Genomic DNA, 1099108 nt, shown 5'->3' on the forward strand with positions numbered 1-1099108 from the left:
TAGCGCCCGGAGCGGCGCCACAGGACCAACCGGCAGCGCCCCAGCTGCTGTACCACAGGCGTCTGGAGCAAAGCCGCGGAGCACGGGGGCAGCGGGACAGCCCAGACGCGCCGTGGCTGCCTGCTGCCCTCGGGCTCCTAGGCTTTGCTCTGCTTTGCTTCCCGTCCCCCTGGTCTGCAGACCAGGGGGACGGGAAGCAAAGCGGCGGAACACGCGGGCAGCGGACAGCCCAGATGCGTCTGGGCTGTCCACTGCCCGCGTGTTCCGCCGCTTTGCTCCCGGTCCTTCTGGTCTGCAGACCAGGGGGACGGGGAACAAAGCAGAGCAAAGCCGCGGAGCACGCGGGCAGTGGACAGCCCAGACGCATCTGGGCTGACTGCTGCCCACGTGTTCTGCCGCTTTGCTTCCTCTCCCTGGTCTGCTGGAGACCAGGGAGAGGGCCCCGTTCATAACTGCGGATCCGACGTAACTCGGGGACTGCCTGTACTTACTTTTGTAGGTCTTTGTGAAATTAGGGTCTTTTGTTTTGTAATGCTTTATTACATTAGTCAGATCACTTGTTGCTTGCTACATGATTTGCTGAGAGATTTTTAATGCGTTTTAGCTACCATTTCTAGTTCACAATAAATATATAGAGAAGATCTATTTAAAAAGTTGTTTGAGGAATTGGAGGATGGAAGTAAACCCTGATGAATTTGCATTAGAGTAAACACAAATCTAACATAAACTTGATATTGTTAATGTTTTAATAAACCAAAATACACATAGGTGACTCTCACAGAGCCTTAGCTATAACCTTAACCATAATGGTACATAGAACTACTTTCAGAGTTAGGTTCTAGTCCAGATGTATGGGAGCTATAGAATCTATCCCATTGTAACTTAAAAAATTTATAATATTCTTGGGATAGGTAATAATCTTAAATGGGTTTTAGTCATGATGCTGAAACACTGAGAAAAGAAAAGTACTCTTCGGAGTGTCAGCAAGAAGTGAGGAATTTTTACCATCTTAGATATAACTCAAATATGCCCTTTAACTCTAAGTTAATGAAAATCATGAAGTAACTCAGATTCTGTTACTTGTAGTTTGTAGAGCCAGCAAATTAGCTAATGTAATAAAACCTCTACATAGTTGTACAACAGGCAGTACTTACATGACTGGAGTATTTTGACTACACAAACTAAATCAGCTCTGTAATCTCCTGAGAAGGATGAGACTATTTCTTTGACTAATTACATACTGCTGGAATGGTAAAGACTACAAAATATATTATGGATGTTGTAAATGCCATTATACTGGTAATTTAAGGCTATCAAACTATTTAAAAAATAACCATGATTAATTGTGAGATTTTAAAAAATTACAATTATGTCCGTTGTAATCTATTAATATAATACTGTTTAAATGTGTATGTGTTTTTTCTACATTTTCAAATATATTAATTTAATTTACAACACAATACAAATTGAGTGCTTACTTTATATTAGAAATATTTGCACTGGATGGGAGAAAAATAAAAGATAATTTTAAATTCCCCTCATACAAATAATTTGGTGTAGTCTATCATGAAAATGCAATTGACAAATGTGTAATGTTGGGGATTTTTGTGGTGCCCAGTGACAACCATAAGAGTCAGGTGTTTGGCAGCATCAAGAGTCTTAGACGCGCTGTTCAATTTGAAGCTTTATTCAGTATGCACAAAGGGGAGCACCCCAGTACAAAACCAGCCAGGCAAGTCCCCTCCTTAATATTTATACCTTAGAGTGGTTGCTCCACACGAACCTTTGTCCAGTCTCATCACATTCTTTACACTCAGCATAACCGATCTGTGTAACATTCCCATAGATAAACCTGTTTGCCACATACCTGTGACCTTATAGATAAACCTGTTTACCTTGACCCTCCATCAGCTGAGCTCACCATCCCCCTGGACACTCCGAGAATAAAGAGAAGATGTTTGAGAACAGTGGTCACCAATCAGTAGATCCGGATCTACTGGTAGATCTTGGAGCCTCTGACAGCTGATCCTGATTGGTTTGGCTGGGAGGCTGTCAAGTGCCAGCTCTTCAAGGGTCTCCCCACTGCCCTGCTGTTCCTGCCCAGAGCTCCAGAGTCGAGCCACCTCCTAGGAGCCTCCTGCCTGTTGTGCAAGATGGAGGAGACAGGAGGGAGCTAACATCACTCTGTCCCTCTCTCCTGTACCCCGTTTTCACAGAGTGAGTGTGTGGGGGCAGGAGTATTTGGGTTTGAGGTAGATCCTGGACTGACTGAAATTCAAAAAGTGATCTTGTGCTGAAAAAGGTTGGAGACCACTGATCTAGAAACTGAATAACTATCTGGGGGAGGGAGGCAGTGAGCTCTGTGGGTTTCTCTGCACTTATGTACCTGCTAAATAATCCTTTGCATAAAACACATACTTTCCTAAGCATAGGCATAATATATGATACCCTTCAGTAACTTTTGTTCCATAACGGAATTAAAAAATAAAATTTTGTAAAACTTTAGTACCTGCTTGTCCATTCAGTCCTACTACGTCTTCAGTCAATGGCTAAGACAAACAAGTGTGCTTATGTTTGCAGGATGTAATGCTGCCCGCTTCTTACTCAGTGTCATTTGAAAGTGAGAACAGGCATTAGCATGGCACTTTTGTAGCCAGCACTGCAAGGTATTTACATACCAGATGTGCTAAACATTTGTATGTCCCTTCATGCTTCATAAGCATGGATGCATGTCCTCTGGAATGGTGGCCGAAGCGTGAAGGGACATACAGATGTTTAGCATAATTGAAATCAATATACTAGAAAACGTAAAAAGCCATCCAGAATATTTATAATAAATTTGAATGGGTATTCTTTTGTTTAATAGCACAATTGAGTTAATTGCTTGAGTTAACTACAATTGACAGCCATATATAAAGTGTTCCAAACTCTAATTTCTTATTGAATCAAGTAATCTGCAGAGGTCCATTGTAACATCACAAAGTAGAAGTAGCTTCTAAAATATCAGTACCTGGGATGCTGTGTCTTTTTGGCATGTGGACTATCTTCCTGATGTTTTTTGGCAGATATTCATTAGATTGACAGAAGCTGAGGATACCTGCTGTTAATTACAGAAACAACTTCCTCTTGAAGGTGTCTTAGTAGTTGAGTGTATCATAGAGAATGTTATCTTCTTTAAGAAACATCAGAGCCATAGACTGGCCATGTGTTAAAGAAACAATGATATTTACAAGTACATATAATAGAATCATAGGATTGAAGGGACCTTGAGAGGCCATCAAGTCCAGTCACCGGTCCTCATGGTAGGACCAAGCACCATCTAGACTACCCCTGACAGATGTTTGATGATATTTTAAAAGGTTAGACAATGATGGAGATTGCAGTACCTCCCTAGGCAGTTTATTCCAGTGCTTGACCACCATGACAATTAGAAAGTTTTTCCTAGAGTCCAACCTAAACCTCCCTTGCTGCAACATAAGCCCATTTCTGTTGGTCCTATCAGAGATTAAGGAGAATAATTTTTCCCTTCTCTTTGTGACCACTCTTTAGCTCCAGGTGGGCAACTTCTGGCCCATTAGGGTGATCTTACTATGGACTGTGAAACAACATTTTGCTGAAGTTGACTATCCACAGGCACTGCCCTCTGCATCTCTCAGTGGCTGTAGTTCATGTACTTGGTAGACAAAATTTAGGGAAAACTGTTAGTATTGGAAAAAGAAATTGCTTGGCAAAGTGACAAATTTGAAAACCCACAAAATCATCATGAACATAAATCGTCTGTGTACTTTAGTCAGTGAACAATAGAGGTGCATATCTTGGTGCTACAGAATGTATGGTGAAGTGCTTTCTTGACTTTGTCTATTACATTCTAGAACTGTTGACTCTGTCAGCCTATTTCTTCTCACATGTGCCAATCTTTCATGAATGTGTGGTGGTGGTTTAGAGACCATGTTCCAGAGAGAGAGATGAATTTCATTCTTACCTTGTAAATGGGTCTGGTACAAGGTCCCAGTAATCCAGAAGCTTTTTCTGGTGGGTGTCAAGGTACTGACTAGGGATGTTAAAACTAATCAACTAATCAAATAGTTGATGGATTAGTTGATAAGCATGCTTCCTCTTTGAAATGCAGCAAGAACCCACCCAGTGTTTCAATCTTTGAAATGCATAGGGGCTCTTGTACATTTCAAAGCGGAAGCACCACATGGAGCCCGGAGTCAGCAGGGGACACCCTGCTGGCCCTGGGCTCCACACGGCAATTCAGTCTTTGAAATGCGCAAGAGCCCCTCCTGGGGCTCTTATAGTTTTCAACAGTGCTCCCCCTAGTACCCACTCCTCTCCTCACCCCCGTTACTGCCTCTTTCTGATAGAGGCAGCAAGGTGGGAGAAAGCAACTAGTCGATTAGTTGCCTACATCCCTAGAAATGACAAAATTTGCTTGCTTATACGAGTTATATTGAAAGTCTTCAGTGCTGTTCTAAATGTATTCCATACAAAATTTGCCAGTAATAGCCTTGCTGTATGTGTTTCTCAAATGTGTACGTAATTAGCAAATGTCTAGTACAGACTTCCTGATGTCTAACAATTAAAACATTGTATTTCTTGGTTATCTTGAAACAAATGAGTATTAACTGGTATTTTATGGTTCGCTCTTTGAAGTAAGGGTTTTTATAAAAAAAAGTGGGTTTGATTTTTTTTCCTTATCCTCTGCTTTGTTTACAGTTATCCTCATGGTCATATGTTTAGTGAAACATCTTTAAAAACAGATTTTTTTTTTTTAGTTGTTTGCAGCTGAAAAATATTGGAACCATGTGACCAAACTGGTCTTTATTTAGAATGATTATGTATGACTGATGAAATTCTCTTGTTCTTCTTCGAGTGGCCCCGTGGGTGCTCCACTCTGGGTGCTCCACTCTAGGTGTCGGGTCCGTCCCGGCGCCGCTGGTCGGAAGCTTTCAGAGCCGTCTTCGGCCGGTCTGCGCATGCCCCCTGCAGCGCGCGGCTTTCGCGCCTTTGATCACGAGCGCAGACCGGCCCCCCCGCCAGTTCCTCTCACCGCTCAGTCCCTGAAAGATAAATCAAAGGGAGAGACCCGGAGTGGGGAGGAGGGCGGGTCGTGGAGCACCCACGGGGCACGTCTCGAAGAACCAGCGTTACTACACAGGGTGAGTAACTTGTTCTTCTTCTTCGAGTGGCCCCGTGGTGCTCCACTCTAGGTGACTGTATAGCGGTAACCAGGACACCAGCGCTCTGGGTCAATCAATTATTGCCTGTAGAAGAGAGTACTGCAGAAGCCACCGCGTGGTCTGACGCCCATCGTTGCACTATGGCATAATGTCTCATAAAGGAAGTACTTGAAGCCCAAGTAGTGGCTCTACAGATATCTGCCAGGGGAACTCCCCTGGAAAAAGCCGTAGAGGTTGCTACTGCCCTAGTTGAATGTGCCCGTGGATTGGAGGGCAACGGTCTGTTACGAAACAACAGTGCAGGGTGGCAGCAGCCCTTGTCTGCGGGGGGGCAGGATCTGAGCTCCCGGACCCGGCACGAACCGGAACTGAGCTGGACTGCCTGCCCGCCCAGCTCCTAATACACTTTAAATGCAAAGCCACCGCAGGGGTAGGTTCTGCACTTGGAGTGAGCCAGGCTGCTGACCTAAAGAAAACTCAGTTGGGGACCACACAAGTGAGAAGCAAAAGAACTCCTCCAAAGCCCCCCAACTGTCACTGATGTGGCCACCAACTGAGAACCTCACTCTTCCGGGATTCCAGCTTCCCACAGGGCGAGAGGAAGGAACAAGGAGGACTGAGGTTCAGGGCATCCCATAAGCCAGATGTTCTTTTCTGGGGTTCCAGGATTATAGAATCATATTACACTAGAACTGGAAGGGAGCTCAAGAGGTCATTGAGTCCAGTTCCCTGTCCTCATGGCAGGACCCATCCCTGATAGATGTCTATCTAACCTGATTTTTAATATCTACAGAGATGGAGGTTCCATAACCTCCTTAGGCAACTTATTCCTTGATCATTGGATCATTCCTTATTCCTTAATCGCTTGATCATTGTCTTCGGTTCACCCTCTCTGGGGCACCTGGTGTTGGCCACTGTCGGTAGACAGGATACTGGGCTAGATGGACCTTTGGTCTGACCCAGTACGGCCGTTCTTATGTTCTTATGTTCTTATTCCAGTGTTTAACCACCCTGACAGTTAGGAACTTTTTCCTAATGTCCAACCTAAACCTCCTTTGCTGCAGTTTAAGCCCATTGCTTCTTGTCCTATCCTCAGAGACCAAGGAGAACCATTTTTCTCCCTCTTCTTTGTGACACCCTTTTAGATACCCGAAGACTGTTCTCATGTCCCTTCTGTTTTCTCCTTTCCAAACTGAACAAGCCCAATTGGTTCAGTCTTTCCTCATAGGTCATGTTTTCTAGACCTTTAATCATTTTGTTGCTCTTCTCTGGACCTTCTCCAGTTTCTCCACATTTTTCCTGAAATGTGGTGCCCAGAACTAGACACAATACTCCAGTTGAGGCCTAATCAGCGCAGAGTCGAGTGGAAGAATGACTGTTAGCATGTTTTGCTGACAACACTCTTGTTAATGCATCCCAGAATCGTGTTTGCTTTTTTTGCAGCAGTGTCACACTATATCATATTTAGCTTGTGGTCCACTATGACCCCTAGATCCTTTTTCTGCAGGACTCCTTCCTAGACAGTCCCTTCCAATTCTGAATGTGTGAAACTAATTGTTCCTTCCTAAGTGAAGCACTTTGCATTTGATCTTATTAAACTTCACCCTATTTACCTTAGACCATTTCTCCATTTTGTCCAGATCATTTTGAATTATGATCTTATCCTCCAAAGCAGTTGCGACCCCTTTCTGCTTGGTATCATCGGCAAACTTAATAAGCATACTCTCTATGCCAATATCTAAATAGTTGATTAAGATATTGAACAGAACCAGTCCCAAAACAGACCCCTGCAGAACCCCACTTGTTATGCCCTTCCAGCATGATTGTGAACCGTTAATAACTACTCTGAGGCTGTTTATCTAGCCAGTTATGCACCCACCTTACAGTAGTCCCATCTAAGTTTTATTTGCCTAGTTTATTGATAAGAAGATCATGCAAGAACGTATCAAGTGTCTTACTAAAGTCTAGGTATACCATGTCCACCGCTTCTCCCTTATCTACAAGACTTTTTATCCTATCAAAGAAAGCTATCAGATTGGTTTGACATGATTAGTCTTTACAAATCCTTGCTGGAGGTTACATATCACCTTATTTTCTTCCAGATGTTTGCAGATAAATTCCTGAATTACTTTCTTCATTCTCTTTCCTGGCACAGAAGTGAAACGGGTCTGTAGTTTCCTGGGTTGTTCTTATTTCCCTTTTATTGAATTTTGGGGACCTCTTTAGGCTCTGGGGAACAAAAGTGAGGGATTCAGCATGCAGGACAGAGCTGCTAGTGAGAGGAATGGGGTGTGAGGTGGCGTGCAGGAGGCAGTGAGGTCTGGGTGCACGGTGGGATGCTGAAGCAGGTTGGGAGCAGGGTGTTTGGACAAGAGGGAGAGGTGCAGGAGCAAAGGAGGGTGCAGTGTGTGACCAGGAGGGAAGGTGCAGGAGCAAGGGAGGTTGTAAGAGCGAGCTACGGGTGCAGGGTCTTGGCAGGGGGATAGGGGTGAATCGGGGGGTTCGGGTATGGGCGTCTGGGCATGAGGAGGGGCGCTTATCTAGCTTGGTGCCCCTGTTGCTCCCAAGCACTGCCGCTGCCACTCCTGTTGGTGGGCCAAGGAGAGCAGTGAGGAAAGCCTCTGGACGGCATGTCACTTCTGTTCTCCCAGTGTAGTGGGGAGGAGGGAAGCTCAGCACCCCCGTGTCCCCCATGCAGTGGAGATCCCATGGTGCTGCTTGGGCCTCATGATTGCTGCGCAGTCCAGCTTTTCTTCAGCCACTTCTCCAGCAGGTTGCCCAGCACCACATTGATCTGGGGGCGGGTGGGGCTGGGCGTGTCTGCGTTGGAGCCAGTAGCAATGGTTACAGTTGCTGGACTCGGCGCAGTGGTGGCAGCAAATGGGGCCACAGTGCAGAGTTACTGGTTTGCACAGCGGGCAGCTGAGCAGGGGTCACCCAGTGCCCTGCCCAGTCCCTCAGAACCACAGTGAGCCAGGGTGGCAGGCACAGTGCCTTGTTAAGCAGGCTGAGTGCCAGATTCTCGGCCAGCTCCCGCAGCTCCTCGGGCCATATGTGGGCCAGCTGGGCGGTGGTGCTGTAATGGTCCAGGGCTTCAGCCAAGTGGCCGACATGGGCCAGTGTTCTCCCCTGGCACAAAGAGAGATTTTGCTCAGGCTGCGGCAGCTTAGCTAGCTGCGAGCTGTTTGGCTTCATGCCACCTGCTCTGCTTGCCAGCAGCTCCAAGGAATGGAGGTCCCCCTGGTGGTGGCAGCAGGAGGAGGAGGGGGTGTATGGCGCAGCCAGACTGAGGGCTCTGCGCAACAGAGGCAGTCCTGCAGGGGGAGTGAGGGGGCCGCGTGGTGGTGGGTAGTGGATGGCGGAGTGGACGGAAGCTGCTGGGGGCAAGGGAAAGACTGCTGTGCCACGCAAGGAACAATGGCAGTGCATGGAGCCATTTCTTGGTCGCTTCTTCCCATGCAGTATCGGGGGTAGCCGTGTTAGTCTGGATCTGCAAAAGCAACAAGGAATCCTGTAGCACCTTATAGACTAACAGATTTATTGGAGCATAAGCTTTCATGGGCAAAGACCCACTTCGTCAGATGCATGTCTTTGCCTGCTAAAGCTTATGCTCCAATACATCTGTTAGTCTATAAGGTGCTACAGGACTCCTTGTCGCTCTTCCCATGAAGTAGTGAAAATCAGGTGGGGCTTTCTGGATCCGGTGGAGATGCTCGTGTGCCAGTGAAAATCAGCTCATGTACCACTTTTGGCACACATGCCATAGGTTGCTGATTCCTGCCTTAGAATGTCTTATGACTTTAGTGACCTACGTTTAAAATTACACTGAGAAAATACATTTCGAATGAGAGAAGCTTGTTTTCTTGACTCTAGGGACTGGGGATGTGAAGGACTAGTTGCTTCCCTTCCCTCCCCCCCCCCCCCCCCCCCCCCCCCGTTGTCCCCTCTATCAGAAAGAGGCAGCAAGCAGGGAAAGAGCAGGGGGTACTTCAAAGTGCCAGAGCCACTTGAAGCCTGGGGCCAGACCCTGGGCTCCACACGGTGTTGCCACTTTAAAATGCCATGGACACCGGGACCAGCTGGAGTGTCCCCAGGCTGCATGTGGCCTGTGGAGCCTGGGATCAGCTGGGGACTCCCCCACTGATCCGAGGCTCCATGCGGTGCTTCTGCTTTGAAATACCATGGGGAGCCCAGTGTCATTTTCTCAGTGTTTCAAAGCGGCAGCGCCGCATGGAGTCTGTGATCAGCTGAACTCCATGTGGTGCTTTTGCCGTTGAAGTATAGCTACAGTCTTAGAGCTTTTGCTACACTTCAAAGGTAGAAGGTGCCCTATCGACTAATTGAATAGTCGATGCAAAATGCATTGACTGTTCAATTTGTCGATATTTAACATCCTTATTAGGGAGAAGATCTCTTGTCAAAAGTCTCATTCAGTCTTTGATTATACAAATGTATATGTATGCATGCATTCATTTAAGGTGCCTATTTTTTTGAGAGTCTGAATCTATCCCTTAATTATATTTTGCAGTTCTCAATGGCACCTTATAATTAATGAAAGGGTGTATGGAAATGTTTCCTTTCCAACAGCTGTTCTGAAATGAAATTGATACTCAGATTTGTAAGAGTATTCATTTCGTATTTCTTTTGCATCCAGAATTCCTATTATGAAAGTAAAGTTTTTACCATATATTGTGATGCTATTGTATACTTTTGTTTCAATAAAGAACTCCCTGCAAATGTATATAGTTTACAAAGTAGTAAATCCACTTTTGGAATACATTGATAAAACTGACAAATGTTCTTGGTGCAAAAGCATGAAGTTCCCTGAAAATCTTAAAATATCAATTTTAAAAAAGGAAGTTTCATTGCCATTTTGTGAGTGCATGAAGAACTTGTTTTGCTAAGATTCAGATAAAATTGTTGTATACTAAAGGGAAAACTGACTCTTTAAACTTTTTTTTTGGTAGCAGTCAGAGTAAAGCTTGCTGCATAGGTAGGTATTACTGAGTCATCGTATTAGAAAATTGCAAAAAAGAATTACTTAGATGACAATGTTTTGCAGTATTTGGCCCTTATTCGATTTGCTTTTGAATTCTTTCACAACTATAAAAAATTAATTTGCAGAGATGTATTATTATATGCTCCCCTTGTATTTAAAATGAACGAATCTGCAGATTAGAGTTGGAAAGCGCAAATTGCTGTCCTTGTTCTAGTATTTAGGATTATAAATAATTCATTGTGATGACATCTAATCAGTGGCAAGTTAATAGTGTGTAGTATCTTCAAAAAGGAGACTTGGGTTAAAATCACTTTAAAAACTTTAACCAAAGGTAATTTTCACATGTTTGAAATTTAAAGCTGAATCAAATAGCTGTTTTCATGCAAATTAAGCAGTATTTGGCACTTGATATTTATCAGTTCTGTGTGCCTCAGTGATGATGTTGATGTGCTTATGGATGCCTCTGGAAATATATGTATGCTTTCTGCCATTTTCTTTATAAAGGAATAGTATCTGTAGATACGTGGCTACTGCGTCTTCAGACGTAAATGTTTATTCTTGAAAGGATTGTCAGCATTAACGAAAACATTTCAAGTCTGCCAGTTTCCTGGGTTAAGTTACCATTATAGCTTATATTAAATAAATTACAGTAAAACTCCAATGGTCCGGCATCTGACGGTCCGGCACTCCTGATGGTCCGGCACCATCAGGAACCTGGAAGTGCTCCGGGCAGCCGGACCATTGGAGCTGCTCTTCCCCCAGCTTCCCCTATTCAGTCGCTGCTGAAACTGACCAGTGGATGACTTGCGGATGCCTGGGGCAGAGCAGCTGGGATGCTGCCCAGTTGGTCCAGTAGCGCTGCACCTCAGCACTGTGGGACCAACCTGGCAGCCCCCCAGCTGTTCTACCCCAGGTGTCCTGATTCAGCCGCTGCTGAAACTGACCAGCAGCTGACTCCAGGAAGCCCAGAGCAGCTCTGCCTCGGGCTTCCTGGAGTCAGCCGCTGATCAGTATCAGCAGCGTCTGACTTGAGGACACCTGGGGCAGAGCAGCTGGGGTGCTGCTGGGTTGGTCCAGTAGTACCAAGGAGCGGCGCTGCAGGACCAACCCAGCAGCACCCCAGCTGCTGTGCCCCAGGCGTCCCCAAGAGCAGCTGGGGTGCTGCCGGGTTGGTCTCGCAGCGCCAAGGGTCAGCACTACCGGACCAACCTGGCAGCACTCCAGCTGCTCTGCCCCAGGCATCTCCGATTCAGCCGCTGCTGGTCAGTTTCAGTAGCAGCTGAATCAGGGACGCCTGGGGCAGAGCCGGACTATCGGTGGGGGGGGGCTATGAGGGGTCTGGGGTGGCATCCCCCCAGGCCCCTTATAGCCCCCCCTTCCGATAGTCCGGCATATCTGATAATCCGGCACCCCCTGGGTCCCAAAGGTGCCGGATTATCGGAAGTGTACCTGTTTCCCCCTTGATGATAACACTTGGTCCTTACAAAACTGTGTCTAGACTCCTCTTGACTTCCAGTCCAGCATTATTTGTAACCAGTTTCCTGGTGGCTCACATTACACATCAGACTCCAGTCCTTCTTCCCTGAGTCGGGCTCCTGAAGTCCAGTAGTTCCTTTCCCTTTGATAACCTTTTCTGCTGTCTGCCCCTTGACTAGCACTGCAAGATTGGACGCTGTCTGGTAGCCAGTCAGTCAGAACTTTAATTCTTGCAGTAGTTTTCTTTATGCTTTCTCCTTTGTGGAATACTTCGTTGTTTTTGCAGGGCAGACCCTAACTGTATTAGTTAAGATTGCTAGGTGTCAGCATGAGGAAAAAGAAATTCCCTATCTGTAGTCCAAAGCATCCACAGCTAAATCCCCAGGACAAGTGTCAGGCTTTGCTTAACAAAATCTATTACCATCTGGTTGTGGTTTTTTGGGGTTGTTTTACAAATGGGTGCCATTCAGCATCTTATAAGTTGATAGACACAAACACTGTCTCCAGAAGTCAATTCTGTGTCTCTACTTAAAAGACAAAGTTCAGGGAAAACCATTCGTATAGGGAAGAGAAGTTACTTGACAAAGTGGCAAAACTTTGAAAACCCAATAAGTCATCATGAACATAAACGTCAACAGAACAGGCAGTTGTGATTTGAGGGTGTAGGTCTGGTTTGACATGAATCATTAGATAAGAAGCTTCAGGGGTAGCGGAGTTAGTCTGTACAGGATAAACTTAAAAAACAACAAATGGTCTGGTAGCACTTTATAGACTAACAAAACATGTAGATGGTATCATGAGCTTAGTCTATAAAGTGCTACCAGACCATTTGTTGTTTAAGTTTAAGATCGATAAATAGCCCAGTAAGCTAAGAGACAAAGTGGGAACACTCAGAGAACCATTTATAATGGACAGAATAAGCCGGGGAACATAAGATGAAGTAAAGAGTAAGTCACGTATAGATATGGTGACCATATTTTCTGAACCAAAATTAGGGGCACATTAGCCATGCCCCCTGCCACAAGAAGTCCCACCTCTGGAGGTAGTACTCCCGGGGTCAAGATGGACACATGACCAGAAGTAAAGGGTGTTGTGTGACCCCTTTAAGAACTCCTCCCACCGTCCTCTACCAATAGGGATGAGTTTGGCCCCCACAAAACCCTCCTCCCCAAGCAACTATCTTGCAATTGCCTTAACCCAACTTGCATTGCATTAACTTGGGGGGAGAGCCTGGGGGAAGTGTTCCCTCTTAAGATTGTCCTCCCATTAGCGGAGTGAATTTTGTCTTGTGCACCAGTGTTGAGTCCATGTGCGCTTGTTCAGATGTGCGCCACTGTGGCAACCAAGTTATTAATAAATACCTTATAAACCTCTCCCCTTTCCCTCTGCTGCCGTCTCTCCCACCCTCTCCTCATCCCATCTGCTCCCCTAGTGCCTGCTGCCCCCCACCCCTCACTCTCCTCTGCTGTCCTGGCTTTTGCCCTTTTCACTCCCCTCAGCCCTTTGGGGAGCTGTCCCCCTCCCCTACTCCAGCCCTTTTCTTCCCCCTATGTCCGCTCCTCCTCTAGCCCCACTCTGATCATCAGTAGCTACCCATCCCCTCTCCTGACACTTCCCTCTATCCACCTGCCCTGCCCCTCTCCTCTGGTCTCTGTCCTTCACCGCCATGTGTCTCCCCTTCGGCTTCACCCCCACAATCCCCTGGCATCTGAACCTTCCCTTACCCCAGCACCTTCCTGTTGCCTCCCTCTTCTCTCTCTGTCCCTGCCCTCTTTGCCCTCTTCCTCCCTGATGCCCACCCCCTCACCACCCTCTGCCCCAATTCTCTTCATACCCCACTGCTCCCTCACACATGACTTGCTCCATCCCCTGCCTTCCTCACGCCCACCCCTACTTTCAACCACTCTTCTCCCAGCACCCACTGCTCCTCTCTCCTTTTCTTCCCTCTTGCCTCCATTGTCCCTCACCTCTGCCCCTTCCCTTCTCCCAGCATCACCCTGTCCCTTCCCTTCTTCCACCCCCACTGACATCTCCCCTCCCCCTCCTATCCTTTTCCTCTTTGTCTCCTCTTGGCCCTCTGGCATTTGTAGGCCTAGGCTTATTGGTTAATCGTTTACTCGACTATAATCTTTTCAGACCCCCGTACTCTTTTCAGGGTATGCCAAGACAATTCAGAGGCCTAAGTTTCACCTCCCCATAAAACTTCTTTGCTTATAAAATCAGACATAAAAATATGTAAGTGATACAGCATACTCTTATTGGAAAATTGCTTGCTTTCTCATTTTTATCATTCAATTATTAAATCAATTAAATGAAATATAAATATTGTACTTATATTTCAGAATATAGTATGTACAGCAGCATAAACAAGTAGACAGTATGAAATTTTAGTTTATACAGAATTCATTAATCATTTCTATGTAGCATATTGTAAAACTAGGGAAATATCTAGATGTGTTGATGTGCCCCCTGCAAGGTTTCTGTGAAACCCCAAGGGTATGCATATTTCTGATTTGAAAACCACTGTTTTAGAGGGTGGTTTCTATGGAAGTCAGTTTTACCTGTTTGTAAATTTTAAACTATTTTGAAGTTAAATAGTTGGTGCTTCAAATCTTCATTTAATTCTCAAGATGATGGATTGTACAAAATCTTTCAGTTTAAAATAAAAGCTGATTAATCAATTATTTCTTGTTAAATGCTAAGTGGATCAAATAGCAGTTGGGTCAGGTAGCTGTTGTTAGGAGTAATCATCAGTTATCAGGGTGAATCAGTTGTCATTTTAAATTGTACATGATATCACATCAGTATTCATGGCAGACTGTTTATTTTGCTGTAAAGTGCCTTCCTTCTTAAAATTTTACCATATCAATATAATTTATACTTTTTGTTAGGAATCTGACTAAGCAACTGAGAAGTGTTACATATCTGAAGTAGTATGAGTAAATATATTTGGATGATTTGTTCATTTTTTTCTCACAATGATAGCACATCTATTGAAATGAATCAGAAACTTTATCATGCGTATGCTACTTAACTGGGTTTTTACCACATTGCAAAGACTAGAACACTGTAAATAACATTGCCGCTAAAGGACTGTATACCACATACTGGCATTGTGATGGGGTATTGATTCTTTCTGTATCATTTAAAATTGCTTGCATGCCTCCCAGCAGTGAATACATACATGATAGATTCAGTATGAGATGAGCATTCCAGTAGAAATGAAATGCTGGTTTATATTCCCATCCCAACAGCTATGCACACGCCCCGCCCCACCCCGCAAAAAAACCCCTTATTTTTCAGAAATGCAGTCTTAAAATGCCAACCAATTTGTTTACAATGTATGAAATGGCAAGTTACTGTATTAAAATCTAATTTGATTCTCATAGCTTACACTGATCAGTGATGAAAAACTAGCAGGGTCTCCCTTCATGCTCTTATAAGATAGATTTTGGCATTTGTTTTTTATGCACAAATAGTTCAGGATTATATTTTAATGAGACAATCAAATGTGAATTGAAACAGAGGGTTTTATAGGATTCATAGAAACATGGAAAACAGGTGGTTAAATGTTGGTCATCACGAAGGAGTTAATTTGAAATATATCGTTATTACCCCAAGTGCGTTAGGGATTACTTCAGCACTAGATTGAGACAGTTAATACCTTCGGGGTCACCAATGTACGTAGGTGGATTTACTGCCGCCGTGTCCTCCCAAGCCTCTGGCTCTGTCGATGATGATAACCAGAAAGCTGCTTGTGTGTGTGCTCAATGATGTGGGCCCACTGAACACAGCAGATCCTGAGGGCCCTCAAAGACCACAAACCAGATAAGGATTGAAGGTGCCAGGTCAGGTTTATTGTGAAATGAAGTACAGTAATAGTTTTCAGTAGACTCTACTGATCCACTACGCATATGTACTTGCCACAATGAGCAATCAATGGGAAATTTCCACTATCCCCAGGTCATAGATAGACTGTTCTCCCAAGACAACACTTTATATACAGTCACACCTCACTGCTGATGTATCAGGATGCCACCATCTAACGTTGTCAGGTTACCACCCTCTGACGCTTTTTAGATACCACCCATCAACCTGTACCTTGTGGTTTGATTAGATCATCTCTATCCATCATGCTGTCATTTTTAGACCCTTTCCTGAACCTGCATCTGTATCTGTGAGGAGTGGGTACCAAGATTTTTTTTTTTTTAAACAAGCTGGTGGTACCGCATGATTTCAACTTATGACCAGTACCAATTAGTGTTTTGCACACTCAGCCCTGTTTGTGCCAAGTTCTGTGAGTTGGGGCCTGCCTTTTGCTCACAGCTTAGCTTTGCTTTATGTTAGCCATGTTTTGTCCATTGTTAGCTAGGCCTCAAACCAGGCCTGTGCTATATTGGCTTATGTTTTACTCCTTCATCTTACTACAGACATTATAATAGTAAAATAGAATGTGACTGCTTTCTCTGGCTGATTTTTTTTTTTTTTTTACTAATGCAAGAGAACTTATTTTTAATCCTAATACATTTTTGTGGCACAATTGAAGAGGGAATTAAATAATTGCTGTAGAACATAACTTTAAACTGAATTTTGTATCATTGGTGGTCAGGTACCCTTGTTTTAGCTAAAGTTATATGTAGATTTTGGTTGAATTTCTTGATTTAGATTTATTCCAAATTCAGAAATATTTCTATTTAAGAATTGAAAAATCTCTTAACTTCTTATTGTGGTAAAGGAAAAATATGTATTCAGAGTGGAAGAAAAACAGGAATAGAATCCTATACAGTTGCTCATTTTTGCTTTTTAAAGCATGATTTAAGATTAATGTAAAATTACTATTTCTGCATAATTTCAGAAAGGGAATGAGCTAAATTACTGCTTGCTATTTAAGAGTTCATACCAAAAGATTCTTTATAGCTTTCATGTAATTGAAATTCTAGCTGGAGAGATTTTTGTCTTGCATATCACATTTAAAGGAGTGTTTTATTGTAATTAACTTATGTATTATTATTTTAGTATTTTTTGTGTGTGTGTGTGTGTGTGTGTGTGTTAATAACTACAATATTTCTGTAATCATGCTAAATAACAAACTCTTAAAATTAAGGGAATAATTTTAACATTGAAAATTGGTTTTAAAAATACTTGTATCAATACCTGATTGACCGTTATCATTTTAAAATAACGGGTTCCCTGATCAACATTAAATGATCAGTATGATTATAATTGCTGTTTCGTCTATGACACAAAGTCAAGGAAAACATATGGATCTTAGGTTGGCCTACCTGTGTTGCTTTATTTTTCCTTACTTTTTTAATAAGAACAAAAACCTCCTTAAACATTTCTTTGCATGGAAAAGTTTATATATAAGCCACTTGAGGAGGGGAAATGAAGTGGGGCAAAGCATAAGAATGGAGCTTAAAAGCAAAGTGAAGGTTGCTATGTACAGTATTTAAATATTACACGGTTTACTGTATTCAGTTTGGAAAGAGGCTCTCTTCAATGACTTTGAATTGATTCCATGAAAGGTGTTAGTTTTACTTACTATAGCTCCTTTGTTTTGCAGAGATCTTGATGCAGACGTCCTTTTGGATTTCTTTTTAATAATGTGTGACCCTTCACCTTTGATCCCTTGACCTGCATTACCTTGGTAACCATTTCATTTTAATTTAATTTCATTTTTTAATTTTTGTGTGCAAGCTGTAACTTTTCATCATCTTAAATTGTAACATTTGTTGACTTCCCTAAACATATAAATGTCCCTTTTACCTATGAAGTTATATAATGTTGGTTTCATTTTTGTATTAAAAATTCATTTCAGTTGTAAAAATAAAGTGTTAAAATCTCATTGTTTTCATTTTCTTTTAAGTTTAACTGTGTGCATGTTTTTGTACTGTGCATTACTTTTTCTATCCATGTTTTTAGAAGACTTAACATCAAAATAATTTTAATTTTGTACTTCTAATGTTAGCTTGCAATTCCTCAGTAGTTTTCAGTCTGAGTAGGAATTTCTCTGGATTTCTTTTGTTGTCTTACTTTGTCCTACTCACATTTTAATAGTATAAAATGTTTGAGAGAACATGTAAAATTATATTCTTCTAAGGAACATAATAAAAAGTTGATAACATTTTTCACATTTCATTTATTCTGGAATTGTTTTTCCATTTATTTTTGTGATAATTTAAAAACAAGCAGTAAATTGGGGTTAGGTATGTAAGTGTTTGCTTATCAGATAGTCAACTAGTGACTCAACTAGGCACTGCTCCAGCCCTCCTCCTCCCCCCCTACCCCCCCCCCCCCCCCCCCGCCTTTATCAGAGGCAGCTGGAGGTGAGGGGGAGAGAAGGAGCCAGTGTTGGGAGGAGCCGGCCTAAAAGCAGGTTGCCTCCCAGGACCATCTCCGCGGGAAGGGGGAGCGGCAGCAGAAGAGGTAGAGGCATAGACGGGGACCAGGCGTAAGCCAGAACAACTGATTCCTGGATTGTGCCTGGTTCCCCCTGCTTTGCTTGTGCTTTTTAAATGTATTAAGAGTCTGTTATTTGTTTAATCTTGTGATGCATTGGTGCAGTTTTGATATTGTGACCTGACAGAATTTAGAGGTATCAGTATTATATGAACATCCCAAAGTCATAGTACTTTTTTGTTGTTTTTTAAAAATCTTTTAAAAAATGCTGATAGGTAAAGCAGTTTGCCTTAACACTGGATACTAGCAATGGCTTTTAGTGAGAATCTTCTTCTGTATTATAAATAATCATATGAAATCTCTACTAAGAATGGTCCACTGAACCGCAGATTATTTTTTAAGTGTCTCATTATTTTATTCCCCAACATTTAATGCTGAAGTTTTAATTGCACACAGCCGAAGCTGCTAAATGAATCTAAAATCTATTTAGGTCCTCTCTGAGGGTTGTTGATACCTATAAAGTTTATAATTAAAATTAAAATTAAGGTTAAAGTTAGCTGTTGATTGGAGTTTTGAGCTCTTGAAAATTAGATCCTCCAAGCTCAGTGCTTTTGTCCATTGGTCCTGGGAAGAAAAGTAAGTCTAAACTGTTGCTGAAATCTGTTACTGAAAATGCAGACTGCTGTGAGAATCTCCAAAGATGCTAAAAACGTTACAGCATTTTCAACTCGAAAAAGTGAACCTGCAAAGATAATGCTTACAGATCTGCTCCATATCTGTATTCCATTATACCTGTTTACTTCAGAGAAGAAATAGTTTTACTGCTCTTTATTCTTGAAGGCATTGCAGAACCAATATAGACCAGAGTGATTGAGGTGGAGTCAATTCTTTGTACATTACCTATAGAATTGTTAATTTAAATCCAACTATTTGTGTATGTTCAACATATTACCTTAAATATGTTTTGCATCATCTTCAAAAACCTGTTGCATATTTAAGATGCTCTCCTTTTTAACATATATTTCAAACACATTTTCTATGTAGCTGGGAATCAGTGTTCCCTCTAATCTTTTCCAGCCATGTGCAGAATATTTTTTGCTGTGTGCACAGAGGCATGTGTAAATGTGCACCACCAGGAGAAACAAAAACTTAGCTATGGGTGCCCTGCTAATCAGCAGGGTGGCATTGAAATCTCTCCTGAGTTCCATATAAGTACACAGCTTACAGGGATCACTGCTGGGAATGCTTTTACTAAATTCAAAGCAAGGCTGAACACTGGAAGAAGAATTGATATTCTTTAAGGTAAACATGAAGATTTCTCATCCAGAAAATGCTGCTGCCGCCACAGAAGCTACTATAGTTTCTTACAGAGATGATGATGAGTGGTGTACAATAGCAGCTGAAGATGAGAGGCTACCGCACCATGAAAAGCAATCCTTTGAACATGAATTCTTTGACATGATAGCAGCAAATGTGTTGTTTTCTGTTGCCTCATTGGCATTCCTGCATGTTGTTTCTTGCCTCCTCTGGATTCTCCTGAATATATTTCACATTTTAGAGTTAAATCTTCTTTTACTTCCCTGCCTCTTATCCCCACACACTCATTTTCCATAATCTTTAATCCCCAGTTCTGGAATGGCTTTTGTGGATTTCAGTAATGTCCCCCCCACACTTTCAACTCAACAGGCAAACTAGTAGTGCCTCTTGATTAGTATCTCTTCCTTTCCTTTGCCATGACTATTTGCTGAAGGTATCTTCCATGAGGGAGGGGCACTTGACTGTTCATTTAGGATTCTCCTGTATTAAGAGATTGTCTGATCTGACTGCTAAAATAGGCTGGGGTTGAGTGAGAGCCAGGATTTTAATTGTCTGTGTGAGTTCACTATCTCATGTCTCACTTTAGCTCAATTATTCTGTTTTAAGTTTCATGTTTCTTTTTGAGCTATTGTAGTTCTATGAAAATACCATTAAAACATAGCTTTTAAAAAAGCTTACTCACAGGTCAGGTTTCCTTTCAGTTATGTGGGGATGTATACATATGACAAACTGAAAATTTGACCAGAAATTAAAATGATGCTGATGGTAATACATTTTTGAACTTGAAGAAAGAAGGCTTGATGATATCTCTCTGACAAAATGAAAAAGCTTAACCAACACCACAGAGAATCAACTTTTAATTCTGTTTTCTGACTTGAATTCAACTTGTCATATATATTATCAGAGATCCTCATGTGACAGTTTATTTTGATTAATGTTAGCAGATATCAATCTTATGCATCATATTTTTGATTGATTGTATCGGATAAAAATCAATCTTGTGCATCCTTGGAATTTCTATAGTTGAGAGTATAAAATGTGCAGAACTTTTTGTTGGGCTGTCCTTCCATTTGGGGATTAAGAGGGGAGAACAATGGCTTAAATGTTGCAGTTGCATTTCAAGGGACCTGGGTATAAATCTGGTTTTAATCACAAATGAACGGCCACAAAGTAGTCTCGTGTAGTTTTTACTAGACAACTTTAAACTTAAATTGGCAAAAGTTATAGTGATGAGGGTTATAAAAGTGTCTGAAGAGGCAATATTTTCTATTAATCAGAGAAACTGGAAGAATGAGTGTAGCAGGTCAGTATTAAGATGCACTTACATTCAGGGAGTGCAGCAAATCAGTCACCTGCCCATACTGACTTTATCAGGGTTCTCTCTGTTTTTGAAGTTCCTATCATAGCTTCTAAAGTCACAGACAATTTCCCATGTTAGAAGAATATAGGATGGCATGTTGTCTACTAGTGAACAGTTTCAAATGTTTCCGTCCTCTTATGAAAATAGAATCCCAAATCTCCTTATGTCTTGTACTATAAGGCTTCGCAAGTGAGTTTTGTCTGATGTCCTGGGGTTGAATTTCAGAAGAGATAGTCCTACAGTGAAGCCCATGCTTCAGGTGTACATATCTAGGAACTATTTGTTAAATGTGTAATCTATATCAGTTGCTTTGATGGACTGCAAGGAAAAGCCTTCCTTAAGATAGCAAGAACCCACACTATAATGGACTTTAAGATGAAAACCAACATTTTAAATGCACCTGAAAACCCACAGAAACCAGTCTGCCATCTGGTCCCAGTTACGGGTTGTCCTCGCTGTAAGTCCAAGATACGTTTCAAAAAACTTAGACTGAGATCGAAACACCTTAAAGCGGGGAATTTTTTTCCTTGCGGCTGACTTCCATTTGAGAGAAAAAATTTTTTGGCATGACTTAGGAGTGGGAAATGGGAGGGCTTACAATGCATCAGTTCCTGCAAGCAATGACTTTAGTGTGGAGGGCGATGTTTAGCAGGGTACCCTGTACTGTGAAGTTTATCAGTTTGTTCCAAAACCTCCTCTAATGACACCTCAATCTGGGACAATTCTTCAGATTTGTCACCAAAAAAGAATGGCTCAGGTTTGGGAATCTCCCTAACCTCCTCAGCTGTGAAGACCAAAGCAAAGAATTCATTTAGTTTCTCCTCAATGACCATATCTTTGAGTGCTCCTTTGGCATCTCAATCATTCAGAGGCCCTGCTGGTTGTTTAGTCAGCTTGCTGCTTCTGATGTACTTTAAAAAAACAACATTTTGCTATTACTTTTTGAGCTGTTCTTCAAAATCCTTTTCTTATATTTTTCTTATATTGGCTTTTCTTATATTTTTATACTTACTTCGACAGTTTATGCTCCTTTCTGTTTCCCTCACTAGGACTTAACTTCTACTTTTTAAACAATGCTTTTTTTTCGCTCACTGCTCTTTTACTTGGTTGTTAAGCCATAGTGTCACTTTCTTGGTTCTTTTACTGTGTTTTTTAATTTGGGGTTTACATTTAAGTTGGGCCTCTATTATGGTGTCTTTGAAAAGCTTCCATGCAGCTTGCCGGGATTTTACTTTTGTCACTGTCCCTTTTATTTAATTTCTCTTTAACCTCCTAATTTTTGTGTAGTTCCCCTTTCTGAAATTAAACGCTACAGTGTTGGGCTGCTGAGGTATCTTTCCCACCACAAGGATGTTAAATTTTATTGCATTATGGTCACTATTTCCAAGCTGTCCAGTTATATTTACCTTTTGGACCAGATCCTGCACTCTACTTAGAACTAAATCAAGAATTGTCTCTCTCCCTTTGGGTTGCATAACCAGCAGCTCCAAGAAGCAGTCAGTTAAGGTATCAAGAAATTTTATCTCTGCATCCTGTCCCGAGGTAACATGTACCCAGTCAATATGGGGATAGTTGAAATCCCCTACAATTGATTGTTTTATTTTGATAGCCTCTCTAATCTCCCTTAGCACTTCATAGTCACTATCACTATCCTGGTCAGGTGGTCGATAATATATCCCTACCGCTATATTCTTATTACAGCATGGAATTACTACCCATAGAGATGCTATTGAACATTTTGGTTCATTTAAAATTTTTACTTCATTTGACTCTACATGTTCTTTCATGTATAATGCCACTCCCCCGCGAGCATGACCTGTTCTTTGCTTCCGATATATTTTTTACCTTTGTATGACTGTCCCATTGACTGTCCTCATTCCACCACATTTCTGTGATGCCTATTATTATCAATTACTTCCTTTAAGATGAGGCACTCTGGTTCAACCAGGTTACTATTTAGACTTCTAGCGTTTGTGAATAAGCATTTTAAAAATTTGTCATGATTTATCTGTCTTCGATTTCCTGATGTGTTAGACTCTTTCGTTTGATGGTTTCTCATCTGATCTTACCCACATTTTATCATCTTTCCATCCTCTCCTCCTTACTAGAACATAGATAATATCTATTAATAGACGCTCCCCTAAGAGATGTCTTTGTCCGACCTATGTGCTCCTCTGCCTCCGTCGGCTTTCCTCCAGCCCTTAGTTTAAAAACTACTCTATGACCTTTTTAATGTTAAGTGCCAGCAGTCTGGTTCCATTTTGGTTTAGGTGGAGCCCATTCTTTCTGTATAGGCTCCCCCATCCCAAAAGTTTCCCCTCCTCACTACACCATCGACACTACACCATCGTCTCATCCATTCCTTAGGCTCTGCCTGCCTATCTGGCCCTGCATTTGGAACTGGAAGCATTTCAGAGAATTCTACCACAGAGGTCCTGAATTTCAGTCTCTTTCCCAGCAGCCTAAATTTGTCCTCCAGAACCTCTGTCAGATAGGATCCAAAGTGACCTCCAGAAATTGGAGGATTGGGTCAAAAGAAATCAGACGGGATTCAACAAGGACAAGTGCAGAGTCCTACACTTGGGATGGAAGAATCCCAAGCATTGCTACAGGTTGGGGACTGACTGGCTTAAACAGACTTTCAGGAGAAAAGGACCTGGCGATTCAGTGGCTGAGAAGCTGGATGTGAGTTAACAGTTTGCCCTTGTAGCCAAGACGGCTGATGGATATTAGGGTGCATTAGTAGGAGCATTGCCAGCAGATCTAGGGAAGTGATTATTCCCCTTTATTTGGCACTGGTGAGGCCACATCTGGAGTATTGTCTTGTTTTGAGCCCCCTCTACTGAAAGGATGTGCATGAATTGGAGACAGTCCAACAGAGGGCAAAGGAAATGATTAGGGGGCTTGGGCAAATGATTTATAATGCAAGGGTGAAGGAATTGGGCTGATTGAGTCTTCAGAAGAGAGAGAGCGGGGGAGAAGGGAGATTTGATAGCAGCCTTCAGCTTCCTGAAGGGAAGTTCCAGAGAGGATGGAGGCAGGCTGTTCAGTGGTGCCTGATGGCAGAATGAGGAGCAATGGTCTCAAGTTGCAGTGGGGAAGGTCTAGGTTGGATACTAGGAAAAAATATTTGCCTAGGAGGGTGGGGAAGCGCCTAGGAGGGTGGGATGGGTTCCTTTAGGAGAGGGTGGACAAAGCTTGACAAAGCGTTGGCTGGGATGATTTAGTTGGGATTGGTCCTGCTTTTAGCAGGGGTTTGGACTTGATCTCTTAAAGTCTCTTGCAACCCTATGATTCTCTGCTATCTCAATCTCAAGAAGACATTTGTACTTCAAGCATCTCGATATGATAAATCTTTGAACACTTTCTCATCTTCCTGATTATTTTTCCTCAATTTCTCCTTCCCCTCAGGCTTCTTCCCCTCGTGATACAAATATTCTGTAATCTGTCCCGTCTCAAAAAACCAAACTCCAACCACTACCACAACCTATCTTTTGTCTTCCAACTGCTTGGGTCTGTGACATCTTCTGATAAATGTCTAGCTGGCACATTAAAAGCCACATGGCCAAAGGAGAGCCATAAATCCCTGTTCCCTTTGCTTTCTCAGTCACAATGGGCATCACTACCATTCCCCTGCTACTTAGTCCTAAATCTGGAGTTTATGGTTGACTTGGCTCTAGCTCTAGATCTTTTCTGGCCGTGTCTAATTCTGCTCTTCTTTCACACGTACCATCTCTAGGATCTAGCCTTTTCTCTTCGTTCCTCATGGTGAATCTCTCATATCGCTAGGGTTGGTATCATCATGTCTCAGTAGTGCAGTCTTATTTTTTTCTCCAGTCTTGACAGGTACTATCTTGACCTACTTAGATCCATTCAAAACACTGCTGAAAAACTAATTTTCCTGGTTCATCATTTTGACTGTCATCACTTCCACTGGTACTTCCCCTTCTGACTGTTAAGGACTAGTTGACTATCCGATAAGCAAATGCCTATCAGATACTCAGTTGACTAGTCGATTTCTCCCCCACCCTTTGCTGCCTCGATCAGAGGAAGCAAAAGGGGGGAGGAAGAAGGGTACTTCAAAGCGGCAGCGCCGCACAGCTGAACCCTGGATCCGCTGACATGCCACGCAGAGCATGACTCTGCGTGGCATTTCAAAGCAGCAGTGCAGCATGGACCCCGGGGTCAGTCCCCCCCCACTGGGGACTCTTGTGCATTTCAAAGCTGGCATGCTGCACGCAGCCCCGAGACAGTGGGACTTCCTGCTGACCCAGGCTGCATGTGGAGTTGTGCATTCCTCCTTTGAAATGTACAAGGGGCCCAGCGGGGGGGGGGGGGAGGGGCTCTTGTACATTTCAAAGGAGGAATGCGGAAGTGCCATGGACTACTCGACTAGTCAATTAACCACAGTTTAACATCCTTACTTCTGACCCCCATCAAATGCAAACTACTTGTCTTGCCCTGGTATGCTGTTGACACATTGATTGGTGCCTCCATCCTTTAAATGATGCTTACCTTTACCATGCAGTTGTGAAATTTCCAAATAATACCTTAATAATTTCTCCCATGCCATCCCTCACATATGATGGGAGAAGTTCCTTCTAAATATCTGCAGAGCCACCTCATTGTCCCCTTCACATCCTTCATTAAAAAATTCTCCATTGTGATGCTTACCAAAAAACTAGACAATAGTTTTGTGTGCTCTGATGACTGCTTTTCACGGTGACTGAGTTTTTTCATGGTTTCTCTAGTATCCACCTGTTGTCATTTTAGAGTGTAATTACTTCAGGCTTAGAATCACCTTTTCATTTCACTTGCATAGCACCTAACACAATGAAACTCTGATCCATGGTTAGGACAAATAAATTTGCAAAAGAGATGAAACACATGAACAAGTGTTATGTATAATACTGCATTAATTCAAAATATTTCGGAACTTGGTCAAATAAGGACAGGCTACGGGGAAAGTTATGGTCTTTAACACATGAATGGATTAGTGGTAAACTTGCCAACAGTAGGAGATTTAGGTTAGTTTTATTGAATCCATGATGTAATAAATTGGGATGACATGAGTAATGTATAGTTATTTCCCACTGATGGATACAACTTCTGCCTGCTAGGATTAAAAAAAAAAAAGCAGTGTGCCTTTATTTCCATGTATAGTCAGTTTGTGACCAATGCAGACTTCTGTGTGATCTCTGCTGTTGTAACCTCATTGTGGGTTTGTCTGTTTCACAAATTACTTTTTTACTACTGTAAATAGTCCAAATGTTTTAGTGGGCATCAGTATACAATTTTTAAACAAATAAAAGCCATCATTGTAAGGTAAGGATCAGTTCAAGATAGGGATGTGAAATTTAGTTTAATTGACTAATTGACTAGTTGATGGAATTTCCATCAATTAGTCGATAAGTGGGGGAGCTGCAGTGGGGCTAGCTCCCAGCCCCAGGGGTTAACCCTGCTGCCGCTCTGGCTTTAAATGTATTGGGAGCCAGCAGACTCTTACTACATTTAAAAGGCTGAAGCTCAGCTGGGGGATTCAGCATGAGCCAGGACAGCTGATTCCCACCCCACTCCTGCTGCACCACCAGCCTTTTAAATGTATTGAGAGCCTGCATGCTTTAAATACATTTTAAAAAGCAGAGGCACAGTGTCTGAGACTTGGCACGAGCCAGGAATCAGCTGATTCCCACCTTGCGCCCAGTTCCCAAGGGAGCGTAGGAGACAGAGGGCTAGCAGAGACAGTGGTGGTGGGAACTGGCTTTTAAGTTGGCTTCCTTCAGCACTGGGTCCTGTTCCCCCTCCTCTCCCTTGGTGCTGATAGAGGCAGCAAGATGGGGAGAGAATCAACTAGCTGAGGGACTAGTTGACTCTCCGTTAAGCTTATGCTTATCGGATAGCGACTAGTCACTTACATCTCTAGTTCAAGGGAGCTGCGAGGCTCATCTCCTCACATGAAGTCAATAGAAATTGAGAGCCTAAGTGGCAACTTCTAGACTTAAAAACATACTAGTTAAACTATGAGATCAAGGTTTCAGGTTGAAAATTTAACAGTTGCCTATTTCTGTATGGTTTCCCAGTGCATGCTGTTGTTAGTGAGAATTACCTGTGTACATAATCACACATGGATAAAGAATAACCTTCTGTTAACTATGGGAAGAATAAACTACAGGCAGTCCCCGACTTACGTGGATCCGACTTATGTCGGTCAGGCAGCGGTCAGCCACCTTGACCTCCGGGGCGAGAAAAGCTGCTCGCGGTGCCCCTGGTCTGCTGGGGACTGTCTCCAGCAGACCAGGGGCACCAGGAGCAAAGCGGGTCCCCCGCCAGAACAAAGCCTCAGAGGCCAGGCACCCCGCCGCTGCGGCTTTGCTCCCAGTGTTCCTGGTCTGCTGGGGGGGGGGGGCGCAGCTAGTGTGCCCCTCCTCCCCCAGCAGACAAGGCTTTTGTTGTGGACCCTGGGGTAGAGCAGCTGGGGCGCTGCCGGTTGGTCCCGCAGTGCCGCTCTGGGCACTACTGGACCAACCCGGCAGCACCCCAGCCCTCTGCCCCAGGCGTCCTGATTCAGCCGCTGCTGGTCAGTTTCAGCAGCGGCTGAATCAGGACGCCTGGGGCGGAGCAGCTGGGGTGCTGCTGGGTTGATCCAGTAGCGCCAAGGAGCCGCGCTACTGGATCAACCCAGCAGCACCCCAGCTGCTCTGCCCCAGGCGTCCCCAAGTCAGCCGTTGCTGAAACTGACCAGCGCTGACTACAGGAAGCCCGAGGCACAGTTGCTCTGCCCCGGGCTTCCTGGAATCAGCGGCTGATCAGTTTCAGCAGCAGCTGACTTGGGGTTCTTAAGTTGAATCTGTATGCAAGTCGGAACTGGCGGTCAGTTTCAGCAGCGGCTGAATCTGGACGCCAGTTCCGACTTACATACAGATTCAACTTAAGAACAAACCTACAGTCCCTATCTTGTACGTAACCCGGGAACTGCCTGTATATCACAATCGTTCCAACCTTTTGAGAAACATCAAGTAGGCTCATTAACTGATGAGTGCAAAGCATGATGATGAAAAATACCATATCAATGCTATGTACTATTATTTATTTCACAAATCAATTGATTTGTGTGCATTTCTGAATCTCCTATATGTTGAGGCACACATAAATTAATGCCTAAAGTATAAGCAAAAGTTTATACCTAAGGATTACTGAACTAAAAGTAAAAATGATCTCAAACCAGTAGAGATGTCTCCTGACACTGGATTTTTGTACAAGCGCACTAGGGTATAAATGTTTATGGATGTAATTAAAAAATGTGTACATTCAATAATTATAAATGCCTTAAAACATTAAATTCTTGATGCGTTGCTAAAAATGTAGAATGATCTGAATCCTAAGTAAAATGAACAAGGAAAACAATGCACAAAATATGAGTAATCGTGTGGCACCTTACAGATTAACACAGGGTGGACAATAATTTTTGAAGGGGGGGGGGGGTCACTTCACAAATTTCGGAAGTGGCCATGGGCTGACTTGGAAGGGGTGGGCCTTGGGCAGTTGGGGAGCTTTTCTTGGCCTGGGGTCCCTGCCCCCGACTTTTGGCCAATGGAAGGGACCTGGACCAGAGGGGAGGGTGAGAGGAGGCTTGCCCCCAGTAGAGTTGTCTGGAGTGGAGGCTTAGAAATCACCAAGCACGGCTGGCAGCTCCTGGCCCCGCTGCTGACCTGTTGCCTGGCAGTCACAAGCCCCTGGAATAGAAGCAGTTGAAAAGGCTTGCACCTCCCAGGCAGCTCCCAGGCAACGGGCCAGTGGGACTCAGAGCATAAGCCCTTTCAGTTGATTCCAATTGAAGGGCTTGTGCCTGCCGGGTGGCTGCCCAGCAAGCGTGAGTCCTTTAAATAGAAGCTGTTAAAAGGGCTCGTACATCTTCGGCTTCCAGGCAACACACTAGGGGTTGGGGCCTGGAACTGCCCTGTGGGCCAGATCAAAGCCCTAGGCAGGCTGCATCCAGCCCACTGACAGGCTTTTGCCCACCCTGGACTAACAAATACATAGGGTCACAGGTTTTCATGGATAAAAGCTCGTGCTCCTACATATTAGACTCCAAGGGTACATCTAGACTACAGGCTTTTGTCGACAGATACTGTTGACAAAGCTTCTGTCGACAAAGAGCGTCTAGACAACAGCTAGTTCTGTCGACAAAGCAAGCCGCTTTGTCGACATGACCGTGTAGACGCAAAGGACGGTGTAGATGCAATAACGCCTCCTGGCCACAGAACTCTGTCCACAAAAAGCGTTATTCCTCGGAGAATAAGGTTTACAGCCGTCGACAAAACTGCTGAGTTCTGTCGACATTATGTCAACTGAACTCAGTGGCAGTGTAGACGCAGGTATAGTTTTGTTGACAAAACCCTGTAGTCTAGACACACCCTAAGGTGCCACAGAACTACCGGTTTGTTTTTAATGAATACAATGAAATGCTTGTATCCCAGGAAGTATAGTTCTAGAAAACTGAGTTTAACCTGGAATGTTGGAACCATTATCACTAACTTTAGTCGCAGTTTAAATCACAAAGCAGAAAACCTTCATGTAAATAACTGATTTTATTCTTATTTTGTATTTGTAATTATTATCTTAAGGTTGAATCTCATTGGTTGTAAACATTAAAACACATTGATTTGCAACCAGATATAGCCTTTATACTAAATTCAGTATTTTCTGCCGGCCAGGAAGATGTATGCTATTTATACACTTATTTAAGCAATTTATATAGCTTAACATATTCAGGCAATTTTTAAATTTTTGTTGCATTAGAAAATGGTGAATTATGCATTTCTTATTTGCTAAATTAAATTTTTCTACTTGTGATTTGTGTCCAGCTTTATTTGGAAAGAAATTAGAATTAAGATGAAATGTAAGAAAGCATTTTAATTTTTATTATTTAAATAAAGCTACCTATAAATGTACTAGATATGTAAAAAAAAAAAAGTTTATCAAAACATATTTTAGTTCCTTGGTTTAATAAATAAATGTATTCTCTCGAATTAGTGAACTGAAGGGATTGTTTCTGGTCCCATGGCCTTGGACATTTTTCAGCTAGTTACTGGTCATCCTCACACCTAGCTTTAATTCATAGGTGAAGTGGAATAAAAGCTTGTAACTCCGTCAGTTTAACTCACACGATAACTGCAGAAGTGGGGGCCCACAAAAGCACTCCAAAACCTCATCTTCCCAGGCTTTGGTATAAAACTTCCCCCAAAATCTTAAAAACCTAGATTTTGGGGATAAAATCCTCTGCCACCTGTGGCGAGTAGATAGCAACCCGGAAGAGCTGGGTTCGGGCGATCTGTGCATGTGCAGAATGATCTGCACATGCACAGATCGCTGGACAGCATATAGATATATATGCAAAATAACCACCAATAAAAATAGTTTAACCAAAATTAGTTCTCAAGTTAAGTTTTAATATTTTTAAAAAATTTCTCTAATTAAACACTACCAGGGAAATAATTTTCGTTATTAAAGCCTCTTCTCTCTCCCATCTTCACGAGGGATATTAACCGCTTATTGGTTTGCAGTTGACAGAGTAGCCATTGGTTATTGTTTAACGGTCCCAGTTAACCACAACAGTCCCCCTCCCTCCCATGCTCCGCATTTAAAATGTGGACTGTCAGGTTGGCTCAGATACAGAGGCAGGAGCACGGGGTGCAGGTGGGAGCTGATCTGCACGGGGAACTGGCAGGGGGTTCCCCAGGAGTGGAACTGTGGGAGCACACTGGTTGCTGGCCCAGCCCCAGGGTGAGCACCAAGTAACCGTGGAACTACTAAGGCATGTCGCAGTTACACGATTATTAAAATAACCATTTTCTAACATCCCTAATCTGCACACACATCCATCTAATATTTATGCTTAAAGATTTAAAATAACTTTCCAGTTTTTCTTGAAAACCATTCATTAAGAATAACCATAAGCAATGTTACCCTTAATGTTTACATTTACTCTATTTTACACTTATTTCAACCAAATATCAGAAGCTTCCAAATTCCTCAGCAATGCCCTTTCAATTACTCAGTCTGTCTGGACTTGAGATGCTGACAGGCTTGTGTGCGATCGGACATCATACTGGTTAAACAGACAGGTTGCAGTTGTGATGGAAAGTGCAGAGGGGTCAAACACTACATCTGGGCATTGGACCAACTAAGCTGAGGATGCGCTCTCATTCTTGGTTGATCTCTGTTTGCTAAAAAGAGCAGGAGGAGGTGGAAGATGTTGCCTCTGCCTGCTCACCTCGATTTCCTCCCTTCCTCTGTGGGTGGGTGCCAGGAGCTGGGGAGGCAAGTAATTAGCAAATGTTACCAGGGCGATCTGGGCCTTTGTGACAAAAACAATTACTATTGGCAGGAAAGAGAGTGCGGTTGAGTTCCAGTATGTTCACTGTCTTTTGGGAATAGCCTGGATTGGAATTCTAGGTCCCGGGAAAATAGATTAATGACCTCGCACAATTCTATAAGATACATGGCAAATTTACTGTACAGAAGGCAAAAGCTGAAATTGTAAAAGATTGCCAGCTTCCACCCAGGTGTTCCTAAATAAAATACCCTACAAGTTCCATTATTCTTTCTGTTTATGATCAATTGTCCCACCCATGACAAATTCAGGTAAGAGAGTTTCGGTTTCATAGTTTGTCACTAGCAATCCTCTGTACCCTTCCTTATGTTTGCTTACAACTCCTCTCCTTTGTTTTTTATGTATTTACAATAGACCCAGTAAATATAGGTCATAAATCCATTCAGCTGGGAATAAAAACCATACAGAAATATTTTAAGAAGCAAAATAAAATGAAGTATTTTACCTGAGCTGAAGGGGGCGGGGAGGGGGGGGGAGGGAGAAGTAAACCTTTAATTCTTATACCTGATTGGTAGAAACAAAGTTATTAAATTACTGACACTAAAGTAGATGCCTCTTGTGTATAGCGTAAGCCAGATATGCCAATTCTAAATATTCATTTCTGGGACAAAATCTATTACATTCTGTAACTGGTTTCATTTAGTCTGGTTTTTGGCCAAGGCACTGCTTCCAACAGAGATTCTATCTGATTCTTTCTCTAAACAAAGAGTAATATATTGTCTTAGCTGAGCCTATTTTTTACGGAGCTCTTTACAATTCTAATGATTTTCCTCCCAGTTTTTTCTTCTTTAAAAAAAATCAGAAGATTGAAACAAAAATTAGCTTTAATCTGGAAGAATGCTCAAACATGAATGTAAAGATTGAAATGACTTTTTTTAAAAAACAAAAAACAAAAGATACATGCCCTGGCTAATTCATTGAACTGCCATTAGATAAACTGATAGAGCTTCATGATTATTGTCATTTTTTTTTAACCGAGTAGTCATTAAATAAGGACACATTACTCTTAGAATTGGCAACTGAAATCTTTGTACATGACATGTAATTCCCAGGGAGAATTCACTAATGGCCTGGTTAGTATAGGTGCACATGCTCTTTCTTTACATGATTTTCTGATACCACATTTTTGGATAAAAGTCTACATCCAGCAGTTAGGAAGGTTTCAATTATATTGTGGTGGGGGAGGTTTTCATTCGCTTTTAAAACATATAGCTTGAGCCTTTTGTTGGGACAAATAACCATGAGGGTTAGTTAATCAAGAATGTGAAAGGACGGAAACTCATGCCGATGCGGGAGCTTTGTCTTAAAGGAGTTATATAATGAAAATCAAACACTTCACTTATTTATGAATTTTAAGTTAACTACAGCCTGTTAGGTTATGTCTACACAGCCGGGCTAGAGCTGAAAGAAGCTATGCAACTTCAGTGACGTCAGTTGCGTAGCTTAAGTGGAAATAGCTTGTTTTGGCTTTTGGTGCTGTTGACACAGCAGAAAGTCTGAGGTAGGGAAGTCAGAGGAAGAGTGCTCTTATTCCTCCTAAAATGAGGGTTACAGGCATCGGAGTAAGCAGTCCTCCAACTTGCCATTATTTTGACATTGTTGAAATAACTGCATGTAGTGCAGACGCGGACTATGTTGTTTCGGAATAACATCAGCTATTCCGAAATAATACTACTTTGTAGACATATCCCTAGAGATAAATAGGTTTGGATTATATAATTAGGTAAAATTAGAAACTACATCTGTTCCCCTGTGAATTACAGCAATAACAAGTTACCTTTTGGTAGAACAACAGTGTGTATGGACATTTGATCATTTAAATTCATGCTCTATACAAATAAACTTTCATATTGGCTGGGTGACATTTAACACTATATTTCAACTGCCATTGTAACCTTTACTTCCTTTATATAGAACCTTATCTGTGATATATCACTCCCGCTATCCTCTTAAATAAAAGAGAAAAAAATCTAAAACTCTACTGAGCAAAGTAGAAATACACAAATATTTTACCAGTAAATCTGGGCAAGAGCTGTCTCCTAAAGAAAGCCTATTAGACTTGGCAGGAAAAAGGCTTTAGAAGAAATTCTTTGGAAAATATTATAATTAACAGATTTGTTCAAATGTGGTTTTCCCCTTTTGAGGAGTTTAAAGAAATCCCTCCCTCCATAAATTGATTACCTCTCAACATCAGAACTCCTTGGCATTAAATACCAGTTAAGCTGCCACTGTGCTGATTTGAGTGTTCTTTTGTGTTAAATGTAAAACAGGGTTTTAATCTTATGATTTAGATGTTTTACTAGCAAGTAAATGTTTAACTTACTTTGGCTGCAGCTGAACCTATATTTAATCCACAAGAACATTTACTATAAAGTGAAAACCTGTCTTTATTTAAATAAAGCTTTATTGATGGGGCTAGCTATTTTCAGTATTTCAGCATATGCATTCAAATTAGCAATACTTTTAAAATAGAAATAGCCATTCACATTTGCACGGGTAAAACCACAGTGCTTTTAGGTGCTATGTGGCTAGGCAAAACTGTTCTCTTTCCCCTTCCAGCCCCCAAAGTGCCATGGGATTATAGATGATTGTAGTCAGTGGTTCTGTTTGCTCCTGAATACCCTACTAAGCCACTTCTAACTTTAGGGGAAGAGTGTCTGCTCCTGGAGCATTCAGGTTTTCCTGGCAAGGGCTCTCATCAAGTGTTGAACAGGGTTGACATTCTTTACTTTGTGAGATCTTGATGTGAGATCACAGCTCAGAATAACACAATGACAGAGGCACACAGGGCAAAATTTCTCTGTTGCTCCTAAATTATTCCCCCCACCTCCCCCCCCAAAAAAACCAAATAGCAGGTGGGGAGAAATATCTAGGCCCTCTGTAATAATACTGTAGCGGAATTCTGCCAATTCCCTTCACTGTCTTTGCAACTGCGCTGGGAATTGAGGAAGCCAAATTTTCTTTTCCTGCTAACATGGCAAAATATACATTACCTAAGGTACAACATTCTCTCTTTCTCTGTACAAGTAGATCCATCAGGTTGCTCAGGCTCCAGCAAATCTTTGCTCCCCCTAGAAGGCAGTTTTGCCCTAGAGACCCAATGGATAAGAAGATTGATGGAGCACTCAAAAATGTTTTTGATTACTCTGCTGCTTAGCTGGCCATGCATTCATTATATGCAGCTTATGCCCTGACAGCGTGGAGTTCGGAATTACAGGAGAAGCCCTCCATCTTTGTTTTAAACCCAGAACATTCAGAAAGATTTTTATCTCAGGGCAATATCATTTGCAGTTTTTTGTGCATTTCTACCATCAGAAGACAGACTACCAGGCCTATTAGTGTTCTAAGAAGTCAATAGAGCATAGACCATGGGGATTCTCTTCTTAAGAAGGCTGAACCGAGCGTGTGCTGGACTGCTTTCAGATTAGCATGTAAAACTCACATCAGCAGCTTGCTTTTTCCACAGCCACAACAAAAATTACAATGAAAGAGGAGAGAGACAATGGGATTGTCATATGGAAAAAAATAAATTCACTTGATTGTCTTAGAGCAGGAGGGGGGAAATTGAACTGTGTGGTTTTATGAGATTGGCAGTGAGATGGGGGCTATAGCTGCTATTGGGAAGGGGAGGAGTATAGACAGGGGGAGACAAACCTGGGACAATACACCCAAACAAGTCAGGGGCTGGAGAAAGACCCCTATGTAGTTCTGACATGGCTTGCCCACCCCCACTGAAAAAAGGGAAAGTAACAGATTGTTCGTTTGCAGGCAGTGAGTCAAGTTATTTTATGCCAGAAGTCAAAATGACAGATAACTGTATAACAGGAGGCAGCATACTGTGTGTTGGGGGGGGGGGGGCAGGAGAGGGACACGGATGTGTTTGTGACGGGGGGCAGTCACAGATGACCCCTCGGGGGTGACTCCCAGGCTGTTGACATGACTACTGCCACTCACCTTCCCACTCTCTGGGGCTCCTCACTGCCCAGTCCTGCTGGGCCCGAGCTGAGGTCCCTGCCCCCACGGAGAAGCAGCACAGACACTGAACCTCTTCAGGTCCAAGGAGCGCGCAGTTTAGGACCCAGCTTCCTGGGATACCACTCCCCAACTGAGATCAAACCTCAAAGAATTAGGTAAGCTACCTTTAACAATAAAAGTGGGAATGTGCACACTGATTGCTCTCCTAGGTAAGCAGCATTGACACTGGGTTTGATAGATAATAAGTGATTGTATTAAGTAGAAGCAGTAGGATTTAAGTGGTAATAAGTGAGAACAGGCAGAGCAAAGTCAGTTACAAATCAAAAGAAACACAAACCCATGGCTAATTCTACACTGAAACCTCAGTGCAAACTTTTTCAAACTCACCCTAAAACCTCTTTTCGAGCTGTCCCTCCAAACCAGGGCTGTCTTCTATCCCAGGCTGTTCGCCCCCTTCCTTCCGGTGCAGCTCAGACAAAAGACTCCTCCCTTATTCTGCTTCTTAAAGAATTCCATTATTGCACCTGGTGGCTCCCTGCCAACCACTGCTAAGCCTTAAGGACAGAAGGTGATTTGCTTATGACTGCCCAGACAGCGAGGCCTCCCTTCCTTGATGACTTCCATTCACACATTTAAAACTCATCAAATATTCCTGCTCCATGTGACTAACTTTACACACAAGAATGACACACACCAAAATAAGCTAACAGGACCAGCAGATCATGACATGAAGATTCATGGGTTACATGAAATAATTAACTCAAAGAACCTTTAAGTTACGTACAGTCATGTCAATTTGTCCATTTCATAAAGCGGGGGGTCCATAGCGTTCTAATGAGAACGTCTCTGGCTTGGGGTGCTGCAGTGATGCTAAAGCACAGGTTAAAATGTGCATTTCTGTTGTTGAGTATAACAGCATTACTCTGCACTTATACTACTCTCTATCTACACCACACCTGAGAGATCAGTCAGTTGCTAGGGAGTGCTGGGTGTAACCCATTTTTATAGCAACTTGTGTGGTGAATTTTGGGACAGCTGAGAAGAGGGCTAGGCTCCGGAAATGTGAAGATCCCATATTATGGATGTCAATGTGTAGATGCCTACATGATTAACTGATAAGCCCAGGCTTATACTTTCAACAACATGCATGTTCTCCCCCCCCCCCCCGCACTTGCTGTCTTACTACCAGAGGCAGCAAGGCATGGTGGGGGGGAGGACGAGCAGGAGCTGGTGCCCATGAGGAGGCAGCAACGTGGCGGGGGAGGAGGGGAAATGGCGGGAGCCAATACATGCAGGAATCTGACTTTTAAGATGGCTCTGTGAAGCTGCCTCTCCCCTCCCCCCTGCTTGCTGCCTCCCACAGAGGTGGGGAGGGAGGGAGCAGGCAGGAGCCAGTGCTGGGAGAGAGGGAGCCAGCTTAAGGGGCAGAAGGGTGCCCCTCACAGGGCAGCCTCTGTCCGTGAGAGGCCCAGGCTCCCCGCAGACAGAGGCTGCCCCATGGATGCTGGAGCAGCCTCTGTCCACGGGTAGCTCAAGCCCCCCACGGACAGGGACTGGTGCTGCCCCGCACTGCTGTTGCTGTATCTGAGGCAGCAGCGTGAGGTGGCAAGTGGCAGCTGTTCTGCACAAGGAGTTGTTTTTTCTGATAGAGGGGCAGCAGCGTGGGGTGGCAGGGAGCTCCCCAGGAGTGGGGCCGAAAAGTTGTGTAACTGCTAAAATGTGGTGTAGTTACATAACTGTTCAATTAGATGCTATCTAACATCCCCACCCCATATGTCTCTGACTGAAAAGAGGCATATTCGGGATTCCACTGAGCCCCAGAGCAACCTGTTCTCACTGTTGTGTAGTTAACTGGAAACATAAACCCCTACTTAAAGAGATTACGTGGCATAAATTACACAATTACAAACTTTATGGATTGTTAATGGATTTCTAAATTATTGACGTGTAGGTATGGGCGAGGCTGAACGTTCCATTCTTTGTCTTTCCTTACATACAGAGGAATAATGACAGTCTAGCCCCCAAAGTATTTGGCTCAGTCATGTCTGAATCACTTCTGTTCTTTATTTGGCTGCCTTGAATCTTCAGTTGTCACACTGTTGAATCTTAGAGACTGGAATACAAGATAAACTCTAATAGTCTTGCTTCAGACTGCCAAATGTTACCCTCCTCCCATTTCTGAAGTTATCCGGCTATCAGAGGACGCAATCTGATTTTGGGTGGGCAGGAGGGGAAGGGTAGTTGCATGGTAACTATGCAGAAGATACAGGTGAGTCTTTATGCAAGCACACGGGAAGTGGATATACCTTACTTGCAAAAAATTGCAAATTGTATATTCTGCAATGTCTGCATCCTGCCCCCCCCCCACCCCCCCCCCCCCGGTTGTTATGAGCAAGGCTTTTCTCCTTTCTCTACATGCCAGTGACTTTGAGTAACTTGGGGAAAGCTGGAATAACTTTGTTTAAATAAAGCATTTGCTGAAATTTTATGACTAGTCCCTACAGTTTTAATCATAGTTCCTTGCAAAGGTTTGTATTTAGAGAGATGACATATAATTAAAACCTCCTGTAGATTGGAAGATAAGGTTTGAAGCACTAAACCTTTTCCAATAAAGAGCTGCTTTTATTTGGAAATTAACATTGCTGCCCTTTTCCTTCTCTAATGAACCCTTACATTGTTGTATTTCAGCCCCGTGAGTAGCTGGAGGGTTCCCTTTCGAATTTATCAACTGGGTTTGTTTCTTGAGACACGTGGATACTTCACTTGCTTTTTATAATGAAAATAACTGCCTAATTCTGGTTATAGATCTGTGCAAACTGAGCAGCTTTTATAGATCTGCATTGATTTTAGTTGGAGGTGCTAAAAAGTGGATTGTTCAACATAACCCTCTTCTCTTACTTTACTGGCAAGTCCCAAGTCCACAAAATCATCTTGCTCTCTAGAGCGGGCAGATGAAGTGGGTTGTAGGAGTGGCAGGTGCTGCTGCTGCTGTGCCAGTGAGTTGGGCAGGGATATTTTTTCATTTCTTAGGGCAACCTAAGGGGGGGGGCACCTTGCTATCACCTGCCCTAGGGTGAGGAAGTTGTCTCTGTGCCTGCCAGTGGTCAGCTCACTGACACAATCAGCCACCTGCAACACAAGCACTGTTCCCCTCCCCCAGGAACTCCACCCTCCTACTGCGACAGGCTAGAGATAGGCAACTCCAACCACCACATGTAATCTGAGTTCTCAGCTCCCTTTTTTCATTTGCGTGTAAGCCTTGTGTCCAGTCACCACCGAATAAATCTCACATACATACGCGCACTTTCACATTTCTGTAGAGTTTATCAGACTATCTCAAAATGCTTTACAAAGGAGGGGTATAATCCTGAGTCAGAGAAGTAGCTCTGCTAGTCTGGATGTATAAAAACAAGGGAGAGGACTGTGGCACCTTAAAGGCTTAACATGTTTATTTGGGCATCAGCTTTCATGGGTCAAAACCACTTTGTCAGATGCATGCAGATGGCAAAGTAGTTTTGACCCACTAAAGTTTATGCCCCAATAAATCTGTTAGTCTTTGAGATGCCACAGGACTCCTTGTTATTTTTATAATCCCTGTGTTACAGATGGGGGACACAGAGACACGTCCTAGCCCACCCAGTGAGTCAGTTTTGGAAGTTTGACTAAACCCCGCAGATTCATTCCCGGTTTTGCTATAGCCAGTAAAGCTGATGCTACTCTTTTATAAACAAATGGAGGAGATATTTTGCTTCCTGTTGGAGGCAGTGAAGGTGTTCAGGGGTAAGGAATTCAAACCTGTTGGTGGAACTTCATAACTATTGGATCAGATATTCAGTTTGTATAGGCCGGGGTGGGCAGTAAAATGGCAGCAATTCACCACGGTTAGCACGTAGTGGGCTGCTGCCACTGCATTTACCTGCGCCTCTGCAGGTACAGAGATCACAGCTCCCTTTGGCCAGGAACAGCGATCCACAACCAACAGGAGCTGCTAGGCCCCATCCCAGCAGAGGTGCAGGTAGATATGACAATGTGGGGGCCTGCCAGGGTTCAGATCCGGCCCATGGTCGGATCTGTTGTCTTCACTTCAGCTCACCTCCAAGAAGTAAATATTGCTAAGAAAACTAGCACGCTGGGGTATAAATTACCGAGGAGGAGTTCCAAGGCAAGTAGAAATAGAAACTTTTTCAAGCCTGGAAAAGATTCCTCACGTCATCATGAGTGTTGATACTGTAGCTTTTTATTGCTTATATGAACAGTCTGGATGATCAGATAGAAATCAAGACTTTCCATTTGGAGGCTCAAGGAGAACTGCAATTAGCTTCTGAAGCATTAAGGTTAAGTTCTCAATTAGGATGTGCTCCAGGGAGAGGGAGGCACTTTCAGGGCAGCAGAGTGAACAGTATGTAGTGTGATCAATGAGCAAAAGCCAAGGGGGAGTGTGAGGAGGAGTCCAAGGCCCTGGGCTTGCTGAGGAAGAGCACCTGTGGCTTTGCTGTTAAAGAGACTGGGAGCAAGAGCAGCTGTGTGCAGGTGCAGACAGTTACACTGCTGATTCTATGTGGCTCTCAGGACAGGTGGGCCTCGCTAACTCTTATTCAGTGCAGGTAGAGAGAGGCAGGAGAGCAAGTCCTAAGAACAAGCTAAGGCCCAGAAATGGCTTGCTCAGAAGTTTGAGGGGCCGTGGAGCAAGTTCCTGCTGAGGAGTGTTGAAGTGCAGGCCTTCTTTCAAGGCCATGAGGAAGCCAAATAAAGACAAGGCTCAGAAAGCAGGTATGTACCATAGTAACTGACTGGCTGTGTTAGGGGGCGGGGAACTTGTCTGCTTGCAGGGAATGAGTGCTAGCTACAAAGCGTGGCAGGGTGCTAACTGGGAGTGACACTAGTGAAAATGAAAATCTCTTCAGTCTTGCTTGTAAACTGCAATGAAAATCAGCCACTCCATCCCATACTAGGGGGTTACAAGAGACCATGACTCCAAGGAAGGGGTGGCCACATGGGTATCTGATTGGTAGCCACTCCTGCTCACTGTGCAGCTGGAATTGCACCTTGAGGGCTGGGGTAGGAGGCTAAAGAAAAATGGAATTAAGTGTATTCCTGATTTCAGCATTGCACGTCAAAGATAAATATGTGCTCACACTGAGAACACACCATTTTGTGCTCTTCAAAGTGAGAAGAGAGTTGTTAAAACTGACCCAGGTTATTTTTGAAAAAGCAGAGAGCCTCTGCACTAGATATTGAAATTACATGTCTGCACTTTGCCATTGAAATACCCATAAACAGGAGTACTCTTCCCCCCCCCCCCCCCCGAGAAATATTGTCAAAGAAATTACTTGGGAGCAAGTTCAAAAGTACTTCTAGCTGGAAGTGCTAATGCATTGGGGAGTTATCTGGCTCTCTCTCTAAGGTTCTCTTTGTAACTTTATCTTCAGAACAGGCAAGTCAAATATGGACTTGAATTGGAAAAAATAAACTTGAGTTGAGATGCACATTTGCCAGTGCACAATCTACACTTTCTAGGCTGGGTTGGAATGACAGCAAACCAAGAAGCGGTGTTGTGATGTACAATGGTAGTGCCCTGTACAATTGTGTGGATGTAGACTGTTAACTATTTACAGCAACTTAGAAAGTAATTTAAGTACATTCCTTGTGGTAAGACTCTCTTTAATTGTGCAGCCCATGGTTAATTTTAAATGGCACTTTATGGTTCTAAAATGATGTCACATACATTGTGGAAACATTCAACTATGCTTACTCCCAAAGGACACTTTGTAAAGGAGTGGCCTTCAAAACCACAAAAGCTACATGCTTTAATTATTATGAGCTGAGAGAAAATGCTTAAATGTAGAGTGTGTGTGTGTGTGTGTGTGTGTGTATATTTAAGTATACATTAGTATGGAACCATACTATTCATGTGCCTAAGGCTCATACTCAGTAAATGTAATCCTTGATTTAATGTACTTATTAGCTTTCAAACATTTAAAACTATTATAAATGCAGGTGATCGTATCTGGATAAATTGTGCTTTGCCATACACAGGCTTGTACTGGGAGTTTTTGATATCTAATTATGTAAGTGCTTGTGAGCTATAAATAGATCATTACCGTTTGGCAAGTTGCATTCATCACACAGGCGTTCTGCCTGTTTTGGTACGTTCTGTAGTAGAACCCTGGAGGATAGGTTTGTGAGAGCATTTTAGGTTCTTCCTGGGAGACAAATTAGCACTTGCTACCTTTTGTCCCAGTCTATAGCTTTGTCCACTCTTCTAAAATTGAAGCACAGCTGTGATAGCACTCTCTAGTGTAAGTGTGGCCATAGCTGGCATGCTGGGAGAGAGGTCTCCCAAGGGTCTTGGTAAAACACCTTCACAAGGGGAGTCACTAACTCTCAGGGCTGGGAGCCCGTTTATGCCAGCACTTACACCCTGATAACTTACTGCTGGGGGAGAGAGGGAAGAGTTGTTTTCTCACACTCCTAAGCCAGAAAGTTCCAGTGCAGTACAGTGGTAGTGTAGACTTAGTCTAAGCAACACTTGAAACTAAAGCCGTGATCCTGCACACACTTCACATGTTTGTATTAGGTGTTTACTGCACAAATGTTCGCAGGATTGCAGGCAAGATAACTTTTCACTGTGTCTCCGTGCTTGTACCATGTCATCCTGTGTGCATCGTGTGACATCCCAATCCAGGTCTGTACCTTTCTCACTGGGGTCACTTCTGAAAATACTTGTGCACTTCGGAGAGTCCTACCCACTTCTCATCCGTCACATTCTGCCTCATCCATGTTTGCAAAGGGTGTGTGAGAGAATGATAAAGAGAAATGGGGGAGGGCAGGGGTCCTCTGTTTTACATGGAGTGCTAGCACTGACTACAAGGAGGCTACTCACATGCAGAAAGATAATATAATCAGGCCCTAAATTACACTTTCTTCTAGTGCATCCCATCTTATCCGCGCCCATTTTAGGCTCCATCTTCACTAGAAGGTTTTGTCTGTTGAGTAGGTGTGTAGCATCGGTGCAGTCCCTTTTAATTCTTTATTACCTAGCCTGCTTCTGTTGGCAATGTAGAGAAGTGCAGATTTGTCTCTGAGTCCCCCAATGCACAAGAAGCTGAAATACCATTACATTACAGGGCATCCATGGATTGAAAATACATAGCTTTGTTTTGTGAGGTAGAGGAGAAACAAATACCAGACTACATTTTATTAAATGTGCATCAAAATTAATGCATAATGCTAAGGAAAGCTGGGCAACTCGGAGAACAAAGAAGGTAACACTTATTGTTGCTTTTCTCTGACTGTGTGCCTCTTAATTAAAAACATGTCTCGGAGCTAAAACTTTCCTTAGCAGAATCAAACATCTGAAACCAGAGACCAACAACACTGGAGCCCACGGCTTCTTCAGTGTAGTTAACTGTGGAGTGTTAATGTTTTATTATTACATTTTGGTTCTTACAAATGGACTCCAGATAGGAACTATTCTCTCTTGTGGTTTGTTTTTAGCAATCCAGTTAAAAAACCTGCATGGATTGAAACTGTGACATTGCTTCCTTTCTGTGTATAAACAAATGAGCTCATATTTGGTTGTGTTCTGCTAAGGTCAAGAAGAGAGGAAAAATTGTTCTTAAGGGTTCCATGAAGCCTGTGCCCTCTTGCCTAATTTAACACTTCCATACTCCCTGAGGTAATGCACATGCTAATATCCTCACACCTCAGCCCTCCCTTCAACTTGCCCTCCTTTTTAGGAGGCAGAAACTTCATTTTTTCCCTCCAGGACCATGCCAAAAACTGCCTAGGCCAGTGGTCTCCAGCCTTTGTAACCATAAGGTTACTTTTTCAATGTAAGTGCCATGTAAGATCTACCTCAAACCCAAATACCCTTGCCCTGCTTCCTTCCTGCCCCTTCTCTGAGGCCCTGCCCCTGCTCCATCCCTTCTCTGAGGCCTCCCCCTCCTCACTCCATTGCCCTTCCTCCCCCGCCCTCACTCACTTGCATTAGGCTGGGGTAGGGGCTTGGGGTGCAGGCTCTGGTCTTGGGCCAAGGAGTTTGGCATGTGGGAGGGGCTTCAGGCTTAGCCAAGGTGTCAGGATGTAAGCTCGGGGAAGGAGTTTGGGTGCAGGGGGACTCATGTTGGACAGGAGGTTGGGTGCAGGAAGAGGTTCCCGGCCGGAATGGGTTCAGGCTGTGGCTGGGCACCATGTAACTGAGGTGGCTTCCGGGTGGTGGAGCAATGAGGTTAAAGCAGCTCATTCCTGCCCTGGCCCTGCACCACTCCTGAAAGCAGCTGGCATGTACAGCAATGGCACCATGTGCTGCCCCTCATCCACAGGCACTGAGCCCACAGCTTCTACTGGCCACTGTTCCCTGTTACTGATCAATGGAGCTGCAGGAGTGGTGTCTGCAGGCATGGACAGTACATGGAGACCCCCTGCTCCGCCTCTCTCAGGGGCCGCAGGGATATGCCAGCCTCATCCAGGAGCAGCAATTGCCATAAGGATAATCACTCCAGCCACAACAGGTTAGACACGTTAGAACTCACTACTCAAAGAATTACACTTAAGCCGAAGAGAAGAGAGAGATGAAATGCACAGACCAGTCCAAAAGCCAAACATAAAACACTTTGCAAGCAGTCAAAGAAGTAGCAACCTTCCCATGTTCCCCCAACGTGTGTGTTGGGAGATGAGGAAGGACAGTGTGTGTTTGTGAGTGACGCACACTCTGTATATGAGTGACAGATTTGCATTGCCAAGCTCCCTCCATCCCCTTCTCTGTGTGTGGAGAGGGGACACCCTGACATCAGCCCCCCAGCCACCCTGTTCTCTCTCCTACACCCGGCACAGGAAGCTCCTGGGGGCATCTCAAAGGCAGAGGGCAGGAGCAGCATGACCGTGGGTGGAGGGGCAACTGAAGTGCCAGCACCTGATAGCTGCCCAGCCCAGCCAAGCCAGTCAGGATCCCCTGTCAGAGGCTCCAAGAACTAGTGGGTAGACCCTGATCTACTAGTTAGTGACCACTGCCCTAGAACAATTAGATGTTTTTCTTGCTCTAACACACTTGCATTGAAATTGTAAAGGCTAAGGTGCAAAATAAGTTACAGCCAGCAAGGGACATAAAGGCAATAGTAAGAGGTTCTTTAAATACACTAGGAGCAAAAGAAAGATGGAGAGTGTAGGCCCTCTACTAAGTGGGGGAAGGAGAGCTAATAACTGATGATATCAAGAAAGTTAAGGGTTTGAAAGCCTGTTTTGCATCATTCTTCACTAAAAAGCTTACGGTTTAACAATCTCAAATCTTAACTGTTACTTTTGAGGTCACAATAGACTGGAGTAGGGATGTAAGTGACTAGTCGACCATCCGATAAGCAAATACTTATCAGTCAACTAGTGACTTGACTAATCGGTTCCCTCCTCCTTGCTGCCCCTATCAGAGAGAGGGGTGGGGGGGAGCAGGATCCGGTGCCAGGGGGAGCTGGCTTAAGTTTCCCAGAGCTCTCGTACATTTCAAAAGCAGGGAAAAGGGGGCCAGCGGGAGACTGAGTACCCCGCTGGCCCCGTGCTCCCAGAGGCGCTTTCCTTTTGAAATGTAGCAAGAGCCAGCAAAGGCTATTAGATTATTGACTAATCTAATAGTTGTTGCAAATTACATCAACTATTTGATTGATTTAATCTAAACTTAACATCCTTAAACTGGAGAAAAGCAAACATAGCACCTATCTCCAAAAACAGGGACTGAGAAGACCCAGGGAACTATAGACCAGTTAGCCTTACTTTGACACCCGGAAAGATGCTGGTACTTATTATTATTATTTATTATTATTGTACAATCAGTTTGTAAGCAACTTGAGGACAATAAGGTTAAAAGGAAGAGCCAGCATGGATTTCTCAAGAAAAAAATCACATCAAACCAACCTAATTTCCTTTGTTGCCAGGGATACTGACCTATTGGATGGGGAGGGGAGGGGAGCAGCCGATGTGCTTGTCTTGATTTTAGAAATGTTTTTGACACAGTTCCACCTGATATTCTCATAAATAAACTAGGGAAATGAAGTCTAGATGCATTTACTCTAATGTGAGTGCCCAACTGAGAAAAGGTTTTAAAAAAACAAACCCTGGACAGATTTAGTCTTAAGAGAAGAGGCTCTGCTAAGTCTCTATATATTAAGGATTGCTGTGAAGAGGACAGTGATCAGTTCTCCAAGTCCACTGACGAGAAGTCAAGGAGTAATGGGCTCAATCCTCAACAACAGAGATTTAGACTATTAGAAGAAACTTTCTAATTAAAAGAATACCTAAAGTCTGGAACAGGCTTCCTGGAGAGGTGGTGAAATCGCCACTGACAGTTTTTAAAAAACAGGTTAGACAAATGCCTGTCAAGGATAGTCACATTTTACTTGGTCCTACAACAGTGCAGAGGGCTGGTCTTGATGACTTCTCAAGTTCCCCTCCAGCCTGAAATGAATCCATTCCCCTCTTTGTCAATGGGTCTTGACATTTCACAGTGTGTACGTGGACACCCTAGCTATTCCTGGGCCATATCTGCTTGTTCAGAGTGCAAAGGGGAATCAAAGACTTGTTCCAAGTATGGTCTTATTACTTTAAGCCTCAAGCCTCAATTAAGTGACTTGATTACCACGTGTCTAATGTGAGGCACCTAAAAGAGGCCTGGTTCTCAGTGGTGGATTGTCAGCTTGGGCACCCGAAATCACTAGTCACTTTGATAGGTTAGGTACAAGAGCCCCGAGTTCCTTGGCATTGCAGTCCCTCCACATCCACCTCCAGACACTGCACAGGCACGGTGACCACCGACGCTGCTTTAATAGCTGAAATGATCCCATGAGCTTAGTTCTTCCTGTTTCCCCAAAACATCCTGATGCGTTGGCAGATTTGATTTCGGGGCAGACAGCCTCAGAATCAACACTGCCCAGCCAGACGGTCATATCCTGTCTGACTGGAAATGGGCAGAAAAAATGCTTCTGAGTGGGTAGTAGCAACAGTTCTGACACTCAGTGCGGTTTAGTCGTGTCTTTTTCAGCAAGCCCTTGGGGAACCGTATCCACCTTCCCCGGGAGACTGCTGCAACCGGGGCCTCCGGTGCTGATTAATTTTGTGTTTTGTTAATCTAGAATGGTGGGGAAGGCCTCAGGCATGCATTGAACTGTGAGGAGCAGGGGACACTAAGGAGCTAGATTTGGACTTGAGGGTGGATGTTTCAACTACAGCAAGACAGAGTAGCCCTAGTAGCCTTGAAGAGCTCCCTCTGAGTCAGGCCCCTCCGCTGCTGGAAGGTTGGACGCTTACTGCTGTCCTGCGGCAGAAGCTAATGACACGTTCCCCCACAAACGGTGCTGGCAGTGGGAGAGCAAAGGCTCCACCTTTCCCCCACTCCCAGACCACCTGCTCCAGCAAAGGAGTCAGCAGCTGGGTTAGCCCTTCTGCAGGCAAGGGCAGTTCTGCCTTACTCCTGGGCAACAGTACAGGGTTAGTTAAGCACCTGACCCAGGCTAGCCTTTTGGAGTGCCGTCGGTAGCAGCTGCCATTGCTTTCCACTCTCTGTTGTCAACCCGGCGCCATGACTGTGCCTGTTGGTGTGTGGTGCATTTTGGGGGTGGAGTTGGTGAGATCTCTCAGGAATTTTTCATAGTCTTGGGAGAAAGTCATGAAGGGGGAGAGATTTTAGCCCTGCAGCTACGAAACAGAATGGGGACTATGATTAACCAAGACAGTGGGCAAAGGAGTAACAATCCCTTCTGTAGCAGGGATTCTGGCTGGTGACGTAACGAGCCATATACCCACTGGAGTGTGCTTAACAGCCTCTTATTTTCCAGAGGTGATTTCCTCTCTTGAGGCCATAAAATAAATACATTGGTTTTGTCTAATCTGAATGGAACAGAACCGTCAGATCGTTGCTCTTCATGTTCGGAGCTGCTCTGGCAGCCAGCAATGCTGGGTCAGAGAGGAGCAGCCTTAGATAAAGTGCCCTTTTGGCTGGAGGGACACAGGCTGAAAAGGAAAGGCCCGTTAGCCATTTCGTGTGTACATGAGAGCGAAACCCCTGGCCCCTCTAACTGCAGCTGTTAGGAAGAAAAGAATGAGACTCGCTGCTGGAGCCGTGACAGGAGGGAGGTGCCAGCGCACAGAGGGAGGGTGGCCTACGGGGAAGAGCCTAGCTTGTACTCAGGAGACATTGCTGGTGCCTGTGTGGAACCCGGCCGGGATGGATGGTGTTGCTCTCCAGTAGTTCTGTTCATTTTGACTGGCAGGGGGTCCCAGACCACGGTTTGGAGTGATGGCTCTCCTGGCCGTGAGGGAGGTCTTGTGACGTACTCATGTTCTGGGTCTCTGTGTGGGCCCCTCAGTGAGACTTGAGCACATCCACACTGCAGAAGCGCATTGGAAAAGCAAGAGAGCGTCCAGGCTGCATGGACGCGCTCTCGCGAGAAAGCTCTGATTGCCATTCACAGAATGGCCACCAGGGCACCTGTGCAAAAGAGTTTTTCCTTGTAGAAAGAGGAATACCTCCGCTGCAAAAACTCCTCGATTATGTCCATTCACTGTACATTTTCTTGTGCAAAAACGCGCTTGAGATGTGGACACTCCCCAGGTTTTTGCGCAAAAACAGCTGTTGGGCAAAAACCAAGAAGTGCAGACAGCCTGAGTGCCCCGGAATCTTGCTCGTTTTCATCAGACCTAAATGAGCTAGGCCCTTGCGTTCCTGGGGTTGCTGAGACCGTCACTTGAGGGCGAGCAAACGGACTGAAGCTTAGTGTGGTTGAGATGAGATGCTGCTGCTGCAGTGCATGGGGAATCCCGAGGCTATGAGAGAAGGGATCTTGCTCATCTTCTCCTCAAGAGGCTCACAGTTCAGAGGTTCTGCTTGGATTCCAGCTCCCTTCTCAAACGGAGCATAAAGCAGGTGGGATTTCCAAAAGTACCCAAGAGCACAAGGTACATTGACTGTTGGAGTCATTAAAAGTCATAATAAATGTATCTACCTGCTGAGAATCTCAGCAGTGATGGCATTCTATCAATCATACGCTCTGCTCCCTGCCCTCCGGAATGAATGTGGTGGCTGGTATTCAAAGCTAAGCAATTATGCAAAATTTTGTAATGTTGTTCTGATAGGCAAGAGATACTTAGCAGTTCACTGCCTTGTGTACAAACAATTTTGGAGAAATTGCTGCTTTCATTAATGTTCTGAATCACTTTCTCAGGCAAATATGTTATTGCTGTAATCTGAAAAATAAGGTAGGCACATGCAGTAACACCGCTCCCTGTGGGCCCAAAAGGAAATTGTAACAATTGGTGTGACTGAAGGTACCACTCTCATATCCTTTGATGTAGTAGTAATGTAGTGCTTGGGGAGTGAATTCTCTTAAAACAGTTGCTGCTGCTCCTCAGAAGAAAAATTAGGTCTAAAAACATGGGCCTTAGTAGATCAAGACTTATAAATTACGTATCTGTCTGCATGTATGAGCAAGAAGGTAGACCATCTACTCAGATAGTAGATGCTATGTCAGGCAACAGGAAAATTACATAAGGCAATGAGATAAAAAGAAATGCAGAAATACCTTTTTAGAGGAAAGTGTCACACACATTTAATAGCTGTGCTTTTTCTGTTGTTCCTGGGCACTTCCATACTTGAATCAGGACCGCGGAGAGGGTCACATTGTAGAGGTTCCTCATAAATAACTAGTGGTCTGGCTAGAGATACTTAAAAATAGCTCTCTCCTCCTGGAGGAGTTCACATGGAGATGTATGTGTTCCTGTTTTATCAATAATACAGTGACTTTTACAGGACAAAAAGAAATACTCAGTTTCTCCTTAGGTGGTGTTTGAAAGGAATAATTTAGTCTTCAAAGCTGTTGTAGCAATCCAAGTTTCCTAATGACGAAATCACAAAGCTTTGTGGGTGAAAATAACCTTAAAAAGCAACCTACACGTGGAAACCTCAAACTGAGATTTGTGTTGCCATAACCTAGAACGCCACCCTGAGCAACTAAATGCAACGTGCATGTGAAACTGAATAACATCTAAATGCTGTGGATCAAACGGCCCATGGTGTGATTCAGTGGAGTTATAGGAGGGAGATACTTGGGTCAATCGGTCCAATTTTGTCGCAATTACTTGGTTGTGGAGAGTGTCAGAGCATTCCTGTTCAGCGCACACAATCTAAACTTGTTCTAACTCTTAGTCATCGCTTTAATCAGTGATCTGGTTGGGACGGACTCTGGAACTTTATTTTCTCATCACAGATTTACATTTCTTGCTCCACAGGACATGAATAATCTCCTATCTTGAGATTTTTCAAGGCCAGATAGTAGGTTTAATAACAAAACTTCTGTGGAAATGAATGGAACTGATGTGACTAATTCCCTTTCAAAGCTGAAAATCTCTACTCTGATGCTTACTCCAAGTGAAATTTTCTCTCCCACAGTAGTAATTTTTTCCATCCAACTCCAGGGGTGTTGAGGAGCAGCAGTGATGGTCTTCGAAGGGAGGGAGAACAGTCCAATTCTCCTTGGTTCAAGAGGGAGATTTGAGGGATGAGGGGTGAAGTGTAAGAAATGTGGAAGGCCCTTTTGGTGGTGGGGGGAGACTGGAAGAGCTAACCCTTGCTGCCAGTTAGATTCCCTAGTGACGACATCTATCTGCAACTGAGATAATCCAGCCCCTAGTTAAAAAAGGCTGCAGAACCCACGTGTGTCTCAGGGTAGGATATAAAAGTATAATGCCCAGCCCTCTGCTTGATGGGCCATGTTTCTGGGCGCTTGGGGAGTGACAGAATATTTCAGGACTTTACTGTCTCCTGATAAACCACACGTGGTGTCTGTTTTGTAACTAATCCTGTCCTGCCCTTGTCCTAGGAAACCAGCTTTTCTGCTCAATAATCTCAGTACAGCACTGTGTTCAAAGAATTGTGCTAACATGTGGACTCCAGTAACGTGTAATGCATGGAGTCACAACCATTTTTTTTCTCCCAGTAATTTGCTTTCTAGTTTTAAACACTGAGCATCTTTCTATTTCTGTTACTGTTGCTAATTTGTTGAGTTGACCATTGAAGAAAGGAAAAAATTCAGAAACTCTGATTTTTCTGTGGTGTTCATTATTCCCACCATAACAGGCAAAAATCCTTTTTTTGACCTTAAGTAAAATGACAAGTAGCTGTAGGGTGCAGTGCACAGAACAAAATAAAATTGTTCCATTTTAGACTTGTTCTACCCCACTGATACAGAAAATGAGGTTAGGCTGAAGTTACTGCAGGCAGTATAATAACCTTGCCAGTCCTTTTTGTCGTATAACTTAAAGTTATGGGTTTTAATTGATGTATTTAAATGAAGATAGGTAAAACAAGATGATTATTTAAAACAAAACCACTCTATCCTGAACTAGGGACAAAAGGGCCTTTTCTTTGTATTTCCTGCATTTCCTTAGAGCGTGAGACATATGTGGAATCATAGAATCACAGAACACTAGAATTGGAAGTAGCCTTGAGAGTCATTTCCAGTCCCCTGCCCTCATGGCAGGGCCAAGCACTATCTAGACCATCCCTGACAGATGCCATCGCTGCTCTTGAATATCTCCAGTGATGAAGGTTCCACAACCTCCCTGAATTTATTCCAGTGCTTAACCACCCTAACAATTAGGAAGCTTTTCCTCATATCCAGCTTAAACCTCTCTTGCTGCAATTTAAGCCCATTGCTTCTTGTCCTGTCATCAGAGGCCAAGCAGAACAATTTTTCACCTTCCTCCTTATAACACCCTTTTAGATACTCGAAAACTATCATGTCCCCTCTGTCTTCTCTTTTCTGAACGAAACAAGCCCAATTCTTTCAGCCTTCCCTCATAGGTCATATTTTCTAGGCCTTGAATAATTTTTGTTGCTCTTCTCTGGATCTTCTCCAATTTCTCCACATCTTGCCTGAAATGTGATGCCAAGAACTGGACACACTACTCCAATTGAGGCCTAATCAGCGCAGAGTAGAGTAGAGCAGAAGAATGAGTTCTCGTGTCTTGCCCACAACACTCCTGTTAATGCATCCCAGAATCACACTTGCTTTTTTGGGGGGAGAGCCGGAGGGGGGCAACAGTTTCACACTGTTGACTGGTATTTAGCTTGTGGTCCACTATGACCCCTAGATCCCTTTCTGCAGGACTCCTTCCTAGACAGTCGCTTCCCATCTCTGTGTGTGAAACGGATTGTCCCTTCCTAAGTGGAGCACTTTGCATTCGTCCTTATTAAACTTTACCTCAAACCCTTTCTCCAGTTTGTCCAGATCATTTTGAATTTTGACCCTGTCCACCAAAGCAGTTGCAACCCCTCCCAGCTTGGTATCCTCTGCAAACCTAATAAGCATACTTTCTATGCCATCTTCTAAATCGTTGATGAAGGTATTCAACAGTCCCAGCCAGTTATGCACCCACCATACGGTAGCCCCAGCCATGTTGTATATCCCTATTTTATTGATGATAATATCATGTGAGACCGTATCTCATGTTTTACTGAAGTTTAGGTATACCACATCCACCGCTTCTTCCTTACCCACAAGACTTATCTTGTATTAAAAAAAAAAAAAAAAACTATCAGCTTGGTTTGACATGATTTGTTCTTTACAAATCCATGCTGGCTGATACCCATCACCCTATTATCTTCCAGCTGTTGGCAGAGGAATTCTTTAATTACTCACTCCATTATCTTCCCTGGCTCACAAGTTAAACTGACTGGTCTGTACTTTCCTGGGTTGTTCTTATTTCCCCTTTTATAGATGGGCACTATATTTGCCCTTTTTCAATCTTCTGGTATCTGTCTTGATTTCCATGACTTTTCAAAGATGATAGCGAATGGTTTGGAGATGTCCTCAATCAGCTCCTTGCGTATTCAAGAATACATTTCATCAGGCCCTGGTGACTTGAAGACATCTAACTTTTATAAGTCATTTTTTACTTCTAAACCTACTCCATTTCCACTACCACTCACTATGTTAGGCATCCTGTTACCATCAATCTTCTTGACAAAAACCAAAACAAAGTCATTAAGCACCTCTGCCATTTCCAAGTTTCCTGTTGTTTCTCCCTCCTCACTGAGCAGTGGTCCTACCCTGTCCTTGGTCTTCCTCTGTCTTCTAATATATTTCTAGAATGTCATCTTGTTACCCTTTATGTCTCTAGGTAGATTTAGCTTATTTTGTGTCTTTGCCTTTCTAATCTTGCCCCTGCATACCTGTATTGTTTGTTTATATTCATTCTTTGTAATTTTGTCCTAGTTTCCACTTTTTATACGACTCCTTTTTTATTTTGAGATCATCAAGATCTCCTGGTTAAGCCAAGGCAGTCTTTTGTCATACTTTCTTTCCTACGCTGTGGAATAGTTTTTCTTTTGGGGCCTTAATAATGTCCCTTTGAAAAGCTGTCAGCTGTCTTCAGTTGTTTTTCCTCTTCATCTTGCTTCTCATTGGACCTTATCTACTAGTTTTCTGAATTTACTAAAATCTGCCTTCCTGAAACCCATTTTTTTCTGTTTTGCCGTTCTCCTTTCTACCAATCCTTAGATCATGAACTCTGTTTTCATGGTCATTTTCACCCAAGCTTCCTTCCACTTGCAAATTTTCAACCAGTTCCTCCCTATTTGTTAAAATTAAAGCTAGAACAGCTTTCCCTCTAGTAACTTTCTCCACCTTCTGAAATAAAAAATTGTTTCCAATACTGTCCAAGAATGTATTTGAATAATCTATGCCCTGCTGTGTTGAAGTCCACCACCACCACCAAATCCTGCGCTTTGGAGATCGTGAGTTGTTTTTTTAAAAAGCCTCATCCACCTCTTCTACCTGGGTAGGTGGTCTGTAGTAGATCTCTAGCATTACATCACCCTTGTTTTTATCCCTTTTAACCTAACCCAGAGAGGCAACACATCTGTCTCCTATATCCATTTCTACCTCAGTCCAAGTGTATTCATCTTTAATATACAAGGCAACACTTCCTCCCTGCCTAATCTTTCTGAATAAGTTGTACCTTTCTATACCAATATTCCAACTGCGTGTATTATCCCACCAGGTCTCTGTGATAAACACGACTATGAAACAGTGGGTATTGATTAGCATTTTAAATTCTTTTGGCTTATTTCCCATACTTCTTGCATTTGAATATAGGCATCTAAGATACTGATTTGATTTTGCCCCCCTTTTCTGCCTTGTCCCTCCTTTTTCTCTGTTATAACTCCTGCTCCCTCCCATTTCTGACCCATCTCCCAAGTCCCCATATTTGAAAGTTTTTTTGCACGCAATTAAAAAAATTCAAACTCAGCCCCCTCCCAACAAAAAATAAAGTCTTAGGCAACATAATCAAACATCTTGCATTTGCCCAGAGCTGTTCAGATCTCAGGTAAACTAATATATTCATGTTGAACAGGTTTTTTCCCCACTTTTTCCACATTTTGATTGGACAGCAGAAGCTGTTCAGATGTCCCAAGTAAATATTTAAAATATCTGAATTATTGTTTTGCTAGTTGTATCGGCATAAAGGACTTTTCAATAATTTAAACCCATTTATTCAGTTTGATCCATACTATAGATCAACATAACATCGATACTAAAGAAAATACAACAGACACACAGATATTCACATGTCCATGCTAATTGATTTTCTTCTAATTGTTCGTATTGTGTTGTAGAACCAAAAAGGGTTAAAGTTATAAGGACACAGCAATTGCACAAAAGTGTTGAACTTTGTGTTTTTTTTTATTTCTTTAAAATTGATTTTTTAAAAATTTGGTTGGGAATTATGCTTAAAAGAAAAGCAAGACTTATGCAGACATTCAGACCAGAGTGAAATGAAACCCCACGAAGCAGGGGTTAATGGCTGAAGTTATGTGGCATACTTAAATGATAGGGCTGCCTATGTGTTTTCTCATAGCTTGTCTCGAAGCTCATTGATATTACTGTGTTCTGACTCGGCTCCCAGTTATTTGTCACAGGAAGGTTTTATTGACAGAGGAGTGCACAATATTTAATTTAGCAGCATCCAACCTCCTCAAAAACAGCACAGATATTGAGAAGTGATTGCTAAACCTGCTCAGTCAATTTCAATTTAATTAAAAGATATCAGATCAAAGCATAATTTAGTAAAGCACAATAATAGCCCCAGGTATGTAGATCAGCGTATAACGGTAAGAATTTTAGCTCTGGACCTCGCAGAAGGGCAGTGGGATTAAGTAGAATCATATATCATAAGAAAGTGCCTGATTTGTCATCTCTTCAGATCATTCACTTCCCTGTTTTTCATCTGGCTCATGATGAGGTTCCATGTGGCTGTTCTACTAGCCCTGAATACAGACCAGGGAGCAAAAGGCCTAGCAAGTAAAGTAACCCAGTCTATTGGCTTTCAGAGATTGGTCCTGACCTCGAGAGCCCAGCTGCCCTCTTGTCGGCCATCTTTTTCTTTTGGCTGCATGTCTGTTCTAGGAGGAAAGTGCATCTTACCCTGTCACATGTATCGTCTGCATTTTGAAATCTTAAATTAGTCCTTAAAATAATCCATCCCCAGACTACCACACGCAGGACAACAGGTGGATCTCGGATGCTTTAGGGCTGTGGTGTCCAGCATGATTTCCTGGGATGGGCAATAATTTTTGATGGCCACTCAAAGAATCTGGTAAATGGTTGGGGGCTTCACTCTTCCGTGATATTAATGGAGGAGGTGCAGGGGTCTGGGGTGGAGGTTGGGTGCAGAGGGGAACTTGGGATAGGGATTGTGGGGTGGGATTGGGGGGGGGGAAGTTTGGGCAAAGGAGGGGACAACCTGGGGCAACAGACTGGGGTGAGGAGGGGGTGCAGGATCTGGGAGGGGAGTGTGACCTCAGGCAAGAGTGGGAGTGCACGGATTTGGGTTGTGACCAGGATCAGCAAATTGGGGTGCAAGGTTGGGGGGGGGGTTGTGACCTGAGGAGAGGTGTAGGAGGGGTTACAGTGTCTGGGAAGGTGTATGGGGGCTGAAGCAGGGGTCAGAAGGCTTGGGTTACAAGGGGGAGGAGTGGGGGGGGCAGAGGGGCTGGGGAGACAGTCAAGCTCTAGCTGGGAGACCTTACCTGGGTGGCTCCCAGCCATCAGCCCCCCAAGTTCCTTAGCCAGAGTCCCTTCCTTCCATGCACTTCACATGCTACCTGTCCTGCGCACAGGCAGCTGCTATTGGCCGGGAACTGGCCAATGGTAGCTCCTGGGGGTGGGAGCAGTGTGAGAAGCCTCTATCCCCTTTCCCAGGCTCCCAACATTCACAGAAGCACATGGCTCTGCAGCTGGCTTTCCTAAGTGCCAAGAGGGGGCAGGGCAGGCAGGGAGCTAGTTGAAGCTCTCACAGGCCGGATCTGATGGCTTGGCTGGCCAGATCCAGCCGGCAGATCATCTTTTGCCTAGCCCTGTGCTAGCCACCTGTGGCCTTTTGGCTGCTGAAGTATGGCTAGTTTGCTATAGCAGTAGCCACTATAATGCTTACTGCTTCAGAACTGGTTGGACACCACAGGTTTAGGAGGATGAATATCTTCTGTTCAATGGGTTTTTTAGAAAACTCTGGGGCACAGGCTGAGGTTAGGAGAAGAGGGAATTTGAAATAGAGGGTTATAGGACACAGTAGTTGAGAGTCGTAACTATCATGTGCCACAACTTTATGGATTGACTCTTTTGTTCGCAAGTGACCACAAGTGTGTTGTATAAACGAAGGCAGTGTGTAATCGCTTTTTTAATGTTTTCCCAAGTGAATAACTAAAAATGGTTAAGGGTTGTTGGTAGGATTGCACCCTTTTTAGCCTTCCTTTTTATTTGGGTTTTTTTTACAGAGCGGAACAGAAATGTGGTGGTTAAAAATACTGCAGAATCATCTACTTTGTAGTAATCCAAGTGGTCTTTTCATTGCTGTTCACAGACATACTTCAGTGAATAATCCTCAGCTGGTATGGAGCAGCATAACCTCTTTGTTTTGTGCTGATTGGCCTCATCAGAGGGTCAGAATATGGGTCTTTTCAATTGCAAAATAAAAAGGGTTCAGCTCAAAGACAGAAACTGCAAATCACACACAGACTGTTCCTCTTGGCTCCTGCAGTGTTTATTCCTGGTGGTGCTAGCCTGCTAATCTGCTTTGACACGTTTTAACACTCCTCTTTGGAGAAGCAAGCCGTGCTTAAAACAAAAAGCAGGGTCTGGCATGTGTTCTCATAGAACTTTTTTCTTGCACATTTTTATGAATGAAATAGGAACTTTTTTAAAGCTCAAGTATAAATCATACAAAAGTGTTCTACAGGAATCCTCTGCATTATTCTACAACATGTCACTGTCAAGAAGGTCGTTCAGTTCCCTCAGTGTTTGTGTTTACATAGCTCTGCAAACAGGGTCATAAACTAGAGTGGAATATTTAATGAGGACATCTATTTTTTTCTTTTTTTTTTTTAGTAAGACTTTTCATATCCTGTTTTTACTGAGTCCTGATTTTACCAGCTCCAATTTCTCTGGGATTTAGGAGCTATATGTGCAGCACAAGTGGGGGGGGGGGGGGGGGGGAAGGCTTTTTATTTTTCTGCAATCAGCATTTTCATCATAAAGCATAGCCTGCCTGTAATAAGGTAGAAGGCAACATGGCTAATATTAGATGTTTAATAAGTAAAAGGATTGAGCCTTGTTCTACTGTTACTGTAAATGGTAATCATCCTGTTATGAAAGTGACACCCACTGGTGTCCTCTTTCAGAGACTGGAGAGGCTGCATTAATTTATACTCGCTCAGTCAGCACCTGTGCAAAGCTGCTTTCTTTTTAATTAAAATAAAAAATTAAGTTGAAATCCTTCTGGGGCTGTTCATCTCTCCCTATAGCCAATATACAGAGGGACAAAGCAACCCTACTTAATATCTCACGCCAAGGGCATCCAGCCTGACCTTGCAGGTACCTCTGAAGTGAGAGGAGATTTCAGTCTGTGCGTTTGGCCCCCTTGTGGACGCTCTCAGGGAAACGTTTGTTTTTTGGTTTGTTTGTTTGTTGTAGACCGGGGTGGGCAACAATTTTTGAAGGGGGCAGAGGCACTCCAGGTTTTTGGAAAGTGGTCGAGGGCCGCACTCCACCATCGAGTGGTCAATGATATTCATGGGGAAAGTGCAATGTCTGGGATGGAGGATGGGCGCAGAAGGGAGCATGGGGAAAGGGATCGGGTTGCAGGAGGGAGAGCAGGGTCTGGGAGGGAGTTGGGGTGAAGCAGGCAGTTGTGACCTGGGGCAGGGGATTGGGGTGCCAGATCTGGGAGGGATATGGGTGCAGGAGGGGGGCCGAGGGCTGGGGAAGAGGGGGCCGGGGGTGCTAGAGGCAGACTCTGGCCAGGAGACTTGGCTGCACGGCCATGCACGTGTGTGAGTAGCGGAGCCGAGGGGAGGAGGCATGGTGCTTTGTGTGCTGCCTGTTACTTAGACAGGCAGCTCCCATTGGCCAGTTTCTGGCCAGAAGCCATCTAATAGGATTGTGCTGAGGCCAGGAATTCCAGCTGAAGCCTTTGCCACTCCCCTCTAGGATCACATTTTTAAAGAGAAACTGCCTGGCAGCCACTTTCCTGTGGTGTGTGGGGCTCTGGGACAAGCAGGGAGCCTGCTGTGTCCGTGGGCCAGATCCAGTGGCTTGGTGGGCTGAATCTGGGGCGTGGGCCATATTTTTCCCAGGCCTGCTGTAGACAATTGCTCCTTTGGACCCAGACTAGGTTCCATCCAAAACATTTCATAAGCAGACACCCAACTACTAGCAACTGAGGTGGGATTTTAAACAGTGATCGGGAAGCAAAGGGATATTCCTTTCCGGCCCCTTATGGTCGCATTGTTCTCGTTTGCTGGGATGGCTGAATTCATGGCTATCAAAGGGTGGGTTGTGTGGCTGGTGAATAGAGTGACCAGCTGTCCTGGTTTTATAGGGACAGTCCCAATATTCAGGGCTGCCCTAATTTTTCACACTTGCTATCTGATCCCCTACTGGTGGAAAAATGTTAGTTCACAAAGCACCTCAAACTGCAGCTCTAAAGATGCACCTCCAGTTGTCCCATGAGACTCTGTGAAACCAGGCACTCGTATACGCTTCTATTACCACCATTATTCTGCTTTATGTAACTATCCGGGGGGGGGGGGGGTTCCAAAGGTCAGAGGGCACTTAAGCATTCAGCTGTCACTGAAAGTCACCTCTATAAACAGCCTGTAAATGACCATGTGGCAGTATCACCAGCTGAACAGAGCCAGACTGACAGTCTGTGGACCTCCCAGCGTCATGTTCTCCTCGGATGGCTCTTCTAGAGCAATTGGGAGTGAAGCTCTAGTAAAAGGTTACGTTACTCCACAGAAGGTAGGGGATACACACAGCCCTGCTAATGGCACCCTAATGCAGTCTTACATTGTATATGAAAGCTGCAAGGAATTGGGCTGGGAAGTAGCGCTGGTGTTTCCGCTGTCATCTTAGATACATTCAGAATTCACACTTGGTGCTTCGTGGGGGAAGACGTGCTTGGAGGGTGTTGGCATCATACAGCAAGTGTCACTTAGTCCTAAGACTTCTCAGATTTCCTGGAAACGAGCAGGGCAGGTAAGCTGTCCAGGGATTGCTTTTCACTGGATCCAAGTGTCATCTCCATTGTAATGAGAGATCTGACTTCTGTTTGCTCTTCCTAGCCGGTGTCCTCCATCTCTTCTAATGCCATTTTCAGACCTCAAATGTTGAGGCTGCTCAATGATGGGAGAAACAAATTCCAAGTCTTAATACTGACTGTGTTAAATTACATTTTTCATATTAATTTTAATTCACTGGCACATGAGGGTGTCTGCCATATACTGCCTGTGACAACTTGTCTGAGTGTTTAGGCATCAGCTTTTTCTTGGCTTTGGTTTGTTGCATATTCTCGGTGAAACCTCCCCATATGCGCAACACCGGACACGGACTGTGACATAAGCTCAGTGGTATTGATCGAGATCCTCGTGGTCTAGGAAGTGGCGGCGTTTTTCTGCCTTTTGCAGCTGTAGCATCGCAGTAAGTTTGGGTTTGTCCTTTTCACCCATGTGAGCAAATACAAGATTGAAAATAGGCATTTAAATTTAAAAAGAGAAGGGGAAAAAAGCTAAGTCTGCCATATTCAAAACCAAATGGATTTTAAATGCAACTCTCCTCCAATAACAGAGTATCGGCAACTCAATGCAATGGATATGGTAGACACACACAATTAGGGTTGCCTAACAGCTGTTGGCTTAACAGAGAGAGAGAGAGAGAGAGCTTTGTTTGGAATGGAAGGTGTTCTGGGAAGATATCTTTTCCTACTGCCTTTCAGATGAAGTAGGCTGCTGCCATTGAGTTTCAATGTATGATCATGGACCAGTGGTTCCCAGCCTGTGGTCTATGGACTCCTGGGGAGTCTGTGAAGACTCTGCAGGGGATCTATGGAAAATTTTTAAAAGTAAAGTCTGCCCTTACTTCTGTCTCCTCTCCCCCCCCCCCCCCCCCCCCCCCCCCCCCGCGAGCACAGAGACATGGCTTGCTTTTATCCCGCTCTCCGGAAGCTAAGGGAGCAGGGGTAAGTGCTCGCAGGCTGTGCCTGCTTCTCACGCCCTTGCCCCTACTCTCCTGAAGCTCTGCCCTTGAGGATCTGGCAGCTCCAGCACTCCCTTTGGCCACGAAAGCCCCCTTGCTCCATGGCTGGGCAGGGGATGGGGGCTGAGGACGCCGTGCGGGTGAACAGCAGCCAGTGGGGCGAAAGAAGCTCTGTGCTCTACAGTCTGCATGTCCCTCAGCCTGCACTGAAGCTGCCAAGCTGTGACTATCCCCTGGCGTCGGGTCAGTTGCTTTTACCCGTTTTTTCTCTTTTGAGTACGTCACCCCACTCTAACTGTTCCCAGGCCAGTAGAGTGACGGGAAGGGCTTGGTTGGGCCGCTCACAAAAATGGATCATCGGAGCGGGGGGCGGGGGGGTCTGTGCATTTGGGATACGCACAGAATACAGGGTTGATTGTTCGGAAGTATTGGTGCTGGGCTTTTGTGTATTCTCTTGGTTCAGCTCATTGGTTCTTGGGAATAATTGCTTCCAGAGCCCTCCCTGTGTTGTCTGTACCATACACGGCTTGGATTAAAAGCAAATAACATTACCCAAATACAGGAGTCCTGAGCGGGGGGCAGGGCGTTGGCCCAGTTGAGCTGTGATGTTTCTCTACAGGGTTTTCTCCGGCGATCTCGGCCCTGTACTCTCTAGATCAGTGGTGGGTAATCTGAAGGCCGCATGCCACCAATGGGGGTTCTGTGTGTGGCCGATGAGAAATGTTGTTTACTGTTGCACACGCGCAGGGCTGCCAGATTCCAGTGGTTTCTGCCCCATCGTTTTTCCCTACCAGTATTGCTGCAGTGACGCACACGTAGAGGCGTGGCACGGGAAGCAGGGGGCGCGCTGATAGCACACAACACTGGCTGAGAGAGCTGTGTGCTCCCTCTGCATCCAAAGCCCTTGCAATTGCGTGCCTAGAATTTGCCTTGAGCAAAACTACCCCGTCCCTGGAGACCATCTTGGTTACAACAAGCTGGCGGCCCACTGAGATGGAGGGCCACTTATGCGGCCCACTCACTAGTCTAGGTTGCCTGTCGCTGCTTTAGATCCATGTTGTGCCCTTATTGGTCTCCAGCTGCTGCCTGCGTCCCAGGCTTGTCTGAGCTCTGTGACATGATGGTCTGCGTGTCTAGCCAAGGTAATGCGTCAGCTAGTAGTTGCTGTACTTGGTTCTGTGCTACACAAAGGTCTTTCGTGCTGCACTCTTTCTTCTTCACACACAAGCTTCATAGTCTCATGTCAGTAGCCCACTAGCAAAATATTAGCAAGATGCGTTTTATCTGTTGCCTTATTATTCACTTGCGTGTTTCAGATACAGCTCTAGGCACTTCAGTGCTCTGGGGATAAGCCCCATAACCGGCCCCCAGGCAGGTTCACCTCAGCAGCTTGGAGTCCTATGGAAGGGCAGGCTTTGCAGTCTTCCTGGTTCTCCAGCCTTGGATCCTCTCTGTGGTGAGCTACATGCTTGCTCTTGCTCAGGTGCTGGGATATGGAGCACTCGTCTGTGGGATGAATGTGGCCTTTTGGGACGTTTGGCGAGATCCGCATGCTACCTGGCTGGTTGTTCTTACTGGGATACACAGCACTCCTGAGTCCTGTCCATTTGAAACTGCTCAGTGCACACCTGTCCCCAGCCAATGGCAGTTACGGGAAGCGGTGGCCCAGCCCACACACCTGCCATTGGCCAGGAATGGCAAACAGTGTCCAGTGGGACCCATGAGCGGCTGTGCCTGCAAACGCTCAGGGAAGTGAAGTGACTTGCAGCCTGCCAGGGACTGACCCTGGCAAATTGTCGGGCCAGCGGATCGGACATTCCCCACCCCTCTCTATCTCCAACTGAATTTATGGGCCCGTCTCAAAGCTCCTCTGTGCTACAGCTAGAACACAGCATCAACGAGGGACAGGCGCTGAAATGCGAGAGGTGGTATCTCACACACTAGGCCTGGAAGGCACCTGAAGTCATCAAGTTCAGTCCCCCAGCCTTGTGAAATTCAGAGCTAAGGCCAGTGTGACTCACACACAAGCTGACACGTTGGAGTTTCTCTCATAGCAGCATTAAAGTCACTTTAACACAATATCCTCAGAAGGTTCAACACTTTTAAATAGAGGCTTATAAAATACCTATCTGGAGCATTTTGGCAGCTTAGGCCTCTGGGTACATGTCTGTTTGTGGCGTTTGACTTCCAACGTGGATGTATCTTCAATGGTTTGCAGCAAGCCCCAAAGCAAAACAGTGTGTGTGGGGGGGCTGTGCACCATGGCCTGAAATGATTTCCACGCTGGGAGTGCTGTGGACTGTACGCTGCTAGGTAAAGGGAGGCGTGGTGGGCCTGCCACAGGCCAGGAGGCTCTGGTGTGACTTGCCACGCTATTCTGGCACCTCAGAACTGGAAGGGTTTAGAGCAGGGGTGGCCAATCCAAACCTGAGAAGGAGCCAGAATGTACCAATGCCTGCTGTCCAAGAGCCGCAGTTCCGTGTCACCAGCCCTGCTCATCTCCCTACCTCTCTCAGCACACCCCGCCCACGGGCAGCTCCACCGGTCAGCGCCGCCGCCTCCCCTTCCTCCTGCCTGCTGGGATCAGCTCGCAGTGGAGACACTGGCGGGGGAGCAGGGGTGTGCCAGGCTCAGTGGAGAGGGTGGGAAGTGGCAGGATCCTAGGGGGACAGCGCCGAGGGCTGAACAGTGAGCACCCTCCGGCTCAGTGGACAGTTGGCACTTGCAGCTCCAGCCCTGGATTTGGTACCTGTGCAAGGAGCCGCCTATTCACTTCTGAAGAGCAGGTGGCTCTGGAGCCACAGGTTGGCCACCCCTGCTTTAGACCAACCGGCGGCAGTTCAGAGAGGAGTAACACGGACGCTGAAGAGAGCGCAGCAGTGCCTGGCACGCCTTGGCCAAGCTTTGACTGGGGTGAGGGCTAGGGAGTATTTGAAGGGTGTGAACAAAGGGTGACACACATTTGTCAGTCTTGGTATGAACTAATTAATACGTGACTGCTTAAAATTGTCACACTCAATTGCCAGCTGTGTGCAACGCCAAGTTCACAGGGTTCCTGCCTGTGGACGCAGTTCCATGGCGGAGGATGTTGACAAACACGTGGCCGCTTGATTGGAGCCATCCCACTTCTTCCGCTCGTGTAGGTTCTGACAGTGGGCTGTGCTCTGTACAGAAGCGTAATGCCTGTTCACTGCCGACATTGTGGCACACGAGCCCTCTGGTTCCATGGACCGCAGCCCTGTCTGCTCATCTCTTAGACTGGAGCGGTAGAATTGCTGGGCAGGGTCTGTCAGATTTGTCAGTTCTGCAGATACTATCCATTTGGATAAACTCAGATTTTAGAGATAATCGTAATTCGTATTCTCATAAATCACGAGTGGAAAAATAAGTACTGCGTTATCTTTTGGGGGGAGCTACACTGGCCCAAAGCATCCTTTACATTCAATTTATATATTTTTCCAAGAAGGGATGCTAATAAAGATCAAATTAAGATATGAGATGCCAGGAACCTAGACTCTGTTCTCAGTTGGGAGTTACTGTAAGACTTTGCCATTTACCAGTTTCCATAATATGAATGATGAACAATTTATGGATATCTGAAGGGAAATGCTGCTGCTGATGCACTATGGGTTTGATCAGCAATGATGTGATTTATGGATGTATTAAAAACTTATTACACGTTTAATTTTCTGAGTTGTAGTTATTGTAATTAATTTAGTGTGTGTATGATGAAGTGGGGACTATGGGGATTATGACGCATGTGTTCTCCTGTCCTGCAGCAACCCAATGTGTGCGCCTCAGTTTCCCTGGCACTGCACCATACTTGGATGGGGATGGGAATTTCAGTGTAATACCCTCCCCCACATCCCCAGTGGCTGGTACCATTTGTAACCTGAGCCTGGGACAGGGCGGGACCAGGTGATACCTTTTGCCCGGGAAGCAAGACAGAGGCTGGCAGAGGAGCCAGGCTAGAGGGCTAGGACCGAGAGCTGGGAATGGGTCAGTCTCGGCTGGCTTGTGGTGTGGGGGAAGGGCTTGAACCGGATGCTTCTGGTTCCTGTGTGACGCTGTGTGTCTGACAACCCTCCTGCTCTCCTTGCCGGCTGAGAGTTGCTTCTGACGGTGGAGGGGGTGCAGGGCCCGGGCCTCCCGCTCCTCGGGGACAATACCCTCTAGTACAGCTCCACTTTGGGCCGGTGCGTTCGCCAGAAGGGTCTCCGCGGCGCCTGTCACACCTGCCCTCCAGCACCAAGCTTCTGCCTGTCACTTCCAGATGAAATGGGTGCAGGCCAGCCCCACCGCTAGGCGAATTCTCCCTCCAACTGGCCAGTGACAAGCCCCCAAACCAATCCGGGATTATCTTACTCGTCAAAGTTCTGTGCTTTGTGTCTAAACGATGCGTGGCTGAAGCGCAGAATGCATCCCTTCTCCAAGCCAATAAACATTCGGTGTGTTAACAACACAACTGCAACGCTGCTGTTCCAGCCTTCATCGCCAGCAGTGGCAGCGCGCACGGCATGGATCATTTGCTGCAATAGAAAACAGTCATTGGAACAGAACAGTGTTACAGGATGAATGTCTCCCCATTGCAAATAAATGCCTTGGTTTTCCTGCAAGGTTGATATCTGAAAAACACCCTGGCTTCAAAATGGCGTTTGCCTGGCATCAGGAGGCCGTTTCCAGAAACAGTCTCCTTCTTAATTGCTGGCTGGACAGTTGGCAGCGCAGCGCCCTCCAGCCAGCGCGGGGAGGCAAGTGCGACCTCCTGCAGCAGCAGAGGTCAAGGGGGGGAAGTTGGGTTTGGAGAGAGAGAATTGCAGTGCTCCCTTGGGCAGGCTGTTTGACCCAGTACAACACGGTGCTTAACAATGGTGCAATATACACTCCAGCAGGTTGGGACGATTCTTTGATTGCTCTCCACACTGCCGGGCTCAGCACTGGGCTGCACGCAGCAGGCGGCCCAGCCTGTGCACCATGGAACTTGCACTGGAAATACCTGGAGGACAATGCAACTGGGGCCGCAGCTGGCCCGGGCAGTCTGGGTGCAGGTCACAGCAGGCAGGGAGTGTCAGTTTGAAGGCTACATGCACCCTCTTGCAGAGGGGGTTTAGTTGTAGTCAGAAGTGAGGTTTCATGGGGGCTGATGCAAAGAGAAACTTCTCCCTCTCTCTCTAGTCCAGTGTTTCTCAACCTTTTTTTATAAAGTACCCCTTTAAAAATATATATTTAAAAAACGTACCCCCGGTACCTACAGTTCTCAGACACACCATTTTTTTTTTCTACCATTGAAACATGTTTGTTTAAACAACTTCATCGTAGCTGGGCGGGCCATGGAATTTTTGCGTGTCAAAAATACAGAAACAATAAAGTGCTGTAAAGTGTACAACAAAAATTCTATTTTCTCCAAATTTCAGTTGTTGACGTACCCCCCCCAGACTCTCTCAATACCCCTAAGGGTACTCGTCCCGCTGGTTGAGAAACACTGGTCTAGTCAACAGGGCTGAGGGAAGTTTTGGGCATAAGAGGCAGCATGGGAGAAGGCCTGGAGAGAGGCGCTGACTCTGTGATTGCTCTGGGGCTAGAGCACCCGTTGGCAGCCCACCTAGCCCCCCACTGCCTGCCTGCCGGCGCACCCTGCAGATCAGTGCTCCCCCCCCCCCGTGCCTCCTGCCTGCCATGGCCTTTGGGAGGCTCTGGGGGGAGAGCGGAGGGCTCAGTGCCCTCAGGGGAGGGAGTGGAACGGGGCAGGCTGGGGCAGATCTCGGGGGTTGAGTCCCCTCCATTCATAGGCGCGTCAGTACCTCTGAATGAAGTGAGAGGAGCAAGAGCTGAGACTAGCGCTGCAGGCCGAAGGGAGGCTCTGCCCAGCTTTGGGAGCAGTGGCCCTTAGGTTTGGCCAGTAGGAGGCTGTCGGTGACCTTGGCGAGAGCTGTATCTTCTCTGCATTTGCTTCTTCCCCAGCCCCCTCCCTGTTCTCTGCCCCAGAGAAACACACTAATGCTCAGGCCAGAAACAGAAATGCTACCAAAACAAGGGGGAACAACACTGGCAAAGGGAGGCTGGACGTGACGCAGAGGCCTCCGCGCCAGTTGGTCACGGTGCCCAGGGATCCGGGGAGCTGGCGTCGCTGTGGGGCTGGAATATTCGGGAATGTGCCCTTCCTAGCTCTTGATTTTGAAATCTCTTCTCAAGCAACCTGCCACTCTTAGGAGGGACGCACGCGTCTCGGATGAGGTGCGCTGGTTGGGAATGCAGCCAGTGCAGTCACTCTTTAAGCCTGGAGGTATAACCTTGGCCTCAGACTTGGCAAATGTTCTCCTAAGGCCATGGCTGGGCTCTCCAATAGAAAGAGGAGGTGCCTTGATGCAGCTGTGGAAGCATTACTTCAATGGAGTTTCAGTCCCTAGTAGCACAAGTGTAATGATTTCTTGGTGTTTGTTGTGGAGTGGGTGGCATAATTATTGATCTGCAATGGGAGTATCTATCACCGTGTTGGGGTAGAGGTTGAGCTGATCTTGCATAGTATTCATGGGAATAACATCTCTGTTTAGATGGCATGAGTCTTCACATGGCTGATTTTAGCCTTGTCTACCTTATGTGGTGGATTGATGCAGCTATCGATCCGCTGGCTGTCGATTTATTACCTCTGCTTAGACACGATCAATCAATCTCCGAGAACATTCCTGTAGACACGGGTACTCCACCAGGATGAGACTAGTAGCTGGCATGGACGGGAGAGCAGCCCCTGTCGACCTTACTGCATGCAAGACATTGCGTGGAGCGCACCAACTTCTGCATAGCTGCAGTAGATTGATGGCACCCTTTAGTGCAGATGAGGCCTGTGTGTTTTTCCCAGGCATAATGAAATGGGAAGGCACCATTAATATATACTCTTTGTGTTCGGGTAAATTCCTCCTTGGGCCTGGAAGACACACAGCCGCAGACAGACACATGTTGTACTTGGTTAACTACTCTCCAGACAGAGTTTGGACCCATTGGTGCAGACCCTCCAATTAGTTTTCGTGTGTCTGATTTAACCTTGGGCATGGTGCATTCCTGGGTGTGTTACCTAAATCCATCTAAACATCCTCAGGGGACTTTCAGGGTCCACCAAGGGATCGTGCTGAGTTCACATCAGTTTCCAAACTAAGTTAAAGGGGTGCAGGTCCCAAGTGTCAACAGTGTCCAGGGTACCCAGGACGGGAGCAGTAGTGAGGTAATACTCTTGGACCTCATTCCAAAAGCCAGGGAAACAGCAGCTGCAGGTTTTTTTGGCCCACAACCAGCCCTGCAGGACAGATGGTAATATTGCCAGTGGGCCATGAGAAATCTGCGTTAGTAGCTTTAAACACCTGTGGATTTGTCCCCTTTGGAAACTTTCTTCAGAACAGAAAGATCCAGTCATGTGCTTTGAAAAGAGAATAGCTGGACTTGAACATGGCCCCGGGCCCTGGAGCGCTGAAATGGGAACACAAATCCCAGCTGATCTCTAGGTTGCTGCTATAACAATAAGAATAGGAAGGCTCAGAGTGGGCACAACTTGTAGCGTCTGTCTTTAAAGGTCTCTCGCAGTGGGGACAATTTCCAGATCTCCGTGCTGCTCAAGAAAAATTCTGAAAAACAAATGGCGTGTAAATGTCAAACTTGCTCCGACTTGACCATGATGTTGCATTTGTCACATCAGAGACTATGGACTCTGTTCTGCAGGTTTATGCAAAACTAGATTAGAGACAACCCCACCCCAGTCACAAGTACCTCACCTAACAGCAGAGGGGGAATGCAAGCTGCAGGCCAAATGAACTGATCTGTGGCACAGCAATAGATAATGAAAAGACAATATAATGGAATCTGACCATCTCTTCCTGAATTGCCTGGGATATGTTACCTTGCAATAATTTAAGTTTTTACTGCGATACTTCTCACAGTTTGCAGCGGGAACATGTGGTTAATCAGCTAAACTGTGCTTTTTAGGTAAACATTGAGTAATTGCTAGACTTTGCCACACACACAAATCCAGGCCCACTTTTAAAATAGCAATGTTGTTAAAATCAGGTCTTTATCTTTGGCTGTGTGTGAAGAAATCCTAATTCATTAAATTGCAGAATGAAAAAATTAGATCAATGTGAGATTACAGCATTTATTCAGGAACACATTAGAAAAGAGAAACTAAAAGATCTTCAGTTTGTGTGTACCATGGAACTAATCTTGCTTTGAAATTGTATATTAGTGTTTGTTTCACTCCAGAAGATAAAGCATTTTATAGATGAGGTTACTTGTTCTGAGCTGGTGGAACCCACACACCTGCTAGTGCGATGTACTGTCTATGTATTTTTGTTGCTCTCTAAGGTGCCGTAGGACCACTTGTTTCTAAATTTACAGACTAACATGCATACGCCCTTAGGGATTTGTTTGGTCCTGTGGAATGCCATTTAGCCCACCTTCAGAGAGAGGCGTACTTTGTTCTACAGCCTTAGCTAAGCGCCTTCAGCTCAGGCTGTAGTTCCGAAGGTCCTAGGTCCGGTTCCGCACGCCTGCATTACGCTGACACAGCCATTGTTTTCCAGATGTTATGGTTTGATAAGGTCTTTGTTTTGTTTGGCTTGCTGGTAGAGTATCTCCTTGAGGTGTTTTGGCCCCACCTGATAACCCAACTTGCATGGAAAATGATTTCAACTTGGATATAATCTAATGTCTGAGTCTTCTCATACTGTCTGTTACCAAAAGGTGGAATTTACATAAGCACTCAAGTGATTTAGGAGCACAAGTCCAATGAGAAGTGAGGGACTTGTGCTCCTAAATCCCTTAGGTGCTTTTGAAAATCCCACCCCAGCATTTTGAGAGAGGGAATGTGTCTGCTGTTTGACATCCAGCGCAATCAGACTTTGCTCCTGACTGCGACCTTCAGGCACCACCTGTGTTCCCTGTAAGCTGTGCACTGGTGTGGCCACTCAGGAGAAATTTCACTGCTGTCCAGCTGGTTAGCAGAGCACCTATTCGTGGTGCACATTCACACATGACTCAGTGCATATACAATTTATTTCACACATGGATGGAAAAAAAATCCAAACATAGATGGAAAAGATTAGCGGGAACATTAGACACCACCCATTATAATTAACAACAACAATCATAATAAAGTTTACTGTGAGCTCTCCAGGCAGAAAAGAGGCTTCCAGAGCTGATATTAATGAACAGGCCATTAACAACAATGAGCCAGACCAGCATTGCTTCTGGGACATAAACCCCAGGCTGTGCCTAATTCATGGCACTTCGACTTCTAAATACAGTCTGCTGCTGGGCAGTCTTTAGAGTTGCGTCTGGGTCATGCTACTAACCTGAAGCATAACCGATCGCTTTGCTACCAGTCTATACGCTACAGAATGCCTTCATTCCGGTGCAGAAGCACTAGTAAAACATTGACTGATATTCTTGAGCTTGTGGGCTCCAAAGCGTTTGGATTTGGCCTTTGACGAGCCGAGATCCGAGTGTGCTTTGCTTTGTGTATAATACCTCCCGTCCTTTGAAATGGGATCGGCACAAAACTGGAGTTGGCCAAGCTTCCTCTGCCATTGGCCTCTCTTTGAAATTGAAATTTTTCACAGATGCTTTCTACTGCCTCTGCTGTGGTCTGATAGATCCACAAGTGAGGAATAGGGGAAGGAATCTTATGTCGTTACTTGAGATAACGGAAGGAGGAACGTAGGAGGCTGAAACATACCGAAGCAAACTAGTTTGCTTTAAGCCTGCCCTGTCTGACTAGAACAGGGGCTGTTGGGGTTTGGGCTATTGTATTCCATTTTTAAACATGTAAATCTGGCGCACACATCATGGTGTGAACCCTGCACCAAAATGAAAGGCAGCGAAGGTGACAGCTGGCCTTGCAGACCCTTTCCAGCAGTCGAATTGTTAGAAGGAAAAGGCTGTGGTGGATCTTCTGTTCGAAGCTGCTTTCATTACTGCTGCCAGATGGACATTAGTAACATGGAATGTGGTGCTGGACCCATGAGTTGGTAACATCGAAAATAAATTACCCTGGGATTGCTGTCTTGGTGGTTGAATTAGAATCAGAACCTAAAGCAGTGATGCCTCTGTCTCCTGAAAGAGGCAAGGGTTTGAAAAGCAATCTCCCTCTGCCGCTTCTCCTGGAGTGCCAGCTTTTTGGAACAGGACGCTGTGTGTATGGATACAGCGCCTAGCACAATGGGACTGCAGGTGTAACCCTACAGGCCGAATCCAACTTGAGGCCTCTGGAGCTTAGTGCATGAGCCTCTGTGGCCTGAGGTACAAGCCAGCTGACTCCTCACTAAGGCTGTAGAGCAAATTCATTCTTCTCTCTGTAAGTGGCCTAAGTGCCACTCCATGGGGCAGTGCCCCATGCCCAGCAGGTGAGGGGGTTACACAGGCACCATCACGAGTCAAATAATCAGCTTTAATTCGTCAAGCCGACAAAGCTAAAGCCACGGAACAATAGTGGGTCTAATTTCCCAATCTCGGAAATTTCCCTGTGAACTTGGACAGACCCGTTCCACCCTTTCTCTCAAAATACTCCGCCAAGTTTGTAACACACAGCTCTCATTGTAGCTGCACCATGGAGAGGTGTGCTCTGTCAATGGGGCAGTGAGGGAGAGAAGCACAAAGATTAAATCTAACTTTACTATAAAGTGCATGGCTACTTGCTTAAAACAGAAAGTTGTAAAATTTCTGAAAGGTTTAAAAAAAAGTGCGAGTGATGATGGAAAGGTGGGAGTTCCAGTTCGTGTGCACTGTAGCACTGAACTGAAATATAGCATCACATATATGTATCATCAAAATAATAAAATATTATGAAACCAATAAGCTATGAGTTACCTACTTGGCAGGTTCGAAGCAAAACCCTCCCTCCCTTACGAGGCCAAGTGACTCTTAATTCATCCCTGGAGATTTCACGTTAAAATGTGTTCACTGCCAGCTGACAAAAGAGTCAGGCCTAGATTTATTATGCTGGCACCTGCAGTAAAAAATGACGGATGAAGAAAATGTATTTAATTATCATTCAGTGCCACATCTCTGTCTGCTTCAGTCTCACTGCTGCAGCTGCTGGCCCACATTTTATTTTCAAGTCAACGTGCTTATCTGGAGAAGAGCCTGATCTCCCTGAGTAAATTGCCTTGTGGGAGAGAGAAAACGGTGAACTCTCTTTTTAAGAAGCAGCTGAACAAATGCAGATTTGTATTATGTTCACTCTCCTTAATTGTCTAATCCATTTGACTCCATAGCAACTTCCTGCTTTGTGAGCAAAACATTGACAAGAAATAAAATTTAATGTGCCCCCTCTAAGCTCAAATAAATAAACTTCTCATTCCAGCACGAGCAGCTCTGGCTGGTTGATTTTGCCAACTTCAGTTTGGGACCCGGTTCCTGGTGAGGAGTTGGGGTTCTCTCAGCAGTGGGGCGATCCTGTTGCTATTGAATATGGCAATAGTGATCAAAGGATCAGTAAAATGCCTGTGGGAGGCCAGCTTCCTTTCCTATGGGTCACCTTCCAAACGGTAGCATTTTCCTCTGAGTTTTTTGCTTGCAAATGTCTTTTTAAATAAGTTCCCAAATCCTAGGAATGAAAAACATTTCTCCTTGGGGCAGCCTATTGTACAATTGCATAATCCCTGATTTTGCTGTGCTGAGACAATCCCTGTAAAACCCAGTTTGAGTTGAATTGTTTTACAGTAGTTTAAAATTATGCGATTTATAACCAAAATACTTCCCGTCAGAAACAGACAAAGCCTAATGACGATTCCCTTGAAGTTCCCTTATCAGGGTAGCCAGTTCCTATTGTACGCATTCGTCTTACAAACACAATAGGATCATTCGGCTTTATAGGGGATAACGCTGGGGTTGAGGTAACTAGCGAGAGAATGTTCCAAAGTTTTATAGGGAAAGAAATATGGCGCACAGCAGAATTTTCAGACACGAGGAATCTAAACTTCAGAAACCTAAATGCATCATTAAGCCTTTTCGGAGGTGACTGGTCCTTTAGGCCTAGACCCACCTGGGTCTATTCAGCTGCCTTCCAGCTGACTAGGAGTGAATTAGAGATCACCTGGTCGCCGTAAGAGCCAGTGTGTAGCCCAGTAAGTTGTAAGAGTGGCAGGTGGGCTCTTGAAGGAGGCACTGGGGGCAGGACAAGGACCCAGCTGGCTGTGGCTTGCGGGCAGGTGGCTGCTGAGCACAGCCAAGAAGGGAGCAGTGAAGCTCCCCTGAGCAGCCTGCGGAGCGTAACCCTGGAGACAGCAGAATGGCCCCTGCAAAAGAGCCGGAGTTGGGGGAAGAGGCAGATCTGAGAGCTTGAATCTGTGTTGTATGATTAACTAGAAGGGTTACCCAGTGTTGCTCAGAATTTAACTCAAATACGTTTTGTGTTTCTTCATTTCAGTCATAGCCCTGGGGTGGGGAGGAGGGTTCAGTCTGCAGGCAGCCCCGGGAGCGAGTTCGACCTCAGCCCCCTTCTCACAGCAGCTTGGAGCCAGATGAAAAGTACCTGCCATGGCCGCTACAGCTCTAGTGGGCATAACTGGGGAAGGGTGCATGCCCCCCCAGCCGGCGGACAGACAACCGGACAGACAAACTGTCTGAAATAGATAGTAGAGCTGTCTTTCTCCACCCTGCCCCCTGCTGGCCCTGAGGGGTTAGAACTGTCCCGGTCCCCATCTCTGGCCCTTTGCTGCCCCGTGGTCATTTGCAGTAGAACTTTCCCTCCTACCAGACCCTCCCGTTCCATTTTATGAGAAACCATCACATTCCAAACACATCCCATTGTCCTACCACAACCAGACCCTGCCCTTGTTTTATAAGTTACGGTAACAAGAAGCTGCATCCCGAGTCTGGTGGTCCTGGCTCTTTCTGTTTCGGAGGAGTTCCTGAAGAAACAGACTCACAGACAAATGCATGCTTCTAAAATATCTAGTAAGAAGAAGATAAATCACAAGCCCTGAAGAAAAGGGGGTGGGTTCCTGTGGCCGGAGAGCGTTCTGTGGTGCGTGGGCCAGCGGGTTAGCCTTGGCATTAACACCTGCGTTTCAAGTTAATGCTGAAAATCTGGCTCTGGGGTTAGACCCTGCACTTAATCTCTCCCCCCCCCCTCCCGGCTTTGGCCCATTTCACAGCGTTTGCACTTAGCCTGCTTCTCCAGGTGATGGCCGAATACGCCGCTGTTTGGCAGGCAGAGCTCAGGCAACATCGTCAGCAGCCTCATCAGGGAGCCTTAGGCTAGTGGTGCTGCCCTGCAAAGCTTTGAGGGACCGTCTGGAGTGAGTGGCTGCTATTGGCCGTGACTGTCCAGTCCAGGAGACCAAGCTGCTCCAGACCTCTCAAGAAGGCCCCGCCACTCCAAAGATGAATCTGTTCAGTGACCAGCGCTAACCAGCATGGAGCCAGAAGCATACCCTGACCCCAGTGGGAACCAGAGCGAGCCTGCTACAGGGAATGGTGGAGAGCGGGAGTAAAACCCTGCCTGGCTCTGGCTGTGTCCCGGCGCCTCTGGGCCAGGCACTTCAGAGCCCAGCCCCTCTCTTCTCGCAAATGAATCCCTGCTTGATGGGCGCTGTGTTTCTCCCGCCCGTTCTCTGTGCCAGTGAATCCCGTTCGGGCTCTTCCCCGGGGAGCGCTGCTGCGTGCCTCCAAAAGCCAACACTGACCTCGGCCTCTGGACGCCTTGGAGCCCCTTCTCCAGCAGAGCCAGGCTGAGTTTGCGTTGCCACAGCTTCCCGTTGTTGGAGGCTGGTGCCGGCCAGTCCCCCAGGCTCCTTTTATTCCAGCAGAAGCTGTTGCCACCTCCTGCCCCAGGAACATTTCAGCCCTTTTGAGGCCACAGGGTAGAAATCCCTCGTCTTGCCAGCCACTGCCACGCGGCCCATTCGTAAAAGCAGTGCAGAAGATCCCCACTCATCCCGCGTGTTGTCCTTGCCATCAGCCCCTTTCCCTCCCCGTCACTCACTGCGCAGACCGACTGCAAGCCTGACGGTCCTCGTCTCCAGTGTCCTGCGCCACGCCCCTGCCTGCGGAACCCTGCACCCTGGCTTCACCTCGAACTCTGCACTTCCCGCACCCAGCTCCTGAGCCACCTCCCGTGGGCAAATGCACAAGCCTGTGGCCATTGCCTGGCACAGCTCCATGACCATTCAAGGGTCCAGGTCCAGGTCGTCTTCCCTGGACTTGACTAGCCAGTTTCACAAACGGTCTCCCGGTAGCCCGGTGGGGTGCGCCCAGGGGATGAGGGGTGTCCCCCTCGGGGTCAGTGGGTGGCCACTCCAACCACCTACATGCAGGTCCAGTCTGAGCCCTGGTTCAGAGCGGAGCTACTGCACTAGCCCTTTATGGGCCAGCCCCAGTGCAGGGCAGGCTGCCGCAACCAAGCAGTCTGGCTCGGGCCTAGTGCAGGGCAGGGCTGCAGCAATCAAGTAGTCTATAGCCCGGGCCCGGTGGGGCTGCCGTAATCCAACAGGCTCTGGCCCGGCCCCAGGGCAGGGCTGCAGCAATCAAGCAATTTATGGTCCAGTCCTGCTGCAGGGCAGGCCTGCGGTTCTCAAGTGGTTTGTAGTCCCCAGCAGTTTGTTGCCCAGGCCTTACGCAGGGGAAGGCCACAGCAATCCCACAGTTCATAGGCCCATCCTGAGGCAGGACAGGGCAGCAGTTTACAAGCCCAGTGCTGGTGCGGGGCGGGGCTGCAGAAAATGAGCAAACTGCTTCGCAGCAGGACCGCCCGGGTAAACAGTCTAGCTCCTTGATCAGAAGGGCTCAGGCACCTTGCCTGTGGTCTCCAAGAGCAGGAAGGGAGACTGGCACCCAATTAACGGGTGGCGGGGGGACGCAGGCCCTCCCTACACCACCGTGGCCCAGCCCAGGGCCCTAACAGCAGCTGAGCAGTCAGCTGCTGGGTCAGCACGAGCCCCGGTCCAAAACACACCGACCTATCGGAGTTTGGCCAGCGGGGTCCATGCCACAGCCTGCTGACCTTCGGCCAGACCAAGGTCGGCTATCCCTGGGCCGGCTCCGTTTCTCCCCTCCGCGTAGGGTACCTTTATTGGGGGCAGGTCCTCGGGGCAGCAAGGGTTGCGGTCCTCCGGCCAGATACACAGGCCTTCCAGGTGATCCTCCAGGAGCAGGCCCGGTGGCCTTGGCCAGCTGTCTGCTTCCCCCAGGTCTGGTTCCTCGCTGGGTTGGGTGGAGCAGGCTTCTGGTTGGCTGGGGAGAAGGCTCCCTTGCAGGCAGGCCTTTTATATCCCTGGCCCCACCCCCTGGTTTCCTCCCAGGTGAGTTATCCAGGTGGGCCCACCAAGGCTCAGGGAGGGGGATTCTCCCCCCCCCCCCCGGGGTCAGTGGGTGGCCACTCAACCCACTACACTCCCTCAGTGCTCCTAGCCCAGCTCTTTCGTGACGGTGACTTTCACCTAAGTGGATGCAAAGGCCCTTGGGCCATGCTGCCTCCGGGCACAGCCTGTGGGCATCCCTGAGACAGAAGGGCAAAGCAAACCAAGGAGTCTCCCCAGCTTCTCCAGTGCCTGGATTCTCTAGCCCTTCTAATTTGGGATTCAGCTGCGTGCAGATATCTGGGATGCCTTGCCATGAGCATTGAATTCCCCTTCCCCTTCATCCCCCTCTCACTGCACACTTGTCTCCGTGCCTCCTTCCTGGCTGGCTCCCATACCCCATCCCAACATGCCAGGCACCCGTCTTCTTTGTCAAATTCCTCATCTGAGCAGCCCCCCTGCTTTGCTTCCATAAACCGAGCGCCCCAGGTCAACCAGACCCGCACCCATCCATCTCCAAAGACACTAAGCAGACAGAGCCTCCTTCTGGGCACTTCTCTGACATCAGTCTGCTCATTGTACAGGCCACAGTTTGGGCCAAGCACGCTGGTGGTAATTAATTGTAAATAACGTTAATGTGATCTCGCCGGCTGCTCCTTGCCGGCAATCAGGCAGCTGACAAAGCAAGAAGCGAAGGAAGCGATCTCATGCCTTGTGTTCAGCGAAGGGAAATGCAATATGGAGACTTTCACTTTCAGCCTGTGACACACTCGGCACCCTGCGCTGTGTCCATGGGTGTTCCTGTCTGCTCGGTATTCCCTGGGGCAGCTGTTCATAGCAATTAAAGCAAACTCCTCCTACCCCATCTTCTATTGCCTCATAGGCCTTGGTCTGTCAAAGACAACAAACTAAATATCCAGTTAGAATTCCCTTTCGTTAAATCCCCTTTTATCTCGGCTTGCTATGATGTTAGGGTAACACCAGCACCAGTGTTAGAATGTGCAGGCAAATATAATTAAACAATCATATGGCAATAATTGGTTACAGTTGTTAAAAGAGGAGCAGACATTTCAGAAACAGAATTATAGATTGTATCAAGGGCAGGAAAGATGAAACACATTGTTACGAGTTCAGCAGAAGGCATTCACAAGTCTCATTTCCAAATGAAGATGGCTGCACATTCCTCCCACATGAATTTTTATTAAGCATTTTATGTTTTAATACAAAACTACACACCATGCCGTGCAAGTTTAGTATGTTTTATATGGCCTGTATTGGGTTTGCGTTAATGGAAATCAAACATCTCAATTTAGCATTACAAAGAATTTAAAACAATGAAGGATTATCCCTAATGTCCCTGCAGCTATCAGAATCTTTCCAGAGCAGTTGAGTGTCCTTTGAACTTAGTGACTGAGGAAGATGTTAGCCTAGCAAATACGTTCCCCTTGTGCTGATGCGGCTGGTGTGTCTGTCTTGTGGTCCTGAAAGACATCCAGAGTTTGTGAAGGCTGTGTAAGCTGCTGATTCTTGGTACCCAATTCAGAGCAGGGAGGCTCTCAGGTAGCCTTGTGAAGGTTTCTTGCACAGCACATTAGAAGGAATCCAGCGTCTCTCTCACTTTAAAAATCACTTGGAACAGATTTTAAAATATATGGGGGATGCATTTTATCTCTCAGCGGGCCCAATATTCTGGTTAATAGCTGGCTAGACCCATTTCTGACAGCGATTGTACTAATGTTGCTGTTACTGAATGCAGTAGCAGTTATGACTCTCCCGAACAATTTCTGGGAATGAGCAAGCTGCTCAAGAAACTAGTAAACATCCAGATTTAAAAAAAAAGGGAAAAATTATAGGAGCAGGAAAAGCCGGAGGGTTTAAAATGCAGGCGCAGCAATGACCGGGGGAGGGGTGTGTTTGCAAAGGGGTAGCTTGGATTGCAGCCTGTCCACTCACACGAGACACAACAGTGGCGAGAGCTGGGAAGGACTCCTCTTCGACTGATGCTTGCCAGTGAAAAATGCCTGTCTGTGGAAATGAAAACTGTTCACGGGGCAGGGAGGGACTCGGTGAATTCCTTGACTCAAAAAACGTTGAGAGAAGTTTTTATTTTGACGTTTTCAAAAGGAAAAATTCTTCTTTCCTGGTATGAAATGACTTTGTTTCTAAATTTAAGCTAATTAGTCTGGCCCGGGGGTTGTAACAGGTTACAGTGAAAATGGAATGTTTGAGTTGACTTAGAAGGGGAAAAAATGGGGGGTTGATTCACAAATATTTGTGATCTTTTGTCTTTTTGGTTTTGAGACATGGAAAAAACTGTAACTCTCAGCTAGCATTTTCCATTTCCGACCCAGCTCTCCTGCTGGCACAGGGCAGATAGAGATGGGGCTCGTCGGGTCGGGGGGAGCGAGCTTGCAGACTATCCATGGTGGGGTTGCCACATGTCCAGTTTTCAACCAGAAAGCCCAGTCAAAAAACACCCCTGGCAGCTCCAGTCAGCACTGTTGACCAGGCTGTTAAAAGTGTAGTTGGTGCCACAATGGAGTTTAGGCAGGCTCCTTGTCTGTGCACTGCCCTGCCCTGAACACCGACTCCACAGCTCCATTGGCCGAGAAGTGCAGCCAATGGGAGCTGTGGGGATGGGGCCTGCAGGCAGAGGTGGTGCTTTGAGCTGTCAGGTCGCACCTCCGCCTCGGAGCCAAGGGACGTGTTGCTGCTTCTGGAGAGCTCCCTGAGGTAAGCGCTACCCAGAGTCCATACCGCTTCCCGCGTCGAGAGCACCTTCCCACAGCACCTCCTACACGCCATTCCTCCCACACCCGAACCCCCTGCCAGAGCCGGCACCCTGCACCTGCTCCTGCCCCTCGCCTGCAGCTCTCTCCTGGCTCCTAAATGCATTCTGGCTGTATCGCGGAGCCTGCACCCCCAGCCAGAGCCTGGGCGTGAGGGGAGAGAGAGAGAGAGAGAGAGAGAGACCTTGACTGTCCCAATTCAGCGCGTATGGTGCTCTCCTCCCCACGCTATGCCATCCACCCAGCGCAGCCGCCACACGCCGATCATCGATGTCTCCCACAGCCCTGGGCCTCGTGCATGCGGCTTCCGCTGTGAGGCCCCCGCCCTCCCATCCCGCCACAGGACACCCCGTCTGCCACGTCCATGGCTTGTTGTTTTGAAAGCCTTTGCTCCCCTGTGCGCTGGCCTCACCTCTGTAGAACAGCACGTCCTTGCTGCTGACACCGCCCCATTCCTTCAAGCGCCCTCCTAGCTGCTACCTGCTGTCCAGTCACAGTAGCCCAGTGCCGGGAATGTGCATGAAGGCTTCTCACGCTCGCCCGTGGCAGCCAGCTCGGCACAAGAGCTGATGCCTGGTGTTGTGGCTGCCAGGGCCCCACTGACTCGCCTGCCTGCTCGCTCTTCCACCTTCCCCGGGTCTTTGGGATGGGTATGTAAAGGAGCTAATGGATGTAGACACCTGGTTCCCACGACATTTCAGTGGGACTTGGGCATGTGCCTCGCTTGGACCATGTCTTGGGCCTGAGCAGGGATGTCATAGTGTAGTCGATTAGCCGATAAGCAAACACTTATAGGTTAATGCTGTAGACTACACTAGTGTGTTAAACTTTTAAGACCAAGGAACACAAATAATTTTTTTGATGGGGAACACCAGGGATTTTTTTGTTGAAGGGGGGGGGGAGGGAATGGAGGCTTGCCCCTTTAAGGCCAGCCATTCCTCAGGGAACAGTTGTTGACCAAAAAAACAAGCCCCCATGGAAAAGTGATTGAGCAAAAAAAAAAAGGCTTGCCCCTTTAAGGGTGGTCATTTTGAATTGTTCTCTCTGTGGCACTACACACATTCCCCTTCCTCCCCCAGTACATTTTTTAGCAGCCTGGCCAGCAGCCCAGCTCAGTCCGGGCTTGCACTGGGTCCAGGACCTACCCCTGCTGTGGCTCTGCATTTAAAGTGTATTGGGAGCCGGGGGGCAGGCAGCCTGGCTCAGTTCCAGCTCATGCTGGGTCTGGAAGCTCAGACTCCTCCCACCCCTGGGCAGGGGCTGCTGCCACCCTGTGTGGCTGCCTCTGTATCCAAACCTGCAGTGCAGGGCAGCAGGTAGCAGGTCCATGAGGGGAGCTGGTTTTTAAACTGGCTCCCCTCATTGACCTGCTCCTGCCTGGCACCCTGTGCTGCTGCCTCTGATAGAGAGGCAGGAGGGGGTTGCAGGGGGCTCCCCAGGAGTGGGGCTGGAGCTCACAGGCTGCCAGCCCCCCCCGGGACTATAGAATAGTCGATGAACCAATAAGAATTGATGAGGTTAATCGACTATTCAGTTCACTGATGGTTAACGTCCCTAGGCCTGAGCAGCCTGCGAGAACTGCCCCAGGAGGAGGGAAGCCCCAGGACTGACTGGGCAGCACATGCAGAACGTGAGCAAATGGGAAGGGGCTGCCAGTGGAAACTAACAGCAGGGCTGGGACTTGACCTTTCAAAATCCTGAATCCCACTCCCATGCCCAGGCCAGCGGATCCTGCTGCCTTGGCAACCGTGGCCCCTCCTCAAGACACGGCTTCCCAAGGTGCGTGGGGCTTATTTTTATATCCCGTAGCAATTACTGTTGGCAGCTTGAAAACCCACAAAAAGCCTCTCCCTGTCAGAGCAGGGCATGCCCTTCGTCTGTCGAGGGTATCTACCGTCTACCGGGGCGGTGCACAGTTGTGTGTTTCTATCAGCCCAGCGTGTGTGTGTGTATGTGTGGGGGAGGGGGGGGCGACTGGTAAGTCAGAAAATCCACTGCAGGAGATTATGGCAAACTCCAGAGAGGAGAAAAGAGGGATTCCTGTAGCCCTAAATCCATCCTGTGTGTTCTGTTGTTCCTCTGATGATGTACGTGTTTATCTCCCTGGCCCTCTGGGGTTATCGGCAGTTTTGTTTAGATTATGCAGTCAAAGACAGGACGCTCTTCAACGGAGCACAAGAAGAGGCCTTCTGCTAAGCAAATATACAATGTTCACATCTAAACTTCTGTCTCTTCGGAGATCGCTCTGACTAATCCAGTCGCTATGACTAATCCGGTTACCCATTTTATCTTTAGAATTTGATGAATTTAAATATGCTAAACTGATCTATCCCATCGCAGTCTAGATGATAGGAAATTCTCCTCAGGGAAATCTGCAAGACTGGCAGAAAGCTCTGTTTGTTATAATGCAGAACATGAACAATTAAAACGAACGATTTCACTGGCAATAGTCAATAAAATCCCTTGATTTCAGCGGAGACATTTTAAGGTTTTGGGGTTTTTTCTTTTGTTTTGTTTTTTAAAAAAAAGCTTCAGAAATGTTGTCTGGTCCAGTTCTTGCCTGGCTGGTAGTGAGTGACGTTCTCCAGCAGAAAGCTGGTTGGTCCTGTGCGCCGCCAGGAGTAGTCAGGCTCTAGTAGAAAATTGCTGATTTTAGGCAGGAAGTTGCATTTGTAGATGTGACACTTATTGCTTTCTGGAGGAAGCTGAAGTCATAATTTCTACTGTCACAGGTAAGGATCCCCGTGTCATGTGGCCAGCTGACGTTCGCAGCTCTATTTTGGTCCTACGTCACAGGGCCTCCCGGCCATTTTGCCTTTCTTCATTTCCTAACCCCGCTCGTCTCGTGGGCTCTCCCATCCCACCCGCTGCGTCGGTGCCGGGGTAGCTCTGCCTGGGGAATGTGCAGGGGACGGCACTGGTCTCAGGGTAAAAGGGGATGGTGCTTGCATGGAAAAAGTGGGTTGACTTTGCTTGGCGGAGAGCATCTAGCTATGGCTTAGGAGTAGGACGCACGCGCGGTTGGCGAGACAAGCCCGGGGCTGCCAAAGCCCTAGTGACTGTTCTAGGGTCGCTGGCACTATTCATTGATAGCGATGCTCTTTAGCATGATGAGGTGGAGGGCGGCGGGATTTCCCTTGGTGCCAGAGGGCTGCCATCTGACTGAGTATTAAAATACTCCTTGCTCTCTTGGCTTGCCTCTTGCATGACTCTTTGCAGCACGTTCTCCTTTCTCTACTGCAATCATTTTTTGCTGGAGGCCACTTCAAAAAATTTTGAAGTGGCCCCAGGCCGTACAGGAAGAGGCGGGGCATTCAGTGGAAGGGGCGGGGCCGATATATTTCCAGGTTCCCTACCCCCAGACAATGATTGGTCTGGAGGTGAGGGAGTGCTTTTTCCCCCACCCCAAGTTCCTCCAACATGCTCATGTCCCTGGTGCGGGAGGAGACTTCCCTTGCTCCCCTGCCCCAGGCCAATCAGGGCCTGGGGGTGGGGGAACGTGCAAAGCCACCTCTGCTCTCCCCCCCACAGCAGCGCATGGCGCTTCAAAGTGCCATGTGCTCCTGGCAATGTGGGAAGAGGCTTCGCATGCTCCCCCATCCCCAGACCCTAATTGGCCTGGGGGCAGGGGAGCAGCAGGGCACTCAGCTGCTGGTTGTACAGTCCAGTGGTGGAGGGGTAGCTCAGTGGTTTGAGCATTGGCCTGATAAACCCAGGGTTGTGAGTTCAATCCTTGTGAAAGCCATTTGGGGCAAAACTTGTCAGGGGTGGTACTTCGTCTTGCTGTGAAGGCAGGGGACTGGACTCGATGACCTCAAGGGCCCTTCCAGCTCAAGGAGATAGGCGATCTCCATTAATGTATTTAATTTAGAAAACACTCCCTGGATGGGAAGTCTAACGGTAGGACACTTGTCACACTGTTCATTGTGACGCTTTGTGTAGGGATGTAAAATCCCATTTCGTTAGTTGACTGGATGAGTCTTTAACCAGTTAGCCGATTAAATGGGGGATCTGCTCCAGAAATGGGGATTGGCTGGGGGCTGCGCTAGTTGGGGTGGGTTAACCATAATTGGTTAGCATCCCCCTTGAACAGTGACACTTCCCAGTTAACCATTCACATCCCTGCTTTTGTGAAGAGCCCTGGGCTCCAGCATCCAGGCCAGAAGAGGGGAGCCATGGAAGTGACTTGGTTTACATTTTAGCTGCTAAAAAGCAAAGCTCAGTCTCCGGTGTCCACACCAAGAGTAGCTGCTAATCAGTGGTAACGACGAATTCCCACGTGTCTGTGCGTGGTCGCTCGGGGGCGGGAGGGATTTCCTGTGTGGGGTGCTGAATAGCTGAAATGCTACGTAGAACCTGCAAATACGTTGGCAAATTTAAATGTATCCAATGAAAATATCTGCAGCCCAGAGTTCCTGTTCCCCGTGTGGAACATAGGGTGTATCTTGCCTGAGAAGCGCTGCCGAGGTGGACCAACTTTGGGTGCTGCAGGCCATGCTCTGCAGTTGCTGGTTCAGGGAAGTGTCCAGCGACGGCCGAATGTGCCTCAGGGCCCTGGGGGTGAGTCCGTCTCACCGCACTGAGCCCGAGCAACTTGGAAAGCGGAAAAGCGCCAAGACCCAGCCTGGCTCCAGAGGAGAGAGGACAGTGGCCCTCTTGATGGGCCTTAAGGGGAGCGAGAAAGGGGCCGTGAGCTGCTCCCCATAGAAGGGCGCGCTGCTTTCTGCAGGCTGCTCCTCTCGTTAGTGCTGCTGCAGTAGAGATTTTAATGTGCAACGCTGAATTTTAAGTCTCCTCAATTGACTATTAAAATACAGGATTGTGCCATAAAATCTCTGTTGCGCTGCTGCAGGAAGTCTTGCCAAAGAGGGCAACGCACATTCCTTTCAGCTCAGGGGCATCGTCTTATCCTGATCCATCAGCTCTGCTCCTCTTCTTGCTCTCCGGCATTAGGGTAAATACAGCCTGGGGAGCTTCCCCTGCCACACAGAGAGGCTGATGTCGCAATCTGGGTCTTGTTTTGACCCGCTGCTCGATTTCTGCGGAGTCCTGGGGGTGAGGGATCCGGGCAGATCCAGGGGAGCATGTGGAGGAGCGTTAATGCATTCTAAGTGATCGATGGCTCTGCACAGACGTAAGCCACTAAGGCTCCTGTGTCCATCCCTGCTCCCGCTCTGCGCTCTTGCAACCAGTGACCCCGTTCCCCTGCTGCGCCTGCCAGCGCATGCTGCAAACGACAAGGACTGAAACGGGAATTTTCAGTTGAGAGAGAGAGAGAGAGGGGCAAAGAGGTGAAGGGTGGAACATCTGGGAGCCGTGGCACTGTCCTGGAACGTGGCCGGAGTGTCACCACGTCTGCGTGGTCAGGGCAGGACAGGGCATTTGGTGCATGTGCTTCCTCCGAGTGCAGAACCTCTTCTGATTTGTGATGTGCCAGTGCAGAAGCCAAATACATTTTAAACGGTTTTGCAAGGCCATTGATTTGTCTGGAAGCAACGCTGGCTCGTGCAGCCAGTTCCTCCGGGGGTAATGGAACTGGTTTTGTCAACTAGCTCCGTAAATGAAACTGCTTCGCATTCCACATCCAGAAGGTATTTGAACTGGGGATGTGGATGGTTAACCGGTTAATGGGTAAGTCTCACCCCTAACAGGTGGGGCTTGCCAGTCCCGCTTAGCTGGTGGCAGACAGGGGTCGCTCCAGCTGGGATCCCTCACCCACCGGAGGAAGGGGGCTGCTCCAGCCCAGTGGTGAGTGGAGCCCAACTGGAGCAGCCCCCCCCCTTGAATCAGTTAAATTATTAACTAACAGTTAATCAGTTAGCTTTAATCAGCTAAATAAGGTGCATCAGGGCTGAGTACCTGATGAACTAGAGTGTTAAACGAGCACAACTTTTCCAGCGTAGAGAAGCCCTCGAAGGGAGTGTTCTCAAAAATGAGGTGTTCTACACGCGTCTCTCTTAGCTAGCCCTGCATAAGAGTGCAGATTTCTTGCTTCTGCTGCTACTGTTGGGTGGTGGCAGTCCTAGGCCAAACGGTTATCCAGACCTGCGGGCATCCTGCTATTTTTAACCCTTTGGAGTCAGGAGTTACTTTCCTGCCGGAAGCTCTTGGTTATTAATGACTGTGTGGGTCTGCTAGTGTGAGGGGATTAATAAGGCTCTAACTCCCAGGGAACGGAAGTCTCATGTTTATGGAACTGCTGATAGACAAGTGCTGTTTCCTTGACAGTAATGCTGTTACACACATTGTAAGCAGGTTGTTACATAATTCACTGTTGCTGTCTGGAATTTACAGCAATTCGCACATGGCCCTTCTTAGAAAATCTGATTGGAATAAGAATGCACGTACTTAAACAGTCAGATTATCTTCTGACTCTCCTCTTCCTAGTTGTGTCCTTACGGCTCAGCAAGGCCAGCCGGTCACAGGAGGGCCCAGAGAAATGATTGGCAGTGTCAAGGCAACCCCAAAACCGGATCTTTCCAGGCTTTGGTATAAAACTTCCTCCCCAAATCCTAAAAACCTTGAATTTGGGGATAAAATCCTCTGCCCCCGTCAAGTGCTTTTGAACCCACAAACGGGTGGAAACTCGAAACCAACCCCAGGGTCCCCCAAGCTCTTTTCTCCAAAGAGCTTGAAAAAAGAAAGAGAAAATACAAACGGCAGCCTGTGGATGCTCTCCCCTAGGCAGAGGCAGGCAGATCCCACAGACGGATTTTCCAGGACACAGAACTGAACCGATACCAGGTTAAGAAAAAAGAAAGAACTTTTATTATCAAAACAACACTCCTGTTGCAAGCATAATGACTAGATGGAAAAAGTCACCAATTAATAAACTCATGGGGAATTTTCCCATGGGCCAAAACTTAGTTACAACAGAGAGGAAACCCCATTTCTAACAGCACAGACATCAGATCCAAAGTCCCACAACGGAAAACAATCTAAACTTTACCCTACTTACACATTATGAAGAGTCTTTTCTTGGAAAGAGGCAGGTCTTCTGTGTCCCTCAGTATCTAGAGCAAACTGACCCAGAGACAAAGGAGGGAAAACCAAAAATTCCTTTGTCGCTATCTGCATTTCTATTGGCTGACTGCTACCTGGCTAGGTACAGTTAACCCCTTAGTCCCCAAGCTGCTGGCTAACCTATGGTCATGACAGGAGGAAACGTAGTAACCAGATGGTCTAAAACTCCATTACATACGTTTTTGTTTTGCTCTGTTTTCAGTGTTTCCCTCTAATCTTTTCCATCCACGTACAGAATAAATGTGCGTGCACCAAGGGATGTGCGGCGTGCACCACCAAGAGAAAGGAAAGCCCAAGCTGCGGGTGCTTTGCTAATCAGTGGGGCAGCACAGGAGTCTGTCCTGAGTAACCACACAAGCATCCAGTTTACAGGGAACCCACCATTATTCAGCGTTGCAAATGACTTGGAGCAGCAGTGATCGTACTGGGTTTAAATGCTGGTATGTGCATGTTCCAAAAGGATATTGCTCTGCTCTTTCTTAGGCAAGAACTCTTCAAAGTGATCGCTACGGTGGCATCCAAGCCTAGGAGAGGCAAACTACAGTGTTTCGATGTTTCTAAAATTATCTGATTTGTTTAATGTGTTCACCTTTTCAACCATTGGACTCTACAGAAGTTAAACTGAAAGGTGCTCCTTTCCTGGCAGCGTCCATCTCCCCTTGCCGTTGTGACGTTGTGCGCTAGATGACGGTAACTTCCGAACAAACACTGAGTTTGTTTCTCTTCCATTAACTAGAAAATACTTCGGTATTTTTTTCAGATGGAAATTCAGATCCCACCAGGATCTGGGTAGAAAAACCCTTCCCCTCCATAAGGGAGGTAAGGGTAATCCATTGGTATGAATTGGCTGTTCTGATACTACAGTAACGAGTGCAAAAGGGATGCCTAGATATTTACAATCATAAAAACACTGGTCAGGCCCAGGGAGGAAGAGGAGATGTTCAACCTGGCGTAGAAAGGTGTTTATTTTTAGTCTATGAAACAACATGCTTGTAACCCTGTGTGATGGGGTGCGGTGACAGAAGTCCCCTTGGGATTGTTCCCTGCTGTGCTGATCATGCCATTCATAGCTCTTTGGGGCTCCCCACCAACCTGTCCTGCTGGTCCAGATCCTCTGGGCTCCTCCAGACAAGGCCCAGAGATGGTGTTACGCCCCCTCCAAAGAGCACTACAGACCTGGAACCATTTCAGCTCTGGGAGAATACAGTTCTAGGGCACAGCATCCAGGGAACTAATCCCCCCCCCCCCCAAAAGAAATCCAAATCCAAAAGAAATCGTCTATCTGTGTAAAAGTTTTATACAAGAAAAGCTCATGCAGAGGTTCCCCCTCATTATCAATGGAAGAGAGAGGTGTACACTGGTCTCTCTCTCCAGTAACGATTATTTACACTGGGCCCGAGAGTAAACAAAAGCATTTTTATTTGGTACAAACAGGAGGATGGAGGAGTGGTTTAAAATGAAAAGAAAACGCATAGCTAGTTCTAATGCACTAAAATACTTACTGCAAGCAGATTCTTACCCTAAAGCGCGGTTCTTGTTCCAAGCACAATCTTCAGATTAGAGACAACCTCTTTTCTTGACCTCGGTCCCCAGCCGTCTTTGGAGTGTGTAACGCCAGCCAAAGACAAAGGGCTGAGCGCTTCCCTTTGCTTAAACAGTCTTTTCCCCTTGCAGGAATCTTTTGTTCCACATCTCTCACCTCCCCCCCTTCCATGGAAAACTACCTGGGTCAAAATGGAATCCCGGCACCAGGTGGCATGATCACATGTCTTACTAGTCCAGTCACCTTTGGACTTACAGGACAAACAAGGTTGTTTACAAGTCGTTAAGTTGATCACCAACTTGTTAAGTCTTGAGGGGGGAGGGGGAGGGAAAAGGAGAGATGGCACCAGGGATGGCTCTGGTTAGCACATTACAAACTATGTACAGTCTATACTTCCTATTTCTAACTTTACCCACAAGGATGACACATGCACCAAAGCAGGACGCACAGATCCAGCGGAATGGTAGGTTTCATGAGGTATTTTGTTGAAAGCATCTCCGAGTTGTGCATATTCATATTCATAAGCCAAAGTCCATAGAGCGGGGGGGGGGGGACCATCACACACTGGTCCCAAACTCCCATTTTCTCCTTGTGCCCCCCATGACAATCAGGGACCCTGTAAGGTCCCTGAGGCAGGGAGTCACTTGTCCTGTCTGCACCGTGCGCAGGGGATGATTTTGGAGCTGTATGTGTGCAGCTTGTGAACTCGGGCAGGTAGAACTGCAACCCTCTGTGTGCCTGCCTACCAAGAGCTGGCAAGACGATGTCACACGTTCCCCAGACTGGAGGCAATAGGGAATGGGGAACGTTGCATACGGTGCTGTGATTGGACAAGAGAGATACTCAGGGGCTTGCTCCAGCTGGGAAGTTACTTCCTCCCCTGTGGGATGGGGTGAAAGGGGAGCCGTGGAAAGTTACCAGAGCACAGAGCAAGGAAAGCGGGCATTGGGGGGAAGGGGCGAGGCTCAGTGTCTCACAGGGGGAATGTAGGGCGCAGACAGAGGAAGTTGGGGTAGGAAGAAGGAAGGGGATGGACGAGTCAGTGACAGACAAGGCCAGTGGAGAAGCCAGCCAGCCTGTAGGAGATGCATGGTGCAGGGGATCCTGCCATTCTTGCTGGAAACAGCCAGTCCCCTAGGATGCAGAGGTCGTGTCGTTCTCAGCAGTCTGCTGGGCGGCCGGTGCAGGCAGACAGACTGAGTCTGTGGCAGGGCCCTGGAGCCCAGCGTGGTGCAGTACTAGCAACGTTTGCCTAGGCAGGCTTTCCTCTTCGCCTGGGGCTGGAGGAGGGGGAGGACGGGCTGTTGGAGACAGAGGACGGACCCACGGGTCTTTTTTTAGTAAGATATTAGCATTTACAAACGCCGCCTGCTGCTGTGAGTGCCACACTGGAGGTGCCCAGCCCCGGGACGTAGCATTGGGGCGGGGGGGGGGGGGGTTAGCACAAGTAATTCTTCTTACAACATCAGAGAATCTATTGGCAAAGGGAGGTGGCTTGTGGGTTTCGTGTCATTCCAAAATGTCCGCCCTTGGGAAGGTTCCCCCGGAAAGGGACCCAGCAGGCACGTTGCAGCGGGGACGCTGAGCCACGGCCAGTGGGCATGCAACGTCGAGACTAAAGAGTTCCTGACTCCTGAGCACGGGCAGGGCCTGTCGGCGTGCATGGCCCGCGTCCCTCATGCGTGGTCTGGGCTTACTGGACAGGGGCTGCAATTGCAGAATGGGCGTGGCTCCTAGAGAAGAGAGCTGCTTCGAGACGAGCAGCCCCGAAGGAACCAAGCCCCTTTCCACCGAGGGCAGGTTTTGGCTGGAGGCAGATACAGTTCCGACTGAATGAAGGTCTTTGGGAAGTCTGTGAAGCAGCAGGGAGGGGCTGCCGTGGGAAGAGCGAGAGACGGGAGTCGAGCTCTGGCCCCGGTTCCCAGGGGAGCTGGTAGAAGTCCCGGCACGGGAGGTGTTTAAGATCAGGGGCTAAGTGGAGCTGGTCTGGCCACAGCGCAGAGGGCTGGTCTCCACGACTTCTCAAGGTCCCTGCCATCACTCTGGTAGAAGCCACACTCCCTGCAGGGCTCACACCATTGCCCTGGCAGCAGGCGGCTGGACGCCTGGTCTAGGGTTGCTCTTTGCAGCCGCAGAAGGCACTGGGGTGTGCATGGAAGACCTGGGTCTAATACCTGTCAGTCACAGCCAAAGCAAAGCTGCCTCTGCTCTGCCTGCGAGCCCTCCTGCAGGCGTGGATTTCTCCCCCTTCCGGCCAAAGGAAGGCCACTTCCTGTGCAACCCCCCCAAAGAGCAGAGTCTGCCCAGTGGGTTTGGTTGGCTGCAAAAGGCAGCTAATGCCACAGTGACTTGGCCGGTTCCGAGAGCTCTGTTGTTTTGCTGCACTGGCTAGTATTGCCAGCAGGCACCGAACCCCACCAGCTCCCGGCGCTTGGCTCCCTCTGCGCTGGAGAGCGCGTCTGAGGGTTTAACTGCGCAAAGGAACAGTGGTGCGCAGAGGCGTGGCGAGGCTCCTTGGGCCCTTCTTTCCACCGCCCGGCGGGGCAGAGCACAGCAGGAGAAGGGCAGCTGGCTTGGGCGGCTGAGTCCATGCGGAGAGGCAGCTGTTCCAGCTCTCAGCTCTTCTCCGCTGAGCAACAGGAGCCCATGAGGATGCCACTTGGTGCCGTGTGCCCCAGGCCAGCAGGCCTGAGACGCACCCGCTGATGTCCCAGCAGCTTGCAGGCATCAGATGGGAGCACCGTGTGCACGCTGCCGCTCCAAGCGCACTAGCACTGGTGGCCCATGGGTGCAGCGCTCTGGTCCCTGGGGACACCCGCTCTCCCACAACCCACTCTTCTGAGACACAGCATGGCCCCCAGGCTGGGCTGTTCTCCCCAACGGGCCAGGGAGAGATCTACCCCCGTACAGAGGGGTGGGCAGGGCTGAGCCGGGCTTGGTGTCCATCCTTGCAGGCCTAGACTTTGGGCAGCAAATGTCATTTCCCCCGATCAGACACGGCAGGGTCACCTGTAATTAGTAGCCATGGCATCCGGCAGGGGCTGAGGTTTCCCATTGTCAAGCGACAAGTTTACCATATTAATAAGCCAAACTTGGGATCCATTCACTTGTTGTAGACAATCGTTTGATTCATTATTTGTTAGCACAGTCTTTGGCTGTGTCACATTTACTTTTTTGTTTACTGTTTGCTGTTAACAACAGTAATTACAGTAGAGTTGTGAGATGAAAACACGACTAAATTATGACGGGGCTCGTGTACCGATCTCTTAGAACTGACTGCGAAGGCAACAGCTGCACAATTAGGCTATAAATTCTCTTAAATGAACTTGTCTGTGGAAATGGTACCTGTGTGGCAGTGTTTTGTAAGAGATAACTAGACTGAATGGGCTTGGGGAAAGAGCACCAAGAATAGCCTCATAAAAAAGAAACTTTGTTCTTTGTCATAAACCACTTGTTCTCTTATAAAAACAAAGGGCTCAGTGTTGGGCCATTAACTTTCTCTCTGTCTTGTTGTGGGACAATTGGCACCAAAGCATCCATTTGACAAGCATCAGGGATCCTTTCCCACTTCACTGTCATCCCCTCTTAGAGGGAAGACAAAATCGAATCTCAGTCACGACTGATGCAAAGGGAGCAACAACAAACTCTCTTTTAAAAGTGGATTTCTGCTCATGCAAACTCTGAAGTGGGCAATGATTTACTCCAGTCTCCAGAAGCGAAGGTGAAAGGGAGAGCGATAAAGCTGGAGAAATGTGAGTTTTCAACGCTATGTATTTGTTTTTAATTAAAAAGAGCAGTTTATATTTAATTGGCTCTGCTCCACTCTAAGCTCTGATTGGATTTTAAAAGCAATATTAACTGACGGTAATTTGAAGTTTTCATAACACTCAGCACAAACCAACCCACCCTGGCCGATGCACGGAGATGCTCCACTGAAGCCACCCCTCATCCGCGGGCAGAGGGTCGGGCCCAGCATGGCTGTAGCAAGCCATTGCTGGGGTTTCATGCTGGAAAGAGGGGACGTCAGGGCTGGGCCCGAGGTGCTGTTTGCCCACAGTCCTTGCTCACAGAACTGCTGAAAAGGCGATAGATGCTTTGCAGCAGGTTTTCATTCCACGCAGCCTCTCGACAGCAGCTAGAACTGCAACGCCGGCCTCTGCTGCTCTTCGGGGGAGCAGAAAAAAGTCTGGAAAAAATGACGTGTGTGTGTGTGTGTGTGTGTGTGTGTGTGTGTGTGTGTGTGTGTTTCAGGAAGAGGCTGACTTGCTAAAATGTCTCGTGTTACAAAAATTCATTTGGAAAAAATGGCCTTGTCGGAACAAAACATTTGGATTTTTAATGTCAACATTTATTGTATAAGTGGTAGAAGATTTAGCCCGTGCAGCCTGGATCACCTCCATTGTTGTGTTTTGGAAACAAGAGTGTCCAGGCTTCCTTTCAACCGTGGCTCTGGGGCGGGGCTGGGGAGGAGGGTTGCAGGCTGCCCTGGGGAGAGGACGCCCCCAGCCCGTCTCACCGCAGCAGCTCTGGCCAGGTGAGAGGCGCCTCGCCGTGGCTACCGCAGCTCCAGCGGACATGTGCTGTGGCGGGGCAAATCCAGGTTCGTCTGCCCCCTGTGCCCCCCAGCCGGAGGGAGGACTGCTGCAAACTGCACTTTCCCTTTACTCTCTGACAAGGGGGAGCAGCCAGCAATGTTCCTGTCGGCATTGAGGGAGGAGCTTTAGCCCTTCGCCCTCCCCAAAGGGCACTGGCGGCGGGGGGGGTGGGGGGGAGTCCTGGATGGGGAGGCATATCCCCATCCAGCCCCTTTCACCTGCCTCTCTCTTTTCTGTGTGGTTGGTTGAGGAGCAATCCTGCTCCAGGCACATCCCATTTTCCTGGCACAACCAAGCCTAGGGATATTAACTAGCAGTTAATTAGCTAGTCGAGTAGTGGACGGAATTTCCATCGACTGCTCGATGAGTCGATGAGAGGGGCGCTCACTACCCCCGCTGCAGCTCTGCAGTTTAAATGTAGTAGCAGCTGGATGCGCAGGCAGCCCGGCTCTTACTGAATTTAAACTGCAGAGCTGCAGTGGGGGTAGCTCCCAGGGCTAGTGGGACCCGGGACTGAGCTGCCCAGGCTCGTGCTGGCTCTGGGACTGCTGTGGTCTGCCTCCCCTGCCCCCCCCCCCACACATACTGTAGAGATGGTGGCAGGGGAGCTGGCTTAAAAGCTGATTCAGAGGCAGCAAGGGGGGGAAGTGAGTAGTCAAGTGGTGACTGGACCACACTGTAAGCCTAAGCTTAGTGGAGAGGCGACCACTCGAGTAGTTGCTCACATCCCTGAGCAAACCCTGACCTTGCATTAAGCTAGGATAAGAGGAAACTGCCTACCAAATGTACTGGGTCCTAGCTCTTACCGTGTAGGAGGAGTTCCTGGACAGACAGACAGACAAACTCTCTCAAATACAGAGTAGATAATAGCATACGAAACAAAAAAGCCAAAACAGAAGCTAAACATTTCAGTTAATCCCAATGGTTCAGTTGATTGAGATGTCGTTAATGACCCGAGGAGGGGATGGGTTGCACCCTCAGAAGGTTTGCAGATGACACTCAGCTGGGGGAGAGGTAGATACGCTGGAGGGCAGGGATAGGGCCCAGAGTGACCTGGACAGATTAAAGGATTCTTTTGATGAGATTCAACAAGGACAAGTGCAGAGTCCTGCACTTGGGACGGAAGACTCCCAAGCATAGTTACAGGCTGGGGACAGACTGGCTAAGTAGCAGTTCAGCAGAACAGGACCTGGGGATTACAGTGGATGAGAAGCTGGATAGGAGTCAATGTGGGCCCTTGTAGCCAAGAAGGCTAATGGCATGTTAGGGTGCATTGGGAGGAGCATTGCCAGCAGATCCAGAGAAGTGACTTCCCTTTTATTCAGCTCTGGGAAGGCCACATCTGGAGTATTGTGTCCAGCCCCCCCACTATAGAAAGGATGTGGACGCATTGGAGAGGGTCCAGCGGAGGGCGACCAAAATGATTCAGGGGCTGGAGCATATGACCTATGAGGAGAGGCTGAGGGATTTGGGCTTATTTAGTCTGCGGAGGAAAAGAACGAGAGGAAGATTGGGGAGCAGCATTCAACTCCCTGAAGGGGGGTTCCAGAGAAGATGAAGGCTGTTCTCAGTGGGGGCAGATGGAAGAACAAGGAGCGATGGTCTCAAGTTACAGTGGGGGAGGTCTAGGTTGGATATTAGGAAAAACTATTTGGTGCTTCATGGTGAAGCCCTGGGATGGGCTTTCTGGGGAAGGGATGGAAACTCCATCCATAGAGGTTTTTAGGGCCTGGCTTGACAAGCCCTGGCTGGAACGATGTAGTTCGAGTTGGCCCTACCCTAATCTCCCATGAGTCTATGGAAATGATTTTTTTCAAAATTGAATGTGAGGAAATAGTGAATTTTTTTACTTTTTGTTTATTTGGAACCAAATAAATTTTAAAACCAGCGACTGGTTAATCTGGTCCCGGAACAGCTCTGCAGAGCCCCAGCGTCTGTGCTCATCCAGCCCGAGAGGCGAGACGCTGTCCTGCAGGCTGAGAAGAGCAGCATGGCTGGTTCTGCTAATAGAGCTCGTTGGGCCCAGAGGAAAGGGGCAGTTAAGCTTTCTGCCTCTGGCTGGGCTTGGGAGTAGGCCGGAGAACCATTCCGTCCCACGGAGCTTTTCCTGGGCAGAGGGAGACACCGATTCCCCTCTGCCCATGGCTGGCAGGGCCTAGCCCCACTTCTAGCCTTGCTGAAGCAAACGGTGCCGCTCTGCACGTAGGAAGGGATCAGAATCTAACAGCAGATTTGGGGGCCTGGCAGATCCGCCTGGGGAAAACCATTGGCAGGTTTCCTCAGATTGCCCGAGTCACCTCGAGAGAGGGAGAGAATCTCTGCCCTTCGTATTAAAACAGGGAGATGACACGTGTGTGGTTGGTGTAACACGAGTACCAGGTGACACGTGTGTGGTTGGTGTAACACGAGTACCAGGTGACACGTGTGTGGTTGGTGTAACACGAGTATCAGGTAACTTTTTGGTATAAGCGGTAGGACTAGAAGGAGTCAGGCTTAACACCCAGTAGGGAGATTTAGGTCCGATTTCAGGAGCAAGTCTCATGAGAAGAGTGGCAAAGGACTGGACTTGTGGAATCCCCAACCCCGGAGGTTCTTAAGCCCAGGCGGGCAGACAGATGGGGGGGGGGGGGTGATCCAGGTTTATCTGGTCTTGCCACAGCACAGATGCCTAGACTTGATGGCCTCTAGGGTCCCTTCCAGCCCTGCCTTTCTGCAGGTCTGGGCTGGACTCCTTGGACAGGAGGCAAAATAGCTTCATGATAACCCAGGTTTCGAGGTGCCCTCTCACCGATCATTGGCCGCGTTGGCCAGCCCCGAGAGTGTACAGCTGTACTGGTGCCAGCTGCTGTACGCTCTCCGGGGAAGCGGCTCTACGCGGATGGGAGTCCGCTCTCCGTCAATCCACCCAAACGAGCGGCGGTTGCTACGGTGGCAGAAGCTCTCCAGCAACATGGCGCTGTGCTCACCATCACTGACGTCCGTGTAACCTACGTTGCTCGGGGCGAGTGTTTTCCCCACCCCCGAGAGATGCAAGTTGTGCCGACATCCGTGGTAGTGCAGACGTAGCCAGAGAAGGGCAAGTCATCTCCTGCCCTTGCAGTCCCAGAGTGCTGTGTGGCCATTGGCTCTGGCTTTGAAAGGGTTTGCCGGGGAGAGAAGCAATGCTGGGAGCAGTCACACGAGGAAGACCTAGCCCCACCAGTCAGCTGTCTGCTCCTCAAAGGAAGTTCTGTGCGTGTCCAGGCCTCCCCTCAGAGCACCTGGGTGTGCACAGGAGGCCGATTTCTGGGAGTGTAACTCCAGCAATCGCACTGTCGGAGATGATCCCCCCGGTGACAGAGGGAGTGCGTAGAATTACGATGAGTCTTTCATCTCACACCTGCCCCCATTCCCGTTCCCCTCCTAAAAACTGAGCTGCCAGAGAGACCACCTGGTCCCTAGGTTGGACGTGTGCAAGGCCGGCAGCCCGTCTGACTTTCCATTTCAATCTCTTCCCAGAAAGTTTTGCTGCCTGACAGGCACCGAGTCCCAGGCCCACAGGACACACATCTGGATACACGTCAGATTGCTCCTCCTTGGCGCTCACAGCCCCGGGCAGGGGCCAGGCTGGGGATCTTAAGCTGCCATCCCATTATAATGCAGCTCTCCCCAGAAAATCTGCTAACCAGGCTATTAGCGCTGGACTTCGGCAAACGTTGGTCATTACAAGGCGTGCAATCGGCTAACAACAAAATAGATTTCTTAAAAGTTTCCTTGTAGCAATTTGGCTGTAACAAATTCAGGCTGGAAATATGGTGTGTACGTCTTTAAGAGGGTCATTTACCGAGCGTTGGGCTGGATTCTCCATCCCTGACCATTTTGAAAACAAGATGGGATGTTTTTCTCAAAGCTCTTTCTATGGGGATTGCTTTGGAGCAGGTCTCTGGCCTCTACTATCCACAAGATCAGACTCATTGGTCAGTGGTCCCTTCTGTCCATGGAATTCATGATTCTGGGTTGTGCCCTATATGCTTCTTTTTCTCTTTTTTGCTGGTCAAAATGGAGGAGCCAGATGGCCAAGTATAGTTTTATTTGTATTAATGAAACAGCAATGCATTGTTGTTAACCCTTAAAGAGTCTGAATCTAGCATATCCACGTATGAGAGTTTTAAAAAATTATAGTAAAATGAAGCAGTTATTAGTATTCACGAAAAATGCTTGTGGCAGGTTTCACACAAGTAACGAGAAGCCACCTGCAGTTCAAAGCAGTACTTGATAATGCTGTAATTAGATTTGAGATGCAAAAAAGCTCATTAAAATTAAATAACGTATTTGTCACTGTTTTAAGAGGCACAGATTGCCTAGAACCATGCTGGTCTCTTGACCTTGACTATTTTGACATCATCCTGGCTGTCAAGAATTCAAAAATAGCATCAACATTTCTTTAGAGAGTTCTGAAAGTGTGTTAATATTTTTTTTTAAACTAAAAAGTGAACAAACCAATGTTTACTTGATCTTCATATTGGCAAGTTGCTATTGGACCCAGGATTCCCTCTGATTGGCCGTTGAATGGACATTCTGTAGGAATTCTTCCCAAGCAAGGTTGGTGTTGCAGCAGGATGTGAGGCAGAGAGGCTGTTTCCTGTCTCGTTGGAGAATGGGTTACATGGTGGAACATGCAGGCTGGGGATGTTGCTGGCAGTTTACGTTTTGGCGCCGGGCAGATGGTGTGCTGGAGGCTTCTGGAAGGCTCAAGTGGGCCATCAGTGGTGGGCCCACCCACCCGGCTCAGTTTCATCCCCTGTGAACGGGGGCGTGGCCATTCTCCATAAAGTTTGCTCTTTCAGAGAAGTCGGGCAGACCCTGAGCGAAGGGCCGAAAACTCCCTTGCTCTGTAATGCGCCTGTTGATTCCATTGGGGCTGCTGATGGGGTAACGTGCAACTCTCTGTGAGTAAGAGCCAGGCAGAGCTGGTCACTCAGACTCAAACCTGCCGTTCCCCTGCTACAGCCTCCTGCCGATGGCCCTAGTCCGCGATGCCCTGCCTGTGTCATTGGCGGGGCTGCAGTCTAATCGGCTGTTCTCCGCTGCCACAGAGCCTCTGGGGAGTGTTACTGAGCGCTGCCTGCTGCCCAGGCACTGAGGCCTATTCCTGAGGCTGGCTCTGGCCCCAGGATTCTCCTGTTCCACCTGCACCACTTGCCAGGCCAGCAGAGCGGAGACTGTTTCTGTGCTGGGGCATCGCTGCGACTGTCTTCACCTCTGGAGCAGGGTCCTGGTAAACCGGGCGCTTGTACGGCCACTCGAGAGATTCAGATGCCGCCCAGCTGAGTAGCAGAGTGCCCAGAGGTAGGCATTTGGTTTCTACTGGTGGTGCACAGCACCACGCGCCTCTGCAAGAAAAAAAAAATTTCCTGTGTGAAAATTCACGTGGAGAGAAAAGATTAGAGCGAACGCTGCTCTGGAGCCAGTCGGGCATGTTAGAATTAGACTTCTATATCTAGGCTCATTATCTGCACGTTCCCATCAATGTTCCCTCTAATCTTTTCCATCTATGTGCGAATTTTTTCCATCCACATGGAGAATATGTGGTTTGTTTTTTTTTTTGGTGTGCACTAAGGAATGTGCCAGTGTGCACCACCAGTAGAAACAGAACACCCAGCTGTGGCCTCTCTGCTAGTCAGCTGGGTGGCATTGGAATCTCGCCAGAGCGGCTGCACAGATGGGAATGCTGGTTCCCTTCATGTGTCATGTTTTTCCCTGGGTCTTCCAGCCGTGCTTCTAGTGCCCGAGAGCCAAGCTGCAACTTCTGTGGCCCTGGGACTCTGCCCCTGCTGGTTAACAGTTGAGTCTAGTGGCTTAGCTCCGTGCTGCGCCATACAGGGGAGAAAGACGCGCTGCCGGTCGGCGTGACGTAAGAACTGGTGTGATGTGGGGCAGGTGAGAGACGTTCCGGCAAAGTGATGTGACTTTGGTCTGAGGCCAAGGGCTGCTGGGAGAGGTGGGGAGAAGGCAACTGTCTGAGGAGGGGTAGGAGCGAGCGGGAGGCTCCAGCAATGCCATTTCAGGCCTACAGGCCAATCTGGGGGAGAACCTGAAAAGGAGCCCGGAGGGAGAGGGTTGGCCAAGTGCCTGGCTGCGTGTGGGTGCAGCTGAGCAGTAAGTGGGGCAGTGGTGTGCAGAGCGCCCGAGGTGAGGCCGAGGAGTGAGACGTGGACATGGAAGGTGATGCAGAGCTGGAGACGGGCACTGAGGGAATGCAACTAATGATCGGACTGGAATCCATGCCAGGGCGCAGTAGCAGGGACAGGCTGGGCTGGGTTTTGACTGTTCTGGTCTCCTTGCATTTGCCATGGGTTCTGCTTAGTAAGTGCCTGTCTCCCGCGAGAACGCACTGAAGACTGAATGGAGTTTTGGGGAGAAATTGTCAGCCCGAAGTGGAGATTTCAGCCCTGTTGGGTTTTGCTGGGATGCTATTAACAGAGCCCTGCCCGGAGAGAACATTTGTATCCGCATCCTCATTTGCCTCTGCAGAAATGAGCCCCCGACACACACAAGCACTGATTGTGGGTAAGAAAAAAGATGCCGGTACTCCAGGCGAAAGTTGTTTAGAGGAAAGAAAAGACCTGTGCTGGGGGCCGAAATGCCGTCTCGGCCCCTTTAAGAGCCGTGTGTCCTGAGCGCCCCAGGAAAGGAAGGTGCCGGGACGCCTGAGGGGAATGCAATTCATTTAACTTATGCAGGGAAAAGAGATGCCATCCCGCCGTCCCAGGATGTGCCATCACAAAGCACTGCCCACAGCCGTAAAGCAGCTATCTGCAGATCTGCAAGGTTCTAGATACAAAATTTGTATCCACATCCTCATCTGCAAACATGAGCCGCAGATATCTGCATTCCCATTGGCCGCTGCGGTTACCCCCAGAAATAAAGGGATACCCAGGGCTTTGCAGGGCTCTAGCTATTAAAATCTCCCCCCCCCCGGCGTGTTTCAGGTTAGCAGCCACCCTTCTCTGCGTGCTCCATGAACGCTGAAGTCATTCCTTGTAATGCGAAACTCACTCTGATCTCTACTACGCGCAGCTGCATTTGCATTTTCAGATGTGTGATGAAAGGAACACGCTTCCATTCGCCACAGTGACTGCTCCCGCCATGGCCATGTCCCTGGAGGTGAGAGGCTTCCAAGCTGCCCACAAGGTGATCCAGTGGGAGGTGTCGGCAGGCTCGTGGTTGTGGGCCTGGGAACATGGCCTTTCTCCACTCCCAGGGTCGACTGGTAGGGTGCCAGAACTCATTGCACAGCCACTGCAAAGCTGAGGCTGGGAGAGTTTCCAGCTGGAGGCAGGAGGCACAGTGCAGAGAGGAGCCATCTTGGACTGGCGTTCTGCGCGAGTGCTCCCGATGCCGTGGGACTGGCTGACGGTCACGGGTGGAAAAGGACACGAGGGATGGCTGGCTCCCTGTGTTGGCTTCGTGCCTCGGGAGACTCCTACCGCAAGGGCGCTACCCCCGGCGTGTCCTCCTTGGTCACTGCACGCTGGCGTTCTGAGAGGAACGAGGCTCCTCGCGACTGCAGGGCTGGGCAGCCTCTCTGGGTGACACAGAGCTCCGGGCATAGGCTACCCCAGGAGCGGAGTCCCAGGCAAATGGTTTCCGTCTCTCCCAGCTCCTGGCTAGGTGCTTGGTGCTGTCGTCTCCTCCACACGAGCCCTGGGTGCCCAGCTGGTGCTCCAGCTCGCACGCTCAGAGAACTCTCCGGATGTGCGGGCCCTTGCAGAGGCGACGTGCCGAGGAGGTGGAGACAGATCTCAATCCCGCGTGGCGTTCCCTGCCCCACAAATGGGGAGGCGCTGTCTCAACCTCGGCACCGGGGCCTTTTTGCTGGGGACTCCCCGTGCTCGTCTCTGCTGGGCTGACTCACGCAGTGCTGTCCCGGACAGGTGGGTTGCCAGCCTCTCTCTGCCGGGCTGTCTCCTCCCGCTACTCTGTGTACCAGTTGAGTTTGTTTTTCCTTTTATTTTTAGTGTTGAATCATTCCACGTGGGGCAGCCCCACATGTATCTGTCTGGGTGACCCGGGTTCGTGGCTCTGCAATGTTATTTGGGGGATGGCACTTACAGTTTAGGAGAAACTTTGTTTGAAAAGCTTATTTGCAAGTCAGAAATCGATGCAAAGTGCTTGCATGGTGGGGCTGAGTCGCCCCTGGCCTTGTGGGATTCTGCAGGTGCCTCTGCAGAAAGATCAGTTCAGATTTTCCCGTAAGAAATCGAATATAATTTGGGGAGAAACGTGCTTGTATTTGCTTTTGACAGCTGCAGCAGAGTAACTAGAATGACCTGCAGTGTCGCGGACTTAAGCGATTTGAGAGAGATTGGGTGAGCTGGGTTGATTCTCCTTGGAAAAGCGCCGCTGGTGCAGTGACCTCCTTCACGTTTTTAACATTTGAAGCAGATTGATAAAATTGATCCAAGTAAATTCTTAACACTTCAAAGGACACGAAAGCAAGAGGACAGCACAACTGACCGATTAGGGGCTGGGTGCAGGACAGCACCACGCCAGAGCTTCTCACACAAACAGTCATTCGAAATCTGGAGTCCGCTAATAGACGGGGCTGAAGGGATCGCGAGCCCTTGCAGACGTATTTGGCTGCAGCATACTTGCCAGTAACATACTTGCCAACGGCAGTGAGAGGGGCAAAATAGCTCATAATGGGCCATATGGCGCATCCACTTCTGTGTGGAGTTTGTGTGGGGGGGAACGGATGAAGATCTGCCAACTCAGAGCAGACCCAGGTCTGTGTAGGCCAGTATCCGCCTCCTGGCACTGGCTAGGACCAGATGTTCCAGAGATGATTGCAGAAACCCAATGCTGGACTATTAAGAAGTAACCCTTCAAAAGGAGCTGGTTCTTCCTAACCCTCTACCACATAGAGGTTGGCTAACAGCCTGAACCAGGAGTGCCTATATCCCTTTAAATAAGAAAAGAAAACACAATCTAACATAATTGTTGATGTTCTCATTATCCTTATAGTGGCTCAGCTTTTAGAATCCATTTAAGCTCTTGTCATCTTGTGGCAATGAGTTCCACAGGAGAATTATGCATTGTAAAAATGAGAGATTTTATCAGCATAAAATGTATTGATTTTCAGATTGTTGCATGTCTCCCTGTTCTTGTGTTGCAGGAGAAGGTAAATAAGAGTGCTCTATTAACTTCTTCTGTACCGTGTGTGTGTGTGTGTGTGTGTGTGTGTGTGTGTGTGTGTGTGTGTGTGTGTGTGTGTGTAAAATCGGGTGTTAATTCTGATAGTCATCTGCAGGTTGTGCTGTTCATTGAAGTTATTTAAAATGGAGTTGGGTATTCACTTGTGGCTCGTGGATGTAGTTGTCAGAGTTAGGTATTTTATTCCTCCTTTTACCTGGAGAAGAGGAAGTCTAAAGACTAATTTACCAGTCACCTTTTAATAATCTGGATATTTGCATGGATCCTACCCATTCTGTGGGAGCCCTGAGTGTTCCCTCGGATCCTCACTCCGCTTTCCAGGGCAAATCTTCTTGGCTCTCCCCCAGATATTTCTTTAAAACGAAAGACACAGGCTGTAGCTTGCACCCTGGTGGAAGGTGCTGGGCTGAGCCTTAGCACCCAGAGATCTGGCTTTCTCCACAGCACATGCTTGCTAAGGGCAGCTGCAGGACGTGCTGTGACACGGCACCCCCGTATTTGTATGGAAATGTGGTTTTGAGTTTGAATATGCATCTCTCGAATACGCTATATGCAAAATGGGGCAAGTAGCCTGTATTTAGGAGCTTGTAATCCCCTGAACGTGTACGTTCTCCACGGGCCTTCATTGCATGTGAAATTAGAAGTATGAAGTGCAAACCTGTCTATTAATCTAGGTGGTCTAGTGAAAGCCATTACAGTAAACTCTCGCCGTTCATGGTGGATGCGTTTCTGGCACCACTGTGAAAGGCAGAATCCATAAATAGTAGGGATAATGGTTCTTGACCCCCATGGTGAGCACCCCACAGCCCGGGACTCACTATGGGGGTTGTGAGCTGTGGCTAGTTCCCGGCAGCTCCCCAGCCATCCCGGTGAGTGCAGGAGGCCCCTAACTGCTGCTGCCATCTGGCAACAGCCTGGCCTCCCCCGAGGCCACTTTCCCTCCATGCCAGGCGATGGGGTGCAATGGGGGAGACGGGAGAGATCCATAAATATGCGAAATTGCAAATAGCAATTCTGCGAAGCACGAGGGTCTCCTGTATTGGTACTTAGGGTATTTAGTGGCCCAGTGATCAAGACAATGACCTGGGAATAGTCCTGTTTTTCTGATAAACCTGGATCATGTTTGGTCCTACAAAGACAAGTGACTGACCATGCCACCAGGTGCTGGAATCCATCCTGAATTTTATAAATTTCCACGAGACGGGAAAGGCTGGAACAGAGTACCTGGCGTGGAGAAATCCTATATAAAGGATTGGAAGCAAACAGTGATTGTCTTCAGCTAGCTTCACAGACTGCTCCCACCTCACAAGGACACATGAAAGACCTGGAAAGAAGAGAACGCTAACGAGGAGAGAGGCTGCTAGACCCAGGTCAGAGAGGTCAGCTCTGGCCTGAAGAACTTTACCTGGCATAAGGACTAGACTGAGAAATTCTGATTTGTAACAATTTCTCAAAGTGTATCCGGCTTAGCTGGAGCATTTTCTTTATTTTCACTTAGCAACTTACTTAGATCTGTCTGTCATCACTTGCAGCCACTTCAATCTTCCTTGTTATCCTTAGTAACATCACTTTTGTTTATCAAGTCTAGTACAAATAACTTATCTCGGTGGAGCATCAGCTGTGTATTGATAAAGGGAGCAAACTTAGGAGCTTTTGCTGTGTAAAACTTTTAGACAGAGTAAGGCGGATTGCTTTGGGGGTTTGGTCCTATTGCGGCTGTGCTTCTGGGTGCTGACAAGTCCTGGTAACTGAGCCCTTCCAGAGCTGAGCTGTTATCCGTGTCTGTGTTGCTTTGCTGGGGCCTGTTACCCCAATTCTGTACCTTTGCTAGAGGAGACCAGAGCATCTGGCCCAACCGGCCAGGATGATGCAGTGCCCCAGTGGGCGGTAGGCAGGCTCCATGGTCTGATCAGCCTATCAGGTGATAGTCACACATGCTTCCCCATAACACACTGCCAATATGCGTCAGCCCTGAGTCTTTCATTCATTGGATGAGCCCAACTCCTATCCCAGGCTGATGTAGCTGCAAAGGGAAATAGCAGGAAGGTCCCGTGTCCAAGTTGTGGCTGTGCTTCTCAGCAGAAGGGCTATCAGCCTCTCCAAGGTTTGTCGCTGCAGACATGGAATTGGATTTACAAGAGGATTTCTGGGTGACCTATAAACCCTCCTCTTTGGGGGTTACCTGCATCTGTTTTAAATGTCTTAAATGGAGACTTCTCGCTGCGGAAAGTCGTGTAGAAAGATTTTCCTCTGGCAGGGAACGTGACCTTTAAAGCCTGAAGTACGTGCCTGGAGAAATCAGGATTGCCAGAAAAATCGGAGCGTGTGCGAACTGCCATTTCCCTGCCTTGCATTGGTGAGCTCATCAGTATTTAAATGTCTCCTGTTCTGCTACCTGCTCCGCTGCAAGAGTTGCCTGGGGACCCATCCCACAGATCCCATAATAAGGGCATTACCTTGGACTTGACACATGAAATGCTTCACCTTGCAGGAGGCTCACCAGGGAGTCTGCAGTGTCTCTCCCTGCCCGTGCTGGAATTCACAAACTAGCAGCAAATCGCATCATGCGTGGGACCCTTGCAGCAGGCGCCGCTAGCCTTGGATTTTAATTTCACATGGCAAAGAATTAACGTGTGCTCGTCCTCCTTACCCATCTTGAACGTGGTGTCCTATAGGGCAGCTCTTATGGGCAGGCGCCTCTTTTTAATGTAAGAGGCTCCCACCTAAAACCTCTCCACAGGCCCCACATGCTTCTGCTACGACAGGGGTGGACAGTAAGTGGTTGCAGGCTGCCCCGGAAGGGGCGGAGCCTTGGGCGCAAGGGGCAGGCCTTTAAATAGCAGGAGTTGAAAAGGCTTGTGCCTTCCCGGTGGCTCCCAGGCAACATTAGCAGGGGTAGGAGCTGTGAGCCCTTGCAACTCCTGCTATTGAAAGGGCTCGCTGCTCCCAACCCCGTGGGAGGCAGGCACAGGGACTGCGTCATGCGCATGGTAATTAACCTCTGCTGTAATCGGCCTGGGTGACAGGGCACTACCAAAGGGAAGAGACCTGTGCCTGGGTATTGCTATGACTGCCCTTTGGGAGCAGAGGGGGAGCCTTGTAAAGAGCAGTAGCAACCCCTTCATCACAGCTCTGTGCTTTCAAAGTGCTCTCCTTTCATTGCAGCTCTGCCGGTTCAATGTGGCGTTCGTTTCCAGCTATTCCTCGCACGGTGGATCATGTTAACGTGTAAGAAGAAAATACCAATATTCGTTTGCTCATTACTTTTTGTTTGGCATCGTGTTTTGTTCGTTCTCTGTTTCCCCACAGGTAGGTCCATGCCCTTAGACAGAAGCATGGCGGGTCAATTCCCTCCTGTAGTTTGGTGAGAGAACTGGCAAACGGTTTTGGAGGCAAGGGTCCATTGCCTCTAAAAGTGCAGAGAGCTTTCAAGATTGCATCCATCTTGGTCTGACTTCCAAGCCTTGGGTGGGGATGTGGCCCATCGTTTGCCACGTGAATTTTGCTCCCTCCTCCGCTGGCTTCTTCAAGATGGGCCCATTCAGTTTCCAGGCTGAGCAGTGAGAGGAAGACCCTAATGTCTGAGACAGCTCTACAGATGCTGACTGGATGATTTACCTGTTTTGTATTTGACTTTTCAAACCTAGTTTGGAAATGCCAGTGTGAATTGACTTTCAAAGGCAGCCCTGTTGTTTTGGGCTTCTTGTAGGGAGATGCCCCTGACGAGGGCAGTTAGAATGGGAGATTGCACAGAAAGTACTGAAGTTTAGAAGCACAAGAGTGACTTTGCCCTTTGTCTTTTGGATGATCATTTCTAGTGGTTGAGCAAACCCTAATGTGGTGATCAGTTATTGCATTTTAAGCACAGATCAACACGATGCACTCCAAGGAATCCCAGGTATAGCAGGAAAGAACCCTTCTAAGGGACAGCTTTCCTTTATGCCTCTGCATAGCTATATTCCATTTCTAGCTGAAAGATTTGTGCATGGCATATTCACACCCTCTTCCCACAAAGAACAATTACCTTTTGCGTAACACTGATTTTTTTTCCAAAAGAGAGTAAGTTACAAAGCCACAATGATGGCTTGTATAATTCTTCTGAAGGTCATACATCCGCTGGGCATTGTACAGCCCTCACCGAGTCTGTGTAGAGAGGCTGCCCAAGAGATGGAAAAAGGAGGGCAATTCCAGAATAAAGGGCGCTGTGCTTGGGTCCTGTTTAAAAAATTGGCTAATGGACAATGAGTGAGTCCATCCTGGAACCAGCTGTGAGCCCTCTGATCTGACCACAGAGAGCATTTCCTTCTTGCCATTAGTGCAAAGCCATCTCCTTCCTGGTGCCTGTGCGGCTGCAGCGTGACACAGCTGGGAAACTGGCCGTAGCTCCCTCTAAGGAGCTTTCCCAGAATTCGTAAACTCGGCTCTGGCTAGTTACAAAGCAACGGTCACGTCTGATGTAGATTTTGAATCTATCCCATGACCCTGTATGTGTGGCTGACCGTGGGACAGACTAACGGCCCCATTTAGCACTGAGAGGGCTTCTTGCACGCATGGGTGTTCCACGTTTCAGTGTGTGTTAGTCTTATTGGAAACTTAATGCTGACTATGATCGTGTGTGTGAGCTCTGTGCTCTCTCCTAGAGGAGTTTGTATAAAAGGCAGGGTTTTATTTTAATAATAGTCAAAATAGGTTGGAGAGGGAAGGCAGTGGCCCAGTGCTGCATATGAGGATCAAAGAGCATGGCAGCCGGAGGATCAATGGCCTCATGTTGCAGTGGGGGAGGTCTAGGTTGGATATTAGGAGAAGCAATTTCCCTAGGAGGGCGGGGAAGCACTGGGCTGGGTTCCCTAGGGAGGTGGTGGAATCTCCATCTCTAAAGGTTTCTAAGTGCCCGCTTGACACAGTCCTGGCTGGGATGATTGAGTCGGGGTTGGTCCTGCCTTGGGCAGGGGGCTGGACTCTGACTCCTGAGGTCTCTTCCAGCCCTAGAGTTCTAGGATTCTATGAGCACAAAGGCCAGACTTTGGAGGCAGAAAAGGCCGAACTTGAATCCAGTGGTGTTTGTATGTGGTGACTGCAGGAGTGGGCCTCCAGTGCCTATGTGCCGAGTAAAAGTGACAGGTTATTAGGTAACACAATACATTAAAAATACAGCAAACGAAGGGATTCAGAGCGAGAAGAGGAGAGGTTGTGACAAGTTGACAAGACCACCTAATGCGGAGGGCTCCTTCGTAGCCAACGTGGATTTCAGATCTGAATGCATATGTAGCTCTGCTGTTAATTTGTGCTAAGCAGAAACGTGAGCAGCCAGTTGATATTTATCTTTCTTTTTCAATTTTTGATGAAATACAGTAAAATGTGTGTTAAATGCCCTTGCGCACATCGGTCTTAGAAATAACGTGTGAGGCTCTAACACGAGTCCATTAGCAAGGCTTTGTAATTTTCAAAAATTAATTTTTAATGATGAATTGGTATTTTGTGGTTTTATATAAAACATATTTTGTTTAAAACACATTTATTTCTCCTCAATGTCATCATGAAGGAGGATCACATTATTTCAGGATCTCCTAGGAAAAATTGTTTGTAGTTCAGCTGCTCCACGCTCACAAAATATTTTAGGCAGATGAATAATTGACTGTCACAATTAAATCAAAATTGTTTGGAAAGTATTCCTGCCAAGTGCCAGACACAAATGTAGGCTTCCAAACAGTCCCTGTGAGTGACAGCCTCTTTGTAGGATAAATAAGCCAGCTACAGTGAGAACAGAAGGGAAGCTGCTTCTTCCCCATCTACTCTTTTGTTCAGGAACTGTTTTTGTAACTGAGGATACGCACACAAATAGCAATACGTAGTAACCCCCGTCGAGCTTCTGAACACCGGCACGGGTGATCTCCTGCATGCAGTCTGCACTCAGTATTATTAGTAAGGCTACGAGCTCTTTGATTCCATAACTTGCCTGGACCCCAATGTCTTCTGCAGCTTGTCTGTGTGCTGACGTCAGCTGTGACCCCAGTAGCAGTGGTCCTGGGTTGCCTACCCCCGGAGTGCCAGCAGGCCTTGGAGCCCACTCGCACAGAGGCCCGGTGAGCAACCCCTAGCCCCAGCTGTGCCCCACAACCCTCCAGCACAGGGACACGTGGTACAAGTCATGGACAGGTGTGTGGGGCCATGGATTGTTGTTTATTGCCCTTGACCTATCCTACTAAAATACCCTTGACTAAATCTTGACCTTAATTATTATTGTTGTTATTCAAGAATGGGAATAAGTGGGAGACTGACTTGTCCTCAAATGACCCAGGCAGGGAAGGAGGACCGAACACTACCTTTGACAGCAGGTGTTCATAAAAGAGGGAGACTGTCCATGTAGTGTGGGAATCGGGCACGTTTCTGCTGTTGCCTCCAACTCCGTTGATTCTAGTGGTGAATGGCGTCAAGGCAGTTTCCCATTCTGGCACTTCGAGTGCAGACAGTGGAGGCTTGCAAGAGACTTTAAAATATCCGGACCCCTCTAAAGGCTTCTGTTTTTAAAAGCTCTCCAAAGAGTCAGATTCCCTGGCCTTGGATTGGTATTGCTGTCACCACCCAAATGCAAACTCCCCTTTGAGAACTCAGGAAGGCACATTTGGGAATTCCTTGCTGTAGGGCACCCTAAAGCTCTTGAAACCTCCCTTTGCAGAGAGCTTGAAAACAATTTTTCTTAATAGTTGGCTTTGCAATCTTAGCCATGTGCTCATGGAAACGTCTGCTTTCTGGGACACAGGAAAGGTGATTTTTATTCACAAAACAAAGCAAACTCAGTTGGTGAAACTTTACTTGGTTGCTAGATGTTACAGAGCACCTAAAAAAGAAATATTAAAATAGAGCATTGCTTCCCAGGGATTCTATTTGAAAGTTACACTGTAACTTTATTTCAAAATAAAGAAAATGTCCTGATCACGTCTGACTAAACATTCCCTGTTCTACTCACATATCTGTAGTTTAAGATTTAGTCCTTCCCTAGCCATGGATGTTGCTGTATCCTGCATGCGTGTTTTCCTGGCTTAGCTCATGTGTCTCAGGCTTTTCTCTGGTCACACACAAACTGGAACAGGAAGGTCACTTCTTCCAATTAAAAAATCCACATTGTTTCTATTGGCTCTTCTGGCCTCTTGACAAATCATTTCCTGCTTCCCTAGCATTCCCGGAGATTTTCTAGGCCCCACTGTCTATGGCTTTAACCCTGACAGCAATTTAGTTAACTGTGAATGGCTGGAATGTCCAGAAAAGGGTATTGCCCCACCCCCATTCATCAATCGTCTAGTGATGGGCATAATCCACATGCAGACTGTGAAACTGATCAGAAGGTACATCAGTGAACGAAACCCAATTTTGTGCCCAGGTTCTGACACTTGTCATTTTCATGATGTGAATATGTAAACAGTTCCGAAACCCAGACTGATTTGTAACATCAAGATATTATATCACTGTTAATAACACATGTTGTATTATAAATATGCAAAATACTTTTACATTAACCTAAATAACACAATACATTCCAAAGCTTAGCATAAATCTGCAAACTGCTAATGGAAGGCTATGCTGTGTGTTTCTCTCTGGAGCAGTCTGGAGTCATGCATAATACAGTAGTGCAACCACTAATAGAAGCTCACACACAATCATTTACATTTCTTTTTATGTACCCGAGAAGCTGATCTTTGAAGTGCTCCCAGATGGTCTCTTGATTGGCCCTGGCAGCATCCAAAGGGAACGGTCCAGTTCTTTCCTTCCATCCACTGCAGAGTACAGGGAGTGGAATGAGCGCTTTATGCTATTCCCCTGAGTTATTGGTGAGATCTCTCACACTTTGCCCAGTTACGAATTCTCTGAGAGCCCGGGACCCTGCTGTGCAGTTGTGTTTGAAAGAACAGATCACACAAGACCTGCTAGAAGACAGTCATCCTCTGGTGAGAGCAGGAGATCCAGACCGGCCCCTTGCCCGTCCAGGCTGAGGCACAGCAGGAATGTTATCCCAGCACTCTCAGAAGTGGAGTCAATTAAGTAGGAGAGGCAAATAGCACATTCTTCGTATATGTTTATGCCAAGCATTGCTTAATCTTTTTTTCACTACATCATAAACCCCCTAAAAGTTCCTCCCCTGTATCTCTTGATTGGACACATCTTAGGCCAAGTCTATACTAGACCTAGATTTTCAGCTTAAGGTATGCAACTCCAGCCAAGGAGTACTGGTCCCAACCAGGGATACTCTCAGTGATTGACTTAGCTGGTCTTTACTAGACGTGCTAATCGAATGCCAGAAGACTGATCTCTGGCATGGTAAATATAGACATGGCCTTGACTTCTCCTGTATTTGCATTACCACCTGAGACACTTTTAAAAATTGTATTTCTTGTGACAGCTGGTTTCAGCTTGATTCCATTGTCCCTATGCCAAGAACAAGTGATGGGATGGTCATTCAGCCTACGCACAACCATCAGTGTCCTGTTGTAAGCATCAGCAGCCTAGGGACCTTATGTTGGCCTTTAGTGTTCAGTTGTAAGCCCCAATCTTTGTTCTCTTTTTAAGTTACAAAGTAAAGCAATTCCCATTTTTCCTGATCTATGACAGCAAGACACTTCCCTACCTACACAGGATATTCCGCTGTGAGGGTAGTGCAAGGTGGCTTATTCCTGTTGGGCTTATTCCTGTTGGGAAGGAGGTGAGTTTGAGGGGAGCTAACAGGCATTTCAAAATTAAGAAATGGGATCGAGAGAAATTGGACTCCCAGGGAAGGAGTTTGGAGACCAGGACCTAGAGTGGCAATTGGAAAGCCAGGAGCTAAGCACCAACCAGCTTGCTCTGTCGAGGTCTTCCCAGGATGAGCATTTAAGGAGGGTATTAACGTGGAAGGGGATTGAAGCAGGTATGTAGAATGGGGAGGTGTCGGGAGCTGCTTTGAATGTTGGAAGGTATCAATAATCATAAAATCCTAGAACACTAGAACTGGAAGGGACCTCGAGAGCCATTGAGTCCAGTCCCCTGCCCTCATGGCAGGACCCAGTGCTGTCCAGACCAGCCCTGACAGGTGTCTGTCCAACCTGCTCTTCAATATCTCCAGGGATGGAGATTCCACAGCCTCCCTGGGCAATTTATTCCAGTGTTTAACCACCCTGACAGGTAGGAACTTTTTCCTAATGTCCAACCTCAACCTCCCTGGCTGCAGTTTAAGCCCATTGCTTCTTGTTCTATCCTCAGAGACCAAGGAGAACAATTTTTCTCCCTCCTCCTTGTGACACCCTTTCTAGGTACCTGAAAACTGCTTTCCTGTCCCTTCTGTCTTCTCCTTTCCAAACTAATAATTGGTTTTAAAGCGTGACCTGCTAATGAGCTTGTGGTTAGATTGCCCCTGACCTGGCATTACGGGTGTTCTCACCGTTTCTCATGTGCATGCTGGGAAAGGGGGTACTTGTGGTCCTGAGGGCACGTAGAGGGCCGGGAAAGATCTTGCTGGCGTCAGCCATGAACTCGGATGGAAAGCCGCACCTCCCCGCCCCCACACTCCTTGTGCGCTGTTCCTCCGTGGTGGAACCTTCCAAGGGAGGACTGACATGAGCTTGCTTGGGCTAGGCCTCCGGATTTCCACAGCCTGCTTTCAGACAGTTACCTTTATTTCACTGGCAATTTCCCCCCCTCATCCCAGCTCCAGGGGTGCTGCTTTGTGTAGCAGTTTTGCTCCTCCCCTTTTTCCTAGTGCCTCTACCAGCTCCCTGAGACACTAGTGTGGCTGAGTAGCAATGTCATGTGACTTACTGTGGCCAGCTGCTGCCCAGGAGCACATCTCGGGGATAAAAGCCCCGCGGCTGGCACAGATCAGCCAACTCAGCCACAGAGTGAGCCCATGTTCAGGCTCAGTTTGGACCCTGAGCTCTCCTAAAACTCAGGCTCCAACTTGAGCCCAGATATCTGCACAGCAGTGTGATGGGTTGGATCGCAGACGTCCCCTTGGGATTCTCCTCTGGGGCTCTGATCAAGCCACTGACACCCCCTTCCTGCCCTCTGGGGAAGGTCGGGCTCTCCACCACCCTGTCCTGCTGGACCAGGAGCTCTGGTCTCCCCCAGCCAAGGCACAAAGTTGGGGTTACTGCCCCCCTGCAGAGCAGCACAAAAATTAAACCAGCTCAGCTCTGCTGTAAGGGCTCAGCATCCAGGAAACAAGCCCCCAAAGGGACTAAAACTCCAAATAAATCCGCCTTTCTCTGGGTATAAGTTTTACATGGAGGAAGCTCATCAGATCAGCTAGAGAGAGATGCACAGCAGTTGCTCTCCCCTGCCCCAGCTAATAATTATTTACACTGGGCTTGATAATTAGCACAAATATTTTATTAAATACAAGAAGTAGGATGTAAGTGATTACAAGTGAAAACAGCCACATCAAAGTAAGCTACTAAACAAAAACACCAGCTAGTTCTAATCCACAAAGAAAATTGTTACATGCAAATTCTTACCCTGAACAGCTTTTCTTCTCTCAGATAAAAAGCTTCAAGTCAGGGCTGGTCTTTACTCTGGCCTGGTCTATAGCTTCTTCAGAGTTTGTGTCCTCTTAGAGTGGGTGGGGCAGTTTCAAAGGCTAGCTGAAGTCAGAGGACGAATGGCTTCCCACTGCTGAAACAGCCTCACAGGAGTAGCCATGTTAGTCTGTATCTTTACAAGTGAGTAGTTCTGTGGCACCTTAGAGACTAAATCTATTCGATCTCGGGCTTTTTTGGCCCACTTCATCAGATGGGTTGGAGTGGAATATACAGAATCCAAGGTGTATATAACAGCAAACGCAGTTACCTGTCAATTGTAGAACCCATGATGATGAAGCTAATTGCTTAAAAAGACTTTTCCCTGGGGTGGGAACCCTTTATTTGACATGCTTCTCCCCCATCCCCATGGAAAAATACCAGGTTCAAGGTGGAGTCCAGTACCAGGTGGCATGGTCACATGTCTCTCTAGGACCAACCACAGTTGGGCTATAGGGCAAACACAACCATTCACAGGTTGTTGGTTTGAGTACTGAGTCATTAAGGACCTCAGGTATCAGTAATGGCCCTCGTTGCCACATTTAGAACTATATAAGCAGACTTGCACTTCCTATTTCTAACTTTGCACACAAGAATGATACGTGCACCAAAGTGTGACACCCTCTGCTGCATCTGTGTAACGTTAAAATTGCTGAGTTACATGAGGCATTTTGTCTAAAGCGTTTTCAAATTCTGCATTTCCGTTATAAGCCAATTTTCATAAAGCATAGGAGGGGGGGACCGAGACAAGCAGTTTTTCAGTCCCACAAGCCCGAGTCAACTGTCCTGGGCCAGCTTGTGGGGGTTTTACCTCTTTGTAGACATAACCCGTGTGGCTTGTGTCCCTGATGAATCGGGCCCAGGCTTCTGAGCCTAATGTTTTCAGTGACTTCCTGCACGTGCTGTTGCTCTCTTCTTTGTTGTGAACCTTGATTCCTATTTTCTTCTTCACTTGCAGGGCTGGAAATTGTTCTTGGAACAGCTTTTTACATGCAGATGAGACTAGGTTTTGATAGTGCCTGGTGATTTCTTTTCTGTTTTAAGTCCAGCTCTGAATAGATGCACTAGCTTTTCACATTTCTTGTGGGTTAGCTGGCTGCTTAGTCACCACACTCCCATAACACTTATCATTCTGGAGCATGTCAAAGGGTTAAAAAGAGAGCGAAGACCTTGAAAGTAATTAATAGAACTAGTGAGCGTCTCCTGGAGAAGAAAAGCACATAATGTGGTTTTTTTCTTCTTGCCTCCTCCTCACTCTTTGTGAGTAATTACATGTAGGTGTCTTGGGGTGGGAGTATTTATAGATACTCCACATTTTTGGAGTGTTGAAATTTACCCTTTGTAGCACTCTCCTTAGAAAAGGCGATGAAAGTGCAGTGTGTGCTGTGCCGCCGGATTGCTTGTACTTTGTAGCAACTTGGATTAGAAATGAAAATGGAATTTTAAAGGAATTTTAATATTGCTCAGATTTGTAAACAGAGCAATTACAGTAATTTTACTATTACTTCAGGGGTGTCTCAAAAGCCACTTGATCCTTAAGATACTCTTCTTAGTAGCTTCCTAGCTATGTGCTACGCATGAGGCTGGCCCTCACAATTATAAAATATTCAAACATGAACTATAAACATGCCGTAATGGGGCTTGTGGCCTTTTTTGCTGGTTTGACACAAGAAGGTATGAATATTTTTAAAAAATGGCTCCTCTACATTGTTTTACCTTAATTCTCCAGCAAAAACCGACAGTGGCTGCTTTCTTGTTTGAAGGGCCGAGGCTGTGGACAGTGTCACAGACAGCACTTGTCCTGTGTGCGTGAGGCTGTGGAGTTCAATAAGTGTCCTAACAAGGCCTTGTCTCTGCTGGGGATTGGGGTGGGTCACAAGTGTCTTTACTCTGGACTGAGCGTTATGGACGGGCTGTGTTTGTGTTGGTGATGTAAGGAAGTTCTGACACACGACTTAGCACATGGCTGTTTGCGTTCACCCCTCAGTTCCTCTCATCATCAGCACGTTAACACAAGAGGGAAGTTTTAGAAGTTTTATTTTGAACAGGAAAGTGAAAAAGAACCCAGAGCCGCGGCAACATGCCTTTTGCATTCCCCATTTCCCCCCAGGCTCTGTGTGCACAGGGAGCAGGAGAAAATCTGTCTTCTCCGCAGTCTAGCTTTGAGGAGCTAGAAACCTTTGACCAGCAGAAACAAAAGACAGGACTATGTAGCACTTTAAAGACTAACAAGATGGTTTATTAGGTGATGAGCTTTCGTGGGCCAGACCCACTTCCTCAGATCAATATGTGGAAGAAAATTGGCACAACCATATACACCAAAGTGATACAATTAAAAAAATGAACGCATGTGAAATTGACAAATCAAATTTTAGAACAGAGTGGGGGTGGGGGTGAAGGTGAGTGTCTGTGAGGTAATGATATTGGGGTGATAATTGGGAAAGCTATCTTTGTTTTTATAGGTTCTGTGTTTTTGTGAGGGGAGAGCTGGTGGGGGTGGGGAGAGGTGGTTATTGTCGGTGTCACTAAAATCAACTCTGGTCTCCTCTATTCTGAATGCACCAGTGTTCGTGCTAATCTCCCAGATCCCTCTGCGGTCCCTGTTGGCAAACACTGACTGGGTCTCCTCCAGTAAATATTTGAAACCGCTTGTCACCATGGTCTCTAACCTTGTAATGGCACTAACAGTCACTGTCTTAAGCACATGGGCTTTCTTGTGTCCCAGGCTTCCCTCTTGCTTGGCAGTCTCAGGTCAGAGTGGACGTGTCCTGTATTCGGAATGCCACACAACTCTGGCTGGTCAGTTGCCCTTAATGACTGGCCTTTGCTGCCTGTTGTATTGCGATGGTCCCGAATGGAGCTTTGCACAGTCTAGACTCTTTGAAAGTCTTATCAAAACATTAGCAAAAGGCTCCTTGCGGAGCAGCAATTGCTTATTGCGGAATGCTGTGCATTCCGCTCTCCTATTGTGTTCTTGTTTTCTGGGACCTGTAGGACAGCAAAGAAATGTAAATTCCTCCCACTTCCAGGGAAGGATGTCCTTGTGATCACATTGTCCTGAGTCTGTCCCAAGGAGAGAAGCAGTGTAATACAACTTCTGCTGCCTACAGGGAAGCTTCGTTTTACGGGGAAGCTTTCGTTTTGTAAGTTTTCACTTACAAATAATCTTTAAAGCGCAAAGATCTAACATTGCTGTCTGCCTGTGTCTGAAACACAGTTCTGAGTTGGGGAACACAAGCTTCTTCGTTGTTCTAGTAACAACTAGAAGATTTACCTGGCGTTGTTTGAGTCTTTTCATCAAATACCTTTCGTTTTTCTTCATTTAAAACAGGGCTACTCAACTTTGGAAGCCCCGGGGGCCACAATGATACTCACAGCATGTGCCGAGCACCGCAACTTAAGTGTGGTCGCATATACCACAAAGAAAGAATAGCGAATAGCTTCTTTCACGCTGATGGGCATGAGTACAAAGATTAAGGCAAGACTACACAACACACAGGCCCCATTGAAGTCAGTTCTACTGATATTAATACAACGCAATATTTCCCCCATTTCCACCCCATGAGCAATCACAGTCCAGTAATTTAACTACTAAAATGCGTATCAACAGAAGGCCATTATATTGACCACTTCTTTGTTTTGGCTTTGGCCAGGCTGTGGCTGAGGGGTTCAGGCTGCTCTGGGGAGCCAGGACAACTCCAGCCTTCTCTCACCGCAGCAGCTTGGGGCCAGGTGAGAAATACCTCTCCATGGCAGCTGCAATGAGCATGGGGGTGGGGGATGTCCCTCTAATGGGGGTGGGAGACACAGGCACACAAACAGAAACTGATATTGTAGACCACTGTTCCTTTCTCCACCCTTACCCCTGCTGGCCCAATGGGGTCACAGATGTCCCAGTCCCCATCTCTGATCCCTTGCTGCCCTCCTGTGGTCATTCTGCAGTATAACTGTTCCTCTTACCAGACCCCCCTTTCCATTATATGAGAAACAATTGAATTCGGGGCATATCTCATTGCCCTGGCACAACCAAACCCTGCCCTTGCCATAAGCTAGGATGAGGGGAAGCTGCATCTCAAATTTGGTGGTCCTGGCTCTTATCGTTTCAGAGAAGTTCTGGAACAAACAGGCTCATGGATGGAGGGACAGACACATTTCTAAACTATCTAATAAAGTTACTTGATAGCCTTTCATTTAAGATACCCAGCACAGTAACGAAACAACTTTAAACGCTGCTCTGACTGATACTAACAGATAGGCACTAATTTGTGTTCAAAAAATCTGTGCTGACACCTTTATTTCAATGATTGTTAAAACCTACAGGCATTTCAGAGAACCCCTGTGCGAGGGAATGTAAGAACTGCCATATGAGATCAGACCAGTGATCCATCTAGTCCAATATCCCACCTCTGACAGTGGCCAACACCAGATGTTTCACAGGAGAGTACAGGAAATCGTGTGCTAGATAATTTTGAAGTGATCTGCCAATGGCAGATTGTTTCTTCGTAATTTCCATCCTCTGCATTACTGGTTGGATCAAGCACTGACCCAGGAAGGATTAAGCTTTCTAACTGTCCTGTCTCGCCGTTGTAACTGGATGTTCTCATTATCCACATAAGTTCTGATCCTTTTTTTGAATCCTGCTAAGATCATAGTCTTCTGTGTTAAGGCCAGAAGGAAGAATCATGGCCATTTAGTCAGAACTCCTGCACATCACAGGCCTCCCAACATCGCCCACCCACTGGCTGGACCATGCCTATAACCTCTGGCTGAGTTACTGAGGCCTTGTGTCTTGATTTAAAGACTCCATGCTGAAGAGTTCTTGGCCTTCGATACCTAGTGGCAAGGGATTCCATTGCTTAATTATGTCCCACATCAAATATTTGTTAATCTCTTTGCTACTAAAACTTTTTCCAGAGGAAAAACCCTCCAAGTTTTGGGGAGCTTCATGTTTCGTCCTCCAGCTTGAAGCAAAAGCCTGAGAAGAGGCAGCTGTTTTATCCTAATAAAAACCTGGAACGTGAGAAAATATAGCCCTGGTGGTTTTTTCCCCAAATTCTTCTCCATTCCCATTTTACGTATTTGGGAAATGCAGCTGCAGGCAACTAAAGGCTGTCTAAAGCTACGAACTGATTGGAGAGTTTAACAACACACGTTATTGTGGATGACATGAATGCCGCTCACGCAATTCTGTGTTTCATTATGATGCTTGCAAACAGGGCTGTAAGAAATAGTCTTCACTGCTGTTAATAAATGGGCGTGTGTGTGAGAGAGAGAGAGAGAGAGACGTGTTCAATAGCTTCCAGCTGGGGAGTACGCTCTTTGCCCCAAGCCATGTCCATCCCCTCCCCAGCAGTTCTTGTAACCTGTTCTGTCCCCCTCACTTACGTAGAACAACCTCAGGATGCAGGTTTCCTGTGCAGGTGAGAGGGGTCAGTGCCACAGTTCCCCATTGCAAAACTGACTCAGTAGCTCATGGGCCAGTCGCCCATCGTGCATTGGACTGATGATGTTCCCTCATTTCATTCTGTTTCATTCCTATTCGTTCTTTGTCTTGGCTGCAGTCCTGGAATTACGGGCTAGAATAAGCCGGGCAGTTCACCCCCTGCTGGCCAGGCCTGGATTGTGGTGAACCCTAGAACAGATCTTCTGGAGTTTTAAATAATCCTTCAAGTATCAGAGGGGGAGCCGTGTTAGTCTGAATCTGCAACAGCGGCGAGGAGTCCTGTGGCACCTTATAGACGAACTGAAGTGTAGGAGCATAAGCTTTCGTGGGCAAAGACCCACTTCGTCAGATGCATGTAGTGGAAATTTCCAGAGGCAGGTATAAATATGCAGGCCAGAATCAGGCTGGAGATGACGAGGTGGATCCAATCAGGGAGGCTTATTTTTTTAAATAATCCTTGTTTCTGTCCTTGTTCGGCACAGAGCAGTGGTGCGAATTCAGAAAAGGAAGAATCGTATCATTAAACGACACGGATGTTCTTTTCTCCTTCAACAGAGAATTCCTAAACAGGCATTAGATGGAATATTAGAGGCAGAGAAATGAGGAATTGAAATTCTTTAAGATTTTCTTAATTTCTTTCTACTGTCAGGTTTCTTTGCAGCCAACACATTACCTTGTTCTGTGGCCTCTGCTCTGGCTGATCCATTCAAACAAGCTCTCCCCTTTGGACAGAGCCAGGGATAGCGATCGCTGTCAACACACCAAGGCTTGCAGCCTGAACCAGGACTCGGAGGTGCGTGGCCTGGGGCAGGATGAGTCTGAGCTGGTCCTGGGACGTTGCTGTGAGCCAGAGGAGGCCTGACTGTAAATCCTCGTAGGCCAGGCTCTGGGCCTGGCGAAGAGTGAGGCAGATGGAAGGGGCAGCAGCTGGCGAGGTGGGCTAGCTAGCACAAGCAGTGTGCCCGGGGCAGGAAAGGCTGCAGACGCCAATTCCTCTGTGCACTAGGAGCAGGCAGCTCGGGGCGAGAGATCTGGCAAAGGGGGCGGCAGCTCTTTGGCGAGGCTTGAGACGGACGCTGTGCAGAGCTGCCCTCCAGCCTTCCCGTGCCCTGGGTCTGACACAGAAGAGAAACTCTCAGGCTCGCAGGGGCCATTTCCTATCACGCCCCCCCCACTCCCCTCGTTGTGCTGCAGGGGGCCAGAGACAGGGAGAAGGGTCTTGGAATAAATTACCATGAACCTCACCTGTGGGTGAGGTCTGGCTAACCTGCTCCAATGTTTCCTCGCTCATTTCCGCAGCCTCTGTTCTAAGTGGCTGTGCATGTTCCGTACCTCGCGTTCCTTCATTGCTCACCTTGTCAGAGAGACCGAGGAAGCCCAGTGGTTATGGCTACCGTCCTGCCCGATGAAACAGCCTCTCAGAGCAGAAGGAAAGCCAGGCTCCTCCTGGCCTCACGGAAGAGCTGGCAGAGGCTTTCAGCATGGAAGAGGCTGTTGCCCATCACTCTGCCCAGCTTGCAGCTACCTCTGACAAGTTGATTCCTTTCTACCGGCAAGCTTCCTTTATTTACTGACCCTCCGCTTGCCAGGACTTGCTCTTGGCAATGTTCATTAGCTTCGATTTGCCTGGGCTCCAACCTACCGCTCCCTCGCCATCTCGGGCTTTGCTTTACTGCTCAGGCCAGTTGGCATCCAGACGGGGCTCCACAGCAGCTCCCAGGGAAGAGATTGGTCTGACGTGTCTGTGCGGTTATGCTGGGAGATCGAAAGGAAACGCAAACCCCGGGTAAACCGCCTCATGGTGCTGCTTCCTGAAATAGAGCAGCTTTTAGGGTTTCAAGCCGTCGTTTGTATTCAAATGAAGGTCATTTGAAAGGTGTAACATAGCAAACCGCCATTATTTCACTGGGATAGTGGTACTAAAATTATAGTGTTGGTTGAATTATTTTAGCACAGGACCATTACCATCTCGCTAAAACACTTACAGGATTTTTATATCCGTGCTGCAGTCCTGAAATTAGAGGAGAATTAAGAATCACAAGGCTGTGATGGGGGGGAGGGGTAATTTTTTTGAGAGCCTGCCATGGCTTTTATTGTGTTTCCCCTTCGCCTTCACTGCCGTGCCAGAGCCGAGAAGCGGGTTCTTTGTCTGAGATGGCTCTTGACATATTGCTGCTGCGGCGGCGGCTGCTCCTCGTGCCCTCGCTCTCAGACACGTTTCTGTTCCGAGAGCAAATGGCATTCGGAGAGTCCCGCTAGCGCAGGTCCTTCTCCCCGAGCGCGAGGCATGGCCGGTCCTCGGCCCCGCCCAAGGCTGCCTGGCCTGGCGGGGCTTTTCCTCTTGTGCCCAGAGAGGGGAGTGCTGCAGGGCAGGGGAGGAGGAGGGACATTGGGTCAGCCCCCAGGCTTGGGCTCAGCTGGGAAGGCGAGCTCAAGGGCACGTGGTTCCTGGCTGTGGAGGACTTGAACAGGGGCAGACAATAATGTTTTGTCAAGGCCCAGACTCCAGAGAAAACGTTTTAAAAAATAATGGCGCTGCTGCTGAGTAAACAGACTGGGGGGAGGCATTTGGAGTCTGGCTTTGGCCCAAGGTCCACCTGCGGCTGTGCCCTTATTACAGCTCGTATGGCCACCTCCTCACGTTCTCCTTTACTTGCCTGCCTTCCGGAAGGTGCCAGACGTCTTTGAGGACTGGGTTTTCTCTGCCGCTCTGTCTGCTTGGGTGGAGAGGCTGAGAGTGCGTCACGTCTGAGCAGAGTTAGCTCTCGTCAGAGCAGGGAGGGGAAAACTCACGTGTTGCAGGAAGCGGCGTTGCTGGTTCAGCAAGTGTCGCTCTTCCCTCTAAATCTGGACTGAGTCGAGCTGGAGAGGGCAGGAACCTCGTTTCTCTGCCAGTTCCACCATTTCAGCCTTTCCTTGTGGGCCCAAGTGGAGTGGTAGAACAAAGACTTTCAGTTTCCCACAAAACAGTTCAAAATTATTTTGGGTCGCGTCACTTTGATTTCGACTTTTAAAATTTGTTACAGTCTAAAATATTTTTCTGCATGAAAAATCAAAATCGCCTGTCCCCCAAATGTGAGAATGGATCTTCACAGCCTGATCCGAAACACTTTCTTCCGCATTTTTATGACATTTCATCGGAATCAGCACGTTCCCGTAAAGATTTTTTTGTTTAAAAAAAAATTCATTTTCTAGTGGAAAACGCCTTGTCAGAAAATGTTTGGCAAAGGCTGGAACTGAGCAATTGGTGCTAAGGGGTGCAGTGCTACTGGAGATAGTCATACTGTGGGGAGGGTTGATTGAGTTGCGCTTGGTCCTGCTTTGAGCAGAGGGTTGGACTCAGTGACCTCCTGAGGTCTCTGCCAAGCCTAGGAGCCTCCGGCCCTGAGCCCTGACAATCCCACGGTGCTTTTCAGAGGAGCCATGGGGGAGCCAAGAGAGCTTGCAGGCTCTGCAAGGCTGCGCATCCATCCGCAATGCTGAGCGCTTGGTCTTGGCGCTGATGGAGAGCGACTAGGGAGGCCTAGAATCTCTTTGTCCTGGAGCCCTCAGCGATTCCACAGGGTGGGAAGTGAAGCTTCAGACTGATTCTGTAGACGTAGAGGGACCGTCTGGAGGAAGAGCCAGCCCTTACTGGGACATGCGTGCGTGGTGGGGGTCTCTTGGGACCGATTATCATTTGGGGCGGAATTGATTCACTAGCATGTGGGGGGGCAGAGTTGGTTTATTGGTGGGCAAATGACCAATATGAAATGAAGGTGGCACACGACATGGATTAAATACTGGCTCAAAATGTACTTGTAAATGAGGGCTCATGAGGGAGCGGGTCTGCTTCCAGTGGGTTCGCTCAGGGACTGGTTCTTGGCCCAATGCTAGTTAACATCTTAATCAGTGAGCGGGAGCACGACATCACACCCCCTCGGCTAACAGGTTCCGAACTGGGGGAGTGATGGAAAAAACAGGCCATGGACGCTGAACAAGCTAGATCACTTGGTAACCGGGGCCCATACGAACAATACGTGTTCTAACCCGCCACGTGTAAATCTGCACCTGCCACAGAGAAGCAGTGATGGAAATTCACGAGGGGGTTGCTCCCGGGTGATTCTGTGGCCAGAAGAGCCCATGGGATCCTGGGATGCATCGCCGGGGCAGTCACGCACAGGTGTAGAGAAGTTATTTTATTTCCTTTTGTGGCCCTTGTGTCTGGGATACTGTGTCCCCCTCTAGTGGCCACAACGTAGGACACTGATAGGCTGGAGAGCGCGGAGGGAAGGAGTGCAGAACTAGAAAACGTGCCTTACGGTGATGGAGTAAAGGTATCTCTGTGCCTTAACAAGGAGAACGGTATTGGGGGGGCCTGTAAGGTCCGAAGGGGGCTCAAATAACTGATAGCGGGCTTCTCTGTTTAGCAGAGAAATGGCTAGACTGGAAATAACACTTCTTAGGCAGAGGAATGAAGAACGGGAACAATGGCCGAAGGGCAGGGGTGGATCCCGCAACAGGGACGGTTTTTAAATCAAGTTGGGGTGTTTTTCTCAGGACGGTTGGAGGGATTATTTTGGGGCAGGTCTCGGGCCTGTGTTAGGAGGCCAGACCAGAGGAGGATCACAATGGCCTCTGGTCTTAGTATTTGTGAATGGCTGTGGGACAGTCCGTATTCCGGTGGGTCTGGTTCAGCTGGGCTGATGGGCTCAGCTTGTGGGTGAGTTTGGCACAGAGGTCTCCTGCCGGGACAGGCAGGGTGCGACCCAGGCCAGCACGCTAGGGAGCTCACGGGCATGCCTGCACCAAGGTCAGAGCGCTGGTGTAGCTGCCGTGTGCTACGGGAAGCGCTCTCCCGTTGCCATGGTGATACCATCTCCATGCGTGGCAGGAGCAGCTCGGCTGTCCACTGGGCGGGGGGAAGAGGGAGCCTCGTGTTTCTTCCGGCACGCGGGGAGGGTGGCCTTTCACACCCCAGCAACATCAGTTACACTGGCAGAAGCACTGCTCTAGACAAGTCCTCGGGCTCGCGGGGCTGTGTAGCCACAGGGCTCTCCATGGGTGTTCATGCCGTGTAAACATACCAGTGGGAACGACTTTCCTAGCCTCGGTCACATGCATTTGCCCAGCAGTCTGCAGGCGGAGAGCCTCCTCCCCTGAGATGGGCCCATGCTGGTTGGGGAATTTCTCATCTCTTCCCCGTCATCCTCTGTCTCTCTCCATCAGTATCCCCCTTGCCAAGGGGGTATGGAGCCATCCTGTGACTCAGCAGAACTGAACTGCTCTCATGGGGGGAGGACTTTTTCTTCTATTTTTACAAATAATATTTAGTTGGGTGTGGGGTATATGTTGGGGGAGGGGAAAGAAATGTGTCCTGATCAATTGAAATCGAGCTGGAACCTTGCTGTTAGGGCCAGTAATTGTGCAAACCAACGTTGAGATGGCAAATGGTGATCCTGAATGTTTATGGCTAGAAAGGCTTTAGAATAATCTTCACGCAGAGCTGAAGTCTTAAGAAAATCACTGTTTGCAATTTGAGGGCTGACTCGTAGGGTTCAATTTCCCTGGCACATCCAGTGGCATCAATCATCTGGATGTCCAGCACCCGAATGTGCAGCAAAGCTTCGTGTTGCTGAATAATATGAAGGAGAATCCGATTTCTCAGGAAATGTCTGCCCCCACAAGGAACTTAAACCCAGCACCCGGATGTGGGGGGGCGTTTTCAGTTCGTTAATATTAACCCCAGAAGATGAAACTTAACTTTTAATAGAAAGTCTGCACCTCTTTTCAGAGAGAAGCAAAGGTCGATCAGTGGATGGGAGGAAAGTGAAGTGATTTGGCAGTGTCTAAACCATAGTTACTGATACATCCTCTGTGCTAGCTGTACCGCTCCTTGCCCCCCAAAACAATTAAGAGTGTTTCAGAATAGGGTGCACATTAAGCCAGTTGCTGAACAAGACGTGCCATTGTGGAGGGGGAAGGGAAGCGCTTGATGCAGCGCCTAATATAAACCTAATTTAGATTTTCAATAAAAGAATCTGCCATTGTATCACCTTCCTTCAGTGCTTTTTGTCATTACATTATATTTAAAAAACACGTTCAGAGGGAGTAGATATACGCTTACAATCTCGCTGCATTTATTTTCTTTTAGGAATACATAGAATAAAGCTCCAAGTTAATAGAATGAAAATAATTTCTACAATAACAGTTCCAGCAAATCTGCGAATTGCCAGGGCGAAGGTGGCTAGACAGAGTAAGGCAATTACGTCTATTATTAGTAGCACAGTGGAAGGATTGATGTACAATGGGCTGCGCGTAAGCAGAAGCCCTCAGACGTGAACTAAATTTTAATAGTGAAATTCTCATAGATTATAGCTCCCTTCATTAACATTTTCACACATCGCTGACTAACAAATGAGGGAAAGTGCCTTCTGTACCCGTGGATTTATAACGCTCTGAATGCTCTGCACCTCTGTGGAGGTGGGGAAGCTTAATCTTCCCCTAACCTGTGACTGCTGGTGGATTAACTCTTTCCGCACTTAATATTTTGGCTTTCAGAGCAGGGAATCTGTTCAGGAAAGAGCTCATAGAATCCTCGAGAAGTCCAGTTCCCGTCCTCACTGCAGGACCAAGCGCTGACTTGATAGAGGTTTCAGGAATCTAAAAGGGTGTCACAAGGAGGAGGGAGAGATTGTTCTCCTTGGCTCTGAGGACGGGACAAGAAGCAATGGGCTTAAACTGCAGCAAGGGAGGTTGAGGTTGGACATTAGAGAAAACTTCCTGCCTGTCAGGGTGGTGAAACACTGGAATAAGTTGCCTAGGGAGGTTGTGGAATCCCCATCTCTGGAGATACTTAAGAGCAGGTTGGACAGACACCTGGCAGGGATGATCTAGATCAGGGTGGACAATGATTTTTGACTGGGGGCCACTTCAGAAGTTTTTGAATTGGCCCTGGGCCACCCCAGAAGGGACGGAGCCAGGAAACTTCTGTGCTACCCCATCCACAGACCCTGATTGGCCTGGGAGTAGGGGAGCGCACAAAGTCTTTGCCCTCCCGTTCCCCAGAGAGAACCGTCAGCTGTACTGAACAACTGGCAGTTCCCTCTAGGCGTCTGTGCCCTGGCAGTGGGAGGAGACTTTGCCTGCTCCCCCTGCTTTCCCCAAGTCAGTCAGGGCCTGGAGAGGGGGAGCACGTGAAGTCTCTCACTCCCTGCACCTGCCCTGCAAGGGAGCGCTGCGCTTAGTCAGCTGCCAGCTGAGCAGCAGCTGGAGGTTGACTTTAACTGCTGAGTCCCTTGCAAGGGAGGAGGAGACTTCACACGCTTCCCCCACCCACAAGCCCTGATGGGCCCGAGGGCGGGGGGAGTGTGCAAAGTCTCCCCCCAGTCTGCCCCCGTCCTGCCAGGAGTGCGCGGCACTTAGAAGCACCACGCCCCTCGCAATGTGGGAGGAGACTTTGTGCGCTTCCCCCAGGCTCTGATTGGCCTGGGCAGGAGGGAGCAGCAGGGCCTACACGGGCTGGATCAACGTGCTTGGTGGGCCACATCTGGCCCCCGGAGGCCCTTTTCCCACCCCTGGTCTAGACGGTGCAGGGTCCTGCCATGGGGACTCTCGAGGTCCCCTCCAGCGCTAGTGCGCGTGGCTCTATGGAGGCTGCTCCGCCGACGGCTGTTAGCCAGGATGGGTGGGGGTGGTGTCCCTAGCGTCTGTGTCAAGGGCTGGGAGGGATCATGTGATGGTTCCCTGTTCTGTTCACTCCTGGGGCAGACAGGACGCTTGGCTCGCTGGCCCTGAGCTCTGACCCAGCCTGGCCGCTCTTACTCAAAGAACGACACTTCTGTAGAGGGTGCTGCCACTTGGGTCTGACTGACGCGACCGGAGGGCGCGGGGGGAGGGTGTTTCAGCTGGAGCCTGGTGGATAAGCAGCGGTGGCAGGTTGTCTGCTGGGATAGCACGTGGGCAGGTGCCGTGGGGAGATGGGTGATTTTGAAATCACTCACCCGCGGGGTCCTGAAATGGACGAGTGATTCCTCACCGCGGGTCCAGTCAGCGCCGCTCCCTGGAGCAGACGCCCCTGGGAGGTGTCCAAGGGACAATCCCAGCAGGAATCCAGGGGCAAGGGGGATGGGCTCAGACAGCCTGTGCTCTGGGCCTGCCACCTCCTCGGCGAGCCATGATGTTGCATCTCAGGGCCTGGACTGAACGGAACGATGAATTGTCACTGTCATTCAGCACTGGAGGGCGAGCTGGGAATCCAGCCAGGTACGACACAGGACAGCGGCAGCTCCCTCCCCAGCAAGCTCCGCTCATCCCTCCATGGGAGCCATGGACACTGCATGTCTGCTCATGCCCCTGGGCAACCCGCAGCTCCTCTCTGCCAGTCGGGCCAACTAACCCAGCCCAGTGCCTCCGTGCGCCCAACCCGCACCTGGACCAAACCACGCAAGAGACTGAGTGAAATTCTTCCTGGGCCCCCAGAGCCAAATGACTGGTCTGCTCGTCATGTGTCTCCTCCACGCAGGAGCCAGGCCCTGGGCTGGGGGGGTAACGTGCAGTACATGATTTCTGTGATTATCCATCACCTCACTTCGGCTTTCATGTTTCCCCAGCAGCCAGGGCGTCTCGCTGCATCGTGGGCTTCCTCTCTGGGATCTGTCCTCCTCAGACGAGGCACTGATGGGGCAGTTCACAGCCCCTCTTTGCTCTGTGTGTGTGTGTGTGTGTGTGTGTGTGTGTGTGTGTGTGTGTGTGTGGAGTGCATCATGTTGCACGGCCGTGGCATTGAAATAGTTTGACAAGCTGGTGCTCTCACAATGAAAGCACCATATTGTATCGAGGAGTGTTAAAAGTGCATCGGAAATGCGCCGGTTTCATTACACATCGTCGGTTCCCATTGAAACGAGACTTTCAGTGCTCCATGCTGCAGATTAACATCTGACATATATACCATAAAACCCACGCGTTGTACAAAGTCATACTTCTTCGCGGGGGGTGGGGTGGGGAGAGCAGAGGAGGCACCACCGGAAATTCATTTAATGGACGGCAGCACCCAGAGCAGACTCTAAACTTTTTATAATTACCCCAGAAAAACCGAGAAGATGCCAAATCGCACTTTGCAGCCGTCTGTGTGGGAGACTAAGACTTGCTGGAGCCTATTGTAGGGAAGGGAGCAGTTTGAAATAAATGTCTGATTCACGTCAGTCAGGCCACAAACCTTTTGCACATACACCTGCTACTAATGAGGCTACATGCTCACGTGTGTTACCTGGAAGGTGCCACTCTCAGTGGAGATGGGATCAGACGCATAGAAAATACTTGTGTGTGGTTGGAACATGTTCATAATTCCAACCCTGGCAACACAATGTAGTTTATTTAAGCAGAAGGAATCACGGATTTTTATGGAAGGAGGAAGAAAAACAGGTGTTTTCCTGAGTATTTTTAATTCAAAACTGTATTAGTGATAAGGTCATTCCCTCACTGAAGTGTAGCAATAGATTTCAAATGCAGATTGTTAGGCCTTGAAAGGTTTTGCTAAATATGTAGAATTTCTAGTTTTTAGCTGCACCTCCCTGGCTCTGCTCAGCACCTCTCTGGATTTTCCATCCCCTGGTGCTTAACCCAGACATCTCTCGCTACATGAAAAGTTCTCTAGTTACATTAATATATATCGGAAAGAATGTGAACTCTAAAAAATGGTTTCAGAACGTTTGCCGCTTTAACTATGCGGAAACCCACACAAATGAGGCATGGAATTTGAAATGAATTGGGCCTGTAACATAAATTCTCTCCCTATGTCTCTGTACTGAAAAGTCAGCTGTTGTTCTACAGGCAATTTACATTTAAGCATCAGAACTTCTTTGACAAAAAAAAGGAACTCCAAAAGGGGATGATTAATAATGTTCTCAAACCAGATGTTTTCTCTGGACTGATTCTCCCTTTTCCGTCCTCTCAAAGGATTTTGTATCTGGAATGGAGATGAAAGCAGAGGGTGCTTGGTTTAATTTGTATTGTGCAGAACTGGGAGTGCGGTTGATTGCAGGTAGATGACAGAATTGAAGCATCTAGCAGACTGTGCTCAGATCCCCGCTAAATTCTGTCTTACAATAATGCAGGTTCAAGGGTTGCAGAGATAACAGCTGCCCCCCCCCCCCATGCTAGCCCAGCCCACTCCGTGTGAATCCGCTGCAGAGACCTGGGGCATGGGGGAGGGGAGCTTGCCCTGCAGTTTCTGCTGAGTCAGTTTCTCACAATTTGTGTTTGACTGTTTTGGGTAATGGCATTAGATATCCCTGCAGGCCGTGTGTGCGTGGGAGGCTTCTGCCAGCGTAGCCGGGGCACCTAGAAAGGGCCTAGCCCTTTTATTTAAGTACCCAGGGCCTTGCTGAATGGGAGCCTGAGGCAAGGCAGAAGGCCTATGCGGTGCCATCCCTTCAGGCGGGCGTGTGTGACGTGGGCGTGAAGCCACCCAGCCGTGCTTTCGAGGCTGCTCTGGAGAGCTCTTCAGGGGCACCTGGCGAAGAGGAAGAACCTTGATCTTCTCCTGCCTCGGTTCCGCTGTATCCATTGCGGCAGCAGCCCCCAGATGTTGGGCAGATAGAGGGGGCTGGCGCATGCCCGGGGGACCGGTAAATCCAGACGTGTTCAAGTGAAAAGCTAATTGATTTGAATGGCAGAACAGCGTGAGGGAGGAGGCAGCAGTTGCTGAGACAGACGCTCCTCAAGGCTTCCAGGGCAGCCCCATCAGCGCTGCCTGATGATGGCAAATCCGGGTCAAGCTTTCGTGGCTTTCCTGGCCTTGGCGTGATAGAGGGATAGCCGTCCTTGCCAGCTGTGGTACGTGTGAGCCCTGAGCCTTAGCCACAAGCTGTTCACGTAGATCTCTCAAAAGGACAGTTTCAAACAGGGATAAGGGGAGAGAAAATATGCAGCTGGAATGGAATGCCATAGGAGATAAGTATCACAACCTGTTCCATATTTATTATGGGCAACAATTTGACTAACGGAGAATTTAGATTAATAACATTCAGCCTGGAGAAGTAATTTCCTTTGAGAAAGCGATTTACATGCACTCTGCCAAAAAGAGCCGTCACTGCTCTCTCTTGTCGTGTCAGCTCCAATAATGAAGTTGAAAATAACATGGAAGGTTAATAGGTCCTACTTATCTCCTTAGAGCCGAGAAGGAAGATTTACAGCGTGGAGTCGGGTTTGCATATTTCCGTTGGAAATTGAAAGGTTTTTTCCCAGACAAGATTTATGAGAACTCGTGGCTAAAGGTGTCTGCTCTGTTATTGCTCATCAGTGAGGCTGTAAACCACTTCATTTTGGTAGAGATTTGCATGGTCAGAAAGGAGTCAGGTTTCCCGGGTCACTGACCAGGGACTGTATTTGGATGCTGCTGCTGTCATTAGAGTGCTATTTATTTTTAATGGGCAATAACTACTTTAACTTTGGAAGTTCACGCATTTCTATGCAACTATCGCGGGGTAAGGCACTGCACTCTCGCCCGGGTCTGTGGCACATGGATGCAACGTACAGACGACTAACACGCCACCTTCTTGGACGCACACGCGTGTTTGAGAACCAGCACAGGGATCGGGAGCAGTGGTTTTCTTCTTTATCTCCCGAGCATCGCCTCTGACGACCTGCGGAAGCTGCTCCCGGCTTTAGGGAAACCAATATCTGTTATAAGCCAACTTGGGCTTCCATTGCTGCTGGAGGTAAGCGAGTACCTGCATGTGCATGGGGGAGTCGTGTGTGTGTGTGTGTGTGTGTGTGTGTGCGCGTGCGTGTGCACGCGCCCTCTGCGCAGGTCTGGAATACATCTTTGCCCACTTTTAGTCCATCGTTCTTCCTGTCACATGCTGTAGGGAGCAGAGGCTTCATTCTGACGCGCGGGGCTTCCTCTCTAGGTCTTACAGGGCTGCGAGCAATGGTTTCTCTGAACTCTCATGTGTGACGCATTGTGAAAGAACGGAGCCCCCAGCCCTGGAGCGGCCGTTTGCTCCGCTCACAAGGCACCGTGGGCAGGAGCCTGGCTCCCCTGGGGTCAGTGGGAGACTCACGGGGCAGATGTTGGCCTGGGCAGAGCCTTGAAGCAGCTTGTTGCCATGGAGAAGGGTGAGCCAGCGGGAGGGGCACAGGCAGTTTCTGCGGCGGTGTCCTTGGTCTGAAGAGGGCGGGGGTGGCTGCCGTGGGGGCGGGGAAGCATGTGGGCAGAGAGGCAGGGGAGGATGGGGCGTCTGAGGTGGCTGCACACCGAGCAGCGGGGTTATCCGTGGCAGAGCAGCCCAGGAGCTTGGCTTGAGCGGTGGTCAGCGTGGGCTGACGGTGACTGTCAGGGAGGCCTTGGAGGCTCCTCCTGTGGTGCCCACGTGGGGAGAAGTAGAGACACGAGCGGAGTCCACGCCGGGGAGAGACGGAGGAAGGGGGAGGGGAAGTCACTAACAGGAGATGTAGAAGGGGCAGCTTGGGAGAGCCACGGGAGAGGGAGATGCCTTGGGAGCTGGTGGAGGAGGAGAGATCAAAAGCGTGAAATGCTGTGATGATTTGGGGAGGGTGAGGATGGATCCTAGGCCCATAGGGGGGTGTGTGTGTGTGTGTGTGTGTGTGTGTGTGTGTGTGTGTGTGTGTGTGTGTGGTGCACCTCACAAATAACCAAATGCGTTGTCACTGCGCTGTGTATTGTGCGTCCTTGCTCTGTGCCCTGGCTCTGACGCTGGGTCACACTTGCGCTCTCTGGAGGTGCAGGAGGAGTGTTTCGTATCCAGACGAGTGATTCTCAGACGTTTGTCTGGGCAACCTCTTCCCTGCAGCAAGCCCCTGCGTGCGACATGTTTATGTTTAGGACTGTTAGAAGTGCTGGAGGTGGCACGGGGTGGAGGCTGACAGGCCGCGGCGTCCCATGTAATAACCTGGCAACCTCTGCGAGGCCATGACTCTTTCTCACCCCTACTGACTTCAGGAGTGGGGCTGTGGTTCTGCATGGCTTTGGGTTATTGGTGAACCTGAAAGAGGATGCGGGTCTTGCTGCTTGGTCTCTAGAGGCAGCGGGTTGCTGGGCTTTCTCTGGATTGCAGTCCGTTATATTTAACATGAAGTCCTCTCTCTAGAGCGTTGGATCCATCGTGTGTTTACACATTCCCGTAGGGTTACGAGAGGCTGTGTGGCGTCCTCTAGCAACTCAAGGTGGTTGGCCTGTAAAAATGCCTGGGAATAGCCCCTGCTACTTTCCTTGGAAGTAAGAGCAGCCAAACTGTTCTGTGTCACCCAGAACCGGCTCCCTTGATTACGGTCATGACCTTGTGCTGACCACTAAGGGTGAGGCTGCCTTCTCAGGGGGATGCTGAAAATAACTCGAGCTTCCTCTGCAGTCACCCCGTTTACTGAAACCCGTCTTGCTGAGGCAAGGGCTGGTAACAGCGTGCACGGGGGGGGGGGAGCAATTCTCCGACATGAAGCCCTGTCGTTGCAAATGATGATTATTCATAATCATATTATTTATATTATTATTTTGTTAATTTATTTTATTACATTCTCAAAGGAATTGGGGCATGTTATGGACTGTTGCAGACATGAATTTATTGTAAAACGCTAAGCTGCCTGTAAAGTCCAAGAACACAAAAACCTCTCGCATCTTTCCTTTCCCTGAACGTAAAGACCACATATAACATTATGTTGAACGTTAGGGATTGTTGTAACTGGGGAGCATGAGGTATGTTAATTTCTGGAAGAATCACATCAGATGAAACTCTGTTGTTTTAATTAACAGCAAAAATGGATAGAAAATGTCGGCCCGACTGATGCTTGTCCCTGGCCTTAGCCCCATCGGGGCTTTCCCAGGCCCCAAGCTGTGTGAATCCTGGGGGTGGGAGGTCTGGTTAGGCGGATGCCCGCAGGAATGGCAAAGGCCCGTGCTGCTCGTCATAACGTCCGACCTGGCTATAAAATTCAGGTGGCTGCTCTGTGCCGTGGGGGAGCGTGGCGAGGGGGAATGACCTGTTCCGCCGGGGAGGTGCTGGCTGTCGAGGTTAGGTGCTGGGTGCCCAGCGAGGGGCTAGGGAGCATGCAGAGCTGTGGAGCTGCGTTGCTCCTGCTCTGCAGTTCGCCTTTGCACGCTGGCGAGGGGATTTTCTTTCTCTCGGGTGAAGGTGTGAGGAGGGGCCTGTGTGGCTGCAGGGAATGGGGGGCTGAGGGGAGGATGAGGGTTGTCAGATGGGTGCTGGAGAGGAGAGGTGAGAGGTCTGATTTGGAGGCAGGTGGGACTGAAGGAGAGAAAGGGAAGGGAAGGGGGGTTCCAGGGGGAGGAGGTGCTTGGATGCTGGGCCGGGGAGCACGGTGTGAGAACATGGATGACTCCGTGTCTGAGTCCCACCCCGCTGGCAATGATTTTGCCTTCAAGCTGAGCCTTGGAGGAGGCGATGAGATCAGAAGCAACTTTCACAGGCTCCTGGCTTTCCAGTTGCATCCGTCAGGGAGGGCCTACTCTAGTACTCCGCACATTCCCACTGCCAGCTCATCCGTGCACGTGCATGTGGAGTTGTGCTGGGCGGAAGAGAGATTCCCACTACCCATGGGGACGTGCCCCGAATTCCTGGGCAGGAGCTAGCTGGAGGGGGCAGCCGAGCTCTCCTGCGAAGCTGGAGACTGGAAAGATTCCTCCCCCCGCTAACCCTGGCTCCCGTGCAGTGCAAGTGAACAAGCTCAGTCCCTGCGAACAAGGCGCTCTGGTGGCAATTCATTCCGGGCCACATCGATAAGCCCCCAGTGCGTGTCCATCGAGGGACAAGAGGTGGCCATGGCCAGTCCCGCAGTTTCCTGTTACTAGGACATCCCGTTTCCTTGACTGGAAGAGCCTTTATTCTCCACTGACACATGCTTGACATCCCCTTCACCTCCCAGAGATGCAGAGCCGTTCCGAGCGCCGCATGGGCGGGGGATGCGCATCTCCCGTATTTCAGGCACTCGAAGGAGGCCCCTTTGCCCCAGCTACTTTATCCCCTGTGCTGAAGAGGTGGGCGTTGTTCTGCTCCCCGGCTCTGAAGCCAAAGGCTTTTCTTCTCCCCGTGGCAGCCTGCCAGTCTGTGCACCCCTGGCAAAGTGCCAGGCATCTAAACGAGTGAAACCGCTTCGGTCCCCACCTGTGGTGTTTGGAAATCCTTGTTCATTCCCTCCGAGCCCAGAGCTGGGTGGGGCAGGGCAGTAAACCAGCGCCTGAGAACAACGGCACTGAGACGCCCGCTCTGCCTGCTGCTCTGCTCGCTGATGGACTTAGCGAGATGCTGGAGGTGCTCGTACATCTGCACCCAAGCCAGGTCTGGAGCGCCTGTCTATGCAGTGAATCCTCTCCTGATGGATTTATGCCCAGGCCTCCCGAAGAGTCCCTGGCCCTGCTGCTGGCACGGAATCACACCTAACTTTTCAAAAATAATCATTCCATCTTGATCATTTAAATTTCATAATACTTTGGAGCCCACTTAAAGGAGTAACTGTAAAAGGCCTAGAATTGCTAATAAATGTTCTGTCTAGTACAAACCGTAAAATATTCATTTAAGGCAGTTATTTCACATTACTGAGGAAGTGCAAAAAGAATTAACTTTTTGCACAGCTTAAGGTACAATTCAATAATAATTCAAGCTATTTAATGACTGAAATATTTAACATAATCTGCATACATTCAATGACAGAATACAAGGTATAACAGAGGTCGCGCTGGTATTGAACTCGGAAGAGAAGAGGCTTCCAGGCACCATAAAACCTAGCGTGGGAAGGGGGCTGGTTGCTGTGGAAGGTGGGTGCGGTTAATCCTTGCAGGCACCACGACTGTTCCCAGCAGGATTTGCTGGGAAACCGGGCAGAGTAGCTCTGAGCTCCCCCACGTGGACTGCTTTCCTGGGGTCTCCTTAAAGCCTGCTAGGGAGATGTGATGTCTCTGAGCAGTGCTTTTCCTGGCATGTAGTGGGGAGCCATGGGCTGAGCTATAGCTGGAGCCTACAGCAGGTTTCATGCCTCTCCCCAGCCTGCTGAGTTGGGGACTAACTATTCGAAGACCCTGGCCAGTGAAAAGGCAGGTTAATGCACCAAGCCACACCCGGATTGATGGGTGTTGGGATTTCACCGTTGGCTCTGCACAGAGTTTGCACTAGAGGAGGGGAGATGGCTGTAGCCTCTGGCCCCTGTGGCAGAAAAGCCCTTTAACTGGGCAGCTTGTCCTGTGCCTTAGTCCCCTGCTGCTCTAGACGTCTGGCAGAGGGGGAGAATCGCCACTGGAGAATACGTGAAAATAAATCTGGGGCAAAGATGCAGAGGAAAGACGTGTATTGAGAGGGGGACCAATAAAAGGCCCTTGACCACTGATGACTGAGTGTGAAATTCTGTGTCCGACGTCCGTAGCACCAAGCCAGGCCCAAGGAAGCAAACACTGATGCAAAGGGCAGTGCGAGGGAGTTGCCTTTGGGGGGGCTGAAATCCTTCTTGCTAACTTGGAGCTCACCTGCATCCCAGCCATGGTGCTTCCCCACAGCTTGGGGCTGGACCATCAGCAGAGGAATTAGCAGGTTGCTCCTCTCTGATGTCGGAGGGCAAGTCGCTGCCTGCAGCTGGGTTTTGTCACCGTGATAACGCGGGCGGGGGAGGAATTTGGGGGAGGGCATGAGAGGAAATGGGGTAAACGCTCTCTGTGAATCTGTTGCCCACCTCTGAGATTGACTTGACAAAGATGGGCCTGGTCTGCACTGCGATGTTGTGTGTGTGGTGATGCTGGAAGGGCTTTCCACGGGTTGTCCGAGCAACCCCTGGAACCTAAGAACATGAGAACGGCCAGGCTGGGTCAGACCAAAGGTGCATCAGACCCAGTGCCCTGTCTGCCCACAGAGCCAATGCCAGGTGGCCCAGAGGGAGAGAACCGAAACGGAATCGTCACGTGATCCCTCCCCTGTTGCCCGTTTCCAGCCCTGACAGAGGCCAGGGAAACCGTCCCCGCCCAGCCTGGCCAAGAGCCACTGATGGGCCTGTAACAGGGCCTGTCTTGCTGGCCGCTGCGTGAAGCCACAAACTGCAGCCCTTCCCTTTGCTCTCCTGTTGTGCCTAGTCTGGGGGTCACGGTAGAGAAGAGTAGCACTGGCGGATACCTCCGGCCTCATCCAATGGGCCAAGCAAATGATGCTGGGGCCAGAGCAGGCTGGTGGCAGGTTTCAGTCTGGTTGAGGGGGAGCATCGGGTCTGGCTGGGGAGAGCCAGAACACTGTAACAGCTGGACTGCTCCTGAAATTCTGACCCTGCAGTTTGGGGAACCAGACCTTGTTAATTGGGTTGCGCACTGAGAATAACTTCAAGAAGTCATGACACTGCTGCTGGGCCAGAGACCTCGAGGACGGGGTGTCCTGAAGTGTGATCGACTTTCCCTCTGCTTTGTGTTCGCTGTGGGACTTCGCACCACGAGCCCGACGAGCACAACAGACTAGTGAGCGTCCTGGCGAATCAGCGCTCAGCTGGATGAAGAAACGTGCCCCAGGGCGATGGGCAGTGCACGTGGAACGCTAGAAGAGCCCTGTGTTCTCTAGTGTGGCTAAACACCACTAACGCGGGCACGTTTGTTACTTTTAGTGCTCTCTGAGCTGCCCCATGGCATAACACGTGAACGTCTCAGGTTTAAACCTAAGTGCTAGCAAAAGCCTAAGATAAGCCACAAGCAAAGGCCTCTGTCCGCCGTGCACTCTGGCGAGCACAGTGCCTGTTGTTCAACCCTGAGATGTGAAGGGGCATTTCCAGGAGTTTACGTATTTCCAAGTAAATATGAGTTCTGAAATCCCATGGGCCTCTCTGCCCGCCACGGTGTGTAAATCGTCGCATCAACTCGTCTCGTAAAAGGAAAAGTGCAGCCCATCATAAATATTTCACAGAGAACCAAAGTTGGATGCCTTTGAGAGGAGCACTTACTGCTGCTTGACTATGGAAATCAACAGGATATCAGCTCTCCCTTTAAAACACAGTGTTTACAATAAAGCCTGCTCCCAGAGTATCGAGAGGCCCAATGACTCTGGAGTGGAGTCCTCCGAGGAGTCGTCGCTGTTTCCTGGCTGCGGCAGCCTGTCTCGAAGGAGGATTTTAATCTGCTCATCTGTAATAGAAGAGAAAATTCCTGAATGGTTCCTCCACCGCCCTCGGCTCCGCACTTGTGGCAGTGCGGGTTGGAATGGAGCTTCCCGTGAAAGCTGCAAAGAGCAGGTTGTGTTTTGGTGGGATGCTATAAATAGCCAGGGAGGCCGGCGGGTGTTCTGCGACTCACTCAGCCGTGTGCGTTGTGGAGACAGGCTCTCTGCTTGTGGAAATCCCAATGCCCTGAAGTCAGGTGAACTCATTCTGCTCGCTGTGCCCTTTAGGCTCTGTCAGTGACAAAGCACAACGTCGCCAGGCTGGCTCACAAACCTAGTGCCCTGGGAGCAACATCAGCCCGCTGGAATCCTGCCTTGCGTCTAGCCGGGCACCGCTCCCAGAGCTAGTCTGTGTTCCCGCCAGCGTGCTGTTTCGTAAGGCGAAGAGATCCGCACAGCGACTCTGTGTCGTACGTAGACCTACATGGGGAGGGGCTTGGGCCGGGCGACCCAGCAACCCTGACCCCCTGTCCAGAGTGGCGCACAGCACCTCCTTTGTGTGCTAGGAGATCCTGAGGATCTGTTCCTCAACAGAGACCATCTCTTGGGTGTGATTACTAAGCAGCCCATCGACGTCTGCAGCAGAAATCGGATTCTTCAAGGTGCGTCTTCATTGTCCCCATTGCCGAAACCCTCTTCCTTGTTCTCTCTCCCCCCCTTCCCACTGGATACTGGCCTCTGCGGCTGTCTCCTTTTGTGCTGCTCTGTCGGAGATACTGTCTCTAAACATGAACAGTTCTGTTGCGTAAATATTAAGGGGTCTGTTCCATGCTGGCCTCAGCCTTACAAGCCATATTAGCAGGACTGACGGGGGCTGAGCTTGCATGCTGTATCCCAGAGAGCGGAGACCCCATAACTAGCATTTCTGTAGAACAATTATAGAGTAAACTGGGGACAGGTTAAAACCGCCGAAGAGCCAGGAAAGGACAATAAGAGAGAGAACTCGTTAGTTTCTTCATACCAACAACAAGAACATGCAAAGGCAGTAGGTGACACTGCAATTTGTTCTCAGCAGGCAGCGGCAGGAGAGGACAGTTGCTTATTTGTCTTGACTTGTAAATTGCAGTTGATAACCAAAACAGTGGCAAGGTTGAATTCTCAATTATGCTCAATTAATAGGGGATTTTCAGTTAATTTTCCCTAAGTGAAGTGCGTTTTAGTAATTCATTCAAATGCTTTTCTCTCTTATGTAAGTGGCCAGCACTCAACATACTGTCTAGTGAAATTGAAAGAATCCCAGGGAGAAGATGAAATCTGTTTTTAAATCGATTTCTCAACGACTAACACTATGTTTTATCTCTTGCAGTTTGGGGATTTCTTTTTAACCTGAGAGTGGTAACATATTATCCTGGAACTCATCATAAAGAATGCAGATCTTGGCTTCTTTATGGTTCTCCTGATTGGACAAAAATTGTCTGGAATTGGTTACTGGCTCCTATGCACTTAGTTTTGCCTCCTTGGGATAAAACATGTTAACATCACTGACGATGCCATTTTAGCTGCAATAACTGGGTCTAAGTTTTCATCCAACTTCATAAATTGCTAAAAAAAAAAAAAAGAACAGTCCTGCAGCACCTTGGAGACTAACCAAAAATGTAGCTGGTATCAAAAGCTTCTTCATTTTTTGTTAGTCTGTAAGCTGCTGCAGGACTATTAGTTGTGTGTTAAGTTTTTTTTTAGTTACTAACTAACTGAAACATGGCCACCCCTCCCAACCCCATAGATTGTTGCCATTGCAACTCATTTCAGTACAACATTTTTACTGCCTCAACCACAGGCTTCCTAAGGAATGAGCAGGAAAGGTAAATGCATCATTGTATTAACTCCCATTAAGTCCCACCTTGACCCTGAATAATGGCTTTTATACCAGACGGTGTAAAGGCGAAAAATGCTAAAATGGTTAAATGCTGCCAAGCTTTTCTGCAAGGATTGTAATTTATAGCTTAATGTTGTTCAAGAAAGAATCTGAAACACACAGATCCTATTTTCCATTGCAGTTTTTAAACCAAATTGTGAACTGTAGTAACAGAGAACAGACTCTAAACTAGCTTTCCACTGGCAAACACAGGAACTGCCAGATGTATCACACCTGAAGTCCATCTACTTCAGTGTCCTAGTTCCAGCAGTGCTGGGTACCAGGTGCTTTGGAGGAGGAGAGAGAATTCTGCAGTGGGCAGATGTAGGATAAGCTCTGCTCCCTACTGGGTCCCATCCTGGTATGTAACAGATGCAAGCTGTAGGCTCTCATTGCCCTCCCACAGCTAGTCCTGATACCTGTAGAGGTGCCCACTCCCTTCTCTGAAGCCTACATTTTTGGCCTTGAGGCATTCCTGTGGCAGAGAGTTCCACAGTCTAGTTATATGTTGCATGAAAAAGGATTTTCTCTCATTAGTTTTTAATTTCATTGTGTCCCCTTGGCTTTGTGCTAGGAGACAAGGAGAAGAGACGTTCATGAGCTGCTCTGTTCCATTTATTCTTTGTTTTATCTACTTTAATAATGTCTGCTCATTATTTGTCTCGTCCAGACGGTAAACAATCCCAGTCTTCCCCGTGTCCCTTCCCGTGGGAGCTTTCTCCAGAGCATTGATCTCCCGTCTTTCTCTTGTGATCACCTTTTGGTTCTGCGATATCCTTTTTGGCATGGCCTGGCCAGCACAGAATATCCAGCTGAGGCCAAACCACTGACTGACACACAAAGGCATCACGTTCTTGCCGTTAGGTGACCACCTCGATCTTTGTCCAGTGTAACATCATCTTTGCTTTTTTGGCCACAGCCGCACGTTAAGCCGAGTTCTCCCCGAGCTGTCGGCAGCGATGCTCTGGGGTCGCTTTCCTGAGCGGATGCACTTCATTTAGAACTGTTAAGGTGGATGAGTCATTCACATTTCTCCCTTCAGTGTCAATGTTTTGCATTTATTAACAGTGAATTTCAATTGCCTTGCCTCAAGTTGCCCTTTCACTAAGCTTGTTTAGGTCTCTCAGAAGTTCCTCCCTGGACTAGTCTTTATAATTCTGTCCTCTGTAAATTTTGCTCCTCGCTGCCCCCCACTTCCAGTTGTTTAATAAATACATTAAACAACATGGGACGTAGTGCAGAATGCTGACATCCCACGGTTAGGGGATCATGCCTATTAGAAGGTGTATTGTGTAGTAAACTGAGGCCATCCTTATGCAAAATACAGATGGCCCCTCTCAGTTAGAGGAGTTAAACTGCCAAACTTTCATGAAAATGTTATTTATGTCGATAGCGAACGTTTTCACTCTTGGGGAACCAAAGTTTCATGCTTAGAGAAAACTGTTTTGGTTGGGCATTGCCCTCAGGGGATTGTTATGCTTCCGTACATGCCGCGCTGCCTCTTTTAGTTGTCATCTTCCGTTAATGTTACATTTTAACATGAACCAGTTCAATAAGAGCTCCTTGGATGGTTGAATTACTAGGTGAAGGCCACATAGTGTTTGGGTAGCTGCTGGTAGTGGCGACAAGCAGAAATTTGACAGTCACTGCAAAATCTTATGGTAACATCCTCAATTCTACTGAATAAATGGGAATCTGGATCCGTGAATGTGAGATTCCATGCAGACCTCTAACGACCTTGTGCTAAACTGGAGTTACTGTATGGTCATGCGCCTGCATGCAGTTCAAATGGACCTGCTAAATGTGACCATCAAGGAATCTGCAGGAATAGATCGTTTCTATCAGTAAGTAGGGTTTACCACATAACATTTACTCTATTTGTTCACTATAGTGAGTTCTCGTCTGAGCAGAGATGGCTGTTCTCATCCATTTCACAGAAGAGATTTTAAATTCCCCTCATTGTTAAACAAGTATAAACATGATTTTATATTTTTTAAATAATTGATGAAACCGGCATTAAAGAAATAATTTGTTCATTAAACAGACTGAGGAATGTTATTTTAATGGACATTCAGTGGCCCTCTTCAAGGAGTGGATCTGGAGTAGGCTGGAGCAAGGTTTCTTGGTTTGTGTTTTTTTTATAGCTGTGTCTTGACAGCACGTTAATGTCAATTTTACCGGTAAAACACTTTGCTTTTATAACAGGCAGTTTTGTTGTTGTTGAAAATACATTGTTTGAATTTGAAAGTAATTCATTCCAGGATCAAGGCTTTCGACTGGAGCCAATTAGGGCAAAGAGCTGCTTAAAAGGGTTTTTCAAACACCAAGAGCTTAAAGGTTAAAATTCAATGAACTAAACACAAAGAACCATCAGAATGAGGCCTTCTAAAGATAGCTCTGTGAATGGGCAGGGGGAAAGCAGCTTATTGTTAGGGTTATACTTTAAAATATTATTGCTTTAGTGTGACTAACAAAATGTGTAGTGCCGCTGGAGTGCCAATCAGGAGGGTTTTTCTGTGGCAGGACTGCTTCCCACAGGCATTTACGTATGTTTGCAAACAGGTTTAATCCTAACTTTTCCTCTCTCATAGAATAAGGTAGGTGTGTGTGTGTGTGTGTGTGTGTGTGTGTGTGTGTGTGTGTGTGTGTGTGTGTGTGTGACAGAGTATGCAAGTGAGTGTCCCTGTAAGTTAGGGGTGTGTGTGTCCCTGTAAGCTGTGTGTGAGAGAGAGTATCTCTCTACATGGCCTTGTCTGTGCAGAAGAACGAGGGGGCGGGTGCAAGCACCCAGTGCCAGCGTATTAAAAATCAGCCTTGAACAAATCACCTACTAGGCCACTAGTAGCAAACTGAGCCTAATCGCCCCTTGTGCCTGCCTGGGAGGGGGAGCCAGGCCACGCCGCCCACTGGAGTTGAAGCTGGAAGTGGCAGAGGTACGGGAGCACCTGGTCCCCTGGCCCCGCTGGGACAGCGCAGGAGGCAGGACGGGGAGAGGGGAGGGAGCTGGGCTGAATGTGGCTTGTAAGTCCTAGGGAGATCTGGGTCTGTCTTTGCCTCCTGGCGTTTAAGTCTCAGGGCTGCACGTCTTCAAGCCGTGCTCCGTAGCCACGGGGCCGGGAACTCTCTTTCCCCTGTGGCGGCAGTGGAAACTCGGGATCACTCGACTCCGGGAGCCAGGGCTTCAGGTGAAGCCCCAAATCTCACAGGAGGCTTGATGAAAATGGGCAGAGTTGTCAGCATTGGGTTGCCGGGGATGTGGGGCTCCTGGCTTGCTGGGGGATTTGCCACCAGACTCTCCCGCCCTTGTTTTCCACCTGCGGAATGTGAGTGGGGCCCTGTGTGTGGGCTGGGGCAGTGCTGGCTGGCCGGTCCTGGCCCCCTGCTTTGCAGAGGGCTGTCTCGCACCCCTCCCCCTGGCTTGGGGGGGCAGGGGGAGGTTGTGGCCACGCTGCAGACTCGCTACAGCTCGCGTTGAGCTCTTCCCCGAGTTTAGCAGAAAGGCACCTTCCTCCCAACGTCCATTTTGTACACAGAGCGATGCTGCATGAGACTAACGACACCACACGGCCCCCCCCTGCCAGCCGGCCCCCTGTGGAGCCTTTTCAGGGCAATAAACCCCCGGCCACACGGAATAGCTGTGACACGCGAGGGTAGTTCTGAAAACGGTGATGACGAATGGTGTTCCAGCGTGGCTCTGACAATGAAAAACACGACAGGATGGTGCCAGGTCCCTGCTGAACTGGGACTGGTCACTGCATCCAGAGAAGTGTCTCTGCTGGAACCATCGGCGCTCTGGGTCTTTTCTGTGTCGCCAGAAGCATTGGTGCACAGCTGTTCCCATGCGATCTCTGACAGTGGCCAACATATGTCATTTAAACACGTAAAGAGCCGTGAAATCGTAGGTAACGCTCAACCTTGGGGCAGCCTGAGTCCTGTCAGCCCGCACTACACGGTTCCATGCGACACGAGGGAGCTGGAATACAGGGCTCACGGTTATTCTCTAGCTGTGAAGTGTCCCGACAGTAGAGACAGAGCCAGGAAACTGCTGGGTTCATGGACCCCAATGTTTACCCAGCAACTCAGCCCCCTGTGTTAGGTGTTTGAGAGCCAGCAAGCCAGCCCTGGGGAAAGAGACACTGAAGCAAAGTTCCTCTTAGGACTCCAGACTCAAATGATTCTTGTCCCAGTCATCCTGTTCTGGAGTGAGGATGGTGTCACGGTGGGCAGGCTTGTTTCCGTTCCGGAGACATGTACTAAAACGTGTGTTTGCTCACAAATGACCTGCCTTTGACAGTTACGCCCTTGTCTGTAGGAGAAATCTGTCCACACCCCCAAACTCTCTCTCAGTAAGGAATGAATGAAGAGGCCAGGTGTTATATATTGAAAGTCCTAAATAAATCCCATGGAAAGCTGTGCATCAGCAGGTAGTGGCCACTCATCTTATCATTGGAACAAAGGTGGGAAGGAACTAAAAGAAATTCTCTTGCTTCAAGTGCGTGATTCATCCCAGGCTTGGCTTCCAAAGGGTGCTTGCTGGCTTTCAGGATTACCATGAGCCGCCTCCAGCGGCCTCTCTAAGCTCAGTTCCTTTGGGAAGTGCCTGGCGGTTAGTCCCACCATAGTGCTTGGGTTTGGAGTGGAGGTTGTGGCCAATGGGGATTTGCCTTCACCCACTGCATCTCTAGCTGGGTATCTTAACCCTCTTTCATGCTACAGTTTTTCCTCTCCAGAAATGCAGTGCTTTGTGCATGCGGGCTGACTAACCCTCCTTGGAGGGCAAGTCCAGGAAGCCTGAGGCAGTTCACTGCAAAGATTTGCTTGCCTAATGATGCTCAGAATTGGAAAAATCTTGTGTCCTTAAATGCTTGTAGCTGCTGCTTAGAAGTAAAGGTAGCAAAAATCTTTCCTGGTAAGTGAAATATGAATCATGTCTCAGCGCTCTGAAAATAACTTGCAAAGAAGTTATGGATCCCTGAAGTTCTGGGGTTTATATTGTTTATTTTCCTTTCTACAATAAAATAATTCACAGGTGGTGGGTGAGTTTGTAGTGTGGGTAATTCTGAATAAAAATGGATGGCAAGAAGAATTCCTTTTGAGGGTCAGTACCACGGTGACTATCTCAGACTAATGGTGCTGGATTAATAATACAGGGCTGCTTTAATATTCACAGCCTGCTACTTACATAGGCCAGAAATATTTTCACTTTTATGTGCTGAACAAAATTGTAACGAGAGGACAGTTTTATTGCAGCTGTGTGCATAATGGGTTGCATGGGAACCAATCCTGTACATTAATCAGCATTTGTTGGCTGTTTCCAGAGACTTGACCTATAGTTGCCATTGCTGCTAAGAATTCACCGATTTACTAGATTAAATTTGGCATGTAGATGTAGGAATTGTAAACCACAATCTAATAATGCTGGGTGGGACCCTGAAACCTCCAATTAGCTTCAAGCTTAATTTTCAGGAGGGTTTTTCTTTCTAAGCCTCAGATAAGGAACAGTGATCACAGGTAAAATATGGAGGAAAAACCTAATGAGCCATGGTGATTTAAAAGAGAGAGCGAGTGAGCCAAACAGCTGAATTTATAGTATGATTTGCTGGATTATACCCGTGACATGAAATAATATAGAATGGAGCTCAGATACGTTCTTTTGCCACAGGGTACCAGAAGAAAAGGTGTGTTCTTACTTATTAAACACTTCCTTTGCGACTTTTCTTCAAAATCTCTTCGCTGCATGTTGACTAATGGCCCCAACCAATAGGAACAGCAATGTATTGAGTGAAGGGAGGTGTGTGGTGGAACCCAGCAGACATCAGACTTGGGCTGTAATCTTACGTTAACATCGTGACTAATGAGCTGTAGGAAAGATTAAAGTGCACCTAGTAGAATTCCCGCAGAGGATCTGAAATCAGGATGAGCTGCGAACGCTCGTTGAGGCAAGGTAAATGGTGGCATCCTAGAGAATTAAGACAATTCAAGGCAGACGATTCAGTGGGAATCTGCTACAACGTTCAGCTGAGGAAGACCATCCAAAGCAGCTGTTCATGGAGAGTTGGGAAGTCGTGACCCTGAAACTGACAGAGGGGCACTAGCGGAGCCCTGCGGGGCAATGTGCTTGGAGATCATAGAACACTAGGACTGGAAGGGACCTTGAGAGGTCGAGTCCAGTCCCCTGCCCTCATGGGCAGATCACAGAGAACCATGAAGCTTTGAGCGGCAGGTGCATGGGCATCCCATGGCAGCAGGGCTAATCCCGTGTCCCCGGCTGTGGGGTGGTGTTTGCACCGTGGGGATGCAGAAAGATGCACAGGGGCTGGACTGGGATGGAAAGACTCCGAGTTCTACACGTTCCGTGTCTCGGGAGGATACAATGAGCCTGCGTATTTGTGATGCTGGGGGGGAGGAGAGGTGAAGAATAGGAGGAAAGGGGGAAACGTAGGAAAAATGTGGTGGTGTTCTTCTTTGTATCGCATGGCACAAGCCTGGCTTGTCTGGTGATGGGGCCATGCAGTTCCCCCTGCTTGTGCTATTCCTGTTCTGCATCTACAGAGAGGACTCCAGTTTCCAGACTCTTGGGAATGTCACAGCAGTATGGATGCACTCGACAACAGCTCCAAAAGCAAAGCAGGCTCCTCACTCCTTGATCGGCTAAGATCCTTGTTAATGTTGTGAACATTAGCATTAAAACGTTGCTTTGAAGATCAATAACAATACACATGCGGCATTTAAATATTTGTAATCAATGAAACAGCCTGGAAACATTCTTAGAGGGCCACTGGACCTGGAGAAAAATGACAAATTAAACGTTAGTTGTGTTTTTTCAATGACTTGGAGATCAATAGATGCCAGATTCTATTTTAGTTCCCATTTAATGTGTTTATTCTTTACTCTCATTTATTGTATCTTTTTCTAGCCTCTCCCAGTGCAATCTGGGGCTCCTGCTAGTCCAGAGACAGAGCAAGAAAATGTGTCTGATCTCAGGGGGAATGTATTTACCTGCAGGCAGGGAGGAGGGGAGGAGCCGCGAGGGGGAGAAGGAAGACAGAAGAATCAGTTCTAGTCACATGTCATATTGGAGAAGATTGTGGGGCTGTGGTCGGGGGAGATTGCTTTCACACTGATCCCCCGCGCAGCTTCACACCCAGAAGTCTCATTTAACCATGCACTGATGGCAAAGCAAGAACTCAGGACAAAGGCTGTCAGGGCTGAAAGCTCTGCTACATCTAGGGTTGCCAGATGGTTGAAACAAAAATACCAACCCCCCCCCAAAAAAAAAAACCAAAAAACAAAATGGGAAAAAATTCTGTTGAAGGGGGAAAAAAGAGAGGGAGATCAAAGCTGTTGACTCCAAGGACTTCTTAAGCCAAAAGTGAGTGCAGGGCTAGGAGCAGTTGAGCACTAAAACCCAGGGGAAAGCATTGCTTCCCCTAGGTCTTTTGGCCAGCAGCCATTTTGTGCCGGCAGCCTTGGAGAACCAGGTAAGCATGGGGGCTGTGGGGTGTGGGGGGCGGGGAGGCCGGGTGCTGTAGGGTTGCCGGGTGCCTGGCATTTTCGCCTCCTGGCCGGGGGAAAAAAATCAGAAAATACCAGACATTTTAGGTGTCCGGTATTCTCTGAATTTTTTTTAACCGGACAGGCGCTGAAAATACTGGACTGTCCAGGTGAATACCGGACACCTGGCACCCCTAGCTACATCATACACAGGTTCTGGCCATTTTCCTCTTCCCCGAGGAACGGCCAAGGGAAGGCCACAGTCTCTAGTCCAGCTAGTTCAATAACAAACAGACATTTCTTGCGTTTTGAGCTGTAAAGTACAAACGTGACCGGAGGGCATCTCGACTGTCCGCTTCACCCATATGCTACGATTCAGGGGGAGTTTCTTCTTTTGCATCCGTTCTAAAGAGCTGACGCTTTCCCAGAGTCTCCCGTTTTGTGGCTGCCTCCATGCCTTTTAAGCTGAACTGATTACAGCTTCCTTGCAGGAGGACCAGGGAACCTGAGTGCTCTTCTAGTCTTTGTTCTCTCTGGTCTCTAGCGGCCTAGTCCTCACCCTACCAGATGCAAGACTTAGTTTTTAATTGGTTCTGTAATAGGAACATTTATAACCTTTTAGGTAAGAAGACTTTTTAGTTTGTTGCTGTTATCTCACTGAGGCATCAGGTATTTGGATTAATTGGAGATATGTTTGCAAAGACAATGTACTTGTTAATATTTTGTTTTACTGTCATAGCTTAATGTTCAAGAAAAATGGCAGCAGAAGATCTTAAATTGTACGCCAGTGTCTGTAGGGACACTTGGGGGTGCGTGCGGGTGTTAATAGCAGCTTGTCACAGCAGCTGATTGACGAACGTCCAGTCCTGAGCATCATGCTCGACCGCAGAGCTCTGTGTGGCTCCAGAGTCTGTGTCTCTCCCCAGCAGAAGTTGGTCCGATAAAGGTATTAGCGCCCCCACCTGGTCTCTTAGACAAAGAATAGTTTTGTGGTCAAATGCCGGCGAATCGTGTTTCCCTCACTTGGCTGCAACGTTTGTTGCCCTACACAAAGTTCATGCAGAAGCTTTCAGGGCTTTAGAAGAGATGGGCTTTTGAGAAGCAAAGCATCCGGCAAGATCCACCTAGAGTAATTTTCAAGGGATTATTCTGTGTAAAAGAAGAATGTTTTTGAGACCAGCTTTTCTCCTCGATTGATTGTGTTTTATTGGGTGTCAGTCTGGCTGTCTCCATAGTTTATATTTTTCTTTAATTTTTTTTTCTAAAAATGTACAAACTGGAAAATAAATGTCGATTATCCTGGGATTTTTAAACTGGTTGTTATACAGAACTGATCTGTGTACCTCTGAGGAGGCGTCTGTCACCTTGTCAAGGCATTTTGTGCGGTGTCCAAGTTGTACTGTGATAGCAGCTCTCTGCAATCCGCTAAGCATACGGGCTGTACCTTCTGAACAAAACACTCCCAGGCCATGAATGCTGGGCAGTGTTGTGCCTAGGTGTGTATTGATTTTCCTACCTTTACAGAGAAATAGAAGAAGCCAATAATCCATAGTGTGGCCAAAGACCCTTTTTGTGTCCTCAGTATTTGAAAACGTGTGTTGTTTGGAATGACAGCAGCCTGCGCCAGGAGTTTGCTGTTACTTGTGCACATGTTTTAATGGGCCTTTCTTTGCGAATGGCTTGACGTTACAGACACCGAGACACGAGCAGTCCCAGTGACGCCTGGGGCCTGTCCACGCGAGGAAAGGTGTGTAGGCTCACACCCTTTTTACCCTCTCCGGGAGATGGACTGACTCGTGTGCGCACTTAGACAACTGACAATACACAAGGTATTTACGCCGTCTTACTGTAATGCACGTGTCTTAAATACAGGTTTGCGTGATAGATTGTAATTGTTCATTGGAGTCAAACCTGTAAATACATATTTTAAAGATTATTTAATATGTGTTTGACAAGGATTATAATGGCTCCCTCAGACCCATTCAGTTGATCGGGAGCATAGTGTAATAGCCTACATGCTCTTTCGATGCGGTTTTGGAGTTTTTGCCATCTCAGAGAACAGGCCCACCAATGGTGGAAAGAGGTAAAGGGGGCAATTGGCCAGGGGCCTGGACCTGGTGCCCCGGCCTCTGGAGGGCTGGTGCCTTTAAATCACCGTTGGCGCACCGCATGGCGCTCTCCGGGCAGTGCTAATGGCAGGCTGGGGTAGGCGCAGCACAGCTGCATGGGCAGGGCAGGCGGGAGAAGCTAGTACCAGCCCTTCCTCTATTGACTGAGGCCCCAGCCCTTCCAGGGCACGTGCAGACGCTGCCTCTGCCTCTGCCTCTGCCTCGGTGAGTCTATCGGCCCCGCTGCCAGAAAGAGTCTGTTTTAAAACTACTCTCCAGGCAGAACATGGGAAACGAAACCATTAGCTAATAACCTGAAGTCATTCTTACTGCTCGCCAGCTAACCAGCAGGGTTTGGAGTTTGAGACACACTGTGTTGAGTCATCACTTGGGTGGGCATGTGACCCAGGCACCAATAAATACCATCACGCATGGACTGTAGCCGGGGTTGTGTGCCTAGCTCTCAGTGAACTCGGTGTGGGATAGCTCTGACGCCTGAGTGCAGTGCGGCACAGAGAGCCTCCAACTCAGCCCTGTCTGTGAATTTCCTCTTTGTGCTTCAAATCCGACCAGCACCACCACCCTCATGTCGTTTTTGTCGTGATTTAGTGTGAACCCTTCTTTTAAGCAGCGTTTTAATTCCCTCTTTGAAATAAAAAAAAGAAAACGTAAATCACAGGCAGAGTCTTTTAACATTTACAGTTTAAAATGAATTCCTGTGGAGAATCTCTTACGCTAGATTTATATCTGATTTTGCATTGAACTGTGTCGTTATGTGGGGCTAAAAAACTCTTACAAAATTAAGCGTAATGTGAAAACATGCTGAAAAGACAGTTCTGCAGAAATATGTAACATGATGCTGTTAGGGAATATTGCAGTGAAAAATACGAGCAAGGGACAATTACTTGGGGCGTTTTCTGTTTGATGATCCTTGTAGAATTCTTTGGTGGAAAGGTTTGTTGGTATCTCCTATTGATAAATGCAAATGGAGAAAGCCCTGCTGTTTTCACATCGTATGAAATCAGTACCAAGAGCTGGTCTTTTATCTGGAGACTATTGGGAAGCAAAAGCGACCGGGGCTAGACACGTTGATGTTGGTACCTTAGAGACCTGGAAAGCCAATGAATGGAGATTTGACCCTGCTGGCAACACAGAAACAAGGGTTTAAAATTAAATACTCTGCACAAACCCATCTTTATTTCCTAATTCCTCCACCAATCTCCCAGTGTTCTGGCTCTTGGACACCAACACCCAGCCAGGCATCTCTGCTGAGCTGACCCCTTCTTTTCCAGCCAGTGCTTTATTTTGAACCAGGACTGCAATTTAACATGTGACACTACCTGATGGCTCTGATCCCATTGGGGAAACAAAATCCTTCCCAGGAGCACTAAAATGAGAGAGCTTTCTCTAAGTGATCATATGAAAGAGACAATGGCAATAGTAACTTAGCCCAGCAGCATATTCTCAAGGAAGAAGGCTCCAGTTGTTGTTGTTTTGTTTTTTAAGACCTGGTTTAGAGGGAAAGTGAAGGCAGTTATAAACATATAATCAATGGAAGAAAGGGCATACTGATAGTAACACACACAAATCAGACGTTAAGAATTTTAGAAAATTGATAAGGGAAGCAAAAGGACACAGGACAAAGTCGCTGACCAGCAAAGTTAGAGTACAATGAGTTTTTAAAGTGTAATAGGAACACAAAGAATCCTGACAATCCCATTGGTCCATTAAGAGACTGAAATGGTAGAATTATCAATAATAATGCAGAAAAGGTGGAAGCATTCAATAAATAGTTCTGCTCTGTATTTGAGAAAAAACAATGTAGCAGTTATATCATATGGTGACAATTTTTCCATTCCACTAGCATCTCAGAAGGGTTTAATTAATAGCTACTAAAATTAAATATTTTTTAAATCCCTAGTCCATATAACTTGCAACTAGGAGTTTTAGAAGACCTGGCTAAGGTGCCCATTAAACAATTAATGTTGATTTTTAAAATAAGTTTTGGAGCACAGAGGACGTTCCAGAAAAGTAGAAGAAAGTTCATCTGAGGCTGGTTTTTTCAAAAGGACAAACACAATGATCTGGATTATTATAGGCATATCTATGTGACATTGGTCCTGGGCAAGATATGGAGTAACTGATATAGGACTCAATTTAGTAAAGAATTACAGGAGGATAATATCAGATTGGGTTATGGGAAGTAGATCATGTCGAATTAGATTACAAGTTTGCTTGAGAAATGTAATACTGGTGTGTAGGTGATGACGTGGTGCTGAATAACATTGTTATTAGCATGCTAGAATGATACACAAGTAGCAGGGCACATGTGAAATGAATTAAAAGTGGTCTCTAACTGGTTTGCACATGTATTTTTAAAGGGGAGTCAGCTAGTGGGTGGGTTTCTAGACAGGTCCTGCAAGGATCTGTTCTTGGCCCTACATTATTAACATACTTATCACTGGCCTGCAGGAAAGCCTGTAACTGATCTCTGATAAGATTTTCAGGTGTGACAGAGCTTGGGGGAAGGGCAAATAGGACACAGAGTGATCTCACTTGCTTGGCAAGCTGGGCTCAAGCAAATGATGCATTTTGACATGGATCTGGGGATGCAGAATGGAGGTGTAGGGATAGGTGGGGGACCTCCCCTGGGAAGCAGTCTTTGGGGGTAGGAGTGAATTATCAGCTGAAAAAGAACTCCCCCTGTGATGCTATGGCCAGTGGCAGCATCGGCATGAGAACTAGGGTATTGGGGGGGGGGGGTCATACATTCCCCACCCTTCCCAGTTTTAGCTGGGGCTCCACTGCAGCTCTGTGCCCAGGGTCCTGGCTCCAGGCTTTCAGCACCTCCCTAGTGGGATGCACGAGCAGGGGCCTTGCAAGCAGGAGCCCGGAGCTTCCTGTCCATCTGTCTTTGGCATTGACTCGGCTGTGGCTGGAACACCATCCATGCTTCCTGAAGGATGCTGAGAGATTTGCAAAGGGTTTAGCAAAGTGTCATGAAAACAATAAAAGGATTCGCGAACCTGCCCTACAGCAGCAGACTTGCAGCACGCTGTCCATTTAGCCTCACAAAGAGAAGGCCGAGAGGTGACTTGATATCTGCCTAGAAGTAGCTACAGGGGGAACAAATATTTAACGACGGGCTCTTCCGGCCCGCAGGGAAGGCGTAACACTATTCGGTGGCTGGACGAATTCAGAGTGCAGAAGCAAGTGTAAATGTGTAACAGCAAGAGTAACCGCCACTGGAACAGCTTACTAGCTGCTGTGACGGATTCTCCATAAATAACCATTTTAAAATCAAATTAGGGATGTGAACCCATATCAGGCCAACCGGTTACTTGGGCAGCATCACCGAAACCGGCTAACGATTAACTGGTTCCCAGGGAGCATCTCCCCACCCATGGGCGCCTGCTGCAGCCCCGCTGGGCCCTTGCCGGGGCCACCAGCCCACCGTGCACAGCTCGCAGCTGGGCTGGGCACTGGTCCTGGGCAGCTGGCGGCTGGGGCCAGGCGCTGGTTTATTTGGTTAGATGGCTAAACACTGGGTTAAACGTTAGCGCCACCTGTTAGCTGGGTAATCGGGATTTTGCATCCCCAACCAAGATGAGATCTTTTCTAAAAGCTCCTCTCGGGGGCTGAGCCAGGGGCAGGTCCCTAGTCTGTGCTATGCAGGGGGCAGGACTCGATGATGACAGTGGCCTTGGAGTCCCTGAGTCTATGGTCAAAAGCATGGTGCTGTGCGGCTCTGCAGGCACTGTTGCTGGGCTGTATCCTCGCCCAGGGAGCAGGAGGGAGGGCCGGGCGGTGGACTGGTGGGGGGGTCATACCCCTCAGTCGTTCACGGGTGCGCTCTTGTGGTGTGTCCTGAGAATTCACCACTTGGCTGGTCGTTCCGTGGCGCCTGGTGAAACGGGCCCCGCTCCCCGGCGCAGTGCGGAGCGGGAAGCCTTGGGCAGCTGCCCCAAGGTCTGAGCTGCACTTCATGGCAGGACTCGAGCTTTATTCATTCAGCGTTGGGTCTCCCACCAGAGCCACTGCCCGGCCTTCCGGCTCCTCTTCCTCAAAGGGCCTCGGCGGCGGCCTGTGGCTTCCCAACAGCTGTTGGTGGGTGTCCCCCCCGGGCACAGGCAGGCGCAACTCATATGGCGTTCATTGCAGCTCCTAACCATTCCCTTGATTCTCTCTGCAGCTGTCAGTTTTCCCCACCCTCCGGCTGGCTGCAGTCCCCCCCCTTGTCGTTGACATGGAGGCGAGGAGAGCGTCTGCACGTTAATTACCTTTCTTAGCTCTCTTCCTGCCAGCCCGCTGCTGGGGGTTTTGGTAGCAGAAGCCGAGGGCTAAGCCCTCTGCACTGCAGCCGTAGCCGGATCATTCTCTCTCCCCAACAGGCCACGAGGGGTGGGGCACGACCCCCCTGGCACACAGCCCCGTTTCTTCTCTGCCTCCATCAGGGTCAGAACCCCAGGGCTCGGTGTGACGCAGTGGGGCTGCGCCCCCATCCCTCGCTGGGGGACAGGAGGCAGGGCCGCTCTCAGGCCAAGCATTCGGAATGGCGGGGGCCAGGGTCCGCAGGCGGAGAGCCAGCCCAGTGTCTCCTGTTTCCTAGGTAGGACGGCCAGCATAGACATGCCGTAGGAAGCCAGGTTGTGAGAGGGCGTCTGCCCCGCACTGGCCCTTTGAGGGTAAAACCCAACCCTAGGAAGGGCTGAGAGCGCCATAGGGCCCAGCGGGGCTGTATGCATAAGGGCTCCGAGAGGGAAGGAGACACGCAGGCTTGCTCGAGCTGGGGAGCAGGAGGCTTCCTGGGACAGAGCAGGGCTGGGGAGCCCTGGCCAGGCAAACTCCCAGGCTGCAGGGCCTGGAGCAAGGCCTCAGGGACTAGGGCTGCAAGGAGGCAGCCAGGGCAGGAGAAGGCAGCAGGCCCACCCCCTTTGCCAGTTGTGGCCATGTCAGGCGGCAGTTTGCCCCAGGGGGAAAGGGCTAGATGACAGCAGGCAGTGGGTCAACTGCCCCGGGGCCCTCTCCTCTGGCCAGGCCTGGGCTTGTGACTTCAAGCCCCGAGCCACTAGGCACTGAACACGGGGGAGACCCCGGGCAGGCAGCAGCTGGGAGAGGCTGGTCAGTACTGGCTGGGGAGCCAGTGCACCCTAGAAGGCATCCGTGTGCTTTGCCTGGAGTGGGCCAGCTGGCGCCTGCTGGAAATCCCTTCGGGGTCTCCTGCTCGGTCCTGCTCCTCTCTCCCCAAGGCAGAGGGGTTTTGCTAACGGAAGCAAAGATTTTTGGAGATTTAAAACCTAATCGATAGGACACTTAAAGCTTCAACTGTTAAAATACCACAGGACTGCCAAGCTGTAATTTAAGATTATGAAATAAGCAATTAAAAATAGATAATTACCACTACCCCATAGTATCTTGATGTGACTAATTTGGAGCCACTTGCTTGTGTTGCACATTGAAGATGGTTTGGGGACAGATGGATCTTGGAGAAAGGTGAATATATTTCCTGTGCCTCTAGAGGGCTGTTTTAGCTCTTGGCAGAACAAACAGGAGAGCAGAGATCTCTGGGAAACGTGGCTCGGTCTTACATTAGCAAGGGCTTAATGTAGACATTTTATTTTTTGAAATTCAAGAAAAGGAAAATTCTGCATTTCTTAGCCAAATATTCTCAGCAGCAGATTGTAAAATAGCATGAACGGAGCCTAACGGTTCCCAGAGCACAGCCAATCCCCCTTCCAGACACCAAGAATTTCCTACAACGTGGCATCAAACTCTGTTTAACGCTGCTGGAAGGAGCCTCAGGGCCAGGACTGGGTTTTGTGAAGGGGTGATCGGGAGATCCCGGAGGACTCGGGCTCCTAATAATTAGGGTTGCCAAGTTTCTATGCACACAAATCAAAACCCCTCGCCAGGTCCTGGGCCCGCCCTCCTCAACCACCCCTCTCCTGTCGCTCCGACATCACACTTGACTCGACATCACACTTGACTAAGACATGATGTATTTTTGTTGAAACCACCTGGCAACCCTAACGCCGGGACAAAATAACTCCCCAAATACCAAATTCGAAGTAGCATGCCCCCACTCCAGGGGAGCCCCGAAATGAGTCTGAGGCAGGCTCTGTAAATGCAGACGCGCTTTCTGGACTTGGAGCCCCAGGGAGTGGTGGGGAGTCATTACTTCAATTTACTCTGGGGAGTCGTTATTTCAAAAGAGCAGCAGCGGAGGGTCCACGCTGCCGCTCTTTCGAAATAAATATTTCAAAATAAGCGTTATTCCCCGACGAAAGCAGAAGTACATTGAGACAACCAGCCTGCTATTTCGAAATAAGGGGTTTGGTGGTATGGGCCCTTATTATTTCAAAATAACTCCCTAATGTAGATCAGGTCTCGGGGTAAATGAGAATCGGACCCTGTGACCCCTCCCTGCCCCCCCAATGGAAATTGTGGGGGTTGGAAGCAGGCCCAGTTAGGCCTCATTAGAATACTTAGATCTGGTTAAAATGTCTCGCTATTTGCTTTTAAGTCAACTTGTGTATAAAACTTTCTTGGAAATGTAACACTAGTTTTTTATACATTATAACCCCACATCTCTTTAATCTGATCCCATTTACGTCCTTATTGCTATTGTTGTTATTTTATTAATGAAAAGGGCTTTCTGAAGGTGGAGATATGAATAGCAAATTTGAATATTATGGGAGGAAAGTCTTTGAATCTAGATATGAAATTGCCTTTCATAAAAACCTGTGCCTATTCATATTGACAGAAGTTAATGTAAATAGATTTTCAGGTTTTCCTCTCTATAGATTTTCTCTAATATCTGCGATTGGATTGTGCTCTTGCTATGGGCTTGGCATTAAGCGCTTCCTCACCTGTTACCAGTTCTAGCTTTCCATTAAAAATGTAAGTCAAGTGATTCTGGATGCTTCAGATTCAGATTTTTGATGATAAAAAGTAAAATTCAGAGCATGTGCTGATGATGTGGCACTAAAACCTGAGTAAAGTAGGAAAAGAGATGTCATCAATAATGCAGAAACGTCTTGCAGTATTGCTTCAGGTCCTGGTGTTCCCCCTGACAGTACTTGTACCGTATGTTTTAAGCAAAAATCTAAATAGAATCCTAGGGATGGAAGGTGTCACAATGAGGAGGGAGAAAAATTGTTCTCCCTGGCCTCTGAGGACAGGACAAGAAGCAGTGAGGTTAGCCATTAGGGAAAACTTCCTACCTGTCAGGGTGGTTAAACACTGGAATAAATTGCCTAGGGGGGTTGTGGAATCTCCATCCCTGGAGATATTGAAGAGCAGGTTAGATAGACATCCTTCAGGGATGGTCTAGACAGTGCTGGGTCCTGCCATGGGGACAGGAGACTGGACTCGATGACCTTTTGAGATCCCTTCCAGTTCTACAGTTCTAGGATCCTATGAATCATCGAGTCCAGCCTCCTACCCAACACAGGACCAACCCAACTAAATCATCCCAGCCAGGGCTGTGTCAAGTTGAGACTTACACACCTGTAGGGATGGAGAGTCCACCCCATCCTTAGGGAACCCAGCCCAGGGCTTCTCCACCTCTCACTGTACTCTCAGTTCCGATTTCTTGACTGAAAAACACAAATATGAGGATGTGGCTAAAAGGAGCTTCATGACTCAGCCCTAGTCCCTTAGCTACTGAGCAGAGATGCAGGAGACCTGAAGGGGGTGAGGGTGTGGGGAGGGGAAGGAAAATTAAATTGAATTTCAGAATTACAGTTGCATTTTGTACTTTCAAGTTTGCAATTATTTGTATTTCTGCCGTATGTACAAGAAGTAATAAAAACCTCCTATCCTGTGCTTTTCTTGGTACCAAACTGTGAGTTAGCATTTAACATAATTGTACTCATAGAGCTTTTAATTAAGAATGGAGTAAGAAGTCTGCTTGCAGGCTCTCCCAATATATTACACAGTCACTATGTTAGGGCCTGATCCTTGGCTCTTCATGGGCTTTAGCTCCTGCCCATGGGCACCTGGTTTCAAGATTGTGGCTTTCAGTTCTTCTGCTGAGGTCCCAGCATGTATGAAAGACCTGGGTACAAAAGCTTCCTATGCTCTGGTGTGGTGGATTTGCAGAGCTAAACAATATGGCCCAGGAAACTTCATGAATGAGTAACTTTCACACGGTGCTGGTCACTGGCTCGCTTTTTCATGTTTGCTCGGGGCCCAGCGTGCAGCCCTTTCTTGGGCAAAGCTCTTCCGTTTTGATTGAGTAAAGGCTGGAGGCTAAGGGCGGACCTTTGAGTTCCATGTCTTTCCTACACTGCCGTGAGGAGTCTTATTATGCCTAGAAGCTGATGTTCATGCCCAATGACTTATGGAAAATGTAACTGAATAGAGGAAGAGCAAAATTCCGGAAAGTAAAATATCCCAAAATTTATTGTAGAGCAGTGTGTGTCTTACAGAAGTAGGATCCTTGAACGATAATAAATAACATGAATATTTCTCTAGCATTCTTCAAAGGATGCTCAAGTGCTTTCCATGCATCACAAACTGTCCCAAGGAAGGGGTCACCAGTGAGCCGGAGAACAGCAGCACATGTAGCAGTAGGCAGCAGGATAGGCCAGGAAGTGAAGAAGGAATCCCATATCCAATTGTATGTCAACAGAAATGTAGGACAGTGAGTGAAATTGCTTGAGCAGGAGAATGGACACACTGTGTAGCTGGGTTATGCATCATGGCTCTAAGTTATTAGGAACATTACATGATAATTGTTTTATAAAGGGGCCTATCAGTTATTTTGATAGGAGTGTTGGAGAAAATAAGTACAATGATTTAACCATTTAGTAAAAGAAGCCTTTCTAGTCCTAAAGTCCAGATGTGTACCTCAGTCTAGTTGGCGCACAGGTCGTGGTCACAGCTGGCTCCCCTTAAAAAATGAACAGAGACAGACTTTCATTCTGACAATTAATGATGTAGGGGTCATGGATTCCAAGGCCTGATGGGTCCATTGTGATCATCTGTGTCGGGTCAGAGATTGCCTCCAAATAGTGCTGAGAGCAGAGCTTTTAGAGAAACATCCAGTCTTGATAAAAAACAATCAGTGAGGGAGACACCAGGAGACCCTGGGTAAACTGTTCCGATGGGTAACTCCCATCACTGTCAATATTCGCCCCGATTTCCATTCCGAATGTGTCTCACTTCGACCTCCAGCCATTGGGCTGTTACAACTTTTTCTGCTACCTCAGGGGTGGTGGTTTGCCGGGGTTAGCCTCCGGCAGGCCGTGCCGCTATGGTCACAGAGCCTCCGCGGGTATGGTCAGCTGCAGCTCCTGGTGGTTGCAGACCACCCTTCCCAGCCATGGGAGCGTGGGAAGTGCTCAGGAACGGCGATCTGTGGCCAACGGGAGCTGCAGTTGCCCACACCTATGCAGGCACGGTGAATGTAGAGGTGGTGGCCAGCCAGGGGCTAACCCTGGGGAAGCAAATCCATCCCATGAGCTGGTATTTGCCCACCTCCGAGCTAGACTGAAGGGCTAAATATTTATTCTAAAAGCCTGTATTTGTCCCCCTTTGCCTTCTCTTTGTTAAGCCTTTGAGCTGTCCCTATAAGGCAGGTTTTCTAGCCCTTTAACTGTTCTTGTGGCTCTTCTCTGAACGCTCCCCAATTCATTAACCTCTGTCTTGTGGGCACTAGAATTGGACACAGTGTTGCAACAGCGGTTGCACTAATTCCAAATACCGAGGGAAAAGAAGCTCTCCCTCCCACTCAGATTCCCCTTTTCATGCATCCCATTAGCCCTTGTGGCCACTGCGTAACATGTTCAGTCGGTTATCCACTCCCTCCTGCAAAAACCCAACCTTTTTGAGAGTGTCTGCTTCGCAGGATAGAGTCCCTCCGTTCTATCTGCATGGCTGACATTTGTTCTTTTATGTGGTCATTTTATTTTAGCCATATTTACTTGTGATCACTTTACCATATGGTCCAAATTGCTTTATATCAGTGACCTGGCTTCGTTATTTACTACACCCCAACTTCTGTGTCATCACAGACTTTATCAGTGACAAGTTTGTGTTCTCCTAGGTCATTGGAAGCAAGTTGACCTAGAAAGGAATCTGGTAGACAGTGAAATAGTCTAGTTTAATTTTTTTAGCAGTCTGTACGAGATGGGAGTCTGTTTAGAGTGTTTGTCTATTGGGTCTCCCAAGCACAGAGAGACTCTCTAGTTGTTGGAGATTGGTTAATTATTCTAGTTTGAGTTATATAAAAGCATTGATTTTTTTTTTTTAGCTAACTATTGGGAATGTATCTACAGTATGTTAATTGGCATCTCCTATTGAATTAATTGTTTTCTCTTTTGCATGCTTGGAATGTTTGGTAGGGATTAAGCAGTTCTTCTAAACTAGCCGTGGAGCTCTCAATTGCAGTTCAAACACTAATAACATACAGCACATGAGGAAATGGGTCAGACTTTATTTTTTAAGACTGATCATAGGGGATGTCTGTAAGTGAATCAGACTGTTTTCATGTGGTGATTTCTGGGCAACTCCCAGAGGCTTTGAATGAAGAGCTAGCAGAACCCATCAAAGCAGGTGGACTTGATTTAAATGTAAAGATAAAAACCATGCAAATCCCATTAGATATTACCTGATGCGCTGTCTGGTGCTGCAGACATGGAAGCATGTGAGTAAATATGGTGTTGAGTTGCCCTACTGCATCCAATAGGACATTTGTAGGGTCAGGTGGGACACTTTGCTCTAGTAGCTAATTTGTGTGGTGTGTGCATGCGGGGGTGTTTTATAACATTCATAATACAGTAGAATCTCAGGGTCACGAACTGGCTGGTCAGCCCCACACCTCATCTGACACTGGATGTAAGCAATCAGGCAGCAGCCGAAACAGAAGTAGTAGTAAACCCGGTGCGGTGCGGCGTGGTGTTCCATGTAAAGCACTGTACTGAAAACAAGGAAAGCAGCATTGTTCCTCTTTGCAGCAACATTTCGAAGCTGCGCTAAGTCCATGTTCATTTGTAAACTTTTGAAAGTGCAACCCTAACGTTTTGTTCAGAAAGAGCGGGAAAGCCAACGGATGGTCCTGCAGCACCACAGAGAGGAGCAAAATGTGCAGCTGGTGTCATGAGCTTTCATGGGCATGGAGTTTTGTTCAGAGTTGTGAACAACTGCCATTCCCAAAGTGCTTGTGACTCTGGGTTGTTACTCCATGGCTCAACACCTCACTCTGGTGTCTTTCAGCCATCTCTTGTTTTGTTCTGTTGCAGTTTACTGGAAGTGTAAGAGACTCTCTGTGGGTCATTATCAGGGCTCGACAAACCGCAGCGAAATCCACTTGCCAGCCCCGTGCGCCAGACCCACACTGCGCATGCGCACACCACCGGTGAACAGGGCGACCGGCTGAAATCTACTCGCCACGGGCGAGTAGATAAACAGATGTGTCGAGCCCTAGTCATTATACAAATGTCAGAAATTGCCAGAACTTCTGACTCTAAAATGTTGGTAGCTGAATTTCCTCAGTAAGGTGATGTAGCCCTGAATTTCTGTACTATCGTAACAACACGAGGAAAAAGTAAGTGAAGCTGAGAGAACAGCTCTCCTGGGTGCATAGTGAGTCATGCAGTAACTGTCTCCGGTAATTGTCAGTTTGAGAAGTTGTCTAGTTTGCCTGCAGTTGAGGCTGAGGAGGTCACTGCATGCTGGCCCAAAAGCTCTACATACTGTGGCATGGCATTTGAGGAGACTTGCACCCGTGCCTGCTTTTTCTTTGAGGTTCTGTGCTCTTATTCCCTACTTTTAAGCACCCCTAACATTGTGCACAACAGGTTGAACCTCTGTTCCGGCAACATCCATGGTCTGGCATGATTTGAGTTAGCCAGATGTCCACTTATCATGGGTATGGCTAAGTTTCCCGCTGTCCCGTAAAGTTTATTTACAGCCACCAGTCATGGCTCTCCGTGTTCTGTGCTGTTACATAGCTCCAGTTTACCCCTGAATGTCTCCTAAGAGCCCAGCAGGCAGTGGAAGTGTTGGTGATGCTGCTACACAATGGTGACCTCCTGTGGTCTGGCAAATTCTCTGGTTCGGCACCGGTCAGGCCCCGAGGGTGCCGGACCAGAGAGGTGGGGTTATCGTATCTGACCTTCCACAAAAGAGAACGCTCCTGAGAGGGAATGTATCCGTATCCACCGCCGCGCGTTGTGGAATGAATACAGCGTGAGTTGGCAGATACTCTCATCAGCGTCCTCTTCTTTGAAGGTTCAGATACAGTAACCCTAAGAGAGGTTCAACCTCCAATAGCATCATATTACTAAGCCAGCAATAATCCGTCGTGGCTTTGCAGTTGAATTTCTCCCCACATTGTCTTGTGTTTTAGTGATTTAGGCCTTTCGTCCAGTGACTTTCCATCGTCTCAGCACTGGGACCCGAGCATTTCATTTTTCACTCCCTGCATTGTAACTGTTTGGGATGGAATGATAGGGGCTAATCATCGTTTTAAGTTGTGACCACTATGCTGGCCTAATAGAAATTCTTTTGTCAGCGTAGGTCCTATTCTGAGCAGACTTTTGGAAATGTGGCGGCTTTCACATCAGTGTTTTCCTGTAAGGAACAAGCATGCCAGGGAGTGAGCCTCCCCAGAGAGGTTTTTAATGAGAGGTTCAGCTGACAGCGATGTTAAAAACGAATAGCCAGGTCTGAGGAAGCCCCTGTGCCGAAGGCAGGAGCTGCGGCCCTGCAACATTGCTCATGCCACAGTTAATTCTGAGGTTTGTGTTGGCTGAACTGAGTTCTGAAATGCAGTTGTGCTTCCCGAGGGCCGGCGGGCGGTAGCAGCCTGCTTTTCCTGAGACCATCCTCTGCCGGCGAGGAAGAAGGCTGAGCAGTTTCCCAGGCTTCTCTGTGGACGTGGTGCCCAGGGCAGGGCATGTCTCTGCTACGCTGCAGTTCTGCTGTTACAGCTCCACACGGTAGCGGCTTCCTACGCTGATAGGAGCTTTCCCATCGCTATATTTAAACCACTTCCCTGAGCAGCAGTAGCTAGGTCACAGATCAATTCTTCTCTCACCCTGGCTGTGTCTACGCTGGAGGACAGGTTGGCTTAATTCCAACGCTCGAGTGCAAATTTGTTCCTTTGTTGATCTAAATTTTCAGTGCAAATCAGCCTTGCGCTGCAACAGCCTGGCGGGGGGAATGGAAGGAAGCAAAGTTCAAAGGGGAAATAAGATGCACGTTTTTAAGGCAGGAACATAACTCGCCGTTGGCACGGCTTTCCGAACGCTGTGCTACGTTCTCTATGCCGGGGAGCCATGCCATCCGTGCTGGCTGGACCTGCGTCTACCCGGGATCTCTGGGTCAGGTCTGTGGCCTGACATACAGTCAGACTAGAGCTGTCCCAGTGCAGGGAACTCTGCAGCATCACTGCTCCATGCCCTGAGCCCAGCTCCCGGGGTGGGACATGCTGACACCTTGGTGTGTGCTGGTCCAGTCCATCAGAGTGGTCCCGTCTCCCCTTGGAATAGCGGTTTGCCTCTGGGAAAGTGTCGCCCAGCAGCCGCCCGGACTCCACCCTCTCTCAGGCCCTCTCCTTTTGGAGAGTCGCTGTCACCTGGCAAGGTCTCGGGCGCTCGTGGTCGGGTCCCTTCCTGTCAGGAGTGAGGCCTGCTGGGGTGCGGCGCCTGGGCCGGGCTCCGGCTGGGGGTGCGGTGCCTCGGCTGGGGGTGCGGCGCCTGGGCCGGGCTCTGGCTGGGGTGTTGTCACGTTACTGAAATTTGAGGGAAGCAGCCAGATCATGGCTGCACCCATAAGTGGGGGTGCTGGCCCCAACAAGGGTATAAAAGGGGGCCGTGTGGGGTATTGAATGGGAGCTTGTTGTTTGCTGATCCTGTGTACGCTATTTATATGAGTGTAGAATGTCTGTGTGTGTAGGTAGGAATCTGTAATCTGTGTGGAAGCTGAATATTTCTCTGAATGTGGTTGAGCATTGCTATGGACAGGATGATTAGCGAGGCCCTGTGGGACAATGGCACTCGATGGGCCAAGGACACACCTAAAGCATGAGGGTGGAGACCTAAGAGCTGCCAGCAGAGAGAGGCTGAGGGCCAGGTGACCTGCTACAGCCAAGAAAGGACCAGGAAGGAGGGATAAATAGGCCATGTGGTCGATGCCATTTTGTTCTCAGCTCAGCACTTCATCCCAGAGGCAGCATTGCAGGGATTGAAGAGCCCGGAAGACCTGTGAACCCATCCTGATCCTAGGATGCGCAACAAGAACATTTAAACCAGCAGCTGTAACATCTCTGCTAGAGCCTGCATCGAGGACTGGGAGTTTTGGTGCATGTAATGTACTATCCTTTAACAACCTTACTCTCATGCTTTTCTTTCTTGTGATAATAATCCTTTAGTTGTTAGATGCTAAAGGATTGGCCCAGCGTGATTTGTGGGTAAGGTCCAAAGGGTAAATTGACCAGGGATCTGTGGCTGGTTTCTTGGAACCGGACAGAACTTGTTTGGGGTAGGTGGGATTGGGTGCTAGGACCCCCCACCTGTGTATGAGGCCCGGGGCCATCTGGGGCACGGATATTGCTGGGGTGTCAGAGGGGTTTCGCTCGGGAGGCTTCAGGCAGGCTGCTGGAGCGCTCTGTGGGACTGGTTTGTGGCCTGTTTGGAGAGGTCTCCAGTCTGGGGACTGTAAGGAGCCCCGAAGTTGAGCAATTCGCCCTGAGCGGACGCCCTCAGCTGTGCCCAGACACGGCCCGGTCCGTCACAGGTGTGTGTTGTGAAGGGCTGAGGAATGTTGCTATGGTGGCCTGGTGCAGCTGTTCTTGGTGCTCTGGTGGTAGCTGCCTGATGAGCAGAGGTCGCAGCTCGCTGTTTGAGCAGACCTCGCTGTGACTCCAAGAGCCCCTGGTTTGATTCAGTGCTGAAGATGCTTGGCGTGGTCCTGGCACCTTGGTAGGTCCCACCACCCCGAGGCCGTAGGTACCTGCGCCATTGGCACACCAGGATGCATCCCTCAGCAAGTGCAAACTTGCCCTCCCTGTAACTTTTCCTGTTATACTTGGGTTCACGCGGGTGGGCATTGCGCACCAGACACTGCTTGTCACCACCATCAGCTTGTACCTGCTAGTCCAGATGAAACCTCCACCTCTGTTCCCTTCTCACTGCACTGCATCTGTCAGGGGTTGGTGTGTGTGTGTGTGGGTGTGTGTGTGTAAAACTTCCTCAGCACTCTGGGTGTGGTACCCACCTCCCCAGCCAAGAAGGTGCTTCTTGGCCTGTTCACTCCCAGCATGGTGGTGGTGTGCCCAGGCCTGGCCTACTCTGGTTCACAGCCTTTGGTTCGCACTGAGTTACGCCTAGAGGGATGATGTCCAAGTGTCCATGGTAAGCTTCTCAGATCTGTCATTTGCCTTGTATCCCATTGACCTTAAGGCTGACACACTTCACACCTGCTGCTGTTCTGACAGAGGCGATGGTTTTTTTACATTCATGGCGTCCTTCAAGGCCTGTTCACTCAGGTTTTCTTTGTGGGATATTGTCGTGTGTCTGAGGGTTAGTTTTCTTGTGCACATTCACTAGTATTTGCTCTCTGATTTATAGTGTTCTGATTAATGCGCATGGGAGATAAGCAGCAGCTTAGTTTTTTAAATAGAACCCCCCCACCCCCAGACGTTGTAGCTTCTCAACAGCCAGAATTTAAGGAATATTAATTTTCGGAGTACTTGATGCAATGGCATTATTGTGAAACTTCTTCACAGTCCAATGACTTCATCAGAACTCAGGATTTCTAAATGTCATTTTATAATGTCTAATTAAGGTATCAGTTTGAAGACATCATGTTATTTTAATTGAAATTCTAAGAGTAATCTATTCGGTTTTTCCTGTTAAATTAAGAGCACAGACCTTTAACAGATGATTAATAAGACATTGTTATTAATGAAAACATCCTGCCATGTGAAATTGAGACTCTTCTCTTGTTGAGTACAGGAAGGAATGCAATGCAAATCTCAAAGACCAAATACATTTCCCATTTATTCTTATTTGAAAGCAGCTAATGATCTCAAGGCCACAAATACGCTTCTTTTGGGACATACAACCTTGAAGAGGTTGGGAATCTATTTTCTGTTGGGCCAGACTTAGGGAGTGAATTGGGAGCTGTTAATAGATCAGTAGGGCATTTGATTTGTTCCTTGTAAAACAACAGGGGAGGGATGCAATAATAGAGAACATTTTGGACAGAGAGATTTTATCTGCCAGGCTAATAGGCCGGCAGCCCTGGTTTGCACCTCGAATGGATGCTTTCAGGCCATTAGAAATAAATATATATTCGTCTCATGAAAAAAAGTACCAAAATCATAATATAAAACCTCCCATTTCACTCCTGTCCCCTGAATCCCCGTGCTCCCCTTGCCAGCCGGCCAACTCTCCGAGATCCGTGAGTCTCAGACATGCTCTTGGATGCCATATTTCTTGCAAGGGCCTTGGGTTTCTTTGGCCTCTCTCCGTCGCGGAGTGGCAGCAGCAGAGCCCCTGGGCAAGCAGAGTCCGTGTCATTTTCTGTTCTGAGGGCGCTTTCAGAAAGTGGGGTCTAACCAGTGAGTCCTGGGGGCGTGTTACTCCGAGGGTACCTGGCCGGCTGCTCGTGGGGGAAGAACGGGAGGTGGAGCTTTTCCTCCTCCAGGCAGCCGGTGTGGATTTGCCCAGTTCGGTGGCAGCTGAGTCGTTGCTGTGTGAGGACTGAGGCGCGCTGCCTGATGGCTGCCTGTGGCCTGTCTCCGTCTCTCTACTCGGCAATGGCCTGCCCGCTGCGGTGTCAGCTGGCCCGTTCCCACTGGGACAGGAGGGACACATGGTAGAGCTTTTCCGCTGAATAGCACTAACGGGCCCTTCTGGCTGTCCATGGAGACTGGTCAGGGAGGTGTCTAGGGAAGCCTGCAGAGCCAGGGTGGTGCTGCTCCTCCCCAAAGGGTTCCAGTTCTGCCCCTCAGGCGCCTCTCACTGGTGCTGGCTGCTTTTAGAAAAAACCCTTGTGCACTGACGCTGGCCTGCGCTACCGATGCTCACTCCGCCGGCCGGTTATCGATCACTGGTGCCCAGAGCCCCGTGACTTTTATGGAACTGAGACTTACATTCACTCCTGAAAGACGACGCTCGTGAGAGGGACATAAGCAAGGTTTCTTGTTTTACGATGATCCTTTCCCACCCACGGGGCTAAGGAAATGGGCTAGGGTAAGTTTGCGACAGCAAATAAAGACAAAGAACAGAGCTCTTGTAAAATACGATGCCCGGACCAGTCCTTGCTGTCTTCCTCTTCTAGGGAGTGGAGTGTGTCTCAGTAGTACAGCAATGACTATAAACGATTCAATTAGCGTTAGCTTCAGATATTGATAATGAAATCTAGCTTCCATCTAATTAGGCAGAAGATTAGTTGGTGTACCCTTACTCAATTAGAAAAATACATTTAAAATGAAGTTTTAATTTATTTTTGTCTTTAATTCAGTCACAATGGGGAAGGCAATTCAGCAATCTGCACACTGACTTTCGGGGACTTGGTAGAACAAATCCAAGTGAAGTCGCATTCTGCCGCGCTGTTCGGTTGCTCTCCGTTTCACAGGGAGATCAGTGAACCAGCAGCAGCTAGTGTCATGGCTAGGCAAAGAGCCTGGGTTGGAGGGTTTGGAGCGGGGAGAAAAGGACAAGCAGGGCCGTGAGTTGCTCTGCTGGCTCTCAGGAAGAAAGAGGGAAGCGTTGGGCGGCAGCGGCTTTCTGCAGGTTGTGAGCAGGATTGGGAAGGTTCTTACTGCCAGCTAGGATCCCTCACATCGTCGTCTTGTGGTGTCCTTTCCCCTCCATTTTGTGCCATTTGTCGGAAGTCACCTGCCAAGGGAGACGCCTCTCCTCTCTTTGCAGATAAAAGCTTTGCAGCGTGTTTTCAACTGCGAAGGGCCCGGCCCTAACCGTTTCCAGCAGCCCCAGCCGATTGTAAATCTGTGCTAGTTCCCGATGAGGAAGGAATGTCACAGAAAATCTGCACTGAGAGGCAGAAGCAGTCAGGAACCGAGCTCCTGGCCGTGCTGTGTGAGGTGACAGCTTTGTGGCGGAACAGTGACATGCTGAGGGACTGTCGGGTAAGCTGGCTGCGGGCCCGAGTTTCCCTGATTGGCTGGGGGCGTTAATCGGGGAAGGAGTTCCCCTCAGGGCATGAGGGGGCACAGGCCCCTCGCTAGCCTTCCCAGGGCGCAGTTTGGCCTGGTGGGCCCAGGCAGCTAATTAGGTGGCAAGTCAGGAAGATTTAAGTGGAGGCAGCCAATGAAGGCCAGGCGCACCTGTGCAGAGGCAGGCTCTGGAGGACACCAGGCCCTGGCTGCAGGGCGGGGGCTGGGGCAGGCTGCGGGAAGCCAGGGATGTAGGAGGAAGCCCAGTGAAACGGAAGCCGGAGGTAGGAATGTGCAGGGGCCGTGGGTGCTTGTTCTAGGATCCCTGGGCTACAACCCAGTGTAGACGGGGGGGGGTCCAAGTGCCAGGTGTCCAGGTGGACAAGGCTTCTGGAAAGGGGAGCTCTCTGGCAGCAGGGAACGTCAGCCACCGAGTGGAAGCTGCAGGCCTGGGAGCGAGCGGGGGAGCAGCGTGAGGCCAGCGGGAGAAAACGCCACTGGCGGCAGAGTGCGAGCTGGCTGTGCTAGTTCCCAGGATGGGCAGCAGGAGGCGCCATTCCCTGTGAGCAGGGAATTATTTGAGTGAAAATTCCTTATGCCCTGCAGTGTGGGTGGGAAAGCCGAGGCAACCGCCCCGTTGCGGACGAGAGCCGGGGGAGGGAGCCAGGCCGGCCACAGTGCGGGGGGCTGCAGCCTGCTCTGCTCTCGGCAACCACCGGGAGCCTGCCAGCCGCCCCGGCAGCGCTGCCGGCGGGAGAGCCACGGCCCAGTCAGCAGCGCTGCTCGGAGCCACCAGCGTGACCAGGCACAGCAACGCCCCAGGCAGGGGCGCCGAGGGCTGGCTCCGGCCGGAGGAGGGGAGCCTCTGCCGGGGGGCTGGGTTGGACTGCAGCCAGAGTGGGGGGTAGGGTGAATGGGGCAGAGGGAGGGGGCACAGAAGGGGTAAGAGCGCTGTGTGGGGTAGCGGGTGCAGGTGGGGCGGGCACAGGGGGCACACAAGGGGTGGGGGTGCTGTGTGGGGCGGAGGGTGTTTGGAGGGTACAGATGGGGTGGGGGCACTGGGAGGGGGAGTGTTTGGAGGGACAAGGGGGGGGACGCGTTGGATGGAGGGCACAGGGAAAGGCAGGAGGCAGCTGAGTGGGGGTGCTGGGGAAGTGGAGTCCAGCGCTGCTGGCCCGGCCTTGCAAACAGCTGGCCTGGCAGCCCTGAGTGATTTTGGAGCGGCTGACGCATCCTGGTCTCCTTCCTGCCGTGCCTGATCCCTATCCCAGCCCCCCAGCACTGCGCCCCTCCCTGCCTCACCCCCACCCCCACCCCTGTGTCACTGCGCCCCTCCCTGCCCCACCCCCACCCCTCTGTCACTGCACCCCTCCCTGCCTCACCCCCACCCCCACCCCTCTGTCACTGCGCCCCTCCCTGCCCCAGCCCCACCCCCACCCCTCTGTCACTGCGCCCCTCCCTGCCCCACCCCCACCCCTCTGTCACTGCACCCCACCTGCACCTCATCCCTGTCCTGACATCCTCTCCTGCCCTCCACCTGCCCAGCCCCGCTCTGTGCCCCTTACAGCTCTGTACCACCCATCCTCTCCCCCTCCCAGAGCCACCATGGCCTTCATGCCCACACATCTGGCACCTCATCCGCCTCCATACACGGTTGCACTCCCATTATGTCTTTATAGAGCCCGTGCCCCATGTCCTCGCACACCTGTAGCCTTCAGCCTCCCCTGCGTCCCCATCCAACCCCTTCCCACCTCTCTCCTTCTCTGCCCCCCTCTCGTCTCCATCCTGCTGGCATTGCTCCCCCTCCAAGCTTCTCTCCTCCTAGCTGGGGGATTTAGGCAGCCCCTGGAAGAGTGTCGGGAAGCTGGTGTGTGCTTGCTCTGCACTGCATTGCGTGTGTACACAAGGCGGTCTCTCTCACAGGGAGGTGGGCCTTGCTGCAGGTGTGTACATCAGGGTGAATAACATTTGTGGCCTAACTCCTTCACTTGGATTCCTTTTGCTGGCTTGTGCACATGAAAAGGATGGCCTGAAATGTGTGTTCATTTTATAACAAGCTGCTGAAAGAGAGGGGCACGCCAAGGAGCCGTTACTTTGGAAGTCATGAATGTTGTTGACTAGTAATTGCTGATGGGGCGACGTCGCCTACGTGTCTCGTCACCTTTGTGTAGCTGTCAAATCTCCTGCATACCGACTCTTTTCACGGGAACACACAGCACCTGCCGCTCTGGAGCCCTGGCCTAGCTGGGCTCTCTGGCACTGCGGTCTCAGCCAGCCCTGGCTCGTGGGTCTGAGCCCAGGTGAAGAACGGCAGCTGCAGTGGAACAAAGCTGGGTGGCAGAACTGCCTTGTGCCGTGACCTCTGGCTGGTCGAGGTGAGCCCAGGGCTGGGTCCGAGGTCTGCTTGGTGGCCCCCTTGGCCACGGGGCCGCGCCAGGCCTGGAGGTTGCGGGGGAACGGATGGAGGTGGAGACTTTCTTGGGCTCCTGTGGGGCTGTTGAGGAGCCCTCTGGAAAATGGTCTCGATACTCTCAGCAGCACTTGCAGTTTGGCTTCTAGGCCGGGGTCCGGCCTGAGTGCGGGAGGCCCCGAGCAGGCCGGTGTCCTGTGGGCGGCGCAGCGCTGCCGGCCTGGCGAGGGCGGGCTGAGTCTGACTGGGGTCAGGCTGTCCCTGGACCCATCCCTGGGCAGTGAGGCCTCTCCCAAGTCAGGGTTTCACACGGGGCGAGTGGCTTTTGCTGACTCTCCAGCCAGGGTGGCTGACACGTTGGCGCCCGTCGCCTTGTCAGCTGGCTCTGGTGCTGCACTGGGGGCACGAGCGTTCAAAGCCTGCCTCTCTGGCGCTTTAAACCAGGGTGGGGGAACCCCAGTCCCAGGGGCTGGATGTGGCCCCTGAGGCTCAGGCCTCCCCCCTGCACTGGGGGCCTGCATGCGGCCCCTGGCCCAAACCAGGCTCCCAGCGCTGCTGTAAGGAGAGGCCCGTCCTAGCGCAGAGGCGGTGGCCACAGACACTGAGCAGCGGGTTCCCACAGCTCCTCTCCTCCTCGACTGTAGAGAGGATCAGGGGATGTGCTGGGGAGGATGCGTCCCGACTTCTCTTTGTGGCCTCCTCGACCCACCGTGCAAAATGCAACAGAGAACGTTCTGCCTTAGGCTCCTTTGCAGTCCCAACACCGAAGTGCCTTATTCCCCTAGGCTGCTTTGTAAATACCAGCCTGTGTCCCTTCCTCCTCCGGGACTGCCCAGGGCCCCCCGGAAAGGCTGCTGGTCTCTCCTGAACTTGGGGTACTCCATGGGAGTGTTGGCCTCTCCCCCCACGAGAGCCAAGTGAGCAAATGAGTTTTGCATTCACAAGTTTGCAGCAGGGCCCAGCGTTATTCTCCAGAATTATGGTGTGTGTGTGGGGGGCGGGAGGTGTGGGGTGTGTGTGTGTGTGTGTGTGTGTGTGTGTGTGTGTGTGTGAAAGTCTTTGCTGTCGCTTTGCTAGCCAGCTATGAAATGGAAATCCCACAACTGGCTGTGGTGATCCTGGTTTTGTGGTGACCCTGGACACGCTGGCTAATTGAAACGTTAGGGAGTCGGCTTCTGGTTTCCCTGATGGGCATTAACCATTTTCAGAATCGCCGGGCTGCGGATGAATGCGCAGAGTTGCAGACACACGCAGTTTTCTGCCTCTGACACCTGTTCCCCGAGGCGAGGAACCAAGAGGGGTTCCAGGTCTCTAGGTTTGTTTGGGGGTGAGAGACTTTTTGCTAGCACTGACACCAGGACGGAATCCAGCCGCCTCCTGCAGACCATTAAAGCCAGCGATTCGTCTCGTGCACCTGCACCACCCTGCCTGTTGGTCCTGGCTTGCGAGGGGGTTGCTTTTGTCCGTCTGTCTGTCTGTCTCTTCCAGCGAGTCAGGAAGTCTTGCCCGTCCGCAGCTGAGCCTGGCCCAGCCTTGTGGGAGCGTCACCATGAGCCCCCTTCCGTCGCCGCCTGGCTCCCTTGCTTTCAGTGCCATGGCAGGTCTTGCCGGTCACAGCCCGCACAGAGTGCGTCTTGCCATCATCCCCCGCTTTGCCTTTGTCGTTGCATTTCACATCGGTGTGTGGAGGGGGGTAGGTCTATTGCTAAACACACTGTATCATTGTAACAACTTGTGTGTCTTCCATTCCCTGGTTGGCACTCGCATCTGAATACCTATAGATCAGGTGTTTTGTCACTCCCCGATAAATGTACTCGGCACGCGAACCCTGCCCCGGGAATTGCTGTACGTGAAAGGGCTCACAGGGTGAAAATGACACGTTCTGTGGGTCTAGGACAGTGGTTCTAAACGTTTTGGCCTGCAGCCCACCCCGCTCAACACAGACCTTTCCATGGACCACCAGCCAACCATTGAGGAAATGGGGGCAGGAGGGAGGTGAAGTGCAGGGGTGGGCTGAGGCTGGGGGATCTGGAAGGGAGAGTGCAGGGATGGGATGGGACGAGGGAGGCCTGGAAGGGTGTGGGGTATGCTGGGGATGTGGGTCTGGGAGGGAAGGTGCGAGGGTGTTCTGGGAGGGAAGGGCTGGGGGTGGGCTGAGGATGAGGGTTGGGAGGGCAGGGTGTGGGGGGGGTTGGGGCTGGGGGGGGTCTGGGAGGGAGGATGCAGGGGCAGGCTGGGGATGGTGGGTCTGGGAGGGAGGGGGCGGGCTGGGGGGTCGGGGAGGGAGGGATATGGGGGGGGGATGTTTACCTGGCTCTGTGCTCCTCACTGCTCCCAGGCACCGCCCCCTGCTGCTCCCATTGTCTGTGATTCCAGCCAATGGGAGCAGCAGGGCAAGCCTCCAGGTGAGCGGTTTCCCCGGTTAGAGGAAGCAGAGTGGCAGTGCACAGAGCTGCATTCTGCCCCTGCAAACCAGATCTGGCCGTCCTGTCCCCCTGCAGCAGGAAGCTGGCGCTCCAAGCTCATGGAGGAGGGTCAGGGCTGGAGCGCCAGCACAGGCTCCCTGCTGCAGGGCGAGATGGGGGCAGGCCACGGACCACACCGAGAACCCCTGGTCTAAGAAACGAGACGGGCGTCTGGTCCGGCTGTGTGAAGAGCAGGGCTTCCCTCGACCGAGGGCTAGAGCTCTGCATGACGGTGACATGGAATCCGGGTATGTGCGCAGATCCGCCGAGCCGCTGTACTTCATCTTGTGCCAAGACCTGTGCTTGGCCCTCGGGCTGCATGGGCGGTGCCTGGCTGGTACCCGCGGTGGGGAGGGCGGGCTGCATTCCCGGCTGGCATGCTGCCTCACCTGCTTCTTGGCGGACAGGGATGGCCCATCGTCTGGCAGCCGGTGGGGCACGTGGGTCTAGGGTGCTGGGCACAGGGCAGGCCCGCCATGAGCAGGCTCCTCACTGGTGTCTGGGGGTTGTTTGCCCGCTGGGTGCGGGAGAAAGGTGCAAGCACTTGAAGGCCTGCTCCAAGCAGACGCTGTTGAGTTCTCCGAAGGTGGGGTCTCTAACAGCTCGGCCAGGCCCTTTCGGGTCCGTGTCTCTGCATGCCGGTAGCTCTGTCTCTGTCGAAGCTGAGATGTCCATGCCTCGTGCTGGGTGACTGCTGCGGTGTAGTACGGGGCCGGTAGCTCCGGCGCCCTGGCTGTGCCACAGCCTGGAGCCCAGGGGCAGGAGGGCCATGCCCCGAGGACTTGCAGGGAAATTGTTTCCATGTTTGTATTGCTACAGCCGCTGGCTGTGCGTTCCGGGCCGCGGGTGCGGGGTGCTCCAGGGCTCCAGCGAGGAGGAGCAGTGGAAGGAGCATCCCAAGTGAGTGACGCTCCCTTGGGTGGTTCTTACAATGAGAGAATTTTAATGAATGTCTTCCCGGTGTGTGTCAGCCACGGGGCAGTGCAGAGCAGGCACCGTGCTCCCCGGAAACAGCCTGTTAAATGTGGGGGAGGGAGGAGAACAGCATTTCACCCCGTCGGCCGCACGCCTGGTCCAGGGATCCCGGACCCAGGCTGCACCACTCCCAGCTGCGGTGAACACAAAAGCATTTCTGCTACAACCCGGGGTGGGAGCAGGTACCTCCCGGAGCCCCTGCCAGCTTGCCCAGGCGTGGTACCTGAGTGACAGGGAGACTGAGGCAGAACCCACTCAGACCACTTGGGAACTAGCCTGGAGGGGGCCGTCCAACCCCTGCTTTCAGTCCCTTTGATGAGAAGAACCCGTATGGTGGCTTTCAACCTTCCGAGGCTTTCTGCACGTTGGCTAGCGCCCTAGTGCCGCCCTGCGTGGGGTTACTGAGCCTTCCCTTCTCCTCAGTGAGGAGGAGAAAATCTTCCGGGGTCAGTCATCACCTTGATCTCAGTTCAGCGGGCGCCAGCAGCCGGCCGGAGCACTGTCAACCCAAACCATCGTTTTGGGGAGTACGAGCCGCTCTGAACTAGCCTTTGAGAATAGGACCTTGAATAAAACCCAGGGGACCTGCCTGCTGCAGCACCAGATCCCACCACTTGTCCGTGTCGTCTGGAGCCTGGCTTGGGCACTGATCAGTCAGCCCGTGAATCTCCCTAGTTCAGCATTCGCCTCGGGAGGTGTCGGATCAGACCGTTGGTCTGTCTTGGCCCACATCCTGCCTCCAGCTGTGGCTGGCAAGGAAGGCGCTAACTTCCTTCATTGTGCAAAAATATCCCACGCTGGCAAACGTGTGTTCTTCCCGCAGCTGATGTCATTGCTCCCATGAGCCTGGTGATCTGAGTCTTTGGAATAGTTTGCTACCGAGTGTCGCTGGAGGTGGCACGTCTCTGCAGCACCGCGTGCAGGTCGTCCAGGGGCCGGTCTGAACCCGCCTGTGCACGTTGTGTGCCGTCGACTGCACTGCCAAAGGGAGCACCCGGTGACCCTGGGGGAGTCCTGTGCTACTGCCTGTGCTCAGAGTTCATGACTCCTGCGGATTGATTTGCTTCCCTAATGGCTCCGCCAGGGCAGCCAAGGCGAAGGGGCAAGAGAAGAGCCGCACTGCTCCCCATAGGGCCGCTATGGTGTTTTAGGCACCCAAAGGGCTGGGCATACCCTGGCCAGTGGCTCCTCCCCCGAGCTGGGATCAGCTGCCAGTGCCGGCTGGAGCAGAGGCAGGAGAGGGCAGGACCTCAGCTCCCATGGCAAGGAGCAGCTGGCTGTCAGAGCATCCCCCAGAAGCCCCCCAGCTGCAGGAGCTCAGCATCCTCCCCTGCTTCCTGACCAAGGGCTCTGCAGCTGTGGGGGGAGGGGGGTTGCTTCCCTGTGCATCCGGACCTCCCAAATCCAGACTCCCCTGCAACAGCTCACCTGGCACCTCCAGAGCCCCCGTGTCCTCCATACCCAGCCCCAGCCACTGAACCTCACTAGTTGGATCAGGATTGTTCACTTTCAGTCCTTTGGGTACGATGTCCATCTTCTTGCACTTGGATAGAAAGATGATGTCTGCACAGATACAGACAGACGACATCTTTCTATCCTAGTTGGATCAGGGACCCCTCTGAACCCAGATCCCCGGCCTCCTTGGGCTGCATCTGGGCCCTGGGCCGCGGGTTCCCCACCCCCTCTTGCTGCAGCAGAATCATCTCCTGTGTGTCTCTCCCTAGGGATCTGTTGCTAACGTGGTCTGAATGTTCCCACATTGTTCTAAGGTTTCCTTGTGATTGTTTCCCGCTCCCCCGTCTCTACGCAGGGCTTTAACACGACCCTGTTTGAGTTGGGAGTGTTTCTGTGAGGCTGGGATATGTGGAAGAGAGTGACAAATGTGCAGCTCCAATGCTCACTCTGCGTGCAATGAAATACAAAGGGGCTGTCGTGTGTGTGTGTGTGTGTGTGTGTTGTTTGGGGTGGGGCCATCAGCAGACTGAGGAAGGTGAGGCAGTCTCTCGCTTTTTCCCGCTTTCAGTTTTGTACTGAAATAGCTGGTGAGAAGGGCCTAGTTTAATACCCCAAGTGTAAAAAGAGGCTTTAGAAGAAAGTTTTACAATAAATCCCATGCCCCTCCCTCTTCCCCTGCCCCCCAGAGCCTGTTGCCAGGGTCTGGATGGTGACATTAGCAGCATGCACGTTGGGGGAATCGTGCTACCTCCTCCCAAGCGTGGCTCGCTTTTCCAGCTCCGAAAGTCTCCTGTGCAAGCCTCCAGTGAGATTAGCATTTCTATATTTTTGCAAGGTAGGTGTATTGATTGCTAAGCCCCGTCCCTTTACAGAGTACAGGCAAAGCTTCGACTAAAAACGGTGCTAGGAAACAATACAGTGACAAAAGTAAAATGAAAGAAGAGCGCTAACCACCGGGGACTATTGCATTTCTATTTTAAGAGGCTGTGTGGTGTTGACAGATGTTCATAAAGCCTGACACTAGCTTGACTCTAATTCTCTCCTGGCTAATGAGAAACCTTATTTGCTTTTCTCCTGCTTTCCATTTTCTCTGCAGCTTAACAAGCGTCGTCCTTTTCCGTGGTTTCTGATTATTTTAGGCCAAATCGCTGATGAAATTAAATTGCATTTCATTTTTTATTCTGATGATGCTGAGCAAGGTAACGAGAACTCCACCAGCATGTGACATTCAGATCAGTTTGCGTTTGTAGTATCCAGAATATTAATGGCTCTGACTCGGAGGGGAGAACACCCCTGCCTCACAGAAGACGATGGTGGGAGTTGAATTAAGATGAAACCACAGTAAAATTGACATGAATTTATATTCTAATGTCAGGTTGATAAGCTAAATACTGGAAGTCTGCTTTCTGCACCTTGGTGGCCCAGAAGGAGGTTTCCCAAAATTATAATTTCTTTTGTTTAGGCTAGTGGTACAGTAAAATCCCCAGAGAAACACCTTCTATTCCACACACGGTAATTAGCAGCTTGGCATTCAGCTTTATTTTAGATGAACCATTTATTACAGTGGAACAGGTTAGCTAATCTAGATGGGTAGTTAAGGGGGGAGGGGTAGTTCTGTGCTTTGTGCCCTGGCCTGCTAAACCCAGGGTTGTGAGTTCAATCCTTGAGGGGGCCATTTAGGGATCTGTCAGGGATGGCGCTGGATGTTGCCATGAGGGGAGGGGACTGGACTCGATGACCTCTCAAGGTCCCTTCCAGTGCTATGAGAGAGGCATATCACCGTATGTATATTACACAATTCAAAAGGAAAGTAGCCAGATGGCAACACCTGGTACGAGTTGCTCATTTATTTCTTGAGAGGCAAGATCCTGTCTGGGAGATGGGGGGAAGCAGCTGAAATCCAGAGGGGCTTTGAGCGGCCTGGAATTCGATAGCCCTTCAGCCTTCATCCCTGTGACCAGAGTTAGTGCATTTTGCTGCATATGACTCAGCTGCTCCAAGCTGGTGAAGTCTGTCTGTGCTTCTGCCTCTGAGGATGTGTAACCCAGAAATTCTCTCTGCATGGAGCCAGGGTGGCCAGTCCAGCTCCGGATAATTCGTGGCAGGAGGAGGAGGGGTTTATGTGTGAGGGAGTCTCTCCGGAGTCTCTACATCTGGATAGAAACCCTTCAAGCACCTGGGCAGAGCCGTTAACGGCTGTCGTTCTGCGTGCGGGCTGACTCCCCTCGCTGCCCCATGACGGGCTCTGAAGGCAGCTCACCTCTTTGATGTTCCTTGTACACGCAGCGCACAGCTGAGTTTGTAAATCAAGAAAACAAAGAGGCATTTGCTGCTGCAGGCACCGGGGAGCTTTAATTCTTCAAAGAACGGGGACATCTGGTCCTCTGGAACAAGGACCTTTTGGCATTCACCAGTCACTGCATCTCCAATGGGCCATACCGCTTGTTTGTGTAAAGAAACAAAGGTGTGTGGGGGGATTGATTTGTACCACCGGCTCTCTCCCAACGGGAGCCAGCTTTTCCAGTGAAGGATGTCACGGTCGCGCCACACTGGTCTTGGCCAGCAGCCCATGATGGCTTTGGGGCCTGCCGTACGTCATGGTGCCAGTTGTGGAGTCCGGACACAGGCCCAGAGGGCACTCTGGGGGGCTGGAGCAAAGGCCTTTGGCCGCTCTGGTGTCCGTGTTTCGGCAGCAACACCAAGTGTTTTGGTGTCTCACTTCACACCCCCGCGTGCGTTGTTACTCGGGTGCCTGGCCTGGTTCTCTGCGGCCAGGCAGGGCTGCCGGCGGAGATCGCCACCCTGCGCTGGCTGCACTCGGTCACAGTACCAGACACCAGCTAAAAGAGCCAGACGCTGGCTTAGACATGCTTGCTGTGCTGGCAGATCCCAGGCTGCCCCGCCGATGTCTTGTCCCTCTTCCTGGGGATCGTTATTCCCATTGCTGGGATCTTCCTCTCCAGGGAGTTTCCCCTGCTATCCAAATATCCCCCCTTGTGTGTTCTTTAGTCCTAGCTCTGCTTCCCTGTGCCCCTCTGCTGCTGCCACACACGTTTCTTCGCCTCCCTGGTGGTGGCTGTTCAGGTATTTGCAGGGAGAGTGTTTCCCCTTGCGGTTCCTCAGAGCAGAGTGTGTACGAAGGCTGTTTGTCTCTCTCACTCCCTGTGGGACTCCGCCAAGGAACGGAGTGACTCTGGATTTCTGCTGGCGTCACTGGGAGGGGAATCGGCTTTGCTGTGTGAAGAGTTTAATATTTCCTCATGCCCAGCCCCTGTGGGCCCATCTCTTAGCCCCCGCCAGAGAAGCACTGTTGCTGCTTTGATCTATCAAATGATGCCTCTGCATGAGCAGCCCGGCTGTCTCCACAGGTGACAGTCAATGCTCACATCTCTATTAGTGTGTGAACCAAAGCTGACATGTAACTAGCTTATCCCAGAGGGCGCGGAGCCGCGGGCGCTCCCGTAGCAGGTTCACAGAAGCGCTTCTCCTTCTCTTGGGCCTCCAACGCGGAGCTGAGGATGGCAGTTTCCTCCTGGACGCCCTGTGGTGTCCGGTAGATCCGTCTGGGATTGGAAACCGTCCCGCCCTGCTCTTCAGCTCTCCTGAGCGCTCTGAGCCGTGCTGGATCCTGGGGCTGGCTGTCGGGTCGAATGGCTGCAGCTGGACACTCTGTGTACAGCGACATCAGACCTGCCCAGACCAAGCAGCAGAATATTCTGTTCGGGCGCTGCCCTCCAGTCAGTGCTTCGCTTGGGCGATCGTTGCCCTGCAGCCGGGGGCACCTCGCAGGCACGGGCTTTTGAAGGCGGCTCACGCGCTGCCAGCCCAGTAGCTCCGATTGCAGGGTTCCGGGTGTCAAGGGTGGCGGTTCCGTTCATCCCTGTCAAACGTCCCGTATCCCTTCCTCAACGCAAGGGGCAGGACGGCGTATGAATATACCCCTGCAGTGGGACCTGGCTGGGACTTCAGCAGGTGCAGGGCTGAGTCCCACATAATCGGAGCATGAACGCCCCGTTTGCCATGCACAGTCTCTCTCCGGGGCGACTGTAACGCCAGTGGAAAACCCCGGGAGCTGCCCCTCCTGTTCGCTGTTTGCCCATTGTGTTTCCGCGCTCAGCGGTGCGATAAGTCCCGGAGCAAAGAGCAAACCTGCCTTGGGCTGCTCCTTGTGTGGATTTACCTCAAGCTGGGTCCAAAGGCCCGAGTTCTAGTTGCTCCATTTTATTAGCAAACCACATGTCCTAAAGGATGTTGCAAATGTAACCCCAGCGGGATTGGGCTTCACGCAACACGGAATACGTTTAAATATGTTTCTCAGTTGCTCTTCTTTCCTCGTCGGCACAATATCAGATCAGGCTGAAGCTCCCGCCTCCTGGTGCCTGGTTCCATGCTCCCCGGGAATGTGGCATTGCAGCTGCTGCTTCTGGGAAGTGTCTCTCAGGTCATCTTCAGCTCGGGGGACTCGCCGCCACTAAATGTTAAAAGAATAGCCAAGAAACTGCAGCCCCCGGGCTAGCTGGGGACCGGATCTGCGGTTCTCACTTTCCTGCCATTGGGACGGACAGGCTGGCTTCCTCGCCTGGTGCCTGGACGTGTCTGCTGGCGCCGAACGTCCGTGGGGTGGCTGGCAGCGGGCTTGATGTTGTTGTTTCAAGAAAAGCCTCCCGAGGGAGGCACAGGCCAGCAGGAGCCGTGTGAGAGCCTGGCCCAGCCTTCCGGGGCATGCGAGATGAGCGCAGACAGCGGCCATGGCGCAGGCAGAGCTGGCCCTGCTCTGCCCTTGCTGGGCCGCACAGAGAGCTCCATGCGCATGAGACCTTGCTCCCCAAGCCGGTCAGTCTGGCACCTTGGCCTTCCGGGGGGGGAGGGGCTTTCACTTGTTAAATAAGAAGCAAGAAACCCCAAGAGAACGAGCGGCGGCCGCGACATTCGAGCAGCGTGGAGCACATCGCTCCCTGGAATCGCCAGTGTCCTGGCGATGGGTTCCCACGACAAGGGTCGTGCGCACACGCCTGAGCGCCGCCCCACACAGCTCCCGGGGCACAGAGGCAGGGGTTTCGGAGCCTCGTTGGAGCAGGGCAGGGTTAGCCATTTGTCATTTTGCCTTCATTTCATGCAATCAAAATTCAGCGTGTGCACAGGGGAGCCGACAGCTTCCTGGGCCCCTGGGCAAGGGGGTTCCTGCACTCCTGGAAGGGGCGGAGCCTCAGGAAGAAGGGGCGGGACCAGGGCAGCCAGCCCTGCGTGGCACCCCCAACTCTCGGAGCCACATGGCCAAGGTAAAGGGCCCGGGGCAGCTGTGCGGGCTGCCACTATCCTATTTGCACTTGCTACTGCAGCAGTGGTGGGCTGATGCTGGAAAGAGCGATTGAATTCTCACCTTGCACTGACCTGGGCATTAACCTTCCTTCAGGGAGGGCACTGTTATGTGCTCTAAGCCCTCCCCCCTTTAAGTGACTAACAATTAAGATGGGGGGGGGTTGTTTTCTGCTGATGGCAGTTGTATCTGGTTGGTTCAAAACCCTTCTTGTTTCTTCGTGGTTCCAGAGTGTTCCAAAGAGTTGGGAAGGGAGAGGGATGCCACAGCAGAAGGCAAAGCGCGACAGAAACTTGTTTAGTCTTTGGAGGAGCTCCCCAAATCCCCCGATGGCGAAACAGGTGGAGGAGGGGACAGCTGAGTGTGGAAGGGAGCTCACAAGCGAACAATTAGATGCTTTGGGTCCTGCTTTCTGTGAATTGCAAAGCTAGGTTTTACAGGATTCGGGTCTTTCTCTTCTGACCTTGATGGTGACATAGTGCCTTTTGTTTGTAATCTTGGACCGAGAGCAACTGACAAATGGTTTGAGAGCAGACAAAAGCAAACAATAGGCTCACCAGAAAGATACAATGAATGGGATTTAATTGAATTTTTTGTGGAGACATTGATTTGACCCTGTAGGACACACACAGTAAATCATTAGGGGAATTAATACATATTAAACTGCAGTTTATTATCATGGAACTTTTATTGTGCTTGTAGTTTTTGTTTTTTAATTATTATTTTAATGACTTTCTGTGTTTCAAGCAGTGATAAATCTATTTCATTTTGGTACATAAGTGGGGCTAGTTTTGCAAGGTCAGCTGAGGAATCCTGCACATTTCTTAGCAGCAACACTCATGCTGCACGACGGCAAACAGCCAGGTTTATACATTTCTAACGAGGCCGTTAAGGGCCCGCCATTAACCCCAATGTCACCATTCAACCTCCACGTCTTGCATAGGCCTCTCCAGAGCTCCCAGCGACTCCTCGATTTCTGGACCAACATGGCCCTAGAAAAGGTTTCTTTATAGCAAACTCTGGGGTGAATTTAGTGCATCGGAGTAACGCTCCCAAACTTGAATCCACACAGTTCGGCTTCTTGAGGCTTGAGCCGCCTTTTGGCAACTTAGTAAGTGACCAGATCTCCCAAGGTGCCGAACGCCTGCCAGTCCCTGCACCCAGGAGATTTGGGCGTTCAGTGCTTCCCCCACCTTCCTGCTGGGAGGGGAGTTTGGGAGCCTGACTTTAGGCCAGTCATACTGGGAAGTTTTGGTCGGTGCCCTATAGCCCAGCACTGCCCCTGCCCAGGGTGTGTGCCTGGGGGGTGGGCACAGGCTGTGTGGGGCCGGCGATGGCCGGCTCTCCTGACGAGAGAGGCGTCCAGTCAGGGAGAGCTGGCCATCCTGGAGCAGGGCCTCACGGGAGAGAGGCCAGAGAGAGCCCCAGGGCAGCAGGCGGGTGATGCGAGTGAGGGCCGGAGGACTCGAGAGGGGCAGCGGGTGGCTGCGCTGCCGGCTAGAGAGAGGGGGCCCTTTGAAGGGAAAACCCCGCTTCTGTCCAGCCCCACCTGAGTCCTCTGGCCCATGTTAATGACCTTCGCTGCTGCCTGGCGCTGGGGCCGCTGGAGCCCCAAGCAAGCTGCAAGCAGCACGCTGCTCAGGCTGACTGGCAAGGCCTTTCCTTGGCCTACAGCCAGCCCTCCTGAGCCTGCAGCCTCCCACATACCCGCAGGGGCAGCTGGCCGCTTTGCCGGGGTGTTATGTCATGGGGAGTCTCGCGGCATAGGAAGAAATGAGGGGAAAGGCAGAGAGCTGGAGTAGGTGCAAGTGTCCATTTTATTGCACAGCACAGAGCTCACTAGAACAAGCCCAGACTAGCTGGGCTGACCCCAGTGACCTACTCAGTTACCATAGCAACACGATCTAGATCTACGACCCAATACGCAACCGGGGGCTGCACTCGAGGCTGCAGGGAGCTGGAGGCTGGTGGGCTAGCTACTAGTCACCAACTGGTGGTGGTGGGAGAAGATGAACAGCAGCGAGGCAGAAAGGATCCTGTCGGAAGAAGCTGGCCCACCACCCTCACCTCGAAGACACACACTCGGCATGGCGGCCGGAGGAACTGGAGAGACTCCACACACACGCCTCTCCTGTGCCATGCTTCTCAGAGACCCCCCCAGCACGCATTCAGCTATGACCCACCCACCCCTCTCTGGTGTCGCTGCCCTCCGTCCCCGCGCACAGTGGCGCGTGGTGCTCTACATGGCTGTGTTCCACGTATGGCTCGGGATGGCCTTGGAGATCCCCAAGCATAGGGGCGTGTTGTCACAGCTTTGACAAGTGCTCCTTGGAGAACTCCTGTTTCCCACCCCCTCTCCCAGGAACACAAGCCCTGCCCGACATCTGCCAGTGTATTTTGATCCTGCAGGAACCCAACCTGGGGTGGGCACATCCAGTGCTGCCTTCATAGTGCTGAAGCGGTGGTCTGTATGCGAAGAGCCTATAAGGGGCCATTTGTTTCCAAATGTTCCCAGTTGCGACTTGAGCGAACTCTTGAACTGGTGTTATCTCGACCCCCCCACTGAACTCCAGGCCATCTTCTGTCCAGGGGGCAGTCCCCCAGGAGTTGTGCAGGACTCAAAGGTGAAATTGCTGAACTACTGACACTCCTCTGTGTAACGTGTCTTTACAATCAGCTTCGGTACCAGCTGACAGGACGATTGCTAACGTGATGGAGATTTTTAAGAAAGCTCCAGAGGTGAACCTGGCAGTTACAGGCTGGTTAGCCTGACTTCAGTACCAGGCAAACTGGTTGAATCTATATTAAAGAAGAGACTTGTGAAATACATTGATGAACATGATTTGTTGGTGAAGAGTCTGTAACAAAAATCATGTCACCCCAATCTACTACAATTCTTTGAGGGGGTTAACAACCATGTGGACAAGAGCAATTCAGTAGAGATTTTACATTTCCAGAAAGCCTTTGACAAGGTCCCTCACCCAAAGCTTTTAAGCAAAATAAGCTGTCATGGGAGAAGAGGGAAGGCCCTCATGGACTGGTAACTGACTACAAGATAGGAAACAAAGGGTAAGAATAAATGGCCAGTTTTCAGAAGGGAGAGCGGTAACTAGTGGTGTTTCCCAGTTGTCCGTACTGGGACCAGTTCTGTTCCACATATTCATAAAGGATTTGGGAAAAGGGGTTAAACAGCGAGGTGGCAAAGTTTACAGGTGATACAAAACTGCTCAAGACAGTTAAGTCCCAAGCAGAATAGTGATAGAAATGTAGCCGTGTTAGTCTGGGGTAGTTGAAGCAAAATGCAGGACAATGTAGCACTTTAAAGACTAACAAGATGGTTTATTAGATGATGAGCTTTCGTGGGCCAGACATCTGAGGAAGTGGGTCTGGCCCACGAAAGCTCATCATCTAATAAACCATCTTGTTAGTCTTTAAAGTGCTACATTGTCCTGCATTTTGCTTCAAGTCCCAAGCAGATTGTGAAAAGTAAAAAAGAAAACTCACAAAACTGGGTGACTGGGCACCATACTGGCAGGTAAAATTCAATGTTGATAAATGCAAAGTAATGCGCATTGCAAAACATAATCCCAACTATACATATAATCAGGGCTCGACAAACTGCGGTGAGAGCTACTCGCCAGCCCCGCACCGCGCATGTGCCAGACCAGCACTGCTCATGCACGCAGCGCCAGTGAATGGGGTGCACGGAGCAACTGGCTGAAATAGACTCGCCACGGGCAAGTAGAAACAGCGGTTTGTCGAGCCCTGCATATAATATGATGGGGTCTAAATTAATTACCATCCAAGAGAGAGATCTCAGAGTCATTGTGGAGAGTTCCTTGAAAACATCCACTCGATGTGCCGTGGCAGTCAAAAAAGTGAATAGTCATGGGATAAGCAGGAAAATCCTCTCATGGACTGGTAACTGACTAAGGGTACGTCTAGACTACATGCCTCTGTCGCCAGAGGCATGTAGATTAGGCTACCAGGCATAGGAAAATGAAGCGGCGATTTAAATAATCGCCGCTTCATTTAAATTTACATGGCTGCCGTGCTGAGCCGACAAACAGCTGATCAGCTGTTTGTTGGCTCAGCGCTGTAGTCTGGACGCGCGGGTGTCAACATCAAAGGCATTTGTCGACCACCCAGGTATGCCTCCTGGGATGAGGTTTACCTGGGTGGTCGACAAATACCTTTGATGTCGCCACCCGCGCGTCCAGACTACAGCGCTGAGCCGACAAACAGCTGATCAGCTGTTTGTCGGCTCAGTGCGGCAGCCATGTAAATTTAAATGAAGCGGCGATTATTTAAATTGCCGCTTCATTTTCCTATGCCTGGTAGCCTAATCTACATGCCTCTGTCGCCAGAGGCATGTAGTCTAGACGTACCCTAAAGAACAGGAAACAAAGGGTAGGAATAAATGGTCAGCTCTCAGAATGGAGAGAGGCAAACAGCCAGGTCCTGCAAGGATCTGTTCTGGGACCAGTGCTGTTAACATACTCCTCGATGTTCTTCACAAAGGGGGGGAACAGTGAGGCGGCAGAGTCTGCAGATGTTACAAAATTACACAGGTGGGTAAGTCCAGAGCTGACTGGGAAGAGATACAGAAATCTCTCAAAGCTGGGTGACGAGGCAAGAAAATGTGCAGAATGCACGTCCAGAGACATAATCCCCAAATCCGCACACAAAATGAGCAAGTCTAAATTAGCTGTCACCACTCAAGAAAAAGAGCTTGGAGCCACTGGGGTTAGTTCTCTGAAAACAGCAGCTCAGGGCGCCGTGGGAGTAGGAAAAAAGCGAACAGTGTTAGGAGCCATTAGGAGAGCGATTCTGCCTGTTACCTGTCAGAACGCCAGCATCTCAAGTTGTGGTAAGCCCACAGTGACGCGGTTCTGGTCACTCCATCTCAGAGAGAATAAAGGACAGAGAAGGAAGCATGAGGATTAGGAGTCTGAGTGGCAGCCAGGTTAGTCTGTGCCTTGAAAAACAGAGTAGTCCTGTGGCCCCTTGCAGACTAACAGACGTGTAGATAGTCTCGTGAGCGTCCGTGGGCACAGCCCACCTCATCGGCTGCGTATGGAGCAGCTTTGGTACGAGGAGCAAGACGAGGCTGTGGCTGGTTCTCTCCGGAGATGACAAAGTGGGGACACAATAGGGGCCGTTAAATCATAAATGGTTTGGAGACAGCGAGTGAGGAAGTGTTAGTTCCCCTCTGCGTATCACAAGAACCGGGGGCCACCCACGAGCTTCACAGGCTCCAGGTTTAAAGGAGGCCCCCCCCTTCTCAATGCACAGGCGACCTGGCTGGCAGGGGATGTTGTGAAAGGCAAAATACACCTGGGTTACAAATGCATTGGCTACATTCATGGAGGATTGGTCCTTCAGTGGCTGTTAGCCCGGATGGTCAGGGTCACAACAACCCCTGTCGCTGGCTGCCCCTACATCTGAGTGTCAAGCTGGGCCTGGCTGACCGAGGATGGGTCACTGGGTGATTGCCTTGCTCCGTTCATTTCTGCTGACCTCCCTTGCCCTGGTCGCTGCCAAAGGACAGGGCACCGAGCCAGCTGGGCCACTGCTCTCCTCCAGCCTGGCTGTCCTGTCGTGCCTGATGAATGCGCTGCGGCTTCTTCATGGCCGTTGCTGCAGGACAGCTGGATAAAGCCCCACCGTGCCCGTTTGTGTGTGGTTTCCATCAGAATCAGTGTTCAAACCCATCCGCTATGGTAGAACCGTATTCGCACCCGACTAGAAGCCATGAAGAAAGCTAGGAAACGGGAGAACCCTGACGCTGTGCAGTTGGGACCGTCCATGGCACGTGGGGAGGAGCAACTGGCAAGGAATTAAGAAAATATAAAGTTAGGTGAAATAATGGGGGGGGGGGGAATCTTCTGATGTGCACGGGCTAGGAAGTGATCTCATTCCTTGGGACACCTGAACCTGGGCCAGAGATATCACGAGCGAAGCGGATTGGGTCCCTTTAGAATCCCCCTTGCAGACAGACGGTTCTGTGCTCAGCCAGCAAAGTAAAAGCATCCAGCGAAAGGCCAGGGAGCTCGGTAAGGAGTAGCCCTGCACTGGCTAGCTTGGGGCAAAGCCTCTGCTGTCCGGGGAACTTGGGTAGGTCAGTCAGGCCCTAGGCGTAGTTGATTGATTTGGTGTTTAAACATTTAAAGGGAAACCCACCAGCAGCATTCTGCTGAGGACTCCCTGGTTGTGTTGCCATTTGATCTGGTGCAGTGTCACTTACACTTCTGGTCTGCAGTCTGTTAGGCTCTTGCATGCACACGGTAATGCACCAGGGCTCCTGTTGAAATCAGCATCACTGTTCTTAAGCAAAATCCAGGTCAGATCTAGTGTGTTTAGCAGAATTAATAGCCCACCTCTCGTTCTCTCCATTTCCCCCAGTTTTGAAAAGCCGCTGCTGCAGCATGAGATGGAATCTAGGAGGTCCTGTCCTGTCTGGTTTCTCTCTTACTTCAGTGTTTTGTGTCATCTCTTCTGAACATTGACTCCACATCTTTACAGTATTTCTATTTGCTGGGATTGCTCTGTTTGAACGTCAGGACTTCTGGTAGAGCAAAGGGTTGCGGGGTGTGGAGCCTTTGACATCTGGGATTTCTTTTGACAAATAAACAAATATCCCACCTCTAGTTCTCTGAAACCTGCCAGCAAATGTCATGTATTGTCATAAAATGCTGGCCATGGTCCAATTCTTTCTGTTCAACCCCCTGCCGAAATCCTGGAGTTTTGTGTACTAAGAGTATGCTGCAGCTAGCATATGAATATGATCTATCATGGATGCCAACAAAGATGGGGACACAAATGTAAAACAAACCAAAGTGTAAACTTGGCCTCTCCAGTGATCGCTACAAAGCCAGACACTAGGTACATTCTGCAGGAAGGCTGCAAACCCCGTGACCTGTTTTTTGCCTCCAAAACACGTTTCTTTCTAAGCTGCCAGACATGATTATTCCATTTTAAAGACTGACCAAATGCGTAAACTAACCCTGAACAGAAGTGACTTTAAACTACCCAGAATTTAGGATTTAGGTTTTTTTCCCCAATGATAAAAGTAGCACTGATTTCATAAATAAAGTAAAGAAATTGTCCTAGCGTTAACGACCTGCAACAGTGCCAACGTCTGGCTGAGTGTGAATTCAAGCCCCCTGGAAAATGGGGGTTTAGAATGGAAACCACTAACCCTCCTAGCTGTCAGTGCCTATTAATCAGTGTGAGCAGTTTGTTTTTTCCTCTTGGGCGCATGTTTCTTTCCGATGTGACAAAAAGAACATAAGTTTCTTTCTTACAACACTGACTCTCTTTACAGTAACCTTTTGAAGAGCAAAATCCCTTTATGTGTGTTTGATACAATACATGTCGCGTCAACAGCGACTCGGTAAGATTTCTTTGATTGACTGTGTTTCCAGAAACAGGCATGGAACTCCCCGTGCCGTAGTAACACACTTGCACATTCATATCTTTTATTGGCTGGCTGCTCTTGGGAGGAAGGAAACAGAAATTAAATAGCTTTCTAGGTCCCTTTTCTAGGGACTGGCTGGAGGATTTGGGTTGATGGATGTGAGCTGGGGGTGGGTGGGTGAATGGGGACACTCTGCCTGGTGGGAATATGGTTCCATCTGGGGTGCAAAGAGGGCTCAGGTATCTACCTGCCATAGAAAACCAGAGGCTGCATATGGCTGCAAGAGGAGTTCAGTCAATACTTCCCTCAGTGTTAATGGTGTGCCCTCTTTCTGGGGGCCTGGGATTTCAAGAGCTTGTGCACAGGGCGAAGGCTTTCAGCTTGTAATCTGTGTCATGCACAGGCCTTGTGGGGATTCTGTGCCCACGGCTGTGTTGCATGCTCAGTGAATAAGGATCCCAAAATGGTTCCAACAATTTCCCCTTAAAAAAAAAAAAAAAAAAAAAGCTGCTGCAGCAGGAGGTGCTGCACAGGAGTCCCTGCCCTGTCCTGCTTGTGTTCTGCGTTCAGGGCTGAGCGTCATCTCTCCTAACCCCGCACTCCACATCTTGGCTGAACGTCTCATGGTCGCAGCTGCTGTTTGTGTTTCAATATTGCTGTGGGGCAAAGTGTGGCGCCCTTACATACGGGATTCCCTTTGCCGTTCCTTCGGTCAGTGTACCTGCTTTTGGAATGGAGTGTCTTTTGTCGACAATGGGATTCCATCTTGGGTGCAAAGGAGCCACGAAGCCGTCAGCGGGGAGAGGAGAGAGGAGGGTGTGACCTATGGCTTCGGTTGGTCTGTGTCTGGGATGTTCATTTGGTCTCTGGTTTTAGTGGTTGTGTTGGGTTTGGGGTTGTGGTGTGAAGCTGAGAGCGCTTTCCTAACAAATGGTTTCTTTGCCGGTGGCTGTGCTTGTGGGGCTGGGATGTCTCTCTCTGGGGAGTCTCTTTAATGCCAGCAGTTGATCCTCACTCATCTGCAGGCTGCGTGTGCAGCTAGGTTCTTCAATTCAATCACACCCGCATTTCCTTTACCTGCCACTCGCTTCTTCTAACCCCCCCACCCATGTGACTGTAACCTGGCAGCCCTGGTCCCAGGAGGCCTGTCCTTAGTCACAACACACAGATCACAGCATGGGCAGCAGTAACACGGGGTGTCCCAAGGAGCCACGGGCTGAATGCGAGCGGCCTGTGGGGGGTTGTAGTGTGGACGGGTGTTACTGGGAACTGGCTTAAGACCCACCATCTCCTTTTGGGAGGCCAGTGAAGAGCAGGCTACGGGCCACGACTCACATGGCCAGGCGCCTTTCTCCGCTGCTGGCACGTGCTGGTGCTGAGTGGCTTATGGCTGAGCTGGCGACTCGCATGGGCATTGGTGGGGGATGTCTGGTCTGATGCTGAAGACTTCTCAAGTGCTCCCCGCCCCACCTGCCATGGGAGGTGAGGTGCAGCGCGTTTGGTGCAGCCACATGAGGGTTTTCCACCGCTGTGCCAGCTGCATTGACTCTCTCCACCAAGGCAGCTTGGTGGGGCGCTCCGCTCCCCTTTGCGCTTGGCTCTGTGGTGTGAGCGTTCGCTCAAGTCCTGCCGAGCTCCACCAAGTTCCGGATTTCTCCCAGCTCCGCTACCATTTGCGAGGCTGTAGACAGGAGCGTTCCCACCCTCTTGTTTCTGATGTAGTGACAGGCATTGGCACTTTGGTGTCAAACCGTAATATGAGCTTTTGCTTGTTTCTCTTCTGCATAATGTCGAGTCGTTTGAATAGAACGACTCCTGGGCTCTGGTTGAGCAGCTCTCCTTGGATGAAATGTTCCTTTGATTTCCTCGTCCCTATGTGAGTTGCGCTTGCAGTCGGCGCTAGGGTAGTTGCTCTAAAGAACTGCAAAGGCTCTTTGGCAACACGAGGGCACTCGTTGGAGTGAGGTTTAATGGTCACCTGCCTGGGTGAGCGCTCTCCTTTGTGGCATGCCAGCAATAGTCTGGAGACACCCTGTCCACAAAACGAAGTTATGAACTGTAGTCTGGTTGAAATGAAGCACTCTCCGGCTCTGGGAAGATTTGAGGTCTCTCAAGGAGAAAGTGAATAGATTGTTACGTTGGGCGGGAGATGTTCTGGAATTGACATGGGACTAGCCCGTGGTATTTTGTGACTTAGCAACTCCTTGCTTCTGGAGAGAAACTCTCCCCTCCTGTGCACTGCCAGCCCGGGGTCGGCAGTGGCGTGGCACCCGAACAGCAGCAAGGCACAGGCACCGTGTCGGCTCCGCTGCTGTGTTGTGTTTGTGCGGGTGGTGGGGGGTTTGCTGATCCGCTGCCCCACTTCCCCGGGTGCTGCCCGGCATGGGGAGTTTCTGTGCGCGAGGGTTCACGGCTTGGGTCTGTCGGGGGTCCAGCAGCAAGGCACTTCGAAAGCCCAGGCCTGCAGGTGGGGCGGGGCAGTGAGCCAGGGGCTCAGGCCTGTCTTCCAGCCGAGCAGCAAAGGGGGGTGGGCACTCCTGGGCCAGCGGATGGTGGACAACTGGAGGTTGCCCCACCTGCCCCACTGTGCCCAGGCCTAGGGCCCTGACACTGGCAGCAGGCGCGGTCAGTAGGGATCCTGGCGGCAGCCTGCTGACCTGTACTCAGGTAGCGCTGCAGCCAGACTAGGGAGGTTGGCTGCACCTGGGCCACTTCCTACCATCCCTCGGCAGTGCCAGGTCCAGTTCAGGGTCGGCTGGGTGGAGGGGGCAACTCCCCCGTGTCTGGTCAGCAACAGCTGTGGCAGCAGGGGCCGGTCTCCCATCTCGGGAGCAAGCAGGAAACGTCTGACTCCTCTGGCAGCGGCAGCCCAACTGCACTTTCAGACTCACCTCTTCTACTTCCTGTCCCGCCCGCTGGCTTCCAATGGGAGCCACAAGTGAGGCCTGGCTCCTGCCCTCCGGGCTGTGGGCAACAGGCAGCCAGCCTGCCTCACTACAGTGCAGCAATTGGTGGTGTTTGAACGCGCCCTGGGGAATTACACACACACACACACACACACACACACACACACACACACACACGTCCATCTGTGTTTGAGAGACGGTTTGTGTCGTCCTCACGAGCCTCTTGGCTTCTGTCCTGAGGTGCTATTAATCGACGCGCCTTCGACTCAACAAAAAAGTCTGGCCAGAGCACACCTTACAATGTGGGCAGCGTTGGGGATGCAGCGACTGCTTGAGGAGTGCGGTGGCGTCCTTCAGAGAACTACATTGATGGGAATTCCTTTGGCCCTTGCTCTTGTTCCCCATAGTCCGTTCCCAGTCCAGCTCCCAGCTGGCGACCAACCTGAGCTACTGGGTCTGTGAGGTAAGTAAAGAATCCAGTTTCCAAATAACTTTATGTTGCTGCTTTTCTCCTTGCAGGGTCACGTGGCTTCATGCTGACCTTCTCCTCATGTTTACAAAGACAAACGTTCGGGGAAGGTGCCTTTTCTGCGCTTTGCACCAGTCCTGCTTTTTAGCCCATTCATGCCCTTTGCATCCTCCTGGGGTACATCTAAACTACATGGCTCTGTTGACGGAGCTATGTCGATTAGTTTACATGAAAAAAGGAAATGAAGCATTGATTTAAATAATCACTGCTTCATTTAAAACAAAATGGCCGCCGCAGTGTGCCGATCAGCTGATTGTCTGCACAGCGCGGCAGTCTCGACGGGGATCTGCCGACCCCAGAGCCCTTCGTCGGCAGATCCTGTAAGCTTCGTTTCATGAGGCATAAAGGATCTGCCAACGAAGAGTTCTGGCGCTGGCAGACCCCCATCTACACTGCCATGCTGTGCCAATGATCAGCTGATCGGCACACTGCGGTGGCCATTTTGATTTAAATGAAGCGACGATTATTTAAATCGCGGCTTCATTTCCCTTTGCTGTCCTGCCTAATCTACATGGCTCCGTCGACGGAGCCATGTAGTCTAGACACACCCCTGGTGCATAAGTCTTTGCAATTCTGGAGCCTTCAGTTAGTTCATGAAGTGTAGCTTGGAGACGTCATTGTCTTCCATTCTAGACCTTAATTTGGCTGGTTTTGTGAGAGATTTTCCTTGTTCTCCAAAGGTATTTCCTCTGGATGAGGGAAATCAGCCTCTAATATGTTGTTAAGCAGAAAGCCCCTGGGACCTGCTACCCTTGCCGATGTGAATCCTTCCTTTATCCTCTTATAAGAATTGAATTAACCGTTTAGAATTGTCTAAAGATCTCTCCCTGTGGGCCTGAAGTGAGCGTTCGCCTTTCATGGGATCGCCAGGGGGCAAAAGCTGCAGGAGGGTGTGAGTGGCTGTGCTGAAAAGGAGCTTACTTGTCTGGACATGACTCTGCAGCACACTTGTCTGCTGGCAGGATCTCTCCCCATGAGTGACTTTCGGAAACAGATTGCATATCTACGGCCATCAGCCGATGGGAAAATTACAGAATGGGGTCCAGATTAGAGAGCCGAGTTGCCTGACCTGGCCTCTCGCCGCCTCCTTTCTACAGCCAACTTGCACCTCCCGTGTCTAACACGGTGAAGAACACACCAAACCCTCACCGAGAGAGACGCACTTTGCCCACGGAAGCTCATGAGTCTCTACTTGGGTGCCACGGGCCCTCTCATTTGAAAAAGCTGTGTTGTGGGCACTGAATGTGACTGGAAATCTGCCCTCCGGTAGTGCGCTGTGTCGGTGGCGCCGTTGGCGCACACGCTTCTGCAGAGTCTGTTGTGCAGTCTGGGGAGAAGAGGTGCCTTTTGCTGGGGCATGTGGCTGGCGTGGGACTCCCTTCTTTGCAGAGAATCGCCCCCCTTGTCACGAAGGCATTGCATGCTGCAGCTGCACGCCTGCGCACACCATACCCGGCTCTTCTAGAAGGCTGCAGCACGAGAGGGTTGGCTGCTGAGGCCTGAGAATGGCAACACACCAAAACCAGTGGCAGAGGGGAGGAGGCTGCTCTGCCACGGAGGCACAAATATCACCCTGCCCCACGCTGTCTGCAGGCAGATGGCTGCGGTGGCCCCCATCATTCGGTAGCCGTGCTTGTCCCACTAGATTAGAGGGACCAGGTGTGTGTGTGTGTGTGTGGGGGGGGGGGGGGTGATGGCCGGGATAGGAGCAACTTCTCTTGGAGAGAGACAAGCTGACGTGGGCTCACGTGGGGCTCCGGTTAGGGGTTTGGAATGGCTTGGCCTGGAGCCCAAGTGCAGCTGTTCCAGGAATCAGTTTCTGGGCATTTGCACTAGGGATGTTACCGACTAATCGACCACCTGATAAGCATCAGCTACTTGCTTCCCCCTTGGGGAGGAGACAGGAGGAGGTGCTGGGAGGAGCCATCTTAATAGCCAGCTTCCCCCAGCACCGTCTCCCTGGTGCTGCCTGTCCCGCTGCCCCTGTCTACTTGGTGGCTCTTACTACATTTAAATGCAGAGCCATAGCGTGGGCGGCTCCTGGAGCCGGGACTGCTGGGTCTGCCCCCGCTGCGGCTCTGCAGAGTGGCCCTATCGACTACGTCATTAGCCAGGTAGCCGCAACTTAACAGCCCAGCCTGCGCTGCGTTATTGTGTCACTGCATCTGTGAAATTATGGGGTGGCCTAATCAGGACATCAGCCCCGTCCTCTCCCCTCACTCGTTGCAAGGGCCTTGCGCCCATCAATTGCAGTTTGGAAACCACGGGTCAGTGGTGGTTTGTGAAATGCGTCCTGCACTGGATTCTGGGAGAATGTATTTGTAGTGCAAACATGTGGGTTAGAAATCATTAATATGACATTCACACAGCTCTAATAAAGTACATAACACAGATCTGGCACCACCGAAATACTCAAAGGACATTAAGTATGAGTCTTAAAACCAAGAGTATTGGAAACAAGATATTTTTACGTCTCGTTTGGGAGTAATATAATTGTGTTTTGTGGCTCTAGCAGATGCTTGGGCCAGCTGGTTGGAGAGCATTGTTCCCCCCCTTAGCTCTGACACCACACAGATAAAACCTTTCTATAGAACTCTCATAAAACCCATTTTTTATAATCTCATGGTCGAAAGATCCATTTTTGTGCATACATAATATCCGGGGTTGCGCAGACTGTAGACGCTTTATTTCAGAAGCTCTGGAGAATAACCCACAACTGGCTGAGTCTAATTGGAGGCAGTAGAATATTGAGTCCGGCCTCGCTGTCCTTTCTGTCGAGCTGTGACCAGCCAAATCGCCCTGAGAGCCGGCTGTGACTGTCTGGATCTGGGTTTGGAGAGCTGATCAGTGGCGGCAGTGGAACTGTAGCGCTGAACACTTCTGAGAGCATGCGGGTGGCTGGGGTGCCAGAGCGCCATTTCCCCTGCTGTGCTGGATCGCCGGCTCCCTCGGGAGCACTGGAGGGACTGAATTGCTCATTGTTGGTGTGAAACTTACATAACGAGGCTCCACGTTTCTGTACAAGGTCCCAGGGCTGGTCAGCACCAGCCTCTAAGCGCTTAATAGACTAGATTGTTCACACGACTGCCTCGCGAGGTACAAGAGCAGACGGGAGTGTGTCTGTTGGCAGAAGCATGTTTAATTTGCGCTGGGACTGAGCCCCTGGCACCTCTCGCCTGGCAGCTCAGACCCCTGGCGGCTCAGGGCCCCGGCACCTCCGGCCTTGCTGTGTCAGTTCTGAAAAACACCAGCCCAACAAGTCCTGCTTGAGCCCCAGCACGTCTGTCGTAACAAATTAAGCACGAGCGCAAGATGAACTGGGGACTGTAGGCAGAGTTGGCTTGAGCCGATTTTCACGGCTGCTCTGCCCTAAAGAAAGTGGGAGAATGTGGCTGCCTTACACTGACTCCAATGCATCTGGGGTCACACTCTGCTGACATTTCATTTTCACACACATTGTCCTGTGTGGAATATTGTGCCAAGGAAAAGAAGAGCAGCTGGCGAGGCAGAGCGCACCGGTCAGTGCGCTGCCCTGCTCTGGGGCACGAAGGAAAGAACATTGCTGGGCGCATGCTCGCCAGACTTCGTGTTGCCAAGCTGGATCCGGGGGGAATATTTTGTTTGTGTGGTGTTTGTTGACAGTCTAATTATGCTAATTCTGTGCTGTGAATCCTCTCCTTTTCCAGAGAGTTTTGTGCTTCTGACCTTCCCAGCCTGTGCGACGTTAAGTCAACGCTGTAACGGGCTCGCCAGCGTTTTACTGAGTTAAGTCGGGTCACGGTCGAGCCTGGCGTCTCGCTGTTGAGTTATTTCATGCGTTTTGATGGGTAATTCAGCTGGAATGTTCACTGGTCCAGGCAGGGGGGAGTTTCGGAGCCTGGTGAGACGCGGAGGCCCAGTTCTTGCCCCCAGCTCAGGAAACACTGTAGCAGCGTGCTCTGTGTTTGCCTGCAAAACCCTCTCTGCCGTGCCGCCTTTATTTCTGTGCAAAGGCGCTTTTGGTGATGCTGCTTCTGTCAGGCTGAACTGTTGCAATTAGCGAGTGGCAGCCTTCCTCTTCTCCACCAAAAGCAGCTCCAGATGACGGGGCTCCAAAGAGGCTGTTTTTAATAAGGTACCAGCCAGGCCTTCTGGAAATGTTTTGAATCTGTTGCTCCCACGTGGGACGCTGAGCTGGGGAGCGTGCCGGTTTTGAAGGCAGTGTTGTGTCTTGTGTGTTGTGTCGTGTTGTGGGAGGTCCAGAACAGCTTCACAAGCTGGGGAATCTCCATGCGGCCGGCAGAGCAGAACGTGGCCTCCAGACCCAGCTGTTTCAAGCCACGTCCTCCCTCGCTGGATGCTGAACAGGGTTAGGCCTTGTCACAAGGCTGGAGCCCAGCTCGTGTGTGGCCCCTCCCCGTGGGAATGCAAGGCTCCGCATCCAGGTTGGGACTGATGTCTCTGGGTCAGGCCTGTTCGATTTGTTGTCTCCCCCCCCCGTAAGGGAGGGATCAGCGATCGGCCCCTGTGCGCTGCTCTGGAACGGCTGTCGCCGGGCAGTCCAGCAGGTGATGGGTTACCAGTGCCCGAGGAAGGCAGGTGGCAGGAGGAGATGGCTCACTTGGGGCTCAGGAAGAGCCTAGCAGGGACATTGAGTCAGGAGAGAGCTGGGTTACTTCACAGCTGCTGTGTTTAGGCCTCCCCTGATGTACCGACGAGCAAATGATCTCGAGTGTCTGTGTGGCCCGTGTGGCCCTAGTGGGGACCAGTGTTTCTGAGTTCAGGGCAGGAATGGCAGCCTGGCCTTGGCTCCGCTGGCGGCACCATGGTTGGTGCGTCTGCCTCTGCTCCGCCGGAGGAGTGTTTCTGACCTTGCGGGTTCTGGCCACGTCTTCGCTCTGCGCGGTCGTCACCGGGCCCTTTCCTAGCACTGCCGAGATCCTGTCAAGAAACTGGAGTCGAAACGGCCCCCTCCACCTGCGGGAGCACAGGGCGCCTGGAAGAGCAGTGAGCATTAGCCTGGCTCTGAACAGCCGGCTGCAGGTTTTCTGAGGCCAGGCCGGGCTTCGAGCCTGGACCGGCAGGAGTCGTGCAGCTCGGTGCTGACTGACGCTCTCCCGTGCAGCGCTGAGGCAGAGAGGCACGGACGCCCTCTGGACCGAAAAGCTGCAATGGAAATGTTCCTGGGGCGGGCTGGGATTGGAGTGCAATCCGAGGGGTGACGCGATGCCAAGATGAAGTGTCTTTGCCTTGGTGGTATTGTGCCTCGCTCGCTCTCGCTCACTTCCCACGTCCGTTTCCCCGACACTCTGGTGTGTCTGATGGTGCTTGGCCAGGGGGCTGGTGCTGCCCGTCGGAGAGAATCCGGCGGGTCACGCGGAGGGGAGGGTGCTCTCAGTGTCAGCAGTAGGGACAGACACTGGCTGGGGGCTGCTGCTTTCCTCCTTGCATATTGACAACACAAACGGTGCGCTGGAAGTGGCTGCTGGGCTCCCAGGCCTTGTTGTGAGGGCCCGTGGGCCCCGTCCAACAGCACCTGACACACACAAGCCTTTTGTCCACCCATCTCAAACTGCTCATTGGAGCCGGGCTTGCGGCACTGCTGCTCCCAGCGGCACAGAGAGGGTGATGGCACAAGTCCGTTTGGGAGGTGGGAGCAGAACACCGTTCTCCTGTCCCTCAGTCCAGCAGCTACTCAGACTTAGCCCTGCAGCTGCTCGTGCACTGGGATGTGCAGTATCCTGGGCTTTTAAAACAGCCAAAGGAAGTACTATTCATGCAGCGCATAGTCAGCCTGTGGAACTCCTCGCCGGAGGAGGTTGTGAAGACCAGGACTTAAACAGGGTTCAAAAAAGAGCTAGATAGTTTCATGGAGGTTAGGTCCATCAGTGGCTGTGAGCCAGGCTGGGCAGGGATGGTGTCCCTAGTCTCTGTTTGTCAGAGGCTTGAGTGGACGACAGGGGAGGGATCACGTGAGGATTCCGTGGTCTGTTCCCTCCCTCTGGGACACCCGGCATTGGCCGCTGTCGGCCGACAGGACCCTGGGCTGGAGGGACCTTTGGTCTGACCCCGGCTGGCTGTTCTCTTGTTATGTCCTCATGTAAGTTTCTGTGTGGGGGAAGAGGTTGTGCGGGTCTGAGCCCAGGGCAGGACACAAGCGTCTCTGGAGCTCTAGGCTTGGCACTGCCTTGGGTGGGTCCTGTGACCCTTGTGCACCACCCCACTCAGGCGGTTACATCCTCGCACTGAGACCTGTGCTGAGACAGCCTGTGGTCCGCAGAGCAAGCCCCAGCAGCTCCATTCCAGCATCATGCCCTCCTAATCCGAGTCTGCTGCTCTGTGCCCCGTTACTCCCCCACTACCCTGGCTCAGTCCCAGGCCCTACTGGGCTCATGTTGGTAGCCTCCAGCCCACCTGGGAGTGGTGCACACCCCCTCCCAGCCAGACATAGCTTCCCCCTTACACTGCAGCTTCCCGTGTTCTGCCCACTGCTTTCCTGGGGGTTTGAGTTGAGTCTGGTAGAGGCGAAGAGACCGGAGAGGAGAACTGCCTGTGACTATCCCTCCCGCCAAGAGGAGTGACTGACCCTGGAGAAGGGGCCTGGCCCTGTGGCATCAGCTCAGTTTGAAGGCAGAGTAACTTCTGGGGATGCATTTGGTTCCTGCCGTATTTCCAAGCCCAAGCCCAAGCCCATGGGCCAGCATGTTACCCTTGTGTTTTAAACGAGGGTGAAGATTCCCTTTCACATGATCCCAGGAGCTGGGGCTTTAAGAAACACGCCAAATGCAGCCAGAGCGGCTGTAAACTCGTGCGCGTAAGCAGCAGCGGTCCTGAGTCTCTTCTGCACGTTGGGAGCAGCGTTGCAAGCGCTCCTGTGCAAATTCTGATTCGAGTCAGGTGGGGTGGAGGCCGTAGACATGCGACACTGAGGAAGAAACATTAAAGTGAAGGTTCCCCCACTGGGGTGAGACCTGCCTGCCCTGGAGCTGTGGGCGTTTTTCTCTTTCTGGTTCTTGGACGTTTGTGCAGTGGTGATGTGGGAAGTGCTGGCTGCCAGGAGGCCTTGAATGGCCTCTGTCATGACCATGAGGGTTTGCCAGCAGCCTGGGGACTAAGGGGGTAACTATGTCCCTTACCTAGCCAGGTATCTGCTCAGCCAATAGAAATGCTGATAGGGATTTCAAACTGGGACAAAGGAATTTGGGGGGTTTTCCCTCCTTTGTCCCTGGGCAGTTTCTCTCTAGCTACTGAGGGGGACAGACATCATGTCTGTCTCCAAGAAAAGACTCTTCACTATCTGTAAGTAGGGTAAAGTTTAGGAGCAGGGCTGGAGCAAGACTGGCTGAGGCGAGGCCTTGGCTCCGCATTCCAGCAAGACAGGTTTTCTGCCCATGGGGAGTCCACACGCTCGGCAGCAGGTCTAATGGCCGCCCTAGTGCTGCGGCGGCCGGATGCTGTAGTGAAGGATGAAGTGCTGGCCTGTATATTACTGCATAGAGCATTTCACTCCTGGCTGCCGTCTGGACACTCCCCTTGTGGTCTGGGGCTGGTGAACCTGCTCCCTGTAGAACGCTGCCCCGGATCTCCTCCCCCTCCCCAAATCATCTTGTTAACGCCCCCCAGGCCAGGGGCAGAACAGCTGCGTTGCGTGAGCAACAGACTGACAAACAGTAAAAGGAGATTTCGTTTTCCACCTTGCGTAATCTACCTGTGGCACCCAGTCACAAGGGAGTCCAGGGTTCAGGAGCTAGGGTCAGACACTGGAAAGACAATGAGAATCATCCAACATTTTATCAGACAGAATAAGGCAAAACCTCTTTCCAAGACACAGGCCACTTGCGACCTGACATGGTTACAAAGGAATTTGTCTGCACGTCGGGTATTGCATAATTGTCCACTAGGAGGTTTGTTGCCCCTCCCCCACCACACCCCACCCCACCCCACCTGCCGCATGTATGGAATGATCCAATATGGCAGTTCCTATACTTTGACAAAACAGGAGGGGAGTGGATTGGAATGGTGCATTCAAAGGTGGGGAGGGACTTAGCTGGTGCTCTGTGGAAGTGCTGTGAGTTCAGTCTAGGACCTTCCTCTATAAAATATGCATGTGCCTGATACTGCGCCAGAGTTGGAGTTTGGAGTCTTCTAATGGAAAGCCGATGCGTGATTCCTGTTCAGCACCTTTCTGGGGGGCTTCAGGACATTGATTTGGTGTTGTGTTGTAACGTCAAGTTCCGGAACCAGACATCCCAGAACCATCTGAACGTAACGTGCAGGCTGCCAAATTCCCGTCAACGAGTCGGTTCTGATCTGCAAGTAATGGTGCCTGCAAGTGGGAGCAATGACTTAGTGATGTCACTCACTGGTTTTCCGTGGAAATGATTAATAAATCTGTGACTATCTGCAGTGATGTTGTGCGTATAAATATTTAATTCACCTTCAGGTGCCTACGTTCCCATCGTCGTGCCCTTAGCTTTCTGGCCGGCACGGCGCTCAGAGCAGCTGCACAGGAGTTGGTGTTATCAAGGCTTTCTCTGGTGTGGGAGAGGTTAATGTATTTCTCCCTTTTCCTTTTAATCTTTACGCAGTTCGGCTTTGGGGGCTTTGGACTTGGTGTGGAAGCCGGCAAAGCACAAAGTTCTCCTGCCGGGTTGAAAGATTTATAAGTGGCTCTGTCTCTGGCAGAGGCTTCACTAGCACGTGACATTGTGACTGGGACTAAGTGAAGAGACCTCTTGCCTGCTTCTGGTTTTAAATTACATGAGACCTTTGTGATTCCTGGAATTACTAGTCTGCCCCAGCCTGTTACCCACAGCTCCTGGCTGCTGCAGTGAGTTCCCCGTGGTGAGTTTGGGAGCTGCAGGGAGCTCACCTGCAGGACCTGGGCACCACAGCTCCCGGTATTTGCGAATGTCGCCATTTGCAGTAGATGCAGGAATACATCCACCGCGAACGGTTCCTGGAAAGGCACTTGGGGTAGGAAGCCATTTCTCATGTGCTCTGTTTTAAAGACTGGAATATTTTGGTCCTCTCTAGCCATCTGCCCTTTCCAGCCCACAGTAGTGTGCCAAGAAGGCTTTTCCAACTGGAAAAGTCAAGGATCTAGCAGCAAAGGTGGGATGAAAAGTGTCCGACTTGAGGGCAGAGCAGATTTAGAGAAGTTTTGTTTTGTGAAACTTTCAACTCTCCAAAATTACGATGCAAGTTAATTCTTTTTTGCACATTTTTCTTTTTCAGGAAATTGCAGCTTATTTAATAACATTTGAAAAGCACGAAGAATGGCTAACGACTTCCCCTAAAACAAGGTAACATTGTGAATATTGCAGCTTGTGAAAATGTACATTGGTTTGTTTTCGCTGATTACTTGACTTGCTAATCAATTCATTGGGCGCAAAATGAAAACTCCAAGGCATGCTTGATAGTTTGTGACACGGATATCTCATTAATTGACTTAATGAGTGTTTTATTGAATGAAATCAGATTGATTAAAAATAGAACTCCAGAAATCTTGACAGGTAAAAGTTTTAACCTGATGATTTAACATTTAATTGTATTCTTTCAGATGAATGCATTTAAAAGGATTTGTTGAGTGAAAGTTGTAGGCTATTTATCTTGACACTGCTCTGTCAACACAACTTTTGTCGTTCACAGGTTCTTAAACCTATCTCCTCCCTCTCCTAAAGACAAAAGTTTTGCCATGGCAAGTGTCTGCATAAACAGCTTGTTGTTGGCAAGAAATGATTTCTCGCTGACAATGCGAAGCCCACTGCTAAGAGGTGGAAGTATTTTGTCTGTAAGAATGCCAACATAAAGCGTTTATATCGCCTGACTTGTAGGGTATGCCTACACTTGTATTTAATACTTCTTGGCATGTCTCTTGTTGGGGTTAAGTGTCTGGTGGCAAGGAGATCCCCAAAAGCCAAATTAGCAGGCACGTTTGCAGTGTGTTAAGCTGTAAATGTCATGTATTCTTCCAACTACCAAACATGTTTATCTTCTGCAACCTGCCTGGAATTGGTGCAGTAAATTTAAAGACTACAGATGTTTTCCTGTCGTGGAATCTTGAAGATCATTTTATTATGTTGAGACCTGAAGTTACAGGAGGTGTGGCTGGAAACAAAAAATGGAATTTGTGTTTACAGAGAATGTAAGAAGTTTGGGGGTGTTATTGAAAATCCCATTTTTGCTTTTTCTAACTCTCAGCCTCTTTCTCACGGCCGGTGAATGGGGACAGTGTGGTAGTCAGAAGGGGTCTAGTGCAGCAGGCCGTGCCGAAGTGCTAAGTCTTTCTTGCTGCGTAACTGGGAAAAGCTCAGCCCCTGTTCACAACGAGACTGGTGTAAGAACACGTCTTCGGGGGAATAATCATCTATTCAGATTTGTAGTTCAGGCCTCGCCTGCCCCCAAATAATACAAAGAACTCGAATGATTTTCCTGAGGGGAGCCTCTGAATTCCACGGTGCTGATGACTGCATGGAGAGCAGAGAGGCGAGGCCTCGGTGTAGACGAAGCGCTGGAGAGCGGAGTGCTTCTTCCATCTCCCCATGGGAAGGATGTCCCCGAGAAATGAGGGTGCTGCAGGCCCAACACAAGCTGAGTCTCTGATGGTTTGTTGCTCGGTTTGGCATCATATTCCTTTGTAATTAGTAGGGGCAGAAATGACAGTAAGATACAGGAATGGTTATTGACCGTAACGAATAGTACAAATTAACGCACTGAATGTTTAGTAGTTCACAGCCAAGGGAGGGTGTAGGCACAGGAGGACAGTAGAAGAGCAGCTGAAGAACAGAGAAGGGTGGCTTTCTTTGGGAAGTTAGAAGACAACTTCTGCTAGCTTAGGACACTCTCTACCCCCATTTCTCTAGCATTCAAGCTGCCTTAATGTCCTCTTATGTTATTAAACAAGTTCTTAATTAATTGCTATCAAACCGGGCGTGTGTGAAGGGTCGAGAGGGGAGAAATTTCGTGTGCTTCTACAGGTGGTGCGTCACCAGACTCAAGCATGTAACTAGAATTGCTGGTAGTTCAGGTTGTTCTAGTGGAATGAGGAGTAACGGTAGTTCCAGTTAGGATCTTTAATTCGATCTACTTACTCCATGCCGCGTGTAGCTGTGGGCACGGAGTTCGGACTAAGGGGGATTTAAAAATGGCGGTGCCCGGGAACATGCAAATGAAGATATTTAAATCCCAGGCTTCATTTGCAACTCCGCTTGCTCTCATTACCCTACCTAGCTCGAACTAACGAGAGAGAGAGAGAGAGAGAGAGGCACTAGCTAAATTCTGCCCCCCTCCCCCGGTCCCCTAGCTCCCAGCCTTGTGCCTCAGGAATATACTGTCTCGAGACCCTTTCCTGAGTAGTGCAAGATTTATTAATTGGTTCCTCGCTTTATCAGCCTTTGTGAACCCACACAGATTTACCAAACACTTCGGGCCAACTCACTGGTAAGAGTAAACAGGAAAACAAGGAACAGAAGAGAGAGCTGAAGTGATTACAAGGGGCAGGCGAAAGACAGAGGGTTACCAAAAGAAAATGGAATATAAACCCATAATCAAAACTCTCAACCCTATTGGCTGGGCAACATCCCGATGAAGAAGCTTTTCTTGCCCCAAAGATATTGCCGTTCATAGTACACAGGGTTCCCCTTGGAACCTGGGCCAGCCTCCGCTGTTGGGTCTCCAGTGCGTCCGGGTTGCTTGCAGTGTAGGTGGGGGAAGGAGAAGCCTGGGCGTCGGGTTCTCTTTTGTCCCCTTAGTCCCTGAGCTGGGAGAACACAAGTCTGGGCATGTCTGGGGGTGTGGCTGAGTCCCCAGACAAAGCCAAGCCCTTCCCCTAGTGCAGCCTCATGCAGATAAGTCGTTGCATCGTAGCACCTTTGCTGGGCAACGCCTGTTGTTGGTGCTTTGACACCCGCCCGGGTGCTTGTTACTGTCTTTGCTGGGGTCTGTGGGAGAGCTGATCTCCGGACGATTCCCAGGCCCACAGCATGTTGTAGTGACACCCACCCAGCACGATTCTCAGCTTCATCTGCACTAATGATACGTGTGTCGCAATGGAACCCGAGTTTCGCCTTGCTCCTGGCACCTCGCCCAGCCTGCTCATAAGCAGTATCAGTTATACACAAAGGATAGCTCTGGGGGTCACCGGCTGCTGCCCTGGGGTGTAGCATCTCACACACCTCTTCAGCAGGGGGGGAGGGGTCTACGCTTTATTGCTAGTGACAGGCATGTCAATCTGCAGTGTCGGGGTGCTGCCACCTTTTGCTTGCCTACACAGTTTCTCACTGTGCCCATTGGCTTCTGCACGGTCGGTAAAATGATTGTATTTGAAAAGGCTGCATCTGGCGGGGGAGCTTGGGTTATAGAATTGATGCCGAAAGACGTCTCCTTGAGCCTTTGCCAACTCAGCCTGTTGAGTGGTCAGAAAGTCTGTTAAGCAGAGTCAGGGGATAACTGCAGCACCATTAAATACATCAGAAATATGCATGTGTTTGTGGAAGTGGTTTTTAAGACTTTAAGGGTTTGTTTAGTTTGCTAAAGGCAATGCATAAAAATAGCAATTTTCCTATTAATATTACAATATCCCGCTCCTGTGTATTTAGACTTGAAAGCATAATGTCCCAGGAGGAGGGAAGTTGCAACGGCTTTTCAAGGACCTTCTTAAATTAGTTGTTGAGTTCATTTTGATTTTTTTTTTAATATTGAAATTAATTGGTGCAGTTAAATGCTGAGTTCATACAAACAGGCCTCTTGGTATTAACAAATTAATGACATCGATCCAGCGCTGAACCGGAACATTCCCCATTCTTGGTTTGCTGCTGCGGGTGCTGCTAATTTCATCTTAGAAAATTAATAAAAATGAATTGCACCGCTGACACTTACAGAGCTTTGTAATAAAATGATCCATTGCAGCGGGGAGGAGTCACTGCGCAGTGGATCGCTGTAGTCATTGCTCATGGAGATGTTGGTATGGGCGTTTTAGGAAGGGCTGATCCTTGTCTGGGCTGCTTTCCAATGATCTAAAACTGCAAATAGTCCTAATTGCATCCTAATGGTCCAGAGGGGCCTGGGAGCTGGCTGTGATTCAGTCAAGGAGTGCTGGGCTGCCTGTCGTGGGGGGCAGCAGCGGGGTAACATGAACATAGCGGGAGAGGGGCTGAGTGGGGCTAGTTTTCTTTGCACTCGCGGTTGTCCGGCTTGGTGTTTTCCCTACAAGAAGTGTGGAGGGCAAGTGCCAAGCTGCACGCTGGGGCACGGGTGCTTGAAGAAGAGAGTAATTTGGTGTCCTCTGCAGGGCCGTAGCTGTGGAATGCCCCCTTCAGCGATGCATCTGATGCGTGGAGCTGAGGATCCCAGGGTGAGGCCCTGCAGTGTAGGATATTGGGGACAGCGTTTCATGGCGATACAATACTACCTCTTGACAGGAGCTCATTGCGCGCTGCTGTGCTGGGGGAAGGTTGCCAGGGGCTGTTGTGAACCCAGAGGTGTGACTGTTGGGCAGTTGGCTCCCAGGACTATTGTGTGTCACAAGGGAATGTGCAGAGTTCATTTGGAACATGCATGTGGCTGACGGAGGAAGGGGCAGCACCAGTGAGTAGCACAGCCCTGCTCCCGGACCCTAGGATGAAGGGCATGACTTGAAGTGGAGACTTGACAATGAGTGGAGACTTCAGGGCCGGGCCAGTGACCGGGACGGGATGTGCTGAATGCAGCTGGCTCTGGGAAGAAACAGTTCTGTACAGGCCGGCAGAAGAGGGGCTCTGGGCTTCAGGCAGTATCTACGCGCCTCGAGTTTCAACATGGCTTAATATTTCCCATTAATTCAGTGAGTTCATCCACACTTAAGGATTAAGTTAAAACAACCGACTTGCATTGTTTACAATGAAATGCTGCAAGATGGATATTTGTATGTATTTGAACTGTGTCTGTAATCGATGGTTAAGAAAATGCCTTATGCACTGAAGAAGCAATGAGAAACCTTGCAAGGATTTTTTGTTGTTGAATGTATGAATTTGAGTTTAACAAATCTCCTGGTGAAGTGACTTTCTTGTGCTCAGTAAAGGTTTAGAGTCTGGCAGCACTGTAGTTGTTTGATTTTGTAGAAGACTGTTAATTTTGCAAAATATGCTAATAAACATACTGGAGATGATTAAAACTAAACAATGTATCGACATAAATTAACAAAGTATATTTGGTGATGCAGTAACCTTGATGTTTTCTTGTAATCATATTTGCTTGCTTACTCGTTAATTTGCCAACTAATCCACAATGGGTCTTCTAGTCATTAGTGAGAATTAATAAAGTTCTGCTGTAATATAGCACTAATAAAATCTTTGATGTTTCTAGATTTAAATGCAAATCATGGAAACTCACTAAACATTCCCATAGGAAGTGCAATAAAATGATTATTGTCATTGCGAGAGGCATCCTGGTTTTCAGTGGCCCAATGGCTTTTCCGAACACGCGCAATCTTGGTTTCTCCCTCAATACGTTCTATAACGGCTGATGTTTCTAGGGCTTCTCATTTTCAAAGCACGTTAAAAACGTGAAACTCTGTTCTGAGGGGGGTCCTGAGCTGCTGAGCGGGGATCCCATCTGCAAAACCTTCCCAACAAAAGGTTTGTCTCAACCAGAAGCTTTTGCTGGTTTGGAGCAGGAACCTGACCCTGGGCCTGCTCTCCTGCATCCCGGGTAAGTGCCCCTGTCACCTGACTGAGAGTCAGTCTCTCTCCCCTCCCCTTCCCCAGGGCTCAGAGAATATACACAAAGCAGAGCAGTGCCAATGGGGGTGGGGGAAGGAAGGGTGGAGAAGGCTGACTGTACAGCCTCGTGGTCAGGGCTCCCACATGGAGCAGAGATTCGACTGTGATCTGCCTGACCAGTTGGCTGTTCTTTCTCTTCCTCTCTCTGATTTTTTACCAAAAACTTCATCCAGGGCAATATGTCAGAACTGCTATGATCCATCTCAGCCAGCTCTAGTTTCCAGCGCGAGGCCCAGAGAGGTGCTGTGACGTCCCCCAGCTGGCGACAGTGTGGGGATTGGAACTCAGGGTTTGCAGAGCTGGGAGCTGCCAGTTGGGGTTAGCTCTTCATGCCACTGCTCACACAGTGTCTCTGCAAGGGCTCCTCTTTGATTATTTCTGTTTGAGAATTGAGCAGCGTCTCTTCTTGAAGCTGGTAAATACACGTTTCACTAGCTACATCTGCGCTTCTGCGCGGGGATGTTTAGTGCCGTCGTGCTACACTGGGTAGCAATAGGTTAACCACCTTTTCTTGGGTGGTATTTTTTGTCTTTATAACATACAAATCAGTGAAAGTGATGAAACAGAGAAGGAATCCAACCCCTAGGCTTTCACAAAGAGGATTTTCAGAGGACGGTGTCTGCTTTTGCCTTTAACTCGGACTTTGAAGTCCCAGATGATTCCAGGATTTCAAAAATGTGTATGAACTTTTCAGGACAACAGTATAAAGTACAGATTCCTCCAGAAATCTTAGCTCTGGGTCTCCTACTTCTTGTGAATGAAGTCAAACCGTGAACAGCTTGTTAATTGGCTGATCTCTGTGCATGCTAGATTGGATTGTGGTCACAGACATTAGAAAAATTAAGTTTGATCAAATTAGTTTCTGGATCTGCCTGCCTGGTGAGGACTGTAGAGAGGGTGACTTCTGGTGGATATGTTTTAACAGCTGCTAACATTTGGATTTCCACTGCTTTGTCAGTGTCAAACTCCTGTGGACTACAGACTAATATAATTGAAATGCATGGTACTTTTTTCAAATGTGGTATGTCCGATCCTACAACAACTGTGTGTTCGGGAGTTCTGTTAGCAACCTCCAGAGCTCAGCCTGAACCATGGCCAGGAAACCCCGGGTTTTTCTGCAAATACAGGCCCAGGTGTTACAGTGGGCTACAGCGCTAAACCAGGTGATTCAGAATTAATTTACAGTCATTGTAGCACAACTAGTGCTGGGGATCCTGCAAATGTCTTCCTAGTTTAAGCAAATTAAAGCCACTTTTAAGTCTGGATGGGTGTGGCCACACAGGATTTTAATGCAATTTGACGAATCCACTTTACATTCACACCTTTAATGAATTTGGATTAATTTTTCTGGGTGTCAGTGTGTAGAGAAGCTCTTCATTACACACATTCCTCAAACATTTGGTGCAGAAGAGAGGGTGGGAGTAAGAGGAATTATAGGAAAACTTACACCAACTACTTTGAGCTTCAACACTGTCTCTGTGATCCTCCTGTTGTGCTGTGTAAGGGGCCTGCTTTGCAGGTAGTGTGGCTGTATGCTGGTTACGTTGAACAAGACAGAGTATTTTGTTACTATGTCTTGCAAATCCTTGTTATGAGAGAGAACCTGCAATCGCTGGCCAAGTCTCAAACCTGCCCAAGTGGTTTCACATTCCAGTTCCAAGTGATCACTTTGGCAGTCTGAGAACATGCCATTGTAGCAAAAGCTGTACATGAATTTCAGAGCCAGTTTGAAAGATCTGGCACAGTTGGATTTTTTATTATACTGTGCATGAGCGACCATTTCATTTCTGCCGACGTTGGGATTCTGGCTGCCCCAAAAGCAGGCTGCTGAAACTCACTGCTAACGCCCAGTCTTGTGGAGCTCAGCAGCGGTTTACAGAAGTTCACGCACAAGAGCTGTGCTTTGAATATTTGTCCCCTCACTATTCTACACAAACCTACTTTTCTTCCTCATTGGCCACACACGCTTTATCAGCACACCTTGGTGTGTTTCCTATGAGCAAACACCGTGATCAGGAATCGAGAGCCATTCCCTTCTCTGCAAATAAGCTGCCTCTTTGTGGCGCTTCTCTCTGCATCTCTCCGGGTGTTTAATTCCTAGCCTGCAGGCGCACAATGGCTGAGGCTAGAAAGGAGGGGCCATGGGGTTCCTTTTGCCAGCTCTACTGTCTACAATGGTGAAGGTGGCCCTTGCTGAGACTTGGTAATGCTGAAGGAAATGATTGTCATGGGGTTTACATTCTTGTGCAGCTCTTGTAGCATCATGCAGTCCTGTTCCCAAGCGGAGATTTCACTCCTTAGTTCCTAGCTGCAGCTTCCCCCCTTGTTAGCAAGCCCACAGGCACTACAGTCCTTTCCAAGAAGCCATGGATCCTGTCGCTGGATTGCAAAGAAGTAATAATGTGACACATGCCAGCAGTGCCTCCTGCCATGTGCATTGGACGGACCAGCCCATTTATTAATGGACACACATCAAACATCAAGAATGGTAGCATGCATAACCCACTGGGAGAGCGCTTCAGCCTCCTTGGTCTTTCAGTTACAGACTTGAAAGTTACCAGACTTGAGCAAAACACCATCTAAAACAGACCGCCATGTGAAACTGCTGAGCTGGAATTCATATGCAAATTTGACACCATCAGAATGGGTCTGTATAGGGACTGGGAATGGCTCGCGCATTACACCAAGTATTTTTCCCCATTGGGGAGTCTCACCTGCTTATCACTGGTGGAAGTGGGTCACATGCACCCTGAAATAGCCTCCTTAGCGCTGAGGTAATGCCCATCTCTGTGTGCATGTTTATATCCTGCCGTCGGATTCTTTCACTTCATGCATCTGACCCAGGGTATGTCTAGACTACATGGCTCCGTCGATGGAGCCATGTAGATGAGTTTACTAGAAATAGGAAAATGAAGCGGTGATTTAAATAGTTGCTGCTTCATTTACATAAAAATGGCCACCGCACTGTGCCGATCAGCTGTTTGGCGGCACAGCGAGGCAGTCTGGATGCGCCGCGGTCAACAAAGGAAGCCTTTATCAACTGCTCCGGTAAACATCACTTCACGAGGCATTTTCCTATGTTTAGTAAACTCGTCGACGGAGCCGTGTAGTCTAGACACACCCCAAGTGACGGTTAGTCTGTGAGGTGCAGCGGGGCTCCCTGTTCTCCTTTCTTAAATAGTAGACACTAAACTGCCTCACTGGGGCACAGTTTCTGACAGATAAGCCCTAGTTTCCAAAGCTAAGAGCCTTTAGAAGAGGTGCATGTCCCGGATATGGACACTTAAATGAACATTGTAGACACCTACAACAGTCAGTGACGTGCCTAAGTACTGACATGTGTCCATTTGGGAACTGAGCATTCTGTCAAGTGGGACAATTGCTCCTCCAGTCCTCTGCCCTCTGTGTGGCATCTCGCCATTCCAGGTCCTGTTTTCATTGCTACCTCTTGAAAGACATTCTGATACTGGGACGAGGCACGAGAGCGGTGGGAGGACAGGCTCTGCGGTAATGCAAAGCAATTGTGCTTTGGCTCTGGCCAAGATACTAGCTGAGGGGTTTCTTTCCTTATAACCGACTGGCAGTGGGATAAGCTATACTCTGCACTAATGAAAGCTTGGGGGAGAGGGGAGGAGGAGGAGGGAATCCCAGCTGAAGAGACTCAGCCCAGCACAATGGCGGTGTCTGGCCATGCAAGGCAGTGAGACTTGGCAGTGACTAATATTTCTGAAACGAAAACTGTTCAGTTACATTGTGCTCATATAAATCAATAGCAATTTACATACAGTGTCACTATCTATTTGTGGTAATTTAGTTTTACTTCTGCTACCTGCTGGTTTATTTTTAGCATTTTAATTTTCCTCTACTGGGTTAGGATAGCAAGCATAGCTTTTCATTTAACAGACAAGGACAGTTAAGTCTGTAGTGTTTCCTATTGATAAATTCTGACCTCATAAATCACAAAGTTTGCACAACTCAGTTCACAACAAATAAATACATGAAATAAGGCCTGGTCTGGTTTGGAAAGGGACGAGGTGCGTTCCTCATGTGCATCCATGTGCATGTGCCCAGTTTAGAATTTCTGACGGTTCAGAAGGGCTGAATTTTTGTGTAATGCACAGAGCTATACAGAGACCATGGAGCCATGATCCCTGCCCGTGAGAGGTTGTACTCCAGAGATGACCTTCCAGGGCGCCAGTGGTATTTAATGGCCCCATGCCGGGCCTTTGGATTTTGCTGTACCTGAAAGAGCCAGTGCTGGGAAATAGAGGATGGGGCAGGCGGAGGGAGTCTAGGAGGTCCCTGGAGGGAAAGCAAGAGGGGAGGAGCTTTGAAAGAGGTAATGGAGGAAACGTGGCTTTGCGGGTCAGTAAGGACATTGAGGCACAGGGAGCTGCCTGGGAAAAGGCCTGCAGCGAGTGTGGCTCAGAGCACGCTGGGGAGCAGGAATGAAAGGAGCTCAGGTTTGAGTGAGAGTCACTCCAACTGGCTAAGCCAGGCATGTCCAAAGTCCGGCCCGCGGGCCAATTGCGGCCCATGTTCCGGTTTAATACGGCCCCACAGGTAATTTGGCAATATCTATCTTTTATGGCCCCCAACGAATCCATATGTATTGAGATGAATACATTGTAAAATCTCAGTTAATGTCAGTTGGTCTAAATCAGTTATAAATATATTTGGACACAACATGTATACTTGGTGTTATGTTCCTGTTCATATTTTTTGAACTTAAAAGTTGACAGACAACCTTTATTACCAATAATATGTAATGTACTTTACAATGTTCCTGACATATATTTCAGCTTCCTGGATTTTTTTTTCATCTGGCCTTCAGATATGAAAGGCAGAGTGATTTAACACCTGTTTAGATTTGTCATCCATGTGATGAAATGAAAAGTATGCCGTTTGCAATAAACTTTGCATAAAATAGTTAATTTGCATTTAATTTTAATGGTTCAAAGAATGTCAGGCAAAATGGTCGGCCCTCACGCATGTTCACTTCATCAAATCTGGCCCTCTTTGAAAAAAGTTTGGACACCCCTGGGCTAAGCGGTCTCTGAGACGTGGCGCTGCTCACAACCCCCCCCGTCTCCCAAAGGAAGAAAATCTCCTTGATCCACCTCTGCTGGGGTTTCACCCTGCCTGGCTTGCAGTTACACGAGGCTGCATAGCGGGGAGGCCCACTCTGCTCCAAGTAGCTTTGCATGGGCAGAGTGACCTCTGAAGAAACTGACTAGGCCGGAGAGGCTGGGCTTAGCACTGCCGGCTGAGGTTCTGAGGGATTGTGTTGCTGTTGATCCTTGAGCTAATTTGATCAGGCTTGCAAGTGAAATCAAGCCAAAGCCCTAATCAAATCCTCTTCCACAAAGTGGGAAAATAAATAGCTCTTCTTCCTGCAGTATTCACATGGGAGTCTGTCGAGGCTGATGGTTCTCCTTGAGTTTCTCTGGTGACTTCCGTAGCCAAAGCAAGCCATGGGGATTGTGTTACAGAGACTGGTTTGGAATCACTTTCTTTAATAACTTAAAACGTGTTAGAATCAGTCACTGTTTTCTCCCACCCGCACACCCCCGCATGTCCACCCCCAGTTACTTTGAAGATTTCAGAGCTTTCAGTCCTGCAGTGAAATTCACTTCCTTATGCAGATTATGGGTTTGTGCCTATGCCAAAGTGGAAGGACCTAACCCAAAATAAGATTGAGAGTTAATGCAGAATAATGCCATGATAATGGCTAGACTGGACCAGAGCAAAGGTCCATCTAGCCCAGAGTCCTATCTTCCAACAGTGGCCGATGCCAGATGCCCCAGAGGACATGAAGAGAACAGAGAGTCTTCAAGCTTCTGGCAAACAGAGGCGAGGGACACCATTCCTACCCATCCTGGCCAATAGCCATCCGTAGACCTGTCCTCCAGGAATGTATGTAGTTCTAAACCTGCTGCCTATTAGTTTCATTTGGTGACCCCTCGCTCTTATGCTGTGGGAAGAAGTAAATAACTTTTCCTTATGCATTTTCTCTGCATCTGTCATGATTTTATAGACCTCTAACGTATCCCCCTTAGTCTCCTTTTCTCTAAACTGAACAGTCCAGTCTTTTTAATCTCTCTTCATATGGGACCCGTTCCAAACCCCTCAGCATTTTTGTTGCTCTTTTCTGAACTTTTTCCAATGCTAAGATCTCTTAGCCAGTTACCTTTTCTACAAAACTGCCTCTAGGGACTTAAACACACACAGATGTGAGTCACAAGCATCACTAGATTGGAAGGGCCCTCATGAGGTCATCGAGTCCAGTCCCTTGCACTCAGAGCAGGACTGAGCACCGTCTGGATCATCCCTGATGAGTGTTTATCTCACCTGCTCTGAAAAATCTCCAGAGATGGAGATTCCACGACCTCCCTAGGCAACTTATTCCAGTGTTTCACCACCCGGACAGGTAGGAAGTTTTTCCTAATGTCCAACGGAATCTCCCTTTCTTCTTTGAGGAGTGCCCCTAGGGCTGCTCCACCTTAGGTGCTCCAGTGCCGCTGAACCTGTGGGCAGCAGACTTCTGCTAGCAGTGCCCCTGTGGTTGGCTGTCCATGCAGAGCGCTGGCATACGACACTTGGAACGGTCATCGCACGCGCACAGCCAACCGCCTCTTCGGTTCTCTCTTACCGCTGCCGCTTCGGTTGCAGCAGAGCAGTTTACCTCAGCCCACTTAGACTTCGTGTTAGCTGTTAGTACTCAGTTGCCTGGCTTAGCTTCGCAGTTTTTTCTTGTTATATTAAAAAAAAATACTAATATTAAAAAGTAAGAGCGAAGAGGAGAGAGGGATTCACAGAGCCGGGGGCTCTACCCCACCTGCACAGAACCATGGTCTTTCACAGGAAGAGAGCGTCTCAAAACAGACTTTGACCAGCACATGCCTGGTTCTTCAGGATTCAAAAGTGTGAATCCTGTAACGTGTCCGTTTGTTTCAGATGGACAATCTATATGTCCGCTGCCTCGGCCAAGAGCACGACACACAGCCATGCAAACACTGCCTGCAATTGAGCAGCCGGGCAAGGAGAGCCAGCGCGCTCCAACTTAGTGTCTCGAGCTGCCCTTGACCAGGATAAAACCTCCCTCCCACTCATGTCCCCGGGGAGGCTCATGCCAGAGGGGCTCCACTCTCGCAAGCCCCAGGGACCCAGGCAGGACTCACATGCCCAGGAAGAGGTTCTGACTCCCTGCTGAGGAAGCACTCTGCAAACAACAAGTCTGTCTCCGCACCTGCCGCAGCGAAGGCGCCAGAGAAACAGACGGGGAAGGGGACCAGTGCTCACAAAATCCAGGACCCCAAAGAGAAGGTCCAACCTCCCCCCTTAAACCGAGCATGGAGCCAAAGTAGAGGAGCTCCGCACTGGCACTGGCAAAACTGCTGTCAGTGGCACCAACAACAGCCCTGTCAGCAGCGCCGCTCAAATAACCGTCAGCGGCACCGGCGAGAGCGCGCTCAGTGCCATCTGGGGAAACTCCAAAAGCCTCTTCCGACAAAAGAATCCGAATCCGAAATAGAATCGTAGAACGAGGAATATCGGGACTTCCGAAAGAATGCGTTTGCTCTGCCACAAAAAAAGCAGAAGAGCAAACGCGTTCCCTGGAAAAACCCCGCAGTCAAGCTGTACCCTTCGTGTCCTCTACGGAAAGATCAAAAGCATTACCTGTATCCAAACAGAGACCATCTCAGTGGATCTCTAGCCTGCAACATATTCCACAAGGAACCACTGACGAGCATTGGGGCTCGCTCTACGGGAGCAATGGCAGCGACGACAGCCTTCCGGAGAGGTGTCCCGACAGAGGACATTTTCAAAGTTGCCACATTCACGCAGCATGGACACGTGCTTTGGCTGAACCATTCTCGCAGTTACTGAGTCAACGCTGCCGAAGCGCCCACCAGCAAGCACAGACACGACTTTGTAGTCACCTAAGCTGGAGCACCCACGGGGACACTCCCCGAAGGAGGGAAGGTCACTTACCTTGTGCAGTAACGGGAGTTCTTCAAGATGGTTCTCCCTATGGGTGCTCCACCGCCCGCCCCCTCCCCTCAGCTTCGGTTCCAACTACATCTGGGTCAGAGAAGAACTGAGGCAGCAGTTGGCTGCGCACGCGATGACTGTTCCAAGCATCGCGCGCCACGTGCACAGCCAGCCGAAGGGGCACTGCTAACAGAAGTCTGTCGACCAGGGGCGCAGCAGCGCTGGTGCACGTATGGTGGAGCACCCCTGGGGATAACCATCTGAAAGAACTCCAGTGACTGCACAGGGTGAGGGACCTTCCATTCTGCAATTTAAGTCAATTGCTTCTTGTCCTATCATCAGAGATTAAAAAGAATAATTTTTCTCCCTCCTCCTTGTAATACCCTTTTAGGTACTTTGAAAACAGCTATCATGTCTTCTCTCAGTCTTCTCTTTTCCAGACTAAACAGTCCTAATTATTTCAGCCTTCCCGCATAGGTCATGTTTTCTAGATCTTTAATAATTTTTGTTGCTCTTCAATGGACCTTCTTCAGAACTGGACACAATACTTCAACTGAGGCCTAATCAGTGCACAGTAGAGCGGAAGAATAACTTCTCATGTCTTGCTCACAACACTCCTCTTAATGCATCCCAGAATCACGGCTCAATGTCTGGTTAGCAGTCGGTTTCAAATGGAGTGCCCCAAGGATCGGTTCCAAGGCTGGTTTTGTTCAACTTCTTTATTAATAAACAACAAACGGTCTGGTAGCACTTTATAGACTAACAAAACATGGAGATGGGATCATGACTGTTCATGGGCACAGCCCACTTCTTCAGATGACCGGAGTTTTTTTAATGACTTGGATGAGGGGATGGTTTGTACCTTCAGCAGGTTTGTGGATGGCAGTACGCTAGGCAGAGAGATAGATAGATACATTGGGGGGCAGGGATAGGGGCCAGAGTGACCTAGACAAATTAGAGGATTGGGCCAAAAGAAATCTGATGAGGTTCAACAAGGACAAGTGTAGAGTCCTGCACTTGGGACAGAAGAATCCAAAGCATTGTTATAGGCTGGGGACGGACTGGCTAAGTAGCGGTTCTGCAGCAAAGGACCTGGGGGTTACAGTGGATGAGAAGCTGGATAGGAGTCAATGTGGGCCCTTGCAGCCAAGAAGGCTAAGGGCATAGTGAGGTGCATTAGGAGGAGCATTTCCAGCTGATCTAGAGAAATGATTATTTCTCTTTATTCAGCACTGGTGAGGCCACATCTGGAGTATTGTGTTCACATCCCCCACTACAGAAAGGATGTGGATGCACCAAAGAGGGTCCAGCAGAGGGCAACCAAAATGATTCAGGGGCTGGAGCACATGACCTACGAGGAGAGGCTGAGGGATTTGGGTTTCTTTAGTCTGCTGAAGAGAAGAGTGAGGGAGATTGGATAGCAGGGATAGCAAGTCCCTGAAAGGAGGTTCCAGAAAGGATGATGAGAGGCTAATCTCAGTGGGGGCAGATGGCAGAACAAGGAGCAATGATCTCAAGCTGCAGTGGGGGAGGTCTAGGTTGGACATTAGGAAAAACTATTTCCCTAGGAGGGTGGTGAAGCTCTGGGATGGGTTTCCTAGGGAGGGGGCAGAATCTCCATCCCTAGAGGTGTTTGTCCTGGCTTGACAAAGCCCTGGCTGGGATGGTTGAGTTGGGATTGGTCCTGCTTTAGGTCTCTGAGGTCTCTGCCAATCCTGGGATTCTGTGATTCCTTCCACCCACATCTCTTCATAAGGGGTTTGTTAGCGGACCGAAGGCGCTCAGCAGGCCCATCTTTGTTTTCATAATGGTTTGAAGGAGCCTGCAGTCTGTAGCTGCTCCTGTCTCCAAGATGGAGAAGGCGCAGCCTGTCCTTGTCCAGCCTGCATGTTCATGGTGGAGCACTGGCTTACTCACTGGCTCTGTGCACATGTCTCTAGTGCCTTGTTGTCTCTTGGCAGACACACTAGCTTGTGGTACCTGGATAGTTGATGGACTCTCAAGGAGAAGTGGGAAAGGATAGCCCTGGGTAAGTGATTTGTAGGACTAATCGTTTATAACATTGCAGCATGTAGAGGCCCAGAACAAAATATTCAAGGAGGGCAGGAGTCAGCATAGCCGCTACTGGGGAAAGGGAGGCTCTCTTCACGGGCTGCTGAAGAGTAGAAGCTCTTTGACAGCAATTGACAGGGCTGTCTCAGGAGCTCTGGCTCTTCTCAGAGCATTGCTCAAGGACAGTGTTCAGGCAAGTCCTCTAACACGGACGTTTGGATTGCATTCAGTCTAGCCTGATCTCCCCGAGTTGTTTGGGATTAACGTTGTCCTGTTTCCCTCTTAACCTTCATTCTAGCTTAATGAGCATTTGTGTCCTCAGACTTCCTTTGTTAGGGTTTTGCTGCGACGTTCTGGATGTTTGAATTGGCTATTTGCCGCCCTGGGAGACAGGCAGCCAAATTCCCCAGAGGAGGGAGGTGGTGCATCCAGTGTACATTGTCCCAAGGCAGTTCCTATATTTGGAGGCAAGACAAGAAAGCAACTTTAGCCACAGAGAGATGACCGCTGGCTCATGCACACACGGGCACTTACAGATACCCTGTGCATGCGCATATTATGTAATCACATTATATGGCTGCTATTGGGTTTTTATCAGAAAGTGCCATGGGGTTCTAAACAAGTTAGACTTTTGCAGTATATTAATTTTATACTGAATAATTAATAGTAAAGTTAATTGATGAATTATTCAATTTTCAGGTAAAAATAGGGTAATAAATATTCATAACTTATTTTACTATGGGAATTTCCATTTCCTATGTCATTAGAGCAAGATTAACTAAGGTTGGTTTTAAATGAAGATTGAAAACAATTGTGCTTTAGAATTAATTTACAGTGTTAAGGTCATTACCTTGTGAGCATAGCTCTCCAGTGCAGTGTGTGCTGAAGAGTTTGTATTTTATTGCACTGGGTAGGTGTTGAAATTTTCTCAATTAACTGAGCTGATTATTTTTAAATACATAAAAATTTTGGTTTATACTGTAACATTGTTTTTAAAGTCTGTTTTTACTGTGAAAAGCTTGATAAGCAGCAAAGTTAATCACATAACAATTAGTGTGCACAGGCCCTTCATGCAAAACACTGCCCCGGCCCCCTCGATGCATTAATTAGAGGGCTTTAGCTTCCCGTGGCTTCCGCCGGAGCAGTACAATGAAGGTGAGAGGTGGTGTCTCAGGCAGGAAGGCCTCAGACCCTGTGGGCAGGTCTATATGCAGCCAAAATAACTCTACATCCCAGGGAGTGGTTGGCAGCCAGGCCAGGCCGTAGAACATTAATATAATGCACTTAATAACCAGGCTGTGGCATTCTTACTCATTTACTGGCCAGCATTGGTGACGCCTGAGTCAGCTGTCATGGCAACAAGGTTTGGAATTTCCTGACATGAGAGTGCTGGCATGTCCCTCCTGCGGGCTGGGAAAGGGCATCTCAATGCTGTGAAAAATTCTGAGATTCTTGGGAAAATTTCCCACCCCAAATTGGGATGCACAAACCAAAACCTCGAAATTTTTCATGGCTCTAAATGTCACCAATATTTCTGGAAACGGCAAATCATGCTGCCAGATGGGATATTTGTGGTTTTTCCAAGTTTAATGTACTTCCTGGCCTCCCCAACAGCCTGCTTAGCAGGATGCCAGCAGGGGCGGAGGCAACAATTTTTTCCAAGGAAGAATTAAAATGTTCCTTTGGAAAATTTCAGTTCTGCAGAAAGTGAATTTCCGGATGGAAAATTGCCAGTGAGTTGGAAGTCCCACCCCTGCAGCGTGTTCACATCGCTGTGTGCACTTGACACGGAGATGCAATATAATATGGCTCCAAATGTCACCCAACGAGCTGGAATCTGCACACCCATTGCTGGGTATTGGGGTTTGTCAAGAGCTCCGGGAATAGGCAGTGGCCAGGAGGGATGCGACAGAAGCCGCAAGAGAAGAGACACCCGATGCCTCGTTCAGAAGAGGGCTGCCTTGAGGAGCGGTTCTTCTCCCTGGCAGCAGAGATGCTGATTATGAGCATGGGCAGGGAGGGGGAGAGGCAAAGCTGGGGGAGGCGACCCTGCTTGAGAGAGCCAGTTCTGGTTCAGTCAGCTCACCTGCCGATTCCAGGTCCACGGGCACCGTGAGCAAACGGCTCCGTCCCAGGGGCCTGCCTTGGGTGCAACAATCTTGCAGCCACGGAGACGATGGAGGCGGCTCCTGCAGCCCCTCACTAGCCTGGGGCGCCCATCACTGCGGTAGAACCTGCTTTCTTGCTTGTACTGCTGGAATGTTGTGAAGCAGTGCAGCCCACCCCGCTCTGTGCTCAGCAGCGCTGCCCTCAGTCTCCTTGGAACCTGGGAGAGCGTTTGACCCCGTCCCTGCTACACACGGCCACGTCTCCTCTCCTCTCCTCTCCTCTCCTCTCCTCTCCTCTCCTCTCCAGGACTCGACCCTGTTTTCATATTGTTCGCTGTATTTCCAGCTTTTCTTTTCTTTGAAGAGGATAAACTGTCCTGAGATGGCTTAATAGCCATTGATTTGTAATGGTTTTCAGCCACCGTGGCCCAGGAGAGCTGAAAAGCCAATAATTAATCCTTTCAGCAGCTCGTCCCTTTGTTTTAAAATGACCTAATAGCAGAATTGCTGGAGCAGTCAGGGTGCCTGGCCCAGACGAGTTCATTGTCTTCAACTGTTCCATTCAGATATGTTGGCCATGAATTATTCAGCCAGACTGCAGGTGAGGGCTGGTGCAACTGCAGAGCTTGTGCACTTGAATTTTAACTGGTAGCTCAGACAAGTGGCATCACTGGTGCAGTGATACCTGCACGCTTAGCCGGGCAGGATTGGGCTGGGCAGCCTAACAGGGTGGGATTTAATTAGTGCAAATGCAGATCGCTTCATTATTCTTTGAAGTGCAGCACGAGGCTCTTCTCTGCCTTTCCTACGGGCTGACGGGCACCGCGGCTCTGGAGCGTGCTGTGTCTTCACCGCCTCAGTGCGTAGCACCTGTATTCCTGAGGCAGCAGACGGAGACACTGTCCCAGGGGGAGATAAGGGCTGGGCCTTTCAGAATCATGGAGCTGGAAGGGACCTCGAGAAGTCATCACGTCCCGTCCCCTGTACTCATGGCAGGACCCAGCACCATCTCGACTAATGAGGGGCAACCTAGGCTAGTGAGTGGGCTGCCTCCATCTCAGTGGCCAAGCTAGTCCCCCAGGACAGGGCAGTTTTGCTCCCTGCACTTGCACCCCTAGATTGCGCGGGATGCGCATTGAACTGTGGCAGTGCTGAGATTGCATTAGAGGGAGCGCCCGGCTCTCACTCTGTGGTGCGCGATCAGCCCGCACCTCATTTCACACGCACTTGCTTTAAGCGTGTGTCCCTTTTGTAATACCGGTCAGAAAAAACCGACGTGGATGGAAACCGGCAGAGCCTGGTAACCCTGAGCCTGGGCAGTGGTAAATACGGCAGAGCCTGGTAACCCTGAGCCTGGGCAGTGGTAAACACGGCAGAGCCTGGTAACCCTGAGCCTGGGCAGTGGTAAATACGGCAGAGCCTGGTAACCCTGAGCCTGGGCAGTGGTAAATACGGCAGAGCCTGGTAACCCTGAGCCTGGGCAGTGGTAAATACGGCAGAGCCTGGTAACCCTGAGCCTGGGCAGTGGTAAATACGGCAGAGCCTGGTAACCCTGAGCATGGGCAATGGTAAATACGGCAGAGCCTGGTAACCCTGAGCCTGGGCAGTGGTAAATACGGCAGAGCCTGGTAACCCTGAGCATGGGCAGTGGTAAATACGGCAGAGCCTGGTAACCCTGAGCCTGGGCAGTGGTAAATACGGCAGAGCCTGGTAACCCTGAGCATGGGCAGTGGTAAATACGGCAGAGCCTGGTAACCCTGAGCCTGGGCAGTGGTAAATACGGCAGAGCCTGGTAACCCTGAGCCTGGGCAGTGGTAAATACGGCAGAGCCTGGTAACCCTGAGCATGGGCAGTGGTAAATACGGCAGAGCCTGGTAACCCTGAGCATGGGCAGTGGTAAATACGGCAGAGCCTGGTAACCCTGAGCCTGGGCAGTGGTAAATACGGCAGAGCCTGGTAACCCTGAGCCTGGGCAGTGGTAAACACGGCAGAGCCTGGTAACCCTGAGCCTGGGCAGTGGTAAATACGGCAGAGCCTGGTAACCCTGAGCATGGGCAGTGGTAAATACGGCAGAGCCTGGTAACCCTGAGCATGGGCAGTGGTAAATACGGCAGAGCCTGGTAACCCTGAGCCTGGGCAGTGGTAAATACGGCAGAGCCTGGTAACCCTGAGCATGGGCAGTGGTAAATACGGCAGAGCCTGGTAACCCTGAGCATGGGCAGTGGTAAATACGGCAGAGCCTGGTAACCCTGAGCATGGGCAGTGGTAAATACGGCAGAGCCTGGTAACCCTGAGCCTGGGCAGTGGTAAATACGGCAGAGCATGGTAACCCTGAGCATGGGCAGTGGTAAATACGGCAGAGCCTGGTAACCCTGAGCCTGGGCAGTGGTAAATACGGCAGAGCCTGGTAACCCTGAGCCTGGGCAGTGGTAAATACGGCAGAGCCTGGTAACCCTGAGCCTGGGCAGTGGTAAATACAGTGCCTTGTGGGCCACACACAGAACCCTGATGGGATGCATGTGGATCTCAGGCCGCAAGTTGCCCACCAGTGATCCAGCCCATCCCTGACAGGTGTCTGTCTAACCTGCTCTGAGAGATCTCCAGCGATGGAGACTCCACAACCTCCCTAGGCCAGTGCTTCTCAAACTGTGCCAGGGCTCCGCGACATATCTCCAGGGGCTCCGCAAGGTTGAGACTGGAAACATCGATAGGTACAACACATACAGTCAGTGGACCGCTGGGGCTCTGCATAAATTTTTACACATGTAACGGGCTCCGGAGCCCAAAAAGTTTGAGAACCGCTGTGCTACAGCATTGTGTTGATGTTCCAGAATTAAGGGAATATAGAGAAACCAATCCAGAAAGGAGAGATTACTGTTCTAATATGAAGTATGTAACGCAGTAAAATGTATGGATTCCCTCAAACCAGTGGCTTTCAACTTTGTATCTATGAGGGTCTGCAGAGCCAAAGATTTTCAAAGGCAGACACATCTCCATTTGAAAAGTGTTAGGAGGATCCTTAAATGAAAAAAGGGTTAAAACCACCAGCTATGTTCTCAACAATACATAGATCCAGCAACCCTAGGCAAGTTATTCCAGTGTGGAATCATCCTGACAGTTTGGACATTTTTTCTAATGTCCAACCTTCTAATGTCCTTTGGTGCAGTTTAAGCCCATTGCTTCTTGTCCTATCCTCAGAGGCCAAGGAGAACAATTTTTTCTCCCTCCTCCTTGTCACACCTTTTTAGATACTTGAAAACTCTTACCGTGTCTGGAAAAGAGAAGACTGAGTGGGTACTACACAAATCAAGTTCTTTCACTCTTCTATAATAGGTCATGTTTTCTAGACCTTTAATCATTTTGTTGCTCTTCTCTAGAGTTTTCTTCCAGTTTGTCCACATCTTTCCTTGAATGTTGAGCCCAGAACTGGACACAATACTCCAACTGAGGCCTAATCAGTGAGGAGTAGAGCGGAAGAATGACTTCTCGTGTCTTCCTTACAACACTCTTGTTAATACTCCCAGAATGGGGTTTGCTTTTTTTGCAGCAGTGTCACACTGTTGACTCATATTTAGCTTGTGGTCCACTGTGTCCCCTAGATCCCTTTCTGCAGGACTCCTTCCTAGATAGCTGCTTCCCATTCTGTGTGTGTGAAATGGATTGTTCCTTCCCAGGTGGAGCACTTTACATTTGTCCTTATTAAACTTCATCCTATTTGCCTCAGACCATTTCTCCACTTTGTCCAGATCATTTTGAATTATGGGTATGTCTGCACTGCATTCCTCTTTCGAGAGAGGAATGCAAATGCAGTTGAGAAAAATTTCAAATGAAGCGCGGATTTGAATTTCCCGTGCTTCATTTGCATAATCACATCCGGACGCTTTTTTGACATACCCTATTTTGAAAAAAGAACAGCTGTCTAGACGTGGTTAATTCAAAAGAAAACGCTTCTTTCGAAATTACCCTTAAACCTCATTTTATAAAGAGTAAGGATAATTTTGAAAGAAGGGTTTTCTTTCAAAATAACTGCGTCTAGACAGTGTTTCTTTTCTTTCATTCGAAAGAGGAATGCAGTGTAGATATACCCTATGACCCTACCCTCCAAAGCAGTTGCAACCCCTCCCAGCTTGGTACCATCTACAAACTTAATAAGCGTACTCTCTATGACATCATCTAAATCACTGATGAAGATATTGAGCAGAACCAGTCCCAAAACAGACCCCTGCAGAGCCCCACGTGTTATGTCTTTCCAGCAGGATTGTGAACCGTTAATAACGACTCTCTGAGAACAAGTCTCAGAGGGATCACTGTGCTAGTCTGTAATTTTAAAAACGAGTAGTCTTGTGGCACCTTAGAGACTAACACAAATATATATTTTTGCTACTCTCCAAGTTGCCACAAGACAAATAATTGTTTCCCTGAGAACAGTTCTCCAACCCAGTTATTCACCCACTTCTTGGTAACTCCAACTCGGGAAATAAAACTGAGTTTAATGAGGAGGTCATATCGGACTGTATCAAAAGCTTTACTAAAATCTAGATATACAACATCTACTGCTTCACCCTTATCCACAAGACTTGTTATCCTATCAAAGAAAGCTACCAGGTTGGTTTGACATAATTTGTTCTTGACATATCCATGCTATTACTTATCTTATTATCTTCTAGATGTTTGCAAATAGATTCCTTAATTATTTACTCTATTATCTTTCCTGGTACAGAAATTAAACTGATTGGTCTGTAATTCCCTGATTTGTCCTTATTTCCCTTTGTATAGATGGGCACTGTACAAGCCCTTTTCCACTCTTCTGGAATCAATCCTGACTTCCGTGACTTTTCAAAGATGATAGCTAATGGCTCAGATACCTCCTCTGTCAGCTCCTTGAGTGTTCTAGGGTGCATTTCATCAGATTCTGGTGACTTGAAAACATCTAACTTGTCTTAAGTAATTTTTAACTTGATCTTTCCCTATTTTAAATTCTGAACCTACCACATTTTCACCAGCATTCACTATGTTAGGCAGCCCCAATTAGTTCCAACCTGCTCTGTGAAAACCAAAACAAAGTCGTTAAGCACCTCTGTCATTTCCACATTTTCTGTTGTTGTTTTCCCCTCTTCATTGAGTAATGGACCTACCCTGTCTTTTATCTTCCTTTTGCTTCTAATGTATTTGTAGAATGTTTCCTTGTTACACTTTATCTCTAGCTAGTTCGAGCTCATTTTGGGCATTGGCCTGTCGAACGTTGACCCTTATACTTGTGTTATTTGCTTATATTCATCCTTTAATTTGACCTAGTTTTCATTTTTTGTAGGACTCCTTTTTGGTTTTTCAGTAATTGAAGATTTACTGGTTCAGCTTCTTGCCGCCCTTCCTATCTTTCCTACCTTGTGGAATATTTGCTTTTGTGCCCTTAGTAATGTCTCTTGGAAAAACTCCCAGTTGTCCTCAGTGGTTTTTCCTCTTGGACTTGCTTCCCATGGGATCTTACCTACCAGCTCCCTGAATTTGCTAACATCTGCTTTCTTGAAATCCATTGTTCTCTCCCCTAGCTGATAACTTCCTTGGTGGGAGAGACGGGCATAGTTTGTATCCCAAAAAACATGGGCAGCCGCCTACGATCTCGGCCGGCTCATTACATTTAGAAGATAAGTGTCAGAAGTAAGGGAAAAGCTGTCTGGTCCAACCGGCTGTGCTCTTTGTTTTCCTTGTGCTGGAATTCTGGTCTCATGCGTGTGTGCAGATTTAATCATCCCTGAAGATATCTAATTTTTTTGCTCCGAACAAAAGCGTCTGACAAAATGTCGGTGCAGTTCTGCCTTTTGCCCACCAGAGGGTGATGTGGCAATTGAGCAAAGGTGCAGCTCACCGCTAGCAAGACACCTTAACAAGCGGGTCATTGTGCAACTGCTGAAACCTCAGCGGTTATACGGTTGCCCACACCCGCAGCGCGTGGTGGTAGCCAGCTCCCGCCTGCAGCCCCAGTCCCGGGGGCTGGCTCTGATACAGAGATACGTATTCCGCAACTCCCTCCCCTGCTCGGAGCAAGCTGGAGAAAGAACGTAGATGGTGAGAGCCCCTTGGAGAAGAGGCAGCCCGCACATGCTTAGAAAACTCCTAGCACCTAGTGCGTACGATCACAGCTCAACAGTACAGGAGAAGCAGCAGGCCTGCGAAACTACCAGTGGGGCACTGGACAATCAAAGGAGCAATCAAGGATGATAAGGCTGTTGCGGAAAAACGAAACCAATTATTTGCTTCGGTCTTCACAGCTGAGGATACAAGGGAGATTCCCAAACCGGAGTTATCCTAGGAACAAATGGATAAACTAAACAGTAGCAAGTCACCGGGAGCAGATGGCATTCACCCAAGAGTTCTGGGTGAATGGGCAATACAATGGCAGATGAAATTCGGTGTTGATAATGCAAAGTGATGCATATTGGAAAAAATACAGCGGCAGCAGCACAGGGTGGCAGCTGGCTCCCCAGGAGCAGATTGGGAGCCTGCGTGTAACTGTGAACGTTAACCGACAAGCCCAGGCTTATCGGTTAACTGTGTACACGGTGATACCTTCCCATCCCTTCTGCCCACTAGGGAAGCAAGAGCCATCTGCCTTTTTCAAACAGCCTGATGAAGTTTTGCTGTTTGTATTGTTAGACATACTCGTTCACAGGCATTTTGAGAAAAATGACCAATACTAATTGAAACTGGTGTGATTATATTGTTGTTTAATAAGTAAAAGATGCAGAATTGTGCAGAATTTTAAAATACCATCTGCAGAATTACTAAATTTTGTGCAGAATTCCACCAGGAGCCTCATGTTGTCCCACAAAGGCCCTGTCCAACAACAGCATCCTTAGTCTTCGCCTGCCTCTGCACATAAGCAGCACGTCCGAGCCTAGACTCCATGCCGGGGTGGGTGGGTGTGACAGCCTGTCCATATTATCTGTAGCAAGCAGCTCTGCCGTTTCAACCCCGTCCTTGCTTTGGAAATGGAGAACCCTGGAAAATGTGGAATCATCAGAAAAAGAGATTATCTGACAAAATGTAGCAATAAATTATTCAGTAAACTGGTGCCTGCCTTCACTGAGGCTTGGTAAGCACTTCCATCAAGAGCTGTCAATGAAAAAATTATAGCGTTACTTTTGGACAAAGCTGCCGTTCAGAAGTTGGATTGGGTCTGATTCTCCATAGCTCAAATAATAGGGGGAAAGAACTTGGCCAGATTTCAAAGGCTGCTGTGTGTGATGTGTGTGCAGGGATTCAACAGACGCCAGCCAAATAAAGATGTGGGCTGTTTCTGCCCTAGGCAGGCTGAAGAGTAAGATGTGTGTGAGCAGACTTCTCCTTATACTACGAGTGATGACGTGATTTGGAGGTAGCTGTGTTCATCTGCTTCAGCCCAGTGACACCTTAAAGACTAACGTTTTATTGCAGTGTAAGCTTTCGTGAGTTGCAGCTCACTTCCTCAGATGCTTGAAGGGAAAGAAAAAGAAACAGACAGCGGGGATACAGAGTGGGAGTGCTACAGGTCTAACTGTGTCCAGAGAGATTAAAATGTTCTCCCCCTGGTTTTTGTGTGTTGTCTGATTTGCATCCATTTATTCTGTTGCGTAGAGACAGTCAGTGCACATGGCAGAGGGGAATTGCTGGCACACGATGGCATCTGTCATAAGAACATAAGAACGGCAGTAGTGGGTTAGACCAAAGGTCCATTTAGCCCAGTGTCCTGTCTGCCAACAGTGGCCAGCACCAGGTGCCCCAGGGAGGATGGACCAAAGACGATGATCTAGCGATTTGTCTCCTGCCATCCTTCTCCAGCCTCTGACAAACAGAGGCCAGGGATACCATTTCTACACCCTGGCTAATAGCCTTTTATGGTCCTAACCTCCATGAAATTATCTAGCTTCTCTTTAAACTCTGTTATAGTCCTAGCCTTCACAACCTCCTCTGGCAAGGAGTTCCACAGGTTGACTACACGCTGTGTGAAGAACAACTTTCTTTTATTAGTTTTAAACCTGCTGCCCATTAACTTCATTTGGTGACCTCTAGTTCTTCTATTTTGGGAACTAATAAATAACTTTTCTTTATCAGCCCTCTCCACACCACTCATGATTTTATAGACCTCTATCCTATCCCCCCTCAGTCTCCTCTTTTCTAAACTGAAAAGTCCCAGTCGCTTTAGCCTCTCCTCATATGGGACCCATTCCAAACCCCTAATCATTTTAGTTGCCCTTTTCTGAACCAAAGAGGCCAAAAGATCCTTTTTGAGGTGAGGAGACCACATCTGTACACAGTATTCAAGAAGTTAGTCTTTAAGGTGCCACTGGACTCCTTGTTGGCATGAATGATGGTTGTGGTGAGACTTGACTGCTCGAAGTAGATCTTGAACTCTTTTTTTTAAACATATAATGCTCTCAAATTAAAATGTAATAAAGAAATGGGGGCATGCAAAAATTGAGGAGAGGGTTTCTCTTTGCCAATATGAAAAACTCATTGAGTTTACGGAAAAAAGCTGCTCTCTAGGGAAAGTCTGCAAATTGCAGAAGGACCAAGAAAATGTGTATTTATTCATGGTATTTAACATGCTAATAAAATTAAAGACTTTGTGGCATTTTAAATGCTTTACAGCTTAATTTATATTCTAGTATGCTAATGAAGAAGCAGCTTTTGTCCAGGAGGTGAGATATGCAAAAATAACCTTTAAGTTGCTCATAATTAACCTTTAATGATTTTCTCTCACTTTATCAATATATTGTGCGCATCAGAAACGTAACATACAGGGAGGGTGGCTGGGGCTGTTTGTTGCATCTTAATGACCTGTGAAACAGAGATGATTAAAAAAACCCATACCGTTTTATTCAAGTTCTTTATTTGCAATATTTTTGCTCAAGGTAATCTGGTTGTGAAACGGGAATTCTGGTGATTGGAGTCAAGAATCTGAGTTTTTCACCATTCTCCTGTGACTAGTCAAGAGTGGTCTGGGCACGCAGATTCCATTATTGGGCGTGGGTTGTATTGGAAATGTGGGGAAATGGGGTTTTATGGAATGAGTGCTTTAGAAAGTGCAACGTTTATACCGTAAAAACGTTATCTCTGTGAATTAAAGTGTACTCGCCTTGCTCTGTAAACCTGCACCCAGAATCCTGAGCTGGGAATAGGGTTTTGCAACACCATAACTGTTTGCACGTCAGGGACACAGGAAGGCAACTTTGATTGAAGGGCACGGTGCATAACAGAGGGCCTGCTATTCAGATGCAGTGAATGCAAATTGATTTGTATAACCAACGGCTTGTCGGAAGAGCTGATTCCAGAGGCTGATTTTTATGCAGAAGAACAGCCATTGGTGTATGAACTGAACGGGCTTTATCTTTGAGTGGAGTGAGAAATAATTTGCTAACCCAGGAGTTTGTGCATTTCATGGAAACACTCGCTGTTCAGAGGCACCCTCTGCTGTGGGTTGAACGGTCTTTCCTTGATGCCTTAAAGGGGCCCTCATGCCAGCTGAGATTCAGGGAATTACAGACTTAACTGTTTTCTCTCCTGAGACATCCTGAGCCGGGACTTGAGTAGGGTTTCGAGGGCAGCCACCTCCGAAGGGCTTCTCTAGCCCCCGACCAGCAGAGAACTCCCCAGCTCCTGATCCATGGCCAAGCCTCTGTGTATTCGCCCATCAAAGTAGAATCCCAGCCAGAGACTTACGAGACACACCCAAGCCCCCTTCTGCTTCCTGCCAGTGCGCTCCCTGGCAGACCATGCTCGTGAGAAGGAAGATGGGACCCTCGCTGTCCGACTGGGTGGCTTCCACACGCTCGAGATGGAAGGTATGAAGCTGAATCTTACGCCAATCTGCATCAGTCCCCGACTTAAAATCCCTCTGCGGCCCAGATGCCAAACTCAGCGGGTCCCCAGCCCAGTGCGAAGGCCAGCCGGCGTGGGTGGCAGTGCAGCAGTGGGTACGGCGTGAGGGTGGCAAGGGGGGGAGGCAGTAGCAGCAGGTTTCTCTCTCCTTTGGTTCCAGCAGAACTTGGGTCTAGGGCAGTGGCTCTCGGAGTGATCCGTGGGCTGTGGCTGGGGGCTCGTGCCCCTCTGCAGTGGGGAGCCTGCGCTGGTGCCTCAGCCCGGGCCCCACAAAGCTGGAGCGCCAGCGCTGGCTTCCTGCTGCAGGGCCTGGGGGGAGCCTCCCGGCTGCGTCTGGCTTGTGGGGGGAGGAAGCGGCTTCCTTGCCTGCTGCTCCCGCGCCCTTCAGCTAAGGAAAGGGCCGCACAGGAAAGCGCTTGCCTGGAGGCCTCCCCTGCTGCCCCCATTGGTCAGAAACACCCCCCCCCCCCAGCCCACTGCTGTGTCTGGCCTCCCTCCCGGCCAGACCCCCCCAGCCCGCTCCTGTGTCCGGCCTCCCTCCTGGCCAACCCCCTCGCCCCCGCCTGCTGCTGTGTCCAATCTTCCTCCCGACCAGGCCCCCTCCCCCAGCCCGCTCCTGCACCCATTTTGTCATCATGGGTGGCTGGTTCGTGGTCTGTGGAAAGATCTGCATTGAGTGGGGTAGGCTGTGGGCCAAAATGTTGAGAACCTCTGGCTTATGGAAGTGTAGCTCTAGTGAATCCATCCAGAGGTGGAGCGCTGTCTTCTGTCGGTATTAGTGTTGTGTGACTGTCATGCCTAGGGACCACAGCCATGCCCTGGGTCCATTGCACTAGGTGCTTTACAAACACACACCAAAGAGCGTCTCCGCCTGACGAACTTACAAGCCAAAGAACTTGATGTAATAAGGCTGCTGCCATGGTATGTTCTTTATCTGATCTTTCAAAAAATGTACCGTAACTTCCCTGGTTGAGTATGAGGGTCTCTTAATGCTCCCTCCACTCCCATATTAGTCATTCAAATTCTCAAGAAGCTGCAAATTCAGAATAATCTGGCCAGGAATTGTTTCATTTACTATGTGAAGAGTGGTGACTATTGTAAGTCTCTGTTGATGTCGGACACCGTTCTGTGTTCAGTTGGATCACATGCTGCATACGCGATGGGGCTTTATTGATTCTCAAGTATTTGGATGTGATCTAGGAAATATTAAAATCTCAAAGGCACATTTTTCTCATTAAGGCACCAGATAAATATTACACGTCTCCTAATGTTTGCCCAAGAAGGGTGACCGGCCCCTGGAGCGATGTCAAGGATGAAGCTATTTGGTAGAAATTAATCAACAGTTTGCAGCTTGTGTTTGAGTTATACATCACCCGTTAGAGCTTTATAGTTGAGAAAAGGCCACTGACTATGCCAGTGCCGGGAGAGCAGCGAAGCAGTTAGATGATGCTCAGAGTCTGATGCCCAATATTACTGCAGATAATAAACAGCGACACACAGAAGTTGTTTCTTTCTAGCCTGCTGAGCAAAGTAGTGAACTGTCCACATTTAACTTAGCAAGGAGGCATCCTTTTATACTTCTGTTATCCAGACTCAGGGCTGATGTGCAGCGGAGAGACTCCAGATTGGTGTCCCTAGGAGGGCCAGGAAACATGGAAATACGTTTCCATTATTTGCATTTTCTTTTGTGAAGCTACAACAGACTAGGCCGATATGTGGCTGCATGTGATTGATTACTCTGCCGGAAGTTAAGTATCCCTGTCTGCGTCTGTCACCTGTATGGCTGATCTGGGGATGGAAATGGGAGTTGGAATCAGGAAGGCCAAAAGCAGGCGAACTTCCCAGCCGCAAAGCATCCTGTGCCACACTCATGTTCCCATCAGGTCCCCACTTGCTGTATTCGTTACCCCTCTCCCAGCTTTCTGCATCTGGGAAGGGAATTTTTTAAACTCCTGGTGGCTGTATTGGCCCGCTCAGGAGGAATTGGTTGAGGTGGTGGAAGCGGACAGAGGTTCACCTGCTCTCCTGGAAGGGAAGGAAGCGGGTGGTGGCTGAATGCGAAGACCCCGAACGAACAGCGAGGTCTGTTGGGTTGGGGAAGAGTGAGCACAACCCTCTCTGCAGGCTGGTCATGGTGCAGAAGGCAGGGGGCGCTCTGGGGCGCTGTGTAGTGGGGTGCTGGGCCATTCAACCCAACGGTAAACCTTGCGTGATGCCAATCTCTCCCAGCCAGGGGGTGGGGCAGCCCACCCCCACCCCCAGTTCCAGCCCCTGTGACGGGGGGCATCGCGGAAGGCAGCCATCCTGCGTCCCACAAAGGCGGGTTTCATAACCCACTCGATTGTTTCCATTTCCATAGGTTGTCAGGTTTGTGTGTCATGGTGACACTGCTCGAATCTAGGTGCTGTATGTCTGATGTGACCCACTCGTGTAGTGTCGCTGCATGCACTACAGGTGTATACGGACCAGTCCCATAGTAGCCCACATCAATACACTTTGTGCCTTTACCAGTATGCTCATCTAGGGCCACATCACAGGGGGTCTCAACCTCCTGGAGGCTGCAAAAACTTGTTTTTCTCCCTTTCTGACCTTTCTTTTTTTTTTTTTAATAATAAAAAAAATCTCATTAGCAGGGCTCTCAAGCAATTACAAATTGCAATTGAACAATAAATACCTTTTATGTAAATATTTTTGGATGTTTTCTACATTTACCAATGTATGGATTTCAATTAACATAAGAACATAGGAACGGCCGTACTGGGTCAGACCAAAGGTCCATCTAGCCCAGTATCCTGTCTGCCGACAGCGGCCAGCACCAGGTGCCCAGAGAGGGTGGACCAAAGACAATGATCAAGCGATTTGTCTTCTGCCATCCTTTTCCAGCCTCTGACAAACAGAGGCCAGGGACACCATTTCTATACCCTGGCTAATAGCCTTTTATGGACCTAACCTCCATGAAATTATCTAGCTTCTCTTTAAACTCTGTTATAGTCCTAGCCTTCACAGCCTCCTCTGGCAAGGAGGTCCACAGGTTGACTACGCGCTGTGTGAAGAAGAACTTTCTTTTATTAGTTTTAATCCTGCTGCCCATTAATTCCATTTGGTGTCCTCTAGTTTTTCTATTTTGAGAACTAATAAATAACTTTTCTTTATTCGCCCTCTTCACACCATTCATAATTTTATACACCTCTATCCTATCCCCCCTCAGTCTCCTCTTTTCTAAACTGAAAAGTCCCAGTCCCTTTAGCCTCTCTTCATATGGGACCCGTTCCAAACCCCTAATCATTTTAGTTGACCTTTTCTGAACCCTTTTCAAGGACAAAATATCTTTTTTGAGGTGAGGAGACCACATCTGTACACAGTATTCAAGATGTGGGCATACCATAGTTTTATACAGGGGCAGTAAGATATTCTGTCTTATTTTCTATCCCTTACTCAATAATTCCTAACTTCCTATTTGCCTTTTTGACTGCCGCTGCACACTGTGTGGAAGTTTTCAGAGAACTATCCACGATAACTGCAAGATCTCTTTCCTGATTTGTCGTAGCCAAATTAGCCCCCATCATGCTGTATGTATAGTTGGGGTTATTTTTCCCAATGTGCATTACTTTACACTTATCCACATTAAATTTCATTTGCCATTTTGTTGCCCAATCACTCAGTTTGGTGAGATCTTCTTGGAGTCCCTCACACTCTGCTTCTGTCTTGACTATCCTAAACAGTGTGGTATCATCCGCAAACTTTACCACCTCACTGCTTACCCCTTTCTCCAGATCATTTATGAATAAGTTGAACAGGACTGGTCCCAGGACAGACCCTTGGGGGACACCACTAGTTACCCCTCTCCATTCTGAAAATTTACCATTTATTCCTACTCTTTGTTTCCTGTCTTTTAACTAGTTCTCAGTCCAAGAAAGGACCTTCCCTCTTATCCCATGGCCATGTAATTTACACAAGAGCCTTTGGTGAGGGACCTTGTCAAAAGCTTTCTGAAAATCTAAGTATACTATATCTACTGGATCCCCCTTGTGCGCATGTTTGTTAACCCCTTCAAAGAACTCTAAGGGTAAGTCTACACTAGCTCGGTAGTTCGAGCTAGGTAGGGTAATGAGGGCAAGCAGATTTGCAAAGGAAGCCCGGAATTTAAATATCCCGGGCTTCATTTGCATGTTCCCAGGCACCGCCATTTTTAAATCCCCCTTAGTCCAAACTCCATGCCCATGGCTACATGCGGCATGGAGTAGGTATTTCGAATTAAAGATCCTAATTCGAACTACCGTTAATCCTCATGGAACCTCTGGTATCCCGGAAGAACACCGTAGTGTAGACATAGCCTCAGATAAACAAGTCTGATTACAATTTGCAGAGATACTGCTGCCTGCTTCTTGGTCATAGTGTCACCAGAAAGCGAGAACTGGTGTTCACATGGCACTGTTACTAGCATTGCAAAGTATTTGTGTGCCGGATGCACTGAGATTTATGCCTGAGTCACTGTTGCAGAGGCCATGTGTCCATGCTAATGGTGGGTTCTGCTTGATAATGATTCGAAGTGAAGCAGCAGATTTGATTTTTCTTTTTCGGCGGTTCAGGTTCCATGGCTTCTGCATCTGAATGTTGAGCTCTTTAGATTTCTGAACCAAAGCTCTGTGACTCGGCCTGCTCAGATTTTGCATGGCTCTTCCAAGTCTTACACTGAGTGCTACAGTTATTTTTGGAAATCTCACATTGATACCTTTGCAGTTTGTCAACTTTGCTATGAAAGCATCTTAAAACACATGTGCTGGGTCATCATCTGAGATTGCTCTAACATGAAATATGGAGCAGAATGTGGGTAAAACTCAGCAGGAGATGCACAATTCTTCCCCCACAGAATTCAGTCACAAATTTAGTTAACGTGTGTGGTGTGGTGGGTTTTTTTTTTCTTCAACTAGCAGTCATGGGTGGTGGGTGAAACTTCCCAGGCCACGCCCCTGCTCGCCGTCTTAGCCCCTACGTGGCCCCAGTGCAGGGGAAGGGTGCTGAGAGTTGTCTCCTCCCCCCACAGCCCTGGGTGCCCAGAGCCCCTTCCCCACTTCACTCCATTCCCCTGCCCATGGCCCTGCCCCATTCTCTCCCTTCCTCCCACAGCCCTGTCCTGTTCTGCCCCTTCCCTGTCCCCCGCCATTCTACCTCGCTCTGTCCCTTCCCCTTGAGGCCCCGCCCCCACCCACATCTCCCCTTGGCCCTGATGTGTGCCCCCTGTGCTCCTTAGCCGTGGGGAAAGGGGGGGAGATTTTTCCAGGGGCCCCAGCATTACAAGGTGTGGGGAGATTTAGCCTCTTGCAACCTCCATTGCACGTTGCCTTGGCCTGCAGCCCAGCTTTGCTCGCTGGCGGATTCTGAGCCAAGCACACCCAGAATGCATGCCAGCTCCCGCTGTGCTCCCAAGGAGTCGTCCGAAGGGGCAGCGGGCCGTGTATCCTGAGGCTGGTGTGCAGTGGTCAGGAGGAGGGACGTGGAGCCGTTTGGAACCTGCGTGCCCGTCCCTACAGTCTAAACCCATGGGGTCCTTCGAGGAGACGCTTGTGAGGTTGCAGCATCGGGACACCGTGTTGTTCTGTGGCTGTGTTGCCCAACATCGGATCTGGCATCCCCGAGAACAGCAAAGTGGCCCAGCCTCAGCCAAGTGGGGGAGCCCTGGTTGCACGCCGTGTGTCTGATTTCACGAGGGTGCGTGGCAGTCCAAGCCATCCTCCTGCTGAGACAGACTCATGCTGTGGGAACAGCTGTGTAGCGAATGTCGGGGAGCTGGCGCGTCTTGGTCGGAGCGGAGGGAAGTCGTCGGTCCTCTGCCCAACTTGTCGCTTGTCCAGCCAAAGGGAATTAGCAGTGCAGGGAGCCTGCCTGTTCGCTGGCTGCTGACGGGAGGTGCTCTGGGGAGGCTTTCCAGCAAGCGAGCCCTGCAACTGGCGTGGCTCGGCATGGCTGTGCAGGCCCGGCGGCCTAGTGTGTTCAGCCCAGCCCCGCTCTCCAGCCGTCGGTTTGTCCAGGCCACTAGGATGTGCGGGAGGTGGAGAAGAGGCTGCCGGGATGAGTCCTGGACGACTCTGGAATATCGGTGAACCCTACCCCGCTCCTCTGGGGCGAAATGGGCGTTTGGTGCTGCAGAGCTTGCCGGCTGCCTGGCGACTGAGTTCTGCACCATCATGTCGCTGGAGAAGAGGGGAGGGTTTCCCTTGCTGAATATGGCTGTGTCCTGGCAGGATACTCCCCTGACCTCCGCTGGCTTGCCCTGCGTGCCGCTCTTCCGGGGGCTGTGCGGCCTGGCTTCTGAATGTGGGGAGTGGGGCCTTGTGGCTCCTAACAACCAGGGAGGGGACAGGGTACCCCCAGTGTGGAGAGGATGGGCACTCGGGCCATAAGGCAGTAGGACCTTCTGGCTGAAAATAGTCGTTTCTCTCTCCTAGCTGTGGCTCGTTGCCCTCCCGCATGCAGGGTTCATTAAGGCGTCTCTGTTCCTGTTTCTTCTTGCTGTGGATTGTAAACTGCTCATTGAGCCCTTGGCAGGGTTTTCAAGGTGCAAGTTCTGCTGCTTTTCTTATCGTTCCTGCTGGGGAGATGAATATTTAATGAACGACTCTGTCTTTCAGTGGAGGTTTTTCCCACTGCTGTCCCACCTGCACAGATGAAAGATTGATCCATGCTTGTTGAATGGTTTCTCTTTGTTCCCAGATGAGTGTGGGAGTCCTATAAACTTTTTACCAGAACCTGCCCTGCTGGAGCTCAGAAGCCAACTGCGGCTCTAAGCGATAGAACCACCAACATCATTTCAAGACCCGCAAGCAATGACTTGCAAACATTCGATGGGGATGTGGGAGCTAAAATGAGCGACTCTCCCCTACTGTGTTTACCTGGAGAGAAAACATTTATTTAGGCATATTCACATATCACATCTGCTTTGCATTTAAATGGGAATATTTCCCAATGTTTTTAATGCCATGAATTGGGTTAAACATTTGAAAAGGTAATAGCTTGACAAGGACACGCCGCGTGTCTGAGAGCAAGCGAGGCATGCACACAGCCTGGGCGCCTCTAATAGCTTCGCTCTCTTCCCAGCCAATGGGCCAGACAGGTTCCTGGGGAGTTGGAGGCTTCTATCCACAAGTTCAGAGTCCCCCTTCTCATGCTGGTGCCTGGCTCCTGTTGAGCTGCGTGTCTGGGGCCGGAGAAGTAGGAAACAGAAGGGAAAGGATTTGCCAAAGAGCCACCCTGCCCATTGCACGCAAGGTTCTCTGACACGGATGGCAGCTGCCGGGGCTTACCATGGAGCAAGACCGAGGACAGTAAGGCCCAGAATGCTGAGAAAGGGAATTGGGTAAAAATCTGGAGACCTGCCAACATTCCCTTTCCCCAACATGCTGCATGAGCCTCCACCAGCCAGGCCCCCGGGTCCGTCTCCTGCTCACTGCCGTCGGCCGAGTGACCAAGCAGTAAGCGGCTCCCTTGGGAACCGGGCTGGATTTGCAGAGCCCTTCTGTTGCGAAGGAGAGGAAAGAAGTCAGCTGCTTTTGCCATGGCACGCTTCCCTTTCTCTCCCCTCCACCTCCTCCAGGGGAGGGCTGCTTGCCAGCCTGCCGCCCCTGAAATGGGGGGCTGCCATCCTGAGACCCTGCTGGGATTTACCTTGCAGAGTGCCGTGTGGGCAGAGGAACGGTTCAGTGGCCTGGCCCGGCCCTTGCGTCGCGGAAGATTGTCTCACAGCCCGGCAGTGCAACCAGCCCGACTAGTAAATCAAAATAAGGCAGGTGACACTAAGGAGAACATTAGACCAAGTCAAACACGGCCCGATCTGCTCTGGCTGGCTGCTATTTGCCCTGGAAGTGCCTTGCCTGCCACAAACACCCTCCCCGTGAGTCAGTCCCGCTGCTCTACTCCGTGTGTAGCTTGAGGAGGCCGAATGATGATGTAGGATGCGGCATCCAGGATGCTTAACCGGTGCTAGATAGCAGCAGGGGCGTGATCCTGGGGCCCTTTTTCCGGTCGTCTCCTGCCTTTCCCCCGCCACAGCAGGACGCGAGGTAGCTGTGCAGAACTCTGCAACTTGAACGGTGCCGCGTCTGGCTCTGTCTCCCTTTAATCTGCATTAGATACAACAAGGGTCCCCGATGCGGTGAACGTAGCTATGGCCTGAATCTCGTCCCTGGAACACAGCGAAGCTTTGATTAGCTCGACTGTCCTGCGGTCTGGCAAGAGAGAGCCAGTTGCCTTGTGTTCCGAGCTGGGGTTGCACGTGTTTGGCCAGAGAGGGGTACCCGTGGGCGTCAGAGCTCGCGGGCAGCCTTCGAGTCATTCGGGGAGTCCGTTTTTCCTCCTCCTGGGGAGTGTTTCCTGTGGCTTTGGAGAGGAATGCAGCCGCCTACTGCCAGCCCCTCTCTGGGCCAGCTGGGGGACGAAGGCCTCATGCCTGTGGCTCTCCCCCTGGACACACCTGCACGCTGCTTGCTCTTTACAATCAGCTCCAGCCCTCCCCACTCCCTCCCCTGCCCTTTGGAGCATCCCTTGTGTAAAACTGCACATGGGGCTGCGCAGGCAGGACACGAGGTAGCTACGTGCCTCCAGACTGAGTCTCGCTGTTGGGAGGTGCCAGTTCGCTTTCCCAGCCAACACTTGTCTTTTCACATGGAAATCCTGAAATGGTTCAAATCCCACTTCCAAGGTCACTTCGCAGCGATCCTGCCCGCTCTACTCTTGCCTAGGACCAGTCTGCTTCATTGCTGCCTTTCCTCCTGGGGCGGAGGAGCTGGGCGAAGAAATCTAGAAACATACAAGAAAAGAACTAGATTGTCAGCGAGCTTGTCTACATGGGGACATCCAGGAGAGTTATTTTGAATGAACTGAAGGTGTGAATTTGAAGTGAATAAGTTAAACTGCATTAAACCCCTGTGTGAACACCCTCTTCCAGAATTAGTGGCCTTAATTTGATTTAGTTGTGAGTTACTCATGTATGAACTAAACGAATCCAGAATTAAGGCCACTGTTTTTGGAAGAGGGTGTTCACACAGTAGACAGAGAAGTAGCTCTCCTTATTCAGCTCTTCCTTGTTTCTCCAGTTTTCATGCTGCCGTTGGTCTAATTTCATAGGGCCTGGGCATCGTCATCTGCTTTGTCAACAGCCTTGATTCCTGTGCTGCAATAGCAGCAGTGACTAACAGCACAGTCCATTGTCCTCATGACTCCTTGTCCTGTAGCCCTAGACCAGCTGTTCTCAAAGGTGGGGTCAGCGCCCCAGGGCAATCACAGCACCAGTTTTAGATTTGGTGGGTCCTGGAGCTGAAGCTCAAGGGACCAAGTCTGAGGGCTTCACCCTTAGGTAGCAGGCCTTGGGTTATGGGCCCTCTGCCTGGGGCTTTGCCCCCATCCAGGGTGTCAGGGCTCAGGGCTAGGTCCCCTCTTGGGGTCTTGTAGTAACTTTTGTTGTCAGAAGGGGGTCACAGTGCAATGAAGTGTGAGGACCCCGACCTAGACATTCATCTGCAGCCCCCCAACCCTTGCCTGGACACCTCCTTAGTCGTGGGCATGGTGCGTATGTAGATGTCTCAAAACAAATGTGATGATCAGCTGCGAAACACTCCATAGCTGGGAACCGATGACGAGGGTCCTTGGTGCTGCTTCCGCTCCGCTCCGCGTGCTGACTTCCCCAGGGCGTCGTGCAAATGGCACAGAGCGTGTCTGGGAGCCGGTCTGGGTGCTCTCCACTCCATTTTCTCGCAGTTGCCTTGGAGTCTGAGGGCCGGGCTTGCAGAGTCCCGGATAGGTCTGTTTTAAAAGGCGCAGGCAGCATTCTGCATTTTTAAATACATTGCCTGCAAATGGCCAATGTTTGTCTGTTCCAGGCAATTGTGAGCACACTGGTAAAGTGAGCAGGAAGTGGGGTTTAATTGCTCGCCTAATGGACGACGACTGATGACAATCAAGCCTTCCCCCGCCCCCTCCCCCGCTACTCCTCCCGTTGCTTCCGTGAAGCAGGTTTACTCACTTCTGTGTCCTTCAAAACTATTGCACAGTGAATGTTTTCAGGTCTCTCTCTGCTTCCCATTTCCATAACCTGCTCAGTTCCATCCCTCGTGCGTCCAATCTCCCTGGGCTTGTGAGCCATAACTTTCAATCTTGTGACAAGTCGCACTCCCATTTTTATAAGTGATTAATTTCAGAGACATGCAAACCTTGCTCGGGCTCAACAACAACAGCAACATAAGAATAATGAATACCTCTGTTGTGAAGTCACTGTAAGACATTGGGGCTTTATTTCTGCATTCATTGCAGTGCTGCGTTTCTCTGTTTTACACCCAGAAATCTGAGTGTAAAACATTTACAACTCAGATTTACAACACAAATCTCCTCTGTAAACCTCTTTTCAGCTCTCCAGGATTGGACAGATCTGCAGGCTGCATCTAGCGCAAATGCGTGTTGTGGCAAACTCTGCAGCTGTTCCGACTGCACCTTTCACTGCACTCGGTGTCCTTTGTCCGGCTTGAAGACTAGGGCGACGGTAGTAACTGTTGGCCATTGCCTGAAGTGCTCACAGCTCCGATAGCCTTCGCAGTTGGTCCTCGTTGAGTTTAGATTGGTGAATTACTTAACATTTGATAATCTAATAATTGCTCAATCAGTCACTAGATGTCTTGGATCTTTTACTCCCATGCAGCACTAGAGCACGATCTCCAGAGATGCTTAAGTCAAATACAGTTTGATTATCCAGGCAATTAGTGTCCATGTTCACATTGTGAGAGTATAATTGAAGAAAAACACTTTCTTCAGATCCTTCTTGGACCATCCATGCAGTGGTAATTCTGAGAACGTGAAACTGTTCAGTTTCATTATATGATGCTGGTCTTGTTATGTTTCAATGCCCTAAACAGTTTCTCACGCAGCAACCCTGAACCGCCAGCTAAGAAGAGAGACAGCGGAAAAATCCTGCCTTTGAGTTGGTTTCTTTTATTCACATTAGATGACAAGCCCTAAGTTGTTTCATAAGGTCTATGGGGTCTTCTGTCTATCTGTCTGTCTATCTTAGCTTGTCTGTGTGTCTGTCTTTGAGTCTGTTTTTTCAAGAACTCCTCCTAAATGGTAAGAACTAGGACCACCAAATTTGATATGCAGCTTCCTCTTTCCTAACTTAAAACAAGCTCAGGGTTTGATTGTGCCAGGACACCTGGAAGCCCTGGAAAAGGACTGTTTCCATAGCATGCAAAGGGAGGGACTGCTGTTTGGAGGGATGGGATATGAGAATGGCTAGGACTAGAACAGAGTTTAAAGAGAAGCTGGATAATTTCATGGAGGTTAGGTCCATAAAAGGCTATTAGCCAGGGGATAAAATGGTGTCCTTGGCCTCTGTCTGTCAGAGGCTGGAGAGGGATGGCAGGAGACAAATCGCTTGATCATTGTCTTCGGTCCACCCTCTCTGGGCACCTGGTGCTGGCCACTGTCGGCAGACAGGATACTGGGCTAGATGGACCTTTGGTCTGACCCAGTACGGCCGTTCTTATGGCTACTGGGGGCAGCAGGTGCAGAGGGGAGCTTCCTGCAGAGGGACCACTGGGGGCAGCTGCACCACCAAGGGAGCAGCCAGCAGGACTGGGGCACTGCCATCTTGCCTGCCAGCACACTGATAAGTAATCCCCCTGCCCCAAACCTGCAGCCCTTAGGCGGGAGAGAAAACAGGCCCCTGGTGGCTCAGGGTGGGAAGGGGGAGATGGGGCCCATGTCAGATGGGGCAGCTGGGTGAAGAAAAAACGAGGGGGGTGTCGGGGAGAGAGAAGGCCCGTGCTGGATGCGGCCCTCCCTCCTTGAGCCCCTCTTACCCCCAGCACCCCCTCTTTTTATCTTTTGCACCCCCTCTGCCCCCAGCCTTCTCCTCGCCCCGCCCCCCCCCCAAAGCCCTGCCCCAAAGGACCCAGGCAATGCCTGTTCAGTGCTTGTGTCTTTCCTATTTTCACCAGCTCTAGTTTTTTACACAAAACAGTCTGTCAAAACTGTTTCAGTTCAGCCACTTACTAGCCACAGCTGTTCACAGGACGAGGCTGCCTCGTGCTGTTGTACTTAGGAGCTCCTGGCTGGGCTGAATACTGGGTTTATTGGATTCGAGATCTGAAACTGTGTGGCTGACCCTTTCACAGCCAACGAGCTGTTCCCTGCTTGGCTTGTGTCTCTTCTGCAAGTGTCGGGTCCCCAGCGTGGAATCGGAGATGCTGGAACTGGAAGATACCTCTTGGAATCGAACGCCACCGTTCTCGACACTCAGGTGTTGCTGTGCGTCTCCTAGAACTCATCTTCTGTGGTATTTAGCTTGGAAGCGGTTCAGTTCTGTGTCTGCAGCCCTTACACCCATTCTTACACCCATTGGCAAAGCAACGTAAGGGCTTGTGCACACTCCTCCACCCATTCTGGGTTTCTTCACTGGGTGACAAACCTGATGTTTGCCAGGGGGGAAAACAATTGGTGCAAAGCTCCAGTGTCAAGGTGGAATACTTTGTGGTTAGAGAGGATTCCCCATTCACCAAGAAGCCACATTCCTGCGTGTGAAAACGCTTTCCTGTGTGTTCATACAGTGCAGTGTGCGAGCCCAGATTCTCAAATCCTGTCTGTTGGTTTGCACTGAAGATCTTTTCAACAGCTCTGAGCATTACTGTAGATCTGTGTTCCAAGCTGTGTCATGTACAGCTTCCGTGGTTTTCGAGAGTGATATGGCATGAAGAGGGAGGACTTGTCCCAACAAACTGTATGTGTGGATAAACGTTTTCGGATCCAAATTGGATTTCTGAAGAGCAGGGTGTTAACATGAACTTAGAGTCCCATGAAACATTGGTGGATTTTTTTAAAATCTAGGATTTTTCTTAAAGTTCCCCTTGGTTAACATTCTTGCTATGTGCCCTGTAACAATACTTTAATATAATTAAATATTAAATTCCATGTAGAATCTAGTGGGTAGGCAGATGTACTGGTATGTTAAACTTTATGTTGCTTGAAAATGGTTTTCGAGTACATCAGAGGGAGACCATCCAGCTGTAAAATTATCTGCTTTATGATGCTGCATCACAGCTTTGGTTTTTCTTTTAATTAAAAATATACCTTAAAGTCTAGTGTCCTCAGACAATCTTCACTGTCACTTTGTGTTTTGCTTAATTTGACCGACAGAATATAAAACGACATATTTGCTCCGTCTTGTTTACAGAGAAAATGCGTTTTAATTCGAATAAATAATCTGTCCATTTTTCTCAGTTGATCCAGAGTTTTTTGCCTTTTGTGAGGTAGTAGGAAATGCCATGGCGGCTCAGGCCATTGAGGAAAACCAATCAGAGATCCTGGCATTGTGATGTCATATGATCGCTGGCTGTGATGCTTTTGGGGAGGTCAGGTCATGTTCAATATATTCAGAATAGTCATAATCGATTTGTAATGTTAGTCCAGTGGATAGGGAATTGAATGGGGACAGCAGAGACCTTGATTCTCTGCCACTGACCTATTGTGTGACCCTGGGTGTGTCACTACATCTATCTGTGCTTGTTTCCCTTCCTGATCTTTACTTGTTTTGTCTATTTGAATGGTAAACATTTGGGGGCATGAACTATCTCTTGTAGTGTGTTTTGCATGGCACCTAGCACCATAGGCCCTTGATTTCAGTTAGGACCTCTAGGAATTAGCATACTATGCTGCTCCTGCTACTCCATTTCATGAGGCATCTATACTGTTTGGTTTTGCAACTGAGTGAAAAGCCCTTAACCTGCACCACAGGTGAAAAGTCTCAGCGGGGTGGCTGCCTGAGTCTGTATCTGCAAAACCAACGAGGACGGCTTGCTGTCTTTCCCAGAGAGCAGGGATAAATACACATGCAGAGATGGGAGGGTCCTCCGCATACCAAAACTGAAGTTTCCTCTTCATGCATCTGACAAAGTGGGCTCCTGCCCAAATAAATGTGTTAATCTTCAAGGTGCCGCAGGACTTCTCCTTGTTTTTGCTGAAACAGACTAACTGGGCTACCCTGCTGAAACTTCTCATCTAAATATTTCTTCTTAATTTAATAATGTTTGGCTACTGCTGCCGTTAACAATCAGAGCTCACGACACTTGGCACTTCTTCAGCCCCTTACATCTGAGGCTCTAACGGCCTTAGGGACCTACATTGACTCTAGAAAATGTTATGAGGTTTCATGGGCACAACCCACTTCCTCAGATGACTGGAGTAATAAAGATCCTTGGATTTGGGCTTTTAATACTCCAGTCATCTGAAGAAGGGGGCTGTGCCCTCGAAAGCTCATACCACCATCTCCATGTTTTGTTGGTCTTTGAGGTGCGACGAGACTATTTGTTGTTTTTTAAGTTTTTCCAGTTACCCCTCTGACGCTCTAGAAAATGTAGTTCGTTGGCCTAAGAGAGCTGGGTTTTCCCTGCCTCTCACTGAGCCACATCAATGGGTTACATGAGTGTCACGAACAAGTCCTCCAAGGGAATGTTAAATTCTCCTGGGCACAGGCAGTGGCTGGGGAGCTAATTAGGAGAGAAGGGGGTAGGATGGGTAGAAGCCACTATTTGGCTCTGATTCTGTGCTCTCTGCACTAGGTGATGGAGTGACCCTGTTGTGTTAATTGGAGTTGCATCTGATCCTTGCTGGTCTCAGTGAGAACTGAATCAAGCCCCTTCATATTTCTAATCTCAATGTAAGAGAATAATGATTACATTAATGGGGGAAATAAGGCTATTTCCCTGTGTTAATTTGCAGAATTTTAATGAGCGGGATAAATCGTACCTGTTCTATAATTATGCTATCTTGGAAAGCTAGTGAGCTGGTCTGCTCTGTCCTCAGCCCTGTTCATGTTGCAGTAAAATTTACGAAGCTCGTGTTTGGGAAACACGGTGTTAAACCATCCAGTGGCACCCATACTTCATCAGAGACTAGCAGGGCTGTTGACGCTGAGTGATACAGATGACAGAAGGACACTGTATTTACAAGTGAAATTATGTTGTATATTTTAAGTCCTACTGTAAATATAAGTGACAGGCTAATGCATCACTTTGAGTTACAATGGCAGATAGGCAGAGGGAGGATTAAAGTCTTACATGCTGCAGTCTTATTTGCAAGCTCTTTTTGTCATCTCGACAGAGATAGTGGGTTTTCCTGCTGACCTCCTCACAAGCATCTATGTTTTCTTGCTCCAGCCCCCATCACCAGCTGAAGGACCAAGCTTGAGTCAAATCTTATCTTGCAGGAAGATCTCGAAATTCCTCTCTGGTTGTGTTCCCTTTTCTTCCACCGTGGCAATCCTTCCCCTTCAATGGTTTACACCCTCTGTCTGACTGGCCCCTAGAATTTAAAACACCTGTAGAGACTGATGTCAAATATCAGGTGTTTGGCTGGCGTCGGCAGCAGTGCTGTGCGTTGTAGTCCAATAACTGTGCTGCCTAGCAACTGTGGGGAAGCATTGTCTCGTTGGGGTCCCCTGGAGATGGAAGCTGGTGTTGTGCAATGGGGGCTGTGCTCAGCACCCCAGAAATGTGTTGCTTAGGCTTTGACTTGGTATTGTAGCCTGGTCCATGCAGGGTTATTTTGTTCTCAGCCACCCCTTGGTTCTGGAGCCATCTCTTTCTTTCCAGCCCCTTTCAGCCCCTGCACAGAGCAGCCAGCAGCCTGTTAGCACCAGCCATTGCAATTCACCTTCTCTAAAGTGTAATGCTGCTCAGTGGCTGCCTGTGCTCAGATACCCCCAAACCCACCTGTCTAAGCAAGGAAATGCTTCTGGGCACCAGCTGCTCTGCTGTGCTGGAGCATGCGAGTGAGCAATGTGGATGTGCATGGTTAGCCAGATAAGCAGTGGGGGCTGGAGCAGCCCCCCATCCACGGGCTCTGTCTGGCCGGAGCAGCCCTGTATGTGCGCCAAGCCCCCTTCACATTTCGCCGGTTAACTGAGTAAGTGGGATTTTAACCCCTCGTTCGCAATGGAGAATCCGCCTTCTCCAGAACTTTGCGTTTGTGCCCCCAGCAGTCGTGGCCATGCACAGGTCCGACAAAGCGTTGTGTCCGGAGCTCTGGGGAGTGGCGGGGAACACAGGCCGTGGCTGGAGTGGCCAGTGTGAGTGCAAGGAGATGAGGAGAAACCATTCTCCGTGATCAGAGGTGAACCGGGGTGTTCTGTGCACCCTCACAGCTCACTGGAAACGGTTGCTTCAGACTTCAGAAGTGAGCTGCCCTGGGGCAACTTTTTAGGCCTGGTTCCCATAAGACGTCAGTGAATGCGGTCCTGCCATGCCGTTTGGTTTCTCATTCCTAGTAAGCTCGTATGTATGTGCACGGCTAGGGCAGCTGTGAGTGCCTAGAGTGAACTCTACTCTATATTTGAGAGAGTTTGCACGTCTGTCTGAATGTCCGTCTGTCTGTGAGTCTGTTGGTTCAAGAACTCCTCCTAACTGGTAAGAGTTAGCACCACCAAATCTGATAGTCTGCTTCAGCATATCATAACTTAAAGCAAGCTCGGGGGTTGGTTGTGGCAGGACAATGGGATGTGCCTGGAATTCAACTGTTTCTCATAAAATGGGCAGGGAGGGATCTTGTGGGAGGGGCAGTTATTCTGTAGGAGGACCACGGGGGGCAGGACTGGGGCGCTGGAAGAAGTGCAGGCTCCAGGTGGTGCTCACCTCAGGTGGCTCCTAGGCACAGGGTGGCCAGGGAGGTTCTGCATCCTCCCCCCACTCTGCCCTGAGTGCCAGCTCTGCAGCTCCCATTGGCCAGCAATGTGGGGGTGTGGAGGTCAGCGACAGTGCCTAGGAGCCCCCTGTCTGCCTCTGTGCTGGGGAGCCAGAGGGACATGTCACCAATTCCGGAAGTGGCACAGAGCCAGACAGGAAACCTGCCTGTGTCACAACCGATGCCAACGGGAGCCGCCGAGGTCTCTTCTCGACCCCACTTCTGCTCAGTAGCCAGATGCCTGGCAGCCCTCGGTGCTGCCTGGAAAGATGCTGGTGTCAGAATGCAGGGAAAACTGGACTTCTATTGCCCAGACTTTCAATGGAGAAATAGGAGAGAGAGGAGGGTGTTCACGTGGCTCTGGGGCTGCTCTGCACAGGGGCAGCCTTTGGCTCTGCGGCCAAAGACTCTTGATACTTTTGTAACCAGACAATAGCCACGTGGGGACGTACCCGCCTGGGCTGGGGATGGTGCCGCGCGCCAGGCAGGGCAGTGAGAGCAGCATCGGCGTGGCTGTGGCAGCGGGGCCAGGCAAGGCGGCTGGGGGGCTCACTGACATCACCCGCTCAGGGCGCCACGAGGCCCGTCTAGTCCAGTCTCCTTTCTCTGGTTTCAAACGTGAGAGGTCGGGGCCCGGGGACGCTGGCATTGTCTGCACTCGGGCTGTGCCCCAGAGCAGAGGGTTTCGAGCTCTCCAGTCCCAGACTCTGGGAGGCAGCTCTAGTGGAGCATCCCTGGTGTGAACATCTGACCCTTTCCCGATGCTCCTTGAACTCTTGGGGCGAGATTCTTACCCGCTCTGGCCCCTGCATGCCAGGTCAAGGACCCCGAAGTGGCCTGAGGGAGCCACTGGAGCTCTGGCTGAGGAAGGCTCCCTCTCTCCCCCGCGGAGGCACGATGGAGGAAGGCAGCAAAGTGGCTGTGCAAGGACCTCAGTCATGATCACCATGCGGCTGCGCCCCTGTCCCTTCTTGGGGTCTCAGCCCCGAGCAGCGTGGGGTCTCGGCCTGTCTGTCCCCTGGAATGGAGCCTCTCGGGGACCAGGGACAGGGCCCCGGTACCAGTGTGAGGACATCCATAGGTGCAGCTGGGAGTAGTGACTAGTGGTTCTTACTTGAGGCGTCCTAGGCTGCTCTAGACTTGTGTGTGGAACCTGCAGGAACACAGAGTCCTGGTTAACAAAGAGAGGCTGAGACATGCAGCTCTGACCTGTGCTTCTAGCTGCTTGGGACCTGCTTGCACAGGCCAGCTGTGTGCAGCCATCCCCTCTCTCCTGTGCGGTCAGGCTCTCAGTACACTGGCCGCTCTCCACCGCTCTTTTCCACCAGGGGCACCTTGGACCCGTCGGCGTCTTTTGCTCCACAGGGTTCCAGTGTTGGCAGCACAAGCCATTCCCTTTGCTGGCACCGGGAAGCAGCGTCTCCCTGCAACAGCCTCATTTCTCTAGCTGCTTTGACGGGGCCTTGTTTCCTTTCCTGCCGCCTGAGACAACCTCAGAGATCAGGGAGGCCATGACGGGAGATGGCACCAGCATACAGAGTCTCTCGCAATACGAATGAGAACATGCAAAGGCCCCCCGGCCGACGAGCCCCCTTGCATGCCCGGTGGTAGGGGCAAGAGGCAGGGCAGGAGTCATCAAGACAGGACTGAAGCATGCAGAGATTCTGGGTGGGGCTGGAGATGTGCGGAGCAGCAGTAATTTATGCAGGGCCCAGGGCAGTCTGAACTATGCTGAGAGCCTCCGTAGCCATCAGCTGGAAGAATCCTGAGCCCCCTCCTCTTCCTGGGCAGCGAATTTCGTGCTGCTCTTCTGACAAAGTCCCACCCTTGGCCTCAGCGATTGCTTGTGGTCGAAACTCACCTTCCGTTGTGAGGGAATTCTGAACCTTCCTTGCACCCGGCATCCGGATGATACCTCCGAATTCACCAGGAAAACAATTTCTGGTTGTTTTAAAACAGCAAAATGACAATAGTCAAAAAGCAAGAGTCGAAACGAAGCCCTTGGATCTCGTTGAAACAAGAATGTTTCAGTTTTTCATCAGAAATGTTGATGAAATCAATATGTTCTGTGAGGCGGTTTGATTTAGTGGAGTCAGTGCTCTCCTGCAGAAGCACGTTCCACAGGAAACTCTCAGCCAGCTGGACTCATGACAACAAAGAACGGGAGACAGAGTGCGCGGAAGGGAAGAAAGCAAGAACTCTCCAGCCACCCCTTGGAAATAACGTCTCATTGGTTGCATGGTGGAGACTAGGAAATGAGGGTAATTATGTCCAGGCTAATCCCAGCTCTTTGTTATTGTCTACCTGTGTAATTAGCCCGTAGGTTTGGACTTTTGTCTCGTTTTATACTCCACAAAGGTGACTTTTCTTGTTTCACTACCCTGTGGTGTCACCTATGCAGCAAACGGGCGTGCGCAAAGGCTCGCTGGCTTGGAAATGGAGATCCTGCTGCTGAATAAGCAATGCACTCAACTAAAAGACTCCTGGACAATCAGGGCAGCGTGTACGCTCTGCTGGCCGGTTGTGTTCTATCCACAGCCCCGAGCTTAGACTTCTCCAACCCAAAGGGCCCTGAACCTAAGTCACTTCCTGAACGCCTCTCCCTGCTGGCTGCTCCGTCTCCACATGGGATAGTGGGATGTGGGAAGTGAATTTCCATGGGTACAAAGGAAGTGAAGAGATGAGGACATAGATGAAGGTGCTTTCATAGAATCACAGAACACTAGAACTGGAAGGAACTCTGAGAGGTCATCAAGTCCAGTCCCCTGCCCTCACGGCAGGACCAAGCACCATTGGAGCATCCCTGACAGGTGTCTGTCTCACCTGCTCTGAGAGATCTCCAGTGACAGAGATTCCACAACCTCCCTAGACAATTTATTCCAGTGTTGAACCACCCTGACAGGTAGGATGTTTTTCCTAATGTCCAACCTAAACCTCCCTTGCTGCAGTTTAAGCCCCTTGCTCCTTGTTCTATCCTCAGAGGCCAAGGAGAACAATTTTTCTCCCTCCTCCTTGTAACACCTTTTTAGGTATTTGAAAACAGCTATGACGTCCCTTGTCAGTCTTCTCTTTTCCAAACTAAAGCCCAATTCCTTCAGCCTTGTCTGATTGTCTCATAGCTCATGTTTTCTAGACCTTGAATTATTTGTGTTGCTCTTCTCTGGACCATCTCCAGTTTCTCCACAGATTTCTTGAAATATGGTGCCCAGAACTCCAGTTGAGGCATAATCAGCGCAATTGCAATTGGGAGGCCAAAATTGTTTCATTAAAGCATCTGCTCGAGGAATCTCTATTTCATTTGTGTCACAGAGAATATTGACGAACAGCTTGTTGAAGCGGTACTGCAGCTGCGTGCTTCATCCCCGAAGTGGCCTTTTAGTTTAAATGGAGTCAGACCTCTGCGCCATGGAACCGCAGTCCATTCCTGACGGTTCTTGGAAGAAGAGTTTTAATAGTCACTATGGAACGGCTCTAGCATGCTGCATGCCAATACAGTTTTCTGATTGGTTCCCCGGAATGATGTCAGGCCATTCCCAAGAGCTTGTTTGTTCTTTCATTTCATAGAATCCTAGAGCTGGAAGAGACCACAGGAGTCATCAAGTCCAGCCCCCTGCCCAAAGCAGGACCAATCCCAACTAAATCAACCCAGCCAGGGCTTTGTCAAGCCGGGACTTAAAAACTTCTAGGGATGGAGATTCCACCCCTCCCTAGAGAACCCATCCCAGTGCTTCCCCATTCTCCTCAGGAAATAGTTTTTCCTAATGTCCAACCTAGACCTCCCCCACTGTAACTTGAGCCCATTGCTCCTTGTTCCACTATCTGTCACTACTGAGAACAGCCTCTCTCCATCCTCTTTGGAACCTCCCTTCAGGAAGTTGAAGGCTGCTATCAAATCCCCCCTCACTCTTCGCTTCTGCAGACTGAACAGACCCAAATCCCTCAGTCTCTCCTCATAGGTCATGTGCTCCAGCCCCCTCATCATTTTGGTTGCCCTCCGCTGGACCCTCTCCAATGCATCCACATCCTTTCTATAGTGGGGAAGCAGAACTGGACACAATACTCCAGGTGTGGCCTCACCAGAGCTGAATAAAGGGGAAGATTTTCAAAGCTTGATTGGCCGAGTCATGGTGGTTTGCATTAGTTACCATTGGGACTGGTGATGCATGAGTCACCCTGACACAAACGTGGGGTCTACTGCTTAAGATAATGGACTCAGCCACCTGGGGTCTGCACTGGTTTTCCGTAGCGTGGGGCCCACTGGAGGGGCAAGTTGTCTGGGAAGGGAGGAGGATCATGGAAATGGAAGTGGCCAGGATGTCGCTAACCACGACTGGGCAGCTCAGGAGTGCTCGGAGTTCAGCCCCGTGAGATGTAAAGTTAACTCCAGCAGCAGAAGCCCCGGGGCAGAGAACTGTTACTTGTCATCCCTGCGGGACCCCAGGTGAATCTCTCCAGGGACAGGGTGTCACGAGGCTGGTGTCGTTTGGCCCAGCATTTTGATCCTAATGTAAAATAGTCTCCTCAGCTTTTCCGAATGCACATCCATGTTGCATTGATTGGGTCATCTGGGCCTTGCATCACTTGCAGTGCGTTTTCTCCACTTGGGACCGCCCCGAGCCCACTGAGACCAGTTCCACGAAATGCCCTTCTGCAGGGTCCCTCCTTTGAGGGGTGTTTGGAGAGAGGCTACTTCTAACAGCGTCTGCCTGCGAGTCGAGTGCCTGAGAACGAAGGGAGTCGCCCATGAGCAGTGCAGCCTGGAAATCCAGAGTCACCGCGTGGAGAGACCTGCTAGGATCTCTGACCCATCCCCGGGCATAAGGAGGGTCATTTCCTGCAGCACCTTCACCAGACAGCAGCCCCTCGGGGAGCAGGATAGAATGTTTGTGCCAAAAGAAAAAATAGGCAACCAAGCAGCATGAACAGTGATGTTCTGTCCCTGAAATACTTTTTCAACATTGGATTTAATGAGGAACCTTGTGAGAAGCAGCGAGAGCGGAGGGGACAGCCTGCTGCTGCCTTTTCCCTGGGTCCCTAGGTGTCGCCCGCCAGTTGAAAGCTTGGCGGGTCTCCGAGGCCTCCACAGCAGCCTTGGCGCACCGGTCCTGCACCCACATGGAAGTGCTTATTGCAGCCAGAGGGTGGCCAACTTTTGGCTTTTCAAGTGTCAGGCACTCAGACACCCACCAGGTGTGTTGCGTGAACTCCGTGCGAGGCAGATGAATGCCTGCTGGGAGCAACTGATCCTGGACAGCACCGTTTCGCATTTTTGTGACACTTCTGGAATACAAGATCGCTCAGGGCTTGCTCTTACGGCAGAGTCTTGTCTCTGTACCTCGAGTGCTGGTGCTTCACTGAGGCCAGCAGTGCGTTTTGTTCAGTGAAGATTTGTGGGGTGAAACAGGTACCCCTGCTTGAATCAAACCATGTTTGCTTGTAAACAAACGTAGGTAGCTAAGACCTCTTCCTACTTCCCGATGTGCCCATTTGCGTCCAGGCTGCATAAAATGCATTTTCCCCACTTCCATTCTACCCTGCCATGAGTGTAATAAAGCTAAGCTTAGGTAGGCTGGCTGGCTGTTGGAGAGGAACAACTATTTTCAACGGCTGCAGAACCACGGAGTTGTGCATATTGGTAATTAGCACTGCCGCATGCTATTGTTTCTTCTATCTGGCTAAAAGGTCAGATGAACAGATCACAAGCAGAGATCTGCTAATAGAGTTAATTGAGCTGCATCCAGGGTACAAGTTTGATTTACAAATGTTTTGGAATATTTTAAGCATGAAGAATTGCACAGCTATGCTCCTAATTGCTCTCCTTGCTGAAAACCCCAAGGTGACATTAACATTTCAAGTATTTCAAAGGTTGTGTGACGATTTTGTGGGATTGTGGCACTCGGCTTTCCCTCAGGAGTTAGCACTAGACTCCTTTAGTGTAGGTCATATTCTATAGCATGAGCACATGCTGTCTGAATAAGAAACGCACATTTTCCTGCCCACTAGCATATTGGGTGACTCATCAAATGATCTGCCCAAGTTACTGTGGTTTGTTTATAGTGAGAAAATTAATTCTACGGCACAAATGTTTACTGTATAACAGGATTTGAAAACTGCTAGGAAAAGGTTGAAATTGTTGGGCCAGTTACCAAGAAAATATTTTGTTGTTGTTGTAGTAAAGGAGGATTTGGTTCACTGAATAACAGACTGTCCTAGCCACCAAATGCTAAGAGGAAACATGGCCTGGAGTCTCATGTTATTGTCCGTCTCCCTGTTTCTAGTGTGCAATATTTAAAGTGACAGATTATTAAAATTCTCAATGTTAAGTTAACTGGGTGCAAAAGAGAGAACATTGGTATGAATCAGTCAGTGTTATTGATGCCAGTTTCTTGGATTTAATTTATCTCATGGGATTCCTGAAAGCTTTTATTTTTACTTGTACTGCCTTTGTGCCCAAAGCCAAGGCTGCATTGTGCCAGGCACTGTACAGACAGGGAGCAAATGCAGCCATTCCACCAACCAGCAAAGAGGAAGAATCAATTGTCTATGCTGGCCTTTGTGTCTAAGGTGGGGGATGTAAAGGATGCTTGATTAGGTTCCCCAGAGCCTACCAATGGGGATCCGCAGTTCTGTAACTTAAGAAAAACTCCTTTTTCAGCTGCACAGTCTGTGCTCTAGGGATCCACATATGTTCCTCTACATGGGGAATGCCATTTGCCTCTGATAATTTTAGCGACTCTCCCAATGACAACTATCCAAATATATTTCCTCAAGGATTTGAGTGGATTTTTATTCCACCCATCAGCTTTCATGATGCTGTGGAAGAAGAATGTCCGGTAATGAATGCACCAGGAGAAGGGAGAAGACGCTGAAGGTTTTCTTTGAGGGATGATGGATTTCTGCTGAACGGTGCGAGCTCTTGAGAATCACCTCTAACCCGCTGCACCCCCCTTGTCCTTGCGGCGGTCAGGTAGTAGCACATCTGCTGAATGTCACTGGGCCACAGAGGAAGAGTTTTCCACAGTTGTGGCTTTCATGTTGGTTTGTAACAGAACCTTCCAACCCTCCCCTATTTCATGCCAGTAGTCACTAGGGACTGGCGCGGGTACAAATGAGAAATACAAATACCAGGGCATAGAAGCAGCCCAACGAGACAGGTTGGTTAAATATATTTTTCTTCCAAGAATCACATGTAATCAGAACAGCTGTCAGGCCTGATTTATTCAGGAAGTGTTTTTAATGATTTCTCTCTTTAATAAAAAGCAATAGCAAACAACCCCCATGTTGTTAAGAGCCTTGTTTTGACGTCAAGAAGTTAAAAAGGCGGAAGGGTTTTCTAATCATTTCTGCATTCATTTGCCCTTCCCCTCCCACTAGAGTTTACTAAAGAGACTTTTCCAAATGCCACTCTGCACATCTGCTCTGCCATTTACCTTTTCTCTTTTCTCCGTCCTTTTTCATCTCCTTTGAAGATTTTGTAAAAGTAGCGCAGCAGGGTTGTGTCAGCGCCATCACCGCGGGGGGCGGGTGGGGGGCTTACTGCAAAGAAGCGAAGGTGCCAAATGAAAAGAGCGAAAGTTAGCCGGCGCTTCCAGCGTGAGCTTGCTCCAGGAATCAGTGTGAGTACAACAGAAGTCAGGACAGTGCCTGGCACTGAGCCAACACTCACTCCTGGAGAACTCCCTGGGAGTTGCGTGTGCTCAGCCGCCTTGGGAATCAGCATTCACACGTGCACCCGTGTGCTAGAGGAGCTGCCCTTCTGTACTGCACAGCAAACAGTATCCTGAGGCCGCGAGTCCTGCCTGCTTCCCCTCTCAAAAGGTGGCCCCGTTGATTTTAATGGGAGTGTTTCTGGAGTTAGGGGTGGAGGTCCTCAGCAGGGGCATGTTGCCAGGGTGCCACTGAAAGCCACGCGGAAGGTGTGCCATGTTGGGAGTGCGGGTGGCAGGATCTCGCCCGGTGTGGTTGGGCCACTCACGGAACTGGCTATACTGGACTCGCTCCCACTTGGCAGCTTCCCCCTCCCCTCTTTCACTGCCACCGCGCTGAGCACAGGCCGCTTTGGGCTCATTCGGATCCCCGGGAGGGGAAGTGGCGCGACATATAAAGGTGTTTGCTCCAGATACTTCTTCCTTTTGCCAACGCGCTGTACTTTTACCAAATGGCCCGGTGAGACTAAACGAGTACTGGGCCAGTTCATACGTTTTGGATACTGTGTTGGATATTTGTTACAGTGAACTCTATTTCCCACAGTTCCAGAGCCTGCAATGCACTGTGTCCTTTTGATTCCAGGTGATGTGGCAGTCAGGGCAGCTGGTCTCAGCAATTTGTTAATTGTTGTACAACATTGACTTGAGGCAGTTTAGTCTTTCCAAGATGCTCTAGGTGGGTGGCCATGTAAGTGCGCAGTGTTACCGTTGTTGCTGTGTATCTATTGGGTTAGCTCTTGCCTGTGCCTTATTGCATCAGCCCATCTCAGCTAGCTGTGGTCTGGTTTGGGATGGAATATTATTTCTCACATTGCAGTGCATTCTTTCTTTACGCCAAAGCTCTCGCCTGAGCGTAGATGACTGACCTTATAATATGCGAAGTATTTCGTAGTCACCTGGAGAGTCCTGCTTCGTTACCTTGGTGGCTGTTTGGTAATTTGCAAAGTCACTTTCACACGTTTTAATGCTCTCTAGTTGAGAGTCACAGTAGCACATGTATTCAATCTCAATAGGGTTATGAGTCTGTCTGAAGTCCACAATTAGCGCTGCCCTCCGGTGAAGCCAGTGCCACGTGAAAGATTGTGTGCAGAGAACAAAGAATGTTGTGGTAAAATTGCAGGGTCCAAATTGTATCTTGTTTCCAGAGAGCCTGGGCTGGTGAAAGTGAACTGTCCAGGTTATAGAAACACGCTGTTTCCAATTTCATATGCAGCGCCCGCTTGAGCCGACGAGCCAGGTAAATGAGGGGGAAGGGTGGTTCACTTGAGCGCTTTCCCGAACCTCCGGCCTCGTCTCCAGAGGTGTCGGCATCCTAGGGGAGCAGTCTGTTCCAGGCAGCTTTCTCTGGTGTGTCCAGCACAGCACCTCATGGGATTTGCTGACTTAGGGCCAACCACTGAGACCCTTACTCGCATGGAGGAGGGAAGAGTCCAACTTAAAATCCCACAAGAAATGAAAGTGTCGGTGTCTGACCCTTGGAAAGCCGAGTGGGGCTGGTGTTTTAACAGCCTCCATTTTTTCCAGGGAATGCATCAAGTTTTTCTTTCATGCCTGGTTTGCGTAGCTTCCCTTTCCAGCTATAATTCTGTGGCACAGCTCTTGCTCTGGACATTGAAAGTCCAGAGTTCCTGTACTCATTCCTGTTAGCTAGAGCTCTCCACAGGCCTTTGTAGCACCAAGCTTTGGTGGTAGGGTAATGGATCGTAACATGCCGAAATGAGGAGAATCAAAGCATGCACATACCCTGGGACAGGGCCTTAGGACAGGACATGAATATAGAAATCGGCAGAGCACCCGACTGGGAAAATTCTGTTCAACCATTTTCTCCCTGGCTTTTCATTGCAGCACCCTGTACGCACGCAGCACCATTATGAATTCCACTGGTTTCTCTTGCAGCCGTGTAAGAGTGGGACTTCCAGGGAAGGTTTGTGGAATCCCATGTCTCTGGGATCTGTCTGGATCTTGTCATCGTCTTAGTGCATTGGTGAGCCTGATGAATTGGCACCTGCTTGCGGAGCCCACCGATTTTTCCTGTCACATCAGTAGACGGCTCCAGCAGAGTCTGAAGAGCCTGAGAACTGCACATTCCTATTTGGCTTCACTGCCGCCCTGATCATATGCAGGTGGCGCATTAATGGCTGTGTGCTGTCTTGTAATAATGGCACTGCTAATGGATTGTAAATAGCACTGCTCTTTGCACAGTGCCATGGGGAAATGCACAGATACACACATCACCCACACCTCGGGACAGAAGGTCTGAGACTCTATAATTGGATTCCTGTCTTTCCTTTGCTTTCTGAAATGGGGATATACGAGGCAGATCCTTTCAACAGGGACCAGCTGAAACTTCAGTTTTTTAACTCTTGTCTTACTCATCTGATTCAGGTTTTGGTCTCCATGTTATTTTTGTTCTGTAAACAGAGGTACTTTTCCAGAAGCTTACAGAGATGTTCCAGGGAAAGATTAATGGCAAAATAGAGGTTGACATTTTGATAAGAACTAGTTCACATTCTGTATTATGAATTTTTGATTCTGCGCTGTTTTTGGAAAGTCACTGCGAGCTTAAATCTTGTTTGTAAAATCTGCATATTGCATCAGTAGCAAGAACTGTGTGAACTCAAAGGTCATTTCATATACACTTGAAACAAGTTGAGATGAATGCCAAGATGTTGAATCAGAGTAGTTTGTCAGACGACTGGTGGTTGTGGGTGTAATAATAGATACGTAATGAATGTCTTGAACTCCTCAGTCTGTCCTGCATTTGGAATGTAAAAACATGGACCTTTAATGGAAATGTTTTATATTCATGAAAAGACAAAGTCCGTCCTACTTAGAAAAGTTGGTTGCAATGTGAGAGCGAATAAATACATCAAGCTCAGTGTGGCCTTTAGTCATCTATTGTGATAAAATTATTTAAAAAATTATGTTGAATATTACAGGATGCCTCTTGGCACAAAGCTGACAATTATCATGAATTTTCCTTTCCTTCCCCTGATAGCCCAGTGTGATTCCCAATCCAAGCTTCTGAAGAAACTCCCAATGGACTGCTTGTCTGGACCAATATTAGTGAGATTAGCCTAGCCGGTTGGTAGCATTGTGGGTAATCAGAGAATCATAGAATAGTAGAACTAGAAGGGACCTCGAGAGGTCATCGAGTCCAGCCCCCTGCCCTCACGGCAGCACTAAGCACCATCTAGATCCTCCCTGACAGGTGTCTGTCTAACCTGCTCCTGAATATCTCCAGTGATGGGGATTCCACAACCTCCCTAGGCAATTGATTCCAGTGTTTAACCACCCTGACAGTTAGGAAGCTTTTCCTAATGTCCAACCTAAACCTCCCTTGCTACAATTTAAGCCCATTGCTTCTTGTCCTGTCCTCAGAGGCCAAGGAGAACCATTTTCCCCCTCCTCCTTGTAACACCTTTTTAGGTATTTGAAAACAGCTATGACGTCCCTTGTCAGTCTTCTCTTTTCCAAACTAAAGCCCAATTCCTTCAGCCTTGTCTGATTGTCTCATAGATACTTGAAAACCAGTAGCATGTCCTCTCTGTCTTCTCCTTTCCAAACTAAACAAGCCCAGTTCCTTCAGCCTTCCTTCATAGCTCATGTTCTCTAGACCTTTAATCATTCTCGTTGCTCTTCTCTGGACCTTGTCCAATTTCTCCACATCTTTCTTGAAAAGCGATGCCCAGAACTGGACACAATTCTCCAATTGGGGCCTAATCAGTGCAGAGAAGAGCGGAAGAATTAATTCTTGTGTCTTGCTCACAACATTTCCCAGAATCACGTTTGCTTTTTTTGCATCAGTGTCGCACTGTTGACTCCTATTTATCTTGTGTTTTAAAGGGGTAGCTGTGTTAGTCTGCAACTGAAAAAACTTAAACAGCAAATAGTCCTGCACCACCTTAAGACTAACAAAACATGTAGATGGCATCATGAGCTTTCGCGGGCACAGCCCACTTCTGATCCCTTTCTGCAGTACTCCTTTCTAGGCAGTCACTTCCCATTTTGCATCTGTGAAATTGAAACCTTCCAGAAGCGGTGATATAAATTAAACACAGGAAATCATTCAGGGAGGAAGGGCTTGGGGAAGGACGACAAGCAGGAGCAGGGGTAGATGCCATTGGTTTTAATTCAGGAAGCCAACAGGCAACAATTTTATGTAGAACAGAATTTGCTTTTGTGGAGGACATTTTAAAAAGGAGCCGGGCGCTGAGAGGGCAGTGATTGTATCACGCAAACCAAATTTGTCATTCCCGGGACCAGCAGCTATTGCTCACACACAGCCTCACATCTTGGAACTGGTTTTATGGGGGAGGAGATCAGGGTCCTTAATGATATTTCATTTAAAAGTGTGTCCTGCGTGGTGCTGAGATGGGCGCCAGCAGTTGCCCTTTAGAGGCTGTTGGGTGGCTCTGGAGGACGTCACCTAGAATAAAGTAGCATGTCTGTGCACTGCCCTATCGGGACTGTGTTCCTGCTGCGTGGCTTCTGTCTGTAGCCTCTGGTTCAGGCACAGTTGGAAGCTGTGAAGTGGAAGACAGAGCTCGGTGCACATGTGGAATGCCCTGCTACTGCACCTTCCCCCTCCTGCGTTCCTCCACTGTGCAGTGCATTTCACGGCCCCCGGAAAAGCGGGCCCGAGAGCGCGCCTCAGTAAGAAGCTCTGTGGCCAGTAAGCTAATATCAAGGCAACCTCCTCCCATGTTTCACCAAATTGTTAGAACTTTCCTGACAGGACTTACTCTTTTTTTTTAAAATTGTTTTTTGTTATAGAATAAAGGAATTTTTTTTTACCACTAATAAAGCCAAAATGGTATTTCTGCTCATGGCCCCAAGCTTATAGTATATGGGTCCCTCTTCTCCGTGTGTGAACAAATTACATAGAATGGTGCCACTACCTTCTCCAAAGGTGTGAATACACACAATCGCTAGAAACTTGTGCTGTGTAATCGGAATTCATTACAAGTTTTGACTAATTAACTTTATCAGTCCATGCTGCTAGGTCATTTTAATTTTCCCGTTCAAAAGCTGTAGCGTCTGAGATGTGCAAAGAAGAATATTAATGCCCAGAAATGATGCTGCATGTGATGCTGAAATGACCCAAAAACCCATCTAAATCAAGGAAGGTCACTAACATAACAACTAGGTAGTGGATGGGGCACTAGTTAACATAATTATTTTTACACAGAAGTGGAAACAGGAGAAGGACAGGGAGTAGGGGAAAAGAACAAACTGGCTTTCAAAAAGCAATTATAATAGAGTGAAACATTTGTAACAATTCTCATTAGATCTGTGAATGTTCCTTCTTCCAGAGTCAACATCAGCTGCTAAAATTTAAATGAGAAAGCAGAGTAAGTACATGAGCCATGAGGCTGTTTTTCACTTAAGAATAATTCCGTAAGGTTCAGGGAAGTCATTGAACTTTGCACCGAAGGAACATGGTGCTATGTACTTGTCCAGAGTTAACTGTACTGCGGGTCCAGTGTAGAAACCTTGGTTTCAATGGGTAGAGACACACGTGAAAGTTATTCATCAATTTCTTTTTAGTGCATCATTCATCAGTTATATCTAGGTATTGAATGTAGTGAGTAAACTACTCTGTGTGTTTCCCTGTTTCATTTAAAATGATGTCAGCATGTTGGCAGCATATTAATAATCAGAATAATTAATAATAATGCTACAAACAAGAGGTTAAGGAAATTATTGGTGTAACCTTGAACCAGAGCTGAATTCTTCCAAGCAAATCTTTCAGGAGCGCATCATAAGTTCTTTGCTAGTGAGCTGTTGCTTGGAAGTTGCAGGATCAGATATCATGCCATCAATTAATTTTTTACTAACGAGGGTTATCCACCCAACAGAGGGCCATGAATCATTTTGTCACTCTGGTGCTGACTCCGCTTATTACTATTACAAAAATCAGACCAGTGAATTCAAGCCGAGAGAGAATTCACAGAGAGGCTATCTGGCCTGGCTGCTCTGCTCCCATCAGTGTTGCAAATGAGGCAGCAGAGTTGCACTTTCAACACTGGGCAATAGAGGAGTGACATTGATTGAATTTGTTTAATAAAAAGGCATTTGCTCAGCCTCAGTAGAACCATTCTGAATGAAAAACTGGCCTTTGAGCTGAGGACCAAAGTCATCAGCCTCTGACTTATTAAGAGAAGAATTTAGAAAGTCTCTTCAGGGCTTTGGAATGAAAAGGGGATGCTAAATTACAGTGTGGACACAAGGGATCTTTGGAATCCTATGCACCTTACTTCCTGGCATCAGTCGGCCAGGGCAAACATGGTGCAGTCACATACTCGTTCTGAGGTCTGATTCGAGGCTCCCTAAATCTCCATGAATGCTAATGACTCCTAGCTACAGTGGAAAAGGGGGTGGAAAAGGAATAAGGCCAACTTTAACATGGCCAGTGCCCTTGTAAAGGAAAACCCCAGGGCTCATTTACTAATGGAAGGTCAGACTTTGTGCACTTGATTTTATACCCAACATTTCTTCAGCATTTGGATACATTGATCTGCATTGCTTGAAAATTAGAATATCAACTTTGTGGTACAGAATTTGGTACTGCTTCCTGTAGGGATCTAAAGAAGAGAGTTGGACAAGAGGATAGCAAACATCTCTGTGTCCTATCTAATTGAATAATATGTGTCTGTTCTACTTTGTCTGTCCGTTCTGATGAATAACTATATAAAGAGAAATAATTTCTTATTAAATGAAGTTTCATGACCAACCCACTTTAAAAAAAAGAATCATTACATTTCCACACAGTCAAAAGCTTTTTCACTCTATATTGAAATTTTAGCTAAAGTTAAAGTAAAAAAATTGAGCAACAGTGCTGAGTATTATAATTTCAACAACCATCCACAGTTATCACAGAATGGAATCTGGGATGCAATAGAAAATAACTGTTGTCTGGATGAACAACATGGTACTTGAGAGATGACATTATTAAATCTTGCTGCTTTGTCTGAATGACGTTGTGTGTTCTCAATGCCAACTCTGGAGGGCTCCCATTTGAACTATCTTCCCATCTCACTGTGAATATTTTTGTAAACATTTTGCTCTCACTGATCACTGAAGTGCGCTTGCTGAAATTGAAAGCAATGGAGTTTGGGGGTCTAATCTAATCTGCACACAGTCAACCTGTGGAACTCCTTGCCAGAGGAGGCTGTGAAGATCAGGACTTTAACAGGGTTCAGGAAAGAACTAGATAATTCATGGAGGTTAGGTCCATGAATACTTATTAGCCAGGATGGGTAGGGATGGTGTCCCTACCCTCTGTTTGTCAGGGGCTGGCAATGGGTGCGCTTGATGATTCCCTGTTTCTGTTCACTCCCTCTGGGTCACTGTTGACGGACAGGACGCTGGGCTGGATGGACCATTGATCTGACCCAGCATGGCCGTACTTACGTGCTTATGCCTGCTAGTGCAGTATGAAAACATCACTGGTTTCCGTGGGAGCAGTATCACCCCCCCCAGATAGGTGTAGATTACAGCACAGTTAGGCATCATGTTGGGGGTATCATCACAGAGCGATAGGTGGTCTGAGAGAGTTCCCATATTTACGATAATTCTGTTTAGCATATTTGGTGACCACAAATTTGTTGCCCATGGAAGCGCTGATAGCCATTTAACATTATTGCGCCTTCAGTTTTTACAGCTATTAATTGCTGTCATAAGGTCTCCTGTTTTCACTGGACTTTCCAGCAATGTCATATCAGATACCACCAGTTCAGGGTGTTCATACTGTACCCTTTTTCATTATAAGCATCATTTTGTAAATGTCAAACGACTTGCATTATCTCAGCAGTAGAAAAAAATCAATGAAATAACTAAACCTAGGCATGGTTAATAGGTTAATATGGTTAATTAGTTAAATGTAAAGCATTGTCATCTGCCCCCAGTGCTATTTCAATTACCAACATGTAAATTACAGTTCCCCTTGGACATGCTTACAGACACTTAAAAATTAAGGTTCACGCCTTGCATCAGGTAAGAATACTTTTCCTTTTGCAAAATCCATGCTCTTTATATTTGCTCCTCCCTCAAGGAGGTGAGGGCTCTACTTGGAAAGAAAACCCAATCTCAAATGAGAACACTATTTAAGTGGAGAAGCACTCTTATTCCTTCCTCTAAGCAGACTTCATTTAAGACCTGAATAATTTTTTGTTTAAACTGGAAACCATATGTCAATTTTCAGTTCTGATGACTTAAAATTTTTAATTTCATACATCACTTCATAGGTAACCACATATAAAGGGCAAAATAATTAGATATTTGTATTTTTATGTTTTCAAATCATAGGGTTCGTATGAAAGCTGACATTTAATCTTGCTTTCTTGCAACTGATTGAATTTGACATGCCAATGGTCTAGGAAAGTGAACATGGGATGTAGTGATCGTAAAACAAATACAACTTCTAACTTGTTAAAATAATTAGGAGAATTGGTGTGTAAGTGTGGTAAATTGAAAAGTAGATTTAAAATGCATCATGTTAGGGTTTAGTGGTCCTAGATAATAAACTATGTGGAAGTCGATGGAAAGCAGCAGCTGACGCAATTTGAAGTCCTTAATGTTTTTGGCCATCTCAGTAGAGTCCTACAAATCTATCGCTATCTGCTTTCTAGCCATGCATTGTATGCAGATCCACATTTCCTATCTGCACAGGCCCCACTCCCGAGGGTGGAACACACCCTTGGGGCTTTAGGAGGACTGGCGGGGCGGCTTGTGTTCACACAGCATGATGTTTCCTGTCATTCTGAGCATTCAAAGCTAGGCATTAGCAAGCTTGCTCTTGGGGTGAGCTGACTTTGATCTTATGGTGCAAATTCCCCTCCCCTGCAGCCCAACAATTGTTCTAGGATCCTCTGGAATGTGATTAGAGTGCAGCTCAGAGCTGGTGTTCCTGTCTAAGCAGGCTTTTATTGCACGAAGAGCAATGTCTCTATTAACACAGGTCTTAACAGAAAAAGCTTTCAGAAGCCTTGTCTCTTGCCATTGTCAGACAAGGCTCCAGAGTGCCCCATTTTAGGTTTCAGAGGTGTCATTCCACGTGTGTGAATCTGATTGTGTGCTCCTTGTTCAAGCAATGAGTCCTTAATCAGGGCAAGATTCTTCCTTCCCAGCTCTTCATTGCAGTGGTAGCAGCAGCAGAAAACACAAAGAAAATCCAAACTAAACCACGGAGTGCGTTCCTCGCCATGGATGCTTTACATTCTGGAATCTTTGCTAGATCCTTAGATCTCATAAGCATGGGCCAAACTGCCTAGCGCTGCACAAAGGAAAGTGAGGAGAATTTAACAGCCAATGTTCTGTGAGTTTGGGTGCATCTACACTGCACCCTTCCCTCAAAATAAGCTACACAATTTGCACTATGCCAGTTGCATAGCTTCTTTTGAAGTAATTTTGAAATAGCTTATTTCAAAATTTGGCACTGTCTACACAGCATCAGATTTCAAAATAAAGTGCTCTTCTGACAAGTCCCTTAATGCCGGAATAGCATGCCTGTTATTTCAAATTATATTTTGAAATAACGGGTGTGTTTAAAGTCATGGAATAGCTGTTTTGGGATAATTCCAGCATCCTGAAATAGCGCCACTGCCTAGACGTAGCCTTTGTGACTGAGCTAGCGTCTCCCTGAAGAACTCACCCTTGGGAGCACTCAGCCACCCAGGAAAACATGTGCATCCCTCAACGTATTCATCCCTGGTACTGGGAGGTGCTATGGAGACTTTCCTCCTGTCACTGCCTTCGACAGGGATCTGTGTCTGTTGGCAGAAAGCTCCATGGTGAGGGCCTGGTGCCATGGGATAACCCTCATTTGTCCGGGGTTCTCAGCTGTGTGATTTCTGACTAGCCAGGCTCGGCCCACTAAGAGCTTCGGAGATTAGCACCAGCTGCAACCCGAACTGAACAAAGAGCTGCTGTGGCTTGCAGAGCTCCGCCCCTCTCCCTCAGAAGCTGGCTGCCGAGAGTGGTGCCAGGAATTCTTCCATGTGTTTTCCCAGTTAACTGTGGGGAGGTCATTCCCTTTCTTCGTTCTCACCTGTGCAATGCTTGCTGCTGGGCATAGGAGGAACGTCAGTGTCCTGGCCTTCAAGCCCTCTGTGTTTCAGGAGCAATATGCTCTTTAAAATAATAATGATAAGAAGCAGCTGCCTGTGATGTGAGTATCAGTTCATTGATCCTTAAACGAAGTCTGGGAGTTTTGCCTTGACAGTTGCTCAGGGGATGAAATTCTGGCTTGGCTGCTTCTACTCTGTTCTATAATATCTTAATCACCAAGAGCTATTTTTTCCAGCTTGTCATATTTTATCTTCTCCTTGTCTCTGAGAAGTGCATCCAATGAGATCCTGTTCTTCCTATGTCCCAGGGCTCACAGGATGGGCAGCATCCTGTCAAAACAATGCGGCTCTTCACGCTCGCCCTTCTATACCCACCAGTGCCTTGGAACAACAATGAATGTGTAATGACCTTTTACACAAAGAGCACCATCTCTTGGGAGCTAAAATTAGATCGACTTCCCCTGGCCCGTGAGATGCCAGGGGACTTCCATCATGTATCACCTGAGTGCTGGCTACAAGATCCCGAGATGAGTTAGCAGAAGCAACATCTGCTTGAGCAGTCTTGTTGGGTGCCATTGTGTAGTGTGACACTGAAGTGTGACTATTTCTGGCTACGGTGCACAGACAGTGGCTCTCTCTCATTAATGGATGCGGGGTGAAGCTTCGGTGATTAGATTACAAAAGATCTTTCCTCCTGCATGTGTTTGAAACTCAGTCTTATAGGTCTGCCTTTGGTCACAGCCTGTCCTGAAGTGAGTACACTGGCAGGTAGACTGGTGAGGGTGTTGCGGCTTTGTAGTGTATACAGCACTGGAGCGTTTTCCCTTCCAGGTTGTCGAGATGGCTGAAAGCAGCACTGACGTGGGTTCTTGCCCATCAGAGCCAGGGATAGGCTGCTGCTGTCTTAGGGTGACCATTCCTATCGTTTTAGACACTCTTTGGTGGATCACATTGCCAGTGAGGCTGGATGCAGGGAGACTCGGGTTTGATGAAAGCCCCAGTTTGTGTCTAGTTGGGATGCAGTGAGACTCAGCTCACAGTGCCAGGCCAAACTGAAGTTCTCATGACAGCAATAGGAGTTTTTCCGTTGTCTTTACTGGCCAACTCCAGGCATCAGCAAAGTTACACGGTTTTGAAATGACTGTGTTAGAAGAGGTTCCACTCATTGTCCTCTTGGCGCTTTGAATTAATCCAGATTAAAAAAGATGACATTCAGTAATTTTATAGAAAACATCATAGAAATGCAGAACAGCATGGGATTAGGTCTGAGTGCATCTGGCTGCACAATGCTTTCCTTGAGGATACGGCGAAAAGGAAGCTTTCTGAGCCCTGTGTCTTCTGATGAACAATTCATCAGAATTACGGGATTCTATAGGGTAGCTATTGAGCTGAAAATGTATGAAAATTCCACGGCAATATCTACGGTCCATTGTTTTTGAGTCAGGAAAAATTATGCTTTAAAAATAAAAAGACACTAAACTAGTATACTCCAGTTGAAGGAAGGGTTCATGAGCAAAGGTTAACAGTACCAATGAAATGTAATCCGATTTCTTAATTATTTCCATACCTCTTGCAAATAAAATACACAAAGCCCTTCTTTAAATAGTCATTGTTTACAAGAGACTTGTAGGAAAAATAAAATCCCTGGGTGACTGGACGTTTTCTACAACAAAAGAAAAGTTGTGTTGAGAGCATATTACTCAAATGACAGTGGAGGACACTTGACAGGCAAATGTTATGCATGTGCAATGAGATCGAATAATACACAGCATTAGGGGATTTTTATTTTTGGCAAGACGACCCCACATATGATTGAAAATGGTAGCGGTGCTGGTGGTGGTAAGTGAGGGTTACACTTCACTGTAACATGATACCAATCATTGACCAAACAAAAGGGAAGGAGGAGTAAACACCAGGGCTGTGTCTAGACGGGCAAGTTTTTCCACAAAATCATCTGCTTTTGCGGAAAAACTTGCCAGCTGTCTACCCTGGCTGCTTGAATTTCCGCAAAAGCACTGACAATCTCATGTAAGATTGTCAGTGCTTTTGCAGAAATACTATGCTGCTCCCGTTCGGGCAAAAGTCTTTTTCCGAAAAACTTTTGCGCAAAAGGGCCAGTGTAGACAGCAGAGAGTTGTTTTCCGTAAAAAAGCCCCGATCGCAAAAATGGCGATCGGGGCTTTTTTGTGGAAAAGCGCGTCTAGGAAAAGTGCTTTTGCGGAAAACCGTCCTGCCAATCTAGACGTGCTTTTCTGAAAATGCTTTTAACGGAACTTTTCCGTTAAAAGCATTTTCGGAAAATCATGCCAGTGTAGACGTAGCCCAGGTATTTAAAATACCACTCTTTGATAATATGTTGCTTATGCAGTAAATGCTGCAGGCATATAACTTAATGTCGTTTTCACACAGCACTAAATCTAGGAATTTGTCATTCCACCTATGATATTGAGAGGGATACATAAAGTTTAAAAAGGATTCTCACCAATTTTCATAGTCTTAAATCAGGGTAGCTGTTACTTAAAAGTTAGTTAAATTCATGTGAAAATCTGTAATTTCAGCTGAACTGTTAATCCTTTATATACCCTACTATAATTTATTTAAGGTCAAAAATACCTTCTTTTGGAAAGGTCTGGGAAAAGATGTAAGTTTGATTAAAACAATTATGTTTATAGTGCAATGGATAATCATGAAACCTATATATTGTAGCAGCTTTATCAATGAAATGCAGCTACTAACTCTAACATAAATCAGGGACGCTTGATCGTTCAAAACAACTTGAATAGGTCAAGTTGCTATCTCCATTTAGATATATTTGTTTACTTATTTGACCTGAGTTTGTGTTTTGTTTTGTTCCCCATGGCCTTGAATTTTGGGGGTGAGGGAATGGACAAAGAAGAAGGGGAAAGACTGAAAATTTGTTGATTGATGTGAAAAATTATTTTAATTTGTGGCAACTTTGTACTATAGTAATCATATAAAATCAATAATTGAGATATAAGATGAACAACATTAAAACACTTGAAATAGTTTTGTGTGTGTAAAATATTTGAATGAAAATTTTAATTTTTTTCTGTGTATGTCACCTGCTTAACTCTTCAAGTAAGTAGCCTACATACAGTATCTTGTTTGAACAGTTGCTCACATCAGTACGATAATACAATTCCATTAAGATGTTCGTAAATTCAACATAAAGGCAATTTGCCAAAATGGTAGGCATGGCACTAACTCAGAATCAAAACGGAGCATACAGAATATTTGAAAATATTATTTTTTTTGAGACAAATTCTTAGCAAGTGCCACTGTATTGATGGATACTGAATTCAGAAGTTTGTGTGTCAGCTTCCTTGAGTTATGTTTCTGTATCTTTCTGCACAGGGAGTATTCTGAATATATCAATTTTAAGACTGCTGTTTATTCTGAATAAGTATCTTGACTTTGGGCTTATTTTTACTTCATACTGGACTATTCTGATTGCGGCAGAGACTTTATCTTATGACTTTAGAATGTAAAACTGGCAAAAGAGAGAGAGCGAGTGCCGTTTTTAGATTGAAAATACTTTAGAACAAGTCAAAGATCCCATGCCATCAGTCAGAATGTGCCATGCTGGGACAGCTTTAGGTGCTGCTTGTGAAGGTGTCTTGCATACTTCACACCCTGAAATAAAAACTACTTGGATGACAAACTGAACCGATAGAAACCATCTTATTTTCAGCTTGGTTTAGATGTCAAAGGATGTGTACAGGTAAGATTTTGGGAAGCTGGCATGCAGGGTAACATATAGTTTCAGTTATGGTAAATAACATAACATGTTTCATGATGTACATATGTACCTCAGTCTGGTGTCAATATATCATCCAGGATGAATATCTTCTTATGTCAACCACTGGAAGAACAATAAAATAGTAAATGAAAGGGGGATATATTTTAAGACTAGTTCACTCTTAATACTTCCTGACACGATGGGCCTTCATATTTCCCAGACCATACCTAGATTACTGTGTTCTGCTGGAATAGTTTGTGCTAATGAAGTCTGATTGGGAAGACAGAACAGATTTCCTCTAAAGATGGCATTAGGTGATTATTTTTACTATCTGGGATTCCAGTTAATTGCATTGTCATCATGAATTGATGTCACTAACTGGGTATAAATAAATCAGTACTTTCTTGAGGTTAATTTGGAAGATGTGACAGATTTAACTTGCTTGTCAAGTTCTGATACAGGCCTTGGCTCAGTCAGGTGCTTAAGCATGTGTCTAAACTCTGCCCAAGAGCAGTAGCCACACTGAGACTGGTGGAGTCACTGGGACTGCTCCTGGGTGGAGGATCAGGCTGACTTGAGGCTGTAGTCCAGAAATCAAACAAGCTCCTCAGTTTAAACTATAAATCCCTGGGAAAGCGGAGAGACGGTCTGTGAGAACCCACCCCCATGCTCCATTGTACCATTTAAGTTGTGATAGAAACTCTGGGGCACCTGGCATTGCCCACTCACTATCAGAAGACAGGATGTTGGGCTGAACCCAGCATGCCCCGTCTTTGGTTCTTATACAAATCTCATAGCTAGGGTTGCCAGGTGTCCGGTATTGAATGGGACAGTCCGGTATTTTCGCCTCCTGTCTGGTAAAAGAAATTCAGAAAATTCAGAGGATACCTAAAATGTCCAGTATTTTCTGATTTTTTTTTTTTTCCCGGCCAGGCTGCGAAAATCCTGGGTGCTTACTGGGTTCCGCAGGGGAGCTGTCTGGCCCGGCGCAGGGAGGCAAGATGGTGGGCGGCTGTTAGGGCCAAAAAGCCTCAAAAGCATTTCTTAAAGGGGCCATGCTGGGTTTTTTTTAAATCTTTTAAATTTGTTGTTGTTGATTTTGTTTTGCTTAACAACTCTCGGGGTCCTTTTTTTTTTTTTTTTTTTTTTTCTCAACAGAGCAACAGAATTTTTTTCCCTGGTTGTTTTTGTTTTGTTTTGTTTGGGGAGGGGAGTGGGGTTCGGTATTTTTGGTTAAACCATCTGGGAACCCTACCTGTATCGCTTTCTAGATAAACATGCAGAGAAACTTTGCACTGAGTTTTAGCCTTTTAAAGAGCTGATCTGTCTCGGCTGGAGACTTAAAGCACCCACGCCCTTGAGCCTGATTTGCGAGAGGTTGAACACCTCCTGTTCCAGGGTCAGCCCAGATTTATGTATTGTATGCATCAACATCAAACAAGTGTTTGTGTGTGAATCAGCATTTGTAGTTGCCTTGCTATACTGTGTAAAATACTTTTGGACTGTGGAGGAAGAGCCCTTAGAGGTTGGTTAGCAGTGCTGTGTTCTCACCAGTGTTTCCATTAGCACTGTGCTCATTTTCATCTGCTTTTTCTTTGCTAATCAAGGGACTGTGACTTTGCCGTTCTCCATTTGCATTTTGACGTGCTGAAATAGGTTCCCCCGTTGCTAGTGGCTTGCGTGGAAATAGTTTCCGTGAGGGGAGGGGGCGGGAGTAAATAAATTGAGGTCAGACAGATCCTGGCTATAAACAACGGAACTGAAAGAAGCCATTTTATTGCAGGCGAGGCAAGGAGCCAGTCTAGCCTCCCAATGAAGTCAGCAAAAGTTACCAATGGGTTGTAGCAGTGCTCGGCTGAGAAGACCCAGGGTTAAGCCGAAAGCCGCCCCATGCTCCCTCACTCAACATAACTAGCCGCTTGCATTGTCCCCTTATTGGCTTTTATTTTCCAGCAGCATCTGGTCAAATGTGTGTGGTCATTGTCTGACAGCTGCTTCTGTGGAGACCTGTTGTGCGTGGCATGTCGAATGCAGAGCTTGGCCACGGGTGGGTTTCGGCACTGAAGGCTCATTACCACCCCGTTGGCACTGCTCTGAGCTAGCCTGCTGCCCGTCCCCGTGAGTGTTGCTTTGCCACGCTGAGGCTCAGGGTTGGGAATGTGCTGTGGAAGGTGGCAGACATGTCTGTGTGAAAGGTTTCGTGGGGGATGGGGGGTAGTTCATATGGCCATGGTGAGGCTCAGCTATACTTGAAAACCCATTGTCCTGACATGCACCTGGCTGTCATCCTTGTGCCAGACCCTGGCCGCTGGTTCCTGCCCTGTGTTGCCATGGCCTGAGACACGTCTCCTGTGTGTGTTCCTTGCCTCTGCCCCACTGCCTGGAGGGCGCAAAAGGGGAGTCGGGCCTGACTTGGAAGGAGGCAAGGACTGTAGCTCTGGCTGGGCCTGTATTGTGGGCAAACAGGGTAAGGACGGCACAGTGTGGCCCATGACGTGCACTTGTGGATCCACAGACACGGCACACGCAGCTTCCCAGGCTCCTCTCGGACCTGCCACACACAGCACAGCCAGAGAGCCGCCCGCCCTGCTGCACAACCGCTGTGCTGAGAGGGGGGAGGAGCAGTGAGGGCAGAGCTTGGGGGGCTGCCAACAGAGTCGTTGCCACAGCCTCATTGCACTTGTGCAGAACTGATTGCAAGCCTGCAGCATGTCAGGTCTTTGAACAGGTGATGGAATAAATAGCTGTCAGGAACCTTGTGTGACAACGCGTCGGGGTTTTCCCATCTCCTGCACCCCGAAATGGCATGAACAGACTTCACCAGCCAGTAGAATGGAGGTTGTTTATTGCTCCTCCAGCACAGCGCAGCACAGGTGTAATCTGGTTACAGGAACTGGGGCTAAGAGGCCTCAGTGCCCCCTTGAGATAGGGGAGTCCCAGCCCCCTCCCCAGCTCCTTCTTCCCTGCCTTCCAGCCAGGAACTAACTCCCCTTCTTCCAGCCCTGCCCCCAGCCAGGGCAGCATCCACCTCCCTTTGTTTCTCCCCATGGGGGGCCGCAGGTCAGACAGGTTTTTGAGTCACCTTTGCATAATGAGGTTTTCCCTGCTGGGTCTTGCTCCAGACAGCAGAGGTCACCACAGCCCAGCAAGTACCCCCACTACGTCACACCTTGCTACTGTCCTCGACTGGCCGTGTAGATTTTTGGTTTTCGTTTTATCTGAAAGGTGGACAAATGTGGACAAATGTAACTGAAACGTTGATAATCAGAAGCTGTTTACAGAACAAATCCCAGGGAAAATTCAAAGTGCGTTTCTTCCCTTTTGTTTGCTGCATGAGAGAACGAGGCTGTAATGTGCATCGCTCCCTTCATGTGGGTTCTAGTTCTAACCGAGGGAGGGTTTATCTCAGCACTGGGTTATTCCAATAGTCTTGTGGGCTAGTGTTTGAATTTCAGCTTGCCATTCGCTCCCCTATCTCCTGTATAAATACAACCCTCAGATTGTTCCAAGACTTCCGCGTGGTGGTGGTTAATTGTGCACCAGGAAAATGGAGGGAGGGGGGTTGCTAGAGACTCAAAATGGTCTCTCTAGATTGTTTTCTCAAGGGGCTGAGACCCTTCTGTGCCATGGCAGGGAACCTCTAGTGGCCTGTTGCACGTGGCTCATCAGACGGCTCATTACCTGAGCACCTGGAGCCCCACCAATCCCAGTGACGGCTGTTTGCTATTCCCAGCCGTGGGGAGCTGCAGGACCCTGTGCCTGTGAACATAGGAACGGCCGTACTGGGTAAGACCAAAGGTCCATCTAGCCCAGTATCCTGTCTGCCCACAGTGGCCAGCACCAGGTGCCCCAGAGAGGGTGGACCGAAGACAATGATCAAGCGATTTGTCTCCTGCCATCCCTCTCCAGCCTCTGACAAACAGAGGCCAGGGACACCATTTTATCCCCTGGCTAATAGCCTTTTATGGACCTAACCTCCATGAAATTATCTAGCTTCTCTTTAAACTCTATTATAGTCCTAGCCTTCACAGCCTCCTCTGGCAAGGAGTTCCACAGGTTGACTACACGCTGTGTGAAGAAGAACTTTCTTTTATTAGTTTTAAACCTGCTCCCCGTTAATTTCATTTGGTGTCCTCTAGTTCTTCTAGTTAGGGAACTAATAAATAACTTTTCTTTATTCGCCCTCTCCACACCACTCATGATTTTATACACCTCTATCCTATCCCCCCTCAGTCTCCTCTTTTCTAAAATGAAGAGTCCCAGTCGCTTTAACCTGTCCTCATATGGGACCCGTTTCAGACCCCTCATCATTTTAGTTGCCCTTTTCTGAACCCTTTCCAAGGCCCACCGGCACCCTACCCTGATGAATCGCATTTGGCCTGGGGGCCAGAGGTTCCCCACCACTCCTTATACCTTCAGTGGAAAAACCCAAGCACAGAAATTCCAGGTACAGAAGTTTAAACTCTTGAAACTTAGATTAATGTAATAAAACTCCGACTCACCCAAAATGGACCTAAACATGGTCAGACGTCTCAGGAAACAAGTCCCTCTTTGGGGGTGCAGCCCTGGGGCTGTGTCACATGCTCCAGTCCACCCCCTTCGTGGTCTGCATGTGTCTAATACTGGAACATTCTTCACATGCCTGGGAGGGCTTTCTCGTAGGCTGGTGGGGGTGGGGTCGAGACCCTCCTCCACCAAGGGAAAGGCTCTTTAGAAGTCGGCAGGGGAGCCCAGCTTCCCCTTCCTGGGGGCCCAGTGCAGGACTGAGTGGTGGGTAGCTACGTCCGGCACCTTGGGGAGATAAGCAGCTGCCTCCCTGGGTCACTTTCTACCGGAGTAACCTTCCCCCAGGAAAGCACTGAATGCAAAATAATGTTGGATCTCCAACAACCTCCTGCAGTCCCGCCATTGCTGGCTTGGGCCAACAGGCATTGCAGGGCCTCTGGCAGCTCCTGTGATGCTCCTGAGAGACCAGCGCACAGGTCTGCTCTGAGCTGCTCCGCTTTTCCTTTTACACTCTGCCTCCAGCTTGCGCAGCTTTGAAGGTGTGGCAGGGTGGCCCAGAGCTGCTCCTTAACCCTTGTTTCTCCGGGGTGGGAGGGGAGGGCTGTAGACGCTGTCACGCGCTGGAAGGTTTCTCCGGGGTGGGTGGGGAGGGCTGTAGACGCTGTTACGCGCTGGAAGGTTTCTCTGGGGTGGGTGGGGAGGGCTGTAGACGCTGTCACGCGCTGGAAGGTTTCTCTGGGGTGGGTGGGGAGGGCTGTAGACGCTGTCACGCGCTGGAAGGTTTCTCTGGGGTGGGTGGGGAGGGCTGTAGACGCTGTCACGCGCTGGAAGGTTTCTCTGGGGTGGGTGGGGAGGGCTGTAGACGCTGTCACGCGCTGGAAGGTTTCTCTGGGGTGGGTGGGGAGGGCTGTAGACGCTGTCACGCGCTGGAAGGTTTCTCTGGGGTGGGTGGGGAGGGCTGTAGACGCTGTCACGCGCTGGAAGGTTTCTCCGGGGTGGGTGGGGAGGGCTGTAGACGCTGTCACGCGCTGGAAGGTTTCTCCGGGGTGGGTGGGGAGGGCTGTAGACGCTGTCACGCACTGGAAGGTTTCTCTGGGGTGGGTGGGGAGGGCTGTAGACGCTGTCACGCGCTGGAAGGTTTCTCCGGGGTGGGTGGGGAGGGCTGTAGACGCTGTCACGCACTGGAAGGTTTCATTCAGCATGGAATTCTTCAGTATGGTTTGTGTGTACAGTTGGATGGTCCCAACAAGCCTCTGGGGGAGGGCAGGCATCTTCCACTCTTCAGACTTTTTTTTCACCTGAATGTCATATTCAGAGTGCTGGATCCTCCCCTTGGGAATGTGTGTGGAGCAGGTTTGGGAATTCAGGGCTCCACAATCATCGTGTTCTCAGTTTGACTGTAGCTTGTTTTAAACCCCAGGATGTTACACAGATGGGGAAAGGCGGTCGCTGAATTCCAACGTAATAAAATAAACACCGAAGGAGGGGCAGGGAGATGTCACAGACCAAGATGGGAGCCCAATGTTGCGGACAAGGACTGATGTTTTGCATCAGGTTCATTTCCCTCTCTTTGTGTAGATCTGTCCGATGGGAAACTCTTGGATACGATTCTCATTTACATGAATGTCCCTTACATCATTATGGGGTTGACAAAGTTTTTCAGTTGGACTGTAAATTACAAAACTCAGTGTGACTAAAAGTTGTTTAAAACTCAGAGACAATTCACAGTGAACAGTTTCTCCAATGAATTTAGTAATTTTTTACACAGGAAATCTCCAGAAGCAGATTGCAAGTCTATCACCTCTATTCATTTCTTTAAAATATTTAACACTAGAAGATTTACCCGGCCTTGCTCGGGTCCTTCGCTCAATTACTTTTTGGTTGTAAGAAATGAAAATGAAAATGTCCAGGCTTCATTTCAATCATTGCTCTGGGGCAGGGCTGGAGGGGAGGGGTCAGTCTGCAGGCTGCCCTGGGCGAGAGGTCTACCCTAGCGTTCTCTCAACGCAGTAGCTTGGGGCAAGGTGAGAAGCACCTTCCAGCAGGCACAGCCAGGGCAGGGGTGCATGTCCCCATGCCCCTCCCCACTGCCCTCCCTAAAGGGGAGGCTTGGGGCTGGGGCAGTCCCAGATGGGGTGCCTGCCCCCCTCCAGGCCCTTTCACCTGCCGGGTGGTTCTATCTCTTTTCTGTACGGTTTTTCTGAGAAGCAGCCCCATTCCAGGCATATCCCATTTTCCTGGCACAATCAAATCCTGGTCTTTTTAAAGTTATGATAAAAGGAAGCAGCTTTCCAAATTTGGTGGTCCTAGCTGCTACCGTTTAGGAGGAGTTCTTAAACAGACAGACGGATGGACAGACAGACAAACTCACTCAAATATATAGTAACTTTTACAAGTTTTATTGAATTCTGTGGGAAACTATACAGCCTTATCCTGTGGGGCAGGGGTGCTGGAACCAGCGGTTCTATGGCTGCAGCAGCATCCTGTGGCTTGCAGCGGTTTCCATCATATACTGGGCTTACAAGTTTTTGTCTAATGGTGTCCAGTGCCCCCATGATAAGAATTGTTCTGCCACTGCCCGTGAATAGCCAATACTAATAAAACTTCATTGGGGAGCAGCAATTAGTAAAATTAGTCACAGGGTACTGTTTCTGCTCTTCGATTGGATGCGAGGGCAAGGACTTCCAGCAAGATGCACCAGGTGTACACATTTAAAGTTAAGTTATACAAGTACTTCTGTGGGTGACTTTGAGGTTTGCTTCCCGACGTACCTCTGTGTTGGTAAAACTCGATTGCCAAAATGTTTGTTCAAAGCAAAGCCATTTGTTTTAAAATTCTAGCAAATGGTGACTGAGGGTTGTTACTTTCTGCAGAAATTACCCATTCTAAAAAATAAAGTACTTTTTGTGCAGGGAAGAAATAAACCCATCCCTATACTGGCCATGGTAGAATTCGGTGGCAATTGCTGCTGTTCCATCCTGCTCCTTCACTACAGTGTGAGCGGATGATTATAATTGGTAAATGTAGACCGGTGTTGAATGTGTCACTTATCTAAATAGGTATGTGGTTTTTATAATTTCCTAACTCTTAGATTAATATCCTATCATTTTTCACCAAATTTATGGGTCATATCTTTCAATGTGTACATCATTTCAGTTTTTGAAAGCAGTCTGAACTTAAAAGTGATTTCTACATATGATCCTTTACATACATTTATTTAGTGTTGCGGGACCGTGTTCTTGATGCTTTATAGATATGCCTAGAGGAGATCTTTGTAATAGCTCCCTAAGATTTTCTTCACGAAAAAGGAATCTGAAAGGAAAGCCAGCAGGACAAGAACACCCGCTGCACTTCATGTTCCTACACTACATTAAAAGACACTAAAGATGTGGAATGTTTCACTAACTGCTCTTGATGGAATTTATGGATTTGCACTCAACACCTCAGCACTGTAAAGAACTTTGTACTATCCTCAAACTGATGAATCTATCTACTAGAAAGATTATTGGAGCCCTGTGATCTAATTGTCTAGCTTCATCTTTGCAAGGTCTCCCTTTCTGTTTGGCTTTCTTCTTGAGCCATCTCAGAGCTCCCTATAAAGGAGCTAACAGCTGTTGAAAATTCATCCCAAACAAAATTAATCCTACTTAGCAGCATTTATTTTGCAGAGTGCATTAGACATTTTTCAAGTTTGATTGTAAAAAACATGGTACTGTATGTCTTCAATACAGAAGATGACCGATGAAGGCATTAATGTTGTAGTTTGAGATCTAAAGATTTTTTAAAATCTTGTTCTGTGTTCTAGGGAAGAGTTAAACAATGGTGTAATTTTATGTAGAATGAGAAACTATTTTTGTATTCCCCACCAAATCCCATCCATCATCCCTGTTTTGTAGAAAAGCCATGTTTTCTTGGAATCCAAACAATGCACCCCTAATAAGATATAGAGTTAAGCCTTGTTAAAATAAGTTTGTAAAAGTTAATTGGAGCCCTAGGTCCTTGAGATAATGACTTGTTTCCATGGCGAGAGCAATCAATAACTCGAAACGACGGTTAGCACAAAGAGCAGGTTTGGAAACCCTGTAGCTAAATTTGAAAATATAGATCAAACAGGGCCTCTCCTAGGTGCACTCACAGATATTTGAGTGATTTATATGAAAACAGTTTAAAGCATTCACTCGCTGTAAGAACTAATTTTCAATAAATCAAACAGCATCCCCATAGGAGCAAGAAATAAATGAGGGCAAAAGAAATTGCTAAAGGTTGTTGAGCAATAAAGAGATGGGTTCTAGCTCTCTTAAAATTATATTTAAATGGACAAAGTTGATTTAACTGTCTTTTTTCATGTCTAGTACTAAGATTTAGGTCTACAGCATGTCATTATAACAAGAAATTATTCATCAGAAGACTTTTAGTATTTCATGTGCATTCCATTTAATGGCAATTTTAATATCTCAGCTTCAGTCCTAAATCGTTATGAAGAGGTTTCAATTGCTTGATATACTGAGAAGTCCATAACAATTGTTTCTAGAAAAAATTCAGATTTGATGTAAAGATACAATTATCAACATATGATATTATCCAGTTATTGGATAGAAAAAATGTCCAAGATGCTATCGTTAGCCTGTCATTTGCACTAAATGCATAGATGTGGGAGGCTACAAGTTTCCTGAAGTATATTTCCATTTAGTTACAACGTGCCACAAACAAGTACTGACATAATACTTCATGAGAAAGAAAGGAAAATGTTTTCATGAGCACGTCAGAAAAAGGATGTACTTTTGTGTTACCTTTTAAAAAGTATAAACACCTGGTGGACTTTATTTAGCAGAAAATAACATATCAACTTACTAAAGTCCAGAATTATTTGAACGAGCCAGGATGATGAAAACCCAACCACTGACTTCTGAATTCTGCTTTGGGAAGGTCCCGTGTCAGCTTATTGTACCAAACCATAAACTCTGAAAATAGAGTCTTGTCCCTTCTGATGTTGTTAGGAGTGTTGTTATTGACTTCAGGGGACCAGGACTTTATTTTGGGTGGGAGAAAAATAATAGAGGGGAAGCAAGGAGAAAATTCAAATGGCAAAACTTATTTTGTCTGAGGAACATGTCTGATTTCATGGCCTCTCCCCTAGGGACTGTGGGGCTTTTTGTTCATTCTCTGTGGTGTGAAATTCCAAAATTACGAATTTAGGGAGGAATTTTAAAAAATGCCGAAGTAAGTTAGGAGCACGGTCTGATTTGAGTGTCAGTGGGACTTGTACTCCAAAGGCTGTGCTTATGTCCTGCCCATAAACAATTTCTGGTGAATTGAATAGCTGTATCAGAAATGCCCTAGGCACAGGAACTCGCTTTGTGCGCAAGGTCCATTGAACTCAATGGAAATCTGTTTATTGACTGAAAGCACACCGACGTCAATGTCCTAATGCATAGTAACTTCAATGACAGCGCCCAGATCAATGTGTCCTTGTTTATGCAAGTTGAACCTCTTCAATCCAGCCCAGTGCCGAAACAAAGAATTTGTCAAACCGCAGGAGGTCTAGCAGTGTTACCAACACTTCCCTTGCTCACTGGGCTCTTAGAAGACATATAGGGGTAAATTAGGGCTAAATAACAGCACAGAACATTGATAGCCAGGATGGGGGCTGAAAACAAACTTTTACTGCAGGAAATTTGGTCACATCCATGATATGTGAGCAACCAGCTAACTAAAATCATGCCGGACCATGGATATTGCTGGACCCGAGAGTGCCACAATAGAGAGGTTCAACCTATATAAACAAAGCACGTGGCATTCACACACACAGCCAAAATGGTTAAACATTATCAACCTAGAAACCTCTGGAGAAAATGTTCTAAGCTCTATAACCGCATGTTTCTACACTGGTGGGTTGTGTTCTTCCTGTCATGGTTATGTCCCATCTTAAACAGGACCGCTAGCGAAACATGTCTGGGAAGAGGGGGCAGAAGCACAAGTCATGGGCAGGTATGGAATGTGCCTTGGCTTTGCCAGGATAAGTTCTGGTAATAAGCTGAGCTGTTTGGAAACTGGGATTTCTGTCCTGAAGGAAATTCTGAATATTGAACACTTTGTTTCATTCCAAACTAGAATAACGCATCAAAGCGTCATATTCCCTGCCGAAGGCATGTTCTGATTTGGGAACACACTGGAGTTGTGGCTGCCTGATCTCACGATGCTGTAGGACTTGAATGGGGCTAAAACCCTGGGCTGGGAATGGGGAAGGACGATGGAGGATGAAATGGAGCGAGGGATAGTGGCTAATACCCAGGATACACCGTAACCACTCTGTCAGCTGAAATCGGTGTTCCCACAAGCATTTTGATTTCAACAGATCAGAATTTTCCCCAAGAAAACTGTTCCATCTGACGTTTTTGTGACTGGCCTTGTGAGCAAGACTCTGTTTAGGAGTGGAGTTAGTGGGCCCAGGATATGGAGAGATACCGCACCATTTTTTTTGTGAGTTCACTGATTGGCATCAAAATGTGGCAGCAGTGGCTCTGGTCCCTTTTCTTTCCCTCAAACCTGATTTGTTATTTAAAACTTCACAGTAAAATACATATTTGATGAAAAGGAAAGGCAATAAATCCCAGCCTCCCGGCACTGGGCCCTGCTCGCTCTGCCCGTTAAATCAAGGAGCAAATGTGCAAAGCAAAAAACTAAAGTTGAAATTTACATTCTTTTCTGGAGCATCATAAAAATGGGACTTAAGATATAAATAAACCCTTTTGACATCAATCAGTTTTATTATTGAACTGAAAGCCTGCCCTGTCGCTGCCCCATCACTCTCCACCTCCTTCACGTCTTGGAGGCTTTTGTGGGGATCCACAGACAAAGCTTTACGTGCGCTCCATGTAGCTGCAGTCACCCCTGGGGGAGTTCATCAGCTGAGCAGTCCTGACGGCTATGGATTTATCCTGGGATCCATGGCATTGTCAGGCAGATGATGGAAGACTTGAGCTACTGGATCCTCCCAGAGCAGGCTGCTTCTCCCTCACTCTGTGTTCTGACTCGATAGCTCATTTCCAATGAAAAGGAAGAAAGGAAGAAAGGAAGGAAGGACCGACCGACTGACCAACCATTGCTCCTTTCAGTGTTCTCTTGGGCTGGATGGGGTGGGTCGGTGTCGGTCTAATAGAACATTGTATGTTCTAGCCCGCAAGGTCTTTGAAGGGGCAGGCAAGAAAAACTGGAAGACTTTGTACCAGTCTGGGTCAGCGGGAGGCCAGCCTGACCCACTAGTGACGAGGTAACAAAGCAGACCAGCAGTGATAAAGTTCGGTAGCCATGGCCCTGGTTCAGGGCGGGGCCACAAAGCAGCCAGCAGTTCTGAGCCCAGGCTCTTGCTCAGGGCAGGGCAGTGAGCAAATCAACAGTTCAAGGCCCAAGCCCTGGTTCAGGCAGGGTGGCAGGCAAACAACACAGTTAAAGGCTCAGGCCTAGCTACAGGCTGAGCCTCAGTGGGTAAAGCAGTTGAAAGTTTACAGCAAACAGAACAATTCCAGGCCCTGGTTCAGGGTGGGACGGCAGGTAAGCAAAACAGTCAAGGGATCAGGGCTGGCTACAGGTTGAGCTGCAGTCTGTGAGGCAGTTCAAGCACTTCAGTGCTCGGGCCCGTCTGCAGGCTGAGCGGTAGTTGGGCCTCCTGGCTCTGATGGAGAGCCAACAAGCGCAGGGGTTTTCTCCCTACAGGGAGAGCCTGCTCCACTGGGTCCCAGCCCAGGGTACTAACGGTGTCAGCATGGGCTGCTGCTGGGTCAGCGGGGATCCTGGCCACAACACGTTGACCGGGTCAGGGAGGGGTCAGCAGGGTCCAGATCGCAACAGGCTGCCCCACCTGACCTCCATTTCATCAACCTGCACTGGGTCTGTTATTCCAGGGCCATTTCCTAGTTCCCCCTGGGAGCCGACCTGCCACACCTCCTGGTTCTCAGAGTCCTTTGCGGATGATGGTGCTGGCAGAGTGTCCATAGGCTCAGGGTCTGGGTCACTCACTGGCACCGGTGGTGCAGCCCAGTCTCCAGAGCCTGGCAAGGCCTCTGTTTGTTTCCTCCCATCCTCAGAGCCTGGCAGTGGTCGAGGTAGCTGGGGCGCATCCCCGGGGTCGGGCAGTGGTCCCGGGGGCCCAATCCAGTCATCCCTCGAATGGTGGGGCTGCCATTCCTCTCTCCTGGGAAAGCCGGGGAGAGCATCTGGCCTGCTCGCCCGCTGGGCTCTAACTGAACTCTCTGCCCCTGCCCTTATAGTCCTAGTCCCACCCTTCCACTTTCTGGGCGTGGGGCTGGGCGGCTCTGGCTCCACCCACCAAGGGACCTTATGGAGGGCTTCCCCTTCTGGGTCAGTGGGAAGCCATATTGACCCACCACAGACCTAATGGAGCATTTAAACCTATGAAAAGTCTGGGGTGAGGACAGACAAGGTCATGGGGGAAAACTCTCCCTTTCCCACAGCAAATTACATTTCTATGTTACAGCATTTGCTTACTGTGAGTCCAGATCTATAGCAGACCCGGAAGGTTGGATTATGGGATGCAACTCCAAGGGATATAAATAATGTAACTGGAGTCGACATACCTTATGCTGTGCTTGGTGTTGACTTCACAGCAGGAAGTAGATGAGAACAAATGCTCTTGTCAGCTTCCCTTTCTCCTCACGAATCGAGGAGTACCAGCTCCAACTGGTGGCACTCTCAGTGTTTGATTTAGCAGGTCTTTACTAGACCTGCTAAATTGAATGCAAGAAGGTCGATCTCCAGTGCGGCAAGTGGAGACGTGGCCTGAGGGTAGAGTACTGGGCAGCTCTTAATGGTGTGAGGCTATGTCTCCGCTCCTCATTATTCTCCTCCCACAAACATGCGTCGTGCCAGCACCCTAGGATCGTGCGCCGTTGCCAAGGCTGCTGTTTCTCCTGCCTCGTTTCTGAGTCCTACCAACAGAGTGACTCTCAGCACAGGCTTTGTAACCAGTAGGGAAAACTGCACTTAGAGTCATTGATGCTAAGGCCAGAAAGGACCGTTGTGATCCTCTGTTTTGAGCTACAGAACCCAGGCCAGCAACTTCCCCCACAATCATCTCTGCAGCAGAGCTTTTAGAAAAATATCCAAACTTGATTCAAAAATTGTCAGTGATGGAGGATCCGTCACAACCCTTGGTGAGCTATTCATGGTCAATTACTTCAATGGTTAAAAATGGACATATTTCCTGTCTGAATTTATCTCACTTCAACTTCCAGCCATTCGATGGCATTATCCTTTTCTCTGCCAGATTGAAGAGACCATTATTAGAGATTTGTTCTCTGTGTAAGTACTTACAAAGTAATTGTCACCCCATATCCTTCTCTATGGGTATGTCTACACTACCCTCCTAGTTCGAACTAGGAGGGTAATGTATGCATACCGCACTTGCTAATGAAGCCCGGGATTTGAATTTCCCGGGCTTCATTAGCATAAGCGGGGAGCCGCCATTTTTAAATCCCTGCTGCTTCGAACCCCGTGCGGCGCGGCTACACGGGGCTCGAACTAGGTAGTTCGGACTAGGGTGCCTATTCCGAACTACCGGTACACCTCGTTTCACGAGGAGTAACGGTAGTTCGGAATAGGAACCTAGTCCGAACTACCTAGTTCGAGCCCCGTGTAGCCGCGCTGCACGGGGTTCGAAGCAGCGGGGATTTAAAAATGGCGGCTCCCCACTTATGCTAATGAAGCCCGGGAAATTCAAATCCCGGGCTTCATTAGCAAGTGCGGTATGCATACATTACTCCGCTAGTTCGAACTAGCGGGGTAGTGTAGACATACCCTATGTTAACATGAATAGATTGAGCTCCTTGAATCTATCACTACAAGGCCAGTTTTCTAATCCTTTTATCGTTCTCATGGCTCTTCTCTGAACCAATTTGTCAATGTCCTGAAAACAGAAGAATGGCCACACTGGGTCAGACCAATGGTCCATCTAGCCCAACAGAGTCACATGCTTCAGAGGGAGTGAACAGAACAAGGCAATTATCAAGTAATCCAACCCTGTCTTCCAGTCCCAGCTTTTGGCTCTCAGCGCTTGAGGAACACCCAGAGCATGGGGTTGGGTCCTGACCATCTTGGCTAATAGCTCTTGAGGAACCGATATCTATGAACTTAACTAATTCTCTTTTGAACCCAGTTGGAGTTTTGGCCTCCCCAACGTCTGCTGGGAATGAATCCCAGAGGTTGGTTGACTGCACTTACTTTTTCTTGTTTTGTTTTTAATCTGCTTTCTGTTAATTTCATCAAGTGACTCCCTGCTTCTTCTGTTACGTGAAGAGGTAAACAACAGTTTGTCCACACCATTAACTATTGTATAGTCTTCTCTTGTAACCCCCTCACAGTCTCTTTTCTAACCTGAGCAGACCCAGTCTTTTTAATCTCTCATGTAGAAACTCTTCTATACCCTGAATAATTTTTATTGGCTTTCTCTGTATCTTTTCTAAAATGTCTTTTTTTTTAAGTTGAGGTGAACAAAATTGCATGCAATATTCAAAGCCTGGTGTACTATGGATTTATACAGTGGATTCTGATTTTTTTTGTCTTATGTATCTCTTTCCTGCTGGTTTCTAACTTGGTTAGCTTTTGTGACTGCTGCTAGGCTCTGAGTGAATGTTTTCAGAGGATTTTCCATGATGACTCCAAGATCTTTCTTGCATGGTAACAACTAATTTAGATCCCATCATTTTGTACGCACATTTGGAATTGTATTTTCCACTGTGCATTAATTTGCACTTAGAATCACAGAACTGTAGAAGTGGCAGGGACCTCGAGAGGTCTTCTAGCCTAATACACTGCACCTGGCAGGATTAAGTATTATCTAGATCATCCCTGACAGGTATTTGTCTAATCTGCAACTATGATGGAAGTTCCAAAACCTCTTCAGGATATTTATCTAGTGCTTAACCACTGTGACAGGAAGTTTTTTCAAAACATCCAACCTAAGCTGACCTGGCTGCAATTTAAGCCCATTGCTTCTTGTCCTATCCTCCGAGGTTAATGAGAACAACTTTTCTCCCTCCTCCTTGTAGCAGCCTTTTATATATTTGAAAGCTGCTGTCATGGCCCTTTCAGTCTTCTCTTCTCCAGACAAAACAAACCCAATAGCCTTGCCTTTCCTCAGTACTCACCTTTCACATTGGTTGTCTGTTGGCTTCACTAATTCTTTGGCAGGCTTCCTGTTTCTGATGTACTTCAAAATATTTGTGCTGTTAATTTTGGAGTGTTTTGCTAGTAGCACTTCAAATTCTTTTTGACCTACCTAACTAGACTTTTACACTTGCCAGAGTTTATGCTCCTTCCTGTTTGGCCCAGTAGGATTTGGCTCCCAATTTTTAAAGGATGCCATTTTGCCTCTGACCACGTCTTTTTCTCTGCTCTTTAGCAATGGTGACATTTTTTGGGTCCTCTTTCTTGAATTGTGGCCACTAGAGCTGGACAGGGGATTCCAGCTGCGGTCTGCCCAATAGCAAATAAAGAGGTAAAATAACCTCAGTACTCCACTTGAGATTCCCCTAGTTGTGCATATGAGAATCACATCTTCTTGTTTGGCCACAGACACCTTGGGAACTCACGTTCAGCTGGTTCTCCATTACAACCTCCAAATCTTGTCCAGAATGATTGATTCCCAGGACAGAGTCCTCATTCTGGGAGTACAGCCCCCTCCTTTGTTCCTAGATCCGTGCCTATGCCCCATTGAAGTCAGCAGGGCTGATGGGATTTCCTAGAGTGAAGCGTATACATAAGTGCTTTTCTGGATTTGGGCTATAATAATGTACTGTAAAGACCAGGGGTGGGCAATAATTTTTGCAGAGGGCCACTTCCCAAATTTCGGCAGTGGTCGTGGACCATCCCCAAAGGGTGGGGCCTCGGGCAGAAGGCGGCTGTTCCCCATAGCAGTGGCCCACCCTGGCGGGGGGAGGAGACTTCACATGCTCCCCTGTCCCCAGGATTTGATTCGCCTGGAGGAGGGGGAGCGGCAGGGCATCTGAGGGCTGGATCAACCCACTTGGAGGGCTAGATCCAACCTGCAGACCCTATCTTGCCCAGCCCTGGTAAAGACAGACCATCTGCATTCCAATTACCTGTAACTTTACAGGAGTAGAGTTTGAAAGGTACTAGTTTCAGAAATTAATCCTGCCTGAAAACATTGCCAGCAGCTGGAGAATTGCTCAGCAGTTTTTTACTGTGATTTGCATTGGACATTTCAATATAAATTCTAAATCTAGATCTTCTAAAACTGCTTTATTTTGCAGCCTATATACAGTTTTGTAACATGCCATAAGTGCCACATTTGTACTGATGTTTACGTCAGTCACTTTTTGTGCAAGATGTAGGTAATTACACCCGTCCTTAATGAATAGCATTAGTTTTATTGATGAACACTGAGGTTACATGCTGGAAGGCGGAGGTAAGGCTTAAGTTTTACGGCCTACTGCTGCTATGAAAAGGAGCATCTAGACGCCAATTAATGTTTTCCTTGATGGGATTAGTCACTGCATTAATTGCAACTTTGGATAAAATTGCTAAGTCTGTTCATTTAGACTAACTTTAAAAATACGATCCATGTGGGATAAATTCCCATTCACTTACATGTAAAGGCAAAAAATAGCCAGTGTTTTTACATTGTTCGTGTGATTCATTTTGGTCCCAAAATGGGTAAGAAGAGTGCCACCACCGGAATCTTAAAGTCATGATCTGTAAAACCCAACGAGCACGTAAGCTTCTGGCAGGCATAATTCAAACTTCCTTCCGCTGCTGTGTAATAACCTATGCATTAACAACGAGAGCAACGTCTTTAGAGGTGAGGGGGAATTCGGTCGCTAGGAAAGATGAAATACTGCCAGATCCTCAGCAGAGACGTCAAGTTCTGTGAATTTGTGCTCGGTTATTGTATTAGGTTAGTTTTATTTGTGGCTCTGCTACAAGAGGCTGAACATAAACCAGGATCCCCTCCTTCCGGACAAGAGGCTAATGCGGTAGTTTTTCTGGAGGGAGAGGGGGAAGGGACTTTTGGGTTCTGTATATGCAGCTGGCCAGCGATATGCCTGTGAAAGGCAGCCCCGCCACTCCACACCGTGCCCGGTAAGGGTGCAAGGAAATGTGAGTTTGTCGAAGGAGTATTTTCGGTGGATTGTGGATTGCGCTTAGAAAGGAAGAGCTGTGCTTTTCCAAAAGCCATTTTCTACTGAGAAACTTCAGTGAAGAGTTTGCTGGCCTAGGATGGTGAAATGCATGCAGCTAGGAGAGAATCGGGAGGATGCTTCTGCTGTGAAGTGTGCCCGTTTTTGTGTGTGATGTTGTGGGGTGTATTTATTTACCAAGGACTGGAAGTTGTAATTTCTGAAATCGCTAACTTAGCTTCCTTGAGCAATGAACACATTCAAATGGCTGGAAAGCATTTTTGTCCCTCCAAAAGGATCCATTTATTTTATATTTTTTTCCTGTTTTGGGTAAAATTGTTCAATGTGCAGAATTTTGTTTCCACTCTTTTAAAAAGAGCAATACAAACAACCAGACTTTGGATTTCTAGCCTTTAAAAGGAGGAGAGGGGCCCAGACTACGGGGAATTTTTCATGAGAATGGCCAGGCTGGGTCAGACCAAAGGCCCATCCAGCCCAGTGTCCTGTCGGCCGACAGTGGACAATGCCAGGTGCCCCGGAGGGAGGGAACAGACCCGGGAATCATCCAGGGATGCCTCCCCTGTTGCTAGCGTTGCCAGGTGTCCGGTACTGAACCGGACAGTCGGGTATTTTTGCCTCCTGTCCGGGTATTTTCTGATTTTTTTCCCGGCCAGGAGGCGAAAATCCCAGGTGCTTCCCGGGTTCCGCAGGGAGCTGTCCAGCCTGGTGCAGGGAGGCAAGATGGCAGGCGGCTGCCCACAGCCTGTTGGGGCCAAAAAGCCTCAAAAGCAAAGTGTTTCTTAAAGGGGCCACGCTGTTTTTTGTGGTTTTTTTTGTTGTTATTTTTGCTTAACATCTCTTGGGGTCCTTTTTTCCTTTTTTTAAATTTTTTTGCTCAGCAACTTTGGTCTCCCCCCCTTTTTTTTCTCAAGAGAATTTTTTCCCCGGTGTGTGTGTGGTTTTTTTTTTTTTTTTTTTTTGCGGGGGGGGGGGGGGGGGGGGTTCGGTATTTTTTGTTAAACCATCTGGCAACCCTACCTGTCACCCACTCCCAGCTCCTGGCTAGCAGAGGCTAGAGCCTGAATTAGTTTTCCTCTTTTTATAGAAGGAATTCAATGACTAAATATTTGCGCAGGCCGGAGAACAGCCTGTCCTGTCCTGCATGCCTGCCAAAGAAAGTCAGGAGGGCATAAGGCACCTCCTTATGCCTCTGAGACAGCTGTCTGTGCTGTGCCAGGCGCAGGCCTGAACAAGGGCCTTGTGGGGAATGCAGCATGTCTCCCACCCCGACCTGTGAGTGGGAGGGGCAGGGAATGGGCATAGTCCAGCCTGCACCTGCACTTTCCCTAGCCCATTGTGCCAGATATAGAGTCAATGGAGGGTATTGCTCCTCCCTGTTCCCCTCCCTGCCCACTGCCACCACCAGCGGGGGGGCCAGGAAGACAGAGTGTGGCTCTGAATCACAGTTTCCCTCCCTTGTCTCCAGAGGCAGGGCAACCTTGGCCACATTGACACAACAGAACTTTCTGGGTTTTAGTTTCAGTCCAAAGCTTGGAGCTGCGGTACCTGCTTCGGGTTTGAATTTTGTGAAGCCAGGGTACAGTGGGGGAAAAGTCAAGGCAAACGAAAACTTAAAAGAAGCACATTCCTCAATGGAGAAGTAACTTCTGTCATTCGGTGCTTGGTCGCTAAATAAAAGAATTAAGAAAGAGGCAACATTTCTACAATCGTGCTGTCAGTTAAACTATCACAATCAATGATCACCAAGCAGTCTACATCACTCTGCACATCAGAGCTGCAGGGTGAGAGCTCACAAAAAGCCACCAAGTACCAGAAACAGAAATGAATAGGATGGATAATGGGAAATCGATCATGCGGAAGTTTGATAGCACTTGGATAGAGCAGAATTCTACAAGATCAAGGGTGTCTCTCTTGGAATGTGCCCCAACAAGGCTCTGGTCGGAATGGAAGGCCCTTGGGAACACTTGCTCTTGGCAGGTTTTTGCCTTCCCAAATTCAGCCATCCTTTTCTGTGTCCGCTTTCATTTCTCTTGGTAGAACCCCCGATCAGCCCTGACTCTGGGAGAATGGAGGGGCTGGCATTTTCGACAGTCTCTGACCTACTCACTGCTAACTCTGAATATTCCTTTTCCACTGGAAGAGCCATAAGGAAAGCAAATGTTGGTGTCCCAAGTGATGGGTCTTCACTGCCAGATGAATGCCATAGGACTCCGATGCTGTCAGAGGTGGCTGGGAAACGCACCGAATGTGATTTCCAGCTAAATGAAGCGGTCCAGCAACATAAACAAAAAGATGATGCTTTTAAGCAAATCCACTGAGAATCACGAGAGAAATAACGGGACTGCACCATCCCGTACAGATATGGCTGAGCACAAGCCAGTGTGTGTGGGGAGGTTTCAGCTGCCTTTTGTCCCCATCACAGACTCTGTTTCTTAACAAACTCAGAGTGCCAAGATGGAGATAAAGGTAGCCTTCTAGTCAGGCAGCGGCACAGACAGCAGCAGCGGCGCAGGAGCCAGCAAACAGAGCTGTAAACAGGGGAGTCTGAGTGGGAGTTCGGATTGTGGGACTGGTTTAGGGTTTGTTTCTGCCGTAGGGGGGTGTTTTGGGTTGGTTTTGTTTTTGTGTTTGCTGGACTAACAGGATTTAGGTGAGAAGGCTGATTAGCACAGAGATAGCAGTGGCCATAACCCAAGCAGTAGAGGACACAATGAGACTGAGTGGATGTGGCAGCTGTGGTATGTACATGATTCTGGAGGGGTACCTGAAAGGAGTTCTGTTTGTATGAAATGCCGCCTAATAGAACTGATGGAAGAAAAGATCCGAGGACTGGAGATGCAGGTGGAAACGCTGGTCGAGTTTAGAAGGGGGTTGGAGCAGATGATGGAGCAAAGGCATGAGGTGGCTGAAGGGGAAAGCTTAGACATGCAGGCTGAAGCAGGATCAAAGGCCTCTGAGGGGGGACTGCTGGGCGAAGAAAATGGACAGTGCAAACATGTGACTGAGAACCAGGCAGAGGAAAAGATGGGTCAGTGAAGGAGAAATAGAGCTCAAGAACAGGTATGCGGAGTTGGAGAATGGAGAAGGGATACAGCAGGTGGCCACTGAAGGTGGAAAGGCAAGGAGGAAGAGAAGAGTGGCTAGTCCCATACATAAAGGGGAAGAGTCAATGGAGACAACACCAATAATGAGCACCAGGAGGATACAGGATGGGTTGAAGATTACAAAGGAAGATAGGAATGGAAATGACTTGCAGCCAGAGGAAACAAGGGATAGACCAGAGAATCGCACTGTCACCAGGAAAAGGCAGGTCTATGTGATTGGGGACTCCTTATTGAGAAGAATAGACAGGCCTGTAACCAGAGCTGATCCAGAGAACAGAAGGGTGTGCTGTCTGCCAGGTGCTAAGATACGGGATGTGGAACTAAAGTTGAAGAGGATCCTAAAGGGAGCAAGAAAGGAATCCATTGATCATCCTTCATGTAGGAACAAATGATACGGCTAGATTCTCGCTGGAACGAATCAAGGGAGACTATGCCAGGTTGGGAAGGACACTTAAGGAAATCGAGGCTCAGGTGATTTTTAGTGGGATTCTGCCTGTTCCTAGAGAAGGGCAACAAAGGTGTGATAGGATTATGATGCTCAACAGGCGGCTCAGGCAGTGGTGCTATAAGGAGGGCTTTGGGATGTATGGCCACTGGGAGGCATTCACGGACAGAGGACTGTTCTCTCGGGATGGACTTCACCTAAGTAGGGAAGGAAACACACTTCTAGGATGGAGGCTGACTCAACTGATTAAGAGAGCTTTAAACTAGGAATTTGGGGGAGACGGTTGGGAGATGCCCAGGTAATCTCTACGCCGGATTTTAACACTGAGAGGGAGGAAAATGAAGTAAGAAAGGGTATAGCCGGGGGTAGGAGAATGGACATAAGGAGGAAGGGCAGAGTGGATACTAGTCTAATAGGTCATACTGGAGGTACAATGTCCATGCCAAATGGGGTAAAGAATGTGAGTGAGGTGAAACAGCAAAAATTAAGATGTTTGTACACCAATGCGAGGAGCCTAGGTAACAAAATGGAGGAACTAGAGCTACTGGTCCAGGAAGTGAAATAACAGAAATATGGTGGAATACTAGGCATGACTGGAGTACAGGTATTGAAGGGGATGTGCTGTTTAGGAAAGACAGAAATAAGGGTAAAGGTGGTGGAGTCGCATTGTATATCAAAGATGAGGTAGATTGTAAAGAAATAAAAAATGATGGAATGGAGAAGACAGAGTCTGTCTGGGCAAAAATCACATTGGGGAAGAAAACTATCAGAACCTCCCCTGGGATAGTGCTTGGGGTGTGCTATAGACCACCAGGATCTAATTTGGATAGGGATAGAGACCTCTTTAATGTTTTTCATGAAGTAAATACTAATGGAAACTGTATAATCATGGGAGACTTCAACTTTTCAGATATAGACTGGAGAACAAATACTGGTAATAATAATAGGGCTCAGATTTTCCTAGATGTGATAGCTGATGAATTCCTTTATCAAGTAGTTGTTGAACCAACAAGGGGGGAAGCCATTTTAGATTTGGTTTTGGTGAGTAGCGAGGACCTCATAGAAGAAATGGTTGTAGGGGACGACCTTGGCTCGAGCAATCATGAGATAATTCAGTTCAAACTAAATGGAAGGATAAACAAAAATAAATCTGAGACTAGGGTTTTTTATTTCAAAAGGGCTAATTTTAATAAATGAAGGAAATTAGTTAGAGAAGTGGATTGGACTAAAGAATTTATGGATCTAAAAGTGGAGGAGGCCTGGGATTATTTTAAGTTAAAGTTGCAGAAGCTATCAGAAGCCTGTATGCCAAGAAAGAGGGAAAAAATGTATAGGTAGGTGTTTTAGACCAAGTTAGATGAGCAAGAATCTCAGGGAAGTGATTAAGAAAAAGCAGAAAGCATAGAAGGAGTGGAGGATGGGAGGGATCAGCAAAGAAAGCTACCTTATTGAGGTTAGAGCATGTAGGGAAAAAGTGAGAGAGGCTAAAAGTCATGTTGAGTTGGACCTTGCAAAGGGAATTAAAATCAATAGTAAAAGGTTTTATAGCCATATAAATAGGAAGAAAACAAAAAAAGAGGAAGTGGGACTGCTAATCACTGAGGATGGAATGGAGGTTAAGGATAATCTAGGCATGGCCCAATATCTAAACAAATACTTTGCTTCAGTATTTAATGAGGCTAATGAAAAGCTTAGGGATAAAGACAACATAAAAAATGGGAATAAGGATATGGAGGTAGATATTACCAAATCCAAGGTAGAAGCCAAACTCGAACATCTTAACGGGAGTAAATCAGGGGGCCCGGATAATCTTCATCCAAGAATAGTAAAGGAACTGGCACATGAAATTGCAAGTCCATTAGCAAAAATGTTTAATGAATCTCTAAACTCGGGGGTTGTACCATTTGACTGGAGAATTGCTAATATAGTTCTTATTTTTAAGAAAGGGAAAAAAAGTGACCCAGGTAACTACAGGCATGTTAGTTTGACATCTGTAGTATGCAAGGTCTTGGAAAAAATTTTGAAGGAGAAAGTAGTTAGGGACATTGAGGTTAATGGTAATTGGGACAAATTACAACATGGTTTTACAAAAGGTAGATCGTGCCAAACCAACCTGATCTCCTTCTTTGAGAAAGTAACAGATTTTTTAGATAAAGGAAATGCGGTGGATCTAATCTACCTCGATTTCAGTAAGGCATCTGATACAGTACCACATGGGGGATTATTGGTTAAATTGGAAAAGATGGGGATCAATATGAAAATGGAGAGGTAGATAAGGAACCGGTTAAAGGGGAGACTACAGCGAGTCATACTGAAAGGTGAACTGTCAGGCTGGAGAGAGGATACTAGCGGAGTTCCTCAGGGATCAGTTCTGGGACCATTATTATTTAATCTTTTTATTACAGACCTCGGCACTAAAAGTGGGAGTGTGCTAATAAAGTTTGCAGATGACACAAAGTTGGGAGGTATTGCCAATTCAGAAAAGGATCGGGATATCGTACAGGAAGATCTGGATGATCTTGTAAATTGGAGTAATAGCAATAGGATGAAATTTAATAGTGAGAAGTGTAAGGTTATGCATTTAGGGATTAATAACAAGAATTTTAGTTATAAGCTGGGGACACATCAGTTGGAAGTGACGGAAGAGGAGAAGGACCTCGGAGTCCTGATTGATTATAGGATGACTATGAGCTGCCATTGTGACATGACCGTGAAAAAGGCAAATACGGTCTTGGGATGCATTAGGCGAGGTATTTCCAGTAGGGATAAGGAGGTGTTAGTACCGTTATACAAGGCATTGGTGAGACCCCATTTGGAAGACTGTGTGCAGTTCTAGTCTCCCATGTTTAAGAAGGATGAATTCAAACTGGAACAGGTACAAAGAAGGGCCACTAGGACGATGCGAGGAATGGAAAACCTGTCTTATGAAAGGAGACTCAAGGAACTTGGCTTGTTTACCTTAACCAAAAGAAGGCTGAGGGGAGATATGATTGCACTCTTTAAATATATGAGAGGGATAAATGCCAAGGAGGGAGAGGAATTATTTAAGCTCAGTACCAATGTGGACACAAGAACTAATGGATATAATCTGGCTATTAGGAAGTTTAGACTCGAAATTAGGCGAAGGTTTCTAACCATTAGAGGAGTGAAGTTCTGGAACAGCTTTCCAAGGGAAGTAGTGGGGGCAAAATACCTATCTGGCTTCAAGATAAAGCTAGATGGGTTTATGAAGGGGATGGTTTGATGAGGTAACATGATCTTGGCAATTAATTGACCTTTCACTATCAGTGGTAAATAGGCCAATGGTGGGAAGATGGGAGTTGCTATAGAGAACTTTTTTCTGGGTGTCTGGCTCGTGAGTCTTTCCCACATGCTCAGGGTTCAGCTGATCGCCATATTTGGGGTCAGGAAGGAATTTTCCTCCAAGGTAGATTGGCAGAGGCCCTGGAGGTTTTTTGCCTTCCTCTGTAGCATGGGGCACGGGTCACTAGCGGGAGGATTCTCTGCATCTTGGGGTCTTTGAACCATCATTTCAAGGATTTCAATATCTGAAATATAGGTGAGAGGATTATTCTAGGAGTGGGTGGGTGAGATTCTGTGGCCTGCATTGTGATCAGACTAGATGATCAAAATGGTCCCTTCTGACCTTAAAGTCTATGAGTCTATGAGATCTGAGCTCTTCATGAGCCCGACAGCCTTGCAGCTTTCTCTTCCCGATTCCCTCAGCCACAGTGGAGTATTTTGGTGTGTTTCTCAGTCTTTTCCATGTTGTACGCTATTACTTAACTCCGAAATGCTCTTACAAACCATCTCCCTCCCCTCCCCCGAAACCACAACCCCCTTGCAGCATGTTCTGCGCTATCCGGGGGGAGGGGGGAATTTCCAAAGCCACTCCTGGGCCCCCCTCTGAACACCTTCCACAGGAGCAGAAATAGAAAATCCTACGTGGGTGGGATGTGGGCTGAGTTACCTGCTGGATTTTACACTTTTTGTGTTCTCTGCCAATGCATGTCTGCTGGGCGGAGAGCAAACAGCAGGCTAATGGGAGGGGACTGCCAGGAAGTGCATTCTCACCAAAGGATTGGAACGTGGGCTAGGCCGGAGTAGTAGCTAAGTCAGCAGCGTAGTAGCTATTTACCCCAGAGGCTGATGGGTCTCTCTAGAGATTTTCGGAGCTCGGGTTTCTGTAGTAACGTACCAGGTCGTGGCAAGGGTGTTGTCTGTCAGCATCCTCATCCTTTCCCCTCTCCGGAAAGACAGTAGCAGAATGTGCTTGGATTATGAGGGGCCTGCAGGAGTGCAAAGCTCGGCAGGGAAGAGACGCACTGTTCGCACCCGTCTGGGTGTGGGGAAGCAGAGCGATGATTTGACATGAGAATAATGAAAGCTGGCACTTGACATATTGATTACACGCCGTCACACGACAAGCCTTCAGCTCCCAATCTAGCGACACCTTTCAGTGACAACAAAGGTTTACACACTGCGGTTCAACCCCAGGCTGCTTCACCGGAAGAGTTAACAAACAACAAAGCCCTGCTTTGCGAAGGCCCACAGGAGGAAATGCTGAATGAGCTACGTGGTTATTCGCCAGTGTCAAAGAGTTTAGAGACCGCCGCTCAGCCAGTGCCGCTGCTCTGTTTGCAGGGTATTGCTGTTTCGGGAGAGCAAGTGAAAGCCTTGTTGTGACTGGCAGTTTCCCGTGTACTCCAGTCTGTGGCTTGCTGCTTTGCTGAGTGCAGATTGGAGAGCTTAGCTGGAGTGACAGGTCTCCAGAGCTGGTCTCACTCCTGCTTGTATCTTGACACTGAAACACATTGGTCCTGGCTTAGGTGCCACTTCTTGAAAACACTTGCTCTGGTTTGGGGGTGCTCGGAGCAAGCTGCTTTCAACTCATTTGCTGTGACAGTGCTGGAGGGCGCAGCTGAAGTTCTCTGACGCTCAGACTCAGTGCGTGTATTCTGTGTAATGTAGGGCTGAGGCCAAAACAGTTCATGGCTTGTACATAACACGTTAATTTGTTCTACCTTTAAAAACCCTGCTCTTGTGCATCACCCAGTAGCTTTTCCTTGGGTGGAGCTTTTGCTTAAAAAAAAAAAAAAAAAAAAAAAAAAAGCTTCCAATGTTTTGTTTTAGATACAAGAGTTATTCTGCAAGCTCTTGCTCGGTAAATCTTGCCCATCGCCTTCAATAGGGCAGTGAGGATTACTCAGGTAAGTACAGGCTTCTTGGGTCCCACACACTCTTAGCCCTAGTCTGTTTTTCAAGTCTTGTGACAAGCCTGTTTCTCAGGACTAGTGAAAGGAATTCGTCGTCCTTGCTTATTTGTAGTTTCTCTCTTTCCTTCAAGTGAGATCCAAAGGTGGTGACTCGGTACAATGATTTTATTAAAAGCCCATGTCTCCTTTTTAGGATCTCCCTTGAAGTCCCCAGCTGTCAGTTTCTAGTCAGTTTCTGCATCAGTAGTTATGGCCTCTGGGAATGGAAAATAATTCTTTTATGATCCTGCAAAGATTTAGAAGAGAGCAGAGATCCTCTTTTCCTTCTCTCCCCTGAGAATATGGCAGCTCCAGCTACCGAGAACAGATAGCCAGCAGCTTTGTAGGAATAAGAAATAATGCCATCAACCCTGTTAGCAGGAGTCATTTCTCAATACTGTGCTTGGAAAACCCATTTTTCAGGCGTTCTCTGTGTGTCGTGTGCTGAATGAGTCAGCTTGCTGGAGATGAAGAAGGTATAAAAAGGTATCCTCTGCTTTACCATTTCCATAGGTAAATGAGGTGGTCAGAAAAGAGAATTTTCCTGTCTTTGTGTTGGGTTAAAAAGCCACAGTAGAAAAGCTTTTCGGCAAAGCTCAGTTCTTTTGTAAGTATCGTTCATGGATACCACTGCAAACAAAGCCTCTCAGCAGAGAAATCAAATCCGACTTACAATCCAGATGGTCACATTTCTCCTTGTATCAAACAGAACAAGCCTTATTGTTTTGCAAAGAGAGTAAACTTTGGCCCAGGGCCTTCTCCCTGATGGCATTTACAAGGAGCATTGCCAAGGTTGGGAACCCTACCTTGTTCCAATAGCTTCTGGTGGCCAGGAATGAAGCAGAGTGTTTTCCCCAGGAATTGAAATTAGGGGGGTGTTCGAATTTACAGGCGGTGTGTGAGGGCTGATGAGGGGTGAGACCGGGAGGGTGAAGGTGGGCTCAAGCCTTCTCTGAAGCACGACGTCGACATCCTGCTTGGTTTCTTGTTATAATTTTGCACAACTCTGTTAATGAACTTCTTGAATACAATGCGTTCATCTTCGGTGGCTTCTCGTGTGTCCGGTCCTTCCATTCCCTCAATGGATATGCTCACTAGTTCATTTCCCCTCCACCTCACCCCACTCACCGGCGTTGTCCTTGGTCAGTGGAGGGTCAGAGGTGCTTTCCCGTGAATACACCTCCAAGGTGTGGGACAAGAAGGCACCTTGCTCGTTCCTTCAGCTGCTCACTGTTCGCTCTGGCCACTGTTGTTCATTGTGCCACTGGTCATTCCATCACTCTGTTGCCAGTGACCCTCTGGCCATTGCAGTCTAGGCTCTGTCTTACATAAAAACAGGTACCCACAGGAACACCATCCCCACAGCAGGACTAAGCACTCAGACCTGATTATCAGTGATTTCAGCTGTAGTAGTCACTTAACAAAACAAAAGACTAGATATGGAGCCTAATCAGCTGTCTTTAAACAGTGGAGAGGGGCAGGTCAAATAGTACTTGTGACTCAGACCATCAAGCAAAACACCTGTCACCACCCTCTCTTTTGATGCCCTCAATCAGTACAGGTTAAGTACAGTTCTACTGCCCTTTACTCATACAATAAGAACAATAACATTGTTTACAAATCATAATTTGAAATTATTAGGTTGGCCAACATCACCAAAATGAATGCACTGACATTGTCATAAAAAACAACAGCTGTATAAGGAAGGTAGTCGATGTTCATCCTTTTCAAATCTATTATACTTTTTCAGATACACATCTCTTATCATACACTGTCTATGCTTATAAAGTGTGTATTAATGTTTCAATTCAATTCAAATTTCCAAACAATCACTAAATGGGCATGTAATTAGTTCTCAAAACTAGGGGGGGGAGGAATTCAGAGGGGGTATACACCCCCATGGGGGGGTGTAGGGAAATTCCTGATTCGGGGAGGTGGTCCGCGGACAGCCAGAGAGCTGTGGCTGAGCCCTACTGAGTTGGGTAGTTCAACCATGGAATGAGCTGGGATTTCATCTCTGCTTCAGCCATTGGCTTGGTCTTGCTGGCATGGGATCGCGCTCTCTCTCTCATGTTCTGGGCCAGCTGGAGCCTGCTGGAATGTTGTCTGCCTTGCTGGAGAAGGGCTGCTATTCTTGTTTGTGAATCAGGAGGGAGGAGACTATTGGGGGAGTCACTGATGCCTGTTGACCATAGCACGGCCCTTTTAAAAACCTGAGACCTATGGAATGGCACAGAATTGAGCTGCTCTAAATACTCTACACAGATGACAGGAAGGGTGATGGCCCTTAATTTATGATCTAGATGGTGCTTGGTCCTGTCAAGAGGGCAGGGGACTGGACTCGATGCCTCTTGAGGCCCCTTCCAATTCTAGGGTTCTATGCTGGGAATCATTGCACTGTGGATTAGTAAAGAATCAGGTTTAGAGACCAGCTTTTCTAGAAGGGCTTGGGGTGACCTTACTCTTTTGTGCCAGAAAACCAGAGTCACTGTGAGTGTTGCAATATTTACAGCTCGCTCTCAGCCGCTTGGGCTCCCTAGGCAGTAAAACGTAGTTTCCCATTAAATGATGTGTCTGACATTTACCAACATTTTATGTGACAATTTAGAAGAAACTGGTTGCATTAAACAGCCTTATTAATATTGCAGTAACATGATTAGGGGAACATCCTGGTCATTTAGACCAAAGGGACTTTAATTTAGGAGTTCAGTAGAGAAGCTATGAAGTGTCTATTGACCAAAATACGGTTACCACAATTCATATTATATTTACTGTCCTAGGGTGTTTGTGTCTCATAAAGAGATAAAGGCATGTTTCTTTGGCTTTTAGTATCCAAACACTTGTTAGTGTGTATAACACAGTACACCTGCACACATGATCTTAAAACTTGAGAATGGACATGTATAAATTCATTCCTGTCAGCACAATTGTTCAGCTTGGATTGGTCACATTTTGAAAATATCCCTGGTTCAATTTAGCTCCCACATCTATTGTCTCAGTTGCAGTTTCTGCTACCAGTTTGTTTCATTATTCATAGCATTTCATGCATGCACTGTGGCAGACTCAGTAACGGAAGCAACTGATAAAAAGCAAATGGAGAGGGACCTATCCCTTTGCAAAAGTGACAGAGTGCTAGGAAAGTTACACCAAAGTGGTAGTGTCAAATCTGGAATAGAAAAAAGGTTTCATTTGGAAAATTCCCTGTAGTAGAAGTTTTGGGAAATGCTGAAGAGCTCATTCACAAATTATTGTGCTGAATTCCACTTGATTTTTATGTACTTCAGTTATCTCAGAGGGGTGTTGTGAAGCTAAATTAATTAATGTTTGCTAAGCATGCTGAGCTCTTCGGATGGAAGGTGCCATGAAAGTGCAGAGTGTCAGGAATAAATGCAGACGGGACCTTTGCAATGTGTTTGTGTGTAATGCGCGAGGGTATTATAATACAAGTTTAAGTTTAAAGGGGAAGATTGAATTTCGATAGTGTACTCCCTGAATATAACACACCGTTATGGGTTGGGACTCACCGCTGCAGCGCCTCCTGCTGGTCACTCAGGGAATCGGCTCTTCAGTCTTGGAGCACCTTTTGCTGGTCGGTGTCTCACCCTTGGTTACCTCCCGACCCATGGTGCCCTTCCCTCGCAATACTGCCCCACAGCAGTTCCCCTGCACTCTGGGGTCCTCCTCTTCCAGGGAACCCCAGTCCCCTAGGCCCACCTTGCTGCAGTGACCCACGGCCATTAGTCATCTAGCCCCTTTCCTCAGGGGCAAACTGCAGCCTGACATGACCAGGGGGTGGGCCTGCTGCCGTCTCCTGCCCTGGCTGCCTCCCTGCAGCCTGAGTCTCCTCGGACCTTGAGAGCAAGGCCTCAGCCTGGGAGTTTACCTGTCCAGAGCTCCCCAGCCCTGCCTGCATTTCCCAGCACTTCTCTGCCTCAGGTACCCTCTCAAGGCTACCTACAGCCAGGTCCTTCCTGCTCCACCGCTGGAGCAAGACAGAGTCTTCTTCTCTACTCCAGGTGCCCCTATTTATACAGTTCCTGCTGGGGCCTAATTGGCTGCTACCTGCCTCAGCAGCTGGCTCCACAGTCCTGCCTTGCGCAGGGACCCTGAGGTGTAAAAGCCGATTAGTGCATATCTGCTAATATTTTCCCCAGCAGGTTATTCAATTTTTTAGTATTTTTATCCCGTAGAGCAAGTGCAGGTGACTGGCAGAAAAAATGATTCAATACAGTCCAGAGATCCTTGAACTGAGGCTGTGTTGCATGAAACACAGTAGGCAGTGTTGTCCGAGGGCATTAGAGACAAGGTGCGTGGCTAATACCTTTTAGTGGGCCAGCATCTGTTGGCGGGTGAGAAATGTGTTAACTGTTGGTGCTAAACAATCTGCTGCTCCTCCTATATTTACCTGGGACATGGAGCGCCTTTCCCAGACCTAGCGCAGAACCCGGGGTAAGCGTCTCTCTCTCCAACAGAAGTCGGTCCAGTAAAACAGATTCGCCCCCCGCCTTGTGTCTCTGAAAGGCAGTGATGTCCTCGTGGATTGTGTTCCATTTCCCTTTTTAAAGCTGATCTAAGAAAGGGAACACCAGTGACTTTCTCTCCAGTTTGGACAAAAGTAGCCCATGTGCCAAAATAGCAAGGGATCTTTCAGAGAGAGCGTGGGAGACAGACTTCTCAAATCTCATCCATGCCCATGACTGAGTGTTTTCTGCTTCATAGTTACTCTTCCTGTCCTCCTTTTCCCAGGCCACAAACAAGGAACCCAAGGAGACTTACAGGCAGCTTTTAAATGCCACAGAGTCATAAAAGATCGGAAATCCAAAGCTATAACATGAACGTCATCCTTAAAGTATGTGTTCTATTTCAATCTTCAGCAAATGGTGTCCTATGCAGTTGATATGCAAACTCCTCCAAATGGGATTGGAATTAATGTGCATGAAGAAAAGCACTTCCTTCATTCAAGGTCTTCCCTTTTTCTCTTTGTAGTCTATGAAAAAATATTTTGGGCACTTCTCCTGTCCTTGGGACTGATGTATTGCAGTGTGAAAGGGCCATTCCTCCCCCATCAGAACCGAGCTCACCCCAATCTCTTGCATCAAGGAGTTGCAGAACCGAAGGCCTTCTGCTGAGACCACCCCATACCATGGCTCACAAAACATTCAGCATAGGCTCTGATAACCACAGCATCCACTTTGAACCCGAGGCAACTGTCTCAGTGCGACAGGATGGCAAAGCTCTGCTCTGGTCAAAGATCCGTAGGGGTAGATCTGATTGCAGGACTGGGGTATTTTTTAATCTAGGGACTCCAATGTCTTTATGTAAAGCATTGTGCACATCTGCCGTGTTACTGAGTAACAATAAATAGATGGGCCATATATGAAGTTTTTGCATTGTTATTGTTCTTGCACTTTGTAATACCATTTCTATATCACAAACAAAACAAATGATTTTGCTGGTTGTGTAAATCTCCATTAGAGTGCATCGGATTGTTCTCTTTACTGGTTTTTAGCTCATCACTGCATTTCGCACCTGAACAAGCATCACGTGGGATGGTTAATCCTCTTTGCAAAAAGATGGCGGATTAATTTGTGTTTATATTTGTACTAGATTATGATGAAATTACTGGAATACGACCAGTCAGGAGTGGTTGTAAAGATGAATTGTCATTTCATGGACATAGAATGTGGAACTCGTGTTGCACAGTCATGGTTTGCTCTGACACAGTCACTGGAACATTCCCTCATTCATGTAAGGGAGGGGGAAAGGTCTGACTGGGGCCCACCAAAGAATCTGGGAGCTATGACTGCACATCCCTTTTAGTTCGTTGTGCTTGAATACAAAATGTTCCAAAAAAGTTAGCAGTCTCTTTGCTCTCTAACTGAGCAGTTGATGGAACAGAAGGACTCGCCAGCCACAGTGGGCCGTCCATCTTGGTCTCCTTTCTTTTTCTTATATATTCATCTCTCCTTTCTGCTTGGGTAAAATCCATGCTCCATTGAACTCAATTGGAAAATTCCCGTTAACCTCAATGGAGCCAGGATTTCATCCCTTGTTTTCCCTTATTTCGTCTATTATAGCATTTTGGTGACAGGCATTGGGCACACTGGAGAGGAGGCAGTGATGTCAGCAATCCAAGAGTTAGAAAAGAGTATGAAGCGGCGGCAGGCAACCTGCGGCCTATCTGGTTCTGAGGGTGGCCCGGGAGACACTTTGTTTCCTGTTGCCCATGTGCAGGGTTGCCACATTCTGCTGGTTTTCTTCTGGGCAGCTTTTTTCCTTCTGGTGTTACTGAAGTGACATGCACTTAAAGCAAGCGTGTGAGAAGTGAGGTGGGGGCTGATTGCACGCCACGGGACTGAGAGCCGTGCTCTCCCTCTGCAGCCAATCAAAGTGTTGCTCTGTTTCCATCAGCACTCTGCAAATTCTAGGGACACCAGCGCAGGGAGCAAAACTGCCCAATCCTAGGAGACCGTCTTGGTTACGCCAAACCTGCAGCCCACTGAGATAGAGGGTCTCCCGTGCAGCCCGCAGGTTGCCCATGGCTGGTTGCAGGGCTCTCGGTCCTGGACGGTCTCTGTCAAGCGTTCGCTCTCTGCCTCCAAGTGAGGGCTGTCGGCCTGTGCATCCAGAGTGTAAAGAAAATCTGAAATGAGAGAGTTCAGTGTGAACAGGGCATGTCCCAGCCTGCTATCAGACAGTCTGTGCACTGGCACTGGGGGAGGTAATGAGGCAGGTCGGTCGAGAGGTTTTCTGATCAAACAAAGCAAAAAGCATTAAAGGGTTTGAATACTTTCACCCCCAAATAGTATCAGTTGAAATGTTCCAGCTTTTGACAGACCAGTTCAAAATTAAGAGTTCCAATCTAATCAACTGAAAACATTTGTTTTTGTTTCAAATTGAATTGCATTAAATCAAAATGAAAAATATCCAGTTTTCTCCTTTCTCTCTCATTTTTCATTTGGAAGGAGAAAAAAGTACAGAAAGGGAGAATTTGTTCTCTTTGATTTGAATAAAAATTAAAATAATTTGTTTCAAAACAATTAAAACACGCCTTTAAATTACAAATAGTTTTGACGCAAGTTTTAAACACCATAGAAAAAGTTCATAGGAACTGATTTTTTTTTTCGTTTTAAATTTTCTGGAACTAAAAGTTTTTCAGCCAGTTTGAGTAATGAGTGAGGCTGTGAGAACCGGCAGACCCCACTTATACCAACATTTTTCTTAGTAACCTGCTAAGAGGAAGTGGTGCAAACACACCGCTCGCATGTTCCATCCAGAGATTATTTATAAAAAGACCGATTTTGTGGGCTGAGAACACCTGTGTGCTTGATTTAAGCCCAGTAGAAGAACAAACTACCACATTGTGAACACCTGAAAAATGTTTTATTCAGATGAAAAATTAACAGCCCTGTATTATTGGCATTGCTCTGGGCAGCACAGCTGTAGTAATTATAGATAATTTTTGTTTCACACAACACATGCTTTCGGTATTTGCATATCATCAGGGTCAGTTTCCAGTGCCTCTCCACTTGAAGGGATACAATTAAATTACTTTATTCACTGCTGTCCTTTTGTATCTTGGGTTGATAAATGTATTCAGTGTGCATGGTGGTAGTCCGGGGGAAAAAAAGCAAACGGCTTTCTGCTGGCCTGTGATTTGATTAATGACCCTCTCTGGGGGTGGGGTTCATCTCCAATCTTTCCTTTTTATTAAGTGTTCATTAGAGGGAATGACATCTGATATTAAATATTATACTATTAATAATTCAATAGCAATAAACAATAATACATAATTAATTCCCAACAAATGTAGGCAGCCAATGTCTTTAAATATGTTATAAAATAGATCTGGACTCTTGTATTTTGTTGTTACAATAATTCCTGTTTTCTGCCCTCCAGACCAGTGGCTTACGACTATCTGCCCAGGGTCTGTGAAAGGTGTTTTCCACCTGTGGTCCGTGGATCTGCAGACTGTCTAAGATTTCCAGAGGAGTCTTTGTCTGATGAAATTATGTAGGGATCCTCAAGAGAAAAAAGACGAAAATCACTGCTGTAAACAGACACATTTGCGAAAATGCAAGAGTGTGCGTGAGGGCAGGCACTTGGAGATGAACTTGTGTTCTGTATGTACCCAACAGAATTGCAGATATTTGTTTAAACGTGGAGGACGCCTCTGGCAGCTCCCAGACTAACAGATACAGGCTATCCCGGCTACCCCACTAATGGCTATTGGTTTAGAATTATTTTCCATTCCCCATTCTGAAACTGTACCAACCTTTCCCTCCCCCACAGAGTCTCAGCCCTTGGGGGGCTCTGCTTTGGAGGTCAGATTTCAGCCTGCCGCCCATTTCTCGGTGGGAGAAAGTGTGAGGGGAAGGTTGGCTTGGCTGCTGCCGACGCAATATATTCCAGGGCACCTGCAGAGGCGTGGGGGGCCTGTATGGATAAATACATGTGGAAACAGAAACAGCTGTCGCATTCACCCCACATGGCAGCGGCCCCTCTGAACAGTATCAGCCAGGACCCATGCAGAGTGCCGGGTCTCCGCTCAGCATCAGTGCTGCCCAGCCAGTGGCCGGGCATCCCAAGACCTGCACACACCCCATGCGCCCTGCCCCAGCACCGCTGTCCTCACGTCTGCTGGACTTTGAGCAACAGTGGTGGTTCCTCCTGCTGGCCTCTGGGGAGCACTGCTCTGCCCTCCCATCTCTGCTCCACTTGTGGTGCCCAGGCACCATGGGCCCCTCCGGAGAGAAGGCGGCTGCCGTGGTAAGAAAACGACGGGGACAGAGACTGTCCCCATCTCCCAGGGACCCCACCGGCCTAAGGCTTCCCCTGCCTGCCCACCTGCCCCCACTTCTCCCCCTTAGGCTCTGAGACTCTACAGGACCCTGCCCTAAGAACCCACCACAGCAGCTCATGTGGAGGAAACTCAGGCATGAGGCATGCCAGGACATGTGCAGTTGCTGTCAGATGCCTTTGTACTTCGTGTGTGTCCCTTTCAGACCCACCTGAGGTGACTAGAGGATGTGAATAAAATTCCCAGTTAAAAAAATAATTGGACTCCTAGATTTCACAATTTGACAGACCGTATGTCACAGCCGCTTATCTCGTCAGCTAATTAAATGCTCAACTATTGTTTGGGGAATACTATTGGGTAATGGAACGGTCATCTAAGTGCATCGAAACTTTGTGGTTACACGACTATTAGATAATCCCTGGGGGAGGGGCCTGCAGCCAGTCACTCTGCACTGCTGCCTCTGTATCAGAGGCAGCAGTGGGAGGTGGCATGAGGAGCTGGTCCGCGAGGGGAGCCAGTTTAAAAACCAGCTCCCCTTATGGGCTGGCCACCTGTCACCCCGTGCTGCTGCTTCTGATACAGAGGCAACAGCACGGGGTGGCAGCAGCCCCTGTCCGGGGAGGGGCCCAGCTTCGCACAGACAGAGGCATCTCTACTATGGTTTGGTCTGTGGATCAGAATCATCAAGGAGATGACAAGGAGATATTTTATCAGACACGAGTGAATACATTTCATCTCTGTATATTACAATGCAGACATAATACCAAGCTTTAATAACTATGATGCTTTCTATTGATGGAAAACATGCACAAAGATACAGGTTGAACCTCTCTAGTCCTGCACTCTCTGGTCCGGCAACACTCGTAGTCCGGCACGATGTTAGTGAGCTGGATGTCCACTTAGCATGGGTTTGACCAAGTTTCCTGCGGTCCCATTAAGTTTGTTTACAGCCACCAGTCCTGCCTCTCAGGGTTCTGTGCTGTTAGCTAGCTCTAATTTACCCCTCAGTGTCCTCTAGCAACCCAAAAGGAAAAACTATGTAGCACTTTAAAGACTAACAAGATGGTTTAATAGGAGGTGAGCTTTCGTGAGCCAGACCCACTTCCTCAGATCATATTCTGGAAGAGAATTGGCGTGACCATATATACCAAAGGATCATATACCATCACCTATTAAACCATCTTGTTAGTCTTTAAAGTGCTACATAGCTTTTCCTTTTGTTTTAGCAAGATCAGATTAACACGGCTACCTCTCTATTACCCTAACAACCCAGCAAGCAGTGGTAAAGCTGCTAGACAAAATAGACCTCCCGTGGTTTGGCAAATTCCCCGGTTAGGTTCAACCTGTAGTAATGGGTAGCTAAAAGCAAAAAGTAACCTCTGCCAATACTGGTTTTCTGTAAATATAGTAATTGAATAATTAGTATCAGAACCATGTAGTGCTGTTTTAAAATACCAAAATTCAGTTATATGTGAAACGTGACAAATATGTTCCTAATATTCTTTTAATTGGCACGAGCCTATGTCAGCAGTAAAACTGGAAGAAGAGATAGCGCTTTACAATATTTGTAGATTATTTTGGTTTGTGTTCTTTCCATTATGCAGTAATATTAAAATACTATTTTATTTCCAATTTAGATTTATTTTAATGAAATAGAGATGGCTGTGGAGTTGCAAACTAGAAGCTAATCAAATAAAGTAAATTAGTATTTCTGTTCTAGTACTACTTCTTATTGTTGTGGTTCCAGGTGAAGAATAAAAAAAAAAAGCAATTGCTTTTCATATCTGACAAAATGCAGCACTGGTTTAATTTATTTCCCTTGCAAACTTCCTATAAACATAAACTAGAATAGTCCAGCAAGATACTGTGATCCCAGGAAAATCAAAGTTCAGATATTCAGCCTTCTCCTTCATAAAACTGTGACTATCCTTTAACAGTTGAAGTGGTGTTCCCGAATGTAAGTATACAGGCAAAGCCTTTAGTTGAGATTGGGTTTTGCAATGTACCAATTGTGCATTCTGAGGATTTGTATCAGATCTTGATCTCTTCAGCCTTGCTATAACCATCAATTTATTACTCCTGGCTGTGTCTGTGTGAGAGAGAGATAAGCACAGGAGACATACCTTCTCTGTATTTGTCTTACAACAAGCTAGAAATATAGGAACAATTTATATCAGGTTAAAATTGTCCCTCATTTTTATGAAGATATCCAAGAAACAGCTGTTTTCTGTGGGCATTAAACTGCCTTGAAGCTATCAATGTCAGACTTCCTCAAGGTTTGTAAGAGGCATTTTTAAATAGAGAAAACTGGAACAAAAGGTTAGACTTGTTAGATTTTTAATCAGAGCATATTAACTATGTGTTATCTGGTGACATCTTATTCTGTCCCGTGCTGTGTAATAGAAGGAAAGTTGCGTGTGTGTGTGTGTGTGTGTGTGTGTGTGTGTGTGTGTGTGTGTTTAAAGTATTTTATTTCAGCCTTGCAAACTCACCATGAAATTGTGCTGGGGCAGGTACACAATCTGTTCATGCACTCATGCTCTAATGGTAATGAGAAAATGAATGATATTCTACTTACCCATCAAAAATTACTCAGCCCAGTCAAGTGGGTGTGTAGAACTTTTCATGATTGATTTCTATATTTAGTGTTTTGTGTAGTGCCTGGTGACAAAAGTAGCAGTAACAAAATCAGATTAAGTCAAAATGACTCAGAGTCTCACCCTTCATCAATTCAGCACATTCAAACAAAGCCAAAAAAGAAACCCACACCAGTTAGAAAAACTTCCTACCTGTCAGTGTGGTTAAGCCCTGGAATAAATTGCCTAGGGGGGTTGTGGAATCTCCATCCCTGGAGATATTGAAGAGCAGGTTAGACAGACACCTGTCAGGGCTGGTCTAGAAGGTGCTTGGTCCTTCCATGCGGGGAGGGGACTGGACTTGATGCCTCTCGAGGTCCCTTCTGGTTCTAGTGTTCTATGATTCTATGGCCATATTGATAGTGCTAATCTGAGAAAGCACGTATACTGAAACATGTGGGCTGATGGAAAAAAGTAATAAAATTGCTGTGTGTAATAGAATTGCTCACACTTTCACTCAAAGATTGCACGTGCATTGAACAGAAGGGGTGGAAGGGACTGGACCCCTGACAGCCTTGTATTAGACATGGTCAGGGAAGAAGAGAAATTACTCTGTGTCATTCTGTGAAATCTCTGAGTGAGGGAGATGCAGGTGTAAGAATCCATAGCTTTGGCCCACTCGACCAGTGGCCGATGCAGTCTTGAGAATGAAGGCAGGTTTATTCTGGATAATTATAATCGGTAGCGAGAGGAAATAAATGGTGTATTGCGGACAGCAAGATGTTCCTAGAGCCATTCAGCTGGGACACTGGAAGGGTGTAAGTTTCCTGGGCATATTCCACGCTGGCTGGGATGCGTGGCAGTGGAGATAGGGAGCAGCTATCCTGCCCCATGGTGAGATTAGCAGGAAGCAGAGTCAGACGTTTGACATTATTCTCTTCAACTGAGATCTCATTACAAGATGCCAGAGACGCTCTGCTAGAAGGCTGATGGGGAAAAAATATTGCTGGTATGAAACCGGCCCTGTGGCACATCTGAGAGAGCACTGTGAAAGGGCGTTAAAACTGCCGCCTGGCAGTGATAATCGGAGTGGGGAAGCTGCCATTTGGCTCCTTTCTATGTCTTCTGCTGTTTCACTGGTCTTGGAAAGCACACAGGCATCGTTCCTGAAGAGCAGAGTGAGTAGTTTGGAGTGTCTGAATGAAATCACGTGTGTCCATGCCTGTAAATGCGGCGCACAAAACCATTCCAAGGTTCCCCCCTTTCTTCCTACCCAGATCACCAGAATTCTCATCCAGGCCCTTGTTATCGCCAATCTCGATAACTAAACCCTTCGCTCTGGCTTCCTTAACCTCGCCCTCCAGGCAATGCAAGAGGCAGCTCCGTGGATCGCCTTGCTCCTTTCCACTCCTCGGACCATATCCCCACCATTGCATCCAGCTGCATCACGTTCTGCTTCCTTGTTTTCACCTTCATGGCCGTCCGCAAATTGGCCATTGTGTTAGTTATCCCTCCTTGTTCTTCGTGTTACCCTCCCTGCACCTCCTTCCATCCTGCCCTCTCCTTAGAGAACACGCTCCCTGCATTGATCCACCAGGCTCTGTGGCAGCCTGCCACACTCTGGTGGAAGGCAGGGATACAAGGCGCTGGATCAACGGCTTTCTCTTCTCAGCGTAAACTCCTAGAGACTGATGCCATGAAATGAAGGCAGGTGGACACCTGGGGCTAGTTACTTAGCTTGCTCCCTCAGGCAAGTCTTTCAACACCTGAAGCCAATTAATGCCAGTGGGGCTGCTTTAAAAGGTTTTCCCCAGGTAAGGAGAGAGGGAAACAAGGAGTGACGGACCGGAGGGAGGGAGCGTGGTGCAAGAAGCTGTGCGTGTATGGGCGTAAGCTGAGGGCTGGCTAGCAGGTGCCAGAGGGAGGCACTTGGAGGGGTTGTTCGGGGAAGTGGCCCGGGGAAAGTTGCCAGGCTGGAAGTGAAAACAGCTCTGCTTCTGCTGCTGCCTTAGGGCGCCTGGGCCAGGACCTGGAGTGGTGGGTGGGCCTGGGTCCCCCCCTACGCCGACACAGAGACAGCCCCAAGAGGGAGAGCAGGACTACAGAGGGGTTTTCACTCTGAAACCAAGCACTAGCCTGTGCTGAGTGCGACTCAATAAGCTGGGAATCCTGCCTCTTGGAAAGAGAAGGAGGTCGTGTGAAGGGCCACAGAGCCTCTGAGGCTGATATGATCCGTCAGCAGCGCAAAACCCACAGGGCATGGCCAGAGCTTTGTCACACCTCCTTGAAACCTCTCCATTTGACCCGTCTGTGCTGGGATGCTAAATGGTGGGGGAGGGGGGTGTAGGTGAGACTAGTCGGTACTGAGAAATCACAACTGTATATCTGAGACTACACCCCTCCCTCCTCCTGCTCTTTGTGTTCCTGGTTTCCTTACGGCTGAAACTCTTGGACAAAATCTTCACGAGTATTTGTAGTAGGGCTGATTGTAACCTTGGGTGCTACCTAAGTGAAAATATTCCCAAAGAATAATGCAAGTATTCCATAGCATTGCTATGGAAACATTTCGTGACCATGTGCTAGTCAGACTAAAAGTGGTTGGGACTGTCATTTGTGTTTTGCCATCCACCTGACTGAGGCTGTAGGTGCTACCATGGGGTGGGTTAAATGTCGTGAGAAACTCTCCAAAGCAGAGGAAACAAAGAAAATGATCAGAGACATTGGAGAGGCTCATGTCAGTGCTCCAGCCCAAGTCTGAGTAGCAGTTAGAAAAGTGTGGATTCACCTAGTATTAATTCCATTCAGCATAGACACTGAAGCTTAGGGTTGGGGTTACTACCGCTAGCCCTCAATTACTGGTACCAGCAGCTTTGCACTTAGAGAATTGTGCACATGGCTGTACACAATTCTCCACAACCCAGGTGCCAACAGTAGCTTGGACCTACAAAAGACACAAAGGAAGTCCTGTTCCCCCCTCCCTTATTTTTAAACGAGATGGTGATAGAATTTGGGTTAACATGTATCCCAGAAGAAATGCCACTATGGTGCATATTATTGCTTGTTAAAAGGGAGAGGTGACTGGCTGCTAGGCTGTTTGGTTCTTCTACCTTCTATCAACAGAATTCAGTCAGGTTGCTCAGATACGGCAGGTTTCTCTTCATGGTGAAAGAGAGTTGAAGTAGTTTCCTGTCCATGCTGGTGGTGTTCCATGTGGTGGGTATGATTTGGTATATCTTCAGGGAAAGAGAGGCGGCAGATTAGGTAGTATGTCGGAATGGACATTGGTTTACATGCATGAAGGCAGGACCAAGTGCAGAAGCAGAGAACAGGCACGCTTTGTGGCAGTCTCTTCGCATTGTTCATGGGCTGCTCTTGGATGTACAGTAACAAGGGGATTAGCTTAGTCTGCATCGTTTCAGCTGTTACATGGCTCAGAAGAAACGTGTCAGTTGTGTATGATGTACAGTGATGAACTGAACTGAGTATTTTGCACAGTGTTGGTGTGAGTTACTATTGGCACCATTTACAACAGGCGTTGTTTTGTTCCTGCATTTTTCCTGTGTAACAAAATGTTGTTACATGTAACCACTTTCAAGGAGTTGCACCTTGCATTTTTACAGAAAATGGAGTATGAAAATCTGAGTAAAATTATATCCTTCTGCTTATGATGTTGGAATGACTGATGTTTGAGGCATGCAAGTATGTGTGGGGTAGAGATGTTTTTCCAGCTGGTGTAAGTATTGCTTTTTTCTCCCACCTCTGGTGTGGCTTTTAAACCACAAGCCAATATTGTATGAAACAGATCACATAATTTGGCTTGTTTAAAGAGCTTTTTTGGCTGGGAGCTATATTGAAACTCTCTGCTGACGCTGAAAATGTTTAGTAGCATTTTCTAGTGTCAAATATTTTTTTGGTCCTTCTGAAAATAAAGATGCCCAGAAATAATTTTTTTTTTCAAAATAAAATTTTAAAAAATTAAAAAAATTGAATCCTGTAGAAATTGGTGTGAAATATATTGTGTAGTTTTTTTTCCTGATAGGTTTCTGTATGCTAATTTGTTTTGTTTATGCAAGTCCAGGAGTTTTTACTTTATCAAATGTCGCCAGCAAAAGCTTTTCTGTGAAATTTGTTTATTGCTGCTGCTGCTAATGTTGTTGTATTTCTTTCTGTTCCTGGTGTTCCAAAGCCAAATTACTGTGACTAATGTACCACTGTAAATTTTTGCAGCCATCTATATTACTGATGTCTGCATGTGATGCATGGTGTCTTTTTAGTGGATTTTTTTGTGTTACAGAAAAATGGCATTTCTGTTATACCCGTTTAGCATATGATGAAACATTTCAATGAACTATTGCAGTGCACCAAAGAGATATTAACTACTGCGTATTGGATGGATCGCTCTGCTTATCTATTGATATCTCAGGACTTCAATAGATGATTCCTAAGTGGAAAATGTGGTCAGGAAGCTTTGAAGTTAAGATGATGAACAAAAAAGAAAGAGCTATTTTAGCCGAAGCATTGATCTAAAGTGCGTGCAGTGAATACCATGTATTCTGGGAGAAATGAACGCCTTTCCTATTTATTTTTTGCTCACATATTCATTCAACTGCTGTTAAACCTACTTATTACCTAATCCTGGTTGATGGATTAAAAGAGGTGGTAGAAGTTTAAAAATAAATGAGAGTGTGTGTACCATAAAATAACCAGCATCCTTTCTCTTTCACTTTCTTTTTCTTCTATTTTTAGAGCATAGCTCAGCCTAAGGGAAATGTGTCATGGTCAGACAGTGACACTATTAATGGGATCTTTTCCCAGAACTATTATTGCCACATTTAATTCACTACGTACAAAATCCCAAGTAAATTTTTGCAGGCCATAAACATAGGTAATCCGGCAAGCAGCAATCAAAGGTGAAAAATTGTTAAGCCAAACATAGAGTATTGCTTCTCTGTAGAGGCTTTTAATGGTCTTAATATTGTTTACCATAAATTTTTCTAGTGTGTTTCTTTATGTAATTCATCCGTTTCTTGTTTTCAGACCACAGAATGGTTCTATGATCCTGTACAACAGGAAGAAGGTGAAATATAGGAAAGATGGATATTGCTGGAAAAAAAGGAAAGATGGGAAAACCACCAGAGAAGATCACATGAAATTGAAGGTCCAGGGAGTGGAGGTAGGATAACAAAGAGGTTGCTTTTCAGCAGAAGGAGCACTGGAAGACCAGTGCCTCCATTCGTTGCTCTTGTCAATGTAAAGTTACCAATACTATCTTTATATGTCCTGAATTCTTGGTTTCCCTTATACAAATCAGTATTCTGGTTTTCAGTAAAATCTAAATGCAGCTTCACTTCATCAGAATTCTGCCCATTCTATCGTTAAGGAGTCAGAAGGTTTCAGGAGAGTGTTGCTGAAGACACTGAAGGACTGGAAAATGCTTCCCCCCCCCCCCCCCAAGGATGCCCATTTTTTTGCAGCAGTTAATCACAAAGGGCCACTCCCATCTCAGGCATTGCTAAGCATTTGCAAGCCATGTCTCCTTTAGAAATGGCACCTTCACGTGTATGTGATGCATTTACCTCTTGGTGACCATCATTCAGAATTTCTGGTTTGGTACTGTAATGTGCCCTGATTTTACACAAAGCACCTGATCGCCCCCCTTGGGAAGGGGAGTGGAATTTCTGTTGGTTTCCACAGGAGCAGGATTGGACCTTAATTCAAAGTGTAGTTTGAAAGTGCCTCCTATTGCTCTGCTGTTCCAAGTCCTAATGGTGATACAGCTTGGAAATCCGTTAGAATACGCATGTTGGCACAACACAGGGACTCCTGAGAGCAGTTCCTGCTTCTTAAATCTTGCATCAGGAAAAGCTCATCAACCACATTAATATTTTTAAATGGGGAAGTGGAGAAAAGACACATTTATTTAAATTCTATTTTATTTTCTAGTTTTCCTGCATGGGAAGAGTGCCCCGACTGCCCAAATACTCGCACCTCTGCCACCAATTATTTGCTTTGAATCGTTAAGGCCACCAAAACACAGAAGACAGGTTCACTCCATACTTGAGAACAAAATGAGGAAAGGGCTTAACAGGTGTCAAGGAAAACTCCAATCTAGCAAAGAAACCGAACTAGAGAATTGTGCATGTATGCGCATGGCCCTAGACACGTGTGTGCATGTCCTTTTCCTAGAAAGATCATTCCTGATGGAGGCCTCATGGGTTTCATTACAATATTTAAATAACTTTTTAAATGAGATTGATTGTTTGTTTTCAGTGTATGCCATGTGCCTAGTCTAATAGACCCTCGGTGGCTATAACTCGGATTGGCAGTGGTGTTTACTTGGTATGACTAGCATACATAACAATGCTAAATCTGAATGAACTCCCAAATCCAGTGTATTGCAGTCATCTCATCGAAAGGTGACAGAGACCCAGAGAACTGTGGCAAGGAATGGCCACACTCTTTGTGCCAAGTGCACCTTGAAAGAACTTCTGACCACTATAACTATCTGGTTCTCTAGAAGCAAAAAAGTTGAGGAACAAATGGGCAGAACTTCACCGGGAACATTTCCTTTAATTGTTACAGCAGTGAGCTCTGACACGTCAATATTTACTCAACCTCAAGCATGTGAGTAAGTCAGTTAATGTCATTCGTGTGGGCAGAGCTAAGCACATGCTTAAATAGTTGTCTGAATTGGGACCCTAACTAGGACCACCTCTGTGTTCTCCAGACTGAGCATCAGACGACATGATGCCATCCAAACCCATTTGGACCAGAATCTGGGAAAGTTTAAAAAAATGGCACCAGCTGTGTGTGATGACACAAAGAAATACAGCTGAGTATCAGCTGCATGGTGGCAATGCCACCCACCAGCTCTTGCTTTGAGCCCTGGGAGCTACTTTAAGAATAACTTGGGACAGGAAAATAGGAGCCCAGATACTTTTTCTGTCTCTGGTTTGGTGTTGCAGAGTTTACTGTTTATTCCGTTTACAAGACCACTTGAGTTCAGTGGATTAGGCACTTTGTCATTATTACATTTTGCATATTATCGAGCTTATTATGTTTAAATTAGCATCCAATGGGTTTTGTTATGTTACACCAGAGATGCAACTTTCCGCTATAATTTTAATGTCTAACACCAATATTTTTATTATGATGAGCAGAGAAAAGTTAGCATCCTAGAACTTCTGTAAACTCTTTGCTCAGGTTTTTCACAGCTTGATTTAATTGACTGCAGCGAACATTAAAATGCAGAGGACCAGGAAGCCCTCCTACAGAACGGTGACCATTTTGATGAGGACACTTGTGACTGTAGATAGCAATGTGGCTTCAGCCATTTTTGAAAACAAACTCAACATGATGCCATGATTATTTATGTTATGTGAGAAGTGCCTACTTCAGCTGATGCGTAATTATAGAGTTTTAAGGCCAGAAGGGACTCTTAGGTCATCTACTTTGATCTGAGTCCCTGCAGCTCAGTGTGTGTGTGTGTGTGTGTGTGTGTGTGTGTGTGTGTGTGTGTCCGTACCCATCCCTCTGCCGCTGCCCCTCCCCCCATTGCACCCCACCCCTCAGGGATTGCTGGGGGGCCTGGCGTGAGGCCAAAGCAGATTTGGGACCCTGCACTCAGGCTAGGGTTGCCAGGTGTCCAGTATTGAACTGGACAGTCCGATAATTTCTGATTTTTTCCCGGCCAGGAGGTGAAAATCCCGGGTGCTTACCGGGTTCTGCAAGGGAGCTGTCCGGCCCAGAGCAGGAAGACAAGATGGCAAGCAGCCCCCGGCCGCCTTTTAGGGCCAAAAAGCCTCAAAAGCATTTCTTAAAGGGGCCACGCTGCTTTTTAAAATTTTTAAAATTTTTAATTTTTTTTGCTTAACAACTCTCTGGGTCCTTTTTTCTTCCTCAACAACTTTGGCCTCCCCCTTTTTTTTCCTCAACAGAATTTTTTCCCCAGTGGTTTTGTTGTTGGTTTGGTTTTTTTTGGAGTGTGGAGGGGAGTCTGGTTTTTTTGGTTAAACCACCTGGCAGCCCTACTCACGGCAGCGGTGGGAGCCTCGGGGAAGTGGAGCTGCAGGGAGTGAGGAGGACCTGATCCCTGCTGCTGCCTCATGCCAAGCCCCCCCAGTAAGTCCCAAGGCTGCGTCCCTTATGAGCGGAGCTTTGGGAAAAGGGGGGCAATAAGGGGGCAGAGGATTGGGTGGGAAGGGGTGGGGCTTAAGGGGCAGGTGGACATATCTCCCCCCTCCGCCCCAGGCCTCAGAGGACTTCTAGGCCGGATTGTGAAACCACACGGGCCGTGAGTTTGAGACCCCTGCTTTAACTAAAGAATAGGCTCCAGACAGGCATCCAGCCTTCATGTGAAAGGATAAGAAATGGAGAATCCGCCAGTTCCCTTGGAGCTTTGTTCCAAAGGTTAATGAGCCTCACTCTTAAAAAGTAGAGCTGAGTTTTAATTTGAGCGTGTCATGCCTCAGCTTCTGACCATGGTTCTCGCTCTGCCTTTCTCTGCTAGACTGAGGACTCCTTAGTAGCAATAGTTTCTATCTAGCTGTGGTTAAGTCAGCTCTCAATCGTCTTTCTGATATGCTAACCAGGGGGAGCCCTTTGACCATCACGTGGGAGAAGGGATGAGCCAGAGGTCACTGGGATGGGTCTGGAGGGCCTATAAGTTTGGATAGAAGAGCAGGGGAAAGATGTTTCATATACAGTAAACCAGGCACCAGGCAAACAGAGCTTTGATTCCCAAAATGGTGAAAGATTCGTAGAAATGGGCATGGTGTTAGGGCTCAGAACTGGTGGAACGCCCTTACTGTCCAATGAGATCCAGAACATGTTTTGGAATTCCACGAGTGACTAGAAACCGGATCGGCCGTCTGTGTGCGGGAAGGAAGTTTAGGTCAGCTGTTCGGCGTGCGGGCATACCGCCAGAGGAGCATGCGTCAGAAGTGAACGCCATGTATGTGGGCTAACACTGAAGATCAAGCTGGGGAAAAGCAGCCCCCCCCTTTTTTTTAATTCAGGGTAAAAGACCAATAGACAAGATGTGACCATAATAATTTCAGATTGAAGCAGAGAACAGATTTCAGGCACTGCTATCCTGTCATCCACCACAAGAACTCAGTGTTGCACGGGGGGGGGGGGGGGGGAGGGAGGCTCAGGGCAGGGGATTAGAGTGTGTGGATTCGGGGCTGGGAGTGTGGCCACCGAGCTGCCCAGCCGCCAGATCCCTAGGGCAGCAGGAGCATGGTGCCCAGCCGGTAGCTCCCCTGGGATGGTGTGGACTGTGTTGCCCAGCCAGCAGCTCACCAGCATGGGAACCTTACCCATGGACGGTGACCAGCAACATTCAGAGCCCCGCCGTCAGTTGGCCACTCTCTTACTGGTGTGCTCCCCCCAGTGGTCACTGTGCAACATCACTGTGCCTGCTAGCAGACCCCTCCCTTTGCGTTTTATGAGAAGCAGTCGGATTCCAGGTACATTCCAGTATCCGGGCACAACCAATACCTGACCTTGCTTTAAGTTAAGAAGAGAGGAAGCTGCCTACCAAATTTGGTGGTTCAAGCTCTTACCGTGTAGGAGAAGTTCTTGAATGGACGGGCAGACAGGTAGATACACAAACTCTCTCAAATGTATAGTAGATTATAACCTACTATAATAACCGTATAATCAAGCCGTAAGGAAAGAAGAAATCTATAAGAAAATATCGCTATAGTCAAGCAAGTAGCATAGCCCTGTAGACTACAGAAGACATGTGGCGCTATGTGAGTGAAAGGAAACGAGCCAAAGCAAATTCTTCAAAAACATGTCCAGAGAAAGGAAGCAGCAAAAAATCTATACAAGAGAAACAGAGCAATAGAAAGGAGCGTGTGAAGAAACAAACAGAAGCACGTGGCTAGGAATGCCAAAGAAGCTCAAGAGGCTGCTGCTAGTAAAACTCTCTATCAGTTCAACAATGTCCTGATCCACAGGTTTGTGCCAGGTCTGTGAAGGATAAATAACGAAAGAATTTAGCAACAGAAAAAGAGAGTAATAGGTTGAGCACTTTCAAGAAGTGCGGAGAACTATCAAAACGGCTTTGACAAAGAAATGGAATGCCTGCAGTTAGAGAACACAACTAAAGTTTGACAGATTGTTTGTTTTCAATTGATCTTTTTTTTTTTTTAATCCAAAAAGACACTTCTTGGTGCTTCCAAAATATTTTTCCAGTTTGGGTGTTATGTTTTGTTTTGACCAGTTCAGAACATTTCATTTTGACTTGGCTTTGAAACACTACATTTAGAAAATCTTGAAATGTTTCATTTAGACTTTTGATTTTGAAATACTTTATTTTGAGTTCAGATTTCACCAGCTTTAAAGAATAAAACACAAAAAGTATGGAAAAACATTTGAGACCAGTAGGAAATTAAACATAAAAACTGTTTCAACTTGACAACATTTAGATCAACTCAGAATGAATAAAACTGAAACCTTTCATTCTGAAAAGTTGTGTTGATTGGAAATGATTTTTTAGTTGATTAAAATTTTTGAAATAACCTGGTTTATGTCTGAATCAAACTATTTGTTGTCTGGGTTTTTGGGTAGAAGTAGTAAATGGGAGGATATTTAAGTATGGCCCCTGAATCAGAAAACTCATCATTCACTCAGTTTTAATGATAATATCACAAACATAGAAGTGACAAGTTAAATCTTGGGAAACCTGCAGGTGAAGATGAAACCACGAGCGAAGTGCTGAAAGCTTGCAATGATTACACCATCAATAAAATCATTGAACTCTTCCACAAATATGGGCGTAGGAAAAGCCTCCAGTCCAAAAGAAAATAGCATTCTGGTCAGAACACTGAAGAAAGGTGACCAAAAGCCATTGCAGCCGCCAATGAGGTGGTTATCCTCCTTTCAGTGATAGGCTAAGCAGAATGAAGGACGTAGCTGAGTCCAAGTTAAAGAAAGAACATGATACGTTTCAATTGAGAAGGCCGTATATTGACCACATATTCACCCTGCAAATAGTAAAGGACGCTAACTGGCAAAAACGACTGTCGGCTTTGCAGATGTTAAGAAAGCACTTGAATGCCTCCATCGGGAGTGACCGAGGGACATTTTGAAGTGGCCCACACCCAGACATAGTTCAGACTTTGTACTGAGGTGCAGAATTCACAGTGGAAGTAAATGCAGTCCGGAGAGTACAGTTCCCCACAGACATTGGTGTCACGCAGAGACGCTTTCTGGCACCTCTAGTGGTGGGCACGGCTAGCCACTTCATTGCGAAGAAGTGTAGATGAATAGAGCACAGGCACCCTCGGCCCCGCCCAGAGCAGTGCCCTTCCCCACTCGGCCCCGCCCAGAGCAGTGCCATTCCCTTCCCCCTGCCCCCGGCCCCGCCCAGAGCAGTGCCCTTCCTCACCGGGCCCTCGGCCCCGCCCAGAGCAGTGTGCCACAGTAGCAATGGCGGTGGCCAGGAGCCCTGGGCCCTTTTGTATCACCATGCCCTGGGACAGTTGCCCCTTTTGTCCCCCTATCGGTGGCCTGCCCAGGATAGGCGGGGATGGCGCAGGATAGGCGGGGATGGCGTAGTCTTTTTCATGCCGTGAGTGACTTCTGATACCATGAGGGAGATTCAGAATCAAATTAATCTGTCCAGTTCGTGAAGTTGCACATCCCTTCAGTAATGAAGAGCAGCTTCGCCCATAAGGGATGAAAATCCTTCATAGAATCATAGAACTGGAAGAGACTTCAGAAGGTCATCAAGTCCAGCCCCCTGCTGTAGGCAGGACCAATTCCAACTAAATCAACCCGGCCAGGGCTTTGTCAAGCCGAGACTTAAATACCTCTAGGGATGGAGACTCCACTACTTCCCTGGGTAACCCATTCCAGTGCTTCACCACCCTCCTAGTGAAATAGTTTTTCCTAATATCCAACCTGGACCTCTCCCACCACAACTTGAGACCATTGCTCCTTGTTCTGCCATCTGTCACTACTGAGAACAGCCTCTCTCCGTCCTCCGTGGAACCTCCCTTCAGGAAGTTGAAGGCTGCTATCAAATCCCCCCTCACTCTTCGCTTCTGCAGACTAAACAGACCCAAGTCCCTCAGCCTCTCCTCATAAGTCATATGCTCCAGCCCCCTAATCATTTTGGTTGCCCTCTGCTGGACCCTCTCCAATGCATCCACATCCTTTTTGTAGTGGGGGGCCCAGATCTGGACACAATACTCCAGATGTGGCCTCACCAAAGCCGAATAAAGGGGAATAATCACATCTCTGGATCTGCTGGCAATGCTCCTCCTAATGCACCCTAATCTGCCATTAGCCTTCCTGGCTACAAGGGCGCCCTGTTGACTCATATCCAGCTTCTCATCCACTGTAACCCCCAGGTCCTTTTCTGCAGAACTACTACTTCTCCCGGAAGCCAGCCCAGTCCGAGTGGGATGTTCTTTAGGTCCCTGCTTCGTACCCAAACAGAAGACTCTCTAGACCTGCAGCCATTTAATCATGACTCCCTTTGGGAATCCAGAATGCTAAAAACGTCACCTCAAATACCAGGGCTCACATGATTAAGCAGATTTCATTGGAGGCTTTCCGCTGATGCTTGATGCTTTTTCTAAGTTGAACGTACCAATAGTCTATTGTAATGCTTTATGGAGTTGTATATTGAACTCTATTAATCACGTCAAATAAGTCTGCTTCTGCATCAAACAGTCCTAGGTGTAGGAATTCATTTGCTAGCTGCTTGGGCATATTTTATCTGTAAATCAGAGCTGTAGCTTATGGGAGGTGTGTTGCTGCAGCACGTTTCCTCTTCATGCTCAAGTCAGGAATCCAGACAGCCTTGTCTATCATCAGTAGAGATTATTTTTGAGGGTGGGTTGGTTTCTTCTCAGATCTGTGGTTGACAACCCTGCAGGATTGACCTGGAGTCTCCTGGAATTGACATCCGCGTCCTGGTGGATGCAAGCAACCCTGGAGATTTTAATGGGTTAGTTTAAGAAAAGGGCGTTATCTCATGTTGGGGGAAAAAATCTGGAATAGCTTCAGTCAGAGTTGGCAACGCTGCTCAGATCATTAGCAAGACCATCTTCATTTCCTGGGTGATTTCCAGGCAACCTGGCTGGCTGTCCCCTTCCCCCTGGATAGGAAGAGCTTTTCTCCCTGGCTCCAGGTCCTGTGATTGTCGATCTGTTCTCCATGCACCTACCTTGCCTGTGTACACACCTGGGTCCTTCGCGCTCTGCCTGCAATCTGCTCCCCAGCTGTGGCTCCATGACCCCTGGGGAAACAGCGCCAGGAGCCTGCATTGCAAAGCCGCCCACACCCACGGTGGGAAAGCTGGAGAGCAGGAGGCAGCGCGGGGAGATGGAACGAGGGGGCTTGGCACTAGACTGCAATGGAGTGGTGGCTCCGCCGCAGAGATGCTGAATTCCATGGGATCTTGAAAAACTGCCCAATTCTGTGCCCTGGCGCCACGGGGCCTGGACCGAGCTGAGTGGGGAAGCTGTGTGAGCTGGTGTCTGATGCAGCTACCCAGTGGCAGGCGTAACTACCTGGGAGCGAGACCAGCCTGGAGACTTGTCTTGGGGCAGCATTCACTGGGGCGCCGCGCCTGCCAGTGTGAGCCCGAGCGCTGTGCTGGGACTGAGCGCCCGGCCAATAGCCCTCAAGGTCCATGCTCTGCCGACTTCCCGGCCTCTGGGACGTGACGGTCTGAGTGCTGGCAGCTTTCCCTGGGCAGGCCGCCCTATGGCCTTGGCAATGGGGGGAAGCCCCATTCCCAGGCATTTCCCCCGAGGCTGCGGGCCTGCCCCCTGGGAGGTGGGGGCCATTTGTATGGGATACGCTAGGGTTAGGGTTTGCCGTGCCCCTTGCTGGGCTCTTGTGGCACTGCAGGGATGCCCACTGCTTGCTGCTGCTGCTGCTGCTTCCACCAGGGCCCTCAGGTTGCCGAGGGGCTGAACTCCTGGCTGCTCTGTCTGGGGAAGCGCCTGTGTGGGACTCCATGATGGGGCGCACTATGATCTGGGTCCCTCCTGCACCCACTGGGCTGCGTGTGCTGTGCCGGACAGGCTGGACCTCCATGCTCCGGCACCCTCGGGACCTAGCCTGGTCTTGAACCAGGGAATTAGCCAGGAGGTCTCCTGCTACTGGTCTCCCAGCCTGCTGCCCCTCCTGCCACCAGCTTCGCTTCCAGCCCCCTGCCTCCAGCTGGCAGCGCTGCCTGCTCTGGCTGGGTTTGCCGGACCCTGCCCTCTCCTGCTGTGAGGTTCCCAGCTGTACCGCAGTCTGCCCCCCCTCCCATGCTGTCCCCTACTGCCAGCCTCTGCTGTGTCGCCAAACCTCCCTGCCCTTGGGCGCTCTGGTCCAGGAACATTCGCGGTCTTGCTGGACCGGAGAGTCCTGGTTGAGGGAGGTTCAGCCTGTACGACTTACCCGACTACATGTGGCAGAATCAGGTTTTACGATCTTCTCCTGTGGCCTGAATTCTGGCCAGTAAAGCACATGACGTGGATTTTCGTGCTTCAGTTCTAATAACCCTTAGCTGTTGTAAAGTGTTTGTCAGGATCCTCTTTCTCAAGATCCAAACCTTGCCAGAGTTTCTGACATATTTGCTCCTGTTTTGCTTATCATTTTTGTTGCCCTCCATTGAATCACTCCAATTTAATTACTACCATTTTTTCTACTCAGATGCCTAAATGTAGACCTTGTACTACTGCAGAGGTGAGCTAATCAGTTCTTTAATAAGATACAGAACAATGTCTTTAATCACAGGAGATACCGATCTTGATACAAGCCTATTAGCCTTCTCCACTGCTCCTGTGTGCTGGGCTGCACATTTACATGTTGGCTCTATGCAGCTTGCAGCATTATTGCATAGGGCAGTATGGTTGTATTGTCCTGGGCTACTCAAGGGAGAGGAGGGATTTTCTATTAAGCGTGTAGGATGAAGTAGCAATGTTGCTGTGATTTTGCCATCTGATGGGCTCAGTTTCGTGAGTCTTTGAGGCTCCCAACACCGATGTGATTTTAACCAAGTTCTTCATGTTTTCCTGATGTAGTAGCCTCCTCCCCACCCGCCAAAAAAACGTGTTACACTTAGTAGGGAAGATAGGACAATTGCTGCCTATTTGAATCCAGTCCTCCTGCCTCCCCTTCTTCATGGCAGAGGCCTGACCCTATGCTCATCCTGTACTTGGAAAATCACCTTCATTCCAAAGGACTGTGGAATCATCTGCAAGCCCTCTGCTCGCAAGTGATGGGTTCAGTATTCGCCCGTGGCTATGGGAAGTTCCCATCCCTGAAACCCCCCCAGTCACTCCCTAACTTACCTCTCCCAGGATATCTTGTTACTTCCCACTAGGTTGCTTGGCTCGCAAGCTTAAATCTCAGTGACAGACATCAATTTGAATTCTGAACCATGTAGACAAAATTCATCATCCTTTTCATGGTGAATTAACTACTGTCTAAAGTTCTCGATTAATTGCTAGTTTAACTCGACACCTTTTGTTGTTTTGGACATGGAGCTGTGGTCCTGTGTGTCTGTCTCATTCTATTTGGACGTGATGTTCTTTACTTGGACAGTTATATAACAGACTTAAAAAGGCTCATTCTAAAGTTGGGATGGTATTATAGTTACCACATTAGGAATTAACAGGGCATGAAATAACTGTCTGCCTTGTGGCACTGCCAGATCAGTTCAACTCTGCTTGCAGCCAGAAGATAAATAGATATCGTACTTGTAGCTGATAGAAAAATACTGACAAAGAAGGCAGCCAAGAACACTGGTATTGTCCAAGTCAAGTTTCAAAAATGGCAGTTAATAGGCAAAAAGGCAAAACAAAATTGTCAATGAAATTACTGGCCAGGCAAATTCTTAAAGAAGGTCTTATATGTAGTATCTTTTTATTATGAATTACTTTAGCATGCTTTATGCCGTGTTCAGTTTTGCTTTTGGTTAAAAAGTTATTTTGAAATCAGTTTAACTCAATTGCTCTTTTTAAGTGTGTTAGGTAACAGAGTAGAGGAGAATCTGATGCATATAGAGGGTACAGGAAAAGCAACTTCAGTAAAGCTAGAAAATGTAATGAAACTTGTTCAATTCCTTCTCTTGTATGTCAGAGTGATGCTGAATAGATCCATGAGATCCTTACACCAAAAGCTGTCTAGGTTGGCATCAATGGTTACTGTTTCTTCATGTTACTTTCTTGGTTGAACTGATGCACTGTTCTCTAGAAAATTTTGGTCAAATCAACAGTGAAAAGTTCACTTGGTCTTTCGTTAAATATCCCTTTTCAAGATCTAAATCCATATTCCTTCTTGAATTTCTAATTAGTTAGGATCCCTGGTGATATGTTGCTAATTAATTCTCATAATTAAAAACATTAACTAATAAATAATAAGTAGTGTGTTTAAATAGCAATAGCATACTTCCCGACTGACACTACTCTGAATTTACAGATGGTTGGTTCAGTTAATATATTTACCCTTTCTTGTGCATGAATTTATCTCCCTGTCTATAAATTGCACATCCACCTGAATGCAGAGTGGACTTGCTAAAACGGATGAGGTTATGTGGGCACAGTAATTCAGGAAGCTGTCGCCTAATAAGTGGGAATTCTTCTGTCCTCTAATCTGCTAATAGGATGAAAGGCAAAGGGAGGACAAATGGGGAAAGTGAGCGGAGGGGGAGACCCTGGCAATGCAGTGACTACTGCGGGGTCCCGAAGAGACCAGTTCCTGCATTTCTGAGTCTCAGTGGACATCCTGACGCTAGGGAAGTGCTTCTCTGGAGCGTGACCTTTCTGTCTAGCTCAATGAGGCCTAGAAATCTGCAGCTGTAGTTATGGGATCTGCAGACTCAGCGTTCCAAATATGGGAAGAGTGGAAAGAAAGAGCTGATGACAGTGGCTATGGGATGAAATTAACAAAAGGAAAATTGAGACGGAGTGGCCCTGATTCAGGCAAACAGTTAAGCAGGAGAATAATTCCATCCTTGTTCCGCATTTAATCGTATCCTTACAGTTCCATTGCCTTCCATGGCTCAATGGCATTCAAACTTGCAGCAAAGTGTTTTGCTGAAGATATGGGATTACTTACATGCTTACAATTAAGCATGTGTTTCGGAGCTGTGCAGAGCTGGAGCTGATACAAAGGAAATAATCTGTCGAGAGGTTTTACTCTCCGAAATTGTTTGTCAAAGGATGGAATGGGAGCCTCGTAGTTTGGAACTTTTAAAATGAGACTGGACAAAGTACCTGTAAATGGACAATAGAAGCAGATTCTGTATTGACAGGGCGATGGACTAGATGACCTAGTGTGTCTGTTCCATTTCTAACATGTATTGTTCCAGCCAGATTAGCAGGACAGGGGATCAAAGTGCTTTCCTTCAAGGAGAGCTTGATGTTTTCCGTCTGTCTCTTTTGTTTTCTTGGCCATTATACAGCAGAGTTGGTTGGGTAGCCAGACCTCGATGATGCACGTTGTCTAGATAACGGATGATGGAGCCGTGCGGCAGTCCAGCACAGAATAGTAACATTAAACAGGAACAGAAGTTGAAAATTTTGGGGCGCGGAGGTTGCATTATGCTGTAAAGCTGCTTTCCATGCTGGTACCCCTGCTGAATAGGGTTCTCTGGAAATGAGACGTGATAACGTAGATGGCTGCCTAAGGGAGCAAGCTTCCTCTTGTTCTAACATTGTGGCCCCCAAAACAAGGGAAGTAGAGTCAATGGAGAAATCCACAGGAAAAAGAAATAGAAACCCTGGAATTGCCTGAGCTCACTAAGCAGTGAGCTTTCCAATGGCCCGTGGGGGGCTTGGGAGAACCAACCAATTGCATTTTTATTTGAGACCTTAGTCAAATTGAACCCATGTCTGCAGAGATGATTGGTCAGAATATTAACCTCATATCCCCTGTCCCCCATCCAACTGTAACCAGGAATGAATCCTTTCCCCTGCCCTTACATACACGTTTAGGTATTTGAAATGCCGTTGAAGTTATGACTATGGAAAAAAAAAGCCAATTCTCTGTGTAGCAAGAGTTTGCTAATAATATTCCTTTGCATTCGACCAGCTCTGTTCATCTGAGCTCTCAAAACACTTTCCAGTAATTAATTAGCTGAACAATGTACTTGTGAAGTAGGTAAGGGATATATAGTAATCATTTTACTCACTACTGAAACACAGCCACTTCAGGGTAGATGGGAGCAACTGTTAAACAGTTTACAATAGTGCTAGTCAGCTCTTTAGAACAATAAAAGAGCAACACTAAATGCAGTTGAAGCTTCTGGGGTGGGGGGAAAGGATGGGGACAAGTATATAGGAAAGCAGAATGTAATTACTCAAGTTGAAGTTTTGCCACAATAATGCCATTAACTCCCGAGTCTTACGAAAAGTTCAGTGGGATTTATTTACTGTCAAACATTTTCAGAAATTCAGGGTAACATTTCATCTGAAAGATAGTCCAGCTTTGGTGTGCCCTCGAAATGCCAGGCTGACTAAGTTGTACACTCAGAGAGAAGGTCAAATGAACATACGCAACTCCAGCTACGTTAATTACGCAGCCGCAGTCATTGTACCTTGTTTCATGTTTCCCCACCGTCCCCACAGTGGGAGGCAAGATGGAAGCAAATGCTCCCTCCAGCTTCCCTTACTCCTCACACAAGCTGGAGTACCAGCTGTCAGTGGGGGCACCCTCTGAGTGTGATCTGGTGAGTCTGAGCTAGACTAGTGTTTTTCAAACTGTGCTGCGCGGAGCCCAAGGGCTCCAGGAGACAACTCCAGGGGCTCCGCGAGGTTGACAAACTGGAAACATCGATAGGTACAACACATACAGTCAGTGGACCGCTGGGGCTCCACATACATTTTTACTCATGTAAAGGGCTTCAGAGCCCCAGAAGTTTGAGAATCACTGCGCTAGACCAAACTCTGGAAGATTGATCACCATAGCAGCGATCTGGTCAGTGTAGACATGGCCTAAGAGAGAAGGGTGCCACTACTGAATCACCATGGCAACAGCACCTCATGCTTATTGGGGGCTTCCCATCAAAGACAGACACCCTACTTTGAGCTTGATAGTTTGAGATTTGATGGGTCCCTTCCTATCGGAAGAGAGGGCCATTATCCACCCTGGATGACAAGATGTATTACAATATGTCAAATTTCGTGATTTCCTTTTTTAAAACTTGATTTGGGTTTTATTAAGAGAGAAGCTCCCTTGTGGGGAGAGAGCTGCAGAATTCCAATTTTGTATGCAGAACTTGTATTTAATTACTATCCTAACAGTCCCTTAACATTATTACAGATTAGCCCACAAGGACATGTATGTACATTTTAGAGTATTCAATTTCTATATAAACTCTGAAACATCACTATCAACATTCACAAAAGGCTTTCATAGCATTTGGGTCCAAACATTCAGTGTACACATTACATAGGCTGCATAACCTTGGTGATAATAGCATCATTTATTATCACCGCCTGGAAGCTGGGAATACATGTTAAGAACAAGATATCTTTTTTCTCTTAGTAAGTGACCAAATGGGCTTTTTCTGCATTATGTAAAACAGTCTCTCAATTGGTCTTAAACTACAGATTGTTTTTACATCTTTCAGTTCACTGCTATTGTTGGTACAATTTATTCCTGGGGGCAAACCAACTTCTAAGATCACACGTTCAAGCAACACTAATCTCAGCAACGATTTCTAAGATAGTCTGATCCAATTCACTTTCATTTACGTGAGTTTTACTCAGCCTCAGAGAAGCACTGTGTAGTTTGCAAACTGCTTAGGTTGGTCAGGTTGCTTAATGCATTCCAGCAAAATAGAGTAGGACCAGGTGGGAGAAAAAGAAGTTGAAAGCAAAAGACTTTTGATACTAATATGCACATACAAATGTGTGCGCCCACATGCACACAGCGTTGCAAACAAAAAGTATTCAGCCTACCCTGGAGAAGCAATAGGCTTTGCATGAACTTATTCTGGGCGGTCACTATTAGGTGCTGGTTGGATTTTTAAACCCCATTTTATTTTTTTCTTCTCTTGGTTTAACGTTCATCTGATTTTCACCCTGGCACATGCTCCCAACGTGGCTCAGAGCTGCCGTGGCCGCTCTCTGCTGTGATTCACCAGGGATAAACGTTCCCCTCGCCGCGCCCTTGGAGGTTGTTCTTGCGCTTTCAGATGTGCTGACAGCATAGTATGAGGTGTCAGTGAGCTCGTCCCAGAGCCCCTCCATGGCAAAGGCTGCTGCTCCTCTCGAAGAGGGCAGTGGGCGTGACGCGCCTGTCAGTGCATGCACGCGTTGGGGTCTGACATGGGCGTCGGACGGGTCAGGACACATGGGAATGACAGGCAGGCACGGGAATGGATTTTTAGACATGGGCTCTACTTCAGTTTAGCGACTGGGAGGCAAGCCGATGCCCACCCCTTCTCGCCTTCTGCGCTCCAGTGCAGGGTTGCCAGGTTCCCACCATTGAACTAGCACCTGGGAGCCAGGTCTCTTCACTTCTGAACCCTCCCTCCCTCCTTCCGCTCTGCCTTGGGAGGGAGAGACCTTGGGCTTGCAGAACTTGAGGTCTCTGTTTCTCCTCTACCCCACAACCCAGGCCTTCCCACGCTGTGCTCCGCAGGGATAGCAGGGCAGCTGCAGTAAACCGAACACTCCAATATTTACAGTCGTGCAACGGTCAAACTTCCGTTCTTCTCCCTCTCGTGCAACTGGGCCTGCCTCAGGCTGCAAGGAAGGCAAAAAACCTTCTGTATCTCTGCCAGCTTCGCCCAGTGGGGAAAACGCCCAACGAGACAATTGGTCAGACCAACAGCACCCGGGAAGCTCACTACACTTCTAGTACAGGGAGGCAGCCAGGGTGGGGATGGAGCCAGGCAGCCATAGAAATTGCCCTGGAGAGCTAAGAGGTGGTTTGACCTGAGGCCAGCTGATGAGAGGCAAAGAACTCCTCCCAGACACCCGTCCGAGGAGGGGCAGGGCAAGGTAAGAGTGAGACAGCCAACTGGGATTCCAAGACAGCCTGCACAAGCCTGGCATTTCGGTGCATCTGCCCAGTGGCTGGGCTACTACTTGGCTGGTCTGAGATGTTCCATCGACCACTTCCCCGCTGCATGGGGGGTGGCCTGCCAGGCACCCTGTGAGCGGCACAGGGACTCGCCGATCCCTTGTGTCCTGTCTAGAGCGGAGACTCTGGTCACCCGGTAAGAAATAATCCACCCGGCAGATGAGTTAGAGCAGAGCAAAATAGAAGAGAGGATTAAAATAGCAAATGTTACACAGCCTAGGGAAACTCTGTAGCAAGGGCATTTATTAACCATGGAGTGTTTTGGAAGGAGTGAGGACACTGCATTTAATAAAATCTCCTGGGGATAGTTACAATGAAGAGGACACACATTATTTCTGCATGTTTCAGTATTTACATGACAGCAAAAGAAAAGTAGTGCCTGTTACTTTAATCTTCGTTGCCATAATTTACACCCATCTACTATGATAGATGTGATAGGCAGCCATTCATTACAAACAAATACAAATGTTGACTCTTCATGAATTGATTATTTGGAATTTATTTTATTAAATATTCTAGGTGGGATATGAGATACTGAACTTATGGTCATTCCAGCATCTGAATGATTCACGTACGTACGGCCATGCTAGGGAAATCAAAGAGCAAGTTTACAGTTTCTGAAAGAGAATATGGATTATTATTAAATCTGGAATGAGTCTCCTGAGAATCAGTTATGAAGGGAACATGCATATCAATAATTCCTCTTCTACAGTGGGATCCTAATGTATTCACTTAGAGTAACATCCATTCACAGTGACACTTTTTTCTATATGCAATATACACATGGAAGGTTGCTTTTTTATCCTCCAGCAAATATGCAACATGTCAGTAATGAAATTTTGTTTTTCAGTGTATAACTTTTAACAATACAAGCTTTCTTATTATTTGGAGTCTAAGATCTTGTAGACATGGGAATCATTTTTTATATGCATGATTTCTGAGTGGGAATTTTAACAGTATTTACTTCTGTCATCATCAGTGGGACCTGTAATGGTTATTAAATCTGCTGGGGTCCTCTGAGTAAAAGCCCCAAGAGGAATGTGTGTGAAATGTTGCTTGGTTTTTAGTTTGAGCAAATTACCATGGGAAATGTTCCTGACCAAGATGTGTAAAGCTTTAGTTAATTATTTTAAACTCTACAGAGTAGTTTTTTAATCTGTTTAAAATGCATTTTGGTCAGAAGTGTGTACATTGAACAGTGCTATGTCCTAGGGGAGTCAGCTTTTCCTCATCTAGCAAGCCATCGCTGTGGGAACACTTGGAGAAGAGTGCTGGCAAGTATGCTATTGCCTGTGATTCCAGGGATGCAGCAATGCACTGGGCCTGATTCAGGTTCCACCTACGCTGACTTTCCATTGTTCAGCTCTGAGGGCGTCAGTGAAGTTCCTCCTGCTTTGCACAAGTGCAAGGAAGATTAGAATCAGACTAAATGAAACCAGAGCTATGTGGCTAGAAAAGGAGATAGGGAAATCCACAGGCTCCTGGCTTGTGTGCTGACGGTACAGTGGGTGGGGATTGATATTTCTTGGTTGGGATTTGCGAGACATCTTAAGTCCTTGGTTTTGTTTTCCTGACGGGGCAGACTGAAATACTCCTGGTTTCTAGTGTGTTTCTGTATAATGCTCAATGCGCTGAGAAAATACAAAGCGACCAAAGATAATCTAGCAGGAGTCTACACTATTGTTTAGTTTTCTTAGAAATAGTCTGGCCTGCCCTAACCAGAAATCAAATCTCCGGGAAGGTCTTACAGATGAAGTTGGACATTTCTCATAAACTTGTCTCTTTCGGAGTATTGATCTAGAGCTTATGGCATCTCCATGGCCAGATACACTCAGTTATCCGTTATTTTTGGTCTTTGGAGTCTGAGGAGACAGTCGCTAGCAGGCCGTCCTGAACGCCGGCCCATTCAGCGCATCCACCTTCAGACATGTTTGGTGCAGAAGTGCTAGCAAAGGCCGGGCACAGCCAGTATTTACAGATTTCCCTTCCTAGCAGGAATCTGAAGGGGCTGGTGGGCCAGGGTGTGTGTGGCGTGACTCTTGCTTGGCATGCGTAAGAAAAAAGAGGATTGATCATTTCCATCCTTCTGAAGCCTCGGGTGACTTTCTTAATGAGTTCCCCTGGTTTTAGCAAAGGACTTAAGCTCATGCTTCGTTTTAAGTATGCATATGCTCTGTATCTGTTCAGCACAGCCATTGCACACGTTCTTAAATGCTGCTGACTTAAATGGGACTTGCATAACTTTCAGCACATCATTAAGTACTTTTCTACAAAAAAAAGATAGGGTCACTTCTTTGCTTAATGCCAGGTGTAAGCTTGAGTGCTTTACTGACTTGAACCCCATGAAGCTGAGGAATTCAGATCTAGCTGCTAGCTTTTTGGTGTAAATCCCAGTAGATGAAGTGCACCGTTAAATTGTTTTCCGAAACAGATTAGAGAATGTTCGTAGGGAATGTATGAGCTAGTAAGACAATGCAGTACAATGCTAACATCACATTTTTTTCAGCCTCCTATAAAAAGTTTCTAACAACTAAATACTGGCTACCTGATAAAAGTTTGTTTCGTTTATGGATAGCAACTTAAGTCTATAAAATTGTTACTTTGAGGCTTCCAGATGGAATCGCTTGGTAAATGGAAGGAGCCTTAGAAGGAGGGAAATGAAAATGAATTCACAAAGAAATAAAGAATCTGTTTCTTATGGTTCCTTTTGCAAATAGCGCTTCCAATGACATATTGTGAATGGACTGAGTTATAACAAAAACAGAAATAAAAGAGAGCTCCAGGGTAGAAAGAACAATTGTTACACTTACTTTAACTGATATAATGCAAAGCCACGGTTTTTACACTCAATTAGTTCACACATTGTGTTGGACACAAACCAGAATGTAGGACATTTCTTAGTTTTGTTTTTACATGATTAAGGGAGATGGGATGAAATAAATCCAGTAAATTGCTCTCTGTTCTTTCTTTTTATATGCTTTATTCTAGCTGTTGACTTTGCACTATATAGTGGGTTAAAAATTTTTCACTCTCGCTTAATCTATTCCTGATGGAGAACTTTTGTAACTAAAACAGAGCAAAGATTCTTTTTTATTCAGAGCAATTTTTGTATTGTAACAGCATGTTATGCTGCACAGTTGTTTATGAAAGAAGATTAAGAATGGGCATTTTTATATTGATATGTTTAAATTCAAAGTGTGTTTTGATTTTAATGAAGGGTAAATAGTATGGCAGGCTAGCAGCTGTTTAGAAACATTTAAGCAGCAAAAAGTGTTTGCGGGGCAGAATATTTCAGGAAATTCATTTAATCTATTTTGCTTAGTGATCTTTCCTTGTATTTTTAGAAATTAATATAGTAATGTTGAGCACTGTCATGTTTGATTGCTGATAGGATCATTTAATACATTCTGTATAGGAACACATATATTTTTGTAAGTGTACCTTTGATCAAATTATTCTCATTGCAGAGAATAAAAACCAAACCAAACCAAACATACACAAAACAAGGATCCTTTCACAGCCCAGATTATGTGCGGAAGTGATATGGAGAAAAATGTAGTGTAACTACTTAAGGATTTTATTATGAAATTAAAACAATGTGTTAATATAGACCTATGGATGATTTTAAACACCCGAGATCCATAAACATTTTATATATGCGATATGTCAGTTTAAGTAACTTAATCTAGCAATAGTCATTTCTTACTTGTGGATTCAGTTGTGAATGAATTCCCATACTTCAACTAAAGAAAAATTATATTTAGAGGAAGAGAAGATCAGTAAATGTGACATTTTTTCCTTCTGTTTTTGGTGTTCTATAATGAAACTATTAATAAACAAAATAGTAGGAACCTGCTGGTAAAAATTCCAATTACATGTTTTACTCCAAAAAACACATCAAATAAATATTGCACTTTGTTATTTCTAGAAGATGCATCAGCTTTAGTTAATTTGCATAAATTATACAACTCATTATCTTTGTTTATAAAGCTTTAGCAAATTTTTGGCTCAGGAGTGCTAAGAAATCTGTTAAATTCAGTGCTATCTGCTTTACTACCTATTCACCTTTTTAATAATTTATACAAAACATATCTGTGGCAGATAGCCCAGGAAGTTGTGCCCTTTATCAGTGATACATGGGATGCATTAAGTTAGACTTACGTTTCTTAATACAAAGAAAAAAGTCTGAGTTTCTGTTTTTTTTTAATTTGCTGCTGGTTTTTTTAATATGCTGACATACATGCAACTTATTTTTACAGACCTAATAAGTATGATGTAAACATTGTACGCGATTCTGATTACATTAAGGTATTTGCTCTTAGTAGTTTGTGATAATATTTTTGACTGCTTATATTTCACTGAACAAGCATTTAGTGATGTACTGTATTTGGATTCTATTTAGATTTGGAACTATGCTCAAAAGGTAGCAGAATTGGAACTGTATACGGTTGCTTAGCTAGGATGACCAGACATCCCATTTTCAAAGAGAAAGTTCTAGGCACCACATTCAGGAGAAATGTGGACAAATTGGAAAAAAGCCAGAGAAGAGCAACAAAAATGATGAAAGGTCTAGAGAACATGGCCTGTGTGGGAAGACTGAAAGAATTGGTCTTGTTTAGTTTGGAAAGGAGAAGACTGAGAGGGGACATGAGAGTGGTTTTCAAGTATCTAAAAGGATGTCACAAGGAAGAGGGAGGAAAATTGCTCTCCAGTTTCTCCACATCTTTCTTGAAATGAGGTGCCCAGAACTGGACACAATTCTCCAGCTGAGGCCTAATGAGCGCAGAGTAGAGTAGAAGAATGACTTCTCCTGTCTTGCTCACAACACTCCTGTTAATGCATCTTAGAATCATGTTGGCTTTTTTTGCAACAGTGTCACTCTGTTGACTCATCTTCAGCTTGTGGTCCACTATAACCCCTAGATCCCTTACTGCTGTACTCCTTCCCAGACAGTCGCTTCCCATTCTGTATGTGTGAAACTGATTGTTCCTTCCGAAGTGGAGCACTTTAAACTGCATCCTGTTTACCTCAGACCATTTCTTCAATTTGTCCAGATCATATTGAATTATGACCCTATCCTCCAAAGCAGTTGCAGCCCCTCCCAGCTTGGTATCATCTGCAAACTTAGTAAGCATACTCTGTATGCCGATATCTAAATCATTGATGAAGATATTGAACAGAGCCAGTCCCCAAACAGACCCCTGTGCAACCCCACTTGTTATACCTTTCCAGCAGGATTGTGAACTGTCCCTGGAGATGTTCAAGAACAGGTTAAACATGTTCCTGTCAGGGAGGGTCTAGATCAGGGGGTGGGCAAAAGGGCCTCCATGGGTCGGATCTGGCCTGCCAAGGGGATTGATCTGGCCCACGGAGGCCTTGCCGCTCCCCTGCCCTCAGGCCAGTTAGGGTTCGGGGGTGGGGGGAAGGTTGCAAAGTTTCCTCTACCCTGCCAGGAGCGTGCGGCGCTTAGAAGTCCTGCATGCTCGTGGCAGGGTGGAAGGAGACTTTGTATGCTCCCCCGCCCCCAAGCCCTGATTGGCCTGAGGGCGGAAGGGGGAGTGTGCAAAGTCTCCTCCCGCTGCCAGGGGCATGGGCACCTAGGGAGAATCTTTGGGGGGGGGAAGACTTCGCGTGCTCCCCCACCCCAGACCAATCATGGTCTGTGGGTGGAGAAGCAAGGAAGTATCCTGGCCCCGCCTCTTCTGGTGTAGCCCAGGGCCTCTTAAAAAATTTCTGAAGTGGCACCCAGCAAAAAATTATTGCCCACCCCTGGTCTAGAGGGTGTTGGGTCTGCTAAGAGGACAGGTGACTGGCTTTGATGACCTCTTGAGGTCCTGTCTGGTTTTGTGATTCTACGATTCTCTCTGCCTGCATTTTCTTATAGCACCGGGTAAATGGATTCTCTAGCCCTTATAATATTTGCAAATTTTCTCTTGTGCGCTTTGGGCTGAGCCTTCAAGGGTGCCGAAAGTAAAAAACTACCAACTACTCAACTCCACAGCCAGGCTATGTCTACTGCAGGCTTCTTCCGGAAGAAGCTTTTCCAGAAGAGATCTTGTGAAAAAACTTCTTCCAAAAGCGCGTGTCCACACTACCAAAGCGCATCGAAAAAGCGATCTGCTTTTTCAACAGATAGCATCCATTCAGTGTGCATGCTCTCTCACATGTAGGCTGAGATTACTATGGGTGGAATGGATTCGAGGGCGCCTGTGATTTTTCCTCTTTCCTCCTCTTGCGAAAGAACTCCCTCCTCCTCGGCCACACGTACCCCCCAGGGAGCAACTGCGCGGCCACACGCCCAGGCGCACGTTTCTCAGACAGGAGAACGTTGCCGCTGTGGGGAGGGGCACGAAGGCAGCCGCCGAGCGCCCAGCGTGTTCTGCTCTGCACTGCGGAGTCCTGCGGGGCGTTCCTGCCGGCCCCTTGCGTGTGCAGAGCCTGGGAACTGGCCCGGGGCTGGGAGGGCTTTGCTTCGAAGGGCAGCAGGAGGTTGGAGGCTTTCTCAGGCTGTTGAAGGAAATGGACAGGAAGGCCCTGGGAAGGGATGGAGGGAGGGAGGCAGACAGTGGTCAGGACGGTAGCTCTGCAGGCGGGAGCTGGCAGACGGCTGGAGCACGACGCTCACCCAATATCGCCACCCAGTCGTTCAGAAATCGTGTCCAGTCTGAAACCTTGTGTCAGGGGCTTAATGCCCTCTTGACCCGCCGCTCCTGTCCCTTCTCGCCCATGTCGCCAAAAGGCTGCTGCCGGCCACATCTTGGTGTGAACCCTGGCCGAGATCGGGGAGGAGGGGCCTGTGTGCTCCTAGAATACATTGCCTCAGGAATATGTCACACGAGGTACCAGGAGAGATTAGTCCCTCCCTGGGGCTCAGACCGGCATGGAGGGTGGAGAGGATTAGGTCAGTTGGAACCCCCTCCCTGTGAGAGAGAAGTGTGTGGACGGGCCTCTCCCCCTGAGTGTGGGGGGGGTGTTTGTGGGGGAGTCACCCTTCCCGTGTGGACCCTGCTGCCTTAAAGCCAAGAAGACAAAAAGAATCCCGCTTGGCAGGGTCTCTTTCTAACGGGGGCTCCATCAACTTGGTGTTACGCTGAAAACTCCTGCTGCGCAGTTCCAGGCTGCTCGCCACTGAACTCACTCGAAATGAGCAGTTTTGTCAGGTGTCCCGTGTTCAGCACAGGGAAATCGGTCTCCCTTCGCTCAGGCAATGCTGCCTCTTGCTGCGCAGGCCAGGCCAGCCATCTTCCCAGCAGCAGAGCATGGAGCATGTCGGAACGATTCATAGTCGCCCGCCATGACTGAGTGCAAATTGCGATAGGAAAGACAGTGATTGTGATGTATCTGGGGAGCTGAGCCTGCTCTCATTGGATGAACGGGGAAGGTCTTGGGTTCGAGTCTGGTGAGGAAATGCCCTCGTGTGTCTGCAGTCATGGTCAGAATGGGCTGAAGTGTTGCTCAGCTACCTTCCGTGGCTGCATAGTAATAGAGAGATACCGTGTTAGTCTGATCTTGCTAAAACAAAAGGAAAAACAATTCAGCACTTTAAAGACTAACAAGGTGGTTTATTAGGTGATGAGCTTTCGTGGGCCAGACCCACGTCCTCAGATCATATTATTAAACTGGCAAATCAGATTTAGCACAGAAGGTGGGGTGAGGGAGTGGGAGGGCCCACCTTGTGTGCTAAAACTGATTTGTCAGTTTAATAACGTGTTCACTTTTTTCATTGTATTTCCTTGGTATATATGGTCATGCCAATTCTCTTCCTGAATATGATCTGAGGAAGTGAGTCTGGCCCATGAAAGCTCATCTCCTATTAAACCATCTTGGTAGTTTTTAAAGTGCTGCATAGTTTTTCCTTTTGTTTTTCCGTGGCTGCATGAGCCTTTGTCATAAGAACGCAGAAGGTGCCTTATGGGAACAAAATACAGGACTAGACTCATTTGTAACTGGCAGGTTGCTGTAAATCTGCTTGTTCATAGTGAGTGCAGGGTCCCAGATCGAGGCTGCAAGGGATTCAGAAGCTCTAGGCTGGACCCAGGCATACAAGATATCAATACGTGTGGAGGACACTTTGGGGGGCACAGGCATGCAAAGCTGAGCTCTGTTGGTTTCCCAGGGATGCAAATCAGGAGTTAACTGTTTTACGGCTCTGGTCTCGGCCTGTGGCAGGATGGGTTTGACTTTCATGCTGATGTCCGCGTGCTGACTCACTCTTGTATTACTCCGTGGTTATTACTGGGCTGCGCTCTCGTTAGGCATTGAAGAGAGGCTTGGAGAGAACCATTAGGCTATGAATGCAAATAAACACAGGGAAAAGGATTCTTAAACAGCATTCCTCATCCATTGGCGGAGTTATTCGTTTCCTCTCTGCCTCCCCACCCCTCTAAAACGTCAGCTGTGAAAATGAACGATGATGCAGGAAAGTGTTGTCAAGATCTAGATTAGAGTTGTGATTTATGGCTGGGCCTTAGAGTCCATCTAATCAGATTTTGACCCCATGATACTGTTGAACTTCTTGTAGCTGATCCACCATCTTGGACAAGAATTGGTGAGACTGGTATCTAAAAATAAAAAAGGAGTCATATAAAAAATGGGAAAAAAATAGAAACTAGGACAAATTACAAAGGATGAATATAGGCAAACAATGCAGGAATGCAGGGGCAAGATTAGAAAGGCCAAGGCACAAAATGAACTCAAACTAGCTACGGGAATAAAGGGAAACAAGAAGCACGAGGAACACCAAGGACAGGGTAGGCCCATTGCTCAGTGGGGGGGGGGGAACAGTAACAGGAAACTTGGAAATGGCAGAAATGCTTAATGACTTCTTTGTTTCAGTCTTCACCGAGAAGTCTGATGAAGGAATGCTTGACATAGTGCATGCTAGTGGAAAGGGGGTAGGTTTAGAAGATAAAATAAAAAAAGGACAAGTTAAAAATCACTTAGAAAAGTTAGATGTCTGCAAGTCACCATGGCCTGATGAAATGCACCTTAGAATACTCAAGGAGCTGATAGAGGAGGTATCTGAGCCATTAGCTATCATCTTTGGAAAATCATGGAAGACAGGAGCGATTCCAGAACATTAGAAAAGGGCAAATATAGAGCCTATCTATAAAAAGGGAAATAAAAACAACCCAGGAAACTACAGACCAGTAAGTTTAACTTCTGTGCCAGGGAAGATAATGGAGCAAGTAATTAAGGAAATCATCTGCAAACACTTGGAAGATAATAAGGTGATAGGGAGCAGCCAGCATGGATTTGTAAAGAACAAATCACATCAAACCAATCTGATCACTTTCTTTGATAGGATAACGAGTCTTGTGGATAAGGGAGAAGCGGTCAATGTGGTAAACCTAGACTTTAGTAAGGCATTTGATACAGTCTTGCATGATCTTCTTATCAATAAACTAGGCAAATGCAACTTAGATGAGGCTACTATAAGATAGGTGCATAACTGGCTGGATAACTGTTCCCAGAGTAGTTGTTAATGGTTCCTAATTCTGCTGAAAAGGAGTAACAAGGAGTTCGGCAGGGGTGTTTTGGGACCGGTTCTGTTCAGTATCTTCATCAACGATTTAGAGATTGGCATAAAGAGTACGCTTATTAAGTTTGCAGATGATACCAAGCTGGGTGGGGTTGCGACTGCTTTGGAGGATAGGGTCATATTTCAAAATGATCTGGACAAACTGGAGAAATGGTCTGAGGTAAACAGGATGAAGTTTAATAAAGACAAATGGAAAGTGCTCCACTTAGGAAGGAACAATCAGTTTTACACATACAGAATAGGAAGTGACTGTCTAAGAAGGAGTACGGCAGAAAGGGATCTGGGGTTTTAGTAGACCACAAGCTAAATATGAGTCAACAATGTGACACTGTTGCAAAAAAAGCCAACATGATTCTAGGATGCATCAACAGGTGTGTTGTGAGCAAGACAGGAGAAGTCATTCTTCCACTCTACTCTGCACTGATTAGGCCTCGGAGTATTATGTCCAGTTCTGGGCGCCACATTTCAAGAAGGATGTGGAGAAATTGGAGAAGGTTCAAAGAGCAACAAGAATGATGAAAGGTCTAGAGAACATGACCTATGAAGGAAGGCTGAAAGAATTGAGCTTGTTTAGTTTGGAAAAGAGAAGATTGAGGGGGGACATGATAGCGGTTTTCAGGTATCTAAAAGGGTGTCACAAGGAGGAGGGAGAAAACTTGTTCTTCCTGGCCTCTGAGGACAGGACAAAAAGCAATAGGCTTAAACTGCAGCAAGGGAGGTTTAGGTTGGACATTAGGAAAAAGTTCCTACCTGTCAGGGTGGTCAAACACTGGAATAAATTGCCCAGGGAGGTTGTGGAATCCCTATCTCTGGAGATATTTCAGAGTAGGTTAGATAAATGTCTATCAGGGATGGTCTAGACAGTATTAGGTCCTGCCATGAGGGCAGGGGACTGGACTTGATGACCTCTCGAGGTCCCTTCCAGTCCTAGTAGTCTATGATTCTATGAAAAGGTCATTGAACTTGGTTCATCATAAAGACAAAAACAAAGGGGATGCAGTAAGTTAATGTGAAATATTTGGGGCTTTTTTAAGCAACTGCGTTTTTACTTTGATCTTAATTTTTAAAAAGGAAATTCCAAGCTGAAGCTGAAATGCTCTGCTTAATCGCCCCCCCTCCCATTGTGTTCAGTTCAGGAATATGAAATGGACGTACTTGGTCAGATCAGTGGTGTATCCAGCCCAATGCCCTGTGGACTAGAATGCTCCTTGATAAATCCATGGTATGCCCACACCTTGGGTCCTGCATGAAGTTCTGGTCGCCTATCTCAAAATAGATACATTAGAATTGGAAAATGTACAGAGATGGACAACCAAAAATGAAGGGTATGGTATAGTTGCCATTTGAGGGAGAGATTAAAAGGACTAAGACTAGGACTTTTCAGATTGGAAGAGAGGGGACTAAGGGGAGGGGGGTAAGATAAACCATCAATGGTGTGAAGAAAGCAAATATGAAAGCGTTATTTACCCCTTTGCATAGCAGAAGAATTAGGGGTCAGCTAAGGGCAGCAATAGAGAACCGGTTTAAAAGAAAGAAGTATTCCTCCATGCAGTGCACAGTCAGCCTGTGGAACTCCTTGCCAGAGGATGCTGTGAAGACAAGACTATAAGGGTTCAAAAATGAAGCAGGTGAATTCATGGAGGGAAGGTCCATATGTGACTCTTAACCTCGGGGCGCAAAACACTGCTCTGAAATGTCTCTAGCTTCCGTTTGTCAGAACCTGGATCACTTGATATTTGTCCTGTTCGTTCCCCTGATGCCTCTGGCACTGGCTGCTGTCAGATGACAGGACGCTGAGCTCGGTGGACCATCAGTCTGACGCAGTCTGGACTTGCTTATATTCCTATATTAATGGAATTTGATCCGCCTGGCTTCGCGGGAGAAGGTATTATTTGCTCTTCCCGCTGTCAGTTTTCCTGCACTTTTAAAAGACTTTAAAGTGCAAAGTGCTGAAGAGACATTGGATTGAATTGTCAAGTGATATGGGGATATTGTCTTTTGGTTTCTACCTCCTTATGGAGCAGGGCTGGGCAAGATACCACTTGCAGGCTGGATGCGGCCGGCCAAGCCACTGGATCGGGCCCGCGGACGCCCCTCCCGGGACTGTCAGGCATGCAGCAGCCACTGTTTTAAAGGTAGGGCTGCTCCGTGGGGCTCTCTGCTCTGGAGGGAGGGGGAAGCTTCAGGTAATCTCCCCGCCCCAGCCCAATTCTCATCTTCTATTGGCCAGAAACAGCCAGCCAATAGGAGCTGAGAGACTGCCGTGGGGGGGGGGGGGGGGGGGGAGAGCAAGCCTCTCCCTGCTCCCAGAGCTGAAAGCCACAGGGGGGGGAGCAGTCTGTATTTTCAATGCTCTGGGGCTGAAGCAGGCGGGGAGCCCGGCCTGTCTTGGGGGTGCTGCAGGCTGGGAGATGCTTAGGTAAGCGCCTCTGGCACCCCTGCCCCTCCTGCACCCCAACTTCCTCCCCCAGGTCACCCTCCAAACCCCCTGCACCACCCTGCCCCAGGCCACAACTCCCTCTCAGACCCTGCATCCCCTCCCAAGCCCTCCCCCAGGCCAGAATCCTCCCTGACCCTACACCCCAATCCCCGACCCAGCTCACAACCCCCTCGTCCACCCAAACTGCCTCTGAGACCCCACATTGACTGCTGCACCCATCCCTTAGCCTGTGCACCCTTCTGCACCCAGCCTCCATCCTAGACCCCACGCCCCCTCCACAGAAAAGTGCAGCCCTTGACAACTTTCCAAAAACTTGGAGTAGCCCCCCACCAAAAATTATTACCCTCCCCCGTCATAGAGCATTGTCCTAGGATTACAGAGATTCCAAATATTTAGAATAGAAACATAAATCTTGTTCCTAAGATTAACTGTGGATCTCGAATTAAGCTTCTGTATGTTTCTTCATTCAGACAGTTTTCCTTATTTTTTTGGGGCTTTTAGCTAGCGTGGCAAGTTATCGACAATGACATTTGGCTTTAATACGTGCTATTTGTAGTTGTACTGAGAAACAGGGATCCCTAGCATGGCAGTTTTCTAAAGTAGCTTTTCTCTTGAAACCCCCGCTCCCCCGCTTCTCCTGTCCATTGGATCTCTCAAAGGACACTTGTCTTTTACTTTTAAAGCAGGAGAGCTTTGAAAGTCAGCAAAAGCCTTGTGTTGGGTTCACTTCAGCAGAAAGGGCTGCAGGTAAGTGACGATCTCCAGATGGGCTAGGGCTTGTGTTCTGGAGATATATAAGGCCGGGATGGCAGGTCCTGAAGCAGTCACGAGACACCCTGCTGGGCTGGGCTGATCTCTGGCTGAGTAGAAGGCTGCCATGGATCAGGAGAGGAGTGAAACAGCTGTTCGGGGAGGTTTCGTGCTTTTACAAAACAACACACGTAACACGTTCAGGTTTCAGACAAGGTTTCCTTTGCTGCTACAAGCTCGCTGCAGGCCATGCTGTCTCCTCAGTAGCCTGTTTTTATTGCTATGTTCAAGTCCACGTTGTACTGGGAGCTCATGCCAGGCTTGTAGCACAGCTCTTTGGCTTCCAGGGTCTCTGGAATAAAATGAATGGAAAACGAAACCATCCTGCGTGCAGCATTTACCAAGTGGCTCTGGGCTAGTGGGGATGGCAGAACAGGCCTAGGAAGGAGATGGCTGAATGTCACTTCATTGCAGTGGCCTGAGAGAGACTCAGCAGAGGCCGGAAGTACGGGAAGAGAGCGTTTGCATGCCGCCACGGAAGTCAGAGCTGGAAGAACTCAGGTTGTCTAGCCCCAATTCCCTGGCCCCAGCGAATGTGCACTCCCTGAAGCATGTTGTGCAGTGCGTTAGTCTGTTCAGTTTTAAATGTCCCAAATGACTGTGCTTCCACCGCTTCAGTCTGAGGCAATTCCACAGTTCAATAGACGTCGCCATCAGGAAACCTGCCCTGCTGCTTAACCTAATTTGTTCCTTAATGTCAGCCCGTCGCTTGGCACCCTCTCCAGTACAGATTGGAAGTATAATTCCTGTAAGCCCGATGCAGAGGAGAAGCCCTGAAAGGCTGATCCACCAGAACATGTTCAATAAAATAACATGATACCCTGTGGCGTTGCCAGGTTTGCGCGGGGGCCTTGTTTCACCAGTGTTCTTTGTGCAAGATGTTTTAATGTGTGGGGCCACTAACTACAAAGTATTGTTAATTTCTGCAAAGGAGACTAGACAGGTGTCTTATCTGAGATACTTCCTCACTTTCCTGAGGATTCATGCCCCTCCATACACAGTCCTGAAAGATTTTTTGCAGTGTGCAGGGGGAGTCAAAATCTAAGAGCAAGGATATTGGCATCACATTTTCCTATTATTATTGCTTGAAATTCTGAGAGGCCATAATGGAGCTCAGAGGTTCCTGGAAGGATAAATGATAAATATAGGGTGCTCAGACTCATCACGGACCCTTCTGAATAGAGAGGGCTACTATGTACGCAAGCATCTGCGATTTCTTTCCTAGTTTCACTTAATCTGAAAGGAAAAAGCCGTGTTCACCTGAGATCTAGGTGAGAGGATTATTCTAGGAGGGGTGGGTGAGATTTTGTGGCCTGCACTGTGCAGGGAGTCAGACTAGATGATCATAATGGTCCCTTCTGACCTTAAAGTCTATGAGTCTATGAGTCTTAAACTGGAGAGGGTGGCACGAGACAAATCACTTGATCATTGTCTTCGGTCCACCCCCTCTGGGGCATCTGGTTTTGGCCACTGTCGGCAGACAGGCTACTGGGCTAGATGGACCTTTGGTCTGACCCAGTACGGCCGTTCTTATGTTCTAACAGTGGGAGGAATGTAAAAGCTTTCGTTTTGCATTTTCCTTTCAAAAGTGTTCTACGATAGGAAAAGGCATCCAGAGAAAAATGAAGTTGTCTGTGAGGTTCTATTATTGGGCAGATTTTTACCAATAAGTGGCTTACACGCTCTTTCAGATTCAGAGGCAAAATGAACCTTCTGTGTGAAAACTTGCATGTGTTCTTGTAACACCCTGGATCAAATTCAGCCCTAATGCAACTGCATTGAAGTCAGGGGAGAGATCCCAGAGACCTTTCAAGAGCCCTTTCTCCTTGTTGGTCTCCTGGGCTCATTCTTAAAACCCTAATTACCTTGTGATAATATTTCCGCTTCCCACTCTCCCTTCAAACTGGTGCAACATTTGCACTTTTTTGCACCTCTATGACAATTGCCAATGTCCACCATTTCTGACCGATGCATGGCGCCCACAACCATCAGCACTGCTGTCAGGAACATTGCAAACCTGGGAGGAATGATCTTCTGGAGCCTGCAGAGCTGCAGGAGGTACTGCAACTCGGGACCTGCCTGTGTCTTTGAAGACACATGGGTAGGGGACAGAGTGCAAAAAAATTGAAGCATGGGCAGCACATGCACGTGGGGAGGCTAGCCTTCCGCTGGCGCCTGGGGCAGGGTTGGCATCCCGGTTAGGGAGGGAGGGCAGGTGATGTGACTCACCCGAATAGCAGGGGGCCTGGGAGTGGAGCGTGGGCAGGGCCATTGGGGAGGCACAGCCTCCTTCCGCACCTGCTGCCCATGAATTGAAGGGCGTTAATGGCATTCAGTGAGCAGCTGCAGGTGGTGGGTTTTGGCCTGTCCAATAGCAACAGAACTTCTAGATGCAAAAGGTCCTGGGCCTGGATGAGTTCACTGAGCCTTGCAGCTCAGGGACCCCAGATAAAGCTGCTCTAGGGGTTGAGAAGCGAGCGGTAGTCACACCATGGAAGCTTGCAGTGCTGCTATTGGTCGGTGGGAAATCAGTTTGGTGTTGGAAAATCTACAGCGGGGGCCGTTGTCATGCCAGTGTGTAGGGCCGTGGATCCTATCCTGCCACACACAAGGCGCTAGGCAGTTGTGAGGCATCCTGGATGTATTTGCTGCTCATAGGATTCTTGAACTGTGACGAGGTAGCAGATGGCTTGCACATCCACCCCTGTTTTGGTGCCAGCTCACCTTACCAGAGTACATCAACAGAAAGGGCAACTTCTCTATGGCTATGTACGCACTGGTGGATCACCAGGGATGCCTCCCTGATATCAGTGTTGGCTGGTCAGGGATGGTGCAGGGCCTCACATCTTTGAGAACACAGAACTCCAGAAAGCAACAGACCAGCCTGCGGATTAGCATTGGTCAAGTTGACATGCCTCCAGTGATCCTGGAAGATTCAGTCTGTCTCCTGGCTCATGAAGCTGTCTGCTGGCCACCTACATGGAAAGACTTTACTGCCTCAGCAGGCATGGACTGACAGTTGAATGTGCTTTCAATAGGTTGGAGGGATATTGATGGCGTTTATTCACTAAATTAGCTCTCAGCGAGGAAAAATAGCTCAGTGGCAATAGCTGCTTGTTGTGTCCTGAACAATATTTGTGAGGCAAAGGGGGAAAAGTTGTGTCAGATAGTGGGCAGGTGCCAGCCATCCCCCTTTGTCTCCATCCCCTGTGGAGTCTTTTGCTAGGCAATCAGGAAAGGGCACTGGAGCTTTAAAGGTGCCGATGGTTTCCATATTCCATGACTGCTGAGCAGTGTCTGACTGGTCACTGCCTGGCATTGTGGGATGGCTTGTGAAGGCTTGGTAGGATTGATTGACCAAGGTCATGCAGCAGTTACATTTACAATGTGTTGGACGTTGATCGTGGCACAACACTGTTCGAGGAGGCAAGGCTACTGCCTCACCATAACAGGTCGCTTATGTCAGCAGGGGACAAATCTTAATGTAAACACATGCACAACGACTTAGATGCAAGATAACATCTATGAATCTAACTTAGCTGTCGGACCGGGCCTAAGGGAATTTGACCACAGAACACGTTCTATACCTTATCTTAAAAACAAACAAGAACTGCACAACAATGTCGTGGAAAGAGAAAATTAAAAGATCGGGTGTTGGACTGAGATGCAGCAGCTTAAAAACTCCCATCCAGGTGTTATTGCAACACAAAGGAGTTCTGTTCGGTTTGACTGAAGAGTGTACATGGGGTCAGGATCCATTTTTGTGTGTATAAACAGTAGAATGTAGGCAAGCTCCATATAAATCAAATGCAAGGTTCTCCTCAGTGCAAGATGTAATCATCATTGTGTGGCACAGGATTGCAATAACTGTTCAGGTAATTGCTTTATAATTGACTGTATCATTTTTTTCCTGTTTAATAAATAGCATGAATAAAGCTGAATCACATGTGGTAGGATTGCAATTCAAATTCCATTCATTAAAGGCTGAACATTTTTCATGTAGCATGTAAATCCCGTTTCTATGTAAATCATTCCAAAAGGATCTCCATGGACTAATGACATTAGTGTCTCAATGGATTGCAGTTGGTTGAGTAATGGATACTACAGCCACACTGTACACATTGGGGGCAAAAAGAAACTAGTGATGTAAGGCAGATCTGGGAGTGGGACGGCTCAGCGCATTAAGATGCGTGAGCACTTCACACGACTTGTTAGTTTCATCTTAAAGATTCAGATTTCGTCTCATTTCTGTTTTTGTTAGGTTACAGTGATGTTAATAGCAAAACATATTCTTTCACTGTCTAGTGTATTGACATCTTTCTCCTTAATAAGCTCTTCGGCCTTTCTTGCACCTGTTCCTTGTTCTTTGCAGCGTGAGATCCAAGCACTCTTCATTTGGTGAGAATAAAATTACTTCCAGGAACACAATTGAAAAAAGTAAACTCTGCAGTTATTCAGAATACTTCAGTGTTCAGGCTCAGGTCTGTAATTTACATCAAGTTCTGACAGTGAGTCCAAACCAGCTTCCACTCTTCGTAAATGCCATATGTCCTGAGTGAAGCCAGGCCCCGCAGGAAACATGAAAAACAGTTCATTCTTTATTTCAATTGAAACACAACAAAGACTCTTGTGTGCATCTCTAGGTACCTTATCAGCTCGCCGGAATCAGATTTCACACTAGCCAGCAGCTGCACTAAGTCCATTCATGAGAAAAGTAAATTCACTCAACAAGTCAGGAATATAAAGCAGTAAAATACAGGCAGTCCCCCAGAGAGATTCATACCCTTTGCTCTCCCCAAAAACCCTAGCAAGTGTAGGGGATATTTGCAGCACATCCTATAGGACAATATACATAAGTGAAACAAGCTGTAATTTTGGCAGTTCCTGGGATTACCTTGTGTAACTGAAAACTGAAGTGGCTAGTAAGTTCTAGAGGGGAAAATGGACAGAGGACCCTGCCGAAGAAGCTATGCAGCGAGAAACCAGCTTTTGGGTTGGTACCTTGGTGGAGATACCTTGGGTTTCAGTCAGGATGGAATGAAGGAACCCTCGGGACAACCTGAATGGAATGTGTGGTTGGGTCTTTTGGTTCCTGCGTGGGTGGTTGTTTTGTATAGAATCTGATCTGTTTGTTAATGAAGGCAACCCCTCACGAAAAGGGTGAGTTTTGATCTTACACGGAGCTAGTGAGGAGTTGTGTTTTTAGGACAAATGGAAGGGCAGCTGCCTGCAGGGACAGAGGAACAAACTGTGGAGTCTTTTCAGGGAAGACAAGATTATCTCAAATGAGAACAGGTAGAAAAGCAGGAAAGCTGAAGAACTTGTTACAGCTCATCAGCTCTTCCCTTAGATGAGTACAATGCCTGAGAATCATGCCTCTTAAATGTGACCTGTATAATACTTTGCACTTGCGTGGTGGCTTTCATCTGGGTATTTCCATGTGCCTCTGCTGTCGGTTACTATCCAAATAACCCGAATCGCGCATTGGCAATTGGGAAGCTCTGGGAAAGGTGTGATGGGCACTGTGGAGTATTCCTTTGCTCAGAAGTTTCCAGGACAGTCATCTGCTAATCACAGACTCGTATCTAATCAGAGAACAAACTTGTGTGGAAAATAAGACAGACCATGGAAACAGATACATTCACTTCTTTTAAAAAGCCTTGAAACTAGTCTTAATTTTTTAAACTGCACAATTACTCACACAAAATATAAAAAATGATTTTAGGTTAAATGTAGGCTTGTAACATCAATATAATCGCAGCAGCTTAATTTGGCATAAAATGTTTAATGAAATATTTTAATATGATTGTACGTTCAGTTTACTAGTTTATTTCAATTTCATGGTGCGTTAGGGGGGTTTTGTATTATTAAAACCACTTTCAGCTGACTCTCTACAGCATATGGGTGATCCATGGTCTGGAACGGATCTTCTGAGAGCCCCGCCCTACATGTTTCTTGTTGTTCACAAAAACACAGTTAAGGAAAAAAATCTCCCTGGCCACAACAGGGGCCAGTATATCCCCTAGCTCTGGGGGTTGGAAGCATTTTCTTCTCGGGACAGGTCTGCACTGGGGGCAACGTCGGCCTAAGGTACACAGCTCCAGCTATCTGAAGAGCGTAGCTGAGTCGACGTACCTTAGATCGAGTTGCCCCGAGGTCTCCACATTCCTGGACCTGCTAAATCGACCCCTGGGGATTGATCGCGGCAGTGCCGAGCTCCCGGTAAGTGTAGCCCTGCCCTCGCATGCCACCTCCCACTTCTGGCAGATAGGCGCAAGGCAGGCAGTCGGCAGGACTGGGGAAAGAGGTAGAACCTGGGCTCTGTCCCCTCCCTACAACAGGCGTGTTAGTGCAGCTGGGTTGCGAGAGACGTGATCATCGCCAGCCCTAAGCTTGGCCCAGCTTTCATCCCCCCGCTGCACATGGAGTAACCAGGGACCAGATTGTGACTCTTGGTTGAGTCCAACCAAGTGCTCTCCAATCTTGAGACAGTGTGAACTAACAGCCTCGTCTGTTGTGAAATGGTGTTGTATAATTGTACACAAAATGGCAACAACTTCCATGAAATCTGGTGCTTGGATGACATCATGTATCACCTCCGAGCACAATGAAAGACCAGGCAATTGCTGAGGCACCTTTGGGAAGAGGCAGCATAGCCTAATGCTATGGGATTCCAGTATCCAGGGTTCTATTCCTGGCCCTGCTGCTGGGCTGGTGCAAGGCATTAGCCAGTTGCTGTACTGGTTTGTGCTTCAGTTCCTCCATTTGGAACATGGGAATAAGGATGCCAATCCCCTTTGTGAACACTACAGGGGTAAGAAGCTGTACGAGAGCTTATTAGTAATTCTGGGATTCCATTGTAGCTTCCCCCCTTTGTCTGGGGGATGTTTTCAATAGGTAGGCCAATCGGGGCCCAGCCGTCCAGGGCCTGCCATCATCACCTGCCCATGTTCTCTGTGTTTCTCTTTCCCTTCCATCCATCTCTGTTGTTTGGGCTTTTTAGCGTGAGGCCTTTGGCGCAGAGGAACTGTGGGGGTGGCTAGAAGCAAACACACTGTGAGGGATGAGGTGATGGGTAATTGTGGAATCATTGTGCCCAGTCCCATAGGGACCGTGCTCCGTAGCCCCGAAGGTATCCCAGGCGCAGTGCAGACAGAGCAATTCCTTACTGGGCAAGAGGCCTGTATTTCAGCACATGGCAAATTTCTGTAGGAACCCCCGATAGCACCCCAGGATAGATTTTGTGGTTGCACCCCGCAGTACTGGACGGCGGTGGCCACTCTGCTGCTGCCAGCAGTTACTCATTCTGACTGGTTCCAGCTCCGGGCTCCTGGCAGAGCAGCCTGGAGGCTTCTGTAGTGACCCTAAAGGGACACGCCTGTCAGCTAGGATGTGCTCTGGCTCCTGCCCGAGTTGCGTGCCAGCCATCCGTGGGCGCTGCTGGCCCATTGCCCTGAGCAGGCAGAGTCCCCATGGGAGGGCAAAGCTCCGAGTCACTGACACCTTCCAAGTGGCTCTGCAGGAACAGGCCAGGATGAGCCTCTGCCGCTACATTCTAATTCGGGTGGAATTCAGAGAGCTGAAAACCTACTTCCAAAGCCCGAGTGCTGCTGGGGCAAGACAGTGGCTGGCATCGCGCGCTAGATGAAGGAGGAACTTTCCCAAGACCCAGGTACAATGGCCTGCCTGATTAAAGCAGCTGCAGCAGCAATGACTAAAATCGGTCCAAACGTTTTCAGAATTACGGAGCAATGAGCGAGGAGGAGGAAAGTGGCAGGTGGCACGTAACATCTAGGTGCCATTAAAACCAAGGCATCCCCCTGAGGGTGTCACTTGCGAACAGCGAGAGAGAGAGAGAGAGAGATTTGCATCTTGTCTCCTTGTAGTCAGAAGTTATTATTGGAGATACCAATGAAAGAAAGAAAGAAATGAGTGTGCTTGCTTAGGGATAAAGTAAGCGTTTTCTAACTCATATCTACCTGAATTTGTCTTCAAAAGGCTGCTTTTTTAAAGTAAAAGGAACATTCTTTCTTTTGTCTATTCTACAAAACCCCACATTTTAAAATTATTGACACTATAAATTATAAGAAAATTAGCATGAGAGACCTCTACATATTATTAAAAATCCTTATTAAAGAAAATATTAGAACAAGAGTACAAATTTGAAATGAGTCATTAATGCACCATCTTATATGCCTGTCTTAAACTATAGGGTTCATGCTATGGGGAGAATGTAAAGCACAAATACACAGAGACATTTATATTGACTCTTTCTGTTTGGAGAAATTTTAAATTAAATACGTTTTCCACCCGCACTATGAAAATCCATTTATGGAAACAAAATCCAATAGGAGATCGAAAGATTGGTAGCCAGAAATGAAATATTTTGAGAATAAAATATATGGAGATTGGATTGCTCCATCTCTGGTCTGTGCTTAATGTGCCAAGGACTTGAGCTGAAGGTTGAGGTTTATTGGGCCGATAGTGTTTGCAAAACAGTTTTTACTTCTTGGCAATTTAGAATAAAAAGTTTAGGAGGAGCCAGTCTAATATTTCAGTCAGAGACAATAGTCTGCATTCACTTGGAGCCCCCTTTTGATCACCCTCATGATTTGCGGACAAGGAGAGTACCCTGAAAATCGTTTTAATTTTGAAGATGTAAAATGCTATTTTCATGAATGATATTTATATGCGTCTGTTGCTTTGTTGTCAGTAGAAAGTGGTTTCCTCTAATTTAATACCAGAGCAAATCAGAATTGGGGATTGACTGGCCAGCTAAGTGGTTTTAGTTGTTAGTTTTTGAATTCAAACATGGATTAATCTTTCTTACACAGATTTTACTGCTGCAGCCCTTATCTTATGCCACAATCAGATACAAACACTGTTTGACCACGTGCAGCAGGTTTCTTTCAGAATTCTTCCGTGTTTGACAAATCCTGTAATGGCAGTGTCCAGCTGGTGCAGAGTAGCAGCATTGTGCTCAGCTGTAAGAACTCCTCCCCAACAGTGGACGTGAGACTCTGGTTTTGCATTCTTGTTACTGCTGGTAGCTTTTTAATTCTTGCCTAACATCTCAGGCTCAGCATCTGATGGCACAGCTGATCCCGACAGGTTCCATTTCTGGTCCGGTGAGGGACTGTGCCATGTTGTTTTTATTGCCACGTTGATCCTGTATAACAGCTTCAGCATCCCTCCTTTCTTTTCTTGCTGTGACCTTCCCATGTTTAACTGTAGCTCGTTTCAAAGGCAAATATTCTCCACTAGCTGCTCAGTTTCTCAGGGGGCATTCATACAGCACCCTAAACTTGAAATAAGGTACACAATTTGCGCTATACAACTTGCGTATCTCATTTCAATTAAATTTTGAAATTGTTTATTTTGAAATTTGGCACGTCTCCACGGTGCCAAATTTCAAAATAATGCACTATTGCGAGCCATCCCGTATCCCTCATGCAATGAGGTTTACCTGGATGGCGAAATAGCGCACCCGTTATTTCGAAAAATATTTTGAAATAATGTGTGGCTTGTGTAGCTGCGGGGTAGCTATTTCGGGATCCTTCCAAAATAGCCATGCAGTGTAGACATACCCTAAAAGACTGTACATGGAGGGAAGGACTTGAGTAAAATCCATTGCAGTTCCTCATAGGATTAGCAGGGCTGCTCTTTCTGCATGGTCGTGTGGATCCCTACAGAATGTCCAGATTGTCAAACTGTGTGTGTTTTGTAATCTTGTAACTGTATTGTCAGATGTGACTGTAATCATTTTGACAGAATATGCTATGGTTCTGTAGGTGGAACCACATTTCAGCTTTTTTGTGGCATCATTGGTTTGTTTGGTTTTCTGGGATACTTCAGGAATTAAAAGAAATTTGTGTGTAGCTCTAATATGCAGATTACAATAAAGATGACTTTTTGTTATCAATGCCACGCATCATCCACTTAACTGTCTGTACAGAACAGGTGTATTGGTAGAGCCCTGTGTAGATACCATATTTGTATCTGTATCTGTATCCACAAAAATGAGTAGCAGATAGCCACAGATTTAAAGTGGATAGCGACAAAGTTGCAAGGTTCTAGATGCAAAATTTGTATCCTCATCCGCACCCACATCTTCAAAAATGAGCCATAGATATCTGCATCCACAACCATAGATGTGAATACCCACGGATATAAAGTGGATACCCACAGATTTTCAGGGCTCTGTGCATTGGCATCCTGATTTCCGAGATTCCTCTTTGGGCCGCTGATCTCATTAATAACACTGCAGATCAGTAAATGCTGCAGGGAGATCAAAATCAGCTCTGGAGTCGTAAATGCCGTGGGGAATTTTTTGAAAGCAAAGTGACTCTCTTCATTTGCTGCACTTAGACTTCTGACTGCACAGAACACAGTAGGAAGGAAGGAAGAAGTCAGTTAACATAATTCACATAGTGCACGTGATCATAGGTCCTAGTCTTGCAGACTGCTCTTTGTGGGCAGGGGCGTACTGGTAGGACGCTGCTTACAGGATTGGGGCCTGAGTAGTTAAGATGAAAGCATTTGTTATTGTTTCTTCAGATAACAGGCAGCCATTTAAAAGTCAATTTTCGTCAACTCTTTACCACATAGTTTCTATTGGAATGTCCTAGTTTAAGTGGGGCAGAAAACTGGATTTCACTATGTGGTAACATGTAGCAAATGCTGACTTTTTAATGGCCACCACTGTGTAGGATAATATTCATTCAGCTGCCATACAGGCATGATATGAGAATCCGTTAGTTTTTGTACAGCACGTCTGAAATCGAAGGCATTGTGTGCATGCTAACTGTTACCATGTTGCAGAAAATGTATAAACTATGAAGGTCAAAGTGGAGCTTTTGGAAAATTTGTAGTGGCTAAGGAATGCCATCTCCATAGAAAATGAAGAGACACTGACTTTTTTTTACGATCTTGCCTGAATTTCCAAAAGGTCAAAGAGCCGTTTGAATGCAGAGATGATTTTAACAGAGCTCTTGGGAAAATGCTGCCTGGAAAATGTGCCTTTTCTCTTACTGCTTGAAGAACTTTAAAAGATCCAAGTGTCCAATTTTTAAAAAAGTGTCTATAACTGTGCTCTCTAGATTTTACATCCAGCTTTTCCTGTGTTAAATTGGATATTGGGCATGCAAACTGGCAATTGAGCCTGTCCATTTATTAATGTTTAACATCCTCTTTGCAAGTGCAGTGGTAGAAGTTGTACTTACCAATTAGCTACAAAACTGTGTGCAGATTTTTAAAGGCAATGTTTTAGTCACGCATTTAAGGCTCTCGGTGCTTTGTACATGATAAATGAGGATGGACGCTGTGCATCTGAGATCTGTTAATGTTAAAACTGTAATTGTCCATTCGCCTGCTGCTTTGTCGGTTGGTTATATACACTCACTCCAGCCGCAGAGTGTTTGCAAAATAATCAGTTCCTGGAAAATAACCTTGCTGTGAAAGTGTTAAATAAGCGGCTTAAACACAAAAGCACTAATGAGATGTTAGACCATGTTAACAAGCTGACTATGCCTAGGGACGTGGTGGAGGTTGTCAGGCCTAGAGATGCTTTACAATCAGTGAATATGCTGAACTTGAAAACAAGATACAGACAGCCATTTAACAAACAGAATATTCTATTTCTGAGAGGAAATTAGCTGGAACCTTTCTCATGGGAGCGCCTGTGAGTTGAGATTACTCAGCACTTTTCCAAGAGACACTCAGTACCTTGCAGGATCATCCTCCAACTGACACTTTGAAAAAATGCATAGGAAGGCTGGAGGAATTAGCTGAACCAGAAACTGTTCTTCGAGCTTTCCTGACACTTGCGTGGATGGGCAGGATGAAAGGGATTATAAGAGCTAATTCCATAGCAAGAAAATATAGGCATCACTACCTTTTTGTTAGTCTCTAAGGTGCTACAGGACTACTTGGCTATTTTTTTTAAAGCAATGAAAATTATATGTACCAATTTACAATTCTACAATTTGGAAAAAAGAAAAACGAGTCCTTTCCCACTGCTTACTTGTCGAGAAAATAGCCTGGATACTAGGCTACCCCAAGCAATTGCTTAATCTTTGCAAAATCTCGGAGTATTATAATTGCATGGTAATAGATTCATTCATTGCAGCGTTTTCATATTTCTACTGCCACCTTGTGGCCACCCAATGTTTACAGTGTTGTATATACAATATTCTAGATACAGGGGAACTAATAAAGTTGATCATTAGAAGCTCCTGGCTTAGGTAGCAGTGGTGTGATGGGTTTGAATTCTTTAAGTACCTTTTCTACTAGCCAGTCAACACACTCTTACTGTGCTAACATAGAAGAAGACACGTACTGCTCCAGTGTCCTGCTGCAACCTGTAGCATAGAGCCTGTGCCTCATTAGACCCCGTTTAGTCCTTTCAGCGCCTCTGACGTAAGCCTGTTATCTGTCCATTTACACCAATTCTCTGCTGAGAGCACCTCCTAGCCCCACCAAGTGACCTAATTTCTCTCTGCCTCCTGGACTCTTCATCTCATTCAGAATCTCAGCTGAAAAACACTCTCTTCTCTTGCTCCATGTTGATTGTTCCTTGATCTCTTTGTAACCTATTATTTTATGCTTCTAATTCTGTTACTGAACACCACAGCTTGATGAACTTGTATTTATTACATGTTGATTTCTATAAGGGAACACTCCTTTGAGTTTTGCCAGATCACTTGCAGCCTTTTGCGATTGCACAGTAGTTGAATTAACTTGGGCTTAGGGACCCTTCTTAATGTAAATTAAAGCAGGTTACTTCACTTAAGTTAGATTGCTCTAATTTTTCCAAAATGCCATAAAGTTTTGAAAAATTATTAGTGACATTCAATGTTCTAGCAACTGGTGGTCCGCGGAAAGGTTTGCATTGAGCCAGGTGGTCCATGGGCCAAAAAGTTTGAGAACCATTTTTCCACAGTAGCAGAACAGGGAAAAAATCCCATCCAACCTTGATGCAGTATTCAGCAGTAATTGCAAAGTCATATTTGCTTAACTGTTTGAATTCTGATAACAAGGAGGGGAGACTTGGAAGACAATGGTGCCTAAGCATCTTTCTAGAAATGGAATTTGTGAATACTGAGGGTGTGTCTAAACTACCTCCCTCTGCCAACAGAGGGATGTAGATTAGGCACGTCGCTATTGCAAACGAAGCGGGGATTTAAATATCCCTCGCTTCATTTGAATAGAAATGGCCACTGCTTTTTGCTGACGCCGCACTTTGCCAGCAAAAAGCGGCAGTCTAGACGGGGATCGGTCGACAAGGAAAGCCTTTTCTGACCGATCCTGTAAACCTTGTTGCACGACGCATAAGGGATCGGTCGGAAAAGGCATTCTTTGTCAACCGATCCCCGTCTAGACTACTGCTTTTTGCTGGCAAAGTGCCGCATCGGCAAAAAGCGGTGGCCATTTCTAGTCAAATGTAGCACGGGATATTTAAATCCCCGCTTAATTTGCAATAGCGACGTGCCTAATCTACATCCCTCTGTCAGCAGAGGGGTGTAATTTAGACACACCCTGAGTTTGAAGCTAGTTCTAGGACATGGACATGGAATTGCATCTGCTACATCATGAGAGTCTTGGACTGTCTACAGCGCTGCATGTGACAGTGATTGTCATTGGGAGAACAGCACCACGAAACTGAGCACTTAACTCTTCCTGACCTTCATCAACATACCACAGGCTCCCAGGACTCTGTTCCTACAAGCTGCATTTCCAGAGCTGCTTTCTGCTGGCTTCATGTAGCTGCTTTTTGTCCCTTACTGCGACAAATATGGTGTATTATTCCATAAAAAGGCCCCGTGCTAATAAGGATGGCAACATTTTACAATACTATAAATATGGTTTTGAGGATTATGTCTTCTGTCTAACCTAAGTACATTCTGTAATACGATAGGGGCGTTACTGTTTATGGTTGTAGTTTGGCTGCAATTTTTGTATTCCTGTTGTCATAAACAAATTGTTAATAAAATGTAAGCGAAAAAAGGTTTTATGCACAAAAACTGAAAGTTCATGAAATCTGTGCGGTGCAAGTGTGGTGCTTGCTAATGCTGCCCTTGCTTTAGCTGGCTCCCAAGCGATGCCGTGTACATAATGTAAGCAGACAGATTTTGTTTCCTTCCTGATCCTGATGGGAAAGGGTGACTGCTCTCCTAGTACCTAGGTCTTCATGCTGGATATGCAACATGTTGCCTCCTGTGACCAAAGTGATGCACTTTAATGCCTTTTCAACTAGAGGCGGCTGTGAGCTTCAGAAAGTGGAGTAGGTTCATCTTTCTTAGTTGTCACACCTCTCCCATCTTCCTGTGCCACCAGTTGTAGGTACAGGCATTTCTCACAGCTTTCTCTTACTCTTGTCTCTTCCAATACATTTGTAAATCCCCACTCATTCAGGTTTTGTTTTTGCTTATCCATGGCTGTAGAAGGCAAACAATTGCAGACTTTGATTGGTAGAAAATAAATAAATGAGAGTTCTCAATCATATGAACAACTTACTGGGATTTCCGAATTAATCACAGTCTAGGAAAAGAATATTTACCTCCATGTTGAGTTAAGAAATTAAGCTGCTATTCTTGATCAGCACCTACTATTTTTAACTGAGCAAAACTACTATTAGAGATTTCCTCTGTATTCCGAATGCCAAGCTGATCAGGAGCAAAATGCAGGACAATGTAGCACTTTAAAGACTAACAAGATGGTTTATTAGATGATGAGCGTTCTACATTTCTATCACTAAGTTGATCAGGAATATTAGTATATTTTCCCCCAACTCATTTTTGCCAGTGTCCTTTTGATAATGTCCCTCCAGAGGCCATGACTTCCGGCTTTGTTGACAGTCGTCCCATTCTGTCGGATTTCCAGAGCAGCCTGTGTGTGACCTTTGTGGAACACAGACGCCCGGCAGACTGGTTCAGCATACTGTACTGCTGGGAATGAGGGAGAAATATCTGAAGCCGAAAACAATGGCTTGGATTGTGGTCACTTGAGAGTCTTCTGTTCCTTGCCTCATTGTCTTTGTCTCATGATAGAGAACATTGTGAGGCTTAATCATTATAATCATCAGATGAAAATCCTCCATCTCCACGGCAAGTGCAAATAGTGCTGTTTGGGTTTTTTCCCCTTAAATATGCCGCTGTTGATGCTCTTTTCTGCAGGGTCACGATTTGTGCAAGCTGGAGACAATTAGCGATTCCTAAGGGTTAATATGTGACTTGGGGAGTATGTTGGATGTGAACATTGCCTTTTCCCACCTTTGGGGGCTTGTTTTGTTTGGAAAGGAGAAGACTGAGAGGAGACATGAGAGCGGTTTTCAAGTGAATTCAAAACCCACCAGCTCCCCAGGGACGGTTTCTGATCTTTCTGATGTGGTGAAGATCAGGACTTTAACAGGGTTCAAAAAAGAACTAGATAAATTCATGGAAGACAAGTCCATTAGTAGCTATTAGCCAGCATGGGTGGGGAGGGTGTCCCTGGCCTCTGTTTGCCAGAGGCAGGGAATGGGCAACAGGGGAGGAGTCTCATGATGATTTCCTGCTCTGTTCCCTCCCTCTGGGGCACCTGGCATTGGCCATTGCTGGAAGACAGGACACAGGGCTGGATGGATCTTTGTCTGCCCCAGAATGGCCGTTCTTATGCTGTGTTTTGAGAAGCACTTTTAGTACATTCTAGATTTAAGAAAAATCTTTTCCTTGCTTCTCTCAGATTTACACAATCAAGGAATTTGTTCAGATTTCTTCTACTCCTGCATAATAATAATAATGATAGATTTTGTAATTAGCAAAAAATGTGCCATTCCCAGTGAGCTATCTTAAGAACACAAGAACGGCCATGCTGGGTCAGACCAAAGGTCTCTCTAGCCTAGTGTCCTGTCTGCCGACCGTGGCCAGGAGTTAGGAGAAGTAAAGCAAAATAATCTTTTTTTTCCTCTCTCTCTCTCTCTCTTTTGGGGAGCTGGGGGAGGCAAGGCGAGTGCTTACTAAGCATTCCGAGTCCCCCTCGGATGGGTGGTTCAAAGCCAGGATCCTTCCCATATTTCCACCCACAGGGCATGCTTGGGGGGTTGGGGGAAGAAAGCTCCTGAGCTCTCAGGCTTTTCACTATCTAATTTGTCATACTTTCCAATTAACACTTTTTGAACTACAGTAATTGTATAAAATATACGGGAAAGTTTTGATTAAAACATGAAATCCAAAGGGTTATTAATGACCGGAGGGCATTGGAGCTTGGTGCTTGCTGTGAGTTCTCTTGTCAATTTACAACATTTAAAAACTACCACTGGTTAAAATGATTCTATCTATAGCAGCTTTATTTGCATAGCCTACATAGCTTTCAAAGTAAATATTAATTCCATTATGCCATAAACTTTTATTTATCATGACAGCAGCCCATAAAGTTCTCTTACTAGAACGTAGCCACTAAATTGCATATTCTAGATCAGTCAGAGCACGCACATTGAATTTGAGCAGCATTACCTACCATGCTTTAAATTAGTCAGAAACGCATACGACTTAAGTATGAATCTTAGCCTGAGCTTATGCAGAAAACCACCTGGAGCCGTTATCCAAGCAAACAGAAATATGAGCAGAAGGCTGCACCCGGGTCACAGCGAACATAGGCCAGACCCGGAGAGGAAAGGGCCCAGGGCCACCAAGCAGTAATTCTCCGAAAGCGTTCCTTGCATAGTCTGTGTTTGGCTTTTTTAATTACCTAAATTACTCATTAAAAGTGCCTCATAATTGCCTGACTCTGTGGTATTGTGAGAATTGTAGGTTTTAATTATTCTCTCTTTTTTAATGTAATGCAGTTGACTTGTGCAGGGTGATTATTTAAAAAGATGGATTTTTGTTAACTCTGGTGCTAAATCAACATGGATAGCTGGATATTTATTAGCCGTGTGGATGTTTTTAGAATTTTGTAATTTTCCATAAGCTAAACAAGGAGTCTAAATGGGAAGCACTGGCTCCCCCCAGAATGCTGTCACATGCACACAGGTGTAGGAAATGGAAAGGAGCGGGTGTTCATTGGCTGTCTATTGTGCTGGCTCCATCGTGCTATGTGCAGAGGAGATTTCACACTCTTCATCTCTGCTCAGCTGTTGTTTCCAGTCTGCAGACTCCCAAGATGGACAGACTGTCTGGAACCAATGCGACCCCTATGTGCTTATTTCAGTACTACTGCGTGTTGCAGTTCTGTCGTGTGTAAAGCCTTCCAGCAACCTCTCCTGTTCCATGTGTGCTTTCCATCTCCCAGGCATCCCACCTTCCCTGTCTCCTGGCTTGGCTGTGGACTGGTGAAAGCAAAGTTCCTGTCTTTAGCCCGAGTCTTTAAATGGACATTGACAACCTTCTCCTGCTTCTCTCGGGCAGCTTGCGGAATCTGTGTGTGTCAACGCATGAATTCTCTTCACTCCATTTCTGACTCTGACTCAGGGTACGTCTAAACTACATGCCTCTGTCGCCAGAGGCATGTAGATTAGGCTACCTGACATAGTAAAATGAAGCGGCGATTTAAATAATCGCCGCTTCATTTAAATGTACATGGCTGCCGCGCTGAGCCGACAAACAGCTGATCAGCTGTTTGTCGGCTCAGCGCGATAGTCTGGACGCGCGGGTGTCGACATCAAAGGCATTTGTCGACCACCCAGGTATGCCTCCTGGGATGAGGTTTACCTGGGTGGTCGACAAATACCTTTGATGTCGACACCCGCGCGTCCAGACTACCACGCTGAGCCGACAAACAGCTGATCAGCTGTTTGTCGGCTCAGCGCGGCAGCCATGTACATTTAAATGAAGCAGCGATTATTTAAATCGCCGCTTCATTTTCCTATGCCTGGTAGCCTAATCTACATGCCTCTGGCGACAGAGGCATGTAGTCTAGATGTACCCTCAGGGTGATTGGCCTGCAGCAGGGCTAATCAACACATGGCCCATTTGTTTGTAGCCCGCGGTGAGGTTTGGGTTTACGCGGGGCTCAACACGTGGCCCGTGGGGGATCCTTTGAACGTGGCCTCCACTGGGAACACGCTCCACAGCAGCGAGGTGTCTCCCAGGTGGGGTGAACATTGAAGGATGCAAGCGGAGGGGCTGGCTGGAACAGACGGGTACAGGTTGTCGGGGCTTCTAGCCCCCAGGGAGGAGGTGCCAGGAGCGCCAGGGCATTGTGGGAAATGCTGGCTGCTTAGCCTTGTGGCCAGAGCCTGAGAGGTGTTGAGTGGCTCACGCTGGCCCCATTTGGGTCAGACATCACAGCTTAAGGCTTAATCTTTGTATTCATGCCCGTCAGTGTGAAAGAAGCTATTTGCATATATATGCAACCACACTTAAGCCCTCGGCACGTGCTGTGAATATCATTGTGGCCCCCAGGGCTTCCAAAGTTGGGTAGCTTTGGCCTACAGTGTTGATTTAAATCTTCCATTTTATGACAGAAAACAAACAGAGCTGGTCTACATGGGGAACGTGCATTGGCAGAGCTGTCTCACAGGTGCGAAGAGCTGCATTATTATTATAGCTGTTCAGTTCTGGTGAGGCCATATCTGGAGTATTGTGTCCAATTTTGGTCCCGCCTATTACAGAAAGGATGTGGAGAAATTTGAGAGAGTCCAGTGGAGGGCAACCAAAATGATTTGGATGCTGGAGCACATGATCTACAAGGAGAGGCTGAGGGATTTTGGCTTATTTAGTCTGCAGAAGAAAAGAGGAAGGGGGATTTGGTAGCAGCCTTTAACTCCTGAGGGGGCGTTCCAAAGAGGATAGAGCCAAGCTGTTTTCAGTAGTGGCAGATGGCAGAAGACGGAGCAATGGTCTCAAGCTGCCGTGGGAAGGTCTTGGTTGAATATTAGGAAAAACTATTTCCCGAGGAGGGTGGGGAAACACTGGGATGGGTTGCCCAGACAGAGGGCGGAATCTCCATCCATAGAGGCTTTTAAGGTCTGATTTGAGAGAGCTATGGTTGGGATGATTTAGTTGAGGTTGGTCCTGCTTTGAATAGGGGGTTGGACTAGATGACTCCTGAGGTCTCTGCCAACCTTACTATGATTCCATGATAGCTGTTGGTGTCAAGCCATTGGTGTACCTGATGCTTTCCAGTCATGTAATGTAATAGTCTGGCACTGAGGAGTTTACTGTGTAAGACTCTGGTCTCTTATACTTTCCACCAGGCACAGTGCTGGCTCTTGTGCATAGTTCCTGTGACATAAGTGGGACTAGACACAGCTCTGTGCCCTGCTACAAGTGTTCTCAGTGAGTTCTGATGAGAGAGGTTGTTCTATGGGGAGGGGCAGTGTGAAGAAATGTACAGAATCAGGAAAGGGAGAATGAGAAAAACTTTGAGGAGAGGATTAGACAGAGCACAGGGAGTGAGGAGGAGAAGTGATGTGGAAATATGTGCTGAGATGCTACTGGGGAAGAGCTAGTTCTGGTCGTGAAGGTCAATGCTGAAAGGGAAATGCAGCCACATTTGTAGCGGCCTCAGTAGCATGGGAACATTGGGGGAGAAAATACAACATCTGTGATGAAAGCTTAGAAATTCCTACAAAACCAGCTCCAGAACCCGCTTCGAGACCAGCAGCTGGAAGGCTTCTGTGAAATCTGAGACCCTTGTCTACATACAATCACCTTTGAAATTGCTCAGTTCCTGATTAAAGAAAAAAACTCTGGAAATACTTAATGTTAAATGATCACAATCAAAGTGGTGTGTGTAATGGCTGGTGAAAGCCCATCCACGAGGGCACATTGATTCCTAAATTCACAGATATTAATGCAAGGAGGGACTATTCATATAATCTAGACTGTCTACTACATAACACAGGTCAGAAGGAATCCTGGAGCCCATTGCTCCGGGCAGAGCTAGGCTGTCTCTTTTAGGAAGGCGTGCAGTCTTGATACAGAAACGGGTGGATCTGCTGCATCTCGAAGTTAAAAACGTGCGCCTTATTTGCAGCTGAATTGTCTAGCTTCCAGCCAGTGGATGGGCTTTATGCATTTTCTACTATAGTAAAGAGCCACCTGCTATCAGAAATGTCCTACTCAGTGCGGATACATCTGGACAGCAGGGCTATTTTGAGATACTGGAAGTATCCCGAAATAGCTACCCAGCATCTTTGAAATGCACCCATTATTTCAAAATATTTTTCAAAATAATGTGTGTGTTATTCTGGCATCCCTGTAGCCCTCGTTCCACGAGGGTTAAGGGATGTATCAAAATAGCATTTTATTTCAAAATTTGGTGCCATGTAGACATGCAAAATTTTGAAATAAGCTATTGCTAAATACAATCGAAATAAGAGATGCAAATTGCGTCTTATTTCGAGTTTACTGTGCTGTGTAGATGCAGCAGATCCATAAGTTTCTGAATCAAGACTGTACACCTTCCTAAAAGAGACAGCTTAGCTCTGCCAGAAGGACTTATACACTGTGATCAAGTCACTTCTCAGCCTTTTCTTAGATAAACAAAATGGGTTGAGGTCCTTAAATCTCTCCATAAGGCAGGTTTTGCAGACCTTCAGTGACTTTTAGAGATCTTATCTTTAAAAGAGGTCAACATCATTTTTAAAGTGAGAAATGGGCATAGTCTTTGTGCGCTAGTCTCTCTGATATTGTATAATAATATAATAGATTTCCCTACTTCTTCTTCTCCGCTTATACATCCATTTACCTACTACAGTGACATGAGAGCTCGTGTTTAGTTGGTAATCTACCTTGGACCCCTAAGTCCTTTACCAAGTTCTTGCTTTTAAGCATATGGTGGTCTTCTATCCTGTAAATAAGATCCATGTTATTTGTTTCCAGATGTGTGATATCACACAGAGCTGCATTAAAGCAGTGTTCAAATGATCCCAGTTTGCCAAACAATCCAGAATGTTTTGTACAACTGACATGTTATTTACCACTCCACCAGTTTTTGCATTTGGGAAGTCAGAAAACCTTGTAAGCACATGAGGTAGCCCCTAAATAAAATGGCCCTTTCGCAGAACCTGTGAATGTTTGTGTTGGGATTCAAAAGGCTTTGAGAGTCTATTCTGAGAGTCTATTTGTGCTACAGATCAATTCCCTTGAACTTCAAAGTGGTTCATCCTCTCTGATTACAACTTTATCGGGCAACTGTGTCTGTGCCGATGTACACAACTAGGTGTACTGGGATACAATGTAAATAATCTAAAACTGATCAAACAAATCTTAGGAATCACATGCTTTGTGTTTACAATGAATCCATCCGATGTACCTTTTATTCCAGAAAGTTGTTTTTTCTAGGATCGTCTCTAAAGTTCAGAGGAACCTGCTGCCATAATAGAGAAGCCCAAACTCACTGTGGCCCGTGAGAGGTGCTCCCCAGGGACATATGCTCTCCTAAAGGTTTTGTTTCAAGAAGGGCCCTTTCATGTCTGGTGAGCTAAGATTCTCTCTCTCCCAAATCTTCACACTTAGGGTTGGTTTTAGGGAGGAAAGTGGCTGAGATCTGGGCTTGTCTCTTAAACTTGTTTCGTTTTCTCCGATATTCGGTTCTCGGCTGCAGTCTGGTTTGGGCACGTCGCCGGAGCCAGTCACGCAAGGCTATTTGCAGAGTGTCCCAGCCAGTGACGCTGGAGCAGCTTTCACCTTGTGCCACAGGCAGGACTGGTGCTTTGGCTGTAGAAAGTAGAGGCGGAAGGTTCCGGCGCTCAGTCTGCAGCACCAACATTCATGGGGCACAAAGGAAAATGGCAGCTGATGATGGAAAAGAAGGTCTTGGAGACCAGCCTGGGCCACCACACTGCCTGGCACACTAGCAAAAGGCCACGTGACTGAGTGAATCCCCCACCCAGTAAATGCCCAGAATTTGCATGATAGGCTGCATTTCATTTCAGTACAATACCCGAAGGGAAAGGTGAATGTCAAAAGGCCACTGACAGATTCTTTGTCTTATTAGAACGAGATATTTGATGTTTGAAGATTTAAGAGCGGAGCTCTGGTCAGTGGCATGAGGGAAGGCCATGCCCTACTTGGTCCCTCTGTCATGAAGCACTGAGAAACATGGCTACCAGCTGAAACTGTTCGGTCAACATCTGTAACAATCAGAACCTTACAGAAGCTTTAGAGTGTCTGTCTGTTAATAAAAAACAGGACTATATAGCACTTTAAAGACTAACAAGATGGTTTATTAGGTGATGAGCTTTTGTGGGCCAGACCCACTTCCTCAGATCAAATAGTGGAAGAAAATTGGCCTGACCATATATACCAAAGGATACAATCAAAAAAATGAACACATATGAAAAAGACAAATCAAATTTCAAAACAGAAGGGGGTAAATGTCCCTACCTCCCCCCCTCATACTCCTTCTGTTCTGAAATTTGATTTGTCCTTTTCATATGTGTTCATTTTTTTGATTGTATCCTTTGGTATATATGGTCAGGCCAATTTTCTTCCACTATTTGATCTGAGGAAGTGGGTCTGGCCCACAAAAGCTCATCACCTAATAAACCATCTTGTTAGTCTTTAAAGTGCTACATTGTCCCGTGTTTTGTTTCAGCTACACCAGACTAACACGGCTACATTTCTACATCTGTTAATAGATCCAGACACACTGAATCGTAGTTCATCCTTCCAGACAAAGCCACTCGATTGTTGTTATTACTTATACTCTAATCGGTCTGACTCACTAGTGGGGCCCCGCAGCGCTAGGTTCTGCACACAAACACAACAATCCTATCATTTAAGACGACAGGTGATCTACAAAAGTTAGAGAAAGGGAAGCTCCAAAACAGATACGCATTTTTAATGTACAAAGCCTGAGCCGAGCCATCACATTTTGGCAGCTTTATTATAGGTGTCGCCGCGGAGGGGAGAGCCTGAGAGCACTGAATCTGCTGAGACTGCTCTTTCAGGCTTTCATTGCTTTGAATTTAAATTTTTAAGAAGACCGCTGCAGTTGTTGTTCTGCACCCTGCGAATGTTCTGAGCCCAGGCAGTGCTGGTTCTGAGAGCTGATTGTTCACTGTTGCTGGAGACAGAAGCAGAAAGCTGCTTTCTCATCCGGTTGTATTTTCTTTTCTGGCACAAGCTGGGATTTTTTTATGGCCATCACCCTTTCTCTAATTTCACCCACGTATGGGCCTTTTCTTACAGTTCCCATTGCTAAAAACCTATGGCTCTCTACTTAGATCCCCAAAACATCTTTTGAGTCTTCCTGCGTCTCTGGTCCCTCTGGCCCAACCTGTCCCAAACCACCCTCTCTCCATCACCTGCCTCCTCTGAATCTCTTTGTAATGGGGTCCGTCTGTGAGCACCCCTCTGTGGCTGAGGGGTGTCAGGTAAGCTCTTTGCCTGGCCGTCTGGTACTTACTGCTCCCTGGGTCGCTTCCCCTGGATGCTGCCCTGTCTGGTCGTCACAAGGTTCTGAGACTTAGCTCTGACTAGCTGTGTCTGCAGTGCTATCAGTTCTTGTATTCCGCTTGTGGCCAGTCCTTGGCCACTGGACCTGAGCCTCCCCCAGGTCTAAAGTTCAGCTTACACTTGGAGCTATCCATAGTGCTGCTGGTCTCCCAGTCCATATATAGAACTACCTGGGTTGAGCTCCTGTGAGGAACTGCCAGGCTCTAACCCAGAAGCTTCTTTTATACTGGTCGTCTGGGCCCTGATTGGCTGCCACAGAGACAGCCACTCTATCCTGCCTGGAGGACCTCTCTTTTGCTCCTCTCGCTGGGATGGGGTGTGGCAAGGCTTCTGGCCTCCTGTAGTGGGTGTCGGGGCTTAGTCCACCCTACCACACTCTTCTATGTCTTCCCGGCACGTTCAGTATCAAATTCAAGCTCACATTTGCATCTTTGTCCTCTTCTTTAATCTTGTTCTCATCATTCCTCCCAACCCTTACCAATAATCTCTCCAAAACTTCCCCTGAACTCCTGTCTTGCCTTTCCCTTGTTCGTCTTCTCTGACCTGCAGTGGAGACTCTTGGAGGCCTAGAATATGCCCTACTCTTGGAGAAGCCTTGTGTGCATTTATAGGACGCTATAAATGATAAGAATGGTGATAATAAAAGGAAGGATGATTGGGCGCAGTGTTTTGGGACAGCAGTCACATCGCTATTAAGAATACATTTTGCTGCTAGCATTATGAATTTCTTCCACAGAGTAAAAAGCCTCTCTAAGACCTTTATGAAAAGCTGTTTTTATTGCAAGGAACTCACAATAACAAGCAAGACCTTGAAAGATGCCTCATCTTCACAGGCTTTTTGTTACTGTGTGTAAATAATACCTGTTCCAGAAAATATTTGTGTGTGTGTTTGAGTCTGAGTGAGAAGGGACAGTGGGTATCTCCTTCCCCACACAAGGGGAGGGGGGGAGGAGCAAGAGAGCATTTGTGATTGAGGACTGCAAACCACGACTGCTACTTAGCAGAGATCCCTGGTACTTCCCACATCCCTGTGCACAGACCTTTGGGGAGTACAGCTAACAATGGGGACCTGGCATTTGACTAGCCTCTCTCTGTAAGGTTTTAAGTGGAAACAGTGAATCTGGACACCCACATGTTGGAGAATTTCAGATTCAGACAAGGCTGTGACTGAGCTCCATTACCAAGGGTTATTTCTGCTAGATAAAATATTCATGCCTCGATTGTGTCTGGTCCTGTCTGGTATCCTTTCCAGGAAGAGAGACTCTCTCTGCCACAGGAACATGCTGTTGAGACTGCAAACATTCATCCTTCTAGATCATTTGGATTTATAATTTCAAATGATGAGTAACTGGCTGCAAGCAGAGCACTTTTTGAGGCTGCGGAATTTCACTATTGACGTGTCTCATTAAATGTAGTAACAGAGCAACAAGCTACAGTCATCTGGATCTAGATTTGTAGCGTGTTTTACAGAATCTGCACCATTACAGAGTTTGAAAATGTGGACCAAAGGGCACAGCAACTCAGCTGCAATGAGCGTTCACTTCTGCTCTTTGGAATTCCACCCCGGGCTGAGCTGGTCAGTGAAGATGAGCATGATGATCTCATTCTAGTCCCCGTGTGCGTGTTACCAAAGGAATCCATAACACAGGACTGTTGACGGTGTGTTCTCAAGAGAAGTGTGGGACCCCCTACCCTCGCGTGTTGGCTTCCAGACAGAATTGTTCTCCATTGGCAGGGCAGTGAGGGGGAAGCATCATCGGATTCTGTTCTGTCCATTCCTCTTCCTAGCCGTCACTGCTCAGTCCCTCACTCGTGAACACAAACACATTGAAACCAGAGCGACTTGGCAATGCCTGCCATCGTTGTCAGCTATGCACGTGGAATACGTGTTGCTGGAAAGGGTTGGAGATCTTGCTGTGAGCACAGTGGATCTGACCTCACTTCAGAAACCATCAGAACCCTTTAGGTGCAGAACACGGAGGGTAACTTGCACGGACACTGATGAAGGATCCTGGAAATAAGAGTGAACCCTGCCGGTGCCTTTTCTCTGTGTAATTAATCAACGGTTATAGTCTGTCAGGCTAAACAGGGAACTACACGTTTCTGACATTTCAGCTGCTCAGTTAAAATGAGTCCCCCGAGGTCATGGCGAGCAAATGCTTCTTCTCTAGGAGTCCTCTGCCCACCGTAATGTCCCCAGGACAGTGGACTGGGTCTGTGTCTTCCTGCCAGGAATAAAATGTGTGCGGATGGAAAAATGGGAGGCCTCTGTTTTTACAGGAGACAATCAGCACAAACATCAGGTGACGCGCTAGATGAGACCATGGGTATTTGCATTTTTGGACAAATTAAGCTGACTGGCAGAGTAGAAACATTTTGAAGTCCCTGCAGGCGTATTTACAAGCTGCTGCATTTGGTCCCAAATACTAAAAGGAAGAATTAGTCCTTGACTTTACTTTAGCCGATCTTGTGGAAGCGTTCTCACGCAGCATTGCATTGGATCGTTTGCAGCTTCAACCCGAGAGAATTTTTTGACAGGGCAACAATTCTGGGTATCCTTGTGCGAATGTTTATCACCTTAATTCAAGGGGGGCAGGGATCATAGAGTATTGAAGTGATTGTGTTTAAATTAAGACACACTCTTGCAACGTGACCAAAGCTATAGGCAGGTATTGCTGATTCCTTTTCAAAACTACTCAGGACTGGAAAGGAGCCTGCCATGTTAATGGCATTTTTAGCTGCGTACTTCAGCTGAGATACTGGCCAGAGTGGCTGCCTAGTGAAAGAATTATTGCATGCGATAAATCTGAAAGAATGCACATTATTTTCTGGCTGCTCCGGAGAGTGGGAAGAATCTTAACCCAGAAACCTAGATTGAATTTAAATTGATAGTTTGTTTAAAATAGAAACACTTAGGCTCTTCCTTATTAAAAAATGAAAACCATTGTGTTTCCAAATTGCCAGCCAGCTACAGGAGCTACTGCCAGCCTGTCGGCCTGGTCAGGTTAGGAGGGGAGCACATTGCAATGCTGTTGACTACAGGAAAATCCCTGCTATCATTTCACCAGCTCCACTGTTAAAAAAAGCCTGGTACCATCTGTGACTTGAATGAATAAAGATGAGCCCGGAGCCAGCTGATCACGAGACTTTAGTTGCTGAGCTATTCCTCTCCTCTCAGGCAGAATCTGTATTGGACATAAGCGTTCACTGTTAGCAAATGGGGCTGCAGACCTGTCAGACGTGTGCTTTCCTGTCCCACCCCTTTGGACTGTTGAGCTATTTCTGTGGAGGGATGAACCATGTTGGATGAAAAGAGAGAGAACCTCCTGCCCCTCCTCCAAATTCAAATGGGATCATTTTTAAGGCTCCCAAATGCTCCAGTTCCTGTTATTCTCTGATCCCTGTTTTACCTACGTTTTTACTGTGAGGTTCCAGTCAAGGTCTAGAATCAGAAATCTTGGAGAGAGGTTTTAGAAGAGGGTATTTCCAGCCAGAAATGGAAGGGCTGGATATTTCAGTCTAATTTCGCAAACCCTTGAGGTTTGGATAGTTCTGATTAGCTTCCATTAAGCATCCAGACTGAACCAGAACTCTGAATTCTTTGGGGCCCCTCTTAATATTCTATTCTGTTTGCTTGAGTTATCCAGGTTTTGTGATATCACAGTTACTTCCATCGTGATGCACTTGTGATGTCGTAATTAACTCTGGATACGACAGAGCATAATGAATCAAAGAAGAGGAGAATATTTCTTTTGTTTTCATACACAAATGTAGCGAGCAGTCCCATGGCACCTTAGAGATTAACAGATATATTCTGTCATGAGCTTTTGTGGGTAAGTGGGTTTTTTACCCATGAAAGTTCGTGATATAATATACTTGTTAGTCTCTGAGATGCCGCAGGACTGCTCTTTGTTTTTAAAGTTAAAGAAACATGGCTCCCCCTCTAAGACTTAATACACAAACATGTTAGTCCTTAGTGGTGATGGGAAGGGGGAAACAGATTTAAAATATGCTAGAATGAAATAGGGCTTTAGACAAAGAGGGTGTTTTCCAATCTAACCTGGTGAACTGCAGATTCTTTAAAATCCTCCAAGCAGACCACGAAACCCTAATTCGATCGCGTTGGGTTCAACTTTAACTTTCTCTGTTGACTTTCACTTGACTTTCGATGTGTCTGTGTATGAATAAATGAGGGGAGCTTAAAACCAATGTCCCATGTTCACAGAAAAGGGTCGAAATACTTTAATTAATAAATAGGAGCATAGGCACCAACTCTGTGGGTGAACCAGGGCTGGAGCACCCATGGAGAATAATTAGTGGGTGCAGAGCATCTACGGGCACCAGGCTCCTCCCCTCTGCCCCATCCCCTCATGCTTCTCACGTGCCAGGGGCCCTGCACTGACCAACTCTTCCCCCTCCCTCGAAGCACTTCTGAACTCCACGAACAGCTGATTCGCAGTGCTCCAGCTCCAGGAGGTTGGGGGAGGAGCAGGTACAGGTCGTGCTTGGGGGAGGGAATGGAGGAGGCACAGGAAGAGGCAGAGTGGGGGTTGGGAAAAGGATAGAGTGGGGGTGGGGCAGGGCTAGGAGCAGAGAGGGGTGAAGCACCCCCTGGCCAAACAGGAGGTCACGCCGGTGTTCTTTATTTCATATTATGAAGCTCAGTGAGGGTAGCCTTCAGGAGCTGGATGGGAGCTGCCCCTTACAGCCTCTGCTCCAACTGAGTCATAGGAGCAAAAGCAAAGCATCAGCCCTGCCTTCTCTGTCACAGTGGAGAGCTTGCTTCCCAAAGAGCCTCTGCAGCCACGGCACCCAGCGAGGTATCGTGTGCGGCCCTGGGCAAGGAATTTCACTTTTGGAGCCTTAATTGTTCTGTCTGCAAAATGGCATTAACCCAATCAGCCTGCCTCGCAGCGCTGTTCCGTGGCACAAAGCCCTCGGCTGGAATGTGCTGTACAGACTCCATCCAAAATGGGTTTTCGGCTATGCCAATAAAATAGAATACATCGTCAGAGTCCACATTCTGCATGGGAAGCAAGGTGCCCTGCCCAAATGGAGCAATTCCCGCAATTAGTCAAGTAAACACACGAAAGGATGGGTTTTCAATTGCTACTCCCTAGATGTTCTTGTGTGGTCCGTGTGCCATGCGTGGGATTTTGGCTAGCTGTTTAAATCAACCCCTTTTATTTGCAAGCTCATTCTATGTATTCAACTGGATTTCTGCATCATATTCATGCAGCCGATTTCAATTCCAAAGGAAGTCATGTTTAATCACCCCAGGACAAGTGCAGAACTGCTTGAAAAATAAAAAACAATTATTGAAACACGTTGATTTGTGCTAATTGGTTGGTAGGCTCTTGGGGCCAAAGGAGCTGTATGAAATTACAAGGGTATTTTATGTTGTCATTTTCTTCTGGCTGTTTTTCTCCATATAAATGTTTAAACAGAAGCACTTTGAGAACTCTGCTCATCTGAGGAAGTGGATTTTGCCCACGAAAGCTCAAGATACTATATATAAATATGTATAATGGTTAGTCTCTGAGGGTACGTCTAGACTACAGGCTTTTGTCGACGGAGGCTTTGTCGACAGTATCTGTCGACAAAGCTTCTGTCAACAAAGAGCGTCTAGACTACATCCAGTTCTGTCGACAAAGCAAGCCACTTTGTCGACATGGTAGTGTAGACGCAAAGGACAGTGTGGACGCAATAACACCTTCTGTCGACAGAACTCTGTCGACAAAAGGAGTTATTCCTCATAGAATGAGGTTTACCGCCGTCGACAAAACTGCCGAGTTCTGTCAACATTATGTCGACTGAACTCGGAGGTAGTGTAGATGCAGGTATAGTTTTGTCCACAAAAGGCAACTTTTGTCGACAAAACCCTGTAGTCTAGACACACCCTAAGATGCCACAGGACTACTTTTGTTTTTAAAGTTACAGACTAACATGGCTACCCCTCTGAGACTTTTAAAAGGAAGTGGATAGAGCCTGAAACTTTACCTGCAGGGTAAAGAGCATGCAGGGAATCTCTACTTTGCTGTGCTGGAATGCTGCTAACTAAGCAGAAGTGACGGACTGAGGCCACGTCTAGATAACAGAGAAGTTCAGCGCTGCAACGGTTGATCTTCTGGCGTTTGGTTTAGTCAAACAGCTGACAGAAATATAAGCCTATGATATCAACAGTATAACTGGTATCAGCTATTTGATTTAAGTATTTCTGTACATTGCCATCATGATATCTGACTGTCCTGTGCTTACCGATGTCTAGCCATGAAGATGCAACATGATATGTTCAGCCTGAAAAATTCTGATGAAGGTGATTTTTTCCTCCCAATCAGATTTCTTTCTGAAGGGTTCTGGTTGTTCATTTTAACATGAGGAGCAGAATTTGAGTCCTGCTGATTGTCTGTGTGACATGGGGGCTAGTGCACAATGGCTACAGTGCCACAACTATGCCGCTTCCTCCCCATCATGTGCATGCACCTTGCAGCAATGGATGTGGTTCTTCCATCACTGGAGTAATTCCCCCTTCCCAAGCGCCAGGCGCCAGGTGGATGGAAGAACGCTCTTGTAGATTTACCTGCGCCTACACTGGGATTTCAGTGGGCATAACTATAGCGTGCAGAGTGTGGATTTGTCACACCCCTGAGAGTCATAGTCATGTCATGCTGACTTTTGAGTGTAGACCAGGCCTTACTGATGGCTCCTCTAGTGTTCATTATGAGTTCTCTAGTTATGGTCCTGTGATAGCATGGATGTTGTCTTTTAGCATGGCGGCTTTCAATTAGAACTTGTACTCCATGGGACTGATGGGACGTTACTGATTCTCCATTAGTTGGAAATTTCTCCTGCCAATGGGCGAAATGACGACATTACCGAAAATGCAACCGTTCATTCTTTTGGACTGGAAAAAGAACCAGGAAAATGTGAAATCACTTACTTTGAGCTGGATAGCCAAGACTGATGTTCCTTTCCCGGCGAGCTCAATTTCATCTTTCACTCAGGAGTTCGTCAGAGTCGGGGTACTTCCAAAATGCAAACACTAGTATTTGCCATGATTTTGATGTATGCTACTTTTACATAGACCTGTTTTGACTGACTGGAGGGTTTATTCCTGATTTGTGCCAGGGAAACTCAGAGATCAGATTGCATTTAAGTATTCTGAAATAATGCAGAAGGAGCTGGAGCTGGGAGGATTTTAAGACCCTACTGCTTACTCATTGTAGTTCCAATCTTCACGTTCCTTTTGCCCTGGGAAAGCAGCATTTCTGCACAGACACTTGGTACAACATGTATTTTATAAATGACTTCAGGGAGAGGGGAAAAACCTGCCAGGATGCCATGAGGGGGCCTGGTTTTTATTATATTTTGCCAGTAAACAAAAAATTGGTACTTTTAATACTTACACAAATCCTGTGGGATTTCTCTGATCAATGCAAAATGACAGTTATCACAACATTCCATATAAACACAAGTCTGTGTGCAGGAGTCTGTTCTATTGTTAATGTAAACCCCATCCAACTTGTTCTGGGGCTTACGATTGTATCTAGCACTCGTCGTGTTTTGCTCTTTTTAAGCATTCATGTCTTTTTCTTTTGTAACTGTTGTTAGTGTAATGCCATCATTGTTGTTCGCCTAATTTAGCTGCCAAGTGCAGATTGATAACATGACATTATTTAACTGACTGCTAAATAGAGATGCAAAACCACACACGTGCCAGTTGACTTTACATGGCAGCAATATACTTTTTGAGCAGGTCTGTTATTTAAAATCAGATTGATTGCAATATATTCTTGTCTTTGGCATGACAAAACAAGCAGTAAAAATACACACGCAGAGGGTTGTAACCTCTGGAGCATGGGAGGTGAGTTTACATGAAATGATATATGGTGAACTGGAAAGGCCATGTTTTATTATGTATTTGCAGATTGGTTTCTTAGTTACAGAATTATACATCTGACTCGCTTCTTATGCAAACACTTCTTTCTTTTTCTGATACCTTTGTCCCCTTGGGGCAATGTGAACTTTCAAGGTGTTAATTTAAATATACATTTACATACTTATATATTTGCATACCTAGACTGCATATATAAAGTCTCATTCTGCCATTTTGAATTGCATTTTACACTGGAGTCCTGGATTGTAATTAATCAGCATCTCCTTGGGTTTAGCTTACAACTGGGTCCTAGCACAGCTGTATTGGCTACACAAACTGTTGCACAAAAATCACTAAGGCTGAATCCAAGGTCAGGTGAAACCACAGGTCCATGTTCCCGCCCATTGTTCCCAGGCATTGGGGATTCCGCGTGATTACAAAGCTGGCTTTCTGATTAAGTTGTAAGATGAGGTTCTGCCTGTTGACTGGAGCTCCCAGGGGAGTCTCTCTGTGTCAGGGTGCAAATCTGAGTCTTAATAGAAATTCATGGCTGTAAACTGGCTATTTCAGTAATCTGCAGGTGAGAAGAGATCCTGGCTTGTTAGGAACTGCGTTCTTTGGCAGAGAGCTACCTCGTATCAGTAACTTCAGTAAATAGCTACTCATAATGTTGACCCTAGTGGAAAATGTATCCTGATGTATTTAAACAGCTTTAGATAGCATTTCCCTCTGATTCTAAATAAAGCATTTTTGTAGCCTACTGAAAATTCTCTAGTCATGTTTACATTTTAATAGGCATTCCTGGGGAATAGATTGTTGTATTGCATATATATATCAATAAGGAAAAAGCAAAGCAGCCTAGCTGTGTGTTTGTATAGAAAGCCCTCTTCTCCAACTAATCAGCAAACACAACTGTTATGGGAAAAATACCATGTGAATTTTAACCTGACCAGTAGTCAAAGCAAAAAATATGTGCAGTTGGATGATTAATAAATGATATCAGGAAAAATTCCACAGTAGGGCTAAATATTTCTAAAGGAGTCAGCTAGAAAAAAAAGAAGAGTAGCAAACAAAGAGGCTCCATCTCATTGTTCCATGCCAGAAGAGAAACCTCTGCTGGATTCGTGGTGTGTTGTTATTAGGAAATTTAAACAAAACATGTAACAGTCTGAAAATATTTGTGCAGATTTTGCTGGGCTACCGGAATGGTTCTCCTCTGCAAAGAAGCTCGGTGAAACTGACTGATGTTCATAAAACTCCAGAAATGAATGAAATGGTATCCCAGCTCTCTGGAGTTGTATGGCAGTATATTTTTATTGTTTCCTGTTCTGCATGAAGGAAAATCCTGCATGCTCAGTGTGTAATAAACAGCTTTCTGTTCAGTAGTTAGTCCCGGTGTAGCAGCTCCATGTTGCTGTTAAAGGCATGAAGGATCTGCTCATCCTTGCATACAGTTAATATTAACTTTCTCTTGTGCAAAAGGTTCTTTGCATCACTGTTGATTTGTAGAATACACTAAAACAAGCCAAGTCAGCTACTGTAGGATTGTACACACCAAATTGCCAGCTCTTTCCCTAGGGAAGTGGTTCTATTTCCTCTCCTAGCATTCCCATGGGATACCTAATTAAAATCTACAGATAGAGTTTAAAAATACACTTACCAGATGTTTGTTTAAAATGACCTATAACTGGCAGCAGAAATAGAAAAGGCCGACCATGTTTGATGCTATTATGTAACCTTTTTGTAGACTGTCATTCGGTATGTTAATGAAGCACAGCTGAATTTAAAAGCCAGACCTGCCTAGCCATAAAACAAATGGCTTTGAAAGCAATGCATCAGTAATTCTTATCACCCGGCATCTGGAGCGCTGGTGAAAGCTGACTTTCTAACTAGAACATGGCATATCATGGCTTAGGAGGAATCTCAGATTTTGCAATTTTCAGGCAATTTAGGTGCTGAAGCTAATATAGATCTGTCAAGGCAAACAATTTTGTCTGTAAAATCTCTCTTTGAAACACTTCAGCATTGATTTGACTAGTACCATATATTACATTGAAATGCAATGTTGATAGATATCTAGATGCCAAACAAAGTTGACAGGATACTCAGTTAATCAGATACATTTAAAAAAATGAAACTAAAGTTTTGAGTAGGATATAAAATTGTTATTGAAACTTTAGTTTTCTTCTGGAACAGCTGAGGGATTAGGAATATAGAATGCTTTAATCAATTTATTAAAAGTAAATTGACTAGCTCTTCCTTACAATGACAATTTATAGACAGCAAACATCCATTGGAATATTTATTAAAGAAAACATACAAGTTAATCTAGTAGCTAGCTATCAATATATAAGAATTTCAGACTATTTTTGTGGCTAACGTGAGGGCAACTTTTAGCTTTCACCCATATGAAATACTGGTTTTATTATACTTTGTATGTTTTTTAAGCCTGTGGCTGAGAGATATCAATGTACTTTATCTTGAATTAAGATAAGTTGCTTGCACTTGGGAGGCATGGAAATTGTGCACTAGGAACAAATAATTGCAGATTTTCTCCGAGAAAGACCATTTTGATTCATGGAGGAGGACAACTAATATGCAAGTATGCACATTAGCAAGCATTATGGGATTATCGTATTCTAATTCTGCCCATTAGAAAAGGTTGACATACTTGTAAGTAGTGTTGTGAGCTGGATGGTGTGCCATATGTAGTTTGAGTCTCATTGCAGGGATTGCTCCTTGAACTTTGTTTAATAAAACTCATTTCCAAATTTTTGGTAAATGTCACAAACAGTTACCCAGAGATCTTGTTGTTTATAAAAGTTATCATGTAACAAACTACTCCTTTCCTAAGCTTGTTCATACAAGAGGCTATATACAAGAAGCTGTGTTTTTAGTGCCCTTTTATTATCTTCTTAGATTTGTGTTGCGTTCCAAAAAATAAATGTCACAATAGGCCAAAACAGCTACCTCTGCTTAATGTGTCTGAGTGCATAGGCAGTCTTTTTTATTAGGAATCATAAAGTTGTCTGATTTGAAAATCTGAAATGATCCAGTTCTATTCCATATTTATATGTAGCTACAGAGTTCCTCCCAAAGCAGCTCTGCTGTAGGAAGCATACATAATAGAGGCTAATTGATCTAGGGAAATGCTATCCACCCAGACCAGGAACCAGTGTAACAGCTGGAAGTATTAAGTGTTCATAATCACCAAAGGACCCTTTTCTGTCCATGTAGCTTCGTTTTACTCTAATTTAGTAACCACCTTGGAATGAGGGTCTTGATCAGCAACAGCTCAGGTTCCATCCCATTTCAATTCCTTTTACAATCAGTCATCTGGGAGAGTGCCAACCTTCGTTCTGTAGGGAATGACCCAATCCACAACCAGAAGTTTTCCTCTTTCCCCTGCTGTCTGGAGATCTGTAGAATGGGTGTGACGGGGACACGGGAACCCCTATCCCACGATGTCACTCTCTGGATGTTGTATCAGCAGATCCAAGCTCGGGCCAGAGGTGCTCTTGGGAGTTTTTCAATATTCTGCACTTTCCGTTTACCAGCTTCCTGCGTGACTCTGGAGCACAGAGTGGGAGGGGTTTTGACAAAGTCTTGGGCCGACTCTCTCCGTTGCACTGGTGACTGTTACAAATCATGGTGGCTAGACATCGCAAGGACTGTGGGTGGGTAGGAAATAAGCCGAGCCAGGCGTGCTAGCGTACTGAGAGCTTTACGGTGCCGGTGGTCTTGCTGGGGGGGTTGCCCTGCCCAGTGAACTCTATTGAATTGTGTTTAGTTCCTGAAATAAAAGCCAGAATGGTGAGACGGTACGGCCACAGGCCCCGGCCCGTCTCTACCCATATGCAAAGCATGCAGCTGCACGGGGCACCATGATGTTTCAGGCACAAAATTGCCCCAGATTTCATGGCACCTTATGCAGCTGCATGCTGCCTATGGGCTCCAGCTCCCAGGCTCCAGGCCAGAGCTCTGACAGCCCCCTACCCCATTCCCCAGCCATCTCCTCAGGGCTGAGGAAAGGTGGCGGGACGGCCGCCCTGTTCTTCTCAGACAATGAGCAGGGACCAAAGAGGCACTATACTTTTTTCTTAAGGGGATGGATCATTATAAAACTCTGGCCCTGTGTTCTCTGTGTTCCCATGCAGTGTCTCCCTGCAGGATAAGAAATGTGTTAACTAGAGAACAGGTGTATCAGATCTGGTGCACACTAATGCTGCAAATTGATCTGTTATTCTAGGTCAGGCCTGGTCTATACTTACCTGGAAGGTTAAATTAAGATATGCAACTCCAGCTACATTAATTGCATAGCTGGAGTTGACTTAATTTGACCTTCAGTGCCATTTCCAAAGCAGGAGGTTGATGGGAGAAACAAACCCGTCAACTTCCCTTGCACCTTGCGAGGAGTAGGAGTTCCAGCATTGACAGCGGCACCCTCAGTATTGGATTCAGCAGGCCTTTACTAGCCCCGCTAAATTGAATGCCTGAAAATCGACTGACACAGCATTGATAATCCAGGAAGTAAAGATGTAGTCTCAGTTACGTAAATAACATAAGTCGCAATACCTTAGATTGACTTACAGCGGTGGCCCCACTGTGCTATACTGACAGGAGACAGGCTCCTGGCGGCATAGTTTCCGATTTTGGTGAGGGGGACCTCAGACATCAACAGGAGAGCATGGCCCCATCCCGTTAGTGCATCTTCACTAGACCCACTAAATCGATGCAGCTGCATTGATTGCAGGGAAGCGTGCCGATTGAGACAAGGCCTCAAGTTGAATTAGGTTAAGGAGAGAGAGAATTGGGAAGTTAAAGGAAGCAAAGCCCATGTGGAGGGGAAGAGAACAGACACTAAGTGCGGGGGAGCAATTTTCTTGGCTGAGTTACCGATTCCCGTGCAGGAACAAGTGCGTGGCTTGGATCAGATTTCAAATGATCTGACCGCTCGAGGCCCGTCATGATGCAGCTTGTACAGGTTGTTGCTCAGCGTGCTGGTGATTCCGTGAGTCCTTCGGGCCATGCAGAGGAGCTGGGCACCCAGCCGGGAGGGGCAGGTTGTTGTGTGGCAGAAGCCATAGACGTGCTTCCTCAGCTCCCTTATGTGATGAGCTGCGCACCCAGCCAGCACCAGGCCCATCTGGATGGAGCGGGGGAAGACTCTGGAGTGGCAAGTGACTCACCTGCTTACTCATGAGAGTATCTGGGGAAGGGCTGTGGGTGCCCTCAACTTTTCTTTCCATTTACTCCACTGTGATGACAGGAGTGTCCTAAGTTGTGATAAAAAAGTTGCATTAATAATGGACGTCAGTGACCCGCTATTGTTTGTGTTTGATAGGGAGCTGTAGAAAATGCTTGGGCCAACCGCCAATAGACATGCCCATAAGTGAAAGTTGGACAGAGGGATAGTTGTTTTGATTCCAGGGGAGTGCATAGAAGGCTGTCATTGTGGAGCCAGCGCTGTGTGCTGCTAAGGGTTTGCTCGTGGGTCTACAGGCTGGGAATGTGCCGCTTTATTCAGCGGCATCAGCAGCAGTTTGAATGGAAAGGAAAACCGCCACTAACAGGAAGCATGGTGGGGTGAACCATTTCCGAATGTTCTGGGTAACACAGTTTACCACATCATGACCATTTTAGTGCACAGTGCAAAGAACAGCTTGTGGGAAACTTTACATTTTGGAAAGTCTCAGAGGGGTACCTGTGTTAGTCTCTATCTGCAAAACAACAAGGAGTGCTGTGGTAGGTTCGAGACTGACAGATTAATTAGGGCACAAGATTTTATGGATAAAACCCACTTCATCAGATGAGTTGGAGTAGACGTTGCAGGAGTATATATAAGGGAGAAGTTGCTTATATTAATGAAGTAAATCAAGTTGGGGGGGAAGGCGGGAAGAAGCGAGTCATTCATAGCATTTGGTCTGGAGATGTGAATACTGAGAGAAGGGAAATTGCCTTTGTAGTGCGCTAACCAGTTGAGATCCTTACTCAGTCCTAAGCTAACAGTGTTGAATTTGCAAATGCATTCCAGTTCAGCTGTCTTCCTTGGGGACCGAGTTCTGAAATTCTTTTGTCAAAAGATGGCTACTTTCCAATTCATTACTGAATGACCAGGCAGGTTAAAGGGTCTCCTACAGGCTTCTTTGTGTTACCATCCCTGATGTCTGACTTGTGCCCATTAATCCTTTGGCGCAGAGACTGTCCGGTTGGGCCAATATCCATGGCAGAGGGGCATTGCTGGCACTTGATGGCCTAGATCACATTAGACGATGTGCAGTTGTATGACTCCTGATGTTGTGGCTTATGTGGTTAGATCCTGTGATGGTGTCGCTTGTGTAGATGTGTGGGCAGAGTTGGCAAGTGGAGTTTGTTGCAGAGATGAGTGTTTCTGAGGTGTGGTGTGTAGCTGCTGGTGAGGATTTACTTTAGGTTGTGGAGCTTTCTAGAGGACTGGCCTGTTGCCCAAGGTCTGTGAGAGTGAGGGATTGTTTTCCAGAATTCTGGAAAACGAGGAACAATAAACCAAAAGCGTCACAGGCTCCTCAGAGAGGAATTGTTGAGAGTCCATAGAGCACGCCGAGGAAAGGTCCCGCTGCATTTGAACTGAACTCTTGCCCGGGTCAGAGGTGCCTACTAGTAAATAGCTGTGAAAGACACACAACTGGTTTAGTACTGACCAGGAGTTCCCCTCAGGGCTCGTTTGCCTGCAGAAGCCCAGCGAGAGACGTGCACCTAATGAATGAGCGATTGGCTCTCCTCTCTTCAATATCATCTGCATGCATTCTATTCCGGCAGCCTCTTCCGTCACTTGGCCCGAGTCCAGGGCTGCCGCTGCAGAATTGTAAATCGTGTCTGTCTCAGTCTGGGCTCCGTGCCCTCTCTGTGGAGTAAATAAGAACCTGGAAGGGGAAACGCTTGTCCCTCATGGAGCAAAATGAAGTTAAAAATACAATGCTATAAACGTCTGTCCTGAGTGGAACCCACAGGTGTTATTCTGATCTCTGACCCCTCCCACAGTCAAGTTTCTCCTCATTTCCTGTGGTAGAGCTGAGGCCTGAATCAGGTGGTCCGTTAACCCTTCTTGTTCGTTTGCTTAGATGGCCTTCTGCTCTCCGTGGCCCAAGCCTTGTTCACACTCCGCCCTCGGGATGCAGAGGGGTGGCCCAGTACGTGAAAGTTCCCAGCAGCTGCAGAGTTGGCTGCTTGGCCTTTGGCCCCGGCAGGACCTGCTGACAAGAAATCTCTCCCCGTTAGGTTCTTTGTGAACAGCTCTGATAAAAGTCACAATAAATTGATCTTCATTACAACTGCCAAGGCAGCACTGGCAATGGCACTGGGTGGGAAAGACAGCGCAGGGTGGTCCTCACCGAGAGACTTTCACAGGGACAGATACCAGCAGTCAGACTGTGACTCCTTAATGCGCAGAGGCTAGTGACTTTTCCCATGGAAGAGAAGTATCCTGTTCCTGGCTTTGCTGCAGCTTCGCTTGCAGTTTCAGCTGCAGGCATCCTCTTCAGCTGCCCGTTCTTTGGGATCGCATAACTGACCCTGACATTCGCTGAATCTTTTGCCCCTATGAAAAAGTTTGGGAGACAAGTCTTTTGTATATTGGAGTTTCCCAAAAGGTGATTTCAGGGGGGTAAAGTTCAGTGCTGTGTGTTTTCAGGGCGTGCTCTCCTCTTCATCCAGATAGCACTTCCAGCACCCGCTGGGCTTATTTGAGTAAAACTGTACACTTGACGAAACGGGATTAACCCCTTTGGCTGCAGGGAGGCAGCTCCCCATGATGGCGAGTAAAAGCACCAGGACTCATGCGAGACCGGGTGTTTGAAGTACTTCTGCATAGCCAGCTAATGAAGGTGTTCATGCAAAGCAAAACCCTGCTGCAGTCTGAGCCTTTTGGACTGAGATTTCCCGGTGTGCGGACAAGGGGCTAAGCTGAATTTCAGTCCATTGCATACCAGGAGAAAGGAATGTCAATGATACTGTGAGAAACGTGCTTAGGAAGATTTGTCTGGGTACTGTAGCCTTCCCTAATGCCCGTTTCTGTGTTGATTTCACAAGTTTCAGTTGCTTGGGGCCTGCTTTAAAGTCCCACATCTGCATAAGGAGCTCCTTTTAAGATGCATGTGTACCTCTATACCAGGAGGTTTCACATTTTTTCAACCATGGAGCCCCTTACTAGCTCTTTCTCCATATCAGGAGCAAGATCTGGAATGCAACACGCAATCATATTATTTGATAGCAACACTGTTTTCACGTTTTTACTCGATTGCTCATCAAGCACACACATCATAATATCTTTCACAGAAAGCTTGATGAGTTTTTCTGCAATTGTATGTCCTTCTCCAGGGAGCGTAATCATAGAATACTAGGACTGGAAGGGACCTCATGATATGGTAGCTCCCCTTGTAGGATGTTTCTGTTGCATTTTCATTGTCCAATACAGGCAGTCCCCAGGTTACATGGATCCGACTTACATCAGATCCCTACTTACAAACGGGGTGAGGCAACAGACCAGGGAGACGCGAAGCTAGCGCCCCCCCCCCCCCCCCCCCCAGCAGACCAGGGAGACTCAGAGTGGCTTTTCTCAGCAGACACCTCAGCTTGAGAATAAAGGACTGAGGGAAGTGAGGTGTGGGAGAATAAAACTGAGCTCTGGAGAAATGTTTGGCTAGAGTTTCCCCTACAATATGTACCAGTTCCGACTTACATACAAATTCAACTTAAGAACAAACCTACAGTCCCTATCTTGTACGTAACCCGGGGACTGCCTGTATAGTGATTTTCATCACTGAGAGTTTACTATTTGAAAATGCGTCAAGCTTTCTCTTGAAAAATCTTTTGCATTTTTCTTTGTGCTTAGAATGACTTGTTTCTAGATGGCTCTGTAGTTTAGCAGGTGTCAGAAAACTATTGCAAAGTACTTTGCTGCACACCATGCACTGTACGGCTGAAGCATCTGTATTTCCAATGCAAGTGAATCTGAAAGACAAATAACTCTCATCGTACTTGCGTTTCTTGTTGCCTGCTGCTAATCCAGGAAATGACAGTGGTTTCCTCTTCTACAGTTCACTTTCCAATGTGTCAGTCACAAAAGGCTGTGTTTGTCCTTCTTTTCCAGTCCCAACATTTTGCTTGTTTGTTCCAGCCCAAGTCTGATTGTTAGAAGTCAAAGTTCCTTTTTTTAGCCACCTATCCATGGAGAATATATTTGTATGAAGGGTACGTGGTGTTGAATGAAAACACAACAATAAGAGCACCAGATTGCAGAGGGCTTCAGTCTGAGGAAAAAGTGAGAAATAAATACCTTCTTACATCTTCGACTTACGAAGAGCTAGGCTAGATGGTTGAATCAGGCATTTTGAAGCATCCAGTGCAGTAGTTCTCAAACTTTTTGCCTGTGGCCCACCCCACTCAATAAAGACCTGCTTGTGGACCACTAGCTAATCACCCATGATGACAAAATGGGTGCAAGAGCAGGATGGGGGTCTGGGAGGGAGGGTGCAGGATCAGGGTAGGGAGTGTGTGACTTCTGTGGGACAGATGGGGGTCTGGGCATGAAGGGGAGAGAGGGGGCACTTACCTGGCTCCATGCTTCCTGCTGCTCCCAAGTACCACCTCCTTTCTGCCCCACTGCTTCCAGATCTATCTTCAGCAGTGTAGTCAGGTCTAGCTTCATAGCTTCATTTACTTCTGAAAAAGGTGAACAATTGATTGCTCCATGCTTTGCTAAAATGTATTTCATCACCCTGAAGAGGACAAGATGTTTGCTGTGGAAGTGTCTTTTATTAGAGTTCCTTCTAAATGTGACTTACTGCATCAAAGAGAACAGTGGGTCAAAATGCTGGTAAAAATTTTAATTGCAGAAACTTTTAAAAGGTGACATGGAATTTAATTCATTGCACTTCGTTACTTTACTGCACCTTTAAGATTTTGGTTTTCCATTCTAACTTTCACTGCCTTCGGCTTTGGAGGATTTATTGAAGAATGTTTGTGTTTTCTCCAGGGGCTGGTGCTATGAAGACTTGGGATGATGAATTTCCAGTGCAGAGGGCTAGCTGTACAACTCACATCAATGTTAACAGGATTTGCCCCGTTAAATCCTCATGTGCTAACCTGAAGCTGCAGTCCCTTAAGTAAGACTGCGCCTCCCTAGAACCCACGAGTCCCCGCTCTGATATTAACGAGCACTGATGTGCTGCAAGGGGAGAGGGGCAGCAACAGCTGCAGAAGGAATTGTTCCTTTGTGGTGAAGGAGATTCTTGTGACGCTCTGGCAGCCCTCAGTGCTGAGAGGGACAGAGAGATTCCTTTGACACCGTCCTACAATCTGGGTGTGGGGAGAGCGGTTTAGCCTTTGTACATAGGCCACTGAGCTAGAAAGATTCTTGGAGCCAAAGGGGCCAGAAACTGTGGGGTTTCTTTGGCTCCATTAGAACAATTTGCATTCTTCTTGCATATCTTTCTGATTGCTTCTCGCTTGCTGCTTCCCCTTCCGGAGCCCTTAGAATGGGATTTTCCCACCTCAGTAGATCTAATCAATCAGACTCCGGTAGGCAATGTTATTAAGGCCTATAATGACTGCCCTCTGAGCATGGTGATCTTGACTTAAGTCCCTTAAGCAATGCATTACATGACAATAGCCCTGTGGTTCTTGTCCTTCTGACCTCACATACTGCTAAAATATTGTCCTATGGATATCAAATGAAAAGGGTACAGTTTTATTTCTTCAAAGATCGGCCAGCCTAGCCCAGAGCTATAATAAAATTCCAAACTTTCCTTTTAGGAATCATCCTTTTGTAAGAAATATCTTTCGGAGTTAAGTGGTAGGTACACAATAGTGAAATAAAATATTAAGTCTTGGTGCCTGGAAGCTGTGTAAAGTTTTGTGTTGCTGTGACTGCTCAGTTTCATTAGGAGGGCTGCACGTTGTCAAACTGGTTTCTTCCTGAGGAAGGCCGTCTGCGCAGGAAGAGTTTAAACATAAACTTACTGGCTACATCTACACAGCAGGCTTTTTGTGCAAGAACGGTCATTCTTGTGCAAAAACTAGCGGAGCATCTACACTGCATGCACATTCTTGCGCAAGTAAATTTACAGTAAAGTGTTAGAACAGAGGGTTTCTTGCACAAGAGTTATTCCTCTCCCCATGAGGAATAAGCCCTTTTGCTCAAGAGCTCTTGCACAAGAAGACAGTGTGGATGGGCAATGGGTTTCTTGGGCAAGAAACTCCTATGGCTAAAATGGCCATCAGAGCTTTTTTGCACAAGAGAGCATCTGCACTGCCATAGACGCTCTTGCGCCAAAGCACATGGCAGTGTGGACGTGCTCTTGTACAAGTCCTTTTGCGTAAGAACTCTTGCACAAAACAGTTCTTGCACAAGAAGCCTGCAGTGTAGACATAGCCACTGTGTCCAGTCTTGCCACGAGTCCTGTCCTGTGAGGGCACGTGGTTGTATTCGCTGTAGTGTGCCTGAAAGAGGTTCAGACAAATCACCAACTTGACGCTGTCTTTAGGGTAATGACTCTTTGGAGATTCATCTCCATCCATCTCCTCAGGCATAGAACTTATTCTCATCTGTCAGGGCAATTCGGAGATGAACCGTGGCTTGTTGTTTGAATGGATATAGGATGCTTTGCAACAGACATGACCTTGGTATACATAGGTAATCTGTACAAATGGACTGCCTGATTTAGGCTGCTAGATAAGAGATTGAAGTCCAAGGCCTCCAAGGTAGCTTCCTCTGAAATTCTTCCAGCTCCACACAGAGGGGTTAGTTGACAACCCCCCCTCGAACACACACTCCCTCTCAGACTCTACACCCTCTCTTGCACGCCGGTACCCTACCCTGAGATCCCTTCTTCACCCAAACTCTGTCCCAGAGAGATCAGCAGTTTTGAACTACAGAAAAAGTTTGGAAATGACTCCAAAGTGAATGGCGGGTTTTTGTCTTTCAAGGAAAGCTGGATAACAAGTAAAAGTAGTTTAAGCAGACAGCAGGTTGTTAAAATTCATGGAACATAAATGGAAACACTACTTGAAGGGTTAGAGTAGATATTGCTTAAAATATTTATGGGAACAAACTTTGATAGACACAGATGCAAAATATCTTTTTAGGTAAAAACAATTAAAATGTTAATTCACCTAAGTAATAGCCAATGAGATTCTGAGGAGGTTTGATGGGGAAATGGCTTCCTGACTGAGCTCTGACATGGCAAGTCCCATCCCTACTGTGAGGACTTTAAAGAACTGAAGCAGCCGTTCTTCAAGCGAAGAAGGATGAACGTCTGTGTTGCCGCATTCTTGTGTCATGGGTGAAATTATAGTGAGGTCCGTGAAGCTGCTTGTGGAGAAATTACCCCATGGAATAGCCTACCAGGGGAAACTATTGAACTGGTGAGTGTAAATAAGTTCTGGAGTCATTTCAGTTAGTTTTTCAGTGAGGAAGAGATGGGGGGAGGTAGGGAAAAAAGAAAAATCAGTTAGTAGCTGGTATATGGACTCTGAAGAGGCTTGTCCCTAATTTTTTTTTGTTTTTTGTTATTTCCCTTTGCAAAAGCTGGGCATCGCCAAGGGAACTAACGACCCCATGGTACCTCCCGTAGCTTCAGTGATGACGATGGTGCCTTAACTGCCTATTTAATAAGACACAAGGCCGCTAATTGGAATTGCCAGTTTGTGTGAATGCGTGAGGTGTTTATAGGTTTCCGATGCATCTGTAGATACAGTGGGGTGTGTTCTTACAACTATGCGATGTATAAATACCAGTAGGGGGGCAGTCGTGCTAAGAGGAAGCATAAAACCTCTGTTTGTGCTAGCTGCATGGCCAATTAGTTGTTGAAGAAGAAAAGGTCAGTAGGTGGTGTTAGCAGAGACAGGACCTCAAGCTAATCATTCTTTGTTTCTCTCTCATTGTGATAGAACTTTCTGGTCTAATATTTAATACAGACTAATAGAAACTCAAGAAATTAAAAAAGACACTAAACAAATCATACATTTTTGCCTTTTTGTGAGGCCTTACTGTCCTGTTGTTACACGGTTAGTCCCTGAGTAGTATGTCTGCAAAAATGGCTTTGTAGATTTTATGGTTATTTTCTCTGTGACTTACAGGTTATATTTGCTGAGTCGACAGAAAAAGAAAGATGGTTTTTGTAACAACTAGTGCTACAAATTCACCTGGGATCTGAGAGTCAAGATGGGTTCTTTGACTCATACATTATAACTAGCGATAAATATTCAACAGAGGCAAATTCTTTCCAAGTAACTGGGTTTCAAAGCTGTAATCTTCAATATAGAGATGTAATTGAGAGAAGAATTATGCTTTTCATTCAGAATGTAGAGCCAGATCCAAAGTTCTGAAGTTGATGGAGGGGCCACCATGGACTCTAATGGATTGTGGATCTGACTTTTAGTTAACGAATCTGTTCAGCACAGGTAGAATCTAACTCTCCCTCGCACTCCTATCTCAGTTTTGCAAAGCTAACAGGTAAAAGATAGTGGAGCCATTTTTGTCTCTACTGAATCTGAATAGACTGAGGATGCAGGGCTGTTGCATAATAAAGTGGTTTTTTAATATTCAGGTCCAGCCCCAGTAAGGCGGCTATTTCTTCTAATCATCAGCCCAATCAGAGTGGAGTGGAGTCGCTGCCTTTCAGTGAAACTACTGCACTTCAGTCTGTGAGGGGTTGCCGAGTTAGTCTGCATCTACAAAAACAACAAGGAGTCCTGTGGCACCTTAGAGACTAACAAAAGCTTATGTCATAATATATCTGTTAGTTCCCAAGGTGCCACAGGACTCCCAGTGGTTACTTCAGTCCATGTTTTTCATAAGTTCACAGAATATGGGGCTGGAAAGGACCTTGAGAAGTCATCAGGTCCAGCCCTCTGTGCTCAGGAAGGGTTAAATGGACCATCCCTGACAGGTGTTTGTCCAGCCTGTTCTTAAAAACCTGGCGTGATGAGGATCCCACAGCCTTCTTTGGAAGCCAATTCCAGAATTCACCTTATAATTAAAGATTTTTCTAGTACAGGTTGAACTTTTCTAGGCCAGCACCCTTGGAACCTGTCCGCTGCCGAATCCGAGCATTTTCTGGACCACAGGAGATCAATATTGTCTGGCAGCATTACCAACGCTCCCACTACTTACTTGGCTCTTAGAAGACATTTAGGGGTAAATTAGATCAGTGTTTCTCAACTTTTTTTTTAATAAAGTTCCCCTTTTTCAAAAAAAAAGTCCCCCCAGTACCTACAGTTTTCAGACACACAAAAATGTTTCTACCATTGCAACACATTTGTTTAAACAACTTAATCGTAGTCAGGTGAGCGATGAAATGTTTGGGTGTAAAAAGTACAAAAATAATAAAGCGCTGTAAAACTGAAAACAAAAATTCAGTTTTCTCCAAATTTCAGGTATGTTGATGTATCCTCCAGACTTCTCTTGAGTGCCCCTAAGGGTACTCATATCAGTTGTTGAGAAACACTGAATTAGAGCTAAAGAACAGCTCAGAACATTGAAAGCCTGGACTGGTGGCTATAAACAAACTGTATGGGACCACGAGAGACTTGGCCACACCCATGGGAAGTGAACATCTGACTAACTAAACTCATGCTTGACAAAGCCCTGGCTGGGTTGATTTAGTTGGGATTGGTCCTGCCTTGGGCAGGGGGCTGGACTTGATGACCTCCTGAGGTCTCTTCCAGCTCTATGATTCTATGCTGGACCACGGATGTTGCAGGACTAGAAAGTACCAAATTAGAGAGGTTCAACTTGTTGCTAACCCAAATCTCCTTTGCTGCTTCCTTTACTACTTGTCCTACCTTCAATGGACAAGGAGAACAACTGGTCACTTTCCTCTTTATAATAGTCCTTAACATATCTGAACATTCTTATCAGCTCCCCGTCCCCCACACTCTGTCGGCTTTTCTCAAGACTCAACCCTTTTTATTAACCTTTCCTCATAGGTCAGACTTTCTAAACCTTTTTAGCATTTTTGCTGTTCTCCTCTGAAATCTCTCCAGTTTATCTAGATCTTTCCTAAAGAGTGGTGCCAAGAATTAAACTCGGTAGTCCAGTGGAGGCCAAACCAGTCCCATGAGCAGAACAATTAGATCCTTTGTCTTACGTACAACATTTCTGTTAATACAGAATATTAGCCTTTTTTGCAACTGCATCTCATTGGCTTATTCAATTTGTGTTCCACTATGATTCCTAGGTCCTTTTCAGCAGTCCTACCACTTAGCCCGTTATTTTCCCCATTTTGTAGCATTCGGCATGCTCCAAAGCCCTTCTTTTCTTTCTGGTGTGAGGGGATGAGATGTGTTGCCACAATGGAGACGTCTGCAGAAGTGACTGAGTATGTAATAAGGTTTTGTGACAGGGTGAGGCCAGATGGCTGCAAGAAAGTGACACAAAGCAAATACATTAGTCCCTAGTTAAACAAGTCCCTGTTTCCCTGGTAACCAAATAAGGTCTACCCCAGGTTAACTAAAGCAAAATGCAGGACAATGTAGCACTTTAAAGACTAACAAGATGGTTTATTAGATGATGAGCTTTCGTGGGCCAGACCCACTTCCTCAGATCATCAGGTTAACTAAGACACTGGAAATCAATCCAGAACCTGCTGGAACCAGTTGAGACCATTAGGTTTGATTGGGACCCCTGGAGCCAATCAAGGACTGGCTGGAACTAATTAAAAGCCTCCCCTTTAGTCAGTTTAGGGGTGTTCCAGGGGTTGTGGAAAGAGGACCTGCTGCAAGAGAGCAGGAAATGTAGAGACGCTATCAGGTACCAGGAGGGAACCAGGCACATATAGAGGCAAAGGGCAGGGAGAGCCTTCCCAAGAAACAGCCGCCTCAGGCCCCAGAAGTCTGAGGGAGGTATACCCCTGCTAGAGGAGGAAGATTAAATGAAGATATCCGATCAGCTGCCTCCACGCCTGAAGAGGCCATCGGACAGTAAGAGATTTCCCCCCTCTGCTATGCCAATGATGAGAGTGGCTACATCAGACTATCCCTTGCCCTTGGGTAAGGCTGAGAGCTCTGGTGAGCAATTAGATTGAGAGTTGCTGTTTTCCCCAGACCTACCGCTACCCAGAAGTGCAGAAACCACTGTGTGAAATTAGAAGCTTCATCACAGTGTGTATTAAATTGTGGAGCTTAGACATTAATATAAGCATATAGTTTGTAAGGCCTTCAAGATTGTTCAGGATGGAAGATGATAATCAGTAAGTGGGATCATAGTTACTGTAAAATATTAAAGGAAAATGATTGGTACAATTGGCCAAATTTATCTCTGAAATTAATGGAATTGCCTGAAACTTCCATCTGAAATTGTAATTACACCAAGAATAACTTTGGCCCACTGTATTTCTAAAATAAGAGAAAACAAAACATAAGTAACAGCCACTAAGAGAACAGGTGAGAAATGGGGACAGATATGCAAACAGTCTTTTTTTGTTAGTAAAAATACACAACTGATTCAATGGTAAAAATAAATAGGCGGGTTTGGTGCTATTGGTCTGAAGGAGTTGGAAGCCTCCAGACTCAAAATATTTAGGGCTATTTTATTGCTGGAAATACTATACTTCAATTTACCTCATCATTTTAGTTATGAATACTGTTCCTCAGCACAAGCAGTGACTGTGGAGTTACATCAGACTGATAGTTATAAGAAATAGCTTAGATTTTAGCTATTTTGTCATCTCACTCTATCATTAGGACATCTCAGCTGATTCTAGGAAAGCTGTGTAGATGTTCAAACCATGAGTTTGGTTTTTGCAGTGAGTATTAGTTGATAGTAGTACAGGTTGAACCTCCCTGGTCTGACACCCTCACGACCTGACCAGTGCCGAACCAGAGAATTTGCCGCACCACGGGAGGTCAATGTTGTCTAGCAGCATTACCAACACTTCCACTGCTTGCTGGGCTCTTAGAAGACATTTGGGGTAAATTAGAGCTAAATAACAGCACAGAACACTGACAGCCAGTATTGGAGGCTGTAAACAAACTTTGAGACCATGGGACACTTGGCCACACCCATGAGAAGTGGACATTTGGCTAACTGAAATCATGCCGAACCATGGATGTTGCCAGACTAGAGAGGTCCAATCTGAACTTTAATTTCAAAAACGTTCTTTATACTCGATCGCTTTGTAACAACTTCATCTTACTGGAAAATGGGTCTTTGTTCCATTGTCTGTGGCCACGCCAGAATCCTGTCCTCTGCCTGGAGGCCTTACACCATGAACAGCTGTGTTGGTTGGAATATGGGAATATTTCCTGGTGGAATGAGGAAAATCTGTGGGACACAATCATACCGGGATATAAAATATATAGAAAGGATAGAGCAGGCCGGGTGGGTGGCGGAGTGGCACTGTATGTGAAAGATAATGTAGAATAAAATGAAATAAAAATATTAAGTGAATCAACATGTTCCATAGAATCGCTATGGATAGTAAGTCCATGCTCCAATAATAAGAAATTAGCAGTAGGGATATATTACCGACCACCTGACCAGGACAGCGATACTGACATAGAAATGCTGAGGGAGATTAGAGAGGCTACCAAAATAAAAAACTCTATAATAATGGGGGATTTTAATTACCCCCATATTGACTGGATACATGTCACCTCAGGAAGAGAAGCGGAGATAAAATTTCTCAATGGCTTAAATGACTGCTTCTTGGAGCAGCTAGTGCAGGAACCCACAAGGGGAGAGGCAATTCTCAATTTAGTCCTGAGTGGAGTGCAGGATCAGGTCCAGGATATAACCGTTACCGGACCGCTTGGGAATAGTGACCATAATATAGTAACATTCAACATTCCTGTGATGGGAAGAACACCTCAGCAGTCCAGCACCCTGGCATTTAATTTCAAAAAGGGGAATTATGCAAAAATGAGGAGGTTAGTTAAACAGAAATTAAAAGGCACAGTGACTAGAGCCAAATCCCTGAAAGCTGCATGGAAACTTTTTAAAGACACCATAATAGAGGCCCAACTTAAATGTATACCCCAAATTAAAAAACATAGCAAGAGACCTAAAAAAGAGTCACCGTGGCTTAACCACCATGTAAAAGAAGCAGTGAGGGACAAAAAGGTATCTTTTAAGAAGTGGAAGTCCAATCCTAGTGAGATATATAGAAAGGAACATAAACACTGTCAAATCAAGTGTAAACATGTAATAAGAAAAGCAAAAAAAGATTTTGAGGAACAGCTAGCCAAAAACTCAAAAAGAAATAACAAAATGTTTTTTAAGTACATTAGAAGCAGGAAGCCTGCTAAAAAGCCTGTGGGTCCCCTAGATGATCGAGCTATAAAAGGAGCAATCAAGGACGATAAAGCCATTGCGGAGAAACTAAATGATTTCTTTGCTTCAGTCTTCACGGCTGAGGACGTTGGGGAGATTCCCGAATCTGCACCGTCCTTTGTGGGTGATGAATCTGAGGAACTGTCCCGGATTGAAGTGTCATTAGAGGAGGTTTTGGAAGAAATAGAAAAACTTAATGTTAACAAATCTCCGGGACCGGATGGCATTCATCCAAGGGTTCTAAAAGAACTTAAATGGGAAATTGCTGAGCTATCATCTGTGGTTCGTAACCTATCCTTTAAATCGGCTTCCGCACCTAATGACTGAAAGGTAGCCAACGTGACACCAATATTTAAAAAGGGCTCTAGAGGCGATCCTGGCAATTACAGACCGGTAAGTCTAACTTCAGTACCAGGCAAATTAGTCGAAACAATAGTAAAGAATAAAATTGTGAAGCATGTAGAAGAACATAATTTGTTGGACAAAAGTCAACATGGTTTCTGTAAAGGGAAATCCTGTCTTACTAATCTGTTAGGGTATGTCTACACTACCCTCCTAGTTCAAACTAGGAGGGTAATGTAGGCATACCGCACTTGCAAATGAAGCCCGGGATTTGAATTTCCCGGGCTTCATTTGCATAAGCGGGGCGCCGCCATTTTTAAAACCCCGCTCGTTCGAACCCCGTGCAGCGCGGCTACATGGGGCACGAACTAGGTAGTTCGAACTAGGCTTCCTAGTTCGAACTACCGTTACTCCTCGTGGAATGAGGAGTAACAGTAGTTCGAACTAGGAAACCTAGTTCGAACTACCTAGTTCGTGCCCCGTGTAGTCGTGCTGCACGGGGTTCGAACGAGCGGGGTTTTAAAAATGGCGGCGCCCCGCTTATGCAAATGAAGCCCAGGAAATTCAAATCCCGGGCTTCATTTGCAAGTGCAGTATGCCTACATTACCTCGCTAGTTCGAACTAGCGGGGTAGTGTAGACATACCCTTAGAGTTCTTTGAAGGGGTTAACAAACATGCGGACAAGGGGGATCCAGTAGATATAGTATACTTGGATTTTCAGAAAGCCTTTGACAAGGTCCCTCACCAAAGGCTCTTGTGTAAATTACATGGCCATGGGATAAGAGGGAAGGTCCTTTCTTGGATTGAGAACTGGTTAAAAGACAGGAAACAAAGGGTAGGAATAAATGGTAAATTTTCAGATTGGAGAGGGGTAACTAGTGGTGTACCCCAAGGGTCAGTCCTGGGACCAATCCTTTTCAACTTATTCATAAATGATCTGGAGAAAGGGGTAAGCAGTGAGGTAGTAAAGTTTGCAGATGATACCAAACTGTTTAGGATAGTCAAGACAGAAGCAGACTGTGAGGGACTCCAAGAAGATCTCACCAAACTGAGTGATTGGGCAACAAAATGGCAAATGAAATTTAATGTGGATAAGTGTAAAGTAATGCACATCGGGAAAAATAACCCCAACTATACGTACAGTATGATGGGGGCTAATTTGGCTACAACAAATCAGGAGAGAGATCTTGGAGTTATCGTGGACAGTTCTCTGAAAACTTCCACACAGAGTGCAGCGGCGGTCAAAAAGGCAAATAGGATGCTAGGAATTATTAGGAAAGGGATAGAAAATAAGACCCAGAACATCTTACTGCCCCTGTATAAAACTATGGCACGCCCACATCTTGAATACTGTGTGCAGATGTGGTCTCCTCACCTCCAAAAAGATATTTTGGCCTTGGAAAGGGCTCAGAAAAGGGCAACTAAAATGATTAGGGGTTTGGAACGGGTCCCATATGAGGAGAGGTTAAAGCGACTGGGACTTTTCAGTTTAGAAAAGAGGAGACTGAGGGGGGGATATGATAGAGGTCTATAAAATCATGAGTGGTGTGGAGAGGGCTGATAAAGAAAAGTTATTTATTAGTTCCCATAATAGAAGAACTAGAGGACACCAAATGAAATTAATGGGTAGCAGGTTTAAAACTAATAAAAGAAAGTTCTTCTTCACACAGCGTGTTGTCAACCTGTGGAACTCCTTGCCAGAGGAGGCTGTGAAGGCTAGGACTATAATAGAGTTTAAAGAGAAGCTGGATAAATTCATGGAGGTTAGGTCCATAAAAGGCTATTAGCCAGGGGATAAAATGGTGTCCTTGGCCTCTGTTTGTCAGAGGCTGGAGAGGGATGGCAGGAGACAAATCGCTTGATCATTGTCTTCGGTCCACCCTCTCCGGGGCACCTGGTGCTGGTCACTGTTGGCAGACAGGCTACTGGGCTAGATGGACCTTTGGTCTGACCCAGTACTGCCGTTCTTATGTTCTTATGTTAATATGTTATACTCATGCTGTGGATTTAGGCAGCAAATCCTAGCTGTGATATAAATCAGTCATTAGTATTCTGTGCTTGTGCATGTTAAAGACACCATGGAATAGTGATAATTAGACAAAGCATCATTTCACATCATCACCAATGTACTTTGCATTTATTTATTCATCACTTTTCGCCATAGTCAGCAAAACTGAAACTCTCGAAAGCATCCAATAAGTACAGTATCCCATGGCTGTTGCTGAATTCCTGGTTGATGAGTATCGTAATTCTGGTTATTGTAGCACAAGCGGTTTTCTTAGGGGTCCAGGGGAGGTGCCCGTGAACCTGTCTGGGTCTCTCTCGTTCTGGTTGTTCATTGTTTATTTGGGCATCAGGATGTTGTAATTGCTAGAGCAGTTGAGCAGCTTCCATACCCAGCGTGCGACAGTGGAGCTGGAGCATGTTCCCAAGCGCTGAGTTCGGGAGAGGCCTCTGGTTTGTTTATAGGAAACTGGGGGGAGGGAGGAAAGTGTTCGCAGGTGCCACCGTTTCCAGCTCCCTCGTCCATGCTGTTAGCGGCGCTGCACTCATCCAGCCAGGGCCCACCACTGCTTTTACGAATAACAGAGACTGTTCCTTGTGGTGATTTATCTGTCTGTAAGGATGTTTCTGATTGGTTGGGGGTTTGGGGTGGAAGGAGCTGTGTCCATGTCATTCTTATAGAATATAGAGGATGGCCAGATTTACTGAACTTCCTCTGGATGTTTGCTCCATACCTAAAACCAAGCAAGAATCCTTCCCCTCCTGTTCTCCCGCACTTCATCCTGGGCGTTGTGACTCTCTCTAGTCCTTACATAACTACTTGGCCGTGAGAGGGCATGACAGGAGCGCTGGATCACCGTGCCGATCTCAGAGCTTATACCAACAGAATGGAATTGTCGAGGGGTTCTTCATGCTGGAAATGCCTATTGGAAAGGCCAGTACCAAAATGGGGCAGGGATGTGCGAAGTGTGCAGGGATCTAAGTTAGGCAGCTGCTAATCATTGCAAAGGTCTGTGTCCTCAGAGAGCAGCAAGTGCCAACCCCGTTGTGTGCTGGAGAAAACTGGCTTGAACTTGGGGTAGCAGCCATTGATCAAGGGGGTTCACGGATGTGCCGGTGCCCCAGACAGAGCAGCCTCATAAGCTACTTCTCGTCACAACAAGGAAGTTAGTCTCTGGACAGCAAGTGATGTTGGCAGTTCTCACCAAAGATTAGTTACAGGATGGAATCATTTCCATGAGATGTGATTTATTTGCTTTACTTCCTTGGCTGTAACAAAATGGAGAAGGCGGTACCTAGTTTATACCCAGGAGTGATGCAAATCTCGGTAGGATATACAGTTTCTTTCATTTCATTCTGTTTTCTCGGTTTCTAATGAACTTTGTTTTTTGCTATAGCCATTGTTGCCTGCATGATTTCAGGTGGATGTCCCCAAAGGAGAGAGAAACTTAAGGAGAGGTGCTGATGGAGGGTGAAGACTTTCTGCAACTCAGTCTTAGTCACGGGGCATAGACGGACACATGAGCGCCGATGGGTTGTATTTGAATCAGGATGCAACAGGAGCTCTCAGGAGGATTGGCTGAAAGATCCCAAAGAGCAGCTGAGACTTGGAGAGGGGTTGGTGACAAGGAGACAGGCGCTCTTCCCGTTTGACTCCCGAGCGTTACCAAGCAAAATGTTTGTGCAACTGGACTGACTCTGAATGTCTTCACATTCTGACGTAGTTTGTCTTTCGTTGCCGTGTTTGTCTGAAGGAGCGATGGGAAACTAGCCCACTTGGATATTTATCTTTGTATTTTACTGTCCAAATGTCTAGAAGCTTCACTTAGGCCAGTGTCACATAGTGGTCAGCACCACGCAAACCACACGGGTGCAAGTCTGTTCCAGTGATCTCGCAATTGAAAAGACAAGACTTAGTAGGGAGGGTGAAGTAAAGGAGAGCCCGGGGGAAGGAGGGCAGGTAACTGTAATCAAGAAGCTGGTTTAGTACAGATGTGCTGTGTACACAATTCCTGTTTGTTCTAAGCCACAGTGTCTAGCTACTACCAGATCACAGCTATCTGGCGACAGCAGATCACAGGTGGGCTTGCAGGAGAGACTGAGAGAAGGATACTGTGGTGGTTTTGTGGATTTTGACAGGGTTTTGTTCCTGCGAGTAAAGAGTGACCTAGGAGAAAGCAGGAAGGAGTTTGGAGAAACGTGTGATTGTGCTTGGCGTCAGACACAGCAAAGGTGGGAGTTGGCAACACTGTGGGATATTTTTCACACAGCACAAGAGCTGACTTTTGTTTGGTGTCGTTTGGATGCCAAGGTAGAAGATCATTGTCTCACTGCTCTCATGTGTGACTGTTTCATCTCAGACCTCTATTTGTCTTGCCTTAGTGTTGTCATGGTGCTAATTGCTATTGCACCGAGGCTAGGTGCTTTCTTTGAATTTCCCAGTTTGATTTCCCAGAATGTTTATATGCAAAGACAGCATGTTCTTTGCTTCTGTTCGACTGTCTTCTAGTAACTTTCGCTGTGCTCAGATGCTGGGATGTTTGTCTCATTGTTTTCTTATGATTAGCACGTACTAAGCTATCCAAAGTCCAAGTCAGAACAGAATACAGATTCAAGAAAATAACACCTGCCAACAGGAGCTTTTTCTCAGGGATCCATTAAAAGTTCATTAAACTTTTCATGGGCATCAGTTCAAAGTGCTGAAAAATTGCAGCGGTTTAGAGGATGCGTGGAGAATATGAAAGTTTTCGACATCTCCTGGCTTGTGTGACCTCCTTAGAATGCTGCACAAGAGCTCAAAGGCTCAGTCCATGCGGAGAGCTGGGGTTCCCAAATGTCTTGGATTTTTTAACTTCTACCTGGGCATCCTGTGCAGATACCCTGTTCCAATGCTTGCAGTCTGTCATCGCCTGCTGCTGCTCCGTCGCTGCCTTAGGTGAACGCAGTGTGCCTGCCGCCCTGGCTCCCGCTGGGGAGCATCTCTCCATGCGGTACCCACAGTAGATAGCCTGGGCAAGTGGCCCATTCGCATTGGTTGGGCACAGAGTTCTGAACTCAGCTTGAAAATGAAGAGTTTTACATTTGAGCTATTCCAGGGTGAAGCGACAGGATCTCAGCTCTGTGAGCATTTTGCTGCTTGGCACGTGCTCATTCCAAAGCAGCAGAGTGCGATAGCGCTTTTCGGAGCCTTTTTGCTCCACACTTCGAGCGGTGACTGAATCCTTGTGTTGCAGGGCTAAATGTGATTGTGGTTTACTATATGGGCTTGACATTTATGGCAAGTATAAACAGAGTGTTATTACTGCCAAATCATCAGGCTTAGATCAAGGGAAAATGGCAAGCTGAGAGAGCAGGCCAGCGAGAGGAGCTTTTACACAAGGGAGAACAAAGTGATCTGCTCCCGCTTTTAATATCACCGGCTATAAAACAGAAAAGCGAAGAGCAGAAAATTGAAACCATCATGCAAGTGTCAGGTCCAGGGGCATCCAAGACAAAAGTCTCCATTGATAAGTAAGTGGGGCTGGCTTAGGAAATGATGGGCCAGCACAGGATTTTATTTTGGGATGGGGGTGGTGAAGCATTAAGTGCTGAAACCTTATTCAGTATTGATTTCCCCCATTCTGTAACTGGAGAGCTGGGCAGTCGTGAGCCATCTCGGGACCTAGGGGGCATTGTGGAGCACTGTTATTGTGAAGTTCTGCCTCTTCACTTGGACAATTAACAATAGATCAGAAACAGCAGTAGGTAGCAGAAAATCAAACATCTGTGACAGTTGGCTTTTGTTGTACCGTCTGCAGCGCTGTACTCCCTGGATACTTGCATAGATCCATCGGTGTTGAATGTGTTACGTGGTTAATTTTGATAAACGTTCACTTAAAACTGCGTCTCAAGTCCTCTCTCCACCCTGCGGTAGTCATCAGTTGGTACCCGTGTTCCCTTTGCTTGGCGTTGACACTGGCAGGGTCTTGGAGATATGACAGCGGTGGCTGCTATCTTGGCAGCCCTTCCCAAGTTTCTGTAGCCATTTGTGATCATAAAGAGTCTCCCTTTGCTGGTATCCTCTGTTTCCACAGTGGGGAAAACCTCCGAAAGCTTAAGCGTATTCGGCACTCGTATTGTGAGAGATTTTCCTGCTTGCTATCAGGAGACAGCAGACCACAGCCTGGGCTCTGGGTTCTCGCTAACAGCTCTTACGTGAGGGATTAGCTGCCATCTCTTTCCAGGGACTCCCTTTCTTCTTGGTCCCTCTCCGTCTGAGACTTCCCCTCAAGGCCTGTTTATGGTCAGTAGATGGAATGGCTCCCTGGCCTGCTCCACCTACAGCCTTGCCTGTTGCCTCCGGCTTCCCTCAGCTTGTTGGGTTCTCTGTAGCTGTCCGGCTCATTATTTCAGCTGGCAAGGTCTCTTGCATTGTGTCCTCCGTGCCCCGGTCAAAAAGGAGCCAACTTGTACTTAGTACCAGCACCTCGCTTAGGGAGATGAACGTGGCACTTCCGGGTTACAGTGACCCTCGTTATTTTAGTTCTTCCAGGGGAGTCTCTTACTAGCTCAGTTCCTGGGGGTCAAACCTTAAGCTGCTTTTCCTCTCAGCCCATAGGTGCCGACAATGGGTGCTCCAGGGCTCAGGCTCACCCCCTCTTTGCCTCTTCCCCCCCAAACCCCGCCCATTGCTCGCAGGGCGGTTTAGGTAGCACTGAGGGCTGAATGCTCCATCCCTGCCCCTTCTGCCTGAGGCCCAACCCCCTACCTTGCCCATGGGTCCTGCAATTCTCTTGCCGCCCCCCCCCCCCGCTACAGTCTCATTCCGACTGTCCCATGGGGAATTCTGCTATTGCCCTTCAGCCCTCTGTTTGGTACCCAGTCAAAGAAGTGCTGTTCACATTGCACATTTCAAAAGTTGACTTTATAGATTCTTTTTTTTCTGGTCACTTTCTTCTGGCACCTAAATTGTTGTGTGTTGTTTTCTATCAATATTATTAGCTAAAGTCCTTGGAATGTATTGATCTAAATAACAGGTCTCTAAATGGGCATTTTCCAAAGCTGAGATTCCAAATGTCAGATTGCTTAGTCTTTTAAAATCTACACTGCCCCAATATTCATTGGATGCTGTCTGTCACAACTCGCCCCGAAAGTGTCGCAGGTTCTCTGGAGATGAGCGATACAGAACATGCACATTGGTATTGAGCACGGTCCCCTGGAAGCTGTGTGCTTGGGTAGCCCCCCAGCAGAGATTCAGGTGCCACCCAACTGATTAGCAGAGCATCCACAGCTGGCAGCGTATGTTTCTACAGGTGGTGCACATCCACACATGCCTTGGTACACGTAACAATTTATTTTGCATTTGGATGGGGAAAAATTAGAGGAAACAGTGTTGGTGGGTAATTTGTGCGGGATTGAATTGTTTTTAGGAGTCTTTGTGATTTAAATAAAAACAATTATCCTTGGACTCTTGGACAGAGGTGGCTGAAGATTCCAAGACGTTATTAGCCACCTGACCCCATAATTAAATATTAGAGTTCATACAACTTAAGCACCAGGTTGCACCTTTTCCTGCTTCTTGTGTAAGAGTTCAAATGGGGCTTGTGTATCTACATATCCATACACTGTGTACGTGTTTGTGCAAGCCCACGTGTTAGCTGCCATGTTGTAACAAGATGACAAATGTCACTTTTAAATCTGGAAGCACTGGGTAATGTTTGCTGCTTTGAGTTTTAGAGTATTAAGGCATGTTCTGTAGGATCTGTCTGGCTTGAAAATTAACCCAGCTGGTCCTCTCAGTTTGTATCTCTTTTTGCCTGTTCTATTCTCAGTGACAACACCTTATTTGCTTTTATTGAAGATCTAGTTGCTTCTCCTTCTGTATAGAACTATCCTCAGCACCTTCTGCTAGTGAGTGATTTGCCTCTAGGCTGCTGTCTAAGGCCATTCATTGTAAGAACATTTCTCCTGTGCTTCAAATACTACATTGCCTTCCCAGAAGTGGCAGATTGAGTTTAAAGTCCTTCTATTGACTTGTCAGTAGAGCTGAGGAAGAAAAAAAAATCAATTTGGTGACTGTGCTGTAAAAACCAAATTATTTAGGGTTGTCTTGAAATAGAAATGTTTTGGTTTTTCTTGCTGAAAAAGTGAAACTATGTATTTTCTGGTCAAACAAAATACTTCATTTTACCCACAATGAAATGTTTCATTTAATTTTGGGTTTCTTTTTACCCTTTTTGTTTGTTTTTAAAATAAATTTAGTTAAATTTAAAAATGAAACATCAAGACATTTTGTTTTGAAATGTCAAATAAAAACATTTCAACTTTTTGGAACGCCTGCCCCCTTTTTTTGTCTGAAACTGTTTGCCAAGTTCATCCTAAATTCACCTGTAGTTTTGATTGATAAGAAACTGCATTTTTTGAAAATAAGACCAGCAAAATTTTACTCAATTTTACTACTCAGTGCTTTGCAAGTCCAATACTTTATAGTGTAGCTCTCTGACATTTTGATGACATAAGTTCCGGTTCATCTCTTAAAATCCATGGGTAGGATTTATGTTCTTGTTTCCAGATAGTGGGCAGACAAATGTCAGAGATTATGTTCTCCCATGGTTTTTGTTATAAGCATGAGTTCTTCATTCCAGCCACACACTGCTGTTATGGAGAAGCAAGTCTAAAATAGTTTCCTTGAGATTTTTGCACAGCTGGTAACGTTATTTAATGTGTTTTTTCTTTTTGTTTTTCACATGCATATTTAGATTTCTTCTCTCTGTTTTAACAGAGGCAAATCTGAACAGTGTTTTCTTGAATTGTACTATGAAAATAGATTAACTAATTTAAAAGTTTAAAGTAATTGTTGCTGAATGTGATTTAATCTGTTTTGTTACTCATGTGGATTTAGATTGCTTTTCTCTGTATTAATGCAGGGAAATCTTAATGACATTTTCTTGAATTGAACTATGAAAAATAAAGATTAATTAACTAATTTAAAAATGTAAAGTAATTGCTGCTGAATGAGAAGCCAACACATCTCAAACATTTTAGGGGTGTTGTTGAGTTCCATGCTTCACACACAGTCTACGTCTACACTGCAAGCCTCTTTCGAGAGAGGCTTTTTTGAAAGATACTTTCGAGCAAGCCTCTTTCGAAAGACAGCATCTAGGCCACAACTGGTACTTTCGAAAAAGCAAACTGCTTTTTCAAAAGAGAGCACCCAGGCAGTCTGGATGCTCTCTTTCGAAAAAGCACAGTTTGCATTACATAGCACCTTTTTTCGAAAGAGCACTTTCAAAAAAAGGAGTTATTCCTCATAAAACAAGGTTTTCTGTGGTCGAAAAAACTGCCACGTTCTTTCGATTTACTTTGGAAAGAAAGCAGCAGCAGTCTAGACGCAGAGGAAGCTTTTTCGAAAAAAGGCTACTTTTTTCGAAAAAACACTGTAGTCTAGACACACACATACAGAGTGGGAAGCGACTGTCTAGGAAGGAGTGATGCAGAAAGGGATCTTGGGGTCAGAGTGCACCAAAAGCTAAATGAGAGTCAATGGTGTGACGCTGTTGCACAAAAAAGTAAACATGATTCTGGGATGCAATAACCGTGTTGTGAGCAAGACACGAGAAGTCATTCTTCCGCTCTACTCTGCGAAGAGTAGGCCTCCAACTGGAGTATTGTGTCCAGTTCTGGTTACTAAATTTCAAGAAAAATTGAAGAAGGTCCGGAGAAGAGCAACAAAAATGATGAAAGGTCTAGAAAACATGAGCTATGAAGGAAGACTGAAAGAATTGCGCTTGTTTAGTTTGGAAAAGAGAAGACTGAGAGGGAACATGATAGCAGTTTTCAAGCACTTGAAGATGTGTTACAAGGAGGAGGGAGAAAAATTGTTGTCCTTAACCACTGATGACAGGACAAGGAGCAATGGGCTTAAACTGCAGCAAGGGAGGTTTAGGCTGGACATTAAGAAAAGCTTCCTAACTGTTGACCACTGGAATAAGTTGCCTAGGGAGGTTGTGGAATCTCCATCACTGGAGATATTTAAGAGCAGATTGGACAGACACCTGTCAGAGATGACCTAGACAGTACTGGGTCCTGTCATGAGGGCAGGGGACTGGATTTGATGCCCTGTCGAGGTCCCTTCCAGTTCTAATGTTCTATGATTTATGAACATGCATTTTGGTTTATTGATAATATTTTAGTAAAGTGTTAAGGTAAAGAAAACTCAATTTCTAATATATTCGCAGTAGTTTTATGGGTAGTGGAACCTTTGTTGGTTTCTGTACGTGTAGTTAAAATCCCTGACTTGACAAGTGAGATGTGACCTTGAAGTAAATTTGCCTATTATCTAGAAGTCATGCTAGCAGATATTAAAAATTGACTTCATTTATTTTATGAGGAGTCAGGGCATGTCAAACTGCTCATAATTAGTGATAAACTTATCTCTGCTTGACTACTTTTTACATTGTTTATATTTTTTATTGATGTAGTCATGCATATGTAGCTATCATTCTAAAAAGAAAACAGTCGAGTCATTTGTAATGCAGTCTATGTTCTTCCAACTTGTTGCAGGAATGTCCATTAATGTATTCATAATATCATCCAGGTTTTATTTAGGTTTGACAGTCTTTAATCATAACAGCAAGACGCAGTACTCATTCCTGAACCTACTGAAAGAGATCACACCATTCATTTTCTGCAAGTCAGATCCTGGCAGACTCCATAGTATAAACAGACCAAACAAGCACAACTGCACCTACAGGACCTCAGCTATAAGAAGCTGCTCGAGTCCCACTATGTATTTACTACTTGTTTTCATAAACAGCTAAGGAAAGGCCCTCAGAATAAAACAGAAACTAGTGAACAACCTCATTTTGAACTCTTTGCACCCAGTGTCTCAGTTTGCTTCCTTGGCCTAAGACTTTGAAATAAACACCACAGCAGTATGTTGTGTGTCACAAGCCACCAAAACACCGCCTTGTTGTGGAACAGCGATACTGGAATAACTACTGGCAGAGTTCTCCTTCTTAAAGAAGGGTAGATGCTTCTCAGCTAGAAGGGTGGGTGGGCAGCTGCTAGTTGCAAAGTGGTGGCATTAGGGCTGCAGCTGCTTGGCTTGCAGCTGTTAAAAGGTGTTCTAGAATGGGGGGAGAATTAGTGGGGGTACGGAAGCCCCTCCCATCCTAAGGGACACTGCTTGCAGTCACCTGAGTGGAGCACCCCCAGGGACATCTCTTGAAGGAGAAGAGGTTACGTCACCTGTGACCTTCTTCGGGATGAGTGTTCCTGTGGGCGCTCCACTACCCATCCGCCACCCCTTAGACACACTCACTGTAGAGAAGGAACTGAGGTGCCTGGGCCGCGCACGCACTAATGACGCAATGACAGCTCGTGAAGCAGGCAGAGCGTGTCCGTGGCCCAGAGAAGGGGGGTTACTGCTGCCACAGTCGCCGATTAAAGGCGCTGGGGTGCACCTTGACCTGAGGCGAGCACTCGTCTTGAATAACGGCAGTTACTGCCCCAGGGAGTAACCTCCTCTTAGCTCAGGCCAAATCATGAAGCAATGAAGACATAAATAATTATTGCATTAATAAGTAGCAATATCTGTACATTTTCTTGAATTACATTCCATTTGATTCCCTTTTCTGATAGTGCTCACCTTAAAATCCTCTGGAACATGCTGGCATCACTTTTTTTGTTACACACGTAGGAGACCTTGAACTATAATATATGACCGGGTCAGGCCAGAGGGCTACAGGAGAGTACTTGCAGGGGGGTATGTGAGCCCTGGATTCAGTTGATCAATTGGCAGGGGCTGGTCTAGAACCAGCAGGAACTTTCCAGGAGCAGGCTGGACAACCAGGCCAGTTGGAGCACCTGGAGCCTTCCAGAGCCAAGGGTGTCAGGCTAATTAGAGCACCTGGAGCCAATCAAGAGCCAGTTGAGGCTGATTTAAAAGGCTCCTCTTGTGTTAGCTGAGAGACGCACAAGGAGGAAGGAAGGAGCCGGAGAGCCAGAGTAGTCTGGGTGGGAGCTGGGATCGCGAGTCAGGCAGAGTGCGGTGGAGGAGCAGGGCCCAGGGGAGTAGTTGCCAGATGGGGAGTAGAACAAGCCCCATCTGTTGCTGCTGCCTTGGGGTCCCTGGGCCAGAACCCAGAGTAGTGGGTAGGCCTGGTCCCCCCCCAAGCCTCCCCCGTGCCAACACAGCGTCTGACCAAAGCTGGATTGTGTGTTGCAGTGTGATTTCTAATGGGGAACCCAGTCTCACTGTCCCAAGTGACGAGGCTGCCGTCACTTCCCCAGACGTCAACTTTATAATTGAATAGATTTCGCTGTCTGGAAGTGTGTCTTGATATTCCGCTGTAACTGGCCTTTACTTCTACACGTCAGTAGTCTTCCTGCGTCTCCCAGACAAGTCTGTGCCTCCTTAGATTTTGGCATCTTCGCATTGGTAGGATGTTATTTCCATTCTACTTCATACACTCTTTAGTACTGTTAGAATTTGTAGCCCAGTGCTGAGTAGTCCGGAGCCCTTTCCTTGGACAGAAGGGGGTGGTCAGTAGGCCAGCAAGCTATTATATTCTCTGGTTCTTTCTGCAAGTTCAAATTACACCTTCAGAGACTTCCTTTGGAGACTATCCTCCAACAGATGAGAAATTATGTATTTTAAGGCGTCACATCAAATGCTTCTGAGACTTTCAGTAATAATAATAATAATAACCACCGTGGCTTATAGAACCAGGGGAATGAGAGGTGGAAATTTCCCTTTAAAACCAATGCCCATCGTGATGGATATTTTTCAGCTCCGAACAGTAGGCTCAAAAGATGGAGATGCAAGGAAGGGGGAGACACTTGTGCCATGGGAGTGCCCCAAACTGTATACACTGGGGGATGAGCCACCCACCTCAAAGAACAACAGTTACAGAGGGAAGTAAGTCGTTTATCTTGGCGTGGTCTGACTCAGAGTCCCTAAAGCATGTGTACGATGTACATCACCCTCCTAACGTAGCCCCAAAGTCTCCCTCGCTATCTTGCATCCCTTGCCCTGGAACCTTCCAGGAAAGCATCCCAGGGGGTTAAATGCTCTAGCATCATACTGGCTCCTCTGACTTTAAGTGGCAATTGCAATGGTAAAGTCCTAGCTCCATGAACAGAGCTAACCGCAGCAACCTATAAATGGCCCTAGTCGGTGGACCAAGACCCATCGAACCCAGTGTCTTGTCTCTAGCAGTGGCTCATGCCAGATGCTTCAGAGAGAATGAAGAGAACAGGGCAATTCTGAGTGACCCGTCCCTGTGGTCCAGTGCCAGCTTCTGGCAGGTGGAGGTTTAGGGACACCCAGAGCATGAGGTTGTATTGATGGACCTGTCTCTAGAGCAGTGGTCCTCAACACGGTGCCCGTGGGTGCCATGGCGCCCGCCGGGCCATTTATGTGCGCCCAAGGAGCAATCTGGGCTGGCCCCGCCCCCGGGCGTGCAGCAGGTGCCAGCCCCGGGCACATGGGTGGCTCCTGCCCTGGGGTCACGGCACATGCCGTGCCGGCCCTGGGCATGTGGCACCTGGGCAGCCCCTGTCTGGGGTTGCGGCACATGCCAGTGCCAGCCCCGAGCGTGCGGTGCATGCTTGGCCCAGGCCCGTGGCCTGTGAGCGGCCCTGCCCCTAGACACGTGGCGCGTGAGCGGCTCTGCCCCCAGGCGTCCGGCAGCCCCAAAACGTTGGGGACCACTGCTCTAGAGCTTCTCTAATTTTTTAAAGCTAGTTACATTGTGGCCTTTACAGCAGCCCCGGCAGCAAGTTCCATGTGTCACTGTGCATAGTGAAGAAATGCGTCTGCCAGCTGGTTGCTGTCGTCGTCCAGTAGAACAGTCGTTTGGGAAATATGAACCAAGTGAAGGTGGGTCTGCAAACCTCTGTGGATGTGGCTTAGTGGGTGGCAGCTCTTCCAGAGCCCTAGGGTGGTACTATGTGCTCTGGGCCTTCTGAGTAGTAGTTATGCTCTGGTTCAGCTCGGTATGCTGGGCTCTGCTTAATGACTGCAGAGTATCCCGGCTAGAGTGCCTCGGGAGCAGCCGTAAGCCAGCACTTTACTTTGCTCTTCTTTCCGTTTCCTGCAGCCAGGCTCAGAAGATCCCATCACAGACAAGGCAGGGCTGGGCTGGGCTAGGGCTGACACTGGAATGGACCAGGGAAAGGTGCCTGAACACAGCAGTTTTGGTTCTTTGGGTGGCTCTTCCCCCTCAGGGTGGGGGCTGAACTGGTGCTGCAAGGACAGTGCTGGGGCTTGGGTGCTGGTGTTGAATGTGAATGGTATTTAAAATGGGCATTGACCCCTCACAGTTGGCAGGGGGGCTAATCCCCGTGTGCTGCCCTGATTCTACTTGTGGTAATCATGTCAGGAGCCTGAAAGTCTTCCAGTAACTCCAGTCTGAAACCAAACTTGTTTTCGCTCTTTGTCCTAAGCTCTTAGGAGTTGTGTGCGCTGCTGAAAAGCATCTGGTCTCTGCTTTGAAGATGGCTGCATTTCACATGTGGCGTTTGTGATTCTTCCCCGGCGCTAACACAACCCTAAGTACTTTCATCTTTAGCAAGTGGAATTGTGTGCAACGACAAGCTCTACCACTTTCTTAGTGGACAGCGATACTGTACAGTGGTCACCAATAACAGCTTTACAGTTTAACTTAGCAGGCAGATAATACCACCAGGGTATTTTTTAAGTTTCCTATGCCAGTTAAATGCTATTATAATGGTAGTTTGTTCTGCTGTTGCTTGTGCAGTGTTGTTTACAAGTAGATATTATAGTATTACCTATCGGGCCCTGATATTTAAATGCCTTGCACAATTTTGATGCTTTGTAACAATAAAAATACATTAGTAACAGTAAGGACAGTAATTTGTAAGGATGGCTCTAATTTTGCACCCCTGGAGTCAAGGAGAGTTCTGCCATTGATGTAAGGGGTGCAGCTCAGGCCTACGACGGCACCATTTTAGCTGGAGGTGCAGGTTTTACACGTCTCACTCAGACATGCGCTGCAGTGTCCAACTCTAAAGCACAGCGAGGGATTTCCAGGGAAGGGCGAGTGGCTTTACTGCACCGCGTATTTTTGTTATCTCAAGCAATTCAACGTACGCATTTACTGATGTAACCATAAAAGCAGTTGACGCACAAACTAAAGAGTGTGCAGAAAATGTCAGTTTTTAGTGACAGAATTAGTCGGTGATGCCCAGCCAGTTTTGCTCTTGGATCACCAACCTATGTCTGCAGATTCCCTTCCTGAAAGTGAAAGGGAGCCTGTATTCTGCAAGCAGATCTAGCCGGATTATCGTCTCCACAAGTTAATTTTGGAGCCTGCCGTATGTTGGTTGTGCTGCAATTTATGCAAGAAGTGACCTTTGTCTGTATCCCCCCATTTCTGTCCTCCCCTTGCGATCTTTTCTTCTTCCAAAAAAGAAAAATGCTGACAGGAGTTTTCTTCCTTGTCATTTTGGCGATAGTCAACAAATTCTATGGAGAGGTGACCTCCATTATGAGAGAGAAATCGGCATTTGGACAGAGCCCAAGCTGAGGCACAGGAGTCCTCCTTTGACTGGCAAGGTGACATTGTATGTCATATCAGCATTCATGACCAGTTCCCTGCTCCTCGGAGAGTAATTATTTCTTTCAGAGCGAAAGGTCCAATTTGCTGTGAAGAACAGAGCCCCAGGTAAAACGGAAAGAGCTTGCCTGTAAGCTCCCTTGACATAAGAGGCACAGTCCCGAACTTTACATCATAATAGCCACTCAATTTGATTTATTATGTTTGTTTTTACTTTCCTACTGTCAGGTCGTATTAGGGTGTTTACACTTCAGTTTGCTCCGTGCACAGTTTGGTAGGCAAAGTTTGCTAAATTGCAAATGACACCAGAGCTGGACTCCTCACTCGATGGCTCTGCCAGACCTGCCCCTTTTGGTGCAGCTTGCGGGGCAGATTGCTTTGAACTCCTGCTCAACGAAACACACTAAGGACTCTTCGACTCGCCTGCACCACAGCATTGGAGTAATGCAAATGTTTCCAGAGTGCTGGAGGGACAAAGGAAGCCAGGGCCAATTTAACTCCGTTAAAGGTAGAGCGGTTCAGTCTACACGGTGAAGGCTGCTGTTCACACTCGTTTGAATCACACACCTGGGCTAATGCTTAGAACAGAAGGTACCGTACTTTCTAGCCCTTTCTCCCCCCCGAGCGACAGGGTTCATGAACTCTGCTGAGAGGCCCACAAATCCGTCCGTGCTAATTGTCACACAGGTCAGTTTCTACCCTCGGACAGATGAGCCCCTGGCATTCGTAGTACATGGGCGTGTGGCGTGCGCGTCTCAGTGTGTGATACACAAGCACTTGGCACGTGGTCCTTTGCGGGTTGTGAGTTGTAGGTGGGATGCTGCTGCTGTTTGTGCTCCCAGAGGTCTTGACTGAGGCAAGGGGCTGGATTGCCATTGTACCAGGCTCATTCTGAAGACACAAGCCCTGCCTGTCTGGATGTGTAGGCAGACGCTCACCCCCACGGAGTCTGGGTGAGTCAGTGGGGATTCACAGGGGACAGGGAATCCCCACTGGAGGCCGATGTTACCTAAGCGTCTGACAGGCGAGAGTCCGGCCCGATGTGTTACGTGAGCTCCTCCTCCTGGGAAATCCAGCCCAGTAGCCTGCGCGGGTTCTTAGAACCACAGGGACTGGCGTCTTGGTGCCTGAGATGAGACACGCTTACTGTTGTTAAAGAATATGGTTGTATAATCCCATTTCTTTCACGTTGCTGAGCTTCCCTGAAGGCGCTAAACCTCACCACTACGATTTGTCTCCTGCAGTGTAGCACATTTGTCTGTACATGTCCGTCCGGTGACTTTTAAACCGAAAGCCAGTCTCAGCCGGCATCGATTGAAGAGTCATATTGTCAGCGATGGGCACCCACTCTTCTAATTGAACTAAATAAACATCTGCTTACAAGCCTGCATGCTGTAATGACAATTCTTTTCACAAGTTTATTTGATCCAATGTATTTGGAGAGATAAAACTTGGAAGACAATTGACTTAAACAGGGAACAAATGCCGCTTGGTTATTATGGTGTATGCTAAATTTTAATGGCATTTAGAAAGTGTTTTGTGGGGTAGATAATAGAAGTAAACCTATCAAACCTCAACTATCCTCTGTTTTATAGTGCAGAACATTTCTATGCTACAATCCAAAGGCTTTAAAATGTAATAAGGTACATTTGAACCCACTGGTTTTAAAATATATGTAAAAACGTGCATATAAAAATAGAATAAAAGAATCCATTACAGCCCAAGTAGAATTCAAGTGAAGAAATGCATTACTAGAAAAGCTTTTAACATGTCACATGTCACAGATGATTATTTATTGACACGTATTATTGTTCAAAATATTTCAAAGTTAGTGGGAAAATGCAGTCATGGAGCAAGTTTTGTTTCTATAATGTTTCACACTGGTTTTTTACTCCTAAATGCAATTGTCACAAAATCTATCAAATTGCATTATGAACTAACTTCTGTAGAAAATTCCATAGGAGAATCTCCCGCCTCTTGTAGGCTACGTCTAGAGTGCATCCATCTGTCGACAGAGGGATGCAAATAAAGCACATCAAAATTGCTAATGAAGCAGGGATTTAAATATCCCGTGCTTCATTAGCATAAACATGGCCACCACTTTTTTCAAAATGGAGGTGTTTTTTTTTAAAAAAAACCGGCAGTCTAGATGTGGATCTGTCGAAAAATAAACCCTTTTTCGACAGAGCCTGTATTCCTCAAAAAAATTGGGGAATATTTAAAAAATATTTAAATCCCTGCTTCATTAGCAATTTCAATGTGCCTAATCTACATCTCTCTGTCGATGGAGAGGTGCAGTCTAGACACAGCCTCTGTGTAAAGATGTAAATGTGAAAAGTGATACATTTCATGAGTCTGAAATATTTGTTATTTCTGACCTGAGCAAACACAGGGGCTGCTGCTGCCTAGTTTTCACATGCAATTTTAGTTTCATTGTATTTCTTTTTAAAATGTACAGTACTCCTTCCTTGTACAGGTTTATAGTCCTTTCTTCTCCATTCCCTAATAACGGTGGTGTTAGGCATTCTCTGCAACACACTGCAGAGAGTAAGCCAGTAAAACTCTTCCATGGTTGCCAGTTGTTCTGCCCCATCACTGATTTTGGTGATGTCACTTCAAGGAAAAGTTACAAAATCAAGAACCTGATTTTGATCTTGCTTCCACTGGGCATGGAGCGGCTTTCTTTGCAGCATGGGACCTGGCTTGTAATGGGCTCATGGGAATGCAACCAGCGTATGTCATTAGTAACCAATAGTCACTCGGCTGCCTAGTTTGTGGTGGGCACTGTCCACACCACAGCCCTCCCACAATAGCGAATATCACCTGGTGTCTGAGCAGTGATAGGCAATGGAAATCAGACAAACCTCTCCCCTTGGAGCACGCCAGCCTAATCTGGGCTGAAGAGTTCGGTCACAGGAAAGTGCTTGTTGGGTTTGTTCAGCGCCCGAGGAAATCTCCTGAATTCAACCCGCGAGATTCCCTTTTCATTTTTGAACAAAATTAAAAACAAAAAGAATCGTGCCCAGAATCCTGGGCTGCACGTAAATGTCATTGTCTGTGGGTGAGCAGCAGATTTGCAAAAGCACAAGAGGTTTTAATCGACTCTTTCCAACTGACTTTCAGTGGGACTTGGGCACCAAATCCTACTCATGCCATTTCCCGGTCCAGCCTAGATATGTTATCTGCTAAATAAAATTGCTGCAATGTTGCCACGCTACTACCAAATCATGAAAATACTCCTGCGGCTTTGTACCCTAAGAGACTGGGACAAGATGAACAGACATGCAATGGGGAGGGGACAAGTCACTTGCCCAAGTGAATGGGCGGCAGAGTGGATTCCTGTCAGCAGAACTCTAGTCCACCCCACACTTCAGAAATTCAGGATTATTTTAAACTCAGCTAGTTTTCTGCTGCCCCTTGGCTCTTGATGCCAGCAAGGTGCTGAAAGCGTTAGAACCCCCTTTTTACATCTCACTGAAAATGGCTGGCCTCCCATGCAGGCATTTCAGTAAAGACTAAATGTATTCGGCGAAGCTAATCTGGTGTAGGCATCGGCCAAAGAATCTCTTTAGCATTCTGCAGAGGGCAGAGAGTTTTACTTGACGGATGGATGGTGATGGAGAGAGAGGGGGAGAGAGCAACTCTTGCTTCCCAACTGTTACTCATCTGATCTCTTTGTTATATTGACACATCCACGGGCTCCCCTCAGACACACTGGACAACCAAGGGGTGCACTCTTGGAACTGGGCTCTGCCCTCCGTAGGTCCGGGTGGAATGCATGGGCCATCAGCAGCAGCAGAATGATGTCTTGATTTCCAGTGAGCTGTTGCTATCATACATTCTGTCTTTCCTGCTTTTCTTCTTCCTCATGCAAAAATTCCATGGGGCCTGCTTAGAGAATGCTGAAAACAAAGTTCCAGCTAAAGGGCATCAGATACAAGAATTTTAATGTACAAAAATTAAACATGTGATGCGAGTCAGCAGAACCAAGCCTGTTGAGCGGAGTTAGTTTGAAAGTGTGTTCACAGGAACCTTATTCTTTAACCGAGAAGTAGTAATCAAACAGGCAGATGATAAGAACGTAAGAATGGCCATACTGGGTCAGACCAAAGGTCCATCTAACCCAGTAGCCTGTCTGCTGACAGTGGCCAGCACCAGGTGCCCTGGAGGGGGTGGACCCAAGACAATGATCAAGTGATTTGTCTCGTGCCATCCATCTCCAGCCTCTGACAAATCGAGGCCATGGAAACCCTGTTCCTACCTCCTGGCTAATAGCCTTTTATGGACCTAACCTCCATGAATTTATCTAGCTTCTCTTTAAACTCTGTTATAGTTCTAGCATTCACAGCCTCCTCTGGCAAGGAGTTCCACAGGTTGACTACGCGCTGTGTGAAGAAGAGCTTTCGCTTATTAGTTTTAACCTGCATAGAATAGGCACAGACCCTCCAGCTTGAGGGTTTAAAGCCAGACTTTAACTATTAGGGAGGGCTTCATGATGGGCAGATTATTCGACCTCTGCCTACTGCAAGATTTCTGAACTTTCCTGCAAAGTTCTGGCTTCCTTCGGACACAGGTTGCCAAACAAGATGGACCACAGGTCTGTTGTGGTATGGAAATTACCTTCTACTTATACTTAAACAAATATTATTACATGTGTACAGCTACACTCCTCTGCAAACACAGTCCTGTGCAGTTTTCTCATATTTACCTTGATCCTTTTTTACACATCCCATGTGCTTTCTCCCTGAATCACACTCAATTACACTCACACAAGAGAGAGAATCCTGCAGAGCCAATAGAATGCGGTGATTATCTGCAAGAGGAGTGACAACCAAGAGCTGCTGCTTTTAAACCTCTTTGATTTTAGGCCTAATGGGGAAACTTCTGAATGATTTGGAGAGCAGAATTAATCTTTTGCTTCTGAAAAAGGATTCTGCATCTTTAATAGAGCCTGGTTTTGAAACACAACTCGTGGAGTTCTGCAAATACCCCATCAATAGTGCAGCGGCTCATTGCATTGTCCGTGGTGCATGGAATCTTCATTATTTGCACTGTTGATAAAAGGCAGCATTTTTAGCAGATCTGCACTACTCCATTTAGCTGGGAACAGTGATTTATTCCCCCCTCGCTAGTGGACATCCTCTGCTTCCTTGGGTAATATAGAACTCTCTCACTGAGGGGGGAGTGGGGAAGAATGGCTGTCTCTGGTGGAAAAAGAACAGTTCTAAAGGAAAAACTCCATAAAAAGCTTTTTATTACCAGCTCTGGCTTGAGCAATAATAAAAATAATACTGCATGTGAGAGAGTGTGTGTGTGTGTGTGTGTGTGTGTGTGTGCGCGCGCGCGCGCATGTGCCTCCGTGTATCCCTGTGTGAGGGTAGGTGTATCTGTGTGTGTGAGCGACGGGGAGAGAACATTTGTACTTCTAGACAGGAATACCGCCTACTTGCCGTACGCTCTTTATCGTACTCCCCTCTCCAACAGTCTTGTGGAATCGGGCAGCTAATGCTGGTACGCCGCTTGCTGAAGTACTGTATTAGCAGTCTAGTGTTATACTGTTAATAGTGCTGGGTGTTATTACTGGGCTTTTTTATACTCTCCAGTGTTTCTCTGTGGCTGTCCTTTCTCTCTCCCTCTCTGCATGCTCTAGATTTTCTATCATGGGTTTCCATGTTGCTAAGAGTGACAAAATGAATCGTATGGTGTTTTTTCTTTTAAAGAAATGGGGGTGGGATTCCTGATGGGTCTAAAGGAGTGAGCACTGTGGGCCATTGGGAGAAGCTGCCAGGGAGGAGGCTGAATAGCATCCTTAGAGGTGCTCTGAGGAGAGGGGGGCTAGATTCCAGCCATTGATTAAATAGCCTTGGAATACCAGTGTTTTCTCCTCGTGTGTTGTTTACATACTGCAAAGAAGTCCCTGCTCAATCCTTGGGGTAAAATAAACAGGTTGTGTTCTTAAGTCTCACTGGTAAGGCATTCTCCATCCTATCCCTCAAATATTTGTGAGGCAGTTTGCCACACCCTCTTCAATTTGCCAACCTCCCTTTAACAATGTGGGCACCAGAATTGTATGTACTGTCCCAGCACTGCTCGCACCAATGCTGCATACAGATAAAAGCACCTTTTTACTCCCACTGGCTATTCTGCTGTTTATACATGTTATGGCTCACACAACTTGGTTTTGCCTCAGTTTAGCACTGGGAGCACATGTTCTGTTGCTTGTCCTCTATGCTCCTTTTTCAGTCGCTGCATTGCAGGATCCGGCCTCCCATTCTGTAAGAGTGACCTACAGTCCTTGTTCCTAGGTCTGTGACTTTGCATTGGGCTGTATTTGGTTTGAATCAGTTCAGTTCATTTGTCCACAGTATTATTTACTGTTCCCTCTAATATTAGTGTCACTGCCACTTTTGTCAGCAGTAATTTCATATTTACCACCAACTCATTAATGAACACATTGAATAGCAGTGGGTCTGGTACTGATTGTTGCAGAACCCCCCATGAAACACCACACTTCTATGATGATTCTGCCTGTTTGGTGACTCACCATCAATGGCTAATTCATGAGATCGGTCAGAGTTCACAACCCGTTGGATGTGCACTTCATTGATAGTGTATAATACAATTTTTAATCAGAATGCCAAGCAGTCCTAAATCAAACACCTTACCAAAGTCCAGGTATATTACAGCTATGCAGTTTCCTTTATCAACTGACTTATCTCCTCAAAGAACGAAATCAGGGTTGTTTGCCAAAACCTGTTTTCCATAAACCATGCTGACTCATCTTAATTATGATCCTCTCCTTTAATTCTTTATTAATTGAATCCTGTATCTGCTTTTTCATTATTTTGCCTGGGATTGATGTCAGTACTGTACTTACCTGTATCATCCTGCATGCCCCTTTTGCGTATCGATGGGGTGGTGCAGATCACAGGGTAATTGCACACAGTGGAACTCTTACATGTAATTACAATGTGTTAACCTCCCGTTAGGTTTAGAATGCAGAAATAATCACACATTTATTTATTCAGTCTGTAATTACATAACATTGTACTCCCTGTTAAATTAAGAGGTCAATAATTGGCACTTAAGTAATGAGGATTCTCAGGAGATTTTAAAATGTTAGGGAATACCCCACCGTTCATAAACTCCGAAAGGATTAATGACACATCAGTATTATCATGGGCAGAATTCAGTCTGCGTTAACCTTTAAAAGGTGAACATGGTAAAGAGGAGGTCTTGTAAGTGGCATAATCCTTTCCAAAATTCTAGCTAATATGTGAAATCAAAATGCTCATGAATTGAAATTGAGGTGCCTTGCCAGTGATGTCTGTAGTCGAGATGACTGGAAATTTGTGGCGTAAATACTGGACGGCTCAAGGTAACACACAAATGGTTGGGGCAATAGGAGTGGGGTTTTCCCCCTTGGCTGGAGTAGCAGGGACTCTAGCAGGCCAGAACTGGGGTACAGTGATGGGGCATATATCAGGACTGCATTAGTGAGAGGTGCCAGAGGGAGGATTGACATGCATCCGCAGAGCTATAGAGAAAGCCCGCACCGTTACTCTCTAGCTTAGCCATTCAGAAATACAATCAAAGGAACAAGCTAGCATAGATGAGGCACCTTGTCAGCATCCAATCAGAGGCTAGAGGGAAAACAGCTGGGTAGCTTCTGTGTAGAGAAATACAAACTTGAATCTTTACAGGTCCTCTTTGAGTGCTGCTGCTCTATTTTGTGGCCAGATTTGACATTATTTACCGTCTTCAGATCCTAGGTGGGTGTAATTGTCAGAGCCCCCAAAGACTTGACACTCCCCGAGGAGCAACCCGCAGAGTGCTCTTGGATGTGAAACTCACTTGACTGTAACTTGTACGGCCAGTTTCAAGCCAGCAGGGAGAAATGAGGCATATTGGGAGGGATAAAAGTGTCCCCCCCACTGATTTGTCAGAATTTGTACTGCTTGTTCTGTGTCCCACAATAATGTTTAATGGATACTTGAACCATCTCAACTGGTGAAAAAGAAATCACGCTTCAGCTCATCCCAGTTGCTATGGAAACCACTGCTGTTAGACCCTCATGGCCTGCTCTCTCTCTGAGCTGGAGAGGTGTGGTTGTGTAGTAACATCAGGAGGGAGAAGAAAACAACAAACACAAACTTGTAAAGTTCTGTAGAGAGTGTTTAAAAACTGACAATGTTTCCTGTTACCTTTAGATTTGGACTAAGCATCTGGCCTGGGCCTGTACGTGCTGGTTAGATGCCGAGAGGCATGAGAAATATCTTTCCTTCCCAAATGACTTGTGTCTTTATACAGCTAAACCTTTCTTTTGAGTGTGGGTTACACGAAGGATTACTCAGAGTGTGATGGTAAATAGTAAGAGAGGAATTCCAGGCAGAAGGGCATAAATAGAGATTTACTCGGCCATCTAACATCCTGGCATTTCCTGCATAATGGCCTTTTAATTGATTAATCCAAATATAAAAGATTCATGTTGTCAGCTCCCTCCAAAGCTCTTCAGCTCCATGGCAGCTCAGAAGCACACGCAAGTGGGTGTTAAACTAACGGGTTTCCAGACGCAGAGAAGACGGGGGACGGCTGAGCTGAGCACAGACGGTTCTGGAAGGAGGGCAGAATTTCTGGACAGCTGATCTGAAATGCAGAGAGAGTATCCCATGGTTGAAAACTCCAACTGTTCAGATCAATGCACTAAAAGCGCGTTGTGCAAAGGATGGTACGTTGGCAGCTGCTCTGGCTCACAGAAATACTTGAGTACTGTCCTCTGCTGTAGCGAATTATGTTGACACTGGGCTACAGAATCCTCAAGCGGCTGAACAATTTCCCTGTCGGTATGTTTCATGTCTGAGACATTATTGCCATGCAGGGAAACCCTCTTTTATGTGACCAGAAATCTGGCTGAGCTTGGATGGGCGTACAATTCCGACTAATTGAGGCAGCCAGGGTGTGCTTGTTTCTGCAGCAGCTTTCCATGAGCTGGTTCACCTGGGTGTGAAAAACTTTTCACCGGTGGATAGCAGAGTCAGTTGTGTCTCAGACTCAGTGCCTGGCAAACTAGTTTGCCAGTTGACAGCAGAAGAGACTCCATCATGCGATCAAACCTGACAAGGAACAACGGGTCCAAGCGCTAACGTGTTTTTGTTCCCATCGCTCCTTCCCCAGCACAGGTGGTGGTTGTTGCCTGAGGTTGCAGATAGATGGGGATTTTCATGGCTGCAGGCCCTGTCCTGATACTTTCATGGCTGAGTCCTGCCTTATAAAACCCCCCAGTGCCTACTGACCTCCTGACTGATTTCTCTCCTGGGATGTCACACTAGATACTCGGCTGCTTTTCTGCATCTACAGAGGCTGTAAAAATGTTCTGAGTAATTATGTCACTGGCAGCGGCTGCATCAGAGCCTTACAGATGCCGCTTCTGGCAGAACTGATCCGCTGGAAGTGGAAAGGAGAGGAGAAAGAGATGCTCGTTTCCCTGCAGACACTGATCTAAGCCCCATTACTTCCTCATGTGGGATCCTGCGGATGGGGCCTCTGTGAACAACTCACTTGCGGGGAAGGAGGCAAAGAGTGTGGGGAGATGGGGACTTTGCGAACAGGTTAGCAGGGAGTAGAGAGCTCTCTGCCCACCTGCCAAGCAGCATGCTGGGGGCTCTCTGTCCCCAGGTTACCTGGGAGGAAGGTGGGGTAGTTGGAATTTTAACCTCCCCACAGGATTTGTTGATGGCACAAGCACGGATGTTGGGTTTGGTCCATCTCCAGCAGCGTCATTCTGTGATGAGAGAAGAGCCTTTTGAGGCCAGGTCCGTAGGAATGTGATGGCTCTCCCCCGATAGCCGAGTCAGTGAGATTGTTACTGACTAGCAGGAGGTATTTCCAGAGGCCTGTCTAATAAACACACAGGGCATAATTTAGAGTTCCTGTGCCATGGAGACCTTCCCTGAAATAGTCTTTGTTCCAGTCCCAGACCCTGAGTAAGCTGCACATCCAGCCTGCTCCTTCAGATTCAGACCGAGGTAGCAGTCCTCAGTCTGCAAGTGTCTTTTTCTGAAATAGAGGGACTCAATTTCCTCTTCTTGGGTTAGCCTATCTATACCCCTTCCAAAGCCTGATGTCAAATTCCAGCCCCTTCTCCTTTTGCCGTCTTTGTCCCTAACAACAAACAAACAAAGCTAACAAAAGATTTAAGAGAGAGGATTTACAGTGATTCTCCAAAGTCAAATAACCCAACATACGTATGTTCCTATCAAGCTCTGTGCTCCTGGCTGTAACTCTTGGTCTGTGCACCTCCCATTCCAGTAGCGCAGCCATCCACATGCCTTCCGTTCAGTCTGCCGATGTTGCTCATCTGTCACATGGCTCTCCAGCCCTGCATCTCACGCTCTTCATTGCGTAGACATTACACACCGTCCATCAGCAGAGCACGCCCTCTCAAGTGCCGGTTCAGGAAGCGTTGTAATGTCAGTGGAAGTCAGAACATTGGACCTTCTCCCACACTGGAATTGTGCATGTGTAAAGCCCTCTCCGTATCCATTTTGCCAGCTGGAGTTGACCCATCTATAAGTCACTAGGTTGCTCACACGGGAAAACTAATTATTTGTTTAGTGGTGAACATGGGATCCAATAGAATTGCCAGGCCCCTGGATAAGGTGGGGGGAAGGGTTTAGTTCTGCGCTCCCAGAAAGGGTGGGGCTTCAGTCGGAAGGGGTGGAGCTTGGAGCAGCCAGCCCTCCTCTCTGCCTAGACCTCACTGTACCCCTCTCACTAGCCCTTAGCACTGCCAGGGCCACGTTGCCTGGGGCTCTGGTGGCAATTGCAAGGGCACAGGGCTCTGGTTGCCACAGTACCAGTGACAGCAGCAGGGAGGGTAGCTGCTCCCTTTGCCAGCCCACCCCCCATTACTGGAAGAGGTTCCCAGTTCCCAAGGTGCGGTCCAGACTTGGCAGCATTCACTGATGCTCTAGGCCAGCCCTAGCAGGGCTGCAATGCGATGCTAGACCTGGAAGTTCTGTGAGTGATACAATCACTTGGCTTTTTATTATTCTAATTGTTCTTCTTGTTATTTAAGCAGCTGAGTCAACGTTTTCTCGGTGTTTAAGAAAGTTAATAGGGGATCTGAATAAATATTTTAAGGTCATGCAAGTGCTCATAGGAGGGTTGTTTGTTTTCAGGCTTTTGTAATGTGATCCCTGTGCTCTTCCATGCAGAACACTGCACATTTGTGAAACGTGAGCATTCAGACTTCACATCAGGGATTTCATAACATTTGCTGTAGCCTCCGACAGGATAAATCTGGGGATAATGTGGGGTCCGAGGTACTTCCCCCCACACAGGTGAAAAGCCTGTCAGACACACAGAGAAGGAGAGAGCTGCGGAACAGCAGGGTGGTTTCCCACGCATACCTCTGAGGAAGTTTATCTCCATCTGAATTAGCCTTCCTCAGGTGGGACCTGAGACTTGAAAGGTCCTGAGCACCAAACAAAAAAACCACATGAGTACTGGGGCTGCTATGCAGCTTGGCTCGTTCCCCAGCGTTCTCGCTGCTGCGTAGGGTTGGCTATTTGCCATTTAATAAGGACTGTCACACACCTCTCACCAGAGAAACTATTTCTCTTTAGCTGTTAATTTGTCCTACAGAAAATCAGCGTTAGGCTATGTCTAGACTACAGGGTTTTTTTAAAAAACGTCACCTGCATCTAGACTGCCACCGCGTTCTTTTGAAATTAAATTGAAAGAATGTGGCATTTTTTTTGACAGCAGTAAACCTCATTTTACGAGGAAGACACCTTTTTTCAAAAGAGCTCTTTTGAAGAAAGGCGTTCTTGAATGCAAACAGGGCTTTTTCGAAAGAGAGCATCCAGACTGCCCGCGTGCTCTCTTTTGAAAATGCGGATCACTTTTTTGAAAAAAGTGGTGGCTGTCTAGATGATCTTTCGCAAGATTATTTTGAAAAAGCTTCTTTCAAAAGAAGCGTGTAGTCTAGACGTACCCTTTAGTGACCAATCTCTCCCAGCTGGTTTAAAAGAAGAAGATGGTGGAAATAAAAATTGGTATCCTTCTCTCTTGTCATTTTTTTCTTCAACGTTGTCTCTCCTTCTTTGTGATCTGGTGCTAAATGCTCTATTAATGTTGTTTACAAGTTCGAAGCCCTTGCTGGGTGGGATTGACTCTTAGGCAGTGGTTAAAAAGCGATGCGGTCCCAATGGTTTGCAGTGCTTTTGTAGCCATGTCGGGTCCTGCATCTGAGCAAGACAGATGGGTGAGACTTCTGCTGGGCAAAATGTACCAGCTTTTGAGCTTTGCAAAGCTGAAAAAAACCTCCCTGCAGCTCAGAGTTTGTACCTTTTATAGGCAGAAGTTGGTCTACTTAGTGTTTCTCAACCTTTTTTTTATAAAATACCCCTTTTAAAAAAATGAAAATAGAAGTACCCCCAGTACCTACAGTTTTGAGACACACATTTTTTTTCTACCATTGCAACGCATTTGTTTAAACAACTTAATGGTAGTCGGGCGGGCGACGACATTTTTGGATGTAAAAAGTACAAAAATAATAAAGCGCTGTAAAACTTAAAACGAAAATTCAGTTTTCTCCAAATTTCAGTTGTGTTGAGGTTCTCCCCCAGACATCTCTCGAGTACCCCTAAGGATGCTCATACCACTAGTTGAGAAACACTGGTCTACTTCACCTACCTTGTCTCTCTAATGACCCAGACAGGCATTTTGTCTACTATCTCTGGATCCTGGAAGTGGACGCAAACCCCTCCCATGCGGGTTGTTGACTAGGCTTTCTCAGAGAAGATAAATTAGTGGAAAAAGAGAAATTTCTCTTTAATTCCCACACATGAGTCTGGAAACACCAGCAGATGGTTCACAGCATCCTGCTTCCGGTCAGCGAAATGGAAATGTGTGCAGCTCCGGTTTCCAGAGGACTGAGGGGCAGATGTTGGGTGTGGATGAAGGAAACGTGCGTGTAGAGGTGGCTGGACAGCAGGGTCACTGCTTTTTACTATTTTTAATCTATTTGTGAGTCACAAAATTGGAAAACAAATAGAAACGTGAAACACGTAAGCTGAAAATTAAACAGCTTTAATGTGTCAGGTAGCAGATTTCACCAGCTCTGGTCCCAATTCATTAACCCTTTTTTCCCACTGCAGATATGTTGTTATCTTTGTGATTTCTCTGTGTGGCCATACGGGGTTATTGGCTGCGTAGGGTTTATCAGCAAGGAAGCAGCAAATTTGCCATCTGGGGGCTAGTTGTCCAGCTACTCAAAATAAAAATTCAGGTCTAGGGAGCCCCCATTCCTCCCACATTTTGACATGGATGGGGCACTTTCTACCTCGTTCAACAGCTAAGCAATAGCCTCTCTCCTGTCACAGGCAGCTGCCAGAGGGCTTCACCGCTCAGTGATAGCAAGCCTGTGGACACAGGGTGTTCGTGTAACTGATGCTTCTTTTCCTGACACTTCAGGTGCCTTCTGGCCTTCCCGCTGTGGGCTGGTGGTCCCATGTGAGGGTCTCAGGCACTGGAGCAGAAGGGACTCCTGCATTATCATCATAGGTGGGAAGGCGAGTACTGTGGTTAATAGAAGCGCCGAGTGTCTTCACATTCTGCTCAGTAAACACACTGCATGTCTCGCATGGGCATGCCAGGCTGTATGGATTCCTTTAGTGCTGCAGCCGCCAGCCCCTCACCCCAGCCCTCACCTGCAGAAATGCCCAGAAGGTTGAAGCATTTGCCATTTGCACCTGAGGGTGGACTTGGGACATCCCTCACTCTAGAGGGTGCAGCGGAGATGTCTGCTTGGGGAACTGCCTACATCTAGGTTTCCCGTACTTCGCTCCAAAGCACTTGGCAATGGCCACCGCTGGCGACCAGGTGCTGCACTGGATGGACCAGTAGACTGATGCAGTACAGCAATTGCTGCCTTTCTGCCATCATTGCTTAAGCCTTTTCACTCGCCAGTAGGAGACGGAAGACAAACTGCCTTACCACACAAGGGCAGCCATAAAATGGCCTTTCGGTCATAGGTTTCTGTTTGCAGCCCACATCAAAATATGATTTCTCATTGCTGGCCAGTTTTTATAGTGTCCGTGTACTAAGATCTACATCCCCGCCCCCCGCTGTCTGTGTATCCCAGAGAGCATGCTCCAGAAATAGCCGGGGTTCAAAGAGGAGCTCGCAGGAGATGGTTGGTGGTGAAATACGTTTTTATTGTGGTCTGGAGCATAAGGTGCAATGGATCCTTAATTGAAATTTACCTTTAATGTGCGAGGTATTTTTATAACCATTTGAAATCCTTTGTGGTGGATCATTATCTTCCTCAACTCGCTTTCTTCTGGGTCCTTCCTTCTTCGGTGATGTCATTTCAATGGCACCTTGGGCTAAGATTAGGAGGGCAGAGGCGGACTGATGATGCAGCTTTGTTAGACACCACCTACTCCTGTGTGTTCTGCTGCATCATTGTATCTGGTACCCCTGAAAGCTTCCCTGCTCCTATTGATTTTCCTCACACGAATTTTTCCAAATCGTCTCTAAATCTCCTTCCCACAGTCCACTCAGCACAGAATTAAGTACTGTGGTTAGATTATAAAATGGTAAGCACAAAATATGCATAGCTGAAAAGAGCAATTCTCAATCAGCCACCGTAACTTGAGTAAATATAATGGTAATTTAATTAATTGTACAATGCTACAGCTAGTGATTGAATTCTGTGGAGTTTAAGGAAATTAATATAAATTGTGCGTTACTCTCTTATTAAGAATACCAAATCCTAACATCTTATGTTTTGACATGTCTATTATTTATATGCAAATATAGTCTTTTCTACAGAATTTCCTTGGAGATAAACATTTTATTAGAAAGTTAAGGAGGAGGCCACAATGTATTAATAGAAGAGAATCAACATGTAGCTTGTGAGTTGGGAATATAATTGTAAGAAGTGTTCAGACTAATTTATATCATTATTGCTCTCTGAGATGCATTCACAGGCCGTGTCTAGACTACACATCTCTGTCGACAGAGGGATGTAGATTAGGCATGTCGAAATTGCTAATGAAGAGGGGATTTAAATATCCCGCACTTCATTAGCATAAATATGGCTGCCACCTTTTTTCGAAACAGAGCTTTTTTGAAAAAAAAAAAAGGCAGTCTAGATGCAGATCTTTTGAAAAATAAACCCTTTTTTGAAAGATCCTGTAAACCTCCAAAAATGATCCTGTAAACCCCCCCCAAAAAACTTCATTTTTGGAGGTTTACGGGATCTTTCGAAAAAGGGTTTATTTTTCGAAAGATCCGCATCTAGATTGCCTTTTTTTCCGAAAAAGCTCCATTTCGAAAAAAAGTGGTGGCCATGTTTATGCTAATGAAGTGCGAGATATTTAAATCCCCGCTTCATTAGCAATTTTGACGTGCTTGATTTGCATCCCTCTGTCGACAGAGGGATGAGGTTTAGATGTAGCCAGAATGAGATATTATTTACAAATATTGTATGAACTCTATATAAAGTCTGCATAATATGTGTACACATTCTGTGTGAGTGTACACTGAATTATGCCTATTTAATAAAAAATCCCATGTATAATTTCATCACAATTATAAACCTAGTGGTTTTTCAGTGGCCATACACAAGTGCCTTTCTCTTCTGCACACTTATCATGGTAATAGTGATGGAAGTTATCTGAGGATAATGAATCCCTTTCAGAGGTTATATACATGTTACCATTAAAAAGTCAACATTTACTGTCTCGGGATACTGGAGAGAGAATGCTTGTGGCTATGCTATTCTGGGAGTAAAGGAAACCTGTATTAGCCTCAGACACTTGTGCACTAGATGTTAGTATGCTGACTTTTCAATGCAACTGCTCTTTCCAAACTAATCGATACCTCAGAGTCGAATCCAGAGTCTGATTAGTAACTGAGCTGGGTTGTGTTAATGAAAAGGGCAAAAGGCAGGGTTTTTAACCCAGAGTAACGAGGTGGCTCTCACCTTTCGCAAGCACCCTCCTCTGGCTGAGTTCATGCGCGTGCACTCGCTCTGTCAGATGCTGAAAGCATCTTCAGCAACTCAGCCCTCTGGCTGAGTCGTGCAGCCTCCTGTGAAACCACAGCCCCTTCCGGGGTACGCCTCTAACAGGGGCCCGTTCTCGTGCCCTCCGCAGAGTATCTTTGAGTCCGTGTCTCGGTCTGTTGCCTCACTCTGAAGGAGAGCGGTGCCTGCAGGGCTTCCCGTCCTGGAGCCCACTCTTTGCCCTGCCTCAGGGCTTTACCTCAGTTCATCATAACCTCACACTGACTAGCTCCTCACACAGAGCTCTTCGTGGTGCTGCTGCTCCCTTAGCCAGCCAGCCACTCAGTGTTCATCTCTCCGGGGCTCCAAAGTCACTGGGCTGACTCTGGTCCTGCAGCTCCTTTTATAGGGCCTTTCTGTTCGCTGATTGGCCAGTTCCTCCCCAGCCTCCCAGAGGTCTTGTCTACGGCCTGTTTTCTGGGGCGGGGTATGGCAGGACCACGGGGCCTCCAGCAGCGGGCTCAGGGTCTGGTCCACCCCATCACACAAGCAAGAAATCTGTTGCAGTTCCGCAGCATCCTTATTTTCTGGGGATCACAGCACAGGAACATGTCTGCCGTAAAAGCCAGCCGCGGGGTGTGGCAGCATGTGAGCATGTACGTAAAGAGGAGAGGAAACATTTTTGTATAAAAAACACACATTTGGTTAGAAGTTTGTGTGCATATTTGAAAACATGATGTGGTGGTGAATGGTGCTTGGCATGCTGCTCTGGAGAACGGCTTGCTCTGGTTCCCCGTAGAAGAGGTAAATATCGTGCGCTTTAAGACACATGGAAATATTAGCTACTGGCTAGTTGCTCGGGCTGTGCAATGATGGATTCCTTTTAACTGTCTGTAGTGTGGCGAAGTGCTGGCTGTGCCCCGTGGGGCCGGCGCTCCTTGGGGGTTATGTGCCTTGGAGGTTTGCTGTGACCCTCTGCAATGCCTTTTATGTTCTTCTAGAGGTCTGGGTTACAGCTTCCTGGCCTTTTTCATCACTGGCCAAGTCCCTGAATGGGGAGGGGGAGATCCCTGCATAATCCTGGACCTCCTTTTCCCAGAGCTAGTTCTTTCTGTGGTGAGGGTAGGTTGAGGGAACCCGGACTTGCCCACTACTCCAGGTTCCGGCCCAGGGACCCTAGGTAGCGGCAACTGCTCCAGTCTTGACTCTAGCTCCAAGACAGCAGCCTTTTCCGTGGGCCACTTCCCCAAACACTCTCCTAGAACCTTTCCTCTGGTACCTTCACAGCTTCTCCACGAACACACTTCCTCCTCTCGGTCCGTCCCTCTTCTCCTTCCCCGGCCGTACCTGGGGAAACCTTTTATAGCCGCTCCCGAGGCTTTCATTGGCTGCAGGTGTCTGATTAGTCTGCTCCCTCAGGCCAGCTATCGACTAGCCTCAGGGGTCTGCCTGACTTAATTACAGGGCAGCAGACTCTGAGAGTTTATTCAGGGAATAGAAAACTGTTCATCCAGTGTCCTATATACCTGCCCTCCATTAGAGTGCAACAGCCAGCTAGTCTGGGTCTGTCACAATAGGTAGAAAAAATAGATCTGTGCCCCTGTCCCTTAAGGCCAGGTGATGCACCTTTAGGAGCAGGTTTGAAAGTTACTTCTCACCTGTGTAAATGCTCCTCCTGCAAGGAGGCTTTGCAGAAATGGCTCTGGTCTTCTTTTCGATGTATCCTTTCTCTGGCATGTTGACTCACAAATTGAACATTGATAGCGTGGTGAGGAAATGTCACAGACGTATACGTCTTCAAGAGTGATCCTCTCTGTGACTTCAAAATGAGAATTGATCAGCTTGGCTCCCCTGCTGCCTCCTGCTGGATTTCAGACAATATATTACTGGTGCTTGTGGAGTGAGAGCTTGTTTAGCACTTTTTGTTGCAGGCAGAAAAGAAGTCCCATTGGTGGGTGGAGTGGGGGAGAGGATAGGGGTGCATATTTATTGTGGGGAAAGGAAATCAAATGGGCAGGTGGATTACAAGAGAGTAGACATTCAGTCCTCGGCTACAAATACCAACACAAGCACCTGCATTTTGAGTGGTGATCGGTTAAACCATAGTCAACACCCTGACTCGTGTTGGGTACCACTTCCTCATATCAGTCCTCCCAGTTGACTTTGTAAGGTTGTGCAAAAATTGGTAGTTTCTTGAACGAAGCTGTAGACGGTGTTGGAAATGAGTTTGAAGAAACGTATGGACAGATTGGTGGGAGGAGTCTCGTTTGTCTCTTTCTGACACTCCCAAGTAATTGTTTCTAATTGTGTTGTGTGGATAAAATACTGGTATCTTAACAACTTCCTGAAAAACACATTGTTTCCTTATATAACAATGTCTTTGTATATATCTAAATTACTGTGATTAATCTTTAAACTGCAGTCAGAGTTAGAATCATAGAACAGTAGAACTGGAAGGAACTCCGAGAGGTCATCAAGTCCAGTTCCCTGTCCTCATGATGGGACCAAGCACTGTCTAGACCATCCTTGAGAGGTGTCTGTCCAACCTGCTCTTAAATATCTCCAGAGATGGAGATTCCACAACCTCCCTAGGCAATTTATTCCAGTGCTTAATCACCCTGACAGTTCAGAAGTTTTTCCTAATGTCCAACCTTAACCTCCCTTGCTGCAGTTTAAGCCCCTTGCTTCTTGTCCCGTCCTCAGAGCCAAGGAGAACAATTTTTCTCCCTCCTCCTTGTGACACACTTTTAGGTACTTGAAACTGTTATCATGACCCCTCTCAGTCTTCTCTTTTCCAAACTAAACAAACCTTATTCTTTCTGTCTTCCCTTGTAGGTCATGTTTTCTAGATCTTTAATCAATTTTGTTGTTCTTTTCTGGACTGTCTCCAATTTCTCTACATCTTTCTTGAAATTTAGTAACCAGAATTGGACACAATACTCCAGTTGAGGCAGAGTAGAGCTGAAGAATTATTTATCATGTCTTTCTCGCAACACTCCTGCTAATGCATCCCAGAATCATGTTTGCGTTTTTTGCAACATTGTCACACTATTAACTCATGTTTAACTTGTGGACCCTAGGTCCCTTTCTGCAGGACTCCCTCCTAGACAGTCACTTCCTATTTTATATGTTCATGCATCCAATAATATAATGCATTTCTAGTATTTCCTTCACAATACCCATTACTAATATTAAATAATTATTTGGATACCTGTAAAGGGCAGTCTTCAAACTTTACATATTTAATTATGTTAAGTGTCAGTAAAGTTTAAAAACCTAACAATCTAACTGCATCTGACATGATTTATAAAAGCAGTATTTGATAGGTCTTCCTCCTTAGTGGGTATTTCCTTTGGTAAAATAGCTGAATTACATGCATGATCTTTTTCTTTATTCCTTCTAATATGAGTAGAGAAATCTTACAGATATGCTGAGTTACATAAGAACATAAAAGTAGCTAGACTGAGTCAGACCAAAGGTCCATCTGGCCCAGTATCTTGTCTTCTGACAGTGGCCAATGCCCAGTGCCCCAGAAGGAATGACCAGAACAGGGAATCATCCAGTGATTCCTCCACAGTCATCCATTCCCAGCCCCTGACCAACAGAGGCCAGGAACACCATCCCCGCCCACCCTGGCTAATAGCTATTGATGGACCTGTCCTCCATGAATTTATCTAGTTTTCTTTTTAAATCCTATTAAAGTCCTGGTCTTCACAACATCCTCTGGCAAGGAGTTCCACAGGTTGACTGTGTGTTGTGTGAAGAAATATTTACTTTTGTTTGTTTTTAAACCTGCTACCTATTAATTTCATTTGGTGACCCCTAGTTCTTATGTTACGGGAACAAGTAAATAACTTTTCACAGCAATGCACAAAGTCTCTTGGCACTGAGTCAGTTAATCAACATTTTTGTCATTATTTTTGTTAATTTCAATAATTTACAATACATTTAAAATGTTTAAGCCATACTTCACAAAACTCAGTGAATCATAGTACTACATAGCGCGCACACATGTTTGTGAATCAAAAAGGAGAAGTCCTTTTTCAATGCCCAACTAATGAGGAGGATGGGAATTAAAACCCAACTTGCACTCTGTGGGTTTTGGAAAACTGATGCAGGTCTCTGCTAGTTGATGTTTTATGCTTGGTCTCCAAGGGACCCATCCTGGCCTCCTTCTTGCAGACCTGTATTCCAGTGCCACGCATGTTTGCGTAGATTTCCTGGGTAGCTAACAGTCCTCACAAAGCCCCCCTGCTGGGAAAGTGCTCTTGTTTCACAATATTGTCAGACTGCGTCTTAGCGTTATGTTTTTATGTATGTTCAGCTTCCCTGTCTCAGCTGATGATGATAAAGGACACAGCATCATAGTTAGGAAATCAAGATAAATACGTCTCTGGAACAGCAAAGAATGCCCCAAGGCACCTGTTTGCCTTTTTCACTGTGTGTAGATTGGTGCTTCTCTTTCCTTTTGTTTGGTTGCTATTAATAGGATGTTTAATCTTACTTGGGCAACATCAACCAATATTTCTTGAACAAATAAGTCGGCACAGATATTTCCTTTAGGCTTTTAACTTTCAGTCTGAATATATTTATTTCAACTTTTTTGTTTGACTAGCTTCTCTGTAGGGATACTCTGAATGTTTAAATTTCCTCCTCAGAGGCAGACTGCTGAATGAAGTAGGCATGCTGAAGTTCAATTAATCAACTAATCAAATGGTCAATGGAATTTTCATCAACTACTTGATTAGTTGATAAGGGGGTGCTCGCTATCCCACTGCGCCTCTCCCTTTGAAATGTACAAGAGCTTGGGATGCCTCTGCCTCCCCTGCCCCCCATGGAGACTGTGCTTTTAAGCTGGCTCCCCCCAGCACCAGCTCCTGCTCCCCCTCACTCCCCTTCCTCCTCCTCTGCCCCCCCCCCCCCTGCTGCCTCTCCCTGATAAAGGCAGCAAGGGTGGGGAGCAACTAGTTGAGTGACTACTCAACTATCCAGTAAGCTTATGATTATTGGGTAGTTGACTAGTTTCTTACATCCCTAGAGTGAAGTAAAATAGCCATCTTGGAAAATAGCTGGTAAGGTCAAATGCAAAAGGGGAGCAAAATCTTTTAAATGTATAGAAATATTGGACTCTGGGAAGGCACTAATCATCACATAGAGAAGGTTTTTTCTGTTCTGTTCATGGCTTCATTATGACATTGGCAACATCGCTGTATTTAAAGCTGAGATGGCATTTCCAGTCCTGATCCTGGGGAACACCTTAGCCTACATACAATTAAGATGTAGTGAGATTTGACACACACTCCTAGAAAAGACAGCACATGTCCCGTCCGGCCCCTGGCTCCATGGGATAGTTCTCTCCCTGCGTTCTCTCGTGCGTTATGTATTTGTCTTAACGGCCTAAGTGATGGGCCTCCCGATTCCACAGCCTAGTAGCTCTCGCTGTACCGGGGCATCTGTCCTGATGTTCAGACTAGATTTCCCTTTGCTCGTGTTCCGTGCATTACTCCCAGGTACTGCCCCTCCCAACTCTGGTGCACTTTGAATGGCTCTTTTCTTTCCCTGGTGTTTAGGCCCACAGTGAATTTTTCCGTTAGCCCATTGGTTATTGTTTTCAGCCTAGATACAATGTTTATTTCATACTAAAGCTGATTCTAGTGAGTTTGGGCAGTTTATTAATTATGGTGCATCAGAAAATGGACTTCCGTCTGGATTTTTTGATTTTACTAAATTCTAGAGAAGTCCTTATTTGCTTCAGGAGTATTACAGAATGAATAGGGCAGCCCATGGCTTATAGAAGGGAATGGTAAACCATGAAACTTGGAGTGCAGAAGGCTTTGATCACTGGAACTCTGGCTGGAAGAAAGATTGTGCAGTATATAATTAGCTGGATAAGCCCTGCGTGTAAACTGCCCAGATATTGTTCAAGACCTTTGGGAACCACTAATTCAAAAAATTACACCCTGTGTGGAGGGAGTGAGTAGGAAACTCTGCAAGATGTTCCTTAATGTGAGCTCAGCCCATAGGCAACTGGAACAAAACTGTGTTGAAGTGACAAATGTAAGTATGAAACCAGTGACCCAGGCTGCTGCTTTGAACTCTCCATCCCTTGCAGACTTGAATGGTCCGTAGTGTCCTTTGCCCCTGCGAATGTTAATGTGCCAAATCTTGTATTGGTTCTTCAGCCACAAGTGCTCCTGTGAAAACACTCTCAGCTGGGAGTGGTGCCTGAACCAGATCCTGAAGATTTAGCTCCATAAGGTACAAAGAGATCAAGAGTCTGATCCCGCTGTCACTGACATCACTGGGAGTTGTGTTGACTTCAGCGAGAGCAGGCTCAGAAGCCAGCTCCCATTTCTTTCAGTAGCTTCCCCCCCATGCACAGAAGTGCTCCAGGGTCAGAGCTCTGCAGTGCAAAGCTCAGAATGGTGTCCTGGATAGAGAAGAAATGTTGAGTGGTCTGTAATCCATATCCATGTCTCAAAAACCTGCTAACCTATTAAAGCCAGCTTTGCCTGCACTCTTGGAGTGGTACGATAGTGGAATTTCACTGCCTTACAGTCTGAGGGACAAGTTTTGATGATACTTCATCCACGCAACTTAACCGACTTCAACTGAGCGACTCCTAATCTACACTGGTGTAACTGACATGAGAAACAGGCCCTTACAAGAGTGTTTTTATTAGGGTTATGATCCAAGGTAAAAGAAATTGATTCTGAGCTAACATAACATGAAGGTTCAAGACAAACCAATAAAAGCCAGTAAATCATTCCTTAAACAAGCCCAATCTGCTTATTGAGGGACCTTGCTCTGCGGTCTCCCCTCTCATGAACTTATCCAACAATTAAGGTTTTTATATGCCTGGTCAGCTGTACCTCTGGGGACCCCTGGCTCAGCCGTTCACTTTCACAGCAGGCTTCGTTTAGGATCTTCATTCTTCTGTTAACTTGGATCTCTGCTTTAAAACAAAACACTTGCTGTAATTTCATTCCCATATGAAAGTGCACTCTCTCTCTTACTCAAAAAGTTGACCAATGTCCTCTGTCCAGAGGACATGCACGAAGGGACTTGAAAATGGTATTGCAAATGTGCATGGTGTTAAAAGGGAGCTTGTACACTGATGGCAGAAGGCTAGGAGTGAGAGGAATTCTGTAGTTTTGAGATCAAAAGCATGATTCTCAAGATGGAATCTAGTTGGGTGAAATGTTTCCAACACACTCAGGCTATGGGATTGGTGGGGTTTGGTTTTTTTTTTTTTTTTTTTTTTTTTTGCTATTTAAAAAAATATTCTAAGTATTATAGGGAAAGTGCTATGTAATTGTGACCATTTTGCAGGCATATTTACCTGGGATTATACTGCAAGTCCTTACAGGTGCCTCTTTCAGGAAGGTAAAGGATTGCTGCATGATGTCTTGGTCTTGGCCAGTCTATGAATGGGTGGAGAGCTGAAAATGTTCCCCTTTCACGTGGCTTTCCCATGAGTGCTAGCTGCTTTAGTGGCACAGCTGCCTCCTTTGTTATTGTGAGGAGAGGGTGCAGAGGGTGGCTCTGTCCTTGGCAAAAGCTGTCTCATTAAATATGCCCGAGCAATCATTTGACAATTAACGGATGCATACGGGGTGGGTTGGATACAAATACGTATCCATCTTGCACTTCTCGCTGGCCTCCAACTGTTCTCCCACATCATCTGGAAAGTAGGGTATTTAACTCAACATTAAGATTTTTTAACCTTTTTAATATTGATCGATTTGTTTTGATTTGGAACAATGCCAGGACTAATAACAATAATGATGTCTAAGGACAGGGCAGCAGAGAAAGCTGGGGAGGAGGGGATAACTGTGGGACTCTAGTCTCATACTACCCTAGTCTAAAATAACTGTTAATTATGAGTGATACTCATTAGCTGGTTCTGTGGTCTTGTATAGTAACAAACACTTTCCCAGGGTAAGAAGTTAGATGTAATTTCTTCCTTTCCTTTTACATACTTTGGAAATCAATTTGATTCTTATTAATAAGGTTATTCAAATTAATTTTCCCTTCAGCTTGACTGCAACTTCTGTCTTTCTTGCCCGGTGGTATCACCAACTCTCCATTTCAGACCTTAACTAAAAACTGTTCTCCTTTGTGTATACAGCTCGCTCTGAGTAACACATTCATTTTAATTTCACTCCCATTCTATTCTTCCTCTCTACAGCTATGCTATTGAATTCTGTAAGCCAGTTTGAGATACACAGCGTTGGTGTGAAAGACCTCGTGCTAAATGTAGTTGTATTACATTATGTGAGTGGGACCCATCCTTCCTGTTTTCCTTCATTTAGAAATCCCAAATTTGTCTGCATCCAGTGAGTTGGTCTCCTAGGTTTGACATTTTAATAACAGCAGCATGGGACATTCTGAACTATAATTGCTTTGGCGAACTCCTGTGTGAGAGACCCGTGGGTTACCAGTGGCTCACAAACCTCTTTTGGCCAGCTGTCTTCTAATGCAACAGGCTGAGGCTGACAGCACTGTGGGAGACCGATATCAAGCTGCCTCTAGCTTGAGGTCTTCCTGCACTTGAGAGAAGTGACTGTCCTAGAAATGATTCTGAAATATTCTCTTCCATGGAATGCCAGCTGCTTCGGTCAGTGCATTGCTCCAGTGCGGAGAGAGAGCCACACTAAGGGATGGGCTAAAATACTTCCTCAAACTTGCCTAATGCTGTGCTCTATAGGAGTTAGTGTTCTCCTTATATAAAATATAATAAACAATGGGCATACCTTGCTTCAGTGATTTACCCTTGACTGCTTCCTTAGACAGAGATGCCTGCAGCTCTGAAACAGGCTATAGATTAAGAATAGATCTGCATGAGCACATAGCATGCAAGGTAATTTATCTTAGTTGCTGTGCTATGCGAGGAGAGAGAACAAGTGTGAAAAAATCTGCAGCTGCAGCCTGTGTCACAGCAGAGGTCTGCCGGGTCTGCCCGTGTGTCTAAGGGCGGCTGGCTTTTCCTTTATTCATATGGGAAGATTTTCTAGAAGTGGGCGGGGGGGTTATTTTTTAAGGCAGTAGAGTCTTCGGCTCCTTTTTGTTACAGATTGTTCACAGGAACTGGTCTCCCAGTATGTATCTAAATGGAAAGGAAATGCTCATGTGAAAAACGGGGGCAGCCACCGCTAGAAGAAAATGCTTTTAAAGGAACCAGCGTGTTCCTAAGAGTGAAGAGCTCTCATTTCCGTCCACAGCCCGGAAACCCTCTCTCTTCCCCGGGCTTAGACTCAGAAGTCAGAGAAGAGGCCTGCTAGCTTAGGTCAACAATTAAAATGACAACTGAGATTTAAAAGAGCGACTCCAAGATTTCTTTTTCGCGTGCAGTGAATGAATGGGATGTGTTAGGCAGTATTTATTGCATCTACTATTTTATTATCTGTGTAATAACCTTTATAGATGAATCTGTTGCTTTGCCTCCAGCCCCGAGATTTAATAACTGTTAACAGGGCACTTGCATAGCTGTGTTGTCTTGTCCCGTGGTTTACAGACTGATGCCATGCTAAAGGGCAGCTCTGGATTTACATTCCATTGTAGGCGGCTCATGTCCTTTCCGTTATGGTGCACATGTTAAATTGTAGCATTTTAACGCATGCTGTTCTAACCTGTGTAGAGGGGAGTAAGTCAATTTACTTACCAATTCTGTGCTACACAGTTCCTCTATCTGACTTACAGTATTTAAACAGACCATGAATTCATATGCTTGCAAGAGGCTACAGCTGGATTTTCTATAGAAACCCTTTAAATACTGAAAGTGGAAATTATAATAGGATTCACTTTTTTTTCTTCCTCTAGGAACTCAGTTCCAATCCTTACCATGGAGCAGTTATGCATGCACAGTTAGCAGTTTAAATTTCCTTTTCACTGAATAACATGCCAAGATAAATGGTTATCGCCCAGCAATTATACCGTGCTCTTGCTAGACTAACATTGCTAACTAGAGTTTTGTTATTTTCTTTAAAATGAAAAACATAACATAGGCACCAAATATAGAATATATATATTTAACCCTTATAAGTACAGGAATTAGGACATCTGACAATCAGAGATCGTCTGCGTTCAGTTAGGCTGGGTATTGGCAATTAGATAAAATATTTAGTTTTACTATGTGACCAGTTGTTTCACCTCCACAATATTGTACACATACACAACTTTGACTAAGAAAAGCTAGCAACTCCTGTGGCTGCTAGGCTTACGTGTTGTCTTTGGTTCAGTGATGTCATATGACTCCTGAAGATGTTTGGCTTGCAGGAAACAATTCCTCCTTTCTGGTGTTTCCTCAGGCTCAATCCCACTGATTCTGGTAAAATTCTAGGAAATTGTTTTGAGACCCAACCCATAGATTCAGGTGAGGTTGCTCCCCGGCAGCTGTATCTTATCCCTGCAGAGCTGGGCTGAATCCGAATGGTGTTCTAACTCAACAATAGACACATCTTCCTTCCTTCCTTCTGCTTAGACTAAGACGACCAAGCCAGCAGCCTGTTGGGCAAGGTGCAGACTTGCCTGTCCTTTTAACTAGAACGCTTTGCTAGTTTTTAAAAATAATACTCATTTCCTGCTTAGGGCTAAGGACTTTCAGGTGTCTTAAATGTCAGTCTGCAGGCCAATCAGACCCAGCTAACCCTTTACGATTACAGAACACGGTATTGAGAGCCACCCCCGATCTTCAGCCTGGATTACCCCGGCAGCTCTATCTTCTGCCTGCACACCTAACAGGACCTGACTGGTGCTCAAAATGGCTGCTCGTTTTGTGCCCCTGACAGACTCCCTGCTGGTTGGCCAGGCACTTCCAGCTGGTGACTATGAGGAGAGGTGTACGTGCGGAAATGTCTGCTCTTGCTGTAGACATGCACAGCCGCTTCAGGACCGCTCCTGAGCTTGGCTGACACCTTCCTGCTCTCCCTCAGTGTGCTGAAATAGCAGCTATGCATAGGCGTGCGCAGCACATTTCATTAGGGTGTGCACTCAAAAAAATTTTTTAAAGTGCACTTTGACCCTCCCATTAGCCACACCCCTGACCCCTGTTAACCACGCCTCTGGCCTCCATTAACCACACCCCTGGAGGTAACCCTCTCCGGGCAAGATGGGCACATGACCAAAAGTAAAAAGTGTCATGTGACCCCCAACCCAAGGACTTTTCTCACCATCCACCTACCAATAGGTATTAGTTTGCCCTCCTCAACCCCACCCCCATGCAACTATCCTGCAATTGCATTAATCCAATGTGTGAGACATTAATGCGGGGGTGGAGAGGCTGGGGGGGGAGTGTTCCCTCTAAGAGTTTCCTCCCATGAGCAGAAAGAATGTTGTGTTGTGCACCAGTACTGAGTTCATGTGGCTTGGTTGGGATGTGCCATTGTGGAACCCACGTTATTAATAAATATCTGCCTTTCCCCTCTGCTGCTATGTCTCCTCCTCTTGCTCCATCAACTCCCCTGGTGCCTGTTCCCTCCCAACCCCTCACCCTCCTCTGCTGTCCTGACTCCTGCCCTTCTCACTGCCCTCAGCCTTCCTGAGACCTACCCCTCCTCCACCAGCCCTTCTCTGCCCCCTGTGCCCACTCCTCCAGTAGCCCCACTTTGATCATGTGAGCTACCCCTCCTCATCCCTTCGTCTAACACCTCCCTCGCCTCTCTCCTCTGGTGCTGGTCCCTCCCCTGCAGGTGTCTGCCCTTCTGCTTCACCCCCAGAATTCCCTGGCACCTGCACCTTCCCTTACTCCTGCACCCTCCTGGTGCCTCCCCCTTCCCTCACTGCCTCTGCCCCCTTTGCCCTTTTTACCCTGATGCCCACCCCCTCACCATCCTCTGCCCCTGTTCCCCTCATTTCCCTGTGCCCTCACACATGACTTGCTCCAACCCCACCTTCCTCATGCCTACCCCTTCTCCCAGCACCTCCCCCACCAATCCCCAATGACCTTCCCCTCTCCTCTCCCAGCATCACCCTGTCCCCCCTCCCACTTACCCCTCTCCCCTCCTGCCTTTTTCCTCATTGTCTCCACTTCCCCCCTAGCATTTGTGCCTCCTCTACGCTGTCCCTTTGGTGCCTTCCCCTTTTTTCTCCCTCTCCCCCCGTACAAGCCCCTTCCACCTCTTCCCCTTTCTTCCTCCTCCACCCTCCCACACTGCAAAAGCCCCTTCCTCTCCCACCCCTTCCTCTTATTCCCCCCCCTTACCTTCAGCTTCTGCCTTACAGGGCTGGTGTCAGAGCCAGCTCAAGCTGCAGGGCCAGGGAGGGGCACCCCCAGGGCGCTGTGCCGTGCTGCCAGGCCAGGCGGGGGTGCCCCTGGGCATCTCAGGGGTGCCGCGCGGTGCTGCCATGCTGGGCGGGGGCGCTCCTGGGTGCCTCAATGGCACCGCGCCGTGCTGCTGGGTCGCGTAGTGCTGCCGCTCTGGGTGGGGCCCAGGGCACAAAAATGGCTCAGGCTGGTTGGCCCGAGACATTAGGGAATACCTGGGCACACCCCGTGCGCACGCCGATGTTTCTGTACCCGAGCCTCAGTCCCGCCACCTTGCTTGGGAGTGTTTCCATATCAACTCAGAGAGCGTTCACAGAGCACTAGAAAATCAAGGGAGGGGAGGAAAGAAGGTTACACGGTTATACAGTCCACAGGATCCCTGTCACGCAGGGGCCTGAACCCCAGCACCTGCCGGGCCAGGCAGACAAGAAATGTGTGTGTCTTCCAAATGCAGTGAACATTGTGTGTCTAAGGGGCCATAAGCCATCATGTAGGAGGGGGCGGAATGAAAGGAAAAGGAGGCCAAATGCTCTAGAAACATGCGAGCTATTTGTTGCCCAGCCAATGTGCTCGTCAGACAGGTGGCTGAGCCATGCACTGAACCATCTGCCTCCAGAATGGCAGCATCAGGACGAGCAGGTTGGGCAAGTTTCAGTCCTCTCTGTTCTGTTCTGTTTTCAAATGGCTGAGTTCCATCCAGTCCTAGACTAGCGCTATTGGTGCGAATACACCTTGGCTGCTCAGTCAACGCCTTTGATAACAATTGACTGTGCAGTTCAAACCCAGGATCAGGGCCGTATGTCTCATGAAGAGAGGTGTCCTGCTGGAATGCTGGACCAGAAGAGGACTGGGGTTTCTGTTAACACAGTCAACTCTTGGATCACAGCGGACAATCGGATGGAGAGAAGCCTGGAGTCAGTAAGTCGGTATTTCAGTGCAGCCTGCTCTAGCTGTCAAGGGAAAGAGGAGAGAGAGAAGGGCAGACGCAGCCATCCTGGCTGCTCCTTTCTGGGCAGTGTGCTTTGTCACAGCACATTGCGTGAGTTAGCAGAATGCCGGGGCACGTTAGTAAGTCTGAAGCTGTTGGTTACATATGTTGAGAGATGCTGCTGGTCTGGTGGTCAGTGCAATCAGCTCGTACGGTGGCCGTATTGTCATTCAAGTCCTGCTTGAACTGAAGCTTGAGATAGTTGGTGCTATGGATATTAGCAGTGTAAATACAAAAATAAGTCAGTTATTCAGATCAGGGACACTTCCCCCCAACATCCCACGTGGCTTGGCATCATCTGATCTGTCTCAGTGAGGCTGTTGAGAACCATTTTTCACATGAAGAGTTGGCATACGCATGTCTGAGAGCCACCCCCACTGCACTGAAAAAGCTGTGTCATTTGATTCAGTATTGTCCCTATCCAATCTGTGGGATTCTCCAGGCAACTTTTCAAAACCTTTTGGCTTAATAAACCACTTAGGATTCTTCCTTCTGGGAACCAAGTTCTTCATTAACACGCGGTCCTGGCTGCCAGACAGCCCCTGTATGGTCGTGGTCTGAGGCGAGATAATTCATACGGGCAACAAGCAAACCTCTTTGGCTTAGCCAGTCCAAGTCTTCTAGCATTAAAGGTCTCTCTTTTAACGGCATTTTCTAATGATGGCCAGCGGTGTCTGACCTTATTAAAAAAATTAATTACACAAATTCTGATGAGAAATAAGGTGGAAGATTTTTAACCGTGCTGGTTATTAATCATTGAACGATGTACCTTGGATTCTCTGTCGTTTCCCTTCCTTAAATCCAGACAGGACACGCTGCTAAAGAGGCACGTTCGTTATGGGCTGGCTGCAGGAGCTGGGTGAGGTGCGGGCCAACTAATGATCCTAAAGGTTCCCTCTGACCAGAACATCCATGAATTCTACTCCTTACTGCACCAAAGCCCTTCGCTTCCAGCCAGTCCCTTTCACTGTATCTCCGGGTAACCGCCCGTGTCTCCGTCCCTTCACTGCCCTCCTCAGACCCTCATGGCTGGTACACACACACACACACACACACACACACACATACACACGGCCTCTCAGTATTATTACTTCCTTAAGAGCCTGAGTGCCTAGCAGCTAACCAAGGCCAGGATCTCGTGCGAGGCACTTTGCAAACCCAAAGTAATAGACACTCCTTCCCTGGAGAGCTCACAGTCTACCTGGGGCAGGGGAAGGGGTATAACATACAAGCCGAGTGATGGTTTCCTGACTGAGATTCCAAGTATCCCCTTGTTCTCTCCCATGGCCAAGACCCCTGGGCAAGGTGGTTGGGCGCAGCTCTGTGCCCCTGGAAGCGGCGGAGCCTCAGGTAGAAGGGGCAGGACTGGGGGCTAGTCTCCCCAACCAGCCCTTCAGCTCCAGAGGTGATTTGAAGGGCCTGGGACCCCAGCCGCTGTCGCCAGGGCCCAGGGCAGTTGCCCCCTTTATGCCCCTCCCTCACGGGCCTGCCCCTGGCCAAGTCTCTGTGAAGCTTCTGTTTTAATTTACAGTAATCCAAACAGCCAGCCAGACAACAGAATGGATGGGATTCATTTGGAGCAGGACCCAAATGTTCTGGGGATTTAAATAATACAGCTGCTGCTGCATGCTTCGAGCGGGGGCGGGGGGAATGGCGTGCTCGGATTTCCCTTTTTATTCTCCCCTGGTTCCCAAACACCGTCAATATTTTATAAGGACTCAGTCCGCACAGAATAAAGTAATTGATATGAGCAATTTCAGTTCCCTGTAATGCAGCAAGTCTTAAGTGTGAAAGCTCCTTAGTTGATTATCAGCATAATATAAAGGTCTTTTTGGTAGAACTGATTCTCAGTTAATTTTACAGTGAAGTTGAATGAAAATATCATGAAAATGGGGGAGGGGGCATTAACTTGATACGTCCTGTGCCTGCCTGATTCTGGGGGGTAGAGAAAAGTGGGTCGCCATTGCAAACTGCTCATGCTGGGGCTGTGTTTCTTCCTGGGCCACCTCACTGCAATTCTGAGAGCGTGGAGTAAGTGAGGCTGCTTGGGGACTCGCCCAAGCCACGGGGGTGGCATCCGCGTGGAGACAGGGAACATGCAAACCACGAGGAATGGGCAGGCAAGAGAGAGCTGCCTCTGCGGGTGGGGCCAGGAATAGTTAATAAGGCCTAACCCTCAGGTCTCGCCTGCTACATTTCTTATACAGCTCAGAACTGACAAGTCCTTAGCACCACAAAGAACGTACGTGAGAGAGAAAAGTCCACCTGCGGGAAGCCCCGGGGTGGCTACCTCTTGCCGTGTTTGCCGACCCTGGAAGGGCGGGAGGAGCAGAGGCTTTGCATGTGGTCTTAAAAATGCACATTTTGTGGAAAAGTGTTGCCTGCCAAGTAATGCACAGTCGAAAGAACTACATTTTCTGACTGGCTTTACTAAAGGTTCAGAGAGTGAATTACACACGTGCTAGCAACCCATCTATGTGTTTCTCTTGCCAGTTTATTATCCAGTTAACTATAATGGTATCAGTGCATTGGTCTGCGACTGAAACCACTTAGAGGCATGTAGCTAAATGAAGTATTTATTGAACTGCTGATGCACACAAACGGGGAGTATGCAATGCGCTTGGGTTTCTGCCGTACAAATGAGGTTGGAACAGTGTACATGTGTTTTCAGCACAGATTCTCAGAGAAGACTCCAGTTCTTGCAAATTTAAACATTGCAAAGAATATCTGCAGAACAACAAAGCAATGATAATTAACATGAGAAAAACGCTGCACTTACAGTGTTCCGAACACGCTGGAACCTGCCAGAAAATGCCCTCGGGTTGCCATGTAGCTTAGCCATTTCCCTCCCATTTTCTGCCAAAATGGCTATTTGACTTGATAGTGTAAAGTCAAAGCCACTGAACTAGACTGGGGTATTAGAATAGGAGGAGAGAGTTGTCAGGAAATGATTTTTGTAGAAAATCGAACCTTCTGGAGGTGAATACATATTAGAGTTTGTTGGAAGTTTTATTTCACATGCTTAAGTGCAGAGCAAAATGCCAGATAAACATATCACAGCAGGGGCAGGGAGTTCCTGAGTCCCCACTAGCTCTTGAAAGAGATTGGAAAACGAAACGATTTCACGTCCACTATGATGCCACAAGTTAATGACATTGGGCAGCAAATGCCTTGCACGATCACCGGGGCACGACGTGCGCGCTGCATTTTCCAGAACGAAGAGGCTTCTGCGGGTCCGTTTGAGGAGGTGGGGTTGGACAAGAGTTCGGCTCACAGGGACTGGAGAGCTCTTTCTGTCAGGTGAGTTCCAGAGCAGCTGAAAGGCTTGGAGGGGCTGTATTGGCCTGACCGGTTTGTGCTGCAATGCAGGCCTAGTTCGCATCCCCTCTGCGTTCGATCACCTACCTGACAGGCTGGAGGGAACTCCTGGAGTTTGCTCTCTGCCGCTGGGGGAGGCAGATTCTCAGACCCAAGGTGATGCAAAGCAAATGCCTGCAGCAAGAAACTCTTAATGCTGCTAGTCTGTGAGAGCCCTGTGGTGCTCCACACTGCGGCAAGACACAAAATAAAGAACTGTTTGTCACTCACTGCCGCGTCATTTGCTCTTCGGGGGGGAGCAGCAGTGCCCTTCCTCTCATCGGCAATGTTCCACGTGTGTTATTTATCTTTTAAAAAGCCATCAAAATCTTCCAACGACTGGAAAGTGGGTGGTGGCAATAATAAAACCTGGCACGTCCAAGTTTCTGTATTAACTTGCTCTAGCTCCCAAGCAGCTAAGGGATCTCCACCAGAAAAAAGAGGGAGAAACCTTTGCCATAGCTGTAAGTTTAGTGTGTCGAGGGGTGAATCTCTTGCCAACTTCTCCCCAAGGAGATGTACTTAGAACATAAGACCAGCCAGACTAGGTCAGACCAAAGGTCCATCTAGCCCAGTGTTCTGTCTGCCCACAGTGGCCTAGTATCCTGTCTGCCGACTGCAGCTGTCCATTGCTCTTTGGCAGAACACAGGAAAACAACTCAGAAGTTGGTGTGGGAACAGAGCAGTCTCCAGGGTGTCTTCACACATCCTCCAAGAGTGCTTAGGTGATCTTCAGTCAGAGCCAAATGCAGCCTTGGCAGAAATCAGTCTTTCTCCATTCAGTGACCTCAGCAGCTCCACAACGTCCAGCAATGTTAGAGCTGGATGTGAGCCTTGAAATAAAACCCTGACAGTTTGAGAGAGGAGACTGTGGTTTGGGAGGGAACAGGCTGAATCCCAAGAAATAAAAATGGAACGCCCCCTTTGCTAAAAGTGAATCATGCAAAATAAATACAAGGTTTCTGATAGACAGCTTCTATTTTATTGTTGCTCTCTCTGCTCTCTCATCTGTGGACCCTTGATTTCATGCAGTTGGTAGTGGTACCTCTCAGACCGAACACCAGCCTGGATGGATCATTGGTCTGCTCTAATATATTGGGTTTTATCAATAAAATGTAAAAGGAAATTTTGACTTATGGAAAGACTTAAAACGTGAGGAGCATTTTAAGGGTGGTTATGTGTCTCTAGGCAGGAAGCGGTCTTGAGAGTAAGTGGTGTTACTATGTATTGTTTTGAAATCATTATGCTAAAATGTGCACAATGACAAATGGCTCTGTCAGTCCAAATACTACAAGAGGAACAGTAATGCCCTTACCTCTCCTCCAGCAAGGAGAGAGACCGTGCAGCCATCGTATCACTATCTACACGAAGAACAAATATTTCATCATGGGCTCTTTAGTCTAGCAGAAAAGTATTGCACAATCCAATGGCAGGAAATTGAAGCTAGACAAATTCAGACGGGAAATAAAGCATGAATTTTTAATGGTTAGAGTAATTAAGAGTAATTAACGGTTGGAAAATTCACCAAGGCTTACACTAGATTGAAGTGGCCAAACTTTTGGTCTGAGGGACACATCTCAATATGGAAAGTATGTGGCAAGCCATGAATGCTCACAACATTTGGGGTGGGGTGTAGGCTGCATGGGGTGGGGCCCGAAATTAGTTCAGGATGTGGGAGGGGGCTCTGGGCAGGGCTGTTTTTCCCAGCAGAGTTTAGGGGAGTCAATCTGGATGTTGTTTCAGTATCAAATCCATACAATTGGTATGGAACTAAAAGAAGCCTTTGTTGTGGATCTGAGAGCAGTGTTGGTTGCGAGTACCTGGGATGGAACAGGTCAATTACTGAGGAGGAAAGCCGGGTCCTCTGCAATTGGTTGCTGTCCGCCTGGAAGACACAAGGTGCTTGGAAGGGCGCTGTAACGATGGAGCTTTGTGTTTCTTACAAAGGCCAGAGGATGTGGTTTTAGCTTTTTATCTTGCATCTTGCCTTTCCCTTCAGAAAAGCATGAGGCCTGTGTTACAAATGATTTTACACTGAGCCTGGTGAGAGGGAACTTCCTTCCTTACAGCAAAGCAGGTAAATAGAAACAGATTTGCTATTTTGAGACAAAGCGGAACCAGGATTTAACTTGAACCATTCCGAAGCGCAGCACGGCAGTATGGTGAATTGGCAAAAAGGAAATAAATATGGGGGTGACCAATTGTAGAAAACAAAAAGTTTGCCTTAACAATAGAAGAAAAGGCCACTAAATAGGCAGAACGCGCCATTCATTCTGATCCAGGCAGACAGAGGCAGTCAGGCATGACGGCCAGAAAAAGGAACATGAAAGATAAGCTAATCAGGAGAAGGAGCTTAAGGGACAGAGAACCTTGTCTGTCTCTTGCTGGGGCGTATCATCTGCCGTTTTATTTACTGCCTTTGACTTGAAATCGGTAAAGCTCACTGGACTTGTGATGTCGTTTGTGCTGTAAAGTCTGCATGGCAGAATCTTCACACCTACATTAAGAAAACAGAATGATGATACAGGGTCAGACCAAAGGTACATCTAGCCCAGTGGTCTCCCACCCCTTCTCTGAGGCCTGCCCTTGCACAACCCCTTCTCCGAGGTCTCGCCCTGCTCACTCCATCCTCTTCCTCCCCCACCCTCATGCACTTTCACCAGGTGCTCCTGGGGGGCAGCTCCAAGGCAGGGGCAAGAGCAGTATGACAGTGGGGGAGGGGCAGGAGAAGTGCCAGCCCCTGATAGCTCCCTGGCCAAACAAGTGAGGATCCCCTGTCAGAAGCTCCAAGATGTACTGGTAGATCCCAATCGACTGGTTGGTGACCACTGATCTAGCCCAATATCTTGTGATAGAATCATAGAATGCTAGGGTTGGAAGAGATTTGAGGTGGTCATCAAGTCCAGCCCCCTGCCCAAAGCAGGACCAATCCCAGCTCAATCATTCCAGCCAGGGCTTTGTCAAGCTGAGTCTTAAAAACCTCTAGGAATGGAGATTCCACCCCCTCCCTAGGGAACCCATCCCAGTGCTTCCCCACCCGCCTAGGGAAATAGTTTTTCCTAATATCCAACCTAGACTTCCCCACTGCAACTTGAGGCCATTGCTCCTTGTTCTGTTACCTGTCACCACTGAGAACAGCCTCTCTCCAGCCTCTTTGGAACCTCCTCATTCCTCTCTTCTGTACACTAAATAAGCCCATTTTCCTGAGTCTCTTCTAATCAGTCATGTGCTCCAGCCCCCTAATCATTTTCATTGCCCTCCATCAGATTCTCTCCAGTTTTTCCACATTCTTTCTGTAGTGGAGGGGCCAAAACTGGAAGCAATGTGCTAGATGCAGCCTCAGCAGTGCCAAATTGAGGGAATGATTATTCCATTCTATCAGCTGGAAATGCTCCTACTAATGTAGGCCAATCTGCCATTAGCCTTCTTGGAACAAGGGCATACTGTTGACTCATATCCAGCTTCTTGTCTAATATAATCCCCAGGTCCTTTTCTGCAGATCTGCCACTTAGCCAGTTGGTCCCCAGCCTGCTTGTGATTCTTCCATACTAAGTGGAAAACTCTGCTCCTTGTTGAACCTCATCAGATTTCTTTTGACTCAATCCTCCAATTTGTCTAGGTCACTCTGGACCCTGTCCCTACTCTCCAGCATATCTGTGTCTCCCCTCATCTTAATGTCAACTGTGAACTTGATGAGGGTCCAATCCTTCTCGTTATCTGGATCATTAATGAAGATATTGAATGATACAGGACCCAGAACCAACCCTGAAGGCACTCCACTTGATACCGACTACCAACTAGACATTGAGCTGTTGATCTTTACTCATTGAGCCTGACTATTTAGCTAGCTTTTTATCCCCCTTAGAGTCCCTTCTTGCAATCCATACTTCTTTAATTTGCTAGCAAGAACTCTGTCTCAAAACCTTTGCTAAAGTCAAGGTATATCACGTCCTCCACTTTCCCCAAGTCCACAGAGCCAGTTATCTTGTCAGAGAAGGCAATCAGGTTGGTCAGGCATGATTTGCCCTTGGTGTTCCTGATCATTTTCCTCTTGTTCCTCTTTTCCTCTGTTTTAAAATGGATTCCTTGAGGATCCCCCCCAGGATTTTCCGGGGACTGAGATGATGAGGCTGTCTGATCTGTAGTTCCCTGGATTCTCCTCCTTCCCTTTTTTAAAGATGGGCGCTACCTTTGCCTTTCTCCAATCATCCGGAACCTTTGCTAATCACTGTGAGTTTCCAAAGATAATGGCCAATGGCTCTGCAATCTCATCAGCCAATTCCCTCAGCACCCTCGGATGCATTAGATCCAGCCCCATGGATTTGCTCATGTCTAGCTTTTCTAAATAGTCCTTAGTCTGTTCTTTCCCCACCGAGGGCTGGCCACCTCTTCCCATACTGTGCTGCCCAGTGCAGCAGTCTGGGAGTTGACCTTGAATTCTAGCTCCAGGCAAGCAGCACGCTTCTCAGGTTTCCCAGTCTGGATAGCAAATGGACAACTCTGTCCCCTTTAGGAGGGAGTCCTCAACTATCCCCACCCATCTCCTCTTGGGAGTGGTGTCCCAAAGGGTCCCAAATTGAGTATCTCAAAGGGAACGAACAGAACAGGGACTCACTAAGGGTGTATCTAGACTACATGCCTCCTTCGACGGAGGCATGTAGATTAGCCAGATCGGAAGAGGGAAATGAAGCCGCGATTAAAATAATCGCGGCTTCATTTAAATTTAAATGGCTGCCCCGATCTGCCGATCAGCTGTTTGTCGGCAGATCGGGGGAGTCTGGACGCGATGCGCCGACAAAGAAGCCTTTCTTCATCGGCACAGGTAAGCCTCGTGAAACCAGGTTTACCTGTGCCGATGAAGAAAGGCTTCTTTGTCGGCGCATCGCGTCCAGACTCCCCCGATCTGCCGACAAACAGCTGATTGGCAGATCGGGGCAGCCATTTAAATTTAAATGAAGCCGCGATTATTTTAATCGCGGCTTCATTTCCCTCTTCCGATCTGGCTAATCTACATGCCTCCGTCGAAGGAGGCATGTAGTCTAGACACACCCCAACTGATTCCTCCCCTGTAGCCCATTCCCAGTTGTCCAGTTTTGAGACATCCTTTTGTAGCCCTTCACAGTCTGCTTGGGACTTACTATCTGGAGTAGTTTTGTATTGTCTGTGAATTTTGCAACCTTGTTGTTTACCCCTTTTTCTGGATCATTTATGAATATTTTGAATAGGACTAGTACCAATTCCGACCCCTGAAAGACACCATTATTTCCCTCTCTCCACTCTGAAAACTGACCATTTATTCCTACCCTTTGTTTCTTGTCTTTTAACCAATTACCAATGCCTCAGAGAAACTTCATGACCACTTACTTTGCTTGGTTAGGAACTTTCTGAAAGGGCAATTACACTATGGTCACTGGATCCCCCTTGTCCACATGTTTGTCTGACACCACTCCCACCCCAAAGAATTCTAGTAGATTGGTGAGGCATGGCTTCCCCTTACAGAAACAATGTTCACTCTTTCCCCAGCAAATTATGTTCATTTATGCCTCTGACAATTTTGTTCTTTGCTAAATAGTTCCAACCAGTCTGCCCAGTACTGAAGTCAGGAATACCAGCCTGTAATTGCCGGGATCATCTCTGGAGCCCATTTTAAAAATTGGTGTCACAATAGTTATCCTCCACTCATTTGGTACAGAAACTGAGTTAGATGATAGGTTATAGACCACAGTTAGTTCTGCATTTTTACATTTGAGTTCCTTCAGAACTCTTGGGTGAATACCATCTGGTCCTGGTGATTTATTACTGTATAGTTTATCGATTTGCTCCAAAATCTCCTCTAATGACACCTCAATCTGGGACAGTTCCTCAGATTTGTCATCTAAGAAAATAGCTCAGGTTTTGGAATTTCCCTCACATCCTCAGCCTTGAAGACTAATGCACAGAACTAATTTAGTTTTTCTGCAATGGCCTTATTGTCCTTGAGTGCTCTTTTAGCATCTTGATCATCAGTGGCCCCACTGGCTGTTTAGCAGGCTTCCTGCTTCTGGTATGCTTAAAAAATGTTTGGCATTAGTTCTTGAGTCTTGGGCTAGCTGTCCTTCAAATTCTATTTTTGACCTTCCTAATGATTCTGTTCTTTTATCATGTTTCTAAATTGGGGGCTGCATTTAAATTGAGCCTCTATTATGGCATTTTAAAAAAAGTTTCCATGCAGCTTTCAGGGATTTCCCTTTGGCAAAGTACTTTTTAGTTTCTATTTTACTAATTTCCTCGTTTTTGTGTAATCCCCCTTTCTGACATTAAAAGCCACAGTGTTGGGCTGCTCTGGTGTTTGCTGTGCTACAGGGATGTTACATTTTATTGTATTTTGGTCTCCATTACCAAGCAACCCAGCTACATTCATCTCTTGGACCAGTTCCTGTGTTGCTCTTAGGACTAAATCAAGAATTGGCTCTCATCTTGTAGCTTCTAGGACTAGCTGCTCCAGGAAGCAGTGACTTAAGGTATTGAGAACCTATCTCTGTATCACATCACATCACTTATAACTGGCTAGTTCCAATACTTGTGACACTCTCGTGTGTGTGTCCAGGGACTGACTTGTGATTTCATAACTAAGGGCACCCAGAAGATTTTGTACTCCTTAATGTCACTGCAACACAGACTCTGTAAAACATGTGGGAATGTCAGAAATATAACAAAAGGCTTCTCACTAGGTCATTTCTTAGTTTTCTTGTCCTCTGTTTCCAGAAGGGAATTTACTGTGTCTCCCAGAATTCTTGGATTTTTAATTGAGTATTTTTTTTTTTCAAACTTAGTTTTATTGAGAATCAGGGACGCATCCTGCTAAATTTGGTTTCTAAGAAGTTTATCTTGTTCCTTTTGTTGGGAGAAAGGGGCTAGCCCTGGTTAATACTGCAGCTCTCAGATTCCGTGCTGTCGACGCAATCAATAAGCATCCACAAGCAGCAGTCTGTGACCCGGTGACAATAATTTCAGTCATTTTCAGGAAAGTGTTCCATGCGTCGCTCTGTCCGTCGCTGTCTGTGCCTGTCCCTTTGCAGGAAATGATGAAGGACAGACACTGGGGGAGGCAATTCCAGCTGAATCTTTTACACAGACACTCAGCTTGTAGGGTTCTTGCCCTTAAAAAACTAGTCCCAAAGAACGAGTCATTCAGTCACAGCCTGAGGTCTGACTTGACCATTCGTTGACCCTGGTGGAGACTTTCTGAATTTTCAGAACAGAGAAAAACAGCCTTAAAATCAAGTGTCTGATTTCAATGAGCAGGAATTCCAACCTACGTCTCTTAGCGCCCCCAGGTAAAAAGGGAATCCAAGGGCAAGTTATAGGAGAGAGAAATAGCTCACTCTCACATAGCTGTGAATGTGTGCGGCAGGCAGGTATTTTCTGATTGATAACCTTTATCACTCTGTGCTACCTGCTTATTTGGCACGTGCCGCTATTGAGCATTGCTCTGTATCCGAGTCATAGTTGGAGAACTAAGCGGCACAGGAGGGTTGGTGCAGGCCCGGTGACAGGGATGAATGTCACGGGGTAGGATTGATGTGCCTGAACATCAGAGTAGCATGAGCACTCAGGTTGTTAGTTCAGAATCTCCTCACCCTGTAGAACAGACAGGACATCCTGCCCCAATCAAGGCCTGAACTCACACGTGTGCAACTAAGACCTCAGTGGCCATCGATTTCAGAGCTTCCCGACAAGACCTTAGCCATGCTGAGCCTGACTCAGCAAGGAGCCGTCACCCCACTCAGCCGCGATTTGCCAGACCTTACATGCTGAAGTCCTTAGACTGTAAGTTCCTCAGAGCAATGATTTGTATTTTTAATTGTATTCAGTCTACCAGCCACTCGGAGGGTACATTAGAAGTAGCAACCAGGGGTTCATCATTAACCACTCAGAGGTAAACTCACTTCGCCCCTGCCCCCCCTCCCCCGGAGTGTTTATGGTGCAAACTAATCTTATTGGTTAACCCAGCACTTAAAAATCAGTTGCTTAGTGGTAGGGATGTTACTTAGCTCCTGGCACTTTACATACAAAGAAAATGATAGAGCCTTGCTCCCAGGATCATTAGCCTTAATTAGACTTTCGGAAGCAAACTGCTGGGGACTCCAGGACAGATACTATAGGTATGTCATTCGATATACGCAGCCAGACCGCTTTGGTGTTCCGATCACACAGTGGGGAAGCGCTATGGAAATGGGAAAGGATGGGGCATTCGGAGCACATCTGTATGGCTCCGTATGTTGACCAAAAGGCCTATAGGACCTGTCATAAGCAAGGGCATGAGATGGACTTAAGGGCCACTGCAGATTTTTAAAGCAATGCATAGGAACGAATAGCTGAGTGCTTGGACGAGTAAACCCGGGTGCTTAAGGCCAAGAGAGCAGGCAGCATGAGAGATCTGCGAATTATCTCCAAACTACATAATAATTGATGGGCTATCTAAGCCCCATTATGCATTTCCCTATAAATGACATTAACAAAGTTCTTCCTGTCAGAGCCATCCTCTCCTGGGGACCTGGGAAAGCTTAGCTGTGGTTCTTTCCCTACGTGCTTTCACCTGAGTAACACAACATCTTCATTAGCCACCTTCGCAGGAATCTGCCTCTGATTGAGATTAATAGAGAAAATATTTCCCAAACACTGCAGTACGCATTTTCATCCATCTACGTTCAGAAAATTAATCTTGTGGGGCGACCTGCGAAAAGTGTTAATTGCAGTCTCAGATGTGAATCTATCAAAAGTTTGAGGAGATGCCAATTTTTTTTTTTTTAATTTTAAATGAGGTGCAAACCTGGCTTTTTATGGGCTACCCAAACGTTTTATGTTCTGTCCATACAGGGAGGGACTTTCAGTCACCAGTTTTTGGCTTCATTCTACTGTATGGGTTGTTGGGTTTCAAACAAACCAACCAACAAAACCTAGGAGCAGCCAAGAACCGCTTCTTTGGCGTCGCGTTCAGGACAGTGGCAATGGATCGCATTAGACGTGTGAAAGGTGTTTTGCGGTAGCTATGGCCAAATGTGGCTGCACGCTGGAAGCCATAAATGATCAGGAGTGTTGGGACTGATGGGTGTGTGGTGGTGAGAGCTCACGGCATGTCCCCCTAGGAATGCCATTCGAATGCCAGGGAGGTCAGTCAGCCTTAGTGCCAGATGATGGGGAAACAAAAAGTGAATCCTCTTCCAAAGCCTCACGCTCAGTCCTCATTTCTGTGAAGCACCGAGCATCCGTCTGTGACGGCGATGGGCGTGTCCATTATCGAACGAGGAAAGGAAAACCACAGCGGGGCTGCGTGGGCCAAGTGACACACAGCTCATCATAAATGTCTGCCCTTGGGAACTGGGCTGCTTTGTGCACATTTATGTTCTTGTAAAATTCTTATAGTCAGTCTTAACCAAGATTCTCTTTCTCTCCCCAGACATAAGGAGCTGGTTGTCTGTGTGCAAGGATTAAATGACTGTTGTAGATTGCACCTGACCTGTGAGTTCAAAGTTAGCTCATAAGCATAAGGAGACAATAAAGGTAGAATGTACCCATGCAAGATACGTACAGGCCCAGGCGTGTAAGGCATTAGCTTAAGCACTTTGGATAGGAAATAAGGCTTATGAGCAATAGTATAAGGAAACTAATACACAAGATATAATTTTTCAGTAAAAAATTCTGCACAAAAGCTGACTGGTAACCACCAAAAATCAGTTGGGTATTTTAAGATGGAAAATTCAGCAGATGTTTAACTGCAAAATTGATATAGCAGCCAAGTGACATACATGCTAATCAGTGTGAGGTAATTAACGTAGAGAATGACACTCCCCCGTGAGTAGTGAGGCAGTGAGTCCTGGGCAAAGGAGGGTAACCACAGATCCTATAACTGGCCTAGGCCTGACATGGGTGACTGGGGACTCATTTGGCCTACCAGAGAGAAAATAGGCCTCATGGGCCGCCTCCCTGCTTCTAGATTTTCCTAGGAATTGCGTGAGTGTGCATCTGGTGTGATGTTGGGCACCATGTTCATGTTGTGTGGCTGCCACAGACTTGTTCGCATTTGAACACTTGGGTGTTAGCTAACAGCTCACAAGCTTTTCCCTTCGCGTGTTGTGTAGCCGTGCACGTGGGGATTTCAAGTTTACTCCTAATTCTAATACCCCTGCACCTGATCTTGGAACTGATACCGGTCAAACTGCTCAGAGCGCTAGCAGGGAACTGGGAGGTGATAAATACATGATCAAGAGATCAGGCAAGCCTGGCCAAGATCCCTAATGCAGCATTTTTTCCTGGTTTGCAGATCTCACTACCAAACTGATTTGTGTTTTATGATTCTGGCAGCTCCGTGAGCAGGTTGGAGATTTATATATGAAACAGATAGAGGCCCATAGAAATGTCATAATTTGGGCTAAGTAGGCCCTGTACGTATTATCCAGTGTACTGTGCATGGAGTGTTCTTGTGCCCATAGATCAGGGCCCAAACGTACTTTGCTCTGGAATGCTGTCTCCAGTTCTCACATACTAGGAATGAAGCGGTATTGTTACACTCTGGTCTTCACACTGCATAGACTCTTGTTTGTGGGCCTGGTCTCAGCCCACTGGCTGTGAGTGCACGGGATGGCAGAAGGGGTCTTTTCTGGTTCATGCTATTTCTGGGCTTCCAGTTCCTGCTAGCTGGAGTTCACACGAGATAGCAGGCTCCCATCCGTGCTCTGCTGGAAGAGGATCTGACACAGGTCCCCCTTCGCAGAAGACCTGGTGTCCATGGAAGATGGAAAAGGACAGCAGTCCATGGAGCATTGGTTCATTCCGGGCAGATGTGACAGAGGGAGAGATGCTGGTGTTGTGTTATTCATGCTCCACCCTGGTGAGAATAATTCCTAGAAACAGGTTTATAGGGGAGGAGTTCACACTTCTAGGCCATTCCATGCTGAAAGGAGTTTGTTTGTTAGTTAAGAGTATTGTTGTTTCTTTGCCTTGGGTGTTGAGGGGGCAGACCATACGGGGATGAGGTGCTGTCGAAATGGAGAAGGATGGGGGTAAATGTGACATTCAGAGCACATCTGCATGGCTTGGTACATTGACCAATGTAGTAACTGTCCTGCGAAACACACACTCTGTTCTCCTTGGCAAGGTAGATTGTTAAACGTGTCCAGACTGCACAAACACGGTATAAACATGCAGTATTGTTGTAGCTGCGTAGGTCCCAGGCTGTTGGAGAGACGAGGTGGGGGAGGCCCTGAGGCCAGAAGAAGAGCTGTGGTACCTCAAAAGCTTGTCTCCCTCCCCAGCAGAAGGTGATTTGTAAAGAACAGATGGTGCCAAACCAATCTGATCGCTTTCTTTGACAGGACAGCTAGCCTTGTGGCTAAGGGAGAAGCGGTGGACACAGGATACCTAGACTTTAATTAGGCATTTGACATGGTCTGACATGACCTTCTTATCAATAAATTAGAGAAATACAACCTAGATGGGGCTACTGTAAGGTGGGTGCATAACTGGCTGGATGACCGTCTCAGAGAGTCATTATTAACAGTTCACAATCCTGCTGGAAGGGCAGAACAAGCGGGGTTCCACAGGGGTCTGTTTTGGGACTGGCTCTGTTCAATATCTCCATCAGTGATTTAGATATCGGCATAGAGAGGACACTTATTAAGTTTGCAGATGATACGAAGCTGGAAGAGGTTGTAACTGCTTTGGAGGATTGGGACATAATTCAAAATGATCTGGACAAACCAGAGAAATGGTCTGAGGTAACTAGCATGAAGTTTAATACGGAAAAATGGAAAGTGCTCCACTTAGGAAGGAACAATCAGTTTCACACATACACAATGGGAAGCGACTGTCTAGGAAGGAGTCCTGCAGAAAGGGATCTATGGGTCAGAGTGGACCACAAGTTAAACATGAGTCAACAGTGTGACACTGTTGCAAAAAAAAAGATGTGATTCTGGGATGAATTAATAGGAGTGTTGTAAGCAAGACACGAGAAGTCATTCTTCTGCTCTACTCTGTGCTAATTGGGCTGCAGTTGGAGTATTGCGTCCACTCTGGGCATCACATTTCAAGATAGATGTGGAGAAATTGGAGAGAGTCCAGAGAAGAGCAACAAAAATAATTAAAGATCTAGAAAACATGACCTATGAGGGAAGACAGAAAGAATTGGGCTTGTTTAGTTTAGAAAAGAGAAGACTGACAAGGAATGTCTTAGCTATTTTCAAGTACCTAAAAGGGTGTCACAAGGAGGAGGGAGAAAAATTGTTCTCCTTGGCCTCTGAGGACGGGACAAGAAGCAATGGGCTTAAATTGCAGCAAAGGAGGTTTAGTTTGAACATTAGGAAAAACTTCTTACCTGTCAGGGTTGTTAAACACTGGAATCAATTGCCTATGGAGATTGTGGAATCTCTATCCCTGGAGATATTCAAGAGCAGGTTAGACAGACACCTGTCAGGGACGATCTAGACAGTGCTGGGTCCTGCCGTGAGGGCAGGGGACTGGATTTGACCTCTCAGGGTCCCTTCCAGTTCTAGGGTTCTATGATTCTCAACCACCTTGTGGGTCTCAGTGCAAATAAGCATTCCCCGGGGCTGGGCCTGATATGAACCTACTGGTGCAACACCACAGGTTCTGGAATTACATGGTTCTGAGAATGAAATCGGGCCCACACCTACTGTCCATGCTGGGTCACATGACCTTTATTCTTCTCACATGAATTAAACAAGGAACAATGTGTTCTATGTAACCAGACGCTACACACGCTCTGCTGAGACCACGTCAGACTGGGAGTAGGAACTTCCATACGGGGGCCTGTTTGGTAGAGCAATGGAATTGGAAAGGAAAGGAGAATGCGCCTCACGCCTGGACGTGAGAGGAGATGCTGAATTTTCAGCCTCCATTCTAAATGTGCTTTAAAATCCCTTGGTGGCCCTTGTGATTTTCTGGGACAGCAGCTTTCTTTCTCCGTTCAGCTCTCCTCACACGTAAGCCTGGTTCTGAGCTCCTCCTTGGAGACATGCTGCAGAGGGATTATTCGTGTACAATTGTGGGCAATGAAATTTGACAGGGAAGTGTCACCACGTCTGTTATGTGACCAGCTGTGAGACGATTTATTGACCACGCTTACTTACGGGAGTACAGTTGGGAAGTTCCTTGTCATGTGAGAAACTGCAGGCAGCGGATTGGCTAAAACTGATGGATGAGAGGGTTGAAGGGAGAGTTCTGTGCCCTCCCAGGGGGCTCATTTTTAATGGTATTTTTTGTTGTGTTAACATACTGTTTATCTTCAGATTCTCCAGTTTGGGGAAGCTAGCTGCATGGGATTTTCTTTTTCTTCTTGAAATCCCAAACAAACGTGAGTTGGTTTCAGTGACTGAGGAAAATATTGCTTTTTGATTTACTGCTGTAGCCAGCTTAAGTAAGACTCGGTACATGGTCAATCTCAATGAAGTATTTTCATTTGACAGTAAAGAAGTATTTGAGTATATATTCCTGCCTCTTCCACAGGATGCTGATAAACTGCTCATTACAAAAATGAAAATAAACAATAGTTAAGTTTACAAAATGCCATAATCAATCTTTCTCTGAACTGTCAGATGGTTGAGGCTTGAATTGCACAAATTACACACCAAAGCACTAATCAGATTTTGAAGTTACATATTTATAATGGAAACGGGTAAAGTTTAGCAAGGGCTTCATGTGAGTACGTGTAAGGGGACTTAGCACAGGCCTTGTAAGTGAAGACTGCTCCCAAAGAGTGGAATGTTGTCATTCAATTCCATGTAAATCCCGTTTAAGCTCTCTCTTGGGGATTTAACTAGCTCTTAGTTCTTGTGCCGTACGGGAATTTGTTTCACCCATTTGAAGTTGAGCACAAAGGACCTCCTCATGCAGGATACTCAATGTGCACAGGAGAGGGTGGATGAGGCCCCTCTAATCATGGTTATGGAGGCAATCTGTTTGCAAAAACGTTGGGCCACCCCTGCAGAATACCAGCCCAGATGAGACCAGCAGAGGGGCCCATGGATGCAAAGCAAATAGAAGTGCTTCTCAGAACAGCTGCTTCTGGAGGCAGGGCGCGGGGCAAGGCCTGATGGTAGCAGCCTAGCATCTCACTCTGGCCCCTTGCTTCTGTAAAGGGATGGAGAGGTGGTTCTTGAGCACCTTCAGGGGTCTGGAAAGGTAGCTCCATTTGGGCTGCAGGATTGAGCAACCTAGCCAAGTGGCCCCAGCGAGGGCAAACTCTGAACCAAGCCCTTTGGACTGGCAAGAGCAGAATCAATGGCATGAAGTTCAAAAACGTTATTTTATAAATTATCCCTCCCCATCACTGTCCTTTTCAGCTGGAAGCCTGAAAGCGAGGTTAGGATGAGCAAAGGTGACTCCAGAGTGAGTGATGCCCGGCAGCTGGGAGGAGGCAGCTCTCTAAGGGCGATACCAGAATTCTGTTTGGCCAAATGTCTCTGAACAGCCGGGTTTTTTAAGTAAGTGACGGGGAGAAAGGCTGTTTTCAGCTAGTCAGACTTGACTTTGAGCAGTGATTGGTGGAACCTTATCCTGTATGAGTAATAACTAGGGCTTCCTGGTGGCCAGGGCAGAACCTGAAGCCCAGAGAAACAAAGAGGCAGGTTCATTTCAATATGTGCAGGGAAGTTTCATGGAGTATCAATTGCCATCTAAGCAATGATGTCTAAAATGAGGACAGTTTTATGCAGACATGACACATTTGACTCCCAGCCTGTTATCTGCTCCATAATAGTATTGATTCCATTGATACCTTTTGACATTTTTGCTTCTTTCTTATAAGGTACTAGCCTTGCTCGGGTCCTTAATTACTTTGTGTTTCTTGGAAATGAAACTTAAAATGTCCAGGCTGCATTTAAATCATTGCTCTAGGGTAGGACTGGGGCTCAGGGGTTCGGTCTGCAGGATGCCCTGGGGAGAGAGGACTCCCCAGCCGTCTCTCACCGCCACAGCTTGGGGCCAGGTGAGAAGCGTCTCTCCATGGCCGCTGCAGCTCCAGGGGCCACAGCTGGGAGAGAGGTGCATGTCCCCAGCATGGAGCAGGTCCAGGTTTTCCCCTTTCCTGTGCTCCCCTGCCAGAGCAAGGACTGCAGCAAACGATGCACTTTCCCCTTGTTCCGTGACAAAGGCAGACAGACAGCAGGGTTCCCATACAAATGGAGGGGGGAGAGGAAGGAGCAGCTTTAGCCCCCTTGCTCTCCTCAAAGGGTGCCTGGGAGGTGAGAGGCTCAGGGCTGCGACAATGCTGGAGGGGGATCACCCCCCAGCCATCCCCTTTCACCTGCCCGGTGATTCTGAGTCTTTTCTGTGTCCCATTCCAGGCTCAGTCCATTGTCCTGGCATGACCAAACCCTGCCCTTGCTTTGTTAGGATAAGAGGAAGCTGCCTACCAAATTGGCAGTCTTAGCTCTACTGCGTAGGAGGAATTCTTGAACAGACAGACCAACTCTCTCAAATACAGAGTAGTTAAGTAGTTGAAGAGGTGAATATAGATATAAGATCACATCTGAAGAAGAGTTTTTAAGATTAACGTGTCTGAAAGCTTTGGGTTGGGTAATCAGCAGATCTCACAGGTCCATTGGATACTAGTGACTACTTAGTCAGATACAATTAAATCCCCTCCTTTTGTACAGGGGAAATATCTGACTTGAACCTAGTCGTGCTCTGCAGTCAGGCGTTGGTTTGTGCACTTTTATTCTCCATGGCAGCTGCAGCCAAAGGCCCAGTCAGGGTTGGGGTCCCATTGTCCCAGGCTTCTAGCCCTCCAATCAGACTGGGGCCTAGCTTGATGTGGCCTATGGCGTACAAGGGGGAGTTAGACCCTCCCCTCATTTTACTGCAGACACAAAGCAAAGAGCAGGGGCTGTGTGCTGGCCCGCAGGTGGGTGAAGTAGTGAGGGATGGGATGGGCAAGGCTCCCCCTCCTGTTGTAATGGCCAGCACAGATCCTGCCAAGCTCAGGGGTAACTCCACCCCCTGCTTCACAAATAATGAATGAACTCGTCCTTGATCTTTGCTTCCCCCAACCCCATAATGCACCAGAGCAAGTGCCAGCCTTTGGATCCCAAGAGTCATGACTATGAAAGTGCCTTGAACAACTCTTCCAGAAAGGGGCTGAATCTCTGGGCACTTTAAATTGCTGCTGGAGCACTGCACTGCACACACCAGGACACCTGTGCGAGGCTGGCACCCTCCAGGGGGTGCTGAGGGCTGCCTAGTTCCAGCCTGCCCCTTCCACCTGAGGCCCCGCCCCTTCCAGGAGCACAGAGCAGGGGTCCCCTGCCTGGTACAGGGGCCCAGCGAGGCTTTTGGCCCTACTGCTGAAAACTATTAGGCTCAAACATGAGTGTGAAGAGTTACAAACAGATCTCCCCAAACTAGGGATAGAGTTGGAAATTGAATGTTGCTAGTTGAAAGTAATGCACATTATGAAACATAATCCCAGCCACACCCACAAAGCAATCGTGTCTAAATTAGCTGTTACCACTCAAAAGGAAATGTTAGAGTTATTGTGACTAGTTCTCTGAACACATCTGCTCAGTCTGTTAGAGGCCATTAGCAAAGGCATGGATAATAAAACAGAAAATATCATAATGCCACTGTCCACGGTCCACCCACACATTGACTGCGGCATGCAGTTCTGGTCACCCACCTAAAACATACATGAGAATTAGAAAAAGTACAGAGAGCAGCCACCAAAATGATTAGCGATCCGGCATAGCTTCCACAGAAAGAGAGATTTAAAAGACTGCCTAGTTGGCTTGGGAAAGTGCTGAGAAAGCAGGGACGTGGTAGAGGTCTGTAAAGCGCAGACAGCAAACAGGGAGGTGATGTGCACCCTTTCACACAATACAGGAAGCAGGGCCCACGCAGTGCAGTTAACGGAAGGTTTAAAACAACCGTGAGGGTTTTTCTCCATACAGCTCACAGTCAAAGCTGATGCCAGGAAGGCCAAAAGTCTGACTTGGCTCAGAACGGAAGGAGATCAACTCAAGGAGAATTAGCTAAATTGGTCCAGGACATAACCCCACCATCTGGGTGTCCCTAAATCTCTGACTGCTGCATTCGGGACTGGGAGCCCGGATCACTCTGCATTGCCCTAGTCTGTCCATTCCCTCTGATCATCTGACCTGGCCACTGCCAGCAGACAGGATGCTCTGATAAGCGGAGCGCAGGTCAGCCATTGATGTAATCAAGGAACCCTTTGCTATTCCATCAGACCATATGTTCAATCTTATTTTTTAATGCTCTGCTCCACTCACAACTCCTCCCCTCTAACCTGCATCCTACCCAAGTCTATTTGGACATCAAACAATCTTCATTAATCTCCCCTAAGTCTTCTTCTCTTAGGGTACATCTACACTAGCCCCCTAGATTGATCTAGGGAGGCTAATGAGGGCGACCAGAATTGCAAATCAATCCCGGGATTTAAATATCCCGCACTTGATTTGCATGTTCACGGCCGGTCGCCATTTTAGAAATTGACTAGCCCGAAGTAACTGTCCACGTGGCAGTGAAACGGGATTCTGGAATAAAGCCCTAAATCGAATTAGGTGGTTTTCCTCCTGCAGTTAGGTTTACCAGCTAATTTGATTTAGGGGTTTTATTCCGGAATCCCATTTCACTGACGCGAGCAGTTACTTTGGGCTAGTCAATTTCTAAAATGGCGACCAGCCGGGAACATGCAAATCAAGCACGGGATATTTAAATCCCAGGCTTGATTTGCAATTCCAGTCGCCCTCATTATCCTCCCTAGATCGATCTAGGGGGCTAGTGTAGACGTACCCTTACAGCTAAGCAACCAAGGTATACACTAGTAGTTAGTACAGATTTGTATTCGATTTTCCATGACATGATTAAAGGCTTCAAGTAAACTTCGGGTAAATCCTATCGTACCCCAGGTCTGTTATTTTTTCTTCTATTAGGATTTCAGGCATTTCCTTGACACGTTTTTTATTGTAGAGCTAGGAAGAAAACACTTGACTCATTTGCAACATTTTTATTATATGCCCTTTATAACAATTTCTAAAGGAGAATAAAATGTTTTCTGTATTGTGGCCATATTTCAGTTTGACTTTAATATGCTGCATGATTTTCCAGCTCATAGTTCTTCTAACCTTGTGGTGACAGTCAAGAAATGTTCATACCTGAAAAAGGTGCAGCGGTACAAGTTACTGGAGATACGATATATTGTGTGGGAGGCCTAATGACTTGCCTGCATGCAGATGCCCTGGCCTGGAGGTTTTACATTTCCTGCTTAAGTAACTGCCAGAGATGGGGGAAGGGGTGGCGGCACATTTTCTCATGGAAAAAAAATAGCCTTTCCTGTGGCTCTTTGTGTTCTTCACTCACTCGGGGGGCTGGTTTTCTCCAGTCAAAGGGTTTGTGACACTCGATTTCCAACCGAAATGGCAAATTCTGAGTCTGTCGTTGTCGTATAGAATCTTTCCTCTGGGCCTGAGCCTGAGGTGGGCTAAGTGCTGGCAGTTTCTGATAGCTTCACCCTGCATGGGGCAGAATGTGTAGTCTGCTCACATAGTAATGTAAGCTGCTGGAAAAGCAAATGCTGCAACAGTCCTATGCCTTCTGCTGCTGACGGAATGGGTGCTATTTGGGCGCGATTCACCTGTATTTTGAGCCATCTTGTTGCTAATTATCTTCCTCATCTTAGTCTTGAACATCCTGTTGGACTAGAACAACCTCGGCATGATCGATGGCAGTTGGCAGGGCAGCCAGTTCTGCTCCAGCTGAACTCTTTGGACACGGCCTCTACTCTCCAGGTGCCCTATTTCATCGGGGCCCGGGAGACCAGGCATCTTCCTTGGTAATGCTTCAGTGCGATGGATAGTTCGTGGATCTTAAAGGCCAGAAGGACCATTCGATCACCCAGTCTGCCCCGTGTATTCATCCAGCTAGGCCCTTTTCCCGAAAAACGTCACGTCCACGCTGCAATTGCACTCTTTCGAGAAAAATTGAAAGAACAGAGGGGTTTTCCTGACATTGGTAAACTATTTTCTATGAGGAAGAAGCCTTTTTCTGAAAGAGCTGTTCTGGAAAAAGGCTTGTGTGGACGGGGAAGAGGGGTTTCGTGTTCAACTGCTTGTCCTATCTGTTACCCCAGTGCCCTGGTCTGAGTTGCTGCTTCCCAGGAGACAGAGCCCCGCTCTGTGCATATCTCCCCATTCCTAGTCCCGTCTGTGTACCTTGGCGCTGGGCTGTGCTAAAATACACGACTAGAACTGGCGCCAGGGATGCAGATTGCCCTCGACGGCTGCCTGGTCTGCTCATCATTTACCCTTCCACCGGTCTTTGTCAGCGGGAAATTGTGTCAGCAGGGATTGCATATGTACTCCTGGACCACTGGGCCTGGTGCTGGCCGCTGCAGAAATCAGTTATTCCCAATTCACGGCTTTCTCTTTGGCATCCCAGAGTCCATCTCTGGCTTGATTCATGCAGCATTTTCAATGTCGTCTCATTAGCTGCTTGTCCACCAGCACCTGGATCAGTCGCTGTCCCACCGAACTTGCCCTTGTTTTCAAAGCATCCATCAAACAAATTTGTTTTAAAGACATAAGTCTGAGGGGAAAAAGCTCTTTAGCAAGCTGGTACAATCTGTCCTTCTCAAGTTTTGAAATGTGGTGCTGAATCCACGTCCCTTTGCTGTTGCCACAGATTATACCATTGGTCCTGTTTGAAGTAAGCACTTAGGATTCTAAGTGCTGTCACTGGGTTTCCCATGCAGAAATCATAGCTGCAGTATTTACGGCCTTTAATTGCGTTTTCTTTGCCAGTAACAAACACAGGGGTGTAATGGAAAGAAACATTCTGATTTGGGTCCTTGGTTACAAGTAGCTGAAAACCTTCTGCAAGACAGAGAATTTGTCATTTGTTAGGTTTGACTCAACTGTAACAAACATTTGCTGTCTCCCACACAGCGCTGTATCTCTTGTTATCTCTATTCAGGGCCCTTCATCTTTCCAGCACACCAGAGGAGAATTATTTATTGCATTCTTTATTACCTTCTTTGCAGAAAATGCCCAAGCAAATGCATTAGGGAGCAAGGCTGATGCCTGGCAGGCAGATTAAGAGAAGACTTTGCTGTACCTTATTTGTTTGGCCATTTTTTGCACGAATCTGGAGATTCGTATAGCCCTTTTCTCCAGAGCATCTAAGGGGAGAAAGGCACAACATTAAACACCGTCTGCCTGTCGCTCATGTCATCAGCAAAGCCCCGGGAACAGAAGCTGCCCTCGCCGCCGCAGTCCAAGGGGACGAGGCCTCAAGATGCCCCCCAGTCTCTCCAGGACTAATGAGGGTAACACTCCTCTGCCGGGCAGCCTCATGGCCACAGCACGATGGGGCCAGCCTTTGAATTGCTCACTGTTGCCCCGAGGCAGGCACGGGCCAGTCTGAAGTAAGGGATAAAAGAAGGATACAAGAAAAATGGTTTTCACAGTTCAGCCTTTTAAGCCAGGGTGGGCAAGAGTTTTTGATGGGGGGGCACTCTCAGAATGTGGTACATGGTCGAGGGCCACACGCTTCCATTCTGTTAATGTAGGAGTGTGGGGTCTGAGGTGGAGGCTGGGTGCAGAAGGGAGCGTGGGGTAAAGGGACTGGGAGTGGGATCTGTGAGGGAGTTTGGCCAAAGGAGGGGACTGGAGCAACAGACTGGGATGAGGCGGGGGTACCGTGTCTGGGAGGGGAGTGTGATCTGGGGTACCGGTGCAGGGGTTTGGATTGTGACCTGGGACAGGGAATTGGGGTGCAGGGTCTGGGATGGAGGTTGGGTGCAGACGGGAGCTTGGAGTTAGGGGTTGGGGTGCAGGAGTGGGTGTGGGATCTGGGAAGGAGTTCAGGTGAAGGACAGGATTCTGACCTGGAGGAGGGGAATAGAAGGGGGTGCAGAGTCTGGGAGGGGGTTGTGTCTTGGGGCAGGAGTGTAGGGAAGGGTTGTGGCAAGGGTAAGGGATTGGGGTGCTAGGCCTGGGAGAGGGTTGTGACCTGGAGGAAGGGGTATAGGAGGGGGTGCAGGGTCTGGGAGGGGTTATGGGTGCAGGGACAAAGACACAGAGGGCGTGGGTTAGGTGGGGAAGGGGACTAGGAGGGGGACAGAGGGTTAGGGGTGAGGGAGAGGCTGGGTGCCAGAGGCAGGCTGTGGCTGGGAGGTGTTTACCTAGGTGACTCCCAGCCAGCAGCCCTGCCCAGAGGGTTTCTTAGCATGGCTCCCTGCCTCTCATGGCCCTACACGCCTGTGAGGGCCATGTGTTGCTCTGAATTCTGTGAGCTCAGGGGGAGGAGTATCTGTGTGCTGCCTATCCTGCAAACATGCAGCTCCCATTGGCTGGAAACTGGCCAATGGGATCTGTGAGATTGTGCTGGGGGCAGGATCAGCATGTGAAGCCTCTTGCCCCTATTCCCTGGGCTCACAGCACTCACAGAAGTGCCTGGCCTTTGTAGCCAGCTTTTCTGAGCAGCATGCAGGGGCGGGGCAGGCAGGGAGCCTGGCTGAGGCTCCTGCAGGCCAGATCCAGCAGCTTGACAGGCCGGATGTGGCCTGCAGGCTGTATTTTGCCCACCCCTGCTTCTATGGGACAGACATTCTGTTCAGCTGCATGGGCTGTTGTATTAATTTAGTTGTACTAAAGGGCCCAGAGAGGTGAAGATGTTAACACAAGCTTGAAATGGTCCAGCTTTAACACTTTTAGCTGAGGTCTGGCGTTTGATGTACAGAAGCCTCAGCAAGGGCGCCATTAGCTTTCATTGAAGGTACAAAAGAGGAGGGGGACATTAAAGCATTTGAAAGGTTGAGTATTTAGCCAGGCTTTTCTTTAAAAACATCCCTTGTTCCCTTGAGATGGGCTGGAGCCGCCGTTGTTAGAGTCCAGTCTTGTTTCCTGAATGACAACATGCACAAGAGGGAAGGAAAAAAAGAACTTCAGAAATAGACAATGCAAATTCCATCTCTGATGTTGCCTTCCACTTGCAGTCTCACTGCTAGAGAAACTCTGGCAGAGCACGTGGCCTCACTAGTCATTCCAACCTGGCAAACCTTATACCAACATTGGGCTGTGCAAAGCTTTGCATATAGCTGCCTTTTTCTGGTCAGAGGCTCACCTAAGACAGACCAGAATGGGTCAGAGCAAAGCTCCATTTAGCCTGGAGTCCTGTCTGCCAACAGTGGCCAATGCCAGGTGCCCCAGAGGGAGTGAACAGAACAGTTAACCAAGTGATCCGTCCCCTGTCACCCATCCCTAGGCTCTGACAAACAGGCCAGGGACACCATTCCTACCCATCCTGGTTAGTATGCATCAATGGAACTAACCTCCACGAATCTATCCAGCTCTTTTTTGAGCCCTGTTCAAGTCCTGGCCTTCACTACATCCTCTGGCAAAGAGTTTCACAGGTTGACTATGTGTTGCATGCAGGAATACTTCATTTTGATTGTTTTAAAATTTCTATCTTTTAATTTCATTTGGTGACCCTTAGTTCTTATGGGAACAAGTAAATAACGTAGAATAATAGAATCATAGAACTGGAAGGGATCTCGAGAGGTCATCAAGTCCAGTCCCCTGCCCTCACAGCAGGACCAAGCACCATCCAGACCATCCCTGAGAGATGTGTATCTAACCTGCTCTTAAATATCTCCAGAGTTGGAGATTCCGCAGCCTCCCTGGCAATTTATTCCAGTCCAACCTAACCCTCCCTCACTGCAACTTTAGCCCATTGCTTCTTGTCCAATCATCAGAGGTTAAAGAAAAAAAATCTCCCTCCTTCTTGTAACACCCTTTTAGGTACTTGAAAGCTGCTATCGTGTCTCCTCCCAGTCTTCTCTATTCTAAACTCAACAAATTCTTTCAGTCTCACCTCATAGCTCATGCTCTCTAGACCTTTCATCATTTTTGTTGCTCTTCTCTGGACCTCCAATTTTTCCACAACTTTCTTGAAATGTGGTGCCCAGAACTGGACACAATACTCCAACTGAGGCCTAACCAGCGCAGAGCAGAGCGGAAGAATGACTTCTCGTGTCTTGCTCACAGCACTCCTGTTAATGTATCCCAGAATCATGTTTGGTTTTTTTTGCAGCAGCATCACACTGCTGACTCATATTTAGCTTTTGGTCCCCTCTGACCCCTAGATCCCTTTCTGCCGTACTCCTTCCTAGACAGTTGCTTCCTATTCTACACTGAACAGCTATTTCAAGATACCACAGGTATCCCAAAATAGCTACCTGGCATCTTCACAAGCTACCCATTATTTTGAAATATTTTTCAAAATAACGGGTACACTATTTTGACATCCCAGTAACTCTCGTTCCACAAGGGTTAAGGGCTGTCTCGAAATAGTGTGCTATTTTGAAATTTGGTGCTGTGTACATACAGCAAATTTCAAAATAAGCTAGTTTGAAATAGATTTGAAATAAGATACACAATTTGTGTAGCACAAATTGCGTATGTTATTTTGAGTTTAGGTTGCTGCTTAGATGCACCCTAAGTGTAAAATTGATTGTTCTTAGCTAAGTGGAGTACTTTGCATTTGCCCTTATTAAACTTCATCCTATTTACCTTGGACCATTTCTCCTGTTTGTCCAGATAATTTTGAATTATGACTCTATCCTCCAAAGCTGTCCTCCAAAGCACTTACAACCCCTCTCAGCTTGGTATCATCTGCAAACTTAATAAGCGTCCTCTGCATACCAATATCTAAATCGTTGATTAAGATATTGAACAGAACCGGTCCCAAAACAGGTCCCTGCGGAACCCCACATGTTCTGCCCTTCCAGCAGGATTGTGAACCATTAATAACTACTCTCTGAGTATGGGTATCCAGCCAGTTATGCACCCACCTTATAGTAGCCCCAGTTAGGTTGTATTTCCCTAGTTTATTGATAAGAATATCATGCAAGACCGTATCAAATGTTTTACTAAAGCAGGCCTGGGCAAAATATGGCCTGTGGGCTGAATCCAGCCCACCAAGCCCCCAGATCCAGCCCACAGAGGCAGCAGGGAGCCCCAGGCAGGCTCCCCAGCTTGCCCCACAGCCCTGGCCATGCAGAAATGAGGCTGCAGGGCTCTGTTTCTCTTTTAAAACTGGAGGGGAGGGGGGAAGTTTTAAAGGCACCGTCTGCCCCAGCACATTCCCATTGGCTAGTTTCTGGTAGAAACCAGCGAATGGAAGCTGCTTGTTGGAGTAACAAGCAGCCAAGAAGAACCACGTCCCCTCTCCTGGGCTCAGATATTCATGAAGCACATGGCCAGGCAGGCAGGCTGGGAAACATTCTAAGCTCTGCAGGCAGAGGCTGGTTTGGCAGCTGGCAAGTAAGTCTCTTGGCTACAGCCTGCTTCTGGCACCCCAGCCCTTTCCTGCCCCAACCCTCTGCCCTCCCCCCCACTCAACATACCCAAACCCTCTGTCCCTCTCTTACACCCCCACCCCCTCCCAGATCTGGCCCCAATCTCCTGCCCCAGATCACAATCTCTCCTGACTTCCATGACTATTCAAAGATGATAGCCAAAGTCTCAGATACCTCCTTTAGCTGTCAGCTCCTTGAGTACTCGAAACTGCATTAACTTTTCCAAGTAATTTTTAACTTGTTTTTTTCCTATTTTAACTTCTAAACCTACCCCATTTCCACTAGAATTCACTATATTAGGCATCCAGTCACCACCAATCTTGTTGGTGAAAACCAAAACAAAGGAGTCATTAAGCACCTCTGCCATTTCCACATTGTCTGTCATGGTTTCTTCCTCTTCACTGAACAATGGGCCTACCTTGTCCTTGGCCTTCTGCTTTTGTTTAATACATTTGTAGAGTGGGTTTTTGTTACCCTTTCTATCTCTGGCAAGACTGAGCTTGTTTTGTGCCTTCGCCTTACTAATCTTTCCCTTGCATGCTTGTGTTGTTTGCTTCTAGTCATCCTTCTATTCACCCTTTCCAATTTACCTACTTTCACTTCTTCACTTTCTCCCGGCCCGTTGTGATTTCAGAAACCTCTATCATATCATGCAAAAGGGAAGAGAGAGAGTAAGAAGAGATGGAGTGAAGTAAGGAAGGGAAAGGGCCGGAGGGCAGGGGGAAAAGGGGATGAGTCTCTCATTCCAGCTGGAATCTGAGATGTAGTTGGGACCAGAAGTGTCATCCAGTCTGTTTCTCTGGCTTGGTTTGCCTGGGACACCTTCCACTGTGTGGGTGAAGACATAATGGTGCCATGCTGGATCGTGGAGTCCCAGGAGATGGGGTGGGGGTGGTGCTCATAGTGGTGAAACTCAGCCAGAAAGCCCATGCTAGCCAATTCTCAGTCTTGCTAAAAGGGAGTGATGGGGGGGCTTATATTTGATTTACCAGTCAGGCCTAAATTTTGACATGCCAAGCTTGGTCCATTCATTTTTAGTCCCCGCTTTTTTTGTTTAGTAGGCATGAGTCTAACAGTCTGTAGATTGCATTAGTTGCCTTTTTGGTTGGGCTAACTCAGTCTTTCTGTCTTCCAGCTGCACCTTTTCCCATCAGCCTCCCTTGTTGTAGATTATTTTGGCATTTTAAGAACTTTAACTCACTTTTCACAGTTGAACACACAATTAGAGTAAATGCTTAGGCCCCTCTGATCTCTGAACACTGTGTCTATGGCTTGCCAGTTCAATCTCTTTGGAGCCTCAGAGCAGTGTGTGATAGCCTTGTGCTGCAGTACAGCTAGTCAGGCTCTGTAGAGCAAACTGGTGTCCAGCACATCCCTGGATTCTAATGCTGGGGAAACTGTTGATTAGACGAATCTCAGGTTGTTCTATGCACATTTGGGCAACAATTAAACACCTTTCAAACATGCGGTTGTGCGTGTAAGTTGTGAACATTTGTTGGGGTGCAAGAGCATATTGAGGCTGCTGTATCATGGGATTATGTAGACCGCAGCACAATTAACAATTTATACAGTTCACCCTTTTGTTTGACTGGATACTTTTGCCAGTATTCCATTTTCATAGTTTACTTACTCTAACATAGGGCTTAATTTTGTTTTTCCATCCTCTACCTTCTCAACTGTCAGTGATGCATCCTACTGTCTAACTATAACTGAATAGCCTAATTATTGTTTGCTTTCTTAATTGGTTCTTAACATTGTCAAACATTTCATGTTGTTATTCATGGCTCTTCCATGGTTTTTGCAAAATTTTCCCATAGTAATTATATGTCATTTTATACTTTCCATGAAACATATTTCTAACCACTGGTTTTGAATTTATCAGTGTTATATTTTGCTTGCTTCGGAATGGTGTAACTATTTCAGTATGTTAACATTCAGCATTATTCTGAAAAAGAAATAGCTTCCCTGTTTTATGTTGGAGAAGCTTGGTAAGATCTTCTGGGTCAAAGTGTGATCTCAAAGTGCAGATAGATGCCTTCAACTTTAACCAGTCTTTTCTGGGAAAGTTGTGGGAGTTCACACAGTGCAGTCTGCTGGGTCTCAATGTAAAGAAAGGAGCTACCCAAGAATAAGACAGAGTCTTTTTACCATTGCAAACAGGACCGAGAAGTCAGATTCTAAACAGCCAAAAATGGCTGGTCACAAGAGTACTGCGTCACCTGTCCTAGTAACAGGTCCTTACGTTATATTCACTGCCTTTAATTTTCTGCCAGGAAAGTTGAGTATGAATATGTATTATGAAGTGCTTGATTAATTACACTGTTCAGAGTGGATACATCTTTTAATGATTATTTCCTTTTTAATTAGAATTTATCCATACGCCAGCCACAGACAACAGGATTATTAGAATCTCTCTTTTCTGTCTTATGAAAAAACTCTCTGCAGGACAGAATATACAGTTAGCTTTAGTGTGTATCTAGGGCTCTTCTAAAGCACAGCTGCATTTTATTGATGGGTAGGGAGGTCTGGAGATAGTGTTCCTTTGCCCATTGTTCTCAGACTGGATTAGCAGGGCTTCAGGGTGATGTATGCACTCTTTGACTGCCAAATTGGGTGATAATGCATCAATTCATTTTTTTTTAATTCACAAACGAGCTTTATGGTGCCCCAAGCTGACTGAAGTCCAATTAATGGCTTCTTTGCAAGCTAAATGCATGGAGAATGAGTTTAGGTCTAACATAGATATTAGGCCAGCCTTCCCTGACATTTTGATTAAGAAACTAGAACAATACATGGCACACATTAAATGGATTAATAACTGGCTAGCTGATAGGTCCCAAAATGTAATTGTTAACAGGGACTCCTCACTGAGTAGATGTATTCGAGTGGGATCCTGCAGGGTTGCTTTCTGTCGGTGCCAAGAACTCCTCTGGATCACTTGGGAAGCGGGGTGCAAGCAGACACTCTATTTCAGAATGCCAAGTGTCCCATTTAGGAACAGTCAACGCTGGTCATAATTATGGGATGGGGGGCTGTAACCTGGGGAGCAATGACTCTGAAAGGGTCTTGGGGCTCACGGTAGATAACCAGCCAACTGAGCGCCTGGTTTGATGCTGTCGTCAAGAGGGCTAATGTAACCCTTTGAGCAAGGCTGGTGACAGACTTTGCCAGATGCTGAGCAAGGTGAGAGGGAGCCAAGGAGAGCGCCCTCGAGTGGAAGGGACAGGACTGGGGACTAGCCTCCCTCACTTAGCGCTGCCCAGACCAGGCTGCATGGGGCTCCGGCGGAGATTTAAAGGGCCCAGGGCTCTATTTGCTGCTGCTGCCACTGTACAAGTGGGGGCAACCTGGAGTCCTGGGCCCTTTCAAATTGCCAGGCCCCTGGGCAGCTGCCTCCTTTCCTCACTTTCAGTCAGCAGTCCTGCTCTGAAGTATGAACGGGAGAATATCACGCAGCCTTAGGGAGGCGACATTCCCTTGCAATTTGGCGCTGGTGCAACTGCTGCTGGAATAACATGTCCAGTTCCGATGTCCACGTTGACAAAAGAATTGGCGCAGATTTAGAGAAGAGCCATGGAAAGGAGTCCAGAATTGGAAAGCCTGCCTTAACGACCCAGGGGGCTCAGTCCGATTAGATTCTGAAAGAGAAGGTCAATGGATGACTTGATTGCTGTCTCCAAGCACATACGCAGAGAAGAGAAATTGGATACTAGGAGACTCTTCAATCTAGCAGAGAAAAGTGTAACAACTAGAAATAGGATGCAAAAAATACCCAGTCAAAATAGATAATGAAACATTGGGACAATTTATTGAAGGTGGTGGCACATTCTCTGGCACTAGAAACCTCTGTGTTTTTCTGAAACGTATGTTCTTGTTCAAAGATGAATGAATTCAGGAAAGTCCTTTAGCCAGTGCCACACAAGAGGTCAAACTAGATTATCAGCGCTCCCATTTGCCCTTATAATCTACAATTCAGTAATCAAAGAGCAAGTATACTAAAAAAAAAAAATGGAAAATATCTAGGCCATTGTTGTCAGATTTTGGCATAATCTAAAAGATATTTTGCTGCTGAATAATTGACCATGACTATTAGCCCTGTGGAAAGAATGCCCTTTTTTCCTTTTTAACTTTGTGGGAATCCTGTAAACCTGTCAAGAATCTCAAGTACATACGCTACATCTTGTACAGCTTGAGTGGAAAAGATTTGACGTTTTTTCTCCTTTTTTAAATTCATCTGCATCAGAGTGAGATTCCGTCTGTAGGGTTCTCATTTAGTCTGTGGTGATTAAGCACTTAAATTGATTAATCAAATTTCCTGTGATGAGAACTACTGTCATTCATTAATCGGAGCAGGATTATAAATAAGAGATGGCAGATATAGGAGACCAACATGTTGACAGATACACATGCTGATTTGAATACAAATTGCACTATTGCATCTAGAGGGTTTTAGCTTTAGGCTGTCTAGGGATAGAGCTTCCCTAAAGATAAAATTAGACTGAGATTAAAGTATCCCCATTTTAATAAAGAGATATGCATTGCTGAACAGGCAGCTACTGTAGGTGAGCGTGCAGGTTCGCATACCAATTATCATCTTTCAGTGATACAAGAAAATATCTGCTGGTCCTACAACAGCACCAAGCTATGGAATTTATTTCCCATGTAGCTGGTTGATGATGTTATGCGACTGTCAGAACAGAACTGCAAAGTACCTGGGTGCCCACAGGTTGTTAATGTGAGTGTGGGAATGTGGTGGTGTCATTGGTTTGCGGAGGTAGCAGGCTAACACACACAGCTCTCGCCTGCTCCCATGGAAGTTGGGGGGAGGGAGAGGTGTTTCGCTATTTGTGGCAGTGGGAATACGGCCACGTTTGTAATGTGTTTGTCCACACTAAAGCTGCAAACCTCACTTTTTGGAAGACGAGAGCCACATGACCATAAGAATGACCATCGTGGGTCAGAGCAGCAGCTTAGAGGGCATGAAGACCAACCTCGGGGCAGGGGTTAGGAGCAGGCACCACCTCAGATTGATTGTGAGTGCTGCATGTAGAATTCACCAAGCAGTTATCAAGTCTACACACCTGAAATACTATAACAGGCTTAACGTACAGCCACAGACACTTCTTGGGTACCCCAGTCTATCCTGCCTCAGGTACATTTGTCTTTGTGACGGATGGTCCTTTATACCAAGAATCACATTAGGGTTACTTCCAGTGCCAAAGCGCCAGTTACCTGCCCCAGCTTAAATTCACCTTTGATTTCACACCAAAAATGATGTTTGTAGCTAACTCTATAGTAAACTATCCAAGGCCATGTCTTTGCTCCATGGAAGGTCAGCGTTGTTGTGATTGATCTTCTGGAGTTCGGTTTAGCGAGACTAGTTCTGACTCACTAAATTGAACTCTGAAAGATTGAGTCTAGTTAAGACTCATTAAATTGAACTCAGAGGGCACCCCTGCCAGCACCTGCTATTCCTGCTCTTGCCAGGAGTAAGGGATGCTGACAGGAGCATTGTGTTCTTTAAGCTGAGCTGCCGGGTTTAGCATAGACCTGGCCTAAGGAATTATTAGCTAGGAAAAGGAAATAACTATCTTCTTGACAAGACTAAAGCAGGTAAACATGCATACATCAGTGAGGTACAGTCAAAGTTTTAAAAGGTGATAGAATCTTCTATAATAAGAGCTATGTGTCCTTTAAGGTTAACCAGGGTAAACACTTAGAACATCATGTTATGCTCTGGACGGTCACAGTGAATAGCCATTGGTGGACCTGTCCTCCATCAACTTGTCAATTCTTTTTTGAACCTAGTTATGCTTTTGGCCTTCACAACCATTTGCAGGTAACAAGTTCGAAATAAGTTGACTGTATGTGGTATGACGTTGACTGTATGTTGTATGAAGAAATACTTCTGCGTGTTTGTTTTAATCACACTGTTTGGGTGACTTTGGGTTCTTGTGTAATGTGAAGGGGTAACTAACACTGCCCTGTTCCATTTTACAACACCATTCATAATTTTATAGACTAGGGTTTTTGGTGCCCTAGGCGAACTATCACTTTGGCACACCTCCCGCTCCCCTCCCATATTCAATATTGAGAAAAATGAGAAGTCTAGAATGAAATTTTACCTTTATTTACTTGGCGTTCACAATGAACAATGTAAAACAAAAGTAAATATTCTTATTGATTTTTTTCTACTTTTCATTAAACCTAACACAATTCTACTGTACTAGAAGATTTACCTGGCATTGCTCAGGCCCTTAACTCAAATAAGTTTTGTTTTTCTTCAGTGCCCTGGGGATAGAGGACAACCCCAGTTCTCTCTCACTGCAATAGCTTGGGGTTAGGTGAGAAGTGCCTGTCCATGGCTGCTGTAGCTCCAGCAGGCACAGCCGGGGAAGGGGTGCATGTCCCCCTGCTGTGGGACAGACAGTCACACAGACGGACAAGTACACAAACAGTCAAGCTCTCTGAAATACATAGTACAGAGATTTACCCCTGCCCCCTGCTGGCCCAATGAGGTAACAGCGGTCCTGAACCCCATCTCTGACCTCTTGCTGCCCCCTGTGGTCATTCTGCAGTATAACTCTCCCTCCTGCCAGACCCCTCCCTTTCCATTTTGAGAAATAATCGAATTCCAGGCACGTCCCATTGTCCTACCGCAACCAAACCCTGCCCTTGCGTTGTTATGACATGAGGAAGCTGAATACCAAATGTGGTGGTCCTAGCTCTTACCCTCATTGTTTATTGTCATTTTCCAGATCATTTATGAATATGTTGAACAACACAAGTCCCAGTACAGATCCTTTGCGGACCCCACTTTTTACTAGTTTGCACAATAAAAGCTGACTCCTTTATGCCTCCCCTTTCTTTCCTAACTTTTTAACTATGAGAGGACCGTCCCTCTTATCCTGGGATTTCCTACTTTGCTGAAGCGCCTTCAATGTGGCACCTTGTCAAAAGTTTTCTGGCACTCCAAGTGCACTCTGTGCCCTGGATCACCAATGCCCACATTCTTGCTTAAACCCTCAGTGAATTCTGATAGATTGGTGAGGCATGATTTCCCTCTACAAGGCCATGTTGACACTTTCCCATCATATGGTGTTCACCTGCATGTCTGGTAATTCTCTTCTTCACTAAAGTTTTAACCATTTTGCCTGGCACTGAAGTCAGACTTACTGGCCTGTAATTGCTAGGATCACTGCTGGTGCCTTTTAAAAAAGCGGGCAATAAATTAGCTCTTCCTCAGACACTTAGCTTCTATTGCTTTCAGTAGGATTTAGGCACCCAAATATGATCATTTACCAATAGTGTGTGTCAAGACTTTGCAAAGCATTTCTTTCCTGAGTGAGTGCTGCAGCGTTTGCTGAGATTAAAGCAATCGTTTCTCCTTGGGCGGGTCTCATGTACTGCTTTCATAAATATTTAAGGAACTCTTATTAAAAGAATTACCATCATAAACATTTAAGGGTTTGATAGATGAGATCCAGACCACAACTGTTTTCTTTCAGGGGTGAGAGGAAAGTAAAACGCAGATACGCTGCTGGCAGTCACAAAAAGGTGTTAGTAAAGGTGCATGGTTTTAAAAACATTTGTTTTTTGCATTCTTGCTCTCTGACTTATAGGGGTGAATGGGGCATATGGGTGCTCATATTTGGATGCCTCGGAAGAACACAGGTTGTGGCTATTCTAGAATATAAAAAGCCTAGTGAAAAAGAGCTGACCTTGGATTTAATTTAGTATTGAGCTGCAGGTAAGGGATCAATGGGCAGGCTCAGCAGGATTCAATAGCGGGTAAGCGAATACTGTCACTGAATGCTATTAGTATTCTTGTACTGGAGGCCAGTGTAAAGGAGAAGGTTAGAGAAGACAGGAGTCTCTTCCAATGGGGCTGGGAAATATTGGAAATCCTGCTTGCTGAAGTTTTGAAAGTGCACCACGAACTGTGGAGAGGCATTCCCTGTTCACATCTTGCTTCTGGGGCAGATTCCCAACTGGCAGGTTTGCTAGGAAGACTACAAAAATAAAATGAAAATTACAAAAATAAATGAAATGGTTATTGAATGAGGTCTAAGAACTGCCTGGGAAGGATACTGCAGAAAAGGACTCGGGGCTTATACTAGATCACAAGTTAAATATTAGTCAACAAGGAAATGCTGTTACAAAACAAGTGAACATCATTCTGAGATGTACCAGCAAGGAGGCTGTAAGCTCTACTCTGCACTGATATGGCCTCAGCTAGAGCGTTGTGTCCGAAGCTAGGCACCGTGCTTCAGGAAAGATATAGACAAATTAGAGAAAACCCAGAGAAGAGCAGTAGCCGACATTAAAGCTCTAGAAACATGACCTTGGAAGAAAGATTGAAAACATAGGGTTTGTGCAATCTGGAAAAAAGAAGATGGGATGAGGCCATGATAACTCTTCAAATACATAAAAGGTTGTTATAAAAAGGAGTGCAATGAATTGTTCTCCTTCACCACTGACAACAGGACAAGAAGTCATGGATGTAAATCGTACCAAAGGAGAGTTAGGTTAGACATTAGGAAAATCTTCCTCAACTGCAAAGGTAGTTAAGCACTGGAGCAAATTACTAAGGGAGCTTGTGGTTTTTAAGTACAGGTTAGACAAACACCTGTTGATCTAGATCAGTTAGTGGGCCACATGAGTGGTCCACCTTCATCTCGGTGGGCCACAAGATTGGCGTAACCAAGACAGTGTCCCAAGACAGAATTCGTGGGGGTTGGGGGCGATGGAACCATCGCAGCGCTACGATTGGACACAGAGGGAGTGCCTGGCTCTCACCACCGGTGCTGTGTGCAATCAGTGCACACCTCCCGGCACCTGCCCTGGCTCTACGTGTCTGTCCCTTTAGTAACACCAACAGGAAAAAAGCTACGTGGCCAGAAAGAAGCAGAATGTGGCAAGCCTGCACATGGGCAATGGTAAACAAAATGCCTCGCAAGAGCCCTGGAGGGCTGCAAGTTGCCCACCCCAGACTAGATCATGGGTGACTAAACCTGCTGAGCCTCCGAGCCACGTACAACAGTCTCCAGCATCTCCCATGTGCCTGTGGGAGGTGGCTGGCAGGCATTAGGGCTTCAGTCCCACAGCAAGCCGCTGGGGCTAGAGACTTCAGACCTGTAGGGAGAGGCTCTTGGTGCTGTAGCCCTGAGCCCCACCTGGCTGAAGCCCCGCGACCCCCACCCCACTGGGCATTGCTAGTCCCACATCCCTCCTTCCCCACCCATTTCTGCCAGGGTTTGCTGGGCCTGCTCGGCCACACGGCGCCGGCTGGCCCCCTCTTCCCTGCAGGCGATGGCGGTGTTAGCAGGTTGGACTATGGAGCCTATTTCAGTATGGAAAATGGGTGGGTCTGGCAAGGGTTTCGTCACCGGACAAAGCAAAAGATGACGGCCCCAAGCTTTGGAGTAGAATGAATCACTTCGCTGTGGACCGGCTCCTAGAGCCTCCCAGACAGGCTTGTCCGACCCGGCATTCTTCTCCCGAGCGGGTCTGGGCTGACCCCAGAGTTTTCTTTGTCCACAGGGCTCTGCTGAATTAGATGTGCAACGTTTATGGTGAAGTACTCTGCTGTGTGCATTGTACCGTGGAACCCCTTGCTCTCTTGTCTTGTAACTGCTCCCGTAGCTGCACTAACACAGCAGCTCTGCTTCCTCTCCAGCTCCCCAGAACACCCGCAGTTGGCACTCTGGGCTCCTCAAAACTGGAGGGATCTGCTCAATTTTCCAGTATAAATGCAACTCCATATGCCCTTGTTTTTTGGGTGTTAGGCAGGGTGTCACACCGGAGCGGTCTCTCACCCTCAACCATCTGGGCCCAAAAACGAACTGCAATTTGAAATGGCTTTTCCAAGACTATCCAGGGCCCTTCATAGGTCTCCAGCCTGTTTTGCTTATTCCCATCTGAGCTGTGTCATTCAAGTGACACGGGCTTGTGTCCTGGGCACTCCAGGTCATGGGTGCTGGCTCTTGTGTATCTTTCACAGACGCTCTCAGGTACCACTCACATCTTACCCTGTCTTTTCCATTGAACCCCCCTCCCCCCGCCACACTTCCTGTCTTGCTGGCAGCACCATTTGCCTTCCAATTTCTCTCTAAGTGCTGACCAAAGTGTCCAGTGGGGAGCCCACCCATCCATCCCATGCCACAGCCCCAAGAATTCCCACCAGGCAGTGTGACTGCCCTGGAAGTAACACTCAGAGCCACCAGTGCTATGATCTCAGGCCTGGGCTTGGGCTAATGGAGCTGCCTCATTGGCTCGAGCACTGAAAGAAACTGTTAGTTACCAGGTGAGGAAATTTGACATTTACCTGCCCTTTGTCAGGCATTGCTCACGCCCCCAGCCGTCACATGGCCCGGGAGTGTCAGCACTTTGCGTAGGCCATGGTCTGCTCACAGGTCACTTCCCAAGTGCGCACATGGCGAGTCGTGCAATGCCTGTGGAAGATGCCGGTGAGAGGCCCATTCCTGTCCCGCTCTGTGAGACGTGACTGGAGAAACTGGCGGCAATGTGTAGAAGCAGGTGGAATGAGCTGGTGGATGAGAGGTGTCAATGTAGCGCCATTCACAGCTAACGGAAAAGCCACGCTCTGGATAGAAGCGTGCTGGTGCAAGTGGTCTCCGCAGTCTGGCCACGCAGCAGCAAAGTGTGAATAGCTGTTACAACAAGGGCGGCCAGTCAGGGCCGGGTTCGGTAGGTAATAGGCACCTACATAAGACCCTGAAAAGCAGGATTGTCCCTGTATAACTGGGACGTCTGGTCCCCTGAGCGGCAAGGCAGCTTGTCGGCTCCGACGTGACTTTCAAGTGACCGCAGCTGCACCAAACCAGCCCCTCACCCGTGGAGAGGCCGTGCAGGCTGAGTTTGAGAGAGATTTCAAACCCTGCACAAATGCTTTGCCAGTGAGGGATGGGGTCCCTCATCTGCTGAAGGATGCACATGCCTCTAGTGTTTTGCTGAATCAAGCCCCTCCTCAGAAGGGCCTGCAGTTGAGACTCTAGAGGACAGGGATGGGGCATGCTAGCCATGGCTCTGTTGGAAGAGGGGCCACGTTGGGGAAATTGGGAAGCCTCTCCATGTGACGACAGCCGTTGGCTTCTTGCAATGAAATAGAACTCTGAAGAGCTGGGTGACTTGCTCAGAGGCTGTTACTCCTCCGTGTCCTGGGCAGGCCAAGTGGGCCCGTCTTTCTCAAGGACTGTTTAGGCTGGCTTCCTAACACGGCCCCATCAACAGGGCTGGTCTTGCCCCGCAGGACATGTCTGAAATTTGCCTCTGCTGATGTTGCTCACTTGACCAAGCCTCCATCCTCCCTTCCCCCACCATAACGCAGCACGAAGGGGGGGGAGAGTAAAACTGATTGCACCGGGATCCCTGCGCGCGGTGCTGGCACAAGGCGGGGGCGTAGCGCAACATGGCAGCGTTTCTCACTGAATCCTGATTAATGGCGCGGCTGGAACAGGTGAAGTCTCCCAGCTCTTTAGCTGACAGGGATGAACGTCATCTGCTGTTCTAATGGGCTTGGGATGTGTCCGTGGCTTTAGCCTCTGTGTCCGGAAGGAAGGACCATCCGCTGCAAGATAACCTGATCTCAGGGGTCATTATCCCCGAGGTAATGACACGTCTATAAAGTGTCGAGGGTTTTCCAGGACTTGCTAATTTGGGGGAAATACCCACAGGTGGTGGCTGCCCTAACTCGGGCCCGCCAGTGTTACTGGGAGAATTTTCTGGGTTCTCTTTGCAATCACAGATGGAAAATTGCTTCAAGGTACAACATATTTTTTACTGCAAACAACCGGCAACCTGTGGTGAATATTGATAACCACTTGCACACAGTCTGAGTAAATCAGTTTCAGGAAGACTGGTGCATCTGCTGGGAAATAAGCACTTTACAACGGCTGGGGCTTTTAAACTAGTGAAATACCAGAAAGCGTCAGTGAAAACATGGAATATTTGCTACCTGTGCATATGTCACTAAATACAGGGGACACTGAAGATAGATGCAAGGGAGCAGATTTGTACTTTTTGACTTTTTCTTCTTACACTCGGGCTAGAGTGTGACAAGTTGGGTTTTTCTTTTTCATCTTCCTCCCCAAGGAGAAGCATCGGGGTGTCCTTGCAAGCTCACCAAGGGGGTAGGATTCAGTGACACGACACATGACTTTTACACTCTGATGGCAAGATACCACCCCAGACTGAGGCTGTCTTGGAATCTGGCTGCTCATGTTTCGAAGGAGCAGAACAGTGGCATAAAACCTGTTTCTTTCCCATCTCTACATCCAATAAATGCAAACCACATGCAGGCTGCATGTCATTGCGTGGCTGAAAAACACCATTCCATCTTTCCCAAGCCTCGGAGGTAGCTGAGTAGATAATTTGCAGGGCTGAGGTTAAGAGCAAAACTTGATTGGGCTCAGATACTGTAGTTAAGTTAAGAGCCCCATATCTTTTCATTAAGAATAAGGTTAGATCCTCTTGTGCTTTCTTGGGAGGCTTTATCGCGGCTGTGGCGGCGGCAGCTGCTGCGAGGCAGTTCGTAATCCCTGATGCAAACCTGCAGCAGAGCTCTGAGAGTGGGTGTAAGTGCAGAGGGATGTGCAGTTGTCCAATGGATGGACAATTGGTTGCTAGGTGTAAGTACGCTTTTCTTAACAACATGAGGGGTAACGACAGCAACAACGCCTTTTCATCCAGAATGTCTGTCAGCATCACAAGCCACTAAAACAATTGTTATCCCTGCTCTCTCTGTGCCACAGCCCTGGTTTCTTAACTACTTGCACTGTGCTCAGATAGGCAACTTTCACTTTCCATTGTGGGCCACAACGATGTCCCATTTAACAACTTAGATCAGCGAGGATCAGAATGACCGTTTCCAGTGAAATACACGAGTATTGGCTCTAGCTCTCAAGAGAGCCGATGCAAAATGGAACCCAGTGTGTTTGTGCAGGTCGGGGCAGTCACTGGGGCCCAAGGCTGTTGTGTTTCATTCTCTCCAAGGTGGGGAAAAGGCTCTTCGTTTGTAGGAAGAACTGCTTGACACAGGACAGAGACAGTTGACTTGCGGAAACTAGAGATTCAGACGTGCAAGGACCTAGGAATGGCCTGGTGGGTGCCCTGGGTGGTCAATCTCAATCTTGCAAACACAGCCATTTTCAATTCTGAGGTGCCAATAGAATAAGGGCCCCGGAATAGACTATCCCACTTTGGTCTGTGCCACGGTACGGACTGGCTCGTGGTGTTTCATTGGTCCAGCCCCCGTCAGTCCCCTGGCAGACGCTAACCTCCCTCTGTCCATTCATTGCCCGGGGGGACCATTGACCCAGGTTTCTAGGTGAATAGACTGTTGTGAATTACCTCCAGGATTCGGTTATCTGCCCTATTGGGTTATGGGGCAGGCAAGGTTCTTTAAGAGTGTGGAATAGAATCGGGTCTCCCCAGGCATGCGCTGGCCAGAGAAAGGATCCTCCTTTTACACCTTCATTCACTGGCTTCCGGAGGGAGGGAATGCCACATCCTGCATCGCCAGGTCTGTGCAAAGCAGATTTTCTCATGTAACTATTCCCTGGATTTAACTTGCTAATCCGATTCCTTTCTTTGGGACATTGGAGGTGTTGCCGTGAGCGTGTGTGTTTGAAAAGGCTGTTTAGGGATTTCAGTGTAAATCCCACATGGCAGGGGTTTGGTGTATGGGAAGCGTGCCCTTTGCTAACAGGTTAATTCTTCTGTCTGGGAGAAGCAAGAAAGGCCTGAGAAACTGGCTGCCAGGCACAGGGAAGGCAGGGAGCTATGGAGAAATTCCTTTTGAAAAAGGGAGGAAGGCGATCTTCTAATGTGCGTTTGCTGAAAGCTTGCTGCCTTGGAAGGAGAATTCATGCAGGGCTGCGAGTGAGAAGCTAGAGCTGTCTCCTCTCTCAGCTCTAGACAGGCGGCAGGAAACCCCATTTTCCCACGTTCCCATTATTCTGCACGTGATGTGTGCAGATAGCAGGCATAGCTGAAAGCGGAGGATAGATCAATTTGCCCAGGTACATTTTTGAACATTTTAACGATGCAGGTTTTGTGTGATTTGATTTAACTTTCTATCAGCAGAATTCGGAATTGCATGAAAATCTGAACAAAATCCAGAAGGATTTTGCTTTTAAAACCTCTATGAATGTAATTCAGGCAGGCGAAGGATTTCAAAGCATATCCTGCCCTATCTTGAATTTCTGGTTCTCTTGCTTTTTCATTTTCATCCTCAAAGTCGTCTTATTAAAGAAGAGCGCGTTGGCATTATCGTCTTTTTAAAAAACATAAGACACAATTACACTAAGGAGCTCAGCACTGAAAAAATCCATGAACACTTTGGCTATTTTCCCAGGTTTCCAAAAGTTGGTAGCCTACTCTGTGAAATGTCTGCCCAGTGGGCGAATGGGCATGTCCCTCTGTTGGAAGAGGTGTAGCGGGACTGACTGAGACTAGGGAGAGCACAGATGCGGGGACAGAAGCTCGCTGTAGCTGTCTCTCGGGATAGACACGAGTTGCACAGCCAGAGGTGACTCTCGCGTTCTCTCTGTGTGCCCGGGGGGTTCCGAGTGCAATGCCAGTGGTGTCCCTGTGCTGAGCTCGAGGAAGTTGCTTGCACAAAAGACGTTGACATGACGATAGCACCACACACCCCCGAGTTGCTCCATGGAATTTACCTTAGGAGAGGAAGGACGAGGCTTTGATTTTGCATATTCAGACTCCTGAACTTCTGCTCCTCTGGCAGCCTTTGTTTTGGCATGAGGCGGAGAGCCTGCTGGCTTGTTCAGAGAATGGAGAGACGGGCCAGCTCTAATCTCTGACATTCCCAGCTGTTTGCCCACGATTCCACCGAGCCTCCTTCTTTGGCTTCTCTTCCTCAGCATGTATTCAGCCATTATCGAGTCCTTTCAGGCTGGGAGAGCTGCCAAAAGCTAGTCCGTCCTTGTGGCAGTCCCTTTGCCAGCAAGGGGTCGCCGTCACAAGGGGGCAGGCTCTTAGCTAGCTGGGTCATCAGCACAGAGAGCGACAAAAGCTTCAGGACAAAATCCGACATTTCTTGCCGTCCCTTGTGTTTTGCAGTGACCCCGGCGGCTCTGTGGGGTATTGGGCAGTCTCCTTAGGCTCAGGTGGCTAAGGAATTAGCTCCTGAGGACTTTGCAAATGGTCGTTAGTTTATTCTTATTGCAGCCTTTGTGCCGTCTCACTGCTTTACACTCGTCTGGCTGATGTGCCTGACTGGCCCCTTCCCACAACCGCTTGGGAGAGAGGACTCCTCTGGCGTGATTTCCCACCCGGGGCTTGTACGTGTGCAGACACCTAGGCTGATACAATCTGCTTGGGATGCTGGGCACTTATTCAGGTGCCTTTCATGCCCCACCACAGTGCTGCTGTGGCTGCACCCCATTTATAACGCACTGCCCCAATGAAAGCTTGCACGTGTGCGTCTGCCTGAGGTGGACATTTCACCTCCAGCTCAACGTGGGGCCAGTGCCACGTGCCCCAGAGGCGTGAACAGAACACGGAGTCGTCCTTTCCCGGCTTCTGACAGAGTCAAGGGCCACCTTCCCTACCCAGCCTGACTAGCAGCCATTGATGGCCCCTTCCTCCATGAATTTATCTAATTCTCTTTTGAACCTTGTTATAGTCTTGGCTCTCACAGAAGCCTCAGGCAAATCCTACAGACGGACTGTGCATTGTGTGAGGAAATACTTCCTTTTGCTTCTTTGAAACCTGCTGCTTATTAATTCCATTTGGTGACATCTAATTCTTGTGTTCTGGGAAGGAGAAAATAGCACTCCTTCTGATTAGCTTCTATGATGAGGTAACTGGCTCGGTGGACATGGGGAAATCAGTGGATGTTATATACCTTGACTTTAGCATGGCTTTTGATACGGTCTCCCACAATATTCTTGCCAGCAAGTTAAGGGATTGTGGATTGGATAAATGGACGGTAAGATGGATAGAAAGATGGCTAGAAGGCCGGGCCCAGCGGGTAGTGATCAATGGCTCGATGTCAGGATGGGGGTCGGTTTCTAGCGGAGTGCCCCAAGGTTCGGTTCTAGGACCGGTTTTGTTCAATATCTTTATTAATGATCTGGATGAGGGGATGGATTGCACCCTCAGCAAGTTTGCAGATGACACTAAGCTGGGGGGAGAGGTAGATACGCTTAAGGGCAGAGGTAGGGCACAGAATGACTTAGACAAATTGGAGGATTGGGCCACAAGAAATCTGATGAGGTTCAACAAGGACAAGTGCAGAGTCCTGCACTTGGGACGGAAGAATCCCAAGCATAGTTACAAGCTGGAGACCAACCGGTTAAGTAGTAGTTCTGCAGAAAAGGACCTGGGGGTTACAGTGGATGAGAAGCTAGATATGAGTCAACAGTGTGCCCTTGTAGCCAAGAAGGCTAATGGCATATTAGGTTGCATTAAGAGGAGCATTGCCAGCAGATCCAGAGATGTCATCATTCCCCTTTATTCGGCTTTGGTGAGGCCGCATCTGGAGTATTGTGTCCAGTTCTGGGCCCCCCACTACACATTGGAGAGGGTCCAGCGGAGGGCAACCAAAATGATTAGGGGGCTGGAGCATATGACTTATGAGGAGAGGCTGAGGGACTTGGGTCTGTTCAGTCTGCAGAAGCGAAGAGTGAGGGGGGATTTGATAGCAGCCTTCAACTTCCTGAAGGGAGGTTCCACAGAGGACGGAGAGAGGCTGTTCTCAGTAGTGACAGATGGCAGAACAAGGAGCAATGGTCTCAAGTTGTGGTGGGAGAGGTCCAGGTTGGATATTAGGAAAAACTATTTCACTAGGAGGGTGGTGAAGCACTGGAATGGGTTCCCTAGGGAAGCAGTGGAGTCTCCATCCCTTGAGGTGTTTAAGTCTCGGCTTGACAAAGCCCTGGCTGGGTTGATTCAGTTGGGATTGGTCCTGCCTAGGGCAGGGGGCTGGACTTGATGACCTTCTGAGGTCTCTTCCAGTTCTATGATTCTATGACTGCCTTATCCACTTTCTCTACACCAGGCATGATTTGGTAGATCTCTGTCATGTCCTCTCTTAGTTGCCCCTTTTCCAAGCTGAAAAGTCCCAGTCTAATAATCTCTTCTCATGTGGAACTGTTCCAAACCCCTAATAATTTTTGTTGTCCCTTTCTGAACCCTTTCTAATTCCAGTAAATATTTCTGAGATGTGGCAACCACAATTGCACTCAGTATTCAAGATGCAGCGTACCATGGATTTATATACGGGCAATAGGATCTTTCCCATCTTATTAGCTATCCCTTCCTTAATGATTCCCAACATTATGTTTGCTCTTTTGACTGTCACTGAACACTAAGTGGATGTTTTCAGAGAATTCTCCTCAATGACTCTGAAATGTCTTTCTTGAGTGGTAACAGCTAATTTAGACCCCATCATTTTATATGTATTAACAGGATTATGTTTTCCAGTGGGCATCACTTTGCATTTGTCAGCATTGAATTTCATCTGGTATTTTGTTGCTCAATCACTCCATTTTTTGTGAAATCATTTTGTAGCACTTCCCAGTCTGCCTGGGACTTGACTATCTTGAGCAGTTTTGTATCATCTGCACATTTTACCACTTCACTATTTACCCATTTTTCCAGATCATTTGTGAATATATTGAATGTATCTGGTCCCACAAGAGTCCCAGACAACATTATTTCCCTATCTCCAGTCTGAAACTGATCAGTTATACCTGCACTTTCTTTCCTATCGTTTAACCAGTTACCAATCCGTGAAGGCCTTCCCTCTCATCCCAGGGTCGCTTATTTTGCTGAAGAGTCTTTGGTCCCTTGATGAAGGTTTTCTGAAAAATCCAAGTGTGCTGTATCCACTGGATCCCTCTTGTCCACATGCTAGTTGATTCTTTCAAAGAACTGTAGTAGATTGGTGATGCAGGATTTCCCTTTTGAGAAACTATGTAGACTCATCTCCCAACAAATTATGTCTGTTGATGTCTCTGACAATTATGTTCTTTACTCTAGTTTCAACCAGTTAGCTTGGAACTCAAATCAGGGTTGAGCCCACCTCCCCTCCAACGTCTAGGAAGTTTGTCTTACAAGTATAAATATGCATAATTTGGGATGCTTTGGACAAAATGCCTCAGTTTCTGTGTTATAGTCTGCTGGATCTGTATATCCTATTTTAGCACACATGTCACTCTTGTATATGAAGTTAGAAATATGAAGTATGAGATTGTTTATAGTTTTAAATGTGCTAATGAGAGTCATTACCAGTACCCTCCCCCTGAAGCCTTAACAACTTGGTGATCAACTCAACGACTTATGAACAGCCTTGTTTGTCCTGTAAGTCCAAAGGTGACTGGACTAGTAAGACATGTAATCATGCCATCGGGCCTGGGATTCCATTTTTTGACCCGGATAGTTTTCCATGGAAAGGGGGACATGGAACAAAAGATTCCCGCCCTAGAGGGAAGACTGTTTAAGTAAGGGAAAGTTATCAGTTCTTTGTCTGGTGTGACACAGTCCAAAGATAGCTGGGGAACCAGGCCAAGATAAAAGGTTGTCTCCTAACCTAGAGCTTATGCTTAGAACAAGAGCTGCTCATTAGGGTAAGAATCTGCTTTGCAATAAGTATTTTAGTGAATTAGAACTAGCTATGCATTTTCTTTTCATTTTAACTTAGAAACATACTTTGATCTGTCCATTTTCACTTGCAACCACTCCTCCAGCCTCCTGTTTGTACCTAATAAAAACACTTCTGTTTACTACCAGGCCCAGTGTAAATAATTGTTACCTGGGGTGTTTGACTGGTGTGTACATTCTCCTTTCATTGATAAGGAGAATTAACATTCTCATGAGCTTCCCTTGTATTAAACTTAAGTCAGAGAACAATGGATTCATTTTGAGTTTTGACCCCTTTGGGGGGTTGGTTTCCTGACTGCTGTGCCCTACAGCTGCATTCTCACAGAGCAGAAGTGGTTCCATGTCTGCTGTGCTCCGCAGGGGGGCGGTAGCCCCATCTCTGTGACTTGTCTGGGGGAGACCTTAGGATCTGTCCCAGCAGGACAGAGTGGTGGGGAGTCCCCGAGAGCAAGAAGGCAGGTGTCAATGGCATGATCAGCACACCGGGGAACAATCCCAAGGGGCCGTCTGAGGCTACCCCCCTTCACAAAGTTTACTGTCCTGTAATTGTCAGAGTCACCTCTAGAGCCCTTCCGAAAATGGCATCTCATTAGCTATCTTCCAGTCATTTGGCACAGAAGCTAATTTAAATGATAGGTTACAGACTACAATTAGTAGTTCTGCAATACAACATTGGAGTTCTTTCAGAACTCGTGCACGAGTGCCGTCTCATGCTGGTGAATTTTAATGTTGAATTTCTCAGTTTGTTCCAAAATGTCCTCTAATGACACCTCATTCTGGGACAGTTGCTTAAATTTGTCATCTAAAAAGAATGGCTCAGTTTTGGAAATCTCCCTCGCATCCTCAGCCATGAAGACCGATGCAAAGAATTTTAGTTTCTTCACAATGGCCTTATCATCCTTGAGTGCTCCTCTAGCATCTTGCTCATCCAGGGGCCCCACTGGTTGATTAGCAGGCTTCCTCTTTTGATGTACTTGAAGTACTAGCAAAAATGTTTCGCGTCTGGCTAGCTCTTCTTCAAATTCTTTGTGACCTTCCTAATTATATATTTATATATTATTTGCCAGAGTTTGTGCTTCTTTCTTTTCCTCCCTATTTTCCTTCCACTGCCTCTCACTGCTTTCTTTACTTCATTGTTTAGCAATGGTAGCGTACTTTGGTTTTCTTTCTATGATTTTTAAAATTTTTAATTTTACATTTAAATTGGGCCGCTATCATGGTGTCTTTAAAAAGTTTCCATGCAGCTTTCAGTTTTGGGTTACTCTGGTGTTTTTCCTGACAGAGAGTTGTTAAATTTAATTATATTATTGTCGCTATTGCCAACCAATCCAGCTACAATCACCTCTTGAACCAGATCCTGTGCTCCATGTGGCATTAAATCAAGAATTGCCTCTCCCCTTGTGGGTTCCCAGGACCAGCGGCTGCAGGAAGCCGTCATTTAAGGTGTCAAGAAACTTTATCTCTGGATTGATTCCTGAGGTGACATCGATCCAATTAACGTGGGAATAGTTGAAATCCCCCATTATTGTTTATGAATTTGTATAGCCTCTCTAATCTCCTCAACATTTCATAGTCACTGTCACCGCTCTGCTCAGGTGGTCGGTAATAGGTCCCTACTGTTAGAGCATGCAATTACTACCCATACGGATTCTATGGAACAGTTCGGATCATTTAAGATTTTCACTTCATTTGATTCATTACACTTTGTTTCACACATAGCACCCCTCTGCCACCAGCACAACCTGTTTGGTCCTCCTGATATAGTCTGTACTCTGGTATGACTGTGTCCCATGGATTATCCTCATTCCAATAAGTCTCTGTGATGCCTGTTTTATCAATCTCCTCATTTAATACGAGGCACTCTAGTTCACCCATCTTACTATTTGGACTTCTAATGTTGGTATAGAAGCACTTTAAAAACTTAGATCTTTCTAGCAGAAAGACAGAGGTACCTCTCTGTCTCCCTTAGCTCCTCCAGTGCTGCGGCTCTGGCTCCAAAGCCCACATGAGGCCTCTGAGGGCCAGGACCCCCTTGCACTGAAGACACACACACATGCCACCTGCGCATAGGGCAGGTAATCAGTCATGCTGCATTGGATGCAATAAACTGGATGGCTCCCAGTCTACAGCTGGGCTTCTGCCGGCACTGTGCGCCCCCTCCTGGGGGTTTATCGGGGGTTTCTTTGGCTTTAACTTCAAAGAAGGTCACGCTTTCCCTCTGAACCCCGTCACAAAACAGTCTGATCAGTCATTCCCCTTTGATAGCGCCTCTGGTCAATTAGCAGCCAACTTTTCAAAGCCCTGGTCTTCTGAGTAGACCCACCCCTGCTTAATGGTTGATGGGTGCTAAAAGGCTCAGAGAGCAAAACCTCATTAGAGAAGACTAACTGCATATTGGGTGCATTAGGAGGAGCGTTGCCAGCAGATCCAGAGAAGTGATTATTCCTCTTTATTCGGCTCTGTTAAAGCCACATCTGGAGGATTGTATCCAGTTCTGGGCCCCCGACGACAGAAAGGATGTGGACGCATTGGAGAGGATCCAGTGGAGGGAGACCAAAATGACCAGGGGGCTGGAGCGCATGACCTACGAAGAGAGGCTGAGGGATTTGAGTTTATTTAGTCTGCAGAAGAGCAGAGTGAGGGGGGATTTGAGAGCAGCCTTCAACTTCCTGAAGGGAGGTTCCAAAGAGACTGGAGAAAGGCTGTTCTCAGTAGTGGCAGATGGCAGAACAAGGAGCAATGGGCTCAAGTTGCAGTGGGGCAGGTCTAGGTTGGATGTTAAAGAAAATGATTTCCCTAGGAGGGTGGAGAAGCGCTGGGCTGGGTATCCTAGAGAGGTGGTGGAATCTCCATCCCTAGAGGTTTTTAAGTCCTGGCTTGACAAAGCCCTGGCTGGGATGGTTGAGTTGGGTTGGTCCTGCTTTGGGCAGGAGGCTGGACTCAATGACTCTTGAGGTCTCTTCCAGAAATGGAGTGGGTTCTGGAGTGGACTAGAGGATATGGCACTTGCCTGAGGAGGGAAAGGTTGTGGGTTGGCGTCTCAGTCCCCTGCCCCCCAGCAGCTCAAGTCCTGCCCACGCTGGAAGTGACCAGACAGCCAACACAGGATAAGGGACCCACTGGAGGAGGGTGGGGTGGGGTGGATTCTATGGTTAAGATGCTCTTAGCCTCACCTAGCAAGCCATGAGGCTTAGCACAGACATGGTCAGCACACGGCCCCCAAACAAACAGACCACAAGATATTTCAGTCAAGCAGCAAGCACACCATAAACAGATACAAATGCTATAGACAACCCATTTACCCCAAGGGTTACATAATCTCTCCTCCTTCACCTGGAGAACTTGCTCACAAAATTCCCGTTAGCCACTCCTGTTCGCTAGCTATTTGAGCAATTACCCAAGCGGCAGCCCAAGACTTGCATTAAAACAAGATTTATGGAAAATGGTTATGCAATGAAAGAAGCAATTTGGGCAACACAGCTAAATTTAAACCTCTTATCATTCAGAGAACACCCTCTCTGCTTATTTACAGGATAATAAAAGGAAATAGTACATTTCTGACTCACTTTTGTCAAAGATCTGCTGTCAGTAACACGTCTCCCTCCTCTGCTCTCCCAGAGCACACACGCTCGGAACTTGCGTCTCACATCCCAGGCCTGGTGCCTGGGCGGTGATATGTCTGGCATATAAGAGCGGCCCCTCTGGGCCAGACCCAGGGTCCATCTAGCCCAGTAACCTGTGATCTGACAGTGGCCAATGCAAGGTGCCTCCGAGGGAAGGAAGAGGACAGGGAATCATCAAGTGATCCCTCGCCTGTCGCTCATTCCTGCACTCCGATGTTTACTCACTTGTTCTAGTTTATCTCAGACCAGACAGCCTCTTCCACATGGACCTTTGTAGACAGATCCACCGTGGATGCCTGCCAACATTCTGGATCCTCCAAGTGGTTGTAATCTGGAAGAAGGTCTGTAGAAATGCTAATTAACTTCCTTAACTTCCTGTCAAGCAGTTTGGGGCCTGCCAGAAATCCACTGAGTGTATCGGTCTGCATTTGGAAATGCCGTTCTTGGGCTTTCCTAACTCATTCTTAGAGTTCTCTTCCTCCTGTGTGGCATCACCATGGCTGGAGGTTGGCAGCCATGGGAGCCCATTCTGTACCACGCTCTATTCATCACCTTGTGGATGGACTGTCCCTTTCGAGCTGCCTGAAAACCACAGATCTTGTTTTCTAGCTCATATTCTCCTGCCATTATCTGTCTCTTCCAGTGCCCATAAACGTGTGTCACCCGCTGACCAGGGCAGGTCATGCAAGGCACCGAAGGCCACTCAGGTGGCAAAGCAGTTGAAGAGTTCTAGGAGGGGTGGGTGAGATTTTGTGGCCTGCACTGTGCCGCTTCATTTTCCTATGCCTGGTAGCCTAATCTACATGCCTCTGGCGACAGAGGCATGTAGTCTAGACGTACCCTAAGAGTCCTAGGTCCAGTAATTGTGGAAGAACTTTGAGGCTAATGCTGCACAAGGCCCCCGGAGAATCAAATGGAGCCTGTGTTTACAGATTGGGACCCCAACCTTAGGCTAAAGGCTTAACACCTTGTGTGGGGCCAAGGTGGAATCTTCCACCCAGCACCATGAGGGGAGAGGACAAGGCTGGTGGCGGAGCGATGGCTGCACAGAAACCCTGGACTTCCTCCAGCATAGAACCCGAGCGTTTCGGAGCCGGACGCGTCCATCTGTTGCTTTGCTCACCCAGTGCAGTGCATGGCCTGTTGCCCAGCACACTTCTGCGGTTTGTGTGCAGTTCTCACCCCCTGGACACACACGTCCTACTGTGCCTGGCTTTGCCAGTTCCTTGGGAGAATGACGTTTGTCTGTAAGTTGTGACAAGATGAGATGTGCATGCCAAGTGGTGACTGTGATGGGTTGGATCACAGCAGTCCCCACGGGATTGCCTCTGGTGCACTGATCCAGCCACTGACGCGCACCTTCCTGCCTTCTGGGACTGCTCCCCACCCTGTCCTGCTGGGCCAGAAGCTCTGGTCTCCCCCAGCCAAGGCACAGAGCTGAGGTAACTGTCCCCCTACAGAGCAGCACAGACGCTGAACCAGCTCAGCTCTGGGAGGGTTTAGCTATAAGACTTCGACACTTGGGAACACAGCCCCAAATAGGACCAAAACCCCAAACAAATCCATCTGACCCTGGGCAAAAGTTTTACACAGGAAAAGCTCATAAAGTTCACCCCCTTTATCAATGAAAGGGAGAGATGCACAGTGGTTGCACCCCCACCTCCAAGGAACCTCCAAGGAACAGTTATTTACACTGGGCTTCATACAAATACTTTTGTTTATTATCAAGTACGAATAGTAGGATTTAAGAGATTACACATGAAAACAGACAGAGCACAGTGAATTGCTAACCTACAATAAACAAACCCGCTGGCTAGTCCTAATCCACTAAGAAACTTGTTACATGCAAATTCTTACCCAGCAGTTGTTCTCCACATCTCTGTTCCAAGCTAAGCAGCCTCCTGGCCTGCGCCCGATCCTTCCCCATTCAGCCTTTCCAGCAGGCCTCTCAGGTGGTAAGTGGGGGAGGGTCTCCTGGCGTCTCCCCACTTCCCACAGTGTTTAGTCCCTTCCGTCCCCTTCTTATCCCTTTTCCCCAAGGCGGGAATTCTTTTTGCTCAGTTCAAATTTTTCTCATCTCGGGTGGAAAAGGGCAGGACCATGAATGGGTCTCAGCCTCTTGGCACTAGCACATGTCCTGGCATGACCAGCCCCAATCCAGTCTTACAAGAAGAAGAGAACCATTCACAGATCGCTGACTTGGTCACTGATCCATTCAGTTTCCAGAGCGTCGGTTAATGGCCCTTGTTAGCACATTTAGAATTATATACACGTCCACCGCTCATATTTCTAACATGACATACAAGAACGCACAACGGTAGGAGATACACATTCAGCAGATGGTAACTTTAAAATCTGTGCGTGACCTGAGGTGTTTTGTCTAACGTGTCAGAGAGTTCTGCGTATTCAGAAACCGATTTCCATAAAGCACGGGGGGCCCGTGACAGTGACTATGGGCTCTTCTGGGCTGGAGGTGGCCCTACCGAGCTGGCATCAGGGTGCAGGAATCCATCCCTTTTCCCTGGATGTGTCAGGCTGCACGCGGGAGGAGAGGGGGAGGAGAGAGGGGGCAGAAGACTTCCCTGTATTGGAAACAAAGAAAGCGTTTCCCAGCTGTGAACATGGAAAGAGGCTGCTGCAGGGGTCCCACTTAGCATTTCCCTTTAAAGACAAATTGCTGCCTGTTGGTCCATTGAATTCTCAGCCAGAAGGTGACAAACGTCTCGGTTTCCTATTTGTCTCTGCTCAGAACCGAACTCAGTAAGCTGCTGAAATGGCTTTTCCCTTCCGGTGCTTCAGAGATGTGGCCCCTCGCCTGCTAGAGATGTGGTAAACTGCAAAGAAATAATGAAAAAAATGTTCCTCTGTCCAGCCCATTAATTCTGCATGCTCAGGACAGAATTAACCTTGGCAAGCTTCTAGAGGAGAGAGTAATTCTAACCTTAAAAATCTGCTGATGGAAGCGGGTTTCAGGGATTCGATTTCACTTAATGCCTTGGCTGGGCGCCCAGCCCAGCATTAACATAGCCACAGACACAGGCTTTGGTGGTTTTTACCTCTCCAATTAAAAAAAATGCGAATGAAACCCCCTTTGCATGTTCTAAGCAAGAATTCAGTGTAAGGGCTCCGCTAGCGATGTGACCGCGGGCGGCACAGGTTACCTGGCTCCTACGGACAGCAGGGGTGTAATTCTGCCCTCCACAGAGGGAGGTAAATACACAGAAACGGAGGTAAATTGACATCACTGATCTCACTCTGGTCAGACACCTGGCAAGCTGGTCTGGGGAATGGGAGACGGCAGGAGCTCGGCAAAGAGGAAGCATCAGATTCCCTGCGAGGGAGGCCAGCAAAGGTGAGAGTGCACCAGGGCTCTTAGGAAGCGGATAATTGACTATTCATGGACTCAATACAATTATCGAGTGCATGATTAGTCAATAAGGGGCCCTGCTGTGCTGCAGTTTAAAGGCAGTGGGAGCTGGGCATGCAGGCAGCCGGCTCCTACTACATTTAAAGTGCAGAGCGGCAGCGGGGGTAGGTCTGGGACCTGGTGCAAGTCGGGACTCAAAACTGCTGGCTTGCACCAGGTACTGAACCGCTACCCCCTGCCTCCCCTGCCCTCCCCACACACACTGCGGAGGAGCCAGCGCTGGGGGGGGAACGGCTTTGAGGAGTCAAGCAGTCAGCCAACTACCCAAGTCTAGGCTTATCGGCTAGCGGCTGACGCCCCTAGCTCGCAGGGGTGTGATGCGGCTGTTGTTGCCTAGTGGAGTGGGGTGAAGAGACTGCTTGGGCAAGGGCCTGTGCTTCGTTACCGTGGATTCCCCAGTTCAGCAGGTAAATGAGCGCGGGCCCCCCAGATAGCTATTCCCTGCCCCCCCATTGCAGCCCATCCCGCCCTCCTCAACCTGGCTGTGCTGCCGTCTTCTCGCGCGTGGCCCAGGGTCAGTATCCCTGCCCCAGTGTCTCCAGCGGGGGCGCAGCGCGAGGAGACCGTGCCCAAGGTGTCCAAGGAGGATTCCAGGCTGCACAAGGAGGATGTGGAACCCCCCCCCCCAACTCTTTTAGGTAGAAACAAAGGACTTGAACCTTCCTCCTGCCAGTGGCCCCGGGGGCCCCTGCCACACAAGTAGAACTGCGCCTGGCTTTCACCACACGCTTTGGCTGTAACACGCCGGAGAGATGAGTGGGAATCGGCCTAGGCTGGACCCAGAACTGGGATCCCCCTTCCCTCGCTGGTGAGAAGAGCAGCTGGCTGGCCCTCAGGAGGGGAGATATGGGCCCCATGACATGGGCCAAGCGCTAGTATCACCGTGTTCCTTTAGCCACAGGCCTGCAGCCAGGCCCACCCACGGGGGAGGCAAAGGGGGCGGTGTCCTCAGGGCCCGGGGCTCCCAGCTCCCAGCTGCCACCATTGCTACTGCAGGAGTGGCAGTGGCCAGAGCCCCTGGCCCGTCCAATCACTGCTGGGTCACCGCACGGCACCGGGCAGCGCTGAGGGCTGCTTCGATGGGGGGGCATGTGACATGCTCTGGGGGGGGGCGCTGAGGACTGGGGAGGGAATGTGACATGCTCTGGGGGGGGCGCTGAGGACTGGGAGGGTATGTGACATGCTCTGGGGGGGGGGCGCTGAGGACTGGGGAGGGAATGTGACATGCTCTGGGGGGTGCTGAGGACTGGGGGGAAGGTGACATGCTCCGGGGGGTGCTGAGGACTGGGAGGGGGCAGTGTGACATGCTCCAAGGACACTGAGGGCTGAGGGGGCAAGTGACATGCTCTGGGGGGTGCTGAGGACTGGGGGGGGGAATGTGACATGCTCCGGGGGGTGCTGAGGACTGGGGGGGGGAAGGTGACATGCTCCGGGGGGTGCTGAGGACTGGGGGGGAATGTGACATGCTCCGGGGGGTGCTGAGGAGTGGGGGGGGATGTGACATGCTCCGGGGGGTGCTGAGGACTGGGGGGGAATGTGACATGCTCCGGGGGGTGCTGAGGACTGGGGGGGGGGGGAATGTGACATGCTCCGGGGGGTGCTGAGGACTGGGGGGAAATGTGACATGCTCCGGGGGGTGCTGAGGACTGGGGGGGGGAATGTGACATGCTCCGGGGGGTGCTGAGGACTGGGGGGGGGGGGTGAGGGGCTCTGAGGACGGGCTGCCTTCTGTCCCACACTGCTTTTCCAGTGTGCTGCAGCATTAATTTCCTGCTTCCCGCCTGCACCCCCGGGGCGAGGGGCCGCTGGGGATTTGGCCCTGCTGTGCATGCAAACCGCGCTGCACTGTGAAGTTAGCAGAGCGCCCTGTGTCCCAAGTCCCCGCGTAGCCAGACTCTTCCATGCAGTGGGGTGTGGAGCGCGGCAAGCGCAGCCTGTGCAACTGCCCTTCGCCCCGCGGGGTCTGGGGCCGCAGCAGCCCTGCGTGAGGCTGGCCTGTGCCGGCCCGTGGCCATTGTTCTAAGTAAAGATTGGGCCGGGTTCATTGCTGCCCTTAGTGAGGCCTGTTGAGGGCCATGATGAGCGCTCCGGCCATGGCGTGTCCGCTCTGTCCTGCTCCGGTCACTGTGCCTTCGGGCTTGGGACCGAGCCTCAGCCCAGGCTGCTGGGACTAGCTTGGAGAGGTAAAGCGGCGCTCGGCCTCCCTTAGCCAGGCCGCTGTGGAGCCTGCGCTGCGGCGGAAGCAGGGGCGGAGGAGGGTTGCTCTTCTCGTGCCGTGGCTGCCTGTGCTCTAGGAAGTGGCGTGGGGCCAACCGTGGTGCTGATGAGGGCTGTTGAACCCCTGGGAGTTCTCACCTCCTGGGCAGGCTGGAACACGTGGCTGGCGTGCAAGGCCAACTCTTCCATGGCGTCGTAGGGTTAGTCTGGGGGGTCACAAGCAATGTGTGAACCTCTGGGGCAAACACCAGGTGGACCAGCCTAAGGAAACCGTCCCGCTGGCTTCCCAAAGGCGCTTCGTGCCGCCGGGAATCAGATCAGAGAGGGACTCCCCCAGCCCTCTGCAAGTATCCATCTGTGCACAGGGAGCAGGGCTGTGGACGCGGCCCGGCGCTCCCTGGCAATCGCTGCCTGGTCTCACGGCGTGGCAGCGTGCCCAGAACAAACGGTGTGACACGTGGGCAGGGACTTCCAGAAGTACCACAGATGGATAATCTTGTTACAAAGGCGACACTCTCAAAAGCCACTAATCATGTTAGGATTCAAAGAGCAGTAGCAGGCTGGCGCTAGCCCCTGTCCATCGGGGGCACTGCCGCGGCAGCACACTCAGTTAGTGGGGAGCAAGCTGCCGCTGCACTGCGTGACTCACTCGGTCCCCCGCTCTGGCGTCAGTCCCTGGCGATTGCGTACTTGAAACCTACCAGTCTGGGCGCAGGGCCCCGGTGGCGCTGCGTGTCTTTCCAGGCGGGAGCTCCCTCCTGAGGTCATTCTGTCACCTCCATTTGCTGCCCTGTTGTTGGAGGTGAGGCCCCGGCTTTGCATGAAGCCCTATGGAGAAATACACTAGAGGAGGCCAGCCCGTCCCAGAGAGGCCAAGGCAAGCTGTGTTATCTGAATGGGGGGGTTGGCTGAATCAGAAGCAAACTTCCCACCTGGCAAACCGGCAGGATGCCTTCCACACCCACACCAGTGACTTCCTGTCCGAATGCCTTGGGCCCAGGTCACAACAGCTGCTGGGAGACAGGGAGGGAGAAGGTCACATTCCAGATGACTGAGCTGCATGAGAGAGGGCAAGGAACAGCCATTTCTCACCTTCTGGAGGTGCCTGTCGCAGCCTCTCACGGCACTAGCACCGACTCTTCAGGACTGGATTTCTTTATACGTGGCTCCAGCAACAAAGCTGACCCCTCTGGTGTCCTCCTCAAAAGGTGTCCTTGGCAGCTGTGTTATATCGCAGCCAGCAGGCTCTGTGGCTGACGGGGGCTTTCTCTTAGCTGCTTTTCTTTTTTGTTTATTTTCACAAGTGCTGCTCATCGTTTATGAGCTGCAAACTGAACTGTCTTATCATTTAACTGTTCCCTTGTGATGGCGCATCGGGGAGCCCCCGACCCTGCACCCCCCTCCGCAGCCAGACATGACTCAGTCATGCCATAGAATAGAAGGTTTATTTGCTTCTCAGAGATACAGCGCAGCATAGGCTCGACGGGGCCACCGGAGCCAGGGCAGAGCCTTCGTTCTCTTGGGGGAAGAGGATCTCAGGCCCCTGAACCCCCCCGTCTGGACTTAGTCTGCTCCCTTCATCCTTCCCTCCGCCAAGACTAAACAACCCCCCCCCCCCACTGGTACCTGAGCCCCCAGGCAGCTCCGCCTCCTCCATTGTCCTGCTCCCAGACCAAAGGTGAATCTTTTGTCACCTGGTCCCCAGGAGGTGAGACTCTGACATACTTCCCCTGTGAGTCATGCCTGGCCTCTCCCCCCTCATGCAGAGAGAGCTGCAAGGGGAGAGGGGAAACTGAGCTACACCCACACCCCACACTCACACTACATCACACCCCTGTCCTTCAAGGCAGTTGTACATAGGGATCAAGATAAACAAGATGCTAATAATGCCTTAGTCACTGGTGCAGACTTCCAAAAAGAGTTCAGAGTCAGACCCCAACATCTGGAGCCACTTTAAAATCTGGCCCAGATGTGAGGATTGGAAAAAGGCAAATGTAGTGCCCATCTTCAAAAAAGGGAAGAAGGACGATCCAGGGAACTACAGACGAGTCAGCCTTACCTCAGTCCCTGGAAAAATCATGGAGAGGATCCTCAAGGAATCCATTTTGAAGCACTTGAAAGAAGGGAAAGTGATTAGGAATAGTCAGCATGGATTCATGAAGGGCAAGTCGTGCCTGACCAATCTGATTAGCTTCTATGATGAGATAACTGGCTCTGTGGACACGGGGAAGTCAGTAGATGTGATATACCTTGACTTTAGCAAGGCTTTTGATACGGTCTCCCACAATATTTTTACCAGAAAGTTAAGGAAGTATGGATTGGATAAATGAACTGTAAGGTGGATAGAAAGCTGGCTAGATTGTCAGGCCCAACGGGTAGTTATCAATGGCTCGACGTCAGGTTGGCAGTTGGTTTCAAAGGAAATGCCCGAAGGATTAGTTCTAGGGCTGGTTTTGTTCAACAACTTCATTAATGACCTGGATGAGGGGATGGATTGCACCCTCAGCAAGTTTGCAGATGACACTAAGCTAGGGGGAGAGATAGAGATGTTGGAGGGCAGGAATAGGGTCCAGTGTGACCTAGACAGATTAGAAGATTGGGCCAAAAGAAATCTGATGAGGTTCAACTAGGACAAGTGCAGAGTCCTGCCCTTGGGACGGAAGAATCCCAAGCATTGTTACAGGTTGGGGACCGACTGGCTAGATAGCAGTCCAGCAGAAAAGGACCTGGGGATTACAGTGGATGAGAAGCTGGATATGAGTCAACAGTGTGCCCTTGTGGCCAAGAAGGCTAACGGTATATTAGGTTGCATTAGGAGGAGCATTGCCAGCGGATCTAGAGAAGTGATTATTCCTCTTTATTTGGCTCTGGTGAGGCCACATCTGGAGTACAGTCTCTCCCCAAGTTACGAACGAGTTATGGACCAAACACTTGACCGTATCTCGATCTGTTCGTAACTCAGACCCCATTGAGTTACATGGCGACCGCGCTGTTTGTGAGCGTGGGTCACGTTCGTAACTTGGGGACCGCCTTTACGTCTGCTCCATGGGAGCTTTGGTCGTAAATGCGAACAGTCATAACTCAACCTTTTGCAATTCGGGGACCGGCTGTATTGTGTCCAGTTCTGAGCCTCCCACTACAGAGAGGACATGGACTCATTGGAGAGGGTCCAGTGGAGGGCAACTAAAATGATTAGGGGGCTGGAGCACATGACCTATGAGGAGAGGCTGAGGGATTTGGGCTTATTTAGTCTACAGAAGAGAAGAGTGAGGGGGGATTTGATAGCAGCCTTCAGCTTCCCGAAGGGAGGTTCCAACGAGAATGGAGAGAGGCTGTTCACAGTGGTGGCAGATGAAAGAACAAGGAGCAATGGTCTCAAGTTACAGTGGGGGAGGTCTAGGTTAGAAATTAAAGAAAACTATTTCCCTAGGAGGGTGGGGAGTACTGGAATGGGTTACTAAGGGAGGGGGTGGAATCTCCATCCCTAGAGTTTTTTAAGTCCCGGCTTGACACAGCCCTGGCTGTGATGATTTAGTTGGGTTGGTCCTGCCTTGGGCAGGGAGCTGGACTCGATGACTCCTGAGGTCTCTGCCCGCCCTGGGGTTCTATCTGTGTGACTGATACAGCACTTAAAAATTTAGCTCTGAACATTGTTGGAAATGTGGCTTCCTGTCAATGATAACCCAGGTGAATGGTGCTGGAATTACAGAAATAGGAACATTCTTCCTTTGGTTTGTGTGAGTGTTTGGTGTCCTCCTGCGATGAATTGTGCAGTCCAGTTCGCTGTGGGCGGTTGTCATTGTCTTCTCTCCTGGAAGACTCAGCAGAAAGGCCAAAGATAGACAGAGCAGGGAGAATGAACGGACAAGGGTACTATGACTTCCACAGTGCTGGGGAATAAAGACACGGAGAAGATCCAGAGCAAAGCCTACCACAAATGGCAGACAATATCGTCACCAGCCTCCTTGCTGTGTAAGTCCTAGTCTTGGTGGCTGTTCTTCAACAGCCTTTGAAGTTGGGATGTTGGAGAAACTGCCCCAAAGAGGAGTGGGCGCGTGTGCTGGGGCCTGCAGACGGGGGGCTGTCGGTGTGAGTAATGATCTCCCCAGGGGCTGGGCAAGCGCCAGTCAGATACTTCGCTAGTGTCAGCAAAACAGAAAGCTGCAAAGAAAAGGCTGATTAACACGTCAGAGAGGGTCGGGAAGCAAGGGGACTGCCAGGCCTCCTTAGGCAAGGTCCCAGTTGGTGAGAGGTCTCACTTCCACCTGGGGCCAAGAGATATTTCCCTTTTCACAAGAGGCAATTGTCCTGGGCGTTTGGTCCTGGAGGATGGAGCTTTCCATTTGGGCGTTGAAGGAACTGCCTCCTCTCCCCGCGAGCAGTAAGCACACCGTGCGGAGGCGCTCCCTTTGCGCCTGCTTATTACATGAATGCCCAGGCCCCACTGGGGTAGGTGCTGCGAGACAGAGGGGCAGTCTGTCCTTGTCAGAAGAGCACCAGCCTCAGCAGAGCAGACAGACGCAGGGTGGGAAGGGCTGAAACCAGGCCCAGCAACAGAGGGGGGCGAAGAGGGCACCTGCCCTGGGGCCTGGGGTACCATGGCTGCAGCCCTAAGCGGCATGCCCTGGAGGCAGGGGCCATGGTGTAGTCCGGGTGGGGCTGAGGGCTGGCTGCCCCAGCCCTGGCCCTTCTGCCTGAGGTCCTGCCCCTTCCAGGAGCATGGAGTCGCCCCATCCACACCTTGCTCAGGGGTCCGGTGCGGGTGTCGGGTCCGGTGCGGGTGTCAGCTCCCCCTGGCCGGAGCAGAGACCTGTGTGACGGCAGCAGCCAGCATGTTAGTGTCAAGAGTGCCGGGTTTGTTTCTTTGGGGGTACTCAGGAGGGAATCGGTTTCAGGGAACAGCGGGGCAGGGAGGGGCAGAGTTGAGGGGGCGGTGCAGGGGAGAAGAGGGCAAGGGGGCAGGTGTGAAGAGATGCTGAGGGAAGAGAACCAGGAGGAGCTGGGCTGGTGCAAAGGGCCAATCAGCACGGAGCAGAGTCCATTCGGACTGGAGGGTGGTCTCCAAGTGCCCCGTGGTGCCTGCTCTGGCTGGTTCTGGGCCTCCCGGCTGCGGCTGGCTGCTTTCTTCAGGTCTTTTCCAGGGCTGCCTGGCGAGTATCACTATCAGTGGGCGATGAGGTGTCCCCTATGCTGTTCTGGATCCAGGCAGGGTCAGGGAGGAGAGTGGCCCTGGCTGAGCCTCAGTTTACCACTTCTCTCCTCTCCCCCTCCCCCCAGCCTCGTGCAGCAGACCTGCTGTGGCTACATACTCAGTCTCCTCCTCAGCGTTGCATCTCTTCGCAACACACGCGGGATGTCCATCCCTTGTAATGCTCAGATCACCCGGATTAGAAGAGGAGTTCTCCTTTTCTCGTCGGTCTGTAACTTTTCCAGTAAAAGAAAATCCCGCCTGCTTGGGCTCAGCCCATCAGTGCATTTTGGACTATTGAAATGTGCCCTTTGATAAGAATTAATAACTTGTTTTCTTAAAATGTGCCACTTGCCATTAGGGGCGGTGGACTTGGAAAGGTTCTCGCTGGCTTACAAAACCCAGCCTGGCTGGAGTTCACTCCAACGCAAAGAGCAGCACGAAGCTGGGAGCCTGGATTCCACGGAAGTCGTCACACGTGACTGGCTCTCTGCCGATGGCGAATTCTCACTGTGCACTGTATGGCATTTCCAGTTGCGTCCTCCTGGAGGCCTCTGGCTGAAACTCTTTAACCTGCTGGCTAGTGCTGTGCACGGTTGTTTTGTCGTGGCTCTCGTTTCCCATCCTGGTGACTGGTCACAGACCCGCACAGGGGTCCCTCGATTTGTTTTAAACAGGCTATTTCAGTGTTAGCTAAAGCGTTAACAGTCTGTTCAGTCTAGGATTTCCCGTGGTCCCAGAATCCCTTCTCAACGCGTCTTCCAGACAGCCCTTGTTTGAGTGGGGGACATTTCTGATTTGTCACGTTACCCACTTTACGGGAAGGTCACATGGGTTAGTCACTCGCTCTTTTCCTCACCCTTTCGGTCAGAGTATTTATCAGTCACCCTCAAAGGCGCTCAGACCCCTGCGGCATCATTCAACAGTTACTAAAAGACTCCCTTGTGCCACCCTCTGTCCAGCGGGGGCACAGGGAACCCGCCTTTCATGGAGATGCCTGAAAATCCAACTTTGTTCAGGGAACGAGGAGACACGTCCGTGTCCTTCTCTTGAATTCACAATTAACCCTTTTCCTTTGTCCCCCGGATGGTCATAAGAACGGCCGTACTGGTCAGACCAAAGGTCCATCTAGCCCAGTATCCTGTCTGCCGACAGTGGCCAGCACCAGGTGCCCCAGAGAGGGTGGACCGAAGACAATGATCAAGCGATTTGTCTCCTGCCACCTTCTCCAGCCTCTGACAAACAGAGGCCAGGGACACCATTTCTATCCCCTGGCTAATAGCCTTTTATGGACCTAACCTCCATGAAATTATCCAGCTTCTCTTGAAACTCTGTTATTATCACCATGGTCTGGTGACCATGGGCATTGGGTAGCACCAGCAGGGCCAGGCCGTGCCTCCCCAGACATGCTGGCATGGCCCTGTCCATGCTCTGCCTGCAGGCTCCCTCCTGCCTGTTTGTGACCTTCCCTGCATGCTGGGCTGGGTCAGACGGGCTAGGCCGGTCACACCAGGCCCGGGGCTGGAGACACTGGTGCTGAGGCCGCCCTGCATTGCCTTTCCACCTGTCCAGTGCTCCATGCGCTGGGGCCGCGCTTCCTGCCCAGCACTGCAGGGGATGGTTGTGCTGCCCGCCCGGTGCCCTGGGGCTGGAGGTGATGGGGACCTGGCAGCTAGGTGCCGGTGGGGTGGGGATTCTGGCAGAAGGGCAGTGAATGGGGCCTAGCCCTCCCCTCCCTCGGTAATGGTACTTTCACCTGCTGCTCCGTGGGTGGACCAACCCACCGAGCCGTGCGGGTTTTGCCTGAAACAGCCCGGCGGTGTCTGCGGGTGGAGGGCCCTGTACACCACGGATCGTGCGTGGAGCATGAGGGACGAATTCCAGGGAAACTGCACACACTCCCTGCCTCCCGCTGCCTCGCCGCAATAGGCCCCGCCCGTTACAAGCGCCTTTCGGCTCGTTCTGGACAAAAACTCATGACATGTCCGACTCCCACTTGAAATCCAAATTTACCATGTTATCAATTTTTAGCTATTGCAATTCATGGTGGGTAATTTATTAACCTTGGAAATCCCCAAAAAACAATAAAGTTTAAGATCCTGGCTTTTTTATTTATATCTTAAGCATGATTTTATGCCTTTTTTATCTGAAAATTCATTTAATGTTTATTGCAGTCTTCACTCATGTTGTCTTTATTCTAGCAATTGGATTTATTAAGATTTGTTTCTTCTGCTGCCGCCCCATCCTCCCACCGCGTGTTAATTCTGAAGCACAAAGCTACAGTGTCGCTGAGAATCAGGGCTTCCCTGCTGCCTTGGCCACCCCATGCCTCTGTGAGGCAGAAGGCCCTGCAAGCCAAAATTTAATTCACTTCCAAACCACCCACGGTAGAGTAGCCTGGTTGACAAGGGTGTCTCAAGATTAGGTCTCTCACACCCTCTGGGACAGAATCAGTTGCGGGTTCTGCGTGTGTGTTGCGAGGCACCATCACATTTATCTTTCTGTACAACATTTGAACTTTCTTTGCACTCGGCTCAGATTGGGCCAAGCAGGTTTCTGGGTGTGAGGTACTTGCACTTCTTTAATTATTCAGGCAAAATGCGAATGGCTCTTTGAAACCCTTGCACAGAGGGGGCTGGGGCGGTACTCCTAGCCACTAGCTAAAGAAAACGCGGGTTAATGTGTTACAGCATGTTCCTTCTGGCCTGATTTCTGTGTGCGCCAATGCCACAGAGTGACTGTGGTTGATAGCACGTGTGACAGACGGCTGGCTAGGCCAGAGCTCTGCCACTGGAGCCTGGCCGGAAAGGCCGATTACAGACAGCTGAGCAAGCCCGGGCCTGAAGGGCTAATGGAAGCAGCTGTGGGTCGCAGTAGCCAGAGGGCAAGATGAGGCAGAGGAAAGGGGCTGGGATGGAGAAGCCAGGGGCCAGGCTGTGGCTGACTGTGTGTCCAGGCAGAAGGGGAAGGAGAGGCTTGCTGAACTCTAGACTCCGCAAACAGGAGGTGTTGGGAAACTGACTGTAAAAGGCACACGGGTGACTGCGCCAAGAGAGGGTCTCCGGGTGATTTGTGGACCAGAAGGTGTCCCAGGACAAGGGGCCTGAGTGAGGACCCAGTGGAGCTACCCTGACTTACAGCAAGGGAGCAGCTGCCCTCTGTGACCTAGTACTCAGTATTGTGGGGTTCTCTAATGAAGAGGCATGTGTGTCCATTCTAGCCATGTGGTACAGTGATCTCTGAGCTCTCTCAAGGTCATACTTTGTAGGTGTCCGGAACGCTCCAACCGTTAACACCACCTGTTAATACCCCGGAACAGCGAGCTGAGGTGGGTGTTTGGCCTGCTGGCTAACCCCTCATGCGTCTAGCAGCATCTAGCTGTGCTTGGAAAGCTCCATTCCAAGTAGTGTCCCAGCCAATGGGATCCCAGCAGGGCTGCCCACAGAGCCTCTCTCAACCCCAGTTCCCTGTACAAGGGGGGTTTCTGAGCTGCACACTTTTCTAACAACACGTTGCATGTTATTTTGGGTTAATTGGTGAATCGTGGGAGGACTTTGCACACTAATTCTCTCATTAAGGCAGTTGAGCCGCACAACAGTAAGCCTGTAGACTGCCAAACCATGCTGCTTTAACCCGGGAACTCATGCCATCTACGCATCTTAGATCCCACTCAGGAGGAAATATCGTGGTTCAGGAAATTCCAAATATAAGTCACATGCAACTTCATTTTAAGTTCTAGGGATGTATTTCCTGCAACCAGTTTCTGGGCGCAATAAGCCGTCAATACTTATTAGCCAGAATGGGTAGGAGTAGTGTCCCTAGCCTCTGTCTGTCAGGGGCCGGAAATGAATGAGAGGAGAGGGATCTCACAGAGTTAGATTCCCTGTTCTGTTCACTCCCTCTGGTGCATCTGGCATTGGCCGCTGTCGGAAGACAGACACTGGACTAGATAGACCTTTGGTCTGACCCAGTCTGGCCATTCTCAAGTTGCTTTTGGAGCAATTTAAGCTTGTCTGTTAAATTTAACCTACATTCTGGTGCATTGGCCATGAATGGATTAATATTCAGAATCATTTCTGATCACTGAGGGTATGTCTACACTACCCTCCTAGTTCGAACTAGCGGGGTAATGTAGGCATACCGCACTTGCAAATGAAGTCCGGGATTTGAATTTCCCGGGCTTCATTTGCATAAGCGGGGAGCCGCCATTTTTAAATCCCCGCTTGTTCGAACCCCGTGTAGCGCGGCTACACGGGGCTCGAATTTGGTAGTTCGGACTAGGTTCCTAGTCCGAACTACCATTACACCTCGTGGAACGAGGTGTACCGGTAGTTCGGAATAGGAATCCTCGTCCGAACTACCTAGTTCGAGCCCCGTGTAGCCGCGCTACACGGGGTTCGAACAAGCGGGGATTTAAAAATGGCGGCTCCCCACATATGCAAATGAAGCCCGGGAAATTCAAATCCCGGGCTTCATTTGCAAGTGCGGTATGCCTACATTATCCCCCTAGTTCGAACTAGGGGGGTAATGTAGGCAACCGGAGTTGCAAATGAAGCCCGGGATTTGAATTTCCTGGGCTTCATTTGAATATAGCCGGGAGCCGCCATTTTTAAATGTCTGCTACTGTGGACTCCGTGCCGCGCGGCTACACGCGGCATGGACTAGGTAGTTCGGAATAGGAAGCCTAGTCCGAACTACCTAGTCCGTGCCGCGTGTAGCTGCGCGGAACGGAGTCCACACTAGCGGACATTTAAAAATGGCGGCGCCCGGCTATATGCAAATGAAGCCCGAGAAATTCAAATCCCGGGCTTTGTTTGCAACTCCGGTTGCCTACATTACCACCCTAGTTCGAACTAGGGTGGTAGTGTAGACATACCCTGAGTGCCTGAGGCGAAATCAGACTGGAATCCATTTAGTTGTAAAGTCATTCACTACGTGATGAATTCTATGGCCTCATCTTTTGGTGGAGGAATGAGATTCCAATTGGCGAGTCTAATCTCAGGTTCATGTTAACCAATTGTTTTCCCTAAGCGGGTAGCCCATGTGGGGATGAGAATCCTCTAACTGTAATGAAGGCAGTGGCAGAACACGAGGTGTGTGGAATTGCTCTATGAACCTAGCTACCAGACTAATGCCACTGAAAAGTAACTGCCCCCGTGATCTTTCAGCTTCAATGTAGAGTTGTTGGGTTTTTTGTGACTTCTCTTTCCATTTACACCCTTCATTGGCTTCAGCTACTGCAAAGAGAGGCCAAACCCATACGTATTTCCAGCCTCTCCGCTTCTGCAAAAGGAGCAGGGAATGAACTGTGAATCCAGGTCTCACTTCTGACCTTGTGATCAGGGACGAGGCATTTCAATGCTAATTGGGAGCTAAGTGCAGGGTCCTTATCTCTCTGGCTAAAACTGAAGCTACAGAGCCTTGATCTGCAGCAATTGGTAAGAAGAGAAAGGTGCTCCAGGTGTTCGCTTTCCCAAATATTCCACCACCAGCCACCTAATGGAAGTTAAGAAACTTCCCACCTAGGGCACCCAGAGACTGCACCATGTTTAAGGAGCAGTTTTCAGAGTCACCCGATGCTGCAGCGCACTTTAGATAGTGTGGCAATTGGTAGCTTGGAAATGCCTGAGACAGTGTGTCCAGCGGGAGGCAAAGTAGTCATAGACAGCGCTTGGTGTCCATTGCGCCCTGATTCCACACATCCAGATTTATCCCTAGAAAAAGACCCGCCGCTGATGTATTGCAAGGATGAAGCATTTGAATCTTTAAGCTAAAGCTTCACTACAAAGCAGACCGTGAGCTTTCCAAGGAGTCGCTCTATCCCAAAGGGAAAGTGCAGAGCGAATTGTTTCGGACCGTTGTGCTACTGCGTTACATGTTCCTTGTGATGGGACAGGAACGGAGTTCGGAGTCGGCAGATACCGAGGGCATCTCAGGCCTGGTGCCGCCCATCCACAGTAGCATTGCCAAATCTGACTGACGCTATTCTGGGAGAAGCTTTTTTCCAACATGTTGCAACGTCATTTTCTTACAATATCCTCTTAAAATCTGCGGGCGTGCTTTCTGTTGTCTCCGGGAGATTAATGCGGAGACCAATTCCGGAGACTCCAGGCAATCTGGAGGGCTGGCAGGTTAGTAAAGCCTGAGCCAAGTTAGCATGTTTGGTCACGTCAGGTCTGGGCCAGGGTGGTGTCAGTAGCAGGCAGGCCCGGGCTCAGTTAGCAGATGTTCAGGGCCAAGGTTCCCTCTAAGTTGCACGGCCCCACAGCTGCTTAATGCCCAGCCAGGGGCTCGGGGCTCCACGCACGGTGGGGACACATCCACCCCAACTGGCTGGAGAGACTCTCTGCTGCTGAGGGAGAAGTGCCCTACCCCAGCCAGGCAGCTCTGTGCGTGGGAACCCTGAGCCTCTGGCTGGGCAGGGCTCGTTGAGCAGCTGCGGGGCCGTGCTACTGCGCAGCTTAGAGGGAACCTTGCTCGGGGCCCATTTCGTGCGAGTGGGTGTGTGGCCTGGGGCCTAGTTCATATTGGCTAAGTTTGGGGCCTGTGCTTAGTTGTGTGGAGGAGCGCTTGGCAACCATGTCCCGCTGGCATGTCTTGGGCCTGCTTGGAGCGGTGGGTCCCGGCCTGGAGTGATGTCAGCGGGGGAGGTGGGAGAGCTGTCACTTGGTTGACACGGGGGAGCTGATACAAGTTCCCAGTAGCAGGGTCTGGGCCTGGCTAGTCTGAGCAGGCACCCAAGGCTGGGCCTCGGTGGCGAGATGCAGGCCTCAGGCAGTGTTGGTGGGTGCTCAGAATATGTGAACACTGCCGGTAAAACCTGTGGCCGGCCTTGGTCAGCTGACTGGGGCGTGGGCTGCAGGCAGTTTAATGGTGGTGTAGCTATTTGGACCTGGGCAGGCGTCTGAGCTCATAGGACCCCAGCCTGAGCCCAGATGTCGACTCCATAATTAAACACCCCCTAGGCTGAGCCCCTGACCTGAAATCAACTGACACGGGCCGACGACAGGTGTTGCATTGGAGCGGAGATGTACCTACAGGGCCCACTTGGAACTGATTGATGTCCTTGTGTCAGTGGGCATGAGGGCCTGGATTTGGTGCACACAAGACTACACGGGGTCTGAATGAATTGTTTGCATTGTCACTGTAAACTTATACCAATTCATGGTCCTAATATCATATGAATGCTTCGCTAGAAAGACTGATTGTTAAATCATTGCATGAAAATATGCCTCAGGTTTTTCCCCACCTGGTAAGCTACCTCCTGAAAGGAGAAGATCAGTTATGAATCAGTGTAATAATACCTTAAAAACCTTTTAATATATCATGAGCCTGCAGTGCAGCCCAGAATGTCTTTTTGGAGATTATGCTAAAGAAACAGTATCCTTTTCTCTGCCATTCTGAATGGTGGGATTAAAATATTAAACCGGTGAGCTTTCCTGTGGACTGTTTTCTTAGGGTTAGGTTGGGTTGGGTTTCGTTTTGGGGGGATTTGTTCCTGTCTCGTTTTTTGTCAAATTTACCCTTGACATATTTGAAAACATTGTTAATCTTTGGCATTTGCATTTTAAAATAACTATATGGTGGAAGCTAGCAGCCCTTAAAACCCTCTTTAATTTGAGTCGACCTTGTGAGTGATTATCCTGCACAGGAGGAACAGCAGCCAGCCTCCTAGTACATTCACTGATAAGCATGCATTTTTAATACACACCTGAATCGTGGGCTTTTCCGTCACATTAATCCTGTTATGGGGCATGCTAATGATGCCAAACCTGGCAAGCTTATTGTTTGCAAAGTATTTTCATAGTTTATGAAGGTGTCTGCGATGCCAAAGGTTTGTGAAACCTTTTGTTTTGGGATAAAATGGCTACAATTCCGGCATTAGTAAGATTATGCACAGAGAGAATATTTCGTGATGCAGGGCGCTGTCCAGGTGGACTGGAGAACTGGCATTATTTAGGCATGATCAAGTGCTGAGCAAACTGTTAAGGTCACTCAAACCCCTGCTGACCAACCTGGATTCCACCCCTCTGTGTAACGTGAGTAGTTCTGCCGTGAGCTCCATCTCTGGGAGGAAAAGGCTATTTGAAAAAGGCCTCTCCACAGGATTTTGTAATACTCATGTACTTGTGTCTTAGTTAATAAATGTGTAGAACCTTGCTGCGTTTTACCATATTTAGGGGCAGTTTTACAGGTGGAAGGAAATTTTAAAATCAAGACGAGAAAACAGCCAAGCAATTTTCATGCTGCAGCCTCCTTGTTAAAGCACACTGACCCAGCAACAGCTCCTCTTCCCAGCTCAGGGGCCACTTAGCCCCCACTTTTCACAAAGCAGACCCTTGAGAGCAGGGCCATCTGCGAACCTTATGTCTCCAATGCTCTTGGACACCTATCTAGACTGTGCCTATAATGCATGGTATATTTCTGCTGGAGCTGAGCAAAATACCAGTGGGACTGAATCCAAACCACAGGAAGAGTATTTATCTTCCTAAAAACCAAAGAACATAAGTCAGTGTAAACAGAAATTTTGTCCAGTCTTGCTTTCAAGATTCCCCTGAACTAAGGTCAGAAATGGAAAATGCCCATCATGGACAAGATCAATGGACCTACATGTACAATTCTGGGGCTCAGGCTTTCATTGCATACTCATAATTGTGGGAACGGGTCACCAAGACAGACTGGGGTAGCCCAGGTTGGAAATGAAACTCAGCTCAAGATCATGGGAGCATGGCAGGTGCTGCTGCCCAGGAGCCCCTGGTGAAGTCTTCTACCATCACGAGAACTTCAGAGGTGAAAGAACCTGAAAGAAAGAGAAGCAACAACCATTGCAATGGAATTAAAAATGAACCTTGTAAAGAAGCTGGTAACTTATTCAGTTATCACCAGATGATCCAAGAGTCCAGCAGGCAAATTTACTTGATCTTAGTCCTTCGGTTGATGGCATCCAAGTGCTGCTAATATTGACATGGAACTGCACATTTAAAAATGTTGTGACAGACCCAGGCCAGCTGCCTGCTGCACTCTAACAGAGGGCAGGCACGCCGGGCTCTGGGTAAATAGTTTTCTCTTTTCTGAATAAGCTGCCAGAAACTGGCAGGCTGGCACAAGAGGCTAGTTAAGAGCTTGCCCGAAGCAGTAGGCTAATCAGAAACCTGCAGCCAGTTAAGGCTTGTGGGGCTGCTTTGAAAGGTTTCCCCTGGGTAAGGGAGGGAGAAGGAAAAGAGGGAGGGACTGGGAGGAGGATGTGCGCTGCTGAAGGACTACGGGTGGGTGCCGAGGACTGACTTGCTCAGGTAGCAGAGGGAAGGTGCTGGGAGGGATTGTTTGGGGGAGTGGCCCAGGGAAGAAGCTGCCAGACTGGAAGTAAAGGGAACCGCCTTTGCTGCTGCCTTTGGGTCCCTGGGCCAGAACCCAGAGTATTGGGCAGGCCAGGTTCCTCCAACCTTCCCCAAACAGCTGAAGAGTCTGCCCCTGAGAGGAGAGACCAGGGCTCCCGAGGGGTTTTCACCCCAACGCGGGACTAGCCTGAGCTGAGTATTGTTCAGCAGGCTGTGCCCTGGCCTCTAGAAAAAGGAGAGGCCGTATGGAGGTGGCAGAAAGTCTGTGAGGCAAACACTGTCCGTCAAAAGCACAGGACCTACGGGGCCCGGTGGGAGCTCTGCCACGATATTTATAACGTCGCTTTTAATGGCTTTGGATTGAAAACGCTTTGGCACCAAACGGAGCTGCTTGTTTGCCAAAGTGTAGGAACCAAAATCCAGGCATCTGCAGCTTGTGCGCTCTCCTCTCAGCTATTGCCACACAAAAATGCCTCCTTTTACACACGGCCACGCTGGCCTGGACAGACTGGCTATCGGTCACACCTTGGCACCTGACCAGTAGCTGGAAGGCAGAAGCCAGCGCTACTTCTGCTGTATAGATCATCTGTCCTGGAATACCATGTCCCCTCTTTTCCCACCTGGCACTCAACCTCGCTCTGAGCACTTTGGGTTACAGCCTCCTTTTCTCTAGCACAACACTGCTCGGGACAGGAATCCTCTTCTTCATTAATTGCTGAGAAGCTAGCACTAGGATCCCTGTAGACCGACGCTGTAAGCTGGGAAGTTCTCAATTGTGGTCAAAGACCGATATTTACATTTTAATAAAAAGCTACGAAAGGAACTAAATTACCACCATGTAGGTCCCAAGGTGTTAGAATCACAGATTGTTATGTCCGACTTAGTGTCAGATCCATGGTGTTCTCACTTTACAGTAGGAGCACAGTGCTAGGGTCAATATGGTTTATTTAAATTTCTAGTGAGGCAGTCTGGATTCTTCTGAATTAATCCAGCTTCTGTTCTCCCTCTCACCCAAGGATATAAAGCAGGATTGATTTGCAAATGAAGGGAAATCCCATTCAAGCTCTTTATCTCCTTATATCAAATGAATCAACAGAGTGATTTGGGGACTCTTATTCCTTGCACAGTGCGGCACGCTGTGGGCCAAATCCCATAGTTTGCCCTCCCACTCCCGTGACGCCACAGGAAATACTCAGCAACCACAGGAGCAAGTGGGACGAGTTTGTTCTGCTAACCCTACAGGCGTTCTAGTCCTCATTCCGTTCCAGGGCCTTGGGTTTTCCCCAGACGTGAGATGTGTTAGCGTGCACTGTAAAGCACTTGATCTCTTCCCAACATTCATAAAACCTTCCCTGTATCGCTAAGGAGAGCTGCGTGTTGGCGTCAGGCAGAAAGAACTTCACGGTCTCCCCGTGCAGGCTGTTGCATTGTCTCTGCATGTGCTAGTGAGATGGGCTGAGCATTAGGGAAGCTTGAACGTGGAGACAGGGCGGAGAGTGTTGAACGGTATTTTTCAGGCCAAGCAGATCTGATGTTCTCTAGCGCTGCTCACTTGCTCCCCTTATTTCAGACCTGCAATAAGATCCTGCTTGCTGTTTGCATGCGATCTCCACACCATCCTCTTGCAGAACACAGCTCTGCAGAGATCATTTTGAATATCTCTAGAGGTAAATTGTTCTCCTTGGTCTCTGAGGACAGGCCAAGAAGCAATGGGCTTAAACTGCAGCAAGGGAGGTTTAGGTTGGACATTAGGAAAAACTTCCTGCCTGTCAGGGTGGTCAAACACTGGAATACGTTGCCCAGGGAGGCTGTGGAATCTCCATCTCTGGAGATACTTAAGAGCAGGCTGGACAGACACCTGTCTGGGATCGTCTAGCCCAGCGGTTACCAAACAGTCGATCGGGATCTACCAGTAGATCTTGAAACCTCTGACAGGGGATCCCGACTGGTTTGGCCAAGAGGCTACCAAGTGCCAGCACTTCACTTGCCTCTCCCCCCACGGCTGCCCATCTCCTGCCCTCTGCCTTGGAGCTGCCTCCTGCTTGCATTACAGGGCAGGGAAGGGAGAGAAGGGGCGTGGATGTCAGGGTGCCCCTTCTTCCACCCTGTATCCTATCTCCAGAGATCGGACAGGTGTGGAGGGGGGCACAGGGCTTGAGATGGAGGGAGTTTTCTGGCTGCTGTTGGTAGTGGTGCAGGGCCAGAGCAGGGGTGAGCCTGCCTTAGCCCCACTGCACCCCCACCCTGGAGACACCAGAGGTAAGCAGTGTCCAGCTGGAGCCAGAATCCCAAACCCCTGCCCCAGCCATGAATCCTTCCTGCACCCCAAACCCCTGAGTTCCCCTGCACCCCAACTCCCTTACAGAGCCTGTACCTGAACCCCCTCCTGCACCCCAACTCCCAGGCTCAGCTCAGAGCCCCTCGCACACTCCAAATCCCTTAGCCCAAGGCCAGAGCCTATGTTCCAACCCACTGCCCCTGCCTGGTGAAAGGAAGGGAGGATGGGGGAGGGAGGGAGGGAGGAAGGGAGGGAGGGAGGATGGAGTGAGCAGGCGTAGGGCATTAGATGAAGGGCACGAAGGGTTTGAGGTAGATCCTGGATTGCACTTAAATTTAAAAAGTGATCTTGTGCTTAAAAAGGTTGGAGACCTCAGCTCTAGCCGGTGCTTGGTCCTGCCGTGAGGGCAGGGGACTGGAGTTGATGACTCTCGAGGTCCTTCCCTTTCTGCGATTCTACCTGTTGTAGAGAGAACTCGGATTCTGAGGGCACTTTACAGATTAACAAATTTTATCATTTTGCTGCAACAGACAATCACGGTACCTCTCTGAAACCAGCTGTGCAGAGGAACCTCTTCCTTGCCCTGGCATTGTGCTAAAGGGAGCTGGCAGGTTTTTATTCTCCTCTCTCCAAGTTCCTTCTCATTTGATGGGAAATGTTTGCTGGATTCGGAATAGCTGGTGGCTGGAGTGAATAGACCCGCTCTGGGTTTAGTAGCCCCTATGGAATCATAGAATCATAGAACTGGAAGAGACCTCAGAAGGTCATCAAGTCCAGCCCCCTGCTCTAGGCAGGACCAATTCCAACTAAATCAACCCGGCCAGGGCTTTGTCAAGCCGAGACTTAAACACCTCTAGGGATGGAGACTCCACTACTTCCCTGGGTAACCCATTCCAGTGCTTCACCACCCTCCTAGTGAAATAGTTTTTCCTAATATCCAACCTGGACCTCTCCCACCACAACTTGAGACCATTGCTCCTTGTTCTGACATCCATCACTACTGAGAACAGCCTCTCTCCGTCCTCTGTGGAACCTCCCTTCAGGAAGTTGAAGGCTGCTATCAAATCCCCCCTCACTCTTTGCTTCTGCAGACTAAACAGACCCAAGTCCCTCAGCCTCTCCTCATAAGTCATATGCTCCAGCCCCCTAATCATTTTGGTTGCCCTCCGCTGGACCCTCTTGAATGCGTCCACATCCTTTCTGTAGTGGGGGGCCCAGAACTGGACACAGTACTCCAGATGCAGCCTCACCAAAGCGAAATAAAGGGGAATGATGACATCTCTGGATCTGCTGGCAATGCTCCTCTTAATGCAACCTAATATGCCATTAGCCTTCTTGGCTACAAGGGCACACTGTTGACTCATATCTAGCTTCTCATCCACTGTAAACCCCAGGTCCTTTTCTGCAGAACTACTACTTAACCGGTTGGTCCCCAGCTTGTAACTAAGCTTGGGATTCTTCCGTCCCAAGTGAAGGACTCTACACTTGTCCTTGTTGAACCTCATCAGATTTCTTGTGGCCCAATCCTCCAATTTGTCTAAGTCATTCTGTACCCTATCTCTGCCCTTAAGCGTATCTACCTCTCCCCACAGCTTAGTGTCATCTGCAAACTTGCTGAGGGTGCAATCCATCCCCTCATCCAGATCATTAATAAAGATATTGAACAAAACTGGTCCTAGAACCGAACCTTGGGGCACTCCGCTAGAAACCGACCGCCATCCTGACATCGAGCCATTGATCACTACCCGCTGGGCCCGGCCTTCTAGCCATCTTTCTATCCATCTTACCATCCATTTATCCAATCCACAATCCCTTAACTTGCTGGCAAGAATATTATGGGAGACCGTATCAAAAGCCTTGCTAAAGTCAAGGTATATAACATCCACTGACTTCCCTATGTCCACCGAGCCAGTTACCTCATCATAGAAGCTAATCAGATTGGTCAGGCACGACTTGCCCTTCGTGAATCCATGCTGACTATTCCTAATCACTTTCCTCTCATTCAAGTGCCTCAATATGGATTCCTTAAGGATCCCTTCCATGATTTTTCCAGGAACCGAGGTAAGACTGACCGGCCTATAGTTCCGGGGATCATCCTTCTTCCCTTTTTTGAAGATGGGCACTACATTTGCCTTTTTCCAGTCATCCGGATTTCTCCCGATCTCCACAACTTTTCAAAGATAATAGCCAAAGGCTCCACAATGACATTTGCCAACTCCCTCAGTATCCTCGGATGCACTAAGTCCGGACCCATGGATTAATGTACGCTTAGCTTTTCTAAATAGTTCCTAACCTGTTCTTTACACACCACGGGCTGTCCATCTTCATCCCATCTTGCGTCACTTGGCGCAGAAGTCCAGGAGCCGACCTTGTCCGTGAATACAGAGGCAAAGAAAGCATTGAGTACTTCAGCTTTCCCCACATCATCTGTCACTAGGTTACCTCCTTCATCCATTGGGGCCGCACACCCTCTCTGATCACCTTCTTCTTGTTGACATGCCTGTAGAAACCTTTCTTGTTATCCTTCACATCCTTAGCCAGTCGTAATTCCATTTGCATTTTCGCCTTCCTGATAACCCCCCGGCATTCTCAAGCTATACCTTTAAACTCCTCCCTGGTCATTTGTCCAAGTTTCCACTCTTTGTAAGCTTCCTTTTTGTGCTTAAGTTCACCAAGGATTTCCCCTGTAAGCCAGTCCGGTATCTTACCATGTTTGCCTCTCTTGCTACGCGTCGGGATGGTCTCTTTCTGTGCCTTCAATAAGGCTTCTTTAAAATACTGCCAGCTGTCCTGGACTCCTTTCCCCTTCATGTTAACATCCCAGGGGATTCTGCCCATCAGATCTCGGAGGGAGTCAAAATCTGCTTTTTTGAAGTCCAAGGTGTGTATTTTACTACTCTCTTTTCTTCCTTTGGTCAGGATCCTGAAATCTACCATCTCATGATCACTGCTTCCCAGGTTGTCACCCACCTCCACTTCCCCTATTAGTTCCTCCCTGTTTGTGAGCAGGTCAAGCTGCGCACAGCCCCTGGTCGGATCCTTCAGCACCTGTGTCAAGAAGTTATCCCCAACATTCTCCAAAAACTTTCTGGATTGCCTGTGTACTGCCATATTGGTTTCCCAACAGATGTCAGGGTGATTAAAGTCCCCCACGAGAACCAGGGCCTGCGATCTGGAAGCTTCGCTCAGTTGTCCGAAGAAAGCCTCATCTACCTCATCTACCTGATTCGGTGGCCTGTAGCAGACACCAACCACAACATCACTGCTGTTTGCTCCTTTAAACTTAACCCATAGACTCTCAACAGGTTTTTCTCCCTCTTTATACTGGAGTTCAGAACAATCGTAGTGCTCTCTTACATATAGTACAACTCCTCCTCCTTTTCTCCCCTGCCTGTTCTTCCTGAAAGAGGGTGGTTTGTGCTCCTGGGCTGGCTCAGCTCCATTCAGTAACCAGCAGGTGCTGTCAGAGCTGGGCCGGATGAGACAGGGCCTTATGCAGAGTGGAAATACTGCCTAGGGCCGTGGTGTCCAGCATGCCAGCCACTAGCCACGTGGGCTGTTTGGCCGGTTGAGTGTGGCTTGTTCACTAAGACAGTAGCCACTATAGGGGCTACGGCTTCAGAACTGGTTGGACACCAGGCTCTGGGGCTTAGCGCTCCTGCTGGGTACCAGGACTCTGGGTTCCACTCCTGCCTCTTCCTCTAATTCACTGTCCGACCTCGGAGTGGCGAGGAAAGGCCCGTTGCTGGCGGCCGCTGCCTCAGACCAGTGGATTGCCCCTGTGGAGGGAAGAAACCTGAAAACGAGCCATGTCTGTCTCTCATCTGGGAGCAGTGGTGGGAACTCTTTCCCCTTTGCAATATTACAGCAACAGTAAAACTCGTTTCACGTCCTGACAAGAGCTTCCTGCTGTAAACAGGGCTAACCTTCCTTCTGTATGACGGAGACTATTAACCCTCAGATGGGAGAGTTAATTAGTTAACATGGATACAGCACTTGGAAGAAGTAAAGTGGCACACAATGGCTAATTATCATTGTAGTCAACACATTCTGTCGGGTAAAAATAGCAAAAATGAAAAGTTAGTTTAAAAAAATCCATGACCAGGAGAAATTGGATTGTTTTAATTTTCCGCTGTGCCCACCGTGCCCCTTTAATTGTAGAAACATGGGTGCTGTTGAGGTCCCGGCTCAGCTTACGGGAGGATCAGCTCTCTGGCAATTGATCTTCCAGGGTTAGATTTAGAATCCTAGAATCCCAGGACGGGCAGAGACCTCAGGAGGCACCAAGTCTGACCCCCTGCCCAAAGGAGGACCAGCCCCAATTCAATCATCCCAGCCAGGACTTAAAAACCTCTAGGGATGGAGAATCCACCCCTCCCCAGGGAACCCACCCAGTGCTTCAGTCCCCCTCCAGGGAAAGAGTTTTTCCTCATAGCCAACCTAGACCTCCCCGCTGCAACTTGAGAAGTAGTAAAGACCTGCTAAATCAGGGGTATCCAAACTTTTTTCAGAGAGGGCCAGATTTGATGAAGTGAACATGCGTGAGGGCCGACCATTTTGCCTGACATTCTTTGAACCATTAAAATTAAATGCAAATTAACTGTTTTATGCAAAGTTTATTGCAAACGGCATACTTTTCATTTCGTCACATGGATGACAAATCTAAACAGGTGTTAAATCACTCTGCCTTTCATATCTGAAGGCCAGATGAAAAAAAAAATCCAGGAAGCTGAAATATATGTCAGGAACATTGTAAAGTACATTACATATTATTGGTAATAAAGGTTGTCTGTCAACTTTTAAGTTCAAAAAATATGAACAGGAACATAACACCAAGTATACATGTTGTGTCCAAATATATTTATAACTGATTTAGACCAACTGACATTAACTGAGATTTTACAATGTATTCATCTCAATACATATGGATTCGTTGGGGGCCATAAAAGATAGATATTGCCAAATTACCTGGGGGGCCATATTAAACCAGAACATGGGCCGCAATTGGCCCGCGGGCCGGACTTTGGACATGCCTGTGCTAAATCAAAGACCGAGGGCACCCCCATCAGGGCTGGAATTCCTCGCTGTCAGGAGGAAGAAGGGAAGTTGATGGGAACATTTCACCCATTAACCTCCTGCTGTGCAGACAGCACCAAGCTCCACTTAAGGTACCTCAACTCCAACTCTCCCCCGCACCCTCGTCAGTGTAGACCTGGCCTGAGAAAGTTACGTGACCAATCCAGGGAAAACAGCTGGTGAAAGCTGCAAATAGGTTGTAGGTGGTTGCAATTTAACATTTAAGGCAAATTGTCAGAAGAATGTTCTCCAGGAGGAGGGGTTGTAATATCGTTCTCTCTCAGCCACTAAAAGACAAGGAAACCAGGGAAGTTTCTTGATAAATACATTTTGGATAGGCGTCGTACAGAGGTCTTTGATATTAATTCAGCTTTGGTTGGTGAGTCGGTTTGTACCTGGACTGGGTTTAGCTCAAAACTGACAGCAGTGTCCAAAGTTCTAGCATTGGAAATCGGATTTTCTTGCAGCCAAAATCCTCTTCGCCACAGTGATTCCTGTTCTTTTCAGTTAATCATACAAGTAGGGTTCCAATCAACTTCACTAACAAAATGTCATTTGGGCATTTTATGTGTAAAATAATGCATTGTGAATGGTTTATAAAGCCAAACTCGCTGAATTGTACCTGTGGGATGCCTTCAAAATATTGAATCAAAAGATGGAAAAATATGGACCAAACCCGCTTCTTTGTTGCATGCCTGGAGTCACAGTCATACAGTGCAGTGTTATTTGCTCTGACCTTATCTAGATGATTGAGCTTTGAGTAATATAGTGGCTTATCATGTAAGCGGTTATTAGGGGAAGCTAGGTAGCTTGGTAAGTTGTTTTGAAGGCAGTTGCCCCAACTTTGTAATGCTGATTTAGAAAATCAAGGCTTTTGGTTTCCACAACATAGCCGGTAACATGTGTACATCTCTGAAGGGTTCCTGGCTGGAATTATTTTAACAATTGCTTGTTCTCTATATTTTGGCTGAATTTGGTTCTTCTGAGGAAGAGGCACAAATAACTTTTCTGTGAGTCAGTCAGCACAGGCAGATGCAGCACAAGCTTTTTACAGAGCAGTTGGCATCAGCTGTTTGCCTTCATGTCACCCTCATTTTATGGAGAGGGAAACTGAGTCATGGGGGGAGGGGGGGAGCCACTTGCCAGCAGGCCAGTAGCAGAACCAGAAAGAGAACCTGTGCATGCTGAATCCTGGTCCAGTGCACTATCCACTATGCCACACTGCCTTCCTAGTTGCCTTCCATCTTATGTTTGTTGTTTCTACTTGAAATCATCTAAAAAATCTGCGCCATAGGTTTGCAAAGTGTAAGTCAGGGAAAATCTAGTTTATTAATGCTTTAAACCTGTGCAAATGTTTATGAAGTAGTATTCTCAAGTGTAGGTGTAATTTGGCCTGGTCTTCTGTTTTACCAGCAAGGTCCATACAGGGTATTAATTTTAGTAATTACCAACCTAACCCAGCATATCATGTGCCATAGATACCAGGTCAGTCCCTGGAGCAGGGTTACCTTTCTTCTACCCTTCGGTTACTGTCTCAGCAGTGATTTCCTTCGGTAATACTCTGTCTCCTTTTTCTCCCAGTGCCTATACGGCTGTTACGTCCATTCGTCCATCATCCCCACTTTCCACCGAAGGTGCTACTGGCTTCTTCAGGTAAGGTGAACCGTGATTTCTCTCTTCCCGTGTTTTCTTCTATAGCGATCTGTCCAGCTGCGGCTTTCATTGCCTCTGGGATGCAACCTGTAACTTTCTCTGGATTTGTCTGAAAGTGATGGGAATATCACCAAATGCAGAGTAGCTAGTGAGAGCTGGGAGTTGATTTTTTTCTGTCTAATGGTTCAGCAACACAAAGGTAATAACAGTTTAAACATCCCCTAGAAAGAGAAACCGCTAAATGAGAGTGAGATTTCTTTGTCTCCTGCAATGAGATGATGTTTGGACATGAAGCTAGTCACAGTCAGTAAGAAGCAAGGAATTCTGACTGCTGCATGAATATGGCATGGCACAGGAGAGAAAGAAACCCTATGCTGACGATTGGGGTTTTGTTTGAAAATCTTTCAGTGCAGTGTATGTGGCACACTATAGTCAAGGAAAGTGGTTTCCACCTTGGTTCTAGAACACCTCTACTTTTTCAAATACTTCTTCTTGGTTGTGTCTGGGCAGTGAAGCCCCTTGGAAATTCAGACTGAATTCTCATCACATTCCTGCAATGTGCAGATACTAGTTTGCTGCAGAGGGTTTTTTATAACCATTGGTCTATGCATGCTAGTTATTTATGGTGGGCATGCACGTGAGTGCTGGATTGTATGTGATAGCCACAAATGGCTGGCCTTTTTATCCTGTTTCATCGTTACTGGGTTGTTCAGAAGTGCTCGCTGGCACTGTTTTGTTCTGTGTTTTAGAGAGACGAGCATTATGATATTTATATTTTTAAACTCAGCCCCTCCAAAAAATTGAAGGGACACTGTAATCTTATATGTAATCGGGTTGTTTTAAAAGGCATTAAAGCTGTTTCAGGTACTATACATGTCAGTCCAGGTGGCTTTATAATCACATCTTCGTACGTTGTAAAAAATGTCCTTGGTCCACACAAACAAAAGAGGAAGAGGATTCTGCAGAGGAAATAATGAAAGAAACAAAGTACAAAACACTGTCAAGGCCTCTAGAAAACACTTTGAAACGCCCCGGGTTATTTTTTCTGGGCAATCTTAGGAATCACTTGTAAAAGAAAGTGAAATAAGCACAAATTGTAAGTGATGTTTATGTTGATAGTGTTCCGCTAATCTTGCACCTCTCGCCAGCTGTGTGCACAAGGCTCTGCACACTGATCCTCCTCTGATTAATGAGTGAATCATAATAGGAATGTGTCTTTAAGGGAAAACATTTCTACCCTCATGTGACATGCATGATGGTGGCAAATCTAAAGACAGAGGAGCAAGAAAAGGGGGTCTCCTGTGTCGTGTTTGTAGCGAGTCCGAATGCAGCCAGGCAGAGGCATGGTGCGGCGCCAGTGCCTGGCATTGCGCTACTCGTCACTGCACACACCATGGTGCTTCGCAAGTGACTAGCACCGTAGCAGAATTATTTTATTGTTGCTACGACGGACAAACGGGCCTTTTGCAGCTCATTTGACCAGTGTGCGGAAGAGGGTCCCCAGCAGCCCTTCGGGTTGCCAGGTGTCCAGTATTGAAGCAGACAGTCTGGTATTTTCACCTCCTGGACGGTAAAAAAATTCAGAAAATAACAGACCCCGAAAATGTCCTGAAATGTCCAATACTTTCTGATTGGAGGCAAAGATCCCAGGCTGTCTGGCTCGTTATGGAGGCAGCCTCACCACGCGGCTTTTAAAGGGTCCTTTTTTTCCTGGCTTGGTTTTTGTTGTTGTTGTTTGGTATTTCTCTGAAGCCATCTGGCAACCCTCGCAGCCCTATCGCAGATTCCCCTCCCGACGCCCACTCGCTCCGCACGCCATCTCTGTGCTTTCGTCACGGCTTCCTTCAGACCTTGCAACTTGGTTTGCTCCCTTTAGATTTGCTTAATGCAGGTTGGGCTTCCCTGGTCTCGCACCCTTGGGACCTGAGTGATCCTGAACCTGGAGAGGTCAAGGCTCCTCTCTGGGCTGTGCCCCCTGCCACAACGCCCAGGGTTAGCCTTGGCCTGGAACCCTCCACTGCCGCTGGCCCCGCTGCCTCCAGGGTCCCTGGGGTGCCTGGGTGCTGCCAGCCCTGCTCCCTCCGGGGTTCCCGGCCAGGACTGGGGATTCCCCAAGGCCTCCGCTGGCCCCACTCCTGCCTGTGATTGCCCTGGGTGTCGTTGGCCCCGTTGCCATGGGGATTCCCCTGGGGTCCGTTGACCCTGCTCCCTCTGGGGGGCTCCCCAGGGCTGGACTCCCCACCCACAGCAGGGCCAGCCCCTTCCGGCCTAGCCAGGGCTCCCCAACACCCGCAGGGCTCCCGGCTGGCTCATGCTCCTCGCCGCCAGGCCTCTCTGTCCAGCAACGTCTGTAGCCCTTCCGGACACGCATGTTATGGGGCCAGAGAGCCCTGGATTTGGGAGGCTCAACCTGCATCAGAAAGTCCAGAGAGGCTGGTAACAGCGTGTGGGTACTGCAGCCGGGGCCAGGATTCCACCTGCTTCAGCCTGCGACCCGCCAGGCGACAGGGACGGGCTGTCGAACACGAGTGGGGCTTGCGTGGCCGTGGCTCAAGGACAGGCAGTGCCTGTAACTCGCAAGGGCTTTGCCTCCGGGGAGGCAGGGGAAGGAAGTGCAGAAGGAGCAGGTGTTACTGGGAGGGGGGTAAGCGACTTGTCAGCTACCCGATATGCAAATGCTTATCAGCTAGTCGAGTAGGAACTCGACTAGTTGCTCCCCCCCCGCCTCTATCAGAGAAAGGCAGCAAGGGGGGGGAGCATGAGCTGGTGCTCGGGGAGCCCAGTTCCCCCCAGCACTGTCTCCGCAGGGGCAGGGAAGGCAGGGGGCAGTGGGGAAATGGCGCAAGCTGGGATTGAAATAGTCCCACTCATGCCGGACTGACTGCGGCTCCTTCCCTCTGAAATGTACGAGAGCTGCCCGTGGGCCTTGTTCATTTCAAAGGGACAGGCGCAGTGGGATTGCAAACACCCCCCCCCCGGTCAACTAATCGAGTAGTCGCTGGGAATTGCATCGACTGATTAATTGAAACTCCACATCCCTAGTTACTGGTGATTAGCTAAAAGGTCAGGGCGTGTGCTTTGGGATCTACAGACCTTTGGTCACGTCCTTTCAGGGACAGACACCTCACACTGGGACCCTTGAATATGCAGCCGGTGTATGCAGGAGCCTACCGCTGGCACTTGGAAGAGGAGAAGCCTTTTGTAGGTACGGCTGATGGAGCCATTAAAAGGTGCACTGGTACGGCTGATGGAGCCATTAAAAGGTGCACTGGCCTGAGCAAATCACAGACTAAACTTAGTAAGAGTCCAGTATGCCTTGGGCAGCAGGCAGCTGTTTGTTTTATTATTTAACTTCCGTCTCTGCTGGTGTCTGCAAGATGGATTATGTGACACACGCATCCGACTGAAATTCTCAGTTCAGCCTGAATGCAAAGCACAACACCAGTATTTGCGTTCACTTCCACTGATGTGCTTCATTCTGCAGTACTCTTCCCTTTTTGGGTTACTTAGGCTGGGGCTATACTTACCCTGGGATCGACACTCTTGAGATCGATCTTCTAGGGTTCGATTTAGCAGGTCTAGGAAGGACCCACTAAATCGACCGCTGATGGTGTCACCCTTGACTCCGATACTTATGGGGTCATGAGGAGTAAGGGAAGTCGACAGAGGAGTTTCTCCCATCAAGTGGGAACACTGAAGAAATTTGACTTAAGGAATGTTGACTCCGGCTATGGTATTCACGGAGCGGGAGTTGCGCATCTTAGCTTGACATTCTTGCATAGTGTAGACCTGGACTGAGGTGCTCCCTCCCAAGGCAAAGAAGGAGCTGAGTGGCCAGCAAAGCAGCCACATCTGTGTCTGGTGTCTCTCAGGGCTAGTTTGGGATCTGGCGGCATGGTTTGCAAGCTTGGGTTTTCTCCTCAGCCCATAATCTTATTCATCTCCTCTTTATCTGCTCCTTTGTCACGGTTCTGTTTGCCATTCACTGTCTCTTCCCTCTCCCCGGCTCCCAGAAACACAGGGAAATCCGCTAAAAGAAATTGCTGTGAAGAGTGAGCTAGATAAATGTACAAACTAAATCTGTAGCTTTCATGTAGCCAGCACAAGAGAGACCATGTACTGTGAACGCGTCTGTGTGGAGGCTTCTGCCGAGGCCCCTTGAGCAAGCGAAGAGCCTGCGGAGTTTACACTGTGCTCGGCTGTTGCTAGTTCTGTGCGTACCTTGGCATCAGACCATTCCTGGAATAATGAGCCTTCTCGGTGCAGCCATTGACTCTTCCCCGTGAGTGCTCACCCTTCCCCACTTCCAGATCAAATTGCCCAGGCCCCAGTGCCTCAAGTCCACGGCTCTTCTCTGTCCCATTGCTCCCTGTCTGCATCAGCCCTGGAACCCAGCTCCAGAATTCAAGGGAGTGGGAGCTGTCCCTAGGGGTATGTGGGGTCAGGCAACCGTCTCCAGTGCCCCACGCAGAGGCCTTCTGCACCCCTATTCTATCCCCGCCCCTTCCCCACGGTGCCCCTTCTCCCAAGCCCCACCCTGGCTTGCCTCCTTCCCCCAAACAGCGTGAGCTGGGGAATAACGTGAGTCCTGGCACAGGGCATTGGCAGAGGTTGGCCCCTCTTGCCCTCACCTCGGCCGTCGGAGCCAGAGTGGCCAGGCAGCCTGCCCCACCACCCACTCCCAGCCCGCGACGCTCCAGTTCCCATGGCGGCGGGAAGCCGAGCGCCCGGGGCCAGTGTACTCCGCTTCCTGGGTGCACATAGCACGGCAGGTTGGGAGGGGATGGAGGGACAAGGTGGATTGGAGCAGGCTGCAGGGTCACTCCAGATCCCATCCCTGCGGTGAGTGGGGGGGATGCCTTGCTGCCACCCTGCACTGGGCCCCTCCCCCCAGGCAATCCCCCAGGCCACCCTGGGGTCCATCTGGAGGAGACTGAGGCAGATGCCATGGGGCTCTGCTCAGCGGAGTTTCGTGAGTGTTTCACAGCATCCGAAATCTCTTGGAGAGGAGTCCTTGTCTTCCAGGAGACATGCACAGATTGGGACCCTAAATCTACCCTGGATCCTGAGCATCCCAGGCACTGACCCCGAATCCCAAGCACAAAAGTTTCACTCTGCCCTGATCTAGCAGCTTAAACAATTCTTGTTCCCTCTCAGCGTTCGCCTCTCTCGTGCATCACAGCACTTCCCCATGGCGGCCACCACATCAGAGGCTCATACCACTGCACGTCCACCCAGGCGATCTAGGCCATCCAGTGCCAGCCATGCCCCTCGGCCGGGGGTATCAGCCCAACCGGGCAGTCTCTGTGCCCAAGGATTAACGGACACAAGTCAGACATCAGGGGTGGTAACCCGCAGACCGGCTGGGGACCTTGAACTTGCCTGGGCACTAGTGACCAGCGGAGCTCCGGGTGACTCTTATTACAAAGCAAGTGCAAAAGCCAACTGGCGAGAGAAGCTGCAGAACTTGGTTTCCTTTACGGAATCGAGGTCTGAACAGAGACCTGACCTGTCTGGGCCGCTGCATGCCCCACCCTGCTGACACACGGCGCCAAGCACCAGGCACTTGCAGCCTCATTTCCCACCAACACTCGAATTGGCAAGGTTCTTCCCCCATTTTTCCTTCTCTTTCCCTCCCACCCCCCTTTCTCTGCCGTTGATTTGTACCCGGGACCCCTTAATGCCAGTCCTTGCTCAAAATCCCATCGGCGTGTTTGTTAGTCTCCAAGGTGCTGCGGGGCCATTTGCTGTTTACGTTTTTTCAGTTACAGGCTGACACGGCTGCCCGCAGAGGGGTTGTGTATGTGTGTCCCCCTTACTCGCAGTGTGGCCAACCTGTACTTGTCCTGGGTTAGCTCCCGACCTCACAGGTCAGTCCAGCTTCCTCACCAATCTTCCTGGCTTTTTCTGTAGCCCCCGTCCTTTGGTCTGCATATTTCTAGTGCTGCGTTCCCCAGTGCTGCAGACAGTATATCCCAAGTGCAGTGTTGAGACTCTCACCTCTGCCATCATCCCTGGGAAGCCCCTGTGCATACAACCCAGAATCTCTTTCTTTACTTTGCTACCCTGCCATTAGCAAATTTATATCCAATTAGCTGTATCCTAATCCTGCAGGTCTCGTTCGGCTTCACTGGTTCCTGTGTTTCTCTCTCCATTTAATAGGGGGTGTGAGCTGACGTTTAGACAGTCCGTCTTCAATCTGATAATTGATTGGAATTGGAACAAGTGAACTGGAAGTACATTTCTTATGATCCTATTTATAAAATGTGATGCGGAACATTGTGCTGTGAGTGCTGTGTGCCTTCTTCAGAAACAAGGGCACGCTGCGCCTTCGCGGCGTAAAGAATAGGAGCTTGTGATTCATTACAGCATCCTCCAGATGTAAATGGGCCCCCTTCAATCATGCTCTCAAGGTTGTGCAGCTCGGTGGAAGAAAGGCGTTTGCCAGGAATGGATGACCCCATTGCTAATACCGACATGGTGCTTCTAGTCAGCTCCAGCATGGCAGCAGGGGCAGGCAGATCAGAAGGGGAGAGATGCTCTGATACCAAGAGAAACTTTGAGTTGAGCCCTTGGTTTCTCTGTTTCCAAGTGATGACAGAGAGCCCCTTTGGGCCTTGGAATGGGAATGACTCCCTAGCACTCCTCCGCCACAGTCATCAGCTCAGATTTTAACCAACAGGCAAATATGTTTGCACGTTTGAAGGCTGAAAGCCGGGTATCGAAATGCGGAATAGGTGGCCAGATTCTCAGTGAGGCCAAGCACCTGGCTCGTGCTGAAGTCAGAGGAGCTGTAAGTCAGCAGCCCTGCAGCGTAAGGTGTTCAAATCAGACCCCGACGAGAGATGTCCATGCGTGGAATTGGTCGTAAAGTTTGGACGTGTTGGCTTCCTCGGTTATTCCATTTCCGTGCTGCAGTTCATCTTCCCTTCTGTGCAGGGGCTCTCGCTGCAAACGGGATCCTTGTCGCTAGAGCACTTGGTTTCAATGTGAAATCAGATCAACAGCCAACGGGACTCTTCCTTGTCCTGCAGGTTTGAACATGGTAACGTATCGATCCGTGTGCCCGTGGCTGTGAAGGTCCTGCCAAACGTCCCAACCGCAATCCAAGTGTGGGGAAAGTTCTCTCTCCAGCTGTGCGTCTTCGTCAGAAGGCCCTGGTGCTATTTCCCACAAAGCTGTTGCCTGCACACCAATAGTAAATCTCACAGTGAAAGAAAACGTACTTAAACTAAGTATCTGTTCACCCTCCATACCCTTTGAAATAACCTGACAGATGAGAACGGCTCGACGGCTTCGCAGCAATGGGTGCAAAGCTTTTCATTGCTAGTTCCCAGGATTCCAGATGGTTCGGCATGGTAACAAGAGTAGGCAAAGAAAGACAAGAACTGCCATGCTGGTCAGACTGAGGGGGTGTCTAGCCAAGTGGCCTGTCCGTGGCAGTGGCTGGGGGATAGGAGGAACTATCGGGAGCGGGGCAGTTGGAGTGAATCACGCTATCTTTCCCTCCAGGCTTGTGACAGTCACAGGTTTAGGGTGGCCCCACGCATAGATTGCTTACAGCCATTTGATAGACCAATCCTCCATGAATGCATCTAGGTTTTTCTTTAAATCAGTTACACTTTTTGCCTTCACAACATCTCATGGCAATGAGTTCCACAGGTTCATTGTCTGTTCTGTGAAAAAGCACTTCCTCTCTGTCCTACGGCCTCTGTTGTCTCTTCTAAATGAAACAGCCCCATGTTATTTTTAGTCTCTCCTCCTATGGAAGCCCTTCCATACCTTGATCATCTTTGTTGTTCTTCTCTGAACTTTTTCCAGTTCCACTATCTGCTTATCGGAATCAGCCGCAGTGTGCAAGTGTGGCTGCCCTAGCAACGGATGCAGTAGCATTATGATACTTTCTCTCTCATTTTCTGTCCTCTTCCTAATGGGTCCCGCATTCTGTCCTGGGAGCCGTGGACCGCCAACACAGGATAAAGGACATCCTGAAGGAAGGAAGGTGGGGTGACTTCTGGCATGGCTTAAGGGTCAGGCCATTCGCCTGGGGAGCACAGGACTTAGGGCTCTAGCCCTGCCTCTGCCCACTCTTAGGGGTGATGTTTGCGGATAACTGTCCATGGTGACTGCAATATCTCTGTTGTGGAGTATGGAGGACTTGCTTCCTGAAGGTGAAACTTCCCAAGAGAAACAAATTCTAGGTTAAGACTGAAGTAGAAAATCCAGGCCCGTTAGCTTGACATCTCTAATACTCGAAATGATGGAAGCTGTTTTGAGGGACAGGTAAGTGGGTACGTGTACTGTACCCGTCTACTACAGGGCAATCAGACTGTCCGACCCTCCCTTCGGAAGGGTCCCTGACATCTCTGATCAAAGCACTGCATGAGCTGGGCCAGCGGTTATTTGTGTTCCCAGGCAGGTTTGGGCGAAGTTCTGTACAGGGCGCGTGCTCCAGCTGCGAGTTGTTCTCAGACCAGATGTTGGCTCCAGCCTCAGAACTTGAAAGCAGAGACGGCTGCTGAAGGAGGGAGAAACGTTGGTTAACAAACTGTTTGAGTGAAAAGCCCAGTGGGGTTTCGTGGGCCGGAAGTTAGCCTGGCGACTTCTCACCTCTGCAGTTCTGAGTCCAAGTTCTCCCAGATTCTGGGTTCGTGCCCACAAACACATTCAGTTGGAAGAGGGGTCTAATGTGCACAACGAAAACCAGCCCAGCACACTGCCGTGTCTGGAGAGCAGTCGCCACGCACGGCCCACTGGGGAGTCCTCTGGCTGGCCACAGGACAGTGTGTTTGTTGACGGCCTGCAGGCACGACCCCCCACAGCTCATGGGGGATGGCAACTCAACAAACTGTCTCGTAGGATTACCCGGGTGGGCTGCAGGTCGCTCCCCCTTCTCTGAGATCACCCCCTAATCCACTAGGGACTGGGAATGGGGGAACCACTTCCACCCCACACGGACTTGCTTTCCCAACATGCAGGCCTGGGCCCGTTCCGGTTCTTTGGCACCTGCTGGATTTGCCGGGGCTGGGATGTTCCCATCACCGCTTGTGTTGCCATTCGCCAGGCCAGCGGACCAGGCTAGCGATCGATATGGGGATGAGCATCAGCGGGGCACAGGCCTTCTTCCGCCTCCCGAGAAGCCCTCTGTGTGCAAGGAGCGCTGGGGCTGCTGAGCGGGCAGACTCCGAGCAGGGGCGGACTATTTCCCTGGTCCCAGCTGACAGCTCACCCCATTCACAATTACTCTCATTAAAAAGAGCGGATTCGGCAGAGCCCTTCCCTGGCGCTGCTCAGGAGAACCCTTTCACAGAAATAACTTGCTTTCGTTATTTAATACAAATTGCTGCTTCCTGTTTCTAAGCAGGCTGGGGGTTCACACTGCTGCCCCCAAAGGAAAATCGACTGAAAGGCATTTGTGGCAATACCATATAACGCTACAAGATTAATTTGTGTGCGCGGCGTACGGAGGAGAGGGATGGATCCTAGACGCGCTTTTCTTTGTCTGTGAGGTGGGTGCTCAATCCCCACCAACACGTTCTCATTCTGCAAAGGATGCTAGCTGCTGAGAGCCGTGCGGGCTGACGGGGCTGGGGCTCCCATGCTGCAATTCCCCTTGCCAAAAGGGGCTCTCGGGGGTATTTTAGGACCTGCTCTCGTCTGACACTTTACAGTGCAATGCTGAGTAGGTGAGTGGCCCTCTAGTCCTCTGAACCACGGGGTGCTGAACATAGATCCTGCTAAGGTGCACGGCTGCGCCCCAAAAATTCTTCCCCGCCCACCTCCTCTGGAGAGCCACGCAGCAGGCGGCTGCTCTGGCAGGCAGGGCCAGCTGAGACCGGGTGGTGGGCCGCCAGGACCTGCCGCAGCTGCTTGGCGGGGGGAGGCCTCCTCCAGTGGCCAGGGTTGTCATGTGGCAGGGGCCTGGGGCCAGGGAAGGGACCTGTTGCGTGGCAGGAGAGGGGTGGGTTCTGCTCCAGTGGCCGGGAATGCGCTGGGTGCTACAGTGGAGCACACCCAGAGCCGTGCACATGACTGCACAAGCCAAAACTCTCACCGCTCGTGGCTGGAAACTTTCGAGGGACACGGGTGCTGAGAGTAGGAGGGGAACGAGCTGCAGTTCAGTGTCCAAACCATCTGGCTGTCCGGGGAGGGCGCCACGGTCTTAACCACTGGTGAGAAATGTCTTTGCACATTGCGTACGCACTAGAAAGGGAATTGCACTTTCCCAGCGAGGGACAGACGGCGCTGCAGCCCCGTGGCAGTAGCTGCCCCTCCCCACGCTCTGATTGCAGGGCAGGCAGGCTCCTTGGGAACAACGGTGCGTTCTGCAAGACACGTTCCCTTCTGCAGTGCAGCTTTCCCCTCCCGGGAGCATGGGCCACGTTCCCAGCGCCCGCTGGCACTCCCAACCGCCACACGCAGCAGCAGCACGTTTTGAGCACGTAAGGAGACGTGATCCGTTGTTTTCGCGTCACAAGACAAGCACTGGGGTTAGTGAGAGGAGGGGTGTGTAGCTGCCACCCAGCTCCAGCGAAGCTGGGTATTTTCATATTCTGGGCAGAGGGCCTTATGGGGAGCTAATCTGGGATCCGGCGCTTGGCCCGGCTGGGGCTGGGCTTTGTCCTCGCAGGTCGGTGCCGGGGTGCTTGTGCTGAGCACGTGGTTGTGCAATGAGTTGGGGGGTCGCAGTCCAGCGCCTCTTGTCACTCGGAGGCAAACCCGCAGCCGATGCTGCCGGTGGGGCGCTCTGCTCACGCTCTGGCTCTCTGCTCTCGACCCTGTGCCCCTCCCTCCTGTCCCTGGGTTTACATTTGCTCTTCCCCAAACGCGGCTGAGAACTGGGTCTGGTGACTCCGCCCCTTGGGCCGTGGGAGGGGCTTGTCGAAGCAGGCAGGCTGCAGGGCCGGCATGATTCGTTGCGGGCCCTAGTTCGGGTACATGGAGCAGGAGCGGGAAGGGCACGTACTATAATAGGGCACAAAACGGCCTTAGACTGCAGCGCGCATTCCAGGTTCGGTTACGGCGCCTGCGTGGCAATGGACGTGCATGCCGGGCCCGTCTGTGTCTGTCGTACGGAACATGCAGCTTCCACACAGCAAGTGCCGGTGCCCAGGTAGTTCAATCTACTCTGAACTCTTAATCGTTAGCGTTTCGCTAGGGAGTAAAGGAAACGGTCCGACTCTGCAGGCCTGGAGCGAGCCAATGGAGGCAGGCCCACGTGTGGGGGACGCGCCTGCACTCGCCTCCGGAGCCGTGTAGGCGGCCCTGCCGGGGAGCCGCGTCACCTCTCATGCAGGCGGGAGCAGCTCAGCTTGCAGGCGTGTGACAGAGCCTCTCCACAGCACAGCTAGAGCAGCCATCCCGCAGGCTCAGGGAGTTCCCCGGCCCCACCCCAGTCTGACTCCAGCAGGCCCTGAGCCCCCAGCCTGCTCCTGCTCCTGTTGCTGCCCCGGCCCAGCCCAAGCCTCATTCCAGCCTGTATCTGACCTCACCAGCCTGGCCTCCGCCTTGGACCCGAGAACTCTGACCACCTGGCTTTTCAGCTTAGAAAAGAGGAGACTGGGGGGATATGATAGAGGTCTGTAAAAGCATGAGTGGTGCGGAGAGGGTGCATAAAGAAAAGTTCTTCATTAGTTCCCATAAAGAAGGACTAGAGGACACCAAATGAAATGAATGGGTAGCAGGCTTCAAACTAATAACAGAAATTTCTTCTTCACAAAGCAAATAGTCAACCTGTGGAACTCCTTGCTGCAGGAGGCTGTGAAGGCTAGAACTAGAACAGAGTTTAAAGAGAAGTTAGATAAATTCATGGAGGTTGGGTCCATGGAGTGGTATTAGCCAGGGGGTAGAAATGGTGTCCCTGGCCTCTGTTTGTGGAAGGCTGGAGATGGATGGCACGAGACAAATGGCTTGGTCATTGTCTTCGGTTCATCCCCTCCAGGGTACCTAGTGTTGGCCGCTGTCGGCAGACAGGCTACTGGGCTAGATGGACCTTTGGTCTGACCCCGTACGGCCGTTCTTATGTTCTTATGTTCTAAGCTCAGGGTCAGGGGTCTCACTGGACCACCTTGATTTTCATGCAGATATGCTCCTGGGTGGCCAGGCTGGCAGCTCTCCTGCCCTAGACAGCCACTTTCCTGTGCCTAGTGTGGAGGTCGTGGACGTTGGAGGCTTCCCCCCACGATGAGGTCCACGATCTCCGCACTAGACCAGGCGGGCGCCCGCCTCTTGCGGCCCCGGGCAGGCTCCTGGGAGCCGCCAGCCTGGTCCCAGGAAGAGGCGGGTGGCTGGTTCGTGCCGTGCCAGGTGCAGGGTCTGCTGGCTGGGTGCTGGCAGGCTTGCACCTGGCACGGGCACCGTAGCCAGACCGTGGCCCTTTAAGGACTCCGGGGCTGGGAGGGGGGCAGACAAGTTTCCCTGGTGGTGCCGAGAGTGGCCACCAGGGCAAGCTGGGGAGGGCTAGCCTCCAACTAGTTCGAATTAAGTGGCTACACAGCCCTTAATTCGAACTACTTAATTCGAACTAGGCTTAGTCCTCGTAGAATGAGGTTTACCTAGTTCGAATTAAGCGCTCCGCTAGTTTGAATTAAGTTCGAACTAGCGGTTTGTATGTGTAGCGCCTATTAAAGTTAATTCGAACTAACGGCTGTTAGTTCGAATTAACTTTGTAGTGTAGACATACCCAAAGGGACTTACCTGGCCAGGTATGCAGGTTTAACAGTCCTTCACAAAAAGGGATGTTTCCATCAGAATTTATCTCCTGGCTTCCAGCTCTTTCAGCACTGGTGCTGTTTGTAAAATTGCTTGAATTGTTAATAATGGGAAAAACCTGGACGTTCTGTTACTGTCCTCCTGCCAGAAATGGCTGAACCATACTTGCCCAAACTTCCAAAGCAATTCTCCCTTAGACACAAAGTCTGGAAAAATCTTTCCTCTAAAGACATGAAATTCAGAAATGTGCAATCAGCTGAAAACAGGAGGGAGCGATACACACAGTTACCTCGTCAGAACATAAGGGCCAAACGGGGTCAGAGCAAAGGGCCATTCATCCCAGTATCCTCTCTGCCGACAGTGGCCAGTACCAGATGCCCCAGAGGGAGGGATCACCCCAGGTAATCATCACGTGATCCCTCCACTTCCAGAGAAACAGAGGCTAGGGATGCCATTCCTACCCCCTGACTAATAGCCATTGATGGACCTAACCTCCATGAATCTATCTAGCTCCTTTTTTAACCCTGTTAATGTTCTCGCCTTCACTGCATCCTCTGGCAAGGAGTTCCACAGGTTGACTGTGCGCTGAGTGAAGAAAAACTTCCTTTTGTTTGTTTTTAAACCTGCTGCCTATTAATTTCATTTGGTGACCCCTAGTTCTTATATTGTGGGATTTATTGTGGGATCATCCTGGCGTAGCTAGAGCTGTTACTTTTTAAAAAAAGCTCAACTCGTACGGAGGCGTTTGGAGAGTAGCTGCTACTCCTGTTATGAGAGTGACCAAAACCCTGGTGACTCACTGCAAAGTACAAAGGCTGGAAAGAGACAATCCTTGCCCCGAAGGGCCCCTACAGAAGTGCTCTGATGTTCAAAAGTGTTCAGCGCTGACACTGCATATCAAGGGCCAAACACCTGTGACAATCTTACCCCTGTTGTGAATGCAGAACAACTTGAAAACCAGGCCCAGTGTCTCTGCTTTGTATTTTCTGTTTAATTTAGCTGCTACAATTCTTGTGCGTAGGGACTATACCCTAGTCTCTGTATTCTATGGGGCTGAGCATGGGGGGGGGGGGGAGAGCTCATTAACAGGTCAGGATATTCATGTAAAAATCCAAAATGCTTATTCCATCAACACATTCTCCTATGGGACGTAGTCTCGGAAACCCTCTTTTCCTGCAGTTCCCCTCAGTGCTATTCACTAGGGGTGTGTCTAGACTACATGCCTCCTTCGACGGAGGCATGTAGATTAGCCAGATCGGAAGAGGGAAATGAAGCCGCGATTAAAATAATCGCGGCTTCATTTAAATTTAAATGGCTGCCCCGATCTGCCGATCAGCTGTTTGTCGGCAGATCGGGGGAGTCTGGACGCGATGCCCCGACAAAGAAGCCTTTCTTCATCGACACAGGTAAACCTGGTTTCACGAGGCTTACCTGTGTCGATGAAGAAAGGCTTCTTTGTCGGGGCATCGCGTCCAGACTCCCCCGATCTGCCGACAAACAGCTGATCGGCAGATCGGGGCAGCCATTTAAATTTAAATGAAGCCGCGATTATTTTAATCGCGGCTTCATTTCCCTCTTCCGATCTGGCTAATCTACATGCCTCCGTCGAAGGAGGCATGTAGTCTAGACACACCCTATGTAGCTATCTGGTTAGGGATTTTGAATGTTAATCAGTTACTTTGCTGGGCTAGAGGACAGTTGATCTAATTGCAGAAATGCTGGGTGGACGGGCAGCGCTTTCTTTGCTATTTGGCTTGGAGCTGGGAGTCTGACTTCAGGCTGCCGTAACGTCGTGTGTTCCTTTATGCAGGCAGCTTCAGCATGTACTTGTGGGGCTGAGTAACAGCCATCTCCTAGAGAAACGAGTGATGTTCAATAACAGCCACAGCAAACAAGGCACTTCCATCTTCCCTTGTGTTTGCTTCCAGGACCAGGCCAGCGGTTTCATATAATACATGTTTTTGGTGTTTGCTGTTGCCAAACAGAAGATGCTCCAGCCTCGTTTTCAGGAAACGTTGTTGTTATAAAATGATGCTGGAGAGCTGTGATAGTAGGTCCCATATAATACATGCAACAGCTGCAATTAGTGACAGTAAATAAATCTCCCTGTGTGGAATCTTCCTTTATTTTTCAAAAGGTTCTGCTTTTTTCCCCGATCTTTTAAGTTTTCCTGATAGTGGATGCAGAAATGCCTTAATTTGTAAATAGATTTTTGTAATTGCCAAACGTACATTGTAGCATCTCTGTCGGAGATATTTACATAAGAACATAAAAGTGGATATACTGCATCAGACCAAAGGTCCATCGAACCGCATAGCCTGTCTTCTGACCACAGCCAGTGCCTGATGCCCCAGAGGAAATAAACAGAACCGGGAACCATCAAGTGATCCAACACCTGCCATCCATTCTCAGCTTCTGACAAACAGCGGTCAGGGACACCATTCCTACCCATCCTGGCTAATAGCTATTGATGAACTTAATCTTCATGAATTTGTCTAGCCCTTTTTTGAACCCTGTTGTAGTCTTGGCCTTCACAACATCCTCTGGCAAAGGGTTCCACAGATGCATTGTTGTGAAGAAATACTTCCTTTTGTTTGTTTTAATCCTGTTACCTATTAATTTCATTTGGTGACCCCTAGTTCTTGTGTTAAGAGAAGGAGTAAATAGCATTTCCTTATCTACTTTCTCTACACTAGTCATGATTTTCTAGAACTCAATCATATCTGCCGTAGCCATCTTTTTCCCAAGCTGAAAAGTCCCAGTATTGTTAATCTCTCCTCATACGGAAGTCATTTCATTCCCCTAATGATTTTTGTTGCTCTTATCTAAACCTTTTCCAATACCAATATATCTCTTTAGATGGGTTGACCACATCTGCACGTAGTAGTCAAGATGTGGGTGTGCCATGGATTTATATAGAAGCAATATGATATTTTCTGTCTCGTTATCTACTCCTTTCTTAATGATTATCAGCATTCTGCTCACTTTTTGGACTGCTGCTGCACATTTTCAGAGAACTATTCACAATGACTCCAAGATCTCACTTTTGAATGGGAATAGATAACTTAGTGCCTATTGCTGTAGATACAGTTGGGATTATGTTTCCTGATGTGCATTACTTTGCATTGATCAGCATTTTATCTGAGCTGCACTTCTGTTGCCCGGTCATCCAGCTCGGTGAGATCCTTTTGTAGCACTTTGCAGTCTGACTTGGGACTTAACTATCTCGAGCAGTTTTGTATCATCTTCAAATTTTGCCACCTCGCTGTTTGCCTTTTATCCACATGATTTATGAATACGTTGACCAGGACCGATCCCAGAACAGGCCGCTGGATAACACCACTGTTTGCGTCTTTCCATTCTGAAAACTGACCATTACACCTACCTATTGGGGGTCCTGTCTTTTAACCACTTACCAGGTCATAACAGGGGTAATGTCCCAGGTCCCTCTTATCCCAGGGCAGCTCACTTTACTTACAAGTCTTGCCAATGGCTTTCTGAAAATCTAAGTCCACCCTATCCCCTGGACACTCCCACCCACTCTCTCAACGAATGTTAGTAGATTGGGGAGGCAGGATTTCCCTCCACGAAAACGATGTTGACTCTTCCCCAGCAAATCCGGTTCATCTATACATCTGACATTGTTCTTGTACTACAGTTCAACCAGTTTGCTGGGTACTGAAGTCAGGTTTGCCTGACTGTGCTTGCGGGGAGCATGTCTGCAGCCATGTGAGCTAGCTGCCAGTCGAGTTAAATGAGACAAGCTCCAGTCAGCTCTGCAGTGTCTCCGTGGAGCTCTCTCCACGTTGGACCCAGACTGGGAATGAAAAGGCAGGAAGTCACCGGGGCCAGAGGAACCCCAAGAGTACCTCTGGCCCCAGCCACTTCCTGCCTTTTCATTCCTAGTCTGGGTTCCAACGTGCCCCCAAGGCAGAGGGGTTTCAAACTTGTTTTCTTATGGCCCAATTGGAAGAAAATTGGTGATGCCTGTGACCCGCTGGAATGTGACTGAGCGCCGGCAGGGGGCTCTGGCGCTGTGGGGGGTTCAGGGCGGGGACACGAGGGGCTGACCTTGAGCAGCTCATGGGCAGCGGCGCGGGGGCTAAGGCAGCTTCCTGCCTCTCCTGGCACCGAGGCCATGCTGTGCCCAGAGCCGCTAGCAGGCAAAGGCAGTGCAGAGCTAGCTCTCGGGCCAGGGGCAGCGTGCGGAGCCCTGTGCTCTCTCTTCCTCCCCTCCCCCAGGAGCCAGGCCTGCTGCCAGCCGCTTCCGGGGTGCAGCACAGTCTGCGGTGCCAGGCCAGGCAGGGAGCTGCCTTAGCGCCCCGCTGCTCACCTGATCCACCGCAGCGCCTGACACCCCACCCCCCAGGCCTGAGCTGCGACCTGTCCTTTGAAAGCCCTGCTCCAATGACACGTCGGCCCGGGACAGTTCCTCAGATTGTTCACCTAAAGGAATGGCTCAGGCGTGGGATTTGCCTCGCGTCCTCAGCCATGAAGGCCGATGTGAAGAATTCTCTTCGCTTCCCTGCAATGGTCTGATGGTCCTTGGGTGCTCCGCTAGCATCTCGGCAGGGCGGCGGCTTCCTGCTGCTGGCGTACATAACATGCTGCTATTTTCCTCGCTAGGATTTAACTTCTGCTTTGTGACCAGCGCTCGTTTGTCCCTCACCCTTCTTTGGCTTTGCTCTTTGGCCAGGGCGACGCTTGGGGTTTGTTTCCACTTTTCTGTTTTTTAATTTAAGTTGAGCCTCTATTACAGTGTCTTGAAAAAGTGACCTTGCAGCTTTCAGGGATTTCACTTTGACACGGTGCCTTCTAACTGCTGTTTAATTAGCCTCCTCTCTTCCTATAGTTCTCCTTTGTGAAATGAAATGCTACCGTTTGGTGCGGCTTTGGTGTTTTCCTGCCACGGGGACGTTAGCTTCAGTTACATTATGGTCACTGTTACCAAGCAGTCCAGCTACGTTCGCCTCTTGGACCAGATCCTGTGCTCCACGTGGGACTAAATCAAGAATTGCCCGTCCCCTTGTGGGTTCGGGCCGGCTGCTCCAAGAAGCAGCCATTTACAGCGTCAAGAAATGGAATCTGTGCGTCCTGCCCTGGGCTGACAGGCATGGAGGCAAGTGAGCATGTGCGGCTGGCATGGACGATTGCAGTGCTGCCAGCTGAGCAGCAGGGGGCCCACAGCGAGGTACTGCTGAGCACACTGGCACGTGCCTTGGAGCACGTCGAACGTTTCGTCTGCACGGGAACGTCCACATGTGGCTGAAGATCAGAGGGAACGTTCATCGAAATCCCCCTTTATCACTGAGTTTTGAATTGCAATATCCTCTCGAATGTCGGTGAGCATCTCAGGGGCTGTCACCCTCTTCTCAGGTGGTCAGTAACGGATCCCTGCTGCTGCGTCAGTGCTGGAGCACACATTACTCCCCATAGCGATCCCACAGCCCAGACTGGCTCCTTTCAGATTTTTGCCTCATTTCATTCTCCACTTTCTTTCACATATAGTGCTCCACCCCCACCACCACCTCCTCTGTCCTGCCGATATACATTTTGCATGTTGGTTTACTGTGTCCCCTGGATCATCCTGATTCCTGTTGTATCGACGCCCTCATTCAATACCAGGTGCTCTAGTTCACCCTGTCGTTCTAGCTCTCTAGCCATTCCTGCACCTTGAACTGGAAGCATTTCAGAAAACGCTACCCTGGAGGTCCTGGACTTATCTCTTACTTGCTATCCTAAATTAGGCCTCCAGGGCCCCTCTTCTGTCCTTCCCTGTGGCACTGGTACCTCCAGGTACCATGACCACCGGCTCCTTCCCAGCACTACACATGCCTAACTAGATGTCTCGAGAGATCCGCAGCCTTTGCACCAGGCAGGCAAGTCACCATACAGTTCTCCTGGTCATTGCACACCCAGCTGGCTATGCTCCAGTGATCGAATCCCCCATAACTACTACCTGTCTCTTCCTAACTGGATTTCACTCCCTCCGAGAGGTATCCACAGAGCCAGAGGACGCCACATCACCATGTGGGAGGAGGACACCAACTATGGGATCATCTCCTAGAATCCCAGAACTGGCCCCTCTGCCCGTTTGGATGTCCCCTCCTTGAGACTTTCACCCTCCCGAGCAGCACAGAGGCTGTTGGGCCAGGGGGGATTGTTCTACAGTGTCGCGGAAAGTCTCATCTGTCTCCCTTAGCTCCTCCAGTTCAGCTGCTCTGGCTCCAGAGCCCACGCAAGGCCTCTGAGGGCCAGGACCCCCTTGCACTGATGACACACACATGCCACCTGCGCATAGGGCAGGTAATCAGACATGCTGCATTGGGTGCAATAAACTGGATGGCTCCCAGTCTGCAGCTGGGCTTCTTCCGGCACCATGCGTCCCCTCCTGCAGCTCATTCCTGGGTGGTTCATTTTAACAGGGGGGTTCTTTGGCTATAAATTTCAGAAAGTTGCATGTATCTACCCCCTCACCCCCTCCTTTCCTTCTGAATTCCCTTCTTGGCTGCTCCTGTTCGCCAGCCCCTCTGGACTCGCCTCCTGAGTAGCCCCACCCCTGGATAAGGATCCCTAAGAACCAAAGAAGCCCCCAGCCTTGCAGCTTCCATGCCCTGACAGCCTCTCCCGTTTGCTTGTTGGGTGCACATGAATGAGCCAGGAAAATGCCCTGTTCAGACGTTCTCTCTCCACGGTTTCCCATTGTAGGAGATTAAGCCTGTGGTGTGTACAGAAAGAGAGAAAGCAACGTGGCTGGTTACATTCATTCCCTGCTTGCTGTGGATGGATCTTTAATAGCACCTTGAAGAGATCATATCTCATAGAATCATGTCACGGAATCCCAGGGCTGACAGAGACCTCAGGAGTCATCGAGTCCAGCCCCCTGCCCAAGGCAGGAACAGCCCCGACTCCATCACCCCAGCCAGGGCTTGGTCAAGCTGCATCTTAAATACCTCTAGGGATGGGGATTCCACCCCCTCCCTAGGGAACCCAGCCCAGCGCTTCACCACCCGCCTAGGGAAACAGTTTTTCCTAATATCCAACCTAGACCTCCCCCACTGCAACGTGAGCCCATTGCTCCTTGTTCCACTATCTGTCACCACTGAGAACAGCCTCTCTGCATCCTCTCTGGAATCTCCCTTCAGGAAGTTGAAGGCTGCTTCAAATCCCCCCTCACTCTTCGCTTCTGCAGACTAAACAAACCCAACTCCCTCAGCCGCTCCTCATAGGTCATGTGCTCCAGCCCCTGAATCATTTTTGTTGCCCTCGCTGCTGGGCCCCCGCCAATGCGCCCACATCCTCTCTGTAGTGGGGGGCCCAGAACTGGACACACTACTCCTGATGTGGCCTCACCAGTGCCGAATAAAGGGGAATAATCACTTCTCTAGATCTGCTGGAAATGTTCTTCCTAATGCACCGTAATATGCCATTAGCTTTCTTGGCTACCAGGGCACCCTGTTGACTCCTATCCAGCTTCTCATCCACTGTAACCCCCAGGTCCTTTTCTGCTGAACTGCTACTTAGCCATTCGGTCCCCAACCTGTAACAATGCTTGGGTTTCTTCTGTCCCAAGTGCAGGACTCTGCACTTGTCCTTGTTGAACCTCATCAGATTTCTTGTGGCCCAATCCTCCAATTTGTGTAGGTCACTCTGGACCCTATCCCTGCCCTCCAATGTATCTGCCTCTCCCCCAGCTGAGTGTCATCCCCAAACTTGCTGAAGGTGCAACCCATCCCCTCATCCAGGTCATTAATAAAGATGTTGAATAAAACCGACCCTAGAACTTATCCTTGGGGCACTCCAGTTGAAACCGACCACCAACCAGACATTGAGTCATTGATCACTACCTGTTGGGCCTGACCATCTAACTATCTTTCTATCCGCCTCACAGTCCATTTATCCAGTCCATACTTCCTTAACTTGCTGGCAAGAATACCGAGGGAGACCATATGAAAAGTTTTGCTAAAATCGAGGTCTATCACATCTACTGACTTCCCCATCTCCACAGAGCCAGTTACCTCAGCATAATAGCTAATCATGTTGGTCAGGCATGACTTGCCCTTGCTGAATCCATGTTGACTGTTCCTGATCACTTTCCCCTCTTCTAAATACTACTACAAGGTCCCTTGGGCCTTTAATTTGCCATATCATTAGCTATGAACTAGTTGGGAATGTCCGCCCGTGTCCAAGTGTCTAACTTCAAACCACTACAAGAAAATAAAACAGAAAATTCAAGTGAAATAGCTACAAATATTGCAGGACTCAAATCAAGCCAATACCCTGTTCTTTTAACTTCCCATCCATCGGCTGTGAACAGATGACACCTGAACACACTTCCAAAAACTTTGTACGTTAGGTTCACACCAAGGATTACACTGATGCACAAACAAGCAAAGTTACCCAAAAGTAGCCATGTTGGTCCCCATTGTACCAAAACCAAAGGAAACCTGTCTCTGATGTGCTACCCAGACCCGTAAGGCCACATCCAGATGGTACATCACAGGCCAGTGGTCCAAAACCAATCTCAAAACCAAACTACCTAGAATTTGATATTTTTAAACAGAAACAGCATTTTAAACCAATCTGCAGGCTGCGGGAGAAGCTTTTCAGTGTTACTTTAATTACATTAGAGGAGTTGACACATCTCTAGTGTTCATGTTTCTTCATGAAACCCAGTGACGAAACCTGCCCCTGGAAAAAGCAGATATTTTGCAGTTCTTGCAAATTCTCAACAAACAACTCCACTCTCAACCTAGATTGCTTTGAAACATTTTCTGAGAGTGCCTATCCAAGCTGCACTGGAGCTAATTGAGACTTGGAAAGAAAGCTATCTGAATGCTGAAAAAGCGGATATTGCAGGATAAAGCTGCCTTCCTTCAGAGGGCTGCTCAAGGCTCACATGCACTGAAGTGTCAAACCAGGTGCCACCCAGAGTAGAATAAATCTTTGTTTTTTTGGCAATACCTATTCCTTTCAGAAAAGAAACAGATACTCAGCTGTTTGCACTTACTCAAATAAAGAAGCAGTGTTGCTGAAATCTTTTCTTGTGCATGAATAGTGTCAGGTCCTCCTCAGGCTCTTGAAAAAGATTCCAGCCGTTAGCTACTATAACTGAATTTGTTGGCTTCTTTGACAGAAGAAGGATTGCGTAACAACACCACTGCTGTGTATGTTTAGCTTTTCAAAATGACACCAGATTTTCTGTCAATGCAAAAGAAGTCTGTTTATATTCACTATGACTAATGCAGCAAGGAATTTAGATGGTTGGCCACAGACAAATTTTAAACATTGGCTTAGTTCAATACCAAATTATCGAATTCCCTTCTGTCTTTTGGTAATTAGCACCCCAGGAATTTAAAAGGCAGCTAGCTGCCAGGTTCCTGTGGCTGGCTGCTACTTACAATGATTACTGGAAACTCCCACCTTCCTTTCCTGTTAATACGAATGCAGCTCCTGCCTTTTCCCAGTCTCACGTGGCAAATCTTGCTGGGTACTCTGAGGCACTGGTCTGGCATCCCCACTCCAACAAGTTAGTTTTTCCCATTAAAGGTGATGTTCCTGATGTGCTTTAATTTCATTGTCTTAAAATGCTGTACGTGGGGGAAGTGACATCCCCATTTGAGACTTGTGGTCAACAGAGACCCCAATCACATGAGGTCAGTCCTAAAGGGTCTTCCTAAAAGATCTTGTGAACTTAATATTTACCCAACAGTGAACTCTTTATAGCAAGGTGGAGAGTCTCAGATGAGTACCTTTTCTGTAAGTACTGACTTCATACCATCCTAAATGGAGCTAACTTGTATGTCTTTTATTGGCTCCCCTTTATTATTTGTGACTCACAATACTTTCCTCCTTGCTTCAAAAAGTGGATAAGATGGCAACACAATCTTGAGAAACATTGGTCTCTTCCCATCAACTGAACAATTTCAAATGATGTGCCAATGTGTAAATGTCAAAGCGGGGATGCTAATCCCTTGATGTTTGGGTTAACTGGGCGGAGCGTGCCTAACAGTAGTCCCCAACGCGGTGCCTGCGGGCACCATGGCACCCGCCGGGGCATTTATGTGCGCCCGCCGAAACATCTGGGCTGGCCCCACCCCTGGCATGCGGCACATACGTGGTGCCAGCCCCGGGCACGTGGCGCATGGGCGGCCCCTACCCTGGGTGCTTGGCACATGCGCGGTGCCAGCCCCGGGCACGTGGCACATGGGCGGCCCCTACCCTGGGCGCTTGGCACATGTGTGGTGCCAGCCCCGGGCACGTGGCACATGGGCGGCCCCTACCCTGGGCGCTTGGCACATGCGCGGTGCCAGCCCCGGGCACGTGGCGCATGGGCGGCCCCTACCCTGGGTGCTTGGCACATGCGCGGTGCCAGCCCCGGGCACGTGGCACATGGGCGGCCCCTACCCTGGGCGCTTGGCACATGTGTGGTGCCAGCCCCGGGCACGTGGCACATGGGCGGCCCCTACCCTGGGCGCTTGGCACATGTGTGGTGCCAGCCCTGGGCTCAGGGCGCATGGGTGGCCCCCACCCCCGGGCGCGCGGCGCATGCGCGGTCCCACCCCCGGAAGAGCGGCGTGTGAGCGGCCCAGCCCCTGGGCGCCCGGCACGTGAGCAGTCCCGCCCCTGGGCGCCCGGCAGCCGCGAAAGGTTGGGGACCACTGAAGATAGCAGAAGCCGGCAGAGAGGGTGGATTTAGGAGCACCTATTGCTTGGTATCTAACCGCAGGATGCAGAGAGCTCTCCAGCATGGAAGTGCTTGTTGTGCTCGGTGTTGGAAGGGAATGGGGCCCCCTTGCCCGGCTGTCTGTAGAAGATTTGCCCAATTCCAGGTGCATTGCCAAGGACACCTCTGGCTGTAGGAAATCAAAGGAGTTTTGCCATTGGCAGGGCATATTTGTGCAGCATTTCTTAGGAAATCTATACAATTCATTTGCTCCGATTTCAGCTCCATTTGTGTGGATCACGTGCCAGCCTTGACAAAATCGTTTTGTCGTGCCAGCTAGTGAACCTGAACACCGGCTATAAAATGGAGGACGGATACCTGGGCCACCACGGGAAGTCTTGAAAACAGAATGAGGACAAATAGACTCGGCAGCAGTCTGTGGAGTCTCTAATTTGCTCTGTATTTGAGAGACTCTGTGTCCATCCACCATCCGTGTGGCTAGGATCACCACATTCGGCAGGCAGCTTCCTTTCATAGTAACTCGAAGCAAGGTCAGGGCTGGTTGTGCCAGGACAATGGGATGCGCCCGGAATGGGAGTGCTGCTCAAAAACGCTCAGGGAGGCACAGTTACACTGCAGAATGACCCCCGGGGGGGGAGCACCTGTAAGGTAGTGGCTGTCTGGGGGAAAGGCTCTGGATGTTGCTGGCCATCGTCCATGGGTAAGGTTCCCATGTCCCCAAGTCCCCCTACACCTCCCACCCCCCTGCCCTGAGCCCTCCAACCCCTGCCTGACACCTGCACCCCCTCATGCTGTGCCCCCTGTCCTGAAGGACCCAACCAACACCAGGTAAATCTTCTAGTACGGTATATACAACAATCTCTGATGGACCTCTGCCCTTTGGCTCTTCACATTGTGCATTTTAAAGGGCCACAAGATGTATTGCAGCACCCACCACAAAGTAGTAAGCATGAGTGAAATGCTTGGGCATATTTGCACTTCTGTGGCACCATACAGATGCTTAGTGCAGCCTGTAAGAAGCAAGCGAAAGATCCTGAAGGAGAGATTCTAATGATAGGATCATCCACTAAGAGCAGAGTTTAAAATCAGAGACTCCGAGATTGTTTTTTGCAATACGTGTTCCTTTAAACTTGTATTTGGATTTTCTTCTGATATACTGTATCTGTTGTAACGAATGCCCACCTTGTGCTGTGTGTGTCCAAACACAAAAGAAAGTACGAGCCGTACTTGGAAGAGCTGCCCATCTGACTGCTGTAAGCAAAAGAGAATCAAGGCCTATAAATCCAGTTCCAATGTTTTCTAATGCACAGTCTGTGGCTGTTGGGAAATAGCTCCTGTTTCTGCTGTCCCCTTGGCATCAGACATTCCTTCACATGCTGGGCAGGAGGCAAACTAGCTCTTTCTATTGAAAAAGAGCCCTGACAAATAAGCATCTCCTCTTTATCTCAGAGCTTTGGCCTGGCTGCATGATCGGCCGGTTCTCCCTCTCCGACCTAAGTAACAAAAGTCAGTTTGGAATTTTTGTTTTATGTAAATTGGGACTATTCAAGTCTCATAACAAACCTAGAGATTTTTTTGCACAGCAAGTTTCATTGGGGGTAAAATAGAAATGACGGGGCAATAAAGTATGAAAGAATGTGCACGGTGTGCGGGCACTTTAAGTGTGTGTTCCGTCATGGAAACAGTGAAGTGTTTGGCTGGGCGTGCTACGTAATGAGCCTTGTGTGATAGGACTGAAAACCGTTAGCTTCTAATGCATTTTGCCAAAGTGTAATTGTAACTGACCTGATCAATACACTGCGGAGTGTATTGTGGGATGACAAAGGAGGCTGCAGAGCCCTGGTCTACACTCCCTTATTTCGAAATAACAAGCAGTGTCCACATGACCAAGCCCATTACTTCGAAATAACGGGCTGGTTAGTTTGAAATCTGTTCTCCTGCTTTTCTTGGGGAATAAGCTTATTTCAAAATCGTTATTTCAGGAGTGTGGCCTGGAGGTTTGAGCACACAGCGGGGTGTCGGGAGGCCCAGTTTCTATGCCCCACGCAGCGGATTTGTTGTGTGATCTTTGGCACATTATAGGAACAATCTTGACTGTCCCCATCCGTGAAGTGGTAGCAATAATGTCACTCAATGTGAGTGAAACATGTTGAGATCGATTGTTATTTGTATTACCAATAGCCTCCAAAGACCCTATTGTACTAGTATTATGCGAACACACATTAAGGTGCATTCCCTGCCCCTAAAAGATCAACATTTAAGAAAATCCCCACATAAAATAGAAGTACAAAGTAGTTATTAACGTCAGAGCATTATTGGTGGCGTCAGGCATGAATGGAGTATGAATTCAGGTCTGAGTTCTGAAACAACTGATTAATGGGGAGTAGGAAGAAACTTCCCTGCTGAGAGGTTATTGCATAGTGATCCATCACATTTTATTTTGAAGCATCTAGAAGAGGCCGTTGACAAGATCCTGGGTTGGGTACAGCCCTGGACTGAGACATCCTGGCATTTCCAGTGCTCCTAAAACTCTGTGAAAGTGACAGCAGAGCCTCTGGTTTTACAGGTGTTATCTTGTTTGTAATGTTCAGAATTTCTAAGGACTCTGACTTTCTGGGTCTTGGCCATGCTCTTTAGATAGCCTAGTTCTGACTCTGCTTCTCCCTTTTCATTTTACAACGGTGCTGACCAAGTCGTATAGGAAGTCAGGTGAATTTGATCACATAAGCTTTTGTCACTTTGGAACTAGGACATAATATTTAGAACATTCCCTACCTATCCTGGCTAATAACCATTGTGGGACCTAACCTCCATGAATCTATCTAGCTCTTTTTTGGATCCTTTTAAAGTCCTGGTCTTCATAACATCCTCTGGCGAAGAGTTCCATAGGTTGCCCAGGCACTGTGTGGGGGGAAAAAACCCTTCCTTTTGTTTCTTTTAAACCTGCTACCTATTAATTTAATTTGGTGACCTTTTCCTTATTGACTTTTTCCACACCAGTCATAATTTTATAGATCTCTATCATATCCCCCCCTTAGTCTCCTCTTTTCTAAACTGAAAAGTCCCAGTCTTTTTAATCTCTCTTCAGATGGGATCCATTCCAAACCTCTAATCATCTTTGTTGCCTTTTTCGGAGCCTTTTCCAATGCCAATATATCCTTTTTGAGATGAGGTGACCACATCTGTACACAGCATTCAAGATGTGGGCGTTCCATGGTTTTATATAGAGGCAATAAGATATTTTCTGTCATATTCTCTGTCCCGTTTTTAATGACTCCTAACATTCTGTTTGCTTTTTTGCCTGCCGCTGCACACTGAGTGGATGTTTTCAGAGAACTATCCACAATGACTCCAAGATAAGATGACTCCACTCTCTCTTGAGTGGTTGTAGCTAAATTAGTTCCCATCATATTGTACGGATAGCTGGGATTATTTTTTCCAATGTGCATTACTTAACATTTATCAACATTACATTTCATTTGCCATTTTGTTGCCCAATCACTTAGTTTTGTGAGATCTTTTCAAAGCGCTTCGCAGTCTGCTTTGATCTTAACTACCTTGAGTACTTTGGTCTCATCTGCAAATTTTGCCACCTCACTGTTTACCCTTTTCTCTAGTTCATTTATAAATAGGTTGAGCAGGACTGGTCCCAGGACAGACCCTTGGGGGACATCGCTAGTCACCTCTCTCTATTCTGAAAATTTACCATTTATTCCTACCCTTTGTTTCCTGTCTTTTACCAGTTATCAATCCATGAAAGGACCTTCCCTCTTATCCCATGACGACTTACTTTGCTTAAGCCTTTGGTGAGGGACCTTGTCAAAGGCTTTCTGGAAATCTAAGTACACTATAGCTACCGGATCCCCCTTGTCCACATGTTTGTTGACACCCTCAAAGAACTCTAATAGATTAGTAAGACATGATTTCCCTTTACAGAAACCATGCTGACTTTCCTCCAACAAATTATGTTCATCTATATGTCTGACAATTTTATTCTTTACTATAGTTTCAACTAATTTGCCCGGTACTAATGTTAGACTTACCGGTCTATAATTGCCAGGATCACTTCTAGAGCCCTTTTTAAATATTGGTGTCACATTAGCTATCTTCTAGTCATTAGGTACGGAAGCTGATTTAAAGGATAGGTTACAAACCACAGTTAATAACTCTACAATTTCACATTAGAGTTCTTTCAGAACTCTTGGGTGATACCATCTGGCCCCAGTGACTTGTTACTATTAAGTTTATCAATTTGTTCCAAAACCTCCTCTAGTGACACCTCAATCTGGGACAATTCCTCAGATTTGTAACCTAAAAAGAATGGCTCAGGTTTGGGAGTCTCTCTAATATCCTCAGCCATGAAAACCAAAGCAAAGAAGTAATTTAGTTTCTCTGTAATGACCTTAAAAAACAACAAATTGTCTGGCAGCATTTTATAGGCTAACATAACATGGAGATGGGATCATGAGCTTTCGTGGGCACAGCCCACTTCTTCAGATAACCAGAGTATTGACCTTATCATCTTTGAATGCTCCTTGAGCATCTCTATCATCCGAAGAGCCCACTGGTTGTTTAACCGTCTTCCTGCTTCTGATGTACTTAAAAACATTTTGCTATTACTTTGTGAGGTTTTGGCTAGCTGTTCTTCAAACTCCTTTTTGGCTTTTCTTATTATATTTTTACACTTAATTTGACAGAGTTTATGTTCCTTTCTATTTTCCTCACTAGGATTTAACTTTTTAAATAATGGTTTTTTATCTCTCACTTTTACTTGGCTATTAAGCCACGGTGGCACATTTTTTTGTTCTCTTACTGTGTTTTTTAATTTGGGGTACACATTTAAATTGGGTCTTTATTGCGGTGTCTTTGAAAATTCTCCATGCAGCTTGCAGGGATTTTACTTTTGTCACTGTCCCTTTTAATTTCTGTGTAACTAAATTGCTCATTTTTGTGTAGTTCCCCTTTCTGAAATGAAATACCACGGAGTTGGGCTGCTGAGGTGTCTTTCCCACCATAGGGATGTTAAATGTATTTATATTGTGGTCACAATTTCCAAGAGGTCCAGTGATATTCACATCTTGGCCCAGATCCTGTGCTCCACTTAGGACTAAATCAAGACTTGCCTCTCCCCTTGTGGGTTGCAGAACCAGCTGCTACAAGAAGCCAGTCCTTTAAATCGGCTTCCGTACCTAATGACTGGAAGGTAGCCAACGTGACACCAATATTTAAAAAGGGCTCTCGAGGCGATCCTGGCAATTACAGACCAGTAAGTCTAACTTCAGTACCGGGCAAATTAGTCGAAACAATAGTAAAGAATAAAATGGTGAGGCATGTAGAAGAACATAATTTGTTGGACAAAAGTCAACATGGTTTCTGTAAAGGGAAATCCTGTCTTACTAATCTATTAGAGTTCTTTGAAGGGGTTAACAAACATGCGGACAAGGGGGATCCAGTAGATATAGTATACTTGGATTTTCAGAAAGCCTTTGACAAGGTCCCTCACCAAAGGCTCTTGTGTAAATTACATGGCCATGGGATAAGAGGGAAGGTCCTTTCTTGGATTGTGAACTGGTTAAAAGACAGGAAACAAAGGGTAGGAATAAATGGTAAATTTTCAGATTGGAGAGGGGTAACTAGTGGTGTCCCCCAAGGGTCAGTCCTGGGACCAATCCTGTTCAACTTATTCATAAATGATCTGGAGAAAGGGGTAAGCAGTGAGGTAGTAAAGTTTGAGGATGATACCAAACTGTTTAGGATAGTCAAGACAGAAGCAGACTGTGAGGGACTCCAAGAAGATCTCACCAAACTGAGTGATTGGGCAACAAAATGGCAAATGAAATTTAATGTGGATAAGTGTAAAGTAATGCACATCGGGGAAAAATGACCCCAACTATACGTACAGTATGATGGGGGCTAATTTGGCTATGACAAATCAGGAAAGAGATCTTGGAGTTATCGTGGACAGTTCTCTGAAAACTTCCACACAGAGTGCAGCGGCGGTCAAAAAGGCAAATAGGATGCTAGGAATTATTAAGAAAGGGATAGAAAATAAGACCCAGAATATCTTCCTGCCCCTGTATAAAACTATGGTACGCCCACATCTTGAATACTGTGTACAGATGTGGTCTCCTCACCTCAGGAAAGATATTTTGGCTTTGGAAAGAGTTCCAAAAAGGGCAACTAAAATGATTAGGTGTTTGGAATGGGTCCCAAATGAGGAGAGGTTAAAGAGACTGGGACTTTTCAGTTTAGAAAAGGAGAGACTGAGGGGGGATATGATAGAGGTCTATAAAATCATGAGTGGTGTGGAGAGGGCCGATAAAGAAAAGTTACTTATTAGTTCCCTAAATAGAAGAACTAGAGGACACCAAATGAAGTTAATGGGTAGCAGGTTTAAAACTAATAAAAGAAAGTTCTTCTTCACACAGCGTGTAGTCAACCTGTGGAACTCCTTGCCAGAGGAGGCTGTGAAGGCTAGGACTATATTAGAGTTTAAAGAGAAGCTAGATAATTTCATGGAGGTTAGGTCCATAAAAGGCTATTAGCCAGGGGATAAAATGGTGTCCTTGGCCTCTGTTTGTCAGAGGCTGGAGAGGGATGGCAGGAGACAAATCGCTTGATCATTGTCTTCGGTCCACCCTCTCTGGGGCACCTGGTGCTGGTCACTGTTGGCAAACAGGCTACTGGGCTAGATGGACCTTTGGTCTGACCCAGTACTGCCGTTCTTATGTTCTTATGTAAGAAGCAGTCATTTAAGGTATCAAGACATTTTATCTCTGCATCCCATCCTGAGAGGATGTGTACCCAATCAATATGGGGATAGTTGAAATCCCCTACTATTATTGAGTGTTTCATTTTGATAGCCTCTCTAATCTCCCTTATCACTTCTTAGTCACTATCACTATCCTGGTCAGGTGGTCGGTAATATATCCCTACTGTTACATTCTTATTATTGGCGCATGGAATTACCACCCACAGAGATTCTATGGAACATTTCGGGTAATTTAAGAGTTTTACTTCATTTGATTCTACAATTTCATTGCCGATAACTAGAGTATGGAAAATACCAAATAGGGCAACATCAGTTGACCAGGTGACCATTCACAAGATACTATGGAAACCATAATTTTTTTGCTGGGGGAAGTTACAATGCCAGGAAATGCTTATTGATGGCTATTTACAGTAAAGGCCCTTCTGGAGGCATGACTGTCCTTTGAGAACCAGTTTTAATGTAAAGAGAACTGCTGACTTGACCACAGAGCTAGGCATGTTGAGAGTTTTACTAGGATTCCTGGGTATGGAATTACCTTGCAGTTCTGTAGGACTTGTCTTTGACACGGGCATAGCTAGAAATGGCATCTTAGGAGTCCTTTCAGCAGCAGTTCTCACCATCCTTGTGGTCAGTGGAGTACCCTAAAATCTATCCCCAATCCTATTCCTCTTTGCCATGTTTCACAGCTCTCACCTATGCCCAAGCAAGAGCGAATAACATGTAAAAAGATCTGTCTTCTATGTGGAGGACCTTATCATACACAATAAGCATTGTTATTTTGTCACTCCTCCCCAGAGCTTCTGCTGGCTCATTTGTACTGATTTACTTCTTCAGAGAAATGAAGCCTCATTTCAGCTTCCCATGTCGCCCCTTTAAAGACACGCGATGCTCGCGCAATCGCTAGTTTTCTTTTAATGACCCTGTTAGTGACCCTTGAGTAACAGGGCCAAAGGATAAGAAATATCTGCAGAATGCATAGAGCGCTACAAAAAACGTGCAGTCGCATAAAGATTTCAGAGTCCCAGGTAAGGCTTCCTGGCACAGTAATTCTCTCTGCCTTCTGCACCTCTACTGTTGATTTCAGTTTGTTTTGGTGAGTCAGGTGTTGTAGTGACAATGTTTCGTTTGTTAGTCTCTGGAGTAATCATTAATGCTGCTCTTTTTGGGAATCACGTTGGTGCCTAAGTGTGTTTCCAGTAGCTTTTCTAAAACACTGGGAGCTGTTTGTAGCCAGGAAACCTGATTAGCCCCCAAAGTTAATTTTAAACAAGCGACAGATCAAGATTTCCTGATACAAATTCACTCCTGTGCGCTATTGTATGTTAGTGGTCTATACCGATCCCTTTGGCTCTTTGCAGGCCAGAACCCTAGCCAGTCGTCGTTTATTTCATAAGTGACATAAAACCTAGACTGTAATAGCTCTGTCCTCGTTCTCAGGTTCCAGTTATCTAGAAAATGCCGCTTTTTTTTATTCTTCCATTCACCGTGAATGGGCAAATTGCCTGGGTGGTTTTCTTCTTTCCTCTTTAGTCAAGGCCACCTATGCATTTGCCATTGTTTACTTTGGCCAGCCCTTGAAATCCGCAGTCATCTGTCCTAATTTACAGCACTCGACTTAAACCCTCAGCCAAATGAAGCAGAGTGAGATGTAGTTCCTCAGAGAGGGAAATTATTAATTAGTCTTATTATCTAGAATTTGCTAATCCTTCACTATGCAAAGTGCTTTCTGTGTTCCATCAGCTTTTCTAAACAATTGCTTTGAGTGCAAAGACTAAGCAAAACCATTTGGCTACCATCTTTGTTTGTCACAGCAAGCAAGTGCTGTTCTCCCTTGCACATGTCAGCTTTGAAAAGGCAGAAACAAACTAAAGTTTCCTTCAATTATATTCTAGATTGTTTATAATTTGGGGCATTTATCTAGTTATCCATGCTGTGTAATCTTCTTTTGGACACTGTAGCCTTAGTAATGTAATCAGCTTTAAAGCAAAGGGTATATGATATTTTTCAGCGCAAAAGACAAAAGTTTGCTTTCAGGAAACATTTCCTTTTTTGCCTTTGAAGGTACAGAAAGAATCAAGAGAAAAACCTTAATGAGAAAACAGCTTGAAAACCATGAACAAATAAAACAAGCATCACCAAACTATCGATGCTTTTTAGATCTCTCCTGTTGAACAGGGTCTGCTCTGCCTCACCACCACCACAGAGCTGAGCTCCGGAGATGGTCGGTGGAAGCACCGAAGTCCAATCTTTCCCATTTTCACTGTAACAAAACTAAGAAACCACAAGAGAAGGGAAGCAAAGTGGCTAAGGCAACGCTAGGGGACTGGGTGCCCATTCCAAGTAATGTTCATCACGGCTCGCTAGCGCCTCATGCTTGCTGTCCGGTGCCCAGCTCTGAGCCGCGTCATTACCCAAGTTCCCCACACTGCATGCTGCTTCCGTCCCGATCTCCCCGCTCCCTGCTGTTGCTGCCAGAGCTTGTTCCCTGTTGGGTGACTTTCTGAGAGGTGGACAGGTGTTGACAATATTAACTTCTAGCCCAGCCAACCTCAGTTAGGTTCCCACCTTTCTCTCTTGGCAGCATAGTGCTGAGTTCCCTGGTTCCCTAGACCAACCGGGATGTGAAGTCCCAGAAACCAAATCGGAGACTCCTGCACACGATGCTGCTGAAACGTCTTTTCCAGTTGTCATGAACATCAGCCAAATGAAAAGTAACCGATTCTCTGAGAGCATCCGGCTGCTGCTGGTCTGCTATTTGTCATCCTCGCTTTCGATCATTTGCGGCGTCTCCCCGAGGCATGTCAGGCAATGGCATCTCTGCCATGAGCGAGAGGAGGAAGGAGGCCTCCTGTCGCAGCCAACACTCATGATAGGCAGTGAAAGTCACGCACTGCGACAGCTGCTCTTGTTCTCCCTGACACGCTCTCCTGTTTACCTCCCTTTAAACCGTCTCCCTCCTTGTGCAGCTGCACGGCATGAATGCAGAGAGAGCTGCGAGCCCGGGCAGGCTCCCCAACCTCGACAGGCTTCTCGCGGCCTTTTAAATTCTGGTCTCACCAGCGTTTGCCGTCTGGGTAGGAAACGCAGCTTTGGGCTTGTCTCTGCGTTAACAGCTAGCGGCCACGCTCCTCCTGGGGAAGGTCCCTGCCTACCAGTGGCCCCTTGGTCCGGCTGAATCCTTGGCAGCCGGGCAGCCTTGCAAGGGGGGTGCTTGGGCCTTGTTGCCTTGGTCAAGGGCGGGAGCTGTGCTGGGAGGTTCTCCAGGAATCTGTGAGATTTGTGCCTGGAGAAATGCTACATGGATAGCTGCCGGTATCAGTGCCTAAGAGGTGGGGGAAGCATGGGGATGCCTCAAGCAAATGGAGCTGCCTATTCCAGGGTCTGTGTCTGGTAATCTCGTAGCAACCTGTGGGGCTATTGGATGCATGGTTCATGTGGTGCGCCGTGTGAATCGGGAGGGGTGAGAGTGAGCATGAGGCTGGAGCCCTTACTACTCTCTAGGCCGCGTTTCCTGCCGTGGGGTACGATCTTTGTAACGCAAGAGTAGTGTAGCTTGGGGCTAGCTGGATGCCACTGGAAGCCTTTCCACCTTCACTTGATTTAAATGAGGATTTGTTATGAATTATTTTTTGCAGTGACTCCCCCGGGCTGCCTCGGGGAATGAATTACTTCACTCCCCAGAGGGTTTACCTGGTTGCCACTCTCTTGCAACATTGTCGGCTCTACCCGTTTGACTAAAACTGGATTCCATCTGGTCATCTTTGGCCAAGATGTTTCCCTGGCAAGAACCTCCTTCCTTAAATGCCTCTGTCTTCTTCTGAAGCTATTCTACATGGCGTATTCCCAAATCACTGGGCTTAGTTTTAGAAAAGGCCCCTTACTGTGTTTAGACATCACCTGCCTGTCACACTGCTTCATGCTGATCCAGCAACCATGGCTGTGCTGTGCTGTTGGGTAGCTACATGATAGTTGTTTATTTTCACCCAAGTATTCTCTCCTAGACACTGGCAATCTTCATATGTCCTTCCACAGAACTTTCCCAGCTACCACTTCCTAGGGCTTAAGCCCGCTCACCTATTCTAAATTCCCTAAACTGGTTCAACTCTCAAAGCCTTTTTAGCTTGAGTGATTATTCTGTGACCTTCCCCAGTGGCGTTTGGCCCTCTGACTGACTCAGAGACGTTTCCTGGCCGTTCCCAAGCTGGAATTCCACAGTGCAAACCTCTGAGGGTATGTCTACACTATAGCGTTATTTCAAAATATCTCATTTCGAAATAGTTATTTCAAAATAATGTGTTTACACACAAAATGCATTTCAAAATGGCTTTTTGATATTTTGAAATAGCATGTCCACACTGATAGGATGCTGAATCGCATCTAAGGCCAGCCAAAACTGGTTCCGGCAGGGAATAAGGTCAGAAGTTACCTTGTGGCAGGACAGCCAACAGGGCACCCTGGGAAGGGCTAGAGGCCCCCCTATTTCGAAATAAGTGTCTACACAGCGCTTATTTTGAAATAGCAATTTTGATATTGGCACTATTCCTCGTGGAATGAGGATTACCAATTTCAAAATAAGCCCTCCGCTATTTTAAATTAATTTCAAAATAGCAGTTGGCTTGTGTAGATGCTAGGAAAGTTATTTCGAAGTAACTTTGCTGTGTAGACATACTCTGAGTCATGAGCAACATCTGTCACCTCCAGATCTTCAGACTTTGCTACCCTCCTTACTTCTAGCACTCTTTTTTGCTTGCTGAGAATTTGAGAATCCGAGGGTACTGAGAGAGTTGGCAAGTGTCATTGAAGAGCTTTTGGCCATTATCTTTCAAAAGTTGTGGAGATCAGGAGAGATCCCGGATGATTGGAAAAAGGCATATGTAGTGCCCATCTTCAAAAAAGGGAAGAAGGACGATCCAGGGACCTATAGGCCCGTCAGTCTTATCTCAGTCCCTGGAAAAATCATGGAAGGGATCCTTAAGGAATCCATTTTGAGGCACTTGGAAGAGGGGAAAGTGATTAGGAATAGTCAGCATGGATTCACAAAGGGCAAGTCATGCCTGACCAATCTGATTAGTTTCTATGATGAGGTAACTGGCTCTGTAGACATGGGGAAGTCAGTGGATGTTATATACCTTGACTTTAGCAAGGCTTTTGATACGGTCTCCCACAATATTCTTGCCAGCAAGTTAAGAGAATGTGGATTGGATAAATGGATGGTGTACGAGTGGCGTGCCAGCCCTGCTCAGTCAGACGCATGCTCAGCCGCCCCCATTCATGTTCCCCCCCCCCCCCCCGGGGTAGGTCCTCAGTATCCCTCGTCAGCTTTCCCCCGTCGCCAGGCGTTTGGTTCGCCTGTTATTGCCAGGACGTGGGGGTAGGGAGGCCCGGGTCCGCCCTCTCTCACGGGCCCCAGCCCAGGGCCCTAAGGACAGGTTTGCAGGAACCTGCCCAGCCGGCGGGGCTAATGCCCACAACTCACCGGCTCTAAGCCCCGCCCTGGGCTACTTCCTACCCCACAGTCTCTCTCTTGTCCTATGGTCGTCCCTGTGGGACTGGATGTCTGCCCGGGAGCTTCCACTCCTGGGTGGGCTTCCTCCCGGGTTCCTCCTTTCCCCGGGCATCTCCCCCTTCCTGCCTCCTCCTTGGGTGTCCTCCTTCCCCCGGGCATCCCCCCGTTCTCCTTCCCTCCCCGGGGTTAAATATGCCGCGCTGGTGTCCTCCCAGCATGACGTCAGCTGCTGCGCATGTCACGGCCAATGTGCAGCCTGCCCGGCCCTGCATGCCACCCACACTTCCCGAGTCACCCCCAGGAGCACAAGCGCGACCGTGGGGTCAGTGCGGGACAGGTCTGCCTCCGCGGGGTGGAGGCCGCCCGTCCCGTCACAGACGGTAAGATGGATAGAAAGCTGGCTAGAAGGTCGGACCCAGCAGGTAGTGATCAATGGGTTGATGTCAGGATGGCGGTTGGTTTCTAGCGGAGTGCCCCAAGGTTCAGTTCTAGGTCCGGTTTTGTTCAATTTCTTTATTAATGACCTGGATGAGGGGATGGATTGAACCCTCAGCAAGTTTCCAGATGACACTAAGCTAGGGGGAGAGGAAGATACACTCGAGGGCAGAGATAGGGTCCAGAGTGACTTAGACAAATTGGAGGATTGGGCCACAAGAAATCTGATGAGGTTCAACAAGGACAAGTGCAGAGTCCTGCACTTGGGATGGAAGAATCCCAAGCATTGTTACAGGCTGGGGACCAACTGGCTAAGTAGCTGTTCGGCAGAAAAGGACCTGGGGATTACAGTGGATGAGAAGCTGGATATGAGTCAACAGTGTGTCCTTGTAGCCAAGAAGGCTAATGGTATATTAGGATGCATTAGGAGGAGCATTGCCAGCAGATCTAGAGAAGTGATTATTCCCCTTTATTCGGCTCTGGTAAGGCCACATCTAGAGTATTGTGTCCAGTTCTGGGCCCCTCACTACAAAAAGGATGTGGATACATTGGAGAGGGTCTCGCAAAGGGCAACCAAAATGATTAGGGGGCTGGAGCATATTACCTATGAGGAGACACTGAGGGCATGTCTACACTACAGCACTATTTCGAATTAACTTAATTTGAAATAGTTAATTCGAGTTAAGCTAATTCGAAATAGTGCATCTACACACAAAACCTATTTCGAAATAGCACGTCCACACTGAGTGGACCCTGAACTGAAGTTAAGGCTGGCTGGAACCAGTGCCGGCAGGGCATCAGATTAGGACTTAGTGTGTGGGCCTGCTGCCTGAGAGTAACTGAGCTCCCTGCTTAAAGGGACCCTACCCCCACCCTGGACAGACAGTTCTCAGGGTTCCCTGCTTGCTTGTCTACCTCAATGAGGGACAGCAAAGCAGTCCTATCTTGGAGTGCCCTGAGTGCCTGCACTTCAGACACCACAGCACTCGGCCACGTGGAGCCAGAGCTGCCCCTGGGCATGCCGGTGCATCGCGTGGGGTCGTTGCCACAGCACTTGCCTATAGAGGGCCTATCGGGGGGCTGTCAGGATCTAGGAGGCCCTGTGGGAGAACGTCCACCCTGAGGACCCCTCAGAGCCACCCTGGTCCTCCCCACCAGGGGCTCATGCCCCATTCCTCCCTCACGTCCTTCCACTTACCCATTAACTTAATTTGAAATAGTTAATTCGAGTTAAGCTAATTAACTCGCCCCCCTTCCTGATGTCAAATACAAGACATGTATGTTCAAAAATAAAAACTGGGTTTATTGAACAAAACTGAGGGGGGATGAACCTCTGGGGAGACTGGGAAAAGGAGGCAGGAGAGGGGAAGAGAGAGGGTGGGAGAGGGGAGGGGGAAACCTGGGAGGAGGGAGCTGGAAGGGGGAAGCAAGGGGAAGAAGGGGGAGAGGAAGCTCAGGGCCCAGGGTTGGGGGTCTTGCCAGACCAACTTGATTTTCATGCAAACCTGCTCCTGGGTTCGCATGTAGCCTTTAGTGGCCAGGCTGGCAGCTATCCTGCCATAGACGTCTGCGTTCCTCCGTCTAGTGCGGAGATCATGGACATTGGGGGCATCCCCCCCAAACCTGAATAAGGTCCATGATCTCCAGCCTGGACCAGGAAGGCACCCGCCTTCTCCAGCCCTTCGCAGGCTCCTGGGAGCTGGCAGACTGCTCCTGGGGAGCGGTAGAGGGCTGGCTGCCAGTGGCTTGCTGGCTCATGCTTTGGGGCCACTGGGTCAGGGGCCCCGGTGGCCACTGCTGGCTCTGCGCTGGCAGGCTTGGAGCTGGCACAGGCACTGCGGCCAGGGTCTACCCCTTTAATGGCTCCAGGACTAGGGGAGAGGAGATTAAGTTTCCCAAGGGGACTCCCTGGGAAGAGCTGGAGGCCCCCTATTTCAAATTAAATATCTACACAGCACTTAATTCAAAATAGAATGAGATTTACCAAATTCGAATTAAGCACTCTGCTATTTTGAATTAATTTGCATGTATAAATGCTATTAAAGTTAATTTGAAATAACAGCTGTTATTTCGAATTAACTTTGCAGTGTAGACATACCCTGAGGGAGTTGAGTCTGTTTAGTCTGCAGAAGAGAAGAGTGAGGGGGGATTTGATAGCAGCCTTCAGCTTCCTGAAGGGAGGTTCCAAAGAGGCTGGAGAAAGGCTCATCTCAGTAGTGACAGATGGCAGAACAAGGAGCAATGGTCTCAAGTTGCAGTGGGAGAGGTCCAGGTTGGATATTAGGGAAAACTATTTCACTAGGAGGGTGGTGAAGCACTGGAATGGGTTACCTAGGGAGGTGGTGGAGTCTCCATCCCTAGAGATTTTTAAGTCTCAGCTTGACAAAGCCCTGGCTGGGTTGATTTAATTGGGATTGGTCCTGCCTAGGGCAGGGGGCTGGACTTGATGACCTTCTAAGGTCTCTTCCAGCTCTATGTCAAGTATCAGAGGGGTAGCCGTGTTAGTCTGAATCTGCAAAAGCGACGAGGAGTCCTGTGGCACCTTATAGACTAACTGAAGTGTAGGGGCATAAGCTTTCGTGGGCAAAGACCCACTTCGTCAGAAAGCTTATGCTCCTACACTTCAGTTAGTCTATAAGGTGCCACAGGACTCCTCGTTGCTTTTCCAGCTCTATGGTTCTCTGATTCTATGAAGTTTGCTTTCCATCTATCACATATTCGTTGCTGTTTGAACCATGCATCCAATAGCCCCAGTGAACAGGATCCTTAGTAGAAATCTTCCCCCTTCTGTAGAACGACTTCCTTCCACTCACTCCCTTCATTGTGACAACGAAAGAAGCCAGACATTACATGCTGGCTGCACAAATTCTCTCACCGGTGCTTGGAACACCATCCCACAGTCTCCATTGGACGGTGCTGCCGTGCGTGTTGGAATTGGAGAATGCTCGCGCTGGAAGGAGGGATTGTGGTGAATGTGGTTCCCAGTGTCCCATGCTTAGATTTGTCTGGTGCAGGTAGTAGACTAGCTGAACATAGGATTCCCCCGCACTATGTTTTAGAGCTGTCCATTATTTGGTCACTACTCTGCAGACTGATCATTCCCACATCTGAGGTCTGGTCTGCACTAGTAGTTTAGGTCAAACTTAGCTACATTAGGTCAATTTTGTAAACCATGTAGCTATTGCGCTGGCTTTAAGGGCGGTTGGCTTTGATTTTCATACTCCTGCTTGTCAAGAGGAGTAACAGTAAATTCGACCTTGCATGGTCAATGTTAGGGTCATGCAGATGCAGCGCCGTGAAAGTCGACGTTCTTGGACTCTGGGAAGAGTCCCATAGTGCCCCACAGTGACCACTCTATCCAGAATTGTTAACTCCACTGCTCTTCAGGTGCACAGGAAAAGACCCGGGAAAGTTTTAATTTCACTTCCTGTTTGGCCGGTATTGGGAGCAGACCTCAGAGCAGGCAACACACCTCAGCAGCACAGCTGACCATGAATGCCCAGGGTTGCAAATGAGCACTAGCATGGAGCATGCAGGAGGTCCTAGACCTTATTGCTGTGTGGGGAGAGGAATCTGTGCAGGCAGAACTATGAAGCAGCAAAAGGAATGCAGCTGTCTCTGACAAGATTGCAAAGAGCATGGAGGAGAAAGGATACACCAGGGATGCCCAGCAGTGCCACGTGGAAATAAAGGAGCTCAGGCAGGCGTACCCCACAACAAAGGGGGGCAAATGGATGGTCTGAGTCATCACTGCAAACATGCCACTTGTATGAGCAGCTGCATGTGATCCTAGGGAGGACCCAACCAGTGTCCACAGGAGTCCATGGTTACTTGCCAAGAGACACTTCAGGCAGCAGCAGGGAGGACCACAAATAGAATATGAGTCAACAGTGTGATGCTGTTGCAAAAAAAGCAAATATGATTCTAGGTTGTATCAACAGGTGTGTTGTAAGCAAAACTCGTGAAGTCATTCTGCCACTCTCCTCTGCACTAGTTAGGCCTCAGCTGGAGTACTGTGTCCAGTTCTGGGCGCCACATTTCAAGAAAGATGTGGAGAAATTGGAAAGGGTACAGAGAAGAGCAACAAGAATGATTAAAGGTTTAGAAAACATGACCTATGAAGCCAGGCCTCATGAACTGGGCTTGTTTAGTTTGGAAAAAAGAAGATTAAGGGGGGACATGATAGCGGTTTTCAAATATCTAAAAGGGTGTCACAAGGAGGAAGGAGAAAATTTGTTCCTCTTGGTTTCTGAGGACAGGACAAGGAGTAATGGGCTTAAAGTGCAGCAGGGGAGGTTTAGATTGGACATTAGGAAAAAATTCCTAACTGTCAGGGTGGTCAAATATTGGAATAAATTGCCAAGGGAGGTGGTGGAATCTCCCTCTCTGGAGATATTTAAGAACAGGTTGGATAGACATCTGTCAGGGATGGTGTAGACGGAGCTTGGTCCTGCCTTGAGGGCGGGGGGCTGGACTCGATGACCTCTCGAGGTCCCTTCCAGTCCTATGATTCTATGACCTTGCGGATGAGGCAGAGGAGGAGCAGGCGGTGGGAAGTGGAGTAACCGAGCTCAGTCTCACCAGCAGCAAGACCTTTTGATCTCTTTCCTCCTCTCTGCCGGGCCCTGATGGTGGGGAGGGCACTTCTGGTGAGTTCACGTTTCACCATGCTCCAAGTGGTTAAGGCAATTGGGTGTGATCTGTGGTGGCCCCTTGCTTACACCGGGGGCTCCCCAGAAGAGCTTGTGAACATGTCTGGGGATGGCGCGGGAATCCTCCCTGCTCAGCTCCATCAAGCTCTCACACAGGAACTCTTTCACCCGGGGGCGTCCCACGCCAAGCCAGCAGTGAGTGGTCTGGCATCATTGCCGCCTAAAGTCTGTGCTTCCGGCCACGTTCAGTTGGCATCTGCTCCCTGCCATTTTGTGTGACTCCGAGAAGACTGGTACTGGGCATGGCAACCTGGATGAAGCAGGGGAGCCGTGTAACTGATGCCACGAAGGCAGTGCACCTCTGTTTGCTCATCCCCAACAAACACGGCTTGCTGACCGCGCAAGCCCCTGCCCTGCTGCCATGCCTGGGCCGCCTCCTAGCGGTGGGAGCTGTTACTGGCAGCCACTGTGTTGCACATGCTGTCAAAGTGGAAGCAAAGGAGCAAGCCCCAACCTGTTCCTTACCATGCCTGCTGCCAGCCTGAGTCCAGCTGCTCAGTTAAGATCAGAGTGCTGTACCTGCCGCCTAGTGGGTGCTTAAAAACACAAGCACAGACTTGTACATGGCACCTGCCTGTTGTGTTGGACGGGTGTTGTTTCATGCTAAGAGATTAGCTTCTGCATTGAATCTTCTCTAACATCTGCCCTTCACTTTTTTTGTTACAGCGGATGGAGCAGTGAGTCTGTTGCCCACTTCCCCAGCTCCTCCAGCTGTTCAGCTAGAACCCTGTCGTAGCAAAGCCATCCACTACGCCCTGCACGTTTCCAAGAGCCTCGACCCTTCCTAGCAGAAGGGTGTTGATCACAGCAGCCGCCACTGTAGATTTCGCTACTCCAAATTGATTCCCAACTGTCTGGCCTGGCAAGCTTCCTCAGGGCTCTTGCCACTCGCTTCTCAGCTATCAGAGCGGGTCTCCTTCTGGTATTGCTGCGCTTCAGGGCAGGGGACAGCATTTTGCAAACTTCCATGAATGTGGCCTTATACATGCGAAAGTTTTGCAGCTACTGCTGATCATCCCAAAGCTGCATAACTATGAGGTCCCACCAGCCTTGCTTGTCTGATGGCCCCGGAACTGGCATGCCACCATGTCCAGAGGATCAAATGCTGCCAGCATCTGCCAGTTGCTCTGATCAATCGTTTCAAACATGTCTATGTTGATGGTCTCCTCACATTGGTCCTCACTCTGGCAGCTCCTGGCTGGGCTCTGGACATAGCACAGCACAAGGTGTGAGGTGTTTGCAGGTGAATGGGGTCCAGGCTTGTCCTGCTATGGCGTCTGCACAGATAACCAGGAGAGTGGAAGGTGCAGAAAGATTGTTTGCCATTGCTTGCAACGGGGGGTGAAGGAGGAGATGAGTGCACCATGGGAGGCTGACAACACGCACAGTTTTTGTCCCATGTGACCCAGGGAGGCTAACCCAGAATGCAAAGAGGCATCAGGAACTGTGGGATAGCTACCCACAGTGCATCACTAGCAAAGCTGATGGTGGCCACCTTAGGGGGGAGGCACTGCGTCAAACGAGCGCCGGGGGGACTTTACACAATTGGGTGCTAAAATATCAACCTTAATAAATTCCCTAATCTCGAAATGTAGACGTGGCCTGAGTGCGAGGGGGAGAGAGGAGGTGAATGAGAGAGGAATAAGGGGAAGAAATGTCAGAAGAGCCAGGGCGGTTGAGTGTCCGTTTGTGAGAGGATCTCTCCAGTGCGGCTGTTCATGCAAATGTGGCAAGAGTCCCAATCTTCCCAGCCTCACTTCTTAGAGGGGGCCCAGTCTGTGGTTTGTCTGTCGAACCTTCACATGGCAACACATTGCTGGTTAGAACTGGAACTGCGGCTCCGGCTGGGACGTACCCTGCTCCTTCTATAAGTCACAATATCTTCACAGCACTAGATGAGTTTTGACAGCCGCAGGATGAGTTAAATGGAGACTGCAGTGAAATGCAGCCATAATTTCCAGTGAAGGGAAGACAGCGATGATTTTGTTACCTAGAAAACTGGAAACATTTGAGCAGGAATGTACTTCATCTTTTGTAATGCTTTTATAAATAATTTATTAATATACTCGCTGCATTTTTCTCAGAATTTGGAGAGGGAGGTGAACTGTATGGAGGGCAGCCTGTATTCTGAGAGAGAAATGCCAATGGCTACGCGATTAAAAACCCATTTCCAACATACAGACTTTTGCTACTGTTTGTATTGCCCCCACCTTTTTAAAAGAAAATCAAGGATTCATTTCCCCAGATATGTGAGAAGACTGACATGAATACAGGCAAACTAAAACTCCCTCAAAGTACTGAGCTGTTGCTTAAATAATCTGTTGTCATTTCTAGAAGAAGAGCTGCATCTCCCGAACTGTTTTAGGACGTGTGCTGGTTCCTAATCGAGAGGAATTATTATCGGGGCAACATAAAGTCCAAAACATGGACAATTCCTGCAAAATTGGAAAGCAGATTTTATGCTTTTGGCTTTTTGTGGAAATGATGCGCCATTTGCACTTTACGTCTGACTTGGGAGATTGAAAGCAGCGTATCTGTCACTTTATAGTTGCTGTAATACTGCCATGTGCTATTGGCGCTGCTAATGCAACAGAGGATAGTAACACATGACAGAACCAACAAAATGTTACTAGGCAGCAGTTTGTTTAAAATCCTGGCAGGGCTTATGTGACACCAGCCTTATGCAAAGAGAAAACTGTTTGTCTCTTTTCAGTAACTTAAGCCACGGGCCGCTGCCCTGACTAAAACATATTTTGCACCAATAGCCATGAAGGGAGAGGAAGCAGGATGAGTTCAGAGGCTCCTGCTGAGGTGTGGTGTCTGCAGGGGACAGACTACATTTTGCTTATGTACACCCTCCACCTGTTGGTCTGGTGGGGTCTCGCATGCTGGGCTCGTGTGTGTTTTCAGATTCTGCCCTGCTTTCTGGATCCGTGATGCTATCGCGCAGGCTTTCTGGCTGCAGGATCCAAACAGTTCGGCAGCACAGCTCTGCTGGAAATGGAATCAAACCGAAGACTCCAAGGCCTTTCTCTGTATACTGATTAGGCTTTTGGGGAGATTTAAATTGAATCCTAATGCTATTGTGAGATATAGAATACATTAAATGCATTACACCTCGAGTTTGAGCTAACCGTTTATTAAATTGTGCACCTCGCTGTAACAAATCGCTGCTTCCGAGAGCAGGTTATTGAGACTTAAGAATGTGATGGTTTTGCTTTTCTCAGCTGCAATCTGGCTAGGAGATCACTACTGCGATCTTTAGATCTATGCATTTCTGAACATCTTGTACCGTAGACCGTCTGCAGGAAGAACCCGTCTGGGATCGGGGTGGAGAGTTTGCAGTGAGTTAGTGAAGGAGATTCCAACCTGTATGTCTCCTGGGGTCTTTATGCCTCTCGGTGCCCCATTGCAATGTAAATTGGGGTTTACAAGCTAAAATTCTGTATTCAGTTGAATGTTTGTAAAATATTTTGTTGTCACGCCTGACTAATGTTGTACATACCCCCTTCTCCCCATCTGACCCACAGGGTAAGTGTGAGGAGAGAGGACTGTTGATACTGAGTGTTTGGCACTGTGCTTCAATGGCAAATAAGGTCATATGATCACTGGAAGAGGTCATGTGATCATGAAACAAAGGGAAAAGCCAACTGTGCTACTGTAAAGAAAACGGATAACTCCTGGGGAAGAAAGGCGCTGCCGGGCGCTTTGTTGAGGAAATGTATGAGTCTGAGTAGGAAAAGGAATTTCCTTCAACTCCTCCCAGGCGATTACACTGATACGTGTTTAGTTCAGCTAAAGCAGATAAATCCGTCTCTCCACCAGGTGCTCTGGCTGTGTTGCTCCTCTCCTTGAAGCTGGCACTGGCTTCTGGCACAAGCATCTCGTCTTTGTCTTAAGGCCCTGCCCAACGCCATGGCTGCCTTCCCCTCTATTCTCATTGCCCCTGTTCTCTGGTCAGTCTTTCTGCTTCTCCAAAGCTTCTTTCCAAACTGTTGCCTCTTGCTGCCCTTTAAATATCAGAGAGTCTCCCAGTGAAGGGATAGGGAGGGAACACAAATGTCTAACCATGTGAAGTGCTTTCCTGGGTTGCAAAGGGGAGGCAGTCACTGGAGACCCTGGGCCTTATTCCCTTTTACACCAATTCATGCTGCTTTAGATTGCCAGAGGCATAGAGCAGACTCTGACCCCCAAAACTTTACAGAGATTTAGTATCCTCTTCCTGTGGGTGCCACTACTATTTCCTGCTGCCCCACATGCTTGCGCCATCTCCTTCTCCCTATGCACAAATCAACCATCTGACTTCAGTCAAGCCCCAGTTGAAATGCTTGTCCAATACAAAACCTTTCAGCAGTCATCTTTCCTGGATATGGGCGCCGCACTGGTCCCACACCATCACCCCCTACAATGTAGTAGTCCCTTTACACTGTAGCTTTCCGGGTGATTGCTCTGTGTATTGTTATTGATGTGTGGGTACCGACTGATTCACCCATTCGGTGAACGCAACGTCACTTCTCAGAGAGAAGGCTTCCCCCCAGATGGCTGCCTTGACACTTGCTGTTAGAAATACTTGACTAGACTAGAAGCCTCTTACTGCCATTTGTTTTATTTTAGTATCAGATGATGGGAAGGACACCAGACTTTGTGGTTCTAGCAGAACCTGTTCATTTGTCCTCTCAAATTACATGTCAGCAATTGCCCTCTAGTCACCTCTGTCTGCTTCCTACATGTACTTGGCTTAAACTTAATGTTGAGTTCATATCCACAAAGTTCATGATTAACATGAGCTCGTTAAAAGTTGAGTTGCTATATCTGCTAGATGGGAGTTGATACTGGAGTAAGTAGGTTGAGAATTTATGGAGTTTGTAACAACAGGCAGAAGGGAATGGATTTGTTTATTTAAATAAGTGCACCAGGATTTTTGTACTAGCTCTTCATGTATTGAACATTTCTGTAAACACTTATTTGCAACCTTTTGGCTAAGGTTGGCTGCGCAGCATGAAACATGAATCGTTGTGTGCCTGGAGAATTCAAGCCTCCTCTTGAAAAAGGGGGAATTCAAAATGTGAAAAGGTCAGAAAAAAACGGAGAATTGGTTTTATTTCCATTTAGCGTTAGTTTGCTATAGGTCTGCTGTTCTTCTCTTTAGTTTTTAAAAATACTTGTAAGTATTTTCCAGAGACACTTAGTGTGCTCAGACAGGTACCTCTTCTTAACTTATATATCTAGCAAGTGTGATTATTTTACACTGGAATCCTAAGCTTTTTCTAGCCCCTGCCACTGCACCCACCACACTGAGAGCTTCCCTTTTGGGGAACACCAGGTGGAAGTGATCGGAAGTGGATACATCAAATTCTGCCTTTTTCTTTATTGTTGCCAAAGTTGTTTCAGGAAAAAGCGGAAAAGGCCCCTGAAATACGGGGGGGCGTGTCACTGGCACTAAGTGTTTGCTAATGAATTCATCCGAGTCAGGAGATGAAGTCAGGTTCTGCCGGTCTGACACGAGTGCAGAGTTCAGTAGCCAACACTTTCCATCTGCAATGGACATCAGGAATAAATTAGAAGATTGATAAAATGGAATGCCAGAAAGGACCATTGTGCTCATCTAGTCTGACGTCCTGCATAACAAAGGCCACGGGACTTCTGCAAATTAATTCCTCTTTTCGAAATACGTCCAATATTGATTTTAAAGTTCGAGACAAGAAAATTCACCACAACCCTTAGTAAATTGTTCCAATGGTTAATTACTCTCGCTGTTTGAAAACCTGTGCTTTATTTCAAATCCAAATCTGACTCTCCTCAGCTTGGATCTTTGCCTGCTAACTAGAAGAGCCTCTGTTATCCAATTACATGAGGAACAGAACAGTAATCACGTCATCCCTCCATCTTCTCTGTGACAAGCTAAACAGATTTAGCTCCTTGAGACTTTCCCTGTAAAGTGTGTTTTCCAACCCTTTAAGCATATACATGGATCTTCTCTGAATCAACTCGTTTTCCTTCTTGAATTGTGGACATCAGAACTGGACCGTGTTCCAGTCAGGTTGCACCAGCGCCAACTACAGAGGGAATATCAGCTCTTTACTCCTAGTCAGGGTTCCCCTATTTGTACATCACATTAGCCTTGATGGCCTCCATGTCACAATGGGATCTTATGTTCCTTGGTTTCCCACCAGGACCACCATGTCTCTTTCAGAGTCACTGATTTCCAGGAGAGCGTCCCCCAGGCTACATATGTGATCTACCCCCTTGGCTCTTAGATGAATGACTTTCAGTTTAGCTGTATACAGGCCCACTGGAGGGGGCGGGGGGAGAAGGGGAGAAAAGAGCAGTTGCCCTGGGGCCCAGTAATTATAAAGGGCCACGGCTTCCAGCCACTGCCACTGCTACAGTGGCTGGAGCCTCGGGACCTTTAAATTGCCACTGGACTGCTGCACAGTACACTCCGGGCAGTTCTAAGGGCTCGGGGGGCATGCTGAGGGCTGGCTGCTGCCGGCCCCATCGCTTCTGCCCAAGGCCCCGCTGCTTCCAGGGGCAAGGAACTGCCCCACCCCACACCCTGCCTCGGGGCAGACGTGGCTGTTGATGCCCCAGTATCTTTTGCTTATTCTCTGCTTGCAAAGTGCATTAGATCACTTCGAATCCGTGACCTGTCCTCATCGTTCTTTACCACTCCTTCAGCCACGGCGGCATTGCAGATTTTATTAGGGAGGCTTTTATGGTTTCTGCCACGTCGTTCATACCAACAGTGAAAAGCACAGGGTCAAGAAAGGACGAGAAATGCACCATCTCAATGATTATTCCGTTTACAAGTACATTACAAGTACATCAGTAGCCAGCTTTTATTCCAGCATGTGCCATGTGGAATTTGCATCATTATAGTTTCCTCATCAAAATATCACATGGTACCTAGTAAAATGACACATAGAATTCTAAGCCTGTTACATCAGTGCTATCACCTTTATCAACCAAACTTTTGCTCTTCCCAAAACAAGATGTTCATTTAATGAGGTCTGTTTTCCATAAACACATTGATTAGTATTAATGACATTGCTCTCCTTGAATTCTTTATTAATTGAATCCCGTATTAGCCCCTCCAAGACTGATGCCAGGCTAACTGGAGAAAAATTATCTTGCCCATCCCCTTGAGCTTTTTAGCCATTGTCGCAAGATCAGCTTTCTTCCAGTCGTCTGGATTTCCCAGATTAACTACTCTGATCCATACAGCTCCTGTGCTGGTGCTTTTAAATGTGCATCCTTAGGATGAGCCTCGCTGCAAACCAGAAACTCTCTAGGAAGGGCCTGGATTGGAGACACAACACAACATTGGTGGAGTCATGATCAGAGTCGGCAAAATAAATTCAATATTTGAGCTGAACAACAAACGGCAAGACTCCGTTCCTGGCCCTGTGGTGCTGTGTGTGTGGCTCCCTCCGCCCAGTCTTATAACCCCTCTGCATAGTGTTCTTCAGACGAATGATGGTAAATGATATAGGGGTCAGGGAAGGCAAATGAAGTTGATCTCAAACGGTTCTCAGCCTGCCTACTGATCACCTTTATCGTGTCACTGCCCTCTCAGTGGGTTAACGAAGTTCTGTGTGCACCTTTCCCCCATTGCGACCACATGTCAAACGCTCTCCCTTAGCTGGATTGCAGGGACATCACGCTTCCCTGGCTCAGAGCTCTCTGGAAGAGTCACATCTACAGCAAACCGTCCATGAATAAACAAGGCATCTATTTTTAGGAAACATTTCCTGGTGCTGTGTTCCACACTTTTGTTGAACATCCACATAATCTTAATCACTGTAACTCCTGCCAGTCCTCCTACACCCCACCCCATTCTTGTGTCTCTTCTTCATCATGTCTTGTCTGAAGCGGGGTTGTAAACATTGGGGCGGGGCACTTAACACGGCAGTTAGGGGCTGAGCTGGAGACGTACGACAAGTGACGAAAGCCATTTGCTAGGTATGATGGTAGTACTCATGGTTTGCAATGGCCATGGAATCATTTTTTAAAAGTCTTTTACTTAATGCAAAAGAACTGTGCTCCGTGGTACTACAAGTGCTTAGAAAGGAATCTGTGGATTTTTAATGTCAAGCAGGACATGTCAGGTGGCCTTTCTGTAGGTTAGGGTATGGATGATATCTCTCAGTGCACGTCTACACTGCACCGTCATTTTGAGATGACAATGCGAGCATCTACACAGCCATTCCGTTATTTCAAAGTCATTTTCAAATAATGGACATCTTATCCCTAAATCTGTAAACCTCATTCTTCTAGGAATAACACCTGTTCCAAAACAGCTATTTCGAAATAAGGCGTGTGTAGACGCTCCACTGCTGCTATTTCGAAATTGCCCCTCACCAGGGCCATTCTAAGTGATTCCTCCTCAGCGCCTCCTGGGGCTCTACGTCGAGGTAGCACATCTACATTGGGGAGCTTGCCTCAGATTCATTTTGAGGCTTCCTTGCGGTGCAGACGTGCTCTTTCCAAGTAAGTTATTTTGGAGTAACGATTCACGAATAGCTGACTTTGAAATACGCGTGCAGTGTAGACGTGCCCTCGGTGACGGTTGGTAAAAGCTGTTCGAAAGGCCCAGAGATCACATTCTGCTTGACAGAATGATGTGTCCACCTGTGAGCCCATGGGAGGGGCATGCAGGGCACCATCATTGGTTCTGGTTTTCCAGCTCTGCCCTCCTCGTGATACGAGTTTCAGCAGCTCCAGGAGGATATTGGAGATTGGCAATTTGATCTCAAATATGAGACACTGTCTTGCTTTTGAATCAAAGTCTAAAGTCTGCCAGTTTCAGGAAGAGAATGAACTCCAGCCTCAGTCACCTTCATGCCAGGGCACTTTGGGGCCAGGTTACTGTCTGCTCCTCTTTACAGTGAGTTGATGGTTCTGTTTAATGTCCTAGGGAATGGGCTAACGCTTGAAGAGAAGAGCAGTAAATGGCTTTTCCTCTAAACCAGGCATCACACCTGAGGGCATAATTTTCTGAGTCAAGGAAAAAGTGTTAACTTCCCTTATCATAAATTTGTTTCTGAGTTACACATCAGCCAATTTTGCTTCTGTTTCATGTGATAGCCTTCAGAATGCATCAGTACTTCTGCTGCATTGATTAGACTAGCAACCAGATTTATTAACCATCTGCAGTAGGGAAACCATGATTTACCGAGAGTGAAGTTAACATTCCTTTTTATCAGCCAGATCCTTCCAAAATGGAACAGTCTGAAATCATGAAATCAGATTTCCCGAGAATATTATATAGTAGCATAAACCAGCTCTTGCAGAGTAACGGTATCTGTGCCACCTTGCCCTCTTATAGCCATGTATTTAAAACCATTTAGGGAGAGGGGTTTGAAATGATCCGGGGTCCTCACCTTCCTGCAGTGAAGAAAAAGAGCATATTTAATCAGGTGTCTTGTCTCTAGCGAAATACTAAACCTATCCTTCCCTACAATGTGCCTCACTCAGGCTATACTAGACTGCAAGCCTCTTTCGAAAAAGAGTGTCTAGACTACAACCAGTACTTTCAAAAAAGCAAGACGCTTTTTCGAAAGAGAGCACCCACCCAGGCAGTCTGGATGCTCTCTTTCGAAAAAGCACAGTTTGCATTACATAGAGCCTTTTTTCAAAAGAGCACTTTTGGAAAAAAGGCATTCTTCCTCATAAAACGAGGTTTTCTGTGGCCGCGTTCTTTCGATTTACAGCAGTCTAGACCCAGGGGAAGTATTTTTGAAAAAAGGCTACTTTTTTCGAAAAAACCCTGTAGTCTAGACACACCCTCAGCAATGCTTTACCATGGGGAAATTTTTTTTTTACACAGCACACAGTCAACCTGTGGAACTCCTTGCCAGAGGATGTTGTGAAGTCCAAAGCTATAACAGGGTTCAAAAAAGAATTAGATAAATTCATGGAGGACAGGTCCATGAATGGGTATTAGCCAGGGTGGGCAGGAATGGTGTCCTTAGCCTCAGTTTACCAGAAGTTGGGAATGGGCAACAGGAGATGGATCACTTGATGATTCCCTATTCTGGTCATTCCCTTGGGGGGCACCTGGCATTGGCACTGTAGGAAGACAGGACACTGCCCAGATGGACATTGGTCCTCACTATGCGTTATGATTTCTTCCTGACACTAGTGATAAGATTGCGGGGTAGAGAGCAAGGGCCCTTTACGTGCTGCATGGTAGGCTGGGCGTTGCATGTTTTAGAGTAATTAATTGTGTGTCACCACACAGCGGCGAGGCTCTGAGGGCCTGGCTGCCTGTAAGAGTCTGGAAACAAACAACAGCAGGCTCGTGCCTCTCCATTCCCCACGACCCGCCCGATAACTGACAGCATGTCGGCTGGTGAGACAGTCTTGCATGCCCGCACAGAGCACGCTGGCGCCCAGGAATGGAGACACCCCTTGGCAGGAATCTGATCCTCGGGAGACTGCAAATACGGCTCTGGAGGGACACGCGGGTGAAGGACGGAGTGCCGTCTGCCTCGCTGCAGGGGTGAGCTGTGACTGCAGGGACTGGGGAGACTGAAGTCGGGCACAGGGATAACGGTTCATTGGGAGCGGAGGAGTCCAGCGCTCAGGATGTTGCCTCCCAGCTGGTTGAGGACGTGAGTGGGATGTTGAAGGCTGCTGAGGACAAGCGTCCAAGGGATCCCCTCGTAGGTTTTTGTGTCCCGCCCGTGAAGGCAGGAGGAAGGTAGAAGGTTGTTTCGCAGGTGAATGTTGGTTTTGTGGAATGTTGGCCTGGCTTTTAAGGGGAGAAGGGTCCGGTCAGTTTGGATGGCCTTCATGTCAGCAGAAGAGGAGCCAATCTTCTAAGGGGCTGGCTGGCTAACCTAGTCAGAGCAACAGGGTGCTAAGGAGTGAAAAGGGGCAGGGAAGATGAACACATTTAGAACTAAATATTAAGTACTTCAGAAACCAAAGGCTTTAAAATGGAATCTGATTAAAATTGATAGGACAAGGCCTCCTCTACATGGCAAAACTAGTTCAGAGGAGATGTATTTAAATTATTTCTGAGCTAATATCATTTAATTGCTTCTATGTCCTTTTATCTTTAGCTTTAAAGCGCCATAGTAAACCCTCGCCGTTGTGGTGGATGCGTCCCTGACACCACCGTGAAAGGTGAAATCTGTGAATTCTGGGGGAAGGGCAAGAGGAGGGAGTGCTCTGGTGTGTGGCCACTGCAGGGCGCGCCCCACAGTTCCCAACCACCACGGCGAATCGGGGGGGGTTGAATGTTGCTGCCACCCCACAATAGGCCACATCCCTCCCCGGGCTAGGGGATGGGAGGCATGGGAGAGACTTGCGAATACGCGAAATGGTGACTAGTGCTCTCCTCTACTACCTCTTGTCAAAAGAAGCTCCTCGTATGATTTTGCGTGTGGAAGCCAACATTATGAGGGGCAGATTTCTCTCTGGGTTTGTTTGTTTCCTCTGGTAGGGAATAGCGTAGAAAGCGTAATGTGATCACATCAGAGACGCATTTTTGCATTAAGACAAAACTAAGTATTCTAGCAGAATCCTGCTGTGTCTTCAAATACGAGAATTCTTGAGGGAGGAGGTTTTTCTTTCATGTATTTATCTCAGAGTGTCGAAAACCTTTTGTTTTTGTCCCATTGTTCAAATTGACCCATTGTTACTGTGACAGAGTAGGCACATGCCACCTTCTTCTGTGAGCTTGTGCTGTAAGATATTAATATACTAAGCTACCTTTCAGGAAACACTTACTGTCACTTTGCAATAAAAAATATTGCGCTTAAGACAAGCGATTCCTTTCATGTCTTGCCGGCATTCTCTCCCTAGACCGCGCTAGCGTGGAGAGCGAATATTTAATCACGAGCTCTTCAGTCTAGCAGAGAAAGGGATAGCACAAGCCGATGGCTAGAAGCGGAAGCTAGACAAATTCAGACTGGAAGGAAGGTGCCGGTTTTGCCGATGGGGGAAATTAGCCATTGTTCCTTGTTTCTCCAGCCTCGGGATGGATTCGCTCGCTGACAGGTTTGAAGTCTCTTTCCTGGAGAGAGCTGCTCTAGGAGCTCTTTTGGGGAAGCTCTGTGGCGGGTGCAGGGCTGTCCTGCCCAGAGGGTGGGGCGGGGCGGCCACCCCAAACTCCGCACTTCGGGGGGCCCCGCTGCGGCCGCCTCAACCATTTTATGGCCGGGTCCCAGGGTGGCCCGGAGGGTTAGGGTGGGGGGAGCTCGGCACAGGGCAGCAGCAAGGGTCAGGCCCCTGTGCTCCCTGCGGCAGTGGGAGCCGGCGTGATCCGCAGTCCTGCCGCCCTCCCTGTCTGCTGCACTCTGCTTTGCAGGGTGAGCCGGGAGGCACCGCACTGCCGCGCTGCAGAGCAGAGGGAAGGCCAGGAGCAAAGGGGCGCCGAAAGGGAGGACAGAGAAGAGGCCTCCCTTTTGGGAGGAGTTTGTTAAAGATGCTACTGAGCGGATGAGTAAGGGCCGCAGCCTGAACCCCACCCCCCTGGCTAAGGGAGCCCGAGCCTGAGCCCCACTGCCCTGCTTCTGCCAGAGCTTGGAGGCTTGAACCCTGGGCAGAGGGGGTTGGATTTTGCCTTTTGCACTGAGCCCCAGCAAGTCTGACATCAGCCCTGGAGACTCCGTGGAAATGGGTTCGTGAGCCACGGGGCGAGAACCACAGCTCTGGAGGGTTCCTGCGAGATCTCAGTGTGCACGGCTCCCTGATACTCCACCCTGATGAGCAGCACAGGGACACGTCCAGCACGGAGGCACGGCCGCCAGCCTGGTACATTTCTATGCCCCGGAGCCCCCTACGCACTGCGCAATCACAGCCGCTTCCAGCGATTGCTCTCCTGCTTCTGGCTCGCTGGAGAACAGCTGCTGAGACCGACTACGCGCCGCTGGAGCAGGGAGCGGTTCCGGGTCGCCTGCCCCCTCGATGAGCCCCACAGCCATCGCCTAACTCCACCTCCATGTTAGTGGCTTCGTCCTCCAGGCTAAGGCCTCTGTGTGCTACTGCCCAGCCTGCTGATGGATCCACAGGGCTCTTGGTGGTGGAGGTGGGGTCCCCACTGCGTATAACATCCAGCTCCTTATAGAAGCAGCAGGTGTAAGGTGCATCACCAGTGCAGCAGTTTGCCTCCCTCGCTTTATGGTACTCCGGCCTCAGCTCCTTTGTCTTTGCTCTGCTCTGCAGCTGGCCCAATGCTAGCGCTTTGCGTTCACCCCTCGAACTCTGCACAGCTCAAGCGCTGCTGGCACTCCCCATGTACTGAGCAGTTCCAGCTCAGTGGTCCAAGCGGAAGAGCGTTTGCACCTGAAGAGAAGCCATGAGACCTCGCTATGCCGAGCCAACAGGAAATGGAATTTCAAAAATGCCCAGCGCGCCTACAGGGCAAGGGACGACGATTACTTGCCAGTCTGCAGGGTGTGGAGTGCAAACTGCTGATCAAGGGGTCAGGACGGGCATTGTGGGCCATTGAAACCCCCTGGAGGCCAATTAAAGCGATAAAATGAAGGACGTGTCTATGCCAGCAGTTTGTTAATGAACATTTTGCACAAAAAGCCTATCCGGTCAGGGCAGCTTTGTTGCCAAAACCGGGTATTTTTCCTGGCAAAAGTCACATCATGCTGGATATTCACCGTTTTGTCAACACAACTCTGTAGCGTATTCAAGGCCTCTAGGAAAACTTGAAATCTGTAGAGTACGGAGATGCACAAGATGGTTGAATTATGTACTATTGTCTGCAAAATAAATGACAAGGCACTATGTCCTGCGTCAGACTACAAGACCGGATTCAAAACAGCGGATTTATAGGGCTGCTACTGAGAAATGAGAGATAGGGGCCTGCAGATAATTGAAAAATCAAATCATTGTATCCACCCATCTGACACTTCTCTCCTTGAGTGACAGAGGGTCCTGTTAGCGGCCCAGCTACAAGGCAAACGCTTCGCTTCTCTCTGCTGCCCTTTTGTTTGTCGTTCGTGATAACTGTCATCGATAATCCAGCAAACCATTGCAGTCGTGCTGGAGTGTAGGGACAGGGACGGTTGCTGGGATTTCATATTGAAATGGAAGCTCAGTTAATTGGCACTTTTGCCTGCGAAAGCCATTCGGCTAGATCCTGGAGTAAATGAGGTGGCTTGCACTGCTGGCGGAAAGCCAGTCAGGGCGTTTCCCGTTTGTGTCTGGCAGCCTCCTGGCGGGCACTGCAGACAGAGCAGGGTCCACTCTGAGCTCAGTGCTTTTCCAGTCACCCCAGCCATAACCTAAGCACATAGGTGGTCCCCACAGCCACACGCTTTGCAGCTGATTCCTTAGTTGCACCTGTAGCTGGATGATATTTATCGCCCGCTTTGGGCCTCCTGCTTCCCACAAGTCTCCACAGAGCCCAGTGGGGGCGGGGCTGCAAAGAGCTAGTGTTTCGTCCACTGTGGCTCTCCCCTTTCCTCGACTCGCCCGGGGGGAGGAAGTGGGTAATCCTACTGGAGGGTGCCCACCTCGAAGCCCGCGCGGGGAGTGGAGCATCGTGTGCTTGCCAGTGACTCGAGGGAGGGGGTGGGAAGGGAACTGGCTTGTGTTTTTGCAGTGCCAAGCACAATGGGGCTGTGTCTGCTGCGTGGTATTGCAATGCCCGTTGTTAACCATCATCCTGAGGGCTGGGGTCAGCGCCGTGAGCTCTCACCCGGGCGGAGGAATGAAAAGAAAACTGCACCTGAAATACCCCGTCCAGAAACGATGCCTGTGTAGAGAATCTGACCCCAGGGAAGTCTTTAGCTAAGGACAGTTTTACTATGTAAAGCATGGCAAGGTGAAGTGTATATGACTAGAGTGAGCACATCTCCATTAATAATTTACTCGAGCTCTTAATCTGCCCACTCGAAAATACACTCTGGGACTTAGCAAGTGAGTTTAATGTCCCAAAGACACCTCAGCAAATGTGTCTACTTTTGTACCTTGTTAAGAAGTAGTGAAAGTTCTTACATTTCCCATTTCCCCTTTTAATCCACAAATTAGTGATCGAGTCCTTAGCCATTTCAGCTGCTCTGAAAAATCCCTGGGGAATCACACCGTTTATTCCTAATTAAATGAGTAATGTGTCCGATGTCAGCTCCTCATTGACAATTTGTGAGTCTGGTGTTCAGTCTCCCACAAGATGCTTAACTCTGTTGAAGTTTGGAGACTGCCCTGTGGGACAGGAGGGGCGCGGTGGAGGGTTTTGGTGGTGGGAAAGATGAGAGAGAGAGCTGCTGGCTTTCTCGAGTTTTTTCATTGTTTGATCTGCAAGGCCTGAAAGTGCCTCATGGGCAAGTGAGGAGAAGATCTTAGAATTTAACAGAAACCAAAACGAGTTTGGGAGGTGGCCTGCACCACACAGTGACTGTGACTGAGCTACCTTGCTGAGGCTGGGAGTCACTGTGCACTGGAGAAAAGATTTTCTGTTTTCTTATGATCTCCGCCACTTCTCCTTCCCTTCCCCTGCCCTCAGTCTCAAGGGCAAGAGCTGCCCACTGACCTGGTGATAGTTCTCACGGGTGAATTTAAGTCAGCTGACGTGAGAGATTTGACTCACGTGTGTGACAAACAAACATGCAGCAGTACACACCCTGGGCCAGCTCACCCCTTGTGAGAGCCATGTGTGTCATAGCTGCTCTGTTGGAAATCATTCCCCTAATACGTGTATTAAGATTGATCATGACTCAGTATCTACAAATAAGCATTCCCGTATTGGTCCAAATCTGAGCCTGTATTCTGTACTCTTGCAGCAATAAGATCTTAGATACTTGCGGAATATTCACAGCTGGAGCAGGCTGCGGAGACACCTGCCCATCACGGCATGATTCCAGAGAGGTAAAGAAAAGCCCCCAGAAAACCTGGCTTTCCTGTATGCTCTGACAAGCAGGGGAATTCGTTGCAGGTTATTGGACCTTTGCTAAAGTCAGCAGAAGCAGTTTACGGCTGTAGTCTGACCTCTTCAGATGTTTCCTTCTCACACTTTCCCATGCTTTTCCCAGCTGTCAGACTGAGCCTTTCTAACCCAGTGACCAATTAAACAGGTGTTCTTTATTTCCCAGCCCTTAAATGAGATTGCACTGGCATTCCAAAGGCTCAACCCAGGTTCCGTACATACAGTTCTTCTTTCTCATGACTTCATTCTGTCTGATCAGATGCTGTGGGCCTATCACTCATTCTAGGAGTCTAAATATGAACCCAGGGGAACTTGAGGGCCTGATATTGAAGAAGGTTACTGAATAAACCTGGTGGAACAGTGATGATCAATGGGACAGGGTACAAGATATCTAATAACTCGAAGACGAACCTGCCATTGGTTGGATCTTTCAGGGCCGGGGGCCAGGAGGGGTGGGGCTTAGGGCAGGGGGTTAGGTGTGTGGGAGCGCAGAGAGGGGAGGTAGAGAATTCAAGGCAGGAGGTGGCGGTTCAGGCCAGGGAGCTGGGATGTGAGGGCGGGGGGGCTGACCAGGGCAGCCTGTGGCAGCAAGGACATTGCTGCAGCTTCCACCCACCCCAAAAGCTCCTTGGTGGGTGTGAGTGGGATGGGGCTGCACCGCGGAGCCCTGGAAGCTTCTCACAAGGGGGTGGGGCTGTGTGGCCTAGCTCTGGTCATGCTCCTGGGGGATGGGACTGCAGTGGCAGGATCCCCCCCCCCCCATCCGGTGCTGCAGCCAAATGCTGGGAGGGGAGGGGTTTGGGGCATGGATGACATACCTAGGCTGGTGGCAGCTCTGGCCTCAGCTGGCTGCTCCCCGTCAGATAGTCACTCTGCCTATAGCTGTCTCCTGTGCTCACCGCACCAGTGGTCACTGCCGAGCACGGCCGTCCCTGCTCTCAGCCCCTCCCTTTCCATGGGCTGGAAAATCCACTGGATTCCAGGCACATCCTGTTGCCCTGGCACAAATAGACCTCGTGTTAAGTTGAGATAAGAGGAAGCTGAACAAATGGACTCAGACAGACGGACGGATAGAATCACGGACCGACAGATGCTCAAATGCCATTAGATAGATAGATGACAGAGTAGGTTACTTTCTTGGGGGGTGGCCCTGTTTGTGAAAGAAACCTTCAAATGCAGTAAAAATCCTACCACGGAATCCCCAAGGATTGAACTTCCGTGCTTCAGCAGTAAGAGCCGAGCAGTAGAAATCTGCTACGGGCCAGGCTGGCAATGGTGATTGTGAAAGGCCCAGGGAGTTCAGAGTGGCTACAAAGACAGAAAAGCCGGTAGGAATGGGGGAGTTTCAGGCATACACGTATGGACTGGGAACATGCCCCCTCAGGGTGGGATCCAGAGATTTCATTTCTAGACACCATTAATGATTACTTCTGGAAGCAGCTACTACTGGAATGCAGAAAAAGAGGGTCAGTCCTTGACGTAATCTTAAATGGAGCACAGAATCTGGTCTGAGAGATGCATAGAGCAGAGCCTCTCCAAAACGTGATTTAACTTAACATTCTATGGGGTGAAAACAGCAAAGAACCCCACCACATTTTCAAAAGTGGAAGTTGAATCCTCGTGAGTAAAGGAACATTACACTCGGGCGAGTCAAGTATAAAAATGTAATGAGGCCACACAAAAAGGAATTTGAAGAGCAGCTAGCAAAAGACACAAACTCAAATCAAACTGTTTGGAAGGACGTCAGAAGCAGGAAGACTGCCAGACAGTCAGTGGGGCGCAGGACAGCCACGGTGCTAAACACACACGAGACCATTGCAAAGAAACTAAATGAATTCTGTGCTTTGGCCTTCACTGCAGAAAATGTGAGTGTGTTTCCCACACCTGAGCCCTTCTTTGTAAGTGACAAGTCTGATGAACCAGCCCAGAACGAGGTATCTATAGAAAAGGCTTTGGAATAAATTGGGAAAGTAAGCAGTAATTAGTCCTGGCACCAGGTGATATTCAGCCTAAGGTTCCGAAGGAATTGACATCTGAAAGAGCCGAACTCCTAGCTGGAGTGTATAACCTATCACTGAAATTGGTCTCTGTACCCGATGTCTGGAGGGTAATTATAATGACGATTTTTCAAAAAGGCTCTCGAGGTGATCCTGGAAATTACAGACCAGTAAGCCTAACCTCATTTTCAGGCAAAGAGGTTGAAACTGTGCAAAAGAACAGAATGATCAGATGCATAAATGAACACGCTATGTCGAGGAACAGTCAACATGGCTTTTGTCACAAAAAGAATCATGCCTCATCAATCTATTGGAATTCTCTGAGGGTTTCAACAAACGTGGGAGCCAGAGTTATCCAAAGGGTATAGTGCACTTGGACTTCCAGAAAGCCTTTGACAAGGCTCTTAAGCAAAGTAGTCGGTCATAGGACAAGAGGGCAAGTCTTCTCATGGATCAGTAACTGGTTAAAACGCTGATTTAAGGGGGTAAGCCAAAGTCAACTGCAGAGGGCTACAAAGGAATCTTAAAAATCTGGGTGACTGAACAACAAAATGGCAGCTAAGTGCAAAGACTGGGACTGTTCACCTTGGAAAAGAGACAATGAAGCGGGGTATGCTAGAGCTCTATAAAATCATGAATGGCGTGGACAAAGCGAATGGGGAAGTGTTGGTTTACCCTTTCACAGCACAAATACCAGATGTCATGCAATGAAATTAATAGGAAGCAGGTTTAAAACAAATACCGCGAGGTATTTACTTGACATGATGCACAATCAAGCTGCAGAACTCCTTGCCAGAGGATGTTGGGAAGCCCAAAAGTATCACTGGTTTCAGACAAGAACTAGATACGTTCATGGAGGACAGGTCCATCAATGGCTATTAGCCAAAATGGTCAGGGACAAACCTCATGCTCTGAGTATCCATAAAATTCTGATGGCCAGAAGTGGGGACTAGATGACAGGATCACTCTACAACCGCCAAGGCAGTTATTCCCTCTTGTGCATCTGGCATTGGCCACGTGGGCAGACAGGATTCTGGCTGGATGGATCTTTGGTCTGACCCAGTCTGGCCGCTCTTATGATCTTATGTTAAGAGCCACCATCAATTTTTAAACCATAACGCACTCAAATGTAATGTGGCCTATGCTGCTGCGTGGACCATGTGTGCTGGCATTACACTGAAGAGCTTGACTCTTCAAGATAATGCTATCTAAGGTCCCTGGGAAAAGGATGTGTAGGACAGTTCCAGAGTCCATCCAGATCTCTGGAAAGCTATCCTGACAGCTCTCTTGCCAATGAGGGACCTGATTCTGCCACCTTGCTCTGCAAACCGACCCATCGACATCTGGAGTCAGGTGAGCAGAGAGAGCATATTTATTTATTTATGTATTTACATTTATGAAAGGTCTTCTCAAGAAATACAACTGGGGGCCGGGAAAATGACTTTCTAAAATATCTCACATCTGTGGATTTTCAGTTGTGGTCCTTATTGAAATTTTAGGCCTATCAGTTTCCTTCCATGTATTTCTTTCTCATTTATACTGAACCTCCAGGCTGTGCCTTAATCCCTATCACACAGATATTTTCCCTCTTAACTCAGAGAATACTCCATACTTCTCCAAAACCCACTGCCAAAACCTGGCACGTTGGAGTATTCTGGGGCTTGTTTGGATCCGTGAACTTGATTAGTTTTTATTTGATGTTCAGGCAGCATCACAAAACAATTGTGGTTTCTCTGTCGTTATCGTGACTGTTTGTGTTTTCTTTACGCATGTTACCAGGTTTTTAAATATAAAATGTATATAATGCTTTCAGTCTACATTAGGAGCCCCAAGTCTGCAGTGCAGTCATGGAGACATGCACCTAATTCTGCAAAGTACTTACGCACATACTGTGCTCCACAGAATTTCTAAGTCAAGCATGTGCGCCAGTGCTGTGGTGAATCATGGCCTTAGAAAGGGTTCTTCCCAGAATACCCGTCGCAGCTCTTTTGTATTCCTGAGAACTGCTGCTGTTCTGAAACATGACAAGCAAAGCCGGCCCAGTTCCTTGGGATTTAGTCAGCATTAATCTCAGTCAGGTTTTTCTCATCTCCTGCTTACAAGTAATTAAAACAGATGTGTCTGAGAACAAGAAACAAATGAATGCCGCGGATACGTTGCCCCATCTCTTCTTGGGGGGACTTGCCTTATGTGCCTCACGCGAACTCTGGTAGGAAGAGGAACTCATGTGAAAAATAAATGTCCTCTTCAGACCAAAGGACGGAGCTACTACATCAGTCTCGATGTAAGGATCGAGCGAGGTGCAGAAATCAGCCCTGAACTCTTCCTGCAGCACTTGGCATCTGTACAAATGGCTCGGGTCTCAAACGATGTTATTCTTTCTGTTTTATTGAACATTAAATCCATCACAAAAATATGCAGAAAGAAAAATGAATGCTCCGTCTCTCAAGGTCACTTGTATGGATTGTTTCCATGGACGTACGGCAGCGGCTTTGGGTTTTGTTGTATGAAAGCCACATTAATCCAAGAAGCTAAGCACTTCATCGCGTGTGCTCCAAGGAGAGTTCCGAGAGCTGTGTTCCCTTTTTCACTGACATCCCCTGTTCCGCAAGGCACTCGGAGTAAGGGAACTTGTAACGAGATGCCACCTTCTAGCGGCCATGATTAGTGCTCTTCCCGACCAAGTGGCACCGGAAGGAGTCGCAATACGAGTGGGACACGTTCTAGCATCCGCTGCTCTCCTGCAGATGGCAGCAATCCAGGCACATGGATTCCAAGTTCAGTTTTATTTTCTGGTTTAAATTTATGTTAAGAAATTGGGAGAAGCCTGAGGGGGCAGAGACAGGGAGCAAGGGGACTGGGTTTTGTGTCTCTCATGTCTTCTCCCTGAAGGTGAATTATTTGTATTGTCCGTAGTCACCTCCCAGTTGTATGGTGCCTTGTGTGACTGTTCTGATGTCCGATTTCCCAGGAAACGTGAACCTGCCTGCAGGCAGCTTGGAGTTAGATGTGGCCTTGTGGACACAGGCAGGAGAGCGTTCCTGGGGAAAAGGGAGGTGGCTGTGCCAGACACACCTGCAGAAGGTGGGACTGCATGAGGCAATGGGCAGGCGGCTGTGGAGCTGCCCGCCCCAGTCTGCAGCTCTGATCGGCGATAAGCGGACCCCATGGGAAAGTAAAATGAGGTTCCCAGACAGCAGATGCATGGGGGGGATGTGCTCCGCTGTCCTAACCCCCCGGACTAGGGGACTCTCTGGCACAGTCCATGGTCAACCCACTAGCCTGGCAGCCCCAGGCCCCCCTGAAGGGCCCTTTCCCCTGAAGGCTTGTGCAGCTCCAGCGTTCCCCACAGGACCTACAGATGTGGCCGAGAGCCACAGTGCCTCCCTGTGGAGGTACCTGGACTAGGAGCGGGAGCGGTGGGCCTTGCTAAGGCTGGGGTAGGGAAATGAGAGGCCAGAATGAAATGGAGAGTTTTAAACCTTAATCCCCTTCTAGTTCAAACCGTCCTGCAAGGAAGGAGGCCAGGTTCTCAGAACCTTCTTCCGCTCTCCAGACAAAAGGGAGCCCTCGCGAGCATGGCCACGGCCGGAGTCACAGGCCCCAAGGCAGCGCGGCCGGAGTCACGGGCCCCCAGGCAGCGCGGCCGGAGTCACGGGCCCCCAGGCAGCGCGGCCGGAGTCACGGGCCCCCAGGCAGCGCGGCCGGAGTCACGGGCCCCCAGGCAGCGCGGCCGGAGTCACGGGCCCCCAGGCAGCGCGGCCGGAGTCACGGGCCCCCAGGCAGCGCGGCCGGAGTCACAGGCCCCAAGGCAGCGCGGCCGGAGTCACAGGCCCCAGGGCAGCGCGGCCGGAGTCACGGGCCCCAAGGCAGCGCGGCCGGAGTCACAGGCCCCCAGGCAGCGCGGCCGGAGTCACAGGCCCCCAGGCAGCGCGGCCGGAGTCACAGGCCCCAAAGCAGCGCGGCCGGAGTCACAGGCCCCAAGGCAGCGCGGCCGGAGTCACGGGCCCCAAGGCAGCGCGGCCGGAGTCACAGGCCCCAAGGCAGCGCGGCCGGAGTCACGGGCCCCAAGGCAGCGCGGCCGGAGTCACAGGCCCCCAGGCAGCGCGGCCGGAGTCACAGGCCCCCAGGCAGCGCGGCCGGAGTCACGGGCCCCAGGGCAGCGCGGCCGGAGTCACAGGCCCCCAGGCAGCGCGGCCGGAGTCACAGGCCCCCAGGCAGCGCGGCCGGAGTCACAGGCCCCAAGGCAGCGCGGCCGGAGTCACAGGCCCCAGGGCAGCGCGGCCGGAGTCACGGGCCCCCGGGCAGCGCGGCCGGAGTCACAGGCCCCCAGGCAGCGCGGCCGGAGTCACGGGCCCCCAGGCAGCGCGGCCGGAGTCACGGGCCCCCAGGCAGCGCGGCCGGAGTCACAGGCCCCAAGGCAGCGCGGCCGGAGTCACAGGCCCCAGGGCAGCGCGGCCGGAGTCACGGGCCCCAAGGCAGCGCGGCCGGAGTCACAGGCCCCAAGGCAGCGCGGCCGGAGTCACAGGCCCCCAGGCAGCGCGGCCGGAGTCACAGGCCCCAAGGCAGCGCGGCCGGAGTCACAGGCCCCAGGGCAGCGCGGCCGGAGTCACGGGCCCCAGGGCAGCGCGGCCGGAGTCACAGGCCCCAAGGCAGCGCGGCCGGAGTCACGGGCCCCAAGGCAGCGCGGCCGGAGTCACGGGCCCCCAGGCGGCGCGGCCGGAGTCACGGGCCCCAAGGCAGCGCGGCCGGAGTCACGGGCCCCCAGGCAGCGCGGCCGGAGTCACAGGCCCCCAGGCAGCGCGGCCGGAGTCACAGGCCCCCAGGCAGCGCGGCCGGAGTCACAGGCCCCAAGGCAGCGCGGCCGGAGTCACAGGCCCCAAGGCAGCGCGGCCGGAGTCACAGGCCCCCAGGCAGCGCGGCCGGAGTCACAGGCCCCCAGGCAGCGCGGCCGGAGTCACAGGCCCCCAGGCAGCGCGGCCGGAGTCACGGGCCCCAAGGCAGCGCGGCCGGAGTCACGGGCCCCAAGGCAGCGCGGCCGGAGTCACAGGCCCCCAGGCAGCGCGGCCGGAGTCACGGGCCCCAAGGCAGCGCGGCCGGAGTCACGGGCCCCCAGGCAGCGCGGCCGGAGTCACGGGCCCCCAGGCAGCGCGGCCGGAGTCACGGGCCCCAAGGCAGCGCGGCCGGAGTCACGGGCCCCAAGGCAGCGCGGCCGGAGTCACGGGCCCCAAGGCAGCGCGGCCGGAGTCACAGGCCCCAAGGCAGCACGGCCGGAGTCACAGGCCCCCAGGCAGCGCGGCCGGAGTCACAGGCCCCCAGGCAGCGCGGCCGGAGTCACGGGCCCCAAGGCAGCGCGGCCGGAGTCACGGGCCCCAAGGCAGCGCGGCCGGAGTCACGGGCCCCCAGGCAGCGCGGCCGGAGTCACGGGCCCCCAGGCAGCGCGGCCGGAGTCACGGGCCCCAAGGCAGCGCGGCCGGAGTCACGGGCCCCCAGGCAGCGCGGCCGGAGTCACGGGCCCCCAGGCAGCGCGGCCGGAGTCACGGGCCCCAAGGCAGCGCGGCCGGAGTCACGGGCCCCCAGGCAGCGCGGCCGGAGTCACGGGCCCCCAGGCAGCGCGGCCGGAGTCACGGGCCCCCAGGCAGCGCGGCCGGAGTCACGGGCCCCCAGGCAGCGCGGCCGGAGTCACGGGCCCCCAGGCAGCGCGGCCGGAGTCACGGGCCCCCAGGCAGCGCGGCCGGAGTCACGGGCCCCCAGGCAGCGCGGCCGGAGTCACGGGCCCCCAGGCAGCGCGGCCGGAGTCACGGGCCCCCAGGCAGCGCGGCCGGAGTCACGGGCCCCCAGGCAGCGCGGCCGGAGTCACGGGCCCCCAGGCAGCGCGGCCGGAGTCACGGGCCCCCAGGCAGCGCGGCCGGAGTCACGGGCCCCAAGGCAGCCTTTCTAAATGAGCAGAGCTGACATTCTTCAAAGCCATGTTTGCAATCTGTTTGCATTTGCTTGAGCTTGACGAGTCCGTATTTATCCATTGCTTAAGCCGTTAATCAGGAAACAGGAGCTGAATAAACAGATCCGTGGGCATTCTCCAGAGAAGGGTCTTGGGCTTCGCTGCAGGAATTCTGTGGCTTTAGCCTTCAGCTTTTCAGTCAGCAGTGACAAGGCATCAGTCTGATGAAAGAGGGGGCATGGACGTGTTCACTGAAGTAAATTACAAGCTTTGCCCCGCCCCGTACCTGGAGCAGATGAAGGGAGAGGGGTGAACAGAGCGAGTTGTTACAAATGTCCCGTGCCTGCCTATGTCCTTCCAACTTCCTGATGGTCAGCCGACTACTCTGAATTTCAGCCTCTGTCACCCGTATGTGTCTGTGGAGATTTCCTGGTGGGTTGGCATGGTGCAACGGTTTTATCAGCTTGAGAAATGACTGATGATTGTTACCCAGGCATGGATCATGCAGTGAGTGGTGACCAAACCCCCACATCTCACCACACCCTTGTGCAGTCCACATAGGCTACACAGAACAGCAAAAGCCTTTTAGAAATGTTGGAAAGGGTTTTCAGAGTGATTTAGCTTGTTTTTCATTTCTCTCCAGCTATAAATCCAAGTGCCCTAGTTACTGAATGCAGCTGTGCAGATTTAGATGGAGAGAAGTTATAACTCATGATATTAGACACCTAAAAAGTTACCAAAAATAGCTTTTCTGTCATCAAAGTCTGATATTTTGGATGTTGCAGGTCTCGCAGTAGCCAGGATGTGTGAGTTTGAACAACTGGGCAAGTCCTCCCCCGTGAACAGAAGGAACGCTGGACGTGCTTGCAGGGTGGGGGCTGTGTCCAGGAAGCAGCGACTCTGAGAGGCTTGAGGGAAGGGGTGGCTAATGAGCGGACATGAGCCCCAGTGTGATGCTTTGGCCGGTCAGTGGGCGCAGTGGGTTGCAGGGTTGGTAATTCTCTGTGGCTCACTGTCACGCTGGTGGGGTCTCACAGAGCTCAGTGCTGGGGTTGGTACTGTTCAATAACTTCATTAATGAGCTGCACAGTGGAGTGGGGCGTTTGCTTATAACATCTGCAGCTGACACCCACCTGGGAGCGTTTCAGAGCGCTTTGGGGATGACAAGAACCCCGGCAAACTGGAGAATTGCTCAGAGTTCAGTAAGATGGAAGTGAGGAAGAGGAGAAGGTGAAATCCAAATGGGGACTAGCCGGGTGGTCATGCAGCTGAAAAGGATCTGGGGTTATAGTGGATCACAAACCAACGCGAGGCGTTGCACTGGTGAAGTTGTGTATTAACAAGAGGGCAAGGAGCTGCTCTCAGCTGGATTAAAATGCGGGTACCGTCTCCAGTAGGAGATGTGCAGTTCAGCTGAGCAGCCAGAAGGTGGCTGATTCCTGTGACCTTTTGAAGCTTCCCCATCAGGGTGGCTGCACTCAGGCCTGGGCTCAGTCTCCCCCGTGATGGGTGCTAGGAGGTAGGCGTACGTGCCGAATTGAGAACTGAAGCGAGTTCCGCCCGGGAGTTGTGCAGCAGGATTCTCCAAACAAAGGAATGTCTCTCGCACCAGGCTGGGGGCAAACCTCACACTAAGAGTGGGGAGAAGACTGGCCTGAGTTTTCCTATTCAGAAGAAACCGTTCCAAAGATTTACTGGTCAGTTAAGAAAGGGGGGGGGCTAAATCTCAGGTGATCCGTTATTAATCAATCGCTGCATACAGGACTGTTCTGTTAAAACCTGTGTCCGGTGCAGTCTTCTCTGACGGCTGTAACGGCTGCCGGTGCTGGCTCTCCTGGGCAGGTGTGCGTATTAGGGCGGAGCTGGGAATTATGGATGCTCGTTGCTATCAGCCTGCGAGGGAATGTCACAGCTTTGGACCTGTCTCCTGTCTCCGTTAAGCGGGGTGGGTGGAGAAACAACGGATGCTCCATTTACATAGAAACCAGGCAGGGGATGGGAAGCGCACAGAACAGCCTGCGATCTTCCTGCCTCTTGAAACAGGTTCACTGACCTTTGGACCTGATATAAGCAAAGACTGAAGCCATCGCTGGCATCTGTCGCTAGGCAGAGCCAGGGAGCAGAGCCCTGGCGAGCTGAGAGAGATAGGTCCTTCGGCTGGGGGAGCTGAAGTGTCTGGAACTGAGTGTAGTGAGAAACCTGCTTCCGCAAAGATCTCGCACCTCGGGGGCCTAGAGAAGCCAGCACTTTGTACTTTGTCACAGGCCTTGGCGGAGAGACGGCCAGAGAAACCGCATTAGACACGCTCCCCCTTGCTGCGCGGCTCTACACCCTGAGAAGCCTGTCTGGTGTTCTGGGCCGTCTTTCTGCCTTCACCCCTCATACAAGTTGGACCCCCCTGGGGCAGCACCCGGGGGACCTGACCCGTCCCAAATGAGGGAATTGCTGGACATGGGGAGGTCCCTGCTGCCGGCTTTCTAGTCTGCCGCTAGCTCCGCTTTCGGCGCTGGCTGGGACCCTGCTAATGCCTGCCGATGGTCCCAGCTCGGTGAGCTGCGGTGCGGTCCCGGCCCAGCTCCTCTGCTGGGCTGCTGTCCGCCCCCCGTCCCAGGCTGCCACAGCCTGGTGCCCCGGCCACACTGCCATGACCCTGGGCCTGGCTACATCACGGCCCCAGCTTTGGCTCCAGTTCCCCAGCGTGCACGTCTCCGCCCCCCTGCCAGGCTGCCGTGTGGCCCTGGCTTACCAGTTCATGCACCCCCCACCCCCTGCTGGGCAGCCACTCAACCCCAGTCCCCCTGCCAGTCCCCCTGCTCGCACGGCCCCAGCTCCTCTGCCAGGCTCCTCAGGGCTCCTGCTGCCAGACTCCTGAACGCCGGGGCGCTCAAGCCTGGTGACGTCCCGGGTTCTGCCGGACCATGGATGTTGGTGGACCAGACAGTCCCAGTTGAGGGAGGTGTAACCTGTGCTTCCGTGCACTTAGTCCTGTGTGTATCTATGCAATTGATTTCATTGTATCATGAAGCCGCCCGGGGCTGTGTTCACGGGCAAGGGTGTGTTCACCCTAGTTCTGCTAATGCGCTGCGATGTGTTGTGTCTTTGGAGGAGCAAATGGCCAGATGTGTCCCCTGAGCTGTCCAGGAGGGGGCTGGACATTGCAAAGCACGTGGTTTGGGGAACGTTCGGGGCAGGGCATGTGTGGGATCGCTTTAATGTTGTAACCAAAGCTGGGGCTGTAGCCAGGTGTTGAGTTCAAAGCTGCCGGCCCCGGACTGTGATACAGACACTCAGGGCTTGTCTTCACTACGTGGAAGATTGATGTTGCCACAGTCGATCTTCCAAAGTTTGATTCAATGGGTCTAGTAAAGACCCACTATATCAAACTCAGACGGCGCCCCCCTTGGCACTGGTACTCCTGCTCCTCACGAGGAGTAAGGGGCGTTGACAGCAGCGTTTGCTCCCGAACCAATGCAGGCTCGTGGGAGGGAGCTAGAGCAGCAAGCTTGGTTACAGGACAGGCAGACACACAAGCCTGCATTGGTCTGAACTGCGCCCCAGAACATGACACCCTCCCAGTGACTTCTGGCTCCCTCTGCCTTTGGCCGCTCCCTAACGAGCTTGCCCTGTCCCCCGTCCCGCCCCTACGCTGCTGGTCAGGGGAGGAGGACTATGGAAATGACTCGATTAAAAAGTGCGTGTGCTTTCTCTCTGGAACGCTACTTGCAGTGCGTGGAATTTATACTCCTTCCACAGGATTGTGACTGGCTTTCGTGCACAAGTTCTCAGTAGGAAATGTAGTCAATAAAAAATTGATGGGCTATTGTATGTAGCTCAGCAAAATCTTTTAAAGAATTCCAACTCTGGAATATTTATTTTGTATCTAGCTTCAGTGTTAGTGCCTGTTTCCATTCTGCCGGTGCCCTCTTTAGCCTGTTAACCAGCTGATAATGAACTCATCAGCCTCTCTGACTCGCATTGAATGTGCCTGCGTCACACAGCAGGCCTGAAACGTTTCACCAGTCACTGGGCTTGCAGATTCCAGTGGAAACCAGAGTTCCTCCGTTCTCCATTGGGTCTGTCCCCAGGCAAAGCCGTGTTTGTGTTAATGAGGGGACTGAGGACTTCAGGCTTACTGGAGCTAGGTGAATTAGGACTCTCGGGAATAAAATGCTGTCAGCTTGGTGGGCAGTTCTGTAGCTGACAAGAAGATGGTGCACTTGATTTGTATTAAGTTGCAAACTCTGTTGAGAAACAGAGAGAAATGTACGGTGTTTTAGTAGGGAGAGTGTAATAAATTCTGGTTTATTATCCTCTGATGCTTGCACTTGCTTAGTATGCAAAACAAAAGCAGATAGGAACAGTTGAAAATGGAGCTGAAATGGCTACGATGAAAATTTCCTGTCGAAAGCTGAGAGTTGCCAGCTCCTGAAAAGCTGGTTCTTGACGTGGAGAGGACAAGTGTTTCTGCTGATCCTAGCTTGTAACTCTCCGTGCACAGCACAGCGGCTGACAAAAGTGATCCATCACCTTCTCCAGGCAAGATGGAAGATTTTCCTTCCTTCCTGGAGACAGTTAAAAAACTCTGGTTCTGCCCATTTCCTCCTTTGGCTTTGGCCAAATCACTTGGACAAATATTTTGTCTGATACGGTCAGTAAGGACGTGACACCTCTGGAATCCAGATACAAAGTGTTGTAAGTTGGGCACCACCCAGAAAGGGAACCTCCCAAAGTGGGAGGTGATTTCTGAAAACAATTGGCCTTCCTGTACCTGTCTGTGAAGGAGAGAAGCCCCCGTCTCCAGGGCTATAGAAATGCTGAACATGGTCAGGACCCAGCGTAGTCTGCAGCAGCCTGTGCCTAAATTCTGCAAGAAGGTCCTGGGATTTGGTGGCAAATTAAATTCTGCAATAGCGATCCTATTTATGCCTTGTACTGAATTAAATATGTAAATAGATAATATAATCAGGACAGCAACCCCCGAGACATTTACTTTTATATGAAATTTCCAGGCCTCCAGACACATACAGATTTCCTGATGCCTTCAGACTTCTTCTCATGAAACTCTTCTTCAGCTGATACAGAAGCAAACTGAGTTTGCTTGGAGAGCAGCTTTCTGAGCCTACTGCGATTTTTTGCAGGACTCAAACGCCAGCAGTGGCAAAGTTGTACAGAGTATGGGTCAGTGTAGTTCCTGCAACAGATTCATGTCTCTCATTGTTATATCACATTAATGAAGTTGTTTTCTTTTTTTGCACTGTCATTCTGTGGCTGTTACTGAGGATAACATAAGAACTAGGGGTCACCAATTGAAATTAAGAGGTAGCAGGCCTATAACAAACTAAAGGAAGTTTTTCTTCACACATTGCACAGTCAACCTGTGGAACTCCTTGCCAGAGGATGTGGTGAAAACCAGGACTTTAATAGGGTTCAAGATAGTACTAGGTAAATTCATGGAGGTTCAGTCCATCAATGGCTATTAGCCAGGGCGGGTAGGAATGGTGTCCCTAGCCTCTGTTAGAGGGTGGGAATGAGTCACAGGGGAGGGATCACTGGATGGTTCCCTGTTCTGTTCACTCCTTCTGGGGCATCTGGCACTGGCCACTGTCGGCCGACAGGGCGCTGGGCTGGACGGGCCTTTGGTCTGACCCAGTCTGGTCATTCTTGTGTGTCATTCTGGGGAAGATTTTGTTATTGGACTTTTTCACTAAGGATGTGCATTTGGTCTTGGGAGGTGAAAATACTGAGCTAAAAGCCATTGAGCTCTGGTCTGTGCGCCCCCTGTGGGACGGCCCTTTCTTCTGAAGGAAAAGGGGACGGGCTGTTTCCACGCCGGTGAAGCAGTGAAGACCCCACCTGGAGACAAGGACAAGTCATAAGACAGTGACTGTAAAAGCCTTCATTCCTCGGCTTCGTTGAGGTATCTCAGAAGGCAGCTTATTGTTAGGGCCTTGCCATACTTTGCTGCGGAGGCCCCGTGGTTTCCCCAATGTGGTTTTAAGATCAGCTGATGGGTGCAGAGTCTGTAGAGGCCATGTGGCTGTTTGAGGAATGTCAGATGATGGACACTGCTGGTGGTGGGGGTGGAGCTAGCAGGACCAGCATGGAAGCATTATGGCAAGGTGTCACGTTACTGGAATTTGAGGGAAGCAGCCAGATCATGGCTGCACCCATAAGTGGGGGTGCTGGCCCCACCAAGGGTATAAAAGGGGGCCGTGTGGGGTATTGAATGGGAGCTTATTGTTTGCTGATCCTGTGTACGCTATTTATATGAGTGTAGAATGTCTGTGTGTGTAGGTAGGAATCTGTAATCTGTGTGGAAGCTGAATATTTCTCTGAATGTGGTTGAGCATGGCTATGGACAGGCTGATTAGTGAGGCCCTGTGGGACAGTGGCACTCGATGGGCCAAGGACACACCTAAAGCATGAGGGCGGAGACCTAAGAGCTGCCAGCAGAGAGAGGCTGAGGGCCAGGTGACTGGCTGCATACAAGAAGAGGCCAGGAAGGAGGTATAAAGAGGCCATGTGGTCGATGCCATTTTGTTCTCAGCTCAGCACTTCATCCCAGAGGCAGCACTGCAGGGATTGAAGAGCCCGGAAGACCTGTGAACCCATCCTGATGCTAGGATGTGCAACAAGAACTTTTAAACCAGCAGCTGTAACATCTCTGCTAGAGCCTGCATCGAGGACTGGGAGATTCGGTGCATGTAACATACTATTCTTTAACAACCTTACTCTCAGGCTTTTCTTTCTTGTGATAATAAACCTTTAGATATAGATTCTAAAGGATTGGCCCAGCGTGATTTGTGGGTAAGGTCCAGAGGGTAAATTGACCAGGGATCTGTGGCTAGTTTCTTGGGACCGGACAGAACTTGTTCGGGGTAGGTGGGATTGGGTGCTAGGACCCCCCACCTGTGTATAGGCCCGGGGCCATCTGGGGCACGGATATTGCTGGGGTGTCGGAGGAGTTTTGCTCGGGAGGCTTCAGGCAGGCTGCTGAAGCGCTCTGTGAGACTGGTGTGTGGCCTGTTTGGAGAGGTCTCCAGTCTGGGTGCTGTAAAGAGCCCCGGATTTGAGCAGTTCGCCCTGAGCGGACGCCCTCAGCTGTGCCCAGACTCGGCCCGGTCCGTCACACAAGGTTTCTAAATGGTCGGGTACTGACTGACTGACTAGGCGCTGATCTCTAATTATTATTTAGAACTAGATTTACCCGGCGTTGCTCGGGTCCTTAACTCATTCAAATCACTGTTCTGGGATGAGATTGGGGTTGAGGGGTTCGGGATGCAGGCTGCCCCGGAGAGAGGACAGCCCTGGCCCTCTCTCATTGCAGCAGCTTAGGGCCAGGTGAGAAGCACCTCTCCATTTCCACTGCAGCAGGCATGGCTGCAGTGGCCACGACAGTTACACAGACAGACACACAAACAGGCAAGCTCTAGTAGAGAGCTGTCCCTTTCTCCGCCCCTGCTCCCCCCAAAGGGGTTATATATGTCCTAGTCCCCATCTCTGGCCCCTTGCTGCCTCCCTGTGGTCATTCTGCAGTAGAACTGTCCCTCCTGCCAGACCCCTCTTTCCATCTTATGAGAAACAGTCGCATTCCAGGCACATCTGATTGTCCTGGCACAACCAAACCCTGCGTCAAGTTACGACAAGAGGAAGCTGCATCCCAAATGTGGTGGTCTGAGCTCTTACTGTTTAGGAGGAGTTCTTGAACAAACCTGTGACGCAAGATAAGCCGTTGTTGGGGATTGTTACAAGATGGTGGGAGGGCGCTGTCTCAACCTCCCTGAAGCAAAGCTGGGACCCAAGGCCTGTGCGGGGTGAGGACGCTCCCTGAAGGACAAGGCGCGAGAGAGCTGAAGTGAAGAGAGCAGCTCAGCTAAGTGTCTGGAGTAGAAGAGGGCTTTCTGCAGACAGACATGCATGTCTGGGACATGAAGAACGGCCTACTCCCCTCAGCTTGTAGTCTCCACTGGCTCCTGTTCCTGAGCAGGGGCCTTTCGCAAGGCGAGCCAGTGGAGTTGAGCTGATTTAAAGGCTCAGGCCCGGGCCTGTTCTGGCCGTTTTCAGCAGGTGGCTTGTTCCAGTGAAAACCAAACTGAGACTCTGTCTGCAGAGGCAGACGAACGTTTTCACTCCAGTCCATCCCCGCCAGTCACTGCACTGGTAAGAGCCATGAAGTTAGCCACCTCAGCAGCCCCTGGCCACTCGAGACGTTTGCTGGGGTCACTTGAATACAACGATCGCCGTCCCCAACAGTCCACAGTGAAGCACAAGCCTGAATGAGGAGAAGTCCACAAATCCTTTGCCTCAAGTGCTGCCTTCAGCGTTTCATTGGGCTTGGGGAAGGCATTTGGACAGCTGACCTTGGCAAGCTCTTGGTGGCAACGTAAGCTGTCCAGAAATTCTGCAGCGTGTTGAGCTAAAACATCGTTTTAGCATTTTAATTGAAAATTATAAGGAGGACACAGATTGTTGTGCCTGCTGTAGACTTGAACCATGACCTTCGCATGGATTCCACCCAGCAGGGCAAATCAAAACAGCTCCTCTCTCTAATAATATTTTCCAGTCACATGTTAATTTGAGAAAACTTGATGAAATTGACAACAGGCCTTTTTCATCACCCTGCGTAAAGTCTGCTCCCATGTGATGCTCCAAAGTGGGGATTTGTTTACATGGCTCACTAGAAAAGAAAGATTCTTGCCTGGAAGAGACAGGCCAGATGTACGAACATCTTCCAATTCATCATCCATTATGTTTCTTGATCAGATACTTAATGCCCCATGAAAGGTTCCGATCTGTAGATTGCTTGCCAGTTAGATTAATTAGCAGTCTTCTAAGCCATTGTGAATCACAGATAGGGGTAAAAGGTGTCAATATTTTTCTCACTTAAACCCAGGGCATGTGTATTATGAAAGAGTACTTGTGTGGCATCTTTTAGCTGGGGACCTCCACACCTGTGAGCTAAATCTTAGTCTCCCTATATTTAGGGTGAGTAACTTGGGAGACCCACAAGTGAAGTGACTTGTTGTAGGTTACACTGCAGAGAGGGAGGATTAGGGTTAAACCCCTTTCCGTTCCTGTACTCTACTCAAAGTCTTTCTGTGTTTGAATTGTAAGTGAACCCCGCTTTGCTGCACTATCATTTGTGAACATTATAGTCTGTTAGCATGACTGAAACACAAATTTCCTTTGCAGAGGGGTGGGTGGAAAAAGCTGTGGTTTGAAATTACATTTACTTCTGAGCAGAAACCTCAGTTTCGTTGCAGTGGCTCATCTCTCCCTAGGATGACAAGGAAAGCCGGAGGCCTTCGTAGGGTTGCCAGTCCTGCAGGATTGTCCTGGAGTCTTGAGGAATTAAAGATGAATCCTTGTTTATGATTGTGTCATATACCAGAGCCTTGAGGCAGGTGACCGACCAAAACTGGCAACCCTAGACAATGGTGTGAAACTGCCTTCCTGGGAAAGAAAGTGCACAGTGTCGGGTTAGAAAGGGAAACGCTCCCACTCAGATAAAGGGGAAGCAGAAGTTCGTTTTCTTGCATTGCTCAGGTCCTTCAGGGCAGGGGGATGAGGAGTGGGGAGTGCAGGAGTCAGGACTGGGGATGTGGAGCGGCTCAGGGCAGCAGATAGAGAGGGCTGGGGGTGGGGGCAGCTGTCGTCTGCTGCCTGGGGTGGCAGGGGCCACGTTGCCCAGCTTCCACCTGCTCCATGTGGCAGCCGGGATCTCTCCCCTGGGCTACCTGGGGTGATGGGTGCTGCACTGCCTAGCCGGTGGCTGCTCCCCACTCTTGGGGGGCCGGTGCGGGGCTGCTTCTTTGTACCCCCTGTGGTCATCCTAAGGTATAATCGTCTCCTGTGCTTTGCTGCCCCCTGTGGTCATTCTGGAGTATCACTCTCCCTGCTATCACAGCCCTCCCTTGCCGTTGGGTGAGACACGGTCCCATTCCAGGCACGTCGTATTGTCCTGGCACAGCCAGCTCTGACCTTGCTTTAAGGTATGAGAAGGGGAACAAAGTCTCTGCACTATATAGTAGACAAGCCATGTTCCCAACCCAGATAACTGAACAAGTGCAGCAATTCATAGAACAAAGTGGAAAGCATCACAATTAAGGGATTAGGAATAAAATCCAGAACAATTCTCCAAAGTCAAAACCAGGTTTGGATTCATGTTTAGCATCCCAGGCTCATTATAAAGATTTTTAATTAGGTTCTGGTATAATGTACTTAGGAAAACAGATTTTGTGGCCTTCTGTACTAGACTCCACTGCATCCATGAGTTACGGTCTTTTCCATGCCTCTTAGCGCAGAGCTGGAGGCTCAAAACACTGAGAGCTTTCTCCTAACATTTCGTGATAAACATTTGTCTCCTGTGAGTAAACAAACTGCTTCTTAGCCACTTTTTTCAGTTTAAACGAGAGGGCACTGAAGCCTCTTGCACAAACATCTCTTTATGTCAAACAAAACTGTAGGACTTGGGTTGGCTGGGATTTTTGTTTAGACGTCTTGCGTTCTCGTATCAGAGCCTCACTCTGAAAATGCTGCTCTGGGGTGAGTGGGGTGGCACGCTGCTGCATAAAATAGCTCTGTGCTTCTGAAAGGCCGTGATTTTATGGGGCGGAGGGCTGGGATTTAGGGTAAGAAGGAAAGATTGTGGCGTCCTATCTGATTCCTGAATTGTCAGACAGACCAGGCATTGTAGCTCATGGCCACTGGCCACTTGTCCTTCTGCCTTACTTGCTCTCTGGATTATTGTTCATCGGTTTCCAACTGGAGCAGGGTTTTGAAGCGGCTTATAAATTCGGTCCCTATTGCAGTAGCACCCAGCAGGGCTGCTGTATTTTAGACACTGTCAGAGTTTCTATTATAAACATCATTTTTCAGAGGTTTATAGCTCAGCTGCAGAAATTCACGATGTGCTAGGATTTTGAATACCCCAGCCACGTCCTGGCCGGGTAGAGGATTCCTTTGCATTTATGTGATTGAGAATCATTTTGGCCTTAGAGGGAATGTGTGCGCATGCCCGTTCCAACACTAGGGGAGCTACAGCCTCAGCTGGTGCCCTTTGCGTGGGCCAAGGGGTCCAGCCAAGGAGGACCCCCCCAGAGAAAGTCCACCCGCAGTGGTGGAACCCTGAAGCCCATGCTGCAGGGGGGTCAGGGCTGGGGAAGTACCAGCAGTGCTGGGTGGGGAAAGCCCCCACCAGTAGCCCCTAACCCTGTCCACAGGACAGAGACAAGGGAAGCCCCTTCCTCCGCGAACCCCACCCCACCCCCTGCTGCAGCTGCAGGACGGAGGACGCCTCCTTCTCTCCTGTGCCTCCTGGACTTAGCAGCAGCCACGGGACTCCAACCCCATCCCCAGCAGCAGCCTGAGGACAGGAGAAGCCCCCACCCCAGCAGAGGCTGTGGGGCCTTCCCGCCCCCCAGCAGACCCAGCTGCAGGGAAGCCCTTGCACCCGACCCGCTATCCAGCAGGAGCCCCAGTGCTCCGACCCTGGGCCCCCACAGAAGAGCAGGTGGGGGGGAAGCCCCAGCACTCGGCCCCCCACTGTGGCCCAGGGACTGAAGGAGCTCTCACTCCCTGCTGCAGCACCAGGGCTGTGACATGGGGACAGAGCTTCTCCAGCGCTGGGGCCACAGGGGAAGGGGCAGAAAGGGGCTACAGGGCGGGGCTGGAATGGGGGGCCCCTGGGGGCAACAGGCTTAGGGTCCAGAGACGGGCCAGAAGGAGGCGGGGTTGTGGGCGGGGCTGCAGGAAGAGGAAGCAGAAGGGGTGAGAGGGGCTCCCCACTTGCTCTAGCCCAAGGCCCCAGGAACCCTCCATCCCCGCTAGGCCCGATGAGGGCCGGGGGAGGGGGAGCTGAGGCTTTCCAGCTCCCAGAGATCGACATTCTGCTTCAGATAACGTTGGTGTGAGAGCGTCTGAAAGAAAAGGCTGCAGGAACCTTTGCTCATGGAAGGACGAATGGCGGTGCCTTGCCAGCCCCCCGCTTCGCAATGAGAGAGACTCCAGGAAAAAATAGGCTCTGACAAGCTTGCTGCTGGCTTCTGTTACGCTAAACCAGCTTTTCGCAGCATTAACCCGAAGAGTGGCTCTTCCCTCTTAAGGTACAATGATGGCTGCCCTTTCTGCTACAGCCCCCTTAAAATCTTACATCCGCTGCAGTTCTAACGTCCTGTATTGGATCGATGAGCTGCATGTTTAAAGGCCTCTGGATATTAGTTATAGTCTTCTTTTAAAAATACATGTAGATCAAACAACTTTAAATAATGTGGCTGCTGACTGATGGTCTTACTTGCAGCTTGCGCTATTCCATTGCTGATTGCCCTATCGAAACAAAGTCCAAGCCAAATAAGAACACCTCGGAGGAAAAAACATCTTTCCACAAAGTTGTGAGCACTGATGCAGAAATCACACAGAGAGAGAGAGAGAGATTAGTGTGCCTACAACCAGGAAGTGTGGCTCTGTGTATATACACTGGCAACAGAATATTAGGAATCCTTGAAAAAGGGATAGAGAATAAGACAGAGAATATCTTACTGCCTCTATATAAAACCATGGAACGCCCACATCTTGAATACTGCATACGGATGTGGGTTGCCTCATCTCAAAAAGAGATCTTAGCATTCGAAAAGGTTCAGTAAAGGGCAACAGAAATGATGAGGGGTTTGGGATGGATCCCATATGAGGAAAGATTAAAAAGACTGGGACTTTTCAGCTTAGAAAAGAGGAGACTAAGGAGAGATATGATAGAGGTCTATAAAATCAAAACAGGTATGGAGAAAGTGAATAAGGAAAAGTTATTTACTGTTTCCCATAACATAAGAATTAGGGGTCACCAAATGAAATGAATAAGTAGCAGGTTTAAAACAAACAAAAAAGAAAGTTTTTCTTCACACATTGCACAGTCAACTTGTGGAACTCCTTGCCAGAGGATGTGGTAAAGATCAGGACTTTAACAGGGTTCAAAAAAGAACTAGATAAATTCATGGAGAATAGGTCCAGCAATATTTATTAGCCAGGATGGGTAGGAATGGTGTCCCTAACCTCTGTTTGTCAGGAGCTGGGAATGGGTGACAGGAGAGGGATCACTAGATTCCCTGTTCTGTTCACTTCCTCTGGGGCATCTGGCATTGGCCACTGTTGGAAGACAGGGTACTGGGCTAGATGGGCCTTTGGTCTGGCCCAACATGGCCACTCTTATGTTCTTATGTACATTTTGCAAGCGCCCTATCAAGGGAAGGACACACACACGCTCAGAGGCCCTGAGAGGCCCTGGCCACTTCCGGCTTTCTAGGCTTCTGGCCATAATAAAAATTAAAAAATGGCAACACTGACCCCGGCCAGCCACTGCTAGCGGTTTGTTTATGTAATCAGCTGATCTGAGAGGACACGTTCTTCACGGGCTCATCTTGTGCCATCAGAGCCCATTTTTTATTAATGTTTATGAACGCTTTAACTCTTTAATAGTACAAAACCCGTGTCAGTTAAAAAATGTCTCGTACCCAGTCACATCTCTTATTTGCCTAACTGTGCAGCTCGAAGCTGAGAGCGGGTCACAGTTTGGTCTGAGTGGGATGCATCTAAAAACAAGTTGCAAAACTTATCAAACGCCAAAAAAAAATGAGCGCCTAAATTTGAGGCCCCCTTTGAGCATGAGGCCCGGGCCACATGGCTTTCCTGCCCTCCTCCAGCCCCGATTGGCCCTGCCCATCCACATAAAGGAGGGGACACTGAGGTGATTTCCAGACACTCCAGTGGAATGTAATGAATGAGAGATGATCCATACTGTCAATAGGTGCTACAGCCAACCACCGCTAATCCGTTCTTCTGCGGCTTGCATCGCAGTGAGTACGAGATGTGTGTCATGGGATTGGGAGACCCCACAGTCCATGGCTACACAAGGGCTGTGGAAGACAGGGAGATAGATAGAAAGATGGGATCAGTCTTAACTTTTCTGTGTGTGATTTGCTCTTTATGGATCTTACCATTTTTCCATGTACTGTGCGTATGCGTCTGTATGTTAATGCATTTTAACTTTATTACTAGAGTGCTGCATTAATTTTCCTCCGGAATTCTGCCTGGTATGAAGCACCCTATAAAAAATGTTTCAGGTACTGCAGTAGCAAGAACACATTAAAAACTGGTTTGTTTTATAAGTCATATTGAATTATAGTCTGCATGGAGCAAATTTCTACCATCTCTTCTCTCTTGTGCTACCCAGTCTTTCTAAGCTAAGGCCAACCCTAAGTAACAACATACTGTTACAAGCATAATACATAGTGACAGCCGCTCTCGGAGTGGAAAATGATATGGTTTTTATACTAAATCGAACCCTTAATCTGAGAATGGAGCTGGAATTTTTTCATAAGCACACCTGCATCGTCTTACTAAATGTTCCCATCTTCAAACTGTATCTGGGATACTGTGGCAGTGCATGCACACCCCATCCTGAGAGCGGGGGAATGACGGGGTGTGTGGGCTGTTGGTGACCCTAAATCAACCTGTTACTGCCTAATGGCGAAAGTCCATGGCAACCCTTGCTTGCAGGGCAACACGGCCTAGTGGGCAGAATCTCTAGATTAGCCCCTTGGTCACAGGGCAGCACGGCCTAATGGCCAGCACCCACGGGACTGTCGCTAGAAGGAGGGAGTGGGGCAGCAGCCCTCGTAGGGGGGCCCAGGCTACCTGACTCCACTGGGCCCCAGTCCCCAACCCAGGGTCCTGTCACTGGTGGAGTGGTCCACTACCAGCTCTGCAGGGAATGCCACCAAAGAACCCCGAGCTCCCTTGGGTGGGAGATACCATTCACACACCGTCCCTGAGTCACTTCCTACCGTCTCCAGTGCTGGGATGCTCCACGGGGCTCGAGCGCCTCTGGCTCCATGGCGCAAGTGACTCCCCAGGGCTTCGCCAGCTCTGGAGGCTCGTTCCCATCTCCTGGGGCTCTGGCCTCCTGCGGGTTCTTCCTCTCCAGCACCCACCTCACAGGAGCTGAGCTGCTCCCTTTCACGCCAGCTCAGCACTGGAAGCATGTCCAGTATGGCTGGGGGGGCATTCCCCCCCCCCCACCATGTATTAACCGCCTCCGGCCCAGGGTGGTGTGCACACCCTCCCTCGCATCCATGAACCTCTTGTCAGACGTTGTCCGTAGTCGTGTCCGTTCCGCCTGCACAGGTCTCCTGAGAGCTCGTTCCCCAGGCCCAGGACGTAGACACCCGACGGGCCCCGCTCTGCTGGTCAGGCTCAGCTGTGGGGTCTCCAATCTAGTGTGAGTTCAGTTCTCATCTCTCGAGCTTATTTGGAAGTTCCCTTTCTCATCCAGCCAGGGCCGGTGCAGGGGCAGCCTTTGCGCTCTGGCCAGGTACCAAATCAGGGTACCAGAGTCAGAATCCAGCACTGGGTTCCAGACAGCAGGCAAACACAGACTGAGAGACAGACCAGGGTCAGCGGCCAGAGTCTAGATCTGGAGCAGAAGCCAGGTCTCCATCATTCCTCATACAGCTCCCTCGGGCGGCTTCTCAGCGTCAGCCAATCAGTGGAGTGCAGGGTGCTGCCACTCAAGTCCTGCTGGGTGGTACTTCCTTGAGTGCCTACCTTCAAAATGCCTGCCAGCACAGGACCAGCCTAAGCTCCCAGTGGCGGACTTCCTGCGTTAGGCAAGGAATTGGTTCATCTTTTCCCACTAATCAGAGCACCGACTCCTGTATGGGACTTGAACATGGTCCGTAATGTTCTTATGAAACCTCTCTTTGAACCACAAGCTCAGTGTTTTCTGCTTCGCTGCTCTAGGAAAATGACATTTTTTTCTGGCCATCACGTCTGCTTGCAGTCATGGAATTAGGAGCATTAATGGCTGATCCCTCCCCCCTCCCCACTGTTTTTTCCCCCAAGTCCATACCTAAATACACTCTGATTTCCACGTCAGCCAAGTTATCCAGCTTCTTGTGCTTTTCCTCAAGCCACCCCAGAGTCGAGAGGAAGCTCCCCTCCATACTTCGGACATTAGAAGGAGATTAGCCTTCTAGTTGGACAGAACCAAGCCACTTGGAAAGTTTCCCAGACTGTTTATTTCAGTTGTGGACGGGTCTCAATGATCCAGACTTCCCCCGAAGACTTTCAATGTGAGCTTCCAGTTGTGTTCTTGTTGGCTAACATTCAGCCTCTTTGAGACTCACAGCCTGTTCTACACCATCCCGATCCACCTCCACGGCACTATTAACACAGCTGCCAGGTGCTGACATTTGCCAAGCGGCAACCTGGACATCAGGGAACACTTTTTCCAAATGCTGCGCCCTGCTAACCGGCCCGAGATCAGATGCTGCTAAGGGCAGGGAGGTCCTTTCTTCAGCACTGGGTCTAGTTCCGAAGCTCCATCCTTCTGGGGGTTCTGCTTGGGAGTCCTCTGCAGCAGCACCTCGGAGGGAAACCACACGGGCTTAGTCACCCTGTGCAGTAACGCGACTTCTGTGAGATGCGCGCCCCCGGGGTGCTCCCCTTTGCATCCCCTCTGCTTTGAAGTTTCATTTTGCAGGCCATCCTGGTGCAGACAGCAGACCTGTGGTCTGCCGAGAGCATTGCTGCCCTTGTGTGCGCGGATACCTGGGGTTTGGTTCCAGGGCGCGGCGGAAGAGGGAAGGCAGCCCCTCTCGCTGAGTCTGGAGACATGGGAAAGGAATGAAAAGGTCCAACGTGTAGCACTGAGAAGGGGATAGTGGCGGTGTCAGACGTCCTGGGACGGCCACCCAGTTGTTTGTGCAAATGGGGTTCACTCCGCCCTGGATCCTGGCACTTTTTAAAATTTTCTTTGTTATGAAATGTAAACTCTGAAGTCCGTAGACTCAGGCCAATGAAGAGAGGGGATGAGTGGCCAGAGAGTTACCTATTTATTAATGATGTGACAAGCCACCCAACAAGCCCTGTTGTCTCAGGCATCCTGTGCAGGGCAGGCGCTGATCGTCCTGCTCTCGACAGCTCTCGTTTGACCCCCCTCCGCAGACACTGCCCTCACCGCACCACCAGGAAGCGAGTAGGAAATTAGAAGAGGTCACAGGGCAGCAGCAGAAATGGGAGCGGAAACGCTGTTGTACCGCAGACCTGTGGAACGTGTCAGCACTGACTGGACAAGGGTAGCGAATGTGCCTCAGGAAACAAGCCTGTGCCCATAGACAGCTGGACTGGGGTCTCTTCCCCGAGGGTGCGGTGACAGCCTCTCCTGTGCAGCCGCGCCGCGCCACCTGCACCAGGAATATTTGCCGTCACTGCCACTTAATTTCTCCTGTGACAATATAATCGAGAGAGCTGCAGAAAGGGTCTGAGCCAACTAGGACCAGCACACTGCACTCCGTTCTATATACAGAGTGCCTCTCCCAAACCCTGGACTCTGATCCAGCAACATCCATGGTCCGGCAGGCCCACGGATGTTGCTGGACCAAAGATCCCCGGAGCAGTGCAGGGGCTGGGGAGCCCTAGCTGGGCCAGTCAGTGTCTGGGGAGCCCCCAGCTGGGCAGGGAACCCCCATTATCTACGGGTCCAGGCAATGGCTGGGGAGCCCCCAGGGTCAGCATTAGCAACGTCATGTGCCAGGGAGCCCTCAGCTGCAGTGGAGCTTCCTGCAGACAGATGCCTCTGGCCAGAGGCCCCCAGTGGCAGTGGGGTGGGGCGACCAGGCAGCCTCCCCAGGGAACCCCCAGTGGCAGTGGGGTGGGGTGACCAGGCAGCCTCCGCCAGGGAACCCCCAGTGGCAGTGGGGTGGGGCGACCAGGCAGCCTCCGCCAGGGAACCCCAGTGGCAGTGGAGTGGGGCGACCAGGCAGCCTCCGCCAGGGAACCCCCAGTGGCAGTGGGGTGGGGCGACCAGGCAGCCTCCGCCAGGGAACCCCAGTGGCAGTGGGGTGGGGCGACCAGGCAGCCTCCGCCAGGGAACCCCCAGTGGCAGTGGGGTGGGGCGACCAGGCAGCCTCCGCCAGGGAACCCCCAGTGGCAGTGGGGTGGGGCGACCAGGCAGCCTCCGCCAGGGAACCCCCAGTGGCAGTGGGGTGGGGCGACCAGGCAGCCTCCGCCAGGGAACCCCCAGTGGCAGTGGGGTGGGGCGACCAGGCAGCCTCCGCCAGGGAACCCCCAGTGGCAGTGGGGTGGGGCGACCTGGCAGCCTCAGCTGAAGCGGGGCTGGTGGAGGCAGGCGGCCCTGTCTGGGGAACCTGCAGACTCCCCACTGGCAGAAGGGCGGCCCCAGCAGTGGGGCGGGGATGGTCGGCAGCAGTGCCAGTGGCAGCTGGATGGTCCCAGCCGGGACCCCAGGGAACGCCCTATGGTAGCGAGAGCGGCAGCAGCCACGCGGTCTTGAGCCCCGGGAGACCCTGGGGAGTGGGAAGGCAGCAGCATGGGGAGCCCGGGAGTGGGCAGCCAGCCGTGGAGCACTGACCTCCTGTGGTCCGGCAAACTCCCTGGCCCGGGACAGCTCAGGTCCCGAGGGTGCCGGGCAAGGGGTCCAACCCGCACAACTCGTGATGGGCAAGTCCCTTCCTTACCCTCTCTGAAGAGACGGCACTCTCCATTCCCTGGCCAGGGTCCTTGCCACACGTGGGAAGATGGGCCGGAACAGCCAGAGCACCACGAATTCTCAGCCTCCTTCAGCACAGAGCTGGGCGCAAAGGGCGCGTCTCGGGGAATGCTCTTTTTGCTTTTCAGTTTTCTGATTCCCCGGCTGTTACTTTTCGGATAGCCCAGGCCAGCTCCTGTCACTTCCCTTCCCTTTCAGAACGGTGACTAGAAATCTCAGTGTCAGGTGAACTTGCCAAGTGACGCTGGCGAGAGAACCAAAAGGAAAGCGTCCGCGTCCGGTCGTGGTGCGTAGCGGTACCTCTGCTGACGAGCGCCTTCTGCTATTTCATAGCTGCAAACAGCAGTCGCACGTCTTAACCCGCGTCACCGAGCCTCCTGCTCAGCGGGAGCACGGCTGCCCTCTGGGGCACCAGCAGGCTTTGCCAGAGCTGGTCCTGTCGGGCCGTACTCTGGCTCTGGCCAATGTCCTCTCTTAGCCAGACTCGGGAGAGAGGTGGCTTTCGAAGGTAACTCTGCCGTAGCCGTTACAGTGGGTGTGACTGCCTCACCCTCCTGGGCGATCTTTCCGGCCCACGTCCGTTCTCCCGAGCTTTCGCTCTCTGAGCGCCCTGATTCCGAAAGTAAGTGGCTGCCATATCACGGGGCTGCGGGTGGGACTGGGAGAGCCTTGGGCGCACACAGCGCGCTGCGGGCCGTGCACAGCGCACACTGTCCCTGCATTGCTCCGGCTCTGGCTACAGACGCCATTTGCTCAGTGGTGACTGGCTGGCAGAAAAGTGCGGGTTGGACTTCCCTGGCCTGGCACCCTCGGGCTGGCATTGACTGAGTGGGGGTTGGGGTGCTTGGGGGAAGAGGTGGGGCAGCTGCGGAGTCCCGTGGCCAGGAGTGAAGCCTTGTAGCCAGCCATAGGGCTCCGCAGTCACCCCACCTCTGCCCCATAGCACCTCCCATCCCTCGAGCTATTTGCGCTGCTTGGGCCCCTCTTCCCTGTGTCGCTCCAGCCTGGGAGCAGCCCTGGACGCTTGCCCGCAGGCTGCTGGATGAGGGAGGTCCGGATGATAGAGGCTCAGCCTGTAGTCATGGGCATAAATGCTGAAAGTCCAGGGGCAGGTGGCGCTGCCACACCCCCAGGCTTGAATGAGTTTCCATCAAATGCAGACGGGTTTAGGGTTCAGTTCAGGGCCATTCAGCGCAGACACACGCTCCAGGGCCCCAGCTAACGGGCCAAGGAAAGGGATTTGCCCCTCAGTCACATGGCTCCTTCAGTGCAGCGCAATCCCAATGTTGTGGTGCTGCATTTTATGACTCCACGGGGCAAGTCCTGGTACTTTATCCTTTCCTCGCTCCCATCTATTCTACCGTCCGCTGGGTTTGTTTTATAGCCACCTGGAGTGCATGGAAGCGAGAGAGAGAGCGCTGCTTGCTGCAAAACCAAGATTTCTTTTTTTATAAAGCAGCGCAGACATATTGCCTGTTTCTAAAACATATTTTCCTGTTATAAAGCACTGGTCTCCGAAAAGCTCCTGCATCAGTAGCTAGAGAGACTGGATTGGTCTAGTGTGAGCCCTAGGTGCTGTTCCTTAAAGCCATGATTTTAAATAAGCTGCAGGGCACAGAATGTGTTTGCAACCCTCTATAAAATACTTGCATTGGCAAGGAATAAAGCAAATTCTGTGACATTTTAGAGACGTTATATATGTTGTTTTAACAGAGACATGTTAACTAAATACAAGCGAGGTGTATCCAACTGCCCCAATATAGTGATAGGAGAGGGAGGCTTTTTCTAAACTCACGAGAATGAGGGACTCTTTTTACCCCTCTCCAGAACTGCCTGCCTGTGTTGAAAGCATCTCAGCACAGAGAGTTACGTAATTCATAGCTGAATTATCTGTAAATTTGAAACTAATTTTATTTTCTCCTTAAGAAGAGAAGTTTGTAGAAAATCACATAGAGCCAGCCCACGAGGAGTGTCTGCTCCCAGATCGTGGTGCATCTCTGACCGGAGGGATGCTTATTTACTAGCTGTAGAGCTAGAAGATTGAAATGCATCATTAGCAAGCAGCATTATGTGTTAGCTGGAGAAGATCCGAAAGGAATAAATTAGGAGAGAAACATCTGTTGCTTTCTCTCTTCGTTTTTGTGCTCAATCTGGTGCTAATTGTGGCCTTTCGTGACCTTTTTTATGTGTCCCCCCATCCTAAATAGTAGGCGTGCTTTGTTCATTAACTTCTGATGTGTGGCAACCTTCTGGGTGAGCTGGCTCAGAGATCCTCTCTGACACACAGAAGAGATTTGTTAATTTCTTCTTTTCCGTCATGCCGTCAGATCAGCTGTCTGACATGGGGAGGCTGGAGTATGGGGGTAACAGGCAGGGAGTAGTGGAGCAATGGGGGATTGGTATGCCGTGCATTTCTTCCCTAAGCTCTCACATACCCTCTTGGAAAGGGAATTAAAATATTGTTGCAGAAGAACGGACAATTTGATTTCTGCAGAGCTCTGTGGGTGAAATCCTTCATGTATGATAAGCTAGGGTTGGTGCAAGAAGGTGTTACAGGAGGGAGATAGGGAATTCCCTACCCAGACCTTCCAAGGCATCCGAGGCTATCTCTACACTGGGAAGGTTTGGCAATGAAAGTGCAAAAGTCACCACAAATGAAAACCGGTCAAAAGTGGTTTTCTGCCTCCCATTGTTGACATTTCATGGTCACGTTGCTTGCTCTGACTGTTGTCAGGGGAGCTAGCAAAGTGGGTGAGCATCCCGCAGGGCAGTGCAGAGGGAAGGCAGAACTGATCCCTGCACGTCTTGGGATTCCCCCCTAGCTCTGGGAGTTCTCCGTGCTGAGGGATGTCAAAGCAGCACAGCAGCCTCTCCAGTCCTTCCCTTGCAGCAGCAGCGGGCCTGCCGCTGGGTTCCTAGCAGGGCAGAACAGGAACAGTCCAATGATTTGTTCTTTGATCCCCAAACAGAGCAGCTCGCTCAGCTGTCAGACACTTCCTGGAGCTTTGAAAGCGGAGGGGCACAGGCCTGCAGAGCAGCAGAGATCACAGAACACTGAGCACAGCCACCAGGGCAGGCCTTGTGGGATACTGGTGGAAGCCAGTTCTCTGGACAAAACAAACAGCAGAGCCCACACTGGCTCTTTGTTGACTATAAAGGGAGGGGAAAGACAAAAGTCTCTCGTGGGGTGGAAGTTTCATGTTGCCCAAACTGGGTGTTTTTCTGGACAAAAGTTGCAGTGCGGTATAAACGCTCCCACTGGCTTGTTTCCAAAAGGCAGATTGTGGTGACAAAACATACCAGCGCAGACAAGCCCTTAATTAGCTGCCTCAGCCTGGGAATAGCAAGTGGAAGGTATGTCAAAGGAAGGAGATGTCGCATCCCCAGCTTTTCCTGGATTACTAGGCAGCAGCCATGGATAAGCACTTTCTCCAGATGACCAAAAGAATGTGATCTTCCCTATCTGATGCAAGATCTCAGCACACTTCACTGAGCCTTTAAAGCCCAAGATTGGCCCCTGCAGGTGCTATGCATGGGGCTGCCCCACCCAGGAGTTAGGGTGTGGAACACAGCTCCTTACTCATCATGCTGCTCCCTGCCCCACAGCAGAGCCTGGTCATTTCTGGGGAAGCCGTGCACTGAGATAATCAGAGGTGCCGCTGCCAGAACTCCCCATGTTTTCTCTTAGATACTCCCAATCTGCTGAGCTCCGGCCTCTATGAGCCAGCTGGGTGGCGGGCGGCTGGCAGAGGTGATCGCTGGTGGGGGCATTTAGATGGGCGGGGGAAGTCGAGATGTCATAAGCTTGCTAGCTGGGGGTTGGTAGGTGCTCCCGGGAGGGAAGACGTGTGGCAGACTTGGTTCTGCATGGATATTGGAGGGGTGGGCGTTAATTAATGGCTGACTATTTAGAGCCCCTCCCAGGCCATGTTGTCACAGGTAAGGCTGATCAGCCCTTTTAGGGGGCATCCCTGTGATGAAGTTTCCTCTTTCTCTTTCTCCCTCTTGCCTTCCTCTTCAGAGCCGTTGCTCTGTCGGCCATTTCTCTTGGCCTGTGGCCCGGGGCACAGCCTCGGTCGCCTGTACAAACTCTTCCCTCCAAAGTCTTACTGTGGAAGGAGGCATCAAGATTTTACTTTGAGACAAAGCCACTTACATCCCATCTGGTCTGTAGAGCTTGTCCTGCCTCTGGAAAACGGGCTGCGTATGTGCACCTCCCATCAGACAATAGCCCGAGAGAGAAGTAGAACGGGACCCAAACCATGGCAGGTTCTGAGGGTAAGACGGAGACGTTTCCTGTTGTCGGTGCAGAGGAAGTGGAGCAGTCGATGTGGGGACAGGCAAGCAGTTTAGGAACAGTTATTGCTTCCTTCTTGTCGCCGCGCTTCCAGGACTTGTGCCGGTCTCGTGACTCCGCAGACACTGCTGGGCGGCTAGACGTTTTCATTCCCGCGTGAGGAAAGGGCGGCTGGTGGTTTCTGTGACTGTGTGGTCCCCACCCGGCGTGTCCGGCTCTCCGGGCACACTGCAGCCAGAGTGTTGATTTTGTAAGTCTGTGCCATTTAACACCACGCTGCAGCCTAGTCACAGAGGAGTTTTGTTCCAGGCTTAAAACACTTGCTCAAATTAATGACCAAAAATGTCAGATGTGTCCACAGCTAATTATTCATTAAATGTGCAATTAATGTAGGGTGATCATGACATTTTAATATTATTAATGTTTATACTGGAATAGGAATTAAATTAGTCTGCAATCACAGAACCCACGCTTCATGTGAGGGGACTGTTGGCCCCTCACTAAAACTCCATGGGGGGCCCCATGACCAAAAGGAAGGGGGAGGATGGATGAGAAATCAGGATCCTGAGACTAACAGATCCCAGCAACAACACGCCAGATTATCCTGATTGACAGGGCAGGCAGGCCAATGAGAGAGACAGGAGGCTGGGGGTCGGATGGGAGTCCTGTCCTCTCTGTGAGCTGGATTAGCCTGGGTCAGACAGAGCAGGGTCGAGCTAAGGGGAGAGCAGGGGCCAAAGCTGAGCTGGGGAGCAGAGCTGGGCCAGTCAGAGCCCGCGACCCGGCCCGGGGGGCAGAGCCCACGACCCGGGGGGCAGAGCCTTAGTAGGAGGAGAGCTGCACCCACAGAGCTGAAGGAGCAGCCTGGGAGTTGCGGCTGCAGCCGGAGCAGGAAGCTCTGGGGGCAGAGCGGGGCAGGGGAGAGTGAGAGGGGCTCTGGGGGCAGAGCGGGGCAGGGGAGAGCGAGAGGGGCGCTGGGGGCAGAGCGAGGCAGAGGAGAGTGAGGGGGGCTCTGAGGGCAGAGCGGGGCAGGGGAGAGTGAGAGGGGCTCTGGGGGCAGAGCGGGGCAGGGGAGAGCGAGAGGGGCGCTGGGGGCAGAGCGGGGCAGAGGAGAGCGAGGGGGGCTCTGAGGGCAGAGCGGGGCAGGGGAGAGCGAGAGGGGCTCTGGGGGCAGAGCGGGGCAGGGGAGAGCGAGAGGGGCGCTGGGGGCAGAGCGAGGCAGAGGAGAGTGAGGGGGGGCTCTGAGGGCAGAGCGGGGCAGGGGAGGGCGAGAGGGGCGCTGGGGGCAGAGCGGGGCAGGGGAGGGCTCTGGGGGCTCTGGGCAGAGGCCCAGCTCAGGGAGTTGGCACTAGCTCAAAGGTCATGCAGGCAGGACTGAGGGGAATCCCAGCCGCGGGTGGGGTCTGACCAGAGCCTGAGGGCGCGGGCCGTGCCCAGGACAAGCCCGGGCTGGGCGGGGCTGGAGCTCCGGGGAGCAGACAGCGACCTGCCGGGCATCCTGAGGGTGTTGGCAAGGGCCCGTACACGGCGCGGGGGGTCTTTCAGCTTTCCCGTGTGCCCTTGTTCCTTTCCAGGCAGCGGGTGGCTGTGTCGTTACGCTGGTTGCTTTGGCGCGCAGTAGTGGTGAGGGACGGTCCAGCAGGGACAGGCCCCGGAGTGGGCACACCCAGCCCCTGGCCGAGATCAGGGGTTAAGCCCCCGGGGATCTTGCTGGGGTTACGAGGACTCTGGCAGGGAGCCCTGGAGGTCAGGGCGGCCTCTGAGTGAAGGGAGTGGGAGCCAGGACTCAGGTCCGTGCGCTGGCCCGTGTCACCGGGCTTGTGTAGAAGCCATAATGCCCCATGCTGAGGATGGCTGCTGTAGTGTGGGGAAGGCACCGGCCCGGTGCTGGGGGTGGCGTCCCCTGGGTTGTGTGGCTGTGTAGAACGATTGCCTGGATCTGAGCAGCAGCCGGGAGCGTGTTCGCAGCAGGAGACGTGCTTCAGCCTCCGGCATGGCACGAGGGCCGGACTGAACTGCTTCCAGGTGAAGACGGTCTCTGATTAGACATCAGCCATGAGGGGTTGCTGTGCTGATCACAGGACCAAGTTACTGCTGGCACGGTAAGCAGAGAGGCTGCTGGATTTAAGAAACATGAGGAGTGAATTAACCTCTCTCCCTACAATAATGGGGTTCCTGGAACACGGGCACAGAGAAATGATGAAGCTCTGTGAAGAGATTTACCCTGCAGCTAGCGACTGCTGCTAGAGTTCATTCCTTCTTAAATGGAGAGAGAGAGTCTTCATTACTCTTCATCTCTCACTCTTTAGAAGCCAAATGTTGTTACAAAAATTCATGAAAAACATAACATGCTGTTGGCTTCAGAGAGCACAGAGAATACAAATCTGTTCTCCGGGATCGCAGACAGCGGACTCCTCATTAAATGTATGAGAGAGACTCTCTGAGATCTCTCTGCTTCCCCTAGCGGTACTCAGAGCACTGCCTGGCTCACAGCAACAAGAGGGTGGAATTCACTTTCTGCTTGCTGCTCTGAACTTTGGAGCCTTCACAAATGTATCAAACTCTTGATTTCTCCCCCTGCCCTCCGCCCCCCATTTCCACGAGACACGCGTCTCAAAGGGCCGGGAAAGGAAGAAAAAAGTGACGATGTGGCTGAAATGGGAAGCAGACGCCTATGTTGTCCCAGCTTATTTAGAACAGGATCTGGCAGATCTGGCAGGATACATCCTGGTGGCTTCTGTGATGAAGCAACCTCACTTCCCGCTGAGTCCGGTCTGAGAGAAGGGAAGGAGCTGGCACAGCCGCAGCCTTGCCCGGGATCGTGCGCAGAAGAGCATCCTGGTCAGAAACAGTCTGGAGAACGGGCATGATCTGAAAGAGGCCTCGGCCACAGACTGGGCTGTGGCGCCCGGGGCTATCAGCTGTAAGGAAATCCCATGCTCCTGCTAGCTGGCCATGCCCACCCATGCAGGTGAAATACGATGGTGCACACCTGCCGGGGTACCGTGTAATGCCACGGGCGGGGGAGCCAACAGCCTCCGCGCACACCTGGGCAAGGTGTGGGAGGCCCTGCTCTGTGCTCTGGGAGGGGAGGGGCCGGGGCAGCCAGCCCTCAGCACCACGGGGGTGCAGCATTGGACCCCCAGCCCTTGGAGCCATGCAGCACTCCTGCAGCAGTGTAAAGGGCCGGGGGCTCCAGGCATCACTGAATCATCAGGCCCGGGGGAAATAGCTCCACTTGCCCCCCTCTCCCATCAGCAGGCCTGGCCATGGCGCTTACTGCTCCATCTACTGCCCCCGTGGGGGACAGCCGCTCGAAGGCTGCTGCCTGCGGGGTGAGTCGGAGTCTCGCAGGCCCATCCTGCGGACAGGGTAGGCCCACTGCTCAGTGAGGAGGGAGAAGCAGTAACAGGAAACTTGGAAATGGCGGAGATGCTCAATGACTTCTTTGTTTCGGTCTTCACCGAGAAGTCTGGAGGTGTGCCTAACGTAGTGAATACAAGCAGAGAGAGGGTAAGTTTAGAAGATAGGATACACAAAGAACAAGTTAAAAATCACTTAGGAAAGTTAGATGTCAGCAAGTCACCAGGTCCTGATGAAATGCATCCCAGGATACTCAAGAAGCTGATAGAGGAGGTATCTGAGCCTTTAGCTATGATTTTTGAAAAATCATGGCAGACAGGGGAGATTCCAGAAGACTGGAAAAGGGCAAATATTGTGCCCATCTATAAAAAGGGGAATAAGAACAACCCAGGAAACTACAGACCGGTCAGTTTAACGTCTGTCCCAGGGAAGATAATGGAGCAGGTAATTAAGGAAATCATATGCAAACACTTGGAAGGTAATAAAGTGATAGGGAATAGCCAGCATGGGTTTGTGAAGAACAAGTCATGCCAAACTAATCTGATAGCTTTCTTTGATAAGATAACGAGCCTTGTGGATAAGGGAGAAGCGGTGGATGTCATATACCTAGACTTTAGTAAGGCATTTGATACAGTCTCGCATGATATTCTTATTGATAAACTAGGCAAATATAACTTAGATAGGGCCACGATAAGGTGGGTGCATAATTGGCTGGATAACCGTAGTCAGAGAGTTGTTGTTAACGGTGCTAAATCCTGCTGGAAAGGGATAACAAGTGGAGTTCCGCAAGGGTCTGTTTTGGGACCCGTACTGTTCAATATCTTCATCAATGATGTAGATATTGGGATAGAGAGTACGCTTATTAAGTTTGCAGATGATACCAAACTGGGTGGGGTTGCAACTTCTTTGGAGGATAGGGACATAATTCAAAATGACCTTAGCAAGTTAGAGAAATGGTCAGAGGTAAACAGGATGAGGTTTAATAAAGAGAAATGCAAAGTGCTCCACTTAGGAAGGAACAATCAGTTCCATACATACAAGATGGGAAGCGACTGTCTAGGAAGGAGCATGGCGGAAAGGGATCTAGGGGTCATAGTGGACCACAAGTTGAATATGAGTCAACAGTGTGATGCTGTTGCAAAAAAAGCAAATATGATTCTAGGTTGTATCAACAGGTGTGTTGTAAGCAAAACTCGTGAAGTCATTCTGCCGCTCTACTCTGCACTAGTTAGGCCTCAGCTGGAGTACTGTGTCCAGTTCTGGGCGCCACATTTCAAGAAAGATGTGGAGAAATTGGAAAGGGTCCAGAGAAGAGCGACAAGAATGATTAAAGGTTTAGAGAACATGACCTATGAAGCCAGGCTTCATGAACTGGGCTTGTTTAGTTTGGAAAAAAGAAGATTAAGGGGGGACATGATAGTGGTTTTCAAATATCTAAAAGGGTGTCACAAGGAGGAAGGAGAAAATTTGTTCCTCTTGGTTTCTGAGGACAGGACAAGGAGTAATGGGCTTAAAGTGCAGCAGGGGAGGTTTAGATTGGGCATTAGGAAAAAATTCCTAACTGTCAGGGTGGTCAAATATTGGAATAAATTGCCAAGGGAGGTGGTGGAATCTCCCTCTCTGGAGATATTTAAGAACAGGTTAGATAGACATCTGTCAGGGATGGTGTAGACGGAGCTTGGTCCTGCCTTGGGGGGGGGGGGCTGGACTCGATGACCTCTCGAGGTCCCTTCCAGTCCTGAGATCCTGAGGCAGGGAGTGGGACGGGTACACACCCTGCGTCGGGAAGGAGGGCTCGGGCTGTCCGGCCCACCGCACTGGCAGGGCATGCTGGGCTTGGAGGGGGCCCCTGGCAAGGAGAAGCCCAGCTCATGAGGAGGCAGGTGGGCAGTGGTCAGGCCTTTCTCCATGGGGACTACGAGGGGAACAGGAGCCAGCTGAAGGAGCCACACCCAAAGCCCCTGTCGCTGGCCCTTGTTACATAGAGGGGAGCGGGGGGACTCTGCCTTGTGGAGAGGGGCCACGGGGCCCCCAAGCCCAGCTGCATGGGCAGCGCTGGGAAGGCCGCAGGACTGTGAAATACAGCTCAGCCTGTGGAGAGGGCGGAGCGACCCCACGGAGGCTCCTCAGGCGGCAGCGGGGCAGAAGCCATGAGGAGCTCCGATCCAAAGGCAGCAGGAGGAGCAGTCGGTTGCCGCCTCAGACCCAGAGGAGACGTGAGGCTGCGCGCCCCGACCTGCCTCCCAGACTTCTGACCAGACAGTGGCCAAGAGCCATGAGCGGCAGACGGGCCTGGCCAAGGAGTGGCTGGACTTTGGGCTTTTTCTGTCCAGTGGGCTGGACTCTGAATGAGCCCAGAGGCAGGCCTGGCTGGCGGGCCAAGCTCAGCCCAGGGGGTCACTGGCAGCTCCCCACAGCCCGGCAGGAGAGCAATAGCAGAGGACCCGGCACTGCCGGTGCGAGTTGCCAGGGGCACCTTTCAGCTGAGCCACTTGGCCGCTCTTCCTTTGGGAGGCTGCTCCTGGAGTCGGATGTTCGTCCCGGGAATTCCAGCTTGTTACTCGTCCGCAGGGAGGCGTTGGGGCCCGGTGCAGCTCAAGCCCTGCCGCGCCAGCCAGCAGGAAACGCAGAATCGGCTGCGCGCCCGAGTCGTCTTGCGATGGCGGCGGGGGGTCCGCGTGCCAGTAGGAAGATGCGGAGGCCCCAGCATCTCCTCCTGGTTTATGCTGTCATGGTGGCGGGGCTCAGGCGCTGTGCAGAGAGCCAGGCCCTGCACAGGAACGTAGCGCTGGTCATCTGAGAGCAGAGCAGGGCGCAGCCAGTGCAGGGCTGCTGGGGGGGCAAACGGGGGCAGCTGGGACTCCCAGCTTTAAGGGGCCCAGGGCTGCCACCACCGCGCCCGCAGCAGGAGCAGTGGCCAGAGCCCCCGGCCCTTTCATTTGCCACGGGAGTTCTGAGCTGAGGGTTGACTGGGGCAGGTTAGTCCCTAGCCCCACCCCTTCTGCCTGAGGCCCCGCCCCTTCCAGGGGCCCAGGACTGAGTTTTGCCAGCCCTGCTCCACGGCCAGCAGCTTGAGAGAAATGGGGGAGAACGCCTGGAGGGGAGAAGGGAGGAAGTGCCAGCAGTGCCTGGCTCGTGCCCCACAGCCTGCGCCCCTCTCTCCTTCCCGAGCCGTGGCTGTGTCCTCTCTGCTATGACGGCGGCTGGTCCCGTTCTCTGTGTACAACCAGCCCTTTCCTGCTATTTATGGTAGATCCCACTTAGGGACCCCAGGCAAAACAGGGGCCCCTACTACTGGCACAATCTAGAGCGGGGGTGGGCAGTAAAATGGAGGCGGGTGACCAGGGTTGGCCCCGGCGAGCTGCTGTTCCTGCATTTGGGCGCTTTCAGCTCCCGTTGGCCACGGTTCGCATTCCTGGCCAGGGGGAGCTGTGGGAGGCCGCACAGAGCCCCAGGACACCACTTCCCACAGCTCTCGTTGGCTGGGAACAGCGATCCACAGGCCACGGGAGCTGCAAGTGTCTGTACCTGCAGAGGCGCGGGGGGGGGGGCTGTGCATTGCCACGGCTGATGCAGATGCACAGTGAGGGACAGCCCCGCCTGCAGAGGAGCAATCCGTGTAGGCAAACAAAGGCAGGAGACAAGGGCTGTCCTGTCTCCCTGGTACCTGAGAGCTAGAGCGAGTTTTGAACTGGACAGTCCGGTATTGGAGCGTTCTGTCCGGGAAACCAATGGAGAAAATACCGGCCAGAGAAACGTCGGGATTCTCCAGTGAGGTCGGTTTGATTATTATCAGGAGTGTCAGGACGTCGTTGCGCACTGCCTGGCTGGTGGACCCCTCACACTGCGTGAGCGTATCTCCCAGCCAGGCAGTGCACAGCTACACAGTAGAGAGGAGGGGGACAGGGGCGGGGCTGGGGCGGGATGGACTCCCCGGGGCCTGACTCACCCGTGCACCCCACTGGGCCCATGCATGGGACAGGCAGTACCCTGGGATCTGTGTGCGCCCGGGCCAGCCCCGCTCCCCCCCAGCTGGTTCCCCCCCCCCAGCCAGCCCCGCTCCTCCCCTGCCAGCCCCACTCCTCCCCCCCGCCCCCCTCCCGGCCAGCCCTGCTTCCCGCCGGCCAGTTTCTTCCCCTGATCTCCCCCGACCCGACCCGCTCCCCCCAACCTCACCTGCCTATTTCCCCCCACCCTGATCTCCCCTGGTCAGCCCTGCTCCCCCTGACCTCCTCCTGGCCAGCCCTGCTCCCCTCCCAGCTGGTTCCTCCCCCCCCCGCCCCACTTCTGAGATCACGTATGTCCGGTATTTTTTTGAAACCCATCTGGTAACCCTAAGAGCGTGTTCTTTTTAGTCACCCCTCTCTATTCTGTATCCACTAGCCAATTAGCCCATCATAAGACGGGATTTTCAGGTCTCTCCTCTATGTCGGTGTTCTCTCTTGAGCCTCCAGTCTCTCGCTCCGTCTCTTTCTCTCCTCCTTCTCCTACTGCCTCCCCCTCTCTCTCCCTCAACTCTCCTCTGCCTCCTGCCTCTCTCTCTGTCTCTCTCTTTCTCGTCTCCTCCCCCTCCCCCTCCTGCCTCTCACTCGGGGTACCGCGGAGCCCAAACGGAGCAAGCTGCTGTTTGGGCTCCCCCGCGGCGGCCGGCTGAGTGGTGCAGAAGCCAGCCGAGCGCCATGGCAGGAGGCGAAGGGGGGCGGGGTGGTGATGTACACAGCCAGGCCCCGCCCCCTGGCCGGGTGCGTCACCACCCTGCCCCCCTTCCTCTCCCGTCGTGGCGCTTGGCTGACTTCTGCACCGCTCAGCCGGCCGCCGCGGGGGAGCAAGCAGCCGTTTGGGCCCCGCGCTCCCCAAGCAGCACGGGCCGCCCAGAGGGAACAGCCAGCATTTCAGCAACAGCACCGCCCAGAGGGAACAGCCAGCATTTCAGCAACAGCGCCCCCCAGAGGGAACAGCCAGCATTTCAGTCAACAGCGCCACCCAGAGGGAACAGCTAGCATTTCAGCAACAGCACCGCCCAGAGGGAACAGCCAGCATTTCAGCAACAGCACCGCCCAGAGGGAACAGCCAGCATTTCAGCAACAGCGCCGCCCAGAGGGAACAGCCAGCATTTCAGCAACAGCGCCCCCCAGAGGGAACAGCCAGCATTTCAGCAACAGCGCCCCCCAGAGGGAACAGCCAGCATTTCAGTCAACAGCGCCACCCAGAGGGAACAGCCAGCATTTCAGCAACAGCGCCCCCCAGAGGGAACAGCCAGCATTTCAGCAACAGCGCCGCCCAGAGGGAACGGCCAGCATTTCAGCAACAGCGCCCCCCAGAGGGAACAGCCAGCATTTCAGCAACAGCGCCCCCCAGAGGGAACAGCCAGCATTTCAGTCAACAGCGCCACCCAGAGGGAACAGCTAGCATTTCAGCAACAGCACCGCCCAGAGGGAACAGCCAGCATTTCAGCAACAGCACCGCCCAGAGGGAACAGCCAGCATTTCAGCAACAGCGCCGCCCAGAGGGAACAGCCAGCATTTCAGCAACAGCGCCCCCCAGAGGGAACAGCCAGCATTTCAGCAACAGCGCCCCCCAGAGGGAACAGCCAGCATTTCAGTCAACAGCGCCCCCCAGAGGGAACAGCCAGCATTTCAGCAACAGCGCCGCCCAGAGGGAACGGCCAGCATTTCAGCAACAGCGCCGCCCAGAGGGAACAGCCAGTATTTCAGCAACAGCGCCCCCCAGAGGGAACAGCCAGCATTTCAGTCAACAGCGGCCCCCAGAGGGAACAGCCAGCATTTCAGTCAACAGCGCCACCCAGAGGGAACAGCTAGCATTTCAGCAACAGCGCCGCCCAGAGGGAACAGCCAGCATTTCAGCAACAGCGCCGCCCAGAGGGAACAGCCAGCATTTCAGCAACAGCGCCCCCCAAGAGGGAACAGCCAGCATTTCAGCAACAGCGCCCCCCAGAGGGAACAGCCAGCATTTCAGTCAACAGCGCCACCCAGAGGGAACAGCCAGCATTTCAGCAACAGCGCCCCCCCAGAGGGAACAGCCAGCATTTCAGGCAACAGTGCTGCCCAGAGGGAACAGCCAGCATTTTGGCGTTACAGACTCTCAGACATTGGGCTACTATATGTGTGATTCTGAGGGGGATGTTCAGAAATGAATCCAATATTCTAGGAGAGGGCCTGCCAATGATTTATATAAAAGCCTTCCGCAATTTGCAATATTTGTGTTTTCTATTCCATTATTTATACACACTGACATTTTGGTTTGCTTTTTGATGACCTCTGCATACGGAGTGACACCTCCGTCTTTTTCTTGAGTAACGATGGTTAAAGTCTGGTGATTTGTACAAGGAGTTGACATTATTTCTTTTATACCCTTGCATTTGTCATCATAGATTTTTGATTGTCTTCATGTTGTCCACTCACACAGATGTTTTAGGTCCCTCTGACTATATGAAAAAGAATCTTCATTAACCTAAATCATTTTGTGTTGTCTGCAGATTTTGCCAAATCTTTTCTGAATCAATAATAATATTAAACAGTGTTGGTCCGGATGTTTAAGCATCTTGCGGTTAACCATGTGCTTCGTTTAATATTGACCATTTAGCTTTCTGCCTTAGCCAGACAATCCATGACAATATTGATGTATACTTTCATCCAGAAATTCTTTTTATCACTTGTTCCCAACCAGAAACTGGAATATCTCAGTCCCACAAATGAAGCATGATACAATGAGCCAAGCCAATTAGAGACAGGTGACCTTATGTGCTTAGTCAGCCAGTTCTCGGTATAAAGACAAAGAGCCTTGTCAGTGACAGAGACCAAATAATTATTTTCACAAATGTTGGTTTTTATGGCATGTTATTCTAGGAGAGCAGTGATGAGCCCTTAGCTTCTTAATATAACTTTGCTCTAACCAGTAGATTGCAAGATGCAAGAAATGAGGCTGCAGCTTCCTAAATACCAAGCATAGTTATCTTCATTAAAGTAACAATAAACTTGAAAAGAGCAAAGGCAAATACACTAGGATCTGTTCATTAAGAGCGTGGCGGGTTTCTGGCGTTGTCGTCTTTTAATACCCCAAGAACAGATGCAGGTTGACAAGTGGCATCAGCCAAGGGACATGGCTTTATAAGGTTCTGTTGAAATAGGGCCTGGAAATAGCCAGCTGAAATCTAATTTGTAGCCAAATGGAGTAAATTGGAACTGATAGTTATTCAATTAATGGCATGGGCAGCGCGGTGAGGTCTCCTCTCAGAATAGCAGAATAAGGGTTTCTTGACAAGGAGGTTGGGGAAACAGGGCTCAGCACCAGGTTTTCAATCAAATTCAGCCATTAATCATCAGAGCAGCAGGAGGGAGATGTGATTACTATGGAAAGAGTCAGCAAAGTGGTTTAACTGAAAGCTTCTCTACACTGCGACATGTGACAGAATCTAAAGCCACGTCACTGCTGGATACTCCGCAGCTTCTGCTTGGAGTAGAAAGTCCCTGATTCCGGGCTGCACCAGCCAGTGGCATAGGCGCTGCATGTGTCAGTGAGGACAAGAACGGGGAACTCCTGTGAACAATGCCCTCTGCCGGGTGCACGCTATCGGCACGGCTGGGTGAGCTTTCTGGGGGATGGAGATGTGTTTCACCGTCTTGCAGCCTGAAATTCCTCTTCACATGATTTAAATGGGGCCCCTGCTGAGCTGGTTAGTTATCTGAGTGGTCTGAATTCTGTGCTTTCTGATGGTCTCGTCCGATGGCCCCCTCCAGTGTCTTCACTCGCATATTTGGGGTTCTGTTTGCATTACATGGCTTTCAGGCCTTGAAAGATGGAATCCTGAGGTAACTGCACCTGACCTCTAGTCCTAGCTCTCACGTAGCAAAAGTATGTGTGTATTCCTTGGTTGAGCGGTACCTGGTTAAGCACTGGAATAAGTACCTGGTTGCCTAGGGACTTTGTGGACTTTCCATCCCTGGAGATATTCAAGAGCAGGTTAAACATGTGCCTGTCAGGGCTGGTCTAGAGGGTGCTGGGCCTGCAGTGCGGGCAGGGGACTGGACTTGATGACCTGTGCGTGCAGAGTGTGTAAATGGATTCTCTAGCCCTCGTAAAATTTGCAAATTTTCTTTTTCACTTTGTGCCGAGCCTTCGACAGCAGGTAAAGAACTACCAAGCCCTCAGCTCCACAGCCAGGGAGCAACTGCGCGGCCACACGCCCAGGCGCACGTTTCTCAGACAGGAGAACGTTGCCGCTGTGGGGAGGGGCACGAAGGCAGCCGCCGAGCGCCCAGCGTGTTCTGCTCTGCACTGCGGAGTCCTGCGGGGCGTTCCTGCCGGCCCCTTGCGTGTGCAGAGCCTGGGAACTGGCCCGGGGCTGGGAGGGCTTTGCTTCGAAGGGCAGCAGGAGGTTGGAGGCTTTCTCAGGCTGTTGAAGGAAATGCACAGGAAGGCCCTGGGGAGGGAGGGAGGCAGGACGGTAGCTCTGCAGGTGGAGCTCTGCTGGAGCACGACGCTCACCCAATAGCGCCACCCAGTCGTTCAGAAGTCGTGTCCAGTCTGAAACCTTGGGAATGGCTTAAAATCACGAGTTTAACGATTCTCATCTGTGTTGCTCTGTCCCTTTATCCTGCCGAGGCCAAAGGCCCAGGCCTGGGTCTTTCTGTTGCTGCTACTCCGGCCAACACACGCCCCCTGGTTCTCACCCGCTGATTTTAGAAATTCCTTTTACCCTTGAAGAGTTGGGTTTCCTTGCTGCAGGAGTTTGGAACAAATGGACAATTTCTGTGTCCTTCTATTGTTCTTCCTGCGTGCACAGAGTAGGAGGATTGTTAATATATTCGCTAGCCTTCCAGAGGACTCCCATGGTGCAGCGTTTCAGATGTTTGTATAATTTGCATAGTGATGAAGCTCCCATAGTTCTCTTCCCCACAAGGAGACCAAGAAATATTGAAGTTTTTTTTATCAAAAGAACAATTTCTCCCTATGCAAATGGCTCAATAATAATATTATCAGTGCGGCCCCAGGCATGGGCAAGCTTGAATGGAAGAGACGCTGAGTTTATGGTTTTGGCATAATGATTTGAAGCGTTATCAGTTCAGTGTGTGACTAGGAAAGGAGACGCATTGTACCTTGAATAACGATGCTTTGGGTAGAGGAACAGGCTTCCATTTGGGGATGCCCCAAAAGTCACCCAACTCCTCAATCCTCACTTGTGTGTCAGGGACCGACACCCAACCGGATCTCCTCTGCGCTCAGGGGCACGATGGGGAGACCCTGCCTGGGAGGGCCCCGGTGAGCACCCTCCCCGGTGTAACCCCACTTCTTCCTGCGTTCCCCTCCTGGGGCAGAGCTCCGAGTGCCCTGCACTGGCTCAGACATTCGGGGCCGGTCACAGTTCTGCTCTCCTGGTACTGCCTGCCACGACCTCACTCCCCTGCCCAGCGCTGCTCTCCGGGCACTGTGTCTGCCACGCCCTCCCTCCCCTGCCCAGCGCTGCTCTCCGGGCGCTGTGTCTGCCACGACCTCCCTCCCCTGCCCAGCGCTGCTCTCCGGGCGCTGTGTCTGCCACGCCCCCCCCCCCTCCGAGTGCCCAGCGCTGCTCTCCGGGCACTGTGTCTGCCACGACCTACCTCCCCTGCCCAGCGCTGCTCTCCGGGCGCTGTGTCTGCCACACCCCCCCCCCTCCGAGTGCCCAGCGCTGCTCTCCGGGCACTGTGTCTGCCACGACCTACCTCCCCTGCCCAGCGCTGCTCTCTGGGCACTGTGTCTGCCACGCCCCCCCCCCCCAGTGCCCAGCGCTGCTCTCCGGGCACTGTGTCTGCCACGCCCCCCCCCCCCCCCCCGAGTGCCCAGCGCTGCTCTCCGGGCACTGTGTCTGCCACGCCCCCCCCCCCGAGTGCCCAGCGCTGCTCTCCGGGCACTGTGTCTGCCACGCCCCCCCCCCCCAGTGCCCAGCGCTGCTCTCCGGGCACTGTGTCTGCCACGACCTCACTCCCCTGCCCAGCGCTGCTCTCCGGGCGCTGTGTCTGCCACGCCCCCCCCCCGAGTGCCCAGCGCTGCTCTCTGGGCACTGTGTCTGCCACGACCTCACTCCCCTGCCCAGCGCTGCTCTCCGGGCGCTGTGTCTGCCACGCCCCCCCCTCCGAGTGCCCAGCGCTGCTCTCCGGGCACTGTGTCTGCCACGCCCCCCCCTCCGAGTGCCCAGCGCTGCTCTCCGGGCGCTGTGTCTGCCACGCCCCCCCCTCCGAGTGCCCAGCGCTGCTCTCCGGGCGCTGTGTCTGCCACGCCCCCCCCCCCGAGTGCCCAGCGCTGCTCTCTGGGCACTGTCTGCCACGCCCCCCCCCCCCAGTGCCCAGCGCTGCTCTCCGGGCACTGTGTCTGCCACGCCCCCCCCCCCCCAGTGCCCAGCGCTGCTCTCCGGGCACTGTGTCTGCCACGCCCCCCCCCCCAGTGCCCAGCGCTGCTCTCCGGGCGCTGTGTCTGCCACGCCCCCCCCCCGAGTGCCCAGCGCTGCTCTCTGGGCACTGTGTCTGCCACGCCCCCCCCCCCCAGTGCCCAGCGCTGCTCTCCGGGCACTGTGTCTGCCACGCCCCCCCCCCGAGTGCCCAGCGCTGCTCTCTGGGCACTGTGTCTGCCACGCCCCCCCCCCCAGTGCCCAGCGCTGCTCTCCGGGCACTGTGTCTGCCACGCCCCCCCCCCCAGTGCCCAGCGCTGCTCTCCGGGCACTGTGTCTGCCACGCCCCCACCCCCAGTGCCCAGCGCTGCTCTCCGGGCACTGTGTCTGCCACGCCCCCCCCCCCCCAGTGCCCAGCGCTGCTCTCCGGGCACTGTGTCTGCCACGCCCCCCCCCCAGTGCCCAGCGCTGCTCTCCAGGCACTGTGTCTGCCACGCCCCCCCCCCCAGTGCCCAGCGCTGCTCTCTGGGCACTGTGTCTGCCACGCCCCCCCCCCCAGTGCCCAGCGCTGCTCTCTGGGCACTGTGTCTGCCACGCCCCCCCCCCCCAGTGCCCAGCGCTGCTCTCCGGGCACTGTGTCTGCCACGCCCCCCCCCCAGTGCCCAGCGCTGCTCTCCGGGCACTGTGTCTGCCACGCCCCCCCCCCAGTGCCCAGCGCTGCTCTCCGGGCACTGTGTCTGCCACGCCCCCCCCCCCGAGTGCCCAGCGCTGCTCTCCGGGCACTGTGTCTGCCACGCCCCCCCCCCCCCCGAGTGCCCAGCGCTGCTCTCCGGGCACTGTGTCTGCCACGCCCCCCCCCCCCCGAGTGCCCAGCGCTGCTCTCCGGGCACTGTGTCTGCCACGACCTACCTCCCCTGCCCAGCGCTGCTCTCCGGGCGCTGTGTCTGCCACGCCCCCCCCCCAGTGCCCAGCGCTGCTCTCCGGGCACTGTGTCTGCCACGCCCCCCCCCCCCAGTGCCCAGCGCTGCTCTCTGGGCACTGTGTCTGCCACGCCCCCCCCCAGTGCCCAGCGCTGCTCTCCGGGCACTGTGTCTGCCACGCCCCCCCCCCCCAGTGCCCAGCGCTGCTCTCTGGGCACTGTGTCTGCCACGCCCCCCCCCCCCAGTGCCCAGCGCTGCTCTCCGGGCACTGTGTCTGCCACGCCCCCCCCCCAGTGCCCAGCGCTGCTCTCCGGGCACTGTGTCTGCCATGCCCCCCTCCAGTGCCCAGCGCTACTCTCCGGGCACTGTGTCTGCCATGCCCCTCTCCAGTGCCCAGCGCTGCTCTCCGGGCACTGTGTCTGCCACGCCCCCCCCCCCAGTGCCCAGCGCTGCTCTCCGGGCACTGTGTCTGCCATGCCCCTCTCCAGTGCCCAGCGCTGCTCTCCGGGCGCTGTGTCTGCCACGACCTCACTCCCCTGCCCAGCGCTGCTCTCTGGGCACTGTGTCTGCCACGCCCCCCCCCCCAGTGCCCAGCGCTGCTCTCCGGGCACTGTGTCTGCCACGCCCCCCCCCCCGAGTGCCCAGCGCTGCTCTCTGGGCACTGTGTCTGCCACGCCCCCCCCCCCAGTGCCCAGCGCTGCTCTCCGGGCACTGTGTCTGCCACGCCCCCCCCCCCGAGTGCCCAGCGCTGCTCTCTGGGCACTGTGTCTGCCATGCCCCCCCCCAGTGCCCAGCGCTGCTCTCCGGGCACTGTGTCTGCCATGCCCCCCCCCCAGTGCCCAGCGCTGCTCTCCGGGCACTGTGTCTGCCATGCCCCCCCCCAGTGCCCAGCGCTGCTCTCTGGGCACTGTGTCTGCCACGCCCCCCCCCTCAGTGCCCAGCGCTGCTCTCCGGGCACTGTGTCTGCCACGCCCCCCCCCAGTGCCCAGCGCTGCTCTCCGGGCACTGTGTCTGCCACGCCCCCCCCAGTGCCCAGCACTGCTCTCCGGGTGCTGTGTCTGCCACGCCCCCCCCAGTGCCCAGCGCTACTCTCCGGGCACTGTGTCTGCCACGCCCCCCCCCAGTGCCCAGCGCTGCTCTCCGGGTGCTGTGTCTGCCACGCCCCCCCCAGTGCCCAGCGCTGCTCTCCGGGCACTGTGTCTGCCACGCCCCCCCCCCAGTGCCCAGCGCTGCTCTCCGGGCACTGTGTCTGCCACGCCCCCCCCCAGTGCCCAGCACTGCTCTCCGGGTGCTGTGTCTGCCACGCCCCCCCCAGTGCCCAGCGCTACTCTCCGGGTGCTGTGTCTGCCACGCCCCCCCCAGTGCCCAGCACTGCTCTCCGGGTGCTGTGTCTGCCACGCCCCCCCCAGTGCCCAGCGCTACTCTCCGGGTGCTGTGTCTGCCACGCCCCCCCCAGTGCCCAGCACTGCTCTCCGGGTGCTGTGTCTGCCACGCCCCCCCCAGTGCCCAGCGCTACTCTCCGGGTGCTGTGTCTGCCACGCCCCCCCCAGTGCCCAGCACTGCTCTCCGGGTGCTGTGTCTGCCACGCCCCCCCCAGTGCCCAGCGCTACTCTCCGGGCACTGTGTCTGCCATGCCCCTCTCCAGTGCCCAGCGCTGCTCTCCGGGCACTGTGTCTGCCAGCCCCCCCCCCCCCCCCAGTACCCAGCGCTGCTCTCCGGGCACTGTGTCTGCCATGCCCCTCTCCAGTGCCCAGCGCTGCTCTCCGGGCGCTGTGTCTGCCACGCCCCCCCCCCCCAGTGCCCAGCGCTGCTCTCCGGGCACTGTGTCTGCCACGCCCCCCGCCCCAGTGCCCAGCGCTGCTCTCCGGGCACTGTGTCTGCCACACACCCCCCCAGTGCCCAGCGCTGCTCTCCGGGCACTGTGTCTGCCACGCCCCCCCCCCCCAGTGCCCAGCGCTGCTCTCTGGGCACTGTGTCTGCCACGCCCCCCCCCCCCCCAGTGCCCAGCGCTGCTCTCCGGGCACTGTGTCTGCCACGCCCCCCGCCCCAGTGCCCAGCACTGCTCTCCGGGCGCTGTGTCTGCCACGACCTCCCTCCCCTGCCCAGCGCTGCTCTCCGGGCACTGTGTCTGCCACGCCCCCCCCCCCAGTGCCCAGCGCTGCTCTCCGGGCACTGTGTCTGCCATGCCCCTCTCCAGTGCCCAGCGCTGCTCTCTGGGCACTGTGTCTGCCACGCCCCCCCCCCCCCCAGTGCCCAGCGCTGCTCTCCGGGCACTGTGTCTGCCACGCCCCCCCCCCCCCGAGTGCCCAGCGCTGCTCTCTGGGCACTGTGTCTGCCATGCCCCCCCCCAGTGCCCAGCGCTGCTCTCCGGGCACTGTCTGCCATGCCCCCCCCCCCAGTGCCCAGCGCTGCTCTCCGGGCACTGTGTCTGCCATGCCCCCCCCAGTGCCCAGCGCTACTCTCCGGGCACTGTGTCTGCCATGCCCCTCTCCAGTGCCCAGCGCTGCTCTCCGGGCACTGTGTCTGCCAGCCCCCCCCCCCCCAGTGCCCAGCGCTGCTCTCCGGGCACTGTCTCTGCCATGCCCCTCTGCAGTGCCCAGCGCTGCTCTCCGGGCACTGTGTGTGCCACGCCCCCCCCCCCAGTGCCCAGCGCTGCTCTCCGGGCACTGTGTCTGCCACGCCCCCCCCCAGTGCCCAGCGCTGCTCTCCGGGCACTGTGTCTGCCACGCCCCCCCCCCCAGTGCCCAGCGCTGCTCTCTGGGCACTGTGTCTGCCACGCCCCCCCCCCAGTGCCCAGCGCTGCTCTCCGGGCACTGTGTCTGCCACGCCCCCCCCCAGTGCCCAGCGCTGCTCTCCGGGCACTGTGTCTGCCACGCCCCCCCCAGTGCCCAGCACTGCTCTCCGGGTGCTGTGTCTGCCACGCCCCCCCCATTGCCCAGCACTGCTCTCCGGGCGCTGTGTCTGCCACGCCCCCCCCAGTGCCCAGCACTGCTCTCCGGGCGCTGTGTCTGCCACGCCCCTTTTCCGCACTCCTTGGTGAGTCTCTGGCCCTGGCCAGCTGGGGAGTTTCACACAGCTGGGCGGTGTTGGGTATTGTTTGGTACGGTGCCGTGTAACTGACGACTCTGTTGTACTGACAGATGCATGAGGCCGCGGAATCCTTCCTCCGTTCCTACCTTTGCGCGTGTATCTGAGCAGACTTCAGGTTTCCTAAGGCGGGTTTCTAGGGCTATTTGTTATTTTCATATTTGTGTCATGAATTTTGATGCCACCTCAGTGTGTCCGGGCCCAAACCAGATGCGTGTCCTGGGGAGGCCCAGGCTGGGTTGGGTTTGTAAAATCTGTAGACAGCACCTTTGATTCTGTTCCATATCGGGAGCCACATACACCGTGAGGGGACAGACCTGCAAAGCTCCAGAGCCCCTGGGGGTTCCCCTTGCTCCCACTGCTGTGTGTTTCAGAAGCCAGCTCAGCCTGTGAGCTCAAGGCTGCTCCTTGGCCGGCCTTCCCCAACTGTAATGGGCTGTTCCTCCAGAACGCATTGGCCAGGGAGATTCTTCTCGCAATAAACTAACGTGATGGAAACGTTAACTCAGAGCGCACTAGCCCTGGGGTTTGCTCCAGGTGAATGTTGCCCTGGAGTGTGGGAATGCGTCCACCACGCTGGCTTGTCAACATGGAGCTGATGGAAGCCGCTTCGATTGTTATTAGGGGCTGTTTGAATTTTCCACCCACCTCCGTCCATCCCTGCGAGCACACGTCACTCCACGGGCCTGTGACAAGACGCCTTTACTGTTACGTGTCCCTGGGGAGCTGTGGCAGATGAACCCAACCTCTGACCTCTCCTGGTGACTGATGCCACATTCTCAGACAGCAAACGACACCCGGAACAACCAGCAGGTTTGCTTGCGTTTGAGGGATGTGATATCACGCCTGCTCTCTCAACACTCCCCCCCTTCGCTATGGCAACTCACACGTTCCTGGACAAGAGTGCGACTGGCCCATTATCATCCATGTGCTTTCAGGCCAGCCAGGGTGAAAGCATCAGTGGAGCAGAGTCTAGCACTCGGAGTAAAGGCAGGAGCTCCCCCCACACCAGTCCCCTTGATAGTAACTCCTGGACAAGCCTCAACAGGCTACTCTCTAGCTCGTCCAGAGTGGCTGCCATTGTGTGCGACATGGCCTGGTCTCCTGCCTTTTCTGCGGCTCGGGGCAGTAACAGCCGGGTGGAAGCGTGTGTAACCCGACCTCTGGAGCACCACACCTCCCTCAATACAGAGCCTGGACATCACACTCTGACCTCTGCACAGGGGAAGAGATGGAAGAATTGTTGCTTGGGACACACCTGAATACAAACACCGACACGTGCACGAGGCCAGGCCTGGGAACTGCATCCCAAATGTTAATACAAATACAGTCCAACTTACTTCATAAGATCCGGCTGCAACATTGAAGCAGAATATTTATGATCCTTTATTAAAAAGGAAATAATCTAAGGGTGAGATTTTACACAGTGACATTGATTTGATGCATGCGGAGTCATTAGCAATTTGATATTGTAGCTTTCTCATTATAAACTTCTGTGGAAGAGGCAAATTAATTTTTCTGTGCTGTCAAAAGTTCTCTACGCAGTTTCTTTCCCTCCTGGGTAACCAGGTCATAAATTCCCTGCGTACCTGCATTGACCCCCATTTCTCTGGAGGGTACAATAGTTTTAAGTTACATTCCAATTAAACTTGTGTTCGAGAGGAGAAGTGTAAAGAGTAATGTCAGGTAACAGTGGCGTTGCAACATGGGTTTCTGAGGAGTGTAAAACAAGACACAAGCTGGTAGAACAGGAGATTCCCGGAGGGTGAGGTGGGTTGGAAGTGCGATTCAAAGCCAGGTTCGGTTAGGACAAATCTTTTTAGCTTTTTTGGGGAGTGATGTTTGAAAATAGGAATAAAAGACAAATCACAGGGAACAGTCTCGTTGTAACACCTTTAATACCTCGCGCTGCCCCTGCGCATATGGGCGCGGCGTTGCCTGGAGGATACGAAGTGCTGCCCATCAGAGAAGTGGTGATTTCTCTAATGATCACACTTGCTGTTCTCTCTGATGCCAGTTGCCATGGGCAGCATGGCTCCTCCGCCGCTGGCCATTCACTTGGTGGCGCTAGAGACAATGGTCGGAGCACAGGAGCGCAAAGCACGCCTGAGCCACGGATGAACGCGTTTGCTTAGGTTCTAGGGTTCCATTTAACTGGAAGTGTTTCCAAGGCGCGACTTGAATTTGACCTACCAAGTCCAGCAGGCAGATGCTCCGTCCTTCCTGGCATGCTCCTGTCTGTGCCAGGCCCCGGTTCCCCTGACTGGGAGAAAAGACCTTTTCCTTTAGCCGCAAGTGCCTGGCAACCTCTCCTGGGTGCCCAGGGATACCCCTGCACGTGCAACCAGGCTTTCCCCAGCTATTGGGGGGCTTTTCATCCCCAGGGCAAAGCCAAGGCCCAAGAGAACTGCCGCGGTGGAGTACAAGTACTAACCCCTCATTGCTTTCAGTCCTGCTGCTGCTGGATGGGTGCCCCGGGGAGGAGGACATGTCGCCCACCCACCTCCCATCCATGCGGCAAATGGCAAGTGCCTATGGCCAGCTGTCTGTGGTGTGGAGGAGATCACGGCTGCGCTCCCAGAGGCAGGTGAGAGATTGAGCATGGAGTGTACAGAGGAGTGAGCGGCATTGCTTTCTAGGGCTCGTTGTGGTTCACGGATGCTTTCTTCAGTGTAACGGTTGCTGAAAATAAAGGGCGATGAGGCAGCAGCTGCTGCTGAAGGTTCCGAATGTTGAACAGTGAAAGGGTTAACGGCTGTAAAAGTTCACAGCTGGGATGTGGAGAAAATCTTGTAAAGACCTGAACTTTGGAAGGAATTGGGGGAACACAGGCAAAGACTCTAAAATATGTTTTTCTTTTGAACAATCTGTGCTCCACCATGATTCCAGGTTACTTACAATCGGGCTTAAACATAAAGCAGATTTTTTTCAAGCCCTCCAGTGAAAAACTTACTGGAGATTTCAACCTATTTTAAGTCTCTGAGCTTTGCATGATAACGTCTTCGGGGCAGATCATGAAACTAAAATCTCTGCCAAGACCAGAACCCTCGGTGCAACTGCATGGACACATGAATAGCCCCCTGGGTTGTCTGGCTCCTGCTCTCAGAAAAGGGTCCCCTTACCCACTTTCCAAAATCACATGATTCATGAACGAACCTTTCCCGATATTAGGAAGCCAGAAAAATACATGGAAAGCACGTTAGGTTAGATGGTAAAGTCTTTGAGCTAGGAACTATGCCTAGCACCATGGGTTTTTTGGGGCACTGTTGTGATACTAGTTAATAATGATATGGGGAAATTGACTTTACAAGAACATTAAGGTCAGGCCCTAAAAAGTTAGGAAATACTAGAATTAAAGTTGCCCATACAACAATGTGTCTTCCTTGTGCATATGCTTTATGATTAAGTTTTTAATATCAACACGACGGTATATTATTTCCCCCACCTCTTCCCCTGTGCACATTGTGGGCTGGTGTCCACTAGTTGAGTATTTATTCAATATTTCTTTTTACCGTGATTATTCAATGCATGTATCCCACAGCCTTATTTCCCGCACACCATCCAGCCCTACGCAGCGAATACTAAATTATTAATTTCCTTGTCGACTTATCTGTGGTGTTCTGACCATGATATCTGTGTGCTTCACAAACATGATGAATTTATCTTCATCCTGTGATAGGAGGTGGAATTATTGCTCCCGTTTTGCAATCCGAACCGAGGCACAGAGAGTCAGAGTGCAGTTTTCAAGTGCTCTGCTTACTTCAGGAATTCCACGTGAGACACTTAGGCCCTGCTTTTTCCGAGTACCTCGCGGTCCGGTAGCACGTGCTATGTTCAAAGCCCAGCTCCAAGTGGCTGCAGTTACAGCGGTGAGCGCTCAGCACGTCAGCCGATCTGGACACAGGTCTGAGCACCCCGAACATAAGGAACACACAGTTAGCAGCCACTGGTGAAGTTTTTAAAAGTGACTTGCCCAGCGATACGTGGGGCTGCTGTGGCAGATGCAGGGAAAGAATCCAGTTCTCAGGGCAGCAGCCAGCTGCTTTAACCGTGAGACTATCCTTTCTCTTCCTGCACTCACTGACCTTGTCCCTGTTCACCTTCCAGCTTCTTCAACACAGGGGGCAGGGCCCCCAGAAAACAGCATAGTCTATTATTCAGCCTCATCATAGAATCATAGAGCTGGAAGAGACCTCAGAAGTCCAGCCGCCTGCTCTAGGCAGGACCAATCCCAACTAAATCAACCCGGCCAGGGCTTTGTCAAGTTGAGATTTAAAAACTTCTAGGGATGAAGATTCCACCACCTCCATAGAGAACCCATCCCAGTGCTTCCCCACCCTCCTAGTGAAATAATCTCCAACCTAGACCTCCCCCACTGCGACTTGAGCCCATTGCTCCTTGTTCTGCATCCGTCACCACTGAGAACAGCCTCTCTCCAGCCTCTGGAACCTCCCTTCAGGAAGTTGAAGGCTGCTCTCAAATCCCCCCTCACTCTTCGCTTCTGCAGACTAAACAGACTCAAATCCCTCAGCCTCTCCTTGTAGGTCATGAGCTCCAGCCCCCTGGTCATTTCCGCTCCGCTGGGCCCTCTCCAATGCATCCACATCCTTTCTATAGTGGGGGCCTTGTTTCACTCCCAGAGTGTGTCCATCCTGTGTACTGGATGGGGCAGGGTCTTGTGGACAAACAGTAGGTGATCATGCAATCACAGCCTGCATCGTAATATGTATGCTCAAGTGGGCTACATTAGGGACAGTTCTGGCACTTCCTAGCTTTGGAACGAGTGACTTTACAGTGATAACATTATTTAAAGCCAGGGAGGTTGGATGTAAGCGTCACGGGGTGCAGGGGCGTTACCAAGCCCTGCACCCCCTTCTGCAGCCAGAGGGGACTCGCAGCTGGCAAAGAGAAGAGAAGGTTTATTGGTTCCCAGGGACACAGCGTAGCACAGAATTCTTGTTACAGGAACCAGGTTCATTCAGTACAATCCATCTCCGGCAAAAGGGGGCCCAGATCCCCAGCTCTGGACCTCTGCCCCGGCTCTCCAGGCCAGCCAGGCTCCCTTCTCCCCCAGCCAGCAGAAAAAAATAACTCCCACTCCTAGCCACTGCTCACAGCCCCCAGGCAGCCCTGCCCCTGCTTTGTCCTGCTTCCAGGCCCAAGGTGCTATCTACTGTCACCTGGGCCTCAGGCCATAAGAGACTGAGCATACTCCCCCAGTGAGTGATTCCCAGCCTCCCCCTCCTCATGCAGATCATGCTGTAGTGCCTGGGGAAACTGATAGAAATGTTAGTCTGGTGTAGCTGAAACAAAATACAGGACTATGTAACACTTTAAAGACTAACAAGATGGTTTATTAGGCGATGAGTTTTCGTGGGCCAGACCCACTTCCTTATATACCAAAGGATACAATTAAAAAAATGAACACATATGAAAAGGACAAATCACATTTCCGAACAGAAGGGGGATGGGGGGGGAGTAAATGTCTGTGAGCTAATGATATCAGAAGCGGCGAGGAGTCCTGTGGCACCTTATAGACTAACTGAAGTGTAGGAGCATAAGCTTTCATGGGCAAAGACCCACTTCGTCAGATGCATGTAGTGGAAATTTCCAGAGGCAAGTATAAATATGCAGGCCAGAATCAGGCTGGAGATGACGAGATAGATCCAATCAGGGAGGATGAGGCCCACTTCTAGTAGCTGATCTGGAGGTGTGAATTACAAGAGAGGAGAAGCTGCTTTTGTAGTTAGCGAGCCATTCACAGTCTTTGTTTAAGCCTGAGTTGATTGTGTCAAACTAATGATATTAGAGGTGATAATTTTGGAAGTTATCTTTGTAATGGGTAAGATAATTAATGTCTTTGTTTAAACTTAGGCGTAAAGTGTCAAATTTAAGCATGAATGACAGTTCAGAGGATTCTCTTTCAAGTGTGGTCTGAAAAGGTCTTTGAAGCAGGATGCAGGTAATCAAGTCGTTGAGACAATGCCCTTTCTGGCTGAAATGGCAAGAAACTGTTTTTTCTTTGTGATCCTGTCTAATATCTGTTTTGTGGGCATTGATCCTTTGGCGAAGTGTGAAACTGAGGCACACACACAGAGTCACTGCAGAGCAGCACAGGACAGTAGAATCGCACAGAGCACAACAAAGCAAACAGTGAATGTAACAACCGAGTGAACACGGTTACAGAGTGGACAAAATCCCCTCTGTCACAGTAAGTCCCTCCATTTAAAAAAAGCAAATTCCATCTGGCAAGTCACAGGCGGAAATGAGAGCTTGAGGTTCCCAGCACAGCTCTTGTCCCCTGTTCCCCTTCCTCTTCCCCACTCACAGCACTGAGTTCTCTCCCCCTCCCCCGCATTTGAGTCATGTTGCTTCCCCCTTCTTCTACATGAGACGTTTCAGAATATTTAATTTAGGAGACATTTAAAAAGTGTCTATTCCCAGGTTTTTCCACGAAAACCAAATTTCAAATGCTGCAAATGTGTGTGGCCCCCCAGTTCCAAGTCTGGGCTGGTTCTAGTGTGACGATAACAAGAGCATTGCGAGGCACGTCCCTGTGAGTGATTGACTGGCGCTTTGGAACCGCGCCCCCCAGCGTTCTTTGTCCTAAACACGGACTTCACGGGTTACTTACAGGGGTTCAGCCTGTTGCTCCGCCCACCCTGCCGCCCACATGCCAGTCTGGAGCCGGTAGAAGGTGGGCATTAGGAGTAATGAAGCAGAGAGGAGTTGTACGCTCCCCACGGCAGCGCTGCTTTGTAACGAGTCTGTGACTGGGCCTGGAGTCTGCCCCGTCTCCCGCTCACTCCTGTGCCTGGACTCCAAGAGGAGTCTTCTCCCAGCTGCCTCGCAACCCCCTAGAGCCTTGTCTTTAAAGCAAGCAAGCATTGGACGCCAAGCAGCTCGTTTGCACAGCAATATTAATGGGAGGGTCTTCCAAGAGACGGGCAAAACCGGACCCCTGGCCCAGCTTGAGTGAGGCCACTGAAGGAGGAGTGATGATCGTTTCCTGGTGCCGAGTGCAGTATTGGCAGCAGGGCTGAGCACTGGCAGGGGCTCCGGAGAACACCTCTCTGGTGTTAATATTGCATGATGGCCTGATGGTTTCTTGCTGACAAAACTTCTCTAGTTCTTAATATCAGACTGTCTGCATCCATCAGAGACAAAGCGTCTCTCCCATTGGGGGCTGGAATCGCACTAGACGGCAAGTGGAGAAAATGGAGGCAAGCTAATCTGATCTGCCCTACACCGCAGGGCCAGCCACACTGTGATCGCTGAACGTTGGGATGGAAAACAGAGAAGCACTAGGTGCCATTTCACTGCGGCAGAAGGGAGTCTGTTGCCAGCCCATTGCCGGTCCAGCTGCAGCTATTCTCCCAGCCGCGGGCAGGCTGGGCTATAGGAGTGCACAGCAGTAGCAGTATGGCTGCAGCCCACGGCGCTTTACTCCCCAGTAGCCATCCTGAGTCAGCCGGCCAGGGATGCCCAGGTGCCTTGTGTTTTCCCCAAGAGTCCTTGCCCCAATGGGCAACTCCCCTGCCAGCCCCTCCTCCCATCGACTGGGAACCCCTGGGAATAGCTCATGTGCACTAGAGCGCTATGCAGCCCTAAACGACAGGCACCTCCCCCTAGTTAATACATCAGTGGACTTCCCCACCATGCGGGCACGGATTTGGCATCTTAGTCAGTGCAGTCCACGCTCTTCCGCTCCCTTCTGGATTCCTTCCCACCATGCTCCATAAGCCTCGCTGCCGTCACAGCCGGCCGGTGCCCGGGGCTGCCAAGCAGGCTCCCAACGCATGGGCTGCACAGAGACGGCAGCAAAGCTGCGTAGTGCACTCGTGGACAAGCGACATTTGAAAGGTGATTTAGTGCCTGTATAATTTTAGGTTCCCCATTACAGTTGACTAATTCGCATGCCTGCTCCGGGGTGCTCAGCATATGTCTAGCGCAGTCGCTGGCCCGGGGCGGTGTGACATATGCTGCGCATTAGACCAGCCTCCTCGTTTTAATGACTTCACTAAAAAAAAGTGGCCCTGGGCATGGCAGGGAACATCACACTGGAGAGCTTAATCATAAACACAGCGATGCCGCAGGGCTCGGTTGGTGCCGGAGCCCGGCTCCTCCTGAACACTTCACCCCCGTGTGCGAGAGACAAAGGACTGGAACGTGCCCGTGCTTCGCAGCGGCCTTCGTGTGTCTCCCACCAGGCAGTGTGCATGGGCAAGAACCGAAACGATTCCTTTGGCCAGTCAGGAAGTGCCCCGTTGGCATCCTAGTTCCTAGTGGTGCTATCTAACACAGTCCAGCGCACCCCCGGGAGGAGTCGCTGTGGCACTGCTGAAGTTTTGGGATTCAAACCCTGATGATGACACATGATATGGTGGGTGGGTAAAAGTAACGTTACACAAACCAGTTACACAAACCCGTGTTTGGTTTTTTTAACCTTTTTGAGACCTACGTTTGCCTGGACACCCATGAATCTGGCATTTCCTCCCTTTCGTGTCTTTGAATTTGCAACTTAAATCATTTTCTTTCCGTTTAATTGGCGGCCGTGCACTTACATGCACGCGTTAGGGAAGGGCGGATTTATGGCTGCCCATGCAACCTGAATTCTGAATAAAGATAAAACCGCTCTGAAATGTGACCCCCCCGAGCCCCAGCAATGCTTCATCAGTGGGCTTTCACTGCGGCACTCTCAGCGGGGCGGCACAGACGCGCACCCGTTAACGACAGTGCTACCCGCATGAGACGTACTGCTCAGAAACAGGCCAGCTGAGCGAGAGGGTCGCTGTTGGGGACCAGGACCAAGAAGAACTTGCCTTATTTCAGCGTACGTCCCCGTTAGCACAGGGCAACTGTAGATGCACTCCTGGGAGCACTGAGACTCTCCTCATCCCTCCAGCCTTCTCCACTGCTCTCCGGGCCCCTACCAGGGGCTGCACTCTGCCTCCCTTCAGAGTGAGAAGAATGGAAAGAATTTGACTTTGTTACCACATAACGTTCTGGTCAAGTAGCTGGCTTAAGAGCTGGGTGCCTGAGAGATCTCAAATCAGAGTTTTTGACGGGGGGTCTTACCAAGCAGTGGTCCCAGAGCTGGTGCAGCCCTGTAAGGATGGATTCGCAGGGCTATGAAGAACGAGGAGGCAAGTGCTGTGGCAGAAGTGCTGACAAGAACGTGTGTCCAGGCTGAAAAGGGCCTTTGGGAAACCAGACTGGAGTCAGAGAAGAGCTGCAAGAACAATCAAAGGCTGTTCTCAGTAGTGACAGGTGGCAGAACAAGGAGCATTGGTCTCAAGTTGTGGTGGGAGAGGTCCAGGTTAGATATTAGGAAAAACTATTTCCCTAGGCGGGTGGTGAAGCACTGGGATGGGTTCCCTAGGGAAGTAGTCAAGTATCAGAGGGGTCGCCGTGTTAGTCTGAATCTGCAAAAGCGGCGAGGAGTCCTGTGGCACCTTATAGACTAACTGAAGTGTAGGAGCATAAGCTTTCGTGGGCAAAGACCTGCATCTGATGAAGTGGGTCTTTGCCCACGTAAGCTTATGCTCCTACACTTCAGTTAGTCTATAAGGTGCCACAGGACTCCTTGCCGTTTTTTCTAGGGAAGTAGTGGAGTCTCCATCCCTAGAGGTGTTTAAGTCTCAGCTTGACAAAGCCCTGGCCGGGTTGATTTAGATGGGATTGGTCCTGCCTTGGGCTGGAGGCTGGACTTGATGCCCTTCTGAGGTCTCTTCCAGCTCTACGGTTCTAGGATTCTATGATAACAATCAGCTGCCAGGAAAACACGCCTGGCAGTGACAGGCGAAAGCAGCTTACTCTGCTTCGCTTCTCAGGCACAAGGTGAGGAGGCAACTTGATCGTTGTCTATAAGAACTTCCCAGGTGAGACGACACGTGACACGACTGGCTGGGTAACATAGCAGACAAAGGCAAAATAAGATCCAGGAGCTGGAAGTTGAAGGCCACATAATCTCACCCATATTACATGGGCAGGTTGGACAAATGAGCATAGCCGTGCCTGCTGGCCTTGAAATTCCTAAATCCATGGCCATCCCAAGGTAGTGGAGGACCCTGCCTGATGCTATTTTCCCCTATAAACAATGGGATTGGAAGGTTCGCGGACCATCCATGTCAGAGGTAACTGGTGTGTGTGTTGTTCAGATCGCATATAAAGAATGTGTGTCCAGGGATTTCTGAGGCAATTGTACTCGGGAACCTGTCAGCCACACAAAGCTGCACGTTTCACCTCCCTGCAGCCCTCCGGAGATTTCAGTAGTGTTCTCTCATAGCAAACTGCCTGCTTCAAAAAGAAAACATCCCCCAAAAGCGAAGCCGCCTGTTCGGAGTGACCCTGCAAAACAGACACTGGGGCAGACAACTCCAGGGCTGGGTCAGAGATGCAGATGGACAGTCTTTCATGCCCATGGAGAATGGATTGCCAGGAGCCATGGTGTCTGGATGCAGAGGACCCGCCTGCCCGCGTGTGCTGAGTCAGGCAGCTGCACTTGAGAGAGGACATGCTGAATTGTTAACACAAACGGCACTTTCTCTGCGGCGGGCAGGGGGTATGGGGCTGGAAGACTGTCAGGACTTGAAGAGACGAAAATCTGTTATGTTCTCCTAGCACTCCTAGCCTCTGCCCTGCCAGCCGCTGGAAGGACCCCACTAAATATCTGAGATGGTAAAGGACTTTCACGGGATTACTCCTGGATATGGACAATTCGAATTGTAAATGAACCACCATCGGACTGCTGTGCGGATAGTGGTTCTGCACTCGTGTGTGACACAGGGACAGGCTAAGAATGCCAAGTGCAAGTCAAGAGAATCCTTTCGGGTTCCACGGTAGCTGCTTTACATTACGTGACCTTGAGCCCTGCTTGGTGAACTCCTCGTCTACGTGGTCAGGAAAGCCGCAGGAAGAGCTCCTGTCTGCCTCAGACTTCAGTATTTGTGTTTATCAATTTTAGTTAGTTACTGGGTTTTCTGAACAGTAAGATATTTTACTAAGATTTAGGGCACATTTTTAACAGTATCAACCTAAAACTCTTTTTGTTTTATAAAGTACTGTACAGTATTTTAATGCACTGGTATATTTAAGGTATACAGCTCAACTAATATTAATGTAAAGGGACAAATCTATATTAGGCCAGCAAATGAATTACAATAAATGTAAAAATATCCATTTAGCTAGGCACATAAAACAATCCTTTGGCAAGGGACACAACCAGTCCATAACTGTGATTTATCCTTCCAACAGCCTGTGCTCCGAGAGCATGCAGCTGTGGCCAGATGGGCAGGAGAACGCTGCTGGACAGTTTGAGGGGTACCAATCACTAGAAACGACATGAAAGGAGACAGCTTAAACCTTCTCGGGGCGAATCCTCCTGTACCGAGGGGGGGGGCCTCCATGATGTGGGAGCAAAGTGGAATTTGGAAAGCCCATTTGGAGGATGCACGATCCCTGTGGGCCAAGAAATCCAGCTGCGCTGTGACTCCCTGGTTACCCCGTGCAGCCTGGGCTAGTGGATATGTGCGCGCACACAGGCATGTTTCAAAATGTTCCCTGTGACTACTTTGATGAGATTGAAAGACTCTAACAATGTGAATGAAATTAACCAGATTGTGTTAAAAGCCTCCCGGCTAATGTTTATAAGGTCGTTTTTATTTGCGTTTCACTGATGTGTTGAACTGATCAAAGTGACCGTCAGTGAACTATTAAATATCAGATCAACAGCGTAGGCACAAAGCAATCTCCCTGCCCCTAGCAATGAAGGGTTATCGTCAGAGGGAAGGGACCACGCAGAATGAAACACTCACCAGAACCTGAAATTCTTTCCCTCTCTGGGCCAAGGTGAGACATTTGCTCCCTTTCTAGTTTCCAACGGGAGAGATTGTCTGAAATGCTGTTTTCTCACAGACGAGATTGGAGAAAGTTTAGCGGAAGCTCGGGGAGCTACATTCCAGAAAAACAGCTGCCTTCCGTTTCCCGTAATATAAACACTACAAGTGCCACTTTTTTTGCAAAAGGAAAGGAAAAATCTGGTACACGGGAATATCCATCCAGCCAAAAAGAGTTTCTCGCCCTCTTTGGTTTCTAGGGGATATGATGGAATCCTCTTTGATTTAAACTAAGGAGCCACATCGTTTTCCACATGATTTCTCCTAGTTTATGATAATGGCTTAAGTATTTCATGTCTGTGATGAAATTGCTTTCTGAACTTTTTAGACCTGGGCCATTTAATTGCTTCTAACAACCAGTGCTGCTGACGGGGGCTTTCTTTCTACGTGTTTATTTTTAAATTAACTTTATCAATGATTTATGCTCTTCCCTGTGAAGTGTTGGTGCCCTGGAAGCACAGTGTATTGCTCTGAGCAGAGCTTTTAGAAATGTTTTTCCCCCAGTCCTCCGTCCTGGGACTCCCTTCAGCTCCTCTTTGGGGGCAGCTCTACTCAGAGACATTGTTAATTAGAGGGAAAAGGAGAATGCGCAGGAAAATATGCAAAGCCTGCTTACCTCTCTGCATCAGCTCCTCGCACCAAGGGATATTGGCAACAGGTACATGTGTGCGGCTGGCTTCTGGCTTTTCCCATTTCACACTGAAGCCCAGATTGCTTGACAGAAATCCAGCATTGCCTTTTGCAGCCCTCCTGGGTGGGCGGAATGGATGTATCCTGGTTTGTGCTCCTCAAGGCTTATGCTTGCTCTGGACCAGCAGAGATGCTAAAGTGGCTTTGTACACAGCAGGGCGAGTTTATGTCCTCGCAAGCCCAGCCAGAAAACATGTCACGGGGCTTTCACACATCGCTTCCCAAAAATTTATGAACAAATGGTCCTGTGGTACCATAGAGACTAACAATGAAATATCGACTCACGAACTTTTGTGGGCAAAACCCACTTCATCAGACGCATTGGAGCGGAATAACAGAAACCAAGATGGATAGATATCCATAACAGCAGAAGAAGTTCCTGTCAATTTTAGGATCCGTGTTAATGAAGCTAATTAAGCGGGCTGCATGCGTCCCATTCATAACTTTTGATGTGAAAATGCGGATGTTAAAGACAGGAGAAATTGGCTTTGTCATGCACCAACTAGTTGACATCTTTATTCCAGCCCAGGGTAACAGTGTCACATTTGAAGATGAATTCCAGTTCTGCAGACTCTCTCTGTAATTGAGTAGTGGCATTCCTTTATAGAAGGATGGCTACTTTTAAATCCATGAGTGAGTGACCAGGCAGGTTAAAGAGTCTCCTACAGATTTCTGTGTGTTACCATCCCTGATGTCTGACTTGTGCCCATTAATCCTTTGGCGCAGAGACTGTCCGGTTGGGCCAATATCCATGGCAGAGGGGCATTGCTGGCACTTGATGGCCTAGATCACATTAGACGATGTGCAGTTGTATGAGCCTCTGATGTTGTGGCTTATGTGATTAGGTCCTGTGATGGTGTCGCTTGTATGGAAGATAGATATGGAAGCCCATAGGCCTTCTTTTTGCTGTTCCAAAATAACCAGCCCCAGCCATTGTAAACCCATTATGTCATTAAGCTCAATTGCCCCTTGTTCTGCCCTGCCCAGATCTTGGCTGAACCTATATTATTTAAAGAAGCAAAGAACACTGAGGCCAGAGGGCTGCATTTGTCAGCAGCACCATGAATTATATCAACTAAGCTATTTAGGCTAAAGCTTGCCATATGCCCAGTACAAAGGAATTTCCTTCATGGGAATATTTGATTAGAATAAAGGAAAGATACTTTCAGCAAGTCCCCGTGAATATCTAGTGATCTCTGTTGCTTCACTTTGTATCTGAAAATGTTCTGAAGTTGAGATGTCGATAAAAAGAAAGCTTCATAAAACAATGCCAAAGAAGAAATGAAACCCTTTTATCTGGCTTCTAACCAGTCCCCCTGAGGTTCCTGAGACACAGGATAGGGGGACTGCAAGGTCATCTGATGAGAGCTAGCTTAAAAGGCTTTTTTTTTTTTAATATCTGCATGAACAGTTAACTGGAGCAACCCACAGAATGTTTATAGTTGGATTTTGGCCTCAGAATGGATTAAAAGTTTGGGGTTTTTTTTAAATCCATCTACAAAATGCCTTGAACTTTAGCATTGTTGTGTGCTCAAAATAACGTCAGTCTTTTACTGTTTGATGCATTGGGTGTCTGCAGGGGATCAAAGGAGTTTGAAATGGCAGGAGACTCAGAGGGTTACTATGGGTATTAACAAGGATCCTTTTGATCCATGTAAGGGGAACACCTGCTCACTCCCAGGCAGACATTTCAATGTAAGCTGAGGAATCATCAGGGCAGTGTCATATCCTGAACAAAAGGTGGGAGCTGTTAAACATAGCGCACATAGCAGCACTACCAGAGCCACCTAAGCAGCAGAGGGAACCCAACCTGCCCGGGACCTGAAAAGTGTGGGCGGGGTGTTCCAGACCGGAATAGAGGTCTGCTTCAGAGTGAGCCCCCAACCTCTTACTGACCAGGGCTGGGCTGGGTACCTAGAGCCCTGTCAATCTGGGGATATCCGCTTCAGAGCCGCAGGTATCTGCAGCTGCGGATATGGATGCGAACAGCTGCAAGTTACTTTTGCAGATACAAAATTTGTATCCATGCAGGGCTCTTCCTGTGCCATCTCTTAGCTGCCCGGTAACTTCATTCTCAAAGGCTGCCAGGAGCCATGCCTTAGGAAGGTGAAGGTTCGTTTATCAATGTAAACCCAATTTCCAACTCTAGTCCTAACTCTCCCCACCCTCCCCCCCCCAAAAAAAGAAGCCCATCTCCTTGAATTTCTCAGTGCACCTACAGCATTGGGGCTTCTTTTAATGTCCTGGCCGGAGTGTGCAGCGCTCATTTCACGTGTGATGAGTTCTGTGTGGCTCCCCCATTCAGAATCTCTGGCATCAGAGAATTTGTAGCTAGTGTTTGTCTCGCTATTTGCTACATTTGTTCATTCCCTTGTGCCCTGCCTGTCAATTAAACCTGACTCACCTGTCACCTTCCAGGTGCCAAGGACTCCTTGGTTATTCTCGGAATATGACATTCAGAGAGTGGTTTGAGCTCCCCAGCCTGGCACAGGGGTAAATGGTCAATCAGCAAACCAACAAGGTGGGCAGATGTTAACCATGTTGGTGTTTCCCTCTGCTGTAAGGTCTCTGCCCCTCCCTTGCACAAGGCTCTCTCCTGAGAGCCGCTTTGTCTGACGCTGGCGGGATGCAGAAGTGCTAAGTGCCATGGGCTGGCCCTTTCCTGAGTCTTCAGAGCAAGCTGCACTTCACTGTCAGTTCTTGACATCCCCACTCTCTCAGTCAGCAGCACAGCAGAGCAATATCTGCTGAGACAAAGCCATGCAGCTTGGTGTGTGACAAATCACTTTTTAATTGCTCGGAGGAAGAAATCCATTAGTCTTCCCTTTACGTGAGAATACTAATAATCATCATCAGCAATGCATGTGCTGGGTGAAGTGCGAATTTGTGGGCTCTGCTGCTGTTTTCAGTTTGCATCACTGTCCAGCTCAGAGTCTGAAATTTCAATGTGACAAAACTGAACTGTGACACACCTCAGAGTGGTTTGCATGCATGAATCACAAGGGCAGCACGCGCTATGGAAACAGGGAAGAGCATTTAAATGGCGCATTCATTCTCCAAATGAATTTGTCACATTTCATGCAAAATTCATCTCCTCTGAACCGAGTTCCAGTAATCAGTCTGCTCAGCAGCGCAGCAGACGAGAAGCAAGGAGGTTTGGGCCCTTCTGGGCACGACACCCACCAGCTTCCTTGCATCTCCTGGCTTCCCACACAGAAAACCTCAGAGCAGTTCTTCATGTTAAATCATTGTCCTCCATCTTCAGTTAAACCTATTGCTTATTGCTGTTTGGAAGCTGTCGGCAGCTGGGCTTTCACTGACGGCCTTGTCTGGAGTTGATGGACATTTCAGACAGTTCAGGAGTTTCTTTGGGTGTCTTTTCTCAGAGGAAGCCAGTTTATGGCAAAGTCTGAATTCCCAAGGACCTTTGTGTTGTTCAATTTGATGTTTGCACTGCAACTAACTAAAGAATCATGAAACCAGAACCTCCTCCTGTTAGATACACATCCTCCTTTCTGGGCTACTAGCATAGGTGATGCATTTGCAAATGTCCCTTAGATAAGGTTATGAGGTTGCAAAGCTATTTATAAAAGATGTTAAAGCCCTTGAATAATTTAGTTGTTTTATCACCATTATTGTATTTAACAAAAGAAAAACAATAAAGTATATTTTCCATGTTACAGAATCTCCCTTTTTAATGAGCATCTGCAATTGTAACCATCACTCTGCTCAGGATGAGGCTAGAAGCTCATTATGTTTTGAAATATAGAACAAATTACATTTTTAGCTGATTACTTTAAGTGATTAGGCTTATAATATCCCTGATTACTCAGAAATTTAGGGAGAATCATGAATTTTAGATATGATAATTGGCAACCAATTTTTCTCTGAAGTTGAATAGCACATTTCTTATGAGTGACGCCGTGTCCGCCAGAGTCATCTTGTTGTGATGCCAGATCGAGTCGTTGTGAAGTTCTAAGCTGATTAAACTGGAGTCCAGCTGTGCAGGTTACCAGGAAACTGAGAAATATTTAACCAGGTGATGATGTATGGCTGAGAAACCTCCTGGTTTTGCGTGAGACCCCTAGAGCATCACACGTACAGTTCACTTGCCATGTCACGGCAGCCACCAACAGGCTAAAGAGGGAGCCAGTGGCCAGGATGTGCTACATGCACAGTCTCCTTGGTGACATTTGTCAAGCAGAGCGCCCCCAAATCTACTGTTGGAGAAATAAAGAAAACTCCAGGTGGTGGGTTGCTCTTTTGGGAGCCGGACGTGAAGGTTCCTTTTGAGGCCTGTACAACTGTCACCTAGGCTAGACTGATAGATCAGTGACCCCAACGAGCACCACATCCCTATGGAATTACCCCCCTCCCTCCCACCTCCGTTCCACGGAGCCACTTAATTAGTTTCTCTCTTAGCCTTCATCTCACCATGTTTTATTAGCTCTACGTGTTGCCAGTCTGTATAAAAACCCCACCCCATCACGATCTGCCGCACCTTCTCTGCTTGCTCTCGGTGTAAAGGGTTCATGGTATCCCGTGGAACATGAAGTGTTGAACAAGATTTATGTTAATTCTGGGTAACAGGGAAAATGATTTGACATAGACCGAGTTAGGAGATGATGTTCAACGGATCTCACATTATCACTGTGCTTTCAAATGTGTAACTTGGTTAGAAATAATTAAATGTTGGCACTGAGGTAGTTAACAGATTTAAACTCACAGTACAAACTATTGATCAAAACGAGGAAAGATTAACCGAGTCCTCTGCTCTATTAATTAATTAAAGAGTCAGACCTTCAAATCAGATACATTGACAGTGGAGAGTCTGATTTCAGAACTGAAGAGAGCTGTCAAAGGCAAACTTCTAAAATGCCCCTACTATATGATGAGGTTTTTAACACCTCCGAGATTATATCGAAAGGGAAGAGTTTCTGCAGCTGATGTAATTTAGCATTTGCTGATTGAATCACAGATGATACAGATTTTGAGGGAACAAATAATGAGGCAGACAGGTGTGATTTGGGGCCCCTTTTACAAATCAGTTTCATTATCTCCTGTACTGGTATTAAAAACGGGACATCTCACAAGAAACACTGGCCCCCTTTCTGCTTTGGCTAGCTGCTACTCCTCTGAGAACGACAGACCTGTGGCACACATGCCAAGCCCCACATTGGACACCTGGCTTCTGCAGAGCGTGGGCTAGTCTTCCTGCGGGCAAAGCCCACGCACACCAAACATGGTGACAGTAATCCCCAATATATCACTTCCCTCCTTGTGCACCCTGAGCCTCGCCCTCACACAGCAGTCCCAGCGGATGTCCCTCGTATCATGTGTTAGTCAGTACTGCATGTGTGGCTTGTAATGATTATGTGGAACTGAGACTTCTGTTCTTGAATTGTGTTGTCAAACCGGAGTGGCTCCTGGTCTCAGTGCCCAGCACCACCCCACCTACCAGCGTAGAGCAGTTGTGGATTGCGTCTCCATGCTAGGCGAAAAGGGACCAGAGCCGTGCTATCCCCAAGCACCTCGGACCAGGAATGGTTTGCATTCTGAGCGCTTACCCCGGCGGCCCCACAAAGCGTCCCTCTCATGAGCTGACATGCAGAGACTAGTTTGGGTGACAGACTGGGGAGACGCCTGCATCATGGGGAATCCCTGGGGCTCCGTGAGCCCCCTTTTCTGTCAGGATCTCTACTCTGTGTTGTCATCTGCTTTGTGGAGAAGAGTGAAATGGGGACTTGGTGTCTCAAGGCTTGGATAGAGCCAGCAGCTGGGAAACCTGCTGTGGAGCTGGAACCCAGCTGTGCAATGGGTGAGGCGTGATTAAGGGGGGGCAGAGACTCTTGTAAAAGAAGGGGCCTTTCTGAGTAAGGGGGCCAGGCCACCATGATGTTCAGGAAGGGCTGCCTGGCCTAGCTCCCGTAAGCAAGCCTCGGAAGCAAAGGCCAGTCGTACGTCCCTGCAGTGTACAGCGCAGCAGAATCTCGTAGGCCCAAAATCTCTCATGCCCCCTGGCAGGAGTTATTTACCCATCATGCATGGACCTGTTGGAACCCTGTCAATAAATACTGCACCCAGCTGCCAATGAATGCACAAAAGTAGCACTGGCCTAATAATCTGCTCTATATTTGAGAGAGATTGGCTGTCTGTGAGAGTGTCTGTCTGGCCATCTGAATGTCTCTTTCTTCAACTCCTAAATCATGGCATGCCACCCTGGGGGGGCGTGAAGAAATTCAAATTTGGTAGGCAGCTTCCTCCTATCATAACTCAAAGCAAGGTCCTGGTTTGGTTGTGCCAGGACAACAGGATGTGCCTGGAATGGGATTGCATCTCAGAAAACCAGACAGAAAAGAGACAGAACCATCAGGCAGGTGAAAGGGGCCGGCTAAGGGCACCTCCCCCGTTCAGAGATTGTCCAAGCCCTGAGCCACCCACTCCTCAGGCACCCGTCGCTGATTTGTATGGGAACGTTGCCAGCTGTTCCTCCAGGGAAAGCCCCTGCCAGTGAGAGAAGAAGGAATTTAAAACTGCCAGACAGAATGTGGAGTTCTTCCAGCCTTCCACATCCAAGCCAATATCCAGAGGAAGGCCGGGTGTTAGCATTAATGGATAGCTACGATGCCACCCTCCTCTGACACCTACTTTTCATAGGATTAATACATGTGAGATTTTCCTGTTGTCGTGTGGAATCACTTCTGGGTAGGGAGAGACGCTGACTCTGGAAAGCGAGAGGAGCCTGTCTGTGCACTAAGAAATGAGTGAAGTGCGTTCGCTGCAGCAGCAAGTGTGCAGTACCCTGCCAGAGTTTTGATTTCGGGTACTGAAGCAGTCGCATGATAATTGTTATTGAGCTGGATCCATAGAAAATCCTCACAATCAGAAAATGCCGGTCTCAAGATCTCCTGCTGTCGAGCTAGTTCAGTGCACCTGGACTCATCCTTCTCTTTCCAGCAGAGGAGGGAAGGCTGAAAATAGAAAGCTCGGAGGCAAGAGAATTGGAAGATGGGCGAAATAAAGTGTCGTGAGTTTTTCTCCCAATTTAAGGAAAGTCTTTCTGTAGACAGCCACTACTTTACATAGAGCAGAAAGTGGCTGGCCTGATTCATAGCCCCTAACTTTAAAATGGAAATCTCTCAAAGAAGAGAGGAAATTAACAGCAGGTCCTTAATCCAGTTCGCATGTAGACAGATTCAGCACAGGGGTGTGACTAGACGGGGAACTAGGCATCAGGAATCTGCCCTGGTTAGACTGGGAGCTGAAGCTACTGTGTAGAATTCTGCTTCCCTAGCAGTGAGAGGGGCAGAAGAAGTGGCTAGCGAAGGATAAAATACAACCTTAGTGATCGCAAGTGCTGTCACCGAGGGTAAGGTGTGTATTGGCGCTCTCCATAGTAAGACTGGCTCCAATTGCTTATAGCTTCCTCAGATTGTATCTGGGGGGGCTGACATGTTACCCCTGCTGCCTGCCTCTGGCTATGCTTTTCAGATGCTGTGGGAGAGTATGTTAGAGCAGTGCTAACACCTCAGTGCTTCTGCACAGGAACTTGGCAGGGGAGGGCTAATGGGGAGACAAGCACCTTTTCTTAACATTTGTCCAAATTTGGCAAAGTTTTGAGCCTCTGAAAAATGTTTGAATAAATTGAGTGGGATCTGGCCAGTGCAGGGCAGCTAAATTCTCCAGGCGTCCATGTATACTGAGCATGTCCGGCACGGCACAACTTGCCTTTCTGCCAGCCACCCTGGCCATGGTGGAACTAGGCCCAGAACTGCGAACGGTCTCTCTTGTGCTCTCGGTGTCCCTATTACTGCACCTGGGCAGCAGGGAGTTGAAGGAAGAAGCAGCCTGACAAAAGCACAGAGGGATGATGAAAGCTGGAGAAGAGGGCAGGAGCCCAGAGGTTCTAGAAGCACTAGAACACTCCTCCCCCCCAACAAGAAGCTGGAATTAGCCCACCCATTCAAGTCTCTACTTTCCCAGACTCTCATTAACTATCCAGGAAACCCCGTGGCAAACTGGGCAGCTCAGCTCCTTGTAATGGTTGGGACATGTACAGAATAATGGCCTACCAGCAATTATTCTATTAACTAACGTAGGAGAGGTCAGTGCTCTGGAGCTAAATATCTGAACCCCACGGGTGATCCAAGTTGGGATTCGAATCGGTTCTATGTGCTAGAATTTGTGCTTTTTCAGGTTTTAATCATTCTTGTCGCTCTTCTCTGTACCCTTTCCAATTTCTCCACATCTTTCTTGAAACGTGGCGCCCAGAACTGGACACAATAATCCAGCTGAGGCCTAACTAGTGCAGAGTAGAGCGGCAGAATGACTTCACGAGTTTTGCTTACAACACACCTGTTGATACAACCTAGAATCATATTTGCTTTTTTTGCAACAGCGTCACACTGTTGACTCATATTCAACTTGTGGTCCACTGTGACCCCTAGATCCCTTTCCGCCATGCTCCTTCCTAGACAGTCGCTTCCCATCTTGTATGTATGGAACTGATTGTTCCTTCCTAAGTGGAGCACTTTGCTTTTCTCTTTATTAAACTTCATCCTGTTTACTTCTGACCATTTCTCTAACTTGCTAAGGTCATTTTGAATTATGTCCCTATCCTCCAAAGAAGTTGCAACCCCACCCAGTTTGGTATCATCTGCAAACTTAATAAGCGTACTCTCTATCCCAATATCTACATCATTGATGAAGATATTGAACAGTACGGGTCCCAAAACAGACCCTTGAGGAACTCCACTTGTTATCCCTTTCCAGCAGGATTTAGCACCGATAACAACAACTCTCTGACTACGGTTATCCAGCCAATTATGCACCCACCTTATCGTGGCCCTATCTAAGTTATATTTGCCTAGTTTATCAATAAGAATATCATGCGAGACCGTATCAAATGCCTTACTAAAGTCTAGGTATATGACATCCACCGCTTCTCCCTTATCCACAAGGCTCGTTATCCTATCAAAGAAAGTTATCAGATTAGTTTGGCATGACTTGTTCTTCACAAACCCATGCTGTCTATTCCCTATCACTTTATTACCTTCCAAGTGTTTGCATATGATTTCCTTAATTACCTGCTCCATTATCTTCCCTGGGACAGACGTTAAACTGACCGGTCTGTAGTTTCCTGGGTTGTTCTTATTCCCCTTTTTATAGATGGGCACAATATTTGCCCTTTTCCAGTCTTCTGGAATCTCCCCTGTCTGCCATGATTTTTCAAAGATCATAGCTAAAGGCTCAGATACCTCCTCTATCAGCTCCTTGAGTATCCTGGGATGCATTTCATCAGGACCTGGTGACTTGCTGACGTCTAACTTTCCTAAGTGATTTTTAACTTGTTCTTTGTGTATCCTATCTTCTAAACTTACCCTCTCTCTGCTTGTATTCACTACGTTAGGCACACCTCCAGACTTCTCGGTGAAGACCGAAACAAAGAAGTCATTGAGCATCTCTGCCATTTCCAAGTTTCCTGTTACTGCTTCTCCCTCCTCACTGAGCAGTGGGCCTACCCTGTCCTTGGTCTTCCTCTTGCTTCTAAATGGATTCATGAATGGATTCATCCTCATTGAACTTGTCTGAATCCTCTTTGACCCCACTTATACTTTTGGCCTCCACAACATTCCTTGGCAGTGTGTGTGTCAGGCTGACTGTGTTGTGAGAGGCAGAACTTCCTTATGTTTGTGTTAAACCTGTTAATTTCATTGGGTAACCTCTGGTTCTTGTATTATAGATAGCAGTAAATAACACTTCCTCAGTCACGTTCTTGAGGCCATCTGTGATTTTATAGCCCCTCTTTGTCAACTCTTTCCCAGTCCCAGTCTTTTAAATTTCTGCTCATATGAAACTTGTTCCATCCTCCTACAACAACAACAATAATCATCATTAATAATGCAATAAAGCCTTCCTGTGCATTGGCATTATGATGCAGTCTTTAAACTCATGACCAGATACTATTTTTCCAAAGGGGCCTCGTTTTCTAAAGACACTTAGGAGTCTAAATCATGCTGAAAAAACTAAATGATTAATACAGTATAGCTAGAGTATAGTCCAGTCTTGAGTGCAGGGGACAAGACTAGAAGATTTCTCAAGGTCCCTTCCGGTCCTCTGATTTTATGATGGCTAAACCTGCCATATTCACATGGGCTATGTGTACGGAAAAACTCCGCCATGTCCAGGGAATACGTCTGCTCTTCTGCTTTTTTTTTTTTTTTTTTTTTTTTTGGAAGAGGACGCTCTCTTTCGGAAGCCCTGTCTTCCTCCTCCCATGAGGAAGAAGAGCTTTTCTGAAATTTGGCCCAGTGTAGACAGGCCAAATTTCAGAAAAGCCTCCTCCAAAGAAGCTATCAGGAAAAGGTACATAAATTGCTGAGCACCATTCGTGTACCTTTTTCCGATAGATCAGTGTAGTCTAGACATAGCCCTAGTGTTTGACGAAATCAGTAGAGGAGTTAAAAAAATGGAGATGAGTACACAATAGGGATACAATATGTGCTATTTCATGGTCATAACATAATCTCTCTATGAGGAACAATATAACTGTCTATGAAATATTAATTAATATTGTGTAAGCTCTCTAAAGAAGTCAAATTCAGCAGTCTTTTTATAGTGTACTGAGTGCAGATTACTAAAAAAAATCTAGACTGTCTGCATTTTCTGGTCAGCTCTCAAGCCTGGGATAATACAGACTTTGCTTCTGCCCAGAATGGTTTTTAGTGATCTTGCCAGATCCAGAGTTTTATCTTTAATGAATGTTTCAGTGTAAAAAGAGAGACAGGGCGGCTGATGTTTACCCCTGAAAAGACTCAGTAGTTTTAAGTGAAATACTAGTGGTGCATAGTCCTTGTGCTGGTCCTTGTAAAGGGGATGTGTCTCTTACATTCACCTTGATCCAAATATTACATGGCAGCAATAAATCTTTCCTCGGATTTGCACTCTGTTTTCATAAGGAATATTTATCTTTGCAGTTGGGGATTAATTTTGCATCTGCATTTATGGAGACATTGGTATGTGCAAAGATATTACACTAGTGTAAACATTTCTGATGGAGGTTAATTGTTCAGAATTCAGTAAACAGTCCCTAGTTCACAATCCAACCTGTAACATGCAACACTTCTCTGGTCACAGTTCTTTCTTGCTTATGGGACCAATAGAGGAATTCACATTTGCAAGTGAGATAAACCCTTTGACTGTATTATTGATGCAAACAAATGAGGGTTCAGGCTCTAGACGATACCTAATGAAACTGACTCGACACAGGCTGTTCCCGCTGAAGGGTGCCAGGTTTCAGTGCAGAAAGATTGATGCCAGTTTTATCCTACAATTACCCTGTAGCTTACGCTCTTTTATGCTTTATTTGCCTAGGCACAAGACTTAAAGACACCACAACAGGTAATTAATTACAGGCAGTCCCCGGGTTACGTACAAGATAGGGACTGTGGGTTTGTTCTTAAGTTGAATCTGTATGTAAGTCGGAACTGGCGTCCAGATTCAGCCGCTGCTGAAACTGACCGCCAGTTCTGACTTACATACAGATTCAACTTAAGAACCCCAAGTCAGCTGCTGCTGAAACTGATCAGCAGCTGATTCCATGAAGCCCGGGGCAAAGCAACTGTGCCTCCGGCTTCCTGTAGTCAGTGCTGGTCAGTTTCAGCAATGGCTGACTTGGGGACGCCTGGGGCAGAGCAGCTGGGATGCTGCTGGGTTGCTCCAGTAGCACCGCTCCTCGGCACTACTGGACCAACCCAGCAGCACCCAAGCTGCTCTGCCTCAGGCGTCCCGATTCAGCCGCTGCTGAAACTGACCAGCAGTGGTTGAATCAGGACGCCTGGGGCAGAGGGCTGGGTGCTGCCGGGTTGGTCCAGTAGTGCCCAGAGCGGCGCTGCGGAACCAACCGGCAGCGCCCCAGCTGCTCTGCCCCAGGGTCCACAACAAAAGCCTGGTCTGCTGGGGGGGCACACTAGCTGCGCCCCCCCAGCAGACCAGGGACACAGGCAGCAAAGCGGCAGCGGGGGGGGGGGTTGCCTCGCCTCTGAGGCTTTGCTCTGGCGCCGGACCGCTTTGCTCCCAGTGCCCCTGGTTTGCTGGAGATGGTCCCCAGCAGACCAGGGGCACCGGGAGCAAACCCGCAGCCGCGGAGGGGTCCCCGCGCTTCTGAGGCTTTGCCAGAGCAAAGCCTCAGAAGCGCGGGACCCCCCGCTGCTGCGGGTTCGCTCGCGGTGTCCCTGGTCTGCAGGGGACCATCTCCAGCAAACCAGGGGCACCGGGAGCAAAGCGGTCCGGCGCCAGAGCAAAGCCTCAGAAGCGTGAGAACCCGCCACTGCTGCGGGTTTGCTCCCGATGCCCCTGGTCTGCTGGAGACAGTCCCCAGCAGACCAGGGGCACCGGGAGCAGCTTTTCTTGCCCCAGAGCTCGAGGTGGCTGACCGCTGCCTGTGAGCTCCGGGGCAAGAAAGCCCCGTTCGTAAGTCGGATCTGCGTAAGTCAGGGACTGCCTGTACCGACAATCCACTGGCAGCTATTACAGATCCTGCACAACTGATAGCATGTGGCAGTATCTCAGCTTTCATCTTTATATTGACTCAAAGCCCAAGGATTCTGGATTTTTTTTCTAGTGAATTTTACTATTCAGTATGTCTTTCAGAAAAAGGTTGTGCCATATGTTATCTTTTCTGAATTAGAAATGTGTTGCTCAGCTGTGGATTTCACTACTGCTAATAACCTTAATTAACAAGCCTTTTTGTATAGATCTGGATTATAAATAGACCATGCAGAATTAAAATAAATGTTCATTTCAAAGTGAGTGGAGGACATGGGGAAATACTTTCAGATGGCTTGTATCTTTACCTGTCACAGACATGTGAAAATGTTCGTTTCCTGATCAGTTAGTTTCCTTTTCCCTGAGAGCAAATGGTATCCTTGCTATTATGTCTCTGAGAGGCATATTCCAAGGTCTCGGTTTAATCCAAAAAATACATCTTGATGCTGTCTGGCAAACTGCGGGGCAAATCTGCCATGTACACGGCTAAGTCATGCTCTTTGGAACGAGGCAACAGCTTTCTGTTTTGAAAATGCATGTTTATGACCCTAAGAAATGGATGTAACCCAAGTGAACAGTGTTGTGTCTTTTCTGCGGACGTTGCTAATCTTGGCTACGTGCTCCACAGATTGTGCACGTGATCTCCCCGTGTGGAGTAACGATGAAACGCAAACACTGAACAGCCCAACCATATAAGCAGCAGTGGGATCCTCTTGTGGCTTGAGGCAGTTTACATCTTTCTTTGGGAAGCCCACCGGGGGAACTGCTGGAGGGTCTTGCAGTGAAGGCAGTGGTCAGGAGGACTCAGGAGACTGGGGTGCGATTTTTCCGCTGTGCCACAAATTCCCTCTGTACCCTTAAGCATCATATGACACGCTCTCTTGTGGGCTCATTTCCTCAGCTTCAAAATGGAGACAAAGCTTCCCTGCCTCCCGGGTGCTGAGAGATGCGAGGGAGACAGCTGAATTCTAGGGCGATAGGGCCGTATGAACACCTCTCCCGATGGACGGGTTCAGAGAGCTTGAGACCAGAGGAGACTATGAAGTTCTGTTGCCACAGGTTTGAGATCTTCCCAGACGAGAGGCTCCAAAAGCACCCAGCGCATCTTTCAGGATGTTTTTCTTTTTTCCTTCTTGAGGGGAACAAGCCAGAATCAAAAGGCAAGGGAACAGATCACATGACCAGCAAAGACCAATGCTGAATAACTGAGACATGGTCTTGTGCTTGCATCTGCTGTAGCTTTGCCTTCCCATATGAAGGCTGTTGTTTCCTGGCTGCGCGATGTGGAAGGTGTCGCAGATTGTATTTCACATGGAGCAGCCTGGACCCATCTCCATAGCTACGTCACTGTCTGTCGAAATCCATTTTGCTTTTAGAGATAACAGAAAAGTGTGCTCAGTCAGCTGTGAGCCCGGCTGGGCTGGCTGCCCAGAGAACATGGCCGAGAAACGCGCCGTTCTCCCACTGACAGTGACACCCAGCAGAGCGTCGGGCAAAGAGAGCAGGGAAATGTTCTGCCTCAGTTGTCGAGGTTGCCATGGACTCCTGCGGCAGACAGGTGGCACGCTGAGGCCAGCGGGGACGTGCCGAGAGAATGGGCGCAGCGTTGCTCAAGGTTCCGCTGCTGCCTGGGCCCAGGCAGGTTGGTTTGCCCCAGCATTCTGGTTCCTTCCGTGGATATCAGCATGGAGAGAACGGCCAGGCGCGTTCACCGCAGCGGCCTGCCGACTTTTCCCCACGTGGGTCATTTCCTTCCGGAATGTCACTTGAACTGTATGTTTGTTCTTCTCAGTGTGACTGCCTGTCCCTCTCTGTGCCGTGGGCCAGTCAGACAGAGGCAGCACAGTGAAGGGAGAGCGTTAGGGGCAGCATCAGTCAGTCAGCTCTGCTTATTGTCAAAGACGGAGCAAGAAAAATGAGAGTGGGCTGAAAGCATCAGCGGCGCCTGCTGCCTGTGCGAGTGCAGGAAGTGCTCACAGAGACGCCGTGTGAAGCTGGATTAGAGGGGCTGAGAGTCAGGACACGAGCCCCAGTATTTACTCTGTGTGACTCCGCTGTACTCTTCTCCTTGTCTCGCAAAGAACCAGGGTTCACCGGGTTCTCAGACCTGCACCGAGGCTGCTGGGACGCCAAGTGCTGAGTGGCTGGGGCTTGCACCTCCACAAGCTGGGCCCAGGTTCCTCCTGCTCGATTCCTGTGAGCAGCGGTGGAAGGGGAGTAGCTAAGGGTCTTGCAACCCGATTCTCTCCTGCCTCGTGCTTTGTGACGTTAGGTATCTCTGTGCAAACTGAGTGCGAAAATCAGATCTGTGGGGTGAATGCGATGCGCATTCCGATCAGGGTGTTCTACTCTTTGTACACAATCGTCTAGGGCACCGAGCCCACGTCAGAGCAAATCTTCCCTAATCTCATCGTCCCTCAGCAGGACCGCGGGTATTTGAGCCCTTGCAGGCTCATGGGAATAAATCTACAAGCAGAGCGTAGGGTCGGGGTTCGAAGGACAGCTGGCAGGGACCAGCCAGGCATTTTCTCCAGAGTGACCTTCTGGGTGCTGCTTACACTCACAGATGGTAAGGCCAGGAGGGACCATTGAGACCACCTAGTCTGACCTCTTGCACATCACAGGCTAGAGAACCTCATGCACCCATGACTGTACTAGGTGCCTACTCTCCGGCTCGTGGACTAACTCACCCCACAGACTCGGTTCTACTGCTGACACACAGAGCCAGCCCTGAGGGTGGCTTCAGCCAAGCTCCGTGCTCCATCCCAAGCATGACTGAATACGCGGACTGGGAACATTTCCAAGCAAGGGACTGGATGACGCCTCAAATGGCGAAGACATGAGGAGGAAGAAAGCTGGTTAATTAAACCCTAAACTTCCTGAGCACAGAGAAAGGTCAGAACGGCCCCAGCAACATTCATGTAACTTTGGCTTTCTGGGCTGGCCATTGTGGGGCCATGAGGAGGAGCAGGGCATCTACTTGCATGGCATGGGTCAAATTCTCTTCCCAGGTACCCCTGTTGGTTTCAGTGGGGTTGCCCTGAGACAACACGAGGAATTTTCCTCCATAACGTAGGTGAAATTCTGAACAAAGATCCATCTTCGTGAAAACGGGCACTGCCCTTGGGTGCTCTGAGCCGTGCAGCGAGCCAGGAGCCGGTCCGAGCACGCTGCGGGGCTCGGTCCAATGGGGAACACTTTTTCACTTTCCCTGCATGCCCTCACTCCTTAATCCTATTACTTAAAATGAATTAAAATGCTTCGATCCCCGGCAAATAGATAAATTCTTCATCCCGGTGACAGGAGTGAGATTTTAATTTGGATGGTTTTATTCAGTAAACGCCCCAAAACTGAGCACTTTTCAAAAGGAAGCTGCAGATTTATTCTCACCCTTTGGGAGTAGAAGAAAGAGTTTATTTTTGCAGTTCAAACACAGAAAGAAAATCTCTTCCACTCTGTGGAAACATCTTCTCATTTTCCAAAGAAGCCTCCCCCACTGCCAGAAAGGTCCCCCCCCCCCCCCCCCCGGCCACTCTTCGATAGAACTGTTGGGATTTTTTTGTGCCGCACAGTAGACTCCTGTATAATAAATGGAGGATGCGGAGGTGGTGGTGTTTTATTAAAGAGCCTGCTGCTGAAGATGGCCAGGCCCCCAGTGCCCTGTAACGAGGAGTGGAAATCCGCACCTTGATGTGGTGCACCCATCCTGCATGCTTGTCAAAGCACATTAGTACCATCTCAGGAAAGTCAAAGAAGAATTTGTACATGTGCCTTTGACTCTTCCACTTTTATCTTCCTTTTCTGCTGCATCAGAATTCATGTGCCTCTAAGAAACCACCTCCTAAATATTATCCCTTCATGGCTCACGCCGCGGCTCTGTCTAGTTCTGGGATACGCAGCATGAAATGCATTGACGTGAGGGGCTATGAAGAAAGATGGCAGATGCACTGCAAGTGCCTTTGACTTGTTTCTTTCCTGAGACTGCAGAGCAATATGCTAGTCCCTGTGTGTGACATGTTCAGTGACATGTCGTGGTGAGTCAGGCCCCCGGTTTGGAATTCAGGTGCCTCTCAGAACACTGGAGAGCAGTCTCGGCAGCTGCCCCAGCCTCCGGCCGGGCATGTACTCCCAAACTCCACAGCAAGACAAATGAGGCTTCACCCCAAACCAGAAGGGGTGTCGTCTCCAGATCCGTCTTTGGCAGTCAGCAAGAACATCCCCGCAGGAACAGAGAGAGAAGCTCCAGGTCCTTTTGCTCCTTGTGCAAGTTAATGCAACTGCCCTGCAAGCTCTAATACACTAGAGATGAAATTCATGGCAAAGCAGAGGAGCGGCGCGACGGCTCTGCCTCCGTCCATACCCAGCTGAGTAGCTCCGCCATGGGCCCTATGCAGTTCCTTTGTATTGGGTGAATTTCAGCTACTTGCACTGTCTGCTCCTCTCACTGTAATGTCCCCTACATCTTGGACCCTTGCATCTCTCCTGCGTGTCTATGAGACGTGAGGGCTAACAGGAATGTTGCAATGAGAGAACATCGGGCTCAGTTTCCATTAGCCATGGTCCTGGCAGGAACAAGCGGCTGCCCCTGACGGTCACATGGCCCATTACGCTGATAGGCAAGTGAAAGCTGCTCCCCTCCCTTCCTGCCCACCTCAGCAGTCAGAGGGAAACCCCTGACAGGAGCACGTTGCAGTTCGATGACCATGAAGGGCGGGAGTGGCCGGCAGACCTGCCACCTGGGAAGAGCAGTTAGGAGACCCCCAGCTGGACTCTTGTTTCCCGGGGAAGAGGGATTCAGGAGGCCGTAGCAGACGCCTTCATCTAGAAGTTGCAGCTGGAATTTTCCTTCTTTCTGTTTTAATTCTCACTGGTGCCACCTTAAATTCATGCATCTAATTGCTGGTTCTTCCCTGTGCAGGTGGCAAGCAATTGGCCAGTTGGTCATGAATAATGCATCAGGTTAAAGGCTTCCGGGGGATAGTTATGCAGTCAGAAAGGTCACCCAAACTATTGTTAATGCCTAAACACTGAGGTGGAACTATAGCGATTTGATTAATTGACTGAATCACACCGGCTTTGACCTGCCTCGCAGAAGTTTAATAAATTAGTTGATTAGTTCCAGAAAGTTGCTTTGCCACAGAAAAGCAGAGAAGGTCATTGGTCTTAGAAAACGACGGTGAGGATGCTGACTGGCAGCTGCCAGTTCTGTCTACATTTCCTTACAGATCCGTAGACACTACGCTGAACCAAGTGAGAAAGGAGCATGTTACTGTCCATTGCTTACCAGCTTCTTTACTCTGACACAGCTTCATTTGTTGAGTCGACATTCGGTTGCCTCCATTCCCCTCTCCCTCCCTTTCCTTTTCTCTCTTCCTTTTCTGTTTTGATGCACTGGCAGAAATTGGTGCTTTCCCATCTTTTTATGGCGCTGACAAATAACTCTCTGGCCATCTGATTAACGTGTGATTATGTAGCCAAACAGTTCTTACCGGTAGCAATCTCTCTCTGGAAAGGAAACTGAAATCCATGTCAGAGTTATTGATGTGGGCATAAATGTTCTGAACTGGGGGCTGGGACCAGGGTCAGTACAATGGGCCACAGGAAAGATTTAGTCAATAAAGCAAATTGGTATAAGTGAAAATAGAACAAAAAACAGGGCTATATAACACTTTAAAGACTAACAAGATGGTTTATTAGGTGATGAGCTTTCGTGGGCCAGACCCACTTCCTCAGATCAAATAGTGGAAGAAAATTGGCATGACCATATATACCAAAGGATACAATCAAAAAATGAACACATATGAAAAGGACAAATCAAATTTCAGAACAGAAGGAACCGAATATAAATCCCAGTTTGCTCAGAATGATTACAATATGTTACTTATTACATTGTAACAGTTTTTTCCACTTATGTTTTATTAATTTGCAATCTGTTTAACACCTTTTCCATTGTATACAGGCATACTCAAAAAAGTTCAGGTTAGAGATGCATTTCCTGCTACACACGTCCTGTACTCCTACAAACAATATTGTAGTGCTGTTTCCGTGCAGATCTATAAACATAATTCCAATTTCCCCCTACACTTCCATTATTCCGAAATAATTATGCGAGCAGCTACACAGCAATTCCGTTATTTCAAAATAATTTCAAAATAATGCACGGCTTATTCCGACTTCTGTAAACCTCATTCTACGAGGAATAACGCCTCTTCCGAAATAGCTATTTCTCAATAAGGCCAGTGTAGGCGCTCCACTGCTGCTATTTCAAAATAGCCCCTCGCCAGGGCCATTCTAAGTGATTCCTCCTGGGGCGCTAAATCGAGAGAGCACGTCTCCATTAGGGAAGCCGGCCTCCCACTAATTTTGAGGCTTCCCTGCAGTGCAGATGTGCTATTTCGAAATAAGCTATTTCAGAAGAACTATTCCAGAATAGCTTATTCCGAAATAACTGTGCAGTGTAGACGTAGCCAAAGTGTGCAGCTAATTCAAATGGAAATTCAGCAAGAGGACTGCAAAGAGAATGGGCTAGAGGACTCTAACTAAATGCCATCATCTGTGTCAGCAAATTTGAAGCCTCCCAGGTTTGGGTGAACAGGAATATAAGGGCGGTTGGAACAACTGGAGTTGGAAAGGGCCTGGCAAAACCCTTATGTGACTTGGCAATTGAATAACAGACTGTGTCCTCCTTTTGCTTTATGAAGTCAGGAACCAGAGAAGCTGATAGTAAGGAAAAATATTGAGTCCGAGGCGTGGGGCTAGGGAGAGAATTTAATCTGACTGACTTCAGTGTGGGCTGAAAATGCTCAGCATCCAGACAGCACCAGGATGTCAGTAGCACATCATTAAACCAACAATGATGGGCTACAGGTGTGCGTGGGGCTTCCTCCAAAATACATTGTCAGTCCAGGGCCTGCAGGTTTTACGTGCTGGGGCAAAGGAAACGTTGCAGAAGCATTTCCTGGAAGAGAAAGCAGCTGATGAACATCCATGTTTTGCTGGCTCTGTGTAATAGCTGCTGTTTTTCTGAGTCGAGCCAATTCCTTGGGCATGCTGTCTGCTGCAGCTGCATTGAAAGCTCTGCTGGCTTTTTCTTAGGCACGTGGTTTAAGTGGCTTGTTTTGGTTGGTTGCACTCCACACTGATCGATTGCTGACCCTTTTCTGGGATGTTCAGCACCTCCTCGGAAAGCTGCCAGGGTCTCAGAGAGTTTGGGCATGCTTGAGTGCAGCTGCAAGTTTTCTGCTCCCTCTGGGGTCCCTGGACACTGTATATAATCAGGTGATGGGGAAATGGACACTGATGGTATTAGCATATGGGGGGTTGCTAATTATATTAGTAGTTGCACTTCTAAAATGAGTTTCTTCTTACTGTTTGTTCCAAAGGCAGTTGTGTAAAAGGCATCAGCCTAAACTAGACCCTTAGGGGGGGAAGCAATGCCCCGTTTCTGTTAAAAATGACCAGAATAATTGAAAGAGCCCGTGGAGCCTGAATATTTCATGTAAAGCTTTCCAATAAAGAACAGGATTGACTTGGAAATGTCACCTGTGATCTGAACACTGAAAACATCAGAACATAATTAGTAACAGACCAGTTTTCTTTTCTTTAGTCTTAGGTTTTCTAAGCTAGCCTATAACATCTTGATTTTACTTGGTGTTAAGACTAACCAAGACCAACGACAGGGTCAACCTGTTACTCAATTAAGAGAATAAAACAATAACAGAAAATATGGAAATGGCAGAGGTGCTTAATGATTACTTTTTTCCGTTTTTAACAAGAAGGTTGGTGGTGATTGAATGCCAGTGAGAACGGGGTAGTTCAGAAGCAAAAATAGGAAAAGAACAAGTTAAAAATTACTTAGACAAGTTAGATGTCTTAAAGTGACCAGGGCCCAATGCAGTGCATCCTAGAACACTCAACGAGCTGACAAAAGAGATATCTGAGCCTTTAGCTATCATCTTCAAAAAGCCATGGAATACAGAAAGATTCCAGAAGACTGGAAAAGAGCAAATATAGTGCCCATCTATAAAAAAGGAAATAAAGACAATCTAGGGAACTATGGAACAGTCAGCTTAGCTTCTTTGCCAGGAAATATAATGGAAACAATCATTAAGAAGTCCATTCGCAAACATCCAGGAGACAATAAGGTGATAAGTGACAGAATGGATTTGTAAAGAGCAAATCATGTCAAGCTAACTTGGTAACTTTTTTTGATAGGCTAACAAGTCTTGTGGATAAGGGGGAAGTGGTAGATGTGGTATAACTAGACTTTAGTAAGGCATGTAAGACAGTCTTGCATGACCTTCTCATTAACAAACTAAGGGGAAAAAAACCAACCATGGTGGTGCTACTATAAGGTGGCTGCATAACTGATCAGATAACCATTTCCAGAGAATAGTTATCAGTGGTTCACTGTCACGCTGGAAAGACATAACAAGTGGGGCTCTGCAGGGATCAGTTTTGGTACCAGTTCTGTTTAATATCTTCATCAATTATTAAGATAATGGAATAGAGAGAACACTTATTAAGTTTGCAGAGGATACCAAGCTGGGAGAGGTTGCAAGTGCTTTGGAAGATGGGATTATAATTCAAAATGATCTGGAGAAATGGTCTGAGGTAAACAGGATGAAGTTCAATAAGGACAAATGTAAAGTGTTCCACTTAGGAAGGAACAATCCATTTCACACACACAGAATGGGAAGCGACTGTCTAGGAAGGAGTCCTGCAGAAAGGGATCAAGGGGTCACAATGGACCATAAGTTAAACATGAGTCAATAGTGTGAGACTGTGGCAAAAAAAGCAAACATGATTCTGGGTTCTTGTGATGAGGTGCACTCACCGGGCACCGGACCAGAGAGGGTTAACCCTGCACTTAGGGCTGAGAAAACCGCCCCCCTTCCACCTTACCGGGCATGCTCCAGGTGCACAGGTATAAAGGAGAGCCGAAGGGAGAGGACGTGCACTGCCTGCTCCATGCAAGCTACCATGGAGACCTGGTGCTGTATCCCAGGCTAAAGGTGAGATACTCTCAGAGGCCTCATGGAGTTCAGAGGCACCATGGATAACCTCCAGACAGGGGAGGGGAGATGGAGACCCACGCTGTGGTATCAGGAAGTAGCTCAGTGGAAGGCAACGGCTAACCAGTGAGTGGGCCGACATCGGGGAGTCCCTGCATTTCAGTAGGAGCTTCTCCCCCTGAAATAAGGACAAATGCCACTAATAAGGTCCTGGGCTGGGCCTGGGCCTGGGAGAGCCTACGCCCCCTGCCTGGAGAGAGAACTCCCTCCCCTCTCTCCTGTCTCTAACCAGGGAGTCACATGGCCCTGTGAACAGGGGTGAATTTACTGACTGGCCATTGGGCCACACTCCCCTGCAAACAGGGGTGAGTGTTCTGACTCGAGCTATTAAGCCACACTGCCACATGACTGAAGACAAACCTATAGACACAGATTGGGAGGAACAAAGCAGGGATTCGCACGTGTGCACACTTGCCCCGCACTACGGATGGTCGTTTCCAGCTATGTCATAGAGGCATTAACAGGAGTGTGGTGAGCAAGATACGAGAAGTCATTCTTCTGCTCTACTCTGCACTGATTAGTCCTCAACTGGAGTATTGTGTCCAGTTCTAGGCGCAACATTTCAGGAAAAGATGTGATCAAATTGGAAAAAGTCCAGAGAAGAGCAACAAAAATGATTAACCTTCTAGAGAACATGAGCTCTGAGGGAAGACTGAAAGAATTGGGCTTGTTTTGATTGGAAAAGAGAAGACTGAGAGGGGACATGACAGCAGCTTTCAAGTGCCTAAAAGGGAGAAAAATTGTTTTCCTTGACCTCTGATGATAGGACAGAAAGCAATGGGTTTGGATTGCACCAAGGGAGGTTTAGGTTGGACATTAGAAAAAATGTGCAAACTGTCAGGACGGCAACGCACTGAAATAATTTGCCTGGGGAGGTTGTGGAATCTTTAAGAGCACTGGAGATCTTTAAGAGCAAGCTAGACAAACATCTCTCGGGGATGGTTTGGATGGTGGTTAGTCCTGCCATGAATACAGGGGACTGGAACTGATGATCTCTCAAAGTTCCTTCCAGTTCCAGGCAAGCTACCCGGACTCACATGCTAAATCAGCGTTTTTCACATGCTAAATCAGTTGATTCCAAGGAGCAAAGGAAATAGTATGTCAACTCACTGAACCAAAATTGTTGGCCTGACTAAGTATCACCCAAGTGACATGCACTGTTATTTCCTTTACTCCTTTAGGAACCAGCTCCAGCTGTCTAACATCTCAAGCTGCAGAAAGTGCAAATTCTTTATTTGCTTCTATTTTCGCTCATCCCTTGATCTCACAAAGTGCTGGGACTCAGTTCTTTAGTCTCCTTGTTTTGTCATTTATTGGGGTGAAATTCAGCCCAGTGCAGAGATCCACCGTGGGTTTGTTCCATCTAGGAAGGTGTAAGTTAAAGGACTTAGTCAGGATATGAATGTGGAGGATGCTTGGAATTACTTTAAGTCAAAGTTGCAGGAACTAACTATATTGCAAGCCAGGGGAGTGGAGTTAAAGAAGAGTTGCTGGCCAAACTGAAGGAACAAGCATATCGATCAGGTGAACAGAGAAAACAGCCTGTAAAGAATGGAAGATGGGGTGTATCAGCAAGGAGAGCTGCCCTTTGGAGGTTGGAAGGCATAGGAGGAAAGTGAGAAGTGCTAGAAGCTAAGTGAGTTGAAGGAAATAAGGACCTGTTGATATTGGTTTCGTAGCCTGATAAATCAAAGGAAAGCAGGAAAGGAAGTGGGATTGCTAATTACTGAGGGTGAGATGGAGACCAAAGATAAACTAGACACCACCCTGCATCCACATGCTTGCTTTGTCTCTATTTTTCATGGGGGTGAATTGCCAGGCTGGAGGGAGGGTTGGTCTTGAGACCAGTCTTAGCATTTTCATTAATGCTCTTGGCACAAAAGGTGGGAATGTGGGAGGAACTGCCACCATGGAGGAGACGTGGAATATCATGCGAGAAGTTTTGGATGACCTTGAAAACTGCAGTAAAAAAGAACGGGGATGTAACTGAAGAGTATAAAGTCAGGCACTTAAGGGCTAATAAGATCTTTTTGCTGCACTCTGGGGACTAACCAGTTGGAAGTGACATTGGAGGAGAAAGATCTTGGCCTCTGGGGTAGAACAAGATGCAATGGGCTTAAACTGCAGCAAGGGAGGTTGAGGTTGGACATTAAGAAAAAGTTCCTAACTGTCAGGGTGGTCAAACACTGGAATAAATTGCCCAGAGAGGTTGTGGAATCTCCATCTCTGGAGATATTTAAGAGTAGGTTAGATAAATGTCTATCAGGAATGGTCTAGACAGTATTTGGTCCTGCCATGAGGGCAGGGGACTGGACTCGATGACCTCTCGAGGTCCCTTCCAGTCCTAGTGTTCTATGATTCTATGATTCTATGATCTGACAGTTCTGATCAGTCATAGGATGCCTATGAGGTGCCGATGTGATGCAGCCATGGAAAATGGCTAATGCAATCCTAGGAAGTACGAGGCAAACTATTTCCAGTAAAGAGAGGGAACTATTAGTACTTTTCAATATATAACTGGTGAGGTAGCATCTGGAATGCTGTGTGCAGTTCTGCTCCCCCATGTGAAGAAAGATACGTTCAAACCTGAAGGGCTGCTAGGTTAATCAGAGGGATGGAGCACCTGCAAGATGAGACTTAAGGAGTTTGGCCTGGTTAGCCTAAGACGACGAAGGATGAGGGGATACGTCAGCAGTGTAAACACCCTGAAAGGGGAGCAATTATATAAGTTAAGGGCCACTGGTCATATAGGGCTAACATATCCCAGTCAGCAGCAGCCAAGATCAAACCTGGGACTCTCTGGGGCTTAATATACAACCCTCTACTGCATGAGCTAAAAGACAAATCTCACTTACTCAAAGTTGGCTCATCAATCTTTAGCTGGGCTAGGTGCCGCTAGAGCGGGACAGCGTGCCCACCAAGCAGGCATGGCTTCCAGTCGCACAAGAACGAGGAGCTAGGAACCGTCCATCAGGAAGTTTAGTCTTGAAATTGAACAAAGGTTTCTAACCATTGGAGGAATACCGTTTGGGGCCAGCCTTCCAAGGAGAGTGGGGGAGTGGAAATGACTTTATTTTAAGATGGAGCCTGATGCATTTCTGGAGGGGATGGCATGACAAGATCGCCCGCAGGGGCACGTCGCCCACCCGCCACAGTGTTAGCAACTAAGGCCAATGTCGGGGGAGAGTTTGGAGTCTCTGAAGAGAATCCTTTCCCAGCTGCCTGTCTGGTGGGTCTAACTGATTGCCATATTTGGGGTCATGAAAGCATTTCCCTCCCAGGCCAGATTGGCAGAGACCCTGGTGGGGGAAGGAGGGTGTTTCGTTGCCTGTTTCCCCATTGGGCATTAGTCACTTGCTGCTGGGAATTGGAATAAGTAGAGATGTCTCTGTAACTTGAAGTCTCAGTAACTCGGCCAGAAGCTCTGGGCCTCCTGCAGGAGTGGGGGGCGAGGGTCTGTGGCCTGCAAGGGGTCAGGGATCCGAGTAAATGATCACATTGGCCCCTTCTGGTGTTAAAGTCTGTGAGTATATGGGAGTGAAGTGGGGCACATGGAGACTGACCTTGATGGGGAGCAGAATTTGGAAAGTGTTGTGGTGAGCTGTGGGCCATGTTTCTAGGCCGGGGGGAGGGGCGTGTGCGTGCGGCTGCTTTTCTGTCTCTCTACTAATGAAGGCTGGACATTTGATTTGATTTTATCAGTAAGAGAAATGGCCTGGCAATTGTAAACTCAACTTCCAGGAGGCCATGAAGATTTCATGGACCTGGTGTCTGATTCAAGTGGTGATGATGCCACGTGAGCAGACCCCTCTGTGCTCATTACATTCGTGAGCTCAAGGCCTGACCATTCCACAAAGGGTGGCGTGTGTCCGTCACAGAGCGCTGAGCACGACGGCCCAGTTCCCACAAGCTTGCGTGGCAGGTATTGTTTTTCTGGTATTTTCCCCTTGAAAACAGGAAATCACTTCTGGGAAGCAGGCTTTTCTAGCTGGGCCATGGAGCTGAAATACAGCGTTTGATAGAGTAGCAAATGTGGTTCAACCTGACACCTCTGGGAAGAGACATGCAGAGCTGGTCAATAGGAAGAAGGTGGGAAAGAACAAACAATGCTTCCTAATTACAGCCAATGGCAGTGCTGTCTTGGGCACTGCCGTGACCCTTGAAAGTGTTGCAGATGCTTAGAAAAAGAAGTCACATGAAAAGGTATTGCAAATGCTGAACTAGTCGTTCAGTTGTCCATGTGTGTATTCTCCCACATTCTGTCACTTAAACGACTTTCCTCTGCTTGTCAAGCAGCTCCAAAACTTTCTTATTGAACTAATAGGAAAAGGGTGTGTTGGAGTTTGTGGCATTCCCCTGTAAATCCAAAATCTCCTGGGGGGGGGGGAGGGAATGCCGTTAACGTTGCCTGATGGTGCACTGCAGGAAAGCAGTAGCATCAGAATTAGAAAGTAATTGCCAGAGAAAACACAGTGACAGCTCAGAAACTGTGTTGATTCTTGATCAAAAGCAATTCCTCAGATTGTTTTCTGAGCATCACAGGACACATTTTAGTGTTAGGAGTGAAATCAAAATAACTGTGCATTGTGGGTAGCTCCTGCTGTCATGTGACTTGAGTATCTCACTATAGGGAAGGAGGGAATCACCATTTTCAGTTCAGGGTCATTCTACTTTTACTGATGCTTGCAGGGCAGACTGCCAAACAAAAATTTCAGAGTAGCTGAAAAATCAGAACAGTCAGAATTGTGTCTGTGGAATTATTAGCTGCATTATCAGAATTGTATAATTCTATAGGAATAATCTCAGTACACTACTTTTGTAAACCTCTGTTAGGAATGAATGTGCAAACCCTTACTAGCCTGTGTGTGTTTGCCTCTCTAGCAAATTAATTCAGATTTCTGACTCAGAAATCCCTCCCAGATTGGCAGAGCTGCCTCCAATGTACTCTGGGGGATGCCTTAGCTTTTTAATTTAGTCTTCTATTTATAGAAGGACCAAGAGGACCATAGTTTGTTTAGAACTGCAGAAAAGCGATGAGTTTGCTTGACACTCAGCTCGATACAAAGTAGCAGGAAAATGTCTCATTTTAAAGAGCCCCGTAACGGCTCTTGGGGCTGGAGTGAGTGCCGCAAGGAGAAGGTCAAATGTCACCTTGTCTGGGCTTATGGCTAATGTTGCCCCATGCAAAAATACTACGGCGCCTCCTCCTCCTCGTCTCAGCCAAGGTGACTTCAGGCCTTTTTTTCCACCTAGAGGATGGAGGGTTCTCCCACCGTGTGAGGTCCAGGCAAGGGGCAGTGCAGCTCCCTGCCCCCCCCAAAACAGGAGGGAGAGTCGCCCTCCTCTCCCTGTCTCCAGAGCAGGACAAGCAGCAAGGAGTCACTTGAAAGGCTAAGCAATGCATTAGGGCATTAGCTTTTGTGGGCTGCAACTCCCCTGGGCAGCTGCATTAGTGCCGGAGTCAGATGGCACAAGGGGTATAGACATGCACAGAGATGGGCGTGTTCCATCAGTGCTAAGGAGGTGGATGTGGCTCACTTCCAGCAGTGATAAGAAGTCTCAGAAACACTTTGCAGCCTCTGTGGAGCTGCTCTGGGTCTGCGACAGGGCCACCACCCCCGTCTCATGAGATTCCCCTCTGGTCGCGCGTGTCCTCATCCTGTATCTTCTGGTGGCCCTTTTAGTGGTCCTCAGGCAGCCTTCTGGCCCGGCCTGAGGCTCTGTCTTTAAATATCTCAGCCCTGGTATGGGGCTGTAATCTCCAGGGTGTCCCCGTTGGAGACACTATTCTCCTGGGGCCCTCCCCAGGCTCAGTCCTTACCCGGTCTGAGCAGCCAGCCAGAGGCCTCTCGCTCCCCTGCTCCCGCTTAGCTGTTGCTTTGCTGCAGTTCCTTCAGGCAGCTGGGCATGGCTCATAGCTCACCACAACACTTTCCCAATTCTGCTCCCCATGGGGGACATTCACCTCCATGCCCAGGGCCAGCATAAGTGCCCCGCTTCACTCCCACATCTCATAGACTTTAACACCAGAAGGGGCCAACTCTTCTCGGCTCCGCGTAGCAGCTCCGCCCAGCAATGCCTCCCACCCCTCCTGCTCTGTTCTGCCACCCCGGCTGGTTGCCTTTTGTGCTGCCACTCTAGCCTGCTTGGAGGACCTTTCCACTGCTCCCTTCCTGGGATGTGCAGAGCCCTGAGGTCTTGAGCCAGGGGCCTTTGGGCTCAGTCCCCCCCCCCAGAGGGTCCCAGCAGAATGCTTACTTCCCTACATCCCCTTCTCTTCCTAACTGCCCGGAAGTGGGATCAGCTGGTGAAATAGATGGGGACACCTCTGCAATGCTTAATTTTGGGGTTTAAATAAGTGAGAGAGAGACTCCTGGGTGGTTAAGGGACTAGTCACCGCCATTCTGTTGCTCTTGGTTTCTCTTGTTGCTGTTTTAGAGAAAGCACTACTGACTGGCTGTAACTGCCCCTGCAGCCCAGAGAATCAGCCATCGCTGCCTGGTGAGGTCAGACTGCTCGTCCCTTCCTCTAGGCAACACTCGCATGCATTTACAGGCACTCGTTCCTCCCAAGCTGACATCAGTAACTCCACCCTTCTTTCCCGAGGGGGACAGACTGGAACCCAAGGGGACGGGCTGATGTGGTCTGAGTCACGCTGCCTGTTGAGGAAGCTCACATCTGACCAGGTTCACTAGCTTTGTCCTTATGAGGTGCAGAGCCACTAGAGAAGGCATCGTATTTTCTTTCTTCTTTTAATTCAAACTGTTGTGATCAGCAGTGGTCACTTGTTGTCATATGGTGACATTGGTATTTTTTGATACAGAACAAGGCAGCAGAACAACACATTCAGAAGTAGGGCCTAGTTTTAGCAGCTGTAGTCATTAACATAAAAGTCCCTGTAATGAGCAGAGCTTTATTTGGTTCTGTTAATGTAATTGGAGGGTGTTTTTTTTAAAATTAGAGAAAATTATCATAATCCTGCAACGCTACTTTACTTTTTGCATTTCTTACACTGACTATAGAGGAATTGTTATTAAAAGCCTCTAATATTCCCTCCTCAAAAGGCAGGGGAGCATTTTCAAAAGAAATAATATAAAACATAGCACTACTGGGAGAGAAGGCAGGTGGATTGGGGTGGGGAGAACTGTTATGTTCCTGTTGTTAAATTAGCTCATTTAAATGTGCACCTAGTAGGTTTCCTTATTTAGAGCACTAGAAGATTTACCAGAGGTTGCTCCGCTCCTTAACTCAAATAAGCTTTCTTATTCTTCATTTATCTTATTGCTATGGGATGGGATGGGATGGGATGGGATGGGATGGGATGGGGAGGAGGGTTCACGGTGCAGGCTGCCCCAGGGAGAGAGGACCACCCCAGCCCTCTCACACTGCAGCAGCTTGGAGCTAGGTGAGAAGCACCTCTCTATGGCCCTGCAGCTACAGCGGGTACAGCTTGGGAAGGGGTGTATGTCCCTGGCTGGTGGACAGGCAGACAGACACACAACTCTCTGAAATATATAGTAGAGAGCTGCCCCTTTCTCCATCTCTGGCCTCTGCTGGCCCATAGCTGTCCTGAACCCCATCTCTGGCCAATTGCTGCCCCCGTGTGGGCATTTGCAGTATAACTATCCCTCCTACCAGACCCCCCCTTCGATTTATGAGAAACAATCGATTCCAGGCACATTCCATTGCTCTGGCACAACCAGACCCTGACATTACTTTAAGTTATGACAAGAGGAAGCTGCGTCCCAAATTTGGTGGTCCTAGCTCTTATTGTTTAGGAGGAGTTCTTGAACAAATGGGCTCACAGACAGACTGACAGACATTTCTAAAATATAGAGATGGATTAAGAGACCTGGAGTCTCATAAATATTTTGCAAAAGTTTCCATTTCAAATCCTGCAAAATGCTGACAACTTCACAAACACTCGCCACGCAGACAGTCTGGGAACACAGCCCTGCAGGTGTGTTTGCACTGCAATGGGAGGTGTGATGGCCGTAGGGTAGCTTTAATTCCACTAGCTCCAATACCAATGGCAGTAGGGAACCCCTCCACATGAGCAGCCCCCTTTGAGAACTGAGATCTATACTGGCACGACTAGCCCTGTGCTGCCTTGGCTTTGCATTGGTATTCGAGCTAGCTAGATCAAAGCAGGCTTGGCTATGCCTGCATGTGTTGCAGTCATGCCCTGAGTGTTGTGTCCAGCAATGGCTCTTGCAATGGAACTCTACTGCATGTGAGAGCAGGTAAGTTGGGGTGTTTGTGAGACCGGGGGAGGGGTGTTTTGCAAGCATTCCCTGCTGCAGTGCTGGCACTGTTCCACGTCCTTCCCACCTACCCCCGCTGGTGTTCTGCAAGGAAACATCATCATTGTGATACTCAGGGGCTCTCTCCACACTTCGTGGGTGACCCCTCATTTCCTCAGGGTCTCTCCTTCTTTGGCCTTCTTGCCCTCCCCATCATCTCCTAATTTCCCTCTACCCTCGATGAGCAGCCCTACATCTGCTTTCTCACCAGGATGGATCCATTTATCGATAGAATTAGAACTGGGTTTCAGATGGGTAAGGCTGAAGAAGTAGTGCAGGTGGTTTTCACTGTTTAATATTTGGAAATGTATTTCACGTTCTTTGGAGATAAAAAGGCAGACTTGTTTCCTGATTTGAGAGGACTTTCAGAAGAAATCCCACAATTGTGACTGGAAGCCATTCCTGTGTCAATTAAATAATTATCAAACTATTTTTCAAGGGACCAATGCACAATATTTTAGAGATTAATTCTCCCAGAAATTGTGGTCTTCTGTGGCTTCTGGGGTGCTTTTGAAGTAAACTCCTTTTTGCACATCAATAGAATGGGAGCGTAGAAGTAGGAGTCACTCTGTGAATTCAAATTTAAGTTGGAATCACTAAATACAAAGGGCTCAAGGTGTAATCATAGACTCATCTGAATCTCACGCTTGGTAAGAACAGTATTTTCTAGACAAGGTATAAAAAGCCTTGTTCCCCATTGTTTTAAATACACTAAATACGGCAGTTAATCAGGTCTGCTGGTCTACTCTGCATCCCCGCTGAGCACTGATCATGTGATTCTCTTGGGTTTGGATTAGTTCTGGTGATATTAAATTAGATTCCATTTCTTGATATCTAAACCTCTTTGTACCCTGCACATTGTAATCCTGGGCTACACCCCAGGACACTGTTTTTGTGCCCCCAAGTAATCGATGGAAAACATTCCATAGATGCAGAGTTTTTACAACAGTCACACAGGCAACCTGCAAAAGAAAAACTAAGTCCATGATGATACTGTGTATTAAGAAGGGGATCACTCCTGACATATACAGCAGTGAATAGATTAGTTCTCTCTGAGAGTCACTGCTGTCACTATAGAGATGAATAGTCTGTAGAAATAAGTTCTAAAGCCAAAAATGCCTATAGTAAAGATAACAAATAGTCTACTAGCACCTTAAAGACTAACAAAACACATAGATGGCATCATGAGTGTGCGTGGGCACAACCCACGTCTTCAGATGACTGGAGTATAAGAAGTTCAGATCCAAGAATAAATAAGGGAAGAAAGTGGGGGGGGGGGGGGAGAAGGAAAAAGAGGAGGGAAAGAAGAAAAAGAGAGACAGCGAGTAGATCGTTCCACTAGTTACAAAAGGCTGTTAAGAACCATTAGCACCTCCATTGTTTGTTTGGTTGTTTAAGTCATTAGAAAATGGAAGATAGTGTGTGAGCCATCCTGTCCTGGTTCAGACCATTAACAGAAGAATTAAACTTGGGAATATAGTTAAGTTCCAGTCCTTCTCTGTGTACCTGGCTTGTGGAATTGGTCTGCAAAAAAATGCTGACTTGGAGCTCCATTAATGAGTGTCCAGGAAGATTCAAGTGTTCTCCAACAGGTTTTTGTGTCTTGCCTTTTCGGATCTCTGATTTGTGTCCATTAATTCTTTAACATAGAGATTGTCCAGTTTGGCCAGTATACGTGGCAGTGGGACATTGCTGGCATTTCATAGAATCAGAGAATCACAGAACACTAGGACTGGAAGGGACCTCGAGAGGTCATCGAGTCCAGTCCCCTGACCTCATGGCAGGACCAAATACTGTCTAGACCATCCCTGACAGGTGTCTGTCCAACCTGCTCTTAAATATCTCCAGGGATGGGGATTCCACAACCTCCCTGGGCAATTTATTCCAGTGTTTGACCACCCTGACAGTTAGGAACTTTTTCCTAATGTCCAACCTAAATCTCCCTTGCTGCAGTTTAAGCCCATTGCTTCTTGTTCTGTCCCCAGCGGCCAAGGAGAACAATTTTTCTCCCTCCTCCTTGTGACACCCTTTTAGATACCTGAAAACTGCTCTCATGTCCCCCCTCAATTTTCTCTTTTCTAAACTAACCAATCCCAGTTTCTTCAGTCTTCCTTCACAGGTCAAAGCGACGAGGAGTCCTGTGGCACCTTATAGACTAACTGAAGTGTAGGAGCATAAGCTTTCGTGGGCAAAGACCCACTTCGTCAGATGCATGTAGTGGAAATTTCCAGAGGCAGGAATAAATATGCAGGCCAGGATCAGGCTGGAGATGATGAGGTGGATCCAATCAAGGAGGATGAGGCCCACTTCTAGCAGCTGATCTGGAGGTGTGAATTCCAAGAGAGCAGAAGCTGCTTTTGTAGTTAGCGAGCCATTCACAGTCGTTGTTTAATCCTGAGTTGATTGTGTCAAACTTAAAGATGAACTGTAGCTCAGCAGTTTCTCTTTGAAGTCTGGTCCTGAAGTTTTTTTGCTGCAGGATGGCTACTTTTAGATCTGCAATTGTGTGTCCAGGAAGATTGAAGTGTTCCCCTACAGGTTTTTGTATGTTGCCATTCCTAATATCAGATTTGTGTCCATTGATTCTTTTACGTAGGGACTGTCCTGTTTGGCCGATGTATATAGCAGTGGGGCATTGTTGGCACATGATGGCATATATTACGTTGGTGGATGTGCAGGAGAATGTACCAGTGACAGTATGGCTGATCTGGTTAGGTCCTGTGATGGTGTTGCTGGTGTATATATGTGGGCAGAGTTGGCACCGAGGTTTGTTGCAAGGATTGGTTCCTGAGTTCGAGTTATTATGGTGCGGTGTGTAGCTGCTGGTGAGAATATGCTTCAGGTTGGCGGGTTGTCTGTGGGCAAGGACCGGCCTACCCCCCAAGGCCTGTGAAAGCGAGGGATCATTGTCCAGGATGGGTTGAAGATCACTAATGATGCGTAGGAGAGGTTTTAGCTGGGGACTGTAGGTGATGGCCAGTGGTGTTCTGTTGGTTTCTTTCTTGGGCTTGTCCCGTAGCAGGAGGCTTCTGGGTACACGTCTGGCTCTGTCAATCTGTCTCCTCACTTCCTCGTGTGGGTATCAATGCTGAGCTACAGTTCATCTTTAAGTTTGACACAATCAACTCTGGATTAAACAACTACAAAAGCAGCTTCTGCTCTCTTGGAATTCACACCTCCAGATCAGCTGCTAGAAGTGGGCCTCATCCTCCTTGATTGGATCCACCTTGTCATCTCCAGCCTGATCCTGGCCTGCATATTTATTCCTGCCTCTGGAAATTTCCACTACATGCATCTGACGAAGTGGGTCTTTGCCCATTAAAGCTTATGCTCCTACACTTCAGTTAGTCTATAAGGTGCCACAGGACTCCTCGTCGCTTTATTAGATTATATAGGTACCAGATGGACGGAGGGGAAGTGATTTGATAGGTCTAGCAGCGGAAATTAGATGAGCACATAAACCAATGAACTTTGAAGGTTACACAGTATCTCTGCCCATTGCCAATTAAACATGTTATCAAAATGGACATGTTGATGTTAACTTGTTTTGCTGAGATTGTGATGGCTACTGCGAGATGACTACTTCTTTGCACAGTCCTTGGGATCCAAGCTGATAAATCTGAAATTACAGGAGTCAGTGAGAAAAACCGCGCAGCCTGGCTGGTACCCTTTGGAATGTAGTTGCCAGGGGAACCATGGTCACAGTGACTCCCTGTCTGTATGCTTCCCAGGCCTGGCCTAATGATTTCAGATTTGAGTACTCATTTCTCAGCAAGATACCATGGACTGCCTCAGTTTACCCCTACAACTTGTGCAGATAGGTGGACAGAGTTGGCACTGGGGCTGATTGCAGGGGTGGGTTCCTGGATGATTATGATGGAGGCATGTTGCGTGGTTACTGGAAAGAATTTGTTTGAGGCTGGGCAGTTGTCTGTAAGTGAGAATTGGCCTCTGAGAGTGAGGGGTCATTTTCCAGGACAGGTTGTAGATTGTTCATAACGCGTTGGAGGAGTTTAAGTTGTGGACTGTAGGTGATAAGTGAAATTTTGTTGTTTTCTCTTCTGGGCCTGTCTTGAAGTAGTTCATGTCTGGGTACTTTTTTGGCTCTGTCGATCTGTGTGGACTGATCCAGGCTGAGGTTGATGCTGGGGTGGAAGTTGTTGAAATCCCTGTGAAGTTCTTCAAGCGTTTCTTTTCCCATGGGTCCATATGATGAAGATGTCATCAATGTAGCGTAAGTAGAGTAGGGGCATTAGGGGGCGAGGAACTGTTGTTCAAGGTCAACCATAAAGACGTTGGCATATTGCGGTGCCATGCAGGTGCCCATGGCTGTGCAAATTGCCTTTGAATTGGAAATAGTTGTGAGTGAGGACAAAGTCGCAGAACTCTGTAATCAGGTGTGTAGTGCTGTCATCAAGAATCCTCGAGATAGGACAGATTCCCCTGCTGGACTAAGATTGTGGTTGGATAGGTTGACAATGTTGCTAGGTGAGTTGAAAGTACCAGGAATGAGAGATCCTGAGGCATGTAGGAGTTTGGATAGTTTACTGTCCTTTTCCTTCTAAAGGGAGATGAACTGATCCTTGTAGGTGGTTTAGTGAATTTGAGTAGAGTCTGGAAAAGAGGACGTGTGTGTGAAAGCTTGGGTTTTTTATGACAGTTTCTAATGTTGAGAGCTCCTCCTTGATTTTCTTCTGTTCGTTGTATAGAATGGTGATAAGGTGGTTCCTGAGTTTCTTGGCGAGAGCGTGGCATAACATCATAAAGATGGGCTACAGTAAGCAAAGCCCTTCCCTCCATAAGCAAGGACCATAAAGTTTGGTATCTGAATCTCCGCACTTTCATATTCAGGAGAACAGTCCCTACTCATCCTTTGACACTGCATTACACGATGCAGGTTCGTTTTTTTAACTAGATCCCATTTGCTTCATTACTCCTCTTTGCAGACATGTGGGCTTATCTTTTCTGATATGGATGGATGGGATTCGAGCTGCTGGGGCACATGGCTCTCTTCTTCCCTTGTTTATGGGAAGCGGGGATACAACAATGTAAAATGGGACTCTAGAGATGCCCTGGCTTGGCTAGATGACATTAGCTGGGAAGGGGCATGAATAGAAATGGGAGAAATGTGTTACTTGAATAATCTATTTCCTGGAATGTCTGAGCCTTTCCTCATAACAAAGCATGCCAGGCACTGATAAGAAAACTGCATTCTTTTTATGTGACCGTATGAGACAAACCATTTTCTCCATGAGATGGGCGCTCCGGAGGTTACCGATACTTGCAGGATGAGCAGGTGCCAACAGGGCTGGAAGCTCATATCAAATGTGTTTACTTTTGATCTACTCCACCAAGTTAATTGGGCATCAAATACCTTTCAGCTGAGCACTTCACACAGGCTGGGAATTTCCACAGCTGTTTGAGGCGCTGTTTGCTTGACACACAGGCGATGAAATTCATTAAACGACAAAGCTCCGGCCTCTTGGGGAGGTGAATTATCTACATCAATGGGAGACGCTCTCCCGTCAGCATGGCAGAGTCCTCGCTGACGTGTTGCAGCGTGGTACCTGAGCCAGGCCCTAGAAGGACGACTCCCCTGGCTGGAGTACGAGTAAGACCTGTCTGCAAAAGTAGGTTTCAGTTATATATAGTCATAATTTTTATATTTCCCCATGCACTGCTCTGAAAATAAACCAGCAATTTCTGTTGTATGAACTTATGACACTGAACGGTGACTTGAATAAAACTACGTTGGGAAACAGCTCAGCATGGTGCTCTGGCAGAATAAAAGGCTTTAAGTGAGTATAAATTGCATTCACGCTGCCAGAGGAAAGGGCCTTAGAGTAAATTAGAATAAGGCCCATTGACTTCCTTTGAGTCTCTACGCTGAATGAGAGAGCCCTTCCGGGGAGAGAATGGCAGGTGTTACGGGAGAGCATGGAGTGCAGTGGGAGACAGGGCTATTTACAGAGTCCCTGCTCTGTTTGACATGTGGGGAGGGTTGTGAGCCACACCACGTCAGTACGTGCAGTACCAAGAATCCAACCTCAATAAGAATTCCAAGGGAAGAAGACTTCCAGGTGGAAGACTTTGTGCAGGAGAATAATACAAATTCAGTTTTAAGAAGCTTCAAATTCTGCACTTCGGATCTGATCGTGGGTGGTCCGTGTGTAACACCAGCAGAACACAGAGGCCTGCAATAGCCTTTCGTGGAAACCCTGCATCACTTTGCCTCCTTGTGCAGCCTTGAAAAAACAACATCCGAGCCACTGAAAATGGCATCCATGCCACAAGTTGCCGCGTTTCAGAACAAGCTCATTTAAGCATGTGTGCCATTCACTGACCTCTCCCCAGCAAACAGTTCTCATTAATTGCTTTTAGAGAGACAAACAACCCTCCGCATTCCCTTCCTTGCTGGATTTGGAGTATGAGGAGCTGTTCATGTCCCAGCACAGGTTTCAAAGAGCAAAAGGTCACCGGGTTCGTGTTGCTCTTGGCATGTGAACTGGTGCTCACATAGTTGAGTAGGTGCTCCGAGTGCAATGACACAGAGTGATTTCGTATCGTCTCCTCGTAGATGCAGCATTAGAGAACACGCTGCTCTCTTCCTTAGAGAGCTTGAGCAGATACTGCTTGCAGCCTGCATGTTCTAGGGGCTGCAGAGTTCTGGCTTGCGCCTGAGGAGCATAGCAGAGGTTTTCCGGTAGCCATCTGGGTACACAGGGATCGATGTTTGTCTGCACGGTTCCCGCAAATTCAGCCTTGGCTTCCTGCAGGGCAGTTCACACGTCGCTCTCTGCTGGGGACCTCCAATGGAACGTGCAGAAATGAACCAGTCACTCCCAGGGGAAACAAAATGCAGGACAATGTAGCACTTTAAAGACTAACAAGATGGTTTATTAGATGATGAGCTTTCGTGGGCCAGACCCACTTCCTCAGATCAAATAGTGGAAGAAAATAGTCACAACCATATATACCAAAGGATACAATTAAAAAAAAGAACAAATATGAAAAGGACAAATCACATTGCAGAACAGGAGGGGGATGCAGGGCGGGGCGGGGGGGGAAGGAAGGTAAGTGTCTGTGAATTGATGATATTAGAGGTAGGGAGAGTGGGATGTTTGTGAGTTAATGGTATTAGAGGTGATAATTGGGGAAACTGTCTTGGTAATGGGTGAGATAGTTCAAATGTTTGTTAAGTCCTTTTTGTAAAGTGTCGAATTCCCAGGGGAAAGGCTGACATTGCAGAGGGGCTTGGCGCTCTTCAGAGTTAACTCTTCCACTGCGGCGTGCAGCTGTCTCCTGCGCTGGGAGACGTCACCTCTAGGCAAAGCAGCAAAAGGCACAAGGCACTGGCCGGAAGGGGGTTTAGGCTTCCTCGAGGCTTATGCCTACTGAGCAGTGACATACGAGAGGGAGATACCATAGTATGCCCAGGGTCAGGGAGGGGGCTCTCATATTTGTGCCAGTGGAGGGAGCTGGAATGCTAAACCGTCTCTCTGATGGTAGGGATGAGGGGGGGTAAGAGGACTTCCATATCCATGCCCAAAGGTTCTTGTGTCTGTACAGTCAGAGGCGGGAGTGAGGAGCTGGCGGGGCTCCCATATCTGTGCTGATGGGATGGCTCCTCTCACCGACCGAACAAGCGACGCCTTTTCCACACTGCAGAGGAATCCACCATTCTCCAGCAGTCTCCATGCTCCAGAGTGAAATGAAACATGGACCAGAGAAGTGAGCTGGCAGGGGCCATGCCAGGTGTCTGTAGAGATCCTGTGGGTTGTTTTCTGACATGCTGCCTTTGTACTTGAAACCTCAACTAAATATGCAACCCTAAGAACCCCACCCTGGCAGGCACTGTGACGGGTTAGGTCACGTACTGTGCACCAGTCAAGCTCCTTTGAATGGGCAGGCTTTGTCGCCAGCCTGTGGCACTGAAGGTCTCCACCTTAGAACCTCAGGCCTGGGAGTATCTGTGTAGCACTGGGCGCCCTCCTGAAATGCCAGGTGTGTGTTGGGGGAGGCATGGATGGAAAAAGCATCTCCAGTAAGTTTGGTTGTATGGGGCGGGGGTAGTTGCGTGTTAGCTAAATAGAGGCATTCCCCCTTGGATGCGCTATGGATCAGAGCAGGGCTGTTAAACACAGTCGTGTCCAGCTGACAGTGACTCAGTCGGCGTTTAATCAAACACTGGAATCAGAGTTGGAGTATTAATGGCGAGAAGCCGATTTCTGCAGCTCAAGGAATGCTCTTGCCATTTGCTTAATTTGTGGGCCCCGGTTTCAGGCCCCTCAGGGAACATGTGTCTTCTGCGAGTAAATCCAAGTGATTCCTGGCAAACCACATGTCAGTTTGATGGAGATGGCTGGGAAACTAGGAACAGTGACCGTAAGTGGGAGGGGGAACTGCTGCTACTCTTGTGGGAGTGTTTCAGCATATCGATGGTGTGGGGCTTCTGCCACCTGCAGGGAGCAGACACACTGTCCCTGCCGCCAGTGCCTGCTGGGGTCATCCCGAGAACACCTGGGCAGGGCAGGGCCAGGCTGGCATCTTGGGGGGGGCATTAGAGGGCGTTGTTGTTGAGCAGAGCGTCTCCGCACTGGCTGTTGGCTCTTTGCTCAGACTTGGCTCGGTAGCTCGTGCTGAGGAAGGACCCCCTTCTGCTGTGGGCCAAACATGGTAACTGCACTTTCCCCTAAATGCCCCCGGGCTCTGCCCCTGAAACCAAGGTGAAAGCCTTGACTCCCGTCATGCCACTGACGTTGCAGGGAGGCTGAGCTTCGTCGCCAGCTCTCTCCACCGCGTTACCTAGCACACGAAGGCCGTATTCTTTAGAGTACGGGACCCTCCTCTTTCCCTGGCATTAACACCAGTCCTGCTGTGTTCTCTTGGCCCCAGATACCATAAAGGGCATTTGTGGCCCAATTGGTTGTCCTTTCTTTTCTGCCTCATGCCCTTCTTTCTGCCCTCCATGCTGCACAGGCTTGCAGCGAGCTCTGGCAGCACTGGAGAAACGTTCTGAAAATGTCCTTGTAGCGTTCTTACTCCCGTGCTGCACTCCTGGTGTGATTCTCACACAGCGAGCCTCGGCTGGGAATGGCAAACAGCCACCCGAGGGAGCCGAGAGGCCTCGTGCCTATGGATGCTTAGATAAACAAAGCCTCTTGCAGCCCACCAGGCCCACCTGGGCAGGCCTGCGACCTAGCCTTGAAACCCTGACATAAGGGACCAACTCAAGGTACAGTGGCCCATTAACTACTCTGCTGTCATAGGACAAAAGTGGGGGGCGGGGTGGGAAAGGGCCACAGACCGAGTTTGTCTGTAACCCATAATCCCCCTCTTTTTGAGCTACGACTTCAGAGGTACTCACGGCCACTCTACCTTGATTGGGCCCTTATAATACAGGCTAAAACTTCTGCTATGTAGCCTGTCCCACCGTGTGTGTTTAGCTGTGACCTGGGGGGGGGGCTTTCCCAGACCCCAGGAAGAGTTCTGCTGCAAAGCTTGTCTCTGTCTCAATACCAGAAGTCGCTCCAATAAAAGCGATTCCCTCCCCGACCTTGTCGCTCTCATATCCTGGGGCCCCAAAGCTACAACTACCTTGCATACCGTGAGCCTTTATCAAGCAGTAAGGGAGCTCAGGGAAGGAACACCTGACCCAGGACTTTACAAGTGATCAGTGAGCCAAGCTGCCTGGGACAGAGCAAGAGGGATTCATCCATGACATTTTAAATGGTTTGGTTTTTAATGTTTTTTCTCCTCTTGACGCCTCAGTTGCAATGCATTTGACCTGTGGCTTGCAGCTATGTGGCTGGGGGAGCTGGCCTCTCACTTGGAGGCAGTGGACGAGACACATCACCACATCTCATCCTGAGGAAAGGCAGTTTGACGTGATTAATTGTGAGACACAACGTCAGTTTACCTGATAAAAGTTACTTTATGTCCCCAGTACAGATGTCTGTTCTCCCCATGAATCCTGAGTAACTTCCTGTCAAGAGAACAGACCCTCGAGTAGGCACATACTTGGGCGAAAGGTTTGCCCCCGTATCAGTGGAATTCACACATGTGCAACCAAAGTTTCAGAAACATGCACTACTCCAGTCATCCGAAGAAGTGGGTTGCGCCCACGGAAGCTCATGATCCAATCCGCATGTTTTCTTTATTTCTAAGGTTCTACTAGTCTATTTGTGGGGGGTTTCTCTTTTCGTGTGTGTGTGTGTGTGTGTGTGTGTGTGTGTGTGTGTGTGTGTGTGCTCAGCAGATACCTGAGACAGATACCTGAGAATCTTCAGACTGAAGGGGACAAGAGAGAGGAGTTTCCTCTCTGTGTTTGCAGTTTATTTGCCGTACTTGACAGTACTCAAGGTATGTCTAAACTAAAGCGTTTTGTCAGAAAAACGGCTGTTTTTCTGACAAAACTTGAGGAACGTCCACACTGCAATTGTGTTCTTCTGCAAGAAAATCAACAGAACAGAGGGGGTTTTTCCGGCATTGGTAATCCTCATTCTACGAGGAAAAAGACTTTTTCCGAAAGAGCTCTTTTGCAAAAAGGCGTGTGTGGACGGGGAAGAGGGAGTTCTTTCAGAAGAAGAGGAAAGAGGAAAAAGCACAAGTGCCCTGGTGGCCATTCCGTCCATAGCAATCACAGCTCACATGCAAGAGAGCGTCCATTCAGTCTGGACGTGCTCTGTCGAAAAAACAGATTGCTTTTTCGATGTGCTTTTGCAGTGTGGATACTCTCTTTTGGAAGTAGTTTTTTTGGAAGATCTCTTCTGAAAAAAGCTTCTTCCAAAAGAAGCCTGCAGTCTAGACATAGCCTTAGAGTACAATTACTTCCCCCCTTCCCCCTCTCTATCCTATAGGCACTGATCCCACAGCTTGTGATGTGGGGAGACTCCCACAGAGTGGGTGCTGTGTGGGGGCAAGTGGTTGGTTGAGGACCCTGGTCAGTGGTCCCTGTTGTGTGGGTCTGAGAAAAGTAACCAGGGAGAGAAAAGTAATTTCTCTCTATATTTTCGAGTGTGTCTGTGTTTCTGTCTGCAAGTCCATTTGTTGAAGAACTCCTCCTAAACACTAAGGGCTAGTACCACCAAATTCAGTAGGTAGCTTCCTCTTCTAACTTAAAGCAAGCTCAGGGTTTGCTTGTGCCAGGACAAATGGAAGTCCTGGGAAGAGGACTGTTTTCCATAGCATGCAAAGGGAGGGGCTGCTGTTCGGAGGGACATGATATGAGATTGGCCACTGGGGCAGTGAGCTCAGGGGGCAGTGGGGGGCAGCCACACCATCAAGGGAGCGGCCAGCAGGGCCGGGGCACCTCAATCTTGCCTGCCAGCGCACTGGTACGTAGTCCCCCTGCCCCAAATCATTTCCCCCCTTTCCAGGCCATGGCCACAGCACTGGAGGGGAGGAGGAAGAAAAAAGGCCCCTGGCAGCCAGGGCGGACCTAGGGAGAGAACAGGCCTCTGAGTCCTGTGGGGAGACCTAGAGGAGAGAGAACAAAGCCCCGGTGGGCTGGGCGGCCTGAAGGGAGACGACAGGCTCCAGCAGGCTGGAGGGGTCTGGGATGTGGAGACAACAAGTCCCCGGCGGGGGAGAGAACAGGCCTCTGGTGATCTGGGGAGGGAGAGAACCAGACACTGGCCCTCAGCCTCCTGCATCCCCACCCCTTCCCCAAGGATTTGGGACTGACGCCTGCCCCGGCGGGGGCAGGAGCTGCACCGGTTTGGGATTGATGCCTGCCCCGGCGGGGGCAGGAGCTGCACCGGTTTGGGATTGACGCCTGCCCCGGCGGGGGCGGGAGCTGCACCGGTTTGGGATTGACGCCTGCCCCGGCGGGGGCAGGAGCTGCACCGGTTTGGGATTGACGCCTGCCCCGGTGGGGGCGGGAGCTGCACCGGTTTGGGATTGACGCCTGCCCCGGTGGGGGCGGGAGCTGCACCGGTTTGGGACTGACGTCTGCTCGGGCAGGGGGCGGGAGCTGCACCGGTTTGAGATTGACGCCTGCCCCGGCGGGGGCGGCAGCTGCACCGGTTTGGGATTGACGCCTGCCCCGGCGGGGGCGGGAGCTGCACCGGTTTGGGATTGACGCCTGCCCCGGCGGGGGCGGGAGCTGCACCGGTTTGAGATTGACGCCTGCCCCGGCGGGGGCGGGAGCTGCACCGGTTTGAGATTGACGCCTGCCCCGGCGGGGGCGGGAGCTGCACCGGTTTGAGATTGACGCCTGCCCCGGCGGGGGCGGGAGCTGCACCGGTTTGGGATTGACGCCTGCCCCGGTGGGGGCGGGAGCTGCACCGGTTTGAGATTGACGCCTGCCCCGGCGGGGGCGGGAGCTGCACCGGTTTGGGATTGACGCCTGCCCCGGCGGGGGCGGGAGCTGCACCGGTTTGAGATTGACGCCTGCCCCGGCGGGGGCGGGAGCTGCACCGGTTTGGGACCCTTCAAATCCCCAGAGCTGAGTTCCGGGGCTAGTGGCCTCTGCTGCCTCGTGACTTGGCAGACCCAGGGAGTGAGGTGCGGGGCCGGTGTCAGAGCGCTCAGCACCGAGCTGCACCCAAGGTGCTGGCCTTAGTCCCTGAGTAATGCTTGACTCCAGCGGGACTGTTCATATGCTCAGAGCACCGAATCCGAGCCCTCCAGTCAGTAAGGGGCAGGTTGTGAGACCTGGAGTAGCTGCATGCATCAGGAACGGTGCCAGGGAGGCCGAACTGCCTGTGGAATGAGCTACTCTTGAGCTTCACAGAGGGTGTTGCTGTCTGCCCCAAACCAAACCGTTGCTTAGCACCGAGAGCTTTCCGCTGTGGATTACCCCAGGAGGGGCAAGGGCTAAATGCAGTGTCATGCAGAGGTGACGTGAGGGAGAGGAGTGAACACCAGCCTCTGTGTCACTATAAAGAGCACTCAGCAAACTCTACAAGCAGGAACAGAACAAACGTTCCAATCTGGCCATCTACAATCTGTCTCTTCTGCCGGTTTATTCCAGTGCTCTAGTCTTTATTACAGACTTCCATGCAGTTTCAGGGAAAGTAAATTCTGAATGTTCTCATTACTAGCTTCTGCTGCTTTAGCCATTTTTTTAAAGGAATATACATTATACAACTGTTGTTCGGCATGTTTTATGGTATTTTGCCCGGGTTGAATATGTAAAGTTACTAAGCTGTTTAATTCAGCACTTTCTGCATAGTCTGAAAACATAATTCTGATTCTGGCTTCTTGTAGCCATAGTGTGGAAAAGTTATTGCAATTTGGATAATTTAAGCTCTGTTTGCTACAGATACAGAACTTTTACTGCACCATCAGCATTCATTTAATACGTTGGCTGAATTGCTTTATTCTGCTGCAGAGTGCAGTACCTGCGAGTGAATGTTTGTCGGCTCCTTCCTGATGAGTTACCTGTATGCATTTGACAAGTTGCTGTAATTCCTCTGTCTTGTTACCCCTCATTACAGTCCCAGAAATGTTACCACCTTCCTTTCTGAGTTGGCACTTACAGCCATCAAAAGGATACCTGAGTTCTACTAGGCTATTAATACATCTTCTCTAACTCACCTGGACACATGGACTGTAGGCAGGTCAAGAACAACTTGATTTTCCTTCAGTTAATTACTAACCTTCAATCTCTCCCCAAACTCTTGCTGCTTTACTGGTCCCCTTTTTTTTAATTCTCCCAGAAAATGAATGTAGCTTCTAGATCGGGGTGGGCAAGAAGTTGCCACTGGATCCAGCCCCTGGCTGCCTCTCTGAACCCTTATGCAGAGAGCAGCTCACTCATTAAACAGAGAGCTGCTCTCTGCTCTGGACTTACAGGGAGGGAAGAGGGAGACTTTGCACACTGTTCCTGTACCCCAGCAAAATCTCTCTGCTCCCATTGGCCAGTTTCCAGCCAATAGGAGCTGAGAAATTATGCTGAGTCCAGGGACAGTGTGTGGAGCCTTCTCCCTCCCCCACCTTATGCCTGAAGCAGAGCCACATGAAGCAGCTTCCAACTGCAGCTCAGGTTCCTGCAGGGTCACTGGATGGGAGCTGCCTAGGTAAGCCCCTTCCAGCCAGAGCCAGCCTCTGACACGCCACCTCCTCTAACTACCTGCCCCAGGCCACCATCCAAACCCTCTGTACCTCTTTTCCCATTCTCCCAGACCCTGCACCCTCTCCTAGACCCCTCCCCCAGGCCAGAATTCTCTCCTGCACTCATCCCCCCTCCCTGATCCTACACCCCATTCCTCTGCCCTGGACATGGCCCAAAACCTCTGCTTCCCCTTCTTCCCGGTCACAACCCTCTCCCAGCCCTTGCATCCCCTGCTAGAGCCCCTACCCCCGGCTAAAATCCTCTCCTGCACCCTGCACCCAAAGCCCCTGCCCCAGATCACAACCCCCTCCTTCACCCAAACTCCATCTCAGACCCCAGTCCCCTACCCCAAGCTCCCTTCTGCACCCAACCTCCATTCGAGACCCCACCACCCCCATAGAAGTGCAACTCTTGACCACTTGCCAAAATCTTGGAGTGGCCCCCCCATTATTCCCAATTATTGCCCACCCCTGTGCTAGATACTAATGTCACCATCTGTCTGTGTACAAGAAGTCTGGGAATAGATTCGGCTATGGTGCGTCTTCCTCATGCTGCCAATATGGTATTTAGCAAGAAACAAGGGATTCAAGTGTTGCATCCATCTCCTACTTAGTGCCCATCTCTATTCTCCATTGTGTTTCTAACCTCCAAATGAGGACAATAAAATCTGTTCTTTATATTCAAATGAACACATATGGCTCCCATTGTAGTGCCTACATCTTCCAGACTGACACATCCATCTCAGGGAACAAGCTTGTTTTATAGACTTTTCTCCCAGTGTAGGTAGCAAGGCTCAGAGCTTCCCATCTTAGAGAAACTGTCAATAATACTTTTAGTTCTTCACATCTCAAGCATCAGGGCATGAGCTGATTTCCACGGGGTTCTGGGAGGGAACTTCCTTTCACTACACGTAGGACTGCATTGGAGCATTAGGAATTAGTCACTTCTGGGGCTGGAATACCAGACGCGATGTATTCTTATGACTTATTGATTTGTTTGTTCAGCAATGACAGTGCGCTCAGTGTTGCAGTCAGCACAGAAATAAAGGTTCCTGGCTCCCAATATCTTATAGTGTAAAGACAGATCATGGCAAGACAGAACACACTGGGAAAGTAAGATGTGGGTTCATGTATTGCTTTTGTTTCTCCCTTGGTATAATACCTGTAGGCTTGTTTCTTGCAGACATCATTGAAGAATTGCATTTTGAAGCAGTATGCAAGCATGGAAGAGGCAGTGGTTAGGAGAACCAGGAAAGTCATTCTTCTACTATATATTTGAGAGAGAGTGTCTGTGAACGAGTGAGTGAGTCTGTCTGTTCAAGAACTCATCCTAAACAGTAAGAGTTAGGACCACCAAATTCAGTAGGTAGCTTCCTCTTGTCATAACTCAAAGCAAGGTCAGGGTTTGGTTGTGCCAGGACAATAGGATGTGCCCAGAATGTGATTGTTTCTCATAACATGGAAAGGAAGGGCTCTGCACAGAGACAGTTATACTGTAAAATGACCATGGGGGGCAGCAAGGGGCCTGAGATGAGGACCCAGACAGCTATCACCCCATTAGGCCAGCAGGGGGCAGGGGTGGAAAAAGGACCAGCTATCTACTCTCTTCCCCCCCCCCCAGTTGGGGGACATCCCTCCCTCTCCCGGCTGTGCCCACTAGAGCTGCAGCAGACATGAAGAGGCGCTTCTCACCTGGTCCCTAGTTGCTGTGGTGAGAGAGGGTGGGGGTTGTCCTCTCTTTCCAGAGCAGCCTGCATCCCGAACCCTCATCCTCATTCCCACCCAAGTCTCCCAGCTCTAGGTGCCCTTTAGAGAGGGCAGGGGGAGCTGAAGCCCTCCCTCCCCGATTTGTATGGGGCCGTTGCTGACCAGAGCAATGCTGGGTCCATCTTCTCTAGATAAGCAGCAGTATGCATAAAGGAATGGCGGAAAAGGAAAGATATGAGGCATTAAAGCTTCCTTGATAACAAATATGGTCCTCCTCTTTCCCCCCTCCTCATCCCCCATGCAGGACTACTGCTGAGGAATGAGACAGGAGGGGCACTGGCCATGTGACTGCCCCCCACATGACTTCTCCCCATGCCACCCATAGCCTCCATCTTGGCCCTGCACCTGTCTCTTCCTGCCCTGCCCCTGCTGTGTCCCCACCCCACCTCTTCCCCAAAGCCCCCTCAGGCAAGGGACCCGGGCTGGGGACCAGCAAGGGGCCTGGTGCTGGCAGCAGGGGTCCCCCGATGTCAGTGGAGGGAAGTGGAGTGGCTTGGCCCTAGCTTGCTTTGCTCCTCCCATTCCCAGCCATGTCACTCCACTTCCCGCCAATGAGTGCGGGGGTTGGTTCCACCGCCTCCCTCAAGCGACATGGCCAGCAGCCCCGGGAACAGAACTGCATCACTTTCCCACACCGCTGCGCCAGGACCCCGCTAACCCCCTTGCTGCCCAGAGGCTCTGGCCTCTGGCCCCTCCCAACCAGGCATTTGAGGGGGTCACATGCCCCGTGGTGTCCACCACATGTCAGCTCTGCCCCCATGCCATGGTTCCCTTCCAGGGGCTTTCACTGATTCAACACGAACCTACCACCCCACCTAACAAGAGACTGACGCCCAGGAGTGCTGGAGAAAAATACGTTTCATTTCTTAGCTCTGTTGCCATGATTGACATAACAAGTGGGGTTCCGCAGGAGTCTGTTTTGGGACCGGTTCTGTTCAATATCTTCATCAACGATCTAGATATCAACATAGAGAGGACGCTTATTAAGTTTGCAGAGGATAGCAAGCTGGGAGGGGTTGCAAGTGCTTTGGAGGACGGGGTCATAATTCAAAATGATCTGGACAAATGGTCTGAGGTAAACAGGATGCAGTTTAATAAGGACAAATGCAAAGTGCTCCACTTAGGAAGGAACAATCAGTTTTACACATACAGAATGGGAAGCGACTGTCTAGGAAGGAGTCCTGCAGAAAGGGATCTAGGGGTCATAGTGGACCACAAGCTACATACAAGTCAATAGTGTGACACTGCTGCAAAACAAAGCAAACACGATTCTGGGATGAATTAACAGGTGCGTTGTGAGCAAGACACGAGAAGTCATTCTTCTACTCTACTCTGCACTGGTTAGGCCTCAGTTGGAGAATTGTGTCCAGTTCTGGGCACCACATTTCAAGAAAGATGTGGAGAAATTGGACAAGGTCCAGAGAAGAGAAACAAAAATTATTAAAGTTCTAGAAAACATGAGCTATGAGGCAAGGCTGAAAGAACTGGGCTTGTTTAGTTTGGAAAAGAGAAGACTGAGAGGGGACATGCTACTGGTTTTCAAGAATCTAAAAAGGTGTCACGAGAAGGGGGGAAAATTGTTCTCTTTGGCCTCTGAGGATAGAACAAGAAGCAATGGGCTTAAACTGCAGCAAAGCAGGTTTAGGTTGGACATTAGGAAAAACTTCCTACCTGTCAGGGTGGTGAAACACTGGAATAAGTTGCCTAGGGGGGTTGTGGAATCTCCATCCCCGGAGATATTCAAGAGCAGGTTAGACAGACACCTGTGAGGGATGGTTTAGACAGTGCTGGGTCCTGCCGTGAGGGCAGGGGACTAGACTCAATGACCTCTCAAGGTCCTTTTCAGTTCTAGTGTTCTAAGATGCTGTGATCTGTGCCAGCGCGGCAGTAATGCCTGCCACATAGCAGCAGCTAGTAACCTCTCATTCAATTGGTTACTCTTGCAAACCTGTTTTCTGGAAGAGCTTTTCCTCTGGATGTTTGCCCTGTCCTTTTGAAGTTCCCAGCTCCCTTGGGTACGGGGGTAGGTTCTGTCACTCACACAAAATCTGGGCATTCAAGGAGGTGAGGCTGCCCTCGTTACAGTTTAATGAAGCTTGGTATGAGCCAAGGCCCTTGAGAGTCAGTCCTGTATTCATCAGGGACGTCTAAGCAGGTCTCCGGTGGGTGACTGGGCCCTGTCTCTGCTAGCTCTCGGGGAGAACCCAAGGTCAGCCTCTCAAAGCCTGCACCAGCTGAGGATGTGACTCAGTGCGAGGTAGGGAATGATGGGGGTGTTAATTTTATCTCTAGCAGCTGTGAGAGCAGGGGTTCCCTTTTCTTTGTTATTTGCATACTTTAGCCATTGGAATTGAGTTTGTGCCCATTAAAACTGAATTAGTGCTGCCTAGAATTTCAAATAGGCTCTGGCAGAGCAGCCTAATTAACTCTCTCGCGGCCCTCTCTCCACTCCTCTGTCCCCGAAACCCAGACACACCACTTGTGCTGGAATCGGCTGCAGAATTATCTGCATTTGAACGGCTGAGGATGAGCTGAGCGCTGGTGTTAATGAAAAAATATGTCCCAGGCTTGCAAGCCAGGCTAGAGCAGTTCAGAGCTGCTTTCACAGTCTGTGCTTTACAGCAGACAGGATGTAAACGGTGCAACGATCAGCTGGGTTTATAGGCCTTTTAGCTGGTTCAGGCACAGTACTGCCGTTTTGTCCCCCCCCCCCCCCACCTATCGTAAACTCTTTGTTCCTCTCCCCAGGCTGATCCTGCCGCTCTCTGCTCAGCCAGAATCATTATCCCTCCCCTCCCGATGAGAAAAGTCTACAGAAATAAGCAGAGCCCATAGCCTTGTTTGGTAGCCAAACAGGCCTCTCTAGGAATTACTCTAAAGCCCTACAGAATTTAATAGAGAACAAGGTATTTTCCATGGGTTTCATGAACCATCCTGTGGGATTCAATAGCAACGTCAGAGTCTTGAGTCTAGGACCCAGTTAGGTTTATAATGGATAGTATTTCTTTCTGATCAGTTTGGTAGGATTTTCCATATGGGGGATCTCAGACTGTAGTCACCAGTCCCACAACAAGCTCTTTCTGTACGTCTGGCACGGTGCAGGGTGGTGGGGGATTTTGTAGCGATACCACGGCAGTGATTTTGGGGGAGAGCTCCTGTGTTCAGGTGGCCCCTGCAGCAATCACAGAGTGGGCCGTCTGGGGTTTGCTGGCTCTCATTGTCCTAATGGGGCGAATCTTTCCTAGTCCCTTCAGTTTAAGAGAAACCACTGGTGTGTGTAAATATTAAAAGGCAAGAGAAGCCATTCTCTGTGTTGAGAGAGCACAGCTCCCTCTGGTGCCACTGGAGAATATGGAGGTTAATGGGCAGAAGGCAGAATGTTAATACACGCTTAGAAGTGAATGCGAGAGGGAAACCGTTCCTTCGCACTTCTGTGCCTTTTTGCCTCTTGGCTCAGACTGCCTGGATTTCTTTTGCTGAAGGCAGCACAGTCCCTGTCAGTTCCAGTGTCTCACAGGTCAGAGATCTCTAACTGTGACTCTTCCCCGGCTAGTAGCTAAAGATCCTAACTAGTGTGAAGGAAATCAAGAGGCTTGTCCTTAGGAAACAGCTCATCTTCTGCTTGGTGCTGAGACATGCTCTAGTTCAGTGGCAGTACAAACCGCCCGCATGCCTAGGCCCTCGTTCTGAGCAGAGGAGTGAGCCAGGCCCTCGGCAGGACAGCACACACAGCTGGATAACATCTGGCAGTGTAGGAAGCTGAAGAAACCCCTCTCCCTCCCAGTTACCTGGAAAGAGCAGAGACTTGGCTTGACCTGACTTACACTCTCTGTTTCCTGTGGAGTCTTTCACTGATGCCTTCCAGTTTTGGTGGTCGCTTGCTACCATCTTAGCTCTGTCCTCAGGCCATTTTGACAGATTTCAGTTTGGTTTCTGTTGTGCATTTCCAGGTTGTCTTTGGTCTGTTGCCACCTCTTGCCCTGGGGATTCCAGTCTGACACCCAACTTCCGGTGTCTAGTCCAGGTCCTCTCCGTTTTTATTCCATAACATTTGGCCCTGTCAACGGCAAAGATTCTGTGTTTCCTGATTGTCTTTTGGGTTGCAAAGGCACATTGGCTTTCATATTCAGGCTTTCGGGTCTTTATCTGTACGACCTATTTTGCTTATGATGCTGCCAAGAGATGTGCAGTGTGAGACCTCTTCTTGGTCAGTCCTAGCAAATGTTGCTGTTTCATGTGTATTGAGTCTTGGGGGTTAGTTTTCTCGGTGTTCATTTTCAGCCCTACTAACTCTGCATTTGCTTTAGCTTGTATATCTCTATGGGCGTGGGACAGCAGATTGATATTATCTGCAAAATCAAGGTCTTCTAGTTTGTGTGTGAAAGACCATTGTATACTTCTTGGTTGTTCTGTGGTCGGTCTTATTATTCAATCCATTACCAGTAGGAAGGTCACGGGTGACATAAGGCATCCTTGACAGATGCCAGGAGTTAGCTTAAATGGCTTAATTTGCTGTTGTGTTTTACTTGGTATGTCATATTTTGACAGGCACTCTGAAAGTGTGAAAAGAGCTGCAAGGGGAATTATTTCTATTTTCGTATTTTAACTAAAGAATTTTCTAAACGTAAATGTTAATATGGAAACATAACTGATCCCTTGTATAAAATGACCTTGAGGGACAAGAAATATCGCCTGCGTCTGAGTAGTTTGGGACCCAGGCACTACCTGAGTTTTCAGTTTGCTTTCACGTCTCCTTGTTTGCCCATTTGTTTGCTTGTGTTTTATTTTCTCCTATGGATATTTGTACAGAAATGGGTTTGGGGGGAATTAATCTGCTGCTCATTCTTTCTTTGATTCATAGCTCTAATTTGTGACATCACAATCTTTGCCATAGCAACTGACTCAGCTGTCTCTGACAGAAGACCATGGTGTTTCGTGTGGAATTAGCATCAAGAGCTCCGAACTAGCTAAGCAAAGAACCTGTTTAGATTTTCATGCACATGCAATCAGCAATGAGAGCTGGGGCGAGAAGAGGAGACAACTGAGTCTTCAATAGTGAGGGTGAACAAAAAACGTTCCGAGTTTTGCAGGGGATCTCGGTGATGCACTCCCAAAGCTGGACTAGCGAAGACTGGAGGTGTTATCCTGCCAATATCACTCTGTGGCATAAACAAGGAATCAGTGTTTTAATGTTTAAATCTCACTTGTGGCTACAATTTCAGGTAGAAATCCCGAGACAGTAGCTGCAACAGTTGCACTTGACTGTATCCATGGTCCCACCGTGTGTGCGTGCAGAGTGCCGGCTTGTTCCGTTCAAGTAAAAATGGAGAAAGCTGCAAATGTGACTTAACCCATAAAACACTGAATCGACCTCTGCCCTGATTTCTCCTTCCTGTGTTGGACAAGGGCACTAACCTTCCAGGCCACTGACTTTGCCATGTGTCCCGACAAGCAGCCACTGTTTCTTAGCTACCTCTCCCTCTGACAGCCTCAAGCTTGACCTGTACCTGACCCCTCTTCATCCCATCGGCCAATTCCATTCCAGCTATTGCTTCCCCTTTATCATTGTAAAACAGAAGAGCTTCATCCCCGCTGCTTCTCCCCTACCTTGCTCTGGACAGCCCTTTTTCTGCTCTTGGAAGTCATCTGCTCTCTTTGACCAACCTCCCAGATTCTGAAACTATCCTTTGGTCCCTGGTGTTAGTGGGTTCTTTCAGCCTGCCTCCTCTTGGCTAGGACCTTCCTAACCCAGCCCCTGACCATACCGACCAGCAGGGTGCTGGGACAGTACCTCCCTATGAAGCCCACTCTAGAACGCAGGCAAGAGTTAAAGTAACCTCCCCTTCCAGGAGGTGCTGTTCCAAACAACATGTGCATGGCTTCTCTGCAGGTAACTGGGGCATGTCTCTCGGATTGCTGGGAAGATAATGCTGTTTGGCTGAGAACCTCGCAGGAGAACAGAGCAAATGGTGCATCTTGTTTACAGACGGGGAATTCCATTTAAAATTTCACCTGAGCAGAGAGAAATGTGTTCGACTGGGCGAGAGTACTACAGCAGTGTGTGAAGCAAGGCATGGTCCAGGCATTTCTGCCACCAGGGCCCTTGGTTTTGGAGTCACTCTTCTCCGACAGGATACCGGGGAGCCATACACAGCTTATTAATTGGTAACACAGTTGAGGAAGCCCCCTGTGGAGCAGTTATGGGCCAGCAGAACGTTGCAGTGATCACATTAATTTAGTTCTCTGGTTCATGCCTATTCTCCTCAAGTTCCTAGCAAGGGAATGGCAAGCCTGTCACCAAATGCTTTGCTGGCCCCCAGGCAGAGGAAGGCCACCAGAATATGGGTCCCCTGTCACTAAACAGAACAGATGACAGCCAAGGATGTTGCCTCCTAGTGCTGCCTCCCATAAATCCGAGAGCTCTAGAGACAGACACATGGCGTACAGGAAGAGACTCAGAGAGAACCTAATTATCCCGTAAGATTGTTGTGTAGCTAACAAAGCCCACCCTCCCATCCTTCCTTGCATCACAGTCTCCACTGATTTCTGTGGGCACCTCAGGTACATACGGGATGAATTTCAGCCAGTGCCGGGGGCCTATGCCCCACTTAAGTCCCACAAAGATGTAAAGTGGTGCACAAGCAGAAGAGCAAATTTTACTGAGACTATGCACGACTGGGGCCTTAGAGATTTTCACCACCATGTTGGGCTGTGTGTCTGCTAGCCCAACACCCAGTATATCTTGTGTTCAGTCCATCTGAAATGTTCAGGTACTTTCAGACTGACAAATGCAGAGGCCAGTGGGTTTGGAGTTTCAAGAAGAAGGAAGAACATTCCATTCTACATTTTGGAATGTTAGTCATAGTAATCATAATAGGTTTTGGTTGTCCAGCACCAGTACCCAACTTAAACCTCAGTGCTCCAAACTTTGAGATGTGCCGTGAGGAGAAGGACTTTGGTACACAGCAAAGGATTTAGGAATTAAAAGTGGACGCTCTGAATTGGAAGTCGGGAGAAGCTGGAGAAGGGTGGGTTATGATGCATGTGGGGGACTGAAAATTCCTGAAACTTTGCTTTAAAGTGGGCAGATAACTCCAGTGTAATTCCTCTGAATCCAAGTAATGTTGCCTGCAAATGGAAGTTGAGAATTATTCAGAGGAACACGACTCTGAGCTTGTCATCTAAACTATGGAAATATTCCTTCAGAGGAGGCACATTTGCAAACATTATTAATTACCTGGGGAACAATTTCAGTGTTTAAAGTGAATTAAGGGGGATGGCTTATATGTGGCTTAGTTTTTGATTGAGAGATGGATTATAATATTCTAGAACAAACAGATTTTCTTCCCCATTACAGACATGGCAATGAAATGTATAGAATTACTCTCATTCTGCAATGGGCTTCTCTGGAGCTATTCACCAGAAAAAACTACAGAGGGGCCTAAGGAGCCCTTAGAACTGTTCTTGGATGGTTGGCTAATCAGAAATACCTCTAGCTTTGCACCAAAGAATCAGCTTTTCTGTGACTGTCCACTTAGCTGGGTTAAACGAGAGATGCAGTGAACAGGGACTTTGGCAGGAGTTTAGAGATGGCAGGTGAGAGGCCTTTCTTCCACGTCCAGGCCTACGTGTGACTTCGAAGATGGCCAGTAATGGAGCAGTGGTGGTGACCTGCAATGGAAATGTCGTCTGTTCTTTCCCGCTTGAAGCCAATAAGCTGGTCGCCAAGGTGGAGGAAGAGGCCTTGGATTGGTGGGGCAAGTACCGACACAACTGAGAATCACACACAGCTGATTTGGGAAACATAAATATCCTCTGCGCCCAGGAGAAAGGAGCTGCCACCAGTGAGGCAAAGAGGGAGGGTGTCAGAAAGGAGGCCTGGCACTTTGTCACCATCAGAAAGAAGGTGGCATTCTACACAGCAGGAGATAGAAGAGCACAGGGAGGCTGTGGCCGCCAGAGAGTAGGGGGCCAGGAGCAATTCCCCATAGCCAGAAAATTGCAATCAGCACACAGCCCTCAGCATGGAAACCGTGGAGGTTACCTCTTGAGATCCAGCTGGGCCAAGGCAACCGAGGTGTTCAGGAAACACCTCTGAATGGCAGCTTAGCCCAAGCTGTACAAAGGTCAAACTTGTCCACAAAGAGTTCTCCACCCGCCCGATGAAGGCAGACGGTCTTTGTTGGGGATCCAGTATGCAAAAGAATTGACAGAACTTTCTTTAAAGGATAGGCAGACCCCAGAGTGGTGTGCTGTCTTCTGGGAGCCAAGATACAAGACACCACTCTAAGATTGCATAGGCTTCTGAAATCGAGAGGCAGAGATCTACTGGTGATAGCTCACGTAGGCCCTAATGACGCTGGCCAGGGAATCTCTCTCAGATAATAGATGGCTTCAGGACACATGGAAGTCTGCTGAAGGAGAAGGTCTATGCTGAAGGAGAACGTGGTAAAGAGTGGAAGCGGATTCTGGAAGTGAACCCGCTGACTTGGTAAATTGTGTAAATGGAGGGTTTTGATTTCTTGGTACATTGGACCATCTTCTCTGGAGACAGGGCCTGTATAATTTGGATGTCCTCCACTTTAGTAGAAAGGGAACCACTCTGGGGACAGGCTGGCCGGAGCTATCAGGAGAACATTAAACTCATAACAAACAGGGAGGGTAAAAAACCTAAGAGATGTGCATTCATTTAGCGTAGAATTGAGATGTGGAGAACACAATTAGCCAAGAAAAGAACATGAATATTGCCTATACACCAGTGCAAGGAGCCTGGGTAACAAACAGGAGGAGTTGGAATTGTTCATTTACGAAGATAAATTCGATCTAGTTGTTATCAATGAAAACGGGTGGGTCGATTCATATGACTGGAATGTTAAAATCAATGGTTATAATCTATTTAAAGGAAGGCTCCAATGGGCAAAAAGGGAGGGGGAGCGTACACTCTGTCAAAAATGGCGTTTTCTGTTTCTGAGTGACTAAGACCCTGAAAGAAAATGATATTGAATGCTTATGGATCAATGTCTTAACAGAGAAAGCACACGATGGGGGTATTAATTGGTGCCTGCTAAAGACCGTCAAATCATAGCAAAGAACAGGAGGATTGGCTTCTTACGCCTGTGTCTCTAATGTGTAAGGGGAAAAAAAAAACCTGTGATCATGGAGGACTTCAGTGTGATGCTGGATGTCTCATGCTGCCAATACAGAATTTCTAAAGATTATTGATGACCATTTCCAAGCTCAAAAAGTGTATCATCCAGTGCGGGGGGAATTCTATATTAGATTTAGTCTTGACAGGTAAAGAGGAACTGACCACGGAACTAAAGATTAATGGTACCTGAGATACAAGTGACCATGACTTGAACACATTTATAATGTGCAAACAAAAAAAGCTCTGCCAGTAATATATGTGCTTGGTGTTTTAAAAGGGCCAATTTCATAAAGCTGACAACAGTTATGAGCCAAATCAGTGGGAAGGAAGAATTTAGCAGAAAAATGTGACTCATAATTGGGAATTGTTTAAAAACACTTTACTAGAAGCCCAAAAAGACATAATCCCACCCCAGGGGAAGAATGCTATGTTGGTTATAAACTCAGCCTGGTTTCCAGAGAAAGTGAATGCAGTTATATCAAACTACAATGTTATGGAACAAATGGAAGACCGGATCTGATGGTAGTAATGAAGATAAATCAGGAGTGTGGAACTGTAGAAAATGGACAAGAGAAGCAAAGGGACACAAGGAGAAATCTGTAGCCAGCAGAATTAGGGACAGTAAAGAGGGTTTTTAAAAGTATATTAGGAACAAAAAGAATCCAGACCAGGGTAGTGGTCTGTTGCTAAATGAAAACAGTAAACTCATCAATAACAGTGCAGAAAAGGCAGAAATGTTCAATGAATATGTCTGGTCTATATTTGAGGGGAAATGATGTAGCTATATAACACCCTTTCCACTAGCAACTAAGAAGTGTGTTAAACAGCAGCTACTAAAGAGAGAGACGTTTACCGTATATATTATATCCAAGAGTTTTAAAAGAACTGGTGGAGGAGCTCACTGAACCATTAATGTTAATTTTAAATAAGTCTTGGAACACTGAGAAGTTCCAGAATAGTGGAATACAGCTAATTTTGTGCCAATATTTAAAAAAGGATAAACAGGATGAAGAGGATAATTATAGGCCTGTCAGTTTGATATCGGTCTTGTGCAAGATATAATAGATGATCTGGTATGGGACTTGGCTCATAAAGAATTGAAGGAGGGTTTTTAAACAGGAGTTTGTGTAATACAGATCCTGTTAAAGTAACTGGGTATCTTTAATTCACAAGATAAGTTTGGTTGATGTGGGCAATAGTGTTGATACAGGTTGAACCTCTCTAATCCAGCACTCTCTGGTCCCGCAACATCCAGGGTCCAGCATGATTTTAGTTAGCTGGATACCTACTTATCACGAGTATGGCAAGTTTCCTGTGGTCCCATGAAGTCTGTTTCCAGCCCCCAGTCCTGGTTGTCAGTATTCTGGGCTGTTATTTAGCTCTAATTTACCCCCAAATGTCTTCTAAGAGCCTAGTAACCAGTGGAAGTGTTAGTAACGCTGCTAGACAATATTATTTCTCATGGCCTGGCAAATTCTCCAGTTTGGCACTGGTCAGGTCCGGACTAGAAAGGTTCAACCTGTAATGTACTTAGTCTTCTGTACGGAATTTGACTTGGGACCACCGTGTTTTGACTAAGATTGGTGTAAAAGTAACATGGCACACATTAAAATAGTTTAAAAGCTGGTGAACTGATAGGACTCAATGTAATTGTAAACTGGGACTCGTCATCAAGTGGATGTGTTTAAGGGTCCCACAGTGGCAGGACCATAACCCAGTGCTAACAGGGAAGAAAAAAAATCATCAGGGAAAAAGCTTGCAGGTGACACAAAGGGCGGGGGGAGGGGGTAATAAATAAGGAGTGGGGCAGGTCACTGATTCAGAGTGATCAGAATCACTTAGTAAACTGGGTGCTACCCAACAATATGCCTTTGAATGCATCTAAATGTGAGTGTGTACTCTGGGACCAGGGAGTCTAAGCTGTGAAGCATTGACTCTGAGAAAGCTTGGAGGAGGGTGTGGTGGACGGCTCCCTGTGTGATGTGGTGGCCAAAAGGACTAGTGTGAACCTTCTCGGCACAAGCAGGAGTTGAAGGGTTATTTAGGCTGGGGTGACTGGTGGTGGGCTAATGAGTCCGGTTCGGGGCCCACAATTCAAGAAGATAGTTGCTAAATTGGGGAAGGCTTGGAGAGGAGCCACGGAGTGATTAAAGGATTAGAAAACCTGTATTGCAGCGATAGACTCCAGGGGCTCAGTCTATTTGGTTTAGCAAAGAGAAGTTCAAGGGGTGATTTGATTATAGTCTATAAATACCTTCATGGGGAACAAATATTTGATAATGATCTTTCCAGTCTAGCAGAGAAAGGTATAATACGATCTAATGCCTGGAAGTTGAAGCACCCAAATTCATACTGCAAAAAACGGTGTCAATGTGTAACCATGAGGTTAATGAGTCGCTTGAACAATCCTGGGTCTCTCCACCGCACGGTGAGCTGATGGGCCAGGCTGCTGTCCAGTGCCTGGTGCGATGTGATGTACTGTGGGCGTCGCAGGAGAAAGGGCCCTTGTTGTACATGCCAACTGGGAAGGGCCAATTTGGTATGGGGGGGTGTGCCCCCGTGTGTGTAGGATTGTCAATGAAATGTTCTGGGTTTGAACCCGAGCCATACCCAGTAACTGCAGTGATAAGGGAGAGGCTGAAGCATTCAGCGGCACCAAGAGGCCATCTAGGTCAGCAGCTTTCCAGACTTCCCTAGCCACCCCGGTGACACATGAATGAATCTCTAGTCCTAGCCATGCCAGGCTGGTGGTGGTAGCTCTTACGCTAGGGACACATGAACACAGAGCAAAGAAAGAGCAATATGTCAGGACTGTTGGTTTCTGGGGACACTTTTCCCTGGCCTGTGGGACCCACCGCCAGGCAGGGCACAGCCAGACAGACCTTGGGCCGGCCTGGGGGACCCCACAGCCTCCTGGGTGAGGCCTGAACAGTTGCTGGTCCCGGGATCCTGCGTGTGGAAAACGCCCTGGCAGGATCTGCTGACAGCCACTGCTGGAATTTACAGGAACTCTAATGACGCGGCTGCCAGCCGCTGCTCCTGTTTCTATGACAACGGATGCGGGAGCAATGAAATGGGGCAAAGGGCTTTAAAATAATCCCAGTGATTGATGCCCTGCCGGTGACTCAGAGATGGCTGGTGGGAGTGACATCACGCCTGGGTGAGTTATGGGCATTCTGGGTGCACGGATTGCACTGCTGATGACTCATAAATATCTGTGCGTGTGAACTTCCGGCCGGTCCCCCGGCCCCATCATGCTGGCCTCTCCTCGCGCACTGAAGGACTCAGCCCTGGAGAAGGGCGTCGCGAGGCCCGAGGTGCCAGGACAGTAAGCGCAGGCGGTGAGCCTGGCTCTGTGGTGGAGAATGTGAACCGCCCTTCTGTGGCGCTGAGGGGGCAGCCCCGGGGAGGAGGGTGGTGCGGTAGCTGCTGTCCTGTTGTTCCCCGGGAGGGAAGCCGCTCTCAGACGTGCAGCAACGGGCGTAAGAGGATATAGTGGTGGCTATAGGGCAGGGCGAGCAGGGTGGCTGCCCCGGGCCCCGTGCTTCAATAGGCCCCGCGCACACTACTACCTGTCAGCTGTGGCTGTGGCGCAAGCACAAAATTGTGCTGCCCTGGGCCCTGCAAAACTCATCTGCCCCTGAAGGCTTGAATCGCCTCTCACTCATGCAGTGCTGTGTCCAGCAAGCACGAGTCAGCCCCAGCCAGGTTTGCTTTAAAATCATGCACCGCTGCAGAGCCGGTCTTAGGGGCAGGCGCCCAGGGCTGCCAGTTGGTTAGGTCCGGCCCTGCACAGCTGATTACCTCCTTAGTGCGGAGCTCCTTGTGCTCTCTGAGGGTGGCCCTGGTTCCTAGGAATCCCGCTCAGCTGGGGGTAACTGCTTTATTTTCCTCCCATATGAATCTCCATGAGGATCTCCCCCTTGCTCTGTCCTGGCAGGTGCACCAGGGCATCTTAGAAGGGAACTGCTACCCCCAGGGTAACCCCACTTGCTGGCCAGATAGTGGGAGACTCCCAAGAAATATCACAAACACACAACACGTTGAACACTGTGACTGTGTTAACAGGAAGGGTATGTCTACACTTGCAGCCTATTTCGGAATAGGGCTACAAACGTGGGCATTTGGAATTGCAAATCAAGCCCGGGATTTAAATATCCCGCGCTTGATTTGCATCTTCCCGGCCGGGCGCCATTTTTTGAAATTTACAAGCCTGGAATAAGGCTTGACCCTCATTGCAGGAGGAATAACAGGTAGTTCGAAATAGGGCTTTATTTCCAACGCCCGTTTCACTGCCGCGTGTAGACACGGGCACTTATTCCAGGCTTGTAAATTTCAAAAAATGGCGCCCGGCCGAGAGGATGCAAATCAAGCGCGGGATATTTAAATCCCGGGCTTGATTTGCAATTCCAAATGCCCACGTTTGCAGCCCTAGTCTAAAACAGGCTGTAAGTGTAGACATACCCGAAGTGAATCAGACGACTCTCTCTGGGCCTTGCGGCAGCAACCCAGGGGAGAAGCAGCGTGGCGGAAGGGCTGTTCTGGCTGACACCCCGGGCCAGTGAGGTCAGAGCTAGTGGAGCACTAGCCACTTTGGCTGGGATGAGGACTCCGCTGGCACAGGAGCCCCCTGCTATCGGGGGACTGACATGGGACTGCAGCAGTGGGGAGGGAGCTGAGCTGGGCCCAGAAGACAGGAAGTTGTGAGTTTAATAATACAGAGGTGCACGTTCCTGGGGTGACGTGGCTGCTGGCACCAGAGCTCTGTCTGGTACAACACCCCCCCCCCCCCAGGCCTGTGCACTCAGAAGCAGTCCACTGTCCTAAGAAAGCCCCAGGGTGACTGACAGCCAGTGTAAGGTGCGGGCTTGTGGAATGGCTGTGGAGTGCAGTCGTGTTTTCGTAAAGGTGAGGGCCCATGGACAGCCACTGGCTCAGAAAACAGATGGGACTGGCACAGTGAGCCGGGATGAGTCGGAGGCAGAGCTGTGAAGAAGGCTCAGGGTCACCTCTCTCTCAGTGCTGTGTTCATAGGACTATTTAAAACCGAACTGCAGAACGGCCCATGTAGAAGACTGGTCTCTTCTGGGCTCCCGTGGATTCTGAAAATTCAGTCCCCTGGTATTTGCCATGGCGCACTGCCGCGAGCTGGTGATGTGACTGGAAGGGATTTCCGGGGATTTATCGTGGACCGAGCATCCTTCTCTGGCTCTTGAGTTGCTGCTGTCATTAGCATGGAAGTTTTGTTTTCATTCTAATATGGCACAAGCCTCAGCAACTTTTGTAGCTTTCTTGCTGGCTGTGAGGAGCCTGCGATAATGTTCTTTGAATTGCTAAGCAACCGCAGCCCATTCTCTCACATGGAGCAAATTGAAACATTGATTTATCTATTTGTTTTGCAACTAGCACTAGCAGCTTCATTACTCCATTCCCTAGGGACACCTTCCCACACGCTCGGCTTGGAAATTAACTCTTTTTACCAAAGAATGTACGTGGATTTGTGTTTAATTTGAAGAGAATCCAGAAACAATAGCGCTCTCTGGTAGGGCCGTGCGTGTGCAGGTGCAAATGCAGATGCACCAGAAAGAAAGCAAGGGGCCACCACGTCACTTGGCTATGTGCCCCTGCAGTGTTGGAGGCTGGTTTGGCGGGACTGGCCAAACAACAGTATTGCATTGGAATCGTACGTGCCGAGCACAAGTAAGTGGTGTATGCTCCTCATCCCTTTCAACAGCACCTCCCTATCCAGCAAGTGCCTACAGGACACAGAGACAGACACACACACAAAGCCAAAGCCAGCAGCACTGTAACGGTGACGTGAGATGCACATCAGATGCAAGTGACAAAGTGCAATTGCCCAAATCTCAGTGGGTGTGCGGATCCAGGGGCACGTTAAAGGAAGGGGGGAATTATTCTCATGCTGCCAAATTTTGGGCAGCTCCCTGTGTGATGTTTTATACAAATTGTTTAGTGAATTAATTTATAAACTTGCAAATAATTTGGATATAACCATAAACTTCAGACAGGGCCTCCAGGATTGGCATGGAGCCTTCAGAATGACAGATTAGTGATATGATCCAATCTCCAGGCACACATCCAACCAAAATTGGCAGCCCTAGTTCAGCATTAGAAAAGTCTGTGGATCAGGTGCTGGTGAAAGGCTTCTGAGTGACAGCCCTGCATATCTACGGCCAGACCTGAATTGTGCAGGGGTGATCGTGCTGGAGGGGCACATGGGTCGTGCTGGCCGGGATGGAAGTGCAGGAGCTTGTAGCTCATATAACTTTTTCTCTAACTGCCATTTTTGGCAAAGGTGGCATTTTCCATCCCCCGATCGGTAACAACATTTCTGACTAGCTCTGCTCTTCACCTAACCACGCATTGTCCACAGGCCACCACAAAATACATTCCCTTATGCCACCTGTGTGTTTTAAACTAGCGAGGTTGCCTCCGTTAACTCAGCTAGTGACTTGTTGGTCCCTGGTGATGCCTTCGGCTATTCTCTAGTAAAATCAACATGTATTTACATCCGTGTAAACCCTATTTAAGCCAGGCCAGGTCAGCACTAAAAGGGAGGGTTGAGAGAAGACATTCAACTCCAGCTACATTACGGGAGCAGATGCTCCCATTGGCTTTCCTTACTCCTTGCAGACACAGAAGTACAGACTGCCAGCAAGGGCACCCTCTGAGTTCGATTTAGTGTGTATTAACTAGACTTGCTAAATCGAACTCCGGAAGATCAATCGCAGCAGCAGCGATCTTCCATTTAGTGTAGACGTGGCTCCAGTGTCTGAGGAAAAATTGACCCTCACTTTCAGGGCGTGACAAATCCGTGTATCTACTCGCTCGTGGCTAGTAGATCTTAGCCGTTCACCCCTTTCACTGGTGGTAGGTGCATGCTCAGTGCGGGGCTGGTGCGTGTGCAGTGCGGGGCTGGTGCGTGTGCAGTGCGGGCGCTGGTGCGTGTGCAGTGCGGGCGCTGGTGCGTGTGCAGTGCGGGCGCTGGTGCGTGTGCAGTGCGGGCGCTGATGCGGGCGCTGGTGCGTGTGCAGTGCGGGAGCTGGTGCGTGTGCAGTGCCGGGGCTGGTGCGTGTGCAGTGCCGGGGCTGGTGCGTGTGTAGTGCGGGTCTGGTGCGTGTGTAGTGCAGGTCTGGTGCGTGTGTAGTGCGGGCGCTGGTGTGTGTGTAGTGCAGATCTGGTGCGTGTGTAGTGCGGGTCTGGTGCGTGTGCAGTGCGGGCGCTGGTGTGTGTGTAGTGCAGATCTGGTGCGTGTGTAGTGCGGGTCTGGTGCGTGTGCAGTGTGGGCGCTGGCAAGTGGATTTCGCCGCGGTTTGTCAAGCCCTGCTCACTTCATTAGTTACTGAAGATTTTCAGAAGCAGATTTTGGCTTTATGCATTGAAACAGCCTTACCGCAGTAAAAGGTATTGAGTGCTCCTTTTATAATGAAAAGGGTGCTGCCCCTCCATGGCTCCGAGAGGTCATGCCCCTTCACAATGACCTTGCTCTTTTTTTTTTTAACTGGCATCTAGACACAAATCTCTTAGCTCCAAAACCCATGTGGCCCGTGAATAAGAACCTCTCTTGTTCTTCACAGGATTCCCTAGCTGAGTCGGGTTCACTGCAGCTCTGGTGTTTTGCCACGTTCCCCGGTGAACCAAATTGTCCCTCTGCTGCATAAAACCCTGGGGACTGGGCTGGGGGAGGAAAGCACAGATGATTCTGTGGACCGGGGGCCAAGTTGTAGGAAGTTTCCAGCTGATGCCACTTGAGCTTGGCAGAAGGAACAAAGTGAGATCCCTTCAGCCCTGCTCCAAGCATGACCCCTCACCCCCAACCCTTGAGAGAGTTCTGGGGATGGGGGATACGATGCTGTGGAGACAGCCAATGCCTCTGCTGGAAAGCCAACTCCCCTGCACTGAGTACTGGCTCTCGTTAGACGTGGGGGCTGGCTGCCCAGTGGCGGCTCACAAAGACCGCTCCATCCATGGGAAGGGAAGTGGTACCTGGAACCTCTGTAATCCAGCAACCTGGGGAAATAGTCTGTGCTGGGCTATGGAATTTTCCAGACCATAGGTGTTCACCATAGTGAAGGGCGCTGGGAGTGGGGGTGCAGGGTCTGGAAGAGCCTCCAGACCAGTGCTGCTGTTCCCCCCGTTGGGGAGGGGCAGCTGCAGTGCACAGAGGGTCTGAGCCACGGAGTGTGGAGGTTCCGGAACGGTGGAAGGACAAGGGGTGTGGCACGCCCCATGTAATAAACTAGCAGACGTGAGGCTCTATTGATTGGCCCCTCTGGAGCTCACCCTGTCGACAAACCAAAGGAATAATTGCTCATCAGACCCAAATCAGGAGCCCGATGATTTTCAATAATCGCCAGGAAAGCAACCGTCATGAATAGTCTTTCAGCTCCTAGCTGCTGCTCTTGGTCTAGCTCTGCTTTGCAGCTCTCGGGGTCTGCCCCATGCCATTTCTCACCTGCAAAATGCATTATTAACATGCCCTTCAGCAAAGCAGCAGCAAAGGCCTCCCCTGGCAGCGCTGGCTGCTCTGCTGCCTCAGACAGTTAGCTGCTGAATGAGAAGAAATGATGAAGTGTGAGGTTATTTAGAGGCTCGGTTCGGCAGGGCGGGATGTGCTTACAATGAAGATGTCGCTGCGTAATGGAAAATGGAAAGAGAGCAGAGATAAAGAGAAGAAGAGTGTAGACTGCCCTGGGTCATCAGTGCTTGTGGGCAAGTTAATTGTATCTGCTTGCACTTCTCATAAGCAGAGACCTTAGCAGAGCAAGGGGCCAGAAGGCACCTAGAGTTGGTAGATCACTGGACCAGGAGCCAAATGTTATCCCTGCCCGTGACATGGAGGAAGTAGATTCGCTTCCCTGCAACGGGGAGAGCTTTGCCTCCTGCTTGTAATGTCCATGCAGAGTTTGCAACCTGTAAGTGGCCTAGAAGAATGAAGCTGGCCTCTCTGCTCTCCCTCGTGCCTGGTGTGACGGAAGCACGTCTGAGATGGGGCTAGGCTGGCGCTTGGCGCCCGCCCCTCTCGGGAGGAGACGAAGTGCAGGTTTCTGTGACACACAGCTGAGGAACTCCAATGCAGCTGCCATAGCCAGTCACTCCCGGAGAAGCTGACAGGCAACCCTCTGCACACACAGGAAAGGCCATTTCCGTCCCTTGCTACAGGCCAGCTAGTGGGGCAAGCGCACTGCAGCATGGGGGCATCTGCTGGCAAACGGGGGAGGGAGCCTCAGGGACACTGCGAGCCCGAGGGTTCAGACTCCTGCACCAACCACAGGAAGGAGCTGGCAATATGCACGGCAAGCCAGTGCCCCAAGGGAGAGCTGAGCCTGCCTTCCCTCCACTACAGGGAACTCCGACAGCGGCCAGCCCCAGCCACAGAGAGTCAGCGGGACCCCCAGCCATGGCAGGGCCTCACGTCTGGACCCTGCAGCTGCAGCAGGCCGGCTGGCAGGCCCTAAGTTAAGTGGCTGGCTGGTTAAGTGCCAGTGTTTATCCAGTTCACCGTTTTAGCATTCCTGCTCCATGTACATTACGGTTTTAATGAGCGTGGTGTCCTATCGCCAGGCACTGACCCCCGGTGCCACGCAGCAGGGTGGAGTGCCACAGGCTCTCGCCTCCCCGGGGTGGGAGAAATGATGAGACCCCCACATGCTGCTCTGTGAGACCGGGGGGCTTGCAGAGCTTCCATGGCTAGAAGGGACCACTGTGATCGTCTAGTCTGACCCCCTGTCTAACCCAGCCACAGAACTTCCCAGGAGAATTGAGAGTGGTGGCGAGGCTGCTGGGGACGTTCTCTGCATATCGTGCATGAATCATGGGGACCTGGGTCTGCCTGTCTCTGCCCCACACCGTGAAGGAGCGTTGTCCTGCTGTGGGGTGCAGTCTGGAGCTGCGATCCATCCAGTGTTACTGCCTCTATCCAGTTTGAATTCCAAGGGGAGGCTGGGACAGCTGCAGGAATACGGCACAGCTGCATTCTAAACCAGAACAATCAAGCTTACATTTCTGTTGTATCCTTCCCTTAAATGTGTCCTAAAGTGGGTTAGTGGATCAGAGCAGAGTCACTCGCTATGACTTATAGAAGCCTTCTTTCGGCACTCGCTGCTTGCCTGGATGCTGAGAAACAAGGCTCCATGTTCTAGCAGCTGTGTCTTCTCTGTCTATGTTTACCGACAGGAATCCCACCTCCCTCCTTCTCTGCTGAAATCTGCACATGGATGTTACCGCAGTCCTCTCCCTCGCTGCCCACCGTGCCACGATCTGAGGATGGCACTGCCAATGCCCTTTTCCCAGCTCGAAGCATGCCCAGAGCCAGAGACCTCACGTGCTGTCAGCGACCAATAATTCATCCCTCGCATCCTCTCTTTCCAGAGGCTGAAATGGCCTCTGTTTGTTACGGAAAAGAGCAAAACTCTCCGGGCACACGGCAAACGCTGCCTGCGCAAGGCATTTCTCGGCTTTGCAGGAAATGCGCCAGGCCCTCCGGGCAGAGATGGACGGACTCTTTAGATCCCAGCTTCTACCCCGATGTCATGTCAAAGCAGGCAGGTTTGGGGCCCGCGGCAGCGCTCCCCCCCCCCCCCCCGGGGTCGACACAGCGAGGGGGTTGAAGCTGTCTCCCCGTAGGATCGCAGAAGAGGGAGTCCCGATGACAGGCTCGGTGAGAAGCGTGCTTTGTTGGTGGCAGATCCTGGGCCAGCTTCTGCACCACAGGCCAGCTCTGGGGTGGCGCAAAGTCACCTCCGTGCCTCCCACCTGCTGGGGTGGCCCCACAATAATGCAGAGCAGCTCCCGGGCTGAAACCTGTGGCCAGCAGTCTCCCAGGGCAGGCTGCTCCAGCCACTCGCCTTCAGGCCCGTAACCCAATGGCTACACCCTGGCTGGGGCCATCTTACCGTGTCCCTGCATGTCGCTTGGCCCCATGCCTGCCACTGGAAAGTGCAGCCACAATCCGGCCGCACCCTGGGAAATCCCCTCCCACCGGTGACTGCTGCTACTCATTCCATTGTTCCTTTCAGCCCCCTTTCCAGTGGGCAGGGCTTTGAGTTTTTGGTGGGGACGCTGGGGGGAGCCAGCAGGAAAGCTCAGGGTCTGTGACGTACGTCAGAGAGCCTGTAAAAGCCAAGCAAAGCAGCTACCCTCCTTCCTGTCACCCTCCTGTGCACCATGGCATGTGTCCGGTGTGGCTGAGAGCTCGCGCCTGCCTCCACCCCTCTTGCATTGCATCCTGTGGAAGGCTGGAACCGTCAGCTGCATGGCCAGTCTCTCCCCATGTGCATTTCTAGAGTTGTCAAGTGAAAGGAGTGTGAAGCAGCATCGCTTCCAGTGAAATGTAACACATCAGCCCAGCTGGTTCTGTCTTTCACCATCGATGCTCGCGCCTGCTATTTGCAGTGTCAGGGGCACTTGGGTTTGCAGCTGAGGTTCCCTTTTTGGAACTGATAAGCGAGTAAATGGCTGGAATCTAATTTCCTTCTATACTGCTTGAGGTCATCAGAAAGGCTGATTTCGCCAGCTCCCATTAATGTTTTAAGGGCTTGGGGAATATATTGATATTTTCTGGAGATTAGCTGCCAGGAACTTGGAAAATGTTATAAAACGGTGGCCCACGTTCCTGTGCTCTTATCTGACAATGAGGCTTATCGGGGCTCTAAAATATGTAAGTGACAGCGCTCATCCAGAGCAGCCAGAACAGTAATGCGTCCTCAGGGAATATATGCTAAGAAGTGTCTCCCGCCTCTTAAGTAACAGGCATGTGGTCACTTCTCTCAGGGCCAGCGGAGCTGTGTACCGGGAAGGGGCAGCTGCGGCTCCTCCAATCACACTGGACTTGAAGCATGTGGGTGGGGCTTATGTGCAGGTCTCTCCTCCTTCGGGGCTGTGAGGAGCGCGAGCCAAGTCCTCCCCGCACTCCCTAGGCACTGGGCAGGCAGGGATTGGTGCAACTAGCAAAGCGAAGGGCTGGGCCTGCGCTGAAAGTGAAATGTTCAGAATTCCCGGCAAACCAGAATGTTGGGCTTTGGGGCCAAGCGAGCGGTCGTGCGCCAGGCGCTTTTAACAAAAGCAAAGGAAGCGAAAGGCTGGCCTGGCCAAAGAGGAGACAATGCTGAGCCCATGGACAGTCACGCCCCCTGATTAGGGCACTTGGCGGGGTTGCTGGGAGGCTTGGACCCAAATCCCCAGGCTAACGGCTACTTCGGTGCATCTCTCCTGCTGAAGCTCTTCCACTTAGTATAAATGTGTATTCAGTGGGGGACCAGGGGGTCGTAAGGGCCAGGCTGAGTCAGTCTCTATTGACCCAGCCTCAGAAGTTGCAAAGTGGGTCCGTGTGAAGGGGAGAGCCTGAGAGACGCGCCCAGGGGAGCCCTGTTGGCCCATGAGTCAGTCACCTCCTGTCAGGAAAGGGCTGGCTTGGCTTTGCTGGAGAGGTGCCAAAGTGTTTGCCATTCAAGGGGTACCGAGAAGGAGGTAGGTGGGCATGGCCCTGAGTCTGTCCGGAGAGGGGAACGCTGGGCTCACTGCAGCCAGCCACACCTTTGTCAGCCTTTCGCTTTGTGTGCAGAGGAAAGCAAACCAGCTCCCAGCGCTGCGTGAGGAATGAGACGGAACATGATACAGGACCGTATGTAAACGAACGGGACAGCCTCGTCGGAGCTGTTGTGTGGAGTAGTGATGGCTCTACCTCACCAGGCATGTTGCCAAATGGGGGGGGGGGGGCAGATAGGGGCAATAAGAACAATTAGAAATCTGGGAAAAGTTTTATCTGGAGACGGATTGAAGATGCTGGAGTGTTTCCCTGAGACACAGAAGCGTAAACAGAGACATGCTAAGAGATAGAAAACAACCTGCTAGAACCTTCAGATGGGAGCATTTGCTCTTCCTCTCTTATAGCAAAAGCACAAGGAGCCGTTCAATGAAGTTAAGACGTGGCAAATTCAAAACTGACAAAGGAAATGCTTTTCACACAGCATCTCTAATTAGACTCTGGAATTCACTGCCATGGGACGTCGTTTAGCCCAAGATTATAGTAAGATTCAAGCAGGGATCAGACCTACCTTTGCATAACAAGACTAGTCAGAGCTGTAATACTTAATGCTGATAAAGGTGCTATTGGAAGAGGGCAACACCTCTTACTGCAGGATTTAAAGAAATCTCTAGTTATCGGGTATTAGAATCAGCCCTTCTTGGGTGGGGAGGAAGGGAGTTTCTCACATGTGCCAGCTGTGCAGATTCTTGAACCTTCGTCTGAGGCATCTGGGGCTGGACACTGAAAGACAAAGGCCGACGGAGCAGAAGGACTTTGGATCTCATTCTGCCTGGCACTTCCTATGCCCCAACCTCCTGTGTTAACTATCACCACATTCAGGTCATTTAACTCCACTACAGACAGGGGCCGTGTGGCGAGCCAGGAAGGTCTCATCCCAGGAAGAGCTTGTCAGACTGGATTTCGGTTACTTTGGCATTGTCTTCATTGAAGGGCTGTAGCCACCTTGATATTTCTCTGACAGCATACAACATGCCCACTCGCGCTTAGACAGTGCTGGGCCTGCCGTGAGGACTTGACGACCTCTCGAGAGTCCTTCCAGTTCTAGTGCTCTAGGATGTGCGGGTGAATTTGCCGCCTGCGAGCCTGTGGAGCAGATTAGGGTCTTAGAATAATTGTTGTAAATAAAACTGGTCGGGTATTAAGGGTTTAAGAAGCAGCAGCTGTGGACAGGCCCTCCGCTCTCATTGCCTTTCCGTGAGGTCGTTGGCACACACGTGCGTGCTGGGTGGGTGGGTTATGTGGCCGGGCTGGTAGCGCCCGAGGGGATATAAAGAGGGTGTTGGGCCCTAGGGCCTTGGGATGGCAAAGGAGCAACTGTGCCCTTGGAAGCATGGCACGAGGAAGGGAGGGGGCCACTGTGCCAGGGGCCCCACAGGGCCAAGCTGCGCCCTCCAGAGCCTGACCTGAAGTTCTTGGTGCGTTTGTGCCCACCCGCCCTGCAGCTCTCTCTGCCTTCCAGCTCCACTGCTGAATTTCTTCCTCTCTCTGCCCCACCTCAGGGTGTGAGTTTGGCTAGCTGCCCTTATAGCAGCCGCAGTTACGGCCCCTCAGGCCCGATGAAGCAGTGACCCCAATGCACATGGGTGCAGAGCCATCACCCCGCTGGAGCAGACGCTGGTTCCATCGGTGCTGGGCTCTTGCCGGAGCTCGCAGAGCACAGCCTGGCTGTCCTCCCAATGGGTGTGCGTCTATGGCCTCATGGCCACTGGAGTTCTCTAACGTGCACTGCCGTGAACTATGCAAATGTGCTTCAAGGAGTCACCTCTGAGGCGTTTTGTGTGTCCCTGGTGCTCGGCCAGTAAGAAGCGCCACGAATCCTGCGCTGGCATCAGGGAAGCGCTCAGAGAAACCTGAATAAACAGCGGAGAAGGCCCAGCCACGTGGCCCTTTTCCTTTGCCAGCGTTCACTGTGTGGGGTCGGGTTATTTTGCTGGAAACACAAGAGGCTGGAATTCCTCAGCCAGAGTCTCTCCAGGGCAGAAAATTAACATGGCTTCTCGGATTTAGCACAGCAGCTGTGGGCTTTTCTGGGTGCAGTGGCGATTCCACCAGGAGCTCAAAAATCTCTAATGCTGGAATTCAGATCATGGCCCACTCTAAGGGACACTTGCAAGAGGTGCCAGGGCTTGAGCGATTCCCTGTGTAAATGCATCCACTGCTTAGGGGGAGAGGCTGGATCGACATTGGTAGCACAGACTGCACCCTCAGCGCCTATGCCAGCGTGCCCCGTCTGACCTTGCGTGGAGCCCATCTCCGCAGGAGGGAGAGTATAGAGCAGCGTCCAAGACATTTCACAGTGGCCGCTCCAGGGACCTAGGAAGGAAGGCTGAAACCTGGAGCCTTTTCTTATTTACAATCAAGTCTTGCTACATATTTCCCTGTGAGGGGCTGAAAGATTTTGCTGCCGTTTATAGCTGCTGAAACCTCCTTTGAGATTATTAATCCCCTTTGGCGCTGGGCAGGTGTGGAGAGTAATGTATGATGCCTGGTAGCAGGGCAGGTGCAGGCTCCCTGGCTTTCATTGCCTGCTCCACTCAGCTGCAGCCCAGGGGATCACATCTTTGCGTGGCGACGGCCGTAGAGCCTCAGCCAGAAAGGTTATACTAATGCTTCATGGGATAATGAATAAAAAGCCTAAATCTGGCCCATGAAAATGAATGAGTTCTCTCCAAAGTGCTTCACGACGGAGATGCATCTAAATCAAATTATTCCGTGTGGGGTAAATTCCCACCACTGGGTTAGCAGCGTCTCCTAAATATTAACTGAGAGCGATTCCGAGCCGAATACCTCTCAGAGTTATTTAAGAGGGTCTCGCGTTTCCATTTGATGATATGTTTCTAAATTATACATTCAACTTATCAGGGTGAATAATGCCTCACAGCTTCGCCGTGTCAGATTTAATGTTACTTACTCGGCTGCAGCCTCATGTTTACATGGAGAAGGCGAGCGCATTGCTTTTCTCTTCCATCCATCTTCTCATCCAGCGCTTGCAGAGAAACGAAGCCTGAGACGTGTAGCCGGTGTTTGTGGTCTCTTGTTTCTGAGGGTCAGTCACTCTAACACATGGGATGTTCCTGCTTCAGTCACTTTGCCACCTGTCCTGTCCTGCTCTGGCTTTCAGGTTCGGATCTGTTCCTTTGTCTGAGGGAAATCGGTGTTGTTTCCAGGACCTTGGAACCCCTACAGTTCTGAGCTGTCATTTCGCTCTAATGTCTTCTGAGAGCCCAGCGAGCAGTGGCAGTGCTGGGGATGCTGCTAGACAACATTGACCTCCAGTGGTGCGGTAAATCCTCTGGGTGCCGGACTGGAGAGGTTCGGGCTGTAGTTGAACCAGCTCTGTATCCCATGACTCAAAGGGCCTGGTTCCCTTTTCACCATCCCTGGTGTCAATCAAGGGTGACTTCACTGGAGTTACATGAGCATAAATCTGGTGCATGTGCAAAAAGAATCAGGCCTCAAACTTGCTCCTATGAGGCAGCCATAGGGGGGAGGGATCGCTCAGTGGTTTGAGCATTGGCCTGCTAAACCCAGGGTTGTGAGTTCAATGCTTGTGGAGCCCATTTAGGGATTTGGGGCAAAAATTTGTCAGGGATGGTACCTGGTCCTGCTGTGAAGGCAGGGGACTGGAATCAATGACCTTTCAAGATCCCTTCCAGTTCTAGGAAATAGGCAATCTCCATTAATTAATTTAAAATGCTCAGCGTTTGTCCTAACCAAATGGAGATGAGGGGCAGAACTGGTGTTGCTCCAGCAGGCTCCTCTCTGAAGGGCAGTAATTTGGAGTGAATGGCAGATGTGTTTTTCTGTTCCTCTGACGCTTTGTTTCTGAAGCACAGCCTTGATGTACCTTTTGCACAAGCTTGTTTCGTGCTTTTGGTGCTCTCCGCACTGCGGTCCTGGGGCCACCATCTGCGGCTTGTCATGGGTACGTTGCACCTTGAAGCTCTGCTCTTGCACTCACAAAGATTGCACCAGCGGGGGGTGTAGCCTGCAACTTTGCCGTCACACACGCTCTGCAGCACCCAGAGTCTGCCTTGTCGTTGGCAGGGTTGGGCTGCCTTTGACAATTCGCTATCAATGGCAGCGAAAGGCCTGTTGGGGCTGAAGACGGGACCCCTCCCTACACTTCTGGGCAATGACCAAGTATTTGCCAGCTGGTTTAACTAAACACTAGTGTGTGTAGCTGGAGCACTGCAGTGAAATGGGACCTTCTCGTGGGCGGTGGCTGTGCCAGTGTCCTTTCTCTAGTGCTGGAAGCCAGTCCCCAAGTGATAATAGCAGCACCAGGTGCAAAGGCAGAGGGATGGCGCTCCACCCGTCTGACTTCAGACTCTGTGTGGAGCTGAGACACGAGGAGGAGGGAGCAATATGGTCTGCCTCCTGCCCTTCTTGCACAGTTCTCTTCTGGGAGTCACTCCAATACTAGGGAGCTGGGCGCTGTCAACAGGAACCACCTAGGAGAGGACTAAGAGGGTTTGTTGTGGGTGTACAACAGGGCATGCTTCAAATATTGTGTGAGAGTGGGGGGGGCGGTTTTCACAAAGAAAAATGATCACAGCAATTTCGTATCTCCAAAAGTGTTGTCTTCCGTCAGCCAGAGGCTGGCAGGGGCTGTGTTGTGATTTTAGGTGCTAGACACCTCTGAATCAGTTGCCTTCCTCCCCCCCAACACCACTCCATCACTACATCCAGAGATGCTAGTGTTGGTTACGTGCAGCTTTGCAATTGAAAGCCAAGCACAATAAGTGCTGCATGTTAACGTTGACGTCCGCAGTGAGATTGGGGGGTCTAGCTGCTGGAATCGGGCTCCTGCTCTCATCTTACAAAACCTGCTTCTTTTCTCTGAGTGAGCGTGTCCCAGGGCTGCCTCGATTTGTTCTGTACTGTCAGTGTCACGCCACGGTGGGGTGGAAGGAATTCCGAAAGCCAGCTTTCTGGCCTGCAGCCTTCTTGTGATGTGCTGCCTCTTACTGGGCTCTAAATAATTCAGTGCCAAGAAACTTCCCTTGGTTCCACTTGCTTCTGTCTCTGTCTACCTGCGTCTGTGGCCTCGTCACTGTAACACGCACATGGTCTCTGATCCCGGTGCTGCTTCAAGCAGTTTATATTGAACTTCTTTTTCCTCTGACATGTAAATGAATTGATGCCTTTTGTAGGGGGCAGTGCTGCTCACTAGTCACACTCCCCACGTTTCCTTTGCTGCCTTTTCTTTATCGTGATTAGGAGCTGGGTGTGAATCAACACTGCTCTTTCGCTCACTGCAGCTACTCAAACCTCAGCACCGGAGCATTTTCTTCTGAGCTGCATCTTCTTCCAACTAGTTGTGTTGCCCCAGTGCTTTGTTTAAATTCTGTGGCAAAACACTCTGGCTGCGTCTACATTGGCATGATTTTGCGCAAAATCTTGCTGCCTGTCTACACTGGCCGCGAGTATTTGCCCAAGAACACTGACATTCTACTATATGAAATCAGTGGTTCTTGCGCAAACACTCCGACGCTCCCGCTTAGGGATAAGCCCGCTTGTGCAAGTATTCTTGCGCAAGAGGCCAGTGTAGACAGCCAAGTTAATTTCTTGCGCAAGAAACTCCTATGGCTAAAATGGCCACCAGAGCTTTCGTGTGCAAGAGAGCGTCTACACTGGCACGGATGCTTTTGCACAAAAGCAAATCTTTTGCGCAAAGGCTCATGCCAGTATGGACGCTCTCTTGCGCAGATACTTTTAACGGAAAAATTTTCCGTTAAAAGTATTTGCACAAAATCATTCCAGTCTAGACGCAGCCTCTATGTTTTCAGCCAAATGAATCAGCATAATTATTCCTGATTTTCAGTGTCAGGTTTCAGCTCACACGCTGACTTGGAATGGTGATTAGCCCCATCAGAGATGATGAGAATGGAGAACTAATCTGATTGGCCCATGTTTTTTAAAGATTTTGAACAGTGCCTCTATTTATGAATGTAACTTTTGCCGTGCAAGGCCCAGTAGTATTGTAGAACTGAGCTACTTGTGTGACAGTCTTTTAACAAGGCTGCTGCGCCTGGGTTTGTTTCAAGTCATCTCTGGTTTGCACAGGCTGCCATTCAGACAGGATACAGCTGTGCCTTGTGACTCAATTTGCAGCATCTGTGCACCTCTCTGTCTGCTTAATGTTACACCACGTGAAAGCTAGAAATAAGCTTCAGTCTATTCTCTGCTCCATGAGCCTTCACCTTCCACAACACATTCTCCTAAAAAACTGTCACCCGTTCTTGTTGCAATATGTATAAACACTGGAGTTTCTATCCGCCAAGTGAAACGCCTGCCTGCGCTCTCCTTTCTCGTTCCCGCCCCTGCCAGAAAGGCATTGCCCATTTGCGAGGCTTAACCGTGCTTGACAAGCTGTGGTCATAAAGACACAGAGCGGAATGAGTCCTGAAATTTACTATGCTCGTCGTCACATCAGTAGCTATTGTCTGCATGTTGCTGCATTGGAGGCTGCTTGTAAGTCACTAAGCTACCAATTGGGAACAGTGCGAAAACCCCAGCCAGAAACAAAAAGCAGTTTAGGAGATGGAGCATCTGAAAATGGGTTGACTGAAAGCTACAGATAGAAGGGCGCTCATCCCTTGGGCCTGACCGATTGACAGGAGGTGAATGGATACACTGGGTGGAGAGTGAGCAAAAGCAGGAGCTGATCCAGGCATATTTGCACCAACTTGCTTCAATTCTAAACCTGGGTGGGCAATAGCAAAAAGTCACGTGCAATTCCAGGCGAATGAACCGCCCAGTGATTAGGGAGGGTTCTTATGGATTGCTTGTCCTAGAGCTGAGCACTGCCATGTGACCCAGGGAACGGGATGCTGTCGCGCCGCAGAGAAAGAACAGTCATGCTTCTTGCATTCATGCTAATGGCTCTCCGCCTAGAGCCAGTCTGCCGACCAACGCTGCAGCAACCTTGTAATGGGCATACGTGGCCCAAACACATTGATTCTGAAGTTGAGTTTTCCCTATTTGTTATCTCTTCCTTCCTTTTCTCATTTCCTCCTTCCCCTCATTCAGTCTGTACTTTTACTTTGCTCTGTCAGGTTAGCTGTTTTAATCCTTAACATGAGTCACAGGTGCCCTCCACTGGGGTGGGGTGTTCCCCGGACTGCACACATCCAACTGGCAGAGCTTGGCAGTGAAAGCCATTCCAGTGATGGGCTTGTTCCTACCGCTGCACGGTGTATTCACATCTGTAACCCCCAAGGAGATTGCTTGGATTCCCGGGGCTTTGTCTGCTGGCAGCTCAGGGAGAGGCTCTGAGTTTGCCTTGGCTCCCCCTCCCTACCAGGGCCAGAGTCTGCCCGGCAACCCACAGGGAGTGAGATGCCCCTCCCAGGGGGAAGGAGAGACCATTGTTGGGGGAGTCTGGAGCCAGCAGGGCAAGGGGAGGCTGGCTGTGTGGGAGCTAGTAAGCCCCAGGCCTGCATGCAGGGTTCCCCCTGAGAGCTAGCCTCTAGGGCCCTGAAGGCAGGATCCCTCAGCTGGGTTTGTGTCTCCACTGTTGATTCCCAGTTGTGGAGTTTGCTGGGAGGCTTCCCCCGCCAGGCTGAGTTGGCTCCAGCTCCCTGGGTGAGACCAGTCACCGCGTGGTCAGCTCGGCTCTAGCAGCAAGTTCAGGGCTGCTGCCTGCTGTGTGTGTCTGGAGGCTGGACTGGGAGGCTATAGTTTTGAATTTTGGTGCAGTTGTGGGGTCTGCATCTTGAGCCCTGCACCCCTCCGCGGGGAGGGGAAATTCTGGGACCGAAGCAGCCTGGTTCCTGCCTGAAGAGGACCCCTGTGAGAAGAGAGCAGCCCTTTGCAGAGACTGAGTCATCTCTCAACCTGAGGCTCATTCCTGGAGTGTGTGAGTGCACCAATTTTTAGTTAGTAAGTCAGGGAATTTGTTTGGGGATTTTAATACCTGCAGCCTATTAAACTGTGGAGGGATTTACTGCCTTCTCCCATGTGTGAGTCCTTTGGGCTGTACTGGACCTAGTCAGCCCCACTGCTAAACCACTGCAGAGAAGGATTGTGTGGTCAACAGTCATCAAGGGCCCCAACAAAGTACGCGTATCAACGGGACACTAACTTCACAGTTGCTGGGCACCGGTGACCCTAAAAATAATGTTTTACCCTGTTCTGTTATAATTGTCTCCTGTTTAATATAATTGTGTTTATTATAGTGTATGTGTTTGTGTTATTTTCTGGGAGTCTCCAACTATCTGGCGAATACGTGGGGATTATCCTGGGCTAGAATTTTCCTCCCAAGCTGCCCTGGCAACCCTGCTAGGAAGGAGTGAGGGGGGTGGAGGCACCACCAAGTACATCAATCAGAAAGAATAAAATTGAGTAGGTGGCGGGATCCAGAAGAACCCAGACCTATCCATCCGAACCTGAAAGGAGATTGGCTCTAAAAGAAGGTAACCAGGTGGAGAGGGGGCACTACACATCAATAGCATGCCACCAAGAAAAGCAAGGCTGTAAATTGCAGAAGGGTGTCTCATTTTCCAAGGAGTTTCTCTCTCTCTCTCTCTCTCTCTCTCTCTCTCTCTCTCTCACTCTCTCACTCACACACACACACACACACACACACACACACACACACACACACACACACACACACACACACACACACACACACACACACACACACACACACACACACCCCTCCCCCTGCTCCCCAAATACAAGATCCGACTTGCTTCCTTTGGCCTCGGAGAGGTCTTTCTGCCTCCTTCAGCTTTGATGGGACTAGTTCTGACCACAGATGTCCTTTCCTGCACTGAGCCAAAGCATTGTTGCCAGTGTTCTAGACCCGAGTTCAGCTGAGTGACACTGATTTACACCAGCTGAGGGTGTGACACAGGCCCTGGCTGCACTCCCCTAGACCCATTCCCCTTGTTCAGGACCTAGTCATTCATCGGTACCATTTTCCTTCCACTTTTCAATCCCTCCCGCTTGGCCTCCCCCTTGGCCTCCCCCACGTCATTTTGAATTGATTTTGTGAAGCCACAGAGCAAATCCTTTCTAGTGTCTCCATCTCATAGCACTACCAGGTTCCTTCATCTGTTGGCTTTGTGATTCTCTGAGAAAAGCAAATCGCGCTCGTCTGGGCCCTCTTGTAAATGTGGGGCTGGGGCAGAAGGGGCCATATGCTCAGTCCTGGTGGGGGGTTCTGTGCAGGGCAGGCAGAGGCCTGCCCACACAACGGCTCTGTTCAAAGGGGAGGGAGGGCTCGAAAGGCGAGCTCTGGGAAGTGCCCAGTGCACTTTCACTGGACAGACCAGCAGGGCTGAGTGTATGGGCCCATAGCTGGTCCCTTTCCTAGGCTGGGCAGAAGTGTCACCCTCAGAGCCACATTCCTAAACGATGCCGAGCATGAGCACAAACAAGGGGTGTGGGGTTTAAAAACTCCTTCACGGTGCTTGTCTCTCATCACACCCTGTGAACCTGCTGTCTAACAGGAGAGTGCCCGAGGGCCAGCTGGGACTTGCGGACCCATCTTTAGCAGGAATGGACCTACAGACACAAAGGGCGCTATCCTTGTTCACCTTTGGTGTCCTAGTTACAGCGTTTTCTGCCCTGGGGCGTTTCCCAGCAGACATGATGCCCGAAGGAACTTTGGTACGAACAGCTCTCTTGAAATTCAAGCTCCTGATCTGCTGCTTGCCATCTAAGGCTGCTACTACAGTACCCAGCTTCCTATCAGCCACAGGGCGCCAAAAAGGCGAGATCCAGAGAAAGGGCAAGGGATACTTTGACCTCAGTAACCTCCTCCAAGAGAAAGTTCTGGAAACAAATTTTTCCATCCGTGAGGGCAGGGGACTGGATTCGATGACTCTCGAGGTCCCTTCCAGTTCTAGTGCGTTGTGATTCTGTGATGCAGCACAGTGGAGCACGTCAGAGTGGCTGGCAGGCTCTCCCCATGTTAAATGTGCATCTTCTTTACAACGCCTGACCCTTTGCCCCAGAAATAAAATACCAGACCACGAGAATGACAGGTGCCTTTAAATCTTGTGTCCTGAAAGCATTTTACAGCCTCTCGCCAATTAAAAGGGAAGAGCTTGTCCTGGTACCAACAGGAACAGACTTCAGGCTCCCTTTGGAGCCAACTGATCCATATTTCAGGAGAGCGGAACTTGTTGAGAACTTCTCAGCCCCCTTACTTCAGCGAGTTATTTTTCCCGTGAAGGTCTTCAGAGCAGGGAACACTTTAAAGATGATGGGATTCAAGAGATTAATTTGTTGTTGTAGTCCTTTGGAAAGTGCAGTTGCGCAGAAATGAAGCTCCTGGGTCGTAACGAAGTTCAGATCAATTAAAACAATTTACTCTGTTGCTAATGATTTCGGACCATTGTAATTTATTGGTGAGTAAATGACTTCAAAAGCACATTCATTCAGTGACAGCACAGAGGGAATTTTAACAAGTTCTTGGATAAATTAAGTCTAGAATTTGGTAACAGACTTTTATTGTAAAACATCTAAAGTAGACCTGTCACCGCTGTAAGGCTTCAAAGTTTCAGGAAACAATTAGAGCGTCTCATCCGTTCTTCAGTGGCTAAAGAAACACAATTAACAAAGGTAGTTATTGGGCTGGGTAGAAGTGTTACCCGGGAAGCGCCACCCCTAATGGGTGATGCTTACTGAGTAACAACTAAATGGTGCCAGGGAACAGCTGCCCACCCATGGCCTGCCATTGGCAGAGGGCTGCTCCAGCTCTGCAAGACCCCCATGTGGGGCTCCTGGCTTGGTCACTGGCTTGGTCACTGGCAGCCCAGCATGAGGCCAGAAGTGGCAGACCCAGGTGGCAAACCCGGATTTTACATCCCTAGAAAGAGTCAGGGCACGTCGGCACTAGAGGAAGATCGAAGCTGCTGCTGTCGATCTCCCAGGGTTTGAATTAGCAGTCTAGTTAAGACAGCTAATTCGAAGTGAGAGGAGCACTCCAGTCGATGCTGGTACCCTGCTTTCACGAGGAGTAAGGGAAGTCAAAGGGAGAGCGTCCTTCCTTTCACTTCCTGCAACACAGACAGCGCCAAAAGCCAAGTTAAGCTACTTTAAATTAACAGAGCTGAAGTTGCGAAGCTTCATTCGACTTTGCCCTGTAGTGTAGACATGCCCAGCTAGTAAAAACAACTCTTGTTCCTGGAGGAAGTTGACCGTGTATCTGATCTCCTCACTCGTTCCCTGGCAACAGGAAGCACCACAAGTTGTGTGTGACTGACACTTTTATGTCAGAGACTAAGTAACACTGAGGGGTTTAGCTTCACAATATTCACCAATGCAGGCTTGGGCTCTCAGGACTGGTACTGTGAGGCTCTTTCATTGGGCTTAGGTGCTTGGGCTTCTGCTGGAGCTCTCGGACCGTGCAAGGGGGGAGAATCCCAGAGATTGGCAAAGGGAGATCCTGAATGAGGAATTACAAATCTTTACAATCTGCTATGTATCTGAGACCGTTTGTCTGTGAGCGTGTCCGTCCGTCTGTCTGTTCAAGAACTCTTCCTAAACGGTAACAGCTAGGGCCACCAAATTGGTATAGAGCTTCCTCTTATCCACACTCAAATCAAGGCCAAGGCTTAGATGTGCCAGGACGATGGGATGTGCCTGGATTGCTGCTCATAAAACCAGGCAGAAAAGAGACCGAATCATCAGGCAGGTGAAAGGGGCTGTCTGGGGGTACTCCCCTCCTGGGTTTGCCTCCTCCCTGAGCGCCCCACTCCCCAGGTGCTGTTTAGAGAGTGCAAGGGGGCTGAAACTTCCTCCCCCCCTTCATATGGGGACATTGCTGGCTGTTCCCCTTCATCAGGGAGCAAGGAGGAAGCATGCAGTTTGCTGCAGTCCTTGCTCTGGCAGGGGAGTACAGGGGGCAGACGAACCTGGACCTGCCCCAGCCAGAGGACATGCCCCCTGGCCAGGTGACGCCTATTGCAGTGACCACGGAGAGGCGCTCTTCACCTGGCCCAAGCTGCTGCGGTGAGACGGGGTGGGGGTGTCCTCTCTCCCTGGGGCAGCCTGCAACCCTCCTCCCCAGACCCGCCTCAGAGCCACGGTTTAAATGAAGAAAAACAAAAACAATAATTGGGTTAAGGACGTGGGCAATGCTGGGTAAATCGTCTAGTATAAATATATTAAACGGTGCATGATAATGAATGAGTGTGAAACTCAGTGAGGTGCATGAGCTGCACGAGACCCTAGGCACCAGAGACACCATTCCCAAAAGCCTGGTGCATCTCGTCTATATTGGAATCACGGAAGAGTTTCTCGAGTCAGAGGGGTCGCCGTGTTAGTCTGGATCTGCAAAAGCGGTGAGGAGTCCTCTGGCGCCTTATAGACTAACAGATGTATTGGAGCATAAGCTTTCGTGGGCAAAGACATGCATCTGACGAAGTGGGTCTTTGCCCACGAAAGCTTATGCTTCAATACATCTGTTAGTCTATAAGGTGCCACAGGACTCCTCGTCACTTTTAAAGAGTTTCTGTTCATTTTAAATATTTTAATTTCATTGCGACCTCCTTTCTTCTGTCCAAATCTGTAGAGCCCTGTGGGTTACAAAATTTGTATCCTCATCCGTACCTGCAAAAAAGAGCTATGGATGTAAAGCAGACAGCCACCGATTTGCAGGGCTCCACAGATCTGTGCTCAGGGACAAAGCATTGTCATGCTCTGAATACGTATGATCGCATTGACTCCCATGGAGGATGCACAAGAGCCAGATTCCAGGCTCCGGAAGTATTCCCATGCTTTTCTAGTTTTCCTGGTAGCTAGTACTGTGGCCCTCCTGTTACTCTGTGTATCACCCCTCTCTATAGTGACTGTTTCCCCGTGAGCAGCCTCGTGACTTACAGCTGTGTATCAGGGCGATGGGAAAGGATGAGCCCTGCATTCAGTCGGTCAATTGACAGGGGCTGGCCTAGAACCAGCAGGAACTTTCCAGAAGCAGGCTGGACAACCAGGCCAGTTGGAGCACCTGGAGCCTTCCAGAGCCAAGGGTGTCAGGCTAATCAGAGCACCTGGGGCCGGTCTAGCAGCACTTGAGGCTGGTTTAAAAGGGCTCCCCTTGTGTTAGCTCTGGGGTGTGAGAGGAGAAGGGGAGGAGTCCAGGTGCTGAGAGGGAGAGGAGTCTGGGTGAGACCCGGAAGCTGCCAGGCTGCTCAGGTACCAGTGGGATGGTCCTGGGAGGGATCATTTGGGGAAGGGGCCCAGGGAAGTAGTTGCCAGATGGGGAGTAGATCAAGCCCCATCTGTTGCTGCTGCCTTAGGGTCCCTGGGCCTGAACCCAGGGTAGTGGGTGGGCCTGGACCCCCAAACCTCCTCCATGCCAACACAGTGTCTGTCGCTGGTTAGTGAGACCAGGCCTATCGAGGGGTTTCACCGCATGCTATGGACTAGCCTGTGATGAGAATTGTTCAATAGGCAGTGACCCTGCCTCTAGTAAGGAAAGAGGCCGTGAGGGGGGACACAGCCAGCCTCTGAGGCTGGACTCATGGGCCCGGCCAGAGCCCTGCCACACTATGTACAGATTAGTGTTCAGGCATGGCGGTTAAAGAGCATTTAATGAGCAATTATTTCCTTAGGTGGCACAGAACAATTCCTGCGTGCAGGTGTTTCTTGTAGCTATCTTTTGACATACTTCTTTAATGGAGGGATTTAGCAAAGAACATGAAGCTTAAAATTAAGAGTCAGTGCTAGGTTTTTCAGGGTCACTTACCCTATGGACAACCCTGATATAGCTTCAGTTTGCCCACTTGGTAGAATTGGCTGTCACATGCCAGGGACAGCCAGATTTGTCAAGCCCCACGCCGGTTTCCTTTATTAGTTCGATTGGTTTTATTGCCTTTCTGGAGCTCCAAAGGGTGATATTGTTTAGTAACAAGCACCTGGAAAATCATTCAAGTTGACAGTGCACTTTTAGATTCCATTTTTTCCTTGTATCTCTATCTATAAAAAGGATGACTGGATGACACCGTGAACGAGGTGGGGAATTTGTGATACTGAAAACAATGTCTGCCGTTCGCTGCAGTCCAAGTATCATCCAATTGTAATAATACATCCACCTGGGATAATTTTACTTGTAGCTCTGCAAAGCCCAGCTGCTGGAGGTGTGTGTGCTGCCTTCCAGTGGTGCATGGAACAGCAGTGTCATTTCTGTGAAAAGTGGGTATTTCAGACTCAGTGGTAGGCGTCAGTCGTCACTGAGGAGGAGGTGAGGGAGTTTCCCTCATTCGTGTTAGGTGGCTAGTCTAGGAACTGTCCTAGGTGGAGGTGTCAATAGAGGAGGTTTTGAAACGAAGTGACAGACTCGTCGAACCACAGAACACTAGAACTGGAAGGAACCTCGGGAGGTCAGGCCCAGTCCCCTGGTCTCACGTGGCTGTGTCTTTTCTCTCCTGCTCTTTAATTTTGTGCCGCACTTCCACACCACAGTAATGGGCAGGCAGAGAAAACCAGTTGCCGTGTGCCGAGTGCCTCCTCTTGTTGATCTCCTTACAAAAGCGAAGTTGCTCATTGGTGAGCATAATCCCAAAACAACCAACACAACAGGAGGTCTCACTGCCCTCTGGCAAAGAGTTCACTGTCTAAAGCTCCACCGGGCCTGACAAACTCACTACATGTAACATGTTGTCAAAATAGTTACCTGATAGTATCTTGCAGGGTATCCTATAAAAACTAGCATGCAGGCCATGAATATCAGTTGTGCATAAAGAATTATGGATGGATGAGAAAAATGGGAGTGGGCAATAAGAGGCCAGTGGTAATAAATCACCAGTGCCGGACGGCATCACCCGAGAGTTCGGAAGGAACTCAGATATGAAATTGCAGCGCTTCCTGCTCCAGCGTACAGCTACAGCTCCCTGTTGGTCATGGAGGTCATGGATGCCGCGACTTTCATAATCTCTGATTTAAGCGGCAGCTGGTGCACCTGACCCAAGGCCACTGGAGCAGCTTGGGCAGCACCCAGGCCACACACAGCAGCGACTACTGGGGCAGTCACCTCTCCCCACCCCTCAGCAGCAGGCGTCTGAGTGCAGGGAAGAGGACTAATGGCTGGGGGTTGCAGGGCAGGGCGTTGTTTACCTGGGAAGCTCAGCTCCTAGCGTCACGTGCTGTCTCCTCCTGCAGACACCACCTCCACAGCTCCCAATGGCTGCAGCTCCCTGCCAATAGGAGCTGCAGAACTGGAGTCTGGGGGGATCAGAGGCAGCATGTGAAGCTAGGAGCTGGCGGTCACTGCTTCCCAAGAGCTGGGTAGGGAGCCTGCCTCAGCCCCACCTCCCCCCCCCCCAGCACTTCCAGCACCCCCTCCCTCTGCAAGCACCTAAGGTATCTCCCGGGCCATACCCCCTCCGCACCCACAGCATTCCCAGGGCCACCCCATGGGCTCCCCCACCCCAAGTTTTAGTCAGGGATGTAGTCAAAGTCACGGATGGGTCACGGGCTGCAAATTTTTGTCTGCTGCCTGTGACCTGTCCGTGATTTTTACGAAAAATATCCACGACGACGTCTTAGCCTTAAATTCAACCTGTTGCTTAAATCAGCCTCTGCACCAGTCGCCTGGGGTAGCGATGTCCTGCTGATTTTTAAAAAAAGGCTCCAGAAGCAGCCCTGGAATGACAGGCCAGTAAGCGTCACGTCAGGGAAGACTAGCGGGCAAATGAGTAGACCCAGCACGCGGGGAAGAGTCGCCTGCGGCGGCTGTAAAGAGACACCCTGACTCGCCGGTCCCTGCAGTCTCTCGGGTGCCGATAGGCATGTGCACATGGGTCATCCAGTGGATGCTGCGTAGTTGGATTCTCAGAGCTCTTGGGCGAGGTCTCACGCCAAAAGCAAATGAAGGAATCTGGGATAAGAGTCCCTCATGGATCCGGAACCGCTTAGCAGCAGGGACGTGGACGTGTCCAGGTAAACGTGCGAGCACTGAAAATGTCAGCGGTGACGCGTTTGCACGAAGGGCTGGAGGCAGCTCCCCAGGAGCCAGTGCGCACAGAGAGCCGGCTTTTAAGTCTGACTCTGGGCGAGTAGACAAGGTAGGCTGGCTCTTGCATGCCACTTGCACCTGCACGACAAGCCGTCCACAGCCATGTGTAAGTGACAAGGAAAGCCCAGAGTGATTGTGGCCTCCATTCTGTGCACCCCTCTAAATCTTCACTACTTGCCCTCTCTGGCCATACCATAGTGCAATGAGTCATGACTGCAGACACCAGGCACCTAGAACTGACAGCTCCCGGTATTTAAAAGGCATCTCAGATAGAACATTTGACCTTTGACTCCAAAAGCTCAGGTCTCTGTCTAGTGAGCTGGAAGAGCATCTCAGCTGGAAAAGACAATGATGAACCATGTAAGAATGCCTGACCTATACTCTGGTACCTGCCCAGGGCATATTGGTAGGAGTGTGTGTGTGGGGGGGGGTACACACGGCGTTTCCTTACTAGTTAACCTTACCCCCCAAAAAAGGCCTAATGCTGAATTCTACTCTCCGTTACACCTGTGTCGCTTTTTTGTGCTGAATCAGGTTGCACAGGTGCGCCAAAAGCAGAATTTGTCCCTCCAAACGGAAATGTGAAATATTTGTGATCAAAGCAATGGAGGTAAATGATGATGCACCTTACAAAGAGGACTCGTCCAGTAAGAGCAGGGAGGTTAGATATTACATAAGGACAACAACATTCTTTTCAAATGTAACTGTAGCTTCAGTAATCTGACACATCTAACAATAGATGCTCACATCAGTTGTCTTGTTTTTATTTTTTCTTGAGGCTCAGGATGATGGAAAGTGACCTATATACACGGCTGATAAGTAGCCAGAAACTTGCTGTATCTATTTTCTTTTTATGTTCTTAAACCATTACGGCCTGTACATTGCAAAGTCCTGGAGAGGGAGCATAAGTGGTTAGTGGAACTTCCCAGTCAAGCGTTCCGGGGACTGGGCTGACCTGTCCTTGGGTTACCTACTCACTAGCAGCAAATATGCTTTACCATGTAAGTGGAAGCAGCAGCATTTTCTGTTCTGATGGTACATCAAGTTTCTTTGCTTCCCCCCCACCCCTCGTTTTCTCTTGTATTATTTGGTGTCTGCTACAGATCCCCAAATCACACTAGGGGACCAGGTAACTGCCATGTATGGGGGGGGAAAGCTGTGCGAACATTGGGGATTTCAGTTGGAGTGACATATGCCAGGGGTCATATGTCTGTACTAAAATATCCATGGACTTTCCAGTATATGTGATGATTTCATAAGTCAACAATTGTTGCATCCAACACAGTGCAATTCTGTATTAGGCATTGTCTTGAAAGATAAAGAACTGATAACAGACCTAAAATTGAATGGTAGCTTAGGTACAAGTGATCATGATTTGATTACATTTGTAGTGTGGAAACAGAATAAAGTCAAGATCAGTAATGTCTGTCTGTCTGTCTATGATATGATGCTTTCAAAGGGCCAATTTCACAAAGTTGGGAGGAGTTATGAGCCAAGTGAAGTGGAAAGAAGAGTTTTGTCAGAAAAATGTGAATGATAGTTAGGACTTGTTTAAGAATACTACAGTAGCTCCCAAAATCAAAATCCCACAATCAAGGAAGAAGTTCATATTGGTTAAAAACCCAGCATTGTTTAGAGGGGAAATAAAGGCATCTCTCTCTCTCACTAGCACACACGCTCTTTTTTACACACACACACACACACACACACAGACACACACACACACACACACACACACACCCACACCCACAACAAATGGAAGAAAGGAGATCATGTTCATAATTAATATAAATCAGTATGGAATTGTAGACAATTGAGAAGGGAAGCAAAGCAACTCAAATCAACAATTGTGGCCAGGAAAATTAAGGACAATAAGAAGGAGCTTTAAAAGTATGTTAAGAACAAAAAGTGTTGAGCAATAGTGTTCATCTATAGAATGGTAGAATTATCAATAATAATGCAGAAAAACAGAAATGTGCAAAAACATTTCTGTTCTGTATCAGGAAGATGTTAAACAATTACTAAAAGTAGACATTTTTAAATCAGCGGGCCTGAATATCTGGCATCCAAGAATTTTAAAAGAACAGGTAGAAGAACTCACTGGACATTGATGTTGATTTTCAGTAACTCTTGTAACAAAATTCCAGAAGACTGGACTAAAGCTAATGGTGTGTCGGTACTTAAAGCAGTAAACAGGATGACCTCTGTAATGTATGGATTTGTCATTCTCTGACATTGATCTGGGGCAAGATAATGAATCATCTCGTACAGTATTTGGTTAACTAAGAATTAAAGGAGGGTGATATAATTATTGCCAATCAACGTGCATTTAGGGAAGACACGGTGTTCCCTCTAAGACCGATGTAGGGAGCCCTGAGTCTCTGAGTGGGGCTGATTGATCACGTGGGCTGTCGCACAGCTTAGAGGGAACCCTGGTCAAGACCATGCCTAACAAAGTAAGTAGGGGACCTTTTTAGTAAGGTTATACATTTGATCGACATAGGAAATAGTGCTAATTCAATGTTCTCAGCTTTGTGAAAGGCATTGGACTCTGCACCACATCACATTTTGATTAGAAAACTCGAACAATATAAAATCAACATGGCACACCTTAAAAGCTGGCGGATAGGTCTCAATGTAACTATAAGGGGGCCTCATCACTGTGTCAATTGGAGTCCCACAGGAATTCATTCTTGGCCCTACCTCATTAGTAGTTTTCTGTAATGACCTTGAGGAAAATATAAAACCCTCATTCACTGACAAAGTTTGCAGACGACACACAAATTGGGGGTGGCAAATAATGCAAAGGACAGTCCACTACTACAAAGTGATCTGAATCACTTAGTAAAGTGGGTGCAAGGAGACACCGGGCATTTTAACATGGCCAGATAGAAGTGTGTGTGTCCGGGAATAAACGTCGGCCACACTTAACAGAATGGATGGAAGCAGCAGCTCTGAAAAAGCTTGGGGGGAGGAGGGAGGAAGCTGGATAATGAGCTCAACGTGATCTCCCAGGGTCATGCTGTGGCTTCAACAGTCCTTCGATGCTTAGATGGGGGATCTGGAGTAGGAGCAGAGAGGTGGTTTTACCTCTGCATTTGGCTTTGGTACGACCACTGCCGGAGAACGGTGTCCAGGCTCAGTCCCACAATTCAAGAAGGTTGTTGTTAAATTAGAGAGGGTTCAGAGAAGAGCCACAACGGTGATTAAATGGTGAGAAAACTTGCCTTATCGCAGCAGAGTCAAGGAGCTCGGTTTGTTGGGTTTGGGACGATTCAGGGGTGGCTTGATTGCGGTCAACGTGTGCTCTTCAATCTAGCAGAGAAAGGTTTAATACGCTCCAGGGGCTGGAAGTTGAAGATGGACACATTCAAACGGCAGTGAGGGTAATTAACCGTTAAACAATTTACCGAGGTTCATGGTGGATTCGCCATCACTGACCATTTTAAAATCAAAACTGATTTCCCCCCAAAAAGATCCACTCCAGGAAATATGTGGGGACAATTTGTGGGGTGAAATGTGCAGGAATGATCAGAGTGGTCCTTTCTGGCCTTGGAATCTAGATCTCCAGGGGTGCACCTCTCATTCCTACTCCTGAGACTTCTCTTTGCCTCTGCAGCATGGAAGGGCTTGTGACTGTGAAGGAGAGGATCTGTACAACGATGTGTTTGTGGACTTGACACATGTTTAAGTCACAGAAGAAAATCTAATTTCTCCTTGTAGAATGTGTGTAATGCTGACAGGTGGAACCGAACCTGGGCCCTCGGGAGTGTAGTGCAGGAGCCTCTACAGCCTGAGCTAAAGGCCAGCTGGCTCCCACTAAGGCTGCAGAGCAAACTCATTCTCTCCCCCTGTAAGTGGCCTACGTGCCACTCCATGGGCCAGTGAACCACACGCAGCAGGTGTGTGAGTTACATGTGGAAGAAGATTTTTGTCGCCGTTTGTTTCCCACACACAATGAAAGGACGTTATGTTTGGAAGGTCGTAAAAAGGCACGGAGACCCTGGCAGGAGAACAGCCAGAAAGCCTTCAGGATGCCACGTGGCTGCACCCTTCACCCAATCAATGGCTGGAGGATTCCTTAGCACTTTCTCAGGGAACGTCTACACTTGTTACTCCTCATTTTTTGGGAGCATTAGTTAGAACCAAGGGGTTTGATTCAAACTACCTCATCCCGGAGCGCACTTCCTGGTTCGAATCACCTGGCAAGCGGAATAGCGTGCGGGCGAGATTATGCTAATGAAACGCGGGATATTTAAATCCCTGCTTCATTAGCAATTTCAGTCGGCTATTTTTGCATCCCTAGTTCGAACTAGGGAGCAAGTGAAGACGTCCCCTCCGTGATGCACCTTGATTTGGTTGGATGTGCTTTTAGGGGGCCCTGTCCATGGTCCTCAGTGCAAAAGAAGGTCACTGCGTGCGCAGCAGGAAGGAGCTTTTGGCGCCTGGAATTCGTGTTGTGCTAATCGAGGGGTTATTTGCATGCTGTCTTTACCCAACACAGGAGACGTCAGTTAGTTGGCCAGGGAATTATATTGATGGATCTAATTCTTTCTGCCTTGCTAAGTGTCTTCTGATAACTGTTTATCCCTTGGAGTTACCTATTTCTCAGTTGTTACTCTCAATTCCGAGTATACTGACGCCTAAAGGAATCCTTTGATCTATAGTCCTTTTTCTCTGTGTTCCTCTGTGACTTCCAAAGCTCTTCTGTTCAACTTAAACCTCCCCATGCTACGCTCTCGGCGTGCTGCTGACTGCTCCAGGTCTGGGCCGTCTCGTAAGTCAGCTGCACGTGTTGTCCCTGAAGTAGCTGAACAGTCCTAGGAAAACCGATTTGTGGTGCTTACTGGTTGAGTCTGCAGGAGCTACTGCGGTTGGGCATGGAACTAGGCCCTGCCCTTGAAGCTTTGCAGGTTAGACCGCCACTAACAACCTGCCATTTCTCCCAAGAGCTGCCTGAACGTTTCACTTCCACGAACGGGTCAGAGCATTTGTAATCTGGCTGGGCAGTGACTCCCAGTGCCCAGGCATAGGGGACGAAGTGGTGAACAGCCAGGCAGCCAGTTGGTGCATTCACAAAGGATGGGGAGGGTCTCACAGTTGGATGTGATAGTGGGAAGCCTTGTTTGCACATTAGGTTGTCAGTATCAAACAGGCCTGCCAACGGGGGCAGAGGGGAACTACCTCAGGGCCTGGCGAGTGGCAGAAATCAGAGCCTTGGGGGGGGTGAGTGACCTGGGCGGCCCTAAGGAGAGGAGGCCCCCGCCCCTTCCACCCAAGAGCCCACGAGCCAGTCTCCCCCCCACACCTTGTCCCGGGGAGCCTGTTAGCTCGCCTGGTATCAAATGAGCAGAGCCAGTCCTGGTCTCGAAAGAGCAGCACGGTGGGATGGCCTATCCCAGGATCCCAGCTGCTCTATGCTTATGACAGAAGAGAGACAGAATCAAGGTGGGAAGCCAGAGGAGAACACAACCCAGGTTAATCATATAAGATCATCATGGCTGACACTGGAACAAGAGGCCCAAAGAGCCAGCAGAAAGACTGAAGCCAGGCCTGTCGACAGGGACAATTGCCCCGGGGAGCCTTTAAATCGCTCTGGGAGCATCGGACCGTGTTCTGCGGGTTTCCGGGGCAGAGCTACGCTCTGGGTGGAGCTCCCCGCCCCTTCCAAACAGGGACCTATCAATTGCAGGAGCACGGGGCCGACCCCTCCACGTTGGCCAGGGGCTCGTGGAGGCTCACTGTGCCGTGCACGGGGAGAGGCGTTGAGAGAGAGAGAGCCGGGGGTGGAAGCTGTGCACAAAGCCTTTTCCCACACACCCATGGCGCAGAGAGCCACGTGGATCAGAGCGGTGTGGGGCTGCTCCGTGCCTGAGTGTCCCAGTGGGACAGTGGGCTGGATGGAAAGGAATTGCAGGCCAGATACAGCCTGTGTCCTCCCCCCTACCCCCAGACTAGAATGAACATGCCAGTGGAACTGACAGCCTCGCAGTGCCCCTGGCTGCTCCAGACCCGTGGAAGATGTGGGGCCGGACCTAGGTGTAACACTGACAAGCAGAACCAAACCTGGGACCTCTGGAGCTTAGTGCATGAGCCTCTACTGCCGAGATGTCCAACCCATTAGCCACATGTGGCTATTTGGCAGCTGAGTGTGGCTAGTCCGCTATAGCAGTAGTCACTATAGTGGCTACATCTTCAGAACTGGTTGGATACCACGGCTCTTATCACTTGAGCTAGCAGCCAGCTGGCTCTCTGCTAAGGCTGTAGAGCAAACTCATCCTCTCTCTGTGCATGGTCCACGTGGTCTTGTATTAGAAATAGTTTGACATTCTGGGTAGAATGTTGAGCTTTGGCCGTTCTGAAGGAACAAGCGTCTTTCTCTGCGCAGGGTTCAGTCACATGCTCGTGCCACTACCCTAACCCTGGGGGCTCTTGTTGAAGAGAGAAAGTAGATGGTCGTGCTGCCTGCAAATTTGTCTCTAAAATGGATGTTTTCCAGGAGAAGCTCTTTAATTCCACAGTACGTTCCGGTAACAATAGCAGCAAAGGCCGGAGAGAAACGCTGAATGACGTGGTGCTCATCCACACGCAGCTCTCCAGGCCGAGAACAGCAGTTCACTGGCAACGCAGAACAGCGTTTTCATGCAGCTGGTAGATGCTGTAACGCATGAGACAGTCACTCAGGCTGTGCTAGTCAGGCTGGACGCACAGGCCAGCACTGCACAAGTGACATTCCGAGCCTCCAAACAGGCTTCTGATAGATTCTCTTGCTCTCTCTTAAAAAATCAAATTGGTTGCAGCTTCTGCTGTTGCCATCCATTTGACCTGAGCCCAAGGGCTACACAAAAGCTCACCTTGTTCTGCTTAAATATCACAGGTACTGAGGTTATCGACGTCCTGTCATGTGCTAGAAGATTACCAGGCTGCTCCCAGATCGCTGGTCGGGGACTGCAAAATGTGCTGATGGGCAGGTGCTTTTCCTTGGCTGGCCCAGTGACATCAGCTCCTGCTAACTACAGATAATAACGGTCTCCCCAGATAGCAGCTGGGCTCCCAGCATTAATTGCAAGGGGTTGATACAGGGCAGAATTCTTTCATCAGCTTCAGCATTTCCCTCTTGTGGTCAGCAAAAGCCAGTTTCACTCACTACCTGCTTCCCCGCCCCCGGAGCACGTTCGCGTACGTTGCACTGTGGAGTAGGGAAGACTGCCCTACACTGGGAATGTGAGCAGACAGGAGCCAGGGAAGAATCTGTCCTGTCCCTTTGGATCCAGCGAGCGGCATGAACATTAGCCAGAGCTGTTTGTCCAGAAAGCGATGAGTCGGCACCCCTGGCTCTTGGCATGCCTGTGAGTGGCTTTGGTAATTGGGCTGAAGTTTTATGATGAGTTTGCTGAGCTTCCTGGGGGAATATTTATTTATTTTCCCCTATTTAGTTTTATTCTGTGTTAACTGAGGCTGCCTGCCAGGCCGGTCACTCTGGCATCCTACCATCAGAAATGGCCGGTACCCATCACATGCTGTTTTTCTGCCACTCGGCACCCAGAATAATGACCCTGTTTGAGCCTCCGTCATGCTGCCTCCGCTCTGCTTTGGTGTTAACAAGCGCATGCTAGGTGCCACTGGAGAAAGAGAACAGATTTAGCATTGAGAACCCATTAGACTCTTATCTTTCCACAAAACCACCTAGTGGGCGGAGTGGTGCAGATCCCCGGGGAGATGGTTACTGATGCTGTTTGCTGAGCGTTCTCTTTTCTGCTAGGTGTACACCTACAGCACTAGCATTCTACTGACACCAACCGGAGTTAAACAGCTGCACTGAAATGAATAAAGAGCCCTGATCACTTATAAATGTACCTGTGTGTTGCCTGATTCTGCAGCTGGTGTCCACACGCACTTACCAAGGACTTCAGAAGCAGAATCTCCATGATGAGGCCCTATGAAATCTGTAGTTGAGAATGTAGCACAAACAAACAAGGAGCCAAATTAGCGTAGGAGCTAAATGTGGTTTTTAGTAGGGTTTGTGGTCCAGCTAGTCAGCCAGACAAAATACAACAATGCGGAGCCGAGAGTTTGAGGGTTGACTTCATTAACCCCCTTTTTCTTTGATGTGAATGTTAGTACTATTGCAAGGTGCAGGATTGGCACGCTCAACAACTGAACTCTGCTGAGAGCGATAGTAGAACCTGGTGTTATGCAGTCCCTCTGTCCCCCGTTGTGCAACATGTGGTAGTATGGGGGGGAGGGGAATGTTTGGACACGTCTACACAGCAGGGCTAAATCCAAAATAAGCTATGCAACTTGAGCTATGTCAATTCTGTAGCTGTCTACACAGCAAGAAGTGCGAGTTAGAGCACTCTTCCTCTGACTTCCCTTCCTCCTCGTTTTAATGAGGGTTACAGGAGTCGGAGTAAGAAGCCCTCCAGCTCAGCATCATTTTAACATTGTTGAAATAAGTGCTTGCTGCGTAGACGCAGACCTAGGGTATGTCTACACTAGAAAGTTAGTTCGAACTAACGGATGTTAGTTCGAACTAACTTTCCTATGCGCTACACTAGCACTCCGCTAGTTCGAATTTGAATCGAACTAGCGGAGCACTTAGTTCGAACTAGGTAAACCTCATTTTACGAGGACTAACGCCTAGTTCGAACTAGCTAGTTCGAACTAAGGGCTGTGTAGCCCTTTAGTTCGAACTAGTGGGAGGCTAGCCCTCCCCAGGTTTCCCTGGTGGCCACTCTGGCCAACACCAGGGAAACTCTATGCCCCCCTCCCGGCCCCGGACCCCTTAAAGGGGCACGGGCTGGCTACGGTGCCCGTGCCAGGTGCAAGCCTGCCAGCACCCAGCTAGCAGACCCTGCACCTGGCACGGCACAGAGCCACCCACCCGATGCCCCCCAGCCCACCCCCTCTTGCCGGGACCAGGCTGGCGGCTCCCGGGAGCTTGCCCTGGACCGCAAGAGGCGGGCACCTTCCTGGGCTAGTGCGGACATCGTGGACCTCGTCCACGATCTCCGCACTAGGCACAGGAAAGTGGCCGTCTAGGGCAGGAGAGCTGCCAGCCTGGCCACCCAGGACCAGGTGTGCATGAAAATCAAGGGGGTCCACTGAGACCCCCGACACTGAGCCCTGAGCTTACAATGGCCGTCCTGGGTCAGACCAAAGGTCCATCTAGCCCAGTAGCCTGTCTGCCAACAGCGGCCAACCCTAGGGACCCTGGAGGGGATGGACCGAAGACAATGACCAAGCCATTTGTCTCGTGCCATCCCTCTCCAGCCTTCCACAAACTTTGGGCAGGGACACCACTCCTACCCTCTGGCTAATAGGACTCCATGGACCCAACCTCCATCACTTTATCTCACTTCTCTTTAAACTCTGTTCTAGTTGTAGCCTTCACAGCCTCCTGCAGCAAGGAGTTCCACAGGTTAACTATTTGCTTTGGGAAGAAGAACAACTTTCTCTTACTAGTTTGAAGCCTGCTACCCATTCCTTTCCTTTGGTGTCCTCTAGTCCTTCTTTATGGGAACTCAGGAAGAACTTTTCTGAATGCACCCTCTCCACCCAACCCCTGCTTTTAGAGACCTCTATCCTGTCCCCCCTCCGTCTCCTCTTTTCTAAGCTGAACAGTCCCAGTCTCTGTAGCCTCTCTTCATCTGGGACCTGTTCCCAACCCCTGATCATGTTAGTTGCCCTCCCCTCTCCCAGCCTTTCTCTTCCCCTCTCCCACCTCCTTTTCCCAGTCTCCCCCAGTTTTTTTCAATAAAGACAGAGTCAATGTTGGAAGAAACGTTATCTTTATTTTGTACATCAATAAGAAGGGGGGCTAGGGAAGGGCAAGTGGAAGGAGGTGAGGGAGGAATGGGGTACGAGCCCCCGATGGGGAGGACTGGGCTGGCTCTGCGGGCTTCTGGGGGTGGAAGCTCTCCTGCAGCCCCCCAATTACTCCCTCTCCCCAGATGGCAGCCTGCGGCAAGTGCAGCCGGGCTGATGGCCGAGTGGTGTGATGTGCCCAGTGTGGGCACTCAGGGCACTCCAAGCCAGAACTTCTTTGCAAGCGGGGCACCCCTTAGAACTGTGTGTCCGGGGTGGGGGTCGGGACCCTTTAAGCGCAGCCCTCGGCTAGCCTGAGACAGTATCTCCATGCTCTAAGTCCTCCTTTTATGCCCTGCCGACACTGCTTCCGGCCATCATTAAGCCCTGTTCAGAGTCCACTCAATGTGGACTTACTAGTTCGAACTAGCAAAACGCTAGTTCGAACTAGTTTTTAGTTCTAGATGCGTTAGTTCGAACTAGCTTAGTTCGAATTAACTAATTCGAACTAAGTTAGTTCGAACTAGCGCTGTAGTGTAGACGTACCCTATGTTATTTCGGAATAACGCTGCTGTGTGGACATGGCCTTTTAGTGCACAAGAGGGAGAGACTAGGGGAAAGAGTATTTCTGTATCACATTAGCATGTAGATGAGATACTCAATCTAAATTAAAAAAGCACAACCCTATGTATAGCTTACATCAGTGGTCACCAACCAAGAGATCGGAATCTACTGGTAGATCGTAGAACCTCTGACAGGTGACCCTGACCAGTTTGGCTGGGAGATTGTCAAGTGCTGGCCCTTCATCTGCCCCTCTCAGCACAGCTCTGCTGCTCCTGCCCTCTGCCCTGGGAGCCTCCTGCTTGCTGTGCAGGGCATGGGAAAAGGCGGGAGAGGGGGGCTGAGGTCAGAGTGCCCCTCCCTCCACCCTGTACCCCATCTCCACAGTGCAGAGGGGGCAGGGATGGAGAGGGTTTGCTGGCTGCTATTGGGAGTGGTGCAGGGCCAGGGTAGGGCTGAGCCTGCCTTAGCCCCCTGCACCACCACCTAGAAGCCCCCTGTGGCAAGTGGTGCCCAGCTGGAGCCAGCATTCCGAACCCCTGCCCCAGTCCTGAACTCCTGCAACCCAAAGCCCTGCCCCCAGCCTGATAAAAGTGAGTGAGGATGGGGTGAGAGGGGTGGGGCCTCGGAGAAGGGGTGGGAAGGAGGCGGGGCCAGGGTGTTTGGGTTTGAGGTGGATCCTGGATTGCACTTCAATTCAAAAAGTGATCTTGTGCTTAAAAAGGCTGGGGCCACTGGCCTCCATCATGGGATATAACAAACAGACCTATGGCTTTACCCAGGGAAGCTCATGCTGTGTGTGTTAATCCCTGAGGTGCCACAGGACTGCTCGGTCGGTTCCCTAATGTAAGCCACGTAGCAGGCTGCTTTACGATATCTCTGGTGACAAAGTGGGTTTTACGCACGAAAGCTCGTGATTCTCTCCGTATATTTCGGTTGGTCTCTAAGGTGCCACAGGACCGCGCGTTGTTTTTCAAGTTACAGACTAACACACCTTTCCTTGTGGAATATGTTTGCTTCTGTGCGTGTGTGATTTAGGGTGTTTTCTAACCAGTGAGGAACTGGAGCAGGGTTCTGAGGGCGATTTGACAGAGACCCAGATACAGTAACTCTCGTTTTCATTAACCAGCGGCATCAGCCTCTCTCTTGTTGCATTGCTAAGGAGAGAAGGTCAATTGCTTCTAGCTTTGGCACAAAGTCAGCATCCCTGTTGCTCTCTTGATTATTTCGGTGTCAGGGCCCCTCATTTCCAACTAATTGAAATTGCATATTTTTCTGGTGACAGTGCAACATCCTCAGCCTCAGTTGTGTGATGTGTGAGGCTAATGAATAGACACCAATCAGGGGACTTTAATCTGATCCTTCGCCCTTCTGGACAGGGCTTGAGAGCGCTGAAGTTACTTCTCTGCAGGAAGCTTTTCAAACTATCTGCACCAGTAATATCTCAAATGTAACCTTTCGTCAGTAACGATGACAGACCATTGACTGGCTGGAGCAGTCATTACTGTGGGGTAAATGACCATGTTAGAGGGTTAAGTTGCCTGAGGTAAACCTGGGGGCACTTGACACCCAGAAGGTCAATTAGTAATTTGAGGAGTGTGGCTGCCATTTACAGACTCCAGAGCATATAAATAATATTCTGGATAAGGACAGACTGTGACTCTGCATTGTAAATATGCACAAAGGTCGTTGGGATGCTGCTGACCATGGGCACTGAGTTTTCACAGCTGTAATTTCATCTCCAGGAAGCCATTGCTAAAGTCTTCAGCATAAAACCTGTTGAGAACCAAGCAGTCAGAGAAGGGGCCTTTTAGAAAGCGATGACCAAAATGAGACTGGTAGAAAACCATTGGCTGGCCAGCAAGAGTGGGCCAGTTTCCAGTTGCTACAAGCTCAGTTTTTAGTGGGCTTCTGCTTGAAGTGAAGAGTTGGGAAACGAAAAGCTAGTTTGAGCTAAGCGTTTCCCATCATGCTCCACCTGGACAAGGCCTCCACCCGTGGCGTTTCCTTTTGCATGAAACAACGAAGGAGTGACTCCGTAACCTGGCTGCCTGCCCGCAGAGTGCAGAAAACGGAAAGCACAGCTCACCACGATGGTGCTGTTGAACCAGCAGGCTGCCCCCCTCATGTAGGCATGACTTCATTCAGAAGCTACTTCCACTCGTGCCAGCTGCTGGCTGGTGGGGAGCTGTCCTGCTGCCCAGTGTGTTCCCTGTGTGTCTCAAAGAGGTCTGCGGATCCACTCTGAGAAACCCACCAACCGGTCTGTTTTGCTTATTTACTGGCTCCACAGTCACAGAGCCCTGTGGCTCCCATTGGCTCGGGTTCACCATTTGCAGCCAAGGGGAACGGCGAGAAGTGGTGGCCCGGCCCACGCCGCTTCCGATGGGTCCCCTAGGCTGCAAATGGCAAACCAGAGCCAATGGGATCCGCAAGGCTCCGTGGCAGCGGAGCCAGTAAACCAACACACCGTAGTGACCAGGTAGCGGGTTTCTCGGAATGGATCCGTGGACCCCTTTGAGAAACACTGCTGTACGCTGAGCTCTTGGGCGGCCACCCAGGAGAGATTCAGATGCTGCTCAGCTGATTAGCAGAGTGCCCATAGCAGCATATGTTCCTACTGGTAGTTCACATCAGCATGTGCCTTGGTGCACATAACAAAACGTATTCCACACATGGATGGAAAAAAGGAGCGGGAACACTGTTTCCCAGGGCGAGAGAAACTCTAAAAAGAAAAGGATCAGGTAAGACACTATGAACACTCCTAATGCTTGGGGATTGGATGAGTTCTTTAAATTAATATTGGATGATAGGAGGAAACTAATTAACAATTCTTGTAGATTTCATATCAGTAAAATGAATTCTAAGGGAAATAAGCTACAGGAATCTCATTCTAACAATTAGCTGGCTCTTCATACCCAGAAATAAAATGCACTCTTAAAAATTGCTCCAAATGCTGCTACATTGCATCATCTCAATGCACCTTTCATTTGGAATCTCACATGTTTATGACACTCCCTTTTTCTGCCAAAATGAAGCTTTACTTTGGAGACAGAAAGAGATGTAACGTGGAAAGGGAAAGAGCATGTCAGAGTCACTAAGAGTATGTCTACACTACTAAATTTTGTCATCAAAAACTGCTTTTGGTGTCAAAACAGTGAGAGTGTACACACTACAATGCAACTTTTGTTGGAGAAAATGCCTCATTTCCATTACACAAAACTTCCCCATCATGACAGACTTTTTTTCTTTTCCCCTCCCGTTATTGTCTACAAAGAGCCAGTGTAGACTCTGCTGTTTTGTCCACTGATCTGGCTTCCACCAGTATCCCACAATGCCTGCCCTGATCACTCTGCTCAGTGTTTTGATCTCTGCTGCCCTGCAGGCTTGCACCACTCCCCTTTCAAAGCTCTGGGAAGTGTCTGACAGCTGAGCGAGCTGCTCCCTTTGGGGAACAAACGAAGAGTAAGTCACTGGAGGGCTGCTAGGGACACAGTGGCAGGCAGGCTGCTCCTGCAGGGGGAAAGGGACAGAAGTTGTGTTGCTTTGACATTCCTCAGCATGGAGAGCTCACATGGGGAAGCTGTGGGAGAACAGAGGGGGAATCCCAAGATATTCAAGGATCGGCTCTGCCTTCCCACAGCACAGCTCTGGGATACATACCCACAGGGCATGGCTCACACTGAGCATGATGGGGCCCCCAAGTGGCCATGAGCTGTGCTCAGAGGGAGCAAGTGGGAACACTCTCTGGCAATTTTTGGTTTGTCGATTTTATTTTGCAAGTCAATGTTAGTTTTGTCAACAAACCTTTGTAGGATAGGCATCCCCTTAGGCTGGAACCACTGGAGAGTCACAAGATCTTCGGAGCATAATAATGGGTAAGTTACATAGCAGTGATACAAGAATTGCCCCATTAGATCAAAAGTTTCACAGGCTTCTCAAACCCAACATTCTGGAACTGTTTTAAACATTATTAATGTTCTGCCTCTGAGATTTTTATTGCTAGTCACAGATATCAACAGTAGCAAATTTAAAGGAACTATAAATGACAGAGCCCCCAGAAATAGAGTAAATAAAAAGAAAATAAAGTGAAATAAAATAAAGACTCTTTTACCATGCACCTTACAATGAACATCAAATATTAAACAGCGTTTATCTCCTCTATCCCCAAGCACATCATCCCAGCAAGCAGCAAACTGACACGTCCTTTTCCGTGCCCTGGAACCCCACCAAGCCTGTGCTCACTATATGGTGCTGCTGGCAGTATCAGGAGTATGTGGCAATAGATTGCACCCTGCTATGCAGATAAGGAGTAAAAACCATGCTTCTGAGACTTAGTGGAGGTCACTAATCTGACTGAGGCATCCTCCAAAATAACACAAGACAGGAAGCAGACGTTGGGGCAATATTAAAAACAACATTTTCTGTGGCACCTTTGCTGTTCTCCTGGATGCGCAGATCCCGTAGTGACGGGCTCAGGATAGGATGGAGAATGGAATGTCGCAGCCCACCAGGCGAGGTTGTTCAGGCTAATGTATTTCAACATCTGCTGGAGACGGCACCCTCAGGCTGTGTCTACACTACAGAGTTTTTGCATCTACACCTCAAGCATGTTTTTGTGCAAAAAAATGGAAAGAGCAGAGGGGGTTTTGCACAAGAGGTATTCCTCTTTCTGTGAGGAATACCTCCTTTTTGCACAAGAGCTCTTGTGTGGACTGGGAACAGGCTCTTTGCGCAAAAAGAGGCACTAAAGAAAGCACAGGTGCCTTAGTGGCCATTCTGTGCATAGCAATCAGAGTTGCCTTTCGAGAGAGCATGCATGCAGTCCGGATGCTTTTTCAATGCGCTTCTGCAGTGTGGATGAGCTCTTGCGCAAGACGTTTTTGTGGAAGGTCTCTTCTGACAAAAGCTTCTTGCTCAAGAAGCCTGCAGTATAGACGTGGCCTCAGAGACTAGCACTTTGATGGACTTAAAGACCTTTCCCCACAGCTAAATGTGGCGCTCTGTACTGGAGCAAAGAAGGCCCCAGGCACAGTCACCTCGGAGCCGTCATAGCTAAAATAAGACAAGGCCTTGTATCTGGGAAGACACAGTCTCGTCAGCGACAGGGACATTCTGATCAAAGGGGTTTCTGTACCTGCGCACAGATGGAGTGAGCACAATTGTCCACTGCTGAGCCATCAGCTAGCGTACTGTGTTCAGTGCTGAGCACCACCCTTCAGGACAAACTGACATGAGCCCAGAGGAGAGGGATGCGAATGATAAGTGGGTTAGCAACCCCGACCTGTGAGGACAGGTTAAAGCAGGGTGGGCAATAATTTTTGATGGGGGCCACTCCAAGATGTTGGAAAGTGATCAAGGCCGCACTGGAGGAGATGCGGGGTCTGGGATGGAGGCTGGGTGCAGAAGGGAGCTTGGGGTAAGGGACTGGGCTGCAGGCGGGAGACTGGAGTCTGGGAGGGAGTTGGGATGAAGCAGGCGGTTGTGACCTAGGGCAGGGGACTGGAGTGCAGGGGTTTAGGATGTGACCTAGGGCATGGGGGGGATTGTGATCTGGGGAGGAGATTGGGGCCAGATCTGGGAGGGGGTGTGGGTGTAAGAGGGGGACAGAGGGTTTGGGTATGTTGAGTGGGGGGCGGGGAGCAGAGGGTTGGGGCAGGGAAGGGCTGGGGTGCCAGAAGCAGGCTGTAGCCAAGAGACTTACTAGTCAGCTGCCAAATTTGCCTGCCTGCCTGCAGAGCTTAGAATGTTTCCCAGCCTGCCTGCCTGGCCATGTGCACCAAGAATAACTGAGCCCAGGGAGGGGCCGTGGTTCTTCTTGACTGCCTGTTACTCCAACAAGCAGCTCCCATTGGCTGGTTACTGCCAGAAACTGGCCAATGGGAATGTGCTGGGAGCAGGGTGGCTCTTTAAACTTCCTCCCTCCCCTCCAGTTTTAAAACAGAAAGGGAGCCCTGCATCCACGTTTCTGCCTCGTGGGCGGGGCTGCGGGGCAAGCTGGGGAGCCTGCCTGGGGCTCCCCGCTACCTCTGCAGGCTGGATCCGGTGGCTTGGTGGGCTGGATTCAGCCCACGGGCCGTATTTTGCCCAGGCCTGGGTTAAAACTTGGGTGTGATTAGTCTTGAGAAATGAAGATTGTGGGCAGACCTGCTAGGCCTCCACCTATAAAGAGATGTTATAAAGAGGAAGGACAGTGATCAGCTGTTCTCCATGTCTACTGACAGAGGGACACGATGCAGTGGGCTTAATCTGCAGTCAGAGCGACCTACGTTAGCTGTGAGGGAAGTCAAGCTCTGGAGCAGCTTTCAGGGGAGTGGTGGAATCCCTGTCGCGGGACGTGTTTAGCTCCAGGGGAGGCACACACCTGTCAGGGATGGTCTAGGGTTAGCCGGTGCAATGGCAGGACTTAGCTTTTTAAGGTCCCTTCCAGCCCAGCATTTCCATGGCCCTGTGATAATGCTAGACATGGGCATTGCGCATGGGCAGCCCCGGGGAGGCCTGGAAAGGGAGGGTTTTCTGCTGTTGCACACAGCCCTCTTACTGGGAACTGTGTCAGTAAAGCGCAGAGATTTCACTAACCTGCGGTGCAAGCGTGGGCAGGGAATCGATGATCCCATCTGAATAGCTGAGCGCTGTTCATCTTCCAAGAGGAGAAAACACCCTCACGCCCCCTTAGTCGCACATGGTCTTGCACACTAACACACACGTACTGCATGGAGGTTTGGTGCTGTGCCCTCTGCTTGGAGCTACTTTTAATGTATTTGCATATTGAGAGAAATAGCTTGAAGATTGACTGAGCTTGAAGAGCAAGACTGAGCTACACCAGGTCTCTGAGGGGTGAGCATATCGAGGGCCCAAAATACACTCTTGAGGTTTTTCTCATTCTCCCCTTGGAAATGGCAGCTCCCTATTTGTGGGCTGAACTATAACACTGGCAATAAAAAATAGAAGCAAAGCATCTTTAGCTGCATTTTTAATTGTTCATAACATCTAGCGATCTATTAAAATATAAAGGTTAACAGCATTCCTGCAGAAAACGAAAACACCAGCAGAGTAGAGAAGGCCTTGCACAAACTGCATTCCAAGTGGAATTTCGAGCAGTGTGTTCTGTCATTATAAACCTTGAGAGCACTCGGTGAATGTCAGCAGAGCTTTGAAATTAAAATCTCTCTCATTTCATACCATCTATTGTTGCATCTATGGCTTGGGTTGGTTGAGGAAGACAGAAACCACTTGGGGCATGCTTTATAATGTTGGCATTTCCAAGAGATGATGAGGATAGAAGTGTTTTGAATTTAGCTCTGTCTCTCTGAGCCCTATTTGAAATGCAAAGACAGAATTTTGTTGTAAAGAAAGTGACAAAGAGAAAATTCTGTATCAGCGAGCAATGAAAACAAAACCAGAGTCCTTGTAGATGTGGGCCAAGGGGGCTGTGGTTTAGGCTTGCTCCTTGTGTAACAAAAAAGAAAAGAGTCTGAAAGCAGAAGCAAATCTTTTACAAGATAACACTGAATGAAAAATGAGGTTTACACCATTTTCATCATGTGCAATTCCATGTACAGAATGGGCAGGGATGGCGTCCGAGCCTCTGTGTCAGAGACTGGGAATGAGCAACAGGGGATGGCGCACATGCTAATTCCCGGTTCTGTTCACTCCCTCTGGGGCACCTGGCACTGGCCGCTGTCGGAAGACAGGGCACTGGTCTGGGTGGACCTTTGGTCTGACCCAGTCTGGCCGTTCGTATGTTCTTAATACCTAGTGATTTTCACTGATTACACATGAACTGTAAGGGTATGTCTAGACTACATGGCTCTGTCGACGTTTCACGAGGCATAAGGGATAGGTCGGCAAAGGCTGCAATGAGGAGTAATGGTAGTTTGAATTAGGAGCTTTAATTCGAACTACCTAGCCCGTGCCGCGTGTAGCCATGGGCAGGTAGTTCGAACTACAGGGCATTTAAAAATGGCGGTGCCCAGGAACATGCAAATAAAGCCCAAGTTTGAATGACTACATGAGACACCCTAGTTCGAACTAGGGTGGCTAGGATAGACATACCCTTAGATAGATAGATAGATAGATGTGCCTTTAAAGATTGCCTGTGACGTATGTACCTGTTCATGGACAGCATGTATATTGAAGTATTACTTCTTAATCATAGAATCATAGAACCATAGAGCTGGAAGAGACCTCAGAATGGCATCAAGTCCAGCCCTTGCCCTAGGCAGGACCAGTCCCAACTAAATCAACCCGGCCAGGGCTTTGTCAAGCCGAGACTTAAACCCCTCTAGGGATGGAGACTCCACTACTTCCCTAGGGAACCCAGCCCAGTGCTTCACCACCCTCCTAGGGAAAAAGTTTTTTCCTAATATCCAACCTGGACCTCTCCCACCGCAACTTGAGACCATTGCTCCTTGTTCTGCCATCTGTCACCACTGAGAACAGCCTCTCTCCAGCCTCTTTGGAACCTCTCTTCAGGAAGTTGAAGGCTGCTATCAAATCCCCCCTCACTCTTCACTTCTGCAGATTAAACAGACCCAACTCCCTCAGCCTCTCCTCATAAGTCATGTGCTCCAGCCCCCTAATCATTTTGGTTGCCCTCCCCTGGACCCTCTCCAATGCATCCACATCCTTTTTGTAGTGGGGGGCCCAGAACTGGACACAATACTCCAGATGTGGCCTCACCAGAGCCGAATAAAGGGGAATAATCACTTCTCTAGATCTGCTGGCAATGCTCCTCTTAATGCAACCTCATATGCCATTAACCTTCATGGCTATAAGGGCACACTGTTGCCTCATATCCAATTTCTCATCCATTGTAACCCCCAGGTCCTTTTCTGCAGAACTGCTACTTAGCTGGTTGGTCCCCAGCCTGTAACAATGCTTGGGATTCTTCCATCCCAAGTGCAGGACTCTGCACTTGTCCTTGTTGAACCTCATCAGATTTCTTGTGGCCCAATCCTTCCATTTGTCTAAGTCACTCTGGACCCTATCCCTGCCCTCAAGCATATCTACCTCTCCCCCTAGCTTAGTGTCATCCGCAAACTTGCTGAGGGTGCAATCCATCCCCTCATCCAGGTCATTAATAAAGAAATTGAACAAAACCAGACCTAGAAATGAACCTTGGGGCACTCCGCTAGAAACCGACCGCCATCCTGACATCGAGCCGTTGATCACTATCTGCTGGGCCCGGCCTTCTAGCCAGCTTTCTATCCATCTTACCGTCCATTTATCCAAGCCACATTCCCTTAACTTGCTGGCAAGAATATTGTGGGAAACGGTATCAAAAATCTTGCTGAAGTCAAGGTATATCATATCCACTGACTTTCCCATGTCTACAGAGCCAGTTACCTCATCATAGAAGCTAATCAGATTGGTCAGGCACGACTTGCCCTTCGTGAATCCATGCTGATTATTCCTGATCACTTTCCCCTCTTCCAAGTGCTTCAAAATGGATTCCTTAAGGATTCCTTTCATGATTTTTCCAGGAACCGAGGTAAGACTGACCGGTCTATAGTTCCCTGGATCGTCCTTCTTCCCTTTTTTGAAGATGGGCCCTACATTTGCCTTTTTCCAATCATCCAGGATCTCTCCCGATCTCCACAACTTTTCAAAGATAACGGCCAAATCTCCGCAGTGACATTTGCCAACTCCCTCAGTACCCTTGGATGCATTAAGTCCGGACCCATGGATTTGTGTATGTTTAGCTTTTCTAAATAGTTCCTAACCTGTTCTTTACCCACCAAGGGCTGCCCATCTTCATCCCATCTTGACTTCGGCAACTAGCGTCCACGCACATTTGAACTGATTATCACAGGAATAAAAAAAAAGCCTTCCCACTTCCTTCAGATCCATCAGTTAAAGAATCCCAAGCCCTCTGTGGACTGAGCTTTTATTGGGTTCGGTCACTGGATAGACTCAGAGACCCTGGCATGAGGAGAGAAGGGAAGTCATGGCAAAGAGACTGCAAAAGCAGAGGAGGGCGGACTGGCCCGGTAGGATACCGGAAATTTCCCGGTGGGCCGTCGTGTCTGCACGCCATTGCCCCTTATTCTGAGTGGCTCTGCATCCACTCTGTATGAGGCACGCAGAGCCCAGCCCGCCGCCTGCGCCGCATGCTGGACATGACTCAGAGAAAGGGGGCGGGACTCGAGGGACACGCGGGGTGATGTCATGGGGAGGGCCGTTCTCAATCCATTTTCTGGGCCTATTTTGAATGCCAGTGTGCTCCTGGGGGTGGGGAATGCAAGTGCTGAAAGTGGAAGGCCAGGAATATAAGAGCGATTCACGGGGTGACCATTTACATCATTTGTCTCACTGCCGTGCGAATGGGAATTGTCTTTGGTACCATAACATAAGGCTGTTTACAATGAAGCTGCCTATGGCAGACGGTTCCTTCCTCACAAGTGCCACTTACAAAGAAATCTTCCCTAGAAAATGCGGTAAGGTTAGCATCTATCGCCTCAGCAGCTGTGCAGGCGAACGATCATTTCCAGCTGGCATGGCAAATAAAAAATAAAAATGTGAGACTTACAGGCTTTTAAGCTATGGTTGATGTTTTGGGGGCCTTCACCTAATTTAATGGGGAAAAGCAATATTAAGCGTCAGGTGCTTTGCCTATGAATTTCTTAGATGGTAATCTAAGACGTACATTGTCTCGAACAGCCATTCTCAGACTTCATTGCATGGCCACCCCTTTTGAGAACAAAAATGGCTACCTGACCCCATGCCTCAGGGAGCCGCATGAAGCTAAGCTTGGCCTGCGGGGCTTAGGCATTGGCTTTCTGGCACCCCCAGCTGTTATCGTACGTGCCTCACAGTGCATGGTACAAGCACCGTCACAGACCCCGACTATAGGGGAAGCTCGCAGGTCAGGCCTCCCTGCTCTGAGGAGATGGGCTCAGAAGGGCGAGAGAAATCGTTCACTCCTGCCACGTTCCTTTCGCTCTGCTGACTTGTTCTAGGGTTGGAGATTTCAACAAATGGAACTTTTCTCTTTAAAAAGCCGCTTTAAAGGCTTTCCTGGCAGAAGTTGAGTAGCGGCGTGTTCAGACATAGTCCAACCAGGGAGGAAAGTCTTGCCCAGCTTTCACTCTACTGGACATTATAAACTCACTCCAAGAAAGACGACTTCCCCATCATTTTCTGCTCCCCATGTAATAGCAGGTACTGTGCTGCTCCTGTCTCTGGTATCTGCACTGGGCTCTAATGTGGTCTCTTCTCTTCTCCTTAGCAAAACCTTCTTGCTTTTCTCCTCTTCTTGACACTTGCCCACAGCGTTGGCTGCAGAATACTCAGATCTCCTTCACTTGAATGGTTCTGCGGGAAGCTTGGCTTCTTAGAACTGATTCCAGCAGTTTCCTTTGGTATTTTATGGTGCTTTCCTAATTTACTGCCTTTTTATGAGGATAGTAAAATGCCACACATCAGGAAATACCATCAAAATGGAGGGAAACTTCCTCTCGCTTTGTCAGCTCAAGTTAAGCGTTGTAATTTACATGAGAACCTTTTGGCTGGGGGTGTTTGCCTCCCATGGAACAAGTTTCTTCTCCCATTTTGAGAATGAGATAATTAAAGTACTTCCCTCTTTAAGATATTAAATTGGGTTAGATTGTGTGCTATTGCAAATGTGAAGCCAGCTCCATTATCAGAATTTCAGTTTAGGAGCATCTAATTTTCTTTGAAGGGCGTATATTTTATATTTCTGACTTTTCCCTTGCTGAGATTTTGTTGTGAGAGCTGCAGTTGAAACTGCTGCCAATATAATCACAGAGGGGTTTTGTATATGAAAGCAGAAAGTGTGTCCTCGTCCTTCTCACCAGCCTGTTAGCCTTCCCCACCTCGTTTTTCTGACATTCATAAGATGAAAACCAGTAGCTGCATCGCTGCCAAAGCCGTAGATACTCGGTGCCATTAAAAGCCATCTCTGTTCCTCTCCTGTTTTTGTAACTGTGCCTTGCCCTCTGCAGTGCCCATTCCTCGCACGTCCGGCGGGCTGTAGAATAAAGCAGGGCCTCAAGAAACCTGGTGGACGTGTAGCGGAAAGTTTCTTTATTCATCCTCAGCCTTCCATGCAGAGTGAGTCACGGACCTGGGTGCAATGTTCAGTCATCGCTTGTCTGGACGGCGGAGCAGTCGTTGCCTTGCTTCCGTAGCTTGAGTCTCAGATACTTAGGGTGGCATCTCCTCAGAAGTGCTGCTGCACAAAGGTAATTCTTTGGATAATTCTCATGGCTGGGCAAAGCCTTCTCTGCTCCTGGCACTAAGTCCAGCACTCCCATTGCCCCGATGGCTGGAGCTCCATGGATGTCTTGCAAGGCATTAACGTCGTTCACCCTGAACACTCCTTCCCCTCAGAGGTGCTATGCTAAGAGCTGGCCCTCTGTGTGAGAAGGCTGAGTCCTTTGCTATTCGCACCATGGGAACAACTCTTGCTAACTGCTTCTCACCCACCCCGCACTTTGGTTCCAGGCCCACTGCGTCAACTGGCTGTGCTCCTTCCGGGCCTTCGGACATGATGGGATCAAAGTATTTAGAAGGGCCCTGTCCCTTTGGTAGCCACAGGAGCACTGAGGGGCCTGAAAAGAGATTTTCTCCGCCTGTTCTCTTTGTATTCTGCATATTGCATGAAGGCATTTTGCAGGAAAGGGAGCTCCGTGCTGCTCTTGTTGCCATGGGCCTCAGAGAGCCTGAATGACAGACTCTGTGGGTGCCAAGCCATAGAGGCTCCATGTCAGCAGCACCTGTGCCACTGGCATTCTAGGGGAACAAAGCCCTTAGCCTTTACAGCGCCAGTGCACAGCAGAAATGTCTTGTCGCTGTCAGCTGCCTGGGTAAGTTAAAGGTCCCAGCTGGGGACAGTGACACAGATGAACAGGAATTTCCATTATCATCACAGATTTATGGAATTGTTGCAGTCTTTGCAAATGCCAGCACGAGGAAAAAGTAGCAGAGAGAGGCTCTTCCTTTTATTCCACCTTGGATTTCTGTTAGTGAAATACCAAGCCGACGCGAAGTAATTTGTCATTTTTGCTAATAGCACCAGGGACAGTTCCTTTAAAGCTAATAAGCAGCTAAAAATTAATTTCTTCTTAGACTGCTATACCCAGCTGTGACAGCTCTGCATTTTTCTGTACCTTTCAGTGTTTAAAATAAATAATGGGAAAAAATAACCTGACACCAGTGTCTAGATGCAATTCTTGGTGTATATGCTGCAAATCAACACTGCTGTCAAAAATGTGAAAGCACATTTGATGATGCATGGGGAAGGTACTGATACTGGTTTTACATGGGAATTCTGCCTGGCTTCCCAAAAGCCTATTTTGCTGCCATGAACGCCGTTTAAATGCAGAATCCTAGAAGCTGCATTGCACAGCGGGAGCCGAGCTGTGGGCTCCTTCACTTGCAGGGAAGAAAACATGACAGAAATGCAATTAAGGCTGAAAATTATGTTTGCGGGTGTCTCTGGGACCTCATGACCCACTGCTAAGCTGGAGACGTGGCGCTGCCTCCAAAGAAATGCACAACAGAAGCTGCTTGGCACCTTTATGTTTTGGAGCCTGTGGTTTACCTCTGCTATAACTAAAACAGATGAAGGAAAGTAAGTGGGAAACTAGGTCCCTGGCATTCACAGCCTGCAGTGTCAAAGTTTGATCCTCCCCTGTTTCAGGCTGTTGCAAGCTCCAGTTTGAAGTTAGCTTCCGACCAGCGTTTTGAACTAAGGAACTAAACAGAGTCCCAGCCGCAGCTTAGAGCGTAGTCCGTTAGGCCACACGTGCACTTCGAAGACCCTGTGGCATGTAGACATGCGCCGGAGAGAGAAAACAAACACCATCAAATTTTCAGTGATGATGGGGCGCCACAGCCCACTCCAGATGCCTGTTCAAGTGTCTGAGTGCGTGCGGGTATAAATCACGTGCATGCGGAGCGGACTCTGACTGTTTCCATACATACGAAAGGGGGGTGCAGTGTATGCAAGACCCGTTCTGTTTGAAAACGGGGGAGGAGAGGGGCTTACAGACCTGCTGAAGAAGATTGTTTTTAGCAATGTGGCTGCTGTGACCAGAAGCATTTCCTAGCGATCATGTGAGTGGAAAACTATTGCTTTGTTTCAGAGATTCAGAGGCCATGCAGAGAACAAAGGATGTTGTTTGTTTTAGCCAATTAGGACAAAATGGCTCGTCTCTAGCCCTTCAGCACAAGTTCCTTATTATTATTATTATTATTAGCGTGTATAGTGATGGGAGGCAGTAAATATACGATATCCGTGCTGCTAACCTGTCATGTTTACGCAAGGAGACTACCCTCGCAGTCAGGCCAGTGGCCGAGTGTCCATCTGTCTGTCAGTTCTCAGCACTGCAGTGACGGGGTACCTGACTGGCTAACAGGCACACACACCACGAAGCCAGAATGGTCCTTCTATCGAAACTAGGCCATGCAGCCCACTCAATAACTTTGTGAGGAAACAGTTATTGTTTTTATTTATGTTATTGTTATTTTATTGTATTACCATGGACTGGGGGAGGAACCTTTTTTGGTTGGGAGTTGCTGACCCACAGAAAAATCAATCGGGGGCCACACACAAGTGAGAAGCAGAAAAGAACAAACAAAAAAGTGGCCCCTGGCTGAGAAGGGGAGAGACTCCCCCATACCCCTCACACACACCAGAGCCTAGTAGACTTGCTGTGCTCCGGCCCCACAGCGGGAAAGCGGAGGAGCTGGAGTACCAGCAGTTTGGGTTTCCCAATGGTGGGGGGGATCCCCTAAGCTTTGGGGGCTGGATCCAGGCAAGCCAGTAGCCACCTCTGGACCCCAGGCCTGAGGTTTCCCTCCCCTGCCACAGAGCCGAATCGGGGACCAGGACTCTGTCGTGCTGAGCGCTACACCAGAGACAAGTAGCTGGGCACAGACAGAAACAAGGAGACAGGATTGGACGGTGTAATAGGTCGTGGGCTCGCTGGACCAGCAGCCAGCGGAGGCGTGTGCACCCATTCCCCGCTGTTGGACGGGTGGCTGTCAGGCTTGGGTACAAGGACAGATTCCGTCAGTGCTGCCGACTTTTCGGTAGGCTGTACCACTCGCTAGTTGTAAACGGGGGGGGCTTTCTTTGGTCATGGCAGCTCGAATCATTGCTACATCCCGAGGCCACCTCGGGCCTCCTCCAGGCTGTTAGGAGAGTCCCCTGGCGTTTCCCTGTGCGAGGTAAATGCCGCCATTCTCATTCTCCCCACCTCTGGTTTCTCATGGGTTGTTTGAAATCATTCGTCAGGGTTTAGAATCGTATTTATGTTTCCCCCTGGTGTATTTGTACTTAATAAGGTGAAAGTAATTTTGAGGCAAAGACAAAAGCAGCTTTTAATCAGGCCCTGTAGATGTTACCCCCCTGCAATCTGGAGCTGACAGCAGTGTCTCCTTGCCAATGGGAATGCCCTTAGGATCACCTGCTTGCTCTGCTGTAGGGCTGCCAGAGCTGTACCCCGCTAGAGCTGTCTCCCCCCTTAGTATCTCGACAGAAACAGAAAAGTTTTGAGGGTAGAGAAAGATTTAAAGGCTGTTTTCTTATTGCCCTCTCCTAAGCTTGTCATGTTCGAGGCTCTGCTATTAGGCACTGTTTGGAATCTTATCTAGGAGGTGCCTTTATAGTCATAAAGGACAAGGTATTAGAGATGGGGATTTGATTCATGTTGGTATTCAGAACGTCTTTCCAGGCAGGTTGCAGGGACAACTTGGTATTTCAGCAAGGACATCGCTTTGCAGTCGTCTTGTTTAGGGAGGTGAGAAAGAAAAGCATCAAAAGCATGAAATTTGCCTGTGTCATTTATGTAACAGGTACAGTATGGGCAGAGTTAGTATGGGAAGAAGCTTGCAGGTTATCAGCCAACCCCAGAAGCTCAGGAGGACTAAGAAAGATAAAGAGGGATTAGGAAAGAAAATAACAAAAGGAAAAACTGTATTTTCTAATCCAAACCTTGCCCTGCGGTTTCTCTGTAACCCTAGTCATTCTTTTGAGACATAAAACGTAGAGCACTACAATTATGTTAGTGATTACAATTTATCTTTTCCTACCAAGGTATTAAAGAGGAACTGGAGAGCACATTAAAAAAACATACAGCCCTATTTAATCACGATTCCCTCTAAAACAATTGCAGGAAATCTCACTATTATAATTGCATGATCATAAAAATCAGTTTTAAGCTTTTTGAGCTTTGCACAATTTGTCATTTGCCTGGTTTGCAGCTGTGGCTACGTCAGGGTAGTGAGCCTCCGGATATTGGGGTCTTTAACTGGACTTAGTAGAACAGCACCCCCTGGCGGCAGTAATGCTCTAGGAAGAGCAACTGTGGTGCAACCGTTGGTGCTCGTCCCTGATTAAATGAGCCTTCAGTAACCAAACCAAAGCCCAAATGCCTTTCAGCACCTCCTGTATGAGGCTGTGACCATTTCAAAACCCCAGCTTCTGGGCCAGGCAGCCCACAAACAAGCCCACAGAATGCCGGGTCTTCTGGGCTTATGGATAAAGACAAAGACATGGTGGAGTCACCTGGTCTTCTTGGTGCTTTCTAGGAAATTCCAGCATGGCAGAGACAAAACATGCCAACCTCTGCCACTTGCTTCCCCATCCCAGAGGGACTAGTTAGCCAGGAGAACACCCCGTGTCCTGGTGCACAGAGACACGGGCTTTTCGTGAGAGGTATGGGGCAGTGTCCAGAAGTACAAATAGGCAGAGGCATAAGGAATGAATGTGTCACAGCAGAAAGCAGTTGCATCATGACACGTCACAACTTCCACCCATTCCCCCCTTTCCTGTTTCGGGGAGCACTGATCAGGAGTTTTATTCCAGGTGCTGCAGTTCTCTTCCCCAATTGGATCTGACCCTCACGACTTTTCCTGGCATTGCTAGCATGGAGCTGAGACATGCATTTTTAAAGTACATGGCAAGAAGATACTTGCTTGAAATAGTAATAATCAAATGTGCTGTTTCCGCATTCAGCACCTCCACTATAAAAAATTGTTCTAGCACCTCTGTCTAGGACCCTGAAAGATTCTTCTCGGTGGTAGTAGCTGGTCCCCAGGCATCTTCCTTCATGAAGATGGAGCCTTCCACCTCCTCTAATCCTGCAATTCAAGGTCCTGAACTTGTGTACAGCTGACGCATTACCTTGCTAGTCCTCTTAGCCACATTTAGTATATGAGCAATTTGTAGTTAGAATCTGGCTCCTCCCAGGTCGTTTGCTGATCACGTCGTCCTATTCCTCAGTAGAACATGCAGCCTTGAAATAAGGTTGTTTGCTTTGCTTTTCCCCCGATTATGTCTCCAGATCCTCTCTGTGCAGGGGTCATTCCCATCGGGGTGTAGAGAAGTCACCCGCAGTTATTTCCTTAATTACGCTGATTCTTATTTTACATCTGTTTGTACTGAGCGCCCTGTGTTAGGCAGCAATGCAGAATTCGTCATCCTTGGGCTGAGTTTGGCGCCTCTAGCAGTTTGATCATGAATTGAACTTTTAGAACTCTATTTGTGGTATCAAAGTCACTTCCATGGCAACAGAGTGAGATGTCACTGCACTGAAGGATGCTGCACTGAGAGAAGGGACTCTTTTACCTTTCATTAACTGCCAAGACAGGGAAAATACCAACCATTCGTGAAAGGGGAACACCGAGGAACTGTACATCTGGTATGCTGTAAATGTCACTCCACATAATAAAGGAGCAAGAAATAGGTGGGAGACAAATAATTAGCCGAGTAGAAGAATGGTTGGACATTAGTAAAATCTTCCTGTCAGGGTGGTTAAGCATTGGAATAAGTTGCCTAGAGAGGTTGTGGAATCTCCATCACTGGAGATGTTTAAGAGCAGGTTGGACAGACACCTGTCAGAGATGGTCTAGATGGTGTTGGGTCCTGCCGGGAGGGCGGGGGCTGGACTCGATGCCCTCTCGAGGTCCCTTCCAGTTCTAGTGTTCTAGGATTCTATAAAATAAAGTTCTAAAGGGAGGCAGCTGCAGTTTCTCATGAGTTTAATCCTTAGGGATTTAAACCAGAGGCACATGGCTGTGGAAACTATTAGTACTCCTCTCTCATCCTCCAGTTTTTATTCTCTGTGGGATAGATAGCCCTGATTGAGTGGACACTAATCTCAGGAGCTTTGTCAAGCTGGTGAGATACAAATAGGTGATTTCCTAAATGTTTATTGTGAACATTTTTCACAGGGTCATAACAGCCAGACGGGGTTCAGCCAAAGGGCCTAGCCCAGTGTCCTGTCCTCCGACGGTGGCCAGTGCCAGGTCCCCAGAGGGAATGAACAGACAGTGAAACACGTCTCAGTGACAGCAAAAGAGTTATCAGGCCCCATTGCAAGTCCAGTGCAGGGCCGGCCCACAACATTTTGGCACCTGAGGCGAGGAGCTCAAATGACGTCCCCATGTCCCCTCGCTTGGACCAAAACTTCGAAAGGTCTCAAATCTGCCTTCTTCCTGTTCTGCTCCTCCCGTGGCACTCCCCCAGCTCTGTGCATCTAGAGCAGAGCTAATACATCTGCACCAGCAGCAGACACAATTTTTCTACACTCTGGGTCCTAGTGGAGCCCCGCACAGCCTGGCACCTGAGGTGGCTGCCTCAGTTCGCCTCACGGTAAGGCCGGCCTTGGTCCAGTGGCTGCATAGCTCAGGCATGGTAATGTCCTTTCATCTCTTTGTGACGTGGTGACCTGTCCCTGGTGGCAGGAACAGAAGCTATAGTCCAGACTGTGCATTGTGGGTGTTCCCTCCCCTTCCTGGGCCGAGGGGAGAGCTCAGGCCTCTGTTCGGACTGACACTCACTTCACACTCATGTCACATTCCCGGGCGCCTGCTGGTACCTCAGTCAATAATCACAAATTTTGCTTTTCTTAGCCCAATGAGAGCATAGCGCAGAAACCTGGGGCTTTCAAAAGTGCACCTGCAGAGTGGGCTGAGCTGTCTCACGCCTGCAGGGCCCTTGGGAGCTCAGGAAATGAAGCCGCTGGTCTGGAAAGCCCTGGAGGTGTCCTGTGGCTTGGCACAAGGTCATTCCAGCAGCTACATGGTCAAGGAATGAGGCAGTGATGCTTAGTGCCACCTCCAGAAGAGAACCTACTGAGCTTCCTTCCAGCTGAGCTATTTGCCCAACATGGGGAAGGAAGAGAAGGTCCCTTATCAAAATTCCTTGGATCCTCAGAGCTCAAGGTGCTTTAAGGCTCAGTGACAACCTTAATACTGCAGGCACACGTGGCCGCCGCATCTCAAACAAGAGATCTTGGCATTGGAAGAAGTTCAGAAAAGGACAACAAAAATAATTAGGGGTTTGGAACAGCTGCCATGTGAGCTTAATTAAACTGGGACTTTTCAGCTTAGAAAAGAAGAGACTAAGGGGGGATACAATAGAGGTCTATAAAACCATGACTACTGTGGCAAAAGAAGAAAAGGAAAAGTTATTTACTCGTTCCCATAATATAAGAACTAGGGGGACACCAAATGAAATTAATAGGTAGCTGATTTAAAACAAACAAGAGGAAGTTTTTCTTCATGCAGTGCACAATCAACCTGTGGAACTCCTTGCCAGATGAGGTTGTGAAGTCCAAGACTTAAACAGGGTTCAAAAAAAGAGCTAGACGCGTTCATGGGGGACAGGTCCATCAATAGCTATTAGCCAGGATGGGCAGGGGACCGTGCCTGTAGCCTGTTTGTCAGGAGCTGGGAATGGATGACGGGGAAGGGATCACTGGATGATTCCCTGTTCTAGTCACTCCCTCTGGGGCACCTGGTATTGGCCACTGTCGGAAGACAGGACAAAGGGCTGGATGGACGTTGGCCTGACCCAGCCTGGCCGTTTTTATGTTTTAATAAGTGTCTCTGGAAAGATTGTTTCCTGGGTATTGGGATTATCGCAAAAATCCAACAGACATGAATAATAGAGAGTGGTAAAAACTCCATGTTTAATAAGTCTTCCTGCTCTGACAGCAGCAGCGGCGCAGGAGCCAGCAAACAGAGCTGTAAACAGGGGAGTCTGAGTGGGAGTTCGGATTGTGGGACTGGTTTAGGGTTTGTTTCTGCCGTAGGGGGGTGTTTTGGGTTGGTTTTGTTTTTGTGTTTGCCGGACTAACAGGATTTAGGTGAGAAGGCTGATTAGCACAGAGATAGCAGTGGCCATAACCCAAGCAGTAGAGGACACAATGAGACTGAGTGGATGTGGCAGCTGTGGTATGTACATGATTCTGGAGGGGTACCTGAAAGGAGTTCTGTTTGTATGAAATGCCGCCTAATAGAACTGATGGAAGAAAAGATCCGAGGACTGGAGATGCAGGTGGAAACTCTGGTCGAGTTTAGAAGGGGGTTGGAGCAGATGATGGAGCAAAGGCATGAGGTGCCTGAAGGGGAAAGCTTAGACATGCAGGCTGAAGCAGGATCAAAGGCCTCTGAGGGGGGACTGCTGGGCGAAGAAAATGGACAGTGCAAACATGTGACTGAGAACCAGGCAGAGGAAAAGATGGGCCAGTGAAGGAGAAATAGAGCTCAAGAACAGGTATGCGGAGCTGGAGAATGGAGAAGGGATACAGCAGGTGGCCACTGAAGGTGGAAAGGCAAGGAGGAAGAGAAGAGTGGCTAGTCCCATACATAAAGGGGAAGAGTCAATGGAGACAACACCAATAATGAGCACCAGGAGGATACAAGATGGGTTGAAGATTACAAAGGAAGATAGGAATGGAAATGACTTGCAGCCAGAGGAAACAAGGGATAGACCAGAGAATCGCACTGTCACCAGGAAAAGGCAGGTCTATGTGATTGGGGACTCCTTATTAAGAAGAATAGACAGGCCTGTAACCAGAGCTGATCCAGAGAACAGAAGGATGTGCTGTCTGCCAGGTGCTAAGATACGGGATGTGGAACTAAAGTTGAAGAGGATCCTAAAGGGAGCAGGAAAGAATCCATTGATCATCCTTCATGTAGGAACAAATGATACGGCTAGATTCTCGCTGGAACGAATCAAGGGAGATTATGCCAGGCTGGGGAGGACACTTAAGGAAATCGAGGCTCAGGTGATTTTCAGTGGGATTCTGCCTGTTCCTAGAGAAGGGCAACAAAGGTGTGATAGGATTATGATGATCAATAGGTGGCTCAGGCAGTGGTGCTATCAGGAGGGCTTTGGGATGTATGGCCACTGGGCGGCATTCACGGACAGAGGACTGGGAGTAAATCAGGGGGCCCGGATAATCTTCATCCAAGAATATTAAAGGAACTGGCACATGAAATTGCAAGTCCATTAGCAAAAATGTTTAATGAATCTCTAAACTCAGGGGTTGTACCATTTGACTGGAGAATTGCTAATATAGTTCTTATTTTTAAGAAAGGGAAAAAAAGTGACCCAGGTAACTACAGGCGTGTTAGTTTGACATCTGTAGTATGCAAGGTCTTGGAAAAAATTTTGAAGGAGAAAGTAGTTAGGGACATTGAGGTTAATGGTAATTGGGACAAATTACAACATGGTTTTACAAAAGGTAGATCGTGCCAAACCAACCTGATCTCCTTCTTTGAGAAAGTAACAGATTTTTTAGATAAAGGAAATGCGGTGGATCTAATCTACCTCGATTTCAGTAAGGCATCTGATACAGTACCACATGGGGGATTATTGGTTAAATTGGAAAAGATGGGGATCAATATGAAAATTGAGAAATGAATAAGGAACTGGTTAAAGGGGAGACTACAGCGGGTCATACTGAAAGGTGAACTGTCAGGTTGGAGGAATGTTACTAGCGGAGTTCCTCAGGGATCAGTTCTGGGACCATTATTATTTAATCTTTTTATTACTGACCTCGGCACTAAAAGTGGGAGTGTGCTAATAAAGTTTGCGGATGACACAAAGTTGGGAGCTATTGCCAATTCAGAAGAAGATCAGGATATCATACAGGAAGATATGGATGATCTTGTAAATTGGAGTAATAGCAATAGGATGAAATTTAATAGTGAGAAGTGTAAGGTTATGCATTTAGGGATTAATAACAAGAATTTTAGTTATAAGCTGGGGACACATCACTTGGAAGTGATGAAAGAGGAGAAGGACCTCGGAGTCCTGGTTGATCACAGGATGACTATGAGCAGCCATTGTGATATGGCTGTGAAAAAGGCAAATACGGTCTTGGGATGCATTAGGCGAGGTATTTCCAGTAGGGATAAGGAGGTGTTAGTACCGTTATACAAGGCATTGGTGAGACCCCATTTGGAATACTGTGTGCAGTTCTAGTCTCCCATGTTTAAGAAGGATGAATTCAAACTGGAACAGGTACAAAGAAGGGCCACTAGGGATGATCCGAGGAATGGAAAACCTGTCTTATGAAAGGAGACTCAAGGAACTTGGCTTGTTTACCTTAACCAAAAGAAGGCTGAGGGGAGATATGATTGCACTCTTTAAATATATGAGAGGGATAAATGCCAAGGAGGGAGAGGAATTATTTAAGCTCAGTACCAATGTGGACACAAGAACAAATGGATATAATCTGGCTATTAGGAAGTTTAGATTTGAAATTAGGCAAAGGTTTCTAACCATCAGAGGAGTGAAGTTCTGGAACGGCCTTCCAAGGGAAGTAGTGGGGGCAAAATACCTATCTGGCTTCAAGATAAAGCTAGATGGGTTTATGAAGGGGATGGTTTGATGAGGTAACATGATCTTGGCAATTAATTGACCTTTCACTATCAGTGGTAAATAGGCCAATGGTGGGAAGATGGGAGTTGCTATAGAGAACTTTTTTCTGCTGTCTGGCTCGTGAGTCTTGCCCACATGCTCAGGGTTTAGCTGGAGTTGGGAAGGAATTTTCCTCCAAGGTAGATTGGCAGAGGCCCTGGAGGTTTTTTGCCTTCCTCTGTAGCATGGGGCACGGGTCACTAGCAGAAGGATTCTCTGCATCTTGGGGTCTTTGAACCATCGTTTCAAGGACTTCAATATCTGAAATATAGGTGAGAGGATTATTCTAGCAGGGGGTGGGTGAGATTCTGTGGCCTGCCTTGTGCAGGGGGTCAGACTAGATTATTAAAATGGTCCCTGCTGACCTTAAAGTCTATGAGTCTATGATGAGCCCAGTTGCCCTTTGCTCCTGAGAAATGTTTTGAAAGAAAATAAGATTCTCCCTTCTGATAATGAAATTTGAGCCACAAGATGGAATTTTAAATCAGATTTTTTTTTTTTTGGCCACTTAAAATTAAATCCTTTGTCTGATTTTTATGAAGAAACTTCCTGGTGGGGCTGGCTAGAAATTAAAGCCAGTGGAGCTATTGAGAGCTTCTGGGGTGAATGCTCCCTTTGGAAGCCATGGACGGGTGCAGCAATGAGCTGCTGAACGGGTATTTTCTCCTCCCAAGTCTAATTGCAGACAGCTAATCTGGCTCCTTTCCCGGCAGCTCAGCATTCCCATAGCACACCCACCCACCCCCCGATCTGTCTCTTCCGGCGGTCAGCTATGGAAGCCTCCCTCCTGTGGCCCCAGCTTGCCAGGCAGCTGGCCTGGTCTCTCCTTTCTAGTTAAAACACACCCAGGATCCAGCCTTCCTCCCAAACGGTAAATGCTGGCTCCGACCCCAGCTCCATCCAGCCATTGCAACTGCTTCCCAGCACGTAGTTCCCAATCTGCCTCCCAGCGTTGGGTCCACGCCATGGAACCTTCCTCTTCGTCTTTCTTCCCAGTCCTCGGGCTACTCCCGCTTTTCTGGGGCTCAGCTGAACTCCTCCAGCTCTGGGTGTCTGGGCGTAGCTACTCAGAGTCCTGGCTGCCTTTTTTTGGTTGTTGCAGCCACCCTAACCAATATGCTTGGCTCAAAATAATTTCAGGCACCTCGAGGTTGCTATAAGGTTAACCTGAGATTTTTAAAATTTTGTTGGCTGTGATTGCTATTCTGAGAGACTAATATATTCCAATTCTGCAGTTTCCAGGTTGGCTAGCAGTAGCGTGACCTCAGTTAGAAATTAGTTCAAGGATAAAGATGATACTGGGATTCTAACCAATCATCTTGTCCAAAGCCAGGGCTCTGCTAGTTGAAAGGAGAAACCCCTGAGTGTGTATTCATGCACTGGTCCAGATTCTAGTCTCAGACCAGAGTAAGTGCTGTGACTTCAGATTTACACCACCAGAAAACATGGCCAAATGTCACTGTGTCTGTCTCATTTCTTGATAGAGGATGGCTTGGTTTTTGCCAGGTTGTTTGTGACTGGCCCCCCATACTTTATGAAAATTGGCTCATGAACATAAATATGCATAACTTGAATGTTCATGTTACAATCTGCTGGAGCTCTACTTCCTGTTTTGGTGCATGTGTCATTCTTGAATGTGCAGTTAGAAATACAAAATGTGAATCTGTTTATAATTTTAAATGTGTTAACGAGAGCTATTGCTGGTGCCCTGGAAGCCCGATGCTTGGTGATCAGCTCAGTGCCTTGTAAACAACCTTGTTTGTCCGTAAGTCCAGGAGGTAATGGGCTTAAAGTGCAGCAGGGGAGGTTTAGATTGGACATTAGGAAAAAATTCCTAACTGTCAGGGTGGTCAAATATTGGAATAAATTGCCAAGGGAGGTGGTGGAATCTCCCTCTCTGGAGATATTTAAGAACAGGTTGGATAGACATCTGTCAGGGATGGTGTAGACGGAGCTTGGTCCTGCCTTGAGGGCGGGGGGCTGGACTCGATCTCTCGAGGTCCCTTCCAGTCCTATGATTCTATGATTCTATGAGGTGTCTGGTCTAGAAATACACGTGACCATGCCCCCTGGTACTGGAATCCATTTTGAGCGTGGTGTTGTTCCATGCAAAGTGGGAGGTACCAAATAAAAGATTCCCACCCTGGGGCAGAGTATATTTAAGCAATGGGATGCTAAAGCGACCCTTTGACTTTGTCGGGCCTTTGAAATGCCTGGCACACCCCAAGAGGACACACACCTGAAGAACTTGGAAAGGCTGGAGATCCAAGTCAGAGTAAAAGAGTTTGTCTCTGACTTGAAGCTTATGCCTGAAAAATGAACAGTGGTTTAGGTTAAGAATTTGCATGTAACGAGTTTCTTAGGCTATGTCTAGACTGCAGAGTTTTTCCGGGAAATTGGAGGTATCCCAGAAAAGCTCTGCCATGTTCAAGGAATGTGTCTGCTTTTCCAAAAAAAGGTCAGAAAAGCAGATGTTTTTTTTGACATCCCTGTAAACCTCATTTTACAAGGAAGAAAAGATGTTCCAAAAGAGGAGTTTTTTCTAAAAATTTGGCCCTGTGTAGATGGGCCAAATTTCAGAAAAGCGTCTTTCAGAAGTAAATCAGAAAGATATGCAATTTGCGTACCACAAATTTCCGATTTATCTTTGTAGTGTAGACATAGTCTTAGTGAATTAGTACTAGCTATGCATTTTCTATTCACTTTAATTTAGTAACTTAGGGTATGTCTACACTACAAAGTTAATTCGAACTAACGGACGTTAGTTCGAATTAACTTTAATAGGAGCTACACTAGCGCTCCGCTAATTCGAATTTAAATCGAACTAGCGGAGCGCTTAGTTCGAACTAGGAAAACCTCATTTTACGAGGATTAAGCCTAGTTCGAACTTACTAGTTCGAATTAAGGGGTGTGTAGCCCCTTAATTTGAACTAGTGGGAGGCTAGTCCTCCCCAGGTTTCCCTGGTGGCCACTCTGGCCAACACCAGGGAAACTCTATGCCCCCCTCCCGGCCCCGGACCCCTTAAAGGGGCACAGGCTGGCTACGGTGTCCGTGCCAGGTGCAAGCCTGCCAGCACCCAGCCAGCAGACCCTGCACCTGGCACAGATCGAGCCAACCACCCGCTGCCCCCCAGCCCTCCCCCTCTTCCCGGGACCAGGCTGGCGGCTCCCCGGAGCTTGCCCGGGACCGCAAGAGGCGGGCACCCGCCTGGGCTAGTGCGGACATCATGGACCTCGTCCGCGATCTCCACACTAGGCACAGGAAAGTGGCCGGCTAGGGCAGGAGAGCTGCCAGCCTGGCCACCCAGGACCAGGTGTGCATGAAAATCAAGGTGGTCCACTGAGACCCCCGACCCTGAGCCCTGAGCTTACAATGGCCGTCCTGGGTCAGACCAAAGGTCCAACTAGCCCAGTAGCCTGTCTGCCGACAGCGGCCAACCCTAGGGACCCTGGAGGGGATGGACCGAAGACAGTGACCAAGTCATTTGTCTCGTGCCATCCCTCTCCAGCCTTCCACAAACCTTGGGTAGGGACACCACTCCTACCCCCTGGCTAATAGCACTCCATGGACCCAACCTCCATGACTTGATCTCACGTCCCTTTAAACTCTGTTCCAGTTCTAGCCTTCACAGCCTCCTGCAGCAAGGAGTTCCACAGGTTGACTCTTTGCTTTGTGAAGAAGAACTTTCTGTTACTAGTTTGAAGCCTGCTACCCATTCCTTTCCTTTGGTGTCCTCTAGTCCTTCTTTATGGGAACTAATGAAGAACTTTTCTGTATGCACCCTCTCCACCCAACTCCTGCTTTTAGAGACCTCTATCCTGTCCCCCCTCCGTCTCCTCTTGTCTAAGCTGAAAAGTCCCAGTCTCTTTAGCCTCTCTTCATATGGGACCTGTTCCCAACCCCTGATCGTTGTAGTTGCCTCCCCTCTCCCAGTCTCTCTCTTCCCCTCTCCCACCTCCTTTTCCCAGTCTCCCCCAGTTTTGTTCAATAAATTTTGAACACAATTGTCCTTTATTTTGTACATCAAGAAAAGGGGCTAGGGAAGGGTAAGTGGAAGGAGGTGAGGGAGGAATGGGGTACGAGCCCCCGATGGGGAGGACTGGACTGGCTCTGCGGGCTTCTGGGGGTGGAAGCTTTCCTGCAGCCCCCCAATTGCCCCCTCTCCCGAGATGGCAGCCTGCGGCAAGTGCAGCCAGTTTGATGGCCGAGTGCTGTGATGTGCTCAGTGTGGGTACTCCGGGCACTCCAAGCCAGGACTGGTTTGCAAGCAGGGCACCCCTGAGAACTGTCTGTCCAGGGTGGGGGTCGGGTCCCTTTAAGCGCAGCCCTCGGCTAGCCTGAGACAGCATCTCCACGCTCTAAGTCCTCCTCTGATGCCCTGCCGGCACTGCTTCTAGCCATCCTTAAGCCCGGTTCAGGGTCCACTTAATGTGGACATGCTAATTCGAATTAGCAAAACGCTGTACAAAGGGAAAGTTGTACAAAGGGAAAGCTCATGAGGATGATCGCCCACTTTCTCAATGAAAGAGAGAGATGCACACTGGTTGCTCCCCCCCAGGTAACGATTATTTACACTAATTAACACTGTTAGTTCGAATTAGCGCTGTAGTGTAGACGTACCCTTACTTTGATCTGTTTTCACTTGCAACCACTTAAATCCTACTTAGTTTGTATTTAAAAAAACATGTTTGTGTACTATCCAGCCCAGTGTAAATAATCGTTACCTGGGGGGGAGCAACCAGTGTGCATCTCTCTCTTTCATTGATAAAGTGGGCGAACATCCTCGTGAGCTTTCCCTTTGTACAACTTTTACACAGAGAAAGGCGGGTTTATTTGGGGTTTTGATCCCTTTGGGGGGTTGGTTTCCTGGGTTCTGAGCCCTTGAAACTGCATCTTCCCAGAGCTGAAGTGGTTCAGTGTCTCTACTGCTCCACAGGAGGGGGAAGGGGGGGAGAGGTAACCCCAACTCTGTGCCTTGGTAGGGGAGATCAGAGGTCTGTCCCATCAAGAGAGGATGGTGGGGAGCCAGAAAGCAAAAAGGCGGATGTCGGTGGTATGATCAGCACACCGGGAACAATCCCAAGGGGGCTTCTGTGGCCGCACCCCAGCACAGTCTGTATACAATATCCTACCATCAATTTAGTGTTTCTGTCACGCCGACTGCAGGAAGCTCTACAGGGATCTATGAAAACTCTAGAAGCTGTTTTATGCTGTTTCTCCCAGGTGACAGTCTGCAAGGTATTAATCGCACTACCACAGTGGAGTATGTGAAATATTTTCAGTCTTTGCAGAAATCTGATTGCACTTTTTGCCCTTTTGAATGATCTGAGGAATATAAAGCAAACCTCACAAATGAACTGTCGCCAGAAGAATCTTCTCGTAACTCCGGCAGTCAGTGAAAGGAATGGAAAGTTGTACTTCTTGAACTCACGAGTTCATTGTATGCACAGCACGTGGCAGAAATTATAGAACCGTTTTGAGCTCTGAGCAGTTTCTAACCATTGGAGGTATGGGCTATATTGAAAACAGCAATGGGTGTATTTCCTGATACCTGTTGTGCCAAAGGGGAGCCCTAATAGATCGTTGGCACCAGCTTTTTAGCAAGGAACTGGTCAGCTGGATGTCCTTTATTATTAAATAGCTTCCCCGAGCCAGGCAGCTTGGCCATTTTGGTATGATGGGAAGGGGTGGAGTTTCTTTCTCTGTGCCTGTGTCCTGGCATCTCATAGGACCCGTTGCCTGTTTCACAAACCAGATGGTTAGTTTGGTTATTTGGTGCACACAGGCTTTGAAGCACGAATGCCCGTCCGCGATAGGGTGACACTGTTTCCCGGTGCTGAATACCGGGGACCTAGGAAAGCTGCTCGTATCCAGGCGAGCGCCGTGGCACCAATCAGAGCTCTGCAGTCCAAACTTTCAGATTAACATCCGGTTGCGTGAGCCCCTGCGAGACAAGCGTGGTGGAGCTGGATTCCTTTTATGTATCTTTTCATCCAGGCTTGAGGGGACCCACGGGGAGGGCGGCACACGCACACTCCCATGCACCCAGGGGCTCGACGGACTGACCCGCCCCGCCCTGTGCTCTGAGCTGCCCTCCATGCCTGGCCGGCCCCAGGATGGTCCCGTCTCTCCTGGCGTCAGATGCCACGTCTTCCCAAGGCGAGACACAGGGGGTGGCATGCAGGGTGACCCCCAGCCATGGCCAGCAGCAGCCTTTTGGCTTCCAGCTGCAGGGAGGAGGAGGGAAGACCTGGCCCTGGTCTTTGCAGAGCTCATCTCTTCTCTGCCCTGCCGCACCCCTTGGCCCCGCTGGTCCCTTCCTGTCCACACAGTGCTGAAAGGCAGCTCACACCTCCCGCAGCTGCTGGCAGCCAGTAATCCCCAGCCAGCCCTGGCTGCAGTGTGGGCAGGAAGGGGCTAAGCCCTTAGGCTACGCTGGGTGCAGTGAGCAGGGCTGGGGAGTGCGGAGGGGACGGAGCAGCCCTTTGTTCCATGGGGCCAGTATTCAGCCAGCGCTAAGCTCCTGCCCCAGAGGCTGCCGTGGGGCCTGCAGAATCGGGGCACGAACAGGCTGGGAATCCCCCTGCCACCCGGAGCTCAGCCGAGAGGCCGCTCTGCACAAGGCTTTGGCACGTGCCGGGGATGGCTCCTCCTGGCCAGCTCCCGGGACAGGAGGGGCTGGGCTTCCCTGGGACACCAGCCCAGCCACAGGCCAGGAGGGACGAGGGAGCCAAGGGCTCCCCCCCGGGCTGGGAGTGGGGGGACATGGGGTGGCAGCAGGGCCGCATTACGACTTTCGTGGGCCCCTTCCTTCATAACAAAATGATATTTTACGCTTGTGTTGGTATAAAGACGACTCCGATCCAGGCTGGGTTATATTCGTCTTTCTACCAACGCAGTCGAAAAACATTTTCTTCGACCCTAAAAGTTCATTTTTTTCTTATGATTTTAAAAGAACTTAAAACATTTTTGTGGGCCCCTAAAAGTATCGTGGGCCCTAGGCACTGCGCCTACTGTGCTAATGGGTAAGTCGGCCCTGGGCGGCAGCAAGGCTGGGGGGCGAAGGGGGCCACAGACAGGGCCTAGAGTTCCCAGGGGTCCAGTTTGGAACCAGACAGTCCGGTATTGGAGCGTTCTGTCTGGGAAACCAATGGAGAAAATACCGGCCAGAGAAACGTCGGGATTCTCCAGTGAGGTCGGTTTGATTATTATCAGGAGTATCAGGACGTCGTTGCGCACTGCCTGGCTGGTGGACACGCTCACGCTGCATGAGCCAGGCAGTGCGCAACTACGCAGTGGGGGTGGGGCCGGGGCAGGATGGAATCCCTGGGGCCGGACTCACCTGTGCACCCTGCCGGGACCGTGCGCAGGACGGGCAGCACCCCGGGATCCGCATGCGCCCGGGCCAGCCCCGTTCCCTGCCAGCCAGTTCCCCCGCCCCCAGGTGTTCCCCTGCCCCAGCCAGCCCTGCTCCCCCCTGGCCGGTTCCCCCCGATCTCCCCCCCAGCCAGCCCTGCTCCCCCCTGGCCGGTTCCCCCCAAACTCCCCCCCAGCCAGCCCTGCTCCCCCCTGGCCGGTTTCCCCCCGATCTCCCCCCCAGCCAGCCCTGCTCCCCCCGGCCGGTTCCCCCCAAACTCCCCCCCAGCCAGCCCTGCTCCCCCCTGGCCGGTTCCCCCCGATCTCCCCCCCCAGCCAGCCCTGCTCCCCCCCGGCCGGTTCCCCCCCGATCTCCCCCCCAGCCAGCCCTGCTCCCCCCCGGCCGGTTCCCCCCGATCTCCCCCCCCAGCCAGCCCTGCTCCCCCCCGGCCGGTTCCCCCCGATCTCCCCCCCAGCCAGCCCGGTTCCCCCCCCGATCTTCCCCCCCAGCCAGCCCTGCTCCCCCCCGGCCGGTTCCCCCCGATCTCCCCCCCCAGCCAGCCCTGCTCCCCCCCGGCCGGTTCCCCCCGATCTCCCCCCCAGCCAGCCCGGTTCCCCCCCCGATCTTCCCCCCCAGCCAGCCCTGCTCCCCCCCGGCCGGTTCCCCCCCGATCTCCCCCCCAGCCAGTCCTGCTCCCCCCCGGCCGGTTCCCCCCGATCTCCCCCCCAGCCAGCCCGGTTCCCCCCCGATCTTCCCCCCCAGCCAGTCCTGCTCCCCCCCGGCCGGTTCCCCCCCGATCTCCCCCCCAGCCAGCCCGGTTCCCCCCCGATCTTCCCCCCCAGCCAGCCCTGCTCCCCCCCGGCCGGTTCCCCCCCGATCTTCCCCCCCAGCCAGCCCGGTTCCCCCCCGATCTTCCCCCCCAGCCAGCCCGGTTCCCCCCCGATCTCCCCCCCAGCCAGCCCGGTTTCCCCCCGATCTTCCCCCCCAGCCAGCCCTGCTCTCCACACGGCCGGTTCCCACCCCCCGATCTTTCCCCCACCCGGCCAGCCCTGCTCCCCCATGGCTGGTTCCCCCCCATCCTTCCCTCTCTCAGCCAGCCCTGCTCCCCCCATGGCCGATCCCCCCCCGGCCAGCCCTGCTCCCCCCACAGCCGGTCCCCCCCCCCCCATCTGAGATCAAGCGTGTCCGATATTTTTGTCAAAACCACCTGGCAACCCTCTAAAGGGCCGACAGGCGGGCAGCAGAGCGAACACGTGACCCGGCCCCGCCTGGCACCTGCCCGCTCTCTCCAGCCTGGCAAGGCAGGCAGTAAGCGGGCCGGCTGGCTGAGCGCGGCAGCCCCGAGGGACCCGGGGAGCAGGACGCGTGCAGCCCGTTCGCCTCAGGGCCCAGTCACCCGCTGCTCTGGGGCCTTGGGGGAGACAGTGGCCACCTGTGGGCTGGCTCACAGCACTGGGCACTTGGCACCCGGGCTCCTTCCGTGCGCCAGTCCTGAGCTAACAGCCCAGCACCGCCACCAGATTTTCCCGGAGCCAGAGTCTGGGCCTGATGCTGCACCCATCCTCCACGCGTCTCTGCCCCGCAGCCGTGGGAGCGCCCCGAGCACAGCCGCGGATGTAAAGCTGCAGGGTGAAGCTAAGTGGCTTTGCAAACTACGGCTAAAGGCTGAGAACAGAGACTTTAAGAGCGAATCAACGGGGCTGTGAAATCTCCAGGACGATCGTGCCGGGCTGCAGAAGATCATTAAGTAAAATTTATGATTTAAAAATAGAAAAGGTCCAGAGAAGGGCAGTGAAGATGATTAGAGGCACCTGCGGGGAGGGGCTGTGTTTTTATGAGGAGAGCTTTAAAAGCCTCTGGACTATTTGGTTTGGAAAGTAATAGGAGCTAGGAAAGCGCCATAACAATGAAGGGAATAGAGAAGCAATTCTGGATTGCTAACTACCCTTTCCCGCAATACAGTTTTGCAAGTCCAATAGGGCAATGAATATAATTAAAAAGCAGCAGAACTTTTTCTGCAATGTATTATTAATTTTTGGAATTTACTGCTGCAAGAGTCACCATTTGTCTCAATAGAAACAAGATTCAGATGTGGCTCAGCTGTGTAAAACACAGGACCAGCATCTACGGTTGTTCTGGTCAAGCTAAAACTGCAAGGGCTGTAGCCCGTGCCTGTCCTGGTGTAACTGAGCCACGCTGACGCCGCTGCGCCCAGGAGAAATACCCCTGCCTGGAGCATGGTACCGCACACGGGAGCCCAGCCGTTCCCTGTGGCACCGGGTTTTCGCGCAGGCGGTACCGTGATCCTGTACTGCTGTAGACTGCCCCCGGCTGTCTTCCAAGGCAATTCCTGTGTTTCCGACTGAGCCTAGGAGCCTCCCACGGGTGTCGGGGGAGCAGGATTGCACAGGTGGGAGTGGAATCAGCTGAGACCAACTGTATGCACGAAAGCAGTGGGACAGCGCCCCGGCCCAGCATTGCGCTGCCCGTCCTTGCCTAGCCAGCAAGGACCTTGCTTGGTCGCATCGTCCGCTTTGCCTTCGCTGCCCGCGGCACTAGTCTCGGTCCACGACCAATCCATTCCTCCCAGGCCTGCCTCTGGGCTTGCTCCACACCGCTCGTTAGGAGCCCTGTGAGAGCCAGCCCCCCGCGGAGAACGCTTCCCTGTGAACCCGCAGGGCGCGGGCTGGCTGAGGGCCAGGGAAAGGAGTGGGATTATTGCGGGTGACTGCAGCCTGGGAAACGCTGAACCGGGGTTGCCCTGGCTTGTCTGTACTTTCTAAGCCCGTCGGCGCCACGTCGGGTGCGCTTGCAGCGCTTGGTAGATTACGGGCACAGCGGGGAGCCGGGCATAACAGCACTTTCTGCAGAGACGAGAATGGCAGGCGCCCCAGGCCCTGTGCTGAGCACGGAGCTAAATGGCGAGTGGTCCCGCAGGCTGATGCTGTCTTTGATTAGGGGTGTTTTGCAAGGGGCTGGGCTGAAATCTGCGGGTGAGCATCCTCTAGACGGTAGCCCGATTCTAGGCAGGGGTCTGCGCGCCGGACCTCGCCTCGGGGAGACGTCCCGTCTCCAGCCCGGGCCAGTTGGGAGGCAGAAGCCAGCCGCTGGGTGACCTGTTATTGCTGGGGCGAAGCGCAGCCTCTCGGCGTAGCAGAGTCCCACCAGCTGCAGGCAGAGCACACTGGGCTGCCCCTCTGCTTCTCCCTTTCTCTCTCTTTTAACTGTGGCCATTGCCTTTTCTGGTTGACTGCTGGAGCCTGCCCCTCCTCCGGTGCTTCCAGATTGGAAGTGTGTCTGCTGGGAGGCAAACGTCGAAAGAGCCCCCCCCGCCAGCATCTGATACCAAAGCCATGAAGCGCTGCTGTACCCAGCGTGTCCTCGCTCCAGACGAGGTCATCCTGCTGGGGCTTGGGGCTCTGTTTTAGCTGCCTTTGCCCCACCACAACTGGTTACAGTCTGGCTGCAGGAAAAGCTTTGCAGTTGTGCGTGCATGGTGCTCAGAGGACCGATGCCGTCATGAAACGGGCTGGTGGAACAATCAGTCGCCAGTTTACTTTGCTACTTTAAATTGTGTGTAGCGGTTAGCGTTGGAGGCTGTTCCTCTTGCCCAGCAGCCATGCGGGGAAGCCCGAGCCCACGCCACGCAGGTCTTGGTTTCTGGTAGCGTGTGCACTGCCGCTAGCACACAGCCTTTCTCCTTCATTTTTCATGAGAACTGGCATTAGATTAATGACTGAGCCACAGAAGAAACGGGACGCCATGCCAGGCTGATTTATTGACCACTTAGCATTGATGAAGCTGCAAACAAGAGTCAAACAGATGTTGCACTTGCATTTTTCTTTATCAAAACTAACAGCTTTTTGCATTTTAACCATATCTTGTAACGTGCCTGCCTACACCACAACACCAAGGCTATTGCAACAAATTACCCCCCGCCCCAAAGGCCCTCTCTGGATCTGCCAAGACTGGCAGTGTCTGTCCCAGATTGCCAGTTGCCAGGCAGACTTGCTGCTCTCACCTGGCACGTGGCAGAGGCTCAGTGGAGCTGCTGACACACGTAGCATTAGGATCACTGTGCTGGGTATCTATTCGGAGTGATGGCTGGCCACCTTTTCCTACTGGATTTCCCTGCAGACTAGATGTGCTTGGCAGGGTTGTCTTCTGGCTGAACCTTGGAGTGTTTCCTAGGTGAGTTGAGCCTGCAGATGGAAAACAGGTTTCCTGATGCATTGTAAGCAGTGAAATGGTCAGAAATCAAACCCACGCTCCTCAGGGGCCATGTTTCGTCTGGCTCCGAGAGAGGACAGCTGCCAAAGTGCCTGATGCCCATCCCTTGCCGTTGTCTCCCCGGCGCTAGCAGCAAGTTCGGTTGTTCTTACAGGCGAAAGCAGGGTTGCTGATTAGCACATTACAACGTAACCCCGGAAGGAGAAGTGGAGCAACGACCTCCTTGGCTTGGCACTAGCAGCCGGGTGTCAACAGGGTTTAACGTGGAGGTCTGTGGGGGAAGCGGAAGAAGGGAGGGGAGTTATTTCGGAGGGGCCAAGGAAGTCGTGAGTGTGCAGCAGGGGGCTCGGGTTTCACAGCTTCCTGTTACTCCAAACAAGATTCTCTGGGAAAAAGAAACAGGCCGTGTCTCGGATGCTAAACTTCCCTAATGTCGGAAGCTTGGCATTTAGCTTCTGATGGTAGCAGTAAAGCGGCTCCAGCTCCCAGGTGGAATACAGACGACATTATTAGGGATAAATGCACTATTGTACATCAGCGAGTGTCCCTTCTCATCCCCGTATTGGTGCAGCTGCTTTTTCAACCTCAGACTAATGGTTTCCTGGTTTTGCCAGAGTCTGTTAACGTCTCTCCTCCATTCCCATTGCTGGGAAATTACCATGTTGAGTTCAACAGTAAAAACCCTTCCCCCTTACCTTGGTAGACTCCAAAGCCAGAAGGAACCACTGTGATCATCTAGGGTCTGTCTAGAATACATGGCTCCGTCCCTAGTCTGACCTCCTGTAGGTTTGGCTGTCTGTGAGTGTCTCTGTCTGTCTGTGTCTGTTCAGCAACTCCTCCTACATGGTAACAGCTAGGACCCCCAGTTTGGTAGGCAGCTTCCTCTTGTCATAACTCACAGCAAGGTCGGGGTTTGGTTGTGCCAGGACAAAGGGATGTGCCTGGAATGGGATTGCTGCTCATACAGAAAAGAGACACAATCACCAGGCTGGCTGGGGACACACTGCGCCTGTCCAGGACTGCCCCAGCCCAGACACCCTCACTGGGCGTCCCTCCTACAACTCCCCTGGAGTCCTTTGGCTTGCTGGAAACGCCTCTGGCTCTGCTGGTGTGGCAGAGCAGGGATCCAGGGCGCATCTTCAATGCCTGGCACCCGGCGCCCACACGAACAGGCCAGGCCTGCCGGGGGAGGCTGCCAGCCACCTGCCTCAGGTGCCACTCCACTTTGACTTTGGGGATCCATTGGGTGGCAGTGGCACTCCCTCTTTGGGGCTGAGCGCCATGCAGAGAGCTGCCTTGGTAAATGAGGGCAACCGGAGTTGCAAATGAAGCCTGGGATTTAAATATCATTTGCATGTTCCCGGGTGCCACCATTTTTAAATCCCCCTTAGTCCAAACTGCCCACGGCTAGACGTGGCAGTCAAACGTTAATTTGAACTAACTCCTGAGTTCGAATTAACTGTTACTCCTCATGTCCTAGTGCTCACCTGACGGGCCCTCAGTCTGGGGGTGACGTGTCGTTGCTCTAAAACCAAGTCTGCTTGACCCATGTCCCGGCTCCCCAGAGCGCTCGCCCTCAGGAACCGCGGCAGCTGGGACGTTGTGTATTGTAGCTCTTGTGGCTGGCCTCGCCGTAGCGTTTTTGCGCCTGCTGGATCCCTCTCATCTTGTCTGATGTGTCTGATTTCGCTGGCACTTGATGCTTTCGTGGTGATGCTCCCTGGGGTGAATATTATAGAGAAGCAACCTATGCGTGCTGTGCAAATACAGCTCACACATGACCCTTTCCTGGCAGTGTGGCTTGATGCATGTGAGTCGAACAGCTCTGCCAATGTGTCTATCCCACCTAACAAAGTCACACCCAGAAACACAGACGGTCATCATGGAACTGGCTTGTGGTAAGCCAGCCAATGATTCAATAGGAACTCAGCCTGCCAGCACAGAGCTAGTGACGGAGGCTGGGAGTTTTCAGAAGTGCTCAGCATTGGCTGCTCATTCTGCTCCTATTCAAGTCAAGGGAGGCTGAACTATATAAGGGTATGTCTACACTAGAAAGTTAGTTCGAACTAACGGACGTTAGTTCGAACTAACTTTCCTATGCGCTACACTAGCGCTCCGCTAGTTCGAATTTGAATCGAACTAGCGGAGCGCTTAGTTCGAACTAGGAAAACCTCATTTTACGAGGACTAACGCCTAGTTCGAACTAGCTAGTTCGAACTAAGGGCTGTGTAGCCCTTTAGTTCGAACTAGTGGGAGGCTAGCCCTCCCCAGGTTTCCCTGGTGGCCACTCTGGCCAACACCAGGGAAACTCTATGCCCCCCTCCCGGCCCCGGACCCCTTAAAGGGGCACGGGCTGGCTACGGTGCCCGTGCCAGGTGCAAGCCTGCCAGCACCCAGCTAGCAGACCCTGCACCTGGCACGGCACAGAGCCACCCACCCGATGCCTCCCAGCCCACCCCCTCTTGCCGGGACCAGGCTGGCGGCTCCCGGGAGCTTGCCCTGGACCGCAAGAGGCGGGCACCTTCCTGGGCTAGTGCGGACATCGTGGACCTCGTCCACGATCTCCGCACTAGGCACAGGAAAGTGGCCGTCTAGGGCAGGAGAGCTGCCAGCCTGGCCACCCAGGAGCAGGTGTGCATGAAAATCAAGGGGGTCCACTGAGACCCCCGACCCTGAGCCCTGAGCTTACAATGGCCGTCCTGGGTCAGACCAAAGGTCCATCTAGCCCAGTAGCCTGTCTGCCAACAGCGGCCAACCCTAGGGACCCTGGAGGGGATGGACCGAAGACAATGACCAAGCCATTTGTCTCGTGCCATCCCTCTCCAGCCTTCCACAAACTTTGGCCAGGGACACCACTCCTACCCTCTGGCTAATAGCACTCCATGGACCCAACCTCCATCACTTGATCTCACTTCCCTTTCAACTCTGTTCTAGTTCTAGCCTTCACAGCCTCCTGCAGCAAGGAGTTCCACAGGTTAACTATTTGCTTTGTCAACAACAACTTTCTCTTACTAGTTTGAAGCCTGCTACCCATTCCTTTCCTTTGGTGTCCTCTAGTCCTTCTTTATGGGAACTCAGGAAGAACTTTTCTGAATGCACCCTCTCCACCCAACCCCTGCTTTTAGAGACCTCTATCCTGTCCCCACTCCGTCTCCTCTTTTCTAAGCTGAACAGTCCCAGTCTCTGTAGCCTTTCTTCATCTGGGACCTGTTCCCAACCCCTGATCATGTTAGTTGCCCTCCCCTCTCCCAGCCTTTCTCTTCCCCTCTCCCACCTCCTTTTCCCAGTGTCCCCCAGTTTTTTTCAATAAAGACAGAGTCAATGTTGGAAGAAACGTTATCTTTATTTTGTACATCAATAAGAAGAGGGGCTAGGGAAGGGTAAGTGGAAGGAGGTGAGGGAGGAATGGGGTACGAGCCCCCGATGGGGAGGACTGGGCTGGCTCTGCGGGCTTCTGGGGGTGGAAGCTCTCCTGCAGCCCCCCAATTACTCCCTCTCCCCAGATGGCAGCCTGCGGCAAGTGCAGCCGGGCTGATGGCCGAGTGGTGTGATGTGCCCAGTGTGGGCACTCCAAGCCAGAACTTCTTTGGAAGCGGGGCACCCCTTAGAACTGTGTGTCCGGGGTGGGGGTCGGGACCCTTTAAGCGCAGCCCTCGGCTAGCCTGAGACAGCATCTCCATGCTCTAAGTCCTCCTTTTATGCCCTGCCGGCACTGCTTCCAGCCATCCTTAAGCCCTGTTCAGAGTCCACTCAATGTGGACTTACTAGTTCGAACTAGCAAAACGCTAGTTCGAACTAGTTTTTAGTTCTAGACGCGTTAGTTCGAACTAGCTTAGTTCGAATTAACTAATTCGAACTAAGTTAGTTCGAACTAGCGCTGTAGTGTAGACGTACCCTAACAGATTTTAAAGCATTTAAAAATTAGTCATTCCAAAAAGCATCAAAACCTCTCATTCTAAAAATGTAGCAACGTCCCAGTCTGCTCACCCCTGCCCCCATTTTTCATCCAAAAATGCGAGAGACACACAGCAAGTGACACAGACTTTGATTGCTTGGTCACTGGCTCATGCCTGGAACAGATGAGTGGCGACTGAAAGTAATTTTGTATTGAGGCTGCTCTCTGGGGCTGTATGAATTGGACAGGGTGGCATCCTTGTTTGCTGTCTCAGCAAAATGGCAGGACATTAACGGTGTGATATCTTGAGCATCTGCAAGCTATCAGAAGCCTGTGAGATCTTTGCCCATCAGAGGGATGAAAGCTCATTTACTTCATGGTCCGTTTTCAAGGCAGGTTCATTAGTAAATTGTCTTTTTGGTACTGGAGTCTATTTGTTGCTCTCATTCTTTCTTCTCTGTTCAGTAGGAAATTGACTCCCATTAGTGCGGTCTTTGCAGACACGTGGCAGTTTGTGTTCCTGCTCCAATTTGGAGCTGGTCTCTAACAGCATTAATGAAACATTACAGTTTTAATTACACCATTATCCTATTTATTTTTATAAATAATTCCCAAGTAGTCATTAAAGTTTGTGAACTTAGGAGTAAATTACTTTAGGGAAAGGAATCAAGTTTTCAATCTTGTTATTATCTATTGTACAATCTCCCTGGGACACTGTGGGGAAGCTACAGTGGTTGTTTGTGTTGTTGTTAAGATGATTCATTTATTCACCCTGTAATAAATATTCTCTTAAGTTTTCTAGTTGGAAAGTCTGTGTCGCTGCGGCAGAGCTGCAGTGCACCAGAGAGGGGTTGCATTTTCTTTCTTCCCCTTGATTCCTATTTGAAGAATATGAGCTGAGAAAATGTATTGGGCATTAAACAAACCTGCAGGAGCAGGTACCCGTAGTTGTTTAAAAAACTCATACACAGAAGCTCTGCAGAGTTGCTCTCTATTCTGATTCCAAATTTCTTCAGCTTGATCTTTTTATTACAAGCATGCAAGATTCTTCAAAAGGCAAGAAATGGCAGGAGTGGGTGAACGCGTGCTATGCTCGGGGCACTGTGTAAGAGTGTCCGTTTCCATGACTCTTTCCTTCCTTTTTCCTGCAAATGTACTGAAAGTGCAGCTCTTATTGATGTGCTCGTGTCTATTTCCATATATTTCAAATACTCTAATGTGCACCGACATTGATCAAAGCATTTGATGGAGCAAATGATTCATGTGCCTCTTATTCTGCAGCAGTTGTGGCTGGTGTTTGGGGGCGTCACTGCGGCCATGGGTTGAAAGGATTGGATCTAAACAAAGAGAAGAGTGAGATGCAAGCAAAGGGACGCGGGTGGGAGGGCTGTCATTTGCGGAGCACGGCCATGGTCTCTGGGAATGAACGTACAAGTGGGGGTGAGTTCCGTCTGTCTCCGAGACTGACGATGCAATAACTACCCGAAGGAAGAGCAAGCTCCCGACTCTGGCACGGGGAAAGAAACCAGAAGTGGCCCCAGGTATTTAAGGTCTTTGTTCTCTTGTTCTCCCTGTAGAACCCTGACATCGTCTTGGTGCACTACCTGAATGTACCTGCCATAGAGGACTGTGGAAAACCATGTGGTCCCATCCTATGCTCCATAAACACAGACAAGAAGGAGTGGGCAAAATGGACAAAAGAGGAACTCATTGGACAACTCAAACCGATGTGTGAGTACCTGCCGATTTCCAGCTGCACGGGATAGGAAGGGGCTTGTTTTCTCTGGGCTGCTGCAGAAACACCAAGGCTATGTCTACACTGTAGGCTTCGTGTGCAAGGAACTGTTTTGCACAAGAGGTCTTGCATACTAGTACTTGCACAAGAGCACGTCCACACGGCCATGTGCTTTTGTGCAAGAGCATCCATAGCGGTGTGGATGCTCTCTTGTGCAAGAAAGCTTTGATGGCCATTTTAGCCATAGGGGTTTCTTGCGCAAGAAACCCCTGTTGCCCGTCCACACTGCCTTCTTGTGCAAGAGGGCTTATTCCTTACGAGGAGAGGAATAACTCTTGCACAAGAAGCCCTGTTTTCCGACACTTTCCTGTAAATTTACGTGCGCAAGAACGCGTGTGCAGTGTAGACGCTCCTTGTGCAAAACGCCTGCAGTGCAGACATAGCCCGAGGGAGGGAACTGTTCCAGCCAGTGATCTGGCTTGGTCTGTTTATATAGCGAACATGCTACACACATTACAGCCGAGGGACAATCTGGAGCCTGTTTTTCCTTATGTCCAGTCCGTCTGAGGCCTGGCCTGTCTTCCTTTCTGCCGGTGCAAGATGCATCCACAAACTTTGTATCCATAAAATGCATTGCAGGCACTAGGCTGAGCACTCTCCTTGAACTACGTGTTCTGCACCCCAGCGAGCTCAGGGCCTGTGGTTTAATTGCACAGTGAGTTCCCGCCAAAGGGAACGGTGCCCTTCGATGACTTCCCCTGAGGGCTCCTTCACAGTCCTGCTGTTTCGGTCCAAACTGCCTGGCCTGGGAAAATGCCATCTGACAATTCCCAAAATTAACTGGGGACACAAATAACAAAACCTGAGAGAAAGCAAGTCCCAGCATGTCCTTGGAAACGTGAGTGTCTCCCACGTGGCGCTGCCCTAGGGGGCTGCACATATGAAAGCCTCTTCCCTGGGCAGGGCTATTTTGAGGGGCTTGCCGGGGGGCTTTGGGGAACAGGTTATTTCAAAGAGCAATGTCTGGGCAGGGCCTCGATGTGTCAGAGAGACTGACTTACAGACTGGTGACCTCTCCGTGACAAATCCTCTGTCCAAAGCACCCAGGCCCAACCCCTCTCACCATCTCTCCCACCCTTCCGAAAGGCACCCGAGACCTTCCCAAGTGTGTCTGCTCCTGGTCCCCTCTCCACACACTTTATCCTGCATATAAAAATCACCTCTTACCTGGTCTCCCTGCCCCTCCCAACAGGGACCCAGTCGTTACCTCTGAACCTAGTTTGCAAGTGACTTTTTCCTCGAGAGCTACTCAGCATGTGCCGTGTTTTCTGTGTAAGACAGCAGCGGATTGCTGTTGTGCACAGATAGCTTCTACCGCATTGACGGTAATTTGACCAAAAGGGAGCCCTGCCCAGAGCCGTCTTGTGGGCACAAAGTATCTGATGTTAAAACAGCTATTAAAACAAGGTCCATCCCCATCCCCTCCATGCCTGGATGGAAAAATACCCCAGTCAGGTTCCTCGGTGATGAAACGCTGTGGATGTCGGCCCTCTCACACTAGGACCGTGCAAACTGCACCGCAGAATTCTGGCATCTCGCCCTCATGTCTGCTGAACAGTCACCAGGAATGATGGTTTTGGGACGAGGGTCAGGAACTTTTTCCTAAAGAAAGAACTGCCTCGGCAGTTGTGGGGTGCAAAGAAGGGTGCCCTACACATCAGCAGCTCCAGGGAGCACTCTGCTTCACTGCATTGCCTGAAGGGCGGTATATTCTTCAGTGGCACCAATGGAAGGAAAGTGCCACCAAGCAGAACCTGGCATGTTTTGAACAGGTGCTCCTGCAGCTTGCTGGTAGCCAGAGTGCACTGGAGTTGGGAGCCTCTGTCCTGTAAAAATGGGCTGAGGGGATATTGTTTCTTGTCACTCTAGCACGTGGTGTTTGAATCACAGTCTTGCAGGGTTGCAAGCCAGTTTCCGGTGTGATACACTTGGTGCATCTCCACTGCACCGCAGCTCGAAATAAGACATGGGATTTGAGCTACGCAAATCACATAGCTCATTTTGAGTTCATTTTGAAATAGTTTTTTTCGTAATTTGGTGCCGAATTTCAAAAGAACCCACTATTCTAAAATGTCCTTTACTACTCGTGGAATGAGGTTTACAGGGATGCTGGAACAGTGAGCCCACTATATTTCAAAATGACAGGCTTGCTGTGAAGACGTGGGCCAGCTAAGTCGGGATACTCCGGTATCCTGAAATAGCATTGCAGTGTAGACAGCAGATAGTGAAGAGCCAGTACGAATAGGCCACAACGGCCTTGCTGAGCAAACTGCTCAGCTCCGGCAGGCTGCTGTCCCAAGTCAAGAAAGGCCCATTTATCAATCTGGCTAAAAACCTGGGACCGTGGTTTTAGTGTCAATGTTTTATGACCTTTATCAGGAAAGACGGTGCAGTGCAGAACAGGCGGGGAAGAGCAAATTCTTCTCTGTTCCTCCGGGTGAACCAGGAGTGACTCCACTGGCTTCAGAGAGACTCTTGATTCCCCTTGTATTATTAGAGAGCGAGCCCTGTCACTCCGTGCGGAGAATCTGTCTGTCAAACAGCATCTCACCAGACGAATGCCTGAGCCACGCAGATGCAGCAGGAAGTTTCTCTCATTGCCATCGAGATCCTAAATGTCTCTTTTCTCAATAGTAGAACAGCAGAGGTTCTATTTCGATTGTATCAGGTCTAGACTGCCTGGGGACTAGTTCAGCATCACTGAGGACTCTGCTTTAATTCAGCAAAGTACATGCAGCAATCTGTGGGCAAGGGGACTTGCGTGAAGGAGACCCGTTCAGCTTTTCTCTTTTTCCTGGGCTGTGTCTTTTCAGCCCCGATTCACCTCTTTGGCAGAGTATTGCAGGGGTCGCAGGATAAGTGAATCCAATCAGCTCGGCATTGTACCTGTGACATACAATTTACACGTCTCCTCGTACGAGGTTGGATGGAGGCATGTTTTGCGGGTTCTGTAGACTCCTAACGGTAGAGAGGTCAGATCAGCAGGACCCCAGCGCGGATACACAGTGCTCTCACCTGCAGATATTTACGCTGACTCATTGCATATCCTCTGTGCCACCCACAGCAGAAGCACATTCCACAGGTGCTGCGGCAGAGGTCACTGAGCTGAGTCTGTTGTGTCCCATTCCCAGGAGCCTTGTCCCAATATGCATCTAAATGTGAAAGAGAAACTAGGTAGAGTGCAGGGCCGGAGAGGAGAACATGGGGTCAGCACCCACACTACTGAAAATAAGCGCCAGCGTCGGACTCCGCGGGAGCCTGGGCCGCTGGGGGAGGGGAGTCCTGACAGACCCCAACACTCAGGGAAAATGTTTGCAAGCATGAAACAAAAGATGCAGGCTTGTGCCTCAGCACTCCCGGGACGTTCCTTCCCAGGGCAGGCGGCCGCACCTCGGCGCTGAGACTGCAGCCTCTGCGTTGCTTTCCACACGCTCTGAGCCCATCTTGCTGCGGGGGAGGATAGGCAGGTGGGTGCGCAGGGTCCGTCGTAGGGGGGGACAGGTCTCTGCCGAGCACCAGCACCGTGCCTGTGAGAATAGAGGCCGAAAAGGAATATTTGGGGGCGAGTGGCCTTATCCCAGATGCCCTCGTGGCAGCCCCTCAGCCCCCAGTAACTACAGCCGGGTGGGCAAATACCGGCCCACGGGCCAGACCCAGTTCGCCAGGTTAGCTCCTGGTGGGCCGGCAATCACAGCTCCCCTTGGCTGCGGGAGCTGAGAAGCAGGATCCTGAGCTGCACTGACTCCAGCTGCTCCCATTGGCTGGGAACTGCGATCCGCGGCCAACCGCGGCGCTTGCCTGTGCCTATGGCCATGCCGGGCGATGCAGAGGAAGCAGCCTTCCAGGTGCTGGGACTGGCAAACCACCGTGTTACAGCCCACCCTGGTCTGCAGCCCAGCCCATAATCCATGGCTATGAAAAGGCAGTGGAAAAGCTGTAACGCACAAACGACCAAGCACAGCCCACGTCTCCCCCAGGGTGTAAAACCCAGCTTTGTTCTCCCCACAGCTAGACGCCCTTGAAGGGTCTTGGAGTCACTGAAAATATCCACGCAGTGTACAGCGGCAGGCAACAAGTAAACAACATTAGGAGTCATTAAAAAGGGATAGAGAATAAGACAGAAAAAATCTTATTGCCTTTATATAAAATCTTGGTACGCCCACATCTCGAATACTGCGTACAGACGTGGTCGCCTCAGCTCAGAAAAGATATGTTGGTATTGGAAAGGGTTCAGAAAAGGGCAACAAAAATGATTAGAGGTTTGGAACAGAAGATAGATTAAAAAGACTGGGACTTTTCAGCTTAGAAAAGAGGAGACTGAGGGGGATATGCTAGAGGTCTACAAAATCATGTCTGTTGGGGAAGTGAGTAAAGAAAAGTTATTTACTTATTCCCACAATATAAGAACTAGGGGTCACCAAATGAAATTAATAGGCAGCAGGTTTAAAACAAACAAAAGGAAGTTTTTCTTCACTCGGTGCACAGTCAACCTGTGGAACTCCTCGCCAGAGGATGTGGTGAAGGCAAGAACTTTAACAGGGTTCAAAAAAAAGCTAGCTAGATTCATGGAGGTTCGGTCCATCAATGGCCGTTAGCCAGGCTGGGTAGGGGTGGTGTCCCTGCCCTCTGTTTGTCTGGAGGTGGAGACGGGAGGGATCCCATGAGGATTCCCTGTTGTGATCCCTCCCCTTGGGGCACCTGGCGCTGGCCACTGTGGGCAGACAGGACACTGGGCCGGATGGACCTTTGGTCTGACCCAGTGTGGCCGTTCCTAGGTTCTGATGTTCCCGCTCAGTCCTCTGTCCTTCAGCCAATCTGGCTCTTCTCCTGAGGGGCAGCTCCACTCTGGCCAGTGCAGTTCCCAGCGCCTCTCTGCCAGGACCGTCCTTGCAGGGGAGACTCCATCGCTCCCGCCGGCCCTCGCATGGATCCTGGGGGCCCAGCTCTCTGGCAAGGAGACGTCCGTGGGCAAGCTGCTCCTCAGCTGCCTATAGCATCTCCCTGGGCGTCTCCCTGGGTGTCTCTGGCCTTCGCCCTTTCCAGCCTGGCTCTGGGGGAGCCCAGCCAGCAAACTCCTATTGCTGCTGCTCAGCCTTCAGCCTCTCCCAGGAGCCAGCTTCCTGCTTTGCAGTTCACCTCTGCTCTGACGTTCCTGGTCACTTGGCCCCAGGACTTGACAGCCCCCGGTGCTGGTCCAGTGGCTGGAACGGGAGAGCTGAGTCCGGCTCCCTCGTGACAGGGGTCATGGAAGAAGAAGGGCCGGTGATGCCTTTAGTAAGTTCCTGTATCTGTCAGTGCAATTGCTGAACCCCGTGTGCATTCCAGCCAGCCTGCCAGTCCCTCCCCGCTCTGTGCTTCCTCCTTGGCCTCTCTGAGCTAGCTGGAGAGGCCACCGAGTTCAGGATAAGAAGACTAGTTCAGCTAAACATAAGTCTCCAGGAACTGATTAGATTGCACTGAAATCCAAGGTGTTCCAGGTGTGGCTGAGATCAGACCAGAATCTTAATATTTAACAAGCAGGGAATGTGGCAGCCTGTTCGGAAATCTGCAGAGCATGAAGAAAATGATGTGAGAACTACAACAAACTAGCCATAAATCTAATAATACTTGGCTCTTTTGTGTCTCAGGAGGGCAGAGTGAAGTTCCGCATGATAATTCCGTGTGTATGCACAGACACGGCTCTGTTTATGGATGCACATCCTGGGACACGTATCCTTGGAAATGGAGCTAAAATAAAAGCTTTGGATTCCAATCAGACTTGGAAACCATGGAGGTCAGAGCTACCCATGTTCAGGGAATGCGGAAGGGTCCTTGTGCCAAGAAGGCATCAGATTTGGCTCCAAAACTGAGCATGCCATGAAAATCGGATGCAAGCCCATTAACTTCGTCACATCGTATTCTTTCAGAGACTTCACAGCTTGATTTCCTGATGTTTCCAAATGACTCTGCCTTAAAGCAGATTTGTCAGTGACTTAATCAAAATGTTGTGCATGGTACCAGTGGTGAGGCGAGCGTCTCATTTGCAGGCAGTCACCTTTTCACCTGTTGCATAACGCAGATCTGAATGTTTTAGTCCTTTGAAACTCTGACTCCTAGGATGAGCTTTGATTTGATTAAATCCCACATTTAAAACAGCTCTGTTTGGACGGAGACTGGCTGCACTCGGAAGCCTGCAGTTCAATGACTGAGACGCCGTCCCACCTCCACAGGGCGTCATCGCTGCAGGTCTGAGCCAGAGATCTGACGGGGATACACCGGGGAGGACACGCCTTGCTGAGGAAGGGGGCTGTTCCGGAGCACAGACCAGTGGAAGGGGAACGTCACAGCCGTTGTGGTGACGACTCTGTGGTGAACATTAGAGGTTCCCTGTAACAGAGCTCCGCGTGGCTGACCTGCTCAGCCCTGCCCCTCTAGGGAGCCAGAGCGCAGAGTGTGGACTGCAGCTCGGGCCATGCTGCTGTGGCGGGAGGCCGGAAGCCTGCCCTCTCGAGGGGAGCGGGAGGAAAGTGGCAGAGGGCTGCTGGGGAGGGAGGGAGGAAGAGGGTTCGAGAACATCTTCCAGAGCAATGAAGCACTTCCTTGAACTGCCAGGCGGTTCTCTGGGAGCAGGGCCTTGCCAGGCGGCTGTTCGTTCAGGTTCTGGCTCTTAGGAATTGACTTGGTCCCTCTCTCCTGCCTGCGGTGACATTCCTACCTTCAGCCAGAGCATCAGCAAGGACAAGAGCTAGCGTCTGGCTTTGGTGCACACAGACTCCCACTCCCAGCCCTGGAGTTCACAGCAGCTGTCGGATTCCAGGGACGTGCTGTGCCCGTGGTCACTATGCAGGGGGCCCTTAACGAGCCTTCTCAACAACGAGCTCCAGCGCAAACTGCAGAAATGCTCCTCTCCTTGGTCTGTGTCTGTGCTTGATGCATAAGGTTAGGGATGAAAAATGGCCCTTTCGCTGCCGCCCGGCAGTTCCCAGAGCTTTGTGGAAACATCATTAACTTGTTTTAATCTAGTTGGTCTGCGAACTAATCAAGAGATTGAAATTAACCCATCTGAACAGCCATGAAGGGTAAACACTCGCTCGCAAATACTCTGAGGATTTAATTTCCATTTAAATCTCCAGCTGATTTCCCTGAGATGAGACTGTACACGCTGAAATAATCAAGCTGACTTCAGTTTTTATTATTTGGGATTCTGGACCTAGTTCTGAGCTTCGTCATCTGCATTCGCAGCTGGGCCCTCCTGTTAGCTCCTGGTTGTTCAGTTTAACTGGATCATCCCTGGCGATGTGTTAGGTCTCAACCCAGCGACTGTCTCAGTATTTCCCTCTGGATTACATCACTTTGCAAAATCTCATTAAGATAGATGCAGGCAAGGTTGGTGGAGATGGATCCACTATTCAAAATCTTTGGATAGATGAATCCACCTACAGTTAGGAGATCAAAAATACAGCTGCCGTTCATCTCATTTAAAAATTCTGGTATAAAAACTGCAATGAAATGTAATCATAGGCAATATAAGGACAGATTCTAAATGCAATTTGTTGGTGAGAACACAGCTGTTGTAATCTTAGTGATGGCAGAGTGTTCGTTCGTCTCCTGAACTGAAAATGCCATAAGGAATATTTTGCTTCTGAAGAGACCTGTTGGAATGAGACCCTGTAAGCCATCTATACAAAATGGGAACTGGCCGTGTGCCAGGAGATTTCTCTGGGAGTTTTGTTTGGAGACACCTGTAAGTCATTTCTGCATGTCTGCTATGAAGCCTGGCCCTCAATTTGGCATTGCCTTTGGTTTCCTCTTGTGCCCTATTCTCGGTGTTTTGAGGGTTCTCTGAAGTGATCAGCACATGTCCTGATACTTGGTGGTACAGACAAAATCCTGGGGCAGAATCCCACACTGCAGAACTCCCTATCGCGATTCACTCTAGGGCCAATCATGAGCCAGTTCAGCAGTGGGCGTTCTCTCCAGACCTTCCTCTCCTTTGGCTTCCTCCTCTCTCAGCCAGCAAATCATGGCCCGGGGCTTGCAGCTGGTGCTCTGAGTGCTGAGCTGTGTTTCCTAACTAAGCAGTAAAATGTGGCCTCTAGCATCAGATGCTTCTGTCCTTTAGCTCCCGGCCGTGGGGACCATTAATAAACTGTATTCCTCTGAGCACGAGAAGATCCCCCTTTTATACGAACAAACACGCAGCTACGTGCTCAGCCATTCTCTCCAGGCATGCGCGGTGCTGGCTCTGGAACTGAAACACCCCAGTGCTTTTGGGAGTCACCTGGGACCCACCCACAGGCTACACAGTTACAGCTGGGCTGGGCTTAGATGCTAAGAGCTGCATAGTGGGACTGCCAGTGTCAGAGCTGAAGACCAAATAAAAATCTTAAGATAAAATCCGTTTGAAAACCTGATAACTCGGACAGGCTCAGTCAATAAGACTCTGTTTTCTGTGGGCGCCCATACAGAAGGTGCCCACTCCCCTTGGCCACTCCATTGTAAGTGCCACCATCAGCTACTTAGACCCCAAATGCAGGCGTCCTTCAGTTGATCAAGGGGGCGGTTTTACAGACCGAAATACTTTCATGCTTTAAAAGCCCCAAATCTATTAATGGACAAATTTAAAACCTCCCGAGCTCTGTGCTGGAAATTTGAATGCGGGTACAAAGGACTCTTTCTAGAGAACCAGAAAGCAGGGGCGGATGAGAGTGTCGCGGGGCCCGGGCAGCACCGTGGGGCCCCGGGCAGCGAAATTTTGCGGGGCCCCTCCTTTGACACGGCGCATGCGCGGGGCCTCGGGAAGCGCGGGGCCCGGGGCAGCCGCCCCGCTCGCCCTGCCCTAAATCCACCGCTGCCAGAAAGTGACCATGAACAGAAAGGAAAGCTTAACAGTGCAGTCACAATGTGAAAAGTAAATGCAATATGTCAAAGAGTTCCAGTTTGAATAAGCTCAGCCTTTGGCAGGATCACAGAACCAGGATTTTTGATTGGCCTCAGTCTTACCTGTTCGTCGTTGGAATTATATTTGCATTATTTTTTCCTAAGAGTACTTGCTACACCATACAGAGGCTCATGCCATCCTCGTTACTGGAGGATCCAGCCCCCAATGGGGTGGCTGATATCTGTCACATTGCGCTTTCCTTCTTCTTGTCCTTTTATTCTCTCCCCAGGGGAGATGCGCACAGTCGAGTGTTTTAATCTGCTCTACATGCTCGTGAATCTGTCTGTTAGCCAGGGCAAGTCCAAAGAAATACATGTGTGACGTGGGCTAGAAGATAAGGGTTATTCATTCCACGCTCTGGGACCTTATCCACTGCGCCACGGGGGAGCCCCCCAGCCTCCCTACATTCTGGGCCCCCCCCCCACCTCGTTCCACGAAGCGTACAGCTAGTTCGGATTAGGAAGCCTAATCCGAACTAGCTAGTCCGTGCCGCGTAGCACAGAGTCTGAACTAGCCGGCATTTAAAAATGGCGCTGGCCGGCTTCATGCAAATGAAGCCCGGGAAATTCAAATCCTGGGCTTCATTTGCAACTCAGTATGACTACATTACCCTCCTCGTTCGAACTAGAGGGGTAGTGTAGACAGACCCTCTGGGAAAGTTGCTACCGGTCCACTCCGGTTTGTTTACTTCCTGGCTCTTCAGCGGCCTGGGTCTCGCTGCTTCCTGCAGATCCCCTAGGCTGCAAGCAGCAAACTGGAGCCAATGGGAACTGGGAAGTACACAAACCAGAGCAGCCCAGTAGCAGCTTTCCCAGAGCTGGTCCATGGAGGGTTTTGCGAAACGCTGCTTTACACGTATTGTAGAAAGTTCCACTGTCCTAGAAGAGCAAAATTGCTGACCACAGACGTCACCCCCGAGCTTTATAGAATCTTTTAGATGCCAGTTAGCTATACAGGTACTGCAGTGCAATAAACCTAGTGTACCGGTTGAACTTCTCTAGTCCAGCACCCTCGGGACCTGGCTGGGGCCAAACTAGGGAATTTTCCAGACCACAGGAGGTCAATATGGTCTAGCAGCGTTACCTCATTCCACGAGGAGTAACGGTAGTTCAAATTAGAGAGCCTAATTCGAACTACCTACTCCGTGCCGCGTGTAGCCACGGGCACGGAGTCCGAACTACCGGGGATTTAAAAATGGCGGCGCCTGGCAAGATGCAAATGAAGCCCAGGATATTCAAATCCCGGGCTTCATTTGCAACTTCGATTGACTACATTAACCACCCTAGTTCGAACTAGGGGGCTAGTGTAGACAGCCCCTGAGTGACACGCCGATGGAACCTTTGAAGGAGCTGACGCGATACGTCAGTGTGTGGGCGTTGGTGTCGTGAGGAGTGGGCAGAGGGGATGAGACGTGAGGTCCTTTCACTCATCTTCGTCCACAACATGTACAAGAAGGCCTGACGTTTTCAGTGAAGCGCTCGTTAGCAATGGTATTTTAGCAAAGCTGGCTTCTGGCAGGGTGCTGGTAAAAAGCATTAGCCATTGAACATGTTACCAAAAAGTTATTGTCCAAAGAAAATGCACTAAAACCATCTCTGGCATCCGCCATTCACTCCTGCTAGTACTTGTGTCCAGTGCCTCGTCTGACAATTAATTCGCTCCTGTTCCGTCCCATGCACCTGGCACACCCGGGACCCCACGCAGCGCATGCTCAGTCGACGCCGGTGGTGGGGGTGTCGTTTTCTCGGAATTGCTCAGGTCACAGACTAAGGCTTCCGATATCAAGGGGCTGGGGGCTGTTCTTGAACCCTGATGATTATAGAATATCAGAAAGCAAAACCAATAAGGGGCTTGTGGCCCAGGGCAGCCGGAGGAATTCATTTACTGATCACTTAGTGCCACCTGGTGGCCAGTGTCAGAAGTGTCCCACTGGCTGGAAAGAGCATTAGTGGGTCAGTGTGCTCCTTGGGAGCGCCTCAAGGAAAGCGTCCCCCAAGGTGTCACAAAAGGGGGGGACAAGTACCTAATTTAGAGCATTTGTGCCAGTTGATCTGAGAGCAGAATTTGGGGCCCGTTGTCTAGGGAGCCCGTATTCCTGAGGGTCCCGTTCTACCTGCTGGCATAAGATGTGAGCGCCAATGGGCTTCCGGCTCCCCTTTGGTCATCCGCCCAGCTTGCAGAGTTTTACTGTATGGGGCAATATTTTAGAACTAGCATTAATACAGGATCCTAACACTCTCAGGATTTCTCGACAAAGAGCTTGTCTTGCATACACAGCCTGGGGACGTAATAGGGGTGAGGAACCTCAGGTCCAGGGGCCAGATACAGCCCCTGGCATGCCTGGATCTGGCCCCCGAGGCTCAGGGCTTGCCCCAGCATTGGGGAGTCTGTGCCGGCTGAGGGAAGGGAGCACACAAAATCTGCTAGCCTGGGCCCCACCAGGCTCTGGTGTGGGAGGGGAGCGTGGGGAGGGTCTTTCTCCGTCTCAGTCGGGCCACGTCAGTGAGGGGTTGGGGGTTTTTGGATTCTCACTCGTGTGCAGCCCCTGACTGATCTTTCCGCGGGTCAGCGGCCCCTCGCCCTAAAGAGGTTCCCCACTCCGGAGTAGTCGATTAATCGATTATCTGGTAAGCAAACGCTTATCGGTGAATGCTATTGACTACGCAAAGCCACAGCGGGGGACCTGTGGCTCTGCATTGAAAATGTAGTAGGAGCCGGGCAGGCAAGCAGTCCAGCTCAGTCCCGGCTCATGCCAGATCCAGAACCAAACTTTGGTCCCAGACCAGCATAAGCTGGGGTCAGCCAGGCTCTTACTACAGAGCTGCAGCGGGGGTAGTTCCTGGATCCGGCGCGAGCTGGGACTGAGCGCATGAACTTCCCTTTTCAACTCATCGTGTAGTTGATAAAAAGTCTCTTACGTGATTAGCGAATTACCCGCGTCTTACCATCTCTACTATGGCCTTGCGGCCCTGGGCTGGCCGGACTGTGTCTAAGCTGTGTGTGTTCTCTGCCTAGGACCCTTTAATCACAGCCGTGAGCCTGTAGCTTAGACCCTGTTCCTGGGGTGGTTTCAAATCTAGCCTCAATGGTGCCATACCCAAGAGCTCCACAAGTAGAAAGGCCCAAACGTCGCAGATGCTTGGGTGATTTGGGCCCATTGCGAAGGCCAGCTGTGCGTGTGTTTGTGCTAGACTGTGCAGGGGAAGGGGCTAGAAACTGGGAGCAGTGGAGCAGGAAGACGTGGGAGCATTGTAGAACACTCAAAATCAACAGCATGGTGTCCGGTCAGTGGTCCACGTGTGTGTGTTCAGCGTTGGTGTAAATACTGGGAAGAGAGTGATTCACAAGTTACCAGTCAATCCTCTGTGGTGCGTGGGGTTTGCAACCCTGCATCTCACACCAGACTAAGAACAGCCAGACTGGCTCAGACCAGGCCTCCTGCCTGCTGCCTTCTGCCAGTGGCCAGGGCCAGATGCATCGGAAGGAATGAACGGAACAGGGCGAGCAGCTGTTGGCTTCAGTGTCTGTCTAGTCCCGCGTCTGGCAGCGGAAGTGTAGGGTCCCCAGAGCGTGAACTTGCATCCCTGACCGTTTTGCTAATAGCCCGTGATGGCCCTGTGCTCTATGAACTTACCTCGTTCTCTTTTGAACCCATTGGCATTTAGCACTCACGCGTTCCCTGGGGCAGCTCCCGCACTCGACTGTGCAGTGTGGGAAGGACACTCCCTTTGCGCTGTGTTACACCAGCGGACTAGTTCCTTTGAGTACGTGTGGCGTGTAAATAGCACTGTCTCCACACCATTGGGACTATAACCCTGAGGCATCTCCCTTCCAAGCTCAACTGTCCGAGTCTTTTTGATCGCTCCTCAGACAGCAGCTGCTTCTTACCCGTAAGCATTTGTGTTGCCTTCTCTTTACTTTCCCCAGTTCTAATGGATCTTCTTTGGAGATGTGGTGACCAGACCTGCAAGCAGCGCTCAGGATCTGGGTACACCGGGGATTTAGACACTGGTGCTATCTATCTGTCATGCCACCAGAGCCTTTCCTAACATGGTCTTGCCAGGCACCAGCCAGTTACCTTAGGAGCATGAACCAAATGCAGTGTTGGGAGAGCCTGGTTTTTCAGTAAGACATCCAGCATCGTGGCTGTTTGGCCCATGGTTCTCGCATGCGGTGCCGCTGGTGCAGCCAGAATGGGTTTTGCTCTCAGTGCCTGGGTACCGCCGTGCACAGTTGTTTGCTCTCCTTTGCGGAGTCCTGAGGAAAATCACTTTCCAAAGGAAGCTTCAAGGAATCACTTTCCAAGGGTATGTCTACACTAGCTTGTTAATTCGAACTAGGTAGGCAAATCAGGCAACCGGAGTTGCAAATGAAGCCTTGGATTTAAATATCCCGGGCTTTATTTGCATGTTCCCATCCGGCCACCATTTTTAAATCCCTCTTAGTTCGAACGAACTGCCCACGGCTACACGCAACAGTTTAAGGTTAATCCGAACTAAGTCCTTAGTTCGGATTAACTGTTACACCTCATTCCACAAAGAGTAACAGTTAATCCGAACTAGGGACTTAGTGTGGATTAACTTTAAACTGCCGTGTGTAGCCACGGGCAGTTCATTCGAACTAAGGGGATTTAAAAATGGTGACCGGACGGGAACATGCAAATAAAGCCTGGGATATTTAAATCCCGGGCTTCATTTGCAACTCCGGTTGCCTGATTTGCCTACCTGGCTCAAATTAACGAGCTAGTGTAGACATACCCTTGGAAAGTGATTCCTTGAAGCTTCCTTTGGAAAGTGATTTTCCTCAGGACTCCCGAGCTGTGTCGCCTCAGGGGAGATCACGGGTAGCGTTTGACAGCATTGTGGAAGAGCAGGCGCGGGTGGGACTGATTCGGGCAGGGGGCTGGCACAGCGGCATTAGGGGTTCGTTCTGTGCACGCAGGCAGTGTGGGGCAACGGGGAGCGAGGGACCCAGCAGGAGGGTGGGCTGGTCCGATACAGAGGTGAAGGAGGCAATTCTGGCAGCTCAGTTTTGGATGGCCCCCAGGAGAGCTGCTACCCAAAGAGACCAACGAGGAGGGGGTGCAGTAATCCAAAGGGAATACGATCAGTGCCTGGGTGCGGGGTGGATCTGCCAGGACAGAAGGAAACGGGGGAGTTTCTGTCTTTTGTGGGGAGGAGGATGTGAGATTTGGGGGCAGGGGGCAGGCCTGAAAGGCAACTGCAGAGGTGTCAGACCTGTTTGTGCTGGGGCAGAGTGAGCTCGGTGGCGCAGTAGCAGCAGCGAAGGAAGGTGGAAGTGGCCAGGGTGAGGGTGAAAACAGGGAGCTACATTCTGTCCCTATTTGTTTCCTTGGGCCCATTATTTGTTGGGTAATTCGCTTGGCTGGGCTGCTGCGGACCAAAGCCAGCGCTGCTGAACGGGGACTAGTGAGTCGATGCGGGAAGGTCATTTTGATTCTCTCCTGCTCCGCAACAGAAAAGGCAGGTGCTTGGGGGAGTGACCCCTCCTCCTTCGGCTTTTCTGGCAGCGCCTCCCTTGGCAGTCCTGCCTGATGAGCTTTCCACCAGCCCCAGGCCTGTGTCTCGCTCCCGCAGGTGCCCAGTGCGCTGTGCAGAGGCAGGGTGTGGGAACCGGACACTCCCCACAGAAAAGTGGCAGCGGCTGGACACTCTCGCAGCAGCACTTTGGGCGGGGCGCGCGCTGGGTGCTTGCGGGTTGGTTTAACTCACAAAGGTGCGAAGGAAGGCTCTGCGCAGAACTCAGAAATGAAAACACTTTGCAGAGTTTAGCTGCACCCTTTTTCATTTCCACATTCTGACCTTCATTTTAATCAATGTGCGTTTAAAGTTTAAACTTTTTCAGCCTGCAAGAAAAGGGAGGGGCAGGCGTTGTTGATGAACCTTTCTTTCCCAAAGCCCTCTGTCCCTAGAGAAATCTTCTTTCCTGCTGACTCAGTAGGTGTGGGGAAGCCAAGCGGGACGTGTTAAAAGCCATCTTGATAGGATTTGATATTCAGAACTAACAGCTTGCCTTGTTAAAAGGGGGCGGGAGATACTCTGCATATTGGATGTGCCAAGACAGTAGGTATTTTAAATTAGGCATCAAGCAATGCTCTGCTTCCAATCTGTCATACCTCACTGGCTGTTCACGTTATACCCTTCATCGCATAAGGAGGGGCATAAGCACCAGAAGAGTCCCGGCACATGGACTGAGGCTGGAGCTGAAACCTTGCTCAATCAGCAAGTGCGTAGCTATGGATGGAACTTTTCCATTAAATGTCACCCGTCAGCAGAGGCCTGACGCTTCATTGACTTCTCCAAGAGGCAAAGATCCCAAAGGAAAGCCAATGAGAGGCCTGAGAAATGCAATCCCACAGAAACGTGTAACCTCTTGATAGGATGATGTCAGACCCTGAAATGCGGGTGTTCTCCTAGGAATCGCAGAGTGTGGAGATCTCACTGGGGAATGCAACAGGTATGGTCAAGATCAAAAGTTTCAGGTCCTGCCTGCTTTTTGCAATAGATCTGTGCTGTGAGTTTATTAGGAAGGAACAATCAGTTTCACACATACAGAATGGGAAGTGTCTGTCTAGGAAGGAGTACGGCAGAAAGGGATCTAGGGGTCAGAGTGGACCACAAGCTAAATATGAGTCAACAGTGTGACACTGCTGCAAAAAAAGCCAACATGACTCTGGGATGCATTGACAGGAGTGTTGTGAGCAAGACAAGAGAAGTCATTCTTCCACTCTATTCTGCGCTGTAGGCTTCAGCTGCAGTGCTGTGTCCAGTTCTGGGCACCACATTTCAGGAAACATGGAGAAATTGGAGAGGGTCCAGGGAAGAATGACAAAAATGGTTGAAGGTCTAGAAAACGTGACCTACAAGGGAAGTCTGAAAGAACTGAGTTTGTTTAGTTTGGAAAAGAGAAGACTGAGACCACTTTGAAAGTGCAAATGAGGGATTAAATGTTAGCTGGAGCCTTCCCGGTGATGGGTCACAAAGGCCAGGTATCTCCCAGGTCTTAGAATGAGCTGGTGCACGACCTCAGCAGGTCTTTCCACCACCACGAGTTGTCCATCGGCCATCGACAGAGGAGGGAAACTCCCACATCAATCTCTTCACCACGCAAAGTAACTGGAAGTGCTAGTGGTTCTGCTCCTGCCGGAGCCACCGCCAAGACTCCATCTCAGATGCCTCCTCCTGCCAAGGTCTGATCGTCCAGCCATCTCCACTCGTACACAAAGTCCTGTTCAAAATCTGCAGTGGCATGGCAGCGATCACGCTAGCAGCGTTGGCGTGGCTAGGCCAGCACTGGGACGCCACCGCCTTGCAGGTGTCGGGCGATGCCCAGAGCACACTGTTCTGTGGCTAAGCCCCATGCAGCTCTGTCAGGGAGGTTCTGCTCACCAGCCCTCCACTAGGGCCACCTATCCAGCAAAGTAGAAGAGCTTTGCAGTCTGGTGCTCCAAGGGCCTCACTCCACCATTGCAGGCCCCCATTCCTCTCATCCTGGACTTCCTATTACACCCTAAGCAGCAACGCTTGGCTGCTTCTTCCACCAAGGCGCACCTGGCAGCACTCTCTGCATTTCACCAGGTGCTCCATCTCTGCCATATCCACGGTTGGCCACTTCCCCCAGGGCCTGGGGCATCTGTGCCCACAGATTCAGCAGCCAGTCCTTACCTGTGACCACAGCTTAATTCTCTCCAGGCTGATACAGCCCCTCCTTCGAGCTGTTGGCAACCTGCTCACCCCGTATCTATCATGGACGTTTTCCTTCCTAGTTGCCATTACTTCAGCGTGATGAATTTTGAAGCTCAAAGCCCCCATCTCTGACCCCCTACGCAGGACAAGGTACAGCTCAGGCCTCCCCAGCTTTCCTTCCAAATGTTGAGTCCCAGTTCCACTCTAATCAGGACACTTTCCTGCCCAGGCTTTACCCCAGACCACATGTGAGCCGTCAGGATGAGAGACTCCACTCTCTAGACATTGAACGAGCACTTGTCATTTACATCGCATGCCATGTGGGAAGTCAAACCAGCTATTTAGTTTGTGGCAGACCGTATGATGGGTCTCGTGGTTTCTGTACAAAAGATCTCGTGGTGGATTACCTTTTGCATCTGGACCTGCTACAAATTAGCCAGCGTTCCAGACCTGGCTTTCATGGCTCATTCCACGAGGGCACAGACATCATCGGCAGTGTTTCCGACCCAAGAGACCTGCAGGGCAGTGACATGATCTTCAGTGCACACCTGCACTGCTGGCTGCACCATCGCCCAACCCACTAGAAACCATGCATCCTTTGGCTGGATAGTGCTCCAGTCCGGGCTTCCATAACTGCCCCTCCGCCTAGGGAAGGCTTGGGCGCCACCTGATTGGAAGTGATATGAGCAATCGCTCGAAGAAGAAGGTTGTTCATCCTCTCGGAGCTGTTATTCTTCGAGCTAACCGATAGTTCCCAGCACACTCTTTGAGACGTATCACTCAGCCATTCCAAACCCTCCTGCCTTCCCCTCTGGCAGAGAACCTGGCAAGAAGGATCTGAGGAAATGCCACATCGGCAGGTCACATATCGAGCTCCTTGGAGGAACCACCGAGCCAACCTGATGGGCACTGCTAGGGGGGAAACTTCCTGATGGCAGTGCACGCGACATGCACTTATCCAACTGGAATGGACCTGAGCAATACATCTCAAAGGACGACAGTTCCGAGAAGGTGAGCAACCATTTTTGTCAAGTAAGTAGCTATAAGACTAATAGCAAAATTAAATCTAATGCTAAAAAAAATACATAAAATGGGTAGAAGACTCATTCTGAATGCTCCTGTACTCATTCAACCCAGGCAAAATAAAAACAAATTCTGGAATGCAAAGCAAGACAAATGATCAGTTGTCTTCAAAGGACTCAGAGCAAAGCAACATAAATAAGCAACAAAAGAGAAGAGTGCAGGAGAGAGAGTGATGCAATTAAATACATTTCCTGGGTTAGTTCCAGGAGTTCTGTCCACCAACAGCATGGGATAACCATCAAATGTCTGCTAAACAGAGCCTCCATCACAGCACGAATGTGATTAGAAAAGGGAACTGTTCATATTCTAGCAGGCCACTGTGCTTTACTGTGGCACTTTGCTTCATTCTTCTAGCTTGACTCTCTAATCGCACCAGTTGCAGTGTCATTCTTTCTAATGACTCTGAATGTTGGCTACAATATGTCTTCTTCGAGGCTAACTGTGTAGATGGACTCCAGCCCAGCCCCCCATCGGCTGCTGCTTTTTTGATGGAGCAGGCTGGTCCTGGGCCTTGCTGTATTCTAATGCCACTTCCATGAGCTGACATCTTCCTTATATATAGCCCTGCCTCTGTAACTTCCACTCCAATTCACCTGTTGAAGGGGGTTTACCCATGAAAACTTCTGCCCTAATAAATCTGTTAGGGCACAGCTACACAGCAGTGTTATTTTTGGAATAACAGAATAACTGGTGTTATTCTGAAATAACATAGTTTGCGTCTACACTACAAGCAGTAATTTGAACACAATGTCAAAATAATGTCGGGCTGGAGGACTTCTTACTCTGACTCCCATAACCCTCGTTTCACGAGGAGTAAGGGAAGTCGGAGGAAGAGTGCTCTACCTCGGGCGTCCTGCTGTGTAGACAGCACCAAAAGCCAAAATACGTTATTTCGTCTTAAGCTGCACAATTGCCATAGCTCAAGTTGCGGAGCTTATTTCGGCTTTGCTGTGTAGACGTGTCCCTAGTCTCTAAGGTGCCACAGGACTCCTCATTGTTCTTGCAGATCCAGACTAACCTGGCTACCCCTCTGGGACGAGTCTGATATATGAGTGCGTGGTCTGAGCCCCTGTAGATCTTGCACTTCTTAATGTAAACTTCCCTGAAGCCCTTTAGATGGCTCAGCTGTGGGCTTGCCGCAGGAGATACAGTGCTTGAAGCACAGGGCCTGGAGCATGCCCAGTCCCTAGTATGACATCCCTGGGTGACTGGAACCACTATTCACACTAATTCTAACTGATACCAAATATGCGAACTACACAGACTACACACAAAAGGCTACAGAGTCCAAACCACTGGGAAAGCTTTGCATGAGCATGTAGGTCAGTCCAAGCAGCTGTCATGGTCAGTAAGATGGAACTGAGATGGTGCAAAAACAGGGGCACCTCTTGCAGGGGGCATTCAAAGAGCTACAACTTACTAATGAGTAAGACCTAGGCAAAAAGTGCGGGGGAGGGGTTACTTCCTCTGTGCAGTAACGGCGGTTCTTCGAGATGGTTCTTTCTGTGGGTTCTCAGAACCACTAGCACTTTAGTAAGAAGTGTGCCAGGATCGTGCTATTTCCCTCGCCTTTAACGAGGACGAAGTACAAGGCTGCCAGACAGGCACCTGCCCCAGAAGCTGTCTGTCCCTCAGTCCTGGAGGAAGGGAGAGAAGGAGCCCAGCAGAGCGTACAAAAACCTAAGCACTTGTCCTTCAAATGTATGCCTAACGTGCCAGTCAGCCCAGTGCTGCAAGGGCACCACAGAAAGAGACTCCAGAGGTGTTGGTGGTCTTAGTTTGCCTCTGTTCTTCCAAGAGCCCAGTCCCTTGGCATCAGTGGTAAGGCATCACCTCTGGTACGGCATTTCCCTGCTTCCTGGACAGGCCGTCTCTCAGCACCGTCCTAGGAGGAGCCCGCTTCGGTGGCCTAACTCTGCCCTTAGCTCCTAGCACTGACTGCCAGAGGAAGCAGGATCCTTGTCCTTAGACTCCAGGTCGGACGCATCTCTACCCTGAAGCAGAACCCGACAGTCTCTACACGGATTCTCTCTTCCTACTTATCACTGTGGCCCTTCAGTGGTGCCTCCTCCAGGAATGTGGCCAGCACAGTGAGCGCCTGCTCTGTATCAGTGGCTACTCTGGAATCCTTGGGGGTTGTCCAGGTTTTCACCACATCTTGCATCCTTCGGGCCCTCAGCTAGACGGTCTATGCACTGAGCAGCTGCATCCCCCAACTCCAGTTCCAGGCCCGGCACCAAGCAGCAGGATGAGATTCCAAAGCCAGGAGAGGGGACTCGACCTCATCCAGTCTTGGCTTCCTCTTCGTTCTCTGCAGGTGAGGTCACTGTGCATCACTGCACCTCCTCGCGAGTCTAACGTTGATCAGACACAGAGCTTGCTGCCAACTTAGGTGCTCAGTTGGGGAACGTCTAGACTACGAGCCTCTTTCGAAAGAGAGTGTCTAGACAACAACCAGGACTTTCAAAAAAGCAAGCCCCGGCAGTCTGGATGCTCTCTTTCAAAAAAGCACAGTTTGCATTGCATAGCGCCTTTTTTTGAAAGAGCGCTTTCGAAAAAAGGCGTTATTCCTCGTAAAACGAGATTTTTCCACCATTGAAAAAACTGCCATGTTCTTTTGATTTACTTTCAAAACAACATGGCGGCAGTCTAGACGCAGGGGAAGTTTTTTTGAAAAAACCCTGTAGTCTAGAAACACCCTTGGAGAGGTTAAGGAAGCTTCCTGTTTCCTGGTTGACAATTTGTCATTGGTGGGTCCCTCCAGGGTAGCTCTGCCAATTAGTGAGGTGACACACCCCTTATAAAGGCTCTAGGGTAAGCTCCATCTTCACTGCCGCTACCTCAGACCAGGACAAAAAAGAAAACCAGCGCCAGTGATCCTCATCCCGAGGCTTGTTCAGCGCGCCTCCTGCAGCACTTGGAGCACATGATATTAAAATCCTGAGCAGTAGTATTGCTAACCAACTCGGATGCTTTTATGATCTAGAGAAGTGATTAGTCTCCTCTATTCAGCTCTGGTGAGGCCACATCTGAAGTATTGCGTCCAGTTCTGGGCCCCCCACTACAGAAATGATTGGAGAGGGGCCAGTGGAGGGCAACCAAAATGACTGGGGGCTGGAGCGCATGACCTACGAGGGGAGGCTGAGGGGTTTGGGTCTGTTCAGTCTGCAGAAGCGAAGAGTGAGGGGGGATCAGCCATCAGCTTTCTGAAGGGAGGTTCCAAGGAGAATGGAGAGGTCTTGGGTTGCAATGGGGGAGGTCTAGGTTGGATATTAGGAGGGCGGGAAAGCACTGGGATGGGTTCCCTAGGGAGGGGGCGGAATCTCCATCCCTAGGGGTGTTTAAGTCCTGGCTTGACAAGGCCCTGGCTGGGCTGATTGAGTTGGGTTGGACCTGCCTTGGAGGGGCTGGACTCGATGCCTCTTGAGGGCTTTGCCAGCCCTGGGGCTCTCTGACTGTTATTAGCCAATTGTAGTTGCTGAAGTAACACTTGGTGAGTCGTTTTGCTGTGAGACTCACTGTGTCTAGATACGGGTAATGCTGGTCACTCGTTTGGCTCCTGAGTGAACCACGGAGCGTTAAGCACTCTCCCGAGGTTCTGAGTATTTCACTAGTCGCCCAGTGCCAGGCTTATTGGTCAGAACATTGGTTAACAAGACGGAGTCCAGGGCTCCAGCCTGCCAACCCCAGATCAAAGGACGCTAAAAAGGTGGACATATTTGGCAGAAAAGAATTATTCCGTGGGCTCTGCAGCGGCCGATCACTAACCACAGGCTCTGCTGGGGCAGTGCCATTTTACTTGCTGGGGCTCTGTGGAGCAGTTCAGAGAGCTGCTTCCGGAGAGTGCTAGCCCGGCCCCTTCCCTTGTCAACAAGGGCAGACTAGTCACAAGAACACCACTGCAGGCAGGGCTGGACACCCCCTTAGCCCTAGACCCCTGGCTTGAAGCATGAATGTTTGGCAGTGCGTTCCCTCAAGGTACATTGGCCTGGTAGTTCCATGCTCCATCCTGAGGTGACCAGCCACTCTGCTGTGTCCAGTGGCATCTCGTCCACAAAGCTTGTAAAGGTCTTAATCAAATTATACTCTCAAATGCAAGACCCCATCCCCCTGTGAGCTCTAAACGTCATATTGTCAAGACCAAGAGTACTGTCCTCTAGCATAAACATGGATCATGGTGTATCTGCTCGCCTAGCCAAAGCCAGCGCTGCCTTTGGAAAATTGACCAAATGCCTATGGAATGACCATGGTATTAAACTCCATGCCAAAGTAGCAGTTTATCAGGCAGATGTCCTGAATGTCCTGCTGTATGGCTCGGAGTCATGGACAACATATCGTCGCCATGTTTTGAAGCTCGATCAGTTCCATATGCATTGTCTGAGGAAGATTGCCCACGTGAACTGGTGGGACAGAATTCCTAATACGGAGGTTCTTCATTCGTGTGGTGTCATGGGCATGGAAGCAATGCTTATGAACAAACAGTTTCGCTGGATTGGTCATGTTATGGATACCAAAGATGGTCTTCTCTGGCAGCTTGCTCATGGAAAGCGCTCTATCAGTGGTCAGTATAAGCGCTATAAAGACATCTTAAAGGCCAGTATGAAGTCATGAGCCATATCTCCCAATGATCTGGAAATGCAAGTTCAGGACAGATTGTCCTGGTGACAAATCATTGTACAGGCTCTTAATTGCTTTGAGAGTCCGCGTATCCAGGCAGTGCAGGAAAAGCGCAGGATCCAAACAGAACATATAGCACCTGCAGTTGGCGACTTTTTATGTGACATCTGTAATCGGCTCTGCCAATCAAGGATTGGTTTAGTTGCTCACCAACGGTGTCATAGAAGATGAGATCCATCGATCAGTGGCTCAGTCCAAGGAGAAAATTGTCAAGACCTATAAGACAAGACTGAAAAAACTGGGTTTGTTTAGGTTAGAAAAGGGAGGACTGAGCAGGGACATGAGAGCCGTTTTCAAGTACCTAAAGGGGTGTCAGAAGGAGGAGGGAGAAAAATGGTTCTCCTTGGCCTCTGGGGATAGAACAAGGAGCAATGGGCTTAAATTGTAGCAAGGGAGGTTTAGGTTGGACATTAGAAAAAACATCCTTCCTGTCAGGGTGGTCAGACACTGGAATAAATTGCCCAGGGAGGTTGTGGAATCTCCATCATGGGAGATATTTAAGAGCAGGTCAGCTAGACATCTGTCAGGGATGATCTAGATGGTGCTGGGTCCTGCCATGAGGGCAGGGGACTGGACTCGATGACCTTTCAAGATCCCTTCCAGTTCCAAGTGTTCTGTGATTCTAAGATATATGGGTCCCCCATTTGAACTGTTGAATATCTGCTCTTGGCTGCTTCTGTCAATGAAACTGGCTTTTCTGGTGGCCATTACCTTGGCCAGAAGAGTAGGGGACAAAGTCTACCTGGGCCCTCATTCAAAGTCCCTCCCAAAGGTGGTTTCCTCTTTCCACATCAACCAGCCTGCTGGCCTGTTCTCTGCCCAAATCCACATACACCCTGGAGGAAGAGCCTTGGCATTTTACCCCGATGGAACCAGACACATCTGTGGATCTTCCCAGCTGTCCTAGCAGTCGCTGACAGGGTAAGAGAGCAGCCAGTCTCCACCCAGGAAATGTCTTCCTGGGCTGCATCCTCTGTGTGCTGTGATTTGGCTAAAGTCCCTCTGCCCACGGAGTTACAGCTCATTTGATGAGGTCACAATCAACCTGGCTGGCCCCTCTGGCACAAGCTTCAGCTTCAGACGTGTATAAAGCAGCTGCCTGGTCTTTGGTCCACATGTTGCCTCCCGGGATGCAGTGACTCCAGAGATGTTGAGAGAGTGGGACAAGCTGTTCTTCAATTTTGATTGGATAGACTCTGATCCCACATCCTTTTCTGTGGCTGAGCCACCGAGAGTAGAATGCACACGTGCAGCCGCTCACAACGTAAAGGTTACTAACCCGTTCAGAATGGCTCTTCTTGGAGCTGCACCGCATGTGTCTGCTCCAGACTCCTTGCCTTCCCGCTCTACCTCAGAGCCATGGCAAGGAGGACCAGGGCAGGTTGGGGCATCTCTGCCCTTGGTACCTGTACACAGAGGCATTCACCAGCAGAGGCAGCTTGAGCTACTCTGTGGCTAGCTCTGAGGGAAGCCGTTTGACGACTGTGCTCTGGGTCCCTGGATGCCAAGAGTGGGATGGGTATGTGCAACACATCTCGAAGAACAAGTTACAAAAGAGGCTAGCAACTGTTATTCCTACATGTCCCCTACAGGTTGGACAGGAAGTAATGGGCTCACTGCAGCAAGGGACTGTGGCAAGTCTGGGCTATGCGCCTGGGTGCTGCCTTCCCGGCACGTCTCTGCGTGCACCTCAGAGGCTCGCGGTGTCCGTACCCCTGCCGAGAAGGCAAGGGTACCCCGCTACCAAAGCCCTTTTTTATCATCGGCTCGTCAGGGGTTTGGAGGTCAGTCCCTCCGATAGTCCAAGGGTCCCTCATTCCTCACTGGCAGCCCACCAGCCAGAGGAGAGTTGGGGGGAACCCAGTCCCACCCACTTGCTCCAGGTTCTGGCCCAGGGCCCTATGCGGTAGCCCCAAGTGGCCCTTCCCCACTGTATAGCAGCCCCTCCTTGGGCCACTTCCCCAGGTGCTCCCTGCTGTCTTGGAACAGGCCCTGTTAGCCTGCTGCCTTCAGGGTTTGTCTTCCGCCCCGCCCCGCCTCTGGTCCGTCCCTTTTCTCCTTCCCCCGCCTTGCCTGCGGGAAGGTTTTTATGGTGTGCCCATAGGTGCTCTAATCAGCCTCCTTCCGGCTGACTCCAAATGGGCTTCAGGTGTCCCAATGGCTGAGCCGCCATCTCTGGCAGCCTCCTCCGGGCACGTAAACCCACACACCCAACTCCCCATGGGTACGTCTACACTACAGCGCTAGTTCGAACTAACTTAGTTCGAATTAGTTAATTCGAACTAAGCTAGTTCGAACTAACGCATCTAGAACTAAAAACTAGTTCGAACTAGCGTTTTGCTAGTTCGAACTAGTAAGTCCACATTGAGTGGACTCTGAACAGGGCTTAATGATGGCCGGAAGCAGTGCCGGCAGGGCATAAAAGGAGGACTTAGAGCATGGAGATGCTGTCTCAGGCTAGCCGAGGGCTGCGCTTAAAGGGTCCCGACCCCCACCCCGGACACACAGTTCTAAGGGGTGCCCCGCTTGCAAAGAAGTTCTGGCTTGGAGTGCCCTGAGTGCCCACACTGGGCACATCACACCACTCGGCCATCAGCCCGGCTGCACTTGCCGCAGGCTGCCATCTGGGGAGAGGGAGTAATTGGGGGGCTGCAGGAGAGCTTCCACCCCCAGAAGCCCGCAGAGCCAGCCCAGTCCTCCCCATCGGGGGCTCGTACCCCATTCCTCCCTCACCTCCTTCCACTTGCCCTTCCCTAGCCCCCCTTCTTATTGATGTACAAAATAAAGATAACGTTTCTTCCAACATTGACTCTGTCTTTATTGAACAAAACTGGGGGAGACTGGGAAAAGGAGGTGGGAGAGGGGAAGAGAAAGGCTGGGAGAGGGGAGGGCAACTAACATGATCAGGGGTTGGGAACAGGTCCCAGATGAAGAGAGGCTACAGAGACTGGGACTGTTCAGCTTAGAAAAGAGGAGACGGAGGGGGGACAGGATAGAGGTCTCTAAAAGCAGGGGTTGGGTGGAGAGGGTGCATTCAGAAAAGTTCTTCCTGAGTTCCCATAAAGAAGGACTAGAGGACACCAAAGGAAAGGAATGGGTAGCAGGCTTGAAACTAGTAAGAGAAAGTTGTTGTTCTTGACAAAGCAAATAGTTAACCTGTGGAACTCCTTGCTGCAGGAGGCTGTGAAGGCTAGAACTAGAACAGAGTTGAAAGGGAAGTGAGATAAAGTGATGGAGGTTGGGTCCATGGAGTCCTATTAGCCAGGGGGTAGGAGTGGTGTCCCTGCCCAAAGTTTGTGGAAGGCTGGAGAGGGATGGCACGAGACAAATGGCTTGGTCACTGTCTTCGGTCCATCCCCTCGAGGTCCCTAGGGTTGGCCGCTGTTGGCAGACAGGCTACTGGGCTAGATGGACCTTTGGTCTGACCCAGTACGGCCATTGTAAGCTCAGGGCTCAGTGTCGGGGGTCTCAGTGGACCCCCTTGATTTTCATGCACACCTGGTCCTGGGTGGCCAGGCTGGCAGCTCTCCTGCCCTAGACGGCCACTTTCCTGTGCCTAGTGCGGAGATCGTGGACGAGGTCCACGATGTCCGCACTAGCCCAGGAAGGTGCCCGCCTCTTGCGGTCCAGGGCAAGCTCCCGGGAGCCGCCAGCCTGGTCCCGGCAAGAGGGGGTGGGCTGGGGGGCATCGGGTGGGTGGCTCTGTGCCGTGCCAGGTGCAGGGTCTGCTAGCTGGGTGCTGGCAGGCTTGCACCTGGCACGGGCACCGTAGCCAGCCCGTGCCCCTTTAAGGGGTCCGGGGCCGGGAGGGGGGCATAGAGTTTCCCTGGTGTTGGCCAGAGTGGCCACCAGGGAAACCTGGGGAGGGCTAGCCTCCCACTAGTTCGAACTAAAGGGCTACACAGCCCTTAGTTCGAACTAGCTAGTTCGAACTAGGCGTTAGTCCTCGTAAAATGAGGTTTACCTAGTTCGAACTAAGCGCTCCGCTAGTTCGATTCAAATTCGAACTAGCGGAGCGCTAGTGTAGCGCATAGGAAAGTTAGTTCGAACTAACGTCCGTTAGTTCGAACTAACTTTCTAGTGTAGACATACCCCATGTACCTGCCCTCCACCAGGCTTCCACAGCCCCCTGCTGTCGGGCTGCCACGGGGCAGTTAGGGATTGGGAACACGTTCTCGGCAGACGTGTAGTTCTGGACAGGAGCAGGTTATGGAGGGAGGTTGTGGAATTCCTGCCATTGGGGGTTTCTAGGAGCAGGTTAGACAGACTGCCCGGGATGGCTCAGTGCACGTGGTCCTGCCTTAGTGCAGGGGCTGGGGACAGATGCCCTCGCAAGGTCCCCTCCAGCCTGACATGTCCACAATTTTATTAATTCAGTGAGTCCAGGTTAAGCCTTTTGGGTCTTGAACCTGCAAGGAACCTTCTTTGCTGGCGAGTCCAAGAGCGCTCAGGACCTTTATGGATCAGACCTAGCGCTTGTACCAAAAACTGCTGACTGGACAAAGTTAAGGGAGAAAAACTGCAATTCGCCTCGCAAACAATCATGCTAATATATAGGGCATCTGAGAATCTAAAAGCACACTCCAGCGCTCACCTGGGACACTCAACGAATACATCTCGCAGAAGAAGGCATAGAGACAAAATGAAAATAGCTCCTGGAAAATACCTTTCTCCAGCGTATTTCCCTGAAAGCAGAGTCTCCTTTTGTTAGGGTTGAGAGAAGCTATTTTATGTGAGATTCTGCACCAGGAAATGCCAAGATGAAGCCATTTATCTGAGAGAGCTTCTGGAGCAACTGTTCAGTCCTCCTATTAGTCCTCCTAGCACACCAGCCGAAAAAGCTGCCCTCACCTTTTCTGCAAGTGACGTAACATTGCCTATTGCATTAGTAAGGTGGTTGGTGATTTTATATAAAACTATTTAACTCTCACATTATGCAGTCAGAAGATATCAGAGTGCTGCTCTAAAACCCACTCAGTTGTTTGAATAAAACTCAGCTACTGCCAGCCCCCATCTTTGCAGCTTACTAGTTTCTAATAAATGTTAAATACACTGTCAGGAGAGTTCTCACCATTATTTTTTTTAGCATCGCCTTGTTTAATGAACTCCTGCCAACAGGAAACTGAAATCCATTTCCTGCTGAATTCTTTTTTCTCCTTGGTGTGTGTTCATTGATTTATTATTTTGCTCATGGGATTGGGAAGAAACCATCTGTACTACAAATGCCATCGAGTTTGCAGACAGATGAATGCAAAGAAGGTGGGTAAAATTTGCAGCCTCATTCCCTGGACCAGTTCTTTGTTATATCATAGTTGGTGTTGGGCTTGTGTCAGGTGTTTAAGCTATTTAAATAAATACCTTAGTAGGCAATTATCTTTGCCTGTTCTGCTGGAGCTGAACTGGCTATGCTGTATGTTTGTTTTCTCTCCCTCTTCCTCTCTGTGAGGCATTAAACAGCGAGAGAGGCAAAACCTGCACTAGATTTATCTGAGAGGTGGTGAGGCACTGGGCAAGGGGGCTCTAAGTCACAGTCCCTTGGTTATGTGCCTCACTCTGCCACTAACTTCTTGTATTCCCTTGGGTAAGTCACTTAACTAGGGCTCACTTTTCGAGAATGGGAGTAATTATATCAAGCTCACAGGCTGCTTGGGTGACCTAATCCATGCACCATCAGTTCAAGTACTTTGAGGTCCTTGAAAGAAAGAGGCTAAATACTGGTCAAGTATTATTAACGAACGTGGTTCATTACTGTTATCTTGCAGCGCTGGCAGCGCTGGGCAGCCGGGGAGTAGCAGCTGGGCGGGGAGAGTGCGTGAGGACTTGCTATTGTGTTCTGCCGAGCCTCTTGATGGACGTTTTCTGCTGCTCTCTCCACAGTTCATGGCATTAAGTGGACATGCAGCAATGGGAACAGCAGTTCAGGGTTCTCTGTGGAGCAGCTTGTACAGCAGATCCTTGATAGTCACCAGACCAAACCACAACCTCGGACGCACAATTGTCTCTGCACCGGCAGCTTGGGTGAGTAGCTGGATGAGGGCAGAGAGCAGACAACTGGGCGAAATCCTCTTCTAAATCAGAACTCAAATGCATACCCAGAAACCCCTCTGCATATAGCGATCCGCTTCAATTCCTGTCCTAAGAATGGAGCTTGTGAGCCCCTGCTAGGACGCTGCTATCGAAAGAAGGCTCAAGGGGCTCACCCCCTACTTTTCTGTAGTTTAACAGGCCACCGTGTTCGGCAGCAGATTACATTCTTTATGGTGACTGCTGAGCTCATGCAAGGTGTTCCAGGCATCAGAATGCGGATTTGGGATCCCCACTATGTTACTAACTACTGTGATCATGTGCGAATCAGCCCTTCCGCAAAATCACCCTTATTTGATGGAATAAAAATTCTGCTAGAATAAAAACCCCACTGGGCAGCAGACTAGAAGTCTCTGGGAAAATCCATGAATAAGATGTTATCTGCTATGAAATGCTGAACGTCTTTCTGTTTCCTTTCTCTCTTCATGGGCGCACAGATTGCTGCTCTAATCTAGGCTCCGCGTAGTCTTTGTTATTTAACTCTTAAATATTTTGAGATACGGTTAATGCAGGAGTAAGTGACGAAAACTCAAACTTATTCAAAGTGCTACTTGCATTTTTGTTTTTTGTGGTTGTTTTTTTAATATGGACACTGACGTGCAAGCTTTTAGAATTCTTCAGTGCTCTCTACTGACGGCTTCCTCCAGAAAGCATGTTGTATCCTGGAGCTTGCTCAAATTGTGTGACTGACATTTCCTGAGCCCCATAAGCCCTACAGTGCGCTGTTCATCTATAGGGCATCTCAGGAGGTTAATTACAAGGTAACAAAGAGTGAAAATCCACAGGGGGGGCTTTTTTAGTGTTAATGGAAAGAATGAATGAAAACTCATTCCTGTTGAGAAGAGTTCAGCTTGACTGAGATTGCCTGAAACATCGTCTCTCACATTAGAACTTTATAATAAGAAATAAGAATCTGAGTGATTCACTTTTCCAACTCAGCTGCCTCATCCCAGCTGCCTTTTGCTGTAAAACGTACAATAATTAATTAGTCTTCGGAGAAATTGGCCAAAGAAAAATACGATCTTTGCTTCAGATATTTTCCCCCTGTCTTATGCAATTAAGATTTAAGTAAGACTGATGACCTCTGCAATACCTAGGCTTCAATTAAATTCAACCCCCGAGGATCAGCACTTGATCCAGGCTGGCAGATCTGAACATGAATTCTTGTATTTGTCCCTTTGATGTTTTGTCTTATGCTAAGTCTGCTGCTTGCTCTGTAACACAACAGTAACACTTTGCTTTACGGCACCTCGCATCTTGACACAGACATCCCCACCTTATTACAGTTGCATACAAAGATTGCAACTTGGAAGCCTTTTGCTGGTTCTTGTTCAGCTCTGTTCCTCGAAGAACGGAGAGATTTACTATTGCATTTAGCTTCAGAAGATTTGTTCTGAGCTACTTTCAGTGACCTGCTTCAGATCCTGCACAAATAATAGAGAAGCTCCCCTTCAAGGGCAAGGAACAAAGAGAGTTAGTAAATTATAGCAGCCACAGCCACTTTATGGTCCCCAGAAGAAGGCAGTTGTAATTGTAGCCATTAGCTAGGAGGAGAAGGTTTCTTTACCCATTAGGTCATTATACTGTGCAATAATTAAGGTTCTTCCCTCTTTCTGGGAAAACTGAATCAATTAGGAGAAGAAATATCAAAAATTCATGGGCTCTGCTTCTCAGACAAAGCAGCCCCAGTGCCAGATTTTGTGGTGAAAAGACATTCACAGAAAGAATCATTGACTCCAGCCAGCTTAATTTTGCAGCTCCCGGAAAGAAGCGACACTCACCCTGGCATGATGGGGCGAACTTCCTATCCGGAATTGCTTTCTAGTGACCTTTCTTCACTGGCTTTTCATCCTCTCTGGGACTAATCACCAATGTACAAAACCTTTAAACACCAAAATGTTTGAGCTGTCAGCCCATGAACTGAATGCAAGTGACACAAGAGCTACACACTGCAGTTCTTCTGGGAGGGGAAAGTTTTCTCTGCTCTAATTTCTCTTTAATCATTTGGCCACCACCTGTAATTGGGCACAGTACTACGAAGGCATGCCTTTATTTGCCTCCCACGGGGTGAGTGTCGCTTCTTTCCGGGAGCTGCAAAATTAAGCTGGCTGGAGTCAATGATTCTTTCTGTGAATGTCTTTTCACCACAAAATCTGGCCTGGGGTCTGCTTTGTCGGAGAGGCAGAGCCCATGATTTGGAGCCCAGACGTGGGATGGGGCCTTTCAGCTCTAGAGCATCGTTCGGAATCAGTCTGCTTGGGCAGACACCAAGCCGCATGGCAGCTGGCCTGTTGAACGGGGCAGGAGTCGTCTGCGCTGGAGGGAGGGCAGGGATCTCTGCCTAGCTCCCAATGGGGCGGGGCACACATCACACCAGTCCATCACCACGGCTGGCAGTAAGAGGGGCCCATCCCAACAGAGCTTGGGGCACAGACTGAAGAACCCAGAGAGTGGGCAGAGAACCGCAGCTCTGCCCTCAGGTCTGGAGGGGATGCCATCAGGTCCCGGGCAAAGGTGGCAGTGGGTGGGGGGTGGTTTTGAGGGAGAGGCAGTGCCCCCTGCTGTTGTTGCATGTCGCGTCTCTGTTCGCTGGGTGCAGAAGGAAGTTCGGCTCGCAAGGCTGTCGGTCTGACACTGAGGAAAAATGAACGTCCTGTAACACCTGTGTCTCACACATGCTCCCCTTCACACAGTCTCTCTCTCTCACCAAGTGTAGTCATCCCATGCCACAATAGGGAACTGGCGCAGTGAGCTGAGCGTCCTGGGCAGTGACTTACTGACACGTGTTGTTTGTGTTTTGGAACAGGGGCAGGTAGCAGTGTGCATCACAAGTGTAACAGTGCCAAACACCGCATCATATCCCCAAAGGTCGAGCCAAGGACAGGTGGGTACAGCACTCACTCAGAGGTACAAAATAATGATGTCTCTGAAGGGAAGAACGAGCACAGCCACGGCAAGACCGCCAGCCGGGAGAAGAGGAATGGCAAAGTGGCAAAGCCTGTGTTGCTCCATCAAAACAGTACTGAGGTCTCTTCCACCAATCAGGTGGAAGTTCCTGACACGACCCAGAATTCTCCTGTGTCCATCAGCAGTGGATTAAATAGTGACCCTGACATGGCTGACAGCCCAGCAGTCACTGGTGTTTCCAGCATGGCCGTTGCCTCGGTGATGGGAAGTTTGTCGCAAAGTGCCACGGTGTTTATGTCCGAAGTGACCAGCGAAGCCGTGTACACCATGTCGCCCACCTCTGGCCCAAACCAACACCTCCTCTCCTCAGACGCCGCCGCACAAGGACTGGTTCTGGCTGTGAGTTCAGATGGCCACAAGTTTGCTTTTCCCACACCAGGCAGCTCAGAGAGCTTGTCCATGTTGCCCCCCAATGTCTCCGACGAGCTGGTGCTCTCTACAACTCTGGATGGTAGCAGAAAAATTCCAGAAACCACCATGAATTTTGACCCGGACTGTTTTCTTAATAATCCCAAGCAGGGACAGACTTATGGTGGAGGAGGCCTGAAAGGAGACAGCATTAGCACCAACATAAGACAGTCACCCACAACAGAACGTGGGTTCAATTTCAGTGCAGCCCTAACTAAAGAGATTAAAACTGAGGACACTTCTTTTGAACAGCAGATGTCCAAAGAAGCGTTTTCCTCCACTTCTGCATCCAGTTCTCTCACTCTCACGACAGGTTCAGGTCTGCTTCCCTCTGGAGGTGGCCTGAGCCCAAGTACCACCTTGGAGCAAATGGACTTTAGTGCCATTGACTCCAACAAGGACTATTCTTCCACGTTCAACCAGACAGTCCAGAGTCCTCATGTTCACCAAACCCCTTCCCCTAGCTTCTTTCTGCAGGATGCCAGCAAACCTCTCCCTCTTGAACAAAACACCCACAACAACTTGAACGACACAAGTGGCTCTTTTGTGAACACTTTAGGAATCCCCAATGTGAAAACGGAGTCCTCTTCCCAAACAACCTCGAATTGCAATGGCACAGTGGAAACTAGAATAGAGTCCACCTCCTCTCTCCAGCTCATGCAGTTCCAAGCAAACTTCCAGGCTATGACTGCAGAAGCTGAAGTTCCCATGGAGACCTCCCAGCAGGCAGAGGGGAATGAAAATCTTCTGAAATCAGGGGATCTTCAGGCCTGTAGCACAGAGCACTACATGCAGCCTGAGGCCAACGGGGGTCTCAGGAATGGGAATAATCTCCCTATTCTCCAAGGAAATATGGTACAAGGACTCTACCCAGTGGCCCATCCCTCCTCCAACATGGAGCTGAATTTGGACCACTTTGACATCTCCTTCAGCAACCAGTTTTCAGATCTTATCAACGATTTCATCTCAGTGGAAGGCGGGAGTAACACCATCTACGGGCACCAGCTGGTGTCCGGTGACAGTGCTGGGCTCTCTCAGCCTGAAGATGGCAGCAGAGCGCCCTATACCCAGGCCGAGATGTGCATCCCGTGCTGCAGCCCGCAGCACGCCAGCATGCAGCTCGCCAGCGCCGAGAGCGGAGCCGGCACCATGGCCTACATGCACGTGGCTGAGGTGGTCTCCGCAGCCGCAGCACAAGGCACCCTGGGGATGCTGCAGCAGAGCGGGCGCTTGTTCATGGTGACAGATTACTCCCCAGAGTGGTCTTACCCCGAGGTAAGCGGCTAGACTTTCCCCATCCCTTAGCTCGGACGGGCTCCGGGACCCCGCCTGTGAGCTCTGCCACGGCTTTTAAATGTCTCCTCTGAGACCCACGCGCATGTGAGGTCATTTGGGGGAAGCAGCCCCTGGCCTGACCCGGCTTCTCTCCTCACACGCCAAGCGTCAGGCCAGACACGCGTGTTCCACAGAAAGCAACGTGTCTCCCATGTGCTGCCTGCCCAGGGCTGCCAACTCGTGCAGAGAAGTTGGGCCTGCTGCACGGTGAGCCTGGCGCTTACATCTGTAGCGCTCTGAACGCTGCCACCAGCTACACATCTGGCCAGGAGCTCCTTAGGTCCCCTGCTTGGCTGGGCCCGCACCTCCCCTGGGTGCAGGCATGTGCCCCAAGGGCTGGAAATGCCAGCAGTGCATGAAACCCTGCTGCTGGCTGAAGCCCATGATAGTGAACAGCCAGGCCCAGGCCCAGGCTCTGGCTCGTCAGGGTAGAGGCAGCGGCCCAAGAAAAGGCAGCTCTGCTCTAACTGGTCAGAGCTCGCTGGCGAGCCGTCCGTCGAGTGCTTGCATGGACACTCCTGTGGTCTGAAACCGCTGGCAGGGCTTGGTGGGGGTTTGTGAGCAGGCAGGAAGGCGCACGGCGGTGGGCGGGGGGGGGAGGTGAAGTGCACCAAGCTGTCTGAACGGGCCTCCTGATAAGTCAAAGCTGCTAAGGGGCTGGGGACCAGGTACCTTTCCGAATGCCTTCCCCTCACACCTGCCCGGGAGAAGGGGCGCAGCGGAACGGGCAGTGTCCCCCACACAGGGGCGCTCTAGGATCACAGACGGCGAGCGCCCCGTCAGTGGTAAGCAGACGGCTTCGTGGGGGAGCTGTCGCATTCCAGTCAGTCGCATTTCTGCCTCACCCAGACCTGCCCAGCCAGAGAAGCGTCCGGCTGCAGGCTCCGTGTGCGGCTTACACGCAGAGCACACACGTGATCAGGCACTCAGACGTGAGTTGGCCCGCACATCACAGATGTTGCTAGGGAGGTCGTGGCTTTCTGAGGCTACATCTAGACTGCATGCGTCTTGCACAAGAAACTTTTCCCGGAAACGATGCACTTTTGCGAAAGAGAGCCTCCAGACCGCGTGGACGTGCTCTCGAAAGTAGGCTCTGGTTGCTATTAACCCAATGACCACCAGGGCACCTGTGCTTTTTCCTCTTTCCTCTTATTGCACAAAAAACCCCTTCCCCGTCCACACACACCTTTTTGTGCAAGAGCTCTTTCACAAAAAGGTGTTCTTCCTCGTAGAATGAGGAAAACCTCTGCCGGAAAAACCCTCTGTTCTTTTGATTTTTTTGCGCAAAAATGCACTTGAGGTGTGGACGCGCCACGAGTTTTTCAGTAAAACTCTGTAGTGTAGACATAGCCTGAAAGAGGAGATGGAGGTTTGTTGAGGCCTGACGCCACACTTCACTCAGTGGGGTCTGGACTAGCTCTGCTTCTGTGATAAACTGATAGGCAATTGGTTATTGATGATCCACCAGGTACTGTTAGTAGCAATTTCCCATCCACTGGTCCCCAGCAAGAGCCTGGAAATCCATCCAGTTTGTGTCTGGAGGTGGGTTTCTTTATCACAGCATGATACGCTGATGTGGAAGGCCCTGTGGTATTTTTTCAAAACAGACTGATTATTTCTTGGTTTAATGCTGTACAAACGCAGTCACATGCCGCAGAGCAACGAAGCCCCTCTGAAAATCAGTGCCGATAACGAAATGAAAAGCATCCGGCCTTTGGATTCTCAGAGGTAAATAGCTCTGCTGCCCGGGGAAGTGTTTCCTTCCCACACCCCCAAACCATAACAGACTTTTAGCTGCCACTTGTGGGGCTGGCCTGGCAGCTGTCATTTCCCCGGGGAGTCCCTTCCCCTGCTCCCCCTGCTCCCCCTGCCAGTGGGTTTCACCAGACTAGACAGCAAGGCACTTTGCAGGGGAATGGAGCCTGCATTGCGCAGGGCAGCGTGGAGAGGCCGTGCTCAGGGCAGGCAGGAGCCAGAGGCCAGAGGGACGTATCGCGCTGAGTCAGCACTGCTACCTGGCGCAGTGAGACCCACCTACCTGACTGCGCACCTGCCTCAGCTGCGTGAACATTGATTCATCCTGCAGAGCCCAGTGACCCGTAGCCATAGGCAGGGAGCCTGCCAGAAACTCTGGGCCTGCTGGGCGAGTTACTCTTCCTTGTCCACGAGGCTCTCTGGGAGCTGGCTCAGGCTTCGTTTCCTTCCTGTCCTTTGGTCTCAGGCCTCCTCTTTTCTTCCTGGCTCTGCACTGCCCTTCCCCTTTCGCTCCAGTCTCTTCGCCTTTGGCTCCTTTAGCCCAGAACTGAGCCACGGAGCCATTCAGGTCTTGACCAAAGTGACCAGACTGTTCTCTTCTGCCCGGGGGATTTACCAGGGGTTCTGTCCCTCCCCGCCCGGGCTCCCCAATGGGCCAGATCAGGCCTTGGCCTGTGGAAAGGAGGCTCATTCTCCTTGACTTGTGCAGCAGCTGCCCACAAAGCTGGAACTGTTCCGTGCAGCGTGTGCCCGCTGCCTTTGCTGGGTGGCTCCGCTTGGCATTCCCCAGGGAGCGGGCTCTGCCGCCGGGTTCAGGCCAGAGCCTGTCAGAGGGTTTACGCTGGCTGCCGAATCCATTGCTCCAATTACCGTTTTCAGGGAGCTGCTCCTCCCAGTGCCTGGAGGCAGAAGTGGGACTCCGGTCTGAGCATGACCAATGAGCAGACCTTGTCTAGGGTGAGCATCTCCTTCTTCCCCAGGTTTTCTCCACAGAGGAATCTTCTGCCTTCCTTCCCTCCATCCATCCATCCATCCATCCCCATGTTCTGCTCTCTCCGGAGGTGAGCACAAGGACAAAGCAATCGATCATGTTGGGCCCTGTGGGAGCAGGACACACGCAAGAAAGTGTGTCAGTAATAAACCCAGCATGAGCACTAGTCAGCACCGCCGCCAGGCCCTGTAGGTGTATCTGCACTGCAGCCCAAGCCCCGGTTAGTAGGGCTGGAGTTTGCAGACCCCCGGTTTGCTAACCGAGGGCTGGAGCATCTCCCTCCTCCCCCCCTTTGCAAGCCCAGGTGAGAAATTGTTGAACTCCGAGTCAGCCTGGGGCTCCACGTTATGCAGGCAGGAGTCCCCCAAGCCATATTCCAGACTTCCTTGTGCCCATCTGAAATCCGGCCTCGCTAGCCCTTTGATCTCAGTGCAGTGGGGGGACTTGATAGTCCAGAGGACAGATAAAGGCTCCCCGTGAGGTTGTCTCCCAGAGCATGAGCCTGGTGGGGCTGCATTTACACAGCAAAGCAAACAAGCTTGAACCTGGGTCCCAGTTTGACCCCCGCTGTGGAGTCTTATGGGCCTGGGCAAGCCACAGCTCGGGCATAGATGGAAGGACAGGTAGGCTTGAGCCTGAGCTTACGTTGCAGACAAACCCTAAGTGCCGCCCAGCTACTCCTGCACAGGCAGCAGGACCAATCCTGGTCTTTTGCACTTTCTCCTGCCCCCGTGGCAGCACTAGGACCCTTTCCCACGACATGGTCCCCAGCCCGCCGGCCCGGCCTTTCCAGGAGCTCCACCAGGGAGCATCATCCCAAGGGCTCCTAATGGACACGAATAACATTGAAATCCTCCTGCGGCCCGTCTTCCTATTGCAGGTGGGGAGAAGTTCCTCCCTCCTGTCCGCTCCCATCCGTGTCCCTGATTTTTGTTTTTTCCAGCACAGATTTTGTGGCTTTCACATCTCAGAAGGTACATTGTTCCCATTGTCTGAGCTGGAGAAGAGCCAACATTCCTCGCTGCACCTGCTCTCCGCCCAGGCAGGCTGCCTCTTCCCCTGCCTCCTGGAGAGGACCTAAAATCTCTAAAATCTCGTCTCCCTTTTGGTGCAAATCCTGCCTTTTATGCTGCTGTCGTGGATACCTGAGTGTTAGCTAATTGAGTCACTAACTCACCAGTGGCCCCTCTTCCTCAGGGAATCTGCTGTTATTTTCCTTGGAATGATCCCCTCCCTCCAATTCTTCTATGGCCAGAATCAGTTTCAACAGGCTGAATCTGGACACCAGTTTCGACTTACATACAGATTCAACTTAAGAACCCCAGGCGTCCCCAAGTCAGCTGCTGCTGAAACTGATCAGCGGCTGATTCCAGGAAGCCCGGGGCAGTTCTCAGATCTAATGTTGGGTCCAGGACTCACAGCTGGAGTGCAGGGTCCCAAGTCTCGAATCCCACGCAGCTCAAAACATCACATCAGATGCTGAGTTTCTTTACTGATGCACAATATTGGTTATGTACAACTGCTGAGCAGTGGAGAGAATTTTGTTTCTTGCATTAGTCCCCATAGGGAAGAGAAATTGCTATCTTACTGCTCCTGTGCTGCTTTTCCTGTGTTCCAGATTTGTAGGGACTCCAGAGGGTTCACGGCAGTGTTCACCTTCTACAATGATTCTAGCACAGAGCTAGGGTTGCAAGATGGCTTAATCAAAAATATTGAACACCTCCCCCCAAAAAAAAACACTGGGGGGGGAATTCTGTTGAGGGGGGCAAAAAGGGGAGAAGACCAAAGTTGTTGAGCAAAAAAAAAAAAAAGGACCCCAAGAGTTATTAAGCAAAATAAAAACATCATTAAAACAGAATGGCCCCCCTCCAGCAGACCAGGCTTTTCTCTGGACGCCTGTGGTAGAGCAGCTGGGGCGCTGATGGTTGTTTCCGCAGCGCCGCTCTGGGCACTACTGGACCAACCCGGCAGCACCCAGCTGCTCTGCCCCAGGCATCCTGATTCGGCCACTGCTGGTCAGTTTCAGCAGCAGCTGAATCAGGACGCCTGGGGCAGAGCAGCTTGGGTGCTGCTGGGTTGGTCCAGTAGTACCGAGGAGCGAGGAGCGGTGCTACTGGAGCAACCCAGCAGCACCCCAGCTGCTCTGCCCCAGGCGTCCCCAAGTCAGCCGCTGCTGAAACTGACCAGCACTGACTACAGGAAGCCCGAGGCACAGTTGCTCTGCCCCAGGCTTCCTGGAATCAGCCGCTGATCAGTTTCAGCAGCAGCTGACTTGGGGACGCCTGGGGTTCTTAAGTTGAATCTGTATGTAAGTCGAAACTGGCGTCCAGATTCAGCCTGTTGAAACTGATCAGCGGCTGATTCCATGAAGCCCGGGGCAGAGCAACTCTGCCTCGGGCTTCCTGTAGTCAGCCGCTGGTCAGTTTCAGCAGAGGCTGAATCTGGACGCCAGTTCCGACTTACATACAGATTCAACTTAAGAACAAACCTACAGTCCCTATCTTGTACGTAACCCAGGGACTGCCTGTACGTTGCTTTGGGGCTTCGGGATCCTCTGAGTGTCAGGCTCATTTCAAGAATTATTTTAGTTTTATTTTCCCATTCAGTTTGCAATTAATATTTGCTTGGAGATGAGTTTCCAGAGATACTGAAGTGGCTGTGCGTCAGTTTGGGGGTTAGGATTTGCTTTGTTTGTGTTCAGGGAAAAATGATTTTCACCTTGGCAACTCTTCCAGCTCCACTGAGAATCCAAATTGCCTTCACCAAGTGTCCATAATAAATGTTTCTACTGGCCTAACACAATAGAAAAAACACGCTCTTCTGTCAGGGCCTTTACTTTGTCGCTTCAGTGAGATCAGTCACCTGTGAAAGGAACTCTAAATATCTGATAAACTCAAGCACTAGGGTTAATAAAGAGTATTAACAAATGTCATCGTCTGTTTTCTCATGGCCTCTACGTCCCACCTAGGGAGTGATGATCCATCTTGTTCTGCCCTTTTTATTCCCCAACTCCTCTTTCAGAGGTGCCTTCTCCCAAAGCCCTCTGAGGGCCAGGACAAGACTCCCATTGATTTCCCTGGGCTTTAGATGGAGGCCTCATGGGGAGGAAGTATCGAAGGACCATGTCAAGTATGTCAGTCTCAGGCTGCTTGATGAAACATCATTGTTCTTTCCTTTTCCTACGGTCACGGTTTATGTACAACACACAGTGCTCCTGCGTTAGCCAGAGCCCAGTAGTAGCACAGCCAGACGCCCCCAAGGGGAAGATGTGGTGCAATGTTCAGTTTAGGTAGATGAATTGTAAAGAAATGAATCAGTTACATTACTTTTGCTGAGTTCAAAACCCTCCACAGTCTGTTTCTGTCAAGCCAAACATGCCCCTGAGCTCCTAGCACCTCTGCCGGTCTTTGGCATGTCCAGGAGTATCATGGCTAGAGTTGGTTTGGCCAGTTATCCAGAACTGGGCTGGGGAATCTCAGAACAAGGGAGTCGGGGAACCCCCCAGTGTGGACTGGGCAGATGGTTTCTGTTTAGACTGGCAGCAGGGCCCTACGGAGAAACCCAAGAACTAGGGAAAGGGCTGAGCTCATTCGAACCAGAAGAAAGGTCCTAGATCAAGTCAGTCTGGTTGATCACCTGTGAATGTGAATTCATGTTATTGGCCACGCGTGACTCGTGCTGGTGCATGGCAGTTCGTAGCCCCGGCACCTTTGGGCTGCAGCGTCAGTTGTGAAAGTAAAAAGCTGCTGGAGCCCCGCACCTCGCTCATTGCGAACCAAGCCCTGGTTATCTTCAGCCTCCATTTTCTGTGAGTTAAGTCAGAGCTCCTGCCACAGCAGGGACTCCGTGTGCAGCTGGGGACGCGCAGAGGAGCTGATCCAAACACCTCTCCCTCGAACAGCTTAAAGAGGGACGCCTGAGGGGACTTAGCAGTGTGTGCCCAGCGGCTCAGGATGGACAGGGACAGCAGAGCCCAAAGCCACCTCAGCGGGCGCACGAGGGACTGAGACTCAGGCACGCAGCAGAGTCCGTGCGGGCCCATCAGCGCCCGGCTAGCAAACGCGCTTTTGCTGCAGCTCAGTTAAGAAGATACAAAGCCGTAACAAAAGCTTGTGGCACTGAAGCCCACGTAGCTCCAAGCAGCCCCCAGCCAGTGGGAGTGAGCGGTGAGGCGTGGCGCTGGCTGCCCGAAGGCCCCAGAGAACCCCCCCACCACACCACACACACACACACACACACACACACACACACACACACACACACACACACACTCACACTGGAAAGGCTGTCTGGAGAGGTGGAGGGAGGGGGGGTGTTCTCATTTACCCAGCATGCCTTGCAGCTCTCAGTGGGGCCCTAGCAGGGCTCTGTGCTCTGGACACAAAAGCCAACGAACTGGCGGGCTCCCCCTGCATCAGAGCCTGGCCTGTCAGGGGCAGGGACCTTCCTGCCCTCTCCTTGGTGGTGCTGAATAAAATGCTCCCTCCTGCCTGAGCCCTTTTAAGCAGCTCGAGCGTGTCTCCTGCAGTTTGCCACTGGAGGGCAGCCCAGGCCCCGCTACTGCCGCACGCTCCTTGGGGAACATGCAAACTGCTTCTGGTTTTCACAGGGCACTGCTCCTGCCCCTGCCCAGCATGAGAGAGGAGGGCCATGCTCCCCGCTCCTGGCCATGCTCCCCGCTCCTGGCCACGGGAGCCCCAAGAATCTGCAGAAAATCTCTCTTAAAACCTCATCTCCTGCTGAGAGAGGCAGGGGGATTTCACAGAGGGTGCTGGCCCCTGGCTCAAGCAGCAGGGTGCTGTGCACGGGCTGCCCCCAGCACGCAAGGACACTACAGACCCAGCTCTGCTATAACACGGGTCATGCTGTGCGCCACACTGCACCCTCACACCAAAAGCTGGAGCGGGGGACTCCGTGGCTCTGTATTTCCAGCAGAGTTAGGCGGGCAGGAGCCTGACTGGGAGACTTCTGGCAGAAACGGCGTTTGTAGGGCACACTTCTGCTGTGGTCCTGTCCCTGGGTCATGCGCTTGCTGGAATGCACTTCACCAAAGTACCCTTCATCTGGCTGAGCTGAAAACCTCCCTCAGAAATGCTACTGATGAGCAAAGATAACGTGCAGACAGCGTCAGTGCAGTACTGGTAAGGCTGGGAACTCCAACGCATAGGAATCAGGAAATTCAAAAGCTATGGTTACACAGCACCCTGCTGGCAAGCACAGCACGCCTGGGACAGTGGTGTTTGGTCAGGGGAGCACCGAGATTTCTGCACTGTATTGATGTGCTGTGTGATCTGGGGGTGCTGCGCAGTCCTCACCGTCGCGGACAAACCCCACAAACAGACACTCCCTGCCCCCAAGCGTTGGCACTGTACCGTGTTCGCCAGGGCTGGAGGAGTTTGAACTTGTGACTGTGATTTGTGACGTGTCGCTGGAAGAAGCTATTGTGATGCCGTTTTCTCTGCCTCTCAGCGAAATGCAGCCCATCTCTGGGAAGGATGCTTGTTCTTCGGTTGAACCGTAACAATGTCTAGCTCTGACTCAGATCCACTCTCCCACCTGTGCAGCCAGATTTTGCCTCCTCTGCCCAGAAAGAGCGACTATTGAAATCTGGCCTGACGCAGGGGAGAAATGCGCCTAATGGCCGCTGGGTGTCACTGGTGCAGCTCACAGCGGCCTCCGAAGCCTTGGACCTGGATCTGAAGGCAGCGACCATTCTTGTGCAGCCCTGGGATGGATGGGTGGGCTGGCCAGGCCAGGCTAAGCAGGCCCGTTAGCTGAGTGATGGGGCGCACTGCCCCGTGCATTGCAAAACGCCTGAGCAGAGCCAATGGGCAAGCCTGTTCTCCAGTCATGGACACCAGCAGGGAGGGGTTTGTGGCTAGGAGTGGGGCACGGCTGGTGCTTGCAAACCTATTGGTCCAAATGACAGCCCTAAAAGAAGGCAGAGGAAAGGACTGGAGCCAAGCTGTGAAGAGAGGGGAACCCCCTTGGGAATGTGGGGGGGGGTGGCATCTTCCTGAGGGGGGCCAGTTTTAGAGCATGTGCAATGAAGGGTGACCCCAGCCTGGGCCACAGGATCAATGGAGGACGTGCTTCTTCTTCGAGAGGCGTCCCTGGGAGTGCTCTATGGTAGGTGTTGAGCGTCCTGGCGCCTCTGGACGGAGTGTTGCCTAGCAGTGCATCAGGGGGCACGCCGAGTGCACGGGCCTCCCCCGGTAGCTATGCGCACGCGCAGCCCCTCCGCCCTTGCGTTCCTTTCTACCGTCCCCGGCTGCGGTCAGAACTTGGCAGTGCTCTCCTCCCCTCAGAACAAACTTGTGGAAAATTAGTTAGATAGTTTATTATTAATAGTTAGTGCTCTCGTACAGTTACTGTTATGGTTAGTTAGGTTTAGTATAGAGTTAGTAAAAAAAAAAGTGGCACGGGTCTTGAACCGCCGCCACAGCCGTATGCCGGCATGAGCTCACCCAGCTTCAAACGCTGCGCGCTCTGCAAGGACATGATGTCTGCCTCTGACGGGCATGACACCTGCCTCAAGTGCCTGGGGAACTCTCACGCTCAGAGAGTTTGCCCCCACTGTGCCAAGGTTAAAGCAAGGTTGCGCAAAGATAAGGAGCACAAACTCAAAATGCTCCTCTCAGAGAACAGCAAGCGACAGGCTCTGACCTGGGCTCCAGGCAGAGTAATATCTCCAACCAGGATAAGCCTAAGCCCTCCGAAAGAAGGGCAAGCTCGTTACCTCAGCAACCCATAAAGAGGCACTCTGAGGTAAAAAAGTCAGCCCACTCAGATAAGAACCGCCCGAGCACGTTTGACCGCCCAGGTACTTTGGGTGAAAAGCGTAATAAGCCAAGAAGTGCTGCAAACGCTGCCCTGAAAGGGGCATCAGGCCACTCCGTGCCTGCCTCACTACCCCGGTACCGCTGATCATCGTGGCAGCTCCACCAGTACCTCAGCCTCTCACGACGGCACCTAGAGAAGGGATAGAGCGCCCATTAGTATAGCCCCTCCTTCTCAATTACTAGGTACGACAGCTCTCCCTCTCAGCTCTGTACAAACAGTGGACTCCTCTCAGCTAGCGCAGCCCCCCACGCCACAAACGCCCCTCAACACACATTTACAGATTGCTTCAAGCCTTCACTCCCTTATTTTGAGTGAAGACAGATACCTTCATTCACTGCTTTCTGGTGAATCAGATCCACCTTCCCCACTGTCAGTAGACGAGGGAGAGGAGTTGGCTACCTTTTCCCTGCAACTGTCCCCTTATTTGGAAGGGTCAACGGTGTCACACAGTCACATGCAGCCAGAGCTCCTCAGAGCACAAATGACTCCCTGGGCTCCCTATTTGTGGATGCCCCCGCCCATGGCATACCCCCTACAGTGGCAAATGTGGAACCCACAACAGCACAAAAAGAGAACATTTAAAACTAGGCATATCAATAAGCCTCCTTCATGCTTTACTGAATCTCCTCACAGATCCGTTCGGAGGAGTGTATTCCCCAAGGTGAATGGCGGAATATGTGGCCCAAACAACATCATTATCAGACATGGAGGGAGCAATTCTACCTCTGTCCTCTAACTCCTCAGAGGATGTCTCTTCCTTCCAAGACCTATTTAAAAGAGTTGCACAAGATTTAAATATCCCCATAGAGGAAGTACAGGATACTGCCCATGAGCTTACTGACATCCTACAAGCAAGTGCATCTGCAAAGATCGCTCTTCCTATTAATTCAGCCATCCTACAACCCGCAAAAACTTTATGGCGGACAAACTCCCTGGTGGTGGATGCTGCATAACAAAGAAATAAGCAGCAAAATCGCTCAACCCCATCAGAGAAAGAGAATAAAAGATTAGACTTGTTTGGCAAAAAGGTGTCTACCTGTGAGGGCAGCAAATTATTCAGCCCTGCTCAATAAATACGATTACAACAGTTACATGAGACTGAACACATTTATTGAAGATCTCTCTGAAAGTAAAAAAATCACATTTCAAAGCGATTGTCTCTGAGGGCCAGACAATGTCTCGTATAGCGCTGCAAACTGCTCTCGATGCAGCAGGCACAGCCACAAGAACTACAGCTATGAGGCAAGCCTTTTTGTAGAACTCCTCTGCGTTTCCTCAACAGCTTCAGCCAGCGGTAGATGATTTGTCCTTGAAAGGGGAAAACATCTTCTCCATGAAGACTAATGAAGTCCTTCAATCCATGAAGGACTCCAGAGCCATTCTCAGATCTCGAGGGATCCAAACACCCGCAACAAGAGTGAGACATTATAGGTACCAACCATACCATAGACCGAGGTACCCACAACCTCCATTCCAATATCACAGACAAGAATACCCCCTTACTAACAGCAGGGTCGAAATAGGCAGCAGAGGCGACGGTCCCAGAGTAACACCTCCAACTGTCCATCACAATCGAATAAGCACATTTGAAATTACAGTCGAGAGACCGAAACCCAGACCACCCACCCCAAAACTCCAGAATCTTTCCAAACTTCGTCATTTTTGTCTGCTCCCATTCCTACATCAATGGGAATGAATTACCTCAGCTAAATGGATTCTGTAAACCATCTCATCCCCTTTCTCTCCCTTCCCCCTCCCCATCCCCTTACCCCGTCCCTCTCTAGGGACCCATTGAATGAGGTCATATTACAACAGGAGATACCACCTGCTACAACTAGGGGCCATAGAGCCGGTTCCACCACAGTTTCACAAAACAGGATTTTAGTCCCATTATTTCCTCATAGAAAAGAGGACTGGCAGATGGAGACCCATCCTGGATACATACAGAAACAGAGATTTAGAACGGTTACCCTAAACACAATTATCCCAGCTCTGGAGACGGGCAACTGGTTTTCCTCTTTCGACTTAGAGGATGTGTACTTCCACATATCCATTAGACCATCTCACAGACATTTTCTCCGTTTCACTTTAGGCCCACACCATTTTCAGTATATGGTCCTGCCCTTCAGACTCTCTACAGGGCGAGAGTATTTTCCAAGCTGTTAGGAGCAGTCATTGCCCATCTCAGAAGACAAGAGGTCACCATATATCCCTACCTGGACAACCGCGTAGTCAAAGCAAGGTCCAGACAGGAGTGCCACCATCACACTAACATGTCCTACGCTGCTTTCCCTCTCTCAGACTCCTCGTGAATCAATCCAAATCAATGTTCACACTCTCTCAATCCATCCAGTTTATTGGGGCACACTTCAACTCTGTCGCAGCCAGAGTCTCCCTCCCTGCCGACAGATCCATTCGCATCAGTCACCTGGCACTATCTCTCCAGGATGTGCCTACAGCCACTGTACTCGACTGCCTCCAACTTCTGAGGCATATGGCTTCCTGCAACCCAGTGATGCCCAACGCTTGACTCTTTATGAGGTGTCTTCAGGGTTGGCTCCGACCCCAATACAAACCACACATTCATTCAATGACCAAAAGACTAACACTTCCACGCTCAGTCAAGGCATCTCTAAAGTGGTGGACAAGAATGTCCAACCTAAGCACAGGCATACCCTTCCAATCCACAGAACCGACAATAGTCATCATCACGGACGCGATACTCATGGGCCGGGGCGCTCACATGGAAGGAAGAACAGCTCAAGGCCAACGGTCTGCTGCAGAGCATGCTCTACAGATCAGTGTTGTAGAACTCAGAGCTATCCGCCTGGCATGCCAAAAATTGCTCCCTCAAATCAAAGGGCTACACGTCCGCATTTACACAGACAATATGGCATGCATGTTCTATATAAACTGCCAAGATGGAGCACGATTGCAGCCTCTGTGCAAAGAAGCCATAGCCCTCTGGAACTGGGCATTAGCACGAGATATCTGCGTATCGGCTTGCCATCTGCCCGGGGCATTCAATACGACAGCAGATGCCCTAAACTGAGCCTTTCCCCAGGAACGTGAATGGGAGTTAGACCAAACAATCCTGATGAAAATATTCAACCAATGGGGTTGCCCCTACGTAGCTCTGTTTACCACCAGAACAAACAGAAAATGCATGATGTATTGCTCCAGAGTGGGTACAGGGAAACAGTCCTTCAGGGACAGTTTGATTCTAACATGCACTGCACCCCTGCTTTATGCAGTCCCCCCATTTCCCCTCCTCAACAGAGTCATTATAAAGGTATGGAAGGACAAAGCAAAGATCATCCTTTTAGCGCCATGTTGGCCACGCCAACCCTGGTTTCCCCTGCTAGTCAGGATGGCACAAAGCCATCCAATCACGCTACCGCAAGTCCCACATATCCTTCATCACCCACAAATCAGGACACCTCACCCTCAACTCCCGATGCTCCATCTGAAAGCGTGGCATCTCAGTGGTTCACTAGCATAGAGCTCCAATGTTCCCAACAAGTCCATGAGGTCCTCCTGCACAGCAGAGCTCCTGCAACAAGGAAAACATACATCAGTAAATGGACCCGTTTTACACACTGGGCCAGTGAGCGCAATATATCGCCGCAAATCACCCCACTCCCTGTAATTCTGGAATACTTATTGAACCTAAAACAGTCTAACCTCTCGTTAGTCTCGATTAGAGCACACTTAGCAGCAATAACAACATTCCATGCACCAGTGGATGACACCACTTTATTTGCACACCCCACAATCAAACACTTTCTGAAGGGTCTACAAACCTTATACCCTGACATGTCACCCCCACGAGAACCATGGGACCTCCATCTGGCATTAACAACACTAACAAAACCGCCCTTTGAACCTATGGCCACATGTTCCTTGCGCCACTTAAAGCTGAAAACGGCTTTCCTAGTGGCAATTACCTCAGGATGGAGAGTAAGTGAACTGGCCGCGCTCATGTCCGATCCACCTTTTACCATCTTTCTCAGAGTGTCCATGTGTCTGCACCCCAAGTTCTTACCTAAGGTCCATCCAGCCTTTCACGTCAACCAGACAATACACTTACCTGTGTTTTTCTCAAAGCCTCATGCCAACGCCTTCAAAGCACAGATGCACACTCTAGATGTCAGAAGAGCTCTCTCCTTCTACATAGACAGAACAAAGCCATTCAGATCCTCTCCACAGCCGTTCATTTCCATTGCGAACCATACCATGGGGCAGAAAATATCATCACAGAGACTATCCCATTGGATATTGGCATGCATCACCACATGTTATTCACTTAATTACCTCCATCTGCTTTAATCCAGGCTCACTCTACAAGAGCAGTGGCAACCTCGGTGGCATACATGAGAAATTGTCCACTGGAGGACATTTGCGCAGCAGCAACGTGGTCCTCGGATCACACCTTTGAAAAGCATTATTCGCTTGCTTCAGGTCCGCTACTACAGACTAGACTAGCAAAAGCTGTCCTGCAGACAGCAGACTTACCCGATCCAAAGTCCCTACCTCCAAAACAGAGATTGCTGATAGTCACCTACTGTGTAGCACCCCCAGGGACGCTCATCTCGAAGAAAGTCAGTTACAGGAGGTGAGTAACCTCCTCTTCCCATTGGAGGATGCTAGTCAGGCAGCCCCTCTCCTAGAGGTCAGCACAAACTTTGCTTCTCTTTGGTTCTGCTCCTTCCCCAGGGTCCCACAGGCATTTAAACATGCTGAGTGCTCATCAGACAGAAGTAATCCTCATCCTTGACCACCATGACCCCTTCATGTCTGAGCTTGTATGACCGGATCCAGCCCTTTCAAAGGCCCGGGCACTTGGTTGCCACTTACATGGCTCAGGCTAGTGAGACCGCTCTGGCTGCCCTCCTTCGGGGGGAGGGATCTGGCTCCCTCCACCAGTGAGCTGGAGCTGTCTGCTGCATACCCTCCCTCTGCACTCATGGGCTGTGTCTACATTGGCAAGATTTTGCGCAAAAGCAAGTGCCGCCTGTCTACACTGGCCGCGAGTATTTGCGCAAGAACACTGACGTTGTAATGTACAAAATTAGTGCTTCTTGCGCAAATACTCTGACGCTCCCACTCAGGAGCACAAAGGCACATGCCAGTATAGACGCTCTCTTGCGCAAGAAAGCTCTGATGGCCATTTTAGCCATCGGGCTTTCTTGTGCAAGAAATTGATGTTACCTGCAAACACTGGCCTCTTGCGCAAGAACACTTGCGCAAGAGGACTTATCCCTGAGTGGGAGCGTCAGAGTATTTGTGCAAATACTTTTAACAGAAAAACTCTTCCGTTAAAAGTATTTGCACAAAATCATGCCAGTGTAGACGCAGCCATGGGGTATATCTAGACTACATGCCTCTGCCGACAGAGGCATGTAAAATAGGCTACCCGATATAGTCAATGAAGCAGGGATTTAAATATCTCCGGCTTCATTAAAATAAAAATGGCTGCCGTGCTGTGCCGGCTCAGCTGATCGTCGGCACAGCGCGCGAGTCAAGACGTGGATCGGTCGACAAGGGAAGCCTTTGTCGACTGCTCCTGTAAACCTCGTTCCACAAGGCATAAGGGAGCAGTTGACAAAGGCTTCCCCTGTCGACCAATCCACGTCTTGACTCGCGCGCTGTGCCGACGATCAGCTGAGCCGGCACAGCACGGCAGCCATTTTTATTTTAATGAAGCCGGAGATATTTAAATCCCTGCTTCATTGACTATGTCGGGTAGCCTACTTTACATGCCTCTGTCGGCAGAGGCGTGTAGTCTAGACTTACCCCTGGGGTCCCATATGGACTGTCACCTGAAGCACCTGTGCCCCAGGTCTCTGCCCAGCGGCCCACAAACCCTCTGCTGTGTCTCGGGAATTACAGTTAAAGACGGTCAGAGAAGGAAGCCAAGTTGGGAAGAAGGAAGCTCCTGATGTACGTGGTCTTCTCCCAAAGGATCCTGGGATGATTGATTCAGAGAGGTCTGCAACGGGAGTCACTCCTCCCACAGCCTCACACCAGCCCCCTGCCCTCTTGGCTGAGTGGAGGGGCAAGGATGGGAAGTCATGACTTGGTTCGGTGGGTGGAGGAGGTAACAGAGCGGGATGGTGAACTACGGAAAATGCACGTGCATGGGGCAAGGAAAAGTGAGTCTGTCGGCGGAGGGACTGGTGAGACTCGCCTGAGTTCCTAAGAGTAAAGGAGACCCAGAGTCGAGTCCCCTGCCCCTTTCCTTCTGCTCATTGGCTCCCTGTTCTAGTCCCTTCCCTTTGGCCTGCACTGCTCTTGTTCCACCAGATTTAGCCCTGGCTGTGGTGCCTTTCTCTGCTGGCCAGAGGTGTGGGGTGGTGGAGGAAGGCCTCAGCCAGCCTGAGCTGGAGGCCTATGGGAATACCCAGTGTGCTCTCGTAGACCCACTCTATTGCCAGAGCTGGGACCCCGGGCTCAGCTGTTGGGTGGCCTTGGTAAGACGTTTGCCGTTGTTCCCTTTCATTGAACCTTCCACTCAGAAAGTCTGGAGATGTAGTGCCTTTGTGTGGAGAGAGACCCAACCACTCTCTGAAGAGATAGGGGTGGGGCTGGATTCCTAAAGGCAGAGGTGGGGAACCTAATGCCAGGGGGCAGATGTGGCCTCCGCCTGCCTGGATCTGGTCCCTGAGGCTTGGGGCTCCCCCCCCCCAGCATTGGGGAGCCCGTGCTGGCGCTCCAGCCCCCCACTGCCTCCCATGGAGCTGGAGCCCTCAAAATCCAGCAGGCCGGGCCCCCCAGGCTTTGGCGTGCGAGGGGAATGTGGGGAGGGTCTTTCTCCTTGTCAGTTGGGGGCCATGTCAGTCAGGGCTTTGGGGGTTGGTTGGTTTGTTTTGCGTCACACTTGTGAGCGGCCCCCAACTGATTTTACTGTGGGTCAGTGGCCCCCGACCCTACAAAGATTCCCCCTCCCCGCCTAAAGGTGAGGTGATTTTGTTTTTAACTTTCAACGTTAACACCAGATCACTGCTGTTTCTTGCATCAGGATCCCCCTGGGCTGTAGAACGTTGCAGACTTGCTCAGTGAGGGGGCCTGGCACGATGCGGCTTCTCGCTTTCCAGATGAGACGTGCAATTGTCCCAGCTCATAGCTGGAGAAGACGAGTGGCAGAAAAGGGCACTGACTCCCCAGAAAATCACCTCACCTCTTTGTGGGCCAGGTTCAGCTTTGGCTCAGTGCCATAGCATTGCCCCTGCTGTCCTGAACCGGGGGCTGTTCTCAGCTGTCCCGGCTGTAGGTCTGAGGCAGGACAGTGCTTGCCAGATCCCTGTCCTCCAGGAATGTGTCTAATTCTTACTGTGAGCCTTGTTCTGCTTTTGGTGCCCTAAGCCGTGTCTTTTCCATGCTGAGCAGTCCCAGTTCCACGAGGTGTACCGGTAGTTGGGAATAGGCACCCTAGTCCGAACTACCTAGTTCGAGCCCCGTGTAGCCGCGCGGCACAGGGTTCGAAGCAGCGGGGATTTAAAAATGGCGGCTCCCCGCTTATGCTAATGAAGCCCGGGAAATTCAAATCCCGGGCTTCATTGGCAAGTGCGGTATGCATACATTACCCCGCTAGTTCGAACTAGGAGGGTAGTGTAGACATACCCTGGCTGCGGCTGCGGGTGCAGGGCCGGGTTACTCCCGCACGCTGTGACAGGCCACGGAGTAGCCACCAGCCTGCCCTGCACCAGGGACCCGGCCACATACGTGAATATTCTCGGCGCCTGCCGATGTGGTACTGCTTAGTCCGACAGCATCTCCTTGGGTCGCCAGGGGCCTGTTCTCAGCCAGGACCAGGGTCCACGCGTGGCTCCTGTCAGCCGTGGGTCATGAGAGTCGGGCTGGCAGCATGAAGGCAGAGCAGCTCGCTGCCTGCCGTGGCGCCACACGGCTCCAGGAAGCAGCGGATGCCCCCCCCCAGCTCCGCACACGCCACTGCCCCACACGTGGGCTCGGCCCCACGGCCAGTGGGGCTGCAGGGGAGCACAAGCTGCCTGACTGCGTCCCTGCTCGGAGCCGACGAGGGGGCATGCGGCTGCTTCAGGGAGCTGCTTGAGGTGAGTGCACCTGGAGCCTGCACCCAGGACACCCCCACACCTGCCACAGCCCTGCCCCCCAAGTCCCATCCCAGCCCTGTTCCTCCTCCTGCCCTCCAAACCCTTCAGTCTCAGCCCAGAGTCTTACTCCATCCCCCATCCCAGCCCTGATCCTCTCGCATCCTCCAAACTCTTGGCCCCAGCCCAGAGCACATTCTTGCTTCCAAAACCCCAGCTAGAGCCCTCACCCCCTTCTGATCCCCAACCCTCTGCCCCGTTCTCCTTTCCACCCCCCAAGCCCCTTGGTCCTAGCCCAGAGCACCCCCTGCCCCCCAAAGCCTCAGTCCCAGCCCTGATCTCCCGCCTGCCCCCCCAAACCCTCAGTCCCAGCCCGGATCCCCTGCCTGCCCCCCCAAGCCCTCAGTCCCAGCCCGGATCCCCCCCCGCCTGCTCCCCCAAACCCTCAGTCCCAGCCCGGATCCCCTGCCTGCCCCCCAAGCCCTCAGTCCCAGCCCGGATCCCCCCCACCTGCCCCCCAAGCCCTCAGTCCCAGCCCGGATCCCCCCTGCCTGCTCCCCCAAACCCTCAGTCCCAGACCGGATCCCCCCCACCTGCCCCCCAAGCCCTCAGTCCCAGCCCGGATCCCCCCCGCCTGTCCCCCCAAACCTTCAGTCCCAGCCCGGATCCCCCCTGCCTGCCCCCCCAAACCCTCAGTCCCAGCCCGGATCCCCTGCCTGCTCCCCCAAACCCTCAGTCCCAGCCCGGATCCCCTGCCTGCCCCCCAAGCCCTCAGTCCCAGCCCGGATCCCCCCCGCCTGCTCCCCCAAGCCCTCAGTCCCAGCCCGGATCCCCCCCGCCTGCTCCCCCAAACCCTCAGTTCCAGACCGGATCCCCCCCGCCTGCCCCCCCAAACCCTCAGTCCCAGCCCGGATCCCCTGCCTGCCCCCCAAGCCCTCAGTCCCAGCCCGGATCCCCTGCCTGCCCCCCAAGCCCTCAGTCCCAGCCCGGATCCCCTGCCTGCCCTCCAAGCCCTCAGTCCCATCCCGGATCCCCCCCCGCCTGCCCCCCCAAGCCCTCAGTCCCATCCCGGATCCCCCCCGCCTGCTCCCCAAACCCTCAGTCCCAGCCCGGATCCCCTGCCTGCCCCCCAAGCCCTCAGTCCCAGCCCGGATCCCCCCCGCCTGCTCCCCCAAGCCCTCAGTCCCATCCCGGATCCCCCCTGCCTGCCCCCCCAAACCCTCAGTCCCAGCCCGGATCCCCCGCCTGCCCCCCCAAGCCCTCAGTCCCAGCCCGGATCCCCCCTGCCTGCTCCCCCAAACCCTCAGTCCCAGCCCGGATCCCCCCTGCCTGCTCCCCCAAACCCTCAGTCCCGTCCCGGATCCCCCGCCTGCCCCCCCAAGCCCTCAGTCCCAGCCCGGATCCCCCCTGCCTGCCCCCCAAGCCCTCAGTCCCAGCCCGGATCCCCCCTGCCTGCCCCGCAAACCCTCAGTCCCAGCCCGGATCCCCCACCTGCCCCCCCAAGTCCCTCATCCCTGCCCCACACCAGAGCCCGGAGTCCCAGCTGGGGCCCTCATCCACCCTGCACCCAACTCCCTGCCCCAGCCCAGTGACAATGAGTGAGTGAGGGCAGGTGGGGAGAATGAGTGTCGGGGAGGGGGTGGGGCCTCAGAGGGGGGGAGGGGCTTGCGGTGGGGCAAGGGGGTTGGTTTTGTGCTGTAGAAATTTGGCCCCTGTTTTCTCTTGACAGCCGGGTTTGGAACCGTCCTTGGGTTCGTCATGAACCAGGCCTGGCCCTGGGGAGGCGTTTCCCTCCCCCCCCCCCCTCCGCCGACCACTGCAGAGGAGTCCTTCAGCTCTCTGCAAAGGCCTCTTCTTCCTGAGTCTCCTTCGGCCCTGTGCCCCGTGCGAGTGGCTGCTGCTGGCAGCAATTCACGGCCGTGCCACTCAGCAGCAGGCGTTGGGCTGGCAAAGCCAGGGGTCGAGTGGGAAGCTTATGTCAGCCTGAACCGCGGCACAGACTAGACGCTCCATCAGTTCTTCAGCACCCTGGTCCTCAGCCCCTCTCTCTTCTGTCGGGGCGGAGGCCCCAACCCCCCCCCAGGGAAACGTGTCTGGATGCAGCAGACTTACGGCACGTGCACCCCAGCACCAGGCTAACTCCTGCCATTGGTGGCAACAACACCCCAACTGGGTCAGAGCGTCGCGACTTTTAGATGTGTTCCCACTCCCCTAAGTCTGCCCAGGCCTCCTCTGCAGAACGTGCTGCTGGACAGATGTGAGATACTTTGCAACAGGATATCCACAAGCTGGGAACTCTCCTCTCGGCCTCTGCCCTGCGCCGGCCGCCCACGCTGTGCCGGGGCGATGAGGAAGGGACCCCGCGCAGTTCCCGCAGGGCAGCTGGGACGCACGGAGCTCCTGAACCACAAGGACAGGAGAAAGAGAAGCCCCCGGCGGCTGCTTGTGGCCTGTGCCATGGGCAGCTGGCTCCCTCTCCTGCTGGCCAACACCGCAGCCCTGGTGCCGGCAGAGATCCTGAACTGTAACGCCAGGTCCGGCCAAGGAAACTGAGGCTCAGCCACAGAGAGGTTTCTAGTGCTTTGTGGGCCAGGGCAGCTGCATGGACCTAATCCCACAGAGAAGCCCCCTTGGCCCTGGCAGAGGGTTGGTGGCCTCCAACCCAAGGGCATTTGCAGCTGAGGCGTGAGGCTTAGATGAAAACAGAGGCCCTGCCCAAGGTAGCTGGGGAGTTGCCTGCTCTGGGTGTGGCAACGCAGGGGCCCCGGGCTTAGCACAGGGGCTTGGAATCAGGCCCAGCTCCGGCAGGGAATGGGGTTGGCCCCTGGCTCTGTTCGGTGGCCCTAGAGAACAGTCACGCAGCAGGCTGCTCGGTGCTGCTCCGCCCTGGCTGCCTGCTCCGTTTGTCCTTGGGCGCGTCTCTGCCGCTCTGTGCCCTGGCCCTGGCTGGAGAGTGGGGTATTCTGAGCTGTGATGCTGGATTACTCGATGGGTGCAAAGCACTCTGGGATACTAGGCTGAAAGGGCCCGGAGAAGGCTTCCTGGGATCGTGTCCCACACAGGTTCAGGTTGCCTGGCGCGCGCTTGTCTGCGTTGCTGCGCCAGCCTCCTTGGCGCGCCGCCCTGGTCTGTTTCACACCCCTGGCTGGCAGGCGATTCCGGGTGCAGCGGTCTGGCCGCAGAACACAGCGGCGTGCTCCGGACGCCAGGTCTCCGCAGAGCTGCCGTGCAGCGGTCTGGCCGCAGAACACAGCGGCGTGCTCCGGACGCCAGGTCTCCGCAGAGCTGCCGTGCAGCGGTCTGGCCGCAGAACACAGCGGCGTGCTCCGGACGCCAGGTCTCCGCAGAGCTGCCGTGCAGAGGTCTGGCCGCAGAACACAGCGGCGTGCTCCGGACGCCAGGTCTCCGCAGAGCTGCCGTGCAGCGGTCTGGCCGCAGAACACAGCGGCGTGCTCCGGACACCAGGTCTCCGCAGAGCTGCCGTGCAGCGGTCTGGCCACAGAACACAGCGGCGTGCTCCGGACGCCAGGTCTCCGCAGAGCTGCCGTGCAGAGGTCTGGCCACAGAACACAGCGGCGTGCTCCGGACGCCAGGTCTCCGCAGAGCTGCCGTGCAGAGGTCTGGCCACAGAACACAGCGGCGTGCTCCGGACGCCAGGTCTCCGCAGAGCTGCCGTGCAGAGGTCTGGCCGCAGAACACAGCGGCGTGCTCCGGACGCCAGGTCTCCGCAGAGCTGCCGTGCAGCGGTCTGGCCGCAGAACACAGCGGCGTGCTCCGGACGCCAGGTCTCCGCAGAGCTGCCGTGCAGCGGTCTGGCCACAGAACACAGCAGCGTGCTCCGGACGCCAGGTCTCCGCAGAGCTGCCGTGCAGCGGTCTGGCCACAGAACACAGCGGCGTGCTCCGGACGCCAGGTCTCCGCAGAGCTGCCGTGCAGAGGTCTGGCCGCAGAACACAGCGGCGTGCTCCGGACGCCAGGTCTCCGCAGAGCTGCCGTGCAGCGGTCTGGCCGCAGAACACAGCAGCGTGCTCCGGACGCCAGGTCTCCGCAGAGCTGCCGTGCAGCGGTCTGGCCACAGAACACAGCGGCGTGCTCCGGACACCAGGTCTCCGCAGAGCTGCCGTGCAGCGGTCTGGCCGCAGAACACAGCGGCGTGCTCCGGACACCAGGTCTCCGCAGAGCTGCCGTGCAGCGGTCTGGCCGCAGAACACAGCGGCGTGCTCCGGACACCAGGTCTCCGCAGAGCTGCCGTGCAGCGGTCTGGCCGCAGAACACAGCGGCGTGCTCCGGACGCCAGGTCTCCGCAGAGCTGCCGTGCAGCGGTCTGGCCGCAGAACACAGCGGCATGCTCCGGACGCCAGGTCTCCGCAGAGCTGCCGTGCAGCGGTCTGGCCGCAGAACACAGCGGCGTGCTCCGGACGCCAGGTCTCCGCAGAGCTGCCGTGCAGCGGTCTGGCCGCAGAACACAGCGGCGTGCTCCGGACGCCAGGTCTCCGCAGAGCTGCCGTGCAGCGGTCTGGCCACAGAACACAGCAGCGTGCTCCGGACGCCAGGTCTCCGCAGAGCTGCCGTGCAGCGGTCCTGCTCCTCCAGCAGCAGCGTCTGCGCGGGGTCCGTGCGGCGGTTCTCTGGGCAGAGCTAGTGGAGGGGCTGGAAGAACGACTGCACTGCCTGCTTGCGCCTGGGGGCAAGACAAGGCCACAACTTGCTTTTCCCTGCCCCACGTCGGATGGGTGACCGGTGCGCTCTGGGGGCGGGGAAAGGCTGAAACAGGCAGCCCCTCCCCCCGGGATACTGATCTGCTGTTCATCTGGCTAGATGCTCGCACACCCGTGTCTGTGGCGCCCAAGAGCCCAGGGAGCTGCATCCCTAGTTCCAGACCCGATGGACCCTGTTGGTGATTTGCATAAATTTCCCTGCCCCTAAATGAGCCCTCCCCTGGGCCACTCGGACGCGCTGGTCTCTCCTCTGTCCTGGTGGGTGGCCAGGCCCCCGGCTGTTTGTGCAGATGAGACGGGGCAGTCAGGGCTGCCAGAGCGCCACGGGGCCCGCGAAGGGTGGGAGTCAGTCGAACCGAAAGCAGATCCCAGCTGCCCGGTCCTGCCCCAGCCCTCTGCTGCTCCTGGGTTCTGCCCCCGTCTCCGCGGTGCAGGGCGGGCTGGAGAAGACGCACCCTCTCCTCACGCACAGGAGAGGCAGGCGGGAGCCGTGCTGCCCTCAGCATGTCTTGGGTTCGCTCCCTCCTTTCTCCAGGCGCAGGGCAGGGAGGGGCGTGACCAGCCCGGGGGTTCCTCCCGCCCCAGCAAGGCTGCAGCGTGTAGCCCCCGACTCGCGCTGCAGGCGTTTTGTTGGCTCCTGAGCCCAGCTCGGCCAGGCCGGGCTGTGTGGGGGCCGCGCCTGGGCAGCGAAGCACAGCGCACGTGTCTGGCTCGGGCAGAGGGGCGAGGAGGAGCCCAGGGAAGGAAGGGTGCTGGGGGACTCCAGACAGCCGGCCCTCAGCACTCTCCGGGGCCCTGCTCACCCAGGCGGGGATGTAGCCAGGGAGCAGCCCTGTGGCAACGACACTTAGCTAGTGACGTGGCCACGCTCCCAGTGAGTCGGCCGTGTCCTGCTGCCTGGCCTTGGTCTTCTGTGGACTCTCTGGTGAGGCGCATGCACCACGACGGCTTCCTTCGTAATGCGACTTCTTCTCTGTCCTGTGCTTTCCCTTGCAGGGAGGAGTGAAAGTCCTGATCACAGGCCCGTGGCAGGAAGCCAGCAATAACTACAGCTGCCTGTTTGATCAGATCTCAGTGCCTGCATCTTTAATCCAGCCAGGAGTGCTGCGCTGCTACTGCCCAGGTAAGGGGCCCAGTGACCGGGCTGGGCTAGCGCTGGGTTAGGAAATTGCCCTTGTGCCCGGCCCGCTGCCGCAGCGCTGGGTGTCCGGGCAGGAGCTCGCGGTGGCTGTTCACTTTAGCATTGCCCAGCCGACAGCCCAGCCGGCACAGCCTGCTTCCTGGGCTGGCCAGAGAATGACCTGGCAGGGGAAGGGGGCGTGCACCCCCAGGTCACACTGCCGAGCAGCCCCAATTGCTGAGGCCTTGTGGTGTGGGACTAACCCTCTGTGCCCAGCACAGCTCTAAGGAGCACTTCCCCGTGCAGGGCTCCCTCCCTCTGCGAGGGGCCGCACAGCGCGAGGGGCCTGGCGAGGTCGCTCTGAGCCCGGACACTGCTCTGCGGACACAAGCCTGGCCAGTGGGCCCAGCGACACAGCCCAAGGCTGGCCCTGCCTCGTGCAGACACACTGAGGGCGGGCGGCCGGGAGCGCACACTCAGTTCTCTCCCGGGGTAACGTGGGACGAGGCCTTGCACGCAGGATAGCATGTGAGGAGCACCGGAGAACTGGGCCTTTCAGCTAGAGTGTGGGAGGTGAGGCTGGGAGAGGAACACTCGCCCCGGCGAGATGGGGGGTGATGGAGTTGACCTGCCAGTGAAATGGGGGTGATCTCGCAGGGCACTGCTGGCATATGTGGTGCCACGAGGGGCTGGCTCTGATCTTTCACCTTCCAGCTCCACAAGCTTCCCCTCTAGCTGCCGGGAGACTCGCCCACCCACCCTGGCTGGCCTGTCTCTGCAGGCTGCTCTGCAGCCCACCAGGGTGAGTGTGCACAGCACACTCGCCTACTGTAGACCATGCAGACCAGCCCAAAAGCCATGGTGTCCTCAGCTGCTTCCTCTCCTCTAGATGCTCACCTTCCCTGGCACTCCCTGGCATTGGCAGCCATCCCCGAGGCTTTCCCACCCGACCGATGCCATCCTGTAGCTCCAAGCTGGGAGCACGTTAGCGAGAAGGTGAATTCTGTGGGCCAGGGATTTGTCTCTTCCTGCATCCCTCGTATTAGAACTAAAAGTAAGTTTCTTCCAAGGGACTGGGGTCTTCTGCTCTTTGTGCTGCACATGAGCAGACACCCTCTCACCCAAGGCGAGAGGCCAGTGCCTCGACAGACCATGTGGCATGGCACAGTCGCCTCACACTGATCTACCGGGGGCAGGAGGAGTGAAGAAAAGCAGAGTCTGCGTTTGGAATGGACTTAGGGTACTGGTAGCAGCTGGGACTCATGCAAGCTGCTTCCCCCATGTCTTCATTGCGATTGTGCTCCCTTGCTTCCGCTGCATAGCTGCATAGCGTTCCTGTCCCTGAACCACTGCAGTGCCCTCTGGCGCTGCCGTGTGACACAGCTGGCTAAACAAACTGGAAAGTCAGAGCGTGATTTAATCAGCCAAAGGGAATGGGTAAGTCCTAGAGCACAACTATTTTCATGTCTGGTTGAATACAAATAACAAAGAAGTGAATTGGAATGGAGTGAATCCATGTTTTCAACCTTAGCAGCAGAGTGCAGGTTCAATCGATGCTGCCAAACGTCCAGCCCACCCACCAGGCACTGCGGATAGCGATCCGACAGGTATTGCTTTTCTGGAGCAAGAAAACAAGAAGGAAAAAATACTCAGTGGGTGAAAAGACACAAACGATAATAAGAGCCTTGATTGATTAACCAAGGGCAGCAAAGCAAGTGACTGCAGAAGGAAATTGAAAACTGGCACGATACAATAGCAGTAGCATGACCAACAGAGTGTCAGAGAGAGACAACTTCCATGCCATTTGTCTTCCACATTGGAGTAAAAACAAACACGTTATTGAGTTTAAAGGATCATAAGAAATCATGGGAAAATTGAAGTCTTTGACAACTTCTGAAGTTTAAGTAATAATAATAATTGTCTCTTACGTGGCACTTTCCATCTTCTAAGAGGTCTACAAATGAGTCATTAATTAGTGACTCCTCCTAACAGCTCTGAGGGGCACTAAGTAAATAGTTGCACCTGCATTTTACTGATGGGTCAACTGAGGCTGAGAGGATCATGTCGCATTGAAGCCACAGAAGGACTTAGGGTCAGAGCCAGCCCCAGGCTCCTAGCACAATGTTTGATCTGCATGAAAACAATAACTTCCCTGTAGCGTCAGAGGAGATAAAATAATGCTGAGTTATTTAGTAATCTTTTAATCACTCCCACATGTGTGTGATCTGCGTCTTCCGCCAGTGAGTCTGCAGTCACGGCACCCTCTGGGTCAGTTAGTCCTGATACACATCTCTGACTTCCCAGCTGTGCGCACTGTTCTCCGACGCCCTTCTCTCGTGCAGAACCAAACTGCATCGCGCCTCTGGTCTCACCCCGTGTTCTTTGTTTTTAGCTCATGACACCGGGCTTGTGACTCTGCAAGTTGCCTTCAACAATCAGATCATCTCCAACTCCGTGGTGTTTGAATATAAAGCCAGAGCTCTGCCTACCCTGCCTTCCTCCCAGCACGACTGGCTGTCCCTGGACGGTAAGGAGACCATTCCACGTCCCTAGCAAAGGGGCCCCACATGGCACAGCAGGGTAGCGCGGCAGCTCCTGCTGTGGGCTGGGAGAGGAGATGGGTTTGAGCCGTGCTGAGATTCACTTGCTCGTTGTTTCAATATTACTCCATTCAGAGAGCATTTGATGAAACTTCTCATTGTCTCATTGGGAAGCCTGTGGACCAAAGCCTGGTCCATTTGATGGGGGTAGGGAGCTGCTTCCTCTGTAATAGAAAACTGACAGCCCCGAAGAAATGGGCCAGCCCCAAGGCATGCAGCTCTGTCTGTCTAATTCTCAAGGGCCTGCACATCTAGGAGCAGGAGCAGGGTAGCCGTTCTTTGGTGTGCTTGGTTCGAGGACGTGCCTTTCTCAAAAATGCCTCATCCCCCATTCTCAGTGGGAATGATGAACAAACTATAAAATCATGAGACTAGCCAGGCCGCTGAGGCCATCTCTCATGACCTGACTAGAATGTGGTCACCTTTGGCTGGATGTCAGAGCTGATCCATTATTTGCAACCTCAGTGGGAACATCTGCTTTACCCTTCATCTTCATCTGCGCCCCTTTGTACCTGAGGAGGGTTGTAAGAAGTATGGAGAGAGAAACAGGGGAGTTCTCTTCTCTCCAGGGAGAATTGAGTTGCCACATAAATTCATGCTGCCAGCAGATGTAAAACTTGTTAGTAGGGAAGGAAAGAGACAAAATTTGCAGCTGCTATTGTATCGCCTAGGAAGCAACTGGCCCACTGACTAGTTTGTTACTTTTGTAAAGCACTGCTGGAAGTGTATTGCTTTTCTCTCCTGCTAAGCATTAGGCAAGTTGCCAGTGTTAACTAACTGGACAGCCACTTCATTTCCCTTCCTGTCTGTGATTGCCAAGGGTTCGTGCCTTCCAGCATGAGCCCTGGAGACCCAGGGAAAGTGGCTGACTTGTCTGAGCAGCCTTGGCAGTCTGGAACGAGACCCGGGCAGTTTACCATTTTTGCATCCCTTTGTTCACGAGAGTGTTGATTTGCGAGGCACTGCAGTGTATTCTGTGCAGTCTTAGAAAAAATCCTAACATCATTGTTTGTGGATCCATTCATTTGACAGTTCTGAATTCTCATCTAATCCACTGGGCAAATCTGGTTTAGCAAAATCTCTACTATTCAGAGAACCAGGAGCTAATAGAGAACTGATTTACATTACATAAAAGAAGTCCAGGGAAAATTAGCTTGTACAGGTGTGTTCTAGATTCTCGCCAGGGCGGGAAGAAACGCTCACCAGCGTCACCGCCTGGCCTGCTTCCGACAGAGAACGTGTCCTACACAGTTTCTCACGACAGTTTCCCGCAAGGTTCTCAACTGTCCCCTGACTTTTGCACACAGGGAGGGTAGGGAGACCTGGGCCCGCCCTCTCTCCAGGTCTCAGCCCAGGACCCTAAGGACAGGAACGCCAACTTCCTGTCTGGCTGGCGGGACTAAGCTGCAACTCACCAGCCCACAGGCTCCCGCTCCGCCCTGTCCTGGGCTGCTTCCCCCACTCCTGCAGTGCTCCTGAGAGCCACTCACCACTCGCCACTCCGCTTGGCCTCTGTTGGCAACGTCTCCCCCGCTGGCCGGCTCGTTTCATGCCCTGCTGTTGGGTGCGCTTCCCCTTCCCGGCTCGCCGACCTCTCGAAGGGCTTCTTCCCTTTTTAAAGCCAGCGCCCTTGCTAAGGGACGCCAGCGCATGTGTGGTACTGCTGGCCAGCTTGGCATTGCCTGCAGAGCCGAACGTGCGCCGGCACCGACACAGAGCGCCGCGGTAGTGCGGGGGACGGGACTCTGCGTCAGCCCTCGCCACCCCGTCACAAGGGGTGATATATGCCACACTGGACCGTGGGAAATGGATTAATATACTGGTTCCGCTAACTCTTCAGTCCAGTGATTTTCAACCTTCTTTCCTTTATGGACCCCTACAAATGTCCAAGGGAGGTGCGGGCCCCTGTGGAAATCGGAGGCGTAGCCTATGGACCACCAGGGGTCCGCAAACCACAGGTTGAAAACCTTCACGCTAATCACTTACCCGCACACTGGTCGGTCTGCTACAGCCGGGACAGACCCTACATGTTTGCTTTAGGAAATTCACCTGGGAGGTATCGTTATTGGATATGATTTTTAAATAAGAAGTTACTGGAATGAAGGCAGTGTGAAGTAGACTGCGTTTCCTAGAGCGAGCGAATGTAGAATACACTCACATTCGCCATGACTCAACTGGAGAAAACCTCAGCCTCAACCTGATTCAGCCTGGCCACAAACCAGCAGGAGTCTGTGCTTGGAACTTTTCCATGGAAGCCTTTGGCAGGCATCTGCTCTATTTGGATAGTCCCAAACTTTATCGGGTTCTTTCTTGACAGTGAATTATGAATCTGATTAGCTGAGACAATTGGGTGGGGCAAATTTTCTGGGATTCTCTGGTGCCTTGTACTGGCAGCGCACATAACATGACATCAAGGGTACGTCTAGACTACAGGCTTTTGTCAACAGAAGTTTTATCAACAGATACTGTCAACAAAGAGCGTCTAGACTACATCCAGTTCTGTCGACAAAGCAAGCCGCTTTGTTGACATGACAGTGGAGATGCAAAGGACAGTGTAGATGCAATAACGCCTCCTGGCCACAGAACTCTGTCGACAAAACGTGTTATTCCTCGTAGAATGAGGTTTACCACCGTTGACGAAACTGCTGAGTTCTGTCAACGTTATGTCGACAGAACTCAGCGGCAGTGTAGACGCAGGTATAGTTTTGTCGACAAAAGTGGTCTTTTGTCGACAAAACCCTGTAGTCTAGACACACCTGTAGAGATGATTGTAGTAGATGCATAACAAATATCTCAGAGCAATGAAAATGAACTCGCAGGAAGCTCAGTAGAAACCATTTTCAGTTGCTTTCTGAGAAAGTGATGTCTACGTCTGAATGCTGCATTTGAGCTAAGCTCCCACACCCACCAAGAAACACTAATTCCTCTGAACCGTGGTGTGTGGGATTTTGGTGGTCTGCTACATTCACTTCTATGATTCCCCACTATTATAGCAGTGTACTGGTCACACATCACTGCCGTTCTCTGTCTGCCTACCTGCCTGTTCACCCACCCACACCACCCATCTACCTGAGTGCTCATGGCTTCAGTTTCTCTTAGGGTACGTCTACACTAGCCCTCTCGTTTGAGCAGCATTCCATGAGGTTTAACTGCTAATTCGAACTAAGGGGTTTATCTCGGAATCGTGCTTCTCTGCTGCATGTAGACGCGGGCAGTTACTTTGGGCTAGTCAGTTTCCAAATGGCGACCGGCTGAGAATATGCTAATCAAGTGCGGGATATTTAAATCCTGCGCTTCATTAGCAATTTTGGTCACCCTCACTAGCCTCCCTAGTTCGAAGTAGGGGGCTAGTGTCGACATGTCCATAGCTTCCGGGTTTGGGGGAAGCGACATGTGTGAGGTCTTACCTGTAGCCAAAAGCAGTTTTGGGGAAGCCGTGGCATTACTTGATCAGCCATTTCTGAGCACGACGCGTGTGTGGAAAAATCACGTTTTCCACTGTCAGAAAAAACAAATGTGCTCAAGAGCATCCCATGCCAGGCTCTCTCGGCAACGCAGTTTGGGGCCGGGAAATAGCCCTTGAGAAGGAGCCACATGTGACCATGTGCTGGAGGAGGAAACTGAGTCTGATCTCACCTTGCTCTGAACATTTGAGACTCATGCAGCCAGCGTGTGCTGTAGATGTTTTTCGCCGAGCTGGAAAAGGGTGTCTGTTGCATACAGATGGCTGCGCTCTACAAAGATACGTAGGCCTCAAGCGATCACTTGTGCTGATGGACTCGGGGAAGGGGCTGGTTCCTCAGGATTGTGTCACGTGGCAGAGGGTTCCATAGGCCCGTGGGCGGTGTCAGGAGAAGGTACCCCAGTCCTTTTCAGAAGACACAGGAGCAGCATGTAGCGTCCTGGGCAGCTTGGATCCTGCTCATTTGTCCTGCCTGAGATGAAGACCACCCTGCACATTACTGCTGGCTTGTTGGCAGTGCAACCTTTCCCCTTTATCTGCCCTGATCCTCTCGGCTGGGCTAATCGTCTCTCTTCCGTGGCGGGAGGAGTCATGTCTTTCTGATACACACATACGGGGCTCGTCACACTGTCTGATGGCTGCTCCTTTGTGCTTTCCTGGCGTACTGTCTGTAAGGCGAAATGCGTGGGAATATCCTGTCTCCACCGTGTGAAATCCCTTCCCCAAGGGTAAGGGCACCCGATGCAAAGCGCCCTGTAGTAGCTGCCATGCAGGTTCTGGGAGCTGTACAAACAGGAAGGCAGGGAAGACCCGGCCACAGCGAGCTTAGGCCCAGATTTGCAAAGGCAGCCAGGTGTTCCTGCTCCGGCATTGCAAGGCCGCGGCGCTTAGAGGCGTGTCTGCGTCGCAGCGAGGTGCCACGGCCGAATCAGCATTCACTAGCCCCGCTCAGGCTGCCATCTAAATCCAGCGGAGAGGGCAGCTCGAGCTGTCTGGGCCTGACTTTGGGTGGCTAGTTTGAGTCTCTACTGCAGCGCGCCGTCAGCACTCTCCTGTTTGGTGCGTTGACTGAAGCCGAGCTGGCAGGAGCCTGTCTCCCTGGGCTGAGAGGCCCACTCCCCACTGCCCTGGAGACAGACCCTCTGTCTGATTTTCAGAAGTGACTGAGTCTCTAAAGCCCATTGACTTCCACCGGGAAGACAGGATGGGGCATTCAGCCAGCTGGTCACAGGTCAGAGAAGGGTTTGCTTGGTAGAGTGTCATTTCATCCCTGATCGGAGTTGGTAGGGTTGTGCATCTTTTCTTTCTTCAGGTGTCTTCCCTGAATTGTAACCATCAGGCAGCAGCTTAGCTTTAGGGGAGCTAGCAAGAGAGACCCACAGGAGCTAATGCTACTAGCCCCTCTGGTTGCAGTGGAAGTTAGATGACTGAAGGCTGTGGGGAGCCAACGATGGGAATGGGAAGGGGGATGTCGAGTGCCTTCAGAGGCTGAGAGTTACCTTTAAAACGTAAGGCCTGTGCCTGTATCCAGAGATCCAAGGTGAACAAGGGAGGAAATGTGGCTCCAGGGAGGAGCTCTTGCTGGAAACAGTCACCAGGGCAAGGCCAGACCTAACCCTAAGTAAGGATAGGACGTAACCAGATGCATAACCACGAGAATAGGAGCTGGGGGAGATGGACAGAAAAGCGCCACCCTCATGACTCTAGCAGTCTCTAGTTCCGTTTCTCGCTGCCATCTCAGCTGAAAAGTTTGGGTCCTGAAGCCAAGAATGGTCAGGGGGCAGTTTGTCAGAGGGCAAGGTCTCGGTGCATTGTTACACCAAAGGACAGACACGTTCGGTTCAAGCAAAATACAGAAATTCGAAATCCTCTCATGGCTGTTCCAGCTTTTCTGCTGACCCCAGTGCACCATCTGAATGAGATTCTCAGCGCTAGTGCCACTAATCAAAGGCCTCCATTCTGATTACTGTACTTTTAATTTATAAGGCTCATTTCATCTTTGCTGAATTATAATTGCAGAAAATTGACAGCTGTGGCCGGCTTCCTTCGGAGGGTGAGCTGTGCTTGCTAATCTATCAAAATGCCAGGGCTAAGGTTTGACCTGTGCCAGATTTTCAATGTCTTTGATGCAAAGAAATGATCCTGGGAATGAAAGCTCCCAGGCCCCATGTCCCATCCCTTTGCGTATGTGCGGCGAGAGGTGAGCTGCGGAGCGATGCCGGTTCTTCGGGCTGGCTGAGAAGTAGGTTGTCCAAACTGTTGAGTTCTTGCTAGTTCACAGTTTGCCCAGTCGTTAAAAATGACTGTGTAATCAGAGCTGAGTCACCAGGCCTATGCACATGGCTGACGTTGGGCAAGGGCAAATGTAACCCTTGGCCTCAGACGTACAGTAAAACAAGCCAAGAGACATGGAAACTGCGAATCAGGGGACCTGAAAGGAGAAAATCTGCCAGAGGGAAGCCAGCCTGGGATGGAAGCTTGGGCAGAACTACCCTTCATCGACGTGTGTGGACTGAAAGCTCATGGAACCAGGGGGCAAATTGCATTGGAAAGAGCCAGGAAGAGCGGGGCTACAGAGCCTGCTCCACATGCTGGCGGCTGAGCAGTATGCTATTCACATTCCTGATGCCCCGTGACTGTGCTTAACGGTCGTGGCATCGGCACATCTTTACTGGGTGGTTAGTGCCCTTCAATACTCACTTTTGGGTAGGGCACGCACACACACACACGCGCGCACACGCACACACACGCACGCACACACGCACACACGCGCACACGCACATACGCGCGCGCACACACACACACACGCGCGCGGCCCACCACAGGTCCCTCCCAGGAACACCGGTCACAGCAGCTGAGGGCAGGCAGGTGAAGAATACAACCCCAGCTGGACCTGCAAGGGGGATTTGACTAGCAGATTCCTTCTCAGGGAAGTGCCTGGTATTTCAAAGGGCCATGCGCACTATGGAATGGGTGTCAGCAGTAAGGCCGCTGAGTGAATCGCTGTAGCTGCTAGACAAGATAGAACAAAATCATTTCCAACCCTGTAACATTATGGCCCATGGTATGTTCACCAGGCCTTGTAGGAAAGTGCAGAGTCCCTTTCTCTTATTTCTTATGTTTCTTTTAAACTAGCTCAGCACACCAGTCTCTCTGCCGTCTCCGAACCAGGTGCACGGTGTCATTTTGTGACAGTGCCTTTGCAATGCAAGCAAAACCCTAAAGAAACCTCTCGGGACCCTTAGCAAATTAGACCAAACCCTAAATGCACAGAGAACTGAGACGCTCCAGAATGCCCCGCAAAACAGGCCTGCTGGATAGACAATCCCAATATTGAAACTATTCGCAAGGAAACTAGTCATGTCGGCCGAGAGTCTTTAGGGGAGAATCCCCAGTAGTAATGAGCAACCGTGCTCCTGGCTTGCTTCTACTGTTCATATTAATGCAGAGGTGCCAAAAAGCTCCGGCACCTGCAGCCATTAATCATCCTTCCAGTACAGAGAAATCAGGAGGGAAAATGTTCAAAATCCCACTGCTCAGTTCTCTGGAATAGCAGTGACTGTGGAGGGAGGAGGGGTGGAAAATGGCCTCTATGACTGGGATGCAGTTTCCTTTGTCCTGTAGCTTGTCTGTGAGCCCAGGAGGCTGGTTAGCGGGCAAACTCTCAATTAGCTAGAGCTCCTTATGTGGAGATGTGTGTGATGTGGAGGAGGGGGACTGCAGTAGAGAACAAACTAGGGCATTGCTAACAGCAAGAAGAAAAAAAAAGGACAGCTGCAATGCAGAGGCCCTTCGGGGAAAAGGATGGAATAATTATACTAACCATGGCTTAGCAGAGGCCCCTGCCTTCATGCAAAATATTCTGAATGCAGCAAAAACACCAGTTTGTTGAAAGGGCCAACAACTTTTGCCAGGGTATAGAGGAGCAAATGCTAGCTTACTGTAATAAGGTCTAAATCCGTGTGGATTCATTCCATGGATACAACAACTCTGTGATTTCTTCTGCATGTTCTTTTCTCTGTTTGCCTTAATTGTATTGCTCTAAATCCTAGGCCTGCTGCCAGCTCCGGAGAGTTGGGGGTAAAAGGTTTCAAGGAGAATTTATAACTTGAAAATATTCATTTAATTAGCGCTGCCAGGGGTCTGTTTTTGAACCAGACAGTCCAGTATTTGAGCTTTCTGTTCGGGAAACAAATTGAGAAAATATAGATGAGAAAATAGAACTGTCCGGTGTTTTCTAAATAAGATGGAATGTAGATTGTGATGTCATGTCAAGTGTGTCCAGTATTTTTGTTGAAACCATCTGGCAACCCTACATTTAATTCTAAACTTTGATTGACTTTTCGAATTAATGCAGAGAACATTTTGGTTGACACTGCATTGTTAACACCCCTAATGACTCCTCCTGATAACACTGGAGGAAGCAGGTGGGTTAATAAAATCTCTCATGTGCCAAGTAAGCTCAGCAAAGTAAAGCCCATTTTCAGCTATCACACAGGGCTCTCAGGTGTGAGCAGTGATTCCCATGATCCATCTCTGGCTGGAAGGTGTAGAATGGCCTCAGGGTTCCTGTCTCTTCAGCTGGAAAAAATTAACAAGAAAAACAGAACAGATCATGGCCACGAGGGAAGGCGGGCCCATCATGCACAGTGTGAGCCATGCCCTGGTATGTGGCCCAGATCCCTGCATATCTTGGGATCCCCCTCTGTTCTCCCTCAGCTTCCGGGAGCGGCATGATGAGTAGCTGTGTGAGCTCTCCATGCTGAGGAATGTCAAAGCAACACAACATCTGTCCCAGTCCCCCTGCAGGAGCAGCCTGCCTGCCGCTGTGTCCCTAGCAGGGCAGAACAGCAGCCCTCCAGTGACTTACTCTTCGTTTGTTCCCCAACGGGAGCAGCTCGCTCAGCTGTCAGACACTCCCTGGAGCTCTGAAAGGGGAGCAGTGCAAGCCTGCAGGGCAGCAGAGATCATAAGAACGGCCAGAGGGGGTCAGGCCTAAGGGCCATCTGCCCGGTATCCTGTCTGCTGATAGTGGCCAGTGCCAGATGCCCCAGGGGGAGGGCTCACAACAGGGAATCCTCACGCCCACCTGCGGGGAGGGGCTTCAGCCCCATGCTGTGCCTGTCCGACACCCTGATGCTTTGCTGTCATTCTGGGAGGGGAGGACTGACATTTCCCAGACACCCTTTTCATGGTGCATTTTGCCAATGTGTGAGCTTGGCAACGGAACCTGAGAACCAGAGAAACTCCTCCGAGTCCTGGCAGCAGGCCTGTGACAAAGCCTGTGCTTACAGCTGACTGGGCTGCCCATTCCCCACAGGCCGGGACGGGACCCAGGCAAACAAGGGATGACGCTCCCAACACACGGAGAAAAGAAAAAGTCCAATCTCCTCCCAGCTGGGCATCTTGTGCTCTTCTCCCACCCCCAGGTAGCCTATTTCTGTGCCCATTCAGGGGAGTCTGCACATTGGCACCAGAGCTACAGAGGGGTGGAGACAGGACTGAAGGTGCATGTGCTGGAAAAGAGACTGTGTATTTGTGCCTGAGCGACCAGGAAAGCATCAGGCAGCACTGCTCATGGGGGAGCTGAAGAAGTAGCCTGTGGCCGCAACTTTGCCATTTCTCAGGCAAGCTGGTGTGGCATTGCAAAGCTTGAACATAGCGATTTCTGTAATGACCTAGTGAAACACGGGGGATGTTCACCTCCGTATCCAGTTGGGATCGCTGATTATCACAAACTGCTTCTCGCAGTAAGACACTTGCACTCCTGGGCTGCGTCTACACTGGCATGATTTTGCACAAATATTTTTAACGGAGAAGTTTTCCGTTAAAAGTATTTGTGCAAGAGAGCGTCTATCCTGGCATGTGCCTCTGCGCAAAAGCATCCGTGCCAGTGTAGACGCTCTCTTGCGCAGGAAAGCTCCGGTGGCCATTTTAGCCATTGGGCTTTCTTGCGCAAGAAATTAACTTGGCTGTCTACACTAGCCTCTTGCGCAAGAATACTTGCACAAGCGGGCTTATCCCTGAGTGGGAGCATCAGAGTATTTGTGCAAGAACCACTGATTTTGTACAGTACAATGTCAGTGTTCTTGCGCAAATACTCATGGCCAGTGTAGACAGGCAGCAAGCTTTTGCACAAAATCTTGCCAGTCTAGACGCACCCTTGGAATTCACGTGGTATGGCCTTGTGGAGCCGGTATGTGCACTGAGCAGATGGCCCCTGGGGATTGTCATGGGCCCTCCATGTTGTTTTGTGGTTCTGGAATAATGGTAACCTCCGAGTTGCTGTTTGGATTCTTAACTGATCACAGGTATTCTAGATCCAGAATTCCTGTTCCCATTATACAGCGGAGTAACGTTGCTCTCCTGTTGCCCAGCAAACTTTGGTTTGACACACAAACCTACTTTCCATCTAACACTTTTGAAATGAACAGTTGCTTTTGTGGCAGTAAGTTCTCCTTGTTTCATGTGGATGGACGCACTTTGTCGATAACTTCTAAATCTGAAATTTTATAATGAAAGATGTATATGTTGGTTCATCTTAGGAGCTTGCTGAAAAATTGACTTCTGTACAACAAGGATGCTCCTTATAGGAATTACAGTTTACGTCAATACTGCCTTTTGTTATGGAGCTACTCTTAGCTGTAGCATGACCCATTGTACATGAGATGTGTTAGGCCCTAGAAAATTAGGCTTAGTGCAGTTATGCTAAAGCAGATGTAACAAAGGTTTCTGGGTAGTCCCTGGACAGAACTGGAGATAGGTTCAAGCAGGGATGCACCCTACACACTTGCTCAAGTTGCAAAATGAGATAAGTAAGAAGCTGCATTTTTGTACCTGCTGCGATGAGGAACAGTTTGTTTTGAGAACTGATAAGGAGACTCCCTGTTTCTGCTCTCCCCGTTTGTTCCAAACTCCCTGTTTACGTTCTCCTTTGGCCGTAACAAACTGTCTCCTTGCTGCCCAGTACCTGTCTTTTGGGCTGATAAGAAATTGCGGATGCATTATGAATTGCTTAAGGCCATGATGTATAGTTGGCCAGGTGTGCATGGATACTAAAAGTTTCTAACCGATTAAGGGGGGTGGGTTGCGTGGGCGAATAGTCTATGACGCGACGGAACTGTCCATATAAGCCTACCTGTTAATGAAATCGGGGCTGGTTCACTTTGGAGACGGGCTGCTCTCTATTGTCTGCGCACTATTCAATAAAGAGCTTGTGATTGGATCTTGCTGGTGTAGCCCGTCTCTTTGCGGTCAGACAACGAACGGAGGCCGTCCGGGTTAAAGTCCCCGACAGATGCATATAAACTATTACGTTTTAAACAAACTGTCTGTATTCACACCATTCTTGTTGGTACTTCCATTGTATGTCAGGTCAGTGCATGTGGCGGCTCAGTGTTTATTTTTCTGTTAAGATCTGTATTTTCTCTTTCATTCTTGTTTTATCTGTGATCTTTTGGGGGCATATGACATGGTAAGGTTTTTTGGCTATCTGTATATTATTTATTTCAATGTTGCTTTCACTGAGTGTTCTGAATTGACTTTTATTCCTGTTTTTCTAAGCAAAGGCTATGTAGAGGATTTGAGGCATGGGGTATTTCATTTTATATCCTGGATTATGTCTTGTGAGGTTGTTTTACTTTATATCCAGACATCTGATTTCCTCTGAAAAGTCGCTGTTTATTTTGTGATGGATATTTTAAACATGCCGTACTATTCAGAGAACAATCTTTGCTGGCGCTAATCACATTTGTCTCGTCCTTATTGGCAGTTTCTTGTTAGATTAACAAATGTACTTTACATTACATTCCTTGGTACTTTCTGTAAGGAGATTCTAACGTAGATCAGCGTTGTACCACGAGCACAACCCTGCTTTCACTGACGCCAGTGGGAACTGCGTGTAACCGCCTTTGGTCTGACCTCCTACGTCAGGGGTGGGCAATAATTTTTTATTATTTAGGCCACCCTGGAAGAGGTGGGGCCTAAAATGGAAGGGGTGGGGCCAGGATGCTTCCAGGCTTCCCCACCCACCGACCACGATTGGTCTGGGGGCGAAGGAGTCCCTTTGCCCCTGCTCCTTCCCGCTGGAAGGGTGGAAAGAGGCTTCACATGCTCCCCCGCCCCAGGGTTGCCAGATGGTTTCAACAAAACTACTGGACACACTTGACATGACACCACAATCTGCATCCCATCTGATGTAGAAAACGCCGGACGGTTCTGTTTTCTCATTTCTATTTTCTCAGTTTGTTTCCCGAGCAGAAAGCTCAAATACTGGACTGTCTGGTTCAAAACCGGACACCTGGCCACCCTACCCCTCCCAGGCCAATTAGCGCCTGGGGGCGGGGAAGTGCACAACGTTTTCTTCACCCTGCCAGGAGCACATAGGACTTCATGCGCTCCCCCATCCCAAGCCCTGATTGGCCTGGGGACGGGGAGCGCACGAGGGTTCCTCCGCCCTGCCCCCGCCCTGCGAGGAGCACATGGCACTTAGAAAAATGCCATGTGCTCCAAACAGGACGGAGGAAACTCTGCGCACTTCCCCTGCCCCCAGGCCTTAATTGGCCTGGGGGCAGGGGAGTGACAGGGCCTCCACGGGCTGGACCACTCGTTTGGCAGGCCGGATCCAGCCCACAGAAGCCCTTTTGCCCACCCCTGCCCTAAGCAGAGAGCCACAGTGCAATAATCAAAGGTAAGTATGTATTGCCATGCTGCCATGCCTGTTCCCGTAAGTGTGTTTGGAGCGGAGGAAGGCGAACAGGCATGACTGTGAAGTGTGGTTATTTCTGAAAGCACCAGAGATTGTCACCTCTTCTCTATGAATCATTCTCACTCACTCGGGCATGTCGGTGGACGTGCAAATTACTAGAAATTATATAACAATTATCAACAAATACTTTCTCCAGAAAGCCAGCGAGCGCCAGGCAGTCTGCACATGGGAGGCGAAAGCAGACAGGACTTAGGAAGGAAGTTGGATTTTGCATGTTTGCTTCAAAAGCAAAAACCTGTCTGTTTTATTTTTAAAGTTTTAAGTGGAGACTGAGAGACTTTCTGTTGCAAGTAATATAATATGTGACACCAAAAAATGCTTGTTCTGATGGCTCAATTGTTCGTGGGAGGGACATTTGCTGCTAGCAGGAATTCTCCAAAGAGTCTGTCTACACTAAGGAGACTTTCTGAAAACATCCCACTGGGGTTAGCAGCTAAAGGATATTTTTAAGAAAACGTCCTTAGTGTAGATAGGACCTGGGGAGGCAGGACAGCAAGCATCTGAAGTACTTTCCTGGGTTATCTCCTTAGTCTTACTGCATTTTACACTCTGGTGTTTGGGAAAAAAATCATCTGAGTTTCTAAGATGTAAACGTTTTCCTTATTGCACACAAGGGCTACATCTAGACTCCAATGTCTTATCGGAAGAAGGTACACAGATAGCTCTCCACAATTTCTGTACCTTTTTCTGATAGTTTTGTCGGAAAAGGCTTTTCTGAAATTTGGCCCGTCTACACTGAACCAAATTTCCGAAAAAGCTCCTCTTTCGGAAGAGCCCTTCTTCCTCGTGGAAGGCGGAAGACAGGGCTTCCGAACAAGCGCATCTGCTCTTCCGCACAAGAAAGCAGAAGAGCAGACACGCTCCCTGGACGTGGCGGAGTTTTTCTGGGATAGAAGCCCGTAGTCTAGACGTAGGCTAGAAGATTTACCTGGCGTTGCTCGGGTCCTTAACTCAACTACCTTTGGTTTTTTGGAAAAGAAAACGACAATGCCCAGGCTTCCTTTAAATCATGGCTCTGGGGCGGGACTGGGAAGTCTGCAGGCTGCCCTGGGGAGAGAGGGCACCCCCAGCCCTGTCTCACCGCAGCAGCTTGGGCCAGGTGAGAAGTGCCTCCCTGTGGCCACTGCAGCTCCAGCTGGCACGGCTGGGGCAGGGGGCATGTCCCCGGGCTGGAGCAGGTCCAGGTTTGTCTGCCCCCTGCACTCCCCTGCCAGAGTGAGGGATGCAGCAAACTGGGCACTTTCCCCTTGCTCAGTGGAGAGGGATTCAGCCCCCGTCCCTCTGCTGCCCTCCCTAAAGGGCACCTGGGGGTTTGAGGCTCGGGGCTGGGCCAGTTCTGGACAGGCAGGGTGCCCCCAGCCAGCCCCTTTCATCTGCTTGGTGATTCTGTATCATTTCTCTATGGTTTTGTGTGTCCCGGTAGGAATCTGGAGCGGGGGGGGGGGGGGGGGGGAGGAGCTTCTCCCTACAGAGCGCCTGGAGGGTGGGAGGCTCAGGGCTGGGGCAGTCCTGGATTACCCCCCTCTCTCCCGCCCCCCCCCCCCCCCCCCCCCATCAGTCCCTTTCACCTGCCTGATGATTCTGTCTCTTTTCTGTCTGGTTTTCTGAGATGCAATCCCATTCCACATCCCGTTGTCCTGGCACAACCAAACCCTGACCTTGCTTTAAGTTCTGATGAGAAGCTCTACACTGAATTTGAGGTCCCAGCTCCTATAGTTTAGGAGGAGTTCTTGACCAGACAGACAAACACTCACAGACAGTCTCTCTAAAATATATTGTATATTTGTAGACAAAACTGGCCAGTTTACTTTTTTTAAACAACTTTCTCATTAGCCCAGCATCTGGCTAAATCAAGTGATTTGTTTCTCTTTAGTATGCGTCTCCTAGTAATAACCCCAGAAACACGGGAAGCTGACTCTCACTAGAATGGGAGCGAACACATGAAATAACTAAGCCAAACCTAGCTTAAGCAGCTGTAAGAGTCCCAAGGAATGGTACAAGGAGAGTTTGTTTTTTTTCTTTTTCACTTGAAGAACTTGTCTGTCCTCTCGCCCACTATCTGTAATTCAGGCAATCTTAAATATATACACTAAAGTGAGTTGTCATTGTGTGGATATTAGTTAACAGAGGCTAGGGCTGCAAGGGTAAGTTGGAAAAAGAAACACAATTTGCGGTACGCAAATAGCGTATCTTTTTCCGCTTTACTGCCAAAAGAGGCTTTTCCAAAATTTGGCGCATCTACAAGGTGCCAAGTTTTGGAAAAAAAGTGTTCTTTCAACACATCCTTTATTCCTTGAAAAACGAAGTTTACAGTGATGGCGAAAGAGCGCGTCTGCTTTTTTGAAAATTTTTCCGAAAAAGTGGATTCCTTAGACACGACATTGCTTTTCTGGGATACCTCTGGCATCCTGGAAAAGCAGCGCAGTCTAGCCGTCGCCTTAGACTTCCAGGTTGCCCCACTCCACGATGTTGGAACTATTGTGATCAGGGTTTTCTATGCGCTTAAGCTAACAGGTTTCCCAAAGAAACATGGGTTGTGGTTTCGGAAACTGTTTTGCTTCTATTGTTTGCTCCCAGTTCTAACAACTTCATCACCTGACAAAACAGAAATTAAATGAGTTGCTGAGACCAACTCCCATGTATGTAGAAGCACTTGCATATTTTTCAACCAGCCCACGAACAGACATACTGACTGTTTCTACAATCACAAATTATAGTGCTGAATACTTAAAACTGACAATACCTCCACGTGGTGATGTCATTTCAAGGGTGTTTATGGGGCCTGATGCAAAACCTATTGAATGGGATTCTTTCCATTGGCTTTAGTGGCCTTTGGATGAGATCCACAGAGACGGAGCTCAGGTACTCATCTAAAACTTTGTTATATCATTCAAGGCTATGGAAAACTCATACCCCAGAGAGACATACCCCGCTGTTGCAGCACATGTGGTGTAGACAAACCGTAACACTCCAGTTTAGCATTTGAAGTAACTCCCATTTTCTAGCTAAAATGAGACATCATCAAAATATGTGGGGAATGGATTTAGTAAACATTTTAATTCGTGGTTTTTCAAAGTGAAGTACAATACAGCTACAAAGAACCACACATCTATAGACTATTACACTTGGACAGGAAGACTGAAGAGTTCCCAGATATGCAAGAGGTACCTAGCAAAGAAGTTTCACAGTTTGGGGTAGCTGCACCTGCGTTCCCCGTCTGTGATCCAGCTCCTAGACAGCATCTGTCACTGCTCAAGGCATCTTTCTCCCTCCTGACTGGGGCATTTCCAGATGACAAGGTCCCTGCCTACACTATGAACTCCCCAGCCAGTCAAACTGCCTCAGCAGACCTGCTTTGCCGCCTCCTCCGAGACTGTAAACCAAGGGTCTCAAACTCCTGCCCCACAGGCCATCTACGGACTAGAGCACATTCGCAATCCGCCCAGATCTAGCAGCCTGGGGGAGTGTATCCAAACCAGACCTCCAAACCCTGCCCCTTCCTGCCTCTCTCTCCCCCACCTTCGCCCTCCCATGGTACCCTGTCCACCTTGGGGATTACTGGGGGGGGAGGGCTGCAGCAGTCAGGACCCCCCCCCGGCTCTGGGGGGGCTTAGAGCAGGGAGAGTGGGGGGGGCCTGGCTCGGGGGGGGTTAGAGCAGGGGCAGTGGGGGGTGCCTGGCTCTGGGGGGGGTTAGAGCAGAGGGAGTGGGGGTGCCTGGCTCTGGGGGGGGTTAGAGCAGAGGGAGTGGGGGTGCCTGGCTCGGGGGGGGTTAGAGCAGGGGGAATTGGGGGTGCCTGGCTCTGGGGGGGGGGGTTAGAGCAAGGAGACTGGGAGGGCCTGGCTCTGGGGGGGGGGGGGTTAGAGCAGGGGGAGTGGGGGGGCCTGGCTCTGGGGGGGTGGGTTAGGGCAGGAGGAGTGGGGGGGCCTGGCTCTGGGGGGGTTAGAGCAGGAGGAGTGGGGGGGCCTGGCTCTGGGGGGGGTGGGTTAGAGCAGGAGGAGTGGGGGGGCCTGGCTCTTGGGGGGGAGGTTGGAGCAGGGAGAGTGGGGGGTGCCTGGCTCTGGGGGGGGTTAGAGCAGGGAGAGTGGGGGGGCCTGGCTCTGGGGGGGGAGGTTAGAGCAAGGAGAGTGGGGGGGCCTGGCTCTGGGGGGGGTTAGAGCAGGGAGAGTGGGGGGGGCCTGGCTCGGGGGGGGTGGGTTAGAGCAGGGGGAGTGGGGGGGGCCTGGCCTTGGGGGGGCGGGGTTAGAGCAGGGAGAGTGGGGGGTGCCTGGCCCTGGGGGGTGTTAGAGCAGGGAGAGTGGGGGGTGCCTGGCTCTGGGGGGGGTTAGAGCAGGGAGAGTGGGGGTGCCTGGCTCGGGGGGGTGGGTTAGATCAGGGGAATTGGGGGTGCCTGGCTCTGGGGGTGGGCGGGTTAGAGGGCTGGGGGTGTGGGGGTGCCTGGCTGGGGGGCGTTGGTTAGATCAGGGGAATTGGGGGTGCCTGGCTCTGGGAGTGGGCGGGTTAGAGGGCTGGGGGTGTGGCTGGTACTGGGGGAGGGCAGGGGCCCTGGGTTAGAGGTGGGCTGTGGGTCAGATTTGGGGGTCCCAGTCTCAGCTCTGGGAGCACTGCGGGAGCTGGTGCTGGGGGGGCGGGCAGGGGAAAGGAAGGGATTCTGGGAAGCAGGGTTCCTGGGTTCCTTTTCTAGCCATGACGCTTCTTCCCTTGCTGCCTTTCACTTCATGCCCCAGGATGGGCCCCGACAGCCTCCCTGACCCCCACTCTCTCCTCCTGGCCCCACAGCAGCCCAGGCTGCCGCGCGTCGCAGAGCTGTATGGCGGGGAAGTGGGAGCCCAACATGCAGAGCCAGTGGGGATGGCAGCAGCATGGCGGCAGCCAGAGCCCCGGGCTTGGCGTGCGCGGGGACGAGTTTGCTGGCTCCTGAGCCCGGCCTCCTGTGTGAGTGGAGCAGCCGACGCCGACGCAGCACCAGCCGGCACCTGGTGTCCTCTTGTCTGAAAGTTCAAACGTGGAACCCCCAGGTTTACGTTTAACTAAGTACTGCTCTGTATTTTCTTGTCCTTGCAGCTCCCTGATTGGATACTCACAGTTCCAAAGGAGGGGTGTGGCTATATGGTCAGTTTGTAACTTTGGTCTTCTGTCTGGGAAGACTGTCTAGGAAGGAGTCCTGCAGAAAGGGATCTCGGAGCCATAGTGGAGCACAAGCTAAATATGAGTCAACAGTGTGACACTGCTGCAAAAAAGCAAACATGATCCTGGGGTGAATTAACAGGAGTGTTGTAAGGGCAAGTCTACACTATGTGGAAAAGTTGATTTTAACAACACCATTTGAGTTACGTTAGTCACATACTCAAGTCAACATTGCTTAGATCTGCACACACCGTGCTCGGTTGACAGGAGAAACTCTCCTGAGGACTCCCCTTACTCTTCTTGTTCTGGTGAAGTACCGGAGTCAACAGGACAGTGATCAGTGGTTGATTTATTGCATATATGCTTGTCTCAATAACTGACCCCCGTTGGCTTGATCACTGCCTTGTCGATCCAGCCAGTAGTGAAAACATGCCCTAAGGAACTGGAAGTCATTCTTCCTCTCTGCTCCACACCGATTAGTCCTCAATTGACATAGTGTATCCACTTCTGAGAGCCACATTTCAGGAAAGACGTGGACAAATTGGAAAAAGTTCAGAGAAGAGCAGTAAAAATGATTAAAGATCTCGAGAGTATGACCTATGAGGGAAGACTGAAAGAACCGGGTTTAGTTAATCTGGAAAAGAGAAGACTGAGGGAACATAACAGCTTTCATGTACCGAACAGGCTGTTACAAGGAAGAGGGAGAAGAAATGTTCTCCTTAACTGCTGATAGGACAAGAAGCAATGGGCTGAAACTCAGCAAAAGTGGTTTAGGGTGGACAGTAAGAAAAATGTCCTCACTGCTTGAGCACTGGAATAAATTGCCTAGGGAGGTTGTGGAATTTCCATCCCTGGAGATTTGGAAGAGATTTTTAAGAGCAGGTTAGACACACACCTGTCAGGGAGAGTCTAGATGGCGCCTGGTTCTGCAACAGGTGCCAGGGACTGGCTTGATGACCTTGTAAGTTCCTTTCGGTTCTATGATTCCTGGATTCCATGCAGGTCACTGGCCTAGTGTAGTAAAGCCTGACACCCGACTCAGCAGCAGCATTTCTCTGTCCGCCTGCCTATAACGTGGTACCTTTGGAAGACTGCATCCCTTCAGCTACAACCTTTCAAAGAAAGCGAGACGGTCTAGTGCCTCCATGTCTGGACTGGGGCTTGATATTGGTAGGGCAGTCAGGCCCAGCGCCATACAAATCTGCCAACAATAGGCCAAGTCCTGTTCTTGCGACAGTCTCAATTTGCAGATGCTCAGTGCAGATTTAGAATTTGGTAACTACATTGGCAAATTCCCCCAGCAAGGAGCATGCTGCTTCAGGGGCGGAGCAGAAATCCCCCTGCAATTGCTTTATCTGACCACCAGGGGACTAGGCACCTGAGCCCAAGGAGCCTGGCGCTGTGGTACTTCCCGTGGCACCCAGGTAGTGCGGGGGAGGAGGAGGCAGCCTGGGAGTATGGAACTGGGCTGCGAGGGGAGCAGCCTGTGGCCGAACGGGGTTTGGAGCAGGAGCCAGGACAAGCCCAGGAGCAGAGCAGAAGAGGAGGGGGCAGGAGCTGCGGATGGAATGGGTGGCAGGGGAGCAGCCCCGTTGAGTGAGTGAGTTGGTTAAACATTAAGTTTCACCAGTTAACGGATTGATCCGGGAGGGGGAGTGCTCCAGCCCAGCTGCTTCTAGCCCCAACGGAGCTGCTGGCTCCCAGTCCATGAGAGGTCGGACGTGGCAGCACCGCAGGGGCCAGAAGAGCCACTGCCATTTCCAGGGCCACTCCTGCATGGGCTGGGATCCAGCAGTCCCCTGCAGAGGCCCGGAGGAGCTGGACAGCCCTTCATCCATGCTGGGTCTTGGGCAGGCAGCTGCTGCCTGGGTACTGGTCAACCGTTATCTGGTAAGCACTGCCCATTAAAGATGATGCTAACCAGGTAACAAGTTAACTGTTAAAATCCCGAGCAGGAGCTGGGGAAGGAAGGAACAGGAGCAGAAGGGAGCAGGGAAAGGCTGGGACAAGGACAAAAAGATCTGGCAACACCAGAGAACACTCTCGTTAAACCCGGAATTGAGGCCTTTATTCCCGAGTCTCAACATTCCATTCCTGGCTAGCAAACAGGTGTGAAACTGGCAAGACCTGCCTCTCTTCCTCTCCCAGTAGCTGGTCCACATCCATAGGCGGCAGCTGGCTCCTCCCCCAGTTATTCCGTTAGCTCAGGCTGTAGCAGTGTATGCTCCACGCTCCTTCCCAGCCACAGAGCACAGGGGCAGGCGGGCAGTGCAGGGATGGCAGGCGACACACTGACATGGAGCACGGGGGGCTGCATGGGAGCCACATAAGCTGGGGCCTGGCCTGGGCCACGTGTGGCTGTTTGGGGAGGCGGAGCCTCTCCGTTGGTGCGCCCACTGCCCATGGCTGGGATAGAGATCAGACTGGATAGTGGTCCCTCTGACATTAAACTCTGGCTCTTGTGCTTCTTGCGTTGCAGGTGAAAATGGCTAATATAACCCCAGTCCTGCAAATGCTGCTGCACACGTTAACTTGGTTGGTTAAGACCAGATACACTAATGGTCTCTTCTGGCCTTACGTGCTATGAATCTGAAAGGATACAACTCTTCTCAGTCAAACCAAACACACGGGTGTCCGCTGGAGCGAGACCTCAGTCCTCCACGGGCAACCAGCCTTCCAGCACTTCACTGCCGACACTGGCTGGCTGCTCAGAATCACGCACGCTTGGAACGTTTCTCTAAATTCCCCCTTTCTTTCCATTGTTTAGTGCAGGGGTCGGCAAGCTACGGCATGCATGCCACTTCTTTTCATTGGCCCAGCCCTGCCCCTCCCCCCCCCCGTGCTGCCAGGAACCTGCGCGCCTACACGGCGACGCACAAACCATTCTGGTCTAAGCCTGCCCACCGCCATGGCAGCTCTCCCTTTCCTCCTGCTCCCTCTGGTGGGGACGGAGACGGCCGAGGGCCACGTTGGGGGCTGGCTGCTGCTGGCATTTCAGGCCTAGAAAACACGGTGGGTGGGCAGGTTGCTGTTGCAACATGTTGAAGCTACCGCCGGGCAGGCTGGGGACCAGAGGGTGTTGAAGCCACAGACAAGTGAGTTGCTGCTGGGGGATACTGAAGCCGTGGGTGGATGGGTTGGGGATTGGGGGTGGTGAAGCTACTGGTGGGCAAGTTGGAGACTATGGTGTATTGAAGCCATGGGCGGGTTGGGGACCGGGACAGGCCAGGGGCTGCTCGGGCACCGCTCTGGCAGCCAGGGCTACGTTGGGGACCCGCAGGGGCAGCTGCTATCAGCATTTTGGGCCTAAAACACATGGGGGGTGAGTGGGTGGGTTGCTGCCGCAGCTTGTTGAGGCCACAGCCGGGCGTGTTGGTGACCAGGTGATGTTAAAGCTGCTGGCAGGTTGGGGACTGGGACAGGCCTGGTGCCACGTTGGGAGGGTGACTGCTCGGGTAGCCACTCTGGTGACCAGGGCCACGTTGGGAGAGTGACTGCTCGGGTAGCCACTCTGGTGACCAGGGCCATGTTGGGAGGGTGACTGCTCGGGTAGCCACTCTGGTGACCAGGGCCACGTTGGGAGGGTGACTGCTCGGGTAGCCACTCTGGTGACCAGGGCTACGTTGGGAGGGTGACTGCTCGGGTAGCCACTCTGGTGACCAGGGCCACGTTGGGAGGGTGACTGCTCGGGTAGCCACTCTGGTGACCAGGGCCACGTTGGGAGGGTGACTGCTCGGGTAGCCACTCTGGAGACCAGGGCCATGTTGGGAGGGTGACTGCTCGGGTAGCCACTCTGGTGACCAGGGCCACGTTGGGAGAGTGACTGCTCGGGTAGCCACTCTGGTGACCAGGGCCACGTTGGGAGGGTGACTGCTCGGGTAGCCACTCTGGTGACCAGGGCTACGTTGGGAGGGTGACTGCTCGGGTAGCCACTCTGGTGACCAGGGCCACGTTGGGAGAGTGACTGCTCGGGTAGCCACTCTGGTGACCAGGGCCACGTTGGGAGGGTGACTGCTCGGGTAGCCACTCTGGTGACCAGGGCCACGTTGGGAGAGTGACTGCTCGGGTAGCCACTCTGGTGACCAGGGCCACGTTGGGAGAGTGACTGCTCGGGTAGCCACTCTGGTGACCAGGGCCACGTTGGGAGGGTGACTGCTCGGGTAGCCACTCTGGTGACCAGGGCCACGTTGGGAGCCAGCTACCACTGGGGCTGAGGTCGTATTGTGGGGTGGCTGCCGCCAGCATTTCAGGCCTAGAACACGAGGCGGGCAGGAGGGTTGCTGCTGGGCGGGTGAGGCCTGTTGAAACCGAAGCTGGGCGGGTTGCTGCCAGGGGTTGAAACCCCGGGCAGGCGGGTTGCCCCCAGAGGAAGCGTGGGCAGGTTGGAGACAGGGACGGTCTGTGGCTGCATTGGGAGGTGGCTGCTTGGGCATGCCGTAGGGTGCTGAACCCTGACTCGGAGGCTTGCGTGCTGTGTAAAGTATCAAACTACGCGCCCAAGACTGGAGAACTCAGCGAGGCAGAGCCAGGCCAAGGGTCACACTAAACGGTAAGATCTGAATCTTATTTATGAATGAAACTGCTGGAAGTAGGACTATTACTGACTTGAAAATGAATCGCCGGCACGCTGACCCGTGAATAGACGTGAATAAGTTAAATCTCAGCGTGCCACTTCTGAAATGCGGCTCACCCCTGGTTTGGTGTCCTCACTGCAGCATGGGAGGGCTTTCTGACCATGCATGAACCTGCTAAGGGTTGGATTTCTCCTCTCAACCCCTTGGCGGGGGTGTGTGTGTGCAGGGGAGTGCCTTCTTTGGTAGGGCTCTAGGGCATTTTTAAACAGATCTGTTGTATCGAATTGTTAGAGGACACAGCATTTAGCACCTAGCACTGGCAGTGGAATGTGGTGAGGTTGATGATGCTTCTTGGTTCTTGGGGAGCTCGTGCCAGAGGCTTGGAACTTGTCTCCCGTGGTTCTGTCTTCCTGCTCCTACAGCCTTTCCCTCTCCAGGGCTTGCGCCTTCTTACAGCAGTAAGCTCCACCTCAGCCCACCAATACAGCTCTGACTTTTAGGAGGAGGGGAGTGAGAGGGGGAGATGCTGTATTTGGACCAGTATGATGTTTGGGCCAGACTTGACTCTTCCCTTCCTCTCCCTGTTGGAGATGCTGTCTCTTACTGCACCACCCCAGGATAAGAGTGTGTGGACTGAGCTTTAGTTTGAGTAGACACCCAATGCAAAAACAGGCCCCAGGGTTTAAGGTCCCTTTTGCACTACAATGAGAGCGGGGAGACCTGGCTATTGTATAACCACACAGTGTGGTAGAGAGGGGGCTTTAACTACTTCCTAGCTCCCAAACTTGGTCCCTTACTATTGGGGTGCAGTACAGACAGAGTCAGTTTCCCAGGGGTACAGCAGCTAGAGCAGCACATGCAGCCCTAGCCTGCACACAGGGCAGGCTCTAGGTTTTTTGACACCCCAAGCAAAACATTTTTTGCCCCTCCCCCCCTTTTTTGTTGGCTTTTACACATTTGCACTTTTTTGTTGTTTTTGTCCTGGCATTTTAGCCCTATAAATAGCAAATATAATTGTTATTTCTTTTCCATAAAGGCAAAGGTGCTTCAAGTAAACCCCCCCTCCCCTTTCGCTTGCTGCTGGGTCACAACAGCCTTTTCCCTGCCCTGTCCAGCCCCTCCTTATGGCTAAGCACCCTTCACTCCCGACCCACAGGGAGAGCAGGGTGCAGGGACAGTACAGAGCCAGTGGGGATGGGGATCAGGGGGAGCAGGGTTCACCGTGGGGAATGGGAGGCGCAGAGCCAAAGGGGCACAGAGCCAGAGGAGTTCAGGGAACAGTGCATGGGGGGGGGGGGGTGTAAGGGTGATGCGGAGAATGGGAGGCACAGAGCCAGAGGGACACAGAGATTGGGGGGAGCGGGGTGCAGGGGAGGTGTGGGGAATGGGAGGGGCAGAGGAATCGGGGTCCAGGGGCAGTGTGGAGAAGGGGGGGCACAGACCCAGAGGGGTGCAGGGAAAAGGGGCTGCAGGGTGCAAAGGGGGCCCGTGGATTGGGGTGCAGGGAACAGGCAGCTCAGAGATAGAGGGGCACAGGGATGGGGGAGCAGGGTGTGGGGTGCAAGGGCAGCGCAGAGCCAGGGAAGTGGCAGGGAACAGTGAGAGCAGGGAGACGGGGCGCGGGGCGGGGCAGGCGCAGGGAGCGGTCTCTCGCCGGTGAAGGGGGCTGGGGCCATGGCAGGACTGGAGCCGGCGGGGCGGAGCCAGGCCCCACCACGCTCCCTCCGCGGGACACACAACCAGAGCCAGCTCCTGCGGCCCTTTCAAACCGGCGGGGCGGGGCGGGGCGGCTCCCTGGAAATGCCGCCCCCAGCAAGTGCTTGATTTGTGGTGCCAGAGCGGCCCTGCCTGCGCGGTACCTGTCCCCGGGCTCAGCTCGGGGGCAGGGCAGACAGCGACCCCCTCCCACCGCCGCTACCGCCTCTCCCGCCGGGCCACCTGGCTGGGCTTTTGCCACGGAGGCGCAGCTGGGGGAGCCCCCCCCCACCCCGCCAGCTCGGGTCTCTGCGGGCCAGGGGGCGGCCCCGGCTCGGGCACGCTGGCGCCTGTCCTAGGTAACTCGGCCCTGGGCTGCGCTCCGGGCGGCGCGCTGGCTGCGGGCTGGATCTGCGGCGCGGCGGCTGGCGGAGGGGCGGGGCGGGGCGGGGCGGGGCGGGCTCCGGGGGCTGCAGGGGGCCGGGGCGGGGGCGGGGCGGGGCGGGCTCCGGGGGCTGCAGGGGGCCGGGGCGGGGGCGGGGCGGGGCGGGCTCCGGGGGCTGCAGGGGGCCGGGGCCGGGGCGGGGCGGGCTCCGGGGGCTGCAGGGGGCCGGGGCCGGGGCGGGGCGGGCTCCGGGGGCTGCAGGGGGCCGGGGGCGGGGCGGGCTCCGGGGGCTGCAGGGGGCCGGGGCCGGGGCGGGGCGGGCTCCGGGGGCTGCAGGGGGCCGGGGCCGGGGCGGGGCGGGCTCCGGGGGCTGCAGGGGGCCGGGGGCGGGGCGGGGCGGGCTCCGGGGGCTGCAGGGGGCCGGGGGCGGGGCGGGCTCCGGGGGCTGCAGGGGGCCGGGGCGGGGCGGCGCTGCGGGGGCGGGGCGGGCTCCGGGGGCTGCAGGGGGCCGGGGCGGGGCGGCGCTGCGGGGGCGGGGCGGGCTCCGGGGGCTGCAGGGGGCCGGGGCGGGGCGGCGCTGCGGGGCCGGGGCGGGCTCCGGGGGCTGCAGGGGGCCGGGGCGGGGCGGGCTCCGGGGGCTGCAGGGGGCCGGCTGGGCGGCGCTGCGGGGGCGGGGAGCCCGTGGTCCCGGCTCGCAGCCTGCGGGGCGGAGCGGCGCTTCCCCGGGCCGGGTTTGTCATAATGCGGGCGGCCCCGGGCGGCTGCATTGCGGGGGGCGGGGCGGGGCGCTGTTTACCTGCACACGTGGCCGGCGGCCCCTGCCGGCTGCGGGCGGAGGTGGGGGCGCGGGGCGCGGCGCGGGGCCGCAGCGGGGCGGGGCCGGGCCCGCGGGCGCTGATTGGCCGGGGCTGTAAACACGGGGGGCGCGGGGCTCTGCGGTGATGTCATCGGGCCGGGCTGGGGCCGCGCCGCGCGGTTCTCGCCGGCTCCCTTCGCGGGCTGCGGGGGTCGCGCTCACCTGAGGCTTCGCCGCGCCGGGAGCACGCGGCTTCCAGGGTAACGCGCGTCCTTCCCGCGGGCTGCGTGTCTGCGACCCGGTTAGTTCCGCTGCTGGGGAGACGCGTCGGGGGGAGCCGGGGCGGTCTGGCCAGCAAGTGGTCGGGGAGCGCTTGAGAGACCGAGGGAACATGGACAGTCCTGTGACGAAGGGGCCGTGCCGCGAGAGCTCAGCATCCCTCTGCCTGGCCGGTTAGTCTGGAAAGTGCTGCCAGACCGTGTGTTGATTCCCTGGTGGCTAGTTAGCAATATAACCTACAGTGCCTTGGTGAAAGTGGGTTTAAAAAGTCTCCCCCGAGGTTCTGGTCTAGCTGGAAAGAAAAAGCACATTGTATCTAGATTGAATACAAGTGACATTTTCGATAGAAAAGTTAAACTACCAGGGAGAGCGAAAAGAAAACCGAAATTCTTTGTGGGACCACAGGTAAAGGCACAGAACTTTGTGATATAATCATTGTACCAGGTAGCTTTTAAGTTCAGTTGTTCATTATTAGTACTCTTAGGTTTCTGATACTTGTCAAGGTGCTAGTATTTCCCCAACACTTCTGTTGTAGGAATGCTCTTGGGTTCTTGACTTTAAGAATATTTCCTTAACTGCAGACAATCACAAATGGAAGGAAAGCTTCATTATGAACTAGCAGTGTTGGTACAGATCACTGTGTTAGGGAACGCCCACTATTGAAATTTGTACTTTTAACTTTTAGTATGATTTGACTTGGGTTCTAATATAAATAATGTAAACTAGAAAAAGCTGGCTCAGGCAACAATATGGGAGATATTCAGTAGTTGCTTTGGAGTTAAGACATGCTCCCTATGTGTTTAATAGTGTGTACCATTTTTGTTTCTATGGTGATGCCAAAATTTGAAATAATGTTTTCACTACATTTCAGTGTGTAGAAGTTTAATGGCTTTTTTGAGTGCTGAATGAATCCTTAACATATGCTGAATTTAGACTTTTGGCCATTCAAAAATTGGTTTTGTTTAATACTCCCTGGGAGATTGCTGAGGTGTTTAACGAGCAGTATTTGTATTTTTCATATTAATAATTGGGTTAATTTGTATGTTTGTGTTGGGAGGATGTTCTGAAGCAATTGAACATATTCCTTTACCAAAATTAGTTCAAGAACAAGATTTGCCCAGGGAGGAGAGAGAGACTGTGTTTGCACTGTTTGCAACCTCCTTTAGTTTATTATCCACAGTAATGAAAAAATCACTTTGGGAAGGAAAAGTATTTATCATGTTCTCATTGCATTTGTGTAAGGGGAAAAAAAGCTGTACGAAAGACCTTCTGTGTAAAATTATATTGGGTAACTCTGAGCATCTGTGCACTTATGTTGCATGAAGTAGGATTACACGGAAACCTGTATACATTTTAAATGCTTTTTGCAGGCTTGCTCCTTGCCATCTCAATTTTTAAATGATTTTGTTTTAGTACGTTGATGTTATTTACCAAATGTTTACACTTTCTGAAACTTGTACAAAATTCATAGAAAAGTGTCTTAGTAAATATAGAGCTAATGAATTTATTTAAATTGCTTTTAGGAGTTTAAGACATACAGTGACTAGAGCTAGAAACTTGGGATTTCCCTGTGTAATAAAATTGCTCCCTACCAATCACGTTCATTGGCGAACAAAGCTTAAATTCTTCAAGTGATTACTCATGTCCATTCCACATGAAGTGTGTGTGCTCACCACAGGCACTGGTGGTGCTGGAAGATTTTTCCTCAGTTGTATCTGTAGAGGAGTGACTCGGGCAGCCTCCGGAATGGCACCCGCATGGCGTGGTGTAAGGCGTGCCATCTGCTCCTCCCATCTGTAGTTCGTTCTTGCAGCCAGTGACGATGCCTGGTCCTTAGTTTTCATTCATAGAAACTTCAGTTCTTGTAAAGTTTCGCTGGCTAGTTAGTAGCAGAGTTAGTTAGCCCTTCGCAGTAAGTAGCTAGTCCCATCAGGGAGACAGGGCATGCCCCGGTCCCCAGACTCTAAGCCCTGTGATTGCTGTTAACCCTATGCCCATCAGCAGTCTGCATAGCAGTTGCTTCTGTTGCCTTGGCAAAGGGCACATGAGTGACAAAAGTGTAATACCTGTAAGTCCTTTAAACCCAGAACCAAAAAGGAGCGTGAGCAACCAGCACTGTGGCATCGGTGCCTGCTGCCCCACCGATGTCCTCATCAAGCTGGCACTGATCGGTAGGGGTCTGTTTTCTCCTCCTCCCCGCAAGGGAAGGGCAGGGCTGGGAGCGTACTAAGACCGCCAATGGGCAGCTCGTAGCGCCACTTGGGAAGTCGAGCCTCCAAAGTGCTTGCAGCTAGGGATGTGAAAGGTTAACAGGTGAGGCTTACTGGTTCTGGTTAACTGGGGAGGGCTGGATTAGTGCCCCCGCTGTGGGCAGGGGTCTACTCTTGCCTTGTGGGACCTGCCGCAGGCCAGGGCACTCCAGTCCACTCGCCTCTCTAGAATCAATTGACTGATTACACGTTACAGTCAATCAGTTAACCAACGAAACAGGATTTTACATCCCTACTTGCAATCCCTCCCAGTTTGGTCTCATCTGTCAATTTTATAAGCATATGTTGTCAGCTTAGAGCCCAAGATTCAAACAGATCAGCCCAGACAGCCCCCTCGTGGCCCCCAGGAACAAGTCTAGCCCTGGGCTGGGAAGGTTTGCAAAGTCTTGGACATGAGGCTTCCCCCTCCTCTCAGGCTTTTGTCTGATAAGTGTCAAGGGCCCCTTCCCTGGACCAGAGTCTGTTCTGCCTGCTCCCCTTCCCCAGGGTCTATCTGCCCAGCAAAGGAAGGTCTAAGTATAGCCAGGGTAAACCAGCTGTCCTCTAGCTCCGTGGTGTCCAACCAGTTCTGAAGCAAACTAGCCAAATAGCCCCATTGTTTGTCAACTAGCTACGCTCAACCGGCCAAATAGCTACCCGTGGCTAACGAGTTGTACACCATGGATCTAGCTGTTGGGAGTATCAGAGTGGTGAAGACGTGGCAGAGCAGACTTCAGCATGGGCTAGCCCTAGTGTGCTCCAGCAAGGGCCTTGCATATACACATGGGTTGCTCACCTGTGCTCTAGTTTATGCCACCACAGACTAGCAGCCCAAGTCTGTGCAGGGTCCTCAGCAGGGCTGTACTGGGCAGCTTGCTCACAAGTCCCTGCTGCCACCTGTTCGCTGCTGTTGTACCACGTGCTAGCATGGTTAACATTGGAGTGGCGATTCCGGACCACTCTATAGTCACACCAAAGGCTGTCAGCCCTGCAGTTAAAAACCCGCAGCTGGCCTGTGTTAGCTGATGCAGGCTCGCTCGGCTTGGGCTGGGGGGCTGTTGCGTTGCCATCTGGATGTCTGGAGCACATGTTCTAGGAGCCTGAGAGGTGGAGGGTGATACCTCAAGGGTGTAGGTAGCAAACGCTGTTAAAGATGCTGCTTAAAGCCATTGCCGGAAGTACAGGTTTGGTCTCCCATCAGGGTCTATCACCTGTGAATTAATCAAGTGCTGAAGTCGATCCTGTCTCCTCGCTCCCTTCCCTGCGGTGCAGGTGCAAGAAGGAGACATGAGGTGAGTGATGCTTAGGTGCAAATAGCTAGGTAAGAGGTTACTGAGGGATGGGGTACAAAAGAGGGAAAACCCCAATGACAAATTGACAAACGTAGAACAAAAGTAACAAAACTAGTGATTGTGACCACAACAAATAGGGGGCTTGCAGCCCAGACCCACTGAATCAAACCCTTTGGTGCTGTGATTAAAATGGCGAGAGACCCTGTAAGTTCTGGGCCCTTTCTTTCCTGGGGACTTGGTGGCACTGGGGGAGGTGCCCAGGCCCTTCTGCCCTCCGGCTGATTTGGAGCCTTGGGGAGTCCCATGATGCTCTGTCCCAGTCTGGGAGGGGTGAAGAGAAGTCACAGGCTGGTGACAGTATCTCCCCTCTCTCCTCCCCCTCCCCCCCCCCCCCCCGGCACTGCTGGAATTGTCCCTTGCTGGCTGGTGGCAGAGCAGACGGCCCATGTGCTGCTGCCACGATGGCCGACAGCCCGGAGCCTGGGGCAGCGCAGCCCTTATAAAGCCACCAGGGTGGGAAACGCCTGAGGACAACAGACTGTTTGGTGGGAAAATGGGCCTGGGCTGGTCTGAGCAGTCAGCGTGCGGGGAGGTACGGGTCAAAGGTCACACGCTACAGCTTAGTTGTCTCAATTACTGACTGAGACATCGTCCTAACGTTCAGTTTTAACAAGGTAGAACAATTGTGTCGTACACAAACAAAACCCCCTAACAGCGTCCCAGAGCTCAGTCTGCAGCCCAAGCTGGAAAGTCGACATCACGATTAAACAGCCCTGCCGAAGCCAGCCCCCACCGGCCACACAGAACGCCGCGTGCGCACGTTCCCGTAAGGCATATGACCGACAGGTCCAGTGCCCAATTGTAGAGATGCCCCAAGACCCTGTGCCCTGCGACTATTCTCTTCTCACGTATTTGTTCTTCCAGCAAGAATTCCTAAGTCAGCCCAGGTGGAATTCATATTGCAACACACGGGGCTGTCAGAGTTCCTGTGACGGTCTGGAGGTGCTTGGCCAGTCTTTTAAGGTAGATTGCATGGTAATCCACCGTTCGGCCCTACCGCAGACATGGTCTGTTTTAGTCGATTTCGTGATCGCAGGCTTTGAAAATTCCTCAGTTAAATGGCTTCAGATATTTACACATGAAATGTCATGGTTATAACCATGGGAGTCTCTACTGAAAAGAGGGCTGTAGGGGTCATGGTATTGCACCCTTACTTCTGCATCACTAATGGAGGCGCTGCCTTCAGAGCTGGGCAGCCAGAGGGCAGCGCGCAGCACAGACTTGTGGGGGGATCATCACTCTTTGAGCAGGGACTGGGGGCACTGTGGCCCCTTCCCTCCCCACAGCCAGCCCAAGGCCCCATAAGCCACTAAGCCCAGAGCCAGGGGGCGCAGAGCTGAAGGCCAGGGCACTAGAACGGGCACTGCACAGGGAGTAGCCTCAGAGCTGCTTGCAGGTGAGGGAGTTTTCCAGAGGTGAATCTGACCTGGCCCAGAGAGCAGCCCTTGCAGGAAGAGAGGATGTCCCCTTCCCTCCTCCGTCCCCTCAGGGCTAGCAGCCGGAGCCCGGTAGGGATGTAAAATCCCACTTAACCAGTTAACTAGTTAAACTTAATGGGGGGAAGCTGGAGCAGCCCCTGCACCATGGACGGGCTGCTCGGGCCCGGCTGCTCCCGTGTGCTGGGAGTCAGTAGCCTCACCTGCCAGGTTGAGAGCAGCTGAAGCAGCAGTGTGTGTGTGTGTGTGTGTGTGTGTGTGTGTGTGTGTGTGTGTGTGTGTGTGTGTGTGTGTGTGTGTGTGTGTGTGTGTGGCGGGGGGTGCGACTGGCCTCCAATCCGCGTGGGCCCCTAGGTGGAGGGCTGCTTCTGGGCAACGTTTAACATCCCTAAAGCCTGGTACATGGTAGGAGCCCCAGCTGGGGTGTCTAGTCCTGACCCTCCCCAGCAGATATCAGTGGGGGCCGGATTTCACTGTCCATGACACACACTTCACAGCTGTGAGTTTTGTAGGGCCCCGTCTCTAAAATAGGAGCAAAGATTCAGTTGTATTGTAGTAACCGTCGTGCAGCGGCCCCAAGCACGCGTTCGAGGATCTAATGCTGCATGTCGTGACCTGTTTGCTTGGCAGTGACATTCTGGCACAGCATTAGTCAACACAGTCAGAAAGCACAGCAGACACATGGACGTATGCTGTAACACAGACACTGGCATGCTCACAGAGGAGTTGCACATTCTGGGAAACCAGAGATCATTCTTAGACTGGATTCTTGGCTCAGAGACACTTGGCCAAATGGCTGAGTAACTTCTGCAGCTGTGGACTTCAAAATAAAACAACCTCCATTCAAGAGTAGAGGCTCATGGGGAAACATCAGCCAGGACCGGTACTCTGCCTCCCTAATGAACCTCATTCCCAAATTCTTTGCTTTTTTTGCCTGAGATGTGGCACCAGAATGTAGATAAGAGGATAGAACAGAGCAAGTGACAGTGAAACATCTTCCTGCGGAGAGTCACTAATGTTACTGGAAATTTGTTTCCGCCAAAGAAACAGTACGTTCCCTGTAATACTTCTCTCTGCATCAAAATGCCCCTGCAGCCAGCAATTTTCAACTGTTAGAAACTCCACTTGGTGAAGCAAAGAGAAGCGGTTGGCCTTTTAGGGTGTGTCTATACTGCGCCTGAAGCTCAAAATAAGCTATGCAATTTGAGCTACGCAAATTGAGTAGCTTATTTTGAGTTAATTTCAAAATAACTTATTTTGAAATTTGATGCTGTCTACAAAGCACTTATTTTGAAATAAATCACTATTCTGAAATTTCCCTTATACCTCGCGGAATGAGGTTTACAGGGACTTCAGAATAGCGAGCCCGTTATATTTCAGAATAATAGCAGCACTCAAAAGACACGAATAGCTATTTCGGGATACCCCCATATCCCGAATTAGCGCTACAGTGTAGATGTATCCTTTGAGACAGATAGAGAGCCTTTAAAAAGAAAACCGTAATCTCTCACTATCCGGCATTGATGAAAGGAAACTTTAGGCTGCTGTGGTCTTTGCATCTTGTACCCCAGACAGGCCAAGTTTTAGTGTAATTTGATTTGTATGGCCTGATGCTGACTCTAGTAGGCGAGTAGCTAACTAGCCATCTGATAAATGGAACCTATGTACTGCAATGCTCCATACCTCTCAGAGGCTAAATTCATATTCATTTAAGACGTGTGATGACTACATGGGCATCTCCTTCATAGTGATCACCATATACTGCTAGTTGCTATCCCCTGGAAAGTCCCCCCCCCCCTTTTTTTGTTTTTAATACTGTGTCCATGTTTGCAGAGTAAGGAGAGGTGTGTCAGCTCTACCAAGACCGTTAAGCCCTGGAGCAGCAGGCAGCTCTATTGTTGGCTTGACCCTGGCAAGCTTGCGGGGCGGTGGGGGCTGTGCAGCCTGTACCTCAGCTCCAAACACACTGCCAACAGCCAGTAAAATGCCAATAACGCTTGTAGAATGGCTGCGTGGCTACTTTCTTTGCCAGCCAGCCAGGTCTTCTGGAAGCCATGAGGAATCAACAGAAACAATAGGGTCTCAATTAACGCACATTAACGCCTGGGATGAATGCAGGGCAGAATTAACGCATTAAAAAAAATTAGCACGCGTTAATCTATGGTTACCTAAATCCATTTTTCCCCAACACGTCCCCATTTTCACTTGTTAAATTTCCAGCCATCCGGCTTTTTTAAATGGCAAAAAAATGTCGGGATTTTGCCCTGCAGAGGGTATTGGGGAGGGGACGGCACGTGCCTGTCAAATGGAACGTTTGGAGCTGCGTGCCCGGACTGTTCACGGCCGCTCTGCGCACGCGCCCCGGTGCCTGGAGGGAAAAGCGCGTGGCTGCAGCGGCTCCGATGAAACCCAGAGCAGGTCTGATGGGGGGGGGGGGGTGGCTCCTCCCACAGAGTCACCGTGTTACCCTCCGGCCTGCTAGGTTATGTCCCCAGTTCTTCGGGAGGGGTGGAGCATTGGGTTGGAGCAGGGAGGCTGGGGGTGCCTGGCTCTTGGGGAGAGATGGGTGCATTGGGTTAGAGCAAGGGGGGGCTGGTTCTGGGGGGGGCAAGGGAACTGGGTTCTAGGAGGAGGGCTCTGGGGAGTGTCTGGTTCTGGCGGAGGGTAGCGGCGCTGGGTTAGAGCAGGGAGCCAGGGTGAGGGCCTTGGCTTGGCGGGGGAGGGCTGTATTCTTATTAGTGTTTAACAGTGCAATTAATCGCAATTCGTTTTTGTAATCGTTTGGCAGCCCTAATGAATAGCACTGGTTAATGATCGGCCTCGTGTCAGCAGCGGCAGCCGGTATTATTTAGCTTTGGCCGGGTTATGGGGAGGGCGCTGGCGAAGGCTTTGTTTGTTGCTGGTCTGTTGCTTTCTTTGACTTGCCTTTACGCCTCTCTCTCCCCTCCTGGAGAACAGTAGCCATGGGACTGTCTGCTCCCTGGGTTGTGGTGCAGCGCACTGGACGAGCGCAGTGCAGTGGTGTATTTTCACCTCCGTGTTTGTGTGAAGCAAGGCGAGGGCAGAGAGATGCGGCTGCTGAGTGGAGTGCTTGCAGTGTGTCGCTTGGGCTGTGTCTACGCTGGCGGGTTCTTGTGCAGCACGGCGTGGGAAGAGAGGGCTTCTCGCACAAGAGCTACGCTCTTCTAACAAGCGTGAGCTCTCGTGCGCGACAGGGCAGTGCGGACGCGCGGCAAAGGCTTCTTGCGCGAGAACTGGCCTCTGGGGAAAACACAGGTGGCCTCTCCGACACTCCATGCGCACAATCACCACTCGCTGCTTCCGCCCAGCCAGCCTCCCCTTAAAGGCACAGGCACCCAGCGGAGCCGCGTGGCACGTGCAGCCTAGGTAGCAGCTGGGGGAGCAGAGGCAGCCACAGGCCTCACCCAGGAGCCACCCCAGAATACCCAGCAGGCCCACAGGGGCACCAAGCGGCGGGCTCCATGCTAGGGCCCTGCTGAGGTCAAGGCCCTCCTGGACTTCTGGGGCCAGGACGACGCCCTCTGGGACCCGAAGTCCAGGAGGTGCAATGCACAGATCTTCACCCGGATGGCCCAGGCGCTGGAACAGGTCCGGGCCAAGGTGAAAGACCTGCGGCTCAGCTACGCGTGGGCCAGCGAGCGTGGGGGCGGCCGAGCCACAGCCTGCCCCCACTACCAACGCGTGCACAGCATCCTGGGGGACACGGGGGCTGAGGCCCTGCAGACATGGGTGGACTCATCCATGGCCACCCCGGTGGTCTGGCCGGCGGAAGCAGAGGAGGAGGAGGACGGCAGCCTGGCCCGGCAGCCAGGACGTGTCCCGGGTCTCCTCGGAGGCTGGCGAGGGATCCTCCGGTGAGTGTCGCGGCTGCCACTTACAAGTGTGCGGGGGGCAGTGGGGCCACATGGTGGGGGAGAGGGTGCGGCACATGGCGCTGCCTGGCCGCATGCTGTGCAGCGGCACGCAGCATGTGCAACCTCATGCGGCCAGACCAAGTGGCACACAGAGGTGGCAGCCAGCCCCTGCACATGCCTGGGACCCTGGGGGTCATGCATGCCCAGCCCGGGAGTCGGGGGAGGCCGGCTGGGAGCAGCCCAGCCCCAAGGGCGCAGCCCTGACCCCACACAGCCCAAAGGGTGCCGCCCTCAGCATACAACCATGGCTGCCCATGGGACACAGTGGCTGCCCCAGGGGAAGGCACAATGGGCCCCCCACAGCACAGCACCCTCGGGCCCTTCTGCTGCTCCCAGGGGAATCCCCCCACGCCAGCCGCACCCGTCCCCAGGTGTCGTGGCACGTGAGGTGCTGGGAGCAGGGCACGGGGTGCCTGGAACACCATGGGACAGGGCTCACTGACGGCCTCGCTTCTGTCTGCTTCCCCCACAGCAGGACCCCCTGCCAGCGAGGGACCCTCCAGCCCCGTCCTGCCGGCGCCGAGGAGCCAGGGCCCGTCGCAGCGCTCCCGGGACCGGCTCCGCCGCTATGTGTGCGCCGTTGAGCTCATGGAGCGCTCACTCGCTGCCAAGATCCACACAGACAAGGAGCGGGTGTGGGGCCAGTACGTGGAGCGTTCTGTGACCGTGTGTGCACCCTCCTGGGCACAGTCGTGGAGCGCATGGGCCCTGCGCCAGAGCGTGGCTGGGCCCCCCCGCTGCTCCCCCCGCTGTGCCCAGCCCTCCCCCCGCGGCTCCCCTCCGCCATGGCCCCCCGATCTCAGTACCTCTTGGTGCACCCGGCCCCCGCAACCGTGGGGGTGGGAGAGGCCACCCCACCCACCCATGAGGCCCTCCTGTTAGGAGCCCTCCCCCTCTCCCCTCCCAGTTAAGAGCCCCCTTCCTCCCCTTGTAAATAAACTTGCGTTCCATGTTAACGGAGTGCATGGGATTTGTTGGGAGGTGAGGGAAGGGTGGCGGGAAGGGGTGGTGATGGGGGCGGGAAGTGGGTGCATAGGGGGAGCCCTGCGGTTGGAGGTGTAGGTGCGGCCTACTGTGGGGCCTGGTCGAGCAGCACCCGGAGGGCTTCCCGGATCAGCACGCAGCACTCGGGTTGCCAGGTGTCCAGTATTGACCTGGACAGTCCGGTATTTCGCCTCCTGGCCGGTAAAAACATTTGGAAAATACTGGACACCTGAACTGTCTGGTATTTTCTGGCCCCCCCCCCCACCCCCCCCACCCCCAGCCAGGAGGCAAAAATACAGGACATCTGGCAACCCTACAAACACTCAGCACCTCCCTCCGGTCCCCAACACCCGCAGCCCCCAGGCTTACCAGGCATGTCAGGAGGCACCTGAAGCGTGCCTTCAGCCGCCCGAAGGCACACTCCACAGTGTTACGGGCCGGTCCAGGTGGGCAGGTCCATTGTCGGCGCGGTTGTCCGGCAGGTAAAGCACCCGGGGGACTGCAGGCCCACCCCGGGGGAGGGAAGAGGCCAGGCCCTCGTGGTAGGCCGCATCCCCCACAATGCAGACAGCCCTGACGGTGAGGTCCTGCTGAGGGAAGTGGTTCCCTGCTCCCAGCCTGTGGCACAGGCCCAAGTGCCGGAAGATACAGGTCTTGTGGGCTTGGTCGGACCACCCCACGTAAAAGTCTTAGAATTGGTGCCGGTGGTCCACAAGGCCCTGGAGCACCACTGAGCAGTAGCCCTTCCGGTTGATGAACTGGGCCACCCGGTGCCCGGATGGGGATTTGGGTCCCGTCCACAGCTCCCCTGCAGTTCGGGAACCCCAGAGTGGCGAAGCCGGCGAGGGTGGTATCCAGGTCACGGGGGTGGATGACCCTCTGGAGCAGCACGTCATTGATGGCGCAGACAATCTGAGGAGAGGCACATGGGAGCATGGGATGCAAGGAATAAGACGCTGTGGGTACATGGGCCCATGGGGTGTGCCCGTCCGCCTTGGATGCCCACTCCCCCATGCACTCCAGGGCCCTCTCTCCCAGGCGTTCCCCCCCCCTCCCCCTGCCGGTGGGGCTACTGGAGGGAGGGATGGTGTGACCCCCCCCCCCCCCGGTGTGCGGGGCTTCCCATGCCCCGCCCCCCCCGGCCAGGCCTCTTCCCTCCTCCGGGATGGGCCCGCGGCCCCCCGGGTGCCTTACCTGCCGGACGACCATGCCGACACTGGACCTGCCCACCCCGAAGTGGTTCCCTATGGAGCGGTAGCTGTCCGGGGTGGCCAGTTTCCAGAGTGATTGCGACCCAGGTGCAGAGCTCGTGGAAGGCCCCCCTGCGCATCCAGAAGTTCTTCTCCCCGTGCTGGTCGCCCCATTGTCCCAGCACCAGGCTCTCCCACCAGTCCCCGCTGGTGTCGTGCCTCCACAGGCGCCGGTTGGGGGTGGGTGCCCAGGCACAGCTGCGGCATCAATAAGAGCCTGCGGGTGCTGCCCGGTCTCCAGCTCCTGCTGGAGCAGCGTGGCTCCCTGGTGCAGCTCTCCACGGCCTCGATGATGGCTGAGAGGGGACACTGGTCGGGGTCCTCCTCCCGCTGGGCTGTGGCTCTCAGTCCCTCCCGGAGGTGCCTAAGCACACAGCCGCAGGGCAGCGGCCGTCCAGGGGTCCCTTTCAGCGCGTTTCCCAGTGGGGATCCAGCACACGCCCACAGATGCCGCTGGTGACCTCGTGCCATGGGCAGCGTGGCTCCAGGGCCCCGTTCTTGCGCAAGACCATCCCGCCATGGTGGATGCTTTCTTGAGCAAAAGCTCCTCATTCTTGTGCTGTACTTCTGGCTGTGTGGATGCTCCCTTGCGCAAGAGCCCGCCAGCGTAGACATAGCCACGGTGTCCCGAAAGAAGCAGCCGTGAGAGTCCTCCCTTGACTGGGGTTAAGGTCCAGAGAAGTGGCTGCTAGAAAGCAAACTCCATTGGTCCCAGAATCCCAAGGTTCTTTCTCTGCTGCTGTTGAGAGGTTGCTTGGCAGGACTGGGACAGTTATGGCTTTCCCGGACTGATAATCAGAACCAACGCTGTGCTCAGTTTTCTAAACTGTATTTTAAATACACTCGGCAGCACCCTTCTTAACTCCCTCAGTGAAATGGAGAGGAAGGGATACTAGCCATGTACCACAGTGAGAAGGCTGGTTTTGCAGCGTTTACAAGTATTAGAAAAAGAAAGGCAGGACGTTCTGTATCTCACGAGTAACCCATCTTCTCTGGTCCAGCCAGCTGTGCACCTCGCTAGACCACCGTTCTTGTAAAAAAAGGAGTGTTCCATCAGTACTAAGGTATTAGGCAATATATTCTCCTCAAACTCTCCTTGCCAGTTGGTCTCTAAGGTGTGTACCCCAGTTCCAAGTTTTCCATTACCCACATTACACTGCATATTCCTAGAAGGCGAACGCCTACTATCTCCTAGACTTGAGGCTGTTTTTTGGGATAAGAGGAAGTTAACGGTAGCTGTCAGTGAAACACTTTTTGGAGCGGGACTGTTTATTGTGCTTATTTACATCACTTAGCACAAAGAGCCACTAGACCCAGCAGTAATACTGAAAACGAATGAAAAGTAAATTCAAACCACTTTTACCTAAGGTTAAAAACAACAAGTACTTCACCAGAGGGATTAAACTTCTGGAAAAACCAGGGAGATCTACCAGTGTTCACATCCCTGTCTATGAGGAGATGTAGGGAACTGACCCTATTTCATTTGTGTTTATATATTGTAGAAAATGGGTATCCCCTCAGAATTTAGATATCAGGGTGATAGCTTAAATATCTTGGATGAAAACATGGAATCCCGAGAAGGGACGTGTGAACTGAAACTGCTGAATTCCTAATTAGACAGTGATGATCCAGAGGGAATGAACCTTGGCATTCACTAGAGAAAGCGAGAGAGAACAAGAACATGTTAAAAGTCCCCTGCCTGAAACTAAGCCCAAAGCTGAAAGGAAAGAGGACTAGGAAGGGACACGCATGCTACAAAGCTGCGGCAGTATGGCTTGGAAGGATGTGATTTTTATCTGCAAATGTTGATAAATGTCTGTTTCACTGTACACATACAAACCAAAAAAAATCCGTTGATGATGATGATTGAAATATATAGCTAGGCAAAGTAAGAAAAATGTCAGTATAGAATGTGATTTCAAGCTATCTGCTATATATATTTTGACGTGATGTTGGCAATTTGTGCTTTAGATCTTTAACTTTTTTAATCTCAGTGATTACTCCAATAAATAATTACAGTCCAAGACCACCCCCCAATTGTCTGACTCCTTCCCCACCATTTCCTGCAATTCTGAAAATGTACGTTGATAAAAATTGAAAAATTATTACAAATAAACGTATCCATCATAATTATTTTAAAAAATCAAATTCAAACTCCGATTTCTTTGCGTTTTTGAGAGGCCCAGACAGGAAAAGTTCAAAATGTAATTGTTCCCGTCTCCCATTGATTGTTACGGTATGCATACGTTCATTTATTGCTCTGTAGTCCCATTAAGCCGGAGAGGCGCGCTCTTTAATATGCTGAGACTTTGACAAAAAAAAATCCTTCTCCAAGAATTTTGTGGGACTTAGTAATCAGTACTAGGTTTTCCCAGAGAATGATAAACCAGTGCGAACAGATTTGGCAAAGGAGAAGTTCCTGTGCTAGTGCTGTTCCCTACAAATAGTGAGAATAGGTGTTCTAGGACTGTAACTGTTATGAGAGGAGTGCATCTTAAGAAAGTAGATCAAGTTCCTTGCTTCTCTTCCTAAATTCTAGCCAGCTCTTTCATTGAGATGTGGGAAAGCAGTGGAAAAACTCACTTTGCCTTTGTGAAAAGGCTAAAAAGTTTAAAGTCCAAAAAACCTAAGACCTCAGATGTGCTAAAGAGCTTTGTGGAGTGTTAGCTATCGAGCCTGCACCTGCCTGCCTTTGCTGCCTTCTCTGAGAGATGCGTGGTTGTCTCTTATGCACTGGGCCTGAGCAGCTACTCTCAGGATTGCATGGAGAGATAGTAGAAGTACAGCCCCACGTAAGAGCTTAATGTGCATGCTGTTGGGTTTGTATGATGAGATGTTGAGTCCTGAAGCATCACAGGACTATAACAAACCTGAGCATGGTCTCCAAGTTCTTCATGCCCACTGAGGTGGCAACTTACAGAAACCTCTGAGGAGTCCTGTGGTACCTTAAAGACTAACGAATTTATCTGATCATTGGCTTTTATGGGCTGGAGCCCACTTCATCACATGCAGGTTCCAGCCCATGAAAGCTTATGTCTAAATACACATGTTAGTCTTTAAGGTGCCACAGGAATCCTTGTTGTTTTTGGTGAAACAGACTAAGATGCATGGGCTACTCCTCTGATACAAGAAACCTCGTAAGTGCTGAAGATGGAGAGGTTTTTAATAAGAAATGGTGCAAAATTGGTGGACTTGAACTTCTGGGGTATGTCTAGACTACAGAGTTTTGTCGACAGAAGTTTTGTCGACAGATACTGTCGACAAAGCTTCTGTCGACAAAGAGCGTCTAGACTACATCCAGGTCTGTCGACAAAGCAAGCCACTTTGTCGACATAACAGTGTGGACGCAAAGGACAGTGTAGATGCAATAATGCCTTCTATCAACAGAACTCTGTCGACAAAAGGCGTTATTCCTCGTAGAATGAGGTTTACATACGTCGACAAAACTGCTGAGTTATGTTGACATAACTCAAAGGCAGTGTGGACGCAGGTATAGTTTTGTCGACAAAAGTCCACTTTTGTCGACAAAACCCTGTAGTCTAGACACACCCCTGGAGTGATGCAAAGTGTTATGTCAGATCCCATCAGGCTGTGTCACTCTGAAGCGTTGCAGGATAAATTATGCTACGTTTTGACAAACTTATCTTTAACGTCAACTCTCCCATGTGTGTATTTGTGCTTCACAGCTTTGGGGTTTGTTTTTGTTGAGTTTTTGAGTGGAGGTGGGACAGTAAAGGTTTTCATGAGAGCTCCATTACTGCTTAATTCCTTTGTATTCAGTGTTTGGTAATATTCGACTAAATGTCTCGTAACTGTATCCAAGTGGTCAGCGGAACAGGACCAATTTTTATCGTATTTGGGGTGTCCCTCCAGCTATCTTATATTTTCCAGAGCAACATCCTGTGTCCATTGTGATGATTGGGATTGAAATCAGTTGCCCAAAAGATGTTTTGTGTCTCTGAGGAATTTTTTTCATGTTGGGATAATTGGATTTGCATTGATTTATTTAATTGTATGGCTCTCGGTTGTATTTGATACAATACAAGAACTGATACATCTGTATCCTCATCATTTTGAGGCCTGTGAAACAAATCTTCAGTACTTAGGTCATTGATAAATAAAAGATCCTGTGTGAGCGGAAAATCTGATACTTTTCTCTGATTTTAATAGGTGCTATATTGTAGCTAACCTTTTTACATGCCAAAAAGCTTAAAGTTGCTGAGAAATGCGCTGATTGAAAGCTAAATTAGCTGCAAGGAGAGGAAAAGTTATGTCTGGGTAGCAAACAATGAGGGGCAGTACTCTGTACTCAAAGCTGTGTGTTCTTTTGGCCTCTTTCAGCGGGTGCACAGGTGCTTCTGCTGCTTATCTGTGGGCGCCTTGCCTTTCCTGAGCCTGTGCAACTTCAAGACATTAGAGAGGAAAGAAAACCATGTAAATGCCCATTTCTGTGTCACCGAATCGCTGCGCTCTCCAGGGTGCTGCATGTAACATGGCACAAATTGAGTTGAGAACAATGAATCAGTGAAGTTGAGAGAAGTTAAGAGAAATTCGGGTTTGTATCCTGTCCTGTACATTATACTACAGGAGATGTCTCACATTTGCTAGGCTCCTGCAGAACTGGATTAAATGTATAATTTAGGGGTACAGCATCAACTAAGGATGTTAAGTATCAGTTAATTAACTAATTGAGTAGTCGATGGAATTTCCATTGATTACTCAATTAGTCAATAAGTGGGGGGGACACAACCGCTGCGCCTTCAAGTGCAGAGCCGCAGCAGGGTTCAGTCCCTGCTCGCCCCGTCTCTGGGACGGCTGCGGCTCTGCCTCCCCTGCCTCTCTGCGCTGGCTCCTGGTCCCTCCCCCCTTGCTGTCTCTGATACATAGGCAGCGAGGGCCGAGGGGGGGCAGACTAGTAGTCACTCAACTAGTCGCTTACATCTCTAGCATCAACCTGACTTTTTTTTTTTTTTTAAAATAAATGCAGCTTCCGAATTGCAGGAAGCAGCAGCAGTCAGACGAAGTGGTCTGTTTGGTCAGACCTGTGAGGTGAGACTTGCTGAGGTGTGGCATCTTTCAGGACCCAGTCTTCTTTTACAATCCTCAGTGCGACCAAGGGGGCCAAGATGCATTAGCGGCGAAGCGTGTAGAAATCTAGATTTTTATTTTGTTTTAAATGTTTTCTGTTTTGTAACTAGATTCATAAAAGAATGAGGTGAGTTCGTGGAGGGTAAGTCCACTGAGTGCTGTAAGTCAGGGTGGTCAGGAACACCGTTCTCTAGGCATCCCTAAGCCTCCGACTGCGAGCAGCTGGGACTGGATGACGGGGAATGCATCGCGTGCTATTTGCCCTGGTCTGTTTGTGCCCTCTCGACATCTGGATCCAGCCACTGTCAGAAGACAGGATGCTGGGTCAGAGGGCCCATTGGTCTGATCCAGCGTGGCTGCTCTTATTTGTGCTATAATTAGAAATAGGGTGGGATATATTGAGCATATGGAGTTTGAGGGGGCAGCTGCTGACATACAGTGCCCCCACGTAATACAGCAAGAAACCTTTGTCTTATGTCTGGTAAGGCAGATAACGCTAACGCTCTGCTCCGGTATAGGGACAACCATCCCTGCCCCAGTGCAAGTGCTCAGCAGCCTTTCATTTCGTTTCTGCTGTCAGGAGGTGTCCATGCTCCTCCCTTTGCTCTGGAGCTCTTACCTTGATTTATTTGGATAGTTATCTGGTACTCGCCCTTGCAGAATATTAATCTGTGTACTCCCTGGGGCGATTCCTGCCAGCTGGCTGCCGTGCTCCTGCAATCAGAGGGAGGTGGGAGATGGGACCTGAAGCTACATGGCAAGTTGATCAGGCTGCACCGGGACCTTGATTCTTAACAAGTCATTTCAATCTCACGTGAGCCCGCTGCCTGATTACAGCTCGGCATGTGGGGCCTTCTGGAGCCTTCCCCGGGTAGGAGCTTTATTGTGGCTGAAGAATTGTGGTTGTTTGGAGGGTGGCTCTCCTGGTTCTCGGTTACCTCAGCGTTCTGTTCGGCATTGCCAGTGGCTTAGAGCTGTTGGAAGTTTTCATTCCACTTCCTGTCGTACTCGTAGGAAATTTGATGTTTCTGAATTGCCAACAAACTACCCCACGTTTTGCGATAACAAGTAGGCCTGTGGTACCTTCGAGAGTAAGATACTAACATTAGACATACACGAGCTTTCATGGACAAAACTCATTTCTTCAGATGAGCTTGAGTGCAGCCATCTAACACACAGCTAGCCAGAACCCTGCTCAGACGCTGAAGGGAATACCTTAAATTTGGCTACTAGCTGTCCCTTCTGGATGATAGCTTTGTACTGGTTCTGCTGTGACTCTGGAAACAAATCAATTAAGTTGCTACGTTTTGAGTGGTTGACAGTGTCAAATTTCACCATTAAAACTTGATAATTAGAGATTCAGAACTAGTGTGGCCACGGAATAGGCATTCTTCCCAAAGCACTCCCAAGTGTTTTCAGTCTTTGTCATAGGAAATGTACCTGATTTGATGTTGGCGGCCCAGAGAATGTACTGCATCCACTATGACAGAGATGGTAGGAAGGTGAGAGAATTCTGTATCAGCTGGGACAGAATATTTTTATCAGTCTGCTTAAAAGTGGTCATCACTGAGGCTGGGGTCTGCCATATAGTTGTTGCAGGAGAAACTCATCAATAGGGAGGGCTGTTTTAGAGGACTAAGAAGCGTGTAGCCTGTCAAAAATGTGTGGTGGGTGTCTGACTTCATCTGCAGTGGAGCTGCAACTTTTTGCCACATCCTGGAAAAGCCAGAAGTCATCAGCCAAGGACAATGGTGGTGGCATGATGGCCTTATCTGGGGAGGAGGAGGATATACTGGTTCTTGGAGACATCTCTGTCCCACCCTCTGTTCTCCAGTCTCCTCAGGAGGTACCAAGTTTCTCAACACTGTAGCTGAGGGTAATATCTTGGGGGTTCATAGGTGAGGCTGGAAACCTGAAAAGCGATATGAAAAAAGATATGCAGCCCTGGGAATCCTGGTACAGCGACTGGGATAGTAGAATAGAGCCTGAAGATGGTGCCCATGGTGGGCTGTACCAGTGTGGTGGGTGGGCCAACTGCTCCGGGGTCTCTTGGCTGTCGGGACCATAGGAGGAGTAGTGGGAAACAGCTTCCTTTGGCTTGCTGATTCCTCACTAGACAATGGAAGTGCATGGCAGGGTCGTGGAAAAGACTCTTACTAGGAGAAAACTCTGCCAGCTTCCCAGTGCTGAGAGGAAGACACTCCGGCTTGTCAGGTACCGAGAGTCTCTTCCGTGCCAGGATTCTGGTAGTGCTGACTGACCCGTGCCACTGGTGGGACCAAGGGAGTAAGGGATCTTTTTCACACCAATTGTCCCAGTGCTTGATGGGGCGTCATGACGGTGCTGATGACAAGATGTAGGAGCACAGAACAAATATAGCAGCATCTCCAAGGCAAAGCTTTTTATTCTTGCTGTTTCCTAATTCCCAAGAGAAATGGAGGCTGAAGATCCATACTAGACCTCATAGCACTCCAAAAGTTTGTCAACGCTCAAAAATTCAAGATGGTCATTACTGATGGTTATTCTAACATTGGTACAGCGAGACTGGTTTTCAGCCCTCAGCCTTCAGAACAGTCATCAGCTGCATGAGTTTTCCCCAAGGTTCCCTAAGTAGTGGCCGCACACCTGGGCTCCCAAGAGATCACGATTTACCTCTACTTGGATGATTGCCTTCTTACAGCCCAGTCCTTCCAAGAGTCTTGTTGAGTTATAGATGTGCAATAGAACTTGTCCTACAGATCAATGCCCAGAAATCAATCCTCATTCCTGTGCAGTGCCTGGAATTCATAGGTCCAGCCTCGACTTATTACAGGCCAGAGCACTCCTGCCTCAGAAGAGATTCCTCACTCTGGTCACACTCAGAGAGACCATACAAAAGAGCCCCCGGATATCATCCAGACATTGCCTCCAACTCTTGGAGCATATAGCAGTGGGCCCAATGGTAATACCACACACCAGGCTTCACATCATTGTCTCAAAGTGTGGTTCAGCTTGGTTTACAGACCGAAAAGACACACCCCTGTGTCTGCCCATCAACGTCAAAAACTCCTTGAACTGGTGAAAAGACCCCGCAAATGTTTGCAAAGGGATTCCTTTTTCAGAAACCTCCTATCATTGCTACTCATCACCGACCACTCTCATACCACAGGGAACATATCTAAATGACCTTACAACACAAAGGCTCAGAGGGGTAGCCGTCTCCACTTAAGCTCATCTGAAGAAGTGGGTTTTGCCCATGAAAGTGTGCGCTCTTTTTTTTTTTTTTTTTTTTTTTTTTTGCTTCAGAGTGGTAGCCGAGTTAGTCTATACAGGATAAACTTAAACAACAACAAATAGTCTGGTAACACTTTAAAGACTAACAAAACATGTAGATGGTATTGTGGCTGTGCCCATGAAAGCTCATGATACCATCTATGTTTTGTTAGTCTGGTAGCAGTTCAAAGACTATTTGTTGTTTTTAAGTTTATCTATTTTTTTTGTTAGTTTCCAAGGCAGTGTTTCTTAAACTTTTTAAGAACAAGGAACACCAAATAATATTTTTTTATGAGAAACACCAAGGATCTTTTGTTGGGGGAGGGGGGAAGTCAGGGAGGGGAAAGGGTTGGGGGGAAGTTTGAGGGGGGAAAAAAGGTCGCCTGCTCCTTCAAGGGCAGCCATTTTGAATTCTGTTATCTGCGGCACACCTCCCACTGCCTACCACTACCGCAGAACACAGTTTAAGAAACACTGTCCTAAGGTTCTACACGACTACGTGTTGTTTTTACAACACAAAGCAAGTGGATGTCCATGGAGATGTCCCTTCATGTCAACCTCCTTTAGCTCAGGGTGGTCAGGAAAACCTCTGCCCATTTCTTCCTGCAAGAGATCACTCATGAAAGTCCTAATGGACAGCATGGCGTGTCTGTATTACATCAACAGGTGGGAGCCCAGTCATCCTGTCTCTGCACAGAAGCTGTAAGACTATAGAATTGATGCTGCTTCTCCCACAGTGTTGTGCTACCAGCAGCTTACTTTCTGGGCATGCAGAACTCAACAGTGGACAGTCTGTCACGAGTTCCCATTCATCCACGAATAGACGATAAACCCAGCAGTATTCGATGACCCATTCACGTGTGATGGGACACTGACCATACACCCGTTCACTAAACTACACAGCTGAATGAGAAATAGTCACAGTATTGCTAGAGGGTGTGGAGTGGGACAATATTCCCTAAGGTGATGCTCCTCTTCTTCTTTGGCTCGGGGCCTTCTCTATGTCCTAGTTCGTGATGTGCCTGCTGATGTTTCACCAACCCACTCCAGTCCTCCTCTTGCAGAATGAAGGATGCACCCTACGTCCCAAGCTGGTATTCTCCATCTCCAGGCACAGCTTCTTCATGGTTCCAATGCACAGAGAGCTTCTGCTCGAAGGAGGTACAGGAGATAGTACTACTCAGTAGAAAGTCCTCAACACACCATACTTACCTGCAAAAATCATCCCGGTTTCAAATGTCCCCAGCTCTGTGATCCTAGACTATGCACTTGCTCTTTTAAAAAAAAAAAAAAAAAAAAAAAAAGAAGAAGAAGTTGGGACTCTCTCTCAGGGTCCACATAATGGCAATAGTGTCCTTCCACTAACGAGTAGAAGGGTATTAGTGCAATCGTGCCTAATCATGAAACGGTTCCTTGGGGTGTAGAAAACTTTTCTCCATAACCTCAGCACCCTCCCCCTACATGAGACCTAATCTTGGTGTTGAAAGGCCTGAGTCGATCTCCCTTGGAACCCCTGGCCACCAGTTCGCTTGCAGAGCTGTCTGAAAACAGCCCTCCTGATAGCAGTCACCTTGGCTGAGCGTGCATCCACCAGCATGGGATTCCTTTGGCCATGTCCAAAATTCATGCCTAGTGTAACCTCCTTGTTCCACGGGATCCCACTGAGTCATCCCCCGATTTTCTACATGACAATAGGGAAGCTGCATTACACTCAGGAAAGGTCAGGAGAGCCCTAGCTTTTTACCTGGATAGGACAAAGGCTTTCTGGAAGTCTCCTAAGCTTTTCCTTTCGATTGCAGAAAGATCTAAGGGCTCAGCAACAACGTACTTTTTAATCTTTTTTTTCCTCTGTGGGTAGAATAAATGTCTGGGCACCAACGCATGTGCAGATGTGCACTACCCCTGTGGGTGCTCTGCCAGTCAGCTGAGCGGTACCTGAATCTCCCCTGGATGGCCACCCAGGAACGCTGCTCAGCCCTGTCAGCCCAGAGGCTCAACAGGCAGGTTCGAACTGCATTAGGCGATGTTAGTGGGGTTGCAGCGTGACCCTTCCGGATAGCAGGTTGTGCACATGCTGCACGAGGTCGAGCGCCTCATCCGTTGCCTGCTGCAGAGCGTCCCTATCTCAGCGATCTGGGGACTCTGCCGGGGATGGCACCTTCGATGTCCCAGTGCTGCCATCTGTAACCCAACCGCCGCTGAGCCCCCGCTCTCCAGTTAGTGATGCTGGTGGAGAGTCCCTCAGTGGAGCAGCCACCGGGCCACTCCGAGAAGAAGCTTTTCACCTTGTGCAGGGACGGTTGTCCTTTAAGGTGGGTCCCCCGTGAGTGTTTCACAGCCTGTAAGCTGGGCACTGGTGCAGCTGCCCAAGAGAAATTCAGGTGCCGCCCAGCTGTTGAGCAGAGCCCCCCCCGCTATCTCTGTTTCTGCTGGGGGTGCCCTTTCCTTTTTATCACCCTCTTGCCCTTTGCGACGGAGCTGTCAGTGACTCTGCTGCAGAGAAGGGACTGAGGGGTCAGCCTGCTCGTGGGGCATGAGAAGACTCCATCCGCGTGAGCCTAACGGACACTGCTCCGGTCAGCAGTGCTGGTGCCCAAACACGCCTGCAGTGGAGCACCCTCTCCAAGAACCACCCTTACTGCACAAGGGGGACGTCGTCAGAACGCAGTTCTACAGTCCCTCCTTTAGACGCCTGAGCAGTCTGGCTGGGCCTTAAGCTGTGCAAATGGCAGGTGCCCCTGTGGAGCATTGTCCAAGGTTTGAGCAGAGGCTGCTTGGAAACCCTGGGCATTTGTACAGAGACTGCTGCTCGCTATCTGTGCGCTTGTCTGTACTGCAAAGAAAACCCCATGTCTGACCTGGGCCGGCCAGCTTGGATTGAGGGGGCTCAGACTGAGGGTGTGTAGACTTCCAGACTGGTAACGGTAGTGACGCCCTGCACCCAGGGCCGACTAAGGGGTGGGCGCGCCGACCGATGGGGGGCGCCTGATGGCAGCTGTAAGGGGTGCCCGGCGTCCCTTTTAGCTGCCCTCAGGTGCCGTGCGTCCGGCTCCCGCAGCACCGGCCCCCACCATCCCCGCGGCGCCGGCCAGCAGCACCCTCCCCCCACAGCCGCGGGGCCCTACACGGCCAGGCGCGGTCCTCCCCGGGCTGCATGCCAGCAGCGGTGGCTGGGCCGGGCAGCACATGTGCCGTGCTCCCTGGGGGGGGCCCGTGCTCCCTGGGGGGGGCGGGCCCGTGCATGCGCCGTGCGCCCGGGGGGCGGGCCCGTGCTCCCTGGGGGGGGCGGGCCCGTGCATGCGCCGTGCGCCCGGGGGGCGGGCCCGTGCTCCCTGGGGGGGGCGGGCCCGTGCATGCGCCGTGCTCCCTGGGGGGGGCGGGCCCGTGCATGCGCCGTGCGCCCGGGGGTGGCGCTGCGTGCCTGGGGGGGGCGGGCCTGTGCTCCCTGGGGGGGGCGGGCCCGTGCATGCGCCGTGCGCCCGGGGGTGGCGCTGCGTGCCTGGGGCCCCAAAATGGCCCGGGCCAGCCCTGCCTGCCCCTTTCTAAAGTGCTTGCAGTGCCCAGATGGAGGCTAGTCGGGAAGAGCGGGGCAGGAAAGGGAGGGGCTAGGGTCGGTGGACAGAAAGAGACGAGACAAAGGGGACGTTCTTGCAGGGCTCTGGGGAACCTCCAGGGAGCTGCGTGCAGAAAAGCCTGGTCTCAAAGTGCCGTTCTGACCCCACAGTCGTGTGGGGCGCTCAGGGTCGGCAGGGCCTGCTCCAGCGTTCACCTAACAGCTGATTCCCGCAGTCGTGTGGGGGCGCTCAGGGTCGGCAGGGCCTGCTCCAGCGTTCACCTAACAGCTGATTCCCGCAGTTTGCTTGCTTGTAGATTAGACCCTGACCCTTCTGTCCAGGGAGGCGCAGAGAGCAAGCGTGTGACCTGCCCGAGCTGTCCGTGCAAAGCCCCCAATCCCTGAACTTAGAGGCCAGTGTAACACTTTGCTTGTTAAATGTTTTCCTGTCCTGAAGCTGCTGCTTCCTCCCCTTGGGTCTGGGGGCTGGGACGCAGGCTGCGAGGTGCTGCTGAGCCTGAGCAGGTAGTGGAAGGAAGGGGCTGGCTGTCCGGCCAGAAGCAGCCGAAGGCCTTTCACTCTGCGGCGCTTGCGGGAGCTGGCTCGGTGATGTCAGGCACTGTCGGTCTCCGCAGTGTACGTGCTCTGCATGGGGATGGGGAGGGGGGGATGACACGGACTGCACTGCAGCACACTGCAGCACTGCCAGAACAAAGCCCTCCTGGAGAAGCGACGGAGCAGAGGCTGCGTGCTGAGCCCTGCTCCGGAGCCTCTTAGAAATCTCTCCCCTCCTGCTGGAGAGGCAAAGGGGCCTGCTTCTGCTGCTGTGTCTGAGCCACCACGTCCCACTGCAGGAAGGTGGAACAGATTGTTCCCATAGGCAGTGAGCACAGTCCCAGGTGAAGTGGCCAGTGACACTTTGTTGTGCTGGGTGCGATTCCTACCGTCCTGGGGGGCGGGGCAATGACCCACTGCAGACTATACCCGAGGACCAGACAATAGGAAGGGAGACCACGGGCAGGCAGGGCTGATTGCACGCTGGGGGTAGGGCGGGGGGGGGGGAAGGGGCTGAGAGCAGGAAGGGGGGAGAGGGACCCGGGACCCCTTCCCCCCTGGGGAATGACACTGGCTGCTCTCGGCCCTGGCATTGACATCCGTCCTGTGCGACGCTGCGTCCCTTCTGTCCTGGCTGCCGGCTGAGCCTGTCTGGCTGCGGCGGGGACTGCAGGGCCGGGGCGAGTGGCGTAGTTGGAGCAGGGTTTTAGCATCGAGCGACGTTGCGCACGGACGTGCCCGAGCTCGTCGCCGGACGGCATTGTGCAGGGTTCTGAGGCCAGCTGCTCGGGGGAGGTGTTCGCCCCCGGGGGTCGTGGTGTTTTTATCCTTCCTCGGTTTTGTTTGCGCATTCGTTGAAGAGCGCGCTGCTTCCCCCACGCTTGTTACTGTGGCCGTTGGGGGAGGGCGCCCCATGTGGTGACAGGCATGCGTAGGGCCCCAAGCATCGAGAGGTGTGTTGTGGGGTCACTTATTGTAGCAGTGGAGCTGCGTACGCAGGTTTTCCAGCCGTTGCTATGGCAGGGCCTGGTGCCACTTCACATCGGGGGGTCTCCTCCGGGAGCTGCCTGCCGGCCTCAGCCCAGAGGCCTTGGGCAGATCTGAACATGACACTGTTATTGAGACACCGTTTTATACGGCAGCGGAAACCAGCGACTGGGCCATCGCAGCCTTGGAGACCTCCAGCCCGGGGCTCCACAGGCCACGTTCAGCCTGCTGGATGCTTACCCCAGCCCTGGAGCTCCAGCCAGGAGTGGGCTTGGCACAGCTGTCAGTGCCCCCACCCCATGCACTGGCTTTGCAGCTCCCATTGGCTGGGAACCAGGCAGAGCTGCATGGCCCTGCCTCTGTGGGAGCTGGAAGGGGATGGGCTGCTGCTTCTGAGGAGAGCCACCCGGATCCTGCTTCCAGACCCTTAGATCTCAGTCCAGTGCATCCTCCTGCACCCCAGAGACTCCCAGCTGGAGCCCTTACGTCCATTCCTGCACCCCAAATCCTTCATCCCCCGCCTGACCCCAGAGCCTGCATACGCCACCCCCTTCTGCACCCCAGCCCCCTTCCTGGCCCTCCCTCCAATTTCCTTACCGTGGCCTTCAGGCCAAAATCTTGCCCACCCCCACTCTAAGCCCTCTGGACTTGCTTCCCATGCTCCTTGGCACAGAGGCACTTTGTGAAGTGACCTTGCATCTCACGAGAGCCCAGTCTGCCCCGAGGGTCGGGCGAGCTCTTTGTCCGTGGTCAAACGTCAGGCGATTTCTGTGTGGCCTCGTGGGCTGCGCTCTGACCAGTCACCTTCGGTCTCCAGTCACTGGCCTGTTCAGCACCGTGCGCCAGTTGGGGTCGCAGATTTGATCTTGCATTGCTGTATCTCATGCCGCCCCTAAGGCAGCTGAGCCCTCCCTGACGAGAAATGCAGCATCTGCCACCTCCCAGATGACGGGAATAGCCCCTGCACATCTGGGCACCTCCGAAAGCAGCAATGCTGAGCCAGCTGACCCCCGACAGTGTCCCGCAGGACGATGTCACTTGTTATCGGTGGTATTCGGAGCCATCAGGGCCTCAGTGCTGGACTCTGGGCAGGATGGCTGCGTACTGGGGCCCCGGAGCAAGGCTGCAGAGCTCCAGCAGAGGGAGGTAGCACAGCCTGAGTGCTTGGCTGCAGTGACCCTGTGCTACGTCAGTGCAGCCGCTGCCAGGGCGTGGTCACCTCGCCACGGGCCTGTGGCCTGACCAGGCCAGACTTCGGGGAGTGGCCTTACAACTGGCGCACAGGTCTCACGCCGCTCAGATTTGTCCCCCCACCATTCTGTCGAGACGGAGGGTGCTGGGCCGAATGGCGGTGTTCCTGGATGGCAGCGCTCAGAGGGGTGCACTGAGAACCCAGCTCTCGCACCCTGTGTAAGAGAGGGACAGCTCCTTGCGTAGGGGGTCCGGGGGCCCTGTGGGAGAGGGGGACCAGGATCCCTGGGGGTGGGCTCCATTGTTCATTTCCTCCCTCCAGAAGCCTCTGAATTGGCACCACTCCTGGCTCCAGCCCACTGACATCAGTGGCAGGCTCCGCCCGTCTTCAGTGAGCTTGGCATCAGACCTTTTATTTTACGCTCTGCAGCAGCAAGCCGCATCCACTGGTGCGTGAAGCCCGGCCAGGATAATGGCTCGCGAGGCGGAGGCAGCACGGGCGCTAGACGCTGCGTTGCTGGGGGACGCGTCTGCCTGGCTCGATGGCTTCGTCTGGGGGTCCTGGGGTGCTTGCTTCCATTTTCTTATTTTTGCCCAGAAGAGCCCCAGGCCTGTGAGAGCCCTGGGGAAGAAGAGAAACCGGCCTGGCAGCTGGCTTCAGAGACCATGCTACGAACAGGGAGGGAATGGGAGTCCCCTTACCACGGGGTGCGCCAGAGAGAGGTGCTCCCAGTTGGTTTCTTACCTGTACGGTAGGAGGGAATGCAAGAGACAGGTGGGGGAAGAGAGGGTGGAGCACGTAGGCGGGTGACAAGCGGCTGGGTCGTTTCCTTTTCAAAAAGCACAAAGGGTCTGTCTACACTACAGAGTTAGTTCGAACTAACTTAGTTCGAATTAGTTAATTCGAACTAAGCTAATTTGAACTAACGTGTCTAGAACTAAAAACTAGTTCGAATTAGCGTTTTGCTAATTCGAACTAGCATGTCCACATTAAGTGGACCCTGAACAGGGCTTAAGGATGGCCGGAAGCAGTGCCGGCAGGGCATCAGAGGAGGACTTAGAGCGTGGAGATGCTGTCTCAGGCTAGCCGAGGGCTGCGCTTAAAGGGTCCCGACCCCCACCCCGGACAGACAGTTCTCAGGGGTGCCCCGCTTGAAAAGCAGTCCTGGCTTGGAGTGCCCGGTGTGCCCACACTGGGCACATCACAGCACTCGGCCATCAGCCCGGCTGCACTTGCCGCAGGCTGCCATCTGGGGAGAGGGGGCAATTGGGGGGCTGCAGGAGAGCTTCCACCCCCAGAAGCCCGCAGAGCCAGCCCAGTCCTCCCCATCGGGGGCTCGTACCCCATTCCTCTCTCACCTCCTTCCACTTACCCTTCCCTAGCCCCTCTTCTTGATGTACAAAATAAAGGACAATTGTGTTCAAAAATAGAATCTCTCTTTATTGAACAAAACTGGGGGAGACTGGGAAAAGGAGGTGAGAGAGGGGAAGAGAGAGGCTGGGAGAGGGGAGGGCAACTACAATGATCAGGGGTTGGGAACAGGTCCCATATGAAGAGAGGCTAAAGAGACTGGGACTTCTCAGCTTAGACAAGAGGAGACGGAGGGGGGACAGGATAGAGGTCTCTAAAAGCAGGAGTTGGGTGGAGAGGGTGCATACAGAAAAGTTCATTAGTTCCCATAAAGAAGGACTAGAGGACACCAAAGGAAAGGAATGGGTAGCAGGCTTCAAACTAGTAACAGAAAGTTGCTCTTCACAAAGCAAAGAGTCAACCTGTGGAACTCCTTGCTGCAGGAGGCTGTGAAGGCTAGAACTGGAACAGAGTTTAAAGGGACGTGAGATCAAGTCATGGAGGTTGGGTCCATGAAGTGCTATTAGGCAGGGGGTAGGAGTGGTGTCCCTGCCCAAGGTTTGTGGAAGGCTGGAGAGGGATGGCACGAGACAAATGGCTTGGTCACTGTCTTCGGTCCATCCCCTCCAGGGTCCCTAGGGTTGGCCGCTGTCGGCAGACAGGCTACTGGGCTAGATGGACCTTTGGTCTGACCCAGGATGGCCATTGTAAGCTCAGGGCTCAGGGTCGGGGGTCTCAGTGGACCCCCTTGATTCTCTTGCACACCTGCTCCTGGGTGGCCAGGCTGGCAACTCTCCTGCCCAAGCCGGCCACTTTCCTGTGCCTAGTGTGGAGATCGTGGACAAGGTCCACGATGTCCGCACTAGCCCAGGCGGGAGCCCGCCTCTTGCGGTCCCGGGCAAGCTCCCGGGAGCCGCCAGCCTGGTCCCGGGAAGAGGGGGAGGGCTGGGGGGCATCGGGTGGGTGGCTCTGTGCCGTGCCAGGTGCAGGGTCTGCTGGCTGGGTGCTGGCAGGCTTGCACCTGGCACAGGCACCGTAGCCAGCCCATGCCCATTTAAGGGGTCCGGGGCCGGGAGGGGGGCAGTAGAGTTTCCCTGGTGTTGGCCAGAGTGGCCACCAGGGAAACCTGGGGAGGACTAGCCTCCCACTAGTTCGAATTAAGGGTCTACACAGCCCTTAATTCAAACTAGCTAGTTCGAACTAGGCTTAGTCCTCGTAAAATGAGGTTTTCCTAGTTCGAACGAAGTGCTCCGTTAGTTTGAATTAAATTCGAACTAGCGGAGCGCTAGTGTAGCGCCTATGAGAGTTAGTTCGAACTAACGTCCGTTAATTCGAACTATCTTTGTAGTGTAGACAGACCCTAACTGCCTATTGCATCGGAGACCACAACTCCACATCCTCAGCCTGCCAATGTCCGCCCCCCAAAGGCAGCTGCTGGAGGTGCCACGTGTTTCTGGTGCATCACAAGTGGGTCCGTGGCCCTTTCTCTCTACCAGGCTGCGCTCACGCTGTGGCGATCGGAGTACCCTGGCCCCACCATTGGAACTAAAAGCATTGGACTGATTGTTCCTGCTGCCTCCTGGCTGACACCCGCAAGCTGTCTCCTCTAAGCAGGAAGTGACGGTTGTCTAAGGTTCTCGGGCAAAGGCAGAGTTATTAAAACTCATCTGCACCAGCACTTGCCCGGCCGGCCACCTACAAAGAGCTCCGCTCTCTCCGTCCGCATTCCAAAGGGCACCTTCTCCCGACGGGAGCTGCTCGAGTTCCAGACGGTCACCATGCTCGGGCTTTTTCAAAGGGGGAGAAGCAGGCCCTCACTGGGAAGGCAGAGGGGTCAGCGCACGTGCTTCCGCTGCTTGCGGGTGTGGCAAAATGGCACAGGGAGTGTAGAGTGTGACACACATCCCTGGAAACGTCCCGCTTCCCTCCGTAGCACAACACCTAGAAATCCCCCGCGCTCCATGAACGTGCTCTGAATGACCCGACCGGGGATCTTTAAACCCATAACCGTTAGAAGGCCTAGTGGTCACATGATGAACCGCTCTGGGGTGTTGGGCCTGGTGGGACTAGGGAGGGCGGGATGGTGGAGGGGTACTCTCGCGACTCCCGGGAGCTGGCTGCCGCTGCGTGCTATAGGCTCTGCAGGATGAGCCTAGGCTGCAGAGCCCGCTGGCAGCTGGGAGACAGCACGCGCCTGCAGGCCAGAGCGTTACTGTGGGGGTACGTCTAGACTACACGCTTCTTTCGAACGAGATTGGCTAGACAGCCACAACTTTTTCAAAAAAGCGATCCACTCTGTCGAAAGAGCACGCGGGCAGTCTGGATGCTCTTTCGAGAACGCCCTGTTTGCGGTCAAGAATACCTTTCTTTTGAAAAAAGGCGTCTTCCTCGTAAAATGAGGTTTACTGCTGTTGAAAAAACCGCCGCGTTCTTTCAATTTAATTTTGAAAGTACGCGGTGGCAGTCTAGATGCAGGTGAAGTTTTTTTTTTAAAAAGGCCACTTTTATCGGAAAAACCCTGTAGCCTATCAGAAGCTGATAGGCTGATGCTCATAGGCTAACTGGTGACATTCTTACATCCTACCCCTGACCTGCACGACAGATACACAACCCAGGCAAGTGTGGAGCAGGAGGCCGGTCTGTGTAGCCATTCAGTTGACCAGAGCTCTCCACTTCTTCTCACTACGGTGATTTGGCTAGAATGGGCAGGGTTTATCTTAGTCATCTTTGCTGGGCCTGGCTCCTGCATTAGGAAGACAGGACAAGGGCATCATGCTTATGTTGGCTTCCATCTCTTTGGTCATGAGGCCGGCCCTCCATGAACGTACCCAGTTCTCGTTGAACCTCGCTGCGCTTTTGACCTGTGTAACATCCCCAGGTGGTGCGCGCCACAGGTATACTGTGCGTTGTGTGAAGTACGTTTTGATGTTTGTTTGAAACTTGATCCCTTTAATGTCACGGTTCTTGGATTATTTCAGAGTCAGGTGTATACATTCCATGATTTTAGCCCTACTGGCTGTGTCTTCAGACTGAGTTTCAACTCAGGAGGCGAGAAACCAGTGGTGCCTGCAGGCTCCTATGATGATCAATTCCAGGTGAAATACACATTTGGGGAAGAATTGGGATGCCAGGTACTAAGCTCCCACCTGCCTGGGGAGTGGAGGAAGTTTGTCTCTTGTCTTACTTTTAAGCAGTTTTTAGAGTAATTGTTATTGACCCTTTGAGTTTGCAAGTAACTAGCGCGTTTTATGAGCACTCCCCATGTTAATTTCTGAGAGCTGGGGTCTAGGCTTTGAAAATAGAGAATGTGTTTCTCTAGGGCTCTGGGGAAATGAGAGCCTGAGGGAAACTTGTTCCCATAGCAGCCACTCGCTCCCAGTTCTCCGCAGGTAAATCAAGGGGGTATTCAGTGCCCCCATAAGCGGGGCACGAGGGCCAGGCTGCCCAAAGCCAGCTCTGAGTCTGTGCGTGGGGGGGGGGGGGAGAGTGTTGGCGCAATAGAAAGCCGTATGAGTTTGGAGAGTGTTCAAAACAGAGCTAGATGGTTTCACGGAGGCTAGGTCCCCTGGGGCTGTTAGCCAGGATGGGCAGGAATGGTGCCCTCCCCTCTGTTTGCCAGAAGCTGGGCAACGGGAGGGATCACGTGATGATCGCCTGTTTCAGTTCATTCCCCTGGGGCACCTGGCTTTAGCCACTGTCGGCAGGCAGGGTGCTGGGCTCGCTGGGCCCTTCTGCCCTCGTATGGCCGTTCTTGTGCATGTTTGTCATAAAATATCCGCTGCCTTCTCTTTGCCACCACTGGGGGAAGCCAGGACGCTGAATTTGTTGACACTTGCAAGTAATAAGCAGAAAGGAACAAGGAAATGCACGAGAGGGACAGAAGCAGGTGGCCTTCCGCTTCTGTGATCTAGGGGGACTCTGCCCCACAGCCCCACCTGCCCAGACGTCTCTCGGGAAATCTCTTTCATTTGTACTTCCATTTGCTCTGGAGAGTCTCTAGAGAATTCTTCCGGGATCCTGCTTCCGACGGTGCGAATTGCAAAACCAAACTCACCTTCCAGCTGTCTCCAGCTGGTTCCAGGTCCCATTTGTGACTGTGCTCGGGAGCTGCCTGTGTCCTCCCTGGCAATATCATACCTCTGTTTTGCCCTAGACAATCAGTTCAGAATGTCGATCCTGGAGCGCCTGGAGCAGATGGAAAGGAGAATGGCCGAGATGACGGGCTCCCAGCAGCACAAACAAGGAATTGGAGGCGGGGGCAATGGCAGCGGGAACGGAGGAACCCAGACGCAAGTATGAGCCCTCCGTCATTGACTCCCTGTTGTTTCTGGAATGGGCTTGGGGCCGATATCTTTTATGTACAATCATCTCAAGAACCTTTTAATTGCAGCCTCCTCTCAAAATCTCCATGTTTTCCAGTCCTATCAAGTGGTTCTCACCACTTTTATGACTTGATTGTGAATGCATGTGTGTGGGCCATGGAAGCCTGATCTAGTGACAGACCCAAAGTCTGTAGCCTCCCTTTCGCGATGGGCACATAGCGAAGAACAGACACCCTCCTGTTGGTTGGCGCACTAGATAGAAGAGGAGCGTTTGGAAGTGTGAGGCTTCAGGCAGTGACGCTCAGGAAGGCTCCTAAGTACCTCACAGCGGTTCATGCTGCCGTATTCCCTCTCGCACGCTGGCTGAGTGCTAGCCTGGCAATTGAGCGCCCCGGCTCTTGGTGGGGAGCACGTAGAACGGCTGCTGCAGGCTGGAGGGAGTACCCAGGGCAGAGAGCTAGCCGTGTGCTTGGCATCTTCACTGGCCAGCATGTAAGTTCGCTCTGCCCCACCGGCCAGCCTGGCCCCCCCCTGCCGGGCAGGCCATTTCTTAGCCCCTCCTCCCCTGCCAGCCTGGCCCCTCCTCCCTGCAGGGCAGGCCATTTCTTAGCCCCTCCTCCCTGCCAGCCTGGCCCCTCCTCCCTGCAGGGCAGGCCATTTCTTAGCCCCTCCTCCCCGGCCAGCCTGGCCCCTCCTCCCTGCAGGGCAGGCCATTTCTTAGCCCCTCCTCCCTGCAGGGCAGGCCATTTCTTAGCCCCTCCTCCCTGCAGGGCAGGCCATTTCTTAGCCCCTCCTCCCTGCAGGGCAGGCCATTTCTTAGCCCCTCCTCCCTGCAGGGCAGGCCATTTCTTAGCCCCTCCTCCCTGCAGGGCAGGCCATTTCTTAGCCCCTCCTCCCCGCCGAGCCGGCCATTTCAATGTGATGCTGCTGCCCCCTGCTGAGCAGAGGTGCCGTTTTCCACAAGTCAGGTCAGTGGCTAGCATGTGGGCCCTAGTGTCACGCATCCGGGCCAGGTTCTCCTGGGCAGCGTCCACTGGCTCCCTGCACAGCTTCCAGGAGCGGCGGGCTCTGCTCGGAGTCCCCGTCCGCTTCCCTCGTTTTAACCCTTTCGCCGCGCCCCCCGTGCTCTTTTTCATTTGTTGTCCCACAAAATCAGTTGAGTCTTGGGCCCAGTGGGCCCCCGTAAACAACCAGCGCTCCAGGGGACTTAGAACGGGCTTGCTGAGCTCCGTGTCCGCTAAAGGCTGAACCAGGCTAAGTTTGAATGTTGATGAGAACAGATCTATCAGCTGTGGGAGGTGGTGTATCTGGGATCCCCGATCCTGACTAGCTGATTGGCCCGTGGGGAGGCCATGCTTTGGGATCGCGGAATGACCGGGAAGCCGAGATGTTTAACTGAAATACTCTTTGTGGGGTTCACTATTTCTCATGAGACTTTTATTCTGGTTCCCCGTGTTTTGGTTCAAATGTGCGTTTCCCTATAGGTCATCTGTTGCTCTGAAGCAGCATTTCGGGTTAATTTTAGTCCCTTCCCAATAGCTGGCATAGGAGGGTGTTGATTTCAATCATTCTCATCTGAAAAATCTCTTAAGTAGGAAATTACGTCAATACTTGTTTTAAAGGGTCTGTAGCTAAATAGCTGCACAATGGAACACCAGGCCATCTAGAGGAACTCTCTTAGCCCCTTGAGTTCACTCTGGTGCGTCTAGAAGGGGCCTCTCTGTCTTTCAGAGCAGGCTGCCTTAAGGAGGGAAGCACATGGTGTGTGCTCGGGCTGCAGCAGAGCAGCAAAGCCAGACGGTTGTATTAAAGCTGGCCCTGCGCGCCCAGGTTGGCAGGTCAGAAGTGCTGCTGCAGTGCGTAGGCGCTTGGGCGCAAGTTCTAAAGCAAGCGTTGCCCTGATCGGGAGAGTCTAGGCTTGGACCCTCTGGGTCCCAGCTCGTTAACGTTTTAGACTGGACACGGTTTAAATGTGCTTGGCAGTCAGAAGCACCCATAGGTCCCGAGGTCCAAAGCAGTTTACACAGACAAGTCCTGGTCTACAAACCGTCAGTGGCGATTAGGACACCCCCGGGAATGCAGCCACCTTGGGGCTGCTCTTCAGTGGCACAAACCACCCGCCTGGTTCGGCGAGGGAGGGAAGGCTGTGAGCTCGCAGCACGTGCAGCTGTTGGGGAACTTAATGCAACCAAAGACGTACCAGAGGGGCATTCGACCGTTGCTCGAGAGCAGCGATGGGCAGCCACGGTTAGTAATTGGGTCACAGCATCCCATGCATCCCCCGCTTGTCCCCCTTCCCCAAAGCCCCCTCATGCGTGGAGCCCTGCACTTCCCTGCTCCTCCCGGCACTTTGAGTGCTTCCAGTCTGCTGGTTTCCCCTCCCCCTCCCAGAGCTGGAAGGCTGCTGGAGACAGGAAGGTTAGCCAGTGCGTACAGGGGCACTGGAGTCTCTGAGCCGTACCTGAGGGTGGGGAAGGAGCTGGGACAGATGCAGTCGGTGAGCGTCTAGGGCGGGGCAGCTCCACCTCAGTGTCTGGCTGGAGAGCGCTGAGCCAGTCAGCTGCTGTCTGGAGGCACATTCCTGCCGGGAAAGGGGCTGGCTGGTGCTACCTGCATAGCTAAGGGCCTGACGATCGCTGAGAAAGTCAAAGACGTCGGCTGGCTTGGGAGCTCCCAGTGAGCAGCGATCACGGTGCCTGGGGCAGCAGTGAAGAAGCAACTCGCAACCTTGAACTGAACCTGCAGGAGCTGGGCTCTCGCTGCTCAGCCCGCGCCCAGAGGGCGCTGCTACAGGGTTGCTGTGGGCAGGAGCGCGCAGCGTCCTCCAGCAAGGGCCTTTTTTGGGATTTCATTCTTAGGGGCAGGGTAAGTGACTGAAGTGCCCTTTACCCACAAGCATGCCAGAACACCGGCACTTCTGCTCCCCCAGAATCTTTCTGCACAGCTCTTGACAGCCGTGGCTCATGGCTCTTGAGCTCAAGAGCTGCTGCTCTTTCCAAGCCTGGTTCTGGGAGGCTCTGGCGGGCACGGAGTGCTCAGTATCTCCTGGGCTCAGGTAGTCCCTGAGAAGTACCCTGGGTGCCAGTTGCAATGGCCTCCCTAACGTGGGCGCTTCCCCACGGAGTTGCCGGTAAGTGGAGTTGAGTGCAGAGAAACCAGGGAGCCTGCCCGCTTTTGTCTTGTTCCTCATGTCGCCGTCACGCCCTGCTAGCTCCCCTGTGGCTAACCCTTCTAAAAGCAGTGAGTGCCGGGGCCGAAGGCGCTGCCCGTCCTCCCCGCCCTCCCCGCCAGTGTCTGAGCCGTGCGTGTTGCTTACAGTGTGTGTCGGGGACCGCGGCGCTGGGCAGCTGCTTCGAGAGCCGCGTGGTGGTGGTGTGCGAGAAGATGATGAGTCGCGCCTGTTGGACAAAGTCCAAACACCTGATCCACTCGAAGACTTTCCGAGGAATGACCTTGCTGCACCTTGCTGCTGCCCAGGGCTATGCAACGCTGATCCAGACCCTCATCAAATGGCGGTAAGACCCAGGGCTTCAGACTCTTGACTCCTCATTGTCAGAGCTGTGGGAAGCAGGTAGAAGCTCTGGTTAGCTTTGAGTTCCTGGCTGTCTCTTGCACTTTGCAGAGGATGCTGCTGCTTGCAACCTGCCCCAGGCCCTCTTCGTGTGGGTGGATCCAACCTCTGGATCCCATAGGCTTCTAAGACCCCTGGGTGTGGGGAGTTGAATGGTCGTCGTTCCTGGTACCGGGGCTCTCAGGATCCTGCCTTCCAACCAGAACCAGTACTCCAGCCCTTCAAGCCACACAATTGTCTTGATCCATTCTCTGAGACCTACCTTGCTGTGGATGCTCTGAGCCTCTTGATTTATCCATTCGGGGAGAACTCAACAGGCAAGTGAGGATCACAGTCTTAGGAAAGGGGTTTTCAATGAGAGAAACTTGACTCAGAAAGCATTGGGAAGTTTACAGAGTCCTCTCTTTTCTAGTTCTCCAGCCCTTTCTTCTGCTGTGTGGTGATCAATGACTCCCCTCACGTTCTCCCTTCAATGTACCTCTACCCCTGTGGTCACATGTCCAGGTTTAGAGAATCCCGCCTTTGAGAGACCACCAGTTTATGACCCTGTGTAGCTCTGTGTCCGTTTCATCGACATTGTTTAACTAGGCATCAAGCCCCTGCTACAATATGGATGCTCCAATCCCCAATTACAACGAAGTGGGCCCCCGGAACAAAATGGCATTCACAAAACAAGATGGAGTTCACCCTTCCATGGACAAATCCCCATCTGCCACTCTGAGCTTAGGGGATAAAACCATCCCCTTGTGGTTTTCCAGGGCCGTGCCTGGGTTGGCGTGTATGGCCTGGCCTGCGCTAGCACAGCGCTCCCCTGGGAAGTGGAAGATCTGGGTTCTCACGACGTTAGTGGCATATGTCTGATGTCTTCGTTGCTAGCCTGTCTCCGTCTCCATTTCATAAGCCGAAGATGATCGAAGCCTGATGTACTGGGGATCCCAATCAGACCTCTAGATTCCCCCCCCTCCCCCCGTGTGTTCTGGAGCCGCTCGTTCCCTTTCCCCTGTGTACTGTTAGGTGTTTCACTTAATTTCGCCTCCGTTCTTTGCAGGCATCCGGCAGGGGTGTGCATGCTGCGCAGAGGAGCAGCCTAGCGTTTGTCCCCAGAGAGGACAGGGCGAACGGGCCCCATCTGCGAGGCAGATGGAGTTCTTTTGTCTAGCTCCCTCCTGGCCCTCGGCACAGCAGTATCTGAATGCTGCAGAAACAGTCAGGGAGTTACAGGTCGCACATCTGGGAAACGAGAGCATTATGCCCATTTTTCCCAGGTGGAGAGTAGAGGCTTGAGGTGGATCAAGTGAGTTGTCTTGGGTCACCCAGGGGATTTAATTGAGCTTGGAATACAGCCCGTGTCTTCGTCCCAGTCCAGTACCCTGCCCATCAGACCCTCCTCCTCCCTAACCCAGGCTGTCCTTTCTCATGAGCGGGTGAGAAGTGGCACAAAGCCCAGGCCACCAGCTGCTGCAAGAGCCTCCAGTGCTTCCTTCGGTGGCCGAGCCTTGGGGTGTAGGGCATGGCTTTGTGTAAGGATCTTCACTGAGCTACAGAGCCTCACGCCTGCTCTCTTTCCTGGGCAGCACCAAGCACGCCGACAGCATTGATTTGGAGCTAGAAGTTGACCCTTTGAACGTGGATCACTTCTCCTGTACTCCACTGGTAAGTAGCAGAACATTCAGTCTGGGCCAGCCTCAGTCTGCAGGGACGGTAAAGCGACCCCCGGCGGGCGTGGAGGGTGAGTTCCGTCCCCGTCCTCCTGACCTTTGCAGTCAGACGGAGAGGCGGTCCCTTGCCTGCTGCTGAGCTGTATCAATAGCAGCCTCGTTTCAGCAGCTCTTAGAGTTTTGCTCTGAGAAACCAAAATAGTTGCCCCAATGTTTGGGGGAGTGTGGGTGGGTTGTCTGGTTTTTGGGCCCCTTGTTTTGCCAAGAATCTCTCCTGTAGAGCCTCAAGGGGGGAAACCCTTATGTCTTTCCTAGCTAGTGGGTCTGTTCCTGTTTCCTCTCTGTGGAGATCTCAGCTGCCCTGCTGTGTCAAAGCCAGGAAGGCGCAGTTACTTTTCTGGAGAACTAGAAAATCCAATCGGCATGGCCCCAAGACTAGGTTGAAATCCAAAGAAATTCCCAAGGCCAGGCAGTAACTTTCAGAGGAGCATGTCCCTCAGCGGAGTCGGAGTGAGACACCCGTAGGGCTGGCAAGGAGGGGGAGGCCATAGCTTGAATGGGATCAACTTCTGTTGCTTCTGCCTCACCTTTTGAATGAATGCAGAGCTCTTCTTCAGGTGATGGGTGTCAGCTCAAACTCAGCCCAGCTGTTCATGAGCCTGCCTTGCAGCTTGCTTCTGACTGACCCTTCTTCCTTGGCTTCCCTTTTGTGGGCAGAGATCCAAGCAAGCCTGGCCTGGCTGCTGTCTCCCCGTGTGGCCACTAGGCTGGTATCCAGTGAGCTGGTGTGAAATGTAGGGTCCCTACGTTTTGCCCTGGCCTGTCTTCAGTTTTGCAGCTCATCTGTCTGTAATTCTCTTGTGTGCAGTTGAGCTCGTTTGCCTCTGTTGCATCCTTAACATTGGTGCCCAGAGGAGAGTTTCACTTACTGCGCACCAAGCAAATGTCACCTTAATTGATTGTCGATGGACAGGCAAAAACTTGCTCCTAGGAAGTAGAGAATAGGGTTCGTCTGGCCTCCATCGTGACCTAGGGTTAGCCCCGCAAGGGCAGATGTGACACTACGAAGCTGGCCCTTGGGGTGCGGGTCTTTGCCAGTTGTCAGTGATCTGAGAGGAATCCACTGCCCGTGCCAGAGAGGGAAGAGCCTACAGAGGAGTCCCGAGTTAGCCAATTCTCCTTTTTCTCTTCCAGATGTGGGCGTGTGCACTGGGCCACATGGACGCAGCCATTGTACTGTATAAGTGGGACCGCCGAGCCATCTCTATTCCCGATTCTCTTGGGAGACTGCCACTAGCTATTGCCCGGTCTCGAGGTCACGTGAAGTTGGCAGAGTGTCTGGAGCAGCTACAGCGAGATGAGCAAGTTCAGCTTGGGCAAAATCCCAGAATCCACTGCCCTTCCAGTGGGGAGTCCAACACAGAGAGCTGGGTTACCCAGTGGCACAGCGAAATCATTACTTCTCAAGAGCCTCAGAAGGGGGTCACTGTTCTGTCCGGTTCAAATACAGGTACAAACAACAAAGCCCAGACATGCGGCCCGCAGGTGCGATTCCCGGGGTGGCAAACAGACTCGTCTAGCTCAGGCAGGGCTAGCACACCGAACAGGCAGCCGCTGCAGCTAGCCGCCCATGCCTGGCCAGTCTCCTGGCTCTGAGCCCAAGCTGCTGCCCATGCTGTGGTGGTCAGCATGAAACTAAACCAGAGCTCGTGTGAGTTGGCTCATGCTTGACCCTCACCGCCCAGCTGCAGGGTAGGCACGCTCGCCCTGGTCTGCAGCAGGCAGGGGCCAGGGGCTAGCGGCCAGGATGCTTAGTGAAGCTGTGCATCTCCGCCTTGTTTCTATGCTCCCCGCTCTCTCTCTACAGCGTTCCCTCTAGTTGCAGGAGCATTGGCAAGTGGAAAAGGGTGTGAAAAGGTCCAGAAATCCTGGCCATCTGCAAAGCATGAACCTTGTGGTGGAGTGGTTCAGCTGAGCATCGTGCCAGGAGACCGGTCACTCCTGCTGCATTCGCCCAGGCACACTCTGGACTGCGAGGTGCACCCTGGGAGGGAGGGCAGCACCCAGGGTGACGGGCACTTTGAGCAGTAGCTACGGGTCAGCTGTTCAGTCTGACCGATGTGTGTTTGCTTCCAGAGTTACGGCGACCAAGGTCCGAGCCCTCCAGCTACTACAGCAGCGAGAGTCCGAAGGATTACCCCGCACCCAAAAAGCATAAACTGAACCCTGAGTATTTCCAGGCCCGGCAGGAGAAGCTGCTCTCCACAGCGCTGAGCCTGGAAGAGCCAAGTGTCAGGAAGCAGAGCTCCAGTTCCAAGCAACCCGTCCCTGAGACAATCAGCCCCAGTGAAGGGATGCGGGACTATGGCAGGGAGCTCTCCCAGCACATCCCAGAAGTTGCTGGGTACCGGGGCTCTGGAGGCCAGGCCGGAATCAAGTGGAGCCCAAAAGACATTTATATCGGCGTGTCTGCAGTGCAGGTGACCGGAAGCCCGAAGGGGAAGGACCCCGGAGGCCACCGGTTGCGCCAGCGGGAGCAGATGAACGTGCTGATGATGGCTGACAGGGAGCTAGTGGATGGGGAGCTGCTGTCCTACAGGGACAGCGTGGAGAATGAAGACTGCTTACAGCACATGGACGACTTGCAGGTAAACACACACGAGGGCAAATACACCCCTGTGACCGCACCCGCCTGGGCTGTGGGTTGTGGGAGCCCCATCAGACCGGCCAGGGACGGTGTCTTGCAATGCAGCACCCTTGCCATGGTTCGTGCAAACAGTGCGCGTTCCTCTCGCACCGTCCGCGGGGTCCTCTCCGTCCTGCTGGCTGCCGGGGGTGGACAGTCTGCACCCGTGGAACCTTCCCTCTTGAAATGACTGGACCCAGAGCAGAGGATGTGGCCGGTGCCGAGCCGTCTTCTACGCAGAAGGTGGCCGAGAGGGGAGGATGGTCCCTGCCCCCTCGAAAGGTCTGATCTCCACCCCAAGCTCGGCTGAGAGCTGCTCAGCACCCCCATCAGGCGCTCCCAGGAAGTGGTGGCTCAGTGCAGTGGGCAGCAAGTGCGTGGTCCAGAGGAGAAGGCAAAGCCCTGAGCTCCTCTTCCCCAGGCCGAGCCCCGAGCCCCCATACCAGCCACTGGCAGAATGCATTTTGGGAGGGGTTTTGTCCCACGCCCCTCGATGCTGGAGCACAGGACGAGTCATTCCGCACATGGACGTAACAGGTGAGAGGGAGCCCTGGGTGGGGTCAGGCTCTAGGCTGGGGTCAAAGGATTTGGTGGAAAGGGGGGTCAGGACTGGGGCTCTGGGGACCGGTTCTGGGCAGTGCTTACCTCAAGCAGTGCCCAGAAGCAGCAGCATCCCCCCTGGTTCCTGCACAGAAGCACAGGCAAGGCAGCTCTGCACGCTCCCATCCACCGCTGGCTGCGGCCCCCCACCGCCGGCACTGCAGAGGTGGCAGTGGGGTAGGGGCGGAGGGACATGCTGCTGCTTCTGGGAGCCACGTGCACAACAGAGCAAGGCTCCGGCTGGTAGGGAGGGATCGCTCAGTGCTTTGAGCATTGGCCTGCTAAACCCAGGGTTGTGAGTTCAATCCTTGTGGAGGCCGTTTAGGGATCTGGGGCAAAAATTTGTCAGGGATGGTACCTGGTCCTGCTGTGAAGGCAGGGGACTGGACTCGATGACCTCAAGGGCCCTTCCAGTTCTAGGAGACAGGTGATCTCCATTATAAAATTAAGACTAAAGGGTCTGAGTGGCTGGCTGTGGCCTGTAGGCTGGAGTTTGCCCTCCCTAAGCTATACTCAGCAGATGGCAGGGCTGCAGCGGAGGCTCCTGCAGAGATTCTGAAGCAGAGCGCTCCTCCCTCGGTCGCCGTGGCGCCCCTCCCCGTGGCGCTCCTCCCTCGGTCGCCGTGGCGCCCCTCCCCGCGGCGCTCCTCCCTCGGTCGCCGTGGCGCCCCTCCCCGCGGCGCTCCTCCCTCGGTCGCCGTGGCGCCCCTCCCCGCGGCGCTCCTCCCTCGGTCGCCGTGGCGCCCCTCCCCTCGGTCGCCGTGGCGCCCCTCCCCTCGGTCGCCGTGGCGCCCCTCCCCGCGGCGCTCCTCCCTCGGTCGCCGTGGCGCCCCTCCCCGCGGCGCTCCTCCCTCGGTCGCCGTGGCGCCCCTCCCCGCGGCGCTCCTCCCTCGGTCGCCGTGGCGCCCCTCCCCGCGGCGCTCATCCCTGGGGATGCAGTGGCTGCCTAGGGAGGAGCGCTGCAGGGAGGGATTGAAGGGTCATAGTGGGCCGCGAGCTAAATGAGTCAACACTGGCAGCGTTACCAAAAAGCCGGTTCCCCCCGCACCAGCTCCATGGTGCCGCCTCCTCCCCCCGCTGCCTCGGTCTGTGAGGAGCTCAGGCCCCCTGCAGACAGGGACTGCAGGTGGCTGGTCCGTGAGGAGAACTGGTCTTTTTAAATTGGCTTCCCTCGCGGAGCGTCTCCCGCCTGGCACCCCGCTGCTGCCTCTCCTAGAGAGTCCGCTGCAGCACGCTGGCTGCTGCCCTCCCCCCCCGGGGGCTGTCGTACAGCCGTGGGACCGCAGAGACTCACGGGTCAGCTGACTGTTCTACCCACCAGCTAACAGCCCGGGGACTGTTCTGTTGCCCACTAGCTAACCCCTCCAGGCTAAACCAGTGGGTCTCAAACTGTTTTTTTTCATGGACCACTTGAAAATTGCTGAGAGTCTCAGCAGACCACGTAACGATCTTCCCACCGGTTGTTTGTGCCCTTAGCTAACTGCAGTAAAACACTTGGAAGAGAAGCGCTGAATAAAACCCGTAGTAATTAACCCTTTTGGGTTCTACTCGCATTTTAGTATCAGTCAGCACCTCTTCCCCCACTATAGCAGCTGCTGAGCTGGGGCTGGGAAGAAGGGCCGTCTCTCCCTTGGAACTGGGGAGGGTCACCCCTTTCTCTGGTCACCACAGCCCTGCACATCCCAAATTCCCCCTCTTCTCACCCCACTGCCCCCTATTCTCCCCGAGGCCACCGCCTCCCCTTCCAGGGGAGGGCCCAGGCACCAGATCAGTGGCTTGCAGATGTGGCTCATTCTCTCGTGGCCATTGAGGGGTGCACCTTGGAGGGAACGATCCGGATCACCCGACCGGGTCCACACACCACAGTTTGAGGCTCTCTGGCCTAGGCTTTCTGTCCTGCTGTAAGTGCAGCCGACCTCAAGGCCCTTCCAGCCCTACGGTTCCACGAGCTACAGATGCAGGCAGTTTTGTTGCTGTTCTGCTCTTGCAGCTGGCATTCTGAGCTCCCTGTTCAGCCTGGCTGCTGACCCCTTTGAGTTCCCGTGTGCAGCCTGCCAGCCCTGCACACCCACGGAGAAGCATGGCAGCAAGGAGCAGCCACAATGGCCAGGAGAAGCGGCGGCTGAAGCCACTAGCTGAAGGGGGCTGGACTGGAGGAAATGGGAGAGACTGGGGATAGGGTCTTGGAAAGTGGAATGTGCAAGTTGGAGTAGGGGAGAGAATATCCAGCAAAATGAAAGGTGGGAGGGGGGAGTCTGAATCGCTGGAGAGGATGAAATAACCCCCCTCCCTCTGGAGAGTCTGCCCTGCATCCCCGGGCCCCAAGGGGAGCAAACCCTGCAAAGCAGGGGCACAGCTGCCTGGCGTTTGCCACAGACGCATTCCTGCTTCTGGCTTTGGACTTCCCAGGTGGCCTGGTCTCTGCAGTGGGGGGCCGGTGCAGGCTGCTCTGCCAGTGACGTTCGTGTTTCCGGCTCGCAGAGTCTTTCCTTGTCACCCCCTTTCGCACCAGGCACAGGCTTTGAGTCTTGAATTCAGCTCTGGCCGCAGCTGGAGTTCTCAGCACAGGCCGATCCGCACCCTGCTCTGGCCGGTGGGTGGGTGACAGCCGAGCAGTGAGTTCCCCTGCCCTGTAGTCAATGGGAGCTGCGGGGTCTCTGCACCTTTAGAAGTCAGGGTGTTGGCATGCCCGTGGCCCTGGGGCTTATGGCCTTTCGCTGGAAGGTGGCAGAGGAATTAAAACCCCGGAAGTGCTGGCCTAAGGTTTTGGAGCAGATGAGCATTAACTAATGACGTCTTCTGGGACCTCCGAGGAAGAAAGGGACAGTGACCAGAGAGAGTCCAGTGCTCGGGACAGGGTCGTGGAAGCAGAGATCCAAGAAGATCCCCATGTGCTAAAGCGTATTAACAACTAGCAGGTGCACTTCTCCAGCAGACCTCGTCAGCTCGTTGCCATTTCTTCTAGCACAACCTCCGACATGTCTGGGTTGAACCTTAGGAGCCGCCCCCAGCTCGTGTCAGCAGGTATTGGCCATGAACTCACACGGCCTGATTGCAGTGCGCCTCGCACGGTGGGCAGGGTGTGGAGCAGTGTGTGCCATAGAACGACTTGTCACTTGAGAGCAAATGTGTACGGCTCCTGCTGTGAAGCAGAAGAGCTGCGGGGTCCTGCGCTGTTTGTTTAATCTGTCTCACTGGTGACGTTATTCCGATCTGATGTGAAGTGTTCTGCCTAGCGGCTCCGTGGCCCGGGTGAATGGGAGGCATTGCGACTGTCTTTTAAAGAGACCTTCCTGCGTTTAATTATTGGTTAAAATATTAGTAATTGTCCCTGACCTGCCTGCTAGCACTGATAAACTGGCCCTGGCGCCTGTCTTTCACCAAACCTCTGTTGTGTGGAATTGTTGCTGTTCCCCCAGCAGGTATCTCTTCCCATCACTAGCGGGGCAGGAACCTAGGTGGAACACTAGCAATTAACGATAGATACAAGGGAGGGTTTCTGCAAACGTTCTTGATTCTGTATGTGCATAATTCAACAAAGACTTAGATAGAAACCTCTGAAACATCTCCATAGACGTGTATATCCGCTCGTGCCCTCTGCTGCTCATTTGTTATATGTGGTGCACATTCTGAATCCTTGTAATATTCCGTGTGGAACTATTGGAGCTGCTTAGAATAATCCTCAGCCATGCAGTGAAGGAATAATAGAAAATCTCCTGACACAGATATGTCATGCAGCCGTGGACCAGGTCTCCCGGCACAGCGGGTTTGAGAAGCGCTTGTACACTTGATGTCTCGGTGGATCATGCTCCCACCTTTTCTCCTACACAGTTACCGGTGGGCTTGGATTTTTGCACTTTGCTGTTACCCTTTACCATTGAAGTTTGAAGCTTGTGGTGAGAGTGGCACAAGTCATTGTTCCACAAAGCAGTGGATTTTCTAGTGGTCTGTCTAGTGGCAAAAGCATAGCAGAATACACTGCTGCACAATAGAGCTGTTTCTTTACATGTTTACATGTGAAAGGTCTGGAAAATTGCCAGTTAGTGGGAGAATAACACCCTTAGAGTTCAGGCCAGGCTTGTCCTACAGACCCTCATTGGTATAAATACCTTGCTCAAGGAAGTGACAAATCTACACCCGAGTGATGTAGTTATACTGACCTACCCCCATGTGTAGACAACATTTAGTTAAGGCCAAAGCAGACCGTGAAGAGCTTCAAAAAGAGCTCCCCAAACTAAGTGATTGGGCAACAAAATGGCAAATGCAATTTCCTGTTGATAAATGGTAAAGTAAAGCACATTGGAAAACATAATCCCAACTATCCGCACAATATGATGGGGACTAATTGAGCTACAACCACTCTAGAGAGATCTTGGAGTCATTGTGGATCGTTCTCAGAAAACATCCACTCAGTGTGCAGCGGCAGGCAAAAAAGTAAACAATATTAGGAATGATTAAAAAAGGGATAGAGAATAAGACAGAGAACATCTTATTACCTTTATATAAAACCATGGAACGCCCACATCTTGAATACTGCACACAGATGTGGGCATCTCGTCTCAAAAACGATATATTGGCATTGGAAAAGGTTCAGAAAAGGGCAACAAAAATTATTAGGGGTTTGAAACAGGTCCCTTATGAAGAGAGATTAAAAAGACTGAGACTTTGGAAAAGAGGAGACTAAGGGGGGATATGATAGAGGTCTATAAAATCATGTCTGTTGTGGAAAAAGGGAATAAGGAAAAGTTATTTACTTGTACCCATCACTTAAGAACTAGGGGTCATCAAATGAAATGAATAGGTAGCAGATTTAAAACAAACAAAAGGAAGTTTTTCTTCACACAGTGCATGGCCCACCTGTGGAACTCCTCGCCAGAGGATGCTGTGATGGTTAGGACTTTAACAGGGTTCAAAAAAGAGCTCAATAGATTCATGGAGGTCAGGCCCATCAATGGCTATTAGTCTGTCAGAGGCTGGGAATGCCTGACCGGATAGGGATTGCTTGAAGATTCCCTGTTCTGTTCACTCCCTCTGGGGCACCTGGCGCTGGCCACAGTCGGCCGACAGGACGCTGGGCTGGACGGACCCTTGGTCTGACCCTGTCTGGCTGTTCGTATGAGAGCTTCTCCCACAGACACAACTATTGTCTTCTGAGAGGTGGAGCAGCCAGAGAAGCTCTTCTGTCCCCATTGGAGCATTTCCACTGAGTGACAGCTGCGCTGCTCTAGTGCTGTCCAAGCCCAAGTCACAGGACTAGAGGTATCATGCTTGTGCCCCCCAATGCAATATCCAGTGCTGGGTCATGGGGCTTTTTGTTTCCATCACCTGATGCTTGGCAGCCCTGCAATACCAGAGACAGGCGCTATGCGGGACGGGTAGGGCCTAGCAACAGGGACAGGGGACTACAGACCGGGCATATTTATTTCTAAATTTTAAAAGGGAGACGTAAGGGGGGAAATGCAGAGGAGGCATCCACCAGTCTTGGAAGTCAATTGGAATGTGGTTGGAGGTACCGTGGCACAAACCCTACCCTTGTGTTCTCTCCCACCGTCACGGGAACGCAGGGTGTTCTAGGCACGGAACTCGGCATCAGGCAGCTGAACAAGGATTTCGTGCTGTCTCCTGTCTCGCCTCAGGCTGGGACGTGCTCTAGAACCGTAACGGGAAATCCATGCTTGTTAGATTTCGACCCCTCCTTGTTGCTGTCCCCAGAGATCGTTCGGTCTCTTTCCTAATGATCACAAGTTATGCACAGTCCCCTCCCAGCCATCCAGCGCTGCCCTTTGGATCTGGAAAAACCAGACCTCAGTGGAAGGCTGTGTCTACGCGCCCACTTACGGCAGTGTACCGCGTGTCACTCGGGGTGAATAAGCCACTCCCTGAGCATGGTACGTTACGCTGATCTAAGCACGGGTGTGGACAGCGCTCCATCGGTGGGACAGCTTTTCCCCAAAACGGGTACCGCTGCTCGGGGGTGAGTAATGTGTCAAGGGGAGAGCTTTCCCCATCTGCATACAGCACCTACGTGGGGGCGTCTCGCAACAGCAGAGCTGCCCTGCTGTAAGCACTCCAGTGTAGACACGGCTTCCGGATCCCGTCCGGTTAGTGAGCCTCACTTGGACAGGTGTTCATCCCGCGGGACCCGTTTCACCACAAGGGCCATGGCAAATGCTGCTCCTGTCTGCCCCCAGGTGAACATGATGACTCTTGCTGAGCACATCATCGAAGCTACGCCAGACCGGATCAAGCGGGAGAACTTTGTGCCGATGGAGTCCCGCTGGTGGAGAGGATGGACAGTGCTGCCATGAGCACCACCATGAGCTGGCTGGCCAGTTACCTTGCGGATGTCGATCACATACCAAGTGCTGCGCAGATCAGGTCAGAGACACGAGCCGCAGGGCAGGTTGGGCGTGTCCCCCGCCGATTTGCGGGTCGGATAGTTGGGGGGAGCTGTTCTTGGCTCTTTGGTTTGACTTCTGAATTGGGTTTCATGCAGGTAGTTCTAGGACCCACGCACTTGGTCTTGCACATGCCAGCCTCGGGCAACCCTTCATGCATCCCCTTGCTGGGTACCGCTGTAATGGCAGGACAGCGCTAACCCTGCCACAAAACAGACCCCTTCAGACCAAGGGATTCTTTCGGAGGCCGTCGGCCGTCGGAGTGCCCCGGCCTTCGTGATGGCTGGGGGTGCTCTGCACAGTGCCAGTCGTGCCTGGCACACGTGTCTGAGGCAGCCCCTGGAAGTGCTTCCGCAGCTCGGTCTTGCAGGGTCCCACAGGCCCGCTGAGAGCGATTCTAGGCCCCCGGGTGACGACCTGGTCTGCCTGACACTGGTGCCGTGCCCGGCTGCTTGCCGCCCAGCAAGGCTGCTAGCTATCTAATCCTGCAAACCAGACCCTTCCTGGAGGCCCTGCCCCCTCCATCACTCACTCTCCTCTACCCTCACTCCCTTTCACCAGGCACGAGTATGGGGAGCGATGTGTAGGGCAGACCCTGGGAGGGAGTTCGAGTGCAGGCGGGGGGGGGGGGAGAGGGGCGGGCCCTGGGAGGGAGTTTGGGTGCGGGCTGGGGGGGGGGAGAGGGGCGGGCCCTGGGAGGGAGTTCGGGTGCGGGCGGGGGGAGAGGGGCGGGCCCTGGGAGGGAGTTCGGGTGCGGGCGGGGGGAGAGGGGCGGGCCCTGGGAGGGAGTTCGAGTGCAGGCGGGGGGGGGGGAGAGGGGCGGGCCCTGGGAGGGAGTTCGGGTGCGGGCGGGGGGAGAGGGGCGGGCCCTGGGAGGGAGTTCGAGTGCAGGCGGGGGGGGGGGGAGAGGGGCGGGCCCTGGGAGGGAGTTCGGGTGCGGGGGGGGGGGAGAGGGGCGGGCCCTGGGAGGGAGTTCGAGTGCAGGCGGGGGGGGGGGGAGAGATGCGGGTCCTGGGAGGGAGTTCGGGTGCAGGCGGGGGGAGAGGGGCGGGTCCTGGGAGGGAGTTCGGGTGCAGGCGGGGGGAGAGGGGCGGGTCCTGGGAGGGAGTTCGGGTGCAGGCGGGGGGAGAGGGGCGGGTCCTGGGAGGGAGTTCGGGTGCAGGCGGGGGGAGAGGGGCGGGTCCTGGGAGGGAGTTCGGGTGCGGGCGGGGGGAGAGGGGCGGGCCCTGGGAGGGAGTTCGAGTGCAGGCGGGGGGGGGGGGAGAGGGGCGGGCCCTGGGAGGGAGTTCGGGTGCGGGCGGGGGGAGAGGGGCGGGCCCTGGGAGGGAGTTCGAGTGCAGGCGGGGGGGGGGGAGAGGGGCGGGCCCTGGGAGGGAGTTCGAGTGCAGGCGGGGGGGGGAGAGGGGCGGGCCCTGGGAGGGAGTTCGAGTGCAGGCGGGGGGGGGGGAGAGGGGCGGGCCCTGGGAGGGAGTTCGGGTGCGGGGGGGGGGAGAGGGGCGGGCCCTGGGAGGGAGTTCGAGTGCAGGCGGGGGGGGGGGGAGAGGTGCGGGTCCTGGGAGGGAGTTCGGGTGCAGGCGGGGGGAGAGGGGCGGGCCCTGGGAGGGAGTTTGAGTGCAGGCGGGGGGGGGGGAGAGAGGCGGGTCCTGGGAGGGAGTTCGGGTGCGGGCGGGGGGAGAGGGGCGGGTCCTGGGAGGGAGTTCGGGTGCGGGCGGGGGGAGAGGGGCGGGCCCTGGGAGGGAGTTCGGGTGCGGGCGGGGGGAGAGGGGCGGGCCCTGGGAGGGAGTTCGGGTGCGGGCGGGGGGAGAGGGGCGGGCCCTGGGAGGGAGTTCGGGTGCGGGCGGGGGGAGAGGGGCGGGCCCTGGGAGGGAGTTCGGGTGCGGGCGGGGGGAGAGGGGCGGGCCCTGGGAGGGAGTTCGGGTGCGGGCGGGGGGAGAGGGGCGGGCCCTGGGAGGGAGTTCGGGTGCGGGCTTGGGGAGAGGGGCGGGTCCTGGGAGGGAGTTCGAGTGCAGGCGGGGGGGGGAGAGGGGCGGGTCCTGGGAGGGAGTTCGGGTGCAGGCGGGGGGGGGGGAGAGGGGCGGGTCCTGGGAGGGAGTTCGAGTGCAGGCGGGGGGGGGAGAGGGGCGGGCCCTGGGAGGGAGTTCGGGTGCGGGCGGGGGGAGAGGGGCGGGCCCTGGGAGGGAGTTCGGGTGCGGGCTTGGGGAGAGGGGCGGGCCCTGGGAGGGAGTTCGAGTGCAGGCGGGGGGGGGAGAGGGGCGGGTCCTGGGAGGGAGTTCGGGTGCGGGCGGGGGGAGAGGGGCGGGCCCTGGGAGGGAGTTCGAGTGCAGGCGGGGGGGGGGGAGAGGGGCGGGCCCTGGGAGGGAGTTCGGGTGCGGGCGGGGGGAGAGGGGCGGGCCCTGGGAGGGAGTTCGAGTGCAGGCGGGGGGGGGGAGAGGGGCGGGCCCTGGGAGGGAGTTCGGGTGCAGGCGGGGGGGGGGAGAGGGGCGGGCCCTGGGAGGGAGTTTGAGTGCAGGCGGGGGGGGGGAGAGGGGCGGGTCCTGGGAGGGAGTTTGAGTGCAGGCGGGGGGGGGGAGAGGGGCGGGTCCTGGGAGGGAGTTTGAGTGCAGGCGGGGGGGGGGAGAGGGGCGGGTCCTGGGAGGGAGTTCGGGTGCGGGCGGGGGGAGAGGGGCGGGCCCTGGGAGGGAGTTTGGGTGCGGGCGGGGGGAGAGGGGCGGGTCCTGGGAGGGAGTTCGGGTGCGGGCGGGGGGAGAGGGGCGGGTCCTGGGAGGGAGTTCGGGTGCGGGCGGGGGGAGAGGGGCGGGCCCTGGGAGGGAGTTCGGGTGCGGGCGGGGGGAGAGGGGCGGGCCCTGGGAGGGAGTTCGGGTGCAAGCTTTTGGCTGGGGCAGGGGGTTGGCGCTTACTTCAGGGGGACTTCCAAAAGTGACCGGCTCATCCCTTTTGTCAGTGGCTTCTAGGCAGTGGACTAGGGCATCTCTACGCGCTGCTGCCCGCTGGTGCCACCCTCACAGCTCCTATTGGCCACAGTTCCCAGCCAATGGGAGCTGTGCAGCTAGCGCTGGGGGTGGGGCAGCACACACAGAGAGAACCCCCTTCCCCAGGCCCTCAGGGACTGTGCAGCCGTTTCTGGGAGTGGTCAGAGCGAGGTGGGTAGGAAGTTGCTTAGCCTTGTTGCACTGCCAGCAGTGGCTCTTGTAAATCGCCCAGGCCCCTGGGCAGTTCTCTTCCCCGCTCCCGTCAGCCGGCACATGGCTAAGGGAACATTTGTCGTGGGGCTGACGGGAAAGAGGAAAGGTTGCAAGTGCACTGGGAGCAGAGGCTCACCCTGTAGCGCAGTGGAACCTGAGTTATGAACACGGGAGCTAAGCTAATCAGTCAGCCACACTCCTCCTTTGGAACCATGAATACACTGTCAGGCAGCAGCAGAGACAAGAGAACAGCGTGCTGTGTTAAACATAAGCAATTTTTAAAATCAAGGGAAAGCAGCATTTTTCGTCTGCATAGTACAGTTCAAGGCTGTAGCATGTCGGTGTTCATTTGTGAACGTCTGAAAGAAACAAGCATGACGTTTTGCTCAGTTACGAATGTTTCAGGGTTACACACTCTAAATCAGAGGGCCCACCGTAGTTGAAAGTCGGCAGTAGTGGGTCTTGTTTGGGTTCTTGGGGCAGTCCAACTGAAAGCCAGGGCATGTCCGTCCTAGTGCCTGGGATGTCCTCTCCAGTCCAGTCTTTCTCTCTGTTCAAGCATTGGGGGTATGTCTACACTACCCCGCTAGTTCGAACTAGCGGGGTAATGTATGCATACCGCACTTGCAAATGAAGCCCGGGATTTGAATTTCCCGGGCTTCATTTGCATAAGCGGGGAGCCGCCTTTTTTAAATCCCCGCTGCTTCGAACCCCGTGCAGCGCGGCTACACGGGGCACGAACTAGGTAGTTCGGACTAGGGTGCCTATTCCGAACTACCGGTACACCTCGTTTCACGAGGAGTAACGGTAGTTCGGAGTAGGACCCTAGTCCGAACTACCTAGTTCGAGCCCCGTGTAGCCGCGCTGCACGGGGTTCGAAGCAGCGGGGATTTAAAAATGGCGGCTCCCCGCTTATGCAAATGAAGCCCGGGAAATTCAAATCCCGGGCTTCATTTGCAAGTGCGGTATGCCTACATTACCCTCCCAGTTCGAACTAGAAGGGTAGTGTAGACATACCCTGGTGGATTTCGAATGTGGGCTCAGTTAGTGTCGCGCTGGCATCCTGCTCTGTTGCTGTTTCCCCACAAATCACACACGGACCTGCATCCAGCTGTGTTGTCCAACAGTTACAGCCCGTTGCCCATGGGGCTCTGTCCACGGTTCCTAGGTGAAAGATCAGGAAAAGGGCTCTGGAGCAGAGAGGGCAACAGATAGATGAGAAGTATTTGGAAAGCCCCCTTGGCTGACATACCCCAGGTAAAAGAGGCAGCACTCCACTCCCCCAAAGAATGGCTCCGAAGATAAACCTCAGCACCGCTCCCAAAGGCGGAAGCCAAATGCCGAAGTAGGAGGGAGGGGTTAGTGACAAGGTGAGTGCTGAGCGATGGATTCACTCGGTGAATCCCCCAGGTCTGATCAGCCGCGATTGTTAGGTTCTGCTGATTAGCAATATTCATCCCACACACTGATTTTGCAGATAGTTTCTTCCCTCGTCACTTCAATGCTGAGGATGAACTCAGCTGTGTCATGAGAATTTTTCTGTTTTTGTTAGAGGCTATGAGGAGACTTTTATTGGGGGAGCAGGGCCACATGAATCCCTTAGCTCTTACCAGCTGCATCAGAAAGGGGCAGGTGCAGCGTTCTGCTACCCCGGGCCATCCCATTAGAGTTGCATGCCTGTTTGTTTCCCCAGCTTATGTCCTAAGCCGTTCCCCTCTGGGGCTGCTGGGATTCTTGCTTTCGTTGCAGACACTACGTGCAGGAACACGAAGGTCTGAAACTGGCCTGCGGTGCAGAGTGTAGGTGGGCCTGCAGACAGGGCTCCCCGGCAGCACGCAGACGGCAGATGGAAGACGAGGCATCCCTTGTGAAACTCATTCCCCACCAGTAGAGTCAGAAACTCTGGATCATTCCAAAAGTTTAAGACGGGTGCTGCTCTGGGGTTCGGTCCTGATGTGAACGCCGCAGTCCCTGTCTGAACAGCAGAGACATTGACTTGCATAGCTGTGGAGCTGCTCAGCTCCCAGGGAGACCACAGGGCTAGTTACAGTGCGAGACGCTCAGCACCTCTGAGACCTGCCGTTTGTATCTGGCTGAGCCACAAGTCCCTTTGACGGGAAAACCTAGAACTCGTGGCCCTGGACAAATGGCGTTTTTCATTTTGTCCTGAGGTGCCCTCTGTGTTTGGGCAGGAGACGCTGCATGGCAGAGCTGTAGCTAGACCTTTTACCCTCCAGGGCGGGCATGCAGGTTCATACTCCCTACCTGGGTTATTTGGGCATTTTTGCCTCCCTCCCCCCAAGCTTTGCACCATGGGCAGCTGCCCCACTCGCCCTGCTCTAGTCGTGGCCCTGCTGCAGTGGAAGGGCGGACGCAGTTGGCTTTTCTCATGGCAAATAAACATCAGCGCTCAAGACAGACTTGGGACAGTGAGTTCCCCGAATACGGTGCCACATCCGTTCCAAAGCTGAGGAAGAAGAGAAAGTAGATTGGCCCAGGCTCCACTCTGGCTCTGCTTAGGGAGGGGAGAGCAGCTTCCTCATGGCTTGTTTCAAAAAATACTTTCACGCAATCCTTTTTCTAATGACAAAATACTGAGTAGAGAGAACAGAAATGACCTGTAAATACGTGGCGTGCCAGTGCTCAGTGGGCTAACCCCCTTCTTGGGAGAAATCGGTGGTTACCTTGGTGATTAACTTGGCTCTGTGCCTTCTCCTGGTGGAGGTGAGACCATCCTGCTCGTGAGTTAGGTAACAGAGGAGGGGGCAAAAATACTCAGGTGGTGGAAGAGAATGGCAAGGCCAGCATTCAGCCTGCACAGCCCGCTGCAGCAGGTGCATGTTCAGGGAGTCACGGGGCTTTGGGATGTGCATTGTCATTTGGAGAAGCAGCTCCCCACATGGGTTTCCCCTTGCCCAGAACAGTGTAATACGTTGTACCCGCCACGCCAGGTCTGCTCTCTGTGACCCTGTTGTGCCTCTTGTTTCAGAACTCTGTATAGTGAACCCCTGACCCCTTCTTCAAACACCAGCTTGAGCCCCGTAGGCTCACCAATCAATGAGATCGCTTTTGAGAAACCCAGCCTTCCTTCAGCAGCAGATTGGTCAGAATTTCTGAGTGCATCCACCAGCGAAAGGGTAGAGAATGAGTTTGCACAGTTAACTCTGTCTGACCATGAGCAAAGGGAACTCTATGAAGCTGCCAAACTCGTCCAGACAGTGTTCAGGAAGTACAAGGTAAGTCATAGGAGCATCCCACCTGCTTTGCCTGGGGGTGTGGCAGTAGAATCGAAGGTATATGCAGCTGCGCTGGGCACCACCGGCAGCTGGAGAGACGGGGGAGTTTCCCCTTCAAAGTGCCGCTCTCTGGCCAGCAGCACGGCCACCCGCAGCTCCACCCGAATCCTTTGGCCTGTGCTCACATCACTTGCACCTCTCGCCTACTGCTCTGGTCTCCCTCCCTGCTCTGCTCCATGGTTGCCAACATTCCCAGTCAGCACAGACCAGATGCCACTGCAGCAAATGGCATCTAGGCCGTTCAGTCCAGGAGAGTTAGCAGCCCCCTTCTCCTCCACAGAGCAGCCACTCCCCCCATGGGGCGGGCATGGGGTGCCAGTGGTGGGCTGCATAGGCACCAGCACTGGTCAAATCCATTCAGAATGAAACGTGGGCTCGATATTTTTTAGACAAAATAGTTTTCCCCATTTGTCTTGGGTAATCTGCTAATTCCTCCCGTGGCTCTCGTGTGCGGCTGAGATTGGTCTGTTGGGACGGCAAAGCCGGGGAGATGGGTCTGTGGTTTAGCATGTAACAGAGCTTTGTCTGCAAGACTACGGCAATCCACAGCACACACCAGTCCTGGCTCAGCTGCCTGCTTCATCCTCTCCTGCAAACTGCCCAGCTCACTGTTTGTGGATGAAGGAGACATGTTCCATCATCTTCATAAAGCGCTGACAGAGACCCCTGCTGGCTGTGTGAGAAGCGGTGGGCATGTTAGGGCTGCAGACCCGTTATTTCTCATCCTCCTTCGTGTTCTTCACTGCGCTTTGTGCTCGCTCACAGGGCCGTCCCCTCCGAGAACAGCAGGAAGTGGCTGCTGCTGTCATTCAGCGTTGCTACAGAAAATACAAACAGGTAAGCCCAGAATTGAGTTTCTGTGAGAAAATAGGCACCTGTGACTACTAGCAGCAGGTTCTGCATGTATTGGGAACTGGCCCAAAGTGTACTTTTCAATATGTAGTGATAGATATGCAGATTGTGTTATTGCTACACTCAAAAGGGAAGAAAAATCACATCCTAAATCTAATCTTGCAAGATGTTTCCTTGACCATTTTAATTTCTGAGTTTTTCTGTTTTGATACATAGTGTTATCAGATAGTGCTGCAACGTCATTCTCAACACACTGGTCCAAAACTGGAACCGCTGTGTGTGTACAGCTGCACATTTGGAGCACGGAACAAGCTGTATTTCATATGTTCCAGTCTATTCCTATGTTATTATTCAGCAGCATGATTCAGCGCTTTCCCAATTTCCTTGTGACATTTCAGATGGTTTTGTTGTCTGCAGGAGAGGGAGAGAGTTCACGTGTCAAACGTTAAAATACAGAACAGTCACATTTCATGTGGTATCATTTGTCCCGGGACTGAGACCTTTCCATGCCCTTTAGTCTGGAGCCAAGTTGTAGGCAAAGTGCTCAGCCCCAGAAATCAGACTTTGTTTTAAATGGGAACAATGAGGAACCCATTAGCACCAGCTCAAACACACTTCTGCCCCCCAGCTCAGACACCTAGGGTATGTCTAGACTGCATCCCTCTGTCTGCAGAGGGATGCAGATTAGGCAGGTCGACATTGCAAATAAAGCAGGGATTTAAATATCCCATGCTTAATTTGCATAAAAATGGCCACTGTTTTTGCCGACTCAGCACTTTGTCGGCAAAAAGAGGCAGTCTAGAGGGGGATCTGTCGAGAAAGAAAGCCTTTTTCGATAGATCCTGTAAAAGGGATCTGTCAAAAAAGGCTTTCTGAGTCAGCAAAAACGGTGGCCATTTTTATGCAAATTAAGCATGGGATATTTAAATCCCCACTTCATTTGCAATGTCGACCTGCCTAATCTGCATCCCTCTGCTGACAGAGGGACGCAGTCTAGACATCCCCCCAAGAAAGACCCTTACATCACATTCAGTTAGAAACAGTTATTTGGGAAAGCTAACTAGGGTTAGATCTCTGTAGAGTGACATTCTGGAGTGATGCTTCTCCTGATCCTAGTGTGAATTCCCTTTCAGAATTGCTCCAGAAAGTTTGTCTTGGGTCCTGGAGCCACTTTTTTCCCCCAAAGAAGATGGTTTGATCATAGCTTTTGTTGGTTTGTTTGTTTCTCAGTTCTTTATTTGCAGATCTCACATTAACCTTGTACTTTCTGTTTTCCCCCAAGCTTACTTGGATAGCCTTGAAGGTAATGCACCAACAAACACTACCTCAGAAACCATTCCCTGTGGGTTACAAACTTTCAGTATAAACTAGGAAAACCTGGTATTCACTGACAGTGTGCAGCAGTGAATGTGTGCGTAAGTTGGACTGCTCTGTGGCAGACCCAAATCCCCATTGTAAGATGGAGACTGGAGCTGTTACCAGAAACACCACACACGCTACCAGAGAAGCATAATAAATATTTATACAAATATTTATTGAGCAGTGATGGGCTGAGATGAGGAGACTATATCTGAGGCAACATTTTGCTCTACAGCTGTTCTTAGCATTTTCTTTATGAGCAACAAGCACCTTTACTGTCTGCAATGCTCTGGGTCATTAAACTAGCTTCCTTTCCCCTCTACTGAGGCTGGCTAATGTAACCGGCATCTTTTCTCAAGCAAAGTAAAGCCTGTTCTAGAAATCTACACAACGTAACGCAATAGTGAAGAGCAGTGTACAACTCCCATTTTCAATGCCTAGACCCGAGCCATTGATGTTTGGCTGGGTTCAGTGCAGGGACCTAACTGGTTAAGTGCTGAGTGAGGTGTTTTCTGCCCATGTTTAGCATCTCTCTTGCAGGAATGAGTCAGAAACAGAGTCCAGGCATGTCTCAGAAGGGACACGTATCCTAATAAAGCACAGAAAACCACTCCCCTTAATAATGATTAAAGGGGTACTCTCAAATTGTTTAGGCCCAACATTGGGTTTGGTTTACTACGAAGATTCTCTCAGAATCATTTGTATTATTAGAAATTATTTCATTCAAAATATTGCTCTCATTTGGTTGTAAATAGTATCGCTGTGTTGTATTCTGTCTTCGTTGCCTGAACAGTGTGAACTGCAGATGTTATGAACATTTAAAAGCAAAATAGTTTTTAAATGATCTGTTTAAAAGGACATTTTATAATGGAGAGAAAAAATTTAAACCTGTTTACTTAGTACATTTGTCTGCATTTTGTGTCTTTTTATTATTGTCAGCTGGTTAGACATAGTCCCCTCTTGTTTGTGTCTGTCTTAACACAGCAACAGCTGTGTGTGTAGAAGAACCAGAGGCATTTATCTCGTGGCATTTGGCATCTTGTAATGGTGAATTTTGCTGTACACATTGGCTACGTCTAGACTAGCTTAATGTTCCGGAAATGCTTTTAACGGAAAAGTTTTCCGTTAAAAGCATTTTCAGAAAAGAGCGTCTAGATCGAAAAGTGTCCGTGGCCAATCTAGACGCGCTTTTGCGCAAAAAAGCCCCGATCGCCATTTTCGCGATCGGGGCTTTTTTTGAGGAAAACAAATCTCAGCTGTCTACACTGGCCCTTTTGCCCGAACGGGAGCAGCATAGTATTTCCGCAAAAAGCACTGATTTCTTACAGTAGGAAGTCAGTGCTTTTGCGGAAATTCAAGCGGCCAGTGTAGACAGCTGGCAAGTTTTTCTGGAAAAGCAGCTGATTTTCCGGAAAAACTGGCCAGTCTAGACACAGCCATTAAGGATAAATGCCAGTCCCTCTGCAGTTGGTTTACTTTTGTACTAAAATGTATGTGCACTAAACAGAGAAGTATCTACTACAGTAGACTGAAGTCAAGATCAGTACAGGTATTCATGACTCAAAAGTGAAAACACCTGGGCTGTGTCTACATTAGTGCTTACACCATTGGTACCAACTGGAAATATAAACAAACACCCTCAGCACAACTGCGTCCTCACCGGCAGATGCATCCTAGAGGTGCTAACTTTCCTAGTGTAGACCAGACCCTAGAACTGCACTCGTTTGTCAGGGGCCATGATTCAGACAGTTCCCCGTCAGTGAGGAGACCTCTACTCTCCAAGGGAAAGCATCTTCCCCCTTCCCGTTCCAGTGGCGCAAGGGTTTGGAACACCTGCTTCCTGCTGGACTGACGCAGCCTGTCCTTGTCTCTCTTGCAGTATGCACTTTATAAAAAGATGACACAAGCTGCCATCCTCATCCAGAGCAAATTCAGAAGCTATTATGAACAGAAAAAATTCCAGCAGAGCCGACGAGCCGCAGTGCTGATCCAGCAGTACTACCGCAGCTACAAAGAATGTGGGAAGAGGAGACAAAACCGAAGAGCAGCTGTCATTGTACAACAGAAACTTAGGTGGGTCTGTGGTAAAAGGCTGAAAATTGACTCTTGCAGGAAAGAGAGGAGGGGAGCTGAGCTAGCAGGTAGAGGAAATGGAGGCTCCTGGACCAACTGAGCCGTCTTCAAAGACCTGGCGTTCAGGAACAACCCAGATAGTCTTCTCTTAGTTATTCCCATTGATGCAGCTTGTGACTCATGGACAATGGCATAAAACAAGTGAGAAGCCCAAAGCAAAAAATAAATAAAACTGATTAACTGGTGCTGCTTTTGAAAGAGATCCCCACAGCACAGCTTGCTAAGGGAGCACTGTAGCATGTGTGCTAGCTCTGCTGGCTTGGAGGTTCCTCCATAATCTGTTACAGAACAAACCATTCCCTTAGTTTATTCTCTCATCTTGGAGTGCAAATGGGCTCATACGAAAAGCAAGTGAATAAGCATCCTAGGGACTCATGACAGCATCACAAGCGATGCATAAAAATCTGTTTTAAAATTCAGGAGATGATCCACAACTCTAAGGAGCAGGTAAGTGACTGTAAATGCTACTCGTAAGAATCATACTCTCCATCTATACCCGGATGGGCAGTCATTTTCACAGGGAGGCCACTTACTTTTGGTACATGGTCATGGGCCAGCTCCACTCCCGGAAGGGGCGGGGTTTGGGACTAGCCTCCTCCCAGACTTGTCTAGGCCGGAGGCTTTGTAGTACAAACAAAGCAAAGGGCTTGCGGCTCCCAGCTCTGCTGCTGTGTAGCCTGGCAGCTGCCTGGAGGTGCTGCAGCTATTTAAAAGGCTCATGGTTCCAGCCCCTGGTGGGGTAGCGCCCCAGTCAAGAGCCATGAGCCATTTAAACAGGATCCTTCTGCCTGAGCCACCGCCTGGAAATTTGGTGGCATGGGCAGCTGGATATAGATAGAAAGTGGCCCGATGCAGTCCGTGGGCCGGATCGAAGTGTGAGGCAGGCTGGATCTGGACCCCAGGACGCATCTTGCCCGGCTCTGATTTACACAAATGGGACGAGGCAGAAGGAAATGTAATAGAGGTAGCTTGTCAGATTCTTAAGAGCGTCTGCTGTTTGCGTGGTGTTAGCTATCACAGCTCTGGGCAGCGCCATGTTTTACAAGGAAGCCAGGTGAGAAAAACACAGGACATACGTCAGGATGATCTCCCATCTAGTACCCTTGGTTTCTCCGCAGTGCTGCCTGTGCTCTGACGTTCCCTTCCTTGTGTTTAGGAGCAGTCTGCTCACCAAGAAACAGGATCAAGCTGCTCGCAAGATCATGCGGTTTTTACGACGCTGCCGCCACAGGTAAGACATCATTTTTATAGAGATGTTCCTTCTCCATCAGTCCATCCCCAGAGCATTCCAAAGGGTGCAGTGTAAGAACCTGAATAGAACCACTGCAAATCATTCCCGTCACCCAGTGACAAAGCCCAGCTGCTTACGAAGAACATGGGGGTGGGAATTCCAGAGTGGGATTGTCACAGAGACCAATCAGCTGCAGTGTGGAAATGGTAAAAGCAGCCAAGGCTTGATGAGAGGGGGCTGAACAGAGCCCTTCCTTTACTGAAGTTGGGCTTGAGAAGCCCGGAGGAGAGTTCAGTGGAATGATGGATTGTTTTTCAGAGCATAGGCTAAATCCAAATTGCTCCAGGGTTTTCAGTGCACTTAGCCTCATAGTGCAACGTGCCACAGCATCCTCTATCCTGGGAACATCTCTGCTTAAGACACGGGTATCCATTTAGTGGAGTCACAATGGGGATGAGTCTGGTTTTAAACTAGATAAGATGAGCCCCAAGCCCTCTAAGGCAAACACGCCATTGTGAATGTCAGCCAGGCCACAAGTCTAAATAAGCATTAAACTGGAGTATAAATACACAAGGCATCGTGAGTCTCCTAAGAGTCCCAGGATCTCAGGACAACACTGATTCAACTGTTTGCTTTCAGCGTGTGGCAGCTGGGACTCCCGTCACAATGCTTGGCTGTAGTTAGGTTGCCTTCGTTAGTTAACGAACGCATCCTGTTTGATTACTTGTTCTGGCTGCCAAGTTAGAGTAAAGGAAATTAATTCAGCTCTTTTTGCATCTGCCGCCTCCACAGTCCCCTCACGCTTGTCTAGTCCGGTCAGAGAAGTGACACACTTGGAAGCTGTCAGACCAAAGTAGGTTTAGTTTGGGCCACTGCTGGTTCAGCAAACTAAGCTGGGAAATGGATGGACGCTTGTGGCAGTACAAGGTTTTGGAAATGCTCCTCTTGGAATGAGGTCAGAGGTGCAGACTGCGATGGCCCCCGCAGTGGGCAGATGCACATGGCAAGCAGCAGATGCAGCCCACGAGAGGGGCTGCTCTTGGTTTCTAAACCAGTGTTCTGAGTGGTGGCAGCATTTTGTCACAGCATGGCTGGCTTGTACCCTCACTGCCACAGGGCAGCCAGAAGGGAACTCACCGATTCACCTGATCATTCTGCAGCAGCCTCCCCCCATGGAACAGCGCCAGGAGCCAGAATCTGTAGCTCCCCTCACATCTCCTGGAAGGCAGGGCAGGCCACACTGAATCGGGGTCCTCTTCCCCGTGGCCAGTGGGGCAGAGCTGCCGGGGCTCTTGTGTTTGGTTGACGTGGACACCCTCTAAACACACTGCACATAGAAAAGGCTCCCCTAAAATTAGCCAGAGCGCGGAATCTCCCACCAGGGAGCCACCTGGGACTACATCACGATTCTCGGGGTTTTCAATGGACCAGTCTTTCTGGGCCTCTCAGTGGTGCATCTCTGGCTGCTTCTCCTGTGCTTGAGCCTTCTGCCAGCCTCTCCTCCGCGGGCGTTTCCTTCAAGGGGGCTCCGCATGCTCATCCATGCTGCAGGCCTCTCCTATGCCTCTGGCTCAGTCCCTGGCAGTGCTGAGAGGTGGGGTCACGATAGCTGGGTAGCAACAGGAGTCAAGTCTTAGTTGCTTCTAACAGGAAAAAACCCAGTGAGGGGAGGGGAATTGACTGTCAGCCAGAGCATAAGTCTCTTCCTGCCCCAGGCACTTTGGCTGCAGCTTACTACTCTGATCCATGTGCTATCTTGAGAGCAATCCCTTCAGCGAGCTAATGCCCTGCTGCTTCGCAGTAGACAGCAGGGTAGTTTGGGCTAAATTCCTAATTCTTGGCTGGAACTACAAAGACATTCTTGACTCTTTCCAAGGAAGAGCTGATATTTTCCGAATGACCAAGTTTACCCTTCTGAACTTAAAATCTGCCCATGCCCTTTGTGTGCTGCGCATGCGTTTCTACCTGAGAATGTGCACGTGCTTTATTTGAGCAATTGCAAAGGTTTGCTGCTGCTATTTCTTTGACAAATACCATTTCCAAAAGGGTTTTGCCTTGAAACATGCTGGCATTGTGGAAAATTACAAACAAAAGTTTCAAATCCTTATTACTCTATGAAGCAGCATAAGGATTCCACGCAGAAACCCCGCTCTGAAAAGGACATCCAAAGAACGGCACAGTGGGAATGTTGGGTATTTTTGTGTTGAATTCAGGAATGTACCAGATTTATTAGTCGCATTCTTGGAGTACGTTGGATTTGATTCCCTTAGACACGTAAAAGTGAGCACACCACAAAGAGAAGGTTCCTAACTCCCGGGACTGTCGCAGGGGATGAGCCAGCACATGCTGAAGTCTAAACTTTACTTACTGCTCTGGATGTTCTGGGTGGCACTGTGGGAGATGTGACTAATGACACCTGGGGCTCTAAAATGGCATGACGGAGCTGCTCCTTTCATCTCTATGAATGCCTTGCAGATAAAGAAGAGTGATAGGAACAGGGAGAGAGTGCAGTGCAGGAAGGTGAGGCTCTTAGACATAGACCCATCAGCTAATAGAGAGCAGGGAAAAGAGCCAGGTCTTGGCATGGAGTCACCAAACTGAGTGTCAAGTCAGTGAACTCTGCAGCTGCAGAAGACTTTTCAACCTATAACTTGTGAATGAACATCTAATGCTGCATTTTAAAACACTTGCTTTAACCTTGTTCTGTTGGCTACCTTTCAGTGTTGGAACTGGAGCCTGAAAATCTTGCAAAGGGATTACTCTCTTCTCTTTATGCAAGATTTGATTAAGTGTTTTCCTTAGGCTTGCTCCTGGTAACCATCTGACTCTATTTTATCTGTTTAAGTAAAATACAAAAAGTCCCTTTCTGTCCAGACCCAAAGCAGCTCTAAGGCACCTCCTTGTTTTATTCGATCTACTCATGGGGTCAGATTTTCAGCAGAAGATGTGATCTAATGTGTTTAAGAACTATGCTAGTTTCCTATAGTCATGAATGTTCACTTACTGCACTTACTGTATGAGAGAACAGTTCAGATGCCATTGGATCAGTTCATGAGAGAGACTCAGTTCTTCGAGTGATTGCTCATGCCCACTCCATGTTAGGTGTGTGCTCACCACATGCACCAGTGCTGGAAGTTTTTCCCTCAGTGGTATCTGTAGGGGACTGGCTCTGACGTTTTCTGGGGTGGCACCCACCTGGCACGTTATAAGGAGCTGCCAGCCCCTTCGGCTCCTCTGGAGTGTTCTGCTGCCTTGTGCTAGCTGCGTTTGCTTCCTTCAGTTCACCAAACGTCTCTTGTGTATAGTTGAGAGTTAGCCCTTATTGCAAGATGATCCTGGACCAGACTCTGCCTGGGGGGGGCATGCGTCAAGCCCTGCGATCACTGAAAGCGCTCCATGCCCATCAGTGATGCCAAAGGACACATCAGGACAAGGGTTGCATTTGCAGATTGTTCAAATCCCAGATGAAAAGAGAGAGATTCCTCCTGATGGGGCGAATGCCAACTCCGGCATTGGAGCAGAAGTCCAGCTCTGCCCCCAGCTCTGCAGCATCAATGCGGAGTGCCTATCAGTGCCATTGTCACGCCCGCATCCATCCCCCATCCAGGCCCTTTGAAGAAGTCCAAGAGACAGACGAGGACCGGAGGACAGCCAAGCCCTGTGCTGGGCAGATCAGCTCCTCCAGCCGGGAGTCAGACTCCGGCTCAAGCCGAGCAGTCCAGCCCATCTCAAACTGCGCCTGTCTCACCAGACAGCGTTGAGCGCCTGGCAGGTTCCTGTCGACGCCCGAGGTTGTGCAGGAGATCTTGACGCTCACTCCGTCCTAAGGGAAATCAGCCTTTCTGCAGGTCCCCATCTCAGTGGCCCCATTCCCACCATGAGGGACATCCCACCAGCCTTCCCCTGCTCAGGGCCACCATGGCTCAGGCAAGCTCGGGAAAGCCCCTTCTGGTCTCTGGACCTTGGGGTGCCAGCAGCAGAAGTCCAGGCGCAGCTCGCTGGTTACCTGGAGCAGACCCATGGAGGTGTGCCCCTGCCTGCAGAAGCATCAGCACCGGCCCCTCATCTCTCCCACACCTTTGGGCTCCGGCAAGCAAGGCCACCGATCGCACATCGACAGCCGTAACCGAGACCCCCTCCCCTCCAGGGGAGGCACAGAGGGCCGGAGCACTGTCGCCGATCTGCTGAGCACTGGTGGTCCTGGAGCCCCTCTGCTGGGCATTTGTCCCGTTCTAGCCGTTCGTTGGAGAGACCCAGTGGACAGCACCAAAGGGGTCACCACTCCGCCTGCTCCCACTCGTCCCGAAGTGCCCACTCCATGTCCGATTCTGGCACCGGCAGCAGCCGTTGACAGCAGGTCACGTCCCAGCCTTGGCAGCACCGCCTGTCTTGTCGGTACCGCAACCACCCCTGGGGCTTCAAGGCCAATAGCCACCAGACTGGTGCCCAGAGAGCCCATGCAGCCATCTCAGCTCAGCTGTTAGGTAGCAGGAGCTTCAGAGAGGGCCTCAGCCATAGCATTGCAGCCTCCTATGGAAGTGGAGGCTCCAGAGGAATTCCCTCCCCAGGCCCAGCAGACCCTGGGGAGCTGCCAGCAGGACTCTCAGGCGTCATTGAGGAATCGGCAATACAGGCTCATTACCAGATGGAGCCATCACTGCTCCCCCTCATCCAGGTCCAAGGGGTGAGGGCAGGGCTTATCAGGAGCTGTTCAAGAAGGTTGCCTCCAATCTGGGGCTCCAAGCAGAAGAGCTTGAGAAGCCATCTGCCTCATTCTTGGACATTCTGTGCACCACTTCACCCGCTTGGGTGGTGTTGCCCCGACATGAGGGGGCGTCAAAGATTATTACTGCCCTGTGCAAATCCCCTCCGCCATGCCCCCCACTTATAAGCCTTCTGAACATAAATACTTTGGACTAGCCATCAGTCAAGGGTACTTCTTACAACCACCCAGCCCTGAACTCCTTTGTTGTAGAGGCAGGTAGCCAAAGAGCAAGGCAGGGACAGCCCATGGATACCCCTAAAAATAAAGACTCTAGGAGACTGGATTTATTTGGTCAAAAGGTTTATTGTCTTCCAGGCTCCAGCTCAGGGTAACCAACCCCCAAGCACTCCTTAGCCACTATGATTATAACCTGCAACATGCCATAGCTAAATTTCAATGCTTCGCTTCCCAAAGGGTGCAGGCCAAAACTCTGGGCAACACTTGATGAGGACATAGTTGTAAAGAGGGTGGCCCTCCAGGCACAGTTGGACGTGGTAGACTCCATGGTCTGTGCTATGGCTTCAGCCATTACCACAAGGCAAGCTTCCTAGCTGCCCCCCTCTGGATTGTCGACAGAAGCTCAGCAGTCAGTGTAGGATCAACAGCCAGGTCCTGTTTGTGGAGCAAATGAACACTAAGCTACGCTCACTTCACATTTAACCGGTTAACCAATTAAATGGGATTTTATATCCCTAACCCTCACCTCCGTCAGGCTCGACCTGCACCAAGCAGAGGGCCAAGAAGTCATCTTGAGGGTCTGCCTGAGAGCAACGTTCCAGACTATCTCCATGATTAACCTTTCCCATTTTTTCCAACCAACTTTCCTTTTTCCTCCTTTGATGGCAAAGACCCACTTTGTCAGATGCATGTAGTGACGAAGTGGGTCTTTGCCCACGAAAGTGTATGCTCCAATACATCTGTTAGTCTATAAGGTGCTACAGGACTCCTTGTCGAGAGTTCATTGGAGCAGTGCTGGACTTCACTGTCCCCAGAGCGTTTCTCTTACGGGAGAGATTCCACACCATGGTGGGTCCTTGTCACAGAGCTCACCGCATCTCGCCTGACTGCGGCCAGGATATGTCTACACCTCTTAGACCATATGGCTGCATGCGCCAATGTCATCCGGCATGACAGACTTTAGATGTGGCCACTGATTCCCAGTCCACAGACCACCTGCAAAAGATTGTCACCATTCTGCCCACAACATTCACTTTTGCTGTAATGATGGACCAGTCCCACAGTGGTTTTTCTGTTCTGTAACTTCACTCAATCAGCCTGAATTTGGATGTCTCGGATCTTGGCTTGGGAACGCATCTGTGACCTCCAGACCCAAGGCAAGTGGTATTCAGAAGAGACGATGTTGCACATCAATGTCAGAGAACTTGGAGCGGTCTGCTTAGCCTGCGAGCTCTTTCAGGCAAAGTGGCAATGGACAACAGACTCAGTATTACACACCAATAGGCAAGGGGAAGCATGCTCGTTAACTCTCTGCCAACAGGCCCTCCCGCTGTGGGATTTCTGCATTGCTCACACAATCCACCTTGAGGTGTATCACATGGTGCCAGGAACATGCTAGTGGTCCTTTCCCTTTCCCCACAAGTGGTTGCTCCATCTTGACGTAGCTCAAACATTCTTCCGGAGGTGGAGAGCTCCGTGCGTGGGCCTATTCGCCACCAGACACAACAGGAAATGTTACCCCTTCTCTTCCCTTCACGGTATAGGAAAGGACTCCCTCTCCGATGCCTTTCTTCTGTCGTGGCTGGAGGCTTTCACGTACACATTCCCGACAATGCTTATCGGCAGGGCTCGCCAAGCGGCGGCCGCGCGGCTCTGCGCATGCTCAGATCGCTCTGCGCCGGCTCTTCCGGGTTGTAATCGACTCGCCACGAGCGAGTAGATTACGTTATTTGTCAAGCCCTGCTTATCGGGAAAGGCCTAGCACGGATTGAGAGAGATGGCACACAGTATGATTGTTCCAGTGTGGATGCATCAGCACTGGTTCAGCACACTCCTAGATTTGGCTGCTTCCCCACTGGTCAGACCTGCTTTCACAGGACCATAGGCATTTCCTGCATCCTTTTAACTCACCACATGGATGTTGCGTGGCTGAATCTGGCAGAACAAACCTGCTCCTGCAAGGTCCAGCAAATCCTCCTGAAAAGCAGAAACCTTCCACTAACTAGCTCCTGAGCAACATGGAGGAGATTTTCCTGTTGGACATCTGATTGTAACATCTTCCCCATCACACTCTTCTTTGCAATCCATGCTGGATTACTTGCTCCACCTTAAGAACCAAGAACCCTTTCGTCCATTAAATGTCCATCCTGTCGCCATTTCCCCCTTCCAGCCTCTCATTCAAAATCAGATGGTCTTCTCACATGACATGTCCATCCATTTTCTGAAGGGCCTGGAGAGGTTCTTCCCACTGACTCGAGCTCCTTCCCCACAACTTGGTTCTTAACAAACTCACAGGCCGACCTTCTGAACTCTTGGTTTCCCACTTGTCATGACGGTCACATTCCTTGTGGCGATTGCACTGTTGAGACGTCTATCAGAGCTTAAAGCCCTCACATCAGAATCACTGTACAGGGCCTTCTACAAGGACAAGATTCAACTGCGACCCCTTTCTACCAAAGGTGGTGGTGATCTTCTATGTAAACCAGGACCTCTTTCTACCGGTGTTTTATGCCCTAGCTACATACCACTAGTATGGAGAGGAGACTTCCTGCCTTAGACATCAGAGGCTCTTTGGCATTCTCTCTGGAGCACACTAAGCTCTTCCACAGATTGAGACAGCTTTTCATTCGGACAGCGTAAAAAAGAAGGGGCCTTCCTGTGTCCTTGCATAGGATCTCTAACTGGAGCACCACTGCATTAGGTAATGTTATGAGCTGGCTCGGGTCCCACTGCCGCCAGTTGTAAGAGCACATTCGATTAGAGCCCAGGCATCCTTGGCAGTGTCCTGGCACACGTTATGATCCAGGACATCTGCAGAGCCGCTCTGTGCATGTGTTCACAGGGCATTATGCCATCACTCAGCAAGCCAGAGGCAATGCTGGGTTTGGCAGAGCTGTGTTCCAGTCTTCCTACCCACCTCCACTGGCACTGCTTGGGACTCACCTCATATGGAAAGTGCATGAGCAAATACTCGAAGAGCAGGCAGTTACCTGTCTCTGTAACTGGTGTGCTTCAAAATGTGCTGCTCATGTCCATTCCACGACCTGCCCTCCTTCCCCAACATCGGAGCTGAAGGCAGGAGGGATGGATGGATGGTGCTTCTTACTCTACACCATGGGGGTGCCAGATATAGTCCATTATGGATACCACTGAGGGAAAAAAATTCTGGCACCAGTGCACATGATGAGCACACACACCTGATGTGGAATGAACAGCAGTACAGCAGTGTATGGACCGAGGTAGCTGTCTTGCTTGGTTACCTTGGTAACTGATGCATGAATGTGGCATAGGTCAGAAAGAGAAATGTGAGTTTCAATTAAGTATGCATTGGTGGAAGAAGGCAGGTTGTTTTGGAGTTGCTACGATATCTTTGCTATGATATATGAATATGGGCAGACATCATGTAGACAAATAGATGCCCACCAGCAGATACTATACACTCATCTGTGACTGAGATTTTTAAGGTAGGACATGCAAAGATTCTTCTTCTAGATCTTGGAAAAATACCTCTTTTTCCATGTATTATGTATTCTCAGGAATGTGAAGAAAACTATTATGCTGCCATATCATGCTATCAGCATGTCTTACCTTGGATCTGGTTGTTATAGAGCATGGGACAGTTCAGGCCTTTCAAGAGATGCACAGCTATATAGTTCTGAAGGTGGATAACGCCAAGGCCTGTTAGCCTGTGACTGACTTAGTTTTAAGACTCAAGGTTGAGGTTAAACCTTCTGCTTGTTGACCTCCCCTCCAGCAGAGTCTCCCTGCATGAGACCATAAGTAAAGGCTTGCGTAGTTAATGATTCACCAACAGAGTTCCCACCTTTTCATCCCTGTGTGGACTAAATTTTATGTGCACCAAGACAAGTGCAGATGTGTACCACTAATAGAAACACAGGCAGGGTAGCACCTGAATCTCTCCTGAGTGTCCACCCCAAGTGCTCTGTTTGCAGGGACCACTGCTTACCAACCATCATCAGCTAGTCAGTGTTTCGTAGATAATATTGGTTTAGAGCTACAGGAAAAACTGGTGCCAATCTCTGCTCTAATTAGACCTGATTGCACACCCACTTGCAATCCACATTGTCAGCTTTCAGTAAACTGATAATAGTCTATTGCCTTTTTCCCCCTTCAGTTTATATTTAAAATCTGATCTTCTGGGAGGGATTGGTGTTGGCGTTGCTTGGCTATGATTATTGTCTGGATCATAGCCCTGTCTTAGCCAGTGGAATTAGGGTGGAGAAAGACGACAGCCTTTTATGCAAGGGAAGATGGGTGGGGCTGGAAATGCTACCAGAATAAGCATCTGTCTTCATTTTACTTTGTATTGGAATTTACTGTCCTAAAACGTGCTGATCTCTGATTTGCTGCTAACTGGTGAAGAGAGGGAAACACACAGGTGGCATGTGGGGAATGGGCCCTTCTTTCTCCAGGCACACACACATACCTTGTCACCTCTCCATTGAAGTGAAGCTATTGAAAGGTCTCTTTGATGCCACGTGTATGCTAATAGCTCTTTGGTATTGTTTTGCTATCTGAAGCCCTCTGGTGGACCATAGGCTGTACAAAAGGGTGAGTTAGCTGCCTGCTAGCCAGTTTCTCTCTCTATTCCATTTTAAATATTTTGCTTTCTGCTTGCTTGCATGAGGCTGCAGCCTAGATATGCCAGTAAATTTCACATCCATTAAGTATATGAAACAAAATACTTTATAAACTAACCCTATTGCAATTACTAACACTGCTGCTTTTCACAACAGGACAGTACTCTGCAGTAGATGTTACACATGCATGAATAATTGGGGGGAAGGACCTTTACATCTATCACTGGGCATGATTAGAAAGTTGTATTGGTGGGATCTTTACAGTATCCAAAACCACTGCTGCTAATAGATTTTTGAAATGTGAATGGGTCTGCACTGGCACATGCTCAATGGTAATGATTTCCTTCACAATTAAAATGTTGGCGTGTTAACATTAGATTTTAGCATAACCCTAGCAAGTTCCGTAGTATTTTAGCCTACTCCTGGGGGGTTTCCTATTGCCTAACAGGGTTAAGTTTTAGGTTTCCTCTGCCAAGGAAGCAGTACTGGGTAAGTTACACGCCTGGCTGCCCTGCCAGAGCCAGCTTGCAGGTGATATTTAAAATGAGCAAGAAATTACTAGAAGGACGATGCTAGTGGTGGTACTATTATCGGAATGAGAGAGCTGCAGTTGTACAAGTCCCCTACAGAGGAACAGAAATTCTCACCATCCTACAAATACAACCTGCTGTCCAGGAAAGGGCAAAAATGAGGCTGAGATTTTTCCGACAGTAGCAGAACCACTCTCGGTATGCTCCTGTGATGCAGAGGAGCACTGACTTCAAACAACGTGTGTACAAAAACACCAACAAGAAAGCTGAGTTCTTGGGTTTGACAGTGCAGAGGTCAAAGGCTTTTTCCTTAGGCTCCAATAGGCGCATTTTGTAAATGAGTTTAACTAGGTAGTTGAGCACACACACATAACAAATATGTTAATGAGCTTTAAATGTCATTGTAAATTGCTCTCTACCCGTTGCAGGGTTAAGTTTTATGGTGTAACCCTAACTTCTGCCTCTTATTACTGAGCCTGGTGTAACCCTGTCTCTTACTGGCTTACTTATAATCCTAACAAAAAACAATGTAGTTACTGAAATTTTTGCAGACTCCTGAGACTTCTGGCACCATTCTTCACATTCTAGGAAGAGTCCTTTGATTTCTTTCCTCATGAAATCTGAAGTAAGAATCCTGTGAAATGTGGTTCTAAAATCAGGTGGACCCAAATCCATTTTTCTGAATCTGACTACTTTGATTTGATGCCTTGATGGAAAAAAAAGACTCTTGTTTCCTTTCACAGATAGTCTGCAAAGCTATTATCCAGCGCAGTTTGGTTTATTTTTGGGAAACTACTTTACACATCCTGCAGATTAATGTAAGAACACATGCAGAATTAGTATAGCCTTTCCCCTTCCTGAAGGATTGTTAGCCCATTGTTACTTGCTATTCTAATGCTCCCTGCAGTCTGCGGCTGGGATTTTCAGACTTGAGCGTAGGGTATCTAGCTCCCCCACAGCTCCTTTGAAAATATTAACCTGAGTTTTTTGTATTGAAAAGGAAACATTACAATAAATTGCTTTTACAAACACACATTTGTTTTACCAATTATAAGGATGAATAATGTAAGTGAAAGTGCTGACCTTTTTTCTTAATGCAGAAATATATTTCAATTGACAATTTTTTTCCAAACACACGTTGGCCTCTCTTTCCCTCTGGAATGTAAAATGGTTTCCTTGTCATGTGCTCAGCAGGAGGGACTAAAGCAAAGCACCAGGCACTCTACCCTTCCCTTAGAGCTAGGAACAGAATGCAGAACTCCTGTCTTCAAAGGCCTGATGGTGTCTTCCATCAATGTAAAGTGTCACAGATCAGGATAGCCTCATAGTGACCGTACTTGGTGCCGAGCAATGGATTCAGACCTGCGCCGCCTCCTGTCCTCCACTCACTGCCTTCCAGAGCTCAGAACAAAGCGTGGGCCTCCTGACTCCCAGGCTCCTCAGTGTTGCTGCTGCCTGATGGTTTTCGGGTGCTTGGCTGGATGTTGTCAGTTACACTGTGCTGCTCCTGCAGGCTCTGCGAAGCAGTAGGGGGAGAGGCGAAGGGAAGGAGACTCCTCTTCGATTGCTTGTGTCCATTCCACGTTAGGGGTGGGCTTACCACAGGCACCCAAGCCAGCAGTATCTGCAGGGGAGCTGCACTGGCGCCCTCGTGGTGCAGTGAAAACAGGCACTGTCCACTCTCCCACCCACAGTCCTCCTTGCTGCTAGTGTGGGGGTAGGGACACTCTGCTGCCCCGTGCTACCTGTTCGTGTCATTCAGTTTGACAAACTTTTCCTGTTACATGGTGAAGAGATTTCCCTTGGTAGTGTCAGAGCCGGCCCAAGCTACAGGCCAGCCGGGCTACCGCCCGGGACACCCCATGGTAGGGGGCGCCGTTCGGGGCTGCTGGGCTGGGCAGGGGCGGGACCGCACATGCGTCACATGCTCCTGGGGCACGTGAATGGCTTGGGCCGGCCCTGGGTAGTGTTCTGTTAGGATTAGTTAGTCCTGGACAGGGTTTGCCTCAGGATGGTGCATGATCCAATCTCCTCCAAGTTTCAAACCATGCGGTTGCTGTAAGCACCCAGTGCCCATCAGCGATCCTCACAGTCGCTGTTTGAGCCGCCTGGGTGAAGGACATTTCAGCGACAAGCGTTGCATTTGTGAGCCGTTCAAACCCTGGACAAAGAGGGGGCGAGACGCCGTCTCGAGGCATTCCTCATGGAGTCGGCATTGACTCCGGCACTGCTGCAGAAATCCAGCTTGGCCCAAGCACTGTGGCATCGATGCCGAATGCCCCTTTGACGCTGCCCAGCCAGTGCCAAGCCCCCTTCCCAGCTCCATCCAAGAAGCCTAAGAAACTTGAGGGGAAGATCGCCCACTCCCCATAAGCAAGTTCTGTTCCTCGTACGATTTAATTCCAAAGGCCAAGGCCTGGCTGTGGCCCATTGTGGACCTGCAAGGCATCAGCACATATTTTCAGAAGTTGGAGTTCTGCATGCTCTGCCTAGCCATCGGCATTCCCTGCCTGGATCAGGAGACTGGTATGCCGTCCGCAGCTTGAAGGGTGCATACTTCCACAAAGCAATCTTCCCAGGCCACAGGTGTTTCCTATGAGTCAGTGAGCCCTGTCAACTCCAGTTTGGCTGGGCGACAGCACCAAGAGAGTTCTCCAAGTGAATGTTAGAGGAAGCCACTTATCTGAGCTGCCAAAGGGTCCGGTATGCTCGCACTTTGATGACTAGCTCCTAAAGGGCTGATCTTGATCCCAACTGCAGAGGGATGTTGCAGTGCTGCAGGCCCTTTGACCTGCTCGTGAATGATGAAAAGGCCCCATTTCTTCCTTTCCCGAGGTTCGAGTTGTAGGCCCCAATGGACCTCATCATGGAAGTCTCTGCGTTTCCCCTAACAGTGCAGGCATGCCCTGGCTGTCTGCTGGCCACATGGCAGCATGCACATATGTGGTCTGCCATGCCAGGCTCTGCATGTGGCCCCTGCAACAGCGTCTGTCATCGACCTATTCCCAGTTCAGGGACCACGTGGAGACAGTCACAACCACTCCCTTGCTACAGTGCAGGAATGAGAGCAAGAATGTCCTGGAAGAAGTCCTTTTGGAGAGTCGCTGTCACCTGGCAAGGTCTCGGGCCCCATTGGAAACCTGCGCGAGTTAGTGTCAGAGGCCTCGGGCAGGGAGCAAACCTTGGAGGTCTCCAGACCCTGGGGATGTGGCTCCTGAAGGAGATGACATTGTGCGCACACGTCTGAGAGATCAGTGGGGCTGGTTGCCTGCGGAGTCTGCCTGCCTCCCTGTATGCAGGTGGTGAAAGTCCCGACAGAAAACACACCCTCGATGTTCCACACCCCCAGGCAGCGGGGAGAGTGTATTCCTCGGTTCTCTAATTCTGGCATCTCTATCAGCCACAACAGACATCTGGAAGCCGTCACATTGCTGGTGTGAGGAATGCCCTGGTGCTCACCTCGGCAGAGACTTCTCCTCTCACCCCGAGTGGTCGTTACCTGACGGTGGCCTGTGCCATCTTCCCGAGGGGAGGAACTCCCACTTGGATCTGTCCACCAACAATCCCAAAAGTGCCATTGGTTTTGTTCTCAGCAGGGCCTAAGCAAAGACTCCCTCTCCTGTGCTGGTCAGGCATTCCCTCTGATCCCTCTCATCAGCAGGGTCCTAGTAAAGAGCAAAAGGGACCAAATGCATGGTGTCGTGCTTGCCCTTGCACGGCCTCGCCAACAGTGGTTCCACATGCTCGTTATGGCGGTGACCCCTTCCAAGCCTCTAGACCACCTGTCATAGGATCATAGTCTGCTCCTGAACCCAGCCTCAAGTCTCTTCCTCTCTCAGCGAGGATGCTCTGTGGTTGAACCAGAAGTAGAGCACCTGCTTGGAGGAGGTCCTGCAGGTCCTCTGGGGAAAGAGGAAGCCATCCACAAGGTTAACTTACCTGGCTAAATGGATGAGGTTTTTCCACTGCACATCTGAGTGGAGTATTTCCCCCTCACGTTTGTCAGTGCAATTCATCTTGGACTACTTACTGCAGCTCAGAAACCATCGTTTAGCGCATTTTTCCATCAGAGTGCCCCTGGCGGGCCCCTCTAGGTTCCACTAGCTGATCCAGGGCCAGATGGTCTTTTCTCAACCATTTTCCTGAGAGGCTTTACTTGCAGGTATGGACCCCCGTGGAACTTTAACCTGGGCCTATCTGGGCTCGCTGGCCTGCCTTTGAGTCGCTGAGCTCCTCTTCCATCTTACTTGTCCTGGAAGGTCACATTCCTGCTAATGAACGATTCTAATACAACTGTGAACTACAAGTCAGCAAGTATAGACAAGATTGGAAAGAAAACGCTTACCTGCCTGCAAGGCAAGCGAAGAGCGAGGGGAAGCGAAGCTCTGGCTCCTGTCACTGGTGGTAAGAGGGGACTGAGGAGGGGGCGGGTCAGCAGGGCCCTATATTGGGCACCATGGTGACGCCACTCCAGGCAGCGCTGAGGTCAACCCTATGGATAGCTGGTAGTGGAAAAATTCTTCCAGCTACTATGCAAATGTGATGTGCACGCGTCTGTCTGGAGTGGGCATGAACATCACATCTCAAAGAACAACAGCTGTGGAAGGTGAGTAACCGTTTTCTTCCTGGTGGCAGTGACGTTGGCAAGACGGGTTTAGAAGATTAAGGCCTTGACCTCCAGACACAGTTATTTGTAAGTACGAGGTCCATTCTTCCCGCCAAAGGTGGTATGTTCCTTCCATGTGCACCAGGGCTGGCTCCTGCCAGTGTTCGGTCCCACACAAAACTGCCAAGGAGAGGCGTCTGCACACGCTGAACATCCAGAGGACTTTGGCTTTTTACTTGGAGCGTTCCAAGCCTCTCCATAAATCAACCCAGCTCTTCATTGCTACACTGGATAGGATGAAGGGGTCCTCCGGATTTCTTCACAGAGGATTTCCAGTTGGATCACCTCTTTCATAAAGACCTGTTATGCACTGGCACAGGTCCCACTGCTGCCTGTGATCAGAGCCCATTTGATTAGCACACAAGTATTTTGGGCAGCCTTTCTGGTGCACAGCCTGATCCAGGACATCTGCAGAGCCATGACATGGTCCTTGGTTGACACGTTCTTGTCTTATTACACCATCACTCAGCAGGCCAGTGATGACACTGGGTTCGGCAGAGTCGTGCTACAGTCTTTGTGGCCACGAGTCTCTCCCTGCCCCCAGGAATGCTGCTTGGAGTCCCCTCGTACGGAATGGACATGAGCAATTACTCAGACAGTTGCCTGTTTCTGTAACGTGTTCTTCAAGGGGTGTTGCTCACGTCCGTTCCATGACCTGCCCACCTTCCCTACTGTCGGAGTTTCCAGCAAGAAGAAACGGAGAGTAGGAGGCACAGGTGGGGCCCTTTTATCCCATACCATTAGGGTGCCACTCTAGCGGACGCCAGAGCCACTCCCCATACAAATACTGTTGAGGGGAAAACTTCCAGCACCAGTGCATGTGGTGAACGCACACACTTAACGGGGAATGGACCGAGCAACACACCTCTAAGAACACCGTTTCCTGAAACCGGTAACAGTCTTTTCCTCCTCTCGTAACAGCAGCAGAAACACAGATGTAGGCTTTAGAAGAAGCCCAATGCTTTCCAGAGGAAGTGCCATCTTAGGGGAAAAGGATCCAAAAGTTAGACTTTGGGAAGAGACAGTGACAGGGGGTGAAGTGAAGGGGGTTCTAGATTTACCAGGTACCTAGAAAAGAGTCCAGAGATGGTGTCCTTGTGGGAATCCGTTAGTTGACAGCTGGAACACTCTGTTTCTCTGCAGGACGCTGGCCTGGATTAAATGGGGGACTTCCCCATCTTTTCTATTAATGTCTGTCTGTCTGAGATAGTCTTGGGCCTGGCAGACGGCAGGCCTGTGCGGGTGATTGCAGCTATATATTTGGTGTGTCTCTTGTCTCAAAGACCTGTGTTATGAAACTGCAGCAACAATGAGCATAATTTCAAACTGACAATTTATTATTCAAAAAGGATTATGCTTCCCCTCCAAACTCCTCTCCTACTATCACATTTTTGTTGCTGCCCTTTCTAGCCCTCATCCTCTTCAATGGATCGCTCTTTAACTTCCCTTCCCATTCCTTGTCCCTTCTGCCCTCTTCCTTCACCTCCAGACAAGCAGCAGCAAAGGTTATCTGCTAAATTCACTTGCTGAGCTCTTGCAGAATGCACAAAACCTGCAGTTTTTCTGGAGGACAGGCTGCAAAGCTCTGAAAGATTTCTTTCCCACTCCCCGGCTAAGTAACAGAGACCAAAAGGAGGCTATTATTGCCTGTTTACTCACTTCATTTTTTCTGAAGTATTGGCTCTTTAGCAGAAGTAAGTGTTAAGAATTCCATCGTTCTAGAAATAGCAAAATGATCAAACTTGAACGTCTCAGAACAGCCCAGTTATGTTCAAATCTGAACAGAAATGTGTGAGGGAGCACACAGTGGGAATAGACGAGAGAGCAAAGCAATTGTGCCATCATGCCAAGGACAGCATTCCGAAAAATACATGCAAGCTGCAGTCTCAACATTACCGTCTGCACCCACTGCATCTTGCATGGTCTGCACTATATGGAAGAGCCTGCTGAAAGAACTTTATAGGTGAGACTTTTGCTTTTTGAGAACTGTTACTGTTGCAGTTTAAGTGGATTGCAGGCCATATCGGAAATGACAGGAAGCAATTTCTGAAGGTGCAGTACATACGGTTTCTCCATAGGCTGTGTAGAGTCACATGGATGGTCAAATCTCTTGCAGTTACTCACTGTAGGAAATATTTAAATAGTTTGATAATATGACCAGAAAGCAGCCACCAACATCAATCATTTCGCTTTTCTTTGAATTGTATATTATTGCACCGTCTCTCTTCATCAGAGTCTGATTATATAGTACAAGGCTGATGCCTCAAATGTTGTTTTAAAAAGTACCCTGAAGTTTGTGTAAGTAGCAGAAATTAATGAAATGTGTTTAGTTTTCTGTTGGTACAAGAATAGCACAATGGCGTGCCTCTCGCCTATTCATGTATAGCACGAGGGGGGTTTTGTCCATTCCCCATTCAGTGGCTCATCTCTACAGCTACCACTCTGATCTACAGTGATAATTCTTAGTCTGTTTTATTTGAAAAATCATGCAAAGGAATCCGCTTAAACTGTAGGGCTACGTCTAGACTGGCATGATTTTCCGCAAATACTTTTTGCGGAAAAGCGTCCGTGCCAATCTAGACTCGGTTTTGCGCAAGAAAGCCCCGACTGCCATTTTTGCTATCGGGGCTTTTTTGCGCAAAACAATACTGTGTTGTCTACACTGGCCCTCTTGTGCAAAAGCATTTTCGCAAGAGGGCGTTTGCTCGAGCAGGAGCAGCATAGCATTTCTGCAAGAACACTGACAATCTTACATGAGATCGTCAGTGTTCTTGAGGAAATTCAAGCGGCCAGTGTAGCCAGCTGGCAAGTTTTTCTGCAAAAGCAGCTGCTTTTGCCGAAAAACTTGCCAGTCTAGACGCAGCCTAGATGCAAATGCTTTGTGTATATTATATAAAGCAAATCCCTGGCATATGAGGTAATAAGGAAGCTGTAAATATTCAGAGATTTTTTCTTAGACCTACGTTTATTATTACACCTATAAGGAACTAACTACGATGTGATGTCTAGAGGTGCACAAGAGACACTTGGCATTTCATCTAGAATAGTGGAGATCAAATACATTGAAAATGGATATATGTATGTAAAAAAGGGTCTCTGGTTGTGTTCCTTCTACCCTATATGTCAGTTGTCCTGCCATTTTTGAGGCAGTGACTGTGTCTTTGTACACGTTTGCATAGTGTACAAAGACACTAGGGTACAGTAGGGCCCAATCATTAAAGAATGTGAATCAGGGAAGTACAGCCAGTGACTTAATGACATGAAATCAACCCGTTTTTAATGAATAATGGGTTATGTGCACAAGCGCACTTTAAATACATTGTAGCATGATGCACAGTTCTCATTTTCACAATAAACCACAGTTACTGCTTCTTCCTCTTAAGTCTGTAATCCTACTTTTTCTGTATATTTGGAAAACATGTAAGTGATGAGCTGCTGCAACGTGTGTCATCTGCCACTCGGCTGAAGCATAAGAGACGACTTCACAACATCTAATTGTTCTTCACTGCTGTAGATGTGCATGTATCAACATGCACATAAACAGTGTTTGTGCATGTACACACTACGCAGTGCACCAATACTCGTACCTATATTGACAAGCACAAACTGGCACACTGCCCACATGCTGAACGTATGCACATGCACGTGTTTATGCTGCATGCAAATATGGACAGATTTTTTAGTTTATATTGAGGTTTATTTTAAAAAAGATGAAAGGGGTCCCCCAAAGGATCATCTGGATTTCCCACAGCAAGTTAAGATATTTTGGTGGGACGTAAGTAAGAAAGCTGCAGATCTCAAAGGGGCTTAGGTAGTTACTATTAATTGGCTACATTCCTGCAGCAGCGGTAGCATGCTGTTTCAGAAGGAACTGGTAATAACCTACAATTAGTAGCCCTTTCATCCAAAGGAACCTTGGGCAGCTGAATCTCTACTGCCTTCCCCAAAACATACAAAATATTGAGCTCTTCCTTTGTTTAAACCTTCTTGTAACCTCCCGTATGCAAGTTTTGTTCAGAATACTGGTGCAGGATGCAGCTACTGGACCAGGCCTGGGCAAAGTACGGCCCGTGGGCTGAATCCAGCCTGCCAAGCCACTGGATCTGGCCCACAGAGGCAGCAGGGAGTCCCAGGCAGGCTCCCCCGCTTGCCCCGCAGCCCTGGCCATGCAGAAATGCAGCTGCAGGGCTCAGTTTCTCTTTTAAAACTGGAGGGGAGGCAGGAAGTTTTAAGAGTCGCCCACCCCCAGCACATTCCTATTGGCCAACTAATGAAAAACCAGCCAATGGGAGCTACTTGTTGGAGTAACAAGCAGCCAAGAAGAACCACGTCCCCTCTCCTGGGCTCAGTTATTCTTGGTGCACATGGCCAGGCAGGCAGGCTGGGAAACATTCTAAGCTCTGCAGGCAGACGCTAGTTTGGCAGCTGGCAAGTAAGTCTCTTGCCCCCGCCTGCATCTGGCACCCCAGCCCTTCCCTGCCCCAACCCTCTGCCCCCCCCACTCAACATACCCAAACCCTCTGTCCCCCTCTTACACCCACACCCCCTCCCAGATCTGGCCCCAATCTCCTCCCCAGATCACAATCCCCCCCCATACCCTAGGTCACATCCTAAACCCCTGCACTCCAGTCCCCTGCCCTAGGTCACAACCGCCTGCTTCATCCCAACTCCCTCCCAGACTCCAGTCTCCCGCCTGCAGCCCAGTCCCTTACCCCAAGCTCCCTTCTGCACCCAGCCTCCATCCCAGACTCCTTCCACATCATGGTAGAGTGCAGCCCTTGACCACTTTCCAAAATCTTGGCGTGGCCCCCATCAAAAAATTATTGCCCACCCCTGTACTAGACACAGAGAAATGTGTATTGCTTCAGTGACCCTTCTGCCGTAATTACAAGGAGTTCTTAACTGTCAGGTCGTCTTGACCTGCTCTACTGGCTAAACTGCTTACAATACAGCTGTTTTCTTGGGTAAAACAAGCAAAGTTACCATAAGAAACAAGCTATAATATGAAGAATAAATTCATTCATGGCAGCAACCTTTTTAAACTTCATCCTATTAGTTATATGTGGTTCTCTGCTTTGGGGCAAGTATATGTACCAGGTGGTGTCAGTTACTCTGGTAAGTAAAACTTCTTTGTTTCATACCTGAATGAACACGCACATAACGTCCTCTACTGGCCTGCAGAGAGCAGTACTTTCCCTAGCAGTTTACAGATACAGTCTCTCCCGTTCTTGTCATAGAAGCAGGGAACGTGTGATATGCAGCAGCCATGGCATTAAATCCCCAATTTCTTATGCGTCTTCCAGTAACATTAAGAATGGGGGAAATGTTAGGGAAGGGGGACTAGCCTCTCCTGAGTGAGCCAATGTAAGGCTATGGAAGAAAACTGTCATGTGGTGCATGTGTCAAGGTGGCTGCCCAGGAAGTTTCCAAAGTAATTTTCTTTCGTTTACCTTTTGCAGGGATTGAATGTTTTTGGAGCACAAATGTGTGTGTTAGATTGCAGGCCACATGCTCCGGGGTGTCATTCTTATTGGGCCTTTCTGTCTCTTTTATTTTGCAACCCAAATGAGATATCTGGAAAAAGGCAAGCGCTCCCATTTCCTACATTTCACACAAGTCAATTCAGCTCTCAGAGCAACAGGTAACTGCCTAAAACGCCTTCGGTGGCTCTGATTCACTGTCCTTTATATTGCTGACCTCCAGCATCACCAGAACTCTCTTGCTATAACTCACTGACTCATTGAACATTTCCCTGGCTGGGCATTGTACAGTAATTTTTATGCAGCAGCTTTGCCTCGCTTTCCTCATGAAGCTATCGTCTGCTGAAACTTTTCTAAGTAGGCCGAATTCATTTGCTCACAAAATCTCATTTGAGGGAAATAATTCAATCTAAACTGCTGCTGGCTTTCAGGGCTGTGCTTACTACATTGCTTCAGCACATAATGCAACTTTCCTAATGCTATTTGAATACATAATACAAATCCAAAGGTCATGAGAACTGTGTAGCGGGGGCATTTGGGGAGGTGTGGGATTTTTTGTGGGTCAAAGGGTCACAGCTCAAAAGCTGTTTTTCCCATTTAACATGACTAACCCTCACAGTTAACTCCTTAGAACACCTTAAAGGGAGGCCAATGGTACTTTGTCAGACTGGCTTACAGCTTCCCGTCACTCACTGGTGAAGAATGACCCTGCACCTGAAGGTGGCCATCATGGCCTCTGGCCAAAGTGTGTGATCCAGGGATGTCTTTGCCACTGGGACCCTCCCTTGTGCAGAAATATGAGAAAATAAATTCACCTTCCCAATTCTAGGCACCATCACAGCAACCAGTGGAACAGCTCTTCCTGCCAAAGGGGTTGTCCCAAGCGACAGTGGTCACATTCCAGCACCAACAGGACTTCACCTGAGCAGCCCTGTCAGCCACATCCCAGGACCAAGGGACACTTTCAAAAGTGCCTTTAGCTAATGAGAACCTGTATCTAGAGCGGAGACAACTTACAGGCCCCCCTAAAACTTTTGCTTGGTGCTACTTCTGCCCAGGGCTGCCCTGACTTAAGTACAGATACAGGTGCCGGTAGTTGGAGACTGCTCAGACCAAGATGAACCAGCCACTCAGCCAGCTGTCACTTCCTGAGGCAAAAGCCTCCTTCAAAGTCTGGCCCAATGTTTTATTCTGGACAGCTTGCTAAAGTTGGCAAAGGAAGGAAGCCTCCATAGACCTCAGCTAGAATCCCAGGTCTGGCAGAGACCTCAGGAGTCATGGAGTCCAGCCCCCTGCCCAAAGCAAGATCAATGAAGTCAACCCAGCCAGGGCTTTGTCAAGCTGGGACATAAACACCTCTAGGGATGGGGATTCCACCCCCTCCCTCGGGAACCCAGCCCAGGGCTTCAATCCCCTTCCTAGGGAAATAGTTGTTCTTAAGCTCCAACCTAGACCTCCCCACTCCCTTCCTTACTTGAAATGCAGAGAATGTCCTGGCTAGTTGTCGTAAGAAAGCACCAGCTGTCGCCCTCTTTTGCACTGTGTGAGTACCACTGCTCTTCTGAGTTTCTGTTTGTCCAGGACTAGATCTTGGAAGCACGTTGTTTAGTCAAATGTGAAAATGTAGTTGGTCCTTTTTTTACACAGTGCTAATAAATGGAAGAGAACTGGCCTGTTCTAGCTCGTATCACTGCGAGACTGTCACCAAATAAAGATGGCAACTAATCATGAAATGATCTTTTTTTTAAATTATGGAAATATTAAACTGGACTAAAGGCTGTTGCTTGTCACCGAGGTATCAACTTTCCAGGAGGGTTTCATTGTGCACTTTATATGTGACAAACTGGCAAGGCTTCTGAATGAACTACTGGACGCACACAAAAGTTCAAAAATATTAATTCAGGTTCACTTTAGAGCAGGTCAGAGCTCTTTGGTCCTTAGAATATCAGCCTTAGCTGTACACTTCATGATTGCTGTTTGTCTTACAACTTCAATGCTGTTGAGGCATATTCTTTGTATTAACATACATTACAAATAAATGGCTACCTGCACAAACATGCACTCTTCATTCCTTCCCCCTCCCCACACACACACGGCTAATAGCTATGTGGGAATATTTAACACATTTTAAAAGTATTAACATTAGCATCATATTCAAATTGTTTTCAAAATGCTGTGGAATACAAGACTGTGAAGCACATGTTGTCTGTGAATGTATTTGTGCACTCTGCAGCTTCTTTCAAGCAGCACTACAGTTCCAAATTTGTATAAGCTTACAAACCTTGTAACCAGTACAGGACTCAATTGACCAAGGTATTGCATATTTGTGAACAGGATCTGTACTAGTGCAAATATTGAATGCTACAGTAAGCAACTTGCATTAGCATGCATATCCCAATTAAACAGGTCTGCACCAGTACAGATGTTGCATGTCTTAGGTTGAAGTTGGCAGCAAAGCATGTCTTGCATTTTTCCAGCAGAAGTGTGCTCTGTTAGTGTAGAATTTGCATGTTGAAGTGCGAAACATGGATACAGCATGTGGCAGTAAGAGCCATAGCTTACCAATTTTGCATGTTCTCAATGAGCTCTATAGTAATAACAGGTGAATTTTATATTACAGTAAGATAGGTGCAACTGAAAAATGTACTTACACTAGAAGTCCTGTATTGTAGGTGCATATGTGTGATTAGCCTCAAAATTAAAGATGAACTAGTGTACATCGAGGCAGAAGTAACTTTTCACTTTCCTGCTACAAGGAAAGAAAGCTTGAGTTTTACTAATTAAGAATATTCTGAGTTTGTGTGTGTGTGTTTGTAAGTACAGCATTATAAATTCTCTCTATTGGTTTTGCACATGTGTATCCTGTAATACATATACAACAGTGCCACCAGATAATTAGCAGAACAAAGTAAACTGCCGAGAGAGACTAGGGAGTAATCTCCATAGGGCACAGAATGGAGAATTCCTCCCGGGCAACTGGCGTGAAATCCTGGATCCATTGCAGCCGATGGAAGTCCTGCCCGTGACATCATTGGACCCAGGATTGCATCTTAATTCATCTTTCACGTCAGCGATGCTTTGACTACACGACCAGATTTAATCGCTCCTTTCCAACGCTGGGGGTCCCTGAGCCATGACTGGAATGGAATTCCAGTGTTGTTCCGAATGTGCTTGAGAGCTCACTTTCAGCCACAGATCATGTTGCTAGTGTAGACAGGACTTAGAGTCCTGCAACATGTGATGAGCTACTGCAGCCTCTTTCCATTTTTGATCAGCAACACCCAGCATCTTTCCAAGCTTGTAATTCTCAAACACTGCAGTAAAATCTTATTTTTACTAAACAGTTAGTACAGTTTTAAATGCTGTGTGAGCCATTCAGTCACTGCTGGAACCCAGTGCCCCTTTCCTGTGTGTCACAAGCGTACAGGATATCCCGAATGCTAGAGCTATGATTTAGCTGACTGTTTAAACCACACAGCTAAAACACCAAATAGCTCTGTATTGGCTACATGTCTACATAGGTACACATACAAAAAGTTGTTGCACATTTGCATATTGATGTGTAACTGAGCCAAATTCCAAAATGTGAAAGTTTATTTTAGTTACACGTCAATATGCAAATATAACTGAGTCTAATTTGACATAGGGGGGCAAAAGGTAATACAGTGGTGGATACCTACTTTAATTTACACTCTCCTCTTAGTTGCTATTTCTGCTCGGTGCCTCTGTTCTATCCCCTAGCATCTAAAGTTTGCTAACCTATGGCTCTGTTATGTTCATTCAGGTTAGTTGGATTCCCTTATGCTCTTACAGTTTTGAAACTTACAATATTTATAAAGCACCTCTGAATTTGTCCCTTTCTGGTATCTGCAGTTGTTAATTTTAGTCACTTCTAGAAAACCCCAGTGAAGTACCCTTGCTTTCTGTGCTGTTAGGCAAGTAGTGGGCTTAATGGGCTCCAGGCGTGACACAGATTGTATTTAACGTGTTAATTTTCAATTTCCCCATACTGTCATATTTAAGTAAATTTATATAATACAGCTCTTTAAATGATTATCTAGCTCCAATGAGGGTAGGTGCTTCTCAGCTCAATGAATGAATTTCTAAAGTGTTGGTAACTGTGGCAGCTGAATGCTCTTTACAAAGTCTGTACAAGGAATAGCCCTTTCATCCTCTCTCAGACATTTGAATATGAAAGATCAGGCTCTATGGAGAAATTGTTCCCCCTGACTGAGGGTTATGAAGACACAAATAAATCTATCCCACAAGTAACCAGACTGTTCAGATGCTGACTGAGAGACTGAAACAACATGTTGAAGGAATGTATCTAAACTTACATTGATGCCAGTATAAATTGCATACACACACATGTAAATTCTACTAATCTAAATGTACTGTATAAATTAAGTAGAAATTTACTATGGAAGTCTGGAATATAGCTGTTCTCCCCACAATGCTGGGTGCAGCAGGTAGCATCTTTCCATGTTCAGTGTCCTACTTAGAAAAGAAGGCATCACAGAAAGTGTGTTTTGCTCAAATTATCTGGTACGAGACAGCAGCATCAAAGTAGCTTATGAAAAGCAGTCATAAAAGCCAAGTAATTAGATCAGATGATGTGATAATTGAATGAATGTGGGTATTAAATAAAGTTGTCCAGAAATGAGTTGCAAAAGGTGAATTTTTTTCTCCTGAATAGTTTTTTCTCTCCTCCCCTGGTTCCCAATTGTTTATGGAGAGAGTCTTTCTTATTAATACTGTACTCCTGAATTTTCTTCAGGTGATAGCTACTTCATACTGCGAGGTGTAGTGAGGGACCCTTTGACTTTCTTTCACCTGTTGAATTTCTTTTGGAAATAGAAATGCCTTTTTATTGTTTCAGAGTGAAAGAATTGAAAAAGGCCAAGGAACCTGAAGATACACAGCAGCATCCCGTAGCAATGTGACATTGCTTTTCAGACTGTTTTCATTTTCTGTTTTTAGCAGAGACATGCAACAAAAACCCACTGCAGTTCTGGGAATCTCAGCTGCAGAATTTTAACAGTAATGTTTTGGTCATTGCATTTGCACTTTCATGGACAATTTTTAATTTGTTCAGCAAGACATCTTGGAACTCAATCTTCTGTTGGATCATGGGAAAAAAGACACCAGGAGGAATTTGTGAGTTGCTTCATTCTCTCCGAAAGAAGCGATTAATTATTCTTTTCATATAGGGCTGTATTAAAACGTGTGGAACTGTACAAATATTATACCAAAAATATTGTTAAGGAAAGGTGGGAATGCACAAGCAACACAAGAATGCTATTCCTGCACCTGTCAATCATCTCCAAGAAACTGAAGCTTCAAGATTCAGTGGAGGGGCTTAGATCAGTAAATCTTTATTGGGTACATGCATTTTCATTTCCTTTGCACGTCTGTCCTTTCTTTTTATTTGAATCTCTCTACAGCACACTTAATGCAACTTTTTAAATCTGCAGGTTTTTAATACATCCCGTGGAAATTTACAGAGTGGGTTGGTGTATGAGGTAAACGGGTAATGCATGGGAAATAAAGAGAGCAGCTTGAGCAAGTTTTTAAAATTTCCTTTATTGGTATTTTTTCTAGAACCTGCAAGTATATCAAGTGTCATGTACTTTTTCTCATATTCAGCACTTTATTTTCTGGCCTTACTGTTAATTATTTACATAAAATAGTTTGTAACGCGTGTAGCGCTTTTTTTGTTTAAGTAATTTTGTTGTTCTGAGCAGTCACGTACATATGTTGCCTGGACACTTATACCACCTAAAGATCAGAGTGGTGCTCCATCCTGGCCAGTAAATTCCTTATTTTGGCTATTTCATCAAAATCTAGGCAGTTTCTGTATATATAGAAGGTAGAAATGGAATATGAGAAATAATATTTGAAAGGGAATATATTGATTAATTACTAAATATTTTATTCACAAAGGGTCAATAACTTGGCAAGATAAAATTATTATTTGTATAGTTTTGTCTGAATGAGCGAAAAGAGTGGATGTATTGTTTGTATATACTGTATATATTAAAACAGAGATATGTGCATGAATTCAAGAAAAAAGAAATGAAAAAAGCAAAGCATTAGTGGCTATGGTCTGTAAAATGAAACAAAAACTTTATTTCACTATAAGAAACTTTATTTTAAATGTTCTTTAGAAGAACATTTTGCTAAAGCATGATTAAACTGCAAAAAAAAAAGAGCTACTGTATTTAGACTTAGGAAAAAAAGGCAGAGTAACATTACTAAAAAAGGATATGTTTACATTTGATTTTGGCTACCAGGAGGTTTATTTTATTTTATTTTATTTTTATTTTTTGCCAATGGTGCCAAGTAATGTGAATGCTAATATTGCTTAAGAAGTTACTTTTGCAAAGCAGATAATCATAAGAATACAAAAATGTATCTAGCTTAACACCATACACTCACTCCAATAAAGAACACTTAGAATGAACATAAACTGAAAAAAGAAATAGTATGAAAGTAGAATATGTTTCACATTTTCATATCTCCTGCTGGAAGTCAGAAAATGTAATAAAAATGCACAAAAATTTTAAAAAATAAAAATAAGTAAATCTTAAAAGTTGCAAACTGGTCTTGTAGGGGTGTCATGGTATATTGCTATTTCCACATAGTGAGGAGCCAAAGAAATCAGATATTTTAAAACTGAAATACTAATTAAAAATTATTATGATGCTTAGATGATAGAGGACTGATCTTAATTACACTAGTATATATCAGGAATAATTCTCCTGTAGTCAGTGCAGTTACTCTGGATTTACACAGGCATAGCTGAAATCTGAAACTGCTTCTGTGGGTTTATGTTGCTAGTACCAGTTTAAAATTTCCAAATGGTTGGTGTAAATTTTAGACGTTTCGTTTCATAATAGTTGCTCTTACTTGATCCTGGCCACCAATTAAACTGTTCAAACTCCAGGCTTTTTGTGAAGCCTAAAAATATTCACAAATGAGAAGCTTATAAACTGGTATCTTTAAAAGAAGAGTAATCACAAAGATTGTGGCAAAAAATGGGGTCAGTGCTCTTGGTGCCTTTTCTATAATTGTACCTGGTTTTTAATTACTTCTGTTCACTGCCAGCATTGAATTACAATATGTGTGCTATATAGCTCATTATCAGAACTCTGTATACATTTGTGAACTGCTGCTTTATGACCTGGTTCAGTTAAAAATAATTGTCTGGCTCTCACACTTTGGCGGTGGCAGCCTCATAATTTCCATTTATTTTACTGAAATGGAACCTTACATATTAAGTTACCACACACACAGAATGGGAACCCAATATGAAAGTAAACTCCTTTTGGAATGAACTGGAATGCTCTGTATTAATACTGGAAATACTCTGTCATTCTGAAACATAAATGTTTGTCCTATTGACTAGCATTATGATAATTATTGAACTTTTCATAATAAAAGTAATTACCTCAGTGGATTCATTTTAATCCCTTATATTTATACTAAAAATTTTCAGTAAAATACAGAGCTATTTCAGGTTACCCTTCCGGATCCATGGGCCTGGTGGTGTATCTGCTTATAAAGACCCTGATACAGCAAAACATTTACAAACATGCTTAATACATTACGCATATGAGTGGTTCCATTAACTTAATGGGACTACTCACAAGCTTAAAATTAAGTAGATCCTTAAATACTTTGCTGAACTGGGTTGTAATACTCTTCCATTGAAAAAACTTTTCTGCTTACCCTTTTCGTGACTGTGGAACTTATTTCTGATAGAAGATACATAAGTGCAGCTTTCTTCGATAATCGGAATTCCCAAGTGCCAGGAGCAGGCCCTTCTTCTGCATCCTGAAAATGGAATTGCTCCTTTGTTTAACACATCCGACAAGAGTAATACTGTGTGAAAGAAATAAAGAATATAACATGATCTCCCTATATGGTTGCACGCTTACAGCAGTTCCACACAGTAGTTGGTGCCCAACAGGGGGTCCCCAAGACTTGCATGTAAAACTAGTATAGATGTCTCTTTTTGTAAGTTTTATTTTTGTAACTGTGCATGTAAAGCATCACTGAATCAATGGATCTGTTGAAGAACTCAGCTGCTGGAACCATGCAAAATGTTTTGAATTGCCCTTAAAATATGGAAAATGTTTTCTGAATGCTTTATATTCTTTCTGCTGTAAATTAAAAACAAAGAAAATTTCCCCATACTAAGTGTATTTCTTTTAACATTCTCTTCCATTTTAATTACGAAGGACCTGTAGATTTTTCAAGTAATTATAAATATCCTTGTAAAGTTTAGATCTCTGTCACACACTTAGAAGACGTACCTGTAAACTCAGGTAAGTCCTGCACTTGAGATGGAAGAATCCCAAGCATTGTTACAGGCTGGGGACTGAATGGCTAAGTAGCCGTTCAGCAGAACAGGACCTGGGGGTTACAGTGGATGAGAAGCTGGAGATGCGTCAGCAGTGTGCCCTTGTGGCCAAGAAGGCTAATGGCATATTAAGTTGCATTAGGAGGAGCATTGCCAGCAGATCCAGAGATGTGATTATTTCCCTTTATTCAGCTCTGGTGAGGTCACATCTGGAATGTTGTGTCTAGTTCTGGGCCCCCCCCACTACAAAAAGGATGTGGACGCATTGGAGAGGGTCCAGCAGAGGATGACCAAAATGATGAGGGAGCTGGAGCACGTGATCTATGAGGAGAGGCTGAGGGATTTGGGTTTGTTTAGGCTGCAGAAGCGAAGAGTGAGGGGGGATTTGAGAGCAGCCTTCAACTTCCTGAAGGGAGGTTCCAGAGAGGATGGAGAGAGGCTGTTCACAGGAGTGACAGATAGTGGAACAAGGAGCAATGGGTTCAAGTCACAGTGGGAGAGGTCCAGGTTGGATATTAGGAAAAACTTTTTCACTAGGAGGGTGGTGAAGCAATGGAATGGGTTACCTAGGGATGGGGTGGAACCTCCATCCCTAGGGGTGTTTAAGTCTCGGCTTGACAAAGCCCTGGCTGGGTTGATTTAGTTGGGATTGGTCTTGCCTTGGGCAGGGGGCTGGACTTGATGACCTCCTGAGGTCTCTTCCAGTTCTATGATTCTATGAAGCAGTCCCCGCTCGCGCCATTTCCTGCTGTGCCTCTGCCTCCCCTGTTGCCCACAGAGACAGTGCTGGGGGGAACCAGCTTTATCAGTTCCCCGCCAACACCATCTCCTTCCCCCCGCCCCCCCCCACTGCCTCTCTGATAGATGCAGCGAGGGAGGGAGCGACTACTCGAGTCGACTATCCAATTAGCATTTGCTTATTGGATAGTCGACTAGTTACTTACATCCCTAATGTCTGTCCAACCTGCTCTTAAATGTCCACAGATGGAGATTCTACAACCTCCCTAGGCAAATTTATTCCAGTGTTTAACCACCCTGACAGTTAGGAAGTTTTTTCTAATGTCCAACCTAAACCTCCCTTGCTGCAATTTAAGCCCATTGCTTCTTGTTCTATCACAGAGGCCAAGGAGTTCTCCGTTAAACAATCACATGCACTAAAGCTCCTTCAGAAAAAGCAATGAAACCTTACATCAGTTTTTATAATTGAATAAAACTAAACAGAAAATAGCAGAAGAAATCAAGAAAGCAGGAAGAAATATTTTGTCTGGCACCTAACCTCCTCATTGACTCAATTGTAACAATATATAATTAAAATATTTAATCTAGCTATTTTTAACTTTCAGGGATTACAATTCTTTTTTACTTCCTAAATAGGGTACCGTCCATGAGAGCAGAGACAAAGTCCCAGGTTTCCAACGAAAACTGTGAGACAGTGAGTAATACATTCCAAAACTCTACAGTGGGGGATGGAATTAAAAAGTAATTTTAAAAGTTCCAGAATCCAAAAAATACTTTTAAAAACAATCCAAAAAAATCACATTTAATAACAATGATGAATTAATTTCTGGTTTTGAATCAACGTGGTTAATGTGGTAATACAGTCAATAATAATCCCTGTCTTTATAAAGCCATTATAGCGCACACAAAAGAAATCATCTGATGTGTAAAAGGAGGGTGTCATTAAGCCCATGATTAACCTATTCAGCATATGATAGTAATCAGAGTAAGAACAGTTCCAGGTCACAGTGTGGCATTTGGCTCTTACATGAGATCATTTACCCTAAATTTGCCAACCATCATCGGGGGAATGCAGGGTTCAGTCATGTGCCCATTACAGTAAAGGCAGCTTTGCCATTCACTTCAATAGAAAAAACAGCAGGCCCTTAATGGTTCAGTGAATGGGACTTAAGTTTCAAAAAAACCTAGACTCGTTGGAACATTTTACCCCGTGACAATACACGTCCAGCGCAAGAAGAATGTAGAGGTCTGTAATAAAAGCTACAATTACATTTGAACCTCCGTAATCAAGGTGTCCCTGATCCGGGAACGCCCATGGTTCAGACACTGGCAGGGAGAGGAGAAACCCATTCCAGCTGGGGGAATGCCAGAACAGCAAAGTGCTGATCTGGAGACTTTTCCCTTGCTGCGCCCATAACAGCGGGTATGGCACCAGGTAAGCATCCCCCCCCCCTTTTCCCTCCCGCCCAGACCTCGCACCCTGAGCCCCAGCACCCTTCCTTAGGATAAATACCCAGGGTCTGGACCATTCCAAAATCTGACATAGCCTAGTTCCCCAGGGTGCCGGATTACAGAGGTTCCAGTGTGCTTTGTCCCAGAAAGTGTGAGAGTTAAAATCCCAGGCTCGTCCCTCACCTCCTGTACTGACATTATGTGTTCACACCAGGGAACTGCAGTGATGCAGGTGAGTGGTGGTTGGACTCCCTGGGGGTACGTCTGCACAGCAACATTAGTTGGAAATAACTAGTGTTATTTCTAAGTAACTTAGTCCACATTTACACTGCAGGCAGGTATTTCGAAATAGTGTCAAAATCTTATCAAGCTGGAGGACTGCTTATTTGGACTCCTGTAACCCTCATTGTACAAGGAATAAGGGAAGTTGGAGGAAGAGTGCTCTACTTCAAACTAAGTGCTGTGCAGATGCTCCCAATTTTGAAATAAGCTATTTCAACATAAGCTATGCAATTGACAGAGCTCAATTTGTGTAGCTGATTTCACGTAAAGCCCTGCTGTGTGACCGCACCCTTCGTCAGCAGCCACCAATTTTGTAGCGTACTGGGCTGAAGCTGAGGAGCATCACAGGCTTACTCAGTTAGGTGTAAAGCACTTTGGGAGCCCCAGATAGCAAGTACAAGGGAAACAAAAATGTTTTGCTTGCTCGTATTGTGCACTGGCCATCTCTGTGACAATGTGATGTTTTACTGATGCTGCCCCATACGTCCTCCTCTAGCAATGTCTTATTAAGTTCTCCTGGTGTCATGTTAAAAATTAATCTGTAAGCGTCTTTGGGCAGAAATCAAATCTTTTGACTGAATTAGGAGGTGCCTAGTCCACTAGTATCCCAGTTATCCCTTATGCTTTCTTAAAAAATGACTGAGTGAGCCAGATCAAACAGACCAAGGAAAAAAAAGCACCCTGCTTTAGTGTCTCTGACATCGCTCAAGGAAAACTTACAATGAAGGCAAAAGGGTGATAGTGTGAAATGTGATAGAACTGGAAGGGCCCCCTGCAGTGTGGAGGACTAAGGGTATGTCTACACTGCCACCCTAGTTCGAACTAGGGGGCTAGTGTAGACATACCCCAAGTGAGGAGGAAAAAAACCCTCACAGATGTGGGCTCCAACTGAAAAGCAGAAAAGAAAAGGACATTCACCTCACTAGCCTCAAGCTCCACTCCAGAGCCTAGGGGGACTGGGGCTAGTAGATTTTGTGTCGTCCCCCCCCCCCCCCAGCCTCTGGGATGGAGCCAAAAATAAGGGATTCAGTGCACAGGCGGGACTGCTGGGGAGTGGACTGGGGTGGGGCTGTGGGATCTGGGTAGGAGGTAGGGTGCAAGTGTGGACTGGGGGTTGGGTTCTGGCCCAGAGGTAAGATGCAGGTGTGGGCTGGGGGTGCGGAGGACTCAGGGTGCAAGAGCAGGCTGGGGATGGGGCTATGAGGTCTGGAAGGGGGTGAAGAAGCAGGGGGTGAATGGGAGAGAGAAGGGGATGGGGTGCCTACTTGGTGCAGCTGAGGAGGGGGCACACATGGGAAGCTTTTTGTCCTATCTTCAATGGACCTGGAACCCAATTGGTTACTATCCTCTTTGCAGAATATATTGGCAGCTTACTAGCAGGCTCCCTCCCTTCCCCCAACCTTCTTTTCCCAAGACTAAAAATGCCCAGTTTTGTAGCCTTTCCTAATAGGTGAAAGCATCTAAACCTTTTATCATTTTTGTTTCTCTCCTCCGGATGCTTTCCAGTTTTGTCCTCCTCTTTCCTAACCTGCGGCATCCAGAATTGGACACAGAGCACTCTCATTAGAGCCTCACCACTGCTGAGTACAGCAGAAACATTACCTCCTGCATCTTATATATAACACGCCTGTTAACACACCCCAGCATCATATTAGTCTTTTTGCAACAGGATCACATTGACAAGTATTCGATTTGGGGGTCCACTATAATCTCAGACCTTTTCTAGCAATACCACCACCCAGGGGCGGCCCGAGAGCCTAGGCAAACTAGGCAGTTGCCTAGGGCGCCGCCAGCCCGGGTGACGCACTGACGGCCATGCAGGCAGGGGCGCCAATCGCGCCTTCCGCCTGGGGTGCCAGCTGCCGCAGCCAGCCTCAGACCATTCCTGCCACCACATAGACAGTTATTCCCCATCTATAGCTGTGCATGATAGGATAGGATGTGCTCTTAGAATGTAAGTTTTCTTTTGCCTGCAACCAGGCCTGAAGTTTTGTCAGCTCCCTTTCTTGTCAAGCGAGTGATTACTCAGCTACATGAAATGGGCAGACTCTTAGGCTGCGTCTATACTGCAGCCTTTTTCCACAAAAGCTTATGCAAATGAAGCACAGAGTAGATTATCGCCACGCTTCATTTGCGTAATTAATTAGCAGCCATTTTTGCGTAAGAGGCTTTTGCACAAAAAGGAGCTGTGCAGAAGGGTCCTTTTTGCGCAAAAACCCCCTCTTGCGCAAGAGCCATTCTTCCTTGTTTTTTTCAGAAAGAACAGCGCTTGCACAAGAGGGGGGTCTTGCGCAAAAAGGACCCTTCTACACAGCTCCTTTTTGCGCAAAAGCCTCTTGTGCAAAAATGTCTAATTAACTATGCAAATGAAGGGTGGCGATATTCTACTCTGTTCTTCATTTGCATAAAATTTTGCATAAGAAGGCTGCAGTATAAGTATAGACGCAGCTGTAGTCCTGTAGCCTAGCCTACAGCATTTATAGGCACATCCAATCAGTTTAGGTGCCTAAATAAATAAATACAGTGGTTCAAGAGAAGAGTTAGCTCTGAATTAAGTAGTTGGCAAAGAATAATTCATACGATGGATTAGCCCAGAGGGAAAGCTTCAGCCAGTAGCCTGGAATGGAGACAGATGCCTACCTATAGCAGGACTGTCATGAACAACTTCCCCTTTGCTGTTTTGAGATGGTTTAGGCCAGGAGAGAAAATGTCTCTGTTGTGAATCTTTCTGGTCAGTAAATTAAGCTGTTGCTAGTGCTTTCTGTAGGGGCATCTCAGCCAGCAGCTGCCAGATGGGGACAGGATGGAATCTGGGCCTGACTGTTGCAAACAGAGAGGTAAGAGAATGGTTTCGGCGGCAGCATGATGCAAGGTGCAGGAGCATAGCTGTGCAAGGGCCAATGTCACGGTAGCTCCCCGTGGAGCCCCTACCCAGGAGGCCTCGCTCCATCAGTTGGTACCTCCTGGTAGCCACTCCTCAGGAATGGCCTGGAGCAGCTCAACAGCTTTCAAGCCCAGCTTTGGATGGCAGGCAGGGAGGCACTCCGCTTGCCCTGGTGTGGTTCTAGTCTCTTAGCTCCTCCCGCCCCATGTAACTGTTACAGCCCTTAGGCAAAAGCCATCTCTGGATTATGGACATGGCCACAGAGGCCAAGCATCCACAGATGCTGAGAAAAGGCCATAGAGGTGTGGCAGAATACTTCGGAGCTAATTGTCTACACTGGCCCTCTTGCACAAAAGCATTTGCCCACGAGGGCTTTTTCCCGAGCGGGAGCAGCATAGTATTTGCGCAAGAACGCTGACAATCTTACATGAGATCATCAGTGCTCTTGCGCAAATTCATGTGGCCAGTGTAGACAGCTGGCAAGGTTTTCCGCAAAAGCAGTTGCTTTTGTGGAAAAACTTGCCAGTCTAGACGCAGCCTGAGTGTAGTCATTGGACCGATTATCCACAAATGCCTTATAGCTTAATGCCATAGACTACGCGCATTTCCTCCTCCCCCTTGCCGCCAGTGGGCTGGCCAGCAGCCTGGCTCAGTTCTGGCTCACACTGGATCCGAGAGCACAGTCCCCCACCCCACCAGAGAGAGGCTGCTGCCTCCCTACGCTGCTGCCTCATTTTCAGAAGCAGCAGCACAGGGCAGTACGAAATAGGCAGCCAGTCTGCATGGGGAGCTGGTTTTAAAACTGATTCCCCTGATGACCAGCTCCCACCTAGCACCCCACGCTGCTGCCTCTGATACAGAAGCAGCAACGTGCAGTGGCAGGGGGCCCCTTGGGAGTGAGGCTGGAGAACACTGGCTGCCGGCCTATCCCCAGGGAGTACAGAATAATCAAGTAAACGATAAAAATACAGTTAACATCCCTAACAGCTCCCACACCTGTCCCCCTAGGGGGACACAGACACCCGCCCCCGCCTGTCCCCCCCCCCGGACACACAGACACCCGCCCCCGCCTGTCCCCCCCCCCAGGGACACACAGACACCCGCCCCCGCCTGTCCCCTCCCCAGGGACACACAGACACCCGCCTCCGCCTGTCCCCTCCCCCCAGGGACACACAGACACCCGCCCCCGCCTGTCCCCCCCCCCCAGGGACACACAGACACCCGCCCCCGCCTGTCCCCCCCCGGACACACAGACACCCGCCCCCGCCTGTCCCCCCCCGGGACACACAGACACCCGCCCCCGCCTGTCCCCTCCCCAGGGACACACAGACACCCGCCCCCGCCTGTCCCCTCCCCAGGGACACACAGACACCCGCCCCCGCCTGTCCCCCCCACGGACACACAGACACCCACCCCCGCCTGTCCCCCCCCGGACACACAGACACCCGCCCCCGCCTGTCCCCCCCCCGGGAAACACAGACACCCGCCCCCGCCTGTCCCCCCCCCGGGAAACACAGACACCCGGCCCCGCCTGTCCCCCCCCCGGGAAACACAGACACCCGCCCCCGCCTGTCCCCCCCCCCGGGAAACACAGACACCCGCCCCCGCCTGTCCCCCCCACGGACACACAGACACCCGCCCCCGCCTGTCCCCCCCCGGACACACAGACACCCGCCCCCGCCTGTCCCCCCCCAGGGACACACAGACACCCGCCCCCGCCTGTCCCCCCCCAGGGACACACAGACACCCGCCCCCGCCTGTCCCCCCCCAGGGACACACAGACACCCGCCCCCGCCTGTCCCCCCCCAGGGACACACAGACACCCGCCCCCGCCTGTCCCCCCCCAGGGACACACAGACACCCGCCCCCGCCTGTCCCCCCCCAGGGACACACAGACACCCGCCCCCGCCTGTCCCCCCCCAGGGACACACAGACACCCGCCCCCGCCTGTCCCCCCCGGGACACACAGACACCCGCCCCCGCCTGTCCCTCCCCCGGACACACAGACACCCGCCCCCGCCTGTCTCCCCCGGGACACACAGACACCCGCCCCGGCCTGTCCCCCCCCAGGGACACACAGACACCCGCCCCCGCCTGTCCCCCCCCAGGGACACACAGACACCCGCCCCCGCCTGTCCCCCCCAGAGACACACAGACACCCGCCCCCGCCTGTCCCCCCCCCGGGACACACAGACACCCGCCCCCGCCTTTCCCCCCCAGGGACACACAGACACCCGCCCCCGCCTGTCCCCCCCCCCAGGGACACACAGACACCCGCCCCCGCCTGTCCCCCCCCCCCGGGACACACAGACACCCGCCCCCGCCTGTCCCCCCCCCGGGACACACAGACACCCGCCCCCGCCTGTCACACAGACACCCGCCCCCGCCTGTCCCCCCCGGGACACACAGACACCCGCCCCCGCCTGTCCCCCCCCGGGGACACACAGACACCCGCCCCGCCTGTCCCCCCCCGGGACACACAGACACCCGCCCCCGCCTGTCCCCCCCCCAGGGACACACAGACACCCGCCCCCGCCTGTCCCCCCCCCCCAGGGACACACAGACAGACCCGCCCCCGCCTGTTCCCCCCCCAGGACACACAGACACCCGCCCCCGCCTGTCCCCCCCCCAGGGACACACAGACACCCCGCCCCCGCCTGTCCTCCCCCCCGGGACTCACAGACACCCGCCCCCGCCTGTCCTCCCCCGGGACACACAGACACCCGCCCCCGCCTGTCCCCCCCCCGGGACACACAGACACCCGCCCCCCGCCTGTCCCCCCCCCAGGGGACACAGACACCCGCCCCCCGCCTGTCCCCCCCCCGGGACACACAGACACCCGCCCCCGCCTGTCCCCCCCCGGACACACAGACACCCGCCCCCGCCTGTCCCCCCCCGGGACACACAGACACCCGCCCCCGCCTGTCCCCCCCCGGACACACAGACACCCGCCCCCGCCTGTCCCCCCCCGGACACACAGACACCCGCCCCCGCCTGTCTCCCCCCCGGGACACACAGACACCCGCCCCCGCCTGTCCCCCCCCCGGACACACAGACACCCGCCCCCGCCTGTCCCCCCCCGGACACACAGACACCCGCCCCCGCCTGTCCCCCCCCCGGGACACACAGACACCCGCCCCCGCCTGTCCCCCCCCGGGACACACAGACACCCGCCCCCGCCTGTCCCCCCCCGGGACACACAGACACCCGCCCCCGCCTGTCCCCCCGGACACAGACACCCGCCCCCGCCTGTCCCCCCCGGACACACAGACACCCGCCCCCGCCTGTCCCCCCCCCCCGGGACACACAGACACCCGCCCCCCGCCTGTCCCCCCCCGGGACACACAGACACCCGCCCCCGCCTGTCCCCCCCCGGGACACACAGACACCCGCCCCCGCCTGTCCCCCCCCGGGACACACAGACACCCGCCCCCGCCTGTCCCCCCCCCCAGGACACACAGACACCCGCCCCCGCCTGTCCCCCCCGGGACACACAGACACCCGCCCCCGCCTGTCCCCCCCCCGGACACACAGACACCCGCCCCCGCCTGTCCCCCCCCCGGACACACAGACACCCGCCCCCGCCTGTCCCCCCCCGGACACACAGACACCCGCCCCCGCCTGTCCCCCCCCGGACACACAGACACCCGCCCCCGCCTGTCCCCCCCCGGGACACACAGACACCCGCCCCCGCCTGTCCCCCCCCCGGGACACACAGACACCCGCCCCCGCCTGTCCCCCCCCCGGACACACAGACACCCGCCCCCGCCTGTCCCCCCCCGGACACACAGACACCCGCCCCCGCCTGTCCCCCCCGGGACACACAGACACCCGCCCCCGCCTGTCCCCCCCCGGACACACAGACACCCGCCCCCGCCTGTCCCCCCCGGACACACAGACACCCGCCCCCGCCTGTCCCCCCCCGGACACACAGACACCCGCCCCCGCCTGTCCCCCCCCCGGACACACAGACACCCGCCCCCGCCTGTCCCCCCCCGGACACACAGACACCCGCCCCCGCCTGTCCCCCCCCGGACACACAGACACCCGCCCCCGCCTGTCCCCCCCGGACACACAGACACCCCGCCCCCGCCTGTCCCCCCCCGGACACACAGACACCCGCCCCCGCCTGTCCCCCCCCGGACACACAGACACCCGCCCCCGCCTGTCCCCCCCCGGGACACACAGACACCCGCCCCCGCCTGTTCCCCCCCCGGGACACACAGACACCCGCCCCCGCCTGTTCCCCCCCCCCGGACACACAGACACCCGCCCCCCGCCTGTCCCCCCCGACACACAGACACCGCCCCCGCCTGTCCCCCCCCCGGACACACAGACACCCGCCCCCGCCTGTTCCCCCCCCCGGGACACACAGACACCCGCCCCCGCCTGTTCCCCCCCCCCGGGACACACAGACACCCGCCCCCGCCTGTCCCCCCCCCGGGACACACAGACACCCGCCCCCGCCTGTCCCCCCCCGGACACACAGACACCCGCCCCCGCCTGTTCCCCCCCCCCAGGACACACAGACACCCGCCCCCGCCTGTTCCCCCCCCCCCCGGGACACACAGACACCCGCCCCCGCCTGTCCCCCCCCCGGGACACACAGACACCCGCCCCCGCCTGTCCCCCCCCCGGGACACACAGACACCCGCCCCCGCCTGTTCCCCCCCCCGGGACACACAGACACCCGCCCCCGCCTGTTCCCCCCCCCCGGGACACACAGACACCCGCCCCCGCCTGTCCCCCCCCCCGGGACACACAGACACCCGCCCCCGCCTGTTCCCCCCCCCGGGACACACAGACACCCGCCCCCGCCTGTCCCCCCCCCGGGACACACAGACACCCGCCCCCGCCTGTCCCCCCCCCGGGACACACAGACACCCGCCCCCGCCTGTTCCCCCCCCCCGGGACACACAGACACCCGCCCCGCCTGTTCCCCCCCCCGGGACACACAGACACCCGCCCCCGCCTGTTCCCCCCCCCGGGACACACAGACACCCGCCCCCGCCTGTTCCCCCCCCCCGGGACACACAGACACCCGCCCCCGCCTGTTCCCCCCCCCGGGACACACAGACACCCGCCCCCGCCTGTCCTCCCTCCCCGGGACACACAGACACCCGCCCCCACCTGTCCCCCCCCCCGGGGACACACAGACACCCGCCCCCGCCTGTCCCCCCCCCCCGGGGACACACAGACACCCGCCCCCGCCTGTTCCCCCCCCCGGGACACACAGACACCCTGCCCCCGCCTGTCCCCCCCCCCCCGGGACACACAGACACCCGCCCCCGCCTGTTCCCCCCCCCCGGGACACACAGACACCCGCCCCCGCCTGTCCCCCCCCGGACACACAGACACCCGCCCCCCGCCTGTCCCCCCCCCGGGACACACAGACACCCGCCCCCGCCTGTCCCCCCCCCCGGGACACACAGACACCCGCCCCCGCCTGTCCCCCCCCCCGGGACACACAGACACCCGCCCCCGCCTGTCCCCCCCCCGGGACACACAGACACCCGCCCCCGCCTGTCCCCCCCCCAGGGACACACAGACACCCGCCCCCGCCTGTCCCCCCCCCAGGGACACACAGACACCCGCCCCCGCCTGTCCCCCCCCCGGGACACACAGACACCCGCCCCCGCCTGTCCCCCCCCGGGACACACAGACACCCGCCCCCGCCTGTCCCCCCCCCGGGACACACAGACACCCGCCCCCCGCCTGTCCCCCCCCCGGACACACAGACACCCGCCCCCGCCTGTCCCCCCCCGGGACACACAGACACCCGCCCCCGCCTGTTCCCCCCCCCCGGGACACACAGACACCCGCCCCCAGCCTGTCCCCCCCCCGGGACACACAGACACCCGCCCCCGCCTGTCCCCCCCCCCGGGACACACAGACACCCGCCCCCGCCTGTTCCCCCCCCGGGACACACAGACACCCGCCCCCGCCTGTCCCCCCCCCGGGACACACAGACACCCGCCCCCGCCTGTCCCCTCCCCAGGGACACACAGACACCCGCCCCCGCCTGTCCCCCCCCCAGGGACACACAGACACCCGCCCCCGCCTGTCCCCCCCCAGGGACACACAGACACCCGCCCCCGCCTGTCCCCTCCCCCCAGGGACACACAGACACCCGCCCCCGCCTGTCCCCCCCCCAGGGACACACAGACACCCGCCCCCGCCTGTCCCCCCCCCGGACACACAGACACCCGCCCCCGCCTGTCCCCCCCCCGGGACACACAGACACCCGCCCCCGCCTGTCCCCCCCCAGGGACACACAGACACCCGCCCCGCTGTCCCCCCGGGACCCGCCAGTCCCCCGACCCCCGCCTGTCCCCCCAGGGACACACAGACACCCGCCCCCGCCTGTCCCCCCCCGGACACACAGACACCCGCCCCCGCCTGTCCCCCCCCCGGACACACAGACACCCGCCCCCGCCTGTCCCCCCCCCCGGGAAACACAGACACCCGCCCCCCGCCTGTCCCCCCCCCGGGACACACAGACACCCGCCCCCGCCTGTCCCCCCCCCGGGAAACACAGACACCCGCCCCCGCCTGTCCCCCCCCCGGGACACACAGACACCCGCCCCCGCCTGTCCCCCCCACGGACACACAGACACCCGCCCCCGCCTGTCCCCCCCCAGGGACACACAGACACCCGCCCCCGCCTGTCCCCCCCAGGGACACACAGACACCCGCCCCCGCCTGTCCCCCCCCAGGGACACACAGACACCCGCCCCCGCCTGTCCCCCCCCCAGGGACACACAGACACCCGCCCCCGCCTGTCCCCCCCCCAGGGACACACAGACACCCGCCCCCGCCTGTCCCCCCCCAGGGACACACAGACACCCGCCCCCGCCTGTCCCCCCCCGGGACACACAGACACCCGCCCCCGCCTGTCCCCCCCCAGGGACACACAGACACCCGCCCCCCGCCTGTCCCCCCCCAGGGACACACAGACACCCGCCCCCGCCTGTCCCCCCCCCAGGGACACACAGACACCCGCCCCCGCCTGTCCCCCCCCCGGACACACAGACACCCCGCCCCCGCCTGTCCCCCCCCCGGGACACACAGACACCCGCCCCGCCTGTCCCCCCCCGGGACACACAGACACCCGCCCCCGCCTGTCCCCCCCCCGGGACACACAGACACCCGCCCCCGCCTGTCCCCCCCCCGGGACACACAGACACCCGCCCCCGCCTGTCCCCCCCCCAGGGACACACAGACACCCGACCCCCCGCCTGTCCCCCCCCCCAGGGACACACAGACACCCGCCCCCGCCTGTCCCCCCCAGGACACACAGACACCCGCCCCCGCCTGTCCCCCCCCCCAGGGACACACAGACACCCGCCCCCGCCTGTCCCCCCCCCGGGACACACAGACACCCGCCCCCGCCTGTCCTCCCCCGGGACACACAGACACCCGCCCCCGCCTGTCCCCCCCCCAGGGACACACAGACACCCGCCCCCGCCTGTCCCCCCCCCCAGGGGACACAGACACCCGCCCCCGCCTGTCCCCCCCCGGGACACACAGACACCCGCCCCCGCCTGTCCCCCCCCGGACACACAGACACCCGCCCCCGCCTGTCCCCCCCCCGGGACACACAGACACCCGCCCCCGCCTGTCCCCCCCCGGACACACAGACACCCGCCCCCGCCTGTCTCCCCCCGGACACACAGACACCCGCCCCCGCCTGTCCCCCCCGGGACACACAGACACCCGCCCCCGCCTGTCCCCCCCGGACACACAGACACCCGCCCCCGCCTGTCCCCCCCCCGGACACACAGACACCCGCCCCCGCCTGTCTCCCCCGGACACACAGACACCCGCCCCCGCCTGTCCCCCCCCCGGGACACACAGACACCGCCCCCGCCTGTCCCCCCCCGGACACACAGACACCCGCCCCCGCCTGTCTCCCCCCGGACACACAGACACCCGCCCCCGCCTGTCCCCCCCGGGACACACAGACACCCGCCCCCGCCTGTCCCCCCCCGGACACACAGACACCCGCCCCCCGCCTGTCCCCCCCCGGACACACAGACACCCGCCCCCGCCTGTCCCCCCCCGGACACACAGACACCCGCCCCCGCCTGTCCCCCCCCGGACACACAGACACCCGCCCCCGCCTGTCCCCCCCCCGGACACACAGACACCCGCCCCCGCCTGTCCCCCCCGGGACACACAGACACCCGCCCCCGCCTGTTCCCCCCCCGGGACACACAGACACCCGCCCCCCGCCTGTTCCCCCCCCCGGGACACACAGACACCCGCCCCCGCCTGTCCCCCCCCGGACACACAGACACCCGCCCCCGCCTGTCCCCCCCCCGGGACACACAGACACCCGCCCCCGCCTGTCCCCCCCCAGGGACACACAGACACCCGCCCCCGCCTGTCCCCCCCCCGGACACACAGACACCCGCCCCCGCCTGTCCCCCCGGGACACACAGACACCCGCCCCCGCCTGTCCCCCCCCGGACACACAGACACCCGCCCCCGCCTGTCCCCCCCCGGGACACACAGACACCCGCCCCCGCCTGTCCCCCCCCGGACACACAGACACCCGCCCCCGCCTGTCCCCCCCCCGGGACACACAGACACCCGCCCCCGCCTGTTCCCCCCCCCAGGGACACACAGACACCCGCCCCCGCCTGTCCCCCCCCGGGACACACAGACACCCGCCCCCGCCTGTCCCCCCCGGACACACAGACACCCGCCCCCGCCTGTCCCCCCCCGGACACACAGACACCCGCCCCCGCCTGTCCCCCCCCGGGACACACAGACACCCGCCCCCGCCTGTCCCCCCCGGACACACAGACACCCGCCCCCGCCTGTCCCCCCCCGGACACACAGACACCCGCCCCCGCCTGTCTCCCCCCGGACACACAGACACCCGCCCCCGCCTGTCCCCCCCCGGGACACACAGACACCCGCCCCCGCCTGTCCCCCCCCGGACACACAGACACCCGCCCCCGCCTGTCCCCCCCCGGACACACAGACACCCGCCCCCGCCTGTCCCCCCCCGGACACACAGACACCCCGCCCCGCCTGTCTCCCCCCGGACACACAGACACCCGCCCCGCCTGTCCCCCCCGGACACACAGACACCCGCCCCCGCCTGTCCCCCCCCGGACACACAGACACCCGCCCCCGCCTGTTCCCCCCCCGGGACACACAGACACCCGCCCCCGCCTGTTCCCCCCCCCGGGACACACAGACACCCGCCCCCGCCTGTCCCCCCCCGGACACACAGACACCCGCCCCCGCCTGTCCCCCCCCCGGGACACACAGACACCCGCCCCCGCCTGTTCCCCCCCCCAGGGACACACAGACACCCGCCCCCGCCTGTTCCCCCCCCCAGGGACACACAGACACCCGCCCCCGCCTGTCCCCCCCCGGGACACACAGACACCCGCCCCCGCCTGTCCCCCCCGGACACACAGACACCCGCCCCCGCCTGTTCCCCCCCCCCCAGGACACACAGACACCCGCCCCCGCCTGTTCCCCCCCCCCCGGGACACACAGACACCCGCCCCCCGCCTGTTCCCCCCCCCCGGGACACACAGACACCCGCCCCCGCCTGTTCCCCCCCCCGGGACACACAGACACCCGCCCCCCGCCTGTTCCCCCCCCCCCGGGACACACAGACACCCGCCCCCGCCTGTTCCCCCCCCCGGGACACACAGACACCCGCCCCCGCCTGTCCCCCCCCCCGGGACACACAGACACCCGCCCCCCGCCTGTTCCCCCCCCCGGGACACACAGACACCCGCCCCCGCCTGTCCCCCCCCCGGGACACACAGACACCCGCCCCCGCCTGTCCCCCCCCCATGGACACACAGACACCCGCCCCCCGCCTGTCCCCCCCCCCGGGACACACAGACACCCGCCCCCGCCTGTTCCCCCCCCCGGGACACACAGACACCCGCCCCCGCCTGTTCCCCCCCCCCGGGACACACAGACACCCGCCCCCGCCTGTTCCCCCCCCCGGGACACACAGACACCCGCCCCCGCCTGTTCCCCCCCCCGGGGACACACAGACACCCGCCCCCGCCTGTCCTCCCTCCCGGGACACACAGACACCCGCCCCCACCTGTCCCCCCCCCCCCGGGGACACACAGACACCCGCCCCCGCCTGTCCCCCCCCCCCGGGGACACACAGACACCCGCCCCCGCCTGTTCCCCCCCCCGGGACACACAGACACCTGCCCCCGCCTGTCCCCCCCACCCCCCCCGGGACACACAGACACCCGCCCCCGCCTGTTCCCCCCCCCGGGACACACAGACACCCGCCCCCGCCTGTCCCCCCCCCCCCGGGGACACACAGACACCCGCCCCCGCCTGTCCCCCCCCCGGGACACACAGACACCCGCCCCCGCCTGTCCCCCCCCGGGACACACAGACACCCGCCCCCGCCTGTCCCCCCCCGGGACACACAGACACCCGCCCCCGCCTGTTCCCCCCCCCCAGGACACACAGACACCCGCCCCCGCCTGTTCCCCCCCCCGGGATACACAGACACCCGCCCCCCGCCTGTTCCCCCCCCCGGGACACACAGACACCCGCCCCCGCCTGTTCCCCCCCCCGGGACACACAGACACCCGCCCCCGCCTGTCCCCCCCCCCGGGACACACAGACACCCGCCCCCGCCTGTTCCCCCCCCCGGGACACACAGACACCCGCCCCCGCCTGTTCCCCCCCCCAGGGACACACAGACACCCGCCCCCGCCTGTCCCCCCCCCCGGGACACACAGACACCCGCCCCCGCCTGTCCCCCCCCCCCGGGGACACACAGACACCCGCCCCCGCCTGTCCCCCCCACCCCCCCCGGGGACACACAGACACCCGCCCCCGCCTGTTCCCCCCCCCCGGGACTCACAGACACCCGCCCCCGCCTGTCCCCCCCCGGACACACAGACACCCGCCCCCGCCTGTCCCCCCCCCCCCGGGGACACACAGACACCCGCCCCCGCCTGTCCCCCCCACCCCCCCCGGGACACACAGGAGCCCGAAGCCCCCGCCCCCTGCCCCTACAGTGCCCAAGGCAGCAGGCGCAGGCGCAGGCGCACGCGGCGAGCACGCGATGTTCGGGAGCAGTCGGTGGGCGGGGCTGGGGGCGGGGCGTGTCCGACCCCGCCCCCCCAACCGTCACATCCGGACCGCGCCCGCCTGCCCCGCGGCGGTTTCCGGTGCAGTGCTGTGTGTCGCCTCGCGCCGTTAGACTCCCCCGCAGAGGCTCGCGCCGCCGCCATGTGAGTGCGGGGCCCGGGGAGGGTGTGACGGGCCCTGCGGCCGCCCAGCTCTCGGCGGTTGCTGGGGGGCGTCTGGGGGGGGCCAGGCTCGGGCTACACGGGGGGGCGCGTCTGGGGGGGCGGCCAGGCTCGGGCTACACGGGGGGGGCCGCGTCTGGGGGGGGCCAGGCTCGGGCTACACGGGGGGGGGCGCGTCTGGGGGGGGCCAGGCTCGGGCTACACGGGGGGGGCCGCGTCTGGGGGGGGCCAGGCTCGGGCTACACGGGGGGGGGCGCGTCTGGGGGGGGCCAGGCTCGGGCTACACGGGAGAGGCGTGTCTGGGGGGGGCCAGGCTCGGGCTACATGGGGGGGCGTGTCTGGGGGGGGCCAGGCTCGGGCTACATGGGGGGGGGCGCGTCTGGGGGGGCGGCCAGGCTCGGGCTACATGGGGGGGGCGCGTCTGGGGGGGCGGCCAGGCTCGGGCTACATGGGGGGGGCGCGTCTGGGGGGGCGGCCAGGCTCGGGATACATGGGGGGGCGCGTGGGGGGGGCCAGGCTCGGGATACACGGGGGGGGCTGCGTCTGTGGGGGGCCAGGCTCGGGCTACATGGGGGGGGCGCGTCTGGGGGGGCGGCCAGGCTCGGGCTACACGGGGGGGGCGCGTCTGGGGGGGCGGCCAGGCTCGGGCTACATGGGGGGGGCGCGTCTGGGGGGGTGGCCAGGCTCGGGCTACATGGGGGGGCGCGTCTGGGGGGGGCCAGGCTCGGGCTACACGGGGGGGGCGCGTCTGGGGGGGGCCAGGCTCGGGCTACATGGGGGGGGCGCGTCTGGGGGGGGCCAGGCTCGGGCTACATGGGGGGGGCGCGTCTGGGGGGGGCCAGGCTCGGGCTACACGGTGCCTCATTTAGGTGGCTGCTCTTGGCCTGCAGCCAAGTGGACACGGGCAGGCTCCCTACTTGCCGGGCCCTTGTGGTCAGCTGCAAGGGCCACGGGCAGGTGGCCCCCACCACAGCCAGCCACTTTGAGCAACTTGGGTGGAGGCAGCGCACAGGGAGTCTGCCTGAAGCCCCTGCTAGTCCACAGCATGGTACTGGGTCGGATCTTGCAGTTTTCTGGGCCATATTTTGCCTGCCCCTGTATTAGGGTGACAGAAATTTAGATGGGATTGGTCCTGCCTAGAGCAGGGGGCTGGACTTGATGACCTTCTGAGGTCTCTTCCAGTTCTATGATAAGGGGTTGGTTTGAGAACATGATCTTGGTAACTAATTGACCATTCATTATCAGTGGGAATAGGCCAATGGAGGGATGATAGGAGTTACTCTAGAGAACTTTCTGGGTGTCTGGCTGGTGAGTCTTGCCCACATGCTCAGGCTTTAGCTGATCGCCATATTTGGGGTCGGGAAGGAATTTTCCTCTAGGGTAGATTGGCAGAGGCCCTGGAGGTTTTTCGCCTTCCTCTGTAGCATGGGGCACAGATAACAGCTGGAGGATTCTCTGCATCTTGGGGCCTTCAAAGTATTTGAAGGCTTCAATATCTGAGATCTAGGTGAGAGGATTATTCTGGGAGGGGTGGGTGAGATTCTGTGGCCTGCACTGTTCAGGGGATCAGACTAGATGATCATAATGGTCCCTTCTGACCTTAAAGTCTGAGTCAAAAAAGTCTTTATTTCTAGATAGTGTGCAGAGATGGTGTAAACTCTGGTTCTGCTTTGACTCCATGACTGATGGCTGTGAAATAAACAAAGGCATTCATCTGAGCCACTAGCTAGTGAGGGAGCCTTTTAAACAAAAGAAAGGTATAGCCTTTTGTTTCTTTGGCCTAGCTGGTTGAGGGAGAGGTATTGTGGGGATTTTTTGTTTTCTTTTGGTTTTGTGCTGTTTTCTTTTATGAATTAAACATGGTAATTTGGTGTTGTTTTTAAAATGTCACAGTGTGATGGAGTATCTTCTAAATTGGCCTCCGCAGGGTGTTTATAGTGACTTTGAGGATTCCTGTGGCACTTTGGAGACTAACAGACTTGTTAGGGCATAAGCTTTCATGGGTAAAACTCACTTCATCAGATGTATTGGAGTGGAATTTACTGAGGGAGGGGCTGTGTGTGTGTGTGTGTGTGTGTAGATATATGCACACACAATTTGCACACATACAACAAACGAGGGTACTTGTGTAAAATGAGGCTAATTGAGTCAGAGTGGGGTAGTGCTTTCCCTTATCAACTAATTGTGTTGAGCGTGACCAGGAACAGGTAACAGGAGAGTTTGGAGAGGGAGTTCTCCAGGTAAAAGAGGAGTAAAAACGGGACTCTTGTGGTAAGTGGCTGTCTGGAGTGTGTGTTTGTGTGGGGGGGAGTTTGCAGTGTGCTGAGCTTGTGTTTGTCTGTTTGGTTTGTTTGTTTGAAGGAGCTTCTAAAAGGTTTGAAATCTAGAAGCCTCTGTTAATTGGCCGAGCCTCAGGCAGGGGGAGGGACTACCAGAGCTATATAAGCCTGTGACTCAGCGACCAGGGAGAGCATGACCAGGAACAGGTAACAGGAGAGTTTGGAGAGGGAGTTTAGAGGGCACTAGTGACTTGTGTCCTTCTTTAAAACCTAACTCTTAGAATAATCTATACTCCAGAAGTTTAAAAAGAATCCCAGTTTATACTTAAACTTATTCATTACAAACATGGAGACAGAAGCCCAGCAGCAGAGTGGGGGCTATCCTGTTTATTGCGTCCAGTGTAACATGTACGATTACCTGCCCTGTGGGCAGGTGGCGTATGTGTGCAGCCATTGCAAGGAGCTCCTGACCCTCAGAGACCGAGTTCGGGCTTTGGAGGACAGGGTGGCTGAACTGGAGGAGCTAAGGGAGGTAGAGAGCTATGTTGATGAGACTTTCCGGGACACTGTAGTACTGTCCCACCTCCAGTCTGAGAGCCCCAGTGTTCTTAAGGAGGATGAAAGTCTCAAGGGAACAGAGCATTTAATGGGAGCAGAGGGAAACCATCCCGTAGTTGGGACCCTCCTCCCAGAGGATATTGCGGTATCCTCTTGCACTGAGGATACCTCTGATGGGGAGGGAATGCCAGCTAGGAAGAGGCAGGTGTTAGTAGTGGGTGATTCGATCGTTAGAAACATAGATAGTTGGGTTTGTGATGACCGGGAGAACCGTGTGGTCACTTGCCTGCCTGGTGCGAAGGTTGCGGATCTCTCGAGGCATCTAGATAGACTTATGTGTAGTGCTGGGGAGGAGCCGGTGGTCGTGGTACATGTAGGTACCAATGACATAGGGAAGTGTAGGAGAGATGTCCTGGAGGCCAAATTTAGGCTGCTAGGTAAGAGACTGAAATCCAGGACCTCTATGGTGGCGTTCTCGGAAATGCTTCCAGTTCCACGCGCAGGGCCAGGTAGGCAGGCAGAGCTTCAGAGTCTCAATGCGTGGATGAGATGATGGTGTAGGGACGAGGGGTTTAGATTTATTAGGAACTGGGGACACTTTTGGGAGAGGGGGAGCCTATACAGGAAGGATGGGCTCCACCTAAACCAGGGTGGAACCAGACTGCTGGCACTAAACATTAAAAAGGCCGTAGAGCAGTTTTTAAACTGAGATGGGGGAAAGCCGATTGGTGCCGAGATGCACGTAAATCGGAGAGAGACTTCTCTTAGAGGAGAATCCGTTGATAGAGATTCTCTAAGCTGTAGTCTGAAAGAGAGGAGGGGAGAGGGCAAACCATTGGCCAGAGCTGACAAACAACCGCATACAAAGGAATCCAATGCATCAGGGAAGGGCAGACAAATAACCAGTGGCAAATTTTTAAAGTGCTTGTACACAAATGCTAGGAGTCTGACTAATAAGATGGGTGAACTAGAGTACCTCATATTAAATGAGGAGATAGACATAATAGGCATCACTGAAACCTGGTGGAATGAGGAAAATCTGAGACACACAATCATACCGGGATATAAAATATATAGAAAGGATAGAGCAGGCCGGGTGGGTGGCGGAGTGGCACTGTATGTGAAAGATAATGTAGAATCAAATGAAATAAAAATATTAAGTGAATCAACATGTTCCATAGAATCGCTATGGATAGAAATTCCATGCTCCAATAATAAGAAATTAGCAGTAGGGATATATTACCGACCACCTGACCAGGACAGCGATACTGACATAGAAATGCTGTGGGAGATTAGAGAGGCTACCAAAATAGAGAACTCTATAATAATGGGGGATTTTAATTACCCCCATATTGACTAGATACAGGTCACCTTAGGAAGAGAAGCGGAGATAAAATTTCTCAATGGCTTAAATGACTGCTTCTTGGAGCAGCTAGTGCAGGAACCCACAAGGGGAGAGGCAATTCTCAATTTAGTCCTGAGAGGAGTGCAGGATCAGGTCCAGTATATAACCGTTACAGGACCGCTTGGGAATAGTGACCATAATATAATAACATTCAACATTCCTGTGGTGGGAAGAACACCTCAGCAGTCCAGCACCCTGGCATTTATTTTTGTGTAATTCCCCTTTTTGAAATTGAGGAGGTTAGTTAAACAGAAATTAAAAGGCACAGTGACTAGAGCCAAATCCCTGAAAGCTGCATGGAAACTTTTAAGTTGGGCCTCTATTATGGTGTCTTTAAAATGTATACCCCAAATTAAAAAACCTAGCAAGAGACCTAAAAAAGAGTCACCGTGGCTTAACCACCATATAAAAGAAGCAGTGAGGGACAAAAAGGTATCTTTTAAGAAGTGGCAGTCCAATACTAGTGAGATAAAAAGAAAGGAACATAAACACTGTCAAATCAAGTGTAAACATGTAATAAGAAAAGCAAAAAAAGATTTTGAGGAACAGCTAGCCAAAAACTCAAAAAGAAATAACAAAATGTTTAAGTACATTAGAAGCAGGAAACCTGCTAAAAAGCCTGTGGGTCCCCTAGATGATCGAGCTATAAAAGGAGCAATCAAGGACGATAAAGCCATTGCGGAGAAACTAAATGATTTCTTTGCTTCAGTCTTCACGGCTGAGGACATTGGAGAGATTCCCGAATCTGCACTGTCCTTTGTGGGTGATGAATCTGAGGAACTGTCCCAGATTGAAGTGTCATTAGAGGAGGTTTTGGAACAAATAGAAAAACTTAATGTTAACAAATCTCCGGGACCGGATGGCATTCATCCAAGGGTTCTAAAAGAACTTAAATGGGAAATTGCTGAGCTATTATCTGTGGTTTGTAACCTATCCTTTAAATCGGCTTCCGTACCTAATGACTGGAAGGTAGTCAACATGACACCAGTATTTAAAAAGGGCTCTAGAGGCGATCCTGGCAATTACAGACCGGTAAGTCTAACTTCAGTACCGGGCAAATTAGTCGAAACACTAGTAAAGAATAAAATTGTGAAGCATGTAGAAGAACATAATTTGTTGGACAAAAGTCAACATGGTTTCTGTAAAGGGAAATCCTGTCTTACTAATCTATTAGAGTTCTTTGAAGGGGTTAACAAACATGCGGACAAGGGGGATCCAGTAGATATAGTATACTTAGATTTTCAGAAAGCCTTTGACAAGGTCCCTCACCAAAGGCTCTTGTGTAAATTACATGGCCATGGGATAAGAGGGACGGTCCTTTCTTGGATTGCGAACTGGTTAAAAGACAGGAAACAAAGGGTAGGAATAAATGGTAAATTTTCAGATTGGAGAGGGGTAACTAGTGGTGTACCCCAAGGGTCAGTCCTGGGACCAATCCTTTTCAACTTATTCATAAATGATCTGGAGAAAGGGGTAAGCAGTGAGGTAGTAAAGTTTGCAGATGATACCAAACTGTTTAGGATAGTCAAGACAGAAGCAGACTGTGAGGGACTCCAAGAAGATCTCACCAAACTGAGTGATTGGGCAACAAAATGGCAAATGAAATTTAATGTGGATAAGTGTAAAGTAATGCACATCGGGAAAAATGACCCCAACTATACGTACAGTATGATGGGGGCTAATTTGGCTACGACAAATCAGGAGAGAGATCTTGGAGTTATCGTGGACAGTTCTCTGAAAACTTCCACACAGTGTGCAGCGGCGGTCAAAAAGGCAAATAGGATGCTAGGAATGATTAGAAAAGGGATAGAAAATAAGACCCAGAATATCTTACTGCCCCTGTATAAAACTATGGTATGCCCACATCTTGAATACCGTGTACAGATGTGATTTCCTCACCTCAAAAAAGATATTTTGGCCTTGGAAAGGGTTCAGAAAAGGGCAACTAAAATGATTAGGGGTTTGGAATGGGTCCCATATGAGGAGAGGTTAAAGCGACTGGGACTTTTCAGTTTAGAAAAGAGGAGACTGAGGGGGGATATGATAGAGGTCTATAAAATCATGAGTGGTGTGGAGAGGGCTGATAAAGAAAAGTTATTTATTAGTTCCCATAATAGAAGAACTAGAGGACACCAAATAAAATTAATGGGTAGCAGGTTTAAAACTAATAAAAGGAAGTTCTTCTTCACACGGCGTGTTGTCAACCTGTGGAACTCCTTGCCAGAGGAGGCTGTGAAGGCTAGGACTATAATAGAGTTTAAAGAGAAGCTGGATAAATTCATGGAGGTTAGGTCCATAAAAGGCTATTGGCCAGGGGATAAAATGGTGTCCTTGGCCTCTGTTTCAGAGGCTGGAGAGGGATGGCAGAAGACAAATCGCTTGATCATTGTCTTCAGTCCACCGTCTCTGGGGCATCTGGTGCTGGCCAGTGTCGGCAGACAGGATACTGGGCTAGATGGACCTTTGGTCCGACCCAGTACTGCCGTTCTTATGTTATGTTCTTATGATACAATTTGTATCTAGACTACACCAGTGGTTCCCAATCTTTTTTTGTACTATGGACCGGCAAACCCACTTACAAACTTTTGGTGGACCGGTAACATTTTATTTGTGTGTGCATTAGCAAAATTGTGAATATGCAAATAAAATGTTACCGGTCCACCAAAAGTTTGGGAATGGATTTGCTGGTCCATGGTACAAGAAGCCCCGGCCTCCAGAGCCCCTCAGTGCTAACCCTAGAGTCCTCCACCATGCCCCAGCACTAGCTGCTAACCCCAGAGTCCTCTGCACTCAGCCCCCCAATGCCTCAGTGCCAGCCCTTCCACCAGTGCCAGCCTCCTGTTTCCAGAGCCCAGTGCACCCAACCCCCCTGCCCAATTTTAGCCCCATCCCCAGTCTTGCTCCTCTAGCTCCCTCACTACTAACTCTGCCACCAGTGCCAGCTCCCCTCCTCAGATGCCCCAGTGCCCCCCACTGTTATTCCCCTGCCTTGTGGAGCTCCCCCACTCTCAGAACCCCCAGTGTCTGCCCTGGCCCCCACTCACCTGGCCCTGCGCTGCCTCCCAGCTTAGTGCTGCTGCCTGGTTAGCAGCTGCTCTAAGGTTGCTGTGCTGGGCTCTGTGCGGCTCTCCTGCTGTGCAGCGAACCGCTCTTCCATGACCTGGGGGAGACCCAAATCCTGCCCAGTGCTGGTATGCTGAGAGACAGGGCAGAGCAGGGTAGGACTCTTCCAACAGCTGCAGCAGGAGTGGAGGCACTGAGTGGTGTATCCCAGCCCCGACCTCCATAGTCGCCACAGCCTGGCAGCCAGTGATTTGTGGCCTGGCATCAGTCCACGGAACACTGGTTGGGAACTGCTGGACTACACAATTACCTAATTACCTGCTTCTTAACATCCTTAAGTGGGCACCACATTTCAAGAAAGATGTGAAGAAATTGGAGAGGGTCCAGAAAAGAACAACCCTGATTAAAGTCTGGAAAATGTGACCTATGAGGGGAAAACTGCAAGAACTGGGCTTGTTTAGTTTAGAAAAGAGATTGAGAGGGGACATGATGGCAGTTTTCAAATATCTGAAAGGGTGTTACAAGGAGGAGAGAGAGAAACTGTTCTTGGCTCTGAGGCTAGGACAAGAAGCAATGGGCTAAATTGCAGCAAGGGAGGTTTAGGTTGGTTAAACACTGGAATAAATTGCCTAGGGATGTTGTGGAATCTCCATCACTGGAGATATTTATGAGCAGGTTGGACAGACACCTGTCAGGGGTCATCTAGACAGTGCTTCATCTTGCTGTGAGGATGTGGACTGGACTCGATGACCTCTAGAGGTCCCTTTCAGTTCTGAAACACAATACAGGACTGTGTAGCACTTTAAAGACTAACAAGATGGTTTATTAGATGATGAGCTTTCGTGGGCCAGACCCACTTCCTCAGATCAAATAGTGGAAGAAAATTGTCACAACCATATATACCAAAGGATACAATTAAATGCGCACACATGAAAAGGACAAATCAAATTTCAGAACAGAAGGGGGGGGGGGGGTAAATGTCTGTGAGCTTATGGTATTAGAGGTGATAATTGGGGAAGCTATCTTTGTAATGGGTAAGATAGCTAGGGTCTTTGAGACCCATGCGTAGTGTGGAATTTCAGCATGAATGACAGTTCAGAGGATTCCCTTTCAAGTGCAGATTTAAAAGGCTTCTGAAGCAGGATGCAGGTAATTAAGTCGTTAAGACAGTGTCCTTTCTGGTTGAAATGGCAAATTGTTTTTTCTTTGTGATCCTGTCTAATATCTGTTTTGTGGGCATTGATCCTTTGGCAAAGTGTCTGAGACGTTTGTCCAATGTACAAAGCAGACAGACACTTTTGGCACATGATAGCATAAATTATATTTGTGGATGCGCAGGAATATGTGTTCTTGATCTTATAACTCACTTGGTTAGGTCCAATAATGGTATCAGCAGAGTGAATATGTGGACAAAGCTGGCAACGGGGTTTGTTGCAAGGGAAGGTACCAGGGTTGGTATTAGTGTGGTATGTCTTGTGGCTGTTAGTAAGAATCATCTTGAGGTTAGGTGGTTGTCTATAGGACACAGTTCTGTGATTCTGTGTGAAGCTTATTTCCCGTTTATCTTGTTAGCCAATTAAGGGGAGCTGCTCCAGCCCAGCTGGAGCAGTTCCTGCCTGTGATACAGCAGGCCCAGGTGCGAATGGGAGCTGTTCCAGATGCCTGGAACAGCCCCTGTCTGTGGTGGGCCCTGTGGAGCTGGAGCCACAGTGGATGAGGAGCTGCTCCAATCCCCACTGGTTAACTGGAACTAGTAAACATGACCCGTTAAGGGTGATGTTCACTCCGGGGTCAGCAACTTTTTGAAACCGAAGTCCCAGACTCCATCAAAATTCAGAACAAGTGGTCAACAAAGAGCGGTATAAGAATGCCCATTTGCATGACTGAAATTATACAATGTAATATTATTGATCATTGATATGGTGATTAATAATAGCATAAATGAAACATTGTGCTCACAGACTTTATTTAATGGGACTTTTGCTGCTGCATCTTTTTGCACATTTCTTTGAAGTTTACATCATAACTGGTCAAATCCAGTCAATCGTATGGCATGGGGTTGGGGATGTGGGGGGTGCAAGAATCTGGGTTGGAGTGTATGATGGGCTCAGGGCACAAGGCTGGGGTATGTGTGGGGTGCAGAAGCCTGGGATGTAGGGAGATGAGGAGTTCAGGTTGCTACACTTCAAAGGCAGAAGCGCTTCAGGGAGTGCAGGGCAGTCCCCCACTGGCCCTGTGCTCCCTACGGCATTTCAAAGCGGCAGTGCTGCGTGGACCCCGGCCTTCACGTGGCACTGCCGCTATGAAATGCTGCAGTGAGCCTGGCGTCAGTCTCCACGTGGCGTTTCAAAGTGGCAGTGCCGCCCGGAGCCCAAGATTAGAGAGTGAGTCCCCAGCTGATCCTGGGCACTATGCCACGCTGCCACTTTGAAAGGCTGTGTGTAGCCTGGGAACTCCCCAGCTGGCCCCAGGCTGCATGTGGTGTTTCAAAGCAGCAGCACCATGTGGAACCCAGGGTCATGTGGCACTTCCACTTTGAAGCATCCCCTCTTCTTTTCCACCCCCTTGCTGCCTCTTTCTAATAGAGACCGCAAAGGGGACAGGAAAGACTAGTGTGACTATCCAATAAGCATTTGCTTATCAGATAGTCAACTACTTGAACTAGGGAGGTGAACGAATAGTCAGGTGTATGATGGTCTCAGGGCACAAGATTGGGGTGTGTTTTTTGGAGATATTTAAGAGCGCCTCAATTCATAAGACCTAGAACAGTCCCCAGCCTAGAACTTAGGACTCAGGAGCAGGGAACAGAGCATGAAAGTCCCCAGACACCAGAACAAAAGAACTAGACCCCCTGCATCCTCCTGGTTCCTCTTCCTTCCCAACACCTTCCTCCCTGGTGCCCACCCACACACCATTCATGCCCCTCTGCATCCCCACACATGACTTGCTCCATCTTCTGCCTTCCTCATGTCCTCCTTGCAGTTTAAAGTAAAATGTTCAGAAATGTGGCTAGCCCCAGGGAGGTGCAGAAACAGGCAAACTATTATTAAATATCTTTTAAACTTTTATTAGAGGGCTTCTATGTATAAATTATTATTTTATCAATTTCTTACATAGGTAGGCACCAAATAATTATTAGAAGGACCAATAAGCAAAATGCAATACAGTAAAGAAAATTCCTTGAGGTTTCTCTAAATCCCAATAGTTGTTAACAAGGGACTAGGGATTATTAAGTTACATTTACATCAGTCTTACTTATAAGACTAATCATTTATCTAAAACTCTTAACACTACTACTTAACAATACCTCTAAACAATTTCAGATAATACTTACATTTAACAGACACACAAACTACTACAACAACAACATAATATTTGGTATACGTTATGCTCTACAGGAACTCATTTGGTTCGGTGAGCGGGAGGTGGCCCTCAGGTGATCAGTCCTCGGACCTGGCTCATTCTGCCTTCCACTGTTTATTCAGGATTCCTCAATTTGATACAGGAGGGGAAGCTGTTTTATAGAGAAAGCTTTTGTGCGCTTTTTGTGATAGGCTAACAGACTATGTCTGTTAAGTGAGATGGTTTCCTGTTTTTCCTTTTCTGTCTTATCTGGTATGGCACAGTCAGCACAACCAGCATGAACTTTACATTAACTTTTCAGGTCTGTTTTTTGTTCCTGTTCTTCACTGATCTTTAAGTTACATAATATAAGGGGTTTTCATCAAGGGGAAGTTGACCTTTTGCTCGGATGGAATACGCGCGAGAGGCCTGGCCAGCAAAGAGCCTGCTTTCACACACCCCTCCTTTCACCCCCTCTTCTCCTGACATCCACTCCTCCCCATTCCTCTTCCTTCCTCTTGCTCCCATTGTCCCTCCCCTCTGGCCCTTCCCTTTCCTCTCCCAGTATTACTCTGTCTCCTCCTACGCCCACTGACACCTTCACATCCCCCTGCTTCTCCTGCTCTTTCCCCTCATTGTCTCTTCTTGACCCCCTGTCATTTCTCTTCCCTCCACCCTGCCTCTTGGTGCCTTCCCCTTTCTTCTCCTGTCCTGGCCCCTCCACTGCCCTCAGCATAAGCCTCTTAGTTCTCCCCCTTCCCTCATCACCTGCCTTCCTGATACCTGCACCCCTCAGCCAACCTCTAGCTTTCTGGTTTCAGGGCAGGACCATCTGGTGGGTGGCTGCCCCATAGGCTGGAACTGGATCCCAGCCCAGGAGCAGCTGCACTGCGGCCAGGTTCCAGTCCTGGAGCATAGGGCGCACAAACTACTGGCTAGGAGAACAAAAGACTGCGCTGGAAGGCCGGAACTTGCCGGCAGCCACCACTCCCCCTCAGGGCAGGTAGATTCATGGAGTCTGGGGAGCCATTCACCACTCAGAACAGGCTCCAGGCACTGAGCTGTAGCTCTCCGGTGCGAGGTGCTGGAGACAGGGCAGAAAGACTGAGGCTGCTACCACCAAGCTGCCAACTCTAGTGAGAGATTGGAGGGGAGCGGGTCATGGCTGGCAGGGCAGAGACCAAGATGATGGGAAGGATGGACCATGAGAGAGAGAAAGAGAAGATGGGGCCCCGGGAAGGGGTGAAGAGACAGGCAGGGGCTGGGAGACAAGGGAAGGTGGGGAGGAGGGTGACCCTAGTGCTGGCCCTTGAGCCTCCTAGGGAAGAAAAACACGGCTCGGCTGCTAGCTGAAGGCCAAACCCAGCTACTAGCACACTGCTGCCTCCTCCCCGCTTCCCATGGGGATGAGGGCTGAAGCAGCGCCCTCCTGTCTCCACTCCTTAGAGTGCCTGGAGCAACATGCCACTTCCGCTGGAACCTGGAACAGCTGTTTTTAAAAACACTGGCAGCTGCCTGCCAATGGCTCAGGGCTAGCGTGTACCCCAGTCCCGCCCCCTCCCCCCATGGGCCTTGACACCATCTGCCCACCACACGGTTCTGGTCCTATCCTGATCCCATGCCACAACCCCAGCAGTGGCTTACCCTCAAGGCACAAGGAAGGTGAATGCTGCTTTTCAGAGTTGGTTGGAAGTACAATTCCTTGTGCCCTGCCCCCCAGGTGCTCAGCCAGTCAGAGCCATATTTAGGTATCTCGGGAGCCATATTTGGCTTGCAAGCCGTAGGTTGATGACCCCTGTGCTAACTGGTTAACCTTTCAGATGCCTAATGTACAGTGTTCCTGTTCCTCTTCCTCCGATGGGGTTTGCAGGACAAATCAGATTCCTGAAAGGGATACCGTAGTCTGAAAAGATTGAGAGTCACTTCTCTACAGGGCTTCTTGCACCTACTTTTGAAACATCTGGTACTAGCCACTGCCTCCTGAAGAAGTAGGTCGTACCCACGGAAGCTCATACCATCTACATGTTTTGTTAGCCTTTAAGGTGCTGCTAGATTATTCATTGGGGGTTTTTTTGTTTTGTGTTTTTTAAAACAACAAATAGTGTGGTAGCACTTCAAAGACTAACAAAACATGTAGATGGTATCATGAGTGTTCTTGGGCACAGCCCACTTCTTCTGATGACAAGAGTGTTGGATGTCCAGGACCAAAATAAACAGGGGAGTAGGGAGGGAGAGGTGGAAGAAGGGAAAAATGGAATGGGGGACGAGTCAGTGGGTAAAAAATATATCAAGGGGAAAGCTGAGCAGGAATGTAATAGAAAAATAAATAGTTTCGAAGTACCTAAAGGCTTGATAGTCAAGAGGCAGATAAGAACCATTAATTAGCAAACAACAAATGGTCAGAACTCTTAAATCAGTGGTCTCAACCTTTTTATACCCAAGATCACTTTTTAAATGACAGAACAAGCCAAGATCTATAGCCCCGCCTCTTCCTTGAAGCCCCACCCTCTCTCCTCCTCCTCTCCATCACTTGCTACTCCCAACCCTTATACTGCTGCTTTTTTTTCTTTTTCAATTCTTCAGTAGGAAGAGGTTTTTCCAACATTTGGCCTGTCTAGACTGGACCAAATGTCAGGAAAACCCCTTCTTTTGGAAGCCCCCTTATTCCTCATGGAAAGAGGAATATAGGGGGTGACCAAAAGAGCATGTTTGCTCTTCCACTAAAAAAAGCGGAAGAACAAACGCATCCCTGGATGCAGAATTTTTCTGAGATCTCCGGAATCCTGAAAAACTCCTGCAGTCTAGCCATACCCTCGCTGGGCTGAGGCAGGATGTGTAGGCTCTGGGGTGGGAATAAGGGATTTAGGTGTGGGAAGGGGTGAGAGGTGCAAGCTCTGGGAGGAAATCTGGATGCAGGAAGAGGTGGAGAAGGGGATGTTGGCTCGGGGAGGGGACTCCAGGCCAGGCAGTGTTGGGGTCAGTTGTAGGGTTGGGGTACTAAGCAAGCCACAGGCTTGTGGATGTGAGGGTACAGGAATTTGGATTGGGGTCTGTGAGGGGCTCAGGGCAGGGGGTTCCAGGCTCAGATCTAGGGGAAGGGGGAGTGCAGGAGTGTTCTGATGCTGTGGCCAGATGGAGGCTTGGCCCCAATTGGGGGTTTGTTGGCCAGGCTTCATTTTTTAAGTAGAATACTGTGTCGAACACACAAAGTTTCTGCATTGTCTTTATTTCTGAGAAGGTCAGGGAACCTGTTTTGAGTCAGGGTTCACTGATCCACAGAAAAGTCAGTTGGGGTCTCTCAAGTGAGATGCCAAAAAAAAAACCTCCTCCCCCCAAGCCTCACTAATGTGGCCCCAACTGTGCTAGTGGGAACAGGGGACATGGTACTGGGGAAGGGTGCTAGTGGGTTCTGCGGCAGGGGGCCAGTGGGGGCAGGGTTCTGCGGCAGGGGGCCAGTGGGGGCAGGGTTCTGTGGCTGGGAAGATGGAACAGGGTTCCAGGAGGGCAGGGGACAGGGTTCTGTGGCAAGGGGCAGGGTGCCAGTGGGGGCAGAGTCCTCTGCACCAGCCTCCTCCCAGGATTCCCCCTCTTCCTCCCCCCTCCCCTCCCACGGAGCAGGGAAGCCTGCATGCATGCCCCTTGGGGCTGACCCCCCCCATCTGTTTTACCCCCTCCCCCCTCTGAGGGAAGCCCCAGTGCGTGCCTCCCACTGGGACTCCTCCCCTCTCCCCTGCAGAGGAGGGAAGCCCCAGTGCTAATCTTCTCCCGGGATGCCTACCTCCTTCCCCTCCTCTCCTGCCCCCTTCTCTCCCCCACCCCCCAGATTTGGAGGAGGGGAGCAGGCAGCGCAATTCCAGAAACCCTGGAAGTGGCGTGCAGCTGCCGGACTTCCGTCCACCCCGCAGGAAGCCAGCACTACCTCCATTGTTGCTGGAGGTAGGTAGTGGAGCTTCTTACGGTTGCGGGGTGGGGGGGGCCCCGAACGCGATCGACAGATCGGTGACCACGGACTTAGACTGACAAAACATGTAGATGGTATCATGAGATTCTACATAGACAAAGAACCATTGTTGCCTTCTTGTTTGGTAGGTTGATAGTGACCCAGCCATCCAGCATCCCAGTATCTTTATTCAGTCAATGGGTGTGAGAATGGAACTTGTGAATGAGTTGTAGTTCCAGTCCTTCCCTGTGTATTTGGCTTGTGGAATTGGTCTGTAACAAAACAGCTACTTGAAGATCTGTTAACATATGCCCAGGGAGATTAAAGTGTTCTCCAACAGTTTTTGTATGTTCCCTTTGCAGATATCTGATTTGTGCCCATTAATTCTTTCCCGTAAGGACTGTCCAGTTTGTCCAATATAAGTTTTAAGTTCCTCTATTCCAGTGCTCCCCAACCTTTCGGGGCCGCAGGGCGTCTGGGTGTGGAGCCGCTCACGCGCTGCACGTCCGGGAGTGGGCCATGGCCGCACATGCGCATGTGCTGCGCGCCTGGGGCGGGGGCCGGCACCGTGCATGTGCTGCGCGCAGATCATTCGGTGGGCACCACGTTGGGGACCACTCCTCTATTCTGTGGTGAACTTCTAGGAATCCAAGTACCATGTGGCACATGCTTCCAATAACTGACAATCTTTGAGTTTAAATACTTTTTTAGAAGCTGTTGAATTCCCAAATTCAATAGAAGGGGGGAAGTGCGTGTACACACTCGTGATTATTACAATGCCTGAACACCATTTATGCACTCTGCCTTGATCTGTAGTGCTGTTCTTCTCTCTCCCATGTGCTTCTGAGCTCTCCAGTGATAGTTTAGAACACTGACTGAATTCTATGAAGCAAAATACAGGACTAACAAGATGGTTTATTTGGTGATGAGCTTTCGTGGGCCAGACCCACCTCCTTTGATCTGAGGAAGTGGGTCTGGCCCACGAAAGCTCATCACTGAATAAACCATCTTGTTAGTCTTTAAAGTGCTACATAGTCCTGTATTTTGCTTCAGCTACACCAGACTAACACGGCTACATTTCTATCTGAATTCTATGACTAATGCTTGCTGCTGAAGTTCCACTCTTTCACTGCAAAAGAACACTAACTTTTCAGCTGCATTTTACTTCCTTGGGGGATGTCCTTACTTCCTTTCTTTGTTATGGTCATTGGTTTGTATACCCTATCTTTGCAGATCAGCAAGCTTCCAGGCAATAAATACATGTAATTAACTATATGATTATCTCTCCACTGCAGGTCGACAAGTGGCCCTGGAAGCTCTAGTAATGCCTCTGGCAGTAATCGTCGCCTTCAGCAAACCCAACACCAAGTAGATGAGGTATGGCTCTTATACAGAGCAGCTTTATCATCCCTTTGGCCTTGGGGAAACATAGCAGAGGGCAGATATATGGAAGTGTTGTGCAGGGGGAAAAAAATTTAAATTTGTCTGCTTTGATGTATGAACAAAAAGCTAGCATGTCTTCACTGTTTGTCCCTCTGGTGATCTGAACTATCATTTTGAGATGCATTGCAGGAAATCTGTGATGCTTTTCAGGTGATGACCTGCTCCTGAAAAGAGGAATAACTTGAGCCAACATGTTAGCTGCATGCTAACTGTTTTGTGAGACTCTGATTTCTGACAGAAAATGATCTTTCCCATTTGGAAATCCACAATCGCCAGGAATTTCTAGTTGTGTATCAAACCATTCTTGGCTGAGTGTCTCATTTCTTTTAGTCGGGGGAGGGTGGCACACAACTTTCTTTTCAGACCTCAGCTTTTTTGTGTGTCAAAAGAAACACTGTATTGTTCAAATGCCAGATATGGCTTCCATAATAGTATTTCTTAAAGAAGAGTCATCTTGTCTAACATGCTAGATTAAGTTTCTGATATTGAAATCACAAGGCAGGTATTGGGAATCTCCAACTCAATTACTTAGTTTAAAAAAAAAAAAAAGTTGTGGAACTAAGAAGAGCCTAAGCTCAATTTTGGCTACCCTTAATCAAAAAGACTATCTTCTGCTTTATTTAAAAACAAACACTTGAACAACGTTTGTTATAAAAGGTATTTGTTGGGATCTGCTCCATGCTTAATGTTCAGGGGAAAGAATATTGAATGAACGAATAACTTACTATGACTATTAAATCACTGTAGGTGGTTGACATCATGAGGGTTAATGTGGACAAGGTGTTGGAACGAGATCAGAAGCTGTCAGAATTGGATGACCGTGCTGATGCACTGCAGGCAGGAGCTTCCCAGTTTGAGACAAGTGCTGCCAAGCTGAAAAGAAAATATTGGTGGAAGAACTGTAAGGTACCGTGACTCGAGTATTTCCAATACAGATTAAACTTACTAAGAACTAGAAGCAAATGCTACACAAAGGGGCAGTAATCAAAGTGACTTTAACCATGAAAACGTATGGCCAATTTCAACATCCTCTGTTCATGGTGAGTAGCATTTAAGAATGAAGCATCTGGTCCTTAATGAACATCTGTCTTAGTGAACTAGATGAACTGGACAAAAGTTAGATGGCCTGGCCATTTCCCTTTACACATAACATTCCCCAGGACACAGAGGTGGCCAAGGATAAATGAGTGTATGTATTTAAGGTGTTGGAGATGTAGGAGGAAGAAATTCAGTGATATGGCTTTAATGACAACCTACAAATGCAGCATTACAAAAAAATTTTAGTCTTACAATCATGTCTGCTATTTACAGGAAGATGAATGGCTTTTACTAAATTTTGCGCTTTTTTTTAAAACAGATGTGGGCAATATTGATAGCAGTTGTTCTCATCATTATCATCATCATCATTGGTAAGTTTGGTTTTTTAGCTAATGCACTGGTTTGTCAATTGGACTAGCATACATGGGGCATAAGAATGTAAAAAAGTTAGTCACAGCCAGAGAGGATTGATGCTAGTACATAAGCCATAACATTCAAAAGTTAAGGTTCACTCTGTATGCTGACTTAGCCGGATTGGGCTATTACATCTGTCAAGCATGCAAAGTAATTTTTACGCTGCTAAATTGATGTTTGAACATAATCTATGAGTTCTGATGTTAGGGGGACCTTACCTGTTGAATTTTGGCTCTTAAGTGCGAAGCAAAAATGGGATTCCACAGGACACTGGGACTCCTGAGTCCCAGCTCTGCCAGTGACTCACTGAATATGACGGGATCACTTGACCACTTCTTTGCCTCCATTTCTCACTCATTAAAATAGAGATGTGGCATACTACGCTGGGGTTTCTGAAGAGTAACATGAATTTCTTTGAGAACCTTAGATGGCAGGAGCTGTGGAGATAAATACTGTGAGATGAGTTTGAGGAATTTTTAGGAATTTAAAAGTATTTAAGAATCCTTTAGACTCCAGTTCAAATCCTTAAGTCACTTTTTTTTTTCTTGCAAAGCAGTCTGGCCTTGTGTTGGTTCATGCCCTTTTCTTAATCCCATAATGAGTACTCCAGCCAACCAGCTTCCCCTTACTGTCTGCCAGCCCAGAAGTAAGGTCAAGCAAAGTAGGGAAGCTTCATATGAGACCCTCTTCACTCCTCACTAGTGCTTAGGCCAGGCCTACACTAAAGGCAAAGGTTGAATTCAGATATGCAACTCCAGTTATGTTAACTAAGTAGCTGGAGTTGATGTACTTCAATTGTAGGGACAGCAAGGAAACTCAAATTGAAGGCTGATGGGATTGAACGCTTCTATTGGCTTCCCTTACTCCTTGCAGGAGTTCCACCACTGACAGGGGGGCTCCCTCTGACTTTGATTTAGCAGGTGCCCCTGACTTTGACTTTTGGGGCTGCCCCTGTGCCCTGGGGGCGGGGCACCGTGTTGGGGACCACTGCGCTAAATCGAACTCCAGGGTTGATCTTCCCGGTAGTGAAGATGTAGCCTTAAATATAGACCTGGCCTAACTACCTTGTTACTTTAAACTTAAACCGATATGAAAATGTGTCTCAGACCAGAGAAATACATGCCTTGGAATGACAGTCATACCAGCCTAAGTCCCCTGTGCAGACAGTAGTATGTCAACAGGAGAGCTTCTCCCTTAAGCATAGCTGGTATCTCGTGGAGGTGGATTAACTACCCTAACGGGAGAAGCTCTCTTCTATCAGTGTAGTATTGTCTTCACTGAAGCACTACAGCAGCCCAGTTGCACTAGTGTCACTGCAGGTCTGCACTTAAACTCAGTCCAGGCAAGAATCTTGATCTGCCTAGCCTCACTTGAGTACAGGAAACCCCACTGACTAGGCACTAGGTTTTCTGCTGGGGCAGAAGGCTGGGTGGGGAAGGTCGACAGGTAGTTTTCAAGGATTAATCAACAGTGAACAAGCTGTTTAAACATATGCGTATAGCAGAAGTTTTAAAAGGAAAGAAATTGTGCTCCCTTGTCTGATACCAATTATTATATGGGCTTGTGGCTATTATATCCATAACAGTACATCTGGCAAGATTCAGCAGTTGGACAAGTTAAATTTGGGTAAGAGCTATACATAGAACTGCAGGTGAAAATCTGTCTGGAGCTTGCACAAGTCTACAGTCTTCCTTGCTCTGGCCACAGTCAAGCTAGTGAACTGAACTAATTGCACTTCTTAGTGTTCAGCTGTTTGAATTAATGATGTTGTAGTTAAGCATTTCCTTGAGCTTTGACAACATATTAATTTCTCACCTTTGGGCCTGTTTGTGACACAATCTATAGCAACTACTTGTAATACTAACAACAGAATTGTGACCATAGGTGAAAGATACCCAGTACATGAATTCTAAAAGCAAATTGTGGGGAAAACACTCAGGAAATTACTTAAAAAAAAAAAAAAAAAAAGAAATTCTGACTTTGTTCAGTAGCTCAGATCTTTAGGGGTACATCTAGACTACAGGCTTTTGTCAACAGATACTGTTGACAGCCTCTGTTGACGGAGTGTCTACACTACAGCCAGTTCTGTTGACAAAGCAAGCCGCTTTTTCGACAGTCTAGATAGATGCTCTCTTTTGAAAAAACTGTGGATGCAATAGCGCGTTTTGTCAACAGAACTCTGACAAAAGGCATTATTCCCCACAGAATGAGGTTTACCGCTGTTGACAGAACTGCTGTGTTCTGTCGACTTACTGTCAACAGAACTCAGCGGTAGTGTAGACACAAGTATAGTTTTGTTGACAAGTCTACTTTTGTCGACAAAACCCTGTAGTCTAGAGACACCCTAAGTTACAGGGTTTGCTTTTTATGCCTCTTTGACATGGGGAGATGAGTGGGGGGAGAAGAACTGTCACCTTTTCCAATCCTCATTTTTCTGTTATAGTCTGGAGTGTGTCCTCATGAATTAGAAGAATGCAAACCAGCAGAATGAAAACCAGCGGAAGCCATCTTTCTCTCCTTCAAACCTGCTGTTATCAAGCTCACCTACTGATGTATAAAGCAAAATTATTTTGATTAGTCATGTGGTTAACTTTCTCTGGTTATCAGAAATGTGCCTTTGTTTAAAAGTTACGCTCCTACTTTTAAAATGCTAACAAGCACAGCCTCCAACTTGCACAGTGCCTTGGTAATCTTGAGTATGAGCTGGTGAAGAGGGTTTCAGAATTTAGAGGCAATACATTGTTACCAGTGACTGGTACTGGGTTCTAGATGAATTTGAAGAGTGTTTGGGTATGTCTTCTTCACTATCTCCTCCCTGTCCCAGTTTGAAGATGCCTCTTCTGAAGTACACTGCTACAGCTGTGGGAACCAAAGCTTGAATTTGTGCCTCCTTCTACGAAACTCTAACATGTCTGCTATTTGTACAGACTTTGCCTGACTTGCCTTACTCCATTAATGCCTTCTAACTAGTTGTGAAGAGCCAGCCAGCCTTGCAAACACTACATGTTGTTCACTGTTTTATGCAGTAAAATTCTAATATTGAAGTTCTAAAGATTGAGCACTGAATGTTTAGTACTGCATTTATGGTATTTGTGATTAAACATATCTTAACCATAAAATGTTTACATTCTCCAAAATAGTCTGCCACTTTTGATGTCACTTTTACCTGAAAGGGTTTTTTAAAAAATGTTTAGTGTTGTAATGTAGACTTACCAAAGTTGGTTGTGTGTGGATGGGTGTGGGTTACTTTTTGGCAAAAGACCAAAAAAAAAAAAAAAACAATTCAGGGAAGGCTTTTCTCTGCAAGCCAGCAGGAAGTTTCCAGGGTAGAATCAGTGCCAAATATAGTTTAAATCAGTGGTCCCCAACCATTTGGGGTTGCCGGGGGGCGTGGCCGTTCGCCCGCCGGGCACCCGGGGGGGCGGGGCCCCCCCCCATAGCCGCATTCCAGGGGCTGGTGCTCTCCCCTCGCGTGCCCGGGGCCGGCGCTCTCCCCCCCCCCCCAAGCGCCCCGGGGCCGGCGCTAGCGCTCTCTTCTCCCCCCCCCCCCCCACCCCCACCCCCAAGCACCGCGCGCCCGGGGCCAGGCCAGACCTGAGCACTTGGCGGGCGCTGCCAAAGGCCCCCGCGGGCACCGTGTTGGGGACCACAGGTTTAAATTTTTATATACCTGTGTAATCTGTTTGCATTACTTCAGAGTCGAGTCTAGAGGGAAGACAGTCTTGAGTGTGAGTATTCCTTTAGGAAAGGCTGGCAAAAGGGAAGAGGCAATAGCATTTATCTCCAACTGTTTAAGTGTGGGTGACTAAACTGGCATCCCATAGTTTTCCGTCAGAAGGGAAAGAAAGAACTTGGTCCTTGTCAGCCGACGGTCATTAAGAAGTCATTACTGTGTGAACCCTTTAACCTTCTGTTCTTGTTTCTGTTTCCTCATCTCCCCCTCTTACTTTCTGGGGTACAGTTGGAAGTAGCTTCATTGTGAATTTGACTCATGAATTTAATTTTTGCAACCTGCTTGGCTTGTGTGTTGCTTTGGGTGTTATGTGACACCCAAAAGCCCCACTCTTGATTAAATAACTACCACAAATGTGTGGTAGAGCACTCATAGAGTTTCTGAAGTGATCTGTTCCATAATTAGCTGGGGCAAGTATTTACACTCCTCCCTTTCTCCCCTTCCTGCCCCCCCCCCTTCCAAGCACGCTGTGTTGACGGTGTCTTTTTGATATTGAGTATTATGGAAACTAATTTTTGGCTTACAATAAACTGCCTCCTGTGAGGAGGAAGAGGGAGGGAAATGCAGGCTGTTGTGCTTCCTGCAGTATCCTAGTTTGTTCCACTGCCAGCGCTGCACTGGGTGCTTTAGATGTACGAAGCAGGGGGAAAGAGCTGTCCTAGGTAAGTGCACCGGGCACAGTAACAGCGCTTCGTGTAACGCAGGCCCTGTGCTACACCTCTGTGTCCGTTCAATAAAGTGGCTTCAACCCTGCCTCGTGGTCCTGCTGGGGGTGGGGCGGGGCGCTGACCCACAGCTGAGTCACCAGCTTGTGCCTGGCGGGTTCGGGTTGATGTTCCAGCCGCTCGGGGGCAGGGCTGCATGATGCGCTGCCTCGCAGCCCAATGAGACTCCGCCCCTGTGGGGTCGCCAAGGCTGGGGTCCTTGGCAGGGGGCGGGGCGAGCTGCATGGCTGCACACTGAGGGGAAGGCCGAGGAGCGACCCGCGCTGGGGCTGGAGCGGGGGCGAGGGACTTGACACCCCCGCACTACACGCCCCCCCCCCCGGGAAGGGGTCAAGGAAAGGTGAGTGTAATGCACACCCCCACCAGTGACCCCTGAGCTGCGGCGGGGGGGGCAAGGGAAGGTGAGTGTAATGCACCCCCCACCAGTGGCCCCTGGGCTGCGGGCGGGTGGGGGGTTCAAGGAAAGGTAAGTAATGCACACCCCCACCAGTGGCCCCTGGGCTGCGGGCGGGTGGGGGGTTCAAGGAAAGGTAAGTAATGAACACCCCCACCAGTGGCCCCTGGGCTGCAGGCAGGGGGGGCAGGGAAGGGGAGGTTCGAGGAAAGGTGAGTGTAATGCACCCCCCCCCCACCAGTGGCCCCTGGGCTGCGGGTGGGGGATGGCAGGAAATGGGGTGTTCAAGGAAAGGTGAGTAATACACGCCCCACCAGTGGCCCCTGGGCTGTAGACGGGGGGGTGGCAGGAAAGGAGGGGTTCAAGGAAAGGTGAGTAATACACGCCCCACCAGTGGCCCCTGGGCTGTAGACGGGGGGGGGGGGTGGCAGGAAAGGAGGGGTTCAGGGAAAGGTGAGTAATACATGCCCCCACCAGGGGCCCCTGGGCTGCAGGGAGAGCAGGGTGTGGGTAGATATCCTAAGAGTTCAGTCAATACTGGTTTGTTCTGGTTCAGGACTCGAACAGAAAAAGCTGAACACATATGGTTCAGTTTGAAGTGAAAATGGCCTATTGGCCAGGATGGGCAGGGGATCGCTGGATGATTCTGTTCTGTTCAATCATAGAACTGGAAGAACCTCGAGAGGTCATCAACTCCAGTCCCTTGCGCTCAGGGCAGGACCCAACATCATCTAGTGATCCATCCCTGACAGGTGTTTGTGTAACCCACCGTTAAAAAGCTCCATTGATGGAGACTCCCCACCTCCAAAGGCAACTTATTCCAGTGATGAACCACACTGACCTCCCTTATTGAAATTTAAGCACAACTAGATATAGCATTCCACCAGCGGTAGCTCCGGAGCTTTACCTCTTGCTTTTATCTGAGACCCCTCTTTATGTAGCACAGGATTTCATTAGCTCTTCTGGCTACAGCATCACATTGAGAGCTCATGTTAGTTGTTGAGCCACCAAAATCCCCAGGCTTGAGTCTCCCATACTATAAGTATGGCCTAGATTCTTTGTTCCTAATGGCATATATTTACAGTTAGCCATATTCAAATATGTATTGTTTGCCTGTGCCCAGTTTACCAAAGCCTTGGCTAGGATGAATTAGTTGGGGTTGGTCTTGCCTTGGGCAGGGGTTGGACTCAATGACCTCCTGAGGTTTCTTCCAACCCTGGGATTCTATGGTTCTCTGATCTGTGTCTTCGTTATTTATCACTCTTCTAATGCTTGTGTGGTCTACAAACTTTATCAGAGATTTTGTTTGTTTTCCAGGTCACTGAAAAAAATGTTAAATAGACATAAGAATCAAGCCCCATGTGACCCTGCTGGAAGCACCCATTTAATGCTTATTCCCTGCTTATAATTACCTCTATAATTGAAGTCTCTCTAAGCCAGTTTTTAATCCATTTAATATGCGCTGTTAATGTTTTATCAACATTTCATGCAGTGCCAAGTCAAATACCATACAAGAATCAAAGGCTATGTCGTCAAAACTATTACCTTTATGAAGCAAACTTGATAAAAAAAATTAGTTTGATAATGATATATTTACCGTAAATCCATGTAATGAATTCAAATCAACATTACCCTCCTTTAGTTCTTAATTGAGGCCTGTATCAATTATCAAGCTAAGTCAGGCTGACAGGTCTACAATTATCCAGGTCATCCTGATCACCATTTATAAAAATTGGCACATTAGTTTTCTTCTTGAACTTCATCAGTGTTTCATGACTTTAGCAGTAGCAATCCAGTGAGCTCATTAGCAATTGTTTTGAAACTCTTTGATGCAAATTATCTGGACCTGTTGATTTTAAAATGTCTTTAGGTAGCTTCTGTTTAACATCAAACAGCATGTTACCACCATGTGATGAAATTGCATAATCTATTTTCCCCCAATTCAAAACAGAAATGTATGCATGTTTATAATTGACAATTCTGCATACCCATCCAATAATAGAACGGTGCCATTATCAAAATTCTTTTTGTTCCTAATACATTTAGAAATATCCTTGTTGTCCTCAACTTTGCAGGCCATAGATTTCTCCTTGTGCCTCTTCGCTTGCCTTAAACAGACTAGATGAAACTGGATTTTGATCCATGACGGTATCTCCTGTGCTGTGTAAATATTGAGAGTGAATGCCAATGCACATTGAAGAGTGTAGAGAGCAAGGATCAGAGCTGAAAGCTTGGCATGTGTTCCTCCTCCCCCCGGGGCTGGACCTGTAAGTGCCTGGAAGCTCCTTCACTTCCCTCACCTGCAGGCTCAGCCCCTGCAGCTCCCATTGGCGAGGAATCCAGGACAAAGGGAGCTGTGGGGGTGGTGCCTGTGGGCACCACACAGAACACCTGCCTCTACCTCTCCCTCCCCTGCTCCCTGGCCTGTGCCACCAAAGGGTGCTGTCTCAGGTAAGTGTCCCGCCCTCCAACCCTCTGCCCCAGTCCTGAGCCCCTCCCTACTCCCTAACTCTCTCCCAGACTCTTCATTCCCAACCCCACCTCCTGCCCACACTCCAAATCCCTGAGGCCCAGCCTGGAGCCCTCTTCTGTATCCCAAACATCTCAGCCCCACCCCAAAGCTGTCAACCCCCTCTCACATGCAGCCTCCCCCCATCAACCCACAGCCCCCTCCTGCACACTGAACATCTCACTTTTGCCCCACCTTGGGGGCAAGGGAGCCCTCAAAAATCTAATAGCCCCAAGTGCCCCTTCTAGTCTAGCCCTGCGGCCAGGGAATGCCTAAAGTCCCCTTCAGACTTGCAGCCTTCCTTCTCATCTTCCTCTGATTAAACCTGCCTTTCCTCAAGCACCAACCAGCATTCAGTGTTAAATAAAAACTATTCCTTAGTCAATGTTACTACTTCTCTGTTTTAATTACTAGTATTATAATAGTATTGCTTTCTGCTATTTTTCATTGCAAATATACCACATTTCAGCTTACGTTATGGATTAAATACACTTTTATGGGTTAGCCTGACAACCTAACCACCATTTATATTATAACATTATTTCTATTGGAAACTGCTTCAAGTTCCAAACAGACTTGCAAATGAACTTCTGGAACACAACCCATTCGTAAATTGGAGTTGAACTTGTAGGATAATGTACATAGATTTAAATGCTTCAGTTTAGGAAAACCTTGGCTATACTTTATAAATGTCCCATATTAACATTATTTTTAGGTATTTCCCAAATATGGAGTGGGGATTTACTTTATAACTAGATGGCCTAAAAAATTTACTGTAAAATATGTAATTTGTTTATACACAAGGGGGCTACGTCTAGACTGGCCCCTTCTCCGGAAGAGGCATGCAAAGCAGGCAAGTCAGAATAGGGAAATCCGCAGGAGATTTAAATATCCCCTGCGGCATTTAAATAAACATGGCCGCCGCTTTTTTCCAGCTTGGGAAAAGCAGGAAAAGAGCGTCTAGACTGGCACGATCCTCCCGAATAAAGCCCTTTTCCGGAGGATCTCTTATTCCTACTTGCAAGTAGGAATAAGATCCAAATCCAAACAGGTTCTTCTGATCCCAAAGGACTGGCCACAGACCCAGGTCAATTTATATCTCAGATCTTACCTAAAAGAGCATGCTTTGTCAATCCTTTAGAATCTAAAATCTGTTTCCTCCAAGGTCTGTGCAAGGGCTCCATCTCCAACACTTTCCTACTGTTGAGATTGGAGAGTCTGATGTATGTGTTCCTGCCAATCCCATGAATCAGCAGAGTCCTGTCAAAGGTCAAGAGAGACAGGGCTATACCATCACTGATTAACCTGGCAGTGACTGGACCCTAACCAGCTAGATCTGCTCTCACAATCTTGGGCATCTCCTGCACTCCAACCTCAGCTCTCTCCACCCCACAGCATGGATGCTTTGTGGCTGAACTTGGAGAAGCAAGCCTGCCGCAACAAGGTTCAGCGGGTCCTCCTGAAAAGCAGGACAAGTTCCACTAGGACAACCTACCGAGTAAAGTAGATGAGATTCTCTCACTGGGCATCTGAGCATGGTGTCGCTCCATCGCATTCTTCCTTGTACTCTATACTAGATTCCATCTTAAGAACCAAGGGCTGTCCCCAGTGTCCCTATAAGATTTTCCCACCGTGAGTGGAGTGAGTTTTGGCTTGTGCACCAATATTAAGGTTGTGTGCACCGGTTTCGATGTGTGCCACTGTGGCACCCAATTTAAGAAGATGCACATGTTCCCAGCCACTGGAGCAGGACCCCTTTTCCCTCGCTATGCAGCATGTCCTCTTCCTGATCACTGGAGGAGAACACACACACACCCCTCCCCCCCCCCCGACCATGTGGCATGTCCCATTCTTGGCCCCAGCTCTCCTGCCACGTGACAGCCCTGACCACTGAAGCAGGTCTCCTGCCCCTGCCATGTGTCTGCGGCAGATCCCCGCCCTCCACCCCAGTGGCTCCCTCACCATGCCGTCTCAGCCAGTCTTGCTCAGCGGAGCAGCCACCATGAGTGCTGCTCCACAGCTCTCCTGCCATGTGACAGCCCTGACCACTGAAGCAGGTCTCCTGCCCCTGCCATGTGTCTGCGGCAGATCCCCGCCCTCCACCCCAGTGGCTCCCTCACCATGCCGTCTCAGCCAGTCTTGCTCAGCGGAGCAGCCACCATGAGTGCTGCTCCACAGCTCTCCTGCCATGTGACAGCCCTGACCACTGAAGCAGGTCTCCTGCCCCTGCCATGTGTCTGCGGCAGATCCCCGCCCTCCACCCCAGTGGCTCCCTCACCATGCCGTCTCAGCCAGTCTTGCTCAGCGGAGCAGCCACCATGAGTGCTGCTCCACAGCTCTCCAAAGGAGATGGGCAAGAGAAGAATTTTTTGTGCACAGCTGCGCAGGCACACACCTTAGCAGGAACTATGGCTGTCCCTCTCTTCTAACAGAGTGCACCTTGCAGCTATTTCTGCCTTCCATCCCCTGATACAAGGTCAGACGGTGTTCTTACATCACATATTGTTCTGTTCCTTGAGGGGCCTGGAGAGACTCTTCAGGAGGTTCATGTCTTAGCTCCCCTGCCTTTTGAGTCCATGGTTTCTGCTTGCTTTCCCACTTGTCATGGAAGGTTGCATTTCTTGTGCAGACAGCATTGGCGTGATGTGTGTTGGAGCGTGAAGTCCTAACATCAGACCTGCCATATACCGTTTTCTACCAGGACAAAGTCCAACTGTGGCTCCATCCAGCTTTCCTGCCAAAAGTAATGTCGTCTTTCCATGTAAAACAGGACATCTTTCTAATTTGGTTTTCCCCCAATGCGTATACTGCTAGTGAAGAAAGAAGGCTGCATGCCCTAAACATCAGAGACATTCTGGCATTGTACCTGGCATGTACCAAGCCTTTCCACAGGTCGACACAGGTTTTCATTACAGTAACAAACAGAATCAATGGCCAGTCAGTGTCCCTTGCAGAGGATTTCCAACTGGCTCACCGCCTGCATTGAGATTTGTTATGAGTTGGCTCAGATCCCACCACCACCAATTGTCAGAGCCCATTCGACCAGAGCTCAGGTATCCTCAGCGACCTTCTTGGTGCACGTCCCCATCCAGGACATCTATAGAGCGATATCATGGTCTTCTGTCACCCATTCATGGCACATTGCATCTAGGGATGTAATACTGCAGTCGATTAACCGATACGCAAAAGCTTATAGGTTAATGCTATAAACTACATGCATTTCCCCCCTCCCTGCACCAGTAATTTTTTTAGCAGGCTGGCCTGACTCTGTCCTGGCTTGCAATGGGTCCTGGACCAACCCCTGCTGTGGCTTTGCATTTAAAGTGTATTAGGAGCCGGACAGACAGCCCAGCTCAGTCCCGACTCTCGCTGGGTCTGGGAGCTCCGACCTCCCCTGGACAGGGGCTGCTGCTTCCCTGCGACAGGTCTGTAAGCAGAGCTTGTTTTTAAACTGGCTCCCCTTGTGTGCCAGCTCCCGCCTGGCACCCAACGGGCAGCAGCACAGAGTGACAGGTTGCTCCTTGGGAGTGGGGCCAGTGCACACTGGCTACTGGCCCCACCCCCAGGTACTATAGAATAGTCGAGTAACCAATAAGAATTCATGAGGTTAATTGGCTATTCAGTTAACCAATATTTAACATCCCTAATTGCATCATCACTCAGCGGCCCAGGGATAATACAGGGTTCGACAGAGCTGTGTCGCAATCTACACATCCATCAACTCCGACTCATCACTGTTGGTACTGCCAGGGAGTCACCTAGGATGGAATGGACATGAGCAAACACTTGAATAAAAGACAGTTCTTCTTCGAGTGATGTCCCTGTGGGTGTTCCACATTAGGTGCTGGGCTTGCCCCGGCGCTGCACTATGGAGATGTTTAAAGCCGTAGTCAGCCAGACCGCACAGGCGTAGCGGGGGGCATCTCGCGGCATTTGCGCTCTCCCATGCTGCACGATCCGGTCTCAGCCAGTTCCTCTTCAACCACCTCAGGCTGCAGACAGAGCTTAACGTCTCTCCTTCTTCAACTTTGTGAGAAAAGAAAATACCTGTTATTTCCCTGTTACTTCTATACATAGTTCTTTAAATAATTGTTATACCAGTTCACATTTATATATAAAAAAAAATTCTTCCCTCATAACATTATTCTGTTAAGTTTTCATTTTTCCTGCTCTCTCCCTGTTAATACTTGTATATAGTTTTTAACAAAAGGGGAAGAGTAAGGAAGGAAGCGGACTAATCCTCACAATCCCGGGTTCTCCCGGATTTAAAAAATGTTCCCTGTGCCGCAACGCCATGCCTGCTTGTGCCGGCCGTGCCGTGTGCATTCGCTGTCTCAGCTAGAGCTATGTGCTACAAAAGTGTGTGCGTTGCTCTAAACTTACAGCCAGGGCTCGCCATGACCGAGAAATGAGGCTCCACATGATCCTTTTTGACAAGGCGCACCAACCGCCTAGATCAGCCTCCCCGCCTCAGCCAGCGCAACACCCCCAGAAACGGAGCGCTTCTTCTCCATCCAGGACACTCCCTAAGAAGCTCAGGCCATCACCAAGTAGATCTCTGCCTTCGACCACTTCTGGCAGAATTACCTCTGGCTCCAAGTCAGCCACTTCTCCTTCAAGTGCTCGTACAGCCTTGAAGATGCCCAAGACTGTTACTGGTGTGCCCTGTGATGCAGCTCTGTCCTCTTCATCAGGGGAAACCGCCGGCCTCGGCACTGAAGTCTGTGGCACCGATCATGCTGACGGCACCATGGGCACACTTGGTGCCATTGCATGCCGTCTCTCCGTCTTCATCTTCCCTAGAAGACTCGTTAACTCTCAGCACGGGAACGCACGGCACTGAGCTCGGTGTGCGAGCGTCCAACTCCGATTGAATCCCACTCCTGGGATATATCAGCACTGGTCTTGCCATGAGCCCGCTCGGCACCGACATGGATGCAGGCACATCAACATCACACGGCACCGACATTGGCACTGGATCATGCGGCACCGACATCGGCACTGGAGCGCATATTAACTAAGGCATGCACAAAGACCCACCGTATTTGAAGCTCTTCACCAGTTTCACCACCTCCTGTCTTCTCACCGGCTCCTTCACCATCTCTGCCTCCTGCTTCAAGCAGGAGACCACCATGACTCTCCAAGACATACTCACTTCCAGATAGACTGCCATCTCCATTTTTGACACCTCCCAGAGATGTCCGAGTATATTCACATCACTTCTCTGCGTCTCCATCGCCACCAAGGAGAAGGTCTTTTTCTCCTTCTCCATCCTTCCGGTCTAGACGATCATCCTCCCGATACGAGTATACTACAGGACATCGTTATGGCCACTACCCATCACGTTCACCTTATTATCGGGACTGATATGACACCAGCCATCATAGGAGGTATTCACCACGCTATCGACATAGCCGGTATTCACCTAGATCTCCACATTCCATAACAGCCTGCTCCTCTTTTAGGCATTCTCCACTCTCTGCTTCTCCACCTGTTGAACGAGATTTATCACCACACCATTCACCACCGGTTGTACAAGAGCAACATCCCCAAACTTTGGCAGAACCACATTCTTCCGAAGTCTCTCCTATGGACCAGTCGTCTTCTCCAGAAGAAGCCGTCATTCCTGGAGACATTTCCCCACCGGACGACTTGAGGCAATTCCAAGACCTTTTTAAGAGAGTGGCAGTATCACAAGAAATGCACCTCGCCGAAATTAAAGACAAATAACATCACCTCCTAAAGAATCTGCAGATTACTCATACTACTAAATTGGCAATAGCCTCGTCCAAGGGTATCTTAGAGGTTGCCAATGAACTTTGGCACACTCTTGCTTCTGTTCTCCCTACCAACAAACGAGCTGATAAAAAATATTTTGTACCCCCTAAAGGATCTGAATTTTTGTTTTCTCATCCTTACCTTAATTCTTTGGTACTTGATGCAGCTCAGCAATGAGCCAAGGCTCCTCAATATAAATCAAACACATCGGATAAAGAGACAAAGAGGCTCGACTTATTTGGCAGAAAAGTGTATACATCGTTGACTCTCCTATTGAGAATTGCTAACTACCTCGCACATTTATCGAACCATAATTTTGATAATTATGCAAAGCTGACAACCCTGTTAGAGGCCCTTCCTGAATCTAAAAGGCTTCCCCTTAAATCTGTGGTCCAAGAGGGCTATGCTGCCACCCGTACCAGTCTCCAGTTTGCTCTGGATGTAGCTGACACTGTGGCCTGCACCACGGCCACGGTGCTAGTCATGTGCAGAACCTCATTCCTTCAAGCAGCGGGAGTGCCAAAGGATTTGCAATCCAAAGTGGAGAATTTGCCATTTGAAAAGGAATCGCTATTTGGAGAAAAGACTGATTCAGTTTTGCATTCTAACAAGGACACTAGAACAACTTTGCGATCACTCAGCATGTACACTCCACCGTACAGACGGAAATGATATACGCCATTTCAGAGAGTGTAGTGGGGTGGAGTGGCCACCCACTGAGCCAGAGGCAGAGAAACCCCTCTGGGAGTCATTTTGGGCCCAGCCTAGCCCCGCCCCCTCACCTGACCGGAAGCTAAGGGGCAGGGCTAGGACTATAAGAAGACTGCCGGGGAGCTCAATCAGGGCCCAGCCTCTGAAGGGCCTAGGCCTCCCTCAGCTGCCTCCCCGAAGGCCAGCCAAGGCTTCCCTGCCAGGGCTACAGAGGCCTGGCCAAGCCAGCCAGCAGAACTACCTGTGGACCCAGAGGACTGGCCCGAGCCGGTGGACCAGCTGGAACCCCAATGGTTGCCAGAACCCCAGGCCCGGACGAGCCCGCGGGAGGCTGCAGAGCTCCAACCCCTTGACCGCTGGATTGGGCTGGCCGGACCCTGCTGGGACGACACCGCCCTCGACGCCCTGACGGACCTGCTGGAGGTACAGGTACCTGGGAAGGGGGAGACAAGGAATGGCCCTGGGGATAGCATGGGCTGAGAGCAGCCCTCAGCCAGCCAGTTGCAGGCTGGAGCCCTGCTGAGCCAGTCGCAGCCGAACTGCTGCATTCAGGGCCCCTGGGCCGGGGCGCAGGGTAGTGGGTGGGCCTGCGCCCCCCCTGCTACCCTCTAGTTGGGTGACAGTCTCCCCCTCACCGCTGCTGCAGGTGCACTACTGGCCTTGCTCCGGAACTAGGAGTTTATACAGACTTGTGTTTGTTTGTGGCCACGCCTTGCCTCAGGTCCTGGCCACCATTTGCTGCCCCGCCCGGAGTTAGGGGCCTGGGCTTGGCTTAATGAGTTTGTTGCCTCACCCTGCTCGAGGGCTCGGCCTTACCTACGGTACTTTTGGGGGTCGGCCGCGATTTGGGCGGGATCTTTTAAAGGGGCAGGACTAGAGCGGCTGCCCTGCTCAGAACTGTGAGCTAATAGACTTGGGTTTGGTGGATTTGTTCCCCAGCGGCCCGGGCCTGAAGCAAGGCCTGGCGCGCAAACTATTGCCTCTTAATACCGACCTGAAGCAAGGCCAGGAATAAACTCGCTGCCCTGGACTATTGTAAGGCACGGTAGCGCAGTGGGACAGGCGTATCACCACGTGCCGGAGACGGGGGTACCGCCTCCTGAAGACCTACCGGCCTATCACAAGCCCCCGGAAGGGGGAGGAGCTCAGGCTGTTGCGGTCATTGCCAGAGGGCAGTGTCCTGAAAGGGATCCCGCCACCTGCCGGCAGATCTAATTCCCCAAACCGACGGCAGGTGGCGTTGTGGCGGGGTGGGAGCCCGCCACAGAGGTATTACGATTACTCCCATCCTAGACAACACTGGTAGCCTCAACTTCGGGAAATAGACCAGCCGCGTCAAAATAAACGTCAAAGACCGATGAGACACCAAAACCAAAATAACTGCACACAAACGCACCCTGGTAACAAGCACCACATTTGATACATTGGTCGGGAGCAAGCATCCCGCCCTGCGGAGTCTCGGTCACATCTTTCACCATCGTTTATGGCCCTTCTACAACCAATGGGCCACCATCACTACTGACAAATGGATCTTAGAGATAATTTGCTCAGGTTATGTCATTCCATTCCGTTCTCCCCCACCTACAACCCCACCATCCCTGTCCCTTTTCAGGGATCCCTCTCATGAAGCCCTTCTACAGACTGAAATTTCCCATCTTCTTCACATAGGAGAAATAGAAGAAGTTCCATCGAGATTTCAAGGGAGAGGATTCTATTCCCTTAATTTTCTGGTAGAGAAGAAAACCGGTGGATGGAGACCCATACTGGACCTTATACAGCTAAACAAATATTTGTGAAGACAACGCTTCAAGATGGTGACTTTAGCTTCCATTCTACCGGCTCTAGAGCAGGGCGACTGGTTCGCTGCTCTCGACCTGAAAGACACCTATTTCCATGTGACAATTCATCCTGTGCACAGAAAATGTCTGCGTTTCAAGATCAGCACAGACCATTTCCAGTATCGAGTGCTGCCCTTTGGTCTCGCAACTGCACCAAGAGTTTTTACAAAGACCTTTGCAGTTGTCTCCGCTCACCTGCGGCGCATTGGCATCATCATATCCTTATCTGGATGATTGTCTAATAAAGGGAACTTCATACAGACAGCAGAGATGGTGAATACCACTATCGAGACTTTTTGGCTGTTAAGTCTTCTTCTCAATGAAGACAAATCCACCTTGATCCCTACTCAGAGCCTAGAATTTATAGGTGCTCATCTCGATTCAGTTACAGCACGGGCATATCTACCTATATGCAGATTCCGGACAATACAAGACCTGCTCGATGCACTTCTTTACAAGAATTTGGTACAAATAATTACAGTACTCAAGTTAATGGGTCATATGGCCTCCACGACATAGGTCGTTCCCCATGCCAGGTTGCACTTTCGACCATTACAGCACTGGCTAACCACAATATACGACCCCACCAGATGCGACGTATACAAGACCGTCACTGTCCCCTTCAGGGTCAAGTCCTCACTCCACTGGTGGACAGTAGACAACAGTTTGCTTTCCAGCATTCCATTTCAGCATCTGCCTCCTTGTTGTCACATGACCACAGATGCCTCTCTAATAGGCTGGGGTGCTCTTATGGGCAACCTTTCCGTCCAAGGTCGATGGTCGCCGCAAGAGTCTCTTCTACATATAAATCTTCTTGAGCTGAGAGTAGTTGAGAGTGCCTTCAGACACTTCGGTACACATCTCAGTAACTCCACAGTGGGCGTCTTTACAGACAATATAGCGACCATGTATTATATAAACTGCCAAGGTGGAGCATGATCCCATTGGCTGTGTATGGAAGCAACCCTGCTATGGAACTGGTGCATTGCCAACGGCACTACCTTTGTGGTGTCCTATTTCCCTGGCACCAGCAACACGATGGCAGATTCTCTCAGCCGCAATTTTTCAATAGACCACGAATGGGAGATCGATCGCAAGATCCTCCATTATATCTTTCATCGTCGGGGCATCCCTCGGATAGACCTATTTGCTACCGCAAACAACAGAAGATGTCACAGTTTCTGCTCCACATCAGGCCTAGGTTGCCACTCTCTAGGGGACGCTCTTCTCCTCAATTGGAGAGGTCCCCTCATGTATGCTTTTCCGCCTATCCCTCTTATTTTCAGAGTCCTACAGAAGATCAAATACAACAGAGTCTTTGTAATTCTGATTGCACCAGACTAGCCTTGCCAACATTGGTATCCACTCCTGCGACTTGCACGGCGTCCACCATATCGTCTACCGTTAATCCAGAATCTTCTAACCCAGAAACATGGCACTCTCCGACATCCACAATTATCCACTCTTCACCTCTCAGCCTGTACCTAGTTGACTGAACCCTTCCAAGGCCCTATGCTCTGACAGTGTAAAAAACTTACTTAAACATAGCAGAAAACAAAATATGCACGCCACTTACCTCTCCAAATGGTGACGTTTTAGTTTATGGTGTTCAGAACGCAATATAGATCCCCAACTAGTTCTGATCTCCATGATCCTGGACTATGTAATGCTCCTGCAACAGAAGGGTCTAGCATTATCTTCTTTAAGAGTCCATCTCTCGGCGCTGACTGCGTTTCGACAACCCATAGAGGGTTTTTCGTTATTTGCTCACCCCATTACTAAAAGGTTTCTCAAAGGACTGCTGAATCTGAACCCCCCCCTTGCATGTTCCTGCCCCCCTCTGGAGTCTCGACTTGGTACTTTCAACCCTAACTACTCCACCTTTTGAGCCTTTAGCCACCATACCTCTTTGGACCCTTACCACGGAGTTGGTTTTCCTTATTGCCATCACGTCGGCATGTAGAACCTGTGAGATCGCAGCATTATCAGCATCCCCGCCTTACACCGTCTTTAACAAGGATAGTGTTGTTTTAAGACACCATCCAGCTTTTATTCCTAAGGTGTGCTCGGAATTTCACCTTAACGAGCCGATAGTTCTACTCGCTTTTTATTCAAAACCTTACGCTTCACCTCATGAGGCAACCCTTCATATGCTAGACGTACATAGGGCTTTAGCCTTTTATTTGGAATGTACCAAGCCCTTTAGAAAGACTGACACATTGATAGTGTCCCTTGCGAAACGTTCCAGAAGACAATCCTTATCTTCTCAGAGAATCTCCAACTTGATAGTGTCCTGTATAACCCAGTGTTATGTGATACGAGATGTACCCCTCCCTCAGTGCCCTAGGGCCCACTCTACTAGGGCAGTGGCTACCTCTACTGCCTTCTTAAAAGATGTCCCTCTCCCTGACATATGTAGAGTGGCCACCTGGTCCTCCTTTCAAATATTCACCAAACACTACACGATTCAGATGCATTGGCAAGCCCAGCACCTAATGTGGAGCACCCACGGGGTGGGGGACATCTCAAAGAATGAGTTACTGTACCAAGGTGAGTAACTTCACTTTATCTTTTTCCATAACCGGTGTTCTTTAAGATGTGTTGCTCATGCCCATTCTATTTTCCATCCTCCTTCTCCACTGTTGGCATTTCTAGCAAGAAGTAACAGGATCGGTGTAGAGGAAGCTGGTAGTGCTCTTTATACTGTAGCATACAGACATGTTAGAGTTGGTCCCCTATGGATACCTCTAAGGGTATGTCTGCACTAGCCCCCTAGTTTGAACTAGGGTGGCTAATGTAGGCATTCGAACTTGCAAATGAAGCCCGGGATTTAAATATCCCAGGCTTCATTTGCATGTTCCCGGGCGAGCGCCATTTTTAAATCCTCTTAGTTCGAACTGACTGCCCGCGGCTACACGCAGCAGTCAGAAGTTAATCCGAACTAAGGACTTAGTTCGGATTAACTTTAAACTGCCACGTGTAGCCGCGGGCAGTCAATTTGAACGAAGGGGATTTAAAAATGGCGCCTGCCCGGGAACATGCAAATGATGCCCGGGATATTTAAATCCCAGGCTTCATTTGCAACACCAGTTGCCTTATTTGCCTATCTAGCCCGAATTAATGAGCTAGTGTAGACATACCCTAAGAGAACAACTTCTGGCAATCATGCATGTGGCAAGCACATACACCTAATGTGGAATGGACACGAGCAACTCAGTGACAGAAAAAGGTAACTGTCCTTTATTAATATGCCCAAGCTAGGAACATGCATGTTATGAGACAATAGGTTTGTGTTTGCTGGTTAATTGCTGGTGTTCCTTAGTTGTCAGTGTGATAGACTCCGAAGCAGGTGTATAGTATTTTCTCCCTAGTTCCATGCTCCCCCATGCAGCTGAAACACTCCTCTCTTGCTTTGGCAGGAAAGCTAAGGTACACAGCCATGAGGTTTTTAATTCCTACCCCAATAAGCTATACAATGAGGAAATCCCTAAGGGAAGGACTGGTCTACAGAACTGGAAAGGGCTGCAAATCATTTTCCATGGCAGGGCCATGGCCCTGGGGTGACGCACTGCATGCTTGTACCAATATCATAAGCTTTAAAATCCTGTAGCGTCTCTCATCCTGCACCGTTTGAAGGACACAATACTTGTTGACTGATGAAGTGGAAGGAAATGAGGGATTCCATGAATGGACTCTGCCTTGTCAAATTGTGTCAGAAGAGGGCTAATTTTTACCCTGTCCTGAAGATTTATCATGTCTGTATTGTTCAGCCAACTGCTCAACATTTGTAAGTACATTTTTCATTGCTGTCGCGGGTTTCATCTGTCTTGAGTGTCATGAAAAGTGAACAAGATTTATTTGACCAACGGGCTGTGTTTTAAGCAGCCTAGTCAGAGATTTATGATATTCATCAATGAGATCAATGTAACACATCCCTGCTAAGATTTATTGTAGCTGTGTTTGTGCCTCTTATATGAAGCATCTACCAAAGAAGGCAGGGCTCACTGAAATCTTTCCACTGGACTCTCAGAGCTTATGTGACTCAGACAGCCCCCACAGTGCACACACCCAAAGGCAACTCAGACCGTTAGCTCTGTCTTCAGAGCACAGACAAGCATTGCCAAGAAATAGTTTTCAGCTGGAAAAGGCATTCTGGGTACTAATATGCAAATAAATTGTACAGGTTGTACCTCCCTAAACCAGAACTCTCTGGTCTGGCAACATCCATGGTCCGGCAGGACCACAGCTGGTCCTGGACCAAAGAGCCCAGGTAGAGGGAGGCCAGTGGTGGGCAGGGGGCTCAGGCAATGTGGAGAGCACAGCGCTAGAGGGGTCAGTGGGGAATCCCACGATGCGGCCGGGAGCCCTGCAGTAGGGGGCTCTGGCAGCCTAAGTAGCCCCATGGCAGGGGGTCTTCCAGCATGGGGAGCTCCGGTGGTGCAGTCTGGAGTCCCGTGGGAGGGGCTCAGGCAGTGTACTGAGTCCCATAGCATGGCTAGGAGCCCTGCAGCAGGGGGCCCAGGTGGCACAGGGAGCTCCAGTGGTTTGTACAGAGCTGCTCCCTGTAGCAATGTGCTGCTTAGGGAGAACTTAGGCTTCTACCAGTAGCACATGGCTACAGGGAGCAGATCTGTACGAGCCACCAGCGATACAGCCAGGCGCTCGGCAGGGGCTCAGGCAGTGCAGGAAGCACCGTGGTGTGTGTGGGGATGGGGGGCAGCCCTGTGGCGGAGGGCTCAGGCAGTGTGGCTGGAGGCCTGCGGCGGGGGGGGCTGGTGGCTTGGGGAGTGTCTCAGATGGGAGTCCCAGGGTTGAAGGATCAAGCCAGGGCTGGCAGCACAGCTGGCTGAGAGTAGTGGGGGCTGGCTAGCACCAAAAGCAGAGGCGGTGGGTGCCTGGAAGGCTGGTGACAGAGAACCTTCTCTGGTCTGGCAAATTGTTTGGGACTGGTCAGGTCCCAGGAGTGCCGGACCAACCTGAACAAGAAACCTCACTGGTTGGAATGGAACAAGACAAGTCTCTGGGAGCGCCCATAGCTTGGGTTTTAAGTGTTCTGAACAGTGTGGTCCTTTCTTCCTAATGCAGTGGTAAGTGTCAGGACATGCCTTCATGCACAAAACCTACATATTGAATTACCAGCATACAGGTTAAAGCTAAGTTTTGTTCTACTGGTCTCAGTTTCTGTCCTACCAGTGAAACCACAGCAGAGCCCCAATGGGGCTTTTCTGTGGGAAATTCCTACCTTAAGAAAGGGCCTGAATTCTATATAGTATTTTCCATCTTCAGAGTTCACTTCAGGGCATTAGCAAACTCTCTGCCTCCAAGGGGCAGTGAAATGCAGCCCTGTGCAACACATGAATAGGATTATTCATTGGTTGTATTGCAGACACTCCCCAGACCAAAGCCAGTATCATCTCAAAGATCTTAGTGAGATGAAGGCAGGAACATGTCTTGCTAGCCCCAGGCTTTATTTTAATGTAGTATTTGAAGATAGTGCTGCCAAAGGGAGTGACTTATTGAGGCCAGGATAGAGGACAGGTGGACACAGTAACTTTGTGAAAATCATTTTGGGCAAATGATAGCCCGGATTGAGAAATGGCAATTATGATGAAAGAAGAAACCCAAAGATCTGTTGAGACTGGTGTCATCAGCCTGAGGAGTGGACATGAAATGAGCCCAGGTGGGAGTAGTCAATGTTTACATTTTATATTCATGGCGATGGGGAGCACAGGAGCTTCTGGCTTTCCCTTTGAACCCTTGAGAGATTTCCCCCTTGGCCATGGTATCTGGAACCTCCAGAGGAGAGGTGTAGGAAAAGGAAGCCAGCACTGAGGAAGAGGTGACTCTGAGCACCAACATATTCTCCCCTCTTCCCCTCCCTCCCCCCACATGAGGCAATCATGCTTCCACCACTATCCTTGAACTGTAATTTCTGACTTTTCCAGGCTCTGCAAAGCAAGTTGCAGATAAGCCCTCTTGGAAGAAGTTAAGGACACTGATCACATACACAAGGACTACGCTGCTCTTCATACTTTAAACCATTGTTTCTTAAACTTTTTAAGACCGAGGAACACCAAACGATATTTTTTTTTATGAGGAGCACCAAGAGTTTTTGGTTGAGGAAAAAAAAAGAAGCTTGCCCCTTGAATACCAGACGACACTTTTATTGACAACGACACTATTTGCTCACTGCCCAATGATAATTTAAGTATCTTTTTAATTATCTTTTGAAAAGTGGAACATGTTTTTTAATCTAAGTATCCCAAACATAACCTGTCAATCGCTATCCGTTAAATAAAAAAAAGTTGTCAAATAAAGAGGGAACATTGTATCTGGATTTAATAACAGAAAATATGTAACAACAAAACAACATAAAAAGCAAGAATAGCGCAAAGCAATTATAACACGTCTAGCATATTACACCAAAACCTTATGCCAATAATTTTTGTTTAGTTTAATAAACATAATATTTATTATATATACCTCCAGAGCAGTGGCACCGCTATGGGCACCTGCATGGCCCCACAATATGCCAACATTTTTATGGCTGACCTGGAACAACGCTTCCTCAGCTCTCGTCCACTCACGCCCCTTCTCTACCTACGCTACGTTGATGACATCTTCATCATCTGGACCCATGGGAAGGAAACTCTGGAAGAATTCCACCACGATTTCAACAGTTTCCACCCCACTATCAACCTCAGCCTGGACCAGTCTACATGGGATGTCCACTTCCTGGACACCATGGTACAAATAAGTGATGGTCACGTAAACACCACCCTATACCGAAAACCTACCAACCACTATGCCTACCTTCATGCCTCCAGCTTCCATCCCGGACACACCGTATGATCCACTGTCTACAGCCAAGCACTGAGGTACAACCGCATTTGCTCCAACCCCTCAGACAGAGATCAACACCTACAAGATCTTCAACAAGCATTCTTGAAACTACGATACCCACACGAGGAAGTAAGGAAACAGAGCCAGCCGTGTACCCAGAAGCCTCCTGCTGCGGGACAAGCCCAAGAAAGAAACCAACAGAACACCACTGGCCATCACCTACAGTCCCCAGCTAAAACCTCTCCAACGCATCATCAGTGATCTACAACCCATCCTGGACAACAATCCCTCACTTTCACAGGCCTTGGGAGGCAGGCCAGTCCTCGCCCACAGACAAGCTGCCAACCTGAAGCATATTCTCACCAGCAACTATACACCGCACCGCAGTAACTCTAACTCAGGAACCAATCCCTGCAACAAACCTCGGTGACAACTCTGCCCACATATCTATACCAGCTACACCATCACAGGACCTAACCAGATCAGCCATACCATCACTGGCTCATTCACCTGCACATATACCAATGTAATATACGCCATCATGTGCCAGCAATGTCCCTCTGCTATATACATTGGCCAGACTGGACAGTCCCTATGCAAAAGAATAAATGGACACAAATCAGATATTAGGAATGGCAATATACAAAAACCTGTAAGAGAACATTTCAATCTCCCTAGACACACAATAGCAGATTTAAAGGTAGCCATCCTGCAGCAAAAAAAACTTCAGGACCAGACTTTAGAGAGAAACTGCTGAGCTACGGTTCATCTGCAAATTTGACACCATCAGCTCAGGATTAAACAAAGACTGTGAATGGCTAGCCAATTACAAAAGCTGTGTTTCCTCTGTTGGTGTTTACACCTCCAGATCAGCTGCTAGAAGTGGGCCTCATCCTCTCTGATTGAATTTACCTCATTATCTCTAGCCTGATTCTGGCCTGCATATTTATACCTGCCTCGGGAAATTTCCACTACATGCATCTGACAAAGTGCGTCTTTGCCCACGAAAGCTTATGCTCCAACACATCTGTTAGTCTGGATCTGCAAAAGCGACAAGGAGTCCTGTAGCACCTTAGGGTATGTCAACACTAGCCCCCAGTTCGAAGTAGGGAGGCTAATGTAGGCATTCGAAATAGCAAATGAAGCCTGGGATTTAAATATCCTGGGCTCTATTTGCATGTTCCCATCGGTCGCCATTTTGAAATTCCACTAGCCTGAGGTAACTGCCTGTGGCTACACATGGCAGTGAAACAGTAATTTGAACTAACTGTTACTCTTCCTGGAATGTGGTGTAGCAGTTAATTCGAACTAAGGACTTAGTTCAAATTACCGTTTCACTGCCGCGTGTAGTCGCGGGCAGTTACTTCGAGCTAGTGGAATTTCAAAATGGTGACCGGGCGGGAACATGCAAATAAAGCCCAGGATATTTAAATCCTGGGCTTCATTTTCAATTTCGAATGCCTACATTAGCCTCCCTAGTTTGAACTAGGGGGCTAGTGTAGACCCACCCTTATAGACTAACACGACTACCCCTCTGATACTTGACATCATAATATTTGTTAATCATAAATATAATTCATTATGAATCTTAATGCAATGGGTGAGCATGCATGTGATGGCATATTTCATCAATGTTTGGAGTGAGATTTGCTAAAGAAAATCTTAATGTAGGTTTAACAGTCAACCTATTTTGATATTTGGTCTTGATTACAGTGACTGCTGAAAATCCACTTTCACAAAGGTACGTTGAAGGAAAGGGAAGTAGGACCCTCAATGCCCTTTCACTTAACAGGTTGTATTCACTGGACTTTTGTCCAAAACGTTTCAAGTGATGAATTGTTTTTCAACGTGACGTCTGAGGATCGATCTGGCAACATCTCCTTTTCATTCATAGATATGGTGGTGGTTTGGCTAGTGAAATTGAATGGATCCAAAAAAATCTTCCCTTGGATCTTGGTTTGCAGGGAAATACTTGTCACTCCAATTCAACAACATTTTTGAGTGATTAACAATAATCAGATTAAGCTGAGAAATTTTAATCTTCATTCTTCTCTTTTGCCTTGTTCATAAGCTCCATTAATGCACCAAACATATCAAAACAGTTTTCTATTCTTTCGAGCCACAGTTTAATTTTTTTCTTTTGCCCTTCAATTTTATTATAGGTGTTAAAAATAGTTTTATGTAGTCCCTGAGGAGACAAGTTTAACTTATTCAGAAGCTGGCATATGTCTGCAAGCTAGCACAATTTCATATTCCAATCTATGTTTTTGAAGTACTGAACAAGGTCACAGGTTTTGCTTGATAGAAATATGATTATTTCTTCTTTAAGTTCACATAGTCTTTTTAATATCCAGCCACTCGATAGCCAGCGAATGTCAGCATGCAGTAATGAAGTTCTATGTGTGGATCCCATTTCATCACATAAGATTGCAAACAGTCATGAATTAATAGCACTGGATTTTATGAAATTGACTGTTTTTACAGCTGTTAGCACTAGATTTAATTTGGCACTTTTACTTGCTAACATTTCTCGATGTATAATACAATGTGTGCCTTGCATATTTGGTGCTACTTGTTTCATTTTTGCAACTCACTCTGCATGCCTACCAGTCATATTAGCTGCACCATCAGTACAGATTGAAACACAGTCTGACATTTTTAAATCAGCACTTAAGAAATAATCTGACAATGCTGAAAATATTTTGGTGCCAGTTGTATGCTTTTTCAGTTCCAGACAGTTCATGAATTTTTCTTTAATTTCTTCTTCATCCCAGTCCACATACCACACACAGATAAGCAGCATAACTTTGTCAACAATGTCAGTTGACTCATCCACTTGCAGAGCATACATCTTTGACTTTTTTTTAAGTTATTGATGAACATCTTTGCTCATCATAAATTATGCTATTTGGAATGGTATCATTAGAAAGAGGAATTGTTTTCAGTTTTTTGGCATAATTAAGCCTTCCTCTATGGTGAAATTTTTCTTTGATTTTTGCAATGCGAAGTGATATAAAAATGATGCTTTAAGGGCAGCTTCATTTCCAGTTCCCGTAATTCAAATCAGTTTCTTCTGAGCTTTCAACTCACTGTCTTTTCTTTAAAAAAAAAATCAATTGGCATATTCTGATATTGCTGCTGTTTTGTTTCCAAATGCCTTTTAAGTTTTGATGGAACCATAGAGCTATTACCCAAAATCTCCAAGTAAATAACACATTGCGGGCAATCATCTTTATATGTGAATCCAAACACTAGATATGCAGGATCATATTGTCATCATACCATTTTCTTCCTTTTTGGTTCTGAGGAAGATATGCTACATTGAGAGGTGGAAATGTTTACGTGTGCTTCATTAGTTGATGGTTCTGGTTCCTCAGTACCTCGCTTCTGCCTTTTTGATAGGGAAATGTAATTTACTCTGTTTATTCATATTGGTGGAAATAATATATTCAGTACCTTATCAAGCATGGGTTAATGTGAAGCAGCTGACTGACAGCAGCCATAGCAGCCATGCTAGCATTAGGGGCATTGAGGGCCTTACTCCTGCCCCACCGTTCACAATGGGTCCCTTGCTGCTTAATGTTTTGTCCTTCAATAGTTCTAGCCCCTTGATCTGTTATTTTTGACACAGAATATTGAAAGGAAGGGCCTTGTCTGTGCAAGAAGATGGAAGGTGCTGGCCCCCCTCAGCTGTCTTGGGTAACAAGTGAGGGCTAAAGGTAGCTGTGCAAAGACCCAGTCAGGGTGGTGGCTGTAGGGCAGTTTTCTCCCCGGCAGGCAGGATCCCCAAACCAGCAGTGGAGACAGCCAATCAGAGCTGGCCCTGCTGCTGGTCCTGCAATGCTTCTTTCCTCTGCAAGCAGCACAACCGAGGCACGGAGCTTTCCCAGGCGGTGGCAAGCCGGGCACAGAAGCACGTGAGGAGGAACGTGGGTAGCCCCGCCTCATTTCCAGCTGCGTCATCGCTCACTCGCCTTTTCCATCCTTTGCGTGAAAGCACATGAGGAGGAACGTGGGTAGCTCCGCCTCATTTCCAGCTGTGGCACCACTCGCTCACCTCTTCCACCCTTCGCACCACCCACTGCATCTCAGTGGCTCTAGCGGAAGTTATTTTTCCTCAAACAGTTGTGGCATACCTGTGAGTTCTCCGTGGAACACCAGTGTTCCGCAGAACATAGTTTAAGAAACAAGGCTCTAAAATAACCCTCACTATTAATGAAGCCCTCAAGGACTCTGCAAAGACAATATGGCAGGCCTCAGCATCTGTGACCACTACTTGCAAGTAAACAGATAAGAAAAAAAAAGTCCCAGCTAGAGACACAGAATTCCTCTTCTCCTGCTCTCTCCATCATCACGGATTCTGTGAACTCTTGGGGTTCTCTTACTATTATAGGGATTGGAAATATTTGGTTCTCTTTGGTACAAAAGCCTGTTCTTTAATTATGCTGTAGCAGTAGTTTACATAGGTGTTAATGGTTTAAGGTAAGAAAGAAAAAGATTCTTTTAACAGAAGCTTTTTGGAATGTTTCAGATATCTAGCACTCTGATCTTAATGATTTTTTAAAATCCAGTGTTATTAATTAACAGGGCTCAACAAATAATGCAATCTACTCGCCCATAGCAAGTAGATTGTAACACGGAAGAGCCGGGTTCGGGCGATCTGTGCCGGGTTCAGCGAGCCCTGCTAATTAATACATGGTATATTGTATTGCATTAAGGCCAGATCTTTGCTATGTGGTAGAGTTCTGACTCTTATGAGTCAGAAGTAGCAAGTACTAGGTGTGATGCTGTTCCTCTTCAGGTGATGTCCCTGTGGGTGCTCCACTGTTGGTGTCAGGTCGTCCCAACACCGCAGATCGGAGTTTTCATAAGCAGTAGTCAGCCGGACCGCGCATGCGTGACTCGCGCCTCAAGCCACTGGTGCCCTTTTGATCACACACGCGGTCTGGTTCCTGCCAGTTTCTTCTTCGCCGCCCTTGGTTGCAGACTGAGCGAGCCCTCTCTCCTAAGACAATCTAATCAGGAAACGAAAAATTACCTTATTACTTATAGTTAGTTATAGTTCATTCATGTTGATAATTTAAAAAGAATTCTCATAGTGGCTAGTTGCTAGCCATTATACTGGGCTCTCCCAGATTTAAGAAGTGTACCACATGCCGTGACACTATGCCAGCACTGTACAGCCATGCCAATTGCATTAAGTGCCTCAGCAAGGCACACATGCCTCAGAAATGTGTTCATTGTGCCAAACTCACTGTCAGGGCTTACAGAGCTAGAGAAATGAGGCAGAAGATGTTACTTTTTGACAAGGCATTACAGCCCATGGAGTTAGTCCAGTCAGCCTCCACTTCGCAATCACCCAGGGCTGAAAAATGGAAAGCCTCTTCTCCACAGCTGGCTCCAGCTCGATAAAGAGCCTCACCAGCCCGTTCCCTTCCACCAGCCTGTCGGCCTGTGTGAGTATGGGTGACACACCTGGAATGTCAGGTACCATGGCATTACATCATAAAACAGCTTCAGAGCTAAAATCTCAGCAAAAATCTATATTGGTGCCGTCAATGGTTGCACCAGCTCACCAGTCAGCACCGCTGGCTACTGCACCTACCATCACAGCACCACTGACTCCAGTGCTGTCCATCTCAGCACAAGAGTGGGGAAGTGGAAGGCAATGTGGTAAATGAGTTGGTGTGCCCTGATGTTATAATTTCGAGGACCCAACCGTCCAATGTGAAGGCAGCCCAGTGATGATGAAAAGGCCTCAAATGATGGTGGAAGATAGGGGTGGAATGAGAAGGCTGATGCATGATGGGGAGATTTTGCAGACCAGAGAGTCAAATCTGCTGTTTGTTCGCCTGGTTATTGGTGTTATGAGCACTCTGCGGGCATCTCCTTTGGGGACGTTGCCTAGTTCTCGCTTGATTGAAGCCGTGTTGCTGATACCTGCAGTATGAGAACTCATAATGTTTCTGATATGGGGTATATCTTTTGCGGTGGTACGGTGAGATGTATGTCCCGAGAGTGTGCAAGGTCATTCTCAAATCTTTGCTCGAATGCAAAACCTCATCAGTCTTTTCTGCAAACAGTTTCTATTTATCAAAAGGGAGGTCCTCCACTTTTGATTGTAGCTTGCAAGGGACCCTAGCGGATTGTAGCCACGGACTCTCCTCATAACTACAGATGTTGCAGTAACTCAAGCTGCTGCATCTGCTACATCCAGCGCTATTTGAAGGGCAGTCCTTGAGGGATAACCCTCTTGAACAATGGATTTCAATATTGGCCTCTGAGTCAGGCAGGTGTTCTATGAGGGTGGTAAGCTTTGAGTAATTGTTGAAATTGTGATTGGACAGTAGCGCTGCATAGTTAGCTATGCGGAGAAGCAAGGTGGATGAGGAGTAAAAATAGGTCCATGCACATGCTTTCCTTCTCTGCAGTGTTCTTATATTGCAGGAGCTTAGATCTATGTAAGGCAGCATCTGCAACTAATGAGTTCAGTTGTGGGTGGGAAAACAAAAAATCGTCTCCCTTTGTAGAGACAAAGTACTTTTTGTCAGCACATTTATCAGTTGGAGGTACTGATGCTGGGGTCTGCCAGATCTCATCAGCAGCCTCCATAATGGCCTCGTTTATGGGGATTGTGATCTTTGCACACTGCGAGGCCTGAAGATTTTTGAGAAGCCAGGGTTGTTTCTCAGATACTTTAGTTAATTGACTCTCCGGGATAGGAGCTACATGCTTAAAGAGATCCTGAAATTGCTTCAGGTTGTTTTCGGGAGATTGATTGTCAGGGATAACTTCCTCATCAGGAGATGACAAAGACTAGTTCGACTGCTAAACCTTGAAGCAGTAGAAAGGGTGTCTGAAAGGTTCAAAGGCAAGGGTTTCTACTCCCATTACTTTCTCATCCCAAAAAGATGGGAAATTGGAGGCCTATTCTAGACCTTTGCAGATTGAATCGATACTTTCTAAAACAACGATTCAAAATGGTTACCCTATCATCAATAATCCCAGCATTAGAGAAGGGAGACCGGTTTGCAGCCATCAACCTGCAGGACACTTATTTTCATGTTACTATACGCCCTGCGCACAGATGATTCCTGTGTTTCATGGTTGGATCACGTTGCTATCAGAACTGGGGTACTACCTTTTAGCCTTTCTTCCGCACCCATACTGCGGTGAAACAGTTTAGCAGAGTTATGCACATTGTAAATGGTATACAACAATGATACAATACAACAATAATACAGTGATGCAGCAATAATACAGTTGGTTTTACACAATCCAATTTTAAGTTAACTAACAGTAATTTATAGCTGATTGCCAATTTAATTGTCCATATATGGTAGACTGTGGTGTATTTGACCAGTCTTTTTTATATAAAGCACTTCTTTTTTTTTCCTGATGCTTAAGCTTTTTTTTTCTGTATACCATTATCTTCTGGTGTCTTTGTGCTGTGATATCTTCTTGTCTCTTTGGTCTGTGGGATATAAAGTTAAACACCTTAAGTTAGTTAACAGAATAAAAAGTTTTTTGTTTGGCTGTTTTACATTTCTCTTGTTTTTAGTAACTTAATGCACAGAGTAATTTAGTTAATTTATAATGTAATAGGGACCAAGTCTTTTACAACACAATTTATACTTTTGCAGTTGTTGTATAGATATTGATTTTCACTTAAGGTATATCAAATAGAATGCTTAATAGATGCTTACAATCTTCCATGTGAAGGTGTGTTGCTTTCACTTGCTGAACAGTGTCTGAGCAAAAGAGTTAAAAATTATTAGATGATGAGCTTTCGTGGGCCAGACCCACTTCCTCAGATCAAATAGTGGAAGAAAGTAGTCACAACCATATATACCAAAGGATACAATTAAAAAAAATGAACAAATATGAAAAGGACAAATCACATTGCAGAACAGAAGGGGGATGCGGGGGGGTGGGAAGGGGGAGGAAGGAAGGTAAGTGTCTGTGAATTGCTGATATTAAAGGTAGGGAGAGTGGGATGTTTGTGAGTTAATGGTATTACAGGTGATAATTGGGGAAACTATCTTGGTAATGGGTGAGAAAGTTCAAAGACTTGTTAAGTCCTTGTTGGCAAGTGTCGAATTTTAACATGAATGACAGTTCAGAGGATTCCCTTTCAAGTGCAGATGTAAAAGGTCTTTGTAGCAGAATGCAGGTGGCTAAACATCCCACATGAAGACGGATTACAAGCAATTAGAAACACTATCCAAGAGGACACTACTGCCAACCTGATAGCAGACCTATGTAACTTTGTTCTCACCCACAATTATTTCCAGTTAAAAATTATGTTACTGCCAAGCTTTTTAGAGTTAATTTGCTTGTGATACCAATTTCTCTTCTGTTAACTGAATAAAAGCACAAACACTAACAACTGCTTCCCTTTGACATAATGTAACAAAGTGTATAAAATTAAACCAAATATATAATTAGACCAAAATAAATGTTTAAATACAGTTTTATGCAAATCCTTTGAGGATATTAAACTTTCTTGATGCTTTGTGCTTAGGAGTCCAAGGTGGAAACTGGTTGAAATTGTTTGGTTAACTTTATGCATAAATGAGTATTTGTGACCATTATTGCTATGCCATTTCTAAAACTATATTTAAAAGTAAAAAACAAGTTTATAAAAACCCAAAGAAAAAATTAACATTTTGTTGGTATTACCTTAATAATGAGGTTTCCCTTACAATTTCTTATTAACAGTTTAATAACAAAATTGTGATTAATAAGAACATTCTTTTTGTTTACAATTGCATTATTTGTTGAGGCAAAATATATGTACATATATTTGTAAGTAAGGCCTTTTTGAACTTTGGAAAAAAAATTGGTGGTGTTAATATAATTATACCCCAAACATGATAGTAAAATCGTGTGGTACCACTTTTTTTTCCAAAAAAGGTTATAAAGTTGACTTTTGTTGCAACAAAATAAAAGTAATTTTAAAAATAGTCATGTGATGTAAACTTACAACTAAACCCAAATGGTGCCAGAATTCTATTAATAACAATACAAAATAAAAAATAGAACAAAAGGGTTAAACATTTAAATGAGCATCTTTTTTCCTTATTTAAATTTTTTAATTAAAATGATATAGATTTATACTAAAATATGCCAAATTTGTTCTATTAATTTAGTAACTTAAAGCATTTTTCATTACTTTATATTAAACTTTATTTTAAAACTCTGCTCTATTGAAATAAGAAAAGCCAATGTTTCAAATATTAGTCAGTGATTAGGATTAGAAGCAGAGTGTGCGGCTGTGTCTACACTGGGCCACTTATTCCGGAAAATCAGCCGCCTTTCTGGGATAAGCTGCGAGCTGTCTACACTGGCCCTTGAATTTCCAGAAAAGCAACGATGCTCTACTGTACAAAATCAGCCGCTATTCCAGAAAAACTATTCTGCTCCCGCTCGGGCATAAGTCCTTATTCCGGAACACTGTTCCAGAAAAGGGCCAGTGTAGACAGCCCCGTAGTCTTTTCCGGAAAAAAGCCCCGATCGCGAAAATGGCGATCGGGGCTCTTTTCCGGAAAAGCGCGTCTACATTGGCCACAGACGCTTTTCCGGAAAAAGGGCTTTTCCGGAAAAGCAGCCTGCTAATGTAGATGCTCCTTTTCCAGAAAAACTGAAAACGGAATAGTATTCCGTTTTAAGCAGTTCCGGAAATTCATGCCAGTGTAGACACAGCCTGCATGTCTGTTGCTTAGCAACCATACCTTCAAGAAAGTTGGTTGCATTCCTGAAGGGTTACAATAATTATTAGATTTATTTAAAGTAAATTTTTTACTTTTTAAAAATCTGTGTCTGTTTTGTTTTCAATTGCTTTGACTTTTTGAGGTTTCTGTAAAAAACTTGACTCTCTTTTTGTGTTAAAAGTTAAAGTGAGAAGAGGGTGGGGAAAGATGGTGAAGAGCAATTAAGGAAGGTAGTGAGCAGAGAGACAGAAACTTTCAAAGTTGTTTTAAGGCACAGGCGACAGAAGTAAATTTAGTAAATGGAGAAAGACTATAAAAGAAAAAAAAGGATATATTTTTAGCTGAGCATGGAGTGCGGTTTGGTGGGTCAAAACAGTTGGGAATTTGCACCCCGAGTTTTTATCCTGGCTCTGCAAAGAGAGTGGGGGTAGTTACCTGTTCTTGTATAAACTGAATTTGGTCCCCCACTGTCTGTTGCTTTTGTCTGCATTTCAAATGGCTTGCAGGAGTGCCCTTACATGCTGCAGTTAACTGTTTTGAGGCATCTCCATGTGTTAATAAATCAATTCTAAGTGTTAACCTGCTTAATCTTGGTGTTTCACTTTCAGATGCTTTTTCATTCACTCCCCTGCGATTGTCGCAGTTCCCCGTCTCCTAATATGCTCTGTGAAACATTCCATTTTTTCCTTGATTTGATTTACCAATTCTGGGTCAGGATTGTTTGCTACTTCTTTCCGGATACTTACTTGTCCTGTACTGACAGGCACCAGTCTAGGTTTTAGTTTGACCGGAACCTGGCTTTTAGCATATGATATTGATTGTAATGCAGTGGACCCTGGCTCATCTTTCAATTTTGCCAGGGCCACCTTTTTTTTATTTCTGTCCCTATTCTTCAGGCACTGTGATAGCACTTGAAATCTTTTGCTTAGCAACAGAGGATGATACATATTTTTTGCAAGTTATCAACAGCTGTTTCCAATCTCTTATTTTCCTCCTTTTCTTGTCCAAGCATATCATGCATCTGGACTGCTTGCTGCCCTGTCAGCAGGGCCTGTGCTTTCCAGTGGTCTATTGACTGTGTTACCTCCTCTATTTCTCTGATTTTTTCCTTTAACTAGGAGGCAAGCAGAGTGGCATGTTGTTTAAGCCATCTCACAGCCATTGCCATTAATTGCAAAGTTCTGGACTTTTTGCTTTTATTACTATTCTTTCGAGCTTTAGTTTCTACCATGGCTTTACGAATACCAGTCCCTGTCTCCCCACTTTCTTTTTTAAATTCAAATGGACCTCCTTTTCTGGTTATCCTGCAGGTCCATGCTTCATCAAACTCTGTGGGGATTTGAAAGGAGGGGAGAAGGGGGTTCCCTAGATCGTGGCTTTCTGTCATGTTAGATTGCGACTCCTACAGAGGACAGCTCGCTTGCTTACAAGTGTAGTTAGGTAGATTTACAGCCACGGTGTCCTCACAGGTCTCTGGCTCTGTTGATAATGGTAACCAGCTGACTACTGCTTTTGAAAACTCTGATCTGCGACGCTGGGACAACCTGACACCAACAGTGGAGCACCCACAGGGACATACATCTCGAAGACCATCGTTACTGCACCAAGGTGAGTAAGTTCCTCTTTTGTAGGCTGAAACCTTATTTGCAAGTTCTTTTAAACATGCATCTGTCTACAAACACTGAAGTCGTGTTAATTTTTTCTGGGGCCTCTACTATTTAAGTTGGTGACATATACAAGGTAAAAGTTTTGAACAGGAATACTTTCATCTGTTTTTACATCATGAATCCTAAACATTCCCCAGAGAAACTATAAGTCTTAATGAATGCCTTGCCTTTTACTCTCCTTTCCAGTGTTAGTAAATATCATATTAGTCATGAGGTCCTTGGAAATACTATTTCTAGTTGACTCATAGATTTGTTTAGCATCTTAAACCTGAGCTATTTGTGGATAATATGCATTTTGGTGTGTTTACTAGCTAGAATTATTAGAAAGGTTGATGATGCATGTACTCCAAGGGTAGTGTTAATTTTCTTTTTTATTTGATTTCATATTAAATATTGTAAGCATTGCTCCTTGTTAACTATCCCATGTTTTAATATATTGTCTTCCACACACATGGATTGTGTGTGTGTGTGTGTGTGTGTGTATACATGTTTTTTGCTTGTATTGATGGTGCACATCCACACACTACTTCAATATTGGTATTGCACATAAGAAATTTCAACCCGCTCAAGGATAGAAAATGTTAGAGGGAACACCGTGGTGCACCCCTGAGGACACTCATGAAGAAGTAGTAGTTAATCACATTGTGCAGTTACAATAGTTTTAGTTGTTTATGTGTTCCACAACCCACCCACTTTGGTGTTCTTGTTTACGACTTTGCAGCGGAGAAGGAACGGAGCAGATGGAAGCACACTTGCAGTAGAGCATCTAGAGGAACACACATATTGAAGGACCATCATTAGTGCACAAGGTGAGTAAATTCTCACATTGGGGCTCGAACACTACTTTTCTCCATAACTCCTGATGTAGGTGACAAGCATTGTAAGAGGACATACCCATGAAGCAATTCTCTAGAAGATCCTTCATTACCAGGCTTCCTTGTTGTGACAGTTGGAAAACCACGTATGTAATTCAGTGAATCCTGCCACTTCCAAGGCTGATTGTGACCCCAGACACAGCTTGTCCAGCCCTTCCATAACCTGCAGCATAGAACCTTGTATGTGTGTGAGAGATCTTCTCCCTGCCAGAGGTGAGTGCAAAGTCCCTGTGTCACTATCAACTCCTCACAGAGGGGAAAGAAGGGCTGCTGTCCAATAGTGTTGGGGGCCCTGGATGTGTCTCAGAGATTGTGTTACACAAAATCCAGCAAAGCCAGAAATGAAATGAGCTCCATAAATGTCTGTGCCCCTCACACCGCTGGTGTGCTCGCCAAGGGTTGGTGTGCATGTTAGGTAAATGAAAGCAGAGAGACCTGGAAGGCTAGAGAAAATCCTCCGTTTTCTAATATGCAATAGGTCAGGATCTCATGTCCCCCACCTTTTCATCAGTTCTCTCCAACTTTCCCCCTTCCCCCACTGCTTCTGGTAATCTGTCTCCCTCAGATGATTCCTCTTGGGGGTGATCCATATAATTAGTATCTCCTTTCACTCTTTTTAATCTCATAGATTCATAGACTTTAAGGTCAGAAGGGACCATTTTGATCATCTAGTCTGACCCCCTGCACAACGCAGGCCACAGAATCTCACCCACCCACTGCTAGAATAATCCTCTCACCTATATCTCAGATATTGAAGTCCTTGAAACGATGGTTCAAAGACCCCAAAATGCAGAGAATCCTCCCGCTAGTGACCCGTGCCCCATGCTACAGAGGAAGGCGAAAAACCTCCAGGGCCTCTGCCAATCTACCCTGGAGGAAAATTCCTTCCCGACCCCAAATATGGCGATCAGCTGAACCCTGAGCACGTGGGCAAGACTCACCAGCCAGACACCCAGAAAAAAGTTCTCTATAGCAACTCCTATCAATATATTAACACATTGGGAGATTATGAGATGATGCAGATTAGTGAGGCATAGTGCTGCTGGTTCATCCGTTCCTCTGCTTAACTCTATAGAACTAGCCAATAGCCTGTCATAAGACAGGATTTCCGGTTCTCTCCTCCACGACCTATTCCCTTTCTATCTCGCTCTTCTCTCCTGAGCCTCCGGTCTCTCTCTCTCGCTCTCCTACTGTCTCTCCACCCCCCCCAGCTCTCCTCCGCCCCCTGCCTCTCTTTCCATCTCTCTCTCTTCTCCCTCTCCTGCCTCTCACTCTCTTTTTGCTATCCTCCCCCTCCTCTCTGTCTCCTCTGCTCTCCTATGTCTCCGTCGGGGATGCACGCTTGTCCAGGCCGCCGTAGCACTTGGCTGACTTCTGCACCGCTCAGCCGGGCCGCCACGGGGGAGCAAGTGGCGCATGTGGCCGTTTGAGCCCTGCACGGGCCGTCCAGAGGGAACAGCCAGCATTTCAGCGTTACAGACTCTCAGACATTGGGCTACTATATATGAGACTAGCCAATTAGCCTGTCATAAGACAGGATTTTCAGGTCTCTCCTCCACATCGGTCTTCTCTCCTGAGCCTCCAGTCTCTTGCTCCGTCTCTCTCTCTCTCTCTCTCTCTCTCTCCTCCTTCTACTGCCTCCCCCCTCTCTCTCTCAGCTCTCCTTCGCCTCCTGCCTCTCTCTCTGTCTCTCTCTTTCTCTTCTCCTCCCCCTCCTGCCTCTCACTCGGAGGACCGCGGAGTCCAAACAGCTGCTTGTGCCACTTGCTCCCCCACGGCAGCCCGGCTGAGCGGTGCAGAAATCAGCCGAGCGCCACGGCGGGAGGCGAAAGGGGACAGGGAAGTGATGTTCACGGCCAAGGGGCGGGGCCTGGAGCCACTGTCACGCCGCACGTCACCGCCCTGCCCCCTTCCTCTCCCGCCATGGTGCTCAGCTGATTTCTGCGCCGCTCAGCCAGACCGCGGCAGGGGAGCAAGCGGCTGTTTGGGCCCCGCACTCCCCATGCAGCATGGGCCGCCCAGAGGGAACAGCCAGCATTTCGGTGTTACAGACTCTCAGAAACTGGGCTAATACTTATGATTCCTGATTTTCAAGACTGGTCCCTCTCCAGCTGTCTGTTTCCCCCTAATTGCCCCATCACCTAGTACCCACTAGAGATGGAATCTCTGAAGGAAAAAAACTCATTGCTCACAGGGTATTTGCAAAACATAGAGGGTTTATTAATCTCCAAACAGCGTGGAATGTAGAATTAAGAGTCAGCTTTACATTTCTGTATTCTCCTCATGTTAAAACAAGCAAATGTATGTACATGTTTCCAGGACAGTTATTAACATCTTTATAAATTAAGCAGCCAGGATCAGGAAAGAGTTCCTTCTCCCTTCCCCTCAAGCTACACGCAGTATTTCCAGAAGCACTCGGAGAGGTTCCCACGTTTCTTATTCTGTTTCCTGTCCTTGGCCAGCAGGCGGCTCAGCAAAGCATTTGGAGGGTGACTTCCATAGAAAACCTAAAATCAAGCAACATTATGCAGATTAATGAGTGGGAATGGGATTAATCCTCGGAAAAATACTTACAATGAGATGCAGTCCCTCTGCCATCCCTGATCAGGCTCCATGCTCCGACTACCCCAGAGAGACAGCCAGTTCAGTGTGCATTTGTGAACCAAAGGGCTAATCAAATTCCCTGCTTTCATCTCTAAAGGATCAGTCTATGGCCAATAGTAATGATATTGTATCATCAATTAGACCATTATCATTGTACTAATGTTGCACACATTGCAGTGCACAAGTGCCATCCATAGTGGGAGTCCTTATTGAATCTCATTATATCCATGCACACAATTTAGCTGCCCGTGAAGGTTGGAACTGGTCTTTTATTTAGAAGGCCGTTTTTCAGGAAAGGGCTGGAATTTTAAAATTAAGATGAAATGTTCTGTTTCTCCTAAATCTGTGTAACTAGTCTTGAAAATATTTTAAAATTATTCAACTTAGCAGTATTCTGTCATTATCTTCCAACCTCCTTTTTCTGCTCTAGAAAGGTGGGGCCATACTTTGATCTAAACTATTTTAAGGTAAAGGGTGTCGTCTTATCCATTTCTTAATCTAAAATGTGGATTTCAGGTTTCTTATTTTGATAATCACTAGTCATTCACTTAAGAAACATAAGAACGGCCAGACTGGATCAGACCAAAGGTCCAACTAGCCCAGTGTCCTGTCTTCCAGCCATGGCCAATGCCAGATGCCCCAGAGAGAGTGAACAGGTAAACATCACGTGATCCTTCTCCTGTCATCCATTTCCAGCCTCTGACAAATAGAGGCTAGGGACACCATTTCTACTCATCCTGGCAAATAGTCATTGATGTACCTAACCTCCATGAATTTATCTAGTTCTTTTTTGAACTCTCTTAAAGTCCTGATCTTCACAACATCCTCTGGCAAGTAGTCCCACAGGTTTGTCTCTGCACTGTGTGAAGAAAAACTTCCTTTAGTTTGTTTTAAATCTGCTGCCCATTAATTTCATTTGGTGACCCCTAGTTCTTATATTATGGGAACAAGTAAATAATTTTTCTTTATTCACTTTTTCCACATCAGTCATGATTTTATACACCTCTATCATATCCCCCCTCAGTCTCCTTTTTTCTAAGATGAAAAGTCCCAGTCTTTTTAATGTGTTTGTTTAGACTCTATCCCTTTTTTAATTATTCAGAACATTCTGTTTGCTTTTTTGACTGCTGCTGCATATTGAGTGGATATTTTCAAAGAGCTATCCACAATGACTCCAAGATCTCTTTCTTGTACTTACCTCTTTCACATTTTCCCTTGGATTGTAGCTGCTGGGGCTGAGACCTAGAAAAACAAGAATGAAATGCTTCTTAATTTAGAAATGAAGACACTTCCCTTCTCACTTCTGATTGCCATAATATAACCCATCAAAGAGGTAAAGAAGAGAAGTTCAGAAGACCAAATACCAGTTGATGTAGGGCAGTGCTTGTCATATTGCATTACTCCTAATGTGTCTGTGATAGTGGTATTGCAGCATTTACTTCATCTTACAATGACTCTTGCAGGAGAGAGGTATCATGATATTTATAGATTTTCTGAAAACACTGGTGCATTTCAACTGATTCTGACATTTGTAAGGCTCGGCTAACCACTCCCAGACCTAAGAGGAGCTCCTTTCCTCCTAGTTGTCGGCAGCCACTCAGTAAGATTCACGCTGACTTAGAGGGCTGCAACGTCCTTTCACTGCTAATTAATTCTGAATGGAATTGTTTCTCATGGTGCTTTGATTCTCCTCCCTGACTTAAGATGTTCCTGCGGGTAGGGTTTGGCTTCTCTGCAGACCGTGAACTTTGGCTGCTTCGCCCATATGCGCTCTACAGCAGATTCATATTGCAGGATGTTCCTTATTTCATGCTATTCAAAGAAGCTGAATTTTTAGAAGGGCTCCTTGGCATGTTGTACCTTGGAACACCTCTGTGTATGAACTGAGGGGAGCGGGACCGTTACCTGCTTTGCTGGGACTGTGCTCAGTTTGTGCCCCCAGGAGCTTTGGCAAAGTCTGAAACAGAGAAGCTCCTCCCAAGCTATCCAGTTGCTCCACATTTAATCCTGCATCTTCATCAGCTGTTGGCAGAAAAAGACTTTTAAAGGAGACATCAGAGTCCGTATGGGGTGACACCCACCTCAGGACCCTGTTCCCTTTTGGGCCACATCCGTTCAGTCCAGTGGCTCCGAAACAGGCCTGTGGTTTGGAGACATTGGACGGAATAGATCACTGGCCTTTATCGAATGACTGCAAATGCAGTGGTGTTTGCCTTGTTGGGCACATGAGTTACCCTACTGATATGACATCTGTGCAGTCTTTCTGTTCTCACTGCTCTAACAGATTCACCCAGTTAGGCGTAATAAGCCACCCATTGGTTTGGGGCCCTGGGTACCTACAGCCCCAAGCACAGAAGCTGCTGCTTTTCAGAGCATCTGTAATGCTAAAAGAAACACTCATCTGCTGAAGTGGGTTTTACCCACTCTTCCTAGACCCTCTTATCCTCTTGTGATGATATAAATATGTTTTAGTCCCTAAAATACCACAGGACTGCCTGTTGTTATCTCAAAGGGCTGATTATAGAATGTAGAAGCTCTCTAGGTTGCAGGACTGAATCCACCCCAATTCAGTATCAACTAAATATTACTGTCAGATGACTGTACGGTGGTCTACATGAAGTGAACTGACTTCATTCTAAACAGACAGGATATGATAAAAACAAGGTAACAGTTTCTTCAGAATGATCAAGGACTGAGAGCTCCACAAGAGCTCACAAGATACCCTCTTATCTTTCTAAAAGAAGATAATCTCAGGGTCCCACTGGGTTTCTTGCACGTGTTTCTCAATCTATCGATATGGTTCCATCATCCTTATAGTATCTGAGAGCCCTAATACTACCCATGCTGTGTCTTTTTTTGTAGATAAATATAGAATTCAAGCTCCAGGCTTGTCACCCTATTCAATTTTACAAGAGTTAAATGCAATAAAAATCTTGTAGGACATTGAGAAACACATTATGGTAGCTGTATTTCCCATATATTTCTGCCATCTTTACCATTCACTGCAAGTCAGGCCTGTACTGTTACGTACTTCATTTTTTTCAGAAAGAAGATAATGTATTTGTATTTGCACAGAGAATTATATAAATTGTTCTTAGAACAGTCCACAGATTGCCACCAGAACCCTACGTGCAAGTGGCACATATATACACTAATATTGTCTTCAGATAAGCAGATCACATCTTAGCTAGCAATGGCAGTCATACAAAACAGTGGAAAGTGGGACAGAGAGAATCTGGCTGGACAGAGGAAGAAAATCTTGCAGATACATCATTGGGTGAGCAGTTCAGAATTCCAACTACTCAGGAAGTATAGGCAAATTGCACAGTTGTATTAATATAGACAATGCACTAAAAATCTGCAAGGAATGAAAATGTTTCTTCTATTTGAAAAAATGGTTATGAAGATTTTAAAAAAATCCTTGGCCATAAGTGAATATTGTAGTTTGCCTAGTAAATCTCCATGGGATAGTTGCACAGGGCACTGAAAAGTTTCAGAAATGAATCTTTGCATTAAACCAGCTGCCACCTCCATGTGCAATATTCTGAGACGTTTCACACAATTACTCTAATATACTTAGCTTCTCCCTAGCAATGCTTTGGTTTCAGATAAAAATATATAGTTGAATATAGTCTCCTGATTTTGTTCCATCCTTTGTTCTATAGAAGGCTCTTTTTTATTAGTAGAGATTTAATAAGTTTAATGCATGCTTCCAAACAAATGCAGTTGATATTAATGCTTACTGCCAGCTCATTCACCATATGATGTGATGGACAATGTCTGGATTGAATGACAGCTGGCTGTAAATTGCAAGTTACACAGGAGAACATTTGGTTGTAAAGATATTTGTTTAAATTTCGGAGTTATTGATATTTAAAAAACCACTTTAGTGTCTGTCAGTCATTGTACACGAATATAGCAGCAGTGCCTCCAATAAAAGAATATGACATTACTCTAGGTATAGGGCAGGTAAGCACAGTCCCTTCTTTGTGCACAGCTTTCTAACCTGCAGCATTCCCTGATCCTCCAGTCCTGAGCCCTAGCTCAGAGTTCTGCTCATACATTTCCATCCTGACTCTATGGTACCCTCTCTATTCCCCTTTTGGATCCCTATATTGTTTTATTTATGCCCCTCAGTCTCGACCTCCTGTACCTCTACTTTTCTAAACCTTGGATTTCCTAAGCAGAAACTTCTCCTCTTTCAAAACTGAACAAAGTCCCCATAATGTGAGCAGATATCTACTAGGATATTAAATGTCACATTACTAAACTAATTTTCACTGCTGACTTATGCCAAAATTGGTCTGTCCTTCGCTCCAAAATGGGAGTGGTCACTGCATTAATTTCTGCAGTATCTCTCCCACTCTTTCTAGATATATTTAAATTTAAAAAATAATGAATCACAAGTCTTAAAGGACAGTTAGGGGAACTGATCATGCACCCCAGGCTACTCTAAGTAGAATCCAATGGCAGTCAGCTCATGTTTGATGTTGCAGTGTTCAGAGAGCTTGCATTCAGGATCTGAAGGCAATAACAAGGGATATTTAGGGCACTCGTTCAGCTGCTGATTCTAGTTGTGCCTCTAACATTGTGAAGAAACACTTGCTTTTTGCTAAAGTTGGAGAAAACAGATAGGAAAAGATCCTTTCTGAAAAAATTTGCCTGCTACTCATCTGGCATTACCGCCCAGTGTCCTGCTAAGCTTCTGACCACTAAAAGCAAAAAAGTCTTACCTGAGCGCTGATAGGACATCTCACTGGAGTCGATAACAGGGAGAGACAAGAGAGGACATGAGAGGCTGATAATAACGAGACAGCAGAATACCAGCCTATGCATTGTTGCTGCGTCTTTGTTGACCCTGTCGTTCAAAACTGCTATCTGACTGGTGCTTCTCCTCCCCAATTCACCCATTATATAGCCACTCATGACCTCATAAAAATCATCATCCAAAAAAATCCAATGAATTTATTGCCCATTGATTCTAAATGGAAACCACTTTGCATTGATGTAATTTTTTCAAGGTAACAGTTCATAGACAATAAATTTATTGTCATTGTGTAGTGTACAACGTGACTATTACATCAAACCAGGCACAGTAAAGTTTATACATCTGGCATAAAAAATAACTTCCAGTTATAAATCATGAGTTAACGAAAGGGTCAGACATTGGTTGAAATGACCAGGGCAGTGAGATGGCTGATTTATGAGCCTTAGCAGGCTTGACGCAGAACATCTGATATTAAATGTTATGGTTTTTTTCCTTTTGTGAGTTGGATGGATGAGTTGTCATGTTGTCTTGGGGGTTCTTGTGCCAGGACAGTGAAAAGAGTGAAGGCTAAAACTTCCATCCAGTTGTTAATTTGCAAAGAAAAGCTGAGCTGAGTTAAACATGTTGGTGTTTTTCCCTTACTATTTCACGTCTGGTTTTTTTTTCCATTTGCAAAGGCCTTTTTCGATATTGCTCCAGAGAATTGCCTTGGCAGAAGAATTGTGATTTTTGTTCTTCCTTTATGGTTAGGTGGAGACTCGCTCAAAATACATAAACTAATTTGGAAAGTGTTAAATGTAGGTCTTTTACTAGCCTATGAGCAACACTGGCCCCCATTTTAGCTTACCTACCAGCTGTTTCCCTCTAAAGAAATGTACTGGATCTCTTATTAGCTGGCTAACTATTTTCTTTTTAAAGCTATCATTGTGGCTACCATGCAGAACAAGCAGCCTCGTGACTTTATTCTGTGTGTTCCTCCATCCATCCATAAATTGTTCCTTATGTCATCTCTCCTATCACACATGTCTTTTGCTTCTAAATTATTAACTCTTTGGGCAGAGGCCACGCATTACACACACATACCTGTACACAGATATTAGTGTCATAAGCTGACATACATTTATGCTCTGGATTTTTGTTTTAAGTGATGCTGAGAACATGGGCTTGCATTCAGTTCTACAAAAAACGGAGATTCCAGTTCAGGCACAACTGTCCCTGAATATTGTTTTCCTGCTTTCTAACACTATGGGAAAATAAAGTGAGATCTAATCAATTGATATTAGGGCTATTCATTTTCCTTTTATCTTTAGAAATGAGTTTGATCTTTCATATTATAAATTCTTTAGTTGCTGGAGTGATCTGAACATTATCTGTAACTGGCATTCATCAAATGACAAAATAAAAACCATTAAATCACACCTGCAGCAGCATAAGATACAGGTCATCTTACTCAATATGTCCTTGATTGATTCTTGAAAAACAGAAATATTAGAAAGCATACTCATTCAGGAAACATAGCTATTAATTTACCTATGCCGCACCATACTAGCCATTGGTGACTTCAAGAAAGAAGTGACATCAAGAATTGGAAAGGCATCCATACCATTTTCTAAAATAAACATTGTATCTCTTTGATTTCCATAAATTATAAAAAAAAAAAAAAAAAAAAAAACCCTGTAAATGTTCAATTCTGTCTTTATCTCATTTGGTATTAACGTGGCAGCAAGAGCTGGAGATCAGTGTTAGAAAACTTAGACACCTTTGAAAATAAGTGCCTAAGAAAAATTCTGGATGGTGGATGGACAAACTTCATCATCAACAAAAAGATCCGATAAACCGCCAGCCAGTGGCTCGTCTCCCCTAAAGTTAAAAGAAAGCAGTAGACCGATTTGCAACATATACACCAGATGACAACACACAGACTCCCACATGAAGCTGTCAAATGGAAACCAACTACGCAGGGAGGGCAGATGAGTTGATCTCAACACCATAGCACAGATGGAAGCAGCAACTAATGGTGGAGATGAATTGAAGAGAGAGTTTCCATCCTGCGCACTAATATTGGTGCAAGAAAGATGGGGACATTCCACGTAGTGCATGCCATACATTGAATAGTAGTGTGAGAGTAGATGCAGATAGGTGTCATGAATCAATATGTAAAACATCTGGTGTAGGTGTCTGAACTGTGTGACTGATTTCCTACTTCCTAGACTTCTCTTTGCATGGGTGATTAAGTGAGCTAGAAAGGAGTTCTACAAAACTAAATTAACAAATTCATGTACCCATCACCCCCTCTTCTTTCCCCACAGGGAGGGCAAGTGACTGAAGGAACTCTTCCCTCTCTATCTGTGACTCATTCACCTTCTCATTCCATGATTGCAAACAGCAATCAGGTTTGATTTTTGCCTCATGACCTCATTGTTTAAGATGGTGTTGATTGCTCAGTATGAACACTTCTCCTTCAGTGAGCTATCAATGACAATGGCATCATCAACATTCATTCAGAACATCCTCCAAGGAAAGCTAATGAAGGAAGCACTCTACATAAGCGATTTTTGTCCTCTGTCTTTCCACTAGGAAGAGTGCAGCGTCTTACAGCAATCATGAAGTGCGTCATGTAGGAGTTGGGCATCTTGCCTACAACTTATTGCTTTTGACTCAGATCTTGCATTTATCACCTATAAACTTTCCTTTGCTGGGGTGCCAAAGGCATTGAAGAACAGGGTGCATGTCATCATGCAAAGCAAGGAAACAGCTCCTCTCATGAGGGTCGACAAATTCAAGCAAATGGAGGGCAAAAGTGTGTAATGTCAGTTTGAAAGTTTGGGGGATTATTTCTGGGTGTTTTGAATAATGGTTCTGGAAATGTTGTTTGGTTTTTTTTAAACAAGGATATTCTGAGTTCTTATTGTGTGGTAGATCTTGCTTCCAGCTGCTGTAATTGCATATGAGATAATAAAGCAATTTCAATCTAGTTTGTTTATTAAACTTCTTTGGGGTTAACAAGGACAGAGTTACCACTTTACTGTATTTTCAATATTTAATAATAATCTTTACTAACCAGGATAAACCATTACAAACAAGTTATTGTATATTGATGATCAGGATGGGTTGTGAACTATAAATTATTAATGATAGAGGAAAGTGCAGAAAGTGGTTTACAGAAAATACTTGAACCTTCTGAACTAGATAACAAAGGCCAAAGTTCTGTTTGATAGTACAAATTCTTTTGTCCTTATTTTATAACATTGTCAGATCCTTAAATGAATGATGTTATATGTAAGTGTAAAGTATTAATCTAACCCAGGAGCCTGACAATTGCCCATGACAGGCGAGTTAAGGGAAAAAGGAGTAAAGCCTTGTAATTTTGCAGTAACATGCCTGTAGGGAGAACCTTTTCTTTAAGCATAAGTGGCTTATTTGGCTTATTTTCTGGCTATATATAGGAGCAGAGTAAAGCATATTCTCTGTGGCAATATCCAAATCACTTATGAAGATATTGAATAGAAATTGACCCAGGACGGATTCCTCCAAGATCCCACTTGACATGAACTTCCAGCTCAATTGTGAGCCATTGATAATTACTCTGTGATTTTTCCAGCCACCTGTTCACCCACAAATCCAAAGTACTACACTTAGGAAGAAATAATATATTGCACAAATACAAACTGGGAAATGACTGCCTAGGAAGGAGTACTGCAAAAAAGGATCTAGAAGTTACAATGGATCACAAACAAACTGAGGTAACAATGCACTCTTGTTGCAAAAAGGCAAACATTATTCTTGGATGAATTAGCAGGAGCGTGATAAGCAACACATGAGAAGTAATTCTTCCACTTTACTCTGCACTTGGAAGGCCTAAGTTGTGTGTGTCCAGTTCTGGTTATCACACTTCGGGAAAGATGTGAACAAATTGGAGACAGCCCAGAGGAGAACACCACAAATTATTAAAGATCTAGCACGGCCTATGAGGAAAGACTGACAAAAGTTGGTTTGTCCAGTCAGGAGAAAGAGAAGATTGAGGGGAGACATAACAGTCTTCAAGTATGTAAATGGCTGTTATAATGAAGAGAGTGATCAATTTCCTTAAACACTTATAGGACAAGAAATAATGATCTTTAATTGCAGCAAGGGAGGTTTAGGCTGGACAACAGGAAAAGCTGAGGGTATCAGGAGAGGATCCCTCAGTACTGCAAAAGACACTACCAGCAAGCACCAACACTGATCCCTGACACAAGCCCCAGTACCAGCATGACCACAGCTCACAATTGCTGTTGTCACATAAGAAGAAAAAGGTGGATAGAGGCTGCTCGCCAGCACAACATGCCATTGGGGTGCATCCTCTGTTGTGACACCCTAAGCCTGTCTCACTCACCATGCAACCGTCGACTCTGGCCATTCTCAGAGGGCCATTGAGTCTGGAGCGAGTGACTCCCCGGTGCAAGAAAAAGTGGGTGTAGAAGTCCTGGACCTGCCTTCCAGGCAGATCATATTTTGAAGCAGCCAGGGTCTTGACTGAGTTGACGTAGTCCTTGGGGCTGATGCCTTGTGCTCCAGCACTGCAGCCCTGTGAGGCAGTGGTTCATGCATCAGCACTGAGTGCAGCACCAGCTGTAGTGGGACTGATGCTGGCACCACCTGCCACTGTGCAATTACTGGTGTCTACAACAGCACTAACAAAACCCAACCTTGGCAGGACTGATAGCAGCGCCACCTCCCATTAGGCATTAGAAGGAACCTGAAGATGCTGTCACTGCTTCTCACCATAGGACTGATCCCTGGCACCGTCAGCTTCTGCTCCACCCGGGTTCATGTTGGAATACTCAGTGGATGCGGAGGGGAAATCCTACACCTCCAGGTAGAGCAGACATTGCTCCAGATCTAGGCACCGATCCTGGAGCAGTGCATGCCCTAGATGTTGTGGCATCCACAGTGGCAGGGGACCATGCATTGGCCATCCTGGACCCCATGGGCCTACCACCAGGCACAGGGTCTAAGCTCCACGATGAACTCGGGCATCTGTACCCCATGGAACTCCATCAGCCAGTTCAGTCTCCAGAGATCCTGACCAGGGTGGGAAGGTACAGCCCAGCTCAGGGCACAGTGAAACACAGGCAGTGCCAACTCAATAGACCATCTTCCTGGCCCCAATGAATGGGAGGGACAGGAGGACCCGGTCTGCCCGTGGTCATCCTCATCTTCCTTTCCCAATGAGACAGTGGCAGAGGCAACTGCCTCCCTCCTTCTCATGGACGCTAAGGCCTCCTCACTGAGTGATGCAGAACCTCAGTCTACAGGCTGAGGAGGTTACAGAGGAGTCGGACCCTATGGTCGACATGCTGGTAATCACCAAAATCACTACGGTGCTTTGACAGACTCCAGTTTCTATACCACCGACAGCAAAAGGGGAAGAGTGCTGATACTTTGTCCTGCAAAAGGGGGACACACACCTTCTTACACACCCCTGGACAGGAATACTGGCGATGGATGCTGCCACTCATAATGAGCTCCAAGGGCAGCGGGGCCGAACTCCAAAAGCTAAGGAGGCCAAGAAACTGGACCTCTTTGGCCTCGAGGTTTATGTGACCTGGGGACTCCAGTTTCACATTGTTAATCAATACACGGTTCTGAGCAGGTACTCCCATAACTCCTGGGCCTCCGGTGCCAAATTCCAGTAGCTGCTGCTGGTAGACATTCACTTGGAATTTTCCGCTAGCCTAGAAGAGGGCAAGATGGTTTCCCACACCTGCCTCCAAGCTGCCCTAGATTCTGCAGTCTCTGCAACATGCACCATGGCTACAACCATTACCATGCACAGGAGTTCCTGGCTCCACATACTGGGACTTCCAGACAAGGTCCAAAATACCATCTAAGACTTCCCCTTTGACTGTTGCCTTTTCACAGAACAAACTGATTCAAGGCTTCACAGTCTAAAGGAGTCCACGGCTACTCTTAAGTCCCTGGGTATCCACACCCTTGCCATACAGAAAGCCAGTCAAATCCCAACCTCCCCCTACGTTCCTCTTCAGGGAGCTCTAGGCAAGACTTCAGCAGGAGGTGGGGTAGGAATAATAGCAACAGACAGACAGAGGCATTCCAGATCCTTTTGTAATCAGGTCAGCGGCACATCCAAGCAGCCACAGTGACCTAAATTGGGGTTTTGAAGGTGCACCCAAGTACAGAGCATCAGGTCATCTCCCAGATCATCTTCCACCCTCTGTGAACCATTTATCCTTATGGTAAGGTGACCATGGGGAGCTTTGCCATCTTTACGAATACATTGATGTCTCATAGTCCTTAGAATAGGTCTGAGCCTGAGCCGTTTATCCTACCTTTGCCATCTTTGGGCCTAAATCATCTCAGATCACTTATAATCATCTTACTATATTTTTACATTTAATTTGACAAAGTTTATGCTCCTTTCTATTTTCCTCACTAGGATTTGACTTCCACTTTTTAAAAGATGTCTTTTTATCTGTGTCTGCTTCTTTTACTTGGTTAAGCCAAGCCACAGTGACACTTTTTTGGTTCTCTTACTGTGTTTTTTTTAATTTGGGGTGTACATTTAAGTTGGGCCTCTATTATGGTGTCTTTGAAAAGTTTTTGTGCAGCTTTCAGGGATTTTACTTTTGTCACTGTACCTTTTAATTTCTGTTGAACTGTCTTCCTCATTTTTGTGTAGTTCCCCTTTCTGAAATTAAAAGCTACAGTGTTGGACATTGAATCCAACCTCTGTCATGTTGCTGAATTGGAGGGAAGCAGCCAGATCGCTGCTGCACCCCTAGGTGGGGGTGTTGGCCCCAGAAATTGGTGTGGGGGGAGCCATGTGGGCATTTTCCTGCCAGTTTTTTTCCCATAATCTCATGCATCTGGGAAAGAACAGGCTCTACGCACTCTAAATATCCATAGGGCACTAGCCTTTTATTTAGACAGGACCAAACCATTCAAAAAATTGCCACAACTTTTTGTGGCCATCACGGAACGCATAAGAGGCCAACCTGTATCCACTCAGTGGATCGCCTCTTGGATAACCACCTGTATCGGGGAGTGCTATACCATAGTGGGTGTCCTGGCTCCACCCCTTAGAGCGCACTCCATGAGGGCTGTGGCAGCTTCCACCACTTTCGTAGCACAGGTTCCCATCCTGGACATCTGCAGAGTCACTACATGGTCCTCAGTCCATACATTTGCCAACCACTATGTGCTGTCACATCAGGCCAGGGAGGATGCCACCCTGGGTAGGGTGGTCCTCCACTTCTCTGTGGCTTCGACATCTGGCCTGCCTCCTTAGGTTCTGCTTTGGAGTCACCTATATTGGAATGCACATGAGCAATCATTCGAAGAAGAAAGAACGGCTACTTATCTCGTAACTGTGATTCTTTGAGATGTGTTGCTCATGTCCATTCCAAATCCCTGCCCACCGCCCTTTATCCAGGGTATACCAGTAAGAAGGAACAGAGTGGATGAGGGGGCCAGTAAGAGTATATATGGGCTGATATACTGGTGCCACTCCAGGGGGCTCCCTGTTGGGCCTAAGGGTACTGGTGAGGGAAAATCTTCTGACAGCGTGTGCATGCTGCACGTACACACCTATATTGGAATGGACATGAGCAACACATCTCAAAGAATCAGTTATGAGGTAAGTAACCATTCTTTCTTGTCCATCTTCCGTGTAGAAGGAAAAGGTTCAGGTAGGGATTGTTGAATCATGGAAGTAAACATGCGGTTGCTCAAATAGTGTCGGAGAGAAGGCTTTGGTTTCTTTGAACAGGGACATTGTTCCAGGCACAAGGATTGCTAGGAAGAGATGTAATCCACCTAACCAAGAGAGGAAACACCATCTTCATGGACAGGCTTGCAAACCTAGTGAGAAGGGCTTTCAACTAGGTTCATTGGGGAATGGTGACATAAGCCCTGAGGTAAGTGAGGAAGTGGGATACTGAGAAGAAACACAAGGAGGAAGGAGCTAAAAAGGAGAACCCCTGATTCGAATGGAGAAGGTAGGGCAACCAACTAGCTATCTAAGCTGTTTGTACATGAATGCAAGAAATCTGGGAAACAAACAGGAAGAATTAGAAGCCCTAGCACAGTCAAAGAACTGTGATTTGATTAGAATACCAGAGACTTGGTGGGATGACTCACATGACTGGAGCACTGTCATGGAAGGGTGTAAACTGTTCAGAAAGAACAGGCAGGGGAGAAGAGGAGGAGGAGTTGCACTGTATGTAAGAGAGCAGTATGATTGCTCAGACCTCCAGTCTATAGAGGGAGAAAAGCCAGTTGAGAGTCTATGGATAAAGTTTAGAGGCAGGAACAACTGGGGTGATGTTGTGGTTGCTGTCTGTTATAGACCACCAGATCAGGTGGATGAGGTAGATGAGTCTTTCTTCAGACAATTAAGAAGCTTCCAGATCACAGGCCCTGGTTCTCATGGGAGACTTTAATTGCCATGACATCTGTTGGGAGACCAATATAGCAGTACACAGACAATCCAGGAAGTTTTGGAAAGTGTTGGGGATAATTTCCTGGTACAAGTACTGAAAGAACCAACCAGGGGCCATGCGCAGCTTGACCTGCTGCTCACAAACAGGGAGGAACTAGTAGGGGAAGTAGAGATGGGTGACAACCTGGGAAGCAGTGATCATGAGATGGGAGATTTCAGGATCCTGACAAAAGGAAGAAAGGAGAGTAGCAAAATACACACCCTGGACTTCAGAAAATTAAACTTTGACTCCCTCAGAGAACTGATGGGCAGGATTCCCTGGGATGCTAACATGAAGGGGAAAGGAGTCCAGGAGAGCTGGCAGTATTTTAAAGAAGCCTTATTAAAGGCACAGGAAGAAACCATACCGATGCACAGCAAGAAAAGCAAATACGGTAGGCGACCAGATTGGCTTACCAGGGACATCCTTGGTGAGCTTAAACCAAAAAAGGAAGCTTATAAGAAGTGGAAACTTGGATGGATGACTAGGGAGGAGTATAAATATATTGTTCAAGAATGCAGGGGAATAATCAGGAAGACAAAAGCACAATTGGAATTGCAGCTAGCAAAGGATGTGAAGGATAACAAGAAGGGTGCATCTAGACTGGCAAGATTTTGTACAAAAGCAGCCGCTTTTGCGCAAAATCTTGCTGCCTGTCTACACGGGCCACGAGTATTTGTGCAAGAATACTAACTTTGTACTGTACAAAATCAGTGGTTTTTGCACAAATACTCTGACGCTCCCGCTCAGGGATAAGCCCTCTTGCACAAGTATTCTTGTGCAAAAGGGCCAGTGTAGACAGCCAAGTTAATTTCTTGCGCAAGAAAGCCCGATGGCTAAAATGGCCATCTGAGCTTTCTTGTGCAAGAAAGCGTCTACACTGGCACGAATGCTTTTGCACAAAAGCAAATCTTTTGCGCAAAGGCACATGCCACTATAGACGCTCTCTTGCGCAAATACTTTTAACGGAAAAACTTTTCAGTTAAAAGTATTTGTGCTAAATCATTCCAGTCTAGACGCAGCCGAAAGGTTTCTACAGGCATGTTAGCAATAAGAGGGTGATCAGAGAGCGCATGGGGCCCTTATTGGATGAAGGAAGTAACCTAGTGACAGATGATGTGGGAAAAGCTAAAGTACTCAATGCTTTCTTTGCCTCTATCTTCACGGACAAGGTCAGCTCCCAGACTAATGCACTAGGCAACACAGTATGGGAAGGAAGTGGACAACCGTCAGTAGGGAAAGAACAAGTTAGGAACTATTTAGAAAAGCTAAACATACACAAATCCATGGGTCTGGATTTAATGCATCCGAGGATACTGAGGGAGTTGGCAAATGTTAGTGCAGAGCCTTTGGCCATTAGCTTTGAAAACTTGTCGTGATCGGGAGAGATCCCAGATGACTGGAAAAAGGCAAATGTAGTACCCATCTTTAAAAAAGGGAAGAAGGACAATCCAGGGAACTACAGACCAGTCAGCCTTACCTCTGTCCCCAGAAAAATCATGGAGGGGAACCTCAAGGAGCACTTAGAAGAGGGGAAAGTGATCAGGAATAGTCAACATAGATTCACAAAGGGCAAGTCGTGCCTGACCAATCTGATTAGCTTCTACGATGGGGTAACTGGCTCTGTGGATATAGGAAAGTCAGTGGATGTGATATACCTTGACTTTAGCAAAGTTTTGATACAGTCTCCCTCAATATTCTTGCCAGCAAGTTATGGAAATATGGATTGGATAAATGGACTGTAAGATGGATAGAAAGCTGGCTAGATTGTCAGGTCCAACGGGTTGTGATCAATGGCTCGATGTCTGGTTGGCGGTCAGTTTGAAGTGGAGTGCCCCAAGGATCATTTCTAAGGCTGGTTTTGTACAACAGCTTCATTAATGACCTGGATGAGGGGATGGATTGCACCCACAGCAAGTTTGTGGATGACACTAAGCTAGGGGGAGAGGTAGATACATTGGAAAGCAGAGATAGGGTCCAGAGTGACCTGGACAGATTAGAGGATTGGGCCAAAAGAAATCTGATGAGGTTCAACAATGACAAGTGTAGAATCCCAAGCATTGTCACAGGCTGGGGACTGAATGGCTAAGTGGCAGTTCTGCAGTAAAGAACCTGGGGATTACAGTGGATGAGAAGCTGGATATGAGTCATCAGTGCGCCTTTGTAGCCAAGAAGGCTAATGGCATATTAGGTTGCATTAGGAGGCGCATTGCCAGCAGATCCAGAGAAGTGATTATTCTCTTTTATTCGGCTTTGGTGAGGCCACACCTAGAGTATTTGTCCAGTTCTGGGCTCCCCACTATAGAAAGGATGTGGATGCATTGGAGAGGATCCAGTGGAGGGCAACCAAAATGATTAGGGGGCTGGAGTGCATGACCTGTGAGGAGAGACTGAGGGAGTTGGGTCTGTTTAGTCTGCAGAACAGAAGAGTGAGGGGGGATTTGATAGAAGCCTTCAACTTCTTGAAGGGAGGTTCCAAAGAAGATTGAGAGAGGCTGTTCACAGTAGTGATGGATGGCAGAACAAGGAGCAATGGTCTCAAGTTACAGTGGGGGAGGTCTAGGTTGGATATTAGGAAAAACTATTTCCCTAGGGGGGTGGTGAAGCACTGGGATGGGTTCCCTACGGAGGTGGTGGAATCTCCATCCCTAGAGGTTTTTAAGTCTCGGCTTGACAAAGCCCTGGCTGGGTTGATTTAGTTGGGATACTGTGACGTAGTGGGGGTAACTTTCTAGGGCTGTGGCAACGTCTGCTGTCTGTAGCATGACCCAGCAGGGAAAAGGGTGAGTCATTATGCAAAGGGGGCTCCAAACCTATCTGACCAGCTACCCCCATGGGTAGAAACAAAGGAAGGTGGAATGCCACCCCTGGCTGGGGGGCAGGGCTGGAAGAGTGAGTTAGTTTCTCTCTGGGTTCATGGAGGAGACAGCCTAGGAAGGGGGCTGGAATTTAGGGGCCCAGTATCCCCCATATCAAGGGGGGCTGAGGCATCCTAGGCCTGCCCTGTAACCAAATTACATCTGTGCTGTATCCTGGAGAAGCAATAAACTCCCTCTGTTCTACTGGCTGGTGGAGTCCGTTCGTGCCATTATGGGGGGTGCAGGAGTCGGGGGAACCCCAACGCATCGTCACACTGGTGTGATCCTGCTTTGGGCAGGAGGCTGGACTTGATGACCTCCTAAGGTCTCTTCCAGCTCTATGATTCTGTGATTCTACCTTACCTGTCTCATACCTCCAGTGTCTGGCTTTGCGGGAGGGGTGGGTATATTGGGATGGGGGGGAATGGGGTGCCTGGCTCTGAGGTAGGGGTGGGTGCATTGGGATAAGGAGGCCGGTGGGGGTAAGGTTCTGGGGGAAGGGTGGAGCATTGGGTTAGACTGATGGGCTGGGGGAGCCTGGTTCTGGGGGAGGATTGGTGCATTGGGGGGGGGGACATAGACTATCAAAGGGAAAAACAAGTAGATGCTAGTTCTGCATACTTGTTTTTCCCTTTGATATTTTCGTAGTCTCTGCTCCTTGTTTCCTACCCCCTTCCTCTTTTTTTCCCCTCCTTCCCCCTTCTCCCCTATTTATTTTGGGTCTGCACATCCTAAACTCAAAACTCCAGTCATCTGCAGAAGTGGGCTGTGCCCACGAAAGCTCATGATCCCATCTGCATGTTTTGTTAGTCTGTAAAGTGCTACCAGACCATTTGTTGTTGTTGTTGTTTTGTAATTTATAATTTATATTTGTCTATAGATAGTAAAATAAGTCATTCATTAAACAATAAATATCCGAAGAGGTGGATTATTTAGGGTGGTGTAGTCAGGAGGGAGCGGGGGGAGGGCAGAATTGTCCCCTGGTGCCACACTAGTGGGGGGGGTGCCAGTTTAGGCTCCCTCCACTCCCCCTGTCATCCCTCTGCTCACCTGCTCCTCCTGTGCCTGTGGTCACTGGGGCTATGTCTAGACTGCAAGCCTCTTTTGAAAGAGAGCGTCTAGACTGTACACGGAACTGTCAAAAAAGCAAGCCGCTTTTTCGAAAGAAAGCAGCGAGTCTGGATGCTCTCTTTCTAAAAGGCCCTGTTTGCTTTCAAGAATGCCTTTTTTTCGAAAGAGCACTTTTGAAAAATGGTGTTCTTCCTCGTGGAATTAGGTTTACCACTGTCGAAAGAAAAGCCGCGTTCTTTCGATTTAATTTCGAAAGAACGCGACTGCAGTCTAGACGCAGGTGAAGTTTTTTTCGAAAAAAGGCTACTTTTTTCGAAAAAACCCCTGAGTCTGGACACAGCCTGGGTGAAGCTGTCTCCTTCCCGCCTCTCTGCCCCTGGCCTGACCCTTCTCCACCTCTGCTGCAGGGTTAGTGCATGTGGGGCCTGGCCCCAAACTGGAGGGGGTGGGGTAAGATGCAGTACAAGCTCCATCCCCCCCCCCCCCGGGTCGGGCTCAGCTGTGCACCAAGTTCGGGGCCTTGCCACGTGATGGTGGGGGGGCACAAAATTTGCCTTTGTCCCCGGGGCGCATAACACCCTCGCTACACCTCTGCCTTGTGGACACAGAGACAGGCACACTGAGAGCATGGGCACCTGCAGGTGCACACACAGGTACCTACAGACACACAACAGTATGGAGATACTCGGATGCAGCCACAGATTCGTGGTGACGGGGGCATACATAGACATATGTTCAGAGAGCTACAGACACTCACACAGCCATGCCTTCTGTCAATGATTGTGGTGTTCCCAGAGTATTAAAGAGATGCAGTGGGTGAGATAATAGCTTTTGTTGTAGGAAGTTCTGTAGGTAAGAGAGACAAGCTTTGGAGCCAGGCAGAGCTCTTCAGGTCTGGGAAAGGGACTCCCAGATAGCTGCCAAACACACAAGATAGAGCAGGTTGTTTAGCATAAGTAGTAACACGTTTTGTAAGAAAGCATTCAAAGGTGAAAGCAACAAGGAGTCCTGTAGCACCTTAGAGTCTAACAGATGTATTGGAGCATATGCTTTCATGGGCAAAGACCCACTTCGTCACTACATGCGTCCACAAAAGCGTATGCTCCAATACATCTGTTAGTCTATACGATGCTGCAGGATGCCTTGTCGCTTTTGCAGATCCAGACTAACACGGCTACTCCTCTGATACTCTTCAAAGGTGAAGTGGCCAGTTAAAACCGCTGCAGGTATAGGACAAAAAAGGGAGGTTAGTGGCTTTCAGATTGGTGTATTAAGTTTCAGAGGGGTAGCCAATACATGTTAGTCTAAAACAAGGAGTCTTGTGGAATCTTAAAAACTAACATTTATATGGGCATAAGCTTTCCTGGGCTGGTGTGTGTATATATACATGGGTGTGTTACATTACTATGTGGAGGACCAGTGCTAAAGAGGGCAATTCAGTCAGGGTGAATCTGGCTCATTCCTAACAGTTGATGAGAAGGTGAGAATACCAAAAGAGGGGACATTGCCTTTTGTGGTGAGCCAGATATTCACAATCTCTATTCAGACCCATTCTGGTGGTGTCAAATTTGCATATGAATTCCAGCTCCGCAGTTTTACCTGACGTCTCTTTTAGAAGGGGTTTTGGTTTTGCTTTGCTGAAGTCTGGCAACTTTCAGGCCGGTTACTGAGTGTCCAGGGAAGTTGAAGTGCTCTTTTACTGATTTTTTTAATGTTCCTATTCTTGATGTCTGGCATTTTTAAGTCTGATTTTGTAAGCAAGTAGTTTTTAAGAGAGGTCTAACTTCAGAATATGTAGGACAGAGGTCTCCAACCTTTCTAATCACAAGATCACTTTTTCAATTGAAATGCAATGTAAAATCTACCTCAAAGGCAAATACCTTTGCCCCGCTTCCTTCCCCCCTTCTCCGAGGCCTCACCCTGCTCACTCCATCCCCCTTTCTCCTCCATCCTCACTCACTTTCACCAAGCTGGGGTAGTGGTTTGGGATGCAGGCTCTGGTCTTGGGTCAAAGGGTTCAGAGTGTGGGAGGGGCTCCGGGTGAGGGATTGGGGTCTAGGAGGGATTTCAGGGGCCAAGCTCTCAGAAGGAGTTTGGGTGCAGGGGGACTCACGTCTGAGGCAGGAGGTTGGGTGTAGGACGAGGTTCAGGGCTGGAACGGGTTCAGAAAGCAGGCTCTGCCTGAGCACCATTTGAGGTGGCTTCCACATGGTGGAGCAGTGGAGTTAAGGCAGGCTTGCTCCTGCCCTGGCCCTGTACCACTCCTGAAAGCAGCTGGCATGTATAGCACTGGCATGTGTAGCATGGCCATGGGCTGCCCTTCATCTACACTCACTGAGTCCACAACTTCTACTGGCCGCGGTTCCCCATTATTGATCAATGAGAGCTTCAGGAGTGGTGTCTGCAGGCAAGGACAGAATGTGGAAATCCCCTGCTCTGCCTTTCTCAGGGGCCACAGGGATATGCCAGCCACTTCCAGGAGCAGCAGATATCACAGGGATAATTATTGCAGCAACAAGAGGTTAGGCATTTTAGAACTCACTACTCAAAGAATTAATTGTAAGTGTAAGAGAGAAATGAAAATGATGAAATGCACAGACCAGTCAAAAACTAAAACTAACCCACTTTGCAAGCAGTAAAAGAGGTAACAGCAACTCCCAACATATGGGTTGGGTCGGGAGATGAGTGTGCAGGACAGTGTGTGTTTGTGAGAATAACAGACACACACACAGTGTGTGAGTAAAAGAGTGTACTTGCTTCAACTTCCTGCTGTTTAGACAGCACCAAAAGCTGAATTAAGCTATTTTGACTTCAGCTACGCAATTGACATAGTTGAAGTTATGCATATTAATTCAACTTTTGCCCTGCAGCATAGACATGCTCTGACTTAGTGGAAAAGACCCTTTTTTGCACAAAAATTGGGGGAGTGTCTACATTTGTCAATGTCTTTTTGTGGTGAAGTTCAGAAGTTTCAATGAAAAAAACCCCCACCTCCACAAGAGGCCTACAGCTCTTACCAGTCAGTGACGTACAAATGAAGACATATTCTTGCTGTATACAGAGCTTTTACCCTCGAAGGATATCCAACTGTGCCTAGGTGACCACTCTGGGCAGCAGTTCTGCTGCTCTGGTGCCAGGTAAACAGATGTCCACCCCTTCCCCTGTAAAGAACAGGGACCTTTGATACTTCACTTTTGAAACGCTATCAAAATAGCCCACTATTTATGTATTTTAGCAATTTTTATAATTTTTAACAATATACCGCATACCCCAGGAACACCCAGTCACTATAGCAAACACATTTAAACAACAGAAATCTCATGTTTGGTCCCAATGCTGTTTGAAACAGCCACATTCTAAATCCTTGGGAAACAGGTATTCGAAGAAAACTGGCATCTAGTTGCCAGTGCTGATACAATGTTGCCATTGTGATTGCTGGCCCTTTGATCAGAGATTCCCAGGTGGTCTCAAAAATGAGACTGGAGCAAACTAATCAACGATAAGGGGTAAAGGTCTTTGTAAATTCCCTTGGATGGAATTTTAAAGCCACAGAGGACTTATTATCATAACTAGCTGCTGTGTACATTGAAAGGTGAGCCATGCAAGGCAGTCATGCTGGAAGGGAAGGGACGATTAAACACTTTAACATTATAAAATCACAGCAGTCAGAGACCTTCTGACCTCAGAGTCAGTCCTTCCATAAAGAAACCTCCCAACCAATGCTTAGGCTGTTATTTCATCCTAGCTCCTTTGTATAACACTTACATACTATCTATGGGTTAATGATTAGTTTCTACATTACATTTGGTGGAGAGGAAGGGGACAAGATGCATATGCTGCAGAATTCAGCTAGAGTGAGCTAATAGCAGCAATGCTTATATACGTCTCCTCTGCCCAGTGATGTGCTTTGGGCACTGGTAAACCAGCCAACACAGAACATCACTGAAAAACCAAGGAACTGGTTTGGCTTTTTACGTGAGAATTAACAACGGGCCTCAAGACTAATTGGTAGCGGCAAAGACGGCCACCTCAGTACAGGGAAATGCCACAATGGGGAAGATGGTAGAACTTAGTAAAATGCAGAACAGTGCTGAAGACACGAGGTTCCAATGCAGTTCTGTTAATGGAGTGTCTGTCACTTAAAACGAGGGCTGCATTTGACCTCTGGGCTCACAGTTTTGAATTGTTTTCTACTTTGACATTGATCCACTGCACCTGGGCTGCTGCTCCTGCTGTAGCTATGTGTAAGATAAAGTGCCAGTGGAACGAAGAGTTATCAGACGTTCATCCAGTAACAAGAATGCAATGTCAGGCACAGCTAGCACCTTTCATTAGCTCAGTGAGAAACTGGGTGTGATTGCAAACCAGGGTAATAGCACTCTCCAGCTAGAGGAAGCTACATGACCACATTCTACAGCCTGAGAAGCTGCTCTCAACTGCCAAGCCTTGATAGGAGCTAACCACATCAGCCACACCATAAGGGGCTCATCATCTGCACATCTACTAATGTAATATGTGCCAGTATGCACCAGCAATGCTCCTCTGCCATGCACATTGGCCAAACCAGACAGTCTCTATGCAAAAGAATAAATGGACATGAAGCATTGTATGATACAAAAGCCAGCAGGAGAGCACTTTAAATTCATTGGACATTCAGTAACAGATATAAAAGTGGCCATTCTTCAATCAAAAAAACCTTCAAAAACAGACTTAGAAGAGAAGTTGCAGAGCTGCAATTCATTTGCAAACATGACACTATTAATCTGAGGTTCAACAGGGACTGGGAATGGCTGGCTCACTACAAAAGCAATTTCCCCTCTTCATATTCTCACCTCCTCATCAACTGTTGGGAGCTGGTAATCCACTCTGACTGAATTGGCCTACTTAGTATAGGTCGTCCACTTGATAAGGTAACTCCCTGTTTTTCAAGTGCTAGTATGTTTATGCCTGCCTCTGTAATTTCCTCTCCATGCATCTGATGAAGTTGGTTTTACCCACGAAAGCTTATGCCCAAATAAATCTGTTAGTCTGTAAGATGCCACATGATTCCTTGTTGTTTTTGTGGATTACAGACTAATATGGCCACCTCTCTGATACAAACTTTTAATGTTAACTATGTGTTGCAGTTATGCTTGGTTCGTTGCACTGAGGGATACCTGAACTGTTTATGTTACACCATATGCAAGACTGCCTACCGAGTGCTGCGCCTGCCTCTGGGACTGCCCAGAACGCGTGGCGCAGTGCTCCAGCAACAATGTAAAGGTCCCTGGGCTCCCTTTTGTATCACAGGACCCTGGGGCAGTTGCCCTCTTTTACTCAAATGTATTTACTAAAATGTAGAAGCAACTAGAACTTTGTATGGTTGTTTCTATGTGCATGATCACACAAAAGCAGCTGTTTTTATAGACTTAGGACAGCCTTTGTGTTGAGTTAGAGAAAGTATAAAAGACAACCACAGTTTGGGAGACATTATATACCTGGACATTAAGGACAGGTACTTAATTAAGGGGAATTTTAACCCTATAAAACAACAGCTTCAAAGCCACTTGTTTGGCTCTTTCATTTTATAATTTGTTACAAGGCTAGAGAAACAGCTGTTTCATAATCCCTGCTTCCCCAGACCTAACCTGGAGAAATCCCAAGTCTGGCGCTCAAACCTGGTGTCCCAATGTACCAAACTATGAGAATCAAGTTCAGGAGCTCTGTGCACTGTCCCTTGTTAGAAATGGAACAGTCTAATCTCCTTGCACCAGGAAAGAAAATCCGAATTAGGGTTGTTAATGGTTGACCTGTGGGGGCTGGAGCAGCCACCCACCCACTGTGGGCAGGGGACTGCTCTAGTTCCGCAGGGCTTGTTGCAGGTGGATAATATTTAACTGGGTATCTAATGAAACAGTATTTTACATCTCTAATCCAAATAACAGATTTCCAGGCTCTGTTTGTGTGCATTATTCCAAAGTTTGAAGGATGAGCTAGAATTCAGTTTACTACTGATTTAAATATGGCAAAAGAATATTTATAAAGTTGGGCAACTTTTAAATGTCCAATTGATACAACCTAACATTTGAATATGTGCCCTGTGGTAAGCAAAGACTCCTCAGATGCCTCAGACTTATCAAAATTATCTGCATAACAAACAATTGGGACATCACAAATAGGATTCCCACGTTAAGGGGAAAGAGCAAGATATGCTCTGGGTCTAGAGAGTTTAAGGATACAAGGATTCTGTCTGCAGGCAAATAACCCTCAAAAGAAGAAGATGGAGAGAGGCAACAAACAGACACATTCAAAGTAGAATATTTGCAGAGTGGCATGGGTGGCTTTTTAAGAATTAATGTTGCGATTTTAGGAGATTTGTTTTAAGTGAACTAGAAAACAATCCATCCTTACCCCTCCTGTTGGACATCAGGGCAAGTGGCAAATCAGCCAGAAAACATCGTTTAAGCAAACCTTGTGACTGCTAATGTAATTTACTGGCTTTAAATCCCCATTAAAAACTGAGTTTAGAAGAGGAAGTAACGAAAGGCTGCTGAAGAAGAATGAACCATCTGAATGTAAACTCCGCTAGGACTTCAGGACTGAGGATATACATGGGAAGAGACTGCTAGCACACTGACAGTGGAAAGAACTACACAAAGGTATATAGCTTACTATATAGCATATGCATGTCATCCAGGGTCACATGAGTTTATGAAGTTTCCAAAAGGAAATGAATTAATTTCTGTTGTGCTCCAGTTTATGGGCTGGAATTAGGCCCAACCACAGAAGAGAGCCACGAAACTGTAACATAAGGTTGCTCAACACAAATGATCATGGAGATGTGCAGAAATGTTACAACTTGGCTTATAAACAAAGTCTGCACATTAATTAACTTTACTTAAACCATCACCTTTCAGCATTTTTCCCCTGGAGAAAGGTCAGATATAGGAGATGGATATGAGGCTGAAGGGAGACCAGAACAGTGAAAATTACTCCATGCACAGAAATAAAACATAATGTAAATGTGCATTTTTAACACCTCACATGTCATCTTCCTCCCTCCCCTCCCCTCCCCCCGAGATCTGGGTGAAGATCCCAGAAAAGATTATTTTCTTTTACACCACTACGTAGTGTATCTCTCAACTTAGCTGATACAGTTTTTCCAGAAACATACAGCTATCTCACCATACACACATGACCAGAATCAATTATTTCAAGTCCCTAATCCGTTTGCAAGAGGAACATGTCAGCACAAGCTGTATATCAAGCCATCTGACTTAAAAAACTATAGCTCACCAGACAAGATTTCCATTGTTTAACTGCTAAGATTTCATGCAGTTACGCAACTATTCAATTACACGATAGCTAACATCCCTATCAAACACACAGCACGGCAGTGAGATGCAAGCGCTGGTCAATAGGAACTTAACTGCAGCTTTTTACTCTACATTTTTGCTCCCTTTTGTTTCTTTAGCTCACACTGTTTAGTGTGCTATTTAACTCGCAACTACAGCAGAAAATCACAGAAGAGTGGGGTTGGAAGGAGACCTACCCCCACTAAATCATTCCAGCCAGGCCTTAAAAACTTCTATGGATGGAGATTCCACCACCACCCTAGGGAACCCATTCCAGTGCTTCCTTTACTCCTCGTGAAATGAGGGTTATAGGAGTTGGAGTAAGAAGTCCTCGAGCTCAACATTATTTCAAAATAATGGCTTGCTGTGTAGACTCAGTCTTTGTTGTTTCGGAATAATGTCAGTGTAGACGTACCCTCAAAGAGCTGCTACCCTGACATTGCTTTCGTGTCCTTGCAGTTCCCTTTTGGGATCTGTCTAGGCTTTCTTCTTATGCTTGTTGGCAGACTATCTGAGAGCAAGTACTCTAGTAACAGGAGCCAAGCAGGTGTTTGACTTGCTTTTATTATTTGGTTTCAGAAATAACTAAGGTTTGCAGCACAAGCAAATGCCCAGGGAGACTGATGCAGACCAATAACTAAAGTTCCTTCTGAAACCAAATTCAGATCACATTCCTCAGCAGGAAGGAAAGGTTATCCTGAGACTTATTAGAGTTAAAAATGCAGAGATGAAAAAATCAAGCAAGTCTACTTTGAATGAGTTTTTACTGAAGCAGCCCCCTCTGAGCAATTCAATATTACAGCATGAAGATTTTCACACTGAATAAGTGGATTCCATATAAAAACTTTAAAAGAACATTAAAGCTGCAAAATTAAGCACCAATGTCAGGAAATGATGACACACAATCTTAACTCTGCCCTCTTGTGCATATACATTACAACAGTCTTTAATAATAAATACATATATTGTAGCATATTATTTTGTAAATCGTACTATGTAATATCCTGTCTTTTTCTACATCCTTAGATAATGTGTATCTAGTGGTAATATACAAAAATTAATGATTTTCAGTTTCACAACAATCCAATATATCTTTATAGACTTGGACTTTTGTTTACATTTTCTTTTGTTTAGGAAATGTATTTTAATAGTTTTGTCAGCACCAGATACGATACCTTTTTTTCTTTATTATTTTTAAGCAGAAGCACAATGTTCCTTGAGGTGCAATTTCAAGCAGGGCTAGAAAACTACCAAGATAACGCTAGCTGTGGAATTAACTGGCCTCTATATGCCAGTAAATTTTCACTTTTGTGCTGTCGTTATACATCTGTCTCACATTTGTGTACCATGATTTACCATGTATCTTTCACATCAATAACTTTTGTGGACTCTGTCGTGTACAGAGAGCAGTGCATGGCACTATGAGAGAGATACTCGTGCAGCAAGTTCGTAGGAATGTTGTATGTTAGAAGAATTAAAGTTATGCATGCAACCTTAACTTAGACATTTTCTGCCTTTTAAACCAAGTGATCTGAATATTCTCCAGTTTATTTTTTGCATGGAATTTCCTCAGGGTTGTGTTTTTTTAGTTCTAATAAAGAACAAAATGAAATGAGCCCTGGAGCATCATCTTGTAGCCTCGGGCTGGAAGGGGTGCTCCCTTGCATTCTCTCTGCCTCTGGATGAAGATTGGTACCAATGCAGAATTTCCAAATGACAAGTGGCTTGGAGAAGCAGTAAGCAGAGGGGGAAGAGTGCCCTTCCCGCCATGTGACCGCAAGCTGGGTGGGGATGCTTGCTTTTACTCAGTACATTGGACTGTGTTCTTCATCATTAATTTTTTGTTTAAACCCTATTTGCTCAGCAGTTACTCAAGATGTGGCTGACCTTGAGGATGGTGCACTGACTCCGTATCTACAGGAACAAGAGAGTGAGAGCTGGAACCTTCAGCAGGGACCAGAACAGAAGCAATTCTGCTAGGGCAGTCCTTACCTCTTCTCTCCCCTCTGACCTATTTCCAAGATTGGCCTTGGTTTCCTGCTTGCTTTTCCCACAGACATGGTGGAAGTGTGAAGCTGCTCCACTGTTCATTTCCTCCAGTCAGCTGGCTGCTACAGAATAAAGTAGTTAGTTAGCTCTCCCAGAGTTGATAGAGGACAAATGTGAGGCAGTCTGTAGCAGTCCAGACCTTGACAAGAGCCACCACCGACTAATTAAAAAGGCCTCCTAATGGTCACTGGAATGTATCTGTCGTCCTTACCCCTGAGCAGCTGCAGATGAATGGCACACAGAGGCTGACTTTAATTTTGCTATCCAAGTGCATAATCTCTTTAATCCTTCACTCTATGGCTGATGTTTTCTGTTGCTGCTGTTAATTAAATGAAATCTATGCAGCCTCGGTGACTCACATTTTAGAACAAATCTGCGCACTTAACGAGAGGCAGGCTGGCCCGGGTCTCCTCAGGCAACGTGACATTTAAAGGGACACTTTCAAGGTTACTGCAGAGATGAATTGGCCTTTCCTGGCAGCCATCCATGTAGAAGCTTCCCTTCACCATTCCAGAAGTGGGCTCTTATTTATCAAATAATTCTTGCTACTACAACAAATACTAATAAATCCTCCCAGTGATGTCTGATTCACCACAGGGCTGGTAGTGATTGGAGTAGAGACCTTGCCTCCCTGCAAGAGAGATGATAAATGAGAGCAGGGATGAAGGGAGAAGGTATTTGTGTGTGAGTTTGCTTATCGTGGGGCTTGCAGCAAATTGGACAGTACCTGCTGCAACAGAGAGGCAAGCAGTAGCTACGGGAGAATTTGGGTTAGGGGGCCGGGACAGGGGGACACACCCCCTCCAGGAATTTTGAAGAGGAGACTTCCAATACAGGACTCTCCCTAAGAAGTCCGTGTCTGGCGTCCTATCCATAAATATGCGTGGTTGGTTTAGTAAAGCTTTTAACACGGACAAAAGCAAATGGAGCCTTTTAAACTAAGGGTGGGAAATGTTAACTGGGGAAGACCCACAGCGATGAGGTGTTGAGCTGATCCATGTAGATGAATGCATATCTAACCTTCTTCTAACCCTAATTCTGATATTCCTACACTCCAGTCTTTCTGGCACTGTGGGCATAGAGGTTTGGGGGTTCCCTGAAGGGGAGCTAAGCCCGCGTGTGGAGCACTGTGGTAGAGTAGTACCCAGGTGGGAGGGTGCCATGGTCTGGGAAGGATGTGGGTTCTAACACACAGTGGTGAGGAATAAAAGGTAACAGTGGGTGAAACACCAGCCAGAAGGGGGCGCTCCCGCACTGAATGATGTTAATTCCCGAGTGACCAGCAGGAGGCACTGTGACGGTAAGTCCTGCCCTGTTACAGCCTGTTATGAGCAGAAGAACCAACTCATTCTGAAGGGCCTTCAGATAGTCAAGAAGCTATGTGGAAAATCAGGAGAGGAAATTCAAAGAAAAGTATGGCTAGCTTGTGTGCACACTTCAGGCTCTGCTTTCACACCCATTCTGTCTGGAGCAGCCATTCTTCCTCCAGAGGTGGGCAGATGGCTCTTTCTAACTGAGGTTGCCTGCCTAGCTGTAGTTTGGGGCTTTCTCAGCAGGAAGGGAATTAACTGAAAGTGGGCTGTTTTATGCAGCTGAGAGAGTTCTTTAGCTTTGCTTACCCTCCCCTACGCTATGCAAAGAGCCATTGTCCCAGCCTCTCTGACAGATTAGACAGTGTCAACAGGAGTGGGACTGAGAGAGGAACATTAAATCCTTGTTCTGGAGAACAATCCCGTTCCTCTAGAGCAGGATTTCCCAACCTATGGGTCAGGACCCAAATATGGGTGGCCATTACATTTCAAAAGGGTCACCAGGTGTCTCCCCAGGTGGCTCTGCCCCTCTCCTCCCCCCTTGCCTTGGGTCACCAAGTCTTCCTGAATTGTCAAAATGGGTCCCCATCTGCAAAAGGTTGGGAACCGCTGCTCTAGAACACACCCCGGGCAGCAGGCTTTGAAAGGTCACTCCCAGAGGCAGGTTCCTACCCCCTCATATAATTAGTTTACAGGCTGGCTATGTTCTGTGTCATTAAAATTATTCTCATTCAGAGCAAGCAGCAGCTGTTAGAGGCGTGAAAGGATAGGAGTGTCACCAGGGTGCAAGGACGGGCATAGCCCAGTTTTGTCGTTTATTGAGGTGTATTTGCCCATCTTCCAAAATCACGTTAATGCTTCGTTTCAATGGACTGTAGCATTATTTCAAATATTTTCAGCTATCACAGTAATGGGTACAATATAAGAACCTGTTTGTGCAGATGTAGCTATAGAGGTAATGACTAGACATTAACAATATCCAACCATCCACTGCTTCTCCTGACTGAATAATCTGGTCAGATTTCTAAAACCATCTTTTATACTTCCCTGCCTGTGGAAAATGCCAGCCTAGCCTTCTCTCTTCTAAGCAGAATTGGAAAAATGATACAATTCTTTCTATGAACTGTCCAGCTTCATTCTTGGCTTCACGTCTAACGAATACAGAGGCTGAGATGCACCATACCAAGTCAAAAGGGTACATAGCTGAATATTTAAATGCTCTTGATTGTAAATCATTGTTAAAGTGATAAAATGAAGGGATTCTGAACCCCAAAGCTGGGAATTCTCTCCACCTTACATGCTATGTCCTACGTTCACTGCAGAACACTGCTGGTGCTCTTATTTACAATTCCTTTCTTTCCCTCCTTGATTTACAACAGCAAAGAGAGTGATTCAGAGCTTGACCATGCCATCCTAGAGGAGATGCAAAGGAAAGCAGAGAACTGTCACCAGAGGGAAGAGAAAGATTAGAACTTGGGTAAGAGCAGTATTGTAGCTAGAATGTTGTGTGTCTGATAGGGCCTACTCTGAGCAGCAATGCCAGATACTGGGTTGTGGCTTGCCAGCCTGTTTCTTATGGTTTTGTAATAATGGAAATAAGTTTTATACTTCTATAAAAGTAAAGAAACAGGCCCCATGGTGATCTCTGTGCATGGTCATGATATACAAATCTAGCTGGGAGAGTGTTGTCTCTAAGCCAGCCATGACAGAAGTAGTGTAGGGTGGTCTGGTGTTTAATGATGCACATGAGGTTTTCTCCAGGGAATATTAGGCTTTAGACTGGTGTGAGTACCGATCCGGATAAAGTAGAAGCACTCACTACCTGGCTGCGCCCCAGAAACTACAGAGAGCTTAAGACCTTCCTTGGGTTTAGTGGCTACTATCAGAGGTTTGTGAAGAATTATGCCACCATTGTAAAGCCTCTGAATGATCTTACCAGGGGATACCCAGCCACCAAGAGGAAGGCTAAGCCCAAGAATAAGGGGAGCCCCCCACGACCTCCCGATCTAAGACAATATGGCCCCCATAGAGCCCTTTGGATCACGACGGGATGAGGGATGTGAAAGGGCTTTCCGAGAGATCATTAGCTGTCTAACTCATGCTCCAGTCTTAGTTTTTGCTGACCCAAATAAGCCATTTCTCCTACATACAGATGCTAGTTTGGATGGTTTGGAAGCGGTCTTATACCAAGATGTGAATGACAACCGTAAACCTGTGGCCTTTGCCAGCCAAGGGCTGTCTGATAGTGAAACTTGTTACCCATCCACAAGTTGGAGTTCCTGGCCTTGAAGTGGGCCATCACTGAGAAATTTTGGGACTATTTGTACGGTGCTAAGTTTCAGGTATGGACAGACAACAACGCACTGACTTATGTGCTGACAAGTGCTAAGCTGGATGCCACTGGACAAAGATGGGTGGCCGCCCTGGCCAGCTATGAGTTCAGCATACAGTACCGATCAGGGAGAAACAATGTAGATAAAGATGCGTTGTCTCGGCGTCCGCAGCCAACAGAAATTGGTGAAATTCCTGTAGACGGAATGAGAGCTATCTGCAATGGTAGTTATCAAAAGTCCAAGGCACATGAGAGTCCTCATGGGTGTGTTGCAGAAACACTGGGCCTACCCCCTGAGGGTATGTCTACACTACAAAGTTAGTTCGAACTAACTTTAATAGGCGCTACACTAGTGCTCCGCTAGTTCGAATTTGAATCGAACTAGCGGAGCGCTTAGTTCGAACTAGGTAAACCTCATTTTACGAGGATTAAGCCTAGTTCGAACTAGCTAGTTTGAATTAAGGGGTGTGTAGCCCCTTAATTCGAACTAGTGGGAGGCTAGCCCTCCCCAGGTTTCCCTGGTGGCCACTCTGGCCAACACCAGGGAAACTCTATGCCCCCCTCCCAGCCCCGGAACCCTTAAAGGGGCACGGGCTGGCTACGGTGCCCGTGCCAGGTGCAAGCCTGCCAGCACCCAGCCGGCAGACCCTGCACCTGGCACGGATCGAGCCACCCACCCGATGTCCCCCAGCCCACCCCCTCTTCCCGGGACCAGGCTGGCGGCTCCCGGGAGCTTGCCCTGGACCGCAAGAGGTGGGCACCTTCCTGGGCTAGTGCGGACATCGTGGACCTCGTCCACAATCTCTGCACTAGGCACAGGAAAGTGGCCGTCTAGGGCAGGAGAGCTGCCAGCCTGGCCACCCAGGAGCAGGTGTGCATTAAAATCAAGGGGGTCCACTGAGACCCCTGACCCTGAGCCATGAGCTTACAATGGCCATCCTGGGTCAGACCAAAGGTCCATCTAGCCCAGTAGCCTGTCTGCCAACAGCGGCCAACCCTAGGGACCCTGGAGGGGATGGACCGAAGACAGTGACCAAGCCATTTGTCTCGTGCCATCCCTCTCCAGCCTTCCACAAACCTTGGGCAGGGACACCACTCCTACCCCCTGGCTAAGACTACTCCATGGACCCAACCTCCATGACTTGATCTCACTTCCCTTTAAACTCTGTTCTAGTTGTAGCCTTCACAGCCTCCTGCAGCAAGGAGTTCCACAGGTTAACTATTTGCTTTGTCAAGAACAACAACTTTCTCTTACTAGTTTGAAGCCTGCTACCCATTCCTTTCCTTTGGTGTCCTCTAGTCCTTCTTTATGGGAACTCATGAAGAACTTTTCTGAATGCACCCTCTCCACCCAACCCCTGCTTTTAGAGACCTCTATCCTGTCCCCCCTCTGTCTCCTCTTTTCTAAGCTGAACAGTCCCAGTCTCTGTAGCCTTTCTGGGACCTGTTCCTAACCCCTGATCATGTAATTGCCCTCCCCTCTCCCAGCCTTTCTCTTCCCCTCTCCCACCTCCTTTTCCCAGTCTCCCCCAGTTTTGTTCAATAAAGACAGAGTCAATGTTGGAAGAAACGTTATCTTTATTTTGTACATCAATAAGAAGGGGGGCTAGGGAAGGGTAAGTGGAAGGAGGTGAGGGAGGAATGGGGTACGAGCCCCCGATGGGGAGGACTGGGTTGGCTCTGCGGGCTTCTGGGGGTGGAAGCTCTCCTGCAGCCCCCCGATTGCTCACTCTCCCCAGATGGCAGCCTGTGGCAAGTGCAGCCGGGCTGATGGCCGAGTGCTGTGATGTGCCCAGTGTGGGTACTCCGGGCACTCCAAGCCAGAACTTCTTTGCAAGCGGGGCACCCCTTAGAACTGTGTGTCCAGGGTGGGGGTCGGGACCCTTTAAGCCCAGCCCGCGGCTAGCCTGAGACAGCATCTCCACGCTCTAAGTCCTCCTTTTATGCCCTGCCGGCACTGCTTCCGGCCATCCTTAAGCCCTGTTCAGGGTCCACTCAATGTGGACTTGCTAGTTCGAATTAGCAAAACGCTAATTCGAACTAGTTTTTAGTTCTAGACGCGTTAGTTCGAATTACCTTAGTTCGAATTAACTAATTCGAACTAAGTTAGTTCGAACTAACTTTGTAGTGTAGACGTACCCTGAGAGTGTACCCTCTGTCTCCGTGAACTACATTATGTTGGACCAGTCCCCCTTGCCCAGGCTCAATGCTTCTGACTGGCAGAGAGCACAGCTGCAAGATGTCGACATCCGTGACACACTACTTGCAAAAAGAGAAGGGAAAAGCCCTAGTGCAGTTGCCACATCCACCCCGAGGGTAAAGTACTGCTGCGGAGTGGTGCAAGCTGGAACTAATACAGGGGATGCCGCACCGGATCACCGTAGATCCTTTGCAAAATCAACAAACGCAACTAGTGCTACCAAAAGAGTACAGAGCCTTGGCCATGAGAGCCCTGCATGATGATTTTGGGCATTTGGGAATGGAGAAAACCCTGGAACTTATTCATAGTAGGTTCTGCTGTCCCCGAATGGCTGAAGACACATGGAAAAAATGTGAGAGCTGCGCTCGATGTGTTCATAGGCAGCTCTGGTGGGCAGAGTTTTCCTATCTGGAGAATATCACCACCAGCAGGCCTTTGGAGCTGGTGTGTATCAATTTCTTGTCTTTAGAAGTGGACAGGAAAAATATGGGGAACATTTTAGTAGTGACTGACCATTATACCCAATATGCACAGGAATATCCCACATGTGACCAGTAGGCCACTACTGTGGTGCGAGTTTTGTGGGAAAAATATTTTTCAGTGTATAATCTCCTAACTCGGATATGCTCTGACCAGGGGCAGGACTTTGAGAGTCACCTCTTGAAGGTGCTACGATTGTCCGGAGTTAAGAAGTCCAGAACAACACCTTACCACCCACAAGTTGACCCTCAGCCTGAGCGGTTCAATTGGACTCAACTAAATATGCTGGGGACTTTACACCCGGATCAGAAAGCATCCTGGAGCCAGCATGTCGCATTTTTGGTGCATGCCTACAATGCTACAAGAAATGATGCTATAGGGGTCACCTCATACTTCATGATGTTTGGATAAGAGCCGATACTGCCTATAGACATATGCTTTGGAGTATCAGGGGATGGTGAGAGTTATGAGACCCACTTGCAGTATGTCTCCTGATTACGAGAAAAACTGCAGAATGCCTATCGCTTGGCTACTGTGACCGCCCGGAAAAATGCAGACCGTAATAAACACCGATATGATGCGCAAGTGTGCTCGCAAGAGCTCCAACCTGGGGACAGAGTTCTGCTACAAAATATGGTGTTGCTGGCAAACACAAGATTGCCGACAGATGGAAGGCAATGCCTTACCTGGTGGTGGAAAAACTTAGAGAGCTACCGGTCTACAAGATTAAACCAGAAACTGGGCCAGGACAAGTAAAAACAGTGCATCGGAATCTTCTGCTGCCTGTGGGAGAATTGGCAGTGCCCCTTACAAAATGGACCATGACATGGGGCCTCAGCAAAAAAGGGATGTCTGGCCAAGTCAACCATCCATCATGTGTGGTGGGCCCTGTGAAGCTAATCCGCCTCTACCCAGCACCTTTGAGAGTGAATCTGAAGAGGAAGATGATCCCATGGAGTATACCGGGATGCAGACCAGATTCTGAACTCCATCAGTGAGACACGGAGAGAGCTCCACTTTTTTGGCTCTGAATCCTATGGCTGAGGCATTTAGGCCTGTGGAAGGAGATCCAGTGTACTCAACCAGACAAACCTCAGGGGATGAACTTGTCCCATCTACAATCTCCAGAACTTCTGGGAGATGAATGGGCTTGTGACGACACACCTGTGTCAGTGGACAGAGAGTATGTTCCAGGGGAAGGTGTCCCCAGTGCCTTGGACATCCCAGCATCTCAGCAAGAGGTGCAAAGGCCTGTGTCTGAAGAGAGGGTGCCTAACATAACTCCTTGTCAGCCCTCCCCCCAGAAGAGGTCTCTGCAGTTCCTGCTGTGCCTGTGCTCGATAGGCGTGATAGGGTTATAAAACCATTAAACAAGCTAACTTACAATGCACCAGGAGTGGTTAGTGAGGGTGTGATACACCTGGCACACAGGCTTGTAGAGGCCATAGTGGGGTTCCTTAGACCCTTTGAAGAGAATTCACGTTGCTGGTATAATCAGGAACATATTTTGCTGGGATGGCAAATTTTTGACTGGGAGAGGATGTTAGCAGGGTCTGAACTGCTGCTTGCTATCAGCCAGCTAAAAGGAGAAAGCTGCTCTGGGGAGGGTGTGCCCTCTACAATTGTTTAGCTGTGCAAGATAATTAACTGTTAACTGTTGATATGTAAACACAGCTCATGCCAGGATGGGGAGGGAATCCGAGGTGTGGCTATGTAAATCCAATTCAGCCAGGGCTGATGGAGGATCAGTGTTGGAATGGAATGTGGTGTATTGTAAATAATTTGGGGCTGTTGTGGGGGTCACAAATTATGATACCCCTAAATGCGGGAACTGTAAAACAGGCCATTAGTGCTTGCAGGGGAGACACCACCACCATTGTAAGAAGTCTCCGAGGAACATGCCTCCCCCCTTCCAGAGTTGAGCTGGGGAAAAGGGTTAAAGGGCTTGAGTCAGCCTGTTTCACACCTGCCAGGTGTGAGCTGTAAGACTGGCCCAACCTGCCCTTTCCCCCTTTGTTTTAAGGACAGACCTAAAGCAGACTCCATGAGGAGTCTTTTTGCTAGTCCAGTGGAAGCTGGAATCCTTTTCGAGTCCAGGTGGTGGCTAAAGAGTTGAAATCACTAAGAGCTGAAATCACTGGTTTGGCTGGGAGCCAGACCCATTGCAGCCAGCGAGGACGTGCAACCAGTGGCATGGCGCGGAGTGGCAGCAGGCGAGAAGCGGCAACCAACAGCGTGGCACAGAGCAGCGGCAGGCGAGGAGCGGCGACCAGCGGCGTGGCGCAGAGCAGTGGCAGGCGAGGAGCAACGGCAGGTGAGGAGCGGTGACCAGCGGCGTAGCACAGAGCAGTGGCAGGCGAGGAGCAACGGCAGGTGAGGAGCGGTGACCAGTGGCGTGGCGCAGAGCAGTGGCAGGCGAGGAGCAACGGCAGGTGAGGAGCGGTGACCAGTGACGTAGCACAGCTGGTAGGAGCGGCAGCAGACAAGGAGTGGCGGCAGGCAACCAGTGGTGCGGCGCAGCTGGTAGGAGAGGTGGCAGGTGACCAGCGGAGTGTCGGTGATGTGGAATGAGACAGCTGGTGGAGCATGGCAGAGTGACTTGTAAGGTACTCCCTATCTGTCCCCCCACTCCCATTTCTACCCAGGTTGGGAGGTGAAACCCTGCGGGTGAACTTTGGGACTCTGGGTGGTACTGACCAGGGACAGAGACTTTTGGGGTGTCGGACTTTGGGACTCCGGGTGAATCTTGGCTGGGGGGGGGGGGTTTAGCTCATGTTTGGGCTATGAACTCTGTTTGTGGTTTTTTCCCAAGTTAATGCCATATGACTTCTCTCTCTGTTTCATTACAAGTTTATTTTCTGCGCTCAGACTCTGTGCTTGCGAGTGGGGAAGCATTGCCTCTCAGAGGCACCCAGGGGTGTGTGAATTTCCCAGGTTACTGGGTGGGGGCTCGAGCCGGTTCTGTGTGAGATGGACCCCAAGATATTGAACCTGGCCTGGTTGCTGCCAGGCCTACCTGGCAGAAGGGTTACATAGTAAGTGAGTGTGTGTGAAGAAAAGGGGTGGGAGCCAAACCAACCACTAAGCCCCAGTTGTCTCCACCCATTACTATTATCTCATTAGCACGGTGGTATCCTGATCCATGACTAGGGCATGAAGGTGCTATGGTGATGCAAAATCATCATCATAGTGGTTGGTGTTCTAGATTTGGGAATTGGCTTGTCGTCAAAATGTTGCTTCCCAATCCACTTGTAAATGGAAAGTAAGGAGTGTTTTTTCATACAATGTACAGTCAAGCTGTGGAACTCTCTGATAGAGGGTATTATGAAGGCCAAGACTATAACAGGGTTCAAAAAAGAGCTAGATAAATTCATGGGGGATAGATCTACCAATGGTTGTGGGCAAGGGTGGTGTCCTTCACCTCTGTTTGCCAGAAGCTGTGAATGAGTGACGGGATGGATCGCCTTTTCTGTTCATTCCTTCTGGGTAACCTGGCATTGGCCACTGTCGGAAGACAGGAGATTGGGCTAGATGACCCTTTTGTCTGACTCAGTAAGGCCATTCTTATGTTCCCCGAGCCAGCACTGTGAAACCACTGCCCAAAACCCAACTCTCACTTGAATATCCTTACAGTTAGTGCTAGACCTCAGCTTGGAGAAAAAATAATAGGCAGCAAATGATTATCTGCTGCAAGGAATACATTTGAAACATAAAACGAATAGTTTAATTGCAAATAAGATTAGCCTAGAAGACAATGTTAGGAATCTCTCTTAAGTGATTAGTTAAACTTTAAGCCAAGAAACTGAAAGAGTGAGCACAAAAAAAACCAAACAAACAAACCCACAATGCCAATCTGACGTGTCTAACTGAGCTGTCTTTTCTCCTAGCAATGGTGAAGACTACATTTCCTGTCTTAGAAGGAGAAGTGCAGGTCCTAGTCCTCATCAGGAAAGATGACTTAACCTTCCAAATGACAGGTAATTGTTTTGTTGGTTGTTCTCAAACGCAAATGCTGGCATGGCAGCTTTCTCACCTTTAAAGCAATTCCATTATTATGAAAGATTCAGGCATACTCTTCATTCAGCATATTTTACTGTAATTTTTCTCTTTCACTATTGAGATGTAAATGGCAGTACGACTTCATTGTTGTTCAGTGTTCTTCCTGCTTGATATCACAAGTGAAGAAAGGTGTCAGCATTGTGATGCAGATGGAAATCTTCTACCGGTCAGATAATATAAAATAAGAGATCCCATTTCCATTTAGATATCACATGCAGGAATTTGATATGGATAAATATCATATTTTTAACCCTTTATCATTTTTTTAAACTCTAATTTTTACAGATCCTGTACATTTTTGGCACATAAAGCATGTGGGAATGTTTACCACCTGGAATGGCACAAAGTCATCTTTGTAGTTGAAATAGACAGATTCCTTAACTGTAGCATGGATGAAGTCTTTGGATTTCAGGAAACCTCCTTAAGAAGTTGTTTGCACAGAAGAGAGGGAAATGTTTAAGCAATTGCATTAGCTGAATACTTGGGAAGACCAGTTAAATAATAGTAAGAACATATCTTTCGCCAAATAAAAAGCCATTATCAATGACTCTTTGTGTCATTGCTGGTTGGGACTTGTGCCAGAGGCTCTTCTTAACAGAATAACTTCTTAAAGGGATGTTGCCACTTTGGATAGATGTTGTTTCCCTAAAGAAATGAGGACTCCATAAATTGTTAAAACAGATTGAGCACTCTTCTACTAAAATATTCTGAATTAAATCTAAGCCTCAGAGTATTTTCTCATAGCTGTGATTGCCCCTGAGTGTGCATGTACCTTGGCTACTTGGATTCGCAGAGTACATGCACTTGAGCTGCCCTTTCGCGCACATCCAGCAGAGCCTAGGGTTGCCAGGTGTCCAGTTTTGAACTGGACAGTCCAGTATTTTAGCTTTCTGTTCAGGAAACAAACTGAGAAAATACACGAGAAAATAGAACTGTCCGGTATTTTCTAAATAAGATGCAATGTAGATTGTGATGTAACGTTTTATTAAAGGTTTTTATGAGAATAATGGATAGCAGTTAGAGACTTATCTTTCCCTTTCTGTGGTGATTAAATCTAATGCTGTATCTATAATTGGCAGCCTTGAGGGGTGCCCTCTCCCTGTCTAATGAACGTCTGATGCTGAATAGCAGGACAAAGAAGAGGATGAGGTAAGATATGTTCTTCAAGATTCTCCAACCCTTTATGGCCTCTGACAGTGACCATGGAACTTGGGGGTTGTGTGACACAACCAAAGGAACAAAAATGGAGACAATGTTTCTGCAGGAGAGGGGAGAGGACCAAGCGGTTCATCGGTAAATGCACCAGGACAATATGGGTTTGGTCAGGCCACAGACTCAGACCTTGGATTCAGCAGCTTTTTCAATGCTTAGAAAACCCCTCTAGCAGTGCTCCCAGTACCCCCAGTACAATAGTTGGCAGCGTGGCATGCATCGTTACTCTTACCATTTGATGCTGAGGAGAAATAAGGGGAATCACAGCTACACAGACACCAAACTGTGAGAATTACAGGATCAGAATCAATCTGATAAATGTTCAGTATATAGTTCTGTTTTTACTTAATTTTAAAGTAAGTTTCCCATGTTTTGCTGTCAGTATCTTTTCTATTTTTGGAAACTCAGAGTATCTTTATTAGTTGACACCAACTATTGCAAAATTCATAGCAGAAGCAGGTCTTGGGCCTTTGTCGATAGCTTCACAGCTGGATTTTCTAATAACCCTTGGCTGTGTCTACACTGGCATGAATTTCCGGAAATGCTTAAAATGGAATACTATTCCGTTTTCAGTTTTTCCGGAAAAGGAGCGTCTACATTGGCAGGCTGCTTTTCCGGAAAAGCCCTTTTTCCGGAAAAGCGTCTGTGGCCAATGTAGACGCGATTTTCCAGAAAAGAGCCCCGATCGCCATTTTCTCGATCGGGGCTTTTTTCCAGAAAAGACTACTGGGCTGTCTACACTAGCCCTTTTCCGGAACAGTGTTCCAGAATAAGGACTTATGCCCGAGCGGGAGCAGAATAGTTTTTCCGGAATAGCGGCTGATTTTGTACAGTAGAGCATCGTTGCTTTTCCGGAAATTCAAGGGCCAGTGTAGACAGCTCGCAGCTTATTCCGGAAAAGCGGCTGATTTTCCAGAATAAGTGGCCCAGTGTAGACACAGCCCTTGTGTCTGGTTGTTCCAGTTCAATAGACATCTGCTCCATATCATCCCTCCACTCCGAGGATAGCTTTTCCTCCTTTCTCTCAGTTATCATGCAGTATGCAACATATAGCTGTAACAATGGAGAGGTGTGCTCTCTGAGATCCAGTGGTGAGTAAACAAGTGACCTTTCTTCTTCGAGTGGTGTCCCTGTGGGTGCTCCACTGTAGATGTCAGGTTGTCCCAGTGCCACAGATTGGAGTTTTCTTGAGCAGTGGTCAGCCAGACCGTGCACACGCAGCATGCGCCTCGTGCCATTTGCGCTGTTTTGATCTCTTCCGCGGTCCGGCTCCTGCCAGTTCCTTTTTCACCGCCCACGGTCACAGACGGAATGAGCCTTCTTTCCTCAGGAAAATCCTGTCAGGAGTAGAATAGTTAGTTGTTTAGTCTTTGTAGTTAGAGTTACATTTTTTATAGTTCTACATGTTATAGTTCGTTAAAAAAATGCATTAGTTTTAGTATATTGTGCAATTAGCCATGCCGGGCTATCCCAGTTTTAAGAAGTGCTCCACATGCCGTGATGCCATGTCAGCTTCAGACTGTCATGCCAAGTGTATCAAGTGCCTCGGTGAGGTTCATGTGCCTCAAAAATGTGTCCACTGTGCCAACTTGACAATTAGGGCATGTAAGGACAGGGAGATGAGATTAAAAATGTTTTTATTCGACAAAGCGCTTCAGCCGCTGGAGCATTCTCATACAGGGTGTGTCTAGACTACAGGATTTTGTCGCCAAAAGTGGACTTTTGTCAACAAAACTATACCTGCGTCTACACTACCGCCGAGTTCTGTCGACATATCGTCAACAGAACTCGGCAGTTTTGTCAACGGCGGTAAACCTCATTCTACGTGGAATAACGCCTTTTGTCGACAGAGTTCTGTCGACAGAAGGCATTATTACATCTACACTGTCCTTTGTGTCTACACTCTCATATCGACAAAGCAGCTTGCTTTGTTGACAGAACTGGATGTAGTCTAGACGCTCTTTGTCGACAGAAGGTTTGTCGACAGTATCTGTCAACAAAAGCCTGTAGTCTAGACGTACCCACAGTTTCCATTCCGTGGTCTCTTAGAGCAGAGAAATGAGAGGCTGTTTTGCCACAGTCAGCTCAGCTCGAAAAAGAGCTTCACCAGCTTGGTCTTTACCTTCAGTGCGAGTGAGCATTGGTGATAAGCCCAGGACATCTGCCTCAGTGGCACCCAAACATAAGTTGCTTTCGGAGCCAAAATCATGACAAAAATCTAAAATGGTGCTGTCAACGGACATAACAGTCCGCTGCTTGGCACTGCTGGCGATGGCACTGTGTATGATGGTACCACCACCATTGCCTTCCACATCAGAACCATCAACAAATGTACCGATGACTTCAGCACCAATGACCTCAGCACCAGCCACACACGTGCCGATGACTTTGGCACCAGCCAGCATGGCACCGACCAGCGCAGCATCAATCAGTTCAGCATGGGCATCTTTGGCATGTTTCATCCAACCCTCTGGTGCTGAAGAAAGCACCTCACAAATCCACCTCTGTTAGATCAGCCAGTCCAGAACCACTAACGTTCTCACCGGCACCGTCTTCCACACCACCTTCTCCATATTCTCCTCAAACAACAATGGATGATGGGTCACATCCCACATGAACAAGCTAGGCATCATGTGCCTAGGTACTGTTTATCACTATTCCCTTACACAGGATACCTACCTCACCCTCCTCCTCCTCCTCCTCCTCCTCCTCCTCCTTCAAGGGGATCACCACACTCAGCCCGTTCCCCGCACCTACCGTCACATCATCAGGTATACTACAGGAGCAGTATGTCATCTCGGCATGTTTCACCAGTTCAATTTTACCACAGACGATATAGTCCAACATACTACAATTATCACTTGACATGACTCAACTTGCCATCGCTATTATCATTCTGAATGTGGCTATCCTTGCTGCCACAGTCACCTGACCTCCCGTGCTCCCTCAGTTTCCCCGCAACCCTCACATAGTCAGACAGTAGCAATGTAACCACCTAATGCTCCCTCTATAGCTCATCATTCGGAACCAGAGGAAGGTCAACTCTCTGAGGTTGAAGAGCACCCACCAGATGCATCACCGACTAGTCATCGTCGTCCCCTGATGAAGCTGTCATACCTGGTGACCAGTCCCCTCCTGACAACCTGAGGCAGTTTCAGGAGCTTTTCAAAAGGGTGGCTGCATCTCAGGACATCACATTAACTGAGATACCCAAGAAACAACACAGGATCTTCCAAAAACCTCCACCCCCCATAACGGGGAAAAGTTGGGTCCTCGAAATAATAACATCAGGGTACACCATCCCCTTTACCTCGCTTCCCCCACTTTTCCACTCTCCCCGACCCTCTTCAGAGACCTCTCTCATGAAGGCCTATTAAAACAGGAGGTACAATGACTGCTTAGTCTAGGAGTAGTTGAAATAGTACCATAGAACTTCAGAGGCAAGGGTTTCTACTCCCATTTCTTTCTCACACCAAAAAAGAAGGGAGGATGGCGACCTATTTTGGATCTCCACAAATTGAATCGGTATCTTCAAAAGCAACGATTCAAAATGGTTACCCTAGCTTCAGTAATCCCAGCATTAGAGAAGGGAGACTGATCTGCAGCCCTCGACCTGCAGGATGCCTATTTTCACATAACTATTCACCTCGCACACAGATGGTTCCTACATTTTGTGGTGGGTACAGATCACTATCAATACCGAGTACTACCGTTCGGCCTTTCATCAGCACCCAGTGTTTTCAAAGACATTAGCTGTTGCCACGGCCTACCTTCACAGACAAGCCATGATTATATTTCCGTACCTCAGCGATTGCTTGTTAAAAGATCCATCAGAAGTGGAGACACAGCAAATGGTGGCAACAACCAGGCAAACATTCAATCTCTTGGGTCTTATAGTAAATGCACAGAAGTCAATGCTACAACCTACATGAACTCTAGAATTCATAGGTGCAAGCTAGATTCTGTATCTGCAAGAACATACCTCCCTATGCAAAGATTCCAAGCAATCCAAGAACTGGTTACTACTGTTACTCTCAGCCCCACAGTTCCCATACTTACCTGTCTCCAACTTATGGGTCACATGGCTGCTACAACCTATGCTGTCGATCATGCTCTTTTATATCTTCGATGCCTTCAACACTGGCTTGCAACAGTATACACCCATCACAAGAGACAAATGCACAGACTGGTCTCCCCTCCACTTCACGTCTTAAAGTCTCTTGCATGGTGTCAATCTTCTAGTAGGCATACCATTTCATCGAGACCAACCTTCTGTACATATAACTACCAACATGTCCTTCATCGAATGGGGAGTCCACACGAGTGCCATATGAATACTAGGACAATGGCCCACGCAAGGGACTACTTTTCATATCAATTTATTGGAACTCAGAGCTGTGTTCAATGCATGCATGCATTTCATTATACACATTCAAGGAAAAAACATCAGAATATTGACCGACAACATATCAACGATGTACTACATAAATCGCCAGGGAGGTGCCTGTTCTCATGTTTTATGCACAGAGATGGTCCAATTATGGAACTGGTGCATACAAAACAAAATTATCCTCATAGCTTCATATTTACCAGCAGTAAACAATATCACAGCAGACAACCTCAGCAGAACTTTGTCCCAGACCACAAATAATAAGTGCATCCTCGGGTCATCCAATCCATCTTCCAATGATGGGGTACACTGGAAATTGACTTATTTGCTTCCTGCGTAAAGAAGAAGTGTCGCCGTTATTGCTCCCGAGCAGGTATCAGGCTGGAGTCTCTAGGAAATGCCTTCCTTCTCAGTTGGTGGTGTCCTCTCATACACGTTTCCCCCTATCCCGCTCATCCCAAGGTGTTGGAGAAGATCGCCAGAGACAAAGCGACAGTTATTCTCATAGCACCATTTTGGGCACGACAGATATGGTTTCCTTGTCTGTATCTGATGTTTCCTCAGCCTTCCTACCACCTTCCGATTCGCCCCGATCTTCTAACTCAGAACAGAGGAACCCTACTCCACCCGCAACCACATCTTCTCCACCTAACAGCATGGCTCATTGGTTCCACCAGGAAGAATTGCAGTGCTCTGAGCAAGTAACACAATCTACCCAAACCACTTATCTTCAAAAGTGTAGGTACTTTTACACAGCAGAAAACAATCTATCCAAACCACTTACCTTCAAAAGTGGTGTAGATTCCTATCTTGATGCTCTAACAAGCATTTAGAACCCACCACAGCACCATTACACTTTTGGATTACATACTATCCCTAAAGGACGCTGTATTATCCCTTCTCCTTCGAGTGGTCCCCGTGGGTGCTCCACTCTGGGTGCTGGTGCGTCCTTGCGCCGGCGACCGGAGACTTTCTAGCAGTTTCTGCTGCGCCACGCAGGCGCCGCAGCACCCCCTTGTGCCGTTGGGATCCGTTAGGCACGTGCGCGGTGCGGTTCCTCAGTTCCTTCTCTACCGTCCTCAGCAGCAGACGGAGCCCTTCATTCTTCTCATTTCTGTCAAAAAATAGACAAAAACCCAGTTTAACCCCATAGTTTCTTCATCGTCCAAGTTTTTTAGCCCTTTTCTCCTTCCCAGTCACATTTTTTAAAAAAAATGTTTTTTCTCATTGCAGTTCGCCACCTGCCCCCAGCGCCTCGTGTCCGGTTCCCCCAGCTTTAAGAGGTGCGAGTCATGCCGCAATACTATGCCTGTGTCTGACAGGCACTCCAACTGCATAAAGTGTCTAGGGGAGTCACACCAGATGCAAAAGTGCCCCCACTGCTCAAAAACTCACTGTGAGGGTGCACCGTGACCGAGCCAACAGGCTAAAGACACTTCTCTATGAGAAGTCCCTTTGGCCATCTTTGGAGGACTCTCCCACAGTCTCATAAGCAGCCTCACTGAGTAAGGGTATGGATAAAGACCATCCCTCTACCCACTCTGGCCCTGCGGCTTCGAAAACTGGTCTTTCCCCAACTCCCTCGCTACCTCAGCACCGACAGCCACGCGGGTCAACACCACGGATAAACCTGGAACTTCGGGTACAGTGCCGCCTAAGACATCAGCACTGCCTAAAAGAGCTCACTCGGAGCTGAAACAGAAGTCAACGGCACCGCTAGCTACCACACCGGATGTACCCTTGGCACCAGCCGGTCAATACAAACACCAGTCAGCACCAAAACATCAGACCAAACTGGCACCGGCATCTGCACCAAAGAAGCCCTGTACCAACATGCCACAGTCAAGTTGTTTGGCACCGGAGTGCACCTCCGGAGCACTACCAGAGTACGCGGTACTGCTGTCACCTGCAGTACCTGTACCACCTTCAGTACCATCCAAGCCACATTGTCTTATCCCGAGGGAAGGGCGCGTTTGGTACTGATCACCAGTGCAGAATCACACACCAATGGCACCGCTTTCTCCTCCATTCAGTCGGTGTGGTCCCACCGATCGTCTGTTGTTTCTCACTCCCCCAGTGAGATCAGCACCAAATCAAGGAGCAGGTTCTCTTCACAACATTCCAGCCTGGCACCCTCCTGGCAACCTGGCACAGTTCAATATGCATACCCTTCTCCTCCGCCACCATGGTATGCACAGCTGTATGCCTACCCAGCACCAGCATACACTACTCAATGGCAACCCTGGGAGCCGCATCCTAAAAAGAGCCACCATCGTGCTTTTTCCACCACCTCCAGGCCACCACCGGCCTCGCCTCCTGTCACAGCTTCTGTCATTGAGCCAAACTCTCCAGCTCATTTGGAGGTACAGGACTCTCTCTTGGAAGGGGGAGGCTAGGTCCCCCTTGCATAACTCATCATCTTCACCTGATGAAGCAGTCACAGCTGAAGCGCCACCATCCAGTGACAACACTAGGAAATTCCAGGACCTTTTTAAAAGAGTGGCCTTAGCACAGGAACATGACCTTCAGGAGGTGCAGGTGAAGCAATACTGGCTTCTACGCACATTACAGCCTCCAACTGCCTCCAGAATAGCACTCCCCATGGATGAGGCTATTATGGACCCAGCCAATAACATCTGGCAGACTCCTGCCTCCATTACTCCGATGAACAAAAGGGCAGATCACAAACACTTCATCACCCCTAAAGATATGGACTTTCTTTTTACTCACCCCCCCTCCAAACTCACTAGTAGTGGACTCTGTTTGGCACAAGGGTAAACAGCCCAACCTTAGAACCACCCCACAGGACAGGGACCACAAGAAGATTGACATCATGGGTCGCAAGGTTTACTCCTCCACTACCTTGCTCCTCAGAGCAGCTAATTATACTGCCATGCTCGCCAATTACGACCATGCCAACTACTCAGAATTGCAGGATCTTCTCCAACACCTCCTGGAACATAAGAGATTAGCCCTGCTCAACATTATGCAAGAGGGCCATACTGTCTCCCATACCACCCTTCAGTCCGCTACGGACGTAGCGAACACCACGTCTCGTATCACAGCATCCGCGATTGTCCTATGAAGGATATCCTGGCTGCAGGCATCAGGGGTACCGAGGGACCTACAACAGAAGGTCTAAGATCTACCATTCGATAGAACCAACCTATTCGCAGCCAAGACGGATGAAGTGCAGCATTCCACGAAGGACTCCCGTACTACTCTCAGGACCCTGGGAATGTACACTCCTCCCTTTAAGAGAACGAGGTACCAGACTTACCAGCGCCCCAGAGAGCCCTTCAGGCAACAGACTAGATACGACTTCCGCCAAAAACAAAGACCGCAGCGGCATAGACCTCAATGCCAACAGCAACAGCTCTCCGCAATACACCCACCTGCAAGCAAGCAGCAGGTTTGAAAATCAGGTCGCGAGCCAGAAAGCCATTCTACCACTTACAAGCGGTACTCTTCAGTTCCATCAACCTTTCCGGGCCTTTTTTCACCAATGGTCCCTCATCACATCAGACAAATGAGTCTTGGAACTGATTCAATACAGTTATGCTATCCCGTTTACTTCCCTGCCTGCTACCCACCCCTCTACCCCGTCCCTCCTCAGGGACCCATCTCATGAAACCCTTCTCCAATAAGAGGTTTCACATCTTCTACATCTGGGGGCCATAGAACAGGTACCACCAGAATTCCAAAGTTGGGGGTTCTACTCAACCTACTTCCTAATCCAGAAGAAGAGTGGAGGATGGCGACCCATTTTGGATTTGAGGCGACTCATAAGTACATTGCCTACCACCATTTCAAGATGGTAACATTAGCAACAATCATCCCTGCACTTGATCAAGGGGATTGGCTTTTGGCTTTCAACTTCCAGGATGCCTACTTCCACATCACGGTCCATCCTGCTCACAGATGCTTCTTGTGCTTTATGGTGGGCACCCAGCACTACCAGTACCAAGTGCTCCCCTTTGGCCTCTCAACTGCCCCCAGGGTCTTCTCCAAAACCCCTGCAGTCGTAATGGCCACACTCGGGCGTCAAGGGGTCATGATAGTCCCCTATTTAGATGACTGCCTAATAAAAGGCTCCTCCTTTCAGGAAACCAAAGCCGTGACCGATACCACTATGCACCTTTTAATCAGCCTTGGTTTTCATATAAACCATGCAAAATCTACCCTACTTCCAACGCAGAGGCTGGAGTTCATAGGCGCCTTCATCGACACGGTTACAGCAAATGCTACCCTGCCCGAACACAGGTTTGCTACCATTCGCGACCTTATCCTGACTGCACAATCAGTTCCTACCATGACAATATGCGACTGTCTCAAGATTCTCAGGCATATGGCGTCTACGACATATGTTGTCAAATTGGCCAGGCTCCATATGAGAGGCCTCCAATCATGGTTGGCAACAACTTACAAACCGTCCAGAAATCAACTCTCCAAACTGGTGGCAATTCCACCATGCATTCTCAAATCCCTTCTCTGGTGGACAATTCCACATAACATGCTGGAAGGCGTCCCCTTCCAGCATCCTCCTCCCACACTCAGTTATAACAGATGCCTCACTTATGGGGTGGGGGGGCCCACCTAGGGAACGTTACAGGCCAGAGCAAATGGTCGTTCAGAGAACAAACCTTCCATATCAACCTCCTCACGCTACGAGCAGACAGATATGCGTGCCATCATTTTGAACAGTACATAGCTCACAAGTCCATTACCATCATGACGGACAATACCACTTGCATGTACTATATCAACCGACAAGAGGGCGCTCAGTCCCCATCCCTGTGTACGGAAGCCATCAAGTTCTGGAATTGGTGCCTTGCACACCAGGTCACTCCAGTAGCCACTTACCTCCCGGGGGCAGTCAACATCACAGCGGACGCCCTAAGCTGCACATTCCACGATCAGCATAAATGGGAGCTAGACAGACATGCTCTCATTCCACTCTTCCTCCGGTGGGGCCAACCAGACATAGACCTCTTTGCTACAAAGAACAACAGGAAGTGCCATCTTTATTGCTCCAGAGGAGCTCTCGGAAAACATTCCCTCGGAGACACCTTTTCCATTTCATGGGATGCTCCTCTCCTTTATGCATTCCCTCCCTTTCCCCTCCTACACAAAGTCCTCAACAAAATCAGGGCAGACCAGTTGCCAGTCATATTAGTGGCACCTGCTTGGCCCAGACAGACGTGGTATCCTTACCTTCTCAGGATGGCAATGATGGAACCATATCCCTTCCCACTCCACCACAACCTCCTGTCACAGAATCATGGGAGGCCTCTGCACCTGGACCTCCACAAACTCCATCTCCACGCCTGGCTCCTTCATGGCTCAAGGATGCCGAGATTACCTGTTCAGACCCGGTGAAAGAGAACACTAATTAACAGTAGAAGACAATCCACCAAAAGGACATACTTGTACAAATGGAATCTATTTTCTCAATGGTATAATCGTTTACATACAACACCTCCGGAGTCTGCCCCCCTCCCTACTCTGTTGGACTACTTATCATCCCTAAAACAGTCGGGCCTCACCCTCAACACTATCATGGTCCACGTGGCAGCCATAGCTGCTTTTCATCATCCTATCAATGGGATTTCCTTCCTCGCTAACCCGTTAACTAAACGCTTCCTCAAAGGTCTGCAAAACACCTTCGCACCCATCTGTCCACCGGTTCCCATCTGGGATCTGAACCATGTTCTAAAAAGCTTGATAAAGCCACTGTTTAAACCTCTAGCCACCTGCGCTTGGTCTCACTGGTCCATGAAGGTGTCGTTTCTGGTTGCGAAAACCTCCAGCTGGAGGGTAAGCGAACTCGTGGCCTTGTGTGGCTGATCTTCCATACACGGTGTTCACAAAGGACAGAGTGAAACTCCGACCCCACCTGAAGTTCCTCCCCAAAGTTCCTTCCCCCTTCCATGTTAACGAACCTGCCTTCTTCCCAAAGCCACATGCCAACCCAGTTCAGGCTGCATGGCACACTCTCAACGTCCGAAGAGCACTGGTGTTTTATGTCGATCGAACTAAACCTTGGTGGGCCTCACCTAGGCTGTTCCTCTCCTATGCTGAGCGATCTAAAGGGCAGGCAGTCTCATCTCAGAGAATTTTAAAATGGATCACCTCCTGTATTCAAACTTGTTATACTTTATATGGCAAACATTTACCTGAAACCATCACGGCTCACTCCACCAGGGCGGTGTCATCCACAACTGCCTTCCTTAGCAATGTTCCTCTTCAAGACATTTGCAACGCCGTCACTTGGTCATCTTACCACACATTTGTGCAACATTATGCACTCGCTCTCCTCTTCCATGGTGGAGGGACACACAGTACTATCCATAGTGACTACCTCATGGCTCCAAACTCACCTCTGCAAACCAACAACTGCTCTGTAGTCACCCAGAGTGGAGCACCCACGGGAGCCACTCGAAGAAGAAGAAAGAGTTACTCACCTTGTGCAGTAATGGTGGTTTTTCGAGATGCGTCCCCATGGGTGCTCCACTATCCTCCCTCCTTCCCCTGCTTTGGAGCCTTGTTCTCTAGCGGGTAGAGAAGGAACGGAGGAGCCGCGCTATGTAAGCACCTAATGGATCCCAACGGCACGAGGGGGCGCTGTGGCGCCTGCGCGGCGTGGCAGAAACTGCTAGAAAAAGTCTCCAGTCGCTGGTGCGAGGATGCACCAGCACCCAGAGTGGAGCACCCACAGGGACACAGCTCGTAGAACCACCATTACTGCACAAGGTGAGTAACTCTTTCTGTCCTCTTTAAAGGTGCATATATCAGTGATCACTGCCTTGCACCAACCAGTTGAGGGGTGGTCAGTTTTCACTCATTTCCCCCATGAAGAAATTTATAAAGGGCCTTTCTAATCTATATCCACTACACAGGCTACCACCACCATCATGGAACTTAGAAATGGTTCTGGACACTCTTACCCAAGCACCCTTTGAACCTCTAGCTACTTGTCCTCTGTCTATGATGACGTGAAAGGTACTTTTTCTGCTGGCAATCACTTCTGCTCACAGAATCAGTGAGTTAGCAGCCTTGATGGCAGCTCCAAAGTACACTATTTTTAATAGAGACAATGTAGTACTACATCAACATCCTTCCTTTATTCCTAAGGTTTGTTTTGATTTTCACATATACAAACCCATTGTACTCCCTTCGTTCTACCCTAAGCCACACTCAGCAACAAAGGATGCAATATCTCATTTATTGGATGTATGCAGAGCTCTTACATTCTATATAGAAAGGACTCGACCTTTCCGCAAGTCAGATTGTTTGCTCATCTCTACAGCAGACTGTAATAAGGAATATCCGCTATTGTCACAACGCATCTCCAAACTCAGTCTCCTGCATTACACAATATTATATTTTAAGGAATAAACCACTACCTCAAACACCTAGAGCACACTTGACAAGTGCAGTGGTGACTTCTACAGTCTTTCTTCACAGGACATCTGCAGAGTGGCTACCTGGTCCACCAATGACACTTTTATGAATCACTATGCAATCTTGCAGGCCTAAGCGAAAGACACTATTGTGGCCTACACGATCTTTTTGACTGCTGTCAAACCATAAATCTGAGACCAACCTACCACTTACAGTGAGCACAGCTACACATTCACCTACAGTGGAGCACCCACGGGGACACTCCTTGAAGAGGAGGTAGTTACTCACCTTGGTGCGGTTACGATGGTTCTTCAAGATGTATGTCCCTACTCCACTGCCTGCCCTCCTCCCTGTCTCAGATTCTTTTCCTTAATGTCTTCCAGATACCAGGGCAGGCTTCAGGAACTGGCGGGAGCCAGACCATGTGAGATATCAAAAGAGCGCAAACGGCGCAAGGTATGCGCCACGCATGCACGGTCCAGCTGACCACTGTTCAAGAAAACTCTGATCTGCAGTGCCAGGACAACCTGACACCTACAGTGGATCACCCACAGCAGGGACACATCTCGAAGAACCGTCATTACTGCACCAAGGTAAGTAATTTCCTCTTCAGTCTACCAAAAGTGACCTTTCAGTCTACCAAAAGCACATTCACCAGTCACTCTAAACATGCTGAGATGGTAGTTTAATCTATCTTTGGTGCTGTTGAGATGGTCAGTATACAGCTCCATGAGTCAAGAGTAGTCTTTGTCTTCCAGAATCACTGTTGGCATTTCAGTGTTGATACTGATAATATGACAGTTGAGGAAGAATGTCCCGGCTTGAAGCTTTTTGAAAAGTCCTGTGCTCTAAAAAATGTGCGTGTCAAGCACTTTTCTTGGCCAGCCCTGGTTGATACCAGTGAAGATCTCTGATCTACTAGGCTACGTCTACACTGGCCCCTTTTCCGGAAGGGGCATGTAAATTTCACGAGTCGTCGTAGGGAAATCCGCGGGGGATTTAAATATCCCCCGCGGCATTTAAATAAAAATGTCTGCCGCTTTTTTCCGGCTTTTAAAAAAGCCGGAAAAGAGCGTCTACACTGGCCCCGATCCTCCGGAAAAAGTGCCCTTTTCCGGAGGCTCTTATTCTTACTTTGAAGTAGGAATAAGACCCTCCGGAAAAGGGCACTTTTTCCGGAGGATCGGGGCCAGTCTAGACGCTCTTTTCCGGCTTTTTTAAAAGCCGGAAAAAAGCGGCGGACATTTTTATTTAAATGCCGCGGGGGATATTTAAATCCCCCGCGGATTTCCCTACGACGACTCGTGAAATTTACATGCCCCTTCCGGAAAAGGGGCCAGTGTAGACGTAGCCCTAGTGTTTGCATAACTATGGAAAAATTGTTCTTTCCATTTGTATGTTCACTGGCAAAGTAAAATGGTTCCAGAACAGGGAGACGCAGCCTGTCCACTGCCTTACCTCAGTTTGGGATCATCACTGCAGCAAATCCATCCTCTGCACATTACTGAGAATCTCATAAGGTCAATTTTCTAAACGAGTCCACACTACCAAAATATTCTGTTGATTTTAAGAGCCACTGAGGTAGATTTCTGTACTCCTGCTTTTCACGAGGAGTAATGCAAAATTTGAACTTGCATGGTCAAATTCACACTAGTGTAGACCCAGTGTTGAGAAAGTTGAGGTTCTTGGTCTCTAGGAGATATCCCATAGTGCCCTGCTCTCACCGCTCTGGCCAGAACTTGCACCTGTACTGCTCACCAGGTGAACAGGAGAAGCCACAGGAAAGTTTGAATTTCATTACCTGTGTGGCCAGGGTTGTGAGCACACGACAGAGCAGGCAGCATACCTGAGCAGTTCCACATGATAGATTACTATCTGGGTCTGAGAAACGAGCACCGATTGGTAGGACTGGATCATAATGCACATGTGGATGAAGAGCAATGGCTGCAAAATTTTAGGATGTAAAACTTAGAGCCAGTGTGCCAAGTTCATCTCAGCCCCCTGACACAGGGACATCCAAATGAGAGCTGCACTGCCAGTGAGGACGCAAGTGTTAATCGTGCTCTGGAAGCTTTCAATGCTGAATTCTTATCAGTCACTGGGGGAATCAGTTTGGCATTGGACAATCCATAGAGGGGGCACTGCCATCCAATTATGTAAGACCATTAAGTATCTCCAGCTACATAGACTGTGACTTTCAGTAATGTGCAGCGGACACCTCCGCAGGCGAAAAGGGACAAGAGAAGATGGTTAAAGAACAAATGGAGTAGGGGAATAAGTTCCTGGAGGAGATGCAAGTAGAAAGGCAGGAGAGGAAGGCATGCAGGAAACTGCAAGTGAAGCAATAAGTGAATGTCTTTTTGTCCCTGACAGCTGTGATGGAGTGCCTGGTGCCGAGCCTGGAGAGAAACGCCCCCAACCCCGTGCAGAATAACTTTCCCTCCTCGCTCAGCTGCATAACCTCTACCCTCAAGGGCTCCAGGACACGGGGGTGGGAGGAACTCAAAGGCCTGCACTGGCCCTTTAAGGGCAAACCAGCCCTGAGCAGGGCCTGGGAGTTTAGCCCCAGCTGAGGCGGCATTAGTTGAATAGGGCCCAGCTGGGAGCTATATAAGAGCATGGGTGGCTGCTCCTAGGGAGGGCAGTGAGAGCCTGGCTGCTGGGGGAGTAGGAGGCTCCCTGGAGCTTGGGCAGGGCTAGGGGAGCTCTGGCCACCCCCCCCCCCCCCCCCCCCCCAGGCTGCAGGGCCTGAATAACGGCCTGCTGAAGAAACAACAATCCCCGGAAGGGGGCTCAGAGACTGACTTGGGCACTGCCAGAGGGCAGTGTGGTGAAGAGGACAATGCGGCCCGGAAGGAAGAGGGGAAACACCACCTGAGGGAAGAAGCTAATTTCCAGGACAGACGGCCGGGGGTGCTGCGGTGGTGAGTAAACCCCCTCACACAACCTCACACTCAACCTCCAGGGCCTTGAGAGGCAAAAGTTTATCCTTCTCACTTTTCTGATTCTCCTCCCCTCCCCCCTTGGGGCCCACCATGGACTTTTCTGTCTCTTATGTCATCCCTAAATCAAAATGCATGAGCTCTGAACAAGTCTCTTTATTACTTGTACTGTAAGGGGTGGTGTGGGAGATTACAGGCAAACACTCTAAATGCAGGGGCACCTCATTGAGAGCAATGTGCATGACTCTCAAAACTGGCAATTCATAAAGCTCTCTTTTAAAGCCTCTTTGCTTTGCACTGCCCCGTGCTGTGCTCTCCTTATCATCCTGGTGTCTGCCTTCTCAAAATCTCTAGCAAGGTATTTTGCCTCAGCCCCTCAACATGCCAGATAACTTACCCGCTGCTCTCCCAAATATAATGCAGCACACAGCAGGCTGCCACCATAAAGGGAATGTTGCATTCACTTAGGTCTAATCAAGTCAGTAGACTCCTAAATCTTCCCTTTAAATGCTCAATAGCACATTCAACCACCATTCTGCACTTGCTCAGCCTGTCACTGAAATGCTCCTTATTGTGGTATAGGCTGCCCATGTATGACTTCATGAGCCATGAGAGCAAGGATCGCCACTATTGGCATTTCCCCCTCTCTGACTCTAATTTTCCATTCTGGAAAAGCGTTCCAGGTGCATGTTTCTGAAAAGGCTGGAGTTCTGAAAGATGCACGCATCAAGCACCTTTCCCAATCATCCCATGTTGATGTCAGTAAAACAGCCCTTGTGATCCACCAGCACCTGCAGCACCGTTGAGAAGTACCCCTTATGGTTATGAAGGGCATAAGAAGTGGGGTTCTACAGGGCTCTGTTTTGGGGCCAGTTCTGACCAGATAAGTGGCATAAAGAGTATGCTTATTAAGTTTGAAAATGATACCAAGTTGGGAGGAGTTACAAGTGATCTGGACAAACTGGAGCAATGGTCTGAGGTAAACAAGATGACGTTTAATAAGGACATATACAAAGTACTCCAGTTAGGAAGGAACGATTAGTTTCTCACATACAGAATGGGAAGCAACTGTTTAGGAACGAGCATAGCAGAAAAGGATCTAGGGGGCCTAGTAGACCACAAGCTAAATATGAGTCAGCAGTGTGACACTGTTGCAAAGAAAGCAAACATGATTCTGGGCTGCATTAACAGGAGTGTTGTGAACAAGACACGAGAAGTCATTCTTCCACTCTACTCTGCACTGGTTAGGCCTCACTTGGAGTATTGTGTCGAGTTCTGAGCACCACATTTCAAGAAAGATGTGGAGAAATTGGAGAAGGTCCAGAGAAGAGCAACTAAAATGATTGAAGGTCTAGAGAACATGAGCTATTAGGGAAGATTGGAAGAACTGGGCTTGTTTAGTTTACAAAAGAGAAGACTGAGACGGAACATGATGGCAGTTTTCAAGTATCTAAAAGGGTGTTACAAGGAGGCAGGAGAAAAATTGTTCTCTTTGGCCTCTAAAGATAAGACAAGAAGCAAGGGGCTTAAACTGCAGCAAGGGAGGTTTGGGTTGGACATTAGGAAAAACTTCTAACTGTCAGGGTGGTTAAACGCTGGAATAAATTGCCTAGGGAGGCTGTGGAATCTCCATATCTGGAGATATTCACAAGCAGGTTAGACAGACACCCGTCAGGAATGATCTGGAAGGTGCTTGGTCCTGATGTGAGACCTCTCAAGGTCCCTTCCAGTTCTAGGATTCTATGATACTCCTTGGCAAGGTGGTTGGGTGCCAAGATAGGGATGTGTGTTCCATCTGTAACTCAGAATGCAGTTAGGAAACCCCATCGTGGCAAAGCCCTCCACTATGGTATCAACATTTCCCAGAGTCGCTACCCTCCATAGCAGAAGGTTATTAATTGTTCTGGCTACTTGTAGCTCTCAGGCATTGCAAGCGTTGACAGGGCAATTGCCACAGGCTTCTCCACTGTCAGAGCAGGTGTCATTCGGGTGTCCCTGTGATTCAGGGCAGAGGAAAGCCGTTCACAAAGTTCCATGAGAGTGGCCTTGCATATTCGGAAGTTTTGCAGCTACTGAAGCTTGTCTCATACCTAGGGTCCCACCAGTCAGTGCTTGTCTCATGAACCAGAACCAGCATTCTGCTTTTTCCAGAGGATTGAATGCCAGCTGCATTTCCAGTTCTGTCAGTGATAGGGCTTGCCTGTATAGTGTGCCAGTGGCACCCTGAACGGAGGAGATTCTTCCTGGTGGAATGATGTGTCTCGAAATACTGCACCGTTTGGTGCACCAAAATAGACATCAACATCACAATACTTTGATGCAGAACAGGATCCACAAGGGGGACCATGCTTGTGCTTCTGTGTGGGTAACCTAGGCCCAAAAGGGCACGAAAAGACTATTTCCCATTGCTCTTCAGCTAGGGGGGAAGGAGTAGATCAGCACATAATGGGACACCAACAATATGAACCCAGAACCACCCACTGCACAATTTTGATCCTGCAGTGCACTGGGAGCATAATTCAGACTGCAAAGTGGCGTAAGCAGCATGGGACAGCTACCCCCCATAGGGATGTTAAATAGCGGATAATAAAATACTCAGATAACTGCATGAACTCTTACCAGTTACTTGGCGGGGTGAGACCAGCAGCCTGTGTGCTCCAGCCCCACTCCCGGGGAGCCCCCTGCCATGCCGTGCTGATGCCTCTGTATCAGAGGCAGGCGGGAGCCAGTCTATGAGGGGGGCCAGTTTAAAAACCAGCTCCCCGCACAGACCAGCTGCCTGCTCTGTGGATGCAGAGCAGCCTCTGTCTGTGGGGAGCTTGGAGCCTCCCCTTGTGGACAGGGGCTACTGCCACAAAGCAGTCCCTGCCCGCCACAAGCCTCAGCCTTCGCGGCAGCCTCCCCTGCCTCCCCACCTGTGCTGCTGCCTCTAATAGAAGCAGCAGCACAGAGGGGGGAGGCCAGGTGGCATTGAGGAGCTGGTGCTGGAGTTACCGGCTCCCCTCAGCACTAGCTCCTGCCTCCCCCCTTACTGCCTCTGATACAGAGGCAGCAGGGGGGAAGGGGGGAAGAGAGTAGTTGGCTAGATTGACCGAGATTTATCCCTTAACCCACACTGCATCACTCTCAAAGTTGATGGTGATCTCCCTACTTGGGACACACTACTTCGAACTGTGTTGAATTCTTGTGCACAGTGGGGACATGGACCTTTGACTTTACAAAATTGGGTGACCAGAAATAGACCTTAATAAATTCAACCTTATCTCATAGTGTAAGATGACCTTAGCGTTAGAGCCCCTGGTTCCCAATCACATGTGGAATACATTAGTGTATTCAAAGAGTTACTCTGTATCTCGTTTCGGTGGGTGGAGGATGTGTGTGGGATGAGGACAGCAGGAGTTAATAATAGATTTTGTGGTTTGCTTATGAATCAGTCTTTATTTGAGTCTTTTTCTGCCACATGAGTAGTTCTCTTTGGTGACTGTTGATGCTGTTGTTACTACATAATAAGTAATAGAGAGGTAGCCATGTTAGTCTGATCTTGGTAAAACAGAAGAAAAAAAATGATGTAGACTAACAAGATAGTTTATTAGGTGATGAGCTTTTGTGGGGCAGCATTCCTTATGAAAGGAATAAAGAAAAGACCAAAGTACTTTAGAGGAGGGATAAATTTGAATTATTCACTCTTCTGTTCTTGCATGCTGAAATTGCAGAAATTTTCTTGGTTCTTTTGATTTTTTTCACAGTAGCTGCTGCTAATCTCTGCATTTGAGCTGTTCTGCTAATGCCTTTAATTTTAACCTGCCTAAGGTGCTTGCTTTTTTGCTTTTGTTCCTCTTAAAATACAAAATAAGTAAAATATTTCCTCCTCTTCTTGCTCTAACAAAAATGATTTTCACTCTTACAGTAGACTGTAGAATTCTATATATATTGACTGGCATAAAAACATAAGACTGAGCTGATCTTGGTCTGTGTTTTTGGACTTAATCAAGTAGCTTCTTCAAGTTAGGAGGAGAAGAGCCATATAGAAATTGATGCCAATCCCACATGGATGTGAAGAACAGGGCTACAGTTTATATCTGCTGTGTAATGCTAGCCTGCACTATATATTTGCATGCCCAACTTTCATGTCATTGGTGCAACCAAAGAGCAATCACCGAGTGAGGTAGAGAAGGGTTATTGCTTCAACCCGAGTGCTAGTACTAGCAGCCCAAATCACACTGATGACAGGAGAGGATAGTGCTAACCAGATCAAGACCATAGCTGGACATATTGAGAAGAGCAGCTCCGTACTGCAAATTGAGACTGTGTCTGCACTGGCAGATGTAAGGCACTGGCAGTTCCAGTGCTGCCCTGGGTGTCCACGCTGTCAGGTGCCTGAGTAGTAGCACAACCGCTCTCATAGCACTTGCAGTGGCATTTGGAGCGGTGCACTCTGTGCCGCTATCCCACAGAGCAGCTCTTCCTTGTCTGTCACTGAGGCTTGTGGGAAGGCAGGGGCAGGCGTTGAGGCATCCTAGGTCCTGACCCCTTGCCCCATAGTGCATCGCTTCACATCCCAGAAACCCCTGCGCTTCCATCTGCATTGGGCGCTATCTTTCAACGGCTTTCATCCTGCACACTCTGTCTCCTTGATCTGCAGGAATGGATCCCGAACTGTTGGAGAAAATGCTGATCAATCTCATTGACACGTCACAAATGGCAGTCAAGTTGTTCCTTAAGCTGCAAACTGACCACAGTGGAACATCTCTTCGGGGTTCAGAAACAAGCACTCAGTGGTGGGATCACGTTGTCATACAAGCCTGAGATGATGAGCAGGGACTGCAGAACTTTTGGATGAGGAAAGCCACTTTCATGGGGTTGTGTGCTGACCTCAACCCCCACCCCCACAATGCAAGGACACATGAATGAAAGCTGCCTTGCCAGTGGAGAAGCATGTGGCAATTGCATTGTGGAAGCTGGCCACTCTAGACAGCTACTGATCAGTTTGGAGCGGGAAAGTTGACCATTGGGCATGTGTTGATGGATGTGTTTGAGGCCATTAATCATACCCTGCTCCAAAAGACCATGACTCTGAGCAACATGCATGATGAGGAAAGCCACTTTCATGGGGCTGTGTGCTGACCGCAGCCCCCACAGCGGAGAGGGGCTGGGGCCTGGGGCAGAGGTTGGCTGTAGAAGTGAGCTTGAGGTAGGAGACTGGAGTACAGGAGGGGGTGTGGAGTCTGAGGGGGAGTTTGGTTGAAGGAGGGGGGTTGTGATCTGGGGCAGAGGCTTGGGGTGCAGAGTTCAGGAGGGAGCATGGGTGCAGGAGAGGATTCTTGCCTGAGGGAGGGGTTCTAGGTAGGGGTGCAGGGTCTGGGAGGGAGTTGTGACTTGGGGGAGGGGTGCAGAGGGTTTGGGTATGACATAGGGCAGGGGAATGGGGTGCAGGGTCAGGAAGGGGATATAGGTGCCAGGCTGGATTCTGGCCTGGGGGAAGGGTGTAGGAGAGGGTGCAGGGTCTGGGAGGGAGTTGTCACCTGGGGGAAAGGCGTACAGAGGGTTTGGGTGGTGGCCTGGGGCAGCTAGGGGGGAAGGGAGGTGCCAGAGGCAGACTCTGGCTGGGAGGTGCTTACTGAAGGCTGCAGTCACAAGCTGCTCCACGTCGCTCTTCTCCGGGCAGGGTGAAGGAGTAGGGGGAGGGAAGAAGGATGCTTCATTGGCTGTCCCTGCCACCAGCAAAATATCTCAGCTACTAATGGTAAACTGGCCAATGGGAGCTGAGAGATTTTGCCGAGGGGTGGGACAGAGCACAAAGCCGCCTTCCTCGCTCCCAGAATAGAGCAGCCACATGTAAAGTGGCTGCCCCTGCGCTGTGCGTCAGGGACCCAGTGAGGCAGCTGTGGGCTGGAGCTGGCCTGCTGGCAGCCTCTTACCCACCCTTGCGCAACGCCCTGGCAGACTGGCTCAGCAGTGCGTTCTCGGCCCACGAGTGCTCGCTCAAGGAGGAGGTGATGCACCATCTCTTCCACAGTGGGGAACGGCCTCCTTGATCTGTTCACTTCACAGAACAACCGGGAATGTGCCCAGTTCTGCTCAAATGGGGGCCAATGTCCCGGGTGCTGTCATGCGGTGACATTCTGTACCCCTTCCTCCCTTTCCCCTCATACACAAGGTTCTCCTGCGGGTGTGGAGATACGGAGCCAGCACTAGTATACCACCCTGATGCCACTATCAGTGGAGGCCCCCAGTGCTCTCCCGCTCGTGCCAGACCTCTTAACCCAAGGAGCTGGATCAGGGTCATCTGTGCCACTCAAATCTGCAGTCCCTCCCCCTCCCGGCCTAGACGATCCATGGGTGCAGAGCTTCTCAGTTCAGACCCGGTCGGGTACTGATGGAAAATAGGAAGCAACCTGTCAGGCTAAATGCAGGAGGTTCTCGACTCGGGTTGCTCAGAAGGGGAGGGATCCCCTATGGGCCCTCATCCCTCTGATCCTGGATTATTTGCTCAACTGCAGGCAGCAGGAGCTGTCTACCTCTTCGGTGAGGGTACACCTGGCAGCCATCGCACCTTTCAGCCGAAGGAAGGGGGAGGCTCTGTCATTACCCATGCAATGGTAAAGCACTTCCTGAAGGGCCAGGTCAGACTCTACCCCCAGGTCAGGCAGCCTATTCCCCAGTGGGACTTGAATTTGATGCTCCAGGGCTTCATGTGCCCCCTGTTTGAGCCAATAGCCACATGCTCCCTCTCTCATCTCCCATGGAAAGTGGCCTTCCTTGTGGCTATTACCTCTGCCAGAAAGGTGTCCGAGCTGAGGGCCCTTTTATACACGGTATTCTTGAAGGACAAGGTGACCCTGCCAGTGTCCTCATTCCATGTGTTCCGGAACACTTTCCTGCCTGTCTTCTCCCCTAAGCCTTGTGCAGTGCGGAAGGAGCAGGCATGCCTCTCATTGCATGTGAGGAGAGCTCTCGCATTTCATTTAAAGAGTACAAAGCAGTTGTGTAGCTCCACGCAGCTTCTCGTTTCCATAGCAGAGAGGATGAAGGGCTTCCCGCTGTCAGCTCAGTGTCTGTCCTCATAGATCACAGCATGTATTAAGGCTATGACCAAGGGGGGAACCAAACCCTCCCATCACGGCCCATTCTACCAAAGCTCAGGCCTCCTCTGCAGCCCTTCTAGCACAGATGCCAATCCTCAACATCACAGATGCCAATCCTCAACATCAGTAGGACAGCTACCTGGTCATCGGTCAATACCTTCACTAGCCACTATGTGATCACGCAGCAGGCTAGACAAGATGCAGCTGTTGGCAGAGGGGTGTTGCAATCTATTTGTTCCTAGGTTCCAACCCCTCCCATGTGAGGAATAGACATGAGCAGGCACTCGAAGAAGACAAAACGGTTACTTACCTCATAACTGTTGTTCTTCGAGATGTGTTGCTCATGTCCTTTCCAAATCCTACCCACCTCCAGCAAGAAGGAACTGAGGGAGTGGAGGGCCAGCAGGGGGCTGATATGCGCTGATATGCCGACGCCACTCCAGGGGGCTCCCCAGCTGGCCCAATGGGTACTGCTAAGAGGAAAAAGCTTCTGGAACTCATATATGTGGCGCACGCACACTTATGTGGAATGAACATAAGCAACACATCTTGAAGAACGAGATGTGGTAAGTAACCAGTTTTTCCTTTTCTTTAATTACAGGAACAAGTAAACCATCCCTGCTTCCCTCTGCTCTTCTTGTGTGATGGTCAGTTCTATTTTGCATGTCTATAAAAACTTTTGAGAGAGTCAAAGGATGCTACGACCAAGCCAAATACAGTGTGTGTTTTGGAAGGGAGAATTTTTCCTAAGGCTGGTTGACTTGTGTTTAAGACCAAAGCAGACTGTGAAGAACTTCAAAAAGATCTCACAAAACTAAGTGATTGGGCAACAAAATGGCAGATGAAATTTAATGTGGATAAATGTAAAGTAATGCACATTGGGAAAAATAACCCCAACTATATGTACAAGATGATGGGGGCTAATGCTACAACTAATCAGGAGAGAGATCTTGGAGTTATCATGGATAGTTCTCTGAAGATGTCCACGCAGTGTGCAGCAGCAGTCAAAATAGCAAACAGGATGTTAGGAATCATTAAAAAAGTGAGAGAGCATAAGACGGAGAATATCTTATTTCCCTTCTATAAATCCATGGTACGCCCACATCCTGAATACTGTGTACAGATGTGGTCTCCTCATCTCAAAAAAGATATACTGGCATTAGAAAAGATTCAGAAAGAGAAGAGCAACTAAAATGATTAGGGGTTTGGAACGGGTGCCCTATAAGGAGAGACTAAAGAGACTAGGACTTTTCAGCTTGGAAAAGAGGAGACTAATTGGGGATATGATAGATGTCTATAAAATCATGAGTGGTGCGGAGAAAGTGAATAAGGAAAAGTTATTTACTTGTTCCCATAATATAAGAACTAGGGGCCACCAAATGAAATTAATGGGCAGCAGGTTTAAAAAATAAATAAAAGGAAGTTCTTCTTCACACAGCACACAGTCAACCTGTGGAACTCCTTGCCTGAGGAGGCTGTGAAGGCTAGGACTATAACAGGGTTTAAAAGAGAACTAGATGAATTCATGGAGGTTAAGTCCATCAATGGCTATTAGCCAGTATGGGTAAGTAATGGTGTCCCTAGCCTCTGCTTGTCAGAGGGTGAAGTTGGATGGCAGGAAAGAGGTCGCTTGATCATTTTCTGTTCACTCCCTCTGGGACATCTGGCATTGGCCACTATTGGCAGACAGGACGCTGGGCTGGATGGACGGTTGGTCTGACCCAGTCTGGCCGTTCTTATGTTTTACTTCTCTTTGGGACCTTTCCCCAGTGTTGTCATTGTTGATTACTCTGTGAGCCAGTATGCTAAGGTTGGGAAGTCTTGGGATTGCTGTTAACAGTAGCTTTATTACCAACTCTGCTTTCTGATGGACCCACCCCAGGTCTCCTTCGGTCATGTGTGATACTTGTGATTTTTGCCGTTCTGTTCAGATGGGAATCCCCGGCAGCCTGGCAGCACTAACCCTCTCACCTGGCAGATGGCAGAACTAGACGTTGGGAATCAGAAGCAGTTCCTGCAAGATGAAGAACTGGCTTGAAGACTGCAGGAGGAGGAGGAAACTCATGCAGTAGATGAACCTTAGGCAGAAAGGGGGCACATTACAACGTCGGCAGAGGTGTTTTTCAAATTGGAAGGTCTACTTTGATTATATTTTTCTAGGGGATCATGTGTTATACCCAATCCTATCTCCATTATCTAAAGCACACATACCCTTGAGTTTATATACAGGCCATTTTGAGGCTACTGGTAAAATATTAAAACCTGGGTTTTTTTAAACCTTAAAGAACATCACTTTTTATAGAAATAGCATAGATTTTTCCTTTTGCCCCTTGGAGCTACTGCTGCTGCCTGCTTTCCATTAGTATCTCTTACTATTGATTCTCATCAGACTTTTTAATCTATTCTGCAGACAGCAAGGAGAAACCAGGAATGCAGTGACACTGTTGGGCAGCCCAGGATGAGGTAACAGGTAGATACAAGCTGTTCACATTTCCTGCCTTTGTTTTTCTTGGCAGTTAGAAAATGTCTTCCTTGCTCAACTCTGTGTGTGTAATGTAGGGATATCAGGGCACAATTCCATGACTGGAAGAAGGAAGTGGATCTTCCTTAAAAATACCTTCAGAAAGGGGAAACTCACTTTAGCTTCCGCAGACACTGCCACTTCATGGCCCAATTGCTGGCATCAATACAAATGAGCACCAAACCCTTGAATGCATATATTGCCCCTGCAACACACTGTCACTTCCTGGATGAGTCAGGCAGGAGATTAGGAAAGTGAAAGCTTCAGTTCACACACATACTTGCAGTAATGGGGGGAAACACACAGCACAGAATGACTATCAAAGGAAATGGGTTTGAAGAAGATGGCAAATCTTGGGATGGTGGCCCAAGTCTAATGCTGGCCTAAGATGCGATTTGTTCCTTGATACTGTGGTAGCAACAGTTATCAAGATTTCTTTCTGGCATCTCATTATCATCACCTGAAGAAGGGGGCTGTGCCCACGAAAGCTCATGATACCATCTCCATGTTTTGTTAGTCTTTAAGGTGCTACCAGACTATTGGTGGTTTTTTAAGTTTTTCCTGTTACACACTAACTCAGCTACCCCTCTGGAGATTATCTGTATTATTGTAGAACCCAGGAGCCCCCGTCCTAGACCAGGGACCCATAGTGCTACCCACTGTACAGAATAAGAAGATGGTCACTGCTCTAGCAAGCATACAGTCCAAGGTGAGACACAGACAGATAGACACTAAGTTGGGAATACAAGGAATAGAGAGACAATTGGTCAGTATAATAGTCAGAGCTTTTAGCACACCAATAGTCTAACCATTGTCAAGTTTTTGGAGGCCTCACAGCAACATAGAGTGTTGAGGGAGAATTTTGAAGAAGGCTGATGAGGTAGTTTTGCAGACGCTTACCAAGAGCTTCTTCCATGTTTAGAAGGAAGCATGGGAGATACAAGGTACTTGTTAGAAATTTTTAACCAGTGAATGATAGTGGCTGATGTTGTGGACCAGTTGCAGATTGGAGCTGACTCTTCAGAGTTGATAGCTAGGAAGAGGATAGGTTGTAAAAGGTCCTGAAAGTGAAAATGAACAGCTTAAGTTTGATGCATTAAAGGAGGAGGAACCAGTAACGGGATGCAAAGATGGGGTGACATGGTCAAAGTGGCAGGCTAGGAAAATTACCTTTCCAGAAGTTTTCCAAAAGGATATCAGTGAGGCAAGATTGCATTTGCCAAGGTTAGAGAAAAAGATTGAAGTATGCTTCAGTAATTGAGATACAAGATGAGGAAAGCTTAGACAAGAGTTTTAGCGGTATGGCTTGACAGAAAAGGCTGGATCTTAGTCTATGTATACACTACAACAGAAAGCTGACCTAAGGTACACAACTTCAGCTGTATGAGTAATGTTGGAGTTGACTTACCTTAGATCAAATTACCAGGAGGTCTACACCGTTGGAGTCGACAGGAGAAGCTCTCCTGTCAACTTACCTTGTTTTCCTTGTCTGGGGTAAAGTACAGGGGTCAACTGCAGAGCAATCTGTGATCAATTTGACGGGTCTTCATCAGTGTTCCCTCCAAGATTTTCCAACCATGATGCGAGTGAGTGTTGGCTTGTGCCCCAATATTGAGATCGTGTGCACTGGTTTGGATGTGTGCCACTGTGGCACCCAATTTATTGACACACGTTCCCAGCTGCCAGAGCAGAAACCACCCTCCTTCCCCACCATGCAGCATGTCCCGTTCCCAGCTGCCAGAGCAGACCCCGCCCCCCGCAAGCCCATTTGGCAGTTCCCATTACCAGCCCCTCCCACCAGAACAGGCCCCGACCCCCCACCACCACTTGGCAGCCCTGGCCACCAGAACAGGCCTCTCCTCCACTGCCATGCAGCTGTGACAGGTCCCAGCTCCCCACCCCCGCAGCTCCCTCACCATGCTGTCTCAGCTGGCCCCGCCCACCGGAGCAGCCACCTTATGTGGCTCTCCAGAGGAGGTGGGCAGGGAACTATGGTCTTCACTAGACCTGCTAAATCAACCACAGTTGATCCATCTCAGAGCATCAGTCCCACTGTAGTGTAGATGTAGCCTTAGAGCAGGAGTGGACAATAATTTTTGACCAGAGGCCACTTCAGAAACTTTTGAAGTGGCCCCAGGCCACCCAGGTAGGGGTGGGGCCAGGACACTTCACTGCTTCCCCACCCACAGACCCCGATTGGTCTGAAGGGTGAGGGAGTGCATGAAGTCTTTGCCCCTACCGCCCCTCCCTCAGAGAGAACCACCAGCTCTTCTGAACAGCTGGCGATTCCCTCTAGTTTCCCATTCCCCTGATGGTGGGAGGAGACTTCTCACGCTCCCCTCTGCTCCCGGGCCAATCAGTGCTTGGAGGCAGGGGGAATATGAAAAGTCTCCTCCTGCCCTGCCCCCGTCTTGCAAGGAGCATGCAGCACTTAGAAGCACCATGCCCCTTGCAAGGCGGGAGGAAACTTTGTGCACTTACCCCGCTCCCAGGCCAATAAGAGACTAGGGGTGGGGGAAGCATGCGAAGTCTCCTCCTGCCCTGCCCCATTCCTGCAAGGAGCACACGGTGTGCTCCATGAAGGATGGGAGCAGGGCAGGAGGAGACTTTGCGCACTCTCCCCCGCCCCCCCAAGCCCTGACTGACCAGGGTGGTGAAGGAGAGGGTGATGTCTCTTGCTCCCTGCCCTTGGGTGCGCAGGGCTCTTGACTCTAAGTACTACGTGCTCCCCTTTCCCTAGGCCTTGATTGGCATGGGGACGGGGGAGCAGCAGGGCCTCCAAAGGCCGGATCAACCCACTTGGTGGGCTAGATGCAGCCCACGGAGGCCCTTTTGCCCACCTCTACCTTAGAGACATCATCCAGAAAAAATCTGCAAGACTTAGAGATAGTCTGGGTGTGAGGACCTAGCAAGAGGTTTGAGTCAAAGATGATCCAGGTTATGGGGCTGAGTGTCTGGTGGAATGGTGGTGTTCATGGTAATGGGAAGGAAGATTAAGAACTCTGTTTTAGCCTGTTTAGTTTGAACGAATGGCTGTACATCCGCAAGGAGATGTCTCTCTTGTCATCCATTTCCAGACAAGCTATTAAAAATTAGCTTAATGTTTCCTGCTAAGATTACATCACATGTTCGCGCTGGCTGCAGAGTGACTTCTGAGTTGATGCTATTAGCTTTGATCTGTGAACTCCTAAAAAGTTTGGATCCTGTCTGTCGAAGACCTTCTCATATGATAAACTAATAGCTATAGCCGCCCAAGACATCCAAGCCAACAGCCTCCTCGCTGTAATGGGACCGGACCAGTGGCAGGGTGTTTCTTAGTAAAAGGTCCTCAACCTGCTTTTGAATTTTAAAATGATATTTCAATGCTCAGTGAGAACTAACATTCTCTCACGCTCGGTCTCATGACTCTCCAGGAGATTGCTAGATATATACGCAACAAGGAACCTAAAGCCCTGTGGAGATGAACCAGGGGAGAGAGAAGAGTGATGAGGGGAGCAACTTAACTGAGCTGAGCTAAGCTGGAGCAGGGACAAGAAGGTAACCTGTTAATATTTACCATTTGGACAAAATACTTCAGGTCACAAGAAGACTGTGTAAATTTAAAGAAACTAGTAGTCTTGTATTACCTTAAGGTGTGTCTACACAGCAGAGCTTAATTCAAAATAAGCCATGCAAATTGAGCTATGTCAATTGTGTAGCTTATTTTGAAATAGCTTATTTCAAAATTGGGAGCGTTTACCCAGCACTTATTTCAAAATAAAGCACTCTTCCTCTGACTTCCCTTATTCCTCGTACAATGAGGGTTATAGGAGTCAGAGTAAGAAATCCTCCAGCTTGACAGTATTTCAACAGTATTTTCAAATAACTGCCTGCTGTGTAGACACAGACTAAGTTATTTCAAAATAACGCTAGTACCCTTGGGCTGTGTCTACACTGGCTACTTATTCCGGAAAATCAGCCGCTTTTCCAGAATAACTTGCCAGCTGTCTACACTGGCCCCTTGAATTTCCAGAAAAGCACTGACAATCTACTGTAAAATCATCAGTGCTTTTCCGGAAAAACTATGCTGCTCCTGTTCAGGCAAAAGTCCTTTTCCGGAAAACTGTTTTGGAAAAGGGCCAGTGTAGACAGCGCAGATTTCTTTTCCGCAAAAAAGCCCCAATGGCGAAAATGACGATAGGGGCTTTTTTGCGGAAAAGCGCGTCCACATTGGCATGGACGCTTTTCCGGAAAAAGTGCTTTTCCGGAAAAGCATCCTGCCAATGTAGACGCACTTCTTCCAGAAATACTTATAACGGAAAACTGTTCCGTTGTAAGCATTTCCGGAAAATCATGCCAGTGTAGACGTAGCCTTGGAGACTAACAAAATATACATCTAGTATAGAAGGAGCTACAGGATTACTCATTGTTTCTTTAAAGTTATAGACTAATATGGCTACCCCTCTGTATGTATTTAATACACAGTATATAGAGTCCTCTGTGCTTCTATAATTAAGCAAAATTGGAAATCTGTCACAAGGGTTCTAGCCTGTCTGGTCCAAAATACTTTTGTAATGTAGGTTGTGGGAACAAAATTATCCTGAGACCAGAGAAGGAGAAGATGCCTTACAGATTAGGGCATCAGAACAAACTGTGGGGGTTAATACAGGAAAAATAAAAATTAAGGATAAGCAAAATGTTTGAAAGTTTCTCTGCTCCTTGCCAGTTCAGTGCTAAAATATCCACTCCTGCCTTCATTTCCTACGCAGCAATCTTCATAGTCTGGTCAGCCCTAGTTGTGGATTTTGCAGCTACACTGTACAGTTGAGATAATCATCAGCACAGCTGTTCACGCTAATCACAAAGGTGTGATTCATATAATCTCCTAGTGCTGTCCATGCCAAATGGTGTCAAGCTTCAGTGCTTTAACTGGAAAAACTGGTAAGGTTCTACTCTGAAGCATCTCACGGGAATAGGGTATCAGCTGATGGAGCCAAAGACTTGAGCAGAAAGGGCCCAGCAGGCGAGTGGAGTAGGAAAAAAAGGGAATGAAGAGAAACTTTAGCCATATGAGGATCTTGTAATGCTTACTTTTCTCTCTGAGGGGTAGTGAGGAATCCAAGCAGTTGACCACAGTTCAAAGTTCTCCAGCTGTATGGAAGCAGCAAAGAATAGTGTTTCTTTGAGCTGTGGCATGGATCTAATTGTTTGGATCAAAAAGTAGAGGCCTGGACTCCTCTTACATGTATCTGGAGGAGAGAATCAATAGAAGTTGAATTGGTCAGCCTGATTCATGGCTACAGATTTATTTATTTATTTATCTCAAATTCACCTATTCCTGAAAAATTCTGTTTCAAACTAAAACCTTAAATTGGTGCCAGCCATGGAGATATTCCACCCTAATAACCTTCAGGTTAGAGGGCGTGTGTTTAACATGCCCAGCATGTAAAGGTCTAGTGTGGATTTCTTGATATAAGACCGAGAGGTGACTGCAGCTGAGCTCAGAAGGTGGAGAGTTTGTGTAGCCTTTTACACACACTTGTTCTCTAGCTATGGTGGTTAGCTAACAAGCTCACTGGTCTGAGTAATACACCCCCGGAAGGAAAGATTTCATCACATAGAGCTATTGGGCAGACACCTACCAGACGATCAAGACACCCACATTGAGAGAGCAGAGGTGTAAAGCAACCCACAGCAATTTCCATGATGCAGTCAGTGGCTGAAATGAATTCTACCATTAGTTCTGGGATGAAAGAAACGTTGTATAAACTATTATTTCTATTTATGTGAATTAACTTAGAAGCCTTAATTCAGAACCAGCTCCCACTTTTCAAGCCCTTTTAGTCTCTGATAAAGTTCCTAACATTATTAGAGTTCAGCAGTTCCTCAAAACTACACCAAGGTTAGTTCCAGGAGAGGACTCTTGAAATATTTACGGTGTCAGGAAAAATTGTTCTTTGTTGTATCGTTACTTGAGAAAGATAAGGGCGTGTTCCTCATTCCCTGCTTCAGTTGCAGTGAGATCAGACAACTTGTGAAATTCAGCTGCTGAATGACAATTTCCTTAGATGAATTAAAAAATGAAGTCAGTCCAGTAAATATATTGTCTTGTGTCTCTGAATAAAAATGAAACTGTAATGCTGACAGCCTAATGTGGGCCAGGACAAGAAGCATCTCCCCTGAGCATACAGGGTTTTGTTAAGGGCATTGCTATGGCTAGCCATGTGATCTAAAATGAACAGACAGAATATAAATTAATGGAGATTGCCTATCTCCTAGATCTGGAAAGGACCTTAAAGGTCATCAAGTCCAGTCCCCTGCCTTCATAGCAGGACCAAGTACCATCCCTGACAAATTTTTGTCCCAAATCCCTAAATGGCCTCCACAAGGATTGACCTCACAACCCTGGGTTTAGCAGGCCAATGCTCAAACCACTGAGCTATCCCTCCTCCCAATATATGATGCGTGCCAGGGCTGATCAGGATTTACTCCTGATTATCATGCACTTTTGGATTTGGGGTAGCAAGTGCTTATGTACCTTTTCCTTTTGAATAGCAGAAGCCGTGTCGTACAACTGTGTGGCAGAAGGTAAGGAGGATCCTTAGGTTGATCACAAAAAGAGAGGTTTCTTAAAGCTGTGGGTGTTCTAGCTGACATTTGCAAAACATTATGCATGGTAGGTATCTTTCATAAGTCAGTTTGCACCTAATACCTCTACTTAATGTACTGTGCTGCTGTTGGTGTGTGAAATTCCAATTTCCAAGGTAATTCTTACTACTTCGAGTGGTGTCCCCATGGGTGCTCCACTGTAGGTGTCGGGCCCCGTTCCAGCGCCGCAGCTTGGAGATTTTCGGTAGCCGTAGTCAGCTGGATTGTTTATGCGCGAAGCATGTCTCGTGCTGTTCGCATCTTTTGCCTCATGCAATCCAGCTCCCATCAGTTCCTCTTAACCGCTCCCAGGTCGCAGGCGGAGCTCCCTTGATCTCCTGTTAATCTATTCAAAACGAAAGGAATTGTAAATATATAGTTAAGAGGTTAGTTGTAGTTAGTAGTTCTTAGTGCAGTTAGCATTAGTTCTGTTTAAAAAAATGGTTTTTTTTTTCTGTCTTATGCCATAAGAAAGAAAGAAGGAAGGAAAAGGAAAAGGAAGGAACAACTTGTCACCATGCCAGAATCGCCCGGTTTCAAAAAGTGTGACTTGTGCCGGGAGACGATGCCAGTCTTGGATAGCCACTCCTCATGTATATGTTGCCTCGGCGAGAGGCACGTACCACAGAAGTGCACTCGTTGTTCAAAGCTCATGGCCAGGGCAAGGTGTGATAGGGAAATGCGCCTATGAATGCTTCTGTTCAACAAGTTGCTCCAACCCACGGACGCCTTGTCCGCAGCAGCCTCGGACCCTTCTCCCTTTCAGAAGCACAAGGTGTCTTCTCCTGGAGGAGCCCCACCTAAGAATTAAGTGGTTTTGCTGGCCCATTCCTTGCCTCCAGGCCCCATCAGCAGAGTGAGCGCAGGGGATAAGCTCATTACGTCCAGCACCACCACCTCGCATTCAAGGCTGACAGTGGTTGTAAAACCTAAAACAGCATTGGCTTTGGCACCAGCGGAGCCGAGAACCAAGACAGCACCAAAGGCCTCAGCTTCCACAGCACCAGTGGCACTGCCAGCACCAACAGTGCCGAGCACCATAGCAGCACAACCGGCACTGAACAGATCACCGGTGCCGCAAGAGGATACGGCACCAGAAGAGCCAAGTGAGTCGACGGCACCAAGAGAGGCTCCAGCAAAATTAATTAGGCGCAAGAGCCCTACGCCACTGTCTCCTTTCTTGACCTTTTCTCCGGCACTGTCCCCACCAGCACTGGGATCCCCAGCACCGCACATTCACCACGCTTCACGGGAACATCATGCATATTCCCATCGTTATAGATCTCCATCACCGTATCTGTCGGCACTGTATATGGAAGCCCAGCACCGTGGCAGGCACATTGCCATCTCACCACCTCCTTACTCCAGGGACTCTGGTCGTTCACCAGTTCTCCACAGAGAGATTATGGAAGGCATTACTCCTACATGAATTCCTCTAGGTGCTCATCGCCTTGTCACTACTATTACTACCACAGGGAGCACGCCTCACACCATCAGTCTAGAAGGTGTTCCCCTTGTCATTGCAGAGCTCCCCGATACTCTCCCAGGCCACTTTCCAACACAGAGCACCCCTCCGTATCTGGGCCACCACAGACTCTGCCACCGCAGCCGCAGCAATCAGAGCCTGAAGAGGTACAATTGTCGGAGAATGAGGAACAGCGCCCCGACTCTTCCCCAAATGATCAATCACCATCCTCGTCAGACGAGACTGTTATCCCAGGGGATGTGTCTCACCCTGATGACATTAGACAGTTTCAAGAGCTTTTTTTAATGAGTTGTTAAGAGTCAGGAGGACCAATTGGCGGAAGTAAAGGATAAACAACATCATCTCCTGAAAAATCTCCAGCCTACCAGTGCTCCAAAATAGCCCTTCCTATTGATGAAGCCATTATGGAAGCAGCGGAAGACATCTGACAAGCTCCAGCATCCGTACCCGCAACAAGTAAAAAGGCAGATAGAAAATACTTTTTGCCATCCAAGGGCCTTGACTTCTTATTCAGCCACCCTCAACCTAACTCACTAGTGGTGGATGCTGCCCAACAAAGGCCCCCCACTATAGAGGCACCACTACCGACAAGGACAATAAGAGGTTGGACCTTTTCGGAAGGAAGGTCTATTCTTCGGCCACTCTCTTGCTACGTATCACGTAGAAAAGGCGCATACTATCTAACCGAGCCCCTAACCAGCCCATGAATAACCAGCAGGTTTGACTCTTCTGTCCAGGGCTACCAGTCACAACCAGTGGTCACCTTGCTACAACCTACAGGCATCTTCCATCACCACCTGAGGCCCTATTTCCATCAATGGGCCATTATCACCTCAGACCAATGAGTTCTAGAGATTGTGGCATAAGGCTTCACGATACCATTTCTGTCTCTACCTCCCACCATCCCACCCATTCTGTCCCTCTTCAGGGACCCCTGTCACCAGACTCTGCTCAAGCAAGAAGCCCACTGCCTCCTATCCATCAAAGCAGTAGAGAGGATACCAGATGAGTTCAGGGGAAAAGGGTTCTATTCTCGATACTTCCTCACTCGGAAGAAATCGGGGGGCTGGAGACCCATATTCAACTTTTGGAACCTAAATTGGTACTTAAGAAAGCAACACTTCAAAATGGTGACCCTTGCCTCCATAATTCCTTCCCTAGACCACAGAGACTAGTTCGCAGCCCTAGACCTCCAGGATGCATACTTCCACATTACGATTCATCCAGCACACAGATGATTTCTTCGATTAGTAATAGCAGAAGAGCATTTTCCATACTGTGTGCTACCCTTTGGCCTTTCATTAGTGCCCAGGGTGTTTTCAAAGATCCTGGCAGTTGTAGCAGTGCATTTACGACGACAGGGGGTCATAATATTCCCCTTCCTCAATGACTGCCTCCATAAAAGCATGTTCCCCTGCAGAAGCGCAACATGCACTATCCATTGCCAGACACACTTTTGCTTCACTGGGACTACTTTATCAACTAGCAGAAGTCCATATTGGTTCCAGCACAGAACGTAGAGTTTATAAGGGCACAGTTCGATTCCACAATAGCACACGCATACTTACCAATTCAGAGATTTCAAGCAATCCAGGATCTCATTTCCATATTAGTCACAAGTCCCACCATTGCAGTCCTCACCTGTCTACAGTTAATGGGACATATGACATCTACGACTTACATTGTTCACCATGCTAGACTCCATTTCCAGTGTCTGCAACACTAGCTGATGTCAGTATACATCCCAGCAAAACATCAAGTCAACAAGGTGGTGTCCCCTCCTACCAAGGTTCAGGCATCCCTCCTCTGGTGGGCAGATCCAGACAATCTCCTGGCAGGAGTTCCCTTTCACTGGCCCCAACCTTCGGCACAGATCACAACGGATGCTTCCCTTATCTGATGAGGAGCCCATATGAACGGTATGTCTATGCAGGGCAGATGGTCAGCAATGGAGGCCTCCCTCCACATAAATCTCCTGGATCTCAGGGTGGTCTCCAAAGCATGCAGACTTCCAGAGCTATAGCCAAGGAACAACTGCCAGCACCCTCACCGAAAACATTGCCACAATATATTATATAAACCGCCAAGGTGGAGCACACTTTCAATTCCTTTGTGCAGAAGCAGTCCGTCTCTGGAACTGGTGTATTCGCAACTATCCTGTTAATAGCATCATACTTACCTGGCATGAGCAATGTAGTCGCGGACGCCCTCAGCAGGTACTTTGCGCCAGATCACAAATGGGAAATGACATCAGACATTCTCCTCAGCGTATTCCGGCATTGGGGTTTCCCTCAGATAGACCTCTTTGCCATGAACCACAACGCGAAATGTCACCAATACTGTTCCAGGTCGGGCATCGGACAGGGGTCGCATTCCTTCTCCATTGGGGCAGCTCCCTTATCTATGCCTTCCCCCCTCATCATTCTCATACCCAGGATTCTGGACAAGATCAAGCTAGATGGTGCAACCTTGATCCTCATAGCCCCCGCCTGGGTGTGATAGACATGGTACCCGTTTCCACACAATGTCCCTTCAGCCACCGTATACCCTTCCTGATCTCCCTGACTTGTTATACTAGGACCACGGCTGCCTCCTGCACCTACAGCCTCATACCCTTCATCTCATGGCCTGGCTCCTAACTGGTTCAACCCGTCCGAGGATCTCTGCTCAAGCCCAGTTAAAGAAGTCGTGATGCATAGTAGGAGACTTAGCACTCGAACCACCTACCAGTATAAGTGGAAGCAGTTCTCATTGTGGTGCTCCACAAAGGGCATCATTCCAGAGAACGCTCCCATTCATCACATCCTTGATTGCATTCTTTCTTTACAACAATAAGGCCTCACGATCGCCTCAATGAACGTACATTTAGTGGCCATTCCAGCCTTCTGTCACCATATAGATGGCACCTCAGTTTTTGCCCATACCACTACAAGGAGGTTCCTGGCAGGTTTAAAGAACCTTAATCCACCTCATAGACCCCTCTTCCATCTTGGAATCTGGACTGAGTCCTAAACACGCTTACCCGACCTCCCTTTGAACCATTAGCCACCACATCTCTCCGAATGTTGATACTCAGGCTTGTTTTCCTTCTTGCCATAACGTCAGCGTGCAGAGCTGGTGGCGCTAATGTCAGCACCACCTTATACAATATTTCCTAAAGAGCCGGTAATCCTCAGGCCCCATCCAGCCTTCATCCCCAAAGCATGCTCCACATTCCACATCGAGCCTCTTGTACTCCCCACTTTCCATCCGAAGCCTCAGACCTCCTCCCGGGAGGCTCTTCTACACACTCTGGATGTCCGTTGGACATTAGCTTTTTACATAGAAAGGACCAGAGACTGGTGGAAAACGGATCGTCTGCGGCTCTATAGCTGACTGGTCAAAAGGGGAAGCAGTCTCCGCACAGTGTGTGGCTAAACTCATAGCCTCCTGCATCACCACATGCTATTCCCTCTGCAGAAAGCCTCTTCCCTCGTGTCCAAAGGCACACTCTACAAGGGCTATGGCTGCCTCGACAGCCTTTTTGAAAGGCGTTCCCCTTCAGGACATTTGTCATGCTGCTACGTGGTCCTTCAACATAACCTTTGCAAATCATTATGCAATCGTCCAACAAGCAGTGGCGAACTCCTTGCTGGCTTCAGTGGTACTCTCTGCTGTGCACAAAGCTTAATCATGGAGCACACCTGAGTGGGTTGTGAGTACAGCTCTACAGTCACCTACAGGGAAGCACCCACGGGGATACTACGCAAAGAAGATGTAGTTGTTACTCACCTTGGTGCAGTAACGATGGTTCTTTGAGATGTGTGTGCCTATGGGTGCTCCAGTACCCACCCTCCTTTCCGCTCCGTAATCCTGGTTTGTAGATTTCTCATTTCAGAATTTGAACGGGTCAGTGGAACTGGCGGGAGACAGATCGTGCATGAGGCAAAAGGCACAAATGGCGTGAGACACACTTCGTGCGTGCATGATCCAGCCAACTTTGGCTACCAAAAATCTCCGAGCTGCAGTGCCAGGATGGGGCCCGACACCTACAGTGGAGCACCCATGGGGGGGGACACATCTCGAAGAACCATTGTTACTACACCAAGGTGAATAACTTCTTTTTTCCCAATGCATGAGAAGCAAAAAATGTGGCTGAAATGAAATTAAATTCATTGCAAGCTCTCTGCTACTGGCTCATCAGGGAGGCAGCATAATTTCATGGGCTGCATTTTCAGTCTAGTTCAGCTGCTGGGTGCTGAGAGACTAATCCCAGACCTCTTAGTATCCATTCCACCATTTATACAACAGGAATGTTAATCTATCATTCACTGGAATGTTATGAAGATTAATGAGCTAGCATCTCTAAAAGAGTATAAGTAAAATTAGGGTCAAATGCTTACCTTCAATACAATGGTGTGTTCCTAATATCAAGGAGGTAGGGGGCTTCGTAAATCTACAAAATCTTAGGAAATGAATTATTCCATCTTGGTCTCACTGTAGAGCTTAGTAGTAACCTTATTCCTTGGTCAGTGTACACCACAGAGCTGCCTGTCTGTCTTCTGTCTCATGGATTAAGTCAGAATAAAAGGAAGTTCTTCTTCGAGTGATGTCCCTGTGGGTGCTCCACTGTTAGTGTTGGGTTGTCCAGGCGCCGCAGATCAGAGTTTTGAGCAGCAGTAGTCAGCCAGACTGCACATGCACAGTAGGCATCTCATGATGTTCTCACCCTTTTGCTCATGCGTGCGATCCGGCTCTCGCTAGTTTCTTTGTTGCAGCACTCGGTCGCAGACAGTGAGCTCTTCTTTTTTTTTAACTAGTACACAAGGAGAAGAGTTTCTTAGTTAGTTGTTAGTTATTCTTAGTTCACAGTTATAGTTACTGTTAGGAAGTTCTTGTTCTTTTTTTAAAAAATCTTCTTTAAACTGCGTGGTTACTGGTTGTTGTTTTTTCTTTATGGCCTGAGAAACAACAACAAAAGACTGAAGAAAAAAGAGAGAAGATTCTGACTGACAACACTACCCCCTCACGATGGCAGGCTCACCGGGTTTAAAAAAATGAGACACTTGTTGCAAATCTGTGTCAGCCTCCAACGGGCACTCTTGGGGTATGTCTACACTAGCCCCCTAGTTCGAGTTAGGACTTAGTTCGAGTTAATGCTTGACTGCCGCATGTAGCCGCGGGCAGTTCGTTCGGACTAGGGAGATTTAAAAATGGTGCCCGGACAGGAAGATGCAAATAAAGCCCAGGATATTTAAATCCCGGGCTTCATTTGCAACTTTGAATGCCTACATTTGTGTCCCTAGTTCGAACAAGGGGGCTAGTGTAGACATACCCTTGTTGTATTAGATGCCTAGGTGAGGCCCATGTGCCTCAGAAATGCCTGCACTGTTTGAAGCAAATGGCCAGGACACACCGGGACAGTGAGATGCGTCTCTGCATGCTCTTGTTCAATAAAGTGCTCCAGTCATCAGACTCTACATCGTCCACAGCTTGCTCACACCCCCTTAGTGCCCAAAAACAGAGGGTGTCTTCCCCAACTATGGGGTCCTTCAGCAAAGAAACACACCTCACCCGTGCGTTCCCTTCCACCCGTGCCGACAAGCAGGGTCAGTACAGCAGACAAGCCAGGGACATCTGGCACCACACCTTCACACCCTAAGACCGTCCCGGACCTGGAAGTCTGCCAAAGGGCACCATCGGTGCTGACAACTGGAATGGCCTCTCACCAGCTGGCACCGAAGGCATCATTGGCAGCAGGAGCCCCATCCACAAAGACCCCAGCACCGATATCAGCACCAGCAGCAACCACCACGCCGGATTATACATCGCACGCTATCTAGACACCAGACGCGCCCAACAGACCATCAGCACCAAGGAAGGCTCATACTAAATCCAATAAGCCTCAGAACCCTAGCCCTGACTCTCTAACCTTTTTGCCGGCACCTTCGCCACTGGTACCAGGGGTCACCGGTACCACATCATTTGGAAATGGGGCGCAGTCTCCCCGACTTTGAATGGCATCAGCGGTTGCTGCCTCCACCTCTGGCACCGGAGCGCAAATTTCATCACAGAGACATATGTCTCTCTCTCTCCTCCTCCTTCCAGGTGCTCAGTAATGCTCCCTCGTTCCCCAACCTTGTTGGGGCACACAACAATATTGCAATGAGCATAGGAGTATCTTCTCTTTGAGGCATTCATCTCCAAGATGGTTATACTATGATCACTGCAGATATTACCACAGCCGCCCACTGACAACTGACTACCACTGTCACCAGCCTTCCTAGACACTGGTCACCTTGCTGCTACAGGTCCTCTCATGCACAGTTATATGCTCCTTCTCCTGTGCCTGCTCACAGACAACACGCTCCACCACCACCTCAGAATTCTTCCCCTCCACTACACCATTCTGAACCAGAAAAGGGCCAGTTATCGGAACCTGACAAACAGCAACCTGATACTTCCCCTTCAGACCAGTCCACCTCATCTCCAGATGAAGCTGTTATCCCAGGAGATACATCACCTATGGACGAATTTAAACAGTTCCAAGAATTGTTTAAAAAGATGGCCACTAGCCAAGAAGTCCAACTGAGGTTCAGGAGAAGCAGTATCACCTCCTTAAAAACCTTCAACCCTCTCAATAAGCCAAGATCACGCTATCTATAGACGAGGCCATTATGGAGGCTGCTGAGGAAATCTGGAGACCCCAGCCACTGCTCCCCCAACTAATAAGAGAGCAAACAAAAAGTATTATGTCTCCGCTAAGGGTATGGACTTTTTATTTTCTCACCCTCAGCCCCCCAACACAGGTCCAGGACTCCCCATTATAAAAATGCTGCAGCTGTTAAGGAAAGCAAGCGCATGGACCTTTTCAGCAGGAAAATATGTTCTTCCTCAATGCTCCTACTGTGCATTGCCAATTATGCCGTTCTCCTGTCTAACAATGATGTTAACAATTACACCAAGCTTACTGCTCTAATGGAGCATTTACCAGATGCAAAGAGGCCCATCTTGGAGTCCATCATCCAAGAAGGATACGCATCCACTAGGACCGGCCTTCAGATTATACCCGATGTGGCAGACACATTGGTTCGTTATACGGTTACCACTATAGTCATGAGAAGAGCCTCGTGGCTACAAACTGCTGGAATCCCACGAGAGCTTCAGAACACAGTGGAGGACCTCCCATTTAACAAACAGAAATTGTTTGCTGAGAAGACTGAGGTTCTCCACTCAAGCAAGGACTCCAGAACCACTCTCCATACCCTCAGTACATATATACCTCCATACCGGTGCAAGAGGTACACACCATAACAAAGACGCCACAACTTCTCGTACTCGAGATACCAGCACTGAGGGTTTAATCAGTCCTGGGCAAGACAAAGAATCCAAAAGAGGTGCATTCAAAATAACCACACTTCTTAACCAACCAACCATCTATCTAACAAGCTGCAAGTTTGACTGCCTGGTTGATGGCTTGCAGATCCTCTCTGTTGCACACCCACTTGATCATACAGTTCTCATTTTCTGCTACTGCCTCAGACCATTTTACCATCCTTGGTCCACCAGCACATCCGATGGTTGGGTTCTTGAGATCATCTCATCAGGCTACACCATCCTCTTCATATCACTACCTCCAACCTTCCCACCCACCCCACCCCTCTTCAGGGACACTTCTCACAAGGTGTGATGGGGAAGGCGTTCCCTGCACTCGCAGCCACGGCCCAGGGGAGGGGCACGGCAGGGAAGCAGCTGAGCGCCCCGGGGGAGCCAGCCATTTGGCGGCCGGAGCGCTCAGTGTGTGCGCTGCCGAGCCACCCAGAGAAGCCGGGGGGCGGGGCACACAGCCAGGGGCAAAACTGCAGCAGCAAGCACGCTGCCCGGGGTGGACATTAGGACCCCAGGGAGCCCAGGCGGCGGGGACGCCACGTGGGAGGGTCCCCAGGGGACAAACTTATCCGGGCGAGTCATGGCAGAGTTGTGCAAGCTGCTCCAGGTAAAAAAACTCCGGACCTCCGTCTACCACCCTCAAACAGACGGGCTCGTGGAGCGTTTTAATAAGACATTAAAGTCAATGCTAAAAAAGTTGTGGGATTGGACCCCCGTGAGTGGGACCTTTTCTTGTCAGCCCTGCTGTTCGCAGTGCGGGAGGTGCCACAGGCTTCAACTGGATTTTCACCTTTTGAGTTATTATACGGCAGGCAGCCGAGAGGCATCCTAGACCTCCTACGAGAGGGGTGGGAGGAGCAGAACTCCCACACGAAAGGAACAATCCCCTATATCCTCGAGCTGCACAAAAGATTGAAGACGGCTGGCGAGCTCGCCCGGGACAACCTGCTGTGGGCCCAGGCAAGACAGGCACGGTGGTATAACCAGGGGGCCAGAAACCGGGTCTTCGTGCCCGGGGACAGAGTGCTACTTCTCTTGCCGGCGGCTTACTCCAAACTGATGGCGAAGTGGCAGGGCCCCTATGAAGTGCTGCACCAGGTTGGACCAGTAGACTATGAAATACAGCTGACGGGTAAGCGCAAAGACACCCAAATTTATCACGTAAATCTCTTAAAGTGGAATGCCTGAGAGAGTGTGCTGGCGACCACCCAGCCAGCGGAACCAGAGTTGGGGTCATGGGGAGGGGACTTGAGCAGCCCCAAAGAGGAGGCGTCCCTCGGGCCCACACTGATGAGCGCCCAGAAGGAAGATATGCGGGCCCTCCGAGCATTTGCGGCGGTATTGTCGATGCGACCAGGGTGCACCTGGGTGACCTGCCACCACATCCAAATGGCACCAGGATGGAAGGTGCGGGAGCCCCTCCAACCCCTCCCCTGGAATCTATGGGGGACAGTGCAGGAGGAAACGCAGAAAATGCTACAGATAGGAGTAATTCAAGAGTCAAGGAGCGGATGGTGTAGCCCGATAGTCCTGGTGCCCAAGCGGGCTGGGACCCTACAGTTTTATATAGATTTCCGGAAAGTCAGTGCCATTTCTAAGTTTGACGCATACCCAATGCTGCGGATGGAGGAGCTGCTAGAAAGGCTGGGGAAGGCCCGCTACCTAACGACCTTAGACCTGACGAGGGGCTACTGGCAGATCTCACTAACACCCACGTCCCAGGAAAAGACCGCTTTTGCGACACCCTTCGGACTTTACCATTTCCTCACCATGCCTTTCGGACTGAATGGAGCCGCGGTGACCTTCCAGTGGCTAATGGATCGCCTCCTGGAAGGCCACCAGAGCTATACTGCCGCATATATCGATGACGTGGTCATTTACAGTACCTCATGGGAAGACCACGTGCGCCATGTACACGCGATACTGAAGGCCCTGGAGGATGCGTGGCTGACCACGAACCCCAGCAAATATACATTCGGACAGAGCGAAGTGGCCTATCTAGGCTACATCGTGGGGAACGGGTGGCTAAAACCACAACTAGACAAGGTGGAGGCAGTGCGAGACTACCAGGCCCCAGCAACAAAGAAGCAAGTCCGACAATTCTTGGGACTCGCAGGATACTACACGCAGTTTATACCACACTTCGCCACAATAGCAGCCCCCCTGCCGGATCTGATGAAGGGCGGACTTCCCCAGAAAGTGTGCTGGTCCCAGCAATGCGAGAGTGCGTTCCAGCAGCTGAAGCGGGCCTTAACACGAGCCCCGGTGCTTGCGCAACCTGACTTCGCAAAGCCATTCCTGGTGCAAACCGATGCCTCAGGTGTGGGCCTTGGGGAGGTGCTAGCCCAGGAGCAAGACGGCGCAGAAAAACGTGTCTTGTACCTAAGCCGCAAGCTGCTGCCACACGAGCAGACATATTCGACCATAAAAAGGGAAGCCCTGGCAGTGCGGTGGGCGGTGAAGGCCCTCCGGTACTACTTGCTGGGCAACCCATTCCAGCTAATAACAGACCACGCGCCACTCCAATGGATACATAACATGCGCGAGACCAACCCGCGCATAATGAGGTGGTACCTATTTTTGCAGCAGTACAAATTTGCAATCATACATAAGGCAGGACAAACGCACGCGAACACTGACTTTTTATCATGCTGCGTGAACACGGGCGGGAGAAGAGGCTGCTGAGGAACAAGAGGGGGAGGTGTGTGACGGGGAAGGCGTTCCCCGCACTCGCAGCTGCAGCCCGGGGAAGGGGCACGGCGGGGAAGCAGCTGAGCGCCCCTGAGGAGCCAGCCGTTCGGCAGCCGGAGTGCTCAGTGTGTGCGCCGCTGAGCCACCCGGGGAAGCCAGGAGGGGGGCGGGGCGCACAGCCGGGGGCAAAACCGCGGCAGCAAGCACGCCGCTCGGGTTGGGCATTAGGAACCTGGGGGGCCCAGGTGGCGGGGACGCCACATGGGAGGGCGGCCCCAGCCCGCCGGGTCAAAAGGGCGGCGGCAAGGGCATGCAGGGAAGAAGCCAGGAGGGAGCGGGTACACAGGGGAGAAGCCAGGAAGGAGCAGGCACTGGCGGCATTCTCCCCTCCTCCACAAGCAGCCCCAGTGGAGCAGAAGACCACTCGGGACCCAGCCGGGAGCGGGAGGACCAGGCCCAACGGCAGGAGAACTGTGGCAGGGAGCCGCGGCCACTGCACCCGGAGACCAGAGCGGGCCGGGCCCGAATAAGGACATTCTGGCCTCGGCGACCCGTGAGCGCAACCCAGGAGCAACCGTGGGGGAGGACTGCGAGCCGGGAGCCCGGGAGCCCACCGGAGGGTGAGAAGGACAGAGAGAGAGACTAGGGGGTGACGGTGAACCACCCCGCCACACAAGGACTTACTAAAACAGCAAGTTCATTGGCTTCTTTCCATCAGAACAGCAGAAAGGGTACTGACTGAGTTCAGAGGCAAAGGCTTCTACTTCCACTACTTCCTCACCCAGAAAAAAACTGGAGGCTGGAGACCTATACGTGATCTCCAGAAACTCAACTGTTACCTTTGAAAGCAGCAGTTCAAAATGGTGACTCTCACAGCTATAATCCCAGAGCTAGACAACCTCAATCTTCAAGATGCTTATTTCCACATCACCATCCGTTTTGCTCATAGGCTGTTTCTTCGCTTCACAATCAGAGTAGAGAACTTCCCGTATTGAGTGCTACCTTTCAGCCTTTCCTCTGCATCCATGGTGTTCTCGAAAACACGTGCGGTAGTAGCGGTGCACCTATATTGACAGGGCATCATAATCTTCCCTTACCTTGACAACTGCCTCATAGAGGATCCATCTGCAGCCGAAACATCCAATGTGATACTCACAACAAGGCGGACATTTGAGTCCGTAGGTCTGATCATCAACAACCAGAAAGCCATGCTAGAACTGGCCCAAATCCTGGAATTCATAGGTGCTCGCCTCGATTCCACCACTGCACAGGCTTACTTAGAGATTCCAAGCCATACGAGATCAGTGTTGGTCCCACAGTTCCAATCCTTACATGCCTACAGCTCCTGGGTCATATGGCTGTCACAACATATGTAATCAACCATGCAAAACTGCACTTTTGCAGCCTCCAGCATTGGTTGGCATCTGTGTATGTTCCCACAAAGCATCATGTCCACAAGCGAGTCACTGCTCCATCTGCTATGATAACTTCCTTCAAATGATGGACTGAACCACACAGCCTCCTTGCAGGAGTCCCATTTCATCGGCCTCAACCGTCCGTTCATGTTACTACAGATGCTTCCCTCAATGTGAGATACAGGAGGTGATCAAATTGGAGATACGTTGTGTGGAGCGCTCCACCGTAGCTATAAATAGATGCCAAGACTTCCTGAAGGCGCGTGTTCTATGCAGATAGAAGGCCAGTGCTCGTCTAACATCAAAAGTATGTAAACGCTAGTCTTCTGGCGAAGAATGAAGCTTCGGTTAGAATGCTGGCAGACTTATGGGCTTGTTTATATGAAAGGGTGAATTTACCTTCGGAAGGAAGGGGGGATGAACGCGAAGCAGAACCCCCTGTTCAGAAAATAACATGTATGGTGGGTCGCCGAAAGAGCTGCCAACTCACTAACTTGACGTGCTAACGTGATTGCCAGAAGGAATGACACTTTCATCGTGAGCATGCACAAGTCGCAAGTTGCTAATGGCTCGAAGGGAGGACGAGTTAGTGGGTCCAGTACCAAAGATAAGTCCCACGGCTCCAGTGGGATTGTGTAGGTCGGATATAGATTACCAAGTCCCTTTAGGAATCTTTTAACTAACAGGTGAGCAAACAGCGAATGTCCGTCGATGGGAGGGCGGAAGGCCGAGATTGCTGCCAAGTGGACTTTCAGCGAAGCATTTGCTAACCCCTCTGTCTTCAGATGGAAGATGTAGTCCAAAGTATGCTGCACCGGTAAAGAGAGAGGGTCAAAGTCCCTTTCCAGATACCATGCTTGGAACCGATGCAATTTGTAGGTGTAGGCGTTGTGAGTGCTATGGTGTCTGCTATTCATAAGTACATGTTTCACTTCCTGAGAGCAGGTCATTTCCGGTTAGGAACCAGTTAGGAGCCATGCCATGAGATGCATGCAACTGATGCTCGTATGCACCAGCGAGCCGTGCCGTTGAGACAGTAAGTTGGGCATCAGTGGTAGTCATCGTGGCTGAGCAATCGACATTCTGGACAATTGCGTCAGCCAAGTCTGCCGAGGCCAAAAGGGTGCTATGAAGATCACTGTTGTGCCTTCTGTCGCTATCTTCTCCAGTGCCCTCGGAATGAGAGGCAGAGGTGGAAACGCATAGAGTAACTGGTGACAACCCCAATCGAGCAGAAGAGCATCTCCCAAGGAATTTTTGCTGGCACCCACCCGTGAGCAATAATGATGACACTTTTTGTTGTGACGAGTGGCAAAGAGGTCTATACTCGGGAACCCCCAGAGATGGAAGAGACCATGAGCCACTTCATTGTGTAACTCCCACTTGTGCTGAGGAAGGAAGTGTCTGCTGAGGGCATTGGCGATGATATTGTCTTTGCCTGGGAGGTACGATGCGGTAAGGGTTATAACCGTGGTGGATTGCCCAGTTCCACAGCCGTATCGCCTCCACGCAAAGGGATCGTGAACGCGCCCCGCTTTGTCTGTTGATATAGTACACCGTGCATATATTGTCAGTGAGAATGTGGACTGCAAGACCTCGGATCCTCTGAAGGAAGTGCCTGCATGCGTTGAATACAGCTCGCAGCTCAAGGAAATTTGTGTGGGACTCCTGTGTCGTCCAGAGCCCTTGAACTCTATGTTCTTGCAGATGTGCCCCCCCAACCGATCAAAGAAGCATCCGTTGTGATCTGTACTGTGGGCCTTCATGCGTGGAAGGGGACAACTGATAACAAATTTTTGGGATTGTCCCACCATGCTAGTGAAGTCTTGACGTGTCCGGGAATGGATACTGTTTTGCTCACGGTGTGTTCCCCCGGCGTGTACACCTTGAAAAGCCAATGCTGGAGACTGCGTAGATGAAGTCTCGCATGTGGCACCACGTGTGGTGGCAGCCATATGCCCGAGCAGTTTTAGACAAGTCAGTATGCTGGATCTGGGAGCAATTAAGACAGTCTGCACCAAATCCCGAATCAACTGGAGTCTTGTTGTAGGTAAGTACTGTGGCGGGTTTTAAGGGTGCGAGCCTCGCACCCCCAAATCCCCCCGGGCTGAGCCGGCGGGGTGGGGTGGGGCTCCGCGAACCCACCGCCTTCCAAATGCCCTGTTGCCCCGCCCCCCCGGGGTCCGCGGGCGAGTCTGGCCCCGGGTGCGATCACCCCTCGCCCCGAGTAGGGTCGAGGGGGCTCAGCGGACCCGGACCTTTAACGTCCCGGGCGGCCCCCGGCCGGGGGCCCGACCGGGGCTCTTGAGCCGTCCCTCTACTCTTTGTCCCCTTGCCTTGTTGCCCCTCTCCACGGGGAAGGGAAGGGGTGTTGCGTTCGACCGTCGCTGCCTTTTTGGGCTTACGCCGAGGTCGAGTGTGGGGGGAGTGGGGGACCCGGGCCCGCCCTCACCACCGGGTCCCAGCCCGAGGCCCTAAGTGAGAGGGGTGCTTTAAGGCGCTCCCCTCACGGCAGGCGGGGCAGCCGCCCGAAACTCGCCTGCCCACGGGCGCCAAAACGGCCCCGCCTCGGACTCCTTCCACCCCCGATGCTCCGGCCCCCTGGGCCGGTGCAGAGTCGGGTCACTTACCCCGTCGTAGCCGCCGGGTTCGTCCCAAAGCGAGCCTCCAACTGCCGGGGTCGTCTCCCTTGGTCGCCCGGAAGGCCGGGTGCTTGGGGTGCCGGGAAGCCAGGGTGGCTGCCCGCTCGCTTCCCCCTTCTTGGGCGTCCCGGTGCCCTTGTTATGGGCGCAGCCGGGTGACGTCGGAGCCGTCAGCCCCGCCCCCTCCGGCGGATCCCCGCGCGGCTCCGGCCGGAGCGTGCCTGCGGCTCCTGCCCGGGGCGCGAACCGGGGCGCCCGCGCCGGACGTCTCCCGGGCCCCCGGTGCTTCCCCCGTCCCCTCCGGCGCGCGCCCGCCCCCGCCTTTAGCCGCTGCGGGGCCGGCGGCGCCGCGCCAAGCGGCTTCTGGCCGTCCTTGGCCGCCGCTTCCTGTCGGAGCGGGGGGGCCTCCCCCGCCCCTAGTGCGGACCCTGCCGGGTCCGTCACACACCTCCCCCCTTTGGAAGGGTCGCCGTCCGGGGGGGGTCCTCCTATCCGGGAAAAGAAGTCTGCGTTAAGGTGGGTGGCCCCGGGTCGGTGCACTATTTCAAAGCAATAGGGCTGCAGGGCCAGGTACCACCGCATAATCCGCGCATTGGTCTCTTTCATGGAGTTAAGCCAGACCAGTGGAGCGTGGTCCGTCACCAATTTGAATTTATTCCCCCACAAATAGTATCGCAAGGAGTCCACCGCCCATTTTACCGCCAATGCCTCCTTCTCAATGGTTGCGTAAGCTCGCTCCCGGGGCAGCAACTTGCGGCTAAGGTATAAGATGGGGTGGTCCCCATCTGGTCCCTCCTGCGTCAGTACGGCGCCAAGTCCCACCTCGGAGGCATCTGTATAGAGAATGAAGGGTTCATCAAAGTCTGGCTGCCTTAACACGGGGGCGGCGGCTAGTTTTTCTTTTAGCGTATAAAAAGCCCGCTCCGCCTGCGGGTTCCAACGTACTTTGGTGGGCTCTGAATTTCGTATCAGTTCAGTTAGGGGGGTCGCCACCGACGCGAACTGAGGTACGAACTTTCTGTAATACCCCGCGAGTCCCAAGAACTGGCGGACCTGTTTCTTGGTCGCCGGGATGGGGTATTCCCTCAGTGCCTGCACTTTGCTGAAGATAGGTTTTAGCCTCCCCCTCCCCACCGTGTACCCCAGGTAAGAAACCTCATGCTGCGCGAAGCGGCATTTTTTTGGGTTGGCAGTGAGGCCGGCCTTCTGTAAGGCTGACAATACCGTTCGTAAATGTCCCAGGTGCTCTTCCCATGTCCGACTATAGATGACGATATCGTCGATGTAGGCGGCGGTGAACTCGGCGTAGGGGGCCAACACCCGGTCCATCACTCTTTGGAAGGTCGCCGCTGCCCCGTGGAGTCCGAACGGCATCGTCCGGAACTGGAACAAGCCGAACGGAGTCGAAAAGGCGGTCTTCTCTTGGGCCTGGGGGTCTAACGGAATTTGCCAATATCCCTTAGACAAGTCCAGTGTCGATATGTAGACCGCTTGTCCCAACCGTTCTAACAGTTCGTCCACCCTTGGCATGGGGTACGCGTCGAACCGGGATATAGCGTTGACCTTCCGGAAGTCTATGCAGAAGCGTGTGGAGCCGTCCGCCTTGGGGACTAATACGATGGGACTGCGCCACTCGCTCACCGATTCCTCTATAACCCCCCATTGCCGCATCAACTGAATTTCCCGCCTTACGGTGTCCCACGCCTTTCGGGGGAGAGGGCGCAGAGGTTCCCGCACGGTTCGGCCTACCTCTGTGACGATCTGATGGACCCCCATCATGGTTCGGCCCGGGCGCGACGTGAGCGTCTCCTGGTACTGGTGGAGGAGGCTCCGCAGTTGCCCCTGCTGGGCAGGAGTCAGTTCGGGGTTCAGACTAGCCTCTACGGGCCCCGTCTCGGCTCCTCCCCATGGTCCTAGGTCCTCCTCCTCGGACGGGGGTGCGATCAGTAGGGTGTCCCGGGGTACCCATTTCTTCAATAGATTAACGTGAAAGAGTTGGGTCCCCTGGCGTCGGCCCGACAGTCTGATCTCGTAATCGACCTCCCCCACTTTCTTGATAACCTCAAAGGGGCCTTGCCATTGCGCCAGGAGCTTCGACTCTTTTGTGGGTAAGAGTAGCATAACCCGGTCCCCCGGTTGGAACTCCCGACGTCGCGCGTTAGCGTCGTAGTACCTGGCTTGGCGATGTTGGGCGTCTTCCAGGTTCCGTCGGGCGTACTCCCCCAGCCGGCTCAGCTTCTCCCGGAGCTGCGTAATGTACTGCACTGTCCCTCGTCCGGTAGAAGCTTGGTTCTCCCATCCTTCCTTCAGGAGGTCCAGAATCCCGCGGCACCGGCGGCCGTACAGCAGCTCAAAGGGGGAGAAACCCGTGGAGGCTTGCGGGACCTCCCGCACTGCAAACATCAGGCTAGGTAACATCAAATCCCACCCCCGGGGGTCTTCCAGCACGAATCGGCGTAGCATTTCCTTGAGCGTTTTGTTGAACCGCTCAACTAATCCATCGGTTTGGGGGTGGTAGACTGAGGTCCGCAGCCGGTGGATTTTTAACATCTTGCACAACTCCTTAATGACCCTGGAGGTTACATTCGGGCCCTGGTCCGTAAGGATGGCCTGGGGTAGCCCTACCCTAGAGAAGATCCGGAGCAGTTCCCGCGCTAACGTCGGGGCTTTTGTGTTTCTTAACGGGATCGCCTCGGGGTACCGGGTGGCGTAATCGACAACTACCATAATGTAACGGTGCCCCCGCCCCGAGGGTTCCAGTGGCCCTACCAGGTCCATGGCAATCCGTTCAAACGGTACCGCCACTATTGGCATGGGGACAAGGGGGGCTTTTGGTACTCTGGCTGGGGCCGTCCTCTGGCATTCCGGGCAGGAGTCGCAAAAGTCTCGCACAGCCCTGAAAATGCCGGGCCAGAAAAACCGCTGCAGGACCCGGTCTAAGGTTTTCTCCCGGCCGAGATGCCCTGCCCATGGGACGGCGTGCCCCAATTCCAGGACTTCCCGACGGAAGCGGGTGGGGACCACGAGTTGTTTCCGTACCCCCCCTGCGGCCTCCCTCGTGACCCGGTATAGGCGGTCACCCCATACCTGGAACTGTGGTCCCTGCGGTGCCCTCTCTTCGCCCTGCCTTTGCTCGTCGGGGGTGCCCGCTTGGTCCCAGGCATGTTGGAGGGTGGGGTCCATCCGTTGCTCGGTCAGGAAGTCCGGCGCTGTCTCGAGCTCCAGGCAGATCGCTCTCTCCTTCTCTGCTGCTGCCGGCGTCAAGTCGCCAGCCGCCCCCTCTCGGCCTCCTTCCTCCGCCGGAGGGGCCTGTCCTTTTAGGAACAGCTCGAACCCGGGCCAGTCGCGGCCGATGAGGACGGGGTACGGCAAGGTTTTGGCCTTCCCTATCGGCCAAACCCGGTCCTGTCCCCCCCCGGTCAGGCGGAGTTGGACCGTGGGGTACGCCTTCACGTCCCCGTGGACGCACCTCATCCACACGGGCTCGCCTTCTGGGTGTCCAGGGGGGACGAGGTCAGCCCTCACGAGTGTGACGGTGGAGCCCGAATCCACCAATGCCTGAACGGGGCGGCCCTCGAGCCACACTCGATGGACCAAGGGACCCCCTCTGGTTCCCCCGTCCCCTCGGGGCTCGGCCGCCGTCCCCTGGCTTAGGGTGCAGTCCATTAGGGGACATTCCCGCTTAAAATGCCCCTCCTGCCCGCACTGGAAGCAGGGCCCCCTTCCTCCTGGACGGACCTCCCGTGGCCCCCCTTCGGGTCGCCGCTCCGCATCTGTTCTCTCGGGTGGGGGCCGGGGCCAGACCGGGGCCAACCGGGGGGGGGTATCGCGTCCCCTGCGCCCCCCTGATGAGGGTTCTCCCCCTGGAGGCTTCCCCTGGGGCCGGGACCCCCCTACCTTCGGGGTGGGCGGGTTGGCCCGTCCGGCGCCGCCCTCTTCCCTCTCCGCGAGGAGATGGGCTTCCATCAGCGTGACGGCCTCATTGAGCGTTGCGGGCTGGTTCCGGCGGACCCACCTTTGTCCGTCCCTCGGTAAAATGTGGATGAATTGCTCCATCACCACCATTTCTGAGACCTGGCTGCCCGTCTTGTGCTCGGGCTCTAGCCACCGGTTGGCCCATTCTTTTAGTCGCTGGGCTACCGCCCGAGGCCGGTCGCCACCTCTAAACACCTCCTGCCGAAACTTCTGCCTGCAAGTCTCGGGGGAGTGCCCCACCTGATCTAGAATCGCCTCGCGGACCTTCGGATAGTTCAAGGCGTCCGCTACGGCCAGGCTGCGGTAGGCGAGTTGGGCGGGCCCGCTTAAGTAGGGGGCCAACAGCGTCGCCCATTGGTCCGGCGGCCACCGAGCGGCCGTCGTCACCCTTTCAAAAGTCGTTAAGAATGCTTCTGGGTCGTCCTGAGGTCCCAACTTCGTCAGGCGCAGGGGCAAGTTGGGTCCTTCGCCCGATGTCCCCGGGGCTCCGGCCGGAGTTCCCCATCGCCTCTCCACTGTCTGCCGCCACCGCTCCTGTTGGGCTGCTAATTCTTGGATCAGCAGCCTCTGATGTTCCTGGAACTGCGTGGTCAGCTGTTGGACTAGTTGTGCCTGTTGTTCTTGCTGGGCCTGGCGTTGCTGCTGCTGGTTCTCACTGAACCATTCGAGGAACGGTCGAGGCTCCATCAGGTCGCCCGTTCCTTCTTCGCCCCACGCGGGCTCTGTCGGCCGGTTGGCCTGTTCACGTTCGTCTATGGGGAGGGAACTACCTCGTGCCCACATTCTCCACCAGTGTGGCGGGTTTTAAGGGTGCGAGCCTCGCACCCCCAAATCCCCCTGGGCTGAGCCGGCGGGGTGGGGTGGGGCTCCGCGAACCCACCGCCTTCCAAATGCCCTGTTGCCCCGCCCCCCCGGGGTCCGCGGGCGAGTCTGGCCCCGGGTGCGATCACCCCTCGCCCCGAGTAGGGTCGAGGGGGCTCAGCGGACCCGGACCTTTAACGTCCCGGGCGGCCCCCGGCCGGGGGCCCGACCGGGGCTCTTGAGCCGTCCCTCTACTCTTTGTCCCCTTGCCTTGTTGCCCCTCTCCACGGGGAAGGGAAGGGGTGTTGCGTTCGACCGTCGCTGCCTTTTTGGGCTTACGCCGAGGTCGAGTGTGGGGGGAGTGGGGGACCCGGGCCCGCCCTCACCACCGGGTCCCAGCCCGAGGCCCTAAGTGAGAGGGGTGCTTTAAGGCGCTCCCCTCACGGCAGGCGGGGCAGCCGCCCGAAACTCGCCTGCCCACGGGCGCCAAAACGGCCCCGCCTCGGACTCCTTCCACCCCCGATGCTCCGGCCCCCTGGGCCGGTGCAGAGTCGGGTCACTTACCCCGTCGTAGCCGCCGGGTTCGTCCCAAAGCGAGCCTCCAACTGCCGGGGTCGTCTCCCTTGGTCGCCCGGAAGGCCGGGTGCTTGGGGTGCCGGGAAGCCAGGGTGGCTGCCCGCTCGCTTCCCCCTTCTTGGGCGTCCCGGTGCCCTTGTTATGGGCGCAGCCGGGTGACGTCGGAGCCGTCAGCCCCGCCCCCTCCGGCGGATCCCCGCGCGGCTCCGGCCGGAGCGTGCCTGCGGCTCCTGCCCGGGGCGCGAACCGGGGCGCCCGCGCCGGACGTCTCCCGGGCCCCCGGTGCTTCCCCCGTCCCCTCCGGCGCGCGCCCGCCCCCGCCTTTAGCCGCTGCGGGGCCGGCGGCGCCGCGCCAAGCGGCTTCTGGCCGTCCTTGGCCGCCGCTTCCGGTCGGAGCGGGGGGGCCTCCCCCGCCCCTAGTGCGGACCCTGCCGGGTCCGTCACAAGTACACTCTTGTACTCAGTGCATCGAGTCTCGCACCGATAAATTCCAAATCCTGACTCGGTGTTAGGGATGATTTGCCGAAATTGATTATGAGGCCCAACGTCTCGAATACCTCTATGGTGATGGTCACTGCCCATGTAGCCTCTTCGCGAGTAGGTGCGTTTAGTAGACAACCATCGAGATACAGGAAGATCGCAATATTAAGGCATCGGAGGTAGGCAGCTACCACCACCAGGGTTTTGGAAAACACCCGTGGCGCTGCTGACAGACTGAAGGGTAAGACTCGGTATTGGTAATGTTCTGTGCCCATTACGAAGAGAAGGAATCGCCTATGGGCCGGGTGAATTGCTATGTGGAAATAGGCGTCCTGTAAGTCAAGGGACGCAAACCAATCCCCTTTGTGGAGAGCCGGGATGATAGAAGCTAACATGACCATTTTGAATTTTTGTTTCCGCAGGTAGTAGTTGAGTCGGCGCAGGTCCAGAATAGGCCTCCAATCCCCTGACTACTTCTGGGTGAGGAAGTACCGGGAGTAGAAACCTCTCCCCCGGAACTGAATGGGTACTCTCTCCACGGCTCCTATAGTAAGTAGTCGAGACACCTCTTGCTGTAGAAATGTCTCATGAGAGGGGTCCCTGAAAAGGGACGGGGAGGGTGCGAAGTGGGGGGGATGGAGTTGAAAGGGATGGCATATCCTGAAACAACTATGTCGTTGACCCATCGGTCGGTGGAAATCAGAGACCAGCGATGTTGATAAGGTCTCAGCCGATGATGGAATAAAGCTACCTGATTGTGTGATGCTCCCGACAAAGGGGTTGCACGTAGTCCCTCGACTGACCCATCAAACTGTTTCTGTCTTCGTTTCTGCTGGTGTTGCCTTGGTCTCTGTTGTTCATATGGCTTGGGGCGGAATATTGCGTAAAAGAAGGGTCTCTGTTTATTATAGGGCGTATACCTTTTACGTTTATACGGAGGCGTATACATCCCAAGCGTTCTAAGAGTCATATGGGAGTCCTTGCCCGAGTGGAACACCTGATCAGTGGAGTGGGTGAAAAGAGACTGACGATCGAATGGTAAGTCTTCTACTTTGTTCAATAACTCTTTCGGGGCAGCTGCCTGGTGCAACCACGACACACGACGCATGACTACAGCAGTAGCCGTGGCTCTAGCTGCTGCATCAGCCGTGTCCAGGGCGATTTGTAGTGCTGTTCTGGCCGTTGTGTAACCCTCCTGTATTACCGCCCTTAAGATCTGGCGCTTGGAGTCTGGTAGGTGTTCTAGAAGAGGGACTAATTTGGAGTAATTGTCAAAATCATGATTCGCGAGGGGGGCTGCGTAATTACACATTCGGAGAACTGAAGTGGCAGAAGAATACACCTTTCTACCTAAAATGTCTAGGCGTTTAGCCTCCCTGTCACTTGCAGTATTTTTATTCTGAGCCGTCTTTGATCTTTGTTGGGCGGCGTCCATAACAAGGGAATTGGGCTGGGGATGCATAAACAGAAAGTCCATACCCTTTTGGTTTATAAAGTATTTCTTGTCCGCCCTCTTGTTAGTCGGTAAGGAAGCGGCGGGAGTCTGCAATATATCATTTGCGATTTCCAGAATAGCCTCATCGAAGGGCAGAGCCAGTTTTGATTTTTGTGAGGACTGCAAGTTCTTCAGCAAGGGGTGTTGTTTTTGCTGTACGTCTGTAGTTTGAATACCCTGAGATTGCGCAACCCCGGCAAAGAACTCTTGAAACTGCTTGTGATCTTCCGCGGGGGATAGTTCTCCAGGGAAGACAGCATCGTCCGGAGATGATGATGAATGGTTGGCCGGAGACTCAGGTTCCCTATTTGGGGTATAGTTGTTCTCATGCTCGTCCTGATTAGTAACTGAGATAGTGTCTTCCGCAGGCACTGATGGAATCGTCGGCGAAGGCGCGCAAAGTGTAGACGCTGGATGAGTGGGTTGCGGAGATCATGATCTATGAGAACATCGACGGTCGTCATAGTAATGATCATATCTCCGACGGTGAGTTGGGGAGCGTCTGGAAGAGTGGGCTCTGGACGCATCATATTGATGTGAATATCTCGAACGTCTCGAGGACCTTGGTGAGACAGATCTGTCAGAAAAATGAGAAGGAGAGCGAGAATAGCAGGAATAGTGCCGTTGATCATGGCAGCGGTAGTGATGGTATGACGGTGATCTCTGAGGTGATCTATGGTAGCAGTTCCTGGTGGAGACATAATGAGGAGCACGATGGTTGTCCGAGCAAAATGAAGTTGGTGACCAGGGTCCGGGGGAGAACCGAGCTCGGTCAGGCCTGAGTGAAGGCGTCCGAACGTGCCTTGACTTGTATGGAACCTCAGTCGGCACCGAATGATCAGTAGGAGAAGACGGTGCCGTTTTAATTGGTGTGGTCCCGGTCACATGGCTGCCCTGTAGAGGAATCAGCGGTGCTGTGGGAGTTAAAAGCTGTGCTGGTGCCGGAGGAGGCTGCGGTGCAGAGGGCTGCGCGGTGCCGATGATCACCTGCGGAGCCTGAGTCGGCGCTGTTGCTTGCAGCACTGCGGGAAGCGAGGTCTCAGCAGCCGGCACCGCAGGCGTGGGTGCCGGTGGAATTGAGAGTGGCTGCACATGCGCAGCATCAGCTGGTGCCGGGGCCGCCATTGTCGGCTATAACTCGACCGTTGGAGCCGCTGCCGGTGCCGATTCTGCCCGCAGTCCTTTAGCAGGAATCCACATCGGGTTTTTAGAGCTTGCAAAAGTCGGTGCTGAGGCACTATGGCCCTTGCCCGTCTTCTCTGTCGGGTGCCTCGGCAAGGAGCCAGAGGTACTCGGTCTGTCCTGCACGCTCCTGCGCTGCGGTAGCCCAGTGGGTTTGTGGAGCTCCTTCGCGGGTGAGCAAGGCAAGTGAGCTCCCGAGACAGCGGGAGACGGCGTGGTCGCCTCAGACTGAATGGCTTTGTTAAATAAAATCACCCTCAGCTGCATTTCCCTATTGCGCCGAGCGCGAGCTGTCAATTTCATGCAGTGAGGGCACTTCATCGGGATGTGCCCGTTCCCTAGACATTTAACACAGCGTGAGTGCCCGTCTGAATCAGGCATTGCCTCCTGGCATTGGGAACATTTCTTGAAGCCAGGCATTTTGTAGGTCGTCAGATAACAATAAAACAGTCTTTTTTTTTTTTTTCTTCAGGCTACTAACAGACTATAAACTAGAACGGAAAACAAGAATCTTGAGAACTAACTAAGTAATAACTATTAACAACTAATAACAACTACCCTAACTATAAACTGTCAGTGGCAACAGATTTCTGAGGTAAAATCTCCCTTTTCTCCTCAGCCGGAGAGGGAGCACGTCCTAGATCCATCTGCGGCCGCGGACAGTTGAAGGAAACTGATGAGCCGGCCCGTGCTCAGCTGTAATGACTCGAACGGCGCGAGGCAGCAGGAGCGCATGCGTGGGCCAGCAGGGCTACTGCTGTGGAAGTTTCTCCGTTTTGCGGCCCCAGGACGGACCCAGCACCCCAAATGGAGCACCCTCGGGGACACTGCTTGACGAAGAACTGTTGTTCCTGCACAAGGTGAGTAACTTCCTTTTCTTCTTTAAGTGGTATCCCTGTGGGTGCTCCACTGTAGGTGACTTCACAGCAGTGGTATGTTGAAGCAAGGATGGTGGGCTTTGGAGTCACCTCTTAGTAACAGTAAAGAGCACTGTGTTGGCTTCTGCAGCTTCATTGGAAAGGTCGTATGGTGTAATACCTCATAAAGGTATGGTCTGAGGACCACACGGCAGCACGGCAAATGTCAGGAAGCAGAATCCCTCAGAGGAAATCTGTGGATGTAGCTACTGCCCTGGTGGAATGTGCCAGAAGCTGATGAGGAAGAGGTTTATGACATAGGGTGTAGCACTGCTTGATTCAGGACACTACAGGCAGTCCCCGACTTACGCGGATCCGACTTATGTCGGATCCGCACTTACGAACGGGGCTTTCTCACCCCGGAGGTCGGGGCGAGAGAGCCCCGTTCGTAAGCTGCTCCGGTGCCCCTGGTCTGCTGGAGACTGTCTCCAGCAGACCAGGGGCACCGGCGGGTTCCCGCGCTTGAGGCTTTGCCAGAGCAAAGCCTCAGAGGCGCGGGGAACCGCCGCTGCTGCCGCTTCAGTCTGGGTGCCTGTGGTCTGCTGGGGACCGTCCCCAGCAGACCACAGGCACCCAGACTGAAGCCGCAGCCGCAGCGGGGTCCCTCGCCTCTGAGGCTTTGCCGCTGCGGCTCTGCTCCCCGTGTCCCTGGTCTGCTGGGGGGGGGGGCGCAGCTAGTGTGCTCCCCCCCCCCCCCAGCAGACCAGGCTTTTGTTTTGGACTCTGGGGCAGAGCAGCTGGGGCGCTGCCGATTGGTCCTGCAGCGCCCGCTCTGGGCACTACTGGACCAACCCGGCAGCACCCCAGCTGCTCTGCCCCAGGCGTCCCCAAGTCAGCTTCTGCTGAAACTGACCAGCGGCTGACTACAGGAAGCCCCAGGCAGAGTTGCTCTGCCCCGGGCTTCCTGGAATCAGCTGCTGATCAGTTTCAGCAGCAGCTGACTTGGGGCGCCTGGGGTTCTTAAGTTGAATCTGTATGCAAGTCAGAACTGGCGGTCAGTTTCAGCAGTGTCTGAATCTGGACGCCAGTTCCGACTTACATACAGATTCAACTTAAGAACAAACCTACAGTCCCTATCTTGTACGTAACCCGGGGACTGCCTGTATAATGTTAGATATACATTGTGATGAAAGTAAGCTGCCTTTACAGCACTTTGCAGTTGCGACAAAGAGGCGCTGTGAATTATGAAAGGGTCTCGTGCAGTTAGTATAGAAGGAGAGAGACCTCCTGACATCTGGAGTGTGGAGAAGCGCTTCCTGTGCAGACAAGTGCAGTTTTGGGTGGAAGGTAGGTTGTGTAATTGGCTCATTAATAAGGAAGTCTGAACACACCTTTGGTAGAAAGGATGGGTGAGGACACAATGTGATGCTGTCCTTAGTAAAAGCTGTTTACACTGGTGATACGGTGAGGGCTGCCAGGTTACTAACCCTGTGAGCAGAAGTTACTGCTAAGAGGAAAGCCAATATGGAGGTCATTAGAGACAAGGAACATATCGCTAAGGGTTCAAATTGAGGTTGAGATAACTTATCCAACACCAGCTCCAAACTCCATAATGGTAGAGGTGGTCTATGGGGTGGGAATTATGTTTTGGAGGCCCTTGAGAAACCATCTAGTGATGGGGTGTGCAAATACCAAGAGTCCTTCCACTGGGGAATGAAATGCATTGATGGCTGCGAGCTGGACTTAAAGGGATGGTAAGGATAGCTGTTACTGCGTTAGATCAAGGATATAGGCCAGGATTATATGACGTGGGGCAGTGTGAGGATCTGCAGCCTTCTGCGTGCACCAATGTGAGAATCTCATCCATTTATGTAGCAGTGTGTCTGCTATGCAAGAAACTTTTTGCTTTACTGTGTCTGAGCAAAGCATTTCTGAGTCCTGAAATCATCTAGGAGCCAGGCTGTTAGATGTAGCTTGTCGGGATGGTGGGGTAGCAGGCTGGTGCCCCCATTCTGGGTCAGTAGGTCTGGTTGGAATAGCAGGGAAAAGGGGGGTTAAAAAGACATCCGAGAGAGATAGGGAAACCAGGTCTGTCTGGACCAGGAGGGAGCTATGAGAATTATTCAGGCCTGGTCCAATTTGATCTTGTTGATAACTCTTGGGACAAGTGGAATCAGGGGGAAGGTGGAAACTAGGTGAACCTTCCAAAATATCATGAAGTCGTCTCCTAGAGAGCTGTGCCCTAGACCCCCTTTGGAACAGTACTTCGGACATTTGGCATTGATGCAGGAGGCGAAAAGGTCAATCTGAGGATACCCCAGTTTCAAAATATGGATGTAAGTACCTGTCAATCTATTTCCCACTTGTGGTCTACGTTGAAACTCTGTTTAGAGTGTCTGCTGCAGTATTGTTGACTCCTGGCAGGTACGATGCCATGAAGGTTATACTGTTGGCTATGCACCAGTTCCAGAGACTGATAGCTTCTATGCATAAGGAACGGGATCAAGCTCTGCCTTGGCAGTTGAGGTAGTACATGGTTGTCATGTTGTCTGTCAATATCCTGACAGCAGAATTGGC

The 1099108-nt window shown here is 49.5% G+C and overlaps 4 protein-coding genes and 1 long non-coding RNA gene across 6 annotated transcripts; 3 read left to right on the forward strand and 2 right to left on the reverse strand.

Moving 5' to 3' along the window:
- Window positions 1–27610: 27610 nt before the first annotated feature.
- Window positions 27611–930779, forward strand: CAMTA1 (calmodulin binding transcription activator 1). Its single transcript, XM_075906418.1, is given in 23 exon segments — window positions 27611–39872; window positions 196499–196566; window positions 305181–305316; window positions 507842–507913; window positions 759310–759463; window positions 787791–787931; window positions 790804–792647; window positions 816083–816209; window positions 818599–818733; window positions 875228–875367; window positions 878715–878911; window positions 880542–880620; window positions 881820–882135; window positions 882762–883273; window positions 890103–890187; window positions 890190–890289; window positions 896481–896727; window positions 897553–897624; window positions 898922–898942; window positions 900878–901071; window positions 902288–902362; window positions 911846–911876; window positions 927461–930779. Coding segments are annotated over 21 exon segments (4695 nt in total). The 5' UTR covers window positions 27611–39872; window positions 196499–196566; window positions 305181–305196; the 3' UTR covers window positions 927494–930779.
- A 16576-nt stretch (window positions 930780–947355) lies between these two features.
- Window positions 947356–968330, forward strand: VAMP3 (vesicle associated membrane protein 3). The gene is made up of 5 exons (XM_075906111.1): window positions 947356–947548; window positions 963449–963530; window positions 964344–964502; window positions 964954–965005; window positions 967492–968330. Coding segments are annotated over exons 1-5 (315 nt in total). The 5' UTR covers window positions 947356–947546; the 3' UTR covers window positions 967512–968330.
- A 33728-nt stretch (window positions 968331–1002058) lies between these two features.
- Window positions 1002059–1007307, reverse strand: UTS2 (urotensin 2). 2 transcript variants are annotated; one of them, XM_006117967.4, is made up of 4 exons: window positions 1007172–1007307; window positions 1004344–1004460; window positions 1003637–1003680; window positions 1002059–1002341 (listed from the first exon to the last, which is right to left on the reverse strand). In XM_006117967.4, exons 1-4 carry the CDS (start codon window positions 1007272–1007274, stop codon window positions 1002225–1002227), a joined length of 381 nt encoding a protein of 126 aa, XP_006118029.3. In that variant the 5' UTR covers window positions 1007275–1007307; the 3' UTR covers window positions 1002059–1002224. The 2 variants fall into 2 exon arrangements, 1 of the variants encoding a protein (XP_006118029.3); XR_012897260.1 differs by lacking the exon at window positions 1004344–1004460 and having other exon boundaries at window positions 1002263–1002341; window positions 1007172–1007306.
- An 82646-nt stretch (window positions 1007308–1089953) lies between these two features.
- LOC142819455 (uncharacterized) lies at window positions 1089954–1092850 on the reverse strand. The gene is made up of 3 exons (XM_075906832.1): window positions 1092506–1092850; window positions 1090253–1091892; window positions 1089954–1090061 (listed from the first exon to the last, which is right to left on the reverse strand). The coding sequence occupies exons 2-3, from the start codon at window positions 1091825–1091827 to the stop codon at window positions 1089954–1089956; spliced, it is 1683 nt and encodes a 560-aa protein (XP_075762947.1). The 5' UTR covers window positions 1091828–1091892; window positions 1092506–1092850.
- Window positions 1092851–1093419: 569 nt separating this feature from the next.
- On the forward strand, window positions 1093420–1096519 carry LOC142819398 (uncharacterized). The gene is made up of 3 exons (XR_012897268.1): window positions 1093420–1093546; window positions 1093909–1094035; window positions 1096294–1096519. It is a non-coding gene; the product is annotated as an uncharacterized LOC142819398 (long non-coding RNA).
- Window positions 1096520–1099108: the final 2589 nt, after the last annotated feature.

This window comes from Pelodiscus sinensis, chromosome 23, assembly GCF_049634645.1.
Source record: "Pelodiscus sinensis isolate JC-2024 chromosome 23, ASM4963464v1, whole genome shotgun sequence".
Classification (NCBI taxonomy): domain Eukaryota; kingdom Metazoa; phylum Chordata; order Testudines; family Trionychidae; genus Pelodiscus; species Pelodiscus sinensis.

Coding starts and splice junctions, on each gene's coding strand:
- VAMP3 (XM_075906111.1), top strand. Junction 963,531..964,343: donor CCCAACACCAAGTAGATGAG/GTATGGCTCTTA, acceptor AAATCACTGTAG/GTGGTTGACATCATGAGGGT. Junction 964,503..964,953: donor ATTGGTGGAAGAACTGTAAG/GTACCGTGACTC, acceptor TTTTTAAAACAG/ATGTGGGCAATATTGATAGC.
- UTS2 (XM_006117967.4), bottom strand. CDS start 1,007,274: ATGCATAGGCTGGTATTCTGCTGTCTCGTTATTATCAGCCTCTCATGT. Junction 1,004,461..1,007,171: donor GATGTCCTATCAGCGCTCAG/GTAAGACTTTTT, acceptor TTCTGCCAACAG/CTGATGAAGATGCAGGATTA. Junction 1,003,681..1,004,343: donor GCACAGTCCCAGCAAAGCAG/GTAACGGTCCCG, acceptor TTGTTTTTCTAG/GTCTCAGCCCCAGCAGCTAC.
- LOC142819455 (XM_075906832.1), bottom strand. CDS start 1,091,827: ATGGAGCCTCGACCGTTCCTCGAATGGTTCAGTGAGAACCAGCAGCAG. Junction 1,090,062..1,090,252: donor CGCAGGGACCACAGTTCCAG/GTATGGGGTGAC, acceptor CGGCATTTTCAG/GGCTGTGCGAGACTTTTGCG.